Source organism: Meles meles, chromosome 1 (assembly GCF_922984935.1).
Source record: "Meles meles chromosome 1, mMelMel3.1 paternal haplotype, whole genome shotgun sequence".
NCBI classification, from domain to species: domain Eukaryota; kingdom Metazoa; phylum Chordata; class Mammalia; order Carnivora; family Mustelidae; genus Meles; species Meles meles.
Genome location: NC_060066.1, coordinates 211,783,928 through 212,898,091, shown reverse-complemented (window position 1 = coordinate 212,898,091; position 1,114,164 = coordinate 211,783,928). Strand labels below are relative to the sequence as shown.

The window sequence follows — 1,114,164 nt, the reverse complement described above, 5'->3', positions numbered from 1 at the left end:
CCTGCCTCGCGGGGCGACCCCCGGCGCCCTCAGCCTCCCACACAGCGCGCATGGAAACACCCCGGGTGGTCGGGAGACGTTCTCCATCTGGGCACGTGGGGATAACGGCGTTTTCGGCCACTTCGCTATCGCCCCCGGTCCGAGAGCTACCTTGTAAGTGGAAATGGTGCCTCCCTGCAGGTCGGAGCGCAGGTCAGGACCGCTCTGTGACCCCTCGCCCCCCCCCAGCAGAGGACCCCCGTTTGGAACTGCTGTCGCGGTTGCGGGTGGGGCCGCACAGATGGGGGGTGGTAGCCTCGGCTGTTTGGTCGGTTCGCATTTTAGAAACTTCAGGGCAGTGTGAGTATGTACAGAAACGTGCGGCTGTCCGGAGTGCATAACTCAGTAAATTTTCACAAAACATATTTTCACAAGATAACCAGCTCCCAGATCAAGAAGCAGAGCGTCGCCAGGCCCCCTGCAGAAGCCCCCTCCTGGGGGCTGCCAGCCACTCCCACGAGGGGCAGAGACTTGCTGACCTCTAACCGCATCGATTAGTTATGCCTGGTCTTGTAGTTTATGTAAATAGCGTCACGCCATAATTGGACAGCATTTTAATGGTTACAAAACACTTTGCACTGCAGAAATGGAGCCTGGGGAGGCGGCCAGGGTTCCCCCAAGGGACGTAGAGTGCTCCCAAGCCTACCTAGACCCCATCCCACAGGCAGGTTACTGCCAGGAGGCCTGGGTCGACCCCTCTCCAAAGGCTCCCTGGCCTTCCCCAGGGCTTGCTCCCTCCACCCCGCCCCCAGCAGGTGGCAGGTCTGCATGCAGTGGGGAGGGGGCTCTCCTTGAAGAGCATCTGCCCTGGGGGCTTCAATGGTGCCAAGCCTGTGGGGCTCAGGGAAGAAATGGCCCAGCGGGCATCTGTCTCCTCCTGGTGCCCTGTGGACCTGGGGCTTCTGAGGAGGGCCGCCTGCCTGCCTGCCTGCCTCAGGGCGCTCAGACCAGTCCTGCCCCGCTCAGTTCACAGAAGCACTCGTTCCTGTTTCCCTGTGGAAGCTCTGGGGCCTCAGCAGTCCGAGGGGCCAGTAAGACCTGTCCCTGGGGTCAGGGGTCCCCAGAGGCTGTGCCAAGTCTGTCTGAACCCCCACAGCACCTCCTCTGTCATCTGGGTTCCCATGTGGACCTGGACCCCGCACCGTATTGGGGGTGCATTTCCGTTGTGCTCTGCAGGGGCTTCTCAAACTCAGGTCCGCTGCCAGCTCCAGGTGCTTGGGCTCTGCCGACCCTGGGCATGGGGTCAGGTTCTAACACCCTTTGCCTCAAGACTTCTGGGTTCTCGCTCTAAATTCTGGGGGGATCTGGGCTATTTCCTCTACCACAGCGCTCTGGAACTGCCTTCCCAGCTGTCTGTATCCCTCCGTGAGAGCTCCGGGCCACAGCCTCTGCAGGGCCCGGTCCCTCCGCAGCTGCCATGGCGTTGTTGGCTTGTGGTTCCGGAGTTCTTTGTGCTGCTGCTCCCAGCAGCTGGGGTTCTACCTGGCTGAACTCTCTGGCCTCTGACCCCCCAGTTTCAGCTCCCTGGAGATGCTCAATCTGCTTTCTAGAACCCCTCTCTGGTCTGCTTGGCCCTCACTCACCCAGGGTCTAGCTTTCTCGGCGCTAAAGCTGTAACTTTCTGGGGCCTGTGGGTGTGGTTCTTTCTCCTAGAGACTCCAAACACAGGAAGATCAGTGAGGGTCCCCTGAGAGGGAATTCTGGGGGCTGGGGTGGCTCAGGCTTGAGTATAGGTCCTTCCTGCCACAGGCTGTCATGAGCTCTTCTCCAGGGAACCCCCCCCCCCATTTACAGCCTGTGGGAAGTGTGGGCCTGGCACGGGGGAACGGTGTACCAGGTAACATGGTACCCTGGGCACAGCTGATTGGGCCAGAGGTGGCCACCTGGCCCAGCCCATTCAATGAGATTTGCTCTGAGAACTTGAATTGAGACACGCAACACCTGCGGGGCCCTGCGGTCACAGAAAGTCAGTCTGAGCCCACAGAGCCCACAGAGCCCCGTGATTGTTGAAGACCAAGAATGAGGGGACGCCAGAGCAGAGAGGGAGGGGGGAAGTGGTTCTGTGTCCATGGGACAGCTCCTGGGGGCCCGTCTCCACCGCCTGCCCTTGGCTTCCCCCAGGGTCCCTGCTCTCTGGTACCCATCCGACTGGAGTCATCCCGAGTGGGTGTCTGCCTGCAAATCCCAAGGCAAACTTCAGGCAGACCAGGAGCCCTGAACTTGTCCCCCATGCCCAGGATGCCAGAGGCTGCCTCGCTGTGGTCTGAGACAGGTCCACTGCCCTCCTAGCTCCTCCAGCTCCCCCCATCGTGGAAAGCCAGGGCCCCTGGGGCCGGCAGCCCAGCGCACGGCCAGCGCCCCCTGCCCCAGCCCGCTCCTGTCTTAGTCATGGGGTGCTGCTCTTGGTGCTCTCCCAACACGGTCCCTACCACAACTGGCCGCCAGGGCGCCTGGGCAGAAGCCGGCCGGCACACATGTTTTGTTTGGCCAAGCACAGCGCTTCAAAAGAATTTGAATCGGTTGCCAACTTTGAAAAGTCAGATTTCACATAAAAATCCAGATTTCTGGCTTCCACGGACAAACCAGAGAAGCCTGGCAGCTCCGGACCCATATTCCGGATGGCTGCAGTTCCCAAGCTGTGTGTGCCCTCAGCGGGCACGCACCGCCGCCCCCCACCCCACAGTCCCCACCACAGCCTGTCGCCTCACCGGGAGGGAGCTGAGCTTCTACCCAGCCCAGCCCTCCCTGGGCCTGCTCCTCTGCCCCCTGCCACATCCTCACGCCACAGCCTCCTCACGTCCTACCCGCCCTCGCCCTCCAAGGCCTCTCTGCATCCACATACGCAAATTCCAGAGGACTCTCTCCCTCCTTGATGCTACTGTCCTGGGATGGGAACCCAGCATTCTGTGCTCCCCACGGGACGGCTTAGGGAACCGCAGCGGGTACACAGCTCTGCCCTGGTCAGGACTCTCTGCTTCCCAGACCTGGTCCAGCCCCCTGCAGTGTGATCTAACCCCAGATGGCAGCCACGTCCCCCGGGGCTCCCGGGCACCTACAGTGAGGCTAGTCCAAACCCAGGTGTGCATGTGAGATACACCGATCCCTAACGCTTCGTGGGGGAAAAGAAGGTAAAACCTCCTTGACGGTTTTCCCTGTTGATGACGCGTGGGGGTGGGGATGTTTGGAATGCGTTGCGTTAAAGGCAAAGATTATTCAAATGCATTTCGTTTGCTGGTTTTTAATCTTTGTTTTGTTTTTTAAGGTGGCTACTAGGAAACATTAAGGACGGAAGTTTTATTGGCGAGCTCTGTTCTAAACGACGGAGAGGGAGGGGTCTTTGCCAGGTGCACAGGCGAGGCTCAGAGGACTGGGGGACTTGCCTGAGGTGACTTGGGTGTGTGAGTCACAGCTCCAAGTCTGTGCTCCTGACCTTTGGGCAACACTGCCCCGGGGTGCCCCCACGGCACCTGACACACAGACTTCATCCCCCAGTTGTCAGGGAAGTGCCCCCCTTCTCTGCCTGCCCCCCCGCCCCGCCCTCCACTGACACAGGGTACGAGAAACCACCTCTGTTTTCATTCCTCGGGAACCCCTCACTGCGAGCTCCCTTCAGTGGACGCTTCTGCCCACCACCTCCCAAACCCAGGCCCGGCCAGGCAAAGGCTGCCCCTCCCAGGAAGCAGCTGTGGCCTTAAATGCCCGCTCCCACGCAGACCCAGCCCTGCCCGGAGCCTGTCCTTGCTGGGGCAACCGCCACCAGCTGCGTACGGCCCCCCCCACCAGGGTAGCCCATAGAACGGGTCTGGCCCAAACCTGGCCTAGAGCCAGAGGGCATGGCCGGGACAAATGACTGCTGGCCCCAGGAGCCACTGGCCCCTCCCTACGCTGGACACTGGTCAGAGCACCACAGGTGGCCTGGGGAAGAAACGTGGTCCCCTTCCCAAGCCCCATGAAACGTCTTGGGGTGCTGTGGCCAAGTGGGGAACCAGCTGGAGCAGGGAGCATGGACCATGGCCTCAGACGCTCGCCCTGCCTGAGGCCCAGAACCATCCCTGGCATCCTCTCCCGGGGCCTGGAAACCCCAACCGCGACCCTGCCCGGCCCACACTCCTCAGGCTCAGAAGGGGTGGGAGGCACGTTCAGAATTCCTTTCTGGGGCCGGAGGAACAATCTGGACAGAACATGCAGGCCTGGAGCCAGCCGGCCACTTCCTCTGGCCGGGGCCACTACGGGCACCTGCCTGTTTGCCCCCCAGGTGCTTGCTTCCTCCCAAGGCTCCTTGGAGGACCCGAGAGTGACTGCGGAGAAACAGGAGCCGGGCTGCCCAAGCGGATTCGAGATGCCCACCCAGGATGGTCCCTCTCCGTGTGCGAGGCCTGCCCCCATCACGGGGCTGTCAGGCTCCCCACCCACCCTGATGGGCCGGGCCAGGGGACAGAGCCCACACAGACAGCTACGTGCCCGCTCACCCACCCAGCGCGGCTCAGCTCACTCCGACGCCTGCTCACGCGCCGCCGACCACCCACTGCGTGCCGGGGCCTCGCTCCCAGCCGGGGTGCAGAGCCCCTGGGGACGCCACGGGCAGGCCTTGTGTGGGGGCGGGAGGGCTGCATCTGGGCGCCCCCACTCCTGACCCTGTTTCCAGTGTCAAGAGGACACCAAGGATCATCCCTGCCTCAAAGTGAAGGCCTGAAGGTGCCTTTCTAAAGCCTGGGCGCCCGGCAAGTCCCCTCTGCACGTTCGCTGTGGGGCCTCCGAGCTGGAAGAGGATGATCAGAGCAGCGGGCAGCTGCGTCCCGGAGGCAGGGTGACCGGGGAAGGCAGGGGGGTGGGCGGGTTCCACAAACGGTGCCCCAGAGCCACGCGGGTCAGTGAGGGCATCCCAGGCAGAGGTCCCAGTAGCACGAAGCTGGGGCTCCTCGGGATGACCGAGACTGAGAACAAAGGAGCGGGGGACATGATCCCTACAGGACCTCCCTGGCTTGTGGCTGGGACAGTCGAAATGACCTCAGGCAAATCTCTGGCCCTGTGGGGACCTCTGCCACCTTCCCTGCCTCAGGGGTACAGGTGAAGCGGTATCAGCAGCCGGGACACCCACAGCCTTTCCCCTAAGGCACCCTCCACCAGCCCACCTTCTGGTTCCAGAACAGGGCCTGGCTGAAGGAAGAGGGGAACTTCCCCCCAGGCCGGCCGGCCACCAGACCCCACCAGCCCTGTGCCATCGTCCCTCCGCCCCTGCTCCACACCCTTGCCCAGCAGTCCAGGCCCCTCCTTAAGCCATCCCGGCTGCACACACCCGAAGGCGCCTGGTGTTCCTGGGGTCCAGGTGGGCACTGTGCCTGCCCCTCCCCTCCAAGCAGTCACATCCCCACCCTTGTCCACTTTGTCTGGTGGGATTGGAAGCAGGAGGGGCGCTGATGGCACCTGGGACATCTGTTGCTGATGCCCACCCAAGACTCCCCCTGCCCGCTGGTGCAGGAACGGGTCTGAGAAGACCCACGCCGGGCTGGAAAGCTGCGCTCGGGAGAGGGGCCGCTCCTCTGGGCCTATGGCCTGGGGAGGCCAGCGCCTGGGGCCCAAGATGAGGCAAAGAGCAGAGCAGACGCCAAGCTTTGGCGGGCTACACCGGACAGTCTGGGGTCGCCAGCCGGAGGCTGCGCGTTCTGCTGGGCCTCCGGTTAGCTGAGCTCTGATAACATAAGGACGATGTCGACAGCAGGCAACGGTGCCCCTGATCCGGGCCACACAGCGCTGGGAGTACTTACTCCATGTGGGTCACCCCTCCGTCACCCCACGGCACTCCTAACGTCATCACCCCATTTATAGGGTTCTCTGCACCCCTGATGTCTGGGAAAGGGCCGTGCGGGCACCCGGATTCAGCGCCCCCCACCACCCAGACTCAGCGTCCGCCACCACCTGTCCTGCCTCTTGAGATGCTCCATCTTCTCTCTGTGCGGCTTTTCCTCATCCATGTGGGGTAACAGGAGACAGGACCCATGCCCTGGGGCCCTGGATGCAAACATTCCAGAAGGATTCATCCCACTACCTGGCCTTGAACTTGGAGGTGGAGGACAGATGGAGAGCCCAGGCTCGACAGCCAGTCCCGTCCCTGCTGTCCTCTGCTCCCACTGCCCTGCTCCAAGCCCAGGCATGGGGCCCACACTGCCGGGCCAGCCCTTGCCTCTTCTCTGGTCCCCAGGGTCCCCGGGCCGCTGTCCTCCACCAACAGCGGTGCTCGGAGGGGCTCTGGCCTCCACAGCACCACTGAGGACAGGACCAATGGTAACACAGGCAGGGTGAGGGGGTGGCCAGGTGGCCCAGGTGTCAGAGCCTCGCAAAAGCCCTCCTGGGGAAGTGGGCCCGCACCTACCCCCGAGGTCCTCGATGATGTCCAGGCTGGAGCTCCAGGAGAAGCGCTCCACGGCCCCCAGCTCCAGCTCGGCCAGGGAGCCAGGCAGGGCCTCCAGCTGGTAGGCACCTCGCTTCCTCCAGTAGAGAAACATGCTGAGGCCCGAGGGGGCCTCCCTGCCAGGCCCGCACCTTCAGAGCCTGGGCGGCCCCGGGGACCCGGGTCCCCGAGGCCCAGACGCAGCGGGTACAAGGGCTGTGGAGGGGCTGCAGGGACCCCAGGGCTGGCCTCAGGCCGGCAGGCACGGCCCTCCCCTGGGAGGGGAGCATTCTGGGAGCATCTGGGGGCCTTGGAGCTGACCAATGGCCAGGGCCCCAGCCCCACACAAAGCGCCTTTCTTCCCCTCCTACAGACATTTTACAAATTTCAACTTCCCGGCCCCCTCGGAGCCCCCACCAAGGGGATGGGCAGGCCGTCTGGGGACGGCTGAGGCCCGGAAAAGAGTGCAATTGTTCCGTGGTCTCTTCGCTAAGATAAATTTCCAAAGGAGAAAACTGTGCTGCCCAGGAGCAATTCCAGCCCCCGCCCCCGCCGAACTCTGACCCCAGCCCCCAGCCCTAGCCGGGCCCTGGAGGATTTCTCAATGAGGAGTGGAAGCGCCCATGGGGGTGCCATCAGAGGGCTCCCGGAACTGTTCCAGCTGCCTGGCTGGGTCCCCTCCCCAGGAAGCCCGAGGCATGTCCCAGCTCCACGAAGCAAAGGCCTGGGGTGGTGTCCAGGGCTGAGGGGGCAGGAGCTGCTGGCCAAGCCAAGCCAGGAGCAATGCCCAAAATCTGCCCTCGGGGGGCTCTCTCCAAAGGCCTCTCCCCTCCCCGGGCTGGTCACAGTTCACCAGGCTGCCCGCCCACCCCTGTCGCCCTCCTGGGACTGGGTGTCCATCCCCCGCACTAAGGGCAGCACCATGCACAGAGCTGGGATCAGGCCAAACCCATGGAAAGAGGCTTCCATGTCAGCACGAAGCTGGACCGCCCCTGCCCAGGTGGGCTCAAGGGTGGGTGGACCAAGGAGGTGGGAAGGACGGGGAGGCGGAGTGGGGGAGCGTTAGGGGACACAGAGCCGCACACAAGGAGAACGGCGAGCAGCATAAAAACCAGCTAACACAGGGGCACCTGGGTGGCTCAGTGGGTTAAAGCCTCTGCCTTCGGCTCAGGTCATGATCTCAGGGTCCTGGGATCAAGCCCCGCATCAGGCTCTCTGCTTAACAAGGAGCCTGCTTCCCCCTCTCTCTCTGCCTGCCTCTCTGCCTACTTGTGATCTCTGTCAAATAAATAAAATCTTAAAAAAAGACAAAAAAAAAAAAAACAAAAAAAACAGCTACACAGCAGACAAATGTCCTCTGCCCATTCACTCGGAGCCCGTAAAACCTGCGCATTTTCACTTGGGTAGAAAAGGGAAATGGAAACCTGTGGTCGCCCTCCCAGGGAGAGACCTCTGCCCTCACTCCAGGAAAGCGGGGCCTGCCTGGTCATTTCAGTTCTCCCCACAGAGGTGGGATTAAAAGTCCACAGCCCAGAGGAGGAGACTGGGAATCAGCTACAGAACTTGGATTTGAACCCACCTGGGAGAGAAGGTCAGGTGGTCCCCACCGGAGGGGGACGGCCACCGTGCCGGGCCTCCTAGGCAGGAGCAGCCGAGCCAGGCCTTCCGGTCTGAGCCTGCCATGGCTCCCCAGGCTGTCGGGGCTGCCGAGGAGGTGGCCTGCGCGGGGCAGGGGAGGGGGGTGCCGAGCTGGGGCACAGCCGGCGGGCTCCCCACCCCAACCAGACGGCAACAGAGAGGCACAAGTTCCAGGCAGGGGGAGCTGGTGGCAGAGGTTCTGCTTTTGGGGGGGTCCCTCCAGGGCTATGTCTGGTGAGAGGGTGGTGGGGTGGCCGTCCAAGCGGTCTGCACACCCCCAGCTGAGGGCTGAGGTGCCAAGAGGCGGCTCCAGTAATTCAAACCATATGCCTGCCTGCCTGCCCACCCTTCTCCCCCATCGGCAAGGGGCCAGCGACAGACAAACAGGGCCCCTTGGTCATCGATCACCGGCACCCACAAGGCCTGGGCGCACAGGAGGTGGGGGGCACCCCAGCTCGGGCTGACGAGCAAGCGGCCTGCATCGGGTGTCCGATCAGGCTCAGGGGCATGAAACGGTCTGTTCCCGGCCGTCACCACAGCGGAGGCCCGGGCTGCAGAGGGGGGCTGATCCCAGAGCCCCCGGAGCTCCCAGACCCTTCTGCGTTCACGCCTGGCAGGGCCCACACTTGGTTTTGGGTTCAGAAGCAGCCCTGCCTGTCAGGGGGTTGGATTTCTTCTTACCCTCAGCTCCTGGTGAGCTCAAGGAGTCCCCCACTCCCTGAACGCCTCCCCTGCGGAGGCCCCGCGGAGGGGGGGGGCTGCTTGCGTTGGCCCCCCATGCTGAGAGAGGTTGGGCCTCACTCTCCCACTGTCCAGGGCACATTCAGCCTCAGCCTCCAGGGTTGCTCTGTCCCCAGATGTGTCCCTGCTTCCCACCTCCCTGACTGGCTTCTGCCACTGAGCCCTGCTGCCGGTGCCCTCTCCGGTGCCCGCGGGGGAGTCGCGCACACTCCTCCTGTCCAGGCCAGAGGCCCCCACCCCAGCCTTGCCTCCATCCTCCTGGAGCAGGGGTGCGTGAGGAGCCCCAGGCTGGGGAGAGGATCCCCAGAGTGCTCCCGGCGCTGCACCAGCCCCCACCTCTGAGAGGCAGCCCGCGTCCACGGCCGAGGTGGACACACCTGGGCCTTTGACTCAGTCTGGGGGAAACTTGGACAAGAGCCTGCTGCTTTCTAGGGGCGCCTGGGTGGCTCAGTGGATTAAGCCGCTGCCTTCGGCTCAGGTCATGATCTCAGAGTCCTGGGATCGAGCCCCGCATCCGGCTCTCTGCTCCGCAGGGAGCCTGCTTCCTCCTCTCTCTCTGCCTGCCTCTCTACCTACTTGTGATCTCTCTCTCTCTGTCAAATAAATAAATAAAATCTAAAAAAAAAAAACAAAAAAAAACTTGTTTAAAAAAAAAAAAAGAGCCTGCTGCTTCTAAACGTGGTGGGGTTCGCCGTCGCTTCCGACACAGCTGGGACACATGCCGCTGTGTCCCTGGCCCGGGCAGGCGGGGAGTGACGACAGCCGCCTTCACTGTGGGCTCGATGGCGTGCTGAGCACTGACTGTTCCTACACCACCGCCTTGAGCCCTCACAGCAGCCCCATGAGGCTGGAGCCACTGTCCCCACCACAGGGGTGGAGAAGCTGGGGCCAGGGGCCTGTAACTTGCCCAGGGCCCCATGGAGCCGGAAGGGGGCAGGTGGGAGGACAGCGAAGCTGATGGCTGTCCCTTCGCCTGCGGGCTGCCCGGCCAGGCCCTCCGAAACATGGTGACGGCACGTTTCCGAGAGGCAGCCGAGGCCTGGGGGGAGGCAGGGCAGTCCCCCGTTGGAAGCCTGTCCTCCCGCAGTTTGGGCCCTTGTCTCCTACCTCAGCCTGCTGGAACCTCATGACCTCTGGACGGGACAACCTGAGGACAGCCCAGAGACCAATGGCCCCCGCTCCTCTCACGATGCCCCTTTGGGTCTGAGAGCCCCAGCCCCAGGCAGGGAGAACCCAGAGGTTTGCCCTTTGTCCCCACCACTGTGACCTCCCACTGGCCAGGGGCGGGTGTCAGGACAGGCAGAGGGATGGGGCACTGGTCCCAAGGCTGCTCCATCCAGTGCCTGGCCATGGCCTTGAGTGTGGGGAAGGGCTGAGCCCTCTGCCAACCACAGCTGTTTCCTTGAGAGCGGAAGTGCCACGTGAGGATCCAAGCGGGAACCCCGAGAGGCTGAATAAGGGGATGAAAGAGGAAGAGGAGCAGGTGTCTTGAGCCGGGCGTCGGCCCCACACTGGCCACCTCCCAGAAAGCCATGGCCCTGGGGTCACCTTCTCTGCCTGAGCTAACGGAAGTGGGGGGCCCCTGGGCCCTCTAGATGCCCCTCCCCCTCAGCCACCCTCGCTGACCCCCTTCCTACTGTGCCAGGCCCTGTCGCTCCCTGAGGGCAGCTCCGTAAGGGGGAGGACTTGTTCCAGGTCCTTCCACCGTCTTGCTAGCTGGGCCGCCCCAGGGACAACACTTCCTGAGATTCCACATCTGTGAAATGGGTGAAGGAACGAGGCCCCCGCCGTGTTGTCTCCATGAGCTGGTGCCCACGTAGGGCTGAGCCAGGATTCTGGCACAGAGCCCCACAGGAATGAAAGCCTCGGGGGGGCTTCCTGCCTTCTGCCAGGGGGCCCTGCCTCTCCCCCTCCCCAGGCAAGGTCCATTATGATGCTCTGTGGCCCCATAAGCCCCCCAGGAGCAGAGAACCACATCTCCTCCTCCTCCTCTGGCATCTGGGGAGGCCTGTCCGGACCCCGAGGGCAGGCCAGGAGGGCCAGCTGCGTGGGTCGGTGGAGGAGGCCGGGAACAGAGCCGGAGCTGCGGGGCCGGACGCGGAGCCAGCCTCCCAGCGGTCGTGAGAAGCGGCCTCATGGGCTGTGTCGTACGTAAGAGCTCTTGGGTTGGGCTACAGAGGTTGTTAGGAGTGAGTCCGGCCAGGCAGCCAGAGGCCCGTTATATAACCTGGGGGGGGGGGCACTAGCCACCTCCCAGCCCCCCAGCTTTCTGTCTCTGCCCCAGGCCTGAGACAAGATGCATCCCACCAACCACGCACTCCCCGACACCAGGCCTCCAGCTCGGAGTAAAGAGAAGACCGTCCCTCCCTGCTGGGAGCCCAGGCCGTGGACCCTCCAGGACCCACCTGCCTGGTGGCGGGGTGGAGGGGTGGGAGCCGCAGGGTGGAATGGAAACCAGCCAGCTCTGGGCAGGGAGGCAGTCCCCTTGGTCGGGCAGGCCGGCACCTGCAGGAGGGGTGAAACAGCGGGGTCTGGCCTGGGTGGCACGGACCCTCCCCTGCAGAGTGAGCCCTTCTGAGCTGGACCACGTGTGCCTGAAGCCCCAGGCCTAGGCGGGCCCGCCCACGTGGGAAGCGCTGGTGGAAGCTGGGCCACAGCCACCTGGCCAGCCGCCAGCCTGGCCCGTGAGCCTTGACCAGGCCCCGGGCCCGGGCCCGCTCCCTGAACACCTCGTCACAACCCCCAGCTCAGCGGGATGCTGTCCGCCGGCGCCTGGACCGCAGCACGAGAGAGGCCGTGCGGGCCCAGGAGGGCCTAGGAGAAGGTTGGCGGAGCCCGGCAGAGGCGGGCAGGACCTGCCTCGGGTTCCGGCTCATCCTCAGCGCCCCTGCCAAGCCGCCACCCCAGCGCAAGGTTGTGAGGGCGCGTGAGCCACAACCGGGCGCGGGCAGGGAGGCTGCGGCCGCGGAGGGAGGCTGCGCCCCTGTGGCCAGGGCCAGGGAGGCCTGCGCTGCTCTCGCTCAGGTGTTCGCCCACAGACCCCTCCGAGGCTCCTGGTCGGCTGCAGACCCTCCTCCTCCTCTTTCTCCCGCTCCAGGCTGGGCTTGCAGGAGGGACACAAACCACGGGCGAGCGCCGGTGCGCTCGGCTCTGGATAAGGGCCCGCGAGTGGAAGCCTGGGACGCGGCCCAGTGATCTTGTCGCCCCCGTTCTACAGAGCGAGAAGCTGAGGCTCGGCAGGGAGCCTGACCTGCCCAGGTCAGCCGGGAGGGAGACGGGGCATGTCACCGTTTCCCCACCACCCTCCGTGGCAGACGTTCAAGTTCCACATGTGGCCAGCGTCCAGTTAATGGCCGCTCCTGCCCCTTGCGGCTCCGTGCCCTGAGCCACACCACGGGGACCCGTCTGAGGTGACTTGAGTCCTGAGGCCCTTCCTTCCCCCGATGCATCCCTGCCTCGGGACTCTGGGAGGACTTCAGGGCTTGGACAGGCCTCCGTGTCCTTTGAGCCCACTGGCCCAGGCCTCAAAGGAGGCCGGTCCCTCCCTTGGCTCCCAAGTGCCGGGGAGACAGACGACAGGCTCCTCAGACCCAGGCGGCTCCCCAGAGGAGATGGGGTGGGAGGCCCGGTCACTGTCCAGCATCAGGCCCAACCGCTGTCACCCACTTGTCCGCCCACTACAGCCTGGGGACAAGCACAGCCTGGGGTGGGCTGGCCAGAGACCAGCTGCCCACGCCGTTTTAAGCTCAGCACCTAGAGTGCTCTGGCCCGGCTTGGGCTGCCGCCGCTCCCTGCGGCCTCCGGCACCGTCACTCCCCCGCATCTGCCTCCAGGTCCCAGCTCCTGCCTCTAGTCTCCTCGCTGGGCCTCAGTCCCCTCAGCCACAGGGAGGGGAATTCCCGGTACCATCTCAGGGGGTCGCTGTGGGCATAGGGGGAGTTAATCCAGGAGACTGGCCACACTCAGGCTCTGTTCCTGGTAGGGTCCCATGGACAGTGGCTTCCCGTCACAGCGAGAACACTGCTCCTGCTCCCTGCGGGGCAAGGCCCCCCTCCCGGACTTGGCCGCTCAGACCCCCCCACGCTGGTTCCCCGCTGAGTTGATAGTGCTGTTCCCCAGCAGCTGGGCCGCCTTCTGGTCCTGCCTCTCGGGGGCACATGATCGCACTGGTACAGGGGAGTCTAGGCTCCGTCTAGACTGGGAGCCCCTGGAAGCAACCACTGGCTTCATTCTCCCCCAGACGCAGGGCCCAGGCCCGGCCCAGCCCAGAGCAGGTGCAGGTACTTAGATCAGTTCACAGTCCACCCCCTTGCCGGGGCTAACGCAGAATGCCTCAAAGTTTGGCCCATCAGGCCTCCAGCTCATCCTCAAAGGTCAAGGTGGCAGGGCTCCCTGGCTTCCAATGAGGACTCCAGCTCAGAGGATGGCCTGCAGGCTTGGGACACCCAGCCTGGGGTCAGATCTGGCCACCCCCTGGGAGAAGCAGAAGCCCTACTGGACCCAGGAGCTCTGGCATCCGGGGTGCCAGGGATCTCCCAGCCTGGGGAGGGGGCAGAGGAGGAATTGGGTTCCTGAATTAGCCGGGCCGTCTGTGGCCCTGGCAGTATGGCCGCATTCCAGTCTCACTGCCGGCTGCTGGCCACCGCAGACTTCTAAACCTGGCGAGACAGACTGAGAGGCTGGGCTTTCTCAAGGGCCAAGTCTGTCCAAGGAACAAAGGCTTCTGGGCCAGGTTCCCAACCACAGAAAAGACCCGGCCAGGCTTCCAGGATAGCTGGGATTTCAAAATATCCATTGTTGAAACACCGATCCCAATGGTTAGAAACGATCATTACTGCCCCCTTGGACATCCCCAGCAGACCCGGGCTGCCTTGGACAGGCCTTGTCTCCTATTTGGCCCATGGAAGCCAAGGATGTCTCCTCTCCCCAAGCCCAGGATGCCGGGCCAGCCTACAAGCCCGGCCTACAGAGGCGATTTCTGGGCCGGGCAGCTGCTGGGGCTTAGGGTGTCTTGGCTTTGTAGCAGATGCTGGAGCTCGAGAGCCTTCCATATGGGCCTGGAGATGTTCTGCCTGGGTCCTGTTCATGCGTATCTCAAGAAATGTAAAGCAGGTAACGGAGAGAGGAGGAGAGAGAGCGTGTGCGTATGCTCATGAGCCTTATTTGACATTCTCCCTCTCAGAGGAACGTGACTTTGAGCCAAGATCGGCACGACAGGAGCAAGCTAGATGTGCGGACGTCGGAGAAGAGTGTCTCAGGCTGAGAAAACAGCAAGCCAAGGGCCCTAAGGTCGGGACGTATCTTGGGTTCGAGCCAAGTGGCCAACTGCTCTAGTCTGCTCCGGACTGAGAGGATTTCCAGCACTTTCCGTGTTAAGCCAGGGTGAGTGGGTTTCCTTAGCAAGGGAGCCTCGAAAGCCTAGCAAAGCCAACGTGGCCAGAGCCGGGTAAGCAAGAGGGAGGAGACTGTCGGAGAGGTGATGGGGATTAGGTCTGATGAAGACCTACGAGGACTTAACCTTTTATTCTGAGTGAGACAGCAGCCACGGGAGCGGTTGTTGTTGTTAGGATTATTTATTTATTTATCTTAGAGGGAGATAGTGTGAGCAGGGGGAGGCGCGGAGGGAGAGAGAGAGAGAGAGAGAGAGAATCCCAAGCAGACTCCATGCCAAGTCCCACTCGGGACTCAATCTCACGAGCCTGAGATCATGACTTGAGCCCAAATCAAGAGTCAGACACTCAACCAACCGAGTCACACAGGCTCCCCGTGGGAACTGTTTTTTTTTTTTAAGATTTTTATTTATTTATTTGGCAGAGAGAGATCACAAGTAGGCAGAGAGGCAGGCAGAGAGAGAGAGGAGGAAGCAGGTTCCCTGCTGAGCAGAGAGCCCGATGCGGGACTCGATCCCAGGACCCTGAGATCATGACCTGAGCCGAAGGCAGCGGCTTAACCCACTGAGCCACCCAGGCGCCCGGGAACTGTTTTTTTTTTAAACAGAGGATGGACATGATCTGACTTAGTGGTTGTGGGTGACGTGGGAGGCGCTCGGACGTGTGGGGATCCTAGGGCGTTCGGGGGACTTGCTGACAACGTTGTGCCTGAGCTGGTCACAGAAAGCTTCTGTGTGACTTCCTTATGAGTCAAACAAACTTGAGTTTCTTGTCCTTTAAAAGCACAACAAAGCTTCGGATATAACGACAGCTACAAAGAGACAACGTGCTAACTGATTCGAACATTTATTTACATCATTCACTGGGGCTTCTGTTTCCTACAAGAGTGGGTTAGATCAATCAGATCTTCTCACTTGAAACAATCAAAAAAGCTGGATTGAAGGAAAAAAAAGTTTAGGGCACCTGGGTAGCTCAGATGGTTGGGTGTCTGCCTCTATCTCAGATCATGATCTCAGGGCCCTGGTATCAAGCCCTGGGTCAGCCTCCCTGCTCGGTCAGGAGTCTGCGCTCCCTCTTCCTCTGCCTCTCTCCCCACTCCTGCTCTTTCTCTCTCTGTCATATGTTAAAAACATCAAACCAGCTGAAACCCAGAAGAAGTCTAAGGAAGTAAACTCAGATGGCCGTGCCCTCAGGTTACTTATGGACTCTGAGAAGAGAGCAGGGGAACTGACCTTCACTTGTAAATGGCCTTATGAGACTAGGGGAACAAAGTTCCGGATGTGAGGAAACTTCAACTTGAATTTCGACTAAGGTCATCCCAGACTGGCAGTGTCTGCAGGCATACGGCCGAAGCACATGAAAATCCTCCATCAGCCCAGGCCTCAAATTTTTCCTACAAATAATTTTAAAAATACAATGTCTAAGACACAGTCAAAGATCGCTAGGCACATAAGGAAAAAAGGTGCTATGATTGAAAACCAACAGAAACCAACAAAAACTTGAAATACTGGGGTTCTCAGTAGGCCAAAACACCCCGCCATCCAATCTCCACAAGAACTCTGGGTGGTGAAAACTATGGGTACCCCCACTTTCAAGACCACGAAATGGACGTGCACAGGCTGGGGACTTGCCTAAGCTCACCCGGTTAGGGAGCAGGAGGGCTGGAACTCAGCACAGGCCAGTTGCCTCCCATCTGCGCTACTGAAAGAAAACTCACAGAGGCCCCTGGGTGGCTCAGTCGGTGGAGCGTGTAACTCATGGTTTCAGGGTCATGAGTTCGAGCCCCACGTTGGGTGTAGAGATTACTTAAATATAAAATCTTTTAAAAAGAAAATAAGAAGGGGGGAGCACCTGGGTGGCTCAGTCAGTTAAGTGTCTGCCTTTGGCTCAGGTCATGATCCCAGGGTCCTGGGATCAAGTTCCTCATCGTGCTCTCTGCTCAGCGGGGAGCCTGCTTCTCCCTCTGGCCCTCCCTCCCACCTTGTCTCTCCCAAATAAATAAAATCTTTTTTAAAAATTTACTTTGTTTTTTTCTTAATGGCTTCATGACATGTATGGCTATACCTTAATATTTATTTATTTATTTGAAAGAGCAAATGAGTGAGAGAGAGAGAACAAGCAGGGGGATGGACAGAGGGAGAACCAGACTCCCTGCTGAGCGTGGAGCCAGACACGGACCCCGAGATCATGACCTGAGCCAAAATCCAGAGTCAGACGCTCAACAGACTAAGTCACCCAGACGCCCCGAAAGAGGTAGATGTTTACATCTCAGTATCTTTTTTAAGTTTATTTATGTATTTATTTATTTTTAGTAATCTTGGCAGCCAAGGTGGGGCTCGAACTCATAACCCCGGGATCAACAGGCACGTGCTCCACCGACTGAGCCAGCCAGGGGCCCCGTATCGACATTTTTAAAATGTCCAAAATAGAGTATTAATTGGAAAAAAACAATTGCAAAACTGCATATTTTCTACCATTTCAAGATTTTTTCCATATAGACATGTGCAGGGATGTGTGTATGTGTGTGTGTGTGTGTGTACTCCTAGAACAATCTGAAACGCAGCTGGAACCAGCTGAAAACTGGAGGACTTGTCTCTACACTGCCTACGTGCTGTCTGAACATTTTAAAGTGAAGATGTTATTACGGTAGAGGCAGAACAGAGCACACACATGCCGGCGTGGGTAGGTGGGTATGCATTTTCTCTCTAGGCCGGTTTTAAGGCCGATATTGCAGGAAGCTTCCTGATTCATCGACCTATTTGCCATGCTCTCTCCTCCTCAAACTTTCTGAACCCAATCACCAAATTGCTAGCAGAGAGGATTTTCCTAAAAGGCAAGTCAGGGGTGCCTGGGTGGCTCAGTCGGTTAAGTGTCTGCCTTCAGCTCAGGTCATGATCTCAGGGTCCTGGGATCGAGCCCCGCGTCCAGCTCTCTGCTCAGCGGAGAGCCTGCTTCCCCCTCTCTCTCTGCCTGCCTCTCTGCCTGCTTGTGATCTCTGTCTGTCAAATAAATAAATAAAATCTTTAAAAAAATATTAAAAAAAATAAAATGCAAGTCAGATGGTTCTGCCTCCCTTGCTAAGGATGCTCAAACTCTCCAGGCCCCGGGGATGAAAGGCGAGTTCCATGAGTTGCTCTGGTAGCCTCCCCTTGGACTGACCCTGTACCTGCTCCTCGCCCCTCCCCCCTCCCACTGCACCCGCCACCCCAGCCATCCTGGGTCAGCCCGCGTGTACCCGCTGCGCGCACCCCCGCCACACCACCCCGGTCCCGACTCTGCTGTCCTGTCTTCCAGAACCGGCCTTTCCAGCCCTACTCCCCACTCCTCCCCCGCCCCCACTTTCGACCCCACTGACTTCAGTTTATCCTTTAGCTGATGCCACTTCTTCGGAGAATCCCTGAGATTGGCGTCAGGAGAGGGAGGTCTCGTGCGGGTGATCTCTCTGCTCCACCATCCGCATTTTAACACACGACCTACTTGTAGATTTCCAGTCTACATGTTCTTATCACTCAATAATCAGCAAGATTTTAGAAAGACGGGCCTTTATCTTGCTCGCCGTCACCTCCCCAGCCCCTGGCACGCGGTCTGACGATTCATAAGCATTCCATAAAATTAATTTAGCTAACCACGACATTCAATCTTATCAAACTCTAAAACTTGGAAGTAATCAAAAGGATAACTAGGTGTCTTTTAATATCAAAGGAGAAAAGAGAAAAACATTAAAGGGCTTAAAGGCGCCATCAAGTGTACACTGAAGAACAGGGGGTCATTCTCCGCCATCTGCTGGGAAATCATCTCTCCTTCATGAGGAAGCAGTGCCGGACCTTGAGTTAACTGGACATCAGTCCCCAGGGCAGGGATACTCGTAAGACAGACTTGCTCACGTGGACGGCACACATTCATTTCTTCTCCGGCTGTTCCCAGCAGAGACCAGCCGTGACAGGTAAGTTCTGCTGGGAGGAGCCACAGGAAGGAAATGTTGGCTGTGCAGACGGCTTCCCACGAGGGGCTCACCCCGCAGTCAAAGGCCTGTGTGGGTATTAGGAGGAATTCTCCATGACTGCCTGCTTCCTACAGGTCTTGGGCCGGCCCAGGGTATGGCAGGGGTGGAGGCCAGAATGGGTGTTCTTGAGCACACAGAGGTCAGTGGCCAATGAGTGTCCAGGCCCGCGCTCGGACTCCGGAGTGCTGGAATGCTATCGGATTCCACGCACACATTCCTGACCCCCCACGGCCAAACCACGTCATGACATGTATTAAAAGAGAACTTAAAACTATTGGGCGCCTGGGTGGCTCAGTGGGTTAAGCCGCTGCCTTCGGCTCGGGTCATGATCTCAGGGTCCTGGGATCGAGTCCCACATCGGGCTCTCTGCTCAGCAGCGAGCCTGCTTCCCTCTCTCTCTCTCTGCCTGCTTGTGATCTCTCTCTGTCAAATAAATAAATGAAATCTTTAAAAAAAAAAAAACTAAAGAACTATTGATGGTGTAGGAGGAAATTTGCTCCAAAGACAAGGCCGGGAACCTATTCCAGGCCATCCTAGCAATGGGGACACAACAAATGTGACCGTTTGAATGGTCTTGGGGCACCTTTCCCATCCACCTTCCCGCTCCCGGAGAGGAAGCTGGGTGGCTGCCTGTCACCGCTGACCCTCCCGGTGCCCTCCTGCCGCAGCTGGGTCAGCTCCCCCACTAGAGCAATCCATAACATGGGATCACACTCTTCCTTCTTTTCAGAAGTTGGATGGTGGAGACGGAAAGCCTCCCACTTCTGCCTTCTCAGAAGACAGGACGTTATCTGCCCCCATAAATCAGAGCGGACGGCTAAGCCTGGCTGGGCTGGGCAACCCTGCTTTCCATGTCCTCAGTTCATTAACTTACCAATTAACAATGACAAAAGTGCCCGGCTGGGAGAGCTTCTTCTGGGGCTCAGACTAATTCTGCAAGTGTGGGACTTGGTGGCCTTTTTTTTTTTTTTTTAAAGATTTTATTCATTTATTTGACAGAGAGAAAATACAAGCAGGCTGAAGGAGAGGGAGAAGCAGGCAGAAGGAGAGGGAGAAGCAGGCCCCCCACAGAGCAGGAGGCCCAATGTGGGGCTCGATCCCAGGACCCCGGGACCATGACCTGAGCCGAAGGCAGACGCCCAACTGACTGAGCCACCCAGGTGCCCCCTTGGTGGCCCTTGTGAGACCTACAAAGCCTCTCTATTCCTGCTCTGGGCTGTCAACCCTCCTTTTTGGACAAAGAGGCACAAAACACTCTCCGGCTCCTAGACAGAGGCTGAGCCAGCCGGGAGGCGGAGGCCCATGTTGTGTCGGGACTGAATTCATGCGTGCCCTGGGGCATGGTGGCGCCTTGCCTGGCTCTCAAGCCACATGCTAGACCCACAGCTCTGTGCCTCTGCCCAGCTACAGACCCAGCAGAGAGGGCTTCTCCCACACCCAGCTCCAGGCTGAATTTCTCCTGCTGAGCTGTCGGCACAGAAAACCAGGGAGCTCTCAGCCTGGCCAACTTGCTTCGCCTCCAACACAGGCCCCCGGGCGCTATTTTAACCTATAGACTTTGTGGCCACGGTTCACACTGTTTCCTTGCTGGTGGTTTCCGCCCCGTGGAATTTCCATTCCCAAGTACCCATTTGCTCCCTGGCACAGACATCGCACGGTACTGGCTGCCATGGTGGGGGTCCTCCTCCTTCCCTGGAGGGCAAGTCCCCGAAGACCCTTGTCTCTGCATTCCCGACGGCCAGCAGCATCTCCCCGTGGCTGGCCTCCTCGCAAGGGGTAAGGTCAGAAAGTTTGGTGGCTTCTCCCTGCCGGACATTCACAGCCCGGACCTTCCAAGCCACAGTCCGCTGAGCACCAGCACCCATCACCATGGCAACCCCAGGCTTCCCAGCCAGGCTGGACTCATTGTCGGCCCCACGGCTCAGCTGTTTGCTGACGCCCAAGACTTTGCTTACTCAGCTCCCAGGGTTCCCAGATGGACCTGCTGCACCACCCCCCCCCCGCCGCCTCCAAGTGGGTTTTTCCGACTGCCCGCCCGGCCCCACCTCTGCCCCACTCTTCCCCTGGCAAAGCCTTGGAAATCATTCCACTTCGCAAAGACTTTCTGAAGAGGCCCCTAGTGGCACAGGCATCCCCAGATTTATTTCAGCCTCCCTGCGGGCTCGGCTGGTCCGGCCAGAGCCTGCTGCCTCTGCCAGCCCTGCGCAGGGAGAGTGAGGACGGGGCTGCTGAGCCCGCACTTGCTGAGGCAGCGATGGGCACAGGCCCCGGGCTGGCTCTCCTCTTTTAATTGAACTTCTCCAGCAGCAAAACTCTTCTAACACACGCTCAAAGATGGCACAGAAAAGACAGCACCTTTCCTTTCAACTTACAGCCTGGGCCCAGAAAAAACCTCCCACTGCACCCAACAGTGAAAAGGAGGGGCGCCGGGGTGGCTCGGTCACTTGAACGTCTGGCTCTTGGTTTCGGCTCAGGTCGTGACCTTGGAGCCATGGGATCGAGTCCTGTGTCGGGCTCTGCGCTCAGCAGGGAATCTGCTTGGGGATACTCTCTCCCTCTGGCTCTCCCCTCTCTCACGCTCACACTTTCTCCCTCTTCCTCTCAAAATAAATAAATCTTTAAAAATGTATACTGAAATGGAAAAGAGCAGAGGCGTCTGCTAGGTGTCTTGTCCTCTCTGCTCTGGCACCCAGATTCCCCTGCCGTTGCTTTATTTTCCCCAAAGTTTTTGCTGTAGTTTTTCTTAAGTGTTTTAAATAATTTCCTGGAATAAAATATCTATATATGTAACAAAATTACACAATTAAATGCATGTTCTCAAAAATATTTAATAATACAGAAGTTCACAAGTTAAAAGAGCTGGATTAAAAAACCGCAGGACACCAGTTTTATAAGACACACACACAACTTAGAAAAATCCCAGACAAGACAGCATCACGGCAGGGACCCAGGTTATCTACGTGGCAGTGACTGAAAGTCATTTTCTACATGTGCGAACAGTTCGTCCCACTTTAACAGCAGCTACATGGGGGTCTCTGAAGAACTGCCAGGAATGGGGCTAACGGAAGACAGGAACCGGCCCGCGGGGGTGCCCTGACAACGGTTCACGGGGCTGGAAACCGCTGTGGAGGGAACCGTGCCTGCAGGCAGGACGGGTGAGACGGCTGTGGATCTCAACATTTAGTTTCTCCATCGTCCCAATGTGACCGAGGAATACGATCTTGGTCCCTGCCTTCTCAGAGTTTACAATTTTGCCAAAGATGGGGTTCTGCCCTGCCACGTACAGACAGTCCTCGTGCACCCACCACGCAGGCACCCCGAGGAACAGCCACCAGCCATTCTGAAGACGTCAGCAGGCTGAGGTCGAGTATCCCCCATGAAGTCCCACGGCTGGCCCACAGGCCCTCAGGGTTCCGACCTGGAGCTCTACTACCAAAGCCTGCTGCCTGGACCACTGTATTGCCACGTCCAAACCTGAGGGATAAAACTCCCAACTAGACAATGAAAACAAAAACGCAACGCCCTCCAGCAGAAGCACAGGAACCTGGGCCTGCACGAGTGGGTGCTCCCGCCTCGGGCTCAGATCGCCCCGTGCGGCAGGGAAGCAGCCGCTGCTCCCAGGGGTCCCAGCCCAGGCCGCACCCCACCCCGCCCCGCGGGCCTCTTCCAGACTGACTTCGCAAACACTCGGGGCACCTGCAGGGCCAGCTCGACTGTCCTCCTGCCCTCTCTCCATCGCAGGCCACTCTCTAGAAGGGCCACCACTTCAGCACGGAACCGACCTTTGTTTACAAACTAAAACACCAGAGTCCAAGAGTCGCGTCGCCTGCTTTCCCGTCTGTCTTTCCCATGAGGTGTCTCTTCTAAAGAACTGCCTTCAGAGAACCACAAAATCAGCAACCAGGGCTTTCGAGTTCTAAGTCATGTTATTTTTCTCTTCAAGTAAGCATGTGCTACTTTGAAAATCACACACACACATACACACACCTGAGTTTTTGTTAATTTAAGAAAAACTCAAGTGTGGAACTTACCACCATATTCTGAAACAAAGGACGGTAGAAACGACAAGAAGCCCCAGCTGCAGACATCGACAATCACAGGCACAGACATCCAGGGTGGACGGCACGGCTGCGGGTCTGACCAGGCCCCCCGGAGCTGGCCACGGAGCCAAGTCTCCTGGATGCCCAAGCCCTCGTCTCTGGAACAGCAGGCACCAGGCCACGCTCTCCCCACCGGCCACCAGACCAGTGGCTGGCAGCTCCCTCTAGTGGCAAGGCCTGCCTCCTCCCCAGGCACAACCCCCGAGGGCAGCAGGAAATCAGGCCAAAAGCAGGCCTGCCTGGACCTGGACGGGATTGCCTGGGGCACCACCTGGGGCACCACCTCCGTTGCGGGAACCTAGAGTATCACTGTGAAGACTCAAGGAACCAGGGAAGGAGAGGAGCAGATTGTCTGTCAACATTTTGGCAAGACCAAGACAGAAAACAGGCACGAGGTAAATTTAAATATAAACAAGACGCAATGAAGTTGGACCTTCAACAGTCTCTGGGGCGTTGAGACCAATCCTGGGGGCTGGCAGAGCTCCAGGGAGAACGTGGGATCGTGGGTCTCTGAGACGCCGAGGGGTCACCCGCAGAATCAGGACAACAACCAACCATTTAAATGAACACGGATGTTAAAACCCACATCCGAGTAACCAGCCTTCCCCGTGGCCTGTAAGAAGCTGAATCCACGAGTGTGAATCGCTACCTCGGCATGACTCTCACAGATTTAAATGCACAAACGACGTGACCCCGCCCGATGTTCTTGTTTCCCGGAATCACTCTGACTCTGGACGGTCAAGAATTGTGACAACCAGGGGTGCCTGGGTGGCTCAGTGGGTTGAAGACTCTGCCTTCGGCTCAGGTCATGATCCCAGGGTCCTGGGATCGAGTCCCGCGTCGGGCTCTCTGCTCGGCAGGGAGCCTGCTTCCTCCTCTCTCTCTGCCTGCCTCTCTGCCTACTTGTGATCTCTATCTGTCAAATGAATAAATAAAATCTTTAAAAAAAAAGAATTGTGACAACCAGAGAGAAGATGAAGACTGGGTTTCCCCCACTTCCCTCAAAGCCACCAGGGAGAACAGCATCCCGCCCAGCCTCCTGTCGCACCCCCCCCCAACCCCGACCCTGCAGAGAAAGTGCTAAGTGGCACCAGGTCGTCCACAGGTACAAGTTCCGTCCGGTCCAGACGTCAAAGGCAAGAGGGGGCCTTCCAGGTGCTGCTCTGATGGTCCTTCTTCCAAACAGCCCAGTGCCAGGGCGGCCTACAGCGCGTCCTCAGTCTAAGACGAGACGTCAGGACAGAGCTGGTTCTAAAGAGAACTTAGGAAAGGGGTCCTGGATTTGAGAGCAATTTTTTCAGCATAAAGTCATCAGATGAGGAAAACAAACAAAAGATGAATGACTCTTGAGTCCAAAGGTTTTATCTACGAAACCCTGATTACACTGACCAAACGAAACCTTTGAACACTGGACCATGGGAACGAACAAGGGTGTGGACGGCATCAGAGAGGCAGGGGATGAGTGCGACCCCCCAGTGGCGACCGTCCACAGGCAGACCCCGCCGCTGGGACCCCCTGCCTGTTGGCCATCGCCAGGCAAGGACCAGGGGAGCCCCCGCATCCTGTTATGCTCGCGACCCCACTGGCCAGCCTTCCTTCCTCTTTGGTAGATTTTTGCAGCCCCCGTTTCCCTGTTTTTATTCAGATTCCAACAACCAGGTCTTTGAAGGGTTTTGTGAGGAACCGACCGTGTTCTGTTTAAATGGTGTACAAGCTTCTCCCTGCTGCTTTGACCCTTTAGGAAATAAAACAGTAAGTACGAGGGAGCATACAGAACACTAGGGCAAAACTCGAGGTCACGCAGCTTTCAAAAGAGTTAAACTGACTCCAGATCCACGAGTTGCACAGGAGACACCGTCTGCGACAGAAACGCGCCGTTCCCCGCCACTGCGGTCGGTCTGGCGTCAGGCTGGAGACGCGGTCCGCTGTCCCGGGAAAAGCCCCTTCCCTTACTGATGACGTCATCAGTTTATTTTTCGGTAGAGTTTGGGTCTTGGGTGTACTTTCTCCTCACGCGTCTCCTCGGTTTCTCTCGCTCCAATCTTCTCGGATGCTCCAGGAAGCTTACAGTTATAATCGGTGGTGATGTAAGGTATTGTCCCTTCGAGCCCGCGCTGAAACAGAAACAGAGAACGCGTGGAAACACCCCACCCTGCGCATCAGAGTCTGCAGCGCTGCATCTCTTCCCCAGAAAACACTGCGGAAAGGGAGAGTCCGAGTGAGGTCCCCGCACCCCTAAGACCTCCAAGTTCCCCTTCCCGCAGGGGTCCACCCGACCCAACAGGCCCAGGTTCAAAGGCAACTGCCGCCGTTCGGTCCAATTCCACTGCACAGACACGTCGACCAGCAGGAGAGAAGGGGGCGCGCATGCGTTTCTCTCAAACAAGTTAAGACAAGCAGCCGAGAGGGGAGAATACCCACTGCCTCCCCGGGCCACCACATGGGTGTCCTCGGCCAACATGACCTTCCCCTGACCTTCTCACAGGTGCACCCACAGACCGTCGTCAGGAAGGAGTCCTGGGGAGACCACCTCTGTTCTCTCCTCCCATAAGCTACTTCTGGGATAATGGCCCTACCATGGGGCTCCGGGCCTCTGAGGACACTTCGACCCTCCATTTGCCTCGTTCAGCCTCTCCAACAAAGCGTGAGTTCCCACATGATAGCCTGTTGCCGTGAGCTCTCTGGCTACCTCCAGGGCTGCCCCTGGGAGCGGCACTCACCTGGCTCTTGAAGACACACTGTGGAATGGAAATGGCCCCGACCAGCAGACAGTTGACGTTTCGGAGCTCCTCCGGGGGCACAGGAGTGAGGATGTGGTAGAGTCTCTTCTCCATGTCGATCCCTCTGCAGATTCCTTGAAGACACAAAACGCACACAAATAATCCTTTCTGGAAGATATTCTTCCTCCCTACCGCTGAGAATTGTAGAAAGGCTTTTAAAATAAGAATTTCAACTTCAACTATGTTTCACTTTGCAAATATAAAGTTCCAAGAGAGGGGAGTATGTGACCGCTCTTAGTCAGAGTGGTCGAGTTCTCTCGGAACCCTTGCCCTTGTTCAGCCGTGAGCAACCGAAGTGCCCTACTGCCGAAGTCCCAGACGTCTCAAGTTAAGGCACACCAGGCCAAGAAGAAAAGCCACTGTGGGGAACACACAAATGACTCAACCTTTCCCTGTCATCAATTCCTTCTTCATGGTCTGTACCAGGTGACAGAGCTTCTGTGGAAACACTTTCCACCAGTCGTGGTGTCTAACTCGGACACCTGTATTCGATTATTAAGGGTTTTGCTCATTTTCGGCTACGTAGGTCCAGCACCCTTCCAGAAACGGACCCTGACCTCAGTGAGCCAGAGGGACAAGCACGCGAGGCAGGCTTGGCGAAGGAGGAAGGGCCCAAAGCACAGATCACCCGACGGTGCCCAGCCCAGCAGAGCAGCGGTGGCTCCGACTGGCAGAGTAAGAAGAGACGAGGTGGAGGCGTCGGACAGATTCTGGACACAAGCTCCCACCCCTGCCAGTGGCCTGGATGTGTCGAATGAAGGCAAGGGGTGCCATGGTGGACCCAGAGGTCTGGCGTAAACACCAGAGTTAATCTTCCAAGGACTCCTCACAGGCCCGGGAACAGGAGACGGTGCAGCATGGGAGGGGATTTGGGGAGAAAACTAGGACCTCAGTCTTGGACTTAAGTCTTAGATGCCAGTGAGATACCCAAGCAGAGAAGTGAGTGGGACCTTGAGCTCAGACACACAGCTGTGCTACAGAGATTCTGTGGGAAGTCAGCCTAAAGATGGATCTAGGGCCCTAGCAGGTGGACACATGGCCTAGGGAAAACATCTCAAGTGACAAGAAGGCCATGACAGGTCCTTAGAAATCCCAGATTTAGAGCTAGCAGGAGCAGCAGAGAAAATGCTGCTTCATTCCTGCCCACCAGCCCCCAGGCCCACTGTCTAGAAGCCACAGACACTCTGACCACTCCAGCCGAGAGACAGCTCCAAGGTCAAGACCAGCCATGTACAGCTGGAGAAGGGGATCGATTCAGTAGGTATATGGACATGTTTTACTTTGACTCACCAAACCCCAGACAATCACAGATTGGAGTCTGGGCGAGTAGGATGGGCCCGTTTGCGTATCCTCTGACATCATCCAGGATCTTGCAAAGACCGACCCAACTGGCATTCACAGCGTATAATATATGGGTGGGAGCGACATCAGCGTGAACAATCCGGAGCGCAACCGCATTGAAAGGGACCTGGAAAATAAAGTCGCACCTCCCTCTGTTAATTCCACTGGAAAGGCTCCTTCTGGTTTTTACAAGTTGACTAGGCAGCTATCTGAAGTCACGTTGGCCAAACTACCCACCAAAAAGCATCTAAACAGAACAGAAATGCTACGAACCCTGGTCAGTGTTCCCCTACTTTAATATACAGAACGTAGGAAATTCACACGAAGTTCCTGGCCAGCCAACACTTGCTAGAAATCCAAACTGATGCCTGGAACTTTGTTATCTAAAGAGACATTAAGACACAAATCTGAGGATACCCTAAATGTGTTAAAGTCAAGGGGGACCATGAAAACCCCACTCGCTGAGAGGTCTCCTAATGTCAGAAAGCAAACCTCCGTTCAGTGAGAAAAAGCCTCCATCATTTCACTACGTAACATACGGAATTAGGAAAAATGGATCGAACTCCAGGAGCACAAGTGGAGGCCTGAACAGCACAGAGACTAGAGGCCCTGACTCCCCACCCCACGCAGTCAAAGTGGACAAATAACTTCTGACTATCCCCTCAAAAACTTAAGCACTAGGATGGTTAAGGTTAAACGTGACCTCCTGGTGACCGGAAGCTTCCCGGCGACATAAACACACACTCTGCGCTGTGTCACATACTGTACTCCGACAAAGTGGGCTGGAGAAAAAAAAATGTCATGGAGAAAATCGCAAGGAGGGCGCCTGGGTGGCTCAGTGGTTTAAGCCTCTGCCTTCGGCGCAGGTCATGATCGCAGGGTCCTGGGATCGAGCCCCGCATCGGGCTCTCAGCGGGGAGTCTGCTTCCCATCTCTCCCCACCCCCGCCAGCTTCTCTGCCTATTTGTGATCTTTGTCAAATAAATAAATAAAACCTTTAAAAGAAAAAAAAAGAAAATCACAAGGAAGAAGACATTTACAACATGGACTGACTGTATTTATCAAAAAAAAGCCCCACACGAAGGTGGGCCCGTGCAGTTCAAACCAGTGCTGTTTAACGGTCAATTGTAACTACCTTTAATGTGTAGCTCTCTGGGTTTAATTCCCAATTTGTAAAGTACAGAAGTATTTGGTTATATTGCTTAGATTCCAAAACCAATAGTAAAATATTGAAATAGTAACAGGCAGATACAGTTACTGGTGTATAAGCTTCAAGGTCCGCTGTAGAGCATCTCGGAGTAAACGACCCCACGGACCAAAATCCCATTCCACTAACTGCCTGACAGTCTCCAGCGGAGACGATCTCACCACCAGGCGTGGGAGACACGTCCTCGTGGGCCAGCCCCACTGCTCCTGCCTCAGGAGTGCCCCCAGAGGGTGACCTCAGGCCAGCGTCTCCGCGGCTGTAATCAGGGAATGAAAGAGCTCCTCCCTCCGCGGGCGGCCAGCAATCCACCAGCTGCTCCAGGTCAAGCGCTCAGCAGAACGCCAGCCCACAGGGAGCACTCAGTATGGACAGCGGAGGGTGAACGCTCTGGGCTCTAGAGTCTGGCTGCCTGGGCTCCAGTCCCGGACCCCACTTTTACTAGCCACCTCAGGCAAGCTGACTCAGGATCCCTGACCTCAGTTCTTCCATCTGTAAAATGGGGAAATAACAAAGCCATTGTGAGTAAAGAAGTTACCGCAGGCTTCGAACAGAGCACAGCAGATGGTAAGCATTTAGGAAATGCTGCCTAGTGCTATTCTAATCTTTTGTCATCTGGAATTCCAATATCATGGTCGTTTCTTTCTTTCTTTTTTTTTTTTAAAGACTTTGTTTGTTTATTTGAGAGAGAGAGAGCGAGCATGCACAAGCAGGGGAGTGGCAGAGGGAGAGGGAGCACGAGAAGCAGGTTCCCCGCATGCAGGGAGCCCGATGCGGGGCTCGATCCCAGGACCCTGGGATCCTCACCTGAGGGGAAGGCAGACTCTTAACCGACTGAGCCACCCAGGCGCCCCTAGAATTCACTTTTCACAATAATAGGAAATGCTTTCAAGATTGGTCTCTGAGGGGGCTCCTAGGGAGTACAGTCAGTTAAGTGTCTGATTCTTGATCCCAGCTCAGGTCATGGTCTCAGGGCCCCGAGTTTGAACCAGGCATTGGATTTCCACATTGGGCATGGAGCCTACATTTAAAAAAAAAAAAACAATAAAATAAAGGAAACTTAAAAAAAAAGAGAGCGGTCTCCAGATGCCAGGAACCACTGCGAACACTGACTGAAGCCATACAGCCGTCCTGTGAGCTCTGGCATGGCCTCCATGCTCTGGCTAAGACACGGACTCACAGCCAGCTCCACAGCGAAGCGCCGGAGCTGGACCGCCCGGTGCCACCTCTGGGGTCAGCCAGACGCTCTAGAGCAGCAGAGAAGCACAGCTGTGCCCAACACAGGGCAGCCGCTGAGAGCACGGACTCTTGAGCGAGGTCACTGCACCCCCGTCTGTAAACCGAGGCCGTCACAGAACCCACACCACGGGGCAGGGGCGAGCAAAGCGTCACCCCACGGCTAGAGAACACGTGCCGGCAGCCCACGAGGGCTCGGTGCATCCACACAGAATTCCTCGTCCAAGTTCGGGTTACCTGATAGGGCGTCAGGCCATGTAAGGGACACAGCGGTTTTGGCACGGGAGGCTGCAGCTGGCCAAGGTAACCGAGTACTGCCAAATCCCGAAGAACCTTGTTGTGGGACTCTCTGCGAAGTAAATCGGGATAAAGCAGAGCTTTAACCTCAGGACAGACTCCGTCAGTCATTACACGGGTTACGCGCCGAGAGACCACAGTCCCACCGCAACGCCTGCAGAACCTCTCCGCAGCCCCACTGGAGAACGTAAACACTCCTGGAAATCAGAGCTGCAGGCCCCCTCGGGGTACGGGTCTTCCCCAGTTTACAAGGCGGTTCCACCCTCAGAAACCCCAAAGAGGGGGAAATACCGGATATCGAAAATGCCTTTATAGGGCCACCTGGGTGGCTCAGTGGGTTAAGCATCTGCCTTCAGCTCAGGTCACAAACTCAGGGCCCTGGGATCGAGCCCCACGAGCCCCGCTTCGGGCTCTCTGCTCAGCGGGGAGCCTGCTTCCCTCTCCTCTCTCTCTGCCTGCCTCTGTGCCTACCTGTGGTCATTGTCTGTCAAATAAATAAATAAAATCTTAAAAACAAAAAAAAAGGAAATGCCTCTAAGACACCTCACCTACCGCACGTCACAACTCAGGCTCACCTACTTTACTTATTTTTTAGTTTATTTATTTCTTTGAAACAGAGAGACACAGCAAGAGGAACACAAGCAAGGGGAGTGGCAGAGGAAGAAGCAGGCTTCCCGCCAAGCAGGGACCCCAATGCGAGGCTCGATCCCAGGACCCTGGGACAGTGACCTGAGCCGAAGACAGAGGCTTCATGACTTGGTCATGCAGGTGCCGAGCCTCACCTACTTTATTTATTTATTTTTAAACATTTTATTTATTTATTTATTTGTCAGAGAGCGAACACAAGCAGGCAGAGTGGCAGGCGGAGGCAGAGAGAGAAGCAGGCTCCCCACTGAGCAAGGAGCCTGATATGGGACTCGATCCCAGGACCCTGGGATCAGGACCCGAGCCAAAGGCTTAACCAACTGAGCCACCCAGGCGTCCCTGGCCTCACCTACTTTAAATGAGCTCAGGACACTCACATTAGCCTCCGCTGGGCAGACTCACCGAACACAGAGCCCATGTTGTGTGGGCACAAAATGGCGTCTGTCCCCGTGGCGACCACTGCCACCGCCCAGCCTCAGGACAGAGCGCCGTACAGCATCGTGCTTGCCCAGGAAAAGACCAAAATCCAAAGCACAGTTTCCACCGAACGCGTACTGCTTTAGCACCAACAAAAAGGGGGAAAACTGAAAAGTCACACCCCCTCAAACGGGAGGCTGCCTGTGTTTCCGCTGGGACAGTAACAGCTCAGAAAAGAACAGAATCTCCTTCGTGAACACAGGGCTATGAGACAGATTCAAAAACTCGGGGAGGACTCATTCCTTCTAAGGAACCGAGGGCAACAGGCCTCGTTCCACTGCAGAGAACTACAGTCTCCAGCCACGACGGTTTAATTACCTGTTTCTTGGAGTTTTCCTAAACGCAAAGTCCGACTGGACACATATCAGTTTATGTCCAGTGAACACAACTGGACTCTCCTTTTCTTCGTCGGCAAACTCCAAACTCTCCGTGAACTCTGCCAGCTGGAAACCTCTGTTGCGGACTCTGGACTTGCTCTTGGTGTACAGGCCGTCCATGTCGTCCACGTAGTCGGGGGTCAGGTTCGGCATGTACTTGCTCCGGCCAGAGCTGAACTGCACGACGTGGCTGGGAGACAGCAGCCGGATGAGATCGATGAGAAGCAAAAGCCCTTTGTCTGTGAGATAGAGGACACAAGCAGCTGGTGCGCTAATCGAACAGCGACGCGCTGCCATGAGGAGATGGCACAGCTGTTCTAAGACAAAGAAAGGACCACGAGGAAGCGTCTCCTAAAACTGGGCCCCGGCGCTACTGCCTGAAGCCAGAGCCCTTCGCGCTGCCCCTCCTCTCCGGCCACACGCACCTCCGCAGGCTTACCTGACACCCAGCCCATTGTGTTGACGATGAGAGGGGACTCCCTCTTGTAGGAACTGAACACATACTTTATTATCTCAATATAATTTTCATAGTTGTTTTTACAAGACGGTTTCCCATAATACACCATTTTCTGTGGTGTCCTCTGGTGGGTAAAAGGTGGTCCTAGGAAGATGAAGGTAAGAGTTTGAATCTGTGACTACTTAAAAAAAGGTGAGGTGGGGGGAGCGCCTGGGTGGCTCAGTTGGTGTGTCTGCCTTCAGTTCGGGTCATGATCCCAGGGTTCTGGGATCGAGCCCCACATCAGGTTTCCTGCTCAATGGGGAGTCTGCTTCTCCTTCTGCCCCTCCTCCCTGCTTGTGCTCCTACTCTCTCTCTCTAATAAATAAATAAAATCGCTTATAAATGAATGAATGAATGAGTGAATTTGAGAGTTTTGTTTCAGCCATCAGCAGTGACCAAGATCCTTAGGAAATCAAAGACCATCCTATCAGACATCCTACGACTAGCAGCAACTGGATCCCATTTTCAGAAATCTAAGCTTTGGGACGCCTGGGTGGCTCAGTCGTTAAGTGCCTGCCTTCAGCTCAGGTCAGGGTCCCAGGGTCCTGGGATGGAGCCCCACATCCCTGCTCAGCAGGGAGCCTGCTTTTCCCTCTCCCGCTCCCCCTGCAGTGTTCCCTCTCTTGCTGTGTCTCTCTCTGTCAGATAAATAAAAACGTAAATAAATGAATAAATAAATAAAAAGAAATCTAAGCTTTCCAGATGCCTGGGGGGCTCAGTCAGTTGAGTGTCTGCCTTCCGCTCAGGTCACTATCTCAGGGTCCTGGGATTGAGGCCTCCACTGGGTTACCCTGCTCAGTGGGCAGTCTGCTTCTCCCTCTCCCTCACCTCCCCGCTCATGCTCTCTCTTAAATAAATAAATAAAATCCGAAAAACAAACAAACAACTAGGCATCCAACTTCATACAAAGACATGCTCATTTTCACATACAGTTAATCCACATTCTGTCCTAAGACGGCCATCCACTCAACAAACATTTACTGATCACCTGTAACACCCTGAGCATTGTTCTAGATACTTAGCATACACCTGCGAACAAAACACCACCCAGCCCTGCAGCAGGGACATTCTAGAAAGGACAAATAAGAACAAGGGCAGTAACTTGCGGGAACCTAGCACTTTCTACGACCCATGCACTTCACACCTGGTCTCCAATGTTCATAAAATCCCTGTGAGCTAGGCAGTATTACTATCTCCATTTTTAGAGGAGGACACAGATTAACCTGACCAAGGTCACACCCGAAGAGCTCTTGGCTGGACTTGAACTCCGGTGAGCAGGCTCCAGAGCAGATGCTTCTAATCGCAGCCCCAGTCTGTCAGGCCTGAGCTAACTCCCCTCTCTGGCTGGGTCAGGAGCGCACTCAGCAGGTGGTGACCAGGACCACACGGCAACAGTGAGCAGGGCAACCCTGGTCACTGTGGCTGGTGCCAGGCCACCTGGGACAGGGCTGGCAAGGCTCTCAAGGGTGCGGCTGGGGATTTGGGGTAGCCCACGGCTGAGGAAGGGACCTGCACAGCAGAGGGCCTGAACAAATACAAAAGGACTGAGTAAATACGAAAATACATGGGCAATAATCACAGCCACGGTTCTTCTCGTCCGAGATGCGACTTACAGACATGGAAGGGGGAGGCTAACCAGAATAAGCCCGGACTGTCAGACTGGAATCGGAACAACCGCAGTAAACTCGCGGCTCTTCATACGCTGTGAACATATGTACAGAGAGACACAGACGTAGTGTACATACACATACATGTGCGTGTGCCCACACACACGTACATGGCACGTGCGGGGCTAAGTATGCATTATGTCTAGCTCTGTGCGCCGAGGAGATCCACAAGCAGTGACACCCCAGAAGAAACGACACACCTAGTTACAGAATGGAAAACGCTGGCAAATGCTTACTTGAACAAATGATCAGAGCTCAGCTCTGGTGACAGGGCAACTGACAGCTTGTTGATAAGATGCACTGAAAACACGCACCACATCTCAATCAAACCACAGGGACACTAGACAAATGCACTCCTCCTTGACAAGCCATCAAGGTCATAAAGGTAAGAAAAGCTGGAGGGGATGCTCCAGACTGGAGAAGCCAAAGACCTGCAAACACACACAGGGCCCGGGCAGGTGGCTGGAGGGCAGAAGAGGGACAGCACCACGGCCAAATCGCTACCCTGACTTGGTGGCCGCGTCATGACTACGTAGCAGAGTGTCCTTGTCCGGGGAAACACCTGCTGAAACAGTAAAGGGGTGAGAAAGGAGAAGAAAAGTAAACGGACTAGGGAAGACGCGGAAGAAAAGGAACAATGAAACCAGCTACAAAGCAAAGTCCAAACAAGCAGTTTTGATAAAACTGTAAAAACAGGGGCGCCTGGTGGCTCAGTGGGTTAAAGCCTCTGCCTTCGGCTCAGGTCATGATATCGGGGTCCTGGGATCGAGCACCGGGCTCTCTGCTCAGTGGGAGCTGGCTTCCCCCTCTCTCTGCCTGCCTCTCTGCCTACTTGTGACCTCTCTCTCTGTCAAATAAATAAATAAAATATTAAAAAAAAAACAAAAAACAGTGAACAATCTGAAAAAGAAATCAGGAAAGCCATTCCGTTACGGTAGTAGCCAGAAGAATCCAACGCTCAGGAACGAATCTAACCAAGTGAAAGACTAATACACTGAAAACCACAAAGTCTTTGCTGAAATTGGGCGCCTGGGGGCTCAGTCGGTGAAGCATCTGCCTTCAGCTCAGGTCATGATCCCAGAGTGCTCAGTGGGGAGCCTGCTCCTCCCTCTCCCTCTTTCTCTCTCTGTCTCTCATGAATAAATACAAAAAAAAACTGCTGAAAAAAACTTAAAAAGACCTAAGAAACTAGAAAGACACCCTGTGATCATGTACGAGAAGATTTATCATTAATTGAGATGCCGATGTCACCCAAGGAGAGCTACACATTCAATCAATGCAATCCCTAACCAAAATTCAACAGCCTTTTTCACAGAAATGGAAAAAGTGACCTTCAGATTCATACGGGGTTGCAAGGGGACCAAATGGCCAAAACGATCTTGAAAAAGAATGAAGCTGGGAAGACTCACACGCCTCCATCAGCAGGGAACTGGCATAAAGACAGATATATAGGTCAATGGAATAAAACAGAGGGCCCAGAAATAGGCCCTCATATGCATGATCAAATGCTTTCCCACAAGGGTGCCAAGACCATGCCATGGAGGAAAGGACAGTCTTCAACAAGTGGTAATTGGAAAACTCGATAGCCACATGCAAAAAAATGACGTTGGATGCTTTCCCTATATCAAATACAGAAATTAATTCAGAATGGACCAAAGACTTATTAAATATAAGAGCTAAAACTTACCAAACTCCAAGAACAACAAAAAAATCTTAATGATACTGGATTTAGCAACACCGCGGATATGATGTCAGAAGAATGTCAACAAAAGAAGAAAGAAATTGGGTCTCATAAAAATTAAGAACTTTTGTGTATCGAAGGACACCGTCAAAAAAACAGAAAGAAGGGGGAAGAAAAAGAAAGAAGACCTAGAGGATGGGAAAAAACATTTGCACATTGTTTATCTGATAAGAGATCAACACCTAGAACACACACAGAATGCCTATACTCAGTAACAAGGCAATTCAGAAATGGGCGAAGGACTTCACAGACATTTCTCCAAAGATCCACAAAAGGCCAACAAGCACGGGAACAGAGGCTCAGCACCATCGGCCATCAGGGAAATGCAAATCAAAGCCACAGTGGGTTACTGGTGCGCACTTGACAGGACGGCTGTCACCCAGATGACGAGACGTGGAGAAGCGAGAGCCCGGCGCACGCACGGTTGCAAAATGCAGCCGCTGTGAATAACAGGCTGGCGGTTTCTCAAAAGATTAGACACGGCGTTACCACACGACCCAGCAATTCCCCTCCTGGTGTCTCGCTGAATGAACTAGAAGCAGGGACCTGCATAGACAACCGTAAGCGGATGTTCACAGCAGCACGATTCCCTGTAGCCACCAAGTGACAACAGCCCCACTGTCCATCAACAGCTGAGCACGTCAACAAAATGTGGTACGTGTACACAACGGAATGATACTCACATTCCACAAGGAAATAAATTTTTATTATCTGCTACGATATGGACTATCTTAAAACCCTGATGCTTGGAGGGTGCTGGGGATGAGGGAAATTGGGGGATGGGGACGGAGGAGGGCGTTGTGGTGCTGAGCACTGGGGATGCGTGGAAGGGCTGAGTCACTGTACTGTACCCCTGAAACGAACACGACATTGTGTTAACTAACAGGACTGAGATAAAAACATGAAAAAATAAGCAAAAAGAAAAAAAAATGCTTAGTTAGAAAAACACCAGACACAAGGCCAAATAGTCTGTTTTCACTTACATGAGGTGCGCGGAGTGCCAAATTCACAGGGACACAGTAGAACAGAGGTGAGCAGGAGCCCCAAGGAGGGCAGGAGGGGCAAGTGTTCTTTAACGGGGACAGCATTTCAGTTCAGGATGATGGAGGAGCTTCAGATACGGACGGGGTGAAGGGTGTGTGACACCGTGAGCGCACTTACCGTCACTGAGCTGCACGCAGGGCAACAATTCAAACGTAAATACCATGTTGTGCATATTTTACCATTAAAAAAAAGGCAACATGGGACTTTGGTTTGGAGTCTGAACCAGAAAAAGAACATTATCAGTAGGATAACTCATGAATTTTGAATAAAGCTAATAGTATCGTGTTAATGTGATTTCTTGGTTTACAATGTCATATGGGTTACGTACGACGGGCACACCACAGGAAGACGTGTTTCTGGTTTACACAAAACTCAATGGCTATCAGCTCCGTGTACCCAAACAGAACCCTAGAAAAGTATCATAGTATTTTTATTTTTTAAGAGGCTAGAAGAGTTATGGGAAGACCATGAGTTTGGTAAGGGAAATGTTCACTTTTCTGGTTTTTATTTACTAATTTTTTCCCCCAAGATTTTGTATTTATTTGAGGGAGAGCGCATGTGAGCATGAGGAGGGAGAGCAAGAGGGAGGAGCAGGCTCCCCGCCGAGCAGGAGCCGGATACATCGCATAATCCCAGGACCCTGGGATCACAACCTGAGCTGAAGGTAGATTCTTAACCAACTGAGCCACCCAGGCACCCCTGTTTTTAATTTTTTTAAAGTAGGATCCATGCCCAATGTGAGGCCTGAACTCACATCCCCGAGACCGACAGCTGCATGCTCTACCAACTGAGCCAGCCACACGTCCCTTAAATGTTTTGTTTTTTTAAGATTATACTTGAGTTTTATTTTTTTTTCTAAAGATTTTATTTATTTATTTGACAGACATAGATCACAAGTAGGCAGAGAGGCAGGCAGAGAGGAGGGGGAAGCAGGCTCCCCGCCAAGCAGAGAGCCCAACACGGGGCTCGATCCCAGGACCTGGGATCATGACCTGAGCTGAAGGTCTTTAACCCACTGAGCCACCCAGGCGCCCCAATATACTTGAGTTTTATAAAACCAAAACATGAAAGAAATGTGTAATACATACCTAGAATTGGTTCCGTAATATTAAGTAAAGAAATGCAACCTGGAGGTGTAAATTCTGTCTGTCCCAGGTCACATTCCAAATAGTCAATGCAGGAAATACTGGAAATTTGAAAGAAATAAAGAAAATCTCAACTAGCTTTCCCGTCACAAGAATAAATCAGATCTAACAGACCTTATGCAATGCGCAGGCACAACCCACCCCACGCAGCCTATTAGGTAGAACGCTCCAAAGACGGCAATCCACATAAAAACAAACGTAAAATGAGAATGTGATACAGGCATGGTCACAGTACCCGTCCACAGTATGGATACAACTTTGTCTTTCCTAAAACCCGATTTTCAAACACAACAGAATGGCTCCCTACTCCGAACCTCTGGGTACGCACAACCACAGATTCTGAGACCAGGTGACTCTTCTCGCAAAGACACTGATAAGTGACACGATCAACTCACCCTGGGAGGCCGACGTGCCTCGGTCCAAAACACAGTCTAACAGGGGTGCCATCCCCCCCGCTGAGTGCCTTCACACAGACTTGGAGATAATCCCCACCGTGAAGTCAAGATGGATTCCCATCTAGTTTCTTAAATCAAAAATCCTATTTCATAACCCAATCTAACAAAAATTTTAACAAAAATAAAAACACTCTTACCTGTTTAACAACTGGTTAATGAGGTATCTATTAAACGTGGACTTTCCAACGTCCTGAGAGCCACAAACGAGAATGACAGGGCAGCCATCTACTTCTTCTGGAGGCAAAACAAACATTGACGCCTCAAATTAGCCACCTTCTTTAGGGCTCGACAGGTAACTCGTGATTCTCTGAGGCCCTGAGGGATGAATGCTCCCTTCATCACCAGCTCACTCACCACAGGACACGGTGACCAACTCCTCCATGGCCGACAGGGCACTCTCTGTCAAACGAAGGCCGTTTTTCTTCTTATCTCTTCTAATGCCAACAGACCTCAGGGCTAAATATTCAGAGTTAATCTGGAAGGTTGGGCTCTGAAATTAACAATTTGAGTTTTAAGAAAACATGAACACAAGTGCACGTTTCTTCCTCCAGTTCTAAATTAGTAAGCCTCAAACAGTCGTCGAGCTAGGAAAGGTAGACCTGAGGCCCCCTCTCCCCCTACCCAGCCAGCCCTTCAGGGAGTCTCGTCAGCTACTCCCCCAGTCGTTTCCGTGCCTGTCCTCCCGGCTCACACGTGCTTCCGAGCTGCCATCACCTCTGTAGGAGACCCCGCAGGGAAGGAAAAGGTGCCCAAGTTTAAAAAGTAGCTGCCACAAGGACAATCCAACGGAGACCATACACGTTGAACAGGCTGGTGCTCTAGAACAAAATCAAGGCCGTCTCCAAAGACGTAAGGTAAAAAGACAATGAACACGTGCAGACCGGGCTGCAAGAAGGTTGAAGACAGGCCCACTACGCCCACGAGCGCTCGAGCAGAAGCACCAGGAAGCCACCGACCAACCCACGGAACGGAGGAGCAGCCCTCGCTGCAGCCGGTGGGACTCGGAGGGAACAAGGTCTCCATGGTGAAGAGAGCAAGGAAGGGACCCACTCACGACCATATCCTCATGCAATTCACCAACCTCAGGGTAAAGACATCATAAAAGAAACGAGAAGCAGTTCCTACTAGCAACTCTGGACTCTAGGAAACAGAGGAGCAAGGCCTTCAGGTTTCGAGGGAAAAACTCTGTACTGCGCTCAACCACCAATCATGGAGGACAAAATAAGGGCATCGTGTAAAATGACATCATATGAAGGTCACTGCCTTGTATGAAAAAATAACTCTACAACATATTAACACATAGTGCGTTGGGGGAGAGTTACCCAAGCAGGAGCATTAGGGATATAAACAGTGATGGTGAAGTCCCAGGAAAAAGAAATTAAGCCGAAAATGAATGAAAACAGAGTATCAAGGTGTTTGGAACCTGCACTTGCAAGAGGCAAAGGCCTGATGACACGGGGTTCCCGTTTCCTCCTCCACAGCCCTCACCCAGCTACTGGGTCTGCGCTAGATGAAACGGACACCGTCGCAACAGTCCACTCATGCCCCACACTCGCTGCGTGCCTTCTCCGCTCACTTCCAGCCCGACACCTGCCCACCAGCTCTGCTCCCACTCAGTGACGGCCCTGACCCGTTTCCCGGAGCGGGACGAGACAATCAAAAAGAGAACTTGTGTGCGCACCAGCTACTCCGGGTGAACTGCCAGAGCTCTCCAGGCCGGCCCCTCCCACAGATACAGGAGCCAGAGGCCCTCGCTCCACAGCCTCCCTCCCGCCGTCACCTCCCTCCGCTGCGTCCTCAGCACCCTCGCTGCTCTGACCATTCCCACCTGTTGTGTTCAAACGTGCTGGGTTTTACATCCATTTTAGCAAAAAAAACAAAACTCTGGCCCCACTTCTCCAATTACTGTGTCATTTCTTCCCTTCCCTTTACAGCTAAACTCTACAGAAGCAAAATCCCTTACTATTAAACCCGAGAGTTCCTCCCTCCCTAGGCTCTTGACCCTGATGTGGTGAGGCCACCCCCCTCAGCAGCCTACTGCCCCTGCGCTTGTCCGAAAGAGGCTCCTACCTCCCAGCTCCGTCCTCGGGCCCCAACTACCACCAGCGGCAAGTGACAGAACCGTTCACTTCCAGCTCCTCTGAAGACTTCCTGGTCACAGTTGCCTGGTTTTTCTCCAACATCGTGACCCCTCTTCTCAGTCTCTCTGCTCCCTTATCTAGACCTCTTCTTGGGCGTACCAAAGGGCTGTGACTTTGAACCCCCTTGTCTCTCTGTATCATCTTCCTTGGTGTTACTATCCTACCTCTCGGCCTTTGGGCCACTCTGCGGAAAGCCCCTAACAACGGACTCACACGTGCAACTGCCCACGGGACAACTCCAGTGGAAGGTCTAACAGGCATGTCAAGGTGAAGATCTCAATCTGCCCCCCGCCACATGCCCCCATTTCAGTAACCCCCTGCACCCAAAAGCATGTATTCCTTGGTTCTTCCCCATCTCGCATCCAGTCAGCCTCATAATCCTGCAGATTAAGTTCAATGTATGGCCCATGGCAGACAATTAAAGCCACAGAACTTGCCTAAGAAATTAGTAACATGAAATAAGTCAATCAGAGAAACACAATTATCATATGATCTCGCGGACTATGTAGAATTTGAGAAACAAGGCAGAAGATGATGGGGGAGGAGAGGAAAAAAATGAAATGGGACGAAACCAGAGAAGGAGATAAACCATAAGAGACTCTTAATCTCAGGAAACAAACTGAGAGATGCTGGAATCGGGGGGAGGTGGCTGGGTGATGGACGATGGGGGAGGGTATGTGCTATGGTGAGCACTGTGGATTGTGAACTAATGACTCACACACCTGTACCCCTGAAACAAACACATTATATGTTAATAAAAAATATAAATATTTAAAAAATTTAAAAAAAAGAAATTAGTGACATGGTCAGCAAAAACTTAGAGGTGAAAATAGAGATGGGAGAAATTATTAAGTATGCTGAAGTACATTCATAAAGGACATTTACACTATCTCAAGTTAATAAATCAAGATAAAAAGATAACCATTTTAGGGGATGCCTGGGTGGCTCAGTTGGTTAGGCGTCTGCCTTAGGCTCAGGTCATGATCCCAGGGTCCTGGGATCGCGCCCTGCATCGGGAAGCCTGCTTCTCCCTCTCCCATTACTTACTACTTGTGTTCCCTCTCTCACTGTGTCTCTGTCAAATGAATAAAATCTTAAAAAAAAAAAAAAAAAAAAAAGATAACCATTTTAAAATTTCTGACAGGTGGGGTACCAAGCTGCAGTCAGTATAGCATGCAACCCTTGATCTTCGGGTCATGAGTTCAAGCCCCACACTGAGGGGTAGATCGTACTTAAAGTTCAAAACAAAAAACACCTTAGGAAAAACAAATAAATAACATAAAAATTCCAAAAAGCATTTAAGCACCTACAATATGAAAAGATGGCTTCCACAGGGGAATAAACTAACACGGAAGGGGAGACAATGTTTTTCATGACATGCCTGTCTACGCTATTTTACCGCACTCACATATGACACTGTGTACAACCTACAACACTGATCTTCCGAGGGCACATCCCACAGTCAGCTGACATGACTCTTCCAGTGAAAATAATTAGCAAAACTGAATGAAAACCGGTCCTACCTCTTGCACGAAAACGTAAGATAAACCTGGATGGCTGACTAAGAAGTTCACAGTGGAGGTTTTCAGTTGTTCTAGCATCACAATGGAACACAGAGGAGAAAAATTCTTCATCAAGCAACATCTGTCATCTGTAAAGAGAAAAACAAACTACCTTAGAAATAGTAACTCTATTAAATTCTACACTGTTTAAGGACCACCTTCTCCTCGGCTGAACTGTCAACTTTTTAAGAGCAGGAATTATGTTCGAAACCTTTCTTCCGGAAACCACACTGCATACAAGGAACACACCTGGATGGAGAAGTCAATCCAGGTTTGCTTTCGCTACACGGTAGCTAGTTGTGTGGCCTGGGGCCATTTTTCTCATCTGTAAAATGGTGAAAACAAGTTTCATTCAAGTTTCACTTAAAAAAGTTTTTTTATTTAATTTTATTATTTTTTTTAATATTTTATTTATTTGACAGAGAGAAATCACAACTAGGCAAAGAGGCAGGCAGAGAGAGAGGAGGAAGCAGGCTCCCTGCTGAGCAGAGAGCCCAATGCGGGGCTCGATCCCAGGACCCTGAGATCATGACCTGAGCCGAAGGCAGAGGCTTTAACCCACTGAGCCACCCAGGCGCCCCTCAAGTTTCACTTTAAATAGAAACATAAGATTGTGTGATGTCTTGGCAATAGGAAGGATCTAAAAATAGCAGCCTTATTGTAGTATACCCTCGGGAAATTATCCAGTTTTTTCCTTACCCCGATTAAGATGAGATCTGAGCAAAGCTCGGGCTTCCCTCTTCATCTCCTTCTTGCTTTTCTCAGGCATGGAATAATGAACGGCATTGATAGTCAAGCGCGAGTGCGTGTAGGCAGAGAAGACATCTTGGGCAGGCTGGCCTTGGCTGATGGTAAAGCCGAACACCTGCACCTGGCCATAGAGGCAAGTCACACGACAGATCCCGCTAAAAGTAAAACCCTAGTGAAGAAGGACAAAGAAAGGAAACTGTGACGTTACAAATTCTGTTGCCGGAGACTGAAATTTTCTAAACTTCTTTTTTTTTTTAAACTAAACTCTGTGCCCAAGATGGGACTGGAAGTGACACCTTGAGATCAAAAGTAACATGCTCCACCCACTCAGCCAGCAGGCACCCCCTCTTTTTTTTTTTTTTTAAGTTTTCTAAACTCTTAATTGCTATTCACATACCCCAGGGGAGGGGATTTCCAAGTAACTAGGTGACCATCCGGTACTCAATATCTCTAACCTAATTCACATCCCAAGACAGCTAGAGAGAGAGCTGGTGTATCGGGACACACGAACGAGGGGGTCCCAATGAACTGGGTCTGCGGTTCTCACGGATCCCTACCTCCACCAAGGCCCACTGCCGCCCACTTTGCTCCCGCACTGGAGGAAGACCTCCGAGGGCGGCGTCCAAGTGAGGAGCACAGGACCCGCACTCAGGCTGCGCGTGTTTGAGCACCAGCTCTGCCTCTATTGCGCACCTCTTATCAAGCTACCTAAGCTGTACCTCAGTTTCTTCCTCTGCAAACTTCCCGAAGTAATGGTAGCGACTCCACAGGAGCTAGGAGTAGTCAAAGGGTTCGCAAGCCTGAAACACGTACAACACAGAGCCTGGCATTTGCTAAGCACCCAGTGAATGGGACCTACTAGTATTACTGACCACTGCCCCCTTCAGCTCTGAAAACCTAGAGTCCCACAGCAGGGTCAGCACCACCGCCCGGAGGAATGCGCTCGACCTGCGGCCGGAGAGCCTGCAGAGCCGGTAGGGTCCTGTCAGCCCCTCCGGCGCGACCCACCTGTTCGAGCGGCAGCAGCACCAGTGCGCGGCCCGGGCCGGCCGGCCGCACCGGCGGTATGGGGAGGCTCGCGGGGCCCCTTGGGGCGGGGGCTGCGGCCGGAGCCCGGCTGGGGGCCGCGCTCTTGGGCCTCCGGGTCGCCGCGCGCGACACCAGGCAGCCGCTCTCCCGCCAGTCCGCGCCGGCTGCCTGGGCCTGCAGCAGCCGCCGCCGCAGGCGCCTCCGGCCGCACCAGCGCAGGGTCCCGAGCCGACGGCGGGGCCGGCGGCTGAGAACGAGCTGTGTCCGAGTCTTGCGGGCACGCAGCCACGTGGAGCGGATAGGACCCCGCTTCAGCACCAACTGCGAGTCCGCCATGCTGGCCACCGGCGCCTGCCGCGCGAGAATCTCGCGAGACCCAGTCGCTCCGCCCCGCGGCCCGTCGAGAGGCTGAAAGAAGAGGCCTGGGAGCCGCGAGCGCCCTCTACCGGGGGTGCCGGCAGCGCACCTGGGCCGCCGGCAGCGCACCTGGGCCGCCTCTGGCCCCTCCGAGGCTCCCGCGGGCCTGGGGATTCGGGGCCTCGGCCTTAGCCACACCCCTCCGGGCCGTCCCTCCGCGGGCTCTATTTACATTATGCAAAAGCCCCACCCCGGCCAGGTACCCCGCTTTGAGTCCTGGGCCACCGCGCCGGAAATCCACTTGGAATTTTTTTTCTTGCAGAAAAAGAACCAGGATTGGCGGTTTAAGCAAAACCGGTCTATTTGCATACTGTGTTTGCATGCAGTTGTGAACGGAGCCACAGTGGAAAACAAGGCAAACCCAGCTCGATTCACTCAAAATTTCAGTGTCAGAAAACTGAGACTGGGAGGAGGTCAACTCAAAGCTATGTCTCATTTAGTAAACTGAGGCCCGGGTAAAAGGTTCTAAGATCCACAGCTCACAGGGCGCCTGGGTAGCTCAGATGGTTCAGCGTCTGCCTTAGGCTCAGGTCATGATCCTAGGACCCTGGAATCGAGCCCCGCATGGGGCTCTCTGCTCAATGCAGAGCCTGCTTCTCCCTCTCCCTCTGCCATTCCCTCTGCTTGTGCTCTCTGGTTCTCTCTCTGTCAAATAAATGAAATCTTTTAAAAATAAATTAAAAAAAAATCCACAGGAGCCTCCACATTCTGTCCCCCAGAGAAGCTTTGTCCCTGCCTCCTGTCTCTGACCACCATCCCCCCAAATGCCAGGGCTCCCTTTCTCTGTATCTTTAAGTAGGATCCATGCCCAGGGTGGAGCCCAGCATGGGGCTTTAACCCAAGACCCTGAGATCAAGACCTGAGCCAAGATCAAGAGTCAGCTGCATAACCCAGGTAGCCAGCCAGGTGCCCTGGGGCTCCCTTTCTGAGCCAGGTGAAACCACAGGCACCAGAGCAAGGACAGAAGCCACAAGCATGCCAAGGAAGGGTCAGTGGCTGCCACCTGGTTTGCATCTGTGCCTTCCCCCTGCCCAGTTCCTGAGTAGGACCACGGGCCCAGAAGGCCAAGGCGAGCAGCCAGGTTCCTACCACTGGGTTTCAGCCCCACCCCTGACACAGGCATGAAATCGGGAAGCATCTGGGCGGCTGCTGTCTATTCTATTTAAACGGCAACGTGGTCAGAGAGCTCTGCTGGGCCATGCCAGGCACAGGAGCGTCTGGCCAGCATGTCACTCCTCGCAGCTCACCTGGTCAGCCTGCAGCTCTCCCTCTCCTGCTGCTGGGCCCTCAACTGCCACAACACAGAACTGTCTCCCGACTTCAGCCTCCCCGGGGATTACCTCCTCGCAGGTCTGTTCCCTGTGCACTCTCACTGTCCGGGGGTGAGACGCAGGCCCACGGTGACTGTCTGTGACAGGTGAGTGAGGGGTCCTGTGCCTAAAAGGCCCTCTGCCAGCCCTCCTTGGTGAAGACCGTGCCCTTTCTGCCTCTGGGGCTGCCTCCTGAACCACCTCCAGTCCCTCGCCATCCGACAGCCACCACCTTCAAGCCCTGGCTAGACCTTCCCTGCACCAGTTCTCCTTCTTCCTCCTCTTCCTCTTCCTCTCCTTCTTCTCCTTCTCCTCCTCCCCCTCCTCCTCCTTCAACTTCTTCTGCTCCTTCTTCTTCTTTTTTTAAGATTTTATGTATTTGACAGAGAGGGAGCAAGCACAAGTAGGGGGAGGGGCAGAGGGAGACGCACGCTCCCCACTGACCAGGGAGCCCAATGTGGGACTCAGTCCCAGGCCTGTGGGTCACGACCTGAGCCAAACGCAGACGCCCAACCAACTGAGCCACCCAGGAGCCCCTTCCCTGGCACTTCTGCTCAGGTTCCATTTTGTAGTGTGTTACGTTGTCCTGGCTATTAGAGTGCTTTTTTTTGGTAATCCCCTTCTAGTTGTTTCTCGGCTTTGTGACATAAGGAGGTGACGAGGATTAAGCAAGCATAGGGGTGCCTGGGTGGCTCAGTTAAGTGTTTGCCTTTGGCTCAGGTCATGCATGATCCCAGAGTCCTGGGATCAAGTCCCTCATCCCTGCTTGGCAGGAAGCCTGCTTCTCCCTCTCCCACTCCCCCTGCTTGTGTTCCCTCTTTCACTGTCTCTCTGTCAAATAAATAAAATCTTGGAAAAAAAAAAAAAAGAGGATTAAGCAAGCATGGCTTTTCCTGGCTTCCATGCCCTCCCTGCTCCTCTCCAGGTTCAAACTCCCGGGTCTCCCAATGGCAAGGAAGCCTGGTTTCCCATGAGGAGGAGAGGGAAGCAGTAGATGCTTTAGGAGTTTAGCAAAGATATCTTAGATCGGTGCCTTGCCTTCCTGAAGTTGAGAGTCGGTAGAGAAAAACCTCTGCTTTTCTCCTAAAGAAGATAAGCTGTTTGCCATCTGTGCAAGTCGAAGATTTGGGATGCTCGATGAGGGACTGGGACTCAGTGGCAGGATGCCTCAAACATGAAGCACATCTGAGATTCACACGGGAGGAAGGTTCTGGAAAGCCTAGTGCGGGGAGACTGGCCCCAAGAGCTACAGATAGGGGCCAGGGAAGAGAAGATTTGGGGAAGAGGAGACACGTGGACACCCACTTCTGAAGGCGTCACGGTGGGAGGCACTAAGTTTCCTCTGAGGGCCTCAAGGACAGAAGTGATAGAAATGATGCAAGACCCTTCCAGCAGGCACCGGGGGTGGGAGGGGGAATGTGCCTGCACGTGCTTCAGCAGACCTGAACCATGGCCCTGTAGGGACGCAGCCGGTAGTTCCCAAGAGGCAGTGAGGAACACAGGCCCTCACCACATTCATGAGTGTCCTGGTGAGAAGCACTAGTTAAACAAGGTTAAACAGGTGTGTGGTTAACTTTTTGTGTCAGCCTGACTAGGGTACGGTGCCCAGTTGTTTGGCCAAACACCTGGCTAGACGCTGCCGTGAAGGTTAACATTTAACTCAACACGGGGAGTAAAGCAGATGGTTTTCCGTCGTGTGGGTGGGCCTCATCCAATCAGCTGAAGACCTTAAGAGAAAAGATTGAGGTTCCCTAATAAGGAAGGAATTTGGCCTTCACACTCAGGACTGCAGCATCAGCCTGAGGGCATTTCTGGCCTGCCCTGCACACATCCGACTTGTTGGCCCCACAACCACATGAGCCAATTCCTTAAAACCACCTTCCTTCCTCTCTGTACATCCAGTTGACTCTGTTTCTCTGGAGAACCCCAGCCGCAGCAGGTGTCTCCGAAACCGGACTTCATCAGCCTTCCAGCGCTAATGTGCTTATCCAGGGGGCATGGTCTGCGGTTTCTCCAACTTGTACCCCCCCAACCCCACCCAAAAGTCTGTTAACACAACTGTGTGAATGGCACAGGGCCCACACTGAGGTCACGGTTATGGGCACTGGACAGATGACCTCGCGTTTCCTTCCTACCCTCCAAAGAGGGTTGCAGCAAGGCCTTCTCTTCTTGGCTCTCAGGTTGGCTCTCTCCACAGACCCGACAGCTTCAACGGCCATGGCTACCACCTCTTCCAGGCCATGCGCTTTGGCATCGAGGAGATCAACAACTCCACGACCCTGCTGCCTAACGTCACCTTGGGGTACCAGCTGTACGACGTGTGCTCCGAGTCGGCCAACGTGTATGCCACACTAAACGTGCTCTCCGTGCTGGGGACGCATCACATAGAGGTCCAGGCAAACCCTGCCCGCTCCTCGCCCGCCGCGCTGGCAGTGATTGGGCCTGACACCACCAGCCACGCGGCCACCACCGCAGCCCTGCTGAGCCCCTTTCTGGTGCCCCTGGTAAGCTGGGGGCCCCGGCAGAGTGTCCATCTCCCCTTCGGGCAAGTCCAGCTGCGGCTGGGGGTGGCGGGCTGGAACTGCTGGGCCCCAATGCCAGGCTCGCCCCCTGGATCTTCTGGGTGGTCACCGCTCATGAGTCACATTGCAGGGGGCTCTGCCTCGTCACAGTCCCGACGCCAGCATTTCTTCCGCCCCAAGCGCTGCCTCCAGACCTTTTTGCTTCAATGATCCTGAGAAAACCCATTCTCCTTTGAACGCACTGCGCTTCACTCTCCTCCCCCCACTGTCTTCTTTATGAAGAATGGAACACCCTTCGTTTCCTGCCCCACAGACTTCTCCACTTCTCCCCTGCCCTCCTTCTTCCTTCCCACCTTCCTCTCCTCGTCCAGGCTCAGGCTTAGGCTCAGAGAGGTGTGGTCCACCACTCCGAGGGTTGTCCCCCTGGGCCTTGCCCCCTCCTCTGCTTGTCAGCCTTTCCTAGGCTTCCTCCTCTGCCTGGAAACCTGGAAGCCTGGAAGCCTGGAAGCTGGACTCCCCATCTTTTAGGCACCTCCCCCTGCCAGCACTGTCCTCCTCTGCCCTCCTTCCATGGGAAACTTACCTGCAGGACCTTTTAGTCTTGTTTGCTTCTCCCTCTTGCCATTCGCTTCTCAACCTCCTGCCCTGGCTGCCGTCCCACCACTCCTGCTCTTGTTGTGATCTGGAGGGTCTTCTAGGTCTCCAAATCCAACAAATACTTTTCAGTCCCTTTTTACCTGACAGGACAATTCTGTGACATCCTGGACTGGTCCTTTGGTGACATTCTTTCCTCAGCATTTATGACCTACCCTCCTCCTCCTTCTCAGTCTCCTTTAGAGACTCTCTCCCATCTTTTCTGAAAAAGTGGATGATTACCAGAGTACGGGATGCTCCCTTTCCCAAGCAGGCGTTGGGAGTAAAAAAAATTCCTCTACTGTTCAAGATTTTTCTGGTTGGTCTAAACATTAAATTGACATGAGACAGATTAACAGGAGAAAGTCAAAATTACATACGTATACGCAATTCACATAAACATCAGAGGTTCAAAGACAGGTAAAATGAGGCTTATATGCTACTCTGAACTAAGGAGAAGCTGGTAGGGGTCTGGGACTTCAAAGGAGAGGGACACAATTCATAGGAAGAGAAAAGAGAGTAAATGTTTAGTAAACAAATGTTTGCCAGGTCTTCCAGAAACAAAGGGACATAGAGAGGAATTTTATAACAAACTGGACTTTGCTAAGATTCCCCCCTTCCCATCACACCTAGTTCCTATTATATTGTAGTTCTCCCTGCTGACAGTTTCCTAACCTGGAGATCTAAATTCTTTCAGGCAATTAGGGGAAAAGTCAACATTTCCTCCTGAGTCTTTCGTGCCTTAATTATTTTGAACTGGAAATTAGCCCACTTGCCAATGTGGCGTATCTTGGGGTAATTCATTCAGAACCCCTACACAGGCCATGAGCCCCATGGCTCAATTTCCCATTCTCTAACTTCTGTGCTGTGTTCTAAGCTCCGAGCCTCCTTCCTGGAAGCTCATCCAGGGTCTCCATGGCATGGACCCAGCAGGCCCCAAAGGGAGCTTACCTCCCTAGTAAACTGGAGCTTCTTTCTTCCTGCCTCCCCCTCCCTCCTGCTTCTCTACTCAAGCCAGGAAATGGGCAGGCCTACCTGCATTCCTCTGCCCCCCAGCCCGCCAGTTAGCCCATCGCCACGGCCTCTGCGGTTACCTTCTAAGCGCTGCTGGGTCCGTCCCCTATTCTACCTCACCACTGCCACAGCTCGACGGAGAAAGAGAAAAGACCACCAACCTCTGTCACCTAGACGATTCCATCAGCCTTCTAAGGGTTCTCCCGACTCTGGTCCCGAGTCTTTTCTAACATGCTCCTCATTGAAATCGGAGACACATTCCTAAAGCCCAAGCTGGACCGTATCACTTCTCTGGTTAAACACTTAGGGGCTCCCTGTGGCCTATAGATAAAGACCAAGTCTCTGAGCCTGACAGTTAAGGCCTCCTGCCCTGACCAGACAGACCAACTTTGGGGCTCCTTCTTCCAGACAGGTCATCTGCCTCTGACCTCCTGGGTCATTTCACTCCCTCTGTGCAGCTTCTGTTCCCTTTCCCCTTTCTCTCTCAGAGCTTCCCCTTGGGTTTCTGCCTCTTCTCCAGATGTACCTTGTCAGCCTCCTATGTCCAGCAGAGCTCTCCTTGAGGGCCAGGGCAGGAACCAGGTGTCCCTCCTCCCCAGGTCCCAATACCCAGCAAAGGGCCAGCAGTGGGTGGGGGGTGCTGAGTTGAGACTGATGCCACTGAACTTGCTGAACGGGACCCCCACAGGTCAGCTACGAGGCCAGCAGCGGGATGCTCGGAGTGAAGCGGTATTACCCCTCGTTTCTGCGCACCATCCCCAGTGATGAGCACCAGGTGGAGGTCCTGGTGCTGCTGCTGCAGAGGTTTGGGTGGGTCTGGATCTCGCTGGTGGGCAGCGACGGCGACTACGGGCAGCTGGGGGTGCGGGCGCTGGAGGAGCTGGCCCCCCAGCAGGGCATCTGCATTGCCTTCAAGGACATCATACCCTTCTCTGCCTACCCGGGGAGTGAGAGGATGCAGGCCATGATGCTTCACCTGGCCCGAGCGAGGACCACCGTGGTGGTCGTCTTCTCCGGCAGGCAGCTGGCCAGGGTGTTCTTCGAGTCCGTGGTGCTGGCCAACCTCACCGCCAAGGTGTGGATCGCCTCAGAGGACTGGGCCATCTCCAGACACATCAGCAGCGTGCCCGGGATCTGGGGCATTGGCACGGTGCTGGGTGTGGCCATCCGGCAGAGGCTTGTCCCTGGCCTGAAGGAGTTTGAAGAGGCCTATGTCCGGGCAGCTAAGGGGGCCCATGCGCCTTGCTCCGAGGGCTCCTGGTGTAGCAGCAACCAACTGTGCAGAGAGTGCCGGGCTTTCACGGCACAGCAGATGCCCACGCTCGGAGCGTTCTCCATGAGCTCTGCCTACAACGTCTACCGGGCTGTCTATGCAGTGGCCCATGGCCTCCACCAGCTCCTGGACTGTGCCTCTGGAGCCTGTTCCAGGGACAAGGTCTATCCCTGGCAGGTAAGGTGCCCAGCCCCTGGCACCCTGAAACAGGGTGATTACCTGAGGCAAGCCGAGTGATCACTCTCTGGCATAACTAGGTACCGGGGTAGGGGACAAAGGCCACCAATCAGAGGACTGATGTCCTCTCTTAGGCTTCACTTCTCTGAACCTCAGTCCCTCCCACTCACCATGCTTCAGATCCAGGACTAAAAAAATCAGTGTAAAGGGGGTTCTTTGTTAGAAGCTTCCTCTTAGGAGGCTGATTGGGAGGGTTGGGGGGCTTCCTCGGAGGGGAAGTAGGGCTCTGAATTTCCAGATGGACGGAAACCACCTCAATAGAAGCACAAGGCCCCAGGCACTTGCTTCCTGAACCTTCTAGGTCTGGACGACTGAGGAGGAACGGTCTTTGCCATCTAGGGCATCTCCCTGATCCCTGTTTATTTCAGCTTCTGGAACAGATCCGCAAAGTGAATTTCCTTCTACACGAGGATAATGTGGTATTTAATGACAACGGGGATCCTCTCAGCAGCTATGACATAATTGCCTGGGACTGGAGTGGCTCCAAGTGGAACTTCAGGGTCATTGGCTCCTCCACGGGGCCTCCAGTTCAGCTGGACATAAATAAAACCAAAATCCGGTGGCACGGAAAGGACAACCAGGTAAGAGATATGGTCCCGCATCAGGGGACTGCCGTATGGGCAGCCTGGAGCCTGGGGATGCTCTGGACACAGCTTACACAGAGCAGGAGGGGGATTCCCAGGTACTAGAACAACATGGCTCTATCCAGCCCTACCAGGGCAGCCTCCCAGGCAACACCCAGATGGTTGGCTGCTGCTGGTTTACAAAACCAGGGGCTCTGCCCTGGGAATGAGCACTGAAAACAGATCACTGCCCATTCTACACGTGCGTGTCCCTTCACCTGAGCCATGTTAAGAACACCTGTGGCTTCTTGCAGGTGCCTACGTCCGTGTGCTCCAGCGACTGTCTTGAAGGGCACCAGCGAGTCATCGTGGGTTTCTACCACTGCTGCTTTGAGTGTGTGCCTTGTGAGGCCGGGACCTTCCTCAACAAGAGTGGTGAGTGCCCAAGAGAGTGGGCGGCGACTGGGCACTCCGAGGGTCTGTAGAGCAGATGAGGAAATCCCCCTTGGGTCACACGTGTACAAAACCCGGGCCTCGCTCACTTCGCTGCCAATTAGGTACGGGATGGAGAACACCTGCCACCAAAAGGAATTCCGAGAAGCAGAAAGAAACAAGCAGTTGAAGTCCTCAGACCCACTCTGTCTTTTACTAGAGAGCTCCCAGCCCAATTCCCACAGGAGCAATTTTACCCTAAATTCAACGTCTTTATGCAAATAGACGTCGCTATGTTCCCTTGGACCCTCCCATGCTCCCTGTGCAAATCCCCTTCCATTGCCCATGCTGAAGACAGCCAGCACCTTGAACAGCTTGGCCTGAATGCAGACACTGTTGTGTCTGCAGCTGAAGAAATAACATATTCCACCCAGCGTTGGAAGGTCAAGATCAGAGAGCAAATCGGGGCAGCTGAGAGCTCAGCCCAGAGTGGATCCCAAGAGCCACATTCTTTCCTTTCACATCTCTGTGGGCATGGAAATGCGTCTCTTCTGTTCTCAGAGTCAGGAAACCACAGAGTGGCAGCACAGGAAGGTGGATTTGGTTAAGGGAAGTGCTGGGAGGGATGAAAATGCCCTTCCTCCAGGGCTGACTGCTCCTATGGGATCCTAGCCTCACTGGCATGTGGGCAGAGTCCCCAGCGTGAGGTTCTCCCTAAGGACCTCTTGGTTTGCAAGCCCAAGGGATCATGAACTAGATAGAACCTACCCAAGCGTCTCCAGAATCTGTAATTCATACAGGCATCTTGAGCAAACACTTGGCCTGGGGACCACACTCAGGGCCACCCCCATCTCACTGTGCCCAGTAGCGCCCAGCTCCTGTGGGACAGCCCTTCCAGCACCCTGCAGGCCTCTGTGGCCTCCCTTCCTCACTCCTGTTCTGCTCATCTAGCTCTCAGGAGCCTTCTGGCTTTCCTTCCAGACCTCCACAGCTGCCAGCCTTGTGGGAAAGAAGAATGGGCACCTGAGGGAAGTGAAACCTGCTTCCCGCGCACCGTGGTGTTCTTGACTTGGCATGAACCTATCTCTTGGGTGCTGCTGGCAGCTAATGCGCTGCTCCTGGTGCTGGTGGCGGGGACTGCTGGCCTGTTTGCCTGGCATTCAGAGACCCCCGTGGTGAGGTCAGCTGGGGGCAGGCTGTGCTTCTTCATGCTGGGCTCCCTGGCAGGGGGCAGCTGTGGGCTCTATGGCTTTTTTGGGGAGCCCACCCTGCCCACATGCTTGCTGCGCCAAGGCCTCTTCGCCCTCGGTTTTGCCATCTTCCTGTCCTGCCTGACAATCCGCTCCTTCCAACTGGTCTTTATCTTCAAGTTTTCTGCCAAGGTACCCACCTTCTACCACGCCTGGGTCCAAAACCGTGGTCCCAGCCTATTTGTGGTCACCAGTTCAGTGGCCCAGCTGCTCATCTGTCTGACTTGGCTTGCGGTGTGGACCCCGCGGCCCACCAGGGAGTACCAGCGCTTCCCTCAGCTGGTGGTGCTCGACTGCTCAGAGGCCAACTCAGTGGGCTTCATGTTGGCTTTCGCCTATAATGGCCTCCTGTCCGTCAGCGCCTTTGCCTGCAGCTACGTGGGCAAGGACCTGCCAGAGAACTACAATGAGGCCAAATGCGTCACCTTCAGCCTGCTCCTCAACTTCGTGGCCTGGATCGGCTTCTTCACCACGGCCAGCGTCTACCAGGGCAAGTATCTGCCCGCGGTCCACGTGCTGGCGGCGCTGAGCAGCCTGAGCGGCGGCTTCTGCGGTTATTTCCTCCCCAAGTGCTACGTGATCCTGCGCCGCCCAGATCTCAACAGCGCCGAGCACTTCCAGGCCTCCATCCAGGACTACACGCGGCGCCGCGGCTCCACCTGACCGCGGAGGCGGGCAGAGGCCAGCCCAGGGATGGGGGTGAGGGGCGGGTCTGACACCTCCTCCGGCTCGGGGGGGGGGGGCGGGGCGCGCGCGCCCTGCGCTCTCCGGGAGGCCCCGGACCTGCGAGGTGTACGCTCACGGAATCCAGCCCAGGCGCCGGGCTGCCAATAAAGCGGTGAAATGTGCGTCCCGGCTGCGCTTGCTGTCTGGGGCGAGGGTGGGGCGCTATACCCCAGGCCGAGGCCGCCGCGGGGCCCAACCACAGCCGGAACCCCCGGACGGGGCCCCTGCCGGGCGAAGAGCCCGAGCCCAGCTGGGCGTTGCCAAGCAACTCCGGGAGGCGAGCCCGACGCCGAGAGAACTGGGCCCGGTCCCCCTCGCCCCACCCCATTGGCCGTTCTCTGCATGGCCCCGCCCCGAGGGCGGTGCCAAAGCCCTGCGCCTCCGGGTCTTTCGCTCCGTCCGGCGCGCCCTGACGTCACGTCCTGCGGCGGCGGCGGCGTCGGCGGCGTCTCGGTACGGTCGACCGGGCACGTAAGGTCTGGGCAGTTGGTCAGGGGTGCTGTGGAAACGACGAGGTCCAGGGTCGGTGGAGGCGACGCGGGGAGCACGGGCCGTGGTGAGGAGGTCGGGGGGAACGGGGCGAAGGAGGGAAGAGCTGCGGGCCGCCGTGGCCTCCTTCCGCCCGGCCTCCCGGGATGTGTGGGCGCGCCGTGGGTTCTGCTCACCTGTCCGCCCCCGCAGCCCTCCCCTGCCACGGGTCCTCTGGCCGTGCCAGGCCGGTCACTAAGCGCCGACCCCCGATTCTTCTCCCACACTGATTCCTCCCACCCGCACCTCCTCACTCCCGTCCTGCCCCCCCTCCAAGCCATGCTTCCGCCCCCTGTGGTCTCTGGCCTACCCAGTGTGGGCGGCTCGCCGGGCCCCCACCCCCAGGAGGCGTTCACCCCATACCTGGCTCAGCTGCCACGCTCTAACCTTGACCCAGGCCCTCGCTGAGATCAGTGTTGACTGGCTGGGCAGAGTGCGCCTCCCCTTTCCCCCTTTCCCTCGCTACTGCTGGGATGGGCCGGTCAGTGTGTCACTTTTGCCTTCCTGTCCTCCAGACAGACCATGGATGGCTCCTTCATCCAGCACAGCGTGAGGGTTCTGCAGGAGCTCAACAAGCAGCGGGAGAAGGGCCAGTACTGCGATGCCACCCTGGATGTGGGGGGCCTGGTGTTCAAGGCCCACTGGAGTGTCCTTGCCTGCTGCAGCCACTTCTTCCAGAGCCTCTATGGGGATGGCTCAGGGGGCAGCGTTGTCCTCCCTGCCGGTTTCGCCGAGATCTTTGGTCTCCTGTTGGACTTCTTCTATACCGGTCACCTTGCTCTCACCTCAGGAAACCGGGATCAGGTGCTCTTGGCAGCCAGGGAGTTGCGAGTGCCGGAGGCTGTGGAGCTGTGCCAGAGTTTCAAGCCCAAAACCTCAGTGGGGCAGGCAACGAGTGGCCAGAGCGGGCTGGGGAAGCCCGGCCCCCGGAATGTGAACAGCCACCTCAAGGAGCCGGCAGGCTTGGGGGAGGAGGACGTTTCGAAGGCGCTGGGTCAGGTCCCCAGGGACCAGGAGATCAGTGGCAGTCACAGCCCCGAGAGGCCCCAGCTTGCTCTCCCTGCCCAGAGCGAGAGCCCCTCCTTTCACCGCGGGAAACTCAAGCCGACCTTAAAGCTTTGTCCCTCAGAGGACAAGGAGCCCGAGGATTGCAAAGTCCCCCCAAGGCCCTTTGAGGCTGAAGGTGTTCAGCTGCAGAGCGGGAATAATGAGGTATCGTGCCCAGGGTGCTGGGAATGGGGAGGTGAGAGCGGGAAGAGATTGACGCTCTTCTGGGATAATCTGGACCCCAAAGTAGAATCTTAGTTATGTGGGTCTGGAATAGGTTTTCTTTGAACCTAGGAATCTGGCTCTAGTCGCGGCCTCAGGCAGCCTCAGGCAGCCTCAGGCTGACCTTTCTATGAGTCACAGCTGTCGAGGATTGGCAGCCTCTTGGGGTTGGATAACTGGCCTCAGGGTTACAGGGGTTTCCCGACGGTGGTGAAATCCGGCCAGACTTCCAGCTCCCCACAGAGAGAGCCGCTGCTCTCCAAATCCAAGATTCCGACGTGACCTGCCGTAGGACCCTGATGGGAGCAGTCACCGGTACGGGGAATGTGTGCGGGTTAGGTCTCGGGATGGAACTGGACGGCGCCGGCTGCCCTGGACATCCGTCCCCAGAACTCCCGCTGAGTAATTTGGTGACCTCGCTTCCTGCTGCCTTTTCTGCTCTAGTGGGAAGTGGTGGTTCAAGTTGAGGACGACGGGGATGGTGATTACGTTTCAGAGACTGAGACCTTGCCAACCAGGAGGAAATCAAACGTGATTAGAAAGCCGTGTGCTGCTGAGCCAGCCCTGAGCGCAGGTTCCCTGGTCGCAGAGCCCGCTGAGAACAGGAAAGGTACAGCGGTGCCAGTTGAATGCCCCACATGTCATAAAAAGTTCCTCAGCAAATATTATCTGAAAGTCCACAACAGGTAAATGGTCTGTTTTTTAATTTTCTCTTCCTGTCCGCTGTTCTCTTGGTTGGGAAGGGGCCTGCACTGCACTCTTCTGGGCCATGTGGGGGCGTGGGCTCCATTGCAGACTCACATAGTGCCCGATGTCCACCTGCCTCTCCTCATCGGGCAGTGAGAACCTGGCCTGGGGTCAGACTTCTTCCTCCCTCTCTTACTCCGAGTGGGTGTTTGGACACTTGTTGATAAGTCCCGCCCACTGTGGACCTTGACCAGTAGCTGCCTTCTGTTCAGGGGATGAGAGTTTCTCTTGTGCTGTATTTCTAAGGCCTGGCAACGTGGGCTTTGGGCCAAGATGTCAGTCTTTAGGGCTGGTACCTCCTGTGATTGTGGGGAAACGGTCGTTTGTTTACACCTGCATCGTCTGGAAAGGTAACGAGATGCCACAGGAAGCTGTGCTAGCTCCAAATAAAAAGTAAAAATGAGTTCCGTTTCTTAGATGCGCTGGCCACATTTCAAGTGCTCCGCAGTTAGGGGGCGCCCTGGCCGCTGACTGAGCACAGACAGAACATTTCCATGGTCACAGGTTTCTTGACAGCGCTGCTCCAGGTCTCTGCAAGGCCTCCAGAGGTGGCCGCTAAGAGACATGCTTTCTAGACCTGCCCTCTCATAGTCCAAGTCGTCACTAGGCTGATTTCTTGCCAGGCCGGGTTGGGCCACACACGCTTTCTCAGCATGGTGCTCTGGGACGCTGGCGGTGACGAGCTGGAGTCGTTGCCGGCTGAGGATTGCTCGCCCTGCTTTGGGGCAGCTGCGGCCCCTGGGGTCTGGTGAAGTGCCAGTGTGGGAGGCCCCCTGGGTTGGTCCACATCTGCCTGATGCTCCCCTAGCGGGAGGCTTGGGTACAGGCACCGTCCCCATCCCTACCTTGGGCTGCAGGCTCCTGGACTGGCCTTGAGACCTGGGAAGGGATGATGCCCTCATGAGTCACTGGGATGAGGACAGTCCATGAAGGGGCAGAGGAGAGAAACGTCTGGCCTCGGAGAACGGGTGCGAGCACTCCCGGTGCCGCTCAGATGCTCTGAGGTCACGGTTCAGTAGCCCGTTCGTTCTGCTGGGCGGCTGACAAGACTGTTGGGCGTGCTTGGGGGTAGCTTAGCGAATACAGCAGAGGTGTTAGGGCGCCTGCCTCTCAGCAGGGCCACGCGGACTGGAACTGACAGATGCCAACTTGACCGTGTGGTGGAAGCTGGGAAGTGCCCCAGAAGAAAGCAGGGGGAGAGCCCTGCCCAGAGGTCGGGGAGTCCAGGGTGAGGTGGTGGTGCAGCTTTAAAGAAGGAATTTGGAGGAGACTCAAGGAGGTGGGGACCTTCACCGAGAGAGTGGCTGCGGGGAGTGTTGTGGGTCGAGGAGGGCCAGAGTGGAGGCCCTAGAGTGAGCAGGTGGGTCGGCAAACATCAGGGAGGCCAGAGCTGGGGAGCGCCGTAAGGGGCTGGCAGGCTGTGGCTCCTCGGTGCCAGGCCTTTCCTGGGGGTGAAATGGCATTGTTGCAGGGTTGGGAGCAAAGGGGCGCTGAGGTCTGACTACATCTCTGGGTCGCCCTGGAGGCTGGGGTTGACTGGGTCGAGGCAGGCGTGGAGCACTACAAGGGGCTCAGGCCGCCGGGCAGGGGATGGCCCGGGCAGGGGGTGGCCCGGCTGCACTAGGCGGCAGGAGTGGAGGCCAGGCCAAGCGGTCAGGCTCTGGCTGTGGTCGTGATGGTAAAGGGCCCAGAAGTTGAGGCGGCCCAGGCGGTCTCTCTGGGGCGTGGGGACCAGGGATTATTTCTGGGGCGAGATGCCAGCCAGCTGGGCCTGTGTGGCTCTGCAGGGCCCCTCCGTGCGCAGCTGGGCAGGCTCCCGCGAGGAGGAGGCTTCTGGGCGCACCTGTGTGGCTTCGTCAGCCAGGTCTGACCCTGCCAAGTGGGGAGCCCTGGCTAGGACGGCTCTTCCTCTCCGCTGCGGAGCCCAGCAGGGCTGGCGGTGGAGCCGGAGGGGCACTGGCCGAGGGAGCGGTGGGAAGCCGTTCAGGCCCCACACCCTCTGTGCCTTTTCCTGGCAGGAAGCACACTGGGGAGAAACCCTTCGAGTGTCCCAAATGTGGAAAGTGTTACTTTCGGAAGGAGAACCTGGTGGAGCATGAAGCCCGGAATTGCATGAACCGCTCCGAACAGGTGCCTGTGGGTTGGCCCAGGAGTTGTGGGCAGGGCACGGTGGCTTTTCTCTTCCCGCCACCCGAGAGGGGCCCCCAGGAGACAGTCTTAGGACTGTAAACCCGAGAGAGCTGGAGTGTCCTTGAGTGTCATCGAGTCCACTCCCTGGTATCACAGGTGGGCACATCGGTCCCAAGAGCAGGAGGGACTTGGTGGGAGGCATTTTGGGCTTGCCCGTGTGGGCCCCGGGACTCTGGAGAAGGGGTGTCTAAGTGGGGGAGGGCGGCTGAGAAAGGCCACCTGCCCCCACGCCACGGGCTGGCCCATGTGACGTGGCCGACTAAATTCCACCCTCTTCTTCCTAGAGGCCTGTTGCTCGGGGTTGCGGGGGAGGTCTCTCAGCCCCTGCCCCCAGCCTGGCATGGTGGGTTTGCAGAGCTCAGCGACCGTCAGGGTCAGGGCAGGCAGGTCACTTGTTGCCCTCTCCCACCCTAGCGTCCCCCCCCTCGGGCAGACTCCTCCCAGCAGCGAGTGGAAGCCCGGGCCGAGGCTGCCGTCGCAGGCAGAGGCCCCCCCCTGATGCCGGCCCTGCTTGCCCCTCACACTGCCAGGTCTTCACGTGCTCCGTGTGCCAGGAGACCTTCCGCCGGAGGATGGAGCTGCGGGTCCACATGGTGTCCCACACCGGAGAGATGCCCTACAAGGTCAGGCTTGGCCTGTCCCCAGGGCGGTGGGCAGAGGGGCAGCCCCAGGATCCCCCCTGCCAAGCTCCATACATGGGATGATGTTAGGTGCCTGCTCCTTGCTAGCGGTCAAGAGGCCGAGCCTTGCCTACATCTTGTGTCCCCTACCTTCGGGCAGGGACACTGGCCCTTTCTGGGTCCTTGTTTCTTTCCGTGGAAGGCGGGCTCAGCGTCCCTGTGGGCATGGCACCGGCCGCCCTCCCTGGAGCATCCTTTACCCTGGGTCACGGAACCTCCTGGCATCTTAGGCTTGGCCCTGCCGTTGGGTTCCTGCCCCCCACAGCCTGGGGGCGGTCAGGGTCCCCTTGGTGTGAGTAGCCGGGGAGGTGACCTTGGGCCTGTTTTCCAGTGCTCCTCCTGCTCCCAGCAGTTCATGCAGAAGAAGGACTTGCAGAACCACCTGATCAAGCTGCACGGCGCCCCCAAGCCCCACGCCGTGAGTGCCGGGCCGGCTGGGCACTGGGAACTGGCAGTAGCGAGGAGGGGGTCGGAGCCAGGCGGGCTCCGTGGCTTCTGTCGTGGGGAGGACCAGGGAGCCCCTCCCCGCCCTCACCCTGGTCTTGCTCCGTCTGCCCCATAGTGTCCCACCTGTTCCAAGTGCTTCCTGTCCCGGACGGAGCTGCAGCTGCACGAGGCTTTCAAGCACCGCGGCGAGAAGCTGTTTGTGTGTGAGGAGTGCGGGCACCGGGCCTCCAGCCGCAACGGCCTGCAGATGCACATCAAGGCCAAGCACAGGTGCGCACGGGCGCTCTTGCCCCGGGCCGTGTGGACGCTGCCTCCCGGCCAGGGCGCGGCCCCAAGCGCAGACTTCGCTGAGGCTTGTGTGGGATGGAGCCGCTCTGGTGGCGGCACCTGAGGGATGAGTGAGTTTGCCGGGCCGCAGGCTGGGGGCGAGGGTCTCCGTGTCCTGCGGCGCCCGGCGCGGGGCAGGTGCGCCTTTCCCTGGCGGCGCTGCCGCAGCCCTTCTTCCGCGGCTGCTCTCAGCCGGGGCCTGCTCCCCCGCCTCGGGCGGCCGTGCTTCGGGCGTGATGGTTTCCTTGGGCCAGGGGCAGAGTGAAGGGGGCTGCTTCCCTTGCCAATGGCGTCTGTGTCCCCGCCGCCCGGACAGGAACGAGAGGCCGTACGTCTGTGAGTTCTGCAGTCACGCCTTCACGCAGAAGGCCAACCTCAACATGCACCTGCGCACGCACACCGGCGAGAAGCCTTTCCAGTGCCACCTCTGCGGCAAGACCTTCCGCACGCAAGGTGAGGCGGGCCCGGCTCTCCCTGGGCTGGCCCGGCGCTCCCTGGGCTGGCCGAGGCCCGGCCGCTGACCCCCCGCCTTGTCCCCACAGCCAGCCTGGACAAGCACAACCGCACCCACACGGGCGAGAGGCCGTTCAGCTGTGAGTTCTGCGAGCAGCGCTTCACGGAGAAGGGGCCCCTGCTGAGGCACGTGGCCAGCCGCCACCAGGAGGGCCGGCCTCACTTCTGCCAGATCTGCGGGAAGACCTTCAAAGGTACTTGGCTTTGCCTCCCTCGCACGTCCCTGAGCGTGCCGCGGGGGACCTGAGCGGGCTGGAGTCTCTGCGGGGAGAGGCAGCCGTGGCTTCTGCGCGCGCCTCTCTGGCATGAAACCTTCCTGCCGGAGGATCTCGTTTCCGGTGCCTTTAAGACGGGCTCGGAGCTGTCGCGAGGTGGGGGTGGAGGCTCCGGCGGGTTCTGTGCGGGCCCTCGGGGTGCTGCTGCGGCCGGAGGGGGCCGTGAGGCAGCCACACACCCGGACCGCCCCTCACCGCAGCACCCCCAGCTCACTTCCCGCCTCTCCTGCTGCCGGGTCCCTCCCCTCCCCTCCCCTCCCGCAGCCGTGGAGCAGCTGCGCGTGCACGTCAGAAGGCATAAGGGGGTCAGGAAGTTCGAGTGCACGGAGTGCGGCTACAAGTTCACCCGGCAGGTAGGCCCGGAGCCAGAGGCCCCGCTCCTGCCCCCCTTGGGCCCCCGCACCTCTCCCGGGCCAGCCCTGAGTCCCCTTGCCCCCGCCCCAGGCCCACCTCCGGAGGCACATGGAGATCCACGACCGGGTGGAGAACTACAACCCGCGGCAGCGCAAGCTCCGGAACCTGGTCATTGAGGACGAGAAGATGGTGGTGGTGGCGCTGCAGCCCCCCGCCGAGCTGGAGGTGGGCTCGGCCGAGGTCATCGTGGCATCCCTGGCCCAGGGCGGCCTGGCCTCCCAGCTCCCCGGCCAGAGACTCTGTGCGGAGGAGAGCTTGGTGAGCCCGAGCGTCATGGAGCCCTCACTCATCATCACAGCGGCCATCCCCGAGGACTGTGACACGTAGCCACCCTGCCGCCACCGCCCGCTCGGCCCCAGCCCCCAATAAACCACACGGCTTTGGACTTCGGCGTTCCAGCCTGTCTGGCGGTCGTTCCCCAGTCACCTAGTTTCCACGGCTGTGCTGCTTTCCCAGAGTCTAGAAGAAACGGTACCTTGCCCAGCCGTCTCCGTACCTCGGGCTGCTGCTCAGCCAGCAGCTTCCCCACCTCGTCGGGAGACCTCGGCAGAGCGAGACGCTTGGGTGCTTTCCTCTGCGCTTGTCTCTGTCCCGTTCTAGAACCGGGAGCGGGGGTGTTGCTGTTTCTCAGCCGTGGTGCTGCCACCTGGTGGGGCTAGAATTCATTACCAGACCTCTCGAGTCCCGCCCCCGAGGACGACCTTGCGGGTGTGCAGCAGGTCCCAGGGCTCTGGTTGGCAGGTCCTGGACCCTGGCTGGCAGAGGACCACAGACCGGATCCTTCCCTTCGGAGGGTCCTAACTTGCTTTGCTTGTCGAGGGGGGCCTGGAGTTCAGGCAACGCCCCGTCTAGAATGACAGGAGGCCCTGCTGGTCCCCGGGTTCAGCAGCCACAGGGACAGCAGGGCCGGGTGCCAGATCAGAGGAAGACTGCGGGGGTGCTCGGCTTTATTAATAGCACTGTGACCTGACGCAAACGGTTGCTTCATTTCCTCATCTTTAGTGGAATCAGGACCAGCACAACTCTCTGTGCCAGGATCGTTGCAGTCATCTGCGGCTGGGTGGCGGGCCGCCCTGGGACTTCCCGGGAGGGCGGGGGTCTGTGCCCGGCAGGAGGGTGCTGGGTGCGAGCCTGGGCCCCTCTCCACAGGTTTCCTCCCAGCACGGTGGCTGGCCGCCAAGGATAAATGTTCCTCCGGGCTAAAGCTGTGAGGCCTTCTCATGACGTAGCCCTCAAGGCACGTAGTGTGACCTTTGCCAAGCTGTGTTGGGCCAGGTCGTCACCAGAACGTCACTCCCCAGATTCAGGGGAAGGGGATGGGTGTTAAGGACTGCACACGACAGTTCACAACCACCCCATCTGGAGCACAGGGCCCTGCTCTGTGCTTGGCACGGAGCAGACTCTGAATGGGGTACTGGTGGTTATGACCGAGAACGGAAGTCAGGGACTACCTAATCCCGTCACTGGGACTTCCCCGAAACACCAGCCCTGTGCTCTGCTAAATTCCTCCTGGAGTTTGAGGACAATCAGTTCTAGACCCCGAACCAATCTAAGCTGCTTTCTTTCTATTCCTGACCACGGGGGCACTCAGAGGTAAAGACCATCTTCCGGGATTCGGGGACAACCACGGATGCCCAGGCTATGCCCGGTCCCAAGGGCACTTCGGGAAGTTGTTACAGAGGTGATGAACTGTGGCCTCAAGATGCCCCCTTCCCTTGCCCAGGCCTTGGCCTTTCCCTTGGAGTCTACATGAGGAGGCTTTCTGGGCTTCATGGCCCAAGGGACCCATGGCTTCTCCCCCTAGCCCAGGTCCAGCGTTCACCCACTGCAGATGGGGTCTTAGACCCTACCTTCAGGAGTGGGGGAAAGCGAGACGGGGGCAGAGTGCCAAGAGGGGGAGTCGGGGAGGCCAAACCAGCTCTGGAGTGGCGAGTCAGGGCAGGACTCGGGCACCTGCATGCTGCTCGTCTGGGGGCTCAGCCTCTTCTTCCCACCACTTCCTACCTTGTAATGATCTGAGAAAAGAAAGGGCCTCAAAAGCTTTGCTCCACTCCCAACCTCTGTCCCCTCCCCCAGCTGGCACGGGGACAGCCCTACACTGCTCTGGCTCTGCCCAAAGTTTCCAAGACACCAGCAGCAGGATAAAGACCATGACACCGAGTGTATAGGAAATAGTTTTATTTCAAAAAGTATATACTGAGGGCATCCTACGATCTTAAATAGGATCCCGGACACCTAGGCCTACAGAACAAATAAATAGGCAAATCTGCCCCACAGCCTGGGGCTGGAACTAGATGTTGGACACCGAATGGGGTGTGTCCTTTAGTACATACGAGTCTCTGAAATCATATAAATATAGAATACTTTATAGCAAATCAGCATTAAATACCAGTCACTGAATTCTCATAACTTAATTTGTCTCATAGACCGAAAGTTCTGTGCATCCAACACGGACGGTCCCAGCCCGAGCCGGCTCATCTCTGACCCCAGTCAGGGTGCAGACATCCCTAAGTGCAACCGGGAGCAGGGAGGGTGAGGGAGGGCCGTCCCCGACCCTGGACCCCCCGCTGGGGTCTGCTGGAACCTGCTGCTGCCTCCCCTTCCCACCCTGGTGTCCCAGACCAAAGGTGGGGTCTGGGTGGAGGGGACCTGCGGATTCCGGCACGAGAGCAGAGCCCGGCGCTGGTGCACACCACGCCAGCCACCATCTGACTGGCCTCCGGACACGGGTGGTCAGTCACGTGGTAGCTCATTGCAGAGAAGTACCAAAAAGAGAAGGAACCGGGACGTGGGGCCCCCTGCCATGAGGGAGCTTCTGCGGCGGAGGCCACACACAAGCCTGAGCAGGCACCAGCCCTCCTCGTGCCTCGTGCGGTTGACAAAGGCTGGTTTTGTATGGAAGACAAGGTGTGTGCAAGTGCCCCGGTCCCAACAAAAAAGCATTACAGGATACCTCTCCCTGTAAGCCGCTGACTGCGGGAAATCCTTGACCTTGACAGAGCCCAGCTCCACTGGAGGGAGGCCGAGACAGTTCCAGCGACCACGGCACATGTCCACCCTGCCTTCCCAGAGCGCGCCCATGAGGTCCAGACCCACATTCTTCCTCTGGGAGGGCGCCCTGCAGGTGACCGGTCAGCAGTTAGCCCATCTACCTGCGTGACACATCCCCACACCGAGGGCGCAGGCCACAGGGGCTGGCACAGAGCTCCGCCCCTGCGGGGAGCAACAGCCCTGCCCTCGCCCTGCCAGGGGACGAGCCGTCCTGCCTGGGCAGCCTCTGCACACACTGGAACCAAGGACAGATGCTTTACGGAGCACGGATGACCTCCAAGGGGTTGGCCCGCTGGGAAGGTACCAGAGCCAGAGGAGAGGCTTCCCCAGCCCGGCAGCGTGGAGCCAGACCACCCCTGGGGGAGGAGGCAACATTCCTATCAGGAGGGCTGAAGGCGACACCCGGGGTGTGAAGAAGCCCAGGCCCAAGGGATCCCACAGCCAGGCCTGCCCAGTGGGGAAGTCCCAGGAAGGCCCACGACCCCGCCTTCCGGGCCCAGTGGGCGTGAGGAGGTGACGTGGGGCTGGGAGCTAGAGCCGCTCCAGCTGGGGGTCCTGGTGCAGGTCTGATAGTGAGGACTCCCCATCAGGGCACGAGGTGGGGACCCCAGCCTAAAGCTCTTGAGGCCATGGGGCTTCCTCCCCAGAAGCACCCATGCCCTCTGGCCGAAGAAAGTGTCGCAGGGCCGCTTAGGAAGGGACAGTGCCAGCACGAACGCATTTCCAGCTCCGTTCACTGCGAACGGCAACTCAGCGAACACTTGCTTTCCGTGTTTCTAAGGAGGGAGATGTAAACATCCTCCTCTCTGGAAGCAAGACAAATCCAAGTGAAGGTTACTTGGGGACCTTGAGAGAAGACCAGTCACTCCAAGAGGAAAACGGGCCACTGAGCCGTGGAGCTTCCCAGGAGCTCCCCCACCACTCTCCTGGAGAAGCCCCAGACTTTGGAGGAGCGGGGGGCACCACCCCGCCCTGCAGAAGCGGCTCCAGAAGATGTTAAAGAGTCAATCCGGACTATTTCTTGCTGCCTCCCTCCCCAGCTGCACCCCCCTTCTTCTCAGGAAGGGCCACGCTGCATTTCACAACTTGCAGCCAACCTGCCCAGGGTCTCCTCTGGAAGCAGCAGGCTTCCCTGATCCCACGGGAGGGCAAGGGCACCCGCAGTCATCTGCCCGGCTGCGCCACCCAGTAAGAGGCTACAACCTGACACCTGTGGCCTTTTGCCCTCTCCAGCATACACCTAGGAACACGGTCCTGGAGGTCTCCAAGTCAGGTGGAACACACCACCCGGAGGGGTGGGCGGACGGGGACACCCAGCGTTGGCCTCAGCCCAGGTTCACTGGCACATCCCTCGAGGGCCCCCTCTTCAAGGCCGCCCTCCTATCTGGTCCTACTGGCCTGCGGCACTGGGATCACATACCCCTGTAAGGGGTGTTCTGCTGTGACACCCCGCGGGGGGATGGAGCCAGGCAGGCAGAGGCCCTCCGTCCGGGGAGCTGGCCCACTGGATGCGGTGTCCAGGACCCCGCTGCGGCCATCGCCAGCCTGGTTCCCAATGCTCCGGGTCAGGCCAGACCCTGCAGGCCTGGGAGGAAGGGCCTGGACCACTCCCAGACTCTCAGGGGGAGGACTTGTACCCCACGGGTGGCCCTCCTCTCTGAGGGGGGAGCAAGGAGGCAGGGGCAGCAGGAGTCCCCTGCTGCAGCCGGAGACCTTTGCCCGTAGGAGGCTGCTCTTCCTGGACCGAGGGAGGGGCGTCGGCCACTGGTCGTGGTCGCAGAAGCTGCGCATCAGGCTCTCCGAGCACGGAAAGTCTCCGGGGTCAGACCCTGAGGCTCACTCCATAGCCGGAGCCCGGGCTGCACCTGTTGAACCCACCCAGTCCCGGTGCGCGCAGGTGGGGGCTCACCGCCCCCCGCCGCAGCTGTGTCACAGTACCTGTGCCGAGGCCCTCTGGGGGCCGGGCCGGGGCTAGTGCAGCTCATTGGGGTTCTGTGGCAGCCGGGGCCGCGCCACATCTGTGTCACTGCTGCCGCCGTCCAGCTCAAAGCCACGGCCACCCGGGGGCACCTGGGGCATGAACTGGCGGAAGATGCTGACGCTGCCGTGCCAGAAGGTGGGCTCCGGGAGCCGGCCCACGACGCTCCAGGCCCGAGTCTCTGGGTCATAGGCCTCTACCACGTCCGAGAGTTCAAACGTATTGTCGTAACCGCCTGAGACGTAGAGCTTCCCTCCAAGGACAGCCAGGCTGCCCCCGACGTGCACCTGTGGGCCCAGGGGAACAGGCAAGTGGCGGCTGGCAGCCAGGGCACGGCGGAGACCCCCAGCCTCTCTCCATGGAGAAGGTGCCCGGGACCCATGGGCAAGGTGGCCTCTGCACCCTTCCCAGGACAGACCAGCATCCTTCCTACACTCCAGCTCAGGAAAGAGGCTCCATGGGGGTCCCAGGCCACACCCGGTCCTGTGATGCTGGGAGGCCGCCAAAGCAGCCTCTGCTTGAGGCAGGCTCGGCCCCCATCACACAGGTGGGAAAAGAGCCCTGTATGGCCGATGGAGGCAGAGGCAGGACTGGACTCAAAGTCTGGGCTCTGAACCACAAAACCGGAGTGGCGCACCTTTCCCAAACCTGCCACTAATAACAGGTAGATCATTACTGGGAAAAACATAGTTGCATATCCTAAACGTAAAGTTGTTAACTGGAATGTTGTAAATTGTGACAATTGTCAACAACTGCCATGCAGACGTAGCATGGGAATAGATTTGGGAATTTTAAGGAAGACAAAAAGAAGACGTGGGTGGGTATATACAACTGTCAGGGACTACGGAAACTGCCCACATGGCCAAATGCCGCTACGCTTCCCCAGCTCTGTCACAGGGTCGGGCTCAGCACCTCTCTTTCCGACTTCCCAGGGTCACTCCTGTCTGACCTCATGCCCTCTGCTATCCCCTTGTTCACTCTATTCCAGCCACACTGGGCTGTGAGACTTCTACTAAGACCACACTAGGCACACCCAGCCCCAGGGCCTTTGCACTTGCTGTCCCTCTGTGGAATGTTCCTCCCCACATGCTCTCTGACTTACAGCAGGCATCCAGTAAATACGGTTCTGCGTGGATGAACTTGCTAAACTGTCTGACCCTGAGATTATTTTAAGGTCTCCGGGCCGCACAGTACAAACTGAAGGAAAAACCTGTCCTCTATTAAGTGAGAGAATGCCGTGAAAAAGGCCTCAGCACAGGCCCCGCCGCCCCAGGCCTATTTCCCAAATACACCATGGCAACGCTTTAGCCAGACAACAGGGCCAGCCTGCGCTTCCAAGGCCAACCCGTTCGCATATTTACCTGATTCATAGATGGGATCTTGTCCCATTCATTCTTTGTGGGGTTATACACGTCCACCTCCGCGGAGTCGTCCCTGCGGGTGGGAGGAGAAGAGGGAATGTGTCGGAGCCGGGAGGAAGCATCCCTGGGTGTGAGAAGCTGGAGAGGATGGCCACATAGGCCCCGCTCCTGTGGGAACTTCTTTGATGCCATCTGGCAGTCCAGAGGCCGGTGGGACCCTAGCCCTTGTTTGCAGGGGCCAAGTTCAGGCCCACACCAGCTGGCCCGGGTTCTGAGGTCAGAACCAGACTCTGCTTCTCAAACCTGGAGATCACACCTTCTGGTGCCTAACCCTCCCCACGGCTCTACACCAATGTGGCCTCCCTGCCCTCACCGCCGCCACCGCCGCCCGCCTCCCCCCCGCACTGGCTTCAGATCTGAACGCATCACAGCTCTTCCTGGCCGCCTCCTCTCAGTCTTCCAATCTGGGCTAGTCCTCCCTCCCATGGAGGACCGGGCCAGGCCACGCTCCTGCCCCACTGCCCACCGCCACGCACCCCGACTACTCCTAGGCCACGGCACTCCCCTCCGCTGTCAGCCCCCCAGCCTCCCCGTTCCCCGCTGTGTCCTGGATGCCCGGCAGGACAGCCACAGTCACAGGAGAGAAGTACCAGCGCTGCCCTTCCCTTGGCGGTCAGGATCCTGCAACCTTGACATAGTCTCGATCCCTGCCAAAAAGGGCTCAAAAGCCCAGCCTTGAAAGGCAGAGACGCTAACCCCCAAAGGGTAGTGACAGTAACAAGTCAGGGCTCAGCAGAAGGGTCAGTCCGCACACAGGTTAGGCCAGGGAGAGCAGACTCCCCACGCTGCCCGCCGCCGTAAGCACAGAGGAGCCACTGGGCTGGGCGTATTTCAAAAAAAACCCCTTACTTATGGACACAGAAATTTGTATTTTGCGCAACTCCTCTTTTTAAAAGATTTCATTTATTTACTTATTTGACACAGAGAGAGCACAAGCCGGCAGAGGGAGAAGCAGGCTCCCCACTGAGCAGGGAGCCAGACACAGGGCTCGATCCCAGGATACCGGGATCATGACCTGAGCCGAAGGCAGACGCTTAACTGAGACACCCAGGCACCCTACGTCATAAAATAACACTTCTGCTTTGAGTTTTTTCTTCCAACCCTTTCAAGACATAAAAATCGTTCCCAGTTTGTCCCCACGATGAGGACAATTAGCGGCAGAGGCTGCCGCACCCAGCTCCTCCTCCTGCGGGGAAGTGGGCACCCCGGGCAAGGAGCCTCACCCAGGGACCGAGGCAGGGCACTGGAGAAGGGAGTGGCCCAGGACGGCAGCTGGCGAGGGGCTGAGGCCCCTGCCCAGTACTGGGTACCCCTGAAAGAGTGGCCTGGGGACAGAAGCCGCCCGGACAGGTGGCATTCTGAGCAGGGCGTTACGTGGCTAATTAGGCTGAGGGGTTCATGAACTCAGTGGCTCTGGGACAAACACTGCCATGCATCAGAATGAGACCTGGGCAGGGGCGCCCGGGTGGCTCAGTCGTGACCTTCAGCTCAGGTCATGATCCCGGGGTCCTGGGATTGAGCTCCACATCGGGCTCCCTGCTCGGCGGGAAGCCTGCTTCTCCCCTCCCTCTGCCCCTGCTTGTGTTCCCTCTCTTGCTGTCTCTCTCTCTGTCAAATTGGTAAATAAATCTTAAAAAACAACAAGACCTGGCCTTTGCCCACACTGTGCCCCTGGAGGACAATCGGGCTGCCTTTCCCTGCCGCTCACTCTCTCCGCCTGGTCCAGGGGAGGGATTGGGGCAGAGCTGAGCCCCCCGCCCCCAGGCCCTAATGGGTTAGGTGAACCTATACAAAGGCGAATGAACAGTGGGCATGGAGGGCACCCTAATGCTTCCACGGTGGCGGGGCGGGGGGGGATGTTAGTAACTGACAAGAGGCTCGGAGGTGGAGGAGGAGGGCGCGGGGTGCCTCGGTGCGCAGACTGGCCCTCGCGCCCGTCTTGCTCTCGATCACAGGGCAGGGAGGACACTCTCAAAGGCGCCCCAGCTGGAACCGCTACCGAAGGGCTGAAGCCAAGGTCCTGGTGCTCTGAGAAGTATTTATAGCTGCCCTACCCCCTCTCTGAAGACATCTACCTTGACCTGGGGGAGGGAGAGCTGGGGGAAGGGTCAGATGATGTTTTCTAACGGGACAGAAGCTGGCAGAGATCCCGGGGCGTTTTTGCAGCGCACACAAGGATGCGTGGCAAGCGGGGCTGTCTCTCTGCTGGATGTACCCACCAAGAAAGCCTGGGAAGGGAGCCTGCGGTCTGGGGGAGCAGAGCGGAGGGGCAGAAAAGGCCAGTGCAGCGTAGAACGTGAGACAAGGCTTACAGCTGAGGCTTACATACTTCCTCGGAGGCTCCCAAGTCAAAGCCCCCAGGGAGAAGGTGATGGAGAAAACCGCAAGTCAGACCTTACCCTTCCCTCCTGGTCCCAAAGCTTCCAGACAGGCTCTAGGCCAAGAAGGGAGGAGCAAGGACACACACCTGTAAGTTCTCTCTCTCACACACACACACATGCTATGCATAGCAGGCAGGAGCCCCGGGATGCCTACTGGCCCATGAGGAGGGGGCATTTGGCGGTGGCAGGTCATCAAGACCCCTGGCCACCCATCTCTGCCCCACACTGGCAAGGACACAGCCCGGCCCCGGGAAACCATGATACAGTAACATCACACTAGGACCGGGGTTGCCTATCCCTGATTCAGACCTGGTGCCATCCCGTCAGTCGCCTACCCCTGGAAGCCTCTGTTGCTACCCGTGAAGCAGGGATGACCAGCAATGCCCATCGCATCGGACAGTCACAGATCAACTCAGAGACAGGCCACGCAGAGCTCAGGGCCCTCACACGTGCTATCGTCACTGTCCCTGTGTTCCCCAGGTAGATCTGGGCCCTGCTCCAACCTGTTCCCTCCCCGTGGGACCCTGAGAGAAGAGCATCAGCTCCACAGAACCATGAGGCCCCCCTGTGCCCGGTCAGGAGAGAACCTGCACACACACACTGAAGGCCCAAGCGTTGCTTTAAGTCGAGGGGTGGAGCGGAGCCCCCACCGGGCTCTCGGACCTGGCAGCCCGGCACGGACACTCTGCTCGGTGAGCACAGCGTCCCTCTGACAAGGCAGCAACTCCCCAAAGACTCAAGTGAGCTCTCCCTTCGGCTTTTTAAGATTCAAAATCCCCCTTAGGTAGGACAGGTTTCTTTATAATCAACGGTTTGTGGGAACCATCAGGGCCGAGACCAGGATCCTCCGGGTGGAAGAGAAGGCAAAGCAACACACTGTATTTAGCTCCCGGGAATCTCAGAAAGTTCTCTCAAAGGACCTGACCTGACACTCATCAACCAATCAATCAGACAATCAGGAGATCTAACTCCACCGGTTTGGATCCCCTGCCTCAGAACACCTAGAAGCCCACACAAACCGTTCCAAGAAATGGGGCAGAACAAAGGCTCCAGGTTTAGTAAGGTCTAGCCCGGGATCCCAGCTCGGGCTGCTTCCTCATCTAGGAGATGGGGAGCACGGGGAGGAGGGGCCTCAGCACGGGGCTTGGGGAGGAAGATGGGAAGAGGTCGGCCGCCGGGGACTCACCTGATGAAGTACATGAGTCCGTTCAGAGTCACGGTCTTGGGGGCGAAGGACCAGGGCGGGAGCTGGCCACAGTCCACCAGCGACCACAGGTCCGTGTCCGGGTGGTAACACTGCATCACCATGGTCTCCTTGCCGGCCAGGGAGCCGATGGCATAGAGGCGGCCACGGCACGCGGTGGTGGAGCAGTTGTCCATGGGGTAGGTCATGGGCTGCAGGGCCTCCCAGGAGTCCGTGGTGTGGTCGTAGCGCTCCGTGCTGTCCGCGGCCACCACGTACAGCAGCCCATCCAGCACGGACGAGCTGTGGTACTCGCGGGCCTTCAGCATGGGCGCCACCTCCGTCCACTCGTTCACGCTGGAGTTGTACCTCCACACGCAGTCGTAGAGCCGGGAGCCGTCAGAGCCACCTGCAAGGACGTGCAGGGGACAGGTCAGCCCCTGCTGATGTGGGGTGAGTCACCCGCCCCTGCCTCTGCGAACTTCCCCGAGGGAATCTCCCAGGGGAGGAAGTAACTTCGTTGGGTTTCAATGTAAACAACCTTCCTCTCCCCCCAAAGCCATGGCTGGGGGCTGGCTTCATGCTGGGGCGAAGGCCGTGCACCTGCTGACCACAGCCCAGGAGGGCAAGAGAGCCTCAGGCCGTAAGCACACCGCTCCCTCTGTGTGGGTCAAGCAAAGGCCCTGTAGCTGGAATTCTAAGTAAACCGCAACCTCTGTCTAGACACCCCCCAATACACTGCCGGACACCTCAACCGAACCAGGACATCGGTCTCAGGGCCAAAACTTCTGGGGCGCCTCAAAGCAGGAGGGGAGGGAGCACAGGGACTGGTCAAAGAATTCTCGCCTTCCTGGGCAGCCGCCTGCCCCAAACAAGCCAGTGCCAGGACGAGTGGAACTCGGGGGCTCTGGTTCTTGACCGGGTGCAGATTACCGACAACGTGCTCCGTCTGGGTACACGCATCAAGGCCCACAAGTACAACGTCCACTCTCTCCACGTTTCTTTCAGAGAAGAGCTAACCCCCCGCGCCACCCTCCAGCCGCACCAGTGGGGCTGGCTACAATCATCAGCTAAACCAGGCCTACCCGGCACATTCGAATTTCCAGTGTGAAGGGACCCCAAGCACTCTGGGGGCCACATCCCCTCCTGTCCCCAAAGCTGGCGCCACAGGCAGGGGACGCAGGACATTCTATCCGTCTCAAAGCCCTGAGCTTTTTAAAAGACAAAGCTCCTACGAAGTGCACTCCGCCTGCTTTCTTCCTCGTAAAGGATAATTTTGTCTGGGGCAGCTGAAGCCGGCTTTGTCGCCCCCCGTGAAATTCCCTGCAGGCAGCTGTATGGAATGACCCAGCCACCTGTCTAAACCCGAAGGATTAGCTGCTCAGCTGAGACATTTATGGAAGGGGTGTGCGAAGTTGGGCAAGTCTAACTAGTTCTGGGAGGGAGTTCACCGGCCACACTTTCATGGGCTGGGAGAGCGCAGTTCCCAAACACAGGGCCGGTCTCAGGTCAGAAAGGGACGGATCTCAGGTCGGAAAGGGACCGGTTCCAGCAGATTCCAGAAAAGGCTGAAACTCAGCAGCTGGCCAAAGAAGAGCTGAGCGAGTCCTCAAGCCGGGATTCCTCCACTTGTCAACCGGAGGTGGGGGTACCAGAGTTCAGAGCTGGCTTTTTCCTGAATGTGCCGGGCTGGGCACAGCAGCGCTGATGGCCAGGCCGGCCTCAGTTCACGACTGATAACAGGCTTCCGCGGGGCCCACTGCTCCCGGAGCCGGGTTCTTTCCTTATATAGCTGTCACCGACACCGCCCCTCCTCACCCCAGGGAAGGAGGTAGCCCCTTGTCTGAACTGGGATTTCTCTTTAATGAAAAATGTGGGAGATGCCCAGGACCAGAGCAGGCTGGGACCCGCCCAGCATGACTCGGCAGTGTTTTGGGGTCTGGGCCAAGTAACTGGAAGAAAACCTCTTAGCATGTGACCATGTTTACAGTCGCTAGGCCAGGAGCAGCCTAAACACCATGTGACCCCCAGCACACAGCCTAGGTGCAAGTCTGAGGGAACCTTGTCACTGGTGACAGGATGAGTGTGTCAGGGGGGCCATGTGGCTCAGCTGGGCGGGAGAAATCCCCAGGGCGGGGAACGGATGTCTCAGGGGCGCCAGCTCCTGCCTGTCTCTGGATTCCTTAGGGAGAAAAAGAAAGCACCCATTGTATGGGGAGAATGCCCCTGTATCCGCTAACCAAATGGGGGTGGGGGCACCTCCCGGGCAAGGAGGGGGCTCATCCGTCATCTAGGTCACCCCCCCACCAACAAAGAGCCCACAAGCAGCTGCCCGTCCTCGCTCGCACAACGGCCTTCTAGGTGGAAAGCACGAGCTCTAGAAGTGCACCCACTGGCCTGCGGGGGGCGGGGAGGGGTAGGGAAGGGGTCGCTCTCACTGAGGAGCGGTCCCGGGATTCACAGGTTCCTCCAGCAGGAAAACGCGCTCCCCCAGGGGCGCAGGAGGCTAACCCGGGGTCCTCCCGGCGGACCCCCAGTGCCCTCACCCGTCACGTAGATGTCGTTGCCCAGCGCCACGATGCTGTAGCCCCCGCCCAAGTGATCGGGGAACTCGGCCAGGTAGCGCCACTGGCCCGTCTGCGGGTTGTAGCAGTCGACGGTGACCAACTCGTCGCAGTCCTGGTCGCAGCCGCCCACGAGCACGAGGATCTCGGCGAGGCCGGTGGAGGGGCGCGGGCGCATGCGGGGGCAGGGCCCGCGGTCGTGGCGGTCGTAGCGCGCCGCCTGGAAGTCGCGCGCCTCGCGCAGCAGGCGCAGGCAGGGGGGGCAGCGCGCCACCAGCGGCTCGGCCTCGACGTGCGCCAGCAGGTAGAAGCGGCGCACGAAGGGCAGGCGCACCGCCTCGAGCAGCTGCGGCCAGTGCGCGGCGCGGCGCGGCGGGTCCGCGCGCACCCAGCGCAGCGCCAGCTGGTAGGCGGCCTCCTCCTTGGGGACGCACAGCCCGTCGTCGCGCAGGTAGCGCAGCAGGCGCGCCAGCGGCAGGCGCTCCAGCTGCTCCGGGCCCAGCTCGCCCACGTGGCGCAGGATGAAGCGCTGCGCCGCGCTCGCCAGCCCCGCGCAGCTGAAGGCCTCGGCGAAGTCCTGCATGTCCAGGCAGTTGGCCAGGTCGAGCTGCTGCTGCAGGAAGGCGCCGCACGCCTCCTTCACCGCCGGGAACTGCAGCAGGTCTGCGGCTCGCAGCAGCGGCTCGGCGTTGTCGCCGCTCACCGCCACGCGGCCCGTGTAGCTGAAGTCGAGCAGCAGCTGCAGCATGTCGGGCGGCACGCCGTGCAGGCGCACCCGCTCGGCGCGGCTCTCGCGCAGCTGCCCCGCGAACATGGCGCGGAAGTAGGGGCTGGCGGCCGCCAGCACGGCGCGGTGCGCGGGGAAGTCGCGCCCGCCCGCCGCCTCCAGCGTCACGTCCAGGAACTTGCGCTCGGCGCGGAGCTGACTCAGGCCACGCAGCAGGCTCAGCGCGTGCGCGGGGTCCGAGAAGGGCAGCACGGCCAGGGGTGCCGGCCGCTCCATGGCGCCGTCGCTGGGGAAACCGGGGCGCGCCGCGGCCGGGGCCAGCGGGAGGAACACCAAGCGCGCCGCGCCGCCTCTTTAAGTAGTGCCGGGCGGCGCGGCCTCGGGGGCGGACCCGGGGGCGGGGCGTCGCTGACCCCCCCCGCCCACTTAACCCTTCCGGGCCCGGCGCCGCCGCCCGCCCGGTGCCCCGGGCTGAGTCACCGCCCACCCGCCCCGCGTCCGCGCCTTTTCGGGGCTGCCGGCGGGCCCCCGCCCGAGCCGGGCGCGCGGGGCGACTAGAGTCCTCCCTCTGTCCGGGATCGGGGACTCTAGGGTCCGCCCGCGGCCCACCGGGCCCGGCTGCAGAGCGAAAGCCGGCGGGGGCGAGCTCCACGCCCGGAACCGAGCCACCCCTTTCGCTCCAGACTTCCCCACTGCGTCGACCCAGAGCCCCGGGGCGGCTCGCTACAATGCCCTTTTCTTGTTTTGTTTTGAATTCCACTGGTTCCAAGGGTTGCTGGTTAGCCGTATCGCCGGGCAGATTTCAGAGGACGGGATTTCTATGATTCCGGACCAAAGCTTGAACAAGTATAAGCTTTTCAGAGTTTTTTTTTTTTTTTTTTTTTTTTTTTTTTCTTGGCGCATTTATAAGTGACACGGGGCTAGCTGCCAGGAATCCGCTCCACTGTGTTCCTGTAGGAGTTTCAAACTTGACTAACTCGATCATTAACTTTCGTCAGGGCACAAGGCGCAGTTTTACGTGTCGATCTACAGACACTCGGGCTCCAGAGCTGCCTTGAGAAGGGGCCAGGCCTGCTCAGGCTCGACCCAGGACCTCCTGGCCCCCTCTCCTGGAAATGGGAGGCGGAGGGTAGGATGCGGTGGCAAGAATTCAGAAGAACCCACTCTGAGGCTGGACAAAAGGCTCAAGGACCAGAAAATTATAATAATACAAGTAATGTAAATAATTCCGGGGAAAACAGGTTTTCCTATTCCGGGAGAGGGGACAGGAGGAGCCCTGGGACAATGCCTTTAGTTCAAGGTCAGACAGGGGACTGCCTTAAAAACGAGGGGTGTGGGCGTTCAGGAAAGTCTCAGTCACTTGTGGGGTGACTGTGAAGAAAGGAATCTTCCTTATTTTGGTTCCAGGAGACACGATGCCAGCACTTTCAACGTAGCCATGATTTTTCTTTAACTTATGCTTTGCCCACTTTAGCCAAGACCCTTATTTCAACTCCAGTCCTTTTGTTTCTCTGAAGAAACCTGGGTTTGGGTTATTCAGTAGCCCCCACCCAGGCCCCTGTGGGCCTTGCAGACATTCCTGGGCCACGCCTCACCCCCTCGCCCACGTGTGTCCCCGGGGTGGGCCAGGCACACGGGGTGGGGGTGGGGGCATTTACTGTCATTTCTTGGTCCCAGCTAAGCCAGTGCAACCTTTGGAGAAGACATCTTGTTTTGATTCCGTCTCTGAAATGTAAACTACAGGCTTTCCTTCCTTCGTCCTCATGAACCTCATCATCTTGCCATGAGAATGTTATCTGGTCCACATTTCGGCATGGGAAGCGCAGGCCGGAGTAAGAAAACATTCAGGTACCCAGGCAGCTGCCTGTTGCCCATAGATGGACTGTTCACACAGCAGCATTCCTGGGCCCAGGAGCCCCGCCAATAGCTTACTTGCACAGGCTTTGTGACAAGAAAGTCTGAGTAGCCAGGAAGTGGGATGTTTGCAGGGAAAAGTACTCCAATGCCTCTGGGTCAGAGCACGTCCACCTTGCAGAAAGCAAAGCTTTACTAAATCAAAAACGTTTCGGCAGTGAAGAACGGAGTCCAACTATTTTGTGTAACTATTTAAATAAATCAGCCTTACTGTGAAGGCTTGATGAATGATGATGATGCATATGTTTACTGAAACGGAAAGATATTTATGAAGTCCTGTCGAGCAAAAAATCTGATTACCCGCAGTGTGACCCAGTTTGTTATCTGTGTTCATGCGCCTACAAAACAATTGTGAAGGTAACATATTTCTCCAGGTGGTTAGGTTTGTTTTGTACGGGCTTGCCTGTATTTTCTGTTCTGTGTATTAAGGAAATAATAATACAAGTTTAAAATAAAATTAAAAGTTCCGTTTTTTAGAAAAAAGGTATATTAATATCCAGGACCTAAAAGGGGAGCATTTGAAGCCATGGGTACATATCTAAGTTGACCAAGGAATGTGGTCAGAAAATAAACAGATTTAGACCCATCAGCTGTGTTTGGAAATTTGAAGAACCTACTAACCCAGGCATGCTATCTGTTCCTTTTTTCACTCATCAACCCTAAGAGTTCAAGATGGGAATGTGAGAAATTCGTTTACTGAAGTAGGACCATGTGATCGATACAGTCGGCAAACTCTTCAAAATGTCATTGCACAGCCAGCCATGGTAGAAACACTAGTGTTTGGTAAGAAAGGTGTTAACTCTAGTCAACGACCCATGGTTTAGGGGGAAATGTTTGTATCTGAAGATTAAACTTCTGGGGAGAGGGTGGCTGGTGGGCTGGGGGTGGTATGGACACAAAAAAGATTAAACTTTAAACCATCAAAGTTTTAAAAATTTACCTCTTCCACAATCAGGAATGTGGTCTCTGCCTGAATAACTTCTTTATGATAATGTAATTTAACAAATAATGGTACCATTTCATTTTAAACATTTAAACTCTGCAGTTTTGATCTTGGAATGCTAATTTTAGGCAGACAGGACAAGAGGGCACAGAGATCATTTTACAAAAGCCACTGTTATCCTTTTCTCCTCGCTCCGAGAACATTTAGGAACACAAACTTCAACACTGATACCATCAAAAAGAGACTGTGGCTCCTTTGCTATGGTACACCCTGATTCTTTCTGCTCCTGGAGCACCTAAAGTGTGGCTTGTGATGAACTTACTCTACGTAAAATTTCCTTTAAGGAAAGCTACAGTATTCGCTATATTTATTAAGTGCATTATTATATGTAAAGGAGACACTCTAGATCAAAACATTTCAACAGTATCTGGCATAGCGTTAGCTATTAATCTTTATGGTTTACCGGTATGAGCGGTAACACAGCAAATTCATTTGATCTCTGTGCGTAAGTTATTTCCCTTGTTGTACGAGTTGACAGTACATGGCTTAAAAATTGTTTATTAATGACTTAAAACTATTCACACACACATATATACATATATATAATATACATATATATATATTCATACAGTGGTAAAGCTACTAAAAGTTGAAACAAGACTTGGGGGAATTATCACTTCTTTTTCCTCTCCTGGGGACGGAAGTGGAAAAGTCAGAAAATTACTGCTGGGAATGATCCATATGAATTCCATAGTATTAAAGCTGAGCCACCAACAAGCATTTCTGGAAAAAACAAACCTTTGGTTATGTTCATGCCTGCACTCAAGCACTGAGTTATGATGGGAGGCAGAAGTCTTTCCTGAATGTTCCCCAAATGAATGCAGTGTAGCCGGTGAGATTTAGAAAGGTGAAGCTATATTTGGTAACCCAATTAAAATAACTACATTCTCAAGTTACTTACTGGGAAACTATGGTATTCTTAGTATTTTAAAACTTGTCACAACCTGTGTGAACGTTGGTTTTTTTCTTCTTTTCCAAAGAACTATAATCATCAGATTTTTTTTTTTTTTTAAAGCAGAAAAGAAGGAATCACAGACTCTGAGAATCTGGCTACTGTGGAGAGTGCTCTTGCATTAATCCTTGAACTCCAAATTTGCCCCTTGGAGCCCAGGTGTAGTACAGGACACCTGAGAAATAAACTAGGTAAATCAACTACATTCTCCCATGTGTACATATTATGCTATTGAATCTGGGTCAATTATTGGTATTCTAGTCCTTCCCTGAGTCTAGGGATAGGATGGTACATATAATGTCTAGATCTCCTCCAAACGGCTAAAATTTCTAAGGGGAATCAAAGGAAGGAGGCCAAGAAGGTCCTCCATGAAAATACTGGAGTGGCGGGCAGGGAAGCAAGCTGACGACATCAGGTAGTACTAGTCACATCTGTGTACTAAGAAATACTGTGTATGAATAACTTATTCGAGAAATATCTATTGTGGGAAGCCTGGGTAGTTCAGGTCATGATCCCAGGGTCCTGGGATGGAGCCCCACGTGGGGTTCTCTGCTCAGTGGGGAGCCTGCTTTCTCCTCCTGTGTCTGCCTGTAGCTTCCCTTGGTGGTGCTGTCTCTTTCTCTGTCAAGTAAGTAAATAAAGTTGTAAAAAAAAGAAAACCTATTGAATACCCATTTTTCTATAAAGATTTTATTTATTTATTTGACAGACAGAGATCACAAGTAGGCAAGAGAGGCAGGCAGAGAGAGAGGAAGGGAAGCAGGCTCCCCGCTGAGCTAAGAGCCAACATGGGGCTGGATCCCAGGACCCTGGGATCATGACCTGAGCCGAAGGAAGAGTATTTAACCCACTGAGCCACCCAGGTGCCCCTTGAATACCTATTCTGAGCAAGAGTTATCACTGTTACGTGACACAATCTAGGTTTGGAATGTTCTTTCCTCAGTGTGACTGAGTGGTTCCATTCAATATAGATCCCCGAATTCTAGGGTTTTGTCATCAAGTCCATTATTTTTTTTTTTAAGATTTTATTTGACAGAGAGAGAGAAATCACAAGTAGGCAGAGAGAGAGAGAGGAGGGAAGCAGGATCCCTGCTGAGCAGAGAGCCGGATGTGGGGCTCGATCCCAGGACTCCGGAATCATGACCTGAGCCCAAGGCAGAGGCTTCATCCACTGAGACACGGCGACCCCATCAAGTCCATTATTATAATGAACAAATCCTTTATTTCACTTTAATGGGAAGAAGATTTAGTATTTACTATGTGAAAAATTACATCATAGTCAACAATAAGTTACAAAAAGTCCCTCTTATTTGTACTTCACCTCCAATCAGTATTCTTTTTGGCATTTACACGTTAAAACTAACAATAGGATAATATCCTTCGTGGTGGCCCTACTTATTCAGGCAAAACAAGCCGCTCCTGGTAATCCAGGCCCTGGGCAACGCTGACTGACCTCAGGACATTTGCTCTGGCCACGGTGGTCAGGTAACATTCTAAATGCGGCTAAATGACCCGAATGTGGCCACTCTGAGAAGCTGTCGGTGACGTTTCCACAGGCCCAGCCCGACGTCTGTCTTCAGTCTTACTAACTTTCTAGAGACCCTCAGTTTGTTTCCACACTGGGGAGCCCTCCAGTCCGGGAAGGCACTGCCGAAACCACAGCGAACGACCATCTATGGGGAAAGGAAGTAGCTCGAACTTCTGTAAGTTTAGGAAACCGAGGCTCAGAAAAGCACTTCTGAGACAAACCCAGTCCCTTCGCCCGCAGTTTCCTTCGGAATTATCCTAATGGAAACGGCAGCAGGCCGCCGGCGAGGGCTGCCCTCCCTCGGGTTCTCCCAATCACCCTTCTGATTTAGCAGTTTTCGGACTCGAATTAAAAAATTTACGTCCGTCCTCTTTAACGCGGTTCCTTTGTCTTCGGAGCTGCCCAACCTGTACTGCGTCGCCCGCAGACTCTTCCTCCTGCCAACGCTTCTCGGAGGTTCGGCCGCCGGGCCTGCGCCGGGGCTTCGGCGGAGCCGACACCTCCCACCCGGCGGCCAGCGTCGGCCTTCGGCGCGTGAACTTGGGAAGTCCGCAGGCCCCGCGAGTGAACACCGCAAACTCCGTCCGACACCCGGGAAACCAGTCAGTACCAGACCCTCGACCGCGCTCTCCCCTCACCCCACCGCTGTAAGCCTGGGCGGAAAACGCCGACCACCAGCCCAAGTCAGAAAACGGGGTGGTCCCAAGAACAGGCAGCGCACAGAGGGGGAGAAAGCGAATGTAAGACTAGCATCTTCCAAACCCCGGTAACCCCGGCACGCAGTTCTCAGAAGCGCCGATCCTCGACACCCCCACGCGGATCCTGCAGACACCGGCAGGTCCTCGGGCCCGCCGTCCCAGGTCCCCCGGGCCCGGAGGGGCCGGCCAGAATACCCCGGCCGCGAAAACAAGTTGGCCCCGCCGGGACCGAGCCCAGGGGGCGGCCGCGACGTCAGCGCCCGTCGCCCCCGCCGCGGCGACCACGGCCCCACAAAGGGGCACGAATCCCCGAGTCCAAAAGGAGACGGCAGCCGCCACCTCCGCCGCCCTCCTCGACCAAGGCCGTCGGCCCCGCCCCCACCCGCCGCAGCGGCCCCCTCCCCTCGCCCCCGCGGAGACCGCGGCGCTACCGCTCGCGCCGCCCCTCCCCCACCGCAGATCCACCGCGAGCCTCCGCACCTCCCCCGCTCGGGCAGCCTCAGGTCCCGGAGACACCGCCCCCACAAACCGGGCAGCCGCCGCGGAGCTCTATGGGGGCTGGAGTCCGCGAGGCGGCCTTTGTGCGCCTCAGAGGCGGAGCTGGGACTACTACTCCCACAATGCTCCGCGTCCACCCCCGCGCCTTCGGCTTCCCGTCGCCCACAGACTACATTTCCCGACAGCCCTCGCGGCTCTCCCGCCCTCCCTCCCGAGACACGAGCCGAACTGGGCGTCAGGTCGGGGAGCGGGTCGGGTTCCCGCTCGCCGCCGCCGCCGCCGCCCCCCGCAGCGACTCTCCCGCCTCTCCCACCGCGCCGGCCGCAGGGGCTGCATCGCCAACTCTGCTGGGCTGCGAAGCTGCCGGCCCGGGAGCACTGAGCCCGGGACGCAACGCGCCGAGCCCCCTCATCATCTCCAGCCGGGGCGACCCCTCCCGGGTCCGCCCTCGCTCTGCGCGGCCGCCGGAGCCCCCAGCCCTGAGCGGCTCGGTGGTCCGGCGCCCGCATCCCGGGCCCCTGCACTCCCGTAGCCGCCGCCCCCCACCCTGAACATGGACTCCGACTCTTGCGCCGCCGCCTTCCACCCGGAGGTGAGTGAGGGCTGCGTCCCGACCGCCCCTGACCACCTCGACTCCAGTCCTGCGCTCCCCGCAGCCGGACCCCCGCCGGCCGAGCGCCGCCCTCCCCTCCCCCAGCCTTCCCTCGTCGCCCCCTTGGGCGCCCAACCCCGCCCCCCACTCGGGCCCGCGCCCCGTCCTCCCTGCCGGCCCTCGCCTCGGCGTCCGTATCGCGGGCGTCAGCGTCTTGCCGGCGCCCCTTCCTTCGGGCCGCCGCGCCCACCCCTCCCCGGCCTCGCGTAGCCCCGGGACCGGTCTGCGCCCCCGGCCCCTCCCCGCCGGCTTGGCTTACTCCTTCCCCGCCCCCGGGGACTCAGTCCCAGCCGCCGCCGCCTCGCGTTCCCGCTTCTCTTAGGAGCCCCCTCCCCCCTCCCGGAGGGGCTCGCGGTCCTCCTCGGACGGGGACTCCGCTCCGCGCGCCCCCGCCTGCTCCCTTAATCCCCTGGGCCCGGTAGTCCGCGCCCCGCCCCCTGACTCCCGCGCGGCCCCCGCCCCCTCCGGCGCCGGGGGGCCTCGTCCTGCCGGGTCCCCACCCCCGCAAACACCCGAGTCGAGCCCCCCACCCTCGGCTCGCTCTCCTCCCCCTCCGAGGCCCCCGCCCCCCGGCCGCGGGCTCTATCGCCCCGCCCCGGCTCCCCCTCCTTCCGGGGATCGGCCCTCGGTTCTCCCGGGCGGCCCCTCCGGCGCCCCCGCCTCGGTGCCCTCTCCCTCCGGAGGCCCGCCGGCCGGGGTGCGGGTCCAGCAGCAGGCGGGTGGGGGAGGCGGCGCCGGGCGCGTTCGCCCGCCGCGCTGCTGCCTCGGCGGTTCGCGGGGCCCACCAGCTCCGGACCCCGAATCCCGCCCGGCTTCCCGCGTCCCCTCCCCCGCGGGATGGGCCCCGCACCTTCCGGGGCCGAGTGTCGGCGGGGGGCGGCTTCCGCGGAGGGCGGGGAGGGGGCCGCACCGCCATCTGCTTTTCCTAAAGGCGGCGAGGCGGGCGAGGCGGGCGGGGCGGGGGCGGCGCAGGTCCCTCCGCCCCGGGCCCGAGGGCGCCGCCGCCTTGCACTCGGCGTCCAGGCCCCCGACCCACTTGTGCGTGTTCCCCGCCGAAATAAAAGTTCTCCCCGAGAGTTTGAGGGCCGAGGGCTGCGGCCCTCCCACCGCGGCCGGAGCGCGGGCGGTCAGTTCTTCCCGGGGGTGGGGGCAGGGTCTCTCCGGCGCAGGAAATGCCGGGGCCGCTCCGAGGCGGGGGCTCAGCCAACCTGCGCGCCCCCCTGGGGTCCGAGCGGCCGGGGGTGGGAGGCGGAGGTGGTCGGCTAGAACCTAGTGGAGAAAATAAGAAGTGGGGCCCTTGGAAGGAGAGCTGCGGGCAGCACGCCGGGTGCCCGCCGCTTTCAATGCCTTCGGTCCTGGGAAGGGGCTGGGCTGGGTCCAGGAACCCACCCCCCAGTTTCCTGTCCGGCGTTCGTCCTTGCGGGGTAGTGGGACCCTGGGCCCTGGAAATGGTAGCTGAGCACGTAAGGATGGGGTTGGGGTGGGTGCTGAAGTGCGTAAAGGAGACCTCGGTAAAGACGCTAGTCCAATAAGCGCGAATAAAGCAGAGTTGTTTTGCTTAGTAGCAAATAAGGGTTCTTTCTCCCAGAGCGGCTCTTCCTCAGAAGAAAAACCCTTCTTGTTGAGGGCGTTTCTAGATTGAATGGAGACAGGACACAAGCCAAACCCCTCGTATTTCATTTTCAAGGTGCAAGTAAACCCAGCCTGAGCATTTCTGGTTTATTTTCTGAACCAGAGAACATTTGGGTGCTGAGCCCCTGGATGTTGGGTGCTGCAGCAGGGGAGGGAGAAGCAGGAAGTGCTGGGAGGAGGGGGTCCGCCTGCAGCCCTGGCTGGGGAGGGGTCAGGCGTGAGTGAGCTTTGTAGGATCAGGAGCAGTTGACTTCCGAAATCACTTAAAATAGTTTGATTTCAGGGCCACGCGGGTGCCTTAGTAGGTTAAGCAGCTGCCTTCAGCTCAGGTCATGATCCGGGGGTCCTGGGATGGAGCCCCCATCGGGAGCCTGGTTCTCCTTCTCCCTCCACCTGCCCCTGTGCCTGCCGCTCTGCCTGCTTGTGGGTGTGCTCTCTGTGTGAATAAATAAATAAATCTTTAGAAAAATACCTTACAGCTGCAGCTGGACTTTGTTTTCAAAATGGAAAATCTGTAGCAAAAAAGTAGTTGTTAGAGCTCCCGGTAGGCCTGCAGACCATGATAACGTCGGAAACACGGAGCGCTAAGAAGTTTTTATCTCCTGCCAGTTTCCCAGCGTGCTGGGAGGAACATCACAATTCCCCTCTTTCAGCCTTCTGAGCCCAGTGTTTCTTGACCCAAACCTACCTTATCTTGTTTCTGAGAGTGTTTGTAAACCGAGCGGTGTGTTTTCGAGTGGCTGGCGATGAAGGCTCCAGCTGGCTTAGTTTTGTTTCTGGATTCCACCTCCAAGTGCCTCCTCTCACGTGCACCCCGTCTTCTCGCCCGCTAACAGGAGTGCTCCCCCAGTTACAAGAGGCGCAGGACTGTGGAGGATTTCAACAAATTCTGCACCTTTGTCTTGGCCTATGCCGGCTACATTCCTTACCCAAAGGAGGTAAATCTTAACGCGCTTCTGCGGGCAGTGAAACCAGTGGCCGGGTGGGGGTCTGGGAGGGGTCGTGTGGGGGGACACCAGGCAGCTGTCAGGTCGAAGCCTTTCTTGAAAACAGCCCAGCCTGGCAGGTGGTTCCCGAAAGTCTGATGGAACACGCGGGCGTATCTAGGAAGGATTCACTACACTTCTGAGGGTTGGTTTGCGGGTGACACGGATGACGCCATCTGCCCTGAGTCTCCAGGGCTTCCTGAGGGCCTGCGGCGGCCGGCAGTGTGTTCCAGTACTGGGGCGGGTGCTGTTGTTGCTCCCCGGCTTACAGATGAGGACGCTGGGGCACAGGCCTGCGGTGCCGCCGGGTGGTTAGGGTCCACACTGTCCTCCCTGGTGAGCAGCTGGCCACTTGCTGTGTGCACCGTATTAGAGAATCTTGGGGACTTGGGGCCCAAATCCCGTGTTTTAAGGGATTTTTTTTCCTTGCTAGATAATGGGTGGAACTGAGAACCGCTGTGGTCACGGTGCTCAACCTTGTCTTGTTCAGGGCTAAAAAGAAAGGGATCTGGTATTTCGAAGCGACCGAAGCCCAGCACTGGGTTATCGTTTCTGTTCGCTGTGTACGTGGGTAAATGCTCCCTTTGTGCGACGCAGAATGTCGCCACTCTTTGCAAGTAAAATGCTTGATGCTGCGAAGGAACTGGAGGGATCAGCTCACTGCTTTGGGGCAGCAATTACCTAGTTTGATTTTGTAGTATTTGGGGATATCTGCAGTTTTTAGGAAGAGTGTCAGGAATTCTCAAAACTCATTTAAATTCATTTAATTAAAAAAAAAATACACCCCTTGGGAGGGCAAATGGGGGGGAGATTTTACAGCCTGGGAAAGATAAGGGGGTAGGAGAGAGTATTCTTGGCAGCTTTCTAGAGGGTTAGAGGGCATCGAATGAGTTCCTGGCTCTGGGACAGGGGCTGGGGGCTCAGCCAAGGGGGGTTTTCCTCCTGGTGGGTTATGGTAAAGTACTCAGGACACCGTTTCAAAAGGGCACCGCTTACGAGAGCCGAGAAGGTCACGGTTCTGATAGCCCTTGTCGGTGGGCCGGGGGCAGGCCCGGGGAAGCTCTGCTCGTTGCCTGGGACTGGGCACGCCCCTCGGCCCCGGCTACCTGTGCTTCTCTCCTTTCAGGAACTGCCTCTGAGGAGCAGCCCCAGCCCTGCCAACAGCACCGCTGGCACCATTGACAGCGACGGCTGGGACGCTGGCTTCACTGACATTGCGTCCGCGGTGCCCCTGCCGGTCTCCGATCGCTGCTTCGGCCACCTGCAGCCCAGCCTCCTGCAGCGGGCCAAGCCCAGTAACTTCCTGCTGGACAGAAAGAAGACAGACAAGCTGAAGAAGAAGAAGAAGAGGAAGCGAAGGGACAGCGACGTGCCCGTGAAGGAGGGGTACGTGGGGAGCCTGTTGAAGCTGGAAGCCGCTGACCCCTACGTGGAGACCCCCACGAGTCCCGCCCTGCAGGATATCCCCCAGGCCCCCGGCGAGCCCTGCTCGGGCTGGGACTCCGACACCCCTTCCAGCGGGTCTTGTATCACTGTGTCGCCTGATCAGGTCAAGGAAATAAAAACTGAAGGCAAACGGACTATTGTCCGGCAGGGAAAGCAGGTGGTGTTCCGGGACGAGGACAGCACCGGCAATGACGAGGATATCATGGTGGACTCAGGTGAGTGGCCCCTGATGGCCTGCCGTGCTGGGGGCTGGGGTCCCGAAGGGTGGTCCCTTCCCTGGAGGGTGTCAGCAGAGTGTGCCCCCCGCCCCTGGGGAGGCAGGTATCCCAGGGTGGACACCGACATGTTTAGGAAGGGGGTGATTGCGGCCAGAAACAGCTGAGGTTCCGGGACAGGCCTTAACATACGAAAGTACAGGGACCCCCGGGTGGCTCAGTCGGTTAAGCGGCTGCCTCCAGCTCAGGTTATGATCCCAGCATCCTGGGATCGGGTCCCACATCGGGCTTTCTGCTCGGTGGGGAGCCTGCTTCTCCGTCTGCTTCTGCCTGCCGCTCTGCCTGCTTGTGCTCGCTCGTTCTGTCTGACAAATAAAATCTTGAACAACAAAAAAAGAAAATACATACAGCTTCCTAGTAAACGTCTCACGGCTCGTTCCTGGGGGCGCCGCACACGGTCCAGTGTCCTCCGTCACGCGCGGACTCCGCGGCCTGCCCTCGAGTGTGCGTGTGTTGAGGATCAGGCTTCACTGCGGCTCCGCTGCTCTGCCCCGTCCCCGCCTGGGCTGGGGGGGAGGGACCCCGCTGGGGAGGGGGCGCAGGAAGCATTTTCTCTCCTCTTCACCCGCGTGTCTGTCCCTTCAGATGACGACTCCTGGGACCTTGTCACCTGCTTCTGCATGAAGCCGTTCGCCGGCCGCCCTATGATAGAGTGCAACGAGTGCCACACCTGGATCCACCTGTCCTGCGCGAAGATTCGGAAATCCAACGTTCCAGAAGTGTTCGTCTGCCAAAAGTGCCGGGACTCCAAGTTTGACATCCGCCGCTCCAACCGCTCCCGGATGGGCTCGCGGAAACTGTTTCTGGACTGACTGTTGGTGAGCGAGCAGAGCGTGGGCGAGGAATCAGAGAGGACGAGGAGCCTTTTGGCCCCTCTCTTAGTTGAGCACAGAACTCTCAGCTCTGGTGTGGGCAGACAGACCCCTGCCGTTCAGGTGCCTAAGCCAAAGGACAGGCTGTCCAAGGTATGACCTGTACATAGCCAGTGACTGAATAAAATCCTCGTTGGCCAAAGCTGCCGCTGGAGCCGTGTTCTCTGCAGCGGAGGCGGACTCACCCCCCCAAGTCCAGTGAGTCCGGCTCACCTGCAGCTGAGGGCCGTGGTGGTTGTGGGTTCCTGCCAGCGCTGTGAACAAGCTCCCGCCGGCTGGGACCAGAGCTGTTTTCCTGCTTCCGCTGGCTTGGGAGAGGAGATGGTCAGTTTCCCAGGCCTGTTAACGAACAGCCATACGTGTAAGCTTTTTCTCAAGTGTAAGTCTTTGACCGTAAGTGTCTGTACAGCAACCATCGAGCTGCCCCTACCTTCATGGCCTGCCCTCTCCCTGCCTTGGCTGCTACCTGTCCGTCCCGGCGGGCTCCCAGCTGGAGTCCTCTGGTCTCACTGTGAGAGGAGCCCTGGGGCGGTGGCTAGCTAGGGATCCCTAGTTTCCTTCTGTTTGTTCAAAGGGACAGTATGTGGCCGCTTCTTGGCGGAAAAGGGGTTGGTTGGGGGGTTGAGGTGGCCCGTGTTCATAACTCAGTTTCCTGTTTTGCACGATGTAAAAAACCTGTCTTTTTGCACGATATAGCCAAAAGTATTGGCAGATTTCTGCCGGGGTGCCCTTCCCAGTTGGTGTGTGAGGTCCTAGGGGTGCCCAGGCGAGCTGTTATCAAGCGAGAGGGCACCTGGATTCTGCCGTCCTCTCTTTCCCTCATTTGTTCCAGTAGCGACGTAAAGGTTAGGCCGTCCCGGGAACAGCGTTCCTCTGCATCATGAGGTAGAGAAAACTCGAGGGGAAGGCCTCTCCTGTGGTTGATTCTTAGGACGCCCTCACACAGGCTGGCCTGCTGGTTTCACGGGGCACGGTTAGGATTTGAAACCTTTTTTGTTTCGTTTTGTGTTTTTGGTTTGAAATTGGTGAGTGAGCGATAACGGTAACATTGGCCTCCAGGAGTATACCACTGAGCCGTGCAGACTTCTTTAGCTCTGAACTGGGACCCTGGACTGGGGAGGCTCCTGGGCAGGCCAGCCTGGAGAAGCCAGAAGTTTGCCTGCAGCTCCCACAGGGCTCTCGGACAGAGGGCCGCGGACCCTGCGGCGCTGGAGGCTCGGGGGCCTGCAGGGACAAGAAGGCTCCCGCTTTCTCCAAAGTTGACAGTGCTCTCTAGCAGTTCACATACTCTTCTCAAAATCGTTTTTGTTTTAATTTTTTATTTTTTGGTAAGTGGACGGGTGTGTTTTCATACACATGGTTTCTTCTGAAGCATGAAAAGGGAAGAATGCCCAAGTTGGTCATACTTATTTATAGCAGGGCGGACCCCCAGCCTCCCTGCCGGGGTCTTCACGTGGCTCCCTCCTGCCGGGGACTCTGTTCACATTCTCTCCCCGAGGCACAAAGGGGCTTGAACTCGAATTGGCTGACCAGAGCCCGTGTTCTGTGCTAGTATCGTTCATCTTCGCCAGCCAGCTGCTTTTTGATTTTTGTTTTGTTTTTAATTCTGTTGCTTATATTAACACAGAAATAGAGAGAAGTAGTTTCTGAAACCCAGTTGATCGTGAAGATCCCCAAGGGAGAAGTCCTGCTGTAGAGAAAAGTAGTAAGAAGCAGGCTTAGAAACCACTTTCTCCCCAGACAGCTGTCTGGCTCTAATGAGGGCAAACGTCCAGGAAAAGTTGGAGAGGAATTTGCCAAAGATCTGCCCCTTGACATTGCCTGTCCAGTGTCTTCACCACGATAATAGCCAAAGTTGCAAAGTGTTTTTCTTTTTAAAAAAAAAAAACTCCACGAAGTTTTAAGTGCATTTAAAAATATGTGTGGTTTTAGAGTGGAACTGCCAGGCCTGGCGATTGCTGTGTTGCTCTTAGAAGGTTCAGTGCCTGGTGGCTCCTCTGGAAGATGCTTGATAGTCATTTCGATCTGTTTCCTTCGTTTCCCTTTTGTTCTTTTAACAGACGTATCTATCCCTGTGGGTGGTGTCTAGGAAGTCCGGACACCTTGGTTTTTGTGTTAGCTTGAGCTGGGCAGCTGCAATCAGCTTTATGCAAATTAGGCGTGGCCCATCTAGGGGCTCCTGGTTGGTGGCTAATAAAGTGAGGGGAGGGAAAGCTGTCACCCCAAGAGTAAGCCTCTCTCATTGGCATTGGCCAGGCCAGACACTTAACATCGTTTACATGGTTCTGTGTAATTATAAAGTTTATGTGTATAAAGCGAAGCTGTTTCTGTGAAACTGTATATTTTGTAAATAAATATATTGCTACTTTGAGGTTCATGCCTAGTTTCAGGTGTTTGTTTTCTCTGGGGGAGGACAGTGGTGTCTCTGCTCCCGTCATCCGCTCTCCCATGATGACAGAGACTTGGGGAGGTCAAGTCCGAGTCTGGTGTAGCAGGACGAGGACTGCCCTAGTGACCTCTGCAGGATCAAACCATGGTGTGAACAGACGGGAATGGCCTTCACAGTTGCACCATGTTGTGGGTTAGCTTAAGCCCCCGTGAGCGGTTATGTCCCGAGGTTCTGCAAGCTCATTTGCAGCTTCCCAGGGGTTCTCATTCTGCCCCTTTACACTTGGGGTCCCCATCCCTGTGCTTTTTCTGTCACTCAGCCGGGTCTGCCCGCCTATAATCTGGGACCCACTAGGAGTCAACTAGTACCTCCTTTTCGAGCAGCCAAGATCCACGCATCAACATCGCTTAGAGTCTTGGAAATACTGGCCAGGTTGGGCGGCGAGCCCTTCTGTTTTGGGGCATCCAAGGCTCTTGGGAGGTGTGGCTCCTCAAAGCCAGGAGGCGAGGGCCCCGGGCTTTCGCGAACGGGTGGAGCTCGCACTGGCGGCGCTGTTTGGGGTGTCGGTCCGGGATGGCCCTGGGAGCACTCCTGAGCCCACAGGGAGCGCACGAGGAGGTGACCAGGAGGAGGTGACCAGGAGGAGGGCGGAGGCTGGTCCGCCTCCATCTGCCGGCGGCCCCGCCCGCCCCGCCCACAGGCCCGGCCTGGTCGCGCAGGCCCCGCCCCACCCCCAGCTCCGCCCTGCCAGTCGTCCGGCTCTGCTCCGCAGGCCTCGTCTGGTCCCGCAGGCCCCTCCCCGCCCGCAGGCCCCGCCCCACCCGCTGGCCCCGCCCTGCCAGTCGTCCAGCTCGGGGCCGCAGGCCCAGCCTCGTCCCGCAGGCTCCACCCCGCCCCGCCCGCTGGCCCCGCTCCGCCCGTCGTCCCTCTCGAGGCCGCAGTGCCGAGCCCCGCCCGCCCCGCCCGCCCCGCCCGCCCCGCCCCGCAGGCTCGCCGCCGCCATCTTTGTTAGGGGCAGCGGGGCCTGGCGTCTGGAGATGCCGAAGTCGTGCGCGGCCAGGCAGTGCTGCAACCGCTACAGCAGCCGCAGGAAGCAGCTCACCTTCCACCGGTGAGGGGCGGGGGCGCCGTGGGGCGCGGGGGCCCGGCTCCCGACCCGCCTGGCCTGGCCGAGCGGCCGCGGCCCCCGCCGGAGCCCGAGGCCTGGCGCGCCGGGTGGGGACGTCAGGGCCGCTGCCGGGCCGCCGAGGAGGTCGGAGGGCGTGCGGCCGGGCCCTTCGCGTAGGGGCCCGGGGTAGGCGAGGTGACCGGCGGCCGGGCGCCGCCTTGGCCGGCCTGCGCGCGTGGGGAGACGGTCGGAGAGGCTGAGCAACCTGCGGAAGGCGCACGTGCGGAGGAGGCCGGGGTGAGACGCCCCCTCCCCAGGCCGCGCCCCGCAGCCCCCAGCTCCCTCGGCAGTTCTGGGACGTGGGCCTGTTCACAGACGCGGCCTGGCACGTGGCAGGTGCCCCGCACGTCCTGGCCGAGTGCATTTCCGAATGAATGAGCGGTGGTGGCGTCCGGCTGTGTGGCTGCCATGCGCTGGTCACCTGCTTAGCCCTGGCCAGGCGTCCTGTCCAGAAGCAAGGGGGCATGGAGGAGGGAGAACGTTCCGGGCTCCGGGGAGTGGGGCCGCCGCGCCACCTTGGCGGGAGGTTTGGGAGTGTGTCGTCGCATTCCCAGCGCTCCCAGTGTGTCGGCCCTGGTGGGTACCGGGTCCCTGCCCCGAGGAGTCCGGGGTCCAGCCACTGCCCCTTAGGGCACCACCCGCAAGGCCAGCTGCACACTCTGTCTCCACTGCCCCTCCCGTCACCATTTTCCTTCTCAAAGTGAATGTTTTTATGGAAGTATAAGACATGCAGAAAAGCACACAAATCAGAGTCCACAGCCCAGTCCATTCTGCGAAGTGAACACTCACATGACTGCTGTGAACCAGAACAGCACCAGGGAGCCCCTGCTGCACCCCCTTCCAGCGCCTTGTCCCCTCTCATCCCCAAGGGAGACGGGATGCTCCCTTCTGGCGGTCGGAGTGGGGCGCTTTGGCCTGTGTTGAACCTGGCATGCAGTTCTTCATGTCTTGTGTTCCCGGCTGTGAGTCACCTGCGAGTCCTTCCTCCCCACCTGTCGCGGTGCCCTGCTCAGTGACTATACCAGAACTGACTTGTTCTACAATTAAAGGGCATTTGGGTGCCTCTGTGTCTTGGCCATCACAAGCACAGGACTGTGGACTGTGTTGCTGGGGCCAGTCTACCCGTGCTTGTGTCTGCATTGGTTTCCGCGGGGCACATCCCAGGACTGGAGTGGCCTCCCGCTGCCTCTGGAACTCACACCAGCCGGACTCTGGCCCCCGCCACTCCCACAGAGGAGCTCTCCAAGTCCCCGGTGGTCCTGCTGAGTGCTGTTCCCTCCTCATCCGAGGGGACTTCTCTGCAGCGTTTGGCACAGCCAACCACTGACCTCTTGCGACACTCTCCCACTTGGCTTCTAGGGCCCCCTCCTCGGTCTCCCCTGCTGGATCCTCCTCATTTCCAGCACTAGCCTTGGAACCCTTTGGGGGAGGGCCGTGGCCTTGTACCCTCCCCACCCACACTCACTCCCCATCTCACCTAGGCTTTACCACCCCTTACACCGGGACGTTCCCACACTGACATCTGACACGTGCTCCTGCCGCTTCACTTCAGCACTTGGACATGTAAAAGACACCTCAGGTTTAACAAATAGAGCCAAAATTCTGATCCCGCAGACCTCCTCCCATTTAATATATGGGGCTCCTTCCTACTCTTTATTTTGCGGCTCACAGGCAAACCTTTCGCAGAGCTTGCAAAATACATCCCAGGTCGGCCTGCTCATGACCCCTCCGCTGACACTCAGGGGTGCCTCCTTCCTCTCACCTTCTGCCCTGAGCTCCCAGGGACCGCCCACCTGCCCCGGGGCTGCTTCCTGAGGTCCTCACCCCTCCTCTTGCTCCCCGCCCTCTCAGCCAAACCCGCCTCTGACCACCTCGGTCCTGCTGGCCCCGTCATAGCGCCTTTGCTCTTGTTCTTCCTCCTGATACCCCCACAGGGCTCGCTCTCCTGCGTCCTGTGGCCTCTGCTCAATGTCACCTCTCAGGAGGCCTTCCTGACAACGAACTCCTCTTTATTCCCAAGCCTATGTCTGTTTGGTTTGCTGTTTCTCTGTTCTAGAATGTAGGCTCTGTGAGGGTGCGACTCACTCGACTTCCTCACTCCTACTTCCCAGGGCCAGGGGCAGGGCCTGCCCGCCGCTGACTCCCCAGGGCACCAGCAGGCTCACCCTGCAAGTACACCTTCAGAAGCCTAGTAGGGGTGCTGTAAACGGGCATGACAGAAGCTTCCAGAAATCGGATGTGGTTTAGCAGAGTGAGGTCACTGAATTCTCCAAGCTGTCCAGTAAAATGCTACGTGGCGTTTTCAGAATGCCTCCAGCCTCTGCACTGCTCACTCGAGCCTTGCGAATTCCTTCCTGTCTCCCTCCTCTGCCCCCAGGTTCCCGTTCAGCCGCCCGGAGCTGCTGAAGGAATGGGTGCTGAACATCGGCCGGGGCAACTTCAAGCCCAAGCAGCACACGGTCATCTGCTCCGAGCACTTCCGACCCGAGTGCTTCAGCGCCTTTGGAAACCGCAAAAACCTGAAGCAGAATGCCGTGCCCACGGTGTTCGCCTTTCAGGACGCCGCGCAGGTGAGCGCAGCGCTGCCTCCGGCAGTCCGGGTGGGCGTGCGGTTTGCAGGGCTGCAGAGGCCGAGGCTGAGAAGTGCAGGGAGGGCGGCGCCGCCAAGCCCCTGGGATTCAGAGCCCAGCCGCCCTGCTGGCCCTGACCTTTGCTGTAGGCCATTTGCAGTTTAAAGACCCTGGAAAAAGGGGCACCTGGGTGGCTCAGTGGGTTAAAGCCTCTGCCTTCGGCTCAGGTCATGATCCCAGAGTCCTGGGATCCAGCCCCGCATCAGGCTCTCTGCTCTGCAGGGAGCCTGCTTCCTCCTCTCTCTCTGCCTGCCTCTCTGCCTAGTTGTGATCTCTGTCTGTCAAATAAATAAAAAATATTAAAAAAAAAAAAAAAAAGACCCTGGAAAAATAGATCACGCCTGGGTGGCTCAGCTGGCTAAGCGTCTGGCCCTTGGCTGATCTGTGTCATGGGATCGAGCTCGTAGACAGCGTCCGACCGGCTGCTTGGAGGGTTGCAGGGGCCAGATGGTGACCGGCCGGGAGAGGCCTATGGTGTGCCAGGTGGGGAGAGAGGCTCTCCTGGGCGGGTGTTGTAGGTGCCAGGGTGGTGGCCTGAGCTAAAGGTGGCTGTGGTCATGAGAGCGGACGGCCTTTGCAGATCCAGCGGGCCGAGAGGGTGGTGGTCAGCGAGGGCTGAGCTTGCTGAGCCCCCGGCAGAGGGGGGGCCCTGATTCTCTGGGTCTGCGAGTCTGGAGTTGGAGTTCCCGGCGGGACGCTGGAGTGGCCGGGGCTCCGTGGGGCGGGATGTGCAGGTTTGGCTCTGGGGAGAGCTCCCAGGCAGCTGGGCCTTGAGGCCATGAGGGGGAGTATCTGGAATTTCGTAAATCCCGAAGGTGTACTGAGTCCCAGAGTGCGGGTGTCCACAGCTCTTCGAACCCGGAAGGCAAAGCGGCGGTGGAGCAAACAGCGAGGCCGCCAGGTCCCCACGCTGCTCGTTGGTCCTGGCAGCGAGAGGCAAGGCTGTTACAGGGGTGAGGAAGCACGGGCGTGGGGGCCCAGCAGGCCCTGCGTCAGGGCACCTGCCCTCCATCCGAACTTTGTGCCCATCTGCTGGGTCGCGGCCTCCCCTCCAAGTCCCGTCCGTCTCCCCCGCTGGCCCGCAGGCCCTTCCCGCTGGCTTTTTCCGCTCTGCAGGGCAGGGGGGGGCCACACTTACATTTGCTCTGGTTCAAGTTCTGTCTTTGCTGGCCTCCCTGAGGGCAGGGGTTTGTTCCGGCTTTATTCCCAGTGCCCAGAAGGTTTTCTTGTCAACGTGGAAGGCCTTTTGTTTTCAGTTGACACATAGTAGACTTAACACGGGATCTGGCCTCTTGACCAAGAAGTCTCAGGCCTGAGGCTGCTCCGCAGGGTCTAAAACCTCATCTTTAGCGGAACTGAGACTCCGCCCTCTGATTAGCCCCCTCCTCCATCGGTGCCCCTTGACAGTGGAGCCTGATGGGTTCTCACACATTTGTGGTGAGATGTGAAGTGGGATTAGTTTAACACCCTGGGGAGCCATCTGTGAGCCTGTCGGTGCCCAGGGCCCAGAGCTAGGGCTGGGGCTGCTGGTTCCCGCCACAAGGCCCTGAGTTGGATGTTCTCTCCTAGGTCTCCTATTCCTTGAGCCAAATTTGAGTCACTTCCTACATGCCTAGCATGTCAGGCCCAGGGGGGACACACAGGAACCAGGTCCCTGGTTCAATGGCCTCTGACCTGATTTGGGGACAGCTTTGGGGACAGTGAGCTGGTGGGTGGTGACGAGAGCTGAGCCGGGTTCAGAGCACCATCTGGCTGGACCCACGGGGTTGAGCAGTGGGGTGGAGGATGCACGAGGCCGGGCAGCCAGCGGGTGTTCTCAGGGTGACCTACTGCACCCTTGGGGAGCCTGTGGACGGGGCTGTGTCTCTTGCAGCTGGCGAGGGAGAGCACGGACCCGGCAGGTGGGGCTGCGTATGCCGACGGTCGCAAGGAGGAGGTGAGTGTGCGCGGGTGCCCCGGATGCCCCCGTCAGGACCGAGTCCTTGGCGCAGACACTGAGCGCAGCTGGGCCGCCCCTGTCCCCCGGCTGGCCTGCCTTGCTTTGTCGTGCTTGCCCCCCAAACCAGGGTTCAGGATTCTGTGTTTTCCTAGAGAAGGCAAAGCGGGGCCGCCCATGCCTCTGTCCTGTTTAATACCAGGCAGCCCAGGTTGCTTGGAGGGCGGGCTCCGGCCCGGTTTCGGGGGGGTCTGATCCCAGGCCGGGAGGGGAGCCTGTTTCTCGGCTTCTGCTGGTGCCCTGGCCGTGGCTCCCGCCGGGAGAGCAGGAAGAATTCCCGGTGGGCTGCCCGCTTCTGCCCTGCTGTCCCCAGGTCGTCCCTGAGGTGGGGCGGGCAGAGTGCGGCCTGGGGAGGAGGATGGACAGTGCCCTCGAAGCGCCGCCCCCGAATGCTGGCGGCCCCACCGAGCAGGTAAGGCCCGGGGCCCAAGGCAGCACGGGGCTGGTGGGTCCCTGCACCGGGGATTCGCTTCAAACATGTTGAAGCAAACTGGTGGCCAGGCCACGAGTGCCACGGCACGGGGCCCCGATGGCAGGAGCGCCGTGGGCAGGGTTGGCCTCGCCTGCACACGCCTCTGTCCCCAGGTCCTGCTGCGGAGACCGCAGGGAACCCCGGCCCCCGCGCAGCCGTCCGATCACAGCTATGCCCTCTTGGACTTAGACACCCTAAAAAACAAACTCTTCGTGACTCTGAGGGAGAACGAAAAGCTCCGAAAGCGCTTGCGGGCCCAGAGGCTGGCGATCCAGAGGCTGTCGGGCCGCCTGCGGGCCCACAGGCTGGGACAGCCAGGATCCCGCGCCGGGCTGAGGCCGGGGCCAGAGCTGAGCCCCGCGGCCGGGCTTTCCCGTCTGAGCCTCGGGGCTCGGGCCGTGGACCCTGCTGTCCCGCCGCTGACACGCCAAGGGACCGTGAGGCGGGCCAGGCACACCGCCGCCACCTCGGGGGACGTGTAGCTGCATGGGCCGGGACAGGACGGATCCGTGAGCGCGTCGAAGCGGGTCCTCCCGGAGGTGACTGGGGCAGCTGGCTTTTCGGGGAGAGCTGGGCGGGGGTCCTCAACCGCAGCGTCGGGCGGCGGCCCGGCCAGTGCGGGGACGCGGCCGGGCCAGGGAAGGACACGAGAGCGGGTGACGGGGGCGCCCAGGCAGCGGAGGGGTACGCTGTGGCTCGGCGCGGGGCCCCTCCCGCCTGCTGTGAGCGACGGCCCAAGCGTGTCTTCCTCCGCTGCAGCGTCTCCTCCTCTGTTTAAAAACGAGTCCGGGGGTCCCGTTTCTCGAGTTTGCGTTCCCAGAAGACCTGCGTCAGTGCTGCTTTCGGACCTCAAGAAATCTGAAGAGGGGGCGCCTGGGGGGCTCAGGGGTGAAGCCTCTGCCTTCGGCTCAGGTCATGGTCTCAGGGTCCTGGGATCGAGCCCCGCATCGGGCTCTCTGCTCAGCGGGGAGCCTGCGCCCCCCCCCCCCCTCTGCCTCTCTGCTACTTGTGATGTCAGATAAATAAATAAAATCTTAAAAAAAAAAAGAAATCTGAGGAGGATTTTCACTTTTATGACCAAAGGCGTGAAGCAGAAATAGTGTTTCTTTCGCCGCGGGCTGGGCCCCCCCTTCCCCGGGGACGAGTCGCGGCGGCTGGGCCCGAGTTCACGCAGCCGCGGCTAACACGCGTCCTCCGGGGTCCGCGAGACCAGGGGGTTGGTTTTGGCTCTGCGGACCCGCAAACAGCCCGCCTCGGGGAAAACAGGGACCCCAGCCCGGGGCCTCTCCTGACTGCGGACTCGTGCTTCTCAGGCAGAGTCCCGTGTGGGAACCGAACCACGGCGTCGAGCTCAGCCGCCCGGTGCGCACCGGGGTCCCGCCGCGCGGGCTGCAGCGGGGAGGCGGTGCGGGGAGGCCTAGGGCTCGCGGGGTCCGCTCAGCGGGGAGCGCGAACGCACAGTCGCACCGGACGCTCCCTGGTTTTCAGGACAGGTTTATTGTGGAGCGCGCGGCGCCTTCCGTACAGTCTGCTTCAAAGTCAAGAGACTTGGTGCCGCAAAGAGCCACCTGCCGTGGAGGGAACACAGGGCTGCGGCCGGAGTCCGCGGGTTCACGCCACGCTTATTGCACGATTTACATTCAGAGCAGCAGCTCGGAGAGACTTCAAACATTACAGAATCGGACGACCTGAACTGTGTTCAGAACCGGAGGGAGGGAGCGTAGTGATGACTCCAGGACCGCCGCCAGGAGCGAAGCCCGATTTTAGCCAAAGCTGGGGAGGGGGCGGGGGGGGGGGGCTGTCAGAACCGCGACCCGCCGGGGCCTCTTGGCTCGTGGGTGACTCGAAGTCAGCAGACCGGGCTGTTTGCTCAGGAGCATCCTGGCTCCGGACATGTTCTGCATCCACACGGGAGACAAGTGAAGGAAAAGGGTCTCGGGAGCAGACACCAGAGGCCCCCCACGCCCCCCACCACGAGGAAGGAGCCCAGCGGGAGGCGGTTTGGGCGACCGGGCGCCACCTGCCGGCCGCACCTGTGAGAGCCAGCGAGGCTCCACTGGGCCTCACTCTCCCAGGGCAGGGGGATTTGGCACGTACCTGAGCCAGGGTCCTTTCAGTCCCTGCCCCATGCTGCCCCTGTCCTCGGAGCCTCAGAGGCAGGTCTGACTGGGCCACAGGAGCGGGCTGCGAGGGACATGGCTTAGCTCACCTCTGCCCTTTACCACAAGGACACAGGTGGCTCCTGGGAGGAAGTGACCTGTGACAGGGCTGGGCCCTGGGACCCGAGGGTTCTACCACTCTGTCCCCAAGCCACGTGCCAGTGGAATGATTCGAGAAGCTCTGGGAGGAGGACCAAAAAAGACTAATTTCCAAAACCATTCATTCTCAGATAAAAAGCAGATTTATAAACCCACACAATCCTCCAGATTCACTGAATAATATTTTAGCAGGAAAAAGTGGTTTTTGGGAAGTTGACCGAACAGACGCACTATTGTTCTGGAGAACTCTGCTCGCAAGAACAACTTCCTTCCTTTCCGTTTCGTTTTCCATGCTCAGTGTGGGTTTTAGGAAAAGTAGTTCAGTCCTATGTGTGAGGGCAGGATGTTCCATAAACACCTCAAGACAGACCGGGCGCTACTGGGGGGCGGCGGTCAGCACGCGGGCTCAGGAGCCGAGGGGGCCGGGGCCCAGGGCCCTTCCCTCCAGGGACATGATCCTTGGGAAAAGAGCCACAGGCCATGCTGCGGGTCTGGTCCAGGCGGGGCTGCCTCAGTCCTACCGACAGCGCCCACGAAAGCGGGTGTCTGTGTCCCTCCACATAATTGATACGGTACCACCCTCTATAGGAATAATATAAAATAAACGCATCTGATGTCTGGGTTTTTTCCCTGCTTCTGAATTTGTAGACTCCTAGGAAAGGATTTTTTGCAGCCTCTTGTAAACCCGGTTTCTCAAGCGTTTTATCCATCTGTGTCGATCCTGTGAGCTGTGAAAGACAAGACAAGACAATGTATCAACAGGCAACTGCTTCCGCGCCCCTCTTCCCACTGACGGGGTTCAGCCGTCACCTGACCGAGGCAGAGGACACGCTGCGGAGAATCCCGCGGTTCCGGAACATACAGGAGTAGCCGGGTCGGCCACCGCCCTTCCTCAGGGCGCCCCACCACAGGCTCTGAGCCAGTCACTTGCTCCCAGGTGGGTAACCGGGGGAAGGTGGCTGTCCCTCGCACGCCATGTCCCCGGTCCCCGTGCTCGGGGCAGGCGCTGCCAAGGAGCAGCTACTCACACTGCTTTGGTATCCTAAGCGCCTCGTTGTCCAGCGCCATGACCTGGTGCAGGACGCCGCGGAACTGGTATAGCACTTTCAGGCTCTTCTCCTCGCCCACGCATGGGTCGTAGAAGCCCGGCAGTCCCGCCTGTAACACACACAGTCTGACCCCGTGGCACCCGAGATGGCGCTCTGAGCCCGGCAGCGCCGCCCTGGGCCACCGCCACGGGAGCTGCACACCGCGGAGCTGAGAACATCCCCGAGCCCCCTGTTTAGTCCTAGGCCCCCCTCGCAGGACAGACCCGTTCTCCCCCGTTAGCCACCCTAGTCTTCGCAGAAGCCCTGTCAGCGCTCCCAAGAGAGCTCGGTGTGTGGCCCGCGCTCATCTACGGTTTGGTTGGCCTTTACCGTGCCCAGCGCTGGGCTCCAGCGTGAGCTTTCAACGAGCTACGGAGCTCACACTCTTTCTAGAACAAGGCAGAGTAAGGAGACCGTAAGCTCCATGGAGATAGGATTACGTTTTGTTCGCTGCTCTCCCCGGCACACAGGAGGTGCTCAGAAAATCCTTGCCGAGGGGACGCACGATGTCAACGGCTGCGGTGCGAATGTAACTGGGGCGCCGGGCAGTGCGTCACACAGCCGGCGCCGGCGACATGTATGGTTCCACTTCAGTGAAACGGCCGTTCTGGGCACCAGGCCGCCCCGCCCCCCCGCAGGGCTCTCGGGTCTGAACCCCACGGGTACCTTCGACGCCTCTGTGAGGATGAGCTTCGAGTCCTTGACCAGGCACTGCAGGGGCACGGTCACGTCAATCACCTTCACCTTCTCGTTCTTCCTGCTCTTGTCGTTGACGAACTTCCCGTACCAGGCGTTGACGATGATGAGCCCTGAGGACCAGCGCGGTCTGAGCAGGGGTGGGGGTCTCGGCTGGGCACCCCTCGCACTGCCGGACCGCAGGAGCCCCCAGCGCCCACCCTGCCCCAAGACAGGCCGGGCCTTCTTACCCATTCTGGACTCCTCTGCCTCGATAATTCTCCGGACAGATTCCTGCATCAACCGAACCTGCAAAGAACAAGGGGGGGGGGGCTACGGTCAGGTCCTTCCCGGGCCCCGCCCCCCGGTTCAGCTGCAGCCCCGTGCTGGGGTGCGTTTTAGCCCCTTCTCTGTTCACAAAGAACCCAGGGGTACCCCTGCATTTCTCCTGGACACTTCTGTTCTGTCCCCTAAGAACAGTTCACTGAAAGGGAGGAGAGGAGGACGGGGCCCATCACAAGAAACGCCTTGTGATGCCTTTTGAGGGTAACTGGAGCTCATCTTTAGGGCCGGGCCTGGAGTTCCCGGTACTGTACCCGCAGGGATCGGAAAGACTGAGGTGCCCAGCGAGGCCCAAGGCCCACGTGCGGAGTGCGCTGCGCTCCCCGAGCCCCGCTGGGCGCCGTGCGGCTGGCACAGGGCGAGGGGCCCGCCGGCAGGGCGGTCGGAGTCGCCTCTCGGCAGCACTTACGGCAGCTTCTGCCTCTTGTTTCTTCTGCAGAATGTCAGTGGCTGTGCTTTCCCTTTGCTTTTCCAACTCCCTTAAGCGAGAAAAACACAGGCCACATGTTAGTGCGGAGTGAGGCAACAGAGGCCCGCGCTGGCCCGGTGCCCGGTGCATAGTGCGAGCGGCCGCCGCGCTCCGGCTTCTGGAGCTTCAGACAATGTTTCCGAGCCAGGCGCAAGCAAATCTGTTTGTTGACAGCCTCGGCAGTGTCCCGTTCTTTTGTCTCTAGATGGCTCCCCGCTCCCCCAGGGACCCGGGCCTAGGGAAGCAGCCCCCACCCGAGGGGAATCTCAGCCCCGCAGAGGTGGGAGGAGAGGGCGGGAGCACCGGGGAGGCCACCCTCTGGGATTACCAGAAAACACTTGGTGGGGGGGGAGGGACAGACACAATGCTTCCTGCTTTAGGTACAAAATATACTTTCTTCTTATGGTACCGAACACTGGGACTCTGGGCAGTGTACGCCTGTCCCATCAGACCAGCCCGCACGCTCCTCCTTCTAGGCCTCAAGACTCCGGGGGGCAGCAGGGCCCCGCACTCGGCGGATTCCAACGCGGGGCCCAGGGAGGAGCGTCTCTGAGCTCCGCGACCTATTACGTCGGACGGTGAGGAGTAATGACCGTAAACCAAGTTGGACGGCTACGGCCGGAGCTTCCCTGAGAAGCCGCACGGTAAAGGAACGTTTCGGTGACTCCAGGACCGCGCTTAAGGCACGCCTGTGTGTCTGAACTCGAGCCCCTGCTGCTGGACTCGGTGCCGGGAAAAGAAACGGCCGGAGAGAGAACAGGGGCCTGTTTCTGTGGTCATGCTGTGCTGTCTGCACAGTCCTGGAAACTAGCTCTAGCCCTTTCTGGCAGTAGGAGGGACGAGTGAGGGGGCCCCACAGCAGGGCCGCTCACGAGTGCAGCTGGCGCCCACCCAGCGCTGACTGCGGGCCGGACACCATGCTGGGCTTCACGTGTAGGAGTTCATTTTCGTACTGACTCTCTGAGCAGGTTCTCTTATTATCATCTCCACCGTCAAGACAAGGAAACTGAGGCACAGAGTTGTGTGCTGATGTCCCCGTGACATGCTAGGAACTCACTTCTCTTTTTGAGCCCTGAGGTAGGGTTTGATGACCAGACGGTGCAGAGCGAAGTAAACCACCAGCGGCCCCACCGTGGCGTAGAACACGGCGCTGGGAAGCAGCTGGTCCGTCAAGTGAATAGGGAAGAAGTAAGTCTGACTGGCCCTGTTTAACCTGCAAACAAGAACGGAACAGAACACCACGATGAGTCGGGTTTCCAGGGCAGGGGAAGGGAGGCCTCAGCGCGGGAGAACTCTCAGACACGCAGAACGCCAGTGACGGCTAGTTTCCAAATTTACACACCTCCCGGTCCCTATTCCCAAGTTCAGCTGCTAGGTCCGACGTCTAGGTCGGATCCCACTACCTGCTAACCTCCTGGTCAAAGCAGGGACTACCCCTTGTCCAAGGTGGCCTTAGAAGACAGAAGTGGGCCCCTCCCAGGGTCCTGGCGAGGGAGACCTCGCCGACGTCTATTTATCCATCGAAAAAAGTGCACGAAGGTTTCCAAAGCTGGCAGATTAAGGAGGTTCTGCTTCTGGTAACCTCCCAGTAGCTCCTGTTGGACCAGTCATCTGGTCCACTGTCAGCTCAGAGCACAAACAACAGGACCCCCCGGTAGGTGGGCACACACAGGAGCACTCAGAGTCCAGAGCGCACAAAGGCACTGGTTTCCTGTTTGTTTCAACAGCTCTTGCCCGAGGGCAAGTCTTAGCTGCTGCTGCGACAACGGTAAACACTGGAAAGAAATCTACAGTCCTAAGAGACTTAAGACCCAGAGCTCAGACTGAGAGGCAGACATAGCAGCTGGGAAGTGGGGGTCCCCCAACAAGGAAAATCAGAGATGGGGAGCCCCAAGTTCTTTGTGTGAGGGTGGCACAAATCCCTAGCCGATCCCTGGTCTATCAGCGGCCCCGGCTACAGGTGAAATAATTGTGCTATTCTAGCTGCTGCCACACACATCAGTCCCAGGTCACAGTCCGACTCTGGCCAAGTTAATTACCTTTGAAAACGAAAAATCAACACGGTTTTGGGAATCTAGGCGCAGTTGGAATACAGACCCTCTACAAGGTACTAGTCACAATACCCAAGTACAATACAAACGACTCTACATACCTACGTGCGCAACAGAGGAAAAAGATAACGAGACCAACCCCAGATGACACAGAGACTGGTCGGAGCAGGTAAGGGTTTTCGAGCGCTACTTTATGCCCGAGGACTGTATTCACTGCCCGGGTTAACAGCCGACTGGAGATGAGAGCAGTCAGAGGACTTGCAGAAAAGAACTGAGGGCAAATGGGCAGGGCCTCGGAAACTGTCGGAACAATATTAAGAGTTTTAGACTTGAGTAACTTTAGGGCACCAGAGAGGAGAGAATGGGCAGGATTAAGGTTTGAAGAACTAATGGCCCAAAAGTTCCAAATTTGATGTGGACATAAATTTACAGACGCGAGTTTAGCAAACCGCAAGCAGCATAAATACAACAAAAAACACATGAAGGTACGTTGTAGGAACAAACTGCTGAGAGAAAACAAAAAAGCTAAAAAAATAAAAACCCCAAACCACAGCAAAACAAAAAGTTAAGTAGCCAGAAAAAAAAAAAGGCCATCGCCTTCAGGGGGATGATGATCGAAACGACCACTGGAGAGGCCAGAAGCCGGGCAGAATGGGCACTGAAAGCACCAATCTTTTCACCCTGAATTCTATATTCGGGGACAATATCCTTCAGAAGAAAAGCAACACCAGAATCGACAAAGAACACTCAAAATGTAAGAAACCAAACAACCCAACAATAAAACAGACAAAAGGTTTGAAGGGAGACTTCACTAACAAAAAAAAAGATACGGATGACGAAGATGGAAAGATGTCCACCGCCTGGGCCATCAGGGAGACGCACATCGGAACCACAGTGGGACACACTCATGCGCCAGCTAAAGCAGCCAGAGCGAGCCAGATGGGCGTACCAAGGGCTGGCAAGGGTGCAGAGCCATGGGGCTCTCCAGGCTGCTGGTGGAAGAGAAGCTTCGTAACTTCCTACCCAGGGGCACACACACCTCCCATTTGGCTCGGCACGCCTACTCCTAGGTACTTACCCAAGAGAAAGGGAAACAGGTTCACACAAAACCTCTATGTGAATGTGTACTGGCTTTATCTGTAATCGCTAAAAATTGCCAACAACTGAAATGTCCTTAAACTGAGAAGCAGATAAACTGTGGTATAGCAACACAAGGTAATGACAAAGAACACGGAAGAGGGGCACACTGCTGGCGTGTGCAACTGTGAGGCCGTACCTCAAATGCATGATGCTCGAAAAAGAAGCACGAAAGGCTGCACGCTGTGTGATTGCAATTACGTAACATTCTGAAAAAGGCAAAAATGTAGGGAGTGAAAACAGACCAGTGGCCAAGGGCCCAGGAGACTGTGCAAAGGCCAGGAGGCAATTTTGGGAGACAATGGAAATGTGCTATATTTAACGATGATGGTGGTCCCATGACCATCGAAACTTATGTCAAAACTTATGTGATTGTCAAAACTCCCAGGACTGTATAATGAGACAGATGAATTTTAATTTATGTAAAGTTTACATCAATAAAGCTTGACCTTAAAAATTACGGCAATGGGGGCTCCTGGGTGGCTCAGTCGTTAAGCATCTGCCTTTGGTTTAGGTCATAATCCCAGGGTCCTGGGATCAAGCCCCATGTCAGGCTCCCTGCTCAGCAGGAAGCCTGCTTCTCCCTCTCCCACTCTCCCTGCTCGTGTTCCCTCTCTTGCTGTCTCTCTGTCAAATAAGTATATAAAATTAAAAAAAAAATTACAGCAATGGTAACAGCTTAGTTCTGGGGTAGGAGTGCCCACAATGAAACTATTTTAGGTTAATATAATGTAAAATAACAATAAAGTGATGTATCTAGATAAAATATAAATTAATAAAATATAAAAGCAGAATAAAGAAAAAATAGAGGTATTTTCTTGGTAAAGAATACTAAGAGGTCATCACTGACAGACCTACACTGTAAGAAAAGCTGAGGGGGGGAAAAAAAAGCTGAAGGAAGTTCTTCAGGCCAAAGAAATGAGTATCAGAAGGAAAATCAGATTTTTAGGAAGGAATAAGGAACACTGGAAATGGTTTTAAAAAATGGGGCAAACATGACTCCCCCCCTTAATTTCTTTAACACAAACGTATGTACAAATATATTTATAAACTACTTAAAGCCAGAATCACAACACTCTTGTGGGGACTGTAATGTGTGTAATTACAATGCACATGGCACGTACCGCATAAAGAACAGAGGGAGGGGAGATGGCCCCAGAAATTTTCAAGGTTCTTGAATTTTACATGAAGTGATATGAATGAAGTCTAAGCAGATGATAAAAGGTTAATGACACGTAATCTCTAGAGCAACACCTAAGGGAAAAACCCCGCTGCGAAGAGGTATAGCCAAAAAGTCAATAGGTAAATCCAAATGAAATGTTAGAAATATTCATGAAGAGAAGACGGATGGTTAGAAGAACAAGAAACCAGAGGGGAAGAATAGAAGACAGATCATAACAGGCCTAGATCCAACCATACCAATGATCACATTAAATATTAATGGACTAACAAACGCTCCCACTAAAAAGCAAGAAACTGGATGGATGGATTTATGCTATGAGACACCCTGTGTATGTGGACGGGGACAGGTTAAACGTAAACAGAAAACGATAAACCACAGACACAGGAAGCACAAGATGCCGTACGGTGCCCGATAAAGCAGACTTCAAGTCAGAGAGCGCTGCCAGAGATGGACTTCGGAAAACCACAACTAGCAAAGGAAGAAACAGAATTCTACACTCTTAGCTGGACCTTTTAACACCACTTTCTCAGCAAATGACGGAAATCTGGTCCAAATCAATAAAGTCGCAGAACTTGTGGTTTCTGGTGAATGCTATCCGCCACCCTGACCTGCTGATATTTACAGAACCAAAGCCCAGCAAGTGTGGAATGCACGTTCCGTTCAAGTGCACACGACTGCCGGGTCACTTATGTGACGGGCTATAAAATAAAGAAGTCTCAAAATATTTAAAAAGACTGGAATTATACAGAATATGTTCCCTGGCCAAAATGAAATTAAACTGAAATCACTGATCAGATATACTGAAAAGCCCAAATATTTAGAAATTAAGCAATACATTTCCAAAAATGAAATTAGAAAACAATTTGAACTGAATGACAATGATACAGTAACATATCCAAATTTGTGGGCTGGAGTAACACTGGGTTTAAAGCCTTAAGTGCTTATAATATAAAAGAAGAAGGGTTTTAAATTAATAACCCAAGGCTGGGCTTTAAAAATCTAGAAAAGGCAGCAATGTGAAACCGAACTAGTAAAAAGAAGAAAAAAGATCAGAAATCAATGAAATAGAAAACAGCTAAATAACAGAAAATAACAAAGCCAAAGCTGGTTCTTTGAAAGGTTCAGTGCCCCATCCAGACTGGTTAAGGGGGAAAGAACACAAAAGACCAGCATGAGGAACGAAGGCAGAGGTCATCAACAGAGTGCTACCGACAGCAGTAAAAGGGTCAGGGCATATTATGAGCAACTTCATGTGAACAATCTGACAGTCGAAATGGGCAACTTCCTTGAAGAAACAAAATAACAAAACTGACACAAGATGAAACAGAAAATTGGAAAAGCCCCGTATTTATCAAAGAATCCATTATCAAAAATCCTCCTACAGGGGTACCTGGGGGGCTCAGTCAGTTAAGCCTCTGCCTTCGGCTCAGGTCATGATCCCAGGGTCCTGGGATCGAGCCCCGCATCGGGCTCCCTGCTCAGTGGGGAGTCTGCTTCTCCCTCTCCCTGTGCTTGTGGATGCTCTCTTTCTGCCAAATAAATAAAATCTTCAAACAAAACCAAAAAACCCTTCTATAGAGAAAATTCAGTCTCAACTGATTTCACTGGTGAATTCCATGAAACTTGAAGAATAAACCATTCTTGGGGCACCTGGGTGGCTCAGTTGGCTGGGCATCCAACTCTTGATTTTGGCGCAGGTCATGACCTCAGGGTCACGGATAGAGCCTGTGCTGGGCTCTGTGCGCTGGGCGGGGCGTCTGCTTGAGAGTCTCTCCTCCCCCTTTGCTCTTGACCCTGCCTGTGCATGCGCACTCTTTCTCAAAAAAGAACAAACCATTCGCACAAAATCTGTTCAGAAAAGAGGAAGAAGGAATGCTTCCTAACTCATTTTATCAAGCTGCCGTAACTCATCCCAAAATCTGACAAATACATAATAGAGAATATTACAATCTGCATCCCTTACAAACACAGATACAAAAAGCCTTAGTAAGATATTAATTAGCAAATGAAATCAAATGCTACATAAAAAGTATTATATGTCACAATCAAGGGGAGTTTTCCTCAGGAATATAAGGTTGGTTTAACATTCAAAAACCACTGTGATTCACCAAATAAGCAGAACGTAAGAAAAAAGTTAGCAAAGATCATGTGTTATTGCTGAACTCCGGGGCCTTCTGAAAAACTTGGGTTTATACAGCGAGGCAGTCTGGACAGTTCAGCCCGCTGACATGGGAACCTGAGTGGGAGTGAAGAAGCTTCTTCCCAGCAGGGAGAGTGGCATTCTTGGGATGAGAATTCAATTCAGATTACGTCCTGCAGAACTTCATATAAGAAGTATTTCACAACAGAATCGGAATCAGAAAGCCGTGTCTCGTTAGTTGTCCCAATTTGGGAACCAAAGGGATCAGAATGCAGACCATCTGTTGCTCTCTGTGTGTCCTTTACTAAGTCTCAGGCATCTTCAGATCACTGAGAGGAGAGAGGCCTGGTGCGGTTCTGGTCCTGGTGACCTGCTCTGGCTCTCATCTCCAAACCACAAAGAGGTGTGACCTGCTTCCTTCCGGTCTCTGTATCTCTTCCTTCCTCCTTCTGCTTCTCACTCTCTCAAGTGCCAGGCTGCGTTCTAGGCTCCAGAAGTGCAGTACAGAACACAGTGGACAGTTAAAGAGCTTCCGATGAGGGCCGGGGAGGTGAACGGATGATCAGAGGGAGACACACAGTGGAGGATAAACGGGGGAAATGGAAAGGATTTGCCTGGGCCAAACTGAAGGATACTGCTCTTGGGGGATGACGAGGGATGTTGCCGGCAGTCAGGTGACTTCTGAGCAGAGACCTGAGGATATCGAAGGAACCAGCCATGCTGGCTTCTGGGGACTGAGGAACAGCAGGCGCACAGTGTGGCCGCAGAGTGCGCTTGCTGTTGTCTGGGGCAGCGTGGAGGCCGGGCTGGCTGGAGTGGAGTGAGAAGGGGCAGGTGGGAGGGGACGGTCAGCGGGAAGTGAGGTTCTGACGGACTCCAGCTTTTGCCTGGGACTGAGAGTCACCGAGGGCTGAAGCAGAGAGAGACAGACACGGACTTATGTTCAGAGGCTCTGCCTGTGTGGAGAGCAGGATCACGAGGTGGCGAAGGAGAATGCTCGGGAGGCTACCAGTGCGGTCACTCAGAACCGGACAGTGGGAGCAGAGGGGCTGAGGGACGTCATGTGCAGGAGATGCTTTCTGACAGCTCAGATGGTTCTGAGGGGCATAAACTTCGGTGTATGGGAAAAAGAGTGACCAAGGCCAACTGCGAGGTTTTGCACAGACCGGCTGGGAGGCCGGGGCTCTCCTGACCAGCACAGGGAGGCTCTGGGGAGAGCAGGTTTGGAAGCATCAGAGTTGTGAGGGGCCGTCTGAGAGGCTGGTGGAGAGCCAGGCAGCAGTGTGTAAGAGGAAGCGGGACGCAGGGCTGAGGTCTGAGAGGCGAGTGTCGTCAGGGCAGGCAGGCGCTTCAAGCCAGCGGGCTGGGTGAGGCCACCTGGGGAGGGCGTCTACACGGACCAGGACCGGCCCCCACTGTGACGCCGCCAGACACAGCAACCGGCCAGCGACATAACAGGGACGGCGCGGAGAGGCCGGAAGGCAGGAAGGCGCGCCGCCGGAGCAGGGGAGCAGGGGAGGAGGGTCTGTGCGGATGGGAACGACTGTGAGGGGGCAGGGGTCGGGGGTCAACAGGCGCCGCGCACACCGGGGGCGGCCCTGGATGTGTCACGTGTGCCAGCGGCGGTGGCGAGGTGTGGGTGAGCGGGGCTGGCCCCGGGGCGCCGGGGAAGGGAGATGCAGTCGGCTGCTGGGTGGTCCCTGACTGCAGAGCCGCAGACCCTCGGCGAACACCGGGCTTCCGGGCCCGACACTGGCTTACGCGCTGAAGACAGAGGCAACCGCATCTTTAAGAGCACAACTACAAAGCCAAGTGTGTTTCATCCTTAACGCTCCCCGGGGGGGGCTACCAGCTGCCAGAGAACGCTCGGCCCGAGAGACCCCGTTCCACTTACTTGACTTTGAGAGAAACACCCTGAGGGACTCCGACGCTGACCGCTGCGCCGAGGACGCTGTGCCTGGAGATCTTGCGCTCGGCCCCGTACTCGACCACCGTCCCGAAGAAGCCTGCCCTGCAGGGAGCGCAAAGCCTGAGCACGCGGGGCCCCGCAGCTCTCCGTCTCAGCTGTCACCCAGAACACAGGCTGGGGCCCCCTTCCTGCCCTTGCCCCCCACCGCCCCAGCAATGGATCAGGACTGACACCCTCGGTGCCCGGGCAGAGCGAAGTCAGCCCAGCCGCAGTGCGGCCCTTCCGTCAGCCCGCGGCCTCCCGCAGGAGCGCTCGAGAAACATCACAGAAACGCGGGCATCTCTCGGCCACGGCCCCGCCCTCGGATCCCCCTCTGTCAGGTGCACAACCTGGAGAGCCCCCAGGCCGGGACTTACTTCAGCGACCCTTTCACGCGGGTCTGGTCATCGTCCTGGAATTTGTGCTGATAGCTGATCAGTGCAAAGGAGTGAGGGATCCCAAGCTGGGGAGACAGGGGGAGAAGGGAAGGCATAGCTAGTGGCCAAGGTACCGTGTCCCACCGGCTGCTGAGTGCCCATCGCGGGCAGGCCTCTCGGGCCGGGGCCTCACCCTGTGTGCGAACACTTACTAGGGGCCGGTATTTAACACCTGGGGGAGTTCACGCAAAAACCCACTTTCCTGGCTGCTCACAGAAACAGAACATTCTATGGTCAGGGGCCTGCGTTCTGACACGGCAGCCGGCGGTGGGTGCTGGGGAGCAGCTGCCTTTTGAGGTGGGGGGCCCTCACGCCCTGTGTCCCTGCCCACCACGGTGGCACCCGAGCACATGACTCCACTCTGCGGTCACTCAGCAGCCCAGGCTCTCTCCCACCCTGATTCTGAGGGCTCCGACCAGACGTGAAAGGGCCACTTGGCTTAGGGTAACAGGAACACAGTTTCCCTGGAAGCCTGAGGACAGTGTCTCAACAGCTCTGAGCTCTCGTGCATGGAAGAGCCCCCTGCGGGCCCCACGGCGCTGAGATCCGGGGAGGGTGGCTCGGGGGAAGGACGTCAGGGACCCACGAGGGAGCAGCTCTGTCCTCACCTGCAGGGCCACAGTGAAGTGGCTGGTCTTGGTGTCCCGGACGATGCTCGTGTTCATGGCTGACTGGATCCCCCACCGCCACTGCAGGTAGCCCACCGTGTTCTTGTCCAGGTTCCGGGCTAGGACGGTGGTGAGGCCGGGCCGGATGCCACGGGACGAAAACTGCAGAGCACAGTTTGTCGTCACAAAGCTGGGGGGACACACACACAGAAACGGTCCTGGATGACACCTGGTTCTCGGCTCCTCTTGGCCCCTTCCTCTCTGTCACGCTAAGACCCGGCTCACTCTGCCTTCCGTGAAGCCCCGAGCCCGGCGCCCCACAAGGAAAACAGGACACGGAGCCTCTTTCCGTGAGAGGGAGCGAGAGAGGGCCTTGCTGCCGTCTTCCTAGTGCCTCTCCCTGCTCATGTTCACGGCCCACCATCCCATTCCACCTTGAGCTACAACCAAAGAGGCACCCGGATGTCTGTTACCGAAAACCACTAGGTCCAACCCTACTGCAGGTCAGGACCACCTCGGGGTGGGGGGCAGGCTGCACACGGGCATCACGCGGCTGATCTAAGAAATGCTGATGCGGGCTCCCGGCCCCGGCGTTCCGATGTACGGGCTTGGAGTGTTCAAAGCCTGCCAGGTGATTCTAATGTGTGACAAAGCGGGAGGACCCCTGACCCAGAGACCACCCCAGACCAGTTCCATCAGAGCATCAGTAGATTCCTTCGGGACCGCCCGTGGCCCTGCACCTTGAAAGCTTGTACAGAGAACCGCTTGCCCGGAAAGGCATCTGAAGTTTCCAAGGCAGTCAGCCCCATCTTCTGGTTAAAAAGGGGTATTTCATGTCAACGATGAAGGAATTCACACCACTTTACCCAAAGCAGTAAAAAGTGAGCAAACAGCCGAATGTTCACCAGATCGCCAAAGTCTGATTTCTCTGTCTCTTTCCCAAGCTCGAGGGGTGCCGCTTCTGCCGTTAAGTAATGCCCAACGAGAGTGCCGATCGCACTGCTCTTGCAAACTTCAGCAGCTCCCCACGAACTAAGAACTGTGTCCCCCCCACCACGGAGCCCCCAGCCCAAATGTTCCCTCATTTCTCTCAAGTCACCCCGGGTGCCAGCTGCATTTTTCTGCTTCAGCCACGCTGGGGTCAGGGGAGGCAAGCTGGGAGGAGAGAGGCCAAAGTCACCCTAGAATTTCAAGACAGACGGTGGCATTTAAGAGAATCAAAATAGGACTGAGATCCTTGTTTAATTAAAGTAATACGACTTAGCCTTTTTATCCAGCATGTCCCAGAGAGAGACTGATTCGAGAGAGAGAGAGGGAGAGAGCGAGAGATCAGCCAGGCAGGCACTTCCTGGGAGACAGAACACTGTACAGGCTGTCTGCCTTTTCGGGGCTGGCGCTACACCCCACCCAACCTTGTGATCACTAGTCTGGACTTGCAAATGGCCTGGCCCTGGGATCAGGGCACCCCACAGTGCAGACACCATATGTCGACAAACTGGCACCCGTTTATACATCTGCATTCTCAAGTCTCATGAACTTTGGGCACGACAAGGACATTCAATTTCCAAACCTGTAAAGGCTGACGACCAGCAAGCCTTAGCCCCCGTCCCTGGGCACCACTCAGCACTTTGGGCTCAGCCAGAGTAAGACGGCCAACCGCTTTCCCTTGGTCAAGTGTCTCCTGAATGTGTCTGGGCTTAAGAATGACCTAGGAGCTTGATAAATACATACTCCTGGGCCTCCCAGAGCACCTGACTCAGCCGGTGCAGGGAGCGGCGTAGGACTCCGTGCACTCCAGCAGCACCAGGGGAGACAGACGGACACACACGAGCGCTTGGGCCAGCGCGTTAAGACAACATGTGTGTATATTCTTAGCCTAAAGTGGCTAAACGTGCAAATCCTTGCTGCCTCCCAGACACACTGACTCCCAAGTCCTGGAGCAGAGGCCTGCGAAGCCGTGTTCTCACCCATGCAGGCATGATCCCCCACAACGGGACCGAGAGTGCCTGTCGCTGCTGCTTTCAGCCTATGCGTACACAAGCTTGGTCTCCACCTGTCCCAAAGGCCGTACCTGTTCTCTCATGACCTTCCGTACCCTATGTCCCACCCACCTAGGAACGCGCCTTCTCTACTGGACTGGAGCAGGGACTGGTCTTGACCAGCGGGACAGGCAGGTGTGCAGATACACATCCAAGTGGAAGTGAAAAGCTTTCTTTCCAAACATATACTTCCTCCCAGGACTCCTTTACTTTCTCCCCCAGAGGAAAGAGAATTTTCTTTTACCTTCCGCCCAGTTCCTTTCGCTGCGCTCACAAGGTAACCCAACAGGGGAACTAAGGACACCTCTGGGGTTCTAGGAGGACAGCAGGTTACAGGTCCAGGAGTAGGACATTACTGCAACAGCAAAGACAAAGGGGACCGGGGGGGTGGGGGGGTGCGCCTTGACGCGCCAGCGTCTGCCCATCTCGCTGATGACCAGGCAGTCTCACCAGTGCCCCACTGTTTAATCCACACCCTTTCCAGAACTTGAAACACATTCTCGGGGACAAAGAAATGATCCACAAGTTCATCAGTATTTCAGGCCACTGGCCAGCTTCCCCGTGAAGGTGCTTTCTCTCCACTCTCCTGGCGCTCACAGCCCCAGGTGAATAGGCGGGAGCCTCATCCCCATAAAAGAGGAGCCTGCGGGCCACAGAGCAGAAGTCGGGCCCAGGGCAGACAGGCAGCAGATGAGCCCTCCCTGCGCCCACCAGTCCAGCGTCTGCACCACGGGAACCCTGCCTTGGCTCTCCGCCAGCGCCGCAGGTTTGCCCCTGATGACCTTGTAGGAGAGAAGAGGTAACTCCAGATGACCTTGACCAAAAAAATATACAGGTTCTAGTCTGCTAAATCCACAAAGACCATCAAAGAGGATTTCTCTGTATTTACCATCTTGGGGTGAGATTACGGAACAGCTTCAGACCAAATAAAGGTCCCTGCAGATCCCCGGCTCCAAATTCTAACTGTTCAAGAGAGAAAAAGAGAGAGTTAACGGTGTTTACTCTCACAGCAGCAACGCAGGTCTCGGGGAAGCACCTCTGGTTATAATTCCTTCTTTTAATTTAATGCCACTGGCCCTTGCCAGGACTCTGCAAGTAGGGGTTGGAAGACGTGGGGCTTGATCTCACGACTCTGAGATCAAGAACTGAGCTAAGACCAAGAGTCGGAAGCTTAACTGACTGAGCCACCAGGGTCCCTGGAAGATTCCCAAGACCTCATCCGGACCTTCACCAAATGGAGGGCTGTTTCCTCAGATACAAAGGAGGCAGGTTTCGGAAGGGCGCCCCTCCAAAGAAAACACTGCCGGCCTCCAGTGGTCTCCCTCGCTCAAGTCAGAAGGGGAGACTGCGTGCAGAGCCGCCTGCCACGGTTGGGAGCGGAGCCCCTCCCCGCATCGCTGCCTGCCTCGTGTTCTTGCTCTGCTTCATGGCCCGCAGCTCTCCAGGTGACGGGAGATGGTCCTCAGGGGTCTGGAGCTAACCCATCAGCAGTCCCACACTCAGCCCGGGAAGTCCAGCCAGTGCTGGCTGCCTCGCTTACTAGTCTGGGTGACTTTCAAGGCACCTCTTCAATGTCAATTTGACGCAGGTCCATTTGCTCATGCGAGACGGCCGCCCATCAGTGGCCGGGAGCACTGACACGGCACCTGCCTTCCGAACCGGGCAGGAAAAGGGAAGAACCTGCAGGTCTCTGTTGAAGGGGAACAGAGATGCGCAGTTTCTCACGGCTGTTGTTTCTGTGAGTCGGCGTCTCCAGGGCAATCTTGCCGCTCTGTCCAGCCTCTGGGCTGCCCAGCAGATGGGGGATTCCGGCTCCAGAAGGAGACGCGTTTTTTCTCTTGGGGACAGTCACCTGATGCAAGTTTGACATCTGGTGTCCTGTTGTACAATGACGTGGCCAACCTAGGTCTTTTTGAGGGTTGGCTTTTAGAGTGTAAATGTTCAGAAATCAGGCTTTGCAGTGGATAACAGACTCTACCCGTCGACATTCTTACCTCTCCCCATCCCTTTGCGGAAGTGACTCGTCTAAGCGCGAAGTTTATGGAACCCCCTCCGTTCCCATTCTGGGTTGAGAGGCTTCCAGAGAGGATGGCTGTGTCTGTAGCTGTCAAGGGTGCCTAGGAAATGATATTTGCTGGTAAGGAACGAGTCAAAGCACGAGGAAGCATGAGGACAGCGTCTAAGGAATACACTTCAAGTGCACGGCCAAGGGTGCGGATGACCACAGCTCCAGGGTCTAGGGACGCACGAGGACCTCAGCTGGTTCAGTTCTCTCCCACTTTGCTATCTGAACTGCATGTGGCCACCAAGATAATGTTTTTCAAAAGCTTTCTGGGCAAATTTCAAAATTTCCAGGGGAAAGACAGGGCTGAATGCTGGTTCTTAGCATCAGACGACACAGTGGCTTTGTCGTGTGCCTTCCCTCCCACAGTGGCATGTCTGGGACCCTACAGTCCTTGTTCACCACCAGCACCGGGGAAGGGACTGAATCCGTGGCCCTAGTAGCCAACCGTGGAAGGTCTGCCAGACAGGCAAGTTTCCCAGAGTTTGGACTTCATCCTTGAGAATAAACAGAGTTGAGGAGGTAGAGACCTACTGTGAGCCTCAGCAGACCCCCGGCCAGTGTGCAGAAAGATGACATTTTAGTGACCCTGGGTTCCACTGAATGCTGTATTTTCTGCACACAACAGAGTGTGCCTTAAAACGGAGACTGGTTCTTTGAATCACCCATGGAGGTCTGCTTTCTCACCCCAAATCTTCCTGACCTTGGTCTCTACGTCTCCCAGACCACTTGCACTTCTGCTGGGGGAGCCCAGCGACCTTGGAAGCTAAGTGCCCCCTGGCATCATATTGCTAACACATCAGCAAAGCAGTAACAAGGTTGTGCCTGGAACTACTTTTTTTTAAGTGGCTAATTGCATCCTTTCATAAATAAAGATGAGAAAAACCGCATCTGCTCGGCGCGCTGTGCCTCGTTAACCTGAGCCTCACTGCACTCAGCAGGGGGAGTCTGGGCTTTACCTCAATGGACTGGGATATGTGCATCTTGTTAATTTCAATCTGCGGAAAGCCACTTCCGGACACATCTTCGTACTCCTCCTCATAGCGATCAAAAAGGTCAGTGGCATCGATGCCAACACTGATGGTCCCCTGGGGCAGAAAAACAAGCAGTCAGCAGCAGGGGTGGTATTTGTGGGATGAAAGACCATCTACACTTGGCAGCCGGCAGCACACTGGGTGTGGGCGGGACTCCACCGCACAGCCCACAGGGCATCAATGTCACAGTTCACACCAAACAGCAGCAGAGCTTCACCGACCGCTGGGGTCAGGAAACCAGTCATGCTGGCAGGCAAATGAGAAGACAAGTATTTGGGGGGAAGAAAAAGACCCAGACAATATGAATTTTAGGGCCCAAGTAGATCCCCTCCAGATTTAACCTGTGAATGCAGAAACCACCTAGACACGAGCCACATGAATTAAACATTTTAATGTTTGATTCTAAACACCCTTACATTATAAAACTACCTTAAAACCCTTCTTTTTTTTTTTTTTAAAAGATTTTATTTATTTATTTATTTGACAGAGAGAGATCACGAGTAGGCAGAGAGGCAGGCAGAGAGAGAGAGGAGGAAGCAGGCTCCCACTGAGCAGAGAGCCCGATGCGGGGCTCGATCCCAGGACCCTGGGATCATGACCTGAGCCAAAGGCAGAGGCTTTAACCCACTGAGCCACCCAGGTGCCCCTAAAACCCTTCTTTTAAAAAATATTTTATTTATTTGAGAGAGCAAGAGAGAGCATGAGCAGGGAGACTGATGTGGGACTTGATCCCAGGACCCTGGGATCACGACCTGAGCCAAAGGCAGATGTCTAACTGACTGAGCCACCCAGGTGCCCTTAAAACTCTTTAAAACATAAAGTGACTTCAAAGATCAAGAAGCACAAGGTGTTGGGGTACCTGGGTGGCTCAGCTGGTTAAGTGTCTGCCTTTGGTTCAGGTCATGATCCCAGGGTCCTGGGACTGAGCCCTGTGTCAGGCTGCCTGTTCAGTGGGAAGCCTGCTTCTCCTTCTCCCTCTGCTTGCCACTCCCCCTGCTTGTGCTCTCTGTCAAATAAATAAATAAAATCTTAAAAAAAAAAAAAAAAAAGAAGTGCAAACAAAATCAATTATGAATGGAGATTGAAAAATTGTTTCACCTTCTAAAATTAATTTGAGAATTAAGCTATGAGAAATGGGACACCATATTCTCTCAAGAAATGTGAAGCTAAAACTTGCTGACTGATATAAAATGCTCCATCCTCAGAAAATCAATGTTTATTATTTTTTTTATCATCGTAAGATTTCTCAAACGGGCATATATCTTAATCCCACATATAAAAATCTGACCACACACACATTTTTTATTCGGTTCCCTGCAGCCCATTTTAAAAAACTGTACTGAGGCTGAATTTATAAATAATGACAGAAAGCGCACTGCCTGAGATGCCCATTTTGGTGAGTTCTGACAGACACGCAGACTCGCGAAACCAACCTCCACAATCACGACACAGAACATTTCTATCGCCCCAAACGCAGCGTGGGTGCATGTGTTTTTTCTGCCTGAGAAGGGGACACGTGAACAAAGACATGAGCGGGAAACTAGGGAGGAAGCCACGGGGCTGGGGCAGAGGGAGCACATGGCAGACAGGAAGGCTGTGGGTGGTGGGTGATGCGCGGACGTTACGGTGCGGGTGTGGGGCAGGGGGCTCTTCAGGAGATGACCAGTTGAACCCTGCTGTTTCGGTGGGATTAGCAATTAGTCTAGGTTTTCATTTTTAAACCGAGTATTAGCACCATCATCAAGAGCTGCCTTAAGCTAAGAAGCCAGACGGGTTTGGTGCTCAGGCCTGCCCTTGGTACCCTTAGTCTCCGGCATCGTCTCATCTAGTGGTGTGTCGGGGGCCACCGCCTCTCTCCACTCTCAGCCCGGCCCTGACATTTGCTGGTGTGGTGGCTGGCAGCCGGTCACCTTCTCCTAGTCTCCGCTGGTATGAGAAACAGGAGATGCCGTTGCCCGGCTGGTACAGCAGGCAGGTGGCCTGTGCCTTGGCCTGGGACCTATGTGAAGCTGTGGGCAGCCGTGCGCGCGGGAACCTGCAGGTGCGTATGAACAGGGTGGGAAAGAGAGATGGGCCAGTTCTGCCGCAGAAGGTAGCAGACAGCAGTCTGAATATCCCCGCCGCGGTGTTCTTCCTCTGCGGGAGGGTATCATCCAGAGGTGACATCCTGTGAAGGGCCACAGGAACTCTTTCAGGTGTGGGTCCGACGTCTCTGTCGCCACTCAACTCTGCTGTTGGAAGGGAAAGCAGCCCAACTACCCAGCAAGGGACTGACCTCGGCTGTCCGGTAAAACCGTTTATTCATCCTGAAATCTGAATTTCATATAATTTTCATGTCTCAAACAAACAGACAGACCAAAAAAACCCTCCAGCGTGGAGCCCAATGTGGGGCTTGAACTCATGACCCTGAGATCAAGACCTGAGCTGAAATCCAGAGTCGGATGCTTAACCCACTGAGCTACCCAGCCACACCCTTTTGATTTTTTTCAACTGTTAAAAAAAAAAAAGTAAAAACATTCTTAGCTTGTAAGTCACATAAAAACTGGCAATGGGCCAAATGCGCAACTCCTGATGTAAATCTGTAGGACATTTGTGTTTTTGGGTAATATTTTCTTTTCTGATAAATTCTTCAGGCAGTAATAAAATTAAACAGTGTATGTCTAACAACAACGAAATAAGCACTCAATTTCCATTTTCTCAGAGAGCTGAATTTGTAACTCATAGGAAACGTTTTTCAATATCGATCATCCATCCATAGCGCTAATTCAGACCATACGTAAATCAGGTCTTACACCTGCTAAACAAAGTCCAGGGCCTTGGTCAGTAGTCCGCCGCTCTTCGTTAAAGACCACACCCGAAAGCGAGCCGTAGCGGCAGGGACTTTCCAGGTAACTGTGGATCAGACAGTAGTTCCGCTCTGTTAATTTCACTCATTTGTCCATTCTAAGGTTTGTACTGCACAGAGGAAAGATAAGGCAATAGCTATTTATGTGTTTGTTCTATTAGCAAGAGAACCTCACAGCTGCTAATGATGCCAATTTTATGTCCTTGTTACCCGATGCTTCAAACAGAAAATCAGCGAATCTTAATAATGGTTTGATTTAAATTATAAACATGCAATAGCGGGCACCTGGGTGGCTCAGTGGGTTAAGCCTCCGTCTTCGGTTCAGGTCATGATCCCAGATTGAGCCCCGCATCAGGCTCTCTCCTCAGGGAGCCTGCTTCCCCCCCGCCCCCACTCTCTGCCTGCCTCTCTGCCTACTTGTGATCTCTCTGTCAAATAAATAAAATCTTTAAGCAAACAAACAAACAAAAAACCAAAAAAACCCCACACAATCCTGTGGTTTATAAGAAATGTATGTCTGGTCATTCAGGTGACCAAATATGTATTTATTTGTATTTGGTCTTCTTCTGTAGGGATCCTGGCTCACAGCTCCTAAGACCCCAGACATTTCTGCTGATAAGGGTGACAAATGCGTCTTCTGTTACGTTAACGAAGGTGGCTTTTCGTCTCCCTCCAAGGGCGGGGGGGCTGGTTGCTAGGACCAACCAAGTGACTGGAGGGCTGGAACCTTCAAGTTCTACCCCCAGCCTCCAGGGAGGGGAGAGGAATCAGAGGCTGAAACCAGTCAGTCTGACTATGCAATGAAGCCTCCGTGAAAATCCAAAAGGACTGGGTTCTGCGAGCTTCAGGGTTGGTGGGGACGGTGCAGGGAGAGTAGGGTGTCTGAGAGGGCGTGTAAATCCTGTGCCTTTTCCCAGACTTTGCTCTGCATATTCCCACCGGCTGCTGACTCGTGCCTCTCTAGTGAATTAAAGGAATCTGAGAAGGAGGGTCTTGGCACCTACAGCCCTGGGTCAGAAGCCCTGGGCTTGTGATGGGCATCAGAAGTGGGGGGCGGCAGCGGCGTTGCAGGACTGAACCCTCCACCTGCGGAATCTGATGCCGTCGCCAAGCAGACAGCATCAGAGCTGAACGGACTTTTTTTTTTTTTTTAAAGCAGGCTCCACACCCCATATGTGGGCTCGAAGTCTTGACCCTGAGATCAAGGCCTCAGCTGACTGAGCCACCCAGGCGCCCCAGGACCGGAGTTGGATTCTTGCTGGTTGCAGCTGCCCCCATCCTCCATGCTGGAACTGGGTGGAAACCCTAGAAGAAAGTGTTACTGTAAAGTCAAAAAGTCCTAGCGTGAATGTAAGCTTCTGTTTTTGTGGTGATACTCAAAGGCCAATTCTGGTAAAGTATAGCGTTATGGTGAAAGTGTCTTATTAAAGCAAGAAACCTACGGAGAAGCAGCTTTAGCATTAGTTATGTGCACATGGATGCGCGACTGTGTCCAAACCAGCTGCGATAATCCACCTGGGAAAATTACGCTCAAGCTGTCAAAATGTGCAAATATTTTTGTGTCTTCAGAGTAGCGATAATTTTCTGTGAAGCGGATTCCTTTTTTTTTTTTTAAAGTAGGCTACATACTGGGCATAGAGCCCAGTGTGGGGTTTGAACTCATGACCCTGAGATCAAGACCTGAGCTGAGATCAAGAGTCGGACGCTTCACCCACTGAGCCACCCAGACACCCCAAAGCTGATTCTGAAAACAAAAAAATTTGCAGCATGTCTGTGTATTACAAATTGAATATTAGGAACGTTTGAGCCTTTAAAGAACTCCTTTTTAAAATGGCACAAAAAACCCCGTAGCTTTTAAAATATTTAAGAAATGGCAATCACTAAAAATAAAGCGTGTCACTCTGAAATTGAGCTCTTGAGGAAGGACAAACTGAACAAACAAAAGAAGAGCTCCAACAGTTTATTTCGAAATTCCCTAAGAGCATTTTGGAGTATCTTGATTTTTGGTAAGAATTTTTTTTGGTGGAACTGTCATCTTTAGTTAAATGTAGGGTCCATCTTGGAATGGAATGAAACTGAAAAGGCCTGCCTGCGGTTTTGTGGCTGGGCTGGAAATCTGAGGAAGCATGTAAAAGATCATAAAGAAAGACAATTTACTGAAAAAAAGTGTCAAAAATATTCTAAATGGAGGCTAGAAGATAATACCCTATGAAAATACTTGGGCCAAAGTATACGTTCCGCAAAGTCAAAATTTATAATTGAGAAAATACTCTCAATTAAGAATACTATGGTGGGGCGCCTGGGTGGCTCAGTGGGTTAAGCCTCTGCCTTTGGCTCAGGTCATGATCTCAGGGTCCTGGGATCGAGGCCCACATTGGGTTCTCTGCTCAGTGGGGAGCCTGCTTCCCTCTCTCTCTCTGCCTGCCTCACTGCCTAGTTGTGATCTCTTTCTGTCAAAGAAATAAATAAAATCTTAAAAAAAAAAAAGAATACTATGGTGAAGGCAGACAGAGGGTCATGGGGAAGGGAGGGAAAATGAAACAAGACGAAACCAGAGAGGGAGACAAACCTTAGTAAGAGACTCTTCGTCTCTGAGGATTAAAAAGCGAGCTTGCTGGAGGGGAGGGGAACGGGAAGGATGGGGTGGCTGGGTGGTGGACATTGGGGAAGGTATGTGCTATGGTGAGAAAAATGAATAAGTTAAAAAAGAAAGAATACTATGGTATACGGAGAAGAACCAAATATGCTAAAGATTTCAAATTTACTAGGGCCGCCTGGGTGGCTCAGTCTGTTAAGCAGCTGCCTTCAGCTCTGGTCATGATCCTAGGGTCGGGGATTGAGCCTTGCATCGGGCTCCCTGCTCAGTGGGGAGTCTGCTTCTCCCTTTCCTGCTTCCCCTGCTTGTGTTCCCTCTTTCGCCGTCTCTCTCTCTGTCAAATAAATAAATAAAATCTTAAAAACAAAAAAAAGATTTCAAATTTACTAAATACAATTGTATTAAGATAGTAGGTAATGGGGGCACCTGGGTGGTCTGTTGAGTGTCTGCCTTTGGCTGGAGTCATGGTCCCAGGGCCCTGGGACTGAGTTCTACAAGGGCTCCCTGCTTGGCGGAAAGCCTGCTTCTCCCTCTGCCCCCTCCCCACGCTTGTTCACTTGCTCTTTCTTTCAGATAAATAAAATCTTAAAAACAAACAAACACACAGACAGATGGTAGGCAACGTTACAGAAGAAAGATGGCCACGCTGAAGGCACGTTCTCCGGGAAAACAGCAGTGTCGCAAGGCAGGAGTGAGGGTCCAGAGAAGGCCTCCCTGCCAGCCCCGCTTGCTGGCATCTGACCCTTGCACAGAGCCCTCTCCTTGACTCTGCCCAGGACCAGAGACTCGCTCCTGTCGCACAGCGTGCAGCGGGTGTGACTGGTGTGGCCTTCGGAGCTAGGTCACAGGACACTTTGCAGCTTTCTTCTAGGCCTCTATGGAGGTGCTTTCTTTCCTTTTTTTTTTTTTAAGATTTTATTTATTTATTTGATAGAGAGAGATCACAAGTAGGCAGAGAGGCAGGCTCCCCATTGAGCAGAGAGCCCAACGTGGGGCTCGATCCCAGGACCCTAGGATCATGACCTGAGCCGAAGGCAGCTGCTTAACAGACTGAGCCACCCAGGCGCTCCGTAAAGTTTGCTTTAATCTACATAGGTACATTTTTTTAAAGGAAATATTTCTGAAGTAGTTTTTGAATAAACCATTTTGTAGGTTCTCCAATATAATAAAACCAGCGCTGGTCAATAAACATTTTTAAACTTTAAAAATTATTTTTGAAAAAAGATTTTATTTATTTATTTGAGAGAGAGAGCGAGAAAGTGTGCGTGCATGCTCACACAAGCAGCGGGAGCAGCAGGCAGAGTGGGAGGGAGAAGCAGGCTCCCCGCCAGGCAGAGCGCACGATGTGGGGCTCAATCCCAGGACCCTGGGATCATGACCTGAGCCAAAGGCAGATGCTTAACTGACTGAGACACCCAAGTGCCTTGGTCAATAAACATTTCAAAAAACTATAAACTTTTAATTATGTTAAGCACCCCTTCAGACTCTCAAAAATGTCCTGGTCTGGATGATGCAAGACGGTCGCCGCATCTACCGGCCGCGGGGAGAATGCTGCTGACAATGAACGATGCCAGCCTTTGAGCTCTGTAAGCAGGGTGACCGGGTCTGACCTGAGTTTCTGCAGGCTCAATCTGGCTGCCGTGCTGGGGGACGGAGAGAGGGAAGGAGGGAGGCAGGGAGAGCAGGCAGGAGAGGTTATTCCGTAATCCACAAGGTGCTGATGGCAGGAACGGCAGAAACCCGCTGTCCTGGGTATGCGGGTCTCATAACTGGCCGCCTCATTCAGCATGTTAGTCCTGATAGGTTACGGTTGCTTCTCTACGGACAGGCAATCATATCCTACACTGAAAATCACAGCCCTTTCAACATTCACATCTCTTTTAGAATTTGTCAAATTGCATTGGCTTAAAACTTCCAGAATAATGTTCAACATGGTTTTATTTCCTTTCCCAAAGAAAACTTTTAAAATGACAGATATTTGTGTCAACTCTGCACTGACAATCAAATGACTCACCAGTGCCCAGAACAGCCTTTAAAAGTAAAAAAAGATGCTGCTCACGTCATCACTTCTTCAACCCGTCTTGTTGTTTCTTTAAACAAGGCCAAAATAAAATACTTCAATCAGCCAGTGGCTTTTGAGACTCAAAAGCCCCGGTGCTGATCCAGGCCTACAGAAAAGGACTGACCCACAAAGGCCACGAGAGCCGCCACACAGAATGTCATGCTCCGGCGCCAGCCACGGCTGACGAAGCAGACTGTCCCAGAGATGAATGATCACGTCACTGTGCGCTTACAAGGACACGGCTCTTAATGTTTTAAGCAGTGGTTTGGATGCCTGCCTTCTGCTGTTCTTCCAGTTCAAGGAGATCACCTTTGGACACGGACTGGCCCCAGCACCAGAACTGGACAGCTTTCTTCTCTACGCACTGACCAGGTGTTTGGCTGCAACTTACAGCTCACGTTCAAAAACTTTCAAGGCAAAATGCTTTTATATGAGAAGTCCCAACTTTGAGGAATGCAAGTCAGGTCCGAATTTCGACAGAAAATCAAAAAAAGATAAGGAAAAAGAAAAAACAGATCTAAGGCTGGACAAACCGAAGAGCCAGAGCTCTCCCAGCAACTGCCAACTGAGCGCAGCCAGGCCTGTGTCAAAGGAGTTTACAAAGGAAAACACCGGCACACATCCCCTTATTTTTAGTAGAGCGGGGTCATCAAACTTCTGCAGTCCAGGCTCTGTGGGCAACTACGGTGGAAACTGCTCAAGCCTGTGCTGTTACGGGAAGCACAAACAGCTACAGGTAATACTTAAATGAATGAGCGTTGCTGTGTTCCAGTAAACTTTATTTAAGACCACTGAAATCTGGGGCGCCTGGGTGGCTCAGTGGGTTAAAGCCTCTGTCTTCGGCTCGGGTCATGATCCCAGCGTCCTGGGATCGAGCCCCACATCAGGCTCTCTGCTCAGCAGGGAGCCTGCTTCCTCCTCTCTCTCTGCCTGCCTCTCTGCCTACTTGTGATCTCTGTCTGTCAAATAAATAAATAAAATCTTAAAAAAAAAAAGACCACTGAAATGTGAGTTTCATATCATTTTTATGTATTATGAATTATCCTTCTGATATTTTTAAAGATTTTATTTATTTATTTTTAAAGATTTTATTTATTTGACAGAGATCACAAGTAGGCAAAGAGACAGGCAGGGAAAGGAGGGGAAGCAGGCTCCCTGCATCATGACCTGAGCCGAAGGCAGAGGTCTTAACCCACTGAGCCACCCAGGCGCCCCTTTTTAAAAAGATTTTATTCACTTATTTGACACAGAGAGAGAGAGATCACAAGTAAGCAGAGAAGCAGGCTCCCGGCTGAGCAGAGAGCCTAATGCGGGGCTTGAGCCCAGGACCCTGAGACCATGACCTGAACCGAAGGCAGAGGCTTAACCCACTGAGCCACCCAGGCACCCCTAACCTTTCTGATGTCTTAAAAACCATTTAAGACGTAATAAAAGTGGTTCTTAGCTCATGGGCTGGAGAAAACTAGACAGTAGGTTGCAGTTGGCTGACCCTCATCCCACGGTACTTAACTCTGCTATCAGCATATAAAACAACAACGATGACAGTCATGAAGCTCTTTACATGCCATCATGACGCTCTGAGAAACTGTCAGTGGGACACACAACAGCCACAGATCGCCAGCTGAGAGATCTGTGACTGTGTAGGAGCTGGAGGATTCACTCTATCGTACAGGCCAGTTTCTGCCTCCCCCCTGCCGAAGTACCTCGACTCCGGGGCACACAACCCAGAAACCCAAAGTTTCAAACTGTCTTCAAGCAATGAGGTGACAGTAATAACAACGTAGCACGACTTGTCAAGTGAGTATGATTTACTCAGTGTCTCAGGTTTTGAGATCTTCAATAGAATCACAGATTTAAGGAGCTGAACACTAGCGGCAGTAGCCGGAGAGATCCCCTTTGAAGCGTCTGGTCCAACCTCTAAACTACAAGCCCACCGGGTCACCATCTTCCTGGTGTCCAACGAACCATTCGTAAGTCAACTCTTTTTTCTTTAACCGTTACATAAAAACAGGACCACTGCCAGACTACTCTAACAGTTCCGATCCGGCCGCCATCGAATTCCCTCTGGAGCTTGTTCAAATACACATTCCCAGCCAGCGGCCCGAGACTCCCCCTCAGCCGCCCAGAGACTCTGTACTTTTTAAAAAAAGATTTAATGTATATAGTTGAGAGAGCGCATGTGTGCACACAAGCACCAGTGGGGGGAGGGGCAGAGGGCGAGGTGGACTCCCCACTGAGCAGAGAGCCCGATGTGGGGCTCCATCCTGGGACCCGGAGATCATGACCTGAGCCAGAGGCAGACGCTTAACCGACCGAGCCACCCCTTTTTTTTTTAGCTGAAACTTTTATCGAGGTAATTGTAGATTCACATACAGTTGTAAGAAATAAGAGAGATTGGATGCATCACGCTTCTTTCAATGGCTGCGTCTTGCAAAACGACAGTAGAATATCATGACCAGGATATTGACATGGATACAATCCAACCTTCTTGTTCAGACTTCCTCAGTTTTATTTACTTTTTCATTTGTGGCACGTGCATTTAACACTATACAGCCTGATCACTGATCACTGGGTTCGTGCCTCCAGCGCGAGTCAGCACAGGGAATACTTCCACCGCCACAGGGATCCTTGTGCTGCCCGTTTAGAGTCGCACCGGGTTCCTCCACTCTCCTCCCCCCACTCCACCCAACCCCTGGTGACCCCAGGTCTGCTCTCCAACTCGACTTTTAAAGATTTTGTCTGGGAGAGAGAGAGAGACAGACACAGACAAACAGACAGAGACAGAGAGGCAGCAGGAGAGGGAGAGAGAATATCTCAAGCACACTCTGCACAGATCATAGAGCCTGACATGGGACTCGATCTCACAATCCTGAAATCGCCACCTAAGCCAAAATCCAGAGTCAGACACTTAGCCCATGAAGCCATCCAGGCGCCCCCCACCCCCGACAGCCTTTTAACTTGAAGACACTGCATCTGCAGCGCTGTGGCCACTTTCTGTTCCTCCAGCTCCATGATTACGGACAAACAGCAGCCTTCCGGTGCGATTATCTCCAGTAAGTAAATCTGATTTTTGGTTAAACCAATAGGATTGTTCTCCTGAAACCCTCCTCCCCCCCAAAGTGACACTCAAGAAACACCAAGAGCGACAGGATAAGAGACGCTAACCAAGCCTTATTAGAAACTGGAAAAGAACAGAGGTGGTCATTGACTGAGCAGAGAAAGATACGAGGCTTCTGCTGGCTCTGGAACCGGAGGGACCAGTCGCCGGCTCAAAGGAGACAAGTGACAGAGGCTTGCTCTCTGAAGAAATGACAGGAAGGCATGCCAGGTCCGGCAGAGGTGGGGTGGGAGTGGGGGGTGGGGGGAGGCAGGTACTGGAAACAAGGAACGAGGTGAAGCGAGACTCACACGGAATGGTCAGCTCCCGACTTCCCACCCCCTCAGCAACAAGACTGCCGGTAGCCAGGTGAGAGACGGGGGGTTTCCTCTCCAGAGAAGTACCACCTGGTAGGTAGAAAAAGCCTTTCAACACTAACCTCTGTGTGTGTGCGGGGGGATGGGGAGTCTCCTTCCAAACAACCCAGAGTTAAGGTTATCGGTGTCAAGCCCTGCCAAGCCCAAGACATGGGCCCTGAGCCTCACTGCCTCAAGGGCAGCCGGCCAGAGATTAGCAGACACTTGAGGAAAACCTCCAACATGGAAGTCTAAAACCAAGTAAAGATCGAAAAGAACCAGAAAGCAGCAGAGGATACAAATGCCCAAGAAAATGGCAGGAAATGACCAAGTAATACGCTTAGTAAAAGAAAAGAGACTGCACTAATCATCAAAAACAGCATTTATGAGCGCTTAGTAAGTGTCGGGGACGCTCTGAAGTATTCGACATGCATTACTCCGTTGACTCTTCCCATTAATAACGAGGCGGGAACTGTTACTGTCTCCATTTCACAGATGAAGACGCCAAGAACAGAGGCCACGTGTCTTGCTCAAGGCCACACAGCTGTGGGGTGTCAGAGACAGGAGAGGGACGCAGGGCAACTTTCTACACGGCTCAAGAACCAAAGCCCTTCCTTGTACCTCCACAAGAATTTGGAAAACAACAAATTGAAGAAAGTTCTTGGATATTAAAAAATACGGTAGGATTTTTCCCGCTGGTAGGAAAGCTGGAAAACCACCTAGAAAAAGAAACTCTGTAACAAGTAGAACTAATCAAAAATATGCAAAACAGAGAGGTAAACATTAGCAAGTGAGACGATGAGTCCAGAGGGCCCAATATGGGAAACGGAAGGCATGTGGACAGGAGAGGAGAGTTCGGAAGAGTGAACATGAGAAAACGCGCCAGGGCTGCGGCATGGGCGTGGGTCCATGCGTGCTCCCGACTCCACTGAGCAGCTCACCCAAGGCCTCCCACACACAGCTGCACCAGCCCAGACAGGAAAACCCTACAGGCTTCCAAAGCGGGAGAAGACCACCCCACACGGGAACGAGGAACTGGAACGGGTCTTCTCAACACCAGTCCCAAAAGCCAGAAGACACTGGAATGAGGCCTTCCAAGTTCAGAGGAAAGATGACTTCCAAACTGGAGCTTCATATCTTGTTGGATTGTAGGTTGGAAAAAAAAAAACACACACACACAAAAAAAAACCCTGTTGTTTTTTAGGTCTAAAACAGATCAAGAGCAGCCATTTCTAACATTAAACACAGAGCTCTCACTAAACACTGAGACACACTTCCTCCCATGTGCGCGTCTATCTATACACACACTGTGAGAAGGACCCAGACGCGAGCTTTACGCTTAGTTAGGTCTGAAGACCCAATCGAGACATCCTGAGTTACGCAAGGCCGCGGTTCACCTCCGGAAAACGCTGCGGCACCATCTCTCCCAGCCGAACATCTACACGTTCCGGGACCCCTCGAGCTTAGACCGAGGAGCTCGTGGACGCTCCCGCACACACGCACCAGGAGATGAGCACAAGAATGTCCCCCCAGCAGCAGCGTCCCTGATCGCAGAAACCCGGAGACCAGACACCCACTCGCAGGGGAAGGCATACACTGGGACGGCAGCGAGAATGACTGAGTCACGACTTCGTGAAACGCACAGACGTCTGCACGGGTAGGAGGTGTGGGTAGAAAACAAGTCCCAGAGGCCCACCTAGAGCACGGACCACTTCTGTGAAGCTCGAAAACAATAAAACGCAAACAGCGGATCACTCAAGCACATATCCAATTTGTGAGAAAGTTTAAAAGGCAGCAGAAGGATGACCCCCTTCGGCTGGTCTTTGCAGCCCGGAGATGGGGCAGGAGGGGGCCGCGGAGGCGGACGCCCGGTGCGGGCAGGACTCTTGTCCCGGGGTCAGGCGGGGTGTACCTCCGAGCCCGACCACTGTAAGGGCTCGGACGACACACGTGATCCGCCGTACGCCTGTGTATGCGTCAGTACTTACGTTATTATTTTCTCTTTCAAGATACCATAAAATGGGGGGCGCCTGGGTGGCTCAGTGGGTTAAAGCCTCTGCCTTTGGCTCGGGTCATGATCCCAGGGTCCTGGGATCGAGCCCCGCATCGGGCTCTCTGAGCCTGCTTCCTCCTCTCTCTCTGCCTGCCTCTCTGCCTACTTGAGATCTCTGTCTGTAAAATAAATAAATAAAATCTTAAAAAAAAAAAAGAGACCATAAAATGGGGGAGAAAAGAACCAAGGAATTTGACTTCCAGGATTTCCTTTAATGAAGCTGCTGGAAGATGGGTTTTCTCCACAGGAAGGGATAGAGGGAGCCCACGGAGGGAGGGAGGTGCTGTTCCGGGCTCTCGGGGCCGGCAGTGCGCCCTGTGGCTGCTCCTGGGGAACAAGGTGTTGCCTGAGCGAACAGAAACGCGTTCCTAGGAAGCCGGTGAGGAGAGTCGTGGGGCCCCCGCCGTACAGCAGCCCATGGGGCCCCGAGTGCGGGGTCCAGACTGGAGTGGGAGTGGGGAGGGTGGAGCGGGGCCTCAGAGGATGCCAACAGGCTGGGGGAAAGAGACAGAAGACCTAAGAGCGGGGGCGCCCGGGGGGCTCAGTCGTTAAACCTCTGCCTTTGGCTCAGGTCATGATCCTGGGGTCCTGGGATCGAGCCTTGCATAGGGCTCCCTGCTCTGGGGAAAGCCTGCTTCCCCCTCTCCCACTCTCCCTGCTTGTGTTCCTTCTCTCCCAGTGTCTCTCTCTGGTGCCTCTGGGGCAGGGGCAGCAGCGAGGCCTGGAAAGACCAGTGGGGAGTGGCGAGAGCTTGTTTTTGTAGTAGGTCCAGTAACTGACTTTCTCAACTACTTATGCGTATTACTTAGACCACAAAGAAACTGAGAAAAATGTTCCCATACCTCAGACTTCAAAACTAGAGTCTCCTTAAAAACGATCAAAATCTTGGGGCGCCTGGGTGGCTCAGTGGGTTAAGTGTCTACCTTTGGCTCAGGTCATGATCACGGGGTCCTGGGATGGCGCCCGCGTCGGGCTCCCCGGTCAGCAGGGAGTCTGCTTCTCCCTCTGCTGCTCCCCGCCCGCTCATGCTCTCCAATAAATAAAAAAATCTTTAAAAGTGATTAAAATCTCAAAAAGGCCTTATGCATATTTAAAAATCAGTAGACTTCTTGTGCCTGTAAGTGTCAAAAGTTTCCTCCCTGGGAAGAGCCACATAACCAAATGACACCATTACGCACAGGCAGGGCCTGGGGTGAGAGAGACCCCCCCACCCCAACCCAGAGGTCATCAGAGAACTCCACCCAGCCCGGATGGGAGCACCACCTGCCGGCCGGGAATCCACTCCCACACTGACTCTGTGAACAGCCGGGAAAACTTATTTTTATCTTAATTACATAACTCCCCCCACCCCCCACCCCCCTGGAAGATGTAGGTCCTTGCTGCTCTGTGTTCAGGATGAGATGGTGGAGAGAAGTGTGGTTTCCTTTAGTCCCCGGCAGCCCGCCTTGTTCCTCGCACCAAGCCAAAATCGTCTTCGAGCTGTTGGTTCTGTTCTCCGCAACCACCACAAATTAAGACCAGTTGCTGCTTCTCCACGGGGAGGGGAAGCTGTGCCTCCCTGACCTCAGCTCCTACTAACTCCCTTCACCACTGCTGCACACACTCGCCTCTTTGCTACTCCTCGAACATACCAGACCCACCATATCCCTTTGAACTGGTTGCTCCCTCCATCCAGAAGCTTCTTCCCCGATACCCACACGGTAGCTCTTCTCTCCTCTCAGTTTCAGTGTCGCCTGCCCCGCAAGGCCCGAGCACCCATTTAAAACTGCAGTCCTGCCCCCTTCCCTCGCCCTATCTCCCCGCTTCAGCGTCATCGCCTCCTAACATAGCACGTAATTTACGAGTCGTGTCTGGGGTGTAGTATCTGCCTCTCTCAACTCGAATCCCAGAGGGCAGCGATTGTCTGCCGTCCTCTGCCGCACGCCCCCACCTGGAGCAGGGCCCGGCTCCGTACGGGCACCCAGTCGACACCGCCTCGTGAACCCGAGTCACCCTTAGCCACCCTCAGCCCACCATTACTCTCAACTGCTGTTGATATTAGTAAGCCCAGCCAGTGCGGACCACCGTTCCTCCCCGGCTCGCCTTCTCGGAGCTAGCCCGCGCCACCTTTCCACTCCAGTTCACTGCGATATTCTAGAACCGTCGTTTTGTCCTCCGGCCTTGGGTCCCCGGAGAGTATGACAGACACATCTTCACCGACATCATTCACAGAAATTCTGAGCATGCGAAGTGACAGCCCTTCCCCCACGACGAGAAGGTTCTCACCAGGCTGGCGATGACGCATTCATCAACCCTCTTTGAGGAGAATCAGTCGTTCATTCAGCCAGGAATGCTCCGTTCTGAATTATTTTCACGTTTGTATTTTATCTGGCCATAAGGATAATGTGAGAAATTTCTGTCAAACACATTCTCAATGACTAATTGAAACTTCCCCCAGGAGGCAAGTGCGTTAAGAGGCGACGTGCAGCCGCTCTCCGGCTGCTGGGCCCAGGGTGGCTCTCGAGGTCGTGTCCGCAGAGTCACTGTGAGATCAGAGTCGGAACCTGTGTTGCCTGAGCTCAGGGAGGATCAAACGCAGGCTCACCGGAGCGTCCAAAGATGCCCTCACCCCCGTGTCCCCTCACCCCCCAAACAGCAGTCTCTCACTTGGACAACTTGCTTCGGAGCGGTGACGCTGACAGGATGGGGGAGAACAGCCTCCTGCCTCCCGCAAAGGCTCTGCCTCCTCACTCAGTCCCTTCTTCTACGACAACTTCCCCGTCTCTTCCCCGGCGGTGGCTGCCTATTTCTGCAAACGCTAAATCGTCCCCTCCTGCCATCGAACACAACAAACATATGGGTCCAAAGAGCTTTCCTTCGGCACAATTTTCCTGTCAGCAAAGCCGAGTCGGTTTATGACATCAGGGCCATTTCCCCCTAACAGACTGAAGTCATAGCCACGGGCTCATTCGAATGCCTACGACCGTCAGCCGCGATACAGCTTTTTAAAAACCCTTTAAAAATAATTGAGTAATGTAATCCTGCATCTTTATGAAAACGTTTTGGGATTTAAAAATATTTTTACTGTTACATGTCTTCCTTGATACATTATTTAAATTCTTTTCCCGATAAAGCTGAATCCTATTTTTAAGCTATCGCAGGAACCACGCCGATAAGCCGGCCTTTCTGAAATCAGAGAGGAGGTTTGCCAGGGAGTTTACGTGAACCTCTGAGCAGCGAAAAGGAAACCGACAGGACGCAGCGAGCCCGCTGAATTGTTCCGTAATGGGATCAGCAGGCGGCCAGCCTACCCCCGGAGGCAGACGGCGGCGGGCCCCCCAACGGCTCTCCAACAGCTCGTGACTTAGTGTTCTGCTTCGCACAGAACAGGAACAAGGTCCCCAGAAGGCGGCAGTAACGTCCGCTGTCTGGACCCCAGAGCGGCCGCCGTGGGAGGGAGGGAAGGCTTCCGGGCATTAACAAAGGAAAGAATCAAGGGAACCAATCTCAAGTGAATGCAACACGGAACAACCCTCTGGTGGGGTCCTAATCTTTAAAAGGCAAGCCCTGTAGATGGACTGAACCAATGAGACAGAGATCCGGAGGATGGAGGGAGGGTGGCCGGGGTGGTGCAGCGACAGTCCAGTCGCACGTGGCGCTCTCGATGGGGACGAGCCTCGCCGTCTGGCCCGGCCCCGAACGCCCTCCCAGAGCTGCTCAGGGCGGGGGCCCGGGAGGTCCCCGGATACCAGCAACCTGAGCCTGGGGGTCTCCGGCAGGGGACACAGAGGACTTTCCTCTCATGCAGCAAACACAGAAAACAGAGGCGAGGAAACCAAGGACTTTGGGGTCTTCTGACCCCAAGCAGTGGGTTTTGTGGCAAACCTTCCGTTGCACACAAGGGGAAACTGAGCTAAGACAGGAGAAGCAGCCTGACCCAGGGCCCAGGATGGGAGGGAGAACTCTGAATCCCTGTGCAGGGCTCCTGACTCCAAGTGGAATGTTCCACCACCCTGTCTCTGGCATCTGCTCGTGAGCGAGTCTGCACGCATTCTACCGCCGGGTCGCACACTGGAGCTGGGGGCTGCGCTCGTCATTTCTGAGCCCCATAGTGCTTTCCCAAGCTCATTTATACAAGCCAGGACTCACAGGTAGCCGGGCATGCTTAACACCACTGGGCCAAGGCCGCAGCAGGAGGCTGATGGTGTTGTCCGAGGGCCATTTTGAAATCCCAGTTGCCAGACCCCATCCAGACCCAACCACCACGGGCCCAGAACTGCCTGACCAAACCAAGCGTTTCCCATGCAGTGCTGGAGGCAAAATGAAAATGAAACTGAGTTCTTAACCTCACTAGTACCTGATAAGCACCGCTATGCATTTATTTAGCAGGCTTGTCTGTCTCTAATAAATTAACTATAAAATCATTTCCCGGGATGCCTGGGTGGCTCAGTCGGTTAAGCAGTGGCCTTCGGCTCAGGTCATTAGTGTCCTGGGATTGAGTCCTGCATCAGGCTCCCTGCTCAGTGGGGAGCCTGCTTCTCTCCCTGCTTCTGCCTGCCACTCTGCCTGCTTGTTCTCTCTCTCTCTGACAAATAAATAAATAAAATCTTTAAAAAAAAAAAAAAGTTAAATCATTTCCCAGCTTGTATGACAGGAAAGCCAGACAGCTTCATTTTTTTTTTTTTTTTTAAGATTTTATTTATTTGAGAGAGAGAGAAAAAGAGACAGAGACCGACTGAGGGGAGGTGCAGAGAGGGGAGGGAAAGGGACAAGCAGACTCTGCGGTGAGTATGGAGACCGACATAGGGCCTGATCCCACGACCCTGAGATCATGACCTGAGCCGAAAACAAGAGGCTGACAACTCAACCGACTGAGCCACCTAGGCGCCCCCAGATGGCTTCATTTTACAGACAAGAAAACGAAGCATAGGTCACATGCTTTGCTCCAGGTCCCGCATCACTGAATCAGAGTCAGGAATTCCAATCTGTGACTTTTCTCACCTGACCTCTTTGCCTGTTCTTGGTACATACATCCTACTAGAAAACTCCCGCCCAACAAACTCTGGTAACAACGGAGAGAAATGCCCGTCCAAGATTCAGACGGCAGGACCAAAAATGGTACCTGCCTACCAGTCTCTGGGGACAGGTTAGTGCTGAGCCTGATGGTCATCGCAGTGTCCTTCCTCTGTGGTTTTCTTAAAAGAGGGGACCCCCCTGTCTTCTTAGGATGAGAACATTCCAAACCCTTCCACTATGAAAAGCAAAACCCTCAGAAATGGAATAAAAGACCCAGCTCAAAACCTCTCCCTGAAATGCTGCACAGCCCACATCTGGTTATCACTATTTCTGGTTCGAAAACGTCTTATCTGGAAGCGGTTTATGCCAGTAGCGCAGTATTAGGAGTTTTACAATAACTTGCACGCTTGTGTGGAACGGTCACAGCTGTGCTCCCTCATTCCACAGAAACATGGCCCGGAGACACATTTCCACAGAATCCCAATAAGCAATCACTGCGCACACCCAGATGGCCAATTTTATTGCAGGACACAGAGGCTCAGGCTACTGTGACGTTCTCTTTCCCCTTCGTTGCTCTGAATGCGGCAGAGCTCCAGCCGGCGCAGCAAAGACACCAGGGCAACAGCGCGCTCCCGCCGGGCTCCCACCCCATCTCCCCAACCCTCGCTCCATCTGCCAGCGCCGACCCCTCAAACCGGACCTCCCCACAGTGCGTGGCCCTGACTGCCGACTCCGCAAAGGTCCCCCGTGAGCACGGTTCAGGCGCCCCCGAGATGTTTAGTGACCCCGACTATGTCACCCGCCCTGAGTCGGTTTGGCCGGTGTTTCACTTCTCCACCAGCCTGTGACCAAAAGCCGCTCGCCACCACTGACGCCATCATCTGTTGCAGGGAGGCTGGGCAGAAAGGAGAGGTGTGGGCATTTATAAATATACTTTGAAATGCAGGCTTCAAATAGATGGCAGTGTTCTGAATATCCAGTCCTCTAAGTGCTGTGGGAGTCTTTAAAAAATCCACTTTCTGGAACATATTTGATCAGAAGTTCGTATTATCGCACCTCCCAGCTGTACACCAGTGTCTGTTCTTTTCTTCAGGAGACGCTCAGGCCGCCTGCCAGGCCACCCTGGCCAGGCTGACGGAGGCCGAGCCCCGCTTCCCCAGCACACTGAACGGGAACACCGGGCCGCATTCGGTTAGCCACTCGCACATCTGGTACCTCTGACTGACTGACGTGTCCCATTTGCCGCAGGGCTGGGGCACGCACTCAGAACGCGCTTCCCTAACAAACCAAAGGACAGAGATACCGTACGTGGGACTGAGAAGGAGCTCCCAGACTCAGGCACGTTGCTAGGTCACAGGACTCAAACTCCCCTGGGGACTTGACCGAGTCAAAGGGGGTCATCTTGTCGCTGCCATAAGAGCCCAGTGACTTGTGTTCACGGCCCTGGTGTCCGGGGAGGATAAAAGCCTAGGCCCCTGCACAAGGCAGTCTGGAACTGTCCCATGTCCTAAGCAATGCAGGGAACCCAGCTGCCTCAGTGTGGTCAGGTGGCCACCCTCTCCCTGACAGCGAGCGTCCCGACTGTCACCCAGCAAGAGTGTGGGCAGCTCGACTGCAGGGAAGGGTCTCGGGGACCTGCCTGTGCTGCTTGCTGTCTGGGATGTCTCCTTGGCTTTGGGGAACCATGGAATTAGGGTTGCTGCCCTGCACATGGCTGAAAACCCTTTTCTCAGGTCCTCGGCCGCAGCTTTGCTGAAAGCCACCGGGAGCTGCTTTCCTTAAAGACACCACTTGGATAAACAAAACTCTGTTCCACCAGTTTTGTACGTTATTACCAAAAAACAAACAAACAAAACCCACAAAACACCCCAGCAGCCAGCAGCACCATGGATCTTGGGCGGGCCTCCTGGCTCGCACGCCCTGCGCCGTCCTCGCGCCGTCCTCGCGCCGGCCTGGCTCACCTTGGGGTTGGTGCGCTGCTGCAGCCTCCGCTCCTCCCGCTCTCTCTGCAGCCGCTCAAACTCCTCCCTGATCTCGGCCGGCGTCCTCCTCCGCTCCACCACCTGCGGGCACAGTAGAAGGAGACAGTGAAGGACCCAGAAAGCGAGGAAGACAGACGCAAAGAGCTGACACGGCTAACTGGCGAGTCCGCGTGGCCTGGGCTCGTGTTCCTTTCCCCAGGACTTAACAACGCCAGCGACGCCCAGTGGGGTTTTGTCCCATGGACACGGGCCTTCTCCTCAGCTCTCCGGAGAGACGGAAGCATGACTTCCCTGGTTTCAGTAGTTGATGCGAGGCTGTAGGAACCTTACAAAGAACACGTCACCTTATTTTTTAATTTTCATTTATTTTTTGAGAGACAGGGTGAGAGAGAGAGCTCGCGCACAAGTGTGGGGGGGGGAGTGGCAGAGGGAGAGGGAGGGAGAGAATCTTAAGGAGGCGCCACAGCCAGCCTGGGGCCCTGCTTGGGGCTCGATCTCACCACCCTGAGATCATGAGCCGAGCTGAAATCAAGAGTCGGACACTTAACCGACTGGGTCACCCAGGCTCCCCAAGAACACATCACCTTAAGTCTCATGGTCTAAATTTCCCAACGGTCCCAGCACAGACAATAAACCTTAAAGATGGAAGCAAAGGGCAAAGGGGCCCACACAGCCCGGCCGTCTCTCCCCAGCACGCCGGGGCCATCGCTAGGGATGCCTTCTGGGCTTGGACCAAGGGGTCTTCGGCCATCAGGTCTGGGCGTTTTTTGCAACCTTCCCCACTACACTACGATAGGACCCTGAGGACGCAGGATGTTGGATGCACTTCAGCACTCACAGTTCTCGTACTGAAGGGCAGACCCCCTGAACACGGGGGGCCGCACAATGATGTCAGATCGATGAGGAAATATGGCCTCCCACCGTGGCTTTTCTTAGCGTGTCATGAAGTAGAGATTTCAAAGAGGCAACGGAAGGCCACCGTGGGCCTCAGGCCCCATATCTGTGAAAGAGGAAATCACACCATGTGATTTTAGGGTCCAAGATGCCACGGCCTGTGAGAAACACCGAGATCGGGGTGGGACAGCGTCAGGAGCTGGGCGGGGGGACGCCCCGAGAGCACATTGCCTGTAGCAGTGGGAGAAACACAGAGGAGCCTTGAGAGGCTGCTCACAGAACAGCTAAAAAGGGAGGTGATGTGAGAAGAAGCAATCCTGGAAATCACAAGTTTAAAAAATTGTTTAAAAAAATACACGCATACAGCAAAAAATCAAAATAGTACAGGAGGATATAAAGCAAACAGTGCAACTCGCCTATAGCACCCTCCTTCCCACCGCCCCTCCCACAGGCTAACAGCGAGTTTTTCTGTCTTCTAGACATCTCTGTGCACACATACGTGTGTGTGTGTGTGTTCTAACACACAAATGGGTCATAGTCTAGGTTTTGTGCACCTTGGTTTATTATTCAGCAATAAAGAAAAAGTAATATAAAAATTGGCTTATCCAGGGGTGCCTGGGTGACTCAATGGGTTGAAGCCTCTGCCTTTGGCTCAGGTTGTGATCCCAGGGGCCTGGGATCGAGCTCCACGTCGGGATCTCTGCTCAGCGGAGAGTCTGCTTCCTCCCTCTCTCTGCCTGCCTCTCTGCCTGCCTCTCTGCCTACTTGTGATCTCTGTCAAATGAATAAATAAAATCTTTAAAAAAAAATTGGCTTATCAAAAAAAAAAAAACCCACTGAAAAATGTGCTTACGACTTCTCTCAGGAAGTAAAGAGAAAAAAATAAAGAAAACTTTTTCCTCTCATAACCCGATACAACCAAGAATTACTAAAAGGGGGCAGTAGTTCTCCTAAAGGAAGTTTCAGAATAAAAACACAAAAATCACCCAAGAGCAGATCAGTGGCGCCAGTGGCTGCTCTGTGGCCTCCCAGCACCATCCTTGGTCGTATTGAACGGATACGGAGGCTCAGCCTGCTGGTTCTCTGCAGTTGAGGCGTGAGCACCCACCCTGCGTCCCTACCCTGGACTGAGCCGGGGGCAGAGCGCGGGCAGGGAAGCTCAGGGCTTCAGCTTCTATCACATCCCTGTCTCCCACCAGCTTCTCCCTTCAGCACAGAGAATAAAAGCCAAATTTCAGGGAGAAATTACCAACTACTCCATTTAACCGTGAAGATCAAGAAAGATCAGAAAAAAAGGATTTAAAGTATTTGAGAAATTCTTCACGACCTTTGAACCCCAACCTGGCGGGCCTATGACTGTGGAACCTGCCAGTGGTGACCTAAGTGCTGCACAACCAAGGTCAAGCAGGGTCTGGATGGGACACACCTGCTGCACGGGTCCCGGAATAACCCGGCTGCTCTACCTGGACGAGGTTTCCCACCGAATACTCCGTCCCGCGGGACACAGGTGTTGTTACTGCAGACGAAGCACGAGCTTGACGAGCCAGGCTTTAAGCAGCAACACAGACTCCATGAACATGTCTCTCTCCTGATATTTGTTAAATACGCAGATTTGTAAGATTTCAGGAGTTAAAAGACTGGAGAGCGTCAGGCTCTGCAGAGGTCAGAGCAAAACAAGATTTGTTTTAGAAATTCTAGAGCTGTCTGACCTTTGCCGACTGAGTTAATAGCCGCAGACTCCTCTCTCTCTGCCATCCTCTGTGATGAGCTGAAGAGGCAAATACTCCAAACGTGTGAAGTCATTCCATTTCTAGTCAATTGTACACAGGTTTGGCAAACAGCCGGTGCATAATCAGAGCGGACTGCAAAGTCAAGACGACTGGCACCTCCAGAGCGGTGACCAGCTGGGTAGCGCAGGGCAGAGCCCGCTTCCAAGGCCCCGGACATCGTTTGTCCTTTCCGCCCTTTACACGCAGTGCACCACGGCAGAGAAGGGAAGGAGAGAGTCAGCCACACATCACTTTCCTCCATCTCAGTCACCCTTAGACAGACACACCCAGGAACACAGCACCCAGAACCGCACGCCAGCTGGTGATTACCAGACACTTTCCATTAACAAGGCAGATCACGTGCAGCCCCTGAATCCACACACCTGTCCCGTTCACCAAAGAGGTCCGTCCCTGCGCTGGCGAGGAAGACGGATCCGCCTTGTGGAAGAGGGGGCAGGGATCCCTAAAAGCAAGGCAGCGCGGCCGAAGGACAGAGGGCAGGCTCTGCCACCCTGCCTCTAACCTCCTGGCAGCCTCAGGGGCGCGGGGAGGGTCACTTCGCTTGTCTAAGCCTCAGATCCCTGCTACAGCGACGGGGTTAGACTACAGGATTCCCGAGGGGTTGTCTGGTCTGAAAATTCTGAGTCCAGCTACTTGACTTTGGTTTCAGAACAATTTTAGAAAATTATTTAGAACTTCAGAAAGATTACAAAGACAGTACAGGAAGTTCTCCTACACCCTTCCCCCAGCTTCCCCCGATGTTAACAGCCACAGGACAGCGGCCAAAGCTCAAAGCCAACCCTAGGGCACTCCAAGGAACGGAACCCGGACCTTCTCGATTTCACCAGCTCTTCCACTAATATCCCTTGTGTGTTCTGGGATCCGGTTTAGGCTCTGGCCTTGCATTTTGTCATCCCGTCTCCTTAGTCTGTGAGAGCTTCTAAGTCTTCGTTTTCACGACCTTGACCACACTGCAGCTCTGCCTAATGCAGGCCACTGTCGTAACCACTGTAAGATGGACGTCAAGGAGACAGAAGAGGGAGATGTGGATACCGGCAGGGCCTGCGGACAGAAACTAGACCGTGGGCAGTGTAAGCCAAAGGACGCGACAGAACATCTCCCAGTGCTGAGTCACGGGCTCTCCACTCCGCCGGCTCACCGTTACCAGCTTCAACGCCACCGAGCACTCCCCGCTCAAAGGTGAAGCTCGCCACTCGAGCCAATTTCATTTCCAACACGGGTATTGCACAAACACTGCTAAGCAACTTGGGTAACTAAAATGGCTGGTTTCCCTGGTTTCCCAAGTGGCGATCACTTGTACATCTGCATCTTCTTCCTTCGGAATCCTGCTGGAGAATGACAAAGCCTCTTGAAGGTTAAAAGAAACAAAAGGGCAAAGCATAGGTGGCTCAACTGGTTAGGCCTCTGAGCCCCCTTTTAAAAAAATTTTATTTGTCGGAAAGAGAGAGAGAGAGAGCACACAAGCGGGGGGAGCAGCAGGCAGAGGGAGAAGGCGGCTCCCCAGCCAGCAAGGAGTCCGATGCAGGACTTGATCCCAGGACTCTGGGATCATGACCTGAGCCAAAGGCGATGCTTAACCAACTGAGCCACCCAGACGCCCCTCAGCATCTGACTCTTGATTTCGGCTCAGGTGATGATCTCAGGGTTGTGGAATCAAGCCCCGTCGGGCTCTGCGCGGAGTGTGCAAACCACTCGGGATTCTCTCCCTCTGCCCCAAACCCCTGTTTACTCTCACTCTCTCTAAAACGAAACAAAACAAACCTTGAAACTGACTAACGGCTGAAAGCAGGGCTTGTATCTTGTGCAGCCTGAACAAGCTCAGGTTTCCTCCCCAGGGCCCACCAGGCGGGCTCTGACATCTCAGGACTAAAGGCGTCTCAGGTGCTATGGTTTTGACAGTGCCCTTCCTCCTTCAGCGACTGCCCGTATGTTCCGACTAACAGGTATGTGGCAAGCGGATACCGTCAGCAATTAGAAAAGTTAAACAGTTGAAGAGCACCAGCAAGAGCACGAAGGGAACTCAGCTGAAGCCGGAGAATCCGCATGTTAACCAGTAGGGGCGGGACGGTCTCCCTGAAGGAGAACGACACCAGCCGCACAGAATGCTCTGGGGTTCGGTGAGACCGTTCCTGTGCGGCATGAACAACGGGCTCCGTTTCTATTGTATGTGAGGCACCCATACACTTCTTAGTAAATATCGGGGAGGTATCTTCACATGCTCTTCCTTGAAGGCATTTTTATCTTCAGTGAAAGCTTAGTATCAATGAAAAAAAGCAAAATGCAAAAAAGCTCAGTTATCAATGAAAAAAAAACTCAATTCTGATCGATGAGAACTTAATTTCCTTATAAAGTAGCTTACTAAAATATATGAATAGAAAAGCTTATCCATTCACCATCTGTGACTGCCTACATACTTTTATAATCATTACTGTGTATGTGGTTTTGCTTTGTTTCTAATGGGGAGATAATTTGGTTTGGCGATAGGAAACCAGGCGGTATTTTGTCAGGAAGACGTTATCCCGCCGCTCCATCAGATGCGCTGATGATGCTGGGAATGAACCATCCAGACTCCGAAGGGGGAGCCTCCGGCCTTTCAGGGGCCCTGAATGTACCCATCCGAACCATAACTGACCCACGTGTTCAAAACACAAGGGAGCTTGACCATGTGCACAAAGGATGAGGAGAAAGTCAGTGAATACGACGGGATTCTATTTTCCCTTCAGGAATGGAAAAATCAAAGCCATCGGACCAAACGCTTTGCAACAAGGAACTAATGTGACGTGAAGCGCTGCTGCCTTCATCAAGCCACAGGTCAGAACCCAAATGCCCACTGGAGCCAGGTGGGACACGTGGATGAAGGGCGGGCCAGCGGTCAGACGACAGGAGGTGGTGAGCACTGGGACGGGCGACACCACGGCCCGCCCACGGGGCAGAGGATCCTCACAGGACAATTCAGATATGCTGCTACCAGATTTTCCGATTTTTCCAAGAGAAGACAGACAACTGGATATTTATGTAAAACCTCCCATTTTTATAAGTGTTAGCAACTACAATTCATTGCGTGTGCATCCAAAACCTGGCCACAGGCAGAAGATGGTCCATAAGCTGCCATAAATACGAAGCAGCAGCGGCAAGGGACTAGAACCCGTGTGGCTTCTCTCGCACTCCTTCTCCAAAGGCCTGGAGAAGGCTCCGATGCTAGTTAGAGGAGACAGGCCTCCGGCTCGAGATTACGTACCGAGAGAACTTCAAGGGTAATTTATGCCCTTGCGTATGCCTTGTAATCTATGCGATGAGAGAAATCAGTGAAGGCCAATTTAACGCTAACAGCCTCCCACCATTTCTCGGGCATCAGAACCAAGTCTCTTTAATGAAATTAAATCTTAACACCTACATGTTCTTACAGCAACTTAAGAGTTTTCCCGCTAATTCTCGTATTCGATTTCCCACTCGAGCCTCGGGCCTTCCTGCTGTAGACGGTAGTGAGGACGTGCATGAGGTTTGGGCAGAGGTGGCGTGAAGGAGCCCAGAATCGTGTGACTTTTAGTGACTCTTCATACAGCCTGGCTAACGGGGGGTGGGGGTGGGGGAGCTTATTTCACGAAGAGCCATTTAGCCCGGCAGTTCTCAACTCTGCTGTGCTTCCGTTTCGTTCACACGCACAGCACGTGACCAACAGGAACTCGTCCCAGACAGGGTTACAGGTAAGCTGGGGTGGAGAGAGGGCACAGAACCGTGCTGGGCAGGAAATGCAGGTGAAGGCAGAACTGTGTTGCTGTGTTCTACAGAAACGGTCTTCCATCAACCCCGCAACCGGCCTGGGCCCTCCCCAGGGTCAGGAATTACTGGCAGCATCTACGCCCTTAGCTTTTCACCGGACAGGTCAGGACACTGGGGACAAGCTGGGTGACTGACCTGCCAGGTACACAGAGGTGCGCAGATGCCCAGCGGAGCCTGGAACTCAGTTTCTGAGACTGACAGACCGATGAGGACGGGACTCTGGCACCTCTCGGTATTCTCCAACCCATGATCGCAGGGTGTGGAGCTGGAGGGCTCCTCCGGGACACAGGATGCGCGGTTTCTCTTACCTCCCATCCTTCCATCTCCAGTCCTCTCTTCCCATATATATCATAGATGGCTCTGGTCTGGGGGTCGCTGAGCACTGCAAATTCAGAACGACACATGCTGAGAGAGCATGGAATTCTCCCTTCGGAGCCGGCGACAACATCACCCGGTAAGCTCACCTCTTTCTCTTCCCTATCCAACCCCAACCTTCCATCCCGTGCGTCCTTCCTCCTAACCGCCTCTTAGATCTGACCTAGGACGTGCTGAAAGGTGGACACAAATGAGAAATACTGGATTTTCGTGTCTCAGCTACTTTTAAATTGTGAGGTTCACCTTACAGGAGGCTGCTCCCGACTGTCCCTAAAGAACAGTTGTTTCTAGGGCGCCTGGGAGGCTCAGTGGGTTAGGCCTCAGCCTTCGGCTCGGGTCATGATCTAGGGGTCCTGGGATCGAGTCCCACATCGGGCTCTCTGCTCAGCAGGGAGCCTGCTTCCTCCTCTCTCTCTCTCTGCCTGCCTCTCTGTGTACTTGTAATCTCCATCAAATAAATAAATAAAATCTTAAAAAAAAAAAAAGAACAGTTGTTTCAAACACAGCTCAGTTTCTGCTGTGGCCCGGAATGTACCTGGGCTGTTCGTTCCAGTCTTTAAAGCCTGTTCAGACAGGCTCTGATTGTAGAAAAAGGTGATTTATTATTTGCTCTATTACAGAGTTTCACTAACTCTGAAGACAGGGTCTTCTCCCCAATCTTTCCTTTTTTTATAAATCATTTAAAGACACAAACAGCTGTCACCATGGTGGCAGCCACGTCACCTAACTCGGCACCTGCAAGTCTTTCAGTGAGGGACGGAGCCACTGGAAGGGTGTCCGAACTGAACACAAGTGTCAGGAAAGCTAATGGTCATTCCTCTTCTCCTCTGCCAGTTTCTGTTCAAGACCTTTGAATCTTCTCTCCCTTGAGACTTCCCATATATTTTTAGGCCTAATTAAAAGAACGATGTAAATGATTCTATCCATATTCAAATCTAATGGGGAAGAAAGAAATGCTGACCGCTGGGAAACGTGGGAGGCAGACTTCTCGAGCGGATCGGGAGGATTTCATAGGGAATTACTTATTCACGGCTTTGCTCCGGTCTCCCCGTGAGGGTGAACACTGGGGCCAGCTCTGCAGCCGCAGCACTTCCGCCAGCTCCGCGAGGGTTTCTGTTAACTCTGCCCTGAATCCCCAGAACCGCACGAATGGGCTGAGGGTGATCGGGACAGCCGTCAGAGTATCGCAGCTGTTCAGCCAGCAGGATGCGACAGAAGGACAAGGCTTCTGGTCAGGACCGCCGCGGAAGCGGTCTCACTGGACTTACGTGAGACGAAGACCCACCACTGAGCTCAGACCCGCGCCACGTGCCACGGCCCGAGCGTTCCTCCTCAGTAAAATCGAATTTTACGCTAAAACCACTAAGTGAAATACAGCATATGCTCTTGCGACTGCCACGAGAAGTCTTTCTTCTCTGAAGAAACACGTTACTAATTTTTGGTCTACCCAAGGAGCAAATCACCAAACGGCTCTGGAATAAACAGCCTGTTTTACTTGGTGCGTGTCTCAGGAGTAAATTAATATTTTTTAATCTTTCTTTTTAAAATTGTGGCAAAATATGCATAACAAAGAATCCATTTTAGCCACTTTGAAGTGTACGGTTCGGGGCACTGAGGGCAGCTGCGCCGCTGTGTGACCACCACCACCGCGTGACCAAGAGCTTCGCCGCCATCTCCGACAGAAACCGGGGACCTATCAGCGACTTGAACATTTTATACCCAACCACGTCACAGAATTTTCTTTCTCTAGTACGGGAGATGTAAGCAGAAAACCCTGCGTTACTTGACTCTACTTCCTGTTGGCCTTCCTAAGATCGGGCTCCTCCTTCTGTTAGAACCTTTCCTTCACTGAATGCTCCGGAGCCAATAAAATCAGGGCCAAAAAAAAAAACCACGTTCTTGTACATCTTCTCATAACAAGAGAACAAAGGGGGCTTGTTGGCAGCGATCAGCCTTTTACCTCTACGAGTTCCCGTTAGAAGAAAGCCAGCGAGCGACTCAGAGCCCCAGTGCTCCCCGCAGCCCAGCCCGTCCGCTGCTCTGCCCGCACTCGCACTTCCCACTCACTGGACACATATCGATTTCTGAAGCAAAATACTACTCTTTCAAAGGACCCTGTCAGTAAAAAAGCACTGACCTAACCCTCCTCTCTTATACACGTCTAAGGACTCTCTTTCTGTCCTCTACAAATCAAGTCTCTTAAAAATCGAGCAGCTGCTTCCAGGGCGTCTGTGTGAAGCCAAGCCCTCCGCTGACCTTCATAAGCCTGGTGAACAAGGTTAAACAGTTGTTCTGCTTGTGATTTGAGCTCGGGGTCTCGGTGCTTGTCGGGATGGTAAAGCATACACAGCCTCCGGTAGGCAGCTTTCAGCTCTTCAGAAGAGGCCTACGGAAAGAAAAATCCAATTACAGAACAATCAATGCTCCTTAAATATTATCATTATCAGAATCAGCCTTGACATGGGAGCCTGTCAGCCACTTTCCAACGTGTCTGCTCTCCGCACCCGGGACATAATGAAGTTATGCTTTATTGCTTCAATAAGGCTTCTTTTTCCCCCAGTTAATAAAGTGATCAATTATGGACATCAATAGCAACTGTGTCTCGCTGGGAAATGCTGCGATCAGATGTGTCTCTAATACTGGTTCACTGTGCTCTGAGCTGAAACAAAAAACGTCAGAGACCCGCTTACTTTTTAACCTAAGTTATTTGAAATAAATCATAACAAGGTACTCCTAACAGAAAATTGGCTCAGACAGGGAAAAAGCTATACACCACTAGACAGCAAAGCCATGAATCTTACGCAGTTTTCCAACAAAAGAAATGCAGTGAATATTTACCCTTAAAAAAATCAAAGACAAATAAAATTGTAAAGCCAACGCATGCCCCCGGTTCAACCTCTAGCATGCCCCCGGTTCAACCTCTAATTCCAAACGGCAGCGCAGGAAGCAGGCAAGAATCCTTTGCTACCCTACAGTAGAAACAAAAGCCCTCCTTCCCCAATCCAAAAGACGCCCCCCTGCCCCCGAGGCCCCAGTCCTCACCAGTCCTCAGCTGGAGGGAGAACATGCACCACGAGAGGAGCAGATGACATGGAGAAAATAAAATGGACTCCGTGTTTTGGCCACACAGAAGGGAGGGACATGGGGGTGAGGATAAAACCCACATTCTGCTTTGCCTGCTACACAGCCACCGAAAAGTTCGCAGGAACAAACCCCCTCAGAGGCCCTAAGAACACTGAGCTACCTATGTGGCTAGCCCCTTGGGCCTGTTTTTTGGGCAGTATTAGATCTGATTTTATATCAGCCTCAGGAACCATTCTGGTCCATCAGAGGCGATGCTGAACAGGCAGCTCTATGCAGATGATCGGTCAAAGAAAGAACATTTTATTTTGGGAGGCAACTCCCTCACCATTTTGATCACAGAAGCCCATTTCTGGGTCGTCGACAGCGTGCCAGAGGGGGCCAAAAAACCAGGCACCTGGGCAGAGGCCTGGGACCAAGTCTCAGAACCTGTATCTGCAGGGAGGGCCGCCACAGGGACGCATCAAGTGAGCAAGGTGACAGGGAAACACGCTGGAGCATATTTTCCTATAATTTCTACAACTTTTCAGTATCTTCCAATTCCAGGACTCACGAAGTTTTTTTCCCCGCTAAGGATAAAAGGCAAAACTTGAATGTACTTTAGTAGTAATTTCTGGCACAAAATTTAAATACTTTATATGAGTATGTTATTCAGACGCTAGAAAACCGGCAACACTGTGCATGTTTACTGCAAGTTTTTGTTTTTTTTTAAAGACTTTTATTTATTTGAGAGAGTGAGCGAGCAGGGGCGGGTGGTGGGGCAGATAGAGAGGGACAAGCAGGCTTCCCGCTGAGCAGGGAGCCCAATTCGGGGCTTGATCCAGGACTCTGGGATCATAACCTCAGCTGAAATCGGACGCTTCACTGACTGAGACACCCAGGTTCCCCTACTAGAGGTTTCTTTCTTTCTTTCTTTCTTTTTTGTTTTTAAGATTTTATTTATTTATTCATGAGAGACAGAGAGAGGCAGAGGGAGAAGTAGGCTCCCTGCTCAGCAGGGAGCCCGATTCGGGACTCAATCCCCAGGATCATGACCTGAGCTGAAGGCAAACGCTTAACCATCTGAGCCACCCAGGCGCCCCCACTGCTAGAGGTTTCAAACAAGGAATTCTGGAGGCCTCCAAAGGAAGACTGTGCACGTGACTGGTGAGATGTGTCAGTCACACGTGCCCAGCGCTCCTCAGTGCCTTCTGGACAATGTCTGCACTTCTAGGCCCCCCGCTTCTTCTTCTGGGAAGGAGGGGGCTGGCGGACCTCTCCGGGCCTTTCCAGCTGACCTCCCATGATCTGTTATCTGGAAAGAGCTCTGTGAGCCCCTCAGCCTGTGCTTTAAACCAGGCTCAGTCCTTCGCTGCTTATTTGGACATAGGCTCATCTACACGTAGCTTTAAATCAGCAGCTCCCTGAAGAGGGTCAAAGACCTTGTTAACTGAGTATCCCTTGTCCTCTTGGAATCAGGCAGACTTCTGCCCCATTCTAGCTCCCCTGCCTGCCTTCGTTCTCTTTGGTGCGGCCTCTGAGAATTATACTGTCCAACAACTTGCAGTTGGCTGCCTTCCCTCTTTCTCTCCATCTGCTCACCTACAAGATTTCCTCTGTGGTGACACACCGACCTCCAAGTTTACTGGTGAAGAACACAGGCTTTTGGGGCAAATGAGCTTGCTGACTCCTAGCTTGCTCATCCGCAAAAGGGCGAAAGTCTCTGGGATGGGGAGACAACAGAATGAGAGCGTGACCACGCGGGCTTTCGCAGAGTGCCTGACACAGAGCACAAGCTTACGAAGCGTGGCTCTTGTAAAACCTTTTCTTTCTATTCTCACCTTGCAGCTGTGGACACTAGTACCTCTCTCCCCAAAGTCACTGTGAGGAGTAAAGGACGTAAGACCCGTACAGTGCTCAACAACGCTGTGCTCACAGTAGGGATCCGATCACTCCAGCTATCATAACCCGAAGTGTGGCTCAGTACCCCCCGGAAAGCAGAACAGATCAGAGCGAAGGTGTCACCCTGGCACAGGCCGGCAGGAGCGCTCAATCGTGACGCAGTCCCTATTTGTGAAAATCCACTGAGCTGCACGCTTACGGAATGCGCCCTCTTCTAGATATACATTCTGTTTCAATAAAAAACGCGAGACTCCATTGGAGACATGTGCGTCAACATTCCTGTGTCTGTCTGCAGGTCTTTTTTCTTCCTCTTACCCTTGATTTCCTTCCCTGCCAACACCGATCATGCAATGCATTCCTTGCCACACTTGGCCAATATGCCCCCTGCACCAAACTCATTGTTTTAAGCAAATAATAGTTAACTGAATAAAACAGATCTCCTCCAGGTAGGTTTACCCACGTAATGATGTAAAGGGGGCTTGTTCCTTCCTAAACAGCAATTACAGGTTATTTTCTTTCTGCCAATTTTAATCGTTCTTTCCAGCATCTCATAAGTTACAAGCGCATGATTAGACAGACCCGCTGACTTCTAGCTCAGGCTGCTGTTTCCTAGTTGTTAAAATTAAATGAGATGACAAAGGGGGAGGGGGCATATCGAAAGACCTTCTGTAATCATATTAATAAATGACTTAATGTGCTATCGATTAAGTAACAGAAAAGAGAAGTTTCATTTTTAATAAATATTACATTCAGTAGGTTAGACTGGACCTTTCATCATAACTGAAGAGCTGAGGTCACTGGGTCAATATTTCATAAATGATAAACTCTATCATAAAAAACTGATATTACTTCAAAATCTGTGATGTCATTAAAAATGAAACCTACAGCTGCACACTCATTTCTAAAATCCTGTATAAAGAGGTGTATTGTGCTTTTAAGTCTGAAAAGTTTTGCAGCGCCTGGGTGGCTCAGTTATTGGGCTTCTCCCCTCGACTTAGGTCATGACCCCAGGGTCCTGGGATGGAGCCTCACGTGGGGTCCCTGCTGAGCCGGGAGTCTGCTTCTCCCTCTCCTACTCTCCCTGCTTGAATTTCCTCTCTTGCTCTCTTTCTGTCAAATAAATAAATAAAATCTTAAAAAAAAAAATTCTGAAAAGTTTCATCATCTCAGTCATCTGTTTCTTTCTTTTTTTTTTTTTAAGATTTTATTTATTGGGGCTCCTGGGTGGCTCAGTGGGTTAAAGCCTCTGCCTTCAGCTCAGGTCATGATCGCGGGGTCCTGGGATCAAGCCCCACATTGGGATCTCTGCTCAGCGGGGAGGCTGCTTCCCCCTCTCTCTCTGCCTGCCTCTCTGCCTACTTGTGATCTCTGTCTGTCAAATAAATAAATAAGAAAAAAAAAGATTTTATTTATTTATTTATTTATTTGACACAGAGAGAGAGAGATCACAAGCAGGCAGAGAGGCAGAGACAGACAAGAAAGCAGGCTCCCCGCTGAGCAGAGATGGATGTGGGGCTTAATCCCAGGACCCTGAGATCATGACCTGAGCCAAAGGCAGAGGCTTAATCCACTGAGCCAATCAGGCGCCCCCATCTGGTTCTGTTTTTAATGTAAAGTCAATCTATTTAAATTCAACCTCATAGATCATAAAACTCACAGTGAAAAGGTCCTCTGTGACCTGACCATAGAGTTCAGTGGTCTGTTAAAATGGTTGGATTTCATGCTACAGGATACAAAAAAGAAATTTCTGCAATAAGGCACAAAAATAAAAGGCTTACAGATTAGAAATGAAAAAGAAGAACTCTGTATTTGCAGACATCACTTAGATGGGAAATCATAAAGAACCTATAAAAAAGCTACTAAGTGATGTTAGCAAGGTCATGGAGTACAGGGTCACTACCCAAACATCAATTTATTTCTACAATCTAAAAACAAACTTAAAAAGACAATACTGTTTAGAGTACCACCAACAAACGTGGCCTGCTCAGGGATGGACGTAATGACTGTGTTCAGGACATGTCTGCAGGTAACCCCAGCACAGTACTGACAGGAATCACAGCCTGGATTTAATTATTAATCAAAGACTTCTTGACAAAGCAAAAAAGCCCTGGACTTAATGGCTTCACTGGTGAATTCTACTAGAAATTTAAAGAATTAATCTCAATCCTTTTCCAAATTTTCCAAAACACTGAGGAGGAAGGAATGCTTCCAAATTCATTCCAAAGCTAAAAAAAGACAGCAGAAGAAAACCTTATGAACGCTGACGCAAAAATTCTGAACAGAACACTACTAAACAGAATTTAGCATACTAAAAGGATTATTATACACCGTGACGAGTGGCATTTATTCCTGGAATGCAAGGATAGTTCAGCACAAATCAACATAATATACTACACTAAGAGAATGAAAAGAAAAAAACCCCATACAATCATCTCAATTGATACAGAAAAAACATCTGACAAAATTCAACACTTTATCGTGGTAAAAACATTCAACAAACTAGGAACAGAAGGACACTACCTCAGCATAATGAAAGCCATAAAGAGCTCTTACAACTAAGACAGATCTACAGTGCACATCATATGCAATGGTGAAACACTGAAACACTTTCCTCTAAGATCAGGAACCACGCAAGGATGTCTGCTTTTACTTCTATTCAACATAGTATTGGAGGTCCTAGCCAGAGCAAGTAGATAAGAAAAAGAAATAAATGGCATCCAAATTGGAAAGTAATATAATCTCTGTTCCCAGATTATATGATCTTATATGAAGAAAATAAACAATTCCACCCCCACAAAAAAATTTTGGAACTAATAAATGAATTCAGCAAAGTTGCAGGATACAAAGTCAACATGCACAAATTAGCTGTATTTCTATACAGTAAAAATGAACTATCTTGAAGGAAGAAAAACAGCTCCACGTACAAAAGCATTAAAAAAAAAAACCAAACAAACAAACCCTAGTAGTTAACTTAACCAAGGAGGTAGATTTTTTTTTTAAGGTTTTATTTATTATTTATTTGACAGACAGAGATCACAGGTAGGCAAAGAAGCAGGCAGAGAGAGAGAGGAGGAAGCAGGCTCCCTGCTGAGCAGAGAGCCCGATGTGGGGCTTGATCCCAGGACCCTGGGTTCATGACCTGAGCCGAAGGCAGAGGCTTAACCCACTGAGCCACCAAGGCGCCCCGAAGAGCCAAACAATCTTGAAAAAGAACAAAGTTGGAAGATTCGTATTTCCTTACTCAAAGTTTACTAGAGCTACAGTAATCAAAACAGTGTGGTACTGGAATAAAGACAGATGTATGGACCAATAGGATAGGACAGAGGGTCCAGAAATACACACTCACATATATGGTCAAATGATTTTTGACACGGTGCCAGTACTACTCAATAGGGAAAGGACAGTTTTTTCAACAAATGGTGCCAGGAAAACTGGAAATCTGTATGTAAAAGAATGAGTAGGACCCTTCCTTCATACCATATATAAAAGTTAACGCAATTGACGTTTGTGTTGACGTCATATCATGTAACTTCGCTCAATTCACTTATTAGTTTATTCACTAAAAATGGATGAAAGACCTAAACATAAGAGCTAAAAGTGTAAAAAACCCTTAGCAGAAAACACAGGGCAAAAGTTTCATTACATTGGATTTGGCAATGATTTCTTGGTTATAACATCAAAGGCACAGGCAATAAAAGAAAGAAATAGGCAAACTGAACTCCACAAAACTAAGAACTTTTGTAAATCAAGGGATACTATCGAGAAAGCGAAAAAAACAATGTAAAGAATGGGAGAAAATATTTGCAAATCGTATTACCTAATAAGGAAGTAATACCCGGAGTACATAAAGAACCCCTAACACTCAACAAAAACAACCAACCTAGTTAAAAAACTGACTTGAACAGACATTTCCCCAAAGAAGATATACTAATGTCCAATAAGCACAGGAAAGGATGCTCGGTATCACTAATCATCAGGGAAGGGCCGACCAAAGCCACCATGAGACAGCCCTTCACACCCATTAGGACGCTACTACAGAACAAACATAAGAACAAGTGCCGGCAAGGATGTGAAGAAACCGGGACTGAGTACACGACGGGGGGGATGTAAGGCGGTATGGCTTTCGTGGAAAAGAGTGTGGTAGTTCCTCAAAAAAATAAAAACAGATTTACCATATGACTCAGCAATTTCACTTCTGGGCATAGAGCCAAAAGAACTGGAAGCAGGGTCTCAGAGAGGTATCTGTGAACCCACGTTCACAGCAGTATTATTCACAACAGCTAAGACACAGAAGCAGCCCAAGCGTCCATCCACAGATGAATGCTTATCAGCAGAATGTGGTACAAACACACAACGGAATGGTCAGTCTTAAAAAGACACGTGCTAGAACGTGGATGAACCCCGAAAACGACATACTGAGTGAAATAAGCCAGTCACAAAATGATGAATCCTGTACGATTCTAGATTCCATGATGAGGAATCTAGTAGTAAAAAATCAGAGACAGAAAGTAGAATCATGCTTGCCAGGGAGCCGGGTGGGGGAGTAGACAGTTATTGTGTAATGGGTAGAATTTCAGTTTTGCAAGATGAAAAGATTTCAGGAGACAGATGGTGGGGACGGTTGTGCAACATCAGGTATGTGCTTAGCACCATGGAACTGTAAAAATCGGGTAAGACGATAAATTTTATGTTATATGTATTTGACACTTTAAACAACTGAGGGGCACCTGGGTGGTTCAGTCGGGTAAGTGTCTGCCTTCGGCTCAGGTCATGATCCCAGGGTCTTGGGATCAAGCTCCAGGTCTGGGTCTCTGCCTAGTGGGCAGTCTGCTTCTCCTTCTCCTTCTGCCTGCTGCTCCCCCTGCTTGTGCTCTCTCTGTCAAATAAGTAAATAAAATCTTTAAAAAATAATAGTAATAATTGGGGAAAAAACCCCTCAAAACAGAAAAAAAGAAAGGACTTAATTGTGAAAGCTAAAACCATAAAACTTCTAAAAACATTATTTTTGTAACCCTGAGTTAAAGATCTCCTATACAGAATAAAAGAAAAATACTTGTAAAATATGTATGTAATAGACTTGTATCCAGAATATATGAAGAGCTCTTACTGAAGAAGACAATCCGCTAAAATTACGAGTAAAAGATTTATACAGAGACTTCAGCCAGAGGAGGCACAGGAACGGCTGGTTAGTGCATGAAAGACATTCAGTATTGTTAGTCACCGTGGAAGCGCCGATTAAAAATAAAAGATGCCACATAACCACTCGAATGTCTAAAATGACAGACCGAAAATATTAAATGTAGGTGAGGATGTGAAGCAAAATAAACATCATTTTCAAAAATAGGAACAAAAGCTCTGTTATTAGTAGACATAAAAATGGCATCAATTCTAATGGTCAAAATAGGTTAAAGAAATGAGTCAACGGCTATGTTTTTCCTAGTTGAATTACCTTAAAAAACCTTTACTTTGGGGCACCTGGTGGCTCAGTCAGTTAAGCGGCTGCTTTCGGCTCAGGTCATGATCTCAGGGTCCTGGGATCGAGTCCTGCATTGGGCTCTCTGCTCAGCAGGGAGCCTGCTTCTCCCTCTCTCTCTCCCTCTGCCTCTGCCTCTCCCTGCTGCTCTGTCTGCTTGTGTTCTCCATCCCTCTAATAAATAAATAAAATCTTTAAAAAAAAAACACCCTGCTATTTTTATTAGAAAAGTATACATATTCTTCATGGATAAAATAGAAAATAGAGATAACATGTTTTAAAATAAAAATTTGTTTTTTTAATAGAATTTTATAATCCCCCCCTTTCAGTTAAAAGTCTTTGTGAGGGGGCGCCTGGGTGGCTCAGTGGTTTAAGCTGCTACCTTCAGCTCAGGTCATAATCTCAGGGTCCTGGGATCGAGTCCCGCATCGGGCTCTCTGCTTGGCAGGGAGCCTGCTTCCTCCTCTCTCTCTCTCTCTGCCTGCCTCTCTCCCTACTTGTGATCTCTATCTGTCAAATAAATAAATAAAATCTTTAAAAAAAAAAAAAAAGTCTTTGTGAGGTTTTGTTTTTGCAGCTTTTATTGGTCATCGAGTATTTTCTACATCATTTTAAATGGCTGCATAGTATTTCAAATATGGCATTATCAGTTTATATAAGGATTTCCTATGAACAATTTTCATGTGTTTTCAAAAGGCTGGAGTGGACATTCCTACAGCTAAAACTTTATGTGCATCTTTTTTAAAACTTTATGATTATCTTTTTACAAAGAAGTTTCTAGAACTGTTGGGTTAAAGGGTGTAAGATTCCCATTTTCATCTGCTGAACTGCTCTCTATTGTCTAAGATTTAATTATTTTAAATTTGAAAATTTAATTTTATCAAAGGGATACATAAAACAGTTTATAAATGGAACTACTAGACTTACAACCAAAACAGCATTCATCCCCACTCCTCAGGTGATAAGTACTTTAAAATCTCTCAGCATTTTCCTCATTTATATTTCAAAATCATATGCTTATACTTATATCCTTAATTTAATTTTATTTTTAAAAAGATTTTGTTTATTTATTTGACAGACAGCGATCACAAGTAGGCAGAGAGGTAGTCAGAGAGAGAGGGGGAAGCAGGCTCCCTGCTGAGCAGAGAGCCCGATGCGGGGCTTGATCCCAGGACCCTGGGATCATGACCTGAGCTGAAGGCAGAGGCTTTAACCCACTGAGCCACCCAGGCGCCCCTTTCTCCCTTTTTTAAAGTAAGCTTTACACCCATCGTGAGGCTCAAACTCAGGATCCTGAAAGAGTCACATGCTCTACTGACTGAGCCAGCCAGGCGCCCCTCAAAATGTTCTTTTCTTGTATTCTGCCTTTACCCTTTATAAATAGTTGGCTAAGGATAGAATCCTAGCTTGGAAATATTTTCTCCTCAGAATTTTTACTGTATTGTTTGTTTCACTGTCTCTTAGCTTATAGTACTGAGCGGAGAAAGGTTAATATCATTCCAATTTCCAATCCTTTGTGACTTGTTTGGAAACTTCTAGCATATTCTCTTTAACCAATGATTTCCTCAGCATGGGTGTTTTCTCCAACCCTCTGTGCTCGTTACTTAATTGGCCCTTTCCATCTACAGTCTCATATCTTTTAGTTCTGAGAATTCTTCTCATGTTTAATATAATGTCTTCTTCTTCATTTTACTTTAATATGTAAGAGTTGGTCTTCTAATATTAAAATTTTACTTTGATGATTTCCTCATCGTTATCTTCTAGCTCCCTACAGAATTTTTATTTCTATCTTATTTTTAATTTCCAAGATCTCCTTCTTTTGTTTATATTTCTTTTATAAAAAGATTTATTTATTTAGAGAGAAAAAAGTGTGAGCAAGCGGGAGGAGGGGCAGAGGAGAGAGAATCGTGAAGCCGACTCCCAGCTGGGCACAGAGCCAGAGACAGGGCTCAATCCCAGGACCCTGAGATCATGACCTGAGCCCAAATCAAATCAGATGCCTAACCCATTGAGCCACCGAGACGACCCAGAACAAGGTGATAATTTTAAGAGAGACATATATAGGGGTGCCTGGGTGGCTCAGTCGGTTAAGCCGCAGACCCCTGATTTCCTCAGCTCAGGTCATGATCTTGGGGTCATGAGATCAAGCCCTTCCTGAGACTCGGCACTCAGCTGGGAGCCCCTCCTCCCACTTGTATTCACTCTCCGTCTAAATAAATGCACACATACATAAATAAAATCTTTCAAAAAAAAAAGTATCATTTTGTTCTTATTCCTTTCATGTAATATTTTATTTTTCGAAAGACGATATAGCTTTCAAATTCCCTGCACTGTCTGCTTCTCTTTGCTGTCGCATGATCTTAGAAACTCACGTTGCGGCATTCCTTCAAATATTTACGTTCTCTGGTACCAATTCATACCCGACAGTAAGACACTAAGGAGCTATCTGGAAGCTCTATGTGAACAGGCCTTGTTGTCTGATGAGCTCCTTTATGAAATGCCTCGGGGAGGACCCAGAAGCGTCATTTGGTGGTATTTTCTCTTTGATAAGTCAGTTTCTTCACGGAAGGACGCAGAGAACAAGGAAAAGCTGTAAGTCTCCACGCAGGGTATCATCACTTGTGTATTCCCTGCTTTTGCAAGGCTGCCACTCTCGCCCTCTCCCGTGTCTACGGCCTTCCTGGTTCAGTTTCTCCAGGGAATGATCGTCCTGTCTCCTGGCTGGGCGGGTCAGCACACTCATCTCATCAGCACTGAGTGCCACCACGAGAAAGAAAACAAACTTCGTCAACATGGTAGACAAAAACGGGCACGCTATTTTAAACTGCATTTGTTGGGCGCCTGGGTGGCTCAGTAGGTTAAGCATTTACCTTGGCCTCAGGTCATGATCCCAGGGTTCTGGGATTGAGCATGTCAGGCTCTCTGCTCAGCGGGGAGCCTGCTTCTCCCTCTCCCTCTGCCTGCTGCTCTGCCTGCTTGTGATCTCTCTCTGTCAGATAAATGGATAAAATCGTTAAAAAAAAAAAAAAAGTGATTTGTTTACTATTGGGATGAACATTTCTCCATGTACTCATTTGCATTTTGGACAACTTTTTATGAAATAACCTATTTTTTCCTTTGTACTGTTTTAAATGCTTCCATCTGAGCAGAATACATATTAGTTCCATTCATATCGTTGCCTAGAACTCGTCGCAGGGCCTTACTCAACACTGTGGGGCTGGCAAGTGCAGTCCCACCATGGGCCGGACAAGCAAAGAACCAATGTTCTTGGAAGACCCAACAGAACTGGCAAGCAGCAACTTACACCTCATGCTTACATCCGTCCGAGAACCAGGAAAGTCACTAGGTCTGCTGCTGGGAAGCCCACACTTTCCAGCTCAAACCTCCAGCTGTGTCTACACTGCTGTATTTCAGCAAAGCTCCAAAACTACGTTCTATTGGATTTGGGGAAGTTTGCCTAATTACCACAATTGAAGATTCATTACTGTCCATATGTTCCGTGACAATCTGATTGAAATAAACTGCATCAGCTAATAAAACCTGTAATTTTTTACGATACTTGGTGCTCATAGAATTTAAAAGAAAAAGCAGATTTCAGAGCTAATTAACGCCAAGCCAGCATGGGTGCTTTGTGCTGAGTAAGAGCTGTTTCATGGAGAGGAGGGGTTACAGACTACTTGGTGTCACCGAGGAGACCAAGGCATGTACTCATCAGGTACTAACTAGACTTGGAAAAATTTCCCACTTCATTCTGAAAAGGTTCCCACCACACGGCCCGAAGCTTCACACAATAAAACCACTCTCCACACAGCCCTGGCACCTTCTGATGCCATCTTCCCTGCTCAACACAGCCCTCTACAATTTTCATTTTCATGTTGAACACGGATGGAGGGTCTGGAAGGAAGCTGGGGTTGATCTGCGAACAGCAGGACTCTGACAACGTACGCGGCCTCACATGCAACCTCGAGCGCGGTGTGGACCGTGCTAACTCGTCCTGCCCGACCCATAGTTGTAAGGAGCATCTCCAGTGGAACACGATTTCAAGTGAGACTAACCTATGTAGTCTGTCCTAAACATTCAGCTCTGACAAAAGAAAAAACTCCAAGAACAATCTAATCCATCTGAAATGTACTTACTTTTACTAATATTACTGATGCTCATACAAAAGGCGATAAACAAGCAACCTTCTCCCACCGCAACAAAGGAACAGAAGAGGAATAAAAGCCTGCCAGACGAAAAGGGACGAGCCCAGCAGGGCAAGCCCTGCCCTCTTCAGCACGGTCCCCAGTCTCTGCGCACGCTGGCTTACTCCGGGAGCCGGCATAAAGGTGAGCATTTGAATCTGCTCTCTTCCTCTTGTATCTGGCTTTGAACAATTCTGACAAGTGACCATTCAGATCTGCCCAATGACAACTGATAAACTCCTACCAATAAATTCCTCTAGAATGATCTGTTGCCAAAACTGCAATGTGATCTTCAACACAGGCATTCCGCAAAGCAAAAAGCACCCGGACATGGCGGGTATGATACGAGCAAATACTGAACTCTTCCAGTCAGTGCGCTGACCGAGCGCCTGACCTGTTCTGAGTGCCGCAGGAGGTACAACAGAAATGCAGTATTAAGATTACAAACTAGGTGTGCGTGTGTGTTTCCCCCCAAAAACCCCCATGTGGATTTAACAATAAGAACACACAAATGCTAATATGAATGGTGGAGAAGTAAATTCAGGGCAGTCAGAATTGAAAGAAAACCACACGAAGGTGGAGGGATCTGAATGGGAACGAGAAAGGCCGGTCTTGATACGTTCTGGCGTCCAAGACGGGCTGCGGCACTTCAGGGGAAAAGAACGTCCTAAGGAACAGGCCGACGCCAGAGCAAACGGCAGCTGGAACTGAACTTGGGCGCCCGTCCACCTGCCCATTCATTCAGTAAACACCGGCCCTGCCCTAGGAGGTACAACGGTGAATCAGACAGCCACGGTCCCTGACCACGGGATGCTTACTCTGCAGTGGAGGAAAGCAGAGCATCACCACAAGGAAGGCAGAAAACATATAAGACATCTGATTTATAAGGGACTTTCAAATGGGTCCAGGAGTTTGACCCCTACCCAATAAACAGCACGAAGCCACAGAAGGCTTCTGGGTAGGGAAATAATGTTATCAGTACTGTTTGTGACTATTAATTTGGTACAGCTTGACTACAACCGACAAAAATCAAAACCAGAGAGCCCTAGAGAAAACTATGGCAGAAATGTAGGGTTGAGGTCAGGAGGGCTCCTTGGTGGCCCAGAAGTCAAAGCGGAAACCAAGGATCAGAGCTGGCTGGGGTTAGGAGCCTTCGCGAGCTGGGCAGGGCTGTGGGACAACGGAAAGGGGCTCAGTACAATACAGAGAAAACAAACCAAAGAGCACACCTGGGGTTCTGGCTCAGAGGCAGGCGTGGGTTGGGGAGAAACTGGAAGCATCGGGCTTTGGGGAAAAGGTAAATTTGAATACCTAAGTACAAGGCCCAGAGGCAGGGGGAGATGCAGGCGAAGAAAGATTATAAAAACAGCCCAAGTCAAGAGGCCCAAACCTGGGGGATTTGTGAGGAGCGAGGAGGAGCACCTGACAGGGTAAGGAAGGATACAAAGAGATCATTCCAGAAAGCACACATATATCAGCTGGTATTTTCCCATTTGAGGCTTAACACTCTCAGAGCACCTTGAGGCTGGCACAGGAGCCTCCATTTTACAGGTCAAAGCAGTGAGGATCAAAAGATAAAAGTCTGGTCCGAGAGGGAGAAGGAACATTCCAGACTCTGGCCCCCGACCCAAAAGCTGGCTGGAGATTAAGTGCCTATGTGGCCCCGCCCAGACCAAAGCTCCGTCACAGAGAAGGAGCTGGTACTCAGGAAGCATCTAGCACACAGCGGGCTCATCCAGACTGTGAAGAACTCGGACCCATCAGTAAGAGCAGTTCTTGCTGACTTTCATGCTCATGACACCAACAAAAACATATCAGCGTTTACCTTGCCTAATAACACGCCCATTACTATGCGGTGCACTCACGTGCGTTCTTGCTTAATCTTCCCCAAAGCCCTAGGACAGTGAAATTATTGTCTGGATTTTATGGATGAAGAGACGGGCTCAGAGAGAGTAAATGGTTTGCCCTGGGTCAGGCTGCCAGGAGCTCAGACTCAAACCTGACTGCAAGGGCTTCGCTCTTTAAGCCGCCGACCCCTTTCCAAGCTCCACCGCCTTTCCAAAGAATCACCAACGAGGGTGTACAGAGGCTTCCCATGGAAGGTGCTGGGCTCAGTGGTTTCGGTGTACTTCTCGAAAACCCCTGAGCACCGTCACAGCTTTCTGGAGTACAGGGGTCAAGTGGACATGCTCTGTGTCATGTGATTTTGAAAAGTCAACCTCCTACCGCCATTTTATTATTTAAAAAATAAATATTTATTTGGGAGTGAGAGACAGAGAGCATGAGTGGTGGGGGGGGGGGGGGGGGAGCGGCAGGGCAGAGGGACAACAGACTCCCCGCCGAGCGTTGAGCCCAACATGAGGCTGGATCCCAGGGTCCTGAGATCATGACTTGGGCCGAAGGCAGGCGCTTAACCAACTGTGCCACCCAGCTGCCCCCCACAGACATTTCAGACTCTGCTTTGAGAAGGTGGGCTTAAGAGAGAACAATTAATCCACGAGTAAGTCAGAAAAGCTAAATAGGAGGTTGCTCAAGCAATTCCAGGTTTCTACAAGTAGAGGTAACCTAAGTCAGTTGTCTTACATGGAAGGAAAAAACTTACAAAGTTTATAGAACACTTTACCCCCAAGATGGCAAAATCAATTAAAAAAAAAAAAAAAAGATTAGGCAATCAGTAAAGACAGCAGTCTACACACCAACAAAGAAAAAGGCAGGCCCCGGTCACCGTCAACGTTTAGGGGGTGAGGGGAATCCTGTCCTCCGTGTCCACTTGTGCTGATGACGGAATGTGAGAACAAAGGAGCCAGAGGGGCAGAAAGTCTGATTCCTGACCAGAGGCTATTCCAAGGGCTGAGGAGAGATTGTCTGACCATTGTACAATTTGGTTTTCTTTTCTCTTCCTCATCATGTCCATATGTGTATTTGGTGCCCTTGAGACACAACAGTAAATAAAAAGGCCAGCATCTTAGGAAAATGAGCTCCAGTTCCTTTCTGGGTCAGAAGTGATGGTCACAGAAAGAGCTTGGCTTTTTTTTTTTTTTTTCCCCCAAAAAGCCTGCCCTTATACTTTGTCTTGTCCATGTCCATCTGTTAGATCCTGCCCACCCATGCAGACTTCTTGTGGTTGGTGTCTGCTGGCATTTTACTACTGAAGAATGTTCCGGCTCCTGCAAACTAGGGAGGGGGCACTGTGCACTCACTGCATGCAGAAGTCCTTCCAACAGTCCAAGAGCCAAACAGGACCCAGCTACCGGGAGATGAACTTGGAGGAGGCTCCAAGCTCCTTCAAGGGAACAGGGGCTTTGTGACGTGTGGGCCACAACGGTAGTAACAAAGCAGCAGTGTTCCCAATGGTCTTTTCCCCTCCTGGTGCCCCTTTTAAACTTTTATGCTATCTTATTTATTCATCCCTGTTAGTTGTCTTAAATCCTTTCTTGAACAAGGCAGGATATAAATAAAATCAAAATGAAAGTTTAATAAAAGTAAACACTAAAATTCCACAGCCAAGCAAAACACATTGCTTGTGTGTCCCGTTTCCTTATCTATTGTTTACTTCTAAGCTCACAGCAAATATAAAAGCTTTCAATTGAATTCTCTTTAACAAACCAAAAAAAAAAAAAGTACTTTGGTAGATAATGCAGAACTAGAGCAGTAAAATTTCAAGCAATTGTTCAAAATGCCCAAAGCAGAAAGGTAATAACTAGCTTATGGTTCATTAAAGAAAACACATTTTAAAATTTAACCTCGGGGCACCTGTGTGGCTCAGTGGGTTAAAGCCTCTGCCTTTGGCTCAGGTCATGATCCCAGGGTCCTAGGATCAAGCCCCACATCGGGCTCTCTGCTCAGCAGGGAGCTGCTTCCCCCCTTCTCTCTGCCTGCTTCTCTGCCTACTTGTGATCTCTGTCAAATAAATAAATAAATAAAATCTTTAAAAAAATTAATAAAAAAATAAAATTTAACCTCATGGTGTTTGCTAATCATATTACAGGATGACATTTGGAACTCACTGGGTACCCTAAGAACTCTGTCCCCACCCAGAAGTAAGACCACCAGAAGCCTCTCCGTACCCTACTGGGTACCCTCCTGACCCTAGTGCAGTCTTGTCTCTCTGATCAGGAAGGTCCTCCCTCCCTGGCTGGCCCCTTAGGAGCTGACAGCTCACAAGAGTTAAGTCTTTGGGTCCCACTCTGCCTTTACCCCAGACACTCACTGTCTTTGGGGACTATCCCTTCCCCCCTACCCTGAGAACTCAGCTCGGCCTTCTGGGAGCTCCTCCCCCGAGCCCTCCAAGTGGAAAACTCCTGACTTTGCAGGAAGCAGAGTTCAGAGAGATAACTGCCTTTTGAAGATAAGAAACTCAGTATTTTGAACAGAAAGAGAAAAGAAACCTTCAGGAATTCATAACCTGATGCTTAGCATAGATTCTGGCTCTATGTTTTCTTTTAACTAATATTTAACAGTCGGATAGCAAATTTAGCCAGGATCAGGCTTAACCGAAGTTTTCTACGTACATGTATGTCTTTTAAAATAAGCAAAACCTCATGCTTTGTCAGAATTCAAGAAATAACAATAAACATTAAACAAACATCTACTTGTACAAGGCAGTGAGCACAGGCCCCTGTCACACGGCAACACTCCAACACAGTGTTCTGGTTCACAGTAAGTCAGCACCTAATCCATTACAGTCTGTTCCCTCCATTTCAATGTCAAAGAAAACGGGAAGCAGAAAGGGTAGACCACGGGCCCAGAGGCATGAACCCGAGCCTCCCCACCCCCAAAGTAAAGACTGCCACCCAGGACATTCTGGCAAAGCTGCACAGTGTGGCCTCCCACTCTCTCAGTAACTCGGAAGGACTGAAGTAGAGACCTGCAGAGGTTCAGTGACCTGTCGCCTGGGGGCAGCACCGGCTGCGACTCCTTAGGAAGTGGATCACCCGCCTACGTTCAGTTTTTGGATAACCAAGGCTTAGCACTGCTGAATGCACACATTTTAAGCAGAGTCACTGTTATAAATATCGAACTCTGAGCAGAATGTAGTTGATGGGAAACTCACTGAAGCAATGACCTAGACCCATCTTTGTATCTTTCCTAACGATTAAGTTACCTGCCCATCACAAGGTTAGGTCAGCAGTGGATGAATATACCCACAGCACCTCGCTACTTTAGGAACCCGGGTGTGCACCTGGCTTGGCTGACATGCCCACGCTCCAGCTTCTACAGACATCCAAGCCATCCTGGTTGCTGGGCTGCCTAACGTTCCGGTCAGTCCGGTCTGTGGCTAGCAGACCTTCCTCCACTGCTCTAGCCCATTCCACCTGCAGTCTGAACTTGAACATTTAGTCCCACTCTGGGGCTGTAACCTCCAGCCAGAGAAATCCAGACAACCAAAAACTGCAAAATTGTGCACCAACACACCCTAAACCAGGGAAGGAATGAAAATGCAGGGACTCTGGGGAAACTTTCCTGGTGGGTGACAATTTTGCAATTCTAGTTTCAAGGCTGGTATGGAAGGATGAAAAACCCAGAATACTGACCTCCCCATATGGACTGCAAGAGAAACCTTTTCCCATTAAGTTTATCTTTTACCTAACTGTGTTTTAATTTTATTTTTAAAAAGATCTTATTTATTTATTTAAAGAGAGAATGAGAGAGAGCAAGAGCCCGAGAGAGGGTCAGACAGAGAAGCAGACTCCCTGCTGAGCAGGGAGCATAATCCAGGATTATGACCTGAGCTGGAGGCAGTCACTTAACCAACTGAGCCACCAAGGGCCCTTCACTGTGCTTTTTAAAAGTGTCTAAAACTTGAAGAGACTGGCCCCTTTGAAGCTAACCTGATTGGGACCAAAGATCTTAAAACGGTTTATAAACACTGCTGAATGTCCTGCAGGAAAACAAAGAGTTTCTTTTAATGGTAACACAACATTGATAAAGTAGGAATTTAAGTAGATTAGGAATAAATTCCGTTTAGAAGGTGTCAATTAAAATGTCTATAAAATGTATAAAGACCAAGAAAAATTCACGGATTGGTTCGTCAGGAATCGTTTATCCAAATAAATTTTGGAAAATCATCTCAGAAATCTCAGATCGGTTAGATTTTAGGCCCCTGATGACGCATCTGACTACACTAAGCCAGAGATGTCAATCTGGTTTTAATGTGCCCGGTTAATGATAAATTACTCCCTCCGCTCAGTGCGACAACAGCTCTACTCTGTAAACAGGAAATCCAGAACAGTGGAGAAAGGGAGTCATTAAAGATCACATAAGTCTTATTCAGAGAGAGGCATCTGGTCCTCTCTAGCTGCTGCTTCACTCGCTGAAACACAGTATGAGGGGATATTTTGAGGTTTAAAGCCTGGGAAAAGATTTGCAAGCTGATTTTTGACATTTCTGTATTACTCCAACGGTAACCACAGAGCAGGCTTTAATTTTAAAAATTTTAAATAGAACTTCCTGGTTTTGCATCAGGTTACTTCATTTGAGATTTCTAGGGAAAAGTATCTGTTCTTTCTTCCTTTTTTTTTTTTTTAAGATTTTATTTATTTGACAGAGAGAGATCACAAGTAGGCAGAGAGGCAGCCAGAGAGAGAGGGGGAAGCAGGCTCCCCCCTGAGCAGAGAGCCCCATGTGGGGCTCGATCCCAGGACCAGAGATCATGACCTGAGCCGGAGGCAGAGGCCCAATGCACTGAGCCACCCAGGTGCCCCAGTCTCTGAACTTTCTGAACACAGAGCTGAAGGTACTCTGAAATACTGGCGGGAAGGCGATCCTGCCTCCCACAGGTAAACAAATGGCATCAAGCTATAGAAGGAATAGAACTGACAGGAAATACACCAACAGGTGTAAGAGTTAACGTTACTTCTACTCCTCCTCTAACCCTCCAACTAAATCATGCTATTTCAACTTCAGGTTGAGTTCTGATTCCCCGACCCCCCCAAATTCCTAGTAAATATCAAGTCCAGAGATCACCTTGAGAGCTTCTCTTCCAGAATCTTGAGAGAGAAAATCTGCACACCCTGACATTTCACACGGAGTTTGTTGGCAAAGGGAATGCAAAGTGACTTCAGCGAGAGAACGTGTTTCATGGGGATTTCACCCATAGCCATAAATAGAAGTGCCATAACTCATTGGGAAAAGTGATCTTTTTTAAAAGAAATATTTATTTGGATCCCACTCATCAGTCCAATAACAGTAAGTCTTAAGGTTCCAAAAGTTTCAAGTTACACCTTTGACTACCGTTTACCGAGAACTCTGGCCAAACCTATTATTCTAGATCTTTTTGACCATATGCATCTGCCTAAGACTCAGTAAGCCTGGTAAATGGGCAAACTGCCGCTCAATTACTGATAGCCCAGACTATATATGAGCGGTAAGAAAAGCTGGTTTCAGGGCGCCTGCGTGGTGATCCCAGGGACCTACGATCCAGCCCAGGTGGCTGGATCTGCTCCTCCCTCTGCCCGTCCCCCTCCACTTGTGCTCTCTCTCAAATAAATAAAAATTTTAAGACATTTATTTACTTATTTATTCATTTAACAGAGAGAGGGAGAGAGCATGGGCAGGACCCTGGGATCATGAACTGAGCTGAAGGCAGACGACCAACTGAGCCACCCCGGTGCCCCATAAATAAAATCTTTCAAACATTTTTTTTTTAAAAAGAGGCTGGTTTCAGAAAAGCTGATTTCATTTACTGCTTTGCGTCTGAGAACTGGAGAAAAGTTAGTAACTAGCCAAACAGCTTCATTCAAACAGAAAGGAACCGAAGGCCAAAGAAATGGTTTACCCAAAACCTTACTGTTTATTAGTTACGAGAACCTCCAGGTGCCTGGGGCAGCCCAACACGGTTTGCAGTCGCCCCTGATAGGTCACTGGACGTTTTCCTAATACAAGGGGGCTAATGCATCTGAGGGATTTTCATACAGGTGCCCAAGGACACAGACCAGAACTGGCAGCTCTGTGGGCTGGCTGGCAATGACACCAAGTGTAGAAGTCAAGAGCTGAGGCTCCAGTCAGACTTCTGAGGGCGGAATTCAGGTTCCTGCACTTTCTGTTGGTGTTGCTTTGGGCAAGCGACTTCACCTCTCTCCACCTCGCTTTTCTCACGTATAAATCACGGATTATCACAATACTTACCTTAGGGGCTGGGGCGAGAATTAAACAAGGTGACGTAACAGGGAGTGCTCGCTCAGCCTGGTGGCCCTGCCCAAAGCAGCACTCAAAAAGTGTTAGCGCTCACCGACATCGTGCACACCAACACTTACGGACAGCACATACTTGGCCGGCTTTGCCTGAAATAGTCAAACTTGCCTAATTATGGTCACTGGGAAAACGGAGAGATGGAATGAAAGGTTCTCTAGCAGGGCTGAGAAGACCAAAGCCAGCAGCTTGCAGATAAACGATCCACCTCAGGACCTGACCTTGGAAGCCTTCCTGCCCTTCACGCTGATGTCCGCTGGACTAGCCAACGAAAGAAACGGAGTGGGCCCTACTGCGTGCCAGACACAGCGTGAGACTTTATGTTTCACCGGGTGAGGAGACAGGGTGCAAACCCTGGAGTGTGGCGAGGGGCGCGCATGCTGAGGCCGTGCTTGGGGCACGGCGCTTCCTTGTCTCTACAGAGGCTTCCTCACCTGCGGCCTCCGAACAGAGGCTGTAGGTAGGGCGCGCTCTTTCTTGAATTTCTGGACAGCTGCTCAGGGAAGAGGAGGGCACAAGACACGTGCCTCTGGGCCTGGATTCATTTCAAAAGCGGGACGTCCCCATGAACACTCGGGAAACCGACAGACGCCGCGGGAAGGTTCCCTCGTGGCCTTGACCTTGGTGCCTGAGACTCAGTTTCCCATTCTGCCGGCCAGGGGCGATGACACAGCCCCTCGGCCGAGGCAAGTTTGTGAGCTGGGCGCGGCACGAGGTCCGGGAAGACCGGGAACCCCACTCCAGGAGCCTCTACCTCGGGGACCCCTTCTCTCCTGTGGGTACCGGAGCCCCTGGCCTTGCCAGGACGCGGCCCCCCGGCCGCCGGGAGCAGGGGCAGAGGCCGGCCGGGACACCCCCGGTGCAGGGGTCGAAGCGGTGGGGACCGGCCGGTCGGCGGGCGGTCGCGCATGTCGGGCGGGGTCACGCGGCCTCCCCTCCGGGTCCCGGCCGCCCGTGGCGGGGACGGAGCGGTGGCCGCCAGCCCGGCCCTCCCGAACCACGGGGCACGGCCTCCGCCTAGAGGGCGTCCCACCGAAAGCCTCACCTCCCTGCGCACGTTCAGCAACGAGTAATAGTCTTCATTGTCCAGCTCCTCCTCGCTCAAGGCCGTCGCCATCTTCGCAACCTTTCACCCCGCAAGCCGGCAAGGCCGTGCCCAAGAGGGACCGGCGAGCCGCGACCCCGACAGCACGGGCCCGCCCGGCTGCGCCATAGCGGCCCCTGGCGGACCGGAGGGGCGCCGCCGCCGCCCGCGCACCGCAGCAGCGCGCCTGCGCCCTGCGCCCCCGCGCGGTCGAGGGCGGGACGCGGCGGCCGGGGTCCGCCACGTGCTGCTCGCGGACCTGAATTTCAGCCGGCCTCCCTGAGGTTCACCGGGACCCGGCAGGGAGGCTGGGGGTGGTCCCTCTGTCCCCTGAGACACCTCCCTTGTCCCCCACGCCGGATCCCAGTGCGGGGAGCATCCTATCCCAAACAGCCCCGCCCAGGCCCCTCACGGAGTCCGCCCGGGCCGGAGGCTCCTCGAGGCCCCGCTGGCTGACTTCTCTTTGCACAGGAAACCTCCAGAATGGGATTTATTTCTGCCTCCATTGTTCTTCGTCTTTTTCCTGGCCATCCAGAACCCTGCCCAGAAGACGAGCCTCCTCAGTGTCGGGTTTTTAAAATTTTTATTTAATTTTTTTTAATTGCCCTATATTTAGGAGCACCTGGCCGTTTTTTCTGCTGCTTAACTGACCAGGCAATACCCATTGGGTTCCTAATAGGATTGTCTCTGGCAGGCATCTATACCTCCAGTCCCTATCCCGGAGCCCTCCTCTTGTAAATTTCTACCTTCTGATTTAGCGGTGGAGTCTAATTGATTTCAACCTGGTGCCTGCTGTTTGGTGCATTATTAAAGATGTCTCGGTTACAACCACCTAAATCATTTAAATGTCTTCGAAGTGATGCCGTTAGCAAGAGGAGGTGGACAGAAGAGCTTCCATGTTCTTGCCCCCCATTTGGTTCATGCTGACCTGTACCAATCCCTCATTATTTCTCAGGAACCGTTGGTTGAGATTTGACTAACGATCGGTTTAGAACCATCCCTGTTGCCCTTCCTAAGCAGGTCTCCTGGGAAACCCCAAACACCTGTCTGTGGATTTGAGAAGCTGATTTCTTTCTCTTCCTCATTTTTGGCCAGATGTTCACCATCTGGGCCTGTGTATGGTCCCTTCCAAGTTGCTCAGCCCTCTTAGGATCTTTTGGCGTGAGACAAGTAGGTGTGCTGAGACAGGTTATTCAGGAGTGTTGTTGAGTCAGTCTGGAGCCGACCTCAGCCCAGGTTGTGGAGGAAGAGCTCTTTCTTCGGCTTGGGGAGCCTTTACCACAACAGCTCTCACAGAAGCTCCCATGCCATCCGCAATTGCAGCAATTTTTTATGGTCTTTCCTTTTTTTCTCCTTTGCAGAGCGGTGATTAGGGCTAAGCTGCTTGCTGACATTTGCTGGTCTTTAAAAGAATTTCTTACAGAGAAGCTGGGGGAGAAAACTACAACGTTGAGACATTCCTTTTTTCCTTCGGTTTGTAGACATTAATTGGGCCATAATGCTCAGTTGGGTAGAGAAGTTCCTTGCCGTCTTCCCTCTGCCTTGGAAAACACTGCCTGTAGGAATTCTATAAATGGAACCCAACATATGTTTCCGAGGGCCCAGGTCTGTGTTTCTATGATTGAGAATGACCTGGTTTTTATCGCCACTTGAACAAAATAAATAGTGACTCAGGGATGCTCTGTATTTGTCCCCTTCCAGGCGCACGAGACCTTGTATTACGGTTACTTGGAAAGCGAATGTGACAAATGGAAAATAAGCTTAGATACACCACAGACCTGAGAGTGAATTTATTTTGGAGGTTGGCTGTTTGGTTTCTCCCTCCAAAAGCCTTCATCTCTGGTGGGCGAAATAATGGAAAGCAGGAGCGGCACAGATTGATAAGTTACCACACCCATCCAGCCACCACTCATGCCTGGGCAGCCGCCGAACACCCATCCAGCCACCACTCATGCCTGGGCAGCCGCCGAACACCCATCCAGCCACCACTCATGCCTGGGCAGCCGCCGAAACTCAGCCACATTAACTCACTGCCTTGCATTTTTGTTTTCTCTTTATTGGGTAAAGCCACAAAGCAATTTGTAACTTAGCTGCAAAGCCAAGCCTGATACACTTACATAATATATTTATATAGCTACGTGTGTATGTGTTGTATATATGTATAGATACTCATTTTTGAATTCTCTCAGCTGTAAATAGAAAACATAAGGACATTTTCCTTCACCACCGTTTGTATTCAGAAGGACCCCAGAATATTTGACCTTCCCGGCACAACCATCAGGAAGCAAGCTTCCTCTGTTCAATGGCTTAATGTAGTTGGGGGGGCTCCCTTCTAGCATTAAATATAGGACGCTCGGATTTGAATTTCAGATATGCAATGAATAATTGTTAGTATACCTATACTAATATTGCACGAGCATTTACATATACTAAAAAATTCACTGTGTATCTGAAATTAAATTAAAAAAAAAAGATTTTATTTATTTGATAGAGACACAGCGAGAGAGGGAACACAAGCAGGGGGAGTGGGAGAGGGAGAAGCAGGCCCCCCGCTGAGCAGGGAGCCCGATGCGGGGCTCAATCCCAGGCCCCCGGGATCATGACCTGAGCTGAAGGCAGACGCTTAACGACTGAGCCACCCGGGCGCCCTGAAATTAAAATTTAACAATTTTTACTTGCCACATCTGGCAACCCCAACTGGAAACCCTTCACTCCTCCCCCTCTTCCTGAGTAATATTTGTAAGAGAGGAGCCAAGCAGCCCTGACCCAGCCCCTTCTGCGCTTGGGCTGAATCCATACCCCTTCTCTATAATTCAGGAGGAAAAATTTACCTCTAATCTTTTTATTATTCTCTTGTCATTGAGTCCTGATTAAGATTCCGTGCTTGCTTGCCATTCATAGCTTGTTCTCCCTTTCCCTCGTGAGCTCTGATAACCCTGTTCAGAGGAGTTAGGGGAAAAGGTTCCTTGGCTGAAGAAAAGAAGGGACAGTGTGCAGACACTCCAGAATTAAATTTTCTTGGGGGCACCTGGGTGGCTTAGTCATTAAGCATCTGCCTTCAGCTCAGGTCATGGTTCCAGGGTCTCGGGACTGAGCCCCATGCTGGGGTCCCTGCTCAGAGAAAGCCCACTCCCGCTCCCCCTGCTTGTGTTCCCTCTCTCGCTGTCTCTGTCTCTGTCAAATAAATAAAATCTTTAAAAAAAAAAAGAATTTCATTTTCTTAATGGTATCTCCTCCCTTAGCATTTCAGGGACTTGTCATGTGCATCTTCAGCCAACATGATAATTGTAGAAGGGTTGAGGCACCCAGAGGCAGGACCACACCCGCTGTGTGGGGACCGTTTGGGAGGAAGCCTCTGGCGGGGATGGGCTGGGGCTTTGCAACTCACCAGGTTTAGAACTCACCATCCCAACACAGCGTGCGTCTCCAAAATCTCCAGTCCAGAGCTTCTGCCTTTGGAACTCAGCATTCTACCCGTAATGTCATCCACCCGTCATGCCAAGGGTGCGGGTTTCCCCTGCTGCTTGCAACTTTAGTCCTTGGTCCCTGCGTGTTAATCCATCCTAATCCATCGGCTCCCTGCTGGGGTCCCCTTGCGATCCGCTTTCTTGGTCATTCGGTGATATCATAATCCTTTCACCTTTGGCTCTGTGCACCACAACCATTCTCAGTTTGGTTTCTCTTCCTTATCTCCCTTTCTGCACTCCTCCCGGGCTGTCGGAAGTAGCTGGGGAAGGTCTTGGAAAATACAAAGTTGATGCTGTCTGACTTCAATGGGCCCCCAGTGTTACTTGGCAACCCTATTACCTTCATCTCTTATTTACACTCTATAAATTCCCCACAGTGTCTACTCAGCTTATCTTTGAATTTGGAGACAACTCCAAATTGGGCACGGGTGTTTCAGCAATTTATAAGAAGGAAATGGTTTCCATTTTAGCGGAATTGACACTCTAAAGGGGGTGGGAGGGTGGTGAGGTGCAGACAGTAAACCAATTAGTTAATAAAGAAGGTAATGTCCGATGCTAAGGGCTACAAGTAAATTAAAACACAGTAATGAAATGGTGGGACATGTCAGGGGGAGGGAGATCACATTAAGTGGGCTGGTTGGTTATGAAAGATCTATCTGAAGAGGTGATTTTGAACTGAATGATGGGAGGGACCCAGCTTTGTAAGACCTCAAGGAAGAACCTTCTGGTGTGGAGACTCAGAGATGGGATGAGGTTTGGTGTGCTCCAGGAGCAGGGAGCAAGCCCGTGAGCACAAGCTGATGCAGGTTGGGGAGAGCAGTAGGAAAAGATGTTAGAGGAGCTTAGTCAGGACAGGCTCATGGAGGGTAGAGGTCAGGAATTTAAATGTTATTCCAACCACAACAGGGAACCATCAAAGGACTTTAAGCAGAGAAATAACACGGTCCAGTTCCCATCCCGCTCAAGGATTACTCCAGAGGGGCGGGGTTAAAAGGAACAAGAATGGAACCAGCCCCTCACCCAACCCCGTTAGAGGTTATGCAGTGTTCCTGGAGGAGAGGGTGGTGGGTTTGCACCGAGAAAGAAGCACGGGGCTGGCAGGCACAGACTGCTCCTTGCACTGGGGTCGGCAGGAACTGCCCATAGGTTGGGTTTGGGGGACGGAGGCGGGGAAGAGAGGCATCAGCAGTTACTCCTGCATTTTCGTCTGCGCTGCTAGGTAGTGAGACCATGGATGCTGTTGAGGAAGCAAGGGAAGATTTTGGAGGGCGTCACAAAGAGTTCTGTTTGGGAAACGTAGAGCTACGTCTTTGCTAGACCTCGACATGGAGGTGGTGCCTGATGCTTCTGCTTCCTTTCCACTCGCTCTTTCCACCTTTTGCCGCCAGACCCTTGTTCCTGTCATTCATTAGAATTCCCTCCTCAAAGTTTCCGGTGACTTCCTGAGCCCCAGATGCAGTGGCATGTGTCGAACTGCAGACAGCCTGGACCTCAGGCGGCTGGTAACAACGTCGCCCCTCCTTCACTGTAAGCTCCCCATCTCCGCTTCTCGGTCTCTCTCTCTCTTGACTTCCATGTTTCTCTGCGTCCAACCCCCTTTCTTCCCCTGCAATCTGGGTTCAAACATCTTCCAGCCTTATGCCTCCCAACTTTCTTCATGGAGCGTTGGTTCTAACCGGAAAGAAAAATTAATCTCTGAACCATTCTTGAACTTGTGCGTCCTTTCTTGCATCTCCGAGCTTCCAGGAGGGGTCATTGACCTTCAGCCTAAAAAACCACCTTGTGGAAAAAAATTTTGGGGGGGTGGGATGGGGACTCTGCTGTTGAACAATGCTCTCAGCATTTGTCTATCTGAAAAGATCTTTATCAGAGTGGAGGAAGCTAGTTCGGCAATTATTTCATTTTCCAGCCCATGTTTCCAGCATCACTTCCCTTCTGTCAGGCGTCTGCAGTTGCTGCTGCGAGGGAATGCTCTTGTTTCTTTTGGGGATCTCGGTGAAGCCTGTTAGACCTATTTAGTGTATTCTGTATACTTTTTAAAAAAGATTTTATTTGTTTGCGAGAGACAAGAAGAGCACAAGAAGGACAGAGGGAGAGGGAGAAGCAGACTCCCCGCTGAGCAGGGAGCCCGATGCAGGGCTCGATCCCAGGACCCTGAGATGAAGGCAGATGCTTAACTGACTGAGCCATTCAGACACTCCTCTGTATGCTTTCTTTAAAAAGAGATTTATTTATTTATTTATTTATTTATTTATTTATTTATTTGAGGGAGCAAGGAGAGAGGGAGACGAGCAGATGCCACACTGAGCATAGAGCCTGATGCAGGGCTTGATCCCAAGACCCTGAGTTCATGACCTCAAGATCACGACCTGAGCCAAAACCAAGAGCCAGATGCCTAACTGACTGAGCCACCCAGGCGCTCCATTCTCTATGCGTTTTATTCTCTCTTTTGTGTCTTCCTTCTTTTTATCTCTATGACTTTGTGGATCGTTCCGCATGAGCCACCTTCCACTTCTCTATGATTCTCTCATTTTTGTAGATTTTCTTAACTACTTCATTGAGGTATAGTTTATGTGCAGGAAAATATGCATATTTAGAGTGAACAATTTTATGAGTTTTGACATGTGTACGCCAATGAATCCATGATTATAATTAAGATGATGAACCACTAACCCACTGCTTATCATTCTAGACTAGTCTGCATTTTCTAGAATTTTATATATGGGACATACCTCCTGCCCCATGCTTAGACTCTCACTGCAGGTTACCCTTCCCCTGTCCTCACGGTGGGCACCTCTGGTTCTTGAATGCCCTATTTCCTATTTATTTGTTTCATTCCTTGGCTTTGGTGGAGTAAATCTTCCCTGTCTTTTTGAGACCTTAGATGCCCTTATCCTACCTCTATATATGATGGTGAGTTTGACTGGATACAAAAATCTAGGTTGTAACAATTTTTCCTCATAATTTTAAAGACGTTGCTAAAACCTTTAGACTCTTTCCTGATGTTGTCAGTAAGATGGATTCTGTTCTAATACCAACAACGTTGTAACTGTTTTTTTTTCTTCTTTCTTTGGAAATATTGTTCTTGTTCCTGGTTTTCTGAAGTTCCATGGTGATGTGCCTTGTATGGTCTTCCAAAATTTATGGTGCTATGCAGTTAGTGGGTTCATTTCTGTCCATCACTCTGGAGAAGTATAGTTGATTGCTTGATAACTGAATTCCACTTAATTGGTTTTTTTTGGTCTGTTCTCATTGGATCTATGTTTACTGTGATGTCAGACCTCTTGGACTGATTCCCATTCTTTTGTCTTTTTGGTCTTTGTTGGAGATCCAACTGTATCTACCAATTCTTTTATTGATTTTTAAATAAATGTTGTCATGATGTGTGTGTGTGTGTGTGTGTGTGTGTATGTATGTGTGTGTGTATAAAGATTTTGTTTATTTATTTGTGAGAGAGAGAGAGAGCTAGAGAGTGAGCATCAGTGGGGGTAGAGGCAGAGGGAGAGGGAGAAGCAGACTCCCCACTGAGAAGGGAGCCCAACATGGAGCTCAGTCCCAGGACTCCAGAATCATGACCTGAGCCAAAGATAGATGCTTAACTCACTGAGCCACCCCAGTGCTCCACATTATATTATATTTTTAAAAAATTTCCAGAAGTCTTCCTCCTTCCTTCCTTCCTAAGAATATTTATTTATTTATTAGAGAGACAGAGAGAGAACACAACAAGGGAAGCAAGCAGGCAGAGGGAGAGGGAGAAGCAGGCTCCCCGCTGAGCAGGGAGCCCAATGCAGGGCTCGATCCCACGACCCTGTGATCATGACCTGAGCCGAAGGCAGATGCTTAAATACTGAGTCACCCAGGCGCACCTATTTTTTCTTTAAAATAGTTTTGTGTAGGCAATATGTTCTCTCACATCTCTGAGAATGTATCTAAGTTTTATTCCACCTTCTCACTTTTTGTATTCCTCCTATTTTTTTTCTGTGTGTGTGTGTGTGTGTGTGTGTGTGTGTGTATACTTTCCTCAAAGCTCTGGTGACCCTTGGCTGTCTATCCATGGACCTCCACACACATGGTCAACATTACTCTGCTGGTGGGCTTCTTGGAGAGTTGTCAGGTAAGGTCCCCCAGATGTTGGGTCTGTAGGTCTTTTCTCTTGGCTGGACTGGATTTCCCAGGGAGGAGTCCTACTTTCCCTGGCCTGGGGTAGGTAGAAGCTCCGCAGGGAAGGGAGTAGCATTTTAGTATGATACCCAGTGAGTAGCGATGCTCTGATATCTAGACTCCAGAGCCTTTCTTGGCGAGCCTCACCAGATAATAAACCTCCTACAGGGCGGGAGTGGAGGACTAGGCGCCTGCCTGGGTAGATGGAGGAAGGACACCTGGGGTTCTAAACTACCCTGTATGTAGACCAGCAATACCCCTGCCCTGTCTCCAATTCCTGAACCACTCCTGGATCCCGTAGTACAAACCAGCCCACTTTTCTGTTGTCACCCCTCACTCCACAGGCATTTGGCGGAGTGGAGAAAGCTGTAATATTTTCGTCATGTCGTTCACCCCATGTCATCTCCTCCCCCATGCATTATGTCCATATGTGCTTATACTTGTTTAATTCCTTCATTATCCTTTTATTGGGATGTCTGGAGGGATTTTTGTCCGTTTTAATCCCAGTCTCTTTGTACAACGTAATGTCCATTTCTACCACGTATATTCCAGTGACAAATTTCCATCATTTACACATTTATTTCCTCTGTTAGACTGTAAGCTCCTGAGGCAAGTGTTTGAAATAGTTTGTCTTTATCTTTCCAACAGCATTGTGTGTCTTGCATATAATAAGAGTTATATACAATAAGTTACTTACATGTATTTAATGTGTCTTGAAACCAAGAGGAGTGAGAGCTGGAAGCAAAAGTAGATGGAAGGGGAGAAGCACAGAGACATTTTCATCCACTGGTAGGCAAGGAGACAGAGCTCAGCCTGGGGTGCCAGGGATCCCAAGAGCAGAGCAGAGCCAAGGGAAGCCCTGGGTCTTTCTGGCTTGGGATCTATCAGCCTTCTCCCCAAATATCCCTGGTCTCAGTGCATGGCTGCATAGTGTGGTTAGCTGCCCGTCTCCCTTCCCCGTCTTCTTGGGAAATCCAAGGAGAGCCAGGCGGAGGTGGCTTTGTCACAGAGGATGGGGGAGTGAGGACCTGTCGTGGACCGCAGAGTCAAGCCAGGTTTGAAGAAATGTCTTTTTTTTTTTTTTTAAGATTATTTATTTGACAGAGATCACAAGTACGCAGAGAGGCAGACAGAGAGAGGAGGAAGCAGGCTGCTGAGCAGAGAGCCCGATGTGGGACTCAATCCCAGGACCCTGAGATCTTGACCCGAGCCAAAGGCAGAGGCTTAACCCACTGAGCCACCCAGACACCCTGAAATGTCTTCTTTTAAATGAAGTGTCAACTTCAAAGAAAAACATCTGGGTATTTTGTTGGTTGGGTGGTTATTTCATTATTTTTAAAAATTGTTATTTTTTAAAATTTTGAGTAGGCTCCACACCCAGTGTGGGGCTTGAACTCAGGTCCCTGAGAGTAAAAGCTGCAATCTCTACCAGCTGAGCCAGCCAGGTGTCCCTATTTCATTTTCTTTTAATTTGTTTTTACGTGTTTCTTTTCCCCTCAAACAGTAAGAACTTGATTATCTAACAAGAGGCCCAAAGCCAAGTGGTTCCGGAAGCAGACAGATCAGCTGCTCAACTATACCATGAAGGAGGAAGGCCCTTCCCATGTTGTTTCCATGTTGTTCTTGGTGTTCTTGGGAGTTGGATCCTCTTACAGTGCCTGGATGACTGCTATAGGTCATTTAAAAAAATACAAGAATACTTAATCTTACAAAAATAGCAGGAATCCTTGTAAGGAGGGGGGATGAGGAGTTGTTTAATGGGTATAGAGTTTCAGTTTTGCAAGATGGAAACCAGTCTGAAGGGTGGCTACACAATGAGGTGAATGTATTTAACCCTGTTGAGGGGCGCCTGCGTGGCTCAGTGGGTAAAGCCTCTGCCTTTGGCTCAGGTCATGATCTCAGGGTCCTGGGATCCAGCCCTGCATCAGGCTCTCTGCTCAGCATAGAGGCTGCTTCCCTTCTTCTCCCTCTGCCTGCCTCTCTGCCTATTTGTGATCTCTGTCAAATAAATAAATGAAATCTTAAAAAAAAAGAACACGAACTCTGTTGAGTTGTACACTTAAAAATGGTGAAGGTGGTCAGTTTTATGTTGTGTGTATTTTATCACAATTAAAAACATTTAAAAAATATGTTGGGAGTCTTGATCTCTTCACTTTGGGTGACTTTAAATCCAGAGATTTTATTCCTGACCTCACTGCCATGAGCAAGCCAAGCAGTAAGCAGAAATGTTGCCGGTCAGTCAGAGATGGAAAGTTCCGGAACACAGCTGAGAGTCACTACTGCTCAAGGCTGACCTGACACATTGGGAGGACTCACGTTGCATTTCTGAATGAGTTTTCAACGTGATGGAGTCATGACTTCAGTTGTAGACAGTGGCTGGCCGAAGCCTTCATTCTTCAGTGTTAAAGCTAAAGATACTTCCAGAAAGACCAGAGCAGGGTCTCCAACCGCGTTGCTATCAACATCTGGTGCTGGGTAAATTTCCTGTGGGGTTGTTCTGGGCACTATAGGAAGCTTAGCAGCATCCTGGCCTCTACCCACTAGATAAGCAGTACCCTCCCTAGCTGTGACCACCAAAAATGTCTCCAGAACTCCCCTGGGGGACAGAGTCACTCTGATTGAGAACTCTGGGTCAGAGGTGAGGACACTGGTCACGAACCATAAGGACCCTCTTCTCCAACATCGGCTTTTCTTCCTGCAGGCACTCGGAGAAAAAGTTTTTAGCTTCTAGAATTTGATGAATTGAAAAAAAATATTTAAGCTACCATTTATGGAATATTTCCTATGTGCCAGGCTTTGTGCTAACTGATTCATTTAATTCTCTGATGTAATTCTTTTTTTTTCAAGATTTTATTTATTTATTTGACACACAGAGAGAGACAAATCACAAGTAGGCAGAGAGGCAGGCAGAGGGAGAGGAAGGGAAGGAGCTTCCATGCTGAGCAGAGAGCCTGATGCGGGGCTTGATCCCAGAACCCTGAGACCATGACCTGAGCTGAAGGCAGAGGCTTTAACCCACTGAGCCACCCAGGCGCCCCAATTCTTTTTTTAAGATTAAAGAAGATTTGGGGGAGAGAGAGCAAGAGAGGGAGAACACAAGCAGTGTGGGGCACAGAGGGAGAAGCAGACTCCCGACTGAGCAGGGATCCCAGCATGCAACCAGGACTCTGGGACCATGACCTGAGCCGAAGGCAGACGCTTAGCCGACTGAGCCACCCAGGCGCCCCTCTCCGACATAATTCTTATTAGTTTCACTTGACTGAGAAGGAAGCTGGGCTCAGGCAGGTGTTTGTCCCAGCCCTTGGAGCTCGAAAATGGTGAGACCAGGATTCAGACACAGGTCTGTCTCCGTTTATGACTGCCTTGATGTTTAATTGGTTTTTTCTCTTTTAGATTAATTCGTAAAATGACGTTTCTGGGGTCTTTGTGCGTATAGGGGGTAACGTCTGCTTTATCTTACACTTCCCTGGGTCATGTGGTGTGAGACGATGTTATCGGGGACCCGCGAGGGCGGGGAACGTCTGTTGCGCACTCAACAGCTCTGAGTCCCACATCAAGCGTCTGTGAGTTAGGGGATAGCTACCTTCTTGCATCCCTGGCGAGACAGGTGGCTCGGGGGCCCCACGTTATCCCCTTCCCGGTCGGAATACTGCTTGAATATCCCTTAACCAGCAGAGGGCAGAGCTGTGGTCCCAATTGACAGCAGTGGGCAAAGAGAATTGTTCTTGGAGGTTGGGAACAGAGGGGGAAAGGCTTAGGAAAATGGCAGCTGCATCCTTTGCTCGTCCAGAGCTGGGGCCGTTTTTTACATATTTTTGTGGGCAGGGCATTTCCTTGTCCTGTGTTTTTTGTGAAAAAAATGCACCACCTCCTTTCCTTAATGATAACGTGAAGTGGAAAGACCCCCTTAAGTTTGCTTTCCCCTTCCCTGAGTTGTCACTATTAAGCTGATCTTGGTCTGTGTGACAGTGTCACTGGACCAAGAACTGTCTCCGCTGGGAAATACCATTAAGAAGGAGAGGGTCTTCCTCTGCGTCCTCCTAGCTGGTAGGTCCTCAGAGGCTCAGTGGGGCCACGTGTTCAGGTCCCAGCGTGCTACCCACAGCCAAACGCTGAATCCAGAAGGGGACGGCTGCCAGAGAGGACAGGTGCGCCGGTCCTTATTTTATGAAAAAGAAAATTACCCACAGAACTTTTAGCCAAACTTCTATCTGGGCCGAACCTCTGATGAATTTACCCAAATCTTCATTTTCCCATGTTCACCTGCATGGAAACCGCAGGGAGGGTAAACAGAAACTTCTCCAAGTTTGTGCCGTCTCCCGGAGAAGCAGGCTTTCCCCTGCTGCCTGGCCCTTCTGCTAGCTCTTCCTAGAACTAGCTACGTGCCTGGCAGAGCCGCATTAATCACGGTGAGCTGCGCGGGCAGAGGCTTTCCTTTCCTGCCCGCGTTACCACCCGCATTTCTGTCGAGTTGAGCGTTTTCAAAATCTCTTTGGAATCAGAGCGCTGGAACGTGGGTATTAGGAGCCTCTCTCCTTCCTCTTCAAACTCGTCTCCCTCTTCACTACCGGACGTGCCTGACGCCGCTCAAGGTTGTTGCTAAGCCTGGTACAATGGTCGTTTGGGAAGAAAGCCAAAGAATGTCACAGATTTCGGTTCGTTTGATGAAGGAAGAGGAAGGCCCCCCTCTGAGCAATGAGTTTCCTCCAGAAACAGCCCACCTCTTGCATTCAGGTGTTTCACATGATTGTAGCGTAATTAGGTCCTTGCAAACAGTGCGAAAGGACAAAAGTTTCAAGGTGTGGGATCACCATGGCAACGACTCAAATTCCCTGCCTTGCCCAGGTTTCAGAGAGAGAGGAACTGGTCATGGCATTCCTCTGAAACTGGCCAAAGCCTCAAGACATGCAGGGTCGCCCACTCAGGGCCAAGAATGAGAATTTTTGCCTCCCCTCGGCAAAGTATCCTGGTACGTGGGGGTGGCAGGTAGAATAGTGTCCCCCAGAAATGTAAGTCTCAGTCCTAACCCCTGGATCCTGTGAATATGACCTTCCTTGGAAAAAGGGTCTTTGCAGATGTAATTTCCTTGGAAAAAGGGTCTTTGCAGGTGTAATTCAGGATCTCATGATGAGATTATCCTGGGCTTAGGGTAGGCCCAAAGTCCTGTGTTCTTACAAGAAAATGCGGAGGGAAATTTGAGGCATGGACGCACAGGACAGAGTTCCTGTGAAGACAGAGGCAGAGGTTGGAACTATGTGTCTGCAAGCCAAGGGATGCCAGGGGCCACCAGAGGCTGGAAAAGGCAGGACTGGAGCCTCCAGAGGGAGCGTGGTTCTGCTGAGACCCACAATGGGGACTTCTGGCCTCCAGAATGGTGAGAGATTACATTTCGGTTCTCTGAGCCCTGCACGGTTTGTAGCACTTTGTTACCGTGGTCACGGGAAGCTCAGATCATGGATGACTTCTGCTCCTTCCATCCCATGCCTTTCTGTGCTTGAGTTCTAGACAAGGAGCCTTCCCATTGACTGGAGAGCACACTTTCTGCGTAAGAAGCAAAAAAGGGAAAGCAGATTTGGGGTGGAACACGCAGCCGGCTGGGTTATCGAACCCACTCTGGGGTCTGTGGGCTCTGCCTGGGCTACAGGTGCTCAATTTGGGGACCCCGAGAGTGCCGCTGTCCCTAACAAAAACTCTAGGTCGGCTCCTTGGCCTGTCCTGTTTTTCCGACTGCCGCAGGCTCGCTGGAAAGCTTGGATCCATGCTGCTACTCCCTTCTCACTCTGGTCAGAATCCCCGTTCTGTGGCATCATGAATGGTTTCCATGGAAATGAAAGGTTGAGATAGAACGGTGCCAACGTGTGTCTGAACTTTAGAATTCAGCAAGGGCTATTGTCTCTGCCAGCCATGGGGTTTCATTCATTCCGAAGATGTCACGGGTGGGGGGGGGGTTGGAATGTGTGTCCCTAACTTCCTGATTTTCTGCCATATTCCAGCCCACCTGGCTAATGCAACGTGGAGTGCCAGGGGAGCACCTCGGGTCTTCACGCACCTCGCTCTTCAGGCTCTCTCCTAGCTCTGCCTGTGCGTGGAAATGTCAACAAGGAAGGTGAGATTTGCTGTAAATAACCAGATGGTCCCCATGGGATGGCTGCAGGTGAGGCGGAAATCCTAGCAGGAGACACGGCAGCCAACACTTTACCAGTCGAAACTCACCTCTGGTTTAGGGCATCCGAACCAGCACACAGAGGGGGAAGGCAGACCCAGGGCGGTGGGCTGGCCCGCATGACTTTGAGGACGGGGGCTGGGAGTCCACACCTGCCTCCAGCTAGTACCCGTGCACAGACTTCTCCAAGGGTCAGTAACAGGGAGAAGCAGACCGTAACCTGTCCCCTACCTGGCTCCTGGTAACTGATGTGCTTGGATGGAGGAGCCAGGGGCGGATTCCCGATCACCGGAACCCTGCACCCTCTCCGTATAGCTGACCCTTACTTTAGAGTAGGTGGGGTGACTATATATATATATATATATATATATATATTTAAAGATTTATCTATTTATTTGAGAGAGAGAGCTCACACACAGAGGGAGAGGGAGAAGCAGACTCCCCACTGAGCAGGGAGCCTGATGTGGGGCTTGATCCCAGGACCCCCAGATCATGACCTGAGCCAAAGGCAGATGCTTAACCTACTGAGACACCCAGGTGTCCCAGGGTGACCATATTATCATCCAGATCAGAGTGATTTTCAGAACGAAAGGTGCTGCTATTTTTTTTTTTTTTCTTTTTAAAGTAGGCTCCCTGCCCAGTGTGGAGCCCAATGCAGGCCTCAAACTCAGGACCCTGAGATCAAGACCTGAGCAGAGATCAAGCGTCGACTGCTTGACTGACCGAGCCACCTGGGTGGCCCTGAAAGGAGATGCTCTTAATTATATCAGGCCCAGAGGCACAATCTGGACTGTCCCCAGAAAAGAGGGACATTTGGTAGCCTTACCTTTAGGCCAACCTGTACCATGCTCTGCTAACAATCTCAGGGTTGACGTGCCCTGTGACCCAGTGCTTGGACCACGCTCTCTCTCTTTTTCTCCTTCCTTCCTTTCCTTCCTTTCTTTCTTCTTTCCTTCCTCTTCCTTCCTTCCTTCTTTCTCTATTCCTTCCTTTCTTTCTCTCTCTCTTTCTTTCTTGACTCTTACATATTTCCCACACCAGTGCTGTCCGATGGAATTTTCTGCAGGGCTGGGAATGCTTGGTCTCTGTGCTCTCCGATATCTTAGCTACTAGTCAAATATAGCCGTCGGGTGCTTCAAGTATAGCTCATGTAACTAAGGAAATAAAATTTAATTTAATTTAATTTTTAAAAAAGATTTTATTTGCCAGAGAGAGAGAGTGATTGAGCGAGGGAGAAAGAGCACGAGGTAGGGAACAGCCGGCAGAGGGAGAAGCAGGCTCCCCGCAGAGCAGGGAGCCTGATGCGGGACTCCATCGCAGGACTCTGGGATCAAGACCTGAGCAGAAGACAGAAGCTTAACTGACTGAGCCGCCCAGGCGTCCCTTTATTTAATATTATTTAAAAAGAGTTTACTTATTTATTTATTTGGGGGTGGGGCAGAGGGAGAGGGAAAAGCAGACTCCCCACCAAGCAGGGAGCCCGACGTGGAGCTTGATTCCAGGACCCCCGGATCCTGACCTGAGTTGAAGGTAGAAGCTGTAACAGCTGAGCCCCCCCAGGTGCCCCAAAACTCACCTTCTTTTTTTTTTTAAGATTTTATTTATTTTTTTGACAGAGAGAGAGAGATCACAAGTAGACAGAGAGGCAGGCAGAGAGGAGGGGGAAGCAGGCTCCCCGCTGAGCAGAGAGTCTGATGTGGGGCTCGATCCCAGGACCCTGAGATCATGACCTGAGCCGAAGGCAGCGGCTTAACCCACTGAGCCACCCAGGCACCCCCAAATCTCACCTTCTGATCACAATATGATACCACTTTGAACGCGTTAGTGTGGCTATTTGAAAACCAACACATGGAAGGTAGCAGGTGTCGGCAAGGATGGGAAGGAATTGGAACACCGTGCACTTGCCCGTGGGAACATAACATGCTACAGCTGCTGTGGGAAGTGATCGGGCAGTTCTTTAAAACCTGAAACAGGACGACCATAGAATTTGAGGATTCTACTCCCGGGTATGTATCGCAAAGAACCAGAAGCGGGGACTCAAAGAGACGTTTGGATGCCCACGTTCTTAGCAACGTTATTCACCGTGGTTGAGAGGCGGCAGCAGCCCAAGTGTCCATCAGCGGCCGAACGGAGAGACACAGGTGGTCCGTGCCCAGATGGAGTGCAATTCAGCCTTAAAAAAGTAGCAGATTTTGGGGCGCCTGGGTGGCTCAGTGGTTTGGGCCGCTGCCTTCGGCTCGGGTCATGGTCTCGGGGTCCTGGGATCGAGTCCCGCATCGGGCTCTCTGCTCGGCGGGGAGCCTGCTTCCCTCTCACTCTCTCTGCCTACCTCTCTGCCTACTTGTGATCTCTGTCTGTCAAATAAATAAAATCTTAAAAAAAAATAAAGCAGCAAATTTTGGCCTGCGACCATGGGGAGGAGCCTTGAAGTCCCTCCCTCCTGCTAAGTGGAGTGAGCCCCTCCCAGAAGAACAAGTGTTGTGCGATCCCACTGACGTGAGCTTCCTAGAGGCGTCACCTGCTAGACACAGAGCAGCGTGGTGACTGCCGGGAGCTGGGGGGCAGCGGAGGGTGCCAGAGGACGGAGCATCAGCTGGGGAAGATGGAGACGTTCTGGAGGAAGATGGCGGTGATGGTGTCACCACAAGGAACGTGTTAAGTGCCACCGAGCTGTAGCGTTCAAGACGGTCGCACGGGGACATTTTCTTTTGCAAAAAAATCTCACTGTTCTGCCACTTTCTTCAGACCTGCTCCGTTGTTCCGGGCTTTTCCTCTCATTTCATACCAACTCAATTTTTCCATCTGTTGACGCCAAAGACCTTTTCGTGCTCTTGCAGTCCACAGTCGGCACGCCCGTACCGTCCAGAACCTCACCCCCGCCACATCGCCCGGCACGCTGGGCCACGGACCACCCCTGCACACACATGCCCGCAGCCAGGGCATGTCTTGGCTCTGACCCGAAGGCCTTGCGTTATCTGTCCTGCTGCACAGGCCTCCCCCTGTTCCTCGGGTACCCGGGAATGTCCCGGTCTGCTGTTCTGTCTGCCTGCAGCGCCCTTTGCCCCAAATCTGCACGGCCTGGTCCCCAGCCCCCACCTTCTTAGGTGTGCACCCCTATCTCAGTGGGCCTTTCCCAGGTCACTCGGTCAAAGCTTTCAGCACCCCTCCTCCCACCTCTTCCCCTTCCCCATACTCCCCCTCCGCTCCCCTTCCTCTCCTTCTTGCTTGGTTTCTCTTTTTCTCATTCACATCCTTCAATAGTTAACATATTATATGTTTCACTCATCCTGTTTATTTTCAGCCTCCCCACGAAAATGTATGTTGTTTAAGGCATGGATTTTAAAATCCTGCTTCCCCCAACCCCAGGCTCAGATCAGCACCCAGCACGGAGCTAGGATTCAATCCGTATTTGTTAAATTAATGAAGGAATCCGGTGGGGCAGTTGCTCAGGGCCGGTCTCCTTCCGGGACTCGACCCTGACTGATGTGAACGCCCTAATCTCTTCAGTGTTCAGTGGACTTGAAGCACCTTCATAAGCTCGGTTTACTTTTCATCTAAGTCTGTGGTTCTCAGGGCGGTGGTGCCCCCTCAGGGGACATTTGTCAGGAGACATTTTTATTTTATGATTTAATTTTTTTTTCTTAAAGTAGCCTCCACGCTTAGCACAGAGCCCAGCCTGGGGCTTGAACTCACGACGGTGAGATCAAGACCTGGGCTGAGATCAAGAGTCGGACACTTAACTGACGGAGCCACTCTGGCATCCCTGTCAGGGGCCATTTTTGGTTGTCGTAAGGGGGCAGGAGGTGTGTCCCTGTACCTCTAGCTGGACAGCTAGGACGCAGGACAGCTCCCCACAACAAAGAATTACCCCAACACAATGTCACCTGTGCTGAGGTTGAGACTCCCTCGTTCAACCTAATCTGTGCGAGTGTTGTCTGGACTGCACGGAATGATAGGTGAGTTCCTTTCGGGCTGTTCTAGGCTGGATCGTGTCCTCCGGAAAAGACATTGAAGTCCCAATCCTCAGTACTTCGTGACATGACCTTATTTGGAAATAGGGTCTTTGCAGAGGTCATCAAGTTGACATGACGTCCTTATATGGGTCCTAATCCATGGGACTGGAGTCCTTATAAAGAAGGGACACCTGGACATAGACACGAACCCAGGAAGACCAGGGATCCGTGTAGCTTCAAGCCCAGGGACAGCAAGGACTTCCGTCCGCCACTGAAACTGGAAGCCACGGGGAAGGATCCTTTCCCCTCGGGTCCTCGGGTAGAGCTCACACCTGCCCACACCTTGGCCTCCCAACTGTGTTGTTTTAACCCATCTGGTGTTTGGCCCCGTGTTAGGGCAGCCTCAGGAAACTAACCCAAGGGCAAAACCAGTCATAACCCAAGCCTGAGACTAATGGGGTTATGACAATTACATTAGCGCTGGGGAATGAGAGATTTCACCAAGATGGTGGTCGGAAGGTCTCATATGGGAAGAGAGACAAGGATATTTAGTCTTTTAGGTATTACGAAACTCATGACCTAGAGTCGGCCAAGAGCACTTGGATAATAGATGTTCAAAGCTACCCATCGCCAAAGCCTTTCATGGGAAAATTACCCCAGCACAAAGTGCTTTTTGCTAATATTAACTTTGGTTCTATTTCAGATCAATGGAGGCAAAAAAACAGGAGATCCCATAAATCCCGCTGAACCTGTCACGGCTGCCAAATTATGCTCTGATAAAGCTTTTGGTGGCTAACGATATGGCCGTTCACCTGCATGGATGCGACTGGGAGGGAGCTTTCTGGAGAGCATCCGGCCCACGGTGGAGACGCTTGTCAGAGAGTGTTATCCGAAGGCTCTTTGGCTCTAACAAAGGGTGAAGCTTTGAACGTGATTATTTCTAAACAAATAAATAATAAGGATAATTTAAAAATAAACAAAGATCTGGATTTAAAGGCTACTTATTGTCCCAGGACCAAGATTAATGGTGAGTGGCAAGTTTTCGGGAGAGATAATGTCTTTTCACATATAAAAGATCCTATTGATTTCCCGTTGGTATTATTCGGATAATGTGCCGTGTGTGTCTATGGGGCAGAGACAATCTTCCATCACTCGCTTTATGGGAAGAGAATGGTTATTGTGTCTCTTCTCATAAAATATAATCTCTTCTCCTCTTCCAAAAAAAAAAAAAAAATCTACCTGTTCCTCTGGGAATTTCCAGCTGTAATCTGGGGAAGTGAATTGATTTTTTTTTTTCCTTTGGCACGTGCCAGTATTTTTGTATTTGGTTTCTTTACATTTTTTTCATTGTTTTCTGGAATCTGGCTTTTCTAGATTGGTATTTGAGCCCATCTAAAAATTCCTTAAAAACCAGTGCCATTGAAGCACACACGCACGATGGTGGATGTCAGGTTCCTTGTGACTTGATTGGGAGGACCCCTCCCTTATCCTCAACGGGGGGACTGGGGTGAGTGCCTAGGAGGGCTTTGGAAGTAATGAGAGGTTGCCTAGCGTGTTGCAACAGGATAAAAATGCCAACGTATCACTGAAGGAAGGAAATGTGCTTTCTGAGGATTGGGGCTCTCAGCATTACCTCCGGGCTGGCGTTTCTTCAGGATCAATGAAGATCCGAGGGCAAAGTCCTTCATATTTAAATATCGTGCTCTGCCCAGCAGCGGCTTCCCAAGCTTACAAGTTTGGCCACGAAGAGCCCAGCAAGGCGGTCCCGTCTAGATCCTGCACGAGGAGGTCTGCGACCTGTAGCTCCAAGCTGCAAAGCCTGTCCTGTGGTTCTGCCTTCACCCCTTTGTTAACACAGACCCTCCCTCCGTTCTCCCAGCCCAAACCGACCCACACTTGCAGGTGCAATCCCTCCACAACCGCCCCCCCCCCCCCACACCCTTTCTGCCCTCTCCGCCGGTTTTTCTCTCTTCCCCGAACCCCCCGTGGTACCCTGGATGGACCATCCCAGCCAGCGCTGGATACAACCACCTCTCATTGTGTTTTCGTCTGTGCTGTTCGCCAGCATGGCTGCGGGTCTGCCCTTCCTGCTTCTCTCCCCTTTCTCTCCCGCCGCTTCTGCGCTATGCCTGGAGCCAACCCGTTTATTTTGCACTATTGCTAGATGATTTTTTTTTAAAGCCTAAAAAAAAAAGTGTGTGTGTTATATTATAAATCTCGATGTTATGGGCTGAAATGTGTCCCCCCAAATTCACACATTGAACTCCTAGCCCCCAGCACATCAGAATGTGACTGTATTTGGAGGGGGGGGTCTTTAAGAGGGTGGCTAAGTCAAAATAAGGTCATTAGGGTGGGCCTTGATCCGACAGGACTAGGGTCCTCACCCCCCTATGAGGGGGTGAGACACACAGACACACAGGGGGGCCACCTCGTGAGGACACAGGGAGAAGGTGGTCAGCCATGAGCCAAGCAGAGAACCTCAGAAGGAATCAACCTGCCAACACTTTGCTCCCCGAAGTCCAGCTTCTAGAACGGTGAGGATATAAATTCTTGCTGTGTATGCCCCCAGTCTGTGGCACTTTGTTACGGGAGCCTGGGGGAACTAGTCTGACCCACCAATCACAGAACCTAGTGACACAGGACAAAGCCCAAATTTCTTAGCTTGGTGTTCAAGACCCTTTATGTCCTTGTCTCACCCCAAATTCCCAATCTGTCTCCTTCCTTCCTTATCGTATCCCTCCGGGCACCCTATCTGGGTGACTCCCAGCCTCCTCCTACCCCAGATTCCCTCCCATCCCTGCCCCTTGTCCTCAGAGCACTGTCTTCCCAGACAGCTCTCTCCTTGTCCCGCAAATGCAGACCCAAACCAAGGCCAACTCAAGCCCAGATCCTCCTAAAGCTTCGGTGATAATCCATTAGCTAGGGAAGAATCATAGAGGTTTATGGTGGACCATGAGGTTGTTTTCAAACTATGCTCCCCAGGATCCCCCTTGGGGCTGCTTTGTGTAATGGGGGGGGCGGCAGCAACAGAAAAGGGTCAGCCCCTCCCAGCTGTCCACCAAGCAGAGAGCTGCAGGGCTTTTTTCTGTGTGATTTGTTTGCTTTCCCACATGTTATTTAAAAAAGGGCTCTGTGGGGCGCTTGGGTGGCTCAGTGGGTTTAAAGCCTTTGCCTTTGGCTCTCAGGGTCCTGGGATCGAGCCCCGCATCCGGCTCTCTGCTCAGCAGGGAGCCTGCTTCCTCCTCTCTCTCTCTCTGCCTACTTGTGATCTCTGTCTGTCAAATAAATAAATAAAATCTTTTGGAAAAAAAAAAAAAGGGCTCTGTGATGCCGGAGAGCACCACCAAAAATCCTATCTTGGGTGGAATGACAACAAAATGTCCAAAAAAGTCATACAAAGCTAATGGTCCTTGCTCAGGAAACACTTAGGCTACACAAAGCCAGTAACACTTTGGTCTAGGTTTCCTAGAACTGTACTCGTTGCAAGGGGTAAACTCAATTATCAAAACTCATTGACTCCGAGAATGTAGCTTCCAAATACTACTGCCCATTCCAATTCATCAGACAGGCAGCCGTTACGCTGTTAATGTAATCATGACTTGCCTGGTTATTAATCTATTTTCTAAGTACGAAAGGATGGCCGTTTGGATTCTCTGATACAGATGTGGACATTTGCCAGTTCACATCTGGCCGGGGGTTTGTTGAACAATGACTTCATGAAGAAATCAATTCCTGTCCCCTTCGGCTGACCTTAGGGCTATCTTCTCAGGCTCGCTTTTCTCTATTGTAATCTAAAAATTAAATTTCAGTCTTTATGATTTATGCAGTGCTATTTCTTTGAGATTTCAACAGCACGTCTTAGATGTTAGGGGGGTCTCAATGAGGCAAGGAGGGGGAAAGGCTGTAATTACGTCCCTCTCTGAATTAAGCTAGTGTTCCTCTGCAAAGTTTGGAGCACATTTCCTTGGACCTTTCTGTTTCAGAGTTCTGGCCAGAAGACTTCCCACCCGTAAGACTTAATGCTTTCTTCAACCAGGCTTTTAATACCAAGTATCAAATATCCACCTGTGAATGTACAGCGGGTGTGCCGAATGCCCATGGGATAAGTGAGTCAGGGACCGTGTGGCTCCATCTTTGCCGTGGAAATACTCAAGTTCTGCCTCGTTCCCTGTGCCCCACCCCCACCCTGCCGACACCCCCCCCCCACTCTTGAGTCTCAGGCCCTCGAGTATTTTCAGAGAGAAAGGCAAGTCCCTCCGAATCCAGGGGCGGTGGTTTGTTCCGACACAGATGGATGTTCTGTCGAGATGTGACCCCTCTTCCTTCCCTCTCCACTGCTTTTTCTCATAAAATCCCATAACCAGATTCACAAGTCAGTATCATCCGTCTGATTACTCTGTTTCATCGGAGATGCCTATGTCATAGATTTCCTGTGTTTCTGATCAGTTACCATGGATATGGTTTTGGTTATCAGAGTTCTCCGTGACTGCAAGCTGTACTCCGTGGGCTTCACCCACTGGAAGGACTGATCGGTACCTTGGTTATTTGTTTGTTTTTCATTCTTTTTCGTGGAAGTGGACAGATCCAGGGGAAACGGTGGGGAGGAGACTGAAGGATTTGGCCATATGCTTGCTTTTTATCCGACATTTGGCTCTTAGCCTCACTCAGTGCATTCATTCCCAACGTGGTTGAAACTTTGGGGACACGTCCCTCAGAGATGGTGGAGTTTGGGGACCTCTTAATCATTTCCTTCCTCTCCCTGTCATGCTCCTCAGACCACGGCATAATTTCATAGTAATTGCTTCCTCCCCTCTGCCAAGGCAACATCCTGAGGTCCTTGAGGGGACCCCCCCCCCATCGCCGTATCCCCGCATCCTGGCGGAGCAGCTCAGCTCCGAGTTCGGTGTATGGGTTGAATGAATGAAGGGCTCTTTTCTTGTACGTTTCTCCTCTTAGCCGAAAAGAGCAGTTAAATCTAAGATCCCTTGTTTGAGACCTGCCTGTGAGGAAGACCCACTGGGAGAACAGGGGAGGAAAGCGAGGGGCACCTGCACAGCGGGGGACGTAGGGCTGCTCTGGATCCCGGGCTGCACGCAGGCTGTTGGGAGCGGGAGTTCCCGGGTTTCCCTCTGCCCATAGCTCAGGCGGCGACTCTGCCTGCTTCTCGCCGTTCACTTGACCTCTCTGTTCCACGGCTTCTGCTGTCCCTGCTTCCCGCACGTGATTTCAGCTGCACAAGACCCGCGCCGGCCTCTCTGACTTTTTATGTTGTAATGTTTAAACCGCCATCTTCAACATTAACTAGTCTCCCTTCCCTGTTGCTCCTATAGTTTCTTCCTTCAAAGGCCCAGAACAACAACCCAGTCCGACCCATCGTCCTGTACAGGGCAACACATAACCAACGGATGGTCAGTCCTCAGGGAGGGGTACCTTGTCCCAGACAAACGTGGCTAGAGGTCAGCATCAGAGGCTGGAAAGCACGGCGGGTCCGAGAGCTTTCTCCCAGCCAGACGGGCCCGCAGGGCTGTGGTCACGTGGCATCATCTTGCCTACACCCGGGGCTAAGTAGCCTCAGTGGGATTCAGGGGCTGAAGCTCAGCTGGGTGGGGAGGGGGTGGCTGAAGCCAATCAAGGTGGTTCTACCTCCCCCATTCTTGGGCTCTCCGAGAATCCAGGGCTAGGCGAGGTCAGAGCTGCAGGCACTCTCGCTTCCGCCCTGAGGATGTTGTCATTGCCCAAGAGGGCAGAACCCAGAGCAAGGCGGGGAAACTGACCTAGAGCCAGCGGATTAGGTAGGTCCTGAAGCCCAAGCTTTCTCTCGGCTTTCAGCTGTGGGAGCCAACACATTTCACTGCTGCGGAAGCCAATTTGCCTTGGGTGTTTGTATTTTGCAGCTGAAAGCACACGATGGAGGGGTGAGGGGTAGGAGGTGGAGGGGAGGTGGCGGGAGGCTTGGGGCATGGGAGATAACGGGTCGTACACATGCCTCAAATGAATGGGGGGGGCGGTGCGGCTGGGCCACTTTCACAGGTGGCGGACCTGGGCAATCACACAGGGTCCTGTGCTTGCTTGCTTAATGCTCTGCCGTTGTTGTCTTGCAATTCCTAAGAATTTTTAAATGGAGGTCTGCATTTCCATCTTACACCCGGCCCACAGATTATGCAGGCGGTCCAAGGCAGTTGATGCAATATATGGAAAAGGAGTCGTAAGCGGTAAAGCACTATAGAAAACATTCTTTTTATTATTTACAAGCCTCCTCTCCTTCCTCCCAGGGACCGACGCTGCTGTGTGGACCCCCTATGTGCAGTCACTGTTCCTCCTGCCAGGAAAGCCCCTGTTCACACAACCCGATGGTCTGCTGCCAGGCCCCCGAGAACCTGCACAGGCAGTAGGTGGGCTCAGAGCCTCTGGACTTCCGCGGGAATATGGAAAGAAAGGTGGAGAGTCATTGCTGCTAGAAATTTCTTTTCCGTTTCTAGGAATTTGGGGAAGCATATGGCCAAAGTTAAGCTAATTGTTTAAGCGCTAAACAAGCAAGAGCAGCACGCGCACGCACACACACACACACACACACACTGAGGTTTTCTGGATCTCCATCACATCCGCTGCCCTGTATGCAATCTTCCCCCGCCCTTCAGTGACCTGGGTTGGACCCAGCGGCCGAACCATTCTACCTTCATCCTTTGTGTGTGCACACACACGTGTGTGCGCTCACGACTCTCAGATAGAAGGAACGGCTGTCTGGATCAGCCTGTCCTTTCATCCTGCTGATATTTTTACTGAGTGAGTGTTACTTTGGAGATAATTAATGTGTCCCATTTTAGTGCAAAAATATACCTTGTCTCAGGTCACATGACAAATGTAACCATAAAAAGTTTAAAATGCTATTATTTAAAATTTATTTTCTCATAAAAAATGGTTCCTGAAATGATCATAATTTGAATAACTTACTCCATAGTTATGATCCATTACGCCCTGGCCCGGGTCCAGGTTTGGTCATCTGGGAGCCTCCTGAGATCCGGTCGGGAGTTAGGGCTGTGACCACGGTCTCGATGAGCAAGTCCTTCCCGGGAGGCTCAGTTCGGTGTCTGCCCCATTTTGCATCCGCCTGAAATTCAGGCTGGACATCATCCCTTTTACACTCCTTCCTCCCCACCCCGAAAATGGCATTTCTTTGTGAAATTACTGTGGAGGTATAGAGATTTTTATAAAGTGGACTTTAATCCTTAGCTAAGGGGAAGTGCGTGATGCCGGCTAGAATCGTCAGGACTACTGTCTCCTTTGTGCTTCATCAGTGATTCGAAAGTCTTCGCTTTGGGGACCCCCTTCCCCCAAGATGGTCTGACCTCTGGACATCGGAAGTGCTTGGAAGCAGGATTCCATGCTCATCATTTAGTCACATCTGGGCCTTGACCCCTGCGTCACACTCCCCGGCTGACCCATCTGGATCAGCGTGTACCGTCTCTGCAGGGACATACTTCTCCTCGTGGTTAGTGGGTGCCTGTTCCCCCCAAACCCACAGGGCTCTTGGACAGCGTGGACACTGAGTGAAATTCTCACTCATGGCAGAAACAAAAACATGGGCCATCGGCTCACGTGCCAACCTGCATGGGCATGGTCAGGACTTAGAAAACGTTTGCCTTCCAAACTGGGAGAGCTCGCCACACCGGAGTAGCCCATCGCTGTTAGCCTCGCCCCCACCCCTGTTTGCTCCCCACGTCTGGTGGGCTTCTCTTCGGGTCTTGGTCCCTGGGCCAGCGGCGTAGACACACCTGGGCACCTGTTAGAAATCAGGATCTCTGGCTCTACTCAGACCTGCTGAATCAGAGACTGCGTTTTAACCAGCTCCGCCGGCGAACAAGCACGTGTTGAAGTTGGAGGGGCCTGGGTCTCGGGGGCAGACCCCGTCTGGGCTGCCTGCTTGCACACCTGTGTCTCCTTCTCTCCCACCCCCTCTTGCAGGTGTCCGCGGCTTTGACTCCAGGAGCTTGGAGGAGGCATCAGGGAAATGTCTATGTGGCTCTTTCTGTCTTAGCTTCTGGGAGTTGGCAAGCAGCAAAGACACTGCCTGGCAGGGCTCGCCCTGCAGCTGGGTGGGAGTGGGGACCGTGGCTGGCCGGCCTGGGGGCCCTGCCGGTCCTGTGCCTCCTCTCCCCTGGGCCGTGGTTCTGGACGGCTGGTTGGGGCAGTGCTGGGCACCTGGCCCCCCATTGGTTGCCCCAGCCTCTCAAGAGCAGAGGAGAAGGTGTGAAATGACTTTGACCTTGGCGCCTAGTCCGATCCCTCTCGCTCTGAAAGTGCTTCTACATGTTGGCCTGGTACGTTCTGAGCACTGTGGAGTTTTGGCAGAGTGTCCGCTAAGTATTTTTAGTTCCTTCCTCCTTAATGTTTGCCAGAAAACCACAGTCATTACTCATGAGCAGGGCAAATTTCCTTCCTCCTGGTCTCCAGAAGAGTTTGGGTCTGCTCTCTGATGCCCACCGAGGGTCCCTTGCCTTGGCTTCGGAGCCGCCCCTGGAATCAGCATGAAGCCAAACCACATAGCACAAAGCGTAACACCGTGTTATTTTTCTTTTAACAGAACAAGCCCTAACTTAAAAAAATATATTTTTAAAAATTGTAGTAAATACAACAGAAAAAGTACCATTTTAACCATTTTAAGTACAGTCACAGTGTTGTGAGCCCATCACCACCCTCTGTCTCCTGAACTTTCTCATCTTCCCCGAGGGAAACTCAGTCCTCACCAAACTCTCCCTCCCCATCCCTGTCCCCCAGCCCCTGGCTCCTACCCTTCTTGTGTGTCTGACTCCCCTAGGACCTCACAGAGACGAATCACACAGTATTCGTCCTCTTGTGATGGGCACACACCAGGGAGCGTAATAATTTTCAAGGTTCCACGTCTAGTGTCCTCAGCGTTCAAATCAGTCACTCCTGTAATAAGAGCAATGCTAAATTAACACAACTGCATTTTTTGTTTTAAACCAGGAGTTTCTGGTTAGTCTAGCGTATGTTTGCTAAAACAGGGCAGCTTTGCTTTCAAAGAAGGGATAGCCAGCCAGGGGGATACTGAGCACAGACCACCCCTCGGCGCCTCCGTGGGCATGGTCTGGGGAAAGCTGCCTTGGCCCCATCAAAGTCTACAGGATTAGGGTTTAGATCTTTCCACAAATGCCAAGACGTCAATTACCTCTGCCAAGGGGAAAGTGCCTGCAACCTCAGCATCTTCAATTTTGGTTCCCCGTGTGGATCTTATTTTTAATGGCAGTACCTTCCAGACCACAAGGGACAAGGCTCCCTCAGAAAAATCTCACCATTGGTGGAGGGATAATGGCCCTAAGGATCTAGTTCAGTAAACACAGGATTCTTTTGTGATGCACTTTCCAAATGAAGCGCACACTTTGGGATTAATTAAACTCTTTTCTAGCTGCCTGCCAGTGTAACCTTTCTTTTATGCTTCTTAGGGGGGCACACGATGTAAAAAGTCAAATCCATTATGTTCATGACTTGGAGGGAAAGATCTGGGACAAAATTACCTTACATACAGTTGTGGGGATTTTTTTTGTTTTTTGTTTTTTTTTTCTTTTTCTTTTCCTGAGTGTTGGATCAGTTGGAGAGTTCTCTGAGCCGTGTGCTGGCTAAACAAAGATCTGACCCAGAAGAAGAGTGATGTGGAATTAAAGTCATACAGACCACCGGTGACGGTGTGAACCCCCGATTTCTCGGCACACTTGGGAGCCTGTTCAAGACAAATGCAAAAGTTGAGGGCTGACTGCTTAAACCATAGTCACGTCTTGCTCCAATCTTCTGCTGATTTTGATGCATGACATTTAATTAATTTCACAGTTAATTCTTTTCACTGTTCCTTTTTGACTGTCACTCTCTGATCTCTCAGCTGGTTGGGGAAAGTCTGTGCCGGTCATTACCCTTGCTGGAGCCCAGACAGGGTCATCCGGTGGCAGCAGGGAGACAGCAGCGGGCTTGAAGCTGAGACAAGATTCCAGCACGAGGGCAGTTTCCTGGAAGACGCCTGGTCCAGAAGCTCCATCTCTGCGTCCCATGAGTACCTTGCAAAGCTTCCCTTTCCCTGGCCTCGACCTCCAGGAGCTTTGAAAAGAGGCTTGCCTTTTTAAGATTTTTCCCCCTCCTGTTCTGTCAAAATAACATACACACGCAGCAACAAATAAGTAGAAAAGAGATAATGTTCAAAAGCAACGTTCTCCCCTGACACTTCCCAGCCCTCCCCCCAGAGTGACTTTACCTGTTCCTTGTTTTAATTCTTCCGGAGTTTCCCCCCACCAAGCTGCTCTGGATTACGCCCCTACTGCTGTATTTGTCAATTTGGGCCACTTACCTTTTGACTCCTAACTGGGAAGATAAGGTTGAGCTCACCTAACTCCACCCTTTCCCCTTCGCCCGCTTCTGTCTCTTATAACTGTTTTTTTGAGCTGAAATTGCCATAAAATTCATCATGTTCAAGTGCATGGTTCAGTGGTTCCTTGGTGTGTTCACAAAGTTGTGCAACTACTTCTAAAGCCAGCACAGTTTGCCTTTTGCCCTCCACCAGGAAACCCCATCTCCATCATCCCTCCTCCCAACCACCTCCCCACCCCCCCGCAACTACTCATTTCTCCACATCCTCACCGACACAGAAGATCTCTCTTTTTTCTCATGGTCCTCCTAGTGGATGTGAAGTGGTTTGTGACTCTGGTTTTGACTTGCATTTTCCCTAATAACTAATGATTTTGAGCATCTTTTTGTGAGCTTACTGGCCATTCATAGATCTTCTTTGGAGAACTATCTCCACAGGTCTTTTGTCTTTTTAAATTGGATTGCTTGTTTATTGTTGCGGTGCCAGAATTCCTTACGTATTTTGGGTCCTAGATCCTTATCAGATACATGGTTTGCAAAATTTTTTTTTTTTTACCATTTTATGGGGTTTTCTTTTCACTTTCTTGATGGTGTCCTTTGAATCACAAATACTTTAAATTTTGATCGAGACCAAATGCATCTATTTTTTCTTTGGCTGTTCGTGCTTTCCGTGTTATATCTAAGAAATCATTGCCTAATCCAAGGTCATGAAGATGTACTCCTGTGCTTTCTTCTAAGATTTTTATAGTCTCAGCCCTCACATTTAGGTCTCTGGGGGATTATGTTGAATCTGTGGGCCAGTCTGGGGAGCTGCTGTCTTAAAGATGTTAACTCTTCCTGCCCATAAGCTTGGGTTCCACTAATGTAAGTCTTCCTTAATCTCTTTCAATGATATTTTGTGGCTTTCAGGGTTTTTTTTAAAAAGATTTTATTTATTTATTTGACAGAGAGAGAGATCCCAAGTAGGCAGAGAGGCAGGCAGAGGGAGAGGGGGAAGCAGGCTCCCCGCTGAGCAGAGGGCCCGATGCGGGGCTTGATTCCAGGACCCTGAGATCATGACCTGAGTGGAAGGCAGAGGCTCAACCCACTGAGGCACTCAGGTGCCCTGTGGCTTTCAGTTTTTGATGCAGTTGTAAGTGGAATTGTTTTCTTAATTTCATTTTCGGATTATTTGTTGTTTGTGTACGAAATATAGTTGATTTTTATATATTGATTTTTCTATCCCGCCGCCTGGTTGATGTTGTTTATTTGTTCTAACAGTGTGTGTGTGTGTGTGTGTGTGTGTGTGTGTGTGTGTGTGTGTGTATGCTCCTTAGGATTTCCTATATATAAGATCATATCATTTGTGAATAGTTTTACTTCTGTTTTCCCAGTCTAGATGCTTTTTGTTTGTTTGTTTTGTTTTCTGAATCACCTGGCTAGAAGTTCTAGTTCAATGCTGAACAGAAGTGGTGAGAATGGCCATCCTTGTCTTACTCCTGATCACGGGGTAAGTACTGAGTCTTTCTGCATGAAGTGTGCTGTTAACTGTGGGCTCTCCACTGCTGTCTGCGCCGGGCCGAGTGTGTTCCCTTCCATTCTCCATTTGTTACGTGCAGGACCTGCTGGATTTGAGCAACTGCTTCTTCTGGCCTGTTGCGGTGATTATGTCCCTTTGTCCTTTATTCTATTAACATGGCTGATTTTTTTTTTAAAGATTTTATTTATTTATTTGATAGATAGAAATCACAAGTAGGGAGAGAGGCAGGCAGAGAGAGAGAGAGAGGAGGAAGCAGGCTCCCTGCCAAGCAGAGAGCCCAATGCGGGACTCGATCCCGCATGACCTGAGCTGAAGGCAGCAGCTTAAACCACTGAGCCACCCAGGCGCCCCTAACATGGTTGATTTAAAAAAAAATATTTTATTTATTTATTTGATAGACAGAGATCACAATTAGGCAGAGAGGCAGGCAGAGAGAGAGGAGGAAGCAGGCTCCCTGCTGAGCAGAGAGCCCGATGTGGGGCTCGATCCCAGGACCCTGAGAGCATGACCTTCATGCTGAAGGCAGAGGCTTTACCCACTGAGCCACCCAGGAGCCCCAAAATGGTTGATTTTCACATGTTAAGCCAACATTGCATTTCTGCGAGAAATCCCACGTGGTCATATACGCGTTTTTCTATGCTGCTGGACTTTATTTGCTAATATTTTGTTGAGGATTTTTGTATCCATCTTCCAAAAGGTGATTGGTGTGTGATTTTTTTGGGTGATGTGTTTATCCAGTTTTGGTATTGGGGAATTCTCGCCTCATAGAATGAATTGGGAAGTATTCCCTCTTGCTTTATTTTTGGGAAGCGTTTGTGAAGGAATAGCATTAATTCTCGTTCAAACAGGCGGTAGAACTCACTAGTGAAGCCATCTAGGCCCCGGGCTTTTGTGTCGGAGGGTGGTAGGTGGGGAAGTTTTTGACTACTAATTCAGTCTCTTGTAGGTCTATTTGTATTTTCTATTTCTTCTTTTCTTTTCTTTCTTTTTCTTTTTTTAGAAAAGATTTTATTTATTTATTTGAGAGAGAGACACACAGCAGAAGAGGGAACACAAGCAGGGGGAGTGGGGAGAGGGAGAAGCAGGCTTCCTGCTGAGCAGGGAGCCCGATGCAGGGCTCCATCCCAGGACCCTGGGATCATGACCTGAGCCAAAGGCAGCCGCTTAACGACTGATCCACCTTCTTTTCTTTTTTTTAAGAGAGGAAGAGAGGGCATGTGTGTGTTCATGAGCAAGCAGGCAGGGAGGGGCTGAGGGATAGAGAGAGAGAGAATCCTAAGCAAGTTCCACACCCAGCACGGAGCCTGAGATCATGACCTGAGCTGAGACCAAGAGTTGGATGCTTAACTGAGTGAACCATCCAGGTGCCCCATATTTTCTATTTCTTGAGTCCCTTCTTGAGTTTTCCCTCTAAATGTTTGATAGTTACATTATTATTTTAAAACTTCTAAAGGTCATTTTCTTAATTTTAAATAATGGGCCGACATCTCGATTTCTTGTACATCAACTGTCTGTGACTTCACTTGGCCCTCCGGTTGGTCAGATAAGGATGTTAGTGCCCATCCTTTCCTCCCTCCTTCCTTGTTCTCTCCATCAGCCTTCACAACAGCAGGGTAGTATTTGCATTCTGACCACACAACTAGCTCTTGGGAGCCCGGTCTATGGGGTGAACTGAAAAGCCAAGAGCCAATGAATGACTTTACATTATGATGACATCCTCAGGAGTGTTTGACGTCAAGAGTGAACTCTGTGCCCTCTTTCCAAATATTAAAAAAGTTATCATCATAGTCCATTGATTGCTTAAAACTATGACACATTTTGTTTGCTTCTTTTTTGGACCATTCTTTTTTTTTTTTTTTAAGACTTTATTTATTTATTTTTATTTGAGAGAGAGAGAGAGAGATAGAACGAGTGGGGAGGAGAGGGAGATGGAGCCTGATGTGGGGCTTGATCCCAGGACCCCAGAATCATGACCTGAGCAGAAGGCAGATGCCTGATGGACTGAGCCACCTTGGTGCCCCAACCATTATTTCTTGTATACTTTCTGTTGTTTTTTCCCAAGGTCTAATTGCCTTCTTTCCTTCTCTTCCTCCTTTCCCTTCCCTTCCCTTCCTCCCTCTCCTTTCTCCCTCCCTTCCTTACTTTTTTCTTTCTTTCTTTCCTTTCTTTCTCTTTCTCTTTCTTTCTTTCTTTTCTTTTTCTCTCCTTCCCTTCCTCCCTCCCTTCCTTCCTTTTCTTTCTCTGCCTCCCTCCCTCTGTCTCTTTCTTTCTTCTATCCTTTCTTCCTTCTTTCCTTCCTTCTCTCTCTTTCTCCTTCCTTCCTTTCTTCTTTCTTGTAACTTGCCTTAATAATATTCTTAATTCCTTTTTTAAAAAGATTTTATTTATTTATTTGATAGACAGAGATCACAAGTAGGCAGAGAAGCAGGCCAAGACAGAGAGAGGGGGAAGCAGGCTCCCCGCTGAGCAGAGAGCCCCATGCGGGGCTCGATCCCAGGACCCTGAGATCATGACCTGAGCTGAAGGCAGAGGCTTAACCCGCTGAGCCACCCAGGTGCCCTCAATTCCTTTTCAAATTCTCATTTATTCCATTTATTTCCACCAGAGATTTCATCCTGGAGCTCCCTGCTTTCCTGTTCCAAACTAGATGGTAGCTCGTGGGGTCCCCAGCAGCTTTTGGAAGCAGTTTTCTGCTCCAGCCCTAACCACTTGGGCCTTCTGCTCTTTCCCAATAATATCAGCAGCTCTGATCTCTGGCTCTTCCCTTCTTCCTGCTTCAACCCTTTCTAAATCATTCCTTCTGATTTTTCTTCCTGTCACTGTGGAAATTTGCTTTCACTTGGTTTTCCCATCTCTAAGAGGAAAAGTCTAGATCTTTCTATAATAAAACTTCAGCAGAATTTGGAAGAAGGAAATGAGCTTATATTGAAAATCTGCCTCAGAATGCCCAGAGAAAGAGGTGTGACACAAAATCAAGGAATTGATTTCATTGTTAATTTCTTGTGACTTTTCCCTGCTTTTGACTAATTGTCCATCCTGCAGGCTAGATTAATTTTTGAATTTAATATCATTGTATAGTGTTCAATCAGAAAAAGGGATAATCAAGGTTAAAACTGTTGTACAATTAAGTCATAGGTTTCCTGTCCTCCTAAACTGGAAATATTAAGAATTTGCTTCTTTAACATTAAAATTAAGCCAAATATTGATGAGTCTATCAGCAAGTTTCTGAGGAAGATAATTTAATGCATAATCCTTGTCGAGTACTTATTAAACATAAGACTGCCTACTTTAGTGGGCAGAATTTGTATTTGAATCAGGTGCGTCACTGGAAATTTTTTGGCTACTTCAACACTTTTTTTTAAAGGAAAACCAAATTGGATGTGAAAATCTTCTTTGTAAGAAGACAGAAAAATCATTTTGTTACGAGCAGTAAATCAAGAAATCAAGCTGTTACACCTGTGGACGTTAGGGGTAGGCTGAGCGGATGCTTGGATTGTGACAGGTCTCACGGTATCTCACGTCCTATTACAAAGCACATGGCAGCGACTCAAGTTTTAAAATTTGCACAAAAAATTCAGGCCCGAAAGAAAGTAGGGTAAACTAGAGTACATCAAAATCATATAAAAATGAAGATGTTTGACATCACATGTGACTTTTAAGATTTTTAAGATGTATTTTTGCCTTTATCAGTGCAAAGCTTTGGGCAAAGGTTAGATCAGATGTGCAAGTGATAGGAGAAAAATTGCCAACTCCTGAGACGTTTGACTTGTCTGCCCTTCCCTCGTGGGAAATGAGGAAGAAAACCTTATCCTTTGCCACCTTCCGAGCCCACACCAGTTAAAAGCTCGACGCAGGTGGGCTCGTAGCTGTTTGTGGAGCTGACTTAAACAGATGCCATCCCAAAGACAATGCATATCGCTTAGAACTTGGAATTGACACATCATAGGTTTCCCCCCTTCATTTATAGTGCAGTAAAAGCGGTTATAAATGTAGGTGCACTCCACCCTTGCAAAGAGTTACCATTTTTATGATTTTGACAAGTTCACACTCTGGGTTTTACCCTCACCCTGTCCTAGGTTCAAGTATTTAATATTTAACAATCTGTATTCTATAAATAATAGATGTGCCCGTCTTCACAACTGAATGCCAGTCGCAGATTTTATTGTTGACAAGAGTGATAATGTCCTTTCCCCTTCTTAACTTTTGTTACTGTTAATTTTCTCTTTGTGGCAGAGAGCCTAGGGAGGGGTCTGGGTCATTCTGCAGGAAAATGAGCAAATGTAATCCAAAGGGAACTTAGCACCAGGAGGAGCTCGGGTAACTCTATGACCTTAACAGTCTTTTGAGGTCACAGGCTCATGCAGGAACTCGTGGAACCGGTAAATACCCCAGTCACCATCTGCCACCTTCCCATTACAGGGAGGCAACCCAGGGTTTCATGCAACACATGCTAGGGTCATGCCTCCTAAGTTCAAAGAAGATTCTGCAGGATGGTTGTTGGTGAAGGAATTTGGTCAAGGTCCTTTGGTTAATATTGGGAGAATGGATGAAATTCAGTTTAGTTCAATAAATGGTTGGAAACCATTAAGAAACAAGGTCCTGGCTCCCTAAAAGTTTAGAGCATAAGATTTCCCCTACTGAAAATCCTGCAAATGGACTTCTATTACATTTGTAATAGAACCCAGACTCCTCATCAGGCAGCCAACAAGCACCCTTAAGTTCCAGCTCCTTCCTTCCCTGTCTGGTGTATATGACCAAGCTCCTTCTATCCCCAGGGCCATTGAAAAGGCTATTCCCGTGCTGGTATGCATTTCCTCCAGAGAGTCACAGCTCCAGCCAGAACAGTGCCCCCACCCACAGTCCCGAACCCCCGGTCAGGCATTCCCTGTTCCATTTCCTTGCTTTGTCGATTTCAGAACACCTGTCACATGGCACACTGCCCTTATTTGTTCTCTCTCTAGTTGTCCATCTCCCTCTCTGTAAAGGCAGGACATTGTCTCTGTCCTCTCCAACTCTATCATCAGGACCTGGGATAGTACAGAAACGCAGATATTTGTGGGGTCACTTAATGAATACAGAGAGGGGCAAACGTTCTGAAATCAACTACTATGCTATGGGATTGTGATGCCCATCTGGCCTTCAAGGCTGGTCTTGGTTAACCCTCTCCAGTAAAGCCACCTTGAGGTCCTCCCACGGAGGTGACATTTCCTTTGTTCTCCCCAGCTCTTAGTGTGACATTTCTTGGACTACTCATAGCCAATGTTTGCTTACTTTGATGGTTAATCGTATGTGTTGACTTGTCTGGGCAGGGCGGGCTGACGCTCAGATTAAATCTTATTTCTCGTTGTGTCTTGGGGGGTGGTATTTCTGAGTGATGAGAGCATTCGAACGGGCAGACTCAGCAATGCACCTTCACTCCCCCATGTGGGCGGGTGCCATCATCCACGGAGGGCCGGGATAGGATCAAAGGCAGAAGAAGGAGGGATTTGTCCCTTTTGGCTTCCTGCCTGCCTGCTTCAGTTGGCACATCCTATCTCATCTTTTCCATTCCTTGCACTGGCTGGGATTTAAATCATCGGATGCTTCATTCTCAGGCCTTTGGACTCAGCCTGAATCACACCACGGGTATTCCTGGATCACCAGCTTGCGGACAACAGATCATGGGATTTCTCAGTTTCCATAATCACTTGAGCCAACTCCCATAATGTCTCTCTCTCTCACACACACACACACACACGCACACACACACACACACACACACACACACACATCTTCTCTCTCTCTCTCTCTCTCTCTCCATATCTCTTGCTGGTTCCATTTCTCTGGAGAACTCTAATACCGTTACCCTTCAGTCTTCCTCTCTGGAGGGCAACTTGGCTCTTTCCCTCACTGTAATGGCCTGCAGGATCCTTGGAATTTCTGGGAGGCCAGTGAATGAACAAAGAAGAGCTGAATGAATGGAGTTGAGCATTTGGAATTTGTGAAAAGCATTTCTCCTCACGAATCGTGTGTGTGTCATTGGTGACTCTAGTTTGAACCACCCTTTACTCAGAGGGTACCGTATACGAGCCTGGGCGACCACCTACAAACCCAGAAGGCAGGCAGGTTGGTTCTCTTAGTTCAGTGTGATGGGCTTAATACGTTTTGTGAACGAACACCAATAGGAAATAACTTCTTTTAAAGATTTTTTATTTATTTGTTTGACAGAGAGAGACACAGCAAGAGAGGGAACACAAATGGGGATGGTGGTGGGAGAGGGAGAAGCAGGCTTCCCTCCGAGTAGAGAGCCCAACGCGGGGCTCAATCCCAGGACGCTGAGATCATGACCTGAGCCAAAGACAGAGCCTTAACCCACTGAGCCACCCAGGTAACCCACCAATAGGAAATAACTTTGACAAAATCAATAAATGACATGTGTCTGAAAGCCTCTATTTGAGTCTTGGGGCTTGCTTCTTAAATTCCTACATCCTCAAAGCGAGGTTCTGCAGTTTGGAATGAGGATGACTGGCTGGACAGAGACATACCACAGATCTGTAAACAGTAGAGAGTGAATAGTAACCATTGTGTCTTTCATTTCTATGAAATGTCTTGCATTTTTTTAAACAAATTGATTTTTAAGGAATCTCTACACCCAACGTGGGGCTTGAACTCACAATCCCGAGGTCAAGAGTTGTACGCTCCACCCCCAAGCCAGGCAGGCGCCCCTGAAATAGCTTGCATTTTCAAAGGAACTTTTACAGGTGTTCTCTGAAACCCTGAAATAGCTTGCATTTTCAAAGGAACTTTTACAGGTGTTCTCTGAAACCCACAGCTCATGGGATGCAGTAGTCGGTGTCATGCACGTTTTCTAGGAAATCGAAGCTCACAGAAGCCATGTGACTTGCTCAGTGCCCCCGTGTCGCTTCGGCTGAGGCAGGCCCTCGGTCCAGAGCCTTTCACAGATGCTCCCAAGTTGCAAGGTGGCGCTGGGAACAGCGAGGGAAGCTGAGGGCTTCTCTCCGCCCACAGTGCCGATGGCCAAGTAAGAGTCTGGAAGCAAGCTCCCTCGAATTTTCTCTCCATTTCCTCTCCCGTCTTGCACATTTACTGCTAACTATGTGATGATTCGAAGAATTGTGCTGGGTACTGGCTCCAGCCTGTCTTGTTCAATAATCCTCTATAGGATTTCACTGTGTCTTTGGAGAGGCCTGGGTGTGGACCGAGAAGGGGCCTGCTGCCAGGTCCTGCACGTGCCGGCGGGGAGCGGGGGAGGGGGGGAGCTCTCTCCCCTCGCCCTCATCCTGGATCTGGCATTGGGAGCTCATAGGGCTCACAGCTGGGGGCGTGCTGGGAGGGCAGCGTTGTGTCTGGTTGAACATCATTATTCTAGGTCCGGGGGGCTCATTGACATTGCCCCGTGGCATGGGCAGATTCTCCTTTCTATCTGGGCTCAAGCCCCCCTTCCCCACTCTCTGTCCAGGTACAGCCTCGGCTTGCCCCTCCATGAGGGAGAGCTCGGACAGAGACCTTCCCTCCCTCTTCCCAGACCCGCTGTAACTCAGGGACTATTTTTACCCAGAGAAAGTAGTCTCTGAGGAACTGTGTGGGAAATGAGGGAATTTTCTCCTTGCCTTCGACACTGAACGTCTGTGTGCACTGGGGCAGGCAGTCTGTCTTTCTCATGTGGAGTTTCCAGCCCTGGAAGGTAGGAAATAGTCTGGCGACTGGGCTCATCAGGCCAATAAGAAAAATATTATATGCCACACCCATGCTGACTCAGTACCGACGGCTCATCCGCAGTTGCTGGCTTGGCCGTTTGCCTTCAAAAGGGTGTATCAGTGGATGGCAAGACACTCACGTTAGATGGATGGGCCACCAGACTGCGGGGCTGTCGGGAGGATAGGGATTTCCCTGTGGTTTTGAACCCATACTTGGTAAGCGAGGCAGGGTCTCATTGAGCGTACAGCTGGGTAGTGGCAAGGATTCAAACTTTTATTCCAAGAAAAAAGGACTGAATTTTTTTGGGCTTCAGACTGTAGGGTAGGCTAGCTTAGCAGGGTTTCCCCCGTCCTGTTTAGAAGGAACGATACACGAGAAGGTGCTGGCCAAAAGAACAGTCGGTTTTATCCTGGTCACACAAACATTGAAAAAGTGAGCCTCGTGTTGGACTAGTGTTCAACAGACACAACATCACTTGGCATTTGTGTGGCTGTTTTCCTCTGCAGAGAAACTTTGAAACTGGCACAAGGGGGGAAAGGTCTCAATATTGTCATTCTTGGGACGCCTGGGTGGCTCAGTGGGTTAAGCCTCTGCCTTCAGCTCGGGTCATGATCCCAGGGTCCTGGGATCGAGTCCCACATGACCTCGCTCGGCAGGGAGCCTCCTTCTCTCTCCACCTCTGCCTGCCTCTCTGCCTGCCTGTGTGTTCTCTCTCTCTCTCCTTCTCTCTGACAAATAAATAAAATAAAATATTAAAAAAATATATTGTCATTCTTACCATGAGGAAGGGTACAAGGGGTCTGATTGTGTGGGTGTGACAGAGCCACGGGACATGTATGTGTGTAAGTGGTTGAGAGCCCACGACAAAATGTCTGGATGCGGTCCCCGACGCTTGCATGTGTGCGTCTCAAATAAGTCGAGACAATCTATAAATAAAGAAAACTCCAGAGAGGGAACCTAGAAGATAAAGGCATAAAGAAATGTCCCTTCCTATTCCAGCTTTCCAGTGTCCACCCCTCCTGAAGGCAGGGACTGGTGGGGAGGGGGTGGGGCATTTCTGACGGTTTGGACGGTGCCTCGGAGTCCAGCAGAATCATGGAGGGTGGGGGGCATTCGTTGAGACAGAGAGCGCTGGACTCTTCTCTAGGATTTTCTGACTCCGTGGGTCTGGAATAGCACCCCAGGATCTGCATTTCTCACAATATCCCTGGAAACGCTAAACGCAGCTAATCGAGGGACCCCCACCTCGAGGACCACTGGCCCAGCAGTGTGTTGCACCAGAAAAAGGGGTGTGTTACTCACTGAGGGACACCCCCACTTCTGACACATCTGACTTCTCAACATTCGGAAGGTAGACAGATATTTACAGAACTGTCCACATTAACAAAGACAACCTGAGATCAATCCCTTAGTCTCTCGACACGCAAGCCACATCGACGTTGGCTCTGATAATCAGGAAATGATAGGACTCTGCTGTCCTGCGTTCTGGTTCTCTAAGAAAACGGCTGGGCTACAAAATTGTTGACATTTTATTCTTAACTTAATTAGTAACATTTTGTTCTTAAATTATTAACATTTGTAACAGGTTCGTTTTCTACCTACCCCTGGCAGAATAGGTGGGAAGCAAACTCTGGATCCTGGGCTTTGTGATAGAGCAGAGAAACTCAGAGTTCACGTCTCCTGGGTGGAGCCGTTCGGATGGTGCTGGGAAGGAGCCGGGACACCCGGGGAGGGGACTGGGCCAGAGGAGGAGGCAGCCATCCGGTGGCGAGCTTAATTAATCCTCCCCCACAAACACGCTTCCCCTTCTCAGAATCATTCCGGACTCCTTTCCCTTGCACTCCACACGCATTCTGGCCGCAGATGCTGACTGCTCTGCCTTCAAAATCGATCCGGAGCCTGACTCCTCCTCGCACGGACAGATCTCTCTCTGGTGCAACCCACCATCTCCTCTCGGGTGATTGTGCAGTTGCTTTGTTACTGGTCTTCCTGCCTTTTTGCTCTTGCTACCCAACCCCAACCATCTATTCTCCATACTGGGGGCAGATGGATGACTCCAGTTCTCAGGTCACAGCGCAGCGCTCCTATCCTCTCTGGTGGCTTCCCCTTGCACTCAGAACGAGAGCCAGAGTATTCACGTTGTTCGGAGCCCCCACCATCAGATCTGATTGCTCGCTTCTTCCCTCTGAGCGCGTCTCCCAGCAGTCGTTCTTGTTCTTTCTCCAATCCACAACGGAAGTGTTTGCCTCAGGGCCTTTGCACTGACTCTCCCTCCTGCCTGGGATGCGCTTCCCCCAGAGACCCAAAGGGCTCTCCCTCACCTGCTTTGATCCTTGCTCACTTGCTTTCCTTGATTGCCCTTTTGGAAATTGCAATTCCTTTCCTCACTCTTGCTCCCTCTTTTTCCCATTTCTGGACTCCCCCCCTCCCCCGGCATAGCTGTTACCACTATCTCATAGACGTACTTAACTTTTAAACTTTATAATCCATCTCCCATGGCAAGAAAGTTAAAACCCACAAGTAGGAATGCCCTCCTGTCTTGCTTACAGGGCCTGCCAGGTAGCAGGTGCTAATAAACAATGTGTTGAATGAATTCGATGTCAAGCGTAAGGGGAGGTAGAGCATGGCACGAGGGCACCGGGAAGACCACACAGGAGAGGAGAGGAAGACGGAAGGTGAGGTCTGTGACAGGGAGCTGGTAGAAAACCCACTCACCTCATTGATTTCGGCAACCAAAATGCTGCACATGGACCCTGAGAACCCAGGAAGCGTGTACACTAAGGTCCTCTGATGTTTTTCTCCCTCTCTGTATTTCCTCGTTTTCCTTCGGCTACTTCAGGTAGGCAGCTGGCTCTGCATTTCACGGCCTCCGACAAGCTCTGGGACTGGCAGATTGTGGGGATAGCGGCAAGACGCTGGCCCTTGTTTCTGAAGGCCTCATCCCATAAGAAAACTGAAGAACGTTCACAACGGAAGAGAAAGGGAGGAGCAGGTTGGCTTGGAAGAAGACAGAGGGTCCCTTGGCATGGGCACGGGGTGCCTCTTCCTCATATCCCAGCATTAGCAATGATTCTAGAGCCCAGGCCTGGTTAAGGGTGCAGAAAAGTCCAGGGATGGCTGCGAACGTGCTCCCCACTCCTTAGCTGCCTCCCCGGCTTTCTCCCACGTTCCAGAGGCACCTTGTCAACGTATTCACGTCCTCATGCCCTTCAGTCTTGCCCTACCCACCCCGACTCTCATTTGGCTTCTGCCCTTTTGCCTTCATCAAAATCTCTGGTAACTTCCAGGCTGGATTCACATCCGTCCTTCAACTGGATGTTTGGTGGTGGTGGTCAGATACACTCAGCATAAAATCTACCATTTTAACCACCCTGTTCAGCGGCAGGAAGTGAGTTCGCGCGGCTGTGCAGTCGACACCACGGTCTACTTCCAGAACTTTCTCAGGCTGCCCAACTGAAACTCTGCCCCCATTAAACACTAATGCCCCGTTCTCGCCCCCAGCCCCCCACACCTCCATTCCTTCCGTCTCCGTGACTGTGACGGTTCTAGAGCCTTCATGTGAGTGGAATTGCGCAGTATCTGCTGCACGAGCGGTATCTTGTGACTGGTTTATTTGTGACTTAGCGTATTTTGTCTTCAAGGTTCATCCCACTGTGGCATGTCAGAATTTCATTCCTTGGTTGAGCTGAGCAACATTCCGTTGCGTGAACACCGTATTTGCTGATCCGTCTGCCCACGTCTGGGTCACTTTCACCTTTCAGCTAATTCACAGCGTAGACACACAAACGCGTGTGTACAAATACCTGCTCGAGTCTCTGCTCTTGGATCTTTGGGGTATAGACCTGGGAGTGGAATTGCTGGATGATACGCTCGTTCTGTGTTTAGCTGGTTGAGGAATCACCCTACCGTTTCCCCAGGAGCTGTACCACCTTACACTCCCGCCAGGCGTGCACGAGGGCCCCCGCTCTCCACACCCTCCCAACACTCACTATTCTCATTTGTTTTTTCCTTTCAATGATAGTCATCCCAGCGGATGGGAAATTGTTCTACATGACTTTTCCATGGCATTTGATTTGATTTTATGGACATTTCCTTCAAAAAACCCACTTTCTCCATTTCCTACATGCTTTCTGGGTTTTCTTTTGTGCTTCTCTGCTTGTCCAATGTTAGCATTGCCCGGGCCGCATGTAAAGTCTCTCACTACATGTATTCACACACTCCAGATATTTGTTACTCTACATGCTCAAGTACTCCAGATACTCCATATAACTCATACTCCATATAATTCATACAGTCCATATATCCCTACATCCCATATACTCCTAGCATCCATATGACTCATAGAGTTCATATAACTCGTGTAATCTGTGTAACTATATTCATACTCTCCATATACTTGTACACTCCATATAACTCATGTCCTCCTTGTAATGCATATGATTATCCTTTGAATAATGATAATCAATTAATTTTAAAATCAGGACTGTGGCTTTTAAAAACAGCACCATTTAAGAATAGGTACTCCATATGTCTAACGAAATGAGATAGTGTCTCCTGGACAGCTCAGTCGGTTAAGCACCTGACTCTTGGTTTTCGCTCAGGTGATGATCTCGTGGGTCATGGGACTGAGGCCCCTTCAGGCTCTGCACTCAGTGGAGAGTCTGTTTGAGGCTTCTCTCCCTCTGCCCCTCTCTCCACTCATGTTCTCTCTCTCTCTCACACATGAATAAATAAATCTTTAAAAATCAGATAATACAGGAAGGTTTTGGTGTGAAGTCTCCTTCCCATCCCGGTCTCCCAGGTTCCCCAGGTCTTTATCTCAGAGGTAACCCCCAGTTACGGGTTTCCTTGCATTACGCCCAACTATGCTTGGCATTCACAAGCCTTTATAAATACCCACACGCCCCCTCCTTTTTTTAAACAAATGGTAACACCTTGTTCTGCACCTGAATTTTTTCACTGTGTAGTATATCTGGGAAATTGTTCCATATCAGTACCTGGAGAGCAGCCTCATACATCTTCATGGCATAGCCAGCCCTGCTTCAACTTCCCACCCAAGAGCCTGGGATGGCAGAAACACATAGGCTGCAGCAAGGACACATTTTATCGGAAATCTTCCGTTTTATTTGCCTTCCATGCCAATGTTTGGTTCGGCTTCCCGGTGCATCTGTGCTTATTTCAATATAACAATCATGTTTTTTAAAGTGATGCTCTGGGAGGAAGGACTTTGTTCATTCTGAGACTTTATACACCTCGTCGGGCACATGTACCTGCTTGGACACATAGACATGACATCGGAAGGTCGTCCCAGTGACCTTGTGAGGCAGGCAGGGCAAGGATGATTGAGCCCCTTCTGGGAACGAGGTGGCCCTCGGCAATGTCGAGGGAGCTGCCCCAGGCAAGTCCGTGGGGGCACAGCCAGGAGGCACCGGCACCTGACAACATGTCACACTGCCTCTCCGGAATCAGAGGAAAGTGGATGGAAACCAGGATCTAGAAAACAAAGTGCAGCAGGGTTTACATAGGAGGGATACTTGCCTAGCATGCTTTGCCGAGTGTGGGATGAAAGCCCTAGCTAATAGGGCAGGAAATGAGACCAGTGCTCTTCTATTTTAAGGAGCCCCAAAGTACTGAGCTTCAGTGTGAGACTAGTCTGGACCAGTTATGGACTGAATTGTGTGTCCCCCAAATTTGTAGGTTGAAGCCCTTACCCCCCGACCAGTACCCCAGAATGTGACTGACTGTATTTGGAGACGGAGCCTTGGAAGAGGTGATTAAGTTAAAATGCGGTCATTGGGACGGGTCTGAATCCAGCATGACTGGTGTCCTTGTTAGAAGAGGAAATTTGGGCTCGAAGAGAACGAGAGACACCAGGAGTGCTGGTGTGCAGAGGAAAGACCGCACGAGGACGCGGGGCGAAGGTGGCCATCTTCAACCTGAAGAGAGAGCCTCTGGAGAAACTGACCCTGCCGTCACCATGCTCCTTGACTTCCAGCCTCCAGAACTGTGAGAAAATAAATTTCTGTTGTTTCAGCTCCCCCAGTCTGTGGCACTTTCTTACGGCTGGTTGAGCAGATTAGCTCAAAAGCTGTCTTTAATTCCTCTATTAGCCCAAAGGCTGTCTTTTATTCCTCTCCGTGTGAATTTCCTAACACCCCTCCAACCCCCGCCCCCTCTGCCCCAAACAATGTGGTTCCTTTGGATAAGGCTGGGCTGAGCATTCATTCATCATTCGGTGTTGACTGCACCTGTCCCGTGCCGGGCCAGTCTGGGCACGAGGTTCGCATCAGTGGCCGCCGCCAAGCCTCTGTTATCCTGGAGTTTCCAGATCTTCTCCTGTCTCCTCTCCTGGCTCCAAAGGAATCTGCGCTTCTGGCTTCCTCCCCAGGTGAGCTACTGCAAACATCTACCAGGGCAAAAGGGGGAAGAGGTGCCATCCAGAGTAAATCCAATGACCCAGATCATGATTTATAGATGGATCCAAATGTTTGTTTGTTCTTGCTTTCACAAAGAAGCTTCTCTTGTCCATGGCCTTGCTGAACACGGGCGTGCGAGTCAGAGTCACTGAGGTGGACTATGGTTATGCCTCGCCTCATAGGGAGAGCGGTTCAGAGCACGGAGCTCAGCCGGTCTGGAGGCTGGCCGGCTCTGACGACGCCCCAAGCTATTAATTTCCTTGTGGGTGTTTGTGTGTGCTCAGAAACCACCCGGATTCAGAGAAGGGCTAGGATCCTCCCAGCACGGGTGAGGACCGCTTCCCCTCTTGGTGGGAAGAGTGAATGGCTGAGGTGTGGGGTCAGCCTCTCGGGCCAACGGCAGCACCCCCGTCACCCCAGCTTCCCAAGTCCTTTAAGCTACCGGGAGCCAGAAAAAGCTAGCGTCACTGCGAAGCCCAGCCGTGACTCATCTCATCTCCCCAACTTCGCTGTCCAAATGTGCTCTCTGGACTTTCTCAGGCAAGCCCGAATGGCTCATTGCAGACACCCATCATTAACGTGCCTTTCACGCCTCTTAATTCCCCCCAGAGCTTTCACAATCATCGCCAACCCGAGCAGGGTGTTCTTCCCAGAGAAAGACATTCATCACGACCGTACCCAACCTCCGTCTCCAGTGCGGGGAATTACTTCAATTGCCAATGGGAAGAAGGAGCCAACAGGTATCTTTAAAGAGGCTCTACCCACCGGAGGATCGAAAAGAAAATATCCCCTTTGAGCATTTAGTCACACACATCAAAGGAAACAACACTTTCAATCTTCATTTGCATCGTACAAGCATTAGATGTGGTCCAGTTACACTGAGCTCCGCATGAAAAGGCAGAAGTGCCAGTACTTTCCAAGCCTTGACGGAGACAGAGAGAAAACGCAGCCAGGCAAATAATATATCACCCTGCCAAGGCATTTTCCATTTTTAAAAGGACAGAACAATTTTACATTATTTCTGGAGCCTCTTTGCAGCAAATATCCCTTGACATTCAGCTAGCACCCCGGCCGGCCCCCGTTCCCAGTCTGCTGCTCCTCTGTGCTGGGGACCACATTGTGCCTTTCGGTCCGGGAGCTCCAGACATGAGCAAGGCAAGTGGCCAGGGGTTTGGAGCCCCGGCAGACAGAGGCTGGCTCTGCAGAAGGGGAAGGGGAAGACATCGCCCTGGTGGAAAGAACGTGGCGTTTCAGGTCACCTAGAGACGCTGGATGGAGAACCCACATGCCGGCCGCAGAGCTGCGGGGATGGAAGCGCGAGGCAGGCTTGGGGTTCTTCGGCGATAAAACAATGAAGTGCGCTTGCACTTGACGGGAAGGCCTCTTGGGGAAGCGGAAAACGGCCACCAGTTCTAGAATAATTAGCACCAAATGACCTCTAGTTAGAGTGACAAATGAATGCGTTTTCCCGATCTGGAGAAGTGGAATTGGGCTGTTAGGTAGAATTTTCCAAATTGTTCTTTCTGAGGTGGTGTGTGGCTCCCTCCTGGCCAAGTATGAGGTCTTTTGTCAGAGGGCGAACTGTGGGTTTTATTGTTTCCAGTCCTCGGCCCCGGCTGGTCTGAAAAATCTCGGGGTGCTGAACGATTAAGTCCAACCTGCCCTCGGAAACGTTAGTCAGCGGGCAAAAGGAAACAGCCCAACACGGAGGCAAAAGAGCAAATTGACTTTATCTGTGAGTGATTATGTTTGACAAGATGAAAAAAGGAAGAAATCTTTTGTCACGGAGGAAAATTGTACCTTGAGAAATCTCTGCCCAAGTCTTAAGACTCTGCTTTACGCGGTTCGAATTAGAAAGGAAATAATCCCAGCCCCCTTTCTCTCCCAAATAAAGAGCAGAGAAGCAACACTTCATTTTTATACATGTACTACAGCGGAGTTTCAGAAATCAGATCAGGAGTTCGCAGTCTACTCCAGCCGGCACTTCCATTAACTAGCAAATTCTCTTTCGAGAAACCTATTTTTGAATTGCTATTTACTACTAAAAGTTTAATTTTTCCTTTAAGTATTTGTCACACATGCAGTCAAATTCTTTGTGGGTGGGATAGCAAGGCAGATGGGATTCCTCTCCAATAAGAAGGAAGAGCCAATTTTCACTCAGAAAGGGTGAAAAGATCAGGACTGTTGGAATCATTCTTCTGATTTCACATTTATCTTGTACCCGCAAGCATCACAGTCTGCTGAGAATTGGAAAGAAGGCGTCGCAGGCAGGGAAACAAACTGTTTTGACTCAATCAATGACTCAAATTTGACTGCTTACATTTTTTTCCTTCACTAATTAAAAACAAAATTAACCTTCTTTTTAAAAAATTCCGAACTCTTTTTTCTATTTTACACAATCTTCTCTCTGGTATCCATGAGACTAACTCTCTCAGCTCCCACAAGTCTTTGCTCAAATGTCGATTTCTTTCTTTTTTTATTTATTTAAGTAATCTCTATGTCCAACATGGGACTTGAACCCACAACCTGGAGATCAAGAGTCTCACACTCTTCCGACTGAGCCAACCAGGCGCCGCCCCTCCCCCTCCCTATGGCTCCTAGTGTTAATTTCTTTTCTTTTTTTTTTTTCAATATTTTATTTATTTATTTGACAGGGAGAGATCATAAGTAGATAGAGAGGCAGGCAGAGAGAGAGAGAGGGAGGCAGGCTCCCTGCTGAGCAGAGAGCCAGATGCGGGGCTGGATCCCAGGACCCTGAGATCATGACCTGAGCCGAAGGCAGCGGCTTAACCCACTGAGCCACCCAGGCGCCCCACCTAGTGTTAATTTCTTAATGATGTCTTCCTCGATGGTTTCTACTTGTCAGCACCACGCTCTAACCTGCTGAGCTAACTGGCCTTGGACCTGACCATTTCTATTTGAAACTACATCTCCCCAGCACTGGTGTTTCTGATCCTTTTTGACCTGCTGCACATTTTATTTTTCCCGTAACGCTTATGGAGTTCCCACATCCTATAGATTTTCTTTATTATGTTTATTGCCTTCACTTGAAGGTGAGCACCAAGAGAGCAGAAATCCATGTTTTTTTGTTCAGAGATGTACTTCCATTGCACAGAGCGGTACTTGTCACTTAGTAGGATGCTCAATAAATATTGAAGCCCTGTATCAGAGAAAATTGTCCAAGATTTGGAAAGGAGCAAGCCTGTCCATTCAGCAAAGTGTTGGGCTTTGCCTGGAGGACCCTCTGGGAGGATGTGATTCTATCAGAATGAACACCTTTAACTGCCTTTCTGTGGACGGGGTAAAAGCAGAAAGCTGAGAGGAATGCAGATGATTCCTGCCCGTAGACGCGACTGCCTTCTGCCCTATGGAAAGGAGGACCCCACACGTGGAACTTTATTGCCCTAAAAGATACGCACCACTTTTGCTTCTTCTAGCAAGCATTCTTGCTTGTGTATAAATATGCCTCTGTTCTTCAAATTCTCCTTCCAGCTGGGGTCAGTATCTTACTGGTTCCCTCGTAATCTAAAGAGCTCAAGACAGTTCTTGACACAGACTCTCTTTATATTTGTGCGGGAGTCATGATTTTTATAAGCTTTTTGAAAATTATAAGCGAGTAAAAAGGTGAATTATACTCCCTGCCCTAGGGAACCTTAGCTAGTCCCGTGGTTTTAGGCACCGTGGAAGGTTGATTTCTCTCTGATTTGTATCTCCAGCCACAACCTCTCTGTGCCCCACATGCACCTATCCTTGTTGCCTTCTTAATGTCTCCACTTGGCTCTCTGACAGGCATTTCAGAATTATCATCCTAAATGGGATTCTGGATGTCTCTCTGAAACTTGCTCCTCCTCAGTCTTTAAGGGGCAACACTTACCAACTCCATTGCTGAGGCCGATATCCTAGGAGTCTAACCTTGGCCCCAACTGTGGTTGCTTTGGCACGTGGCAGCTCAGACAGTTGAGTAGATGTGACAGATCACAAATATTCAAAGCTGAAATATTTACTAACTTGTCCTTTACTGAAAAAAATTTGCTAATCCTTAGACTGAATAATGGCCACCAAAGATATCAGGTCGTAATCCCTGGAACCTATAAATGTTACCTTGTTTGGAAAAAGGGTCTTTGCCAATGTGATTAAATTAAGGATCTTGACACGGGTGAGATGGTCCCGGCTTATGGGGGTGGTCTGTAAATGCTGTCAGAAGTGTTCTTGCAAAAGAGAAGCAGAGAGAGATTCTCTGTCTCTCTGCCTGCTTGTCTGTCCGTCTGTCTCTCTTACACATACACAGACACACACACACACACGGGAGAACAATAGGAAGATGGAGCAGAGTTTTGAAGATGCTGGCCTGGAAGACTGGAGAGATGTGGCCAGCAGCCAATGCCGACGGCCACTGGAATCTGGAAGAGGCAAGGAATGGATTTTCCCTAGAGCCTCCAGAGGGAGCACAGCCCTGCCAACACCCTAATTTTGGCCCAGTGAAATGGATTTTAGACTTCTGGCCTGCAGAATTGTGAGAGAATAAGTTTCTGTTGTCTTCAGTCACTAGGGTGACTTGTTACAGCAGCCACAGGAAACTAATACACTTGTTTGAGCCACCATCAGGTCCCGACTGCCATCATCTCCTGGCGAGCCTCTGGGCTTCCTCTCTGACCCTCTCGCAGCCTGTTCTCCACCTCATGTCCTGGTGATTTTTTGAAAACACCACTGAGATATACTCCCAGCTCAACACCCACCATGGACTTTCTAGGATGTTGGAATAAAATCCAAAGATTTCACCATGGATTCAAAGTTCTGTGGGATCTGGCCTCAGAGTCCTCTTTGGAGTCACGTCCCGCACTCTTCCCGAATGGCCTCGTCACAGCTCCTCCCACACACCAAGTGCGCACTGGCCTCAGGTCTTTTGCACTTTCTGCTTCCTCTGCCTAGAATGTCCTTCTACCCCTGCCCATAACTGCATGGCTCCCTCTCACGTCCTTCAGGCTGCAGAGACCCCGTCCTATCTAAAAGAGCACCCTCAACGACCCACCCTCTTATCCTACTTCATTTTTCTTCAAGGATTGATCGTTTTCTAACCTTCAATCATATGTTTCTTTATCATCTGTCTTTCCTACTTCCATGCCAGCTCCATGAAGGACGGCATTTTTTCTGTTTTGTTCACCGCTGTATCCCCAGCACCAAGAACCAGGGCCTGGTACACCGTAGGCACCTGGAAAATATTTTTTGGATGAATGCACACGAAAGAGATTGAAACCATATCAAAAGAAGAGGAAGCCTTACTTCTGTTTTCTGCTTTAGGTTCAAAGGAAACTATAGGTTTCTTGTTATCTTTCCAGAAAACTTTTCTGTATGTGCTAGAATATCTAAATGGGCAACAGGGGTTAGAGCTGTGTACCTCCAAGAGTAGTATACATCTGTGCCCGGTGACTTACTCTGTTCCCATTTGACAGTTAAGCTGGAGAAACTTACATAACGGCACTTGGTGACAGACACCCCCATCTTTTTAATGGCTGTGTAATATCCCACAGCTTCATACTTAAAGAAAAATAAACGCTCACTTCATTTGGAACATGGAGAACTTAACGACAGATAAATGCTGTGGCCAATCCACGCTGTGTTTCTGGGCTCCGGTGGATGGCATGGGCTGGTTTTTCTCCGGTGTTTCTGGGTGCCCATCAGAGATCACAGTACTGATACCTACCTCAGCTGCTTTCTCCTTTAGGTGTTTTGACAGGTCATTTTACTTTCAACGACTGAATAAAGTCTCCTTAGAAGACGGAGAGTCAAAATAAATTGCATTGGAGAATGCTGATGCTGATAGGAAAACAAAGAAAACAGAACTCAGGAGCCTTCTGGATGCTCTGTCCAGCCTTCAGTGGTGGCCAGGCGGTGATGAGCAAACTTACCATTTCTATTCCCTCCTGGAACCATCCAAACAGAAAAGGAATGTGCAAGCAGGGGGTTTGCGTGGTAGACACTAAGGGCATTCGCCTCTCCCTCCAATCAGACTGCTTGCTGCCCGCAAGTCCTTGCTCTCTGGGGAGTTTGGGAACCCTACTAATGTCTCTCTGGGTCCAGGAAGCAGAGCTAGTGTCCTGGTCTCCTAAATCTGTTAGCTTCAGGAGTCATACCTCACTTTGCATATGCGCCCTTCTGAACCAGCCAAACCTATCTCTTTAACCTTCTCCCTCTTTTAAAAAAAGAAGGCATTTTTGGTACCAAGTTCAAATTCAATAATAATAATAAAAAAAGACTGGTTGGGCTATAATACCAGAAGGCTCAAGAGGGAGAGAAGATAATTTAGTTTCAATTAATTATTTTAAGATTTTAAAAAATTTTTAAAAAAAGATTTCATTTATTTGACAGAGAGATAGAGAGCACAAGTAGGTAGAGCGGCAGGCAGAGGGAGAGGGAGAAGCAGGCTCCTTGCTGAGCAGGGAGCCCAATGTGGGATTCGATCCCAGGACCCTGGGATCATGACCTGAGCTGAAGGCAGCTGCTTAACTGACTGAGCCACCCAGGCACCCCTTAAGATTTTATTTTCAAGTTATCTCTATACCCGATGTGGGGCTCAAACCTACAACCCTGAGACCAAGAGTCACATACTCTATGAACTGAGCCAGTCAGGCACTCCATGACTTTAGTTTTTTTTTTTTTTCTTTTTTAAAGATTTTATTTATTTATTTGACAGAGAGAAATCACAAGAGAGGCAGGCAGAGAGAGAGAAAGGGAAGCAGGCTCTCCGCTGAGCAGAGAGCCCGATGTGGGACTCGATCCCAGGACCCTGAGATCATGACCTGAACTGAAGGCAGCGGCTTAACCCACTGAGCCACCCAGGCGCCCACGACTTTAGTTTTAAAGGGAAAGTCCAGAAAACACTGGATGGATTTTTTTTTTTTTAAAGATTTTTATTTATTTATTTATTTGACAGAGAGAGATCACAAGTAGACAGAGAGGCAGGCAGAGAGAGAGGGAAGCAGGCCTCGCCGCCGAGCAGAGAACCCGATGTGGGACTTGATCCCAGGACCCTGAGATCATGACCTGAGCCAAAGGCAGCGGCCTAACCCACCGAGCCACCCAGGCGCCCTGGATGGATTTTTTTAAGTAAGGCATGAAGCTGAGATACATCCTGTCAAAGGCATCTAGCTTTAACTCCAAGGAGGGTCCATGGAGAGCAGGTGCCCTCAGGTCTGTTTCATGTAATAGCTGGTTAATGTAGAAAGGTTTTACGACTAAAAGAGTTGTTTAAACAACATCTCTTGAAATCCATTACGTTTCCAATGAGCTGAAATGTAGCCCTAGTAGCTCTGAAGATCCCAGTATGTGGAGACCCTCTGACAAGTCTGTGCTCTTGCTCCCTGAGAGTATATCCTGGAGCTGATGGCTGAGATGCTGTGTACAGAGGCAGGCGGGGTGCAAAGAGGAGCAAAGAGAAAGGAGGGTTTGCAGGCTTGGGAAAACGGAATATCTAGGGAAAGGTTGGTTCTAACAAAGCTTACAAGTTTTCATCATGTTTTATCTTATAAAGGCAAGAGGGATATGGGATCGCCTGTATTATTTCTTAAAACTGCATGAGAATTTACAGTGATCTTGAAATAAAAAATTTAAAGAAAAGAGCAAGAGGAGAAACTTTTTGGAAGTAGAACTTTGGGACAGTATTATTTTTAACCATGCAGCTTTTAACAAGGCACAGGCAGAAGGACTCCTTTCTTTCTTGTCCTGTGTTGGGAAAGAGTGAGCAGGAGCCTTTAAGCCTCTGAAGGAGCTCAGTGCATGCTTTTCTCTGTCAACTCGGTAACATGGAGTCCCAGTAACTTCTGGTTTAAGGAGGCAAGTCTTAGTACTCTTATTATCTTTGTCAACTGCAATGATAAGCAAGTGCTTTCATTACTGCAGAACGCTGACCAGGAAAGAATAGCCTTTTACAATTATTTTTGAGGTGAAAAGTAACAATTTAATATTCACCTGTCCTTGGACAGTAGTATTCTTTCCTTAAAGAACATTGCTGGCCAAAATGGGTGAGGATTCAGAGGGTTAGGGTGTCCAGCATATTTTCTGACTCCTCCCCTTCTTAAATAGGCTCATTTAGCCAGTTTCTAAGTGGTGTTTCCCATACTGTAAATGCTCACATGTTGGAAACAAGCAAAGACAGACACCTGTTGTTACGGACTGAATATTTCTGTGCAACCCCCGCCCCTGCCCAAATTTGTAGGTTGGAGTCTTACACCCCAGGTGGTGGTATTAGGAGGTGGGGCTGTGGGGAGATGAGATCGGATGAAGTTGTGAAGATGGGGCCTTGTGATAGGGTTAGTGCCCTTTTAGGCTTGCTTCGCCTCTCTGCTTTCCACAGTGGGAGGAGGTACGGTGATCTCAGACTTCTAAACTGTGGGAAATAAATTTCTGTTGTTAGAAGCCACCAGTTGCCTGTACCTTGTTGTAGGAGCTTGAAGTGACTGAGACTCCAGCACAGCCAACCAGCCACACCCCACCCCTAACATCAGCCACACCCCACCCCTAACATCTCATACTCTGGGTCAGCAGTTCTCCAACCCATTTGTTTCAGGATCCCTTTACTCTTAAACATTATTAATGACCCCAAAGAACTATTACTTTATTTTATTTTTGTAAAGATTTTATTTACTGATTTGAGAGAGAGAGAGAGAGAGAAAGAGCATAGAGGGAGAAGCAGACTTCTTGATGAGCAGAGAGCCTGACGCAGGGCTCGATCCCAGGACCCTGCGATCATAACTTGAGTTGAAGGCAGACACTTAATCGACTGAGCCACCCAGGCACCGCCCCCCAAAGAACTTTTATTTGTGATATGTTTATTTTTATTAAATATTTATTGATTTATTTTAGAGAGAAAGGGCATGAGGGGGGCAGAGGTAGAGGGACAGGGAGAGAGAGAATCTTGGGCAGACTTGGCACGGAGCACAGAGCCCCACGTGGGGCTTGATTTCAGGACCCAGATCACAACCTAAGCCAAAACCAAGAGTTGGGACCTTAACTGACCTTGCCACCCAGACCCCCTGTGATATGTTTATTTATAGCTTATGTACTATATAGAAATTTTAAAAATATTTGAGTTCATTTAAAAATAATAAACAACTACATATTAACATATGTATTTTTTTAAAATAAAAACAAAATTTTCCAAAACAAAAACGTTAAATGATGAGAGTGGCATTGTTTTACCATCCTGGACATCTCTTTAATACCTCACTTAATAGAAGACAGCTAGATTCTCTGACCTGCTCCTGCTCTCAGTCTGTTTTGATGTCATACACTATGTGGCCTCTGGAAAACTTCACTGTACACGCGTGAGAGGCTGATACAGTTATTAGGAAGACAGTTTTGACCTTGTAGATCCAGCGCAAGAGTCTTGAGGATTCCCCCACCTCTTCAGGTTTCCAGGCTGCGCTTTGAGAACTGCCATTTCTGTCCGAGTCTAGGGTGCTTCCCATAGGTGCTTTCCACCGCGACAGTCCTCCTTCTTTGAAGTTCTGGTGATATTTATGAGCTCTGTGTCCCCACGGCACCTTGACCTGCGACCTCCTGTGATTGTTTGTCAACCCCTGCTAGGCTGTGGGCCCAGTGGAGGGAGACACTCAACTTTATTTTATTCACCTTTATATCCTCAGGAACGAACACAGTGTCTGACCTCCATTAGGCATCGGATAAATTCACGTTTTAGTCTAAATACATGTTTTAATTTTAAAAGCTGTATATTAACTGGGGCGCCTGGGTGGCTCAGTCGTTAAGCATCTGCCTTTGGCTCAGGTCTTGATCCCAGTTTCTGGAATTGAGCCCCGGAGCCTGGCATTGGGCTCCCTGCTCGGTGGGAAGCCTGCTTCTCCCTCTCTCACTCCCCCTGCTGTGCTCCCTCTCTAGCTGTGTCTCTGTCAAATAAACAAAATCTTAAAAAAAAAAAAAAAAAAAGCTGTATAGTTATGACTGTATTATAGAAAATAGGGACAGGAGAAAACAAAACTCCCCATCAGCCAAATATTATTTCTTGGGTGTATTTTGTATCGGTCTTTTTACAAAATGAAGTTTTTTGGAGCTAGTACCCTCATGTATATATAATACATGAACATCATAATTTTGAATAATTTTTTCCCCCTCACGTAGCAATGGTTAAGTTTTTCTTTTTGATGTCTGTGGCCCTAACACAACGTCCTAAGTAAATATCCAACATTAGCATGCTTAGGATGCTTCCAAATTGTTGTTGTAATAAATACAGTGATCCTGTGAGTACCTTCACACATACAGCTTTTTTGGCATTTAGTGTTATTTCCTTAGAATAGATTCCCAGAAGTAAGATTACTGGGTCAAAAGATGCAGACGTTTTTTATGGCTTTTAATACCTACAGTAAAATTGCTTTTCAAAAGGGTTATACTAATTTTCAATGCCACCAGCGCTTTCAGGAACGTTTCACTACCCCAATCGTCAACATAGGTACTATTAAGGATGTCGATCGATAAAGTATTGTACCCTAGTTGTCAAAATTTTGCATTTTTTGAGGCTCATAAAATTAAAGTTTGTTGAAGAGCGAGTGTCTAATACAAAACATTCTTTTGGGACATCTTTATTTCTGGAAAACTTGAGATTTGGGTACTTGTGAACACTAGAAAAAGAACGCATGTTGTTAGGACTGGCACAGAATTCACTTTGACATTCAGATCTCAACGCCCATATCCTCCAGCGGGGACCTTGCGCTGATTCTGCACAGCCGAGGGATGAGACGTTCCCACTGCCAGCCACACAAGACGCACCCAGAGGGGCTGGAGTTCTGCTTCTGCAACTTTTCTCCCCCCTCTAACTTGGAGGTGTCTGCCCTCTCCTTTGTTTCTGGCACCGCCTGCCCACGTGCGCGGGTGCTGAATTTCTCCCGCCGGAGGCCTCTCCCTCCCGGCCACCTCGCGTGGCTCCGGGCTGCTCCGTGCACCGAGCACCGGAGCGCGGGGCGGACTCGGACTTGCAGGGCAGCCGCAGCGGCGCGTCCGTCCCCCGCAGGAGGCTCCCGACCTCTTCCAGGCGGGCCTCCCCTAGGCGCGCGTGCGGCGGGCGCCGGCAGCTTCGCCGGGAAGAGCCCCGACCGTGCGCCCGGGACGGAAGGAGACTCGGCCTGTGTCGCCCTCCGGGCCGGCGCTGCTCCGAGATTGCCTCCGGCGGCCTCATCCTGGGACAGGCACTTATGAGTCATCGGCTCTGCGGGTCACATGGTCAACGTGACCAAAATAAAGTTTCAGTATTTTAAGCCGCTAGAAAAGGGGACAACGGAGCACACCGGAGGCGGGCAGCGGAAGGCGGGCACCGGCGGGCACGGGCGGGCCGGGCACCCGCGAGAGGGGCCGCGGCGGCGCGGGCGCCCGGGGTGGGGGCGGGGCGCCGGGGCCGGGGCCGGGGGGGAGGGGGAAGGGGCGGGGCCTGGAGAGACGCGCCCCTCCCCCACGGCCGGCAGCGACGCCCGGACTCCCGGGCCAGCCGGCTCCGAGCACGGCGCCCGGCCGACCTCCACCCCGAAGCCCCGGGCCCCGCTGCCGCCGGGTGGCGGCAGGCCGCGGGATTCCGGAGATCCCGCCGCGTCCTCCACTGCCACAGGGACCCCACGCGCCGGCAGCGGCTTCCCCGGGAACGTCCTTCAGCCCCGGGAGCACGCGGGAAAAGCCCCAGCGCACCAATGAGCGAGCGCCTTCCTCCTGACGGTCACGCTCGGGGGCGGGGCTTCCCTTCGCCGCTCCCGAGTTCCGGGAACCCCCTTTGATTGGTCTGGACGGCCTGGGAAACACTGTAGTAACGCCCAATCAAAGCGCCACGTCTCGGCCTCGAGGAAATATTCCGTGTCGGCTCTGTCCTAACTGGGCAGTTCTTTCCGGCTCTGGCCACTGGGAAGCTTTGTTTAGGTCTGGAAGGCGGGCTTTCCTGGGAGTGGGTGGGGAGGGGGCGTTGATTCTTGACCAATCCTTTCATTCCGTTGGGTGGTGACCAGCCAATGGGCCGGGCGGATAGGACGCTCCTCCCGGAGAGTAGTGAGACCCCTGGTGCGGGGCGATTGGTGGCGGGCACTATGAGTGGCAGCCGTACGGCCCAACAGGCGCAGTGCGTGGGCCGCGGGGCGGGGCCAGGGCGGGTGCGCGGCGGCGGCGGGGTGGCTGGGCCGGCGGCGGCGGCGGTACGAGGCGCGCGCTCGGGGTCCCGGTCGCGAGGAGGAGGAGGATGTGGCGCGCGGAGGGGAAATGGCTGCCGAAAACAAGCCGGAAGGTAAGAGCCGGCGCGTGAGGGGCCGGGGACGGCGCGGCGGGCGGCGGGACCCGGCCCCGCCGGACATCCCGGGCATCGGCGGCGCCGGGCGGGAGCGCGGGGGCGCGGCGGCGGCGGCGGCGGGCGGGCGGGCGCCCCGGGCCGGGGAGGGGGCGGTGGGTGGGGGGGCGGAGCGCGGCCGGGTCCTGAGGTGACTCGCCGGGCGGCGGAGCGCGGCGCCGCACACCCCCACCCGGGGGCGGGCTGGGGCCGGAGGGGCGGGGGGCCGGCGGGCGGGGGCCGGGCCCAGCGAGGAGGAGGAGCCGGCGGAGGGAGGGCCGGCGCCTCCCCCACCCGGACCGGGCATCCCCGCCGCTCCAGGGCCCGGCGCGGCCCCCGCCCCCCGAGCCGGGCTCGGTGGGGGCCGCGGGGCGGAAAGTTTATCCGCCTCAGGCCCCCTCCGGCCCCGCGCCCCGCTGCCCCGGGCCGGTCCCCGTCGGGGGCACGGTCGGCGCTCAGCCCCGCCGCCGGTGGCTCTCGGGCGGCAGGGCCAGGCGGACTCAGTCCAGCATCACCCTGGAGCCCCGTGGGCGCCTCCCAGAGCCGGCGGGGGTCCCCGTGCTTCTCCCCGCCAGGGGGACCCCCTCCTGAGCGTCCCCGGGCAGAAGGGCCTCGTGTGACCCCTCCCCCTTCCCTGCCTGGGAAGGGGGCCTGCGCAGCATCCCCGCCCCTAGCAGCCGTTCCCATCCTACTCCTGCCCTTGCACCCCTCACAGCCAGGAGGGTGGGGTCTCCGTTTCTATGGCAAGTGAGGCTCTCCATACTCCCTTGCCCTTTACCTTCTGTGACCCTGATCCTTCTTTGGCAGAGGGGTCTGTCTCAACCTCCCGTCTTCTGTGCAATCTTCTGGGGCCTCTGCACACCATCTACTGACCCTTTAAGCCAGGACAAGGGGACTCGGGCTCCCCCTGTTCTTCTCTCACCCAGAGGGTAGTGGGGGCCTGTGCAGCTCTGAAGTCATTTCTAAATAGGAAAGCAGATACTTCTTACAGATTAGGCATACTCTCTGCACACTTTCCCGGGTTAGGGTGAGCTCATTTCCTGAATACCCTTTGAGTTGCCCTCTTTTTCTTAGGGGAGAAACTGGACATTCTAGTGCTCCTTTCCCCATTTGGCCAGCTCCCCTAACATGTTCTCTGTCTTCAGAGTTTCTTGTCTGGGTGAGGCTAGGGGCCCTGATCAGATGTAGGGCAGGGCTTCCATTGTGCCTAGTACTCGGCTAAGGGGGATACGGTGATCACCCAAGGGCCTGTTTTTGCTTCCATTTCACTCTTGCCTCTGAAATAGGGACGGCGTTCACCAGTTGACGCTTCCCCACCAAGAACGTGGTATTGTGCCGTTGTTTTTTGGTGTTCCCATCACTGTCTTCTGTGCAGTTAGAACCTGACTTTGTACATCCTGCATTCAAGAGTTTTTGAACCTTCCCTGGAAATAAACTTCCCATTTCTTTTTTAAGAGAACCCATATCCTCCTTATGGCTTCTGTTTCCCAGTCAGCCATATTTAGTGAGCCTGTTACCTTGACTTTTTCTGATTTTCTTAAATTGTATTCATGTTGGCTGGGTAAGAAGAAGCCATATGCCTTTCCATCTAGAAAAGGGAGTGTAGACACTCATGTCGCCCACGTGCCGTTCGGGAAGGGGTTGCTAGTGTGCTTCTTGTTGTACTAGAACCTTCCTTTGGCCTCGTGTTGTCTCTCATGGGATCTGAACATTTTTTTTAATCTTGTAGCTTTCAGGTGAAGGGGAAATTTGGGTGCTTTCTATTTTTTTTTGGACTGCTCTGGTTCTCTTTTGGCGAAAAACACGATGCCATGCATTTGTTTGTATATATACACATGTAGGTATGCGTTAAAAGACAAAATCACATCTGTCACTTACACACCATAAGTTGGAAGGGTTACATGGCTAGCTCTGCATTCTGCGTGTACGTAGGGACCTTGACGTGTACCAGTATGAATATATATTACTGTTGTTGGTAACTCTTCAGGTTTAGAAGATTCAGAAAACTCATTGATAAATGGCCAATTTTTACCACTCTCTCATTTGTCATTTGTATTGTACTGAATAAGCAGAATGACATCCTGAATGTTCACCAAGTCCCCGAATACAAGAAGTGTACAGCCTTGCTGATGCACACCCAAACTTAGGCATTCTGAATTCAGGGGCAGTAGTCTCTGCTTGATTTTTCGTAGGATGAAAAGTTCTCATCTTGATGTCTTTACTGCTGGGTATGGGAAAGAGGTTTCATGTATTTGGGGCATCAATAGGAGGGGATAAGAGTATGTATTTCTGTGACAGAACTAGGAATGAGCAGCCATAAATATGTCGCTGTTTTATTTTGGCCATTTAAATAATTGAGAGAGGTTGTACATGTTAGGAAAAGGTACCTTTGGGAAGGCCTGTGACACTTCATCGAAGGGTGGGAGGGGCTGTTGTCCAGGTTTGTCCTGAGTATCACAGTTCGCAGGTTTGGCTCTGGGGCAGGGTCATGATGGAGCTTCCTGTGGGGCCCCACTCCCCTCACTGAGCTTGGAATGGCTGCTCGCTGCTGTCACTCAGCAGCAAAAAGTCTCACTTTTTGTCAGGCTGAGTGTAGAGCCTCATTCTCCCCAGTGAGCTCGTCAGACTGAGCATTTGGACCATTAAGCATTTTTGGAGCAAGGAATCGCTCCACCTGGAGTACCAAGTAAGGGAGGCAAGGGGATTTGGAGACTTGGTCAGCATTAGGCTTTGACTTCGAGACTTTGCCCTTCAGGTAATATGGAGTTACCCAGTGAGCATAAAATCCACTGCCCCAAAGTAGCACTTTTAAGCTCGCTTTCCCTTTTTTCTATGTTTTTATACTGTTGTTGTTGTGTCTGTATCTATGCTCAGCTTGATGGAATTGTGTATTTTTAGGGTATGGTATTAATGACCTTTGGAAGAAGAGAGTTGAGTACCTGCTGTAGATGTTGGGGTGTTCGTAGGAGAGTGAGTGTTCCCATCTCCCTTCCCATCGTGGATCCTTTCCTGTCCTTCTGCCTGCCGCCGACTGCCTCTCTGGGTCTCCTCTGCTAATCAGGTGTTCTGCACAGCGGGCAATGGAAGGACAATGAAAGGGTCACCGGAGCACCTGAGGTTAGTGTGTAAAGTTGGACTCTTTTCTGAGTTAAATGTGGTTGTGCTTTCCGTGTCATTCACCCCGTTGGTTACGGAAAATCAGCTTTTCCCTCTTCCTCGTCCACTGCACGCTGTTCTCTGGGCGTTAGGCCTGCCAGATGGGTTCTCTTAAGGACTTTTCTTTCTTACATCTTTTTGTTAGAACATCACTCTCTCCTCCACCTCAGCCCTCACCTCCAGCTTTTTGGACAAGGTTGGGTGACTTATGGGACCTCTCTTCCCTGGTCGTCTTGAAGACCTGACTTCTCCCGCTCTTAAATGTTGGGTTTCCCTGTCTTACCGGTTAGCGGATTCCTGGTGTTGACGTGCACACAGCAGCCTCTACTCAAGGTCAGGTTGGTTTGGAGTTTCCTTTCCGAAAGAGTAGGGCTGCTCTTGTTCTCCGAGACGTATTTATACATCTTGCTTACCCATGTGTTTCCATTTCTTTAGTGTTTCGGCCTCGCCTCTGAAGTAGCCTGTTCGGTGTCAGGTGGCCTTATTTTAGTTCTTTTTGTGCTGGCTGTAGCACACGTGCCTGGTGGGATTGCCGTTTCCCGACTGCTTCTGAGGTAGCCCATCTTGTGGCTTAACTGTGTATATATATGTTTTAACCACTCCGTCCTTGCTGCGGGCCGTTCTTCATTTCCCACTTCCCAGCATTCAGGAAAACACCTCCTTGTGCGCAGTTGTACTTCCCAATTTCCTTATGGGAAAAGCAATAGAAGGCGATTCTCACGTTCTTTTTCTTTCTCCTCGTAGTTGTGTCTTTTGCCTCCTTTGGGAGACCTTTGAATTTGTCCTTCTGGAGAGAAGCTGTTTTGGGCCCCGTATTCCATCACTGGGCGGATTCGTTCTGGAGACGGTCGCTGAGCGTCTGTTCTGTGCAGGGACCTGTGGTGGTGATGTGACTGCTTGAGGTCTCTCAGGGTGGATGACATTTCAGTGTCTCTTGTGCTTGTCTTTTCATATATTCTTTTAAGGAATTCTTTTCTGAACTTTAATTGTTTGGATTGTAATCTTACAAAAATATACTCGAATGGTGTACTATCCCACTGAACTCTTACCCCTCCCTGTAGGACTGGGGGTGTTGGAGTGGGTGGAAGGCAGCGTGAGAGGCATTTAACAGCTTTCCCTCAGACTGTGTGTAGGGTGTATGTAGAAAAAAGTAAGGTCAATCTTCTTTTAAAAATGGCTAGGCTTAACTTTTAGGTCACTTAGATACACGGTTGGTTGGAATGCTTGTTTTAACATTTGAACAGCAGCATACCAGGTATTGTATGGAACATGCTAGGTATTGTGTAGAACATAAAATCAAATGCATCCTTTATAGGAGGAAGGGATAGAAAAATAATTTCCTCTTAGGACGAACTGGTATGTTTCATATCCTCAGATAGTAAGAACTGTATGAGATGCTGTTATATTTTTGCTGCCAAGTGTTATATCTAAATTTATGCCTAATTGTAGTGACCATTCTTAGGCTAGAGGCTAGGTATCTGATATAAATTATGACTGCTTTTGTTTATGATGTGACTTCTAATACTTTATGCTTTCTTTAGTAGTACTTTTATTTGTGTCTTGTCTTTTGGGGGGAGTAAATTGCCTCTGATTATGTCTGGATGTAGGTTTGGTATACGGAATGACAGTAGTAATAAAAAATTAACCTGAAATACACTTTTTTTCATTCTGTATTAAATCGGATTTCCCCTCCACAGTGTTTGTAGAAACCAGTTCTAGTATTTTACGCTTAAGAACTCTCGTTTAGGGTTGTTACAGGATGTGGTTTGACAGTGTCCTTTATTCATGTGAATATATGACTGAAGGTTTTTTTGTGGTGATAGGTGATGTTTGTTTCCATTATAACAGATCATTTTCTAAAATGTTCTGTATCTTCTAGAATCACTTATCCTCCCTGTTTTTGATGTTCCAGATGACCTAAGTCCTACCTCTTTTTCTTTCCCATATGAAGAAGTTTCCTTATTGCCCTTGTCATTATTATAAAAAAGTACCTGCAGGTGTACTGTATTTGTAGTCTTTCTGTCTTTACTAAAGGGTGATGCTCACCATTCCTTTCGTCCTGTAGTAAGGGGCAGCGTCACTCTGTCTCCCTAAGGCTAGAGGGATGAAATGGGGTTTAAGCCACAAGGCCAGGGTTGATAGTAGTATTTGTAAGTGGATAGCATCCCAGGGCGAAACGCTGGGTCCTTCTGGCATCTGGGACTCCTCATGTAGGATTTTGGAAATTTGTTTTTGCTGCATTTAGCTGGTTTTCCTTCTGTCTCTTTGGCTTGATAATCGTAAATTTCTTTGGGCCGAGCCAACAAGTACACTACTTCATTTGGGACCTTCATTCACAAGGAGATGGGGGGTCTTCTGATGTTAGTGTCATATTAGCTGTAGTCTTTGGTGTTTGAGGGTGAGACTAGGGAGGGTTCCTGTGTTCTCCTTCTTTGTCCACATAACATGACTTGGGTTGCATGGTCATTCACTCTCTTTACCAGGTTATAGTGTGTAATCTTCCTCTCTCCTTCTTCCTCTTGTTCTTCTTCTCCCCCCCCCCCCCCACCCTTTTTCTTTTTTTTTTGCGCACCCGATCAGGTTCAGGATATAGGTTGACCAGACATTATCCAACCCCTGTATTTTGCACCACCCTTAGATGTCGTGTCCGTCAGTCCTGTCATTAAGATGTGTTGCCGTTCTGTCAGCTGTGACTGTCTTCCATCCCAAGGCGTTTGTCATGTGTTGGTAAGGACAGTGTTTCTCTGTGTGTGTTGACAGTAGGCAGCAATCCTGATTTGTATATGGAGGGACAAAGTGAAAGGTGTTTTCCTCCCCCCCATCAGTATGATGGCTGTGTATTTCTGCGGTTGTATTGCATCTTTCTGCTTTGAGAGCCATTGCTTGTGGAAGGTCACGGGCCTCCTTGGATAAGGATTGGTAATCCTTCCTGAGCATTTTTTAGCTCTTTACCCTGGACTGAAAAGTACTAGGTACCCCATTGCAAAGAGAGGCCAAGTGTCAGCCATATTACTTCCCTTTCGTCTCTCTCTCTTTTTTTAGAAGATTGTTTATTTACTTTCAGCGAATAGACGTGTCATGAGACGGAATGGCCAGAGCTATTTTTTAAATGATTCTAATGCATTCACCCCAGTATTGTGCTCATTCTTAATAGAGTTGGATGTTCTCTTCTATACGAGTCCTTTACTCATTTGGAGAAAGTGCAGTCACACTTTATTTTATTTTTTTTCAGATTTAGCCAGGCCTTTCAAGTCATGTAACATATCCTGGCCTGAGACTTCCCAGAAAGTGACTGCGAGGGAGATGTGCTGGTCTGGGGCTGTGTTCCTCGGTCTGTCCTCTGCAGTGTGGTCCTGTAGTTCCAAGTGTACAGAATGATGTGCCTTGAAGAACTGTTTGGATCTGAGTTCTTAATGGTTTTAAATACGTTACTGCTTGGAGACCAATTAAGTGGCATTACTCTCACCAGTAATTTTACTTCTAGTGTCATCTGAAGTATCTTCCCCCACCTTCTCTCCAAAAAAAAAAAAAAAGTCCCCAAACCACAATCATAACAAAATCCCCAAAAAGCCAACTGCGAAGGCCAACTCTGACTGCCTCTGCTGTACAGTTGTGTCACTAGCTTTGGACATATTGCTTAATTGGTGCTTTTTATGTATACAGTATTCAGTGGGGCGGCCCTGTGAGAGCCTCTGGAACACATAGCTTTTTCAGTCAGTTAGCTGCAGACCACACATTGTATCTTTCGTTTTTTTCTTATCTGTCCCCTGAGGTGAGATTGTGTATTTAGTTACTTAAGAACACTTGCAAAGTGGGTTGTTTTCCTCCTTTATTTTCATCTAACCATTGGAACGAGAACTGGGGTTTACTTCTCATAATAATAGTAAGTTACTGTGTTCCTACTTTTGTGTGCCCCATCTGTGGGCAGATGGGGAGCTCACGCCCAGTAATGGCACTGGGACTAGGCAGGGCTCAGGCTTACTCTGTAGCTGACACATTGCTTTAGAGACGATTTCTACTCTAAGCAAAGCCTGGTGTCTGTAACACGTGATAAACCAGATGTTTAAGTTTATTTAATCTTTTTTACAGTATGCGTTTAACAAGATGTATCTGTGTTTTATTAGAATGATCTGCGGGTACAACTGCAACTAAAAAACAAAGAGAGAAAAACAAAGCCTTTCTTTCTAGTTTTGAAAAACAGGTGTTATCTTTTTTTTCCCCTTCATTGGACTTGATTTAGAGTGCCAGGAAGCATTTTTGAAAGTATAGTAATACAATCAAGAATTAATCATTTTGAAACTCAGATTTGGTTTTTAATTCTTGAAAGTTATTTCTGAGGATGTACGTGCCCCATTGGTTTTCTGGGGTACTTGGATATCAAACCATTTGGAAGCAATAAAAAGAAATTGGTATAAAATGTGAAATTATAAAACAGAAAAATGATGTGCTAGTGAAGAAATTACCCATTTATCATTGAAGATCATCTACAGCGATGATAGGAAGTGTAATCTTGGATATTCTAAGGAAAAATGGGGTGTTGGCATGGGTACCATGTTGAAATCGGCACACACAGCTTTTGTCTGAAGAGCACTCCCCAACGTGGAGATGCTAAGAAGCTGATGGGATTGATTATTTTAAAATGTTAGGTGTTTTTTTCTCTTTTTAAAAAGGTAATTGGAATAAAATAACCCTCCTTAGTGAAGAAAATGTAAACTTTAATGGAAGTTCAGAATGAAATATTTAAAAAGTGAACATAAAAGATAAGGATTTTTTATTGCAAATCCACAAGGGGGTAGTGATGTTCTATCAAAGATATTTGTGGTGGAAATGTGAGATGATCTCTTTTAACATTTTAGATTTACAGATAAAACCGGTGTGTTTGCATTTTAACTTAATAAGATCTTCTTTTTAAAATGTTTATTGGCAAAATTGTTTATTGCTTAAATTAAAAAAAAAAATCCCATTTTGGGTGAATGGCTATTTTAAGCCACATGAATGGTAAGGAAGAGAGGATGTCCTTGTAGTGTTGTGCTTTGCAGAGGTTACTAGGGATCTGGGGGGTCACTTATTTTCTAAGAATGTAATAATGTAATAAATTTCCTGGGAAGTGTTAGGCATCTAGGAATCAGTGACTTACGTGTCCTTAGTAAAAGGATTTTGGGAAATCGTGTCTAAACTTTACATAAGTTTGTATTACCGGTTGTATTTTCAGCCCTGCCAAAAGATGAAAAATGTGAACAATCCACACCACTAGCCGCTTTTAATAGTTCTAAGTAAATCAAATTTTTATAATCTCTTTTTTTATTAGTTTATATTACATCATTAGATAAAAGCGTTTTTTTCCCCTCGCACATAAAAATTCTAGTAGCTTGCCTGAGGTCATTGAGCCCCACCCCATTAGATTCAGAATTGGTTAAAATTAGGTGTGGTGTGGCTGTGCCAGGTAATTTTCAGTGAAGAACTCAAACTGTTATCCTGTGCTCTTTTTTTGAATGTGATGGAGGAAGATTTAAGGTGGGGATGGGACTGTATTTTACTTAGAGATGCGCTAACCATATTTTTACAAACTACTACTTTTAAGGAGACCATGAAGCTGTTCCATGGTTTAGAAGTTATGCTTGTTTGTGGTGTGCACATTGTGCGGTTTTCATTTTTGCTCTGGGGACAAGGTTAATATAGCTTTTTCTCTTTTTCTCTGTTTTTCTAACTCCCTGTCCTGAGCAAAGGCTTCTTCTCTTTCATCTCCTTTCCTAAATGAGTGCTCATTTAACATCCCAAAAGGTCCACTGTTTCTTCACTGACTCCCCTGACTGCTGGGAGCTGAACTATGACGTCAGCATTTTCATTCATGAATCTGCTCTTCTCTCTTTTCCCGTTTTGTATTCCTGAACTGACTTCTGGCACCTGCACAGATCAGTTTACCATTAGTCAGCCCATAAATCAGCGATAAAAGGTAACGCAGGAGATAAGATACGGGGCTGTTTTGATGGAGCTCTGGTTGCCCCTGCTGATTTCCATCAGTGTAGCTTGGACAGGGTTTCTAGTGAAACAGATTGAAACCTAAAAACAGTCGGTTTAATTACCTCATGATTTTGTGGGTTTTGTGAGCACACTGACACTACCGTTTGGTTCTCCCCGAAGTTCGGCGCTCGCTGCTGCAGCTCCTTCGGTGGAAAGTAGCGTTTTCGGGGGTGACTCGGGTGACCTGGAGCATCTGCTCTGTTGCAGAAGTGAGGCCTGGCAATAGGTTCTCCTCCGACGGCTTCTGGAATGCGTTTGGATGTTTTTGGTGGGGGGGAGGAGGGCGCGGTGTTGTTCTTGAAATATTTTCAGCGACTCTGCTGCTGGGGACTTAGCTTTCCAGCGGCCGGAGCTGTTCCTCTGCACCCCGCAGGCCTGGCCCAGAGCTGTTCCTCTGCACCCTGTGGGGGAGGGGGTCTGAGGCCGGCTCCTCTCCCCCGCGGTGGCCAGAGCACGCCGGGGGACTCCCTCTCGCTATGGAGCCCCGTTCGTCCTGCAGGGAGGTCGCTGCTTGTCATTTCGGACTGCGAGGGAGCAGTTCCTGCAGAAATCTTATTCAGAGTTTTCCTCTGCAGGGCCGGGTTTGAGGCTGGGCCTCCAGCGTGTGGCATCTTCCAAGCCTCCTGTAGTTGATGAATGGTGAGCTTTCGAAAAGTTCGTTTTCTCTGCCTTCTCGGGGCTTTGTTGACTTTCTAGATATTTAATTGCCAAGAAACCTTTGGAAATAAAGCGGGTTGTGTTTAGAAACCCGTGTGGCTCGGCTACCGCGTGTGGTTGGAGTGGCTGAGTCAGACGGCGGCCATCTTGGCTCACGCCTCTGCTGCTCCCGCGGCGGCTTCTCCAAGCCCGAGGCTATCGGAGGCGGCGGCTCCCGCGTCCTGGCTGGCTCTGGGCTCCTTTAGGTCGCGCTGGCTGGTCTCTCCTTGAGCTTCGTCCTCTGTCCTTAGGTGCTGGAAGAGAAGAAGTTAAGAGCAAGTAGATGCGAACAAGCATTTGAAGATGACTTCGTGTTTATCCTAATTTTCCCTCAGAACTAAGACATTTTAAAATTATTTCCGTATCATTTCTGTGAAGGAATCTGATTGCAAATACTGTTGAAGAAAGGAGTGTCTCGTGGTAGAGGGTCTCTGCAGACGTTCCGTAACGTTCAGCGCTGTGTTCTGCTGCGGGCGGCCGGCCGGTTCCGGGTTCTGACGTCCGAGCTCGGGCCGCGCGGGCGGCGGGAGGCGGGAGGCGGGCGGCGGGCGGCTTGTGCCGTCAGCCTCGCCGCGGTTCTGCCGTGCCCCAGTCGAGCGCTGCTGGAGGAGTCCGCTGCTCCGGAAGGCTTTAGGTGTCCTGCGTGGCTTTTAGCACAAGCCGGCCGGTGGCCCCCAGCTCCTGCTCTTCTCTTTCGCAGCCGGGAACCTGGCCGGTGGCCCCAGGGAGCCCAGCTGACGTGTCATTCCTGCTGTTCTTGCCGCCGCCTGTGTAGGCCCCGGGCTAGAAGCCTCATCCCCCGGCTCCCGCCACCCTCTCTTCTCACCAGATTCTCCTTCGTCACCCTTGGACCTGGCACAGCTTCTCATCCTGCTTTCCCTGACTTGAGGTCTCGGATACTGAGTTGGTTGATAGTAAGTCCGAGACGGTTCCCGCCTTGGCTAAAGGGTTGTTCTGGTGCTGACTCTGAAGTCTCTTCTCGTCCTGACTTCGGCTAATGGACGGTGAAGTCGGCTGTCAGGGGTTTGCCGTCTGCTGCTTCGCCCGTGCGCAGCTGCTCTGTCCTGGGTAACCGGGTCTCCTCTTTCTGAGGTACTTGCTCCAGGTCCAGAATTACTGTCGTTGGCTCAGGCTGCGGAGGGGCGATGTGAGCGGTGGTCACCGAAGGGCCTTCTTCCTGGCGTATGTAGGGGCCTTGACTTTTTAGGTCTAATCCCGGTCATAAATGCTTACTTTAAAAAATGGAAAAAAATGACCAAATTTGTTAAGGATACACAGCTCAGAAATGTTCCTTCTGCTTGGTTGTTCCCTAGGACACATTTAGCTCTCTAATGTGGAGGAGAGTTCACAGTTGGGAGAAATAGACTTACATGACGATTACGGGTGAAGAGGTGTCTGCTAACCCAGACTTTTATGTTTAAGGTAGTCTTACGTATATTTCTCTAGTTGTGTTTTCTGGACTTGGTTGATAAAACTTTTATGAAATGTATGGATTGCCAGTAATTCATAGACATGACTCTTCCTGTGTAAGAAACTCATGGAGGGGCACCTGGGTGGCCTAGTCAGTTGACCATCCGGTTCTTGATTTTGGCTCAAGTCATGATCTTGGAGTCATGAGATGGAGCCCTGTGTCAGGCTCTGTGCTCAGTGCAGAGTCTGCTTGTCCCTCTCCCTCTGCTTCTCCCCACTGCTCAGGCTTTCTTTCTTTTTCTCACATAAATCAATCAATCAATCAATCAATCAATCACATCTTAAAAAAAAAACCCCAGGAACTCGTGGATTGGGGAGTTTTGGTGAGTCTGCTAAAATCACTCGAATAGGATCTTCTCTTGGGCATACTACTCCATATGCTGCAGGCCTGGCATTTGGAGAGGCCTTGAACATCATTTGTGTTTTAGAAGTTTTTTTTTTTTTTTTTTTTCATATTTAAAGGTACTGAGGGTCAAGTTAAAGTTCCTGGTGTTCTTGAAGGGGAGCAAGATGGCGGGGAAGTAGGAGGAGGCACCATTTCAACCTGTACCCTAAAGTGAGCTGATTACCTACCAAAGTTCCTGGTGTTCTTGTCAACATTCTCTGCCCTATCCTTACTGTCTCTGCTGTTAGGAAATGTGCCGGTTGTATCATTTGCCTTGACAGAGCTTCTGATGGAGGTTTCTTCCTGATTTAATTTTATTGGTAGTGGCCATTGTGTTTGAAAAGAAAGCTGTAACAAGCAGAAGGTGGTGAGTGGGCACTCAACATTTTTGAAGTACTTGTTTATCTTCCTAGGGGTCCTCTAGAAATTGATCATAGATTACTTGACCAAATTCAAGGCCCAGAGATTTATTCCAAGCGTCCTGGGAGGCAGGGAATATCCGTCTTTCTCCACTGAGCCTGATTATTCTACGTGTGACCCATTGCTGCCTGTCCGGGTGTCTTCTGATGCAAATCTGGTGATAGTGGCAACCTTTCTAGCTGGCTGAGTATCCTTGACAGCTGTTATCTGTCCTCTCCAGGGATTTTTAGTCTCGAGCCTCCGTGGCCATGTCTGGATTTAGCTGTTCTGGTGCTGCTCTGAGTGGTTGTGGGTGTTCCCGGCTACCTGCTTCACTGGGCCTGCCTCAGCACCACCTCCAGGAGCTGCTTCGCCCTTATCGTTTGGTGAAGGAGCATAAATAGAAACCATTTGTTTAGAAAGAATGGACAAGTCCTGATTTTCAGAATGCTTTTAAAATTCAACAATGGTGAGTGGCGACAGTGTGCAACAGTGTGAATGTACTTAATGCCACTAAATGGTGTCCTCAAAGAGGGTTAATTGGTAAGTTTTAGGTACAGTTTACTACACACACACAGGCATACACACCACACTCCAGATGGGTTCAAAACCTAATGAGAAAAGTAGCTTTAAGGGCCTAACAGTAAATATCTGACAATATTTTCGTTATCCCAGGGTGAGGCGTTGTGCCTTAAATAATGTGTCAATCTCTCTCTCAATCACAGACACACAGAGGAAGTAAATGATGGTAATCAGGCCCTGAGTTCATTTCTACAGGAAAGTGGATGCTAGGACACGACGTCACGGAGGTAACAGGCCCTACTTTAGAGCAGTTTTGAGGGCAGGGAACACAAGCTGTTGAGTTAGTTCAGGGAGGGTGGTTTCTGTATGAGAAGAGCTAGGAGCACTCTCTGCCTCCCAGGACAGAAACGGAAGTGCAGCCAGACGGTTCGGGAGCTGCGCCTGGAGACTCTGAGGCAGGAGGCTTTTCCTCCAGAGACCCCGTGGGCTGAGCTGGGGTCTCTGCTGGGATGCCACAGCTCCCAGCTCTGCTGCTCTTTGTGTTTCTCCTCGCGGATGAGCTCTCTCTGCTTGCACGTGGCTTCCCTGCTCCACCATAGCCTGTGGCGGCCCCAGGCTTGGCTCCTGCATGGGCCAGTGCTCGCCATCGCCAGGCTCCAGTCCCGGGGTTCGTACTGGGAATACTCCAGACGGAGAATTGGACTGACTCCTCTCAGCCAGTTGCTTTGTTTCCACAGGCCAGGCGTTCGTCCTGGCCTGGCCGAGGAAGGAGGGTTGGTTAGGGTCTGTAGGTGGTTAGGGTCTGCCGACTGCTCAGCCGGGCGGAGGGAATTGTGTGAGAAGGTTCTGTAGCACGGGGCCCTGGCACCCCCAGCTCTGTCTGCGTTAGCGTAAGGAGAAAGGCTGTTGACTCCCAAATGGACGTCTTTTGTTCGGTTGCTCCCGGGAGTAAACTTTCAGAAGAGAAAACTTCTCGGTAGCTGCAGATAGGAGGCCGGCAGTGGTTAAGGAGTAAGTCAGCCCCGGGCGTGGGAACCGCCCCAGGACCCGTGCTGTGACTGGTGGTGAAGCAGGCGGGATGCCCTGGGATGAGATGGTCTGTGCGGTCCTTGCCTCGTGTGGTTCTCGGGTAGAGTAAGGCAGCTTGGGAGGTCCGTGTCTTCTGAGGTTTTCCACTGGTCACATACTCGAGTGGGCTTCCTCCCTGTTCTCTGCGCTGTGAACCACTGCACTCGACAGCCTGGAAACACGCATCCTTAGTGAGAAAGGGAGACGCTACGTGGTGTGGGGGAAGGAAACAGAATGGCCTCTCTTTAAGTGTGTGCGGCCACTGGGAAGCACACTTGTTTGGCTTTTCCTTGATCTGCCCATCATGCCTCAGAGCTGGTTTTTCTTGGTTTGTCATGCTGGCGGGGCACGGCTGTAAGGGGCCCGCAGTGCGCATGCCCTCAGTGCTCTGCAGCTGCCTAGTGACGGATGCCTTACGGTGATGACCTTTGAGTACGTTGAGAAAAGTAGTACTTGGTATGTTCTGCTTAACAAGAGAGTAATGTATATAATGATTGATTGATTGATTGATTTAGTAGGCTCCAATGCCAGCATGGAGCCTGATGTGGGGCTCCGTCTCATGACCCCGAGATCAAGACCTGAGCTGAGGTCAAGAGTTGGACTCTTAACCAACTGAGCCACCCAGGCGCCTGGAGGTATATAATGTTTCATTTTTTATTTCTTTAAGATTTTATTTATTTATTTGGCAGAGAGAGAGATCACAAGTAGGCCAAGAGGCAGGCAGAGAGAGAGAGGGGGAAGCAGGCTTCCTGCTGAGCAGAGAGCCCGATGCGGGGCTTGATCCCAGGACCCTGAGACCATGACCTGAGCTGAAGGCAGGCGCTTCACCCACTGAACCACCCAGGCGCCCAGTGTATAATGTTTTAAAAAAACATAAAACCATCAAAGTAGTTTTTAGTAGTTAAAGGGATTTGATTCCTTTTTTAATAACAACTTTATTGAGGTCTGCTTCATCTATGATAAAATTCAAAATTCGCCCTTTAAAATATACAATTTAGTGGTTTTTATTATATTTACACTGTTGTGTAACCGTCACCACTATCTAATTCTAGAGCATCTTCACCACTCCACAAGAAAACCTCTGCCTGTTAGTAGCAACTCTCCATTCCTCCCTCCTCCCCGTTCTAGGTCATCATTCATCTACTCTCTGTCTTTATGGATGTGCCTTTTTTGGACATTTCATATAAATGGAATCCTACAATGTGTGGCCTTTTATGACTGGCTTCTTTCCCAAAGCACAGTGGTTTTAAGGTATGTCTGTGTTGTAGTATATATGAGAACTTCATTCCTTTTATGGGGGAATAATACAGTAATCTATAGTTATACTATATTTTGTTTATTCATCAGTTGGTGGGCATTTGAGTTATTTCTACTTTATGGCTATTGTGGATAATTCCACTCTGAACATTTGCATACAAGTTTTTGTGTGGACGTATGTTTTTGGTTTCCTTGGGTATATACCCAGGAGTGGAATTGCTGGGTCATGAGGTAACTCTGTGCTTAGCTTTTCAGGAACTGCCAGACTGTTTTCCAAAGTGACTGCACTATATTACATTCCCACCAGCAGTGTTTGAAGGTTCCAATTTCTTCACATCTTTGCTAACACTTGTTATTATCTGTTTTTTTGATTATAGCCATTCTTGTACATATGAAGTTGTATCTTCTCGTGGTTTTGATTTGCATTTTCCTAATGAGTAATGACTTCAGCATCTTTCCATGTGCTCATCAGCCATCGTGTATCTGCTCTGGAGACATGTTTGTTCAAGTCCTCTATCCACTTATGAATTGAGTTCTTTTTTGTTTGGCTGTTGGGTTGTAGCTGTTCTTTGTATATTCTGGATATCAATCCCTTACCAGATGTGCACTGTGCTGATATTTTCTCCCATTCTGTGTATTGTTCTTTGACTTTTGTGATAGTATCCTTTGAAGCACAAAAATTTTTAAGTTTCAAGTTCAATGGATCTGGTTTTTCTTCTGTTGCTTGGGCCTTTGGTGTCGTAAGTAAGAAACTATTGCCTAACTGAAGGTCATAAAGATTTATACCTGTGTTTTCCGAGATTTATAGTTTTACCTCTTACATTTAGGTCTGTGATTCATTTTGAGTTAATTTTTGTCATTTTGTGAGGTTAGGTAGGCTTCCAACTTCATTCTTTTGCATGTGGATATCCAGTTGTCCCAGTCTCGTTTGTTGAAAAGACCGTACTTTCCCTGCTGCAGTTTTTAGGCGTTCTTGTCAAACACCAGTGTGCCATAAGTGTGTGAATTTAAGTTGGGAGTCTCGGTTCTGATCCATTGATATGTATGTCCATTCTCATGCCAGTACCACGCTGTCTTGATTACTGGTTAAGTTACGGTTAAGTTTGTAATTACATTTTGAAATTGGGGAGTGTCGGTCCCCCAATCCTGTTCTCTTTCAAGATTGTTTTGGCTATTCTGGGTCTCTTGAATTTCCATGTGAATATTAGGATTGGCTTGTCAGTTTCTGCAAAAAAGGCAGTTTTGGTATCAATAGGGATTATGTTAAATCTGTGGGTCAACTTGGGGAGTTCAAATCCTTTTTATGAATCCAGCCCTGCTGTTTGCTTTGGGAACTACTGGTAACTCAAGCAGCAAAGCATCTTATCTTAAAAAGAATATTGTTTTAATTTATTAATATAGTAGGCTGTCTTGGTGGAAACACTGTAATTCACTGTTAGGCTAGAATTGGACTCTTCAGGTTCCAGGAGAACAATTAGTTGTTCGTTTAAGCTATAGTTTGACTTGGGCTTGTATTTTTTTGGAGTGAAAGTTTGCTGATACCTTAATGTTTTGAAAAAGATGTAGTATCCTGCGTAACACTCATGATTAATAGAGAATTAACAGATCCCAGATACGAATATTTAGTTACCCAAGAATTAGAGCATATTACAACGAGATTGGGACATTAAAATTTATGTAATTGTTGTTGTCACGTCTGTCAGAAGATAGTTTAGGGTCTCGAAGTCCCGTGGGGGCTAGGTGACCATCAGTTATTGTTAATTCTCCTAAATCAGTTTGGTTACTCGACAAGTAAAAATAAAGTGCCGTGGGGCGCCTGGGTGGCTCCATGGGTTAAGCGTCTGCCTTTGGCTCAGGTCATGATCTCAGGGTCCTGGGATCAAGCCCCACATCCGGCTGTCTGCTCAGCAGGGAGCCTGCCCCCCTGACCCCGGTCTGCCTGCCTCTCTAACTACTTGAGATCTCTGTCTGTCAAATAAATAAATAAAATCTTAAAAAAAAAAAAAAGTGCCCGGCACAGAGGACACACATGGCCTCTGTCTTCATGGACCTGGCCGGGAAACGGACAGTAAAGGTGCGGTGTGCCATGAAGAGCTCTGTGCTGTGAAGGCGAGTGTATCATAAAGGGGTTTGACTGACCCGCGGGATTGGGGGAGTCTTCTTGAGCTGAGCTCTGGAGGAAAATAGGAATTAATTGAGGGAAGAATGAGGAAAATAAGTTTCTGGTAATCGGATGAGCTGGTTATATTCTTTTTTTTTTTAATAGCTTTTGAGAAAGAGTATGCGGAGACTTGACTCTGCCCCTTAAGTGCCCTGTGACTTTGCGCAAGTAACTTAACCTTTCTGAGCTTATTTATGTAATGTTCTTTAATCTTATGAGGCAGTGCATAACCATTTTTATTTAGAAATACTTAAATGAAAATTTAAATTTAGGCTTTTGATTGATTGTATTTATAGAATCCAAAAATAATAATTTTGGGGGGGTCATTTTTCCATCATTGATTACTTAGGAATGCAGGACTAGTAAAGTGAATATTTTCCTGAACATTTTTCCTAGTCTTTGGAATTGGGATTCACTTCAGTTCATACATACTCCATAAGCCTCTGGTCTGCAGAGGAGCAGGTATGGATGTGACCGATTCAAGGCAAGTCATAAAGAATGCTGTCATCAGGCACTGGGGGGAGCTGGGAAGACTTTTAAAAAAAATTAAAAAAAAATTTTTTTTTAAAGATTTTATTTATTTGACAGACAGAGATCACAAGTAGGCAGAGAGGCAGGCAGAGAGAGAGGAGGGAAGTAGGCTCCCTGCTGAACAGAGAGCCCCATGCGGGGCTCGATCCCAAGATTCTGGGATCATGACCTGAGCCAAAGGCAGAGGCTTTAACCCATTGAGCCACCCAGGTGCCCCTGGGAAGACTTCTTGGAGGAGGTAGAATTTGACCTGGCATCACTGACAGGCAAACATGGTAGTTGGAGGAGAAATTCTGAGCAGAGGGAGTGAAACAAAAGGCATAGAGCCAGGAGAGTACAAGGCGTGGCTGGAATTCTGTGTGTATGTGGGTAGATGAGCCTGGAAAAGTAGGGAGGGGTCAGGGTGTAGGGGGTTGGCGAGTCAGACTGCAGAGTCTGGTTTTTATTTTGTCTGCTCTGGGAGAGGCTTTGAGAGTTTTGTTTTTGTTTCTGTTTTTTCCCTTTCACAGAAGAGTGGGATTGAGTGGATAAAGTCAGTTCTCCTTTAAGGTGCTAAGAAAGGCTTCCTTATGTCTCCAGCTTCCTCGCTACTCTCCGGCCATGTGACGTTTTTGTAGATTCTGATTGGAGGGGGCATAATGTTTTCTCTTTTGTACTTGGACATTGCCACTGCCTGGACTGAGAAGCTGCACCTTCCTCCAGCCCACACGTACACAAACTCAGACATGTGCTCTGCTCTGCCGACTTTCCTCATGCTCTGGGTTTCAGCTTCAGGAAACTTCTCCAAGAAGCGCCTTTGACCGTCCCTCTCTTTTCACATGGGACTGTGTCCCCTTCCTGTGTGCACCCACAGCACTCTGCGGTTTTCTCGTTTAAGCACATTCTAGTTTGTATTGAAGTTGCTCCTTTATTTCTGTTTCTCCCTCCATTAGTCTTCTTTAGGCAGAGACTACAGTACCTGGCACATAGAATGGGCTTAGTAGATGTCTGTTGGTTGAATGAGTGAATGAATGAAGAAGAAGGTCTGGCACTGGGAGAAAGTAGTTTCCGGCAAGAGTGTCCGTAGAAGAAAAGTGTCCGTAGCAGAAAAGAGCAAGTGTGACTGAACTATCTGTGTTTGTGAGAGACAGAGTCTTGTGGGCCTTAAAAGATGAGAATAGTTGAACGTGACTCCCAGCTTTTGAGCCTCCACAGCTGAGGTTAAGGAAGGTCACTAGCCAAGATGGGCAGTCCAGGAGGATGTGTTTTGGGAGACTGGATACAAATGTATCGGTTTTCTTTTAGATGCAATACCTAAACAATATGACATTTCAAATGTGGGTCCAAAATTAGGGAGTCATTCTTGTCACTGTGTTTTTTTTCTTCTTTATTGAACTCTCAGAGGGCAAGGGGGCCCTGGTAATGGAGTAGCCTCCTTGGCACGGGGCAGGTGGTAGACCTGGAGTGGCAATTAGAGATACGCTGGCACAGCCTCTGGTAGAGTGTATAAGCTCCGTGAAAGTAGAGACCTGCTTTGTCTTGCTCATTGTTACATCTCTTTGCCCAAGAGCAGTGCCATTTGGTTGAAAGAATGAATGAATCAGTTCAAAAGAGTTGGAAGACATAGCCGTGAGTGAAATTGTCATGGGAGAAGAAGGGATGTAGGAAAAGAAATGTGCTACCAGAGGGGAGAGGACCAGTGGCCACTGAGAGAGAAAGGTCAGAGGTAATAGAATAAGAAGAGCATACATGCAGAGGTTTGGATGGAGGTTACAGGTTGTGATGCTGTAGAGAGTGTGGACAGAAAGACGACTGAGCAAAAATTACTGATTTTGTCTGTTTGGTAGCGGTGAAAGAATGAGAAGGAGGTGGGGGGGCAGATAATCCCTTCAGAGGCTGTGGTGATAAATGTGGAGTGTTGGTGAACATGAGAGTGACATGAGAGATGAAGTCTAAGCTGAGAAGAGAGGTCCCTGGGACCTGGTGGGCCACAGAGGTCCACGTTATCTGTTGCTCCTATCATGGTTGCCACGTACTTAGTGGCATAGAACAGGGCACCCTTATTCTATGATCCAATGGATCCTAAGTTCCAGGCTCTGAACTTAGCCCTGAGTTAGGGCTCTGCTATGTCTGCTGCCTCGCAAGCCTGCAGCCAAGGGGTTTGGCCAGGGCTGTGGTCTCATCTGAAAGCTCGACTGCGGGAGGAAACTCAGAATTCCAAGTCCACACGGTTTGAAGGATTCCCTTCTCTGTGGGCACTTACACTGAGGGCCTCCATTCCCCACCCCACGGCCCTCTCCAGCCATGGCAGCTTGCTTCTCAGAGCCAGCAAGGGAGGGAGTCTGCTAGCCAGACAGAAGGCACTGTCTGTATCGCCTGAGCATGGAAGTGATATCCGGTCACCTGTGCCCTGACCTGTGGGGCGGGAGGAGGTCACTAGTTCAGCTGCACACTCAAGGGCAGGGGTTACACAGGGGTGAGTTTTAAATGTTAACATCAAGAGATGGGGTCATGGAGGGTCCACCATAGAGTTTGTCCACCACAGTGCGAAGCGACGATGGCACTAGAAGGCATAGGACTGTTCTTCAGAAAGAGGCCTCTAGGATGCAGATGGCAGGATGGGAAGTTTTGGAGGTGGAGGTCCAGGTGAGTGTCCGGATACAGTTGTTGGTGACATTTCTCAGGAGACCTTCCCTGTTCTCTCTCTATCCCTTGACAAGGTGGGTAGGTGCCTCTTGAAGTATCCCTTGAAGTTAATTGGTTAGACAGATTAACAGACCGAGTTATAATTGCCGATAAACCCTTCTGCCTTGCTAAAATTGAATAATTTACCAGCAAATTCTTGGTCAGTGGTGGTATCTGCCTTGCTTGCCGTAGGATGTTAGCGAGGTAACTCACATGGAGGTGTTTTATTGGATGTAGAGTGGAATGCAGACAAAGCTATTAAACTGTGCCTTCTCTCCCAGCCCCAGGTTCAGTAGGATGTGCGGACTTTAATGTACATTTTACTTGTTAACATGGTTTGTTATGTTGTACCTAAGTTATTGAACTGGGCTTTATTTAATACTGTGCTATTTTTAGGGCCTTTAGAGTAGTGTTTGCTTTTGTGATAAATGACCCCAAACTGCTGTACCTTTCAAGCCCTTGTATCCAGTTTTTATTGTTTGTGAAAAATCTGTCCTTGCTGTCCCTTGTCACTCTTTTGCTTCTAACGATCTGTCAATTTCTAGGTATCCTTTCCCCTTCTCATTTGTTGTTTCTGATCTTCTCAGGGCTTGGCAACCTGATAATTAAGCTTATTAGAACTGTGAGTAGTTTAATAGTAATCAAGCTAGGAATACGGATCAGAGAACTCTCCTCACAATGAGGTGTAGGAGCTTTTGTGCGTGGACTTTGTAAAAAACTCTTTTGGCCTCAGAGTGTGTCTTGGCTTCCTTCCTAGCTCTGGCTGTGTGCAGATTAGGTGAGGTTCCCACATAGCTGAGTTCCATTCGGGGGAGTGCGGCTGCCATTTTCTTGGCATACGCCTCATTGCTCTGTTATGAGAAACAGTGTCGTTCTCCCCTTTAGTTTTGGTGAGGTTTTAGTGTTTGGGCAGTAGCAAGTGGTGATGGGTGATGGGTGGTCTGTAGTTCATGGAAGGGGGTGCAGTAAAAAATCTTGCCACCGGGTCAACATCTAGGCCTATGAAGTCCCGCAGTGCATTTCCTCGGTAGTCTTTGGGATGCTGAACGCCAGCTTAGGTACTCGATATGCTTGGGTATCCTTCAGTGTCTGCGTTCGCTTTAGCTTTTCTGTCAGTGTGTCTTGTGTACTTTCTCTGCCCAAACTTCTGCACTATCTCCTCGTGGAGAAGCCTTACTGGGTCCTTAGGGAGAAAGCCTTTGTTCTTGTGGAGACAGCACAGGACCGCGTGGGAAGACCTGCTCCAAGTTTCTGCTCTGCTCCTTTGTAGCCAGTGGCCTTGGCAAGTGTCTGTAACCATGCTGTGGTGTCTCCTTTTCTAGAATAGGCATCCTGTCTGCTCTGCTACCTACTGGGGCCAAAATAGGATTTTATGTTTCTCGTACGTAATATCAAATGCCTAGTTTATTGGGCTGATTTTGTTGCTATTTTATAGTGCTCTGCCTTTGAGGAGTTAAAAAAAATTGTTATCATTAGTTCTAGTAATGATAAGTGCTGCTAAAACAGTGTAATTTTAAATTTTATGTAGTTTTTTCTGAGTGTGTTCTATTAGAATCTGTTTGTACAACTGTGGACATTTAATAAGTGCTCTTTGATTATTTTCAGAATATTGAGTATACTGGCTTCCTAGCCAAATTAAATTTATGAAAATTCTAATGATACTGTGATTCATATCTAGAAAGAATAATTTTTTTTTTCATTCTGAAATCACTTTAAATACGCTTTACATGAATCTCTGGTAATAGCGAATCAATTAATGTGATTTCTCAGGTCATAAATCAGGCTTGATTTATTGTATTATTAGTTCCTGGGCCAGCTTCTTAGAACTTCAGCTGTTTTGTGGTCTGTTTTAGCTAGTTGTTTGCTTTTGAACTCAATTCTAGGTGTTGAACTCAATTTGAGAGCCTAAAATGGTTTGTGCCCCAATTACCTTAGAGGTTAGGGCTTCACTTTTTTATTGAGCCGGCCCTGGTAGTAGGGAGTCCGCCACCTATCAGATGGCTTTCCTTTTAACTTGAGTACGTACTTTAACTTCGTCTCTGTCCCACAGGAATGTTGTAAGGGTTATTATAGTAGCACCTATGGTGTATTTTAATTTTCTTGAAAAGAGGTAATATGTGAGCACAAAATATTTTTGTCCTGCACTATCTCCTTTTTCCCCCCACTAACCTTTTGTGGTTCAGAAAAAGGATAGAGTCACTTGTGTTTAGGGGTACAGTCTCAGAGATCATTAGCCCGATTTTTTGGACTGTCTCCAGAGCAGGCCCTTGCCAGACCTTGTGCTCCTTCTTGTGGCAGGCTTGTGCTCTTGCCAGAAATGTTTCAGTGTCAGCCCTCTTGGTGTCTGTGAACACTTGAGTATTTTTAACCCTTAGTTTGTTCTGAAGGGTCTGAAGTGGCTTATCGCTTGATTGTTAGGGGACTAGAGGATGGATGGCAATTCAGGGCAGCATTAGGGGTGGGAGAGAGGGTGGCCATTCTAAATCCCACCATCACCATGGTAAGACATGGGGCCACTCTTTCTCTTTTCCATGAGCTTCTGGGAATGTCGTTCGCCTGGGAATTCAACCATCATTTGAGCTTCCTTTGTGTGCCAGACATTAAGTATTAAGTACTGGAGATACCAGGACCAAAAGCCAGACATCCCTTTAAGGATGCCCTTGAGGTAGTCTTATTTTGAGTATGTTAGAAAAATACTTACCAGACAAGAAAAACTAGTAGATTGGTTTTAGCTGCTGAATAGCCCGAGGGATTAAAGGTGGAGTTGTAGGTTAACAGAAGGCATTTCTGAAAGGAATGATTTCTTCCGTAATTAAAAAAACCCCACGCAAACGGCATTGTGCAAGAGGCTGCTAGCTGATCAAGAAATCCGTCTCCTCTTCCTGGGCATGTAGCCAGACCACATTTCCCAGCCTCTCTTGCAATTAGGCGTGGCCTTGTGGCCAAATGTTAGCCAATGGAGTGAGAGCAGAGAAGTGTGCCACTTTGGGCCTGGCCCGGAAAACCCTCCAGGCATGGCGTGTGCCCTGTGTACAGCCTGCCCCTGCTGAGGCAAAAGAGCCTGGTGACCTGAGGAGGGTGCCGGCTCCCAGAGCTGCTGCTTGGAAGGGAGCCCTCTGCTGATCGTGAACCCCTGTTTTGGACTGCACACTGGCAAGAAGTAAATATTAATGGTATTTGAGCCATGATACAGTTTGCTCTGAGTAGCCTCCCTGACTAATCTAGTCAACACTGGTGAGTGTAGTCAAGTGCGAAGAATTTCGGACTCCGCTTCAATTTTGACTATTTCTACGTCATGTTGTATGAAACGACCAGTGAATTTCAAGAGTCAGTTGAAGTCATGATAAAATATGTGGCAAAAGTTTTTTAGTGTATCATTTCCAACTGATAAAAGTTCTTGCAGTTCAGTGTGGCCTCTCTCCGTCTTTGATTTAATGAGCTGTGTGGGGCCTCACTTGGCTTTAAAGGGACTCTACGGAGACTTAAACATTCAGAGTCCTTATTTCAGAGAACTGTAAATACAGTTTTCATCATGCAGCTTCTCTGTTCAAAAGCCTGTAATCACTTCTTATTATGTAGCATTTTGTTTCATTTATTCCAGCATCCGAAAACTCTGTCACCCCCTGACCTGGGCTGCTGAAGGGCGTCCATGCCCCCGAAGAGTGTGCTGGGTACACAGATAGTTATGGAGTTTCTGTACTGCTACCATCTGCTCCTTTTAGCCTTTAATAAATCATGTATTGTTTCTTCATTACACTTTTTTAGTACTGTCTGCTGGCAACTTGGTAGAGTACTTTTTGACGGCAGGGAATATATTTGATAGAGCTTCTGTTTCTCCCCTCTTGGGCAGTTCTAGAGATGCTGGACACTTTGTTAATTGAGTAACCATCCCTGTAGTTTCTTTTAATTATTTTGCTTGAATTTTCTAGTATAGTTTTGTATTATAGTTTGCGTTAACAGACAAATGTGCTTTTTTAGTCTGTTAGGAATTCTTAGAATTATGGAGGAATGTTACAACTGGAAGGATCTTTTTAAGTGAATTCTTGATCTTTTAGAAAAACTTCTAGTTCCTGATACACAGGGTATGACCCTGAATCATGGCATGGGCATCACGCAGGGCCTCTTAAGAGGCACAGTGCGGGGCCACGCTCAGACCTGTGAATCAGACCTGCGTTTTTAATAAGGTCCTCAGGTGACCCGCATGCACATAAAAGTTGGAGAGTCTTTGTTGAAGGTCAGCCCCCCATTTTACTCTTGAAGAAACTGGTTAAAGTAGGGAGTTGCCCAGAGTCACACAGCTGTTTATTTTAGTGGTTCCCATCTTCGGATACATCTTGGGATCACTTGGAAACATTTCAAAACTACTGATGCCTGGGTCCCAGCCGCACACAGTCTGACTTAGCTGGTCAGGCTTGCAGCCTGGGCATCAGCATTCAGAAAATCTCCCTGGATGACTGACTCGCAGCCGAGCTGAGAGCTGCTCATCTGGTTGATGAGAGAAGCCAGCTTTCTTGATGCTTCAGTCAAGGAGGCCTTTCACTCTGCGCATGGATATACACTCAGAGATGTTTTCCCCACCTGACTGCTCGTCATCATGCATCATCCATTGTATATCCATAGCATTTACCCTGCTTACCACTCACTTCCCCCACTGGCAGGTACACCATGAGAGCAGCGCCTTTGTCGTGTTCACTGCTAGGTCCCAGCTCCTAGGACAGTGTCTGGCACACATTAGGTGCCCCTTTAATATCTGTAGGACAGGTAGAAGGAGTTGTGACACAGAGGGAACTGCGGGCGGCTCAGATGGCACCAGCAGGGTGACCTGTCATTGGAAGGCTCCCGAAGGACGGTTGACCTCACGAGTCAGCCAGAAAGGGCGGCATGAAGACGTGAAGCTGAGGATGGTCTTGGACCCAGATCTGTCTGCCCTTGAACTTGCACTTAGAGTGTTGTCTTGGGGGCAGAGAGGCCAGCTGTTTGCTTCAGACCTCAGCAGTTAGTGGGACTGGGATAGAGGCTCCACTCTGCAGACCTTCAGATGGGTGCCCCTCCGTCCCAGAGCCACCTCTGGCTTGGTGTTGTGTTGCACAGGTTTTGGAAAGCGACCTGAGGGTCCTTGGGATGAAAGGCCTATCCCAGAGTTTGGCCTGTGGGTCTTCAATATAAGGTAGCCTTTGCTCATAGAAGTTTTCTTGTGTTTTAGCCTTTTCCCCCTGAGAACCTGGTGTTTTTGAGGATAGAATGACTTGCTTTCACTCTCAGTTTATGTGAGTGAGTTTCTTTTCTGGTTAAATTAAGACTTTATTATGCCAGTGTTGAAGGGAAGTCATGGTTGATTGTGATATTTCTGTTACTTTTTCCTTTTTTAGCATTTAATTCTTCTGATTTGTTATTTGGTATGTTTTACTGCTCATTTACCTATTGTCGAACTTTGAAATTTAGTGTAAAAGTCCTTTTTTATGAAGCCATTCATTAGTGTGTCCCACTGTATGTTGGCATTTCTAAATCTTTGGACGTTAAGACCGTTGTTAAGATGTCTTGTTAAGTGGTAAACTTACACTGTCTGTTTTGGGTAACAGGAAGCCAGAAAATGTTAAGCCTTGAATGTAGCACATTCTTTTCAACATCATAAAATTTCAAGTTTCAATTCCAAAAGGACATTAAGATGAGATGTTGAATTCTGTGGTTAGAAGGCTGTTGCTGGCGGCTCTTACAGATGTTACTCGAAGTCAGACTGCTGTCGGCTTTCCATCAGCCGCTCTTTATAATGTCCTGTAATTCCACACGCACAGTCACGGGAAGAGATGAATGTTGATTTTCCAAAGGCTTCGTGAATTCTGAGCTTAGTCCATAGTTTATAGGGAGACTTCTTAGGCTCAGGTGTTACCACAGGTTGCTAGTCAGTAGGCACCACTGTTGATTAAATCAAACAGACATAAAAGCCCTTGAACAAGAATTTTCCAGAAACAGTAAATAATTAGAGAGCTGATGGTTATCCTGATAGCTAGCAGTCACATTGTGGAGAAAGACCTAGTCTGTGGCGAAGCGCTTGATCATGGATGTAAGGAGAGGAAAATAAAAAATTCGTAGAGGTCAAGTTTAGTCAGATTTCAAGATTTCGTACTCCCTTTGGCACAAAAAATTCAGGCAACCCTCAGTTGTTAGGAAATGTTAACACTGGTAAGGATTTTTCTTATAAGCACGGAAACAGTGGCACTTCGTATTCGTGTTGTGGTTTTGAATTTCAGGCACTTTGCGCACATCATGCCCTGCGATCCTCCACGCGACCCTGTGAGGCAGGAGAGGCGCCAGTGCTGCCCCTTTCTGATGAGGTCATGTGGAGGGTCAGTTTACTTTTCTCAGGATTGCTAGCGAGAGAACTGAGCCTTTCCTGTTTTAAATATAAAATGCGAAGGGTGGTTGTTGAACTTCTGAACTGTCCTTGGTTTCCTAAGTCTACACGTATGTGGTTTGTAATGTAGGATGAATAATCTAAAAATTTTTTTAGTACTGCACCTGAAGAAGGATATTTTTAGGACCAAAATAATTGACTGGCAAGACTCACGGAAATTGTTTTCCTTTTTTAAAAGGTACTGTTGTGTAGTTTTTTACATGCAAAGTTTCATTTTATTTACATGAAGCAGCCTGAGAGCAGAGACCTGGTCTTCCAACTTCCTCCTGACTTAACTGCGCCGCCGTACTGTTAGTTGGCACCTGTTAAGTCCTTTGGAATGAGCTGGGGGTTGGGCGCACTGTTGGGAAATGGTTAGCGACGTTGTTGAAACTGACTAGACTATAAAATGAATATGGCATTGGTTCTTAGCAAACCTTTCCTGTATTTACAGCACATATGGTCCTTATTAAAAAATTCTGCACATGATATGTGTTCACCAGCACGTATCTCTTTCCTACACACCTATATTGTGAAACACTGAAGCCTTCAGAAAAATTGCAGGTGTAGCGGGAAGAGCTCTTTGCCCCTGAACCTTGTGTGCGTAAGTTGCGGGTATATGTCCTCACAGGCTTGCTTACGTATTTCCTGCAAACCAGAGGTGAGGGCATTCTCTGTAACCACCGTAGTGATCAAAGTCAGGAGACTAACACGGAGGCATTTCTACCCCCTGATCCTCACCTGCTCCTGCAGCTGGCCAGGTGACCCCACTGTGACCTTTGTAGAGAAAGGTCCAGTCGGACCCTGGGTCGCACTCTGTTGTCTCCTCAGACTCCTTTAATACAGAGGAGTTCTCAGTCCTTTTTGACTCTCAGGACCTTGACACTCTTGAAGATTACAGGCCGGTCATTTTGTGGAATGTTCCTTAATTTGGATTTGTCTGATGTTTCTTCATGATTAGATTCAGGTTTTGCACCTTCGGTAGGAATATCACAGAAGAGCCAGTGTATATATTTTTCAAAGATTAGTTTTACATTTTATTTTCTGTTTCCTTAGAGCGTTTCCCAAAGTGTGTTCTGCGGAACTAGCACCTACTGTGTTCTCAACACCGTGCCACCTCTAGAAGGTAGGATTCGAAAAGCTTTTGACTTACAGGAAGGGGTGGGCTTGGCAGTAAGAGTGATTCCATCATGATAGTGCAGTGGAACTAGCCTGTGGCTGGGCCTCAGGGGACCTGCGTTCTGCCTTTAACTTTCTGTGTGATCTTAGATGAGTTACTTAATCCTTCTGGGGGTAGCAAAATAATACTCCCTTTGTAAAGTTTCTGGGAGGGTTCAAAAAGGCAAAGCGTTTAATCACATGGGAAATTCAAAGCACTCTGCAAATGCTAGCTACTAATACAATAGTTCTATAATTCTAGTATCTAATTCCCGTGACTTCTAGTAGGAGCCATGTGGTATTGTGGGGAAAGCAACAGGTCACATTTGAATCCCATTTGAGTCACTCGCTGCGGCTCCTGGGCAAGGGAATTTGAACCTCAGGTTCTTCATCTGTAAAATGGGGGTAATTATGCCCTGATGGGTAATTGTGAAAATTAAATGAGAGAATGCAATGTAAAATCTTTTCTGGATGCCTGATGTAGAGTCCTGCAAATGTTTACTTCCTAATAAATAGTAGAAAATAAATTTACTTGATCACGTGCAGCTCAAATTGAAATTGAGTGGAATGAAGCAGGAGAGGATGCCTCGGAACCTAAATTGAAGCCTTCGATTGCATAACTTCTGTGCTCCCACTTTATCTGCCTCTGCTTGCATATTTTTAAAGATTTTATTTATTTATTTGACAAAGAGAGATCACAAGTAGACAGAGAGGCAGGCAGAGAGAGAGAGGGAAGCAGGCTCGCTGCTGAGCAGAGAGCCCGATGCGGGACTCGATCCCAGGACCCTGAGATCATGACCTGAGCTGAAGGCAGCGGCTTAACCCACTGAGCCACCCAGGCGCCCTGCTTGCATATTTTTAAATTGAAATTGTAAATGCCCCCTGTTAAATACTGAAAAAGTGAAATAGTGATAAAGTTTATTGAACCTGAATTAGAAGTTGACCTAAACTCAGACCAGAGATTGGGTGGTGTGTGATTGACAGGGTGAGCGGGTAAACCCGGGCCACCTAAAAAAAGGCAGGGTGAGAGTGGATGATCACACACCCTAAGAAGAGGGAAAGGGGTTGTTAAATAGCGAAAACTAGTTATGTTTTCTATGGGAAAAAAAACCCAAAACCCAAACTATTATTTTTTGTTTTTTTTTTCAACTTCAAAAGTCTTTTGGATAATTACAATTGAGTAATTCATTTTGGAGAATTTCTTTTATAGAGTTATCATACTGATGCTTGGTTGCATAAATTAAGCACATTGTTGCTTAATTAATATTTATTTTGGATGCATAGTGATTTGAAGGTCTTAGGTTAGTGACGGCTGTATTTGCTGCTGTGAGCGCTGTGCTGACTTGAATATAACAATATGTGCTTATGTTTTCCCGAATCAGTTCCTAGCCTACTAATTAAATCTAAGCACATAATAATTAGAGCTGAACAGAAAAATTGTAGAGCTTCCTTTTAATTTTACCATTCCAAGTTGTTGATCAAATATATTTCCAATAAGATTCAGCAGTTGGATACAGTGTTGTACCAACTTATTTTGAACAGTTTGGTCTAGAGGTTGAGAGATTAATCATAATTGACTTGATTGAATAACAGTGTTCATAATTATTCATGGAACCAAAATTGTTTAATTTTTATTAATTATGAATCAAAATAAAATGGATATTATAATTTCCAGTTAGAGTTAATATAGTTAAAATTTCCCTTACAGGAGTCAATAAGGGTGTTTGAAGGAGAGAATTCTATATATCTCTTTTGATTTAGATAAAGGATTTGGTAATGTGAGTTTGGTTTTTTGAAATAAAACATGAAAATAAGAATTCTACCTTTTGCCTAATAAACTAAGTGAAAGCATTTTTGCATATTTTAGAGAGTTTTAGTTAAATTGTACGATGCCTCTTAAAATTGTTTGGAAAATATTTGAAGGTTGTCTGGAAAGGATGGTTCATTCTCTAGAATTATAGCTGTCAGCCAACCACATCATCTGTCAGTTTCAAGAGCTTCACTAGTTATTTTTACTGTGAAGTAGGTTAGAGAACTATTTTGCGAAGTCATATATCATACACGCATATTTTGCTAGATAATGATAATGAAATGTTTTCCTGTCTTTGGTTGACACTTCCGTGTTGCAGTGTCAAAGTTTAACTATTCGGATTAAATGCTTAAATGCAGTTGGAACTAGGATATACCTTACTTTCACTGTTAACTCAAGATACTGTTAATAGTCTCAGTACCGAGACAGACTTTTAAAAACTGGCCCAATGATTTGTCTAATTACTGTATCATTTATAGTTATTGCAAAAACATTAAAAAGCAGCTTTTAATTAAAAAACACAAGCTAGTGTGCAGTGTGGCCAAGTGAGCAGTTCTTTTCCAGTATGAAAAGCAGAATTACTCTCCCATCACACTGTAACTGGAAAAAATGAAATTTGGAAAATACGAGTTTAAGATTCTGCCTGTTTGAGTTCCTAATATTCTTGCCCCAGTATAAAAATTGCCATCTTTGTAATGCATAGTGGGAAAATTTACCCATTTTATATTTCTAAAAAACATCCAGTTTACATTCAGCATGAACCTAAAATTCTGGAGATAGCACAGTTTAAAAACTGATTCAGGGTAACCCATTGGCCTGTCATACTCCTCTTCCTTTTGAACCCGTGACTGCACATCCCTATAAAGTGCTGTATTTGGAGTCGTGATTAAGACCGTGCTTACACAGACACTCTCCTTTTCCTCTTGAAAAAAGCCTTTGGGCCAGTTCTCTGCTGCCTGATTTGGTCTCAGAGTGGAAGACAGAAGCCTTTTCTGTGGCAGCTAGTTGTGCCGTGGAGAAGAGTGTCTCTTTTTCTCGCGACCCTTGCGTGCGCACACACGTGCGCGTGTCTGTACACATCTATACACAGGCGGGAGCATGCACGTCTAGGTGTATGTAGACGCATGTACACACACGGAGGGGTACACACACGTGCGTGTGTTTTTTATAGCCACAGGACAGCTGGGTCCCTCAAGAGGCTTACAAGAACAGATACCTAACATCAGGTTGTGATAGAAACTGGGATTTAATCTTCGTTCATCACTGTTCAAAATTATACTTTAAAATAGTAGTTTTCTCGGAGATATGACTAGTCCGTACAGTTCAGAGTAAGCCCATTGATTGAGCAGCCGTGTAATACTGTTTTCATAAAAGGCATCCTGTAAATGGTGACTGTTTGAATTGAGTATAGATTTTAGAATTTCGCCTCTACTTTCAGAATTGTACACATCATAGGAGATTAAAAAAAAAATGAGAATAAAACCTCTTTAGAGGAAGAGAGAAGGGAGGTATTGGCTCATGTGATTTGGTATTCTGCGCTTTAAAGTTTTATGGCCCACGGTGCCTCCCTGGGGAGGATGAGGTGCAGGGAGCGTGCATAAGCACGTAATATCCCATCGGTTTTATAGAGGGTAATTAATACAGAACTTTCTATGAACATTCTTTTAGTTGAACACTTTGTTTTCTGGTTTCATAGCAAGATTTTTAAAAAGTTTAATTTTATTTTGCTGTTAAAATTTTAAGCAGTTTTTAAGTTTTTCAAGTTTTTATCCTGCCTCTAGAAATAGAAGATTGGGCATTATAATTCAATCGGTTATGTAGTTCATGGACCAAAAAAGATTTAGTATGCTAACAATTCTCTTAAGTTCCTCCCTTTAAAATATTTCCATATTATGTAGTAAATTTTTTCAGACTTTGTTTCTGTGCCCAGTATTTTTCTTTTAAGGTCTTTCCCTTGAGAAGAATGTGTTAATCAGATGAAAAATGTTTGGAGAAGATTTTGTTGTGATTGTAGAAAATTTTTTATTCTTTTATGTTTTTCACATGTTCAAAAAATAGGCTATGATAAACAAAATTACAGTAAATGACTGGAAAGATATATTGTTGTATTTAACTCTTAATATTACTAACTAATTCCTGTATGCCTATGTAAGGTTCTTTAATCGTAAGGCATTTAAATTTATTGAATGGCAGTAAATTTCATAAGGATTTATGCCTGGAGTAGAATTAGAGATTACTTAATTCTCCTTGATTTAGGAAACCGAGAATATTAAGTAACTTACCCAAGGTCACACAATTAGAAAGTAGCAGAACTGGGTCAGAATCTTGAATTCTTGATTTGGAGTTGAGTGTTTTTATTATACCTTTTAATATCAGAATAAGTTATTTTAACTATGATTTTCTGGAGCAAATTCAGTCTTTAGTGTTTTAATTTGTTGCTCCTAGTACCTGGTTATGCATTGCACTCTTTGGATATTGGGGCTTCCGTTTAGCATTACAATAAAAAAAAATTGGACTGTGTAATTCAAAAGTTTGGCCTAAGACTAATTCAAAAGTCTTGCCAAAACTGGCAAGAAATTTTGAGCAAGGCAAAGGCACTTTGTTATGGGAATGAACTAAGAAATGACCTGTAAATGAACGAATGAATGAAATAATACATAAAGGAAATGATCTCTTCTAGAAGGTATCTGGGAGACTGATTATCAGGCAGTCAGACATACCATCTTGTCTGAAAGTAACGAACTTTATTTGCTCTCACTAATTTAGGAGAGTTACATTTTGATGAAAGATACTACTTAAATAGATATGTATATGTAAATCAAGTTAATTAACATGTATGTTTTTAGGTTTAGGCTAGAAGGACCAGCCTCTGTATTTACCTAGGTAACTACCTGTAGGTTTAAATTCCTTATATTTGTAAGATTTGTAATTTGGTTTTGAAAGGATAAGTCTCATTTGTATTCTTGGGGATGAAGTAGTATTAGCTTATGAATAAAATAGTCATATTTTATTATAATTCCTCTTCCCAAAAAACCTTAAAACTTTTTCAACTGGTTGATAGAAGATCTCTGGATTTTGTGAGGTTAAATCCTTTTGCAATTTGGATGTACTTCATGGAAACCTGGTGGGAGAACCTTTAAGAGTAATGTTCTGGTTATGGGCAGCTGCTGGGATATTCCCTGTCCACTCGCTTGTCATGGAGCAAAAAAGCTCGATCTTATTTTAGAGCCTCTTAACCAGATCCCTGCTGCCCCCGATCTGATCAGTGTGTAAATGAGCATTGCTAACCGAGAGGAATGGTGCTCTTGGTCTCATGGTGACCAAACTTAAGCTGCCGTTTCTGACCTGCCAGTGTACTTAAAAGGAGATTTTCCTCTATTATTTTCTCTGAATCTATTGTTTTCTTCTTTATAGATGATCATGGGAACAGCAATAGTAGTCATGTAAAAATCTTTTTACCGAAAAAGCTGCTTGAATGTCTGCCGAAATGTTCAAGTTTACCCAAAGAGAGGCACCGTTGGAACACTAATGAGGTAGATAAATTTCTATTTTTAGGGGTTATAATTATTTTAAGGGCAAAGCTGTTAGGTCATTTGGCATAGTATACTACTTTTTACTAGTTTTAAAATAAGAATACTGAACTAGGGGATTGTAAATGAGAAGAATATTAATCTGGATTTAACAGAAACCTCCGTTTCTTGAACTACCTCTAATCTGCTTGGCTTGTGTTGAAAAATATAAAATGTGCACGCTAACTTACTAAGGTAGCATGAGTTACTATACTTGTGTTCTCTTGCATTTTGGCGTCTTGCATTTGGTGGTTAACTCTGCCTGCATCTCAGCTAAACACTAGTTTTTGTGTTGTCATGAATTAATAAAGAGACAGCCCCAGTGTTCCACAAGACACGCAGTGTCTTGACAGTATGAGATTTCTGTAGAACTGGGAAGGGCAGGCTTCTTATTAGTAAAACAGCTGTCAGTCCTCTGTGATGAAAAGAGTTTGCATGGAGTGTTGATGGGTTTACCTTAATGATAGGAGTTTTAAAATTAGGAATGGAGGCTGTATGCAGATTGTGTATTTGGCATCTGATTAGAAGATTGGTAAAGTAGAATGAATGAAAGTTTCTTTTTGGATGATGTTTCTTGTTTTTGGTAAGTCTTAGCCTGGGAGTCTTCATATTAAGGGTGGATTGCTTGTCATCTTTTTAATTTTGAAATCTGAATATTTCCACGTAGGGTAATACCCATTTAGTGTGGTGATGAGAACTGGGTATGTGTCCATTGATCTGGGAATTCTATTCCTTTAGTTCAGATAGCTGTGATTACTGGTTTTCCAAAGTTGATCTAAGTTAGTTTGCTGGTTGAACATTCACTTCCAAATTAAGTTAAATACCGCCCCCCCCCCCCCCCCCCCCCCGTATTGGGCCCTGAGTTTTGTTAAAAGACACAAGAAGACAGTAGTACTCCTTACTTATCCTTACCTTTTAAAGATTATTCTGTTCTAACTTCTTGACCTAGAGTGCTTTTGTTTTGAATTTTAAGAGGTTATATGGGTGAGAGTCTGTCTACTTAATCCTAGTTTACAGATTTAAATACTTAGTAGACCCTCATAGCTTTGATACCTTGTCTCAACTGATTTTACATTTCTTTTAAGGTATGTATATTTTCATTATTTGCATTAATTATATTTCCCCCTTAGACAGAATACTTCTACCTTGACAAACATTAGGTAGTTTAGAGGCCTGTTGTTTTAATCAGTCATTGATTAACTATTTTAAACATGAAAACAAAGTAAATATGCTGAAAATTAGTTTTAATCATACATCATTACTCTGTCAGCAAAATAGTATGGTTTGGGAGCCATTCAGTAGGTCATAACTAGGTCATGAATTATTTAAAAACTCAGTGTGTTTCTTAGTATTCCCTGAAACATGGCTCTGCTGCCTTACTATTGTATGTTAGCTCCAGTTTGTTTATAAAGGAAGCAAAGTACATAATTGGTATATATTTTTTCAATATTATGTTTTAGGTGAAATTGGCAATTTATTTTTAATTATGACTTGAAATTATATTTGAAACCAGCAGGCGCTTAATTAAAATTCGTGGTCTTTAGGGTCTTCTGGAGCTGGAGTCATAGAACCTGAAGCCGGTCGGTAGACGGTTCACATCCTTGCACAGGACTTTACCTCTCACTTATTTATCTCTGGTTATTGACCTGTTCCCCTTTACTCATAGTTCAGATACATTATAAAACACCTAATAAAGAATTTTTATGAGCTTAAAAGGAAAATATGGGGTTGTTCCGTACTTTCTTCTAGGACCCTGGCCCTCACAGCTCTTTGGAGACCGCTGATTTAGGTCACAGGGTTGCGAAAGTCCCTGTCCAGACAGGAGACTGTGGCCCCCTCTCTAACTGGCGAACCATAAAATGGGGGTCTGAGACATGTGGATTGTTTTGTGCAAGCTACCACTGCTGCTGGAAACGCCAGTGAACAAAGTGTGTTCCCAAGGGTGGCTGGAGGCAGGATGGGTGGCTCAGCTGGCAGGGGTCAAGGCTCTCACACCCTTTTCCCTTGTGACCCATTGTTATCTCAGTAATTTGTCAGCTCAACACTGACAAAAACTCTTAGGAGAGAACTGAATTTAAAGGCTGGCCCATATTTCATTTCAATGTAGAGGACATTGCCTTTCTTTCTTGTTTATTTTTGGCTTAAGGAAAAATAGGGGACTCTTGGAGTGACAGCCAAAGTCTTAGGAGTCCTTAATTCTGCAGAGTGTTACGTGGTGATGGTAACCTGTCCTTTTTTTTTTTTTTTAAAGATTTTTTATTTATTTATTTTCAGACAGAGATCATAAGTAGGCAGAGAGGCAGGGAGAGAGAGAGGAGGAAGCGGGCTCCCCGCTGAGCAGAGAGTCCGATGTGGGGCTCCATCCCAGGACCCTGGGATCATGACCTGAGCGGAAGGCAGAGGCTTTAACCCACTGAGCCACCCAGGAGCCCCAACCAGTCCTTTTTAAAAAAAAATTTTTTTTTAGACTGGCTTGGATAACGGGAACAAAACAATCAGTGCTTCTGTTAAAGCACTTCCTTCCTCGGTCTAGCTGGGGATTGGCATTCTCCCCTGTTCTGCAGCCAGCCGTCCTGCATGATGCCGCTAAACCTGGAGGCGGCTTGTCTCTCACTGGGGCTTTTGGTCCTGTTTACGGCAGAGTCATGCTTAGTCAGAGCTGCTGGTGAGGTCTGTTGAACTGCTCACGGAGTTGAGTTTAGTCATACCGCCATTAGGAAGGGCCGTTTCCTGCTGGTTTGGAGGGAGGGCTGTGGCTTAGTGCTACTGTATCTTTGTGGAGAGGGACAGTGAGATTGTGTCCATCGAATGTTGCCATTTATCCAGCCCCCGTTGTCTGTGCTGGTGGCTGGGCACTGTGTGTAATTACTTCTGAGCCTTAAAATAATGTTACAAGATAGGCCGTATTTCCTTTTATTCTTTTACTGATGAGGGTGCAGCGGTAAAAAGTGGTTAACTCATTTGGTCAAGATAGCATATTCTTTAGGGCGGGTCTCTCTCTAAGCTTAATTTCTTGTATGTTGCTTACTAATTCTTAGGAACATTCCTTTTGTTGTTATGTTTTCTTGGCTTTTAATCAAAGACCCACAACTCTTACCCACATTAGTGTGCTTGGCAAATCCATTCTGTCATTTAATTTTGGATTGAAAAGAGTTAACATAGGATTAGTATTGTGGGTTCATAAGCAAATATTTGGTGAAGCTGAAAGTCGCTAAAAAGGAAGGCTACCAGAAGTTAAGGAGGTCTTAGGGCCCAGCTAAGCTCCTGGAACCTTTCTTAAGGCATTGGAATAGATAAGATCTCCTGCACTTCCTGAATGTTACTTGCAATTGCAAAATAAATGTTGTGTCTAGAAACAAATCACTTCGGATTAGGCTTTCTCAGCCACAGACACCTTCGCCCAGGTTCTTGGAGGCGTGGAGGAGGGGTGAGGATGGGGGTGGCAGTGATGGCCGCAGCCAGCATGGACTGAGCATGCGCTGCGAGTGAGGCACTGGAGGGTCCTTGATGCGAATACTTACGTTTACTCCTGGAATTCATCCTGTGAGGCCGACTGTGTTGTTATCCATACGGTATCAGCCAAGAGATCTGAGCCATAGAGATGTTCAGTTATGTGCCCAGGAGTGCTGGGCTCGGGAGTCTTAATATGCAGCTTGATTTCGGAGCCCATTCCCTCTCCAGTTCTGTCCCAAAGAACAATTTCAAATAGACTTTCTCAAGATCTCACAGCTGTTTAGTGACTTCTGATCCTTTTGCTGTATAGAATTGTTTGGCTTCTTTATTTACATCTTCAAGTATTATATTGTACATAAACCTAATATAGTTTTGTATTAAGTGTTTTTTTAAAAAAGATTTTATTTATTTATTTGAGAGAGAATGGGAGACAGAAAGAGAGAGAGAGCAGGAGAAGGGAAGGGTCAGAGGGAGAAGCAGGCTTCCCGCGGAGCAGGGAGGATCCGGGACTCCATCCCGGGACTCCGGGATCATGACCTGAGCCGAAGGCAGTCACTTACCAACTGAGCCACCCAGGCTTCTGCGTACAGTATTTTTTAAAGGTAATACTCATTTCGGGGTGCTGGGGCGGCTCAGTCGGTTAAACATCTGACTCTTGATCCCAGCTCAGGAGTTGATCTCAGGGGTGTGATTCAGGTCCCCACGATGGGCCCCGTGCTGGGTGTGGAGCCAACTTAGAGAAAAAAAAAGTAACACTCATTTCTTGGGGAAGTAGTTTTGTTCTTAATGAATATTAATGTGTAGGCTCTGGATAATGAAAAAAAAATTAAAAGTAGAAATTTTGAACCTGTGTGTAACTTGAGGGTTAGGCTTGATTTTTATATCCAGGGCAGGAAAGAAAGAGCGTATTAAACAGAGCAGAATTGTTGAAGAATCAACTCTTATTCCATAGCCGGTTTGGCATTCACGTCTTCATTAGGTGAACTGTTAGAAGGTTTCTGCATTTTAAGTTAATATTTTTAAGGCCCAGAGCCAGGAATAATTATGCTAATGCAACTTTCTGATTGCACAAATGACTGTTCATAATTACACATATTAGTACTCCATGTATGTTGTCCAGACCGAAGTTCTTTTGTTTAGCCATTAATTAGCTGTTTGACTTAAAATACAACTACTGCATCCCCCCCAGTCGCTGGATCTGGATTTCAGACGGAAGGGCGTTCTTCTGAAGCTGAGCTGAAATCGCACCGACAAGCCTTTATACTGAAAATGTGCTGCTTCAGTGTTCCACTCACTTTGGTGTGCTACTGTTTTTGAACCGTTAGTGCTCTTTGTTTTTCCTCTGATATAAAGTTTCTCTGGAGGAAGTAAACAAAAGAGAATTCTAGTTTGTACTGATCGTCAAGAAAGTTGCATCAAAAGTTTTCAGTTGGTGATAGCTTCAGAGATTTTCATATTAAATGCATCTTTTTTAATGGTGAACCTGTTTGTGTAGAGCGTGTGTATCTCTCTCTCCACTGGTACAGTCTAAGTGGTGCCAAAGAACTGGAAGGAAAGAACCCCTAAGTGAAATGCTTTTTATAGGGAGAGACTTTGCCTTTTTAATGCCTGAATACTTCCGCCTTTTCAAAATTTCTTTAGTCATTGTGTGTGTGTGTGCGCGCGCGCTCGCGCGGAGGCCTAGATTCTTGAGTGTTTTTTTGTGTTTTTCTCTCTTGGTATACCTTACAGAGTCATAGTTTCAAGAGTTGTGATTTTTTTCAATGATTGGTTTTTCTAGTGTCTTTTTATATTCTCATTTTGAAAGACAGACCCACGTTTTGAGGGGGATCGTCATTTAGCACTCGGCAGACTTCCACCATGCAAGCTAAACCGAAAAGCATTAGTGTTGTGAAGGTGAGTGAGGTGTTTGACCTTGATGACTCAGAAGGTTGGTGAACCCTGAGATTGGCCTTTGTTTTGTGTAGCTTTGGGCATTGGTAACAGTTTGAATGGTCCCAGGTGATTCTCAGAGTCCAGGCGGGGGCTCTCCTGGTTCAGGCGCAGGTAGGAAAGTGCAGGTACGAACAGCACCACAGAGAGCCAGGTTTTAAGAGGGATGCCATTTGATTTTTGAATACAGTGTATGGTACCAGATTTCAAACTAGGTGTGATGATATTTCTGAGCAGTTGGGTTAACTGTAACCTGTCTGTTTCACTGCGTAGTACGAGGTCAGGTAAAGGGATCTTGAAGTCCCAATGAGCACGCACCTGTCGTCAAAACCTGGGTCACTTGAGCCATGGTGGTAGTGGACGGAGAGTGGCTGTGTTGAAATGCTGGGGGCGGATGTCCTTCTGCATCTCTGGAGGAAGACAGGTGAGGAGAGGTTAAGACAAGCGGCTTTAGCCCTGAGGAACGGCTGGAGAAGCAGTTCTTACCTGCAGAGAGTAGGGTAAGGTTCATAACGTTTGAATAAGATACTAAAGAAAAATTTTTTTTTAAAATTTATTTATTTGACAGAGATCACAAGTAGGCAGAGAGGCAGGCTGAGAGAGAGGAAGGGAAGCAGGCTCCCTGCTGAGCAGAGAGCCAGATGCGGGGCTCGATCCCAGGACCCTGAGATCATGACCTGGGCTGAAGGCAGAGGCTTTAACCCACTGAGACACCCAGGCGCTCCAGAAAAAAATTTTTTTAAAGGACAAAAATTCCTGTGGACCTGCCTCAGTTTTGCCCCCAGTGGTTTTTATTACATGATGTTACTTAAGAATGGAGCACTTGGAAGAATACTTGGCCCATAGTCAGTTTTCAGTAAATATTTGTTGAATGAATGAAATAGGTAAAAATACAAAAAACTCAGTATATATTTCTGAGCTGTTGGGAGTTTTTATGTAGATATAAGACTCAAATGTATATATGTCACATAAAAAAGACTAGAAAATTAATAAAATTTATGTTAACATTAATTAAGTGTGATGGATGATGTTTTGCCAAAACCAAATTGTCTCTTATAACGTGAACGTAACAGTGACTATTCTCAGGCAGGGTCTTTTGAATTTGGCACACGACACTGTCATGTGTCCTGCAGTGATCCCACCTCTCTCCCCACTGAACTATTTAGAAACTGATTTTGGCTTAGCAGACATTTCTGTAAGTCTCTTGTCAGACCTTGGTGCAAATACATGATTTAGTCTGAAGTTCACTTCTGGATTTTCTCATTAGTCCGAGAACAACTTTAAACAGGTCCCCAGGCGGTTGTAATCATAGCCCACAGACTTGAGCAGTGGATCTGTATGTTAGAAAAATTGGTTTTAGGTTTTATTTTTTCAGGTTATAAATTAAGATGTGAAGTGAGAACTTTCATAGTGAACTCAAGGTCCACTGAGATCTTGGAAGGCGCACACAGCTGGCAATCAGGAACTAGCTCTGTCTCGTCTTGGCTCTGCCACCAGTCAGCTGAGTGCTAGCTAGGTAAGCCACCTGCCTGGCCTGTCCTGAGTCTGCTGTGATTGTGCTGAGTGGCCTTTAGAGAGGTGTCGTAAGCCCCCTCCTCCAGTTCTGGAGGCTAAATCACTGTTGCTTTCAGAGCTGTTAGGGAGTGCAGGGCATTCAGGGCAGGCTTGGGTCCAGCTGGGCTGTGTGTGTGTTCATTTTTTGCTGTTAATCATCCTTTGTTTTTATTTTTAAAGTCTGTGATTCAGTGGTTGTTAGTACAGTCTCACGACCATCACTGCCATGTAATTCTGGAGCATTTTCATCACCGCAGCAGCTCGGGTTCTCCATCTCTCCAGACTTGGTGGAGTCAGCACTGGCAAGGCTGGGTGGCCAGCCTCCTTTTAGGGGGCTCAGGGTTCTTCTTTGGTGTCTCCTCCAAGTTTCTATACCTGCGTGGAGCTGGAGCTGAAATCAGAGTAGATTGTCTTTTTGTCCAGGTCTTAACACAGAGCTCTGTGTCCTGAGATTGTTTTCAGAATGTTCAAGTGCCGGTGAGGATCCAGTTGGGGCCTCGTTTATCTGAGAGAAGAAGAGGGCTTGGGGAGAGTTTTAGGTTGAAAACTGAAACTGTGTGCCCTGCAAACTCCCATTAGTGAGTGACTTGGGGATGCAGTGTCCCACTCTTTCTAGTAATGGTGGGAGACTCTGTGGCTGTGACTTTGCATAAGCTGAGTCCTTCGAGAAGTCAGCTGAGATGGGAAAAGGGAAGGATGTGTGGAAAGCAGGGCATTCTTTTTAGCTTACTGGCTTTCCAGCTGAGCTGGCATCCGAATCACCTGGAGGGGCTTGTTAAAACGCAGACTGCTGGGCTCCACCCCCAGAGTTTCTGCGCCAATAGGTCTGGGTGGGGCCCAAGAATGTGTATTTTTAACAGGTTCCTCGTGAAACTTCACTAGATGAAGACTCTCAGGCCCTTAGAAGTGTATTCTTGAGTCACCTGACTTTAGTCTCAGCTCTGCTACCCTTCTGTCGTTCAGGTCTATTTTGATATACTTTGGCTATGTGAGGTACAGTTGAGCTTTCTAGGGTCTTCTCCTATACTTAGAAGTAAGAGAATGCAGTTAGTTTTTTGGTCTTTATCTAAAGTATTGGTTAATGTCTTGTTATATTAGAAAGCACCTTTAAAGTATGGGGGATGGTAGGGGTATGTGGAGGCATATCCTAATTTTTGTGGCCTTGTTTTGAAAAGCTAGCATGAGGAGTCATCTCCACTCCCCCTTTCTTTTCCATCTCCGTTTGGCCCAAATAGCTGAAAACAGCAGAACCCTAAAGGTGACCATCGTGACCTGCCTCCTTACCTACATACCTGTCTGCCCACCTTCCTGTCTTGTTAATCCTACCTTCCATGTGTTTCTAATGATAAGTTCTGTTATCTAGGTAATTATGAAGTTCTCTTGAAGATTTTAAGAGACGTTTCTAAAATATAACCTAAGTTTTCCAATTTAAATGCTTTTAGAAAGCTGGAAAAAAATGGAAAAGAAAAACACATACAAAGGAGTCCTTTCTAGATGGCTGAGAAACCACAGATGGGCTGGTGGATGTAATGAAGATAAATTTGTGTTTGGGAGAGTTTTTTCTCTGTAAGGGAGAATATATGGGCAGGATGTGTGGATTTCATGAGGCTTTCTCGTATGCTTATGTGTTCTCTGGACTGACGAAGGGTGTTAGATTGAAATAAATGTAAAGCTTACAGAACCTTTTGTTTACATTTGGGGAGAAAGGAAAGGAGGAGGAGCTGGGGCTCTGGGGAATTGGACAGGACTGAACAGGTGTGTATGTGTGTACACACACGTGCACATGTGTGCACCTTGGCGTGGGTGCACACCCATCCTTGTGGGGCAGCTGTGGTAGAACGAGGGTGGAATTCTGAGGCAAGCTTCATTTTGCCTTAAGTTCATATTCCTGTGATTCCAAAGGAGTTTGTGGGGAAAAAAAAGAAGGTTCCATGTCCAAGAGAATAGGAAGCCTAAAAGTAGCTTGACCTGGTCTAGAAAGTAGAGCCCCTTGTGCCTAAGTCAGAGGGGCATGTGATGGAGGGGGTTGGCCCGCAGAGGCGCTGCAGTGGGAGCGCTGGAATCCAGGCCATCCATTCGACTTGTTCTGTTTACTTTTTTTTTTCTTAATTAAGGTTTAATTTTTTTTTTTTTAGAGCAGCTCCAGGTTCATAGCAAACTGAGAGGAAGATACACAGAGTTGCCATACAGCCTGTGCCCCCAAACATGCATAGTCTCGCCGACCACCAGCGCCGCTCCACCAGATGGAACCTTTTTTGCATTGATGAACCTGCGAGGACACATCACCACCACCCAGAGTCCCTAGTTTACATTATGGGTCACTCTCCGTGTTAAGATGTCTTTTCATGACTTGGTAGCTCATTTCTTTGTAGTGATGACTAACACTCCATTGTCTGGATGGACCATGGTTTGTCTCTTCATCTATTGAAGGACATTTTGGTTGCTTCCAACTTTTGACAGTGACAAATAAAGCTGGTGTAAGCGTCTGTGTGCAGGAATTTGTGTGGGTATAGGTTTTCGGCTCCTTTAAGTAAATACCCAGGAGTGCAATTGGTGTATCCTATGGTAAGAGTATGATTAGTTTTATAAGAAGCCATCACACTGTCTTCCAAAGTATCTGTACTGGTGGTGTTCCCTGTGGCTCCACGTTCTCCCGGCATTTGGTGGTGCTGGTGTTCTGGGTGTTGGCCCTTTCAGTAGTTGTGTAGTGGTTATCTCGTTGTTGTTTTAATTTCCCTGAAGGTAGGTAAATGGAGCCTCTTTTCACGGACACCTCTGCCATCTAGATCTCTCTTTGGTCTGTTAAAGTCTTTGGTCCATTGAATTAAGTTGTTTGCTTTCTTACTGTTGAGTGGGAAGAGTTCTCTGTAACTCTGGACAACAGTCCTTTAGGAGATGTGCTTTTGCAAGTGTTTTCTCCCAGTCATTCTCTTGACTTTGTCTTTCACAGGGCAGAGGTTTTTTATTTTTATTAAGCCCGGCTTATCAGTCATTTCTTTCATGGATCCCGCCTTCCGTACAGTAGTGCTTCCCCCAAGGCCGGGTGGGTTTCCTCCTGTGTTTTCTTCCAGGGGTTTTATGGTTTTGCATTTTGCGTTTAGGTCTGGGTCCATTTTTTATTTGGTTTTTGGGAAGGATGTGGATCTAGATTCTTTCTTCTTTTTTTTTGCCTGTGGCTGGCCAGTTCCAACGCCATTTGTTGAAAAGACGGTCTTTGCTCCATGGTACTGCCTTTCCTCCTTTGTCGAAGATGAGTTGGCTGTATTTATGTGGGTCTGTCTCTGGGCTTTCTGTTCCATTCCATTGATTTGTCTCTTTTGATGATACCACATTGTCTTGATTACTGTAGCTTTATAGTAAGTCTTGACGTTGGGTAGTGCCATCCTCTGACTCTGTTCTTGTCATTCAGTATTGACTCAACTATTCTGGGTCTTTGTCCTCTCTGTGTAAACTTCAGTCATTTCGTTGCTATCCACAAAGTAACGTGCTGGGATTTAGGTTGGGATTACGTTGGATCTATAGATCAAGTTGAGAAGAACTGACATCTTAACAGTCTTAAGTCTCCCTATCTGTGAACATGGACTATCTCTCCATTTGTTTACATAATGTTTTGATATCATTCATCAGAGTTTTGTATTTTTTCTTATTAGATTATGTACTTATTTTGTTAGATTTATGCCTAGTTATTTCATTTTTGGGGGATGCTAAGATTTTATTTTAAAATTCAAATTCCACTTGTTCATTACTGGTATATTGGAAGGCAATAGACTTTTCTATAATTGCTTATTAGTTCTGTGATTTTTTTTTTTAAAAGGCCTAGCATCTGCAGAGTAGACATCTGCTGTGCTTACTGATGGGTCTGAAGAGCTTGAAACAGTACCTGGCACGTAGTGGGTCTTCAGTGACCAAAAGCCTTTTGAGAATTTCCCCTGAGGGACCACATTCTGTGGGTAACTCATGCCTGAAGAAGTTCGCCTTTAAAGAAAGGGTGTGTAGCACTTTAGGGAGGGAGGAAAGGCCCAACACAGAAGGTCAAGGACAAAGTGGGAAAGGCCACACCCTCTTCATGTTCCGGATGGGAGACAGAGCCTGTTCAGAGAAGCTGGCCAAGAAGAATACTATCTTGTTGGAAGCTGGGATCTTATTTAGAAAGGGCTGCCAAAGCTGCTTTCTCAGAAGAGAAGGGGAGAAAACACTTAAATATATTTACCTTTTTTTTTAAAGATTTTATTTATTTATTTGACAGAGAGAGATCACAAGTAGACAGAGAGGCAGGCAGAGAGAGAGAGAGGGAAGCAGGCTCGCTGCTGAGCAGAGAGCCCGATGCGGGACTCGATCCCAGGACCCTGAGATCATGACCTGAGCCGAAGGCAGCGGCTTAACCCACTGAGCCACCCAGGCGCCCTATTTACCTTTTTTTAAAAAAAAGATTTTATTTTTCTATTTGACATAGAGAGACACAGTGAGAGAAGGAAGAGAAGCAGGGGGAGTAGGAGAGGGAGAAGCAGGCTTCCCACTGAGCAGGGAGCCCCAGGTGGAGCTTGATCCCAGGACCCTGGGATCACGACCTGATCTAAAGGCAGACACTTACTGACCGAGCCACCCAGGTGCCCCAATATATTTGCCTTTTTAAAAGTTAAGAAAGATGCGACAGAAAGGGGCAATGGCATTTGCATCCCATTTCTGAGAAAGGATACATTAAAATAGATTGAAATTAAGCAGGATCTATAAAATCGAGGTCAGAGTAGAGTCATCTTCCATTTTTCCTATCTTTAAACCATGTAGTGACAGACACCCCTTTCCCGGCATCAGAAGACAGTTGTTAATTTGCATACTAGGATTTTATTTTATTTTTGTACTGTTGAACAACATTTCAACTTCCTAACTCTAATTGTTCCATTTAAGAATCAATTTTGTTAGATGCTTTAATCATTATTAATCAAAATTTTTATATTTATGCATTTTCCAGTAATTTTTAACAGTCCATTCCTCCAGCAGTTCAGAGAGCCTGCTGTGGGGTGATTATGTATTTTTTATTTCATAAATGAAGATGGTGAGATGTAAGTGTTTTAGAATTAGCATGTCACATCATCTAATGTAACATCCTCTAATATACTATTAATTTACTTCTTTTTCTTGTGTATCGTCTGGGTGCTCCTGCTGGACTGTGAGGCCTAGGTGGACAGGAATCTTCATCTCTTCTGTTTACTGTTGGATCCGAAGAATTCGAAACAGTACCTGGCACGTAGTGGCTGTTTAGTGACCAACAGACACGGCTTAGGTTTGCTACTCAAGTGTGCTGCTAATACTTTGTCTCTGATTCTACAGCCTGGGCTAGTAATAGTCACTAGTAGTGACAAACCGATTCATGGGAGCTACCCCTAAAAAAGTTGTGGTGTAGAGAAGAGCAGAATGGGTGCTCCCTGCTTGCCTGCGGGTTCCCAAATCCATAGAAAGAAGGGTGGAGGCAAGCACACTCAGCCCTTATCTCAAAGTTAGCAGGCAGTTAAGTCAGTCAGTCTGTCCAGCACGTGAGGGAAGGTGAAGCAGGAAGCCAAGACTGTCCTCTGTGGAGGAGCTCTGGCAGTGTGGGAAATGAAACCAGGGAGACGGAGGACCCTCCCGCTGCCCCACTGGCCCCCCCTCAGCTGATTCGCACAGTATGGCCCGCGTAGAAAGGTGGCCGCATCACCCCAAAGTCTACCATCAGAAAGAAAGTTGCCTTTTTTTTTTAAAGACTTTATTTATTTATTCAACAGACAAAGGTCACAAGTAGGCAGAGGGAGAGAGGAGGAAGCAGGCTCCTTGCTAAGCAGAGAGCCTGATGCGGGGCTCGATCCCAGGACCCTGGGATCATGACCTGAGCTGAAGGCAGAGGCTTTAACCCACTGAGCCACCCAGGCACCCCCAAAGTTGACTTTTTGATAGAAGTCTCTGCAGACATTTTTCTGTGCTGATGTGGCTGTACATTTTATTCATTAACTCAAACTAGGTTTACTGGGCATGTGGTTTTGTAATCTTTTTCTGAATAGATTGTGTCTGTCTTAGGGCTTCTTCTGACAGTGACCCATGGCATCACGTTATTGACTGCGTGTTAGTGTTCCGTTGTGCTGTCAGTTAACGCTTAGCGGCGTGTTTGAGGGCCTCATCTGTGCCAGGCACGGGTTGAGGATCACGTTCCTGTTCTCGTGGAGTTTATAGTTTAGAGGGAGAGACAATACCTAAGTAAAGTAATGCGATAGGAATTTCAGAGAGTGCTAAGAAGAAAATAGGGTACCGAGGTGTGAGTCCTTTGGTTGGGTGGTTTGACTTTCCTAGGAAGTGACTTTTGAGCTGAGATCTGAGTGTTGAAAGGGGGCTAGCTGCTTGAGGATCTAGGGGAAGAACGTTTTATTTTAGGTGAGGCAAGAGCCAAGTCCCAAGGCCCTGAGGCAGGAGTGCATTTGGTTTGAGGAGCAGAGAGGACATCTGGAGGTGAGATGGGCAAGGTGGGCAGAGAGCAGTTCTCAAAGTGTCTGGTAGGCATAAAGGTTTGGAATTTTATTTTAAGAGTAGCAGTCATGGGAGGATAAGCTCTCAGGAAGTGAGTGGTATATTATATGGATTTTTTATTTCCAAAGTCTTTCTCTGGCCGCCCTGTGGCCAACAGGGGAAGCAGAAAGAGCTGCGAGGAGGCTGGTGCAGTAACCTGCGCTCGTGGTAAGAGTGAGGCTGAGGAGTGCGATGTGTTTTGGAGGTGGAGGTGTTAGGACTCGGGCGACTGGACGTAGGAGGTAGGAGAAAGAAGTCAAGAACCATGCCTAGTTTGTGGCCTCAGGCCCGACCTTGGTGCTGGTGCTCATGAGGGAGACGGAGAAGGCTGGGGACGGTGCGGCCGGAGAGTGTTCTTCGGGAGGCATTGATTTTGCCATGTCTGTTGGACACTGAGGTGGCAGCATTGAGTAGGCCGCTGTCTGGGAGTCTGCGAGAGGTCCTGTCTGGAGAGAGAGATTGGAGAGCCATTACAGCCATTACACTAGATGAGATCACCCTGGGGGCCAAAGATATTTAGGAGAAGGGATGAGATAAGCCCCGAGTGGAGCTGGAGGAGGCAGCAGAGCCCCGGACTGGTGGGAAACCACACAAGTGTGAGATGGAAGCCCAGAGAAGAATGTGTTTCCAGGAGGTTGTATCAGTTTTCTTTTTGCTGCTGTAACAAATTACCACAAACTTGGCGGCTTAACACAGCACAGATTTTTCATCTTCGAGTTCTGTAGGTCACACATCTGACCTGGGTCTCCCTGGGCTAAAGTCACAGTGCGGGCAGGGCTGTGGTCGGTGCTGGAGGTCCTGGAGGACAGTGCTTCCTTGCGTGTGCTGCCTTCTAGAGGCTGCCCACGTACCTTGGCTGCGGCCCCTTCCTCTGTCTGCAGAGCCATTCACAGAGCGTGTCTCTGACCCCGCTTCCATGGTCTCGGACTCTGACCTCTCCTGTGTCCACTTCCAATTTTAGGGACTCTTACGATTACATTGGTTCCATCGGATAATTCAGAATAATCTCCCTGTTTTAAGCTCAGCTGATAAGCAACCTTAATTCTGCCTGCAACTTTGCCATGTAACACAGCATATTTCCAGGTTCTGGAGATTAGGATGTGGCTGTCTTTTGGGGCTGCTAATCTTCCCGCCGCAGAGGATATAGTCACAGGTTACTGAGAAGTCAAGTAAAATGAGGATGAAGCCGCCCTTGGATTTGGGCACCTGGAGGCTCTTAGTAACCTTGATGGATGGTTTTAGTGGCATGGTGGGTGTGGAGGCCCCACTGGGGTTGGGGAGAAGGATGAATGGGTGAGGATGTGGGGCCTGCAAGTGTTAGTGACTTTTTTTTTTTTTTTTTTGAGATTTTATTTCTCCATTTGACAGAGACCGCGAGGGCGGGAACGGAAGCAGGGGGAGTGGGAGAAGGCTAAGCAGGCTTCCCGCCAGGCAGGGAGCCTGATGTGGTGCTTGATCCTGGGACCCTGGGATCATTACCTGAGCTGAAGGCAGGCGCTTAACGACTAAGCCACCCAGGCGCCCCATGTTAGTGATTTCTGATGGGAGTTTTGCTGTGAAGGAAAGGGACTTATGGCTCAGTTTACAAGCGTCGCACAGAGCAGAGCTCTAAGAGAGTGAAGTGGGAGTCCTCTTTGGTGCAGAGGTTCAGGGAAGACCTCTACTTAAGGGGCCGGGTCTGGTGTCAGGTGGAGTGGGTTACCTGAGCCAAGAACCTGGATTGAGACCAAGACACGGTTTATAGAGTTGGTGACACCTGAAAGGAGAATGAGTGTGGTTATTTACAGTCAAGCAGAACGTACATACTGATGACTCGTCTGCGTGCACCCGGTTCAGTGCTCAGGATGTTGGTCAGCAGCTGCTGCAGGGTGCCTACCCCACCGCCTTCTTGGCCAGATCTCCGAAGTCCGTAGAACATCTTCCCTTCACTCCTCGTGGATCCACGGTGGTCTGGCCCAGAGCCATGGGGGAGAGCACGTCGTCCCTGCAGCGCAGAGCGCAGTCCTTTCCTGCCTCCGTTTCCTCCCGCACTCCGCTGTGTTTTGAGAACATTCGCAGCAGTGCTTCTTGAACAGTAGGCTCTGGGCAGAGTAGGCAGAAACCAAACAGAGCCCCGTCCTGCGGAGCTTGCGTTCGGGAGGATCCGTCTCGTAACTGGTATGTGCGTCCACGGCTGTCCTGTCCGGGAGGCCAGGCGCTGAGTTTGTGCAGGCTGCTCTTCTCGGGCTCTTGGCTGCTCTGCCAGCTGGGGACCCTCTTTTAACCTCATTGTTTGGCCGCCGCTTCCTATTGTTGGCAGAGCTCCCGCTCCTCACCCACGGCCCCGCGCCGTCCCCCCTCACTTCCCTCGGGGGCGACCTGAGTGCGCCTCACACCCTTCCTTGGACAGGCCTTCCTGGACCTCCGTCCGCAGGCGTCCTCTTTCCCATTTGTTCCCTCACACAGGTTAAGTTCCCGAGTCCGCAGCGTGTAATCATGCTCTTAAAATGTCCTCAGCTTTCTTGCCCTTCTCTCCTCTTGTCACACCCACCTGGACAAATCCCTGTTCCCAGCGAACCCTTCCCATCTCCTGGCCTCTGTGTGCCGCACCCCAGCGGCTCAGTGGCGCTGAGAAAGACTGGATGAAGAGTCAGACTTTTCCGTCTCTGCCGTTTCTTGGTCACCGAGTGAGCACTGAGCACCGCCCACAGTTCTCTAGGATTCTCCACCCACTTAGCCTGTTCTGACTCCCTGACCACTTCTTACCTTCTGCGGTTTCCCGCCAGACCACCCCCTTTACGGTCAGCACCACCCCCGCCTCTCAGCTGCCGAGCTGCTTCACTGCAGACCTTCCCGCCGTCAGCCCGAGTCTTCTAACCTCTGTCAGAGGCCCGTGGTCCCGCGAGCTCTGGACGCCAGCGCCTTCCCCCCAGGACTTCAGTCTGGCAGTCTTCCTGCATTCGCCTGTGTCCTCGGTCCCTCCATGTCTGCCAGCTCGTCCAGTTTAACATGTACAAAAACCAGCTTCCCAGCTTCCCTTTCCATCACTGGGATTTTTACGTCCTCAACATGAGAGGTTTCCTCTGTGCTCTCACTTAACCCGCTTCCTCTTCTAGCTCCAGTCGGCACCCTCCGCCCCCGGCTCCAGTGAAACTGCCGGTCTCTTCCAACATCGTACAAGTTGCCAAACCCAGCAGACACTCTGCAGCCTCTTCACAGCCCTCCCAATTCCAGACACTTCTCCATGGTTGTGATCGAGCGTCTTCTGGGCGCTCCTTCCTCTTGGGCCTCTGCCTTTCAGCACCCCACGCCCGTCTTCCTTCTCGTCCAGCCTTTCAAGGGTCAGGTTCCCCCAGGCTCTTCCCTCAGTGTCTCTGTTCACACCACACACCGTCTTGAGGTAGTCTCATCTCCCCACATAGCTCGCGGTACGTCCCTATGCTCCCAGTTACAGGCCCTGGCGTTTCCTCAGACACCTCCTCAGATGCTTATGGGCACCTCAGACAGCTCGTCCACAGCTGAATTCTGGATCTTTCCCCGGCTCTGCTGCCTCTGTAGTCATGCTTACTGTCCCTCTCTCCCACCCCCGAGATCGAGTGCAGCACCAGACTGTACCTTGTCTCTCCCTGGCCCCCTGCCCAGGGCTTTCTTGGACTTTTTTTGCAGCAGAGTGAAGAAGCCTGTGGATACCTTCTCGGGTTATGTCTCAAAGCAGACCGTTTATGGGATTACAAAGGAAACCATTTGTATTGAAATAGTTATCTTACTAAATCTTACTAAAACACAGATCTGATTTGTGATATGACAGCATATATACTCCTTAAATGTTCGTAAAGAACGGGATCTAGCGCTGGGTCTGTGACTCTCATAAATTTGAAGAAATGATACTTCGTGTCAGGACGTCAGGAACCAGCATGGAAACATCCGAGGTGTACACGCCGCAGGTACAGCAGCTGTCGCTGGGGCTTGTTGCCTGCACTCACAGTCAGGCACAATGCTGCGATTCAGTTGGAGGTTAGTGAAATAAGGGTACACTTCTCTCATTCAAGTTCATGAACCCGCTTCCGTCTTCACCGTGACCCTTCTACTGTCCCAGGGCCACCGTCAGCACTGCTTCCCCGGACGCCTCCGTGAGCCCCCCGTGTCACTCCCTTGCCTCCGCTCCAACCTCCGCTCGTTCACTCCCCAGAAGCAGCCGGAGGTACCTTCTTAAAGTAGTGAAATGTGAATCAGGTCATGTTTTCCCCCCACTTTACACTTCTCAAGTGCTTTCCACTGTTGTGTGGATGTGAATTTAAACAGATGGCCGGCCCTCTCTGGCCCACCTGGCCGCCCTCCGTCTCGTGCCTCATCTCAGGCCCTCGACCCCATGGCGGTTGAGCCTCATTGATGCTCTTTTACTCTTCCATGGTGCCTTGCTCTTCCCACCCCGCAGGACCACGGAATGTGCTGTTTGTGTCCTTGTTACATGTGGCAGTCTCTTGCTGCATGACCGTATTACCATATGCTGAGTGCCTTTAAACACTTCGTGTTTCCTGTCTCACAGGTTTTGTGGGCCCGTTGTCCAGCAAGGCCTAGCTGGGCCTTCTGCTCTAAGGTTTCCTGAGGCTGCATTCAGGGTGTTGGCCAGGGTGTCGGCCAGGATTCTCATCTGAGGGCTTGATTGTGGAAGGATCCTCTTCCTAGCTAATGGGGTTGTTGGCACGTGGCGTTTCTGGTGAGCTGTTGGACTCTGGACCTCAGTTTTTTGCTGGTTATCAGCTAAAGACAGCCGTCAGCTCTGCGTTCTTTGCGCCTTCCTCACGTGGCTGCTTGACTCAAAGCCAGCAGAGATCAGAGAGGCCCAAGGCTGCAGTCTTCAGTGATGTAATCACACGTGTGGTCACCCACGTCCCCTCATGTGTCTGTGTTCTGTTTGATAGAAGCAACTCTCAGGTCCACAGGTGTGGGTCCTCCTGCCCACGCTCAAGGGGAGGGAGTTTACATTGGAGGCCAGGATGGTGGGAGCGATCTTAGAGCCGGTCAGCCCCCTCCCACCGGACCCTCTGTCCCAGGCATCTATCTACACTTGCATCCTTAAAAGAAGAAACACAGTTTCCACACGTCTCTCCAGAGGCCCTCCTCATAGAAGGGCCTGTGGTCGCTATGTGCCAAGCCACACAGGACATACGGGAGCTTAGTCTACGTCTTAACAAATCTGCAGCCTCAGAAACGTCCACGAGGAGTTGTGCAGGTGCTAGATGGCGATGGGAGAGAAAGCCACTTGCCCAGCTCCTTCTTACGCCTCCTCTTCTGCCCACTGGCTGGTCGTTTACAGAATCCCTGCCCTGTGCCGAGTGTCGGGGTCGTGCTGGGCTTGGATGCAGGGGGAGGGAGACAGGAGCTCGCCTTTCGGAGTCCTGTGTTTCCCTGGTTGCTCAGCTGCACGCAAGGACCTGGGAGCTAGAGGGCCAGCCAGTTTTCAAACTGAAAAAATTTCTAAGCAGCTGAACCATTTTTCCACCCCCCCCCCCCAAACATAAACTTACGGGAAACCTAAATCTGTAAAACAGAACAAAGTAGAGATGGCCTGGCTGAAGCTGGGGAGCAGGGCTCTACTCTGCCGGGTGGGCTTCTGGTGTCCTCCACAGGTGGCTGCCACATTGCGGCCTGGGCTCCCGGGGTGTCAGAAGCAAGATTAGAGTGTGGTGGACCAGAATGCTGGCTCTGGAGACTGATGCCTGGAGGGGTGGAGACCAAGCTCCTGCAGACCAGACCCGTTCACTGTCCGCATCAGTGGCTCCCACCCGGGGCTGGTTCGGACCCCGTAAAGGGTATTCAGAAACAAGTGGGAGTACTCCGGGTGTCATGGTGAGTGTATGTGTCGGTCTTCTCTGATTCTGCACAAATGGTAAAAATGCCCTTGTGGAGGAGCTTGGAGAAACCAGTCCCTGCTTTTGCTCCCAGCGCTCTTGACATTGGTGGTTCTTACCCTTGCCTGAATGTTAGAATTGTCTGGACAGCTTTTAAATATATCAGGGCCTAGGTCCCACCCCTGACCAATTAAATGGAGGTCTCTGGGGTGAACCCCAGGCTTAGGATTTTTAAAAGCTCCCTGGGAGATTGTAAGTGCAGCCAGGGTTGAGAATCACCACCTCAACTCTACTGTTGACTGCTTTCAGAAGGAGCCTTCGTTGTAATTAAACAGACTGTGGTTAAAAGTAAGCAAAAGGAAATCTGGAGGGGAACATTTGTAATAGTCAAGTGGGCTTTATGAAATGTACAAGTACATTATTAGAACACACACCATTGGAAGCAGCTGACACTTCTGAATTTGGACTAAGATTCAAGCAGTGCATGCAACTCAGAGTCTGCTGTCTGGGCAGAGGCTCTCTCTGTTTTCCCTGTTGCCTTCTTTATCCTTTTCCTTTCTGATACTTTAACCTAATGTGATGAAGCGCCTGTTTGTGACAAGTTTTTCACTCTTCTTTTCCTCCCGCAGTCCATTTCCATCGCTTAGCTACTGTTCTCTTTCCATGCTTTACGGCTTTTCAGAGTTTGTTCCGTTTCCTGTCTAATCCCAAGACACTGTGACCACAGTGAACATTCCTGATACGGTGGCCATCCAGTCTTTCATAAGATGATCAGTTTCTGAGAAACTTAAGTTGTTAGAAAACAGATGTTGTTGGCTTAGTCAGGGAAGGATCTGGAAAAGCTCAGACCTTACGAAGGGAGTTCTCAGAGTAGGTGTTGGCTACTGATGGTTTCTCATAATTGTTCCATGGAGAGCAGTGTTATTGAGAATAATTGGAGCCGTCCTTGTACACTTGCAGATCTCTTTCGCTGTACTCCTCCTCTCCGAAACTGACATAAGCTCACAATGACAGCAAATTTAGTATGGCTTTAAAAATACTTCACAAATATGTAATGAGGATTAATCTCACTTTGCTTTCTTTGACCAAAAAAGTTGTTTTCCTTCAAACCCACTCATTAATTTTCAGTTTTCTTAATGTTTGATTTTTTTTGAATTTTTCATCTGTACCACTAAATTCATTCTCTGCCTGTGATTCTCTCTGAATTGATGCTAGTGTTAATGGTTTAGCCCTGTATCTTTTCTTCCTTTCATGAAATTGCATTGGAAACACAATTTTGTCTTCAGTCAGTCTGACTTCACTGGTTCTTGACTTCTTTAATCTTTGAAATGTGGGCTGGAAATGTTACGTGTATGTGAGTAAATGTTACGTGTTTGCTATACGTGTGTGTGTATGTTCTGGGCATGTGGGTAATGTTTTATGTATGGGTCTATTCTCCGCACGTGGGTGAATGTTGTATGTATGTGCGTCTTCTGGGCACATGTGTTATATGTATGCATGCCTGTTCTATTGATGTCGGTAAATGTCCTAGGTATGTGTGTATGTGTTCTGTATATGTGGATGAATGTTATTTATATGTATGTGCTCTGTACGTGGGTAAATGTTATATGTGTGATGTACGCATGTGTGTATGTTACGTGTGTGTATGTTCCGTGTAGGTGGGTGAGGGTCAGATGTGGTCGGAAAGCACTCAGTAGGCTTCTGTATCACACAGCGCTAAGGTCGTATGAGCCCGCTGGGTCTGGCAGCCTCCTCTTCTGCTCAGTTGCACCTGCGGTGCTGTTTGCCTCCAAGATAATCCTACTTACTTTCTAAAAAAATTATTTTATTTATTTAATTATTTTATTTTATTTATTTTTATTTAATTTATTTTTCTCTTTTAGAGAGAGAGAGAAAGAGAGAATGCATGTGAACAAACAGGGAGGGACAGAGGGAGAGTGAGAGAATCTTATACATCATGGAGCTCGATGTGGGGCTTTTTCTCATGACCCTGAGATCATGACCTGAGGCGAAATCAAGAGTCACATGCTTTAACTGACTGAGCCACCCAGGCTCTCTGATTCTACTTACTTTTTCAGATGGTTTGGAGAGTTCTGTGAGTTAACAGTTAAAACTCACCATAATACATTATAGAGCTTTACTTCATTTGCCCCTATTTATAGTAAATAAATACTAAATAAAACAAAAAGCACTAACTTTATGTAAAATAAAAGGTCGATATGTTGGATTACATCGAAAGAACTTCTGTTTATCAAAAAGCACCATTAAGTGAATGAAGTCAGGCTATAGAGTAGGGTTGACCAACAGAGGCTTATAATCAGAACATTTTGAGAAGTCCTGAAAATTACGAAGAAAAGAGAGGAAACCCAGCAGAAAATGGTCCAGAGACTTGAACAGGCATGTCACCGATAGGCCCTCATCAGTCATCAGGGAGAAGAAAACGAAGGCCACGGCACCATGCTATTGTACACCCAAGTGACTAAATTAAAAAAGAGAGCATCAGGTGCTGGCAAGGACCAGAGCAGTGGGAGCTGTCATACACTGCTGAAGGGCACCCAGGTCAGTGCTGCAAAACTAGGGTTGCTGACACGCACGCCACGTGTCTCAGCAGTTCCGCTGCTCACGTATATTCCCACAGCAACGTGCATGTGTATACCGAAGATACGTACGAGAACGTTCTCAGGAGTGTGATTCCCGATGCCCCCAAGCCAGAAATAGCCCAAATGCTCCCCAACAACAGAGTGGAAAAATTGTCTTATATTCATATAATGTAAAAAGCAGCAATGAAAATGAATGAACTTATGCTATATTCAGGAAATGAATAACTGACAAACATACGGTGGTGTCAAAGAAAGCAGACTCCAAATTTATATATCGTCTGACTCTGGGTACAAGTTCAAAACAGTTAGAAGCAGGAAAATTAATCACAGGTTGTATGTCAGGAGTAGGTACCTTTGGAGGGCAGAGGAGGGTCAGTTAGGGCTTCTGGGGTGCTGGTCACGTTCTAGTTTTTGATCGTGGGTGTGATACGTATACACGGACCCATAAGAATATTTGTGCTTTTTTGTTTGTAAATAGTATTTCAGTAAAAAGTTTGTTGAAATGGTATATAGTGTAAACTAGATTATTATTATAGAGCAGTGAGAAATGAGCAAAATACAGCCACCTGCAATGGCATGGAAGAATCTTGAAATGCAGCATTTGATACTATTTTTGTAAAGTTTGGAAGGAGCTGATGCTCAGCCATCATTAGGGAAAATAAGTACTTGTGGGTATCAGGGCAGCAGAACCATGAGTGTTATGGAATAAGGGATTTACTTGTTATAGGAATAGACTGAATGCAACTGTGGGAGAAGATGGAAACAAAATCCCGTGGAAGAATTAGAGGGTTGGAGAAGCATCAGGAATCAGCTCCTTTATGGCCTGGCAGCCAGCGGGGTTCTGGGAGCCAGGCAGGACAGGCTGTCACCTCTGCCAGGCTGCTGCTGTTTCCTTTGCCTTGCCTTGCCTTGCCTTGCCTTCCCTTCTCTTCCTTCCTCTTTTTTTGAAATATTTATTTATTTATTTTAGAGATTGCACGAGTCAGGGGAGATACAGAGCTAGAGGGAGGGGGAGAGAGAGAATCTCAAGCAGACTTTGTGCCGAGCAAGGAGCCCTAGGTTTGGCTCAATCCCAAGAACTTGAGTTGATGACCTGAGTCACACGCTTAACCAACTGTCTCGCTGGTTCCCCAGGCTGCTGCCTTTGTAGGTCTGCTGCCTGGCATCTAGTGCTAGTGGGGCCTGGAGGGGGGCTGGCGGTTAAGGGAAGAAGGTGTCTTGGTCATCAGGGCTTCCAGTTGGGGAATAAAGTTAGTGTTGGAGGAAGAAACTTCTAGCTCCTGTTTCTGTCACCACCTTCTGAGAGCAGAGGCTCTTCTGCTTCTACCTTTTACATCTTGGGCGGATTCATGGAAGGGATCCTGGAAACGCCCAGCCTGACCAAATTGATTGAGGTAAAAATGGCCACAGCGGTGTTTGCACGACCTTGTGACTATCGTAAAATACTCTTTATTGCATGTGAATGACACCTCTGTAAAGTTGGTGTCTAAACAGAGCCTGCTATAGGTTGAAAACCCCAAAGAAAAGCAAGGAAATAACGAGTTCAGTAATCAGGAGATTAGTTCCCTCCCAAGGGTGATATGTTAGGGACTCTCCTTGTTGTGGGCCGGGCTCTGTCACTTTGCTCTGTGGCTGCAGTCTTCCTGCACACGGTCTGTGGCAGCCTGTGCACCCGGGGGCCAGGAGTTCGCAGCCCCATGCGGGCGGTGGTACGGCGGGGTGCTTTATCAAGTTATGGGGGCACAGTGTGCTCTAGCCTGCGATTTCTAGCTTTTTAATGATTAGAAGATGTTAACGTGAATGATTTCCGTGTTCCATCTTGGGATCTGGAAGTTTCAGGGTAGTAGTTACTGCTTCTCCATCTGTGTCAGTGTTACTGTGAGGCTTATTCTTAGGGCGGCAGGGGTGGTGACCGGGACTGTGGGGAACAAGGCCTCCAAGGGCTCCTGATGTGTCCGTGAGTAGTTCTGAAAATAGGTTAATAGGATATTCTTGTAATTTTCCTGTGTATATTTGATTTTAGAATTTCAACTAAGATTTCTTTGTACTTAAAAGTAGATTATACAGATTCATTAAAGCATTCATAACATCTGTTTTGACGATCTGAGAAATCAAACCGTTCTCGTCATCTAAAACTTAGTGGAAAATGCCCTTATCCACTCTTCATTTACATGGAGCCACTTTTTATTTGAATGTTTGCTGTGGCTCTTTTTATCCTCTTTGTAATGAGGAAGCGATTGCTCAAGTGAAGAAAGTTATGCAGCTTTCCTGCCTGGGGCTGTAGTTGTACCATAGTCAGGAAATGGGTGCGAAGGTTTTTACAGAAGTTCAGAAACAAAGAGTATCTTGTACCTTTTGTATGCAAAGGCTAGAAACATTTTTGCTGTAGTTATGGAGACTTTCAGCTTTATGCTGTTTTGGTGTAGAACATAAAAAGCAGGGTATTTGAGTGAGACAGTTTAACTCCTTAACTAACAAGAGCCCCCAAACCATTATTTCTACATGGGTTAAATTTATGATATAAAGCCTCATTACTGTTACTGTAACTTATAATGCCTCTGGACTATGTGGAAAGCTTCAGAGGTACATTTGTTACGTAATGAGATTCTTAGGGTTTTATTTTGAGTCAAATGTCACACTTCATAGTTTTCCATTAAGAAATGCATTTTTGGCCCCTGGCTGGCTCAGTCGGGGGGGCGGGGGGAGCATGCAACTCTTGATCTCGGGCGGGGGGGGGGGGGTGAGTTCGAGCCCCATGTTGGGTGTAGAGATTACTTTAAAAAAAATATTAAAAAATAAATATATTTTAAAGAAGATTTTATTTACTTGACAGAGAAAGTGTGTACGTGCACAAGCAGGGAGAGGGGCAGAAGGGCTGAGTGGGGAGCCCAATGCAGGGTTTTATCCCGAGATCATGACCTGAGCTGACGTCAAACGCTTAACCAACTGAGCCACCCAGGCGCCCCGAGAAATACATTTTTGATAATTTTTATAAGCTAGTTAATTAAGCATTTTGTCTGTTAATACGTTTGTTAAGTAATCATTTTCAGTGCCTACTGTGTGCCTCAAGCCCTGAGATAAGCCTAGCCATGCGGAAATAAGGAAAAAGGTGGTCACAGTCAGGTTGGAAGACATACATAAAAAATAATTGCAATATGGTACAATAAAGGATATAATGAAATTATGAAGTGTGTATGTACAAGGTAAATTTGAGGCCTATAAATGGTGGCTGTTGTATAAAAATTAACACTCAGGGTGTATTTTGAAGATGATTAGGAGTTTGTCAGGCAAAGAGAGTCAGCAAGACCACAGGGAGAAGGAACTAATTGTGTCAAGGAATGGAAGGAGGAGTGATTTCTTTGGGTAATTGGGAATGGCTGGCATAGGGTTTAAGGAGAGAGATGGATGAATTAAGGTTAGAGAGACAGGCAGCAGCCTGCTCACTTTATATGCCTTGCCGGGTTTATATTTTTCATCTCATAAGTAATAGGGGTCAATGGAAATATTTTAATCAGAAAAGCAGAATGATAATATTTTCATTTTATACAGTCACTCTATGGGCAATTTAGAGGTTGGAAATCTGGGGAGTAATCCATACCAGAGATAATTAAGACCTGTTTCTAGGCAGTGCAGTAGAGAAGGATCTGACCCGAGAGCTAGAATCAGAGGAATTACCATGACCTCTAAGATAGGATGGCAAAGGAGAGGAGAAATTTCTGAGACTCTGGCTTGAGTGATACTATAGATAATAAGATATGGGAAGGAGGACAGGTTTTAAGATATTGAACTTAATATTTGTACAGTCGAGTTTAGAGCACCTGTGGAACACCTAGACAGAGATACTGGAAGGCAGCTGGATATAGATTTGGATGCTCAACAGAGAGCTTGAGGAAACTGACTTTAGGTGATATTTTCCAAGGAGAGTTGGGAAAATGAGAAAAAAGGGAGGTTCGAGAAATGATCTGTTTTCCCCCCATCCTCTCTGGAAAGTAAGAGAGCATCCTCAGATGAATAGGAAGAGAGAATGGAAGGAAATTGAGCTTGTGAGGGAGACTCAGAAAGAATAGTTGGAGAGGAAGAGAACTGGGAGGATCACAGAAGCCAAGGGAGGCTAGAGGAGTAATGAGAATGAGCAAGAGGGATCAGCAGTACCATGTTGCAAAGAAAAATTCTTTAGATATTAAGAAAATATTTCTCAGTTTTTGTGATATTTTGTGATATTAAGATATCATTTAGAAGAGGAAATGGAGGGTTATCTATTTAAATGGATTTGGGAAAATTGGCTTAACCAATTGAAAAAATATAAGGTAAGTCTGTATCTTATACCTTATGCAAAATAAATTTTAAAATTAAATATAAAAAGGGGAAATAATAAAAATACTAGAAGAGAATATGGGTCTATATTTATAAAGTGTTCAGTTTTCTTGATGACACCCAAATTAGATAGGAAGAGGCTATAAATTGGACTGCATATAAATTCACCCATTTCTGTGTGCTAAAAATACTATAAAATTAAAATGTAAAAGGCAAACTGGGAGAAATATTTGCCACATATTTGACAATAGTTTAATATCCTTAATATATAGAAGATCTATTAATAAAATGAGTAACTGGAGATTTCTGGCTAAGCAGTTACTCATTGAAAATGGATTTATCTCTACTTCCTTCCAAAATTTTGATAAAATGATAGAGAATCACAAGAGGTATAAATCTGCAAAGATAGAAAATACGGGAGTGGGGAAAATTTTTGTTAATGGTAGACTAAGTGGTTGGGCTCTCCTTCTTGCAAGTAGGGAAAGCTGGGTACAATTTAACCCAAAATTTATGTTGAAGGTAATGGGGAGCTAGAAAATGGTGATTTGTGGGGCCAAGATCTGTGGGAGGAGGGAACCTCATAAATAGGAGATCAGATTTGAATCTACTTCTGTCATAGAGGAATCTGCTAATTAAGAAGAGGCAGGCAAGCAAGAAACTGGAAAGCCAAATAGAGATTTTGATGGACTTAAAAATTGGAGGGTGAGGGGCAGAAATTATACTTTGATACACGTAGACTAGGGAGGAGGGACCCTGGAAAACTTCGTAGGCTTTGAGCAGGGGTCCCAAAGGCCTGGATCCTAGGAATAATAGTCTCTCAGAAGTGCTGAAGTCCAACTTCAAATCCTTTCAATTTTTGATTGGATCAAGGTCATCTTGACAGAAATAAATGTAAATTCTTTCTGGAAGAAGATAATATCATCCAGAGCCTCAAATGATATCTGTACTTATTTATAATGACTGGCACTTATCCAGCAGATGAGAATTTAAGACAATTTGACTGAAACCAAAAGAAACAAGAGACTATGGAAGTGGATCCACAGGGATCCATCCAGATAATGAAGTTTTAGAAAACGGTGTTGTATGTAATGTGTTTAAAGAAATAAAAGACAAGATTAAGAATCAGGGAACTGGAACTTTTTTTTTTTTTTTTAAGATTTTATTTATTTATTTGACAGAGAGAGAGATCACAAGTAGGCAGAGAGACAGGCAGAGAGAGAGGAGGAAGCAGGCTCCCCGTGGAGCAGAGAGCCCGATGCGGGGCTCGATCCCAGGATCCTGAGATCATGACCTGAGCCGAAGGCAGCGGCTTAATCCACTGAGCCACCCAGGCGCCCCGAGGGAACTGGAACTTTTAAAAAAAGAGAAAAAAAGAACCAAATATAAATTCTAGATTGAAGGATTGTAACTATTGAAATTAAGATCTTAATTGATGGGCTTAACAGAATAGTGGTAGTAATAATTTGAAAATAAATACTCAGAATGATGAGAAAAGTGGTGAAAAATGGGTGGGAGACACCTAAAAGAATGTATGTATGATGTGAGATTCAGTGAAATTGTTTAATGAGTGTGTAATTGACATCCAGGTAGGAGGAGGAGGAGGAATCTTGCAAAAACAGTATTTGAAGAGCAAATGGTTGAGAATTGTCTGTAACAGACAAAAGCATCAGATCCCGATTCAAGAAATACTGTAGACCCTAAGCTAGATAGATACATTCAAATAAAATCTCACTGAAACATAAGGTTGTTTAAAACCAAAGATAACAAGAAAATCTTAAAAGTAGCTGGAGAAAAATTACATATTACATTCAAAAGAGCAATAGGGGTGCCTAGGTGGCTCAGTCAGTTAAGCATCTCACTCTTGATTTGGGGTCAGGTCATGATCTCAGGGTTGTAAGGTTGAGCCTTGTGCTGGGCTCCTCACTGGGCGTAGAACCTGCTTAAGATTCTCTCTCCCACGCCCTCTGAACCCCCCCTCCTCTCACCCAGGCTCACACACGTGCTCTCTCTTATTTAAAAAAAAGAAAGAAAGAAAGAAAGAGAGCAATAGTAGTGACAGCTAATTTCTCAACAGAAGCAAAGGTCAAAAGACAGTTGAATGATATTTTTAAAATGTGAACAAGAAGGGAAACTGCCAATCTAGAATTCTATACCCAGAAAGAAAACCTTTCAAAAGTAAAGACAAAATACCACCTTTTCAGATCAGCAAAAAGTAGAAAGAAGTAATCTCACCAGACCTGCAGTGGAAGATAGTAAAGATTCTTCTTTGGGCAGAAGGGAGATAATCCTGTAGGGCAGCTTTAAGGTTCAGGAAAAGTGAAGAACAACACAAAGGTGGATGCAAAAGAATCTTGATGTATACAGGACAACAGTAATGCCTTGAATGGTTTAAAGTATATGTAAGAATTACATATATATTAAGGTAACATAAGTTGTGGGGATGCAAACAGAGTTAGTATCCTGTGGTGTTTGCATTGTCCAGGAAGTAGTAAAAATAGTAATATACTTAAGACTGGTAAATCAAGGTTGCATGTTTTAATCTCTAGATATTCAATAAAAGAATGGTAAAAGAATGTATACCTACCAATCTAATAGAGGGGAAATACAGAGGAGGAAGAGTTATTATCAAGTAAAATTTGGTTAATCCAAAAGGAGACAAAAAGACAGAAGAAGGAACATAGAACATTTGGGAAAAATAGGATGCAAACAGTAAGATGATAGATTTAAACCATGACACTAAGTAATTATATGAAATAAAAATGAACTAAATTTTTCACTTAAAATACAAAGATTGATAGATTAGTTTACAAAACAAAGTGATTCATAACTTCATGCTGCTCACAAGGATGCAGATAAGTAGAAAGTGTAATGGTAGAAGAGGACATATCACTTAGACACTAACCAAAAGGAAACTTGTGTACTATATTAATGGAGTAGAACTTAGGGCAGAGAAGCATTAAAATGGATAAAGAGAGACATAATGATAAAATAGTCAGCTCAACAGTTCTACATCTATATTCACCTAAAAACATAGTCTCAAAATACACAAGGCAAAAATGGACAGAACAAACAAAGAATAGACAAATACCACAATCATAGTGGGAGATTTAAATACGCTTTATTAACCAATAAATAATCAGGGTGCAAAAGATCTCAGTTACACAATTAACAAACTTGAGATCTTACTGGGTTTACCAGTAGATGGAACACAGTAGGACAGAGAACTAGTGACCTGAAATGATGAATATTAGAAATGAAACATAGAACAAAATGAAATATGAGATTAATGGGGCACTGTATCCAGTATCTGTAGACTGAACTTTTTTTTCCATACAAACATGGAACATTTATCAAAATTGCTGATCCCCAAAGTAATTCTTGACAAATTTCAAAAGGTTGAAATCAGACTTATACACATAGGCTTACTATTTGAAAAATCAGTGTAAATCACTGAGTTAATGAGATAAAACTGAAAAGTAATGTGATAATGTCAATAGATAATGAAAATTAACAATTTAAAATGCAGTCCCATGACACATTATGACTAAATAATAACAGTCCTTAATTTGATAGAGATTACTTAGAGAAGTCCTATGGCAAGCATCATGTTTAATGGTGAAATGCTGATGAATTTCCTTCTGAGACTGCAAAAGAAATAAGTTGTTTGTTACCATTTCTCCTACGAAATTTAGTAAGACAAGAAAAATAAAAAGTCAAAGATCAGAAAGCAAAGAAAAAACTGATTTAGTAGGTGACGTGATTGTGTATAAAGTCCAAAAAAAATTCCTTTTAAGTTAATTATGATTAATAAATAAGGTTGGAAGATTTAAGGTAATGCTGGACACAGTTGCAACTTTACATATCAACAACTAACAAAAATGTAATAAAAATATCATTTGCAATAATATAGTTGGATTTTTAGAATTAATCTAAAGAAATATAAGGCATCTATACAGAAAACAATAAATATTGAGACAAGTTAACGATCTAAATAGATATACCATGTTCATGGATTAGAAGAAGACTCAGTATTTTAAGATGTTGATTCTTCAGAAGTTCATCTGTGCATTTAACATAATACCAGAGAAAATATCAGCAGGTCATTTTTTTTCTTTTTTGTGGAACTTGATAAACTGATATTAAAGTGTACTTGGAAATGTAAAAAACAAGGAATAGCCAGAATAATTCCAAAGAACAAACTGGGCTGGCTTACTGTACCGGATAGCAAGACTTACCAAGCTGTAGTAATGAAGAGTGTTGTTTAAGTAAGTAGACCAAATGACCAGATTAGTCCAGAAAGAGACCCGTTCTGATCTGGACACTCGATTGATTACATAGGAGGCACTGCTGGATAGTAGAGAAAGGACAGTCTTTTCAATGAGTGGTGTTCGGTTAATTAGATACTCACATGGGAAAGAAAAGAAAAGAAATGTGACCCTGTACCTTATAAACATAGAAATTAATTCCAAATCTGTGTCAGGCTGGATCCAATAAGGAAAGGGAAGCCAAATAGTAAGTTGAAAGAAAAAGTTTAATATGAAGAATTTTTAACTGTAACAGGGAATTGAACCAAGGAGAGATTGGCTAGTAAAAAAAAGAAGGTAAGAGTAGCAGTTGAAGAACAGTTGCTCCCTCTAGGGCTAAGAGAGAGAGCCCAGGGTAAACCCTACTCCTAGGACCGAGACTCTGTGGCTTAATGTGAGGCAGAACCATGGTTGTTGGTGTCGTGCTGGTGGATGTTGGTGGAGCTTGATGGAAATCCGCCCTCTGGAACTTGGCAGAAGTTGCTCTCTAGTGCATCATAGGAAAGCTTTTTGTGGGGAACAGTTTTACAACATTTGCTCTCAAATCCCCCAAGGTGATGGTCCTGGAGGAAGCTGCTGCGGCCAGGCAATGCTGGCCTCTGTATGCTGCAGTCTCTGAAGGCCAGAGAAGCTGCTGCATGCATAGCAGGAGCTGGGTGGGCGCTGGGTGGGCGCTGGGTGGACGCTGGGGAGCTGTGTGCTGCGGGAGGTAGATGTGGAGAAGCCTCCTGTGTTGAAGGAGCTGGACGCTTGCGTGAAAGTGTTCAGAAGGCTGTATAGATGAAGATGCCAAGATGCCGGTAGTGGTTTTTTTGTTTTTGTTTTGCTTTGTTTCCCTAGCAGTTAAGGTTCTGGTGTCTCCCGTTGTTTGTATTCATTCAGCATTTATTTAATACATGTTAAACATTCTCTCTATGCCAGATACAGAAATGTGTTTGTTACCAGATACTTGAGTGGACAAAATAGACTTTAAACTTGCTTTTGCAGTGTTTTATAAGTCTAAATTGGATAACCAGCCGTTCTGACAGGCAGTGGTTCATGCCCTGCTGTAGTCCCTGGGGAAGGCTCTATCGGTGTCTGTACCCGGATCTGTATTATCTGTATTTGTAGCGGTGATTCTGACACCTTTTGCCTTCACTGGGAAACAGCCGTTAAGCAGATAGTTATAAGAATACGTATGTATTTACAAAGTTGAATAAAGGCTGAGGAAGGAGAAACACAGGCTGTTGGAAGAGAGGAGGGTCTCGGGTCTAATTTAGACCAGAAGCCAGGGAAAGGCTTTCTTAGGAAGTGATATTTTCATGACATGAGACATGAGAGGATGAGGAGGAGTTAGCTTGATGAGATCAGTGATCAGAGCTGGTTCAAGACAGCGGGAAGAAGAGTGTGGGCCCATCTGAAGCGGTGGGAGAAGCAGGGAGGGGCTGGGGCTAGGAGAGGTGGAACACGGCTGGAAGGGCTGGCTGGAAGGGCAAGCCACAACCATTCTATAACTTGAAAGAGGCCTGGCTGTGAGGTGGAGGCTGGGGTGGGGTGTAGAGTGGGCAGCCTTGCGCTCTGTTGTGTAGGTGGGGGATGTGAGTGCCTTCTGTTGCGAGGGAGAGACCTTAAAGGAGAGGGCACTCTTTGGCCCAACAATTATTTGAGTGTATCCTGCACTCTTAGAATATATAAGACAACAAAAAAAGAGATCTCTGTCTTTAGGGAGCTTATATTCTAAAGGAGGAGACTGAAAATAAACAAAATAAGGTGCTACATGTATTATAAAAAGAAAACTAGGACCTATTAACAGGGAGATACAAGAACTGAGGTTGGGCGGGCAGTAGGATGTAGTTGTTAAGTGGTGGGTTGGGTTTGATGCCACTAGAATTCGACGTTCACCAGGGCATAGATTCTTGTGTTATTCATTGCTGTATCCCAGAGGGTGGAAGCCTGGCACATGGTAGGTGCTCAGTGAATGTTGTATGAATGATGGGTGATGCTGGATCCCAAGGATGGGAAGGAATGAGTTGTGGGAAAACTCCATCCACCTGTGTCTCCCTGACGCTCGCGCCACTGTCATACTCACAGCCCTTCTGACACCAGACATTGTGGGGTGTTCCCCCGCCAAGCTGTTCTCTCTAGCACCAGCTGGGTGACCTACAGTTGAACTCACTTCTGACACTGTCTGCCCAGAGATTACATCAGATACACAATAAGGGCTCAGTCCCACAAGACGGCTCCCAGCCCCCTTCAGATGCCAATGGCAAGCCCAGGTTCTCACCTGGGCTTCTGATGGGCTGTAAATCTGAGGTTCGTTTCATTTGCCAGAGTGCTCACAGAACTCAGGAAAACACAAGGTCTGGGAGGTCCTGAGGGCGTGGGGTGTATCAGCCTTCCTGTATGGATGTGTTTGCCAGCCTGGAAGCTCTCGGAACCCCGAACTGCTGGGGTTTTAAGGAGACTTCCTCAGCTCCTCATGAGTTGAGAAACTCCTCCATTTCCAGCCCCTCTCTTTTCTCTGGAGGGTGGGGCGGGGCTGAAAGATCTAAGCTTCCAATCCTGGCTTGGTTTTTCTGTGACCTGCCAGCTCTCAGGAGCCATCCAGGAACCCATGTGAAGGTGCCTCGATAGAACAAAAGATGCTTCAATTGCTCTTTTCACTTAGGGAGATACAGGGGGTGTAGGAGCCCTGTGTCAGGGATAGGGTCGAATACCAAACACTGGGAAAAAAGATAATCTCACTTAGGCAAATTGTGAGGGTTTTGGGAGCTCTGTGCCATGCATGGGGCCAGAGAATAATACATGTTTTCTGTTATCTCCCATTGAGAGATCAAAATGAGATTAGTCATGGATGAAGATATCTTATAGGGAAGGTATGCATATTGTAGGGATATTAACACTGATCTCCTCAATTCAGAGTACAGTAGTCACTCCTTAACCAGTTCGCTTTTCATGGAAGCACTTAAACACGGTCAGCCGCCAACACTCCTCCTCCTGACATGCTGCCAGAAGGTCAGTTGTAGCCAGACGCTCTGTCACAGTGCCTGACGTCCTCAGGGAGGCCTTTATCCTCTCACGTCATCACAGGGAGAAGGTCGAGTACAAACAATGAGATATTTTGAGAGAAAGGCCATATTCACATAACTTTTATTACAGTATATTGTTACAATTGTTCTATTATAAATTTAGCCTTATGGCAGGTTTGTATATAAAGGAAAAAATACTCTCTATATAGGGTTTGGTACCAGCTGTGTTTTCAGGCAGTCGCTGGGGGTCTTGGACCATATTCCTCACAGATAAGGGGGGACTACTGTAAATTATATTTGCTTTTAAAGGATTTGACTATTCAATTATATTTTGAATTCTTGGAGTTAATGTTGTTTCATGGCATTAGTTTTTTTTACTGTACGTTTTCTCAGTTGTACTAGTAATAATTTACAGATCTGCTTATCCCCTGGGATATGACCCAATTGAAAGGTGACTACTTTCAGTAATTTTAAAATCAAATTGGTGTTATATATTGATTTATGTATCGAAATTTTCTTACCACCGGTCTTGCTGTATCATATTGGCGTAAGGTTGTGCTGCTGGCAGGGTGTGTGCGGACGCGTGGGGCGGTGGTTTTATGCCGCTTCAGCCAGGTTAGCTGGAGTTCAGCGGGGTAGCAGTGGTTGTATACTGACTTTAAAGCTGCGCTTCCTGCGGTCATTCTGGTTTGTCAATGGGACAGGCCCTTCGGTGAGTTCTCAGGTAGCCTTTGCTGAGGTCAGCCTCATGACGATCTTTTTGTTTGCCTGAAGTCCTATTGACAGACGGTAACTACCTCCAGTTTAGGTCGCATGAAGATTGCCCTTATTTGTTGAGTGTTACGCTTTCTGCTCGAGGGCTTCAGTGTCATAGGTCATGTCAGAGCGCCAGAAGATAGAGCTTCTGACTGTCTTTTGTTGAGAAGAGTTTGTTCAGCCATGACCGAAAGCTGGCTTATGTTCGAAGGACTGCGCCTCTGAATGAGCAATGGGGAGCACACTAAATTGCCTACATCCTTTTTGCCATAGGTAGTCTCCCCTTCCCGTAGAAATCACTTTATTATAATTCTGTTATTAAAGTATACAGATGGGGCACCCCGATGGCTCAGTCGGTTCGGTGTCCGACTCTGGATTTTGACTCAGGTCATGATCTCAGGGTTGTGAGGAGCCCTCCCGGCTCTGCACTCAGCATGGAGTCGGCTTAAGATCCCCCCTCCCTGCTGCTTGCACGCAATCTCTGTCTCTCGAGATAAAATATTGAAAGAGGTATGCACACATGTATTTTATTATAAAAATAATGAATGGTCATTGAAAGCATGCTAACAACAAAGGCACATAGAGATTAAAAATGGAAACTTTTCCTTAAAATTATACACCCTAGGAGATAACCATTGTCAACAGTTTGATTTATATCCTTCCCTGGACTTTAAAAATGCATATGTAAATCACATATGTATGTGTAGTGTGTGTGTGTGTGAGAGTATGTATATATACACGTTTACATGTGTATAAGTCTCTGTGTGTATTTGTATGTGTGAGTATACACCCGCCCTGAGGAATCATGCGTGCCTCTTGCCTGACACCCCCCCCCCATTATTTCCCGCACAGGTGCATGGGTGTGGATCCATAACTGCAGAGCAGGGATGTTTTGTAAAAATTTTAAACCAGCCCTTTATGGGTTGTCTCAGCATTTTGCTCGTGTAATTAGTGATGTATTTAACATTCTTGTTTCCGTATTTTTGCACACTTCTCCAGTTTTTTCTGTAGGAGAGAGGCCTACTGTGCGGTTAGTTGCTCATCTAAGAGTGGAAACATTTGTCATGTGCCCTCCAGAAAGGCTGTGCCAATGTCTTTTCTCACTAGCCGAGAGTATCCATTTCCCCAAACCCTAAGCAACACTAGGTTTTTAAAATCTTCTCTCGGATGAAAAATAATGTCTCTGTTACTTTGCATTTCTTTGCATAATCTAAGATTTGGTGTGTTTTGGCCGGTTGTGTTACTTTTCTGACTTGTCTGATCATTCTTCTACTCCCCCCCACCCTCCGCTTTTAAAGTACATTCTTCATCTTTTCCTTTCTGATTTCTGTGTGTTTTTCTGTAAACAAGTGTGGGTATAATTTTTCCTGTCTAGTCACCTGTATTTCATTCTCAGTTTTCTTAACTCGTTTTACATCCTGTGGCAGCCCTGTGAGTCAGGCACTCAGACTTTGAAGCTTTCTGGCCCACATGGCATGCCTGGGACAGTCTCCCCACCCCACTTTCTCATTATTCCCCCTAGATTTTCTTATCTGTTAGTATTTTTATCCTGAGATGTTTAATACAGAGAAACACTTTTATAAATGCGAAGAGTGAGGTAGGACTCTTAATTTCATCCCCCCCATACATGCTGATTATTGAATCATTGATCCTTTTGTACTGATTGGAAATGTTGCCTGATTACTTTGTGCTAAATTTTCACAAACACATCGTTCTTTATCTTGATGCCATCTCTTCATTGATCTTCATCAGTCCCACATTGTGTGCTTTTTCCTTACACACACATTTAATTTTTATCAGTCTAAGGTATTTTGAAAATTATTGCTCCTATTCTAGTCTTAAAGATCTTTCAAAAAAAGAGAGTGTGACTTCGTTGGTTTCTCTGAATGATTGGACACCAGTTTCTGTAAACTGAGGTCACAGTCCTTTTTTCCTTTTGGCAGGAAATATTGTGGGTTGTTGAAGAAAATGAATTAAAGCAACTTTTCTTGCCACTGAAAATAGAATTGAAATAATTTCTAGCTTTCTTTTCTTTTTTTTTTTTAAAGACTTTATTTGTTTGACAGAGAGGTAGAGAGAGAGCACAAGTAAGCAGAGCGGCAGGCGGAGGGAGAGAGAGCAGGGAGCCCGATGCTGGGGTCGATCCTAGGATCCTGGAATCATGATCCGAGCTGAAGGCAGCCGCCCAACCAACTGAGCCACCCAGGTGCCCCTCTAGCCTTCATTTCTCTAGCTGTTGTGCTCGACCTTTCCTCCTGTCTTGGCACACATCAAAAGTAGAAGTATTTTGGGGTGTGTTGGGTTAGTGGGTGTGTTCTCTTGAGGTCAGAGCCCACTGGGTAGGGGTCTGGGTGTCCCAGGATCCTGGCGGAGCACGAGGGGCGCAGCGTCTGTAAGCTGCACGTGGTGTTCCTTGTGTCATCAGGAAGTGCTGGCCTATGAGAGCCACTTCAGCTCTAGGCAGTTTTCACTGTAGGTCATTATAGCTTCATACGGAGTTAACATTCTGAGAGCGACTTCTTTAAAAAGAAAAAAAAATTTGTGGTAAATATCCATCACATAAATATTTATCCTCTTAGCCATTTTTAAGTATACGGTTCCTCGGCATTAGCTACATTCATGCCGCTGTGTGACTGTCACCATCATCCACCTCCTGAACTCCCTCCTCTTGCAGAACTGACTCTCTTCCCCTTAAACACTAACTCCTTTTCTCTCCTCCCCGCCAGTCCCCGGCCGCCTCTCTTCCACTTTCTGTCTCTGTGAATTTGCTCCAAGTTTCTCACAAGTGGAATCACGCAGTACCTGTCTTTTCGTGACTGGCCTTTTTCACCTAGTGGAGCGTTCTCCAGGCTCACCTGTGTTGTAGCGTGGGTCAGAATGTATACACACTTTACCCGGCCGTCCTCGGAGGGACACCGGTCTTGCTTTCACCTTCGGGTGTTGGGACTCCTGTTGCTGTGAACACGGGTGTATAAACCTGAGAGCCAGACTTCTTAGAAGAGGTATCCGCCCCCATTTTTGCTTCTTCTTCAGATGCTCCAGTCTGAATTTAGCTTCCATTATTCTGCATAAACTTCTTTCTTAGATCACCAGTGACCTCAAGTTGTTTAATGTAAGGAGCATGTTTCAGGACTCTGGTTTCTCAGATGTAGTCAAGCAAGTTGACCATGCCTTCCCCTTCGTTGTTTGGGTTGGTGTACGTCCCTGGGTTTTCTTCCCACTGCTGGTTCTTCCTTCTTGATCCTTACCCACCCGCTAATGGTGGAATTTCCTCGGGGCTTGAAACCAGTCTTTCCTGTGTGGCTGTTAAATGTGGGTATTTCTGGGAATCTGAGGGCCTTTACTTCTAGATTTCCATGCTTTCTTGCAGTGACCACCCGCTGCACCTGCCGCCCCCAGCCCAATTCCACAGTCTCAGCCTGTCCAGGCTCCCTAGTTTGTTTTGTGAGCTCAGCCTCTGCCGAGCTCCACACCAGAGCTGCCTGCAGGTACCTCTGCTGGAGGGTCTGAAATAGAACTGATTGTCTTCCTCTCTGTCTCTCCTGTCTCAATAAAGGGCCTGTCCCAGGTGCTCAAGTCAGGCCTGGGGGTCCGTCTAAAATAAACCTCTATAATCAGAACAGGTTTAGGTTTACAGAAAAGTTGCAAGATTATTTGAGAGAGCTTCTGTGTGCCCCTGCCCAGTTTCCCCTGTTGACATTACTTTGGTACGGTGGTCCCAACCAGTCAGCCAGTCCTGACCCATTATTATCAACTAAACTCTGCCCATTATTCAGATTACCTTGGTTTTAAACCCCTGAAGTCCTTTTCTGTTCCAGGAGCCTACCCAGGATGGCATCTTACATTTAATCATTGCGTTTCCATAGGCTCCTACGCACCGTGACAGTTTCTGACTTTCCTTGTTTTTGTTGACCTTGACAGATCAGCTGTTTTGTATGATGTCCTTCAGTTGGGTTTGTCTGCTGTTTTTCTCATCACTGGGCGGGGGCTGTGGTTTTGGGGAAGAAGACCCGAGAGGTGTGCCGTCCTCCTCACAGCCTGTCAAGGGTGCTCCTGTCAGCATGGCTGCTTGCTGACCATCTTAACCTTGACCACCCGCTGAGGTGGTATTGCTCTGGTTTCTCCATTGTAAAGTGACTATTTTTCCCCCTTTAGAGGCCATTTTGACCCCTCCTTCTTTTCCTCCACAGGGAATCCAAACCTACGTGTTCTGTTTGCAAATAAACGTCCTTTCTGTCCAAATCTCTCTTCCCAGCCACCACTGCTGTTGGAGCCACGGTTACCTGTACCCAGACTGCTCTGAGGGATCTCCTGGCTCCTGTCCCACATGCACTTTGCCCCCCACCCCCAGTCTCCACCCAGGTGCCAGAGTGGTCTTTTAAAAACGCGCTTGTGTTACTGTACCCCCTTTCTCAATCCTTTGATTGGTTTCCTGTTGTACTTAAGATGCCATCCCGACTTCTCTCCGCGATCTGCGAGGCCTGTGGGATCTTACGTCTGTCAGCCTCCAGCCTCTGGACCAGCCCCTCTCCCCTCCTCCCCGAGTGCCTTCTGCGTGCTCGGGTGCTTCCTGCCACTTTGCCTTTTACATGTCGCTGCTTCTGCCTGGGAGATGGTCACCAGCCACCTTGTTGGCCTTCAGATCGCAGCTGTGTGCTATTTCCTTAGGGAGAACCTGCAGGCCCCCTTGAGCTGAGGGCCTTCCTCAGTGTAGGTTTCCATAGGCTCCTGCACTCCTTCTGCCTTTCGTTGTGTGCCCGGGGCACCTCTCATACGGAGCCTGCCCCAGAGTTTTGTGCTCAGTATTTGAGTAAATGAATTTATCTTTTATTTAGAATAATGGGTAGAACTGCACAGTGGAAACCAGTTTATCTTCCTTGTTTTAAGCATGCAAATATGTCAGTAAGTTTTTGAATTTAATTCTGGCATTCCTGTGCTTTGGATCCTATCTGTATCCTTGTGAATGCTTTGTGTAAGGTCCTGTGATGGCTGTAGCAGTGGATGGAGAAGTGTGTATGCACCCGAAGGACCTACCTATTCATTCATTGCCTCATCCTCCAAATGTGTTTGAGAGCTGCAGTACAGAGCCCTGCACAGAGCCCAGATGGTACTTTTGGAGCCTGTGGGACATCTTCCATTCCCTCTGGCGCTAAGTCATGGAGTAGGGTAGATCTGGATAGACGTAGTTTGAATCCCAGCTCTGCCAAGATTTGTGTCTTGAACTTAACCTTTGCCCATCTGCAAACGTGGTAATAGCATTATCCCTCTTGTAAGTCTTGGAAAGAATGAGATAGGCAAAAGAATATACGATCAGTATCATAATCATTGCAATCACACAGCTAATGTTGATTGCTTTTTAGGTTCTAAGCTCTATGCTAAGCAGTTGATATTACTTATTGTCATAAATTCTCACAGCAGCCCTATGAAGTAGGGCTCACGTTATCTTCGTGTTATAAATGAACTGAGAGAGACTCGGTTAAAAAATTAAAGAATTTGTCCAAGGTCATGGAAGTGAGTGAGTGGTAGAACCATTACTGGAAGCCAGAACCGCGCGACCTTATTTCAGAGCCCAGTAAGGACTCCCTGTGTCTTGTGAAGCCACCGACCTTCTAGTGCACCTTCATTTTGGATTTTAAAGACTTTTTTGGGATCAGTTGGCATTTTAAAAATGTTAATAGTTTTGGGAGGAAGAACTGCTTTAAGCTGTTGTCAGCTGGAATTCGTTCCTTAACTGTACACTTTGGCCACTCTGACATCTGTGACTCCGTGCCTGCGGGAGGCAGGGTGTGTGTGGGGGGACTGGAAGGTGGGGTTGGACCTACCTGGGTGCTTTTTCTTACAGTGAGAATTGAGGCTCCTATGGTCAGACTCACCTGGTGGTTTTGCCAAAACTGCAGGCCTCAGTTCCTCTTTTGGTATATACTAAATCGTCATCTCCTGGTGACAGGTCTTGGGAAACAATTTTTGCAATGACTTGTTTTAAGTAGGGGGGTTCTTTCTTATTCAGCTTGAAGTTTGAGAATCAATGAATAGAGGAGATGGGGAAGGTAGGAGTGTTAATGATCCTGACTGTTGTGCAGGAAGCCACAGAGCAGTTAGCCTGGGCATGCGTGGTTAGTCAGCTTAGGAACAGGTAATGTACGAGCAAAATATACAGTGGATGAATCTGTTCTCCTTTTGTTTATTTCTTATCAATTTGTATTTGGGGGAATTTGGCATATATTATTGAAATTGGCATATATTATTCTTTTCCCCTGGTGGGATAGTACCAGAAAGGAATGGGTCTTGGCTATGACAAGTTGACATAATAGAAATTTCAAATCTGACCAAAAAAAAAAAAAAAGTGAGAATATTCAGTGAATTTACTTATTTGTAAAGCTTGGAGTATGTTGTCTAAAGCGGGTTTTGTATTCTCAGAGGATGGCCAGGGTCAGGGTGCCTTGATTTTTGACTTAGAGAATGGGGTTCCAGAGTTGGGGTTCAGTGGCTCAGCAAAAGAGGCTCTCCCACAATCCCCCGTGACTCTCTGCTTTCTCTGCGTGGGGACCGCAGCCTGGCCGCATGGCTCACAGGGTGCAGGGGAGGGCAGAGTCTCAGTCTTGTGTGCCCGCTCATTCTGAAAGTGGCTTTTTTGAGGTATAATTGGCATTTAACAGACGGCACTTGGAGTGTATGGTTGTAAGCGCGCGCACGCCCCGCGCAGCCAGCTCCACCCCGCCGCGATGGACGTGTTCATCGCTCTGAAAGGTTCCTGGGGGCTCTTTGCTGTCCCTTCCTCCCACTCTCGTCCTCCTTTTGTGGAGTCTGTTAGGCCAAAAAATGATATTGTGAGGATAAAGTCCTAGGCAGAGAGGCATTTAACCTGCAGTTTTTAGCTTGGAGAAAGGGACACGTCTCGTGTGACAGACAATCTTTGAGAAGCTTGGCAGAGATGCATTTCTAGAAAGGTCGAAGAGATGGTAGAGATGGTGACTGTTGGAAGGGCACAGAGGACCAAATGCTTTCAAATGTTTTTGGCCTCTCCCTGTAAGAAACTTTTGTCTGGACACTTCTCTTTTTCCTGAGTGCAGCAGTCGAGCGCCATTTGCCGAGGAACTGACTTCCGTGAGGAAGTAGTGAGGTAGATGGGGTTCTAATGTCGGCTTTGTTTCCGGCTGTCGCCTAGCTTCCTGACTCTGAATTTTCTCAGCTATTTGTTTTTCATTTCTTTTCGCTTCTCCCGTGTATTTTGTTTTGTAAGTTACGTGCTGGAGGTAAACATGGCGGCATTTGTGTCGTGATTTACCTCATTAGAAATGATGTTCTTTGTCCTGTGTCTGTTTAGTTGAGAAATGAACCAATTCTCTGTGCTTATAAATGCTGGCAGGTCCTTGGCAAAAAACAAAACCAGAAACAAGCGAACCTAGACTACAAATTGAGTGTGTTGGAGAACATGTCCCTCTAAAAAGTGATCCAGACACTGAGAGCTTACTGTGGGTGAGGCTTTCCCTGGAAAAGTGTTCTTCATTGGAACTCTGATGACCCGATGGGCCCGTGACAGCGAAGGTTGGTTGCGTGTTTCTGTGACGTTGTTAGTGTACGCTGTGGCGACTTAGTTCTGCAGTTTAGATCGAGGATAGCATGCATGTTAGTTATGCCCCTGAAGTTCTAGGGGGTTAGGATTTTTGGTCATTTCTTGTTAAATTCAGTGACTGGTCACCGTTTTGGAAGGGGACTGTCTTGCAGTGGATGAGCCTTCTCTGCTGCCCCTTGATGTAAAAAAAATGCCAGTTCTACCAGCGAGGGATTGTTTTGGGTTGAAGAAGCCTCCTTAGTCTTTGCATGCACCGGTGTGTATAAATTCAGTCCATTTGTAGTCACCTAGTGCTTGGCCTTCATGGGAGAAAAGAGAGGGGCTCCTGGAGGAGACCTGAATGAAGATGGTCATTTGATTTGGTTCCTGAGCCACTCCATCTGGGGCCCAGGAAGAGAGCTAGGAAAATCCGTTGTATACGTCATGTTTCAGCTTGGGCCAGTCCTTTGGAAAAAAAAAAAAAAAAAAAAGAAGCAATGCGGGTCCCGTAGCTTCTGGAATTCAGAGCCGACCTGTCGCTTCAACAGATTTCAGGTTAAGTAGGCAATTGCCAGACTGTTTCTATGGGAAAACGTATGTATGTTCCAAATTCCTGTCTCAGTGAGGGGCTCTGGCGACAACACATGATTGTTGAAGCTGAATTCGAGTGCTCCCCAGGCATGCCCTGTCCTTGAGCCCTGCTTTCAGGCATTAAATTATATTCCAGGACCCTTGATTAGGACCGTCCTACTTCCTGATGGCCTTTACTTTCCTCCATCCCAATTAGCAAAATTATTCGCAGGTTTTCTTGAGTCACCTAAAACATTCTTTGTTGGCACAGATTTATTCAGTGCCTCTTGTTTGTCAGAACTCGGGCAGAGTTCTGTTTGTGTGTTTTTTTTAGCTTAGATTGTCATCATTTCCATGGAGTCACCTGTGGGAATCTGGTTGGTTGTCGTTGGAGCGGTTCCTGACTGATTGGGGTGCTGTCATGTTGGAACAACTTTGGCAGGGGCTAAACTGGTCCAGCATTTGGGCTAACATTTTTGGTGGTTGGTGAATTTTAGGAGTGATTTAAAAGACTTTAGAAGCAGCCCCTAGAGTGGCTCTATCCTCTTGTTTTAAGAAGAAATTAATAAGTACATGTGTTTTGGTTAATGAAGGGGTTAGTGTAGATACTTGATCTGAGTTGATACCCTTTTCTCATTTTAATAGGAAATCTTTTAGTAAAACAAGTTGACTCCCGTTACACCGCCGGCTTCTTGCCTCCGCCTGCAGACCGGCTGGAGCGGTACATGCGCCTTTTTGGATGGGCTATCGATTCCTGCCTAGTGCTCCCAATTGCTCGCGTGCCTCCCAGCAACAAACACATATGTGACAGACTTTACGTGAGATGAGCATTCCAGAGAAATGAAATGCTAGTTTACTTTTCGGTAGCTGTGGAACTGAAAAAAAGAAACCATGTTTTTTAGAATCGTGGCCTTAAGGCACTAACACACTTGTATCTAGTGCATGAAGCTCTGCAAGTTATTTTTTAACAAAACCTAATCGGGGGAACAGAAATCTGACGTTTATAGAGTTTGTTTATTTATTGATTGCTCTGAGCCATCAGAAAGAATATGCTGTTCCTTTTAGTAAAATCCTGTTGGGCAGTTTTCTGTATTTTAATATATAAGTATTGTTGGAATTTGATTTTAACAAGGTAAACTCTGATGTTGGATACTGTGGGATGGAGCACACCTAGGGGCCTGGAAGAAGGATGGTGCTTAAATCAGGTCCTGTTTTGCTCCCTGTGGTGCCGGCTCTGTCCCCATTACCCGCCCGCCCTCGAGCCCTCATTTGCACTGCCGGTTAGAGCCTGAGGTCCAGTAAGTGCTGGGGACCGCGGAGCCTGAAATCAGGGGACGTGGCCTGCTCCGGTTGGGTTCAGAGAGCAGGCTAAAGATCACTGCATCCTGATTGTGTTCACTTCCTTTGGTAGCAAAAGGAGTATGGAAATTATTTGCTGTAACTCTTGGTACGCTCACTGTTGCTGCAAAGTTAAGTATGTTTGTCGTGACTTAGATGGTAGCTTTGTGTTGCAAAACAAAATCTTAGCTCTTTTTGTCTTTTTTTTTTTTTTCCAGAGAGAAATCACACTAGGCAGAGAGGCAGGCAGAGAGAGAGGAGGAAGCGGGCTCCCTGTGGAGCAGAGCACCCGATGTGGGGCTCGATCCCAGGACCCTGGGATCATGACCTGAGCCGAAGGCAGAGGCTTTAACCCACTGAGCCACCCAGGCGCCCCTCTTTTTGTCTTTTTTAAAGCAAACTCTTCTAATTTGTTAATGAGGAAGATGAGTAGATAGTAAGAAATTGAAGCCTGACTTGTCAGATACTTTTCATTGTTGGAGACTCATCTTGTCGAGCTTCTATTAGTTCTGTGTGATTCCAGCAGAACTGCAAGTTACTTTGCTTAAAATGTCTTTTCTCCCCTCTGTGCAGTGAGAGTTGAATGTGAGAACAGATCTTAATAGATAGAGTTACACAGTTTATTTTATCGTGTATTACTTTATTGCTGTCTTCTAGAACATTGTTATACTAAATGTTCCAATAATGGAAATTTTATGCAGCTACTTCAAATGAAACAAATTTGCAAAAACTCAATTTTGGAACTCATTCCTTGAGGAGAGGGAAAAAACTCACCACACTGTGACCAAATTAGATTTCTGATATATTGGCAACTTATCAAACACTGTCATTTCCAGAAAACAGGGTGTGGGGTCCAGTGGAAATGTCAGTACTTCTCAGTCACTTATAATTGGAGACATTTTGGGTTTCATATGATTGTGTGGTTAAATTTTTACAGAAATTTTGTTGGTAACAGGTAATTGAAATTTGGTTTTGTGTCTAAATAAAAATGGCTCTACACAGAATCAGGAATGACTTGTGTTCAATTACAGGGGAGTCTTCTTTTCAAGAACTTGATTTTAAATTCTCAGAGATATTAGTTTTACTTACTAGAGCTCCTTTGTTTTGCAGAGATCATGATGCAGCCGTCCTTTTGGATTTCTTTTTAATAATGTGTGACCCTTCACCTTTGATCCCCTGACCTGCATTACCTTGGTAACCATTTCATTTTTTAATTTAATTTCATTTTTTAATTTTGGTGTACAAGCTGTAACATTTCATCTCTCAAAGTGTAACACGCTGATTTCCTCAAATAGAGATACCCCTTTGAGCGATAAATTTGCAAAATGCTGTCTTCATTTTCTGTATTAAAATTCATTTCAGTTTTTAAAATAAAGTGTAATCTGTGTTTTCATCCTTTTAAAATTTAAGTTTAGTGAGCACATTTCCCTATACAATAGATCTCCTTTTCTATTCATGTTTTGCAACAGCTAGATTACCTTGCCAATCACACACCACTCACACGCACAGCAGCCAGCCGCCGCCGCCTCCTTCCACACGCACCCCCGCCCTGTCAGCACGCACCCCTTCCCATGCAGATTACCTCCTCTTTCTTTCAGAAATAGTGGCAACTTGAGCTTAGCAGTCTTAGCTGCCACGTTGTACAACCTCAGATTACATTTTATATTCTCAAGTATTATTGGGACAGAGAGTTGAGCCCCTTAATTCCATGTATGGACTAGAAGATAAGAAAGTCGTCTTTTCCCCAGAACGTACCTTTCGCCTCCTTTAATATTTATTTCTTTATTTGAGGCATAAGTTAATAACAAGCAACATTTTTAACATGGTCAGAAATGTGCTTTTGTCTCTGCTGAAGCCTGGGTACTCAGCTCAGTGGTCTGTATACCTGATTGCTTTATGACATGTGCTATTTTGTGACTGTTGTTGAGACATTTTTAATTGTGTTCTGCTTTTCAGAAAATTCTTATTCAAGAGCAAAAACAAACCAAAGTCTAAAAACAAAAATCAAATTGAGTTAGTTCTTTGAACTGGCAGGATATTCCCAAAAGATCATGTTCCTTAAAAAAAAAGTCCTGTGGAATTTCTTAGCATGGCCTGCTGAAGCACAGATTATTTTTTAAGTGTCTCATTATTTTATTCTCTAACATTTAATGCTGATGCTTTAATTGCACACAGCTGAAGCTGCTCAATGAGCACTGAAATGGATTTAAGTCCTCTCTGAGCTTTGTTGATACCTATAAAAGTTTATGTCATTCATTAGAACCACAAATTAAAATTAGTTGTAGTGAGCTGCTCATTGGAGATTGGGACTCTTATGAACACTTCTTCAGGCTTACTAGCTTGTTTTTGTCTGTTATACTCACATACTTAGAAAACTGCCTTTGACCTTGGCTATCTTTTCCGAGAATCGCAGAATACCAAGAGCTGAGAGGTACGAATCCTGTGACTACAAAGCCAGAAAGTCCACAGGATGAATGTCCCAGTAGTTATGAGCGACTTATTTGTGGCCTTGCATTTTAAGGTTGTTTTGTTTTGTTTTGTTTGAATGAGAGTGCTTTCGGAGTTGTGTAGGAATGTTTTCCAGGTCCCACTCATTGTTTGTTCCTCTGATGTGTTATCCTTCCTGCCCCAAAGGAATAGTGCACAGCTCGGGTTCACTGCACAGAGTGTGCTCTACTCCTCTTGCCAGAGCCCCTGAGGGGAACGGGCTGCTGGTCCCGAGAGAGTCACCGGCGCCCTGGTGACAGAATCAGGGCCTCTTGACATCTTCCCAGTAGGCTCCCATGGCTCCTAGAGATAGTCAGCTGCTTTATTCCCGAGTCCAGTAGGAGCTCAAGAGACATAAATAGGGGCACAAGAGAAATGTTTTCATTGTGGTATTTTATTTTGCAATTAGGTCAATTAGGTTTTCTTTAAAGTTTTCTGCTTAGTGCATTTTAAGGTAACTTAATTTTTCTGAGAGAGCAAGTGTATGGACATATTTATTCCTTACTTTCAAGAAACATTGCTTATTTGGTTCGCATTTAGGGATTTGAGTCAGTTGTAAGCCACATGGTTATAGTGTATGTAAGCATGATTCAGAGAAGACTCTAGTCTGGGAGTCAGAAAAACATGCTTTTGACTAGCAGGGTATCTGGATGTGCCGTTTGTATCTTTTAAGGTAGTTCTGCAAAACTGAACAACTGGAATAGAAAGGCCTCAAAAGACTTTCACGTTGACGTTATTAAAAACACTGAAATCAGTTGTTCAGTTTAATGATACAGGAGTTTGTAAAACATTTCATGGGTCCGACTTCAGTCTTATCCTGTGTGAAATGTAAATGCTGTTATGTCTCCTACTTGCTTTTTAGGGTTGTTGGCAGGGTAAATGAAACCCTGTATGCTGGACACCCTGGGAACCCAGAAGGAAGGTGCTTTTGAACTTAAGCTCCGTCCTGTGGCTGTGCTGTTGGCGGCTGTGACCGTCCTGCTGAGAGGCAGCTGTAGTGACGTCTGTGGTGAACGGCCAGGAGCACGGGCTCTGGGGCCAGGTTCCTGGGCCCAGTGCCACCTCCCACCTTGGCGCCTTGCAGGTGGTTTGACCTCTCTGTGCCTCAGTTTCCTCCTCTTTAAGATGGAGCTGATAAGAGTAGCCCCTGCCCAAGAGGGTCATGGTGCGTCTCTGGGGGTGAATGTCTGCGAAGAAGTTAGAGCAAGGGTGACACGAGGGGTGGCAGTGGCTGTGGCGTCCTGGTCCCAGCCTGCACACCCGGAGAGACCCAGGCAAGGGGGGCTTTCCGTGACGTGGAGTTCTGAGCGGGGCACACACCTCGCAGGAAACGAAGCTTCGGGGAGCTTCCCCGTTGTCTTGGGACATTCTCTGGGAGTGCTTGCGGGGAGAGGGGCTGGTGTGCTGGCAGTGGTCGGCGCCTCTGAAGCAGGTGCGACTTCGGGTGTGTAAAGGTCAGTCTGGGCTCCTAACCCTGTAGGAAGAAAAGCTTAGATGAGGAAACGCGGTTAACCCTTTCCTGTTAGTGGTTTTCGGCTGTAGAGATACCACCACAGAGACCCGTGGGAGAGACACCCCATCTTTCACTGCTCATCTGGCTCCCAAGGAGTCCGAAAACCCATATGAGACTTCAGTGCTTCCTCCTAAGTCGAAGAAGTGGAAGGAAGTCACTGTTGGGGGTCACGTGCTTTCTGTACGGTTTTAATTCTCGCAGTTTATCTGTGCACTGAGTGGCATGCTCACCCTGTTTTGCACCTGAGAACACTCGTGGTCATGTGGTTAAAACAGCCCTCATCGGGTCATTTTCTAGGAAATAATGGAACTGGGACTTCAGTTGAGGTGCTGTCCTCCTCCTGGCACCCGCTTCCTTATTTTATTGGCAAACGCGGCTGGACCCCTGATAGGAAACAGTTCTGCCGTTTGGTTGCAGGGGACTCCGCCGTGTGTGGCACCGCCCCACGGCTGTTAGCAGCGCCGACTTCGTGACCTGCCGCCACCACTGCCAGAAAGGCTCCCTCCTCCACGTGGCACTTAGCGGGGCTCCGTAACAGCGGCTTCCTCCATCGTGGCCGCTCGTCCAGGATCACTGTACAGCTTTCGAATACAGAGCCCTGGCGGCATCCCAGGCTCTGATCTGGCCATTCTGGCAGAATTGGTAGGTTCTGAAATATAGGAGGTTTGTGTCATAAACAGGAAAAAAAGTAAGTAACTGATGCACATACGGACCTGTGCCTCCAGAACATGGGCTAGTGCTTGTAATTCTCCAGTTAGCTGCGCTGCAAGTTCAGTGGCCTGTGTGGGCCAGTTCAGTAATTCAGCCACCTGTAGTCAGCAGCCCTTCTGTGGCCAAAGTCCCAGCCATCCCCTTTGTAGAATATAGTGCTCTGGAAGTGGGCATCTGACCATCCCCCAGACCAGGTTTGAAGTTGGTCCTGGAGCCGAATACAGTTAGAGGGCTCTGCCTTCCTCGTCTCTCACTTCTTTTTTTCTCCCATCGTTTGTGCTTTTTGCCCTCCATCCTTTCTTCTAGCTCTCAGCTCCTTTCTCCTCTAGCTCCCAACTACTTTCTCCTTTTCTTTGTCTCCATCCATGGGCCAGATCCCTCTGGGTGTGTCTTTCCTTTGGACCCCAAAGCACTTCAAGTCCTCCAGGAGACCTAGCACAAAGCATTTCTTGGTTTGTCTTCATGTCGATCTTTTTTTTTTTTTCCTTTGTACTGAGTCTTTTTTTTTTTTTTTTTTTTTAGATTTTATTTGTTTATTTGACGGAGACCTCAAGTAGGCAGAGGCAGGCAGGTAGAGGGAGAGAGGAAGGGAAGGAGGCTCCCTGCTGAGCAGAGAGCCTGATGCGTGGCTGGATCCCAGGACCCTGGGATCTTGACCTGAGCTGAAGGCAGAGGCTTTAACCCACTGAGCCACCCAGGCGCCCCTTCGTGTCGATCTTTTAAAGGCGTGTGCACTACCCCTCATGAGCCTGTACACTGTCAGCTTTCACTGGTGGTTCACAGACTAGGACGGATTGTTGCACAGTAGGATGGACTTGACTGTTCTTGAGGCACTGGTGTGAGGCTCTTACTGTGTTTGCCACGTTTTAGAGTTTTTAGAGCTGGACTGTGAGGCCATTTGGTTGGACCCTCACTTTACTCCTGAGAGGGAGTCCTCAGGGTGCTTCACTGGTGCGTCACTGGTCCGGAGGTGCTGCTCGGGGCGCCTCCCACTCTCTCACACTGACCGAGGGGAGCAGAGCAAAAGCTGGGACACGAGTGCGTGTGTGTCATTCCCTGTCCGCCTTGAGAGATGGTGGGGAGGCAGCCAGCCCTTCTGCATTGGTACCCCCCTCCCCCGCCCCGTGAACAGCTTCTGCGGGACAGAGTGCTTTGGGGGTGACTGAGGGCCTCCTCGTGGCCCCCACCGGGCCGCTGCAGGAACTGTGCCCACGGAGTGGTTAGCCCTTCTTCAGGCAGCGCGGAGACCGGGAAGCCGGCTCCAGGGACAGGAAGATGGGTTTGCCATTCTTCAGCGGCAGTCGGCTCTAGCCATAGAGGGGGTTAGAGGGGGAGAGGCGGCAGCGTGTGGCTGTACAGTCAGGAGATCCCGGGGAACCTCTCCTGTTTGTTCTCGTTTGTGCTTCTGTTTCCCTGGGAGACTGTGGCCACTGTGTGACATGCTTCCGAATCCTGGGATTTAGACCGGACTTCACACTTTGCGCACACATCTTCCCCGGGTTCGCGATTGCCCTGCGCGATGACAGAGAGCACGCGGGCCTCCCTCGGAACTCGGTTATTCGGGTTCAATCATCCGGTCCTTTCTCTCCCTGCTGTGCTGGTCCTTCCGAGTACTTTACCCTTCTCTGCCCTTCGTTTTTCCAAGGAGAGACCCAAGTGTTGTCACTTCCCTCGTTCTGGCGGCAGGAGGGTTGGCACTCAGGCTGGGCCGTTCGGCATGGTTTGGGCTGCTCGCGCACACACGCCAGCATCTGGTACAGGAGCTTGCACGTAGTAGACGCTCAGCAAACACTCGCTCTTTCCATTCTCATTAGCACAGGTAATTAAGAACAGGAGCTGATAGACCGCACGTATCTGTGCAGAGATATATCTGTAATTAAAGTTTTAATTAAAGAAACACCAGACCAGGCAGATGGTTCTTCTGCCTGCGTCCTGTAAACCAAACAGCCACGGCTTTTCGATCAAACAAGCAGAGGGGAGACTAGCGTCACTCGCGGACAGCACCGGAGGGGAGGGGGACTCTTGTGAACTAGCCATAATCTAATTTTGGTAGTAGTCCATGTGATGCCAAATCCAGGGATAATCACTGCAGTTTGAAATGGAAATACGATACATCAAAGTTATGTCCCAACCAAAGCTTTTAAGCCTCCAGTCAAGGGCATTACCACAGCCCAGCTGGTATATCACAAGGCATGTGGTTTTGTGCTAGATCACAAAAGCTGACAAAGTGTTATTTAGGATCATCAGCTAAATACAGTGTTAGAGTGCCATCAGCCTGATTTTTCGGCTTTTGCCACCGTAGAGCAATGCAGTATTGAGATACGGGGCGTGTGCCTGCTTGGCTCATGCAGGTCCTCTGTGCTGTTTCTGTGACCTTAATGACCGACCAAGTGCAGAATTTAAAAAACAAAACCACCACAGGGGATAACAGAAAAAAAACTGCTCTCAGGTCTTCCCACTTAGAGCAGCCTCCGCCCAGGGAGCCCCATGAACTCGTTCAGGTCGTGCCACTGTTAGCAGGAGGCCTGAGGGGTGCAGGGCAGAGGCTTCGGGAGGTCTGCGCCGGTTCACCTTGACCTCTTGGGACGGATGCCCCCACTCCTCAGCCCCCAGTTTCTCACCCTTCTTCATAATCGTTGACGCCTGCACGCTCCGGATTTCCTGGCACGACGGCACTGCCAGTTCCGCAGCTCAGGCAGATGCCCGCTCATGTAGGTGTGTTTGAACACCTACGTCTCCCCGAGTTGTTTCTGCTTGGGAGAACCAGCGTTGGAGATGCTCGTCTTCTGTTTCCCGGCGAAACACCGTAGTTCAGAGGTTGGGAGAGTAGTTTCTGTTTTGCTTGATAGTAGGGGACCTTATCCCTGTTTCTTTCTTTCTTTCTTTCTTTTTTTGAAAAGATTTTATTTATTTATTTGACAGAGATCACAAGTAGGCAGAGAGGCAGGCAGAGAGAGAGGAGGAAGCAGGCTCCCCGCTGAGCAGAGAGCCCGATGCGGGGCTCGATCCCAGGACCCTGAGGTCATGACCTGAGCCGAAGGCAGCGGCTTAATCCACTGAGCCCCCCAGGCGCCCCTCCCTGTTTCTTTTAAAGGAAGTAGGGCTCTCGCCCGTGCCACGTCGGGGCGCATATGGGTGTCTCCACGTCAAAGACTGTGTCACGAAGTGGTAGAACCCACGAGGACCTAAACTCGTCCTCACGCCATCTGTGAGTCCCGACTCCGTCACCCGAGCAGAAATGGCAAATCCACGAACCCGGGGTGCACCGTGAGCGACGTGTGTGTGTGACGGGGAGGGAGAGGTTTCATCGTCCTGTTGCTTGGGGAGGACTTCAGTGGTCTGGGGAGATGCGGTTTGTTCTCACAAGAAGCCGGTGCAGCGTAAGCTGCTTTGAACCAAGTGGCCTTCAGTGTTGGGGGCCGGGAGATGCTGTCACAGCCGCGCAGCCGTGCTCCTGGCTAGTGAGTTGCCATTTTACGTGCAAGATTGGGACGTGACTGGCGCCGAAGCCCGTTTCTTGTCTCACCTGGTCGGAGACCCGAGCAGGGAACCCTGCGGCTGTAGCAGGCGTCGGCTGTGGGAGCTTTCCCGGGAGGCCACGTGCTGCTGCTCGTCGCGGCAGGAGCGTCTCCCTTCAGGGCCGTAGAGTGTTGCTTCTCCACACGGGGAGGGGAACTTCAGCAAACAAGCCCCCGGAATAGGAGCTTTTTAAAATCTCGGATTCTGTGGTGGGTTTGAGGAGAGTTTCGCTCTCCCTGATACCTGGTGCGCCTGGAGCGGGCCGCGGAGCGTTGTCTCCCCTCACAGGACTTCAGTTCGAGCACTTTCTCACTGGTTCGGTGCTGACTGAACGCCCAGTAGCAGGTGCTGTCCTGGTTACGGGCAACAAAGCAGTAAACAAAGAAGGCCATTCCCCTCAGAAGGCTTATCTTCTGGCTGGCGGGAGAGGCGCCCCGCAACCCACCAGGACCAGGCAGCGGGGACCGAGCGGTGACGCGGGCAGCGCTCATGCCCTCGCTGCTCCCCAGAGCGCGCAGGAAGCGGCTGCGTCTGTCGTCCTCGTGGCGCCGGCGGAAAGCGCCGTACGGGGAGGTGGGAGTGACTCGGTGTCACGCGGCAGGACGCAGTGGGGCTGGTCCTCGGCCCCGGTGACCGGCCTCGGGGCTCCCTGCTCTTCACACCGTGTCATTTCCCCCTTTTCCACAGCGGCCTCACCGGTCTCTTCCGACGGTGTCCGTGCTGCGGGTGCACGGGGAGCCCCGACGTGGAGCGGCCGTCGGGAGGGTCCCCGGCTGCCGGCGGGCGGTGTGCAGTGCGTGCTGTGTGACGGTGTGACGCGAGCACGTGTCTGCTGCGGGGATTTGGCGGCGGTGACGCAGCGGTCCGGGCAGTAGCGGGCGTGAGCGCGTCCCAAGCAGAGGGAGGGCGCAGCACAGGCGCCCCGCTTGGCCGTGGGCTGGGCGGAAGCGGGAGAGAAGCGAGGAGAGCGGCGGGGAGGCCGGGCCGCCGCTCGGGGTGCGTGTGGGGAGAAGAGTGGGAGGAGGTGGCCAGCGGCCATGTCCCACGGGGCCTGACGGGCCACGGTGGCACCTTCTGATTTTCGTGAGTGAGGAGAGAAGCCGTCCGAGGTGGCTGAGCAGAACGGCAGCGGGATGAAGGGGCCACTCCGGGTGCGGCGCGGAGGACGGTCGAGGGCAGGGCTCGGCAGCCCGTCCCTCGAAGGCCAAGTCCAGCCGGCCACCTGTTCTGTGCAGCCCGCGACCCAAGACGCCTTTTACATTTCTAAATGGTTGAGAAAACTAAGGTGCATAATACTAATTTGTAGTACCCGAAAATTATATGTGATTCACATTTCAGTGTCCGTTTAGGTCCAGTTTTACTGGAATTGAGCCGCGCTCATTCGTTTGCGTATTGTCTGAATCTGCGTTTGAGGTGCAACAGCCAAGTGGAGTGGTTGCCACAGGGACCATCTGGCCCCCGGGACCTAACACAGTCACTCTCTGGCCCATTAAGAAAAGTTTGCTGATCCCTGGTTTAGCGCTGTAGGGACGGAAGTGAGGAGACCAGTGGCGAGGGCTGCCCGGGGCCCGGACCAGGGCGGTGAGAAGCGGTCAGACGCTGGATGAGCTTCAGAGGAAGAGCTGACAGGTTGTGTGCAAACAGGAGGGGTTGGGGTGGGTGCCAGTGTTTTTGCACTGAGCAGCTGAGAGAATGCAGCTTCTCCTTGCTGAGATGGGAAGCCCGTGGGAGCCGCAGGTTGGGGAGAAAGAGTGAGGAGAAAGCAAGAGTCGTGTTTTGGACGTGTTAACTCTGACATGCCAAGTGGAGGTGTTGACTAGGCAGCCACATATACGAGTTGTAATCTAGAGGAGGGGCCTAGGCTCGAGCCAGACTTCTCAGTGTTTTCAGCGTATAGAAGGTTCTTACTTGCTCTGGGCTGCATGGAATCCCGAAGGGGGTGTGGATGGGGAGAGGCGTTCAGACATGGAGCACTGGAGTATTAAGGGGAAGGAGGAGAAGGAAGGAAAGGAGAATGGGAAGGAATAAGCAGAGAAGGAGAGCCAGGAAAGCAACGTCTTCTGGAAGAAAGTGTTTCAGACCAGAGAGAGTGATCCTCTGTTCACATGCTGCTCAAGGTCAAGTAAGATGCATACTGAGAATTGACTGTGGCTCGGCAGCATGGAGATCAGTGGTGGCTTCGGTATGAGCTGGATGAGTGAGGTGGTGAGGTTCAAGCAGAAATGGGGGGACAGGAAGCAGAGCTGGTGCTTTCAAAGTGTTCTTTCTGTTGCCCAGATGCAGGCTCTGAGGGGGCAGAGTAGGGTTTAACCTGGGATTGGGATTTTGCCAGAGGAATACTGGTGGGGGAAGGGGCAAGGGAGCTGGGCGCTGGCGTGAGAAAGGACTGCATACTCTAAGCCAGACGGGTAGCAGAAGGGAAGCACGAGGGAGATGAGGGCAGGGAGAGGCCATGGCGTCAGGGGGATTCAAGGAACAGGATCAGGAATGGTTGGAGTTGGGGGGGGGGCTCCTGGGTGGCTCAGTTGGTTAAGCGTCGAACTCATGACTCTTGATTTTAGCTCAGGTCACGATCTCAGGGTTGGGCTCCGCTCTAGGCATGGAGCCTGCTTGAGATTCTCTCTCCTTTTTCCCTCCGACCACCCCCGCTTTGCTCTTAGAAAAAAAAAAAAGAAAAAGAATGGTTAGAATAGGGATAGTCAAAGAGAGGGATGTTTGAATTTGATATTGAAAGAGTGCATTTGTGGTTAACATCAAGGCCTAGGGCAGTGCTGACTGATAGAAATATAATGTGAGCCACGTGTCGTTTTGAATGTTTTAGAAGCCATGTTTTGAAAAAGTAAAAACAAACAAATGAAACTAATGATATATTAGCTCAATATGTCTAAAATATGTGAATGTGCAATCAGTGTAAAAATTGCAATATTTTACATTTATTTTGTACGAAGTCTTTGAAATCCGATATGGGTTTTATACTTTCAGTACATTTTCATTCAGACCAGATACAATTTCAAGTGCTCGTTATCCACATGTGGTTCATGGCTGCCATCTCGGACAGGTTAGGAAGGATGGTTCACAGTTACTGGAGAACTGGCGAGTGTTAAGGAAGGTTATGACTCCTGATGAGAGTAACAGGGTTGGGGAGGCAGAAGGGTGATGCTGTGGCTGTTGGCAGGATCCGTGCCTCAGTGGCCATTGATCTAACCTCCTGCCTGCCAAGGAGCATTTCCTGACCCTGATGCTGTCCTACTTCTCAAAGCATCTGTCAGGTTCTGAGAGATTGCTCTTGCCTCATTTAAAATCCAGGTGGTACCTCCTTGGAATGATGGGTTTGGGACAAGATTTCTGAGTCACATTGAAGAATCAGAACACAAGGCCATAATTTTGACAAATTCTTCCAAAAATGGCAGCTTTTTACTTGGGTTTTTATTTTCATTCAGAAGGCTTTTCATTGACTCACCGATGAAAATGTTAACTCCATGTGGACAGCTCATTACAGCTCCCCCCCCCAAGGAAAAAAAATATCCTTTAGATTCTTATCTTTATTTTTGTCATATCTTTAGATTTCCGTTTTTATTTCGGCATAATCCTCAGGTGCCTCCAATGTTAGTCACACTTCATCCTAAGTGTGTCGGGATCCCTGCAGAAGCCAGCATTTGGTAGCTTTGAGGCGGGCCCACGTGGTAGAAGCCGCAGCACACGGAGCCTGCCCGTCCTCTTCCGATACTTTGGGGAGGGCAGGCGTGGTCAGCCCTTTGCAGTGGCCAGAGTCGCAGATAAACGGTGCATGTGTGTGCTCGCTCTGTTCCATGTGTGTGTCTAGGTAAATTTCTATAGTTGGCTTTGATCTGCAAGGGGCCTTTATTTAAAGATTAATAATAATTGATGGTGAGGGCAGCAGCTGTTGTTTAGCTTTGCGGGCCAGGAAGAGTGAGCTGTTCTGAAAGGGTGAACAGGAACACCTCGGCCGCTTTTCCACACCAGTAATGAGCCCCCGGGGAAAAGAGTCATGGGGACTCCCGTTCCGTACCTTTATCAAGTTTGAATTATTTTAACTTCTCTTTAGTTTGTTTCCTGTTCTATTAAGATTAACCAAAACCAACCAACCAACCAAACTCTAAAGTCCTACCAGCCCCGATATTTAGGAAGAGTGTTTTGAGCTCTGTACTTGGGAAACTTGTGTTCTTGGCTGACCTCTGTTTTGAGGAGCAATTGCTTCATTTCATGTGAATTAATGTTACGAGAATGTGGGGACTATTTGTCTTGTTAACGTCCAGACTTTAGTAATTCCACGAGGGTGTCACCGAGTCCCTGTGGTCCCTGACTGTGCACCCTCTGCAAATACGGCATCCTCTGGCAGCGGTGTATTGTGTGAAAGAAAACCCTGTAAACACAAGTTAGCAACAAGGAAAGCTTACTCATTACATAAGGTTTCTTAAGCTCTTTTTATTCCAATTAAAATGTTTCCATCTAGTAAGGAAGTAGGTGAATACTAAGAACTGGAAATTAAGCAAGGAATTGAAAGAGCATTGATGGCTTTATTGAAGTTCGTTTTGAGGTTTTTCTCTCCACGAAAGGGTGGTTGCTTACAAAGTCACTCCTTCACACATAAATCTTTATGACGAATGGACTGGAGTTTATTCCAACAAAAGAGGAGCTAGTTTATGATGCTGCTTGTAAATGATAACACATGTTCTGTAAGAGAACCACAGCATTAGCGTTTTAAAAGCACTGTTAGCCCGATTACGTAATTCGGTCCACACACCATTCTAGTTTCTTTGAAAGTGAAGGCCAGTGTGTCTAGGAGACTAGGAAAGTGAGTGCTTTGACATTTGTTCACTGTTTTTTATTTAGATCTGGGTCACTAGCGTGTTCTCGGAATAATTCTTGCCTCAAAAAAGTCCCAAGCATAACGTTGAAACTTGTACCTATTCCTTCAGAAATTTATTGCTGACACTGAAACTTGATCTGCCCTGGCCGGTGCGACCCTGACCAAGGCAGCCGCTTGTTCCGTAGTGGCTGCGCCCTTCCGTGCCCTCCCTTGTCCTAGAACTCACGTGCAAGCCAGCTCTCTGGATGCTTCTCTGTGTTGGCATCTGGACTTGCCTTTATTAATAAGCATTCATTAGCTCAAAATGCCCCCCACCCCCGGTCCTGCAGATGTCGGTGGAGGTGTTCATAAACAGGTCCACCACCCGCTCCCCAGCCCCGGCCTCCTCCTCTGCTCTTGCCCCTTCCCGGTTTTGTGCTGGCAGACAGGCTCTTTCGGAGGCCAGCCCGGCTGTCACTTCTCCATGCGCCCTTTCCGCACAGCCTGTCCTGCTGGCTCCCTTTTAATGGACACTGCTTCCTGTGTCCTTCTGAGGACCCTTGCCATAGCATATTTTAAGTTGTCTCTTTATTGGTGTTTTTAATCCCCTAAACTGTGAGCTCCTTGGGGCAGGTGCTAGACCCCACTGATTGCTCTTTCCCTAGAGGCTAGCCCAGCATCTGTGCATGGCTGTAGTGAGTGAGTGTAGGAGGATGAAAGGGGAAGGGATGGTGGGGTAATGCCTCTTCAAGCCGAAAAAGTAAACTTTAATTGTTTTAGGGGAAGAGAATGAATACTGTTTTGTTTATAGAGGTCTTAAAATTTGGGTGGCAGAAAGCAAGTATGCAGAGAACCAGTCAGAAGCTGCTGTCTGATTCCACAGAGACAGTCATGTTTTATATTAAAAAAATGTAATTTACCGTTGATCGCCTTGAAATCTTCAGTTTGTTGTTCTGGTGTCTTCACTAATTATTTAATTGAGTAACAACTAGGGGAGTAGATCATACATGTGAGGACTTCCCTTGTGAGGAGCCCACATTTCTCTCCGTGATGTGTCCTTTTTGGCACCCTCCTGGAGGCTTGTGAGACTGAGCTGCCTCTCTGCATTGGACACATGTTTGAATACGATGGTTCTTTCATAAGCTCCTGGTTCCGTGGGAATCACTAGTCGTGCTTCTGTCGCGTCAGCTTGAGGCTTGCGTGGAAATCATTCCCATAGTAGAAAAACGAATTAGCGTCCCACATCCTCCCCTGTAACCAGCTCCCAACTTTCCCCTCAAAGATTCATTAACATGGTTTTGTTTTACCCAAAATCACTCACTTTAAAATGGCTCTTCCTTCCTCTCCAGTAGCACCTAAGGGGAGGTGAGTGAGACCAATTGGAAAAAACAGACCTTCTGCGCATCCTTCCACACCAGTGTGCGTCTGGTGGCTTAAGGGCCACTGTGGAAGTCACCTGTAGCTTCGTAGGATCTTTTGAAATTAAGGAAATGGCCATCCTCCTCCTCATTCGGTGCTTCTTTCAAGTACCACATTCCTCTGACCCGTGAAGCTGCTAGAAGGACCGAGTGTTGGTGCTGGGGCTTTGGTCTGAGCCGTCCGCCTTCGCAGGCCCGGGCTTCCCCCGTGGTGTCCAGCAGGGGAGCCTCTCGAAGCCTTGTGTTCTGTTGCATCAATATGTACTTAGGCACGCTAATCTGAATTAGAGAGCTGATTGTACATAATGACTCCTTGGGGATGCCGTGGTAGAAAAAAAGAAAACAAAAACTTAAGTAGTTTACTGAATATGCGGAGTCAGTAAAAAAAATTCTTCTAAAATTAGTGTTAATTGAATCTGAACCTTGATCATCTTTGAACCTTTAATTTTTAATTCGATCCTTTAAAAAACTCATGCGACCTCTTAAAGATACAACCAATAAAAGTTATGCTGTAATGATTGTAAAAAGGCCAAGTTACTGTAGGGAAGCGAGTCAGTTGTGGGGATATATATGTGAACGGTGTGTGGTCCATTTATACGTGTACATACCCATACACAGACATATGTGTGTGTTTAATACACACTGTAGTTTGTCTTTATTCAGACGTCTCCTTCTCCCTCTGCCTCTGGAAATGGGGCACATTTTCTTCAGTTAAAAACAGAAATAGAAGCGATGGTCTTGACCCATTTTACACTTATTTATTTCAGGCTCTCACCACACACTTGTTCATGGGCGCAGCAAGAAGAGGGCCCCACAGAGCCGGAGCCGTGAGCGCTGGCACATGGGACTCCGAGCTGGCAGAACTCGTAGGGGGATCTTGCCATCCTGTAGCCCCATATCTGGCTCCAAGATTATTCTGTCAGTGAAGTGGTTGCACTTAAAACCCCAAATTAATTTGAACTGAACGTTATTGGAAATGGAGTAGACGGAAGTGCCCCACTCTTGCTTTCCCCACTCTGTTAAATGCGTGAGATCCACAGTCCTACCTGGCTGTGGGCGAGCAGGTCTCTGTTCACATGCCACCTGGTCACACAGGTCCCGGTGATCATCCTCATGCCCAGATGGCACTCTCAGTCCCCTTCGCAGGCTTCTCTTTTCCTAAGAGTCGTCATCTCTGGAGCGGAGATAGTTATGTGTTGTTACCGTCTGTGTCCTACAGGACTGAAGTCCCACGAGGGTAGGGCCTCTGTGCTGTTCCTGGCCTCCGTGTGTGGGGCAGGGCCTGGCTCTGTGTGGATAAATGCCGTCGAGGGCGTCAGTGGCTCCACTGGCATGGCCTCCTTTCTGAATGTTTGCTTCTAATTTGCCTTTTATATGTAACTTTTTAAGATGATAAAACAGTGAAACTTGGGGGTAAATATAAAAATTTTGTTGTGATTGAAATGAGTGGTGTGGGGTGTTTTTGAGATGCCGGAGCAAATCACGGCTTAGGATATTAAATTACAAATTTACTCTCTGTTCTGGTATCCATGCTTCCTGATGAAGAAGCCGAGGACGTAGATGTAGGACAGACAGGAGTCCTGTGTCTGGAATACAGGCGCACCTCAGAGACCTTGCAGTTCTGGTTCTAGACCACTGCAAGAAAGCGAGTATCACGATAAAGTGAGTCAGATGGAAGTTTTTGTTTCCGATGCGTATGAGAGTTAAGTTTACACTGTATCGTGCTCTGTTAAATAGCATTATGTCTAAAAAACGTGCATAGCTTAATTAAAAAATATTGCCGAAACATGCTAACCATCACCAGAGCTTTCAGCGAGTGGTGACCTTTCTGCTGTGGAGGGTCTCGCCTCGATGCAGTGGCTGGGGACTGCTCAGGGTGGTGGGTGCTGAAGGCTGGTGGGGCCGTGGCAGTTTCTTCCAAGGCAACAATGGAATTTGCTGCATCGATCAACTCTTCCCTTCACAAATTTCTCTAGCATGTGATGCTGTTTGATAGCATTGTCCCCATGGTAGAACTTCTTTCAAAATAGGACTCTGTCCCCTCAAACGCTGCCACTGCTTTTTCAGCTTAGTTTATGGAATATTCTAAATCCTTTGTTGTCATTTCAACAGTCTTCACCAGGAGCAGATTCCATCTGAAGGTGCCCGTCGGTAAGAAACAACTCATCTGTTCGAGTCTTTCCCCCCGGACTGTAGCGATTCGGTCCCATCTCCAGGCTCCGCCTCTAACTCTAATTCTCCCACTGTTTCCACCACACCTGCAGTTCCTTCCCGCACTGACGTCTTGAACACCTCAAAGTCATCCATGAGGGTGGGAGTCCATTTCTTCCAAACTCCCGTTTGTGTTGATATTTTGAGCTCTTCCCGTGAATCATGAGTGTTTTTAGTGGCATCTAGATGGTGAAAACCTTTCCAGGCGTTTTCGGTTTACTTTGCCCACATCCATCAGAGGAATTCGTATCTAGGGCAGCTGTCGCCTTATGAAATGTGTTTCTTAAATAGTAACTTGGAAGTTGAAATTACTCCTTGACCTGTGGGCTGCAGGATGAATGTTGTGTTAGCACGCGTGGAGCGACATTAATCTCGTTGTACCTCTCCACCAGAGCTCTCCACGACCCCAAGCATTGTCAGTGAACAGTACTATTTGGAAGGGATCTTTTCCCTGCGCAGTAGGTCTCAACTGTGGGCTTAAAATATTCAGCAAACCATGTTGTCCGTGATGTGCTATCATCTAGGCTTTGTTGTTCCATCGATAGAGCACAGGCAGAGTAAATTTTGTGTGCTTCCTCTGGCACAGTTCTAGAACTTGCACAATGGTAAATGAGCACTGGCGTCCAGGTCCAGTCACCAGCTGCATTAGCCCCAGCAAAAGAGGCAGCCTGTCCTTGGAAGCGTTGAAGCCAGGCGCTGACTTCTCCTCTCTAGCTGTGGAAGAGCTAGGTCAGCCTTCCGACGGCAGGTGTTCTGTGTACAGTGACGATCTGTTGTTGGTGTCGCTGCCTTCGTGAGTCCTCTGAGCCGGAGCTCCTGGAGAGCTCGCTGCGGCCCCTGCACCAGCGCGTGCTGCTTCCCCTTGTGCTCTCACGTGATGGACACGGCTTCCCTTAACCTCACGAAGCCCCCTCTGCTGGCCTCAGACCTTTCTAATGCGGCTCCGTTCCCTCTTCTCAGCCTTCAAGAACTGGGGAGTGAGGGCCTTGCTCTGGATGATGCTTTTGGCTTAAGGGACGTTGGGTCTGGTTTGATCTCCCTGGACCCCTGGGATGTTTCCCGTATCAGTTCGGAGGCTGTTTTGCTTTCGTACTCATGTGTTCGCTGGAGTAGCACTCTTAATTTCCTTCGAGAACTCTTCCTTTGCAGGCACAACTTGGCCTTTTGGCACGAGAGGCCTCGCTTTCAGCCCGTCTCGGTTTTCAACATGCTTTCCTCACTGAGCTGAATCATTTCTAGCTTTTGATTTAAAGTGAGAGACGTGGCCTCTTCCTTTCACTTGAATACTTAGAGGCCACTGTAGGGTTATTAACTGGCCTAATTTCAGTATTGTTGTGTCTCAGGGACCAGAGAGGCCTGAGGAGAAGGAGAGACAGGGAACGTCTGGTCAGTGGAGCAGTAGGACACACCCAGCATTTATCAGTAATGCTTGCCATCTTGCGTGTTTGTGGTTTGTGGTGTCCCAAAATAATGACAGTAGCAGCATCAAAGATCACTGATCACAGGTCACCATAAAAATACAATAATAATGAAAAAGTTTAAAATACTGCAAGAGTTCCCAAAACGTGACCCAGAGACACAAAGTGAGCAAATGCTGTTGGAAAAATAGCACCGATAGACATGCTTGGCGCAGGGTCGCCAGAAACCCGCAACACCTGTGAAGCCCTGGAAAGCAAAGCCATGAAACAAGCTCCTTTATTCTAATACCAAGATATCTAGCAAGAGTCTGGAAAGAAGCATTGAAAAAAATTAGGGAGAAAGTAGATAGTTTTTAACTTTTCTTAATACTTAGCAATTAAAAAAAATAGATTTTGGCATCAAGTAGACCAGAGAAACCAAAATATTTCCTAGATCAAAGGGGCATTCACAAAGACGCGGAGGCAGTTACGCCGAGGGTACTAACAGAAGTTCTTGTGTTCTAGAACACCCACGTGTTGCAGCTGCTCCCTCTCTGTTCCTGTGTGCTGGTGGAGGCCACAGTACCCACATGTCCTTGAGAACCTTCGAGGAGGATTGGTTGGTTGGTTTTTAGTCCAGAGGTCAAAACCCAGGGAAACTGTATCCTGTGACGTAGACTGTCACCTCAAGGAGAGTTTATTTGGGGCACTAAGTTGTGCCAGACCGTGGAAGAACCTGAGCTGCCCAGGGATAGCGTACTGCATTTGTCAGGTCGTGCTCATTCCGTCGTGAACTTCGGTTATTCATCGTGCACTGGGAGAATCATGGGAAACCAGGAAAACCAAAGGCCCAATTGAGCTTGAATTTCTGTCATGTAGAGAGGTACCCAACATTTCTGATCAAATCAGTAAATATATTTCAGTTCCTTTTAAAAAAAGTGTAAAAAGCAAAGAGCAGATTTTTATGTACCACAAAGCAAAACAAAAAAACCTTTCAGGGCATAATGCATTTTTCATTAAACTTACCGCTGAACTATTTTGATTGTGTAATCTTATCCTCCCATGAAAGTAGAAGAAGTGTGAATTTTCTGGGGTGAAGAAATAATTGCAGAAGGTGGTTAATGAGGCAGAACTCACAAATCTGCATTTATAGTTTTGTGGGCAAATAAATCATCAGTGGAGGATACAGATGTAAAGAAAAATTCTTGATTGCGTTCAAGAAATGCAAGGTTGAACTTTTTACTAAAATAGAATTTTACAGCCTCTCTGAGGGATGTCGTGAGTATTAAATAAGTGTAATGTGCTCAGAATAGCAGCCCAGGGCGTAGTGAGCACTAGGAAATGTGTGCTCTTTATCTCTTCACAAGGATTTTAGTACAAAAGACTAAATCATGTTTTAATCATGCATAATAAACTGAACTGTAATTTAGCGTGGTGAAAGTCCACTTTAACTCAATCAAGAGTGGCTTTCAAAGCAAGGAAGATGCTGAAACGTTTTTCTTCGGGCTCTTATGTGCGCCATGTAGGACATTCTGGGACAGGTTACCCAGAGGACAGCCCTGGAGGTGAGAGATGCAGGAACAAATGTGTAACTCTAGATGTATTTTGAAATCCATTAATTTCATAAACCTGAAGATTTGATTGAGTGACTCTTTTTTTTTTTTTAAGTACGCCCTGTTGCTGTGTGTGTGTACATCTAAGTTTTGTGGAATTAAATTGAGATTTACGACCAGCAGATGCTTAAAGCCGCTGTCAAAATGACACACCTAGCGCTGCATTGATTAGAAATCTAGTTTTCATTCAACATTCCTGCGGTTTAAAATGTGACAGAGGTTTTTCCAGAGTGATTGCATGAGTTAGTGCCCTCTGGTGGCACACAGAGGACATCAGGCAGGGAGGGACTGACCTGGGAGCCTGCCTCAGAAAGCTCTTGTGAGCAGGAGCCATCTTGTAATTGGTTCTTTTCTGAGAGCTTTTCTTTCTGGTGGTTTTGAAAAGGCCTACGGTGGTTGATTATACCCGTCTGTGACTTACCTTTCACGTGTTGGGAGCTCGTCAGTGCCCTGCTCCATTAAGCCATGGCCCTGGGGTTGACTAATAACAGCCTTACAGGGGGACTTCTCTGGCAGCATAGGCTAGGCTGGGTTTCCTGGTGAGAGGATTTTCAGGTGAATGTGCTGGGGGAAGGTCTCCCAACGTTCAGATTTTCCAAGGGGGATCAAGACATCCGTTTTCAGATGCATCTCTTCATTTGCCTTTTGAAGAGGGGACCATCTCACTTCTTGCATTGATGGCCTTTGGGTGACTCAGTGGTGCCGCTTGAGACAAACCGATTAGAAGCAGGTGGGCATTTGTTGTTCATTTAGCTCTTCCCTGGAGGGCAGGGCCCACCTTTCCTGCCTGGGTCCTTTGGCCAGACTCGCTTACTCTTTGGGCTTTAGGGTCAGGCAGACCGGGAACAGCATCCTACCCCCACCTCTGAAAAGCTGGGGGACCCCGGGACAGTCGCTCTGTCTTATGTGAGTCTCTAGCCGTGCAATCTGGCTATTGCCGCTTCAGGAGACCGCTGTGTGGTGGAAGTGAGCAAGTTGTAACCTTTGTGCAGATAGCCATTACATTCGTTTTACTTCCCTTCTCTTCCCTAATTCTTCTTAATTTAAAAGAGCATTTAAAAGCTGAACTTTTAATCTTGGAATAATTCTATATTTACAGCCAAGTCGCAGAGGTGGTACAGAGTTTGCATAGTGCCGTCATCTAGCTTCTTGTGCGGGCCTCACTTGGATGCTGTCGCGGTTTCCTGCTACGTTAATATGTGATCCCTGTGGACTCTGACCATATTTGGCCTAAAGTGCCAGTTCAGCATTTATGAGGCTGCAGTGTTTGCCTGAAACCCCGAATTCTGCTCAAGATGTGGCATTTGCCTCCAGATCATCCTTTGGTTTTATCTCGGTCCATGTCTGTGACCACTTGACGATAGAGTAGTCTTTGGTTTTCCCGGATCTTAACACCTAAATAGATTCCCCGTTGATGCAGTTAGTGAGCTGTGCCCCCACAGGTGGAATGAAACAGGCGGTCGACATCACCATGTCATAGAGGCACTTTGGCACCCCGGGCCGCTTCTCACACCACCACAGCTTAAGTCAAGGTAGAAGCATGTGCATATTCCCCCCAAAATCCCCAATCCCCAATCCCCAAAACCTTTCTTACATTTGGAAATACAGATAGAACTGACATGGCTTCCTAATCAAAAGCCCCACCAGCTAGTTTTACTATCTGGAGAGTCCGCAGTTAGTATATACAAAACAGCAGCAGATCACATTGTACCTTTACGGTCCAAGAAAGTGGTTTCACAGACAGCGTCTCATTTGGTCTCTTCACCCTGAGAGATAGGCAGGGAGAGCTTTGTCATTCCCTTTTTGTGTACCTGGATGAAGTAAGGGAGGCCAGGGGGTGACTGACGGAGGCCAAGTTCATTAGAGCCACTCTACCCACGACTGAACACCTCTTGCCCGGGCCTCCCCCAGCACGCCTGCAATAATGTGGCTTTGAAAATGCGGTTTTCCCTCTTTTGTGTTGGCTGAATTCCACCCCAGTGATCATATTTGTGCTTCTAATATGCACAGTTTTGGGATACCTAGTTGACAGTTTGTATATTTTGTTTCAACCCAGATTCTTCCTGAATATTATCAGATCAGCATGATTAGGCTTGATTTAGCAGAATCTCACCGTCCTGGGCCATCAGGAGAAGTCGCAGTCTGTGCCGACACCGAGCACCCGCAGGCCCTGGGGTACCTGTGGCCTCCTTGGAGGCGGCATCCTGTGTGTGGTATCTGGGCTGCATATTGTGCTGGGGATCCTTGGCCGTGGAGACACATGGGACATTTCTTCTTCTTCTTCTTTTTTTTTTTAAACAAGAACCGCAGAGATATTTGAGTCAGAAAATGATGTAGTTTGAAAAAGTGATAAGTGGACTGACTCGGTTCTTGAAAAGCTAGCAGAATATTGTATTTACACATTTAGATCTAATCAGAAAACAGAAATGAGTCTCCTAAGATTTTTTTTTTTGGCAAATATGGTGCTTTTATATGTCTTCTAGTATCTGTTCCTGTGGCATAAAACTTAATTTTGTCGTTATTTGGTTTTGGTTAGGTTTCCGTTTCTAACAGTGTCTCATCTGACCTTTCCGAAACCCTGAGGTCAGAGGCAGCCACGCGCTGGTGGCTGTCATGGTACTTAGTCCCAGCGGGTTAAGTCTCGCTGACCACATTGAGGAGTTTGGTGGGTGGTTTTCTTTGTTTTGTTTTGTTTTCTAATCTGTAACATAGACCAATCTACAAAGCCAAAGTCAAGTGGAAGAATTAAGATATGTTTTAATCTTTTCAAGTTCTAAGAGTCTCATTAAGGAACCTCTTTTTTTGTAAGCTGACAAAGCCCCCAAGTGCTTGCCTGGTTCCTTCCTGGCACCTCAGCATTCTGGAGCCGCATCAGGGTAAATCCCTGGTGGCTTTCCTCTTGCCTCTAGAGTGGGTGGGCGTGCTACTCCCTTACGGACGTCCCATGGGAGAGGGCTTTGCTGGTGTTCTAGATGCCCTCTTCAGAAAGTTGTGAAACAGACGGCGCTGTCCGGCAGGTCGGTGGGAGAGGCTGGGTAACCGTGGACCTGAGATCGTCCCTGCTGACGGCACAAGTCACAACGAAGTTTGAGCTTCTCGGACACGTCCTAGGGAAGTTGCGTGTTGTGATGGGCTGTGTCCCATCGGGGGAGTCCTGTGGGACGGACCCAGAGAAGGTTAAACGGGGGCTGCTGTGCTTCCGCCAGCGGGCGGACTGGGCTATGGGTTGCCCATGGTAGTTACCGCTTCCCTCTTTGAGTGAGTCAGTCTGAGAAGAGGGTGTTTTGTATTCACTTGGGGTTTTCTGACACTGACTGGAAAGAAGAGGAAGACTTCAGTTGTAATTTACAATAATGACCCAAAACCTCAAGCCTGCTCTCCACAAACCATCCAATTATCCAAATATTCATTCAAATTATAAATTTCTTTCAGCCACAGGGCACTTTATTTCCCTTGTCTTTTTCCTTTCTGTTTTCTTTCCCCACCAGATAGATTCACACTGAAAAACAAAACAGACTCCAGTATTTGCTTGTTGGAAATTAAGATCTATGCCCAGAGGCGCCTTGTGGCAAGCACAGTGAAGTAAGCTGAGAACTGGGGCACTTGTTTATTTGAAGGTTGGATGTGACATATGAACGAGCCTGTCTTTCTGATGCCCGCGCATCCGTCCTGGACTGAAACAGGCATTTGGAGTAGGTTTTGCATTTTAAGTTCAGTTTTGAGAACCAACCATTCACGGTGAATGCAAAGTTGCTGGAAGTTTGTTTCCGAAATGATGCCACCCTCTATTTCTGTGAACCCAATAAAAATAGCATGGAATTAAATTTAATTATGCTATGCTGAATATTTCATGTGGAATTAAGGGGCAGGAGTTGCCTTTACAAAGCATTAAGTTTGGAAAGAATAAAGGCTTTGGAGGTTCTTTGGAAGATACTATAATTAAAAGATTTGCTCAAATGTATTTGTCCCCTTTTGAAGAGTTTAAAGAAATCCATCCCTCCCTTCCTAAACTGATTGCCTCTCAGACACCAGCCCCGCTTGGCAGTAGCACGGTGAAGCCACTGCTGATCTGACGGCTTCTTCCTGTTAAATGTAAAATAGGTTTTTAGTTTTCTGATTTAGATGTTTAATAGAAAGTAAATGTTTGACTTGCTTTGGTTTCTGCTGAACCTGTATTTAAATCCACACAAACAGTTGGAATAAAGTGAAAACATCACTGGACTAGCTATTTTAAACATTTCAGGATGTGAGAATGCTAAATGGGGTTCCCTTTTAAAACTAGAAATGGCTGCTTGCATTTACATAATTACTGCTAACTAGCACAACATTTTACATGGTGACAAACGCAGGGTAGAAAAGGGATCTGTTTAAAAAAGACTGGTAAGAGGAAGCTGAAAAACTCTGTGAGCAGCTGCTTTGTGCAGAGGGCCTTTGCAAAGTCAGGGGAAGGAAACCTTTCCGTGGGGAGGGTGATGTCACGGGAGGAGGCAGGCAACCGAGCTGTCCCTTTGGCTGAGTTTTCCAAACTTTGATCGGGAAGCAGGATTGTAGGTATTGGTTCCTGAATCTGCTTTTCGGTTTTGGAAGTGGGTATGGCATTCTCTGTCCGGTGAAGTTGAACGATTAAACGCCGTCCGGTGAAGTTGAAGTTCAATGTTGGCGAAAAGAGCCTGGGAGGATATTTGTGAAAATAAACAACAGTGTCGCCTTGTCCAGATTGGGCAGTCAGTGAGTACCTCCAACCGGAAGCTCGGCTGTGTCTTTGACTCTGGCTTTTGTCCTGTGCCCCACGAGGGACCCACCTGTAAGTTCCTTTCTCTTTCTCACGTGTGGCCCACTGTGTATGTCTCTGCTGGCACCTCTGGAGTCTGGGCTGTCCTTGTTTTCCTTGCCTGACGTCCATCCCCTCTTGCTCTCTGGACTCCAGTTGCCAGTCTTGCTCCCCGGGCAGGGATCGGGGTGATCTATGAAGGATACAAGCGGGGTGAGGTCACTAGCTCGCCTCAGAGCCCTGCAGTGACTCTCTGCCCGTTTGGAGTGTACTTGGCGCATGTGACCTGGTCCCTGGGACAGTTCTCAGGCCCTACCGTTGGCTCTTGCTCGGGGCACATCGACCCTTCCCACGGCTGGAACACACCCCGTGTGCTTCTCTTCTGCAGTTTCCTCTACATGTAGTGGTGTCCCCTGCTACCCCGTGTTTGTGGGCCGCCTTCTTCAGGCCTCTCAGGTCTCACCTCAGCTGTCATCTCCTCAGGGGGCCCCTTCCCAGACAACCCATGCTAGCATGGTGCTCTGTCGCTCTGTCGTGTGGTGCGTTTGGGTAGCATTTATTACTGTCTGAAATTGTTTCTTGTATTCCTTTCCCTTTCTCTGCTCTCCTCCTCACCCCTCTAGAACGTGAGCTCTTTTCAGGCAGGGACCTAGTCTGTCTCCTCAGCTGTATTCTCAGCAGCGACAGGTGCCTGTGAGTGTACAGGTTGCCACTGATGAAGGGAATGCAGGAGAGGAGCCCCAGGCAGCACTCATGTCCAAGGAGGGGGCTGACCTGCTGGAACTGGGCACCTAGAGGGACAGTCCTGAAGTCCTCGTCCCCAGATGGTTTCTGGAACGGTTTAGGAAAACACCACTCTAAACCTTGCCTTTGCACATTGCAAGTTGACACTTGGGGGTTCAGAGAACGGCTGTGAACATGGTTCAGCCCATGTCCAATGAGAGTTAGAGACCTCGCTCTCCTGGCTTCGCTCGTGAGACGAAAAGTCAGTATTCCCAGTTCTCATGTCTCGGGGAAGCTCGTTAGTGGGGGTTTTGCCTCCTTGCTGGGGGCGGTGGTACAGCACTGCCTGACTTCGCCGGAGACTGAGTTTGAATTCACCCACCCAGCTTGAGAGCCAGACCTCATTTTCTGTGATTGCCCGGGGCATCTTTCTTGTGAGCGCTGTGGGTACACTTTGTATGTTCCAGCTTCTCTCTGGGGTTGAGGACCAGTCCCTGAAGATTCCCGTTATTTGCAGAAGTCTGAACTTCGCTGAATAGCTTTTAGCTTCCCTGGTTCTCGTCTTGGCTACGTCTTAGATTTTTAGGAGGAAAATGTGGCGAGGCTAGATAGCTGGCAAGTTGATGAGGATAGTTAAATTGAACCACCTACGTGTTCAGCTTTCCTAGGGGGGAAGAGAATCCCGCTTCCACCCCATGGCCATCTCAAACATGATATACGCCTGCAGGCTGTCAGAGCATTGACTTTGGTCCCGCATAGGCTCGTTAGGGATTGGGTTGTAGAACTCAGGAGCAAAGCCCCACTGTGCAAGCTTCCATTCTTGGTGCTCTCTTTATCTGGACGTTATTACACTGTTGGGTTGTTTTAGTAAAAATACTAACTTCTCAGTTACCTTATACTGAAGTGGACCTTCTTAGACCCAAGACCTAGGACTAGAACCCTGGAGCTGGAGCATTTGCATTGTTTTTGATTGAGCATCATCAGCTCGTTAGACTAGATTTAAAAGAGCTGCCCCCTCCCCATTCCTTCTCACGTGTGACAGGAGCCTCATGCCACCCATGGCGTGGTGTCTTGACTGCCTGGCCCCCCACTTGCCCGGCTAGAGAACAGGCTCAAGCTGGAGGGAACAAACAGGACGAAGGCAGGCAGAGTCAAGACAAGGCCTGGACTGCCTGAGCCAGAGATGTACACAGTCGGGGGGGCAAGCTAGGGTTGGAAATGGGTTTTGAGCTGCTTCTGCCAGGTCTTGCAGGTAAAAAGTAGGCAACCACAGCGGGTCGTTTCCCCTGATAATGAAGCTGGTGAACTGGGGTGTGTGTAGGGCCACCTGGGGACAGGGAGAAGAGCTGGGAGAATTGTACCTGTCATTGATTTCCTAGTTACTGGAAACTCCGTACGCCTGTCTTTCCTGGGAGCCATTTCCTTCTCTGACAGACACTGGGAGAAGCCATCTACTGCATACCCTTGAGTTACATGTCTTTTTTGATTTGGTCCTTCTTGGTTGATTGCTTTTGAAGTTCAGGTGATGGCTTGGTCAACTGAATATTTGGAACAGTCTCCCATCCATACCAGGCCGGTAAGTATTTGAAGAGCACTGACTTTCCCGCACGGGCAATTAGCACATTTGACATTGTGCTTGACACATAGACCGTGTATGTGGCGGTTACTCTGTAATTGAGCGTGAACCAGGGTGCTCTGGTCCGGCCCGAAGAAGCGAGGTTGCCCCTCTGGAAGGGCATCCTGGTTACGTTTTCCTGACATTGCGTGTGAGCAAGGGACAAGTGCCCGTTTAGTGTTGTTCCTGTCTCCTTTTCCAGCCTTAAAAAAGCCAAAATGATTTCCTGCCCATAAATTGCTTGGTTTTCTTTTTCTGGTCTTTCCTTTCGTGGCCAAGATATTTGCAGAAATTTCTGGCTAACCAGCCGTCCGTAACTTTCCTCTTCGTTGCAGATGCTGTGGTTAGTGGTACACAAGGAGCCTCACAAATCCGCACTTGTCGCCTCAGGAAAGCTGGGAAGCCAGCGGTTTAGCCGCTGCAGTGGGTTTTACTTCCTTGTCTTGAGACGGGTTTGACTCACTAAATCCTTCAAGTTGGTTGAGAAACTTAAATATTTATTAAATTTCAGTGTGTCCGACTTAGAGAAAACAAATTACTGTGTATACTTCGTAAGACCCATCTTTTGCCCATTCCTTGCTTGTAGCAATGATGAGGCTTAAAGATTCCGTCCTTCAGGCAGACAAGTTGAAGCTCGCAGACGGTGAGAGAAAGCGCCAGCCGTGGAGAGCAGTTCTCCCGCGTGGCATTGGCGTGTGAGTTGGCCCCTCAGGATGGTACACATGGTTTCCAGGGAAGAATTCTGGAAAGACGCTGCAAAGGGATTTTCCCAAGTCTCGTCTCAAGGGGAATCTCCTTTCTGCTTCAGCCGTGATTCCTAGACCGACGTCCCGCCCTCTTGTCACCCAGTGGACCTCCACACAGGTGCCTGGTTGACGGAGATCCCCTGGTTTGCTCTGTTTGAACCATGATCTTTTTAATGGTGAACTGGATGATCTAGACTGAGCACCAGGGTACCCCTGCCTTCCATCCCCTTCATGTACCCGGATGCCCGTGGCCTTCCCTCGTGTGGATCTGTAGGACAGACCAGGTAGTCCTGGAGGGTCTGTGAGGTCATCTTACCTGAAGTGCTTCTCCAGGGTGAGGGTAGGTTTGCTGCCCCCGACACACTGCTGTCCCCGTGGAAGTGTGCCTGGCGCGCTTATCCATCTGAGATGCCCCGCGGCTGATAAATAATAATCATGGCCGTGTGATTGCTGAAAGGCAGGCTCCAGCCAGTGTGTGCTGGGTTGTAGTGTTTTCCTGATGGATGGAGCCTATTCTGGGAAGCAGCTTATTGTCTCACGTGAACAGGCTTTCTAAAATAAATGACTGCTTTCTTAATATTTTGAATCATTTTCTTCAGCACATGTTTTGTAGCCGGGGTTTGAAAGCTTGCCAAATATATGCCTTCGCACAACTCCCTGTAGGGCTGGATATACAACCAGACCAAACAGTGTGATTTAAGGTTGAACATAATTGGGAACTCAGCAATCACTTGCCTTGCGTTTGATAGAATGGCAGCAGAGTGGTCTGGAGTTATTTCTCCGTTAAAAAATTATATATATAACACACATGCGCGCACGCACTCCTGTATGTTCCACCGCCTCATAATAAAGAAGTTGTGTCTGAAACCACAGGCCAGAAACACGAGTGTGAAAAATCATTACTTGACTTTTGTGGTGGAGGCAGTCTGAGCTGCGAACAGGTCCTAGCAGTCGGTACCACAGGTGTGACTGAGGACCTGAGTCGTATTGTATAAGGTTACAGGATGGAGAAGAATCAGATGGTGGCAGAAAAACATCGTAAACCCAAGCCCCCGTCAAGACTTTCATCAGGTGATGTGTTCCTTGTTTCTGTGCACGTCAGTAATTGAGCCATAAACTCGGTGAACTTGGTGCTGCCTCCTCGTTAAACAAGGGGCTTTGGTGTTCACAAGCCAGGCGCTGCCGTGTGTTTGCGATTGTTGGACTGTCGGTCTCCTATAATTGAGACCTTTTCATGTGGCTCTTGTGCGGTGGGGAAAATGCTGTTACAGCCCCACTTCCTGGAGCTCTTCAGAAGATGGACTTGAGGGCTCTTTGAGAAGTCACACGCAGAATCCAAGTGTGTTTACCAGGCCGAGGGAGGTCGTACTGGCAGACGTTTATGGGGACTGTCCGGGCCGCAGAGGGTTGGAGGTGCACGAAAACGTCTGCTTTGCCCCATGGCACACTGGCTCCTTCAGGCTCATCGCCAGCCCTGGCACCACACAGGAGGAGGGGGCGGGGAGGGAAACCGTGCCCGGCATGGCCACTGTGGTTCCCTGATGATGGCATCCCATTGCCGTGCAGTGGCCCAGCCTGCTGCCACCCCTTGTAAGAACAGGAAATAAAACTCTGAGGTGGAAATGTTACTATCTCAGTTTATGCAATTACAGTGAATTTCTTTCAGGCCCCCCCACCCCCCCGCCAGGAAAGTTTGGACACTTTTCTACTCATTGAAAAGCTATCTTTTGGAATTTCGGATAGTCAAATAAACCCAGCTCTAGAATTTAACTTTTATATGCAAACAGCATGATTATGAGAAATCCTATGGAGTATATATCTGTATATTCTACCTCTAAGAATATGTAAATTCAGCGAGATAACAAAATACAGTCAATTGTATTTCCATATATTAGCAAAAGGTGAAATTAGAATATCAGTATCATTGGCAATAGATTTAGAAACATCCAGTACAAAAAACTGAGGATGAGTGTACGCCTTCTGCCCTGAAAACGAACGTTGCTCAGAGAGACGAGAGAAGCCCCGCACCGAGGCTGTGCACTGAAAGACAGTATCGTTAAGATGTCTTTCTGTTTTCCCTAAATTGATTTAGGAATTCAGCGCCATCCTAGTCAGAAGTTAGACAAGCCAACTGTAGTTTATATGGAAATGCAAAGGACCTAGGGAAAACCAAATCAGTTTTGAGAAAGAATAAAACCAGGAGATTTCATTGCCTGATTTTCAAGACTTCTTACAAAGCTACAGTAGTCAGTCTCGTGTGGTATTGCTGAGGGTAGACACAGACATCAGTGGGGCAGAATAAAGAGGTCAGAAATGGACCCACACATCCACGGGCAGTTGACTTTTGACAGGGGCGCGCGGCAGTTCAGTGAGAAAGGACGGTCTTTCAAACAAACGGTAATGGAACGATTGGACGCACAAATAACATGGACCTTGACCCGTACCCTGTACCATATACAGAAATTAACTCAAAATGGATCATCGGATCTAAGGTTAGAGTCTAAAACTTTGATAAAACTTCTAGAAGACAACACAGGAGAAAGTTTTTGTGACCTTGGAATAAGCAGAGATTTTTTTTTTAGATACCCAAAGCACAATCTCTAAAAGAAAAAAATGGACTTTATACTTCATCAAAAGTTTAAAAATTCTCTTCTTCCAAAGATACTGTCAAGACAATGAAACTATAGGCCACAGACTGGGAGGAAACATAGGCACAGCCTGTGTCTAATAAAGAACTTGCATCCAGAATATATGAACTCCTTAAAACTCAGTAACGTGAGTTATTGAAATGGCCGACTTAAAAATGGAGAAGAGATTTGAATGGCCATGTTACGATCTGCAGCTTAGCACATGGGAGACACTGGGGTCCACAGTTATCAGAGAAGCGCAGTAGAAACCGCAGTGAGCCTAGCCAGCGCACCCCTGTTGGAATAAATCTTCCAAACAAAACAAAAACCGTGGTAACACCAGCTCTCATACGTGGCTGGTGGGAATGCAGAATGGTACAGCCATTTTGGAAAGAAATGTGAGTTTTCTCTAAACCTGCACTTTAAAAAAATAAATGTTAACCCTGTGCTTAAAATATGGCCCCACAGTTCCAGTTGTAGGTATTTACCTGAGAGAATAAGACGCTGTGTTCGTGCAAGAACTCGCGTGGGAGCCGTGGCTTTATTCATGACTTCCCAGAGCACAAACCCCGTGTCATTCCGCTGTCGAACGACTCTGTCAGCTCAGTGGAACACTACTCAGCAGGGAAAAGAGGCAAACCGATACCACACAGATGGGCCTCACACGCATCCTGTTTAGTGAAAAGAAGCCAGAGTCAAAGGCTGCTACTGCTGATTCCATTCCTAGGACTTTCTGGAAGAGGTAAAACTACACGGCAGGGGAGCAGATCGTGGTTGCTGGTGCTGGAGGTGGGGGTGAGTTGGCCACAGATGGGTACAAGGGAACTTCTCTGAATTTTGGTTACGGTTGTGGTCGCACAGCTATACGTCTTTGTCAGACTGTGTAGACCGGGACGCTTTGAACAGGTACTTCACAAAAGAAAGCATACGGAAGGCCAGTTAACATGTGGAAAGCTGCTCAACATCGTCCCTCGTGAGGGAGGTGTGGATTCAGGCCGTTAGGTGCCATGTTGTACGTCGCTGGTCGGTACGTCATGTGACAGAGCTTCTTGGGACGCCTTTGGGCGTGTGTATGACATGGAGGTTTGCTTTCTGTGGTTTCAGTTCCCGGCAGTGGATGACCCTCCGTCATCCGCTCCGGCAGAGGGTCAGCAGCGTAACGCTGGGTCACCCGCCCGCACCACTCACCGCCTTCATCCTGGCACGCAGGCATTTCATCCCCTCACGCCATCCTGGGAAGAAGGGTGAGTATAGTAGGATGAGAGAGAGGGAGAGAGACCGCAGTTAACCTAACTTTGTTGGGGTATATTGTTATGATTGTTCTGTTTTGTTACCTGCTGTTGTTCATCTCTTACTGTGCCTGATTTATAAACTAAACTTTATTCCAGGTTTGGATGTATAGGAAAAACTTAGTGTAAATGGGGTTTAGTGCTATCCATGATTTCAGGCATCCCCTGGGGGTCCGGGAAGGAGTCTCCTGTGCATAAGGGGGTGCTCCCATATATGTTCACAAGAGGACTTGCACAAGAGTGTTTGTATAAAGCCCCAAACTGGAAGCAGCCCAAATATCCATCATCTGAAAAACGGATGAACAAATTGTGGAATTCTGCTGAGCAATAAAAAGAATGAACTACCGGTACAACCCATTTGGATGGATCTCGAAAACAGGAGAAGTGCGTACTCTGTGAAACCCATCTGTGGTGATGGAAAGTGGTTCTTGAGGACACTGGGTGGTGGAAAGAGGAGGAGACTTAGTAGGATGACGGAGGTGCGCTAAATCCCATTTTAGGTTGTGACTGTGTGGGCAGATGTCAAACAGATTCAGATCCATACTTTCTATTGTGTGTTAATTATACTTTAATAAAATTATCTTAACTCAGTTTTATACACATTTTATTGAATCCTTTTTTTTTTAAAGCCATTTATTCTGTTTGGTCATCGTTGCATGCGTTTTGTGTAAGCCCGGCTTTCTGTGTGGTACATGTCATTGACGTTGTGCAGTATCCCACTGGGGCAGGTGGAAAGGCTCAGCTTCTGATCGCATGGTTTGGTATGGCCACGGCTTCCGAATGTCAGAGGGACAGGTGAGTAACCCCGTGTGTTTCGGCCCCGTGTCCTGTCCGATCTGCTTTTGTTGACCAGTTGTCATGCGTAGGATCGGCGCTGCGGAGAACTTGAAGACCCCCATGCACCTTAGGAGGGGCGAGCCCTTCTGGAAGCTGATGGGCTGGAATTCAGGCCGCGGCCTGAGCTGGACGCGTGGGACGAGGGTTGGAAAAGAGTCTCCTGCTCCAGCTTGCGCTAAGCATCAGGGCTCTTGCTTCGATCTGTCTTTCCTCGCTACACTTTCCGTGGCTAGTGCCGCCCGTGGGCATGGGTTCTGCCGTCACCAGTCTGTTGACGGTTCCCCAGTGACCTGCAGTTCGTGCTCTTCTTCCCGGTCAGAACTCTCTAGCTGTCCCCTCTCTACTGCTCCGTCCTCTCTGCTCACAGATGTGCCGTTATTCTCTCTTTGTGTAAAGTTCCTCTCAAACCTTCCCTGCAACTGCTTCCTCTCGGGGTTTCCCTTTCTACCCTTTCCTCAGCCACAAATGCCAGGCCTTGACATCCGCATCCCTTGCAGACTTCTGTTAGGATATACTGAGAGTGCTTATTACGAAGTCCTGTGGCCTGCTTTCAGCCGTCCTCCTTCCTAGCTTCTGTGTGCTGTTTGTTAATGTTGACTTTCCTTTGTTTTCTTGGAAAAAAAAATCTTCCTCTCCCTTGGTTGTGTCTGGGTCACAGTTCTCTCTCCTGCTTTGCTGCACATATCCTGCCTTTCTCCTCGCCAATCTTTTGAGATTGCAGTGCCTTAAATTTGTGTCCCTGGCCCTCTTTTTTACAGTGGGAGAACTCTGGCCTGTGTTCCGTTATCTGGTGGCTTCAATTTCCACTTCTACACCCATGGTACCGCATCTGGATCTTAAGGCCCTACCCTTTGCCTGAGTCTCACATCTTTGTTTCATGCTGCACACCTAACACTTGAAACTCCCTGTGTCCCAAACCAGACTCCTTGTTTTTCCCCCTGCCTGATCCTTTGTTCCTTGCCACTGAGGTCTCATAGCTAGCCCAGGCTCACAGCTCTGGCGTCCTCCTTGATGCCCTGTGGTGCTCTTGGAGTCTGAATGGCGATCCACAGTTTCTGCCTGTCTTTTCCGTCTCTCCCAGCCATTGCCGCAGTGTGGGCCCTTGCGACCCCTGGACTATCCCTGGGTCTCCCTGCCTTGTTCTTCCTTTTCCTACAACCCCCTTCTGCCTTCATTTGAAGGCAGTTACCCCTACTCTGCAGGTTAAAGGCTCAGCTCCTTAGGATACTGTGAAACCCTCTGTCTATGCAGCACCTGTCCCTTTTGCACCTGGGTGATGGGAACGCCTGTAAGTTTCACTTAAATTTCCCCTCCTCTCTGTGTTGGCATCACCCCCCGGCAGAATGGCTGGTTCTTTGTTCTGGGTTCATGTGGCTCTTCATACACTTTCTTCGTAATAATTTGTGAATGTGTCTGTACACTTTGGGGATCGTACCTGGGTATCTTGTGTGTGTTCCAGGGCCAGACAGCCTTTCCATCCCTCCCTGCTCCTGTGTTTTCCACATACTCTCCCTGCTCCTCCAGATGCCCCAGAGGGGAGGCAGAGCTGAATGTTGACACTCTGGCCAAATGAGCCCGTTGCCTTCTTGGGGAGTGTGAGCGGAAATCACCCACAATTTCTTCAGACAAGCCAGGAGGGGCCACTCTGTGATCTGGAAGCTGTCCAGTGTTGGTGCCAAGAAGAGGGATTTCCTCTTTCATGTCCTGTCCAAATGGTTCTGGCGGTGTGATTCTCCCAGGGTTCTCCTGTTCCTGGGGAGGGGTGGGAAGAAGGGCGGGGAGAGACACACTGTCGAGGGGCTTTGTATAGGAGACGAAGATGCCAGCCTCCTAGCAGAGAGGACTGTGTCTGCCGTGCCGAACTCATGCACTGTGTCTGCGCTGCGCGTGCTAATTCCAGATGGAAAAGGCTCATGTCAGGCCTGCTCCTTCCTCCCACTCCTGGCAGGGCTGTGGGTAGGCAGCGATCCCGCTCCTGACCTCAAATAAAGCGGCCCGGGGCCCCAGAGAAGAGCCTGTGTTCTGGACGGGTGCTAGCCCACTGACACAGAAAACGGGGGCGGTGGCAGGTGCTGCAGGCGCGGCGGGAGGCGTGCCAGGGACCGCGGCCATGGGGACGGCCGAGTTGGGCATTTTTAATTGATGCCTTTAATAATTACTGTTTAAGCAACAGAAGGCAAAGTGAGACTGTTTCAAAGGCAAAGCAGAGCAGCACGCGTTTGGAAGTTGGCTCAGAAATCCGTGCCTCCCTCCCTGCTCTGTGGCTGTTACTTGAATGTATTTTGTATTTAATTTTCCCTCCCCCTCATTTTCGAGCGCGCCAGTGCTTTCCCTAGAGGGAGTGAAGAGGAAGGTGCTGTATGACATGTCCTCGTCCAGTTATTACTTGCCCAGGGCCACTGCACGTTTCTTCCGCCAGTCAAAACACTCGTTTTAGTGAGGTTTGAGCCCCTGCTGCCCGCGCTGCTGTGGGCACCTGAGGGGGAGCGGTCGTGACCCGCCCGAGAGGTGGCCGGAGCCGTCCGTGCCCACGACACGGCCTCGCTGTGCTCCAGCAGGGCCCCCTGGGTCTGAAGAGGAAGTGGAGATCCGTCTTCAAGATAGACATCCATCGCAGGCTTCAACTCTTAAATATTTGTGATTTGTCTTTTCTAATTGCTTTTCAGTTTGTTTGCTTTTTCAAAATCCGGTGTGTGGTTTCCACTGTGCCCTTGAGTTGGTGAAACGGTAAGAGTTCTAGGATGTCCGGAGCCTCGGCAGCATCGTCAACAGTCACTGTTTGCTGAGTCGCCAGACATCTGGGCTCTGGGACAGCTAAAGGGACACGGGCCCTGACCTCTAGGAACTCTTGCTGTAAGGAGACGTGACCGGCTGACCCGCAGCCTCAGCTGCTGTCGTCCCCGCGACCCCCTCATGCCTTCCCACAGCCCGTGTTTCTGGAAGGGGTGTGGAGCTTTGAAGGGGCGAGAGCAGGTCTGGGCAGCTTAGGTCCAGGGCTCTGTGCTGTGGGCTGAGCTTCCACTGCGGGCAGCTGAGGGGTCCTGGGTTTCCTCCAAACAGCTGCTCTGGGGCCTGCGTAAGCCCAGCACCTCTCGGGGCTCGTGCCTCCTGCTGTACTGAGAGCTTGTGCTATTCCCTGGGTTGACAGTCCCTTCCTGGTGACACACCGAAGGCTCTGGGTCCAGCAGCAGGTACCAGACCCACCCAACAGGGGAGTACGGGTGCCTGTCCCAGGGGCCAGAGCTACCTGGGCCCGGTCACAGGGAGCGAGCTGGGAGTGCCCTCCGTCACACCAGGACTGGCCTCAGGCACACGTGACACCTGGTGCTCCCAGCCCCTCAGAGACAGAGTTCCTGGCCACGGGCTGAGCAGCCAGCCCTTCTGCTCGGATCCCAATACACTGCAGGTAGAATCCAGAGACCGCCCATGACCTCCAGGCCTCTGGTGGTCTGGCTCACAGCGCCCCCATTCCTGATGCTGGTGTACCTACTGTTCCTTCTCCCAGGAGCCCCCCACAGTTCCCTCCCTGTTTCTGCCTGAGCTGTGCTCAGACGTGCCCTTGGGTGATGTCTGTGGCCGTCTTGTCTGACGAGCGCTCCCTCACCCCTCTGCCTGCCGGGTTCCTGTGATGTGCTTCAGACGCCTGCTGGGTGGCATCTCCTTATCTGTGTGTCCTCTGTCTCCCTTGTGACTGGAAGAAGGGGCTTTGGCCATCAGCTGTTGCTGTGGCCCCTGGTCTCCCGAGCCGGCACTGAGGGCACCCCGCCGCCCTGGGTGGCAGGCAGGCTGATGCCTGGGCCTCTGTCTCGCACTCCCCAGCCAGACCTTCTACCCACGGCTTATCTGCTTCCTGGCACAGGGGACGCTGTTCGCTGCTCACTGCAGATGCTAAGCTAGAATATTCAAGAAGCATACTGAAAGTCAAGTTTCGGGTGCTTTTCCGAAGAAAAGGTTTCTGTGTCCGCTGTTGGGCAACTCACTCACCGCCTCATTCTCCTCCGTAAATCCAAGCCTCTTGGGACAGTGGCCCTGTCCCCTTCTCCACATTTGGCACAGAGTTCATAGTGGTGAACCATAGTTCTCATTTGTTTTATTTTGTTGGGGTGGAGAATTGGAAGGTGGACATAATATTCAATAAAATATGCTTTGATTCGACTTCGTCAAAATACTGCTCATGAGGCCGTGGGGGTCTGTGACTGTGAGACCAAGCTGCACAGCTCGCTGGGAGTGTGTGCTGAGGTGCCCTGTGCCTTGTCCCCCCTGCCCCGCTCAGGGGCACAGTCCTCGCCGGGCTCCTGAGTGTGCCGTATTTCTCGGGAGTTGTCACTGACAGGTAAGTGTGCCAGAGTAATTTATCCAGATTCCGACATTTTCAGAATCACACATGAGCATTGAGGAATCATTGCTGAAACTGCTCAATCCTTTAAATTTAATTAAAAGGTATTGAATCAAAGAATAACATGGAAAAGTATAGTAATAACCACAAGCATCCTGGTCCCTTTATGCCCTAACCCTTACCCCGGTTTTTCAGCGGAGGCCAGTAGGATGAAGCGGGCCGACTTGCCACATTCTTTTTTACTCTTCAGGAAAACAAAGATTTCCTTGCCTGAAAAGAGAACTCAATTTATTTGTCTGCTTTGGTCATCTGAAATGTTAGCCACAGACTGGAGAATCCTTGAGACTTTTAATAACTCAGAGGAAAGGGCGCACGAAGTGAAGTCACCTAATATTCTGTACGTGGACAGAGTATTTCTGAATTAATTCAAAATACACGTGAAAGGTCAGTTTTGTCTCCCTGTTCCAGCTGCATTGGGGAAGAACAACAACCCTGTAGCTGTTCTTTCTAAGCAAAATCATAGTTGTTTCCTTCTTGGGCACTTCCTGAAATGATGCACAAGGAAATGCTGGCCCCTGGGGGAGACTGGGAAAAGGCATCACCTAGAAACGCACAGCAGCAGAGGCCCATCCCAGGCCTGCCGGGTCTTGAGGCCTCTCCAGAGGGGTGTAGTTCTCCGGTGAATGGGGGCTCTACCCTGAGGTGGGTCCTAGAGCAGACCCTTGGGCCAGCTGGCCTGTCGGAGGGGTGGAGCTTTATCTGGCCAAGGTGCACATGTGTGGGAGAGAGCGTGGGGTGTAGAAGGTTCTAGTTGCCTAAAAAGCTGGGGTCCTGACAGTTTGTGATGTGGATCTAAGTACAGTGGGTAGATGGGCCACGGGGGGGACACTCACCAGCCACCCAGCTTACCTCTGAGTGTACCAGGTAAACCTAATCCATGTGCACAAAAAGACTTGTCAAAATTATCCCCGAGTGAACTTTCCAGGTCCTGTTTTTCAGACTTTGCCCTGTGAGGGGCTTGCGCTAACCTGAGGCCAAAGAGGATTTCCTGCATCTTCCTCAGCTGCTGGCCTCGAGGGCTGCCCGGCCCCTGTCGAGCTCTGTGCAGCCAACCTCGACTAGTCCTCAGATTGGTGCCTTTCTCACAGTGTGCCATCGTGGACCCTGCAGCTGTCCCGTGTTGGCTTTTGGTTTTATCTGTGTGTCGATGAGGTCCTGGCGTCCAGCCAAAAGCCCTTTCTGCGGACGGGCTGAGGCAGTGTTACCTGTCGGGTGGCCCAGGGGGTCGCCCTTCTGCAGGGTCGTAATTAGGTTCACACCCCACATGATTCCAAAGCTGCTGTGGACTTTCCGTAGGTGGTCTCTGGGGAGGAAAGAAGAGCCGCGACCTCCAGATCTCCAAACTCTGCCGCGGCAACTTCTTCCCCGCCCCCGCCCCCCCCCCCACCCCTCCCAGCTTCTGCACAGCTAGTCCCCTGGGGGGCCCAGAGCCAGAGCATTGCTTTGTAGGGTTGACCCTCATACAGAAATGTTTCTGCAACATTTGAGCTCTGCAAGGAAAAACCAGCTTTTAGAAAAAAATGCTGGTCTTGTTGTTTGAGGGGAAAATTAATACGACTTGACGTGTGCTTGTTGGAAGCATAACTCTGCGTGCCTGTGGCCCTCCGACATGTCATGCTTTGGGAAAGCCCTCACATCCTCGCAGACCCCGTCTTGTGTCTTCTGTGTTTACAGAGCTCAGCACACAGGGTCAGGAACCCACGCCGAGTATCGCATGCGGGACTGCGGCGGAGGTGGGGCTGTGTGCTCTTGACCCCTCGCAGGTCTCTGTGAGGGAACCCGTGGCTGCTGAGTCTCGGGTGCTTTGGGCCTGGCCCCCGGGCCGTCGGCCTTTCCAGCAGCTCGCAAGGCTGTGCCGGGAGCACTTCGTAGTTGCGCAGCAGTGAGGAGACTGAGGTGGCGGGCGAGGCGTGGACCTGAAGGGAGCTGTGTGTCCCAGTCGCTGTCCTCCAGGATGTCATCCTAAATTGCCGTACATCTGCTAATGAGGAGACAAGGCGTTACCTTCCGTGTGGAGCAGCTGCATTAATTACATCCTCTCAGACATCCCCTGTGCCTACCACTCCTGGCCAGCTTCCTCTGCTTTAAATTAATAGACCAAATTAGAGGGACTCGGGGAGGGTGTCCCTGGAGGCCAGATGCCCTCTGCTCCTTGGATGTGGAGGCTGACTTTTTCTCAGGACCAGGGCCCGTGGGGCTGGCTCTGGGAGGTGGTCTGGGAGGGAGTGAAGGAGCCCAGGAGGCCACTTCTACAAAGGTGGCCCATTTGACTGGAGAGGACACTGCCTGTTGTCATTTCCTGTGACTTTCAAGCCGGTCATCCTGCCTGTTGGCAGTTTGTGTCCATCCAGAGAATGAGATGTTAGTGACAAGTCTAGAAGCCTGAAGACAGAGCCCCTCTGCACGGGGTCTGCAGCCATGTGCTGTCATATCCGAATCCTTGGGAAGGTTCAGCCGAGAGAGGGGTGGCCGGGCCCCTCCCTGTGCCATGCCCCTGCCTCCAGCCGCAGGAAGAGGCGTGGGTGGGGGTGTGCTGAGCTGCGGAGGGCAGTTAACTTCCCTGAGCATTTCCATCTGAAAAGTGGGAACGGTGGTCCCGCCTTCTGGGTCTGTCATGAATGTAAATCCACAACTTTATTATTTCTTTCTGCTTCCTTGTTTGAGGTCTGCGTGCTCCCTGCCCTGAGCCAAGCATCAGGCTCATTCCTGGCACACAATGGGAGCCTGGTACATATTTGTTGAGCAAATGAATGTGATGATGATTTGCACAATAATAGTTAAGGACACCCCACCGGTTGTCTTCCCAAATCCCTGCTCCCTCCCCTCCTCTTCCCTGCCCTCCACTGTCCAGGGTTCAGATTTTAGAATGCCTTGGTTTGTGGGGGGCTGTGCTGTGCCAGGCCTGGAGAGTAAGCCTCCTGAGCCTGCCTTAAAAAGCATCAGAAAGGTTTTCCCTCCTTCCGCTCGGCAGCCCTGCTCTCAATCCCAGATTAGCAGTTTTTGTAGGAGGCACCCAGGAAGTCTTGCACTCTTGAGTTCATTGGCTCCGGGAGCCATAGGCTGAAGGTCAAGTCCTTTCTGACTGGCTGCCTCAGGATGCTTTGCAGGCCAGTGGGGTAAGCAGCGGCCAGTGTCCCCTGTTTGTGTCTGAATGAGACATTATTCCCAAGAAGTCACCAAGTGTGAAAATGTGTGTTGTCTTGCTAATGGGACACTAATGAAATATTAAAGTGTGTCTCTCTTCCTGTCTGTCTCCTGGGGGCTACTCTAAGACTTTAGTCATCTTTACATAAAGAGCCCCAGGGAATTAACATTTCTTAGTACTCTTCAAGATAACCTTGGTATTTCTGCTGCCACAAGAGAGAAGTTTTTCCGTGTATGTTTGGCGGCTGTCTGTCTGGGCTGAGGCTCCCTCCCTCTGTGGGTGTGTGTGTGGAGTAGACCTGGGGAGGGTTCTTTGGGTTGGTTCTACCAGCAACTGGTCCCCTAGGCTGACAGGTTTTCCCAACTCCCGTATGCCCCACCTCTGCCTCCTTTTTATTTATTTACTTATCTGTTTATCTATTTACTTATTTATTTAAAGATTTTATTTATTCATTTGACAGAGACACAGCAAGAGAGGGAACACAAGCACAGGGAGTGGGAGAGGGAGAAGCAGGCTCCCTGCTGTGCAGGGAGCGTCTGTGGGAGAACCCAGGACCTGGGGATCGTGACCTGAACTGAAGACAGACACTTAATGACCGAGCCACCCAGGCGCCCCCGCATTCTTTTTAACAGAAGATGTGACCGCCAGTGCATAGGGGATAGGCTGTCATAGGCGTTCCAGACTGAACCAGGCCTGCTGCCTGTTATCACGGGTGTGTCGCGGAATCCTCCCAACCCCCCAGCTGGGCAGCTGGGGAGGTTCTCTTCCCACGTGGGCTCAGAGAGGGTATGTGGCCCGTCCAAAGACGCAGCCCCGGTCAATCACAGAGGCAGGATTTGAACACAGCCCCTTGCGCAGTATGCCGGCGCCTGGGCTCGGAGCCACCGTGCTGTGTGGCCTGCCCCAGCACCTCCTGCCTGCCCCTACAGACCTGACCTCCCCGGGCTGCCTTCCACGTGCTGTGACCTGGAGTGAGTCACACTGTCTGTGCCTCCGTTGGCCTCTATAAAGGGACCAAATGCAGCCCTTCCTCTCCTGTGTGAACACTCCAGAGGACAAAGGGCACTGAGGACGGGCTGGAGTTCAGGGACTAGTTTCTCCCGTTGTGCTCCAGGTGTGTGTCCGCATCTTTGCTGCAGCTGCCATCGGGTGGCCCCACGAGCCCTGGCCTGGATGCCTGCGAAGGTTCTCCTAGCCGGCCCACATGGCTGTGAGCCCCCGTTTCGCACCTGTGCTCCTGTGACTTCCTGCTGGACACCAGGCCCGCCAGGTGGCTCAGCGCTTGGCTGAGGGGCCGGCAGAGAGACCTGCCGTTGTGGTTCCCATTCCTCCAGCTGCCCTGGGATGCCCTCCCTGTGAGAACACTGTCGGAGCAAGGGAGGCACCCTGCTTGGCCCCCAGGGGCCCTTGGCCTGGCCTTTGTGTACCTTGCTCCCTCCCCCCCACCAAACTTCAGCTTCCTCCACCCTAGACCCAGCTGGGCTTTTTTTCTGGAAGCTTCCATCAACAAACCTTTGCACTGGATTTTGCACTCTTCCTGAGTGTTTTCAAGTTGCTTCATGGCTGAGCATTTCTGTGTGTGCCAGGCTGTGTACTCAGAGCCAGAGATTGCGGAGGAGACAAGTGAGGGGGAGAGGAGAGGACTGGGGGGCTCTCGCAGGAGGTGGGTGGAGCTGGATGGTTGAGAGAGAGGGAGGGAGGCCTGTCCTTTGGGGCGGAATGCAGGCTCAGGGGCAGGCAAGGATGGATATGAGGGCACGTGAAAAGCCAGGGGCTTGTCAGCATTCTGAGAGGGGGCAAAGAGGCTGCACCAGGCCGAGGAACTCTCTTACATGGTCTCATACTGCCTCTGGGGTTCTTAGTGTAGTCACAACTGATGATTTCGGAGGGGTTCGGTTTGATGCCTGCCTCCCCCCGTTGAATATAGGTCGCAATAGGGCAGGGCCCATGTCTGACCCTTTCACTGTGTACCTCTGGTGTTAGGACAGGGCCTGATGGATACACAGGGGTTACGGGAGCTCACGGATGAATGGGTAGGCACGTGAGTTAAGGTGAAGTCACACACAGAGCTACAGAATGCCCCAGTTTGTGGCCACCCGTGGCCATTTATTGTGGCCTCTGGCTAGTGGCCTGGCTGTCCAGGCACTGTCTGCCCCTTCTCAGGTTCTGATCCCAGGCTGGCCCCCAGGGATTGGAGCCATGTGTGCATGTTGGGCCCCGGGCCTTTCTCGCTTCAAGATGCAGCCAGCCTAGGCCTGGCTTGACAAGTTGAGGCTTTTAGCTCAGCAGGTCCGAGGAAACGCGGAGCCCATGTTGTTGGCCAGGGCGGTGTCAGCTGCCCCCGAGTCCAGGGCACTGCTCTGTGCTCTCTCCCCTCCATAGGATCACATTCTTGTCTCCACCTCACCAGCATTTTTATCTTAATTTGCGAGCCTGCTGGAGCACCAATGAAGACATACTGTACTGCCCGAAAAAAAACCAGCAGAATTCTAATTCTGTACAATTCAAAAGCGTGCCTTCAGCTAGCGCTGCTGCAGAAGTAAGACGAGCAGGAGAGACGCAGCCCTGCTCCAGCTTCCTGGGCTGGTCTGGGGCTCGTCCTGGCCGCCTCTCATTGGCCCTGGGCTTAATGAAGCCTTCTGATTTAGTTTTCTATTCATTATTTTTTGAAAAAAGAAAAGCTGCTTTAATGGAAGCTTTTAAAATCCCAGAGCTTTGGATTTCTCTACTTCGTCAGGCAAAAGTGGATTCATTTAAGTAGTTTTTTTTTTTTTTTAAATGCATATACTTATGAGGATTGCAAAAATTAGAAGTTTTACTCCTTCCACTCCAGTAACCTAAAAGCCAAGCTTGGAAAACAATTTGTGGTGGGGCATGCGCAGTCACTCAGCCAAGAAATGCAGCAATCTTTGAATTTCTGCGTTTCATCATTTCTCTGCCCTGTCCTCCTGGGGACTTGGGCTTGCACCCCTTCCCTGCCCAGCTCCTGCCTGGGGCTGTAGTTCTCGAGGTTTCACAGGAAGAGGAAGAAGAGCAACCCAGGGGGAAAAGACTCGGTAGAGTCACGTGAACATTACCTTTCAAGACAGGAGAGACCAGTGCAGTCAGCAGGGAGCGGGAGGGGTCAGAGAAGTGGTCTGAAAGGAGAGGCTTGCTGGAGGAAGGTCCCTGGGCGGGGGGAAGAGCTGGGGCAGCTGGAGGGGGTGCGAATGTCAGCCGAGGTGGGGAGTCGTGTGAGAGGCAGCGGCTAGTTTCGGGCCTCCAGCTTGCGCCACGGTGGCCCCTTGGCAGGGTTAGAGCCACGGGATTGGGAAGGAACATGGAGTCCGCGATGTTCATGATTGCTAAGACAGGGACAATCAGCGCAGCTGCTGACCAAGCCTGGGGCCTGCAGGAGGGGGGCCCCGGTGAATCCTCCCAGGCCCTCTGCCCTTCAGTAGAGCGTCTGATCCCCCTGTCAGGCTGTGGTCGCCACCTCCAGCACAGGACCGGTCCCCCATCTGTGCGTACCGAGTCTTTGGCTGTGGGTCCCGCACAGTGGACATGGGCAGTGGAGCCCCAGGGTACGCCCTGTGAATACCTTCCTGCCCCAGGTCCAGATGCCTTGGAGAGGTCCCGAGGAGAGCCAGGGCATGCAGTGTCGGTGATCTTCCCCTGTGCTTCTCCCTGCCCCCTGGTGGCGGGGGGAGGATCCTCCTGGCTGGCCTGCATCCGGTTCCCCCAGCTGTCAGCACAGAGCCGGGGACCTTTCCCAGGCCTCACAGAGTCGAGAGCCCATCCATTTTCCAAGAAAGGACACCGGGAGAGATGGCCAAATTGAGTTAGGAGTGCCAGGAATCCAGCTCTGCGAGCAGCTCGAGTTCCTGTAAGGCCGCCCCGCCCCTGAATTACAGCTGCGTCTCTGCGTCTGCAGGGAAGCTGGGCAGCGCTCCCCGGGGTTTGACAGCAGCTTGATTTACAGGCCTGCATGTTGGCTGCACGTTTCACATCAATTCTCCTTCTTTAAACTTCTAAGCCTTTGCCTTATGAATGAGGCCACTGGTTTTCTGAGTTCCTTGTGCTTTTATGAGTTTTCCAACTTTCTTCTTCCCAGCTTCTCTATAACCTGTTCTGAACACCTGCTCTGCGGTGAGACCGTGGCAGACTCCCCAGGGGTCCAGATTCGGACCACAGTTCTGGGCTTCAAGGAGTTAGCGTTCTTGGGAGGGATGGGAAGAAGCCGGGTGTGCAGATAAGTTCTCCGCTTGGTGCGGCCGCTGAGCCCCCGTGTGCCAGACTGGCTCTCTGCCGACGCTGTGGGAGGTGCTAGGGGCCCCGTGGTGACCCAGGCCGGGTGGGCCCTGCGCTCGCCCTGTGCGGAAGCGAGATGTATGTCAAGAGGTGGGAGGACAGAATCACAGGCTCCTCCCAGGGCCCACAGCAGAGACTGTGTGGCCTGGGGGCCTGGGGGCTGGATCAGAGAAGTTTCTCTTGAGCAAGGGACATTAAAGCTGGCACCTGGAGGCTGAGTTAGCCAGCTGAAGGGGTGGAGGGGAGCTGCCCTGTGGAGACGTGGTGTCCAGAGAGCATGACATGTCTAGAAACTGCAGAAGTCCAGAAAGTATGCAGCCTGGGGCGCCTGGGTGGCTCAGTGGATTAAGCCGCTGCCTTCGGCTCAGGTCATGATCTCAGGGTCCTGAGATCGAGCTCCGCGTCGGGCTCTCTGCTCCGCAGGGAGCCTGCTTCCTCCTCTCTCTCTGCCTGCCTCTCTGCCTACTTGTGATCTCTCTCTCTGTCAAATAAATAAAATAAAATCTTTAAAAAAAAAAAAAAGAAAGAAAGTATGCAGCCTGGGAAGGTGCGCCCAGGATGCGGCTGGAGCCGTCTGCAGGTGCCAGGTGGTACAGAGCCCGTCAGCTGGAGGGAAGCGTTTTTATCATGTGCCTAGGAAGGCTCTGGAGGGCCCAGGAGAGGGGCGGCCGATGAGAGTTCTGTTGCTCGGAGGGGAAGGCGGTGATGGACGCACAGAAAGCTGTGTGGAGACTGTGAATTTGCTGCTATCAGTCTAGGTGACACTTGGCCACCCTGGGGTCGTGCAGCTGGAGTGACAGGTCCAGAGGTTGTTAAGGAAAGGAATCTGTAGGAACTGGTCATCCATCGGAGATGGAGGGTGAGGCCAGAGAGGAGTGTAGGGTAGCTCCCGGCTTTCTCTGTTGGCCGGCTGGGCTGGAGGAGGTTGTATTCTGCCATGCAGGACCCAGGGGAGTATGGGAGGCTGCATTTGGAGCCCCAAGGAGACCCCCGTGAGCAGTAGGATCTGGGAGCATGAAACTCAGAATGGAGATGCGCCTGGAAAACACAGGTTTGGGAGCCATCAGCAACTGAAGCCCTGGAGGTAAACGGAAACCCCCAAGCGAGTGGAGCCAGAGGGAAGCAAGCCTGGAAGAGCCCCAGAAGCAGCGCATTTAAGGGGAGGACAGAGGCAGGACCACAAAGCAGGATCAGGGACATGGGCACGTCCTCTGCATGCAGAATGATGGCAGTTCCTAGTGGGTGGAGACCATGGGGAGCTGAGGAGGACGGTCCAGGTCACGGACCAGCATGCCAGGTCGATAGGGACGGGGCCTGTCTGCCTGGGACCTAGGCCGGATGGGGCTCCAGACGCCTGAGACCTTGGGCCTTGCTCTCTGAGCTCCTGCTGTGGCACCCAGTGGTGAAGGCCTTCCCAGCTCCTGTTTGCAAAGTTACACGGTTCTTCTCAGCAGCCCTGATGCTGAAGAGCAAAAACACGTTCCCGAAGGAGAAAGCTTCCACCCAGTCCTGAGCTGCTACCGGAGAGCACTGAGGAAGAATAATATTTTTTTACTCTAAACGAACTCGGAGAGCACTGAGGAAGAATAATATTTTTTTACTCTAAACGAACTTTACATTTATGCTTGACTGAAGCACAGACCACATTTGTCCTGGGAGCCAATGGGAAGCCGGGGTTTGGGTAATCTATGCAAAGGCCCCTCGGCTGCCCGGCATCTATCATCCCAAGTGACAGAATTTACATCATTAATCATTGGCGGTAATAGAAAAGTCATTGGAATAGAATGTCGTCACAGGATAAATGTCTCCCAATTGCATATAAATGTCTGGGCTTTACTGTACTGTTTGTGCTCGAGAAACACTGTGGCTTCAAAATGGTATTTATCTGGCTTCGGGAAATAATCAGCACCAGCTGGTCCTACCTGCAGCCTCTCCGGAGGCGGCCCAGAGGCGTCGTGCCCATCTCTGTGTCTGCATGCGGGCCGGGCAGAGGGTGGAGGCCGGGCTCCTGGGTGCCCCGTGGTGGACAGTGGCGTGAGTCAGACACACACGTGCTCAGGGACCCCGCTGTGTTACCACAGGCGGTCTCCCGGAGCTGTCGGCACCTGTCCCGTCCTCCTTGGCCTCAGACTGCGTGCTGCTGGGGAGACGAGCCCGAGACCCTGGGCCAGCCTGGCTGGCAGCTGCGGTGGCCTCCCCCCAGAGTCACACAGGTGCAGGAGGCCAGGTGAGACCCTGCAAGCCGGGAACTGAAGAGCAGAACCTTGCAGGCCGCTTCTCCATTTTAGAAATGAAGTCCACAGTGTTTTCTGGCTGGCGTCGTCGTGTTCCGTGACCTGAAAACACTCTGTTTTTGGAAAGTGCAGATCTGCTGACACCTTCTTCTGGAGGTTTGTTGTGTCTCTCTTTGTGGCGAGCTGCCCCGGCCTCGGACAGGCCAGGTGCTGCTGGAGAGATGCTGGGCTCAGAAGCCCCGTGCTTGGTGCTGGGGTTTGGCGGGATTGTTTCTGTGGGCGCTTCACGCTCTCCACCCACTGGCTGGCCGTGGAGCCGGGGAGGGCCCCGTGGGAGGAGTGGCCCCCAGAAGCAGGGCAGGCAGGCCGGAGGCCGCTGTCTTTGGTGGAATGGTTTGCAGGAGCCTGTTAAGGACCGTCACATGACCGACGAGCTGTGGTAAAGCAGAGCCAGGTGTCTGAGCTGATAAGCCGGGGCAGGGCTTTGTAGAGTGTGTCTGCGGGGGGATGAGGGGGTGCTCTTTTCTGTGGGGAATTTCATAACTCACAGCCTATCAGATGTGGAAGTGATCTGAGGCCATCTAACCGTGTGGGCTCCCTGTCGCCGGATGTCATGGGCTGCTCCTATTTTAAAAACTTCTTAATTTGATGGAGTGAGGCCATTAAAAGCCAATCACCAGCTACTATCTCCTCATTCGTAAAAGGAAGACTATGTTAGCACCAACCATATAAGAGGGACGTAATTTCAAAACAAAGACTATTTCTTCAAATGGAATAAAGTTAGCTTTAGGAGGAATTTGTTCCACGGTACCTGTTTTTGTTTTTTTCTTTCTCTCTCTCGTTTATTTAAAGGCTGACAAAAATCCGTTCCCGGTCCCCAGTTCCATCTCAGATGAATAATAGGAGGGAGGAGGCCTGGCCAGGGCCCCAGAGCCTGTGAGGTCTGTGTATCCTTCCAGCTGTTTCTGGTCTTGTCACAAGTGGCCGCAGACTTAGCAAATTCGTTTGCTGTCGTCACCTCTCCTGGGGCTGCAGGCAGCTGCGTGTGGCCAGGGGGCTCTCGCTTGCGGCCTGATGCCATTCGTGTGTTCGGGAAGATGCAAACGGCTAGCCCAGTGGGGGCTACTTGGGGTTTACCCTCTTCCCCACATGGTCTCCACGGCAGTTTCTGGGCAGCCAGCCTGCACGTGGGCCCCAGAGGTGCGTGTCCTGCGAGAACCAGGTAGACCATGGAAACACACGGTGTCCCTCCCATGTGCCATTGCTCGAGGAGAGGGGACTTAGACTCGACTTTCTGATGGGAGGAAATCCAAGGGGTTTGCAGACATGTTTTAAAAGCACCGCATGGTTCCCAAGCTCCCTGGAAAACCAGGTTTTAATCTGGGGCGCTGAGATCCTGGGAGTCCCCTCCCTCCGTACATGTTTCAGGAACAAGTCAGGGGGAGGAGAAAGTCGGTGGTTCTTTGCTGATGGGTGGCGAGCGCTGCTTGTTGGTCCCTGCCCGCACTTCTCTGGAGTAATAAATTTCCTAGGTAAGGTAGATTCCACCAACTAAGTATCAATTAAGCTCTTTTATGATCATAACCGAGATGATGAATTGAAGTCAGTCTAGAGAAGCAACGAGTAAAAGAATAGAGACTTCAGGAATCGGGCATGAACTCGCAGAATCCTAGGCACCTGCTCACTCTTTCCGGTAGGGCAGCCTTTAGCCCTGGGTGAGCACCTGCTACGTGCAAGCCACTGGGCTGACATGCAGGGGGCCAGTGATGTGAGAGGAGGGGCTCTGGAGGACCTGTGCCCCTCCATGTCCGTGGTCAGACTGGGAGTGTCCCCGTGTCGCCCCACCAGGACCAGCATGCAGGAGGGGCTCCGTTTGGTGTGGGGGAATGGGCTGGTGGGCTAGCTGGCTTTTGGTTCTCAGAGGTGCTCTGGAGTTTCCTGTGTTTCAGGAGGTTTTTTTTTTTTTTTAAAGATGTTATTTATTTGACAGACAGAGATCACAAGTAAGCAGAGAGGCAGGCAGAGAGAGGGGCAGGTAGGCTCCCTGCCGAGCAGAGAGCCCGATGATGGCGTGGCTTGATCCCAGAACCCTGGGATTATGACCTGAGTGGAAGGCAGAGGCTTTAACCCACTGAGCAACCCAGGCGCCCCTGTTCCAGGAGGTTTTTTTTTTTTTTTTTTTTTAAAGATTTATTTATTTGACAGATAGAGATTACAAGTAGGCAGAGAGGCAGGCAGAGAGAGAGAGAGGAGGAAGCAGGCTCCCCGCTAAGCAGAGAGCCCGATGCGGGGCTCGATCCCAGGACCCTGGGATCATGACCTGAGCTGAAGGCAGAGGCTTTAACCCGCTGAGCCACCCAGGCGCCCCTCCAGGAGGTTTTATGTAAGGGTCCGGGGAGGGTGAGGAGGAGTAGCGGACCCTCCCCCGCCCCCCCAGCCACGTGGCCCAGTCCGCAGCATGGTGCTGGCAGCCCTCGCTGGTCTCTGTCACAAAGCCTGGACTGTTCAGGTCGGACATGTGAAATGGGGCAGGGGAACAGGTTTTAACCAGCTACGAAGTGTCTCGAATGCAAGAAGCAGTGGACTACACGGTTGCCTCTGGTGGTGACGAGCTGGCCCGCTGGGGTGCGTTTAGCGTCAGGAGGGGCAGAGCAAAGAGTGGGAGCGGGAGTACGTGCCGTTTATTGGCTTCCCGGTGCCCGGAAGCCAGGTGCCTCTCCGTGGGTCTGGCCGGGCTTCCCAGCTGCCAGCCTCCCAGCTCCTCTGTAAAGCCTTCCTGCGTAGCCTTCACCTCTGCCCATGGGCCATGTGTCTGCCCCTCGTGCCTCCGTCCTCGGGCGGCACTCTGCAGACTCGGATGCTTTGAAATGTCTGAGGGAAGTTTCTGGTTCTCTCCAGGGTCCCTCGGGGGCCCTCCAGAGCGGACCCCTTCTCTGTGTTTGCTGGGGTTCCTTGGAAGAATCGAGCTGGGAGGCTTGGCCTTTCTGCCCTGTCAGCAGCCCCTCTGAGATCAGTTCTTCTGGGGCAGTGGGTCTGCTCCCAGCCCCGCGGGAAGCACGGCCACCTCTGAGGGTCCTCAGGAAGCTGTCAGATGCCCACCAGTGGCTCTGCCCGAGGAGCCCCCTCATGGATAGTGACTGAGCAGCTGTCGTGTGCCGGGCACAGCTCCCGGTCCTCGGGACAGAACAGTGGACAGACCCTCTTACCTTCCCAACGGGACTGCCCGGAAAGTTACGTACGTTCCTTCTCTGAGTCAACCAGACCTGCTGGATTTGGTGGATCCTTTTTTTATACCAGCTGCTGCCAAAAGGAGGGGGGCAGAAAGAGTTCCCTGGGTATAAAATTAATTAGAAACAAGGACTCCCTCCATGACCATCAGACAGACTGGTCTGCAGCCTCCCGGATGAGGGAGAAGCCCACCCGTAATCAGAAAAGAGTGCTCGGAACACAAGCTAAGTCAGGCCTGGCCATGCAGACACGAATCCGTTCATCGGATCAATGTTTGTTTATCACGTGCCAGGCCCCGTTCCGGGCGCTGGGTGGAAGGTGGGCCCAGAGGGAGCTTCCCTTCTCGCTGGGGGGATAGGCTGTAGAAACACGTGAGATGCTGGAGAAGAAGCCAGCTGCTGGGAGGGCGCAGGTCGGGGGAAAGCCTGGCTGAAGCAGTGAGCAGTGGGCTGTAGAGCCGGGAGCCAGGGCTTGTTCCCTTCCAGAGCTGGGACATGGCACTCCACATGCGCCCCCCCCCCCCCAATCCCTCCGCCCTGGCCTCTCAAGTGTGGGGAGGTAGCCAGGGGCTGCCCCTCCTTGGCCTGGCTTCTCCCTCCTTCAGCGCCTGGGTGTCGACTGCGCTTGTCTGATCTGGTGCCTGTGCGAGGGAATATATATTTAGACTCTTCTGTTCTTTCCGTGGTAACAGTCGCTTTATTCCTGGTGAAGAATGAGGAAAATGGGTCAGCTGTATTTACTAAGAAGCGTGTTCCAGCTTCTTTTCCGAGGCTATTTATAAACTTTAAAAAATGTGAGCTAAGTTTTTACATCTTATTGGAAGCTGGAGTGCCTATGAATACCCTTTCTATTACTATACCGGGGAATCTAGCATTTTGGAATTGAAACGATTCGAGTCGGGCAGATAGAAATCTTGCAAATAGCGATTTTGATGAACTCTGGCAGCCTAAGTTTGCCTTGTGGTCTGCTTTCTCTGGGCATTTTCTTCTGGAACACAGACTAGCTTTCTTGGGTAGGGTGGGGGCCTGCCCTGCGGCGGCAGATGTTGGCCCCAGGCCGTGCTGGGCCCGTGGTGGCTGTTGGCTGAAGGGAAGGTGGGCTCCCGGAGCCTGGGGACTTGGGGAAGCTATTCTGGAACCTGCTCCTTGCCTTCCTCCGTGGAACCGGGCCACGGGGCTGCTCAGTCCTCAGCCCACAGCTCACTTTCTCCCGCGTCCCTCACCTCTGATGCCTTGTGCACTGTGTCCCAGGGTCACACGGTCACTCCCATGTGCCTCTGAGAGCACGTAGCTTCTTTCCAGGCGGCCTGAGCTTGCTGGTGAGACAGGAGGGCTGCACTCGGGCGAGTAGTTCAATGGCTTGCTGCGGCCCGTCCTGTTACTCTGTCTCTGCCTGGCTGTGTTGGGTCCATGTTCAGTCTTCAGAGTGCCTCTCAGAGACCCCTCTGTACCCTGGGCTACAGGGAGGGGTGTGTCCTTGGGACCTGGTGGTAGCTAGGATGCGGGTCCCTTCTGCAGAGAGCCGTGCTGTTGATACTCCAGGAGCAATGGCCCCATCCGGACTTTGGGGAAGGAGTCCTCCTAGGTGGAGTCTGGTTCTATCTTGGGAGACCAAGAGGCCAAGACCTTTCTGCCTTGACCATCAGAGCCCTCAGCCTTTCTCAACAAGGCATTAAACTGCCCTTTGCTGATCCCTCCCCCGGGGACCTTGTGTGGGATAAGAGACTGTGGGTGCTGCCTCCCCCCACTAGCTGAATAGCCGTGGGGACCTTCCTTCTTCCCCTCTGCACCCCCACCTCCGACCGGTGTCATGTTGAGAAGAAAAGCCATAATAATACAACAGTGATGTCACCGCCGCTGACCGGTCACTACCCCCGAGCAGCGGCCTCCACTTCCACACCAAGTCGGTCCCTTAGGACAGCACCTGGCATGTTCGTGGCACTGATTACTCATTATTGGCCATCTGCCTGCTCAGTGTTGGGAGGGGCCTTGGGCCAAGTTCCCCCCTGAGCACAGGTTCCCAAACTTGCTTGGTTCTTGACCTCCCAAGTGCCTCCGTATGTCCCTAGGCTGCAAGAAATACTTCATGGTTCTGTTTATTAAGTAGTTAGATCCAAATACCTTAGTAAAGAGCTGTGTCCCAACAACTTAATAGTGGCTTGAAAATATAATACTCATAAGGTTTTATTTCGTTCTTAAATAACCAGATTACTTAACGGGATATGTGTGTCCATCGGTCAGTGGACGTCTCCTCAAATCCTGGAATCGTAGTGGGTGTCACCAGCGTTGTGATATACTGATTTTTGCAAGGCACTGGCTTATCCCAGCAAGCCCTGAAAACCCGGCTGCGCAGTGACGGCCCTCGCTCCGAAGGGATGTAGGGTGATGTGCCCGTGAAACTGTAAACCACCCCAAGCTACTAGTTCCGACAGTGTCCGACGGGTGCTTCGTACTGCTCAGTAACTGCTGGCCTGCCAGGAGTTTACTGAGGTTCCGCAGGGTGCCTCGGTACGCAGTTTGGGAACCATGTTCCTAGAGCCCGCGACTCTCCTCATTTCCGGGAAGCAGATCATTAGGCCTCAGGCCCTCAGAGTCCTACATACCCATCTGGGGTGGTGTGGGAGAGAGGACGAGGATCTCGTTCCACCTTCTTCCTCTGTCCCATCGTCTCCCTCCTCTCTCAGGACAGGCAGGGGTGGGCGCCACACTCTCGCTCCCTCTGTCTCCTGTTCTCCTGCTGGGGGCATCCGCTGTGGAGCAGGGGCGGGGATGGAAGGGCATCTTCTCCGCAGTCCCGGGAGAACTTGATGATCCGAACCCTCCAGGTTAGGAATTAAGAAAACCCTCCCTCTCAACAAAGTGCTTTCTGGTCTGTGGCTGTACGGCTGACACTCGGGAAAATCACATTTGCCGTTCAGAGCTGAGAATACCCGTTGTCGTTTTGGTGGGTACGTGGCCTCAGCCTAAAGTACTGAAATCCATTGCTTCGGTGGGCAGGGAGCTCCCCAAACCACTGGGCTTCCAAGATAGGGAGTCTGAAAAGGCTTTTTGAGGTGCTGTGCCCACTCTGCAGGGATCAGAGCGGGCACCAGATGTCCTGTCCCTTCCTGTTCAGCAGCTGCCTGTGTCTTAGGTACAGACCAAGTATAAATCCAGGTGGCCAGGGCTGTGTCTCATGGAGCAGGTGTTCAGCCGAGGGCTTTGCTTCTTCCTTTCTGGCTCTCGCACAGACCTCTTTTTGACCTTTGCTTCCGTCTGAACCCTCCCCAAGGCAGAGTTCATTACCTCTGTCTGCCCCCGGAAGACGCCTCGGCCTGCCTTGTTCCCAGATAGGCCCTTCCCTGCGGTTCTAGCTGTGCGCCTCTGCACTGTGGCTTCCTCACAGCCTCCAGCCTCTGTCTTCAGCCACTCCCATGGCTGGCCCCAGCTCCTTTTCCAGGCCTCATTTTACATGTCACTTCTCAATGAGGTGTCCGTGTGGGCCCTGTCTCAAGAAAACGCCAGCCTCATGATTTCCTCTTCACAGCCTTTTGAACACGAGATTCATCCAGGTGGAGACCATGTCTACACCTGCATCTGTGCCGTTCACTGTTGTTTCCTCTGTACCTGACCCCGGCCTGGGCCATCATGGGTACCCAGCAGATACATCCTGCTGAGTGAGTGTTTTCAGAGGACAATGCTGGTTGTTTTTTGCCTTTTTTTTTTTTTTAAATGGGAGGGACCTACAGGGTCACCAACTTTAAATTTTGCCAAGGAAGACAGAAAAAGTCTAGCAAACTGTGTATCATTAACATTTCATGAAAAGTTGGAAGGACAGTCTCAGAATAAAGGACAGTTCTTTAACTAGAATCAGTTTAGCTTTATTGAAAACGTGCTGCATTGTCCCTTTTCTCATCTCATAGGTCAAAGGGGCGCCTGGGTGGCTCCGTTGGCTAAGCGTCTGGCTCTTGGTTTTGGCTCAGGTCATGGTCTCAGGGTCATGAGATCCAGCCCAGCGTTGGGCTTCATGCTCAGCAGGGAGTGTCTCTCTGCCGCTCCCCTGACTCGCACACATACTCTCTCTCTCTCAAATAAATAAATTATTTTTTTTAAAAAAGAAACCCTCACAAAGGACGTAAGTCCATCGGGAAGCACTTGGGGGCCACCACTTTCACCCTCCATGGCACTTAGTGATGACCCCATTGCCATCCTTGTGGCATGTGTGTCCTTCGTTAAGTCGTAGACTCCTGCTGGGGGAAACCTCTGATTATTTTTCAATATTTATTTATTTACTTATTTATATTTTATTTATTTGACAGAGAGAGACACAGGGAGAGCAGGAACACAAGCAGGGAGAGTGGGACAGGGAGAAGCAGGCTCCCTACTGAGCAGGGAGCCATATGTGAGGCTTGATCCCAGGACCCTGGAATCATGACCTTAGACAAAGGAGGCAGACACTTAGCGACTGAGCCCCCCAGGCACCCCTGGGGGGACCCCTTTCAGACTTAAGTTGCCTTTGTGCTTGCTTCAGATGCCCTCATCCGTCCCTGGAGACTTCCAGATTCTGCCCAGGCGCCCTCTTTGGAAGCTCCGCAGGACAGGATTTGCCTCCCCCTTCCTCCTGGTGATCTGCAACCTTGTCATCTGTCTGCACACCCGTCTCCCGTGGGGGTGAGCTCCCGGGGACAAGATGCAGGTCCCCTCCCTCGTGTGTGTGGGTCCTGGTGGGCTGCGACCCTCACTGTGCACTTGGCTCTGCTTTTGTCTGTGGAACTGGCAGCGACCGTGTTCAAGTGTGTAGCAGGACCCAGCTCGGGCCACAACTCAGGGGCCTGCAACACAGAGCGCGCTCTCTCTCTCTTTCACTAACTGAATTTAATTTCTATTTCAATCCTTCATTCCACCAGGCCACGGGAACATAATCTCATTTAGTTCTGGGGTTTCTACGTCAATTTAAAGCTTCCCTTAACCCATTACTGGGCCTGTTGGTGCGTGAGGAGGGCGTGGAGGTGAGGGGTCTGGTCCTGAGTGACTGCCCCTTCCTTGGGCCCCTGGCTGGCATCCCACACAAGTCACTGCTGTGCCCCTCTGACTCCGTGCAAGGCCTCTTTAGGGCCGGGTCCTATTCAGGTGCTTTTGCAGCCCTCTTGGGCAGGTGAGGCGTCCGTCAGCTGCCACCACGCCCCGCAGTCCTCTCTGTTCTTCGGTGGATGCTGTCAGCTCCGCTTGGGGAATGAGGCCTCTGTGGGGTTCTCGTGGCACCCGTCACCAGGGCGGGGAGGCGGTGGGACCCGGGCCCCTGATGTGCGGTCCCCACTCTCCCTCCAGCTCGGCTATGGGCAGGAAAAGGCCCCCGCTGGTGCGGTGTCCCTTGTACCTTCTCAGCATACGTCCAGGTCGTGGCTTCCGTTCTTGGGTTCTCTGGCCGACGGAGCAGCCCTTCCCCCGAGTGTAGACACCACTTACCCCGGGGTGTAGATGCCCTTGGTTGGGTCAGAGTTATAGGCTACAGGAAATGGTGGGGGGGGGGTGAAGAGAGACCTGTAGTCACACCTCCAACATGTTAACCCGCTGTGGGTGAAGGTTCTGATCTGCGCTCTTGTCGGGGGGCGTCTCGGGCATCTGAGGAAGGGGAGAGGCTCTGGGCTGAGCGCCCGTGGGGGACTTGCCTTTGAAGTGTGCCCGGTAGGACGGAGCTCTAGCCTATTTGGTGGGTTTGTTTACTCAAGACTTTCCGTTTTTGAAGTGATACAGCGGCAGGGAGGAAAGCAAGGAAACACAGACAAGCAGATAGAGGCCGTCGTCTGTCTCAGCCCCTGGAGACCTCTTCCTGTCTCGGCGTGTGTCTCTACAGACAGTTTAGCGATAAAAGTAGAGACAATTGTAGCACGAAACGTGGCTCGCGCTGATGGAGCGCTCACAGCGTGCCAGGCATCCTCCTAAGACTCGAAGACGATGCTGTTTCGTTAAATCGGAACAACTCTGTGAGGCAGAGGGTACTGTCCTCCTTCTGTTACAGGTGAAGAAACTGAGGCACAAAGCATTTATGTAACTTGCCGAAGTGCAGTCCTGGGAGCCGGGCCAGGTACTCACCCCGCGCACCGGCAGGAGGGGTGCGCGTGTATGGCCAAGATGGAGAACAACCAGTGTTCTCGTCCTCGTTTCTTTCAGCAGAGTAACCCTATCATTCTCTGTGGCCTCAGGGCTCCGAACACCCATTTACTGACTGAATGAACGAGACGGGATGCTTTGAGTTCTAATGCAAGCTTTTCACCACTAGTCACAGGCGAATCACCGTTCCTTCCATTGATGTGTTTTCTTTTCTCTCTCGGGCTCATGGCCCCTGCCTGAGGGGGCCCCCGTTCACATTCTCGTCTCTGTCTAAAGGCAGCGTCACTGAGGCGTAATTGACACACGCGAGACCGGACAGATTGAAAACTTGCAGCCTGGTGGGTGTTGACTTCGCCCTCGCTAACTCAAGAGAGTGAACAGGTCCAGCCCACTCCAGAAGTGTCCTTGAGTGCCCCTGTGATCCCGCGCTCGGGCCGTCTGCCTCCCGCCCCCAGGCAACCGCTGTGCTGCTTTCTGTCACTATAGTTAGTTTGCATTTTCTGGAGTTTATGTAATTGGAACCGTACAGTCTGTACTCACTTTTGGGGCTGCACGATTATTTTGTGACTCATTCATGTTGCGTGTATCAGTTCACTTCATTTTATTGCTGAGTAGTGTTCCGCTGTGTGGATGTGACACGGTTTGTTCGTTGTTGATGGACATTTGGGTGGTTTCCAGTTTTTGATTATTATGAACAAAGCTGCTAGGAACATTTGTGTACAGGTCTCTGTAAGGACATAGGCTTTCTTTTCTCTTGAGTAAATAAATACCTAGGAGTGCAATGGGCAGATCACCAGAAAGTGACTAACCTGCTTTTCAGAGCGGTGGTACCATCGTACCTTCCTGCTCCCAGGGTCCAGGAGTTCCCTGCCCTCCCCACCTCCCCAGCACCTTGTGTGGTGGTTCATTTTAATTTTAACCATTCTACTAGGTATGTGGTCACATCTGCTTGTGGTTTTAATTTGCGTTTTGCTAATAACTAATGACATTCATGTACTTATTGGCTACCCCTTGTTATCTTCCTGGTGAAATGTCTGTTCAAATCTTTTGTCCATTTCAAGAAAAAAATTGGGTTATTTGTGCTCTTGTTAGGAGTTTTGGGAATTCTTTATGTATATTTCAGATAGTCCTTTAGTAGATAAATGTTTTATAAAGACTTTCTTCCAGTCTGGGACTTCTCTGTTCATTCTCTTAGCAGTATCTTTTGAGGAACTAAAGTTTATTTTGATGAAGTGCAGTTTATTGATATTTTTGTTTTTAAAGATGGTGCTTTTGGTGTCATGTCTCTGCCTAACCCAGGGTCGTAAATATTTTCTCTTACGTTCTCTTCTCAAAGTGTTACAGGTTTTAAACTTAGGTATACAGCTCATTTCAAGTTAATTTTTATATATGGTGTGAGGTACGGGGTGAGGTCCACTTTAATTTTTGTTGCATGGAGATGGCTAGTTATTCCAACACGACTTGTTGAAAAGCCTCCCCCTTTCTTCACCGAATTGTCTTTTGCTGCTTTGTAAAAATCATTTGTCTCTCTATGCGAGGATCTGTTTCTGGACGCTGTTCTCTTTTGGGTCTGGTTCTCTCTGTGCCGGTGCCACACTGTCGTGACCACTATAGCTTGATGCCAAGTCTTGAAACCCTTTGAATCCAAGTAGAACTCGCTCTCCCACTTCACTCGTCCCTTTCAGATTGTTTTGGATACTCTAGGCCCTTTGCATTCCCATATGGTTCTTAGCATTGACTCGCCAGTTTCTGAAACAAGGCCTGCTGGGATTGTGATTAGGATCGAGCCTCAGATTGTATTCTCTGTGGGTCTCTGGAGTTGTCACCTGGCAGTGCCCCACACTGGGCAGCTGTGGGGTCGAGTGAGTGGCTGGATGGGAAGGTCCCCGTCGTCAGAGAGGATATTCGTATTTATAATTGGAGACATTTTGCATTGACCTTAAGGGGTGAGGATCTGACTTTTTTGGCTGAGCCCAGGTCCCTGCTGAGGAGTGCAGAGCTGGCAAATTCAAACATGCTTGTGGAAGTTTCCATTGCTTGTGGTCCTGGGTCAAGGCTTGGCAAGGAAACTGCCATCCTTTGGGAAAGCGCAGGTGGGTCTCTTCTTTACTCTGACCCTTTCATCTGCCTTAACTGTTAGTGCTTGAGGTTCTACAGGTGTGAATGCATGGTGACCCTGTGTGGAGCCTCAGGTGACCTGCCAGTAGGCACTGGGCAGGGCTTTCCTTTCCAGAACATTCCTTTGAGAAGCAAAGAGAAGAAGGCTCACTAATTGTGGCCCTGCCTGGGCTGGTCATGTGTCTCTGTGTGTTCCTGACTGTTAGTGTGCAGTGGTGTCCCTGACTTTCTTCCAGGGCTGGTGTGTGGCCGGCAGAAGCCTTCTGAGGCCCCCAGGCAGGTGCCCTGGCTTTCCCCAGATCTGCTTTCCGGTGAAGGTATTTTGCAGGGGATGTGTTGTTGGAGAGGAAGGAAGGGCTCTGAAGGAGCTCTGAGGTACCATTTCCTTGGGCTTTTCTGAGGACTGCTCACCGGAGGTCACCCCTGGGGAGAAGGAGCTGTTAAACTGTCAAAATAAAAAGTCAACTAAACTCCTTAGGCCAATCGAAAGCACTTAACTCAGTTGACGGGCAGCAAAGGCAACAGATTTCCTTGCAACGGCTGACAGTGACGGGGTGATCGGGGGAAGGCTGTTGGGAGATTTAAAGAATGGAGGAAAAGGTTTAAAATATGGGAATATACCTAGTCAATAAGACATTAAAATTAGGATTCCTAAAAAGAAATGGTGAAAATCTCCCCAAATAAGTTTTTATTCTCGAATTTGATGATACATGTCCTGGAGCGCTGGTTACCCCGTAGGTGTGGTCCTCTGAAATACAACCCGAGGCACAAATATTGTCGAATAATAAAGTATTATGAAACCAATCAGCTGTGAGCTCCCCACTTGGCAGTTTGGAAGTAAAAACCCTTTCTCCTTTACAAGGCCAAGTGACTCTTAATTCCTCCCGGGAGATTTCACGTTCAAATGTGTTCACTGCCAGCTGACAAAAGAGGCGAGTCCAGATTTATTACCCTGGTACCTGCAGCAAAAAAATGACGGATGAAGAAAATATATTTAATTATCATTCCATGCCACATCCCTGCCTGCTCTGGTCGCGGGGCTGCAGCTGTTGGCACACACTTTATTTTAAAGTCAATGTGCTTATCTGGAGCGAAGGCTGCTCTCTGAGTAAATTGACTTGTGGGAGGAAGGGAATGACGATCTCCTGCCGACCCAGCTGAACAAATGCAGATTTGTATTCCGTGTGCCTGCTTTAATTGTCTAATCCGCCCCCCATCATATTAGCTTTGGGATTTGGCTTTTGTAAAGAAAACATTTGCAAGAAGTAAACTTTTCCGTGGCCTTTCCGAGCCGAAATGAATAATTCTCCTTCCTGGATTGTAAAGTGCCACCTGACCGGCTTCTCGCGTTTCTGCTGTCGGCCTGGACATCGCCGCCGTCGGGTGCTTCTCAGGGAGGGGGAGCGCGAGAGAGCTAGAGAGCCCCTCGCTGGGCCTTCTCTGTCACCAGATGGGGACCCCCCTGGGCCCAAGGGGGTGGGCTCGGGGCCGCAGAGGGCGGGAGGCCTGGGATGGAAGCCCCTGTGTTCTCGCAGTCCACGGCTGTGAGAGCTCTAGCTGTTTGGGGTGACGAGCCCGAGCCTCGAGGGTGACCCCACAGATCTGCCTCCTACTTGTCTGGTACTGGGACCTTCCGGAAAGCAGACCCCTGGATGGAACGCAGCACCCTGGCTCGGTGCAGAGCGTTGGCCCTCGTGGAGTGAGGGCCGCGGGGAGTCTGGGCCATTAGCCTGTGCCTAAGGTGATGCAGGTTTCAACAAAAATAGCCCCGATGATAGGCCGCATATAACGTGGCGATTTTCCTGCGGTATCTCTTCTTATCAGTAGAAGCCACTCGATGTTTTGTATACAGTGGGATTTAGTACAAAGTGATGGAATTTCCACTGAAAGGAAAACAGAGCAATTGGCTTAGCAGTCAGGATACAGGAGATGACGCTGAGGGTTTCTGAAGGTGCCGGGTGCCGCTGGTGGCTGGAGGCAGCCTGTGCTGGGGCGGGAGGGGATGAGGTTTCTGTGACTGCGAGCTGGCTCAGGGAGGGGCACGTTTCCTCTGACCTTCTCTGTGATGAATCAGGATGCACGGCCGCATCTGCTGAGCCTGCAGGAACCGAGGCTTGGGGGAGGAAGGCGAGCTCGGGCTTATGGACTGGGGCAGTGAGCAGAGCTCGCATGCAAGATTTTGCCCGAAAGCCAGAGAGACGGTCCGTCCTCACCAGCACCACCACGGTCACCATGATGGCACGGCCGCGTTCATCATCACGTCACCGCATATCACGCACCAGGCCCCTGGCTGAGTCTTACGTTCATCCTCTCCCGTCCCATGGGGTAGATACTATTCTGCCCGGTTTACAGATGAGGAAACTGAGGTTCTCGTAAGTGACGGAGCTGGGACCTGAAGTCGGGCCCTGGAGCTCAAGCCTGCGTTTTCAGTCAGGAGCTGTGATGCGTACCATACAAACAGAGTACGGGTAATGTTTGTGTTTGATCTCCTACAGTAGAGGAAGGAACGAGAATTCTAGCCCACTCCGCTCTTGCCAAGAAAACAGTCTGAGGATGTCAGTAGTCTCGAGTGTGAAGACTAACACTTAGGGATTCCTTTTCCCCGTAGCTGCCACCCTCTCAGCCCCAGGGATCAGGGTCCCTGAGAGGAGCCAGAGCTGTGTGGGGACCCAGAGGAGGGGTTGTGGGACCCCAGGGTGGAGTCATAGCCCGTGGTGGGATGCGTCAGGGAAGCTGCAGCTTCTGCTCTGTCCCGGCAGCACTAGGGCCTCGGCCGCTGGAGGGGGTTGGTGACGGGGCCCTTGAAGGCCTTGTGGCGGGCCTTGGGCACAGACACTCAACCATGCTGTCCCCCCGGGTCTCCTAAGCGGCACCCGCCACCCCTCACAAGCAGCGTAGCCCTGACCTTTGTATTTTTGGTCCTTCGTGCCCTCCTCTGGCACCCAGTGGCCCACCAGGGCTCTAGGTCTGATGCTCGGTGATGGTGCGGGCCGACTGGGTTTTGTCTTCATACCTGTGGCTGAGCTGCGTGGACACACTCCACGACCACGGCGCCTGCCTGCCCTGAGTCTCTGAGCAAAGAGCTTTCAGCAAACAGTTGTTGCGTGTCCCCTGCGTGCCGGGAGCCGTGTGGCTGTCCACCATGTTCACGCATGTCATCCCCAGACCCCGGGGCCGTCGGAACTGGAGGTTACCTCCGGAGCAGCACGTGTGTCCCATGTGGGTTGTATCAAAGGTCGGGGAGACGAGACACGTTGTGACTAGCTTATCAGGGTAACCATGTGCAAAGAAATTAATGCTGATTTTATTTCCAAGTGAGGCTGATGACTCTCCTTTCCACATTAATTTTTATTAAGCATTTTATGTATTATTCCAAAACCACAGAGTATGCAGACACAGTTTAGAACACATTATGGGTTGTGCGTTTTGTAATGATCATATGGCCTTAGTCCAGAATGTAGGAGCGAAAATAAACACGGTTGTTTTCCAGTGGAAGGGAGTCACCATGGTGATGTGTGGATGAGTGTCGGGGAACAGCACCACCCACAGGCTGGGCTCCGGGCCCAGCGCCGCCCCGTGAGTGGAATGTGGAGTTCACCCCAACCTGGGGCAGTGCCTGGCCCCCCTCGGCCCCAGTCCCTGTGGCAAGTCCTTCCTTCCCAGCCCTCCGCTGTCCAGGACTCTCTGATTCTGTCGCTGGACACAGCATACAGGGCCTTCTTGCTGCTCAGGCCTCCCCTCGGGGAAGCCTTCCTTACCGGCCCGGACCAAGGTAACCCCCGTCACTCTATCCCATCACAAGGTCTTCTCCTGAGACGTTGGCCCTCACTTACTCTCCGAGGGCTTTTCTCAGTGCTTGCCTGCTCATACCCACGCGAGCTCCAGGAGATCAGGGAGTCTCAACCCGGGGAGCGCATAGCACGCAGCAGGCAGCCGCAGTTAGTTACTGGACAGACGGGTGGATGAACGTCTCCTCCCCTAAACCCCAGCCCCGCCTCCGCCACACGGCCGGTGCCGAGCATCCTGGTGCCTCCACTTCCGTCTGTGTGGCACCTTCGACAGTCCGACCAGAGGGGTGGAGGCCAGCTTGGGGCCGGTGCTGGGCTAGGGGCTGTGGATCTCTCAGTACAAAGAAGTGATGGGCATTCTGGGGAGCCGAGGGTCCAAAATGAGTGACAATCCAAGGTCTCCAGGGCTGTGATGGTGTGCCATGGATCCTGGCAGGAAGGACAGGGAAGGGCACAGTAGGTGTCTACTCTGCAAGTGTTGCTGTTGGCTTGGTCTCCTTGTCAGTCACCATCATCACCCCTGCCTGCCCGCGGTGTCTGGAGGGCATCCTGACAGGTGGGCGTGGTCTGTCTTATTCTTGTGCTGCGGGGCCCATGGGGCTAGTAAATGGCAGTCAGGGAGAATTCCAGAACCGTCTCCTGTCTCCATCCACCGCTGCCTCTCTGGGCACCTCCTCCCAGGGGGTGTCTCACAACTGTAGGGGGGCCCCCAGCAGCCCCTCCCAAGCCAGCTTCATTGTTCATGGGCACCGGGCACTGCTGTGTGTGAAGCCACAGGACACCTTTGGGAGACTACAGTGTCCCTGTGAGAAAGATGCCCAGCAGCCCCCAGGCCCTCCTGGAGTGCACGTGTGCCCAGCGCTCTCACAGCTCTTCCCTGACCCCAGTCCCTCAGGGGTCATGTGCTGGTGTCCATTCCATAGCAGGGACGCCATGACCCGGAACGTGCAGACATTTGGTGTCTGCGTGTGGCTCCCCCAGAAGCTGACCCCGAGGCACAGATTTGTGTCTTTTGGAAGGTGAGCTGGTGCAGGGAGCGGCTGGCACCTTGGGCTCAGAGATGTGGGAGCACGGTGCAGAGCGGTCCCAGTCGGGGGCTGACAAAGCAGGTGTGGATCCACCAGCTCCCGGGTCTCACAGGCCCAGAGGCGCTCCTGGGGCGTCAGTGGCCCGGCGCTTCCGGCCCGTCCCGCAGGCTGACCGAGCCCCGCCTGAAAGCAGGGGTCGGGTGCTCAGGGAGGTCTGCGGGTGACCTCCGGTTGGACGGAGGCAGTACGGGTGGGTCACACCTCTCTGTGACCGTGCCCAGCCAGCCGGTGCCTGGGGTAGACCAGAAGCCAGGTGTGGCCACTCCACGTGTGGCCAGGGCTCCCTCTCAGGACTCCAGAAGGAGAGGTGGGAGGCTTGTGTCATGATAGAGTCATGCCACCAAAGAGCCTGCAAAGGAGGGAGGCATGTGAATGACAGGACGGAAGCCAGCCCCGCTGGCCACGGGGTGTGGATGACAGGACGGAAGCCAGCCCCGCTGGCCACGGGGTGTGGGTGCGGCTGTGCTGCCTTCTGGGGGGGCCTCAACCGCACGGTTCAGCGTGTGACGACTCAGCTGCGCGGAAGCCTGCCTCTGGGCCCCGATTCTCTCTTCACCTGGTTTTTTTTTTTTTTTTTAAAGAAACTCATTTTATAAATGGTCTTCTGCATATTATAGTGCTGTTCATAGTGCTTACACCCTATTTCATAATTGGCCCATACAGTATAGCCTGTTCAGAATTTTTAATCAATTCTGGCAAGTTGCCCCAGCAATTTAAATAAAAAGTATACAAATGAATTTAGTATTTTAATATTACAGTGACATTAGCCTTATATATGTACTTAGCAATCTCATGCAGTATTACAATTTTATAAAATACTCTTTATTTGGCTGGTGGATAAACCTCAGAGGTAAAACCCTGGGCTTTTCATGGAACCAGCAGAGAAGGGAGTGAGCACAGAAGGCAGAGTGTGACCTGTCGGCCACACCCTCCCCAGAGGCCCAACAGCTGCCCTTCTCTGCCACTGATGCCAGTGTGCCCACCCGGCGTGGGGCTGCGCTGGGCAGCGTCTGTGTGTGCTGGGACGTGGACTTCAGCTGGGTGGTGGTGGGCACGCCCTGACCCAGAGTCGTGCCAACGAGGTGGACCCCTCTGGAGATGCTGCCAGTCCACACTGGGGCAACCTGCTCCTCGCTGGCAGGGCCTGGGAATGTTAGTGCAGAGGGCTCCGCCGTCCCACCTTCTGGTAATTTCTATGGAGGCCCTCAGTGTGCTGGGCAATGTGTGGACCGCTCTGCAGGTGTTACTCCTTGTCAAGGTCATAGTGACCTGTCCACGGCTGATGCAGTGGTTCGTCCTCATGTCGCTTGAGCCGCCAGAGCACTGGACACAGCTGATTCCTGCCTCCTCCCTAGAACAGTCTGCCTGGCTAGCAGGTTTCCTCTCGCCTTGGTGACGGCTGCTTCCTGGTCTCCTCTGGAGGCCTCAGGGCTCAGCTCTGGTTCCCTTCCTTCCTGCGACTCCCTCTGGGCCGCCGGACTCTGAAACATTGCTGCTCCTGAGGTGTGGGGAAGAGGCTAGGGGACATCAAATGCTGGTGACACCCACCTCCAGAGGGCAGGGAAAGGGGACCTGTCCTGTGCCAGAAATAGGTATGGACAGGGCTAATGGCCTCCAGTCCCATTTCCCACTTTTGCCTTCCTTCAGACTCGTTTCAACTTGGCATCCAGAGTGAGTCTGTTTTTTTTTTTTTTTTTTTAATTTTAAAAAATTGTGGTAAAATATGTGTAATGTGAAAATTACCATTTTAAGCGGACGGTTTGGTGGCATTGAGTGTATTCACATTGTCGTGCAACTTTCCCCACCGTTGGTCTTCAGAATGTTTTCGACTTGCAGAACTCAAGCTCTGTGCCCATTACACACTAAGTCCCTTTCCGCTCCCCCAGCCCCTGGTGCCCACGATGCTACTTTCTTTCTCTGAATTTGACTTCTCTCCATTTACCATGTAAGTAGAATGGTGCTGCCTTTGTGTTCTCACGGCCGCCTGCATCACTGAGCGTAATACTGTCCTCCGTGTTCCGCCATGCTGTAGCAGGGGTCAGTGTTGCCTTCAGCGTCCGAAGCCTAAATCACATTCCATTGTACGGACCTTCCACGTTTTGTTTATCCACCAGCAGGTACTGCTTCTACCGCTGGGCTGTTGAGAATAATGTTCCGTGAACGTGGCTGGACAGAGACAGATCGAGTCTAACACAAGTCAGATCATGACAGTCCCCTGCTCAATGCGGCCTTCCAGTTCTTGCTGAAAAGCCCACGCCCGCGGGATGGCACACGAGGGCCTGTCCAGCCCGCCTCTCATACCGCTTGTACCCCTCCCTTCCAGGCAGCCCCGCAGCCACACTGAGCTCTCTTCCTTCCCCAGACACATGGGCTCACTCCTGCCCTGCGGCCCAGGCCCAGGCTGCTCCCTCCGCGCCCTCTGCCTGGGACACTCTTCCCTGAGAGCCTCTTGGCTTCCTCTGTCGTCTCCTTCAAATCTTTGATCCAGTGATGCGGCCGCCCTGATCACCCTACTCCCGTTGCATCATACCGCGCCCTTCAGACCCTCCTGACCTTCAGAAAATAGCCGTCATCACCCTCTACCGTGCTACGTAATTCACCTTTCTAGTGTGTTTATTATGTCTCCTACTCTCAGAGGGCCGGGATCCCTTCTGCTCCATTCACGGGGGTTTCCTGAGCACCTACAACAGTGCTTGGTGGGTCATAGGTACTCAGTCAATACTTGTTGAGTGAATACATGATTTTTTGGGGTAACCGCTTTGCTCTGATATAATGTATATAGCACATGATTCACCCATGAAAGGGCGTGGTTCTGCGCGTTTAGCACATTCACAGAGTTGTGCAGCCGTCGGCATGTTTGGACACTTCCATTACCGTCCAAAGAAACCCTTCAGCTGTCACTCCGCATTCCCCTGGCCCTATGTTCTATCTGTAGAGACTTCGCTATTCTGGACATTTCATATAAATGGAGTCCTATACCATATGGTCTCCTATGACCGGCTTCCCTCCCTTCCCATCACGTTTTCAAGGTTGTGCCGTGTTGTGGCATGTATTCGTGCTTCTTCCCTTCCTCTTGCTGGATGGTAATCCATTGGATGGATAGACCACATTTTGTTTATGCCTCATTTCACGGACGTTTGCATTGTTTCCACTTTTTGACTCTTGTGGCTAATGCTGCTGTGACCATTCATGCACAGTCTTTCTTTGCGTGGACGTATGTTTTCATTTCTCTTGTGTATATCGCTAGGAGTGGAATTGCTGGGTCATGTGGCACTTCTGTGTGTAACCTTTTCGGGAACTGCCGGATTGTTTTCCAAAGTGGCTGCACTATTTTCCATTTCTGCCAGCTGTGTGTGAGAATTCCAATTTTCCCACAGCCTCACCAGTGCTCTCCTTCTTTTCGATTATAACCATCCTACTGGGTGTGAGGCGGGATCTCACTGTGGTTTTGATTTTCATTTCCCTGATGACCAACGATTCTGAACATCTTCACTTGCATATTTGTGTATCTTACATTTGGTTATCTTTTTCTGGAGACACATCTATTCAGTTCCTTTGCCCATTTTTTAAATTAACTTTTTTGTCCTTTATTACAATTCAGGTCTTTGATACGTTTTGGGTTACTTTTGTATATGGTGTGAGGTAGGAGTCCAACTTCGTTCTGGGGTGGATATCCAGTTGTCCCAGCATTATTATTTTTTTTTTAAAGATTTTATTCATTTATTTGACAGAGAGAGAGATCACAAGTAGGCAGAGAGGCAGGCAGAGAGAGAGGAGGAAGCAGGCTCCCTGCGGAGCAGAGAGCCCGATGCGGGGCTCGATCCCAGGACCCTGAGATCATGACCTGAGCCGAAGGCAGCGGCTTAATCCACTGAGTCACCCAGGCGCCCCTGTCCCAGCATTATTTGTTGAGAAGTCCGTTCTTTCCCCATCAAATGATCTGGGCAGCCTTGCTGAAAGTCAGTTGACCATAAATGGGAGGGTGTGTTTCTGCACTGTTTGTTCTATTCCACTGATCTGTACATCTGTCTTTAGGCCATTCCCATACTGTCCTGCGTACTACAGTCGGGTAGTAAATTTCCAAATTGGAAAGTATGAGACTTCCGACTTCGTTCTTTTTCAAGATTGTCTTGGCTATTCTGGATCCTTTGTGTTTCTGTATGAATTTTAGAATTAACTTGTCAATTTCTGCAAAGAAGCCAATTGGAATTTTGATACAGATTGTGTTGAATTTGTAGATCAGTTTGGGGGAATATTGTCATCCTAACATGTTAAGTCTTCTGATCCATGAATGTGGATGTCTTTCTATTTATTTAGATCTTCTTTAGTTTCTTTCAACAATGTTCTGAGGTTTCAGAATATAAGTTTTATGCAACTTTCGTTGAATGTATTCCTAAGTATTTTATCCTTTATGATGCTATTACAAATGGAATTTTTAAAAAGATTTTATTTATTTATTTGACGGACAGAAATCACAAGTAGGCAGAGAAGCAGGCAGAGAGCGAGAAAGGGAAGCAGGCTCCCCGCTGAGCGGAGAGCCCGATGCGGGGCTCGATCCCAGGACCCTGGGACCACGACCTGAGCCGAAGGCAGAGGCTTTAACCCACTGAGCCGCCCAGGTGCCCCACAAATGGAATTTAAAAAAAATTTTCATTTTTGGACTTGTTCATTGCAAGTATATCAAAATGGATTAAATTTCTGTATACTGATCTTGTATCCTGCAACCTTGCCAAACTTGTTTATTCTAATAGCTTTTTTTTTTCTATGTGTGGATTCCTTAGGATTTTCTATATATAAGTTCATCTCATCTGCAAATAGAGATAGTTTTACTTCTTACTTTCCAATGTGGATGCCTTTTATTTTATTTTCTTACTAATTTCTCTGGCTAGAACCTCAAATACAAGGTTGAATGGAAGGAATAAATGAATTTTATTTTATTTTAAAAAATATTTATTTGAGAGAGAGAGAATGTGTGCAAGTGGGGGAGGAGCAGAGGGAGAGGGACAAGCGGATTCTGTGTCGAGCTCGGAGCAATCCCACGACCCTGAGATCATGATGTGGCCAAAACCAAGAGTCAGACTCTCAACTGACTGAGCCACCCAGGCACCCAGAATTAAATGAATTTTAATTAATGCTCACATCATTCAGTATGGTAATTATAATGTTTATTCCCATTTGACAGACAGACAAACTGCCTTTAGAGAGATGCAATAAGTTGAGGTTACACAGCTGGCAAATGATCGAGCGGTGGGGCCAGCCTGGAACTGCTACCTACGTTTGTTGTTAGAGCCCTTCCTCCTACGGCTGTACCATCTCTCTACGTGGTGGGGACTCGGAGACAGACCAAGGCCAACCTGCTTGATGACACTCAGGGGGTTTAACATCAAGCTCTGAAAGTCTGAGGGCAGGACTAAGCTCCTCTCTGTGCGCCGGTTACCCCCGTGAGGTACCCGTAAGATAAGTCAGCAACACGGAAGCTGCAACATTCTACTGAAGTCTTCTAGTCCCTCACCTCGTCCTCTAGCAGCCCTGGTATGAGAGGGATGAGTCCTAGTGTCCCCATTCTACTGAGGAGGAGCTGGTACTCGGGAGACTCAAGGGGCTTGCCTGGCCTCTGGGAAATGTTGCCGTGGTCGGGATGGGGTGGGATGTCCCGGGGACTGAACATCTTCTCGAGGCCAGCCACAAAGCTGAATGCTTCGCATACGAGGTTCTCTTTATCACTGTCCCCTTGCTGTTGCTCCGAAAACGGATGGTTACAGGGACTAAAGGAGTGGCTCCAGGTACACAGCTCATAAATGGCAGGATCTCCCCTCAAACCCAGGCGTTTGACCCCAGAAATTGGACCTGCTGTCCCTGCACCAGGAGACCTGAGATGATTAAGGAAATTCATTAAAGGGAAACAAACTTGGAAAAAGCACGATCCCCAGAAGGCCAGCCTTGCCAGGTTTTGTCGCTCCCAGAGACGTGGCCCCTCGCTGCGGCACCCTCCCCCCGCCCCGCCCCTTTGGTGTAGCTGCTGTCCAGAGAGCCCGGATAATCTTGCAGGAAAGCAGAGACCTGTTCACAGAAACTCCTGCCTTTTCTGAGAGAAGTCTGACTAATCCAGTCCCTGTGACTAATCCACTCCCCGACTTTATCTTTAGAACTGATGATTAACTGAAATGGGTTAAATCATTCCCATTTCAGCCCCACACCTGGATGTTCCCTGGGGGGAGTGGGTTAGGTTGTTGTGGGCCGTTGTGGGGGGGGGGTGTGAACCGTCGGGATCTCCGCATTTCCAGTGGGTGGGGCTGGGGTCAGGTCCCATGTGGCACTGTGGCCTCTTCTGCTGACATCACAGGTGATTCTGTGTGGACGCTCAGGGCAGAGCCAGATGCCCTGGGGACAGGGACATGCAGGGTGGGCCCCCTTGGTACTGACTGTGTCGAGGGTGCTGTGGGCGAGAATTCTGGGAAAAGGAGGTTGCTTTGTTGTGACTTTCCTTTCCCATTTTATTCCAAGAGCCAACATTCTGCTCCCAGATTACAAAAGTCCCCGAAGACAGGGACCGGGTCTCCAAAGCCGACAAGTGCTGTAGCGTGGGGGAGGGGCTGCTGCCAGGAAGAGAGCCCCTCAGACCCTGGCGTCGGGTGGGTAGAGCCTGGATGTTGGAGTCAAGCCCCCCGCAGCTCGCTCTCTGTATGACCTTTAGTGTATGATTTAGTATTTTTCATCCTCAATTTTCTCATTATAGAGCTCACTTAGCCACGCTCGTTTTCCAAAAGAAGGCACTGGATTTTGGAATTGTCCCCAAGGCCCCACGGTAAGTAAGGGACAGAGGGAAGGGCAGTGACACTTGCTGATTGTCAGCGATACTCCGGGCATCTCGTCGTCCTCACCACACTTCTCAGGGGGGCTGGTGCTCTCTACCCCACTTGCCAGGAAAGGTTACTCAGCCGAGGCACAGCAAAGCCGCAGCAGGGCCAGACCGGAATCCATGTGGGCCTGACTCCAAGCCCCATGTGGGTCCCACAAAGCTCCCAGATGGAGCTTGGACCCTTCTGCTGGCTGGCTCTCAGCTCAGCCAGCAGCCATGGCCTCTGGGGCGCTGAGCAGCGGCCTCACTTGCCCAGGGGCGGGGGGCAGCGTTGGCTGGGAGAGCCTGGGGAGGGGGCGGTGAGGGAGGCGATTCTGCTCCCAAACCACCTCCCACGTTCTCCCTTTGCACGTGAGCCTGACCGGGAAGAGGAGCCTGGGACCCGTGGAGGTTGTCGGCTCCTGTGGTACGTTGGCGGCCTCCCGTCCCGACGCGGTGTTCAGTGCTGTACATTTAAATTATAGATGGGAAGGTATTCCCCAGGATTCCAAGGCTGAGAGCTTTGGGACTTTGGTGAGAAAGGAGCCCAGTGCCTTCTGAGCCAGGCTTCCTACAAACTGCATTTCAGAACAGACTGTGGGAACCGTGGTCCCCGAGTCTCAGTGACTTGGGACAGCAGTGCGTGGTTTGCCACTCCTGTGGGCTCATTGGGGTCACTCAGGGACCTGGCCGATGGAGCCCCCTTTTCAAGCATGTTGGTCGCTGCACAAGAGGGAAGGCAAGAGCCATGGGTCTTCACCTGGTGACTAAAGGCTCCAGCCAGAAGTGACCAGACGGAACTAGTTCCATGGCCCCCTGCCTCCCACCCCCCAACTGGGGTGGCACAGAGGGGCAATCCTGCCACATGCTGTCATGGGGAGAGTGTGTCCCAGAAGTAATCACGGGAGAGGAGAAGTGGGACAAGAGCTCTTCTGGGTGGGGGCAGGGGTTTCCTGCTGTGGGGCTGTCCAGCCAACAGAGGTGTCCAGCAGCGGCCCCAAGGCCTGTGCTGACCTCCCGCAGGGCTCTGCAGCGCCTCTGAGGGCGAGACTGCAAACAGGGGCCTTTGTCCTGGAACAGAAGGCGGAGGCTAGAAAATCATCTTCACCTTATTTTTCTTTATGGCTGTGGGCTGGGACTTGCAGACACACTTTCTGGAGTTGATTAGGGGTCAGGAATCCAGATGGGGCCCAAGGACAAGGTCCCAGAAGAAGGAAATGTGCTTGGTCCCACTTTTCTGTGGGGCCAGGCAGTGGACGGGCTTGGGAGGCGCGGCGGGTAAAGAAAGGAGTGTGACAGCTGCCCACAGGGGAGGCTGCAGGGCTGGGTCAGAAGGGCTCCGTCCGTCTGTCTGTCCATCCGTCCGTCATTGGAGGCTAGCTCTGCTCATCTTATTAACTCTGTGTCTTTAGGTACGTCACTTAACCTTGCTGGGCCTTGGCTTTCTCATCTCTAAAATTTGGGACCCACTCCCTTCCCCGTGGGGGTGTTGTGAGGATTCCGGGGGATCTGCATGGGGATCCCGGGTGTGGGCCTGGCACACGCTGGATGCAGCGGATTCCAGCTGAGGGAACACATCAGTTTTCTGGTCTGTGAAATGGGTGTCATAAGAAGCAATTTTACCTCATGAGACTATTAGGAAGACCAAAAGAGACAGTCTGTGCACAACTCCAGGCTGGTGCAGGCCTCTGGGGGACCCTAGTGTCCTCCTGGCCTTCAGGGCCGGGGACTGTGGAGGGGCCTGTTCTCCCTCCTTCCCAGGCAGGCTGCAGCTCTCCAGAGCCCTCACTGGGGCTTCCTGAGCCCTGTCCTTCTGTCCTGTGGCTGGGGTGGACAGCCTTGCCCCGTCCTGGGAAAGGCCCCCTCCTCTGATGTCAGCCTGGGAGGGTCCAGGGTGAGCGTGCCTCGCACACCACAGGGTGCCCACGGGGTGCCCACGGCCATGAAGTGCGGTTTTTATTCGCTGCGTCCGGGCTGGCTTCCCCCTTCCCTGCCCCCGCAGCACCTGCTGCTCTCTTGAACCACCTATCCAGCCTCTGTCCGTGGGTCCCATCGCTGCGTGTCTGGTGCCTTCTGTCTGTGGGGGCGGCTGTGGAGAAGAGGAAAACGTAACCTTGCCCCGTTTAGGTGTGTCTGGCGTCAAATGGGATAAAATGGTATGTTTTCTTTGGAAGGAGTATTTATTACTTAAATATTTAACTTCTTTTACCATCCCCAAACCCCATTATAAAAATAATTAATCATTGCATGGAACTTTGAAAATACAGAAAAAATTTGGAGGAAAAGCGGGGGTAACCCGCAGAGCTCCCCTTCCCGAGGTCACAACTGTTGGCATTGTGGTCTGTTTCCTTCTAGCCCCCTGCCGTCTGGACATGTGTTTGTTTTGTTTCATAACTGGGATCGTAGTTTTGGTAGCTTCCTTGTTCATTTAACAACATATTGTGAGCTTGTCCCCTAGTCATTAAATATTCTTTGGAAACATGATTTTTAATGTTTGCCTGATAGCCCCTCGCGTGGCTCCCATCGTTTCTCTCTCTGTCGCTCTTTTAGCTTCAAGGAATCCAGCAGAGATTCCCTTTGTGGAGCCTGGCCCTGTCTGAGAGGCCGAGAGATGCTAGAAACCGTTGACAGAATTCTCCCTTCGCCAGGCCTGTTGCAGGCCCGAATGAGCTGCGCAGAGAGAGCCCTGACGGATGAGGTGGGGCCGGGGTCCAGCCTGGGGGACCTGGCCACAGTGACCTCAGCGGTCCGGATCATGGTACTGTGTCCTCGGTCCCGGGTCCTGTTCCGTGGCCCCACCCTCAGGGAAACTGCTGTCAGTCTGGGCTGGGGGAGGGGGGCACTGTCACCATCAAGCTCCGAGGCTGTGGCTTCGCAGACCCCCCTAGGCCTGAGAAGCAGACCCCACCTAGCGACGCAGCCTCGCTGGCTCAGGGCAGACCGTCTCGTGGAGGATGGGCATAGGACCCAAGCATGTGCCCGCCGGTGCCCACAGGGAGCCGGCTCGCTCCAGAATTTCCCGTCTCCCTGACCTTGGAATCCGCTTTCCTTACCTCCTTGTCACCTCCTTATGCCCAGAGTCTGCTTTGATTGAGGAACTCTCTAATACAAGATGGAAAAAACCCAAGGGTATGAAAGTCACTGCACTTTATAGCCTTTTAAGGGCCTTTTAAAAACAATGTTCATTCAATTTTTTTCTTTTTTTTATGAGCTTTTTGGTACACACAGTGCATAATCCCACATAAAATGGCTGAGCATTATCCCTGCATAAAAACCCAGTGCCGATGTGAGAGTCCGTGAGGGTGGGGGCTGGCTTCTGGGGGAGAAGCCGCAGCCCTCCGGTTCTGAGGAGGTTCCGGATTTCAGGGCCAACACGGGCCCTCACTGACCTGAGGGCAGCACACGGGTGCTTGGGTCCTTGGGGTGCGAGGCTCAGGCCCCTTCCTGGCCAACGATGCTGATGGGGCTTGAACCCTGACCTCCAGAGCCAGCCACCCACGCTGTTTTGTGCTTGTCTCTTTTCCGGAAAGTTGGCTTTGGTTTTTTGGTCGGCTAGCCGGGGAGAGCTGGTCCCATGTTGCAACTTTTTAAATGTCAATTCCATGGCTGACCAGTGCCTAGGCCAGCGAGGGGTGCTGGCTGTCTGCAAAAGTCCTGGGCGGGGTGTGCGGAGGTCGGCACCAGCTCGGCCCTGACCCCAGAGGGTTGTGGGGTTGGGGTATCTGCTCGGTGCCTGGTGCTGTGCTGAAGGCGCCTCGCACTCGCGCCCAAGGTGTGGTGTGGACGGGGGAAGCTCCAGTGTGTTGTCTTCAGACCCGTGACTCCTCTGTGTGCTCTCGTCGGCCACAGCTCTGTGCCCAAGTCCCAATATCTCCCTCTCCAAAGTGGATCTCCCAGATCACTTCTTGAACCCCCAAACAAGTGTTTTGTAGGGTGGTGAGGTCTGAGTGTTGCTTTGTGGAATAGGAAGGAGAGTTCCTGTTTATGGCCTGGTCACTGTGCCCGGCTCGTGGGGGTACAGAGCAGCCCAGTGGTGGGAACTCTACCAATGAAGCCATGAGAAACAGAGACACCATGTCACTTGTCCAACACCACACAGGAGAGAGGCTCTGAGCTCAGCAGCCCGGCTCTAAGGCCAAGCCCCCAGGAACGTGAACCTGTTTAAAAGTTCACTGGGCCCCCCAGGGCAGCTGGGAGTTGGAACAGCACCCCTGGGTGCCTATTTCCGAGTACATGAGGCTGGGACTCCGCCTCTGCCTCCCTCTCTCTGTTTGCCTGGGCAGGGCAGTTCCTCGGCTGGGGTGGGCTGCAGGGGGCAGGCTGCGGGGCTCCGACCCTGCCCTTTCTCAGTCTGCACCTGCTTTCCTGGTCGTTCTTTTGATGCCTCTTCACTTCACGGTCTTGATTCTTCTCTGTTAGAAGGGCTTCATGTTTATCGATTGTTGTCTCCAGACCTTCAATTTTTCTCTGCAGCTCCGGTAACCTGGAAATGAGTCTTCCAGCCTCGTTAGCCCCCGGATTCTGCAGAGCATCTGACCTTTTCCTGATCAGCTCCCACTAATCATGGCCAGTGGTTCTGAGCGAGCTGGGGTGGGGGACAGGGTGCACAGGGTTGGGGCCGGTTGGGGGGAAGGCCCACGGGACCTCCCCCAAGGATAGATGACACCAGACACTGCACCTGCTGCCTGTCTTCCCATCTCTTCTCTCACCTCCATGCCTCCTCTGTCCCGGGGTCATGGGCACGTGTCCTTTAACCTGCTGGGGGCTGCCCTGGTTCAGAGGCAGACGAGGGGTTGGGGAGAGAAGTTGCTGCTTGTTGATAGGCCCAGGGCAGGTCCAGATGGCATGTGGGATGGAGCCAGAGCTTTGGGGCTGGTTAGATCTAGGTGGACACCTGGCGTTGTGATGAGTTAGTTAGGCTCTCTCTACACTGGGGAAAGTCGGGGCACTGGGGGCGGATGCTGCCGTGGGAGTGGCCCTCAGGATGACATGATTGTTGCTGTGGTCGTGGAGTGGGTACTGGTTTCCCAAAGGACCCTGCTGGACCCCATCGGTGTCTCTAACCATTGTACCGCATCTAGATCACTGTTGGGGCCAGACGCTCCCCTGTGGGGAAGAAGCTGTTTGGATCGGGTGGAGCTTATCTGTCAGGGTGGTGGGATCTGGCCTCCATCTTCCCCGTGGCTAGCGGTTAAGACCCAAAACATGAGAGAGATTTGCTCCAGTGGGTCTTTCTGTGCAAATAAATAATCCTGCAGGCAACAGCCAGGAGGGAAGCCGCACACCAGGGGAAGCAAGGTTCAGTGCTGCTTCTGTGGTCCACCGCCACCTCCCCCAGCTCCCTGCAGCAGCATTTTCTGCTCGAGAAGGTGCTGCGGCGGGGTCTCATTTGGGGACCCACAGCTCATGTGGCTTAAGCATCCACTGTTCCAGGCACACTACCTGGAGCTTGCCACCCCCCCATCCTGGGTCCTGCCACATTCTGCCTCTGGCAGCCCCGTGGGCACCCCAGACCCTGGTAGGAACCGAGGAAGCAGGCAGAGCTCCACCCCTCAAGTGCTCCAGGCGCCTGCATTTGCCGGGGCACACCGCGGTCCACCTGGGGGCCTGCCGGGTCGGCATGGGCTTCCTGGGGGGCGATGCGGGGTCCCAGCAGTCGTCCCTCCCTCTGCCTCGCTGGTCCACAGTGTTTTAGGCTCCCTTTGGTTGGCCGTCCTCACACTCCTGTTTACCATTTGCTGTTAACAGCAGTAATTACAGTACAGTTGTGAGATGAAAACATGACTAAATTACGACAGTGCTTGTGTGACAATCTCTTAAAACTGACTCGAAGGCAACAGCTGCACAACCAGGCCATAAATCCTCCTAAATGAACTTGTCGGTGGCGAGGGTACCTGTGCGGCAGAGCCGTGTGCGAGAGAACTAGGCCGTAATGGGCTCGGAGAGGGAGCACCAAGGATGGCCTCGGAGAGAAGGAAACTTCGTTCTTTGTCAGGAACCACTTGTTCTCTTATAAAAACAAAGGGCCCAGCCTTGGTCCGTTAACTCCCTCTGTTGTCGGGACGGCAGGGCCCTGGTGGCGGAGCATCTGGCTGATGAGCTGTCCGCAGGGATCCTGTCCTGCCTGAGGCGGGCCCTTCTCGGAGTCCAGGCAGAGGCTGAGTGCCAGGGCCGGGTGGGACGCGGTCCATAGTAAGTAGCGGCTGGTGAGCTTGGCCTTGGTGGGGCCCAGGGAACTTCCGCCGTCCTCCTGGGTGGGCCAGTGCTGTCTGCCACTCTTTTTTCTTTTTCTTAAATTTACTTATTTATTTGAGGGGCGGTAGGGACAGATGGAGAGGGAGAGAGAGAATCTCAAGCAGATGCCATGCTGAGTGTGGACCCTGACACGGGGCTCCATCTCACGACCCCGAGATCATGGCCCGAGCCGAAGTCAAGGTTTGGCAGCGAGATTCCCCGGGGTCTGCCACTCTTCAGCTCAACACACGGAAAGAGGAAATCCGAGGCGGGACTCTGAGGTTCAGTGGGAGTGACGAAGGCTCACTTCTAGCTTGCTCTCTGGAAGGAAACCTTGTGGACCACAAATCTCAGGAGAAGGAGGAAGGCTGGTAGGCAGGTTGTTTGTCCTTCCGCCAGCTCCTGCTGGTGGCCTGATGGGGCCATGCTTTCCCGGGGGCCTTGCTGCCCTTCTGCAGACCAGCTCTTAGTACTGTGCTCACTCCCTGTTGCCACCAGAACAGAGGACCACAGACTTATGGCTTCGGACAACATGGATGTATTGTCTTACAGCCCTGAGGTCAGAAGTCTGAGCCCGGTCCCAATGGGCTGAAGTCGAGGCTTGGGCGGTGCAGCTTCAAGGGGCCGACGAGGTTCCTGGCCTGCGGGCCTCCCTTCCTCCATGTTCAAGGCCAGCAACGGAGGGTGGAGTCTTTCTCACGTCACAGCTCTCTGACCCGCCCTTCTGCCTTCTTTCTCTTCCATTCTTAAGGCCTCGTGTGGATTTTACTGAGCACACCCGGATAATCTTTCCTTCTCTCGATCAGTTCATTAGCAACCTTCCCGGCCCCTGTAATCCTAGTTGCCCTTTGCTATGTGACAGAACACACTCAGGTTCTGAGGATTAGGATGTGGGCATCTTCAGGGGGATGGTATTTGCTTGGCCAAAGGCAGGTGGAGAGCAGGGCTGTGGCCCATTTGGCCTTTGCATCCTCTGAGCAAGGCACAGGCAGGGCTCAGACGTGAGGAAGGATGGCTGAGTTGGTCCTCCAGGAAATGAGAAAGAGAAGGCAGCGTGGCTGGGTCAACGGCGCGGCCTGTCGGTGCAGGTGACAAGCCTACACCGCGGACGGGACTTGCAGGTTCCAGGAACTCCTGGTCAGAGACAGTGTGGATGTGTGTGAACCAAACCCAGGCGGGGACGGACTCACAGCATCCCAGATTGTTGGCATCTTCCTGAACGAAAATCACAAACGGGGGGTGGGGGTAGTGGACAGTAACAGACTTTCCCTCCTAGCCCACCTCCCTGGAGAAGGTACAAATCAGGAAACTGGCCTTAAAAGATGAAGTTCAGCATTAACACTTTTCAAAATAATTGAACGACACATAAACCCCAGACGCGGCTCACACGCACTGGCCAGGGCTCGATAACTTTCTCCATTCTGGGGCTGCAAAGCCTTCCACACAGAGCCCGGACCGGCGGGCTCTACTGTCTCCCGGAGCACCTGCAGCTGGCCTCCCTCTTGGACCGCTTTCGTGATGATTTGCAGGCATCTCCCTGGACCTGTCCGCACAACAGATTTCTGGAGCGTGTCCTCCGGGACCTCCAGCTCCAGGCCTATTACTGAAGTCCGTCACCCAGAAAATCTGTTGACGGAACCGTTCTCTCTGAACTGCAAGCAAATTGGGAAATTTGAATGTGATGCAATAAGCCTGCAATAAAACAGAGCCTCCGAGAAGCGCACGGAGCGCGTCTCCTCCCCGCCCCCGTCCGCCAGGCCTCGGCCGCTTCCCGAGCTGTCATCCTCGAGGGTGGCCACATACAGTATTTATTTTTTTTAATTAAGCCGTGTTGCTGTGTGGCTCACCCTCCACAGATGCTTTAGAAAGCCCAGCCTTATAAGTTGCTGGAAGTTTTTATTTTTTTTAAGCGGATAGTAAAATTAAGCAGTTATTAGTATTCACGAAAAATGCTCGTGGCAGGCTTTGCACACGTAATGAGAAGCCACCTGCAGTTCAAAGCAGTACTTGATAATGCTGTAATTAGATTTGAGATGCAAAAAAGCTCATTAAAATTAAATAACATATTTGTCACTGTTTTAAGAGGTACAGATTGCCTAGAACCATGCTGGTCTCTTGACCTTGAGTATTTTGGCGGAGTCCTTGCTGCCAACAATTGGAAAATAACATCAGCAGTTCTGCAGAGAGTCCTGAAAACATGTTCATCCTCGGTTCAGTCTGCGTTGAAAAAAATTATATAGATATCCAGGGGAAATTACAGATTTGTACACAGTGTGTTCTGGGAGAAGAGGGTGGCCAGAATCCCCTTCGAACAGGCAGTTCAATAGCGCTAAGAAGAGACGAGCGTGTGTAAGTGGGGGGGCTGGGGCTGGTGGTGTGTGTGGGGACATCGTGACAGGGTCTGCAGGAAGTGCTGGGGGGAGGATTGGGCACAACCGCTCACCTGTCTGGGCGCAGCCTGCAGGAAGCCGCTTGCTCAGAGTGGGTGCAGGGCTCAGAACTAGAATGTCAGCCCTCTAAGTACCAGTGAGATGTGACCTAGACTTCCTGAGGGTCACAGTCAGCTTGGGAGACAAGGCACAAAAAAGTCAGGTGCCAGGAAAGGGAGTGTGGCTAATAGTGGTAAGAGCATCTCGCATACCAGGTATGAAGGGCATGGTGGCTTTACCTTAGTAACCCTCTCCATTTTGCCCACTGTTGCCTGGATATTGTTCTGAAAACTTCATTTCATCCCCACGGCAACCCTGTTACTCCATTGTACAGATGTGGCAACTGAGGCCTGAGAAATGAAATAATCAGCCCAGGGTCACTGGGTACTTTGTGGCAGAGCTGTGCGTTTCAGCTCTGCCCTTGACAGATACTCTGTATTTCTTCTGTCTTGAAATCCGTAAAGCAGTCTGCAAAAGTAGGATGTCATTTAAAAGCAATCGTGGTGATTTTCATTCTTGGAGGAAGAAAATGCAAGTTGCATTCAAGAGGTGGAGACTGGGGGAGTTCGCAGGGAGCAGAGAGTTCGTCTTACCTGGAGGTGAGCGGACCGCTGAATGGTGGGAAAGGACAGCGGTGTATACACAGAGGCCTGGCCTGGCCTCCCAGGGAGAGGGTGGACTCTCACAGCCTGGGAGAGCTGAGGCCCTGTCCGTCCTTGTCCTGGGGGCAGGGAGCCTGTGGGAAGTCAGCCTGTGGCCGACCGCCCTTCCCGCGGTGGCTGGATTGATTTCCAAGGCTGACTGTCTTGGCACTGGGTCCAGATTTCGCTCTGCGGAGAGCTCGTCTTTCCAAGTCCAGCTCAAATGTCACCTCTGCAAAGACTCCCCCAGCCCCTGAGGCAAAATTAATCACCCCTCCTCTGTGTTCCCACAGCACTCTGTTGATACCTGCAGCATAGTCTTACCACATCCGAGCGGATTTATGTGTTTACAAGTCTCCCTGTGCAGCTGACGGGGACTTCTCGAGGGCAGGCCCCTGCTACTCTGCCTCTGTGTCCTTGCACCTGGGGCAGCGCTGTGCATGCAGTGGGCGCTCAATAAATGAGTGAGTAACTGACTGTTAGGTGGTTGAATCTGATTTAATTCAACAGAGAGTGACAACCTTTATGATACGCAGGTCCTGCCCTGAGCCCCTTACACAGATGAATTTACTTAGTCTTCAGGACGGTCCCGGGGGATCAGCTCTACTGTCTCCATTTTACAGGTGAGGAAACAGGCCCAGAGAGGTTTTGTGACTTCATATCCTGCCCTGGCAAGTGGTAGAGCTGGGCTTTTAAATCCCAGGTAGTCTGGGGTGGACACAGCTGCTTAAGGCAGCCTTACAGAGAAGCGCACTCCGATTGTGAGCAGTGATTCTTACTAGAGAATCTCTGGAATTAATTCTTATTGCACTTTAAAAAAAAAAACTTTTCTGAGTTTAGGGAGGTTTGGAAAAAGTGTTTGGGCTGTGGATGCAGTTAAGGTTCCTTTGTTGTAAGCCACAAAAAGCAACTGTAGCTAAATTAAGCAAAACTGGATTCTGGCGAAGCCTGCAGAACAGGGCACTGGCTGAAGGGCTCTGGGGAGCCGGGACGGACGCAGGAGGAGCTGAAGGGCAGGCTCGTGGGGACGTCTCCTGTCTTCCTGTCACTCCCCTCCACCCCCCAGATTCCTGGGGCCCCCACTGCCAACCTGATTGTGTGGTAAAGAGGGGGAAGACCCAAGCAAAACTAGGGGGCTGTTAAGACTGACTGTGGGTGGGTGCTAGGTGGCCAGGAAGGTGTAGCTGACTTTGCCAGAAGCTGTCTGTCTGCTGCTTGGGTTCCTGCTCTTCACATGCTTTGAGCAGTCCTGTGGCCACCTGCTGTGGCCCAGGGGGCTGAAGATCATGAGGGCCCAAGGCTCACTGTCATGATTCCTTGAGACATATTCTTAGAGCTGGGGGTGGGGTGGGTCGGATGATTCTTCCTGAAAGGAATATTCACTGGCAGTGACCTTTCTCAGGTTTTTAACATTTTGAGCGGATTGATCCAATTGATCCGAGCGCATTCATTGTGGGGCTCCAAGGGACACAAATACCACAGGCCAGGCCAGCTTGGAGATTTGGAAATGGCCATAAACTGGGGTTAAGACTCTCTCTCACGCGGATGGCACCAGACCCTGGCACAGGGGAGGTAGCATCTGGCTGGGCGTCCCAGGAGAGCTGAGCAGACAGCAGGGACCTTTCGCAAGGTTGTTGCAGGTTGTTGCTCTGGTTCAAGGTAGGGTGGGGGTCCAGGTTTCCGGGGGTGCGAGAGCAGGTGGCTGTGCGTGGTGCCCTGCAGCCAGTCCGCAGTCTTCCGGGATAGGAATCACCTTGCCTGGTTTTGTCAGGTCGAAGTTCTCAGCCTCAGTCAGCCCTCTCCATGGTCCCACTAACTCCATGGTCCCACTAACACCCCTCCCCCGGACGCGACCTGGGACCAGGGGGCAGGTCCTCCGCAAACCCTCTTCGGAGGCCGCCTCTCTTCGCCAGGTCAAGGTCAGCTCGCCCGGGATGCTGGAGGGCCTGGTTGTGAGCGGCCCGCGCGCGCCCCCGGCCCAGGAGGCGGTACAGGGTGCGCCTGGCCCCGCCCCACCCTGTGGTCCCGCCCTTCTTTGCCTGGTCCCTCCTGGCCCGGCCCCGCCCTCCCTCTTTGCCCCGTCCCCGGCTGTCGCCCCTCCTCCTCGGTCCCTCTGCGCCCCAGGCGTCCAGGCCGCGCCCCGCCCCTCCCCACTCCAATTGCACCCCCAGCCCAAGCCCGCAGGAGGCCCCGTGATTTGTTGGGCGGTCTGAGCGGTGACCTATAAACCCTTTTCTTCAGAGGGTGCCTGTTCCTGGATTACATGCCTCTGAAAGGAGCCTCTGCCTCAGAAGTGTCATGTAGAATGTTTCCGCCGACGGAGAACATGACCTTTAAAACCCCAAGAAAAGGGAATCCGAACTGCCAGGAGGAGAATGGGGCGAGAGGGCGCTGAACTGGGCTCCGCCTGCCCGCGGGGTTCACGCCCCCCCGACCGGGTTGAGGAGTGCTGCGGACCCCACCGGGTGTAGGGGCCCAGGGCGCTGGAGGGCCCTTTTGGGGATGGGAGGTAGAGACTTGTACCCTGACGGTCACCCATGGGTGTGTGCGTGAGGGGCGGACATGGAGTGAGTGGAAACGTCCCCCACCACGGTCTGGGCCCCGATCGCTTTAGTGGGGAGAGAGGGTCATCTGGGGGACGGTGGGCTGCTCGTGAAGGTGGGGTGGCCCGCTTTAGTCCTGGGGTTATCCTAGCTGGCTGGAGACTGCTCTGGGTAGGGCCATTGCGTCCTGGCTGCTCCGGGTGCTCCTTCTGCACATCACAGAGCCTGGGGCAACCCCTGGACCCACATTTCATCTGAGACTTCAGGTGTTTGTTGCTTGGGCAGAGAAAGTGGACTTTTGGCAGTAGCTACTCAGTGGGTCCACATGGGCATTTTACATGAAGAGGGCTCCATTTTCTCACTTTGCTGTCCCCTAAGGCAAATGGTCATATATAGGTGACTGACTCACTCCTTCCTTTCTACATTTTTTCTTAATTCTTTATTTACATTCAATTCCGGTAACATATACTTTACTACTAGTTACCAGGTAGGGATCAGTGATTCATCAGTTGCAAAGAACACCCAGTGTTCATTAATCACGTGCCCTCCTTAATGCCCATCACCCAATCATCCCTTCCCCCCTCCCACCTCCCCTCCAGCAGCAACTCTCAGTTTGTTTCCTAGAGTTCAGCGTCCCTTTCGGTTTTGTAAGAATCCTTGGCAGACGTTGGTTTACTTTGGTTCCTGTGCGGTACACGGAGGGCTGACTGGATTCTTCTCTCCAAGGGGCCTCTTGGTGGAAGCAGCTAGTGTGACTTGCTTGTGGGATGCCACCAGCAATTTTCTGGAAGGAGGATTAGAAGGTTTCTGCAGAGATGAGTCAGTCAGTGGTAGGCCTGTGGGCCTTTGTGACCAAAAGCAGGGGACTGTCGTCTGTCATGTCATCTTGTAGAGGCTCAGGAAGGGGAGGCCAGGTCAGCTGGGGAAAGAGTTGTCTTCTTTTGGAGGTGTGAGGCCGCTTCAGAGGACCTTAAGGAGGAGATTTATTTGTGTTCTCGCACAGAGAGGGAGGGTCTTGTTATTGGAGTCCTGCCCTGTCCTTTCTGCCCTGGGTGTATGGAGCTGGGCTGGAAGAGGGACCCGGTTCACCACCAAGGCCCAGAGAGGTGGGGTCTAGCTGGGAGGGCCTGGCCGTGCCGTTTCTTTTTTTAAAAGATTTTATTTATTTATTTGACAGAGAGATCACAAGTAGGCACAGAGGCAGGCAGAGAAAGAGGGAGGAGGCAGACTCCCCGCTGAGCAGAGAGCCCTACGTGGGGCTGGATCCCAGGACCCTGACATCACGACCTGAGCCGAAGGCAGAGGCTTTACCCCACTGAGCCACCCAGGCACCCCTATTCTTTCCCTTTCTTGTGGGATGAACGGGATGTATCCTGCTTTGGGAAAAGCAGCCTGACGTGTATGTGCGTGTGCGCGTGTGTGTGTCTTTCTGTATGCGTGTGCAAGCTTGCATATGTGTTTGAGCACCCTTGTGCGCATGCCCACGAGTACTTCGTGTGCGCGTGTGTTTATATGTCCTCGCGTGGGTGTATGTCCGTGCATGTGTGTGCCGTGTGTGTGCGCGCGTGCGTGTGTATGGCACCACGCCATGTCTAATGCGGGGACAGAGGTGTTCTGTTGTTATAAATAAGGCTGAGTTTTATATTCCCACTTGAACAGGAGTGCAACCAGCAGACCAAAGGTAATGCATTTCAGCCGCCCGCTGGGGAAGGTAAATGTGGTTTATAAGCCCCTTTAGCTCAGAGGGGGCTGGGCAGCAGCGGCAGCTGAAGCAAGGCTTGCTCCAGATGGAGGGAGGGGACGGGGTGGTGATTGTGTGCCCCGGTCTCTCTAAAGGAAAAAAAATGACGTGCCGCCTGTTAGCTAATCAACAGTGAGGAGAAAGTCCTGACAACAAGTAAAGAAAACTTAGCTGGCAATAAAATAAGGGACTTTTTATGGCGGTTTTTATGGGAACATTTTCACTTTGGGAGTTATTAGAGTTAGTGCCGGTTGTGACAAAAGCCGCATTTGCATATCGCCCGTGATGGAGGCTGGATGGAGCCTGAATGCGGCATTAACTGCATATCAGAGACCCTTTCGGAAGCCAAACAGGATGACATTTATTGCAAGCTCGATGCCGCGTGTCTGGCATTAGTTACTGCTTGTTGTGTCCTGTGGAATGTAGATTTTCAGTCTTGGGATCTTTCTGGGACCTGGCGCAGCAGCTTCCTGTGTGGAGAGCTAGCTAGAACTTTGGGAGTGGTGGTGGGGGGTGCCCAGGGTGGGGAGGGGCTTTGCAGGGTCACACTTTGCCTGGGCACCTGTTGGAGGCTGATCTTGGGGAGACCGTCATTCTAGGATTCAGGCCCCGTTCCAGGAGATACAGGAATTTCTCCCAAATGCTCTTTTTTTTTTTTTTTTTTTAAAGATTTTATTTATTTGAGAGAGAGAGAATGAGAGAGAGAGAGTGAGAGAGCACGAGAAGGGGGAGGATTAGAGGGAGAAGCAGACTCCCTGCTGAGCTGGGAGCCCGATGTGGGACTCGATCCGGGTACTCCAGGATCATGACCTGAACCGAAGGCAGTCGCTTAACCAACTGAGCCACCCAGACGCCCTCTCCCAAATGCTCTTAAAAAAACAACTGAGATTTAATTCACATACCATATAATTCACTCATTTAAAATGCACAATTCAGTGGCTTTTAATGTTTTCACAGAACTGTGCTACCGTCACCACAGTTAATTGTAGAAGATTTTCATCACCTCCCAAAGAAACCCCCGACTCCTTAGCCATTACGCTAACCCCCTTACCCCTTCCAGCGCTAGAAGACCACAAACCCACCTTGGGTCTCTGGGGATTTGCCTTCTCTGGATAATTCAAGGCTGTGGAGTCATACGCGTGTGTCTGGCTTCACTCACACGGCATCATGTTTTAGGGCTCATCCATGGGGTAGCATGTGGCAGGGCGGCACTCTGGTGGCCGAGTAACATTCCATTGTAGGGATGGAGCACATTTTGCTGGTTTTCAGCAGTTGATTTCCCCCTTGTATAAAATTAAAGGTACATGAAAAAACCCTGGTTGAGCCCATCGGAACCAGCTTGGGTTTTCTGTGTGGAAGGTGGAGTTCTGGCTGGAGGAAAAAGCAGAGGATGGGAAGAGGTGCTTGCAGGGGTGGTGGTGGCTGTGGGTCCTCTTGAAAAGAGAGAGCTGATTCTTTGCCCTCTGGCCTGGCGAGGGGCTCACCAGCAGGTCAGTTGCCTCTGACCCGGAATTGATGTTAGGACCCCAACATCAAAGCAGGGCGCTTTCCTGCTCTTCTTTCTGTATGTTGAAAGGGACCCTCGGTCTCTCTGACGAGGGACATCAGTGTGGAGAGGGCTGTGTGGCAGCCTGGCCTGGGGGCATGGAATGATTGTGTGTTCCTGCCTTGGCTCCTCCTCCCCATGAAGTGGAGGGGGGCGACACAGGGTACCCACCGATTTGAAGGTCTGGTCTGAGTCTGTGGGGGAGGGCAACAGCTGTACGTCTCAGAGATGGTTTGTCTTCTGCTGGTGGTCGGGGGTGATTCCAGGGGAGGAACAGTGGGCTTCTGCCTGGCCCACGTTTAGGGAGGGTCTTAGGGCAGGGTGTGAGGACAGAACGTCCTATTTTTTCCTCTCCCAGAAAATCAGTAGGATTCCTCAGTGACTCAGCTCTGAGTCTTAATTATGCTGCTATGTAAATATTTCTGAGGTCCCTTGGTTTTCTCAGTTGGCATTATATCACCGTTAATAACTAGAGGGCACGTTATAAATATGCAAACTCATAATAATGCATTAACTCGAAGAACACCGACGAATTGCCCAACTGAGCCTGAAGTATTGGGCAGCGTGTTCCCTTTGCTGCTGAGACCACCCCCATCTCCTGAATCATGGAATCCAAGAATCCCCTGGGCTCATCCTGTCCCAGGTGGCACCGTCAGGAGCAGCCCATTACCTCATTTGTGTGTTAAGCAAACTGTTCTCAAGTGGCTCTGGGTGTATTCTCCTGAATCCTGAACTCTCTTGAGCGTGTCCTGGTTTACCCCCCTGCTTCTGTCTGTGCTGGGACCAGATCAGCTGAGGGATTGCCCTTGACCTTCTCTCATCCTTGGTTAAGCTGGAAAAATCATAGCCACTACCTTAGTTCCTGTCCCAGCTCTCCACTTGTAAGTGTGGCCTTGGGAAGTCCTACCAACTTCTTTGTCCGAAATTCATGAATTTGACAAGTATTTACTGTGTACCTACTGCAGGCCAGATGATACGCTGGGCAGTGCATATGGTCCTGGCTGTCTCGCTGCTGATGGTCTGCTGGGGTAGGGAGACAAGCCAGCAGGCCGTGATGGAAAAGCGATCGATGTGTGTATTAGAAGCATTGGGGGTCACTGGGGCACCTGTTGAGGGCATATAATCCTGTCCTGGTGGGTCAGGGAGAGTTCTTGGATGAAATGCTCTGTCAGGTTAGACCTGAGGATGAGTTGGAGATGCCCTGGCAAGGGGAGGTGGCTGGATGGAGAGTGGAGCTGGGGACGGGGCACAGGGAAGAGCACGCGAGGCAGAGGGAACAGAATGTGCAGTGGCTTTGAGGAGAGAATGCAGGGTGTGAGCGTGGCCACAGGATAGAGCAAGTCTGGGAGAGGTGTGGTGAGGTGGTCTGCAGAGGTAAGCCGAATTCAGTCTTCAAGGGCCTAGTCCATCTAGCCAAGTTGGGGAATATATAGAAAAATTGGGTTTTGTCTTGAATGAGAGAAGAACCACCGCAGGGGGCCGCTGTCTTGCCTTAGAGAGCTCCAGACTACATGGGAACAAATGGATCGAAGGGGACAAGAATGGCAGCTGAGACACGTGGGGGCGGGGACAGGGGGTCCTTGCTTGGCCGCCCGGAGCATTTGCAGCAAGGGCTAAAGTAGTGGCTTCCTCCCCTGCCGAGTACACGGTCCCGTTCACCTGGGCCACGCTGAACTAGGCAGGCTCGGAACAGGATGTGGGTGATGGGCCTGAACTTGGAGCCTGGGCAGGAAGGAGGTGGTGTCTGTGGTCTGTGGAGGCAGCAGCCACATGCATGTGACCTCATGGAGCTGGACGGGGGTCGGGGCGCTGCAGAAGCTGGGTGGCCAGATGGGGGAGGCGTTGGGCCTGGCAGCCAGAACTCTGGACCCCAGTTGCTGTGTTGCTGCTTACCCCGTAATCCAGCCGGGCTCCCCACCCGAAGACAAGGATAATCACCCCTGCTTCACGGCTGTGCTGGGCCCAACCTGAGATGAGCTTGAAGGCAGACTGCGGCCGGAGGGGCTGGTTCTAGCTCTGGGCACTTTTCCTGCCTCAGCATCCTCCTCCGTAATCCGGTGACTTTCCTTGGGAATGACTTGGGGGCCGAATGCCATAAGACAGTGTGTGCTCTCAGTCTCTCCGTTTATGAGGCAAAGGTTGGATGTCTGTTTATTGGCCTGAAAAACCAGCGTCACCCACAGTTTCGGCTTCATCTGCATTTCTCCGTGTTGGATGTGGACCATAGTTAGATCTATTTTAACCTTTCCATATAGAAATCATTATAAAATTATAGGAAGTTGCCGAGATGGCACAGAGAGGCCTCGTGTACCTTTCGCCCAGCCCCACCGGGGGCTGCATCCTGGCCCGCTGTAATGCCAGGCCACAACCTGGACCCTGGAGTTGATACAAGGCGCGTATCTGTCTGGTCTCTGCGTGTCCCACGTATAGACTCATGGGACCGCCCCCACTGTCAAGATCCAGAACGGGCTCCCCACTACGTAGCTCTCCCTCTCCCCTTCTCCGTCCCCACCCTCCCACTCACTGTCTCAAACCCCGGATGACCACTGGTTTGTGCTCTATTTCTGCAAGATTATCTTTTTTTTTTTTAAGATTTTATTTGTTTATTTGACAGACAGAGATCACAAACAGGCAGAGAGGCAGGCAGAGAGAGAGGAAGGGAAGCAGGCTCCCTGCTGAGCAGAGAGCCCGATGTGGGGCTCGATCCCAGGACCCTGGGATCATGACCTGAGCCGAAGGCAGAGGCTTGACCCACTGAGCCACCCAGGCGCCCCTGCAAGATTGCCTTATAGTATGAATTTATTCATTTGCATTATAATAATCTTCCAGAAATTTAAGATCATGTAAGGAAAATTCTTCCCGCTCTTCGGCCGGGCCCAGACGGCTACCACCATTGTTTCGCTGTCTGTCCTCTGTGCTGTTTTTGGCACAGATGCAAATATTTAATGCATTTATAATCCTAACGCCTGTGGGCTTCCATGCCCTGCTTTTCTGCCAGAGAGACCACACACGTCCTCCGTGTGCGTTGGTCGAAGTGAGGCGCGAGCAGCATCCAGGGAGGGGCACTGGGCGGGCCGGCGGGGACCAGATGTGGTGGGTGGAGAGGCCACGGGCCCCTCTTGCAGCCCTGCCTCTGTCCCTGCGAGGGCCGGAAGCCCCTCGGCTTTCCGGAGTGGGTCCATCACCCCGTGGCTGGCTCGCCGGTCAGGGACTGTCACCAAGCATGAAGCAGAGATGGAGAAACCCTTGAAAGTCATGAATAGAGCGAGAGTCAGGAACTTCCTGAAGAAGAACAGCACATCGCGGGCTCCGGTCTTTCCTCGTCCTCCTCACTTTGTGAGGAATTACACCTGCGTGTCTGGGAGTGGGAGTGTTTCCAGCAACGCCTGTCTGGGCTGGGGTGTTGAAATTTTGTCTCCGCGGCCCCATGCTTATACAAAGGTCATCACGCCGCGGCGTGTGCAGTCGTATCCGCGTCTTTCTGCGGCAGCTTTAATTAGGATTACAAGTAAATAGAAAATAGAACATCTGAAACTGTAACAGCCCAAAGAGTTTGTGAGCCCCGCGGCAGTCGCGGGCGGTGGGCTTCCTCTCCTTCCGCCCTCACCACGAATCTGACCGTTTGTCTTTTAAGCTGTGCATTGGCAAGAGCACCTGCCGGCTGGATTTGCAGCTGATGGAGAGATCCACAGGCAGGCCTTTTATTAAAAGGGGTTTAATAACTTTGACGTCTTTGTTGCATTAGAGCTGATTTGGTGCAGACGAATGGCGTCTGTGGCCAGGATAAAAATGCCCAGGACCGTTCTCCATCATTAGCTGGTAAGTGACGGCATGGATTCCCTGCTCTCCGAAGAAGAAAGGAAAGAAAGGAGAGGACGGGCTGTGTCGGAGAAGTCGGCGGGGCTAGTCTGTGTGGCCCGGGGTCTTGCAGGGACACCCGCACGGCCACCCAGGGGTGACTCCGCATCCTCTGTCATTAGTGCTGGCTCGCCACCTGCTGCCCTCACCTTCCTGGTGGAGCTGCTGGCTGCCATTCCGAGGGGACCCCTTTGTATGTCCCAGACAGGCCGAGAACGGTGCGGGGGGCATCGTCCCGGTGGGGTGAGCATAAGGGCAGGGCTCCGCCGGGAGCGGGAATGCTGCTTTGTGCCTGGCATTGTTGGGAGGGAGAAAAGCACGAGGGGCACACCGAGGGCTCCGGGAGGACCACGGGGCTGGATGTCTCCTGTGCTTCTCCATAGCCCCAACAAGGAGCACCCCGTGGAGCAGGTTTGATAAATCCGGGTCCTGTGCAGAGAAGCGGGTCCCTGCTCCATTGGTCTGCAGGGGAGGGACTTTGGTTTTTAGAATGTCTGAAGACTGTAAGCTTCTGTAGCTTGCAGGAAAGAATAATAAGCAACTTAAAAGAAAATCCCATGTGTACTCTTAGTGACACACCTGGTCATTTGTCTTTAATAAGGATAAAAAAGACTCATTTAAGACATTTACTCATGCCCTTGAGTAAATTAATATTGATTTGACATTCGACAAAGGTTTGAATTTTTACTTTTCCTGCATTTGGAGCACCAGTCCCTGGTTAGTAAGCACTTTCTTGCACCAGCACCTGCAACGAGCCATTATTCATTCCATCCACTTCCACTGAGGGCCTGCCGTGTGCCAGACTGCTCTTTCTGGAATTCGGGTGGCTAACCAGGTGGGACCTGCCTTCATTGAGCTTATATTCTAAGGAAAATGTTGTCCAGCGGGAGAGGGAAGTCCTACCTACCTGTCTTAGGGGCTGGTGACGGGCCAGGGAAATCTTGATTAAAGGCTCTGCCTTAGTCCGTCCAGATTTAGATAACAAAGTACCATTGACTGAATGGCTTATAAACAACAGAAATTTATTTCTCACTGTCCTAAAGGCTGGGAAGTCACTCTCTGGGGTCCCTTTAAAAGGGCACTAATCCTATTCAGGAGGGCCCTGCCCTCATGACCCGATCACTCCCAAATGCCCCACCTCCTAATAGCAATCACGATAGGGTTAGGATTGCAACATGGGAATTTTAGGGAGACACAAACATTGAGTCTATAGCAGGAACTGAAATTAGAGGGAAGTGGAGGGCAGGGTAGACTTCATTCTCTGTCTCCATACACAGCCCGGACCCAGTTTGTTCTTGACCCTGGCCACCTTTCTTAACCTGTTCGGTCTCCTCCCTTGCTGGACCACAGCTACTTATAGGGCTGTTGTGGCCTCACTCAGCCACCTCTGGACCGTGAGTGTTGGCCGTTCCTGTGGCTACTGGAGTGGATAAGGCTCCCCTTCCTCTTACCTCTCCCGTGGCTGGTGGGGAGCCTAAGCTGGAGAGGCTGCTTGCTACATCCGGGACATCTGGCTGGGGAAGAACCATTCACATCTCAAAATCTCAGAGCCAAAATGAACTCCCCCGGTCTTGCTTGGGCGTCCCTTGGTGAGATGTGGTCCCCAAATCCAACTTGAAGCTGTGGTAGAATTTTGTGGGCTTCTCATTGTTTAAAGTTTGGCCTAGAGTGGCATTCTGGTCTGAAGAAAGATAGAGGCTGGAGCTGATTGGGGGTGGGGGAGGGGGCCCGGGAACGGCCCACAGAGCAGCTCAGACCCCACAGCTTGGTTTGGGCTATTCTGGCAGGGAGCTCATTTGTAATATATATTGTCCTCCATGCCAGGAGCTGCAAGCCTCTCACGTGGGAAACCAGGAGAAGGGGGAGCAAGGTAGCAGGAGGGGAACACAGGAGCCGAGAATCCAATTTTTCATAGAGTAACGAAACAATGCAGTTGTGTATTCCCATAATATCCCTTCAGTTTCTTGGGGTCTGGAGTTGCATCTATTTTTAAAAACACTTGGACCAATAATTCTGTTTTATGCAGACTGATTGGAAGGTCTCTGGCTTGGAGATTTAATGTCGGATAAACCCTGACTGGGGTGGTATGTAACATGGCGGCCAGCAGTTGTAGGCGAGAAGTTTTTCTTAAACAAGCTGGGAGAGTGATGGACATGGTCACCGTGTTGGGTCTCGTCCCAGAGTGAAAGTCTTCTGTGAGTTGGGGAGCTGGCCGCTGGCCGGGGAGACGGAAGGGGGAAGCTTGTCTGCTGTCCTCTGCTCTGCCCTCAACTCCATGCCCACGGACGTCGCGTGGGGCTCTGTGGGACAGGAGGCTCCCAAGACAGAGGCTATGTGGAAGCCTCCTTTCAGGGGCTAGATGTCTTGGAGAACCCTCTAGGCGTCGGGACTGTGGTTTCTTGACACTTTGGAATTGGTCACAGACGGCGGAAGTTTGGCTGAGAAGTGCTGCGTTTTGCAGGTTTGCTTGAAGCGACTGGGGCTGATCTCTGAGCCACATCAAATCGAATGTTTTTCTTTGTCAATCTCTCCTGAGTTTAGAGCCCCACCTGTTTGCTGTCTATAACGTAAGTGTTTTTGGAAAAGTTTCTCTCACTGAGATTCGTAGCCATCTGCCTAAGCGCTGGCAGCTGAAATGATGTGTCCCTGGGACCCCCGCCTACTGGGCTCCCAGCCATGGGCTGTCTTCAGGATCGTCGTGATCTCCTAAGATTTCAGTCTCGTTAACCAGTCAATCAGTATTGAGCGCCTTACCTTTCGTTCCAATAGTGTTGTAAGAGTAGTGAGGCTCTTACTTATTCATTGATAATAGGGTATCTACTCTATTCTGTTCCCAGCCTTTTTCCTTGAACTTTCTATTAGAAGTTGGCCCCAAATCTGGAGTTCTCTGAGATCTCCACCCTGGGGCTGTATGAAAGTCCGGAAGAACCTCTGTGTGTGGCTGCCATGGCTTGCCTGGGTCTGCTAACACCAGCAGAAGACAGCAGAGACCCCTGGGGGTTGGGTGACCCCACACTTGGCCAAGCAGGGCCACTGTGAGCCTTGGTTAGGAGTCTGGTCTTCACAGACATCCCCCGTTCTTCCAAAGTCCTATAACCTCAGGGTTGCTGTGACTGATCAAGCTCAGATCCCTGGACCCCGAGGCCCTCTGCCTGTGCTCTCTTCAGACCATGGGAAAGCCAGTACTGCTGGGATCAGGCCTGCTCTGGAGCAACCTCTAGCTCTCTCCATCTCAGGAGTCAGCTGAGAGACTTTGGGCATACCGAGATCTCTGTCCAGGGATTCCTCGGGGCAGCCAATTTCTTCCTGCCCTGAAACATAAGAGAATTATTTGCTTCCCTGTGGGGGTGAATAAAAATTAAAAAAAAACCTCATCTATTTATTCAACAAATACCAAATATGTGTTAGAGTAACTAAAAGGCTTACCATCTTCCTGGGTGATGGCGAAAATACCTTTTGTTTCTTTTTGTTTGTTTTTTTGTAAGACTTTATTTATTCATTGAATATTGGGAGATAGATCACAGTTAGGCAGAGCAGCAGGTAGAGGGGGGAAGCAGGCTCCCTGCTGAGCAGAGAGCCCAATGCGGGGCTCGATCTCAGGACCCTGAGATCATGATCTGAGCCGAAGGCAGAGGCTTAACCCACTGAGCCACCCAGGCGTCCCTACCTTTCATTTCTGAAGAGTCAAGATACAAGTTAACTTTTCAACAGATGAGCCCACTGATTTTCTAGTAAACTAGATTTTCAGTGAGTCCCCCTGCTGCACACGGCTCTTCCTGTGAAGGAGGCGCCATCGCAGTTTTCTAGGGGACCCTAAGGGACCGAGGTGAGGGGTCACGCCACCGATGGAGCCTGAAGCAGTCCCAGGCCTTCCAAAGCCAACTCCAGCACTCACTCCACCTGCCACACACTGTGTGACCGCTGGTGAAGTACAGAACGTTGTCCCTGCCCTTGGGGGGACTTGGGGGTCTCCTCCCGAGGAACGAGAGTAAACCCTGAAAAGTTAAAGCACACAAGTTGAGGAGCAAGAGAGTGGCGTGGTTTGCATTACTACCCTGTAATAAATTGAGGAGCAAGAGAGTGGCGTGGTTTGCATTACTACCCTGTAATAAGTTGAGGAGCAAGAGAGTGGCGTGGTTTGCATTACTACCCTGTAATAAGTTGAGGAGCAAGAGAGTGGCGTGGTTTGCATTACTACCCTGTAATAAGTTGAGGAGCACGAGAGTGGCGTGGTTTGCATTACTACCCTGTAGTCACCGTTTGGCTTGCTTTTCTGTTTGCCGGTGCTGTTCTTTGTTTTTTCACCAGGCTGAGTTTGCCCGCGGATGCCTGTGGGTGCTTGGGTGTCCCTGGTTGGAGGCTGCATGGACGAAAGCTGGAGGAATCCGCAGAGGCGGACCTGGGAGGGTGCGTCTTTTTCGGTTAGGCTGAATGGAATGACAGACACTGGTTTAGGCTGGTGGGGCGCTCTGGTGCGTAAAAAGGGACAGGGTCCTGATTGGAGCATAAAACCAGCTTCACGGAGATGTAATACATATATGATACAGTTCACCCATTTAGGGGTACAACTCAGTGGCTTTTAGTGCATTCACAGAGTCACGCAAGCATCCCTACAGTCACCTTTAGACCGTTTTCAGCCTCCAAGAAGGAACCTACACACCTTACGTGTTATCTCAAAGCCGCTGACAATTCCAAACCTCTCACCTAAGTCCTACAATATGTGGCCTTTCGGGCCTCGCTTCTTGCACTCAGCACAGTGTTTCCAGGGTTGGTCCACGCTGTAGCCTGTGTAGGGCGTCCTTAACTCTGTGGCCGAGTGACAGTCCCTGGTGTGGACACAGATTGGAGCATCTGGAATGCAGCTCACGTGAGGGACCAGGACACCTAAACTGAAGCTGCTCGAGCAGAAGTTTGACCTCATCAAATGGGAGTTTTGAGATGCTCAGTCTGACAACAGGATCATATGAAACGGGTGTCTGGAGGCAGAGATAAGCACGGAGGCTTTCTTGGGTTTCTTTGTAGGAGGCGAGGACGGTCGGAACCAGGGAACAGACGCACGAACAGCCACGGTCCTGGGGATCTTGTGGATGCGCATAAGGGCCCCGGGAGGGGGAGATGCATTTCAGCCTGGGACGCTGGGTCCTGGGGCATGAACTGTGTGGCGATTGACGAGAGAGGGAGAGGAGAGTCTCCACTTGCACTCCACCGCTCGGCGTGATGGCAGGGTGCAGGCTTCTGTTGGCTGGAGGGCTCTGGAGGAAGGACCTGAGAGACAAAGGCTCCTATTTTAAGGAAATTGCCTTTGAGAGCACGGATCCACCTGAAAGTCAGGCATCAGCCCAGGGAGCATGTCTGTGAGTCAGGAGCCAAGCTCTCCCTGCAGGATGGGTGAACCGTCCACAGGCAGAAAGGAGAGAAGGGAATATTCTGGATCCCACCAGGCAAGTCACAGGCTCAGGGGCACTGGATGGGAGAGAAGCAGTGTGGGTCCGGCCCTAGGTTGGCACCAGCAGCCTGCAGAGAACATCGGGAACAAGCCAGCCGGGCAGGTGTGAGCACAACGTGAATACGGCATACTGTGCGCGCCACGCACCGGCTCGCTTTACGACAGTCTACGGGGCGGATTTTATTCTTACTACTACTTTATTAAGACTTAGAGAAATGAAGCGCTTACCCTGAATCACATATCTAAAAAGTTTTCATTTGGATATAAACACTTCTAGAAATGGCTTTCGATTCAACAAACACCGATTGAGGGCTGGGCCTTTGGGATACAAGGTCAAGTAGGACACACCACTGATCCTAAGAGTGTCCCCGACGCGCGCAGTGGGGACACACTCACACACATAACCTGCCCATGGGTCTCCATTGTGCCACCTTTCTGGAGATGCTTGCACAGGCAGGAGTTGGCTTGGGATACTCGTTCCCTCTTCCACCTGCTGGGGTGGGCGTCTGAAGGCACCGGGTGAGGTTCAGGACCCAGTGGTCTGGTGCGACTGGAGGAGGGTGTGTGGCAGGCAGTGTGGGGACAAGCAGGAGATGAGCTAGGATGTTGATGGATGGAGGGAGGGGCAGGGCAGCCTCGGTCTCCTCTGGGGAGGTTTCCGGAAACCTCCCTGCCTCCCCCACCACGCCCCAGGCCCAGCAGGGCTGTGCTTCCCAGGTAACATCTTCCCACCTGCTCTGTGCTCCGGGCCACCCCCCAGCTCCCAGCCTGCTCTGCGAGGGCAAGGCCATTCCATTCTGCATGGAGGTGCTAACTGGGTTTCCAGCAGCTCCAGAAAAAGATCCATTTAAATTGCGGGTCCCGGGGAGGAGGCTTGGGACGAGGAGCCATCATAGAGTTCCTGCATTTTGCAGCCTTCTGGAAGGGGAGCAGCTTTTAGAATTTCAAGCCACAATTTGTATTCAAATGAAGGTCATTTGAAAGGTGTAACATAGTAAACAGCCATTATTTCATTTTGATGGTGGCACTAAAATTATAGTGTTGGTTGAATTATTTTAGTGTAGGACCATTACCATCTCCCTAAAACACTTAGAGGGGTTCTTAGAACGCTGCTCCAATCCTAAAATTAGAAGAAAATTAAAGATCACAAAGCGGTGATGGCGATGTTGGTATAATTTGGGGGAGAGGACCCCTGAGTGTGGGGCACTTTCTCTGTCCTGAACACACCCGCTGTGCTCTCCTTGCCCAGCACAGCTGTGGGACGGGTCTGCTAAGTGCATATGAAGAAGGGGGTGTCATACTGCTTTCAATTGTGGGACACCTGTCCTTCTGTCATTCAAATCCTTAAAATGCCACCACTGGGACTTTACTCCTTTGGGCCTTTGCACTCCTGGTGGGAAGTCCTTCTGCTGTCCCTTTGCCAGGAGCATTTGCTGGAGAAGGGGAGGCCCGTGGCTTACCTGCACTGGTGCTTTGGGCCTGCAAGTTCGGGGTGGGGTTCAGGGCAGAAGCTCTCTTCCCCGCCTGCCAGTTGCCTTTCAGCCTGCCATTGGGAGGCTGAAGGGATGGAGCCCGTTTAGGAACCTGCTGAACGGCCATGGCTCCAGGAATCAGGAGTGTGTTGAAAGGCAGACCCTGGAGAGGGATTGGATCTTCCAACTTCATTCTGGTTTCTGCAAGTCCAGAAGCCGAGGCCCCAGAGGGATGTGACTCCTGGAAGATCGTACAGCAAGTCAGTAATGGAAGCAGCTTCCTCCACCGGCACCAGCTGTGTGTTCCAGATTTCCTTTCCCCTCTCGGAAAGCCTCCGAGTCAGTTGTTTGCAGAAACCAGAATCCTTTGGGTTTCGGACAAGCAATACAGCGTATATGCTGGCACAGGCTCAGCGGCTTTGGAGCAACAGCCTGTAAGCAAACACATGGATATTTCTGCGGCAAAACACATGCATATTCACGCTAAGTGGGGTAAACAAGGACTAGGAACTGTGTCAGTTCACATTAAGGCTTGCCGCTGCATGGTGCCAAATTTAAGAAAACAAAACTTTGGATTCCCCGAGTGTTTTGGATTTGAGGATTTCTAAGAAGGGACGTGGCTGCGTCTGGTAGCAACACGTGCTCCTTGAGGGGAAGTTGAAAGGTTCTTACAAAAGCACCCTCTGGAGAGACATGGCCGTGGCTCCCAATTTTACTGATTTCTAGACTTCGCAGAAGTTTATTTTATGAAGCTAGAATCGATATGTCACGTTATATCAGCTTCAGGTGTACGACGGAATGATTCGATACCAGCACGTAGTGCAGAATGATCCCCGCCAGAATTCTGGTTGGCGTCCGTCACTGTCCGAAGCCGCGAAGTTGTTTTCTGGTGACGAGGACTTTTAAGATCTCTGAGCAATGTTCCAGGACGCCCTGTAGTATCATTCAGTAGAGTCACCGTGCTGTATGTGGCGTTTATTTCGTGGCTGAAGGTTTGAGCCCCGCCACCCAGAGAGGGTCCTGGAGAGGCGGCTCTGCCTTTGTCGGCCTTGTGGAGGGCAGGCGGAGATGCAGACTGGGTGTCTGCATCAGGACCCCCACATGGGTGGGTGGCACAGCCCTCGACGTGAGTATTTCTTGCCTCAGTTTGTACTCGAGAGCCCCTTCTTTGCTTCCTCAGTGTCCCAAGCTCCCGTGACCTGGTGTCCTTCCTCAGAGTGGCAGCCGGCTTCACTCTGTCACCAGCCTCCTGTCCCTAGGAAGGTAGCAGAGAGGCTCCAGACTCTTGGTCCTGGAGGGGACTTCTGGTCACTCACCTTCACCCACAGGTGTCCCCCTTCAGCTCTCTGGGCAGTGGTTCTGGTGGGGTGCTGGCCCTGGGAGAGCCTGGGGCGGGGAGGAGCAGGGGTGTCCTGTGCCTCAGTGGTGCTCTGTCTCCGCCTCCTGCACAGATTTGCCTGCCCGACTCTGGGCTCGGTGGGAAGCAGGCCATTGGAGATGACTGATCGTGTTTTCAGGCTTCTTGTCACCCTCCCGTGAGATGAGGGCATGGGGTAGAGGTAGGAATTTTGGACTACACGACTCAGTCCTTTCTGGATGGGGGAGCCTCTGAGCTGCACTGTTTATACTTTTCTAGATGGTTCTTAGGGTTTGGGAACAGACCCTAGGGCTTACAGAATGTGCTGGGTGTGGGTCCTATTTGCTGTCTTTGTCCGATGCTACTGTCCCCTGCGGCAGGTGGTGTGAGTGGGAATGCCAGCAAGAAACCCAGAGGGTGTGAGGGGAAGGCCGAATTTCTGCAAACTCTCCCTATTGATGCCGTGTCTCTCAAAAAAGAGTTGTCCTCAGAAAGGACTAGGTTTTAGGGCCTGTGTCACCTCCCAGCCTTGTCCCCACCTTCCCTCCACCGCTGTCCAGCTATGCTGGCTGCCTTTCAGTTCCAAGGCCTCAGGCACCCGCTCTCTCTGTTTTCCCCATTTCCTCTGCTAACTCTTGCTGAGTCTCAGCTTAAGTCTTAACCCTCCAAACCTGCCAGGCACCTCTGTCACTATCTGTCATCACACTATATGCTTTTCCTTCATAATATTTATCACAACTTGTCTTTATGTATTTGCTTTAGCGTTTTGTTTTATTTCACATCTGTCTTCTCTGCAAACTCCATGGAGGCGGGTTCCGTAACTTATTTGTTCACTCCTATAGCCCAGTGCCTGGCATGTGGTGGGCAGTCAGTACATGGATCTATTGGACAGATGAGTGAATGGGTAGACCGGTGGATGAATGGGTGGGTGAACAGCTGCCCGACTGGCTGGCTGGGTGGCTGGGTGACTGGGTGGATGGATGGGTGGGTGGGTGGATGGATGGATGGATGGATGGATGGATGGACAGATGGACGGATGGATGGTTGGATGGGTGGATGGATGGATGGATGAGTAGATGGATAGATGGTTGGATGGGTGGGTGGGTGGATGGATGGATGGATGGATGGATGGGTGGGTGGGTGGATGGATGGATGGATGGATGGGTAGATGGATAGATGGTTGGATGGGTGGGTGGGTGGCTGGCTGGCTGGCTGTCTGGCTGGATGGTTGGATGGGTGGGTGGGTGGGTGGCTGGCTGGCTGGCTGGCTGGCTGGTTGGATGGGTGGGTGGATGGTTAGATGGGTGGGTGGGTGGGTGGATGGATGGATGGATGGATGGATGGATAGGTGGATGGGTAGATGGATGATTGGGTGGATGGATGGGTAGAGGGGTGAACAGTTGGGTAGAGGACTGGATGATGGTTGGATGGATACATGCATGGATAGAATATGAACTCCTTTTGGGACATTTCTTGAAAATTAAGCTAAGAATCTTAAAATGTCCCTAGGCCCATCCTATATTAGCCAACTATATTCTGACTCTTGTCACAAGTACAGAAAAAAGCCAAGCCAGCTTGAGAAAAAAGGAAACTTATTGTAAGGGTGTAGGAATGTCTCACAGGGAGCAGCAGGCTCAGGTAGAAACTGGAACAGGGAATCGGAAGGCCCTCCAGACTCTCTCTCCAACTTGTGTGGAGTTGGACACACACTGTACTTTGCACTGTTTCTCTTGGCAGACTGGCTTGGTTCTGTCCTCAGTCTGTGAGGTGGGACACTAGTACCCTTAGTCCCGAGTTTACACGTTATCAGGTCAGTCACATGAAGAGGGGACTGGCAGGCCCTTGAATCCAGCCCCAGATTCCTGGGGAAGACAATCAGGAGTCCTCTACTGCTGGGGGACAAGGTCACGCATTCAGACCCCCAGGGCTCACCCTGTGGTGTGTGTACAGGGGGCCCTTCCCGGAGAGGGGTCATTGCACCTGCCACGCCAGTTACCTGAGCCTACTCTGTGGGTCTGGTTTCCGGTTTTGGCTAACGTTCTTAGAGCCCATTTGATGCCCGTCTGGTCCTATGCCTGTTCAGTCCCAGGCCTCGAAGCCTGCATGGACTGGAAGGCTCCCCGCTCAGCTGCAAGCCTGCAAAACCTGCCCGTTTGGGGCTCTCAGTACAGGGCACTGGGGCTCACCCACGGAGTGGAGATCAGCCCCGGCAGGCCTGCCTGGTTTTGGGGAGAGGGTGGCGGCCAGAGCTGTAGTGTCCCCCCTCCCCCCGTAAAAGTTTCACGGGTTTTCCCAGGCGAGACACTTCCGGGCTACATCAGACGTCAGCCACCACGAAACCCGAGTCTGGGTCCCTCAGATGAGCCAGGCTCTTCTCCTCCATCTACTTCTGCAAGAGGCCATGTGCTGCCCCCTCAGACTAGAGATTTTCTCACGACAAGAAGGAAACCTCTCCATGCACTTTTGCGATGCAGAGTCTAATTTCGGTTTCAATAAGGGAAGGGGCTGTTACATCACCCTACTTCAGTGCTGCTTGTCATTACGTTATATTTTTTAAAAATACTCTCATCGGGGACCCTCTATACACTTACAGTCTCTCTGCATTTATTTTCTTTTAAGAACACATATAATAAAACTCAAAGTTAATAGCATGAAAATAATTTCTACAATAACAGTTGTAGCAAATCTTAGAATCGCTAGGGTGAAGGTGGCCAGACAGAGCGAGGCAATTACGTCTATTATTAGCCGTGCACGCGGAGGATTGATGTACAGTGGGCTGCGTGTAAGCAGAAGCCTTCAGACGTGAACTACATTTTAATAGTGAAATTCTCATAGATTATAACTCCCTTCATTAACATTTTCACACATCGCTGACTAACAAATGAGGAGAGAGGCCTTCTGCACGCTCAGATTTATCATGCTCCGAATGCTCTCTGCCCCTCTGTGTGTGGGCAAGAGCTTCATCTTCTAACCTCTGACTACAGGAGGCTTAACTCTTCCTGGGCTGACCGTTTCCTTCAGGGGTGGGAGAACATTCTGGAAACAACAGGCTTTGCGCTTTCAGACTTTTAGGAGGTCAGTCCTGGGTCCAGCCCTGCTGGGACTTTCTCTGCATCCCCTTGGCAGCACGTGCAGGTGGCTGTCTGAGGGTGGAGGGTCCGAGGGGACCGGGCTTCGCTGCCTCAGATCACCTCTCGGTAGATAAGCTTTGCTCAGGTGCTCGAGTCACCAGGTGGGGTCTGGGCTTTCAGCATCATGGGATGGTCGAAGGGAAGTCTAGATCTCCTCTTAGCAAGAGGAGCAGAGTGGCCTTCTGTCCCCAGCAGAGGCAGAGGACGCAGCCTAAGGTGTGACAGAGGGAGTCCGAGGAGGGCTCACTTGGCGGAGCGGATTCCACAGAGACAGAAGTGGACCCTTTGGTCAGGGTCAGGGTGCACAGTCTTGTCCTGGGAGAGGATGAGTGTTTAGGAAGGACGTGGATGCTACTGTGCCTGCCCTGGGGAGTGTTTATGATCTAAGGAGACAGAATGTGGAGGAAGGGACAGTGTTGCTAGGCTGCTCACCAGTAATCCTCCGTGGAAGCGTATAAACTGAGAGTGAATGTGGGGGCGTGCTGAGAAGGGCTGTCCGTGGTCACCCCATGAATGGGGAGGCTTCCTGGAAGAGTCCGCAGGTCCAGGGGCCCCAGGAAGGTAGCTCCTGGTGCATTATTGGTATCTGGCCCCAAGGAGGTTGGAAGAATGCCAGGGATGAGCATTAATGCAGAGAGAAGAGCTCCCAGCCATCAGAGCAGCGGGGGCCCAGTTTGCAGCCCAGCTCCCATGGAAGCACCCCCTGCTGCTTTCTTTTGGGACACGAGCCCTTTGGTGTCTGCAGTACCAATCTTTGTAAACTGGCTCTCGGACAGATTTTGCAGCTTGATTGGGCTCGTAATGGCACCTGCGACCCCGGGGGTCAGTTCGCTCCAGTGCGCTTTTGTCTGTCTCTTGGGTTGGGTATTTTGATGAACTTTCCAGAGATGATCTGACCCAGACGTTCTTGGCCCCGTCTGCACATTATCATCGCCTGGGGGAATTTTAGAAAACTGCTGCTCCCAGGGCCCATCCGCAGAGCCTTTATTTTAAATGATCTGAGGAGGGGCTCAGGCTCCCTAGATGGTTCTAATGTGCAACCCAGATTTCAGACCCAGAGACCATTCAGGCGGGTGACCTGGCCTTCAGGTGATTTAGCTGGAAGAACGCAGGTCCTATCAGAACAAACAACTAAGCTGCGGACACAAGGCCATCTGTCTGTAAAGCCCGGCACTCTCCCTTTCTCTCCTTTGGTAACCTACAGACAGATATTCATTGCTGGCAGCGCAATGCACGGTACACAGGACCAAAGCCTCTAGGTCATCATGTAAAAGGGCCACCTTGTCCTTGGTGCCAGGAATCCAGGTGCCCGTCTTCCCTGTCCTTCCTTCCTCTTTCCTCGCATGTTCAGCCTGCGCCACGTGGTACGCACCCCAGCCTCGTGGTCCCTGGGTGAGCAGCGCCTGCAGCAGGGGCTGGCTTCTGGAAGCTTTGATCTCCCCCTGTACCGCGGTGGGGCTCAGCCGGCTCGGTTTGACTCCAGCACTGCACCATCAGCAGGGGCTGCTCGGCCTCCCATTCCTCCTCCCTGGGAACATTATCCCTTAACAAAAATCAATAGACCCAGGACATGCTTGGAATATGGAAGCTAATCGCTCCCAAGCTCCGGTTTCTGTGATGGCTCTCCTAGCGGCTGTCCGGGGCTGTGCAGACGGGGGGAGGTGGGTGTGAGTCCAGGCCAGGGGCTCCGAGACCTGCTGGGAGAAGGGCCGGGTGCTCTGCACGCTGGTGCTGGGCTTCCTTCCCTGAACGGGGCTCCATCCCGCATGCTGGCACCCCATCAAGTGTTAAGGAGCACAGGAGCCAAACCTAATGAAAACCGAGCCTCATTTTGCATAATCAGGCGCTGCCGAAATGATCCTTTCTGTGCTGCATGGTGCAAATTAACAATCTGACTTATATACAATAAAAACCCGAGTATTGTACCAAGCGATACTTCTTAGGTGGTGGATACACAGATGGAAATTCATTTAATGAACTACAAGTCCCCGAATGGATCCTAAACTTCTTGTAATTACCCTGGAAAAAACCCCAGTAGAAACCGAAAAAAGCTTTTTGTATTTCTCCACTCCCGCTCCGTGGCAGCCTGCGTTCTCCATCTTTAAGGTGGCCTCCTAGGAAAGGAGTATCTTTATGCAAAGAGTTCTCTGGGGCTTGGCCAATGGTAGGGTTGGGCCCCAGGCAAGTGGGCCGACTCCATCCCCCCACTCCCGATTCAGAGAATAGCTTAGTTTTCAAAGACTTTGGTGCCGAGCAAAATGCGACTTAAATGGTCTTATGAAGAGTTTAACCCACAACCCTGGTGTCCGTCCGTCAGTGATCTGGCTGGCTGCCTGAGGGAACGGGGAGACCTGGTCTCTGAAGCACTTAGCCGAGAGGCTCTGCTCATCCTAGGCAGGGACTCAAACCTTGTCCTCCTGGTAGTTTTCCTTGAAAGATGTTATCTCAGTGTGGGAGGCCGTGAGGAGTGTTCTCCTGGGCGGGGAGCTGCTTTCCCTGCCAAGGTGAGAGAGGCAGACGGAAAGAGGGAGGGAGCCCAGGACCGTCCCTCGGGCGAGCCATCTCTCACCTCCCGCAGTCAGGGGTCTGGGGCAGGGGGATCCGCACAGACCCCCGGGGCCACTTCCGTGGCAGGGGGCCAGGAGTGGACATGGCTTCCGCTAGGAGTGCCACACTCGATGAATATCAGAACCTGCTCCATATTTATTATGGGCAACAATTTGACTAACGGAGAATTTAGATTAATAACGTTCAGGCCGGAGAAGTAATTTCCTTTGAGAAAGCGATTTACATGCACTCTGCCAGAAAGAGCCGTCACTGCTCTCTTGTCGTGTCAGCTCAAATAATGAAGTTGAAAATAACACGGGAGGTGAATAGGTCCAGCTTATCTCCTTAGAACTGAAAAGCAAGATTTACAGTGTAGGGGCTGTTTTGCATATTTCCACTGGGAATTGAAAGGTTTTCTCCCCAAACAAGATTTATGAGAACCCGTGGTTCAAGGTATCTGCACTGTTATTGCTCCTAAGTGAGGCAGTAAACCTCTTCATTTCGGTGGGTGCCCTCCGGCTTCAAAACGAGCATCGCGCTCGCCCGGGCCCGGGGGGCCACTCTGGGGTCGCCGTGGGGTTTCCTCTGAGAGCAGAACCATCTGCTTCTGACTCTGGATGGTCACGTCATTTATTTGCAAAGAGGTTTAGACATTTAAAAATGTATTTTGTTATCGCTTGGTGGCTGGCCTGGGCCTGAGGGACGCAGGGGAACAGCGCTGCATGGGGCAAAGGCGAGTGGAGTCAGAGGAGCAGAGGGGGTGCTGGGCTCCAGGTACGAAGTGAATGGAGGAGGGCCGGCCAGCTCTCTGCGGGCTCCCCCTAACCGGCTTTCCTGGGAGTCCTATCCCCCCACTTTGGTGACATCTCGTTGGCCACCTCTCTCTGCAGGGAGCTCTGGGAGGGGTGTTCTTTTACTCCTCACTTTCCTGCCCCTGGTAAAATGTGGCCGTGCTATTTAGGAGGAAGGGGAGAATGTATATTGGTCGGCCACCAACAGTGTTAAGCCCAAATGCTTAGGGCATTTATTCTTAATCTTTCTTGTTTGCTGTTAAATGCACCCTAATGATAATATTCCCCCTAAATACCGTGTACGCTGTGTCTCACGATTGTTTTGCTTTTCCCCCAATGCTGTGTTAGGAAAAATTTCAAGCAAAACAAAAGTTCAAACAGTCGTCGCTAACATCCTCATCTCTGCCACTTGGACATTTTGGCTGTATTTGCTTGATCATGTATCAAATTCATGTGTGTCTTCATCAGTCCATCTTAGTTTTTGGTGACTTTCCTTGTAAATTGCAGGAGACAGTGTGTCACCTCTGAATATTGCAGAATGCATTTTGTGAACTGTTTACTTACTTTTTTTTTTAAATATTTAATTTATTTATTTGACAGAGAGAGAGGTCACAAGCAGGCAGAGAGGCAGGCAGAGAGAGAGGGAGAAACAGGCTCCCCACTGAGCAGAGAGCCCGATGCGGGGCTCGATCCCAGGACCCTGAGATCATGACCTGAGCCGAAGGCAGAGGCTTAAACCACTGAGCCACCCAGGCGCCCCTGTTTACTTACTTTTTAAGGGGACATTTACACATAGGGAAACGCACCATTTTAAGAGTACCACATGCTAAGTTTTGACGAATGCCTAACCCACATCATTCAAATTCCTATCAAGATACAGACATTTTAGTCACCCCAGAATGTTCCTTTTGCCTCCTCTTAGTCAACGTCCCCCTTCCCCCCACCGGCCACCACTGTTCGGACTTTTCTCACCATAGATTATTTCTGCCAGTTCTAGAACTTCCCATAAATGAATTCGTATAATATGCACTCTTTTGGGTAAGGCTTCCTTCCCTCCTCCTGTTTTGAGATTCATCTGTTGTTGCAAGTATCAGTAGTTTTTTCCCTTCCTATTGATGAGTAGTATTCTATTGTATGAATGTACCAGCGTTTGTTTATCCATTTGTTAATGGACATCTGGTGTGTTTCCAGTTTTTGGCTGTCATGAATAAAATTCCTGTGAATATTTTGTACAAGTCTTTTTTGGGGATGTGTGTTTTTATATCTCTGGAATAAATGCCTAGGAGAGAATTGCTGGTGCTATTTTTGTCTCTTAAGAGAAACAGACAGATTTTTTCCTAAAGTGATCACACCATTTCACATTTCTGCCAACAATGTATGATGATTCCAGTTGCTTCACATACTCACCAACATTTAATGTTGTCGTCTTTTTAATTATAGCCACTGTTGTGGGTGTGTAGTGGATTTTCCTGTGGTTTTAATTTCCATTTCCCTGATGACTAATGGTATTTTTTCATGTGCTTATTGATCATTCATGTATCTTCCCTGATGAAATGTCTGTTTTAGTCTTTTTCCCATTAAAAATTTTTGGATTTCCCTTTTTTTATTGGCTTGTAGAAGTCCTTGGTACAGTCTGGATACAAGCCCTTCCCAGCTATATGTTTTGAAAATATTTTCTCCTAGGGCATGGGCTGCTGATTCATTTTTATAATGGTATCTTCTTGGGAGCAGAGGTTTTAAATTTTGCTGAAGTTTAATTTATCATTTTTTTCCTTCTGCGGTTATTGCTTTTCCTGTCCTAAGAAGCCTTTGCTTATCACCTTGTTGGTTTCCTTCCGGAAGCTTGATAGTTTTAGCTTTTAAATGTCGGTCTGCTTTCCATCTTAAATTAATTTTTGTGTATGGTGTAAAGCAGGAGACAATATTATTAATTTCCACAGTGATGTCCTGTTGTGTCAGCACCATTGTTGAAAAGACTTTTCTTTCCTCATTGGATTGCTTTGGTCCCTTTGCCCAAAATTAATTGACCATATAAGAATGGGTCTAATCTGTCTCTCCTATGTTGACTGTGGTAGCTTTTTAAAAATGGTGTTTTAAAAATTAGTTTCAGAGGTAAAATTTAGTGATTCATCAGTTGCGTATGACACATAGTACTCATTATACTAAGTACCTTCCTTCGTGCTCATCACCCAATTATCCCTTCCTTCCACCCACCTTGCCTCCAGCAACCCTCAGTTTGTTTCCTAGAATTCGGCGTCTCTTATGGTTTGCCTCCCTCTCTGTTTTCATCTTATTTTATTTTTCCTTCCCTTCCTCTATGTTTATCTGTTTTCCACATTCCAGTTTCCAATTCCACATATGAGGGTAGTCCTATGTTATTTGTGTTTCTCTGATTGACTTATTTCACTTAGCACAATACCCTCTAATTCCTTCCATATCGTTGCAAATGGCAAGATTTCATTATTTTCGATGGCTGAATAATATTCCATTATATATGTATATATATATCTCACATCTTCTTCATCTATTCACCTGTCATGGACATTTGAGCTATTTTCGTATTTTGGCTATTATGAACATTGCTGCCATAAGCATTGGGGTACAGGTGCCCCTTTGGATTGCTGTGTTTGTATCCTTTGGATAAATGGATAAATACCCAGTAGTGCAGTTGCTGGGTCGTAGGGTAGCTCTATTTTGAACTTTCTGATGAACCTCCATGCTGTTTTCCAGAGTGGCTGCACCAGCTCGCATTCCCACAAATAGTGCAGCAGGGTTCCCCCTTTCTCCGCATCCTCGCCAACATCTGTCGTTTCTGGACTTGTTAATTTTAGCCATTCTGACTAGTGTGAGGTGGTGTGGGGTACGTCATTGTGGTTTTGATTTGTATTTCCCTGATGCCGAGTGATATTGAGCATCTTTTCATGTGTCTGTTGGCCATTTATATGTCGTCTTTGGAGAAGTGTCTGTTCATGTCTTCCACCCATTTTTTGACTTTTTTTTTTTGTTTTTGTTTTTGTTTTTTTGGGTGTTGAGTTTGATAAGTTCTTTATAGATTTTGGAAACTAGTCGGGGCGCCTGGGTGGCTCAGTGGATTAAGCCACTGCCTTCGGCTCAGGTCATGATCTCAGGGTCCTGGAATCGAGCCCCACATTGGGCTCTCTGCTCCGCAGGGAGCCTGCTTCCTCCTCTCTCTCTGCCTGACTCTCTGCCTGCTTGTGATCTCTCTCTCTGTCAAATAAATTAAAAAAAAAATCTTAAAAGATTTTGGAAACTAGCCCTTTGTCTGATAAGACATTTGCAAATATCTTTTCCCACTGCATAGGTTGACTTTTAGTTTTGGTGACTGTTTCCTTTGTTGTGCAAAAGCTTTTTATTCTGATGAAGTTCCCATAGTTCATTTTTGCTTTTGTTTCTCTGGTCTTTGGTGTGTCTAGCAAGAAGTTGCTGAGGCCGAGGTCAAAGAGGTTGCTAACTGTGTTCTCTTCTAGGACTTTGATGGATTCCTGTCTCACATTTAAGTCTCTGATTCATTTTGAGTTTATTTTTGTGTGTAAGAAAGTGGCCCAGTTTCATTCTTCTGCATGTGGCTGTCCAGTTTTCCCAACACCATTCCTTGAAGAGACTGTCTTTTTTCCTTTGGATATTCTTTCCTGATTTGTCAAAGAATAGTTGACCATAGAGTTGAGGGTTCACTTCTGAGCTTTCTATTCTGTTCCATTGATCTGTGTGTCCATTTTTGTGCCAGTCCTCCAACTGTATTCTTTTTCAAAATAGCTTTGGCTCTTCTGCTTTCTTTGCATTTTCCCATTTAAATTGTAGAATCAGCTTGTCAATCTCTATTTAAAAAATCTGCAGGTATTTTAAGTGGAATGGTGTTAAAGATATATGTCAATTTGGAGACAGTTGCCATCTTTAAAATATTGAATCTTCCGGGGCGCCTGGGTGGCTCAGTGGGTTAAAGCTTCTGCCTTTGGCTCAGGTCATGATCCCAAGTTCCTGGGATCAAGCCCCACATCGGGCTTTCTGCTTAGCAGGGAGCCTGCTTCTTCCTCTCTCTCTGCCTGCTTCTCTGCCTACTTGTGATCTCTGTCTGTCAAATAAATAAAATCTTTAAAATATTGAATCTTCCAATCCACAACTATGGAATATGCCATCGGTTAGATCTTTAATTTTCCCTATGCAATGTGCTGTAGCTTTTAGTGTTGAGGTTTTAGGCATCATTTGTTAAATTTATTCCAGGTATTTTATGGTTTTTGGACACTATTGTTAAAATCTCTAATTAAGATAAGAGATTTATCTGTTTCTTTCTTTCTGTCAGTTTTGCTTCTTTTCTTTAAAGCCCTGCTATTGAGCATATTCATATTTATGATTGTAATGTCTCTCAGATTAATCACCCCACTTTTTGTTATGGAACATTTCTATTTTTGGTAATACTCTTTATTTCGAAGACTGTCATATAAAATACCCACTTCAGTTTTCCTATGCTGGTGGTTTACATGGTATTTCTTTTTTCATGTATTACTTTCTTTGACTTTGTATTTACAGCATGCTTCTTGTAGACAGCATTTACAACCTTTTTGATTTTTAATCCGTTCTGACAATCTCTGCTTTTTAATTGGTGTATTTAGTCTATTTATGTTTAATGTAATAATGGATATGGTTGGATTTAGGTCTACCATGTTTTTATTTGATTTTTTTTCATTGTTTTTTATTGCTCTTTGGGTTGATTAAATATTTTAAAAGAATTTCATTTTAATTCCTCGATTAGCTTTTTAGCTTTGCTCTTTTTGCAAGTTTTGCATTTTTTGGTGGTTGCACTAGGGAATATAGTACATATGCTGAGCTTTTTGTAGTCTACTTACAGTTAGTATTTGCACTGCCTCATGTAAGTTATAAGAATCTTGTAATTATGTAGTTTAATGTACTTCTACTTCTTCATGCTATACTTGGTATATGCTTTATATCTATGTATGCTGTAAGTCCCTATAACGCATTTTTTTCTTTTTGCTTTAAGCAGTATATATAACTCAGGAAAATAAGAGAATAAAATGATATCTTTTTATAGTCATCCACATCTCTGAGAATCTTTATTCCTTTCTGAAATGAGAGTTACTATTTCTATCACTTCCCTTCAACCTGAAGAATTTCATTTAGCTTTTTTTTCATAGGGACTACTCTGTGGTGGTGATTTTTTTTTTTTTTTCTCTATATGCCTTTATTTGCCTTCATTATTAGTGGATCTTTTCATTGTGTATAGAATTCTTGGCTGACGGTTTTTCTTTTTAGCATATTAAAGATGATGTTCTCTTCTCTTCTGATCTGTTGTTTTTGATAATTTATGCAGTATTTATTTATTTACTACCTCCTTTATGTAATGTGTTGTTTGTATCTGGCTGCCTTCAGAATTTTTCTTAATTTTTCTTACTCACTTTGACCATGATGTTCCTAAGTATTTTTGGACTACACTTTCTTTATTTTGTTTGGGGTTTGTTGAACTTCTTGAATCTGAAAATCTACATTTTTCAACATGTTTGGGAAAATGTTCATTATTTCTTCAAATATATTTTTTCCTGCCCTTTTCTTATTCTCTTCTCTTCTAGGCCTCCAATTATATGTATATTTGACCTTGTGTTATTTTCACCAAATACTGATGCTTGTTCAGTTTTTGAAAACGTCTTTGTTTTTCAGCTAGAAGAAGATTTATAAAGCCCAGCATTGACATTTTGGGCCAGATCATTATCTGTTGCATGTGGGAAGGGTTCCCCCTGCACTGTAGCACATTGAGCTGCATCCCTCACCCCCACCACTAGATGCCAGTAGCATAGACCTCCATTTGTGCCAACCGAAAATGTCTCTACACATTTCTAAATATCCCTTGGGGGGCAAAAATCACCTTCCACTGAGAATTAGATAAATTGACAGAAATTATCCAGTTTACAGGTTCATTAATTCTTTCTTCTGTTATCTCCAATTCAGTAAATACATTTTTTCCAGTGGATACATTTTGCTATTTTATTTTTCAGTTATAGAAATTTCATTTGGCTCTTTTTTGTAGTTTTTACCTTTCTACTGAGATGACCCCTTTGTTTATTCATTTTAAACGTATTTTTTCCTTTCCTTACTTGAGCACAGCTATAAATAGCTCCTTTAAAATCTTTGTCTTCTAATTTCAACAGTGTCTTAAAATGTAAGTCTTACTATTATTCTGGTTTGCTGAGACCAACAGATTGGAGGACGACTGCCATTGAAAATATAACTTGTCACTCATAGTTCTCAAGAGGAAGGGACACAGCATGCCACAGTGGGCCAAACAGGGAAGCACAGGGATGTTTAGGAGGCAGAGGGAATGAGGGAAAAATGCAGAGAAGAACCTTTATGGTGGTTTTTGAGAGAAGGATACAGCAAGGCAGGGCATGTATGGTTTGGATGATTTCAGTGAGCTCTGTGGAACAGGGGCTGTCCCTAGTTGTCTGGTAGCTGGTGCTGGGGTGACTGGGTATGCAGACTGTGGTCTGTATGGAAGAGGCTTGGGAGAGTCCAACAAAAGAGATGATTGGGGTATGAGCTTCAGGTTGGTTGGCTTGCATATGAAAGGTGTGCTCCTTGTCAAAGTTGTTGTCTCTGTCTAGGAATGAGCTAGCCCTAGGAGGGGCAGTATCTTCCAGTGTTACAAGGCCCCAGAATGTCAAAGCATCAGAATAAAAATAATTGCTTAATACAAGATTTTGTGTCATCTCTTAGTCCCCACCCCACTGATTGCCTTTTCTCTTGAGTCTGGGTCCCATTTTCCTGCTTGCATTTTTTTGAGACTGGGGATTATATTTTGGATCTTGTGGATGAGATGTTGCAGGGACTGCAGATTCTGTTAAGTTTTTCTGAATAACGGTGAGCTTTTGTTTTAGCGTACTTCACCAAATTCAAACTCTGAACTATCCCTGTTACATTAGGCAGCAGCAGAAGTCTCTGCCCAGGTCTTACAAGCATTAGCTGCTAAGAGTCACCTCCATGCACATGTAATTCCAGGACCAGCTAGAGATTTGGGCAGAACTTATACACCAACTTTGCAACTCTTGCTTTGTAGTGTTCTCCTTTTTGGGATTTCCTCCTTCATTTTCTAACTACCATGGTCCCCTAAACTCTGTCCTCTGATTCTACAACCAATAAGAAATCCTCAGATTTCCATCTGCATATTAGCTGCTCAATGACATTGACAAGGGTCTGCCTCAGGCAAAAGCTATAAAAACAAAAATGCTTAGAAGCTTACCCGATGCCATCATCTTCCTCCAGGTGTCCAAATTTCTCCACTTTCGACCTGCTTTTGGTCTCTCTCTGGTGTCTTCAGATTAAAAAATATATATTTAAATGTGGAGGGTTGGCCCAATATGAGCTACTCCTCCATGATTAGAAGTGGAATTCCTTGTATCCCATACAATTTGACGTACGGTGATTTTACTAGGTGTTCTAAGGATTTTAAATTTCCCCTATGATTTTTCCTTTAACTGGGATCAATAGAGTGTTTCTTAGTTCCCAGATATTTGGATTTCCAATCAATTCTTTTGTTGATATTTTACAATTTTATTATGTCACAGTCTCAAACATAGTCTGTATGTTGATTCTTCAGCCTTTACGGAATCTTCCTTAACGGGCTAGTACAAGTTTAATTTTTGCGGACAATCTATGTGTGCTCAAAAAGGACATGCATTCTCTGTTGGGTGAGTTCTTCATGGATTTATTAGTTCAACCTTAATAAATCTCTTCGTCTTTGCATTTTGCTTTTTGTGTATCTGAGCCATCAGTTTCTGAGAGGGGCATGTTAAAGCCTCTGACCAAAGTCTTGATTTATTTATTTCCTTTCATAGCTCTGGCAGTTGTTACTCTGCATTTTTTTTTTTTTTTGAGGCCTTCTTCTTAGGTGTGTATCTTCTTGTGATCATTACATCTTCTTGAGTTAGTGTTCCTTTCCGAAGCAGTTGGTATTCCTCGATCTCTCTTCTCTAGCTTTTGATGCTCTGTGCATCCTTTCAGTGTGGGGTGTTTATGTCTCTCTTTAAACTTGGGGAGATTCTTGGTTATTAGTTCTTCATCGGTTTCCCCCTCCATTTATGTCCGCCTCTGCGGTTCTGGGGATCCTAGAATATGGGTGTTGGCAGGTTTGCTTCTGTTTGCCATATTTCCTTTCACTTATTTATTTAAAAAGTATTTCCCAGCTTTTTATCCTTTCTTGGTGCTTCCCAGGAAAGTTTCTGATGGGGTCTTCCAGCTCACAAAATCCTTCTTCAAGTCATTTTGAATGTTTTAGTTTAGGAAAAGAGTACGATAAGCTTGAACCTCTGACCACCCTCATCTCCTCATCTGAGTCCAGAGGGAGGTGTATTCTATTGGCCCCACCCCCATTTCTCCCACACATCTGATGTGCCCTTGCCCCCCACTATCTGCCCCTTGTCAGCGGTTCCCACAGGATCGTGACTCCCAGGGCTCCTTCCCAGTGATGCCCGTCCTCACCATTCTGTTCAGAATCCACTCCTACCCTCTCCACCTATCACCACGTACTATACACTGCCTTTTATTTCTTTATCTTATTTATTTTCTGTCTCTCTTGCCAGAACACACGGGCCAGGCAAGTAGCACCTTTTGGTTTGGTCTGTGCTCTCATATTTCCCAGCATCCATTGCAGTGTCTAGCGTGTAGTGGATGGTCCATAGATATTTGCTAAGTGAGCCAGTGATTATACTGTATTCTTTTCTTATCTTTTTAAAAAAGGTTTTATTTATTCATTCGTTAGAGAGAGCACGCACAAGCAGGGGGAACAGCAGGTAGAGGGAGAAGCAGACTCCCCGCTGAGCAGGCAGCCCGACGTGGGGCTCGATCCCAGGACCCTGAGATCATGACCTGAGCCGAAGGCAAAGGCTTAACCCACCGAGCCCCCAGGCGCCCTACACTGTATTCTTTGTTTCACTTATTCTTCTTTTGTGAGAACTACCTTTCATTGGATATCTTATTTGTTCTAGAAAGAGTGCTAGGGTCTTTACATTCAATGGTATTATTTAAATACTTATTCATTTGGGGCATCTGGGTGGCTCAGTCGGTTAAACATCTACCTTTAGCTCAGGTCATGATCCCAGATCCTGGGGGGAGAGGCTGTTTCTCCCTCTCATCTCTGCTCTGCTCTCTGTCACTATCTCTGTCTCTCTCTCTCAAATAAGTAAATAAAATCTTCAGATCAATAAATATTCATTCATTTATTTCTGCATGTTTTTACTATGGTGAGATATACTTAACATATGATTTATTATTTTAACCCTTTTCACGTGGACAGTTCATCGGCATTAAATACAGTCAGATTTACTGTGCAGCCGTTACCACTGTCCGTCTCCAGACCTCTCTAATCTCCCCAAGCGGAAACTCTGTCTCCATTAACCAGAAATTTCATGCGTTTCATACCCAGTGTTTCCAGTTGGGTCTTCTTTACCACTGCCTGTTCCTATTTCATATTCTGAATCATCTTCCCTTATCTCTTTGAGGATATTTATTTGCTTAGTTTGGATTCTTGTTGTGTTTTGTCCATTAATTCTGTTTTATGAGCAGATGTGGTATGTCTACTGTCTTTCTCCTAGGGTTGCTTATCTCCTGAGATGTCTCATTATTTTTCCCTGTGAGCCACAGCTGCCTTGACGTTGATAAGCACCTGGCAGAAAGGTCGTGCCCAGGCCCACACTTGGGCTTTTCCTGCAGAGTTTTGGAGAGCGGGCAGGGGCAGGGGTGCCCAGAGGGTGGAGAACTTGGATGTTAGTCTGGGCTTGCCCAGTTCCTGACTTGAGGTGCCCTCTGCCTGCACCCTGGCCAGCCTCTTTGCTGAGAACTGGCAGCCTTTGCCGCAAACCCTTGCCTATGAGGTGGGGTACTCGGGGCCCCCCGAGCCCCACTGCTGTTGTCACAGACTTCTCACCTTGGCCAGGCCCTGTCCTCACAGTGGTACTAGGGGAGGGCTGGCGCCTTTGCTCTTTGGCCGCTCTTCCTCCAGGGACAGGGTGGGAAACGGCTGTCCGGGGCACGATGGAGTGGAGACATGGGCCGCTGGGAAGTTTCCGTACAGCTCTGCTCACCATGGAGCAGGTGCCTCTCCCATTGCCCCGTCCTGCGAATCCTGGCATGGGACCCTGCATCTTTCTCCTCCTGAGGACGTCTCAGTTTCTGCTTCTTGTTCAGGGGCATCTCCAAAGCAGGGAGAGCTGCCACCCTGGGTCAGCTCACCTCTTGGGAGCTTCTTGTTTTGGAAGGTACTTTGCTCTGAAGGTCACTGGGCAGGGATGGGGGGGCGGGCGGGAGCGGAGAGGGTTGGCTTCAAATGGCTGTGCTGGGAGGGCAGCTGCAGAAGGGGAACACTGAAGACTTGAGTGTATCTTGTGGGGAGGGGTCCAGAGCAGGCCGGGCCGAAGGGGTTGTGGTCCTGCTGGAGAGCAGAGGGCTGGGTAGGGGCCTCTGCCCCCTGGGACCTGAGGTTCTGGGTTACATGGCTTCTCTGGCCTGTGACCTTGGGTGTGTCTGACCTATCTACTACATGAGTTTACTCTGAAATGCTTCTCTTTCCCCCCATTACCTGTTAACCTCCCTCATTCCTGTTCCTTCTTTTGCCTCGTGGGCTACCAAAGACTGCTAGTTCTCTGCTCCGTTGTGAAGTGGTGAGGCTTGTTTCAGAAAGAGAGTGTGGGAAGCCACAGACATGTTTTTATAGAATTCCAGTGTCTTTGAGCAGGAAGGGACTTTGGAGGTGACAGATCTCATTGATTTTATATGATCTTGTATTTGACTCACAAATGACCCATTTAGGGGACCAGATCCCATGCCCATCGGGGGAATACTTTTAGCTGCACACTTATTTAGTTATTTGTTGTTATATTTGTCGTTGTTTTAAGTGGTAACTGGATGTTAGAGGAGTAGTGTTGGCCAAAAACCTGACCGGAAGTTCTTCGTTACCTTGAAAGCCTCACGTCTCCGTGGCACTGCCCGCCGCCACAGACTCTCAACCCCAAGAGAACGGGATTTTGTCTTTCGTTCACTGCCATTTCGCCCAGCGCCTGGGACCGTGCTCTCAGTGTGCGTGTGCTGAATGAACAAATGACGTCGGTAGTAATCCTATGCCGGACCCTTCCCTTAGCTCCAAGCTGAGCTTGAACACTTTCGAAGCCGGAGAGCTCCCATTCGGCATGGTGACCCGCCTGCCACGTCTGAGCGGTCTGGGTAGTTAGGAGGTTCTCGTGTCTGCTGAGCTTAGAGCATCCCTCCTCAACACACGTTACTGCCGATTCTGTCCTCCAGAACCACAGGGAATACTTGCATCCATCTTGTCCGTGACGGCCCCTCCGATGTTGAAGACCGGCGTGGTGGGGCATCCTGGGATGCCTCTGGCAAGCATATGTCCCCTGTTTTTTCCAGCTCCTTTGTAGGGCTTGATGTTGGTACTCTTCTCCACGTTATTTACCCGCCACAGAGCGGGATCTTGTTTTCAGGACTGCTTGTGCATGTGGTCGCCAATCCAGCACTAAACCACGGGCACGTCTGCTGATCAGAACAGAGAGTAATGGGACAGCTACCTACCTTTCCTTGACATTTCCTTGCATGAATGCAGCCAAATGAGCACCTTCCAAGTTTGCTCCATTAAAACCCTTTTCCAGCGGACTCTCTCCCTGGTCCTGGACTCTAGCCGGGAGAGACTTTGAACCTGGATGCAGGCTCAAGCCCTCAGCAAGGCAGGGCGTAGAAAGGAGCCGGACTGGGACTCAGGAGACCTGCCCACACTATGGATTGGTGATCTAATGGTCACGATCCAATGGAACAGCCTGGCGTGAAAGTACTTTAAAAGCCATAAAGATGTCTAAGGCCCCCTGTTATTGTGGCGTACCTGCCTTATTCTATTGAAAATCCATTGAGGTCTGTTTGAATTGTGCTCAGCCCACCAGAACAGCATCCTTCTCAAAGCTGTTATTCATGGGATGTCATGAGCCTTTTCTAAGACTTTATTGAAGTCATTGATGGAAATGTCCCACATGATAAGGCTGAGGGTAAAGCCCGGACACACTATTGGAGGCCTCCCCCTGGGGGGACTGAGATCTATTATTCTAGACTCTGAAAGTTTGGTTATTCAATCAGTAACGAATTTCCCCACCTGTACTACTGTCTAGCCTGTATGGCTTCATTTTGAAGGGTAACATGAGGGCCCTTGCCCGTGGCCTTCACAAAACCCAGAGGCACTGAGGCACAAGAACCCCGTGCTGTCACCAAGGGACATGTGACGGTTGGCCATGACTCACCTTGATGGTACTGGACTGGCTCTCGTGGCTCCCAGCTGCTTCCCGAGTGCTCCCCAAACCCACAGTCCCCAGCATTTCATCACAGAGCATGAAAGAAACAAGTCACAGAAGCTTCTGGAAGGCACATGGTAAGGACCACAGTAAATGGCCTGTATCTGCCTAACTCAGCGCTTCTCAACCTCGGCACTCTTGACATTTGGGGCTGGTGCGTTCTTTGCTGTGGGGGGGCTGTCCTGCACGTGGTGGGGTCTTTAGCAGCAACCCTGGCCTCTACCCACTAGATGACCATAGCCCTCACCTTCAGCTGGGATGATCAGCGGTTCTACATATTGCCAAATGCCCGTTGGGTCACTGGTCGGGGCAGGGGCGGGGTGGGGGCGGGGAGCACTCTGGTTAAAAACCGTTGGTCTATCTAAAGGGAAGAGGAGCAGAAATATTTAGAACAGTGATACCTACTACCACATTTTCTGAACTTGGCTTCAGAATCGGTTTGCTGCTCTAATTGCATTTTGCCAAGGTTAGTATTACAGTGAGTTCATACGCTTTGATTTTGCTCTGTCAGCCTAGAGAAATGTGGTCCAGAAGCACGTTTGGTGCCGGGGTTAGAGCGGGGTGGCGGGGGAGGGTACCGGATTGAGATTACGAGCTGGGGCCTGGATAGCTGGCTGGGGCTGGTCCATGAGACAGCAAGTGGAATTAGACTCGAATCACGGGGGAAGACGTTGACAGGCTCTCAGATCTCGTCTGTGCATAACAGAAGAGTTTCGGGCCTTCGTTATTATGGCTTGGGCAGCAAAACCACATTGAAGGGCATCTTCTAAGTTCTTTGATTTTAAGTCATCACTCAGGCAGGTAGGTTGGCGGGCAGGGGAGGCCACACAGGTGCTTTGTCCAGAAGTTATTGTTTCCATTAGAAAAAGTCATAATTTTCATACACCAGTGAGAACAAACCCATCTCTCCACGGGTGGAAGAGAATAAAGGAGAACCTCCGGCTTTACCAAAGTGCCTCCTTTATGCCCTGGGAGGTAACAGCAGTTGAGAGAGGTGAGGCAAAGCCTGTCGTTGCCTGTCCAACAAGTGATTATTCATCATCATTATTTTTATTTTGAAAATTAACTCCCCAAAGGGGCCCGGCTATGCTATGCCTCTCCAAGGGACACTCCCTTGTAAGCTGTTTTGAGGTGATCTGAGCACAGGAACACATCCAGTTACAGAAAATGACTTCCCTAGCTTTTCCTGAAATAAAAAATCGCCCAACATGCTTAGGAAATGGGAATTATGGTGGACACCACATTATTTTCTAGATGGATCACCTTATAAACTACAGTCCCGCCATCCAGTTAATGGTGAAAAATTGTCTATTTGAAGAGAGAATAATTGCCAAGTTGCAGAGAGACCAAGTCTGTTGTTTTCCTCAGGAAGAGGGGTCTGGCGTCAGTTGTATTTGGACTTCCGTGTGAGGCAGCTGGGAGAGCTCGGATGGGGAGCCCCGATGGGGAAGGCGAGGCCGCCGCCCTGCACAGACTTCTGGAATCGGACCTGGGGCCTTGGCCAGTCATCTGGACAGAGCTTGGGGCTGTGGTCCATTCCTAGTGCTAGAACGTGCCGTGGAGCCTTCAGAAATGCATTTGTTTGCTTACAAAAAATTTTTTTTTTAACTCTTTCTATTGTGACATGAAGCATATATACAAAAAAGCATCCCAAACAGAACTGTGCCGATCAGGGGAAATGTGAAAACCATCTGTTTCAAGAATGGAACGTGCCAGCGTCTCCGGAGCCCGCTTCCCTCACCGCCCCATCCTCAAAGACAACCACCGTCCTGACTTCTAACCCTATAATGGTTTTGCCTGTTCTTTCAATTCTTTGAGTTCGAGAGGTTTAGACCTGTATAGACATTGCAAGAAGAATGTCTTGAGCACTGTCCACACTTCACCGATACACACCGATTGGAATCATTTTGTCATGTCTGCTTTGTCTTACCTGAGAAATTGTTAGATGCCAACCTTGGGGCCAGGTGTTTAGGTCATATTCGGGCCAATTTATATTCAGTCCAGTTTTCCAGACTACTCTATTACAGGTACTCTGTTTGCCAAAACCTGACTGATGCTAAGTGCTCGTTTGAAGGCTCTCGGCAAAATGAAGTGGGCAGGGGTTCTTTAGAGCTTCCAGAGGTCCGAGTTCAGTAATCTGGGAAAAATGACCAATCAACCCATCCATGAGTTAATTCATTAAATTCTCCCTTTCTTCTTCCTCCCCTTTTCTCCTTTCTTCTGCCTTTGAACAAATATTTTCTTTTCTTTTTTTAAAATATTTTATTTATTTGAGAGAGAGAGTGAGCACTAGTGGGGAGGAGGGGCAGAGGGAAAGGAGACGTAGACTCCCCGCTGAGCAGGGAGCCTGACATGGGGCTCCTTCCCAGGACCCTAACTTCTGAACTGAAGTCAGACGCTTAACTGACCAAGCCATCCAAGCAGCCCTGGACAAATATTTTCTGAACACGGTAAGGATCTGTGCCAGGTGCTGGGGTACACTGATTGGCAAGATGGTCTTTGCCTTGATGGATTGCAACTGCTGGGTGTGAGGGAAAGCCTGATCAATATACAGCTCATGACAAAGAGTGGTGTACAGCAGGCAGAGTTCAGGGGGACTAACTCCGTCTGGGAGAGCCGGGGCAACTTCCTGCAGGCAGGGACCTTAAAGCAGAAGGAGGCCCTGATGTGGACTGAATTGTGTCCCTCCAGTTCACATGTTGAAGCCCTAATTGCCAGTGTATTAGGAGGTGGTGGGGCTTTGGGAGGTGACTAGGGTTAGGTGGGGTGCTGAGGGTAGAGACCACACAATGGGGACTTCTGGGAAGGGCGAGGGGCTGGAGTTTACTCTCTCAACACGTGAGGACACAGTGAGAAGCAGCCATCTGCAAGGCAGGAAGAGAGCTTCACCGAACTCTGAAACATGCTGAACCTTGAGCTTGAACTCTCCCATCTCCAGAACTGTGAGCAAATTAATTTTTGTTGTTTAAGTCACTTAGTCAGTCATACTTTGTTATAGCAGCCTGAGCAGGCTAAGCCTGACTGCATCACACAGGAAAGAAGGGGAAAAGATGTTTCCAGTGAGGGCTAACGTGAGTCCTGTTTCCCAGAGTCCTGTCAGCCTTCCTTGGTGGGTTAAGCATGCAAGCATGCAAAACCATTCCCAGAATCTGTGCCGCCAGAGCTCTGGGTCTGGAGGGGGCCATCCCCACGAGTAGCAGCTCTAAGAGCTGGCTGAGTCGGGGATGGTGCGGGACAGACAAGGGCAGGGGATGTGATGGAGAAAGAACTCAGGGAGGCCTGGGAGATGGCGAGGACGAGGGGCTGGTTGACCGGCAGCGTTGGGAGGGATGGGGAGTGTGGGGGGCACACTAGCACCACATTCTGGGCTGAGCTAGACTTGGAGGAGCACTGGGAATTGCTTCTTAGACCAGGCCATGGAAGTGGGGCTTGGGAACTCAACAGATTTAAATCTAGTCTTGTCTTGAGCAACGGGAGCGATGGGATGTCTTCTGATTCTCCTGACTCTGTTCTTAAAACCTGGATGGGACGATCTGGTGAGCAAAGAGATTTTTAAAAATGGAGTTTACTTTTCTTGGTTATAGACTAACATATGCTTATTACAGAAAGTTCGAAAAGTTACAGAAAAGGGGAAAGGAGAAGAAAAGACACGGTGGTATTTTACCAGCATGTACTATCAATTTCAGAAATTCTGTTGAATGGAAGGTGGCAGGCTTTATCATTTTTATTGTTTGTCAGATGGACAAAACAACAAAACCCTTTACTCCTTTCAGAATTACCCAGGCCTAGGAAATTAGTTTAGTGATTATAGAGAAAATGATATAGAAGCTTACCCATCCCTAAGGCAGGCTCAGGAATGTGGTTGAGATGGTGACCTCCACCAAAGACTGGGCTGGGTGAAGCGTGCCCTGGGCACTTGCTGTGACTGAGCTCCTGTCGCCCGTCACGGGGCTGTCTGCATCTGACATGCCTGAGCTCACCTCCACCGCTCAGGGCAGGGGTCTGTCCCCATCCGAGTCACAAGACTTGTCTTTCGTTCATCTCCACACACATGTTCAATGATTTCCCCTTTAAACTTTCTATGAAACCATACAGTGGAAACACTGTGTAATTTTTAGTTTTTGTTTTTTTTTCTGGTTGGAGGATGTAGTTGTTTACAGTGCATCCCCGTCTTCCAATGGTTTGACTTCTAAGGACTGGACCTGATCATGGTGCAAAAGTGATTCGCATTCATCAGAAACCGTACTTTGCAGTTCGAACTTTTTTCTTCTTCTTTTAATTTTGTATTTACTTTTTAAAATTTTAAGTAGGCTCCATGCCCGACGCGGGGCTCGAACTCATGACCCTGAGATTAAGATTCATATGCTCCACTGACTGAGCCCAGCCAGGTGTCCCTTTTCCTTTTTTTAAATTTTTATTTATTTGACGGAGAGAGAGATCACAAGTAGGCAGAGAGACAGGCAGAGAGAGAGGAGGAAGCAGGCTTCCTGCAGAGCAGAGAGCCCGATGCGGGGCTCGATCCCAGGACCCTGAGAGCATGACCCGAGCCGAAGGCAGAGGCTTTAACCCACTGAGCCATCCAGGTGCCCCGTCCCTTTTCCTTTTTAATTTTTATTTGTATCTTTTATTATTTTTTTAAGTTTGAATTTTGATCTCTTTCTGGGCTAGTGATACCCATTGCCATCTTCTCTTGTCACGCTTGTGGGTGGCAGGTGGTGGCTGCAAGCCGCAGCGACCGCGGGGTGAGGGACGCATGTGCTGGCGGCCACAGCTTGTCAGTTTCAGCAGATCCTTCGGCGAGGTCCACAGGCTCGTCAGCGCTGTTGTAAAACAGGCTGCGTATTAAGTGATTTTGTCCAGCTATAGGCTGTCGTAGGTGTTCGGAGCACCTTCGAAGGAGGCGAGGCTGAGCCCTGACATCCCGGAGGTGAGATGTGTTAAATGCATTTCCAGCTTAAAGTATCTTCAATGTAGGATGGGTTTATTAGGCTGTAACCCAGTTGTAAGTCAAGGAAGATGCATACTTAGGTTTCTACCCCATTTACTTCCAGGAAGGATTTGCGATGGTTTATAATAAAACTCACTTTTCCAACAAGGCTGCCAGACAGAAGTAAAAACTTTAAAAACTGATATTATAACATTATTGAACTAGGCATCACATTTAGCTACAAGTGCCTGGTAGTCAGGGGCAGGAGGGAAAGCTGCTATCGGGGTGTCTGATTATTTGTTCGGAAGGAAAAGACCGACTCTGGGACGAGGGCCACTGTGTCACTAAAGCCTTCGAGGAGCTGATCACGTGGGATCTTACTTGATATGACTCTGAAGAAAGACCCACGCTGTTCTGGTGGGTTAGAGACCCTGTGCTTAGAGCAGGTGACAGCAGGTAACAGGCCTAGACATGTTGAGTGCTTCTGCACTTAGTCCAATCCGAGGCCTCAAGGAAGAGGACCTGAGGAGTGAGAGTCCAAAACGTGGACCCCTGAGTGGACATGGCGAGTGCCAGAACCCGCTAGCCGAGCTGATGCAGCTTCTTGTCTAGCAGGGGAGACAGAACATCACTCCTGGGTCCTTCCCTTGCCTCCAGCCCCCAAGGGTCTTCCAACTTCCTCCTGGAAATAGTTCAGAGTGCTCAGCACTCCTTTCGTGGTCCTGAAGATCAGGTGTCTGTTCACCTTCCTGCCTTGAGCTCCAGCCTGCCTCCTGCCCCCCCGCCCCTGCACCCCCTCCTTCAGGCCACTGGCTGCTTCACGCCGTCTGGCTGCCCTGGGTCCTCCGCTTGCCTTTAGGTGCTGCCTCTTGGCGAAGGCCTGCCTCTTCGGGCTGCCAACGTTCTGTCTCTTCCAGCACTGATCCCACCGGCCTTTAGTGCTCTGAGATCCTCGCAGACCCTCTTTATAGGGTTCCAAATTCCATGAAGGCAGACAAACCCGTGGCTCATTCCATTTGCTATCCACCCCCAAGGCCTTTGCACAGACTAAGCCCTTACTAATTGTTAACTGAATTCACTCACAAACCACCTAGAGTGTGTAAGGGCAAACAGCACCCTGCACGGTTAGCGTACACGGTCCTGAGTGCGGGCGGCACCCGGAGCGGCAGGAAGCAGGCCTGGGGCGGGCACCCTCCCGAGTTAGGAGCAGGACCGGAGAGACTTGAAAAGGAAGACCGCAGCCCGGCCTCCATCTAGGCAATGGAATTTGGAAAGGGGGGTGCTGGAGAGGGAGTTGAGCTTGTGACCAGCGCTGTCTGGGGCACTCTGAGGCGGTAGAGGGGTGTGGAAAGGGAGCCAGACTCTTAAGGAACCTTAATTCCTGTCTGGGGCCTCAGCTTTTCTCCGGCGAGATCCTCCTAGAACCACACCTGGGCAGGCGAGTGTGGGGTGAGTGAGGCAGTCGGGGGGTGGGTGGGCAGAGAACTCCGAGCAGGGACCGTCAGCAGAGGTTCATGCCTCCGGGAGCCTGACGGTGACAGGAGTGTCATGGGGACAAAGTCAGCGCTGCTCACACAGCACGTGCTGCCTCAGAGTTGGGTGGCTTGTTCGTTTCTTGTTTTCGTCGACGTGAACAGGCTGCCAGGTGGGAGAATCTGGACAGGCCAGCCATGAGCTTGGCTCTGTGTGGGGCAGGAGACCCGCTCATCTCGGCCAGAAGCTTCCTGGAGAAGGGAGGAGCCAGGTCTGGGGGCTGGGCCTCAAGTACCCTCAGCAGAGGACCCGGCCTGGGGGAGCACCATGTTCTCACCCTGTCTCTGTGCCGGGTCGCTGGAACTCTTCCAAGTTGACGGCTTCATCTCCATTGTTTAAATTCCCTAAGACATTGGGACCCCTCACGAGCGGCTCTCAAGGAATTGGATTGCTAATAAATGCAAACTGTAAAATATTCATTTAAGATGATTATTTCATATTACTGGGTAGAATTAACTTCCTGCTCTCTGATGGTAGAATCCATAACTATCTGAGCTATTTAGTGAATGAAATATTTAACCTGATCGGTATGCTTTAAGTGACCTAAGGATAAATGTTATGGTTTAGTATTGGAGGAAAAAACCCAAAGGAAACAGATGCTTTGGCCTCCTGGGCCTGGGTGAGGAGGCTTTGGGAGGCGCTGGCACTTTCTGCACCTCCCTGTGGGTCAGCAGGGGCTCTCATCCATTGGCTCTTGGCAAAGGAGCCCAGGGGCGTGGCCCCTTCACGTGCTTCTGCCTTTTCCCCTGTGGCGGCAGCTCACGGTGCCGGAGGAGCGAGGGCGCTGGAGGTTACTTTTAGCTGCATGACCTCGCTTGAGGTGGGTCACATTCCTGGCTGAGTCTCAGCCTCCCCCTCCAGAGCGGGGCCATGGCGATCCCCGGATACAGCCCCAGCCTGCAGAGTGCCCTACAGGTGGGGCACCCTCTGAACTCTCCGTTCGCAATCTCATGCCTGGACTTCCAGGGCTCATTCAGTGTCAGTGTTGGGGCTGGGAGGCATCTGCTCTGGCTCTGAGGGGCTGGGAGTAGGATGGCTGCCTTTCCTTGCCCACTTCCCTCCTGTTAAGGGCAGACAGGAAACCCAGGGTCCACGTCCTCTTGGGGGCTGTTTGGTTTCAAGACCAGGGTCTGCCCGGTGGCCCAAGGAAAACCCCAGCCTGCCCCTCTCTGGGCTTCAGCGGCCCTGGCTGAGGGGCTCCCTGAGTGCTTTCCCCCCTGCATTTCACTTCCCGTGCCATCTGCACCTGCCAGGCTGCCAGGCACGTTTTGCCGTGAGGCACCTGTGCCGTGGTGGTCCCGGAAGATGGGCTGCAGCTGCAGAAAGGGGCGAGCTTCATGCCGGGGTTGGGTGCGCAAACGTGCAGCTCCAGGGAGCTGGGGGCGGGGTGAGTCTGGCAGCTGCAGCCGTCCCCCCGGGGCCACACAGAGCCAAGACCCCTGATCCAGGCTGAGCTGTCGAGCTTGCCCTGAGACCAGGATGCGGGCCATCCCCGCCCCCCCCGGCGGGTGGGTGCAGAGCCTCTGAACCCCCTCCGATGAGGCTGTGGGCTTGGGTCTGCTCTTTAGCCGGCGCGGCCGGCGGGCTCAAGCGCTGGGTGAGATCAGAGCCTTCTGCTTTCTCTGGCTGTGTCCCCGGGGCAGAATGTCCTTGGGTATAACCCCAAGCCGTTGGTTTGCAGGACACGGCCCCTGGGAGGGCTCTCTGGGTCTTGGGAAAGCTGAGGCCCAGAGAAGCGAGAGGATAAGACTGCAGAAGCCACCAGGGAGCATGAGAATGAGGGCCTGCGCCTACCTCCCTGGCCAGGGCTCCTTATTCTGCGTCCTGACCTCAGGCCTGTCCACTCTGGCCTGCACGTTGTCTGAGCTCCATTTTACTTGGCAACCGGGGGCCCTTGGCTCAGACACGCCTCCTCCAGGAGCCTCCTCGGGACCTTGGGTCAGCTCTGCGGGGACCGGGAGACCTTTTCTGAAAACAGTGTGCCTGCCTCCGGAGTTTGTTAGCTCAGCTGTTTGGCAAGTGGGCTTTGGAGGAGGAAAGACCCAAGTTCACATCTCGGCTCTCCTGCTGGCTGTTACCGTGTGTGACTCCCCGTTTCACCGTCTCTGAAACGGAAGATCGTACTGGGCCCAAGAGTCCCCGAGACAGCGCGTGGAAGGCTCGTGGAGGTGGGACCTGCCTCGGACTAGATGTTCCCTGGGTGTTAGCTGTCACCGTGCGCTCGGCACCCCACCCACCCCCCTTCTTTTCTACCCGGTTCCGAGCGGTCAGATCTGTTGCTAACGGTCTCTTGCACTCGGCCTCCCAGGCACCTTCTCTTCCATTTCAGCCAAGCCTTCTGGGTGGAGCAAGCAGTGGGCAGAGCTCTGGGTGGCCCATGCGGCCTGGTCAGTGGCTGGGCGTGGTTGTCGCGTGGACGGCTGGGTCCGGGCACAGGTGCAGTCTGGTTCTGTTGTTGGGGCAAAAATTCTAGCCCCGAACATGCCAGCAGCGGTGCGTGCAGACACCCCCGGTGTGGCTCCGCTGTCGAGGGTCGAGCTCCTTCCTCATCTCTGTCTTGGCCCCATGGCCTCAGAAGGGAGCCACCGCAGACTCTAGGTCCGTCACCCTCCCAGCGCTGTCGACTTGCGATGGTCTCTTCTACTTCGCATCGGTCACCTTGCTGCCAGCTCTGCAGATAGCCCCGTGGCCTTCAGAATAAGTGAGGGAAGCTCCCCTCCGTGGCCTGCAGGCCCCTCCCAGCTTCCCGGCACCATCCCTGCCTCTTCCCCATGCCCCCCTGTTCCGCGGACGCCCGGGCTTCCTGCGGTACCGCGCACAAGCTTGGTCCCTTCCCTTCACTCAGGTCTCCTCAGGGGACCACGTGGCCACCTCCTTCCTTCATGACATTAATTGCAGTTTGTAACTCCTTTGTTTGTGTGTTCCTTTCCTGTCTGGTCCACTTCCCCCACTGGGCCGCCAGCTCTTTGAGGTCCTGTCCCTTGGAGGCTGGCAGGTGGAGACACTCATTAATATACGCTGTGTGTGACCTTGTCCTCACCCGTAACTACAACCCTCCAGGCTCCCAGCTGGCCCTGGGACTGCGGACCCCTGATGCAGGTGGAGGGGGGAGGTGGGGGGTTGAGTCATCCCATCCTTGTCCTCCTTCCTCGCTCACTCCCTCCCCGCCCGAGTGTCACCAGTCACTCTCCTGACTCTGGCCTCTTTCTCACTTCCTCGCACTCCCCTGGTGAAACTCTGACCCTGGCCAGTCACGCTCTTGGCTTCTCTGCCTGCAACCGTGTAGGCCCTGTAGCCCCTGTGGTCCCGGTCCGCTCCTCTCACTCTCGAGGCTCCCTTCTCCCCCTTCTCAGGCCCCCCACGCTGCTCTCGCCCTGTCTTGGCTGACGACCTTGCTGAGCAGAGAGCAGAGATCGGAGCACGACTTGCACAGGCTCCCCCTGCCAAGCCTGCCCGCGCCCGCACCTGTGCCCGAGAACGACCTTCTCTGCGGTTACCGGGAGGCCCTGGCTCTGTCCTCCGCTGCTGTTCTTGGTCCTGCTCCCCTGCCTTCCCAAGCGTCTATTTTTCTCCCGTTCCTGGATCATCCCATCAGCATACAAACATGCCATGATCCTTCCCGTCTTAAAAATATCCCTCTCAATGTGGAGAAATTGGAACCCTTACGCGCTGTTGGTGGGAATGTAAAATGGCGCAGCTGCCGTGGAAAACAGTAGGACTGCTCCTCGAAAAATTAAAAATAGAACGACCATCTGATCCCTCAGTTCCACTCCTGGGTGCGTACCCAAAAGAAGCGAACGCAGGGGCCTGCCGAGCTCCCCGTGCACCCGTGTTCACGGCAGCATTGTTCACAAGCACCACGTTCACCTGGGAAACAGCCCACGTGTCTGGGGACGGATGAGTGGATCAGCCACACGTGGCCCAGCCCCACGGTGGAGTACCACTGGGCCTTCAGAGGGAAGGGATTCCCAGCACGCGCCGCAGCGTGGGTGAGCCTTGAGGACATTATGCAGAGGGAGGAGAGCCAGTCACAAAAAGACGAAAATGGTACGATTCCACGTATGTGACGTTCCGAGAGGAGCCAGAATCAGAAGGCAGAAAGCAGAATGGAGGGCGGGGGGGCTGAGGAGGGGGAACAACGGGGTGTTAGTGTTTCCTGGGGACGGAATTTCAGTTGGGGAAGCTGAGAAAGTTCTGGAGACAGGCAGCGCTCATGGGTGCAGAGCAGCGTGAATGGACTTCATGCGACGTAGAGGGTTAGGATGGTAAATTGTAGGTTCTGTGTATTTTCCCACAATAAAAAAATTGGAAAGCAGTATTTGGGAAGCAGAAATTTAGGAAGTTTGGAAAGGTGTAAAGGAGAAAGTGGGAGCCACCCCTCTGTTGACCTCTCTGGCCTCTGGCTGCCCGCCAGGAGCGGTGCTGGTACCGCTGTGCCCGCGGATGCCCCGCCAGCCCGCCACATCTGGACCGTCATCCCCGCACCACCCCCCATCATCCGTGACCTCCTGCCACACTCTTGACCCTGGGCCCCTCCTCCCAGCCATGGCCTTGTCTGGCTTCCCTCTCGCCTGGGCTCCTTCTCTCACCGTCTCCTTTGCCGGCTCTGCTCATCCCCCCTCACCGCACCCCCCCCCCCCGCCCCGCTCTGAATCTTGTGCTCCAGCTCTGTCCTTGGATTCCCTGTTTGCCACTCACAGACTCACAGCCAGCTGCATGCTTCTAAATATAACCCCCACCTAGCAGTCCGTGGCCTGGGCTTCCCTCCTGAACCCCCAACTCGCCCGTCCAGCTGCTCCTCCGATGCCTCCACGGGTCAACACCCAAACCCGGCTAGCTACTCTTGCTTCTGCCCAAACTTGACCTTCTGTCTCTTTCCCACCTCCATCTTCCCAGCCTCTTAGCCCCAAAGCCTCGGGATGCCCTTTGAGCCGCCCCGCTTCTGTCTGCGCGTACCAGTCCATCGGCACGCCCTGCTGGCCCTCCCTTCGAAACGTCTGGCATCTCCCCACCTTGAGCAGGCACCTCCCAGCTCCCGCGTGTCATTGCAGACCTGCTCCCTCACTCCCGCCCCGGCCTTCATGCTTTTCTGATGCCCGCGGCCCAGACGGTTCGGCCAAGACGCAGGCTGCTCTGTGCTCAGAACCTCCGGTGGCTCCCACAGCGCCGAGAGTGAGAGGACACAGCCTTGCACGGACCCTGCCGCTGCCTCTCTGGGCCCGCGTTCCCGTGGCCCCGTCCTGCCCTCGGCTCCAGTGGGGCTGCCTGGCTCGCCCTTCCCACCCCACAGCCTGGCTATTTGCATTGGCCGCCCTTTCTTCTCGAGCTTCTGGAAATGCTCTTCCCCTCCTCTGGCATTGCCAGCTCCCACTCTCTTCTGGTTGCTTCACAGGAGACCCGGTTCTGTCATGTGCAGAATGAGGAGATAAAGCCCGGTTCCATGGGGCGGCACGTGCAGAACTCCCAGGGCAGGACCTGACTTGGAATAGCTGTCCTTGCCCTGTGAGCCACGCACAGTGGGTCCTCCCCAAGCGTCCCCTCTCCAGGGAGCCGCCCAGGACAGTTCCAGCCCCTCCCTGTCCCCCTCGCACTTTTCTCTACGGCACCGTCACTGGGAAAGCACAGCTTGGCGCGTGTTTACTTGCTGCTCCTCCAGGAGCACAGGGATCCTGGTCTCGTTTCCCATCCGTGTGTCCCCCGCACCCACAACAGCGGCTTGCACGGACCAGGTACTTGATAAATATTTGAATGAATTTGCTGAGCTGATGAATGGAAGCCCTTCCTCTCCCGCATCTGGCACCAGGAGCATCTGAGCAAAGGCGTGGAGATGAGAGAAAACAGGGGGTTTCAGGACCCAGTAGACATTTGGTGGCTCTTCGGCCAGTCTTGAGATGAGCCTGGAAATGTAGCCTTGAATCAGGCTGTCTTTAAAAAAAAAAGGAAAATATACATAACATTAAATCCACTATTTTAACCATTTTTTAAAAAAAGATGTTATTTATTTATTTGAGAGAGAGAGAGAGGATGAGCAGTGGGGGAGGGACCCAAGGAGAGTGAGAGTGAGAGAGAAGCAGACCCCCGGAGCCCGATGTAGGGCTCAATCCCAGGACCCAGAGATCAAACCCGAGCGGAAGGCAGACGCTTTACCGACTGAGCCCCCAGGCGCCCCTGTTTTAACCATTTTTCCGGGTACCGTTCAGTGGTGCTAAGTTCAGTCACCACCATCCTTCCGCAGAACTTCTTACCCCAAATGGAAACTGTTCAATGGAGATTAAACATTACTCGCCAGGACCCCTGTGCCCAGCCCTAATAATCACTATTGGACTTTCTGTGTCTATGACTTTGTCTCTTCTAGGTACCTTGTGTAAGTGGAATCATAGAATATTTGTCTTTTTTTGTCTGGCCCATTTCACTGAGCATGAGGTCTTCAAAATTCACCCATACTGTAGTGTGTGCCTCAGTTTCCTTCCTTTTTAAGGCTGAGTAATATTTCCCTGTACCTGTAGGACCATCTTTGGTTTATCCGTTCGTCTGTCCACGGACCACTCAGGGTTCTCCACCTTTTGGCTGTTGGGAATAATGCTGCTGGGGAACACTGTTCTCCGAATATCGATTCGAGCCCCTGCTTTCAGGTCTTTTGGGTTTATGACCAGGAGTGGGATTGCTGGGTCATTCGGTAATTCTGTTTAATTTTTCGTCATCCTGTTTTCCAGGGAGGCCGGGCCGTTTTACATCCCTCCCGGCAGAGCACGGGGCTTCCCCACTACTCCACATCCCCACCAGCCCTTGTTGTCTGGTTTGTTGTTTGTTTTGGTCACAGCTGCCCGAATACCAGGGAAGTGGGATCTCATTGCAGTTTCGATTGTGTCTTTCCCCGTGCTCGCTGGCCATCTCTAGGTCTTTGTGCTGGAAATGACTACTCAAGTCCTTTGCCCATTTGTGAGTGGAGTTATTTGTTTTATTGTTGAGCTGGAGGAGCTTTCCAGCGAGCCTGTGAGGCCTAAGGAGTCCTGTTTTCTCCTGGGGAGCACAGAGACGCGGAAGGCCTCTGAGCATGCAGGGGCGTGGCAGGCTCTGCTCGGATCTGTGTTCGAGAATGCTCACCTGGCTGGTAGCAGGCAGACGGACGGGGCCAGGGAGAGACTTGAGGTCAAGATGGTGTTAGACTGTGGGTGGGAGGGCCTGGCTGAGGGCACGGCTGTGACGAAGGGGCACCCCACCCAGGGCCACGTCCCCGAGAGCGTCGCCAGCCTGGGTGTGGCATGGAGGAGAGGGCCAAGGGGAGGGCTTTTCCGTGAGAAAACGATCCCGGCAGCATCTGCCTTTGAGTGAGCCACAGGGACCAAGTGGTTTCAGAACTTCCCCTCATTCACTCAGGCACAGCAGCCCACAAGGTGGGCCCGGCTAGCCCCGCTCAGCGCGCAGTGAGCCCCTGGCTGCAGGTAGCACGGGTGCTCAGGACGGAAGCAGCAGTTGCACGTCGATCCAGCCGATCCAGCCGACTTGCCGCCTCCTCCCGCCGGCCGCGGCCCCTCGCTGTGGGCTGGTTCTTCGTGCGCTCTTGGCGGTAAATGCCTTTGCAGTCCTCCGCTTCCGGGAGCTGGCAGAGCTCACCTTCACGTCTTGCCTCTACTCCTCCAGGCCCACACGACCTCACGGTGCTGGCCTCCTCCTCGAGACTCCTCTCACTTAAAGCCCAAACCACACACAGCCAGCTGAAGGCGACCTCCAAAGTCAATCACAAGGAGGCCTGGCAGTGCAGCTGCTGCCGTTGTTGAGGCCGTGACCTTGGAACATAGAAACCCGGCACATTTGCTCATCCTAAAAATACATCTCTTAAAATAGACCCGTCCGCGTGGGAGCGGGGAGCCTGCCCATCGTGCCGGCTCTGTGGGGCCCCCCTGCCAAGGGGATGGGCCCTGCTGAGCAGCCGGGCCCTACGTAGGCACCCGGGGCTGTCCCCCTCGGCCCCGTGTGCGTGGGGAAGGTGAGGCCCAGGTCTGGTTCCCCGGTGCGCAGGTTCCGCGGTGGCCCATCCAGCCCTGGTTCTTGAGTCCCCATCTGGAAGCCATCCCGTGACCCTCCGGGCTTGGCGCAGATGGACTCTGACTTGAAGCAGAGCCTGGGGCGAGGCCTTGGAAAAGCTGCAAACAACAGTTTGTGTTTTGGGTGTGAGGCTATAAATAGCCCAGGAGGCCTGAGGGGGCTGGAGATAGTCAACTGTGAACAAGCTGGAGACAGGCTCCTTTCCCTGGGAATCCCAACACCCTCTAGAAATGTGAGCTCAGCTTTGCTCCCCGCTCGCCCGGCTACACGCTGCAGTGACACAAGCCAGTGGCTGGGGGGACCGGCCCTTCTGTAATTAAAGCCCAACCCAACTGCACATAGAGACATCCCAGCTGCCGGGTGAATGCTGCGGGACCATGTGTGAGCGCTGTCCCTCGTCTCCAGCCTCGAAACGTCTTGTCACTCAACATCTGGCTCCGTTCCCAAAGGGAGCCATCTTCTGTCTGGTGCCATGTCCAGGACCCTTGGGATAGGTGGCACTGGGCCAGGTCGGGTGCTCTGGAGATGACACGTTCTACCCGAGACCCATGAGCTGGGGAAGTCCAGGCCTTCGGGGTCGTGTCTGGGTGTCTTAATTTGGCACTTGTGGACAGTCTGAGGGCCCCGGTGTGCCCAGGGGTGAGTGTCAGAGAGTTCAGGAACATCTGCTAATCATTTGCATAATTAGGTCTCTGTGTGTCTTCTTCTGGACAAAGAGGATGGAGCTTTTTCTCAGATTCTGGAAGGTTCCCTGACCCAACAACCACATGCTACATGATCTGTAAATTTTCTTCCAGCTCTGATCGCCTCTGACCCTATTATTCCAACTCGAGACATTTTGAAAGTTATAGGATAGAATTCCCTCTCAGCACAGAAGCCAGGAATTTGGAAGTTTCCATTCCTAGTGCCGACTTGGGCTTTGCTAGATGGACTGGCACCTTGAAATATTCAAGATTTCTAATCTTCAGAGAGGCTCTCAGCCCCTGTACCCGTGAGTTACCTTCTCCTTGCGGCCAATAACCATTTCCTTGGGCCATGTGGAGGCGGTTAAACGCAGCGTGAGTAAGTGGATTGCCCCGTGCCTCTGGCTCAGCCCGCCGCTGCATCCCTCCCCGGACAGAGCCACCCCCTTCCAGCGCGGCTGCCAAGCACTCCCACCGGGGCCCTTCCTTGGCTTGTTCTTTCTCTGCCTGAAATGTCCCGCTGCTCCCCGGGTCCCAGTCCTGGCAGCCATCTGATGGTGTCTTCCAAAGGGGCTGCAGCCTCTCCTCGGAATGCGTGTGGTGTTGCTTTTTCCAATTTGAAACACTGTATTTTTAAACCGATCATACTGTAAACTGTTATTTTTTGGGGAGAAGTGCATTTCTATAAACTTCAGCACATGTAACCAGGTCCACGCTTGCTCGGGGGACAGAACAGCCCCATCACCCAAGACACTCCCTTCTGCTGCCCCCCGGATGCCTTCCCGCCCTTGCCCAGTGACCCCCAGTCACTGAGCTGCTCTCGGACGCTGTGGCCGGGTCTTCTCGACAATGTCATCTTGAGGTTGGCCTCTCCACTCCGCCTCTGACACTCATCTGAGCTGTGCGTATCAGCTGGTTCCTTCAGTGCTGGGACGAAGCCATTCCCCTTGGCGAACTTCACCTTCTCTTAGGGCATGTCCTGTGTCGCTGAAGCAGGACAGCAGGGTCAGTGACACAAGAGTGACATTGATCTCACAGAACTTTGGCTTTCCCCCTGTCCTAAACACATCCCTACTAAGCATAACCTTAGGTTTCCTGAATTAAAAGCAATTAGTCCCCCTCTGTGTTCTGTGAGTAGGGAGAAAAACACAACAGTCTAACCTGTGCCAGTGGTTCCCTTCTATCTGTTCACCCAATTCCTGTCTCTTCTTGGCACCCATCCCCCTGCTGTGTCATGGGGTCCGAACGCATCTTTCCCCTTCTTCTGCCCCACTGCCTTAGCTTTCACCGGCGTGCAGGTGGAGGGAAAAGGCTGCCCTCCCGGAAGGTCCCGAACAGGCTCGAGGCTCTGTGATTCGCTCTCTGACCGTCTCGGGGAGGCAGGTGCAGCGACAGAGTGCAGTGGGCTCAGCCTGGAAGCCGAGAGGCTGCCTTGTGGTCTGACCCTGCCAGTCCTAGCTCTGTGGCCTTATGACGTTGCCTCCTTTTTCTGGTCTCTAGTTTCTTTATTCTGAACACATCTGTTAGGTGATGAAGCCGAGAATTGTGTTTCAAGCTCTGAAACAATGTGGTTTGTGATTGGGTGACCTCGGTGTGCACGTTCGTGCCCAACACAAGCAAGTGGTTTTTCTAAGGCGGTGGCTTTCGTTCCTTGTAAAATATGAACTCCTTGCTTCTTGGCGCATATGCTCACCTGGCAAGTATTTATTAGGTGCCCACTGTGTGTCCCTTTGAACTTGAGAGTTGTAATGTTCACAAGATTTGCAAATATCGTCTGACGGCTTTGTGGTTTTGTTTTCGACGAAGAGGAGACAGGAAGAGTAGCCCTGTGTTATTGTGGCCCAGTCTGATTTCTATGGGCCATTCTTGTTTCTTCTGTCTCCTTTTCTGGGATCACCAGACTCAAGTTGGTGTCTTACAGATGAGCCTCCTGAGGACTGAATGTCCGAGTGCCCCAGAAACATGGGCTAGAGTGCTTGGCGCGCGGGCCCAGCCCTGCCTGCCTCCCTGTGCTGCTCATTTTGTCCCCAGCAGAAGAGCGGAGGGAGAATTTGCTTTTCTCCAGAAGGGACCTGGCGCAGAACCGGATGCAACTAGGTCCTTCCTCATCTGGGCTGCTCCTCCCAGTCTTGACCTCTGCAGTGTCCGGACGGTCCCCTGCTGAGGATTCCCACGCTGATGCCTTTCCTTTCCTCTGCCCTCTGTGCTTCCCAAAGCCTCTGCACTCACCACCATCTGGTCCTCCTGGGCTCTGAGGGCTCAAGGGCAGTGTCAGCCCACACAGGTGGTGGGTGGGGCTGGGGGTTCAGACCCATCCCTCCACTCCGTCAGAAAGCAGCTCCGCTGAGCAAACTTCTTTATGGTCTCAAGGGGGGTTCCCTTGAAGGGAGTCCTAGAGGCAACAGATAAGACTCAGCTGAAGGCAAGAAGAGAGGCGTGGGCCTGCCTATGGGTAATGGTGCTTATGGCTGGGGCGGGGGGTACAGGCATTCTCTGACCCGGGTGAGCTTGCCTTGAGGGGGAACAGTGGTTTTTTTTTTTTTTTTTTTAAAGATTTTATTTTATTTATTTGACAGATAGAGATCACAAGTAGGGAGAGAGGCAGGCAGAGAGAGAGAGAGAGAGAGGAGGAAGCAGGCTCCCTGCCAAGCAGAGAGCCCGATGCGGGGCTTGATCCCAGGACCCTGGGATCATGACCTGAGCGAAAGGCAGAGGCTTTAACCCACTGAGCCACCCAGGCGCCCCGAGGGGGGACAGTGTTTTACGATTATCTTCATCCCAGAACCAACAGGTAGGGACAAGATTCATGGAGGACTGTCTTCTCTCCATCTGGAAAACTCCACGGCAATTTTACAAACATTCTCTATGCTTCTAACCCTCCCTTCCCCACCCGAATTTATACTGCCAATTATACGAGACCAGCAAAAGCAAACTCTCGGCAGACAATGCCAGTTTTATAGATATGTTTTCAATAGTGACAATATATTCTTAGTAACACACAGTAGACCCTACCCTCCTTCTAGCCCCGGAGCCACGGGCATCACAGAGCAGGAGCACGTGAGGGAAGGTTTGTTCCCCATCATTGGGGTCAAAACCATTTTTGGAGTCATTTCTTGCTTTTCACGCCCATCCTTTCCCTGCCCAGCTGTGAAAGCTTCCGGCCTCTTCCGGCAGCACTTCAGCCCGAGAGGAGCCGCTCTCTGTGCTGACCTGGTGCCCCCCTCCGCTCGCTGTGCTTAGCATCAGAGAAGCAGCCCGGGGACCCCGAAGAGAGGGCCCTGAGGATGGGGAAAGACTGTCCTTCCTGGCACCAGAGCGTCCACACCCACTCTGGCTCTGTGGTCCGCCGGCCGGGCACAGGGCTCAGGCGCCCTGGCAGTGAGGCGGGGCTGGTCCAGGAGCGGCATGGAGACAGAGGTCCTGTCGCGCTCCAAACAGCTGGCTTTCCTGGTGACTTCAGTGTAGTCCTGCTCCGGGACCCGTGGACCCAGCTGGTTCTCAGGAGTTGGCTTTGCCTCAAGACGGAGATGGGCTGGGCAGACCTCCTGAAGGACGAGCCTTCCTGGTCCGAGCCTGTGCCGTCAACTGGGACAGTTTCTGTAAAGCCAGTTGGCGACATTTGGGAACGGCTCCCCCGAAGGACAGCCTAGCTTGTTGGCGAGCAAGACCTTCCAAAGGAACGAGTTTGGGCTGGGGATGGGATTGGGCTTGGTGTGTGAATTCAACCATGTACCCTGTGTGTGAGGAGACCTGGGGGTCAGGGCAGCTCCTGGCAGTGCGGGGGTGAGAGGGACAAAGCCCCAAACTGAGGAGTGAAGGGGAAGGGAGCTCCTCTTGGCAGACCTCTGAACCCACATCAGACAGCCCCTCCGCTTCCCAGAGGGGACAGTGTCTCACTGTCAGAAATGCTGTAGGATCAGCAGAGTACAGGAAATCAGCAACGCAAATGGTAGTCGGGAAGCCAGCATCGGCTTCCTCCACTGCTCTGTAAACTGGGTAGAAATTTCCATCAGGACAGAACGCAAGGATGCAGAACACTGTGGGCCCTTTGTCTTTGACCTGAAACCAAGCTGCATCCTGGAGAAGCGGATTCTGTGTCCACACCCCTGCGGCCAGCCCTGCCCCCCCACACTGGCTCTGTTCCCCTGAAACCCCCCTAACTCCACTATTTTCCAACAGTCTTGGAAATCAGGGGCTCCCTTTCCTTCTCTGTCTCAAGCCTGGGGCTTGTGATTCCAGAAACACCTGCGGCCTGAACCGCAGAGTGGTAGGCGTCGATCGCTTCTCGTTCAGGGGACTCTTCGGGGGCTGACGTGACTGGCTGCCAGCTTTTCTGGGAGAGCAGGGATGGCGGTGTCGGCGGCAGAATGATGCTCCGGCTGTTACAGGAGGCAGCTCTGCTCTGAGCTCCGAAGGGGGGTGAGTAGGAGCCGATGTGGGCGAGGGGTGTATTCCACAGCACATACGGCAATAAATAAGTAGACGAAGAAATAATTTTCTACCACCTGAGGCTCAAGGCTGTGGGGTTAGGACCCCCTGAGGGTGCCAGGATGTGTACCCTGCATCTGTCACAGTGGTAGGGGCTGCACACTGTGGGCTTGGCCTTGAGCTGTGACACGAGGCAGCATGATGACCAGGGTCAGACACAGTGCGGTGGACAGGCGGGGCCGACCAAAGCAGCGCGTAGCAGCCGGGTCCTCCCCTGTCAGGGCCTGAGCTTGGAGCTCGCTCCTGCAAGCTGTCACGCAGAGCTGGGGCTGGGGGTCTCCTCCTTTGTGCCCTGTTTGTGCACCAACCAGCCTCTTGGGTCCCAGGCTCAGGCCGTGATCATTGCATCCTGCAGAGGCGTGGGGTGCCCAGCCTGGTCACTGGCTGCTCTTAACCGTTCGCTGCCCTTGGGTCTCAGGAGTGAGGCCCCAGACCGCCCAGATGCCAGCCGTCTTGGCTGATGCAGCCCAGGCGGTGTGGGCAATCAAGCCCTTGCCAGGTGGAATCACTCCGTGTTTACAGGGGTAGTTTCCGAACTTGGCCATGATGAATGGTGCTGCAGCAGGGCCTTGACAGTGAAAAATGGGGCCACGCAATGGGGCTCGACGGTGCAGGGTCCCCGCTGAGCTGCAGCCCGGCTCCTGAGCAGGGCATCTGGCGCCCCCGGGAGCAGTGGGGGGCTCCTCTGGCTCCCAGAGGGGAAGTGGACAGATGTGCACTCCTGTCCTCAGTTTCTCTCTTGTCTCTCTGCTCCTTGCATGCTCGCACTTCCTCCCCGTTTTTCCCTCTGTCTCTCCCGGCCATCGTGTGGCCATCAAACACCTGTTCTGCTCTCTTGCTTTCCCTGGTCTCTCTCTCCTCTCCCTCTTCCTTTCTGCCCCTCTCTCTCCTTTCTTACTAGATTTTTCGTTGTAATCAAATCCTACCGGTGGGACCGAGTGAGCAGGGCGGGAGGGAGGTTTGGGGATGACGGGTATGTTCGCTGTCTTGATTTGGTGATGGTTTCATTGGTGTAGGCAGGTGTCAGAACCCATCAGTTGTACGTCTTAAGTCTATGCAGTTACTGGGTAGCAGTTCGACTTCAATAAAGCTGGTTTTGAAAGCCTCGCTCATTCGGAGTGGGAGAGCAGTGAGGATATGTTCTCGAATATTTGACTTTTAGAAAAGACTGTGTTCTGTCTCCCTGTAAACTAGAGGGAGGAGAAGACCCAGCCTAGGACGATTTATTTCTGGGGTTCGGGTGCTCTAACATCATTATTAGCAGCATCAACGATGTGTTTGGCTGGCAGTTTAGTCTGCCTGACAAGTCTATGAAATAGCTCTTGTGTTTGTCCCCAGAGGCTCAGGGCAAGTGAAGGGACACACCCAAGACCACATAGGTCTGTGGCAAAGTCCCACGTCACACCCAGGTCTCCAGAGTATGACCTCTCCTCCACCACCATCATGGGATGGGATAAAAAGTCCACTTGGAACCATTATCAAAGGGTGTTGGAAATTGCCCGCCATGTACCCGTGAGACTTGGTTTGAGTTTGAAGAGAAGATGACCTGCTTCTCTTCTCACCCCTTTTCTTCTTTCTGCCAAGACTGCAGTCCCAGCAGTGGGACAGGGACAGGCTCCTCGTTACCGCTTCTGTCCAGACATGCTGGCTGTGGAGAGAGGCCTCTGAGGAGGGGCCAGGATGGCGCTGATGAGCGTTTTGTGGGGCCGGTGTTGTGTGGCTGGTTATGCAGCAAGGGGACACCAGGAGTGGGTTTTAATCTTGATTTGGCCTCCCTGATCAGTCTAGGATGACGGGAAACAGCCTCTTTAGGAGAGTTAGGTTTGGTCAGATAATTGTTTCCGAGTTTTTGGAATATCCAGATAAAATTGTCTTGGCAGCCTCTGAAATCCTGGAGATGTAAGTGGACCCCGGGTGCTGGGTGGCATTTTTGGGGGGCATTGCATTGTCTTTTCTCTCTCTGACCAGATGGTATTTGTTGGCCGCACTTCTGAGGTGTTTGAAGGAGGGCTAGCTCTGTCCACGGTTCGGTGTGTTCTTGGGTGTTCATGGTGAGTGTTAGGCAAGAGTCTAATCCCTCGGGGTAGTGGGGGATGCAGGTGAATTTACCGTCAAGACACAGACTGTGCCCCTGGGGGACTCGTGCCTCCAACTCTATTTCCAGAGGAAGGTTCGGTTAGATACAACTGGAAATGTAGCCGTTTTCCGGGAGAACTGGGGAGGTTTGTGGGTGTCAGAAGTGAGGTAGAGATTCAGGCTCTATGCTGAGTGACTCTGCTGGGGTTTTTCCAGGTCCTGGGGAGGTGGAGTTAGATCTCCTGCCCCAAACAGGGGATAAGAAGAGGCCGCCCTGTCAGTGGAAACTAGGAAGCTTCTGTCTGTCGACGCAGGGCATGGTATGCCCCACACCGAAGCCTAGGTATAAAAAGAGTTTTCCTGGGGCGCCTGGGTGGCTCAGTGGGTTAAAGCCTCTGCTTTCAGCTCCGGTCATGATCCCAGGGTCCTGGGATCGAGTCCCGCATCGGGCTCTCTGTTCAGCAGGGAGCCTGCTTCCTCCTCTCTCTCTCTGCCTGCCCCTCTGCCTGCTTGTGGTCTCTCTCTGTCAAATAAATAAAATCTTTAAAAAAAAAAAAGAGTTTTCCTACCAGACAGAGGGATACCAAGACTACCAGGTCCGTAGATGTGCGGCTGGATCCTGTCCTGAGGGAGAACCTAACGTGACGTTTGGTTCAGGCCTCGGGCTTTGTCAGGTGCTTCTGTGAAGCTGTCCTGTGGGCTTCGTCCTCAGTGGAGGGCACACACGGGACTCTGGTGGAAAGAAAGCTGGGGGACTCCCAACGTAGATAAACTGCGGGACGGGGGTTACAAGGCAGACAAGACAAGCTCCCGCCCCGAGAGATAACCCACAGACGCCATGAGAGGAGGACTCACGTGTCAGGAACTTTAGATAACAGCAATCTGAGAGAGATAGTAGACAAAATGCGCTTAAGATGTTTGAAGAGATGAAATAAGAAATAAAATCCATGAGACTTGACTAGGAGATAACGGGGCAATTTTTTTGCCTTTTTTTTTTTTTTTTTAAAGAATCAATGAATTGTTCAAGATAAACATATCTAGTAAGTGAGACAAAAACAAAAACAAAAACAAAAAACCCATCAAACTAACTCCTAATAGGTCAGGCCAACAAAAGCTTATAGACATGGCTAAAGAAGGAGTTAGGAGGAACGAGTGAGGAGGCCGCCCAGACGCTGGGGCAGGAAAGTCGCGATGCGGCCATGGGTGAGGAGGTTCTGCGGGTCTCCAGTGGGGTCTCAGAACGAGAGGGAGGCAGACTTGGGAGAAACACAGCCGAAGGAAGAAAGACAGACCCAGATCCTCCTACTGAAAAGGAACACGGGGTCCCATAAAAGCCCAGACGCGCGTGTGGGTAGAGCGTGGCGCAAGGAGTGCACGGTGAGATTCGACAAACCTTCACCCCCCAGGAAAGCAGCTGCAGTAAGACCTCACTTCTTTGGATGAATACAGAAAGGGGGAAGTGCAGGACAGGGGCTGCCTTCTCCATTTTAATACGTCTTGCTAGGAAAATTACAGGGGAAAATGTGCTTCCGCCCTCCTGCCTTGGCGACGGAGTGCCGGCCTCGGACAGCGGCCGGGGCCTCGCGTGTCTGCTCCGGGGGCTCCGCGAGCTGCTGTCGCCCGACGCGCCGCGGATGCTGTGTCTGCTCCGTGAATACCTTTCGGGGATAAGCCTTCAAATATGGGCTGTGGGCCTGGGGTCCCCTTGACAGGTGCTGCTGAGAACGAAAATGTGATCTTTCCAGGGTGCTTACCTCCTATTAATAAAGGGGGAAAAAAGCAAACTAAATTAATCTCGGGAAGTAAAGTGCCATATGAATCAGCTTTCCTCACTCTGAAAATAACTTGCAAAGAATTTATAGATCCCCTAAGTTCTGCTGATTTTTTATATTGTTTACTTTCCTCTCCAAAATATCAAATAATTCACAGGTGGTGGGTATGGTGGCTAGAGGGATAATTTGCAGTGAGAAATGGACAGCAAGAGAAATTTCCTTCTGGGGGGTCAGTGCTAGGGTGACTCCCTAAGACTAATGGTGCTGGATTAATAACCCGGGTCTGCTTCAATATTCATAGCCCGTTCCCTCTGAAGGCTGGGATATTTCCCACTTTTATGTCCTGCACAAAACTGTAAAGCAAAGATGGTTTCATGGCAGCTATGTGCGTAATGAGATGCGCGAGAGCCGCTCCTGGCCATTAATCAGCGTTTGCGGGAGGCTTCTGGAAGCCTGACCTATTGCCGCGGCAGCTGATCTGAATGCAATGACTTTCCCCTGTGGGAATGGATGCCGCAGGACCCGAGAGCTGGCTCTGAAGGCCCCGGGGGGTCCTGGCCATGCTGTCGCGCTGCAGGGAGGAGGGGACGTTCAGACCTTCCCCGTGCACAGGCAGAGAGCTGGGGTCTCTGCAGCACAAGGACCGCAGGGTGTTGGAGGGAAGCGTGGGGTGCAGCCCCCAGTTTCTGGGGTCACCTCCTCAGCCCCTCCGGCCTCAGTGTGGTGGGAGGTGGCCGAGGAGGGTGGGCACAACTGCATCCGTCAGGAATTGCGTGCGTCTCTGTGCCAGGCTCTGGGCTAGGTGCTGGGGAGGTGCCTCTGTTGGGACGTCTGGGTGGCTCAGTGGGTTCAGCGTCTGCCTTTGGCTCTGGTCAGATCCTAGGGTCCTTGGATCTAGTCCCACATTGGGCTCTCTGCTCAGCAGGGCGCCTGCCTCTCCCTCTGCCTCTCTCCCCTGCTTGTACACACGCACACACACACTCTCTCTCTGACAAATAAATAGATAAAATCTTAAAAAAAAAAGAAAGACATTGCCTCTGCCTTCAAGGTGCTCCCTGGGGAGTGGGAAGAGCAGACACCCAAACAGATGATTGCAGCGACCCAGAGTGGGCCGTGGCGGCTGTCTGATCGAGGCCCAGAGGACCGCTGCTAACCGCCTCTGGGAGTGGAGGTGGCGGAGGGGGCTGGGCCGGCGAGGCTTCCTGTCCGAGCAGGATCGGAGCCAAATCGAAGGAGTCAGTCCGGTTTGAGCAAGGGCAGGTGAGGAAGGGACCACACGGGCGAAGGCTGGAAAGGAGACGTACTATCACAGCAAGGGACTGCAGGGATGTGGTCGGAGGCGGCACATTCATGCTACTCTTACGTTTATATTTAGGGAGGCGTGTGGGGCACAGCCGACGTGTCATTCAGGTGAATGGATTTTGGATTTTGGAGGGCACGGGGCCGCATGGAGAAGGGACAGCAGTTCGAGGTTTCCTGCGGCCTGCGGGTCCTCTTGCCAGAATTCGGGTATAAGCAAACACCACACAATTAGTTTCACAAGGTTTTAGGGACCTTCAGGGGTGGTTTCCTGTCACAGGGGAGGGGGCCGTTTCTCCAGCTTTTGACCCAGGAATTAAGGTTTGCATGCGGGTCAGGAGCTGTTGTCCACCTTCTCTGGCCCAGACGTCCCCTGGCCACTTCCGTAGGTCTTATCCTTGTGCTGGGGCTTTCTCTGACAGGTGGCAGCGCTGGGTTTGGGGTGGATCTTTGGTCTTGGTCTTTGAGCTTGCTTGGTGAAAGTTGGTGCTTCGGGAAGTTTCCAGCTTCTCGTGCCTAGAGAAGGGGGTGGGGAAAAGCAGCCGAAGGGTTAATGTGGCACCATTTTCCTGCCCAGATCTTGGAGATAAAATAACAAACAAACACTGCCCCCCCCCACATTCCTGGTCGTATTTAGGGACACGCACACACATACACACTTCACTCTAGCTGCTGGGATTCGGGATAACATCACGGCTACAGCATTCAGAGGCTGCTTTGAGGATCTGTAGCAGTGCACGGGCTACATTTAAAAGCCAGCAATTAAAGTTGAAGCCTGAGGGGACCACCCCTGGGAGGCCCTCTGGCCCCAGGGCAAGGGACGAGTTGAGGCTTCCTTATATATGTCGGGGACCTAGAGATCAATATATGCCAGGTCACATTTTCTTTTCCGTTCTTTAAATCTCAGCACTCATTTGGGCCCATATTTTCAGGCTACTCAGTCGGCCTGGTGTTTCTGGTGGCAGATGTGGTGACTCCGTGTCTTTTCATTTATTCCCTTCGGCGGTAAAGGCCTAATTAACCAGAAATATTCTAGCTGCGTTTTTCTTCTGGACACTTTTCTGGGTCCCAGTTTGCGGCAGAAATGAAGCTGGAGAGGGAAAGTGTGTCATGTGGTGGGGTTGGCAGGGACATGGCCACCAGGCATTACGTTGTCTTACTTGTGGAGCACTGATATTCCTGCTGGGGAGTCTCTGGGTGGCAGGGCTGGGGGTCAGGGTGGACCAACAGCCAGAACTCACAGCATGAACCAGTGAGAACTGCCACCCCCGCCGAGCCCCTTGGTTCTTCCAGCCTAAGAGCTTGTCTTAGACACGGGTGCCCCTCCAGCCAGGCTCCTGGTTGCTCTCGGAAACTCCAGCTGGAGTTCTCACACCTCTTCCTTCTTGCTCCTGTCTGGGAATCTGAGCTCTACTCCGCAGACTGTCCTTCCTCCCAGCATGTCTCTGGTCATCCTGACCCTTGGCCACCATGCCTGATGCCAGACTGCCTATGGTACTTGTCCATGGGCATCCCTGTGGGGCTTGGAGAGACACTCTGCTGTTGTTTTGTGTCTCCATCCATCCTCCCAGCTTTGGGGTCTGTGGTCTCCTTGTCCTTCTGCCTGTCCAGAGCAGGTACCTGGTGTGCTCAGTGAGGGTTTGGGATGTTAGAGGTGAATAAACGTGCACTTTATTTCTTTCTGACCTGGGCCTCAAAGTGTTCTGAAGTTAGGGTTCTTAATAACTTGAAAGAAGCTCCAAACAAAGTAAAGACCAAATGCCCAGCTCTCAATTTTCCCCCTTACTTCCTAGGTCCAGATAAGAATGCACATCCCACCCACCTTCCCCCAAAACTTCAAGAAAGGTCTTTGTCCTAAGATCTGGGGACCAGACACTCACCCGAAGCCAGGGAACTTCTCCTGAGGCTTCGAGAGCTGGAGCAAACAACTGTCTGGAGCTTGATTTCTCCTTCCATAAAATGGGGAGATTTATCCCTACCCTTATCCACGATGGCAATATATGGTATGCATAAATTAAACCCCATAGAACTTTTTTTATGCAAAAAATTGATGAGGACTAAAATTAATTGCGTGCAGTTGGAACTCTAAGCACCGTAGATTACAGAATTGTTTATTACGGATGGTTCATCCATTCACCCGCTCAGCAAACACTCAGTGGCTGCCGGCTCTGATGTCTGGAAAGGTCTTGAATTTGGGAAGACAGACTGAAATCTCCGTTGAGCTCGCGGAGTTACATTCTGATGGGGCAGAAAGAGACAATACGTGGGTGCTATGGGACGTGCTGTCAGGCAAATTCTGAGGACGAGAGAGAGAGGAAAAAGACAGCAAGTCAGGACACAGTTTCAGAGCAGTGAATGTGGGAGGTGTTATTGGTTTGGAGTCAGACAGATCTGGATCAAAACCTGACTCCTTCATTGTCTAGCACAACTAATTTAACCTCCCCCCAGCTCCTTTGTCCATCGTCATACCTGAATCACACTCAGTTTCCATAGCGGTTGTCGCAGAGTGAGGCTCGCAGTTTGAGAAGACCACTGGCACATAGTAGGGCTTACCACGCAGGAGCCTTTGTCGCTACTCTAATCAGCATTACTGCTGCTATAAAATCAAGGGCTCTAGTAGTTGTCCCTGTCTATTCAGTCATCTCCTGGTGATTTTGTAAACATCTAGAAACATCTTTTTGTGTAGCCTATGACTGAGCGATCAATTTCTCTAGAGCAGGGGCTCTTGAACTTTTTGGTTTTAGGAGCCCTTCATGCTCTCAAAAAGTTGTGGAGGACCCCAAAGACCTTTTGCTTCTGGATGAGAGCCATAATATTTACTGCACCAGAAAATAAAACAGAGGGGCTCCTGGGTACCTCTCTCGGTTATGGAGGAGTCTGCCTTCGGCTCAGGTTATGATCTTGAGGTCCTGGGATTGAGCCCCATGTTGGGCTCTCTGCTCAGCGAGGGGTCTGCTTCTTCCTCTCCCTCTGCTCCTCCCCCTGCTCATGCTCTCTCTCTATCTCAAATAAATGAATAATCTTAAAAAAAGAGAATAAAACAAATTAAAATTTGTATTCTTCATTAAAAATAACAGTAATAAAGTCATTTCATGTTAATATAAATGCACATCATTGAAGAAAAGTAACTATATTTTCCAACAACAAACGAAATTTAGTGAGAAGAGTAACATTGTTTTACATTTTTACAACTTTCTTCAATGTCTAGCTTCATGGAAGACTATCGAATTCACACATCTGCTTCTGCCTTCAATGTTACAATATTTGAAATGTATGAAGAAATTAAGCCTCATATACATAATTTTAAAAAGCGAGAACTATTTTAATTGTCTTTTCAGAGAATTCTGAATGTTCTTCTTGGATATTATACCGAAGCTTGGCAAGTGGTCCTTTTTCGAGGTTAATTGCAATGTAGAATCTGAAACAAAGTACAAAATATCACAGTGGTAAATGCAAGTTTTCCCAAATTCTAATTTTTCTGGAAAATTCCAATTTTGTCGTTGCCTGCAAGTCTGATCAACTGAAGTGAGAGTTTTACTATGTTCACTTAAAAAAAATCTGTCGGGTGTGTATTTGTTGTTAATTTCCAATTTTATTCCATTGTGGTCAGAGAACATACTCGTAGGACTTGAATTCTTCAAATTCTTTTAGATTTATCAAGAACTGTTGTATGGCTCAGAATATGGTCTACCTCGATAACTGTTCTGTGTGCACTTGAAAGGAACGTGTATTCTGTTGTTAGTCGGAATGTGGTGTGACCGGCAGCTAGGCCAGGTTGGTTGAGAATGTCGCTTAGGTCTTCCACATACCGTTTTTACATCTGCTTGATTTTCCAACTAAGGGAGGAGTGTGGAAATCTCTAACTAAAATTGTGGATTTGTCCATTTCTGCTTGTATTTCCATCAGTTTCTGCTTCGTATATGTTGAACACCTCTTGCTTGGTGTGTATACACACATAGAAGCACACCTACACTTACTTGTACCTATTGGATGTTTTAATTTTATTTATTTAAAAAGCTATTATTTGAGCATAGTTGACACACAGTGTTAGAAGATATTTACAAGTGATCGAGCCAATCAGGTTTAAGATCCAAAATACATAAAGAACTTATATGATTCAAACCACCTCCCCCCAAATTCAATTAAAAAAATGGGTCGAGGACCCAAATAGACAATTTTCCAAAGAAGACATGCAGATGGCCAACAGACACATGAAAAGGTGCTTAAGCATTTATGACTGTGATGTCCTTTTGATTAAATGACTCCTTCATTACTGTGAAATGAACCTTTCTACCTCTGGGAGTGCTTTTTGTTCTGAAATCTACCTTGTGTGATAGCAACACCTCAGGTTTCTTCTGGTTAGTGGTAGCACAGTGTAGCTCCTTCCGTTTGTTTACCTACAGTCTATTTTTGCCTTTAAAGTGAGCATCTTGTAGACAGCATATAGTTGAATCTTGCTTTTAATATTTTTTTAAAAAAGATTTTATTTATTTGACAGAGAGAGAGAGATCACAAGTAGGCAGAGAGGCAGGCGGGGGTGGGTGGGTGGGGGAAGCAGGCTCCCCGCTGAGCAGAGAGCCTGATGCGGAGCTCGAGCCCAGGACCCTGGGATCATGACCTGACCCGAAGGCAGAGGGTTTAACCCACTGAGCCACCCAGGCACCCCAGCTGAATCTTGATTTTAAAGCCAATCTTATAATCTCTGTCTTTTATTGGAAGTTTTAGCCTATTTACATTTCATGTGATTGTCAGTACGATCGGGTTTCCATTTGATTTCTACTTTTTTCCCCATCTGCTGTTTGTTTCCGTTTTCTCCTTTTCTAACTTCTTTTCAATTAATTGAGAAATAAAAAAAATTTTTTTATTCCATCTTATGTGTTTTGTTGGCTTATTAGCTCTAACTCTGTTATTTCAGCGGTTGTTAGAGTTTTTAGTACACATACTTAACTTATCACAGTGCACGTTCAAGTGATTGAACCATGGCATGTCTAGTGTAAGAAGCTTACGCCAGTCTAGTTCCATTTCTGTTCCATTCTTTTCTTATTCTTTTCACACATTTTACTTTAGATATGTTGTAAGCCCCATAATTAATTATTTTTGCTTTAAATAGTTGTCTTTTCAAGAGATTTAAGTAATCCAATAGTCTATATTTTTAAAAAGATTTATTTATTTGAGATAGAGTCTGAGCAGGGGGAAGGGTGGAGGGAGAGACTCCTCAAGCAGACTCCCCGCTGAGCATGGAGCCCAACACCGGACTTAATCCCAGGAGCCTGAGATCATGACCTGAGCTGAAATGAAGAGTCGGCCACTTAACTGACTGAACCGCCCAGGGGCCCCAATAGTCTTTATATTTACCCACATATTCACCATTTCTGGTGCTCTTCATTTCCTTCTGTAGATCCAGGTTGCCATCCTGGATCTATATTTTTCCTTGTGCCTGAATGACTTCCCTTTACATTTCATGTCATGCGTATTTGCTGGTCATGGATTTTTTCAGGTTTTGTAGCTCTGAGAAGAAGTCTTTGTTTTTGAAAGATCTTTTCATTGGAGGAAGAATTCTAGGTTGACAGTTTTTCCTCTCAGAACTTTATAGAAGTGCTCTATGTCTTCCGGGTATTTGGCAAGACTTCTCCTTCTGGTCAAGATGGAGTAGCACGAGCTGGATGTATCCTCTGTCTTGTCTTGTTTCTGGTGAGAGACCTGCAGGTTTACATGTCCTTATGTCTCTGTATACAATGTGTCCGTTTTCTGTGGCTGCTTTTAGGATTTTGTCTTTGTCACTAGTTTTTTTTTTTTTTTTAAAGATTTTATTTATTTATTTGACAGAGAGAGAGGTCACAAGTAGGCAGAGAGGCAGGCAGAGAGAGAGGAGGAAGCAGGTTCCCTGCAGAGCAGAGAGCCCGATGTGGGGCTTGATCCCAGGACCCTGAGATCATGACCTGAGCCGAAGGCAGCGGCTTAATCCACTGAGCCACCCAGGCGCCCCTCTTTGTCACTAGTTTTAACCGAGTTGATTATTATGTGCCTTGGTATAGTTTGTTTATTTATTTAGTGACTGGGCTCATCAAACTTCTTCTATCTGTGGATTTATAATTTTTATCAAATTTTGATATTTTTGGCCATATTTTTTCAAAATTTCTCCTGTCCTTTCTCCTTTGGGAACATTATGCATACTAGACTGAAGTTGTCATTGATGCTCTGTTCATTTTTCCTACCCTTCTCTCTCTTTCATTTTGGTTAGTTTTTATTTCCATGTCTTTAAGTTCACTAATATTTTCTTTGGAGAAGTCTTATTTTCTGTGACTCCTATCCAGTAGGTTTTCTTTTCTTTCTTTTTTTTTTTTCCTAATGTCATATTGCATCTTAGGTTTTCATTGCAGTTTTCTTCCTTAGAAGTTTTACTTGCGTCTGTTTAAAATTTCTATGTCTCTTCTTCTTCTTCTTTCTTCTTCTTTGTCTTTCTCCTCCTCCTCCTCCTCCTTCTTCTTTAAGAATTTATTTGAGAGAGAGCCAGAGTACATGAGATGGGGAGAGGAAGAAGCAGGCTCCCCACTGAGCAGGGAGCCTGACACTGGGCTCAGTCCCAAGACCACGGATCATGACCTGAGCCAAAGGCAGATGCTTTAGCCCCTGAGTGCCCCTCCACGTCTTGTCTCTTTTTGATGTGCTCAATCTTATCTGCTCATTTTCTCATTGTGTAATTTTTGGTTTGGTTGTGGCTGATTTTTCTTTTCATTATGAGTAATATTTTCTTGCTTCTTTATAGGCTTGGAAAATTTATGTTTGCTTCCAGACATATGAATTTCACTTTGTTGGGTAGGGTACCCATTTTCATTTCTAAAATATTCGTGAGCTTTGCCCTAGAGCTTTGTTAGGTGATCCACAACAGCCTTGAGTCTAAGGCCAATTTTTCCCCAGGACTGAGGTAAAATTCTACTAAATACTCTACCCGTGCCCTAGATATTATGAGGTTTTTCATTCTGGTTGGTGGGAATAGGCCCTATTCTAGGATGAATCTAGTGGATGATGGTGATTGTTCACTAATTTTTGGGATGATACATTATATGGCCTCAGACAGTTTCCTCATATACATACATTAATCTGTATTTTCTGAATACATGGGAGGGATCCCCTGTATAGATCTGGAGTTCTGTGTGTGCCTTTCTCTGGTATTCTGCCTCTGACCTCCTCCTGTTTTGGCCTCCTTGGTCCCTAGCCATTCTCCCCAACTCAGGGAGATTGCTGGGCTCTGCCTGGGTCCCCTTCCTGTGCCTTGATCTCTATGTCTCTAGACCTATACATCTGTAGAGAACCTGCAGACATTCTCTTGTAAGCAGCTAAGGCAGCCATAGGTCTCACTTTGTTTATTTCCCATCTCTCTGAGATTGCCTGATGTCCAGTGTCTAGAAAACTGGCGTCTCCTCTATGTTGTCTAGCTTTTTAGTTGTGTCGAGCCAGAGGATACATCCAGCTCGTGCTACTCCATCTTGGCCAGAAGGAGAAGTCTTGCCAGATACCAACGTCTCAATAACCGTAATTTGTCAGTCATCCTTTCAAGTAAAAATGTTCCATGGAACAAGTAGCTAGTTTAGCTGCTCACACCAATCACACACATGCTTTTCCCCAGGATGGCCACCTGACATACTTCAGTTGGCAGCAGAAGTGCTTTGGGCCTACTTCCGTTCGTCACACAGGGTGCTGAAAAGACATGTAACCAAAGGTTGATAGTTAATAAAACCAGTAATTTTTGAAAGTAAGCCAAACTCATCAATAGATGAATAGATAAAGATGTGGGATTCACACACACACACACACACACACACACACACACACACACACACAGAGGAATATTACTCAGCCATAAAAAAGAATGAGATCTTGTCATGTGCCACAACGTGGATGGAGCTGGAGGGTATGATGCTTTGTGAAAGACCATTTCCATATATACGCCATCCTCCAGTCATATATGGAATTTAAGAAACAAAACAAATAAATGAACAAAGCAAAAACAAGAGGCATACAAAAAACCAGACTCTTAAATACGGAGAACAAACTGGCGGTTTCCAGAAGGGAGGCGGGCGGGGGTGGGTGGGTGAATAGATAAAGGGGATGAAGGGTGCAGGATTCCAGCTGCAGAGTCAGTCAGTCACAGAGGTGGGAAGTAGCGCATAGGCAATACGGGCAACAAGATGGAAACGAGATTACCTGGTGATGGGCAGTGACGATACTTACCGTGATGAACACTGAGTAATGTAGAGGATTGTTGAATTATTACATTCTGTACCTGAAACTAGTATAACACTGTTGTTAGTTATACTTCAGTAAAAAAGAAAAAAAGAAAACCCATCATTTTTACTGCTTCATTAAGGAATTCTTAAGTAGAGCCGGAGCGTGTTTCGGAAAGTACGTGGTGAGGGGAATACGATGGCTAGTACAGTTTGTTGCTGCCCGCTTAACTGGTACCAAGGCCCCAACAGTTTTCCCTACTGTTACTTTTGCCCTAGCAGTGCAAATTTCAACGCAGAGAAAAAGTAAATAACTTCTTAGTATTATAGAAAAATAGTTTTGACCTCAAAGTCCCCTAAAAGTGTCTTGGGGATGTCCCAAGGACCCATGGACCGCATTTGGAGAACTGCGATCACTACAGACACTCTTTACCTGTGTACAGGGATATACGGACAGGAATGTTTCTTTGTAGCAGTGTTTACACTAGTAAAAATTTGAAAACAGTTAAGCAGGTATCAGAAGTACAACAGGTAAATGCACTGTATATTTATATAATGAATAATATGTAGCCATTAAAATGCATCAACTAAAGCTATATATGCCTACATGTATAAAGATCAAAACAGCTGGGTAGAAAAAACAACACACTGAAGAAAGAGATGTGCAGTATGATACCGTTTATATAAGCTTAAAATGGAAAAGAATGTATATGTTTGTGGATACCTACATTTGTAGTATGGACATAGTGGCTTCCGCTTGGAGGGAGGAGGACGAGATGGGAGAGGTGACAGGAACTCTAGTTAAGTCTGTAATTGGAGTTTTCATTTCCAAAAAATAAATCTGAGAAAATCCAGCAAAACAGGAAAACTTGAAAGCGTGGTTGGTGGGCAGATAGTTATTTATGATATTCTGTAGTTTTGGGAAGGCTTGAAATTCTTCATATTCATCATCGTCTATCTTGCCGTTGAGAAATATACAAAAAGAGAAGATGCGTCAGTAGATGGTAGGTTCCCGTTCCATGGAACAGGCTCAGTGAGCACTGGCTGGAGAGCTCTCCCTGGATTATCCTGGTGCCCACAGCTGTCATTTACTGAGGGACTGTGGCACTTGACCAAGCTTCACATTGAACTTTATGATCACCTACGAAATGGGATTATTGTCCTAATGAGGCCATGCACATTCTGAGATGTGTAACTCACCCAAGGTCACACAGTCAGTTGTGAAGTCACAGTTAGAATCTGGGTCTTTTGGGTTCCAGGTCTCTGCTTTCCCCACTCTACTGATGTCCGAGATGACGGGCTTTTCATGTGAAGTTATTCTGTTTCTATGTCTCCTTCAGCTCTTCCCAACCAATTTTTTTTTTCCGGTAGTTTGTTAGGTTTCTACTAAGTGAGCCAGCTGGATCAATTACATTGTGTTTGTTGCTATAGCAACAATAATGGGGCAGTATTATTAGGTATTATTACTGTTCCTCTTGCCGGTGGCTGCAGCTTTCTTGTCTTTGAAGCTAATCGTGTCACGCCTCTGCTTCGTTCCATGAGGTCTTGGAAGTTTGGGGCTGGCACTACAGCCTGCTATCGGAGGCTTCTTGATCAATTTTGTGACGGGATCATTTATAGTGTTTTAGGTGATGAAACAAAAGAACCTTTTGAGGTTGTTGATAATAACATCCCACGGACACATCAAGCATTGTCTGAAGATTGATTTGAGTTAATTGGGTAGATGATGGAAAGAGATGGTCTGCATACTCGTGTAGTTTTGCCCTCTTGCAGCTGTCTGATGAAGAAAAACGGAGGCAGAATCCTTGAGATTACATTAATGCATCTGGGAAGAGGGGCTGAGGATTTCCAGGGTTTAAAAATAGAAGGCTGAGAGTTTTGTAGGGCTGTTTACCTGCCAGCGCTCCTGCAGAAGCCGGAGAGGGTACGTGCTGCAGAGAGCCGGTTAGCGTAGCTGGAGAGACTCCCGCGTGGAGGTGGGACATTACACCTTCCCCTGCTAATTAACAAGGCATTCGTTCCCTGCCAAACCCGTTCTTTCCATTCATGCGGCTTTCCCGGTGTGTTGGGGTCTTCACATCTGTCTTCACGGGATCCGGAAGTATGGACAGTGGTTTTTTTTTTTTTTTTTTTTAATGTTTTAAAGAACTCAAGGCCAGCACAGCCTGGAGAAGCCAGGACTCTCAAACACCGTGGGTGGGAATATATATTGGTGTGATCTTTTTGACTATAATTTGTAAAGCATGATGGTGAAAAGTGCCAGCTCTGGAGCTGAACTGCCGCTTTCTGGCCGTGAGTTGTTGGGGAAGTCATTTACCCTCTCCATGCCTCAGTTTCGTCAACTCTGAAATGAGGCTACAGAGTACTTACTTAATTAGGTCATTGTGAGTACAAGACGTAGAAAGTGCTTACCAACGGTATCTGCACAGAGCGAACCCGCAGTAGGTGTTAGTGCCAGGCAAACTGTATTCTCTTTGAGTCAACAACTCCACACTTAGGGATTTACCCCGTAAAAAAGCTGTCATATGTATTCAAAGACACATTGACCTGGATATTCACTGCGGCATTGGCACTGTGAAGTAACCTAAGTGTCCATCAGTGAGGGACTGATGAACCATGAAATGGAATCCCGTGCAGCTGTTGGAAAGACTGAACAGCAGGGCGCCTGGGTGGCTCAGTCGGTTGGGGGTCTGACGCTTGGTTTTTGCTCGGTCATGATCTTGGGATCATGCTCTCCGGGTCGTGAGATCCAGCCCTGTGTAGGACTCTGCACTCAGCGAGGAGTCTGCTGGGGATTCTCTCTCCCTGTCCCTCCCACTCCGCTTCTCCCCTGGCTGGCACGTGTGCACACTCTTTCTCTTGAGTAAATGAATAAAATAGTTTTTAAAAGGATGAAGAGATTTGAATGTATTAACATGTTAAGAGATTGGTGCCATATTATTATTCTTTTTTTGTCATTTCAGTTTGCAAATTTTATTTTACTGTTTTTCCAAAGATTTTACTTATTTGACAGAGAGAGAGAAAGCGCACAAGCAGTGGGATGGGCAGAGGGAGAGAGAGAAGCAGGCTCCCCGCTGAGCAGGGAGCCCAACATGGGGCTCGATCCCAGGACCCTGAGATCACAACCTGAGCTAAAGGCAGAGGCTTAACCGACTGAGCCACCCAGGAGCCCCTCAGTTTGCACATTTTAAAGATATAATAAAGTTGAAAGAATGTTGCAAGGAAATCCATATGCTTACCAACTCGCTTCCACAATTAACATTTTATTTTACTTGCTTTATCACATATTCATTCCTCTATCCAGCCAGCCAGCAGCTTACTATTTTGATTCATTTCAGAGACAGTTGCTGACTTCGGTACAGTTCCCCCCAAACACTTCAGCATGTGTGTCTGACTAGAGTCCATTACTTGCTCACAGTTCTTCTGAAAAGTTAGTTTTATAATAAAACAGATATTGTATGAACCCATTTAAGTAGTAAACAAAGATGTTTACATGTGTGGGTCTACACGGATCACAGCAAACCAGTTGTGGGGATAATCTGTTAGGAGTGGCGTTACTGAGCGGTGTACTCTGACTTACAGAGTTTGAATTATGACATTTAATATAGTTCTGGAGCGTGGCATCGTGGGTCCGCTTCCTACCTCCCTTCCTCGTCCTCCCCCTCCATCATCACCACCATCATCATCATCAAACGTAGTTACAGGAAGCTTCTGTTGTAAGGGTACAACACGCTCAGGCAACCCCTGCATTCCATGCAGCAAAAGGGACAAAAATGGGACCCTTTCCCAATTGGAGACACTTGCTTTGCCCTTAGTTAAGTCTGGGATCCTTTCTGACGCCTTTGATGAGGTCTCCGAATTAAAAGTAATAGCACTTTTGTAACTATCTGCACCTTCACGCAAGAGACTGATTTTAACGAAATATTGAAAACCAAACGGATATCTGGGGAAGACGCGTGGGAACGTGGGGTGATTTACCTCAAGGGGCGTTTTACTCTGTGACATGCATGAAGCTAATTGGCGTGTGCCACCTTGACTAAGGGGACTCGCTTTGGAGACTGAAACCAAAGTTCTACTAAAAGGTAGAAAGATGAGGCTCTTAGCTTTGTTGCAATTAGGTATCCAAGTGCTTAAACCCACTGGATAAATTTCTCTTCATTTCTGTGGGCTGTGGAGTGTGGGAGGAAAAATGGGTAACCATAGAGGAGTGGGGGGTGTGAAGGCAGACCTATATATAATTTACTTTCCTGGAAAGATATATAGTCAAGTCATTTCAATTGCTTTTTCCTGGGGGCGTGTAGCCTACAGATCCTGCTCGGAGTTGGGTGGCGTCCATTAGAAGTGGCAAAAACATTTTTTTATGGAGGAATTCAGGAATTTTTAGAGCTTTGCAGTGCATATTTTTCAATATGTTAAGTGCTATCAGAGGGTTTGGATGCTTCAATCTTCTTTAAATAAATGGATTTTACAATTGCAAAGTGGTGACTTATTCTTTTTTTTTTTGGGCTGCAACTCACAATAGCTCCACCTTTTAAGTGAAATTTTAGACACGGTGGGTTCCAAAATGCTAACTGTGAATTTTTGGGCTTTTAGCATTTTGGAATAGAGTTTAAAGTTTCAGAAGCAGCCAGCATATTTCAATTTAATCTACTGCTGCTGTGTTGTCTCTTGTTGATAGCATAATGCCAGGGCCACAGAGATGTTTTCACGATGTAAATAATTTGTGTATTCTACGTTGTCTCAACACGGCATGTGTGTGATAGGCTGTGGTAAAACTGGTTTTACGTGACGGACTGTAATAGTTGCTCCAGAGTCATTAGAGCCCAGTATGTAAATAATCCACATTTAAAATTGTCTTAAATGTGCTTAACAATGGATGTGAATTCCGCCTCCAGATTCATGAATTCCGTCGTGAATTCACAGTTCACAGCGCCCGAAGCCATCAGCCTGGTCTGTCTCACACCAGCCACCAGCAGGTCTGTTTGTCCACCTGCAGGATGTGTTTGTGAATAGGGGTTGGGGTGCACTGAGGGGACCCAGGGACACAGCCAGTACAGTGCAGGTTATACTCTGGACCCACGACTTTCTGCCTCTCCCTTCCATCTCTGTCCGTGTTTTTATAAAGACAGGGACGAGGAGGAGAAGGGACCAGAGGGCCCTACCGTGAAGCCCGGGGCTTTGGAGGAGAAGGGAGGTGAGAGGAAGCTGAAACACTGTTGCTTACAGGTCGCCCCCAAGCCAGCATGGCTAATGGTGTCGCGGTAATCTGCCCATTTTGCACCCGCGGCCCCGGCTGGATTGGGAGCGAGCGCGCTGTCCACAGGTTGGCCTGTCTGCTTTCCTCTCCGCTTCCTGTTTGGATGAGTGGAGGCCGGCTGGTCAGGCTTGTGAAAGCCCGGGGGTGTGGGGGCTGCGAGTTCACGTGCATCTGTGGTTTGGGGGGACCGGGCGAGCTCTCTCTTTGAAACACACACACACACACACACATACACAACGTAACATAAATCAGAGCCAGAATCTCTTAACATTTACAGTTTTAAATGAAATTCCTGTTGAGAGTCTCTTAAGCTAGATTTATATCTGATTTTGCATTGAACTGTGTCGTTATGTGGGGCTGAGAAACTCTTACGAAATTAAGCATAATGCGAAAACATGCTGAAAAGACAGTTCTGTAGAAATGTGAAACATTATTATGTTATAGAATATTGGAGTGAAGGAATATGCATAAAGGCACGATTACCATGGACATTTTCCTTTTAATGATCCTTGTACAATCCCTGGCAGAAAGGTTTACTGACATCTCCTTGCAGATAAAGGAAAATTGAGACAATATTGATATTCCACATCCATTTTTAGGCCCAAAGAATACCGGGATACAAACCAGTCTCTTCCGAAGGGAGGCCCAGCCTGTCCAAGCTGATGCTTGCAGGGATCTTGGGAGAGTCTCTCATTTGTGTTTGGGGATTTGGCCTAAGCCCACACACCATGGTTGGACCAGAAAAGAGGTTGAAATAACACGTGGAAAGATCAGTTTCTGGATGCTCTGAACTGGAAGCTTCTAGGGGCTTCTAGGTTGGATGACTCTGAGGTTGTCAGGTCCTTTCCTTTGAAGAGTTTCTAGGATGGCAAAGCGTATGTCAGGGATGGTTTAGGGGCAGTTGATGGAGACTCTCAGCTTGGGCGAAGCATTACTGCCGGCATCCCGGGGCAGCGCTGTGTTCCTTATACCCGTCACACTCTACCCCACAGGGGACCTTGCTCAGCTCTCTATCCCACGTAAGACGCCCCCTGCCTCATCTCACCCCTCCCCTGGGCTACCCTGGCCCCTGGTCAGAAGCCCTGTTTCCCCTCCTTGTTCCCTGCAGACCTTCTTTCGTCTGGGGATTGTGATTCTGGTGGGGAAAGGGAGTGCTCTTTCGCTTCCTCCTGGACTCAGTCTCAGGTCTGCTGGCACCAGGTCCAAGGCACTGGAGCATGGCTGGCTGGCGGCTCCGAGATCACAAGCCTCCTAGAAACACTCCCTTCCCTCTGAGCTCCTAGCAGGTCCCCTGACAGGGCTGAAGCTTTTCCATAAAAGCCTCCCTAAGCCTGTGCCCTCTAAGCTTGGTGTCGAGATGCCACCTGCTATGGGGGAGGGGAACAGAGGCTGAGCCATGCCCCAGGCTGGTGTTCAGAGAGGACTTCTGCATTCGCTTTGGGTTACCGCAGGGTCCGATCACGGCAGGCCCATACCTTGAACGGGGCTGGTGGCGGTTCTCATCTCTCACTCTCCTTTCTTCTGCTCTTCTTGGAAGCCCTTAAAGAACCTCAAGGCCTTTGTTATTTGGCGTTGCTGGAAATTAAGCCATTTAATTCTAATTTGGGCCTGCAATGCCTGGCTCTTGGCCACCAGAGGTCACTGTAATAAGGTGGAAAGCAGGTGTTTCGGAGAGTGGTAATCTGGTAGTTGGCTCAAAAAATACAATGAAACCAAACAAAATCCCCCGTTTTCTGACTGGCCTGGGTGTGCCGCAGTGTGCTGTGGGGTACGGACCTGTAGTCGGCTTTCTCCTCACTTGGTCTGCCCTCCTGCAAAGCCTTGCACAACCAGGGCAACCCCGGCTCCCCAGAGCCTGGGGAAGCCTTGACTCCCAGGCCCCGGGTGTAGGCCTCTGGCAGGCGCCCTGTGCTGTGCATTAGGGGCCTGCACTTGCCCTTGGCAGGAGGGCTCTCCTCCTGTCCCCGCCACCGCACGCCCTGACCTTCATCTTCGAAGTCCATTTCTTGCAGCCGTCTTGAGATTAGACTCTCAGGATCGTGTGTGTGTACGTGCCCCCCCCCCCCCCCCCCCCGTAACATGGAGTTAGTTACAGCGCTGTCCCCCTGGAGCTGCACGCTGTTAAAAAGAGATGATGCGGGAAGCTCAGTGCTCGGCTCATAGCTAGAGCTCGAGAAATACCAGCCATAGTAACATTCTTCTTGGGGAGGACCGTCAGGGGACGCATCTAGACCCCGAAGAGGGGCTTGAACTCTTTCTCGGCGGATCGAGGTGTCCCCCTCCCTGCCCTCTTTGGCCATCTTCTCTGTATGTTGACGTTCTCAGTGGGAAGAAAGAAATGTCTGCCTTTGTTGGCAGCAGCATCTGCGTGTGTGTTCCAGAGAAGGCGTTTCTGTCTCCGGTGGGTGGCTGGCAGGAGAACCCCGGAGCTCGGGAGGGCGGGTGGCCCCTGTTTGGCAGACACTGGGTCCTCTGGCTGGAGGTTCTGCGAGGTTTCTCATGCACTCACTTCTGTTCCAGCTCCAAATGCCCGGGGCTGCCCGAATGCAGAGAGATTAGAGGCGCGCGGCTCCGCACAGAGCCAGGCTGCGTGGGGCGAGGGTGGCTTCGGAGGCAGGTGCTCGCGCTCCTCCCTGGGAACATTTGGAGGATATATGGGTCTTGGGGAAGGTGAATGTGTTACCTGGGTCCTCTGGAGGGCCGTTCGGGCTGCCAGCGGAGGAGGTCAGGAGCAGTGATCTACAGGACGTGCTGCTGCCTTCCGCCTTCAGCCGTAATTTCCCCTGGATGTCTCTGCGGAGGTGTCTCTCTCTCTCTCTCTCTCTCTCTCTCTCTCTCACACACACACACACACACACACACACACGGAACGTCACTGGGGCTGCGGAGCAGGCGACCAGGCAGCATTGATGGTGGGGCTGCGAGTCTGGGCTCATGAACCCAAGCCCACAGACTGGCCACGGGGTCCTCCCTGACTGGCCAGGGAGGCCGGGAGACCCGGAGAGACAGAGCAGGGCTGCTGGGGACCCTGCTGTTGGCAGTGTGCCTTCAGCACGGTGTGACTGACAGCACGAATGTTGTGGGCTTCGGCTGGTGCAGCGGGATCTGAAGCTGGAAAAGCACAGGCATGTTTAGCAAACAGTGATGGGTCTCCGTGCTCAGATGTTGCCACGGGCCCTGAAAGAGGAGAGGGCTCCTTGACCTTGAAGACATGCCCTTTAGAGCCTCAGTGAGCTGGAGGCAGAAAGTTCGTTGCCCGCGGCTCCCTGAGTGACCTTCTGAAGCTCTGGCTCTTTGCTGCCTTTGGAGAGGGCACTTGTCCCTGTGTGCTGTCCCCTTTACATCCCACCTGGTTCGCTCCCTCCCAGCTGCTCCTTGTCCCCTCTCTCCCCCCTCCCTCCTCTTCCCTGCACCCTTCTTTCCTCTTCCCGTCTGCCAGGTATATCTCCTGTCCCTATGTCATCCTGCCATTTGGACCTAAAAACAAAAGCCAAAAACCAAACCGGGGAGGGTTTTTGACACAGTTTCTGGAGTTCTCTGGAAGCAGCCCTCCTTATAATTGTTCAGTCTCTTTGATTGTTGCTAACTTCTGCATGAAGGGACCTTGCAAAGTATAGCTTATACCCCAAAACTCTGCACAGATGAATCTATCCTGTTTTTAACTCTCTGCCAGATGCCAAGCAAATGTTTTACATGCTTATCTCTTTAATCCTCCTAAAACCCCAAGTAGCCAGTACTCATGCTAGCCCCATTTTTTAGATGCAAAACAGAAGTTCAGAGCATTTAAAAGATAACGTGTCTGAGGTCACCCAGCTGGAAGGTGGCAGAACAGCAAAGCCTTCACTCTACCCACTCTGACCTGTTACCTCCAGGGACAGTGGCCAGCCTCTCCTGGGACGGTCCCAGTTGTTACCAGCCACACACCTGCCTGTCTGACGCCATCGGCTCTAGTTGGAAGCATCTTTCCCACTCATTCTGCACTCAGCTGAAACAGAAAACAGCTGGTCTCCGTCTTGTACAAAATCCCCTTCATGTATGTCTGACTTGTCATTAAGTTGCCCCCCAGGCCAGCCTGGAACTCTTTAAACTTTTAAATACATCTACATTTGAAAGATTATTTTTATTCCATTAGAACCATTACATGCTTGCCGTAGATGCCCTTGAGGGAAAAAGGTTTCTGGAGAGGGGACTGGAATGTGGCCGGCGTTCCTGAGGCCTGGTTCTTTCAAGTCGAGATATGAAATTGGCTTTTAGAGAACGCCGTGCCGTGGAGCCTGAATAAAGCAACGTGAGTGGATTTCAGGAGTCTCTTCTTTGAAGATGTCCTCCAAGATCAGCTCTTGGATCGTGTGACTGATAAGGGCTTGGGGTTACTGAGGCCCTGCCTGATACTGGTAATCCCTGTCCCTTAGAAAATGTACATCCGGAGCCCTCAAATGTGCCTGATTGAGACTTTTCCGTATGAAAGACAATGTCATCAGGGCGTTTGGCAGCGATGTGATACTTAAACCTGAATAAAATCAAAGACAAGATTAAATTAATGGTTTAGGTGCTTCTCTTCCTTCCAACACGGCCTTTCCAGGTGCCCAGAACCCAGCTTCTCTGAAAGGCCTGGCTTCTTCCGGTGGGGTGCCTTGCCGGGGAGGTGACGCCTTTGCGAGAACCTCTGGCCTCTGACCTCTCTTGGCAGAAACACACAGAAAGTCCAATTCCAGGTCTGCTTCTGCATATAAATCGCAGTATTACTTTTAAATTGAAAATTTCATTTTTCCTGCCTGGTGTGTAAGCAAATAATTGAGACCTAATTTACTTTATTTAATAAGCCAGCAGCCAGTGTGGGAAAGCCCACATGGTTAAGAACTTGGGAGCATCGTTTACAGCATCCCAGATTTTTCTGGCTGACTTGTTAGGGTCTGAGTGCACACTGGAGCAGCAGGAGGCTGGGACAGCAGACCCTCTACCCCTCGTCCCCTGAGAACTCCCACGTGGCCTGCCAGGTGCACGAGGTATCCACCTGTAAGGATACTGGCTGCCATGCAGGAGCTTTCCGTGAGCGGTTCCCATCACGGGGAGCTGGTGGGAAGCCCGGGCTCAGGGGGAAAGGCCACAGCATCCCGGAGCTGCACAGGCCTCGCTCGCACATCCCCGGAATGGAACTGATGTTGGTGTGTCCACCCTGCGGACATTTTCGAATGCCTGACGCTGTGCTGGCCAGACGGAGAGGGCGTGGTGCTTCTCTGGGAGACCTCGTGGTCAAGTGGGAGAGACGGTGGGAGATGGGAGAGAGGGATTAATTCCAGCGGACAGAGAATGTGGGATGGGGAAGGCTATGTGTTTTGGACCCACGTGGGACCACTTTTTGAAATGGACCTTTTTACTAAATGGACGTGTGACCTCAGTAAATATCATTTCTTTGAGGCTTGGTTTCTTCCTCTGCCAAAAATGCTCACAGCAGTGCTTTATTCCCGGGCTTGGTGTATGGATGAAATCCAAAAGCAGGTGCATGACTGTCATGGGACCTTGCCCATCACAGCTGCTGGCCTGGGACAGACAGGGGTGGGGGCTGTCAGTATCTGCATTTCCATCTGGGGGCCCATGGAAGGACTGCTCTAACCTCTCCTCTTCCAAGTCATGCGTGCCCCGGCTTTGGTCGGCGACTTGTGTCTCTCCTGGGCAGAAGCTTTTTTTTTTTTATTTTTATTTTTTATTTTTTATTTTTTCTCCTGGGCAGAAGCTTTAAGAGCTAGTGTGGTTTGCTATGTGCCCTTCCCCCAACTTGGCAACCCGGATATTCATGTAAGGTGGCGGCTTCATCAGCCAGGATCCCTGAGAGACCACGGGCACCAAGTTCCCGCTCCAGCAGCACGCACTGGATGTGTGATATGAACAAGAAACAAGTCACTGAAATCCTAAGGCAGCAGAACTTGGAACATCCTGACTAAATGTTCGAAAGGATCCATTTTCTCTCTGCGGGGAGAAGCAAAAGGTTCAAGTCAAGCTCCCTCTGTAGTCAGGAGCCAGCGTCTTCCAGATGCACAGGGGAAAGGGACCTGCAGGACGGCACCCCGGCTCTTGAGAGCAGACTGCTGTCTTCTCCGTGTGCTCCTCCTCCAATCTCCTCCATTCCTCTGTTGCATTCTCTGTTCTCCACCCCCATTCTTCCTCCGTTCTCCTCTCTTGCCAGGTGTCCTGAGGCTCTGTGACCTTGGCAATTGTGGCACGACCGGCCTGTGTCCCCGGCACGGTTACCCATCTCAGGACTTTGCTGCGCCATCTCTCCTGCACCCCGAGCTTCTCCCTATTGCCCTCTCCCTCAGACGTTACCAGGGTTAGAGTCTGAAGCTCGCTCCCCACTGTCCATGTGGGGATGGCAGTGAGGTGTCAGGCAGCTGGGCAGGGGGCGTGTTTGAGGGGTGTCCACCCACGGTGGACGCCGCCCTGGGACCTGAGCTCTTGTGACCTGGGTCGATGCTTTACAAACCCGGGAATCTGTGTTGCCAGGTGACTTTTGCTGGTTTTCAGTGATAAAAGATTTTAGGGCTTCACTCAGCCCTGCCCTCCAGTTAATTCCCTGGTTGGCCAGTGGGTGAATTCCAGGCTAAGTTGCCCCAAGAGCGGGAAGGCTGCTGGTCTGCTGGTCACTGCTGCATGGTCTGTCTGGGGCCCCGGATCCAGAGAAGTTTCTGTGGGGAGTGGGGAGGGTGGAGTCTTCCTGGCCTCGCGGGGTTGAAGGGGTCGGCTGGATGGCCCTCAGAGTTGCGCTTTATTAAGATAATAATACAATCACTGTGGGAACAGAGCCTATTAATTATTAGGACAAGGAGAAATTTTGGAGTGTGGAAAAGGGAAGAGAAGGCGTCACTCCGAGGTAAAAAAGCACGGAGCTTGGAAGGTCCAGGTAATCACGAGTGAGGCAAATGGGAACCGGATAGTCACAGTGGGAGTCGTTTGAAAAACAAAATACAATTAAAAGTTTAATATTTGATAGAATCAGTGAACTAAGTTGCTGGAATGAGTGTTCTTGGGGGAAAGGAGAGTCTGCTGTGTGCTTTGGTGCGGCCGGGCAGCTGGGGTGTGGGGAGCTGTGTCCCCGTGTTCCCGTGTTCCCTCAGCGCTCGCCCCGAGGGACTCTCTCCATGCCTCGGGTGGGTCTGTGCCCCCTTTGAGCTCTGCAGGGAGTGCAGCGGGCCCCCATCTGTGCCCGCACCCGAGCAGCCCTCTCAGCTGGTCTGCAGGCGGAAGCAGGCAGGCTAACCTGTTGCTGGGACGATGGCCTGTCCCACACGCGGACCTACAACCAGAAGGCGTGTGCAATGCAGTGTGTGCACGGGCCTCTGTGTCTTCGTGGGGGCACGGGCCGGTTGACTCTGGGCTTTGTGATAAGGCCTTCCCCAAATGCATTTGAAATTCTTCACAGGACTTTCAAGACTTAAGATGATCCGGCCGCTGGTGTGGCAAATCTCCTCCAGCTTTAGGAATTAACTTAAAATTAAAGTTGCAGAGAGGTCGAATCTCCCCAGACCCACGCTGACTCAGAAGTGTGCCGTTCATGGCTTCATTTCAACCCGCAGCCCCCTGCTCTCGTCCACGAGGAGACGGTCATCAAATGTCTGGGGGCTAACTGGACCTTCGCACCGGCCGCTCCCCGGCCCGCAGGCACGGCGCATTCCACGTGCGGGGCTTCCATGCTCCCTGAGTGTTGGGCTAAGCTGATGATCCAGAGGGGTCAGTGTGAGCAGCCCAGGGGGAGGCTGTCTGGTCAGAACGGCTAGCGTGCCGTGAACTTGGAGCTGAGCAGATTCATTGGGAAGAAACAGAGCAGGTGGCCGCTGGTGCTCTCCAGGGCGCCCCCAGCCCCCCACCCCACCACACGGAGCCACAGTTCCGGGGATGGATGAATCGCAGCACACTCATGGCTCCCTCCACCCTTACGTGGTGCCCCTTGTTTTCAAAGAAACAAGTAACAGCCAAAAAGATGCGATGCTTTTCAAAGTGTTTACTCATCTCCTGGATGTCGATTAGGCACTTAGTGTGGGTTGGGGACTGGCCCCCTGTCCTGGGGGCAGCGGTTACTACAGTTACACGCCTTTGGCGTCACGGAGTTTGTATTGGCGTGGGAAGAGTGGTTTAGGTGGTCAGCAGGGGGAGTGGGGACCTCGGTGATGTCTCAGAGGGTGCCCTGAGCCCTGTGTGTCCCTGAGGGGATGGTTCTGGATGGCTGTGGGGATGGGCAGGCTGGAGCTGGGTGAACAGGACAGGGCAAGGGGGAGGGCCCCGAGATCAGAGAAGGGATGGGACTCAGGCCACTGGGAGGGGCTGGGGGCTGCTGTTCCGGACCAGCGCCGTGCCTCCGTGGCCGTGGAGGAATGGAGTAGGACCGGAGCCTCTCCGCTCGTTTGACTGGGGAGATAGGGCGGGAGGAGTCTATAGATAATGAGCCCCCGGATCCTGAGATGCTCCAGAGGCAGCCCTGGGGGCAGGATGGGTCAGGAGGGAGAAACCTGAACTCAAGCCCCGGCGATGGCTGGGTCCACCCTCCTGCTGCCATTTGCTGCTCTGGATCCTGGTGGGATGGTGGGTGTAGACGTCGACCCTCTCTCAAACCGGCCTTGGCTGCATGGAGCACCAGCAGGGGGCTGGGGAGACGGAGGGGGAGAGCGGACTCCACACTTTTGCCACTGCCGCCCGTAGTGTCTGTCAGGGCAACCCAGACTGTGGAAAGGGCAAGCATGTCCCCCTGACCCTTTGCCCCCAGGCAGACAAGTTCAAAGTTGTGCCGTATTTCTGTGTATGAGGAACTTGGTAGCAGAGTGGAACCGGGCGGGGAGGGGGGGAAGGGTGGATGGAAGAAAGCGTGCGATGGAGGCTGGGGGGCGTGTGCCCAAGGAAGCCCTTGCTCTGTGAGCTTCTAGTCCTGTGGGCTGAGACGAGACGAGAGGCGGGGGCTCCCCTAAGGACACAGAGAAACAGAAACAGTGGTGTTTCTGGGAGCCGGGGATAAGAGTGCTGGAGAAGCAGCGCCGGGGGCTGCGGTTTGGGAAGTGAATCCTGGTCAAGTCTGTCTTCGGCTCGAGGGTGTAGTGGTCTTGCTGCCTGTTCGGGGAGGGGTGATTGGGGTTGCATGTGCTCGAGGGCAGACCCCAGTCAGCCCTTCCAGTTTTGGTCTTGGCTGGCGAGGAGCTGGGGGGAGGCGCCCGGAGATGCCAAGATCAAAGCCAGCATCCCGCGTATCGATAGGAAGATTTGGTGGGAGGTCGATACCGTACCTCGGGTCTGAAAGTTCTTGTCTCTGGTTGCTTATGGGCTGAAGATGTCAGCCCAGAAGGGCGACTCCGAGTTCCTTCCGAATGCGCTGGGGTGGTGGGGAGAAGGCCACGTGCTCTTGGTGATGCGCGTATGCAGGCTTGTGGGCGGCCCGGCGACCTTCCAGCCCCTGAGAGAAGGGAGATTACCCAGTGTCACGGAGCTCCCGTCCCAGGTGACACCTCCAAACTGGTCCTTCTACTCAGTCCTGTGTCTGTGTGGGGCTGATGGGTACAGCTGGGGTCTGGCCCTCCCACCTCTTGGGGCTTCCCACTGTGGGCTCACTTCGGGCACCCAGCCTGGGTTCAAAGTGGCTGGTGACGACCTTCGGGGCTCAGCTACTGTTTGCTCTTTGATGGAATGTCCTTTCTGTTTGCCGGGACAGACTCAGAACTTCCCTGAACCAGAGGCTGCTCCATTTGGGTCCATATTCACTCTAACAGGTGGCTCCTCAGAGCTCCCTAATTGCCCTCTGTTCCCAGACTCTGATCCCCAGGCAGCTCCATGCACCCCCTTTCTGACCCCATCTCCCCACTCCCCCAACTCCTGGAGCTTTCTGCTATGCTCTTTGGAACTTGCAAGCTCTCTACATCCCTACCCTGCCTCCAGCGCCGGCTCCCCCTTCTCCCTCCACGGGCTCCCCCTTCTTGCTCCGTGGGGCCTCTGGCTCTCACCTTTGTCCTGCAGGAGACGCACCTTTGGTCCTCGGTGCCTCTTCCAGATCACTGTCCCTCCCCCAGTTCGTCCGCAGATGGTCCTGCTCCCCAGCCCTCCGTGGGGCCTTTTAAGGTCGCTCTGCCCCCCACCGGGCAGGGCCAAACCTCTCCGGTTCTACCATGTTTTTACATCCTCTGCCTGAGACCACATGATGGCATCCACTTTCCCAGGCCCCTTAACGTCCTCCTTCCCCGAGGCTCCTCCTCCAGCTTTCTCCCTGCCTCACACCCACTGCCGGGATCTGGTAGCCCAACCTCCGCTGTCATGATCTCGGGTTCCAGATGCCCTTCCAGACCTGCCCGTCCTCCTTGCTCTGTCCTCCCGGTGCTTCCAACACCCCATCTCCTGCTCTGCCACGCGAGCTCTCCCGAAAGCGGGGATCCTGGTCACCTCCGTCATGGCCTCACGCTCCTCCTAACTCAGCTCAGACTGCGGTGCCTCCCCCTCTGGTTCCTCCGCCTGTCAGGTGTGCTTGGTGGAATCCCGGGCTCCTTACATTGAACCCCCTGCTGCCCTGTGTCCACCCCGCCTCTGCCTCTAAGTGAACCTCAGGGCCTTCGGATCACCGCCCCCAACCTCGAGTGCATTCTTGACGCTGCCGTCACCTCCCATGTGCTCTCCTCCCCTCTCCTCTAGCCTCCCTCCCTCCTGCCTGCTGCCACTGAGGAGAGGAGAAGGAGAAGAGGAGAAGAGAGGAGAGGAAGGGAGGCGTTCAGGCCGGCCGGCCTCGTGGCTGCTGCTGCTCCCATGCTCGGCTGGCTCGGGGAGCCAGACAGAACTGAGTCTGGGGGTGGCCTGGATGGGGCAGACACAGAGCACGAGGGGGTTCAGTGTTAGGAGGCCTGGACTCCCTCCAGCACATCTGAGGATGTGACAGGTCCGGGGACCAGATGGGGACACACCGAGTGACTTGCTGGGGCAGCTGGAAGCACAGGCTCATCATGTTCTTCTCCGGGGACACTTTCCCTTGCGCATTTGACGCCGTTTGCGCTGCCCTTTCCCTTCCTCTTCCGGCACTGGCTGAGTCTTCTCCCGCCTTCTCTCCCTCGCCTCCTGTTCGCCTGGTTCTTGCCCGTCAGCATCCACAGGTGCTCCCGTCGCTAACAAACACCCTCTAGACTCATTTCCGCCTCCCGCTCTGACGCCTTTTGGGTGTCGTTCCCGTTATATCAAACCTTCCTCTACTCCCTGCCCCCGACTTTACCGCCACGGCGGGTTCCGACCCGAGAGTACGTGGCAGCAGGCCTCCCTTCTGCTTTTCTGTAGTGGGTCCTCCTGCTTCACCCCTGCTTTCCTCTAGTACATTCTCGACAGCCGTGTGACGGGTCATGGCCCTCTCTCACTCAAGGGAGACCCCTCTCATGCTCCCCTCTCACTCGAGGTAGACCAGGGTCTTGACTGTGACGAACAAGGCCCCAGAGGACCTTCCCAGCCATGTCCCTCTGAGCTTGCCTATCCCTTCTCTCCTTGCCCAGTCCATTTCAAAGACACAGGCCACTTCACCAGTTCTCACCCCAGGGCCTTTGCACAGGCTGTTCTTATCTGGAATGCTCTCTCCCCCAAGTATCTGTATGGATCCCATGCACTCCTAAGATGGGGATTCCTCTCTGTTGTGCTGTGTCCCCAGCACCTACAATAGGGTCTGACGCATAGTTGGAGCTCAGTGCATGTTTATGGAGCGGATGAATGAACACTGCCCCCAGAAGCACTGAGGGTTCCTGATGAGACGGCTCTTAGGAATGCGGCATCTGGCACGGTCCCCTCCTGTGGGCCCTGCAAGCCTCTGTCCTCACTGGCCTTGGACAAGATGTCTTCCCCCCCTTGGCCATGTGCTCCCACTGCCTTTGCGGCAGTGAGCCCCAGTGGGGGGGGGGGGAGTCGGTCCTTGTGCTCATGGTCTCATCACAAGCTGTCCGCCCTCCCCACCTCTCAGCAAATCGCTGTTGAAGCACAGCCTACCTCCTTTCCTGCTGTTCTCACCCTGGGCTCACGCAGGGAACCAGGGGCTCACCTGCTGATGCATGGACAGTTCCTGGGTGAACCGCATCCACCCCTGGGAGGAAAGGTGGGAAGGGAGGCTGCTGTCCCGCATCTCTTAGTTCCTATCACAAAGAGCCTGCCTCCCTGGCTTTCTCTGAGTTGGAGGTCTGCTCACAACGCTGATGGGTGAGCCAGGGGCCAGGGAACATCACGTACTTATTCATCTTCTACTTCCTGCCCATGGCACCCCGAAGCCTTGGGATGGTTCTGCTCTGCCTCTCAGTGGCTCCAATGGGTCTCAGGGTCCCTGAGCACCCCCTTCCTGGGGCACAAACTGAGGCACTTGAGAGGGGCTCTGAACTCCAATACACAATCCACATGTTAGGCGCTGTTGGCATTTGTTAATGTCTGTCCACACAGCGGACAGTCACTTGTTTCAGGTGCCGTGGGAGGTGGCCACCACCCACACAGACGCTGCTGTGCCATGGCCACTGTCCTGGGTGACTTTGTGTTTATCTGGGGGCTGCAGTGGCTTCACCATGGGCTCTCCCATGTCCCCCATCGGCAGACCCCAGGCCACTTTCTTAGTCTATTCCACCCAGGGCTTCACCTGCCTGGGCCCACGGGGCATACAGAGGCTGTGTTCCGTCTGTGCCATGAGTCCCAGCTGGAAGGATGTTAGGGCTAAACAACCCCCGTGAAGAACAACTCTGCGCTGAGGGGCCCTTCTGGGGTGGGGGTGGGGGGGCTCCAAATTAGGTCCTGTCCCTGCTCGCTTGGCCCAAGGAGCACCGTTTCTCTTCTATCCTGAAGTTTCTTTCTCTCCTGCTGTTCCTAAAAGGCTTTGGTAACACCTAAGAAGGCAGAGCTGGTCCTGGGGCCCAGGGCCCACCCCGGGGGGTGTCGGCTCAGGGACCTTTGGATCACTCCTCACCTAGAGCCAGCCAGGAAATGGAATTTTGCAGACTTGCATGGTTTGGTGGCCTCTTTTGACGTCACCATGGTGCTTTCGAATGTCTACATTTGTGATTTCAATCATTTATTTTTAACCTCGCAAGTAACTGAGCCTGCAATTAGATCACGATGCCACCAGGGGACGAGGGAGAGCCTGAGCTGATCTGTCTGCCTAAGCTGCCCAGTGATTATCTCAAAGGCATTTGGCAGTCATTTCTTTCCCAGCTCTTTTTACTTTTTAAAATAATAATAATAATAAAAAAAACTCAGTTAAAACAGAGAGCCACACACGCGCAGTACTGCAGAATACCAGACATAAGCACTCCTGGGTGCGTGGACTTAGCCCATGCTTCCTGAACACCTTTTCAACCAGGCCCTGTCCTTCCTGCTGGGGACACAGTGATGGACATGATGGGGTTTCCCTGCCGAGGGAGGGGCACAGAGTCTGGGAATGGGGGAGACAGATCTCCGGGAAACACCTGCGAGGTGCAGATAAGGTGGCATGAGCAGGGGGATGGCTTAGGAGAGGGTCCTGCCATGCCAAGAGAGGACCGGGAGACCGGAGCCCTGTGCTATTTCAGGGGAGTGAACACAGGCAGGTGTATGTCCTTCCGTCCCAAAGCTGTGGGGACCAAGAGGGCTAACCCTGCCTCCCTTGGAGGTTCCACAGGGGCACTCAGCCTTAGGCCCCTAGGGCTGGCCTCCCAGGCTCACATGATGCTCGGTATCGCTCCCGGCTTCCCTGGGCCTTGCTTTCTCCTGCTCACCCTCATGGCTTGGGGCGGGCACCTCTCTGGGTGGATGGAGAGCCCAGCGTAGGATGAAAGCAGATGGGACCTCCAGCTCTCTGCTCTTTCCCACCAGGCCCGAGACGGGGTCTGGGCTCAGGGCTCCTGGCGCTCTTCTGTCTCTTTCCAATTCAAGGCCCCTTTGGAAGCTGGCTTGTTGTGAGATGAAGGCAATCTCCATTTTGCCCTTGAGTTTCTCAGCTGGGAAATGGAGATGTGGGCACGGGGCTCCCTGTCCCAGTTCCCCAGCATCCCGCGATGCATGGAAACCGGCTCGCACTCTGGCTGCTTTAGCAGGAGTGGTCCTGGGGATCGATCTTTGAAAGAGCTCATATCTCTGCCAGAATAAAGTATTTAAAAAGGCCAACTTTACAGGTATTTAAACATAGATTTAAAGTGGATTTCACGATACTTCTATGCAGCAGGCTCAGCAAATCTCAGGTTGGCAGGACGGCCCTTGCTGCATTCGGGCCCCATTCTGCTCAGGCTGTGTCTGCCCTCCTCCCAGAGAAGGGGCCAGGATACCAGGGGTCTCCTCAGGTGCTTGGGAGGGTGTCCGGCTGCCACCAGACTAATCTCACTCATGAGGGTGAGGTCCTATCCAGGTCAAGTGCAGAGTGGGGTTTTGTTTACACGTGCATGAGGCCTTTCTGGAAACCATTCTGGCCGTTCGTTCTGATAACATTTTGGTTGAAATACGGACGAGGGTTTAGTGGGGTGGGCCCCCCAGCCCGGGTGTAGTCATGGTTCCTCACGGGTACAGTAAAGCCTTCCCCTCTGAGCTGGAGCAAACCCCAGCGACTTCCCAGAGCCAGGACTCGGAGGAAGACTGTGGGAGAGTCTGCCCCACCAGGAATCGCTGTGGAGAAAGCACCGCCGTCCGGAGGCTGGATTCACACGGTCCCTCCACTCAGAGCGAATCCCAGCGGGATGACAGAGCCATGCTGGGCCTGTAGAGAGGGGATGGGTGCCTGTGTGAGTCCTGCCAGTGGTGGAACCCCCCGAAGCTGGGCTTTCCTTTCCAGAGATGACATCTGGATGGATAGAGTCCCCCAAGTCCTCGGGTCTGAACATAGAGGCCAGGGCTTATGAAAATCCCCTCTTTTCCTTAAGCAAATATAATGTAGATGTCATCTGGCCCCATGGAAGGCTAAAACATGCCTCTGATAAATCAGGCAGTTCCCCATGGCTAAGGCGAGTGTAGAGAGCGGAGTGTGCACCCCACGCTCTCTACTGTTCTGTGCTCCGGGCCATGTCTGTAGGCTCTGAGAGCTGCGGGTCTTCTAGACTCAGGGCCTGAGTTCATGGGCTGGGGAGGTACACCCTTGGGTCCTCCCTGGCCTTCCTGGGCGTCTAGCATCATCCCTCTGTTCCTGGGCTTTCCTCTGCGTCCACCCCTGGGCCTCCCAAGGATGTCCCCCCACCTCCCTCTCCATCTCAGGGTGTTCCCCACCCCCCCGCCCTCCCCCTGCAGAGTTCTCTCTCTAGACGGACTGGGCAGGAGCTCCGGTGAGCTCCTCGCTTCTCTACTGACCCCAGTGACTCAAGTCGGGTTCGCTTCAAGACGTCGTCAAGTGGGTGGCAGGATCGCAGGCCTGATGCTGGCAAGCCTGGCGAAGTTGGAAGAATTCAAGAAACTTCTGCTCTGGTCACCGTCCTGGTCCCCTTGTGGTCACCCTTCCTCAGATGTCACCCCACTTCTTCCTTTTTTATTCTCAAGGGAGCTTCTCCCCTGTCCTGAGGCCTCAAGCGATCAGAACGGGGTCACGTGCATTGAGGAGGATTGAAGAGAGAACGCGATGGGCGGGCTTCACTGAGCCGCGCGCTTTCTGGGCACGTATGCTCGGTGCTCAGACTGTAGGCAAACTCTGATTGGATCTAGTCTCCCCCAAACACTAAGAAGCAGAAGGTACCATTACCCCTCTTTTTGGTTCAAGTGGCCTGAGGCCCAGGTAACAGACCAAATAAGCAGAAGAAGCAGGACTGGACTCTTGAGTCCCCAGCCCTCAGCCGGCGCACCTGCCCCGGGTCCGGCCCCGAGGCCCCGGTGTTGTCGCCGCACCTCCTCCGTGAGACCCTCGGGGACCACGTGTACTAGGCGGACGCTTGTGAGTGAGGAACCCAAGATGGGCAGATTCCCTTTCTAAGGGGCTGTGTTAGTCTTCTTGGGCTTCCAGAACAAAGTACCACACGCCGTGTGGCTTAAACCACAGATACTTATTTTCTGGTAGATTGGGAGCCTGGAGACCTAAGGTCCGGTGTGGGCAGGGCTGATTTCTCCTGAGGCCTCTCTCCTTGGCCTGCAGACGGCTGCCTCCTGCCCTGTCCTCACGCCGTCTTTCCTCCATGCGCACGTCCCTGGTGTGTCTCCCTTCTCCCAAGGACACCAGTCCTGCTGGATCCGAGCCCGCGGGTGTGCCTCACTTTACCTTCTCCACCTCCTTACCGTCACGTGCTGAGCTTCTGGGGGTTAGGACTTCCACATATGAATTGGAGGGGGCACCCTTCATCCCGTAACAGGGGACTTCTGCTTCACACTGGCGGCGTCTCCTTGGGGTGACCATGGTTTAGCCTCTGGCGCACGTGTCTTCATAGCACCACAAAAGCCAGCCAGCCACAGGTCAAGGGCACCCCGGAGGTGGTCATGGCCCTGAGCCCTCACACCCCTGATTTTATGTTCCTTCCAGAGCAGCATACATTTTCTCCAGAATGTGGAAAGTTTTGTGGCCTCTTGTATAATCCCAGACAAGCCTTCTGCATCGAAATTGTTCGAGAATTGGGTTCCAATTTCCCAGGAGCACGTAACGTGTTGCCAGAAAAGCAGAATTGTTGGAGATTTATGTCGGTTTTTCTGACATAAGGAAGATTTCCTTTTGTTTCTTGGAACTGACTGGAGTGTGCTTGCTTGCCCGAAGAGCAGCCTCAGAAGGAGCAGATCATTCCCCTTGTTCTTCCTCCTTCTTTTTTTATTCCCTCAATTTATTTTCAGGTCAGAGCTTCACGAGGTCGCTGAAGCTGTGAAATCTGACAGACTCACCATCTGAGCAAACAGACTGTCCAGGAACAGGTTTTATTTGGCTCACCAAGGCGATGTGACAGTCTGGGAAAATCCCCAGCCTTTCCATTTTGTCTTTGCCTGAAAGAGTTTGGTTCAGTTCAACAAATATTAATTGAGTAACTCCTTTGTGCCAGGGATGATGTCAGGTGCCAAGGCTCTGAAGCTGGGTCAGATCCAGTCCTGTCCTGAGCAGGGCAGACATGGCAGCTCGTGCCTGTTCTCGCCGTGGGTCCCACGTAGCCCAGAATACGCATTCAGCGGGGCTGCCGGCCGCCTCTGCTCCCAGGCTGTCAACCTAGCCAAACAATTTCATAACTATTGATAAAGAGGGTGCCGCTCCCGGAGTCCCCCCCCCGCCCCCGCTCCTCTGGCCCGCGTCCATTCTGAGTAGTCGTCTCTGTGCCAAACCACTTAATATTTGGCATGTCACCCTTGTGAAGGGCACATTGACAGGAGGGGACTGGGCTGAGTGTTAGGTGCTGGGAGAGGCATTTTGGAGGGGGTGAAGGCTAGGTCAGCTTTTGGTAGAAATGGAGCAGACTGGGGAGGGCAGGAGGAAGGCCATGCTAAGCAGGGGACGTAGGCTGTGCTCTGAGGCAGTGCATGGCATGGGGGGCTTCGTGAAGTGGTGGCAGTGGGGGGCGGCCAGAGGCAGAGCCACGGGGCTGGCTAGGGAGGCTGGAGGGGGTGCCGCGCAGGGCAGTGGTAGCTGGGCAGAGGGCGGGGCTGGCGGAGGGAGCTGGGATGACGAGCCCAAGCCAAATGACCCGGGATTTGCATGTCTGGCAGCAGTGAGGGGGGGTCCGAGGCTGAGCGAGAAAAGGGTTTCACATGATGATCTCTATGGTCCCATCACATTTTTAAAATGTACACATTTTAATATTGCACCTTGTTTGAGAAAGGATTTAGGTTCCAGACACGTAGCTGATGCTCAACGAGGAGCCGTGTGGTAGATTATATATTTAAAACGAATTATAAGGAAACATATAACACAGTCAGTTAAACATGTTTGGTGCAAAAAGTGAGGAAAGGACGAGAAGACGAGGCAGGATTAAATCATGGAGAGCGCGGCCCAGAACCGTTTGTGGGATGCGCTCATAAGGCCCGAGCAGCCAGCGACAAGGGGAGACACTGTCGCTGAGGGTCCAGGGAGGGCGTGGGAAGGCCCAGGGAGGCCTCTCCGGGAGGCTCGTTGCCCAGGCCGTGGCTTGAGGAGCGGGCTCTGAGGCTTGCGGGGGTGTGTCTCCCACGAAGCAGTCCCACACTCTGCAGCCGAAAGTGACAGACATTCATTCTCTCTGAGTTCCAGAGGCCAGGAACCCAAAGCAAGGCGCCGGCAGGGCCCGAAGACTGGACCTGCCTCTTCCCCACTCCTGGTGGGGGTCATCGATTCTTGACGTTCCTGGGCCTGCAGCTGCCTCCCTCCGGGCTCCGCCTCTGTGGCCCCCTCCCTGTGCCTCCCTCTGCACGTGGCCAGACATGTTAGGACAGCTGTCCCCTCTGTAGGGATCACTCCCCTCCAGGGACAATCTTGCTTTAACTTGATCCCGTCGGCGAAGACCCTATTTCCAAATTAGCTCACCTTCCCGGGTACCAGGTTAGGACTCCAGCATATCTTTTTGGGGACACGATTCAGACCTCAAGAGCAGGTCCGTTCTGGGCTGGAATGTCGACAGAAGGAGAGTCACCAGCACGTCTGTCCTGCAAGGCCCTTCAGACACTGGGGCACGGCCTCCCCGGGGGAGATTATCCAGAGCTTTTCACTAACTTGTTTGACCACAAGGAACTTTCCACCCCACCCCCCCCATCAGCATCCCTTTATTTTGGGAGAACATCTGCAGAGAGAAGGTTCTGCGGCTCTAGCTCAGGAAAGGCTGCTTTAGCTGCATTGCAGCCCGGAGGCGCGGACGGACAGAGCCTCCCCCCTCTTGCAGGGCAGGACTTCTGGAGAAATACCGCCGCATGACCCCCTCCTCCAAGTTTGTGGTTTTAAAGCTGTTCTGGTTCTGAAATACATCCTGGCTCTAATTTGCATTTGCAGTTAGATTTAAAAGAGGAAACTTTTTTTTCTCATGAAAAAACCAGCAAGTTGTAGCTTCGAACTGGGGGCCAGGGCGACGGTCACAGCCCGTGGGCTCCTGTTGTCGGTCGCCTCCTGCCAGTGTGGGGAGCAAACGCAACGGAACGCGGGCCAGAGACATTTGCCTCTTGCAGTTTACATGCCAGTGAAGGAGACAGGAAAGGAAGTCAGTGCGTTGGTCAGCTTGGCTGCGGTAACAAAATACCGCAGAACAGGCAGCTTAAACAGGACATTGATTGCCCACAGTCCCGGAGACCAGGAAGCCCAAGACCAATGTGCCGGCCAGTTTGGGTTTTGGTGAGAGGCTGCTTCCCGGCTTTCGGAAGGCCACCTTCCTGCTGTGTCTGGCGTGGCAGAGCCCTCTCTCTCTCTCTCTCTGTCTCTCTTTTCCTCTTATCAAGCCATTAATCCCATCATGAGGGGGGTTTCGTCTTGGTGGGGATGCATTTCAGCTCACAGCCGTCAGTGAACCGATAGTCAAGTCCACGGCCTTGGTGAGAAGTGCTGTGGAAGAGAGTAGTGGGCTGGTGGGGGATGGGGGGATGCTACGAGGCAGGTGGGATGGGAAGGGAGGCAGGGAGGCAGCCTGGGACGGGCCAGAAAAGGTGCTGGTTACTCAACAAGAATGGCAGTTGCAAAGGGCCTGGGATGGGAAGGGGCTCTTTGTGGTCCAGGGCTGTGGTCCAGGACAGAGGGAGACCCGCCCTGCCTGCTGGAACCCTGCGAAGGCAGAGGGGGCGTGGTGGGATGGGGACGGGGGAGCAGGTGTTGGGGCGGATGAGCAGATGTCCAACCAGTGCCCAGGTGAGACCGGAGGGGCCTGGCGGTGGTGCTGAGGAGCAGTGCACAGATCTGAGATGCCCCTTAGACTCAGAGCCGAAGAACTGGTGGGTTTTCACTCTGAGTAACCAGGGGATGAGCGGTGTAGAATATCTAGAAGGTGAAGCTAGAGGAGAAGCAGGTTTAAGGAGGCAAAACAAGACTATTTTCGACATGTTAAATGTGAGCTGTTTATTATATGTCCAAGGAGGCGTTGGATACAGGAATCAGGAACTCAGACAAGGACGTTTCTCTGCCAACAACTAGCTGCTGCTCCAAGCCACCAGCCCGGCAAGGATGCCCTGGGAGAGTGCAGGTGTGGGAGCGAGGAGGGCGGGCAGGGTCCTGCGGGTTTGGAGCCCCTGGTCAGGAGAGGGGAAGGTGTGATGATGGGGGGTCAGAGGAGGGATGGGCGGGCAGGGGGCGTGGGGTCAGCTCCGCGCCGGGCCGCTGGGGAACTGCCATGGGAAAAGAGGCCAGACTGGGTTTGGAGGTCTGGAGCGGACTGGCCTGGGGGAAGTGCTGCGGCAAACAAAGGAGAAGCGGCGGGGAATGGAAAGTACCAACGGAGAGGGCTAGAGGGAGGAGCGGGAGAAGAATTCTGATTGAGAATGATACGGAAGAAAGAAAACTTGAGAAAGCCAGAGAAGATGGGGGTGCCCAGGAGCTCTGGAGGGACCCGACCTGCTTGAGGCGAGCGCTTCCCCGGGGCTACAGGAGGGGGAAGGCAGCTGCAGGTTGGAGGGGTCTGGAAGAGAGGCCTGGGCTGTTGGTCGGTGGAAGCCGAAGTCTGAGTGTGGAGAAGACCAACAAGGGAAATGCCTTCTCTCCCAACCTGGAGAAGGATATTCCTCCTTTCACAGAGCAGGTGGCCTTAGGCCTTTATGTCCGTGTCCCCGCCCCCCCCCCCCCCCCCCCCCCCCCCCCCCGGCCATTGGGAAGTGTCGCGGTATTTAGAGCAAGAGGAAGTAGAGAAGAACACAGCGTGTGCTTGACCTCGTCTGGGGTGTTCGCATTGGCTGGGGCAGCTTGGCATCACAGGTCTTGGACGAAGGAATGAGGCCCTCGTGGCGCTCCCAGGACGGACTGGCTTCTGTGGGAGGGGCCGCTGACCTTGACTCCATGCTGGTCAGTGTCCTAACGGCTGGCTTCCTGTCCCGCCTCCGTTTCTGGGCCCCACCCTTGCCTGGGGTCCCCTCTCTCTCTCTTTCTCTGGCCTTTGGCTCTGTACCCCAAATGTATCCTCCTTCCCAGTTGGTCCCTCTTCTCTCTGGGGGTGACAGCCTCCCCAGCATTGTCCTTGGCTCTACCTGCGGTGTCTTGTTTTGGGCAGGCTTCTGGGAGCCACCGGACATGCTGAGCCGGACAGGCACACCCGTGTGTACGTGCACACTCGCTTATTCTCGGGAAGGAGGGCATGTCACCGACAAAAGCTGGGACAGATTTTTCTGGTCTCCGAACAACACTTTGACTTCATTGCCTATCGATCCGACTTTACTGCTTCCAAGATAGACGAGCTTCCTTTTGGTACGCAGTGCCAGTAAGATCCGCGAATGGACTCACTTCCCTGCCTCCCGTGATCGGGTTGGTTTTGGTAGAATCGGTAGCAAACCACAGCACGCAGGAAGTTGAAGCCGAAGTCCTTCTGGGAGGAAAGTAAACGAGCTAAAGGTGCCTTTGTCTTCCTGCATGAAAGGTTTCAGCCTTTGGAAGTCTTGTTCCTGATGTTAATGGTCTCCGTGCCACACGACATCCTAGCGCTGTCTCAGGGACCGTCTGGGGCTCGTTTCCCTGGAATCATAGGTGAAATTAAGAGAAAGAGTTTTGCCTCCTTGCTGGGCTAGCCCGTCACCTGGGAAGCACCCGGCTCACAGCGTAGGGGACACATCAGTGTCATCTGCCCTCCTAGCTGCTGTCCTGCTTCCCTGAGACCCGCCTGGGGGCTGGGTGTCCTCTATTCTGTTTGCAGACCGTCCCTTGAGTCATCCCCGCATTCGTTCACTCATTTGTCCAATAGTTGAGTGTCCTCTGGCTGCTGGGCACGGCACGGCTTGCAGAGGATGCAGAAAGAACACAACCGGCAAGCCCCCGGCTTGCGTGTGTGTAGATTTTGGTAGCTTGACACAAAGGGCAGCTTCTCCAGGCGGAATATCTCCTTGTTAGCTCCACCGCAGGACCCTCCCTCTCTTGCTAGCGGGCATCAGGGGCCAGAATCTTTGGGACAGGCCAGTTCTCGCCCCAGTTGTGGGCAGCAAAACTGATCAGTCTGAGCCGTTGCTGAGTGCTTGGTGTCGGGGCAGGCATAACTAGTTAGCACCAGGGGGATGTGTAGGAGCGCCGGGAGAGATCTCCTAGTCTCCTAGCTCTCCCAAGGGGGTTCTGGGCTTCGGCAACGTGATGACCGGAGGGAGCTGACCTGTTGCTGCCACGTGGGTGAGCCACATGGGTGCAGCTTGCAGTCAAGGTGTCCGGCCGAAAGAGCAAACACGGGTTCCCGATGATGCTGCTGACTGATGTCCTCCGTCCCTCCAGACCTCTTGGGACATGGGAAAACACATTTCCCTTCCTGGCTGAGGCTGAGGTTGATCTTCTTAGTCTTGCAGCCAGAAGTATCCTTGTGGATACAAACGCTTCGTTCCTCTACCCGCCCGCTGTCAACATCAGCCTCCTTTTAACCCTTTCCGAGATTCCTTGTCTTGGACTCAGTTTTGTGCAAAAGTGCTTTCTTCTCTCACTTGCCAGCTGCTTAAGGAAATCTCTGCTTAAGGATTTCCTTAAGCAGCTGGCAAGTGAGAGAAGAAAGCACTTTTGCGGATCTTACTGGCACTGCGTACCAAAAGGAAGCTCGTCTATCTTCCATCCCCTCTCTCCAGCACAGCGCCTGGCCCCCCTAGTGTCCGGCATGCGGTAGGGTATCAGTATGAGCTCGCTGAGTTGAGATTGAGTTTTTAGGATGGGACTTTAAATTCAGCGACTACCCGTAGGCTTCTGAGAAATCGCTGAAAGCTGATTAGTGGCCCGAGGGGGAGGACGGGCTGATCAAGGCAGGTACTACTGGGCCAGGCTGGCGGCAGTGGGGACGAAAGTGTCTCGAGGGAGGTGCCAAGAAAAATCCATCACGCGGCCTGAGCTCTGTTTTTTATTGAAAAATCCATTTATAAATAATCTGGACAAATAAAGTAAAAGTCACTTTATTGGGATTCAGAAAAATTCATGGCTACAGAGCATCGGCCCCTGTGTAGCTCTCCAGCTCCTGATTAGCTGCTGGGCCCTCTCCATCACAGGGGACCCTCCTGGCCGCTCCGGGGACTGCCCTGAGACAGACCCCCTTTCTTATTTCTTAGCATGCTGGGCAGGAACATTCTCTTGTGTCTCTTTGTTATACATACTAGCATTTATGGGATGTTTCGGCTGAGTGGAACTATTGCCCCGTCTTCATGGAGAGGGAGGATGGACCCTCTGCGTGGTCCCTCATCATTCTCTCCCTGGAGAGCCCCTGGCGCTGCGGGAGGGGTGGCAGGCCTGGTCTCTGCACTGCCCGCAAGCAGCAAATGCAGGTTTCAGACCCTCACTGGCCCCGCGAGACCCCCAGCGTCCTATGGACATCATCTTCCCATTTCACAGAAATTCTCTCTTTCCTGACTGTTCCCTTAACCCCAAAGCAACTGACGAAAGCTGTCAACGTTAGCCCAAATGATGATCATTTGGTCATTTTTCGAGCACCTGTCTTGTGCCATGGGCTGTGCAGGGCGCTCTCCTGCTTCATCTCCCCTAGACCCCAGATCTCAGAGAGACCCTCTGAGGACAGAAAGGAGACGCTGAGAGGTAAAGTGGCTTGCCCAGGGCCACCTAGCTTGGGAGTGGTGGAGGAATGGGGATTAGAATCTGCAATTTCTTTTTTGGAGGTTCGCTTCCTTTCACCGGGATCACAGTGATCCTATTTTCCAAACCAAAAATTGGATGCAGACCACCTGCCACGGAGCGAGGAGGCAATATGTAGCCGTTGAAGGCGCAAACAAATGAGCCAGATCACGGGCCAGCCGACAGGATAGATCTCGTGTCCGCGGCCGTGGGGAGCAGCCGAGGGGAGCCTGGCCGGCGGCGTTGCCGGGAGGCTGTGTACTCTGAGGGGTGCGTGGGGAGAGGGGCGGCGAATGGGGCGTCCGGGGACTCTCACGTAGCTGCTGGGCCGGGGGCCTCTGCCAGGCCAGCCAGGTCTGGAGCTGAGTGAGACTCCAGACGTGCTCTAGGCCCAGCTTGGGAAAATATTACAGAGTACAAAATAAAATTAAACAGTATTAACCACAGGCCCAAATTGCACCTATATTTTAAAAAACATTGCGCAGCTGAGACTTGAAAGCCGAGCACCAGCGTGAGGCCGTCTTGCTTAATGAGAACCTCTGCCACTTCCTGCTCTCTCCCTGGGCCTCCCCAGTCTTGCTCGTTCATCCTCTCTGATGCTCTCGCTCCTTGGGGTCGAAGAGTAGCTCCTTGGTCGGATGCGTCCTTTGCTCTCTGGAGAAAGAGGGCTGGGCTGTAGGCGGGGCCCAGAAGTGCCTGGAATGGCCAGCTCCCGGATGGGACAGCCACAGGCACCCCTTCTTTTTTGTGTCCGCGAAAAGGAAGGCAGCAAAACCAGCGCAGCTCACCTGGGGGCATCTCAAGAAGGCTCTGCTGACATCACGGCCAGGAAGGTTCCAGAAAGGAGATGTGTAGGTTTCCCTAGACTTTCTCCACTTACAAGAACGAGGTATTAAATAGCTACTTCTGGCCTCATTTCAACTTCCCCATTAATTCCTCATTCATTAATTGTTGGGTGCTGAAGTAAATAATTTTCATTCAGTAACATGTTTCCCTCACTTGAAAAGTGGGTGTGGTTCTGGTTCTTGTGGTCACTGCTGGCTCCCCGTGACTCTGGAGCCAGCTCCGGGGTCACGTTTCCCTTTCCGCATGCTAATGCTCCTTGGGCTTTGCACAGCAAATCCATTTTGGGAAGCCAGCTTTCTCTCTGCTGTGCAGGGCATACCTCGTGAGCCCTAGTGCTGGCAACGAAGAGGTGGTCAGCTCAGACCCAGGCCTGGACCAGGACCCCGTTTCCACGTTGGCTGCAGCACATCGCTGCACACCGTTGGTGTCCGCGAGGGGACAGGCAGAAGCGTCTTCCCCAGTCACCCGCACCCTCCATCCTTCCATCTCATCAAAGTGTCAGTACCGGCCGTTGTTTCCAAGCCTAGAAATCAGGTGTGTGTGTGCACGCGCATATGTTAATTCTAGAAAAATCCCTTAGGCATGGTAAAGACTTGGTAAGTCTTGGTGCAAGGGACTGGGGAGCAGAGGTGCTTTCTTTGGCTCTGAGTACCCCGGCCAGATGCACTTTAGAAGGGGGGGACCACCTGTGTGTGTGTGTGTGTGTGTGTGTGTTTCTGGGCAAGAGAAAGTTTAGTGAGGGCCAGTCTGAGCTGCCGGCTGCCACGTCTGGCAGAAGTGGCTTCCGCTCCTGCTTGGAGGTGCCTGTGCTGACTGAGCGTGCGAGGGGAGGGCACGCCAGTCGGAGCCCACAGGCCCACGGCTGGTGCCGGAATATGGGGTGGAATGGTGCCTCCCCCTTCTCTTCCCCTCCTCCAGCAAGGTCACAAATGACAAATGAGCAGGAGATGGTGAAGGTGGCTTGGGTAGGACTTGGACGAGTTTCTTCTGACCTTGATGGGGCCATGTCCCTCCTATTTGTAATCTTGGGCTGGAACAACTGACAAATGGCCTGATAGGAAACAAAAGCAAACAATAGACTCACTTGAAAGATACAGTGAATAGAATTTAATTGAATTTTTTTTTTTTTTTTGTACAGACATTGATTTGACCCTGTAAGATGCAGAGAGTAAATCATTAGGAGAATTAGTATACATTAGATTGTGGTTTATTATCATGGAACTTTTATTGTGCTTGTAGTTGGGTTTTTAATTATTATTCTAACGACTTTCTGTATTTCAAGTTGTGATAAATCTATTTTATTTTTTAAAAATAAACGGACTATAGTTTTATAAGGTGATATGCAGTACACAGTTGCTGATGAGTGTTGCTCCTCTATTCATGAGAACGAACAGATTACAAAGACCGAAAATGGACGGTTTTACACACCCTAAAGAAAGTCAGTTAATATGTAACCATTAAACTCAAATGCTGTGCATTAGTCTCACTATCTTCTCTATTCTCTGGGCTCCTATTGGATCATGCAGAGATTGACTTTTAAAACCAAATAAGTGAAAGAAGCTAAAAGTGGAAATGGCTAGGATCAATTAAAGCAAAGGGTTTGGGGCATAATGTGGTGCAGATATCCTGTGCCATCCTGCTTGGGGTCGTCAGGAAATGAGCGGAGAGGATGGAGGGGACTATCGATACAGTCTTCGAGGGATGAAGCAGAGGCTAGTGGCTCTGTTGGTAGATCAGGGTTTTGAGCTATTTCTCTGAGAGTAAAGATAGATTTGTGGTGGCCCATCTGCCTTGTGTCTTCTGAGCTTTCTTGAGGTCAAAGGTAAATCCTTGTTGCACGCTTGCCGGGGCTTTGCGTGCAGTCTGGTCTGCATGGAGATCAGCTGCCTGACCCCTCTGTCAACACTGAACTCATCCAAGCTGCATTACATGACGCATGATGTTAGTGTCATGATCATATGGCCTGAATTTCCTCGTGCAAACCCCTTATCTCCAATAGTTGGTCCTATTAGCCACTGGGAGGCTCGCACCAACTTCTTCACTGGCTGTACACAGTATTTCTGACTTTGCAAGGTTGTCAGGCAACATGTCTTGGCAACCAGAGGCAGGAGAATGTAGATGGGATGTGTGTGGGCTCTGGATAGACAAGGTCTAGGTCTGAAACCTGCCACCAGAATTTGTTAGCCAGATGGCCTTGAACAGACTTATTTGTTTGCTTGTTCATTCAATAAATATTTATTGAATCTGGGTCAAGCAGTGTTCTAGGGACTGGGATCAAAATGGAGGAAATTTCTGCATTTTAGTGAGGGTGGTGGTAAGAACGGAGAGGGACCATTGAAAAAAACCATTATGAACAGTATAGCAGTATGTCTAGTGTATCGCAGAATATCATGTGGGAATATATACCACGGGGAAAAAATCATGTGGGTGAGGACCAGGCATACACAAGGGGATGTTGCTATTTCATACTGTGATTAGGGAAGGCCTTACTGACAAGGGGACATTTGGATTGAGACTGAGAGGAAGTGAGGAAATGAGCCAAGTGGAATTCTGAGAGAAGGGTCTCTTCTAGGTTGATGGAAGTGCAAATGCAAAGGCCCTGGGGCAGGAGCATGCTGGTCTGTCTACTGAGTAACAAGGTTGCAGTGTGGCTGCAGCAGAGTGGTATAGATCAGAGGTGGAGTGGGGCCAGATGATGCAGGCTGGTAGTCTGCTGCGAGGACCTTGACTTTGACTTTGAGTGAGGTGGGAGCCATCTTGAAGGAAGCTCCACACTAGCATGAACCAGGAGATGAGCTAGGAGGCCATTGCAATCCTCTGGGTGGGAGGTGCTGGCAGCTGGAACCAAAGGGGCAGCAAGAAAGATGAGAGAAGTATTGGGTTTTGGACATATTTTGAAGGTAGAATGAAGAGGTTTTGCTCATGAATCTGTGAGCAGAAGAGACAAGGATGGCTCTCAGGTGTTTTGTTTGAGCCCCTGGAAGGGTGAAGCTGTCATCTGCTGAGATGGGGAAACCATAGGAAGAGTAGGTTTTGTGTGTGGGTGTGTGAGGGGCTCAAGGGTTCAAAGTGAGGCATGTGGAATTTAATATGCCTATCAGGTATGCGGGTGGTTATTTAATAGGTAGTTGGATGTGTGAGTCTGGAGTTCAGGGTACAAGTCCAGGCTGAAAGTAGTAATTTTGGGGTAGTCCGTGTAGAGATGACATTTGGAGTTGTGAGTCTCTATGAGGTGACAGGAGGTTGGCAGGGGGTGGAGAAGAGGTCCAAGGATGGAACTTTGGGGGCATTCCAGTGTTTAGAGGGCAGGAGAGGAGGAATGAGTGAACAGTATTGAGACTAGAAGTCAGAAAAGCAGAAGCAAGACCAAGAGAGAAAGAGATGGGGATCTGAGAGGCTGAATGAAGATAGTGTTTCCACAAGGAGGGAGCTGAGAGGACAAGCAAGATGAAGGCCTAGAATTGCCACTGGCATCGGCAGTGTGGAAGCCATTGGTGATGGTGACTAGCACTGCCTTGATGGAATGGTGGGGTACACACATGATAGGAATTGGCCTAAGAAAGGGTGAGAGGGGAGAAGTTGGAGGCAGCCAGTTTGGACACTCTTTGAAAGTTTGCCCTGAAGGGGGAGCAAAGGATGGAATGGTAGCGCCACTTTTAAAAAATATTTAATTTAATTTAAATTCAATTAATTGGGGCATGTGGGTGGCTCAGTAGGTTAAGCCGCTGCTTTTGGCTCAGGTCATGGTCCCAGGGCCCTGGGATCAAGCCCTGCATCCGGGCACTCTGCTCAGCGGGAAGCCTGCTTCCTCCTCTCTCTCTCTGTCTGCCTGCCTCTACAACTACTTGAGATCTCTGTCAAATAAATAAAATAAAATAAAATAAAATAAAATTAATTAATGTATAGTATATTATTAGTTTCAGAGGTAGAGTTCAGTGACTCATCAGTTGCACATAACACCAATGTCCGTCACATCACGCGCCCTCCCTAATGCCCATCATCCGGTTACTCCATCCCCCGACCAGCAACCCTCAGTTTGTGTCCTAGTGGTAAGAGCCTCTTATGGTTTGTCTCTGTTTTCATCTTCTTTTATTTTTCCTTCCTTTCCCCTATGATCATCTGTTTTGTTTCTTAAATTCCATACGATATGAGTGAAATCACATAACTGTCTTTCTCTGACTGACTTGTTTTGCTTAGCATTATTATTTAGTTCCATCCACATTGTTGCAAATGGCAAGATTTCATTCTTCTTGATGGCTGAGTAATATTCTGGGGGGTGTGTGTGTGTATGCACATCTTTATCCATTCATCTGTTGATGGACAGCTGGGCTTGTTCCATAGTTTGGCTTTTGTGCTTTTTAAACTCTCAGCTTCCTCGTCTGTGAAAATGGACAATGATAATACGTTTGTCATAGAGCTGTTGGGAAAGATTAAATGACAATGATAATACGTTTGTCATAGAGCTGTTGGGAAAGATTAAATGAGATGCTGTTGGACTCTCAGCTCTTGGCACATAGTAGGGTTCCTGCGTGTTTCCCAGTGCTGCTGCCTGGCTTCTGTGGCTGAGGTGTGGACAGGACGACTTGAGTTGGTGTGGCCAGGGTTACTGCATCCAGGCTTGTTTCAGGTAATCGCTGATCCTCTGCCCTCTTGGGGTTGGAAGTAAATCAAAAGTTTGGGTCAATTCCCAACATTTTCAGCAGCTGTGAAATGGCACAGAAAGATCAGAAAGTCCGAAGCACCACAGTCCTGCTAAATGGTTGGCTTATCTGCATGGCTATGCAAATGAGGCGTGATGCTGTGCTCACGCCTATATTCTGTTTTATTGCCTGCTTTGCAGAATGGCACATTTCAAGATGAAAGCCATTTGGACTTTGAGCTAGAGCCTTTGAAGTATTTTCTTTTCGGATTGTAAAAACACGTACTAATTGTAGAAAAAACTAGAAAGTTGAAGGGAATGTACAAAAGAGAAATTTATCTAAGGCTCATACCCAAATCCAACTGCAGTTAACATTTCAGGAGACTTTTCCCCAATATTTTTTTGAACTCTTTTAAAACATAATTGAGATTGTTATACTGCTTATATGTATGAAACATATTTGAAATTGTATACTGTTACACAGCTTTGTTTCTCAGGTTTTTTTCCCTCAATGTTGTATTTTAAGCACTAAATTCTCATGCATGTTTTTAATGGCTGTGTAATATGAAATCTTTGAGTTTGTCATCTAAACTTACATCAGAGTAAAGTGATGATAATAGTTAACCCTCATATAGCATTGTTTGAAGTACTTGGCATAAATTAACTGCTTTAATCCTCATCACCACCTTCTGGCATAGGTACAGTCATCATTCCTAGTTTACAGTAAAGCCTTTAAGGCTGAGTTAAAGCCCTTCACTGAATGTAAGGACCAAAGGATGAAAGCATCGGTAATAAAATAACCAGTGTTGCCTGGGTTTGCCATTGCAGCTACCTTCTTTTTGAAACACCTGTAGTGTTGGGAGTGGAGGTGGGTGACATGCCACCTCCTTCAGCTTTGCAGGGGCAAAATCCCAGCAATCTGAGTAACTCAGGTAAAAGTCAGAAGTCTCTCCCCTTCCCTTCCCTTACAATCTCTTAGTAGTTGTGGTCTTCTATTTCTTTCTTTCTCTTGATTTTTATCCTACATTCTCCTCTACCAATGCTTCTTGGTTGCAACTTCCATCAGAATTCCTGGGGGCAGGAATCTTCATGTTCAAGGATGGAAAGAATCAACTGTACCCTAGAGCGGTGATGTCCCAACATTTGTCCTTGACATCCAGAAATACATTTCATGTCATGATCCAGACCATCTGAACAGAAGTTTCAGGAAACAATGCTACCTATGGCGTACTCTGATATTTTCCATTCCATTCCGCTGGACTTCACCACACCCCGTTCCATTCCATTCCAAAGAAATAAAGAAAGTGGAAACTCTAGATTGATTTAAGGACTCACCAATGGGTTAATTATGACACGTAGTAGGAAATTGCTGCCCTGGTTGATTCAGGACCACGGACAGCAGCCCCACACCGTCTTCTGCCCTGCATGCTGGCTTCTTTTTCATTTATTTATTTATTTATTTATTTATTTATTTATTTATTTATTTTCGGCGTAGCAGTATTCATTGTTTTTGCACCACACCCAGTGCTCCATGCAATACGTGCCCTCTCTATTACCCCTCTATTACCCACCACCTGGTTCCCCAACCTCCCACCCCTCTGCCCCTTCAAAACCCTCAGGTTGTTTTTCAGAGTCCATAGTCTCTCATGGTTCATCTCCCCTTCCACTTTCCCTCAACTCCCTTCTCCTCTCCATCTCCCCATGTCCTCCATGTTCTTTGTTATGCTCCACAAATAAGTGAAACCGTATGATACTTGACTCTCTCTGCTTGACTTATTTCGCTCAGCGGACGAATGGATAAGGAAGATGTGGTACATATACACGATGGAGTATTATGCATGCTGGTTTCTTATTCCAACTCCACCAGCTTCTGTTGACTTGGCCTGGACTTCCTGGACTTCCTGTGGCCCACTTTGGATCTCAGTGGTCTTAGAGCTTCACACCACTTTCTAGTTTAGGTGCTTAGTCTTCCAAGATCAAAAGCTTTTTGAAGAGAGAGCCTAGGTCTTCTCCATGGTTTCTATCCCCCCTAATGACTGACCCAGATTTCCAAGGAATTAATGGAGCTGAACAAGTGAAGATAAGGATATTGCATCAAGGCTGCCCCTTGGGGGGTACAGCTAGCTGCAGACTCACTGGGAATGCTTTGTAGACTGTTGTCACATTGGACAGTGAAGGCCTCCCTTCACTGGAATCCTTTTCTTTTTTATATGACCAGAAAAAAAGGCCAGTTCTGTCCTCCTCCTATTGATATTGCCATATTGTGACCCTTTGAGAAGCAAGCTCTCTTTTAATAAAAGTTTTGACATTATGTGCGTTATCACATCACAGCCTTCTCAGGAAGATATATTTGATTGACTGTGTTTTCTGCCCTGCAGCCTATGCTGCTCTTCAAATGACACACTGTGATGCTTGTGGGCTCCATATCGTTCATCTCACTCCTTGATATTATCAAGAAACAAGAGAAGAGGAAGATCTCTTTTTTCCTTTTAAAGTAATCTGAGATTCTGAGGGTAGGACCTTCCTTGTCAAAGGGAAGACTGATACAGACTCCCAATTGTCAGGTTTTGGATGCATCTCCCATTCTTAGTTTTAATTAAGGCCTCATACGGACCTATGTTTGTGTCTTTGGGAATAGGATGTCTGCACGATTGTTCAACCTGTATCATCTGCAGGTTGGAGCCTTGTCCTGTTCTGCTCTCCCAAAGGGGATCCTGCTGAAGCAGCATAGCAGTGGGCCTTTGAGTTGTGTGTCAGCTAGGAAGGCTGTGTTTATGCATATGTTAAGGTCTTCTGAGACCAAACTCAACTGCTCTTCAAAGTAGAGTAGAACAATTACCTATAGAAAATTCATGAATTCTTCTCCTGTTTACTCTTTAATTCCAAAAGCTCAAAGCTGGGGAGCTGCCTTGCCACGTGGGATTCATGATCACAGGTGTTAGCAAATGGAGGTGGTGACTAAGCTTAACTTCTTTTATGAAGGCGGGTTATGAAATCCAAACACTATTGAAATCCAAACACCTTTCATCTATTAATGGCCACCAGTGGCCTATCATCAAGTCACACTCTGTTAGCTACACAATTAACTTGTTTGTTTGAAGTGTGAATTAAGGATTTGAGGCATTCGCTAATTAATCTTGCTTGCTCCCTACTTTAGCAGAAATCCCTGTATTTTCCAAATTCAGGCGGTTCTGGAATTTAAGGACAGATATTTGTTGACTCAATTTTCTTCCTACATGAAATGAGCTTGTTTTGCTTTTGCACAGATGGAAAGAAGTAGGCTTTCAAGGCTTTCCTCCCCACTGGACTCTTCCTTAATTTCATTCTCAGTTCCATAACTTACGGCAAGTGCCTCTGCCTTGCTGCTGTTCTCACGTCTCTCTCAGCTTGAGTGTTGTACCCCTCCTGTGGGAGCAGAGGCAAGCGCTGGAGTCTCCCCCTTTGCCTGCCTCCTTTGATTCTCTCTTTGTCTGTGGCTCTCTTCTGGAACAAGTTTCCTTTGTAGATAATGGGATTCCATTATGGGGTGTTAAGGCTGCTCTGGAACTGTCGGCTGTGAGGGAAGATAGGAGGTTTTGATCAATGGTTTCTGCTTGTATCATGGACGTGTTAATTCTAAGATGGCTTGCTTCTGTTTTTATTCGTTTTATTGGATTTGGGGTGGGGGAGGGGTTAGGATGAGTGTTAGTGTTTGTTCTGCACAGAAATTTAGTTGTTCAGAGTTAAGTGGCTCTGCTTTGCTTGGAGGCAGGAGGGCCAAGAGCACGTCAAAATACCCACCTCTACTCTGTCCCTCGGCACCAGAACCGTCACTGTTGACTTCAGATCCTTTTCTGACCTCTTTGAGTCATTTAAGACCCATTTCTCAAAGGGCTCTATTGGTTAATGTTAGAGTTAGACCAGAGGTAGATTTTAGCATTGTGGTTAGGGTTATCTGTTGGTAGGACAAGAACACACACACACCCTGATGTAAATTCCTGATTTTCATAGCTGAGGATTCAGAATTTATCTTAAAGGGAGGTGTTTATACAAAGACCAGCAGATGCAGGGTATTTTTACATGGCTTGTCCCTTGTCCCTAGGTCTTAATGGGAGTTGGCAGTGTGTGGCTGTCAGTGACACTTTCTGTGCAGATAGAATTGTGCCAAGGTTGAAAAAGAAGCCAAATTCTTGCAACACTGCTTCTGTTTCATATTCAGGTTTATATCGCTATTCTGGAAGGACTTATAACAACAATCTGTGCTCTTTTAGGCTCTTCTGATTCTTGAACTGAATATGTCAGATCAGCAAATTTACATCTTCATCCAAGGGTAGAAGTGAGGGGTGGGTGTTGTTAAAGCAGAATCAGTTTCAGTTGTATCAGGCATTGTCTCTTCCTCCCACTTTTTGTTGTTAGAGAGAGCCTGGATCCGCATAGACTTCAGGATAACTTCTCTCTGAGGCAACAGATTTTAACCTCCAGGTTTTAACCCTGGCTATGTCCTTTGCTCATCAGATTGCTGATCTCTCAATGAACAAAACAAAAATCTAAAAATCTAAAAATTCATGGCAAGACTTTTGCTGCTGTCCATGATGCAGTAACTGGGACCAGATTTGTCCTCTTACATAAATAGTATAAAACTGGACAAAACATGTTGAATAATGTTTTTGGATGTTATGCAATAGTCAAGGTAGGACTTTGGTTCCCAGGAGGATATTATGAGTCCTACAACCACTTGGTTTTTCTGCTTGGAGGCATTTCAAGTTTGTTTTCAGGGAGGTTACCGCAAGCAGAGTACAGTCATCTTGTTGAGTTGAAGAGACAGAGAGTTTGGGGAGATTGAGATGGCTGGATACCAGAAGGCAGAATGTCAGAGAGTAGAAAATCTTGTGGAGAAAGTGTTCCAGAAATCTGCATGGGTACTCTGGAAATATCTGTTAGATATTGAACTGTTAAAATATGCCAAGGTTGTGCTAAAAGCAGCTAGGGCTGTAAGATGTAAAATTCCCAGAACTCATACAGGACTGGGAGGCATTCAGATTCTGACCAGCCAGGTTGGACAAATGGGACATGCAGTACAGAAGGAAAAAAAAAATAATAGTAGGGCTTAAACTGTAGACCCACCTTTACAAAGATTAAGTCTTAAGAGGATCAGGTTGATTTATAAGTAACTTAAATGCCTTCCAGAGCAAAGCCCAACACTCTTTATTTAAAGATATAATGGCTGACAGTTTTCCAAATTTGATGAAAATTATAAACTTAGTGATCCAAGAAACTCAACACAGCCCAAGCAAGATAAATACAAAGAAAACCACAGCAAGGCACACCATAATCAAATTGCTTCAAACTGATGATAAAGAGGAAATCTTAAAGTCAACCAGAGGCGGGGTTGGCAGCGGATGGTTGGGGGGAGACGCATTACAAGAGAAAAAGATAAGAATTTATGCAGATTTCACATTAGAAACCATGCAAGCCAGAAGACCGTGGAGTAGAATCTCTATGTGCTGAAGAGAAAAAACCCTATCAGCCTAGAATTCCATATTCAGTGAAATTGTTCTTAAAAAAATGAAAGTGAAGCAAAGATGTTTTCCAGTAGGCACGCACACACACGCACACACACACACGGGCACATGCACATCAGAGAAGTCCTTGCTTGGAGACCTGCACATGAGAGATGTTAAAGGAAGTTCGTGTGAAGGATGATACGGGATGAAAACCTGGAACTATCCAAGACAAGGAGGAGTGCTAAAGATGGTAAATGTGAGGGTAAATGTAAGATACTTTCCTTCATTTGTAATTTCTTTAAAAGATAATCAGTTGTTTAAATCACTGCTTTGGGGCTCTAGAGCCTACTTAGGAGTAAAGTATTTGACAACAGACAATACCAGGAATGAAAGAAGGGGCAACGTGGAAGTACACTGTTTAAGTCTCGTATTATTTGAAGGTAGATTCTGTTAACTTGAAGATGCATAATGTAAATCTTAGAGCAACCACAAATGAAACAGAGGCAAAACTAAGAAGCCAATAGTGGAGATAAATGGATTATTATAAGTTAAAAAAAAACTAGTTAATCCAACAGATGGTCAAGGGGGGAAAAAAAGAGGAAAGAGAAACAAAGAACAAATGGGACAGTGAGAAAACAAAGAGTGTGACTGTAAATTTAAACTCAGCTACATTGATAATTACATTAAACACAGTCTAAACCTTCCCAAAAGAAAGCAGAGAACTTGGAGTAGACACAGATTTCTTAAATTAAGCAAGAAAAGAAAGACAAATTGGACTTAACCTAAAATTAAAAACGTCGGCTTTTTGGGGCGCCTGGGTGGCTCAGTTGGCTGAGCATCAGACTCTTGATTTTGGCTCAGGTGGTGATCTCAGTGTTGTGAGATCAAGCCCCACCTTGAGTTCCATGCTACGTATGGAGCCTGCTTAAGATTCTCTCCCTCCCCTTCCCTCTGTCCACCCCCTTGCACTCTCTCTTTCAAAACAACAACAACATCAACAACAACAAAACTTCTGCTCTTTGAAATAGATCTTTAAGAAAATTAAAAACTAGGCCAGAAATGGGAAGAAAACCACTCCTAATCTCATAATGTGTAAACTTTATGAAGGACTCATATCCAAAATACAAAATGAACTATTATAATTCAGCAATAAAAAGATGGACAACTCTCTTAAAAACTGGGCAAAAATTAAAACAGACTTTATAAAAGAAAATATATAAATAGTCAATAAGCACAAGAAAAAAATGTTATATATTGTTATTTATTAGGGAAAAGCAAATTGAAACTGCAATGAGGTAGTTATATACCCACTACAATGGCTGAAATAGAGAAGCTTGATAGTGCCAAGTGTTGGCAAAGATGTGTAGCAACTTTAATTCACATACATTCTTGACGGAAATAAAGCAGTGTGACCACTTTGGAAAACAGTTTGATAGTTTCACATAAAGTTAAACACATATTTTGCTTATGACCAAGCAATTCCATGCCCTAGATTTTACCAAAGAGAACTGAAAACACGTGCCCACACAAAGACTTGTGAATGAATGTTAATTCCTTATGAATTTTTATTCATAACAGCTTACAACTGGACAGCATAAATGTCTGTCAACAGTTGAATGAATAGATAAATTGTGACAAATCTTTATAATGGAATAATTATTTGTAATAAAAGGGAATAGATTACCACACAATGACATGGATCAACCTCAGAAACATTATCTCAAATGGAAGGAGCCAGACCCGAAAAGAATACAGTCTGGTTTCATTTATTTAAAATTCTAGAGCAGACAAAACCAATCTACAAGGACAGTAAGCAGGTCAGTGGGTGCATGTGGCTGAATGTATGATGGAGATTGACTGAAAAGTGATATGAAGGAAATTTTCATGGTACTGGAAACATTTTATATCTTTTTTTTAAACTTATAATGTATTATTAGCCCCAGGGGTACAGGTTACATTTTATATCTTAAATGTGGTTATAGATACTTAATATATTTGTTGACATTCATTGAACTGTACATTTAAAATGAATTGGAACAGTCTAATCATGAAACGGACAAAGGACCTGAATAGACTTTTTCAAAGACAACGTACCCATGGCCAACAGTCAAATGAAAAGATGCTCAACATCACTAGTCATCAGGAAAATGCAGATCAAAACTGCAATGAGATATTACCTCATACCAGTCAGAACGGCTAGCATCAAAAAGAAAAGAAATAACAAATGTTGGCAAGGATGTGGAGAGAAGAGAATCTTCCTGCACTTTTGGTTGGAATGAAAATTGGTGCAGCCACCGTGGAAAGGGGTGCGGAGTTTCCTTAAAAAGTTAAAAATAGAGGTACGATCCAGTAATTCCACTTCTGGTTATTTACCTGAGGGAAACAAAAGGACTGATTAGAAAAGATTTATGCACCCCTATGTTTACTGGAGCACTGTTTATAATAGCCAAGATACGGAAACAATCCAAGTGTCCATCAGTAGATGAATGAAGAGGCAATATAATATACACACAATGGAATATTACTCAGCCGAGAAAAGATTGAGATCGTACCATTTACAAGAACATGGATAGACCTAGAGTTTACTATGCTAAGTGAAAGAAGCCAGACAAAGACAAATACTATGTAATTACACTTATATGTGGAATCTAAAAAGCAAAACCGATGAACAAACAAACAAAAAAACCAGAAACATACTCAGATACAGAGAACATACGATGGTTGCCAGAGGGGAGAAGTGCGGAGGGGATGGACAAAATAGGTGAAGGGGACGAAGAGGCACAGACTTCCAGTTATGAAATAAATAAGTCACAGTACAGTATAGGAAATGCAGTCACTAATACTGTAATAAGTTTACGATCACGAGTGGTAACTATACTTATCACGGTGAGCACTGCATCATGTATATAAATGGTGACTTGCCATGTTGTACACCTGAGACTAATAGAACGTTGTATTCAATTAAAAAAATAAAGTCCATTGGGGTGCCTGGGTGGCTCAGGAGGTTAAGCATCCGACTCATGATTTTGGCTTGTGGTTGAGGTTGTGATCTCAGGGTCATGAGATGGAGCCCTATGTTGGGGCTCTGTGCTCTGCACAGGGTCTACCTGCGATTCCCTCTGCCCGCCCCCCACTGGTGTGCACATGTGCACTCTTTCTCTCTCAAATAAATAAATAAAATCTTAAAAATTAAAAAAATAAAGTACATTGCCACAGAAAAACATCAGAAGGCATTTCTACCAAAATGAATGAAGGAAGGAATGAGTTGAATTTTACTGTATGTAAATCATACCTCGACAGAGCTGATTTAAAATGTTGTACCCCAGCGATCTACTGTGTGCCTAGAATCTGCTCATATTACCCTATGGAATATAGTGTGTTATCCCATAGCGCAGGTAAGGAAATGTCAAGTCACTTGACCCACTTCATGAAGCCAGAGGGAGATGGAGTGACATTTTTCTACTCTACAAGAAATGCTTTTTCTCTCCCCAAAAAGGCAGATTAGATCTCACAAATTAAGGGTACACTTTGTTCTAATGCCTTTCAAATTGCCTACTATGTGACTGGCATCTGGGAAAGTTGATACAGAGTCCTCACTGGGGTAACTTGGACACTTTCCTTAAAACATGCTTCTTTTCCTCTAGGTGTCTTTTCAGTACCCTCTGCTCTTTAGCATGTTTCCTAGGATGACACAGCAGTGAGGTCATCAATAACCTCAGGATGGTGGTTGAGTCTTATCAGTCAGGGTCCAGTCAGGACACAGAAACCATATTGGTTATTTGAACAGAAAAAATTTAGTATAAAGAATTGTTAACTAGGAAAGGGTGGTTGACTACCAATAAGGATAAAGAGAATTCTGAGGGTTCTGAAAGTACCAGATACCATCGGAAGAGCAGCTACTGCCTGTAGGTTGAGAAAGAGTAGACCATAGATGATCTATGGACCAGAAGAGATCCTTCCTCCCTTTGGGTTGAAATTCAGACCTCTTCAGAGCACACGGCCAGCACAGGGACATGCTGGCTGCTGAAGTGTGTGGGCTGCTGTTGGTCTGCAGAGGTGACTCATTGTTGCTTGAGGGCCTTGGGAGGACCAGAATTGCAGCCTGCCAGTGAGGGAGTGTGCTGTGGGATGCTGCTGGAGCTCATGTGCATGGCCACTGGGCTCCCGCTCTAAACAATAGTGATAATGATAACAACATCGATAGAGGGCAGAAACCAGAAAGGAGATGTCTTCCTGCCACTATCATCTTGCAGGGTGACTTCATTGTTCTCTGTTGATGAAGCTTAGGATTTTGCTAGGTTGGCCCAGGAGAGATATTTACAGGGCCTGTCATCAGTGTCACAAAGCAGGACAAAGAAGGGTGAAACTGGAGCTAAAAGATAATCATTGACAGCTGGCCAATATTGACGTAGCCAGTGGGGTAGTCTTAGGTCCAGCTTAAACGGCAACTATTATATTAAGGGGCAGTGACTGTTCTGGCTAACATATTCCTCCTCCTCCTCCCCCTTCCCCCTCTCCCTCCCTCGACCCCTCTTCTTCCCCATCCCCCACTTCTTCTTCTCCTTCCTCCTCCTCTTCCTCTCCCTCCCCTTCCCCCCCCCCCTCCTCCCCTTTCTTCTTCTTCTTCTCCTCCTCCTCCTCCTCCTCTTCTCCTTCTCCTCCTTCTTCTTCTTCTTCAAGATTTATTTGAGAAAGAGAGAGAGAAGGAGAGCACGAGCATGAGGGGCAGAGGGAGAGCAAGAGAGAATCTCACGCAGACTCTACACCGAGTACAGAGGCTGACGTGGGGTCTCAAATCCATGACTTGAAGATCATGACCTGAGCTGTAACTCAGAGTTGGCTGCTCCATCAGCTGAGCCACCAAGCGCCCCTACCACATCTCTGTTCTGGATCTATTGCTCTAAATGTATTTTCTTTCTAGATAGCCTCTATGGTTTATTTCTTATAATCCACTTAGTTTTCAATGCCAGAAACATCAGAGTGGGAGCCCTAAAGTCATGAGCTTACAAGGTCCATGTAGGTGTTGTGAGTGAAGAAAGCCAGCCAGGTGGGGAAGGTGGCCATCGGAGAGCTCCTGCCCTTCCAAAGGGACAGCTGCTGCTCAGCTTCATCCAGTGGAAGCTCCGCAGGAACGTGGGTCCGGAGTTGCTAGATCTTAGTTTTCAAGGAAAGAGGAAATGCCTATCTCCCAACCCTGAAATGTTCACTTTTGAAAAAATTCAACTTTGCTCCCCTTTCCCATCCCCGCATTATAGTTCAGGATCCCAGTCCCATCCTCTCCTTCCTGGGCTGTTGTCCCTCTCCACATCACACCATCAGAGTGCTGTTTCCAAAGCACAGCTCTTCTTGTATCTCGCCTTCAAGCGAGAGCTCTCGATGACTCCCCTGGTTCTTACGGATAAAGCTCCATTCACTGGTCAATTTAATTCCTGCCCAGTCCGATGCCTCCCTACCCACCCAGCTTTGGGTTCTGTCATTCCCTGTGCCCTGCAGACTCTACCTACTTTCTACTGCTCAAAGTTCTCCAGAAGCATTTGCTTCTCCGACCTTCCTTCTTTTGCGCCTGCAGTTTCCTTTTCCTCATGCCTTTACCATTTGTCAGCCTGGCAACCTCCTACTCATTCTTCAAGACCCAGTTTAAATATTAGCTGCCCCATGAGACCGTCACTTCTCTTCTCAGCATGGACACATGATCTGTGCGACTAGTTTGGCGTCATCATCTGTTTTGTAGTTGCCACAAGAGCCCTGGATCCTGCAGCCCCTTCTGTCTTCCCAGCTGTATTTCCCAGGACCATTACGCACATGTCTGTATCATTAGGGCCTTACAAAGTGCCTGGTGTATAGTAGGTGCTCAATAATTCAAGAAGATTGAACCAATGAGTGGATAATGAAATGAATGAAAGACTGGGTGGATTGCTTCTTCACCCAGTCTCTCTCTGAATGTTTTTATAATGGTTCATTGTTTCTGCTTGGATTGGCACTTTGATGGGCAGGACAGTGCCTTACCACATCTAAATAAGATAGCCCACTGGGCCAGGCTTTAATGCAGAAGTCTTGGCTGTTAGGAATTTGTCCTGAATTGCTACTTTACCATTTTATGGAAAGTCCTCCAGATGCCCTTGGATCCCTGATATTAATCACCACCATTCTTATAAGTTGTCAGCATAGAGCTATGTTACCACTCCTATCAGTAAAAAAATAGAAACCATTATTCTGTATTCAAGTTGTTGATAGCTGTATTCTATAGTCTAGTTGTATTCTGTAGTCTAGTCATCTTGAAAGCATGGTCTGGGCTGTTTTGATCTGTCAAAGAGGACCCACAGCATCCTATAGATGGTGTTGGCTTGGCCTGCTGGGTCCTTGGGAAGTACATCAGTGGATAGGCACAGAAATATGCACTCTTGGACCCAGGGTTGGGATATTTATCATGGAGGAGGAGACCCACTAGCTTTATGCATGAGGTGTCCTGCAGGTGAGAGATGCCCCTGGGAGAGGGTTGTGGAATGGTTATTTATTTAAATTAAGGCCAATTATTTTTTGTAAAGTGCAGTGAGCAGTGGGTTCTGGGAAAATGTGCTTCCACTAAAAACATGTTGGTTAGAAGTCATTAATATGACATTCACGCATCCCTAATAAAGTACATAACACAGAGATCTGGCACCATTGAAATACCCAGAGGACATTAAGTATGAGTCTTAAAACCAAGAGTATTGGAAACAAGATATTTTTACTTCTCGTTTGGGAGCAATATAATTGCATTTTGTGGCTCCAGCAGATGCTGGGGCCAGCTGCTAGGAGAGTCCTGGCTTCCCCTCCCCCCCACCCCCAGCTCTGGTCCCTTACAGATAAAACCCTCGTGCAGAAGTCTCATAAAACACAAACTCTAAAAATTACCCCTTGTTGAAGATTCATTTTTCCGGTATGCGAAACATCTAAGATTGTGTAGACCCCAGATATTTTTATTACTTGGCCTCAGGCGTATAAAAACAAAACATATCTCTATATAGTTTTTTTGGTTTTGTCTATTTAATTTGTCCCAATAAGCAGTAATGACCCCTCGCGACTCACTCTACTCTCTCCCGACATTGGACCCATGCCTCGAAGTCAGATCGGAGATGGACTGTTCCGGGGAGACCTGAGAAGGACTCCTGCCCTTTTCCTGAGGGCTGCTCCAGGTGGAATTGTTGAAGGGGAAGCCAGTTTCTCTGGGCTGGATGATCCGATGGGGTGTCTGCCGCGGGAGGCTCCTTCTGGACAGGGAATGGAAGTGGCTGGAGCTTGGGCTCTGAGATTCCCGCATCCTCTCCCAAAACAGATGCAGCTTCCACACACACCAGAGGCAGGACCCGGCTCCTCACCTCGGAGGCTGACCAGCTTCCGGGGACACGTTTGCTGCGGCCGCACCTGCGCCGGCTGGCGGCCCCCCAGCGGCTCTGTGGGTGCAGAGGGCTCGGCTTTAGAAGCCGTCTTGATTTTTGCAGGTTCCTCTGATGTCCGTGTCTAGGGCTGCACGTCCGCTGTGGCCGGTGCCTGTGGCGGTTGAGCACTTGTTGCAAACTGAGACGGGCCGTGCTGGAAAGCACACGCTGGGGTTTGAGAACTCGGTCCGAGAAAGAAGGCCGACTAGCTCACGACCGCTTTCTGGAAACTCGCGAACATAGTCACAGTCATTCAGATCTACTGGGTTAAAATAGAAAATATATGGACAAACCATAGGGTTAAAATCAATCTTTCCTGTTTGTTTTTACTCTTGGGAAGACACAGCTTTTTGAAACTTGCAAACTGCACCTGTGGCTCACTCATGTTTGTGGCTCCCGTTGTGTTTCTGCTGGACGGGGCTGCTTCGGGGCCGACGGGAGGGCTGCGTGCCGCCTCTCGGCCGTGGAGCACTGAGCAGACTGTGACACGTCTGCGCACCGGGCACGGAGCCCTGATGGCAAACACGCCCTCGTCTGTTGGCCTCCACAGCCCCCCACCTGCGGCAGGAGTCGGCTCAGACGTGGGCTCTTTCTGTCTGCGTCCTTGCGAAGAGAACTGGGCATTCCTTCCCCCCCCCTCACTAGGTCTGCTGTCGCCTCCGGAGGCAGAATTGTTTGCGACCCTCCCCAGACGCTGCAGAACTAGGAAGGGAGAACCAGCAGGCCCAGAAACGCTAGCAGCAGAGGGTTCTGTGTGCTGGGAGGCCAGGAGTGGTGCAAGCATTGCTGAGAAGGTTACGGAAGCCGGAGTGCTCTGGAGTGAGGCGGCAGGGAAGACCACCCTGGAGGAGGTGGGCTACGAACAGGGCCAGGCAGATGGCATGGGCAGAATCAGCTCACAGGGGCAGAGGTGGGAAGGGGCAAAAAGAGCCAATCTCGGGTCAGCCACTTTGGATGACCGCAGCCTGCTTGCCACCAAGAGGGGCTTTGCAGTCCTCCATCAGACCCCAGCAGCTGGGGGTCGGGGCAGGCAGACAGGCTCAGCCTTACCTGGCCGTTACGTGGTGACGCCTTTGGATGGTGGAGATTCACGACGACACAGCGTGTAATAAGGCAGCGATGCCAGACGTGGACCGTGATGCCCCTTGGTCCCGCCCCCTCTGCCCTCCTGCATGGGGCTGGGTCAGTGCTTTGGAGAGATGCCCACCCTCCTCTCTGATCTCCAGGGACCGGACCTGGTGCCAAGCAGAAACAGGGGCCTGTGGGACTCTCCCTTCTTTGTCCCCAGAGCCCTGCCACCTACAGACACTATACCTTGGCGGCAGTTTTCCTGTTTGGATGTCCAAAGGACAAAGTGAACATTTAGAATCTGCAAGCTGGACAGTCTTTGCTTTGGAGCCTGCAGTGAATTCCTTCATCTTGACAGTCAGGCCATTCTTCTCAGCATTGCTGCAGTGCGTGGGGTCCAGGAAGAAAGAGATCCCAGGAGCACCAGGGAGCTGGAGGAGGCCCGTGGGCCTGGGATGTAGCTCTTTGGGTGCAGGTCCAACTTTGTAGGCTGGCATTTTCCGCACCCCACTGCCACACCTAGCTGGCTGTCTATCCTCTCGTCTTGTTCTTTGTTATTACTAGTGGCACTTGGTACATTCGCAATTTGGGGTAACTTCCACCACGATTTAGTTCCAGACAGTTTTCTCCCCCGAAAAGGAAACCACGTACCCATCAGCAGTCACTCCCCATGGTCCCCTCCCCCCAGCCCCTGGAAAACCACCAATCTACCTTCCATCTCTGTGAATTTGCCTGTTCTGGACATTTCGTATCCATGGAACCCTACAATATGTGGCCTTGTTTTCTGGCTTCTTTCCCTTGGCATGTTTTCAAGGTTCATCCATGTATCAGAACTTCATTCCTTTTTGGGGCTGAACAGCCTTCTGCTGCGTGGGCTTTCACACATCTCGTGTATCTGTCTATATTGTCAGGGTCATTGGAATGCTTCTACCTTTTGGCAATTTTGAATAATGCTGCTGTGAACGTTCACTTACATGATTTTGTTTGAGTTCCTGTTTTCACTTCTTTGGGGCAAGCTCTCTTCTTGTTCGAGTGTTCCATACATTTCCTGGGCCAGACTTGAGTTTGAAAGCCAATAAGATCATGCATGCATTGAGTCAGGAGTCCTGGTTTCCAGCTCAGGTCAGCCCACAAATACTGACCTTGGGTAAGTCCCTTCTCTTCTCGTGCCTTAGTTTTCTTCTTTGTAAAAATGAGGTAGACCAGATCTCTCTTCATTTGCCTTCCTTGGAGCCCAGGTCGGTGAAGCTTTGGGGAAAGAGGGAAAGAGGGAAAGGCCAGACAGTCGGGCTTCAGAGCTTTATCCTCCTTTCCTTTTCTTAAACCTCTTTCCTTCTTCAGCTTGACTGTCTCTCTTATTATCTGTTGTTTTTCTCTGCATTGTAAGATATTTTAAGTAAGTGGTTTCTGAAAATAAGGGATTTTCCCTGTCCCTGAAGTGTGGATGGTCCCATGAATCATACAAGGGCTTCTGGGTGAAAATGAACTTGATCCTGCTGGAGAAAGAGAATCCCACTGACGGGTGCTCAGCCTGGCTTCCCTTGGTCCCCTGAAGGGTGGTGGGACAGTGAAGTGCGTTTGGGTCAGTGGGGAAGCAAGAAGCTGTTAAACTGTGTTGGAGAAAGCATGACTCTCCACATGCAGGTTTCCTTTTCTCCTTCTGAGCACATCATAAATTCAGAGCTATAGTGGAGAGTGTAGGCTCTGGAACCATTCCACGTTGGTTTGGCATCTGGTTCCACAGAGATTAGCCATGTGACCTTGGGCAAGCCACCTAACTGTCTGTGTCTCAATTTTCCCTCCCGTGAAACAGGCACGGCTCCTGCTTCAAAGTTTGCTATGAGGATTAAGGGAGATTATCCCTCCTAAAGTCCTAGATCCGTACCTTGGCTTAGACGTCATTCTACTAACGTTAGCCATTGTGATGATGGTAATGATGACGCAGATCATGAGGTCTCTGTTCCCCCCAAAGCCGTCCCCTTCCCTGGCCAGCCTGGCTCTCCTTCCTGTGGATTCTGGTGGCCCTCACTTTGCTCTACACTGTTTAGCGTCTGTTATTCTATGTGGTTCTTTGGCACGTGCGTATATCCATTTTCCCAACATGCTCCTTAGCTTTGGGAAGGGGGGTTCTGGCCCATGGTCTGCCCAGCCGATGATGAGGTGGACCAAGACCTGCATCAGGGAAATAGGCTGTGTGCACTGGGTAGCATGGGCCTGGGAGTGGACAGGTGACTCAGACATGCCCAGTCCAGCTGGAAGCCAGGCAACCAACTAGAACACCACAGAGGCAAGTGCCTAGGTCTGGGCATTCAGTTTCCTTTGCTCAGAAATGCCGCTCTTAAGGGGGGATGAGTGCCCCATCAATGGGCATTGTGTGGGAGGTATTGTTACCTTGGGGGTAGAGAAGCAGTGGCCAGTGCTCAAAGGTTAGTTCATAAATCAGTGTGACCTCCTGTGGCTTTGCTCACTCGTACAACAGCTCAGGAGACCCAGGATGTCCCTCCGGGTGTGTCTATGGACTCGACTGGTAGGTAACCCTGGAATGGGGCTTACGCTGCTCTACCATGTTGTCTCTATCACCTGCTTGCCCATGGGTTCTTTAAGAGCAGGCGTCAGGCTGGTCTTGTTCACTGACTAGCACACAATGAGCTCATCAAGGATTTGTAGAGTAAATATTGAAGGCAATAAGGTCCAGGGCTTTTGTTTCTTTGAAGGACAGTAGCGTGGGGCGTTCTGCTGGGTTGGGGGTGAATGTTGGCCAGGAGATGTTCATGAAGGTCTTCTCTGGGTGTCCGGTCTTCAGAACACGGTGATGAGTCTGGAGGTGGCTGGGATGTGCTGTGCCCCGTCTTTCTGGGCCAGTAAGTGTCACTTAGCTCTCGGCATGATCCTGGGTAAGGACGTGGATCCGAGGGGTTCAGGTTGGCACAGACTATTTTTCTGGATGCCAGGTTTTCTGAAACTCAGGAAGATGGGCTGATACACATAAGTGGCTCCATTTGCCCACTCCCTGACTCCAGCCACTCCCAGCTGTCCGTGCTTTGTGAAGTAAAATGGGCATCAATAGATACGTGGAAGGATCAACTTTAGCTAGCTCTCAGCGGTCACTGTGATGTCACCGTTCACTGCGGGCCTGGGGCGCGGGGCTGGGGAGGGATGGAAGGTGAGGATGGGTGGAGGTCAGCCTGGCAGGGCTGGCAGCTTCGGAGCCGCACCCCTTTGGTACCTGCTCCCTCACCGGGGGCCTCCAGACGGCAGCTCACACCATGAGGGCCCCATAATGGGCACTGCACTAGCGGAGGTTGGCGGGGGCTGGGAGGGCCATTGCCGTGTGCCGCTCGGGCCGGCCAGAGTATTAGGACTTATTGCTCCTTGTAAGAGCCCCACGAGGTGGTCCTATCTCCGTCTCATAGAAAACCGAGGTTTCTACAGGGTAAGCAACGGGCCCAAGACCAGACAGTAATGAGTGGTAGAGCCAGTGCCCCAAGCCAGGACCGTTTGCTTCCGAAGCCTGTGCTCCTACCCGCGACACTGCGTCACCTCGCTGCCGTGGCGTGGACGTCAGGAAAGCTCTGGTAAGGGTTTATTTAGGGGCCGCTGCATTTTGCTGCTTTTAAGTTATGACTTCACCTAATAACAAACCTATACGAGCACACGACACCCGCAGAACACAGGCGCGCGGCCCCACGGGCTCACTTCCACCTGCCCGTTTGTTTCTCTCACGCCAGCTCTTCCTCCTCCCCTCCCCTCCGCTCTACCCACCCACCCATCCGCCTAACCAACACCTGTCAGGACGCCGTTAGGTCCTGGGGATCCATCACTGATGCTCCTTGCCCTCGAGGAGCTCGTGACCCAGTGGGGGTTGCCATCCAAGTAAGCAAGCAATTAGGACGCCAAGGGACAAATCACAGGGACTGGAAGGTGCGGTGCCTTCCAAGAGACCACGCAGGATAGGCAGCCGACCCCGCCGTGGATAGTCAGGAGGGCCGGCTGTCTGTCTACGGTGAGGCCTCAGGGCAGGCATTTTCTAAGGAGAAGAAACAGAGTATGGACCAGAAAAGGCCCAGAGTTGAGAGAGAGCCGGTGCCCGTCGATCTATTTCTTTAGTGGCCGTCAGTGAGAAGAACCTGTCCATTTGGGCCCCGGGTTTCCGCTTGCCAGGTTCTTGGTGAAAGATGTGGGCTTGGGCTTCTGGAATGAGGTGGTATGGACTCTGGGTCACCTCACTGGCCACCTGGGAGTAGTGGCTGGTGTCTGTGATTATATGAGACCCTGGTCTCCGCCTGAGCCTGTGGTCTTCAGGCCACATTGTGTGGGTGGCGTTTTCTGCTTTAACCTGCTCTGCTGACCTGGTTTTGCTGAGAGGCTCCTCTTTGCTTCAGGGGCAGGTTGAGCATCTTTGGTCACAGATCACAGGTCACAGGTCACAGTCCTGTTATGTCCAGGCCCGGAGGAGGCTCACAGCGGGGGTGGGGGGGGAGGAGGCTTAGGGCCTCTGGGCGGATGGGCTGCTGCATCACCACGAGCCCTCTGGGCACCCCAGCTGCGGAGGAAGTTGAGACGGAGGCCCCTCTCTGCATGTTTTGATAGTCAAGGGCAGCAGCTCTGTGTTGTATCATCACCAAGATCAAGGGAAATGTGTAGTAGTCCAGCCTTAATTTAACTCCCAATCCCTGCCAATTTCATGTTAGTAGATCCGTTTGGAGCTGGAAGTAATGGGCCATATCATGCCCCAGAGCTGGAGCAATGACTTATGTTGATGTCACCCACTGGCTTTTTATGGAAATTATTAATAAATCAGTAATTCTATCTGCAGCGACGTTGTTGTGTTTATAAATATTTAATTTACCTTCAGGTGCCCACATTTTCTCCATCTTTGCCTTAAACTCTGCTGACATGGCTCTTCCTTCAGAAGCACGGCTCAATAGATTAAGTTATCAGTGGGGGGAAAGGTTAACCTCTCTCTCTCTCTCTCTCTCTCTCGCTCTGGAACATGGCTTTATCTTTCCTTTTTTAATCTTTGCGTGATTTGGCGCAGGGGCATGGGAACCAGGTGACGGGAACATGACATCTCCTGTGACGGGTGGAAGCTGAGTCTGGCTTCAGAAGGGACAGACGAAACATCCCAGTGACGACCTTGCATGAGTGCGGACCTGTCGTTGGCACGTGTTTGTCCCTCCTTCAAATTAATGACATTTAGTATCTGAAATGGAGTCCGGTGTTTTCCTCCCACAGAGAAATAGCTTTGTCCTTGCTACCGACTCATCTTCTGAAATCCAGTGTGTTGATTATTATTGTATTGAACGGAAAGGGCTTAACAAATTCAAAATAGAAGCACCCTCCAAGTCAAGCATTTTGCAGCAGAGATGGGGGTCCAGCCCTGCCAGGGAGGCGAGAACTGGGAAGGAATAAGAACTTTCTTACCCTTCGGGAGCTGACGTGACCTAATTGTTGTTATTATTGTTTTATTCTTCTGTTTCAGGAAATTGCAGCTTATTTAATAACATTTGAGAAGCACGAAGAATGGCTAACCACCTCCCCTAAGACAAGGTAATGTCCCAGATCTCGCAGCTTTTCAGCGATGTACGGTAAATGGATTGATTTTCATTGACTACCCGGTTTGGCAAGTCAATTCACGGGCAAGTTGAGTGCGCCATGATGCCTTCGGTAGTGTGCGACACTGAGGTCTCATGAGCAGCTACGGCCATGGCCGTGAACACAATCAGACAGCTTAAAAACATGCGGCTGCTGTCCCATGAGTTGGGACTTTTAGCGGGATGGCTTAACACTGGGCCCCCCAACCGGTGGCTTTGAAAGTCTTGGCAGGTGGGAACATCAGGGGAGGTTTATTTTGGGACTGTGCCCACCTGCCCCCAGTGTTCTCTAGAAGCCACTCTTCATATGGGAACCTGCCTTAACTGTGCACATTCATCCCAATGTGCTTTACAACTGAAGGTCGAGTTAATTTTGGTGGTGGTGAGAAGAACTTCCAAGTCGGAAGCAGGGGCTCCGATTATGGTTTATTGTACAGTGAATGAGCTTGAACCTCTGACTGCCACTGCTCGGGCGTGGGGGATCCGGGACGATGAGGCTGGCTTGCGTCCTGCGGGGGGGGGGGGGCGGGGGGGCGGGGGGGGCGGGGGGGGGGGAGGGTTGATGCCGCTGCGTGAACCACGGTGAGGCTGGGGCTTAGGGTGTGTTTAAAAGGCAGCCTCTTCTTTCCTCCCCTGCCCTTCGGTATCATTGTTGGTATGTCACACTTTAGAGCCTTGGAAATCCATGGCCAGCAGTTGCCACCCCCTTTCCATTAGCGGGGACAGGGCCAGTCACTCGTCGGTGTGACGCGTGTCAGCCGGAGCGCGGCTCCCACGGTGATGGGGCGGTGGGTGTGACTTCAGAGGCAGAAGCTCGGTCTCAGTCGGGGCGCGAGCACCCAGTTCTCCAGGTAGGTTAACGGAGATCCGGGGAAGGGGCAGGGCTGTGCGTCCTCTGCCCCCTTGGCCAGGTCCTCGGATGCCGCCACCCTTTCTGAGCCATGGAGGAAAGAAGGTCTTAGCTTCTAGACTGTTTACTCGTTCTGGACGGTACTTTGCACAACTTGGTTAGGCTTCAGTTTTTACTGGCTAGCATCATTTTGATGAGGACAGAAGGTCCATTTTGGAAGAGGTCGGAGGATATTGAGGAGGAAGTTCTGAGATTCGCTTCTCCACGGGTGGGGCTAAGGGTGTGGCTAGGGGGTGTGGCTGGGGGTGTGGCTAGGGGAATGGCTAGGGGTGGGGCTAGGGGTTGGCACTGATTCTTTTTCCCCTCCAGCCCGTGTCCCTCTGCAGGATGTTCTCAACGCCTCAGCCTTCTGGGGCCATGATTTCCTTTGCTCTAAAACCAGGCGGTGTGCGTTAGCCAGCTCTGCTGCAGTCATGCTTTCTAAGAAACAAGCTCCGAATGCAGTGACTCGGAACAGCAGACTTCTTCCCCCCTTGCTCATGATCTGTGGGTTCGCTGTGGCTTCAGTTGGGTTTAGGACTGCTCCGTGGGTCTTTTTATTACGGGACCCGGGCTGAGGAAGCATCCATAGCCTCGGACGTATGGTCATGGAGCATGGCAGGGGCTTAAAAGCCTAAGGCAACCCGCGTGGGCATAATGAGGGTCCGGTGCGATGTGGCATCCTAGGTCTCACCCGCTCACAAATCCATTAGCCGAAGCCATTCCTGTGGCCAAGCCCAATAAAAGCAGGGCCCGGAATGACTTTCTTCTGTGGGGTGTGGGAGGGGGCGGAGTGATTGAGTGAATGGTGATGGAGTCAGCTGTTTGGGGACCACAGCCACGTCCCCAGCTGTGGAAAGCCTGACACACTCGGCTCTTCTTTCTTCAGGGGACATTTTCTTCCAGGGCGGACATTCCCAGACTTGAGCAGGCACCAGGATCCGCTGGAGAGCTTGCTGAAATGCACACGCCGGGGCCCCACCCCCAGAGTCTCCGATTCACTGGTCTAGGTGTGGGGCCTGGGCATCCCTTATTCCCAACAAGTTCCCAGGAGCCAGCACACGGCCAGTCTGGGGCCTCACTTTGAGAACTGCTGCCCTGGTTTCTGGGTGGGGTGGGGAAAGGGAGTCTGTCCGATTTCTGTCTCTGCACTATTTCCTAAGTCCAAACAGTGCCTTCATCTCAAGCAGCCTGCAGCTATCTGTGCGCCCCTCCCTCCTCAGCGGAACCCTCCTTGAATCTAAGTGGAAGGAAAGAGCTTCCTTTAACTAGAGAGTGAGATTCTCCGGAACATGTCCCGGGCCAGACATCCGATTTCAGATACGCAGACACGTGCTGTGTTTTAGAACACCCCCCGACTGCAGATCGGTAAAACATTTCAAGTGGGGATTTTGCCTTGTGTTTCAGCCCTCAGAGTTTGGGTTTCCGTTGAGAAGTGAATGTCACTCACGGTCATGCCTGACTCACTTGACTTTTTGGAGTATAAATAGAGCCAGGAGACTTCCCATCCCGAGGCACAAGGGACATGCGTGCAGCTGAGTGGGAATGGGGGGAGTTGGATATTGACAAACCCGGGTTTGAGGCCTGGCCCTGTCCCTTGATCACTCTGGGACTTGTAGAAAGTAATTTTAGTGCCTCATTTAAAGCCCCTCTGTTCTTCTCCATGTATGAGATGGACTTGATGCCCCTGTTCTCACTGGGCCATCATGAGGATCGAGGGAGACTATATTCGTGATCTGGCTTTCTCTGAGCGCTGGGAGGCTCAGTGTGGTTGCCTGCGGATGTCCCCATTCCTCTTGTCTGCAAGGCGCTGTCCCTGGGCCCGCCGGAGGCTGCAACTTCAGAGACATCTGCCAGAGTCTCTCCAGGCTTCGGGAAGACGAATTTCTTTCCTCAAGGCAGAGGGTAAAGACAGAACGTTTCCTATTAGTATTATAATACCCATTCCGTGTTTACGCTTGAAGGCTTCTCGTCCCAGGAGGAGGGAAAAGTTGCTGTGGTTGTTCAAGGACCTTCCTAAATTAGTGGTTGAGTTGAGTTTGGGTGCCCCCCTCCGTCCCTAGTATTGAAATTAATTGGTGCAGTTAAGTGCTGAGTTCATACAAACCGGCCTCCTGGTACGAAGGAATTAATGACACCAATACTCCGCTGAATGAGAAGGCGACGCGACGTCTGTGTGTTACCGCCGCTGCTCATTTCATTTTGGAAAATTAATAAAAATGAATTGCACCACTGACATTTATAGAGTTTCCTAATAAAATGATACATTGTTTGTGTGGAGGAATCCCCATTAAATTAATTGTGGTAATCAGTTCACATATAGATGTTGGTGTAGGGAGCTGCACGGGGACCCACGCCTTGTCTCGGTGGCTTGCTGAAGGCTGGGGGTTATAAATATAGCCCTTGCCCAGATACTGTCCTAATTACAGAGAAGGTCCCGGGAGCCCTGCTCACCTGTTTCATAATGAGGTGTGCTACAAGGAGGCTCCCAGGGTTGGGGGCCTCGGGGGCGGTGGCGGCCCCGTGACAGGGTTGAGTGTTGAATGTTTAAACAGCCCATATTGTATTATCAGCAACTGGGACCTTCTGGAAACGGCAGTTTGAAAAATCACCCTTCAGGACGTCTCTATTTGGCTCTTGCTATGTGCTCAGCACTGTAATAATACCATTTGGAGGCCCTGGGGAGCTCCACACTCCCCACCCCACCAGGTGAATTCAGAGTCTTGGAATGAGGAGCCTCCCCGCTCGGTCTAGAATGTTCTTCCAGCTCCTCCTTCTGGCCTTGATTTGATGTCACTTTCTCGGCAAGGTCTTCCCTGAACACGCTATTTTAAAACCACACCCCTCCCGTTCCGCCAGACCTCCTTTCTTCTTTTTTCTTATGATTCTCCGGAGCACGTGCCGCCATTTGACACACGATGTATTTCATCTTTTTATTTGTCTGATTCATTTATTCTTGATCTGACCTCCTCTGCCCCAAAGGGACAGTGTCGCCGGTGCTCGTGTGCTCGTGCGGTATCCCTAGTGCCTGGGACGGTGCTGGACATGTGATCGGGCCTCAGTGCGCGTCTGCGGCGTGAATGAGCCTGAGAGAGAAGACGTGTCTGAGTGTGTGCAGGAAGAGATCTGGGCTTGCTCCGTTCTGTTTCTGTTTTGTGTGTTCCCCGATCGGTTAATGACCTGGTGCTGTGCTCTTAGATCCTTTCAACTGCCCTGCCCGGCAGCGAGATGCAGAGAGGGTATGCGATCTGTCCAAGATTGCACAGCAGATGTTGGAACTGGAGCTTGAGCCTGTGGTTTTCTTCCTGCAAAGCTCGTCATCTTAGCTTTTGTGCTGTCCCACTGTGTGGGTGTGGGGTTTGAAGGTGGTCCAACTCGGGGTTTTGCTATTCCCCGCCACCTCCCATCGCCAAGATTTCTGAGCCACCCGGGAGAGCCAGGCGCCGGGCAAAGCTTTCCTGTGTCGGTGAGCACGGCTCAGGTGCGTCCGTCAGGTGCGTTCCCATGCTGCCCGCCAGCACGGGACTTAGCTTCAGTGGCAGGCAGTGTGGGAAAACAGCACGCTGCCCACCGTGCAGACTGCAGAGTGGAGCAGGGCACAGGCAGGCGGCCTGCAGAGTTCAGCAACCCCACGAATGCATCGCTCCTCCCCTGGGAAACGTGCAGCCCTCCCTGGAAATCGGAGACATGCGAAGCTCTGGATGGAACTGGAAGCCTTTCCTTCCCGGGAATCTTGTGTATACTGGTTAGAAGGAAGCTGGAAGATGCTATTAATTATCTAATTAATTAATTAGATTCATATCGATAGCACCTAACACTGAAGAACTAAAGGTCTAGTAATAGAATTTCCTATAATGAGCGCTGAGGCCTTCTTGGTCGATGAGCAGTAAAACAGCCAAGTTTAGGGAGAGACTCTGGAAGGAGGGAGAAGGAAAGTGAGACCCAAGTTTTGAGAAGACCGACGTGACACCCGGAGACACCCCACTGTCCCTCTCTCATCTTCCTGGACCTCACTGTCCATTGTTTCTTGTGCTCCCAGTGGTGGCAGGGTGGGAGGGTGGCCACCGAGTCCTCTGTCCTCTGCTCTTTCTTACTATGTCCTCCCTCCACCCCAGGACTCTTGTCCCTGCGTGGAGGTAGCGGGTACTTCTGCCCATGTTCTGGACTTAGCCCATTTCTGCAGTCCCCCGGGTCGCCCGTACCACTGCCGTCAACCTTAGATTAGCGGAACCGCTCCCGCTGCGCTTCCCTCTCTGGGCTGGACCCCCTCCCTGCAGCAGCTGCCCTACAATGCTCCTTCATGGCACCATTGTTCCCCTCCAATGCCTTGGAGATTTCCTGTGGGACAAGTCCCCCTCTGGTGTCACGTTCAAGGTCACCGTCCTGCCTCAACCGTCTTCTTCAGTACTTCCCTTTGAACCTCAAAGCACCTACTAGTTAGGTGGTTGCTTCCTGCTCTCTAAACACATCTCCGTGTCCCCTACGTTTGCCTTCAGACCGTGAATGCTCCATGTCCAGCCCAGTCTGCCCGTCCCTCGAGTCTCACCTCTTTCTGGGAGGGCCCGCAGACGCACCGAACTGTAGTGAGCCTCGTCGCTGCCAGCTCCTGCTGGCCACACGGGCTGCATCGCCAGCTGTGTGACAGCTCAGTCCTGCCCCCGCGGGAGACGGGAGCCCCTGCCAGTGGGTCATGCTGCCTCTTTTGTCTCTGAATGGCTAGTGCACAGGGGAACTTCGATGGGCCACAGGGCAGGGTGCAGGCTGGGGGCAGAGCCAGGGTGTGGGCTCGGGGCTCCAGCTGGAAAGCCAGCCCGATCCGGCCCCAGGCCTGTCCCCGTGCAGTCGGCGCTGTTTTGTGCCAGGGCCTCCGTAAGTGGCTCGTGGGGCTGACCCTCGGCCCCCTGCAGGACATGGGATCCCTGGTCAGCCCCTGTTGCTGGGGAGGGTGCTTGAGAGGCCAGAATAGAATTGCAAAAGTCACCCAGAGAGGCCGTTTTTGGGTGATTACTTCGCAGAAGTAAACCCCGGAGAAGTCCTGGCACACGGTTCCCGCAGCCTGGCTGCAGCTCGAGGACCCTTGCTCCCTCGAGTGTCCCTGCCACAGGGGGTCAGACCCCGTGTGACTCCACTCTGTGAAGTCCTAGGGGAGTAAACTCACAGAGACGGAGAGAAGACGGGTGGGAGCCAGGGGCTGGGGGATGGGGATACAGGGTGAGCATTTCATGGGGACAGGAGGAAGTTCTGGGAACGGATGCTGGTGACGGCTGCACCGCATTGTGGATGAACTTAGTGCCATGAACTGCACACTTCAAAGTGGTAAAAAAAGGTAAATTTCACGTTGCTTGTATTTGACGATTAAAAAAAGGATTCCCATAGCAGCTTCTTTCTGTGTCTAGTTGGGCAGGGCGGGGGGGTGGTCAGGGATTGGCTGGAAGTGTGTGCGCGTGCGTGCGAGCGTGGAGGGTGTTCTGCTGGGGGACGGAGTTTGACGGGGCAGCCCTTCTACCGACATCGTTTCAAGGACTCTGTTCTTCGCGGCTGCAAAGAAGAAATAAACTGGGTCAGCAGTCATTTCAATGTGGCGACCTTTGCGTTTTGCTGAATTGGGGACCTGCTATCAAATTAACATAACGATGTGTCATGTTATATCCATTTCAGTATTTGCCCAAGATATTGAGCGAATCCTTGAAATCCTTGACCAAGTGCAAACTATCATCATTAACCAAAGAGCGAGCGCCGCGCGAGGGGCTTCGCCGCTGTGGTGTCTGCTGCCTGAGACTCCTGCGAGGCCCCACCCGGCCCGCGCCCCGGGACCTTCCTGGGAGGCATCTGCCTCAGCGTCCTGTGGTTTTGAGACCTTTCCCGGTGAGGAAGGGAATTAGCCGTGACCTGGATCCTGGTGGATAAAGCGTGTGGTGTCTCGACAGTGGTGGGGAAATCCCTAGCCTCTCTGTGGAAGTGGGTCTGTCCCAGATTCCAGCTCATTATCCGGAATCACGGACTGCAGAGGAGACGAAGCCGGGGGCGCCGGTGGAGGCCGCCTCTCCGGGAACCCTGCGTGTGGGACGGGGGCTGCCCAGGTCCCTGCGACCCTGGTTCCTCTGGGAGGTTTCCACTGCTGTCCCCTCTGTGGGTGGGCAGGGGGAACTCATCTGTGCTTAGCAGCAGCTGGGCCAGCTTTCATCACGTAGCTCCTGGTTTCAGGGGCCAGGGCAGCAAGTCCTGGGCATTCTTCCTGGAGGGAGGCGGGAGAGGGATGGACCTTTGTGTCTGTCCTCCCTAGGATAGGCAGCAGCTTGCTCCCGGTTCCCACTGCCGCTTCCTTCCCTAGTTTCCTTTTTGTCAAAAATATCCATGCACATAGTTTGGTAAGTCAAAAGGCCCTAAAGGCCTTGTTAGAAGGAGCAGCAGACCTCGGCCCCTTGGCTTAGGCCTGCGTCCCAGGAACCGCCACTTGTCATTGCCGCAACGCTGAGATTTACCTCTGGTCTTCTCTGTGTGTTCCTCTGCTCTTTCTTGCTTTGTCAGGTTTGGGCGGTTGTCTTTTGACTTCCTCATATGCTAAATGAGGATTCATTCTCTCTCCCTGTCACCTGCTGCGTTTTCCTTATTCCCCCCCCCCCCCCCCAAGGGCTTTGGTTACGGAATTCTGAGATTCAGCCCCTCTGGACGCTGGATCTGGAGGCTCGCAGGTACTGCCAGTGGTCTGGGAACCAAATTCCCAGGGAGAGCAGGGAAGGGGCTTGTGATGTCATCATGAGTTAGTAAGTTCCCCCAGTTTGCATCTGTGTTTCCTGCCTCTCCTCCGCTGTCTTCAAGTCCCTGGATTTTTAAAGGGTCTCTCTCTCCAGAAAAGAAATGTGTCTCCAATAGCGGCAGAGAAGCCAGGTGGTTGCCTGGCGGCTTGGAGTAGGTGTGGGGCCCTGGGAGGGCCTGACCGCTCCCTGCACAGACCTGCGACCTCTCCCTGTCTCCCACCTCATTTCCAACCTCTGCCTTCTCTGGCACCTAATTCTCACAGTTTGCCAGTAGGCCTGGGCTCCGCGGGCAAGTGGGCTTGCTGTGCTCCATGTCCCCTGTGGGGCACGTGGCTTTGGGCTCTTTCTGCTCTGCTGGAATGTGTTGACATCTCTGTCCCAGTCCCCGCCCTGCTCCTGCCGCCCCGTCCTCCGGGTCTGCACAAGTTTTCCTTCCTCTGTGGCTGGCTGTGCTGGAGCCGGCCCCGCTTCCGCGGCTCACGCTTGCACACAGTCTTCCTTGCTGTTTCACTCACGCTATTTTTCTCTGTCTCTCTTTTTTGGGGAGAAGAGCCTCATAATGCCGTTTTGAGGTTTGTAAACGCACAACGCACTCAGGGTGCAGGAAACCCCATTGCCGTGACGCCCACACCCCTCGTGTGCGCGCTGCAGCCAGAGGCGTGCGGACACCACATCCCCGACGCGGGGCTCCCCTGCTGTACTGTACTGCCCTTGCTTTAGAGCCTTTCCTGGTGTCCGCACAAGGGGTGTGGCGTGGCCTCTCGCTGGGCAGAATTTTAGGGGTTTGGGGGCTGCTGGGGGCCATGTGGCATGCCATGCCTGTCATCTGACCGTGTGCCTCGACGCGTTCTAGCTCTGTGTGGCTCCGAGCCTGTCTTCCTTGGGTTGCGCGGGCGGGATGCTCTCATCAGGGCCCCCGTGGTGCAAGGTGCGGTGCTGGGGCACCCACGGAGACTGCTGGCCCGGGGGCTCCTGCCGGCGTGTCTGTGCAGGATAACCCGGCAGTGAGGACTGTTGCGGGCGAGACAGGGCTGGCACGTGTGCACACCTGCCGTTGGCACTGACGGTCCTTATCGGTGCCCACTCCCCGCGGTCTTGTTTTGTTTCTGCTCCTGCCAGTTCGTTCTTCGTGTCTTCAGTCCCTCCTGCACTCGGAAAATTAGGATTGTCTGGTGTCTCCATAACGGCCCGGGCTGGTGTCTGTGATATTTCCTGCAGATCAATTCTGATCTAATAAATTGTTGCTGGCTGCAGGGAAAGGGAGCCGCCCGCGTGCCTAGCGGCTTTGCCGGGCGGGAAGGCACGTTCTCGGGAGAGACCATTCTTTGCCAATCACGGTCTTCTGTGTAAGGAGTAATTCCCAGATTAGCTGGGTACTCTGGGCGGGAGGTTCCCCCACTGTTCTCAGTCTGGTTAGAAGCTGTGACTGTCTTTGCTGTTCTTAGAGTCCCCACAGTCCTTTATGATGGGGCTTTAAAAAAAAATGGAGAATAACCAAAAACAAAGGAAGAAAAGCTTTTGTGGTTCTCCAGCTCTCCTGCATATCCCACTGGCCACGTGAACTGTTGCTTTGTGTGGTGTGTGTATGTTTAGGCATCCACACACGCACACACATGTGGTACACACACGCACACCGGTAGACACACCCAGACACAGGTGCGTCTGTGTACATATTTAATACACGCGCAGACACACATGTGCACAGACGGGTACAGGCAGGTGCGTGTGCGGACACACATGTTTACACACGCACACCTACAGAAACACACACTCTTGGGCACATACACACATGTATAGGACACACATAAATGCACAACTCCCATGCACGCATGTGTACACACACGTATGCCCACAGCCCTTCCGTCCCTGTTCTCTTGTACAAGCAATATTTCTGGGAAGATTTTCCTTCTTTTGAAGAGATAAATTCTTCTGTAGTGGCTGCCCTGACCTCCCCGAGTGGGGACTCACTGTGGAGGGGCCTCTGGGGGCGGGGGGGCCCCAGGCCCGGGGGAGGGCAGCTGCCAGAGTCGGGGAGCGGGTCCTGGCTGAGCCAAAAGGTGCAGCCCTCACCGAGGTGGCTTCTGGGCGGCTGCGTTGCTATTCCCATCGCAGCCCCGACGAGGTCGGTAGGAATGTGGGGGCGCGTGTTGGTGGGGGTTCATGAGGCACAGGACCTATTTGCTTCTGTGGCTTGGGATCTGTGGGTCAAGGGGCAGGGGGCGGCCAGGCCGCGGCGCCGGGGAAGACAGACCCGTGCCAGGGTTCGGGGGAAAGCCTCGGAGAAAGGCAGTGAAATCAGGTGCGGGAGGGGCGGGTGTGGCTGAGGGCAGGGAGAGCCGCACACCAGGCAGAGATTTGGGGATAATGCCAGAACCATCGGGGACACCTGGGCAGGGCAGGCAAACGAGCCGGGGTGATTAACAGCCGCATCCCGGTTGCCCCGGAAGCGGAGCACGCACGGCGAGGACAAGGACGCAGGTGCAGGGAAACCCGGAGCTCTCCCTCGCCCCTGCAGGTATCCGCGCTAGTGACAGAAAGACTGTCCCTCTGAACCTGCCGCATCCCGTTAGCTGCTGTCCTCTCCGGGGACAAGGTATGATCTGGCCTTAGGAGTTGAGAGAGTCGGAAGAACTCTCGGCCGCCCTGGCTGACCGGGGGCTCAGCAGCTCCGAGCCCAAAGCTCTGATTCCCCTAGGATGTCAGTAGCCCCGCCTCGGCTGCTGCTCCCCCACGCCCCTCGGTCCCTTGCATTCTGCCTCCTCTCAGCCTCCTCGCTCCTCTTCACACTTGGGACCCGGCCGAGGCTCCAGGGGTGGCGGGGGTCCCTGGGTGCCTTGCTGGGCGCGATAGCCTCACACCACGGGCCCATCTGTGCGGTGGAAAACCATTGACAACAGTGTGATAGTGACGGATGACAGAGGGGACACACGGGAGAAATACTCCCTTGAAACAACGGCCAAACTTTGAGTTCTTTTTTGCCCGTGGTACAGAATTCCAAGCTGAGAAGAAAATCTATCCCTTTACTTTACGAGTAAGTGGTTCTCGCTTCCTGTAAAAACTTCCAACCTCAACTCCTGTGTCCCATAGCTTATGTCTGGAGTGACCCATGGTCCGCCATTTCTCCAGCGCCAGAGGGCCTGCAAGGATACGTCAGAGTTTTGCAGTTTGTTAATTTTGCATTAAATAATTAATAGTAGAGTTAATTGATGAATTATTCAATTTTCAGGTAAAATGGGATGATAAATATTCATAACTTATTTTATTAAGGGAATTTCCATTTCATATGCCATTAAATCTAGATTAACGAAGGCTGATTTCAAATGAAGATTGAAAACAATTGTGCTTTGGAATTAATTTACTAAGTTAAGGTCATTGCTTAGTGAGTTTACCCCCCGCCGGAAAGGTAGGGCTTCATCACCTGGAGAAGTGTCTGAATTCACAGAAGTAACATTGCCATTAGTTTAGGAACATTCCATGAGCCCACTGGGGATTTCCCCCATGGCGCTCCCAGTTTCTGGTGGGCACGGATGGGAGCACGGGGAAGTTGGGGTGTGCAGAGGGCAGATCTGGGGTCCCTCCCAGCCAGCGTCTGGCTGTTGCTTTGAGCTGTTCGTTACTCGTTCACCAACTACAACATAATTTAATATTAACCCAAACCTAACGTGATGAGGGTGCACATTCTGGTAAAAGATTGGTCCATGCAAACATCTCGAAGTCAGTTTTAAAATACCTGGCCTTTCCCCTGGAGTTCTAGGAGGAATGTGCTGTGACTTCCCGTCCAGCAATGTCCTCAGCCACGGGGTATCTATAGCTTCAGTTTTTGTGTTTTCCAGCTATCTGATTTCTTTGAGGCCTGGTTTATGTTAATTCATGAAACTGCTCTAAAGCCCCGACCCATAGACCAGCACTGAACGTTCCTCAGGACCTCACAGACTGTGCGTTGCAAAGCTGCTCCTTCCAGCTTGGTATCTCAAGACTCCTAACAGCCCTACAAAGTGGGGGGTGCCTGTAGCACACGGAGGCAGGAGGGTAGGTGGGGGGTGGAGAGAGAAAGACAGAGGTAAAGGGAAGGGGGGAAGCGAGGGGAGAGAGAGAACTGGAGTCCTTCCCTCTCCTGCCTAGCCACTTCCCTCTGCTCAAGGCCAAGGCAATTGAGTCTTACCGACGGCGTTACCCGCCCAAGGTCGCTCAGCTCAATTAGACACGGACGTTGAGACCATAGCCCAGGTCCTTCTGACTCATTTTGGAGTGCTTTTTTCAACTTCAGCATCTTAGGGCTCTAAAATAATTTCTTAACCACCCTGAGTAGTGGGGCACTTGGGAGTAGTTATAGCCCGATAGAGCGGTTCTCTGCATCACCAAGTGTTCATTATAATTTTCCAGCAAAACTTGTTTGCTCTGGAGAAGTCGATGCTACAGTAAAGCCTTCATTTCAGCGGAGAGCATTTGATGTCACAGCTCAGGAACCTGCTCTCCTAAAATTATCCCTAATTGGCTTGGGAAGTAGCTTCCAACAGGCAGATGGCTTAATATCTCGACTTCCCGGTTGTGACTCAGGGTGGCTCCAGGGTTCTCTCTGGTTTGGGCTGGTGATCTTGTTAACTCGGAGGGTGAGGTCCTATTGCCCACATGCGGCTGAAGAGCTGCCTCCCGGAGCTGGTGTGGAAACCACCAGGGACAGTCTGTCTCAGCGGGGATGCTGGATGGCAGGTGGGGTGAGGACAGGGGTTGTTGAAAGGCAATTCTATAATCTCTAGCATTCACCAACAAGCCTTTACTGAGTGCCTGCTGTGTGCGTAGGTTTGTACCAGGCGCTGTGCGGTTACAAAGGCAGTAGAAAACATGGCCCCTAATCCAATTGGAGAGACAGGTCATGCATATCCGAGATAACTGGAGAGTAATTCCCAGGCAGCCCACACAGGAGAGCTTGGCGTACGTGTGCACACACATGCACTCGCACACACACGGAGCTGTAGGAGGAATGCAAAACGGGGCCAAGATCAATTGGATTCAATTGATTGCATTGGGAAAAACAGCACAGCAACATTTGTAGGGGTGAATTTCAATCAGAAAACCCTGAACTTTGGTTGGGGGGAGGGGATGGTACGCCCTGATGGGGGACAGGAGGGCAACACTTGGTCTTTTCTCGTCCTGAAACCACGGATACAGCAAATTAATTGGTGGCTTTGGCGTAAGTGATTAGAAGGCTCTAGAGGCCATGGGATGCACTGGATGGAATGAAGGCCCAGAGAGAATAGCTTCGCGGAGGGGAGGGCTGCCGCCGGGATGTCTTCATTTGTGTTCAGTCTGCGGGGAGCCTGGCAGAGGCTGAATAAGGAGCCAGAGCTGTTCTCCATGCTGAAGAGCTGTCCTGGTGGACACAACCATGGCCCCCTTTTATCGAGTGTCTAGGTAGGTGCAGGAAGGTTAGAAGGACTTCCCAAGCTGGGATTCACAGCGGCTGTCTGACTCGAAAGCCTCTGTCGTTCCTCTGTCCTCGTGTATCTCACAGGACCGTGAGTGGGGCCATTTGCAAGGTCGCCCCGGTCAGCCACTGGGATCATGCCCACTTCTTCCCGGACTGGAGAGCAGTGCTTGTCCACTGGGGAGAGTTTGGGCATCCCAAGGAGACTTCTGACAATACCCGGAGACATAAATATGTTACGTATTGGTGATCACGGTGGGAGTAGACAGGCTACTGGCATCTACTGTAGAGACCACTGATGCTGGTAAGCATCCTACAGTGCCCTGCAGGGCACAGGACGGCTCCCCCCTCAAGGAATTATCTAACCCTACATGTCAGTAGCGCTGAGGTGGACAAACCCTGGTGTCAAAGAAGAGAACACTCCGTGCTGAAGTGCCAGGTGGTCATGAGCCAGACTGGACTCGAATCCCAGTTTGGCCACTTATGAGCAGGAAGTTAACTATCCCCCCATGCCTCAGTTTCCTCATCTGTATAATGGGAATTACAGCAGCGCCTGTTGTGAGGAGTAAACTAGGGAGTGCTGAGCCCTCGTCAGACATGGTGTTGGTGTATTCACTCTGATGATCTTGCCAGGAATCCTGCCAGAAGGGCAGGCCCACATGGCCTGGGCTCTGTACACACACAGACCGATTGTTCTTTGCTTCTGTTTTTGTGGTTGCACGGAATGGTGGTCTGAAGACCCATGTCATTGTCAACTACCAGCAGTGCTCTTTGGGAAAAACGGGTTTCTGAGAGGAGAGAGTATTTGTGGAGTTCATGTCACAGCGGTCAGCAGAGAAGGGCATTTTAGATGGGAGGCGGTTACATAGGAGGCCGAACTCAGAGCCCAAATTCATTGATTATCTATGTAAAAGATATTTATTGATTACTAAGTTAGTTATCTATTGCTGTGTAACAACTCACTCAGAACTTGGTGGCTTAAAATAACAAATACCATTTCTGTGGGTCAGGAAGGCAGGACAGCTAAGCTGGACGCCTCTGCCCCTGCGTCTCTCGTGGTGACAGCCAGGGCATCAGCCGGGGCTGCAGACTCATCTGAAGACTCGAGTGGGGTGGGAGCCACTTCCAAACTCACGCATGTGGTGGTTGGAGGGTTCAGTCTTTCTTCGGCTTTGGGTCAGGGGCTCAGTTTTTCACCAGCCATTAGCCAAGGTCACCCTGGTTCCTTGCTACTTGGGCCTCTCCAAAATGCAGCTTGCTTCCTCCATCAGAATCAGTTAGCAAGACAGTATGGGAGGATGAATAAGACCAAAGCCGGAGTCTCTTTGAAATCTGACCTCATAAATGACATCCTGTCACTTTTGCTGGACTGTTTCTTAGAAGAGAGTCACTAGGTCCACTTCACAGTGGGGGAGGGCATCACCAAGGGCAAGAATTCCAGGAGGCAAGGATCACCAGGGATGACCTGAGATGCCGCCCACCACAATCATGTCTCACACGGAGACCGATCAGAAAGGCATGGTGTGACTGGGGAGCTAACCACGGCGTGGACACTCACTTACCATGTGACCTTGGACAGAGTGCTTTTGTCTCTCTGGGACTCAGTGTCCTTCTCTTTAAGATGCCTGAATTGGGTTCGGAGATGGCATATATGTGTGCCCAGGTCAGACATCACTGATCATGACCCCCTTTTCTTGAGAGCTGGATTCAGCCTCAGAAGCCTTCTTTTTTTTTTTTTTTAAAGATTTTATTTATTTATTTGACAAAGAGAAATCACAAGAGAGGCAGGCAGAGAGAGAGGAAGGGAAGCAGGCTCTCCGCTGAGCAGAGAGCCAGATGCGGGACTCGATCCCAGGACCCTGAGATCATGACCTGAGCTGAAGGCAGTGGCTTAACCCACTGAGCCACCCAGGCGCCCCCAGCCTCAGAAGCCTTCTTAACACAGCTCTGTTTCAGAGGGCCACTATGAGTTGCACTGACATCCATTTGCCATTGCTGAGTCGCCGATAAGAGGACATTCCGCGGGATGGCATGGCACGCCACTGATCGAGATGTTGCAGGATTTTAAATAGCGCAGGTGGACTGTCCTGTTGGCCAGAGTGAGAAAGCTGACTGCTTAGTGTTTCGGGACATCGGGTGGCCCGTCCGCTGCCCAGTCCTCCCCTCTCGTGCAACACCTGGACTCCAGGTGAGGGGATGCAGGGGGCACACAGGCTGGGGAGGCCTTGTGGTCTGAAACCCAGTATGGGGCTGACCTGACCTGGCCTTTTCGCTGGTGTGGTGGGCTTCTCTCTGGTTCCTCATGGGGGCAGATCTGGCCTTGGTGACTCTCCAGCCTGTGGCAGCCTGGAAAGGGAGCACAGGTCATTCTGGAAATGAGCTCGAGGTGGCCCGAGGTGTTTCTGCATTCAATTTATCTGACGTTCAAGTGATTCATTCTGTTCTTTCCTGGAACATGCTCCTGGGCTCTAGGTGTTGGCTTAATTTGCTTCTGAGATCTTGCCATCACTCCTTCGCCGCTTCCGGTAGCTGCTGGGGCATTCTGTTAACGAGGAGCAGAGCACATTTTCTGGGCCATGCAACCCTCCATTCCAGCCCGTTAGAATTTCTCCTGGCCCCTCCTTATTTTAAAGTTTCTTTTCCTGAAGGGCTGGAATGTTCAGAGGCAGTTTAATAGACATCGATTTGCAATGATTTTTAGGCACTGTGCTTCAGGAGAGCTGAGAAGCCAATAATTAATCCTTTCAGCGGCTCATCCCTTTTGTTTTACGATGACCTAATAGCTGCATTGCTTGAGCAGGCCGGGCTGGCCTGACCCAGTTCGGCTCCTTGCCTTCTGCTTCATTCAAATAAGCCCGCTATGAATTATTCAGCCCCACTGCAGGGGCACGTGGGGCCTCTTGTTGTAATATTTAATCAGCAACCTGGAGGCCAGCGCCGTTTTTTACTGACAGCGGCTGCTCACTTGGGGCACATGGACAGTGTTCTTCGAAGGGTGGGGGTCCTGCCTCTTCAAGGCGGCCGGTTTGTCCTCTGATCCCAAAGGGACAGTGCTGATCCTCGGGTCTCTATGTGCTACCTGTGGGGTGGCCGTCCTCCTGTACCAGCAGGAAGTGAGTGACTCTGGGCCCCTCCCATCAGGGACTCTTGGGTGACTGCTGTGCCCACGCACATCCCTCCCGTAGTCGGGTCCTCTCGCCTCCAGAACGAATCACCACGAACTTGTGGCCTGAAACGGCACATTCATCACCTTCCAGTTCTGTCGGCCGGATGTGCAAACACGGTCTCATGGGCTAAAAGCGAGGTGTCTGCCGGGCTGCGCTCCTTCTGGGGGCCCGAGGCAGGGGGGTCTGTTTCCCTGGCTCCCCCCACCCCCATGTCTCTGCTCGCTGCCCCTTCCTCTGTCTCAAGGGCCATCCTTGGGGAAGTGCACTGACCCTGTCTCTGAGGGACCTCTTTGCCTCCCTCTTCCACTTTGAAGGATCCTTATGATGATGTAGGGTCCACCCGGATAATCCAGTCTGTTGTCCCTGTGTCAAGGTCAGTGAACCAGCAACTTGAGTTCCTGAGTCTGTAGCCTCCAGTCCCCCTTGCCATGTGGCCTCACACCGTCACATGTTCCAGGGGTGAGGATGTGGGCATCTTTGAGGAGCTCTGTTCTGCCTCTATATCCACATTGCCCTGGCTCCACTCTTCCTGGCTTTCTGGAAAATTCTATCAAGAAGCTCCCCTGAGCAGGCAGGGTAGTGCAATTTTAAGAGGGGGGCCTTGAGAGACAGACAGAGCCGGATCCTTTTTAATGTTGCCGTCTGTGAGCTGGAGAGCGGCGTTGGACGTGCGACGGCTGATGACCGGAGGGCAAGATGCTTCATCTCTCTGAGCCTGGTCATCTGTCCTGTGAAATGGGCTTATTGATGCGGACCCCTCTCCGGGGTCATTGCACAGGGTGGACGGGATCATGTGTGGAAAGGCCGTCGGAGACAGGGGGCCGTTACCGTGACGGTCGCAGCGGTCTCTTTCAGTCTCTGTGTGCGGGCGTCTCTGTTGGGAGGTTGGCATCTCCGTCAGCGCACAACCCAGACCCTGCGTGGGGGTATCTGCAGGCCTGCCCCCCAGAGCTGCGGGTTGCCGCCTCCCTTCGTCCGTCTTGCACGTCTGGCTCCATCCAGACCTTCTCTTACCTGGAGAATATGGGGCCGTGTGTCCGTCAGAGCACAGGGGACTGGCCTTTTTCTTTGTCCCTCTCGAGACACCTGTCGATAATCTTCGCAGTTTAGCTCTCTCCCAGCCCACAGAGGGTTTGGCTGTGCCCTCTCCTGCGTTCCTCAGCTAACGGGCCGAGGCAGACGTTCCTGTCCCTCTTCAGACGGGGTTGCAGGGTGGGTCAGTGGCAGAGCTGAGCACCAAGCTGAATCTTCTGGTCCAGACAGTCTTCTTTCCTCCGGCTCTAGCTCCTTCTCTCCTCAGATGCCCCGCAGGTGCTGACTGCTCTTAGTAAGCTTTGGGGCTCCCGTCCCCCCGTATTTCTGTCTCTCTTTGTGGCAGCACATTCCGGGGGCCGACAGTTTCCTGTCCGCTCTTGCCCTTGAGTGACGGAGGGCAGGGCCGCAGTCCCGCGGAGCCGAGCTCTCCCCTGGGGGGCCCTGTTCCCCGGGGAGAGCCGGTGCTCTGGTTCCAGGCTGCTGCTCTCACAGGAATTGGGGAAGTGCTGCTTAACCCCATGGGGCCCTCGTTTACTCCCTTCCCTTTCCAGGACTCCCCTCCTTGCATGGGGTGGGGGGTGGGGTAGGGGCGCGGGGTGGGCTTGCTTTGCTGACCTCGCCTTCTGCCTCTGCCCATCAGTGGAGCCTCCCCCCCGGCAGACTCATGGCCCCTTTTCGGCATGCTCGTCTCATCTCTCCTGCTTTGCCCACTGGACCCCCACTTCACCCCAGGCAGGTGTAGCATCAGCAAGAGAAGCAGCGACTTTCTGAAATGCAGTGTGTGCAAATAAATTATTCAGTGAAACTGAGTCTAACTTTATTAAGGCCGGAATCATCCTTCTCTGTCAGAAGCCACAGAGGGGGGCAGGAGCCACAGGAGGCTGGGGGACTTGGTGGCCTCTGGGGCCGTGGCTGCGCACCAGCGCCTGGGCTCTGGCTCGGTTTCCCGTGTGTGCCCCGGGCCTTGTGCTTAAGTGTGTCCCTGTGGGCCCCTTTTGCGGGACGGGGCTGCCTGGAAGAGGGAGGAGACAGTCTTTGCTCCTTCTGGAAGAGTGGTCCTGACCTGACTACTTTGGTCTGGAGAAGAGGTTTTGGGGGAGGAATGGCTTCAGGGCACCAGGAGGACGGTGGGAGGAAGGAGGGCTGTGGGCCGACCTCCCGCGCATGTGTGTTCGTGGTGTCTCCCATCACAATAAAGTTAAAGCGTCAGTGGCATTTTAGATGCTTTTCAGATTAATTTATATTCTAACATGGTAATGAGAAAGCAGCTTTTGTCCAAGAGGTGAGATATGCAAAAATAACCTTTAAGTTTCTCATAATTAACCTTTAATGATATCCTCTCGCTGTAGCGATATATTTTATGCTTCAAAAATATAACAGACAGAAAGAAGTGAGTGTTTCTTGCATCCAGATGCCTGGAGAAAGGGAAGTCATGTTGATGTAGGAGTTTCTACCTCTCTGTACGCTCAGTCGGACTCTCTGGGAGGGTAAGACGGTGATATAACTACAGGTGCCCTTGGCCCTGTGGCCAGATGGGCCTTCCCCAGCTCAGTCCAGAGCAGTTTCTAGTTCCTCACGGCTCATTCTTGCTGCTTAAAGCCTCTGTCACCAGGGCTGTAACCAACTACATGCCAAGTGTGAGGATTTCCCTCCGCGAGCGCGCCCTTGACCTCGGCAGTATTTGACCCCATGGACTGACAGACCTTCTGTCAGAGTCCTCTCTCGTTAATTCTGAGGAGAAACTGCCACATGCCAAGTGTGGTGAATCAGGCTCTTATCGACCCTCAGATCCGATCTGGTGGGGCCCGCGCGTCCCCAGACCACAGTGACAGAGGCGCAGGAGGGGTCGGTGATGAAGGTGAGAGGGAGGGTGGGGTGGGGGGGCGGAGAGCTGGAGAGGGTTAGCAGTCAGGGAAGGCTTCTCTGCTCTTCTCAGTGGCCCTCTGTGTCAGTCAGGGCTCTCCAGAGACACAGAAGCAATAGGGCATGTGTGTGTCTGTGTGTGTGTGTGTGTGTGTGTGTGTGTGTGTAGAGATTCGTTATAAGGAGTTGGCTCATGTGACTGTGGAGGGTAATGGCTTCCAAGACCTCTGCTGGGCAAGCTGGAGACCCAGGAGAACGGACTGGCAGGCCCAAGACCCAGGAAGAATCAGTGTTTCAGTTCCAGACTGAACATGGGAAAAAACCAATGTCCCAGGTCAAGGCAGTCAGGTTTTTTTGGAGTTTTTCCGTACTTGCTGGGGGCTCAGCCTTTTTGTTCTATTCAGGCCTTCAACAGATGAGATGAGGCCATCTGCACAAGGGACAGCAATGTGGTTTCCTTAGTCTCCTGTTTCAAATGTTAATCTCACCCCAAAACATCCTCGCAGACACACTCAAGATAACGTTTGACCAACTCTCTGCGAAGGCAGTGGCCCTGGCAAGCTGTCACGTGAAGTCAACCATGGTGGCTCCTGCTTCGGCGTTCCCTTGCCCTGTCACGTTTGCTGGCTCTTCTCTCCGTAGTTCACTCCTTGCCTTCTGCTCCCATACCTTCCCCTCTCCCCTCTGGCAGATGATTTCTGGTGCTGGACTCTTGACCCAACTGGGCTGAGTCATAAATCAGTTAATTCAAAAAAATTATTTAAAGATAGGTATTGACTTACCAATCTTTTGATTTTGGGCCAAGACCACTTTGGTTCTCCCCAGTGGGATTCTGCTGTGGTGGGGGAGGTCCGTCTTCTTTCACAGATCCCCTTGTAATCCTTTGCCTACCGATTCCAATTTTTATCTCTTCAAGGTGGAGGGAAGACTCGAGGATGCTTGTGAAGCAATCTGGGTACAGACTCCTTCCAGAGCTTTCTGGCAACCCCTCCAATATCATATAGTTGAATGAGTCCCCCCTAACTCGTCAGGGTCTTCCAGCCACTGGCTTCCATGCATCTTTCTGAGCTGACTGACTTTTCACAGAAAGAACCATCTTTCTTTTTATGCTTGTCTTTCATTATTCTATACCTTATTTATTTACACGGTTCCAGTGAAAAGTACAGCTGGCACAAACAGGCTTGGAAAGAAACGGAACCAACTCTTGGTACGCATGGAAAGTCAACTGATGGGTGAAGAAACGCGTGCTCCAAGAGCGTAATGACTTCCCATGGTGCCTGGACTGATGGGTGCTCCCTGATGTGGGTGCGGGCGTTTCCAGCCTGTGGCTGCTGCAGATCTCTAGACTCCCACCGCGCTGATTTCAGAGTACAGGCGGCTTCACAGCCCACCCAGCTGAAAAACTCACGGCTGGCCCTCCTGCGTGAGCACAAAATGACGCTAGCGCAGAGCCTACTCCCCTCCAGTCTTGGGCAGGCCAGGCACGCCTGGAGTGCGGGCTAGAGACTCGGGCCATTTTCACTGTACCTAAAAAGCATCTCAACCCCTCCTCATGTTTATAAGCCCCGACTGCCCCCTTCTGCATGGTGGGCTGCTCCCCCAGACTCTTTGTGCTGCCGTTCTGATTCCCATCTCTCCTACTGGGCCTGCCCTCCTCACATGGAGCTTTGAGCTTTCCTGGCTCTTTACTCTTCCTACAAAACTAGTCTGTTCTGCATCTCAGCCCCTGAGGGTCCTATTAGGCAGTTGGCTGATTAATTTACCAGCATTTTCAGCCAAGGTGTTGGCTTAAAAAAGCTTTCTGTACTTCCTGCCTGGACGGCGGGCTGACTCACACAGGTGAGTCAGGTCCCAGGGCATCTCACACCTTCTGATGCCGGTGGGCGTCTCCACCGACGGATACAACCATCTCCGACTGCTCGGAACTCATTCCCAGAGTCTTTCCACCATTCTTCCTGTCCTGGGGGAGCTGCGTCCTCCAAGTTCCGGAGTCAGGTGGGTCAGAATTAGACTTCAAGTTCTTGGCATCCCACTTAGGGCTTTGACGCTTTTGATTCGAAGCAGAAGGTGGTTTTTGGAATCAGAACTGTTTACGCCCTTGTTTTCACACATCGTTTGAATTTTTTCATTGTGGAAAAAGTCCGTTGCCGTGTGCTAGATAAATGGCACTTGATCCGCTTCTGCAAACGCACTGAATGGCAGAAGTGGGGGATGTGGCTCGGCGGCCCCAGAACCATCTGCGTGTCGGGGACGGAGGCGGGAGACCTTGACTGAAGAGCTAACGTAGGGGAGAACCTGCTCTTCAGGCTCCCTGAATACAGACCCATTTGTACCACAAGCCGCACTTGTTAGAAGATGGCTTCAGAAGCTGGCGTTTACGGCGAAGAGCAGAGTGGCATGGGCAGTGAGCAGAGTTTATCTTTGTGTGGAGTGAGAAATAATCTGCTAAGCCAGGAACTTCTGTATTTCCCAGATACCCGTGCAGTTTGCACACAGCCTGGGGTCTGGAGTGCAGGAAATTGCCTTCCTTCCCAGGACTTTTAAAGGACCCCTGATGTCCGTTCACATTTTGGAAATTAAAGAGTTAAGTGCCTTCTGTTTTCTCTGAAGACTGGCTGGTGCTTGATCGATTTTCATTAAAATGACTCCTTTGGTGCAGCATCTCTCCACACCCCCAAATCAGTCAAGAGCCGCTGAGCCACCTCCAAACCCCACCTTTGGTTCTGGCTGATGTCTGGGATCTCAAGCCTGCCGGACAAAGACCAGCGGGGAGGAATTGGAGGAGCCCCTCCGAAGCGAACACGCAGGAGCCTACAGCCCTCAACACCAGGGCCCTAACTTCCCCACTCCAGCCCTCCTTTCCAAACCTACAAAATCCTTGGGAAAGCATGGCCATTAACGGAGGCAACATTACTTTTATTTATGTCCTGTCAAATTCGGGTCCTGGAAGAGTTAACACCGGGAACCCCTGAGCCCCAAACATGGGAGAACATGCTTGTTATTGGCAAGAAATGCCGCTGTCGGGGCGCCTGGGTGGCTCAGTGGTTAAAGCCTCTGCCTTCGGCTCAGGTCATGATCTCAGGGTCCTGGGATCGAACCCCGCATCGGGCTCTCTGCTCAGCAGGAAGCCTGCTTCCTCCTCTCTCTCTGCCTGCCTCTCTGTCTCCTTGTGATCTCTGTCTCTCTGTCAAATAAATAAAATCTTAAAAAAAAAAAAAAAAAGAAAGAAATGCCGCTGTCGTTAGCTCTCCCTGAGATCTGTCTTCTGGGCTCATCGGGGGCTAGCGCAGACAGCGGTTTCCGTAGCAGGAAGAAGGGGGCTCCGGAGAGGCCCCCTGATGCCGCAGCAGACCCTGCGAGGCTCCAGCCTTGGAGAGCGAGGGCAGCGGGCAGGGCACGCGACGGTCCTGGAAGCTGAAGCTGCCACTTGCTGAGCCCGGGCCGCCTTTCTCACCCGCGGATGCGGAGAGGTGTGAGCCGCGCAGAAAATGACGTGTGGGCCTTTTCCTCGATTCTTTCAAGGATGGCTCTGGCTCATACTGCTCTGCCGCACAGGAGGGTCGTTAATTCCTTACATTCCATGGAAGCCTGGAGGCCCAGGGCTTCCTCCTTCAGGGAGGCCTCGTTGAGAACAGCTGACGTGAAGAAGGCTAAACCCTTTTGACGCTTTGTCTCATTTCATCCTTACAGCCACCCGTTGAGATAGGTGTGACCTTCATTACCATTTTACAGACGAACCAGCCGAGGCTCGGAGACCGAACGATATTCTTATCTGAGGTCGCAGATAGTAAATGGCAGAATGAGGACCGGAACCCTGATCTGTCTGACTCTGTGTTCATTCTCCGTTGCTGTGTAGCCAATCACCACACACTTAGTGTCGTAGCAGGGCGCACGTGGGTTCCGTGGGCCAGGAGTCTAGACTCTGTTCCGCTGAGTCCTCCGCGTTGGGGTCTCTTACTCGGCCACAGCCGTGTGTCCGCTGGGGCCGCAGTCTCACACGTCAGCTCAGCCGGGGCCTGGTCTACTCCCAAGATCAGACAGTTTGACACCAATTTCTCGCAGGCTCTGGGGCAGAAGCCCTCGGGTCCTTGACTCTGGGCCGCTCTGGCGTGAATGCTTGCTCCATCAAGGCATGCGCGTCGGGAAGGAGATAGAGTCTTCTGGCAAGACAGGGGCTATGACCTTATATAAGTAACCACAGAAGCGACGTCCCGTCCATCACCTTTGCTGGGTCCTGCGGGTTAGAGGGGAAGCACGCCTTCTCCTCACACTCAAGGGGGGGGATCACACGAGGGTGTGAGCACCACGAGGCAGGGGTGACTGGGAACATCGGGGAGTCTGTCCACCACAGAGTCCAGAGTACAGCACAGGCCTTGCCTGCCCCTGTGTGGAGGAAAGGCCACCTGGCGTGGCGATACGGAGACGCCCCACGTGGGCCCAGAGATTTAATTGAACTGTCTGCTCTCAGGTGATACAATTTCCATTGTTTTCTATCAGGAACAGAATTAAAATCTCAGAGCCACACTTTTGATGAATGTATGAGATGCAATATTACAGATTTCCTAAAATTATCTTTCAAAGAAAGTGAATCTGTTTCCAGAGGACATGTCAAGGGCGTGGGTTGTTTTGCAGTCACTCTCTTGCTTTTGGCAGCTAAGAAAAGTCAGCAAATCTGCCCGGGGTGTCAGGCACCCAGAGGACTCCTAAGGACCCGGTGTCCACAATTTGAGGGAAAAAACCTCCCAAGAGAAGACGAGTCCATCACAGTGACTGGAGACTTGAGTGCAGCGGGAAGCAACGATCTGTGTGCATTTCTGCCCCTAAACAGTCTGGCTTTGTTCCCGGGGCTGGCCCAGGACAGGGTTTAAATGGGAAAGAGCAGGCTGAGCTCCGTGTGTAAGCAGCCCCACTGGGGATCTGGGAGGACGTCCTGGCAGATACTGGAGAGAGACATGACAAGAAGCAGTGACTTCCAAGGCGCAGCGGTGAATCATGCGGATTAGATAAGGCTCCAGTGTTTTCAGGACTTAGATGCTCTCACTAATGGGATGTTCTGGTTACCAGAGATCAACCATATTCCCCACGGAAGCGGTCAGTGTTGAATGAATTAGAAAACTCTTAGGGTCATGGGCATAGTTCGTGCATGAAAGTGGACACGAGAGCCATGATCATCAACCATTAATTCACTTTTCTCTGATGGCTTGTGAGCCCTGGTGGTTATGTCCTTATAACGGGGTGATTCCCGAGTCTCCCGAAGGGCCCTGCTGGGTTTCAGGATTATTAGATCCAGAAGGGCCTGCAGGGGCCACTAGGAAGAAAGTGGGCACAATCCTCCTCTCCCACTCTGCTGGCTGGGGTGGGGGTTCTCCCCAGCTGAGACGGGAGGCCAGCGTGTTCATTCTGGAAGCCCTTCTCAGGCAACTCCATGTACTGGGTTGTTGGCCCTCAGGCTTGGCGAAGGCTCCCTGGTCGAGGGAGGGGAGTGGTGAGGTCAGGGCACTCTTGGGGGATCGCTCTGTGTCCCCGAGTCTCAGGGGGATTTGATGGGTGAGAGACCCCATCTAGGGAAGCACTGCTTTTGTCCTTTGGTTCCCTGCCCGATGTCACCTTCTCCTTGGGGACAAGGCTGGTCCGCTGGCTTGTCAGTCACTCACCAGGCTCCTGAGGATTGCTCCGGGGGAAGGACCCATGAGGTTGCCAGCTGGCAGAGCACTGTGCTCGAGGAAGGCTGTGGAGAAAGTTCTGGGCTCCAGAGTGGCCCAGGGGTTTGCAGAGGGGAGGGGCTTTCTCTTTCATCTTCTGCATCCAGCTCTGCTTGTGGAGATCCTACTCCCTTCCCCACAGGAGGCGCAGAGAATTCCCTCCAGTTTCTGTCCAAGACAGATCTCCGAAAGATGTCTCAAGTGAGCGGCTTGTAGAAGATTTGGATTTCTTCCCTCGGAGGCTTTTCTTCTTGAACGGCTCAGAGCTGATGCTGAAAGTGAGACCAAGATTGCCCCATCTTCAGCCCCGCCAGCTTCCCCGTTGCTGAAGCCAGAGCTGGGCACCATCCCCGAGTTCCCTCTCTACTCGCCGTCACACCTGCCCCTGCCCTTATCCCAGCCGGTCTCCCTTCTACCCTCAGCCCACGCCAGCCACTGTCCCTGCAGAAAGTCAGGGCGATTCTGTCAAAGTGCAAGACTGACCATGTCACATATCGAGACCCCGTGTGGCTGCCGGCTCTTCCTGGGACGCAACTCTAGAGCCCTGATGTGGTCAGGAAGCCCCGCGTGGCCCAGCGCCAGCCTGGCCCCCAGCCCCGTGTGATGGGGAGAAGCTGTGTTAGTTTCCCAGGGCAGCCGTAACGAAGCACAGGAACCGAGTGGCTTAAATAATACACATTCGCTGGCCCACGGTTCCGGAGGCCAGGGGTCTGGCTCCTTCTGAGGCCGTGAGGGAGAAGCCATCGCATGCCTCTCGCCTGGCTTCCGGCGCCCCCCGGGCACTCCTTGGCTTGCAGATGGCCGTCTTCGCCCCGTGTCTTCATGTGTTCTTCCCTCTGCGTGCGTCTGTCTGTCCAGATTTCCCCTTCTTATAAGGACACTGGTCATCCTGGATTAGGGTGCACCCTCGTGATGTCATCTTAATGTCATCATTGGCAAACACTTGGTTTCCAAATAAAAGCAGAGTCATAGGCACTTGGGGTTAGGAGTTTTTAGGGGACACAATTTAGCTCACAATAGATGCCACGTGCGCCGTGTGCCCTCTGCTCTCTCCAGCCTGCTCTCTCTCTGTTCCTTGGCTGTACCAAGCTCTTACCCGCTGTGTGCCTCACCCAGGGACATGTAGTATCGCCTTTGCTTTCCATAAGCCCCGAGTGCCTCGCCTGGGCCAGATCTTTGCCCTGCTGAGCTCTGATCACTTACCAGGTTCTTTCTTCAGGGGAGCATCCCGTGGACTCCCGCCTTGTTTGGGGGGGGCCCTGCCATCACTCCCAGAGCATCAGAATTCTCTTCTCTAACTCACGTCCCTGGCCTGCCTCCCCCGTGGGGATGTCAGCCGCACAAGGAAAGAGACCATGTCCAGCCCCTTCACTACTGTGTCTCTTTGGTGGTGCAGTGGGAATGCTGGCCTTGCAGTAGGAGAAGTCTGTGATGTTGTGTCCAATCTAAGGGCAGCCAAGGGAGTGGCTGTGGGCTTTGCTGGGAAGGTATCTCATGGGGTCGGCCCAAGAGGGGGAACTCAGTGGTGAGCCCGGAGGACACGCCCATCCCAGCCACCCCTGTGGCTTCTCGTCTGCAGGGGTGTGTCGCTAAGAGATGGGGCCGGCTCTGGGGCACTGGCCTCCCACCGCACAGTTGCTGTCTTGCCTCCATTGGGGACCTCTTGCTGGACACCTGCTGGACACTTTGTCCTTCTTTGCAGTACTTAGCTGGGCCCCAGTGGGCGACTCTGTTGAGCAGGAGAGCTCAGAGCACTGTCCGGAGTCTGCACTTGTCAACATGCAGCTGTGGTTCTGGGGTCCCGTGCCTCTTTCTGGGCTCTTTGTCCTCCTTTTGGAATGAATCCACTCCCCCCGAGACCCTCATCGTCTGCTGCAGGGACAGGGACAAGGTAATGCTTTCTCTTGTTGAAGCAAGTCCCCCACCTAGAACCTTCTATTCATCCTTCTGGGCTCGGATCAAATGCCCTCCTCGCCGATTTCTTTTTTTCCACACTCGCAGTGCCATTCAGTTGCTCTTTCTCTGTCCTCCTACCCCCCCCCCCCCCCATCTTCTTTCAGTTGCTCTTTCTTTGTGAGGTGGTTTTCTGGGGCAGATGGATGGCAAATCAGCAACTGTAACTCACTCAATAGACACCCACTCCCAACCTGTCCCGCCCTTGACTTCCCTGAAGCAGGGGTGATGTGCTTGCTGTTGGGTACTTTATGTTGTAAAAACATCAAGTTTTGTTTGGGGGCTGCCCAGTATCTTCACTGACTAAATTCTCCGGCTCTGCCGTCACGGAGTGTTAGGCAGATTCCCTGAAGTTTCGGGTCTGGGGCCTCGTTCTTGGACCCCCATGGTGAAGCCCGGGGCTGACCATGAAGGAGGGCCTGGCAGCTCCGTGCAGAATGAATGAAGTTGCTGCCAGAGATTTGATGTCTGCCGTCCCAGGTTTTGTGCAATTTAGTGGCAAACTCTTAGAGAACAAAGACCCTCGGGCTCTAAAGAAATGATTTTTCATTTGTGGGAGGCCGGAGAGGTGGCGATCGGGAAATGAAAGGAGAGGAGATTTTGTGTGGCGGGTTTTCCTGGTGGTCTTCAGTATACTCAGGGTGATGTCTACACCCTGTCCTCTTAAATCTGAGCCCCGGTTTCCTTATCAGACTGAGTATTTGATTTCAGAGTGAAAAGTCCCCATTTTGTCTCCCATTCTTTATCCCAAACTATACCTGCTCCCCTGAGGAGAGTCCCCAGGAAACAAACAAACAAACAGTTTAATGACCCTCTGCTTCCACACCATCTTAAGATGGAGGAGAACCCCTTTAAGAAGGTTGACCCAAGTATGGGAGTCCACCTCTGACCACCTGCAGGGGCTGCCCATCTCTGGGTCACCCTTGCCAAGTTAGCTTCAGGGATGTGAAGAGATCTGTTGGGTCTCAGGGAGCTGACCATCTGTCCATCTGTTTGTTCATCTGTCCATTCCACCCACCCATCTATCCATCCATCCGTCCGTCCATCCATCCATCCATCCAACCATCCATCCATCCAACCATCCATCCATCCACACATCCATCCAACCATCCATCCGTCCGTCCATCCATCCATCCATCCATCCATCCAACCATCCATCCATCCACACATCCATCCAACCATCCATCCGTCCGTCCATCCATCCATCCATCCATCCAACCATCCATCCATCCACACATCCATCCAACCATCCATCCGTCCGTCCATCCATCCATCCATCCAACCATCCATCCATCCACACATCCATCCATCCATCCACACATCCTTCCATCCATCCATCCATCCATCCAACCATCCATCCAACTATCCATCCATTTTTCCATCTGATGCTGGCTGAGCTCCTCCTGTGTTCCAGATGCTCAGAGTGGATGGGGGGTTGAGGTTGAGGGACCAGGCCCTGGAGGGCCTCCTATGTCACCCAAACTAAGGAATTTCAGCTTTGGCCCAAAGTCAGGTCACATGGCAGGAGCTCTAGGCAGCCCTTCCTCTCCACCTTCCCTCCCAAAGCCTGGCCAGTCCATAGACACTGGACAAACACCTTCCTGTCTTGAGGCCAGCTCAGCCTGAGGGCCCTGGCTCAGGGTTCCCCCCAACTCCTCCAGACCCCTCCCCAGTTTGATCTGCCACTGGCCTCTGTTCAGGCAGGTAATGACATGGAGTGGTGTTTAATTCTGAACTCTGCAAACTTAAAAGATTAAATAATGGATTTTGTGATCTGCTGAGCTCTTTTCTGGATAGAATGATAAGATGTCAATTGGAAAAATTTAAATATTGATGAGTTTTAACTTTGTATTGATGGGGCAGTGACATATTTTGAATAATGATTCACATTAAAAATACAAGGATTCATATTGATTATACAGCGTCTGGCTGTATTAAAATAACTCAGTAATCCTTAGAACTTGGTGCGCTTTAAAAAATTTGTTTCTTCTGATCGCTGAAGACCAACCAGTGCATTAACTTGCAACAAATACTTGACATCCCTACGTCTTCCTTCTGCTGCCCTGTAGGACTGATACTTTTCGAGGCACCGGGCAGTCTGGGGTCTTCGAAAGCGCAGTGTGTAGGAGTCAGCGGATGTGGGGATCTCAAGGGAATCCCCAGACTGTTCAGCTTTTCCTGGGTGCCTGCAGCCCTGGGGGTGAAGGGAAGGCCAGAGGGAGTCTGTAGGTTGTTTAGTTTTTCATTTTTGTTGAGCTTGAAACTGCTCCCTCGGGATCTGAGATGGGTCCTCAACCACTGTGCCCAGGGATTTTGCTCACATTCCTTGAACCCCCCTTTGCCCTTCTGGTTGGGACTTTGGGCGCGGTGTCTTAAAGTCTCCAGCCTGTCTTTTTGTCTGACTTTCTTTGTTTGTGGCTGCTGAGCTCCCCTCAGGACTCTCCCAGAGGCTCAAGAATCAAGCATTTCACAGAAGAGAACTGCCACGTGCTGGGACTGATTACGTGACCGTCATGACTGTCACTCTGCTGGACTCTCTCTGTTCATTCGTTCTTCATTCATTCATTCAGTGCATATCTGTCAAACTGGAGCTCTGTGAAGCGTGCACCACTCCTGCCCTTATGGAACTTAGGGCCTGGAAGGGAAGACGGACAGCGAACAAATGACGGACACGTGACTAAATTAAGAGCAAGAGTGATAGAGGCGATGAAGGAAACAGGCCTGGAGATTTCGCCTCATGTGGAAGTGGTGTGCAAAAAAGAGCCAGCCTAGCGGGCCCACCGGGGGTCCTCAGAAAGGCCTGCTTGCCTTGTCAGGGAACTTGACTGGGAAACAGTTCTCTATTCTGATATAAAATTTATCTTAAATGGTAAGAGTGGCTCACAGTGCCTGCACTGTTTGTACAAATAGTGTGGTCCTTGCTGAACACCTGGTTTCCTTCTTGGAGTCTGGAATTGTGCTCTGTGTTAAGCAGTGGATGCCTACGTCAGCGGCCCCCAATAAACCCAGGTGCTAAGACTCTGGTGAGCTTCCCTGGCAGGTGATACTTGGATGTGTTGCCACAACCTGTTGCTGGAGTATGTGTCCTAAGTGTCCTAAGTGTGGAATTAAGCGTGCGACTCCACTGGGAGAGCACCCTCGGAAGCGTGCACCTGGTTCCCCCAGACTTCTCCCCCATGCACCTTTCCCTTTGCTGATTTTGCTCTGCATCTTTTTGCTGTAATGAAGCTTAGTTATGAATATGACTGTAGGTTGGGTCTTGTGAGTCCTTCTAGTCAATTACCTAACTGGAATTTGAATCCAGAATTCAAATTCTGGAATCCCCCAACTCGGGGAGTCAGGGAAGGCCTCCTGATGAGGTGACATTTAGCTAAGACCTTGAGGAACAGTAGGATGAGACAGTGTGTTGGAAATCACCGTGGGCAAGCCCAAGAGTTTGTACAAATGCCCTGAGGTAGGAACTGAGACAGGTTAGTGTGGATAGAGGTGTTCCTGGGAGGGTGCAATGAGACATGGGCCTAGAGAGAGGGGTAGAAAATCCTAGATTATGGTGGGTCTTTTAGCTACATTAACGAGTTTGGATTTTACTTTATTTCTGATTCAACAGCAGCCCTACAAAATAGAAAAGATTAGCCCCATTTTGAAAGATGAACTAAATAAGATCACTTGCCTGGCCTCCCACAGCCAGTATGTGACAGAGCTGGGCATGAATTGAGGTCTGTCTGGCTTGTAGACATCCTGGGTTCTCTCTGCCAGATCCATGTATAGATAAGGGCAGGACCTGAGCCTTCCTGAGAAAGGTTACTGAGAACAGTTAAGGCAGGTTTCTGTTTTCTGTTCTTTCCCTCTGGGTCTACTGTCTTTCCAGGGCTCACTGCTTTGGAAGAGTACTGTGCATAGTCACCTTTGGGTCGGGGAAGAGCTTTGTGACCAAGAGTCCTGTCCCTGATGTAATAGGATGTTTGTTCTGGAACCTCAACTGTGTGAGGCTTCTGCTTCATGCAATGTTCTTAATACCTTTGTGCCTCAGTTTTGTACCTGCAAAATGGTGACAATAATAGTGCTTATTCAGTGGGCTTGTTCATTTATAACTTTACTGATGTGTCATAGACAGTAAACTGTACACGATTCGAGTGCACAACTGGGTAAGTTTTGACACACATACACACCATGAAAGCATTACTACAGCCAAGATAATGAACATACTCATCACTCTAAAGGTTTCCTTGTGCTGTTGTATAATCCGTCTTTCCTGCACCTTTCCTTTCTCCAGACAAAGACTTATATTTTCCATCACTATAGATTAGTTTACATTTTCTAGAATTTTATATAAACTGTGCCCTACAGCTCTGGCTTCTTATACTCAACAAAATAATGATTCTGACATTTCATCTATGCGGCAGGCATCAACATGCCTCAGCATGTGTGTATCCTTGTCTCTACACCGCACAGCTAAAACTAATAGAACGCTGCGTGTTAACCACACTGGAATTAAGATAAAAACTTTGTAGCTCATTTTATGCATATACCACAGTATCTTTTCCTATCTGCTCGCCTAGGGATGCCCAGCTTTGTTTCTCACGTTCCGCTGCTACAAATAAAATTGCTATGAGCATTCGCACACAGGTCTTTGTGTGGACAGATACTTTCGTTGCTTTTGGGCAAATACCTAGAAGTGGGGTGGTCGAATGGTGTGGTAGGCATGCGTTTAACGTAAGAAGCCACCAAACTGTTTTCCAAACTGTTTTCCGAAGTGGTTGTATCATCTTACGTTCGCACCAGCTGCACGTGGGTTCCATTTGCCCTACGTCCTTGCTAACCCTTGGGAGGGTCAGCGTCTTCGCGTGAAACGTGCTGTGGCTAATCTGCTGCCTGTGTAGTTGCGTCCCTAATGACTGATGGTGTCAGTCACCTTGCCGCGTGCCTATCTGTCATCCAGATGTCTTGTTTCTTCAAATATTTTGCCCATTTAGAATCAGATTGTGTTCCTAGTACAGAGTTGCGGGGGCTCTTTGAAGACTGGAGATAACAAATTATTTATCAGATATATGTCTTACAAATATTTTCACTTAGCCTGTGACTTGCCTTTTTATTTTCAGAACAGGATCATTTGAAAGATACAAAGTTTTTAATTTTGTGAAGCCAAATTTGTTGACTGTTTCCTTTATGGCCTTGCTATTGTGTCATACTTAAGAAATCGTTGTCAGATCCAATATCATTAAGACTTTCCTCCATGTTTTCTTCTGGTAGTTTTATACTTTACGGCTTACATTTAGGTCTATCATCTTTTCCAGTTACTTTTGTATGGGGAGTGAAATGCAGTTAAGCATTCTTTTCTTTTACCCCCTGGGGCCACCTGGTTGTTTTAACACTGCTTGTTGAAATGGTCTTCATTTTCCATTGAACAGCCTTGGTCCCTTTCCTGAAAATCAATGAACCATGTACATGTGGGTCTTTTCCTAAACTATCTGTCCTATTCTGTTTTTCTATCTGTATTTGTGCTGATACCACACGTTACTAATACAGCTTTATGAGGTATATTCAAATCGGGTGGTGTGAATAATCCAGTTTTGTTCATTTTCATTCTGCCTTTTCTACGTAATTTTCATTTCCATATACATTTTAGAAGGAGTTCATCAGTTTCTACAAAAAGCCTGCTTGGATTTTGATTATATTGTATCGAATGTGTAAATAAATTTAGAGAGAATTAGCATCTTAATAATACCCTGGGTTTCTTTCCACGAACATGATACATCTTTCTGTTTATGTTTCCTTAATTTCTTTTTGCAGTGTTTTATAGTTTTCACTGTACATATTTTGCATGTATTTTGGTTATATTTATCCTAGTATCTAATATTTTTTGATGCTATTATAAGTGGAATTCAAAAAATTGTTCAACTCTCTGCTGTTGAGGCTAGTATGTAGACATACAAGTGACTTTTGCACATCACCCTTGTATCCTGAGAACTTACTGGCTTCCTTTTTTAGTTCTGTTTGTTCTATTATTTAGTTGACTCCATAGAATTTTCTCTTCAGTGAATAAAACCAGTGTAATTTTTTTTTTCCAATCTGTATACCCTTCATTCTTTTACCTTATTGCAAGGGCTAGAAAATAATGTGGAGCAGAAATCCCTGCCCTCTTCTTGATATTGTTGGGAAAAGCATTCAGTCTTTTATCATTAAGTGTATTAAATAAATGTAGGTTTTACATAGATGTCTTTTACTAGGTTGAGAAATTTCCCTTCTATTCTAGTGAGCTCAGAGTATTCTGGGGGGAGCCACCTGACTTCTAATTTGTTTCCCCTGCTTCTCATTTTCCTTCCCAGGCCACTGTCATCCCATCCCATCCCACAAACTCTCCTTCAGTGCTTTCACGGTCCCACCTTCCGGTGTCTTTCCTTCTCATGATGATCACAGATTCCCAGAGTTGCTCTCTCTCATTTCTTCAAGATTTTGAAACCCCTGCTTCACTGTCTATTTCCAACACCACACGTGTCATAATTCTTTTATTTTAATTTTAAATTTTAATATCCACGTAGGATCTTTTCAAAACCCAGGAGTATTAGCCACAGGAAGGAATGCTCTTTGCTGTTACAAACAAACCTCAGCATCTCAGCAGCTTAATGTAACAAGAGATTATTTCTTGCTTATGCTGCGACCAGCATGCCTCCCTGGGACTCACCTGGTGCATCCAGCTACGTGTCTTCTGAAGGCTTGTGCCCCAGCAGCCCAGTGTGGCTGGAGGAGAATACACGGCGAAGCTAACTGGTGTCATTTATATCCACAGTCCCTCCCCACGGCCTTCGTGCCCCCGAGATTCTATACATAACTCAGTTCGTACCTGTGCCAGACCATGCCAGCGTCTCCTCTCTCAAGTAGCAGCTCTGCTCAGGCCTCAGTCTTTCTTCTGACGTCACTGGAGAAGAGACTGAATCAGAAGAGAGTGTGCAGGGGCCCATCGGCCTGTCTACCTGAGTCTGTGTCCAGCCCTGCCTCCCGCTCCTGCAGACAGCCCTTCGGTGCCCCTGCTCGTGTGCTGCACCCCCTTCCTTCTTACCCAGTCAAGGGCATGGTTCCCACTCTGTTGTTCATCCTGAGCTTTTTCCTCTCTGTCAGATCATTCCTATCACCAAAACCAGTCTATAGTATCTCTTTAAAAAAAAAAAAGTCTCTCCTTGCACCTGCTGCCCCATCTCTTGACTTTCCCCTGCAGCAAAACAGCTTGCACTGTTGTCCCATGCATTCTTTCCTGTTCCCCTGGAAACTGGAAACTCTGCTGCCTCTATCTATCATCTATCTATCTATCATCTATCTATCTATCATCTATAGCAGGGAGGGGCAGAGGGAGAGGAAGAGAGAGGATCCTCCATGGGGCTAGATCTCATGACCCTGAGATCATGACCTGAGTGGAAATCAAGAGTTGGACGCTGAACTGACTGAGCCAGCTGGGTGCCCCATACTTTTCATACTCAACCAGGCTTTTGTCCACTCTCCTCCAGAAAACCTCCTGTTAAGGACACCATGTCCACTGGCCAGTCCCTGTCCTCCACCTTGCTGGCCTCTAAGGAGCACTTAACTTACCTGCTCACCTCTCCAGTTAGAAACCACTCACTCCGGTGCTCCTTCGGCTCCTTTTCTGTCTCCCCTGAGTGTCTCCGTGTCTCCCCAACATGTGAATCCTGGGGTCCCCACTCTCCGTTATCATATTCTCTACTTCCCTACTCAAGCACCCCCTGGTGACTTCCTCCAGGCCTTCACATACATGTCAGCCACGTGCTGATGACCCCAAACTCATCATTTCAGCCCTGACTCGATTTGTCACCTCCAAAGACGTCCCCACCCTGAGACTTTCCATCTCAGGAAGTGGCAATTCCAATGTGCCCTAAAGCTGGCGGGTCATCCCGGACCCCTTTTCCTTTCTCTTCCTTCATCTAATCCACCCACAATCCTGTTGACTCTAGATCCAAAACCCATAGACATCTTCAGAACCCTCACTCCTTTCCTCGGGCTCCTGGGTAGCTCAGTCAGTTAAGCATCCAACTCTTGATTTCCACTCAAGTCGTGATCTCAGGGTCATGGGATCGAGCCTTGCGTCGGGCTCCACGCTCCATGGGGAGTCGGCTTGAGGATTGGGGATTCTCTCTTCCTCTCCCTTTTCCCCTCCCCCTGCTCGCTTACTTGCTCTCTCTCAAAAAAAAAAAAAAAGAAAGAAAAGAAAAAAAAAGAACCTTCACTCTTTCCCCTGTAGTCTATACCATCCGCATTTTTATCCTGCACCACCCCCGGAGCCCTCTTTGATGATTTCCTTTTAACAGTCTCTCATGTCACCCCCATTGCTCAGAAGCCCCCACAGCCTCGGAACTACTCAAGGATGACAAAGTCCTGCTGGACCCGGCTCTTGCGACCTTTGGGACCTCGCCTCCTGCCCGCACACTCTGCCCTGGCCTTGCTGCTTAGTTCCCCCACGCGTGCTCGTGCCTCCGGGCTTCTGCGCATTGTTTCCTCTGCTCAGGATGCTTGTTCCACAGATGCCCTCCGAGCTCCCTCCCTCACTTCCTCCAGGTGTCTCTCAAGCATCACCTTCTCAGGGAGGTTTTCCTTGAACACCCGGCAGAGCATAGCACCCTCATCGCCTCCTGTCCTACGGCCTGGTTCTGGGTTTGTCACACGGCCCACAGCCCTTCGGAGCATGCAGCGGGCAGGTGTGCTGAGTCCTCGTTCACGGCTCTGCTCCCTGGTGCCTAGAGAAGGGCCCAGTTGGCCACAGGGGCGCAGTAAATCTTTCTAGAATGAATAAATTTCAACCCGTGTCCTCGATTAATAAACAAAAATTCCATGTCCTCCTTTAATATTAATCTAAATTTCGGAAATTAAATATGATGACTGAAAGGGAATAAAGTCACTTAAAATTTGATGTGCATTTTTATCATTAATAACTATGATAAAAAATTTATGCTAATTTTAAAGATTGAAACTGTACAGAAATGCGTAATAAAAAGTGAAAGATGACCCCTTCCGCGTTTTCTCCCATTCCTCTTTCTTCCCACCCACCGTCCTCCGTTGTACACCTCTGTTGATGGTGTTGTGTATGTCATTTCTCTGTATAGATCTCACACACACACACACACACACACACACACACACGATATTTAACAATGGTATCTTGTTCTGTACTATGTAGCTCTCTTTCTCTTTTCACCTAAAAACATACCAAAGATATTTCCCTACGCTAATGCCTTGAGATCTTCTGGTACCCTCTAACACCTAGCGATCTGTTTTGCACCCCCCCACCCCGCCCTGGGCATGCCCCACTTGTGAAGATCACTGCTCAAAAGCCCCTCCCTGGAAAGCCTTGATTCTTGGAACCGAGTGTCACATTGTCCAGGTCACAACCTTCCTGGCTCCTTTCCCCATTGGTCTTCTGCTCCCTCCTTTCTGCCTGCAGTGTGGCTACTTACTGCTCTGATTCAGGAGACGACAGACCCCTTGGGGACCAGGCAGTATGTATGTATCCTCTGTAGTTCTGTGTCTTCCATAATTGTGGGCTCAGTAAATGCTTGTTGGATGGATGAATGGATGGGTAAGTGGAGACTGGAAAAAAGGAGCTTCTCTTCCTTTTTTCCCCCTGAAGAGACACCCCAAAATGCTTCCTAACACAAATCTCGCGGGTTTGCTGGCTGAGGCGTGAGTTAATTTTTCCATTAGTCCATCAGGTGAAATTGAGGCTTTCTCAGACATGGGGTAGCCTTGGCATTATTTTAAAATTTTTAAAAAATTAACATACAATGTATTATTTGTTTTAGAGGTACAGGCCTATAATTCATCAGTCTTACACAATTCACAGCACTCATCCTAACATATACCCTCCCAAGCGTCCATCACCCATTGCATTGGCATTTTTAGAAACAAACACTAATAATAATAACAGTAAAAATTACTGTTGCCATTTAATTGAGTGCTCACTTTGTATGAACACTGCACTTAAATACTTTATATACACTGTCTTCTTTAATTTTCAACAATCTGTAGGAATTGGATACTGTTGTATTTTTGTTTTGTAGAACAGGCTCAGAAATCACTCGCTCAAGATTGCGCAGCTCCCTAATGACAGAGCAGGACTCAAACCAGGGCCCTCCAGTCCACAGCCTGACCTTGCCCTTGTCTCATGGAGAACGAGCTTCCCGTGGAATTGTTTCCTCCAGTTGAAACCGGTTGCCTTTTTAATTGCAGAAAGCAACCAATTTGTGATTAATAGATTAATACGGCAACTCTTTTGCCCTCTGAGAAGCTAGTTCTTTAACTTGCACAGAAACTAGTAGTGAAAAGACTCTCCAGAAAAACTAACTTTGCCTCCCCCTTAAAAAAAAAAAAAAAAAGAAGGGGCCCCTGGGTGGCTCAGTGGATTAAGCCGCTGCCTTTGGCTCAGGTCATGATCTCAGGGTCCTGGGATCGAGCCCCGCATCGGGATCTCTACTCCACAGGGAGCCTGCTTCCTCCTCTCTCTCTCTGCCTTCCTCTCTGCCTACTTGTGATCTCTCTCTCTGTCAAATAAATAAATAAAATCTTAAAAAAAAAAAAAAGAAAAGAAAAAGAAAAAAGGTCCTTACATGGCTTCACCAGGGTCAACCTCAGCTCCCTGACCACTTGATAACTTGATTTCTTTGGCTACCTTTCTGCTTTAGCAAGAAGGTGAGCTCAGGAGTTAGACCCAGGAGAATAAACATTTAAGTCCCAAGCGGTTTGTTATATAAACGGTCCACACTTTAGATAGCATCATCAACTGTTTGTCAAACTCTGGGTTCTACAAAACTGAGTTTCAAAGAAAAAAAAAATCTGCGGAGATTTTGTCAAAGTTCCACTTGGTTAGCGTGCTTGCAATGATCACTGTAACAAAGCTTTAATATAATTAAATTTTAAATTCCATGTAGAATCTAGTGGGTAGGCAGATGTACCGGTATGTTAAACTTTATGTCGCTTGAAAATGGTTTTCAAGTACATCAGAGGGAGACCATCCAGCTGTAAAATTATCTGCTTTATGATGCCGCATCGCAGCTCTGATCTGTTTCTTTTAATTAAAAATGTACCTTAAAGTTGAACCGTCCCCATTCTCTGCTACCTTTTCGCCTCTTTCTTAAAATTTACCGACGGAAGATGAAGTAGCATGGCTGTTCTATGAACCTTTGGGGATGTTTATGCAGGAAATCACTTTTCAATTAAATATTAATTTTTGTGGCTCTCGAGCTGGGCTCGGGTCCTCTCTAGGCCAAAGGGTGGCCTTCAGGTATCTGCTGCGGTCCAGGCTGTGAGGCCGTTGGCTGACCAATCCTTCCAACCTCTTGTAGCTGTTCCAGAAACAAAGAGAGTAACAGAACTTCCCAAAGGTGAGGAGATGCCGCTTGGCCAGCTCCTGCACTGGCCAAGGTGCGAACAGCCTTCACGGGTGTCTGCCCTTAGAGTGGCTTGGCAGGGTCCCTTCCAGGACCCCTTGCTCATGTTCCTCCCCAGAAGCCTTTCTTATGACTTTCTGACATTTGACTTTTTGTTTTTCTGTTTAAAGTTATCCCTCTAATGCTGGAGGTGTTTAATTTCAGAGATGTTAATTACATAGATGTTTCATTCTCTCTTAAAATACAGAAAATAAAAATATACCCACAGACAGGTGGTTGCTCATCAGCCATTGGCCTCCTGATAGGGCTACAGCTCCCGGATCCTTCACAGAAGACCATAAAGACAGTGGACATCGGTACCCTAGGTAATGGCCTTTGCAGAGAGAAAAGGACTCACAGAATGGCAGACTGGGTGCTGGACTCCTCCCCAGGCCTGGTTCCGGTGGTAGCTAATTAGCAGCTGTAAATACACTCAGTGTTACTTTTTAGATGAGCTCAGTCTTGTACCACACCTATGATAGAGCCTGGTACACAGCAAGCCTTGAGTAAATATTGGCTATTATTGAGATTATGAATATTTTATTCTTCTAATTCTAATCAGATCCTGGTAGACCATCTTTGGGATCCTTCTGGAACCTTCCAACAGGCAGAAGGAAGGGAAGCAAGTAGTGCCTTACACAGCCTGGGAGGCTCGTCCGCCGTCAGACAGGGCGGGGGACTGAGGGATCATCTTGTTTGTGGCCCCAGGTTTTGAGGACAGAGGACAGGTGCTTCCAGCAGAGAAGGGGCTCACGTAGAGGCACAGTGAGCTGAGGTGGGGTTGGTTCCCTCGCACCGCCCCCCCCCCCTTCTGATTGCTGGGCAGCTTCGCTTCCTCCCAGCTTGCTCTGCACCGGGAAGGGCCGAGCAAAGCTGCAGCATTTGGCTGTCCCTTGTGGCCCTCTGTTACTTTGCTGGAATGGCTGCCCGGGTGCCCCTGCTGTCTTAGAGAGCCCCGCTGACCACCACCGCCATCCCAGGCTGCAGGCGGAGCTACTGGCCATACGGTGCCTCCCTGGACAGTAAAGAGCCTTCCGGTCTGCAGGGGTCCTTCTGCTTCCTACACCCCTACTGGGCTTCTGGTACCATCACATCTGTTGTAGGACATGGGTTTCCTTCCCTGTGCTGGAATGTGGTTGTGCTGATGCTCTCGTGGGAGAGCGGCAGGGATGCCTGGGGGGCTCAGTCGTTGAAGCGTTTGCCTTCAGCTCAGGTCATGATTGCAGGGTCCTGGGATCGAGCCCCACATCAGGCTCCCTGCTCAGCAGGGAAGTCTGGTTCTCCCTCCCCCTCTCTCTGCACCTCCCTGCTGCTCATGCTCATGTTCTTTCTCTCAAATAAATAAGTAAAATCTTAGAAAAAAAAAAATTCAGCCAGCTGTTTTCAAGGTGCTATCAGGCCACATATGCGGATTCTGATTTGGTGTTTTCATTTCTGCCCTGGTCTTGGTTTTCCCGGTCTAAGGTCTGCATTGCAGGATTGGGCACAGATCCCTCTCCCTCAGGGCAGCCTGAAAGGAAGATGGGCTGCTGATCTGACGCGTGCTGGCCCCTCCGGGGGCTGCGGGGGAGGGGGGGCGGGGAGGGGAGGGCCAGGCCAGAGCAGGCGGGAAATGGGGTTTCCGTGCAGAGAAGGGCCTGGGCATTGACTCTGAGGGTCCAGAGTGCCTGGTGGGAGGGGGGTGTCAACAGCAAGGTGAGAAGGGCTCCCACTCAGATGCGCTCCGGGGAGGGCTGCTGGCGAGGGCCAGGCTTGTGGACGGCCGGGCGAGAGATGTCGGTCTCCATCCTACTCGCTGTCACGGATTCGGGATATCAGCGTCATCCTCAAGCATTAGTCTCCATGAGAATCAGAAACCTTCCTCGAGACGCCTCCAGACGTTGGCTGCGCTGGTCACCGCCGCTTCAGACGTGCGGAGCCAGAATCCGTTACGGTCCACTCACCTCATCCAGCTCGTGAGGGTCAACAGCCGCCTTTCTCCAGCTGTTTCTCCGCATGGAGCTGCTTCTCTGCTCTGGTTATTTGGGTGGGACTTCCTGCAGGCACCTCGGGGGGACCCTGTCCTGCTACCAGCCGTCAGCATCTTTCTGTGGCAGCGGCCCATATCTGCAGGCAACGGCGAGACTCTTCTCCCAAAGGAAGCAAGGTGCCCCGGGCCTCAGTTTACCCAGGGCTCTCGACTTCTCCCGAGGAGTCCTCCCGGAGCAGTTACCACACTTGACCTCAACGGCAAGGCAAACACCCCCTTTCCTGATAAAGGACAAAAAATGTGTTTTTGGTCAACTTGAAAGAGTGACTCCTAGGGATTCAGATAGAGCAGTCAGATGTCAACTTACACGACTTCTACGAATTTGGTTGTGTGGACGGGTAAAGATCATGTGTGTAGAAACGAAATTATTCGTGGAAATGTGGCTTTTCCGTTCTTGCACTTGTGAAGCAGTTTTTATTCGAGCTCCTCGTGTGCGTGATGCCTCATCTCCCTGACTGCGACCTTCTCCTGACCACAGCAGAGGTGGTACATACTTCTGTTGTGAGAGGTAGAGATCTTGAAATCTGGGAATGATGCTACACGGAAACTTTATCCCGTGTGTCCGAGTCAGCTCAAGGGTCCTCCCACAGTTGCATGGACTGGGCAGTGCAAACCACCGACATTTATGCCTTTGCAGTTCTGGGGGCTGGAAGTCCAGACCCGGGGTGCTGGCGGGGTTGGGTGCTGATGAGGACTCTCTTCCTGGCTTACAGATGGCACTTTCTTGCTGCTGTTGCTTGGGAGAGATCTTATAAGGCCACAGTCCTACTGCATTATGATCTCACTTAACCTTAATTACGTCCTGAAAGCCCTACATCCAAGCACAGCCACACTGGGGGGCTTGGGGACTTTGAAATATGAATTGGGGGGACACAATTTAGTCCATAGCGCCGGGCCATGAGACCCACCCTCCATAACTTCAGGCAGCATGCTTGAATCTGCCTTGGACGTATGCGCTGTGGTCTCCATATCGTAAGGACTCACTCTTGTTGCAAGAACTCCTTACAAGGCATCCGAGCTGTGATCGTGAATTCGTACCTCTCAGAATGATCACGAAACCTGTGTCACATTCATTTGTTCCTTTTCCCAGTTCCATTTGGGGACTTCTAGAAGCATCCCAGACTAATATCGATGGAGGGCTTAGCTACTGTGTCTTCTCCAAACAGTACTTTGTTATTCAAAATAGAGCAATTGAGAATGTTCCCTGTAATGCGAAAAACTGTAAGTTATCAGCTAGAAGTTGGTCATTTTGTACCCCACAACAAACCAAGACGTGACCTTGCTTTTTGGTCCCATGTCACAAATACAGAGCACGATGAGGGATGGCAGGGACACCGGTCACAGCTGTGTGGCTAGACTTGAACCTGGATGCATTCTCTTTCTCCCAGAGTTGTGTCCCTTTTGTTGTCTCACTGGGCTCTGGGGGGCAAGAGATGGGCAGAAAGAGGGGGTCACTGACATGACCAAGACCTTCCAGGGGATGAGTTTCAAAGAGTGCCCTTTGTCAGGGCCCTTCTTGCTGCTTCTCCGAAAAAAAACATATTAGCCTCAGGAGGTAGGGATGCCTCCTCTCCATGGGGGCCAGTCCTGGGCTGTTCTGCCTTTCCCCTCCTGGGCCAGGGCAGGAAAGGCACCTTTCTGCAGCTGCTCCTCGTGGCTTATGTGGGGCTCCAGGCTCCTCTCCATCTTGCCTTAAATAAGGGTTTTAGTGGGCTGCAGGCTTTTTCAGCGACTGTATTTATGGAAACCACTAAATACTTCAAGAAAAGGTTTAATTCAATGTGAGGTTCTACCTTTGAAGACATTTGTTTAATAGCGCAGGGAAAATTGGGCTTTCAGAAACAGGCAGTGCAGGTCTGCCCTGTGGCTTGGAGAGGCAGTGGGGCTGGAGAGGAAGGGAGTGCCCGAGAAACCGGTGGGCTTGGAAGGAGGGTGATGGGGCCAGAGTGGGGCCCAGGCAAAGGCCTCCCAGGAGAGGCTGGTCTATAGGACAGTGTCTGCTGCTCAGTGTCTGGTGACCCTGGGGCGGGGGCAGGAGCTAGAGCCTGGGCCCCCAGCATGGGGCCATGTTAATCCAGGAGTCCGTGAGCCCCTGGGGACTAGGGGCGGGCAGTCCCCTGGGCACCTGCAAGCCCCACATCTGTGCCCAGCCAGCCGTAGACTGGTGGCTTCCTGGCTGGGGGTGTGTGACGTGGCTGATTGAGTAGAAGGAGAGGCTGCCTTTCAGGGAAACCGGGGTGTCGTGAGATGCTCGCGGTGTAGAGGAAGGAGCTTTCGATTAGTGCTGTCCAGGGTTCACATGCCCTTCTGCTGTCTGTGAGCTGGGTGGCCTCATCTTCCTGAATGTCGGCCTTCTGTTGACACAGCAGAGACGGTACGTGCCCCTCGGACTAGTGGGTACAGGGCTCGTTGCTTCCATTTCCCGAGCGCTGACTACGTCGTGGTCCTATGCCGTGTGCTTTCATCGGGTCACCTTCCCCCCTTCCTTCATTCCTACCTTCCTTTTTAAGATTTTTATTTATTTGTGTGTGTATAAGAGAGAGAGAACCAGTGAGAGAGCACAAGTAAGGGGAGGGCCTGAGGGGGAAGCAGGCTCCCCACTGAGCAGAGAGCCTGACACAGGGCTCGATCCCAGGACCCTGAGATCATGACCTGCGCCGAAGGCAGCTGCTTCACCGACTGAGCCACGCAGGCACCCCTGGGTCATCTTCTTTAGATGAGATGTTTCTAAAAGCCCATCTGACTGTTTCCCTCTAGGGGGTGCTCAGTAAGGACGCCGCCGCCTTCTCTGCCCCCTGGAGAACTGGCCAGCTGGTAGTTGTAGGAGTAACCCATGGGTCTCTGATGCTGCCCGTGGTGCCCAGGCAGCAGGAGCTCGGCCGGCCCGCAGCCCAGAGCCTGCTCCCGAGCCCTCCTCCCTCGGGGCGATGTGGCTCACCCACGGCCTCGGAATAGTAGATTTTAATTTTCACAGATGCTGCAGGGGGACGGCGCGCATATGAAAGAAGTGGAGAGATGAGAACATGCAGGAAGGTTATCTTTCAATTAAGAAAGGCAGTAATTCTTCCCGTCAGGAGTCTTGTCCAGGAATATCCGTCTTGTTGGTTTGCTGAGAAGCGAGTTGTGTGAACACTGCCTGGCCGGGTGCCATGGGCTTCCCTTCCTTCCACACTGGGAACCTACAGCGTCCTGAAGGCTCCTGGAGTGAGCTCCGGGCTGGGCCCTGGTCACCTACTGCTGGCTTCAGAGACCTGTCCTGCCTTGTGGGGCTGGGTCCCCCTCGCCCTGGGGACTGCTGGGTGGAGGGACGCCTTGGGGTGTCAGATGGCGGGGGAAGGACTGGCCTGGGGTGCTCTGGCGAGGACCCAGAGGGCCCCTCTTCCTCCAAATGTCAGTCCTGCTTCTTTCCCTTCCTTTTTTTTTTTTTTTTTTTTAAATGAAGACTTCTTTTTTAGAGGAGTTTTAGGTCCACATTACAAGTGAGGGGAAGGTACAGGGAGTCCCCATATTCTGCCCCTCCCCATGAAGCACAGCCTCCCCCATGGCCAACATCCCTCCCCACCGGAGTGGGACATTCGTTACAGTGGCTGAACCCATGTTGACGCGTCATCGGCACCGAGCCCACAGTTGATACTGGGGTCCCTCTTGGGTTTGGAGAGCCCGCGGGTTGGGACACGTGTGATGACAGGCGCCCATCACACGGTATCCCGCAGAGCATATGCCCTGCCCTGCATCCCTCCGCTCGGTCTGTTCATCCCCCTCCCCCACCCACACGCTCCTGGAAACCACTGATGCCTTTACGTCTCCACGGTTGTGCTTTTTCCAGAACGCCACAGGGTTGGAGTCATACAGGACGTGGCCTTTTCAGATTGGCTCCTTTCACTTAGAAATGTGCTCTTAAGATTCTTCTGTGCCTTTTTATGGCTTGATAGTTCATTTCGTTTTGGCCCTGAATAACACTCCGTCGTCTGTGATGGATCATAGTTTATCCGTTCACCTACCGAAGGACATCTTGGTTGCTTCCAAGCTTGGGCAATTCGGAATAAAGCCGCCGTAAACATCCGCGTGCGGGCTTCTGTGTGGACGCGCATTTTCGACGCCCCCGAGTGAACACCAAGGGATGTGATTGCTGGATCGTCTCGTGAGAGCACATGGAGCTCAGTAAGAAACCACTGACCTGTCTCCCCGAGGGGCTGCGCCATGTTACAGCCCCCCCACAATGAACGAGAGTCCCTGGGGTTCCACGTCCCCCCGGCATTTGGGGTCGCCCATGTTCTGGATCTTGGCCCTTCTAATAGGTGTGCGGTGATATCTCTTCGTTGTTTTAATCCGCATTTCCCTGGTCTCCTCGGATGTGGAGGGCCTTCTCACAGGTGTGCTTGCTGTCTCTGTGTCTTCTCTGATGAGGCACGTTCCCTGCCCTGTCCACTCACCCCTGCAGGCGCGACAACGGCGCTCTCTACCAGACAGCTTTACGCATCAGGGGGTGGAGTGTGTCCGGCCCCAGCTTGGCCGCCTCCCGGGTGTGTGCCGCTGGGGGTCTCCCGTTCCGCTCTGGGGTGCAGCCAGCCGGCCCGGTCAGTCCCGGAACATCCAGACGTCCAGGTGTCGCCGCTCACCAGGCTCTAGCTCCTCCCTCCTTTCTCCAGGGGTCGCAGGGGCCTCTGGGTGTGGCTGTCACGAGGCCGTCCCTGCAGAGCACTGACTGCAAGTGTGGGCAGCACTCATCTCCCGCCCAGCCTGCTGTCGGCTCTCCTCACTTGTGTCTTGGCCTAGCTTGACTGTGGGTCCCCTATGGTCAGAGCCTGGCTTGCTGTCCCAAGTCTCCACGTCTGCTCAGGGCCGGGCCCAGAGAAGGGCACAAAAATATCTGTTGCCTTGGTCATGGGTGTCAGAGGACACACGTACCCCACGGGCACATCTCTGAGGGACAGACTGGAGGGAAGTGGCCCGTGCTCTTGAGTACTTCTCACAGGAGACCTGGTGCCTCCACGCAGCGCCCTCCCTGCCAACTGCCCAGAGTGGGGCAGGGGCTCCTCTGGGGGCTTGTGGTGGGGCAAGGTGAGACACGGGTCCCTTCTTACTGTTCTCCAGACAAGCCATAGCCGGGCTGAGAGGGTCAGCTTTCCCTGCCCGAGGCAGGAGCCTCAGGTGCCTCCATTCTGGGCTCGGAAGAGGCAGTTCTTCCCGGAGGAGAGCGTGCTTGTGTCTGAGCACGTCGGCCTGTTTCTGAGCAGCAGAAGGGCTCCCTGGCAGAGCAGACAGTGGCCGACAAGCTGGAACCTTGAAGGGTCTGACCCTGAAAACAGGCTCCTGGGACAACAAACAGGCTCAGGGCTGCGCGGCCTGGGGGCTCCTGCTGAAGGGAATTTGCTCATTCTCTGCCCCTCGATTGTGAGCAAATTTAGCAGGAAAAATGCTTTCCCCTCTCCAGGTCTTAGTTGTAGCAACACTGTCTTCAGCCCATGGTGATCGATTGGTCACTTCACCTCTGTGTGATCTGGGGCCGGTTCTTAACCTCTCTGTGCCTGAGATAATAACAATACCTCCTAGGACTGTTTGGAGGGTCAGATGCCTTAATGTCCATGAAGGCGGAATGTCGGGGACATGGGTTGTTTCTTGTTTGACTTTGAACGCCGGGCTAGAGTGCCTAGCTCGTCTCAGACACGCTGACCAGGAGACAAGCACTGGGTGCTTGGTCCTCAAGGGATGGCTATTCCTGAGCTTTGTGGGGAAGGGACGCAGCCAGCTAATTCCCAGAATAACTGGTGCCTGGGCAGGTGGCCAGTGGGTCAGAGCCAGGCCAGAGGGGCCGACAGTGCCTGTGGGAGAGGAGGCAGGGGACGGAGAGTAAGTGCAGGCCGCCTTTACGGCAGCACAAATCTTGACCACCGTTCCGGGAATGGTGGTCGTCCTTCCTGCCTTTGCTGTTCTCTGGGGCTTGTGGTATCAGGTGAGCTTCCATATTGTTCATTTCATTGTTGGGAGAGGGATTGCCCAGGATTCACACAGGGAAGCCGAGATTGGAGACATCCAGCTGAACAAGGAGATGGTGGCATGGGACTCCGGCAGCCGGACTGTGTTCACCCGGCGGGCAGCAGGACTGCTGACTCTGAGCGCTGTCCAAGGTTCCCGGGGAGTGAGGCCAATGCAGGCGGAGCGTGGGGCCTCAGCCAGACCCCGCAGCCTCCCTCTCCCCTGCGACGGAATGCAGTGCTGCCTGGGAGGTCCTGGCTAGCTTCGCAGGTTGGCTCAGACAGACAGGTGGACACGGTGCCCACTGGGACTGGGTGGGTGTAGTTCCTGGGGCAGGAGCAGAGATGCTTGTCCGACGGGAGGATGTCAAAGGGGATGTCACGTAGCTCCAGCATGCAATGAAGGAGTGTCGCTGTTCCCTCCACGGGGACTGTGTCGTATCAGGGAGGGGTTGTGTGTCCTTGAAGGTACAAGAGTCTCTGCACCTGAGCTTCTCAGCCGTGGTGCCATGGATGTCCAGGGTGGATAGGTCTTTGCACTGGGGGCTGTCCTGCGCACTGCACAGTGTCTAGCAGTGTGCTTGGTCCCTGCCCGCCAGATGCCAGTAGCACCCGCCCTCAGCCCCAGCTGTGACACCAAAAATGTCCCAGATGTCACCCACTATCCCCTGGGGGAGCAGAAGGACTGCTCTACACCATGCAAAGATACCGATTCTTAGCGTTTTGGGGACCAAATCTTGGCACGTGCCAAAGGGTAGGATGCAGAGCCCAGGTCCTGGGGGTAAGAGTCATTCCTTCTGGATGCTTCCAGGGAAATGGCCTGGGTCTTGGTGAGACGTGGAAGTGGGAAGTTTGTCTCTTCTGATACCAGCACTGCTGGCTGGTGCTGCAGACAGGCGTAGAAAGCACTGTTTTGTTTGGCCCGTGCAAAGCAAGCAGGCATTGTGTGCGGTTCATATATTGATTGACTCATCAAATGATCTGCCTCAGCTGCCTGCCTTTGTTTATAGGGTGAAAATTAACGCCACAGATGTTTACTGTAGAATAGGATTTGAAATCTGTTGTGGGGAGCAACCGTTGCAGCCATTGGGCCAAGAATGAGAAAAACACTTCTGCATAAAGGAGGATCTGGTTCACTAAGTAGCGCACGGTGCTTGCTGTCAGATGCTAACGAGAAACATGGGCCTCCTCTCTCCCTTTTGGCCAGTGTTGGCTGGCACGTCTGTCTCCTTGGCTTTCTTCTGCACAGTGCTTCGATATGGTGTTTCCGCTATCGAGAGAGCTTCTCCTGCAGGGGAGCACCCCAGCCATCGTTCATCAGTAGCACGGATGCAGGCCTGGGGCCCCCTGCTCTCTCGCTGTGTATCTCTTTTCAGCGGGCAACAGGCAGCTCTGACTGCCCAGCAAGGCTGTGTGGACCTCACATGTGTGGGGGATCCCCCTGGTGAGACCCCTCTGGGCTTGGACCATGTCCCTGCTCCCTGCTGTTTGGAGCCAGATCTCTGGATGTGACTGTCCTCTAAGATGTGAGCTCCTCTTTCTTGGCAGAGGATCTAAGGCACAAAACAGAGAAAGCCATGGAGTTGCAGCTGATTCTTGGCCATACCCACGAATCAGGGCGGAGAGGGACCTCAGGGCTTTCTTGTCTGATTCTCCCCAGTTTCTCCTTGGCTTTGGGTAGAGCCTCCCAACCAGGAATGTCGTGGGTCCCTGGTGCCATGCTGGTGACTACCAGGAGGCCCTGGAGGGAACCTCCTTTCTGGAAAGACTCCTTCACATGGGCTCAGGAGCACACACACACTTCATTTCTATTTTCCCTTATGCTTTTCTCTTCAGCTGGCTCTGATTGGTTTCACCACAGATTAACATTTTCCATTATACGTTATAATGTGTTTTTTTAAAACCGAATCTCCCTTCACAGATTGCTGTCTTTATAATGCAGGAATTATTTCCCAGTCACTTTAAAAGTCCTGCTTCATTAGCTTGGTGACTGTTTGGTAATTTGCAAAGTCACTTTCAGAAGTTCTAATACTGCCCGGTTGAGAATCATAGTCATAAATGTATTAGATCTTAATAGTGTTATGATTCTGTCTGAAGTGAAAAAAAAATTAGAATCAGTAATTAGCTCTGACCTCCATGCGAGCCTACGCTGCGCAGGAGATGATGTCAATTACGCCATCAAAGCAGCCAGAATCTTCCGGTGAGGCCTTGGAGCCCTTAGCCCCGGCTCTTTGCTAAGACCGGCGGTGACAAGACCTCGCGTCCCCCCTTTCCTCTTTGGAGTGGCTCAGAGCCCTTCCCTCCACGAAAGTATCTCGTGTCTAGATTCAGCCTCCAAGGAAGCACCCAGGGAAGCCTTCTCCCCGCTGGCACACAGCCACACTGAGGCCCCACGCTTGGGCTCCCCCGCTTCGGCTTTCATTTCTGACATGTGATGCTGCCCATCGGGTGGGTGGGTCCATGTTTGGAGTTTTGTGTTTGGTGTTGACACTTTCTTCCACCTTCCTGTGCTGAGGCCACGTCGAAGTGGTGCCGGGAGAGGGGCAGGGTGAGAGGGGCAGTGATGTGGGTCCCTGCTCTGGGACCGAGCGCCCGGCAGGGAGAGGGGGTAGGGTGCTCCGTGCCTGGGGTGGGGGTCCTTCTGTCTGCTTAGCAGTCAGTGGACCCTCTGCCTGCCCTCCGGTCCCTGCTGTCCACAGAGCCTCACACAGGGTGGGGGGTTGGGAGGAACGCGAGCCTCACGCCGCCTTGTCATGTTTCGTTTGCCCTGATTAATTTCCGAGCAAGCGGGAGGGAGCGGGGCTCATCCTCAGCCTCTCACAGATGTTGCAGGCCAAGGTTTTCTGGCCAAATCGATTTTGACATTTTGATAAGAACCCATTCGCCGTGTTCTGTATTTTGAATCTTTGACTCTAAGCTGTTCTGAAAACCAGCTGTGAACCTAAATCTTGTTTGTAAAATCTGCATACTGCCTCGGCAGCAGAAACGGCGAGCACCTCGAGGTCATTTCACAGACACTCGCTGCGAGTTAGGCGGGACGGGCGATATTGAATCGCAGTAGTTCATCAGACTTCTGCCGCGGGAGGCGCCGTGAGAGATGCATAATGAATGTCTCCAACCCGCCTCTGTCTCTTGCAGTGTTTGGAATGCAAAAAAAAAAAAAAAAAAGGAAGGTAGAGCTTTAATGGAAATATTTTGTATTCATGAAAAAGACCAAGTCCCTGCTCTTAGGAAACTTGGTTGCAGAGGAGAACTGGACGTCTGCGTCAGGAGCCGGGACCTCGGTCGCTTGGTAGAGGGGGAGAGAATGAAAGGTAGGACTGGAAGCCTTTTAGGCCACCGTTTGAGAGGCACACGCCTTCCATCCAGCTGGAGCATCCCATTCTCAAGCGTTATTTTAGGGGGAGTTAGAGACGGAGTGACCGGCCGCCACCCCCATCAATGACTGAGGCTCTGTCTCTCAGCCCCCTGTAGGGACCCCCTGAGGAAATCGCATAAACCACAGGAGATAAACGGGGTGCAAGGTGAAAGTCTTGGACCAGGAGGACAGGGACGGGGCTGAAGGTGGGGCCGGACCAGTGCTCCTGTCTGCCCTCCCTCTTGGTGGACATTCCACGTGAGGTCTTTGTGGGTGGGAGGATTGGAGCCCCCCAGCCTCCAACCCCGGCTGGCTTCCCGCTCAAGGACATTGCCGCTTCTTGGTCCCGGGCTCTGTGATTCCCTTCCTCTTCTCTCGGCTTGGGGTCCATTCATGTGAGAGGCAGGGATTCTGGGTTTGGGGTCCATTTCATGAATGACAGAGCCCATGCCACACGAAGCCTGGAGTTCAGTGAGGCACCAAAGAGGGCTGTGTGGGGACATGGAGCAGAGGCTGAAGGAACTGGGAGCCACCGGGCCTGAGCTCCTGTCATGGTCCGGGCGCTGGCTTCAGATATGCTCCTGAGCACAGCAGATCCGTCCTGGGGGCCCAGGGGTCCCGCCGTACCTGGGCTGTTGGGCTGGAAGTGGATTAGCCAGGGCGCTGGGAATTACAACCACCCGCCAGTGAGCTCTTGTTTCCCAAATACACATGCTCGCTTCATCTTAATGCGGAGTGTCGCTGGGCTCGTGGGGGTGCTTTAAGGCCCTCGCAGGAGAGAGCAGTGAAGATGCAGGGAGTGCTGCCATCCTCCCACTTACACGGTTTTGGGGGACGCTTTCCTGGAATCTGAAGATGCGTGGCCTCAACCCGGGACTGACACCCCACCCGAGATTCCTGTTTGCCGCTGTTGGCGGTCCCGCCGCCTGGCGTCGCCAGCTCCAGACCACACGTCTCCCTGGTCGTTTCCATTTGTTTCTGCACGCATTCAGTTCTGCATGTGTTAAGTCCGTCTTGTAGGTCTAGCTCTGTGCCAGGAAGGAGCTGCAAAGATAGATGAGATAGTCTCTGTCTTCAAAGAACCCGCAGTCTGATGGAGGAGGCGGACACAGAGCCGGCAGGGTACAAGGTAATGCCGGGAGGAAGAAATACGTGTGTGGGAGTGGAGAGAAAGGCGCCCGGCCAGCCTGGGAGGGCCACAAAGGGCTTCTCGATCAGGAGGTAACGTCTGAGCTGAGTTCCCTTCAGCGAGCTCCCTTTGACCCACACTGAGCGTCAGACTGAACCACAGAAATCACAGGGCACGGGCCTTGTTTGCAAGAGGCTGAACCAGACCTCAGAGTGAATACGAAATAGTGTAAGCTTTTCCTCAAAGTTGCCTACAGTTTGGGAAGCCTGACTGGGCTTTAAGACCAAGACAATTTCAAAGTATCTGCAGCAAACATAACTGTTATCCTGTGGGTGGTTTTATGGCCAGTGTTTAATTTCACGGCAAGCAGAACATTCACGATTTTCAGATTACCTGGACCACATTGTATTTTTGACACTTCAAAGACAGTAGTACCTTTAGTGTGTGCCTTACTCTTCCTTGAGAAGACCGTGACCAGTGCTCGCTGGTTTCTCTTACCGCTGACGTTGGCTAATGAACCAGCAAGAACCCTAAGAGAGGCTTTTAAAGCAAAAGTTCTTGGGGCGCTCCGGTGGCTCAGCCAGTAGACTATGTCACTCTTGATCTTGGGGTCATGAGTTCAAGCCCCCTGCTGGGTGTAGGGACTCCTTAAAAATAACAACATAAAATAAAATAAAGCAAAAAAATCTCAGTCACCTCCTTTGTTTCTGAGAAAATCATGAGCCAGGAAGAATTCTTGTGCGGAAAAAAAGTGTTTCATAAAAATTAACACGTATTAATGACAAAAACCTTTTAGCAAGTTAGGGATAGAAGTTCCCTTTCTCTGTGAGATGAAAGGTAAGTATAACTATCAAAAATTTGTAGTACAGGGAATGTAAATTAAAGCCACAGATATACAACACACCCAACCAACAGGTGAACATTAAAAAAACACAAAAGCTGAGGTTACCAAAAGTGGGTGAGTTTGGAGAATAATGGAAAGCTCATACATTGTAGGTTACAAAGTGGGATGGCCACTTTAGAGAAATATCGGGCGTATTCTTATTAACTAAACTAAGTACGTAGCTCCCTGTGATGGAGCAACTCATCTTTTGGATATTTACCAAGAGAGATGAGAAGATCCGTTCACAAAAACACTTTCATGAGAATGAGCTTGGTGGCTTCATTCATGGTAACTAAAAATAGGAAGCAACTCGGTATCTACCAACAGGTGAATATTTATGTGTCATTGACATGAAACTAGTTTGGGCAAAGCTAACTTACGGTGAAAAGAATTCACGGTAGTGGTTGCTGCTGTTGTGGGTGATCGTGTCTGCAGTTTTACTGGGAAGGGACATGAGAGAACTGTCTGGGTTAAAACAGTGTCCTTTACCTCGGCAGAGGTTTGGGTTACAAAGATATCAAAATTCATCCCGTCAACCATTGGAGAGCTGCACATTTATTTCACTCTGTAGATATTACCTAAAAAAAAAACCCAAAATAAAAAACACCTGCAAACAAATGTTGAAGTCTAGCTAATGATATACCTGCAGAAGTCTGCAATTTACTTTGAAATGCATCAGAAAATAAAATGGAGTGGTGTAGGCATAGAAGGATGGCCAGATGGATAGTTACAAGATAAAGCAAAAAGTACGTTGTAGGATCGAGGTGGTAAGACGGGGCGTTTTCTTTGCGACATTCCTTCAGCTTTTCTCTATGATAGTTTTCATGATCAAGTGGTGGAGGGAAACTAAGCAATGTGTCCTTCATGGATTCTTACATATCTGCTCAAACCAGATTAGAAAATGAAGGGAATTTTAAGCACAAACCAGGATAATGGTTGTCTTGTTGGACTTTTGAGAATGGGTTCAAAGAGATACCCACCAAGGCTTTGTGTGGAATGTTCTAGTCTCTAAGTTAGGGGTGAGGTGGGGCTGGGTTGGGTCTTTTACTTAAGCTTTACCATTTACATATATAGAACATACATCGTTTTGTGTATTAAGGATTATATAGCAAGATTTAAAAAAAAATTTGTAAGGCTCTGGAAAAAACTTTTTTTAAAGGAAATGGTGAGATCTTAGAGGTAGGGGAGTTCAGTTTTAAATTGGCTTTAAATAGTTTGGGTCCAAGAGGGAATTCAGGGGAAGGCATTGTTTTATCACTATATAGCAGGAATCCCACATGGGGTAAAAAGTGATGTTTCCATGATTTTGGAAAGCGTCCCTTTAAATTTTGATATTATTTCATTGCAGAAATTCATAGCGACGGGTATATTAAGTATGCTTATTTTTCTTTTTTTTTTTTTAAAGATTTTTATTTATTTATTTGACAGAGAGAGATCACAAGTAGACAGAGAGGCAGGCAGAGAGAGAGAGGGAAGCAGGCTCCCCGCCGAGCAGAGATCCCGATGTGGGGCTCCATCCCAGGACCCTGAGATCATGACCTGAGCCGAAGGCAGTGGCTTAACCCACTGAGCCACCCAGGCGCCCTTATTTTTCAATCTTAGTAGAAAAACGAAAGTGGTACCGTGGGAGTGGAACTCTGGTAACTCAGTTCTCAAATCCAATGACCTTCCCTCTTCACGCTCAGCAAATGATCTCACTTCTACTTCTCCAACCAAAACAGAAGACGTGAATTAGTATTTTTGAATCCTTTGGGTGAATACCCGGTAACGTGATCGCTGCATTTTTAACTTTTTGAGGAACCTCCATGCTGTTCTCCAGAGTGGCTGCACCAGCTCGCCTCCCACCAGCAGTGCGCGAGGGCTCCCCTCTCTCCGCACCGTCACTGACACCTGTTGCTTCTTGTTGTTGATTTTAGCCAACCTGACAGGTGTGAGGTGGTATCTCATCGTAGGTTTGATGTGCGTTTCCCTGATGCTGAGTGATGTTGAGCATCTTTTCATGTGCCTGTTGGCCATCTGGATGTCTTCTTTGGAAAAATTATTCAGGTTCTCTGCCCAGTTTTTAATGGCATTATTTGTTTTTTGGGTGTTGAGTTTTATATATATTTTGGATACTAACCCTCTATCAGATGTCATTTGCAAATATCTTCTCCCATTCTGTAGGTCGCCTTTTAGTTTTGTTGATTGTTTCCTTCAGGTTCTATGGAAGTGTTGTATCCCTGTATTCCACTGTATGCGAACTAAATGGAATTTAAATAAAAGCTTTAAAAAAAGTGAAAAAAAAAAAAAAGAAAACAAACAAACCCACCGCAGAAGACATGAAACCAGAATGCTCTAGCCACGCCGCACAACTATCAGCTTCCCGGCTGCCTCTCGCTTGGCCGGCTGGGAGGGCGGGCCATCCTTGCTCCATCTGCCTGAGCTCTACACACCACCATTGGCTCCCTCCGTCTTCTGGATAAATGGGGGGAGGCCTTGCCTCTCTGCCTACTTCACAGTGTTGTTTCCTAAAGATTAAAGGATTAGTAGAACTCTAGTGCTCAGAATGTGCCTGGCCCATTGCACAGATTGAGTAAACATGAGCTCTTAGCCTTTATTCTTAATGACTTAACTCTGCCCATTACGCCTCCTTTCTGTATCTCACTATAAAATTTACCTATAATCTCACCCTCCAGTTCTGCCCCTCCCCCAAGTGTCTTCAAGTCATCCCCCACAGGCTATGTCTCCTGTAACCCCTGAAAATGCTCCCACCGAGGACCTGGCTTCTCAGGCCTCATTTCTCTGGATCCCTCTCTGAACCACGTTTACTTCTTCAGATAGATGCCCTTTGGCTTTCTTTCTAACTCCCGCTGTCTTCTCTCTTATCTCTGTGAGCTCTTGCCTATCCCTTAGGGGTTGAGGGCCCTCAAGACTCTCTGTTTTCCTTACTCGAAAAAACTCTCCTTGGGAAATTTCATCTGCATCGATGGCTTTGGTTCCAGTGATGACAGCCGAGTCCTCATCCCTAAGCCAGAGCTCTCCCGGCTGTCAGAACACTAGTTGGTTCATGGAACTGTGGACACCTCCACCTGGACGCCCCATGCTTGTTCCCCCGCCCTGGGATGTGCACATGCCCCAGTTCTGTTGCAGGGCACGCTGCTGCCCTCGAGTTCTTGTCTCTTGGCGCCCACATCCATCAGTTACCGCCGGTGTCAGCGCCCCCTGCTGACACCTGGGGTGAATCTTGCCGTCTGTCCTTGCCGTCTGTCCTAGTCCCAGCACCCACCGTCTCCTTCCTGGATGTGCAGAAGCCTTACACTTCTCCTTGTTCCCTCCCTTGTCATCCTTCAATCCATTCTTTCTACTGAAACCAGAATAACTTCCCGAGCCTCAATTTTGGTGATGTCAGTCCCTCCTTAGAACATCGTAGGACCTCCCTGTTGCTCCTTCACAAGATCGGCAGAGCGGTGCCTGGTCTGGCCCCAGGCTGCCGTGCAACCCCATCTCCCATCATCCCTTCTGTCTCTTAGGTCCTCCAACTGCCCAGCAGGCATTTCCATCTTCCTGTGACCCTCCTCCCCTCGTTCACTTGGATGACTCCTCCCCATCCTCCAGGGCTCAGCTGAGCTGCCACTTCCCCTGGGAAGCCTCCTCTGATTGCTTTCCTCATTCATGCAACAATTACTCATTGAGTGCTCACTCCATCCAGGTGCCGAGGTGGAGAGGCAAGGCTCTGACCCTCACAGAGCTGACATCTACTGGGGGGAAGACTGTAAGGGAGTCAGTGAGTCATACAGTAGGTTCCAACATTGGTAAGGGCACTGCAGAAGGTAAAACAAGGTAATGCAGTACAAAGTCGGAAGCACCAAGTAGTCTAGCCCTGGTGACATCTGAACGTTTACCCGAAGGAGTGGAAGAGACCAGCCGTGCAAAGATCAGAGGGAAGGACAGCCCGGGCAGAAGGAACAAATCGAAAGGCCCCAAGGGCAGGCTTCTGGATAGGTTTGAGGACAAGGAAGAAGACCAAGGTTTCTGGGGCGTCGTGAGCCCCCGGGAGAGCAGGGAGGTGTCAGGCCTCCATGGCTCACTGGGGGAAGATTCTGATCCCTTGTAGGTCACAGTAAGGACTTTGGATTTTATTTTTAGTGCATTTGAAGCCATTGGAGGGTTTTAATCAAGGGAGTGATATTATCTGTTACAGTTTTAAAAAATATGAAAACTTTATTGATATAGTTCACTTACAATATAATTCACCCATTTAAAGTGTACAATCCAGTGATTTTTCATGTGTTCAGGGAGTGGTACAACTATCACTACAGTCAGTGTTAGAACCGTGATCGATGTTCATTACCCTGAAAAGAAACCCTTATACCCATGAGCATTCACTCCCCGTTTACCTCCCAACCCCTCTAGCCCAAGACAATCGCGTGTGTACTTTCTTCCTCCTAGATTTGCCTATTTTGCACCTTTCATATAAAGAAAACGATATAATTTACGGTCTCTTGTGACTGGCCCCTTTCACTTAGCATCATGTGGTCAAGGTCACTGATACTGTAGCAGGTGTGGGTACCTCATTGCTTTTATGGCTGGTTGACTTTCCACTGTGTGGAGGGGCCACTCTGTGCTGGTCCCTCATCAGCGGATGGACATTTGGGTTGCTTCCCCTTTTGGCTTTTGTGAACATGTGTGTACAAGTTTTCCCACGGACAAGACGTTTTCAGTCTTCTTGGGCGTATGAGCAAGTGTGAAACTGTTGGGTCGCGTGGCAACTGGACATTCCATCTTTTGAGGAATGGTCGTGCTGGTTTCTAAAGGTGCTGCACCATTCAGTTTCCACACGAGATTTATTCTGAAAGGTCTCGAAGTTTCGGTTCTCTGCTACTGTGGAGAATGGGTGAGCGGGGAGGAGGAGCAGCAGGAATACCTGGCGGGAGGCCACCGCAGGACGCCTGGGGACGCGAGCTGGTCCTCCGCCCTGCGGGGGGACAGGTCAGGGTGCAGCTTGGTGGCGTCGCTGGCAGAGTTCCTGGGTGGTGGGGAGGTGCCATGAGGGAGGGAAGAGTCAGGGGGCCTTTCCTTGGTCGGAGGGTGGGTGGTTGGGCCACCTGGTGAGTTGGCAGACGGGCATGTGAGCCAGGTGCTCTCCCGAGCATCAGTTGTCAGATGCCTACTGGCCGTTCCGAGGAGAGACGGGGAGGAGGCAGTGGACCCACGAGCACATGGGGCAGGGCTGGAGACTCACACTGGGGACCCTCCGCCTACAGTAACAGTTGGAGTCTGAGGATGTTCGCTTACCTGCAGAGGAGGGAAGGCAGAGAAGCGGCGCTTGGACTAAGTGATGCGGCGCTCCAGGATTTAGGGTTAAGCAGGGAAGACTCGACTGCAGGAGCCTGAAAATGACCTGTCGTGAGGGAGGCGGCGGCTCAGGAGACCGTGGGGGGGGTTCGCAGAAACGGAGAGAAGGGACATGTTTGAAGAAGGAGGGTGTCACATGCGCCTGGAAGTCATAGTTGTTTGAAGGCTGAGAGGTGACCGTCGCATGTGGCGACATACACGTGATTTTGGTGGCATGGAGAGCATGTTGAAGGACGGGAGTAAAGGAGGGAAAGGGCAGTGACTTGTAACCGAGAAAGTTCTCCAGTCTAGAGACCAGCTAGATTCCAGGCTGGAGGATCGAGACTAGACTCTGACAATGCAGAGGGGAAAGGATGATCGGAGGAGAAAAGTCTTGAGGGCAAGAGGGCCAGACCCAAGCCCAGGGGAACAGTGGCCCCTGGGAGGAGCACTGGGCAGGAAGGAAGGCAGGGAAGGCAGGTGGGCTGTTAGGCAGGACAGGGAGAGAGGCTGGGGTTAGTTACTTTCAGAGGAAAGTAAAATTCAAGTCATCATCGGGGCCGTGGGGGACAGGAGTGATGTTGGCTGTTTGAGGGGTGAGGACGTGTGGCAGTCTGAATGCAGCTGAGTGGGCTTTCAGGAAAGGGAAGGACGGTGTGTGGTCATGGATTTCACCTGAGACTCGTCAGCAGCGCTGCCCGGACCATTCCGAGCCGGGCGTCGTTGCCTGGACACAACAGTGGAATTCCAACATTGGTTTCTTTCCTTCCTTCCTTCCATCCTCCCTCCCTCCTTCCTAACTTCCTTCCTTCTTTCCCTTCTTCCTTCCTCCCTCTTTCTTTCTTTACAAGTTTCTTTCCTTCTTTTCTCTCCTCTCCCCTTTCTTCTCCTCCTCCTTCTCCTCGTTCTTCCTCCTCCTCCTCCTTCTTCTCATGCTCTCTCTCATCCTCCTCCTTTTCTTCTTCCAGTCCAGTGCAGGGAGAGGAGCAAGGTGGTCAGGGTCTCCAGCAGGGAATATGACAGTGAGGACACCAGTGAGGCTGGAAGGGAGCAGTGGAGAACGACCATTAAGTCTAACTTCACCTGAGCATGACTGGGTATCAGTCATTGCCCGAGAGAACCAGAGGGATCGGAGATGCTGGTCAGAGGGAGAAAGTTTGCAGTGGTGATTTCAGAGCCGGGCCGTGACTGGTGTCAGGAGGAGTGGGAGGCCAGAATTGGGGTAGAGGGGAGGAGGCTGAGGAGCTGAGGGGCCCAGGAGAGGGATGGGTCATCACGTGGATGTCGGGATCACCAGACTGATGGCAGAGGCTGGGTATGATCTGGGAGTAACAGCAGAGTGCGCAGGGCGGCCAGGAGGTCTGTAATGGTGGAGATAAGCAGGCAAGGACAGGCAGTGTGATGTAGTCACCAGCTTTAGAAGTACTGTGCGTGGTTGAGAAGGAGGAAGCTGGAAAAATATTTTGGAGCTGGTAATAAGCAATGAGGAGGGCACCAGCTTCACCTTTCGGCTTTGTGGTGCTTGGGGTATGAAAGAGGAGCGTCAGGGTAGACTCAGCCTCCTTGGGGAATAGCAGGTTTCATCGGGGGCCCAACCTGGAAACAGACAGGAGCTTTTAGCACAACCGTGTCCCTCTACACTGCGCGCTCTGTTTTCCAGTCTTTATTGTTCGCCGCTGTTTCTCCAGTTTCCGGAACGGGGCTCAGCCCCTAGTGGGTGCTCAGTAGTGTTCGTAGGCTGAGTGGGAGACTCAGAGTCCTCGGTGGGCACTCCCCCATCAGGCCGCTACGGCGACCAGCCAAGGGCCCGGGAAAGGGGCCTTTGACCTTGGAGGCTTGCCTGTCCCCCTCTTTTGAACTCTTCCTTGTTCTGACCCTCGTGGTGGAGCCAAGTCTGCCCTCCGTTCTATCTCAGATCTTCTTTTTTTGGCAAATAACAAGGCGTAAGATATTGACTTAGAACTACAAGGATCCCACAGGCCCCAGCTGGCCCCATTACTTGCTATTTGGAAGTTGAGGCAGACAGATTGGATTGGGTTATTGAAGGAGTTTGCCAGTTTGTGGTGGGAACTGAGCTGGATTTATTGTCCTTTTTGCCAGCGGTGCCTTGCCAAATATTTATTACATCTGAGGATTCTAGCGAAGTGCTCGGGCTTTGATGGGCAGGCGGCTGGCTGCCAACGTGGCCTCTGTCTGAGCTGGCATCCCTCACTCTGCCTGGCGCTTTATTAATTCTGGAGCTCTGGAACCTGCAACACGCAGCCGCCGGAGTCCGGGTCCCGTGCCCAGGGCTGGCCCCGGCCTGCGGTGCGCTGAGCTGGGCTCGAGGTCAGACCCTACGGGAAGTGCCAAACGCACCTTATTTGCGCCTTTGGGGCCAGCAAGAAATGGGCATGGACAGACTGCTCGAACATTAAAATGACTTGGTGCTCGTGTTTGTAGCATTTCAGTCAGGAAGGTTTCTTTCCTTTATAAAGAACAATTAATCGAGCTTAATCTAATTGCGTCTGAGCGACTTCAATGCCGGGCGTCTACCTGTAATACCGCGACTCCTGGCACGCCCAGAGAGATGAGGCGGGCAAGCGCCTCCGCCCTCTTTGATGTTTCGGTGGTGAAGACATCGCTAGCGGTATTGTCCTTTTCGGGAGCGTCCTGTGTTAAAATGGTTGTCCCTCTGTCCCTTCTGGAGCTGATGAAAAAGTACTGAAGAGCTGCTTAAGTACAAGACAGGTGAACACATTGGAAGCAGGGCAGTAATAAAGTAGATGTCACTGACTAAAATAAAAAAGAAAACGAAATGGAACTGTGTCGAGTCAGTTCAAATCGGTTAAGATGACCAGATCGCCCTGCGTGAACCAGTGATTGGGGATCTTTATTCGAAATGGATTATTAACTCCTTCATGACACGACACCCGTGGGCAGACACAGAGGAACCCTGCCATCACACCGGCTCACGCGCCGCCCAGCTTTACCAAGTCTGGCCTGTGCCCCGTTTCGTCTGACGTGTTTGGGAAGACATAACGCCCACACCCACATCCTGCTTCCACTTCCCTCCCTCCTCCCTCGGGCTCGCTGTGTTTTATTTCCTGCGCCTTGTTTCATGTCAACGTGTTTTCGTCCTTTTGTCATCTATTCCCATACGCCTTAATAACACATAGCCGTGGTTCGTAGAGTTTAAAACTGTGTTGAGATGAGACCGTCTTCTTACAAACTGTTTTAGACACTGTCCTTGCTGACACCCAGACGTACCTCGGTGTCATACGCAGACTTCTCATACGCACGCGTGTAACCCCAGGTCCCCATCTCAGCTGCCACGTCGGCTCCCACTGCGTGGGCGTGGACGCGCCGGGCTTCGGGAAGGCGTGTGCGTGTTTACTCACACCTCCCGTTCCTGAGAGCGGGACTGCCGCCGGCGGGGTGCAGACGTCCCGGCTTCACCGCACACTGTCAAGTTTCTCTCCGAGGCGGTGACACTGACTTGCGCTCCCAGCGACCGGCATGGGAGAGCCCCCATTTCTCCCACGTTCCCATTGCAGACCGTGCAAACTGTGCCAGCTCGACGATGGGGACATCCCCCATCATGCCTGCATTTCTAGCGCCTCCTCACCGGGGAGGCTGGGCCTCTTCACGCGTGTTACCTGCGATTTGCCTTTCTTCTGTGAATTTCTCATTCATTTCCTTTGCCCATTGGTTTCCTACCGAGCTGTCTTCTACGTGCGGATGGACTTGTAGGGGTTCTGGATACTTTCTGATACGGGGCCTTCAGCAGCCCGTGTATAACGAAGATCTTCTCCATCTTGAGGCACTTAAGGGAAGTATTCTCAATGTCTCTTGTTGGGTAGAAATTCTTGATTTTTAGGTAATTGAATTTTGTCAGTCTTACTTTTTCTGGTCCGTGCTCGTTGTTCTTACTTAATAAATTTTTTCCCATCCCAAACTGTAAATATGATCTTCTAAAAGTTTTATGCATTGGGCTTTCATGTTTCAGCTTTAATGCCTCTGGAATTCAGCTTTCATAGGAAAATTCTTATTTTTTTCCATGTTGGAAACCAGTCGTCCCACACCCTTTACCGAGCACTACACCCTTTCCCAGGATCTGCCTGGCGGGAGGTCCCACGCGACTTCTTTCCTGTATCGAGCAGTCCTGAGTGGGCGGGTGTGACTCTAGACTCCGGGTTCCATGGCAGGGGTCAGTTTATTGCTCCTGCGCGGGTGCCCGTCGGGGCGACTGAAGTTTGAAGTACACGGTAACTCCGCAGTGAGTCTTATAAGCGGTAGGTCAAGGTCCCCCACCCACCGTGTTCTCTGTGTCTTGCCTACTCTTCGTCTTCGCTGTCCCCTGAGCATGGTGGGAGACAGATTTGTCAAGGTCAGCACGTTCCTGTGGAGATTTTGGAATCATAGTGAATGATTTGTCAGTTCGGTAAGAATTGGCCTTTTCATGATTTGAGCTTTTTATCCTCTTTTTTCTTTTTCAAGTTTTTATTTACATTCTAGTTAGTTAAAATACATGGTAAAATTGGTTTCAGGGGTAGAATTTAGTGATCCATCATTTGCATATAATACCCAGTGCTCGTCATAAGAGGTGCCCTCCTTATGAGAGATGGGTGTTAAGGAGCCTTTTATCTTTGAACGTGGTGTTACCCTCCACATACGCAGGCCTTCTTTGTTATATGCCTGTGAAGTTTTATATCTTATGCATCAATTTATTCCTAAGAACTTTATATTTTTAATTGCAATTATAAATAGTATCTTTTTTTTCCCCAAAGATTTTATTTATTTATTTGGCAGAGATCACAAGCAGGCAGAGAGGCAGGCATAGAGAGAGGGGGAAACAGGCTCCGCGCTGAGCAGAGAGCCCCATTCAGGGCTCGATCAGGACCCTGGGATCATGACCTGAGCCGAAGGCAGAGGCTTTAACCCACTGAGCCACCCAAGTGCCGCCATAAATAGTATCTTTTAAATTCTATTTTCTGTTTGTTGTTGTTGTATAGAAAAGTAACCTTTTTGGTATGTTGGTCTTCTATCCAGTCACTCTGGTTAAACCTTTTACTAACTTAATACCTTGCGTGTAGAATCTTTCGGAGTCTATGTAACATCATCTGAATATTGAGTGTTCTTTCTTACTTTTCCAAACTTACAGCTTTATTTCTTGTTCTTGCATTCATGTGCGAATTAGGACTTCTAGGGCGGTGTTGAGTAGAAACGGTTCTAATAGGAGCTCCTGCTTCCCGTGCGATACTAAAGGGAATTCTGCAAATATTTCATGGTTAGTAGTGCTGTGTGCTGTAATTTACCTTTGATTTTGTTTTATTTCATTTGTTTTTCTATTAAGTTTTAAATTTCAGCTCCAGTATAGTTAACGCGCAGTGTTATATTAGTTTCAGGTGTACCATGTAGTGGTTCAGCAGTTCCGTACGTCACCCGGTGCTCATCATGGTAAGAGCTGTTCCTCACCCCCGTCGCCTGGCTCCCCCCTCCCCCCCCCCCCCCCGCTGTAACCATCAGTTTGTTCTCTGTAGTTAAGAGTCCGAGCTCTTGGTTTGCCATTCTCTCTCTCCGTTTTTCCCTTTGCTCATTTGTTTTATTTCCTAAATTCCATATATGAGTGAAGTCCTATGATCTTTGTCTTTCTCTGACTTATTTCACTCAGCGTCATACCCTCTAGCCCCATCCATGTTGTTGCAAACAGCCGCTGTGTACACACACCACATCTTTCTCCAGTCATCGGTCGACCGATGACTGAGCTGCTTCCATAATCTGCTGGTTGTCAATAATGCTGCAAAGCTCTTAGGTCAAGAAAGTTTTCTTCTATTCCTAGTTAGCTGAGAGTTTTGATCACAAATGGATAGGAAATATTATTGGTTGCTTTTACTGCAACTATTAAGAGCAATTCTATAATTCTTTCCTAGAATCTGTTAATGCGATGAGTTATAGTTATTTACCTTATAATGTTAAGCTACCTCTGTAACCCTGGAATAAATCCAGCTTGTTCGTGATGTATTATCCTTTTTATATGTTGCTGGATTTGGCTTTTTAAGATTTCATTTAGCAGTTTTACACTATGTCATGACTGATACCGGCCTCTCCATTTATTTTTTTATGATGTCGTTGTCAGGCTCGGTGTCAGGACTGTTAGTTTGAGGCTGTGGAATAATCACTTTGGAAAAATTTGTGTAAGATTGAAATTATTTGTTACCTGAATACAGAACCATTTAAATGGTATAACTGTCTGGGCCTGCGTTTTTCTCTCCTGCTTCTGTGTGTGTGTGTGTGTTTACAAGAATACTCATGTTTATATATTCTCGAAACAGTTTTAGTAATTTTTTTTTGTCTTGTAGTTTGTCCATTTCATTTAAGTTTCCAATTTATTGTCAGGAGAGTGCTATATAGCTTCCGAGTAACATTTCAGTCTTCAAAGCTTCCTGGCTCTGTTCTTTTCTCCCGATCCCATTCCTCGTTTCCATCAGGATTTTGTCAACGGGATTGTTCTCTTCAAAGAACAGACTTTTCGCTTTGCTCTTCATATCTATTTCATATACATTTTCTACTTTATTAATGTTTCTTTTATATTAATTTTCATCTTTAAGTGTGTCCTTCTTTCCTGTTTCTAAGGTGTTAGGTTGGAAGCTTCGTTCTTTAATTTTATTCTTCCCTTTCTTCTGTCTGAGCACTTAAATGTATACATTCCTCCTTAAGTATGTTTCATACACCTTAATATGTAGTGTTTTGTTATCATTAGGTTCTAAATATTTTATAACCTTTATTATGTTTTGCTTTTTGAGTTGTTTAAAACTGGTTTCTTAATTTCCAAACATATAGGGATAGTTCTAGCATCTTTTTGTTAGTGATTTCTTTTTTTTTAAATTAAAAAAAATATTTTATTTATTTATTTATTTGACAGAGATCACAAGTAGGCAGAGAGGCAGGCAGGGGGGGGGGGGAAGCAGAGTCTCATGCGGGGCTCCATCCCAGGACCCTGAGATCATGACCTGAGCGGAAGGCAGAGGCTTAACCCACTGAGCCACCCAGGCGCCCTTGTTAGTGATTTCTAATTGAATTTTTCGTTTCTAGTATGATTAATTGTTACTTGGAGAACATGATCTACATGATGCTAGTCCTTTTGAAATTTCTCAGACCCAGTATTGGTCCCATTGAATATGGAACATGGAGTACATATTTTCCATTCAGTAGGTGCAACATTCTAAATATGTTTTTGGGTCAAGCTTGTTAATTTTGTCGTTCAAATGTTCTCTACCCTTATGATTTTAGTTTTTATTGGATCTACAAATAACTGAGAAAGTTGTGCTAGAAAACTCCAATTTGTAATCGTGGATTTGTCGGTTTCTCCTTGTCTTTCTGTCAGAGCTTTCTTTATTGACTACTTCACTTCTTGATAAATGTGTTTTCAACCCGTTCTCCTGGAACTAGAGGAAAATACAGCTTGTTCCTCGTTCCATTTGTCCGGTGAGCGGTTTGAGGAAGGCTGGAATCACATCTCTCATTCCCAGCCGCAGTGAGCTGCCACCAGTACGCCCAGTTGTGCTAGTTTAGAAACACGGTCCCACGCGCGCATGACTCTGTGCCTTTGCTTGTGTTCTTCCCTGAGATTGCCTTCCCCCCCCCCTTCGATCAAGGGCAAACTTTTTTTTTTAAAGATTTTATTTATTTATTTGACAGACAGAGATCACAAGTAGGCAGAGAGGCAGGCAGAGAGAGAGAAGGAGGCAGGCTCCCCGCTGAGCAGAGAACCGGATGTGGGGCTCGATCCCAGGACCCTGGGATCATGACCTGAGCCGAAGGCAGAGGCTTTAACCCACTGAGCCACCCAGGCGCCCCAAGGGCAAACTTTTTATCTTCCACGCTGTTCTTGATTACGATTGTTTCCACTCCTGTGTCCTCTAGGATCCCCTGCGTTGGGCACGGGGCTCACAACGAGTGAGTGGTCATCAGGAATTGACTGGACTGAGATAGTTTCTGCCGTTAGTGACTCCTCCCTGTGAATTATTCCCTCCTCCCCAGTCAGATCCATCCCTTGAACGTTCCTCTTTTTTCCATTTTATTTTATTTCTTTTCAGCGTTCCAGCATTCCTTGTTTACACACCACACCCAGTGCCCCATGCATGAAAGTCTCAGAATATAAAATTAACCATTTTAAATACAATTCACTATCATTCAGTGGCATTTATCACGTTCACAATGTTGTATGAGCACGTGTGTCTAGTTCCAAAACATTTTCGTCACTCCAAAGTAAAACCCCAAGCCCGTTAACCAGTCACTTCCGTTCCCTCTCTCCCCAAGCCCTGGAGACGCACATCTGATCTCTGTCTCCATGGATGTGCCTACTTCGGACATTTTGCATACATGGAATCATAGAATGTGACTTGGGGTCTGGCCTCTTCCAATGGGCATCAGGAATTCAGGTTGTCCAGGTTGTCCCGTGTGTCAGAACGTCGCTCCTTTTCCTGGCTGCCTACTACTCCGTTGTATGGATGCGTCACTCTCTCGTTCTCCGTGTGTCCACTGACGGCTATTTGGGTTGATAACTTTTCCTTTCCTCTCACTCTGCCTCCTCACCCAACATTTTGTTTTTCACTCTTGTGGGAGAGGGTCAGGTTGAAGCCAATGGATGTGGAACTCTTCTCCGCTGTGTCTTAATGCAGAAGAACTCGTAAGGGGGCGAGGGTGTGGGGAACGTCAGCCGGCAGCGTGGGGGTCTGTAGAAGGAGGGAGCCGCTGAACCCTGAGTTATCCCAGAGCTCAGTTCAGAGGCCTCTGAGACTACTGGGGGAGGTCATCGGCACACAAGAGCCTGGATTTCGGTGTGTGCACCCCTAGGTGCCAGGGAACCAGCCTTGGGATTTCTCCTTGGTCTTTGAACAACTGGTCTCACCAGGCTGGTGCGTCCTTGTTGGTCCGGTGGCTTCATTCTCTCCAGGCCCTCCCTGCGAGTGGCAGGACACTTGTACTCAGCAGCAGGAAGAACGCTGCCTTCCTAGGACAGCGCCCGTGAGTGGCAGGCATCCCTGGGGCCCTGAGCAGTGAGGTCTGAGGGGCGATGATGCAATCAACCCAGCTCCTTGCATCGTAGGTCTTTGCAGACTCTCTGGCTGTGATCCCCTAGGTTGGGCACAGCCAAGTGTTTAATGATCTTCTTCTGCACCAGCAATTTCAGGCTCTGTGAGCTAAAATTAGATTCCTTCCCCGGTGCCTGGGGGGGGATAGGCCAGCTCTGTCCATCCATCCTGTCCCAAAGTGCAGCTGGTGACAGCCTGTGCCGGTGTAGGCTCCGGGATGAGGCTCCGAATCCCCAGCTTCAGAAAGCTGCCCCTTCCTTGCCTGCAGCTTGTGCTGTCGGTACAGGTGAGAGGAGCAGCACTTTGCTGCCCTACGTCCTCCGGAGGGGCCGCGTCTGAACCCCAGTTCCTCCCCTTCCCAGTCCTGTGACCCGCGGCACATTGGCCAAAACCGAGAATCGAAATCCCTACATCATGGGTTTGAGCAGACTGAATGCGATGGACGGGGCCTGGCTGTAGGTTCTCAGTCAATGTCAGGCCCGTCTTCTGTCCTCATGCCAGGGCAGGACAGCAGAGAATATACTTTTAAAATGCGGTCTCCAGACTCGTTTATGTGATCCTCTGGCTGGTGGGGAGGGAGGGAGTAGCGGGGAAGATCAGAGCAGACATTTTTCCTGCAAAAGCCAGCAGGATCCGGAGGGACTCAGCCTTAGCATGGGCCACCGGGGCCACCGTGGTCACCGACGTACCCTCACCCCCCCCCCCCCCCCGCCAAGGAGCATTTGGGAGCTCTGCCTCGTCCCTGGGTCCCTTACCTTGTTGTTAGGACTGTGGAAGCCTCTAGGCGGTTGACACGAGAGTCACTCTGCTTTTTCCCTGGCTCCCTCTCTCCCGCTCCTGAGGAAGAATGGGCCGTCAAGGAGCCAGGGGAAGAAACTCTCAGGCCCGCTCTCCCCTGAAGGAGCGGCTCTGAATGAGGTAGTACCGTTTTTCTGCAGAACTTACTGGGTTAGAAACTTGGTAAAAACAGCCCCAGCTGCAACCACTGTACAAAATCACTGTCAACGAGGAAAATTTATGCCGTAAAAAGAAAAAGAAACTCAAGTGCATTAGTCAGTGTGGGGAAGTGTTCACGAGAAAGGTTTGTTCTTCAAGTAAACAGCTACAATGGAATTGTAATCAAATTTCTTAATGATTTCCATAAATCTTGGGTACGTAAAAATACACAAGGCCCTTTTTCAAAAAGTCAGTGTTTACAAGTGCCTTGGGCGAGGAAAGAGGTAACCCAGAGAGCCTTGTGTGTGACTCTGGAATTTTCCAGAAGAGAAGCCATGAGACGGGGCCGAGAGCACACGTCTTCCTCCCAGACCAGGAGCATAAGGGGCACCTGGCCCGAGGCTCAGGCCACTGCTTCTGAGGGGACGCCAAGAGAACTGCTTTTCGGGGAAATGGGGAGCAGACCCTGGACCCCAGTTCTGATGCTTCTACTGCTCCTGTGGGGGCCAGGCAGAAGGAAGCTGGTTCTTACGGCTGTGTCAGTGGAGGGTCTCCCTGCCTGTGGGGAACCGTGAGGAATCTGAGCCATGGGAGGAGGGCAGGAGCGGTTGGGGTGCAGCAGTGCCCAGGAACCCCGGGGAGGGGGTCGGGAGACAGGAAGGAGGAGAGCAAGCTGCCGGCGGCGCTCAGGCCTGTGCGGTGGCCCGTGGCTCTCCTCCGTCACGCTGGGCCGTCAGCTCGTCTCTCTCCAGGATTAGCACGTGGTGCTTTTCTAAATTCTTTTCGAAAATAACTTAGAAAATTAGAAAGGGTTTCAAATGCTGTAACGCTACCATGATTTACAAAATCAGAAATTTAGAAAAATATTTCATGAATGATGTTGGCTCTTCCTGGCGCGCGTGCATGTGTGTACGTGCGTGAATAGATATTGTGTGTGTGTGTGTGTGTGTGTGTGTGTGAGGGAGAGGCAGGAGAGAGCGTGAGAGAGGCAGACACTCCAGCCTGAGTGACGAAGCAGCTGCCTTTTGTGTCCAGGTTTTGCCTCTTGTCCCTGTGGACCCCCTGGGGAGACCAGTGGGTAGGGTCATTGACATTTGGCTGTGCTGCCGGTGACAGGTTCCGTGTCGCGGCATATGTGATGGGGACATTAGATGCATGTCAGTACAATAATGGGAATGTTTTTCTCGGTGCATCAACGCCCCGTCCCCTGATCACCGTTCCTCAGGCTCCTGTTCTCCCCGCACTGCGCGGCTCGTCAGGAAAGCCAGAGAGTGTCTTGTTCGAACATTTGGCCACACATGTGCGTGATAACCCAATTCCATTAAAATGTTCCTACATTCAGCAGGAAGGCATGATGCCAAATGGTCTATGTGTTGTTTTAAGCCGTAATCAGAATTAAAATGCGGAATCCCAGTCTTTCTAGAAACGTGCTTTCCTTTAGAAGGCTGAGTGAACGGGGTGCATGGAGGGCTACTGCTGGGCGGGGCCGGCTGGCCCTCCACACGTGGGCGCTCCTCATCTGGGTGCGAGGCAGGGTGCCCTGGGGGGCTGCCACTCTCCTCTCAGGCCCTCGAGGTCGCAGCAGAACCCCCTCGCAGCCTCCGTGTCCCTTTGTCCTTGGCACAGACCTATGAGGAAGCCACGCAGTGCCATTTGCTTGCCTGAGCTGTTCTCCTCCTGGTATTCTGGAAGCCCGTCCCATAGGAGGCGCTTACTAGATGCTAGTTGCCGTATGTATACGTATGAGGCACCATGTCAGGGATATGACCATTTTAAAGATGAACAAACTGAGGCCTGCCGAGGTGAAGTGAGTTTGTGACGCTCACGCTGCTGCGTGCACGAACCGGCAGCACGCTTGCCACTAAGTCCGTGGATCTCGACGGCCTCTGTGGCCGCTCCCAAGCGCTGCTGGTGTCCCGCGGGGCAAGGTGGGATTGTGGGGTGGCCCCGGACCAGCCTCAGTGTCACTCCATGAGCTCCCCTTCTGTCTTTTGCAAAAGCCAGTCCACTGCTGAGCCCCAGCCTGCAGGCCCGTGCGACGCATCATGGGACCAGCCATGTCCTGAGTCGGGGTGCGAGTCAAGCCACGCGGTGGCGTGAAGACCTGCTCCCAGCTAGGGTCTCCCACCGCAGTCTTCTGGGCTGGAGGCAGCTAAGGGGGCAAACAAGGCCCCCTTGGCCATTGCGTGTTCTGGACAGTTAGGCTCTGCTCAGTGCTGTCAGGGTTCCAGAAAATCGGGTAGCCGGGAGAGCTCTTTCTCCTCGACAGACACTATGGCTTCTAAATATGTTATTTTCCTTTTAGTGATCTTGCCAGTCCTTCCCCTTGGATCCACTTCTCTGCACCCTTCCTTATGGAACTGATGATCTGTGGGCAAACACTGGGCTGGATTAGGGACACCATTCCCGGGGGCAGCGGGTGCTGCACTCCCTCTGGGCCCGCAGCTCCTGCTGCCACCAGGCCTGGGTGGGCTCGCCCTCCTTTGTGTGTTCTGCCCTCACATTCCCCTCTCTGGATGAAGGCCTGGGGTGGGAATGGACATCTCCAGACTCATGAAAATGATGAAATCTTTTTATAATGTGGCCAGCCACCCCTGCTGCATTTTGTAAGATGAGAATTTTTTTTGCAGCAAGGATTCTCTTTTTTAAAAAAACATTTAAATTCAAGTACGCTTAACCTGTGCTGTTATCTTAGTTCAGGTGTACAGTGTAGTGATTCAACAACTCCATACGTCACCCAGTGCGTGTCACAACGCGTGCATGCCAAATCCCCATCCCCTAGCTCTGCTGCCCCGCCTCCACCTCCCCTCCGGGGACCAGCAGTGTGCTCTTTGGAGTAAGGGTGTAGTACTGGGAGGGAGATGTGCCGGGCACTGCAGTCATCCCTGCAAGAGCAGGGGGACAGATGTGGGGGCAAAACCAAAGAGGAGAAAAACCCAAGCTCAGAGCACTTGGAGTTCTGTGGTAAAAGAACGTTCCTGGGGTTGCCCAGGGGATATCAGGAAGTGCAAAAGCCCTGGGGCAGCAGAGCTGAGGGGTAGGGGTGGGGGTTGCTAACTCCTGCCCCTTGCTTAGAGTCTGTGTGAGGGGTTTCTTCTTAGGGACTGGTGCTTGTGTGCTCTGCGTGAGCTAAGGGGGCTTCGGGCGATGGGGAGCTTACTCTAGTGTGCATCAGAAAACCCGCTCAGTCATGTAGATGGTATCCTTCAGCCTCAGGGTCAAGGGCGGACACCACGCCGAGTCCAAGTGCTCTCGGAGTCCTGCCGGCCCCTTCTGCCTCAGTAGCTCACCTGTGCTTTTTCCTCATTGGCCTGCGTCAGGGACGGGGACAAACCAATCCTGAGGCGGACCGCGTCCAGGACCCCTCTCGGGAGTCTGCTCTGAGCACCAGATCCTGGCGTATCATATTTAATAGAAAGCTTCGGGAGGAGGGATGAACCAGGAGGCGGTATAGCATAGTGATAACAGCATGAAGTGTAGCTTCCGCCAGGCCACCTCAAGTCTCTCTTAATGTCTCCCGTACCCAGTTTCCTCACCTTCCAGGTGAAGATCATAAAAATCCCCACCTGAAATTGGAAACAGGAAATCAATGGAGACAATCAAAGAAAGAAAAAGTTGGTTCTTGGAAAAGATCGATGGAATTGATAAGCCCGAGCTGGGCTAAGAAAGAAAGAAGACACAGATTTCTAACACCAGAAAAGAAAGAGGGGACATCACTGATGATTCCATGGAATTTAAAGGATAATAAAGGAATATTATGAACAACTTTATGACCACAAATTCGATAATCTAGATGAAATGAACCAAATCCTTGAAGGACACAATCTGATAAAACTCGCACAAGAAGAAACAGGCACTCTGCATAGGCCTATAGCTATTAAAGAAATTGAATAAAAAATTAATAACCTTCCCAAACAGAAAACACCAGGCCCATATGGGCCCACTGGTGAGTTCTATCAAACATTTAAGGATGAAATTATACCAATTTGTTACAGTCTTTGTCCAAAGAGAGAAACCGAGGGAACCACTTCCTAACCCATCACCTTCCTGCTGTTGAGGCCTGAGTGAGATAATGTCGGTCCCATATGGAGCAAGACACCAGTGGCTCTGGAGGACAGAGGAAAACTTTTTAAAAATAAACTTTGTCTTTAGACCACTTTGGGAAGTCCCGAAAAGCTGTGGGGCTCATTCAGATATAGACATCACACACTCCCCTCCCTTTCCCTGTCTTTAACATCCTACATCAGAATGGCAAAATTCATTACGATCGATGAATTCATATTGATACCTTACTATCAAAGCTCATACATTGTTCAGATGTCCTGGTCAAAAAACTAGAAGAACATCCTTTCCTGCTCTGAGATCCCATCTGGGACACCATATTGCATTTGGTGGTCTCGTCTCCTTAGGCTCTTGTCTGCGAGAGTTTCTCGGGTTCCCCTTGGATTTGATGACCTTGACTGTTGTGAGGAGGACGAGTATATCGTTGACTGTCCCTCAGCTGGGATGTGTCAGGTATTTTTCTCTTGGTTCAACTGGGTGACGGATTGGGGGCGGGACCACAAAGTATGACCAAGATGGTGTTTGCCGGTGTTTGTGCTTCACGTTCCTCTTTGCCACCTGCCCCCTCCATACTGTCCTCTCAGGGGGAGAGTCACTACATAGCCCTCACCTACAGCCCTGACTCCCCTTCTTCTGCAGGGCTGGGGCTGCACCCCTTCGGGGAGGAGTATCTGCATAAACTATTTGGAATTCTTCTGCTCGGGACATTTGTGTCTTCTCATTTGTTCGCTTCTCCATCCGTTCAGTCATTTCTCTATAGGTTTCTGGTTCATGCTCAGGCTCTAGTGCGCACGCTACTGTACTTTGTGGCTCAATTTGCTCCATCTCGGGGCATCTTCCGGTTGTCTCCTGAGTCCGCACTGACGTAGCTCCATCACCGAGGATGTTTCTTGGTACTTCCTTGTTTTCCGGCAGGTTCCAGCTCCTCCTCCCCACTTGCTGCCCCAGCCCTAGAGTCAGTCATTTCTCCGTGGAGCCCCGGTTCCTTTATTGGAAAATGGTATTAGAAACCCAGGTCTGGCCACTCGGCTTCCGCCACCACAGCTCCTCTGCGATCGCCAGAGCCCCTCTTGGGTGGGTTCTTCCCTGTGTGACTGATTCCAGTGGTCTCCACTCTTTCCAAGACGTTTTGTAAAGGAAGTTCCCATGAAGAAATGAATCCGGGTAGGCTAGCGGCGGTGGCTACCGTCGAATCTCAGGGGCTTCCTGTAATAGAAAATGTGCTGTTTGCTCCTGAATCTGGAAGCTGACAAATTTTTCTGCAAAGGGCTAGGCAGTAAATACCTTCCGCTCTGTGGCCCGTAAGCTCTCTGCCTTGGTAGCGCGAGAGCAGCCATCGCAGCGCATCAACAGGCGCTCTGTCCCAATAAAACACTCACAGAACGGGTGGCGGCCGGGATTTGGCCAGAGCGCGCGGACGCTGTCCCCGTCCGGCGCAGTGGCTGGGGTGCGGGCTGCAGCGGGCAGTCACCCGGGGCCCGGGCTCCTTCCACCCCAGTTCCAGGCCGAGCTCTGCCTCCCTGCTGGACGGCAAATGAAGAGGGACCGTCCACCTGGGAGAAATTGTGGCGGACCGGGCCGGGAGGTGGCACACCTCATTCATGGCGACTTCCACTGGCCAGCGGTTGGTCACACAAGTCCACCACTGCGGAGAAATGGGGCTGGGAAATACCGTTTTGTAGCCTGCCCGGGAGGAAGAGGGGAGAACAATGGCGCACAACGGAAGACACAAGGCCGTAGGCTGGGCCCGAGGCCCACACTGAGGCCCCTCCCACACACCGCAGCTCCTCCCCCGTGCTGAGGCCCCGCCCCCCACAAAGGTCCCTGCCACACACCGCAGCTCCTCCTCTCACCGAGGCTCCGCCCCCACGCCACGGCTCCTCCCACATCGACTCACTTCCTGGGAAGCTCCAGCCGAAGAAACCCAAAGAACGAGCGTTTGTTGTCTCTCCGGTGACTCTGCTCTTGTCTCTGGGCCCAGGCCTGCAGAGCCGGTCCAGAGTGTGCTTGGACAGGCAAGATGCCGCTCTCCACCACTGCCCCGGGGTAGGCCGTATCTCAGCTGAGGTTTTTAAAAGGTTCCTTTAAAAGGTTGTGGACAGTTATCCTCTGTGTGTGTCTGCCCTGATTGATATTCAAGCGACTATTAACTGCCCACCAAACGAAGCTCAGCATTTGTAATTAGGCTGGCAAATTCTACATAACATTTTTGACTGTCTGTTGGGGCAGGGAGGGAGCATGTGTTAATGGCGTTGAACTAAGCCACACCTCCTCCCCTAGCCTGCTGATTAACCCCAGGGTCACTCGGGGCTGTCTGGTACTCTGCTGATCAATGAAGAAGCTGGCTCTCTTTGCATTTACATCCTGACTTGACTCTTAGCCAAGGGCTGCTGGCTTTGGTTCCAAAGTGCTCTCTCTGCTCAAAGAGGGTGGCCCCTCTGCTCTGCCACTGTGCAAAGGGAGCTGGCGCCGCGAATGGGCAGGGCGGGCGTTCCCTCAAGAAGCCAAAGGGGGAGGGTCCTGTGGAGCAGCCAGGATGCGGAGAGCCCCCTGCAGTTGTTTTGGGGCAGGCAGGCAGGATGAAAGTCGGTTCAGTTTCTTCATAAGAAGTCCTGCCATAGTTCAGCTAAATCGATCATGGTGCTGTGTCGAGAATCATAACCTCAGAGATTTCCTTGGTTCGTATTGTCGTCATCTTTTAAAAACACAGCTGGACTGGAAGCATCCGTTTTCAGCAGCAGTAGGTTGCTTGACTGTGTGGAAGTGCTCTCCAGCACGCTGGCGGAGTGGACAGGCGTGAATAGCCTAGGAACCAAGAGTTCTTTCTAGAACAATTAAAGAAAGATTAAGGAAAGGTGCCCTAAGTGAGGAACACCTGCACTGTAGCCCCAGGGTGTCTTCATGACCAAGGCACGGCATTTCTGCGTCCCTCTGTGACCACCGCTCCCGGATACACGGACGAATAAATGGTGGGGTAGACGTAGCTTTGTGCCTAACAGGTGCTTAATTCGTGCACCAAGAAGAAAAGGGGGTTAATAACAATTCAAAATAGTTATAGAACAGTTTTGAATAGCTGTGCACTAACACAGAAATCACCTTTATAAAGCAGAAATTACAAAGAAACAAGGAGACTTAGATAGAAACGTGATAATAATGAAGATTTTAACATAACCACACTCAGCATAATAGAGATCCAGTGGACAAAAAATGTAGCAACATAATTAATGGAGCAGATAATTAATTTGCATATGTATGTGTAAGTTTTTGCCATCACAATATAGATTATTCTTTCTTCTTAAGTGGAACATTTGCAAAAGAAAACCTCAGTACAGTCTATGAAGTACAAGTATTACAACACTGTGACCACAGTGTGCTAGAACTGGGCATTAACAACAACCAAAATGAAAAAGACACTTTCACCTAAAAGTTTTAAAAATTCTATTAAACAACATCCTCCTTGGATGAAAGGGGGAAAACAAATAAATTGAAAATGAAAAAGAAGTAATGCTGGTGAACACATTATCCAGCAGAATTTATGGAATACATTCAGATCAGAGGCAAATTCATATCTCCCGACATTTTTATCAATTAAGAAATGAACTAAATTCTCAGCTCAAAAGCTAGGAAAGGAACCACCAGGTAAACTACAAGAGAGCACAAGAAAGAAAATAAGGCCCAGAACAGAGGAATAATAGATGTAATTAATAATTCAAAAAATTCTACTTTGAAACATTTACAAAATGGACAAAATGGTTGCTAACAATAAAAAAATGAGGGGAAAGCACAAATATATAAAATAAGAATTGACAAGGGGGCATACCATTGAGATAGAAGAAATTAAATACATTATGAGACTATTTTGATGTCTTCTATAAAAATAAAATCTGGATAAAATGCAGTACCAAAATCAGCTCCATTCATTACAAGAAGCTTAAATAAACCAAATTCAATGAAAGATAAGAAAAAAATCTCTCAGGAACTACTCCACTAAAAAGCACCAAGCCTACATGGTTTCTCAGGGGAATCCTACCAAACTTTCAAAGACTAGATAGTCTCCATTCTTTGTGAGTTGTTTCAGAGTATTGAAAATAAAAGAAAACATTTTAGTTCTTTTTTGAAAGCAAGCATAACATTGATACCTAAATTTTTAAAATTTTAAAAAGCAAGCACAAAAATGAAATTACAGAACAATATCACTTACAAATATTAAATCAAAAGTGCTAAACAAAGTATTCATAAATCAAACCCAATACAACATTAAGAAATCAAGGCATCATGACCAAATAATTTTTTTTCAGGAATGCAAGGTTGGTTCAACATGAGGAAACCCATTAATTTAATAATACACTTAAGGGGGAAAAAATCACATGATTACCTCCATAGATGCTGAAAACCGTTTATAGAATTCAACCCCATGTCTTATATATTAGTTAAGAAAACACGAACGAATGAATACTTCTTAATATGATAAAATATTTTAGATGCCTGGATTTTATAGTTGGCATCTTATTTGATGGGGAAACACTAGAGGCATTTCCACAAAGATCATTATCAAGGCAAGTATAACCATATCTCCACTACTATCCCACAATTGTACTTGAGGTGTTAGATTTTAGTGGCATGAGTATTAGAAAAGAAGAATCAAAATTACCTTGATTTGCACAGGATATGATATGATAATATACTGGGGAAGCCAGTCTATGGAAAGAGAATCAAGGGTAAAAGTAAATCAAATAATAAAACCTCTTTTTTAGCAGGATAAAAAATTAACATACAGAAATCAATAGCTTTCTTATATATAAGTAAGAATGAATTAGAGGATACAATAGCAACAGAGAAGGTAAAATACTTAGAAATAAACTTAGCAAGAAATGGGTAAAGCCTGTATCAGGAAAACTTTAATACACTTTTAAAAGACGCAACAGTAGTTTTGAACAAATAGAAAGACATCCCTTGGAATTGGATGAGATGACTTAACATCATAAAAAAAGCCACTTTTTCCAAAGTTAATTTATGACTTGACTCAATCCCCGTAAAAATACCAATAAGCTTTTTTATGGAGCTAAGACAGTTGATGCTCCAGTTCATATGAAAAAGCAAACATGCAATAACCATGAAAATCTTGAAAAATAAAAGCTACTTGGGGGGAATAGCTCTACCAGACATTAAAATGAACTAGAGGGCCTCTGTTATTAAACTAGTGTGGTATTGTTGTGTGAACAAAATTGTGATGGAACTGAATGCGAAGCCCAGAAATAGAGCCGACGGCATCTAGAAATTTAGTATTGATAAAGGTGGCGTCTCACACCATGGGAGCAGATTAACTTTTCAGTGCATTGTGCTGGGACTGCTGGCTGCCCCTCTGGAAAAAGGGAAAATTGGATGTATTTCTTACACTGTACACAAGAATAAACTCCAAATGAACTCTGAGACCTAAATACAAAAAATGAAATCATGAAAGTAAAGCAGGGAAACCTGAGCGAATTTCCTTATAACATGGGTGTAGGGAAAGGTTTTCTGACTATGACCCAAACTCTAGATTTAGTAAAAGAAAAGAGTGATACATTTGACTATGTGAAACTGAAGACTTCTCACAGGGTAAAGACCAAAACCAGAGAACCATGGGCACAGTCAAAATGTCCAAAGGGGGAGTGAATATTTGTGACATACATTAGATATGAAGGGCTAATATATTTTTTAAAAGACTTTATTTGTTCATTTGAGAGAGAGAGAGAGAGAATGAGTGGGAGCAGAGGGAGAGGGAGAAGCAGGCTCCCCGCTTCCAGGACGCCAAGATCATGGCCAGGATGCCAAGATCATGACCTCAGCCAAAAGGCAGAGGCTTAACTGACTGAGCCACCCAGGTGCCCCAAGGGTTAATATCTTTGATATACAAAGAACTGTTAAAACTAAGGGAGAGGGGAACCTGAGAGGAAAAGGAGCAGAAGATGTAAAGAAAAGATAACTCATATACAGAGAGCTGACTGGTGGTTGTCAGAGGTCAGGCGTTGGGGGCGGGCCGGAGAAATGGGCAAGCTGGGTCTTGGTGCGGGAGTTGCTGTTGTTTTGGTTTAAATTGAATTTTAAAAAATGAAGAGAAGATAATTCGCATGAAAGGAACTCGGGTGGCCTCTAAACATATGACGAAGTTGAACCTCACTTTAATCAGAGAAAAATGCAAATGGAGCGGACTCTGCGATGCCGTTTTCCACCCACCAGTTTGGCTCAACAGCACACCTGTGGGCAAAGCTGTGGGAAACAGGCTCTCACATACATTGCTAATGGGCATGCAGACGGCTACAAACCTGTCAAAGGGAAACTGGGCAATATTTCCACCAACTCCCGTTGCATTTACATTTTGACCCAGGCATCCCACTTCTAAGGGTTAACCCTGAAGATATATCTCAACAGTATGAGAACACTTATGCACAAGATTATTCATTCCAGAATTGTTTGTAATTGCAAAATACTGGCGTCCGTCTAATGTCCAAGCATGACGGAGCGGTTGAGTGCTTGTTGGTACGCACAAATAATGGAGACTGCGCACTTGTCAAAAGAAGGAAGGAGGTCTCTGAGAACTGGCAAGGGGGCAGGATATAGGGGTCAGTGACAAAAGCAAAGCATGGGAGAGTGTCATTATGAGGGGTGAGGGCAGCAGTGGAATGCAGATGAACGCAAGAGTACTTCCTGGGGGCGATAGAGTGTGATAAGCCTGGACGGTGGGGATAGTTGCATACTGTATACTTTTACTAAAACTCATCAGACTGCACACCCATAGTGAGTGAATTTCACGGTGTAAAAATGTACCTAAACAAAACCATTGCAAGAACGCTTTTTGTATGCTACTGTTGTGTAATAAAGGTAAGACAAGAAAACATGAACTTATCTGTGTGTTTTCGCAAAAAAGAATCCTGGGAAGGGTAAACTGAAATCTCATGAGATCGATTAGCAACGGAGGTGGTTGGCCCAGGGTCATGAGGGTAGGAGAGTGGTAGGAGAGTGGCAGTGGGACAGAAGCGTTGAGGAGTGAGGTTTTCTGAGATACATTTTTATATACTTTCGACGTTTATAAACACGTCAATATTTCACATGGATGATAGACCACACTGGAGGTGAGGAAACTCCCCAGGTGACTTGGATTCTGTATTTTGACCAAATACCCAGAGGCTAATAATAAAAAAATCGGTGTAAATAGGATATTGTTACTCTAATTGGTAGATTTGTCTTTTGAAGGAATGTGGATTAATAACTCTGAAATTATTTGTATTCAAGATAGAGGAAATATGTAAATTTATTGGAGTAACGGGAGCCAGTTTTCTGCAAATCAGTGAAGGAAGTTACCTAGAAAGGTGAGTGGCTAGCTTCATCCTGTCGTGTTGGACTAAACTGGAGGTGTCTGTACGAACACGCACACACACATACATAGAACTAGGGAGAAATGTGGATGGATGGATTGATGTAGCTCTGCCTGCCGAGAGAGCCTGGAAACAGAGACATCTCGGTAGCAAATCCAGCCCCCCCGGTGTGGTTTTCTAAATAACTTCTCCACTAAATGACACCAGAAATCTTTAGAGATATGGTGACTTCCAGGGGTGGGGCAAAGACTGTACAAGATGGACCAGAAAGTAAGGAAGTGCTCAAAGAGTGATGGAGACATGGTGAAAGGATGTGAGAGCCAGACTCCCAGGGATCAAATCTGGGATAACTGAGCAAATTACCACCAAACTCAGATACACGAATAAGTGGAGGAAAAAGGAAATATTTCTTTATTGTAAATTGACAGTGTAAAAGGCATTTTACAGATCCACAAAATTCTTACTGATTTCAAAGGGAAAATTCTAATTTTACACTGGAGAAATATGACAGACCTGACTGAATCAAGTGGTCAAAGTTAACATCACTAATGATTAGATCGTAGCCTTCCCGTGCCTCTGGATACGATGCACTAGGAAGGACACAGAATCATTCCTGGGGTCTGCCTGCTGAACACGTACAACCTGGATCTTATGAGGAAAGAGCAGACAGACCCCAATTGAGGGACTTCTGCAAAATAATTGTACAGTACTCCAAAATGTCAAGGTCTTGAGAAAAAATACCCAGAGGAACCGATCCAGATTAAAGAAGAATAACAGAGATAAGAGGAGATGTTAGTGTGATGCTGGACTGGGTCCTGGACCAGGTGAGGTTTTGATCTTTTCTTTTGCTCCATAGGACATTACGGGGCAATTGGTGACATCGAAAGGTGTGTAGATGAGATAAGAGTTTCGTGTCAATGTTAATGTTCTGATTTTTAGGACGTACACAATAAAGTATTTAGAGGTAAAGAGGCACCGTGACTTCGTCTTACTCTCCTACAGTTCAGAAATCACATGTTCGCACACAAGCATGTGTGTGTCCTATAGTTCAGAAATCATATGCGTGTGTGTGTGTTTTTAGAAAGAGAGGGAGGGGAAAGTCAACGAGGTGTAGGTTGACATTTGGGGTATGTGGGTAAAGGATATACAAGAATGGCCTATATTTGTAAATTTTCTGTAAGTCTTAAAATGTTTCAAGACAGACATCTATAGAAAGTTGTTGGTAGTTCGTGATGGGGGAATTAAATGAGATAATACATATACAGTGCTTCCTGCCGGGCCTCAGGCGTAGAATCACTAAGGAAGTGTTGGCTCTTACTATCATGATGGCGGTGTGGCTCAGAAGCTGGCCGGTGGGACTTCCTCTGTTGTTGGCAGATAATGGACGGCAGCCTTGCAGACGACTCTGCTCAAATACCCACCCGGTGTGGGACCGCAAGTTGGTAGCCCCTACGTAAGCCATCATTTTGGGGGTGCTAGCTTCCAGATAGACCTACTTTAGAATGAGGTTAAGTCATTCATTATTGAATTTATTCACTACAAACATCGATTTCTAAAAACGAGGTAGCCGGCACTATTCCTTGCAAGAAGCCAGCTCCTGGGGGGAGTGGACACTGCAGTTTGAAGGGAAGAAATATGTAAAACAACACAGTGGAGAAACACACGACTTGGTGCATATTTCCTGGTGGCTAAATTGAGAGTCTCCTTGTTGGCTGTAATTTGGGATTATTCCTGGTGGGTGTACTCGGGATCTCCCTGCCGGGTTTTTCAGTCTCGCTGGCGTGTACACTCAGAAGGCTCCCTCATGAGTCTATTTAGAGAGTGTACTAAGGCTCCCTCATGGGTGTATTCAGAGTCACCCCGGTGGATGGATTTAGAGTCTCCCTGGTGGGTGTACTCGGGAGTCTCCCTGCTGGGTGTTTGCAGAGTCTCCCTGGCGTGTACACTCAGCCATTTCCCTGGTGGGTATATTTAAGGACTCCTTGGTGGCTATCTTGAAAGTCTCCCTGATGGATGTATCCAGTCACCCTGGGAGGTGTACTGAGAGTCTCCCTGGTGGGTGTGTTCTGGAGTCTCCCTGGGCAGTTAATTCTAGTGGGTCTGGGAGGAGGGATGGAGGTGCTCCCCTGGGAAAGAATGTAAGACAGGGGTGGTGAAGCTCTGCTTGGGGCAGTTTGGGAGGGGCTGGAGCTCAGGGTGGGAGGAGCATTTGGGGCATTGGGGCTGACATTGGAAATGACTCTGGGTTTGCCGGGGAGGAATGTGGGCCGGGGGAGGTCCCAAATCCAGGAGCCCTGACTAGTACCAGCCTCTGGAGAAGTTCATGTTGGTCCGTGGTGACATGCAGGGAATTATGGCAATATGGTGTCAGAACAATCATGCTGGGAAGGGTTGCCAACTTCCCTTTCTCAGGAAGGACAATCTTTTATGTCCAAGCTCATTTTTTAAACATAAAATACGCCTTCTTTTACGAATAGTATTGAAAGCAGATGGCAATTTCTTTAGTGTCCTTACTTGGCAAAATAAAAAATTGTCAGTCCTATGTTTGTCTCTTCATTACATTTTTTTAAACTGGATCATAAAATTGAAACATCTGGGAACCTGATCATCTAGATTTCCAAAACAGAGTTCATGGCACTTTCCTGTTCAAAAAATGTATTTATTGTTGTTATTATAAGATATTTTAAACTTACAGAAAATTATAGAGAATAAGAGGAACATTGGTTCACCTGCCCTCTGGATTTCTGAAAAGCCCACACTCCTTTGTGCTCTCTGTGTTTTTGCCATTTCCATGGTCACCGATGGTTTGTTTACCTGCCCTCGTTCCTGCAACCCATTAGTGTGATACGCTCAAAGGCAGGGACCAGATCTTAGCTAGGCCCAGGCCATGTGATATGGTTCTTTTCATAGAGTTCTTCGGGAGCTATTTTTTTGAAGCAACCGTTTCGTTGCAGGTTGTTTGGACCACACCTAAAAGAAACCATTACCTCTTTAAAACACTGGGATAAAATCGACGTAACAACATCGCCATCTTAGCCGTTCGCAGGTGGACAATTCAGTGGAATTAAGTATGTTCACATTATCAACATTTATCTGCAGAACTTTTTCCTCTTCCCCAAATTAAACTCTGTTGCATGAAATACTCCGGGGTCATTCCTCTCCCCAGCCCCTGGCACTCCCCCTTCTACTTTTTTTTTTTTTTAAGATTTTATTTATTTATTTGACAGACAGAGATCTCAAGTAGGCAGAGAGGCAGGCAGAGAGAGGGGGGAAGCAGGCTCCCCGCAGAGCAGAGAGCCCCATGCGGGGCTGGATCCCAGGACCCTGGGATCATGACCGGAGCCGAAGGCAGAGGATTTAACCCACTGAGCCACCCAGGCGCCCCACCCCTTCTATGTTTTTTTGTCTCTATGAATTTGACTACTCTGTGCGCCTCTAAGTGGGATCATATAGCATTTGTCATTGTGTGTCTGGCTTATTTCACTTAACGTAATGTCTTCGGGGTGTGTCTGTGTTGTACCATATGCCAGGACTTCTTCCCTTTAAGGCTAGTAATCCTCCATCGTACGCACACACCCCAGGCTAACGCAGTCACCTGTGTGTGGAAATCTGGGTTGTTCCTGTCTTCTGGCGATTGTGAATAAGCTGCTCTGAACATGGGTGAGCAGAAAAGCCCTCAAGTGCCTGCTTTTACTTTGTTGGGGGGATATATGGAATTCCTGGACCATACGGCAATTGTATGTCTAATTTTTTGAGGAACCACCATACTGTTCTCTACAACAGATGCATCTCTGCGTTCTTACCAACTGCCCAAGGGCTCCGATTTTTCCACTTCCTGTTTTCCTGTTTTAATAATAATAGCCAACGTAGCCGGTGTAAAGTATTATCAAACCATTGTACTTTAAGCTTTGTGTTTTTTTTTAAGATTTTATTTATTTATTTCACAGACAGAGATCACAGGTAGGCAGAGAGGCAGGCAGAGAGAGAGGGGGAAGCAGGCTCCTGGCTGAGCAGAGAGCCCGATGCAGGGCTCCATCCCAGGAACCTGAGATCATGATCTGAGCCCAAGGCAGAGGCTTTAACCCACTGAGCCACCCAGGCGCCCAGCTTTGTATTTTTATTACCAAGCAATATGCAAAGCAGATGTCCACCCTCTGTCCCCGACTCCCATTCTCTCTCTGGCCCCACCACCCCTCACTGTGCGTGCCTTGTGCTCAAGTCTGTACAGGAACGGCTAGTCCTCGTGGCATGATTTCTAACAAGGAAATACTAGAGAAACCCTAAATGCCCATCAGTGGAGGCGAGGTCAAATAATCTACCCCACGCAGATTGTGAACGCCCGTGTGGCAATGAAGAATGAATTGTCTGCAAGTCTGGTGTGGAGTGAGGGCTCTGTGACATGGTTAAGTAAAGGAACTGCTTGAGAACCCACATGTGTGCGTAGCTGTGTGTGGAAGTGTGTGTGACTGTGTATAATTGTGCATAATATATGTGAGGTGCGTTATATGTCATGTAAATCATTTGTATATGCCTTTCCGGAACATAAATAACAGGTAATGTAACTGTATATATATCTTTTATAAACACGCACATAGAAGGTTCTGGGGAAGTATGTATGAGGTTGTTGGCCATGATGATTCCTGGCAGTAAAGCTGAATTTGCTAGGGGAGGGGAGTTTCAGATTTTACTTCTCATACCTCCCACTTGTTTGACTTCCCCTTCCTCCCTCCCTCCTTCCTCCCTCCGTCCTTCCTTCCTTCTTTCCTTTCTTTTTCTTTCTTTTCCCCTCCTCTCTTCCTCCCTCCCTCCCTCCCTCCCTCCCTTCTTTCCTTTCCTTTCTTTTATAAGAACATGTCACTTCTGTGACTTAAAAATAGAAAGAAAGGAAAAACCCAAATATTGTGATCCTGAGGTGCCGGTCATGAAACCCAAACCATCAATCATGGTACAACGTCTATTTTCCGACCTAAACATGACACACAGTGACCCTGCGCTGTCATCACAATCAGTGACGGTCAGTGTTGTTCACGTGCACACTGAGCCAGACTCTGTTCAGTGCATTTAAATGCACTCACTCGTTTACCCTCACTAGCACACGTTGAAGGTCGTCCACATTTTCCAGATGTGCAAAGAAGCTCAGAGAGGTGAAGTCACTCCCCTAAAGTCACGTAGCTAGTGAGTGGCCCATAATTCTTCAATGATAACACAGCTGTCTTCTAGATGGGTGCACAGGTAATTTTTAAAAAATCTGGATTTTTAACTTTTTTTTTTTTTAAGATTTCATTTATTTATTTGTCAGAGAGATAGAGAACACAGGCAGGCAGAATGACAGGCGGAGGCAGAGGGAGAAGCAGGCTCCCTGCTGAGCAAGGAGCCCAATGTGGGACTCGATCCCAGAACCCTAAGATCATGACCTGAACCGAAGGCAGAGGCTTATCCCACTGAGCCAGCCAGGCGCCCCTGGATTTTAACTTCTGATTTAACTTTGAAAGTAACAAAATGCCACATATTGTTCTTGTAAGATTCAGGAACTATTTGGGCCTGACTTTTTATTTATTTATTTTATTATTATTTTTTGCTTTGGCTTCATTTGAACACAGCTCTGCTCTTAAGAGCCCTTGGTCATGGGAAGGGTATCAGGAACTTGTCAGCAGCCTCCATCAGAAAAAAAGGATTCTATGTTTCTCTTTTAAATAAAAAGAATTACTAGGTAGGGCAACTCATAGCTTTGTTCTGAACCTTAATTGTCAGTGGAGAGTTGATAGATTATTTTATTTCTTTAAAGGTTTTATTTATTTGAGAGAGAGAGAGAGCACAAGCTGGGGTGGGATTGGGGGGAAGCAGAGGCAGAGGGAGACGCACACTCTCTGCTGAGCCCCGATGTGGGGCTCGATCCCAGGACCCTAAGATCATGACCTGAGCTGAAGGCAGACACTTAGCCGACTGACCCACCCGGGTGCCCTGTTGATGGATTATTTTAAAGTTAACAGCAAAGTCTCTAATTCTGGGTAGAGTGTCTCACTGGTTTACCTCTGCGTAAGCACCACGTATAAACTGTTCCTAATAGCCTACGTGGTAAGTATAGCATCTCACCATTTACCATGTTATCAATAATTGTATGTTTTTGAGAAGGGTTATTTTGTTATTTTCCAAATTATCCTTTGAAGGAGGATTTCTTGGATGGCGCCAGGCCTTCTGCACCTAAATGAGCAGCTTCCACAATAAAGATTTCCAAGTGCATCATTTTGTTAAACTCTTAAAACTGTTAAATTAATAAAATCAGCTTAACAGAACCCCTGATTAGTTTAAAATTGCTTTAAATTTGGTCATTAAGTTTCAGGGAACATGTAATTTTCTCCACATCTGGTACAGCTGCAAGGCATGAGGGATGAGGACAGAAGTGGGGATAACAAATGCAGAGGATGGCGGGGAGACACTTTGTCATTGACGGTTTCTGCACCGCTAGTTCGCGCCCCCCAGGAATTCGCGTCCTCGTGAAATATTAGCCCCTGCCTCATGTCTCCAAGAACATTCCCTTCCTCTCGTGAGAAGGACAGTACAGAACAGCTGGGCATCAGGGAAGCTGGGCTCCCTTCCTGAGAATGCTGGGAACTTGCTGTGTCATCCTGGACGCAGGTTCCGGCTTCTCTGTGCGGCGACGTTCCCCTCTGTGGAATGGGCAGGTGCCCATAATGTCTTTTCCCTTCAGCCTGTTTCAAGGGCTGGTGGGGGCCCAGTGCCGTCTCTCATTAGGAGCCCGTGGAAAGCTGAGGCTTGTTCTTTGCAGAATCACATGTCAGTGTGCATTCGCTGTCTTCTCTGTTACTAACCTCCTGGCTCTTTTGCTCTTCTGGTGGCCTTCAGGATCCCATACGTAAGACACACACTGAGGCTGATCTAGTGTTAGCAGCTGGCCCCTTCGGTGGCATCTTTTCCCACCTTGCGGCGAAGCTCTGACAAGGCCCGGGGGCACGCTTTGTGCTGTGTGGGTGTCTTCCCTCGCGGAGGGCTTTGGTACTTGGCCCTCAGCTAAAATGGCATCGCGATTCACCTCCAGTGGCCACACCCTTCAGAAGCTTTTATCTTTTCTCCAGGATCATGTGAGTACTTTGGGGCAAATCCCAGTGCGAGAAGGGGCTGAAGCCGGATAGCCGGATGGTGGGAGAGGAGAGAGGAGTGCCCACGGTCAGTGGGGAAGGAGTGCCTGGGATTGCGTGATCGGGGAATTCTTAAGTTAGAGCTAGAACCCGAGGCCACGGCCGCTCAGATGGAAGGTCCGGGCTTGCGGCTGATGCTCACCATTGAAACAGGACAAGGGCCCTTCCCCAGAGCAGCGGTGACTCTAGTGAAGACCCAGTCCTAAGCACCTGCTCCCTGATGGGCCTGGTGCGGGGAGCCGTCTGAGCATTACGGCCTCTTAACCTGCCAGCTGAGGCACATGGTATCTGTCTACAAACGAAGAAACGAGGCTTAGTGGGGTAACATGACGTGCCAGAAGCTACACCACGAGTCTCTGGCAGGGCTAGGCTCTGAACTCAGCAGGGGAGGGTGCATGCAGTTTCCCCAGCAGGAGCAGAAGCTGAGAATGTGAGGGTGGGTGGCCGGCTGGGCAAGCATGTGAGTGAGGTCGAGTCAGACTCTCAGAGCTCCGTGCTGAGTCACGCGATCTCATTATGCAGAGAGAGCTTGGGTTCTGAAGGCATGGGGGCGGGGCTCCCGATGAAGCCGAGAGACCCCCACAGGCGCCAGGACTCCTTGAGGAGTCCAGCATCTCCGGCTAGTCCTTTAAAAATAGTCATCCGCTCTCTCAAGAGTGTGTCATTTTTCAAGTCACACGTTGTCCGTGAAAGCCAAGCGCCTTCTGGAATTTATGGTACTTAAGTAGGTTACTGCAGCCCCATTGCATCTGTTTCTCGAAAACTGTTGACGTTTCTGATAATAGTAGATAAGTTCCATGGAACGCCAGCTGCTGCAGGAGGGGATGGTCTGGTAGGAGAAGGGACATCCGGTGGGGAAGTGAAGGACACGGACCCTGGAGACATGAATTCCACCCATGGGCGCCCGCCTAAGAGAGAGTGGGACAGAAGCTTGCTCCAAGTGCAGAGAGCCGAGGGGTGGCTCTTTTGAACGCTGCACCCCTCGATGGAAGGCAAGCATTTCAGAGCCCAGAATCCTATAAGCATGCAGCCGGAGAAGAATGTGAGGTTTGGAGAGTTATTTTCTCTGGGTACTCCTTCAGGTTTTCAGGTAGATTTTATAGACAAGACTCCTGGCTTGAAGTTGTCACCAGCTGTCAGATTTCCATTAGTGATTTCCACAATCTCTGATGCAGAACTGACAGGGTCCTTGAAGACAGCAACAGAACAAGTGGGAACCTATATTTTATTGAAAATCTTTCACGCCCTCAGCACCCAATCTCATCGATAGGTAGAGGGTGCACGTGAACAGAAGAACGTAATGTACACATACGTATGCATATTGTGGCCTGAAATGTAGACGATACATATTAAATACAGACTTACTTGTACCTAATAAAGGAAGTGTTTTCAGCTCCTGAAATGTGGTCTTTGAAGTAGGACATGAAAAAGAATAAAAAATACTTTACTAAATTCCCTCCCTTTGCAATCGTCTCTTCTCCTCCAGAGCTGGTGGGAACACAGCTGCTTTTCTGGTAAGTTAGTTTTAAAGAACAGCCCTGTCTTCTAAACACATAGCAGAGTTTTCTAGCTCATGTTTTTTGATACCTTCTAGTATTCTTGGAGTTCACTAGCTCTGAGTGCAGTTGGCAAAGATCTAGACGGAGGATATATTTGGACAGGTATTGAATATAATAAACCATACTTAAATATTTATATATGGAATTATTTTTTTTATGGTGCTGTTCTCTAAATCATTAAATAAGGCCCTATCATTTCTCCAAAAGATATATGAGCACTGTCTCTCAGCATATAGATCATTTTTGCCTTTGAACGATATCTCAACTTAAAAATGATTTCTACAGATGATCTTTTACATACATTTGTTATTGTAGTGAGCATTACAGCCTCTGTGTCACAGCGATGCTAGGAGGGCTTCTCCTGAAAATAGCTCTTTATTTGTGGGAAACTGAAAGGGAGAGGGCAAGGAGGACTCACCATAGTCCATCGGCAGACCCCTGCCCTCCCTGAGCTCTCGTGAAGCGTCCCTGGGCTGTGAGGAAGGTCTGGCTTTTCTCTTTTGTGAAGAGTCTTTAGAATCCTGTGAATTTTATTTGCCACGTATGCCTCCAAGGCCTCCCTCCCTCCCTCACTCCTTCTTTGTCAATTTGAAGAGCTCTCTTTCTATTCCTAGTAGTTACCTAAATAACAACCATTTGTTTTTAAGATTGATTCTGATAAAGAGTGCATTAGGCATCTCAAGGGCTACAGTGTGGCAAAGTGTCAGACTTTTCAGAGCAGAGAGATGCCTGCTGGCCAAGCAGAATGTTCCTGGTTTTATGGTGAACACACGCACGCACGCACAGGTGCAAGCACACACACACACGCACACGCACACACACGCATGCGCGCACCTCCCCGGAATGGTGGAGCACTGCCTTGTCCAGCATATGCATGAGGGAAGAGTCGGGTAGCGTGATCGCCAGCAGCATGGCCCACCTTCTGGGGCTGCATGATGGGCTTCGCCTTCCTTCCGGCTTCGATGTTTGGGGAAGTCATGTCCCTTTCTTTGGCCAGTGAAATGTGAGCAGAAATGACGTGTGTCATTTCAAGGCACAGATGTGCAGATGTGGGGCTGAGCTTCCGCCAGCCTGTTTCCCTGAGTGAGGACGGCACACAGCCGCGGAGCCTCCGGCTGCAGAGCCAGAACGGCTGTGTGGTGTGAGCAGGGAATGAACCTTCCTTCTTACTGTAGCAGAGTCTAACCTGCCCTGAAGGGCGCAGGTGCAGTAAAGCCTAGACGCCCCCCCCCCCCACCGCGGGATTGCTGCCGTTGCTCACAGTGTGCTCACACTCCTCTGCACGCTGTGTCCCCTCGAGAGCTGACTCTGAACCCATGAGGGTGCAGGCTTGTACACCTGTGGAAATGTAGCCGATCCTTGTCTGCAAATGGAAGGTGAAGGAGCAGCTGATTGTGTGTGTGTGTAGAAAAGCTAAGCTTCTTTTTTAAAAATTTTATTTAGAGGAACCATTCCAAGGAGTAAAAACTAGGTTTCTTTAGAGACTCATCTGCCTGCCCCGTGGAGCTTTCCGGGGGGCGGGGGGGGGGGCAGCGGTGGTGGTAAAGGACTCCCAGTTGGTGGGAGGGAGGGTGTGCTGGTGCTCAGCGTTGCCGGAGGGAAGCTCGGACCAGGCTTCAGTGCACTAGCAGATTTTGGAGTGATTTATAGGAAAACAGTTTAAAGCATTTACTAGCAGTAAGAACTAATTTCCAATAAATCAGACAGGATTCCCTTTGGAACCAGAAATAAATGAGGGCAAAAGAAATTGCCAAGGGTTGTTGAGCAATAAAGAGATGGGTTCTAGATATCTTGAAATGATATTTAAATGGACAAAGTTGATTTAACTGTCTTTTTTCATGTCTAGGAGCAAGATTTAAGTCTATAGCATGTCGTTATAACCAGGAATTATTCACCAGGAGACTTTCAGCATTTCATGCACATTCCACTGAATGGCAATTTTAATATTCCAGTTTCAGTCCTAAATTGTAATGAAAAGGCATTAATTGCTTGGTTCCCTGCAAAGTCCATTAAAAAAAAAGTGTTTCTAGAAAAAGTTCAAATTTGGTCCACGGACAGAACTTTCATTATCAAATTTCAGTCATTTTTTCTAATCAAACATTTTAAATGAATATATATTTTATTACCTCCAACTCCACAAGTACCTATTATTCACGTACTGGTGGTCTGGCACTGTGCCACGAGCCTTGGAAAATATAGAAAAAATCGAATATGTATGTGGTTCTTGAACTCCAGAAGTATGGAATTCATGGGAGGATTAAATCATGAAACCATCTGAGAAGCCGGGAGCCTCTTGTGGACACTTGCCAAAATGTGGGGACATGAGGTTCATGGGGCTGGGTAGGCGCTAACACAGCCTCAGAAAGGAGATGTGAGACTTGGCTGAGGCAAGGAGGGGTCCATGCTCCAGGATGAGGGATGGCTGTGGCCAGAACTGAACTTTTGGGGATCCCAAAGACAGGGGCTCTCCAGTAATGCAGACTGGATTCTGGAGATGTATGATCCCATTGGGTGTGGGCGTATGTCATACCAAGATTTGGCATAATTTCTTGAGAAACTGTGGGCTCCCAACTCCCTGGAACCTGAGAGGTGGTCTTTTTAGGATCTGGTCTTTTTAGGAACTAGAGCATGGGATGTCCTTGGGAGAGAGGGAGATAGGAAGGGACAGAGGATGCTCGTGAGATCTGCCCCTCTGTAGCAGGCCCTGTGTGTGCTTTTTTCCTTTTATCTCCTTGACTTCTCTCATCAACCAGAGTCTTTTTCACTCCATTTTCGTAGAGGAAAAGACGGACTTCCAGAGGTTGGAAATGTTGCTCAAGGTCACTTAGCCAGAAGATTGCAGAGAGGTCTTTGACTCCTGGCCATGCCCCTTTTCAGGGTACAGAGGGTGCTCCAAAGAATAGCAGGCCAAGGCCTAGCTTCTCAGTAAGTTCTAGAATATCAAGGTGGCCCCCAAGCCCAGGAATCCAGGCTCTTGTCTTGCATGAAGGGTAGACTTGTTCAAGCAAGGGGCCCACCCCCAGTGGTGCTGCTCAGTACCCTTGGCAGGACCAAGACTCTCAGGTACTGGCCCTGTGTTTGGGGACCCCAAGAGAACACCTCCTGACAGTTTGTACCCTATAGGGACCTTGCCCCTGCACCCACAGTCTTGACCCTGACTCTTAGGGGAAGAAACACCCTCAGAGGAAAATGAAGAGCCCGTTCGCAAAGACAAGTGCTGATGCAGCATGTACCCGCAGAACCTCCTTGGACTGTGGTGGACTGAAGACTTGAGGAGTCTTCAGAAACCTGTCACTTTGCTCTGAAGGTCCAGCACTCCCCGCATCACCCTGCGCAAACTCATAGCTGACCAGGACCCCAACAACTCAGTGGTCTCAACGTCAGTCATGCTGGCTGCTGCTTCTGGAATCCACCGGAAGGCAGCAGGCAGGCTTCTGCTCAGCGCCCTTTGCACGGTTGTTGCCAGGGTCTGGAACAATCTTTCCCCCATACAGATTTTCTCATTCCCCATCTTTGCTCTAAGGTCCTCCAGGGAGGACAGAGGCTGCTATCAGCTTTTCCCCTCTTCTCTTTGAGAGCCTCGAGGACTGCATGGCTTGTGGTCGGGGCCCTCTCCATCTTGTTGACTGGCTTCCCTCTGTGGGGCTTGCTTGGGTTCCAGCCAGGCTTCCCTCCTCTGCCCGTGCTGGCCTTCCTGCCTGGACAGGCTTCCTCCAGCCTGGCTGTCAGGGAAGCCAGGGGTGGTCAGCGGGACACTCGAGGCCAAGAGGGCCATTTGTGACTTGGGCCGATGCCACTTCCTTTCCTACCATCGTCCAGGCCCGGTGTGGTGTTAGCTCTATTTTGGGAGGAGGCCCTACTGGTTCAGGATCGCTGGGGATGCCTGCTTCTGCAGGCAGCTGTGGGAATCCTGTATTGTCTCCCGGACCTGGGTGGCCCCTGCCAGGCTCCTCCCGGAGGCCAGGAAGCCATCACCTCCGTGGCTCCAAACACACCCTTTCCTGACACAGAGCCTTCCCCTCTCCTGTCCTGTGCAAAAGCGTCCAGCTGCTTGCTGTCTGGTAAGACTTCATCTTTTCCACTAAGGTGAACAAGACGTGTGTGAGGCTCTCTGTCCCTGGTCCCCTTCTCCAGGGAATCTGTCCCTTGTGTGCAGTGAGAATTTCTCAGTGCTATTGAAATACATCCGAGGGCAAGAGGGACCTGGCTGCTCTGTGAAGTCTTGCATGGCATGAAGAAGGGAGTGCTGGATAGATGAAGGGAGAGGAATATTTTTAATAAAAAAATTAGTATTCAATATTTCTATATATAAAAATGTAAGCAATAATAAATGCATAGTCCCATACCAGCATTAGCTTGAGAAACAAAGCACAGCTAGTCTATACCGGGCTCTAGCTTCCCTAGAGCTGATCACTGTTGTGAATGTTTCTGTATTTTTGCTATATATGTGTTTGTTCCTAATGAATAATTTCCTTCCACGTTTGTTCAATATAAATCATTGCATGTACCGCAAACACTTTTTTAATTAAATTATTTTATTGGAAATAATTTCCAAGTGTTGAGAAGTTGCAAAAAATGTTTCGAATGCCACTTGTGTATCATTCTCTGATTCCACGGGTGTTAACATTTTAGCGCAGGTGCAGAACATTCTCCTTCTCTGTCTACATGTGTAGACACACACGTCACACAGAACACACACACACGACATGAAATTGTGTACATATGTAACTGTTTCTTCTGAAACACTTGAGGCAAGTTCGAGATGCTCCTTTACCTCTAAATACGTGAGGGCAAGTTTCTGAAGACCGAGGGTATTTTTTTCCAGAAGCACAGCACAAGGATCACGATCAGGAATTAGCTTTGTTCCTATACTGTCATCCAACGCTTGGGCCCTATAGGAAATTCAGCGGTTGTCCCATTGATGCTTCTTATGGCAGAACCAAAATGCATTTTGGGTTTTGATCTAGACCTGATGCAGGAGCAACGGGCTGGCCTTAGTCGTCCGACTTCTCCCGTCTGTTCTCACCTGCAGCCTTTCCCTAGTCCGTTTTCTTTTGTTCTTGAGTGTTCTTGAAGAGTTCTGGTTTATCTGATGTTTCCTCATGGGTAGATTAGGATACTTTCCCTAGTCTGTTTTCTTTTGTTCTTGAGTGTTCTTGAAGAGTTCTGGTTTATCTGATGTTTCCTCATGGGTAGATCAGGTTACACGGTTTTTGTCCAAGACACAACAGAAGCTATGTGATGGCTGCTTCCCTGCATCCTGCAGGAGACACGAGGTGCCTGTCTGTCTCACTGCCAGTGTGGCAACTGTCAAGTTGCTGGTTTCCTTTTTGTAATTAACAAAGTGTCTCATGAGGTGATACTTGGGGGCTGTGTGAATATCTCGTTCCTTATCAAAATGAAAACCAATTTAAATGTTTAATAACAGCTTTATTATGGTATTACTCACTATACAACTCACCCATTCAAACTGTACAGTTCAGCGACTCGGTATAGTCGCAGATACGTGCCACCCTCAAGTTTAAGCATACCGATCACCTCAGGAAACCCCGTATCATTGAGCCATCAGCCCGTTGTCCCCCTCCCCACTTCTGACCGCTTGGCTCCAGGCCACCCTTGAACCCACCTTCGCTGTCTGTGCATTTCTCTCTTCTGGACCCATGTGAGTGAAATCACAGAATGCACGGACTTGGGTGTCTGGCCTCTTTCACTTAGTATAATGTTCTCAGTGTTCATTCGGCGTGTCAGTACTTGATTCCGTCTTCGGACCAAGGAGTATGCCACAGGACATTTGGTTTATCCATTGACAATCGTCCATTGTCTATCGATGGACGTTAGGGCAGTTTCTACTTTTTGGTGATTATGAATAATGATGCTACAAACATTTGTGTACAATTTTTTGGGGTAGATATATTTTTCATTTCTCTTGGGTGTATGCTTAGTAGTGAAGTTGACTAGTTGCACAGTAACTGTAATTATTTGAGAAACTGCCAGAAACAGACATTTTCCGAAGTGGCAGCACCATTTTACCTTCCCCCCAGCAGCTTCTCTGTCAGCACTTGCTAACATCCAACTTCTTGATTCTAGACATCACAGTGGATGGGAAGTGGTATTTCATTGTGAGAGAGATATATATATATATATATATATATATATATTCCTGATGACTAATGATGTGTATATTTGCATATATTCCATTTGCTTTTTTTTTTTTTTTTTTTTTTTAGATTTTATTTATTTGACAGACAGAGATCACAAGTAGGCAGAGAGGCAGGCAGAGAGAGAGAGGAAGAGAAGCGGGTCTCCGGCTGAGCAGAGAGCCCGATGTGGGGCTCGATCCCAGGACCCTGGGACCATGACCTGAGCCGAAAGCAGAGGCTTTAACCCACTGAGCCACCCAGGTGCCCCCATTTGCATATTTTCCATGAGGAAATATCTATTCAGATCCTTTAACTATTTTTTAAAATTGGGCTCCTTGTCTTTTATAAGTTGTAAGAATTCTTTACATATTCTAGATACAAGTCTCTTATCAGATATGTGGTTTGCAAATATTTCCTTCTTTCTTCCATTCTGTGGGTTGTCTCTTCACTTTTTCGGTGACTCCTTTGAAGCACAAAAGTTTTTAATTTTGTTAAAGTCCAGTTTATCTAATTTTTCTTTTGTTCCTCATGCTTTTGGTGTCATATCTAAGAAGGCTTTGCTGAATTCTAGGTCATGAAGATCTACTTGTGTGTTTTCTTCTAAGAGTTTTATAGTTTTAGCTCTTACATTTAGTTCTTTGATTCCTCCATTTTGAGGTAAATTGCGTGCATGTGCGTGTGTGTATGTGTGGTGTGAGGTAAGGGTCCAATTTCATTCTTTTGTATGTAGCTATCCAGATGTCCCAGAACCATTTGTTAAAAAGACTATTCTTTCCTGATTGAATGGTCTTGGCACTTTTTTTTTTTTTTTGAAAATCAGCTGATAATAGATGTTTGGGTTCATTTCTTTCTTTCTTTCTTTCTTTTTTTTTTTTTAATTTGACAGAGAGAAATCACAAGTAGGCAGAGAGGCAGGCAGAGAGAGAGGAGGAAGCTGGCTCCCTGCGTAGCAGAGAGCCCAATGCGGAACTCGATCCCAGGACTCTGGGATCATGACCTGAGCCGAAGGCAGAGGCTTTAACCCACTGAGCCACCCAGGTGCCCCGTTTGGGTTCATTTCTAACTCTCAGTTCTATTCCATTGATCTGTATGTCTGTCCTTGTACCAGTACCACACTGTCTTGATTACCATTGCTTTGTAGCAAATTTTGAATTTGGGAGGTGTGACTCCTCCTACTTCATTCTTCTTAAAGGATTGTCTTGGTTATTCGGTGTCTCTTGCGATTCCATATGAATTATAGAGTCAGGCTGTCAATAACTACAAAGAAGTCAGAATTCTGTTAGACATTGCATTGAATCTGTAGAGCAGTTTGGGGAGTATTGCTATCTTAACATTAAGTCTTAACCCATGAACACTGATGTTTTTCCATTTATGTAGGTCTGTTTCTTGCAACAGTGTTTTATAGTTTTCACAGTGTAGTTTTTTACTTGTGCTTGTTAAAATTATTTCTAAGTATTTTATTCTCTTTGATGTTATTGGGAATGGAATTCCTTTTTAAATTTTATTTTCAGGTCATTCATTGCCACGGTATACAAATACGATTCATTTTTGTTTATTAACCTGTGTCCTTCAACTTTGTTGGGCTTGTTCATTAGAACATAGACAAGATAATCTCACCTGTGAATAGAGATGCTTTTATTTCTTCCTTTCCAATCTGGATGTCTTATGTTTCTGTTTCTTGCCTCGCTGCCCTTGCTAGAACTTCAGTACAAATGTGGGATGGAAGTGGTGAGAGGGGACATCCTTATTTGTTCGTAATCCTGGGGGAAAACATCGTCTTTCACCATTAATTATGATGTTAACTGTGGTTTTTTGGTAGATGACCTTTATCAAGTTAAGGAAGTTCCTTCTAGTTTGTTCAGTGTTGTTGTATTTTTTAAATCATGAATTTTGTTGGATTTTAGCAAAAGTTTTTCTGTGTCTATTGAGATGATCATGTGATTTTTGTTTTTCAGTCTATTTGTATGATGTATTACTTAGTTGCTTTTCAGATGCTGAATCAACCTTAATTCCTGCCATAATTCTCACTCGTTCATGATGTATAATTCTTTCTACAGTAGTTCTCACTTGTCTGCAGTGAATCTGTTCTAAGATCCTACTGGATGCCTGGAACCATGGACAGTGTTGAATCCTATATATGCTATGTTTTTTCCATGTATACATAATTATTATAAGTATAATTTATAAATTAGGCACAGTAAAGATTAACAACAACAACTAATAATAAAATAGAACAATTGCAAAAATATACTGTACTATAAGTTATGTGAACGTGGCCTTTCCCTCTCAGAATCTTATTGTACTGTCTTCATCGTTCTGGTGATGATGTGAGGTGATAAACGCCAGTGTGATGAGATGAAAGAAAGCGAGGTGAATAATGTAGGCATCGTAATGTAGTTTGGGCTGCTGTTGACCTTCTGACAACTTGTCGGAAGGAAGAGCATCTGACTCTAGGCTGTGGCTGGCCACAGGTACGGAAACCATGGAAAGCAAACCTACAGATTAAGGCAGGACTACTGTTATGTTGCTGAATTCAGTTTGCTAATATTTTGGTGAAGATTTTTGCATGCATATTCCTGAAAGTTATTGGTGGTGAGTAGTTGGTTTTCTTGTTCTGTCTCAGTCTGGTTTTGGTATCAAGGTAATACTGGTTTTATAAAGTGAATTGAAAATCGTTCTCTCTCCTCTTACAGTTTTTGGAAGATTTTGTGAAGAACAGTAAAGGATTAAATGTTCTTTCAATGTTTGGCAGAGGTCAGTGATGGAGCCACATCAGCCTGGATTTTCTTTGTGGGCAACTTTTGATTACTAATGCCGTCTCTTTACTTAGTACAGGTGTGTTCAGGTCATCCATTTCTTCTTGCATCTGTTTTAGTAGTTTCTGTTTTTCTAGAAATGTTCTCATTTCATCTAAGCTTTCTAATTTTTTGGTTTAAAATTGCTTATAGTATTCTTTCATAATCCTTTTTATTTCTGTAGGGTCATAGTAATGTCCCTCTTTCATTTCTAGCTCTAGTAATTTGAATCCTCTCTTTTCTTCTTGGTCATTGTAGCTAAAGGTTTGCCAATTTTGTTGTTCTTTTCAAAGAGCTGCTTTTTGTTTTATTGATTTTCTCTATATTTTTCTGTTCTCTATTTCATTAATTTCCACCGTAATGTTTATTATTTCCTTCCTTTTTCTTGTTTTAGGGTTCTTTTCCTCTTTTTTCCCCCTAGTCTTAAAGTAGAAGATTAGGTTATTGACTTGAGATTATTTTTTCCTTTGATTTATTTCCTCCTAAGCACTGTTCTTGCTGCTTTTGGTATCTTGTATTTCCTTTTTCACTTATTCTCAATTTTCTGATTTTCCATTTAAATTCTTTAGCCAGTTGGGTATTTAAGACTGTCCTGTGTAATTTATATTTATGAGTTTCCTCCAATTTTTTTTGCTATTGATTAAAAATTTCATTTCATTGTGTGATTAGATAATACTTTGTATTATTTTTATCCTTTTATGTTTACTGAAGTGTGTTTTATGGCCTGGCATATGGTCTGTATTAGAAAATGTGCCATGTACCCTTGAGAAGACTGTGTATTCTGTTGTCGGTGGAGTGTTCTAAGGATGTCTGTTAAGTTAGTTGACTTGTAGTGTTATTCAGGCCTTCCATTTCTTTGTTGATACTCTATCTAGTTGTTCTAGTCACTAGCAGAAGTAGGATATTGAAGTCTTCAGATACTATAGTAGAATTGTCTATTTCTACCTTCATCTGTCAGTTTTTCTTTATGTATTTTGGTGCTCTATTATTAGGTGCATCTGTGTTTATAATTGTTATATTTCCTGATACATTGACCTTTATCATTATGAAATGTCTCTCTTTATCTTTAGTGACATTCTTTGTTTAAAGTCTATTTTGTCTGATATTAGTATAGTCACTCCAACTTTCTTGTGGTTTTTTGCATGATGTATTTTGCCCATCATTTTATTTTCAATCTATTTGTATTTTTGAATCTAAAGTGGGTTTCATGTACAAAATGTTTTATTTTATATAGTATATTTATCAATCTTTCACTGCATCTGTATTTTTGAATCATAATAATAAAATTTCTCCCTATACTCATGTTGTAAATGAGTTCACCCACATTTTCTTCTAGTACTAATATGGTTTCACTTTTTATATTTGCATCTTTGATCCATTGGAACTTTCTTCATGTTTGATGTGAGGTGTGGATGTAATTTAACATTTTTTCCAATTTCCAATTTCCAAAATTCAAAACAATTTTCCAAATTGTTAGCCAGTTGTCCCTGCAACATTTATCAAAAAGTCTTTCCTTGACTCAGTGATTTTTGAGGCCATCTTTATCAGATACAAAATTTCCACATATGGCTGCATCTATACCCAAACTTCCTTGTCGACTCAACTTCTATGTCTATTAATGCACCAGAGCTACACTGTTTTAATTACGGAGGACTTGTAGTATTTTTAACATCTTGTAAGGCTTCCTTCCCCTTGAGGCTTTTCTTTCTCCGTGTTTTCCTGGCTATTCTTGAGGGCTTATTTTTTCATACGAACTTTAGTATCAATTTGTCTAGCTCTGTAAAATACCATTAAACTTACAAATTAACTTAGGGAGAGCTGATGTCTTTATAATATTAATTGTCCTATCCAGGAACAACTTACATTTCCCCTTTGTTCAAGAAGGCCTTTGTGTTTTGTGTTAGTTTAAAAAAGTTCCCTTATAGTAGTTTTGGGTATCTCTTGCTAAGTTTACTCTACTACATATTGTATTTTGTTGTTGCCCTTGTGAATAGGATTTTCTCTCTGCTATTGATTTCCTAATGCCAATTTTGTATTCTGCTACTTTATTGAATCCTTGTTTTGATTTGAATTATAAATGTGGGTTTCCCCCCCAACACATTTTCTTGAGATGCATCTGTGTGGATGCCTGTAGCTCTAGCTTATTTATTTTCACTGCTGTATTCTATTCCATTGTGTGAATATACCGCAATATATTTACCTAGTCATAAGTGAATGGACATTTAGATTGTTTCCTATTTGACAAAATCACTAAGTGGTTTTCCAGAGTTGTTATATCACTTCTCTCCTCTCCATCACTCTCTCTCCTCTCCGCTCCTCTCCTCTGTTCTCTTCAATGAATCCATTGCTTTATGGTTTTGCCAGCATTAACCATTGTCAGTCATATGGGTAGCAGACGGTGGAGTAATATATGTGTTTTTAAAAGATTTATTTGTTTGTTTTAGAAAGAGAGCACACATACTTGAGAGAGTATGTGAGTGGGGGGAGGGGTAGAGGGAGAGGGAGAGAAAGGCAGAGAAACAGAGTCCCCATTGAGTGTGGAGCCCGAGTCAGGGTTCCTGAGGATCCTGAGATCATGACCTGAGCCAAAACCAGGAGTCAGAGTCTTAGCTGACTGAGCCACACAGGCGCCCCTGGAGTAATATGGTTTTTAATGACTATTCTTAGGCTTTTGGTTCTAAATTTTGATCCAAATGATCCCTTCCACAAGGACCGAGTCTCTGTGGGTTGCAGCCTTCATACGTCCTTCCTCTCAGCATCCTTCCCTCACTCAGAAGTGTTTGGCTCCTGATAGGAGTTGGAGACTAGATGACTCTTTCATACCTCTGAGAGAAAGCTACTTCTATAACAACACGATGTTCAGGCATTAGAGGAGGAAAGCTCAGCCTCAGGTCAGGCATCCTACTGGGATTTCTTTGCTGAGTTAATTGTATTATCGGTGCTCTATGATTATCAACAATCATCATTTACCGAGTAACAGCTTGAATCTGGCACTTTGCTAGGCTCTGTACAGGGTGTGGTGATGAATTAGACACAGTTCCGACCTTCAAGGGGCTTATAACCTAATTGGGAGGGAAGACATGCTTGCCTTAGAAGATACCATTAGGTAACACCAGCGATGCCCCAGGAGGATATTACGTGCTAGGTTGCTGATGCAGACAGAAAGTTCTACATAAAATGAATGTAAAAAGAAAAGGGCGTATTTCTTTCTTCATATCATATAACAAATTCAGTAGGAAAAGCTGTCATTGAGTTTCTTCTTCTTGCATTAAACAGACTAAATTCATCCTAGTAAAAATGCATGCAGCAGCTAAAATATCCCCTCTGTCTTTCCAACCTGTACCATCGCAGACGACTTAAATTCCATCTTGGAGGCTGGGTTCACCCAGTGGCACTTCCCTCTGAGTTCCACCTGCTTCCAGAAAAGTGGAATCAACTGTGCTCCTAAGTGGGCACCTTTCAGGATCCTCTGTCCGAGACCGGCGGCTGGTCCACTCGTGACCTGATTTGCCCTTGCTTCTCCTGACCTGATCACTGGCTCTGTGGTTCTCCCGGGCTCTAGTTTATGCAGAGCTCCTGGTACCTCTAAGATTGGAGCCCTCAATCTCCTCAGCCTTTCGGAGAGTGGCACTGTTCCCTTCCTCCTGGTGTCTGAGCCCTGCTACCTTTCCTGGGCTTCTCAGTGCTGAGTGCCCACACACCTGGCTTCAGGTATTTCCTTGATTAGCAAGTCCCTCATTCTGCTGCCGGCCCAGTCTGGGTGTATGACTAAGGTTTGATCACACCGTATGGGTAAGAAGTTTCCATGCTCAATAAGGTGCCACCTCACCCACCCACTTTACGTAAGGGTGACATGTCCCTTTAGAGCTGGATGCCTCGTTCACTGTTGCCTGGTCCTGTTGTGGCCAATAGCACACCCTCGAGGCAGCTGGGCAACATTGCAGTTGTAGACAGTTCCTGCCAAGCAGTGCTCCAGGGGGAAGCCAGCTGCTTTGTGCAGATATCTTGTCCATAGCCTTACTAGGTCCGCTTGCTGGTCTGTCAAGCAAACTGACCCAGTTCATGCTAGTTGGCTTCTTCTTTGGCTTCACGTAGTCATTCATTAATTTGTTAAACACATACTGTGGACTGCACTGAAAATTCTGTAATTATCCTATCAGTTGAAATACCCACACATGCAAAAAACCTCTCTTGCCCCTTACTCCACGGAGCAGTAGGTGTCTCTGAGCATCTGAGAGCTTTGCGGGGTTGTTGCCAGGACTTTTCCTGTTTGTCTAGCCCTGTGCTAGACAAGGGTGCAGGGGTCACGGTCATGACTTGTGAAACCATTTGGCAAATAAAACCAGCCCACACAAATTGACGGGTGAACATGTATACCTCTGTGTTTGCCATCATCGTTTGGATGAGAAGGGCTTATATTAGCTTCATGTTCACTGAGGGCTGGAGTGGTTTAGGATTGCTTCCTAAAACTTGAAGTGCAGAACAACGGGTAAACTTTAGACAGATTCTGGGGGATGGCATCATACCTGGGGAGAATAACCCAAGCGTGCTCAGAATGAGTGTACTGGGTTCTAGAGACACTGAATAGACCAGCATGATGGTGTTAGAGGTTTCATGGGTCATATCCTTGGGAATGCCACTCAGTTAATCAGTACTTGGAACCATTGTATAAGAAGCTGTGTCCTGGAGTGGCCAATGCTGGGGAGAACTGGCTGGCATTGGGCTGTGGTTGACCCTCTCCCCTGGGCAGAACTAGAGAGGTAACATAGCCTAGCCCTGGTATGGTCATGATACAGAGATAGTCTTCATCCACAAGTCAAGCCTCTCATCCTTCTCCTGTATGACTGCTGTTTGAACACTTTTATTTTTTTGTTGAAGCTGGAGGGTAATTACCCTTGTCCTTAATAATTGCATTAGTTTCCTTGATGAGCCGAGATGCTCTAGAGTCTGTGCTGTTAAAAAGAGGTTAGGATTAAGGTTTTCAACCTGCTGCTGGTGTGAGAAGGATATCTCCATGCCAATTACTGTCTCCTTGATAGGATTAGTCACTGTGTTAATTGCTACTCAGAAAAAAATGCCAAGTTTGTTGTTTTAGACTTTGGCTTTTAAAATATTGCAGATGTCATCTTAAATGCAAATTGTATTTGGTATTAGAGATAACTGTTGATCTATTAACACTTTGGGGTTGATTTGTATCCGAGGCTGTGTGAGATAGAGGAGTCTTGCCCTTGGATTATTAATTGCATCTTTGATGGTGGTTCCAGAAACTGGGAGGGGGAGGCAGCTGTCAAGCCTGTTCCTTGGCACTCTCTTTGAGAGAACTCAGGGCTCTGTCAGCAACAGTCTGTTGGAATTGGCCAGAGTAATGCATGAAACAACCTCGCTCCTCAACCCAAGAGCATTGCTGGTGCTCTCTCTGCAGGTCATCCCGGTTGGTTAGCTTCTGGTTTGCCCCGTGAATGTTGTGTCTCTTTGGTGAGTGTCAGAAGGCCACAGGAGCTCTCAGTCTTTAGAGATTTCTGAATGGGTGGCACCTCTCCATTTTGGACCAGGAGAGACTAGTCAGAACTAAGGAATAACCTATGTTTTATGGCATCTTATTTTTAATTTCTATTTCAAAACTTCTAATTTTGAAATGATCTCAAAATTTCAAAATAGTTGTAGGACTAGTACAAAGAAATCTATGCCCTTCACCCAGATTCCCCAATTGTTAACACTTCATCATTTTTGCTTTATCATATTTTATTTGTGTGTATGTGCATTTTTTCTGAACCACTTGAAAGTAAGCTTCAGACATGATGCCCATGACTCCAACTAATGCGTATTTCACAAGAACAAGTATTTTCTTGCATAACTCAGTACGATGATCAAAATCAGGGAAACAGTATTGATACAATATGATAATCCAATCTAGACCTTATTCCTAAAACCAATCGTGTCCCAGTAGTGTCCTTCATAGCAGAATGTAACCATCATCATCATTGTTATCACCATCATCACCGTCATCAGCATGATCATCACCATTTCCATCACCATTATCTGTTCTAAGTTCCCATCTAAAGTCTCACATTTCCGTGTCTTTAATCTCCATCAATCTGGAATAGTTCCTCAGTCTTTGTCTTTCGTGACTTTGACAGATTTTGAATACAGGCCAGTTAGTTATTTTGAACAATGTCCTTCAACTTGGGGTTGTTCTCTATTTCTTTGTAACTAGATTCAGGACATGCGTTTTTGGCAGGGAGACCAGAGATGTCATGTTGGGTCCTTCTCAGTGCCTCCTACTCAAAGGCGCATGGTTACCAGCTATACCAGTACTGGCTTTCTTAACTCTGATCCTGGGTAAGATGGTAGCTGCTACGTTTCTCCAGTGAGAAGTTATTGTTTCTTCCTTTGTAATTAATTGGCATTTTGTGAGGAGATATTTTATGTGTATGTAAATATTTTTTTTTTAAAGATTTTATTTTATTGATTTGACAGAGAGAGAGATCACAAGTAAGCAGAGAGGCAGGCAGAGAGAGAGAGAGGAGGAAGCAGGCTCCCCGCGGAGCAGAGAGCCCGATGCGGGGCTCGATCCCAGGACCCTGAGATCATGACCTGAGCCGAAGGCAGCGGCCCAATCCACTGAGCCACCCAGGCGCCCCAATATTTTGTTATTCATTAAACTTTTACCCACTTGTTTTAGCATCCACTGATAATTCTTGTCTGAATCAATTATTATTCTAATGTTTGCCAGATGGTGTTTTTTTCCTAAATTTATTGTTTAGTACTTTCTACTGTATTGAAGAGCTTTAGCTTTGTTACACTTATTTATTTACTCATTTATTCATTTATACCCATATGTACTCATGTATTCCCATTTTAGTCAATGAGTTACATTGACTAAATGAAATTGACTAAGTTACATTCCGTGAGTAATATATTTGTCCAATGGTTTATAATCTAGTTGTTTTGATGGTTAAATTGTCACAGATTTGGCCACTGGGAGCCCCTTCAATTTAGCTGCTGTGTCTGTTTGACAAATTCCCATAATATTTTTCATATTTTATTATGAAAATTTTCAGACATACAGAAAGTTAACAGATTTTTCTGGTCAACAACCATACACTTATTACCTACATTTTTAAAAAGAGTTTATTTATTTATTTGACAGAGAGAGATCACAAGTAGGGAGAGAGGCAGGCAGAGAGAGTGAGAGGGAAGCAGGCTCCCTGCCAAGCAGAGAGCCCAATGTGGGACTCGATCCCAGGACCCTGAGATCATAACCTGAGTCGAAGGCAGTGGCTTAATGCACTGAGCCACCCAGGCGCCCCTATTACCTACATTTTTAAGTTGTGTTTTTCTATGCTTTCTTTATCATATATCTAACCATCTATCCATCCAGCAATCCATCTTTGTTTTCCCTAGCAATTCATCTTATTTTTAAATTGCATTTCAAAGTAAGTTGTAGACATTACTGCCCTTCATTCTTAACCATTTTGGAAGATATATTGTCTAGAGTTCAAAATTTGTTTATAGTTCTTTTATTAGGTAAAAATTTACATACAGTGCAATGTATAAATATTAAGTGGACCATTTGATAAGTTTTGATCAGTATGTTCACCTAAGTAACTTAAACCCCTATCAAGATGTAGAACACTGTCCTCACCCCCAAGGAAGTTTTTTCATGTCTCTTTCCAATCATTCCTTGTGCCCATCTTCCCCAGGACCTACCACAGTTCTAGCAACATAGATTAGATTCTACTCTAGAATTTTAGATAAATGGAGCATGTATGGTAGCTATTCTCTTGTATGAGGATAATTCTCATCATAATGATTCTCAGATTTATGCATGCTGTTGATTACATCAGTCATTCATCCCTCATTTTTTTTTTTTTTTAGCACCTCCTTATTTTCTGGCACAACAAAATGTTCCAAGATTGCCTTGTGCGTTCCTTGCATAAGCCCTGGGTTTAGCTCTCTTCAAGGAGTCCTGGCTCTTTTTAGTAGAGAATGGTTGCTGAATTCCAGGTGTACTCATTGGTATGTTATACTTCTATTCATACTGGTATGTCTTCTCCTCTCTCTCTCTCTTAATAGAAAAAGCTAAGAAACATGGAAAGTTTACACCTATGAATACATAAACACATATATGTGTACAACCATTTCTGTTATATGTGTTCATGCATGTGAGTATATGTATGTAAAACCGTGAGTTCATAATGAAAGTCCAATCCAGCACTGCTGGTTCATTCTAGTCTTTATCTTTTCATATACGGAACTTCCTTCTCCAACGTGGAGAAATTTTTCTGAATATTTATTCATTTATAAATCCTAAAATATATATACAGTAGTTAAATAAGAATAAACCGGGACCATGGAAGAAAACAAATCTACTAACTAGAGTTCAATTTGCATATAGCATTTTTTTGTCTTTCATGGGAGCGTGTAAGGTTGAAATACTGTGTCCAAGAGTGACTTGGATTGGTCTCCCTCTCCTGACTTCAGTTTACTCTGGGTTATATAATTTTAGGTTTGTGTTGTGTTTGTGTTCAGTTTTAGGGATCCTCTCCATCCTTGTTGATTTTTTTTTAGTATGTATAACATTAACATGTTAGAAAGGATAAAACTATGCAAAAAAGCTAAGCCCAGAGAAAAGTCACTGCCTCCAACCCTCTCATCAGGTGGGTAAACAGTACTTTTTCTCTTTCCCTGTTCGGTGTTTCTTTTACTAAAATAAGCAAGTACGTGTATATTTTCTTATTTTTTCCTTTTTTTCTTACACGAAAGGGAGATGTTCCTTTGCACATTACTTTTTATGAGACTGATGCTCTACCTACTGCACTAACGAGGCTCCTTGCACATTCTTTTTAATTTTAACAATTAAATGTCTTATTTTGAGATAGTTGTTGATTCACATACAATGGTGAGAAATAATAGATCCACATCCATGTACTCTTTAGACAGTTTCCCTAATAGTGCCATCTTGAAAACTCCAGTACACAGATAGAGTCAAGGCACAGAGCATTTCTGTCACTACGGGGTGGGTGTCCTGTTTCCCGATCTGACCACATCCAGTTCCTTCTCTCTCTTAACCCTCTTTAATCCTCTGCCACCACGGATCTGTTCTTCATCTCTATAATACTATCATTTCAAAAATGTTACATAAATGGAATCACACAGTAAACTTTTGGAATTGGCTATTTTCTCAGCATAATTCTCTGGAGAGTCACGTGGTTGTTGTGTAGCCGTCTTTCTTTCCTCTTGATTGCTGAGTGGTGTTCTTTGGTGGGGCCGGACCATGTTTGTGTAGCCACTCACCCACCAAAGGACACCTACCTATTTCCAGGGTTTTGGCTATTACATATAAAGCTACGATAAACATTTGTGTTTGTCTGGTTTTTGTGTGACTGTAAGTTTTCGTTCCTCTGAGATGAAGACCTAATAGTCCAATTTCTGGGTGATATGATAGTTACATGTTTAGCTTTTAAAGAATCTGCCAAAGTATTTTTCAAAATAGGTGTACGTAGCATTCCCAGCAGCAATGGACAAGTGATCCCATTTCTCCATATCCTGTCAGCATTTGGTGTTGTCCCTCATTTTTGTTTTAGCCATCCTGATGGGTGTGTACTGACATCTCCTTGGGATTTTAACGTGTATTTCTCTAATGACTAATGAGGCTGGACATCTTTTCATGTGTTTGTTTGTCATTATATATTTTCTTTGGTGAAATATGTGTTTGTGTTCTTTATCCATTTTCTAACTATTGAGTTTTGAGAGTTCTTTATATATTCTAGATACTAGTCCCTTGTCTGAAATGGAGTTTGCAAGATTTTCTTTTACTCTGTGTCTTGTCTTTTTGCCCTCTTAGCATCATCTTTCACAGAACAAAGATTTTTAACTTTGTTGAAATCCAGTTAGTCAAACTTGCCTTTTATGGATTGTGCTTTTGGTGTTAATTTTGGGAATTCTTTTCGAGCCTTAGATCCCCAAATTTTCCCTATGTTAAGTCCATCATTTTTTTCTGAGTTAATTTTTATATTAACTTATTAATAAGTAGAATAGACTTAGGTTGAGTTGTCTTTCCTTTTTTGTCTCTCTCTTTCTCTCTCTCCTTTCTTTCACCCGTGGATGTCCAGTTACTCTCCCAGCAGTTGTTCAAAGCTGACTTTCCTTCCATTGAATTAATTTTGCACATTTGTTATTAATCAGTTTGGCATATTTGTGTGGGTCTATTACTGGACACTCTGTTCTGTTTCATTTTTCTTATGTAATTCTTTCTCTGCTAACACCACACAGTTTTGATAACTAAAGCTATAGAATGAGCCTTCTGTTCTGATACTTCCTGCCTGTTTGTCACTCTTATTTTGCCAATTCGTGCTTTCTCATTCTTTGATTAAATTTCGCTACTGGTTATCCTATTTTGTTGAAATATCCAGATTTTTAATTTATCAGTTTAATCTACCTCATTCATTTCTGCGTCTTTCTTTTTCCTTCCTTGTGCTTTTATTGTTATTCTTCTAGGTTTCTGAGCTTGGCACTTAAATTTTTTTAAATTGGCAGATAATGTATTATTTGTTTCAGGGGCACAAGTCTGTGATTCATCAGTCTTACACAATTCATAGCACTCACCATAGCACATACCTCCTCAATGTCCATCATCCAGCCACTCCATCCCTCCCACCTCCTCCCTTCCAGCCACCTTCAGTTTGTTTCCTGAGATTAAGAGTCTCTTATGGTTTGTCTCCCTCTCGGGTTTCATCTTGTTTCATTTTTCCCTCCCTTCCCCTATAATCCTGTCCTGTCTTGTTTCTCAAATTCCTCTTATCAGTGAGATCATATGATAATTGTCTTTCTCTGATTGACTTATTTCACTTAGCATAACAGCCTCTAGTTCCATCCACTTTGTTGCAAATGGCAAGATTTTGTTTTTTATGTTTGCATAATATTCTAATATATATATGTATGTGTGTGTATGTGTATATATATATATATATATATATATATATATATATATATATATATAAAATCTTCTTTATCCATTTATCTGTTGATGGACATCTAGGCTCTTTCCGTAGTTTGGCTGTTGTGGACATTGCTGCTATAAACATTTGGGTGCACGTGCCCCTTCAGATCACTACATTTGTATCTTTAGGGTAAATACCCAGTAGGGCGACTGCTGGGTCACAGGGTAGCTCTATTTTCAACTTTCTGAGGAACCTCCATGCTGTCTTCCAGAGCGGCTGCATCAGCTCTCATTCCCACCAACAGTTTAGGAGGGTTCCCCTTTCTCCGTATCCTCGCCAGCATCTGTCATTTCCTGATTTGTTAATTTTAGCCATTCTGACTGGCATGACTAAAATCACCGTGGTTTTGATTTGTATTTCCCTGATGCTGAGTGATGTTGAGCACTTTTTCATTTGTCTATTGTTGGCACTTAAATTTTTTAATTATTTCGTTTTTGGAAGTAGCTGGGTGGCTCAGTTGGTTAGGCATCTTGATTTCAGCTCAGGTCATGAGATTGAGCCCTGTTGGTGGGCCTCAAGCTCAATGGGGAGTCTTCTTGAGATTCTCTCTTGCTCTGCCCTTCCCCCTCTAAACTAAATGAATAAAAATATTTTAAAAATAAAATTTTTATTTCCTCCATTTTTATTGAAATACTTGTTGAAGGCTATGAATTTTATCTGATTGCTGTTTTAAATATGTCCCATAAACTCTGATAGGTTTCATATATATATATATATATATATATATATATGAATTTCTGTTATTTTAGTTTTCATTTTTTAAAAATTATTTTCTAGTTTTATTATACCATGATCAGAAAATATTCTGTCATCTTTCTGCTTTAGGAACAAAAATAGGTGATTATTTGTCACCTTTTTGTGGATATTCTATGAACTTTTAAGCACATTCTCTAATGTCAGATATATAACTATCTCTGTATAACCTGGCTTATTGATTATGTGTTTAGGACTCTGTATCCTTACTTACTTTTTGGCTAACTGGTGTCTTTTGAGCTGATAGTGGTATGTTAAAGCGTCCTGTATGAGCATGTTTTCATCTATATTTCCTTTCATTTTCTACAATTTGAACTTGTAATTGCAGTTGAGTCTTGCTTGGTGCTTAATAAGACTATTATATTTTATTGTCAAGCATGGGGAGATTTCTAGCAACAGAAAAAGTCTGTCAGAAGCTTTATTCTTCCAGGTCGAATTACTGTACTTTGTCTGATATCAAGACTGTAATACTCGTTATTATTTCCATTTGCTTTGCTTATCTCTTTGTTTTTAGCCTTTTTGAATCCCTTTTTAAAAGCGTACCTCAGTGTACAACATGTAGCTGGATCTTGTTTTTTTAAACCAAATTGAAAATCGGTTTCTTTTCAAAGGTGATTTAAGCCCATTCACAATGATTTCTATGTCCCATATTTATAAGATTTATAATATACTTGGCCTTAACATTTTCATAATATTTTGTATAATAAATACTATGTATTATGTTCTATTGATTATATTTTTTGCTTTGCAGAATCCATTTTCTTTCTTCATTTATTGAATTTCTTTTGATATTTAAGACGTTTTTATTTTCATTTGAATGGTGACCTTTGTCTTTATTGCGTTTTAAAAATTCCCTTAGTCTCGGTAAACTTCTATGGTCTGGCTTGTCGTTTGCTGATGGGTCCTTTAATTCCCTGTACAGCCAATTGGGTACAATGTCCTACACAACCATCATGGGCCTTATTCTGTTTTGTCTTCCTCTTGTTGTCTACCGTTTTAAAGATTTTATTTATTAGAGAGAGAGAGAGAGAGAGTGTGTGTGTGTGTGTGTGCATGCGTGCGTGTGTGAGCGGGGGCGGGGGCACAGGGAGAAGGAGAGGGAACCCCAAGCAGTCTCCATGCAGAGCGGGAAGACTGGATCTCGCAACCCCGAGATCACCACCTGAGCCAAAACAGAGTCAGTCCCTGAACCCACGGAGACCCTCAGGCGCCCCGTCCAGCATTTCATAGTTGCATGCTTTGACCCGGCACGTAACGTCTCTGTGTTTTCCTTCTGCCCTTCCTCCCACACGTAACTTAGATCTGCAGTGGAAAGTATGCAGTGTTTCCCGCTCGGCCCGCGGCCACACAGCGCCCGTCTCCCCGGCAGATGAGGCTCGCTGTCTAGGAGATTGCTTAAGAATGGGCGCAGGGGGCGCCTGGGTGGCTCAGTGGGTTAAGCCTCTGCCTTCGGCTCGGGTCATGATCCCAGAGTCTTGGGATCGAGCCCCGCATCGGGCTCTCTGCTTGGAAGGGAGCCTGCTTCCTCCTCTCTCGCTCTCTCTGCCTGCCTCTCTGCCTACTTGTGATCTCTGTCTGTCAAATAAATTAAAAAAAAAAAAAAAAAAAAAAAAAAAAAAAAGAATGGGCGCAGGCTACAGGCTACGTTCCTCCCGCAGTTCTCACACCTTTCAGGCTCGGTTTCTACAGCTCAGATTTTGAAGATCTGCTTTGCTGGATCTAAACTCTTCAGTTCACAGCTTCTTGGTCTGACTTTGGGGAAAATGCGTACCCGCCGCCCCCCCCTCTCCCGGCGCGGCCAGGGCTGCCTTGGAGCGGTCTCGCGCGCCTCTGCCCGCCTCTCCTGCCCTCCGCAGCCCTTGGGTCTCCTGGTTCGCGGGCTGAGACGCATCTTTGGGGTTTTTCATTCCATTTGCGGTGCTGTTTCCGTTTGTACTCCTGCTTTGTGGTTGCCTTTTGGGAGGACTTGGCATCAGCTGGAATATTTAGATTGTCGTTTTTCCTTCCAGTGTAGCCTTTACGTGGACCAGGACGCTCCCACCTGTGCGCGGCGGCCCTCCGGCTGCGCCTGGTTTCGGTGATTTTTGGTTCAAGCGCCCCCTCTGCTGTCAGTGCAGGGTAGCGCAGGCTCCTGAGCCGTCGGCTTCTGCGGCCCCAGGTGGACGGAGGTGAGGGCGGCAGTGTGTGCCCTTGGATTTAGCTGATTATTCTTCTTGCTTCGCGCGGATTCCCAAGTGTCCGCCTCCTGCCCTCCTCGCTCCACCGCAGCTTCCGGAGTGGTGCCCACCCCCTTCCTCGCCATCTCCTTCCCTTCCCGAGCTGCCTCCGGTGTCCGGACAGCCCCTTCCGCTCCCTCAAGTCCCGGGGGGGGGCATCAACCCCCCAAACTCCCGGACCAGAGGGAACCAGCCGAGACCAGGAGGCCATGTTCCCGAGGAGTTGTTTCCGCCCTTCAGACCTCTCCCTCGGCTTCCCCCGCCCTCAGACCGGACCAGCCTTCCTGTCTCACATCTGGCCAGTCGGCATGGAGTGAGCCCTGGCCGGGGGTTCCTGCGGGCCCGCCAGGTCGGAGAGCCAGAGGCGGGAGGCCCTGGGAGGCCACGCGGGGCCAGCACGTGGTGGCCCTATGGTTCATGAATGGGCTGGTTTCCTCAGAGTCCGTGGCGGGGAGCGTCAGAGGCAGCTGGGGAAGGTTCGATGCCATACAAGAAACTTCGGTGATGGAACACGTGACACTGTGGCCTTTTCCTTCCAGAGCCTTATTTCGTGTCTGTAGACAGAACTGTCATTCGTGGCCTCGGCTGTGCGTTTGCTCACCGTCTCTCTCACACACTGACCGTTGCCGCCTCCCACCTCGTGTGGGAACTGTGCGAGACACTGAGAGCCCAGCATAGGCCCGTAGCGCTTGCCTTCAGGGAGCTCTGAAGAGCAGGGCGGCCTCGGTGACCTCGGGGACTCCCAGTCTGTTAGCTTTTGAAGGAGGAAGCCTTTCCAGAATCCAACCGGTTCAAGTTTGCTAAACTGAAAAATGTGCAGATGTTTTTGGCTACGGAGGCTACGTTTCCTTACGGAGGAACAGCAGAACCATGGGTCCGCTGAATGGGGCCACCTCAGGGTCACGGTCAAGAGCACGGACTTGCATTTAGACCGAACTGGGTTCGATCCCAGCTCGGCTGCTCATGGCTATGGCGCTGGAATCCTGGGACCCCATGAACCACTAGAGCGGTTTGCTCCTGAGTGGTCTGGGGGTAAGGATGCTAGCCTCAATGGGAGGATTAAATAAGGTAAGGGAATTGGTGAGGTTTACCGCACGGTCGGGAAGGATGGTTATGGCTTCGTGCCCTCTGCTAGCCCCCACCTGTGCACACTCAGGCACACTCACAAGTGTCTGCACACACACGGCACGGGCTTCACACGGCCTTGCCCTGGAAGGCAGCAGGGATTTCCCCTTTCGGAAGTTGTCTGAACCGTCAGCTCCCCAGATGGGGAGGCGAGACTCTGACCTGCTGCAGCGGGTTATGGAACGGCTTTGCTGCAGACACAGTGTTCAGGGTTCTAGTAATGTCAGATCTGGGAAATGGACCAAGCACGATTTCCAGCTAAACGAAACACCTCGGGGCCATCAGCTAAATAGATGATGCTTTTGAGAAAGTCCCTTGAGTGTTATGGCAGACCGGAGCTGGGACCCTGGGAGGCAGGGCACGGGGCTGGGCCAGCTGCTTGGGTGCTGCTGGCTGCAAGGGGCCGGACTTCCTGTCTCAACCCTGCTTGTGGGGAGCAGAGATCTGATCGATATGGAACCCCCGATCGCCTGCCCTGCTCCTCATTCCTCTCCCTCCCATTCCCTTTCTCCCTCGCTGTTGCCTGAGACTCTGGCAACTACGGAGTTTTAATTAGGTAAGTCATGCTGCTTCCCTAGCCTGTCCCTCTCCCCCTTGTGAAACAGTGGCTGTGCCTCGTGGGAGAGGGAGCTCGGGCTTTTGTGGGCTGGAGGGAGTCATGGATCCAGGGCCCTCCCTGGAGAACCTCAACACTTTGCTCTTTGCTGGGAGGGGCCTGGCTGCCATCTCTGTGCTCTCTGTGGAGAAATTTGACAGATAATTCCTTCTTCGTAGCACTTATACCTCCCTCCATCCATCCACTATTCACCTATCCCTTCCTTCCTCCCTTCCTTCCTTCCTACCTTCCTTCCTTCCTTCTTTCCTTCCTTCCTTCTTTCCTTCCTTCTACCCATCCACCCATCCACCCACCCATCCGCCCATCCATTATCCACTCACCCGTCCCTCCTCACGTGCCTTCTTTGCTTCCTTCATCCAGTTTACTGACCCTTTCCTCCACGCAGATGCCAGACTGTAGGGAGTGAAATGGGTCAGTCTCGGCTGTCACAAAGCTTACAGCCCCGCAGAGGACAGAGACATGAAATAGGTGTCTGTGCGTGCGTGTGCGTGCGTGTGCGTGCGTGTGCATGTGGCGGGGGTGGTCCTGAGCAGGGAGAGTAAGGACTGTGTGGGAAATGCATAGAAGGGTCAGCCTCCAGGTCCAGCAGCATAAGGAAGGCTTCATGAAGGAAGTGACTCCTCGACTGTATATAAGCAACGTGAAGAAGGCGTGGTGGTTTTCAAAGCCTTAGAAGAGCAGCCACGTCAGTAGGCAGTCGATGCAGTGCCTGTTATTTGTATGAGGTTACGAGGGGTTTTGACTGGGGTTACGAGGAGGGATGGAAATACAAAATGAATAGTTCTGCAAGGTGATGGTTAATAAATGCTTGTTCGCCGAGTACACGGGTCCATGTGCCTTTACCAGCTTGTATTTGTGAAGAAATGCTCCCAGTGCATGTTAAATCTGACTCCCTGCGCAGAAGAAGCTTAAGAAGGGCTCATCTGAGTTTTCACTTGACTCATGAATATGTAAGCAAGTTTCCTTTTAATCTCCAATTTTATTCCATTAGATGTACTTTAATTTCTTGGATCTGAGTTTTTCATTTGGATCGATGAGAAATTTAACGAAGGCGTCGTCCAGCTTCCATACGACGGGTGGAGGGAAGACGAGGCAGTCCAGCCGGTGAGACCCTGCGGGCAAGACTCCTGCAGAGCCGGCTCAGGGGGCTGCTGGGCCGTGACGGCAGAGGACAGTCCCAATCACAATCCCTGCTGCGAATCATAAGCGTTTCTATGGTACCTTGACTTGTGCGGCACCTTTATGTAAAGCCGGAGAGCTCAGACTTTCCCGCCGCTCCGGAGGGGGAGAGGAGCCGACTCCCTGCAAAGTAGGGCCATAGGTCTGGCCGGCCTCGTTTTACAGCAGGAGAGGCTGCGGGTTTGGGTGGAAATGTAATCGCTGCTCAAGGTCAGGCTGCAAGCCCGCGGCTAAGGCGCCTGATGAGTTTTCCGAGGGAGGGCCTACGTTTGCGCCGGTCTGCAGCCTCCCCTTGCAGTTGGCAGGGGCACCGCCATGGGTGGCTCAGCTCGCACCCGGCGGGGAGAAGAGAAGCCGGTAGCTGGAGGGTCCCAGTGTGTTCGCCCTCCCAAGGAGGCCCAGGGTAGAAACGTTTTCCGAAATGATTTTCCACGTGCTAAAATGAACGATTTAAGGAGATCTGCTGCGTACCGGTTTCTCTTTAGACATCATCGTCATCTTGGATGGCGGCACAGAACTCACAAGGTCTCTTCTTCCGCCGCTCATGGGGGGTCCTGAGGCCCCGTTGGTAGGTCGGAAGCATGGAGGGAAGGGTCCTCTCTCCTGGAGTCAGGGGATTGTCAAGGGCAAGGCTCTGGGGCCAGTGAGGCACTGGCCAAGGCTCCCTTGGGGCTCTTCCGTGGGAGCGGTTGGTGGGTGTGTGTCCCCTGCTGGTTCAGGCCCTGCATATCGGCTGGTTCAGGTCCTTTGGAGTGACTGCTGGCACGTGCCTGCCACTCTGCGGCTTCCTTTGCCTCCCGTGGACACGGCTGCTGCTGTGACCTGGCCTGGTTCCATATACTGTGTGCTTCGCCGTCAGCCTGTCCGGCAGAATGCCGTGAAGTGCCTCGACCTGCCACGGCCCACAGGTTGGAGGTTGGAGGAGCGTCTGGACGTGTCAGGAAGGAGCCCAAGGGTGCCAGGTGAATGGGGCAGCTCAGACTGGTGCAGCACCCACCAAGAGCCAAATCTTTGATTCCCCTGCGAAGCCCCTCCTCTCTCATCACCCTCTCCCCGCCCCCACCAGCAGTTCCCCGAAAACTTCTCTGACCAGGGGTGGGGACTCGTTTTCTACGACATTGGATTTCTGGAGCTTGGAACTTCCCCGGGAAGTCGGGTCACGCAGAGGAATGGCAAGTTTAGCGCTGCATAGCCACGGAAACTGCCAGGCAGCTGAGAAACTCTAGAGAAATGCAGAGGATCCCCAGGACACTCGGCTCCGTTTGTGGGCTTCAGTTCTCCACCTGGGTCTCCTCTCCGGAGAAGGTCACAGTCAGACGTGCAGACTTCCCTGGGCGCTGAGTCCTCTCCAGTCGAGAAATCTGGGGTCCGCTCTCTCCAAGGAAGGCTCTGTTCCTCCCCTAGAAGCCGGCAGGAGAGCCCCTCCCCCCATTTTTGAGTGTGGCCCTGCCACCCGCCTCCTAGTGGGCTTTGGGAATCCGCCCCTGACAAATGTGAGGTTGCTTCTATGTGGGACCAGTGTCCCTGGGAACTTTCTGCGCTTCCTAAATAGGAGTTGTAATCCCCTGTGATAAGGGGCACCATGAAGAGTGACTGAGAAGATGTGGTTGTCGTCTCTCGCTCCGAACGAGGTCAGGTGCAACTGTGTGTTTCTCACCTGACTCTGACCCCCGCGCCGGGAGTCCTTGCGCAGAGTCCCTCACACAGCGGGCCGAGGGCCACTGCGGGCTGCCGGGAAAGTAGGCCCCGAGGCGCGAGCCCCGAGGTAGAACTTTGTGCCTCAAGCCTGCCTTAAGGTCATCGCTGGGCTTTTTACCTCATCCTCGCAGCTACCTGGCTCCCCTGGCAATAAAACATCGTTTTCTATTAAATGATGTGTCTGACATTTACCAAATTTTTATGTGACAATTTAGAAGGAACTGGTTGCATTAAACAGGCTTATTAATATTGCAGTATCATGATTAGGGGGAACGTCACGGTCGTTAGACCATAGGGCCAGATTTACGAGCTCTGGAGAGAGGAGGCAAAGAGGTCTCTGTTGCCCAAAACACCTTCAGCACAATTCACGTTATGATTCATGAAAGCCAGAGGCGAATCCCCCTGATAACGACGCAGCCCTACACTGTGCTGAGAGCACCTTGGACAGTGCGGATCACGCATCTCCGTCTGCGGAAGGCGCAAGGCGCGCGGCCCCCTCGCCGTGTTGTAGCCTCCAGGGGGAAGCCACACCCGGCCGGGTCTGAGGTAGATGGGATGGACCCTTTCCGACCAGTCTTCTGGTGTCGTTGGACTCTGAGTCTCCGTGCGCGTCACAACTGCCTTCCGGGGCAGGGTCAGAGGGTGAGCAGCATAGGACAGGGGTAAAAGTGTGTGCCTGGGGTGACGCTTGCCCACACGGGAGGTCGGTGTCACCCATAACTGCCGTGTGGCCGTGGGCAAATTGTCTAGCCTCTGTGAACTGGCGTGGCCCCCTCCGTGAAGAAGAACGGCAGGACCACGCACTGCCCTCAGCCAGCGTCGGCCGCTTCCTTCCTGCTCAGTGTGCGCTGGTCCCTCCAGGGCTTTGAGGAGGTCTCTACAGATGTCCTCTGCCCCCAGGCCTCGTTAGGAACCCACTGGCGATATTTTGGGAGGGCCACCGTAGTTGATATGCCTTCCGGGTCTATAGGAGACTCCAAATCAAAGGATATGGCTCCTGCCTGGGGTTTCCAGGCTTCTGGGGAGGCGGACATGTGGAACTCAGTGGAATCAGACAAGGACCAGGGCAAGGAGGGTCCAGAGGGAGGCCCGTGTTGCGCTGTGGAAGGGCAGGACGGCTGATACTGAATTCCGTGGAGGGAGGCAGTGAGAGTGTAGCATTTGAGATAGGCCTGGAAGAACCCAACGGGATTTTGGCTTTGGCCAGGGGTGGAAGAAAGGGACTTTTAGGCCAGGATGATACCCTGTACAGTGACACAGAGACCCGAGGATACATGTCGCACACGTGACCCATTGGGGCTGGATCCCTGGTGCACAAGGCCATTTGTGGAAAAGGGCAGCGAAGCAGGCAGAGCCCAGTTGGTGGAAGGCTTTGACGCGAGCCTAATGAATGCCTCATTCAGTGCTCACAGGGTGTGATTGGGACTTGAAGGTCACGCTGGAGCAGGCCAAGTGGTGCAGTTCTGTCCCAGGGTGGGCAGCTCAGGGGAGTTGCCAACGGAGGCGGGAAGTGAGAGCAGGGGGTGTGGGACAGTGATACAACGTCCCCTCCCTGTTTTGTGTCCTGATCGTCCTGGTGGAAGCCTGATGCTTGCAGAGTACTTTACAAAGGTCTGCAGAGATCGGTGAGATGTGACCTCTGTTCCCAAGGGCCCCGGAGGGTAAGACTCAACCCTTGAGTGCCCGATGATGAGGCAGGGTCTACAGACTCTGGGGTGAGGAATGGGGGTCTGGGGGGCCAGGCAGGTGGGCGAAGAAGGGGAGGGGAGGGGGGCAGGAGTGTGGACCTAGAGGGGTGCCAAGCCCTTGTACAGATGGCAGGGAACAGAGTAAGCATCCCTAAAAATTCAATTTTCCAATGACAGAGAGTTTTCTCTTTTCTCTTACTATAAAACAGTACATGCTCCTGTGGACAAATTAGAAATACAGGGAGGCAAAAAGAAAAGAACAGACCTTTGAGTCCTACAGGCACAGCTAAACACTGGTCATGATGTGGGGCCTGACATTCATTCTCCCTTTCATCCAAATGTTTCTTCTCGGGGCTTTGAGCTGGTTGAGGCCCAAAGCGTGGTCCTTTGAGGCCTCAGTGGGTAATTCCCAGGGGGCCCTCCAAGTTCAGGGATGGAGCGTTGGTGTCATTGGGGGCTACTGAGCAGCCGGGTGGAGGGTGCCCACGGTGTGAGCCCGTGGAAGATTCTGGAGCTGGTGCTGGGTGCTCAGAAGGAAGGCTCCCTCCCCCCAGCCTGGGGAAAGCACCCCTGCTACTCTTGTGGCCCCAAAACCCTGGTGCAGAGGCAGCAGCTTCAGGATTCACAGCCCCAGGCTTTGGTTGCAGAGCCTTGCTGGAAAGCCAGACAAGCCCTTGCCAATTAAAGGGAGCTTCTGGGAAGCAGGAAAGAGGGTTAGGGTCAGGGATGAGGGGTTGGGGGGGGAGGAAGCTGTCTTTGAGGGGACCTAGCAGCTCCTAGCTCTGCCCCCAGGCACTTGAGGCCACTTAGCATCTGTGTGTTCTCCCTGACGGCTCCTCTGGGCTAACCCTCTTCCCCGCAGCCCTCCCCAGGCTGGCCGTTGCTCATGGAGAAGATTCTTCCCTGCCTGTCTCCCGCCATCTGGAACACCCCCCTGAATGCTCTGCCTCATCACCCCTCCATCTGCACCAAAGGTCATTTCCCTGATTCTGTTATTAATCCCAGCGGCGTTTACTGGCGTTTTCGGTCTTCCGTGTGGGAGAAGATCGTTGTTCATGTCAAGATGGAAGTGAGCGCTGTAGGTCGTGGCCTTGGGTGGAGGTTATCACTCCGGCTTCTCTGCCTGGGAGCCCGAGCCTGAGAGACTGCGGAGAAAGTAATTTCTCGACTCAGGTAAAGGGCAGCTCAGATGATTTCTGGATGCATCCTGCAGCCCCCGGGCTCCACGCCAGTTGGGCACTGAGACCTGCTGCCTGTAACTTCTCTGAGAGCCCAGGGCTATGGCCATCAAGGCCTGTCCCTTGGGCAGACAGCATCTCTCCTTCTCGAAGTTCCCTCCCTGAGCTCAGAACGACCTGCCTCCAGGCCTGCTTGTGGTGGGAGCCTCAGCAGCCAGAAGGGGAGGGACACTTCAGGGCCTGGGCCATGGCAGGCCGAAGAGAAGCCATCCCAGGGATTCTGGGTAGCTGCATTCAGCATGCAGAGGCAGCTTCGGTCACGTGGCAAGGAGGGACTCCCAACTCAGGGCGCCCTGGAGCCCTCTGTGCGGATGACGTCTTCACCCCGTGATGATGGGGTTGAGGTCGGGACGGGCCAACGCTGTCTGGGCCGGGGCCGGGGACAAAGGCCAGGCAGGAGAGAGGAAGGAAGCAGGCAAGCTGACTGAGCGGGGTGGTCCTCGGCCTCCTGCGCCCCCAGGCACTCATCACCTGTGCTGCTAGTGCGAGAGTCAAGTCAGGTGATGTTTTCGATAGGAGTCGGTGGTGTGACTGCCCGGTGATGAGATGCGCCGGGGCAGAGGTCACTTTCCACCCCCCAATCCCCCTGTATCTGACGGACCAGGGACTGACTTCATTCTCCAGCCTGCAACTCAGGGACCTTGAGGCATTTGTCCCCTCGGAGACGCGATCGGCTTCTCCCCAGAATGGGGAGCCAGAGGCAGCTACCTGTCAGGGCTGTGCGGGTGCAAGGAGAGGAATCCTGTGGCTCAGTCAAGCCAACAGGGCCCCTGGCTTCCCAGAGGCTACAGGAGCAGGGACAGCTCAGCCTGTCGAGCGTCATAAGGGGGTCGCACGGGGTGCTGGCAGAAGATGTGTTGGGGCTAGCATTGTGGGGAGACCCCTCCCCGTGGTGGTGGGGCCCACAGAGAGAGCAGGGCCCACTGAAGGACTGGGGCTGAGTGGTCCTTCTTGCTGGGCGGAAGCTGGCTGCCGTGCTGGAGGACACAGCCTGGGTGACCAGCACACGCAGGGATGGTCTCCCTGGGTCCATCTGTGGCATCTGAGCCAGGGTCCCCAGAACCCCGGCCCGGCCGTGCCTGTGCTAGACGCGACTGCCAGCCTGGGCAGGGCTGGCCCTGAGCTCCCGCCGGCAGGATAAACCAGCCTTCGTCCTGGCTATTCTGTTTGCTTTGGAGTCAGAAGCATGATTTACTCTAGAGAGCGCTTTTATGGTTTCTACTGAAAAAAAAAAAAAGTTACTAGACAAAACAATTCTATTTTAACGCACAGCGTTTCTATCTTGGGCTGTTTTCTGTAGAGCACTTGCCCATGTATTGACGGATTCCCTTGCTAGACTCTAAGCTCCCTGAGGACCAGGACCAGCCTGCCAGCGGCTCCCCAGGGCCGATAGCGGTGCCCGGCATGGAGGGAGCCCCTGGAAGCGTGTGGAGAGCCGGAGAGCCTGGTGTTGGCAGTGACCTCTTTGCGTCTCCCTGGAAGGTGGGCCTGCCTGATGTTTACAAAGCTCCCCCTTGGCAAATCTTCTGTCTGCCCCTCTTTCTCTTAATAGTTATGGATTATGGAAAAGAAGAACAAAGCCCATTAAGAGGTTCCCCTACATTTGATTTGAGGAAGTTTTCATCAGAGCGGTTCCCTTTATTGGTCTTTAGCGCACAGCCTTATTCCCTTCCCTCCAAACGAATATCGCCTTGTCTCCTTGAGAAAAATTGATTTCACCCAGGAAGGAGAAGAGCAAACTCCCTCCTCCTGCTTTTCTTCTTCTTTTTTTTCCCTCCCACTGAGACAGAATTTATCTCCTAGGTAGGTGGGGGGGGGGGGGGGAACAGGAATAATTGGACCAGAAGCTAATTCCCAGAGATTCATTGTCTCGAACGCTCCCACCAGAATGTGGGACGCTTGCCTTGAGTCGCCTGCTAATGATAAATGACAACTCTAACAGACCGTCACATTGAGATGTTTAGTCCTTCCTGCTAGGAGATGACACGTTAATTTTCCCTCAGATTTACACTGGATTATTAATAAAATATCCGTGTTGGGATGTGACAAGTGAGGGTCTATAGAAGGGCCAGGCTTTGTTTGGGGGCACGGATTTTAGCCGAATGAGATGTCGGTGGGGTCAAACGTGACCCAGATGCTGGTGGCATTTGAGTGGTTCTCTTTTCGCTCTGTTGGGCTCGGGCTCCCGTAACCTGGGCTGCGCTGAGTAGCAGGGATGGAAGCTTCTCTCTCTTTCCAGCAGGGATGAATCCAAAGAAAGGTTGATGCCATATGTTCTTTCTCACTTTTTTTCTTCCGCTTTGTCATTGACCAAATACTTTACCTGGATGCAGCGCTTTCTGTTTGTTTTCAAGTAAAAAGAGAGGACTTGCTTTGTTCCAGCCACTGAGTTTCTCGAGGAACTTGCTCATTTGATGAGCAATTACAGAGTGCTTACTGTTTACATGGTGCGATGGCAGGTGCAGGAGACACAGGGACACAGTCTGGGAAAGCCGGGTCTAGATGGTCACCCCACTTCTCTGCTCAAAACCTTCAGGGGCTTCCCAGCCCTGCGAAGGTGAAGTTCAGAATTCTCAGAGCAGGTGGGGGCTGGTGGTTGGGGGGACCACCTTGCAAAGCCTCCCCGTGACCCCCTTCCTGCGTGTGCCCCATGCTGCGTCTCCATTGTGCGTGTTGCAGTTGCAAGGACACAGTTGACTCACGTTATCTTGGGTCTTGTGTCCCACTCGCACGATCGTCCAGGCAACTCACCGCTCCTCCTTTGCTGCTGGGGCGGGTCCCCTACCTGGTTCATTTGTGTCTTTCATCGCACTTGGAGCAAAATCCACGTTCCTTCCGCCGTAGGCCTGCCCGGCTCCCCTCTGCCTGCTCTCTGCCCTCCAACCTGCTTTCGGGCCACTGGCCGCGCTGCTCTCTCTTTCCCGGGAGCCCTGGCCTTGGCCTCGGCCTCCCATCAGATGCTGCGTCCCAGAGGAGGTCTCCGGGTTGGCCCGCTTCCTTCTCCTCTGGCCCCAGCGGGTACAGGACCAGCCTCTTCCTCCCCGACGGGACAGCAGGCTTCACACAAACAGGGCTTAGGACACTTCTGTCCACAGCAGCACCTAGAGTGCCTCAGCAAATGCCTGGCCCCATAATAGCTGCTCAATAAATATTAATTGAATAAATCGCTGAAGGTCGTAATAGAATTTCGAGCCGAGCGCCCCGGGAGCTCTGAGGAAGGAGCTATTAAGGAGTCCCTGCAGACTTGCCCGGACTGATGCTCATTACCGTCTCCTCCTACGGGCAGTCTTTCCAGTGACCCCAAGTCTCCACGTACAGGAGCAAAACTGCGGTCAGCAGGCTGCACGGAGCGACCCTCGGGAAACACAGATTGGCTGCCGGCAGCTTGAGCTGTCCCCTCATCCTGCCTTCTGTCCCCCACAGAGACGTCCTGGCTTGTGGACGGGAGAGCATGGCACTGCTCCCCAGGGGTCCCCCTGGCCTGGCCGTCCTCGGGGTACAGGGCGGCCTGCGGGGCTCGGGTGCACGCAGCGCTCACTGCGGGGCAGGCTGTCCCCACCTCTATTCTGGAGCATGAAAACAGGTCACCCTCCGCCAGAGCCCCTGGGGATGGGCGCAGGCACTGACGGCTGGCGGCCGAGGGGGCTTTTAGGCATCCAAATCTACCCAATCGTTTGTTTCCTGATAAGAAAGCCTCTTTTACGATTTTCAATTTGCCCTTATTTTAATGAAAAGAAGCTGGGGTTGGACCGCCCAAGAAGGAGCTAATCAAATAAAGCAAATTGGTGTTACCTTCTCTTGGTCCCTATTATTTCTATGGCTCCAGCTGGAATTTATTATGAAAAGCAATTGGTTTTCATATCTGGCAGAAAGCAGCCCCAGCCGGGCCTGACAACCCTTTCTTCCCTATCGTTCCATAAATAGCTCGCGGTGGCCAGACTGCGGTGGGGGGAGGGGAGGGCACTGAATGCTCCCCACTAGCTTTCCTGCTCCTTGTCCCCCAGATTAGGAAGACCCTATAAACAAGTCAGAAGGAAACACCAGGTTGAAAGTTAATAAGCCAGCTCCTGTCCAGGAGACTCGGGCTGTCGCTGTGGCTTCTTGGGGTTCCATTTGGCGTCCTATCAACCTTGCTGCGTTCCAGCCATCAATTACTGCTCTCGCTGGGTCTGTGTGCAAGGGAGATAAGCAGAGGAGACATTCCTTTTCCAGATTCCTTTCCTCTCCTTGCAACAAAAGGAAGAACCAAAGGAACAATTTAGATCGGGCTCAGACAATCCTTCCTTTATATGAAATGTTCTGCCGTGAGAGGGGCCATGGGCTCTGAAAGTGCCCCGGGGTCGTTGCTACTAGAGAAGGGGAGAGAGTACCTGGGGATGCGCCAGGGATTTATGGCAAGACGTCAGGAAGGGGTGCAGTGGGCTGGTTCGCTGGTTCTGTTCTTACCAGCTGTGTGACCTTGGGAAAGTTAATTCCCTTCTCTGTGTCCCAAACCTTCTCATCTGTAAAGCGAGGCTAACAGTATTCATCCACTACAGCTGTCATGGCGTTCCCACGAGAAGTGGGTAGGAAGGACTTCACCTCTAGCTAACACATTGTGAACGCTTGACAAGTGGCCCTTCTTGTTGTCATAGCAATTGTTGTCATGCTGGTTATTGGCATTTTGGACTAGACCACGCACTTCTAAGGGTACATTGAAATCAGGCCATTCTGTGTTGGAAAGATGAGAAGGAAAGGTATGGGGACGCCTGTGCAGTCTGCTGTGAAAGGTGGCTCTTCTCATTCTCTAACTGCCCCCTGGGGTGGAGACTTAGGCCTGGCCTCAGGAGCAGCGTCCCCTGCTCTAGGACACTTTGTGCCTTGTCATAGGAGGCTGTTTCACATTTGGGGTCAGGGCCTGGAGGCCATTGGAACTGCAAGAACTGCATTTCCCTCTACGCAGGCCCTTCTCTGTGCCTCATGGTGGGAGGGAGGGGACCAAGGGTAATAAACAGAAGGGGAAGAGGTACAGGGAGCCGGCGCAGGTTCCGGTTCTAGCTGGGAAAGAGGAGTCTCTGGAGATGCTCATTGTTTAGAAGCCATCCAGACACTGCTTTGGGAGGCTTGCTAGGAAGAGGACCTCATCTGTTCTCCAAGGGAAGCCACAGGGACACATCATAAGAGTTCAGCAGAACAATAGCTGATCAGCCAGATCAAAGCTTTACTGCTCCATGTCTGTTCCCTCTGGGCCAGGCCAGGGGAAGGGGCTGACAAGAGACTCCAGGAAGCCCACGGATGCTGGGGGAGCAGGCTGACCTCAGTTGTCTGCATGGAGTATAAGGTGGGTGTCAGGGTCCTGGAAATGATCCATTGGTGACAGGGAAAGGGGGCTTCTAGGAGGAATGGCCACGGACCTGAACTGTTTTCAGCACACTGATATCTTTTCTTTCTTTCTTTTTTTAAATTTTACTTTATTTTTTCAGTGTTCCAAGATTCATTGTTTAGGCACCACACCCAGTTCTCCATGCAATCCGTGCCCTCCTTAATACCCACCACTAGGCTCACACATGCCCCCCTCTCCCCTCCAAAACCCTCAGTTTGTCTCTCAGAGTCCACATCTCTCATGGTTTGTCTTCTCCTCTGATTTCTCCCAACTCCCTTCTCTCCATCTCCTAATGCCCTCCGTGTTATTCCTTATGCTCCACAAGTAAGCGAAATCATATGATAATTGACTCTCTCTGCTTGACTTATTTCACTCACATAATCTCTTCCATCCATGCTGATACAAAAGTTGGGTATTCATCCTTTCTGATGGAGGCATTAATACTCCATAGTATATATGGACCACATCTTCCTTATCCATTCGTCTGTTGAAGGGCATCTTGGTTCTTTCCACAGTTTGGTGACTGTGGCCATTGCTGCTGTGAACATTGGGGTGCAGATGGCCCTTCTTTTCACTGCATCTGTATCTTTGGGGGAAATACCCAGTAGTGCAATTGCAGGGTCATAGGGAAGCTCTATTTTTAATTTCTTGAGGAATCTCCACACTGTTTTCCAAAGTGGCTACACCACTTGCATTGCCACCAACAGTGGAAGAGGGTTCCCCTTTCTCCACATCCTCTCCAACACACGTTGTTTCCTGTCTTGTTGATTTTGGTCATTCTAACTGGTGTCAGGTGGTATCTCAATGTGGCACACTGATTTCTAAAGTTAGACTCAGGCTCAGGAAACAGTATCCGTACCATTCCTTTTGTAGGATTAACCTAGCTTGGCTGCAACTCCCAGTGGCTCCATAAATTCCTATTTCATATCCACACCCAAAACCTCTCAAGAACACATCACTCCTCTGATCTTCTGTTATCAATTGTCTCCCCTGTACCTAATTTGAAAAATGTGTTTTGCCTTAAAGAGGTGGATGAGTGTGTCGGTGCCTCAGACAGATGTGGTCTCTCCCATGCATAATGTTCCAGCCGTACCCTACAACATGCCGTTTCAAAGTCCAAGTCTCACCATCATTGCTCCTGACAGCGGGACCCTAGAAAAAGGGGCCGAGTTACCATTATTAGTATGTATTACATGGTGGATCGCATGCTGGGCACCTTGCATGCATAATGTCTACACGACAGAGAGACCAAATGATTTGTTCAAGGTCATATAGCTCATAAAGAACTGAGCCAAGATTGTAACCTTGGGCTCACTTCAAATCCCATGAGCATCTTTTTTAAAAAAAATTCGTATTATGGAAAATGTCAAACATCTACAAATATAGACAGGCTAGTGTAATAAACTCCTAAGTACTTATCACCCACTTTCAACAATGGCCAACACATGGCCCGTCTGGTTTCAGTCACATCCCCCCCACGACCACACACATTATTTTGAAACATATCTTATACACTACACAATTTCATCAGTAAATGCTTCAGTGTGTAGCTCTAGTATATAAGGTCTCTTTTTAAAAAAATACTCTGCATGACAATTATCACACTTAAAAATTAATAATTCTACATATCATTAAATGCCTATAACAGTTGAAGATTCCAGTTGTTTCAAAAATACCATATATATGTATATATTTATTTTATTTTATTATTTTTGTATTTGGCTCAGTATCCAAGTAAGGTCTATATATTGACACATATTTTGTCTCTTTTAATCTATATATTTCTACTCTAGCATTCTCTTATTCTCTTTTTTCGCTCAATTTATTGAAGAATCCACGTCATTTGTACTGCAGAGCTTCCCACAATCTGGATTTTGCTGACTATATCCCTTTGGTGTCCTTTACCATGTTCTTCTGTCCTCTGTGAATCTTAGAAAGTGGTAGATCAAGAAGTCTGAGTAATTTCAAACTAAAAAAAATTTTTTTTCCTACAACAAAGTGTTCTACCAGGGACACATCCTGTCTGGTTGTCTCTCTTTTGTGATACCAGTCACTGTTGATGATTCATTAAGTATAAGGGTTTGCAAAAATGGTGACTTTTTGTCACTTTTTCTTTTCTTTTTTTTTTTTTTTTAAAGATTTTATTTATTTATTTGACAGAGAGCTAGAGATTACAAGTAAGCAGATGGAGGGAGAGGGAGAAGCAGGCTCCTGCTTTTTTGTCACTTTTTCATTTATTGGTAGTAATATTTTTACAGAGAAAGTCCTCCTTTTTTTGTGATTTGTTAACTCAAAGGAACAGTTGGTACAAGAAAGGTGAGATAAATGCCTGATTCTTCCTCCAAATCCTTTTCTAGTTTTCAGAATAATGTATTGCGTCACTAGCCTCCTCCAACAATGATCACTTGTTTTTTTTGTTTATGTGCTTTAGTTTCTTTATGAACTTATGGATTCAAATATATTTAATATGTTTTAACCCAAAGAAGCTGCTATTCTTATTGACACTTAAATTGGCCCATTTTTGGAGCCTTTTCAGTTTGGTTCCTGAGTTCTTTTTATATGATTTAAAATCTTTGACACAGCTCACATTATACATAATGGTGAAACTGAGTGTTCTTCCTCTAAGACGAGGAGCAAGACAAGGGTGTTTATTCTCACCATTTCTATTGGAGGGTCTAGCCAGTGCAATAAGGCAAGAAAAAGAAAAGACATGGAATGCCTTTGAATGGAAAGGAAGAAGTGAAACTCTATTTATTCATAGGTGACTTGATTATAAATGTAAAAGACCCTAAAGAATCCACAAATTTTTTTTTTACTAGAACTAATAAATGAATTTAACAAAGTCACATAATACAAGGTCAATATGCAAAAATCAAATCGTGTATCTATCTATAAGTGGAAATGTGGGAATAAGCAATCCAAAAAGGAAATTTAAGGTAAACAATTCCAGTGCTCCCTTCAGCAGCATGTATACTAAAATTGAACTGATACAGAGGAGATCAGCATGGCCCCTACACAAGGATCACACACAAATTCATGAAGTGTTCCATACTTAAAAAATAAAAAGTAAACAATTCCATTCACAGTAGCATCAAAAGGGAAAAAGCACTTAGATAAATTTAATTTATAAAATATAAAACCTATACTACAAAGTCTTACTGAGAGAAAGTAAAGATTTACACAAATGGAAAGGCACTCCATGTTCCATGATTGGAAGTGACTAGAAGATTCAATATTGTTAAGGTGGCAGTTCTTTCCTAATTGATTTTTAGACTTGCTGCAACCTCTATCAAAATCCCAGCAGGCATTTGTGTTGCTGCAGAAATTTTCAAACTAACCTTTAAAGTTTCCACAGGAATACAAAGGACCTATAATAGCCAAAACAATTTTGAAAAATAAGGCAAGGTTGGAGGACATATAGTCCCTGACTCCGAAACTTACTACAGAGCTGCAGCAATCAGGACAGTATAGTATCATCATGAGGACGGAAAACAGAGCAAAGCATGAAGTCCAGAAATAAAGTCTTATGTTTAGGGTCAATGTATTTTCATCAAATGTGCAAGTATAATTCCATGGCGGGGGAGGGGGAGACAGGACAGCTTTTTTTTTTTTTTTTTTTTTTTAAGCAGAAACAAACAAGAGAAACCAAGTGACACTGGGACAATTGGATGTCCATGTGCCAAAAATCAACTTGGGCCCTTTCCTCACACCATACACAAAAGTTAGCTCAAAATGCATCATACACTTAAATGTAAAAGCTGAAACTATGAAACCATGAAGAAAACACATGAGAAGATTTTTGGGACCTCAGGCTAGGAAAAAGAAATCCTAGATATAATATTGAAAGCATGATTCATAAAAGAAAAAAAATCAATAAATTGGAAATTTACCAAAGTTAGAAACTTCTGCTCTTTAAAAGAAACCCATAAAGAACAGAAAAAGTCACAGACTGGGACAAAACATTTCCAATCCGATGTCTGATAAAGGACTTACTTCTATCTAGATCTTATGGAAATAGCTCTTACAGGGGCGCCTGGGTGGCTCAGTGGGTTAAGCCTCTGCCTTTGGCTCAGGTCATGATCTCAGGGTCTTGGGATCGAGCCCCACATCGGGCTCTCTGCTCAACGGGGAGCCTGCTTCCCCCTCTCTCTCTGCCTGCCCCTCTGCCTACTTGTGATCTCTCTCTCTGTCAAATAAATAAATAAAATCTTAAAAAAAAATAGTTCTTACAACTCAAAAAGAAGAACACAACTCAATTAAAAATGGGCAAAAGATTTAAATGACGTTTCACTAAGGAGCTTCTGCAAATGGCTAATGAGGACATGGAAAGGCGCTCAGCGTCATTAATCTTTAGGGAAATTTAAATGAAAACACTGCCACACACCCAGGAGGATGGCCGTAACCCAAGAGACGAGACAATGCCAAAGGCTGGGCATGGTGTGGAGATGCTGGAGTCTTCATTCAGCTCTAGTCAGAAGGTACAATGGCGCTGCCCCATCGGAACACAGTCTGGCAGTTTTATGTTTATGTTCCTGATGTGTCTGTCTTTTACCTGTTGTTGCTGGGTTTTTGATCACGCTGAGGAAGTTTTCTCCACTTTCAGGTCATAGAGAACTTCACCTGTATTTTCTCCCAGTAGTGTGATTTTATTTACTATGTTGAGATCTTGGTCCACTTGGAATTCATGCTGCTGTACAGTGCGAGGGATAGATCCAATTTTATCTTTTTCCATATGCCAGTATCACTTAGGAAAGTCATCCCCTTCCCCTACTGACTTGCAAAGTCTCCTTTAGTGTGTACTAAATTTGCATATGCAAGTGGGAATATTTCTGGATCTCCTAGTCTGTTCCCTTGGTCTTTCTATGTGTTCCTGTGTCAATTCCATACTTTTGAAAATATGGAGGCTTTTTAGGACTAGCTAGCTTCTATACTCGGTCCTCTTCATTCAAGTTTTTGACTATCGCTGGTGTTTTTTCGTTCCCAGTAAATTTTATACTAAAATTCTCTAGATCCAGCAAAAACCCTCATGGGATTCTTGTCATTACCTTTTATTTATAAATTAATTTGGGGAAGATTGACGTTTCTGTGACCTCTCTCTTCCTGTTACGCTATGTTTTTGCAGTCACTGAACCTAACTTGTCCTGTAGACTTTTGAAGTTTTTCTCCTCAGGTTTTCAGAATTTCTTATTCAGTTTATGCCCAAGTATTTCGTTTCCTCTTTCTCCATAGCGCTTACTGTCTGATGTGAGTCATACTGTACTTATGCGACGGCATCCCCCGTCATTCCTCCTGTTTCATGTGTGTGTGTGTGCATGACACTGTTGATCACGCATCTGCTTGTTTATTTTCATAATTCACGGTAGTTTCTCCTTTGATCCCATGATCTTTTTACCAGACTGCATGAGTGTTACTGGTCTTGCCAGCCATTGGTTTCTCAGCTTCAAAGGGTTTTTGGCTAGAAGCCCCTCATTAGAGCAAAGTTCCCTGTTGTCCACGGTTTTCCCCTTGATATTCCTCTCTGCTGTGATGGGGGACTTGGTTGTCTCCCTGCGGCTCTCTTAGATAGCAGCTTTAGTCCGGGTTTCCCCCAGGAGAGCCGAAGATGGGGACTTGCATACCAGCCGTTTATTTGAGAGGTGGTCCCGGGAAACACCAGCAGGGGGCATGAACGTGAGAGAGGAGGGAGAGGAATACAAAGGAAGGGCTCTTATCCAGCAGGTCTCTGCTTGGGCAACTGGAATGTAGGTTCTGGAAGACCGTGTAGAGCACCCAGAATCGTCCAAAGTGTGAGGACACTTGGGATTGCCTCAGAGTTGTCCCAGTTGCGGGGTGAGGAAGCCAGGACGTCACCCCCCCTTCTCATCCCCGTACTGGGTATAGGATGCTTTCAGGGCCTTAAAGATCACCCCACCAGTAGAGCAAACCAGGACTGGCCTCACAGTCTGTGCTAAACCAGGAGACTTTCTGGAGTCACACTGACTCCGAGTGAATCCTGCGCAGATGCTTTCTGGGTACAAAGGCTTTGTTCCCTCATCTGTATGTTGGAAATGATGACAATATCACATGGATTGAGATGTAGCTGTGGATGTCGTTGTGATGTAGGTACAGGTGTCGACATCGAGACACACAGGGGGATGTAGAAGGAGCTAGAGACACACACAGCTGCAGAGGCCGGTGTAGACACACACACGGAGGCAGACAGAGACACAAGCATGCCTGGGGCCTGCTCCCCTGCCAGGCCCTCGCTGGGACTGCGGATCCGCAAGGGGCAGGACTTCTGTGCCTGCTTGACCCTCTGTCCTCCACTCTGTTCCCATTTCCCCGCTCTCAGGTGCGTGCTTCCTTTTACACGAGATGTTCTCGAGCCCTCCCCTGACTGGCCCCCGCCCCCTCCTCTCCTGGACCCCTTCCCACCAGCTCCGGCTTCCTCCGGATTACCTTCTGGGATGGCACTTCAGCCTCTCTTTCTCCCAGCCGTGGGGCCCCTCTGCGGGCTGGTTTTCTCTTAGGACCTGAGAACTGTGGCGGGAGGGGCCTTCCCCATGACACAGAGCAGAGGCAAGTTCTAATAAAATCAGACTGCTGGATTAAACACGATTACGTTGCTCATTATGGCAAGTTAAAGTGATGATTCCATTTATTAAGGCCATTTAAGGTGGACACTTTGGTTCCCTGTGGGATTGTGTCCATCTCAAAGTGTCGGGTGACAGGGCCGTTCTCACGTTCCCAGTATGCAAACGGCAGGTCGCTGGAGGAGGATGGGTTTCCTTAGGTGGGTGTTGTTGTGGTTCTGACTGTGAACGTTGACAGTATTTTGGGAAAGTTCACTCTGTCTGGGTCGTACAGTCATGATCTGGGACAGCTGGTCTGAATACACTGCTGAGGGTCACTGATCATGTTTACTTTTAATCTTTATTTTTTTTTAAAGATTTTATTATCTATTTGACAGAGAGAGAGAGAGAGAGCGAGCGTGCACAAACAGGGGGAGTGGCAGGCAGAGGGAGGGGGAGAAGCAGGCTCCCCGCTGAGCAGAGAGCCTCATGCGGGGCTGGATCCCAGGACCCTGGTACCATAAGCTGAGCCAAAAACAGATGCTTAACCGACTGAGCCTCCCAGGTGCCCCACTGACCCTGTTTAGAAAGGGCTGGTGGATGGGGCAGATCTCTGTGTAGCTTCTTCACTCACGAGCAGTTGGGCTGGATTGATGTTGGAACAGACCAGTTTTCTGGGACCAATGGGGTTCCTGAAACACCCGTGGATGTCTTCCTTCCTGGTGGAGGGGGCGAGATGACTGTAGAACCCGTCTATTTGATCAGATACATTCCTTTGCTTACTCCTGAGGCCGCGGCCCGGAGCACAGCAGCTAGATGTCGGGTTCTCCCAAGGGTACAGCCTAGAGCAGGGTCTCCCAAGGGTACAGCCTAGAGCAGGGCTGAAGTGGAAAGAGGCGGGCACAGCCGGCCCCACGTTTGAGTGCACTTGCCCTTTAGAAATGGAAGAACACAGTAGGGTTTTCAACGCGAACTTGGAAGCTCGAGACAGACGGTCAGGGGACAGCATTGTGACAAGCACGTGAAGCCATTTCCCAATTGTTTCGGTCGGCCAGACTTAGGGAGGAAACCAGCGCTGACACAAACCAATTGCACCGTGATCGGCAAGCAATGAAGTGGTGGGAGTCGCTGTTGAAAGTCTGTAATTTCCATTGGAATTGCTGTTTGGTCATCACTTGCTGCTGAAGGACACAGCCGACTGGATGGGAAGGGCCATTAGCCGCTGTCACCCCAGTGTGACTTTCTTTCCCCTACAGACCGTGGAAGAGTAAGACCTCACTGGCCAGTGTTGGGTGCCTACTTGTGAAATTCCCCCTTGTTCAGGGGAAGAGGAGGAGGCTGGGGTAGAGGCTCTTGGCCCCGGGAAGCCCGGCCGGCCTGCCCTCTCCCCTCCACTCCAGCAGAGACCCAGAAGCCCACCGGGCCTGGAAGAAACGCCCTCCTAGCCTTGTCTGAGTGAAGAGCCCTCGCGCGGTGGCTGGGAGCGACATGTGCCTGGACTGGTCTCCTGGGTGCACGGACTCCCCCGTGCCCCTTCCTTTGTGCCAGGGTTTCAGTCTCAGAGGGACACGGATCTGGCCACGGGGCATGAGCGGTGTGCTGTGAGCCTTCAGGGGGACTCGCAGGCTTCCTTGCCGGCTGCAGGTGCCCACCCGTGCTGCCGCTTCGTTCTGGAAATGGCTCACCGTGGACGTGCTGCCGGAGGAGTTTGATTCTTTCTTTTTGGGGGGTTTCCAGACCAAAGCATGTGCCCGCTGCGGCCGCGGAAGTATGCACGGACGTCCTCTGCTCTCTGTGATTGGCGTGAGACTTCTTTTAGGAAAAGTCAAGGTTCTTTCTGTTTGTTTTTTTCGAATGGCACTGAAGCGACCGGTCACTCGCAGCATTTAGCAAGTGGGCAGTGGGCTCTTTTCCTAAGGTTAGGGTGGCTGTGGACCAGACAGACAAATGTACCAGGTGGGACTGAGCCTTCCGACAGCCAAGCCCAAATGTGAAAGAATCAGGTACTTAGCTGGCCCGGGAAGAGGGGCTGTGGACGTTCCTGTGAATCTCCCAGTGATCTAAACGCGGGCAATGAATCAAGAACGTGTGGTCTGGACGGCTAGTCCTTCCATTGGTCTGGTCTTAACATAGTCATCTAGCGTCTGCGCTAAACTTATTTATTTCCTAATGCTGGGTGATGGATTAAAAGATGTGTAGAAAATCTTCCTACAAGAGATAAGATATTGCCGGCTGCCACAACACCCCCGGCTCTTTTTGCTTTCTCTTGCTGTTTTTTTCGACTTTTCAGCGCAGAGCTCAGACCCCCACATCGTATATCTTGATTAGATGGTGGATATTACTAAGGGGATGTTTTTTAAGCCTATCATTGACACATTTAATTCATTAGGTACCAAATCCACAAGCAAATTTTGGCTGGCCATAAAACATGGTTAATCCAGGGAGCTGCAATAAAAGGTGAAAAATTATGTCCCGGCAAATGTGGAATATTGCTTTTCTGTAGAGACTTTTACTGGTCTACGATATCTTTCTTCATAAATTTTTCTTGTGCTCCATTCTCTTGGTAACTTAACCATTTGTTGTTTCCAGACCACAGAATGGCTCAATGATCCTCTACAACAGGAAGAAAGTAAAGTACAGGAAGGATGGATACTGCTGGAAAAAGAGGAAAGACGGGAAGACGACCAGAGAGGACCACATGAAGCTGAAGGTCCAGGGAGTGGAGGTAAAGGGCAGAAAGGCTCTCTCGGTCCACAAATGTTGTTTCTGGGCTGCAAGGACACAGAATCGCTTTGGAGTAACTTGCTGCCAGTATTTTTGTTTGCCAAGACCCCGTTTGCTGTTTGTTTTGTTTGCTGCTTCCTTACCCAACAGTCCGTGAAGGCCAGGTTTAGCTAATGTCCTCATGTTTCTTGGGATTCCTTGATGTGTAGACTGGCATTTGCTAGGCTCCTGCAGAGTCCTGTGTTGTGTGTATCACAGAGGAACATGAAGAGTGCAGGAGCGAGGGAGAGGGACTGCCTGAGGTCTCCCTCTCGAGGTGGCCTGGACCTGCCTCTGTTGAGTGGGTCCCTTGGGAGCTGGTGATCTCCAACCAGAGCCTGGCTTGCCTCCCTCTAATAACGGACTCTTCTGTTTCCCTCTGGGTGTTTGGACCTCAGGGAGCTCAAAGGTGTTGAAGATAATTGGATGGGATCGCAAGGTGTGCGGGATTCTCGTGGCTGGGGTGCAGGTGGGTGCTGTGGGGCTCGTCTTGGGATCTGTGCGAACTTCAGCTTGGGTCCTGAGGGAAGACAGGGAGCAGGCTGGCTCCTTTGCCGTTGTTCTGACGCCACAGGCTCTCACTCCTGGGCGGCCGTGGAGACATTCTCCTGAGGTCGTTTCCTTGTTTGAGGGCCTGAGCCACGTGCCACAGTGGGAGAGGGAGAAAGTATGAATCACGGTGCATTCTTGGCCTGCTGGTTAGCGAGCAGCCAGGTCTCGGCTCTGCTTGCTGACCCTCGTAAGGGATCTCCCCCGTAAAGGATCTCCCCCATGGTCTGGTGCTGTGTCCCGCCAGGAGCTGAGAAGCTGGCCCAGGACCCATCCAGTATTTTGCACGATGAGAGCCAGGGATCGTGGAGGCCATTGGTGTGTCGGGCCCCCCGGCCTGCCGGGACTGATCACGTGGGCCGTGAGCCCACTTGACTTCAACGGCTCCCACTCCAGGCTGACGTTCTTTGTGACGCACTTCGTCATTGTGACTTTTTCTATATTAATCACGCGCTTTTATGGCTGTTAAAAATAGCATCTGGTGGCTTTTATTATATTACCCCGCAGAGAGAGATAACTTTTGTTTTATGTCTGTGTGTGTGTGTGTGTGTGTGTGTTTTAAACACCCAATAACAATGCTTTCTAGAGAAGAACAAAGAAAAGCCCGGACACGAGGAATTCCTCTTCAGCACGTTCTCTGGTGCTCTGTGTTTGCACGGCGTGCTCGAGTCAGCTGGTGAGACACGAAAATGCAGATGTCCCCATCTCGCTCTAGGACGGTGACTGGGGATCACGCCCGCTGACCAGCCAGGGCTGCAGGGGGTATGGGGGCTCGGAAGGAGCAGAGTGGGCGGGACCTGGGCGGGGTTCTTGCTGGGACTTGCAGGGTTGCGGGAGCTCACGCCAGAGCTGCACCGTCAGCCCCGTGCCCGCAGGTCCCTGGCAGGGCTCATCCTCGGTCCTACATGAGTCAGGAACTTCTGGTCATCCGCGAAGGCCGGGTGGAATTCTCCCTGGGCAGCAGTTTAGAAGCCCCGGGCCAAAAACTGTCACAGCGTTCACGTTCTTCCCTCAGGTGATAAGTGAGAATTGTCACTGGATGGAATCAGAATGACGTGCAGTTGTTTTTAGGTCATGTTTGTGTTTGGAGTTCTTTGTGGCTCTTGCTTACCGTCTCCCATGCAGACACCTGTATGGGGGGAGCTGGGATCCTCAGGACCCCGGGGAAGGGACAGCAAGGGGTCTCTGTGACTTGCTGAGCATAAGCGGCCATGCAGAGTGGGAACGGGAGAGAGACTTAGAGACCCTTGGTCGGCCACACACGGGGCCTGCTTTCTGGTTCTTGGAGAGGGAGGCCACCACGGCGGGCACATGGTGTGGTGGCTGCTTCCGCGGAGCTCGGGGAGTTGTCCCCCTGAGCCAGTCGGTGAGGACTGTGTCCGCAGGGAAAACAGAAGCCATGTTTCCTGCCTTGAAGACTCCTGGTCCACGTGAAGAGATGGCTGTGTCCACCCCTGCAAGTCACTGACAGTGCTGAGAAGTGTGGAAACCTGAGCTTTCAGGACAAGTGTCCTGAGAGTCCAGAGTGGGCTGGGATGATCCGAGAAGCTTCCTAGTGAGATGGGCTCGAAGCTCAGCTCTTGAGGTTGGGTAGGACTGTGTCTGTGACTTACCCAGTATTCTAGGCTCCCCTTTCCACTTAGCGCAGATGTCTGAACGACATCTCTGTTGATAGGTACAGCCCCCATCCCTTTTCCCTGCTCTGCAGTGTGTCACCATGGACGCATTGGAGCCACTCTCCGGTCAGCAGACTCTTAGATTCGGCTGAGCGTGTCAACATTACCGTGCGTCAGGAAATCGGCTAATGCGTGTCTGTTTGTCCACGTGGGCAGCCTGGACCCGCTGGAGGGGCCGGGCGCAAGGTCTGAGCATCTTGCGTTTTACTGGACACTACAAATGGCTGTGCTAATTACACGCCCAGCAGCACCAAGAATCACCGTCCCTTCCCTACCCTCCTATGTGTACACTGATGGATACACCTAGTTATTTGTGGGGATAAGCAGGCATGGTAGTGGAAGTCCTTTGTGATGGGTTTGTCTACCACAGGCATAATTTTAAAACAACTCCAAGGAAAGACCTTTTTGGCAAGAGCAGCCCCACCTCTCACCGTGCGATTCCTGCATTTGCTCCCGAATGTGCCGGTGGCAGGGAAGCCCAGAGATCATGCGGGGACAGGGGGCAGGTGGTCCTTTCTACCCGGGAAGTGGCCGTGCGGACATACATGGAGCTCTGCGTCTCATGGGGGGAGGCTTCGGCAGGGGAACCCCGACTCCTCCTTCAGTGGATTCAGCCGGGTGGTTCCCATGGACTCAGGACGTCCATCATGCCAGGCTTAGGACCAGCCCCTGCCCCTGCCGTGGGGGTGGCAGACGGTCCTGCACAGGGTCTCGGAGATGTGCTTTTTCTACCACTGAGCTGGCTTCCTCAGTTCAAGGACATGATAAAGATATTCGGATCTACCATTTAGCATATCACTTGCTATAAGCCTTCCCTCAGGCCAGGAAAACTTCCAGCCCTGTTCACGGAACTGCTCAGCAGTCCGGCTTCTTTTGTTCTCCGAGGCTGGGGAACACGTGGCAGCTCGAAAGCACATTGATTTTCGCAGCCAGGCACAGGAGGGGGCGGCCGCTTCTGAAGCTGACGAGCTGTTAAGTCCACGATTAGTCGTCTTGTCTATAAGCCATGGAGAAGCTAGCTCGATAAGGTTTCCAGGGACGACAAAGGTTGGCAGGGAGGAAAAAGAAGGTGGTTGTGATGTCAACGTTTCATGAGATGAAATCGCAGCAGGCCCGAGGTCGGCCCTGCTCCCCAGGCAGAGACGTGCCTGCTTCTCTGGAGCCTCGATGGGGGGAGGAGCTCTGGGGGGAGGAGACTCCCTGAGAGCAGAGGGGCAGGTCTGAAGCGTCCCCATGCCTCTGGGATTGCCACACCGCGGGCTAGGTGAGCTGGGTGAAGTCTTTGGGCCAAGCCGGAAGAGTTCACGTACTTTTCAAGTTCATGGAGCTGTTCTCTGGCCCCAGAAGCTTATGGCTCTATTCAGAACCTAGGCCAGCGCTGGGCTCTCTGCTTCCTGACCCCTTCTGTGCCAGATTCCCACAGCAGACAGGAACCCTACACTTAGTAAGCTGCTAGCTTACGAATCCCCAGCTCTACTGGCTCATTCAACCCTCATCGAAACATCCGTGTAAATTTCCTATTCTTATACCCATCTCATAGATGAAAAGACTGAACCCCGACAAGGTTTCCACTGCCCCCCCCCCGTCCTGCCACAAATCAGCATGGGGCCACGACTTGAGCTGAGGTTTGCCTGGTTGTCCAGCGAAAGCACTTGCCGTGACACCCGTTGCTCCCGGGTGTTCTGGAGGGATCTGCGGTATTTTCAGATCGAGTCGACACATAGCCTCCATCCGTCAGCCAGCTGCCAAGGGCCTCCATCCAGCGCATTGTGACAGATACTGACGATGCAGCGTTCCGATCTCACGGTGGCGGGAGGGGGGCGGTGATGACAAAACACCCAGCCGGCACCTCCAGCGCCAGGTCAGGAGGAGCGCGTCCGAGGAATTGCTCGTGCTCGCGGGGAACACATAGGAAGCGTCCCTCAGGCCGACTCGGACGCCAGGAAGTGACATAAACCCAGGGAAAGAGGCACTAGGGGGAGCGGGAAAGCAGCAGCAGGGCTGGGGCGCCGTGCTGGGCAGTGAGAGTCTGCGGAAACCCAGCTGACGTGATCTGAAGCAACAGGTGGCCGGAATCGCACCCTGTCAGGATCGGTCCTGGCCCACGTGGACCACGTGCCGGCCTCCCAGGAACGAGGCCTTCTCGCCGCTGATCCTGAGGCACGCCTCCCCACAGCTGGACCAGCCTTGGCAGCCAGGGGGTGGTCACTCCCAGAAGCCGTGGGCTCAGCCGCAGGCAGCAGGGGCAAAGACATCCTTCCCTCCACCGAGCCCCAGCTGTTCTAGACGGGAACCCGGGCCTGGACCATCTGCCTGGATTGGAAAGTTTCGTTTTGCTGACCTGTTCGTACCTTCTGGAAGAACGGAGCGCCACGTGGGCTTCTTGACTAACTGCCTGAAAGCCCGAAGCCTGCTGGGAGCCCCGCAGCGGCGGTAACAAGGTTATGTTTTCGGACTCAGCCTCATTAAAGTGATGTTCTTTATTTGGACATTTAGGCCACATATTAAAAAGTTAAAAAAAAGCACCTCTTTCAAAAGTAGGAATGATATTGTAGTTACCGCATCAGGAATTAACAGGGCATGAAATAACTGTCTGCCTCGTGGCGATGCCAGATCACTCCAGCCCGGCTTGCCGCCGGAAGATAAATAGGCATCTTGCTGGCCGCCGAGGGAATGTGAAGTTGCCGGCCGCACGCATGTGGGGGGCCCCGAGCCGGTTCGGGAGACAGCTCGGAGCAGATCCTGGAGGGAAGGTGGCCGAGCCGCTGGGCTCCCGAAGTTGCCACGTTGCCCCCAGCTGTTTTGAAGAGAACTGATACTTCTTGCACCCGTGGGTGCTGGTGGGCCTAGTGGTCCCCGCCGCTGGCCCCCAGACTCGCCGTGCGCCCGCCGGTGGCTACTGTGTGTCACTCCTGGCTCCCAGCCTGTGGTCTCCCATGGCCCCGCCGAGATTTCTGAAGCTTCTGGGGGCTTCGTCCCCGGCTCCTCCAGCCGACAGTACTCATGCCCCCCGTGTCTGTAGCCCTCATCCGTCCCTCCCTTCAGGAAGTGCTCTCGGACTTGACACTGTGCTGTCCGGTTCAGCAAGCAGGTGGCAGGCAGCCCGTATTTCCTGGATGCGGGGAAGTCTGTGTCTGGTCTCCAGGCGCTGGACGGCCTATGAAGGGAAGAATAGAGAGAGGCAGTTGAGACGCAGCCTCACACTTGACAAACTTACAGAAACACAGAACAGGGCATCTCAGCGAGAGGCGGGAACTGTCACCAGAGGTTTTGGAGTGTTGGCATGGGCTGCCTTCCCCTCCTGGAGGAGGACAGGGTCCGGGCCGGTCCCCCCACAGGCCCTTGCTCTGAGCGGTGGCATCTGCTGAGTGACCAGCTGCTTTCACAGGCACCCCTCGTCTGTGCCCCCCCACCCCCCGCCGCTGAGTCGTGAGTCAGACATGCTTATCCCCACAGGGACTCCCACTCAGGTCTGATCCCGCTGCCTCTGCACTGGTGTCCGGGGCTGGCGGCTGAGCTGCTCTGGTCTCATGATCCCGGCATGCTCGACGGCACCTCGGACCATCTCCTTCAGCTCTCTTCTGGCTTCTAATCGTCTGAGCGTCTGTGTCGTGTTCTGCTGGTGCACGAACATGTTAAAACCTAATTTCCTGTTACCTGGATGTGTTTTGGTAGAATCAATTCAGGAACTCGGATCCATAGTCTTTCTTTAATTTCTAATTACTTAGCATCCCTGTTGACATGTCCCTACCCAACTCATATAATTAAATTTTAACTAATAAATAACATTAAACTAGTGACACTTTGAAGCAGCAACAGCCTTAGTTCATGTGCTGCTGAGCTCATGGAGGCCCGGCCAGGATGACGGCTTTGTTTCTTTTGAAGGCTCTGTCTTCCCTGACCCAAAGCAGTTAACAACAGCAATGACAATTATGGCAGCATTTATCCAACACCTACTGAATACCTGTTCCTGTCCCCGTCGCTCTCTGTGCACTGTCCTGTACAATGACTTCCCAGCATCCCCATGAAGTAAGTGATGCTGTTTTCCTCATCCTTGCAGAAGATGTGATTAATTTCCGGGAAGATTAAGAAATGTATCTAAAAATATCCAGCCGGTCAGTAACAGAGTTGAGATACTACCCCAGCTCTGGAATCCCAGCTCTGGGATCACGAATTCCCAGTTTCCTCATCACCAGACCACATAGGCTTTCAAAAATGCCTCGATACCCAGAAGACGTGTGCTTAGACCAGGGGGGTCCGGGGGCGTGGGGTTTGAGCTGCAGCGCCGTGCCTCCAAGTACAGGTCTCAAGTGAGACGGGGGTTGAGGATAAGGAAGGTCTTTAGTACAACTGGGCGTTCCCTTCTTTATAGCCCCAACCTGTCAGAGGAAAAAGAGCCCCTCCCTCACCATTCCTCCAGCTCAGGGACCCGGCACCCTCGGGGCTCTGGGGACTGCGAGAAGACTAGAGGCCTCTTGACCTCCAGTGGGTGGGATTCTGTCCCCCAACACTCCGAATACCTACAGACCTACTGGCACTCCTTAGCTCTGATGTCAGCCGGGTCCCATAGGAACTTTTTATATCCCCATGTCAACCTTAACTGAGGGACAATGAGTTGCATTTCTCTCTCCCACTATGAACTATCAGCGTCTATCCGTGCTGAAGCCATAGCTCTCGAGCTTCCAAGCACGTCACTTTGGCACGGGGGTGTGTGTGCTCACGCTCCCTATGCAGGGCTGCCGGATTTAGTGCATGCACGTGTACACACACACACGTACACGTGACACCCAGTGAAATTTGAATTTCAGATAAGCAGTAAATAATTTTTCAGTACGAGTGTGTCCCATGCAACCACCTGGGACATACTTACACTAAGGTATTATCTGTTGCTTGTCTGAAGTGCACATTGGGCTGGGTGTCCTGTATTTTTTCCGGCAACCCTCTGACCATCAGAGCAGTTTCCTTTGAGTCTTTGCAGATAGAGATTTGACTGTTTGGGTACTGAAACTCGAGGAAGAGAATTGGTTTATCTCCAGACTCATAATCGATGCAGGGACCATAAAAACCAGGAAGGGCGCAGGCCACGGCTACAGAGAAAAGGCACTCCTAGCAGTTTCCCAGCAAACCCAAGGGCTGCCAGGCCTGGGGACACCTTGCTCTCTCTAAACAGAGAGTCTGGGGGCCACTAGGACTGCCAGAGGCCCAGGTCTTGCCCTCAGAGGTTGCTGCCTCCGGGAAGCAGATCTCCCAGCAGTGATATTTGAAGAGCTTGTTGGCAAAGAGGTGCCAGGAGGATTTCGAAGGAGATGTGTTTGTAGTTTCTGCCTTCCTCATCTCTCTGGTAGATTACGGTTTGTAAAATATTTGGCAATTTCCTTTTTTAAACTTGATTTGAGCCCTATTGAGCTAGAAACTCCCTGTTGAAGGTAGAGCAGCAAGATATCAACTTGGTATGCTGAACTTGTATTTAATTATTATCATAACAGTCCCTTAACATGATTGCAGATTAGCCCACAAGGACAGGAATGGAAATTTCAGCATATTCAATTACAATGGAAACTCTTGAACACCACTGTCAAAATTCACCCAAGGGGCTTTCCTTTTGGGCCCTAACATCCAGCAGGCACAAAGTTAGACGTTACAGGGGCGCCTGGGTGGCTCAGTGGATTAAGCTGCTGCCTTCGGCTCAGGTCATGATCTCAGGGTCCTGGGATCGAGCCCCGCATCAGGCTCTCTGCTCCACAGGGAGCCTGCTTCCTCCTCTTTCTCTGCCTGCCTCTCTGCCTGCTTGTGATCTCTCTCTCCGTCAAATAAATAAATAAAATCTTTAAAAAAAAAAAAAAAGTTAGACGTTACACAGAACACATAACCTTGATTTTGTAAGAATAATTTATGGCCTCATCCAAAAGCTGGGGATGCCTTTTAAGAACGTGATATATATCCCACCCACCTCGGTAAATGACCAGATATGGCTGCTTGTGTTGGGTAAAGGATATCTCTGGCCTTCACTTGACCGAAGAGTAAATTATTGATCTTCTCCACATCTTTCAAATGCGCTGATGTTGCTGGGGAAATGGTCTCCGTGTGGTGCTGTCCACGCTCAGAGGGCCCGGATCTGCCGCCCATCCTAGGAGAGTCACAGCTGACCCCTGTAGCGGACATGAGTTAGTCACCGACACAGGGAAGGCGTATGGTTTGCAAACTAATTAGACCTGGGTTTCTGCATCTGTTTCTCACAGACCAGCAAATATCATGGGGAAGACGGAGGGGGTGGTGGTGGGTTTCTCTGCACCCGGGAGGAGTGGCCGAGGAAGGTGTTAGTGCAGAAGCAAGAGAAGGGAACAGCTACTCACCCTGCTGCTTGGGGGCAGGGGGTAAGGGGGGAGAAGGGCAGAGTCTCGGACCCCACCCCCGATCTACTGAATCAGTATCTGCCTTTTAGTGTGTCTTCGCATGACTCATAGGCCCGTTCATTTGGAAAGGATTGGGACAGCCATTCTCTTGCTGCTGAGTCCCTCAGTGACTCAGCCCTGGCCACGTGGGTTTTTTGTTTTGTTTTCTTTTAATCTTATGTTAAGAAAAATGTCCAAAGGAAAATTTTACAGGTTGGTCTGATAGTTCATTATTGGACTCCCGGCACCTTTAAAAAGCATCTAGCTGAAATCTCTGAAGATATGCTTTGAGCTACTGGTCTTCTTCTGACCTTGGCCATGAAGGAGAGGGAATAGTGGGTTTCTGACAGCAAAGCACACTGGCTCCCTTGGCCTTCTTCCGTGGGGGAGTTACCCCTGTTCCTGCATTGTTTAACTCCGCCCCATGGGGCACTTTCTGTCCCTGTTGTAGCCCAGCACTTGGCATGGTACTTGCTACACATTTGGTGCCCAGTAAACATGGTTTGAGTGAATGGATGAGTTGATGGATTTCTTCTGTGAAGGGGCAGACAGTTAACAGTTCTATTTTTGCCAGCCAGATGGTCTCCATCACTCTGGCACAGGGTGAAAGCAACCATAGATGACAGTTAAGGAATGGGTGTGAACGTGTTCCAATAAAACTTTATTTGCCAAAACAGGGTGAGGGCCGGATTTGGACCATGGATGTGGTTTGTCACCCCCTGTTCTAGATTATGGCAGCAAGTTCTAGAAGGAGCACGGTGCTATGGAAACTCGTGAGAGATCGATGGGGAATGATTAGGGACTTGCCTCTCCTCTCTGAGCACTGGTATGTTTTTAGGCTCATGTTCGCAGCCTTACAATACAAGTTCAGGCTCAGCTTATAATTCTGTAAGGAATTAACACTTTTGTTCACAACACACCTCCGTGTTGTTCATCCTGTTTGTCCTGGCGTAGTTAGGATGTCTTCTTTCTCTTTCCTTGTTGTGGTAATACGTCCATGTGGCACAGGCCTGCTTGTCCTCAGTCTGAAGAAGCTAGGTGATGTCCCTCGCAAGGGAAGTTGGGAAATGGCCTGTTTTCTCCCACAAGCCGGCTTCATGGTGCTGCAGACGGGGCAGGACAAATCCCAGGGAGGCGCTCTGAGCTCTCCTGTGCAGCGACGGCTGAGCCAAAGGCATGTGACCCTGCTGTCACTAGGTGGGTCACGAACTCTCATGGAAGAGGGAGAGGCTGAGACCCCTGCATCTTCAGGCCAGAAGTGCTTGGAAAGTAGCCTGGTCGTGTTTGCTGGGACTACGTCACTCAAGAATAGAGGCCGCAGGGAGGGTACAAATGTTATTTGTCCGGGTTTAAGTATTTACATGACAGCACGAGAAAACCGGGGACTTTCTCTTTCATCTCTACTGCCACAATTTACGTGCAGTTTTATGATGGATGCAGGAGGTAGACATTTATTACAAAAGTGGAAGAGATATTGACTCTTCACGAATTGATTATTTAGAATTTATTTTATTAAATATTCTAGGTGGCGTGTGATAAACCGAACCTCTGCTGGTTTGCAGCTTAATGATTCATGCATCTGCGGCAGTGATAAGGAAATCAAAGACTCCGTTTGCCATTTCAGGGGAAGAATATGGATTATTATTAAATCTGGAATGGGCCTCTTGAGAAGCCTTCCTTAAGGGAACATGCGTATCAATAATTTCTTCTCCATACGAGAATCCTAATGTTTCACTTATGGAAACATAAATCCTGAGCAAGTAGCTGTGGTTTTCCCCTCCCTTTGGCTCCTTATATCCTGTGCTCATGGCTGACCTGCTCTGGTTCTAGCGTTCAGAGTCCTTCAGTCTCCGCATCTTTCTCCTGCTATTTCTAATTTCTGATGCTGTTAAAAACCTCTGCTGAGTTCTGTGCATGTCAGCCGCTGAGATGCCAGTGGAGACCAGGATAGTGTTCCTTTGACTTGGAACGTCCGAGGAGGTTTGTTTAAGTCTAGGAGGAGACGAGACTGGGAGGTCTCGGAACCCCGACCGGAGTGTGGTTGGCTCATGTAGGACGTGGGATGTTGCCCTGAACCCATTCTTCGGGAAACCGCCGGGCGGCAAAGCCAGCCTGGTGAGCCGCAGCTGTCACAAGGACGGTGGGTGGGCCTGCCCTGGAGCTGTGCCCACTCTCAGGTGACATGGAGCCAGGGAGTCCTAGCAGGGTGGCCGTCAGGCCTGCCACCTCAGGACAGAGGGCGTGCAGAGCTCCCGGGGGACGTCTAGTGAGAATGCCAAGTCAGCCCGTCTCATGGTGACATTGTGAAGGGATTGGGGTTGTCTGATAGCTTGAGTTTCAAAATATTCCCTGACTTCTTTCTCTTCCCAAAACATTCGACAGATGGTCCAATGCCATAATCTTTACCGTGGGAGACTGTGGGAAGCTAGCGAGGGGGCCCCAAGACTCCTGATCTCGCCCAGTTTCCTTACTCATCCCTGCGCAGAGCAGCCCAATCCTTCTGGGGTGTGACACCCCCAACATTGATATGTTTTCTTGAACCCCTTGCTTGCTTATGTGCTTTTTATACTTGGAGTCAGACCGAATCGTCAGCATAGTGCTGTAGTGAGCTCAGTTTCCCCGAAGAACACACACTGAATGTTTGCAGTTATTTCTTACAAACGAGACCGCTTGGGTCTCCACGGAATGAATCAGTCCAGGAAGAAGTGAGCTCACTACTGACCTTTAATTCTTTAATTGCTGCAAAATAGTTGAATGAGTGCACTACAGTCCCCATCTAAAGGTGGGCACAGAGGGGGCTCCCTGGCCTGCTACAGCAGGCTCGTGTTTGATTCTTCCACTCTCCTGGGATCCATTTTCCCTTTACGCCTGACGATCGGAGCCCCTGAACGAGGAGGTGGGTTTGGGCACGCTCCCCTTTCCTCGTTTGCTTGCTCAGACTCTGTCCCCCTAGCCCTGGACGCGGGAGGGATTCCGTTTCTGTTTTCTCTGAGTCTGGGGTGCCCGACTGAGGGCGGGTCCTGGAACCCGGGGAGAGGTGTGCGTCGCGGGATGCTGGGACACCCACTGGGGCTGGGGTGCGGCGGCTCCCCTGCGGGCAGAGCCCCCACATTTGCCGTTTCCTGGGAGACGGTGAAGAAAGCCTCGTGGAAGCAGCTTCCCTCCCAAATTAATGAACACTTTCAGACATGATATGAAATGTTTGGAAACGAGACGCAGCACAGTATTTTGCCCGTATTTTTTTTTTTCCTTTCACAACACCTGGCAATAAAATTCTCGGGCTAAATACCAGATGAGTGTTGTCTCATAATGTATAGTAACTTCATCTATAACTTTTTTAAGCCCTCCAGATGGAAGCACGGTGTAAATGTGCAGAGCTTGAGAGGGGAAATGAAAATAAATGCACTAAGAAATAAAGAATCTGTTTTTTATACTTTCTTTTGCAAATAGTGTTTGCAGTGACATATTGTGAATGGACTGAATTATAACAAAAACGGAAATGAAACAGAGCTCCGGGGTAGGGAGAGCAATTGTTACACTCACTTTAACTGATATAATGCAAAAGCAACGCTTTTTACACTCAATTAGTTTGCACATTGTGTTGGACACAAACCAGAATGTAGAACATTTTTGGGTTTTGTTTTTACATGATTAAGGGAGATGAGATGAAATAAATTCAGTAAATTACCCTGCGTTCCTTTTCGGTCGGAGACACTTTTGTTTTGTTTCTCCTCACCCCTGCTAGTGAATGAAGGATACCGGCTCCTCCAGCGGGTGACCTCTGGTCCCAAGCAAGAAGCTCTTCCCAGAGATCAGTGGACTTTCAATAGAGTGCCTTCCTCTGCCTCAGGGGCATCTTTTGCTGCACAAACAGGGTTACGAATCAGAGCTGTTTACATTTGGTATTTGACCATATTTTGTGCTTTGAATATCAGAGTAGGAGAGCGAGTATGATGGCAGCTAACAGATGTTTGCAAGCATTTAGACAAGAAAGTATTTCCAAGGCTGTGTATTTCAAGATCCTTGTTTCATTTATTTTGCTTAATTATCCTTTCTTGCATTTTTAATGCTCTTAATATGATAATATTAAGAACTGCAGTGTGTGACTCTGTGTTGCTCATTTGAATAGATGCTAGATGGGCAGGGGGGCGTGGGGTCTAAAGATGGGCGGGGGACGTGGGGTGACGCTGCAAGCCAGGACCCAGCCCCGCGCCCTCCCACGTGCAGCTCTGTCTCCTGCAGCAGGGGTCCAGAAGGGATCCTGTCTCCACCACAAAGCATATGGGAAAGGGTTTTTCTTTGCCGTGCGTACCAGTCCCGTGGAGGTTCTGATTCGTTTGGTCTGAGGGGGGCCTGAGGTGCTGCCTCCAGAGAGAGCTCCCAGGAGATGCGGACGCTGCTTTGAGTGGCGCGAAGCTACTCTGAACGCAGGCTTTGAATAGTGAAGTTGCATGGACATCAGGGAGGGAAAGTCGGAGTCAGCTGGTTGCCCCAGGCTGCTGGTCAACTCCCAGCACCCCCTCCCTCGCTGAAACCACCCAACAGCTGGTGACCAGGCCAAGCCCGGGTACCTAGTGTGTGCGAAGCTTTCCTTCTGGCGCAGAGCTTGTGGCCAGGGGTCTGACTCTGGTCTCTTTTCCTGGGAGCGGAAGGAAAGCCACACTGTAGTGCGCTCCGAGATCCTGTGCTTTATGCTCACAACTGCGAATACTCGAAAGAAAACAACGGGAGAGACCTGTTAGGTATAATACCAATTACAGTTATTTTTTTACTCCAAAAGGCACGTCAAATAAATAATGCGGTTTATGTTACTGCTAGAAAATGCAGCAGCATTAGTTCATTTACATAAATTATGCAACTCATTATCTTTGTTTATAAAAAGGCTTAGCAATATTTTGGCTTATGGATCTAAAATGGAAAAAACCCCAGATTTCGCTTCAGTGGAACTTTGCTTTCCTGCAGTCACCTTTTTATTTATTTACAGAAAGAGCGTCTGTCTGACAGATCCCCTTAGGATTACTGCCCTTTCCTGGTGATGAATGGAATGCATTAAGTCTGACTTGTGTTTATAAAAAGCCAAATAAATACCAGTGAAGGCAGCCAAGAACCCAGAGCTCGGGGCAGCCATGGCGGCTTCCCCTGCTGGCTCTGCCTGCTGCCGGACATCAGGGCCAGTGGGGCAGGGTGAGGAAGGCGCTGCGGGGGGCCAGGAAGCAGGTTTTCCCTCCTTTTGTCTTCTATATAAATCGTCAGGCGGCTCGGGTTAGTGGGTGCCTCCTCCTGGTGCCCCACCTACAAGCAGGCAGACTCTTCCCTCGCTGCCCGAAACGACCGCCAGGAGCCGCGCGTCGTTGCTGAGCGCCTGCCTTGTGCCTACTCTGAATGGCGATGGGCGGGGCCTGTAAGATACACGTTGCCTTTCGCAGACTTAATAGGAAGGAGAAGCCCTGTTAAATAACCCGTTAATATTTATCTTGATTACGTGTTACAAGATTTTTAAATGTGTTGGCTAGACAAACATATCCTTAAAACTAGCCTCACCTGTTTCTTCTGACTTCTTACCGTTGCTGCTGGCCAGGTGAAGTGGGGCTTGTGCTGCTCTCACTGAACAGCGCTGGGACCCAGGCTCACTCCCCAAGAGGCTGTGGACCTGGATTACTTTGAAGTGTGCCCGTAATTTAGACTCTGATTCTAATTCTTCCACTGGCCCTGCATCAGGAACTGACTCATAATCAGAAACTTACGATGCGATGCCAGGGCAAGGGCAGGTCCTGTTTGATGGTGTGGTTGGAGATTTGAAGGGCCCATAGGAGAACAACATGATATGAGAAAATTGAACTCTTATCCCTCGATAGCGCTGGGCTGATGCTTCTGGTCTGAATATTAAAGTCTCTGCCTGTGGATGGACGAGCCCAGCTCCCAGGTTACTTCAGAGTGGAAACCGGTGAATCCTAAATTCTTCTTCATCGTGTATGCAGACCTATTTGAATGGCAAGAGAGAGGGGCAGCCCTGGGGCAGGTCTGCAGAGTTGGGGCGTGCTTGTTAGTGCAGGGAATGGTGGACATGCTTCTGTGTGTGGGGAGACTTGTGCTCTGCCACGTGTCAGGGTATCTGGACATTGGATATCAGTGTGTTTCACATGGAAGTCAAGGCCAGCAGGTCTTGTGGCTGAGAGGGCAGAGCCTGAGACCCCAAAGCGCCAGGCTGCACCCCTGAAGGGAAGAGGGCCTGGAGCTCTTTACCTTCATAACACTTGCTGGGTTAGAGCGAAAGTGATTTCTGTCACTCTTTAGTTGTTGATTATTTCTTTACTTCTCCAACCCATCCATTCATTTAAGAACCATTATTATAAGCTCACTGCATGCTAGGTGCTTTGCTAGGCATTAGAGATACAATGATCTACAAAGCAGATCCATTGTTCACTCTCTTGAAGCTCTCCTGAACGGGGCAGGGACAGACAGGGCAGAGGTCAGCCGCAAGTACTCAGGACCCCTGAGGGAAGTGCTAAGGGGTTTGCTGCAGGAATGTGCCTGATCCAAGAGCAATGGCCAGGAGTTGGGTTTTGGTGGTTCGGGAGAGCCTGAATGAGGCAGGAACATTCTACCTGTGACTCAAAGGATGAAGAGCTGGGATGGGGCACTCTCAGCAAACAGGACAGCATGAGTCTCTCAGGTGGAAAAGACCTTGTTTTCCTGTTGACAGAATGCAATCAGTGTCCCGGGAAACAGGGACAAGGACAGGGTCGTGTGAGATGTGGCCAGAGGGCCCTGGAACTGGGTCATGTGGGGGCTCAGATGAGGTAAGGATTTTGGACTTTGTTCTCAGGGATTTTATGAGGAGTCTCGGAGGTATAGGGGAAAGTTCTGGGTGGGTGACTTGGCCCCAGACTGAGTGATACTGGGCATGCTGCTTAATCCCTCAGGATGTTGGTTTCCTTATCTATGAAGTGGGATGGCTGAGGTAGAAGAGAGACGAGCCAGAATGTTTGGGGGTGGTTCTGGGCACCTTACAAGGCACTGGCAGTTTGAAGTCTTCAACCCTGGTGTTTGTGTGTTCCTTGGCCTCATAATACACAAGAAGACAGAATGATCCTTGGCCGTGCCGCAGAATCACCGCGGGCTGCTAGGGTTCTGATGTGTAGTCTGGGGTGGGACATGGGCATCTGTAATTTTTATTTTTATTTTATTTTATTTTTTTCAAAGATTTTATTTATTTGACAGACAGAGATCACAAGTAGGCAGAGAGGCAGGCAGAGAGAGAGAGGGAAGCGGGCTCCCCACTGAGCAGAGAGCCCGATGTTGGGCTCGATCCCAGGACCCTGAGATCATGACCTGAGCCGAAGGCAGAGGCTTTAACCTACTGAGCCACCCAGGCACCCTGGCATCTATAATTTTTAAAGTGCTTACCAGGTGTTTGGTTCTGCATATTGGATAAATTGGAGATCCCCTGGGGACTGTGCCTTTAAGAGGGGATAATATGTCATCCAGGACTGAGGTCTTATCTGAAAGCTCAGCTGAAGAGGATCTACTTCTAAGCTTGCTTAGTTGCTGTAAGAATTCAGTTCCTCGGAAGATGTTGGACTGAGGGCTTTGGTTCCTACGTGGGTCTTAGCCAGAGGACATTTTCAGTTCCTGTCTGTGTAATAGTATGTCAGATGCCTGAGACACACAGAGTTTCCTGGGATCCCTCCAAGTCCAAATATGTAGGTCTACCATTAGACCAAGGGTCTTAGTTCGGAAATTATAATTACCTCACTTTGCACAAAGGGAATCTGGTGTAACCCACAGAATAAATCCATGGTAGACTGAGGGGCTTTCTGGTAGGTTTTGTTACACTGACAAGTTACTTGCTGAGAAGGCAAAGGGATTTGTTGTCATGCATGCTGCTAGTGATCTTCATACTTGGAGGTTATGACACAGCTGGTGAAGAACATTCTGATGCGTCTCCCTACCATCCCCTAGCCACCTTCCACTGCCATGAGTAAGTCAGGGGAGTATCTGCAACAAGTTAAGAACCCAAGAACAGAGCTAAGTGTCAATTCCATTATGTCTTGTACATCTCTAAGAATACCCAGAGACCTCTAATGGCAATGACAGAGTAATTGGTAGCAAACTTAGCATCCCACCAAAACCAACTAGAACTCTGGAAAAAGTATTTGAAATGACTGTTGTCAGTTGTTGGACAACAAGCAGTGCAGGAATCTGATGTCTGAGAAGAGTAAACAAGATGAGTTCTGGCTTTTGGGCTGTAGACTTCTTCCCAGTAGCATAGAGATGGGTAACGAAACAGAACTTGGCAGGCTAGCTGAGTTGAGGAGATCTAGATCAGAGTTTGGGGTGGCCAAGACAACTGGAGTTTATAGGGAAGATTACTGTAAAGAAGGAACATAAACAGGGGAAGAGATCCAGAAATTTGCATAGTAGGTCTCCTTGAGTCATTGGCTAAATACCAAGCAGAGTATGTATAAGGTGAAACTCCATGAGGTTGTTCAAAGAAAATAACTACTGGGAGCTATAACTAAAACTTCTCAGAACACACGTGCAACTGGGAGATGTTCAGGTTTGAACTAGGCTGTGTGAAGAGATGTTATTGAACACCTAGGGCATTTATTAGAGACCTCAGAAGGGCTGTACCTTAAGAATAGGACAGATTCGGGATGCCTGGGTGGCTCAGTGGGTTAAGCCGCTGCCTTCGGCTCAGGTCATGATCTCAGGGTCCTGGGATCGAGTCCTGCATCGGGCTCTCTGTTCAGCAGGGAGCCTGCTTCCCTCTCTCTCTCTCTCTCTCTCTCTCTCTGCCTGCCTCTCTGCCTAGTTGTGATTTCTCTCTGTCAAATAAATAAATAAATAAAGCTTTAAAAGAATAATAACAAAAAGAATAGGACAGATTGTCCCTGGAATAAAGACTAATCTAGACTCACCCTAGCGAAGCACAAAAAGAAACCTCACAATAAGAAAGCTAATCTGAAAGTAATGCAAGTACCAGACATAACAAAATGCAACACTCTTTAAATTATGACAGCAAAAATCTACACTCAACAGTATATCATAGACAGTGCCCTGTGTTCAATCAAAAAGAATTATACATGTAAAAAACGGGGAAATATGACCCATGTCTGGGATAAAAATCAGTCAGTAGAAATTGAGCCCCAAATAAAATCAATATGAAATTAGAAGACAAAGACTTCAAAGCAGCTATTATAAATATCTTCAGTGATTTAAAAGAAAAGATAAATAGTGCAAAGAGGGGATTATAAGAAAAAAATACCCAAATAAAACTTGCACAATTTCAATATGATATCTAATGTGAAAATTTTACCAGATGAGTATATTAGTTATTGACTAAGGGGTACAAAATGACCACAAATTTAGCAGCTTAAAACAACACACATTTATTATCTCACAATTTTTGAGAGTTTGGAATCCATATGTGGTTTAGCTGGATCCTCTGTTTAAGGTCTCTCATAAGGCTGCTGCAATCAATATGTCATCCAGGACTGAGGTCTTATCTGAAAGCTCAGCTGAAGAGGATCTACTTCTAAGCTTGCTTAGTTGCTGTAAGAATTCAGCTCCTCGGAAGATGTTGGACTGAGGGCTTTGGTTCCTACGTGGGTCTTAGCCAGAGGACATTTTCAATTCCTTGCATATGGACTTCTTCAACATGGCAGCTTGAGTCATCAAAGTATATAACACACAAAGAAAATAAAGAGAGTTTGCTAACAAAACAGAATTCACAGTCTCTTATAAACTAATCACAGGTGTGACATCCCATCACCTTTAATGTATCCTATTGATTAGAAGCAAGTCATCAATAAGTCCATGAAAAAGAGATGGAGATTAACATGGGGGTATGAATAATAGAGGTCAAGACCACTGGGGCCATCTTAGAGTCTAATTATCACAATAGGCATAATAGTGGATTAGGCACTAGAAACAAAGGTCAATGAACTTGAAGATACAGCGATAGAAACACCTGAAAATAAAGCACCCAGGCAAGAAAGGGTAGGAGAAAAATAAGAGACTTGGTGAACTGGAAACATATCAAGTAATTTGATGTACCTATAACTGGAGACCCAGACTATGGTCAAGTGGGAACAGGAGCAGCAGAAAAATATTGAAGAAGTAATGGTCAGGATACTTCCAAATTTGATGCAAACTATAAAGTCATAGACCTAAGAAACTCAATGAACCTGAACATTAGGCAGGACAAATACATAGGAAAGAACACTAAGAATTGTCATAATCAAATTACTGAACACCAGCAGCAAAGAAGTAGTCTTTTACTTAGGCAAAGGAAAAAAAAAAGACAAATCACAAAAATTACTACTGATTTCTCATTAATACTGAAAGTTAGAAGACAATGAAACATCTTTGCATTACTAAAACTTCACCTACACTTCTTTATTAAATGAACATATTCTTAGAAAAGGAAGGTGAAATAAAGACATTTTCAGGCAAAACAAAAACAAAAAACCCAAAACAGGATAATTTACCACTGGCAGATCTCTACTATAGGACATATTAAAGGAAGTTCCTCAGGCTGAAGAAAAACGTTACTAGATGAAAACTCAAATTTACACAAAAGAATGAGGAGCACCAGAAATGGTAAATATGTAGGTAAATATAAAATACACATCTTCTTGTTTTTAAAATTCTCTCTGAAAGATAATTGACAAAAATTATAAAGTTATAGCTCTTAATGCCTATAACAAAAAAGGAAGTAAGATCCCAAACAATAACCTAAACTTCCAACTCAGAAAATTAGATTAAAAAAGCAAATGGCACCTAGAGTATGCAGGAGGAAAATAAAAAATATAAAAAGACCACATTATACCTGACACCATTTATATGAAATGCTCAGAATAGGGCAAACTATAGAGACAGAAAGTAGAGCAGTAGTTGCCTAGGGCTGAAGGGGTTTGTGTTGGGTGGGGATAGGGAGTGCCAGCTAACGGGTATAAGGTTTCTTTCTGGGGTGATGAAAATGTTCTGAAATTATGGTGATGATTGGACAAGACTATAAATATACTAAAAACATTGAGAGACACTTTAATGAGTGAAGTTTATGGTGTGTAAGCTACATATCAACAAACTGTTAAAAACAAGATGATTGTCTAAAGCAAAATATAACATATAGAGCAAAGTGCATGACAACAATAATAAAAAGGAAAGCAGTGGGAAGTGGGAGTATATTGTTGAAAGATTCTTACAGTACTGATATGCTATAACTATCTGAAGCTAGAATACTATGATTAAAGATACATGCTACAAATCCTAGAGCAGCTGCTAAAATCTAAGAGAAATAGCCAGAGGCCAATAGTGGAGATGAAGTGGAATACTGAAAAGAATGAAGCCAGGAAAAAGAGGAAAATGAAACAGATAGGAAAATAGAAAACAAATAGCTATATGGTAGAGATAAACCAAACTGTATACATTATTATATCAACTATAAGTGGGTTAAACATTCCAATTAAAAGCTAGAGATTATCAGAATGGATAAAAAAATTAAGGCCCAACTACATGTTTTCTATAAGAAACATACTTTAATAATAAAGACACAAATAGGTCAAAAGTAAAAAGATGAATAAAAGATATAGTGTGCAAACTGTATATGTAAGACATAGTGTGCAAACTATAAGAAAGCTAAGGTGACTATTATCAAGTCCTTCAGGAGAAGGACTGCTACTAAAAATAGAGACATTTCACAATGACAAAAGGGTCAGTCCATCAGGAAGACATAACAATCCTAAATGTGTACACATCTAATTATATGCCTTCATAATACATGCCAAGTGATGGAACTGGAAGGAGGAACAGAGAAATTCATCATTATAGAGGGACATGTCAACGTGCCTTACTCAGTAATGAATAAAATAGACAGGAATTCAGTAGGGACTTCAAAACTTGAATAATGCTACCAACTAACTTGATCTAATTGACATTTTTGAGACAAAATACCCAACAATAGAATATATTTTTTCAAATGCACGTAGAAGTTTTAGTAGGCCAGGGGCGCGTGGGTGGCTCAGTGGGTTAAAGCCTCTGCCTTCGGCTCAGGTCATGATCCCAGTGTCCTGGGATCGAGCCCCGCATCAGGCTCTCTGCACCTCAGGGAGCCTGCTTCCTCCTCTCTCTCTGCCTGCTTGTGCTCTCTTTCTCTCAAATAAATAAATAAAATCTTAAAAAAAAAAAAAAGAAGTTTTAGTAGGCCATGTGCTGTACTACAAAATAAGTCTCATTAAATTTAAAAGGATTACTGTTTCTCTGGAAGCAACTGAATTCATTTAGAATTTCAAATGTAAAATATATACCTGAAGAATTTCCAAATATTTGGAAATTAAACAACACATCTCTAAGGGTAAAAGGAAATAAAATCATAAAGGAAACTAGAAAATAATTCGAAATGAATAAAAATTAAAGCACAACATATAAAATTTGTCTGATGCACCTAAAGCAAGTCTTAGAAAAAAATTCATTCTTATAAATGCTTATATTAAATACTTATATATTTACACTTGAAATCAATAAATATAATTCATACTAACAAATGTTTACAAGATGATTTGAGCTTTCACATTAAGAAGCTAGAAGAATAGCCAATGAAAACCAAAGTAGAAAAAAGGCAATTGAAAAAAAAAGGCAATTGTACAGATAATAGTGAAATCAGTGAAACAGTAAATAGACAAATAATACAAAAACTGATTCTTTGCAAAGATCAATAAAATGACAAGCCTGTCGCTAGTCTAATCAAGAAACAAAAGAGAGAGAACACAAGTTATTAACATCATGAATGAAAAAGGATACATGATCACAGATGCTAGACAGATTAAAGGTAAAACCAAGGGATATCATGAACAACTCTACAGTGATAAATCTGTTAGATGAAATGGACACATTTCTTGAAAGACAAAAATTATTAAAATTGACAGGAAAAGAAATGGAAAAATTAAACTTGTAATTTAAAATCTTCCTATGGAGAAAACTCCTTCGAAATGAATTCTATCAAACATTTAAGGGAAAAATAATGTTAAGCTTACCAAACATTTTCAGAAAATATAGGAGATTGGAACACTTTTCACTTCATTTTATGATAAGAAAACTAGACAAAGACATTACAAGGAAAGAAAATTGTGGACCATTATCTGTCATGAGCATAAATGTACAAATCCTTAATATAATATTTTAGCAAATTAAATGCAGCTATATGTAAAAAGGACAATATACCATTATTAGTGCAGTTAATTGCTGGCATGCAAGGTTGGATTAACATCTGAAAATCAGTGTAATTCACCATATCAAAATAGCAAAGGATATTAACCATATAATTATATAATTGTCTCAACAGATACAGAAAAAATATTCCATACAATTCAATATTCATTTGTGATTTAAAAAAAAAACAACAAAAACCAAACAACCCAGCTCTTGGCAAAGTAGGAATAGAAGGGGATTTCCTCCGTCTGATAAAGGGCATCTATACAAAGCCTCCATCTAACATCGTACATAATAGTATATTATTGCACTTTCCCTTAAGATTGGGAAATGGCCAATATGTCCACTCTTACACTTCTATCCTGGAGGTCCAAGGCAGTGCAATAAGGCAAGAAAAAGAAATAAAAAGAATACCGATGGGAAAGAAAGGAGTAAAACTTCTTTTATTTGCAGATAACATGCACATATATATAGAAAATGCTAAGGAATTTATAGGACAAAACTGTCGGAACTAATAAATAAATTTAAGAAGTCCACAGGGAACCAGGTTGGTATTTAAAGAACAAATGTCTTTCCATATATTAGCTATTTCCATATATTAGGAAAATAAATTGAAGTTAAAGAAATGTACAATTTAAAATAGCATAAAAACTTGAAATATTTTAGGCTAAAATTAGCAAAGTATGTATAAATGAAAATGTATAAAACATTGCAGTGAGAAATTAAAGAATACTTAAGTAAATGGAGAGATATATTTTATGCATGAATGGGAAGATTTAGTGTTCAGATGGCAGTTTTCTCCAGATTGGTCTTAGAGTCAGAGCAATCCCAATCAAAAACCCATCAGCCTTGGGTTTTTTGTTTTGTTTTTTTTTTGTAGAAATTGATAAACTGATTCTAAAATTTATATAAAACACAAAATGGACCTAGCATAGCTAAAAGAATTTATAAAAATAGGGCTTGCACTACTTGATTTTAATACTTAATCTACAGTTACAGTAAGCAAGACCATGCGGTGTCGATATCCATCAGCCGACCCATGTCTCAGGCAGGCAGATTTCAGATCTCAGTTTCTGGACTTTCCTGGGAGCCAAACTGGAGAGTTAATTTAATCTTCCCCGGCTGTGATGGTGTGTGTGTGTGTGTGTGTGTGTGTGTGTGTGTGTGTGTGTGTGTGACAGAGACAGAGAGATGGGGCTCTATGTTCTTTTATGTGATGGTCAATCTGGGGCGGCTCAAGAGGGGACACAGGAGAGGCTCAGGAAGAGAAAGTTCATTATGCGCTGCAGTCCTAGGAACAGGGGGTGTGACACACACACACCAGGGTGGTCACAAGAGAAGGGGCCATAAATGAATGGAGGAGAGAAACCTAGGTCTTTATTGAAATGTGCATGGGCAAGACAGGGCAGGGCAGGATAAACAGTTTAGGATCGGGTGGTCTGACTATTTCAGTGGGCTCTAAACTGTAGGGAAAGTCCTGGTGCTTGGCCCTGTAATGATTAAGGCAGAGGAATATTGCCTCCTGGGATTAAGGGCCAGGCAGAGGTAAGGCCTAAAGTTGATTAGTTTGCATATCAAAGACACACTCCTGGCTCAGCCCTTTGCGATCCCTCAGAATCAGCGAGCCCTCAAGGGCAGTCTTTCCCCAGCCAGAAAGGTTTTTGAGTTTCAGAAATGCAAGATGAGTAAATTCTGGAGATTCACAATAAAACATTGTGCTTAGAGCTAACAATACTATATTATAGATTTAAAATTTGCTAAGACGGTAGATCTTTTGTTAAGTGTTCTTACCATAGAACACTTATTACAGAACGTACTGAGCACACAAAATAATAATGATGAGGAGGACAATAAATAATAGTAACACTGGGAGTTGGAGGAAGCCTTGAGAGGGTATGGATGTGTTTATGGCTTTGATGGGGATGATGGTTTCATGGGTGTGAATTTATCTCCAAGCTCACTGAGTTGTGTATATTGAATATATACAGCTTCCTACGTGTCAATCATACCTCAGTAAAGCGGTTTGAAAGAAGATGTCAGAACATCATAATATGCAGAAAATAAAAAATACAAACCACACAGACTCGTTCTCGCATTGCCTCATAGATGACTGGCTTTCCCAGGAAGCCCCTCCATGGCACAGAGAATATGTCATTTTTTTCTTCTGTCCTCTCCTCAGAAGAGACCACCTTCCTCTTTTCTACAGTTTCAAAATGAATATGTACCCATTGTAAAAATAAAGTCAGACGATATAGCAAAGTGGGGGAGAGATTAGATTTACCCTAAACCCCAAACCCCATTGATAAAACAGCCCATGATGTACACATTCCTGAAGGGTTTTCACACACACACGCACGCACACACGCATGCACACACACGCACGCACACATGCACACACCCTTTTACCAAAATATGGGATTATATTGTTCACACTATTTCACACTTGCTCTGTTTTTTCGCTTGATCCCATGCTAAGTGGTTTGTGTCATTTTTAATCGCTCTGTGTGATGCCATGTGGCCGGCCTATTGACTGCCACCGCACACTGGGACTGTCACTCCTGGTCACCATTAGAAGTCACACTGTCATATCCTGGCCTTTATTCCGTATTCCTTCAGCAAATGTTTGAGGACTTACCGTGAGCCGGATTTTTCATATTCGTCCATTGTTTTCTTGGGTGTATTCCTAGAAGTGGAATAGGGATGCCAGGTCAGAGGGTATATCCGCCTAAAAACTGCACACATATGGCTAGATCGTCCTTGGAAACATGGCATGAACTTCCAGATGCACGGGGGGTGATGGGGAGGTCCTGCTCCTTAACTCCACCCGCCACCCCCCGCAGGGCTTGGCACAGGCAGGGCTCATAGTCTGGGCTTCGTACCATTAACTGAGGTAGTAACTGTTAACAGAGGTGAAGCCTTTTGTTCTGCCAACATCTCCAGCGCAGTACTGAGGGCACGTGTGTCATGCCTTCTTGTCACTCAGAGAGGAAGGAAGAGTCCGCCCTCGCTCTGTGTGTGTGCCGCTTCTGCGGGGACCTTCCCAGCCCCACTCAGCCACCCAGTCACAAGGACGTATGGCACGGAAGGCACGGTTGACGATGCTGAGTGCTTTTCTCACCTTAAGCCCACAGCTCTGGGTGTTTCGCAGATGAGAGGCTGAGGCTTGGTGGTTGAACAGTCACGGGGCCGCTGAGCTGGTGACCCGCAGCGCCGTGATCCCAGTGCAAGACACCCTGACCCCCAAGCTCAGATTCGAACTCCAGTCACGGATTTGGGACTTTAAGTTGTCTTTGTTTTCCTAATAGCTTTGGCTTTGGGACTTATCCATTTCACAAGTATTTATCGAGTGCCTTTCAAGGGCCAGGAGGGAATAGAGTAGGCAAGGTCTGGGCCCTCATGGAGCTTCCGCCAGGTCAAGGAGACATAAATTCATCACTTAATTGTGTGAAAGGAATATGGCCAGTGCCATAAAGGAAAAGCAAGGGACTCTAAGACCTTCCAGCCAAGGGATCTGGTCTACCAGGAAGGCAGCCCTGAAGAAGTATGCTCCCCGAGATTGGTAGTGAATAGGGGTGGGGAGGGCATGAAGGAGAAGGGGCAAGCATTTCAGCAGAGGGAGAGCCTGTGCAAAGGTCCTGAGGCATGAAGAAGGGTAGTATGCTGGAGGAAAGGCATGAAGTTCGATTAGTGTATGTGGAGCTCAGAGTCTGAAGGGACCCGAGGAGAGTGGGAACTGAGCCTTGCGAAGTCTCCCGAGCTGCGTCACGATTGTTTAGGATTTAGCGCTGGAGCAATGGGAGCCACGGAAGCTTTAAACTAGAGGAGTGGTGTCCTTTTATTGTTTTAAAAACATCGCTTAGGTGTTACAGGAAGGACGGATGGGAGTGGGCTGCAGATTCAAATAGGAGGCACTTCTCTTTCCACTGCTCCAAGCAGGTGGTCCATCTCTTCTTTTTTCTTTGTTTCCCTTTCTTCGTCTTTTTTCTGTTTTGATTAGTTTCTTCTCCCTCTTCTGTCTTACCATTCTGGGCCTCGGGCTTCAGAAGTGAGGGGCTACAGATGGCTCAGGTCTTAGAGCGGCGAAGTCAGGGGACCAGCGGCCCTGAAAGCTGTCATATGTCACACAAGTCATCTTTCCAGAGCTGCAGCTACCTTCCCGGCAGAATGTCAAGCAGCTTGGTACGAGGAGCATCTGCTCTGAGCGGCTCTGAGCATTGTCAGAACACCATAAACAAAACGGTCAGGTTTCTGCAGATAGCCTCCTGGCCTCCACCCGCACACTTGGCCGCGCTGCGGGCCGGCTTTCTCTTTCGGCATCTGTCTTCAGCACTTGCAGAGCGCACAGTGCGGGGCTTTGGGACTGGGGCTCTGGGATGGTGTGCAGCCCGCATGCTAAAATGCCAGGGCTGAGGCCGGAGCAGGACTCGGAGAGCCGCCCTCGCTCTGTCTGATCTCTGGAATGAGAGGGAGGCTCCATTCCTGCTGGGCACCCCTGGACCAGAGAAGAAGGACTTGCCCAGCAGGATCCTTATCCCAGGATCCCCCGGGTAGGAAGGGAGAGAAGGCAGACCCAGAGGGGGAGGAAGGAGCCCTTGGTTGCCGTAGAAACCTTGCGGCATCTGTAGAGGTCACTCAGCCCTCACTGGACACCTTTGTTCCTGGAAATGTCAGAAACACCTGGCCTCAAAAACAGAGCAAAACAATACAAAAAAGAAACACCCCAAAACGAAAACCAGTGACCATGATCTTCCCAGCCTGATGTACATCTGTGCCTCTTGCCCACCTGTGCACCAGGCCTCATGCTAGTCTCCTCCACCGTGTCTGGCTGGCTGGCCCTCAGAAGCCCTCTGGTGTTCTGAATTGTGGTCACCAGCAAAGAACAAATGAGCATTCATCTAGATAGCAATCTTGGCTCATTTGAGGGAGCACTGGAATATTCCCCAAGCCTCCTGCTTCTGCGGTAAGACCTTCCTGACCCAAGGATGAAAGTCCTGGGCTTGGTGCAAGTGTGACTCTAAAAAGGGCCTCCTGCGGAGTTAGCCTCCTTCTGGACTCTTGGTGGCAGCCCGCTGAGGGTGGGCTCCGGGCACCTGGGGGCGTCCAGGAGAGCAGTCAAGGGCAGGCTCTTCTTGGGGGGGAGTGTTCTCCTTGTCATGTGGCCCAGGTTTGCAGTAACGGCTCAGGTAATTGCTTTGTAATTAACTGCATCACCTTCTTCCTGTTTAATAAATAGCATGAATAGAACCACCGGCGTGTGGTGGGATTGTAATTCGCATCCCATGGATGTGGGCTGCACATCCTTCATTTAACATGTAAAGGCAGTTTCTATGTAAATGATTTCGAAAGGTTCTCCGTGGACTAATGACATTAGTCGTCTGGATGGATTGAAATTGTCTGAGTAATTGATACTCCAACGGCGTGGTGCATCTTGGAGAAAGGAACTGGCACTGTAACATGTACACTTTTTTTTTTTTTATTAAAGCCAAATTAGGAGCGAGCTGCTGAAAAGCTAAAACAAATATTTCGTAAACAAGAATCCAAAATGTGACACATTTGTTTTGATTTAAAGAGCCAAATTCTTTACGAACACAGAATTAGTGATTCCACTGATAAACTGTCCACAGGAAAATGATGAGTGCTGGCAGGCATGGAGAGGCTCCCTTTCCCCTTAGCCGGTCGGCCAGGTCCACGCCCCCCCGGGACTCTTCTGTTTCCAGCCCCGTCCCCGACTGGTGGTAGAAATTGTAGTGAGGATATTTGTTCACTTTTTAAAACACAGACTTGTAACTTTTTTATTTATAACTAGGTAGAGTATTAATCTTGCAAACCAATTCAGGAATCTCTTTTAAAAAAAAAGGCCTTCTGGGCTTAAAGGTGGTAGGTATATATTTAATAAAGTGAAATGTTTTATGGTTAATTGTCAAAGGCCTGGTCTACCACATGGAGGAAATAATTGTTGTAGAAACAAGAATAAAATCTTGTTCCCAGGTAGGTAAATGTCCTGAAAAATTGGATTCCATCCCCTTGAGTATGAATCTCTTGTGAATTAAACCTTCCTGCAAAGAGATGTCGAAGAGGCAAAGTAGAAAAACAATCAAAAACTTAAAAACGAGTGTGTTCTTAAATGAAAGAATTAATCATGCTAAATTAGAAAAAGTATTAAAATAGCTTTAGATTAATGCAGACTGAATATCAATATAATTGCGGCAACTTAATTTGGCATAAAAAACATCTAATGAAATATTTTAATATTACTGTCCATTCAATTTACCAGCTTGAATTTCATGGGGTATTAAGTAGTTCTTAAATTATCTTTGCAAAACCTTCCAAATTCATGTGGGGCTTTTGTTGTTGTTGTTGTTGTTTATGGAAGGAGGGAGAAGTACATCTGTGAGTGTGTGTGTGTGTGTGTGCGCTTATTGAAGCTAAACCTCAATTCCTACTTTGTAGAAGAGGAACAAACCAGCCCCTGTTCTTGTCAGCTGTGCCAAGAATCAGTGTTTCCTCCACCTGCGGAGCTTTGTCCCCCTGGGGCCGCAGCTCTCTGTGTGATCTTGAGGAATGCTCAGTTTAACCAGATGAAGGGGGTCTCCCGCTCATTCAGGTCAGCCTTTCATTATGCAGTCGGGCTGATGGTCACCCCATTGTTGTAGGAAGGGAGCGTGAAGGAGGCTCATTTCCGGTGGATTCTCTGACTCACGGAGCACTATGGAAACGGCCAGTCCTCTAGAGAGGATTTCCAGATGGCGACCACCCAAGCATGCTCTAGTCCAGCACCCTTATCTCTCCTGACATGATGCTCTTCTGGCTCTCCGGTAGCTCTGAGACTGGTCTGCTCCCCGCATCCCATAGGCTCTTGCCCTTGTGCTGGGGCGTGGCCATCTCTGTCTCCACACACGTCCTTCTCATTCTTTGTGGCACTTGCCTTTCTGGCCCCAGATCTGCAGAGCAAGTCCACGGGGGCAGCAGTGACCGGTGATCTGCCCTTCACTCACCTGGAGAGCCTTCATGCTGCATTTCAGGAATCTTCAGTGGCGTTTGTTAACAGCTCAATTTGGCCTCCATAAAACCCCTCTTTTGTGATGTTCTTGACCCAGAAATCTGGGTCTTGGTGACCTCTCTCCCTCCCCGCTCCTTCTTCCTGCAGGCTTTGGTCTGAGGCTTGGGACCCAATGATATTTAGGTCTTCTACTCCTCCGCCATCTTGTTCCTTCTGGTGTGAGGCTTGAAAGCAACTCTACTTGAAGGCTGAGGACAGGAAGGGAAGACTGGGTTGGCATTTAGATATTCCTGGGTGCAGAGTGGTGTGGTTTAGTTGCCTTGGGCTGCAGGGAACAAGAGAAGTTTTTGAGCAGGAGAAAAATATGACAACTGTCCACAAGGTTGATGTGCGACGACGCTCATTACAGCAGTATTGATAAGTGTGGGAATGGGAGCAACTTCACTTTCCAACAATAAGGAACTAGTTAAATAAATCATGGTACTCTATAAATATTTGTTGAGTAAATGATTATGTAGACAAGCATAAAGAAGGACAAAAAAAGAAAGTAAATCATCTCTAACCCTATTCCCTGATAATCACCACTGTTACAGGTTTGGTGTGTTCCCCTCCCCCAAACACCGCACGAGACCCACGGTATCTACTGCCGTCCCCGCTCCATTAGACATTCCACGCATGCTTTTGATGCAGCCTCTCTGCCGAATATTATGTTGTAAGCAGGTTCTCATGTCCTCCCGTAGTGCTGACAGTCCTGACTTGGGGTGAACATCCATTGCAGTGGGGTATGGCACCCCTCAAAGTTTGGACAGACACAATCCCTTCCCACTCTCCACTTTCTCCAAGACCAGCTCATCCATGTCTATGGCTCCATTGGCACTTGCCCATGGGTGACTCGAACTTCTCTACTTCCTGTGCCCCTGGACTTCTTCTCTGAGCTCCAGACAAGACTGTCAGGTTCCCTTTTAGCCTCTCTCATGAGACCCAGCAGGTCTGACCCAAACTCATTACCTTTGTCTTCATGTGTCTCTGTTTTAGTGGAAGGCAACACCATCCATCCCATCATGCTACCCAGAACCACGAGTGGTTCATCACGTAGTCTTCTCCCCCAGTCCCGCATCCAAACAACTTGGATCCCTTTACCTCCTGAAGCTCACAAATCCATTCCTTTCTTGCCATCACACAGGCTTAAGATATCACCACATGGACTTAGCCTTGTCCTTCCAAATGGTGCTTCTGGGTCAGCTCTGGTCCCCGGGCATTCAGCTGCCACTGAGGGGCTCTCCACCATGCAAACCCTACAGTCCCTCCTCTGCTCTCAGGAGGGGATCTGGAACTGCTGGGTGGAAATGAGACTTCGGGGCCAGGCTACCTGGGTGGAGTCTCCATTCTAACCCTCCTGCTACCTGTGGGACCTCGTGTGTTTTATGTACATTCTCCCATGTTTGTTTTCTCATCTTCCATGAGGATTAGGTGAGTGAGTCAGTGTTCTCAGCTGGGCCCTGGCATACAGAAAGCCTATTTCAGTATTTGCTGAATAGTATTTTGCTGCTGTTGCCTATAAGGTAAGGATTATAGTGAGAATAAGTAAAGCACAGTACTGACCAAAGAGCAAACCCTTGGTTAGTGTTAGTGGTTTTTATTGTCTCTCTAGCTTCCTGCTGTCTTGTATGCTTCTGGCCCTGCACTCCACATGACTCCTTCAGTTCTTTGTGCCCACTCACCACAGGGCCTTTGCACACATTGTTTAGCCTGCAACACCTCCCTGTCCTCTTCTCCTAATTAACCTATTATCAAGTCTTAGCTTAACTGCTGCTTCCTGGCTTCACTGACCAGACCTGTACACCTCCTTGAAGTTGGATGCCTCTTCCAAGAGAATCCAGGGAATGTGTCCAGGAGAGATGGCATGGTGGAGAGGAGTCTCCATGATTTGGTACCTGGAGTAAGGGAAGACACAATTCAAGCTACCCTCTTGGGATCCTATGGCTACTGCACGTCTCTCCCAGAGTGTTGCGGTGGCCTTTGGTGGTGACCCTGAGGCTCCTTCTGGTCAGGTGGCCCCAGAGAGAGCCATGTGCGGACCCAGCAGATGAGTTTCTCAGAAAGCTCACTTCCACCCCTGCCCCCACAGGCGCAGCTGCTGGTGAGAGACCAGATTATGAGGCTCAGCAAGAGCCAGTTTCCTGTTCTTTGTTTTCTTATAATTTGAGAGAATACAGACAGAGCCTTGTCGGGGTCGTTACATCCTGGAGGGAAAAGTTTTGGAGGAACCTTCCAGCTGTGTCCATGGTCTACACTGCCTTTTGTGGTAGGTTATTCTGACACACACCTGGGCAGCTCTGCGATGTGCAGTCAGACCCTGCCCATGGCATCGCCTCTGTGGGAGTTCTTGGTCTCTGGGGCTTGTGACTTATGACTCCAGGATCATCCATGGTTCTCTCGAAGCCATTAGATGGGAGTCACCAGCGCCTTGCCCCTCTAACGGCAGCTCTTCTAGCCAGACCCCAGTCTTCTTTTTTCTCTTTGAAATACAAAGCGCATAGACTACGGCTTGTGAACAGCTGAGCTATTTTATTTTCTTTTTCTAAAAAGTTGTTATTTATTTGGCTGCCACCTAAATGAGAGAGAGAGAGATCAAAAGAGAGCTCAAGCAGAAGGAGGGGCAGAGGGAGAGCAGGCTCCCCGCTCAGCAGGGAGCCCAACACAGGACTCGATCCCAGGCCCCTGGGATCATGACCTGAGCCCAAGGCAGACGGTTCACTGACTGAGCCACGTTTGAAAGATGTTTTAAAGATGAGCTGAGCCATTTTAAGGATGTTGGTGCAACAGCACTGCCTAAATGAAACATCCCGTGAAGGAAAACCAGCGCTCAGAGGACTGACTGCCCCCCCGCCCCGATCTGCTCACCCCTTTTAAAACCAGAGATTCACATGTCCTCCTCCTCAGGTGAAGGTAGGGTCCCTGGAAGGGTCAGGCAGCCCTATTTGAAACTTAGTGACGACAGCCCCTGGCCGCGACCGTAGTGATGCCTCACCTGTTCTCTAGTCCTTCACCCTATCCCTATAACGCCAAGCTGGGAGCGGCAGGAGACTCTGATGCTGGTGGCCATGGACGGTTCTAAATCGTTTGTGGATTCACAGGCCACGTGTGTCCTCTCTCACAGTGGAAAGGCAGACCCGCTCCCCCAGCATGTGTTCCCAAAAGTGGCTCTTTCCGGTGCCCCCACCGCTGTGCTGAGGGAGCCTCCTTATGCCAGGCATAGCACCAGGCTCTGAGGACCGAAGCCACATGGTGTCTGCCCTCAGGGTGCCCACCGCCTGAGTGCCAAGTGGGCAGGGGAGTGTGGGGCAGGGGCAGGGAAGACCTCCCAGGGAGATCAGCATTCACTGGCGTCCTGAAGGTGGGGAGGAGCAGATCAGGTCTGTCCCAGCTTTAGGCAGGGCTTGGAAACTTGAGAGCGGTGTTTCCGGATCTGGGATCTCGGGGTGATCCCTGACGATAGTCTCAGGGGGTTCTGCTGTTGGGAGCACTTCAGAAACCCAGAGATCTGCCATGAGAAGGTATGTCTGTGGTCATTGTGTCCAGTCTCTTCCCTTTGGCTGGAACGACGTCCATTCAGAGCGATAACACGGCCATCACCCGAGAAGCACTGATGGGTTATGGCGCGATCGCCGTGTTGATCAGGAGTCTGGCAGCCAGGGTTTTTCTCTGTAGGGTGAAGATGTTTGGAACCACAGGCTGGAGGCCAGGCTCTCGAATCTCAAAGTAGGTTAGGCTCCTGTTATGAAGGGTCTTAAGTGACCCCGATGTTCCTGTGTGACGGTCAACTAGTGAGAGATCTGGGGGCAGCGGAGGCAGAGTGCAAGGAGAACAGGCCTGAGCAAAACCCCCGGCTCCACCTTCGCCAGCACTGGGAGCTCAGGCCTGTGAATGAACCTTTCTCAGCCTCAGTTTCCCCCTGTGAAGATGAGGACAGAGGAGCCCTAAGGGCTCCAGATGGCATGTAGAGAGTTTTGCTCAGTGCCTTTTGTTGTGACTCCTTCTACCCCTATTACTAAAAGCATCAAAAATTGTTGTGATTATCACCATGAGACTTATCCGATCAGCAGAAATTAACTCGATCTGATTCTTTATAGCTGAGGTCAGCCTGCCTGAACTTTTTGGGGGGGAGGTCAGAGAATGAGGAAAAGCCAAGTTTTTTGTTTTTGTTTTATCATGAAACACTTGGCAAGGAGAACAGGCTTGGAGGTGGGGTAAGGGGAGGCTACAGGGCGGCTTCTGGCCTTTAGGAGTAGCTTGAGCGTGGTGAGCCACCAGTGGGAAAAAGTGGGCCCAACATCCCACCAAAGGCGTTCCTGCATCCTCAGAGTGCGTGTACTGTGAGACTGAACACGATCATCACTGTTCATTCGTTTCAGGACTCAAGTTGGGTCTTACCTCATCACGATGGTGCTGACAGGCAGTGTTGTCATCGGAGGGCACAGAGCTCTGAGAAGGTCCGGTCTCATGAGATTGCTAACTTGTGTGTACAGACTCTCTCGGGACTTGTGTGTACAGACTCTCTTGGGACTGAACTGGGACATTCTGATGACGGTCCTCCATCTTCTCCTTCATCATCATCATAGCTAATATTTTTGTATGGTGTATTGGTCAGGATGGGCTAGGCCAAGCCCCAGTAACAAGTGAACCTGCGATATTGTGGCTTAATACCATCTGGGCTTACTTCTGTCATTAGGACCCTGGTAGGGTCAGATAGCTCTCCCGAGTGGCCTACTCGGCCACTACCCATCAGTGCCTGGAGGGTCCCAGCTCCTTTCATCTCAGGGCTCTACCATCTTAGAATCTTTACTTCACATCCCTGAGGGCAGAGAAGACAGAGAAGGTGTTTTAGGAGCCAGGCCTGGGAATCGTATTTATCACTTTAACCCTCATTTTATTGGCCAAAACTCTGTCACATGGCCAAAGTGCAAGGGAAGCTGGGAAATGTAGTCTCTCTTTGCCCACGAGGAAGAGATGACACATTTGTGAGCACTGGCCAGTCTCTACGATGTGTGCGTTGTCTCACGTAATTTTCCAGAGAACCCCAAAGACTTGGTATTATTATCCCTATTTGTATTTGAGGAACCTAAAGCACAGAGAATACCTGACTTACCATGGTTAATGGTGGGGCCAGAGTTCAGGAAGTGCAATGTGGGACTCCAGAGTCTACCCTCTTATAGGAACACTCAACGCAGTTCAAGCCCACATGAAGAGCTTGACATCTAGAGAGCTTTCCTGACCGAGAGGGGTTGCTTTTTTGTCCTAAACCCCTCAGAGCACCTTCTCTCTCTTTTATTTACTTGGCACTACGGTCACTCAACTTGTCTTTTCTACTAGATTTTAGGTTTCAGAATCAATGTCAGATGTGCATCTCGGCATCGTCCTTGGGCTAACAGATACTTAGCATGGAGTAGAGTAACTATGAGATGGGTCATTAAGTCCATAGGGACTCTGGAGTCATGGGTGTGGAGGGGAAGAAGCAGGAAAAGAAGAATGTGGACGAAGACCCAGAAGGAGGGGGATGTAGGAAGGCCAAGGGGGAAGCAGGGTTGGAGAAGGAGGAGCTGGTTCGTTGTGTTGCATGCAGCACAGGCACGAAGGGGGAGAACATGGGAAGAGATCAGTAACCAAGGTGTCACTGGGCCCTTGGAAAGCGCAATACATCGATGGGCAGAAGCCAGAATGCCAAGGATGGAGTGAGAGTGGGAAGCGGGGAAGGCGGTGATTTGGTCCGGGCTGCTCTTGTGAAGTGTTGGCTGTTAACAGGACAGATGGGCAGTATGGTCCCAGGTGGGCTGAGCCTGGGAGTCTTCCCTGTGTGTCTGGGTGTGGGAAAATGAGTGGGAGGGGCAAGAGTGAAGAAGAGTTGAGGGAGAGGGTTGGTTTGGGACCCTGCCCAGAGGACAAAGGAGGACAGGAGGTTAAGATCACAGGCAAAGGGCTGACCTCGGAGAAGAAGGAACATTCTTTCCTCTGAGACACTGAGAAAGAGGAACATGGGTCCGGTTTCCTTCTTTCTAGAATGAAGATCCTTCTCCCTACACCCCAGCCTTTGAGTTATCATGAGTGTGTTGTGTTAAATAGTGTCCCCAAAGTTATGTCTACTCAGAACCCCAGAATGTGACCTTATTTGGAAATATGACTGTACAGATGTGATTAATTAAGTCAAGATGAGGTCATACTAGAATAGGGTGACCCTAATTCAGTGACTGTTGTCCTTATAAGAGGGAAGCTTGGGCACAGACACTCAGAGGAGGAGGCCGTGTGGGACAGAGTCGGAGACTGGGAGATGCAGCCACGGGCAGAGGGATGTCAAGATTCGTGGCAGCACGGGAAGCGTAAGAGGCAAAGAAGAGCCTTCAGAGGGAGCAGCGCCCCGCCCACGCCGGCCTTTTGGACTTCTGGCCTCGGGAACTGTGAGGGGATGCCTTTCTGTGGTTTAACACACGCACTTGTAGCAATTTGTACAGCAGCCCCAGGAAACTAATACAGTGGGGAACACGAAGGCGCGTCTGAAAGTAGCGGGAAATGTGGAATTGCCGTGAAATGTGTGGCGTCTCCATCCAAGTCATCATAGAAGGGAGAGCGGTGGACATGGCCTGGTGGAGGTGAGGGGATGGGGGGGCGGGACGCACAACTCGAAGTTTCCCCCTCCGAAAGCGCTTTCCTTGGCTCAGAGGCTTTCTCCCGCATTATCTGCAGTCTCTCCGGATTTAGGTGATTAAAAAAACATGGTTTCTCCTTTTCCGGGCTGCCTGCAGCCTCAGGAGGCAGAGTGCATCTGCTTCAGTTTGGGACTGGGGAGGAGAGCCGTAGGGGGGTGCCCGTCCCATGCCCTCCAATCCCAGTGGGGGGGGCGGGGGCGTGATGTGTGGGAGAGAGCCACGTCCCCAGGGCGCATCCGGGCCATTCTGCGTTTCCAAAGGAACTTGCTGCCTTCATCTTCCAGCTTGTGTGGAAATAAATCTTACATATTTTCTCTACGTGAAAAGTGACTGTGTTCAGCTTTTCTTTCCTTGCGTCAATAGAAATCCTTCTCGTCCAATCTATTATTGTCGCTGTCACTATCGTCGTCACCGTCATCATCGTCAGTATCACATCGGGACAATGAGCATTGCATCCTTCGCTCGCCCCTCTCTGACGGAGGAGAGCAGTGGAGTGACACTCCCCATCCCTGGGAAACCCCCAACTACATTCAGTTCATGCTTCCTACCACCATGTTCTTTGTGGTGCCTTTTGACTTCACTGTTCTGGAATCCGCCCTGGTGTGGGAGATGGGGACGCTGACCCACAGGGGAGGTGACTCGGCTCTCAGTAGCAGGATGGGAACTGGCCGCTGTCTCTTGGGTGCCCGACACAGGCTCCGAGTCCATGTTCATGTTCTTCTGAGTCTGCCTGAAACTTCGGGGGCCCCGGGAGCTGCTGAGTCACATGCTGGGGGAATGGGGTGGGGGATGCAAGGCCTGGTTTCCTCAGTCTGCACCCACTGAAAGGCCTTCGTGGGCCTCCCATCCAGGAGCAGACTCAGTGTCTGCTGGAGGGGAGGTGGAGACAAGCACAGGCAGAGAAGTCTAGGGGCAACTGTGCTGTGGCTGGACGACCCCCCTGCCAGAGCTGAGATGCAGTAGAGCTGGGCCTGTCCGGAGCGGGCTGTGCTGGTCAGGAGAACCGAGGCTTGGGCGCCAACATGACTGGTCTCTGCCGTGCAGTCATCATGTAATGACAGTGGGCCTCTCTGAACCTCAGTTTCGTCATCTAAAGTAGACTTAATGTAAAACTCCAGAGAGTTGTTGACAGGAGGTGCACGTGAAGCACCTGTTCCCAGGGGCGGGCTGTTCCTCTGAGTGCACCCTCCCCATCACACCCAGCAAGCCGTCTGCTGGGATTTCTGAGCAGGGAGTTAGTGGCTGCTGGAGGGGTGCTCCGTGGGAGCCACTTAAGCTGCCTGAACAGCTCCGCCCACATTATGTGTCCCTTTTCTGTACCGGCCAGAGTGGGAGAGCTGCAAACTTAGCCCAGGACTGGGTGGCCAGTGTGGACAGGGCAGCCGGCCTGGCTCCCTTCCACTGGCGATATTTACTGCCAGACATTTTTGGTTGTTGCCCAAATTTGGCTTCTCAGTTGGAACTCTCGAGGTGCATTCTTCTCTCCAACAACTGTCTGAAAGCAGAAAGTGGTGCAGGGAAGAGAACCAGCCGCCAGCCACCCCCGCTGTTTTGACTGGGCTCCGCGGATGGAAACATCTGAGAACGCTGGCCAAGGGCACACATGCCCATCTCAGAGCTGGCGCGTGCGTCGCGGGGAGGACGTGTGGCGCAAACACACTCTGACGTTTATATTGAATATTTTAGTTTGCAGAAATTTGAAATTAAATATACTTTCCACCTACACTGTGAAAAATCCATTTATAGAAACTAAATCAAATTGAAGATCTAAGGACTGGTGGCCAGAAATGAAATATTTTAAAAATAAAATATATGGAGATTGAATTGTTGAAACGGTGGCTTGCTCCGAGGCTTCCCAGGATGTGAGCTGGAGGGAGGCTTATTGGACAGAGCCTTCTCTGGGGATCAATTCCGAACTACTCGTACATACTGGCGGTTTGAAAAGGAAAAAAAAAAAGTTCTTTGAAAGAACTTATTCAGCAGCAGAGCCAATATTCTGTGTTTTCTGGAAGCTACCTTGAATTTCAGCTCCAGTGAGTGTGTGTGTGTGTGTGTGTGTGTGTGTGTGTGTGTGTCTTGTGGATCTTTGTGGGAATTGGTCGAACACTCCGGAGAGGCTGGGGGCTGCGTTAATGCCCCCGCCCCGCCCACACGGCCTCCGCTACCCCAGCCTCCCCATTCGTCCTGGGGACTCAGTTATCTTCTAAAGGATGAGACACACCGGTACGGCTTCTTTCTGCCAAGCCCCCCTCTCAGTACTCAGGAGAGGGAAGCTCAAATCAGCTCTGGCTTTCGCCTCTGAAATATTCCCTGATTGAATTCGTTTGGAAGAAATCTCTTCCCAGCCCTTTACTACTCACAGGGACTGCCATCTCTCCCCCGCTGTTAGGGACCCCCGCCACCTGGCGTACATTTGGGTGCTAGACATGGACACGTCTGAGGAAACTCGGCCACTTTGCCCAAGCAAGTTGATGTCATTGCCCTTCATGTTCCGCACTCCCTCCTAGAGGAACTCCTAATTCAAAGCCAGGCATTTTCTGCAGCCTTGATCTCATCTTTAGGAAATAGGCATTGGAGTTCCTGTGGAGTGTGGCCCACCCCTGCCGCACCTCCCCCGTCTCCCCGCAGACAGACATCAGGAGGGATCTCTGGGAAAGCCAGTCCTCCCCACTGTCCCAGGGAGCTGGGGGGAGAAGAGCCAGGCTAAGAAGCAGCAAGCCCTCGGCATGGGGCCCAACTCCCTATTGGGTTGCTGGGACTCGTGAAGCCCTGATAATTTCCATGTGGGTTTTTTGCTGTCTCCCACCCGTTCACAGCGTTCCAGCAGATAGGGAAGGGATGGGGCTGGAGAAGCGGTGGGGGCTGGGACAGGAGGCAGAGTCACGCACAGCTTGTCCCGGCAACGTGAGCGGCCTGCAGGGCGGGGGCTGGCCTGGACTGGCAGGCCACCAGCCGCAGAGAGTCATTGCCCCCCGCCCCCGCACCTGGAGGCCACGCGTTGGTCCCAAGGCCAGCATTGCTCTGGGGCTCGGTGTGAGCGGAGCCCATTGGCTCGTTTGTCAGCCGAGACGGAAGAGCCGCGATGAGCCGGTTTATGGAGCGTACAGAGTGTGGTGCGGGGAAGGCCCAGATTGGTCTGTGATCCACGCCTGCACCTTCCTGCTTGGGTTTGTTGGCCATTTGCTCTCTGGCCATCCCCGGGGGAAATGTGTTTATCATCACTGCCTTTGTCATGCAGCGGTCTGTTTCCATCTGCGACAATGAAAATGTGCCTCTTTCAATGTGATGGAGGCAGGGCGGCAGAAATGGACCGCAGCGCCCTTAGGACTGTCGGTGGGGGAGTCTAGACACCGAGTACCCCCAGCTTAGGGCCTCCAAGCGTGCAGGTCCCCTACGGAAGAGGACAGGGAGCGGCTTCATAGCTTCTTGTAATAATGCTGCTGTCGGGCTGCCCAGGGTCCCCAGCTCACTGTATCCCCGACGTTCCTAAAACTCAGAAGCACCTGTGGGGTCTCTTGGGGCCTATTGGAGGAAGATTTTCAGTCATGAGCACTTGGCTTTAATAATCTTTTTCTGCTCCTTGCCTGCAGTCTCGTGCCTTCTACCTGTTAAAGTGTGCAGAGGTACCGTGGGCGGGCATTTTCCCAGGGAGACGCAGTGGAACCCCAAGTCTGGAGTAATCCAGGCACCGGAGAAGTCACCCCAGAGCCAGTTCCCCAACAAGTACAGATGCCTGCGGTGCTCGGGTGGAGACAGGAGAGGCCGCTGGAGGGGAGCTCCAGGTGGCAGGGGCCCCCTCGAGGCTTGCTGGATTCTGAGGGCTGTTCTGTTCAGCCAGGTCTGACCCCTCCAAGGGTTTATGCTCTTCCCCACTTGGGCACGGTCAGCGCTGGGGGCTACGCTGAGCTTCGGCCAAGGCCAGGCAATGAGGACAGCTCATCTACTCTCAGCAGTTACTGTGGAACTGCAGAGACGCGCTGTCCCCTTAAAAGGAGAGTGGCTTTCAGGTTCCCAGGACTGGCCTGTACCTGATGTCCCCGGGACAAGGCAGAGTCTCAGAAGCAGCGTTCGGGGGACAGGCTGTCTTGACCGGCAGCCAGCTCATACAGGTCCTTGGTGAGGCCAGCCCCATGGAGAAGGGGCTGCCTTGGCCACATCTGCCCAAAGCCTTAAACCTAAGAACCACCCACCTAGTCTCCTTCAGCTTCCCAGAGAGAATGCTCTAAATCACACAACTTTCTGGTCCCTGACATAGCGATTTCCTGTCAGACATTAATAAATGGGTATTTTCACTGTATCCTTGTGCCTTATGAACTTGGCTAAAAGGAATACGGTCAGTCTCAGACTCTGCAATCACATGGGTCCTCTGAGCCTGCAGGTGAGGACCAGCCCTGCCGGGGGCACAGTCCCCGGGCAGCATCTCTCACCAGAGTCCTTCCCCTGTGAGGCTGTGCATCCACGGCCCTTGATCACGGATCTGCCTCAAAACTTCCCTCCATACTGGACCTGGTCTCCAAGGTCATTCTGGTGCGCACGGCCCCCTGTAATCTCCCGACTTGCCTGGCCCATCATCACGTGGAGGTCCAGGGCAGGCCCGCGGTCAGATGTCAGGGCATTTACCTGTTGTGAGCAGTTACTGAACTCCTGCTGTGGTCGTCTAGCCGTAAGACAGGGAACTCTCGGGGTCGGGGCAGCACAAGCTCCCTGCTTGGAGCGCTGTCCGTGCCCACAGATGCTCAGTGTCCCTGGGACCCAGTGTCCAGCCCTGTCTCTCCTGCCCTACCTGCATCTGTGATCTTTCCATCAGCGTCCCCAGCCCGGGAGCTAAGCCACCCCACTCGTCTTCATGAGCTGACCTTTTCCCTTCGTCCAGACTGTAACTCGCCAAGGGGAGGGTGTGCCATGTTTCTTTTCCGTCTACGCACCGGCTCCTAGAAGAGTTCTGGGCACGTGGTAGGGGCCCGGGGGACACCCGCCAGCTGATTGAGTGGTTGATGAGACCGAGGACCTGGGGGTGTAGATTAAGGAGTCTGTTCCAAATTACTTCCAGGTGCTCATCATCTCAGCATCACACGGCCACACGGGAGAAGGCCCACTATGTGATATTTATTAATCTATTCAACAAATATTTATTGAGTGCTTGCTGTGGACCTGCTGTAGTTCCTGGGGACGCAGAAATGAATAAGACAGATCATATCCGTGCTTTCTTGCAGCTTACCTGGCAGCCGGGGAGACTGACAAGGGACAGATACAATCCAGCAGGTGATTAGTGCCACAAAGAAGGCGGGGTGGATTAGTATCTATTTCTGGGCAACGAATTCCCCCCAAAAGTGGCACCTGCCAGCAACGCACATTTATTATCCAGCCATTCCATGGGCTGTGGGTCTGGGCATCGTTTAGCTGGGCCCTCTGGCTCAGAGTGTGTCACAGGACCCGTCACCGTGACGGCCAGGGCTGTGGCCGCCTCCAGGTCTGACGGGTTGGAGACCCTCCCCTGAGTTCCCTTGTGGGGTTGTGGGGAAGAGCCTTGCCACGTGGGCCTCGCTGGGGCTCCCTCACCTGCTTCGTCAGACAGAAGAGAGCGAGCCTGCCGGCCCTTGACTCACAGTCTCTGGGGCCCGTCTTCTGAGTGAAGTGGGTGCAATTAGGAACTCCACTTTGCAGATGGGAAGGGAGCCCAAGGTTCTGTAGTTAGTGAGGGGCAGGGCCGGGGTTCGGCTCCAGCAGCCACTCTCCTGCCGTCGCTCTGCCTTTCCATCTAACAACGAGAGAAGGTGGCGGCTCAGTGGCTTTTTGCCGGAGTGGAGATGGTGACTCGTAAGCTGACTTGAGGTGCACGTTGGTAGGACTTCGTAACAACTTGGATGTGGGGATAAGGGGGAAGGAAGACATTACAGATGACTCCAAAGATGGGGCCCCAGAACCTGAGGGCAGTGTGGCTCCCTTACCTGGCTCAGAGAAGAACAGGAAGAAATCGGTGTGGGGGAGGACACCGAGGGTGACATTTTGGCCATCTTAAGTATGACACTGGCGTGGAGGTCCAGGAGGCCACTGAGTGTGCAAACCTAGAGCTCAGGGGAGCTGTTGGGCCAGAGATACAGACTTTTGTATGTGCTGGTGCGGGCGTGGGTGACTGCCCAGGGAGAGAAGAGAGAAGTTGGCTGAGGCAGAAGTTGGCACCTGCAACGCTTAGTAGCCTGGCAGGAAAGGGAGAGCCAGCAAAGGGGGGTTGGCTTGGGAAAGCTGCAGGACTGGATATTCAGAAAGATCCTAATTTGCTCAAGACCGTTTCTCTTCTCTGTAAAAAAAAGTATCTCCTTTTTGTTACGATTGTTAAATCTGTAGACCAATTTTGATCCATGAACATGGTATACATAGACATTAGGGAAGATGCATCTGGGGTATGTTTTCACACACCAGCAAATGGTGTTCAGTTTTGTTCTGACAGGCAGTTAGATTGCTGACAGCTCCTCGAAGTTCTGGTCAGACTTGGTTCTAATCTAATAAGGCCACTTCTGTTTTTGTTTCAACCCTTCAACTTAAGGGCATGGTTCTTACTCTTAAGACTGGGACTTTCTAGAGTCTTAAACAAATGTACCAGGTACTCAGGCTTCTCCCGTCGGGCTGGGCCAGATCTCAAAGGTCCCCCAGCCCTGCACAACCTTAGAGTGTCTGTAGCCTTCTGGGCTCTAGTGGCAGTGAGTCTGGCCCTGCATGTGGGGAGCTCTGCCCTCAACTGTATTCTCCCAGGGGAACCCAAGCTGATGTCTGGGGCCTGCCTTCTGCATGCATCCCTTCCCTCCAGAATCCACACCTGCAAGTTCTAACTGTTCTCTGATTTTTTGCCTTCTCCAGCCAGGGAGACCATGGCCTGCCTGGACCCCACCTCCCTGTGTCATGGTCCAGAAAGCTGGGCAGACATGAGGCTCATCTTGTGGGTTTTCTTTCTTGTAGGATCACAGTCCCAAACTGCCTGGGGTCCTGTGCCCAGACAGAGCGGCATCAGACCCTTGTGTCTCGTTGTGTGGCTGCTTCCAGCAGGGTCCAGGTCCCGTGCTGATCCCTTCTCTGGCCAGGAGCCCAGTCACTCCGATTTGAGGTTGCCAGTTTCTTCCGATTCCCAGCACCAGACTGTCACCCTTATTGGTGACAGTTTTATGTGATACAGAGCAGCCCTCTCAGTTGAAATAAAATCAACTGGGACAATTTGTAATCTGGAATGAGCAAAGACCATAGTGAAGACTGCTGTTGTGCTCACAGGCTGGTGTCTGTAGGGAACTCCCAGGGAAGGGTTCCTAGGGAAGGCTGAAGGGGACATCCTGGGAGAGAGAGCCCTAGGACCGAATATTGGGGTGGGCTTCTTGGGGGACAGGTGCAGGGCAAGGACCAAGGGAGACATGGTAGGGGGCCTGGGTCAGCAGTAGGGAATGACTTCCTCCTCAGCCTTCCCCAGAGATGCTTAGTCCCCTCGGGGTGTCCAGGTATGGGGGCAGTCCCCTCTTCCTTACACCAAAGATTCTTTTCTGCTCCACAACAGGCACTGATGGGTTCTTCTCAGGCCTCTGGGGTCCCCGGGGATCTATTTTCTGCTCAAAGGGACAGCTATTGTCTTTTCTCTGACAGTGAATCAAAATGGGGCCCTCAGTTCTCCCTGACCTGGTACGTTTGGCCTCTCTCCCAGGAGTCAGTTCCCGTAGGTACATTCCCCAACCACAGGCTCGGAACCCCTGTCACGTGTTATACGGGAAATTCCAGAGTTTTAGGTCTTAAGGGCCCAGGGTTTCAGAAGCCTGTTGTATCACTTCTGTCTGGGGGGGTTACTTATATATTTATCGATACATTTGGGAACAGAAACTTAATTATTTATGCAGCAAATTGTAATCAACACCAAAGATGTGCCAAGCACCATGCCAGGTTTTGGAGCCCCCAAATCCTCAGTCCAAGGGTCAGAAAAGCACTCGGGGCCATTTCAGAGAGGTCGGGAGTCTACTTCCCTGCTTTGTGACGGAGGTCACCAAAATGTCCAGGATGAGTGCTCCCGGGCAGTGAGCAGTCCTCCTTGCCCTCTGCCCTCTCCCACAGGGCCAACCAGGCTCAGGATTCCTGGACGTAAGGAGGTCACTGGCTTTCATGAATGGGGCTCATGTCATGGGGTCACATGTCCCAAGTGTGCCCTCGCCTCTCCCCTGACTTGCTGTGTGACCTTAAGCAAGTACCTTCCCCCCTCTCCGGGCCTGGTTCCTCCTCTCCAGAATTTCTGAAAATTCTGATTCAAAACATGAGCAGGAAGTGCAGAGACTGGCCTCCCTGCCTGGCACCTTCTGTGTCCATGGACCGGTCATTAGGAAGACCCATAGGAAAACTGCTTTTCATCGTAACACTGAGAGGAAGCAGCGACTCTATTTCTTTCATGTTAAAGGCGCTTTGTACATCTAGAAACATTATCGGAAACGGTCTTGGCTTCTGGGCCAGAGCTCCAGTTTGGTTCCTGCAACGGCGCCGTCAGCTGACTCTCCCCTCGTGAGCATCCTGTGTGTGACTCCGTAGGGCGGGGGCGGGGGAAGAGCGGGGGGGGGGGGGGGGTCTGGCCCACCCCACTAATCCACACTTTCTCTGCAATTCTCCCGCTTGTTGATGGTCTGGGCAATTTGCCTCCTGCTGCTGCATGACTCAGACTGGGAGAGCGTCCAGCCTCGCCCGGAGCCAGCAGCTCCCCTGAGTCAGAAGCTGGCCGTTGTGTCTCAGTGTCCTGGAGCTTCAGATAAAGTTCTCCCGCCCAGTCTCCTCTCTGGTCACCTTCATGCAGCAGCACCCCCTGCCCCGCATACTTGGAGACCCCCCCGCCAAGGACCTTGGGATGTCCCCACCCCACCTGGGACAGGATGTCCTGCTCCTCTTCTGCGTTTGGTTTTTTTGTTTGTTTGTTTGTTTTCTAATTTTTTTAAAAAGATTTTATTTATGTATTTGACAGACAGAGATCACAGGTAGACAGAGAGGCAGGCAGAGAGAGGAGGAAGCAGACTCCCCGCGGAGCAGAGAGCCCGATGCGGGGCTCGATCCCAAGACCCTGGGATCATGACCTGAGGTGGAGGCAGAGGCTTTAACCCGCTGAGCCACCAGGCGCCCCTGGGTTTGTTTTTTTTTTGCTTTGAAATGCAAGTTTATTTCTGATCGGGGGCAGCTCCCAGCTTTATGGGTTGAAGCCAGTGGGGGAAAGGGGGACCTGTAGAGGAATAAACAACACAAAATAACGAACACAAGATTAGGCCTGCATCTGACAAGGGATCCAGGCAGCGCGGGGGGGTCCTGACACTGAAGTGCTGTTGGCTTCACGGTGAACCTGCCCGTTGTTCTGATTCACTTAAGATTCGGAATAACTGCTCCCTGCACCGTAAGTAAGTTTTAATTTAGAATAAAAGAAGAGACCTGCTTGCTGTATATTTATTTCAGAATCCAGCCACCACTGCGTAATTCAGATTTGAGATAATGTTCTTTAAAAAAAAATTTTTTTTCCTTCACATTAAAGCAACAACAGATTGAATGTCCAATGAGTCACACCTGCCCTTCTGAGAACAGCTGCGTTAGAGGGGCTCGCTCAGAAAACATGATTCTCTTTCTTCCAAGGTTGCCTTCAGCCCTCCAACGTCCCTCTCAGGCCTGGCTCAGAACCACCGCACCCCATTCCCTTCTTGCCCTCCTGCCCCATCGCCGCTCAAGCTGCCAGCCCTCCAGATACCTTCCACATTTAATACATCCCACCTAAGGCCACGGGCGTTTTTAGCTGCAGTAGTTGTTTAGAAAATCGTGTAGACATTGATTGAACCAGAAAATGGAAAGACGGCGAGTCATCGGCGGGCAGTCAGGGGAAGCGAATTCAAATCCCGATGTCTGTTGGTGACATCGTCAGACGCTCCTGGTTTAAAGTGATTCCAGAGCAACGTTATCTGAATAGTCTGTGTTGCGCTCAAAGTAAATATTAATTCCATTATGCCATAAACTTTTATTTATCATGACAGCAAGTTATAAAGTTCTCTTACTAGAATATAGCTTCTAAATTGCGTATCATAGATGAGATACAGCGCACGCACTGGGCCTTGCCGCAATTACCCACCATGCTCTATGCAAGTCGGTATTAAATGCACTTTCTAAATGTGAGTGGCTGCCTGAGCTTAGGCAGAAAATCTTCCGTGGCTATTATCCAGGAGCCCAGAAATGCGAGGAGAGGGTGACCGAGAAGTCACAGCGGGCAGGGACCAGTCCCAAGGATCAAAGTGCATCAAGTCACCTGGCAATAATTCACCGGAAGCGTTCTCTGCATATTATGGGTCTTGACTTTTTAAATTACATAAATTGCTCATTAGAAGTGTCGTGTAATTGCTTTACTCCGCGGTATTGCAAGAAGTGTAGGTTTTAATTATTTTTTTTTTTATTTGTAGTGTGGTTTGACTTGTTCGGGGTGATGGTTTGAAAATATGGATCTGCTTTAATTGTCGCACTAAGTGAGAATAGATGACTCTGTTCATCAGATTCCTTGACTTTGCATTTGGGGAGTACAAAGGGGTCTTATGGCTTCTCAGCCCCTGTTGGCAGGCGCGGTGGTTCGCCAGATGGGGCCTGGGGATCATCCTTCCAGGGCCATACAGACAGCACTTTGGCTCTGCCTGACTCTTGCGCCACCTGAGTGGATCCTGGCGGTGCTTCATCTGCGGATCAATCTCATGACATCTGCGTGTAAGCCGCACGCCTCTTGCCCACACTGTGGCTGGCATGGGAAAAGTCAAAGCTCTTTCATCATCTCTGGAGAGCAGGGCAAGGACAAAGGGTGCTCCCGGGATATCCTCTCAAAGCCGTCGTTCTCTCCCATCCCCTTTCGCAAGGGCAGCCAGCACCAGGGCGCCCAGCCAGCTCCATCTCCTGCCACACAGAGGCCTCTGCCCTCCCGGCCCCACCCGGAGATAGGCTGTTCTAGCTCCATCCCCAGCCCCGGGCATTCTGGCCCCTGGGCCGGGCCCCATGTCATCCAGCGCCTGGAATTGATGAGTTGTGAGACCAGAGCCATGGCTTCGGGGGTAAACTTCCAGGCCCTGCTCTGGCTCATCTGCAGCCGCTGATGAATAAAAACTTGATTAGGACGCTGGTCCTTGAAAGGCAGCTATTTTAGGACTCACTTTTGGAAAGGCAAGGGATTTCTTTTTCCAAGATAAAATTATGCATTTGTCAATACAGCAATAGCATCGACTGCTTTCTCTTGGGGGTCTCCTGCCTTAATTATTCTCTGGCAGAAAGCTTTTCTCTTTGAAGCCTGGCTGGCAGTGGGCTTCCATGTGTCTGGCTCAGTGAGAGATGCCCACGCGTCTCCTTTTTGGAACAGCTCCCCCGTCCACAACGGCAGAGGGGTCAGCCATGGCAAGGCTGGGAACGTTTAGACACCAAACCCCTCGTCTGTCTCTCCTCTTTCATCACCTGCTTTATGCATGCGTCGTTTTGTTCCAGGCCAGACATTCTGTGACATGAAAAATACACTAACTACGGGCTGCCACGAGAGCTGTCATTAACCAGCCACTAGTTGTGCCTTTATAAATTTTTCCACACCGCTAAATTATAAATACGCAATGCTGAGAGCGATGAAATGCACACCTCCAACACTTGCAGTGAGAAGAAGGGCAATTCCACACGCACATTGGGAGGGGTGGGGCGACCTCCCCTGTTCCCTGGGCCGAGCCCACGGTGGGCTTCTCCCCCTGGGAGGCCCTCCTGAGGGTCCTTCTTCTTGAGGGGAGCCCTTGTAGCGGGGGGATAGCTCTCACGTGCTGGGCTCCCCTGCCTGGCGCCTTTTCCTTTGTTTGATGCCGATACGGCTTCAGTAAACATAGGCTCAGTAAAATCTGCTGTGTTTTTAGAACCGTGCCAGGCTGGAGATCTGCGCTTGAATCCGTCTTTGAAAATGTGCATCGTCGATCGGGGGGATAGACCAGTTACCAGGTGACGACAGTCCAGGTGATGAGGCCCAGAGAGAGGGGTGCCCAGGCCTCTGGGAGTCTAGGACAGCCTTGAACGGAGGCTCAGCTTCCTCCTCTGTGAGGGGGGGCATGTTCCTGTTTCCCTCTCGTGCTGTCGGGGGTATTATACAGGTTTCTATGTATAAAAGCATTTATTTAGAGAGATGTCTGGTGCAAATTATGCATGCAGGAAATGTTAACTATTATAACCACCTTTGCTGTTACTTGATTTCTTGCTGTCTTACGCCCGAAATTAGTGGTCGAGATCATGGCAAGGTCACTTTCTTGTGAAACAGCCTGGCCTTCAGCATTGCAAGGTTTGAATGAGAGACACTGTATGTTCTCCAACATGGAAGTCTATTTATTGTCTTTGTTTTGATATCAAAAGCAACCTATTATAAAAATGCAAACAGTATAAAATGCGCAGAGTAAAAGTTTTCCCACAATCCAGTGTACATACACATGTTTTTTTAAAGCAGCATTATATTTTATTTTAAGTTTATCTCTTATCTTCTATACATGATGTGCTCAAGAAATATTATTTTATTTTTTTTAAGGGGTGGCTGTTACACATTTTTTTATTTCTTATTTTTTAATAAACATATAATGTATTTTTATCCCCAGGGGTACAGGTCTGTGAATCGCCAGGTTTACACACTTCACAGCACTCACCATAGCACATACCCTTCCCAATGTCCATAGCCCCCCTCCCCCTCTCCCTACTCCACCTCCTGCCAGCAACCCCAGTTTGTTTTATGAGATTAAGAGTCACTTATGGTTTGTTTCCCTCCCAATCCCATCTTGTTTCATTTATTCTTCTCCTATCCCCCTAACCCCCCATGTTGCATCTCCACGTTCTCATATCAGGGAGATCATATGATAGTTGTCTTTCTCTGATTGACTTATTTCACTAAGCATGATACCCTCTAGTTCCATCCATATTGTCGCAAATGGCAAGATTTCATTTCTTTTGATGGCTGCATAGTATTCCATTGTGTATATATACCACATCTTCTTTTATCCATTCATCTGTTGATGGACATCTAGGTTCTTTCCATAGTTTGGCTATTGTAGACATTGCTGCTATAAACATTCGGGTGCACGTGCTCCTTCGGATCACCATACATACATTTTTATACACACATACAAAAGTATCATTTTTCACCAGCCTTGTACTGTGAATCACTTAAATCAATTCAAATAAAACAAATCAATACAAATAAAAACTTTCTATCACCTGCATGGTAGTCCTTTATAGGGACCTACTCTATTGTTAAATAGGTTGTTTCTAGTTTTCTTTTTCTCTCTGCACTTCTAGGAATATCCTTGAACTTTTTTTTTTTTTGTATACTTATCTGATTATTTTCTCAAGATAAATTTCTATAAATGGTATTGTGAATTAAAGGGCTTTTATATTCTAAAAATTATGCATTTTTAAACTCTACATTATGTGAACTTTGAAGGAATAATACATGATAGAGAATTTGAAAGACAGAAAAAGATAAACAGTAAGAAATCAGTCTACTTCCCATCCTTCCTCCCCCGCCCCCACAGAGATCCCCTGGTTACCATTTTCTCATGGATTCTTCCAGAGGTGACACTTCTTTTCTTTCCCTTTGTGCAAACTATAGCACACTTCACACACTGATGGCACCTTGCTTTTTAAATTTAAGACTGTAACCTATAGATTGCTTCCTATTAGTACATGCAGACCTGCCTCATCCTTAGTAAGAAGTATTACTGAGCAGCTACTATGTGCCCAGCATCATTCTACACGCCGAAGATGTACGGGCCTTGTTGACACACAATCTAGAGAGGGGAGATGGACAGTAAATCATGAAAAAAAAAATACGGGCGTGGGCATCACTAAGGAAAATAAATCCGAGAAAAGGCATGGGAAGCAGGTCCAATTATCAACTGGGAGGTCAGGGAAGACCCCACTTTGGAAGCAACATGAGGGCAAGGAGCTGAAGGGTCAAGCAGCCTTTGGAAATCCAGGGAAGAAGCTTTCCTGTTAGAACAGCAAGCGCAAGGCCTTGAGTTGGGATCTGGTCCTCAACAGATGAATGTATAAAAATTAGTGTAGTCAACACTCTGTTGATGGATACATGCTGAATTAAATCACATTGCAACCGACGTTATATGTCTGTTTCCTCACATCCTTACCAAAACACTGTGTTGTCATACTGTTTCATGTGGTTCCGACATGTGCAGGCAGTTATCTTGCAATTGGATTGTGCATTTATTGTGTTAAGAAGTTGAACATTCTTTTCTGTGACCTGTGTATTCACATATTTGTAAAATTGTGTATTAGATTATTGGTCTTTCTCTTATTGGTTTGGAGAAGCTCTTTATATATTATGGAAATTGGCCCTTCTTCCTTATGATGTGTCATAAATAGTTTCTAAGTTTTTTGATAAAAAATTCTTTTCTATCTGTCCAAAAAAGGTTTTAAGTTGTTCAATTTATCAGTCATTTCTTTCGTAGCTTCCAAGACGTGTGGCTTAGTGGAAGAAGTCTTTTCCTATTTCAAAATTACACAAAGCCCCACCTTATCCTAGTACTTGAATGGTTTCACTCTGTTCTTAATTTAAATCTTTGACTGATCTGGAATTTATTAAAGTAGAAGGGATCGGGTTGGTGTACAGTTTTCCTCCCCAGATAGCTATTCAAGTGTCTGCAAACTATCTGTTGAATTAATCGCCTTTTTATCTATTGATGGGCATGTGTCTCCTCTATCATCTACTAAATTCCCAAATATATTTGGACCTATCTTTGGCTATTCTATACTGTTTAAGCGATTTGTCTGCTCATGCTCTACTGCTGTACTCTTCACTGTGGTAGTTACAGAGTACATTTCCATATGCATGGAACGAGTCCCCCTTTATTACTCCTCTTTTCCAGAATGTTCTTGGCTACCCTTGCTTGTTCATTTTTTAACGAACTTCAGAATGAGTGTCCAGGCCTAAAAGCAAATCCTAGCTGGTATTTTTATTGTAGTCATACTCTTACCCAACCCTGAAACAGGCAACCACTGATCTATTCTTCATCTCCATGGTTTTGTGCTTTTCACAATGTCTTATAAATGGAATCACACTGTATGGAACCTTGAGACTGGCTTCTTTCATTCATTTGAATGCCTTTGTGATTCATCCAAGTTGTTATGCCTAGTAGTATTCCATTGTGTGGATATACTACCATTTGCTTACCCATTCACTGCATAAAGTCATTTGGGTTATTATGAATAGAGTTGCTATAAACTTTTGTGTATAGGTTTTGGTCTGGACATAAGTTTTTATTCCTCCAGGGTAAATACTCAGGAGCGTAATTGTTGTGTCATATGGTAAATATTTGATTAATCTTAGAAAAAACTGAAAAACCATTTTTGTTTTTTAGAGAGAGAGTGTATGAGCTGAGGGGGGAGATGGGACAGATGGAGAGAGAGAGAGTGAGAGAGAATCTTAAGCAGGCTCCATGCTCAGTGTGGAGCCTGATTCGGGGTTCAATCCCAAGACCTTGAGATCATCACCTTAGCCAAAATCAGGAGTCAAACGCTCAACTGACTGAGGCATGCAAGTGCCCCTGAAAAAAACATTTTTATTGTTTTGAATTTTTTTTTTAAATTAACTATTCTGATCCATATAGACCAGTTTTTCATTGTGGTTATAATTTTCATCTCTTTAATGGCCAGTGGTGTTGAACATTTCATATGCTTGGTTTCCAATCCTGTATACTCTTTAAGCAAAGTGTCTAAGGTTTTCTGCCCATTAGAAAAAATTTTTTTACTGTTGAGTCATAAATGTGATTTGCCAATATTTTTCCCAGTCTGTAGCTTGACTTTTCAGTATCTTGAGAGTGCCTTTCATGGAATGAAAGTTGTTAAATTTCCTTGAAGTTTAACTTACTGATTTTTATTTTTATTTATTTTATTGGTTTTTAAATTTTTGAGAGAGAGAGAGAAAGAGAGCTTGCACAAGTGAGGGGAGGGGCAGAGAGAAAGGGAAAGAATCCCAAGCAGGCTGCACAATCAGTGCAGAGCCCCACATGGGGCTCAATCCCACGGCCCTGAGTTCATGACCCCAGCTGAACTCAAGAGTTGGACACTTAACTGACTGAGCCACCCAGGTGCCCCAAATTTATCAATTTTTAAAAAAGGATTTTGCTTTTGGTGTTATGTTAAAGAAATCTTTGCTTAGTCCCAGGTCATGATTATATTCCTCCTGTTTCATTCTAAAACTGTATGATTTTATATATTGCATTTTTATATGATCTATTTTGAGTTAATTTTTTAATAAAGGTTTAGGTCGAGATTCTTTCTTTTTCTTCTATGGATGAACAGTTGTTACACCGTCACTTGTTGAAAAAAAAAGATCCTTTCTTTATTGAACTGCTTTTGCACCTTCATCAAATCAATGAGGATCTATTTCTGGACTTTGTATCCTATCCATTGTGCTATATGTCTGTCATTTCACCAATACCACAGTGTCTTGGTTACAGTAGGTTTGTAACAAGTCTTTGAATTGTGTAACGAAATTTCTTCAACTTGATTATCTTTTTCAAAATCATTTTGGCTATCCTAGTTCCTTTGCCTTTAGATACGAATTTTGATAAGAATCAACTTGTCTATAGCTACAAAACTTCCTCCTGATTTGATTGATATTGTATTAAGTCTATATATTGCTTTGGGGGAGAATTGAAGCCCTTCCTATACTGAGTCTTCTAATCCATGACCATGATAGATATCTTTGCTATCTTTTACCAGTGTTTTGTAGTTTTCAGTATACAGATCCTTTAAACTTTTGTTAGATTCATTTCTACGTATCTCAGGTTTTTGGATCTTTTGTAAATTATATTAAACATTTTGTTTGTTCATTTCTATATATTCATTGCTAGTGTGTAGGATCACAACTGATTTTTTGTGTTGCCCTTGTACCCGTAACCTTGCTAAGCTCACCTGATGTCTAAGAGTGTTAATTTTGGGGATAGATTTCTTAGAATTTTCTATGTAGACAATCATGTTGTCTGAAAATAGTGACAGTTTTACTTCTCCCTTCCTAATTTATATGACATTTATTTCTTTTTCTTGCCTTATTGCACTGGCTAGGACTTCCATATAATGCTGAATGGGAGTTTTGAGAATTGCGAAAAACCAAGTGTCAGACACTTAACTGACTGAGCCATCCAGGTGTTGGACCCTACTTCGTAGAATATTTTTATAATAAGATTTTCAGTCCTGGTCAGGTAACTCCAACATCTGTGTATCTTTTCCATGAAAATTGAGATTTTCCTGGTTCTTAATCTCCCACATCCAGTTTTCTGGATCAGCCTGTGGGTCCTACCAGTTCTCTACCACCTATCTGTGAATCCTGTTCCCATTGTTCCAAATACAAACTAGTACATTTATTCTGTAAGGCATATGCTCTTTGCCCTGATGAGCTATGCTTTGCAGGCTTTGCCTGCTCTGCAGTTATAGATATCCTCTTTGAGCATCTTCCCATACCCTGGTTAGACCTTACTGCACTCGGCAGCCCTGCTTCACACACTGTTGTGAGAGTAGAGAGATTTTCTGGCTATCAAGCCTGGATTTTTTTTTTTTTTCTCTTCTTCTCTCTAGTGTTTGGGAATGATTTCCTGGAAGAGAAGGGGGTGATATCTTATTTGCACTGCCATATTACAATCAGAGTTTGGATAGGCTTATTTTGATATGTATTATCATAATATGTATCAAACTTTGATACATACTATCAGACTGCCCTCAAGAATCTTAAATGTCCTTAAAATTGTCCGTATAAACTTAACTTGATATATATAGGGAATACGTATGTGGGGAGATAATATATGTGAAAAATCAGGAAGACAGTCTGGGAGGGTGAGCTACTTAGCTGTAGCCATTCGTCATCCTTGGGTAGGTAGGTAGGCAGTTAGGAAGTAGGGCAGAGGGTCATTTGAGGGCAGAAAGAGCTGTCAGAGGCACTAAAGGGACACTTATTTAAAGAGTTCCATATTCTGAAGGCATTTTTATGTCAGGAATCTGGACTCCCACTCAGGGCAGGCTGGGCAGCCCACCCCAGTTTTCTCAAGAGGTGATTGTTTGCAATGAGTAGAAGCTTGCTCCTTCAAGAGGACCCATTCCAGGGCTGAACAGCTCAGTTCCTGGCAAGTTGTCACAGAGACCTGAAGTCTGCTTTCCAGCTACTTGTATCCTTTGGTACTATTCTCTAGTTGGGAGCCCCAAGAATCTGTTCCTCTCCACAAGTATGGCAGAGTCCTTCAACAGAAGGTTTTCCCAATGGCAGGTCCTTGTGTGCCAGTTCTGGAGAGAATGGCCATCCCTGGGGCTGTGTGGACACAACCCTGCCTGGGTCAAAAATCATAGCTCCCAGTTCCAGACAGGGAGCAGGACTGGTCTGTGCCCAGCAGAAGGGTGCCTGTGGTGCTGTCCATGGTCCTCAACCACAATCTCCAGATAGGTCATTGTCTCTTCTTTTAATTATGGAACCCCAGTGTCTTTTCCTGGTTGGCTCCCAATAATTGTCAAATGAATGCATGAACGGGCTGTGACTGGGGAGAAGGGGGGAGCCAAGGAAGAGAGCTGTGCTTTTACATTATGGCATAACAAATTGAATTGTGGCTGAGGTTTCACAATTTAGGTACCCGATTCCATGTGCCATTGATGAATCTTTCATGTTTCTGACAGTTATAGATTTCTGCCTCTGGAATATAACTCCCCTGCCCCCAATTCTATATTTATGGGGCTGAACTTCAGGCACACCCACAGAAAGCCTAAAGTACTTTGCTGTACATCTGAGATCTAATAGTAACAGCCTCTGACCCCCAGGGAACCTGTCCTCCATCCAATTCTCAGAGAGAATCCCCAAGTTTTAATCATCCTGAAACTCTCTGGCTGAAGGGCAGACACAACCCTGAGACATCCACAAGATGTATGATTAGATTCAGAGAAAGAAGGGCCAGGGGTGAGGATGTTAAAGGGGTTTTGGACCTGCAGGTCAGTGATGGGTGTCAGCAAGCACAAAGAGTGAATGAGAGCATGCTCAAAGGTTCAGGTTCATTGCTCCTTCTCCTGGAAAGCAATTGTCAGCTGTTGACTTTCAGAGCAGCACTGGGGCTGAGGTTCATGTTGGATCTACCCACACCTTAGGACTCTGAGCTGCCTGAGAGGAGGACATTCCAGGCTTGGAGCTGCAGACACGTTATCACTGTTGTCAGCTCAAGACACTTCTTTGTGTATGAAGTGTAGGTTTGGCCTGGGTCCACGGACTGTGGAAAAAGAATTTGGTTCTATTGTTCTTTTTTGTGTAAAGGGGTTGAGATGTACAAACCAAGGAGGAGGATGGCTTCCCTCTTCACATTTTTCCCCAGTGTGGATTGGTTCGGCAGCTCAGAGTGGAGCTTGGGAAGCAGCCAGATCTCGCTTTGACCCTGGTGTATTGCTTATTAGCTGGGCCAACTTGGAAAATTAGAGAAAACTTTTCTGAACCTTGAATGCCTTACCTGCCAGACGTGGGCGTTCTACCCCTCAGAATGTGGTGTTCATTTCCTAGGGCTGCTGTAACATATTACCATGAACTGAGGGGTTTAAAACGATAGAAATTTATTTTCTTACAGTTCTGAAGGCTGGAACTCCACATTAAGGTTCAGCAGGACCATGGAGATTCTAGGAAACTTGGGATCCTTTCTTGCCTTTCCCAGGTACTGGTGGCTGCCAGCCATTCCTGGCATTCTTTGGCCGATGGACACACCATTCCGCTCTGCCTTTTCACCACATGGCTTTCTTCCTGTGCATTTCTGTCATCGCATTGTCTCCTCCTCTGTGTCTCCACATGGCCTTCTTCCAATGACTGGACTTAGGGGTCCCTCTAAGCTGATATAACCTCATCTTAACTCATTACATCAACAAGGACCCTATTTCCAAATAAAGTCACATTAGAGGTTCAGGGTGGACAAAATTTCGGGGAGCTACTATTCAACCCAACCCACATACTTCAAAGATTAAGTGAAACGCCGCACGTGAAGTGTTTAGCGCCATGTCCGACACAGTGAGTCCTCACTAAGTGACACCTATGATTGTCACTTAAACCATTTATAGAGCACTTACTGGACGGCTTTATGTTACTTCTAGTATCAATAACAATTCTGTTAATTCATTTAGTCACAGACCTTTAAATGGCAGACATTCTGCTTGCTTGGCCGAGGGACGCAGAAACGAAAGCCACGGCCTGCTGCATTCAAGAAGCTCACGTTCTGGGAAAAGACGCACATACACTGTAGCAGGATTAAGGGCAGTGGGTGAGGTTGTATGTCCTGGGAGGGCAGGCGGGGGGCGGGGGAGGGAGCTGCTCTCACGCCCCCGTGGGGGTCAGGGAGATTCTCAGAGGCGATTGATTTTGGGATGAGACTTAGGGTGAGTAAGTGTTGTCTGTCCCCAAACAACCGAGGGAGCAACAGCATGTCAGAGCTTGGAGAAGGGAAAGACCATCATTTCTTCATTTGGCTTCAGCGTGGGGCCCCAACTCTGGCAGATTTTGTCCTCTCGCAGGGAATGAGAAGGGTGGAAGAGAGACACGTGATGGACATATGGACCCCAGTCCTGGGACTGAACCTGAGCCTTCAGCAGGGAGCACGGTCCTTCCTTTCCTTTCCACCTGGGATGAAGCCTGTGGGAGGTGAAGGAGCTTCTTGCTGGGAGGCTGGGGGAGGAAGGCTTCGCATTGGGAAGGGGTAGCAACAGGCACGCAGGAGTAGAAAGGAGGCCAAGGAGGGCATCCAGGGTGGCTTTTGGAAGTGGCTCCAAGGAAGCTGAGCTCAGAGCAGCCATTCCCCCTGCCCGCCCTGCCTCAGCCTGGGACTAGAACCTTGGAGCTGGCTAGATTAGTCATTAGCTATAGCTGTTGAAGTTTAAATGATCTCAGATCAATATGTGTGACCTTTTAGAGGTTAGTTACCCTCTCTGTAGCAAACTGCTCTCATCTGCAAAATGGGAATATCATGAGTATATGTGCGAAGCCTAGATAGATGAGAACATGTACAGCACTGAGAACACCACCGGCCACGCACAGCCTGTTCATGGCTTTGCTCGTCCTGCCATCCGGTAGACCACCGAGTCAAAGGGACTCCAAAGAGCTCTTCCTTGGGGTCTCTTAATCATGCTCAGATGCTTTCCAACCAGGAGGCAGAGGAGACTGCAAAGGCCTGAACGCAGTTGAGCTGAGGGGCATCCATGTGGCAGGTGTCACATCTGAGCCTGGGCTCTTACCGAGGGCAGGTTAGTTGGCGTCTCTCCCGGGTGGTCGTCTGGGGTGTCTTGACTAGAGGTCAGTACCGCACAACTTAACGAGGAGGCAGAGGGCAGTGGGGTTCACAACTCTTTTGGGGGATATTTACGAGAGACACTCAAGGGAAGTTAAAGAAGAACGTAATGTGACCAGAGCTAAGTTTTATTGATTTTCTGTTTCTTCCCGATCTCAGATACATTTCTGGATCCTTTTAAAGCCCTAAGAAGAGGCAAAGGCTCTCCTCATAGAGGCCCTTCCAACCACCAAGGCCCCGCTGGCTGGTGTGCCATCTGCCTTGCCCAGAGTGGGAGGGAGCTCTGGGAGATGGGCAGGTGTGTGGAGCTCACGTGCTTGAAAGGGAACGGAAGCATCTGCACAGCTGCCGTCAGAGCCCAGGACTCCCGTGCAGGGCAGGGGGCCGCTTCCCTGGCGTGGAATGTTCTGCTGCCCAAAGAACAGGCCGTGTTCCTTCTGCTAAGGCGGAAATTGTGCGGCAGCGATACAGGGAGGCAGAACGCCTTTCTCCCGCTGAGTGAGTTGGTAAAGGCTTCACTGTGAATTCTGTCAGTGACAACGTGGCTGGGAGCCTCCCGGAGGAGGTCATCGGTATACCCTGAGTGATGCACAACACTGGGCAAACTTAATGGGGAGGGGGACGGTGAGTTTCACAACCATTTTAGGGGGATATTTATGAGAGACACTTAGTTTGGTTAAAGAAAAATGTAATGTGACCAGAGCTAAGTATTATTGATTTTTTCCCTCCATTTTGGTATTAAATGAATCACAGCTAGTGTAGGCTCTGACTGTATTAATGGGGTTTCCTTCGATGACTGCTCAGCCGAGAGAGCTACCAAATTGGAATTCCATGGGAGAGGATTATTGTGTGACTAATGGGAGAGGAGGAATGCTTTTCCTCAGCTATTTTGGGGGTTTACATAGACTGTTGTAAAAAGGGAGAACCCTTCTCTTCTGCAGCCAGATAAGAAGATCTTCCCCGCTGGTGTGCAGTGACCAACCGCTGCTACCAATGAAGGACAGGTCCTGCTGTAACCCAAGATCCTAGCACAGCACCTGGCATAGGCAGGTGTCTCAGTCTATACTGGCGGAATGAATGAATGAATGAGTGGTGACTGGTGAAGATGCACCCAGTGGGGAAACCAGGCGAGAGGAGGAAGCAAAAAGTCATGGGTGCCGGATGGGTGGAAACAGACAGCTAAGGAGACTCAAAGACATTATTGAATTGCAGGCAAGTGTGACTCGTTAGTCAGTCCAGGAGTATTTGGGGGCGGCTCCTTGTACCGAGTACATTTCCTGTCCCATGGAACCTACATTCCAGCGGGGAAGGCAGACGTGGAGCACTTACACAATCAATTACTTAAGTACAGTTGCGGTGGGCCCTGGAAAAGAGATGTTGTGAAGACAACCTAAGGTAATGCAGGGTTGAGGGGAGGCTTATCCAAGGAAGTGACGCGAAGATCGGAAGGAAGGGTGAGTGTTGTATGGTAAAGGGGAGAAGTATAATGGGCATCGCATACACATACTCATTCAGCAAGTAATTGTTGAGCACCTCTCATGTCCCAGGCATGTTCCAAGTGCTGCGGACATACGCTGGTGAGCAAATAGGGTCCTTGTCCTCAGTGAGCTTAAAGCAAACTACAAAGTTTTGTGTATCTTTTGTTAGACTTACTGTCAGGCAGGTGATATTGTCGAAGCTATACTAAACCTTATCTTGCAAAATTTTGTTTTGTATATTCTATGGCTGCTGACAAATGCTATTCATTTTTGTATATTGCCTTTGTGTCTAGCTAAACCCTTTCATTCAGTCTAATAGCTGATCTGTAGACTCTCCTGTATTTTTCATATACATGTACATAATCATGTCATCTGCAAATGATGAACGTCTTATTCCTTCCTTTCTGATCTCTATACCTTTGATTTTTTTTCCTGCCTTATTGTGCTGGCCAGGACCTCCAGTATAGTATCAAAGAGAAATGGTGATTGCAGACATCCTTGTCTTGCTGACATCAGAAGGAAAACTTTCAATAATTCATCTTTGATTATGATGTCTGCTATAAGTATATTCTTTATCCGATTAAGGAAGTTCTCTTCTATACCCATTTGCTCAGAGCTTTTGCTTGTCGTAAGTGAATATTGTTATCTATTCCATGGGAATGAAAACCTTTTCTGATCTTTTCTGATTGAGATAGAAAAAGAACACAGTCACCAAATCAGTCATCCTATGCCATGTGTCTGTGGCCATAGTAATCTGTTTGAGGAAAGACATCTGACACGGTAGGTGTGGGTTCACCGGGGCTGCGACTCAGTGGAGCTTGTGGAAGTCTGTGTCCGAGTTCAGCATCCGTCGGGATTCTGCAGGAGCTCCTCCTGGTGAATTAAGTCATGACATAAGCGGGATCGCCGTATTTGCTTCCTTTAGATCCATAGGATGACACTTGTCTCTGCCACTCCCCTAGGATGTAGTAATGCTCTTGGTTTGCTATCTTAGATAGCATGGGGGGAGGTGCTTTCTGAGACTTCTACTTGGTTTTCCCCTGTTGTACCTCCCAGACCAAGGGCCTACCATGAGGCTACACCAACAGCCAAGTAGGTTAATCCCAATCACACATTTGAGAATGGGGGATATGACCACCAGGTAGATCACAGAGCCAGCAGACCCACTGTAAGTGGACTTTGGGCAGGAGTCCATTTATTACCAGGCCTCCACTCTCATGGGAGGAATAGGATGACACTCGGGGTCTCTGAGTCTCGATATTAACTTGGGCTCTGTGTCTAGCAACAGTCATCCTATTTCTTTTTTTTTTTTTTTAAGATTTTTATTTATTTATTTGACAGAGAGAGATCACAAGTAGATAGAGAGGCAGGCAGAGAGAGGGGGGAAGTAGGCTCCTTGCTGAGCAGAGAGCCTGATGCGGGGCTCGATCCCAGGACCCTGAGATCATGACCTGAGCCGATGGCAGAGGCTTAACCCCCTGAGCCACCCAGGTGCCCTATCACAGTCGTCCAGTTTCTGACTGTATATGGATTGTGCACAATAAGCCCAAAAACGGCAGTAGGAAGGACTGGGGCATCATCCCGTTGTGTATACTTGCTGTGGAATTCCTTTTTCTTGGGTACCTGGCCATCCCATCTTCCAATGATTCCAGTATAAAAATTGGCTCAGGTCCAGAGACGAGGCAAGAGATTGTGACTTTTTATTGGGGTAATTGCCCTGCCTTCAACTCCCTGGGCATCCATCACTGATTTCTTCCACTGAACAAGTTTACCAGCTTCTCATCTCTCTTGTCCCATGTTCTAATGACCTTCTCTATAACTCTGCAGATCTTTGGCTGTTACTCCTCTTGCTGCCTGCTTCAATAATTGTGACCCCTGGCGGCTGGGTTAAGCATTGCCACCTCTACTGTCTGACATCCTATTGCCCCCTTGCGGTCAGCAAGCCGGATTGTCTATCGGCCTCTCCTCTCACCCTGCAGCCCTGACCTACCAAGGAGCCATGGTCACCGCTACATGGCTGGGCGCCTCCCGTAGGCACGTTCCTTATGACCTCAGAGTACAGTGTGTCCACCGGTCCTTCCCATGAAGCATCCTCATAGGCAGATGTTCTGGTCATAGGTGTTAGCTTCCTGGACATTTTCATCCCTTCCTCTGCCACTGACCAGGGCATTCCTGGCATCGAAACTTCTCTTTTCGCATAATTTTAGGAGCCATTCCAGTAGCGTTTACCCCGTCTCCAGGCGTCTTCACCAGAGTGTTAGATCTCAGGAGCAAGCCCCTGGATTCGCAGGCTCTTCATTATTCAGTTTTATGGTCAAGTGTCTTGGAGCAGGCACCCTCAGAATCCGTCCCCTGGGTCCTTCCTCCAGGACTTCTTGGCCGGGACTTGCAGTAACTTTGGGGTCTAATCCCTGCCCTTCCTTATCAGACCGGTACCTTCCCCCTGGCTTATGCTGTTCTTTAACCCTACCTATAGGACCAATACTTAGTAGGGGGGTGGGAACATATCCCAAGTTGCGGGCTTTGCATTATTTTTCTAGCCCAGGCTCTTCCTAGGGAGGGGTGGGCACTTCTGCAGGCTCAGACGATTCCTGAGTTGTCTTGGGGAATCACAATCTTTGGAGGCCTCTCCCCAGATGCCTCCATCCCACGTGTCAGGGTTCCCGATTTTCCCAGCTCGGACCCTGACCGCGGCATGACAAATGTGCTCCCATCGGGCATCTGCTCTGCGGTTCAGCCGTTGTCTCTTAGACCCTAAACTTGGGCTGCCCTGCAGGCCTCCACACCTGGCTTTCAGTTGCCTATTACTTGCCCTCAGCTTTTCGTTATCTTCCTACAAATCAGGGGTCAGCAAACTCTTTCTGAAAGGGATAGCTAGGAAATATTTGGGGCCTGCAGGCCATACGGTGGGCCTCCGCTGCAGCTTCTCAACTCGGCTTTTGTGAAGGCCATGTTGTATAAGTGAGTGGGGATGGCTGTGTGCCGATAAAACTTTATTTACAAAAACAGGCGGCCTCCTGCAGGCAGTTGTTCGCCACCTCTGTGGCAGGGCGTCTGTGGCAGTAGCCCCGCCATCCCATCAGCCCAGACGGAAGGCTCGGACTCTGCCGGGGGCCACGTGCAATGGCACAGCCACTTTCCGCTGCGTTCTGAGTCACACTTAGCTCTCTGCGTTTTTCTCGCGATGCATCCGTCCTGCCTCAGTTTTCACACCAGCCGGTCAAGGTGTTTATGGTCGTAATCTTACCTCTTGACCCCTTGTTTCACCTGTGATGTGCGCCTATGTGTTCCTAATACTGTTTAAATGCACCTTCCCTCTTCTCCTTTGATAACTGCCAGAGGTTTGTCAATATCAGGCTTTTCAAAGAATCAGCTTTTGACTTCGCTGATCCCCTCTGCAGAGTATGTGTTTCCGCGTCATAAATTCCAGCTGTGGTTTGTGCTATTTTTTCTCTTTCTACTTTCTTTGTGTTGCTTTTTTTCTCTTTGCATTTACTCTTTTTCCCCCTATTACGTAATGCATTATTCTCACCCATTCTTCTTTTTTGAAAAAATAACCCTTAAAGTATATGATTTTTTCCTCCAAGTGCTAGTTCAGTGCACCTACGTGTCTTGATTGGGCGCATTTCTGTTGGTACTTAGTTCAGTGCATTTTATAATTTTCACTTTTATTTCTTCTGCCAGACTCGTGGCTTGTTTGGAGTATTTAAAATTTCCAGACACATGGCAAGGGTGAAGATTTCCATAATATTCTACCTGCAAAACTCTTCCTCCAGAAATCCGCGTGGTTTGCTTCCCATCCCTGTCGGATCTTTGTTCCATGTTCACCTTCTCAGGAGTTGGTATCTATCCTCCCGAACCGAACTGTTCGTTGATCTGCACTTATCCTCTTTATCTCTAGTAATGGTTTTGGCCTTAAAGTCTATTTTATCTATTTTATTGATTAGTATTTGGTGAATCTCTTTCCATCTTTTTACTTTGAACAGTTCATTTCCTTATGTTTTTTTTTAACTATGTCAGGTTTAAACAGCATATCACGAGATTTTATTTTTAATCCAGACTCCTAATCTCTTCCTTTTATTTGAAAATCGAGTCTATTTATATTGGCTGTAATTGTTGATCAACTGAATTCATGATTATCATCTAGAACTTTCCGATTGTTCGGAGGTTTTTGTGTGTGTTTCTTTTGATTCTCCTTTCTGTGTTTTCCATTGATTTAACTTTGTGTTTTTCCGTTTTCCACCTTTTACAAAATTCCTGTGGTTTGGAAGTTGTAGCCTTTATTTCTTCAACGGTTATCGTACAAATGTTAACATAGGTACCAGACTTGCCAGAGTCTGAAGTGTATCAGTAGCTTGGCCAGTCTCTTGAACAATGCAAGAAATGCAAGTGACTTAGCCGTGACCAGCCCCCGCCCACACCCTCCTCATCTAGGCAATATGTTCTTGCTGGGAAGGTGTCAAGTGCATCTTGATTATTTTATATCCCACAAGATAGATACTGTTATCATTCTCATTTGCACAGCTAATACTTTCATTCTTTGTTTCGCAGATGCTTATTGAACATTATGCACTAGGCACTATTCTAAGCACTTGGGGTGCACAGTGGTGGAGCAGAGGAAGGTCCCCACCTTCATGGGCTTTGCATCCCAGCTGGAGGGGTGTCAGATTCTAAACCAGAAACGCAATCTATGCTTAAATTATGTAAGAGCTTAGAAAGGGATAACTCCCCTGGGAGAATGAAAGAACGGGACAGCGGAGAGGGGAATGCAAGTAGAAGCGGCTATGGGGTGGGGTGCTCAGGGCTGACCTCAGGGAGGCAGTGAGGTCTGAGTGAAGGCTGCAGGGCTGAGGGAGGGAGCCATGTTCTCCAGCAGAGGAACGCGGGAGCGGTGAGGTGGGAGTGTGCTTGACAAGTTCAGAGTCCGCAAGGAGACCACTGGGGTGGGCAGAGTGAGAGAGGAGAGCAGAGCAGACAGGAGGTGGAGGGCCAGGTCCTGGGGGCCTTGCAGGCCATGCATTGTAAGGGCTTTCACTTGTGGCAGCAGGGAGCCGCTGGAAGGATCTGAGCCTCGAAGCCGAAGCCGAAGCGGTGGGATTTGCTTTGTATTTTGAAAGGTTCCAGCCCACCGCAATGTCCACCGTACCCTGGGAGAAGGGGAAGAAGGAGGGGGAATAGGCTGGCTGAGTCAGTCTGGGCTGCTGTAACAGAAGACCATGGACTGGGTGGATTTTAAATTTTAAATAAATTCCTCTCAGTTGTGGAAGCTGGAAATCTGCGACCAGTATATCCTCATGGTGGGGTTTTGGTGGCAATCCTCTTGTGGGTTACAGGCTGCTAACTTCTTCCTCTATCCTTACATGTGGGAAGATGGAGGGGCTCTCTGGGGTCCCTTTATAAGAACACCTATCCCGTTCATGAAGGTTCTTCTCTTACGACCGAATCACCTCCCAGATGCCCCATCTCCTACTGCCGTCGTGTTGGGGGTTGGATCGCAACATACGAATGTGGGGGTACACACATTCAGTCCACTCGATGAGGGGAGCAGTTAGGAGGTTAATGGAATAATCCAGACAAGTGATCCTGGTGCCTGGGGCCGGGGTGTAGCCAGGCAGATGGTGAGAAGGAATCTCATCCCGCCTAATCGGAAGGTGGCACAAGTAGGTTTCTTCATGGATCAAGTCGGGGGGGGCATCAAGCGTGTCCCAGAGGGCTTTGTCCTGAGCAGCCATCCCCAGAGATTGGCAAGCTGTAGGAGGCACAGGTTTGGGGGGCAGAGTGGGAGTTTCATTTCAGACACGTTGACCTTGAGATGTCTAAATTCAGCGAGGCAGTTGGATACCCAAGACTGGGGTTTCAATCCAGGCGTTTATTTTTGGCCTGAAGTTTATACAATTTTAAGGGCCTTCTTTAAGAAGAAAATGCAAAATTGCATAAAAAGCAGATACAAGAGAGGCCCAGAAACTTGAGCTCTACTAAGTCTACAGAGAACTGCCTTTCTGGGGTGGGGAAGGGGGAAGTTCATGCCAGAAATATAAACGCGTGTGTCTTCAGCACAGAGGTGGCAGTTTTAGTTGTGAAATGTTCAAGTCCTCACCCCCAGTACCTGCGAGTGTAATCTTATTTGGAAATAGGGACTTAGACATACTGAAGTGAGGTGGGCCAGAGACCCAACGAGACTGGTGGCCTTTATAAGAAGAGGAAGGACGGATGCAGACACAAGGAAGGGCATGACATGAGGGGGGCAGAGCGTGGCACGATGCAGCCAAGCCACAGGCCACCAAGGTTTACCAGCACGGCCCGGACCTGGGAAGGAGACCAGAAGGACCCTTCCCCTGAGTCCTCCCAGAGAAACTGGGCCTGCCGGCCCCTGGAATTCAGTCCGGCCTCCAGAACTGAGAGAGGATACATTTCTGTGGGTGTAAATTGCTCAACCGTGTGGTACACGGTGACCACAAACCCAGGAATCAGGTCCGTAAGGGAAGGGGTACGAAAGAAGCAGCCCGGGATCGGCCGGGAGGCTCAAGAGGGAAGGAGAAGCTCGCGCCCTCGGGCCGGCTCCCAGGACTCAGCCCCAAGGCCGCCGCAGGGATGAATCTGTGTGGAGCTGGTGTAAGAGGGACAAGGAGAGACAGGGGCAGAGAGCGAGGGTCTGCTGAAGGCTGGACCTTGAGGGGCGAGAAGGAGCAGAGCTTGCAGAGGGGAGAGAAGTTGCTGGAATGTGCCCTCAGTTCTGCCCCGTCCTTCCTCACGCCGTATTTTCACCTCCAGGACCGTCCTTCTGGGACCGCTTTCCCTCTGCCTGAAGCACATTCTCCAGAAACTTCCCTCCTGGAGTCTTGCTGGCAGGGAACCCGCTCAGGTTTTGTTGCGGTTTTGTTTTGCTGCTGCAAATATCTTCATTCCGTCCTCCTCCTTGAAAGACTTTTTGGCTGGATGTACGATTTTAGGTTGACAGTTATTCTCTCTCAGCACTTGAAAATATTAGGCCTGTGTCTCCTGGGACGTACGGTTGCAGTTGAGGAATCAGCTGTTGGTCTAATTGTCATTTCTCTTATCCTGACACGGCGGAGGAGGCCCCCTCCCTCCTTCCCTCTGTGGTCCGCGTTCTCCCAACGGCGAACCCGGCAAGGGCTTGCCTTCGCTTTTCCTGGTGGTGTGTGTGCACCGGGCTTCGAGAATCTGCAGATGGCTGGATGCGTCTCCGACCTTCAGAGCTCATGGACGTTGTCAGGCAGGCTCAGCCCTGCTGCCCGCCTCCCCCCTCCTCCCTCTGCACTCAGACTGCGGGTGGGGCCTCCCCTGCGCGCCCCCTCACCTCCGTGTCGCCTCTTCCAACACCTGCCCTCCGTACTGGCCTTCTCGGTAATACTTTTGATTTATCTTTCAGTTCATCAGCTCTCTCTTTGGCTGCCAAATATTTCCCTTACGTCCAGTTATAAGTGTTTATTACTGTGTGGGGTTTTTTTCCCCAGAAGTTCTGTTTCCCTTTTACTTCAAATCTGCCTCAGCAGGTTGGAGCTTCTCTTGCCCCGTCGTCGTCATCGCGTCCCGCTCTCGTTCTGTGAGTGGACAAAGCCAGCCAGGTTTAGCTGCTGCTTCTCATCATTCCCATATCTGGGTCTTCGCCGTTTTTTGGTTTTCAACTTGATTTTGTTTGTGTTGGTCTCCACTTACAGAGGATCATTTCCTCCTGGGCTCGGTGGTTTCTTCCTTTCCATCTCACGCTCCCAAAACTATACCAGCAGTCATGTCAACAGGCAGTGGTCCCACGGGCAGCGTCCCCGTCCTTGCACGTGCCCTTCCCACCCTCCGAGTGTGGGACCGTCCCTCAACTCCGGGCCGAGGAGCCTCAAGTCAAAGAAGTTGCAGTCACATTTTGAAAAACAAAACAAAACAGAACCCTAAGCCCTTAATTAATAGCTTAATGTAATTTCTAATTATGTTGGGGTTTTTAAATCTTCTTCCCTAGATGAACATAAACTGTGACTAAATATTTTCGGAATAATTAAATTTAATATTTTTAAATAATTAGGACATTGCTGTTGAATTCATAATTAATCATTTTTTCCCCTTTCATGTGAGACCTTTTTCATTAGTGGAGATTCCAAAATTATAAACCAAACAGAAGCAAGAGATGCTTCGATGACTTTGAAAATCGTTTCACTTTATGATGCCCTCTCGTCCTGCCTCTGACCAACACCTTTTGTTCTCAGGCTTTAATTTTCTGAGTTGGGAAATTCCTTTAATTTTCTGCTGGGGCTGTCATCTCTGGAATCACAGACCTGAGAAGCCGATGGGGCCGTGGAGCTCCAACCCTCCCTAAAGATGAAGCGTCCAGAGAAATGTATTTTTCAACAAATACCAGGTCTGTTTGTGATAATGGGACGGGGAGAGCGTGCCTTTGATCACAGAAGTGGTGCGCCGTCTCTTCTCCGTGTGAGCCCAAATTCATGGCTGCCGGGTTCTGTAATGCCAAGTCTTGCAAAAATGTCACTTTAAATTTATATATATTTTTTAAGATTTTATTTATTTATTTGACAGACAGATCACAAGCAGGCAGACAGGCAGGCAGGGGTGGGGGGAAGCAGGCTCCCCGCTGAGCAGAGAGCCCGATGTGGGGCTCGATCCCAGGACCCTGAGATCATGACCTGAGGTGAAGGCAGAGACTTAACCCACTGAGCCACCCAGGCGCCCCAAAAATGTCACTTTAATAGACAATGAAGCAAATTCTCACTTAATGATGAGAATCCCAATACGAAGACGGGCTTTCCCTTTTGTATTATTATGAAAACATGCACAGAGCCGCTACAGGTACACACTGTATGAAAGGGCAGGCAGTAAAGTCTCCCCCAGGGCCTCCTCCAGACCCCACACTCCAAGGGGTCTGGCGGGGTGTCCCAACCCCCCTGACCCCCTTCCTCACACTTTCTCCTTTGGCTTCTAGGCCGACAGTGGACACAGAGACACGCCATGAGTCTGCTCTTTGTTGTCAGGTTCCACTTTGGGCCATTTCCGCCAGAAGGGAAGGGGAGGAACACATAGGGACGGAGCAGACACAAGGCTGAGGCTCCGCTCAGACGTCCTCTTCCCCTCGGAGCAGCGTGGAGAAGTAGGCCTGCCATCTCTGATTCACAGTAAAGGGACGAGGATCTAAGACAGCAAATGGTGGGTCACAGCCGCATGGCTGGCTGTCATTGGAATAAGCCCCAGGCTCCATGTCACAACCATTCCGGGAGGAGGGGTCTCGAGGTGCCGCAAACCTTGGGGAAGAGGTATGTCCCTTCCCTACCCTGAGCTCCCTTAGTCCCTTAGCCCTCTGCCTTGGTGAGGAGACAAGTGCGAGCTCTTCCGAGGATGCTTCTGGCCCGGAGGAGAGCTGGGACCAGAGGTGAAAGCAGCATTTCCTGCAGGAGCCCCGAGCGAGCCCAGCAGGGTCTGGGCATTTGGCCTCATTAAACAGACCTTTCATGGCAAATCCAGCCTTGCGCACCTGAACTCTAAACGAACCGATTTCCCAGGGCAGCGGGTATACAGGAGGAAATGTGAATATAAATATAAATAAATAGTATTCCATCACGCTCCCTTGTACTGCTTGGCTGTGAAGCTGAAAGAGGCAGTATAACTGGCAATGCTCCCCTGCGACGGCCGTCTGTCTGTGACGGCCGTCCGTCTGTCTGTGACGGCCGTCCGTCCGTCTGTGACGGCCGTCCGTCTGTCTGTGACGGCCGTCCGTCTGTGACGTACGTGCTGTATGGCCGAGGCCGGTCACGCAGGAGCTGTTTATCCCCTCCCTGCGCCAGATGGTGGCGGAAGGGGAGGCCGTGTCACTGGTGCCCGCCAGCGCCCTCCAGGCCCGGGCTGAGCTTGTCGCACGGATCTGGGAGGCCAAGTTGTGTTTGACTCACCAGGCTGGAGTTAGAACTCGGGGAGTTCCCCTGCACCAGAGTTTAGGGGGGCCTCAAGCACATGGAGACAGGCCTCCGGATGCCTTTACACTCTTAAATTCAATGAGAACCTCAAGGAGCTTTAGATTATGGGGTTATAGCTCCTGACCTTCACTGTATTTGCATTAAAACTGAGGGAATTTTGGAGGGCACTCCTCGTCCTGAGCACTGGGTGACGCATGGAACGGTTGACTCACGGGGTCGTACAGCTGACGCTGATATAACACTGTATTTCAACTCTGCTGGAATTAAAACAAACACTGAATTTAGAAACCCACGGATGCACAAGCGCTGCACATTCCATGAGCCGTCAGTCCAACCGCATCCTCAGTCAGGGAAACCTCTGGAAAACACCGCTGCCCATCAGAGGCAAACCGTGCCTTAGGGTCAGCACGAGGACAGTACGGGTGCTGACCACACCTCGAGAACCTCTGTCCAAGGCCCAGCCCTGGAGAACTGACCAGAGGGAGCTCTGGTCCAAACCACGGGCCCGGCAGGCTCAGAGGCGATCTCCCGCTGCGGTCAGCGGGATCTCTCGGTCTTTTGCCTCTCTGGCCCCCTTTACCAGCAGTAAGTTGGGGCAAGGAGAAGGTGGGCCACCAAGGGCTGCCAACTTTATTTGAGCAGCTGACCTGCCCCCAGTCCTTTCCTTTCTTGTCCCGGTGTTTTCGTGGAACTCTTTGGCGATCTCCGTGTTTTGGCAGTGAGATGCACATGGCAAGCTCTCTGGGATTCATGACTTAGAGGCCTCTCCCCGACTCATCTGTGCGGAAAGACTGGCTTTCCCCATGTTGTAAATGTCCCTACCGAAATCCCGTAACTCGGTCCTTCTTACGCGGTTCCAGGAAGACTCCGGAACTGTGCTCTGTGTTTGCTGTTCAGGCAGCAAGTGGAAGTGGGCCGAGGGGCCCGCAGTGGGCGCTGCTGGATCGGGGTCTTGGGGGACCCCCACTCTGTCATCTGTTCACTGTCAGGAGACTCTCATAAAGGAGCCTTGCACGGACTGGGAACACATGTTTATTTTATGAATGACTTCGGGGAAAGAGGGAAAAAAATCATCCAGAATGTCATCCAGGAGGCTGTGTTCTTTTTATTATGTTTTGTCGGTAAACAAAAAAAATTGCCACATTTAATACTTACACCGGTCCCATGGGATTTCTCTGACTAATGTAAAATGACAGTTGTCGCAACATTCTATATAAATACAAGTCTGTTTGCGGGAGCCTGTTCTATTTTTAATGTAAACCACACCTAACTTGCTCTGAAGAATTGTACCCTTGGAATTTAGAGTCCTGTCTGCTATCTATTCATGGTACTGCATTGTCTTCAGAGCAGCCCGGAAGAAACCAAAGGCATCCCAAACTTTTTAGTTTAATGTGAGAATTATTCACCTAATTTCCCTGCAGCGATTGTGTTGCTTAATTTATTGTTGTGCGGAGCTGCGAGATGATGTAGCTAATGAGTGACACAGTGTACTTGGCGAGCTGATCTATAATTTAGGAGGCCGCTGATGATCTTAGTGCTGTCTGCAGTCTGAGCAGAGCAGGCAGTAAAAATAAAGAATATACTCACAGATTATATAAATATGCGCAAACCCACAGAGTCACGCAGACAATACCTATTAGTAGGCTTGTAACCCCCGTTGGCTACACAAAACATGAACGTAGCTTTCCACCGTGAACAGGGAAAGCTGCGTTTTGTAAGTTTGCGACAGACTCTTCGGCCCGCCCCTGCAAGGACTGTGAGCTTCTGGAGAGCTGGACCAGGGCAAGCGCGATGACCTTCACATCAGCTCTGCTCCGTCTCGCTTCTGGACCACTTCCTGCACCGCTGCGAAGGGCGCTGACAGCAGGGTCGCCCTTATGCTAGCAGTGGGGCCCCTCGCGGCTAACTGGCATGTAGTTGCCCAACTTGCAGGGGACTAGAGGTTGGCTCCCTCTGCAGTTTTCAGGCGGGTCTGGCGAATGTGTGTCCGATTTCAACTCTAGTGGTGATGGTGAGCTTCCCGCACGAGCCTGGGCTCTTGGCAAGTTCCTGCCCACCCGTGGGAATCAACACCACTGGAATCCTACCTTGTCCTCCTGACGAAGAGGAAAAGACCTGTGGATGGCTCTGATCTGTACCGGGCTCCTGGCAAGAGCTGTTGCTTCTGTGCACCTTCGTCCAAGGTCACACCTGGGAAAAAGCATCCCGAGTGGGTGCAGATAGAACACGCCGTTCTTTCTGCTCTGAAATTCCCTTTGCGTTGGGAGATTTCCGGGCAGAGGTCCCATATTTTATCAGTGAGAAATGTCATGGGGCTCCCGCCGCGTGCAGCCGTGGGCACCAGGATCTCTGTGTCTGATTCAGACCGACAGCTGCAAAAGGCAAGAGGCCGAGCCTGCATCTTTGCAGGGGTTCTTGACGGCCCCCCGACACCACATTGCAGATTTTCCGATAAATGCGTAGATTCCCCGGACGCCCCTGAGCAGCAGCGAGCCTGGCATATTTACATACTATACGTACGAGGTTTAAAAGTCAACTTCAGATTTGGTTTGCCTTTTGCAGTCTCTTAAATAAAGCATTTTTGTAGCCTACTCAAAATCCTCTCTCTGTGTTTACATTTTAATGGGCATTCCAGTGAAATGGAGGATTTTTTTTTTATTACTTACATTTATCAAGGGAGGAGGTGGGATGGAAGCAGCCACGTGGAAGGGCCGCCTCTCTGCAGACCACCGGCTTCTCTCCTCAGCAGTGGGCTACGGCCTGCTGTCAGCAAAGCTTGCCATTTAGCCAGGCAAGCAGAAAGGAGAGGAAAGGCTATTTTTATTTGGGTTTAAAATATCTATCCCTGAGAGTTTGTAGAATTTTAAAATAGTGCTTTAGATCTCAAACATCACTGAAAGAAATGAACATGTGTAAGGAGAATATTAAATCTCATTGACCTGCATGAAAAGGAAAATCTGTCTCATTTAAGAAGGTACTATTCAAGAATTGTCCTTGCTGGAAAAGAAAAGGAGGGGGGAATCAGTCTCCCTGGCAGGGCAGAGAAGCCACTGACCAGTTCCTTGTTGCAAACACTCTTGACAAAAAAGCCCCAAGATGACCTCAACTGCCTGGGGACGGATTTGGTTTCTGTGGCTACATTAGGGGGACCCTCGCTCAGATCTTGGGGCACAGAAGCTACTTTCTGAAGGACAGTAGGTTCTTGCGGTATGGAAACAAATTTCTGCTTAGGCCAGCAGATAGCCGATGTTAAGATCCTCTTGTACAAAGAGCTCCCTCAGGCCAGGCCGGCCTCCGGGACCTTGATTCAGTGGAACGGCCAATGTCTTAACTTTCCTCCAGGGAAGTCTCGCTCTCTCCTCCCTGACATTCCCGGGAGATCCCTAATTAAAGCTACAGATATGGTTTCAGAGTGCACTCTCCAGATGTTAGTTTAAAAGGACCCATAACCGGCAGCAGCGATGGGAGAGGCTAACGGGAGCTGAGGCCTTCCAGTGCCTTTTCCGGCGCTGGCATTCGGTATGCAAATGAAGCCCAGCACAATCTCAAAGCCAGCCTTGCCAAGCCATAAAACCAACTGCTTTGAAAGCAATGCATCAGTAATTCTTATCACCTGACATCTGGAGTGCGGGAAAGCTCACTTCCTAACTAGAACATGTCATAGTGTGACTTAGGAGGAAGCTCGGGTTTTGCACGCCGCCAACAGTTTAGACTGATGGATCTGCTTGCTGGAGCTCGTACCGCTCCCTTTAGGACAAACCATTTTTTAAACTGAACCCAGGCTCTTAGGTGCGCCTGCCTTGATTTGACTGTCCCCAAACACCGCAGAGGAGAAGGATCGCCGGCAAGTCAGAGCCAGCGGCCACCCTTTTGGGGTTCTGTTTTGATTTTTCTGGGAAAGTTCCTATTACGCTTAAGTGCATTGGCTTTCCGGTTCTCATGCGGTCCTGGCCTGCTCTGCCAAGTCGAGGGATGAGGAATGCAATGTTTGGCGATCAGTATCGTGGGAACGAGAGAACTCTCTCCCTGAGGACTGAAATTTATAGGCAGCGTGCTCTTATCGACACATTTATCAAAGTAAACATATAGGTTAAATTACAGTTTACCCAGCAGCCACCTGTCAGTTCCTGAGGACACCCTCAGTCCCCGAGATGCCCATCAGAACAGCCAAGTGCCTCCACTCTGCTCATCGGCAGCTTCCCGGCCTGATGCCCTTGAGCTCGGGCTCGACCAGAGGCTTCCGGGCTCTGTTTAAAAAGATGACCTTGCACCTGAGATTCATGCACATCTCGCTCTGGGGAGATGACCAAGGCCAAGCCCTCACACGGAGGAGAGCGAGGCCGGGGTTTGGACTCTGAGAGGACAGGCAGGCACCCACGTGCGCTCCCCTGGGCTGAGCACGCCAGGGTGAGTCACAGTGCAGGAATGCTGCCAGTCAGTAGAGGCAGATGTGTTCACAGACAATGTCAACAACAAGACCGCCACTGCCTTGGCAGTTCAGACACAGACCCAGGTTTACGTCGTAAGTAAAATGCGGTTAAATAAGACTAACTTATCAGTAGCCGAAAAGAGAGCCTGTAAGGTGGACCAGGGGCTTCAAAGACATAGTTAAGTATCAGCTAATTAAAATGGAACCACGGGCTCACCAGCTCCAGGAACAGGGCTTTCCTGCCCAAGAAGCAGCCTTGTGGTGAGCGCCTGTGATTTTTTTCCCCCATTTGTTATCCCATAGGGACACACAGCACAAGCCCAGATCGGTCACTCCACCGTCTGTTGCCTCCTGGGACTGGGTGTTGGGCTGGAATACTTGGGATGGTGGTCAAATCGGGGGTTGGGGAGCAGGTCGGGGTCACCCGGATGGCCCCCCGTGAAGTTGCGGTGACTTGAGCTGGGTAGCTCTGCTGGCTACAGCCCGGGGCTGGTAGAGTGTGCCTGTTTGTCGGGGCTGCGGGTCGGGGCCGTTCATCCAACCCAGGGCTGGCTGGGGGGATGGGCTCTGGCGTAGGTACCCAGCTTGGGAAGCCAGCCTTGCTAGAATGGGCACTGGGACCCAGAAAACGCTAACTGACGCACAAGCACAGGCTTGTCTCATAAATGACTTGGGAATGTCAAAGAGGTTTAGAAAGGTTCCTGAGAAATGAAAGGCAGAGAGACCTGAGGTCAACAAGGCCAGGCCAGAGTGCCATATTGGTGGCCCAGGGTCCTTTCTTCCAGTCCTCCTGAGTCCCCATGTGTGTCCCGAGGGACCCGAGGCCTCCTTTCACTTGCTTTGAGTGAAAGCTTCCACCCAGGAAGAAGGAAAATGGTGCCAGCAGGGCCCAGAGTCCGGCTTCCCATTTGCGTTGTGCTCCTGAGGCCACAGAGGCAACAACCAATAAATGATTAAGGCCTTGACCTCTCTGGGGAGTGGCTTAAGCAGATGGTGGCAGATCGCTGAGCAGGAATTTGGTGAGTCCACAGTCACCGAACTGTTTCAGGAGGCCTGGCCTAGAGTTAGTTGATCAGCTCCTGTCGCCTCATGACCGGAATGGGCGCTGGGGACCTATGAACTCTCTGCAGCCTTTCCAAGGTGTCTTCTCAGTCTGCCCCATTACCCTCCTCCTGTGTAAGGGGGTGAAAAGGACTTGGAAAGTGAGGACAGGGCATGTGCAATTGGGAATTGTGATGCTGAATTTCAGGTGTCAACTTGGCTAGGCTATGGTACCCAGTTTTTGGTCAAACACCAGCTGCTGTGAAGCCACCTGTAGACTTTGAGTGAAGTGGATTGGCCTCCGTAGTGTGGGTGGGCCTCGTCCAATCAGTTGAAAGCCTTAAGAGAAGAAGATTGAGGTTTCGTGGAGAAGTAATTCCACCAAATAGTCCACTGCATATACAGACCACATCTCCTTTACCCATTCATGAGAGGAAGAGCATTTGGGCTCTCTGCATAGTTGGACTAAGTTGCTAATGCTGCTGTAAACTTCGGGGTGCAGGCGCCCCTTCAAATCAGTGCTTTTGTGTCCTTGGGGTAAACACCTAGTAGCACCATTGCTGGGTCATAGGGTAGCCCTGTTTTTAACTTTCCGAGGGTCCTCCATACTGTTTTCCAGAGCAGCCGCACCAGCTTGCCTTCCTGACATCAGTGTAAGAGGGTAGAGAGAGAGAAAGCCAGGTGCGGGCGGGTCATTTCAGATACAGAGCTCAGGGAAGACCTCTCTGAAAAGGTGACATGTGGTGGGAACTTTGGCCATCATTTTTCAGAAGGGTCTCCAAGAGGTTAGGTGACTCACCCAAAATGGCAGGTCTCCACAGCAAGCACCAGCCTGCCTGCCTCCGGGGCCTGTCCTGCTCTGCGTACCCATTCAGGGTTCTGCCTGCTTTTCCCCTTCTCAGACCACTTCCATACTCACCTCTCTGCTTGGGGTCCTTAGTCTCTTTTCTTTTTTTCTTGCAGACACAGTGAGGAGCAGATATTCAGGGCCTGACCCCGGGGCCCACAAGCGATGATGGGGCTCCAAACACTACCCCGTTCTGGGAGGCAGCAGACCTGTCCTGGCAAGGGCCAGGCGGTGAATACCATCAGCTTGACGGCCCTGTGGTCTCTGTTGCAGCTCCTCACCCTTGCTGCTATGGCACAAAATCAGCCTTGATTATGTAAGCAAATGGACAGGGCTGTGCTCCCGTAAAGCTTTACGGAGACGGGCAGTAGGGTGGGTTTGGCCCAGGGACCACCTTGGGCTAACTCCTGCTCTGGTTGGCATTTTTTCTGTTCTGCAAGGACTGGAGGGAGGCCTGATATTCTCTGTCTCCCCCTTCAACGTGTCAGGGAGAGCTATGTGAGGTGTTTCACCTGGCTGGATGCCCCCAGAGTAAGAGGATGAAGCAGGACCCCTGTCTGACACACAGGCACAACTCCGTGGAGAGACCCAGGTGAAGGGAGGTCCCAGGAAGCTGCCGGTCCCATGTGGTTGCTTTCTCCCATGGGCCACTAATGACCTGTCATCCTTTTGTCCATCTGTCCATCTGCCTGTCCCTGTGTAAGTTCTCCTTTCGATCTATCCATGCAAAGGTCCACCCACCCACGTACACACACATGCATGCATTCTGCCTTTTATTCATCCATCCCTCCATCCACTCATCTGCCCATCCACCATCCATGCATCCATCCATTTCGCCATACACAATACATATCTACCTTATTCCTTCTGTCCATCCACCCATCCATCCACTCCCCCAACACACATGTATGTATCCACCCATCCATTTATCCACCCATCCAACCATGCGTCCATCTATCCATCCATCCAACCACACACACAAACACACACAAATGTATCTATATATAACTACCTTATTCCTTCTAACCATCCACCCATCCATCCACCCACTGCCCCCAACACACATGTATGCACACATACATGCATTCTTCCATCCATCCATTCACCCATCCATCCATCACCTCATTCACAAACATGTCCTCAGATCCTACTTGGCACCAGGCCATGAATTAGGCCACAGGGCTTCAGTGCAGACCAGCACACAGTTTCTGCTCTCAAGGAGCTCACTCCATGAGCAAACTCATATAGCTTGTCAACTAAGGGAGTGAATGCTGTGATAAAGATATGGCGGGGAGTAGCCTGGGGTGTTGGCTAGAGCCCTTATCGCCCCAGAAGCCTTCACTTCTTAGGCCAAGCCAAGACTCACTCTCATCATCTGTCACACTTGTAAGGACACCAGCTCCTTGACTCCAAAGGATCTCTGAGGTCAAGTTTTCCTAGGTCTCTGGGCCAGCCTGTACCCTGAGCTCTGGATCATGGTCCAAGGCAGGCAGGGACCCACCTCTCAGCTGTGCAGAGCCTTCAGTTGCCCTGAGGTTTAGAGTGCGAAGAAGAGTTAGTTCCCAAGGACACAGGGACGGTGCCGAGGAGTGTCTGGCAGTTGGGGTTTGGGAGGGTGGCCATGAGGAAGAGAAGCAAAGTCACCTCTGTCCTCTCACCCATGGAAACAGGTGACCAGCAAATGTCTGGTGAGCAGAATGGGACACCCTCCAGGAAGTGGGGAGCAGCTGTCCTCGTGTCCAGTGAATTGAAAATATTTCCTTTCTCTTTGTTATCTAGGAGCAAACAAAGTAGGCTGGAGATTGTTTTCGGTAACAAAGACTAGGCTGAGCTCACTTGTTAGGGGAGTCCATTTCTCCCTCTGAATTGAGCTGTTGCCCAGCGTGGAGCTGCCCCCCCCCCCGCACCCCCCCACAAATGATGTTGAGAGCAGCCCCGGCTGGCATTTGCCAGCCTGGGTTTCCCGCGGCTGCCACCAGCCTGATGTCTGCGTTGATTGTTCCGCTGTAAGCATCATCTGTGTGTGCGTTATCTTCAGACGGGCTGCGCCCAGCAGGCTGGCCAGGGTCCAGTGCTTTCTCTCCAAAGAACTCGGAATCGTGACTGTCTCGTCCCCATGGGATAAATGAGATGTGGTGTCTCTGCCCCGGGCGGGACGCAGAATTAGAGCAAGGATTTGGGAAGGAGCTCTGGGCCGGCCTCCTGGGAGCCGCGAGGGCGAGCAGGGGCGGGCCAGCCTGTGGGCCCTCTGCTTTGTGCCGCCCGGAGCCCACCATGCGGGAGAGTGAGCACCAGGTGTCTCGCTTCTCTGTGTTGTTGGGAGCACTTCGTGGATTGCGTGTCTGCTCTGTCCTGGGGCAGTTTTGCGTGGATACCTCCTTTCATCTTCACTCCAACCCCGTGGGGGAGGTGCCGCCAGCAGCCGTATTTTGCCAAGAAGGAAAGTGAGGCACACGTGCTTCTTCCTTCAGGAAAATGGGCTGCGTCTGAGTCTGCCCCCAGGTGCTGTTGGAGCCCCCAAAGGGGCGACTCTGGAGTGGCCGTGGGTCTCAGATGGCCCGGAGTGGTGGGCAGGGTGCCATAGCCAGGTGACCCCAGAAGACCTCCAGAGTCCGTGGTCTGTCCAGAGACAGCAGGCCGGATGCGGAGGCCAGGGGTCCTCTGGGCTTCCTTGGGGTAGGGGCAGGCCCCTGCCACCCTCCTGGCCCTGACCCCGCTGGCCAACCCTCTTGCAGTCTCCGGGGCTGCCCTGGTGAGCCATAGCAGGGCCGTGGCATAGGATTTGGGTTCTTTCCTGCTGAACTGTCGCCTGCACGGCTCCGATTTGTACCCTGTTCCGTGTGTGCTTGTAGGAGTGGGGCTTGGGCCGTGGGGAAGATGTGCAGCTGGAGAGCTGTGAGGTCCCGGATGGGACGAAGGGAATCCCCGTGCTCATGGCGAGGTGCCCGTGGTGACCCTGAATGTTCCTCATTCTTATAATCCTACAACGCTTAGAATCCTCGAATACAGGGCTGGAGCCACGTTAGGGAACAAGTGATCCAACCCCTATCTAGGAAACAGAAGGAGAAGAGGGAAGAGGAAGAGGGAGGGGAGATGCTGTCTGACTCACCCCGCAGGTCACTGGAGTGACTAGACCCTTGGGCAGCTTGAAGTTGGAGCCGTCTCGCGGCCAGGGCTGCTTGGCCAGTGGGCAGGCTGTCTTCCTCCCTGGCTGTTTTCCACAAGCCTATGCCTGTCTCTCGAGAACCATTTCCCGTGTTTCCTGGGAGCACCTGTCAGATGCGGGTCTCCTTGCTCCTGTGAAGGTCTGAAGCGAGTGCCCAGTGCGCTCCACGGGCCCTGGTTCCGCTGCCCAGCATCGCACGGCTCAGGTCCTCAGCTCCTTCTCCCTGACCCCGCGCACTGCTAAAATATTGTCCTGTGGATAGGAGATGAAAAGGGTACAACCTTATTTCTTCAATGATCGCCCAATCTAGCCCAGAGGTATAATAAAACCCCAAACTTTCCTTTCAGAAATCATCTTTTATAAGTAATATCTTTCCACGTTGAGTGGTAGGCACACAATTGTAAAATAAAACACAAGACTCAGTGACTCCAGGTGGCTCAGGGTGGGGAGGGTGAGTAAAGGCTGCCTTTCATGGTGGTGAGCTTCCAGGGAGACAGCCTTCCTGGACGGTGGGTGCATGGCACCTGGGGGTGATTGATCACCTATGCTCTGTCGCCCAAAGCTCGAGGCTCCTGCCTGGGCCGTCTTGGCCATCCCCTTGCAGCAGGGTAGGATGGGAGCCTTGGTTATCTGTTTAGTGGAGGATTTGCTTTAAAAGAGTGGTGAAAGAGAGTAATGGGATTAATTATTATCTTATTTCCCGAGGCTTTGTTATTATTTACTTTGGAGAGTTCCTTTAACCACTATAATAACAGATGCATCTACCTTCGTGCTCTGTGGGGGGTTCCCCGTCTCTCCCCCACCTCTCCATCTCCCACAGGTAATCAGGATCTTGAATCACACTTATCTTTCCTTATCACTGTTGGGATAGTTTCAGGCTTATCATTTATACCTGTATCCCTATAAAAATGTGTAATAGTTTTGCCTACTTTTTTGTTTTTAAGCTTTACCTATTTTTGAACTTTATGTCACCAAGACCCGCTCTGTTGGTGCATAGCGATGGTTCTCATTTTTCACAGCTGTATAATATTCCGCTGGAAGGTCTCTGCCACAATTCACCTCACTCTTCCCTTGCCTGTGGGCTTCTGTTGTTTCCAGTTCAGCACTGCCCAGAGCCACTGTGTGTGTGTGTCTGTGTGTGTGTGTGTGTCCCCTGGTATCCTTGGACAGGAGTCCCAGGTGGGGTGCTCAGTCATCTACTGCTGTGACACAAAAACCATCCCACCGTCCCACACAACCACACCATGTGTGCTGCTCGCAAGGATCAGAGGGGGTGGCTTAAGTGGTTGGGGCTGGTCTGGCACCTCTCTGTCCCTGGAGTCCAGGACCTCTCCTCAAGGGCTTTTCACCTCACCGCTCCCGGCACGGCAGCTTGGAGCTCCTGGTGCAGGTTTTCATGGATGCTTCTGATGGTCAACCCTGAAGTCTCAGCCGGGCACTCCCACCATGTTTTGTCGGTGGAGCAAGTTGCTGGGTCAGCCCAGGTCCAAGGGCAGAGCCACTGGGTTTCCCAGAGGAGGAGCAGCAAGTGGTTCTCGTTAGTGGAACCCACAGGGCTGGTGAATACTCATCTTCAGAAGTCAACCCAAGTAATTTTCCAAAAGTGATTGTATCATCAACAGTCTCCCCAGCAATGCAGAAGTGATTCCCAAGGTCTCTACCCTCTGCAGACCTTGTCAGGTTCTTAGGTGGTATCAGTTGAATGTGTATAAAATGGGATCTGGCTGTTACCTTATTTTCATTTCCCTGATCGTGAGTGAGGTGGGGGCATCTCCTCATACAATTATTGGCCATGTGTTTCTCCTTCTTCCTTTTCTAGTCTTTTGCCCGTTTTTCTATTCAGTTGCCTCTTTCTTATCATAAGAATTATTTATATTTTCTTGAAGCAAATCCTTTTTCCTTTTGGGTTTCAAATAGCTTTTGTTTTCCAGTTTGTAGTTTTTCAGTTTCTTTAAGGTATCTTTTGATAAACAGAATTTCTCACGTTTGATATAAGCGAATTTATCAATATTTTATCTTATGGCTAGCACTTTTTAATCTTCTTTAAGAAAGAAATCCTTCCCTGTCTCAAAGTCAGAGAGATGTTCACCACAATTTTCCTTGAAGTTTTAAGTTTTGGCTGTTGACAAGGATTAATGCCTGGGAGCTGTCATCACTAAGCTGCGTTTTAAAGCATTGGCTGCAGTCACTCTGGTTGTAATATTGTCACTGACCTTCCCTGCTTTCTGCTCCCAGACACATGTGGAGAAGCCCACTGCGCGTCTGTCGAAAGATGCGGGACAGAGAATCATCAGGACTGCGGGATCCTGAGCAGGCATGTTGAGTGTGCCTTGTGGGGGGCAGGGTTCCCTGCTGGAGCCTTCCCCATCGTGGTCAGCCACACTGAAGCCCTAAGTGCCAGGGAAGCCCAGTGGTGGTTGCTTTTACGAGTTAAGCTGGAGTAGGGACGATGGCAGTGGTAACCGGGGCTCACTTTTAGTGCAGTTAATGGTATGAGGGTTTGAAGCCTTGCGGTGAGTTAATCTGTCTCTTACCCAAGAGTCAGAAGGTATTTCCCTGGAGGCCGGGAATTGAGAGGAGAAAAGAACACAGATGTCCCTTGCCGTGTGACCGTAGGTCATTCTCCCTCTCTGATATTCAAGATACTTCTCTTTAGAATGGAGGGGGCCATCGGTGGCCCAGACGGTCTCTCGGGCTGCCCTCTTGCGAGTGGTCTCTGGGTCGATGACAGCAGCAGATGTTTGATGACGCTGCCCTGCCTCAAGCTGAGGACATGGAACTGGAGCAAGAAAAGCCCAAGATTTAGCTTCAAGTGTAAGCAGCCGACAGCTTGCATTCATTCATTCATTCCTTATTTCTATTTAAATTCTGTTAATTAACACATAGTGTATTAGTTTCAGAGGTAGAGTTCAGTGATTCATGAGTTGCATATAACATCCAGCGCTTTACATCACATGCCTGTCGCCCAGTTACCCAGCCCCCTTAATGCCCATCACCCCGTTACCCCATCCCCCACACTCCCTCCCCTCTGGCAACCCTCTGTTTGTTCCCTAGAACAAAGGGAGTCTCTCATGGTTTGTCTCCCACTCTGATTTTGTCTAATTTTATTTTTCCTGCCCTTCCCCTATGATCCTCTGTTTTGTTTCTTAAATTCCATATGAGTGAAATCATATGATAATTGTCTTTCTCTGATTGACTTATTTTGCTCAGCATAAGACCCTCTAGTCCCATCCACATTGTTACAAAGGGCAAGATTTCATTTCTTTCTTTCTTTTTTTTTTTTTTTGATGGCTGAGTAATTTCCATTGTATGTATAGACCACATCTTTATCCATTCATCTGTCAATGGACATCTGGGCTCTTTCCGCAGTTTGGCTATTGTGGACATTGCTGCTATAAACATTGTATCCTTTGGGTAAATAAATACCTGGTAGTGGGATTACTAGGTCGTAGGGACGTAGCTCTATTTTTTAACATTTTGAGGAACCTCCATACTGTTTTCTAGGTTGGCGGCAGCAGTTTGCATTCCCACCAGCAGTCCCTTTTCTCTGCACCCTCACCAACATCTGTCGTTTTCTGACTTGTTAATTTTAGCCATTCTGACGGGTGTGAGGTGGTGTCTCACTGTGGTTTTGACGTGTATTTCCCTGAGCCAAGTGATGTTGAGCATTTTTTCATGTGTCTGTTGCCCATTTGTGCGCCTTGTTTGCAGAAATGTCTGTTCATGTCCTCTGTCCATTTCTTGACTGGATTATTCTGCGGATGTTGAGTTTGATAATTACTTTATAGATTTTGGATACTAGCCCTTTATCTGATAAGACATTTGCAAATATCTGCTCCCATTCTATTGGTTGTCTTTTGGTTTTGTCTGCTCTTTCCTTTGCTGTGGAAAAGCTCTTTATCCTGATGAAGTCCCATGGTTCATTTTTGCTTTTGTTTCCCTTGCCTTTGGAGACGTGTCTAGCAAGAAGTTGTGTGACCGAGGTCAAGGAGATTGCTGCCTATGTTCTCCTCAAGGATTTTGATGTTTTCTTTTCTCACATTGAGGTTTTTCATCCATTTTGAGTTTATTTTTGTGTGTGCTGTAAGAAAATGATACAGTTTTATTCTTCTGCACGTGGCTGTCCAATTTCCCCAACACCATTTGTTGAAGAGACTGTCTTTTTTACCATTGGACATTCTTTCCTGCCTTGTCGAAGATTAGTTGGCCATAGAGTTGAGGGTCCATATCTGGGCTCTGTGTTCTGTTCCATTGATCGATGTGTCTGTTTCTGCGCCAGTACCATACTGTCTTGGTGATGACAGCTTTGTAATAGAGCCTGAAGTCCGGAATTGTGATGCCATGAGCTTTGGTTTTCTTTTTCAACACTCCTTTGGGTATTCAGCAACTTTTCTTGTTGCATACACGTTTTAGGATTATTTGTTCCAGCTCTGTTATCAATAGATATGCACATTCAGTGCACATTGCTCCGGGCAGCATAGACATTTTCACAATATTTGTTCTTCTAATCCATGAGCGTAGAGTTTTTCCATTTCTTTGTGTCTTCCTCAATTTCTCTCATGAGTGTTCTATAGTTTTCTGAGTACAGATCTTTAACCTCTTTGGCTAGGTTTATTCCTAGGTATCTTATGGGTTTTGGTGCAATCGTAAATGGGACTGATTCCTTAATTTCTCTTTCTTCTGTCTCATTGTTTGTATACAAAAATGCAACTGGTTTCTGTGCGTTGACTTTATAGAAAGCTTGCTTCTTTTTTTTTTTTTAAAGATTTTTATTTATTTATTTGACACAGAGAGATCACAAGTAGATAAAGAGGCAGGCAGAGAGAGGGAGAGAGGAGGAAGCAGGTTCCCTGCTGAGCAGAGAGCCCGATGCGGGACTCGATCCCAGGACCCTGAGATCATGACCTGAGCTGAAGGCAGCGGCTTAACCCACTGAGCCACCCAGGCTCCCAGAAAGCTTACTTCTTAATTGGGCTTCACCTCCCTATTGTTTAGAATCACTGCCCCCTGGGACTCATGTGCCCCATGGGCCTGGCCAGTGAGATTTTCTTTCTGGGTATTTACCACAATCATCAAATATTGTTTTGAAAATCCGAAGTATCTTGTTTTGTTTTCTATTCTTGAGTTTGTTTCCAGCTTTACTGAGGTACAATTTACAATTTACAAATGAAAACGGCATATATTTAAGGTGTACAAGGCGATCAGTTGCTCTGTGTATCTGTTACGGGGGTTCCCACCATCAAGTTAATTAACACACCCGTCACCTCGCCTGCTTAGCATCTGGGACCCCGTCAGCCACATTGAAGGGCACAAAATACAGTGTCATTAACCGTAGTCACCGTGCCAGCCACCAGATCCTCAGGACTAATGCATCTTATCCCTGGAAGCTTGTACCATTTACCAGCCTCTCCCCATTTCTCCCACCCAGAAATAGTTTTTAAGTGGGATTTTCGGGGAAGAGAGTGGACAGTGAAACCGGGGCCTCAGAAATGGGGCCGGGCTCACTGCCGGGAGATGGCTCAGCCTCCCAGCTCCTGGCCTGGTGGAAGGCAGCTCTCTCTGGGCTCCGACTGCCCCCTGCAGGCTGTTGTTTGTCTGCCCGAGGCCATGGGGCCCCTCAGGCAGGTACCCATTCCCATGCATCCTAGGGGACCTGGAGGTCTTCCTGGGTGCAACTGGGAGCCTGGTGTCCTCGTTGCCCTCCTCAGCGGTCACACATGGAAGCACAGAGTGAATGGGGCAGACAGCCCTGGTGCCCCCCTCCACCTCCGCGGGGTGACCTGGCCTGCGCAGAGAGCCTCGGCAAGGCTGCATGCGCCCTTCTGGCTCCAAGCTGCTGGTGGTAAAGAGCATCCAAGCTATTTATGGCAGCCAGTAGGGAGCTACGTCATCTCCTTGCTGAGTCTCGGGAACGCTCCTTGGAGAGGAGAACAGTGATCAGTTCTAAAAAAACAACAAATAGCTTGGAATTTGTCCCCTGCATTGTCGGCCCGTCCCCGTTCAGCCGTTTCCCTAGAAATCTACGGCGGGGCGTGCACTGCCCCATCAGGAAGGCGCCTCGAGCCTCATCCCCCGTTTTCTCGGGTGGCGGCTGAGCCCCACTGAGGGAAAGGCCCAACCTCTGCTGTCACACCCACCGTCTGGGTCATGGCCACGAAGTCATGTTTTGTAAAAAGTGTCCTTTTGGTCGCAAGGGGCCGTGACTTGCTCAGAGAGCTTGTACTCATTGCCCTGGCAAACTGCCACAAACTGGGCAGTTTAAAACCGGAGGAATTTATTCCGTCTCCGTTTAGGAGGCCAGATGTCCACACCAGGGTGCGGGAAGAGTTGGTCCCTTCCAGAAGCTCTGCAGGAGAATCTAATCCCTGCCTCTCTTCTGTCTTCCCTCCGGGCACCTGCCAGCAACCCCTGCTGACCTGGGGCTCATTGGCCCATCACCCCGTCTCTGCCTCCACGTTCCCCTGACTTCTCTGTGTCTCTAAGTGTCCTTTTCGGCCCCTTGTAAAGACATCCTCATTGTACTAAGGGACCATCCTAATGCAATATGTCATCTCAGACCCTTCCTACATCAATCAGCAAGGACCCTACTCCCAAGCGAGGTCCCCGCCAGAGAGTCAGAGTGGAGCACGGCTGCTTTAGGAGGAGCTCACGGCCAAGGCCCTGGGAACAGGGGCAGCTTTGGGGGGTGAGCTCAGGGCTGTACCCTGTCTGGTGTGCCCCTCTTCCACGTCAGCACAGGGGACACTGTTGGGCCGGTGGCAAGAGGGGCTGGGGTCCTGGGCATGGCCCCTCAAAAGAGGCAGGGACGGGAGGCACGGGGTAGAGAGCGGCTGCGTGCTCTTGCTGGAGAACGTCAGGGTCCACAAGGTGGGCTGGTCAAATAGTCAGTTACCCGACACATGTTCAGGTTTACTCCAGTCTGAGGGAGAGAGACATAGATAATAGGGACCTGAGAAAAGCAGCCCCCCGGAATGTTCTAGCATTAGTCAGGGTCTCATTCATTCCTTAGAGTCAGAAGAGAGACCTCCAGGGATGCCACGAGCCTAGGACTATCCAAGAAAGAGGGAGCCATAGGCCCTGCCTTGCAGGCCTCATTAGACAGGAGGGTATGTCTATGATCGAGCAAAGGCTCTCCAGCTGCTCCCCTGGACGCCCGACAGTTCCCCACTCCTCATTTCCTGACTCTCGGGTCTTCTTGGGGCCTTCCCGGAGCCCCCGTGTTAGCTCGGCGCCTGGGCAGCAGTGAGGCCGTCTTGTCACCTGCTCGTACGGACGGTCCTCTCACTCTGTGCCGGAGACACCGTCCTGGGGAATATTGTGTCCCCGTGCTGTGGGCTTAAGACAGCAGATCCGCGCTGAAAGGAACGTAAAAGTCATTCCCATTCTCCTCGAGTGCATGTTAATGACACCACGGAATCGTGATAATTAGATGAAGCATCATTTCACGCCAGCGCCCGTGTGCTTTACATTTATTCATCGTCATTTCTTTCTCCAAAGTCAGCAAAATGGAGACTGACACAGTTTCCCAAAGCATCTGATGAGAGGAGTTTCCTGTGACTGTTAATTACTGCCTTATGAGCCCGTCATTCCTGACATTAACCTCCAGCCTCTCTGGGGATCTAAGGAAAACACACTCTCCTGCCTGTCTCCTCTGTCTCCTCCCATCCCAGGAGGGGATGGCTTCTGATGCTGGCCTCTGCCCTCAGCACAGCCCCTAAGCGGGAGCTTAGCACCATAGACCCTGGGGCTTAAGCAACAGAGATTGGTTTTCGTGGGTTCTGGAAGCCAGATATCTGAGATCAAGGAGTGGTTGGGAGGGTTCTTCTGGGACCTTTCTCCACGGCACTGCAGATGGCCGTCCCCTTCCTGTGTCCTCCCAGGGCTGTCCCTCTGCGTGCCTGTGTCCTGAACTCCTCTTCTTAAAAGCACACCAGTCCTGTGGAATACTCACCCATATGACCTCAGTTTACCCTAATCACCTCGTAATTTTTTTTTTTTTTTTAGATTTATGTATTTTAGGGAGAGAGTGTGAGCGTGTGTGTGTTCATGAGCAGGGGGAAGGACAGAAGGAAGGAGAGAGAATCTCAAGCAAATTCTCACTGAGTGCAGAGCCTGACTTGGGAATCGATCCCAGGACCCTGAGATCATGAGCCAAAATCAAGATCCAGGTGCTTAACTGACTGAGCCACCCAGGTGCCCCCCCGCCCAGTCACCTCTGTAAAGACTGTGGGACCCGAAGAGTCACACTGTGCGGCACTGGGGGGTTAGAACTTAAGCATGTGAATTTGAGAGGACGCTTCAGCCCATAACACACATTGAGTTCCCCCTGGGCCCAATGGCAGGCTTTTCTGGGCAAGTGGGCTTCTCCGTGAGCTGCTTTTTTCTGGGGGCACCACACTTCCCGGCTGAGTCTATCGGCCCCCACCTGGTGGTTGATCTCACCCCCTTTCATCTCAAAAGCGTTTTGTTTGGGCAGGACCTCACACAGTCCCACTTCTGGGTGGAGGTGGGCATGGTCCTGCTTGGGGAGAATCAGATGGCCTGAGGACAGCTTTCCCAACCCTCAGGGTCACGTCAGAGGTGAGGCTATCAAGTGTCCGTGCTTTGCGTTAGGAACTGACCAGGCGCTAGATTTATTTTTTCTTTTTTTTTTTTTTTAAAGATTTTATTTATTTATTTGACAGAGAGAGATCACAAGTAGATAGAGAGGCAGGCAGAGAGAGAGAGGGAAGCAGGCTCCCTGCCGAGCAGAGAGCCCGATGTGGGGCTCGATCCCAGGACCCTGAGATCATGACCTGAGCCGAAAGCAGAGGCCCCAACCCACTGAGCCACCCAGGCGCCCTAGATTTATTTTCTCTTAATCTGAAAAGTTGGCCAACTCTTAGTGCCGGCTATGATACTCCACGTCTCTATCCACGTTCTTTTATTATCTGTACCGTGATCCTGTAGAGGGTGTACTGTCGTGATCCCCAGTGTTCTTATGGGCTGTGGGAACTTGAATTCAGAGAGGGTAAGTAGCCTGTCTACTGGTCACTGTCGCACAGCAAGTAACCGGCAGAGTGGAACTTAAACCCAAGTTACTTTGACTCTAAAGCCCATGCCATTCATCACGATCACAGGTAACTCGTAGCAAACCCTTCACCCATCTGGGACTATACTGGCTTCTCTTCCCTATGAAATACACAGAGATGACAGAACCCGGCTGCGGAGCCTGGGATGCTAGCTCTTCTTTGTAAAGTTTTTATTTAAATTCCATTCTTGTTTTAGCTTCTTGGGGCTGCCATAGCAAAGGATCACAAACCGGGTGGTTTAACCAACAGGAATTTACTGTCTCATGTTTCTGGAGGCCAGAGTCTGAAATCGGGGTGTTGGGAGGGTTGGTTCTTTTTGAAGCCACAGGGGAGAGTGCCTCTTAGGCCTCTCTCCCGGCTCCTCGTAGCCTCGGGCATTTTTGGGCTAGAAGACTGTCTTCTCCCTAGGCCTTCATCACATCTTTTTTCCATGTGTGTCTTTCTCCGTGTCTAAGTTTTCCCTATTTATTTATTTATCTATCTATCTAATGGCTGTTTATTGGATGTTTACTAGCATTAGGCATTGTGTTGTTGTTGTTGTTGTTTTTTAAAGATTTTATTACTTTATTTGACAGAGAGAGATCACAAGTAGGCAGAGAGGCAGGCAGAGAGAGAGGGAGAAGGAGGCTCCCGGCTGAGCAGAGAGCCCGATGCGGGGCTCAATCCCAGGAACCTGAGATCATGACCTGAGCCGAAGGCAGAGGCTTAACCCGCTGAGCCACCCAGGCGCCCCGTGTTTCCCCTTTTTAGTAAGGACGTCAGTCATGTTGGAATAAGGCTTAATGATCTCATCTTCACTTGAAAGCTCTTTCCGGATCAGGTCATCATCACAGGTACTGGGAACGAGAACTTACACGGGGAGCCCCTAACAGCACTGAAGCAAGAGGCGCGCGCGTCCCCGCTTTCCAGTACGCGACGGTGTGCCTGTGCCTTCCGGGCCTTTCAGCGAAGGCCCAGCAGGCGCGCTCCTGGGCAGGACCTTCGTAGGCAGGAAGGCCTTCTGGTTGGAGGGAAGCAATGTGGCATCTCAGTGTGGGCTCGCCCTGGAGTCTGATTGGTGGGGAGGGGGGTGCAGGCGGGCCTTTCCAAGCGTCTCCCCCACGAATCTTCCAGAAGCTCTTCTTTCTTGGCTGGGCCTGTGACCCTTCGCAAGGCCCCAGTCCGGCCTTCTGGAGAAGGGTGCTCTTTCCTGTGTGCCCCCTGAGCACCCACTGGCCTCTGCCCTAGCACCCTTCCTTCCCCCAGCCGTCTCCTGGCCCTGAGTGCAGCTCAGCGTGTGGAACTCTGAGTCCACACTCGGCCTGAGGCCCAGGGAAGGCGCCCGTGGAGGGTGTGACATGCTGGTGCTGCGTCACGCAGGGTCCTCTGACTCCCTGTCACCCAGGCCTGGAGCCGCTGCCCTTCCCTGATTCCCTGCGAACACAGTCACATGGTCCCTGACCTGGGGGGACCTGAAATCTTGCTTTGATTTCATTCATTTCCCCTCCCTTGGTCCAGGAGGACTCTCAGGTTGGCCAAGTGCCGTCGAGTCAGCTCTGGGACGTCACTGGTAGGAAGTGGCCTTTGTCTGAACAGTCCCGTGATGGCTGCTTGTTACTCCCGCGCTGGCAAGCCCCCCTCCCTGGCTGTCAGGAAAGTTCCTTTCTTTTCTTTGTAGGCAGCCAAAGTCCATTTCCCAGTACGCCCGCGTTTGTATCAAACCACGGATATGGAATTGTGCGTGGGACAGGGGAGGATTACACAAATCCTCGAAATCCTAACGATGTATGTACACACATGTGAACACGTGGGTGTGTGTGTAAGCCCAACGCATACCAGACAGATCACTTCTTGGAACTGGGTCTCTGTCCCACCAGATTCTGCTAGGACCTGTTGTTCCCTCAGACTGAGTGGAAGGCCACGCGCTTGGTGGCAGGCGGTCCCCACATGTGGCCCCAGCTGGTGGCTGCATCCCACCCCCCAATGCCTGTGGTGGGAAGGGCCCCTGCAGTCCCTCGGAGCACTCTGGTGGAGGCCAACCTCAACATCCTCAGACCCCAGGAAGGTGGGGGCAGGGCAGCATGACTTCTGAGACTTGACACAGACAAGGCCACCTTCCAAGGGGAGCATTTTCTGCAGGAGAGAATCCGAGCGGCCTTGCGCTCTTCCCCGCACCGGCCTGATGTCTGAAGGATTACTTTCATTTGGGGACTGTGCAGAGCTGGTGCAGCGTTCTGCCTGTTCATCTTAGTGCTGCGCGGGGTGCTCGGGGAGCTGGAAACAGCCAGGTAGGAACTTCTAGCCGAATGAAGGCCAGACAAGCCTCCAGGCTCCTGACCCCGCTGAAATGCAGAGTGCGAGGATGAGGCTGCTCTGTGAGAAAGGGCCACGGCCCCTCCGAGCTCAGACAGGGAGGGAGTCCCACCACCCAGGAAAGTTCCCTCTAGTAGAGACACCTCCGGGGGCCCTGCCTGGTCTGCAGTGGATGGTCGGGCCCCGTGGCTGTGCCCTGAACCCCCCTCCCAGGGCACACACGCTGATCCGGTCACAGACGTGGAATCGGAGACCAGGCGAACCTTCGATCTGGTCAGCGTGTCACGCCCTTGTGCCTACGTGTCCACTCCGGGTGGCCTTCAAGGGGCGCGGGTCATTTGGGAAGCCTTGGAACTCTGCATTTGGAGCTGTGCATAAATCCCAGAGTTGCGGCATAGGATCCGATGACGGTGTATTATTTGGGCTTGACATTTATGGCAAGTATAAACAGAGCGTTATTACTACCGAATCATGAGCCTCCGACCAAGGGGAAGGCAGTGAGCAGAGAGCTCACGTGAGTGAGAGGCAAGTTTTTATACAAAAGAGAACAAAGTGATATGCTCCCGCTTTTAATACTACTGCTATAAAACAGGGAAGCGCAGAGCAGAAAATTGAAACCATCAGGAAAGTGTCAGGTCCGGGGCAGCCAAGATGAAAGTCGCCACGGATGAAATTAGGGAGCTGGCTCGCCTTGAGGGGTCGCCGGTTCCCAGAGAGAGGAAAGGGGGAAGGATGGAGGAGGGAAGGAGGAGAGGAGGGCAGGGAGAGAGGAAAAGTAGGAAAGAGGAGAGAGAAGGACAGAGGAAAACAGAAGAGGCGGGAGGCACCCAGATCCCGGGGGAGGGAGGAGAGAAATGCACTCATTGTTGATTTTTTCCGGCGGTCACTGCTGACATGGGTTTACTAGTCCCTTCCAGTGGAAGGGGGCATCACTTTCCTCACCTGGGTGGCTCGACCACATTTGTGCCTTGACACCTCCTAAAAAGGGTCCTTGAATAGATTCCTCGGGCTGTGGGCTCCAAAGACCAGGTACGCTGCAGAAGTCCGCAGGTCCGTCTGTCCAGGTGCCTGCACGTCCCCCCGGATTTGAACATCTGGATGTTAATGGGGGCCGGTGGCCAAGGCAATGCCTGTGCCGAGCTCCACGGCGGTGGTGTTCGTTTCAGGAAGTGTCCTAGCTGACTTCCTCTCCGGCAAGACTCTTCCAATATTGGCCAGTGCGCTGCTTCCCACTAAAGGAATTTTTAAGTCTGTCCTGATGAACCTCGTGTCCTCCGGGGCTCTTGGCCTTGGTGCAGCAGTCCCGTTCCTTGGGCAGGCCCTATGCGTGCAGACCTTCTGGTTCCTTCCCATGTGGGGAAGTGGGAGTAGAGTGGGGTCTCAGTATGGGCTTGCCCTGAGGCCCATCTCAGGGACGGGGGGACCCCTTTCCAAATGTCTCACCCATGGATCCTTCGGAAGGGGCACCTCCCTTCTGGCTGGACCCGTTGCCTGTGGCCAGGCCCCAGTCTTGAGGAAAAAAGCAGGAAGCTGGGGAGGAGGTCTCTTTCCCCTCCGAGTGGGCCAGCCTCTCCACAGAACAGAGATGGAGGTCCAGAGCAACGCGCCCCTGCCTCCCGGAGCTGGCGCAGTAGGTCAGCATGGCCACGGATGTCCGTGAAGCGTCTGGAGACTCCGGGCACTGATGAGACGCCCAAGGCCACCTCCTTGCCCACCTGGGGAAAGGAACCTAGGTGGTCAGCCGGGGTCACGGTGTGACCTCAGCCACATTCGCTGACCGCAGGTGACAGTTTTGTCACTGTTCACCATTGTTAGCCTCTGCCTGACCCACATGGCACACCAAATAGCCCTCTACGCTGGGAAGCCCCAGTTTACTTCTCCAGCCCTGCCCTCTCCCCTGAAGCCCAGACAACCAGCTCGAGCCTCCTTCCCTTCATCCTCAGGGGCCGGCAGGCCTCTCAAACTTACTCCAAACCGAGGGAACCTCCCAGATTCCCACCCAGCTCACTTCTTCCACCCGCCCGCCATTTTCTCCAAAGTCCCAGGAGGCATCCTGGGTTTTGACTTTTCCTCTTCTCCCTGGTGCGATGGCTCAGCCAACCCGACAGCCCCATCCCCCGTCCGCGCGCTGCTTCCCACCCTGGCGAGCCCTCTCTGAGGCGCCCCGCCGCTCCCTCGGCTCCAGCCTCGCTGGTCTCAGGTGCGGCAACCCTCAGCGTCTAGAAGGCTGGAGAGAGCTCGGGGAGAGACTGTGGAACAGTGAAGGCCCCACGGCGGGGCTGCCGTCGCTGGGGTGGGCGGCCAGGTTTGGGAGCGACGGACATCAAGGCCCGGGGGGTGCCTGACTGCCAGGCTTCTTCCTTCTGGTTGGCTTTCCTACGTGACTGAGGGACACGCCTATGAAGAGGGGGGTGCACCTTCCAGGCAGTTCCCGGGGCCTCCGTGGAGGCTTCGGGCTGGGGCCCCCGTGCCCTTGGAGGCCAGGCCGGGCACTGCGGTGCAGCACACGTGGGCACCCGCTGTGGAATTTTCCAGCCCAGCGCTGGCTTTGGCTGACCTCATTTTGGCTCTGTCCTGAGTTGAGCCACACCTGGCGAGACCTGCCTCGGGGCGTGTTCTCCTCAGAGGTTCGCCTCAGAACCTCATCCTGCCCAAGATGCCTGTGGAATCCACAGATGGGCTTGGGCTTCTACCCCCGCCTCCTCAAACCCCCAAGTCTAAGTGAAGGGGGAGCCCCCACCCTCCGGGCCATCTGGGAGGATGCCCGTCCACGGGGCTCTCTCCACCATGCCGGGGCTCAGCTCTGCCGGAACCCAGGCTGCTCCGATCCTGGCGGCTGCTTTCGGAGGGAAATGGTAAGACACTGGTGAGCAGCGGGGCCTGTGGAGTCTCGTAGCCCCAGGTTCAGACCTTGCCTCGTCCACTCACTGGATCAAGGACAAGGTGCTTGACCTCTCTGAGCCTGAGTCTCTTCCTCTGTGATGGGGCCACTGCAGCGCCTGCCTCCTGGGGCCGGGTGAGCTCCAAGTTCACGTTCCCCGCTGCTGTGACCTTCCGCACTCAGTACATCATCATCTTCGTGACGGCCCTGCCTGCTGACATCCCCATCCGGGCCTCCGGCCAGTTCACGGTGGATGCAGGCTCCCCGGAGTCCATCTGTTCTGGCATCTTCTGGGTCCAGGTGAAGGATGTTACTATACACAGACCCTACTAGTGCTTTGGTGGATTTCAGTCCACTGGGGTTTGGGGGATAAAACGAAGGTCCCTGTGATATTACCCAGCGTCACGAGGATCCAGCCTCGGAAGGAGAGAACTCTTCTAGGATTCTCCAGCCTCCCTTTCTTTCTACCCCTAACAGTGGCAGTGATTCCCAGGAGCCCAGGACCCCGTCTCCCTTCCCAAACCTTGTCCCTTTGGTTCATGAGAGGCCCCCCAGGGCTTCTGGTGAGAAGGAAGGGGGCTCTGGGGGAGGGGAGCAGCACAAGAGAGGAACTAAGCTGCCTAGATTCTGGGGTCTCTGGCTTGGTACGGCCCCTCCCAGCTGGGCGACCTTGAGCAAGTTGCTTCACCTCCCTGGGCCCCAGTTCCCTGGTTTGCGAAGTAGGATAATGACTCCCGCCCAGGGGGTGTTCAGTGTTTTCATTTCACGAATGTGGGAGGGGAACGATGCTGCCTGGACCAGGGCCTCCGCAGGGCTGTCCTGCCCTGAAGGCTTCACCCTTCATCCAGAGGGTTCTGGAGAGCCATAGAAGTGTTTTGGGTTGTTTGTTTTCATTATTTGTATGCGTATCAGTAGTCTGTGCTTCTGAAAGGCAGAAGGGGACACATCCACACATTTAACAGGGCCAGCATACAGGAGGTCCTCGATAATCCTCATTCCTCCCAGTACATTCCCCGGGCCTGTCGCTGTGGGACCGGCGACCTTCCTAGCTGGAGCTGTTTGTACCTGTTCGGGCAACTGTACTTCAGCGGGAACAGCTAGATCTCTAGTGCCAGGCCCTCAGGCCACGTCTGCGCGGGGCGGTGAGACCCGGGGAGGGGTTCTGAAACAGCGTTGGGGGTCAGAGAGAGGACGGGTGCTTCTCTGAGGTTGGGGGTCTGGTGTTCCTGGTGGGGGGTGGGGGGACGAGGGTCCCGGGGCGACCCTGGCTCGCGTGCTAAGTCACGGCCAAGGCTACCCGAGTGCAGGGACTTGTCTCTCGGGACCCAGAAAGCACAAGCGGTTCTTTGCACTTTTACTGAATTGACCAGTTTGATGCAATGACGTTTAGAGCATTTTAAACTCAAAGGGAATTCAAATTTTATTTCTAAGCTCTTGCTTCTGGATTTTCTAAAAAGTTGTTTTTAGTTTGAAGGTGTCGCTCTGCTTCCACTTCTGTTTCATCCTGTCTGTCCTCTGCTACTTCTTGCCCTTCGAGCTCCTTCTGGGGGAAGCCTGGCCGGGGACCTGCCCATCTCTGCCGCCACAGTCACCAGCCACACCACCGCGGCGGGTCTTATATTTCTTTCTTCTTCTCTTTGTAATCGTTCTGCCTTCCCTCCTCCCTCCTTCCTTCCTCTGGTTCTCCCTTTGGTCTGCCCCTCCCTCCCTCTCCTTTTCTTTTTCTCTTTCTCTGTTCCCTCGCTGGCCTGCCCTGGGTTAAGCACAACTTAGAGCCTAGAGATGTGAATTTGAATACCGGCTCTGCAGCCTCTTGACTTAGTGACCTTGGGCAGTGGCTTAACCCCTCCACCCTTGGGTTTCCACGCCTGACAGATGGGAGCAACAGTAAGAATTCTGGCCTGTTGGACTTTCTAGAAGATTCAGGGGAAAACACCTAGCTCAGGAGACATGAATGTTTTTATCTAGAAGTCACTTCACAAGGCATCTGTATCCTGCCTCCTTTCGCGCAGCTCCTGAAGGCCACACCCAGAGTCACACTGCATTGGGCATGATAATGGATTGTGCTCGATGCCACCGCCAAGAGACACAGCTCCTGGCTGAGCTGTGCAGAGAGCCAGCCCTTTGTCCCACCTTGGAAGTGCGCCTCTCCTTCCCTCGCTTCCCTCAGAGGCGGCTCTTACTTGAAATTCATGTGTTGCCTCCCAGGTTCTTGTGAGTAATGCTTCTGGAGGTTTCTATAGGCCTGTTCCCTTTAATTTGGAGAAATCCCTTGGTAAGCTTCCATTTAGTGTCCAAGCAGGTTCTCCTCTCCACCCTGAAACCAGGGGGAGACTATCCATCATCTTCCCTGGAAGGCTTTTCTCATCCTTGGCATCTCTTGGGATGGTTGCAGACAGGGTCTGCTGTTTTCTGGGCTGTGCTGAGGCTGAGAGGGTTTGTGGGCTCATCCTCAGAATGAAGGTCTAAGCCCAGATCTCTGGGAGACTGATGGACACAGAAAACATCCCCTTTTGGAGGCTTCTCCACGTTTCTCTGCCAGTGAGGGGTAACAGGGAAGGCTGTGGTCTGTGGTCATGGGGAACAAGGCAGCCGTCGTCTGGGTGCTTCTGTTCTCTGCTGGAAGAGGTGGGATCTCCAGTTGCTTTTCTGAATCTGTAGCTAAAAACCTTGACTTGATAAATGAGATGTGACCTTGAAGTAAATTTGCCTATTATCTAGAAGTCATGGAAGCAGATATTAAAAATGGACTTCATTTATTTCACGAGGAGTTGGAGCATGTCAAGCTTCTCATAATTAGTAATAAACTCATCTCTGCTTGATGACTTTCTACACTGTTTGTATTTTTTATTGATGTAGTCACGCTCAGGTGGCCGTCACTTAGGGCAGGCCGGGATGGGGCTGCTCACGGTGCAGAGTTTTATTTTCCCCCAGGAGATCCCGTGGTCTCTCCACGCCCAGTGCCTCCCCTTCCCCACCTCGCCTCTGTGGCTCCTTCTTCCCTGCACTCAGACTCACCCCTTCAGGCTTGGCTGCCTCCACGAGCTTGCAGAAAGACATCTCAGGTGCTGGAAAGAAATGCGTTTTCCTTCCTGCTTGTGTTAGCTGGCCACCCCTATGTGCCATGCTAGGCGCCCGGTCAGGGGAGATGCTGCTGTTTCCAGGCAAAATGAGGCCTCGGGGTCCTGTTAATGGGGGTCCTTGCCACGAAGTGTGTTGTTTATGGACACGCAGGTCACCCTGGCTTAGTCCCTTCCGCCCCGTGGTGAGAGCGTGTCTCTGACTGGCATTTGCAGTTAAGAAAGAGATAGAAGGTCTGCAGGCCCCAGGGACCAGGAGCCTAGCAGCTTTGGCTATAACATCTCACCCTTCAGCAACCCGAAAGGCACAGAAGGAGGTGGGGACCTCTCTAGAATGTTCTGGAAGGCTTCCCTGTCTGCAGAGGCTGGGGCGGGCAGGCTCACCTGTGTGCAGGAGGCGTGCTGTCCTAGGGCCTCTTGGTTCCTACTCCATCCCTACAGCCCTGTTCCCAGCTGTGGGGCCAGGAGATCCCTGTCCAGTGAGACTCTGGGGTCGGAAGATGGCCAGCCTTTCCTCTTCCCTGTGCCGCATGTGGGGCCGTGGAAGGTCTGAGGAGGACCCGTCATTCCCAGGACAGAGGAGATGGTGGCTGGCCTTGCTGAATTGTGGTCTGAAAGAGGCTGGAGAGCCCTGTGTTTCTGATGCCCCCTTGGTGCTTCTCATGGGAGCCAAACAGGAAGAGACGGACTCAGGCAGCCCATCCCTCTAGACCTGGGGCTCAGGACGTCTTCTTCCCTGTGCACGCGGCTCCCACTCCTTGTAGCCCTTGCTGCCAGCCCACTCGTTCATTCCCACCCCCGCTCGCCTTCTGCAGCTGGTTTTTAGCTCTGCCGTAGCAAAAAACGTTCTTGACCATGGTCATTTGCAGAGACAAGGTGCCCTGCAAACCCATTTGCAGTGGGCCATACCCACTGAGCTGGTCTGTGTTCCTGGAACGTCAGCTCTGAAAGGGAGGAGGGTAGCGGGTGTGCATGACACGCAGACAGGAGAAAACACCCGCTTTCAGAACCAGGGTCCGGATGGGCTTTTCCAGAGCGGCTGTCCCGATCAGCTAGGACTGCGAAGCACCAAGGACCTAGAGGCTCAAACACACATGTTTCTCCTCCCCCAGGCCTGGAGGCTGCGAGCCCAAGATCAAGGTGTTGGCAGGGTTGGGTCCTTCAAAGGCCGGGAGGGAGACTCTATTCCGGGCCTTGCCCCAGTTTCTGGTGGTGTCCTGGCATCTTTGGCTTGTAGAAGCCTCGCCCCGATCTCTGCCTTCGTCTTTACACCGCCTTGTCCCACGGTGTGTGTCTGTGTCCATATTTCCCATGTTTATAAGGACCCCAGTTGTATTGGATTCGGGCCCATCCTAATGACCTCATTTTAGCTTGATTACGTCTACAAGGACACTATCTCCAAATAAGGTCAGATTCTAAGAACCTGGGGGTTAGGGAATCTAACATGAATTTTAGGAGGGATACGATTTAATCCCTAGCCGCTGAGAAAGAGAAAATGCACCCTATTGACATGGAAGCTGGAATTCACCAAAGAAGTGGGTTTAGGCAGTGATTTCCCCTAAGGATGAGCCCAGTGGGCCCCCTGTGCTGAGACAGTGGAGGGTGTAGGGCAGAGGAGACGGGCTCGTGTAAACCATAGTTCGAGCCTCGGGTCGACTGCTTACCAGCCTGTGACCTCCATCGGGTGACAGGACTTCTCCAGAGGCTCCATGTCCTGTCTGTAAAATGGGCTAACCACCCCCTTGAAGGGCTGCTCGGGGGGGGGGTGTGCAGCAACAGAGTAGAGACAATGTCTTTGTGCCCCCACTCTGCCGGGAGCATGGGAGATGCTCACAGACTTTGTGTGTGTTCCTTCCCCGCCCCCGAGACCTTGTGACCCCCAAGGGGCTTCTGTCCATCCCACTCCCCCTTAGCCTCATCCTCACCAGGCCTGGCGGTGTGCTCGGGTACAAGGGTCAGCAGCGAGGGAAGATGCGTGAGCTCCTGCCACGCGGGCCACCTTCTCTCCACCAGGTCTGTCCACGGCCACTTGGCAGTCAGGGCACACCGCGGCTTGGTTGAAGGGAGTTTACTGCTGAACTTAATAGGGTCGTTTTCTGCAGCACATAAATCTGTCTGTGCTCAGCTGAGGTTCCCAGGCGGCTGGTACCCAGCCATTGTTAATGGGACTTACCCCTGGAAAACGGGGCTGTGGGTGTTAGAGCTTCGCTCTGGAGGTTTCCTCCTCGGGAGGGGATCCAGCTAATGGAGGACCTAGTGACGAAAGCTCAGTCTCTGGTCGCTGCCTGCCAACCAGGCCAAGGGGTTGCCTTCAACAGGAAAACGGAGGACATTGTGTTTAGAATTTGTGGCCCTTCATTGTAACAAGTTGCCACCATTGGGCTGAACCAAAGGGATGGGCCCCCTCGTCTCTCTGAACGTACGTACACTCATTCATTTGCTCGACGAAACTCCCCTGAGCTCCTAGCTTGGGCCAGGCCTGTCAGCAGCACTAGGGATACGAAGGTGAACAGGACAGAGGTGAGCCCCAGGCCCGTGGGACTCAGAGCCAAGCAGAGACCTTCAGGATACAGGGTGGTGGTCGCCTCCCCGGGGGAAGAAAAGTTTACATGGGACAGCACCTTCTGGCTGACACCCAGTGTGTTCGAGGCTGGCCAGGCTGGGACGGGAGTCTTCGGAATCCAAGACCCCCAAGGAGTTGCGTCCTCTTCCTTCAAGGACTTCTGTGGTCCTCATTGTTGACTTGGTCGAAGGAACTGGAATATGCAGGTCCTATGTACCCAGTCACCAAAGTGACTTTCCCACAGCTCGCCTTTCTGAAAAAGTCAAGGTGAATCTCATTTCATGCAATAAATATTAACCTGGGAGTTTGGGGGTTCATTAAACTTTTATACATCACAATCAATTTCTTACGCAAGAGCGGCCTTGCTGCTGGTTAGAGGAGTCTGGGGTGAAAACTCCCCTGGTGGGAGCCATCCCACCCAATTCCTCCAGGCAGGGTCCACGTACATGACCTGTCTTCCTTACTCCGCAGCCTTTCCTCACTTTCTGCATCTCTGACCTGATTCCCAGTGCCCTGAGTTGGCTGCTCTGCCTTGGGTCCTCTTTGAGGGGGAGTCCCCCGATTCCACTCACTTACTGATCCACCTGTCTCAGAAAACCACCCATGAAACTTGTCTCTCTATTTGGGCATGACTAAGTGGCCAAGAGTCGCACCTCTTTCCCAGTGAACAGGTTCCTTGCTGGGCGGTCCACTCGTCCTCGGTCTGCTTCATGCCCTAGTCACATGACGTTGTAACTTACACTTACTCCATCTCATCGGCCTTCCTTTGATAGGGGAGTCGGGGGGGCACGGCCGGGGCGGAGGAGATGGGTGGAACACAGCAGAGGGAACATGACGACTTTTGCCAACCCACCGGGATGACGAAGGCTCTTTATAGTGGTTGGAGCATTTGGGGGAAGTTTCTTAAGGCAGACACATGCCACATTGGAAACCCATGAGATGCGGGTGGTGTGCACCGTGCCCTTGGCTGCCCCACACCCTTGGCCAAGCATCAACACAGATGAAACTCACTCATAGTATCCCCCACGGACCTGGGCTGGGCTGTTTCTCTTACGTCCATTTTACTCGGTGATTAATATCTTTTTTAATGTTCAGCCGTGGTGAATTCTTAATAAATTATTTTGTAACACATTGAAATCACTCTGTAAGCTTTTTGTTAACACCTTTAAGAGGCCGCCAGCTAGAAAATATTACTTCATCATTTTCCTGTGCCGGACATTTGATGTGATGCTGGTGTCTGAGAGGTTGTTAATAAGTAACGAATGGAGGAACGATCTGGGGGGTGACCTTTTGTAGAACATCATCTGTCAGCCGCACTTCACTTAATCCTTCCTTTCACGCTATCTCCTGTCTTTCAGGGTAAGGCGGTTTGCAGGTCAGGTGGTTTGGTTCCTGCTAGTGTGTGGTATTTCCACAGGGTAGGGGACAGGACGTCAGATGGTGGCCTTCTCCCTGGGACCCTAGAGGGATTCAAGCCTGGAGATAGCAGGTCTATTTGGGGCCCAGCCAGTGTGGGAGGGAGACGGTCTCCTATCTGCGTAACTCCGGGTTAGGATGAGGTCCCGCTGACCCCAATAATAAGTATCTGTCATCCTGGGGAACCTCAGAAAGAGCAAGACAGACGTGGGGACCCTGGCCTCTTGGCTGAAGCCTCGTAAACCAGGAGGGCCCCGTAAGCATTACAGCTCCAGGCTGTGCTATAGGAGGCGTGGAGGCCGCTCCGGCAGCAGAGTTCCAAGAGAGGGATCGAGGAGAGGCTTCCCTGAGGACGGGAGGGAGAAGGGAAGACCTAGAAGATGAGTAGAACGTTCTCGGTGCTATGGGAGAGGGGCATCCTGCTGGGTCATGCACTGAGGCTCCAGAAGGCCACCTGTCTGTGGTTCCTGGGTTGTCCAGAGGAAACATGGCTTTCAGCATCTGCCAGAGTCCCTGGCCCAAAGCAGAGGCTCTGTATGGATCTGCGGAATGAAGCAATGAGTGCATGCACCACCGGCAAACTCTGAGTTCTCCCATCGGTCCAGTGCTGGTGGTGGTGGTGAGGTCTGTCGTGGGTGACCCCCCAGTCTGCATGTGGCTAAGAATGGAGGACTGTGAGTCATCCCAGATGCTCTGAACCGAGCGTCCATCCCAGGGCTCTGAACCGAGACAGCAACAGTGACATCGAGGTAGCCCACAGTTGGCTTTGAGGCTGGGCCCCACGAGGACTGGCCCAGGGTAGGGGCCATGGTCCCCACGGGTCTCAGGGAAGGAGGCCCTCGGTGGAGGCTGCCTTCCACACTCTATAAGGAGGCCTGGCCTCAGGCATTTGTCTGCCCCCTCCTGTGAGTGGGCTTAATGGTGAAACTGTAACACCAACTCAGGCATCTGAAAATCTGAAAAAAAATTATTTCTAGAGTTTTATTTCCCCAAATCCTGAATAGATCACATTTTATTGTTGAATACCGAAATCTCATTACTTTCGGAAGTGCTATTACTAGGCTATTACTAGAAAGGAATTCCTCTCTCCTGTTCTGATTAAAACCTCCTGCTCATATTTAAAAAATAATTTCAGACCTTTCTATTTTATTATTTTTTTTAACACTTCTAAAAGTCTGAATGTGCAGAAAAGCTGCTCTCCTAGGGCCTAATGCCCGGGCGTGGCCCCATCTGAGTTGGTCGGCAGAGGGAAGTCCCACAGGGGCTGGGATGCCGGACCCCCTTCTGATGCCCCTGTCTGGGCAGGATGGCACCCTCTTCCCCTTCTCCCTTGGGTGCCTCGTAAGGCTGTGGTTGTGTGCGCCGACGGGACTTAAGCTGCTCAGCCAGGCCCTGGCGGTGGCTCCCCTTGTCGCTGCCTTGAGCCAGCTCTGGAGTGACTTGCCAGCAAGACCATTCTGGGAAAGCTCACCAGATACTCTGGGATTTGGCCTTGGCACTGACTGGTGAACCCAGGGTAGCTGGCTTAGCCTTCCCGGAGGGAGGTCAGGCCCCGGGCAGGGGGAGCGATGGAAACCGCTCCTCCTCTTCCTGGCACTCCCACCTTGCACTAAGGGGTCCGGCTTCCCTGGTCTGACTCTCCGAGGCTCCGTGGGGCTCACACGCCCCCTCACGTGCTCAGCTCCCCACGGGCCCCTGTTTGCTGTAATTCTGGTGGGCTCGGCACAGCTGTCAGCCCGGGGCTCAGAAAGTGTGCGATGGATGCCAGAGTGAGCAGCAGCACCCAGGAAGCTGGCTGGGGATGGGGAGGGATTCTTACGAGAGGGGAGCTTAGGGCTTCTTTAGGGCCGAGGCCATGTTTTGGGCACATCTGCTTCTCCCAGGCCAAACGCTTCCTCCTTGGCAAATGGCAGCACGCCTACCTTCCTTCCTTCCTCTCGTTCTTGGCTAGCTCCCCTGACCCAAACCTGGAGGCACGCTTCCCTGTGGACACCAGTCTTAGCGTCGCAGCCCTGGGCAGAGACTGCGGGGCTAAGTCTGCATGGGGGTTAGGACGGACAGAGGAAGGAAATGCCTGTCTCCGGCTGGCGAAAGCCAGGTGGGAAAGCCATCCCCTCCTCTCCAGGGGCTGCTGCTGCTCCGACGCCTTGGCGAGAGCCGGGAACAGCTCCGTGGCCCCCACCACAGGCACCGCTCGGGTGCACACGCGGCTAGAATTCTTTTCTGGACTCTCGGCAGATGGAATTATTTACAGCTGCAGGGCCAAGATTTCCCTGCTCCGCAGATGAGCTGTGGTGAGGAAGTCGATGTTCTCTGCCTGCAGAGAGCTGATTCCCTCCCCACTAGTGCTCAGGGGCACGGCTGTGGATGCCGGCATCTCCGCGGGCAAAGCTGGCACCCAAGCGCCCGTATCCGCAATGAAGGCGCAACAGACAAACAACAAAGGGCAACAGAGCCACCAGCGCCGGCCTCCTGTGCCAACGAGAGACCCGCCAGCCAGGCTGCCCTCTGTAGCCTCCCTCCCCGGGACGGACTAGGGGCAGCACCCTGTTTCTGATACGACCCATCCATCTGGGTCACTGGTTCCAGAAGCTGGTTTTTGATGGAGTTTCACGGTCATCTCGCTTCTGGTTATGCGAAATCTGACCTCTGTCCTCGTCTCTGGGTCCCTTCCCTTCTCCTCACCCCCATGCCGCCTGCTTCTTCATCTCTGGGCCATTCTTTCCTCTTAAAAAAATCCTGCTGACAGGACCTTTCTTACTTGTCATTTTGGAGATCATCAACAAATTCTGTAGAGAGGTGACCTCCATTATGAGACAGAAACGGGGAGTTGGACGGGACCCAAGCTGAGGAGCTGGAGCGCTCCTGACTGGCAAGGTGACATTGTGTGTCATATCAGCATTCATGGCCAGCGCTCTTCTCCTCGGAGAGTAATTATTTCTTTCAGAGCGAAAGGTCCAATTTGCTGTAAAGAACAGAGCCCCAGGTAAAACGAAAGAGCTCGCTCTAAGCTCCCTTGACATGACGGGACCCGGCTGCCCCCGTCCCGGCTCGGCTTCAAACTCTACATCATAATGACCATTCCGCCAGATTTATTATGTGTATTTGTACTTCCTTTCCGTCATAACACATTAGGGCAGCCGCGCAGTCCCCCGGCGAGGCCAACCCGGCAGCTGGGGCTGAGCGCCCAGCTGGCTCTGGGCAGCCCCCAGATGGGCCCCACGGGGAGACGCCGGGAGGCCCATGGAGCTCTGCCCTCGGCTGTTGTCCCCCGATCCTGGGCCAGTACAAGGAGAAGAGTTGGACCACATCTAGGGCCCTGGGCGCCAACACTGCAGTAGACCCTGTTCATGGAGGACTCGCCCCGGCCCAGACCCTTGGCAGACCCTCGGCCCTCATCTCACTGGGTCCAGACAGCTGACCCACGAAGCACCTTTGCAGGCCCATTTGATGGATGAGCTGGCAAAGCCTTTGCAGCCCGCAGTCCCGCACGAGGACATGGGTTCCTGCGGGGTCCTCTCAGGCCACCTACCTGTGGTGGCACTTGTCACATACCGTCTTTGCCTTGGTGCCCAGCAGCATAGCTAGCCCATGCGGGCACTCGGCGCTCTTCTGTCCAGGGACTGGGTGAGCAGGAGGTGAGAAGTATTCCTCCCCAGAGCTTCCAGCCAGTCAGACACAGGCCCGGGCTGGGCCGGAGCTGCCCCACCGTGAATCCCATGCACCGCCGCTCCATTCTCCCGACCTCCCAGCACACCACGACTGTCACCCCGCATTTGGACATGCCACACCTCCCCCGCCTCTGTTTCTGCTCCCACTTTGGGGGCATTCAGCCAAAACAGACATGTTGCTCAAGATTAGAGGGGGGTAGAATGTGGAGGTACAGGTGCCCAAAGGGGCTCCCGCAGGTCCCGGGCTGGGCGAGTTTCTCCCTCCCCCTCCTCTACCACTGTCGCGGGAACCTGGAGAAGGTGGGGTGGACTCCTCGGTGAGAAGTGTCTGGACTGGACCCTCAGCCTGGGGCCCAGGAGCAGAGGGAAGACTCCCATTTATCTTGCTGGCCTTGGTTGGAAGCCAGGATGCTGTCCAAGCACAGCTGACCGGAGCCCTGGGTATGACGCTGCCTGGCTGGTGAGGGTCAGAAGGACAGAGTTGAGACTTGAACTTGAGCCTCCTGATTGGTGCTCTTTCCACTACACACCAGCATCCCTGAGTGGGAAGTCAGGGGACAGCCACAAGACCAGGCTCGCTCCTGACACCACCTGCAGAACGGAGGGGCGCTGAGGGCACCCTAATTTCTGACACCACCCACAAGTTGTCCTCACTCTTCCTGGGCTCCCAGCAGCCACAGCCCCCACCCAGCCCTCGTGGGGGAATCAGGGCCTGGTCTACAAGGACCGCGTCGTGTTCCTCACCTCTGGCTGCAGCGACGACTTTATTTGATTTGATGTATATGAAAGAAATAAAGCTCAGAAGCCAATTGACTTAAACATGGAACAAAGGCAGCTTGGTTATTATGGTGTATGCTAAATTTTAATGGCATTTAGAAAGCGTTTTGTGGGGTAGAAAATAGAAGCAAACCCATCAAACCTCAACTATGCTCCATGTTTTATAGCGCAGAACATTTCTCTGCTACAATCCAAAGACTTCAAAATGTAATAAGGTACATTTGAACCCAAGGGTTTTAAAATATACGTAAGAAACATGCATATCCAGAAATGGAGTAAAACAATCCATTATGATCCAGGTCGGATTTGAGGGAAGCCACACATTACTGGAAACGCTTTTACATTTCACGTCCCGCGGACTGTTCTTTGCTGACACGTGTTACTGTGCCGGGATTAACAGACTGCCGGGTGAGAAAGCGAAGCGTGGTCGGGAAGGGGCTCTCGCACTCGACGTTGCTGGCCTCTTTGCTATTTATGAATGTGTTTGCTCATACATGTTTAAAACCACATGCCACACAGATTAACGTATCAGTGGAGAAATTACGCCAATTTTCCATTCTTACATTTCATCGAAAATTTATTCCAACTCCACGAGTGCATCTTAGACACCTGTCGTCCGGCCGCCACTCGGTTTTCCTTATTCCAGGTGCTGGGGTCCCGGGCTTTGTGTGTTCCACTCTCCCGTCTTTTAACATCTCCTGGTCACCCTCACCACACCCTCTCTGTTGTTTCTGGGGCTGGAAAAGTCTCCAAAATTCTCTGGGAATAGTCCCTGCGTTTGTGGGGTTTCCTGTAGAAATCCGCTAGCATCTTCAAACTCCATTGGAAATAGGAATCTGTTTCCGTGATGGTCACTTCTGAGGGCTGAAGAAGGCCTGGACAGCCTCTAGCTCTGTGGGTCTCCCCCCCGGGGAGAGGTTTTACCCCCCACAGACATCTGTCAATGCCTGGAGGCATTTCCGGTTGTCACACCCGGGGTCGGGGTGCTGCTCCTGGTGCCTCATGGCATCTGCGATGTAGAATGGTTTGTGTCTTCTTCAGTCCTACAACCAGCCCGTGGTGGACACCCACAAGACCCCCCATGGAGGCCACCCGGTTCCTTCCACACCTTTGACCAGACCTCAGCTGCCGGTCCAGGGGAGTCCTGTCTTCTTTGCCGAGGGCCCCCTGCTCTGGCCTGTGCCCGGGGTGTCTGCTGCTGGTGGCGTGCTGTGCTTCCTGCAGCATCTGGAGCCCCAGGTCCACCGCGGCCGAGGCTGCTGGGGGGCGGCCACGGTCCTACCTTAAATCCCTCCCAGTCTCGCTGCATCTTTAACCACTGCCAGGCCAATCCTTGCACCAGCCTAGCCTCTCCCTTGCTTCACCAGCCACTCTCCTCCTGTAGCACTGGTGAGGCCACCGCGGGCTCTTGGTGGGGACAATGGACCTGCCCAAGGCCAAGCGACACAGATCCGGATAAGACCAAAAACTCATTATAAGACGAAAAAATGCCGATTTTTTTTTTTTAAGTGAAGATTCCTGCCGGTGTGTTTATGGTATTTTGTTTTATGTTCTGTTATTAGTATTTGATTTCTCCCTCAAAAGACACCATCTAGTAGCAGGGGCACCTCTGTCCAGGTGGGGCTCTGTCGCACGCTCGTTGCCGAGGGCCTAGAGGTGGAACGTGGTCTCACTTGGACCACGTGCTTACGCGTGAGCACGTCTCTGTGTTTCCCCGTCGCGGCCGTCATTGTCAGTGCTATCAATAATAACAGCCCGAGCTACACGTGCTACCGCGCCAGCCGCTGCAAGTGCTTGCTTCACGTGGGAGAGCTCGTTCGCGGCCCCTGCCAGCCAGTGTGCGCGAAGAAAGCTCCGGGAGACTCACCGAGCAGCTTCAGGTCACAGAGCCAATCAGCAGCGGGGCCTGAGCCGGACCCCGAAACACTGTCCAGAGCCCTCTCAGCCGCTGCGCCCTCACGCTGCTGGACGGGCCCCCCACCATGGCCCTGGGCAGCGTGGCGGGTCTTCTTGGGCTGTGAAGGCTCCAGAGCTTCAGCCCAGGGTCCCGGGTGGACCCACCTTAGGTCCTTGCTGGCTCCCTGCACCCACGCTTGGCCAGCAGCGGGGAATGAAAGAGGGACACGCTAACCCGGACTTTGTCCACCGCGGCACTCATGTTGGGGACCAGCCCGTTCTTTGCTGTGGGGCTGCCCTGTGCATTATAGGATGTTGGAGACCATCCCTGGCTCTACCCACTGGAGACCTGCTATCCAGCGGCAAGTCCTCCACGCCAAGTGTGACAACCAGGGATGTCTCCAGACCTTACCACATGCTCTGGGAGCCAGATCACTGGGGCTGAGGAGCTGTCCCAAAGCCGTGACGTCAGGAAGACACCCGCTCCTGAGCGAGATTGGTTGATCTGGTATCAGTTCTCCTCACTACTCTGTGATCCCGAGTTGGCTGCTGTTGAGTAAAGTGAGGCCCAGGTGTGGACACCGCCGTCAGGCAGCCGGACAGGAATGCTCTGCCTTCACCTGCCACGCCTTCCCGGGGGCTGGAACCTCCCCCTGCAGAGGGGGAAGGAAGTGTGGGGCATCCAGAACCACCCAGAGCCCAGCAGAGCCGAGGAGCCAGGAGACAGCAGGAAACCCAAAACAACCAACGCCTGCTTCCAGACAACTTTGCTTTGTTGCCTTGTGGGGAAACTTATAAATTATTTGGAGAGCAATATTAGTCTTTTTTCTTCTGAAAAAGGTTCTGCATCTTTAATAGAGCCTGGTTTTGAAACATAACTCACAGCATTGTACAAATACCCCATCAATAGTGCAGTGGTTCATTTCATTGTTCTCAGCGCATGGAATCTTCATTATTTGCACTGCTGATAAAAGGCAGCATTTTCAGCAGATCTGCACTACTCCATTTAGCGGAGAACGATGATTTATTCCTCCCTCACTATTGGACATCCTCAATTTCCTTGGGTAATAAAGAACGCTCCCACGGATGGGATGAGCAGAGATAGCCGGTGGCTCTGGGCCGGGCAAAGGCAAGAAGAGTGGGCAGGGGTCCCGACCGGTGACCCTGCCGAGGGAAAAGTCCCCAGAGTCCACCTCCCGGTCCGCGCTGGCAGCTGCAGCCCCGGGTGGCAGCCCAACCTGAGCACGTGTCATTGACAAATTGCTGGGAAGCCGCCGGGTCCCTGGTGGAAAACCGCCCGTCCAGCGCCGGCAGCAAGCGAGCGCCCTGCCCGAACCGCTCCTTCCTCCGCGGAGCCTTTATTCAAGACCACAGCTCCTGGCGGCGCCAAGTTGTGATGGTGTGTGCGTTTGCGTCGCCTGGTTTTCTCCGTGTTCCATTCGCAGCCTGCGGAGACAGGGCGAGACCGGAAAGGAAGGAATGGCCACGTTCCACACAAAGCGGATGACAAAACGGGCACCCTGGCCATGCGGCTAAGCGGTGGGGGGAGGGCAGGCAGGGGGCGAGAAGGAGGGGGCCTGTGGACAATGACAAAAAGATCCTGAGTAGCCGCTTCTCCTGAACACAGATGCAATTTGCTGCATCTCAGCCCCGCGTGGGTGGAGGGGAAGAAGGCTCTGGCATCCCTGAAACGCAGCAGTGGCCTTGGAGACGTGGCGCGTGCTGGTGGGACAGCGCAGGAGGAACCTGTGGAGGTCGCTGGATGGCGCAGAAGGGAGTGACGGGCACGCATGCTCACCAGAAGCGGGCGAATGGGGCTGCGAGGAGGGGAAGGGAGGCCTCTGGGCCCAGGCACTAGGCCACTATTCATGCTAAAACAACTGGCAGGAAGGCGCAGCCCGGTCAGGTGGGCTGGAGGTGGAGCGATGCTTGCTGGAGCTGCGTGTTACTGGAGGGTTCTGGAAGCAGGTGACTAAGGAGTTTGTGGCCTGAGTCATTTCCACTGGAGCACGGAGAAAGCCAAGATGAGCTTCTGTGAGAGAGGCACTCAGCCTGCTCCTGGGGGCCACCCCACAGCCTTCTCCCAATCACCAGTCACACCCCCCGACTGCAACAGGGGATTCAGGTCACCTTACCCGGAGGAAGCAACAACCTGTTTCAAAGACTAATTGCCGCGATGGCAACCTGCCCTTAACTCCCTGGTCACCGCGGAGGGTCTGAGGCAGACACATGTAGTTAAGTGCTGGCAGAGGAAGGAAGAGGCCAGCCGTGGACCAGTGGCCGTGGGGACGGGTGAGGTGTTCATCCGTCATGACGCATCTCCCCTCCCCAGGCAGCGGAGGGCGGCATGTTTCCCCTGCACAGAACTGGCGCTGTCTCACCGGCCTGAATCCCCCTAAATATCAGGGACCCGGTCCCAGGCAAGACACATGAAAGGTTTGTGTGAATTTCTGAATCAGGTGTTTCCCACCATCATGGCCTTTCCATTGATTAATGCAAATATAGAAGCTTATGGAGTCAGCTCTAAGTCCCCCTTTGATGGCGAAGACAGGAGCATCCGGGGAGCACCGCAGGGAGGGGCGCAGCGGGAGCGGGGGGGGGGGTGACAGAATGGAGCAGTTGAAGACAGGGACCGACTTTGCCATCCTCTGTGGGCCCTTTCTGCAGGGAGCAGCCCTACCGAGCGGCCTCCCAGCTGCCTCTCCCCCTTGCCTGCCTTGGCCTGAGAGCCCTTGAGTCCTCAGCTTTTAAAACACTAATGGGGAGGTTGAATAAATATTTCAAGGTCACCCAAGGACTCCCCTGGGTCTCATTTATTTCCAGCATCCCCGCCACCTTGGTCTAGAAATGTTTCAAATTGCAGAAGTATGAAGAGTCAGAACACAGCTCGTTGTGTGTTTATTTCATTATGAATTTATCTGGTTTTGCTCCTTCTACCACCTGGCTGAAGGTGGGCATAAGGGGACTGCGTGCCTCTACTGAGCTAGCCCGTTGCTCGTCTGCTCTTGACAGCCGCCTGTCTGCCTGGGGAGCATCTACGCAGAAACCCTGCATTGCATGCAGGCCGCACCTTCTAGAAGGAAGCTAGCTAGCCCCAGGGAGTTCAGGAGGAGAATGCCCTGAGCCTGAGCTGGGATGTGCTTTTGTCTTGGTGAACCTGACCCAGAACCTGGAACTAGTCGACAAAAACAGCGTCTGATAGAGGCAGGCATCATGCCCGAGTGACCCGGTCCTTCTGTGCCAGTGAGATCGTGGGGCCCTTCCTCCTCAATAACACTGCCCTCCTAAGGGGTAGGAATTCGTATACCTGCTTTATAGCACAGGCCAGAGGAGGAAAATGTCGTAGCCCGAGGGCAGGTTCCCCAGGGATCATGGGACTAGGACTGGACTCCAGGTCCTCCTGACTATAAACCTCCTCTGTGCTCTGGACCTGGGACTGTTCTTGGCCTAGAGATGGAAGCCAATGCACGCTGTGCCCGATACTGGTTACCGTTTGCCCCCGCCCCTGCCACAGGCCCCAAACCACCTCTCCGTGGGGGCTGCTCGGCTGCTTCATCCCGAGCCCATGTCAGAGGCTGTTGCGACTGAGATCACAGATTGGATGGCAGATTTGGACCAGTCTGGAGGGGCTGGCCCCCCACTGCATGGCTGTTCTGAAGAGGACTTTGCTGCCAACAAGCCCCTACCCCAATCCCAGCCCGTGGAGAGCCCCGGGGGAGGCGGGGTCACAAGGAAGCGTGAGCTGTCCTGGCTTCTCCGCCTCTCCTCTCTATACCCACCACCCCAGGAGAGACCTGAAAAACTCCAGGAGTTCATTCCTTTGGAAAATTTTTAAGGAGTTAAAAAGTGCAAGGCCTGGGGGAGATAGAGATTAATAAACACTCATGTTGGAGAGAGAGACAAGTAGTAAATGTGCAAGGGCAGAACATAGGTTAAGCAGTGAAAGTCCAGATCTAGGGGGATGTCAGGCATGGCCCGATCAAGATTCTGGCCCTGTTGTCCATGATGATTTCCATGTTTCCCTTCTCCTTGGGTTTTTCTGATCCTCAGCTGTCTTCCCTCATGTTTATAAAATGGGTACAGGCATTCAGGCCCCACAGACACATCACCGACTGTCCTGAACAAGACAAGAACCTCCCTTCTCCCAACCCTCAGACAAAAAAAAAAGTCTTGGGCTTCACTTTGATTGGCTCAGTTTAGGTCATCTGAGTGCCTGGACCCAATCTCTTTGGCTGAGAGGATGCAATTAGTTCAGACTAAGGGTTGACAAACCCCAGCCTGTAGACCAAATCCAGCCTGCTTCTGTTTTTGTAAATAAAGTTTTATTACCACACGGCCCTTTTATTTACATAGTGGGCATGACTGCAGAATCAAGAAGGTAAACAGAGACTTTATTGCCTATGATGCCAGAAAGATGCGCTCTCCGACCTCCTACAGAGAAAGTTTGCCTGGCTTACACACACCCGAGCCTATGTTGGAAGTGGGTGTTAGAGGAGATCCCCTCAACTTTTATGAGTGTGACATCACGCGGCAAGGGCGGGAATAAGTCCCAGGAAGGCACTGTGTCCACGTTAGCACGTCCCCATCATGGATTCCTTCAGCAGATGAAGCTTGGTCAGCTTGGCTGGAACTGAGCCCCTTTGCCCTGCCAGAGAGAGCCTGATTCAGAGAAAGGGAGCAAAACCATATTAAACAGTTAAGACAGCCAGAAGGAGGAAGCCACCTAAATATCCCACAGCCGAAGAACAGATACACAAACGTTGTACCTCCTAGGAGCGGAATTTCTCCATTCATAGAGGGAAACGAGGTGCTGACATGAGCTACCACACAGATGAGCCTCAGAAGCACGACCCTGAGTGAAGGAAGCCAGGCACAGAGGTCGTGGTGTGTGGTTCCCTATCTGTGAACCATCTAGAACAGGTAAATCCCCGGGACAGCTGGGGCTGTCTTGGGGAGGGGACGCGGGGGCTAGATGGTATGAGGTTTCCTTTTGGGGTGCCGAATGTGTCCTGAAACCTCCTCGCCAGCATACGAAATCGCACACTTAAAAAGGGTGAGTTTTGTGCTGCGGGGATTTGATCTCGATTGAAAGAGATCAGAGCCCGCGTTGGCACTAAACTGCATGGGAGGGCTCGTGGGCTCCAGAGGTGTTCAGACGAGGAGCCGCAGGGCCAAGGTCTGGTTTCCTGGCAGAACTTTATTCCCGCTCTTCCTGAGCTCATGTCCCCCACGGGCTCCCCCGCGGCCCCTCACTCTCCGCCCCGCACAGGCGTTCTGCCAGGGGTTTGCCTGCCCCAGGCACCCCCCTCACCCGGCTCTCTTCAGCACCCTGGTGGTGAAATGCCACATTGCACGACAGACTCCAGAAATTTGCCCGAAGCTTTGGCTGCTTGCCACCTTTGTAAAAATATTGTTTCCCATTGCTACCCAGGTTTATAATGTCAATATACCAAGATCTACCTCTCAGTATTACGTTTTATACACAATGCCGCTTTCTTTATACCCTAGAGCACCTGTGTTTTTCTAACTTGGCTTTCAAAAATAGTTGGTTTTCAAAGAGATGTCACGGGAGACTCGCTGTTGGCAGTGAAGTAAGGCTGTGTTGGGTTTTTTCCCTCTTTTATTGTGGTCTGGAGCAAAATATGTGATGAATCCTTAGTTGAAACTCACCTTTAACATTCAAGTTATATTTTTATTACAATTGGAGACCCATCGTGAGGGACCATTATCTGCAGGGAATCCTTTCCTTCAGGAATGTTTCTTCCTTGGTATAATTGAAATCTGGGGATCCCCGAACAGACACCGGGGTCTCGTATTTCAAGCTGGTGGCAGAGACGCCCGCGGGTGTCGTGCCCAGGAAACACAAAGCAAAGCACTCTCTCTATGGGTTTTCTTGTTGGGGTCTCGTTGGGACATTCTGGGGCACCTCGGTGCCTCTCCGCCAGCAGAAGTCCCCTAAGACAAGGGCAGTGGCCGCCTGTACCAGCAGGCAGGATTGAAAGGGCATTGAACTTAACTGTCTCTGCCTCTGACTCCCCACTATGATCCTTCAGTCCGAGCCACTGCCTCTCCTCACCTCCTCTTCCTTGTGTTTTCGATTCTCAAACCCCACAACCTTGGGGAGCCGGAAAGTCCCACCTGCGTCTGTGCGCACGTGTTCTCCAGCACGGACGCCGTGAGGCCTCAGCCAGGCTGAAACAGGACTGCCAAAGCGAGCGTGGGAGAGGCAATTCTTAATCAGCCGTCACCACTTCGGGAAATATAATGGCAATTTAATTAATTACTCCATGCCAGTGCTCAGGACAGTCTGCAAGAGCGTCTCTAGAATTTGAAGAAATTATTACAAATTGTGCATTCAGCCCTCAGGATGAATACCAGAATCCAGACATCATATGTTTCGACATGTCTATTATTTATATGCAAATATGGCTCTTGCAAAAGGATTTCCCAAGAGACCACGGGGTTGGTTTTCCTGCAAGCTCAGAAAGTGACTGTCCATCAGCCCAGCGTGTCCCTCTCCTTGGGTGTCCTCAGAAAGGTTGTCTAGGTAGATCAGATTTCACCGCGCTCTGGCTACCCTTCCACTGCGGCTGCTGAGCTGAAAATTTGGCCTCTTTATAGCCTAATTCCATTGTGCCTAAGTAAGACTCTGGCATGAATACATGCTTGGTACAAATAGTTTGAAGACTTTCTGGAGACTAAATAGCAGTCCTCCTTTCCTGCCAGGCGGGGGTGGGCACTCTGGGCTTTCTGGAAACAGCCTTGCCCGCCCACTTGGTTGGTCAGGTCATTCTGAATTGCTGAGCAAAGCTGTCAGAGTCCCACGTGTTTGCAGACAGCAGCAGCAGGAGCCACAGAACAAGGAAAACAGGAGCTGGTTAGCATTTATTGAGCATTCATCTGGACCAGACACTGTGCCAAGGGTTCATCAGAACATCCTAGGGTCTTGGAAGGTTGATGAAGATTGGCTGCTTTCTAAGGAAAGTGGTTAAGAAAATGTGCTCTGGAGTCAGATAGACTATATTAGAGTAGAATGCAAGTGACCCAAACCCCCAAACGACAGTAGCTTAACTAGGATAGTTCGATTTCTCTGCCTTGGCAAAGATTGGTTAGGGGATCCAGAGCCAGCATGGCAGCTGGTGGCTGATCAGGGTCCCAGCTTCCCATAGTAACATCACCATTCTCATTATGCAGCTTCTGCCTCGTGGCACAAGATGGCTGCTTGAGCTCAAACCATAGTGCCTGCATTCCAGCAGCAAGGAAGGGGAGAAGAACATTTCCGCCTATATCCCATTGGCCACGACTCCATTACAGCCACACATAACTGCAGGAGTTGCTGGGAAATACGGTCTTTCTTCTGGGTGGCCTCAGAACCAACTAGTACTCCAAGAAGAAAACTTTGGTTAAAGGGGTGCAGAAGCTGTCTCTGCCATAGAGATCTCGATGCAGGCTGGTTGTTTGCCTTAGCTGAATTAGGATCTGCCTTCCGAAAGTCATGTCTTTATCTATAAAATGGGTAAAACCAGGTACTTGATAGGCCTGTTGTAAAGGATACATGAGACAGTCACTCTCCAGTGCGTAATGTAGGCCCAGGTACAGAGGGCCAGGAAAATGGTGAGAGTTATCATCACTCCCCAGGACAGGCACAGCCCCTGGCTCCTCAGTTTGAGGCCAGGCTCCACCACTAGGGCAACTGGTAAATTCCTCTGCGGAGCTGGTAAACCGGGTCATCTCTCTCACCCCCCCCAGCTTACACAGCCTGTCTTTACACCTCGCCACGTTTGTGTTCCATAATAACCCAGCGCGTAGGTGTTCTTGCCCTGCTGAAGCGAGGCTGGTCCGAGAACTTGGACCATCACTCACATGTCCAATCCAGTGCTCTCTTGTTTCTCTGTACATGTACGCACCTTCCTGCCTGTGGGAAAAATGAAAGGCAACATTGACCTAAAGTATTAATTACATACCCCTTTGTCGCAGTGATTTATTATCGAAACACACACACACGGACGTACGGACACATGGACACGGCCACACAGACCCAGGAATTTCTATATTTTATATACATACACAGGGCTCACGCAGGAATGTATTCTGTCATGTAATGGTGGGGTCTAAGAAAGTTCGTGGGCAGACAGTGACGCACAGACAGACCAACATATGGAGCTGGGGGTTCCGTGGGGGTCAGAAGCACGATCATCGCATCGTCACGGAACAAGAGCCCGCTGACTTACGAGTGACACAGCACGAGGCCTGGAGGGTGTGGGTCCCAACCCCACTTCACTGACAGATGGAGATCTTTGCCACAGGAAATGAAGGAGGAGGCCAAGACGGATATTGTTGCCAAGTATAAATAGCAGAAGCACCTTTATTCCCAGGGCTTCCTGACAGCTGTCGAACCTTCATCCGTACACGTGCTCAGCACACTGTAGGATAGTGATCCGGAACGTGGACTCTAGAGACAGCTCCAAACCGCTTCTCTCTCTTACTAGCACGTAACTAACCTCCATGTGCCTCAGTCTTCTCATCTGTAAAATGAGGGCAAATGATAGTCGACCCACCTCCCGGACTTGCTGAGAGCGCTGAGGTGAGCTACTGCTCCTGAAGCATTTAGAACAACCCATGGCCCGGGCTGCGTGAGCGCGGGCTCAGGAGGGCGGGGGTGTTAGCGACGCTGTGGGCACTGGCGTTGGGGGAGGGGGTGATACTGACGATGGTGACATGGATGACAATGACAATGAGGACGTGGAGGATGGAGATCCTGATGACCAAAGGGGATGAATTCCCCCCACAACCCGGCCATTACCATTCATGCTAGGGGTGCAGAGAGGAACACAGAGACCTACCAGCACAGCAGGGAGCGTGTGGGTCCAGAGGGGCCACGGGGCAGCCTGGGTGCGGTAGGGCAGCACCAGAGGTCTGTGCGGCAGAGGAAGGCATGGGGCTCTCCTCTGAGCTGCCCACGTGAGGCCACTCTGGGAAGGCAGAGGTGTCATGGGGAAGCTGTAGCTGCCCTTTCAGGAAGGCCCCATGGAGAGGCTTCGATGCAGGGTGCGGGCACCTGGGACAACAGGTGGACAGGCCGACTGCGGCTCCATTCGTCCCACGCAGTTGGACTCGCTGCTTCTCGCGGAGCTCTGGGAGTGGCCGGGGCCCTTGAGGGCGGCAGACTTCGCCGGGTGCTGATGCTGGGTGCCCGGGGCCGGTGGTTGCCTGATGCCCACCACTGGGCGGCCCCGCGGGCGCCGCGCTGTGTGTGATGATCGGTACAGGGGACGTGCTGGCCTTAGAGGGCCTCCTCTGAACCCATTGCTAAATTTTTGGCCAAGGAGAAGCTCAAATGCCTGATGGTCATTTTTACTTTACTCACAGTTAAAAGGAGTTTGTACCCATCTAAGCAGCAAGGGCACACATTAGATAAATCAGTAAATCCTTGCCATTTTGTCACTCTTAATTTTTGGTTAATTTAATTAGGATAGAGATCGTCGAGTCTAGGTGTGCTAAATCACAGACCATAAAACTCAAACCACTTCAGCACGTGACTGGCATGCGGCGTGGTTCTTAATCAGGAGGGACAGGGGCGCGGCTCTGGGGATCAGCTCCGGGCAGGAACCTTCAGTTGGCTTGTCCTCCGTTCTGGGAGCACCCCTTTCCCCGCCCCCCTGCAGACAACTGCCTCCCTCCCCAGACTGCAGCCTCCCCAAGGAGGTCTAGCGCCCCCTACTGTTTAGTGGGGAGATGCCCCCTTCGGAAGGCCATTCTGAGGACTTGAGAGAAGAACTGGGACCAAGCTGCCTCTGTGTGGAGAAGGGCCTTTCTTCCCAGTGGGGGTCATACTCAACGGGACCCCTGCCTGCCTCTTTTCCCTTGGAGGCTATGACCTTAATTTCCAACTCAGGGCCTGATGGGAACCTCCCCCCACAACCTTGGGCCTGGGTACCAGGCAGGCAGGCCAGAAGGCTGCTCTGTAGCCTGTCGGGACTGGGCAGCCCCTGGACAGCTCTTAGGTGGCTTCTTCAGATATGGAGAAGGTTTGCTCCAAGGTCAAGAGGCCAGGGCTGGCTCACACCCACGCAGAGCAGCCCTGGGGTGAGAACCAGTGAGAGGCCGGTCCTGCCAGCCCCCAGCCTTCTCTACACCGTTGGCAGAGTCCCAGATCTGTCACGTAGCTCCGGATGTTGCATCCGGAGGGGATGGATGGAGCAGTGTGGGGTCAAGTCTTTTCTGACGAAACATGAAGTGTCGGGACAGAAGAGATCAGGGACGCCTGCGACCCCCTCCCCAGCCAGAGTGGGTTCTGTCACCCCTCACAGGTCAGTACTCTGTCTTGGGACAGGTCAGCCGGGTCTGGCAGAAGATGAGCCCAGGACTCACAGCTTGAGCTCTGGCTGCAGGAGGCATCCGCGCACCCGTGGGCTTCAGCTGGCGAAAGAAGCTCCGCTCTCTCTCTCGTCTTACTGCACACACCCACCCTGCTTGCTTGTAGCGTGAGCCGTGATTTTAGCTGGACAGCAGCAAGCAGTAGTTCCAGAACAAATAAAGCCACACAGACATTTGCTTTAGGTGTTTTTACGTTTCAACTCGAATATGTTTATTTTGGTCTTGCTGTTTGCCTAGCCTCTCCGCTGGGATGTTTGGGACATTTAAATTTCCTGCCTGCCTGCCAGGACTTCAAGTGAGGGAAACCAGACAGGCTGGGAAGGGTCTTGAGAGGCCGTTCTGCACTCCCTGGTGAGTGAACCAGCAGGAGAAGCGAACACTAGAGGGGCAGGGGCTGGTGGAGCCCGGGCAGCCCTGAGCCACATGGAGAAGTGCTCCCAGGGTGCTCAGCCGCAGTGGTCCAGAGGCGCGCGGAGCTGACTCCTCACTCACCCCCAGCCCCCATGCTTCGGGGTGTCCAAAGCAACCTCAGGGTACCCTCTCCACCCACTGACTTCCCCCAGACCTCAGCGGGGGCTGCCCTGCCAGCTGTCTCATCCGCTCCAGCCCTCTGGCTGCACGTGTTTCTGTCTGATCGGAAATGTGGGGCTTATCTGGTGGTCCTGCTCCATCCCGGGTGGTTTTGAGCGTCTCTTCGCATGCATGAAGCCCGTCCACTCCGAGGTTCTGGGCCGTACACGTCTCTGGCACCCCAGGGCTGCACCATGCCTCCCTCAGGGTTTCCTCTGAAGGGCACCTCCAAGGCCAGCCTCCCTTCCATGGCTGTTAAAGGCAAACCCCCTTGAGAAATCCAGTTTCAAGCAGACACCCCGATGCCCCCCATGATGGGCTGGGGGACGCCGCCTGTTGCAAGCAGACACCCCGATGCCCCCCATGATGGACTGGGGGACGCCGCCTGTTGCAAGGTGACACCCCGATGCCCCCCATGACGGGCTGGGGGACGCCGCCAGTTGCAAGCAGACACCCCGATGCCCCCCATGACGGGCTAGGGGACGCCGCCTGTTGCAAGGTGACACCCCGATGCCCCCCATGACGGGCTGGGGGACGCCGCCTGTTGCAAGCAGACACCCCGACGCCCCCCATGATGGGCTGGGGGACGCCGCCTGTTGCAAGGTGACACCCCGATGCCCCCATGACGGGCTGGGGGACGCCGCCAGTTGCAAGCAGACACCCCGATGCCCCCCATGACGGGCTGGGGGACGCCACCTGTTGTAAGGTGACACCCCGATGCCCCCCATGACGGGCTGGGGGACGCCGCCAGTTGCAAGCAGACACCCCGATGCCTCCCATGACGGGCTGGGGGACGCCGCCTGTTGCAAGCAGACGCCCGATGCCCCCCATGATGGGCTGGGGGACGCCGCCTGTTGCAAGGTGATCTGTTGTCAGTGAAGCTGCATCTTGAGCCTCATTTCCATCTGGGACAAGTAGGAATTGACTTGTCCACATTTGTGCCAAGGGCGTGGCTTTGAGTGATCTTCGCAGAGCTCAGGACACTGTCCTGTGTGGGTCCCACTGATGTCCTCGGCCTCGTGAACCACAGCTGTCACCCAGCTGAGCTGCTGGGTGAGAGGGACCCGGTGTCTGAAGACCCCAGTGTGGGCACTACCCTATCTGGGAGGCGGCAGCTCTGGGTCACCCTGACAGCAATGTCAAGGGCTCCAGCATCCGACGTGTGGTTTTCAGCCACGGCCGGGACCTAAGCTCTGCTCCCAGGAGGTTCTCCTCATCCCCTGTGATTGTGTCCCATTCCCAGCTCCCTCCCATCTCCTGAAGCCCCCAGAGGCACCCTCCTGCTCCCCGACATCCCCCTTCCCCCTTCTGCCTGAAAGGAACAAGGGACAAAGAGAGTGGGAGGCCTCCCCGCCGTGTGACCCTGACCCGCAGCAGCAGCAGCAGCAACAGCGAGCTCAGTCTGAGCTGACCTCTCCCCGCCACAGAGGAAGGGGACAGCGGCATTCCCCAGCATGGCACGGTGTTGAGGAGTCACGAGAGAATGGGTGAAACACACGGTGCTCAGTAGGGAGGCTCCGCCCTCCTCCGACACTCACGCGAGCCACGGAAACGGCTCCGAGAGGCCCTACTGCCAAGTCCAGTGGTTCTTCCGTCCTGCCGGCGTGTCTTTCCCAGGATGTTCCGTGGTGCTGCCCACTCTTGTTGCTGTGGTTTCCGTGATGCTATTTCTTGGGTCCCTCTTCTCTTGCTAAACTCTTGGTCCCTAACTCCGTTGCTGGCTTCTCCTTAAAGTCAGAATCCCCTCGAATCCTGTCCTTGGCCTCCTGGCTTCCCAGTGTCCCTGCCTTCTGCCCTGGGCGGATCTCATCCCTTCTCATGAGTTCTGTCTCCCCCTCCCCGCCCCAGGCCCTCCTCGTGCGTGCTGTCGGCCTCTCTCACTGAACCTGCTCAGATGGGAGCCTCTTCCCTCCCGTTCCCAACAACGTCACTGCCAGCACCACCAGCACCGCCAAATGTCCAGCTTCTGTCCTGGCTACAGTCACAGCGACATCAGTGTCCATCCAGTCCCTGAACCGGGGCCTCATGATACTAGTGTCTGCTTGCCCTCCACATCCCCAGTCCTGCTCCTTACTAGGCTCTGGGTTCCTCCCACCTGTTCTGTTCCGGCCCAAGCCGGGCCATGAGGTCTCTGAGCTCCGCGGCCACAGCCACCCCTGCGGCAGGCAGGGTCCCCACTCCCCTGACCCAGCCGGAGGCTTCCTCCTTCCACCCCCGCCCCACCCGGGACCCCATGTGCTTCTCCACCCATCTTAAAGCTAGAGGTGCGTCCTTAACTAATGCACGTAGGGAGAAAGCTGCAAATAGATTTTAAATCGTGCATGGGATGAAAATGATAGTGGGAGATTGGACACAGATGGGTAGGAGGTTATAATGGAAAAGAATTTTGCTTAATCTTGGATTGAAAAATACTCTGATCCTGGCAGAGCCCAGTCAGAAGGAATTTCCAGCAAGATCTGTCTTCCTGCCACATTGTCTTCAACACAATTGATCTTTGCTTTTATTGCTTCTCTCCTCCCTTCCCCTCACTTGGCTTTTTTTGCAGATGATGCATGGAAAGCCCGTTCTGTTGTTGGAGCCATCCCCAGGTGTCCCCTTGCTCGATGCTGCCCCCTCCTTCCCCTGCGGGCTGGGGAGACGTGCCTGTCTGTCTGTGGCTTGCTAACCCGGGCATACCACAGGTTCAACCCCAATCCTTGGGCAGACTGTCATCCTGAAGATCATTTTTTTTCCACGGGAAATGAGGTCGTGGTGCCACTCCCATGGGCCCGCGGGGGGCACTGGGAGCCGGGGCACAGGGAAACGCTCGGCTTCAGTGCGCGCCGGCTCTCCCACTGCTGCTTTTGTCATTCTGCCACCATGGCCGTGACCGAGGGCAGAGCCGATCACACACCTCTGCTCACGCCGCCTCGGCTTACCAGTCCCGTCACTGGATGGCTGCCGGGAGAGGAGGCAGACACACCTCTGTCCATGGGGAGGCAGGCAGAGGGGGCGTCTCCTTGTGTTTGTCCGAGCAGCCTTCTGACCGGGAGCTGTCAGGTGCCATGGGGTGCCCTCGGGAGCCGTCGGAAGAGTCCGGCTGGTGTGACTTTGTGTACACGTCCAGCTCACCTTCCTCACGGATTTCAAATGCTCATGCCATCTGCTTGACGCGGGGGGTGCTTACCACGCTCTCTTCCCGGGAGGCGCCCCTGGGAGGGCTGCCGCTAGAAGGTGGGAGGGCAGGTGACCCAGCCTCGGAGCCTGGCACTTGGACTTGGCAGCTGGGGACACTGTTCTGAGGCCCTGGTGAATGGCTGGGCCTTGGGCTTCTGGGTCCGGGGGGATTGGCCAGCAGCCTGGTTCTCTGTGCCGAGCCCTGGGGAGAGCTCCTGCCCCCCCGCCAAGGATGTGCTTCCTGGGAATGTTCTTTCCCTTTGGAGACCGGGAGTCAGGTAGAACCTCACACTCGGGATGCTCTCCCACCCCCACGCTGTCTCTCCTTGGCCTGTGGCTTCCCAGATCCATCCTTCCCAGCCTCTCGTCTGGGCCGTCTGCTGTCGCTGGGCTCTGCCTGTGTTCCCTCCTGTAGCCCTTGCTGGGTCTCTTTGGGTTCCGGAAGTCTTGGGTGTCCAGACCTTTCACACATGCCCAGCTGGTTCCCTTAGTGTCGTTGTAAACAGCCTGCTTCCTGGCCGGGAGACAGGCAGAAAGGAGTGGCCTCCAGACACTTCCCATCCCAGGCTCAGCAGGAAGGCAGGTACCCGGGTCCACCAAGGGCCCCTGGCCAAGCGCAGGACCAGCTTCTCTGCTCATTTGCCCTGTCTGGTCCCTTAGAGACATATTGGCAGCCACGAGGCTGAAGGAGCCTCCCGTGTGATGCACGTGGGCAGACCATGGGGGAGTCATTGATCTTCCTTAGCACCGTGGGTGTGAGAGCAGAGTGGGAGAGCCCGTGTCTCTGGCAGCTGACAGAAGCCCCTTGTGCTCTGGACGGGAAAGGATGGGATGGAAACACAGAGTCCCCGGGGGAGCAGGGGGAGGCCAAGGGAGGGCGGGGGTGGGGGGACAAGGATGGGAAAACCTTGTGGCCTCTGAAGCATTGGGGAGGGCAGGAGGGTCACCCAGATGGGGACGGGTCGGCCCTGTGCAGGCTGCTCTTGGGGGAGGGGGCGTCTAACAGCCACTGGGAGGTTTGCTTTCCCAGCCCGGGGAGCTAATCTAGCTCACGGCACTTTTACCGCGAAGCACTATTTTCTCCTCTGTGCTGTAACTTTTGGAAACTTACCGGCTGCCTGGCCTGTATTTGGAATGAGTGACTCCGTTTACCTGCTGTCTCCTGTGGGGCCGATCTGGGTGTGGGCGCGGAGGCTGAGCAGAGCCAAGAGCCTACGCACATTCAGGGCTGACCCGTCCTGCTCCTGTCCTGGCACCCTGAGGACCTGGAGAAACTTGGCCTTGGGCCTTGGGGAGTTACCGGATTCCCATGTCTAAAGGTCAGGGTTCACTGGGTAGGGCGGAAGGGTGACAAGGGGTGCTGGAGGTGAGGTTTCCCCAAGCATCTGGCCCAATGCAGGGGGCTGCCGTGCTGGGACTTACTCCAGTGGGCAGCCTAGTCCCACGCTCCAGACCAGCCTCCCCCGGAACTCCATCTGGACCCCGGTGGTGGGCTCCATTGCTTGTATGATCCCCCGTGTCTGTCCACGGGGCCAGGACGAGCTTCGGGAAACGGACAGACCACCCCTCTAAGAATGCTCCCCCTACTTACCAGCCCTGGGACCTGCCCTTGATTTCCCCTCTCTGGGCTGGTTTTGCCTGTGTAAGGTGGGACCAAGGATAATACTCTGTATTCAGATACCATGTTAAATGTACCCAGGACCTCTTGCAACCAGGTATGGTAGGTCACCAGACATGCGAATGACGGTCATTGAGAAGCTTCTAGCTCACAGATTACTAGGCTCAGGACGCCACTCAGGGCCACATGGGGAAACACAAGAGTCATTCAGGAGGCGGAGAGAGACTGAGGAAAATGTGAGCCAAGAGCCTTTATTGTGGTTCCTGCAGGAAGGAATGGGCAAGGCAGGGTACGCAGGTGTCAGATTGGCCATTTTGAATCATTTTGGTGGGCTCTGCCGTGTAGGGAGTGTTCCATGCTGTCTGGTGCCCGGCCCCGGGATGAGTAGGGTAGGGGGGAATATTGCTCCCCAGAGTGTGAAAGCCAGATACAGCAGGTGCTTCTAAGGGCTCTGGACTGGTTGGTTTGTCTAGGAAAGGCATGCTGCCTGGTGAGTCATCGGCTGTCTCTAGGAACCAGCTAGCTGGAGGAGGGGGCCGTCCCTCCCAGGTCAGGTTAGCAAGACTCCGGATGCCAGGGTATCAGGAACGCTGAAAATAACAAGACACACTTAATACAGACACCCCATGTGTGACAAGTTCCTGGCAGGGCCCCTATGCTAAGCACTCAGTACCAAAGGAAGAATGGGGGATGCCTGTAATCCCTTCCACCCCGAAGAAAAGGACAAATCTGCCTCCTGTCTCCACGAGGAATGGGTAGCCTGCTGCCCAAAGGTAGTGCACAGCAGCCAAGAGTAGAACGTCTGCCTGGGCCTGGGGCAGGCATCTCCACGCTGCCCGATGTGCCCGGCCAATGTGGCTGTCTCTGTCAAGCTGGTCATTTTTGCACTCATTCTTGGGAAGGAGGTCACCTGTCTGTCAAAGGGGCTGGATGGCATGTCCGGCTCCTTCCCTGGTTCTGGGACAATTTCCTGTGTCCCCATATCCGGATCCTTCGTGTGACCTTTCACACAGCCCAGAGGCGTGCCTTCAGCTGATTCTTTGCAGTCTGTAAGTTTTTCATCTTCCCCTGTTTGCAGATCAGGAAACTGCTGCTCAGAGGGACTTGAGTCTCCTGCCCCAGGTCACATGGCTTGGTGGTGTCTGGTCTCCAGCGCCACTCAAAGTACAATCCACTGAGTAAAATGCCCCCTCGTGTGTCAGTTGAGAGTCTTGGCAAAGGCATGCAGTCATGTGATCACCACCAAATTCACGATACAGAGCATTTTGGGGGTCAAAAGGTACAACCTCCCAGTTCTAAAATAAATGGGTCATGGGGGTGCCATGTGCTGCATGGTGACTCTAGTTGGTCACACTGGATTGTGTATCTGAACGTTGCTAGGAGAGTACATCTTAAATGTCCTCATCACAAGAAAAAATATTTTTCTTTATAATTATGTATAGTGGGACACCTGGGTGGCTCAGTGGGTTAAAGCCTCTGCCTTCGGCTCAGGTCATGATCTCAGGGTCCTGGCATCGAGCCCCAAATTGGGCTCTCTGCTCGGCGGTGAGTCTGCTTCTCCCTCTCTCTCTCTGCCTGCCTCTCTGCCTACTTGTGATCTCTGTCTGTCAAATGAATAAATAAAATCTTAAAAAAAAATTATGTATGGTGACAGGTGTTAACTAGGGTTAAAAAAAAAAAAAAAGATGAAGAATGTTTCCATCAGCTCAAAAAATTTCCCTGGTTTCCTTTGCAGTTGGGTCCTTCCCATACCTCAACCACTGGCAACCCTGTTCCAGTCCCTATGCCTTTGCCCTTTTCCAGTATGTCATATAAGTGGATCATATAGTACGTAACCCTTTGAGTCTTCCTTCTTTCACTGAGCACAATGATTGTGTTTCACCCACATCATCACAGACATCGAATGCTCATCCCTTTGTACTGGTGAGTTGGATAACATTACAACATTTTGTGTAAATGTGAGATTTTGTTTCTCTGGAATAAGTTCCTAGGAGTGAAATTGCTGGGCCGCTTGGTAAATTTGCTCAGATGGCTCCCAGCCTTGCCAGCATTTATTTTCACCATTTTTAGGTTCTTCTAACAGGTGTTTAATGGCGTTCACTGCACTTTAAACTTGCATTTCCCTAATGACTAATGATGTCGAGCATCTCTTCACCTGCTTGAATACCATCTGTATATCTCCTTTGGGGGAGGTCCGTTCAAATTAATATTGCCTCTTTTCCATTGGGTTGTTTGTTTTCTTATTATTGGGTTTTGAGTGTTCTTTATATATGCTAGCTACAAGTCCTTTCTCATAAATGTGACTCCAGATGTTTTCTCCAAATGCATGGCTTCTCATTGTATTCTTTTAGTAGCGTCTTTCGAGGAACAGACGTTCTTATTTTTAATGAATTCAGATTTACCGAATTTGTTCTTTGATGAATACATCATATCTCAGTAGTCTTTGCTTAACTCAAGATCACAAAGAAGTTCTCTGCTTTTACTAGATTTAAATTTTACATTTTTGTCTGTGACCTGTTTTGCATAAATCTCTGTATATGGTGTGAGGCTTGGATCAAAGCTCTATTTTGGCATATGGATATCCAGCTTCAACAGCACCATTTATTGAAATGGCTATCCTTTCCCCATTGAATGGCCATGGCACTCTCGTTGAATATGAATAGACCATGTACATACAGTTCTATTTCTGGACTATACTTCGTTGATATCCACCGCTTTGTAATACCATGCTGTTTGAATTACTGTAGATTTGTGGTAAGTCTCAAAATCAGGTAGGACAAGTCTTCCAACTTTGTCTTTCTCTTTCAAAATTGTTTTGGCAATTCTACTTCTTGGCCTTTCCATATCAATTTTAGGATTAGTTTGTTGATTTCTCCAATGTTGATTGGAATTGCATGGAATCCACAGTTCAGTCGGGAAGAATTCACTGCTTACCCCTTCCCAAGCCTCCCGGTTCATGAACATGGAACATGGCTGTATGTAGGTCTTTTTTGATTTCTTTCACCTGTGTTTTGTAGTTTTACCATACAGATCTTACACGTATTTTATTAGATTTATTCCTAACATTTTTGTACTTTTGCTGCTGCCGCAAGTGATACTTCTTTCCCCCCATTTCCAGTCGTGCATTGCTGCTATAGAGAAATGCGATTGATTTCTCTTGTCGTGTATTGAACTGAGTTCAGGGCTTTTTGGCTCCGCATCCAGCCCTGCGCCCTGCCCCCAGGCTGTCTCCTTGGCACTGGGAGCCAGACCTGGGAACTGGGTTACTGGGTTATCGCCCCAGCACCTGACTCTGAGTCTCCAGCCTCTGGCTGTGGATTTTCTCTCTCACACAAGGATTGCGCCACCTGCTCTCTGGTTGCGCCCAGGACTGTTAAAGATGAGCGATGAAGGCAGCAAGGGCCTTGGCGGTCTGGCGTGTATAGTTTGACACACCTGAGATCTAGTCATTCTTCTTTTTTTTCCGATCCAGGTGTTATCATTTACATCTTAGGAAAGTGGGCCATGTGGGTGGATGGATGAGTCAGGAGACAGCCGCTGGCGCTCTGCGGGGCTCCAGCGGCCGTCCACCACTCTGTCACACTGACTCACAGACCTGGGGGCTTTCCTTGTGCCTGCCTACTCCTGACCCAAAAGCACTTTCCTCCCTCGCCTTTTTCTCCCATGCTCTTTGCCTCCCACTGTAGCTCGCCATCACTGTGCACCTGTCATTATGCCCGAGGCAGTGGCCCATGGTCCCCAGTCCTCAGTGGGGTTGGTTATCCATCCCACCCCCCACACTGCGGGCATCGGGAGGGCATCGCATTTGTTTCTGTGGCCTGTCATAGGACCCGTCAGTGCTCTGGTCACAGTGGGGGCTCCATGATACCGAGAGATGCCAATTCTCTCTTGGGGGCTCTTCGTGGTTTGAGGTCAATTTGGGAGGCACCTCTGTTGGGTGGGCAGCGGGCAAACTAGGAGGGACTCTAGCAAGAGGAGGGGGTGAGCAGAAGCTGGGGGAGGTGGGGAGCCTCACTTGACCTCACTGTTGAGACCGGAACTGAAGAGAAGTCTAGAATGCAGCACACCAGCCTCCTCCGAGGGCCCCGTCGGGCAGCGCCCTGCACAGACCCTGTCAGCAGGGTGTTCCCTTCCACCGTGAGGACAGAGCAGGCCAGCTGGCATCCACTCATTACTCTTTCATTCACAAAACAGTCTGTGGTGCCGAGTCAGGAGGCACAGAATATAGCATGAAGAGAGGAATGAACGAGCAAATGCGCGGGCTTCTGCACCAGGCGCGACGCTCAGTATTTGGGATCCTCGGTTGAATGGGAAACTGCACTGTCTCTCAACAAGCTCCAGGTCTAGTGAGGGAAGCGAACACAAAAGTAAAAAGGACAGTGTGGGTAAGTCTAATGACAGAGAGGTATGTAGGGAGGGTAGAGAGGAGCTTCCCAGAGGGCTTTCTGGAGGAGGTGGCATAAGGCCCTTCAGTGATGAGCAGCGGCTGACCAGGTGTTGGGGGAGGGGAAGGCACAGGAAGGTGATAGAGCAGAGCAGCTCTGGTCCCAGCGCGGGAGCAGCTCTGGTCCCAGCGCAGGAGCAGCGTGCTGCACCGGCCCAGCTCCAGGCAGACAGGGGAGCTCTGTCCGTGCCCAAGGACACCCACCAGCCCCATGACTGTGGGTCGGCACTGCAGACTGGGTGTTTAGGAGAACCTCACTGGTGGTCCACGGAGGAAGTTAGGGAGAGTCACTACAGCCCAGACCCGACTCAAATGAGGCTCTGGCCACGGCTGCCCAGCCCCACCCGTGGGGGGCCGTGCCTCCCCAGAGGGCCCGCCACATTGAGGGGCCTCCCACTGCAGCCCTGTAGGCCACATGGGCCTTGGCAGAGAGGGTGGGCAAGGCCCACCCCATGGGCACCTTCTGGGCCCGGCCAGACTGGGAGTCACTCTGTACCATCCCGGCTGTCAGCAGGCCCTCTGGGCAGCCTTTCCAAAGCTGTTTGGCTGAATGAAGTTCCATTTATAACTCCAAGGTCTACAGACTCACTTTTGGATTAACTCCGGCCCTGCTTGCCAAGTGGCCTTGGGCTCTGAGAGCCGTCGACAGGACGAGACTGTTTCTGAGGACCACACCCCCACCAAGGGAGCTCATAGCTGGGGTGTCCAGGCTCCTCACTCTTGACCTTGCTGCTGAGGGGAGGGCAGGCCAGCACGCGGGGGCCTGGTCGGCTTTGACCCGGTGCTTCTCGCCACCAGCAATGTCCAAGTCAGACCAGCAGGACAAAGCAAAAAATGTCTTCCTGATGTTCTCGATGGAATTGTTTCAAATCCGTAAATGTATTCGTTCCTTTTGGCCACCCTAACGAATTGCCAAAAACCTGGCGGCGTAAAGCAACACACAGTTAATATTTTACAGCTCCTGACATGGGTCTCACGGGGCTAACATCGAGGTGTGGGCAGGGCCGCGCGCCCTTACCTTCCTCAGCTCCTAGAGGCTCCCAGCTTCTTGTCTCGTGGCCCCATCACCCATCTTCAAAGCCAGCGTTGCTGTCCTCTCTGACCCTCCTTCCGCGGTCACCTCTCCCCCTGACCGCAGCCGGGACGGGGTCTCTGGTTTTAGAGACGCGTGTGCTTATGCTGGGCCCCCCTGGCTGGTCCAGAGCCACCTCTCTGCCTCGTGGCATTTAAACCTAATCACATCTGTGAAGTCTTTGCTGGGAAAGGCCATGTACTCACAGGTTCCAGAGATAAAGACATGGGCGTTTTTGGGTGGCCATTATTCTGCCAACCACGTTACTACGGCTCAAAGAACAAGATGTTTTTAAAAGCCATACTTGTATTAATTTCTTCTGCCTTTCCCCAGCATTTGTACTGTGTGTCCACACACACTCATTCCCCTCTTTCCCCACTCCTTACCTACTTATTTATTCATTTATGAACTTTGGCTGTTGTCATCGGTAATGTACCCCGGAAAGGGTTTCTGTCGTATGTCAAGGGTTTCCTTCTAATATGCATAGTACTCCACGGCGGACACGGCGGTGTTTTATTATTGCTTCCGGTGTTTCGCTCTGACACATGTTCTCCGGGCAGTAATTCTCTGCGGTCACTCAGCGCGTGGGCAAGCGCATCTGTAGGGTACGTTCCCGAAATGGGCTCGGTGGGGCAGAGGCCACTTATGCATTTGTCATTGTCCTATTCGATGATTACGACTTATCTTGGCTAGGTCTTCTCCGTCCATGCGTATTTCTGTCCAGTCTCTCTGGGACAGGGAAAGGGAGGGAAAGCGGCCTGTCGTTAGCACCTTTCTGTGGGTCCATCCGTCCTCCCGAAATTCTGCTTTATGGAGGCGGCTGTTTGTTATCTGCTTCCTAACAGTTCACTGCTCCCGTGCGCGTCACAGAGCGTCCTTCTGGACTCATTTTTTTGCTTGTTGACCTGACGTCTTCCTCATGTGATGTCGCGGTTTTGACCCCTGTTTTCATTTTGCCCGTCCCCAGTGTCCCCTGTGCTCTTGTCCAACCTATAGAAGCCATTACTGGTCCCGTCTCTGAGCCCACCCTCGTGTCGTCCCGGCTCCCAGGAATGCGCTTCAACTTCGGTTTTCCCGTGCGGACCTCGCCCTTCTACTGGTGCCTCTCCAAACCCCCTGCGACGGCTCCCACCACTCTGAGCAGTTTTCACTCGTGTTTAGAGACGGGCTGTCATGAGCCCTAGCATGGATAACCCTCTGGTGGGTGCCCGAAGGCAGAGCCTGCCCTCCTGTGCCGATCACCCGTGAGGTTAGCCTGCGGCCAAGCATGAGGCTGATGCGCAACAGGGGCCCTGGGGTCGGAGGGCTGCCTTCTCCGTGTGGTCTGGCGGGTGGAGGCCTCTGTCCTCCAGGATGGCAGGGACCCTGTGCTCAGCTGAGCTGCGGGCTCAGTGTCACTCCCTGGGGCCTGGCCCCCCGTGGGGTCTCCCAGGAGTCCTGCTAAGGGATCCCTTTGGGAAGCCAGGCTCAGAGACATGTAGGGTCCCTGTCAGCGGCCAGACCCCTCCTAAAGAGAGAGCAGGCCTCCCTCCCTTTGATGGGAAAACAATTTAAAACACATTTTGAAAAAGTCAGTCCCTGCAGAACAAGGAGATTGATATAAGCAATTTCAGGTCTCTCCATAACCAAACTGGGGTACGAAGCCTCCCTAGTTAATGATCAGCTTAAAATAGAGGTCTTTTTAGTATAACAATAAGTTAACCGTTAATTTTACCGTTGAGCGGAGGTGAACTACCACCAGCGTGGGAGGGTGTGTTTTAAGCTTTAGGCCTCTGGTACCGGCTGCGTCCCATAGGTGAGCAGTTCCCGTTGCTCCTGGGGGCCGCTGCCCGGGGGAGAAGGACTTCCGGGGTCCTCCCTCTCACTCACCTCCTGCAGGTCAGTATAACGCGCCCTCCACGAAGCCTCTCGTTCAGCCGGCACCATCGCCTGGCATGACAGTGAATACAAGTATTCCTGAAAAGGGTACAAGACTTGGGGTCCAACTGACCTTGGGCATGTGAATTATTCCTGTGGAGCCTCAGTTTCCTCATCTGTAAATGGGGATAGCAGCTCACTTTGCACGTGGAACTTCCGCGAACAAGAGGACAAGGCTTAGCCCAGTGCTGGCCCGAGACCTGACACGCGTGACTCCACGTTGAATGAGCAGGATGGCGCCTCCCCGCTGTGGGGGGCAAGGGGAGCACCATTCTTGCCCGGCCACGCTGTTGTTGCCCTCGGGAGTTGTTAGAGTTGGCAGTGATCTTTCTCACTCCAGTCCTCACCCGGAACTGCACCAGGGGGTTAGGAGAGCAACGGCCATTTTTCGGACAGACGCTCGGCCCGAGGGATGGAGGGTCCTGCCGAGCGTGGAGCTGGGGCTCTTGCAGCTGCCCAGGCTTGGCAGGGCCCAGTCCTCCCCCTGAAAGTGAATGCTGCCAGCCTCGGGTTCCTCTGGACCAGGAGAATGGGAGGGGAACCCCAAGGAGGGGCCAATGCCGGGTCCCTGGGTAAGGTGGGGAGCATGGCCCAGCCTTCAGAGCGTCAGGGAATTAGGGTCCCCAAGCCCCAGACTCAGGCAAGGAGGGAGGAGGCCCCGTTGCGCAGCAGCCGACTAGCAGCCGGTGCTCCTGAAGGACAGCACGTGCGGCCCGATGTGTCATGCGGGTGATTTGCAAAGTCACACGCACAACCAGGCATGCCGGGAGTTCTGAAGAAACCCTTCGTACTGGGGGAGCTTAGAAGACACCCAGCAAGTCACCCACAGTCCTGCTTTTGCTCTCTCTTGTTCTGGCCTCGGCCCACATTGGGCCTCCTGCTGTGTACCCAGGACCCTGCACGGGAGCCTCACAGAGCACCTGGCACGCAGGGGAGGAGGCGGCCGTCTACACAGCACCTCCGCCTGGCTGGCATGTCCCCTGGGAGTCAGCCCCACCGTCAGCTTCAGTGAGGGGTCCAGGGCGGTATGAGCAGCCACAGACTTCTGGGCACTAATGTCTGACGTGCGTCCTGCGTGACAGGCTCCCAGTCCTGTTATCCCCTTTCCAGCCAGTGTCAGAGCTGGGAGGGCTTAGTGACCCACTTGGAGTTTGCAGATGGGGAAACGGAGGCCCAGAGAGGGGCAGTGACTCACCCTTCGAAACATACCCATTGGCAGCAGGGCCCAGGGCGCCCCCCCCCCCCACGCCCCTGCTCTGCCCTGCAGCCCCTCTGTCACAGCCTCAGCGCCTGCAGGTCCGGCTGCCTTGCTCCCCCCACTGGAGCAGCAGGGGCCGGAGTCTGGCCCGGGATGGCTCTTCCTGCCACCCCCCTAGCTCTCAGTGGACAGTAATCAGGAACTCCTTCAAGGACATGGCGTCTCCTCCAAGGCGTCTTGATGGAGGCTTGGGAGAAGGAACTGAGCCTAGTGAGGCTACCCTCCCAGCAGGGAGCCACCAGGAGCCGCGGATCCTCTTCCTAGAAGGGAGACAGGCCTCTGATGATGGGCGGCCGTCTGGGTTCAGCTCCGCATGTACTCGGCATCCGTGGTGGAGAGACAGAGGGACCCGAGGTGAGCTCAGAGGGAAAGACCTGGCAGCTTGTCGGAAGGCTCCTGCCTGGGGCCTGTCATCCATCCAAGACATCCGGCGATGCCTGGCCTCTCTGTCCTCCCTTGGGAAAGGCTGCCGGCCCTGCCCTCACAGCCGCCTTGTCCCTTCGCCGCACATGCTGGTGGAGGACCCAGTCAGGCTGCCCATGAGAGACCAGCGAGATCAGCTATTGTCAGGGCAAGGGACACCGAGTCCTCGGGTGGCAGCTACTGAATGAATCAGAACATGGTTACCGTGTAGAGCCCGGGGTGTTCTAGACCCAGACAGAGCGACCTGCTGAGACAGATTTGCTAGCTGCGTCACAGACTGGTTCAAAGGAGGATTTCTCCGGGGCCCTGCACAAGCCTGGGGTCCTGGGGACAGGGAGGGTAGGTACGTGTGTGCGTACACGGGCATCTTAGTGGCCTCCTGGAGAGTCACACAGATTGCGTGCCCGGGTCATATCCCCAGCACGGCGAGCCCGGGTGTCTCATGGCAGATCTTGTCCTCTTCCGCAGGCCGGGGGCTGGCAGCTTCTCCCGCCTTGCTGCTCGCTTAAGCAGCCTGGAGCCATCCCCGACTCCCCTCTGGGGGCTCCCCTCTTCCCCCCATGTCAGTAAAGCCTGTTGCTTCTTCACTTCCACTGGCGCCTGGGACTGGGCCGCCGTCTTCCTGGGCAGGAAGCCCCAGGGCCGCAGCCTTCGCTGGTACGTGGGCCCCCGTGCTTGCCCCTTGCATCTGTCCTCAACCCAAAACCAGACTCCTCTTCCCACAGGTCAGATGGGGGCACCACTCAGCTCGGGGCCCGGCAGCAGCTCTGTGGGTCACTGGCGGCCGCGTAGCAGAAGCTCAGAGCCCCGACTCCGAGCTCATCCCTCCTGGTCCGCTGGGCCTCCCCCGACTGGCGCCACCCTCGTTCCTGAAACGCCATCTTCACTGGTGTCCTGGTTGTCTTCCTGCCTTCCTGGCCATGCTTCTCCGTCTCCTAGGCTTGTTTCACCAAATTATTCTTGACTTGTAAATAGTAGAGTTTCTTCCCGAACTCCTGTCTCTGTCTACACACACCCCCTAGGTGAGCTCTCTCCGTCTTGTAGTTTTCTACGTCGTGTGGAAGCTGATGACTCCCAAGCCCATCGTGAGGGCCTGGGTTTCACCCCTGAGATCTCGACCTGGGAACTCAGCCTTCCCATCGGACGCTCACATATCCAGGCTAACGTGGTGCCCGTGGGGTCCCTGCCCCTGCCGCCCAACATGCCCCCTCCCTTTGCAGGGGACCCTGAGTCAGGACATGGCAACTCTAACCTTTGAGTCATTCGGCCAAAATTGGGGCTCATCCTTGCTGCACCCCCCATCCCCTGCAGGCCCTCTGCACGCGGGGACACCCACACTTCCCCACTTCCGGCCATCGCTCCGGATCGCTCAGCTGTCAACGTGTCTCCGGATCACCACCGTAATGCTGCAGCTCCTGTCTTTGGCCCCACAGTCTCTTTGTAATGTGGCAGCCATCAGCTCATGTCACTTCTCTGCTCGCAAGTCACCGGACAGGGGGCTCCGCGCCACAGCCCACACCTTCGCCTGCCCACAGGGCCCTCCTCCAGCCCCACCTGCTGGCCTGCCCTGGGGGCCTTCACCCTTGCCGCCCCAGCTACCTGCCACCGCTGGCCTGTTCTCCCCCTCCTCTTCCTTCCCGTGTCTGCTCAGACATCCCAGCAGAGAGGCCTCCTCTGCTCTGCTCCTGCACCCCAGGACCTGCCCGGCCCAGCCCCCCAGCACTTCCCAGTGCCTTGCCCGGCTCACTCTTCTCTGTTGCCGCGCGTTACCATCTGGAATGCTCTGTCTCGTCATTTGTCTGTGTCTGCCTGTCCACGGGAGTGGAACTTCGCGGGGTCTAGATATGTTTGCTGCTGTATCCCCAGGGCCTACAACAGCGCCCAGCACTCGGGACATAGTGTCTGACAGATGGATGAGCCAGTGCACGGGCTGGGGGGTGGGGCCTTCCCTTGCACGGGGCGTCTGGCTTGCATATAGCCCAGAGCCTCCCTCCCGGCCTGCTTCTCCATGGACCCTGCGTTTGCTCTGTCAACAAGTCTCTGCTCCGTGCTCAGTCCCCTGGAAATCCATGCACATAACCTCACAGTTCAAATATTAGCAGTGTCCAGAGCCAAATCAGCATATTCTCTGGGCCGCCACATTGGGGGCGAAGCGATCGGCACATGCAAGTGCAAAGCCGTCTGTGCGGTACAGCCTCGGGGAAGAGAGCTCTGCCAGGTGGGCAGAGGGGCTCAGCCAGACCCTGAGGAGTTCCGTTCTGGCCACAGGTCTGAGTGTCACCCCGGCCTGGGCTCAAGGCCCTCTGAGGCCCCCAGAAGCATCCTGGAGATGTAAAGACACCTGTTCAAATGTGCATCCCTGGGGATCAAGTCTCAACCGTCTTGGACCCTCGCCTGAGAAAACCAGCTTGTTCTTGTCCTCTCTCTGCTCTCTGGCCTTCATCCAGGGGACTCTCAGCCCCCCTTAGGATCGAGGCCGGGTACCCCAAGTTTCACGCGAGTGTTGGCTGAGTGTTTCCGCAGAGGGCACGCAGCAGATTGGCTGAGTGCGAGGATTAGGCCTGTGCCTTGCAGGTGGGGTCACCGTAGGTAAGTCACTTAACATCTCTGGGCCTCAGTTTCCCCATCTGGGAGCTGGCGATGCTAGCAGCGCCCCCGCAGGCTGCAGTGATGAAGAATTGATGGGAAGCCGAGAGAACGGGGAGCAGGACCCGGATGCCAGCGCTCGCTGTCGCTGGCGGTGGCCTCAGGCAGTGGCATCTGGGGATGGGAGATAGGAAGGTGAGGACCAGCGAGGCAGGAGGTTGCCCTCCACCCAGGGCTGGGCACCCACGGTATCCTGGCACAGAGGGCTCCACGGCTCAGGGCAGGTGGGACGTGACCAAGCGGGTCTCGCTCCGCATAAGACGCCCCTTCCCGTGCCTTCGTTTTTCTCTGACCTCCACATTAGGAGAGCGCAGGGCGACTCGAGTGTGACGACACGTAAGAGGACGGGCACACGGGTCTCTGGAGCTTTCCTGTCACCCTCCTCAAGGTCCCCCAGATGCACTGTCAGCCTAGGGAAACACACGCCGTGGATCAGAAACTATGGCAGCGTAAAAATGCCAAATTCCAAGTGCCGCTTGGTGGAGAGGGACGTGCCGGGTGGGGGCTGGGTGGGTGGTGGTAAGCCCCACTCTGTGCCCTGGGTCCTACACTTGGATGCAGGCTCTGCCTTCAAGAGGCTGTTGCAAAGGGCAGCCACAGGTCTGAGTGCACACACTTGGGGTTCAAGGCGACAGAGGGCCACATAAGAAGAGAGGACCAAGGGAGAGTGGGAAGTGCCTGGTTTCTTTCTGGTGAGGGCAGGCCCGCTGCCCTCGAGGAGACATTGCATCGGGGCCTCCGTCACTGTGGGCTCAGATTGCCATGACAAATGCCACTGACCGGGCGGCTTCAGGGACACACATTTATTCTCTCACAGTCTGGAGGCTGGAAGTCCAAGATCAGGGTGCTGGTGCGGTCTGGTGCCATCGAGGGCCCCCTTCCCAGCTTGCAGACGTCTCCCTGCTCACTGTGTCTTCCGAGTTCAGAGTGCGAGCGAGCACGCTCTCCGGGGTCTCTTCTGGGAGGGCGCTGGTCCCAGCACGGAGCCCCCACCCCATGACCTCCTCTAGACCTAATCATCTCCCAGAGGCTACATCAAATACCCTCACGTCAAAGGGTTTGCGCTTCAACATACAGTTGTTTGTTTGTTTGTTTTAAAGATTTTATTTCTTTATTTGACAGAGAGACAGAGATCACAAGTAGGCAGAGAGGCAGGCAGAGAGAGAGGGGGAAACAGGCTCCCTGCCACGCAGAGAGCCCGATGCGGGGCTCGATCCCAGGACCCTGAGATCATGACCCGAGCCGAAGGCAGCGGCTTAACCCACTGAGCCACTCAGGCGCCCCAACATACGGTTGTTTTAACTTTTAGCTTTTTAGACGTTGATGGGAATGTTTATGGCCTTTGTTGTGCTGATGGTAAGGTTACTATGCACATGTGTCCAAACTCGCCAAATCGTATATGTTAATTGGCTATTAGTACATGCATTATACTTCAATAAAGCTGGGGGAGGGGAGAAAGGGGCCCTCCGGTCTCTTCTTCCAGCTAGCTTGGACGCAGACGTCATGAGCACTGCTCAAACTCCTCCCTGGGATCGTCTGCCCCGTGCAGCCAAATCTTACACCGGCTGCTGAAATGGCAACTTCGGGATTTGCCCTAAAGCTTCCTGAGGTTCTTCCCGGTACCAAAGTAGGCTGTCCTAACACAGTAATGCCCCACCTCTGAGACATATGAATTGGGCAGGGACACGGGCGTTCCGTCCCAAAGAGCCCCACGGATGGGGGGAGGACACTCCCACCTGTGGGAGGACTGTGGGAAGAGGGGTCCGTATAGCAGCTCATGACCTTTGGGGGCGGGCTGTCACCCCTGCGTGGCGCCCACAGCCCCCAGGGTGACCCAGCCAGCCCGGGGCTGCCTCGTCCCAAAGCACTGAGCCGAAGACCGACGTTCCCTCTGGCTCCCAGAGGCTTGTGGGCAGGCGTGGGGGACCCTATGCCCGCCTTCCGGGCACCGTGTCCGAAAGGGCAATGAACACTTTTCACAGGTTGCCCCGCAAGATTAATTTTCAGGACACAGACTAATGGAAGTGCACGTTCAAGTGCTTTGAAAATATTTTCTCTCTTAATCTCAATGGGAAGCCGATTACTACCAATGAGACTAACGAAGACACAGCACGAGTCAGGCAGAGTCTCAGGGCGAAAGGGCCCCAGCTGGGGCCTGACCTAAGCAGTTCAGAACCCGGCACAGACGGCGCCCGCTGCATGCGTCCACCAACTCCCGGCTGGGCGCACTTTGAGAACAGTCCGCGCACACACCCTCTCGGGGCTAACGGGCCATTAACTCCTTGGGGGATTCCCTTGATCTGTACCTGTTCCTCTTGGATGGGCTGGTCCTGCACATTCCACTTCATCTCCCGCTTTTGTCAATTAGCATGACTTCCGTAGCGGGCAGACTGTTCACTCCCTCTGCCTTGGTTTCCTCATCCATAAAATGGGCCGCTCCGCTCCTCGTCTACGTCTTAGGGCTATTATTGGGGTCAGCTGGGGTAATAGGGGTGGAGGCTTTATTCAGCCACGTGTTTTATGTTTCCAGAACTTTGTGTGGGCTTTTTTATTCATTCCTTTGTTCACTGGGCAAGTCCCTCTGTACACTTCAGGTGGAGAAGGTGCTCTGAAAAGCAAAATAGAATGGGGTGTGAGGGGAGTCGGGGGTGGGGAGGGAAGGGACTCTGAACGCTCCTCATCTTTATCTACCAGGCGAACTTTTACTCATCCTTCAAGATTTTGCCCCAAATCACCTCCTCCTCAAGGCTTCAGGGAGGACTGTGGGCTGTTTGGTGGCACTCGCCGTGTGGCCCAGCTCCAGGCTGTGGCTCTCTGGGGCGAGTGCTCTGCTCTCCTCACCTCTGCACCCTCAGTGGGTGCTTGGCGGGCGCTTGGTGAGGGGAGAATGGATAAAGCAGACCCGTCCTGTGCAGTCACGGCTGCCTTCCCTGGCACGTCTGCCCCCCCGGCCCGGCAGTCGGGCAGCCTCACGGGTACACCCGCGCACGCACCAGCAACTCCTTCTCTCCTGCGCCAACAAGAAACTTCCAAAGTCATTTATCATATAAGCATTCACAGAAATTTTATAAAAGCAACAAAAATAAAAGCCCCCCTCCTCCCCATTTCCTCTGCCCCATAAATGAAACTATTTTGATTTTCTTATTATCTGCCAGATCTTGAAAACATCCCTTTGCCTAGTGTGTCGTGGTAAGGGCCCTTCCGTGAAGCAGTCTTCCTCCTTGGGACCGGCTGGGAGGCGACATTATGAAGGGAGGGCAGGTGGGGCTCTGCCTGTCTGAGGGGCCGCACACACTGTGATTCACACCCCGCACCGCACCTAAGAGTGAGCGGAACAGCCTTGTCTTGGACGGAAGCTCAGCCTTTTAGCACAGCTGATGAGGTGGGGGTAGGACAACGGGCCTTGTCGGCAGTTGCAGCTCGGTGTTAAGGCAGGATGGGGACATGCCAAGGTCCGGGTAGCCCAGGACTTGCCGTGGAAGCCGTCACCAAGCCTGATAAATTGCTCTCCTCTCAGGTGAAAATAACACGTAGTTTCATGTGTGGCTGCAGGCGTCCTCTGCACGATGCTGTGTTCCAGCTTGGGGTGGGGGGTGGGCAAGAGGTGTCCCTACATAGGTGTCCCTACATAGGCAGGGAGATGGAGTGGAGTTGGTTTCAAAGTCACTTCCAGGAGATCTTGGAGAATCACATCTAAGCCCTTAGACCTTTGTGCCTGTTTGCTTCTGGGAGAACTGGAATGTATGGGAGAACTGGACCAAAGCCGTACACCCGATCCCCAGAGGAGAACAAGAATGCACACCAGCCCATCGCACATGGTTTGCACGGCTTCAGAGGACCACAGAGCCCAGGCTAGAGGCTCTGTCCAGGGATGTGAGCCATTGTTGCTGCCCGCACATGGGGCCTCTCGTGGAGAAGGACGTCCCAGGAAGACAGAAGGAGGTGCTGCTTCCTTCAGGAGGGAGGTGCAGACCCAAAGCAGAAATCGAAGTGTCCATCCACTCATCCAGCCAACGTCTGCTGAGCGGATTTCTGCCCCGAGCCCGGCACTGAGATGGCAGCAGACAAGATTCCGGGGGGGGGGGGGGCAGGGCGTGTGGGAGAGGCAGATCCATCTCAGGCCACCACAGGACCGACCAGAGTTTCAGCTTACTCACTAGATGGAAAATCTGTTGGGTCTTCTAAGGAGCCTTGAGGAAGGACAGGTCAGTCTCTTGGGAGCCCTAGGAGGGGTCCCAGGCACCTATGGCTTGGAGGCATCTCAACTGTGGGGACAGGCCCTAGCCTTCCCCGACCCTGGGTCACTCGTCTCTGTGAATCCTGGCAGGGAAGCAGGAAGGACAGACCTCTGGGGAGATCTTCTGGGGGAGGGGCTGCATGGCCAGAGTCCTTGGGAGCCACATAAGTGGCCGTGTCTTGGCAAAAAGGGACAAACTGTTGGCTCTTGAAGACGAGGGGAGGGAAGATAGTGAGAATGGGGCTGCCGGGGCCTGTGGGTCAGAGTGCTGAAAATACTGAGGCTTGAAAGCACAAGAGGACAGTCAGGCGGAGGCCAGGCGCTCCCCCCCAACACCCTCCTTTAGGCTTGAGAGCTCCCCATGTGCCCAAGAGCCTGCCCTGGGGGCTGGCAGGGCCCTGCACACTTCACTCCTGGGGAACGGGCAGCAGGAAGGGCTCATGCCACTTGCGCATGTCCTCAGTGAGGGCACGAGGGCCCCCATGCACTGCAGGTCTCCCCTTGCACTCTGGCCGCCGGCCTCGCTGCACAGTGGGAGGCGCACAGCATGACTCCAGGCTCCCCATCTTCCCGGGCCCAGATAGCCTCTGGGCGGAGCAGGAAACCACAGATGGTTGCCAGCGGCCGTGGTTTGGACTTGAACTCATTCAACATGTGTTTATGTACTGAGTGGCCATTCGGGCCAGGCATGATGCCAGGGACTAGAAAGCAGGCCATGATGACATGAAACAGCATCCGTGGGTCATCTGTGGCCCTGGGGAAATCCGGCAGGGTGAGGGGCTGTTAACGTGGGCAGTACTTGCGTCCTTCCCTCAGCCCCAGCACCCACGCCCACCGCAAGCCCCCAGGGTGGGCTTCCTTTCTAACCCGAGCCTGACATGGAAAAACTGAAAAAAGGCGAAGAGCGCCTCCCGCAGGCTTTGCTCTTTCACTGAACAGTCGGGACCCCCCGGGGCCCAGGAGCCTGCCCAGAGCTGGGACCCTCAGTCACAGAGCAGCTCTCAGTCCCCTGTTGCCCTGGGTACCAGCCTTTGGGGGGTGGGGCCAGGAAGGATAGGCTGCCTGGGGGCAGTGTTGACACCTGTCTCAGGACCAAGAGAGGACCAGCGAAAGCCACTTCCCCCAAGAACTGCTGACCTGGGTTCCCAGCTTGCAGCCCGTTAGCTGCTAAATAAAGGCCTCGCTTTGAGCGTTACTATTTGTTAGCTAAAGTAGAGGGTCCTGGATGGGGCCAGGCAAGGCCCGATCTGCATGGAGATCCTTTAGAAGATGAACTTTCGTGGAAGCCTCAAGGTTTGGCAGATCCCTAATTAATCAGCCTGGCTGACAGCTTCTGTAATTGGGGGACTGGAGACGACTCGGCAAAGAAAAGCAGGGTTGGAGAAATGGATAGAGTAAGCTCCTTCGAGGGCCACATGTGGGGAGGAAGAGCCTGAGTTGCAGAGAAGTGGGGGTTCCGAACTGGATCATTTTGTACTTCCTTTCAGCACGTGACTCATAAATAAGGGCCGGTGTAAAGTTGCAAAACCAGAGTCAGAAAGGCCTGAGGAGTTGCCCTCGGGGGAGGAGGGTTGAGATTAAATTTGCACCTTAAATCTGGCCTGTGTTTTCAGTAATTTGTCAGGGCACCCCTAAAGCCTTCCTCCTTGGCGATGCCCTTCAGAATCGGGTTTTCCTTAGTCAACATCCCTACGTGTCGTCCCCCATATGCTGTCCTGGATGAATCTTCTAAAAACAGAGCAGGGACTTAGAGGTTTGAAGAGCTGGAGTCCCCACCCCCAGGGACAAGGGAGGGTGCCAGCAGACGGGGGACAGGAGGTATCCAAGTCAAGAAGGACCATTTATTACAATCCTAAGAAGGAGCTTGGCCATCTTTGATCAAAAATTCATACCAGAACGATGTCAACCTTTTGACCGCTTGCTGAGTGGCCCACAAATGTCAGAAGGGCTCCGTTTCTGTTTGTGCATTGTGAATTTCAGCACAGTTAGTCACTAATCTGAAGGGACGGGTGCTCAGCTGTTCGGGTGTGGGAGCGTGAAGGCAGAATTTCTAAGTCGATTGTGGGGGATCCACACCCGGCATTTTCCATAGCAATGGGTCCAGGAAGGGCTTCCCAAGCCCTGGTTGATGACTGTGCTTTCAGCGGAGCCAGCGTCTGGGAGAGTCTAAATTGGAATGTGAAGATTCAGTACTGGCCTACACAATAATTTGCTTTAAGCTGTATAAATAGTGTTTTATTTGGGAATTCATCGGAAGGAAGTTTGAAGGTCAAACCCTTCCCAGCACTGAGTGCCTATGTACTTAACGCTCAGTCTCTGGTCTCTTTTATAATCCTGCATGGCTTGGCTTCAGGTGTATTTTTAGCGATGGGAAATTGAATGTCAATTTGAGAAAGCCTTCCTCCAGGATGGCCCCTCAGCCCTCTGCACACATCCCTCGGCCCAGGGAAGAGTTATAATCCCAGAGGCTCCTGTGGGAGGGAGCGGGGTGCCGCGGGCCAGTCCTCCTCTGTGGCAGGCTCTGGGATCAGCCCTAAGGTAGAGCTAGCTCTGGGTTCCAGAGTATTCTCCAGTCTCCTTGCCACTCCTCCTTTCTTTGGAGTCTACCCTTCTTGGGTGTTACAGAGATGAGCTAGGGACAAGAGAAGGGCCCCAAAGCAGAAGGAGGGAGGTGCGGGGACTTCCTAGAGCCCACTCCCCTGTCCCTCCCCCCCCACCAAAGCCTCCTCCCCTCCCGACTCACATGGACCTGAAACTGGTCAACATTAGAACTGGTGTCTTTGGAGAATATTATGTCTGTGGAAGGTTATGGGGGGCACACGCTGGGGTTGAGGTGAGGACTGTGAGGCCGTTAGGCACCTGTCAAACCTTGGGGAATTGTGGGGACATCGGTACTGCTGGGAAGGATGGACTGAAGCTGGGCCCTGGTCAGGTGGTCAGCCTGGGGCAGGAATGTGGTCCCTGCACAGGAAGGTGGACCCTGGAGGGCTGACCTTCAATGGTTTCTTCACCTTCCAACCCCAGCTAGCCTGGAAGAGTGCCCAGCCTGGAGGAGGCACGCGAAAGGATTTGTTATGTTAATAGATTCTTTATGGTGGAACTCAGAAAGAGGGGAGGAAACAGGTGTGTTTGAGGCAGAACTTGGGGCCTCCAAGGCTTGGCCAAGGGCCAGTCACAAGTCAGGGACTGGGCCTCATCTCACTGTGGGCTCAGTTGCTTTGGTGGTTCTCACACTGCTTGTCAGACTCAGGTCCACAGCCCCCCACCCCTCATGTAGCACAGGTTAGGGCTCTCCACCAGGGCCTCCCTGCGCATCCTCCTGAGAATCTTGTTCTGAAGTCAGAAGGCGGAACTCTTGGCCATTCTTCTCTCTACCTTCCCACACTGCCTTCTCCACTGGGGTGACTTTGTCCTGGCCCATAGCCACCTGGCGAAATTATATCAGTCTTTCAAAGTCCTGTTCAAGTGCCTCCTTTTTCATAAGCACAGCCCCACACCTGCACCCCTGTGCCAAATTAGAAGGATTCCCTTCATCCCATGTCTTGTGTTGTATGGCCTTTGTCTGCATTCTGGATTTAGATGCTGGCTGTCTCTATGTCTGATTCCTTCAGCCAACCCCATGCCTGGCACACTGTGGGAACTCACTGGGCACTTCTTAAATGGACTTTCCTCTAATCAGTCAACAATGATGGGATTAGTCATCTCTGCCCTGAGTTTATACACACCCAGCACGAAGAAGATTCCTCACCATTCTGAGATTGTGTGGGGTGTTTTCAGGTTTCATGAAAGCTCTTCCATTTGAGACAAGTATTATCAGGACGTGGAGCCAGAATGACCCGGGTTCCAATTTGAGCTCCACACAGAATGTGTGTCCTTAAGTAAGGTCTACATCTCTTTGGACATTAGCTTCCATATTTATAATAAACTCAAGAGCAGTTCACATGATTACTGTGAGGTTGAAACATGGCAATTTGTGTAAATCCCGTAGCACAGTGCACAGCACATTGTAAGTGTTCAACAAATGGAAACTGCTAGCAGTGATGATGGTGGTCATGGCGATGATGATGATGACGGCCATGGTGGTGGTGGTGATGACGGCCATGATGGTGGTGATGGTGATGATGGTGGTCATGGCGATGATGATGATGACGGCCATGGTGGTGGCGGTGATGGTGATGATGGTGGTCATGGCGATGATGATGATGATGGCCATGGTGGTGGTGGTGATGACGGCCATGATGGTGGTGATGGTGATGAAGGTGGTCATGGCGATGATGATGATGACGGCCATGGTGGTGGTGGTGATGACGGCCATGATGGTGGTGATGGTGATGATGGTGGTCATGGCGATGATGATGATGACGGCCATGGTGGTGGTGATGGTGATGATGGTGGTCATGGCGATGATGATGATGACGGCCATGGTGGTGGCGGTGATGGTGATGATGGTGGTCATGGCGATGATGATGATGATGGCCATGGTGGTGGTGGTGATGACGGCCATGATGGTGGTGATGGTGATGATGGTGGTCATGGCGATGATGATGATGACGGCCATGGTGGTGGCGGTGATGGTGATGATGGTGGTCATGGCAATGATGATGATGACGGCCATGGTGGTGGCGGTGATGGTGATGATGATGGTCATGATCTTAGAGGGGATGATGGGTATTATGGGGAAGGTTGTGATGACAGGGATGAGAATGGGGATGATGGTGATTATGATGGTGGTGGTGGTGTTGAAGATGATGATGGAGATGGTGGTGATGAAGATGATAATTATGAGGATGGGGATAAAGATGGGGAGGAGGAGGTTGGGCAAATGAGGATGGGGATGATGAGGAGGAGGATGGGGGAGATGAAGACAGGGATGGTGGTGATAATGAGAATAATGGAAATGATGGGGATAGTGATGAAGATGGTGATGATGGACATGATGAAGAGGATGATGGCAATGGTGGTGAGGTGGTGATGTCCTTTTGAGGCTCAGTGAGCCTCTGTGCCTTCAGGTCTTTGTAAGCCTATCTGATCTCTGACCAGTGCCAGGCCCTGATCAGGCACACAGACCATCCAGCCCTCGCCCCTCCCATCCTCTGTGCATTTACCCACAGGAAAGACTGCTCTAGAAGCCTCTCTTTCTGTCCTGTGAGCTAATAAGGCACCAAATAAAACCTTTGCTAAATCCCTGCTCTTCCAGGGCCCATCAGCTCTTTCCTATTAGAGTTTCATGCATCCCTTTGACATATTTTTATTGTCAGGTTAGAAGAAAATATTCCACTCGTTTGCAACATTCTCATTATATTCCCTTTATAACAATTTCTAAAAGAGAATAAATATAAAATATTTCTCTGTATTGTGGCAATATTTCAGCCTGACTTTAATATGCTGCATGGTTTTCCAACCTACAATTCTTCTAACCTTGTGATGACAGTTAAGAAATCTTCAGGCATGGGAAAACATGTGGATCAATGAGTTAGTGGAAGCGCGGGACACTTTATGGAGATTCGGGGAGAGCAGCTTTCTGCCGACTCGGGGGTACCATCTCAGCTTTGGGAGAGTAAGCTGCCCCAGCACCCGAGATCTCCTTCCCTTGGGCCATTTCTGAGAAGTCAGGGACATCTCTTTTGGGACTCATCCACAGCCGAGGGCCCAAGGAGCTTAGTCAAGAAGCTTGGTCTGGAGGGAGGAAGAGAGGAGCCCTTGACCGTAGCCTCCTGCCTGGCTGCCTCCAGGTGGCCATCACACCCTACCCAGAGGATCCAGTCACTTGGGCATCCAGATTTCCAGTTTCCACCTGGAGTGAAATTCCCACTGTGCCTTCAGTCTTGGGTCCCTAGTGGGCCTCAATCCCTGCCTGTCCCTGAAATCAACTCAGTGCCATACTGGGCATCCCACCAGGCAGATGGAGGAAGGGTTACTTCCAAGCACTCTCCCTGGACAGACAACCCACATTGGGGGGGAAGCCCAAAGTCATGGTGGCCTCTACTTCAGCCTGGATCAGTATCTCTCAAGCTGGTCCCAGCCCATCTGATGACCAGGATGCCTTGGGTGAATTCCTGCCCCTGCACCCTTGTTCTATGCTCATAAAGCAGCCCAGAGCAAGGCTGAGCAGTGGGGAGCTGGGCAGACCCCCGACAGAACCAGTGTTGATTGAGCACGTGCTAGGTTCTAGGAATATCTCTTCTCTTTTTTCATCCTCACTTTTACCTTGTGAACTAGGTAGAACATTGCCATTCAACAGAGGAGAAGCAGGCCCAGAGTGGGAAAGTGACGTCCCCAAGGTCACACAGCCAGGAAGTATGGAAGCCATGATTTAGACCCTGACTACAAATTGGGGTCCCAGGGAGTTTGGTCCAGGTAGTTCTATGAGTGAGTGTTTCTGATATGACCTCCAGGGCCAGCAGGGATGGAGGGAAGCATGTCCCAGGAATAGTAGGGGAGACGGGGCACGTAGACCATTCTCCTGCCTGGCTCTCATTTGGGTGAGGGAGACTCCTGGTAGGGTCCGTGGCTGGGCCAGGATAGTGAGAGCTGGTGGCATCACTCCACCTCCGCAAGCACAAGGATGCAGGGCCAAGGTCAGAGCTAAACCTTTGGCACAGTGAGTGTCCCTCCTAAACACGGTCCCGGGGAAGGCAGCTGGCTCCCTCCGACTTCTGTCCTCTGAGCGCCGAACAGTGGAACAAAATTTGCTGTCCCCCTTGTGGCCCCGAACCTCCTGTTATCCCTACCCAGGCAGGGCCTCCCTGTCTCCCAGCTTCCGCGGGAGGGAATTATTTATGGCCTTGTTTACTTCATTCTCTGTAGGAAATGCCTGCACTGAGCCCCACGGGGAGACAGGTAACAGGGAGGCAGGTGGCCCAAGCAGGGCCAACCCCAGAAGGGTCCCCAGACCTAACAGCCCCCCAAAAGGAAACAGGATCCTCCCTCCTGTGGTTGGGCCACATGCTGGCCCCCAGCCCCCATGGTCCCCTAGACCTCAGGCTGCCTGCCTCCTGCCCTCCAGGTCCCTGAGTGGGGAGCTTCCCGGGAAAGGGGTCGGCCTCAGGCTCCAACAGACTGGTAGCAGGTGTCCAAAAAGGAAGGAGGGACGGGAGGAAGGGCTTTCCTGCCCACCTCCACTATCCACCTGTCTAAGGCTCTCTCCCAGCAACTGGGGCAGGACCCCCCTTCCTCCTGGATGGGCTGGGGGCTCTGTGACTCCTCGTTCCCTTTCTTGGGAGCCCTTCAGGTGGGGCATTTGCATCTGGGGGCTTCTGAAAGCTGCTTGGCCTGTACGGTTGCCCACTCCAGTCCAAGTCCAGCCCTGTACCTATGGGGTCTCCGAGGACCACCCAGCAGCTTCCTGATGCAGGGTCCTGCCAGGTGCCTGCTTCTCGGGGAGGGGCAGTCCCAGCAAAGCCGTTAGCAGCCAGAGGCTACCGGTGGGAGAAAAAAGGAACAAACTATTGAAACCCACAGTCACTCGCACGAGTCTGCAGAGGCCGTTGCTGTGTGCAAAAGGCTGGTTCCAAGGGCCGCAGGCCGGACGGTGCCGTTGCTGTAACATTGTTGACAGGACAGGATGGCAGACAGGGAGAAGGGATTAGTGGCTTCTGGCAGTTAGGAAGCGGTTGGGGCAGGAGGGAGCTGGGTGTGGCTAAAAAGGGATGGGATATTGTATGTTGACTGCGCCAATGTCAACACCGGGGCCTTGGAGGAATGGAGACCCACTAGTCCCAGGACAGCAGGCAGCCCTGCTCTCAGCCCTAAGGATGGGCAAGTGGGATCAGCCCTCCGCATGCAGGGAACCCAGGCCTGGCGTAAGGGGAAGACTCGATCTCCACCCCTCACAGGTCCTCTTCCCCTCCGTGTCCCCCAGCATCCTTGCCCTCGGCTCGCTCTCTCCTCTCCCCTCCTCTCCTCTCCTCTCCTCTCCTCTCCTCTCCTCTCCTCTCCTCTCCTCTCCTCTCCTCTCCTCTCCAAACTTGCTCTCAGGAAAGAGAAAGCCGTCAACTGCTTTGAGTGTCTGCTCTTTCCCTAGGGATCAGCTCGCTTGTGGCAGCTGTGACCTTGACCCCTTTGAGGATTAGGGGAGGGAGCAGGGCTAAGCCCTAAACCAAGGTGGCAGGGGCATCTGCCTTCTCCAGCTCAGCCCCAGCAGATGGGCAGATGCGTGTGGATGCAGGAGGAATGTACCATTTGTTCCTTCATTCATTCCTTTAGCAAATGCCCCCAGATCCCCGGGACATGTTCTAGGAGCCTCCTTAGGTACCAGATGCTCTGAAATAAGCCTGGCTTCGGCTTGCCTGCCCCCGAAGCTGGGTCTTGTACGGGGAGTGGCCTTCAGGACCGCTCTGTCAGGTGCTGGCTCACACCAGGATTCTGTAACGCGGGGGCATGGAATCCTAAAGCTCCAGCATCCTGTTTGGGGCCACAGGGAAGCCCGACCCTGGCTCCTGGCTGGGCCCTTGCCCTGCTGCTGTCCATATTTTAAAGCAGACCCTTACCGTTTTCCAGGAAAGGTGCCCTCGTCACCTGGGAGAGCCGCCAGCTGTAGACACTAGGCCTGCAGCGTGCCCAGCCTGGCAGGGTTTGGAGGCCAGGAGGACAGTCCCTCCCCTGGGGGCGCACAGTCCCTTTGGCACCAAGGCTGACGGGTGTGGAGTGGGGCTGGTCCAGGCAGAGGGCCCTCCCAGATGACCTCCCCTGGAAGGCCGTACCCCTCCTCCTGCTCCCTTGGCTTCTATGGGCCTGGTGGGAACTGTGCTCACAGCATCCAACCTGCGGTTCTGGTCATGGCTGTCCCTGCCAGAGACTCTTCCTGAGCCAGCAGAGACGCTGAGGGAGCAGGGGGGGGAGCTGGGAATCGCCCCATCGCCCTCCGCTCCTGCAGACCAGCCAGATTTGCAAGCAGGAGGAGGAAGCTCTGGGCTTCTTAGCTCAATATTTATCAAGTAGATTCTCAGCTGCCCCGCAGCCAGGCCTCAGCCTGGTGTGCATACTGACTAGAGACGTGCCCTCCCCTTGGGGCCAGGCGTGGGGCTGCCAGGGCGCTCTCCAAGCAGGGAAGACAAGAGGGGAGCCGGGCAGGGGAGAGGATGCCCCAGCAGGAGAGGCTGCTTGAAGCTGGCGTCTCCCTGCAGTGCCGTTCTCTGGACCAGATGGCATGCCAGCCTTGAGACTGATTTCCAGTGCATACCTGGGAGGACACCCCCCAGGACCCGCTGGGAGGAATTCTCCCAGGATGCCGCGGTGCCTTTGATGAGCCCTGATGGCTGGTCTCATGGGCCCAGCAGAGGCTTGGGCTATACACACTTAGCAAGCTGGCCGGCTGCTAACCTCCTGGCCTCCCTTACCCGCAGATCATAGAGCCTTCCTGGCCAGGCCTGGCCCCTTATCCACTGCTCCCCGCCCCAGTGTCCAGGCAGTTAATGCTGATTCCTGGGATTGGTCCCCTTCTGCCCACAGGCTTGAGGCATCATTGTTAACTCCAGGACACTTGATCCCTTTGCAATACAGATTCTTACTTGCTTGCAAGCCCCTGGCTTCGATCTGGGAAGACTTTGGGACTGGGGTCCTTGTGGGCAGACAGTGGGGATGGGATGCGGAAGGCAGCTGGGAGCTGAGGGCTCGGCCGGGGGGCAGAGAAAGGCTGCCAGTCTCCGTGCCAGGCACAGAGTGGCCTGCAGAGCCTGGTCCCTGGCAGGGAAGTGACAGGACAGACCACATTTTCAAACCATCTCTCCGGTCCCGTGACCGCGTCCCTTGAGCACGGGTGGAAGCCTTGGCCTGGGGCGGGTTGGGGGCAAGACCAGAAGGGGGAAGCGGACAGTTGTAGGCAAGCAAAGGGGGCTGCCCTGGTGGAAGGGGGCCCTGTGGAGGCCCCTCACACCCTAGTCCGTCTCCTCACAGACCCCTGGTCTGAGGCCTGTCTCTGGCCGTCCTGCCAGCTGGCCCAGCCCCTGTAGGACCTGCAGCCCCTGGACACCACCTCATCCCCATAAGGACATGTATCTGTGCAGACGGCCTGTCAAGAGATGTCTCCCAGCTCTGGCGGCTGGAAGCCCAAGATCAAGGTGGGGGCAGGGCTGGTTCCTTGGGACACGGTGAGGGAGAATCTGTCGCAGGCCTTGCCCCTGCTCTTGGCCCTTTGCTGGTGGCGCTGCTGTTACTTGGCTCAGAGATGTGCCACGCTGACCCCTGCCTTCGGCTTCACATGGGATTCTCCCTGTGTGAGTCTGGGTCCTTAAGCCCCTTGTTGTGAGGACACCGGCTCTATGGGATTAGAGGCCTGCCCTCCTGACCTCATCTTCTGACTCACCAGTGACATCTGCAATGGCCCTGTTTCCAAATAAGGTCATATTCTCAGGGTCCTGGGGTTGGGACTTCAGCATGTGAATTTTGGGGGACCATAATGCACCCCGTAAGAGGGCATCTCTGACTTTTAGGCAGAGAAACAGAGAAACACACCCTTTCCCTGGGAGACTTCAGTGTCTGGGTCTGACGAGAAGACTGGCTGTGGGCAGTTTGGGGCCCTAACAGGGGTCTCTCTCTCCCCAGAGGACCCCTGTGGATGACTCGCTCACTCACCCCCTCCAGCGTTCCCTGGTGCTGCGACCTTCTACTGTCCTACCTGGGACACAGCAGGGAGAAAAATGGGCAAGGTTGTGCCGTCCAGGCCTTACTTTCTAGGTAGAATTAGAATAACAACGATAAAAAGGTCAACAAATATAAAAAATGATCCCAAGTGGTCATGAGAGCTACTACGAAGGAAATAAAGCGGGAACATGAGAGAAAATACCAGAGGCCTTGCTGAGGGATGGTGTTCGAGCTAAAATCTGAACGAGGGTCGAGGGTCGAGGAACCACGGGGGAAGAGTTACAGGCTCTGGGCCCCTGGACTCAGGCCGGGAGGGAGGGAGGCGGGAGGGAGCCCGGCAGGCTGCAGGAACTCGGGGATGGGGGGGAGCAGACGCTGACTCTCATGGGTCTTGGCCCTTGCAGCTCATCGTCCTAGGCAGCTGGGCGGGCAGAGTCTGGGCAGGTCAGAGGCCCCCGGTGCCGGGGTGCATGAGAGAGGAAGGGAGCGAGGGCAGTGCCCCCAGACTTCTGGGAGTGAACCAGGGTAACTGGCACCTTCCAAGATTCAGAGTGCCTGATCCCCACGTGCTCTGTGACACATGCAAGTTGCATGACCCCTTGGGCCTTGGTTTCCCCTTTGTGAGACCAGGAGGCCTGAGGTCCCCGGTGGTTTAACCTCTAGAATTCTGTCGGTTTTGTGGAGGCCCAGCAGGCCTGTCTCAGTGGCAAGGGAGGGAGGCAGCTCCTGGGAAAACAGGCAGACGCCTGCACGGGGCCCCCACACACGCCGCAGGGACCCGTGTGTCAGCGCATGGCAGAGACGACCCTGTTCCCATTGCACAGATGACCACAGGTGCCCACCACCTGGGGAGAGAGAGGTTTCCAGTCTGGTTCCAGGTCTGGGGGCACGCTGCCTCCCCCAGGGCTGTGGGGAGGGGGTGGGGAGCCTGGGGCCCAGGCGGCTGCAGGTCCGTTGTAACCGCCCAGATGAGTAAGCAAACGGGCGTCCTGGCCTCCTCACAGTCCTGGTGGCGCCCTGAGAGGCCAAGGCCCGGTCTCCAGAGGGGCAGAGCCAGGGCAGCCCCGCAGGAAGGAGGCCCTGGCAGGGCTGGCCTGCGGCCCGGGAAGGAGCCGCGAGTTGCCAGGAAGGCCCGGAGCACCGGGTGAAATTGCGTCTGGAGTGCCTGATTGATTGTGCCGCTCGGAGTGGATGTATTTTTTAATAATCTGCTTCCAAAATTAGCCTTTCTCTGTGTAGCAGCGATCACAAGCGGCGGGAGAGGCGGTTTTCCCTCGTCGGTAGCACACACTTGCTTTCCTTCCGGACAGATGCGGCTGTGGGTGCTGGTCCCTGGACCCCGCACCCTGGAGGCTGGGGAGCAGCCGGCCCAGTGCGTTCAGGGCCAACCAAGCCCAGGGACGCGGGGGGGGGGGGGGGGGGGGCACGCCTTCCTGCTGCAGGGCTTCTCCGTGGCCTGGGGGTAGGCACCTTCTCCTCTCTGCCCCTCTCTGCACCCTGGTTTCCTCAGCCCCAAGAGCGCGGTGGCTGTGGGTTTTCATGAAGCGCTCTGGGGTTAAAATAAATGTGAGTTCAAATGGAGCAGATGCTCAGTAAACATGCGGGGACTAGAAGCTTCCTCCTTCCTTCTTTGCCCTCCTGTTGGCTTTGGGGCGCTGGTTCCGTCTCTGTTTCACTGGTCCAGTTGGTGCCAGATTGTAAATGCTTATTTTTAACTCCTGTCCCTTTGGCATGAAGATGTCCAGCGGGGCCCGTCTGCTCCTGCAGGTACCAGCCTTGGTGGGGGTAGTCCTGGGTTTCTCTGTCAGTCCACATGCTTTGCTGGGAAGGGTTCTGTTTCTGCTGTTTGTACTCCCAAACGGCAGGTTCTTTGTGTCCCCCCCAAATAAGAAGTGTAACGGCGAACAGGTTCATCCTGACCTGCCCGCCCCAAGGGCGTGTGCCCTTGACTCCCATTGAGAGACTGCCGGTGAGTGCCTGAGTCTTGATGGCTTGAGCGTAAAAGCTCCAGGTGTCACACTCAGCGCCTGCCGTGTGCCCTGCCCCTCACTGGGCCAGTCTGAGGGCTAGAGAACAATGTCAGTACCCCCTCTGCCCAGCCCTCCGAGAGGCGAACACAGGCCACACGCAGTGCCCGTTGGTGCAGGCATTGGGCAGGGGCAGGGGAAGCTTGAAAAAGGAACGATGAAGATACAGTCTGCTCTCTGGAAGCCGGGGCCCTGAGCTGAGCCTCAAAAGATGGCAGAGTCGGGACCAGCTGCGAGGAAGGGGCAGCGGCCCAAGTGAGCCAGCCCTGAGGTGGGGCCGAGCCTGGCCAAGGGGCAGCCTGTAGGGAACAGCTCTTGCTTTCCTCCCTGGTTAATTAGGCAGTAAGTCCCTGAGGGCCTGCAGTTTGGCTATGAGGACGGTTCTCTCCCCCCCACTGGTTGAGTCACAGTAGCCTGGTCATGCCTGCTTCTCCTGGCTCCTAGACCAGGACCTGGCTTCTGAGCAGAATCAGGGCCCAGGAAGGCCTTGATTCCAGAAGTTTCAGAGGGCTTCTCCATGCCTGTGCCAGCCAGCAATCCTCTCTCAAGAGCCACCTGCCTCTGGCTTCTGGGGACCCCCCAGGACATCCTCAGTGCTCCTCTCACCCCATGTGTTTCCGGGGACAAGTGCTGACTGGTTGGTTCCGACTCTCGTTGCTTTCTGGAATTCATCTACATCAAAGCGAGATCCCTTATGTTCAACGCTCAACAAGGCTGTGGTGATTAAGCACTTAAATTGATTAATCAAATTTCCTGTGATGAGAACTACTGTCATTCATTAATCTGAGCGGGATTATAAATAAGAGACGGCAGATACAGGAGACGAACGTGTTGACAGATGGAGACGCCGGCCTGAATCCCAAGCAGGCGGCTGCTTCCTGAGGGCTGGAGCTGCAGGCAGCCTGGGGACAGAGCTTCCCTGAAGACAAAATTAGACCGAGATTAAAGGATCCCCATTTTAATAAAGAAATATGCTGAGCTGAACGGGTGGCCTGGGGCAGGGCCCATGCAGGTTTGCATACCAATGACCAGACTGTGCTCCTGGTGGTGGTGGCGGCCACTGCGGGAGGGGAGCTGCTCAGTGCAGAGCAGACCCCACTGCCATTTGACAGCAGAGTTGCACACCCGCTGAGAATTTGGGTTTTGGTGTCCGAGCAGCCCTGGGTTCAAATCCTATGGTGGTCCTATGGTACGATGCGGCCGCCAGGCGGCTCAGCTGAGGTTCCCACCCTCTCTTGGGCCTCCACCCCTGCTGGCCAGATGTGGATGCCCCCGTACCTCGTGAGGTAGTCGTTAGGATGAGGTGAGGTGATGTCTGGGAGGCCCTTTTTATGCACACCACAAGTATTTCTTGAGCGCGGACTCTATGCCCGTCCCGTGCTACTCTTCAGAGATTTGTAAGGAAGATAAGCCGTGGTCCCTGCCCTTCTTAGGGCTGGTGTTCCTGCACAGATCAGGTGTGACACACGGTCCCCACCTTATGGCTCCATTCCGGTAGTAGCGAGGGCCACGGAGAGCGCTGGGTCGGGGAGAGGGGGTGGTCACCGAGGAGCCTGACCTGTCTGGAGTCAGGGAGACCTTCTGGAAGAAGGAACATCTGGGCTGAGCTCCAAGGAGAGCCTAGGGCTGCAAAGAGGTGGGGCATGGGGGAGGCCACAGGACTGTTCCCCAGGGGGAGGAGAGAGTGAGTAGGCATGTGTGTGGGGGAAGGGGTTGCCATCCAGGGCCACGGTGGCCAGACACACAGCAGGCCGGGAGGGTGGATGCCCTGGGAGATGGGGAGATGGGCAGCAGCAGCCTGTACTCAGAGCCCCCCGCGGTGTTAAGGGTGGAGGTTTTAGGCATCAGTACTTCCCTGGCGGGAGCTTGGCAAGGGGCTTGGGGAAGCAGTGGGGTCTCCTCACTGAGGCACAGAAGGGAGTGGCTGGCCGCCGCCCTGGCCTTCCCAGGCACCACTTTCTGTCTTGGCCTTCTGGACCCAGACACACCGTGTCTCCCCGTCCCCTGGTCTTTTCACATTTCCCACCTGTGCTTCCTGCTTCCAGGGACACGGTCCCTAACTCCTGCCTGTGCTGATGCTGATGGAAGTTCAGTCCCCAGCTCAGTGTGCTGCTATCCTGAGAGGTCAGAGCCCCAGGGACAACCCCTCCCACGCCACCCCTGATGCCACCAAGCGCCGTGGCCTCTTGATCATGACCCAGTCACAGCGTTGACCCATCCTGAGGTGTGTGATGGTCTTCCTGACCCCCGTGGCTCTGCTCACAGGAGAGCTGGCCCCAGGAAGCAGGGACCATGTCAGCCCCAGTCCCCAGGGCATCCTTGGAGGCTGCACAGGGCCTGGCGCATCAGCAGAGTCTCGTGGAGTCCGTGGGTGCTGAGTCGAGGTGGCCTTGGAAGCATCGCCGAGGTGGTGGTGGCTGTGCCGGGGACAGAAGGCAGAGGGTAGAGACCCGCGCAGGCCCCACGTGCTGATCAGCATCTTCTGGGGGTTGGGCCTGGACCACATCAGTGCAGTAACGGTGACTGAGCTCCTGCTTGGCGTACGGCCCTACTGGGGCACAGGGAACCTGTCCTTGCCTTCCGGCAGCGTTGAGTGGGACAGTGGAGGTGGGCAAGGAAAGAGACCTTTGCGGTGCACTGAGGTTAGTGTCCTACAGAGGGAAGCCGAGAGCAGGGGCAGGCGGCCTTCTGGAAGGGCAGAGGCCAAGGCCGGTTGCAGTGGAGATGGAAGAGATGGGGGGACTAGTGAGAATGAGGGCTGTGGCCGGGGAAGGGGCACGAACAAGCTGTCATGGCCCCTCATGTTCCAGCACCCGTTTCTCTCTGTTTTTGCCTCCGGACATTCGGGTCAGAGTCTCAATGCGGCATCTGCAGGGACCCTGGCTACACGGGCTACACGGGCCAGGAGGCCGGACCTCCCACCCGCACCTCTGCCCAGACACACGCACTCAGAAACGGCCATTCTCAGTCTGCTGGGCTCACACACTGTGATCAGCCGGCGAGCCTCGTGAGTCCTCCCTCAGACCCCTGGAAGGATCCCACAAGAGTCTGGGGTGTGGGGAGAGGGGAGAAGCTGAATTCCCTCACTTGGAGGAAACCCACTGGAGCTCAGTGAGATTAAAGCTATCACTCCCGGCTGCACGGGCCTCTTCCACGGTTTTGCTGAATAATTAAAGACTCCTTATTAAAAGAGTTACCGTCTTAAAGATGCCAGCCCTTCATCTCTCACGTCCTGTCTCTGGAACGTGGCCAGGGGGCCGTGTCCAAGCACCCCGGCCAAGGATAACCTTTGCCCCGAGATCATGTGCCCTGGCACTGTGGGGCACATGGACATCTAGTAGCTCAGCGTGGGCCTCCCCTGCCACGGTGCCCTCTGCAAGGGGACTCGGGGCCTGCGCCAGCGGGTCTCAGGATACGGGGGGGGGAAGGCGGGGCAGGCTGCAGTTCGTCTTCCACGATGGACTTCGTCCGGCCGGCCCGGGGCTCTGTGTGGCTTCCCTCCTCTCTGGGCACCAGGCTGGTCGGGGAGCAGTAAGCTAAGGAAGGCCAGGTTTCTGCCACGGAGGAGCTCCCGCCTAGGGAGGGGCGGGGAGCAGAGGAGGACCACCCAGCTCTGCCTGCGAGAGTCAGAGCCAGATCAGAGGAGAAGCGAGTGTTCGCTCGGCACCCTGAGGGACAAATGTGAGTTCGCCAAGCCTAGAAACAGGGCTTTCCCCAAGACTTCAGAAACAAAGCAGAGCAGATGAAAGGCAGAGAATCTGAAAGGACACGGCACGTGCAGGGACGCGTTCCCCGAACAAACGAGTGCCTGCTCGGTGCCAGCAACGGCGCCGGGCACTGAGAATACAGAAATGAGCACGACACGGACCCGCCCCGCGTACAGTTTGCAGTCTGGCAGGGGAGGTGGGCTAGAAACAGCCTCCGGTGCGAAGGGCAGTGTGCTCCTGCAGGGTGCTCCCGCAGGGTGTTTCCACAGTGTGCTCCTGCAGGGTGCTCCTGCAATGTGCTCCTGCAGGGTGCTCCAGTGAAATTCCCCGCCGCTAGGACACCAGGGAAGGCGGGGTTACGTCTATGCCTTTCCAGAGATGATGTCCCTTTGGAGGGACACTAATTCACTCTGATGCTGATGGCCTGAACACACTGGCCACCGAGGGAGGTGTCAGGGAGGAGACGGAGAAAGGACTGAGGAACGGAGGGGAAAGGCATGGGCCTCCTTTGAGGGAGATCCGGAGTGCTGGGAAGGAAGGAGCTAGGGCCCCTGGAATGATCCAAGCGGGGAAGAGAAGATGCTATGAGAAGAGATCGTAGAAGGGCCTGCAGAAAGGAGGTGAGGGGCAGGACTGATAAAGAGCGGGGAGCCCACAGGAGCTGGTCTGAGCTAAAGGGACGGTCCGCGGAGTGATGTCCCACGGCCCCCGTGGAGTGTGAGGTAGGCCCAGGCTGGCCCGTGGGCTGTGAGGGGTGACCCTGGACTGGGGGGTTTGTCCTAAGACCCCTCACAAGGTGGAAGGAGTTTCCTGACCTCTGGACTAAAAGGCACCTACCAGGTGCCGGAGGAGCCCAGGGGGAAGACGGGAACGCAGGACTTGGCCTCCAGCAAGGACTCCACCGTCCTCACAGCTGACGCTCGTGTTAGAGGGGTCTTGCAGTCGGTTTGAGCTTTTCTTGAAGGAAGCTCTGCGGTCACCTCCTAAGTGCTGAAGCACTCGTTTTGCTGTGCTTAGTCATGGCCAGGGCTGGAGGGACCGAGGCTTGGCAGTGCCACCTGACGGGAGCCCCACTGGGGTGGGTCTGGGCCCTGACTTGAGCAGACATCCCGCCGGCAAGGGGGTCACGGATGGAGCTCCTGGCGTCTGCGGGAGGCCGCCGACGCCCAGCCCCACCTCGGACGGACAGACAGATGGGCCTTCCTTGCCTTGTTCGGGCTAGCCCACGGACGATCACAAGAGCCCCTTTCAGCTTCAAACCCTTTCCAATTCAATGCGTCTTCCGCCCACCCGCCCACCTTGCTGTCGGCAGGAGTTAAGTTTTAATGAGAAAAGAATTTCTCTCTGGAATATTGAGTATAATTAAAATTCTGCCATGGAAAAAAAAAAGCCCAGCAAACATGGAGAGAGTACTAGAGGAAGTGAAAATGTTAAAACGCAACCCCCGTTTTCCTCTCCCTACGACATGGATTATTAAGTCAGGTTTGAGAAAGTTCCTATTAAATATTTAAATATTGCATTAAATATTCATCATCTCAAAAATTGCTTCCTAACCGATCCTTAGGTAAATATAACAATATTTGATCACAAAAGCTGCACAGGCTGACAGGCTCCGAGAGGGTGAGAATCTGTCTGTGGCTCGGTTCCCAAGGGGCGCAGGGAATCCCGCTCACGGGAGGAGGCCAGGAGGGCAGGATGGAGGCCAGGGGAAGTGACACACGGGCCGCAGGGCTGCGGAGGGGCCGCTTGGGGCTGAGCCTGCTTGGGGGGGGGGTCTCTTCTCCAGGGGTGTCTCTCCCCCAAGGGGCACCTCTAGCAAGACCCTCTGTGGGGCCAGCACCCGCTGCAGACCTCAAGGTCCCTCCTGAGGGCTGCGTGAGGGGTATCCCCCGGGGTTCTCCCAGACTGTGCCTGTAGCCCCGCCAGTCCTTGTCCTTGCGTGGGCTTGAGGCCCCGTTGAGAACTCCGCTCTCAAGGAAGGCAGTAAACACTGGCTGTGTGTGGATGGCTGGGTGCCAGCTGGAGGGAGGGGGACATCTAGCCAGGTGGAGTGTGGGGCCAGTTTTGCATGGGCATCTGTGCAGAACAGCGAGGCCGGGTGGGGGCTGCGGAGCCCAGGACGTGAGGGGCGACACGGCTGGCTCGCTGTTCCCAGGTGGCACCTCCCCTGAACACCTCAGACCTGGCGGCCTCCAGCCCTCTCCCTGCCCTGTTCTGGACTTCTCGCAGCAGGGTTCCAACCTCAAGGCCACAGAGGCCCTGCTGCAGGCCAGCCACGCCAAGGCCCCCATCCTCCTCCTCCCGGTCTTCATCCCCACCCTCGGAACTCTCCGGGATGTTTTACGCACGCGAATGGAAAAGAGTTCCAAGGTAGAGAAGCAAAATATTTCCCATAATGGCCAGTGACCTGTTGTGAATAGTGATCCCACCATGGCCTGTCTGGGCACCTTGGGTGGGAGGCCACAGGGGTGGGCCGGAGGCTCAGGGCAGCCACCGAAAGCCACTACGGAGTGGGAACGGGGGCTGGCTGATACATTTTTAGGGAAGATGGCAGAGGCCGACCCCGGGAGTGTGGGGCGTGCTGTGGACAAGTCACAGAGCTGATGAGGTGTTGGGATGCTGGCCTGGCCCCCTTCCTCAAGGTGGGCCTGGAGTTTCCTAACCTGAAACGGTACTCAGTGAGGGGAGGGCTGCTGGGACACCCTGGCATTTTCCTGAGATGAGGCTCTGACTCTCATCTCATCTCGTGGCACCAGGAGAGACTGAGCAGCTCTTGTAGGAACCAACAGGGAGGTGGCCAGAGTGCCCCAAGGACAGGCAGAGCCACTGCCCAGCTCCGTGGCCCTGAACCCACCTTGGTGTCCACGGCCCGACTGTCTTCTCCCAGAAGACAGGCCTAAGTCAATGCGATTCCTCTCTCAAAGCTGTTCCCTGGTGAGAAGGGCCTTAGCTTGGCGGTAAAATGGAACAGTGGGTCTGAGTTCTAGTTCTGACCCTGCGGTCACACACCTTATGGCCCATTGTCCCACGTGGGGAGACAGGAGTCTCCAGTGCAGAGCAGATGCGGCCTGCTCAGGGCCATGGGCATCGGCTTCAAGGTCACCATCCAGCTGGCCCCAGGTCGGAATTCCTGTTGAACTTGGAGGAGTCTTAGCCTCTGTAAGGCTTGGGGTCCTCTTCCTCCGAGTGGGAGTGCTAATTCCTACCCTGAAGGGTCGTTGCAGGGACAGACGGAGGATGTATGCCCTGTAGCCAGCATGCCAGGACTCATCCATAGGCGACTTTGGTCAGACACACGCAAAAGTCCAGGGAGAGGCTCCGGGTAGCCGAGCTCCATGCAGGAGACAGAAAACGTGGCGCTGAGGGGTTTCTCTTAATCAGCCGCAGCAGGAGGGAAAGCAGAGCCCTCGAGGCCTCAGCCCACCTCCAGCGTGAAGGGGCGAGGAGGGGAGGGAAGGCGCTGTGGCGCTCGCCCGCCTCGTAAAGGGCACAGATGCAGAACTGGAGACAGGTGGGATTGGATTACCCGCAGGTGCCCCGGGCTGCAAGCCCGCCACTTCCCGCTCTGCCTGCAAGACTCAACACCGCCCCTCGCAGGTTAGCAATATTGGATTCCAGCGAGTCATATTTTAATGCTGCCAAACAGTTGCAGGCGACAGAAAACCTGTTTCTTTCCCATTTTATACATCCAGGAAATTTGTACCACAGGCAGCCTGCATGTCACGACCACTTAGAAATACTGCATTCTTTCTTTCTGAACCTGCAGACCCACCACAAGGCAGATAAAATGCAGGGCTGTGGACGAGAGGGCCCTCCACCGGGGCCCAGGGAAAGCAGCTCAGTGCAGGGGGCCCGCCGCTCCCCATTAGGAATCCTGCCCCCTGCCTGCATCCCCGGGAGGCTGACGTCCTGGAGGCTGCCAGACACTGTTATTTCCCCAGGGAGGCTGGAGACCGCGCTTGCTCGGGAGAAGCAGGTGTGATTACGGAGGCCCAGGCCGAGCAATGCTTTAATGGATGTAGGGTCCGCTGCTCGACCTAAGTACACGTGTGAACCCCGAGACCACCCTCCATCCCGCCTCTCACTGCATTTAGGCTTCCAGTCCAGGGAGACCCGGCTTCCCACTGGCCCTGGTGAAGTGGGGAACCAGGATCTGCTCCAGCGAGGAGCCAGTTGCGTTCCCGATCGCCCCTGCAGAGCGCACCTCTCAGAACCTCTAAGGGGTGGGTCTTAGAAAGAGGGTTTCCAGGGTTCAGATCTCGGCAGGCAGAGCAGCTGCCGTTGCCTAGACGGCCAGAGTGGCTCAGCCCCTGGGCCCCGCCATCATGGGACCTCCTCTCCCCTCCCCCTCCCCGGGGCATCAGCTGAACACCCTCTGAGCCTGGAAGCCTCGGCTCCCTCTGCCAAAGGGGGTCCCCTCTGCAGATACAGAGACGGGTAGACTCCATCCCTATTGGAAGCTCAAGCTTTGTCTCTCCTGAGCAACCTTTCCTCCGGTCCTTGGCCTAACCAGCTTTTCCAGAATATTCAGTGTCAGGACTGGGGAGACGTAGAGGAACATGGGTCCAAACCACCCTGCAAGTATCTGCCCCATGACAGGTGCTCGGCAAGTGTATGTCAGCGGAGAAGGTGGGCTGCAGACAGGCCTCGGTGTCCTGGGTCCTTTCGAGTTCCCGAAACCGAGGCAGGGTCTGCAGGGACTGGGTGCATTCGGGTCCCTGAACCTTGTTTGCACCTGGGCCACAGGTTTGCTTTGTTTTTGTTTTTGTTTTTGTTTTTTGAGAAACACTTTTTTTAAAATTTTTTATTTATTTCTTATTTTTTTATAAACATATAATGTATTTTTATCCCCAGGGGTACAGGTCTATGAATCGCCAGGTTTACACACTTCACAGCACTCACCATAGCACATACCCTCCCCAATGTCCATAGCCCCCCTCCCCCTCTCCCAACCCCTCCTCCCCCCAGCAACCCTCAGTTTGTTTTGTGAGATTAAGAGTCTCTTATGGTTTGTCTCCCTCCCAATCCCATCTTGTTTCATTTATTCTTCTCCTATCCCCCAACCTCCCTTGTTGCATCTCCACATCCTCATATCAGGGAGATCATATGATAGTTGTCTTTCTCCGATTGACTTATTTCACTAAGCATGATACCCTCTAGTTCCATCCACGTCATTGCAAATGGCAAGATTTCATTTCTTTTGATGGCTGCATAGTATTCCATTGTGTATATATACCACATATTCTTCATCCATTCATCTGTTGACGGACATCTAGGTTCTTTCCATAGTTTGGCTATTGTAGACATTGCTGCTATAAACATTCGGGTGCACGTGCCCCTTCGGATCACTACGTTTGTATCTTTAGGGTAAATACCCAGTAGTGCAATTGCTGGGTCATAGGGTAATTCTATTTTCAACAATTTGAGGAACCTCCACGCTGTTTTCCAGAGCGGTTGCACCAGCTTGCATTCCCACCAACAGTGTAGGAGGGTTCCCCTTTCTCTGCATCCTCGCCAGCATCTGTCATTTCCTGACTCGTTCATTTTAGCCATTCTGACTGGTGTGAGGTGGTGTCTCATTGTGGTTTTGATTTGTATTTCCCTGATGCCGAGTGACGTGGAGCACTTTTTCATGTGTCTGTTGGCCATCTGGATGTCTTCTTTGCAGAAGTGTCTGTTCATGTCCGCTGCCCATTTCTTGATTGGATTGTTTGCTTTGTTTTTAATGGAGGTGAAGTTCACATAACAAAATTAACCCATTTAGAGTGAACACTTCTGCAGTATCTAGAACATTCACAAGGCTGTGCGACCCTCACTCTATCTCGTTCCAAAGCATTTCTGTCCCCCACCGAGGAGACCCCCCCTTCTCTGCCTGCCCCTGCTGAAGCTGCTTTCTGGCTGTGTGCGTTTGCCTCCTCTGAGGCTTTCCCTCCACTCAGTCTTTTCAGGGTTTCCTGTGTGCCGTGGCGTGCGCCGGCGCTGCGCTCCTTCTTGGGGCCGAGCAACGTTCTATTGTGTGGCTCAGCCCCATTTTGTTTACCCACGGCCGTGGATGGCCCTGCGGGCTGCTTGGTCTTTGTGAAGATCTGGGCAGTGAGCGCAGGTGCGCGTGCTGGTCTGCGTGGCTGTTTGGAATTCTCTGGCAGTTGCTAGGTCATATGGTAATTCTGTGTTGAACCTTTGGAGGGAGGGGCCACCGCTTCTCTACGAGGGTCAGGAGAGATTTGCAAATAGCCCCCCACCCCGGGCTCCAGGAAACAAAGGGTCCACACCATTCAGGGGACTAAAACGGGTGGGGGGCATTGTGTGTGTTGGAGAGCAAGGAGAGTGAGTGAGAGCTCGCACTCCAGCCCGGGGGCAGGGTCTCTGATGGACAAGGGGTGTCCCCACTGTAGGGTGGGGACACCATCCTCCCGTTCCAAGAGGAGGGTGTACCTGGGGAAACTGAGGAAGACCTCCGTGCTCCAGTCGCAGAAAACATGCTGTCACCTAACCCTTACTCGATCCAACAAACCTGCAAGACCTGGACGGTCAGAGCCCGCCCTCTACTAAGGACATTGACATTCCAGGAGAACAAATGCCGCCGCCCCCAACCCCTAGGCCTTCTCAGTCCTCTGTGCACTCTAAGAAGTGCTTGTGAGCGTCCAGCCAAGGTCAGGCTCCCGTGACCACACCCTACCGCCAGGAGCAGAGCAGGAAGGTCAGGGAGGGGCCCAGGCCCCCCCACTTCATCCTTCTCCAGAGATGCCTGGGAGGACAGAAGCCTCTGTCTGAGGGCCTCGGGAACCCTTCAGGACATTCCCTCCTCCCCCTGGTCTCCCACGAGGGCCAGCGTTCCTCATCAGCCTGTGTTCAAAGGGAAGAGGGCTCCCGTCCAAGGTCGTTTAGCCCTCCTCCTGGGAGACCACAGGTACCACCTTGTGTGGCCTGCACTATTCAAGGCTCACCCCGTCATTATCATCATTATTATTTCCATTCTACAGATGAGGAAACCGAAGCTCAGGGCACAAAGTGACTGAGGTTCCAAGTGGCTGCCGAGCACCCCCAGGGCCGCGGGGGTGTCGCACGTGCTCAGGCACTTGGAGGCACCGAGAACAGGGCCTGGTGAGCGTAGGCCCCCCACAGTGCTCCCAGCACATTCGTTTTTCCGAGAAGGGTCATGGCTCAGGACTTCCTGAGGGACCTAAGCATCAGGTTCAGACCCTGCTCCCTACCACCCTTGGGTTCCCAGGACAAGCAGACTTGCCACCCATCCTGGCGTCTCCCTGGAGCTGGAACAGGCCTGTCGGGGTAATCCCATTTGGCTGCGTCTCTGACACAGGCCCCGAGTGATCACGGGAGGCCAGGGGTGTGCCCTTCCCCGGAGGGCTCTTCCCTACTGCCCCCTTTCTTTTTAGTGATGTTTTTGTGAACTTGAGAAAAAATCAGGAAAAGGCTGATTCCCTCTGTCCAGCCCATTAATTCTGCATGCTCAGGCCCAAATTAACCTTGGCAAGGCTTCGAGAGGAGAGAGTAATTCTAACCTTAAAAATCTGCTGATTAAAGCTGGTTTCAGGAATTCGATTCTACTTAATGTCCTGGCACAGAGCCCAGCCTCCCATTAACATGACCACAGACTCGGCCCCGGCATTTCCCTCCAGCTCCTTAATAAATAAAACCCCATAGCCTGGTTGAAGCAAGAATCCCTTTCCCGGACTCCCCTGTTGCCCGTAGCCATACGTGTTGCCCAGTGCCATGGGCACCAGGACACTGTGTGCCTGTGGATGGGTGTGGGCCACCTGTGACCGGGACTGGGACCATGGGATGGGTCAAGAGTCAGAAAAGGGAACAGCTACCTGGAACAGACGCTGAAAACCCCCACGCCGAAGGATGCAGCCGCTGGTCCCCTATAGAGGCTCAGCGTCCCCCATTAGCAATCACTTCGGCTACAACCTGCAAAGCCACATTAAGACGGGTCAGCCTCAACAGGCCATCTGGCAAGGGGAACCCTAGACCGAGAGTTGCTTATGGGAGTCCAGCATCCTCACCAGAGTCCTCAGGACAGGGGTGCCCGGGGCGCAGCAGGGGGCCCCACAGCTGTTAGTGGAAGAGGGAAGGGAGGGAGGCCACCGCCGCCACACAGCACTTTCTAGAGCAGTTCCGGCCACTGGCAGGGCACCAAGAAACAGGGCTCAGCAATATGCTTTGATGAGAGAAAGGAAATTCCACGTTATTTATTTATTATTTATGCCCAGTACTTTTAGGAAGTGTTCGAAATAGAAACAGCCCAGATCTATAGATATATATATGGAAATGGGCTCAAAGAACAAGAACGTGAGTGTGGGGAGGGAGCTGAGTCAGAACACGTGTGCATGCACCTAGAGAGACGCAGACAGAGAGACAGAGTGGGGGAGGGAGAGAGGGTAGTGTCCCCTCAGGCAGGATAGTGTCCCCTCTGGCAGTCCTTGGTGGCTGGCATACTCAGGGAGGAGGGGCCGCCTGTGGGGGACCAGGTGCCTGGAGGGGTGTCTGAGACATGGGAACGCTCCAGGAGGGCTGGTTCCCACAGCTGTTTGGTGAGGGCAGGGGACAGACAGGAGTCCACACCCACCTGGCTGAGGGTCCCAAGGGTGGGCAAGCGGGCAGGTCTGGGCGGCCAGGTGCCTGGACTGGTCCCCCGGCAGAAGCCCCTCTGCTTGGCCATGGAGCCCAAAGCAGAGGCCTCAGGCCAGCCAGGAGGACCCCAGAGCGGAGCCCCCCACCCCCCCTCTGTGCCGAAGAGCCATGGCTCAGATCACCTGCTTCCCTAAATCTAAATTTATCTCATTATCAATTTTTAGCTCTTACTCCATTTTATGCCCACTAATTTATTAATCCTGGAACCCCCCGAACAGTAAAGTTGAAGTTCCAGGGATTTTATTTATATCTTTAAACACGATTTTTATGCCTTTTTATCTAAAAATTCATTTAATCTTTATTGCCCCTCTCACTCATGGCGCAGTTAGGCGGAGGCAGCCCTATTCAGACGTGCTGTCCCAAGGATGCTCAGCCTCTCCCTGGGGGAGGCACCCCAGTGAGCAGAGCCGGGGGCGGGGCACGGGGTGCCAGCATGAGGCGGGGACCCATCATCTGCTCTGGTCCCTGGAAGAGGCTGGTGCGGAGGGGGCTTCTCGGAATTCATGCTGTCCCCTCACCCCTGCTGCTCATTTTCCCCTTCAGGTCCCTTTACCAGAGACCTAAAGGGCCCATGGGCTAGAAAGATGATCTAGAATGTTCTGTGGAGATGTTGGGAGCCTCCCTTTCCATCATCCACCCATAGCACCTCGGAGAATTTCGCTCTTCTCCTCACCCAGACCCAGGGGCTCTGAGGTCTGGGCAGGGAGATAGTGGTTCCTCCTCCCTCCCCCAGACCCCCTACCTGGAGGGTCTCTTTGGCTCTCTGTCCTTACCCAGTGTGCGGCTGCCCCTGCATGCCCCTCCACCGAGCTCCTGCTGATGCCAGTGCCCAGGGGCACTCCCGTCCCCAGGGTCTGCGGGTCCACAGAACTGCCTGCAAGACGATGGGGCGGGGTCCACACATGCCCCAGGCCTGCCAAGCACTGCCCCGTTCTGGCCCCCTCCTTCGCACACAGCCTGTCTCGGGGACAGGGCAGGAAGCCACCAGCCTTACAAAATTTGCTGTCCCATCCCTTTCTGTCTGCCCCTAGATTCCTCCAGCTCTGGGGATCCGAGCTCGGCAGCCAAGCTGGGCCATCTGGTCCCCTGTATTCCTCTGGCCATGCACCAAAACTTCCGCCCGTGAGACGGGGGTGAAATCCCAGAGTTCAGATTCGAACTCTAACACGTCCATATGACCTTGGGTGGGGAGTTGGTATCTCTGAGCTCCAGCTCCCAGGTCCGCAGAGAGGGCACATCCCAGCCCCTTCCAGAGTAATGGAGAGGCCCCTGGACTCTTGCCCTCCCCTAGGTCACCTATAGCATGAAGCATCGGAGACTCTCTCTGAGTCGGCAGGAAGACTGATGTAATGTCCCCGGAGAGTCCCACGGCTGGAGGTAGCCGGTCTCAGGGAGGAAGAGTTCCTCGAGGCCGTGGAGAATGAATCTTTGGGAGACTGTCCACCTCTTCCCAGAGGGTCCCCCCTTACCAGAGAAGGTACAGGGCTAAGGGGTTTTCTCCAAGGAAGGGTCTGGTCCCACCGGGCGACCTAAGCATGACCATGGCTGGGACCTGCCTGTGTGACTCACCAGCATCAGGTTGGGGGGGGCCCAGCCAGCCCCATTGCTTCCTGGCCTCAATCCTTTGTGGTGGTAGGGCCTCGGCCGCACTGGGAGAGGCCATTGCTGACTATCTTGGGAGAGAGGCCAGGATGGAGACGGGGTCAATGATGATCTAATATTCCAGATCTCTCCTGTCACCCAACCCGGAGGCCAAATCAGACTGCAATCCATTTAGCTCAAACTAATTTTAAAGCAATTCACTATTTAACAAGTTCTGAGGCCCAGTGCTTTTGCAGGCAGCATGCGAATTGAATCATTTGGTCTAATCTTAGATTAGTACAAACCAAATCCTTCAGTGAGGACCATCCTGGGAGCAGCCTGGGCTTTCACCCCTTTGTCTTTGACGCAGGCGGTCCCAGCAGAAGGCCTGACCCTCAGCCATTGGCACAGACGCCTGAGTGAAGCTGCCAGGGGCTGGCCTGCCGGGCAGGGTCAAGCAAGCAGAGGTCAGAGTCCCCCTCTGCCTCTTCCCAGCCACGTGACCTTGGACAAACTGCTGGCCTGCCCAGCCTCAGCCTTCCCCAGAGGTCTCCCTGTGGGACAACGTAGAGCTAGAGACGAGGGACAGGAGAGAGTCCATGTCACCACCCCCTCCCCCCCACAAGTGCCTTCACAAGAGACCTTCTAGTGCCTTCTGGGATCTGCCCCAGCTTTCAGGGCACCAGGAGAGCTGCAGACTGTGTACCTCGCAGTAGCTGCTGCTGGTCTGGGGAGATCTGAAAGGTACCAGAGGGTTTTCCCTTCACCTGCTCCTTGGAGAGCACCTGCTCATCCCAGGATGTCCAAGATTTGGCAGCAAAGGAACTCCTGAGAGCCCTACAGCTCTGCCTGCTCGGGGCCTTCCTGCTCCCCTGAGCGTCCCAGGGCCACTGGCTCACAGCCCAGGCAGGCAAGACACTTCGGTGCCTCTGGAGTCCCACTGGCAGGATGGGACTCTGGCTAGCCCCCCAGCTGCAGTGAGAGAAAAGAAAGTACAGGAAGACATGCAGCAACGAGAGACAGAGGCAGAGGGAGGGAGGGAGAGCCGATGGGGTCAGATCCCAAGTTCTCATCCGGTCTCTGCCCTTGTGCCTCGAAATTCAGAGCTCCGCAGTCCTTCCAGGAAACCTGCTCCGACAGGCAGAGTCCGGGCCAGTGCAGCGGGCAGGGCCGTGACAGTCACAGGGCCTTGGCTTCGACGCAAGGCCATCTGCTGGCCGCTCATCACGGGTCCCGTGGGGCAGACGGCAGAACAACCGGCAGTTCGCAGACTCGGCCACCCATCCCTCTGCTTAAAATACTTCTCTTGTCCACTGCCCTAGCCTTTTCCCCCTGTGATCCCCCAGCCCGCTGCCACTCACCCTTTCTGACTCATCACAAACGTCACCCCCTCTGCGGGGACCTGGCTGACCGGCAGCATGAGACATACTCTTCCCTCCCCCACCCCAGCCTCCGTCACACTCTCTCCTGGGGCACCTTGTGCTTAGCATCAGGCCCGTTTTGATCTGTTTTTGTTGGTTTGCTTGTCCCTCTCTCCACAGGGGAGGCTGAGGGACCATGGAGGCCCCGGGCTCAGGACAGGCACAGGGTCAACAGCGGGAACCTGTTTACGGGAAACTCCAGCTCCCCGTCCTCCTCTTACCGCTGAGACAAGGCCCAGCCTGGGCCCGGGTGCCCTTTCTTGGAGGGCCTGGCTGTCACTCCATCTGCCCGGGCATGGCCTCCCACCTGCCCTGGCCGGAATATTCTGAACAAATGGCCGCTCGGGCCTTTGTCACTTCAGAGCAGGATTAAATCGTCATCTTCTGGGCAGATTCCCCCTTCCCTTCTACCCTCTCTTCGTCTTCTGTCTCCTTCGTACCGGGACACGTTTTCAAAACTCTTCATCTTTGCCATGTGAACATCAGACTCAAGTGTGTGAGATAAACCAGGCACTGAAAATCTATTTTCACTCTGATAGTCGTTGTGCAGACCGTCACCTCCCCAGGGGGAGGGAGGTGGGGCCAGGCCACTGGGGGAGCCCGGGGGCTGCCGACACAAGCCTAACCCAGCTCTTGGGATTCTAAGCGGCCGTGTGCCATAAACACCCCAGTCTGAGGACAGAGCAAGTGTTGCGCCTGCTTTTGAGAAGGCTCTCGGTGGGGGAGAGGCAGGGAGTGAGCTTTTCTGTGGTGGCTCAGGGACCCTGGGAGACACTTGCAGATGGTTTCAAGCTGGCCTGGGGCAAATGGCACACACCCACCTGCAGACATTGCAACTCCCCAAAGTGGAGCCAACATCCAAAATCCCAACCCCCAGGTGCCATCTTCCCCCAAACCCTGGTTCCCCCAGATCCCAGCCATTGGGGTCTTGGGCTCCAAGAGTCTCGGCCAGACATCTGAGCACTGGATCTCCACGCTTGTTCTCTAGAGCTGCAGTGTCCAGCGGAGCGCTCTGTGATGACGGAACGTTCCATGCCATCCCAGGTGGTAGCCGCTAACCACGTGTGGCCGTTGAGCCCTTGAAGTGAGGCTAGTGGCTGGGAAGTTATTTCCTTCTACTGGGTTCGAATTCGAATTCGAATTCGAATTTGAACAGTCACACGAGGTCGTGGCTGCCGTGTGGGATACCGCCACTCTAGAGGGGCCTGGCAAGCAAAGCTGGGGACCCATGGAGTAAGATTCTGGGCTCACACGTCCCCAGAGAGGGAGGTCAACAGCAAACCTTGGCTTTGGGGTTTCCCTGCCTCTGTGGGAGGAGGTCCAGGAACAGAATGAAATGTTTGCTCTAGTGAAGAAATTCCACCGGCAGCCAAGGCCACAGAGCTGGGCCGCTCCTCTGAGAGACAGGGCCGGCGCACCTGTACGCCCCCAATACTGAGCTTTCAGCTTCCCGTACCTTATCTCCCTGAACAATGTGTAATTAATAAGAAGGTGCTTGGCAGGCACAGGAAGCCGTGTTTTCTTTCACTGGGGGTCTTCCACGTGCCAAGAAGCCTAAGCCCCGTGCTGGAGAGTTGGCTAATCTCCTATGAGGCATTTACGGTAATACACCAACGTCCTGAGGCCCAGAAAACAAGCAACAACAACTGAGTCCAGTTTTAGACACCCAAGTTCTGTGAAAGCTGCCGTGGTCAGTGAAGGGAGACGGGACTGGCCTGTACTCTCCTGGGTCATGTGGCTTTGGTACGTGCGCGGACTCTTCCTTTCCATCTAGGTCTCCACTGCTCCCTCCGTGCCCTGCTTAGACAGTCCCATTACGTGGACTCAGTTTATTGAGCACCTGCTGTGTGGAAATCACTGTGTGGAATTTTACAAAAGACGATGCTGTTCATGTTCCTCCCAGTGTGGCAGGGGGCGGGGGGCAAGGGTCAGCAAACTGGGCCCACCGGCCAGAGGTGATCCGCCTCCTATTTTCGCATAGCTCGAGCTAAGAACAGTTTTTATATTTTGTAATGGTTGGGGGGGAATTAGAATGAAGAATAATATTCATGACATGTGAAATCACGCACAATTCAAATTACAATATCCGTGATTAAGGTTTTGTGGGGTTAGGGTTAGGGTTATATAATAACCTATAAAGGCCAGACTGAGCAGCTGTAACAGCGACCGTCTGACTCACGAGCCAAGAATATTTTCTCTTTGGCCCTTTATGGAAAGTGCCAGCTCTGTGATATAGGGGACAGGCCCGTGGACAACAGTCGTGGTGTGTATCACACTTGGGGCAGAATCCACACCCTCATGGCTGCCCAGGACCCTGGGAGGCCTTTTCCTGGGACGCCTTCCACAGGCCTGGTCAGGAGGGGCTTCCTGGGGGAGGGAGAACCTATAGGCACTCGGGCTGGGAGGGGTTTGCACGGGCAGTGGGACGGCAGGAGGGGACGTGAGGGAACGAGAGGCACCAGATTGGCCTGGGGACAGTGCGTCTGTGCTCTGGAGCCCAGCAGAGAGTGGAGGGGACCACAGAGGGTTGATATTTTCCTGGAGGAGGGGAGGAGAGGGAGGAAGGGGTGGGATCAGCTGGTCACACGAAGCCACTGAGAGCTGGACAGAAAGGAGAGGCGTCCCACGGCGTCCCAGTGCCCCAACCACCGAAGCTTTGCTCAGCACCCAGAGGTGCTCCCCTCTTTCACTGACTGAGGGCATCGGGTGTTGAGGCCTGTCAGATTGGCACGTGGGGGGACTCCCAGCACCTGAGTGTGTTGGGATGAAATCCGTTGGAAAAGATTTGCAGCCGGTGTGCCCTTTCTTTATAGGAAGCGTGTATTTTGAATTAAAGGGAGCTCCTGTTTCCTATTGGTGTCCCTATAAATTCATCTTTCCTTTTTATTTAAGAAGGGAGGGAAAAAACCCCGTAGTGTCAGAAAAGCAATTTTGAGTATTTAAGAGAAAAATTCCTCCCTGCTCAGCTGTCACATTCAAGGGAAGCCGTCAGACCTTAATTCCGCAAATATAACGAATTTGAAAGTTGTTTCCAGCTAGGGGTGAAGTTCTCTTGAGTTTCCTATAAATAGCTAGTTGCTTTCTCTTTTTCTCTCGCTGTATGCACACATAAACAAGGGGCTCCCAGCATGCTTTCCTGCACACCTCCCCCAACACCTGCGCACACACACCTCATACTGACTCACACACACACACACACACACACACACACACACAGCTGTAACCACCTGCTCTGGGAAGCAATTCTCCCTCCAACCCAGTCATGGCCCCCAAACAGAAAACTCAACCCACGGAGGCCCAAGGGGAGCCCCAGGCCTGATCAAAAAGCACCGAGAGTTTGTCAAACACAGATCAGTACAGAGAAACTTGATTGCTTTTTTGATTAGTAGGAGGGGAAGGAAGGGGTTTGAAGGGCTGCCTCATGAAACCGTGTACAGTTAGTCCCCAGGGGGCTTGGGGAGGACATTGTCACCGACAAAGAGCTGCAGAGTGAGGACACGGGGACAAAGGGACCTGGCAAGAGGGTCTGGGATCAGGGCTGTGGGGCTGGCTGGGGGTGGGGGGTGGGGGGTGTGCCGTCAACGAAAGTGGGGAGGGCCAGGGTGCAGGAGCCCAGGGCAAGCCAGGCCAGTCACGTGCTGAGGACCGGCAAGTTCACACCTGCTCCGTGCACCTGAAGGCTTCGCTCTGTGCTGGAGAAGGACACCCCCTCCCAGGCTTGTCTGTTGCCTCCCAACACCGTCCCTATCCCTGATTGCTGCTTCCAGCCCCGCCCGAGCACCAGACCTTGGCACCTTACTCCACCCCGTGTCCCCACTTGGAGATCTTAGGAGCTCCTCAACCTCACCACGTGGAGATGTGAAATCAGCCTGTCCCCCACCAGGCTGCTGCTCCCCTGGGGTCTCCTGTCTTGGGCATGGGACCACTTGTCCCTCACCCTATATCTCTCTCTCTCTCTCTCTCTCTCTCTCTCTCACACACACACACACACACACACACACACACACACACCTGTCCGTGCAGCCAGGAGGCTGGGCAGATGCCCTTACACCTGGCAAGTGTGGTCACCCCTCCACACCTGTCCTGCTGCCACTGCCATCCAGGACCAGTGGGGCTCTGGGCTCACAGGGCTGGTCCCGGGCCCCTCACCTTCTGCCACTCTGTCCCCCAGCCACGCTGTGCCACACTGAGCTTCCGAAAGGTAGATCTGTTCATGATGTCCCAGAACAAAGTCAAGCTCCTTGTTGTGGCCCCCACAGCTGTTGTGACTGGACCCGACCTCCCCGACCTGGACCGCCCTCATGCCCTGCCTTGCCTGTTATACTCTAATCCCTCCCAACGTCTTCAGCCCAGCCTGTGTCTCTCCTCCTGTCCCCAGCGGCTTTTCTGGCTGCTGGACTGACACTCCTTCCCCCACTCTTCCCCCAGCCCCTCGGGCCTCCTCTCCCACTGTCCCCCGTGATGCTCCCGACATCCCACCCACACATCAGCCCTGGACCTTCACAGCCACCCACGAGACAGGAGGAGGAAGGTGCCCTTCTCACAGCCTAGAAGGACAAGGACCCTCCTTCCCAGCAGGTCCCCACCCCAGGCAGGACCTGTTTCTCCAGAAGCCCTTCTTTGCTGACTCCAGCTCACCAAGGGTGGATTACTGGAAGTTTCCTTCCCCACAAGGACTGTCAACCAGCTACTCGACATGACTCAGAGTTCCCTGAAACTGAAGCTTAGCCCTGTAAGCACTAAATTTGGAGCCATTTTCCAGGATGTTTTTCTAGCATGTGGTTTAAAGACCTGGGACTTCGGAATACCGCAAGTAAAAATGCAATATTTACTGACTTTGGGTCCTTTCCTGTACTTTCCTGTGGAGACCAGCAGGACAGTTGTTGGCCGTCTTCATTCAGGGGATCTGAGGCTCCCTGCCTCCAGGAGCTCCCGGTCCTGGAAGTACAGATAGGCAGGGAGCCAGGGGAGACCCGGCATCATGAGGAGCTCATGTGGAGCTTGGCAACATGGCGTCACGGGGAGCTTGGCGACATGGGGAGAGGGTCAATGCCGTTGGGCTCCTTGAGTCCTTGGGGCTCTCTGGGAGCTTTTCCTTCCTCCCTGGATGCTATTTGACATGGTTCGCTCTCTCAGGGGTCTGCTTTCCTCTCTCCAGCCTTCCTAGATCGTGCTTCTCATCTGTGGAGACCAGAGACATCGGATCACCGGGTGTTTAGAGTCGTATCTAAAAATAGAGTTGTTGGGTTCTGAGTGAGGCCCCGTGTGTTCCTCTGATTAAAATGCATGAGTCTTGCTGTAGAAATGGCGATGTTTCCTTTTACCATCATCCTGCTTACTGGCTGGTACTGGGCAGTTCTGGATAGGCGAGGCTGCCCATGGGCGCTGGGGTGGCTCAGGGGAGAGCGGGCACATGCTGTCTCCTTTCTGGGGGCTCTCAGGAGGAGCACACAGTAGGTTTTGGGTAAATTCCCGGTGGGTCCTCGTGTGTGGTTCAAAGACATAACAGCCCAGCCGAGGCAGATCAGCAGTGAAGAGGGGTGGACGGGGTTGCCCATCAACCACGTTCTTTTCAAGTTCAAGAAAAGACAGTGGAAAGAGAGGGAGACAGGTGAAGGGGGGGGACGTCTGCAAACCCTCAAGAGGAATGAACAGTGGGAAAAAGCAGATGTGTAGCCTTTTATTTCAAAGAAGCAGGAGAGAGTTCTTCTTTCAACAATTTATGTCTCTCTCCATTTGGCTCATTCCGTGAGTAAGAGTAATGAAACTGCCCATGAGAATATGCAAATTCCGAAGGAAAAGAGCTGATTAAAGTTGCAGGTGGGCTGCTCATTTGCGGCAAACAAGTGCTCACAGGAAATGTCCAAACAGAGGTCTCCTTCGGCAAGGAGGAGTGAGTTATCAGAAATAAAAGTGAAAATGCAGTGTATTAAAAACCAGGAAAGTCAGGAAAGAATATTGGCTTCTTAATAATAAATACACTTTGTGGGCGAGAATTGCAAGAGAATCGTTTAAATTAATTTCCGCTTTGTTTGGTTGGTTTATACAGGGTTTAGTCCCAGCTGACAGCAATCTGTAAAAGTTCTAACATATTGGAAATCTGATTTTCTTACACCCAGAATCCCACAGTCCAACCTGATTTCTCTTTCAGCTCTGCTAATCAGACAGGCAGGGCTCAAACGGACTCCTAGTAGAACCAGATTGCACTCGGTCTGTTTTAAATACAGAGCTGCTGGCTCATTCTCCCTGTACACCGGTGCCTGGGGGCAGGGGGGTGGTGCTGTGGGGAGGTTCAAATGAGCACTGAGAGGTCAAGGGGAGATCTCGCTCATGCTGGGTCTGCGAGGCTCCAGGGCCCTGCCTTCACTTTCTACCCCACCGATTCGGGAATCTGTGCTTTGGGAAGCCAGGGAAACTCTGCAGGAGATGGCGAGAGAGTGTTCTGGTTTGGAATTTGAGGCTACAAAAGAAAAGGCATCATCCTGTTCCCCTGAGACAGCTCTCAGAGCTGGGTTTTGAGAGGCACCTGAAGGGCCGTTCTCACCGGTCTCGGTTCCCCGCCTCTACCTTCGAGCCTGACCCACAGTGTCCAGTGCTGTGTGCACCGGGAAGCTCCATGCACCCGCGTCCGAGTGTCCCTCCCTACCGCCTCCCCCGGCCCCGAAGCACACACCCTCCTGATTCTCCAAAACCATCTGCCAAAGATGCAGCTTTAACCTCACAACAAACAGAGATAGGAACGAACAAACTAATTAAAAGCCAGCAAGTGGGATGTGCACAAGGGACCCCTCGGCCTCCGGAGGGCCGTCCTAGAAGCGTTGCCCCCCCGCCCCCCCCCCAAGTGTCAGACGTCCCGCCAGCCAGGGTTGCCTGGCCTGCCTGGCATGACGCCCTTGACCAGGGAAGGTCTGGAGTGTGGCGTGCGTGCGTGCGTGTGCGCGTGCGTGTTTGAATCAATTCCAGATAGGTTCATTCTCTCCCCACACACCGAGGGGTCTTAACCTAGGCTCTGTGAATGAACTTCAAGGGTAACTCCAAGCCCCTAAAATTATAGGCAAAATGTATACGTATGTGCACTGTCCTGGTCCCCGGGGTTTTCTGGGTTCTCACGTGCCTCTAAGGCCCCGCAAGAGGGAAAGCACCCCAGCCGTGCATCGGTGTTGGCCCGCGAGTGCTTCTTAGATACGGACCCGTCCCGACCCTGGAACCAGGCCCAGAGTCGCCTGCCCTTGGCCTCCCCGGATGCCGGCGGCGTCCGTGGCCCTTTCTCGTTCCTTCTCCGTTGCGCCGTCTCTCTCCCTTCCTTCCCTCTTTCCAACTGAATTCTCGTTTTTCCTCTCTCCCCAGTGCTTGTACGGCTGCTATGTCCATTCCTCCATCATCCCCACCTTCCACCGGAGGTGCTACTGGCTCCTTCAGGTAGGTGGCCGGTCGGTTCTTCTTCATCTCCGCCGGGAATGTCTGTGGGGGAGCGGCCGGGCGTGGGGCTCCGGTGTGCGGCGGCCTGGGGCCGAGGCGTCCCAGCAAGCTCTCCTCGGGGCGTCGGCGTGTGGTGCGGAGGCCAGCTGTGTGGCCAGCCTGGTGTGCCGTCAGGTGCCAGGAAGGGGAGAAGCCTGGTGGGGAGGGGGCAGTCCTTCCTGCCCCGGGAGAACAAAGCCCCACCAGGAGCTTCCAGGGTGCCTCAGTTTCCTCTTGATGAGGACAGAAAGGAGGCCGAGCCCTCTGCCCCTGACAGCAAAATGCCTGTGGGCTGAGAGCTACATGTCCATTTTCTCTTGCGGGTTAGTCAGTCGTTGGCACTTGTGGAAAATCGGCTCTGGAGGCATGCCAGTGGCAGTCGGATTGATCGGAATGGTGGTTGGGAGAGGAGGAGCCCATGGCTTGGCAGGGAGGAGTCCAGGCATTGATTTGTGGTGTGTGCCCTGCAGTGGGATGGAGAAAGGGCTGGAGGAGCCCCCCTAGGGTGGCCCGGCTGCCAGCTCTGTGTCCGTGGTGCTCAAGCACAGCTTGGCTGAGTGGTCATCGGTGGTCATCGGTGGTCATCCTGCCGAGGAGAGGGTGCTCCCCTGTGAGCAGAAAGGTCTGAGGGATCCTTCCGTTGGGCTGGACCTGGGTCCTCTGCAAAGCTTGTCCTCTGATCTGCAGCTGCTCTCTGTGGGCCCCAGCCGCCGGGGGCCAGGGCCGGGTGCCGCAGTTTCTTCCTCCTGCCTCTCCCCAGGCTTTGCTGCCTCTGACCTTGCCTGCTATGATTCTACTTTGTGCACCCACATCGGTTCAAGGGCCCCGGGGCTGGAGGATCTCCCCGGCTTGGCAGTGAGGTTGGGAGGGGTCTGGCAGAGAGTAAGCAGCCCCCAATGCCACAGTGTGCATTCAGGGAGCAGAGGACGCAGAGGGGCCCCTGGTCTCAGGGAAGGTGGCCTGGAAGGCATCTGCGGGGCCCAGAGCGATCTCGGTGTGGACACAGAGGCTCAGCCCAGCCCCTACCTCCAAGGCCTTGCCCATCTCCCTCAGTTCCAGAAATAATTGTCTGTGGTTCAGCAAGTTCATTCGCGGATGACGCCTGAGATTGTCCAAGGATGTGCTGATTTGCAAAGACTCGGCTTCCCTGACGTCTTGCCCCGTGGTCAGTTTCCGGGTTTGTCTCCCTGGGAGGCCAGCCTAGGAGGACCAGGTTCCTGATCACTTGGCCTCACGTTCTTGTGAAAGGGTCCTCCACATGGTCATGGGATGATACTTCTCGTCTTGTCAATGCAAAAGGTTTTCTCTTCGACCTGGCTGCAGGGGTAACGTGTGGGGCTCCCACCTTGCGCGTAGGGATCCGGTGAAGTGGGAGCCTGTCCTTGTGTCCGTGGGGTCACGTTCTGGCTGCCGAAAAATATTTTCACCCTGAGCGGCCTGCAGCCAAGTCCACTCCTTCCTGGGCTTCCAAAGGCCCCAGGGCCCGGTTTGGCTGTTTTTCTTTACGGTTCCTGTCCCATCGAAACAGCTCGCGGGCACACATTCCTGAGTCTGATTCCCGGCCTGCCCACTGCCCTCTTTCACAGCAGCGCCCCAGCTGGCTTCCTGCCAGCCAGCTTTGCCTGCGGCCTCGCTCTCTTCTCTTCTGGGGGTGCTCTGTCCCCCAGGCTTGCCCTCCCACACCCACACCTCCGCCTGTCTCCTCCCATCCCATCAAGGCCTGTGGCTTTCTAATCCCACTAAATTTACTTTCCTCAGATCAGACACCAGCGGGTTGCCACAGGTGTGCTCATTACCCTCGAAGCTGGATTCCACTCCCTCAGATTTGGCTCCTCTTGCCTGGTTTCTGGGGCCAGGACAGAACTGGGGGCCCTGGGGTGGGGTGCGTCTTGGCACCTGTCCCAGCCCTCCCCTCCCCCGGGCTTCGGTCCCGGCCACTATATGCTAGAGACACACCTGGGGTGATTCTCATCCCTCTGGGTCTGTTACTTCCAGCTGGCAGGGGACCCCTCCTCCCCAAAGGAAGTATCACAGGAACCGGTCTCTTAAGGGCAGACCTGGGCCCCTTTATTTTCTCTTCCCAACCCCAGGGAGTTGTCACTCCAGAGCATCGCCCCCGTTTCTGTGAGCAGGTGACAGGAGGGGGCTCACACAGGGGTGAGGGCTCCTGCCCCCCAGCCCAGGCTGGGCAGTAGCAGGTTGAGGAGCAAAGGCCAAAGCCATTAGCGGGGAGCCTATCCCCCGTGCGCCCGAGAGCCACTATGGCAGCCAGTACCGCTCAGGGGAATTTGTTCCGGTGCTGATGACACCACCAGGATAATGACGGTGTGGCCAGGTTAATTTCTCTGATATTAAACAGGAAAGAAGACACGAGACTCTGGCCCAGAAGTAAATTGACCCAAGTTTGTCTCTGACACCAATTACCAGGAAAAGGGATTGGGCACAGCAGGGGATGAGGGGGACAGGGGATGAAGGGGTCAGGACAGGGGCTGAGGCAGGAGCTCAGGAAGCAGGCCACACCCACCCTGTCCCCTGGAAGCCAGCCTGGTCCCCTGAAGCCACCAGCTGCTGGCCACACCCCTCAAGGCAAGCGGGCTCTGAAGGGCTGGGGGACAAGGGGAGCCTTCCTGAGAGGGAGCAGGGAGAGGAAGGAGGGCTTCTGGGTAACGGAGAGTTTGTTCAAGGGGCAATCCCACGGCCGCACCCACTGCCCTGCCAACCCAGCAGCCAGCACAGCCTCTGGGATCCCAAACGGATGCCGCTTGTCCCCAGGCAGCTTAACGCGCAGAGCCCTCTGACCACGCAGACCTGGTTTTCCTCTGCAGCCCAACCGTGAGGTCCCTGACGGAGGGATCTGCACCCCTCGTCTCTCCATAGCCCCCACAGAGCCTCAGCAGGCAGAGAGGGGCCGGCCGCCCCAGGACCAGGGGTGAGAGAGCGTCTGACCTGGGGCAGGAGGTCAGCAGAGGATCGGGGAGAGGCGGGGGACAGGAGCCGACACAACACTGAAAAGTTTTGGAGTGACCTGGTTTCCCAGGGAGAGAGCTACCCTGCCGCTCTCCGCTGCTGGTAAATACGTTGTAAAGATGTGAGCAGCGAGTCGAGTGAGGAGGCGGCGGGGAAGGGAGTGAGCCCCACGGTTCAAAAGGTCATTGTCCTGACCTCTGTGCTCCACACGAAGTCATCCTGACAGTCATCTGTCAGGACCTTTGGGGGATTTGCCGTGGTCCTTTGTCACATCATGTCTCTCCAGCCTCCGTGTGTCACAGACGCCAGGACCCCTCGGCTCCCCTGAGCTCAGCCGGTGCATTTCCTAGATAGACGTGGAGGCCCAGAGAGGGCAGGGCCAGACCCAGGGCTGCCCCGCTGGTCAGCTGCGGAGCTGGCTGGGGTCAGGCCCCCTGACTCTTTGCCTCTGCCTCTAGTGGCCTAAACTCGGTTACCCCTGCAGTTGCGCGGCCTCGAGCCTGGCTGGGGGCGGGAGGACGGGTGTTCACTCTGGCCATGGGCCACTCCTGGGGTGAGCCAGGCATCAGGCTCTCGCTCTCCATCCCTGCTGCCCGCAGACTCTCCAGTTTGGGATCTTCTCACACTCAGGGAAGGGCCTTCCTGCCGCCTCCTGCGTCCCCTTCTCGGGGCCCCACTTTCCATCCGTTTGGGCCGTTCTCCCCCGTCCACAACCGAAGGAGAACAGGCCCCATTTCAGGCTAGACTTTCCAGCAGATTCTGTATGGCTCATTTGGAAACTATTTCTGCTTCTAATGAGTGTTTTTCTTTGTGCCCTTGTCCTCTAAAATGCTTAATGAATGTTTTCTGTGCTCAAGTGGAGCAGGGGTGTGTCCCTGCGTGTCTGCCGCTGCCATTCGGGGGGCTTTGGGCTGCCGAGACCGGCGCACTGGGGCGGGAGTGGCGAGAAGCCCCTTCCCAGCCCACCCCAGCAGCACGCACAGAGGCCTGTGGGCTCACAGGCACCGCCATGCAAGCACAGGGACCCGGGGGCTTTGGGGGGACCCCGGAATAGGGGGTCCCTAGATCACCGGAGAAGGACGGGTGTCTGGGTTCCAAGGAGGAGCTGAGGTCTCGCTCTGCCCTGACGACCTGAGCATCTGAAGCTGTGACCGCACGGCCACCACGGGCGCCGAGTCCTGGCCAGACTGTGCATGGGATCCTTACCGTAGGCCCCGTGTCAGCCGGGAGAAGACCAGGCTGTCCAGACTCCCACAGTCACTGAGTCGGCAGAGGACACGCCTTGCCCCCCTCTCTGCCTCCCCGGGGCCCCAGCGGCATCCTTTCCTATAGGCAGTGGCTACAGACGGCCGGCTTTGGGCGCCCGGCCCCAGGTCTCAGGGGAGAGGAGGCAGCTCGGGGCCCCCCAGGCCACGCTCTCCGCTTCCCGCCTTCCCTTGAGCTCGGCCAGCCCTGCCCCACCCCGTCGTGGCAGGTGCCGGGGTGCCGGGTGCTCTGAGTGCCGTGCCACGGGGGCCCGCGTGGAGCCAGCCCAGAGGGGTCCACGCGTGCGGCACCAGCTCCCGGGGAGCTATAGCTCCTGGCAGCTCTGGCCCCACTGGCACCCCCAGCCCAGGAGCGAGGGAGGCCTCAGTCACAGGACTCTCTGTCTTCTAGGGGAGGAGGGAGACCCCCATTCTTGCTTGGGCAGAGCCTCAGGTTCCCCTCACAAGTGCCGCGAGAACCCGTTTCCCCACCTGCTTGGTAAGGCCCGCAGGCGTGCAGAAGCCCGAAATCCCTCGGTCGGGTTGGGGGTGCAGAGATGGCGTTGCCTCGGCAGGACAGCGCCTCTCCTGCCTGGAGGAGGGTCTGAAATGGCAGCCGGGCTGAGAGGCGGGAGCCAGCAGCCTCCCCAGGCTGACCCCGGGCTCTGCAGCTTCTCAGACCGGGCCCCGGAGAAGCACACTTGCTTCCGTGCTGGGGACAGTCCCAGGGAGCAGCTCCTGGTCCGCTTCTCCTCCAGACACAGGCCTCGACCCCAGCATGTCTGGAGGGGCCCTGCCTGCCTTCGGCCCCCAGCCTCCTCACTCAGAGCAAGTTCTGCGGGACCCCGAAGGGGGTGCCCTGAGACCAGGCTTCCCCAGCCGGCAGGGGAGAGGGCAGGGGGGCAAACAGACCTCCTCACCCAGCACCCGGAGCGCCACACCCCTGTGGGTGTGTAGTGTGTCCCCACACGTGTCTGTTTCTCTCCAACACCAGACGCTCCCTATGCTGCCTCTGTCTCCCCAGGAAGGGTCCTCAGAGCTCACTGCTGCCCAGAAGAGGCCACGTGGGGGCACGGTTGGGTCAGGGGGAGGCATCCCGCAGGGTCACGGAACATTTGCTCCTGTCCCCAGCACGTCGCCCACCTCGGGGCCCCCACATGGCACGGAGTGGGGGAATGAGCACCACTGGCCCTCTGTTTGGGATGGTGTTTATTTTAACCCCTCGAAATAGTGGAATTGGGTCCCCCAGGGAAGCGTCTGGTAGCCGCGTGCCTCTGCGCAGTTCACCCAGTCTCTCTGCGTCTCCGTTTCCTCCTCAGTGAACGGGGACAGTTAGTGTCACCGCACAGGGCTGGAACTGAGAAATAAGAGAGGTACAACCTGCTGCACGGGCACACAGAGCCGGCTCCTGGCACATGGCAGGGGCCCGACAGGGGACAGCTCCGGGAGGGACCTATGAGCCGGGATCCTGACAGCCCCGAGAAAGCTTTGTGCAGGGGGCCGGGGCCAGGGTCCCCCAGTACGTGAGCCGCTCAGGACCCGCTGACCAGGGGGTGTCTCCTCCTGCGAGCCGTCCTCCCCTGCAGCAGGACACAGAAAGAGACACACTCCAGAACTGGTGGCCATGTTGTCACTGTAAATGTCCCTTGCCCCTGCCCCAAAAGACATGAAATCCATCTGGGGAATGATCAACTCTTTCTGCAATTTGTGACCAAGTGCCCTCCTACCTGACTCCCACTCACTCTTTCTGGAAGTGCAGCCCCACCGAGGACCGTGCCCCCAGCCCTCAGGGATGCGCTGCAAGGGAGCCGGTCACAGAAGGGACCAGAAGCCCCGAGCAGGCACCTGGAGGAGCTTAGCCACCCTCAGCCCTCAGTCTTCAGGCTCATCCTGGTGGTGGGGACATCTCCACTCAGAGCGAGTGGGACTCCCCCAGCAGGCCATCCCCACGATGCAGGTGACAGTCCCCAAAAGAGATCTGCCTGCCTTCCTCCCTGCCTCCCTCTCTTCCTCCCTCCTCCTTCCCTTCCTCCTTCTTCTCCTTCATCCCTCCCTCTCTCCTTCCCTCCCACCTTCCTACTCTCCTCCTCCCCTCCACCTTCCCTCCCTCCCTCCTTCCTTTCTTCCTGCCCTCCCTCCCTCCTTCTCCTTCATCCCTCCCTCCCTCCTTCCTTCCTTCTTTCCTTCCTTCTTTCTTTCCCTCCCTTTCTTCCCTCCTCTCTCTTTCTCTCGTCTTGTTTTCTAATGAAAGATATTATAGCTTCATAAAAAATACTCGAGGCTTCTTGCTCAGGAAGTTTTTATGTGTCATTGGGGTGGGACATCGAGCGTCGCAGAGCATGCTCTGCACGTCGTCCCATGAACGTGCCGTGTGGTACTCAGACTGCGGTTCCGTGGGGCTTGCCGCGACGTGTGGCTTTGATGGGGCTTAGAGCAGCAGGGGGCATTGTCACCAGGCTGGCCGTCTGTCCCCGTGGGGGCAGTTTCACCACATGCTCCAAGGAAGAGAAATGAGTTGGTACCTGAGCCCCAGGCCTGGCGCTGCAGGAGGCAGGAGGCCCCCCACCCAGGGAAGACAGTGGGGAATAGAGGAAGGGAGGGGACGGGAAACAGAGCAAAGCCCCATCTTCTAAGTGACCCGGGTTCTTTCTCGGGGGGGGGGGGGGGGCACAGCAGACGACCAGCAAGCGGGGAAGGCCTTTGGCAGTGGGGCGAGGCTGGAGAAGGTGGCTCCAGGCTGCTCTGGGGTGGGGGGAATCCCAGGGCTTATTCCTGGGCCGCCTCCTTCTGCCACTTGGATTCTAACTAGCAGCTTCCACTCTGTTTCCCATTAATGTGCCTTGAATAACGTGACGAGAAGATAAGGTAGACACTAGGAATTTACGGTGCTATGCAAAAATTGCTCAATTCCATTAAGATTTCAGGATCCTTGCCAGGCTGCACAGCAGAGCGGGTATTATCTCCTTCTTAGACGTCTTTGCTTGATTTGCAATTTATGATGCCAAGGCCTCTGCCGTACCCACCTAAAGCCTCCAGAAAAATATGGCCATCGCCCCAAAGCAGCCATTACTCTCTCTAAGGAAAGTCACTGGGTATTTTCCAGAAGATTCCCTCATCCTGATGGCCTTCTCTGAGGGCGGGGGAGCACCCTGCAATCAGGGCCCACCTGCTAGACCCGCACCCTGCAAATCTCTGCCGCCTGCTCAGGGGAAGAGGGACCCTCCGCCCCCCGCCTGCTGGGCCAGGAAGGTGCCCGTGGGGAGACCTTGAAGGCACGGGAAAGGCTTCCCACTGGCTGCCTGCAGGCACCCCAGGGCCCACGGTTTAAATTCAGCTCTGTGCTTCCCTAGCCGCGGACGCTGGCCAAGCGAATGACGCCGGCCTGTCTGTAAACCAGGCAGGAAGGACCTCTCTCGTGGGGTCCCTGGGAGGACGGACGGAGCTAAGCCCTGCAGAGGTCTTTGGGTTCTGCTTGGCAGGGGTGGCTCTGATCGCCGCCCCCCGCCACGTATGTCCGGCAGCCTCTGCTCTAGGGGATCGTGTGGGCGGCTGTCGTTGGCGAGGTCTGAGAAGGTGTCCTCCAGACCAGCCCTCAAGTGGCAAAATGCTAGGGCCTCCCGTGTCCCTTTGTGGTGACAGGCCCTGCGGTCTCAGGCGGGAACTTGGTGCCGGTTTAGCGAAAGGGACCTCCACACTGTGGCCATCATGCGCTTCTCACCTCGCCCCCTTGCCCCCTTCCCTCGCCGTGACCCCTTGCTCCCTGCCCCACTGGGACGGGCCACCATCTATCCTGGCCCGTCCTGCAAACCCCTTCTGTCCTTCAGCCCCCCAAGGTCCGCGCCACCCCGACCAGACTGGAAGACAGAGCAAGAAGGAGGTGTCGCTCCTTGGAGATGGAAATTATTAATTAGTCTTATTATCCAGGACTTGTCAGTCTCTTAATCCTTCCGTCTGCAGAGGGCTTTCTGCCTCTACCGCGCATGTTGTCAGCTTGGCTAAGCGATTGTCTTTCAAGGAAAGGCAGAACAATGGGCGATAGGGTTTGGTTACTATCTTTATTTATCAAGCCAAACAAGCCTGGCTCGTCCCGTTCCACAAGCATCCTTCAAAGGCGGCAGGCAGGCAGGCGGAAGCCGCTTAGCTTCCCTTCTGGATGGGGTTTAATATGGGGCTTTTGTGTAATTATCCTTTTCATGTAAGCTTCAACTGACATTCTGTCCTCCTATCCTAATCTCCTTTGGAGCAAAGGGGAAAGGGTGGCTTCCAAAGCGGAGACAAAAGGAACGCTTTCTATTTTGCCTCTGAAAGAACTCAAAGGGCAACGAGTGAAATTCAGATGTCACTTGATAAGAGTGAACCTGCCACTGTGAACCTCCCCTTGGCCAGTTCTGTGTGTGACTGTCAGGTGCTCCCTCAGGCCCCCAGATGTCCCCCCAGCTGGTGAAGCTCACCTTCCCCCGGGAGGTAATAGACTCTGGTCCCATCATGGCTGCATCCCCCAGAACGATGGTCCCGTGGTCCTCGGGATGCTGCAATTCCCGTGCGAGACCCCACACACTCCAGACTCACCGGTGTGCACTGGCGAACACAGGTATCTCTGCCCCTCACTCTTCCCCTCTCGGTTCTCTTGCTCTCCTCCCTGTGAAGGGCTCTAGGAAGCCCAAAGGAGACTTCTTGCTGTCCCCGCCACCGTTCCCAAGCTGGGCAGGATGTCCTGAGAGCATTCCCCTCTCTTGCTCCAGACACACCGGAGTCCTCGGTGATGGGGACTGCAGTGGGGTCCGTACCTTCCTGGGCACCTGGCTCCTGGGGGCTGACAGTCCTAAGCCTAACACAGACCCAAAGCAAGAGGCACAGCGGGGCAGAGCAGCCCTTGCGAAGTCTTCCGAGCCTGGCGGCCTCCCAGAGCCTCACCCTCAGCAGGTCGTACCCGCCTCTCTCTTCGCCCTTCTGCAGCTCTGCCCTCTTGCTTCTGCCTTATCCCCATCAACTTCTGGCACGTTACCTGCCTAACAGAATGCTCCCCGGTCCAGCAGGAGTCCTCAGGTATGTGCCCCAACACCACTGTCCCCCCACCCCACGCCTCCTCTCTCCTTCCCTCCACGCGGCGTGCGACACCCCGGGCTCACCACGACCTCCAGATCGTGAAATCCAAAGGTCATGTCGCTGCATCCGCTTTTCTGACCTCCGGGCAGCATTTACCAAGTTGGCCCTTCCCTCCTTCTGGAATGTTCTCTTCTCCTGCTGCAGGGACCCTCCCTGACTGTCTCCCTCATGACCTGTTCTTTGTAGACTCCTCCTTTTCTCTCCCACCCCTCCATGATGGTGTGTCCCTGGGCTCCCTGGCCTTCTCTCTGTCTACACTATCTGCCCGAGTCATGTCACTCACTCTCGTGGCTTCCCTTCTAGCTCTAGCTCTACGTGGACACCTACATTCTGGCCTCGCCACTAAGAGCCAGACTTCCACATCCAGCGGTCCACTCAGCATCCTGCCCAGATGCGGAATCAGCATCTTGGGTTTCCTAAGGCCAAAGCAGAACCTGATCTCCTCCACGTGCTCAGCTTCCCGCTGCAGTCTGCACAGTGCTGCCGCCCAGGCCGTGAGCCGGGCTTTTCTTGATCCCTATCCTCTGCCCACAGCCTTCTTCCACATCAGAAATATGTCTCAGCTGTATTCCCCTCCCCCTCTCTTCCACTGCTACCAAGTTAAAACCACCACCATCTCCTGTCCCAGCACGAGTCTATCCTGCGTCTGTGGTCCATTCTCCACCAAGGAACCAGAGGAGGCCCCTCACATCCCAAATCATACCACGGCTCATGCTTTAAACCAGTTCGATAAGTCTGCACAGCACTTAGAGTAGCAGCCAAACCCTTACCAGGACATGGGGGGTGCTGCACCTCCAACCTTGTCCTTCCTCTCCCTTAGCACTCTCCGGCCATGCTGACTTCTTCCTGCCCCTCACTTGAGCCAAGCTTTCTGGCCCCAGGACCTTTGCACCTGCTCTTCCTGCTGCCTGGAGGCCCAGCTGGGCCTCCACGGTTGACATAAGATTCAGGTCTCCATTCCATCCCTCAGTTCCTCCTCAGAGTCTTCCTGATACCCCAGCTAACTTTCCCTCACTCTCTGGCAAGCCATCATCAGCACCGCGTTATGAAATATTAAGATATATAGAAAAGTTGAAGGAATGTAGACCTACCACTCAGATTCTACCACTAACATTATATTGTTTCCTCCGTTGTAAGCCCTTCCCTCCCTCTTATTTATTTTCACGCATTTCACACTGAGCTGTAGACAGCATTGGCCTTGCCCAGTGCGGCAACACGGGCGTCATTATTCTTGACCCCAGCTCAAGGCACGTGCGGTTCTCCTTCTGCTTTGAGGCGCAGTGGGCACACAGGGAAACAGCTGGAGGCACCAATGTCAAGGTCGTTGATGAGCTGCGGTCAACATAACCCAAGCCCACAGCAAGATTTAGTGTTCCCATCACCCCCAGAAGTCCCCCCATGTCCCCTCCCATGCTGTGCGCTAGAGGTCCCCCTATTCTGGCTGTCCACCACGGACTCTTTTTTCCTATTCTAGAACTTCCCATAAATGCGATCCTGCAGCATGTCCTTGTCCTCTTAGGTGAGGCTTCTTTTAGGCGGCACATCTCCTGCAATTCACACGCCATGTCCCCTGCCACAGTGCCAGCTATTCTCATCTCCCGCCCCCATGCCCCGACTTCATAAGAGCAGGGACAGCCTGTCGTGGTTGCTGCTACCTCTCCAGTGTCTAGAGCTCTGCCTGGCAGGTGGGTCTGGATCTGTTGGGTGGGTGTGGATGGTCTGTATGCCCAGCCAGAAGATAGGCTCCCCGGGGATGCTCCCAGGCTCTACCCCGGTGGCCCCCGGTCTCCCCTGTGCCCCACAACCACAGGCACCCGAATTGGGTAAAGACAGCAGAAGGGACCAGCTTTCAACAGCACACGCTCCTTCCTTCCAGCCTTCCTCCACCCCCCCTCCTGAAGCAGGAAAAGATTTGCTCTCCAGAGACCCTGTTAAACTGGCCATAATATGGGGAGAAGTCGTCAGAGTCTGTGGCACACCGAGGACAGGGAATCCGGGGACGCGAGGCTTGAGAATTCCCTGTGAGGTTAGCTCAGAGGATTGAGAAGGAAATCCAGAGCAGAAAGGTTTGTTGATCCTGAATTGCTAAAAGATTTCTTAATCTGGAGACAAAGTTCTTAAAACAATGCTGTCAGTTCCAAAGTCATGCACTCCTGTGGGTCTCTCGACTTCTCTCTCTGCTCCCAGTTCTCTGCCGGAGGGCGAGGCGAGCGGGAGGCTCCCGTGCAAAGGCCCCAGCCGAGGTCCCTGATGCTGGTTAAAACCCAAGGACAGGTAGCAGGACACAGGGGGGGTGCTCTGTGCTCACCGGCACCGGGGGTCATCCTCGGGCAGCTATGGGCATGGAGCGCTCACTGGCCTTGGGGGACACATCTGGCAGCCTGAGGGGGCCCCATCGCTTGGAGACAAGAGATGGGGCTGGTTCAAGGAGCCACCACACATGGTCACTTGGCTGGAGATACTGGGGCCGGTCAGTCCCCCACCCCCACCCCGCCGGGCGGGCGGCACCTCTGTCGGGATTAGCCCTTAACAGCACGACAATCTTAACAACAGTAGCACAATTTCCTGTGTTGGGCTTAATGCAAAACACTTGAAATTCTCCCCGAACGCTCAACACAGCACTGCTCCGTTTTATGGGTGAGAAAACTGAGTCCCAGGGATGGGTTCATTAGCCCAAGCTCTGTGCCACTCTGGAAACAGGATTAGAACCAAATCGGCGTAGCCCCGACTGAGCTGCCCCCTCCCAGCCGGGACCCCACGGAGCCTCAGTCCTGGGTCTTTCCCCCCCGACCATCACCAGAATCTCCTGCTCTGCCCCGGCCAAGCCTCTGCTGCCGGCATTCATGGCTGAAGACCTTGGCCGACTCCGGGTCCCCGCTCACCACAGGATATGATGCCTGGCCTGGGTAACTCCAGCAAAGTCCCAGACCAGCTCTTTCTGTCGTCTCCAATACGCGAAGATTTAGAAATTCGGCCCCGAGTTCTCACCCACCTGCTCCCTATGCTTGAGGCCACCCCCACGGCCCCAGCCTCTCCGGACCGGTGTCCTCCTGCACTCCCGGCCTCTCACTGAAGCAGCTAGCCCCAGGAGCACACAGTGCAGACACCGGCGGCCTGCCCTGTGTCACCTGTTCCTCTCTCCCCGTGTCGAGCAGTCAGCTCCACTGCCCCGGGGAGAGGGGAAGGAGGCCCGTCTCCGCCAGCCCTCCTGACAGGCATCACCGCGCTGACAGCCGCCGTGATGCTCCCTGACGCACCCCTGCTCTCTGCTTTTCCTGGGAGCAGCTGCCTTTGGTGGCAGGGGGTGGTGGGGTGGGGCGGTGACATGGGCTGAGCCAGGCCCAGGAACGAGGGCGCAGCACCTCTGCAGACAAGCCCGATAAAGTTGAGTCGTTTGGGCAGCTTGGCAGAGAGCCGCAGTGGAAGGAGGAGTCCTGGGGACGTGGGGCTGGCGCGCTCGTCTGCCTCTGGTCCGTGTCACTGGCATGTCACTGGCAGGGTTTTCATTGCTGGGAGCCTCCAAGGCTCTGGGCGGCTGGGTGGAGAGGGATCCAGAGGAGCTCCCCCACCCCCACTGAGTCAGGGCCGGCTGCCCCCCCCCCCCCCGCATACCCCCCCAGCCCTGCTTGACTGGACGCTCTGAGCAACGTGGGCAGCAGAGCTTAGAGGGACCTGGAAAACGAGTTGGCCCAAACCCTGTCTGCGTAGGAAAGCTGTCACCCGAGCAGCTGGATGACTTTGCTGGGGGTCCCCAAGTCACAGGAAGAGCTGGGCGTGAATTCTGCTTCCCAACAGCGAGGCCAGGCCTCCTTGCAGGACGCCCCTTCCAGGGGAGCCCGCAGGGAGCCAAGGGCTCTGGCTAAGCCCTCTAGGCCCCCTCAGTGCACAGCTCAGCACGGCCCCGGCGTCTGATCAGAGAGTGCGGGCTCACAACATCAGCCCGAGCCGAGCTTAATTAGATCAAAGACAGTCCTGTTGCCAGAAACAGATCCTGTGCTCAGCCCCAGAAATGAGGTTGGAGTTTCACCGCTGTTGGGGTGCTGATGGCCTCTTTATGGACAGGACAGGCAGCCGCCCGTCTGCCACTATGGCCGGCTAAGACGTGGCCGGGCGTCTGTAGGGGCAAGGATTGTGTCCTGTGACGCCGTGGTGATGAGCTGTTAGTGTTTCACAACCAGGCTCCACGAAAACCAGAAGCCTGATGGGTTGGGTTTGCCAGTTTCCATGGTGCAAACACTCCCCCCAGAGCTGGTTTCCAGATGTCCATTGGCTTGCAACCTTCCTGAGTGTTTGCCAGGCGGGACAAGCTGGACCCCACACACGCCCGCTTTATTGTTTCAGTGTAGCACAGACATGGGGACGGACGTCCGTGTCCCATGCCGCAGGACCTGTCTGGGCCTCTCTGCTCCTTGTCCAAGACAGAGGTTCCTGCTTCATGGAAGAAAAGGCAGGGTCTTCCTTTTGAGTCTCCCCTGGCACAAATAAACTGGCATCATGGAGATTTCTGAGAGCAAAGGGGGGACCTGCTCTGGGCACCTGAGACCCGGCCTCCGGAATGGTCTCTGTCCGCTTTACTCAAGTGTCCTACAGCATCTGATGACAGACCGTCCGGTGGCACGCCAACCCGGGCTCCTCCTGTCCCCTGTCCCACACTTGGGAGGATGCAGGTGGTCTCTCAATCAGAGTCATGGCCGTGCTGCCCCTGGGTCCCACTTTGATGCTCAGAGTTCCATTCCAAGTGAGCCTAGTCCTTCCTCCCGTCAGGCAGCACCTTCCTGAGGCAAAGTCCTGCCTCGGAGAATCCCACTGCTTGTCTCACCTGAGACAGGAGCAGCGCCCTCCCGGCCTTCCCAGCCCACCCCAGCTCTGGGTGGGAATCCCAGCTCCGCCCTCACCGCCTTGGGTCGTGACTTAACCTCTCCTCAGCTGCACACTGGAGACAGTGATGGTGCCCGCATGGGAGGGTAGGGAGTGTTGAGAGGAACCAAAGCTCTAACTCCACGAAGTAGCTTGTCATAAGAGCTCAGGAAGCGGGAGCTGGCGGGGGGAAGGCTGGATTATGACACGCAGCCCTGTGTGCCTCCCGCATCCTTCGCTTCCCGTGGCACGCCCCTTGGTGGCGGGGGGCTGCTCCCCATCTCCGCGGTAGCCCACGGGGCAAAGCAGCTGCGGTCACCAGAGCGGGACTGGGTGGCCGGCACTGTGGGTAGTAAGCCTTCACTCGGGGCCAGCTGCCCCCTCCAGCGCCGGGGCCCAGCGGAACCATAACAGAGCCCTTTAGGCAAAAGGAGAAATCCGCAATACCGATCCTGACTTTATCTAAAATTTCAGTGTTTGGTGCATCATGGATTTTTGCGTAATTTTGATTTTTTTCCCAAAGGCTACAGCAAAATAGCATTTGTCTTGATGGCTGACCATCCGGGTACCCCTTGCATTAAGTGCCCATGGCCTCACCCCGGGCCCTGAGCAGCCTGTGCCCACGAGTATTCCTGATAGGACGATTCAAGAAAACTCATGGGGGGTGGGGTGCGCCTGGGTGGCTCAGTGGGTTAAAGCCTCTGCCTTCAGCTCAGGTCATGATATCAGGGTCCTGGGATCGAGCCCCGTGTCGGGCTCTCTGCTCAGCAGGGAGCCTGCTTCCCCTTCTCTCTCTCTGCCTGTCTCTCTGCCTACTTGTGTGATCTCTCTGTCAAATAAATAAAATCTTTAAAAAAAAAAAAAAAAGAAAACTCGTGGAAAGATTCCACATTCAGACGCCAGAGCCCCAGTGGCCTGGAGCGCACGTGAGGACAGATTCCTCCAGGCCCAGGGCCTGGCTCAGGTTTCCAACCCCTGACTGAAGCTGTTCCAGGGCGCTCATAGGGACGCCCCCAGAGGAGGGGCCGAGGCGTTGGCGTGTCCTTGGCCCTGACATTCACTCGCTGCTTCCCGCCGCCCGGGCTCTCTGTTGTGTCTCGGCTGGAGTGTTCTTGGTTAAGGGCTGCACCCAGACCTGACTCAGGGGCCTCTGAGCCAACCCCGAGCTGTGGCCACTGTCTTGTCTTGTCTTTTCTTTTTTCTTTTTAATTTTAGGTAGTTGAAATACAGTGCGCAATACAGGGTTCCGGAATTGAGTTCCGTGGTTCATCACTTAGATGCAATATCCCGTCTAGCCCGTCCCGCACCCACCTCCCGCCCAGTGGCGCTCAGTCTGTTCTCTCTTGTTGAGTCTCCTGGGGCTTGTTTCTCTCTCTCTCTCTCTCTCTTCCTCTCTCTCTCTCCCTCCCCCTCCCAAATGTTCATCTGTTTTGCTTCTTTAACTCCACGTGAGTAAATGTATGTGGTCTTTGTCTTTCTCTGATTTATTGCGCTTCGCACAGGAACCCTCGTTCCAGCCACATTGTTGCAAATGGCAAGATTTCATTCTTTTTGATGCCCGAGTAATATTCCCTTATATCTATGACCACTTCTTTATCCGTTCATCAGTCGGTGCACATTTGGGCTCTCTGCATAGTTTGGCTCTTGTTGATACTGCTGCTGTAAACATCAAGGGACCACTTTCTTACGCCATACACAAAAGTAAATTCAGAATGGATGAAAGACCTAAATGTGAGACAGAAAACTGTCAAAATCCTAGAGGAGAACAAAGGCAGCAAGCTCTTTGACCTTGGCTGTAGCAACTACTTTCTAGACACGTCCGCAGAGGCAAAGGAAACAAAAGCAAAAATGAATTATTGGGAATTCATCAAGATAAAAAGCTTTTGCACAGCAAAGGAAACAGTCAACAAAACTAAAAGGCAACCTACAGAGGGGGAGGAGACATGTGCAAATGACAAATCTGATAAAGGATTAGTATTCGAAATCTATAAAGAACATATTAAACGCAACACCCCAAAACCAAAAAATCCAGTTAAGAAATGGGCAGAAGACCTGAATAGACATTTTTCCAAAGAAGACATCCAGATGGCCAAGAGACACATGAAAAGATGCTCAACATCACTCAGCATCAGGGAAATGCACATCAAAACCATGATGAGATCCCACCTCGCACCTGTCAGAATGGCTAAAATTAACAACACAAGAAACGACGGATGTTGGCGAGGATGCGGAGAAAGCAGAACCCTCTTGCGCTGTTGGTGGGAATGCAAGCTGGTGCAGCCACTCTGGAGAACAGTGTGGAGATTCCTCGAGAAGTTGAAAATAGAACTACCAGTGATCCAGCTAATCCACTAATACCCAAAGGATACGAAAGAGGGAGAGAGAGAGAAATACACATGTGGTCACTTTCCATTACCTCCACGCAGCTCCTCCAGAGAAAGAAAACCATGACAACCTATAGTAAAAGTGTTTTCCCTTTTCCCTGCGACTCGGCCCACCCACCGTCTGACTCTATCCATGCTCATCATTCAGCCCCGGGGGCCACTCAGGAGACCGGGTCTTCCCACCATCAGATCTGGAGGCCAGCGGCTCCCTGCAGGCTGGGCCCTAGCACTGGGGTGTCCCAGGCAGGACAGGGTGGGGGCTGGAGAGGCCAGGGATGGGTCCAGACCCTGGTACAGCACCTCACCCTCAAGAGAGACCCACCGCACCCCAGGCTTCATTCCTCAAGCCTCTGGGTGGCTCAAGGCCCTGGTGTGGGGTTGGAATCAGCCTTTTCTGCTTCAGCACCTCAGCCTTTTCCCCCTAGCATTTCTGCCCGTGTCATCGCACACACGCACGCACAGAGACACACACGTGCATATGCAGACACACACACACACACACACACACACACACGCGCGCGCGCGCGCACGCACCCCTGCCTGCCCCCAGTGGAGCCTGACAACCCTGTAGAAGGCCCGGCCTCAGGAGGACCCGTGCCTCGTCTCTGCCGAGGGAGGGAAGAAGGAGCCCAGGGAAGTCCTCCCTCAAAGATGAAAACGCCCACAGAGTGAGTGGTTTCCTCTCTGAGATTTTATACATTATTTATTAACACTTAGGCTACATTTTTCTCAGAAACTAGCAAGAAAGGCTACTGTGAGTGGAGGGGCGGCCAGTTCTGAAGGGGGGACGCCGCTGAGTGGTCCCTGAGAGCCTGGCTCCTGTCCGCACCCCTACCTCCCGGCTCCCTGCGGATTCCCGATCGTGCCCAGTGTTTCGGTGTGGGTGTTTGTAGCAGACAACAGGCGTGGGGGGCCGACCAGGGAGGGGGGCGGTCAGGGCAACTCCAGGGAGGAAGGGGGTCCTGCCCAAAACCGCCGAGTCTCTGAGGTTCGGCCGCTGGCAGAAGGGCACGGGTGAGGGGACCCGCTGGGCAGGACAGGTGAGGCTTCTGCTTCCGAGCCCCCAGGAACACCTGCGCAAACCTCACACGAGAGTCACAGAGCTTGCAGAGGTGGTGAGTGGTGACTAGAAGGACGCGGTAAGACCCCTCTCCTCCTGCCTCTGGAGCACAGGAGGGCCCTTCTGCCGCGGAGGACAGAGGCCCGCCTGTGTCATGCAACTTCTCCAGGACCAGGCGGGGCCTCGAACCAAATGCCTGTCCCCCCCCTTCCAGCACCCCATCCCCTGGGCCAGCCGCCTTCACCGGGCCCTGTTAGCTCTCCAGTGTCCCGCCAAGTCCTCTGCCTTCTCTCTAGAAGAAGACAAGAGAAGGAAAAAGCTGCCAAGCTCCCCACTGGGCCTGGCCTGGGCCTCTGCCCGGCTCCCATTTGCTTTTGTTTTCCTAGGCAGCCTTCTGTCCTGTCAAAGCAACTCCAAACCAACTCCTGCTGAAGCCTTTGTGGACACGGGAGAACATTTCCCATTACACACAGGTTCCACAGTCCACAAACCCGAGATTTCCCCGCAAGGAGCCGCTCTCAACTGACACACTTATAGCCCGAAGGCCAGAAAATGTAGCACCAGAGGTCATGGCCCCACTGGCCCAGACCCCAAGGTCCCCCCTCACCCATGGCCCTATGATCCCAATGTCCCCTTCCCTGATGCTCACACAGCCTCATATGGAATGTGTCCAGGGGACTAAAGGGACCCCAGGAAGGCTTGCTCCTGGGGATTTGATCATGCACCTGACCAGCTCTCCTCTCCCGCAGTTGCTGGAAATCAGGCCCAAGTGGACACTTGAGATTTTCCAGTGAGCATGAGAAGAGCCTGTGATCAAAGGGCTTTCGCTTGCCTGAGGCTCCGGGCTGGACGTGCCCTGTCCTCGTCACTCAGTCAGTGGGGATCAGACCATGTTCTGTTCTGCAGTATCCACGCCATGCACCTGCCCGAGCTCTCCCGGCCCCACCGGACACGGCTTCCACACGTGCCCCAGGGGGCTGCACGGGGTGGCAGGCTCCCCGTTGTCTGCAGGGTGGGGGCCGAGTGAAGGAGCCGCTCCCCCCTCCTGGGTGCCAGGACCCGAGGGCCGAAGGCAGGGGGAGGCCGTGTGCCATGGCGGCCCATGCCACTTGGAGGCTCCTGGTTGTTTCCCGCCGCCAACCCTCCCCCTGCGCCGCCTGGCCGTGTCACCTTGGGCATGTGACCTTGGGCATGTTTCTTAATCTCTTGGATCAGGGGCTTCCCTGGCTGCAAATGGGTGATGTGAGACTATCCGGTAGGGTCCTCTTCATTTGTGAGATCTCTCACTTACAGCTGGGCGCACAGTTGGTGTGGGTCCCTTTACTCCTATGTCCACGTGAGCTTGTCACAGTCCTTCACCTTCTCTGGGCCTCAGTCCCTCATCTGAGAAAAGAAGATCTAGATCCAGAGCTTGTGAGCCCGCCCCGCTCAGTGCTGAGGTCCGCAGGCCTCCCTCCTCTGCCTCTTCCCTCCTCTCACCGCCTCCCCAAGCCGCCACATCTACCCTTGGTCCTCGGCGGCCTTGTCCTCTCCAGGCCCTGCAGGAACAGCCTCTGGGATCCCATGCACATAGGAAAACCCTGTAACCTGGGCCCCCTCGGTGCTGGGGCTGACCTGGGGGTTGGCGGTGGCACCCTGCTGTCCCCAAGGCATGCTTCTCTTTGTCCGTTCAGCTCACCGGATGGCAAGTTATATAGTACCTTCCAGAAGGGTTCAAATAAACTCAACACCAAGAGGTCTTTCATGGGGGCTTTGTGGGGAAGGAAGTAGCCGTCTGGGCCCAGGAGGGCTGGTCTGAGGCAGCACCTAGCGAATGTGCAGGTCGGCGCAGGTCAACCCGTGTTGCGGAGTGGGGGCGGGGGCGTGCTAGGTTCTGCGATCTTGTCCGAAATGTGTCAGAGGAGCCAGCCTCCGGGGATGCACACAGGGCATACTCGAGGGTCAGGACCTGTGCCCGGTGCTGGGGGTCAGGGGGAGCCAGGCCGCCAGCGCCCCAGCCTCAGGGAGTTTGCGGTGCAGGGGGCAACACACAGCATGCAAGGGGACACACGGGGACCCCGTTCTGCAGAGTAAATTTCCACATACAAAGACTCTGAGGCAGCACACGGCTTCCCCAGGCAGAGGAGGACCCCCTGCCCACCGGTGCAGCCCCCACACCCCTCGCCCACCGGGCAGGATGGCTTTCACTCCAGGGGCCCTCAGCTGAGCCCCACGACCCAGAAGAGGTAGGGGCACCTCTCTGCCCTGCTCCCTGCCCGGTCCGCTGAGTGGGAGGGACAAGAGGCGCCAGCGTCCTCGGCTTGCTTTGGGCGGCTCAGCACACAGGGTGACTTCGAGCAGGTACGGGAGGGCGCGTGGGTCCCCGTGGAAATGTTCACGCGCAGCTGCTGAGCCTCACTGCGCGTCTGGAGGGGAAGCCCCGTCGCAGGCGACCACCTTCTCCCCAACAAGTGCCCGGGGCCCCGGGAGTGCATGGCTCTTCCCCCAGACCCAGAAACACACCGTCCTCATAGAAAATCTGAGGCCAAGCTTCCCTGTCCGCTGCTGGGCAGTTTTAGGGGCTGGTTTTTGTGCGGGGGTAAAAGTGCAGACGGTTACTGTCCCGGGAGATCTGCAGGAGCCCCACAGGCAGCCCCGCGTGAGGCCAAAACCCAAATCCCCAAGAGCAGCAGTAAGAGCTGTGCCTTTGCCTGGCGGATGAGTGGCGGGGGACCCGGACACATCCACGCCACAGCGGGTCCATTTCCTGCTGGGGTTGTAGGGGAAGCTGCTGCCCACGGGGGCTCCCGACCTAGCCATGAGGACCAAGTGCCTGCGTCCCAAGTCAGGCACTCGGACCTGGAGGCGGCCTCCTCGGACACAGCAGGCCAGACAAGCTGTCTTCTTTTTGGGGGGACGCTCTTCACAGGGAGACCCTGAGCCCTGCAGGCAGAGCTAGGACCCAAAGCAAGTCAGGCCTTCTGGTTTTAGAAGCAAATGTACCTCATCCCTCCATGCCTGTGTCTGAGCTGAGGGAAAACCCATCGACTCCGCCCGGTCCCTCCAGCTCAGGCCTCCTTCTGGGGATGTCATGTGCTTTGGTTTTTGTCTTTGCAGATAACCAAGGAAGACTCCTTTTTTTCTTTCTTCCCCAAAACAAAAAAGGAGACTGTAGCACGTGTTCCACCTACACATCTGAAATCCTCCAAGCTTTTTCTTTTTCTTTTACATTTCCGTCCTCATGGCACCCTGAGCCATTGGCCTGTCCACTCCCTGCCCCGGCCGGAGCCCTTCCTCCCTTGGCCCGCCCCAGGCAGAGGCAGACGGAACCCCCTGGCAGTCTCTCGCTTTCCCAGTGCTTGTTTATCTTAAGGGCAAAGGTGAGCTCCCCCTCGAACTTGGCACTTTCCCGAGGAATGGAGTTGGAGGATGTCCCCGCCGCTGTCTGGGCAGGGCCGAAAAGAGGCCTCGGCTCCCCCGTGTTTGGGCTCGGAGCGGGCAAGGAGAGACAATGGGCTCCCATGTGTGCGCGCGTTCACTGGTTTGAAATAGGACCTGCCTGCGCGTTGTTTGGGTCATTAGTTAACGGATCTGGGTGGGGAGAAAGGGAGAGATCTAAATAATTACAAACACTTCAGAGGGGTTTTTTTAAATTTTTTTTTCCCACTGACTAAGGTTAAAATGAATAGTGTTGATCCATTGCCCAGGCAGCAGGCTTGTTAAAGGAAATGGTATTTAAAATGATGTTTGAGCCAAAGCAATTTGGCTGCTCCAAGGCGTCCTTTATCTTTTGCTTTCAAGAGGATAATAATGTTTAAAAACGAAGTCACTCATACCATTTCCTGTCGGGAAGCCACAGCTCAGTGATGGGCAGCTCTTCCTCTGGGCTTGTTTCCGTGCTCCAGGACGGAAGTGTGAGCTTAACGGGGCGCTCCCGGGCAGAGGCCGCCGGAGCCCCCCCCAGCAGTGACGCGCGTTGTGCTGCTGGTGACTTCCCTGCAGCTGGCTTGAGCTTGGGTGCCGGAGGCTCGCGGCAGCCAGCTGGCCCCAGGGGCTGCGTGGGGGGGCTCCGTCTGGGATGCGGCACCCTCCCAGTTGGCTAAGGGACTCCCTCCCCAAAGAGAACATGGTGGGTCATCCCTGTTGAAAGGTACTGAGCAGGTCCACGTGGGGAGGGTTATTTCCCATGTGTCACTGGATTGAGGACAGCTGGGGCAGCCCACTTCCCTTTTAGAGTGCGGAACGAGCCGACTTCCCAGCGAGCCTGGAGGAAGGGAAGGCGAGGTCCCAGAACAGCCGCTCAGTCCCAGGCTGGGTGGGGCTTAGTGGGCAGTGCCTCCTGCGGTCCAGGGGTCCTCTGCCCCAGGCCAGGCGGTCTGCCCGCCTGCCTCCCCCCCCACAGAAGCCTAAGAGAGCCCAGGAGGCAGAAAACTGGGATGGAAGGAACTTTCCACGGCAGTAAAAACGGGGAAGACCAGCCCTGCTCCCCAGGGTTGCCCAGCGCCTGCGCAGGACATCTCTGACCTTTGTTTTATTACTCAGAAAGCCAGGCCTCCATGCCCCCGGGGAACAGGTGGGAAGAGTTTATCCTCAGGGGTCACTTGGTGATGCTCTCAGTCTGGCCACAGAAGGAGCCTGTAAAATGTAGGAATGTGAAACAAGGGTGTTTGGGGGGAGTCTATGGTCTTGCGGTGTGTGCCCTGTGCTCAGCTTTGGGGTCACACGACACCTGGAGGTGAGGGGTGCTACGGAGGCCACAGTGGTGATGTGGCTTTGTTCCCCATGTCCGCTTCCCAGGACGCGCGGCCTCTCCTGCTCCGTCCCGTAGGGGATGCTGGCAGCCCCTGCCATCCTCAGGCTGAGCAGGATAATTTAGGACGGCCGCTGCTCCCGTGGCGCATTTTAAACACACTTCCAAACTCTGTTCATTTTGCCTTTGATGGGGAGGTGGCCTTCTGGGTTTTTCTTTCAAGAGATGCAGATTTAATGGACTGTGATTTTTCTCCAGATCTGCTGTTTAAAAAAAAAAAAAAAAAAAAAAGGCAGCATTAAAAAAGCAACTCAGAATTTCTATTTACTCAGGGAAAAAAAAATCTGCTTGCTATTCAGGCCCTAGATTTTCCTGGGAGATTAGTGTACTTGCCTGCCAAGATGTTAGCTAAAGGAAAACACATTTGCTATAGATCAGAAATATTTATCCTTTTCTGGGCAGGAGATCTGAAGAAGAACTTCATCTGAATGTATAGCACCTGGGAATATGAATGAATTCAATCTCCCGAGCCCTGGGCATCCTCCAGAAAGGCCGGTCACTGGGCGGGGGTGTTTGATGGGGGCACAGGTAGTCTCTGGGAAGTAGAAGCCATAAGGGGGGTTGAGCAGGGCTGCTGGGGCGGGGTTGGGGTGTATGTCAAGGGTCAAGAGGCCCCAGTGCCAGACAGGGGGCAGGGGGTCAGCTGGAAGGATGAAAGCGAGGGTCCCAGAGCCTAGCAGCCTTGGCATAGAGGACTTTGACCTTGCTCTGCCTTGTACTCTTGGAGCAGGGTCAGGGGCCGAGGAAGGTGGGTGACTTGGGCTAAAGCCTCTCCTGCTTCTTGGCAAGAGAGAAGGGACCTCACCTTGTGTTGAGCTCCGTGCTGTTTCCCCCGAAAGGGTGGCCCCCATCTTTTAAAATATTTCAAATGTGTCTGATTCTTCTTTGGTTGCTGGAGAAGACTGACAGCAGCCAGCTCATGAATAATTAAAAATCTAATCATCGTTTCCACCCAGACAGCACGCCTGCGTCCCAGTGAGAGACGGGGCACAGAATTACGCCCACAAACTGTTAGTTAGTAACTTTCTTCATCTGGATCTGTCAACCTTGGTCCTTTTCTCTAGGGTGGTGCTCCGGTTCATTTGACTCCTGCGGTGGTGCTCTGGGTTCTTTGAGGGGAGGGTTAACTTCAGGACATGGCGGGCAGGGGGAGCAATGAATCTTTGGGACGTCAGAGCCCCTTCTAAGATCGTCAGAGCCCCTTCTAAGATCGTTTGTCTTCCGGACCCAGTGTTCCACCCGTAGGTGATTTGCACTGACCGCCAGCCGGCGTCAGCCTGCTCGAGCACAGTAGGGCTGGAGTCCAAGGTTGCTGGGGCCTAGACGTATGTCCTCTCACTCCGGGGCCCAGAAAGGCCGGGCAGCATGGCAGCGGGGAACTTCAGCTCCTTCCGGGTGGAGAAGGATCCACTTGGGAGCCTCCACGGGCCCCTGGCTGGGAGGGGGGTGAGGGGCCGAGTCCAAATTCGAGGATTTGCCCAAGGGGTTCTGCTAACAAGGATTCTGTTAACCAGAAGCCTATACCCTTTCACGTGGAGCCCCTAGATCTCTTTCAAACAGAATTACTCCCGGAGCTTCTCAAGGATAAACCAGTCCAGGAAAGACTGCAAATCCTGGGAATTTATAGTAGGGGCTGCGTGCTCTCCGTTATCTATTTTGGTCTTGTTCAGAGGGGCCTCCCGGCTATAATTTAATCTCAGGTAGATGAAAGCTGCTTTCCTCTCCCTCCAAACTGAGGAACCACTTCCTCTCTCTCCCCTGGGCCAGGGCCAGCTCTCTGAGCCTCCCCAGGAGCCAGCGGGGCATGGCCCGTACAGAGCTGGCCATCTGGACCTGCAGGGGCGGCTCAGAGCAACGTGCTGGGCCTTGTCTTTGCTTGAGGTCGGCCCCAGACAGCTAGCCTGAATAGGCTGCGGCTTACTTGTACTTGAAAAGCAGCCCACATGTGGGACGGTGCAGAGAGAGAGAAAGAGGGGTGTGTGTGTGTGTGTGTGTGTGTGTGTGTGTGTGTGAGAGAGAGAGAGAGAGAGAGAAACAGTATCGGGCTGTATGTGGGACGCGCAAGCCCGTGTGCCTGACTTTCCAGGTATGGGGTAGCCTTGGTATCCTCGTGGCGGCCACGTTCTTGAATGTCACGGCCATGGCAACATTTCCCTGGAGACTGATCCCCGGCATCTGAGTCAGGTCTCCTTTGTCTCAGGTCGGCCGTAGTTAAAAAGTAGGCGGCTCGGGAAATCAAGGCAGCAGCAGAGTGCCGTCCCGACCCCAACCTGTTGTCTCCCTTCAAGGAAGCTTTGGGGAGGTCATGCCATCCGTGCTTCTGCCTCCCAGAAGGCTGCCGCCCGGCCTTCCCATCAGCGCGCTGAGCCTCCTGTCCCGGCAGCATCTCCCAGCACAGCTGGTCACCTGCCTGGTCAGGTTGGTGCCCCCGATCTGGATGCCGCCCAGGATACGCCGTCCGAAGGGTCTGCAGAAACACACCCCCTTCCTGGGTCTAGGCCAAGGAGAAGGTACAGAAGTCACACTGGGCTCAGCCCCCCAGGGGATCTAGGGCCGGACCACCAAGGCCGCTGCCCTTCATTTCACCCAAAAGTAAATTCATTGTGCAGCTCTTCAGAACGAAGACTTGCCCGAGGCCCCTGGCCAGAAGGGCTCCTTGCTGGAGGAAGGAGTAGCTGGGCGTAGCTGGAGTAGCAGCCGGAGCCTCCAGCCCCAGGGCACATGGAGACTGACTCCCCAGCCCACCAGTCCGGATGCTGGTCACAGACACTGCACTGTCCCTGAGCGATGTCTGGAGCCGGGAGCCAGCACCCCGCTGCTGGTCAACAGCTCTCCCAGGGACCAGGGCCCAGCCCATCCCACCTTGATTCTGAACCGCTGCTCTGCCCCTCACTCTTCAGGAAGCTCAGAGGCTCAGAGTCCGTCCCGCAGAGAGTGAGCAGGACCTGGCCCTACGAGACCATCCCGGGTGCCGCGCCCCCCAACAACCCTCTGTGGGTTCACACTGGCACGGGCTCGGTGTGACGCTAGAGCAGTCATGCCCCACACCGTGCAGGCCTTCCATTCGTACTTCTAATATTCCATATTAGAATGTCTTTCCATATTAGAATATCATTGATATGAATCATATCGTTGATGTGAATCAAATGATATGAAAGCATATCATTGCTTTCATTTTCCGCTGCACCTTATCTCAAGGGACTTATCTCTTTGGGGACACAAGCACACAAAGTCAGAGCCCAGGAGAGAAATATAAGAGAGCTCTCCCATGAGGGTGGGAAGAGCAGAAGGCAGCCAAGAACTTGCTCACCTGGGGAAACTCGCTTGGCAGGGGAAACACTAGACAAAAGAAGGTCATTTCATTCCAGAGCATTCACAGAATGGGTCGGTCCTGATGCACAGGGGCAAGCCAGCCGCTAAGGCACAGATGGCCAGCAGCCCGCGCAAGGCCAGGGGACCGGAGCCCTGAGGGTGTGGGTTGACCCTCTGGCGGGGCGTCCAGGCTCTGCCCTCGCTCTGCAGCAGCAGCAGGCTCTCGTGCGGCTTGTGGCACCCGGGCTGCTCGCATGCTCGTGGAAGCCCAGCCCCAAACACCACAGCTCCGTGTCCGAGGTCAGGGCCCGCACGGTGGAAGACGGACAGCTCCCGCGGGCTCCCCCTCCTCCCGCAGCGTGCAGGTAGCCTCTGAGAAAGGGAAGGAGAGTCTGCGCTTATTTTGTCGTCTTGAAGCTCTGGGCCGGTTGATGGTGCTGGCGGGATGCAGGGACTCTGCCACTTCTGCAGACCCCAGGGATCGTCAGGGCTTCGGACGGGGCGGATCAGAGCCAGCTGACAAGAGGGGTCCCAGGCAGGGACTCAGAGCCATCCCTGGGGGGGCCCAGAGCCGCTTCATGCAGAGCCCTTGGGAAAGCTGTCCCAGAGGGACATGACACCCCTGGGACAAGTGCTGGTGTGCGGGGGGACCACTGCCAGGGAGCTGGGGACTCTAGCAAGAGAAAGGACCCCCCCCTTCCGCCCCGGAAAACTGCTTCACACTTGCCCTTCCAGCAAGCCGTCGTTCCAGGACCAGCTTCATCCCAGGAAAGAGCAGCAGAGGGCCAGGGGCGGGAGAGAGACCTGCAGTGTGGACCGCGGGTCTGATGTGCAAGAGGAGGGGAGGGGTCTGAGAGCAGGGATTTGGTGCGGATCCCGGCCAGAGGTGCCCTCCCAGCTGCGGGGCTGCTCAAGCTGCCCCGTCAGATGTTTCTTGTTGGTCTTCAAGAGCCTCGCTGAAGGCACCCTTTATGGCCTTGTTCTCGCTGGGGTGTGGAACGTGGTGGGACAGGGAGCGGAGACTGGGCGGTAAACCCTGGAGGCTGGTGTGGAGAGCGGCTGCGTTTAGCAAAGTCAGATTTGTAGACGCCCAATTACATTTGTATTCCAGATAAACAACAAGTTTTAAAAATAGTGTAAGTATGTTCCACTCGATATTTGGGTTATACTTACACTAAACATGCATTTATCATCTATCCGAAATCCCAGTTGAACAGGTATCATCTATCTTACCTGGCAAACCCTCTGGGGTGGGCTTTTCTCTGGGGCATCTTTCTGCTTTTCCATCCATTTCAGCCTGAGTATGGGTTTGGGGATTATATGGTGGATGACATGCACTAGAAGCCAGGTTCCTCAGCTGCCTATAGCATCATGGGGGTCCCCACGTCCTACAGAGTCTTCCCTGAGCCCCCAGGGCCTCTTGGTAGGGGCCTTTGGGCTCCTGTGCTTGCAATAGCTGCAAGAGGGGGCCAGGAGGAAGCCCAGGGGTCCTTTCTCTTAGCGGTGCCCCCAATCCTCTTGGGAGGAGAATGCCAGCAAGGTGGCTGGCAGGTTTCTGCCGTAGGTGAGGACATGGGGTATAGCACCACCGAGACTGCAGCTTACTAGGACAAGTCCAAGGTCAACAGAAGCCTTGGATGAGGGCTGGTAGGATTCACGAAGTGGTCCCCATCCTACCCGTTGGCAGATGGAGGGAAGCAGCCTGGCCCCTTGGAGCCTTAGTTCTTGGCTTCCCTCTGGCCCCCAGCCAAGGACAAGCCCAAACCGGCTTCTGTTGCAAAGAAGTGGCCTTTGAGAAAGTGTGTCCTCTGCCCTGGGAAGGAACATTTGCAGTCAAGTCTGTGCATGGAATTTTTATTCCTCTAATACAGCCTAGGCAGGATTTAGTACACAAGTTCTCCAGAGGAAATGCATTCAATAAAAATTTGATGGGCTCCGGCAGCTCAGCAGAATCTCCTTACGAATTCCAAGTGTTTGTTGGTCCCTGGCTTAGGCAGGAGCCCAGCTACAGTCTGCAAATGGCCTCTTTAGCCGGAGGCCCTTGGCGCAGGACCTGCCCCCAGCCCCCGGCTTCCCCAGGTTGGAGAGTCGGGAGCCCCGCGGAGAAGGAGCTAAGCCCCGGGGCTCTGGGGGCGCAGGAGTTGACCCTTGTGAGGAGATGAGGGTGTTGGACACTCAGTGGGGACCGGGTGCGTATGGAGACCTAAAGTCGGCTAAGGAATAGAAATGAGTTGCTGTGGCTAGCGGGGAAGTATAGTAACTGTTCGTATATTATCTTCTGACACTTCTCGTTACTCAGCGCTGAGAAAAGAGCTCGGGGCTGAAGACAGGTGCGTGGTCCCGGCTCGGGCATCCCGGGGGGACATGCTTGCTGCTGGGGTTCAACTCCCCTCTCTGTTCTTGGCTCTCAGCCCAGGCCTGGCACAGCAAGTGGCGGGTGTTGGACAAAGGACGGCCGTGCGGTGGGCCCTGAGAGATTGGGGAGACTGCTCCCCACCCTCTGACTTGTTAGGAACCTTCAAGCATGACCCAATAGCCCCCTTCATCCTGGTGAAACAGCACCAGGTCCTTGGAAAAATGCTCCCAAGTTCAGCAGCCACCACAGGGACGTGTCTGAGGACAAGAGCGCGCGCCCACAGCGTGGAGGCCCTTCCCGCTCATGCGTCTGCCACAGAAAATGTAGGTGGACGAGGGCAAGGGCAAGCCAAAGGGTGTGTTTGCAGAGTGGCTCTCAGGCCCTAGTGCAGAAGGGCAACGCCCCGCCGTGCATCCCAGAGAACACCACTGGCCCAGGAGAGTTGGCCTTCCTCTCCCTTCGGACCAGCCCTGAACGCCGCCCTCACCCATGGCTCCCAGAGGGCAGATCGTGAGGACAGCTCATGGCAAGGATATAGAAGTGGGTTCTAAGCTCGGATCTGACACCTACTGGGCAGCCGCCAGCAAAGAATTTGACTCTCCTTAGTCCTTATGCACCTGTGAGCATCCCACGGGGCCACGTTTGCAAAGATCTAGCTGACAGCCCAGTCTAGAAGCTGTACCCGGTGGTCAGCAAAACCCAAAGCCGTAGGCCATCCTAGGCTTTCCCCGTGGCTCTGGAGAACCATGCCAGCTTTCTCTCTTGTGGCGGTTTCCCCTTTCTGCCACGGTCCGGAGTGGCTCATGGTCACTTAAGCACACGTTCATCAGAGGATGAGGGAGGCTGGCCCATTGGCTGTTCAGGTCACCGTGGCAACACCTCCCGTCCACGTGCCCTACAGATGGGATGCATCCAGGCCTTTTCAGTCCCCTCCCTTGAGCCACCTCTGTCTGTCCCCCTGTGTATCTGGGGGTACAAAGCCATGGAGGGGGCCGCCACAGCTTCTCTTGGTCCGAGGAACCTCCAGGTGTGGCTCCTGGGTAGCCTGGAGTGGGGAGTGTGAGGCTTACCAGCTATCCTGCTCCCCTCTTGCCTGGGCTTGGTCTCCAACTTGACGGCCTGGGTCAGCGCCTAGATTGGACTGCTCAGCCTCCGTCAGATATCACGCGCCCCACACGCCCCTGCTCACAGTTCCCTTCAGAAATGTATCTGGTCCCTCCGAGAGCTAGCTCCGACATCTGGCCCTCGGGTTTCCAGCTGTTCACAGGCTTGTGCGAGGTCGACCCCACTTGCTTGACCTGCAGGAGGGAGAAAGAGGTGGGATGTGCCACAGGACGGTCTGCGTGTCTGCAGCAAAGGGTGAGTGGAGTCGCGGACTTTCCAGAGTGGTGGCCCTCCATCTCTTTCCTGCCCCAGCATGTTGAATGCAGGTGCTCCGTGCCCAGTAGGAATTTCGGGGCTGATCACTTCAGGGGCCAGACCACACTCTCCTAGGGGACATGAGATCCCACGGCGACATGGCTGTCCTTCCTCAGAAAGGCATGCCCAGCTACGCCAAGCCCAGCTTCAGGATCACTGGTGGGGGCTCAGTATGGCTCCTGACCTCCTGCCCGGGTCTGCAGGACACACACCTGCTTGCCTCCTGGGACACGCATGATTCCCATGAGTCACCGGGAGACCAGACCTGTGTGAACACACACTCAGGTGCACACCTGCTTACCTGGCAACACACACATAGGAACACCACTGACGTTCGCATGTGCCCCCCGCCCACTCACGAGATCCCCATCCACCTCGGGCTCCTGCAGCCCAGACAGCCAGTGGTCGCAGAGGAAGGCTTGGGTGGTCCCCTGGCTCCTGGGCCTCCGCGCGGGAGTGGGGACTCCCTCTGGTCTCTGAGGCCGCTGTGGACACTGTGGTTGCTGGGTTCCTCTCAGGGTCACCCTGGGGGTCGCCCACGACGCAGGCACTGGGTGCAAAACTGGAACGGGGCCGGGCAAAACGGGACGACTGGTCACTACAGACAGGCCAAGCACTGGAGAGCAGGGAAGCTGGATGGGCCAGAAGACAGCGCGCCAGCAGACGGGCAGGAGAAGTCTTGACTGACAACCTGGAAACGTCCTTGGGGCAAGGGTCAGTGGATTCCATGGAGCCTTGTCCTGCTCAGTCTGGAACCAGTTGTCTGCCAGGCCCCACGTCCATTCCTGGGGGGTCCAGAGAGGCTGGAGGCATGTCCCAGTCCCTCCTGAACCTGGCATCCCGCCCCGGTGCCCAGGGGCCCCCGAGGCAGTGGCAGGCAGGGGTGTGAGGTGGTAACAGGTGTGCGAAGGGCAGCAGTGAAGCCTGACAGAGGTCCCAGCGGGCACCTGGCCCTGTGGGCGCTTCCCCCGCGTCACCTCCCCTAGCCCTCCCCGTCCGGTGAAGGGACTTCTCAGGTGACAGGGTATGCCAGCTGCCTGCCTGGCCTCCATGCTCCCGAGCAGAAGAGGGGCTGGTGGGCCGTGTCGTGTCGCATCATGGCAGTGAGAAGCAAACAGACCAGACCAGGGGTGGGGAGAGGGAGGAAACCCACCGAAGAGAAAGCCGAGTTAGACTCCTGTGCCCTCTGCGGCCTCCCCGGTCCCGCTGGCCGTCGTTGTCAGGATCTGGGGCAGGAATGGGATGAATGTTCCCGAAACCAAAGAAAATACACCCAAGTGCTTTGAGGGGCAGTGGGGGTGGGGGCTGTGTCCAGGCAAATAAGGTCCTGAGCCGAGGGGGCCGGTGAGCCCACCCCTAACAGTACTGGCGTCCCCAACACACACACACCAGCTCACGCTGCTCACACACACACTCCCAGACACACGCCCACTCACCCATGTGGTCCCATGGCACTCACACCTACACACATCGCCTTTCACACACACCACTCGTGTGCTCACACACAGTCTCATGCTTACACACTCACGTACCGTTGCCTTCACACTCGGGAGCACACACTCAGTCACTCACACACATTCTACACACTCAGCTTTCACATCTTCACACACGTGTGTGCACATACACTGTGCCTTCCGCCTGCCCTTGCACACGTGCTCACACACGCCCTCTCACATCCCACTCACAAGCTCACACGTGCTCATGGGCACCCCCACACACTGCCTTTCTCACACCCTCGCGCACACTCACCGACAACGCTGGCTCACGGGGCGGGAGGGGCGCAAGCCAGCCCCGGGTCCAGCGAAGCCGTTTGCCCCCCCCCCAGCAGCACTTAGCTCCACTTCCTCTTTTTCTCGCCTTTGGTGCTGGAAAACCTCAAACATTCCCAGGAGGGAAAACAGGCCCGTTATTACCTCGTGGGCTTAGAACACTGCATCGCAGTAATTGAAAGTGGCTCGACTCAAATTGCATTTTCTGAGGAGCCGTGAGAGGCAGGCGTGCGGCGGGGAGGGAGGGGGTGGAGGCCGCTTCGAGGGCTGACACCGAGCAGCCACGGTGCACCGGGGCCCCCAGCGCAGGTCCAGTCCCCAGAGTCCCGCCTCCTCCCCCGGAAGGGCAGGACTTTGGCGCGTACCCCGTGAAGAGCAGCCGAGCCCAGGGCGGACCCGCCTCACCTGTGCCAGGCTCCTGAAAGCTTCATCCTGGGAAGGGTCTTCCTCCTCTCCCTTCAGGTCACACGATGGCACACAGCGGCCGTTCAGCAAGTGTTTGTAGAACGAGTGCTAGTCCCTGTCTCAGGGCCTTTGCTCGCACGGCTCCCCCCGCACCTGTTCCTTCCGATGCAGGCAGTGCTGGGGCGCGCTCAGCCGTCTTCCAGACAGGGAGCCGAGCTCCGTACTCACTATGTCAGAGTATCTGCCAACAGCTGTGGCGGGGGGAAGCAGTGGCGCCGTCCTGTAGCAGATGGGGAAGCTGGAGGGCAGAGCCGGAGCCCCTGCCCCAAGAGGAAGTGGGACTGGCCTTGGACCGGGGTCTCCGGCCCAGCTCGGCTCTCAGGCCTGCGGGGTGCTCCCCGTGGCCTGCACTGCGCCAGGCCCATGGCGCCCAAGACCCCCTGCAGACCCCCGTCCCGGCCATGGTCAGCCCCTGGTGGGTGCCAGCCATGGAGAAAGGGCACTACCTCCCCATCTGGAATGGGAGTCCTCGGGAAAGCTGGACGAGGCCTGCTGTGGTCTGGAAAAACGTCCTCAGAATGTCTGTGACTCCGGCAGTCAGTTTGAAAGTGCATGTGGCATTAAAGATGACTAGCGGAAGGGGCGTGACTTGAAATGGGAGGGAAATGCCGCTTTAGTGCCTTTATGCATCCGTGGGTGTGACCCCCCCTGAAATCCAAGCCCCTAGAGTCCCCCATGGGCCCCCCGCGGCTAGCACTGAGCCCAGCTCATGGCAAAGGCTCGGAAAATGCTTGTTGAATGGAACTGAGGAATGAGGAGGGGTGGGAGGGAGGGAGGTTGGGAGACGCCCAGGACCCCGAGCGGGTGGGAATGTCAGGGGACATCCGTCCCTAGCCCCGAGGAATGAAGGAGCTTGTCGTATTGTGATGCCCCCCAGGTCCCTACCTCTCTCCCGATTTCTGCTGCAGGCTCAGTGGATGAGTAAGAACGTGGGAGTGGGGGGGGGGCCTTCCAGAAGGTCAACAGAGTGTTAGGGAACAATATGGCCTTGGCCTGAGACAGCAGCTAAGCACTGTGTGGGGCACGGAGCAGGAGTACCCCTTGCCAGGTCCGACATGGGATCCCTCCTGGCTGCCGTGTTGCAGGTCCCTCCCAGGCAGGAGAGAGGAGAGCAGCCATGAATGAGGCTTGTCCGGGGGCTGCTGAGCCCAGCGGAACAGGGGACCCCAGAATGAGTTAGTGATAAACTTGTGTCCCTTGGAGAGCAAACAATTTGCTCCCCTTGCCACTGTCCTGGTATAAGCAGCAGCGTGCTGGAACCTTCGTAGAAACACGTCTGGTCCATCAGATGGGTGCACTTTAGTACCCCCCCCCCCCGCCAACCCACCCGCTCTCCCCAGTCCTCACGTGAAAACACACTGGAAGCGGAACACAGGGGCGTCCACTGGAGACAGGGTTCCAGGCCTCCTCCCGTGCCGGGCATCACTTGGGGGCCGGAGGGACACCAGGATTCAGGGTAAAGACCAAACACTGTGACACCAATTTGATTTCTGAACCTCTGGCCTCAACAGACTTTATCGTCTGTGGACACTTGTACCATTTTTCTCCTCCTGGTTTATTCTATATCTGGATTATCGTCTGTAAGTTTCAAAATGGCCCAGGCTCCCTGAGTGGTTTATAAATTAGGGCTGTATCCTGGGAGCCCCCAGTAGTACTGATATATTTTAGGTGGTGTCAGAGTTTCCATTATCAACCCCATTTCTCAGAGGTTTACAGCTTGGCCATAAAAATGCCCCGAGGCCCGAGGCTCAGACTGGACCATGGGCAGCTGCCTGAGTCCCTTCCCAGTGTCCAGGCAGGGACGTCCAGGCAGGGACATCTGGCCGTCGTGCTCCAGAACAAAGGCTGGGGTGGGAGGGTGTCATGCCTTAACGGGAGGGGAGGGGAAGACGGGGCCTCCCTCCTGCGGACCACCGAGCTGGGCGCTCCAAGCGGCTGCCCAGGCCGGGTTGTCGCAAGTTAGCAAGGCCAGTCCTCTGGGCAGGAGGGCTACCCGTGGGGCAAATGCATGTCTGCCTGGGAGTCTCCTGGGTTGACAATCAGTCTACCCCGGAAATGCCCCCTGCAAGGCCCTTTGGAAGCCCTTTTGGCAAGCCCACGGACCCGGAGACCAGACAGACCCCTCTCAGACCGGCTTCCACGCGAGGAAGCATAGGGCTCGATGTCACATTCCCGTTTCCACTAAAGCACTGGTTGGAGAGTCAGGAGACCAGCAGTTCCCAGACCCAGGGAGCTCGTAAGGAAGCCGGTGCCGCCTCCCCGCCCCCTGCAGTGGACCGGATTGGTCTGGGGCCATCTAAACAGTCAACAGTCCTCTGGCCAAGCCCCAGGCTGGTGTCAGGGGATGGCTCAGCGCTGGGGTCAGACCCTGAAATCATCAGACGTTGATGAACCTGGTCAGGCCCCTTCTCGTCCTGGGACTCTGGGCCCCCGGGACCTATTCTGAGACTGGGGGGCCAGCAGCTGTCCTGGTCCCCGAGCACCACCTCTCAGAGGGACCCCCTTCTAAACCTCCTCCCAGGAGCCGCAGGGATGGAGCCCAGGTGGCAGAGAGCCTGCCTTGTTATCTCCCAATTTCTTCTGAGGCTCTGGGGTTTAGGGCTCAGAGGTGGGAGTCACGGGCTGGCCTGCATAAACAGAACCACACCCGGGGACCGCCCATCTCTGAGCCTGGCTACGACTCAGGGACTCCTGCCCTCAAGGAGCCAAGGCCTCTCCTCGGCCGGGTGCCAAACCAGAAGGGCTCTTTCCCTCCGTTCGTTCACTCAGAAGTGTTCACTGAGCACCTGCTCCATGCGGTGGCTGGCCTGGGGATCAGGAGTGTGCCAGAGACCAAAGTGGACCAAAGGCCTTTCCCCCAGCCCCCCTGGTGTACCCCCAAGCAAGGGGACAGCACTGAACAACAGACAGGAGAAGAAGTCGCACAGCCCAGGGGAGATGCTCAGTGCCGTGGGAAAGAAACAGCAAGGCGGGGGGAGCCTGGATGGCTCAGTGGGTTAAAGCCTCTGCCTTCGGCTTGGGTCATGATCCCAGGGTCCCGGGATCAAGCCCCGCATCGGGCTCTCTGCTCAGCGGGGAGCCTGCTTCCTCCTCTCTCTCTGCCTGCCTCTCTGCCTACTTGTGATCTCTGTCTGTCAAATAAATAAAATATTAAAAAAAAAAAAAAGGAAACAGCAAGGCCGAATAAGGAGGCCATGAGGAGGGTCCCGCAAGGAGGACCCATTTCGAGGTCTGACGGTGGCGAGGGCAGAGGTCTGCGGCAATGCTGCTGTGTAACAAACAGCCTGGGAGTCTCGGGGCGGACTGGAACAGGTATTTCCACCATAGCGGCCGTGGTCCCGTGGACCTCCTTCCAGGGCCCGGCCGAGTGGCAGCTCACTGGGGAACCATGTCGGCCCCCGCTGCACTGGCCGACACAAGTCCCCCTGCGGGGCCACGTTAGCAGCGGGGGAAATGGAGAGGGGAGAGAGGGGCGCTTGCCGAACAGCAGCGCCGTCTCCCCACTGCAGCACAAGGAGCCCTGTGGGAGCAAAGCCTGGGAGGCTGGGGAGGGGTGGGTGGGGGTGGGCAGCAGATGCAGGTGAAGGGAACAGACTGTGCCAAGGCTTCAAGGGTGCATGGCTTCATCATGGCAGAAAGCAGTGCAGCAGGGTGGGGGAATGTTCTAGAAGGGAAGATGGTGGCAGCCCTGTGAGAACCTTTTCTGAGTGGAATGGGACTACTGGGGGCTTCAACTGACTTACGTTCTAACACTGCTGGTGTCTTCATCAGAGGGAGACTCGGAGGACAAGGAGGTGGAAGCGGGAGGCCAGGCTGGGCGCGCTTCAGTGACCCCGGTGTGGGAAAATGGCGGGTGCGAGGTGGAGCTATGGGGTGGAAAGAAGGGGCCAATTCCAGACAGATTCTGAGGCATAGCTGTGTCTACTGGCCAACCAGACGTGGGGTTAGAGACAGGGAAGCTTCCGGGCTGCCCGCAGGGGTCTTGCCAACCGTCGTGGTCACGGGGGTGCTGGGACATCACGTTGACGAAGCTTGTAGATGTGGGGAGAAGCGGCTCCAGGCATCTCTCTACCTTCTGCTGCTTTGCTGACAGTCTTGGGTGTCCCTCATCTTGGGAGGCTCGCCTTGACCTCTGCCTTCAACTTCACTTGCCTCCTCCCTGTGTGCGTCTGGCCTGGATTTCTCCTTCTTATACCGACACCAGTCCTATTGGATCAGGGGCCCATCCTGGTCCAGTATGACCTCACCTTGTCCAGTGACATGTGCAGGGACCCTATTCCCAAGGAAGGTCATGCCATGAACTAAATAATGGTGTCTCCCCCAAATTCCTGTGTTAGAGCCCTAACCCCCAGTGTGATGCTATTTGGAGGCGGGGCCTCTGATAGGTGATTAGATGAGCTCAGGAGGGTAGGGCCGGCCACCCCGTGACAGGAGTAGTGTCCTTAGATGAAGGGTAAGAGACACAAGATCTCTCTCAACCATGTGAGGATACAGAAAGAGGATCCTCACCAGGAACCAAATTTGCCGGCACCCTGACCTTGGACTTGCCTCCAGGACTATTGAGAGATGCATGTCTGCTGTTTGAGCCCTCTGGCAGAGTGACCAAGTTAGTCACATCCTGAGGTACCGGTGACTTTGACATGCGCACTTGGGGCGTGGGGCACATCCAAGTGAGGGGGACTCCTCAAACGTCCCCATCTGACTCACATCCCAGGCTTGGGGGTCTCATCCCAGCTCCCCAGGTGAGGGAGGGAGCTTGGGATTCCCCTGGGACATCGGGCTCTTCAAGCCAGCCCCCAGCCCCCAGCAGGAACAGCAGAGGCAGCTGGAGGCTCCCAAAAGGATGAACACACGTGGCTAAAGGCTGCCGTTCTCCTGTCGTCTCTCTCAGCACTGAGCACCTAGTGTGTGCCACGCACCCCAGAGAATTTGAGAGTCCTGGGGTCTGGGAAAAGGTTGGGGGTGGCCCCTGGAAAGACATTGAGGGACAGGAGAAATGTGGGACAGGTAAAGGGTAAAAAGGATGGGGGAAAGAAGGGGCTCTTCGCTTGGAAGCAAGGGTCTGGGGCACACAAGTGGGCGGAGAGCTGTCTCAGGGACAGGGCTGCGAAGGGCCTGTAAGTGGAGGGCAGCCACTGTCCCACCAGGCCCCCGGGTGCAGATCCAAGAGCTAGCTACAAGTTCTAGGGCTTCTGAGGCTGGTCCGCATGGGCCCCTTGGGGCTCCCTCTCTGTTAGCCGGAGAGCCCACCACTTGAGGTGCGTGACTGAGATTCAAGACAGACCTGGAGGAAAAACCGAAGGAGAAGACCTCGGTTGCTTTCTGCTATCACTCTGGGTGGGGGCAGTTCTCTGGCTCTGGCATTTCCTTGCTCTCGTGAGGGAGGGTTCCTCAAGACATTAGGCAAGGCAGGCCATGGAGCGGCGTCTAAAGCACAGACCACGGGGCCAGACCGCCTGATTTGCCCGAGCCCGAGCGCTACCATTTTCCTGCTGTGTGACTTTGGGTGAGACCCTTAACATCTCTGTGCCACTGTGTCCTCCTGGGCTACATACGTGTGTACTGAGCGCAGAGCCCAGCGCCTATCTCAAGAGCTCCGTGGGGGGCCGTGGGGGACTCAGTCAGGGCTTTGCACGGCGGGACCCATGCCGGGATGTCACGCTGCCTCTTCTCAAGGGCAACTTCTCCTGTGTGCCCTGTTCCACCCAGCCAGCTCATCCTGAAGCCAGAGGCACCAATGGACAGGAGGGAACCCCCAGCCAACTCTCCCTTTGCCCCTGCCCAGCTACCCTTCGTGGGAACCCCAGACAGCCCTCACTGCACTTTTGCCTGGGATCTGCAGGTCTGCTGAGTGACCCCAGGCTCTTGCCCTTCCCGGAGACTCGATGGGTCCAGAGGAGTGACAGGTCCCAACTAAGTGTCTGCCTGATCAGAGCCTCTGAGCAGGAATAGCCCGTATGGAGAGACTGTGGGGCCTGGTGGCTCGGGCCGAGGGGCTCAGGGCCTCACCCTCCCCGGGGCCACCTCCCAAGCTAGAGGGGTGGAAACGCCCCTCCCTGGCCACCGCCGGGCACTGGGAATGCGTGGTGCTTTTCGAGTCTCTGCGCCTTAACACAGAGCTGTAGACTTCATCACAGAGGGGTTTTGTTTGGAACTTAAAACACTTGCTCAAATTAATGACCAAAAATGTCAGATGTGTCCACAGCTAATTATTCATTAGATGCTTAATTAGTGTGGGATGATCATGACATTTTAATGTTATTAATTTTTATACCATAATAGGATTTAAATTGTTCTACTGTCCCAAAGCCTCATGTTAGAGTTGCACTGGAATTGGGGGCTAGGAGGAGGCAGGGGCTGTGGGGGCGGCTGTGGTGGCCAGGCAGCTCCCTGGCTGAGATCCGGAGCCCACAGACACCTCTTGTGGCCTGGGAGAACCTTCCTGCAGGCCGCCATGCGTCCTTTTCAGAGTCGGACCCTTCTGATGGCCAGGCTGGCAGTAGAAGCTGCTGGAATGGGAGAAAGGGTAAGCCAGATGGCTCCCCACGGCTCCTTCCTGCTCAGATGTTTCTGGAGTCTCTGTTCCTCATTGCCTCACCCTGAGATGGGAGGAAATCCAGGGAACCATCCCAAGAGCCCCACAAGGAGAGGGAGAAGAGACCCAAGGGGACTGCCTGCTCCCATCCCCCGCAGCACAGAGAAAAGGACCCACTCAAAGGCAGCTGTTGCCTATTTTTAGACAAATTCCTTTAGAAAGGAGCCCTATCTGCTGGGGACGGGCATCCATGCGCTGGACACTCCACAGTCTCTTCTCCGTAGAGCGGATGCAGCTCTATTATTAGTTTCTAATTATGAAAATCATCTGTGCCCGTGCTTTAAAATCCAGCCATAGGAGAAGTAGAAAGCTAATAGAAATCATGTGAGATCCCACCATCCAGATAGGATGACTCCTAACATTTTTAGTGTATGAATTTCCAAGCTATTTTCAGGCACACGACTATGTGGACTTTTAAAAAAAATATATACTCATATTTTATAGTGTTATCTTGTCATCTGCTCCCCCCTCCCCCCACTAAACAGCATCTTGTGAGCAACGTTTCAGGCTAATGGATATGGATCTGCATGAACCTTTTTAGTGGCTACATGATATTCCGTCCACAAACACGCCATGATTTCTTTAACTGGTCTCCGGTAGCCGGCCATTTGATTATGTGCAGTTCTTTGTCATTTTTCACAGGTGACGACTGGGGCTCTTCTGATAATGCTTTTTCTGTTGGTCTGGCTGTACCCTCGGGACAGATTTCTAGAGATGAAATCGTTGGGTCCCAGGGGACTTCTTGATGGTAGGAAAAGCCGTGAGTTCACTTCTACTTGGGACTTGGCCAAGTGTTCTGATTTCCCTGAAGCTGTTCTCCCACCTGTGAAATGGGTATAATAGCACTGTTCTGAGTTGTGGCGAAGACGGTGGGGCTTGGCACGGAGCCTGGCGCTGCGTAGGTGCTTCTGAAGGTTCCCTCCTCATCTGCAGCCGTTACATGCATCGGTTCACAGAACACGGAAGTGTGCTTTCTCTCTTCCAATCGTATTATCTTAAGGGAAGAATAAATAAAAAGCCTATGCAGGCTTAAGACATGCTTGGCTAAGTTCTAGGTGGGTGAGGACTCTGGTCAAGCTGATACTGAGAACAGGCAATGTCTGGGGTTTGTCCCTGAGCTTTCAAGGTCAGAGGCACCTAGGGCCACTGCGGCACAGTTCCACATGCCTTATCCCTCCTGCCCCCATCGGAGAGAGAAATACGGTATCCATTCAGTCCAGGGACCTCCTTTCTGTTGACGAGACCCATCCCGAAATGGATAGGGGAGTCCAAACAGAGGTTTGAGCCAAGATCCTATAAAAAGAAGTCCTGGTGTGGAAGGTGGAGGTCCTGGCCCAGCTCTGTGTGCCCACGACTCTGGTCCAACCCCGGAGCCACTTCTGAGCTCAAGCCCCCTTGAGATACTCTCCCGGAGAGGAGGGCTAGGACACAGAGAAGCTTCTCTGGAGTCTTGAGAAGGCACTGGGCAGTCATAGCAAGTGCGGTTTTATTTAGGAAGAACATGTCAGGAATGGGGAGACCGGGGGCAATTCCCAGGACTGGCTGTAGACTCTCTTTCTTATGCATCTTGAAAAAAAAAAAAATCTGGTAAAATGAAGCTGGTAGTAAGATGCCCAGACCTCTAGGAGCCCCCTCCAGAGATGTAGCTAGGCCTTCTAGAAGCTGAGTCACCCCCCTTCCTAAAATGTTTCTCTTTTTCCCCAGGGCCTCTCTATTCTGGGCCTGAATCTCATTCACCTCAGCCTGATTAGGAGCCCAGTGATAGCCGCATGGCAGTGACGACGTAAAGGACAGAGAGGCCCATGTAGCTGGGGTCCCCTCATGGCAGCTGCCCACGGGAGAGGCTCCTCCAGCCCACCCTGTGGAAGTCAACTGAGTAAACCAAGCCTGAGGCTGGGCAGCCCGGTGGGAAGGGAGCCAGGTCCCGCTCACCTGCCCTCAGGGAGATGAGCCTTCCCCACCCAGAGCTCATTGTGCAGAAGGGGCCCGGCTGAGCCCGCTTAGCGAGCACAGAGTGCCCATCACTCATTGCCACAAGCGATGACTCTTTAGAAGCCAGATGTCCTCGTGAAAATTCATGAGGACCCACACAAGCGTGGGCACAGGGAGCCTGGCAAGTACTGATCTCCCCTGGAGGTCGAACTTAGCAATACCCCAATTAAGTATTCTGCAAACCAGCCTGTGATGCGAATGCCTGCCCTACCCCCCACCTCCAGCATGGGGATGGCCCAGGAGCTGAGGGGAGGAGCGGTGCCAGGGACAAAGTCCTACCACCGCCCCCAGAGAGGAGGGTGGGCCCCAGGGAAATCTACCCACCCTCCTCCCCCGCCCACCACACCTGACAGCCTGTTCCAGCAGGACAGGGAGACGAAAGAAAAAATGTTAATATGCAGTTGTAGTTGAGATACTAAACAGATGCTCTAATTAGAAAGAAGTCTTCTCAAATCATCAAAAGCTCATTTACAAGGGGAGATGGCAGAGGGATTCTGGCAGCGGCAGGGAGCTCCGTGCTGGGGAGGAGTTCGGGGGGGATCCTCACCTGTCGTCTAGTAGCCTTGGCAGGTGGGCAAGGGGCCAGGAGAGACAGGAGGCGCCGGGGCGATCTCCGCGGGGGGAGGGCAGCTCCTCCTCAGAGCCACGGTCCCGGCCTTGTTGGCAGAGAGAGCTCCGCACACCTGGAGCCCTCGTGTGCAGGTGCAGCCCAGACAGCCCTTGGAGGACCCTTGGAGCCAGACCCAGGGCTTCCACCTGCTCCCTGAGTCCCCCTTCCGTGCTCCTCACCCGGGACCTTCCCGTCCCCACCTTCCCGTACCACTTCCGAGACCTAGTCCTCTGAGGCCAGGCCACCGTCTCCGGCCCCCAGCCTCTCCTGAGCTGCAGACCTGCCTGTCCTCAGACATCCCCTGGGGCAGCTAGAGGCCTTGCCTCTGTGCGGGTGCCCTGAGCTCCCACCATCGAGCACTCGCCTCCCACCTTGCTCCCCCTCTGCTCCCTGTCTCAGCCCACCAGGGACAAGTCACACCCCTCCGCTCTCTCCCAACCCATCCCCCCCCATCTCTCTACCTGCGCAGCCACGCCCCCTCCCCAGCCCTTTCAGGTCTGCCCTTGACCTTTGTACCATCTTTGCTGCTCTGGGGAAGTAGCCATCACAGCGCCCTCGGGGGTCGTCTTTCCAAAACACTTCATCTCACTCCCTGCCCAGAAGTCTTCAAAGGCCCTCGCCCTGTAGGAGGAAAAGCAGCGCTCACGGGAGCTCCCTCCGCCCCTCGTGGCCTCCAGTACCCGGCCGGGCCCCAGGAGCACCAGACTTTTCTCCTCCCCGTCTACCTGTGCCGCCTTTTTCAAGAAACACCTCAAAAGCTAAAGACAGCCCACTTTGGGCGGACACCCTGAACCTGCCTCCTCCAGGCTCCTGTGCGGTCCATGGACCGCTGTATCAGAAGCTCTTGGGGGCTCGTTAACAATACAGAGTCCCGGGCCCTCCACGGGGCTGTGGGATCAGAGCCTCTGCAGGGGGAGCCCAGAAGCAGCCTTCCCCAGAGCCCTCCCCGCGGTTTGGAAACCGCCGTCACCTGCAGTCCCCGGACGTTCACTAGCGGTGAACTTATTTCGGGCCTGGATGATGGCCTTGTCGTCCGCGTCTCAGCCTGGAATACGGCTTGTGTTCTTACGTGCTCAATCTTCTGTGAGGGCTCACGCGCTCCCACATGGTGTTGAAACTCTTGAAGCGGACCAAGCCGTGCCCTGTTCCAGACAAGCTCGGAGGGAGCGCTCGCGTTCTCTGAGCTCGCAGGTCAGGAGGGGGGCCCGGCCGGAACGCACGGCTCCCGGTGTGGACCTGAGATGCCCGCCCCGCGCTCCTCACCACTCCGGGGTTCCCTCCCGGTGCCTGGGACGTGGTGGATGCTGAGGGGCGGATGGGGGTGAACTCCCGGGAGGCCGCGTGTGTGTGCTCCGGAGACGCGCTCCGCTCCAACTGCGGAGCCAAAGCCCTACGGGGTGGCGCGTCATGTGGGAACGCGTGAGGCAGCCGGCGCCTTGCTGGCCAAGGACGCGTCTGTCCCCCCCGCCGTCCTCCTGCGTGCCGGCCACGCCACTTAAGGACAGTGAGCGTGGGGCCTCGGCCACACAACAGTGCACGCAAGGAAAGTTCTGGCAAAGGCATGCCCTATACTCAGGGTGGGGCTGGTGTCAGTCAGCAAAGCTCCAGCAGACAGGCGGACAGCGGCTTCCTCCGGGGACCCTCCTCTGTGAAGCTCTGCTGACAGGGCTCCGGGAGCCAGCTGAGCGACAGCTAATTCCTGCTCAAATGACAGAACTTGGAGCTGAAAGTTACTCAGTGCGTGGCCAGGGGCCGGAGTGAGGCCCTCCCAGAAGAAGTGCTGAGTGCGAGCTTCTTGGCGGGGTCAGGGGGCCAGCAGGGCATGGGTCCCAGTCTCACGCGCCATCGGTCACTGGTGTCCCGGGGCCAGAGGTGGATCTACCCCAGGGCGGGTCCGGCTGAAAGCGACGCCATTCCCTGCAGCTAGAGAAGCACGTGGGGGCGGGACGTGCGGGCCTTGCTGGGGCTGGGACAGCTGCCCAAGGACACCGAGGGACATCTCGTCCGGTGCCATGCTGGGACCCCCTGGCTGCTGAGGGCAGAGCCTCACCCCAGCCGCCCTGGGCTCCCAGGCTGAGAACCCAAAGAGCCACGCAGCCCTCTGCATCTTGTCTCAGATGGAGGAAAGACAAGGTGATGCGGATCCAACCCTCCCAGGGCACAGCCAGAGACGCACAATCCCCTGTAGGCAGGCAGGCTTGTGCACGTGTGCCTGCACACACATACACACACACACACACACATACACACACACACACACACACACATACACACACACACACACACACAGACCACCCTTCCCAATAGCATCTGACTAGTCGATACTTAATAGTGGCTCCTGAATGCTCATCTTCAATCCTTTGTAGCTTAGGATGAAGTTCTTATCAGTCCAGGGAGAAGGACAGAAATATGAAAAACATGGCAAGCTTTTCATAAGCAAAAATGTTCATGTGCGAAGGACTGTCCTTTATTCTGAGACCGTGATCTTCCTGCCTTTTGTATGCTTAAGGCATCCTTTCTCTTATGAAAGCACAGTGACAGGAGAAGGGGTGACCCTTTTTTAAAGATTTCTTTGGCAACATCTCTGTCGGTTCCCCCATTTAATTTAATTTAAATTATTAAATGATTTAAATTTAAAAATAAAAAAATTTTTAAAGATTTTATTTATTTATTTGACAGAGATCACAAGTAGGCAGAGAGACAGGCAAAGAGAGAGGGGGAAGCAGGCTCCCTGCTGAGCAGAGAGTCCAATGCGGGGTTCGATCCCAGGACCCTGATATGACCTGAGCTGAAGGCAGAGGCTTAACCCACTGAGCCACCTAGGCACCCCTAAAAGTAAAAATTTTTTTTAAAGATTTTATTTATTTATTTGACAGACAGAGATCACAAGCAGGCAGAGAGAGAGGAGAAAGCAGGCTTCCCGCGGAGCAGAGAGCCCGATGTGGGGCTCGATCCCAGGACCCTGGGATCATGACCTGAGCTGAAGGCAGAGGCTTTAACCCACTGAGCCACCCAGGTGCCCCCTAAAAATAAAATTTTTAACTGAAAATTTTTTAGATGACTAGCTTCATATGCGTTTGTGAGAAATGATACAGAGAGATCCCTTACACCCTTTCCCTAGTTTCCTCCAGCGGGAACATTTTGCCCAGTGCGGGCACCCTATCACAGTGAGGATAGTGACCTTGTTACAATCCCTCAATCCTGGTTTTCTGGCTTTACTTGTTCCTGTTTGCACGTGTGCATGCGTGCGCGTGGGTGTGGCTCTATACGATGTCATTGCAGGTGTGCATTAGCGGACCCGCCATCGCCATCGAGATACTGACTAGACACTCCTCCATGCTGCTAACGGATCCGTAGCTCCCTCCGCCTTGTCACCGAGCAGTGTTGTGTTTATGGAGATGCCGCGGTTCGCTCAGCGGCTCCCGCGCTGAGGGGCATCTGGGAGCACGCAGTCTGAGGCTACATGCGACACGCTGTGGGCATCACCTTCAGGTTTTCACGTGAACGTATGGTTTCTTTGGGACGATTGTCCAAGCATACGATGGCTGGTCACGGGGTAGCTGTATGCTCGGCTTTATGAGAAACCGCCGGACTGTCTTCCAGAGAGGCCATCCCATCCTAGGTTCCCACCAGTGGGGCGTCAGGGGTCCTGCGTCTCTACTTCCTCACCGGAATTTGATGCTGTCAGTAGTTTTTGTTTGAGCCACTCGGATAGGTGTGTAGTAATGTCTCATTATGGTTTTAATTTACATTTCTTGGAAACTAATGATGGCGAACATCTTTTTATGGGCTTACTTGCCATCTGTATATCATCTTCAGTGAAATGTCTATTTGCGTCTTTTGCCCGTTTTCTATTTGAATTGCTTGATGGCTTTTACTGCTGAATTTTCAGAGTCTTTACATGTTCTGGATACTACTCCCACGTGGGGTATGTGGTTTGCAAATACTTCATCCCAGTCTGTAGCGTCTTTTCATCTTCTTCAAGTAGGCTTTTGTAGAATAAAAGTTTTCGATTTTAATGAGGCCCACTTTATTCATTTTTCCCTTTTTGAGTCATGCTTTTAGGACCAAGTTGAAGAACTGTTTGCCTAGCCCTTGATCCCAAGTAGTTTTCTCCTGTGTTTTTTTCCTAAAAGTTTTATTATTTTACATTTTACAGTTAAGTCCATGCTCTACTATGTGTTAATTTCTGTTAACTGTTTCTGTTAAGTTGTGGGACTTTGTTCAAGGTTCTTTTTTTGTTCTTTCTTTTCTTTTTTGTTTTTGCCTATGGATGTGCGATCGTGCCAGCATCGTTTGTTGAAAAGATTATCCTTCCTCTACGTAACTGCTCTTATAACGAATGTTCCCGAAAATCAGTGGAGCATACTTGCCTGGGGCTATTTCTGGGTTCCATATCACGGCCCGCTGATCTCTGTGTCGATCCCTCCTTCAACATGAGGCCATCTTGATTGTTTTATGTGTATATATATATACACGTGTATAGTTAGCTCTCAACATCAAGTAGCGTGATTCTTCCGACTTTATCCTTCTTTGCCAACATAGTTTTAACCATTCTAGCTTCCATGCCTTTCCATATAAATTACAGAACACATTTATCTATGACTACCAAGAATATTGCTACCGTTTTGATAGGAACTGCATTAAACCTATAGATAAATTTTGAGAGAATGGGCGTCTTCACCGTGTTGAGTTTTCCAATCCATGAATAAGGTATGCCTCTTCATTGATTTGCTCAGCTTTGATTTTGTTAGTGAGCATTTTGTAACTTCCAGCCTATAGATCTTGTACATGCTTTGTGGCTCATCGGCTCAAGAATTTTCTTTGGAGCTATTGTAAACGGTATTGTGTTTTTAATTTCAGTTTCCGCATGTTCATTATTAGTATATAGAAATGCAATAGCTTTTTTGGCTTTGGTCTTGTATCTGATGGCTTTAATGCACTCAATTATTAGTTCTAGGAGATTTTTTGTAGATTTTATAGATATCTTGGGATTTTTCTATGTAGACGATCATGTCATCTGCAAATGGAGACAGTTTTATTTCCTTCTGGCCGATCTGTATGCCTTTTATTTCTCCAATTTACTTTACTGCCAGAGAACTTCCTGCAGTCTGTCGGGTAAGTTCCTAATTAACATTATTCCTGATCTAGGGGAAAGCGTTCCGTCTAGCCATTAAATAGTATGCAGGTGGGCTCTTTGTAGATACATTTTACGAAGTTGAAATAATTTCCTTGCATTCCTAACTTGCCAAGAGATTTCCTTCATGTGATAAACTCCGCTGTCCTTGAAACCTGAGAACTTAGGAATTGCCAGTCTGTCCCAAACACATGCCACACCTCCCAGCTGCTCTCTCTTTTGACCTTGCAGGGCTCACAGTGGCGGGTGAAGGCCCAGGGCTCCCACATCAGGTTTTGACTCTGGATTTTATGCTCTACCGGACCCATCCATCTCTCCTCTGCGAAGGCCCCTCCTCAGGGCCACTTTCCAGCCAGAGGCAGGGCGCCTCACTCCCTCATTTACACACCCACTCATTCCTTCCACAGCCCTGACCCCCGAGGCCAGACCCTGGGGTCCAGAAACAAGGAGATGCACCCTTCACCCTTGAGAAACTCGGTCTCCTGCATTAAGTCTGCTTTCTAACTTAGCCCCATCGCCTGATACACGGTTACCCGCCTCCTTGCTCCCCTCCAGAATTGCCCAGGAGTAGTTCCCTCTGTCATTTTCTTCTTCCGGGAAGCACGGATCCCAGACAGCCTGGCAGATTCCCAGCCCCCCACCCGCAGCTGCCCTGTGGCCGAGTGGGAGCAGCCATCTCGCCCTTGGTTCACATCTTACCAGAACCTCTGGCACAGCCAGAGCCCTCAGGCCCCAGGGGGCAGAGGACGGACCAGCCTTCTCTTGCCCCCTCCCAGCTCCTGACCCTGGAACCTTCCACAGAGCCAGGAGCTGCCTTACTCCCCATAGCCACAGGATGATGTACTGTTGAAGTTCTTGTGTTTTTTGTTTTTTGTTTTTTTTCATCAAGGGAGCAATTTCTCTATATGCAAATCTGTTCAATAATAATAATAATAATAATAATAATAATAATAATAATGTTATCATCTGTGTGGCCTCAGGCAGAGTCTGGCTGGATGGGAGAACCGCTGAGTTTCGGTTTTCAGCTTGATCGTGCTTGGCTCCTGGGAGCAGAGGGAGCCTCGTTCCGGTACATGGTCCCAGGCGGGAGGATGATATCGGGTGTCAAGAGATACCTAGCTATTACCTTCTCGTTTGAGGGCCTGAGAAATCGCCCCAGCCTTCCCTGCTTTCCACCCTGCCCCTCCTGTGTCTCAGGCTGTGTCGAAGGTTAGGGCAACCCAGAGCCTGGCCCTCCCTCCGTGAGCATTTGCTCACCCACTAACTAGGGAGGCCAGTTGCTGCCCAGGCACCCAGGCAGGGGTGGGGGCGCAGAGGGAGGGCTGGTGGCTGCTCACAGTTGAAAGAGGAAGCTGGCAGGACAGAGTGGGGTATATGGCCCATCCCATGGCCCCGCAAGCCCAGCACCTGTGGGAGCCCCAAGCCCAGACTCAAGCAGCCTAGCGAGGAGAGAGGGGGCACTCACCTTGGGCACAAAAGTCAGTATTTTTAAAAATCAAAAGTCATGCAAAAAATCCATGGTACACAGAATATCCTCATTATGAATAAAGACAGGACGCTCTAGGCAGGCTTGCCAGAGAAGGGATGGATGTCTTCCGAAAGGCCGGGGAAGTCCAAACAGGCTTCGGCTGTCTCCACGTACTGCCTGTCCTTCCAGGAGCCTCCCTCAGGTCACCCGGCACCTGTTAGCTGGGGGACACAACATCCGCTTCCCGAGGTCATGGTGGGGCGGCCTGAGACTGTACATGATGGCGTCCCGGAGAGGGCTGGCACGGGGTGGTGTGTTCGTGGCTTCGGTGATGAGCTTGGGGACAGTATTCTGACCCAGCGTGCTGCGTCCTCCCTCTTCCCGTTCTGCCACCAGCTCTGTTCCTGGGTCGTCCGAGAGGGGCTGCTCATCTTCTGAGCACCTCGGTCAGCATTTCTCTGACAAAGACCCTTGCCCATCAGCCGCGGCCCATCCTGCCATCGGGACAGCCCCACCAGGCAAGCGAGGCTAATCTCGTCCAGTCCTCAGCTCCACGGGATGGCAGCCTGCAGGGAGAACAGGCTGCAGAGGTTTTCTGTGGCCGATCTAACAAGCGACGGGGCTTAGAACACCCCCGGCTATCCTGTAGTTCTGGAGGTCAGAGGTCCGACATCGCTCTCTGCAGGCTAAAATCAAGGTGTTGGCAGGGCCTCAGCCCTTCTGGAAACTGCAGGGGAGAATCCGTCCCCTTGCCTTTCCAGCTTCTAGAAACTGCTTACGTTCCTTGTCCTGTGGCCTCACATCATTCCAAACTCATTGTCAGATCACCTTCTCTACCTCCGACACCCCACGTCCCTCTCACGGGGACCCCTGTGGCTCCCTGGATTGGGCCCACCAGATGATCCAGGATGATCTCCCCACTTAACTTCGTCACATCTGTGATGTCTCTTTTCCCATGTAAGGTCACAGTCACAGGTCCTAGAGCTTAGGACAGGGAGCCCTGGTGGGGGGGCGGGGGGGAGGGGGCGGGCTTTATTCTGTCCACCACTCCGCTCTCTGAGTGGTCACCTCCCTGACACCTCTAGCTCCTGGGCCGGGTGCCCTGGGAGCCCCAGGCTGTTGTGGGAGGAGGGTGGGAATGGGGTCTCTGAAACAAAGAGCCACGTCCCCCTAATCGATTAGGGCATAAAGCTATAGCTTGAGACTCGGCACCCTGGCTCTGGGTAGAAACACCTTCTTCTAGTGACTTCTAAGAGGAAGTGTCTCAGGTGCACCAGATGAGATAAGATGAGGCAGGACAGGCCAGCAAGTAAGCACTAGGAAGTCCGTGGGTGAGGGGGGACGCTTTCCCCCCGGGGTGGCTCTCTGGGCACGAGTCACAGCACCGAGGGGCACGTATTTCCCAGCATGCCAAGACAAGATTAGCCACCAGCTTTGAGGATATCAGCCTGCTTCTGGACGTGGGCCACCCAGGCATCCTCACGGCCTCCCAGGGCCAGGCCAGGGCCCGCCCAGAGGGCCCAGCTGGAATCGGGGCTGTGGTTCTCTGGCCCGGGAGCTCCAGCAGCAGATGGGGCTGGGCTGCAGCCCCTGCGCAGCCTCGGCCGGCTGCCTCCAGGAGCCCGGTCACCTCCAGGAACTCTGAATAATCCGCCCCATTTGCATCACTGGGCATCGAACACTTTCCCCTTCGCTCAGTTGCTGGGACCTGTGTTTCCCAGAAACCAGCCTTTCCAACAGAAGCTTTGAGTGCCAGGAATGCCTGCCCACCCCCAGGGCTGTCGGGAGGCTCTGGCAGGCCTGCCTCCTCCTGCCTCCGGCCAGCTGGCTCTTCCCTCCAGCTAGGAGCAGGGTCCCAGGCCTGCCGGCTCTTCCCTCCAGCTAGGAGCAGGGTCCCAGGCCTGCCGACTCCATATCACAGATCCCAGTCCCGTTTCTGCTTGCTAGACAATGATCTTTGCAAGTCTCACAACATCCCCCTGAAGGGGGTGTGACTGTTTTCAGAGAGGGAAACTGAGGCTCAGAACATTGGCCTAATTTTCTCATTAGGGAGGGGTCAGGATCTGCACAGAGTCATAGACCCCTGGCCATACATGAGACTCTTCCTCAGGCAGGAGGATGGGCAGCTCTGGGTCAGCCTTTGGCCCAAACACAGAGAAGCTACCCAGGTTAGTTTTCTGGAACATGGAGACGCCTAAACTCACTCCTGGAACAAGAGAGCTGTAGGGCATGCTGGGACTGGAGCCAAAGGCATGGCACAGAGTCTGGGACCTGACCTTGAAGAGGTGCTCTGGACAGGGAAGGTCATAGGAGGCAGCAGGGGAAAATAGCACCGTTGACTTGAGGCCATCTTTATAGACATAAAAAAACATCCCAAACCCTCATTGGTTTAGCCCAGGAACTTCCTCTTAGAAGTCACTAGAAGGTGCTATACTCAGAGCCAGGGCTCTGAGGGTCCAGCCCTGAGCTTCGTGCCCCAATCAGTGAAGGGGAGAGAGCTATTCCTGAGAGCCCCACCACTGGCGGGGGTCCTCGGGCCCCACAAATTTACACCTGTGCTTGACTGTCCCACCCAGTCCCCTCTCTCTGAAAATGGCCAGAGATTAGGGCAAACAGCAACCAAAACTCTACCAAAACTGTAGAGATGGTCCCTAGAGGATGGGAAGCTTTGTAGGGCACAACGGCAAGGGGCCTGGAGGTGGGGTGCCCATCCCCACTGCCCCCCACAACACCAGCCCACTCATCCCATACCCCGGATAGACGGCCCACACCTCTGTCCCCTTCCAGAAATGCCACCACTGAGTTTCCCTGGGGCTGTGGGCTCTGCCGGCCGCCCTGCAGAGAGCAAGCCTGCTCACCTTCCAGGAGCAGAGGACTTCCCTCCCACCCCAGAGAAGATGGACCCGAGTCTCTGCGCCCTCTCTAGGCCTCACCTTGGAGGGTATGGAATTTAACAGCCACAGGCAGCGCTGAAACCTCCAGGCTGCCAAGCCCGCACCTCAGGGAGGACAAGCCGGCCTCCGCAGGACAGTGAGAAGAGACTCATCCGAGGCACTGGCATTTCGACATGATCCCTCTTCCATTCTGGCAATAGGAAAAACAGAAGTTAGGACTCAGGGCTTAGCCAGCAAGGAAAATAGCCTGGGGGATTACAGTTCGAACCCCTTGATTATCATTTTCATGACACTAGAAATCCACGTTCCTTGATGAAGTTTTACAAACTACAGAGCAAACAGGATGAATTTTAAAACTAAAAGTAGCTTCAAAGCCTGAAGCTCAAAGACAACCACAGTTAATATTTCGGTAAAAAGTCTTTCTTTATAAAGAAAAGTACAACACCGGGTCTCCTTCATGGCCCCAGAGAGCCAGCCTCATTTCCTGGGTCTCCGGTGACTCCTCTTAGCATCGGATTCGTATCTGACATCTTGCCATCAAGGACCTGCCTGGGTCTGGGCACAGAGCTTCCCTCTGGGGCAGCGCACGGGCCCTCACAGTGGTCCTGGACCCCTTCCGGGTCAAAGGTCGAGCACCTTACAGGAGTCCAGGGTAACTCTTGGGGTGGAGAGAACCCCACATGGGCAGCATGGGCCAGTGCGCCACTGGGGGGCAGAGACGGGAATGGGACAGGCTCACCCCAGGTCACTGTGACCTTGGATGTGCCTAGACCTGCTTCCCCATGTGGGCTGGGCTCAGTCTGGATCCCTCTTCCTCCCCCTGTGCGAGCCCGGGCCCTGCAGCCCTCGCCTCCATCCGTGTGCGGGGATGTGCAGTGATGAGGTGCAGAATGGGGCTCCGGGCGGGACCGTAACGACTTGCCCCTGTCAGACACTGTCAGCCTCGTCCATGTGGCACCCTCCGAGGCAGGCACCATGACGGCCGCCCCCATTTCGCAGATGAGGGACTTGGGGCACAGAGTGCTGTAGGAACTTACCGCGGTCACACAGTGAGTCAGTGAGAAGGCTGGGATTTGAACCCTGCCGGCAGGCCCGGAGTCCCTACCCTTTGCCGCTCTGTAAAACGTCCTCTATGCAAAGGTCCCAGACGTTCACTTACTGGTCCTGCTGGCTTAGATGTCAACCCCAGATCTCTAGGTGTGAGCTGTTGGCATTGAAGAAGGCACCTCAGTTTCTGTATCTGTAAATTGGGGAAAACAATCATTTATGTAGACCTTGTTCGGCTTCCTAATGGAATGGCTTAACGTAAAGCCTGGCGCATGGTAGGGGTTCAGTAAGCGGCAGCTGTGGTTAGGAGGGACCCCAGATGCGAGACTGTCCTGGGGCGCTCCTGGGAACGTGTCCAGAACATGCTGGGCATGGAGTCCCAAGCGCAGGGGACATCCGCCCAGGGGGACTCTCCTGTGTGCCAGCCACACCCACAGGAGGGTCAAGGCTTGCCCTGCTCAGCCCGCAGGTAGCCACCCCGCCTCTTGGGCCCGGCTCATCCTTCCCCCTTCCTTTTACGAACTGAACCAGAGCTTCATGGAGGAACCAAGGCTAATAATTTAAGAGGTAATTTGTTATTACTGTGGCACTGATGCATTGAGCTGACCAAAGTGCCTTTCAGCGGATTATTATTAAATATTAAGCCTATTGATTCGATGTGGAGTGGCCCTCTGGGTGGTCCCTCGCAGCTAGGGACATGTGTTTGTTTCCGTGATTTATGGAAACCAAGCCCACTCCAGGGAGCTCTGGAGCCTCACAGACGTTACCAACCTAAGTCCCCTCCCAGCAGCACTCCGGGGCGAATTGTAGAGGAGGATCTGAGGGTCTGAGCAGTTAAGAAACTCGCCCAAGACCACACAGCTCGTTGGTGGGAAAACCAGGATTTAAACTTGGGTCTGAGTCCAAGTCTCTGCCACTTTGAAGCTGTGTGTCAGGCACACGGCAGGGATGGATTAAATGTGCGTCACCACTTCCTTCCAAATGGAAGCTCTGTGCCCATGAGAATAAGACAAGGACTTTTTTATTTACTAAAGTGTCTCCAGCACAGAGCCTAAATTCTTAATATGCTCAGTAAATGTTCAGACGGAAGGATGGCTGAGTGGAAGGGAGGGAGGGAGGGAGGGAGGGACAAATTCTGGTCAAAGTCCCCAGCACAGTGGGTTCTCTAAGAGAGAGAGTCACAGTTTTACTAACTTGGGGCTGCTGTTCCCCTTCCAGAGTCTCAAAGTCTTTATGTTCCTTACCATCTCCAAGCTTCACATCTCTTACCTGTAAAATGGCGTGAATAGTCGTAGCACCCACCTCGCCGGGTCCCTGCACGGATTCAATGCGCGTCCCACTGCGCGTGCTCCAAATCCGCACAAAGGTTCAAGGTTCCAGGGGCTCCAAGAGAGGAACACACCAGGGCTCCAGACCAGAAGCAGGAGAGGTGTGCCTGGGTCCCCTGAGCTGCGGGGATGTGAGAAGAAGGGCTCTCTCCGGGTGGCCCCAGGATACAGACTGATCAGGGCGCCTCTGCCTCTTTGTCCTGGACCATTTTGAGGCTGTCCTGCCTCTGAGTAAAGGGTATCTTAGAGCATTCGCAGGACCAGCAAAGCACTTTCCATGCCGTGCCTGCAGTCACCGGGGCCCGGAGACTCAGGGGACACTGAAGGGTGCGTCACACTTGGAGCCGAGTGTCCGTCCACAGCAGCCACAGAAACTTTGGGCTGGACAATGGCTTCAGAGGGGATGGAAAGGTTCTTAATCCACCTATGAAATGCCCCAAACTCCTGGCCCTTCTGTGGCTTCTAATGATGCTTGTCTCTTTGGTGTCTGACGTCATGAGAGAAATGGCAGAGAAGGAGGGAGGACGAAGTGAGTGCAGGAGGAGGGGTCGGGCGCCTCCAGAAGTAGACGCTGCAGGACACTCACTGAGATGCTGGCTGGTGGGAGCCCCTCAGCCCCGGGAAGCAGCCTGAGGGCCAGCCCTCTGCGTCCCCGTGGGGCCAGCAGGGGCATCTCCCTCCTTCCCGTGTGGCTTCAGAGTCCCAGTGGAGAGGCTGCTTGCCCCAAGCGTCCCCCCAGCCTGACCGCCCGTGGCACCCCATGCAGCCCCACCTTCTCGGAGTCCTGCTCAGACCGTGGCTCCATAGGCAAGACTCAGTGGGGGATGGGAAGCTGCAAACCTCACTTTTCGCTGGAGTTCTGGAAGGCAGCACCTTCCCCCAGCCCCCAGCCAGCCTAGCATGGATGGCATGGTGGCGGGTGCCGTCGCCCACGGGAGACGGAGGGAGCAGTAAACAGTGTGTAGCACGCGCTGGAGAGGGAAGGACAGAATGACGGAAAGAGAGAGTAGCCTGCGGCGTGGGGGTGACAGAGTGACTCGACCTCGAGACCCCGGGAGCCACTGGGGGCCAGGATGAGCGGCCCTTTAGGAGAGGACGGATGGCGTCTCAGGAGGCTGAGAACTAGCCCCTTGTTCTCCCCTCCGAGTCTGGAAGCTGTCCAGTGAAACTAGAGTACGGCAGGTAGAGAGGGTCACCCGGTTTTATTCCCGGTGGGGCAGCCGTGGGTGGCCGGGGTGCCGCGCGGGCCCCTGCGCTTTCTCAGACTCCTGCGGCAGGAGACTCGCCCCCAAGCTGTGAGGGAGCCGAGGACCTCCATGCTGGCTGGGGGTTCTCTCCTCCCCTATAGCTTTGTCCTCCAGGCAGGAGAGGAGCCGCCCCCCGCGCCCCCGCGTCCTGCCGTCTCCCAGTGGGCCAGGCAGGGGCCTGGGCGGGGCTGTGGAGGGGTGCGGGCAGGGGCATCGGGGGCTCCCGCACCGCACCCTGCTGCTTGTCTGAGGTGCTGGGAGATGTTCCGACCCCTTCTCTTCCCAGGAGCTGGGAGGGGCCTTGCCAGAGGCCTGGTGCCCAAGGCCAGTGGAGTGAGGTGGGTGGGGCTACCCCTTTGTGCTGACCCCAGCCCGGGGCCCCTGCCCCCCTCACCTCCCCCCTGCCCTGGCTTCACTCCTGGGAGCCTCCCACACACACCCCCCAACCGGTGGCCACACGGAGGCCCTAAGGACCCGCCCGCCCTCCACAGCCTCCTATCTGCCAATACAAAGCCATACATCTTGGTATGGGACAAATCACTTTTTAATTGCCTCGAGGAAGAAACCCATTAGTCTTTTCTTTACGTGAGAATCATCATAATATTGGGCCGAACCCCACTGGCTGGAGGCCCAGACTGGGGGCCGTGGGGCTATTTTTAGTTCACACCGACACCCCCCCAGCGTTCATTTCGGAGAGGCAGGACTTAAATCTTCCCGACGCCCCCATGCCTCGCTGCCTACGTCAGGAGAGCTCGCTACGGCCCCAAGAGGGGGAGGCCGCCAAGCCAGAGCAGCCGCTTAAAATGGTGTATTATTTGTCCAAATAGATTTGTGTCAAGTTTCATGCAAAATCCATTTCCCCTTAACGAAGTTCCAGCCACCAGCCTCCCAGGCACTAAGCAGGGAGGAAGAGAGGCCCTGTGGGGTGCTGCCTGCTCCTCCCCTGTCCGTGCCCCGCTCCCCCACAGCGGCCCCACGGTCCCTCCCCACCCCCACGCCCACCCCAAACCTTTCTGTGGCTCCAAACAGCAGCAGCCCAGTGGGGCCTCCTCCCTTTTTCTACCTGAGACCCCAGAAAGCCACAGGTGGCTGAGCTGGGGCCTGGAGGCCTAGCCGGGGCTCCAACCGTCCCCAGCTTTGCAGAGAGGTCAGCAGAAAGCGTTATTCATGGCCTACTACAGGGGCGGCCTCTGTCCCTTACAAAGGGCTTGGTTTTGGAAAAGATAAAGATGGAAAGGTGAAGAGGAGACACAGAGAGTGGAAGAGATGGGAGGGTTTATCCAAGGATGGGGACAAACTCAGACAGTGTCTGGGGAAGCGGACCCTGCAGGTTATACCAATAGCCACTTCCCTCGGGCCATAGCCCTGGTGTCCAGGAGGGGACGCGCAGCCAGCCACCGGTTCTTTGAGACCCCCGGGCATCGAGCAGAGGGCGCTACTCTTCAGGAACCTGGCATCTCCGGGTGGTGTGGAAATCCCATGTCTTGGCACGGCCGCTCTCCTGTGTTCTGGGCATTACTCTTTTAATCAGAACAAAGAGCCCTCCACCCTTGTCTCAGTGTGCACGATGCAAGGTCCCCGAGTTTAGGCTCCACCTGATGCTAATAACCTTAATCGTAAATCCTTTATTTATAGACTTGGCCTATAACCACCCCCGCCTGGCATTAAACTGAACAGGGACTGAGGCAGAGGTGGGCTGAGCATCCCGCTGTGGCCCGGAGCTCAGGTTCCAGCCCCCAGTGACTCTGTGGATTAAGTGACAGGGCTCGTAAAACCCCAGGGCGCCCTCCCCACCGCTGTCCCGCTCCCAGGGGGCAGAGAGTAGAGATCCTCATGCAAAATCAATTGCACTGCATATTCATTAAAACAATAACTGCATCTGACCCAGCATTTTGGGGGTGGGCGGTGGGGATGGGGCACTGAGGAGCGTCCAAGGACGAGTGAAGGAGCAAGACCCCCCCCACTTCGGTCGGACCGCACCGGCTGGCTCCCGGCCTTTGCTTCAGCTACGTCCCCACTGCGCCGTAGCTCACTCTCTGTCCGGCCATCAGGGGTTCTGAGAAAGGCAGCTGGGGCTCCCAGAATTGGGACATGGTTCTAGAGGAGGGGGGCAGGCCTTGGGAAGGGCGAGCCCAGGGTTCCCAGAGGGCAGGGATGTTCGGGACAGAAGCCGGTGCTGGGACGCTGCCCCCGGGCCACCCAGCCTTGCTCTTCTCCAGCCAAGCATGTGAAAGGCTATCTCTGTGGGACACCGGTGCAGGGTCCCGGGCATCAGTCCCGGGCTCTTTCTAAATATCGGGTCTGCCCAAGGCCTTCAACCCCCAAGGGCTGTCCCTAGGCCTGCAGCTTGAAACCCTAAGCCCTGAAGGTCCCTGAACAACTCCCAGGAGCCCATGCTGGTCAGGGTATCAATCACTTGCTTGGACCTCAGCCCCTTAACCCTCTCTTTGGCCCTCCTGGGCCTACTGAGTCCCTCCTGGTCCCGCTGTCCCATCTCCGACAAGATCTCCTCCTCCAGCTCCGGTCAGTGGCCCTCAGACACAGCCTCCCTCCCCGCAGGCTCCCCGCCGGGGCACAAGCTTCACGTCCAGCCGGTAGGTAGCAGCTGCCAGCAGCACACGGGGGTGACTGACATCCCACAGCAGCGGCCAGCACGAGCCGCCTCTTCCCCCAGAGCTCCCGAAGGCGACATCCAGAGAACGGGAGCATATGGCCTGACCCGGAGGGACACATTGCCCCACGGTTGATGGGGCACAGTGTGATTAAGGGGAAGGGACATCAGGGCTGGCTTTGAAGAGGACGCTCTTCCCGTGACCCTTGCCCCTTGAGCAGCAGGTCTGAACTATCAGAGCCCCAACTCCAGCAGGGGGCAGAGCACCCCCCACCCTCCCCTGCAGGATGCTTTGAGCCCTAAACCCCTCTGCCTCCCCTCCCTCTGAGGAGCCAGCAGACTCAGAGAGCCCTTCCAGCTTCTGAGGGGCTGGATGTGGACAGAGAGGCCCCTCCTGGCCGTAGGCAGCATAGCCCTGGCTACAGGGAGCCCGGCAGCCCTTTTCCTAAAGGCGCCTGTGTGGGCCAAGGCTGCGGGTACACTCTCCCACCCCAGCTCGGCTTCCGAATAGTCAGTGCTGAGCCCAGGAGGCTGTCTTCCAGGAGCCAGGCCTGGGGCACGTCCAGGTGCCCTGGCCTCCAGCCCAGCTGCCCAGAAGGAGCTCCCCTGAAGGGCATCGGGACACGGCAGCCGGAGCAGTAGCTTCTCAGCCTGTCCCTGCCGATGGACCTCTTCCCTTAAAACGAATTTCAACCCTTGAGTCCCAGACAAACAGACACACCCTCCAGCCCCTTGAAAGAAATGAGATTTTAATTGGGGATGATTTTATTCAGCAAATGCCCCCAAACCATGCACTTTTCAAAGGGAAACTCCTGGTTCGGTGGAGCCTTTTGGGAATCGAAGAAAGACTTTTCCCTCTCACTCTGTCTCCTTTTTTTTCCCCCAGCTCAAACTGAGAAGGGAAAACCTTTTCCTCTCAGAAGGATTTTTTCCTGTTTTCCTCTATTTTAGAAAAAAAAAAATGCCTCCTCCATTTTTGACGGCACTGCCCTGGGTTTTTCTCCCCCCACCCACCCCTCAGTGGATTCCTGTCCAATGACTGGATTAGGACCAGAGGCATAGTTACCAGGCGCTTACAAACCCTTCAGCCCACTCCTCATTAGGACTTGGTGCGCTGGTAAATTTAACGATGGGCTCTCTGTGGGGGGCCCCAATTTATATCACTTGCCAGTTTTAGTGGAGTAAACACTCCCACCATGGTCCATTTCAAGCTCCTGACATGCTGCCCCTGAGAGCTGTGGGAAGAAAGAAGTGTCGGGGCTCTCCTGAGTCAGTACAGCCCCCCCGCCTCCAGGACGCGGTCCGGATTTTGTGTTCTAAATTGTGTGTTCTTCTTCCTAACAAAGGCCTCCCAAGTTGTACAGACCTGAGACACTGAGTCCACCCCCGATTATGATGGAGGGGGAGCGTGAGAGCCAGCTGGTCTCCCCATGATGGCTGCGCACCAGGCTGTGCTCAGACCAGACATCGTGGGGCTGGCGGTGATCCATGAGCTTCCCTCCCCCGCCCCCCGTTCTACCCTGACACTGGGGAGGATGGGGTTCCTGAAATTCTGAAGGGCTGCATTTCTTAGCAAGTCCCATTTAGAAGGGGCTGAACCCTGGGTCCGCAGCCTGCATCCTACCCTGCCAGGCTCCCCCGTAGCTCCGAAACACCTAGGAGCCCACTCGCTCCGGGGCCACGATTGCAAACCTGGAGCCTCAGACCTCCCACTGCATTTGGCTTGCACACTGTTTCATAAAGATTTGAGCCAACATAGACAAATCTGGAAATTTCACACAAAAACTTAGATTTCTGACTCTTCCTGAAAACCCAGGAGACTGAGCTTGTTGGCCCAAATCCCCTAGAAGAAGCAACAGACAGGAGTTCCTGAGTAGCCGCTGCTAACCCCGTGAGACGGGATGGGGACAGGCAGCAGCTGAGGTCCCGTGCTCCGTGCTGGTCCCCATGTGCTCCCCCCCGCCCCCCGCACTGGCCTGGGCCAGCAAGTAGCTGCCGTTTCTCATGGTGCCTGCGCTGTGGTTTTTCTTAGAGAAATATTTCCCTCTGCCCATGTTTATTTCAAAAGTCAGAAATGAAAGATAGAGCAGGCTGTCCGTGTATTTCAGGAGAAATGTGCACGGCATTTTTCTTTGTGGGAGGGAAGAGTATTTCTCCTGGGGCCGTCACGCGGCAACATCCAGGGGACATGTCGCCATCGAAGTCTGTGTGAGTGGAGACTCCCGGTCGTAGCGCACACTGTCTGCACTGCCTGACCCCTGTGCCCTTCATGTGCAAAGTGGAACTATGTCACAACAATCCCGCCTCACACCCATCAAGCTCGTTTCTCCATGGCAGAGCAGACCTTCCAAGTTCTCATGGAAATTCTGGCAAGGCCCCGTGAGAGCAGCCAGGGGAGAGGGGAGCCCAGACACCAGTAGTCCCAGTGTGGAAGGTGCCTGCACTGGTGTCCTGAGAAGGGCCTGGAAGTCAAGAGCGCACTAAGGGGATGGACTCAGAGCCCAGATTCCAGCACCCCACCCCACCCCACCCCCGGCCACGTCCTTACCACCTCATGGGCTGCCTGGAAACTTCTGTGCCTCCCACGGAAGCCAGCTAGGATGCTGCCTCCTTCAGGAAGCCTTGTCTTCTGAAGAGTTAGTCTTGCCCTCCTCTGGGCTTCCTCTGAATCCTGCAGCTGCCCGGCAAACATCATGCACGCTCCTCTGTGTGCTCTTTCTGTCGTTGTGACACTGTGTTGTCCATGTGCCTGGGGCAGGATTCTGTCCCCAGTGCTTAGGACATAGAGGGGTGCATTGTTACGGCTCAGTGAATAATTGTCTATCAGTGGATGGATGGGAGGAAGGCGTGGAGGAAGGGAGGGAGTGAGGGAGGGAAGGATAGGGAACATAGAGGAACTCCAGCCCTGAGGCCCAGGCTGGGGCTGGAGAGCAAGCAGGGTTAGTCAGGGTCAGTTCATTTCTGGAACCAGATTTCTCCAAAAGAGTGACTAACCCTGAGTCTTGCCGCTGACTCTCAGGGCTCCTGGCTGAGAGCTCTTGTATACTCCCCACCCACCCACCACGGTGGGCCCAGCTGCGGGGGGCAGCATCTGGAAGGGTACGCGTCCTGCCGCGTAGGCATCGGCTCTGTTCCCTGGCCCTGGCCGTGAACTCAGGAGATTTCCATTCTCGGGGACACATAAAATTGGCGCAGTCAGTAACGTGCGGCTCCGTCCGGGCGGGATAGGCGCGCTAGTCCACACCCTCCTGCCTCTGCTTCTCACAGACGCCAGCCTGGACGCTGGGCTCTGATTGCTGGCCCTTCCTGGTATGCAGGTGGGGACCCACAGACCAGCTGAAGATGAAAAATGCAGTAAGTTAAAGGCTTCTGAGGGATGGTCATATAGTCAAAGAAAGGTCAAGAAAACTATTGCTAAGATCCAAACACCAAATGAAACTCTGGTCCTTGATTAATTGACTAAATCATAGAGGCTTTGACCTACCTCTGTGAAGTTTAATGAATTAGCTGATTAGTTGCACAAAGTTGCTTTGCCGCCCAGAGGAGGGAGTAGGTCACCAGTCTTTGGCTGATGGCATGCCCCATTGAGTTGCTTCCAACTGCCCTTCCAATCGACCCGGGGAACGGTGGGGTCCCCCGGTACACTGCCTCCCACCAGCAGAGATGCGGGGGCTGTGCCTCGCAGGACAAGGTGACCTTCCTTGCTTCCAGTTATTTGTGGCCCAGATTTCCTGCTCTCTTTCTTCTCGGCCTTCTTCTGTTTGTCCCCTCACTTGCCTCCCTCCCTCCCCTCCCCCCCTTCTTGCTCCTTCCCTGTTTGGAACTGGCTTTCGGACCCCTGCCTGCCCCTCCTGGCTCCCCGAAGGGAGAAGGGCAAGTGATACCTCCCTCCCCACCCCCCTACCCCTGATAGATCTCATCAGCGCTGTCTGGACTTGGGGGAAAAGAATCACCACCTTTGTCATAATTATTGATGTGAACGGATCCGCTGAGTTAGAGGATGGGAGGAAGGTTGGTATTATGGGCACCAGACTTGCTTTGGTCAATAAAGCAAATTGGTTTAAGTGAAAATAAAGCAGCGTTCGCAAGTATATTAGAAGAATGAAGTAATTGCTGTCCAAGGTGCACAGAATATAAATCTGTGTGCTTGAAATTATTACAACGCAGTATTGATTACCCAGAACCTGCCATTGCTTTTTAAGTTATATTAAAGGGTGATGTGCCCAACTTACAATTTCCCTGGCGTGCCCTGTTGGAGCACATGAGGTCCAGGGGCTTGCTGTCCCCCAGCAGCTGTGATCTTGGGTTTGCCCTCCAGGCTCAGCCTGCTGGCTCTGGTGTCCGCCCACCAGGGGTCCCCGCTCCACTCTGGGACCTTCCTGGATCCCAGGCAGAGATCTGTGGGGGGGGCCCAGAGTGCTTTTTTTTTACTCCTCACCAACAAGATGATAAGCCCGTGGAGTCAGATCCATCTGTCCTTCTAATGCTTCCTCTGAGTTCCTCCAGACCTAAGCACCGTGCCGGGCTGGAGTTGGCGTTCCATAAATACTGGTTGAATGTGAATGTGAATGGGCTTGTTTTAAATTTAATACTTTATTAAAATTTTTTAATTACAAAAGCAAACAGGCTCATTATAACAAATGAATAAATTATTTTTAAATATTTAAAAATATTTTTCTAAGCATACCAATTAGATATGCTCGTGTAAGGACATTTTTTAAAGATTTTATTTCATTATTTGAGAGAGAGAGAGAGAACAAGCAGGGGGAGGGGCAGAGGGAGAGAGAAGCGGAATCCCCGCTGAAGGCCCGACATGGGGCTTCACAACCCTGAGGTCAGGACTGGAGCCCAAACCAAGAGTCAGATGTTTAACCAACTGAGACACAAAGGTGCCCCTCATGGTAGACTATTTATAATATGCAAAAAGGTATTAAAAAGATAATAAGCTTCACCTCTACTCCCATCATGCAGGGATAACCCCTGACAGCATAGTTCTTGTCAGTCTTTTTGCTAAACTCACCTGTATCGATTGTTTTTGCAAAATATGATATAAATGAAGTTTCATATTTTATATTTTTTCTCTTGCCATTATATCAACAGGCTTGTCCCTGTCTTACACTATTCCTTCAATTATTTTTAGTAGCTACGTAATATTCCATTTTATAGGTATCTTGTAATTCATTAGTCATTCCGTTCGGCTGGATATTTGTGGTGCTTCCAGCGTCCAACATTATAAATAATACTCTGACAAACCTTATTCATGAACCTTCCATCTCAGGCCTGAGTATTACAAACGGGCAAGTTCTTAGTACAACAGCCGTGGTGAATGTTCCCCAAAGAGCCCGGTGGGGTGTGCGACCCGCGCTTGGTTCAACAGTCTGCCGTCACATCTTCGAAATTCTTAAAGATTTTTCAGCAAGGGACCCCGACCTTTTCACTTGCACTGGGGTCCACAAATCATGTAACCAATCCTGGTCATCCAACATTCTTTCCCCGGTGTGGAGGAGTGAGGGCCATCTCTAACCTTCTAGGGCCTTTGTATAAGGGTCTTGTCTTTCGTCCCTGTGAAAGCCAAAGATGGGTACGTGATCTCCTCACGGGCCCGGTTTTCCCGAGACAGAGCTGCGGCACCAAGAGAACTCTCCATAGAGCTGACATTTACCCTTCAAACACCAAAAAGGACATACCACTGTGGTCATATGTGTCTCCTTTGATCTTGCTTTTTATTTGACCCATAAGTTGCTATGCAGTATTTTGTTTGTGTTCACAGGAATTTCTACTTGTCCTTTGTAACATTTTCTGAAACAGTCACAAAGTAACTAAAAGGTTAAAAGGCTAATTCAAAGAAATTGGTTCCGAGCTATTTGACAGTCAGCAACCTGACGCCTGTCACCAGAGACCCTTCTGTGTGTACTTCCCACAGACAAGAACGTTCTCCTACACGGCACAGCAGAACTCTGAACATCAGGAAAGGAACGTGCATGTTATGGTAGCCTCATCCTCAGTCATTTTACCAATGGTCCCAATAACGTCAGCATCCCATGTCACATGTGCGGTCGTGTCCTTCAGTCTGGAGAAGGTCCTCCTTTTGTCTTTGACTCCCAGGATCTCACCAGTCTTGCAGAGCCCAGACCAGTGATTTGTAGACCGACTCTCTGTCTGGGTTTGTGTGATGTTTCCTCGTGAGTAGATTCGGGCTGTGCGTCTCGCAGAAACGATGCTGAGAGCTGTGGAGCGGCCCGGGATTTCTGGGAGCGCGCTTCTCGTGTTCACTCAGATCACCTGATGGAGGTGGCGTCTGTGATCCTTCCCTGCTGCGAAGCTACTCTTTTCCCCCTCATAATCAATAAGTAATTTGTGGGGAGGTACATTAAGCCTAGATAAATATACTACTCCTCGTCAAACTTTTAGTTTACTCATTTATTTATTTACAATTTTAGGGATTCAGAATTTCATTATTCCGTGGGTTCTATCAGCGTTTATTTTGACAGTTGGTGGGTGCCCGTTCAAGCTGGCTTCTGTGTCATTTCATATGAGGACATCATGCTCTGAGCACTTCTTGGCTTCTGAACAAGATGTTCCAGGCACATCTTGATCTCTCCTGGAATCAACATAGCTCTGAAGAAGTCTGGTTCCTTCTCATGGGAAGTGGTGTTGAGAAGCCAAGATCTGGGCATAAGTGTGCTCACTGTTGTGGGCATGTCACTGCTCCCAAGCCCTCTCCGTGGATAGAGCTGGGGAATATGTGGTGTCACACACAAGTGTATGAATGCATACACACTTCCGCATCTCTATTTCTACATAGAGAGGTAGACGTTTTGAAAATCATCAGTCTACTCTGGTTTCTCCAATGCCAGTACACCACGAGAGAAGTCATTCTTACTTTCTCCCTTTTGATATCTGTAGTGATGTCCTCCAATAGTAAGAAATCTGTCTCCTGTTATCCTTAAACATGCTCCACATTTGATCAGTCCCCCTGCCTACAAGCAATCCCACATCTCTGCCACCATCTCCTCCCGAATATGGACAACCTCCTCGCCCATCATTATGCCCCTCCCCCGCAGTAATGCTGTCGTAAGAAGGATTCGGAAGCCCACGGGAAAGTCTGCAGGCTCAGGGAAAAGAGTGATGTCATCGATTAGCAATGTCTGCCACACACTGAGGAACAGGAAGCGTGGAGCAACCTCCCATGCAGCCGCAATGTCTGACTTAGGGTAACCAATGGGAGCATCCATATTGATCAGGTGACCATACAATTTTGATTGAGAAGTAATAATTAATAATTACAATTAATAACAGTTGATCATTACACTGGGACAACAGGTTCCAACCAGGTCATCTGGTCATCCTATGATTTGGATGTACCGGAAAAGCACTTCTTTGTGTCTGTACTTGTGATCTTGACCTTCTTTGTCAAGGTCATGCTTCAACTCCAGAGGTCACACTGAGTTCCCTCACTGGTTTCCTTCTAGCTCGCTGCCCCTCTTGTGCAGACTGGGGGAGTCCCTAACAAGACTCTTTAAGAGTAAAAGTAACTCTGCCAGGTTGTTATGTCTCCGACCCTCGCATCCAGACCCCTTCTGCGCAGGCCCATCAACTGCAGGTGGAGCTCTTGTCTCAGCCGGGAGGGGCCTGACCCTTCCTGCTCCCTCCCTGTGAGCAGTCTCCTTTGGCTTCCTTCATAGAGTTTAGAGGAAGGAAAACATCTTTCCACTAAAGGGTCCCACAGGGCAGAGCACTGCCGGTTCATTTTACTAGATCCTTGTCAAATTGCTGATTGGAACAGGTGTGAGGACTGTCTGTGCTTGGGTGTTTCCCTGAATGTTCTGGGCTGGAAAGGAACGGACTGACCTGGAAAGCCTGGATGTGACTTTCACCCTCACACAGAGAGACGTGTCTGGATTCAACTAGTCAATGCGTCCCGTGGTCCCTCCCCTTCTCTCTACCCCAGGCTGTCCTGCCGCCCCCTCCCAACACCCCCACCACACCAGACGGGAAGAAGGTGGAAAGGGGAAGAGGTGGCCCTCATATTCTGAAGCCAGGCTGGGTTCTGGAAGCTGGCCAGACGCCGCCAGCCCTGTGCACCCATGAGTGTGTGTGTGTGTGTGTCTTTGTCAGTGTATGTGTGGTGTGTGTGGGGGTGTGCACCCATGTGTGTGAGGTGTGTGTGCACCCATGTATGTGAGTGTGTGTGATTGTGGTGTGTGTGTATGTGTGTCCCTGTGGAGTGTGTATGTGGTGTGGTGTACGGTATGTGTTATGTGGGGGGGAGTACGTGTGGAGTGTGGTGTGTGTGTGTGTGTGCTGTCCTGTGTAGTATTTGGTGTGTGTGCGTGTGTGCCCATGTGTAGTTTGTGTGGTGTGGTATATAGCATGTGTTGGGGAGTGTATATGGTGTGTATGTCTGTGTGCGATGTGTGTATGTGCACGTGTGTGTGTGTGTATGTTGTGGGGAGAGACACCCCCACCCAGCACCCACCCAGCGCCCAGGCTCCCGGGCCCTTGTTTACCCACTCTGCCTGCAGGAGGCCCAGCACCTCCCTTCCACCTGTTGGGTGGGACCCCGAGCCCAGGCTCCCAGCAGCCCCTCCCCTGCTTGGAGGCCACGGAAGCTTCCTGACCCTCCAGAGAGGGACTAGTTAAGGCCCCTCCTTCAGAACCCGGCTGTGTCGTCCGCGCGGGCCCCTGCTGCCAGCATGGCTCCCAGATCCGCTGACTCCAGCTGCTGGTTGTTCTCAGGGGGTGGGACCACATCTCGGGCTCCCCTGTAGGAGCTGGTGGCCTTAGCATGGAGCGCAGCACAGGGAAAAGCCCCGACGGAAGAGGGTTCCGTGGGACTGGGTGTAGACCCAGGCAGTCCTCATCCAAGCCCTGGCAATAGGCATGCACATCCCTCTTCCAGACATGGGGTAAGAGCAGCTCAGAGAGGTTGGGTGACTTGCCAGAGGTCACCCATCCCGGAGAGAGTGGAGCTCAGGTTGAAAGCCTGAGGCCCGGGCACAGCCTTCAGCAGAGCAGGGCCAGAGTACTGACCCAGCCCTCCAGAGGCAGCCATCCCAAGGCCATGCCCGCTGTGCTCTGGGGTAGCTTTGGAGCTGAGAATGATGCTTCTGCCGCATGGGGCAGCATCCCAGGACTCCTGAGCCCTGACCTCGCTCAGCCTTCTGCCAGGTTTGGCAAAACATGCCGAGCACCGGGCAGAGGGCCAGGCACGTGGCGGCTGTGCTCTGTCCTCCAAAAGGCGGCTGCCGGTCTTGTTTACCTGGAACAGTGGCTACGCCCAACCTGGCCACACCCCATGGGGGATACGGTGCTGGACGGCTGTCCTCTGTGCACCTGACACCCGGGGACGAGGCACAGCCGAGCACTGGCCAACAGGAGGGAGGGGGTAGGAAGGTTCAGAAACTGACTGCCCGGCCCTCGTGGACCCACCCACTGTGAGTACCCCCCACCCCGGCTTGTCACCCATACCAACCCATTTCTTGTTTAACAAGTTTAAAGGTCCTAGGTTCTAGAAAAGCCTGTCAGCTCCCTGAGGAAGGAGCACAGCCAGACAGGAGTGGATGATCGTAGAAGGGCTGGCGAGGCCCCCACCATAGGCCTCCAGTGTGGCCTCCACAGAGCCCAGCAGGAGCCAGAGGGTGGCAGTGGGGGGCTGCGGGCGTTAAGCAGTGGCTGAGCAGGGACCCTTTCTGGAGGCTCGTAGGACACACAGACCATACAGCAGACAGACGGACCACGTGGGCTGGAGTGGACTGGCCGCGGGCTAGCCCCTTGCAGAGTGGTGACTGGCTTGGGGACAGGAGGTGCTTGTGTAAAGGCGCGCATCAATGCAGGAATGGATGAGCCTGAGTCAGGGTCCCACAGTGGAAGAGAAGAGCATGGTGGCAGGGGGGAAGAGAGGCCCACACCATCCTTTCTCCGCTGCCATCAGTCCTGAGCGCTGCTGTGTGGGGGCCAGGGTACAAGGCTGGCCACCCGGGGACACTCCCACCAGAGGGGCGCTCACACTGGGCCACAGAAGGGTGAGGGTGGGAGAGGGGCAAAGCTTTATGCCCAGACTCTGTCCACCACCCTCTGAGCCCCCAAGGTCCCTGTCCCTGCACAGACCCTGGCTCGAAGCTGACTCTCCAGGAGCCTCTGGGAAGCCCAGAAGCTGGGAGAAACATTTCCCCCTGTTTAAGCCCCAGGAAAAGGAAAGGCCACTCCCTAGGACTATCGGGGGAAAGTGCCAGGACCTCTGGGCCAGGCCGTTCCAAGGAGAGATTCTGCAATCAGGAGCTTGGCGTGGGATCCAAAGAGAAGGGAGGGTGCCTTCTGCAGCAAGTGGGAGCCAGGTCTGAGCCAGTGCATTGGCGGTAGGGGGCGAACAAAGCAACAAGGGACAGTAGGCCACCCGGCTGGCCTCCAGGGAGCGTGCCCAGGGGTGCTACGGTCTGGCATGCAGTGGCCAGCTTTGCACTCTGAAGGCCCTAGACAGGTGCTCTATTCTGGGTTACCTGCAGGAAGGAGTCTGCAAGGAGAGAGGGAAATGAGCATCAAGGATATCCTGGGAGGTGGAGCCCCAGAACACCTCAACAGAAAAGGCAGGGCCAGGTGGCCTTCCTGGATGCCGTCCACTCCAACAGGAGTGGCTCCTGGCTGGTCTGGGGCTCAGGAACTCCCCGGATGGGGTCTGCCCCTTCCGTGCCACCCTGCAGCACCTTCAGCCAGTCATTTGCCGAGGTCTGCAGAGGTCGACAGGGTGCCGGACACCATACTAGCTGTAACGCAGGTGGGCCTGGCCTTAGGGAACTCTGGGTGGGGGCAGGAAGTCATTGGAGATGAGAGCAGGCTGAGGGAGAAACACAGAGCCCAGTGTTTTGTTCAGGTAGCTTCTGCCCCTTGAGCCCCACATTCCCGTGGCCACCTAGAAGGATGCTCTGGAAGGCAACACTGCTGTCTACCATCTGAGCTCTGGGCTACTTGCCCTAAGATCAAGAATGACAAATTTGCCAGCTGATACCTGCCCCTCCTATGCCCTGGGCAGACATTACTAATGGATCACAGCACTGTTTCCTGCTCAGCCTGCACACAATCTCAGAATTCTTCTCCACCTCGCCCTGCCGCACTTGGTAGAAGCTGGGAATAAGATGAAACAATTGGCTCTTCCTGCTCCTACCCCCTCCTGTCACTGTCACTAGCCAGCTTGTCTCTGGCCCTGTGCTCTTTCTGCCATCTCCAGCCTAAACACAAACCTTGAGTGCTCCCTCCCAAGTCTCTTCAGCAGCCCCCTTTGACTGCCACTTGGGGTCTTCCTCCTCCCCTAGGGCTTAAGCTTCCATGATCTGCCTGAGCTGCCCCCGTTTCCAGGACCCCTTTCTTTGGCTCGCTCATCCCCAAGAACAGGATCCCAACCTCTTTGGGGGCAGAAACAGAACCCAGCTGATTTCCCAAGCCAGATGGTGGGGACTCACATCTGAGAGCTGAATTTTCCAGATTTTTTTTCAAGCAATCTGCTAATGGAGGCGAGAACAAGGCTCACAGAGTCATCCGCTGCCTCTGTCAACACTGGGTAATGACGTGCGAAAGCTGGGGCCCCACTGTCAACTGTGAACCTCCAGATAGTCCCAAGCACCTGCAGCCCGGGTTGCCCTCCAGCCCAGGGGCCGAGCCTCGGCGGTGCCTGGGAGGCTGGTGGCGGGGCGGGGTGGCTCTGGGAGCGCAATTGGTCCACAGCTTTGGAAATCTATTTATGGGGCCCGCAGAGCGCTCCCTTATTTAGAACCAGGGAAAACTGACAGCTTCGATTGACAGAAAGCACCACAAAAAGCAAGGGACCGTGTGTTTCCATTTTTAAAGCGGTGACGCTTGTCGGGGAGTGCACGTGGGCAGGACCCGGGAGGGCAGCTGGGACCAGAGCTTCTCTGAAGCCCCTCCACCCCTCCTCCTGCCCCCCCGGGGCAGCGCAGCCTCCTGGCCCGCTGCCCACCCGTGACCCCTGCAGCCCTTCTCCTCCACCTTCTCCTCTTGCCTTCCTGAGACCCTGGGCGATGCCTTCCTGCAGGCCGACGCTGTCCTCATTTCAGACAGGACGCAGCCAAGACCCCAGCACACCAGCCAAGCACCTGGATAGGTCCCCCCAAACCAGGCCTACACCCCAGACATTTGCCACTCCTCTTTCACATTCTGTCACCAGTTCACCATGGGGTCAGTCCCTTTGTCCCCCACCCCCTTCCCCCAATAAGCTCAAATCCAGACACTTTGTGCAGCCCACCGCCAGCCCCAATCCACACCACCTCGATGCTTCTGTTTTCAGATGTAACTTTCAGTCAGATTCGGGTAGGGTGAGGCCCCCAGTACAGGAATGACTGCCATCGAAAAGAGTTTGTTAAGGTTCCCAAGGGGGTTGGGGCACGCTGTGCCACTCAGGGTCACGGGACGGTGCACCAGGGTCTGTCAGGAGGTAGAGGGACTGAGGGAAATGGGGGCAAGTGTCTTTATTGTGGTCGTGTGGGAAGAACGGGCAAGGCAGGGTCCGTAGGCTTAGAGTTGGCTGGTTTGAACATTTTCAGTGGGTTCTGGGGCACAGGGCATGGGGACTCCTTTGTTGCTCTACCTGCTGCTGGGTGATTAGGGCAGGGGGACCTGGAATGTGACGCCTGATAGAGGAGGTTGGTGGGGACTCTCGATCGGCTGGTCTCCTATCAAACCTGGGCCCTCCTGTTAGTCACTTACCATCTCTCGGAACTGGCGGGCCCTGAGAGCAGCGGTCTGTCAGAGTCCGTGAGGCCCCAGATGTTAGGGCATCAGAAACACAAAAATTAACAAGGCCTGATGCGCCCACCTCCACTGGGACCCTTGCCGGGGTCTGGTCCTCCCAAACTTCTCTACACAACAGCCGACAAGGGAAAAACCCTAAGCTGAGCATTTCAGACACACAAACACACGTGTACGTACCACATCGCTGGCTAAAAACCTTCCCTTTGTTCTAAGGTTAAAGACCGCTGTGGCCCTTTGTGTTCTCGGGCCTCACCTCGGACTGTGCAGCTTCTCCCCGCTCCCCAGACGGTCTGGCCTCTGGAAGGTTCTACAGTGTGCCCCATCAGAGGCAGACATGCAGGCACTCCCCAGAGAAACACTCCATCAGCCTGGGCCACCGCCTCCTCACACCTGTCCAGCCTTCCAGCCCCTGCCGAACGGTGCTCACAAGACCAGGCTCCTGTGCCTCGCTGTGGGCCTCGGCCACTGTGAGTCCTCGCTCCAGACCCCCACCAGACTGTGCACCCACCAGGGCTCCCCAGCGTCCATCACGGCCCATGGCTCGCAGCAGGGACTCTGTAGGTCACTTCTACACCCGCTGGCAACCCTGAGACACAGGTGTTCCTGCGTGCCCCGTTCTTCAGATGAGCGGTCGAGTCTCGGAAGATGTCTTCCAGTCATGGCTTCCAGTCATGGGGTTAGAAAGGAACAGAGCCTGGGTTTCAGATGAGGCTCGTGGTACTTCAAAGTCCCTAACCTCCCTATATGTCCCCTCACTGTACTTATCCTTTTGGGGGACAGTCAAGGCCCAGCCCCCAGGGAGAGCGGGCTGTGCCATGAACCCACCTCCTGGGCCCCCGTGTCCTATTTTGGGCAACAGAAGACCCAGCATCTGCAGGCGGGGATGGAGGGACCCCAGGGAGGGGCTTTCTCCCTGCTGCGTGTTGGTCGAAGGGGTAGTCATGATCTCAGGCTACGGGAACAAAGTCCTGCCAACGGCCTGGCTTAAAACAGCTGAAACTCACGGCCCCACAGTTCTGGAAGCTGGAAGCCCTGGACGGAGCTGTCGACAGGACCGTGCTTCTTCTAAAGGCTCCAGGGAGGGACACTGGCTTCCTTCTTCCAGTTTCTGAGGGCCGTCGACCTCCTGGCTTATAGACTCATTTTTCCTCCGTCGCACAGCCTTCTCCCTCTACGTCTCTCTTTGTATCCAAATCTCCTTCTCATCAGGACACCAGACCTGCTGGATTGGGGGCCTACCCTAGTCCAGGATCCCCTGATCTTAGCTTTCGCTGATTGGATCTGCAAAGACCCTATTTCCATGTCAGCTCACACTCTGAGGCTGAGTGCGTGTGAGTTTGGGGGTGGACACCGTTCAGCCCAGGCTGGGGGGATTTTCTCTTCCTCCTGTCCTGTCCTCTGAATGCAGCCCCAAGACCTGGGACAAAGGGTGGTCTTGGCATGGGCCCCATCAGATCCCGCCATGTCCAGAATGGGCTCGTCCTAGCACATAAGGGACTGCATGGGGTCAGGGGCCTGGGGGGGGGGCGGTGTCTGGAGCCCTGCCCACCAGTGGGACCAGCTCTCCATCCCTGGGCCTCCCTTCCCTGGCGGACAATGCCACGGCGGGCGTTCTCCCTGGCGGTGATATTCTAAGGTCCAGAATGATCCAGAGCCTCTTTCTACATAGATTTTTTTTTTAGTAGAAAAGCCAATGGAAGCTGTAATTGTCATTGCTTTTAGAAGCACTGGGGCAGTGACGCACACTCAGGGCAGGATGGCCAGAGTCGGTGGGAAGACTCGGTCCATTTCTCACCGCGGCCTCTTTCAGTCAATCGTTCTCGCACAGTTGCCCTGTTTCTCGAGCACCTGTGAGCCGGCTGCTGCTCTGGGCCCCGAGCAGGGGCGAATGGGACCGATGGTGTCCTTGCCCTCGGGGCGCTTGCCGCCACAGCCATGGATGTTCTTAGTTCTGCTGATGCTCTCCCCTCCGCTGGGAAGCTGAAGCAAGACGCTGTGCACCTGCTCTGTCCGGGAGTATCTGGAAGGAGGGATCAGGCCAGGGGAGCTGCCTGGGGTGGCAGCTGTGGGAGGTAGGGAGGAGGCACCTAGGGGCTGGAGGAGCCCGGTGAGCTCCTCCCCTCCCTGAGCGTTGCCCCACCCCCACCACCAGAGCTGCTGGGTTGGGGCCTCCAGGCCTCAGACTGGCTCTGCCCGGCTTTGCAGGGAGTCCTAAGGCAAAGGCTAACCAGGACTCCCGCATGCTTGGTTCCCCCAGGCCCCCTCCTGGGACTCAGATCTCCAGGCCCGGCAGGTGCCAGCAGCCTCTTACCTCCCACGTCCCAGAGTCCTGCTCTGCCAAGGCGCACCTCGCCTGCCCTCCCTCAGCCCAGGCCCAGGCCTCTGTTCGGGGCAGGGCTGGATTCCCTCCCAGAATGGCTGACGCTTCCTTCTGGACAAGGCAGGAGGAGGGGGATCCAGGCCCCAGGGGTAGACGGGGGACGGGCAGGAGCCCCTTTGTACCTAGCGCTCCATACGGAGGCCCTGGGGGCCCAGGAGGAAACACTCAAGTCCCCTCCATCCACCTAGAGCAGGGGGACCCTGTAGGATCCAGGCCTCTGTTCCCCTGACCCCAGCAGGGAGGAGGGAACTCTTTTCCTAGGGAGGTGGGGGGGGGGTATTTAAATGCGTTTAGGGACCACCGCTGTCCCTTCCAAAACTGCCTCACATCCACCAGGGCTAACGGGCAATGAATACGGTCCCCGGGATGGAAGGGGTGCCTCAGCCGCAGGACATGCGGACAGGAGAGCAGGGATTCCCGGCTGAGCCCACCCCACTTCCCCCTCGTGTCTGTAGGCCATTCCGGCCGCTCTCCAGCGAAACCCATCCCGCAGTGGCGGCAGGAGGCCACCAGAATCCGAGAAGGATTTCGGCAGCTGTAGTCATTAAGATAAAAGTCGCACTAATGACTCGAGTGTTATTCAGTTCTGATATCTTAATTTAATTGGATTTTTTTAATTAAGAAAAGACCCATAATCCTGCCAGCTCTGGGCTGGTGCTGCCTTTTCGGACATGAACCTTGGGGGTTGGGCCTCAGAACCTCTGTCCCTCCTGCTGAGACCAGGGTGGCTTTGGGAAGAGGGACAGGGGGCCCTGGGGGTCTGAGCCAGGGTGGGAAGCAGGAGGCCACTCTAAGAGGAAGGCCAAGGTTTCTCCCGATGCGTGCGGCTCAGGAAGGAGGCGACAGCTGGCCCTGATGGCACTGTGTGCACCCGGGAGGACGGACGTGGGCACAGTGGTCACCCCGCCGACACAGGCCCTGAGTGGTGACTCTCGGAGCCATGGGCCCTTCTCCGCCCCCCGACACGGGCCTTCTGTCTCCCATCTGTCGCCCAGCAGCCCTGTCCTTCTCAAGGTCATAGCAGCTATCCGGAGCCTGGGGCTCTGCCCAGGGGAGGGGTTTGCTGGTCTCCTTCTGGCTTGGGCCCTCAATGGCCGTGCCCGCAACCCCCGCGCCCCGTCGCCCTCCCCCCCACTGAGCTGCAGAAGCCAGGGGCTGCTTGCTGACGGTGACTGATGGTTTACCAATAGGAGTGGAATGAAGTTTTAATAGTCTCAGATTAAAGGATCAGGGAGCAGAGGGAGCAGGGAGCCTGGCTGGGGCATTCCTGTCTTCTCGGGAAGCAGAGCCTGGAGCAGAGGGCCTGTTAAAACCACAGGCCAGTCTGGGGGTTGCTGCATGGGAAGTTTCCCCAGCCTGCCTCTGCCATGTGGGCGGTGCAGGGGCGCCCTGGGGGTCCAGAGCAGAGTCCCGTGAGCTTGGCGTCCTCACTGAAGCATGGGCACCCCCACCATGGGTCCAGGCTGAACATCCATGGGACGTAAAGGAGCACGCAGAGACCTGGGGTCTCTGGGAGTTTCTAGAAGGAAGCACAGGTCAGTGAGTTTCAGGACATGTGTGGCTTCTTAGATGAAAGCTTGGTTCTCTGCTCTCCCTAGGAAAATGCAGTATTTCTGTCATTCGGGGATTTTTGGTAAAATATGCACATCTGCTCCCTAATCACCCGAGACTCGAGGGGCCCGAGGCCCAGACCGCAGCAGCTCTAAATGGGGTTTGGCGCGCAGCTGCCGCAGGGCGCTCTCCCTTCTGTCTTCCGTGGGGTTATGGTTCCCAGCCTGGTGGTCCCTTGGCACCCCCCCCGGGAGGGGGAGGGAGACCAGGCCTGGGTGGCACCTGCGTGGGGACCTGTCACCCTCCCTTGCAGCCTCACTGCGTCTGTGTCCCTTGGCGTCCTCTGAGACAGGGGCGCTGGCTCACGTGTGCAGACATGCTGCAGCCCCCGCCCCGCCGTGAGCCCACAGGGGTGAGGCCCCGCAGAGGCTCATGCGGGCCTGCAAGTCACCCATGTGGTATGGTAGGGAGCCAGGGCCCAGGATGTGAGATATGCTTGTCCCCTCTGGGCTTCCGTCCCCTCTTCTGTGAATGAGCCAGCAGACACATGAGACAGTCCTTGTCTCTCTCCATCAGGCCCCAAGGAGACCCGCCATCTGGCCAACAACCGAGGCCCAGACCACCGAAAGCAGGCGTTAGGGCCCTCGGAGGCCCTGGGCCAGGCAGAGCTGGCTGACCAGCAGCCTGAGCAGGAGTGTGGCCTCATGACGAGTTTTGAGGTCATGGGGGTGGATGTGCATTTCAGCTGGCGTAAGACAGGTCACCCACCACCGGCTCTCCGATAGAACTGCTGGGGTCAGTCCGTGCAACGGGACCGGCAGTGCCCTCGGCAGAGAGCGTCGGGATCCTGGGACACTGGCCGGGCGGGGGCTGGGAACCGGAGCCCGGAGAAGCAGGGTCAGGCAGGGCTGGAGGTCGCCGGAGGAGGGGTGGGGTGTTGCCGCCAGGACAGCCGCCTGAGAGGTGTGGGGACAGGAACAGCCGCAGAAGCTAGTAAGAGTGGTGAGGGCCAGGGTGTGCCCTGAAAATGCCCACCCTCCACTTTCCGGACTGAGCGAGGCATTCATCTCGCGGCGTGGCAGGGCTACAGGCTCCTCCAAGGCTCGGCCAGAGGTTGGTTGAGGGGCACGGGCGAGCGGGTAAAGGGCTTCCTCGGCGCTACCCCCAGCAGCATCTGATGATGCCCTGTCGGGCCTGCTCTCTGCGCAGCCCCTGGGCCAAGGTCAGCACTGTCAGAGGAGCCTCCAGAGCTGGGGGGGCGGGGGGGAGGGGGTGATGGGGGAACAGAGGGACCGGCAGCCAGGCGGCAGGCAGGCCTCCTCTTCCTGTTCCCAGTCCCCGAGGGGCGCGCACCGGCTGCCTGTCTGCAGGAGCACGCTCGAATCTTGCAGGATGAGCGGAACCTTCCCTGAGAGTCACCGAAGTTTCGGGAGGGCGGGATTCGGGCGAGGAGAGGCACTCCGGCAGGCAGAGCTGGCTCTCATTCAGGACCCCACATGGGCTGCCGCCCGCCCCTCAGAGATGATCCACCCTCTTCCCAGGTCCCCGAGGCCACAGTCCTAGAATGACTCCTCCCTGGTTCCCGGAGGCAGATGGCTTATAGCTGGGAGGGCCCTGGTGCACCCTGGCCTGGCGGAGCAAAGCAGAGATCACCCGGCCTCAGAAGCTCCATCACTCCCGGGGTCTCCCCGGGGCTGTGTCCGTCTGTCCTGCCTCCAGAGAGCAAACACAGCGCCTAGAGAGAGCGCGGGGGAAGTGGTGCCCAGATTGCCCCCAGCAAAGGCTGTGTCCCAGATGGTGGCTCAGGGAGGGGGCTCAGAGGAAGCCCTGGCCCTGGGAGCAGCTGCCTGAGCGCTGCCCCCACCCCACCCCCGCCCCTGTCTGTGACGAGAGGGAGAGGCCAGGTCGGTCCCAAGCTGCCCACCGCCGGGGGCTCTGCATCTCCACCACCCACCGCGGCAAACCGCAAAAACCGCCTTTAAGGAATGTGCGGAGACAACTGTTACTCAGCGTATTTTACACGGTGTTTGCCTCCGTCTGAATATGTAAAGGCACTAAGCTGTTTAATTCAGCATTTTCCTGCACAGTTTGGAGGTGTAACTCAGCTTGGTGTCGGCAGCAGACTGGGAAGGCCCGGAGTTGGGGTAATTTAAGCTTCGTTTGTGCGGACGGACGCTGGCAAATCCGCTTCCCTGTCTCCCTTCATCGCAGCTGGCCCAGCTGCTGCGCCTGCTCCCTGGGCGCCGAGCCCCTCCCACGGCCCCTCACGGTGGCAGTGACCTGGGTCCCCAGATGGCTTGTCAGGCCACCTGCACGCTTCAGAAAGGTTGTCTCCTCTCTTTGGGAGATGTCACCCACTGCCTTTGGAGAGACACCTGAGTCGCTGTGGGCTGTTGCTCCGATGGCTTATCTAACTTGGAGAAGGTCTGGTTTCCTGTCTCTGGTGTTAACCCTCTCAAGGGCGGCCGGTTGGCTGCCGGCCCTGTTTTTCTGCTCCCCACGCTGACGTCCAGGCGAGGCAGCAGCGGACCCTTTAAGCCCAAGCACACCTACCCATAGACGTGAACACTTGCTTCCCTGAACATCCTAGTGCCTGTTGCGCCCTGTTTTGCCGGAGCTCTGGGACACCCACCCCGCTGGCCTTAAATCCTGATGGGGTCTGGGGTTAACAGGCCCCTCACAGAAACATTTGTGGCGGTCCCCTCGCCCCTGCCTTCCAGAGAGAGCGCTCTCTTGCTATCCTGCTGAGACCCCTGGAAACATGCCTTCCTACCCCCATGCCCCAGTGTGACCTCAGCTCCCCCAAGCTGGAGTGACCCAGTCACCTCTCCAAGGATGCTGTGGCCCCCAGACCCCAGGATAGCATCTGCCCGGTCCCCCTTCCCCGTTCCCTCCGGGACGGTCCTCCCTGAGGAGGGCAAGTGAGCCAGTGGCCAGGGTCAGCACAGGTCCTCTACCCGACTGACCTCAGCGGCCACAGATGGTCTGTTGCAAGGCCTTCTGTCCGGCTGCCGGTGGGGAGCCCACTCTCTGCCCATTCTCAACCTGGCCCAACTCTTCACTGGGGTCGGGGGTGGGGGCTGCTTCTCAGAGCAGCTGCGTGTGTGGGTGGCGGGTATGACAGGAAGAAGGACTGAGGCCCGCGTGCTGGCAGGACCCGACTCTCCCTGTGTCCTCCCGTCGTCACTATCTCCACCACGGCCACCGTCGTCATCGCTGCCGCACCATCTGGGTGGGGCCCTGTGCCCCAGGTCCCAGTTCCCTCCTCGAGGATGTGCTCAGACCACGAGGTCTCCCACTCAGCTAACAGCCCCACACCATCCTTTCAACTCAGTGGCGAATTTTCTGAAATCATGTGTCCATTTCTCTACCTTTGTTAAAGGCAGGATGTTGATGAAATATTACTTTTGCTTTGATCGTTAGGGGTCCTGGGAGGCTTCCATGCCACCTTGCTTAATCCCACTAAGACCTCTGGCAGGAGAACAGGGCTCTCTGCTGGTGGGCTCTGGGCAGATTCCGAGGCTCTGGGCGGGACCCCATGCCTCTCACGCTACCTCTTTCCCCTGACCCCTTCCTGAAATCCATCTGGAGAGCTTCCTTGCCCCGGCTCCCGGCTGTGGGGTTGGATGACATAGAACCCTCCCTGATGAGCCCCCCACATTCTACTGTGGGTCCTCTGTACTGTGGTAGGAATTAGGACGGTCTTGGAGAGAGCTGGGAGAGCTTCCTACTTAGGGAATGGGGAGGGGGAGAAAGGAAACGGGGAGTGAAGATGGGAGGGGTGTTTCTGGGGGTGCATTCTTGCCAGTCTGCGCATGTGCCCAGGGCTCACCCAGGATGCCAGCAGTCAGCAGGGTGGGAGTTTGGCTGCACATGACCTCAGCCAGGGACCTGGACACTGTTCTGATATTAGTTTTTAATTAAGGAGATTTGTTTAGTGCTATTAAACTTTGTTCTGAGAGTAGAAGCAGGGAGGCCCCTTGACGATTGGTGCATCTGGTCTGTGTTCTGAGCCTGGTGCTGCCCGGCTCACCAAGGCCAAAGTACTCATGGTCTCTGTGGGGTCAGCACAGGACGTGTCCTGTACACCGCCTGCCCCAGACCCAGCCATTGGCAGTTTTGATGGGCCCTGCCTCTGTTTTCCACCACCCCCATCCCTGGAAAGAAAAACAATGTTGTCACAGAGCGGAGGAAGCCTGGGAGTCCCAGGGAAGAGCCAACCCAGCTCCCCCCACGAACTGGGTGGGTAGGGTCAGGGGCCCCTTTACCCCTCTGACCCCCCCCCAGTCCCCTCAACTGTAAGACAGGGGCTGTCATTGTGGTCTCACTAGTGTGTGTGCCTTAGCTTAGGTCCCACCATAGAATCCCCTGGACTAGGGAGGCTTCTGCTCCAGGTAGGTATTTCTTATGGCTCTGGATAGGCGACACACACATCAGTCCATGGCATGTTGGGAGAATTCGGTGGGGTGGGAGACGGGCAGTTGTCCTTCCCAGAGGCAGGCCCAGGAGTCCCCAGGAGCCCCTACCCCGTCCTCACCCCTCCACCATCTCCAAAGGGAAGGGAGTTTGCTAAAGAAGACGGAAGGGAATGGAAAGACAAAATCAAAGGCCGGGACAGGGGGGATTCAATCTGATGAGAAACCAAGTCTGGGCTCTGGCCACTATGCAGACACCTCCCTCCCGGCTTGTCTTCCAGCCCCAGATCTTCTGGAGAACGAGGCAGCTGGTGTCTGAACTCATCACGGCCCGACTCCCGGCCCGTGTTCTGCGAGGAAGCAATGTCTTAATTTTAAGGTGTATAGTATTCATGCCTCTGGTAGTAAGGGTCTGCCCCCGGACCAGGCCTCAAATCCTGGCACCAACAAGCCTAATGGAGCGACGTGCAGGCACGGGGGTTCGTGCCCCGCGGGGTCCGGAAACGGAACAGGAAGATGGGCCAGGCGCCCCGCTGAACCCTCAGAGTCTGAGGCCCCGTTCCCCATCACCAGCACCCTTGCGGCTGGACTCCGCCAAGCACTTTCACGGGGACATGCCAGGCCGTCCCTGAGAGCAGATGACTGTGCTCATGTAGGGTCGGGGAAACTGAGGCTGGCCTCATCAGCTACAAGCTGGGGGTTCTGCCTTTGCTCTGGGGCCATGGCGGCTCTCCTTGCCGTCCTGGCGTGGGCTTTGTGGGGTTTCCAGGAGGGGGGCTTTGACCCCCAGTGCTGTATGAAGTACCACACACTGAGGGGCTTAAAACGCAGAAACGCCTCATCTCCCAGTTTGGGAGGCCAGAGGTCTGAAGTCAAGATGTTGGCAAGTTGCTTCCTTTTGGAGCTCAGAGAGAGCCCTTCCCGGGCCCCCTCCAACTTCCGGTGGCTCCCGCCATCCCTGGAGTCAGTCCCGGGCCCATCTGGTACCTCTGATCTCTGCCTCCGTCTTCAAAAGGCCACTCCCTGTGTGTCTGCACCTTCTTTTAAGGACACTGGCCACTGGGTCTAGCTAGGACCCCCCTAACGGAGTGTGACTGCACCTTAACTAATTACCTCTGCGAAGGCCCACTGTCCAAATAAGGTCCGTTCTAAGCTGCCGGGCAGACGTGAATTTGGCGGGGATGCTGGTCAACCCCGTACTCCGGCTAAGCAGCAACACCCGCGTTGTTGTCAGCGGGGGCCGCAGGGGAAGGGGAAAGCTGAGGAAAATCTGCTTGGCGGGGGGCTGCAAGCTGGTCCCATGAGCCCGTGAAACAGGCCTTCAAAGCAGACGTTTCCCGGAGTTATTAATTCCTGGGGAGCCCAGCGCAGTGTCTGAACGGGACGGAACAGCAGCCCCTCCTCCCGGGGGTTCAGGGACCTGGTGGGTACGCCACAGTGTTGGGGACACTCGAGCCTCACTTGCACGGCCCTGGATGCGCAGGGATGCTCCCTAGCCAGCTGAGTGGAGAGATCAATCAGCTGAGGGGCTGACTCAAGCCAGTCATTTTGCCAATGAAGCTCTGATAACTCGCGCTGGACACGGCCCCCGATCGATATGCCTCTATTTTTAACTCTGGGATCAGCAGGGTCATTTTCCAGGGAGGGAGGGGTGTTTACTCAGCTCCCTTTCCAGGCGGATGAGGCTCCCTGGCCAGCTCTGACCCTCACCCCCAAGCTGCCCCCTTGCCTCACCCTCTCCACCTTCCTGGCAGAGGTCTTTGGATTTCAAGGCTCAGCAGGGAGAGGCCCCAGGGGTGAGGCTGGCAGAGCTGGGGCACAAGACCCAGGTTCCCCCAACTTGGCTTTGTCAGGTCCAGCCAACTCGGTGTCCAGCTGCCAGCATCAGTTCGCAGACTCCAGACCCCCAGCCCTGAGCTTACTTGGAGGCCTGTGCTCAGGGGCCCCTGGGAAGGACCTAAGTGTAGACCCAACCCTTAGGAGCGACCCCACCGGCACTGGCATGGTGTTCTCTGGGCTGCTGCTTTTTGCCCGTCCCCTGCCTCTCCATGCATAGTCCCGATCCATCAAATTCTGTGCCTCTGGGGTCTCATCTGTAAAATGGGTTCATATTACTGCCTCAGCGGGTGGGGAGAGGCACATGAAAGAACTCACATGGAGGGTTTGGCTCTCTGTCCCTGGCCAATGATGGGTGCTCAATGAATGTCAGCTGACGTCTTTGAGGACTCTGCTAAGCCTCACAACTCTGGGAGCTGGGGTTCAAGCCCAAGGTGGGAGTCAAGCCTGACTCAGTAACTGGGCTGTGCCTCTGTCTGCATGTCCCTCCTCCATCCCTCACTGCCCCAGTCAGCCTCTCGGGCCTGGTGCCTCCTTATTTTTAGTGCATGAGAATCATGCCCACCAGCAGACCCATAGGGAGGTGGGTTGGGCCTCATCCCAGGGCCATGGGCTCCTTACAGAGCTAAGTCCCTCCCACTTGTTCGAGGCGGGGTCCTGTTTGCAGAACATAGATCCGGAATTTGCAGATGGCCTGTAGTATGCAAAGCACTGGACCAGGAGGAGGGATAAGCAAGACCTAAGCCTGGCTTTGTCTCGAATGGCCATGTGATCTTGGGCCAGTCCCCTCCTCTCCTTAGTCCTCAGTTTCCACCCCAGCAAAACTATGATAAATAAGCTTTTAATAACATTGCTTTTAATAACATTTGTCAGGAGAGAGTCTGAGTTCTGACTTGGCCAGAAAGAGTGCTGTGATCGATTAGCAATGCCTGGCACAGGTACAGGCGGGGGAGATACGGTGTACTTATCACGCACGACTCCCACTTGTCGTGACCATTCTCTGTGATAGCTAAGGGCCCTCCAGCTCCTCCCTCCCTGAATGCTTCAGGGAGGGAGGTGGCAGGGGAGGGTAATCAAAGCAGGGAAGCCAGCAGAGAGGCCTGACTGCGGGGAGGCTCTGCCCTGGGGTACAGGCAATGTCAAGCACCTTAAGATGCAGAACGGGGCCAGATTATTTAGGGAGAGCACTCAGAGCGCCTGCTGCAGTTTAGAGCAGCAGCACTAGGGAGCCAGCAACAATCCCTGAGAAGGGGCATGGCACCCTGAGTGCCTATTTCAGAGAGATAAGTCTAGCAGGGTCCACCCGAGCAGGGAGGCAGGAGGATGGAGCGTCATCACTTGCAAATATGGGGCAGATGTCGGCAAGGCTGACTCGGAGGCGGGAGGCGAACGTGAGGGCAGGAAGAACACAGCAATCTGGGGACTGATCAGCGGGAAGGGTCAACAAGCCCAGCATCGTGTGTCTCCCGCTGGGGGATTAGAAGCTTGATGGGGAAGCCTCTGTCTCCTCTCTCTGTCGGGGACCATGCCACCACCAGGTGCTCCAGAAGCATGTGTGGAGTGCGGCGTGCCCAGAGGCTCAGAAGTGCCCCCTGGTGGTGCTTATTATTTACATTAAGATTATCCGGTTTGAGAAGGCCGGGCTTCTCCCCTTTGCTTCTCGCTTCTCTTCTTTCACCAGCCTGCCTCGCCTGCCTGCCGGGAGGGACTCCTGGAAGCAGGGCCACGGTATCAGACTCTTGTCACCAACACGGGCCAGCACGCCCCCTAATGGCTGACTGTGACAGTGCCGGGCCTTCCCCCACTGGCCATTCTATCCACCCTTTTTTCCCTTTTTAAAAAATTTAAATTCGATTAGTTAAGGTATAGTGTATTATTAGTTTCGGAGGTAGAGGTCAGTGATTCGTAAGTTGCATATAACACCCAGTGCTCATTACATCACTGACCTCCTTAATGCCGTCACCCGGTCACCCTGTCCCCTGCCCTGCCAGCAGCCCTCAGTTTGTGTCCTATGTTTAAGAGTCCTTAGGGTTTGTCTCCCTCTCTGATTTCACCTTATTTTATTTTTCCTTCCCTTCCTCTATGGTCCTGTTTTGTTTCTTAAAATCGGCATATAAGTGAAAGCATATGATATTTTTCTCTGATTGACTTATTTCGCTTAACATGATACCCTCTAGTTCCACCCATGTCATTGCAAATGGTAAAATTTCATCTTTTGATGGCTGCATCGTATTCCATCGTACATATGCACCACATCTTCTTTATCCATTCGTCTGTCGATGAACATCTAGGATCTTTCCGTAGTTTGGCTGTTGTGGACGTTGCTGCTATGAACATTGGGGTGCACGTGCCCCTTCGGATCACTACGTTTGTGTCTTTGGGGTAAATACCCAATAGTGCGATTGCTGGGTCGTAGGGTAGTTCTACATTTAACTTTTTGATGAACCTCAAATCAGCCCTCTTAGAGGGACGCCTGAGTCCAGACGCAAGCTCGGTCTTGCTTGGAGTATGAGCTGCGTTGTTTCTTGCATCAGATTTCCTTCCTAGCTGGAAATGCTTCCGGTGGTATAAAAATGGATTGACATTCTTTACACACACACCAGCCTGCATTTCTTTAAAATGCTCTCATGAGACCTTGGTCTATCTAAAGCAAAGGTCAGCCAGCTTCTTAAAGGGGTGAGTCCGTCACTCTTTTCTGCCTCGTGGTCTCTATCACAACCACTCCACTCTGCTTTGTAGCAGGAAAGCTGCCGTAAACAATCGAGTCTGAATGAATGGGGGTGACTGTGTTTCAATGAAACTTTATTTACAAAAACAGGTGGCGGGCTGGCTTTGGCCTGGGGCTGTTTACAGCGTGCCTTCTGCTGGTCTAGAGCCTCCTTTCCAAAACTGTGTTGTAAGGTCATTCTTATTTGCTGTCCCATGAAAACAGGGTTCCGTGATCAGGTGGCTTGGGAAACACTGGACAAAACAAAGTTTTGTCACGTTTTCCCAGAAATAAGTTGACATCACACTGAGAACCCCCCAGTGGGAAGAGAAGCGCTCCCGCCCTGCCTGCAGAGCCCTTGTCCAGAAGGCCTTGATCACGTCTTTCCTCCTTTCCCCACGCCCAGCTGGTAGCATCTCTCTCGACAGTTTAGGAAGGATGGATCCAGGAGAGGAGGCAGCCACACCCAGACACGGTCCAGCTCCTCCGGGGATGAGGAGATGTGGCCAGTAGCAGAGTTCAGGGCATAACGGCTCAATGACCACTGCCCCCCCGCCAGTTTCACAAAGAGTAAAACTAAGGCCCTCGGTCCTCCAAGGAGCCAGGAGCACCGAGAACTGAGCCAAGTGTGGCTGCCTCCCCGCGTCCCCAGCCCCAGGCTCTGCCAGGGACCTGTCTCAGGAAGGCTCCTTGCCCTACAACCTGGGGTCCCCCAGCCATTGCTGGGAGAAGGCCAACCCACCTGCCCTCAGCTGTCACTGACGTGGTGCCCAGCACCCAAGTGGCTCCCGTTTCCACGGCAATGGATGGCCGCACCCCCACAGAATGGGGCCCGGGGTAGGGGCTCTCCCACCCCAGCCCCGTCCCTGGGGGTGCAGCCAGCAGGTTTAGCCCAAGCTTCTGCCTTCAGTGAGCTCAGAGCCTCAGGCCGCTTAGCTAAATCCTCCTGTGTCCAGCCGGTTTCTGAGCCAGGCACCGGCTGGTGGCTGCGGCTTCCTGGGCCAGAAGAGGCTGGCCTTGTCCTTAGGGGGCTCGACGTCCAAGAGAGGAGAGGGGTGTGGGAGGAGTTTCTGGCAGAGGGATGTCTCTTCGGACTGGATGGGCTGCCTGGGGATGTCATCGCAGAGGTGGCCTGTGTGCTTCGGGACTGTAGAGGGGGCAAGCGGAGAAGAGGGAAGCCTTCCAGACGGAGAGCCTGGTGGCGGCAGGGGATCTGGGGAAGGGAGGGGTGGCCGGGCAGCAAAGGGACTGATGGGGGCTGACCTCCAGGCGTGGGGGACCACGGTGAGGTCACACAGGCAGCAGATACCATGGGGCCACCGAGACATATAGGTCTCTCCCCATGGGCAGAGGGACAGACAGACGCCCACATGTGGGGCAGCCGCTGACAAGTGTGGACCTCCCTTGTGGGTCGCACAGGCTGGCTGGTGGGGGAAGAGAAGCTGGGGCCGTGGGAGGCCCTGCGTGCAGGCAATATGTGGGGAGTGGACAGTGTGACTGGAAGTGGGGATGTGGGGGGTACGGGACTGGGGGGAGGCAGAGGTGGGAAGGAGATGGGGAGCCCGGAGTGCCAGGCTGAGGGAGTTGGACTTTGTCTCTTGTCCTGTTTTTGGCTTCATTCATCATGGATTCAAAAGCCTCCAAACTGCCTTCTGTCCGGACCCAGCACCCGCGTGCTACGCCTGAATGGGCTGTGGGGGAGACAGGCTCACTCCAGTTTTAGGACAGTCTTGTCAGAGATGGCTGCTATCACGTATTCTCAGTGATGCCAAAGGTTACCAGGACTTCGGGTCAAAAGTCCCCAGCACCTGGGCCTGAGGACAGACTCTGAGCCAAACGTTGTACAAAACCCTTCCCATGCTTCATCTCCCTCAATTAGGCTCTTGGTTGGAAGCAAATTTGGGATTTGGCTCTTTGCCTCCCCAACCAAGATCTGCCCCAAACCTGTGCCCCTTGCAAGACTTATACACTGAGGCGCTAAAATGCCAAGTTTTGACCACATGACCTTGGAAAGTCACAGAACCTTGCCAGGCCTCAGTTTCCTCATCCATATAATGGGTCTAATAATAGAAGCTATCTTAAAAGATAACGAGGAAAAGGGATGATGTGCAGTGTTTATGAAATGCAGTGTAGTTCTTAAAGCCTCAGTGCCCAGGGTGCTGGGGAGCCATGGGAGGTGTGGGAGCAGAAGTCAGGTACCTGATGGAGACACTTCAGTGTGTTTCCACATGCAGGACTGAGGGTGAAGGCACCCTGGCCCGGCAGGACAGGGCTGGGCTGGGGTTTCTAGGTCCAGGGGAAGGCAGGCACCCCCTTTTTACTACAAGGCACCAGGAAGCCCAGCAAAGTCCCAGGGGCCTCATCTCGGTGTTGCTGGTGCCAGCGGTGCCAGTGGGGACTTGGCTCTGCCCTGTCTGCCTGTCCCGGGGGCTCCCTTCTTCATCCCACGGGGCGCTATAAGGCCAGAGGATGGGGTTGAGGGATTTCTCCTGGAAACAGCCTCCTTCCTTGGCTCGGACTGGCAGGGCCCGGCAGATGTAAGTTTGGTTGTCATTCTAATATGGCTCAAACCCCAGCAACTTTCGTAGTGTTTATGGCCGCCTCCAAGAGCCTGCAGTAATGTTCTTTGAATTGCTAAAGCAACGCAAACCCTTCTCTCGCGTGGAGAAAATTGAAACATTGATTTATCTATTTGTTTTGCAACCAGCACTAGCGGCTTCATTACTCTGTTCCCCGGGGACACCCTCCCACAAGCTCGAATTGAAAATTAACTCTTTTTACCTAGGAAGGGGCAGCAATGGTTTTCTAATTTTGAGAAAGTACAGAAACAATGGCTGGGCCAGGGCCAGAGCGCGAGGCGAGGCCGACCCCAGCCCAGCGCCTGGGAGAGCCACGGGAAGGGTGACTCGCCCTCTGCCAGGCTACGGGCCAGCCCCTCGGGGGAGGGACAGGCTGAGAGCCCACTGAGGGCCTGAGGAAGGAGCCTCCCGCCTGCCTTGCTCCCTCTCTGGACCTCTGCCTCCATCGAGGCTCCGGCCCTGGGCGTCTCTCTGCATCTTCTTGCTGGTTTTGTCTGGAATGGAAGGAAGCTGTGTCTGGAGTTCGAATGGCTCTGGTCTGAGGCCCTGTCCTGGGGGCTTGGAGCAGCTCTGTTAAGCCGTGCCTCAGTTTCCTCATCTGCCACAAGAGGACAGGAACCCTCCCCCTGAGCTCCTTGCATGGTTGCTGGGGGCTCAGCGAAGCTGCAGAGCCCACAATGGGGGTTTGGCAGGTAGAGCACGTCGTGAGCCCAAGAGCAGGCTTCCTGTCAACCTGACACTCCGGGTCCGGTGAGCTGTCTGGGGACACTTTATCCGGAGGGCCAAAGGCTGCATTTGTTGCTTCTGGAACTCTCAGTAGTGGGAAGAGCTGGCTCTGACCCCCCCAAAGTAGGAGTCTGTCTCCAGGGAAAGCAGAGATCTTTGCTAGGGGCTGGCCGCTCCTATAAAGGGTAGCCCGCGAGGCAGCAGCTCAGCTCAGGAAGGAGTGGGCTCCTGTCCGCTCTGTCCTTCCGGTGGAATACTGCTGTAACTGGCCTCCTGAGTTCGTCATTCCCTTCCCCTTGCAACCCTTCAGGACCCCATCAGCCTCCTGCCCAGCACCCTTGAGTGTGGTCATGAGTGAGCCTCCGTGAATACCTCCAACAGAAAGATCTCCTTGGGCTCTGATTTCTCTGGGGTTGGATTCAGCTTCAAGTGCCAGAAAACATAGGCTAACATAGGCCACTATTTTAAACCCCAAATGCTAAAAGTTTATCTCTCTCTGTGGACAGTCAGTCAAGGCCCATACTGTGCTATAGCCATGATTCCCAGGCTACCCAGGCTCCTTCTATCTTGTTGCTCTGCCATCTACTCCAGAAGCTTCTGGTCCAGTATGGCTGCTCTAACTCCAGCCATCGTGTCTGCATCCCAGCTGCCAGGAAAAACACTTTCCGGAACTTGCACATACTGCTTTCACTTACAATCCCTTCGCCAGAACTTGGTCACATGATCATGCCTAGCTACAGAAGGAAGCTGGGAAATGTCATTTTAGTCCAGGAGGCTGTGTATCCAGAAGACTGGGCACTGAGGAAGAAGAAGGAAGTCGATACTGGGGACAACCACGGCCTCTGCCATGGGCTCCATGGCTACGTCCCAGAGAAAGCCACCCTTACCGCCACCCACCCCTATGCCCCTGCTTGGGGACCACTATCTGCTGGGTGTAAGAAAGCCCCATCCAGGCATTGAGCTCATGCTGTCCAGAACCTTCTAGTGGAAATCAGCTAAGAAGGAGTCTGAGGGTGAGACTAAAGGTCAGCGTGTCCTTGGTGGAGAATGGCAGGGCTTTGTCTTCAGCAGGAAGTCTGGTCTCTTCTGAAGCAGATCCCCTCCCTCCCCTGCCCACGGCCCTGGGGGAACAGGGGATCAATTGTATATTGTGAGGGAATGTGGGATCTAAGTAGAAGACCCACATGAAAGGTGAGCCCCATTGGATAGTGAAAGGAGGCTGTTAATAAAATGCAGAGACTAGAACTGGGACCCTCCTGGGAAAACCAAGAATATTGGTGGTCCTGTATGGATGTGAAATGAGGGAGCCTGAGAATTTCAGAAATATTGTTGTGAGCATGGAGCATTGGTCTTGTGCCCCAGGAGGGGATGAGCTCCCGACCACGGGGGGTAAGTAAGCAGAGGCTGAACTGGACAGTGATGTGGGTGGCATCCAGGAACCTTTCCCGCCTGAACACTTTTTATCAGAGCAAAAGCCAGAGAGCAACCTTACCAAGGACCTATCCCTGACCCTCCCTCCCTCCTCAGCCTGTCCGGGATCACACTGGTGATCTGAAGGCCCTGGCTCTTCACAAGTCACCAAGGCCTGTTCCACAACGTCTTTTCATGACCCAAACCTGTTCCAGGTGCACAAAAAGATAAAGGGGGGGGGTGTTTCAAGATGGGGGCAAGGGTCATTGTCTCTGGGTCCAGAGACGGTGCATAGATCCACTCTAGTCGGGATCAGCGGCCAGCAATGTTCAGAATTCTCAGTGGCAGTGGGGTCGGGTGAAGGCACTGCAGTTGCCTGGGGCCCCACACCCTTGGGGCTACTGTCGCATCCCTGGCCATGAGTCAGGGCGGAGAGCAGGTTGTCCACTGGGCTCTGCTCAAGGAGGGTGGGAGCGTGCCTCTGCTGGGCGCTCTGATAAGCCCTTGGGAGGAGGACCCCAGGTGTCCACCGGAGAATAGGATCCTTTTTCTCTTCATACAACAATTATTTATTCAAGTGCCAGCTCTGCAGCAGACACCCCTCTTGGCGCCGGGCAGACTTCAGAGAACAGATATACAGAAATACAGTTTCTGCCCCCAGGGAATTTACGCTCCATGCAAGGACACAAAGAGAGAGAGGGGTCCCCAGTCCCTCACCCGAAACCCCTAAGCACAGGTGCACCCCAGCCAGCAGTCCCACTGGGGGGCCACCTGGGAATGTCTAGAGAGATGTCCGTTTGTCACAGCTGGGGGGAGGGCTAGTGGCGTCTAGGGGGTAGAGGCCAGGGAACCTGCTCCAAATCCTCCCGTGCATGGGACAGCCCTGCCTGGCAAAGACGTAACAAGCTCCCGATGCCAGCAGCGCCAAGCTTCAGAAACCTGGTTGAGGCATCCAGACTTTGCATTTTAGAAACGTAATCCGGTGCATAGAGCATATATTATGTAACGTCCCCTGCGGGGTGTGGAGTAACACCCCGTAATCAAACGCATTAATATTTCTGCAGCAAAATGTATGAATATTCACACTAAGAGGGATGAACCGAGACTATAAATAGCCTCACGTCAGTTCCGATCACGTTTTGCCACCAAATGAGTTATGAACAAGCTTTTGGTTTTCAGAGCTTTATGGATTTTGGAATTGGATTGTAGGCCTGTAACATAATTCCGGATAGTGACAAATGCGGTAACAAAAACAAAGGAGAGCACGGGAAGGAGTAATGCCGGGCTTTAGCTGGAGCAGCCGAGAAGGGGGTAGAGACCTGCGTGGAGTGAGGAGATGGGCCGCGAGTAGGTCCGGGAAAAGCGCTCCCAGCAGAGACAAGGTGTGTAAAGGCTCTGATGTGGTGTGCAGCTTGGACAGTCTGAGAAAGAGCCAGGAGGCCGGTGTAGCCCCAGTGGGCGAGCAAGAGAAGACAAGTGGGCAGTAAAGCTGCAGAGGGGACGTGGAGCCGGTGGCCTCAGCCTGGAGCCCTAGAAGGACTCAGGGGTTCACTGTAAGTGAGGACAGGAGTCTGGGAGACCGTGACCATGAGGCCGTGCAGGCTGTAGAGGGGAGGATGGGCTGCAGGACGTAGGAGCCGGCCTCAAGGGGCAAACAGGGCATGACCAGGACCCAGCAAGCCCCAGTTCATGCATCCTGCGTGGGAAGCACACCAGGAGGGAAGCGGGTGGATACTGGGAACCTCAGACAGGCCAGCAGAGAGAGCTCATCAGTCCCGAACCCTCAGAGAGCTTCCTGCCTCCTGGCCTTTGCTCCTGGCCCACCTTCTACCTCCCCTCCCCTCCCGTCCCCTCTCGGCCCCTCTCAAGCCATGTCTCGAGTCTGGGGGAGTAAACATGTCTGGTTCCCCAGCTGGGCTCCACTCCCTGGAGGGCCAGGCTGAGCCTTCGATCTCTGTGTCTCCCCGGACTCTGGGCATAGAGCTGCTGGGGCAGTTCACGGGGCAGGGGTGGAGTTCAGACCAGATATCCCTAAGACATTTGGAACAGGCCGGGTGGTCAGAGCAGTTCCAGGGGAGGCAGTGGGGACCAGGGAGAAGGAGCCAGAATGAGAACAAGAGATGTTTGCGAGAACAGAGGGGAGGTTCGGGAAGAGTGTCCATCTCTTGGACACCTGGGTCCCCACCAGCACGGACAGAGCCTTCCCATAGCTGCATCCTGGGGCCAAGTCCTGGGTGTCAGCCGCCCACGCTACGTACAGCAGGTCGTGGCTATGGACACACTCTGAACGTAAACCCCCCAAATCGGGGAAATGTCTTTGGTTCAAACCAGAGTCCTCCCCTTTATTGGAGAAGGTTTTCCTGGACTCTCCTGGGCCTGAGACAGAGCCCCTGCTGGCCCAAGAGCCCCAGGGCCCTGTGTAGCCTCCAGGCCACTATTTTAAACCCCAGAACTGTGGCAAACCACCAGGGAACTTGCAGACAATATCATGGTTTGTCCACCGGCTGATTACTTGAGAACCCAGGACAGGCCCCGGCACAGACTTGGTATTTCTTAAAGCCCCCGGCGGATCTGGCAGCGGCTAGGACTGCACACCCCTGCCCCAAGCCCCAGCCCCAACTGGTCCGTCACCAATACCTGCTGTTCCTGAAGCCGGCCTCCCATGCCAGCACTCTGCTCTGGGCTCGCCGGGCAGCAGAAACCCTTGGAAAGGAGAGAAGGATGCCCCTCCTGGGCCCAGCGGCTGGTACTCCCGCCTTGGGGGGTGCCCCACACCCTCCTCCCATCACGGAGACAGAGGGTGTCTCAGCCCCCCAGCGTTGCAGAGAAGGCAGCGCGGGCTCCCAGGGGCTCCAAGCTGGAGCTAGCAGGTGGCAGAGTCAGGAACCAGCATCCGGACCCTGCTAGGTGGGCAAGTACCACAGCGTGTGGGCTGGGGCTTTCCCCCATCCTGTTGTCGGCGGCGGAGGCTGCATCGCTCCAGACGGGCTTCTTGAGGCGGCCCAGGTACTCCAGGCAGGGACCTGTGATGTCCCTGCGACCCCCACTATAGCACACCTTGTGCACTGCCTGCACACCCAGCTCCCCGGAGACCCCCACGCACCCACCACCAGCTCCCAGCGGCAGAGGGGCATAAACGCCAGGAATGGTTTCCACCCCAGGCCACTCCACACGCCTGCCCCTCTCTGCCCCCCACCCCTAGATCTGGGACAGAAGGAAGAGGCCCCTCTAGCAGGAGCAGGGGAGAGGAGCCTGAGGGGGGAGGCGGAGCGTGGTGGGGGGTGTTCAGAGCCCGCAGCCCGCTGGGCTGAGCCTGTCCGGTGCCCAGCCTGACTCCTGCAGGCAGCCACGCTGGGTGGGCCCTGGACAGGGCCCCGTCCCCCTTCTGGAAAGGGTGAGCTCTCCCCTCCCTGGAGTGCTTGGCGCGGAGCCCTCTAAATCCAATTACTGAAAACGCGGGGTGCACGTCTTCTGGGGACTTTGCTCGACACCCTCGGCTCTAACCGCCTGTGATTTCAGAGCTGAATATCCTTCAGAGTTATTTAAGAGGTTCTTCCCTTTTTTCCCATTTTGATGATATGTTTCTAAATTATACATTAAACTTATCAGGGTGAGTAATACCTCACAGCTTCCCCGTGTCAGGCCTAATGTTACTTACTCGTCTGCCGCTTCGTGTTTACATGGTTGAGGGGGAAATGCTCCTTTCGGATCCATTTATCTTCACATTAAGTGTTTAGAGATGAGAACCTCCGACAGGTTCGAGACACCGGCTCCCCAGGCACTCGCCTTCCGCAGGAATCTCTCCCGTGTCGCGGTACGCGGACCGGGGTCCTGTTTGCCAGGCTGGCTGGGACCTGGTGGCGCCCCCTCCCCAGGAGAGGGTCCCCGGGGGCAGAGAAGCCGCCAGAGGGAGCAGAGATGGGAGTCAGGCTCAGAGATTTTTCCCGGACGGGAAGTGCCACCAGGGAGCCTAAGAGGCACCAGCCCCACAAGCCTCCTCCCTCCTCCCAGAGACTTGCAGCTTCTGGGGAAACAGACCCTTGACCCTCCATCCAAGCCCGTCTCTGGAGCTCCGTCATCCTCGTGCACGTGTGCACGGGCTCAGGGAGCTGCGGCCGCCTCCACTGTGCTGGGGTGTAGGTGCTGGGGTCCTGGGTGCTGCCCTGGGCGCCTGAGCTGTTAGGAGAGCCCCTTGAGGCTGGGATCCAGTAGAAGGACGCAGCCTCAGCCCATTCAGGGATCTGCTGGCAAGAAGCCTTCTTGTCATCCCAGCCAAGGGAAACCTCACTCCTAGGATGCCCCAAATCAGCCCGCAGGCCAGGAGGCCAAGCAGGGAGGGCGACCCTCACCCTGGTCCTGCTCCCCTCCAACACCCACACCTGGTGCCCAGAGCCCTGCTGTGGCACTGAGGCTCTGCCAGGTTTGGAGGAGGGAACTTGGCCGTCTGGAGCACACAGCTCTCTGCTGAGGCTGGGCTGGGGACTGGAGCCGAGAATGGACCCCAAGGGCCAAGGACAGCTGAAGGCTTCCAGAGTTTGTGTACTTAAGCTACGCTGGCCCCTTTGCATGGTCCTTGTATGGAACCCTCAGCACCAGCTTCCCTACGGGGCAAGCCCAAGATTGCCTAGCAGAGCAAGGCTCGGGGCAGGGACTGGAACCCAGGCCCCGCGGACCGCAGGAGGTGGATGTTGCAAGCCCACGCCACGGGGACAGAGACATCGAAGGACACTCTGGCCAGAATGACCCTGCGGCACAGGGGAACCCAGGGCCCAAGGGGCAACTGCCCCTCAGAGCCAGGCCAACAGCCTTTAGGCGGGAGAGTCCCCCAAAGGGAAGTGACGGGGGCCGTTTATCATATCAGTGAACTTGCTTAAGGCGCTCTCTGTCTTCCCATAATGAAATGGGGATGCGATCCCACCGTGTCATTGGGCACCGGGGCAACTCCATATCAGACGCTTATTATTTTCTGCCACTATCAGGGAAGACCGATCGTGCTTGGGGAAGTGCAGCTTAAAATTGAAAACCAAGCAATTTACCTTCAATCGCTTCTCAGAATTTTGTGCAGCCAGAGACAGTTAAGGAGAAATAGACTCCCTTTCCATTTTAAGTGTTTTCCATTAACATTTGTTTCCTCCCTGAGATTGGGTTTGGTTGGGGGCGGGGGGGGGGGGGGGGGGAGTTGTTGCTATCTTGGCATCTTGCTCTAGCTGTCTTCAGGAGGTCGCTTTCAGGGGTTAAGGGTGTGGGGGTCACCTCCCTTCCTCTTGGCAAGGCTGTCTCCTGCCTTATTTCTGCCTGTCCCCGGATCACTGGGTCAGTCCTTCAGCCGGGCGCCGGGCTGAGCATCATGCCTGCAGAGGTGAGGCTCTGGGGAGCAGCGGGGAGAGGGTGCCCACCCAAAGGGGTGGGCCGTGCTTCTTCCTGGGGGCTCCGCAACGCCCTCCCCACCAGGCTGGGCTCCCTGATGCCTCCCCACGGTCTGTTCAGGCTTTCAAGGGCTGGTGTTCTCAAGCCTATCTCCTAGGACCTTTGTGTCTCATTTCCGAGGAAGGAAGAGAAGATGACGTTGAGACACTTGGCCTCGGAGGAGGCAGAGCCCCTTGGTGAGCATGGGCTCTAGGCTTGTGGCTTTGACGGTGGAGAATTGTCTAGGACACATTTGTGTGGCGTTCTGTGGGCCGTGTGCAGGCCTCTGACTCCTGGTCGGTGATGGTTCTCTGCACCTAGCCCCCATATCTTCTCCCACTGTCCTTGCCCCCAATCACCCCCCTTTCCCCCACTGCCCCTACCCGCCCACTCACCCGGGCCTCTGCTGCGCAGCTCCTGCTGGGTGGGTCTCGGAAGTGTGCTCAACATTCCAGAAAGAAATCCTTTGCTCTGGCAAGGTTGACAGTGGGGAGGCAGGGAAGGCCTTGGGATGGACCCCCAAAGCCCTAGCCTGTGTTTGTTTCTTCCAGGGATAAGAGAAGGGGCTTTTGCTGAGATGTAAATGAGTCCCCGCTTGTAAATTTAAGTTACCTCCTGAGGCCCCTCCATCAGTGTGGCAAGATAAACTGTTGTGATAGTCTCAAAGCCCAGCTGCCCTCCCGGCTGTGTGGCTTCAGGCCTGGCCTCGTCCTGTTTGATCAGCCTCCCCTGTGGCTGGCTGCACGAGGCCGGGCTGTGTGCGGATGGGATGTGCCAGCCTTCTGCACACACTCGGCTTGGCAGGGTCACACGAGCGTGCTCTGGAAGCAGCAGCTTCCCCCGAGTTAGGTGTTTGCCCTGGAGGTCTCCACCCAGAAGCCCGAGGTAGCTCTTGGCTCTGTGCCAATCACACCCAGGGCTGTGAGCGATGGAGCCCAAGCCACCATCACTGTCCTGAAGACTACGACATGTCTGGCATGATTGGGGCACAGCACAGCGTCGTCCGGCCTTGCTGGGGGCCGGCAGGGGCTGCCTTGGGCTGCCCCCTTGGGAGCAGTGAGTTGAGTGCGAGGAAAATCCCAGGCACACAGAGCAGCACAATCCAGGGGGACAGAGCAGGGGCTTAGGCACAAGCTGAGGCTGCTTGGATGGATGCCGGGGCTCCCACACGCACCCCCTCCCCGGTGCTACCAGACCAGTCTGGTTCTCATTCCCGAGAGCGAAGACCAAGGGAGGCCGGGACCCCGCACGACCCCCCTCGGCTGCCGTCTCAGCCCACGAGACTGTGACGCAGGGCAGTCTGGCCTCCACACTCACAGCTTGGAGGTGGTTGGTGAGGGTCTCGGGAGGAGGTATCCCCCCCCACTAGCCGCACTTGAGGTGGGCAGCCGGCTCTCAGCCACCCCGCATCCCTGCCACCTCTCCCTCAACCAGCCAGGGCTCGCTTGGGAGAGGACCCGCAAGAGTCCCAAAGCATGACTCCTGCCTTCAAGGCGACTGGGGCCTCTGCACACCCCACCCCACCCCCACCCCAGGGTGACGGGGGCCTGGGTTCACGGTAACAGCAACATCAGGGAGGAGACAAGGAGACCAGAGCATGGTTTTCCCTGTCCTGACCCCCCCCAGGACACATTGCAGTGTCCTCCCAAGAAGCAGGCTGGGAATCAAGGTCACAAGACATAGACTCTCCAAGATTTTGGCACAGAACTCCTTTCGCATCCACTCCTGTTTTTCTTGTCATAAATGCTGTACGTACAGAAAAGTGAGTGGAACACGCAAGCAGATGGGAAATAATTCTAAAGCATGCAACCCCAATGCAGAACAAGAAAAAGAACATTATTCACAGAGGCTGGTTCGCCCAGGCTTGCCCCTTGCCCCATCACGGAAAGAGCAACCAGGCGCTAGGCCGCCCTCCCCGAAACTGCAGTATTTCTGGGCACTTGTGGGGCAGAAAGCCTTGTTCTCGCCTTGGATTCTGTCCCCTGCCTGGTCTCTCAGAGAAGGGACTGCTCCAAAGATGACAGGATTCAAGAGAGATTAATTTGTTATTTTAGACTTTTAGAAAATGCAGTTGCACAAAATCAGAGTCCCTGGGTCGTCAGGAAGTTCAGATCAATTAAAACAATTTACTTTGCTGCTAATGATTTCAGACCATTGTAATTTATTGGTAAGTAAATGACTTCAAAAGCGCATTCCTTTGGTGGCTGCACAGAGGGAATTTTAACAAGTTCTTGGATAAATTAAGTCTGGAATTTGTTAACAGACCATTATTGTAAAACATTGAAAGTAGGCCTTTCACACCGCTCCAAGGCCTTAAAGTTTCCAGAAACAATTAAAACTTCGAATCAGTTCTTCATTGTTTAAGCAAATCAAATGGCAGGAAGGGGCTCCTGATAACAGGTGGGAAACCCAGACCCTGTGGCGGCATCCAAGGGGCCAGTGGTCACTGGAGTCCCTACGGTGACACCTGTTCTCAGAGAAAAACCCGAATTTCTACTCTGGTCAAAATACAGCTGTGCAATTGGGCTTCCACCCCACTCTCACCCAGCTCTCCGGTCCCGTCTCCTGCTTCTCCACCTCGGGTGGGCCCCAGGGCTGGCGGCAGCTATGGCCTCCTTCATGCACCTCTCTCTTGCCTGTGTCCCCCCACCCCAGCCAGCACAGTCCCCGGGCTCAGCAGCTGTGTTCGCCAGCATCTTGCCCTGGAGCGCCCTGATCCTAATGGGAACAGGAGTGAGTGCCCTGTCACAGCTCCAGGCACTGACACGGGTTGTGTCCTGTTGGAAAGGGCCGGCACCCCAGGGGGCTTGCGGAGCAGGAGCTCAAGGGCGCAGGGGCGTGGAGAAGCCTGGCTGCCTTTTGAGCTGCCCACAGGCGCAGGACGAGACGGTGGGCGTCCAGGCGTTGCGGTGCGGGTTGTCCTTGGGGCCTTGGATCCAGCCCGAGGCATGCTGGTCTGCACCTTCTACACGGGGCCCAGTGCCCGGAGGCCGGCTGGGATCTCCTGCGGCCTTTCCCTTGGGAGATGAGGATTCTCCGTAACGTCTTCCCAACCCCCAGACACCCCCGTCTCTGGTCTGTGGTACCGGAGGGGCGTTGGGGCGGCATTTGTGAAGCACCGGGCGGGAGGAGGCATCGCCCCCGTCGCAGCAAGGCCGTGAGGTAGGGATCGCTGTGCTGAGGGGCAGACGGATGCTCAGAAGTCAAGGAACTGGGGCTTCAGATCCTGTGTTCTAAAACCCGCTCCGCCGTGCTGCTGTCGGGGCCTTTGGCGCTGCTGATGCCACTCGGCCTGTGGGTCCAGGGGCTCCTAAGGCGCCGGCGTTGCCGGTGTTCGCCAGCAAGCTGCCAGGAGCACCTCAGCAGAGGCCTGGGTCCCACTGGCTGGTCGAGGGGTGAGCGTCTGGTGCCCTGGGGGCAGGTGGGGCAGAGCCTGGGACACTTCCTACTTCTCACGTGCTCATTGCTCAGGATAAAATTGCTGAAGGGTGTGCGTGGGGCACAATTCTAGGTCCAGGCATTTGGAGTCCTGAGGTCCTCACTCCCATGGATGGTGTGTGGCGGCGGGGGTGGGGGCTGGTCCTAGTGGGAAGAAGCAGAGACTGTGAGCGAATGAACAAGAAAATGTTGAATGTGTGTAAAGTTCGGGCCTTACTGGTCTGGGGTCAGCGAGGAGATGACACCTGAGCTCTGACAGAATGACGCAGAAGAATGTTCTAGGTGGAGAAGCAGCCGGTGCAAAGGCCCTGAGGCCGGGAGGACGGGGGAAAGCAAGCAAGCATGGGTGGTGAGCCAGGGGGACAGAGCAGGAAGGCAGGTGCCAGGCAGCCAAGGGCCGGGCCCTGGAGGAAAGGCAGAGGATGGGCATTGTCGGCAGGCGGTGACATGATCTGATGCATTCTAAAAGCTTCCTCTGGGTGCTAAGGGCAAAATGGATGTAAAGAGGCCAGAGTGGAGTGTCCAGACCAGCCAGAAAGCTCAGGCAGGGGCCCAGTGAGAGGACGATAACCTGAACCAGAGCGAAAGCAGTGAGGAGAGAGAGAAGGACGGAGATCTGGGATCTGCCTTGAGGTGAGGCTGCTCACTGATGGTTTGTGTGTGAGACTGAGGCCAAGAGAGGACTTGGTGTAACCGACAGATTTGGGGCCAGAAGGACCAGGCTGGGGGCAGAGACCAGCACTCAGAAGTGAAGGCCCTGGTGGGAGCTCGGGGGCTGCTCTGGCCACAGGGGGATCTGGGTGCAGAGGCCTGCACTTGTTGTCTTGGTCTGTGGGGGCTGCGATCACAGGGAACCACAGACAGGTCTCGCCCGCAGCTCTGGAGGCTGGAAGACCAAGATCAAGGCACCAGCAGGTGTAGTGTCTGCGTCCTGGTCCGCAGAAGCTGTCCCCTCCTGTGTCTTGACGCAGCAGAGAGAGAGCCCTCTGGTTTCGTCGTGTCCATAGAAGGGCACTAGTCCCATCATGGGGCCCCGCCCTCATGAGCTCATGTAACCCTAATCACCTCCCCAAGGTCCCCTAATACCAGTAGCCTGGGGTTGGGCTCCCACATGTGCATTTCGGGGGACACGGGCAGTCAGTCCACTCAGCACAGCTGCTATCCGTTTGGAGCGGGGAGAAGTCATGAGCCGAGTCAGGCGGGTCTGTCGACGACGGCGCCCCTCCCTGAGGCCCCAGCTCCTCACAGTGGGCAAAAGGAGCGCCTGTGTTTCAGATCAGATGTGATCAGTTTTTAGATGATTGGAGGCAAGTTGGCAAACCCTTCCCCAGCCGATGTAGACTACATGTTAGTAATTTCCATCGTATTTTTGGCAGCTGCAGAGACTCCAAAGCAAGGCAGAGAACTTTCAATGGAGCACTGAAAAGCAGTTTTTAAAAATACCTTTTAGAAAGCTATTTAAATTCTCCTGTCTGCAGCAAAGTTAATGTATAAACTTAGTGCTTTAATTTGGCTCTTCTTTAAACAAAGGAGGTGGGAAACTGTCTCCTCCCCCGGTTCTGCTGAATCCGGAGGCTGGTTCTCCCTCAGCATCTTGGAGCCCAGCCCGAGGCTCCCAGGGACGCCCCACCCCCCCAACTACCCTCCACCCCGGGAAGGCAGGCTCAACCTCCAACACGGTTCCCTGATCACCAGATCAAAACAACGAGGGGAAACCAGTGATGTGAATTCCCCCAGTTTAGAGATGGGGTAACTGAAGCCGAAACTGGCTAATAAGAAGCCAAGTTAGGTGTGGCCTTTTTTAGAGGCGATGAAGGAAGCTTGCTCAGGATGCCGGAGCTGGGAGGGACCAGGCGAGACCCTCACGGGCTGTACACCGAAAGCTTGAGATCATCATCCTCTGGGGGCTTCCCTGCCCCCCCCCCCGATGTCACAGGCACCTCGCCAGGCTGGCGGTGGGAGGGGATGCAGCCGGGTTTGCACCCACAGCAGGAGCCTAGTCAGGGGCCCCATCGGGGTGCCTGTTAATTCTGCAGTTCCCCCAAGTTAACTGGGGTGTAGGGGAGTACATTCTTGGGGTGCTTCCGGGGTGATCCTGACAATAAGGTTTGAGACACTCTGCCCCCCAAAGTGTGCCATCACGAGTCCAGAGAATCCGGGACGTCACTGCCATCCCCAATCCCTCCACAGAGAGGAAACAGAGCGCCCTGCGCAGAGCTCCACAGATCCCAGGCACCTGAACTCAGAGGCGGGGTCTTCTGCTCACAGATACCCCATCCCTGGCCCTGGCCAGCCTCCAGGCAGCCTTGCAGAGAGTGAAGCTATCTGCCCCCTAAGGGTGTCATTGGCAGGGGAAATTGGTATCCAGGTGACCCATGGCTGAAGGCATAGCCCCCTTTGGTGGGCGTCTCCCTGGCTTCCTGGGTCCGCAGCTCCAACGGATTCACTTGAACTGTCCCAGCACCTCCCTGTACCCTCAGGGATAGGCGGGAAGCCCCCTTGGGCCACTGCAGAAGTGACAAGACCGGGGGCCTGCAGCCAGGTGGAGGGGCCGGAGCAGGGGGTTGGTGGGGAAGCAGGAGGGCTCCCGGTCCCCGGAGGCGGGTAGCCCGTGTTTGCCCCGCCTACAGCAGTCCAAGGCGGGCCTAGAGCCGCGTGCGCATCCCGGCCCCGGCATGAAGGGGCCCGCCTGCCCGCTGTCCCCCAGGCTGTGCCCCCAGAGGCAGGTGTAAATGGGGCGGCTCCTCGCCGGGAAGTAGCTGGTCTTGGAAACAAGGTTCGCCCTTCGGTAGATCCAGCTGGGCTTACAGCAAACCTCACCAGGGCTTCAGAGTCCTCCGCCCAGAATTTGCCTCGCGTCTCCCCAAGCCCCAGGCCTGCTCCCACCCATGTGGAGCACACACATGGCTGACCACACCCACCCGCCTGCAGCTCCGCGTCCTGGCTGCCCTCCCCCTGCCTGGGGCCTGCTCCCACCCAGCTGGCCAGGGCCCGTTTCTCAGGTGAAACGTGGGGCCCGGTTCCTCGGGGTCACGTGCTCCCTGGCCAGGTGACTGCTCTCCTGCCCTGTGGCTGGACTGGCCACCACCTGCTGGGGACAGTCAGATCCGTCAAGCCCACGCCACTTGCTCTTACAGACTCTCCCGGCTTTACTGCCTTTCTTGAAGCAGCGAGGGGTGGCCAGCCGCTGAGGAATCATTCCGGACGACATGGCCCTGTAGATTTCATTTCCCCGAAGCCTGCCCCCACCCACGTCTCTGTCTGTTGGAGAGAGTGACAAGACGATGGCACCTAGAACCGCCCCCCCCCCCCCGAACAGAATGAATGCTCCCGAGGACAGGCTGTCTTCCCCCATTGACGCCAGGCGCCCGAGGACGAGGAGGTCCTAGCCTGGTCCTGGGCGTCTCCACTTTCCATTCTCTTTGAGACCCCAGACAGTCACCATTGCTGGTGTCTTCTTCGTTGCTCTAAGATGCGAGTCTGCTTGTCCCTAACCCCACCAAGGCACTCCCCGGGCCCGCCAGTAAATACCAGGACAGAACCCATCGCATAGGCAAGGGCCTTACACGAAGCTGGATTCAAGTCTGGGTTCCACCAACCACCAGGTCTGTTTGATACTGGGCAAGTAGCTTGACCTCTCTGGGCATCCGTTTCCTCTGCTTCCAGATGGGAGTGAGGAGGGCACCTGCCTCCTGGGGTTGGTGTGAGGACAGGAGTTGATGCATACGATGCGTTGGCTCGAGGTCTGGCCCAGAACAGATGCTCAGTAAGCAGCAGGGGGTGCTGCGATCTTCTCTGATCATTGACTGGTTGGTTGATTGCAGACTCTGGCCCCAAGGTCAACACAGGAAGAAAGCAATACACCTGCGGAGCTGAACAGCCTCTGAGGGTCTGTTGGGGTCAGTGGGGGTACCGCGGGGACCCTGGCTGGGGGTTTCCAGAGAAACACAACCAATAGGAGAGAGAGAGTGTGTGTCTGTACATAACAAAGAGAGAGAGAGATTGACTTTAAGGAATTGGCCCCCTCTGTGGGGCTGACAAGTCCCAATTCTCTAGGGCACACTAGCAGGCTGAGACCAGAGAGGACTTGATGTTCTGTCCTGAGTCCGAAGTCAGTCTGTAGGCAGAATTTCTTCTTCCTTTTCTTGGGGAACCTGTGTCTTTCTCTTAAGACCTTCAACTGGTGGGATGAGGCCCATTTATATTATGCAGAGTGATCTCTTTGCCCAAAGTCTACTGACTTAAATGATAATTTTATTTTAAAAAATACCTTCACAGCCAGATCTAGACTGGTGTTTGACCAAATATCTGGGTACCGTGGCCTAGACAAGTTGATGCATGGAATTAAGCATCACAAGGAGGAACAACCAAGGGCCCTTGGCCATCCTTTGCCAACACTGTGTCTCTTGGACGTGATGGCCTACCTCTGCCTGGTCTGCATCTCTCCCACCCCTGACCTCTCACCTTGGGAGGTAGACTATGGGAAGGCTTCAGCAAAGGACAGGTACCACAGCAGAAGGCTCGCGCCCTCTGAGCCATGTGAGCCAGGCAAGGTCCCTCTTCGGAGAACAAGGAGGTCACCCTGGTTGGGTAGGGAGGAGAGAAGCCAGTGTTTTCAGTGGAACATGGGACAGGCCCCTGAGACCTGGTCCTGAATTAAGATCCCACTCAGGTCCAGAGCCCCAGGTGCCACCAACCAAGGGACGCCGGGCAACCACAACCTCTCCAGAGGAATATTTGGGAAAGAGCCTGAGACCCAGCAGCTGCTGCCCAGGATACAACACAGGCCAGGAAGTGGTTCCTTTAAGACGGAACTGGGATGCCAGACACAACACTTCCACAATAGAGACTCAGATCAATTCTCTTTTATCTTTTCTGGAGGCTCAGCGTGATGAAAAGTGGCCTGTATCTATGGCTGGTAAATAAGTAGGAACTTGCTGTATCTGCTTTCATTTGATTTTCCTGAACAATTACTGCTAGCATGCCTTACATTCAGAGGCTGAAATTTTAAGTGGCCAAAAGAACTTCCCAACTGAGCCCACCAGGGACTCATTTGAAATGTTCTTTGGTACATTGAAAAGCGACCAGGCATGATCTATGAAGGAGCTTGGAAGTGCATTTCAGGTTAATGGCACAAGCATTTCCTCCAGGGGATGGAACATGGGAAGATATTCCCACCCCCCGCCTCAAACCACAGAAGAGATTACCCTGCCAGACCCGCGGAGCGGAAGGACCTCCCATGGGTTCAGGCCTGGCCCTCCTACCGCCATGGGAAAGGGCTGGTTCTAGACCAGACAGTTCCCAACACAGTTGTAGGCATTGGGCTTAAACAGGGTGGTGTCTAGACCAGGAGTCATCCAGAGAAGGCTGATAAGGGAGAGGAGGTCCTGGAGTTCTCAGGACCATGGGGGGAAGAAACTGGGAGTGCTGGGCTGCAGATGACTTCCCCTTGTTTTCATTCCTCTTATCTAGCACTCGGGTTACAGTGTGACTCTGGTTACATGCCTGCCTCAGCACCAGAAGAATAAAGTCCTGGAGGCCAGAGATTGTATCTTGCAATAACCAGAGAGGTGTCAGCATTTGACAGGTCCTCAATACATATTAAATGGAATAATGGATGGGTGGACAGGATGGATGGATGAATAAGTGGGTAGATAGAAGAGAGGTGGGTGAGTACGTGGATGAGTGGATGGATGGATGGATGGTTGGATGGATGGATGGATGGATGGATAGTTGGGTAGACCAAAGAGGGGTGAATGGGTAAGTGGATGGTTGGATTGGTAGATGAGAGGATGGATGGATGGGTGGATGGATGGATGGTTGGTTGGATGGGCAGATGGAGGAGTGAACGGGTGGTTGGACGGATGACATGAATCTGTCTTCAAATCATTGAAAGACTATCACATCCTGAAGAGTGGAGTCCTATTTCCTGTGGATTGAGAAGATAAAATCATGGCAGATTCTTCAGGGGAGTAGATTTGACTTCAGGTTAAGAAAGAAAGACTCAGATGCTTTTGGTGGCAGAGATGGTGTGGGGAGGAAGCAAGCTCCTATCCCTGGAAGTGTTCAAGAGGAGGGACGTGTTGGTACAGGAGAAGGGTGTTCTTAGGCTGGAGGGAGGCAGGGCTGGATGACCTCAGAGAGCCTTTGCAGCTCTGAGCTATGTGAGTCCTCTTGAGCCCGTGCCCTCAGCTGGGCCAAGGAGCTCATTTTTCCGGGTCAGGCCTTGGCCCCCTCCAGGGCCCCATACTCTACCTTTGCTGTTGCTGATCCATGGTTAGGGCACTCCCTCCGGACTGCAGACCTAGTGCTCCTGACCCCTCTCCTCCCAGACCTCAGAGCATGCTCTGGAACTTGCCCCAGCAGGCCTGGTTGAAGGTGATCTGCAGAGAAGACAGAGGCCACACGGGCTGGGCCCTGATAGAGGCGAGGGGTATAGGAGATGTCAGGGAGCTGCTGGAAAGGTCCCTACAGGGATGGGGGAAACAGAGCCAGGGCCGAGCCTGCGACCCAGTTCCAAGGAGAGTCTCAGGATGTGGGGTGCAGGTATGTATCTTTGTCACTCCGTTGTAAGAGCCGGGACCTGCAGGAGAGGGAGAGGGCCCAGCAGGGCCCATAGCTGGGTGACATGAGGACTCGCCCCAACAGGGAAGGGCAGAAGGGCCGTGTGAGAGGCTGGTGGCAGGGAGGGGGCCGGCCCCGCCCAGCCAGCAGGATCCCCCTTGGCCTGTGCCAGTCCCCTCAGCATCCTTTTCTCTTTAGAAAATCTAATTGCTTGTAGCTTCCACTCTGGCCGTCAATTTGATCTGCACTCAAGAGTGCAGCCGAGGTTCACCTTGTTCTGCTTAAATAATGCAGGTAGTGAGGCTATTGGCAAGCTGTCATCCTCTGGAAAGTGGCTTCGACATGGCCAGGCACGTGGGGGCCCGGGGCCTCGGCCAGCCTCAGGTCCAGCCGGGGGAACAGGCGGGTGGTGGCAGGCCCAGGGTAGACAGATGGAGGCTAGAGGCCTCCGTGGCCTTTTCCAGAAGGACAATCTATTGGGAAATTCTACAAGAAATTCTACAAGAAAGCAAGGGCAAGAGCTCTTGGGCTGAGCAGCCGGTCTCAGAGCTGCAGAGGGGAGGCTCTCGGTCCATGGGCCCGTGGGGCTGGGGGCAACGCTGAGTCACTTCCTGCTGAGGACAGTCGCGCTGCCGCCCCGCCTCCTGGCCCCACCGGCAGATGAGGGATTTGTGATGAGTCTGCTGCTCTTCCCTGAGCCTGGGTTGGGTTTTTTTTTTTTCCTAATGTTTAAAAATTCCCAGCAGCTTGGCAGGGGCCCGGCTGCCGGGTCACCCCATCGGCTGTTCTGCCATCAGACATCATGTTTACCCGCCAGACTCTGTTTTCCTGACACTCAACATTCAAAATAATGATCTTGTCGGAGGACCTTCATGAATGATTCATGAGGCTCCGCTCCACTTCGGGTGTTAACAGCAAATCAAAGCCCGTCTGAGCTGGAGCCTGGCAGCCCTGGGAAGGGAGCCCTGACCCTGGCCTCCAGCCCCCCCCCCCCAGGTGGGGGTCCCTGGCCTGCCCTCAAGGCTCCTTCCCTCCAACGCCAGCCTGGCCCTGCATTGGGCTCCGTCCCTGTGGGCGCCCTGGGGCCCTGCAACCTTGCTGAGAATGTCTGAGCTTGGGCCGGAGTCCCAGCTGGATCTCCATCACAAGCAGGCCCCGTGACCTTGAGCAGGTCGCTCGGCGGGCTCCTCCGAGCTTCCCTTTCCTTTCTGTGAAAGCAGGTGGGGCCAGCTCTCCCACGAGGCAGCGGGGAACACGAACGAGCTTCCTGGGGTGCAGTTCCCCGCGTGTGGGAAAGTCAAAACACGGAGCTGTGATCATGCACTACTGTGGCCTCGCCTCCCCCGGCTTTCTGGTCTCCTCTTCCCATCTGTGCAACGGGAGGGCTGAGCTGGGTGCACCCCCACCTCCTGACCGCGAGCACAGCACGTTCTCCGCTGTTCCGGGAGTGGGTTACGGGGGGCAGTCGAGCGGTCTCAACCTGGAAGCGGGTTCTCGGGGACATTTCTTAACAAAACACTGGGATGGAGAACCGCGGGGACACGGACCCCCGGCACAGCCCAGTGAGGGGCCGCATGTGCACGCGCACACGCACGCAGTGACAGACAAGCACGGGGGCTTCCCGAACACCCACACAGCTGAGCACACGGTGACGCTGAGGTTGTTGCTAGCATACCTGGGTTCTCTTCCCTCCCAGCTTGGCCCATCCGCCCCTCCCCATAGTCGGCTCCCGGGGAGGGCGGGGCCGGCCTTGAACCCCAGCCCCTCTGAATCACGTTCAGTCACACACGGCGTGGCACTCTGAACGGATGCTTAAGAAACATTGCTCCAATGAGGGGAATTTACAGATCTGTTTTGGATACTGGGGACACAGCAGTGAACGAGATCGATTCGGTACAATTAGCCCTGACCTTCCACCCCGTCCTCCTTCTCCTGCAGAATGAAGGCAATAGACCAGAGGGTTAGATCTCCAACACCTCACGTGATTTGTTTGTCATTCGAAAGTGATGGAGAGTGCCCTCCCCCCAGAGCCTGTCTGCAATGGTTGCGGGAGGGCAGGGGGCCGGGGGGGGCGGGGGGCGGGAAGGGGGGCTCATTCACGACTGTGGTCCAGAGGAAGGAATGTACCGGGAGCCATCCATAGACCCTGCATGAGCCAGAACGGATCTCTGCCCCTTCTTGGAAGCAGGACTCAGCCCCAGCTGGGAACGCCTGCAGTGTTTCATTTTCTCCCTAAATGGCCTGAGAGCAGAACGCCAGAAACGTGCATGGTTCCCCTGCTGACCCGAGTCTCCGGGGGAAGAGGAAGTTTCCCCAGCCCAGGGCCTTGAGCCCCACTAGGGTGATGCAAGCAAGCAGAAGGCCCTGTTGTGCCCAACCTTGCAACAAGACAGGAGGCCCCCGGGGAGGGGGGCCAAGCCACAGTGGGGCCAAATTCACTAATCAGATTCTGACGGCTGCATGCGTGAAGGCTCTTCCTGGCCTCACCTGCGAGATGCCTGTCCCCAGCTGCACTGGTGTGCGGGGCCAGAGCAAGGGCTGCCGTGGCCTCAGGCTGCCCCTTGCCCCCTTCTCCTCCAGGCCCTGGCTGCGGATCCTCAGCTCTGTGTCTTGCCACACCCCACCTGGGCCTGTGACCGTGATGTCCCCACCTACTCAGAACTCACTGGGGGCACATGGAGAGACGCCTGCCAGGCAGAGCCACTGTGACATTTCGGGAGACTGGGGACCGTGCAGAGTCCAGAGTCGAAGCAAGGCCAGTGCTCCAAGGGCTGGAGCCGTCCTGCAGAGGCCCTTGGAGGACGTGGCTGCCCTTTGCAAGTTAATAAGGCATTTCAGAGAAGGTTCAAGTGGAGCAGAATGTGGTAGAAGTGATGCATGGAGCCTGTGAGAGCAGATTTCCAGCCTGGCGCCCTCCTGCAGGAATGCCTGCTGCTCAGGAACCCCCAAGCCAACCCTCCCTCCCCCAGGCTGCTCCTCTCCACCCAGAGGGTCTGTGTTCTTTTTTAATCTTTCCACGTGGGCCAGTCTGATCTCCCCTCCAAGTGTGTGTTTCCCAAAGGCAGGGACCCCATCTTAGAAGTCTTTGCACCCCTCCCCCCAACCAGACCCACACTGTAGACCTGGCGTAGAGGGAGCACGAAGACATTGGACAACTGTGTCTAGTGCGTGGGTGACCCGGGCCTGGACATAGACTTGTGTCTGATCAACACAGCCATTCTCACCTTGGAACTGGAACACAGAGCCAAGCCCAGAATCCTAGCTGATCCCCAGCTGAAGCGCTACCATTTATCTGCTCACTGATTCCAGACCCACTGTGCGCCTGGCGCTGAACAGACAAGGGGGGAGGGGAGCCCTAAGCAGTGGGTGCAGGTTGGGCGGACAGATGGCCCAGGCCGGCCCCAGAGCATGCAGGAGGGGCCCCAGCCCGCTGGGATGGCTCCTGGAGGCCACCGCTGAGGCATGGGGAACGGGCAATGGTTTGCCTGGCCCAGGGGGAGAGGAGGCACAGAGGAAAGGCAGCAGCAGCCAGCCTGTTCAGGAACCACAGAAGCCTATATGATATGGTCCTTGTCCATAAGGAGGTGGTGACGAATTGGGAACAAGTTAAGTAGAACAAGATTTAAGCCCCGTTGCCAAGTGGGGATGGGAGTGCGGCAGGGGAAAACACGTGGTGCAATGCCCAATGAATCACACCGCTGCGTGGGCTCTGGTCACAGCAGAGTGACAGGTGGGGGGGGGGGGCACGCCGGGCTCTGAGGGCTGGGCAGGCAGCGAGGGGACTTCGGTAGGAGAAATGACTGTGTGAGAAAACTGGGGGGCCCAAAGGTGCACGCAGCCTCCAGGGAGCAGTTTAGCTGGAACAGACAAATTGAAGCTAAAGATGTGTGAGGGGCCCCTGAGCTGGTCCCATCTGCCCACCTGTCCCCCCAGAGGACCTTGAGGGCTCATCCCCCCTCCCCTGACCCTCTCCCGCTTCGCAGCTCTGACCTGGAGCGTCCCATTCCAGCCCGAAGCACCCATTTGCACCCGTCTTCTCCTGCTCACACAAAACCAGACCCAGAGACAAACAGGGAAACATAAAAAGGAGAGAAGATGAAGATTCATTGACGCCAGAACCAACTCTATTCTAGAAAATTGAAATATTTTGTACATAATGACAATCGAGTCACCGGGCGACCTTCCCGGAATAACTTCCCAGATATATGACAGCAACAGCAGCCCCATTGGCACTGACATGCTGAAGGCTCCCCAAAGCCACCACTTAAAAAATGCCTCCTGTGTTATTAACACTCCTCACTTGGAGATATTTATGGCTCGTCACTGTTATCAACAGTAACAAATTTCAAGAACCTATAAATGACACCACCCCCGGAGACAGAGCCTGGAACAATCCGCCATCAGCTTGCCCAGCCCCGACTAGACCAGGAACGTCAAATCAGGCTTATCTGATGGACCCAGATGACATCCTCCGAGTCTCACGCCCTCGTCACTCACCTTGAACCCTGGGAACACTGGGCCCCGCTGCGTCTGCCTCACCTTGGCTGTCAGGCACCGTCAGCCCTGCTGAGGGTGTGCTACAAGAGGGGGAGCCTGAGCAGGTGTGTCCTGTCCTTCTGCTGCCCTGCCCCACTCTGCACACTTGCACGGTCAGGTCCCCTTCCTCATTCATTCATTTATTCATCCATCCATGCAGCAGTGCATTGGTGGGCATAATTGCGACCTTGCATGAATGACTGGGCCATGCACAGAATGCGGTCCAGTGACTTCCATCCCGAAGGGCACAATGCCAGGCAGGGGGCACTCTCAGGACCTGGACCCCACTCCAGGAGCAGCCCCAGGGAGGGAAAGAGCCTGGTCTCTCACAAGAAGGACAAAGCAGACCTCACACCCAGCACCCCCCCCCCACCGCCCCCGCCACATCTGATGCTAAAAACTGCCCTGAGACATGAACAGGAAGTGCCTGGCCTGGAGATGGAGATCTCAGGCTTTGGAGCAGGCTGCCCACGTGTGGATACGGCCGCAACGCTGACTAGCTATAATCTTATGAACCTCAGTGTTCTCAGCCACAAAAGGGAACGGAAACCATGCTCAGAGCTGTTAAGAAGGTCGGATGAAAGAAAGCCTGTCAGGGATGGAGTGAAGGGCACACTTCTTGGCACAAAGTGTAAATGCTTCGGAGATGAAGACTCTTGCAAGTTTTAGGCATTTTCTCCTTTTGCTTTGGGTTTTAATTCCCCTTAAAAGGCAGAAGCCCCAGTGAGGGGTTCAAGTGGTATCCCCATGGAAAGGGTTTTCCCAAAAGAAACCTTTTGGTGGTTGCTTGAAGACACAGAAGGGGCACGAGGAAGGAGGCAGCCTACTAGAAAAGCTGCCCGGCATGGCCACCTCCCGGGCTTGGCCCTCCTTGCACTCCACCTTGGAGTGACCTTGGGTCAGTCATATGCACACCCTCTCAGCCTCAGTTTCTCCGTTTGCTGCACAGGCTCTCCTGAGCCTTGCCATTCCTATGTGGCACCTACCACAGCTATTTGTGGAAGGTTCTGAGCAGGACTGCTGTGAAAATCCAACAAGATAATGAATGTGAGCAGGCTTTGAAAATACCGAGTGTTTTGTAAATGTGAGAGATTATTATTCCCATTTACCACCCTTTTAAAAGGATGTTTTCCCTCAATTCAGCCAAATTTAACTTGGATGATGAAGAACCAAGCCCGGGAGTCTCCAGCTATAATTTTCCTGCTTCCTTGTGCCTCTGAATATTAAAACACAAAGGCTCCCATTGCCGAGGGAAACCAAAACAGCAGCACATTAGAGGCGCGACTGCACAAACAGAATTCAAAGTGATATTTCAAGCGGGGCGTTCTGTTTATATAAACCTTGAGAGCCCGCGAATGTCAGCAGAACTTTGAAATTAAAATGGCTTCTTTCTTCATGCACTTCGCAATCTGTTATTGAGCCTATGTCTTGGGGTAGTGGAAGGTCAGAAACCACTTGGGGTTTACTTTGTGGTGGTAGAAATGCTGAGAGATGAGGCTTGGAGGCCGTGAGGGGGAATACCGGGCGCTGTCCAGAGTGCTGAAACGGAAGGCCGGGCTCGGGCGTGCAAGGGGGGTGTTTGGCTGAAAGGTCCTTCCCCACTGGCACATTCCTGCTGTTCCCTAGACTTCTCAAGGAAGGATTGGGGGCCCTGGGGATCCCAAGTACCTTGAGCTGGTGGGGTGGGGCACTCGCCGGCAGAAGGAAGAGGGTAAAAGGGAGAGGAGGCGGGGCCCGCCAGAGTGACAGCTGCAGTAGAAATGAGAGGAGAGAGGTGAGCACAGAACTGGGAGGAACTGGAAAATAAAGTAATAAAATAGGGAGATATACCAGGTGACAGCGGGGAGATAAATGGCACACGTTATACGAAGGGCTCCTTTCTGTGCAAATATTTGGGGCTCTATAAAATAAGGCTGTTTATTATAAATCTGTCACCTGAATAAGGCCTGCCATCCCACAGGTGTCCCCTGCAGTGAAGTGTTCTCTCTAAGACGTGGAGGGCTGAGCTCTTGGGGTAAAATGTGGCTGAGCCTGCTCCTTCTGTTTTATAAACAGCCCTTCCCATGCGGGAAATGTAGCTGCTGGGAGTGAGAGACGTTGTTGGGCCTGAGGCCAGGGCCTCCTCCAGTCTCAGCCACGGGCCACTGTGGTGACCTTGAGCTTTGTTTCCAGCCGCTAGATTACTGGGGTTGTTTGGCCTATATCCAGATGACCGAGATTCCTGGGTCATGGAAGCCCCACTCTTGGCTGGGAGTCACTCGATTCTGTCTACAAATACCAGGAGAACATGCCTGCTGGGCCCCTACCCACCTCCAGCGGGGGAGGACGCACCCGAGCACAAACGCGCTGCAGCAAACCCTCAGGTGGGACAGAAGGAAAACTTCAGGGTCTTGTCAACCCCCTGTGCAGACTTTGAAAAGGTACCTGTCCTTCTCTCTGAGGCGGCTCATATCAATCCTGCCTGCAACCGAGGGGAGCTTGGGAAGACTCTGGGACCTCAGGGAAATTCCCTCTACCCTCAGGTTCTCAGGCCAGCATATCAGCAGAGCAAATATGGCCTCAGGGCCGGCTGGTACTCAGATCTTGGGGTGGCCCCTGGTCCCTGCTAATCAGTCACTCGGAGACCCAGGACGACACAGACCAGGTGCTGAGTGTCCCACCAGGAGTGTTTACCCAGAAGATGTTGGTTAGCACACACACGTGCGCACACACACAGGCACACACACACACACACACACACAACCCCTTAGAGTCTAAGACACTATTTCCCCAAGACTGGGATCAATTTCCCCAAAGAAATTTGTTCTCAGATGCCATTTTTTTAATTGCAAAATAGTCCAACAAATGGAGAATCAAGAGTCTCAACTGTTCCTACACCCAGTGTTGGAACCAGGCTAGTCAGAGCGAGATGAGACGGCTCGGTTCTAGCGTGGGAACCTTTAACAGGAAACTGGCCAGACGCAGGTTCCCTAGCTCCTCGGAGCCCAGTTCCTCAGCTCTGAAGTGGAACAGATCCTAGTAACGTTCCTGAGAAGATTCTTGGGAAGGTTCAGTGTAGGAAGCTATGTGAAGCCTGCAGTCTGGGGCCCACCAGGCACAGCCAACGTGGGCTTTATTACCACTACTGGGCGAGAACTCGGCCCTGCCTGTGCACAGAGTAGGGCTCCCAGACCACTCAGGTGGACTTGCTTCTGCTTCCGAGATGCAGTGCTCCCCAGCAGCCTGGGCATCGCTGCACCGTGGCCATCCCCACCGTGGCCGTCCCCACTGTGGTTCCTTAGCATCACCTCAGCCAACCTTGACTTCGTCAGAATGTATGGTTGACATGTCACTGGCCTGTCCCACCGGGACTCTGCAGACAGCGACTCGCTCTCCTGTCGCCACGCCTCCAGTGCCTGGCGCACAGGACCTCAAGAGAGTGTTGGCAGAGTGGTGAATGGGAAGAGGGGCTCGCAGCCCACTTTGGCTCTGGAGCCAGCACCAAGCCCGGGCAGACCCTCACAGGGGAGGACCATTTTCTAGGAGAGGCCAGCCCTCCCATTCTGTAACCTGCTGTCATTTGCTTTGTGTGTCACTCCATCCAGACTTGGAACTCTGCACCTTTGGAGGCAACGTCCTACTTTCCCCCCTGGCCAGGGGGTCTCCACCCTAGGAACTGGCTTAATGCTATTTATGTCTCCCTCATTTTCAAGGCTTTGGTTGGAAATTTGGCTTCTCGTGGTTGATCCCAGTCGGTTTCGATGATATTTTACAGCGCCTTCCTAATTTACTGCCCTTTTATGACTATAGTAAAAGGCCACACGTCAGGGAACGCCATCAAACAGGAAGAAGTGTCCCCTCTCCTTGTCAGCTCAAGTTGAGCATTGTAATTTACAAGGAAACCTTGTGGCTTAGGGTGTTTACCTCCCACGGAACCAGTTTCTTCTTCCATTATGAGAATGAGATAATTAAAACACTTCCCTGTTCCTTTGATACGGAATTAGGTTCACTCAGCCCGATTGCAAATGCCAGTTTGAAAGCTGTTACGTTACTTGGGTTCAGTTCAGAGTGACCCATTTCTCCCAGAAAGGTTGCTGTTGTGTTGTGTTGTGTTGTGTTGTGTTTTTTTCTCTGCACCTGATCTTGGATTAGACATCAGGAAGGGAAATAAGGGACTTATTTAAATGTAGTTAGGAAATTTGCCTCTCAGACTGATGTAGATCTTGGCTGTAGATTTTAGGGCAGCTGGGGCCCAGGGAGTCCCTGAAGCTGTGCGGCCTCCCCCCAAACCAGGGGACCTCACAGGTTGGCCAGCACAAGAGAACGTGAAGAGGTGGACTCTGGCTCTTTAAGAGGAAAGCACAGTCTAGCTTCTCTCCCCAGCCGAGCCTTTTTCCATCTTTACCAAATGATACCATGGCAAGATGTCCCTGCCCCGGGGATATTGCCCCAGCTCAAACTGGCCTAAGCAATAAAGACTCCGTGACATCACCTGCAAGGAAAGTTGGAGGTGCAGGCTGAGGTTAGTGAGTTCAGAGCCTCAGTCCTGTCACCAAGGACCCAGGTTCTTTCCCGCTCTTTGCTCGGCCATCTTCAATGCTGGCTTCATCCTCTTGCTGGGAGCAAGATGGCAGCAGCAAATCCAGGGTCACAGCCACACATAGGAGGAAGATGGGAGACCCCGAAGCTCTTGCCAGTGGGAAATCCTGTTGCCAAAACACACTTCTGTTGCCTCATTAGTCAGAACTGGGTCGTAGATTAATTCTTGAGCTATCCCCATGGAGTTGGCCAGTTGGGCCAGTTGGGCTCCGCCTTGCCCCCCAACTCCCCATAGACCCAGGCTCATGGCTGCATGGGGAAAAGAGGGATTCAGGTGGGGAGCAAATGCTGGTGGACAGCCCAGAAGCATCCACCATGAAGTCATGTGACGTTTTGTTGAATGTTGAACACAAAGAAATGTATGTCTAAAAAACCAAAGTCATGATAAAATGAACCCCAGAATAGACCAGAACTAGCCCTGGCAACTTTAAGTTCCCTCGAAGGAGAGTCTTACTCTCCCCACCCCTTTTGGAATCTTGAAAGTTGAACAACGTGGTACCTGGAGACTGAATGGAACCTGGGGTCACTGTGGGGCTCGGTGGGTCTCAGCCGAGGCTTCCGGGGGGAAATTCAGCCATGTCTAGAGACATCTCTAATTGCTACCATTCTAAGATGCTACTTCTGGCTTTTAGCAGTAGAGACCACGATGCTCCTATCATACAGTGCACGGGGCAGCCCTCCAAAGCAAAGGACTATCCAGTCCCAAGTGTCCGCAGTTGTGAGGTCGAGAAGCTGTGTTTAAGCCTGGCTTGCCCCCAGCGTATTCCTGGATATTCCCACGGGGCTTTGCTCCTGGGGGGAGGGGAGGGAAGAAGATGACTTCCCAACTAGATGGAACTGGAAGCTGGGAGACACAGGGCCAGGCATCACCTCTCCTTCCCTTCTCCCACGGAGCACATATTTCACTCTGCCCTGTCCCACATGCGTGTCCCCAGGAGGCCGTAAGCATCTGGGGAGCAGTCTGTTTGGTTGCCCCTGTCTGTATACCGGCACTCACACCGTAAGTGCTCCATACATGTGGGCTGGGAGGAGGGAGGAGAGACGGGGCAGGAGGGCGTATCTGGGACTGAGGAGAAGAGGACTTCGAGGCCGAGGCCCTCGAGGCAAAGCTTGGCTGGTGCTGAGATCCGCTGGTTGTTAGCTGGGGAACAAAGACATTCCAGAACTGGTCGGAGAGACTCAAAGGTTTTGCTGGAGAAACTGAACCTGACCATTCCGACCCAGCCAAAGGGTCCCCTGACAAGAGAAGGTGGGAAGGTCAGAGAAGGCAGCCCCAAGGACAGGTCCGAGATGAATGGGGCTGGAGAAGGTGGAGCGAGGGCGAAAGAGAAAGAACCGAGGAAGGTCACAGAGTCAGAAATGGAGCCTGCCGATGTGTTGTCTTCTGATGGGAGGAGCAGGGCCAGGAGCAGAGAGATGCAAAAGCCCAGAAGAGCCCACAGAGCCCTGATTGGAGGCTGGAGAATGGAGGGAGCTGGGCAGGGACCATCCAAGGGAAAGTGGCCCTCTCGTGGGGGCGGCCAGAGAGAGGTGGCCACAAGGAGAGGGGCCACTGGTCTGAGGGCAGCCAAGGGCGATGGGAGGACCACTGAGGCTGGCACTGCTGGGCCCCTCCGTTCCACAGGACGGACCACAGCAGGAGGGTCTCGTCACTGCCCCCGTCAGCGCCAGAACTTCCACTGGGGGCCACAGTCTCAGAGGCTGGGGGTTTTCCCTTCCCTCCGGAGACATTCGCTAAGCCAGGTGCCAGCATGAGAAGGTGGCAAGGGAGGCTGTGGGTCATGCCTTGCTGCCAATCTCCAATATTAAAATGTCTGGAAGCCCCGGTCAACCCTGTCCTGGTAGCATTGCTCAGTAGAGATGCTCCCCTCAAAGCTAAGAAGCTAAGAAGTTAATTTCCTGCCAGTTGCCTCCGCCCAGCAGTGACAGCTCAACACTCTCTGTCACCCGGGGTGTGTTTAAGTAACAAGGAGAGTGGGGTGGGGACTGCCAAGTGCTGTGCTGGCCCTGCTGGACGTTTACCAGGTAAGGGATGGGAAATCAAAGTGACCTTCCGCTTTGATCTTGCACCTGGCCTTGGCATGTCACAAAATTCCAGGCACCAACACAGCTCCGGCGCCTCCTGGCCCCCGCCTCTGCCTCTGGAGAGATTATGCTAAGGACGAGGCAAGGCATCTTCTCAGGGGTGACCTTGGGTGACATTGGAGTCGCTTCAAACCTTCGGTTTTGCAGAAACCACAGTCAAATGGGGGGAGTTACTCGCCTCTGAAGGCACCGTAAAACTGACCCGTTTAGCTCATGACCATAGAGGCATGGAGGGCAGAAAGGCACAGAGATTGGTGTCTGTGAGGTCACTGACCAATGACCAAGTGGCTACTACTCGCTGGGAACTGTGTTAGGGGCCCCTTTGGTGTTTTCTCACTTGACCCCCACAATGGCTCCGTCAGGGACGATGACCCTCGTTTCAGAGGGGAGGGATAAAAGAGGGGCTGGGTCACTCAGCCAGGATTACACGGCATTTAAGCGGCCCAGGTGGGACCCGAACCAAAGTCCGATTCCAAGTTCAAGTTCTTCCCATCATCTGGCTGCCGGCAAGACAACAGATGGGTGCTGTTTCTGTCTTCCTTCAGTTCCAAAGTTAGTACCCGCTGCTGAACACAGCTGACTTAATTATAGCCCATCCTTTATGCCTTCATTCAACAAATGGCCAACAAAACAGATTGTTTTTTCAGAACAAACCTTAAACAAGTTAAACTTTGGTAACTTTCTCACTAGTGGGTAAAACGGCGTGTCTCACCTCGTGCTGAATCTTGGCTGCCGGCGGAAGCCTTCCCCAGCGATTTCTTCTTAAGGGCGGGCGTTCTTTCACTGGGACGCGGAGTCCTGAGTGCAGGGGGGAGGCTCACTTAACGCTGATGTGTCCTTGGACAGTTCGGTGTGTTCGTCAAGAACTTATCCGGCCCAGCTCCCGGCCGGACACTGGCCTGACGCTGGGGGAGCCGAGCCGAGCCACCGCCATGGAGGGTGGCCCTCCCCAGCCCCTGTTCTCTGCTCTCCGATGGAACTTCCATTTCTTCTGCTCGTGGCTTCTTTCTGGAACGGCCCCGGGAGCGGGGTGGGGAGGGCGCGGCAAGGCTGCCCTAAGCTCTTCCTTCACACCTGCCTGTGTCTGAACCCTCGCTTCCCCCAGACCTTCCCTGGGTTGGATGCTTATTCCAGACTCGGCTCAAGGTCTCCTCCTCAGAGGCTTTCCATGAGTTCCGTGGCTAAACTCCGCCTCGCACCCCCCTCGGGTGCCCCTTGCCTGGTCTTTTTATACTCCTAGCGCTGAACCCTTCCAAAGTCACCCTCTCCTTTCTCCAAATCTGCCTGGTTTGTCTTTTCCGTGCTCTTGGAGAACAACTTGGTCTCCCTTGCCATAGACTCTGAACGTAGACCAGTGCCCGGCAGGTCGCGGTTACGGGTAGATACCTGTCGGATGAGTGAGCGAGTGAATGAATGAAGTGAGGACTGCCGTCACCCCACTTTGCAGAGAGGAAGCTGTTCCTCCAAGAGACTGGGCATCCCACCCAGGAGTACCCAGCCGGTGCGGGGTGAGCTAGGAACCCCAACCCCTCTCTCAAGGGAACTAAGAGAAAAGAAAACCTCGTCTTCTGGGGGCTCCGGCACTTACATGCTTTCTCCTCCATAGCGAGGGAAGCATCGAGAAAGGGCTAGGAAGGCACCTTGCTCCAGTGAGTCTAAAACCCTCCATCAGAAGAGGTATTTTTTCAACTTTTACCTTTCAGCTTCCCCCTACCCATCAGCTTTTTCCAAAAGAAGCTGCCGGCTCGTTTCCCGACAGCCGCTAGAATTAATCGCTGACCCTGGGTAGCCAACTTCTCCTAACGCTCCGTGGCAACAGTGGTCCGCAAATGCTAGCAAGTGTTTTTCTGAAGGGACTCGGCCCCTTACACGAAGCAGAACATTTTGAGTGAAATTTAAACACAGTTTTTGAACGTCCCTCTTCTGATTTCTTCACACTCCACAAATGCTTTCTTTGCAAACATGGGTGTCCCAGTTACCCTGGGCCGGTGCCAAGGCCCTCGGCCCAGCGTCTGTCTTCTCAGCTTCAAGGCAGCCGTGGTGAGACCTAAAAACAAACAAGGAGAGCAGGCTGCAGGCCTCACAGCTGAGGGGCGTGTGTGCGTGCGTGTGTGAGTGTGTGTGTGTGCGTGCATGTACGTGGAAAGTCCCATCAGCTCAAGTGCACAAGGACCCAGAACAGCCCAGGCAGCTTCATTCACTCTGCCTTGGCAAGGGCAAGAGGGCGGAAGGGGGAGGGCGGGGGGTAAATGGAGGGAATAAGGTCCCCCCGTTGGCCGACTCGCTCGCTTTCCTCCAGAGGCACAGCCCAGCCCCCGCAACAAGTCCATCCTGGCCGTGGTACTTCCCCACCACCCCAAAGGCAGATGTGGTCAACCAGCCGTTGAGTCAACCAGTCATGTGGGCCACCTACTGAGGAACGAATTTCCTTCTGATGTAGACTCTGGGGTCGAAAAGCTTGGGTTCTAAGAGGAAGGTAGACCTGAGCCCCAACATCCGTGAAAGGAGACGTGAGTGCAGAAGGCAGCTCCGGGAGTTTGGGGGCGGTGCAGTTACCGGGTGCTGGGAGCATCTGAGAAGACTTGACGCACAGCGCGGCCTCGGAGCCGGGTCTGGACGCGCAGGTGGGGCGTGGCAGAGACGGGGGAGAGGAAGCAGCACAGGCAGAGGTCGGGTGGGCCCAAGGACTGAGCCAGGGGTGTGAGGAGGGCGTGTGGCGGCGCAGGTGGAAGGGATCTGGCCCATCCTGGGAGGCTGGTGTCTTGGTGGGTTGAATTCACGGAAGAGGAGGAGTCGTGGAAGACCAGCAGCAGTGCCCCCGTCAGAGCCGGGACTTGGGAAAATGGGTCTGGGAGTCGAATGGGACCCATGAGATGGCTGATGCCCCTTGCATGGGTGAGGCGACGAGGACCAGACTGGGGCAGTGGCCTTGGGGACAGAGAGAAAGCCTCACCATTCCCACATTTCTACCCCCCTCCCATTCTGCGGGCACCAGCCGTGCCTTAGTGAGTGCCCCGGGAGCCGTGGCCCCATGATCACTCTGGAATTTCCCAGATGTGTGGCTCCACTCTGTCCCCACCTGCAAATGTGGGTCTTGCTCTCCAAGCACGAAGCTTAGAGACTCCCCCGGAGTCTCCTCCTCTGCCATTTGCAAGCGGCCAGCATGGGGCAGCCCAGTGCTGGGCTCCAGCTGGGGTTCAGTAAGCCGCAGTGGAGACCAGGCCTTGACCGGCGTTGGTATTCAGGATGCTAAGCCCTGCCGGTTTGGGGGACAGGTCAGCGTCGCCTGCAAGGGCACGGGCTCGGGGAAGGGGCGGGCCTGCCGCAGCCGCTCTGCCGAGGAGGCGGCCCCCGGATTTGCCTCGTGTCATTAGTATGGAAGGCTCTGCCCTTACCCAAGGAGGCTTACAGGTTATCAGCCAGCTCCAGGAGCCACTGGAGAAAGGAGGAAGATAAAGAGGGATTTAAAAAGAAAATAACAAAAAGAAAAACTGTAATTTCTAATCCAAACCTCGCCCTGCAGTGGCTTTGTTAACCCCCTGTCACTTTCAAGACATAAACTGTTGAGTGCCACAATTACTTCAGTGGTTTCACTTTATCTTGTCCTACCAAGGTATTAAAGAGGAACTGGGGAACACATTAAAAAAACATACAGCCCAATTTAATCATGATTCCCTCTAAAACAATTGCTAGAATCTCACCGTTACAGCTGCTGAAGCATAAAAATCCTATAGACGCTTGGGGGGCCGGGCACAACGCGGCCTCTGCAGCTTCCACGCTCGGCCCCTTTGTCATCAAGGGAGAGCTTTGGGGTTTCTGTCTTTAACAGGACTTAGTGGAGAGGCTCCCCAGAGGCTCCCCCAGAGCAGAGGGAGGGTGGCCCAGGGTCCAGCCGCCCAGACTTCCCTGCTTGGAGCATCTGTCCCGCCATCACTACCAGCAGGCAGAGGCTGAACGGAAAGCATGAGCTCCGAGAGGGAAGCACAGTGGCCCCTGTCCAGCCCACCGGGGATCTTGGGAGCCTGCTCATGGTCAAGGTTGCAAAGAAGGGCATGGGCTGCAAAACCAGCTCAGTGTGAATGCCACGTGGGGCGAATGTCTGCCAGCTCTACCCTGCTGTACTTTCTCTCTGCAAAGCAAGGGAAATGTGATCATTGCTTTGGGGTGGTTCTGAAGCCCAGGAGGGGGCAAAAGGAGGAAGCCAGCCAGGGGTGGGGAGTTGGGTATGGTTCCCCGACCTCACTCTTCCTCTCCACTGGACGACATTAGAAGTCACAGCCTTTCTTGGCTCAGTGCTCCCACCCGGAAAGGGAAGGGGATGGGAAAGTTGGCCTGGACGACCCCGAAGCTTCTTCCTGCCTCAATCATCCTCTGTTCCAAGAGGAATACACAGAAGGGTCCGGAGGCCCATGATTTGCAGGATCCTTAAGGATCTTTCATGCACAAATTAAAGTATACACGGCCTCCAGATGAGAAGCTAAGCAATTGTTCAGAAGAGTTTGGAAGACCTGAGGTCACCTAGCATGGGTTTTATCCGGCTGAGGACAGGAGACGACCCCCGTGGCCAAGGAGAACCCCACACGTTCTCACCATGTGACAGGATGTGGCCAGGGTGGTATCTCTCTGAATTCACAGACGCTTAAATTACAGACTGTTTATCTAGAAATGGAGCCTTTGTTTTCTTCCAGCACTTGGAAGATAGCCAAGCATGGCCTCTGAGATCCTGTTTTCATGACGGGATAACAATGGCCCGCGTTTAGCTCATGAGGGCTGGAGTGTCTGTTCACTGGTGCTAACGATGCTTCCTCAGTGTCCGGGAAGAATTTCTTAACCTTGCCCCAGTGGGCTCCTGTCTTAGGGAATTACACTTGCCAAATCAGAAACGTCTGAGTCAACCTGGGTGCGCTCCACACACAAGGGCTCGAAGATCTTGGGGACAGGTGGTCGTTCACGGTACCGAGGGCTGACGTCGCACAGGTTTGAGAGGTAGTCACAGTAATAATACCTGCCACTTGAACACGTCAGCCACTGTTCAAATGCTTATCGCATTTCGTCTTCACTGCCTCACGGGGTAGGTAGTGGGATTCTCCCCCTTTTATCAGTGACAAAACTGAGGCACAGAGATTGGGTTGCCTAAGGTCCAAGCTAGGAAGTAGCCGAACCCAGACTTGAACCCCAGCAGGTGTAACCAGAGCCCACGTCACCATCATCGTCCCCTTTAGCATCACATAGACCTGGATTCGAGGTGGCGCTTTGGCAGGCAACCTGATTCTTTTCACTCCGTGTTCCTTGTGTGTAACATAGAGGTGATGATCAGCGGTCCTTACTTCGTGGGGTGAGGTGAGGATCAAATAAGCTAAGGCCTGTGCGGCCCTCGGCACCAGCCCTGGAGCATATGAGTACTGGATGAATGGTAGCTCTCAGCAATCACAGTGACGGCAGTGGCTGTTGGAACCAGAGGACAGTCTGAATGGTAGAGTGGAGGGAGGAGTGGCTTAGCAAAAGGAAGACATATCTGTTTAGGAGTTAAGGTCCTTGTTTGGTTCATGCAACAGAAAATTCAACTTCAGGATAAAAGAAAATTGGGATGTTTAAGTTACTGAAAGGTCTTGAGGTGTTCTGGCTTCAGGCATGATGGGATCAAGGCGTCTCCAATCAATAACACGGAGGTTTGGCATCTCCTTCTCTCAGCTCTCCCTCCATGTTGCCTTGCTCCTTGGACTCCATGCCCTAGCGGCAAGAGATGGCTTCCAGGAGCACGAGGCTTCATCATTGCAGGCTCAGGTCCAACAGGAAAGAGCATCCCCGCCTCCTACAGGCTCCAGCCAGGTCCAGGGATTAGCTCTGATTGCCTCTGGTTGGGACTCGTGGCCAGTCATCATGGCCCAGAGAATGCAGGGTTCCATTTGGCCACCTGAGTCACATCCTCCCTCCCGGGACTGAGTCTGAGAGCGGTGGTCTGTTCCCTAAAGTACACTGGGATTCACAGGAACACCAACGCAAGAGAGCTGTGTCCAGCCCTGCCTCCCATTAGCCCTGTAACTCTGATCAGACCATGGGACACCTCCCTGTCCGAGGGGGCTCATGTGGCCAGTGGGGACATGCTCGGCTTCCTCCAGAGCCATTGTGAAGAGCAGATGGGCAGGAAAGGCTCCAGAGCACGTCGTATGCGCAAATGACTGTTTGGTGCCATTGTCGTCTGATGGGGTTGAATCACTGCCTAATGGGGCACAGTTCTGAGCAGAGACACCCGCCCTGGGAACGAGACTGAGGCACATGTCCTTGGAGCTGAAGGGACAGAGAGGGGAGAGCAGTGGGTTGGGCTACCAGTCTTCCAGGCGCCCACAGCCAAGTCTTGGCCAGAGACTAGAGAGAAGGGGATCGTGGCCACGGATGTGGCTCCTGGGAGGGAAGAGATGTGAGGATTAGTGACAGCAGCCCCTGAGACCTGAGTACCAAGCAACCACGCTGCCAGCCCTGAGGCTTCCCACCGCCCCCCAGTCCCCACTGGGTCCGGGCCTCAAACCCTGAGCAGGACCCTCTCCCTAGAGTCCTGCCTCCCAGCAAGGTGTCTTACCTCAGGGCTGGCTAGAGGGACTCTTGCTGTGACTTTAAATAAATCAGAAATGAGTTCAAGGTGAGAGCAGGAGAAAAACCCAACGATCTCATCCAAGATCAGGCTCCGCCAGCGGCAGGGTGACAGCTGCCTGCAGCCCTGCAGGGTCCGGCAAGTGGGAAATGACAGGTGGAGGCTGGACAGCCCTGCTGACACGCCCAGCCCTGGACCCCACCCGGTGGGTGCCCCGGATCTGGGTCCCAGAGAGAGATGACCCCAAACATTCTGACCTCCTTCCACAACCCCGTATGGATCAGCCACCCGGAAACTAATAGCACCCATTACCAAAAAAATCTAGAATTTCTCCTCTTCAGCCCGTGTCCCCCTTGGGATAAGCAGTCTCGTATGCTAACTGGCCGCTGTGCAGAGTTTGTGCTAAAATTACCATCCTGAGCTCCAAGGGGAGCTCTTACTCCTAGCATTTGGGGATCTGGTAAAAAAACAAACAAACAAAAAAAAACAAAAACAAAAAACAAAACACACACACATTCACCTCCCCTTTCTGACCTAAAACGCTTAAATTGCACGTCCTCTCGGCTTTTGTCTTTTTGACCAGAAAAGTCCTTATCTTGGTGTCGCCGTGGCCACGGCCTTCCTCCATGGGTAGCCCCCACCCCCGGCACTCACTAGGGCAGGTCGTGTAGCCAGGAAAGAGCCGTTGCTGCTCTGAGTCCAGCTCCTGCCGCACCCGGCTCGCCAAGGCTCGCCAAGGCTCGATGCTTCGGTCCCAGCGACGGCTTTGGACACGAGCATCCGTGAACCCCGAGGTCTCCCTGGGTTTGCCGCGAGCGTGGGGCCCACCCGCCTCCACAGCCCATTTGTTTTGATCTTCCCGAGGCATCGCCTTGCGCTTCGCCCACTGGGGCTCCGTCTGTCACTCTGCACCCGCCGGTGCCACCCCACGAGGTCCTCTCAGGACCCATCGCAAACTTTGGGCCCTTTACAGGCATTTCGTCACCCATAAGAGTTTAGTGTCATCTGCAATGAGAGTTTATTGGGCCTTCCTTCCCTTAGATCATTTGTAACGACTCTCAATGAGGCCAGGCCTGGCCCCACGCCACCGTGACTCTCCCGTCTTCCGCGTCGGGAAAGCGGGCCCCACGCCCTGCGGCACAGGTGCGCTCCGCGGCCAGGTCTTGCGGCGCAATGGAAGGTTCTTCACGACGGTGGTCGCGCAGGATGGCTTGACCTTCTAGGGGGCCTTGGGGTCAGGCCTTCTCAGAGGCTTCCAGAAGGTCGGGACAGGTGGCCTGCCCGGAGTCCTTCGAAGCCCACGTGTCCTTAAGTGCGCGGGGGAGGGGGGGCGGGGGATGGTGACTTTTCTTCCCGCCAGCACCGCCAGGTGTCCGGGACGCAGCTGTGCCAGGCGCGGGTTCCCGCAGCACCTGCGGGCCGGAGGGGCCAGCGCGGGTCCGGCCGCTCAGCCAGCTCGGCTCCCGGAACGCCACGCCCGGTGGAAATTGTTGAAGTCTATTCCCGCGACTGGAAAACTCTGGTAATTGTGTAATAACAACGGCAGCGGCAGCACTCGGCAATTACCCAGGGTTTTCATCTTCAGACCACTTTACCACATTAACTAATTAAGCCTCCCAGCCTCCCTCCGACGCCGGGAAGGGCTGCGGCCCCGGACTCCCTGCGGCGCGCGCGCTGGCTTAATGAGGGCAGCCCGGTGGAGGGGGCGCGGGGGTTGGCCGGGGCACCGGCCTCTGCCCCCACGTGGAGCAGGAGAGGAGGCCCTGTGGGCCCTCCCCGCCGGCCATCACCCCGAGACCCCTGCCCTGCGGGGCCCAGGCTGGGGAGCAGGGAGGCTGTCTGCATCCCTGGCCATGCGGGGTGGAGGCCAGGCCTGGCCCAATGGCCAAGTGCTCCGTTCCTGGCTGTCCCCTGCCCCACCTCACAGCCCGCCCAAACACAGGGGGTGTCCTGTGGGGCCTCTTGATGTGGAGATGGGGACTCTGCTGCCTCGGCCCTGCCCTGAGAAGCTCCCAGGCCAGTGCCAAAGCAGGGACTTCCAGCCCTGCCCCGTTCCCATCTACTCCCAGCACCCGGCATCACCCGGCCAGGCTCCCCCGACTTCTCTGTGCTCCAGCCGCTGCCCAGGGCACTGAGGCTGGCCGAACGGTCACCCATCCCCCCCTGCCCGCTCCGGCCAGTCCCCTTGGAGCCCCAGGGCCCGGGTGGAGGGGAGGCGTGGGACTCGGGGCTCGAGTGAGCGATGGCATTCTGAGCAGTCGGAGTCTCCATCCCCGGAAGGCGTGACAACAGCACCCACGGCCGTGGGTTGTTGAAGGCGCTAAGTGAGGGGTGGCCAGTGGGGCTCCAAGGTGGGGTCCCCGCGCAGGTGACACTCAGGAACCATCTTCGCAGATAGAGGCGCCGCCGGGAGGCGTGTGCTGGGGGTACAGGCATGTCCCTGCCCCCCCAACCCCCGAGAGCAGCAGAGAGGATGTAAAATGTAGCAGTTCTGGACACGGCGTTCTCTGCAGAGGGAGGAGAGAACTAACTGGAAGGGGGTAGCAGCCGGCAGGAGCCCTGGGCAGCCGGGCCCGCCCACCCCGGCCCTCCTCAGGGAGCACGGCTCCTGCGTGTCCCGCCGCTACCCGCGGCCCTCACGGGGACCCGAGGGGAGAGGACTGGAGCCTGCCCAGGGCCCCACGACTGGCCTGGCTTCTGATAGGGACGCGGCTTTACCCAGAGCAGAGGAGAGATGCCGGACTGCCCTGGGGCAGCCGGAGCGCAGGCGAGAGGACTTTCTCTGCCTCACAGCGCGGCCCAACCCACGGCCCCGAGCTGCCTGGTCTCATCATTTATTCATTCCCTAATAAATCCCGCCCTTCTTTCTGCCGGCTTTGCACTCCTGTTTTATGGGCATCTACCCCGTTTCTGAAGCACCCAGGTACAGGGAGGGGCTCTGCCTCTTAAGATCAGGCTCGTGGGGTTTCAGGATGTGTGTCAACAGTGCTCACGCGACAGAGGCCACGAAAGAACCGGCTTGTGGCACGCTTGGGGCTGAGTCACTCTCAGTCACTCTCCCTCCCCCCGGGCCGGCCGCGTGGGCCACCCCCTGCCACGCACCGGAGGCAAGTGGGGAGGTGTATGGCACTATTACACGCTATTATGACTTTCTGGGTAATGTATACATTTTCACTATCACACAGCCTCTCTCCTTCATTTTTCATGAGAACTGGCACGAGATTAATGACTGAGCCACAGAAGAAACGGAGCGCCACGCCACTCTGATTTATCGACCACTTAGCGTTGATGAAGCTGCAAACAAGAGTCAAGCAGATGTTGCGGCTGCATTTTTCTTTATCAAAACCAACAGCTTTTTGCATTTTTAACCACTTCTTGCACGGCTGTCCTGCTTCCTGCACAAAAGGGGGTGCTGGCTCGGAGCCTCCTCCTCCTTCCCATGGAGATGGAGGGGCCCCGGCTGGGGGTTGGGGGACCCCCTGGCACCCAGCAGTGGACAAAATCCAGCGGTGGCCCAGAGGAGGACGCGACACCCCGAGGCTCTGCCTCTGGGCGACTCGGGGCCCCGAGCGGGCCTCCTGGTGGAGAGCTCACGGCTGCACCTTCAGCCCATTCCAGAGCCTGCTGCACACCTGGGGCTGGGCTCTGCGTGGAGCAGGCACAGGCTCAGCTGCCCCCTGCAAGCTGGAATGTCCCCCCCCAACTTCCCGCTTGAGCCCACAGCAGATGACTGAACCCCCTTCAACTCAGCAGCATCGGGGCCTTGCTCGCGAGCACTGACTTGGGATCAAGTCCTCCCTGGGCTCCTTATGGCCTTGCCTGTCTCCCAGCCAGGTCAAGGCCAGTCACAGTCCTCCCCCTGCTAAAGGGCAGCCACGGAGGCTCAGCCAGGTCAAGTGCTTGCCCACACTGGAGCACCCCGCTCCCTGGGCCCCACCCTGGACCTCTCGGGAGCCAGAGCCATAGGAACCGCGGGGCTCGGGCTGCAGGCTGAACGTTGGAGCTCTCTGGGGACTGGGAGAAGGTCTAGTAGCCGGTCCAAGTCTCTGTGACTAGGATAGGGTGCTCCCACCCACCCGTGGCTGCCACCTGCTTGGGCTCGTCTGCTGTGCCTCCTGGTCTGTTTTCCTCTTCCCTTCTTCCTCCCCTCCTCTCCCTCTCTCTCCTGCCTCCAGCCCCAGCTGGACTGAGGTCCAGCCCTCCACAGAGGGTGAGTCCGGTTCCCCCCACCCCGCAAGATCTCTGCTAGGAGAGCCTGTGGGCGCCATCAGAGAGACACGGCCCACCGCCGCCTGCCACTTTCCCAGGCTGCACCTGCTCGGCCCGGGCGTGAGGGTCCCGAAATGTGTCATTGCCCAGGGGCTGCTGCAGATTAATGGGGATCCCAAGTCCGCTCCTGGCCCCCCGGCTGCCACCTGCCCCTGCCGCCCAGTAGTGGCAACCCACCCAGGGGGAGCAGGGACGCATTCTTTTCCAAACCAGTCTCCCTCTCTCAAATTCCATCACCAGTCACTAAGAAGATTAAATGGGCAGCCTTGCTTTCTCCCCACTGCTGGGCCAGCATCTCCCCCCTGCTTCTCCCCACAGGACCCCCGTGGTCCAGGGCGCCCAGGTCAGGAGGGATGAGCCCACGATCGAAGGGGACACTCAGTTGCCCATCTGGCCCCGGTTCCGCTCCAGTCTTCCTGAAAGGAAGCCCCATCCCGGAGTAGGGGGAGGAACGTTGCCCGGGCTGACCAGGAAGGGGAGAGCCGTGTGGACAGGGCACCACATCGGGGCAGGGGTTCCTCAGAAACTCAAATGCCATGTGGGCCTCGGGCCAGGCCAGGGAGGGAGCCCAGGGTTAAGGGGATGGTTCTGGGGCATCTAAAACCCCGATGCCCCAGAGACCCAAGAACAGGCTGGGAGGAGCTGTCTTCCAGTAGCTGCTGACAGTCATTTCCTTTGGCTTTGAATTGTAGCAATGGTTCCCAATCTGTGTTCCAGAGCACACTGAGGTCCCAAGAGGGGCTCAGGCTGACGTTCAAAAAAGCTTGGAAAGCCTGTCTACTGCAACACCCAGGAGGCTCTCCTGCCAAGCAGGGTGCCATAAAGACTGACCAGTCCTGCCGTAAAGGAGCCTGTGTGACTTTGGCAAAGCATCCCCTTTCTGGAACATTCCTAACCCCTCCTGTGCTTCTAGACGTTAAGGTCTTTGGCTTGTTCTCCCTCGACTTCCCTTTGTCCCCAAGGGTCAGGTGAAATATGCCCTTTGGTAAAAGTGTCTTAGGAGACCAACTAACACTGGCCCCCAGGACACACCCTTCCAGCACGTTCAGCCTCCAGACGCGTCTCTGCCCTGCAGAGTCCTGGCAGCCTGGAGCTACTAGGTCAGCCCCCGAATCCAAACCTCACATTTTCGGATGAAAACTGGGGTGGCATTGGGTCAAGGGGCCAGCTTAGCCCTGGGCCCCCTCAGGTGCTGTCGCCCCACTTCCAAGAGGACAGACACCTCCTCCTTCTCCTGAGTCTGTGCGTCCCTCAGGAAGACACACGTGGGGATCTCCTGAGTAGGTGTCAAATGCTGAGTCACCAGGAGGAGACAGCTGTCCCCATACCACTTCCCCCAGCGAGGTCGGCAGCCTGGCCGGGTCCATGCCCCGTGCCCCAGGGGTCACTCAGCTGTCCTGCACCCTCCGCACGCGGCAGGTGCGGGCACTGGTTTGGGGAGTCGGACACCGAAGGAGCCTGGCCTGCGGAGCTCATAGATCGGGTGGGAAAACGGGCCAAGCAGTAGTTGCTCAGAACCAAGGAATGGGGTGAGAGCCAAACAGGAAGCGGTGACGGGTGCTGGGACCGCAGGAGGGGGGCCCCGTTCCATGGGGTCTCAGAATCAGGTGTGCGGGCAGAGGTGAGGCTGAGATGTGCAGGACGTGTGGACCAGAGCACAGCAGCTGGAGAAGGGCTCAGGAGAGAACAGGCCGTCTGGGGAAAGGGACTGTCCGGCCGGGTGGGCCAAGGCGGGTATGAGGCCAGGAGCGGCTCTGCAGAGACGTGGACCGGCTTGCCTCAGCCATGTCAGGAGCGTGAGCTTCCCTCGCAGGGCCAGGGGGCTGCCCCGAGTCACAGGACCGTGGCTGCTGGCCCGAGAGAGCGGGTGGGGACGCAGGCCAGAGCGGAAGTGAGGAGGCCCCTGGAAGGTCCATGCGACAGGGCTGAGAGCCCAGGCAGCGGGGGTGGGCGGCAGAGTGGGCGGGAGAAATGCCAGAGCTCACTGGGACTGGCTATGGAGGGGGAAGGAGAAAGAAGAATGACGTGCCCGGCGGGGGGAGGGCCAGGTGGGCCCCGCAGACATCGGGCTCAGCCCCGCGAGTCGGGGGTCCTGTGGAAGCCCTGACAGGGCCCGTCGAGGAGCAGTCGGACAGTGAGCCTGAGCCATGTGGAGAGTTGGGGCTGGGGAGAGGAAGCTGGGATCCTCGCCACACAGTGCTTGTAGGGCCGTGATGCTGCGTGAGGTCACCAAGAAAGGAGAAAGACGAGGACCCCGCTGGGCGGCGTGGAGGAAGGGGAATCCCCGTGTGCTCAGAGGAGAACCAGGACAGAGGGGCTGCCGTGGAGAGGGAGTGCGTTTTAAGCGAATAAACTGCCCACTAGCTTCACTCCAGTCATCCTGTCGGAAAAATGTCAGAGCTCGGTTTGGTTTGAGGCCGGGTCCGGTGGTGAGCGGGACTTAGAGGAGCAGGACTCCTTCCTGTCACTCCTCTCAGGGGCCCTGTGGTGGCTGTTTCCGCCTGCGCATGACGAGCTCGAGGCATCAAAAGGAAGGGATGGGATCACCTAGTCCGTGGGGCTTTCCCGAATCTTCTGGAATGTCTGAGACTCTTACCTACCCTCAGCCGCAGCCCCCGCCCCCCATAGATCTCCCTCTCCCAGGCCTTCGGTACCAGACTGGGCCTCCTGGAATTCGGTGGGGGGGGACTCATCTTCAAGGGTCCTGCTGTCTTTGTGGGCTTCAGGTCTAGTATGTTCACAGAAGTCCCCTCACCCAGGGAGGAGCCTCTAGACAGCCTGTCGTATGCCCCCCACCCTGTAAGACTGGACCTGAGTGGCAAACCCCAGGGAAACATGGGAGCAGCCCAGGAAGACAAAGGCCAGGTTGCGCACAACCGGCCAGAATCCGGAGTCCTGGCGGGTCTGCTGGGCTGCATCTCGGCCGGGTCCCCCCGAGCAGGGCATGGGCGAGCGGCTCGCAAGCCCCCCGTGCACGGCCAGCAGAGCAGGTCTGGGATAGAGCCCTACGTCAGGCTCTCTGCTCAGCAGGGAGCCTGCTTCCCCCTCTCTCTCTGCCTGCCTCTCTGCCTACTTGTGATCTCTGTCAAATAAATAAATAAAATCTTTTTTTTTTTAAAAAGTACCACTAATGAATAAAATCGCCACGTTGCCAAGAAGCAATGTGTGCCCCAAATTTTAAAAAAACACTTTAATCACTTCCATTTAATGTGTCTTAAAACCAGTCCCAGCCAGGAAGTCATCCCTTAAGATTCAGCTTGGGAGTTTCAGCCGCAGGATCCCCAGGCCCGAGGACAGAATCTTTGCTGGAGACACAGACCACGATGCCATCTGCTCCTGTGGTTCTTAATCCCAAGCCCAGACTCCTCGAACCCTCACGGGCTGGCACCTTCTTCCCGACTGTATCAAGGCCACCGAGCAGCCACAGGCCCAGGGCAAAGCCTCCATGTTGGGCACATTCCCCGATTCAACAGGAACAGTGATGGATCTCGACTCCCTAGATCAGTGTTTACAGATGCGGGGTACACAGGCCACTGGATCTGTGAATCCCTGAAGTGCACAGTTGATGAGCCTTGGGTAGGTTTTGAGGCTGGGCGTGGACTATCCACAGCCTTCATCAAATTCTCCAAGAGGCCTGAGACCAGAGACAGGGTGAGGATCAGCCTTGCCTCTTGGCCTCCTAGGAACGCGTTTTCGGAAAAGACCGCTCTGCCATTCGTAGACCCAGAAACGAGACGCCAGATGTCGGTGGCACACAAGCCTGGGAAGCGTGAGGATGGGGAGTCCCAAGACAGCCTAATTCAATTCTACAAACACGAAATGAGCACCAGTCATTGCCAGACACTGCCCCTGTTGTGAGGAGTTCAAGGAGGCAGAGGCCCACAGACTGGGAAGACACAAACCCCATCCTGCTGTGGTGGATGTACGGAGGGTGAGGTATCAGGGAAGACTTCCTGGAGGAGGAGGCAATCCTTGTGCCTGTCCTCAGAGACCGAATGGAAGCTGGTTATGCAGAAATGCAGCTAGGCCCTGAAGAAGGGACAGAGCTTCCTGAAACTCTGGGTGCACGGTGAAGGTGGCCCTTTGTTCCCCAAGCTCCCACCTCCCCTCCCACCACCTTACTCCACCCCCCACAGCCTCCCCAAGGACCCCAGCCGAGCTCAGGGAGGCCATGGGGCAGGAAGCTGCAGCCCTTTCATCTCCCAAGCAGCTGACACCCTGGCTCCTTTCCCGTGTGCTCCTGCTCAGGGGCTGGGATCAGAGGGAGCCCCCGGGGGCTCTGGGGGGCCTGCAGCCCTTTGAGCCTTCCTCATCTGTGCTGCCACCTGGCCAGGCCCAGGCCCAGGCAGGAACCCCCAGCCCAGACACAACCCTGGGGAGCCCAGTGTGTCTGTAGGAGGAACACAAGGCAGGGACTTGGAAGGACCACCCATCTCTCCCGACTCCCCATCCATGCGATGCGCAGAACAGACCTACCTACCTAGCTCTGGGGCATATTGCAAGGATAAAGTGAAATGCAAAGTGGGAGAGCACTTAGACCAAGCCAAAAAGAGGCCACCAGATGTCTTGGCAGGCCCGGTATTTGGAGTCCGAACCCTGGCTTCCAGCCCAGGCTCTGTCCCCGGCCACACAGCTTTGCCGCAGTCCACTGGCTGCAGATGGAGGGCGCTCTCCCCGGTCCTGCCTGGCCCTGTCCAGCCTGGCCGGCCTCCCCGGTGCACTCGGGCACCGCAGGAGATAATGGCTGGAAAGTGCCCCGAGAAGAATAACGCACTGTGCCGATGTCAGGGATTATCAGCGTTATGAAGGAGCGTGATTACCGCAATCCAGAAAAGCTGCCATTAACGAGAAGGCCCCTGTTCGTGTTGATTTAATTTCCTGGTTAACTGAGCGTTGGCAAGAAAAAAAAAAAAAAACCTCCGTGTTTCAACCCTTATTGGAAATCTTTTTAAATTATGCCAGTCTACTTTCTCGTACTGGTCGTGGCGTACTCTTGGGTCTTTATTTATGAACGCACTGATTGATTCACAAAATCATCTGTGACTCTCGCTCTGACCACATCCCAAAAGGCAACGGTAGGCCTGGCCTCCTCCATGCTGGAGGTCCTCGTGCCCTCCCAGGACTTGCCAGCAGGTGTCACTCAGAAAAAGCAGAGGACACAGGTCTAGCGGAAAGCCTGGGGGTAAAGCCTTCTAAGTGCCTGTATCCCCAGCTCCCTGGGGCTTATTAATATATTGCTAGAGATTTCCTTATGGTTTAAGCGATGCCTTCTGCTTGGGGTAAAAGGTGTTTCTGGACTTACCCAGATGCACTCTAAAGTGTTATGATTGGGTTTTTTGTTTTTGGTTTTTGGTTTTTAACAAACTTGTCAGGCCAGGCGCCTGGGTGGCTCAGTGGGTTAAAGCCTCTGCCTTCGGCTCAGGTCATGATCCCAGGGTCCTGGGATCGAGCCCCGCATCAGGCTCTCTGCTCATCAGGGAGCCTGCTTCTCTTCCTCTCTGCCTGCCTCTCTGCCTACTTGTGATCTCTGTCTGTCAAATAAATAAATAAAATCTTGAAAAAAAAACAAAAAACAAAAAACTTGTCAGGCCTGATGTGGCCAAGTAAATGGCCTTGGGTTCTGGAGGGCCACAGAAAGCCATGGAAGGTTCATGGTCTTTGCAGGGAAGCTCCTGCCCCACCAGATCCCCTCGGGAGGTCTCTAGCAGAGCTGGTGGTAGGCAGAAAGGCTTGGAGGGCGTTTACAATTGATTCTCATGGGAAGAGGTTGACCCATTTCCATAGAACCATCTGGGGACAAAATGAGGTCTTCACACAGAGCGTTCTTTCTGTTCTAAAGGCTTCCCAGGGGGAGTGTCCAGAGGTTCTGAGCGACAGCCGCCTCCTGGGTGCTGCTCAGAACTAACACGCTAATGGGGCTGCTCGTCCAGGGAGAAGCCCACGGGCGAAGGGCAGGGCGGTGTCCAGCCCTTAGACGTGGGGCACCTCCATTTCTGGGGAAGAAGGGGCTGATGATGCCTGTGTGGGGGGCGTCCAGCGAGCTGTGGTGAGGAAATGCACGGACCAGGGGCCAGAGCTCCTGAGTGGCCATCAGCATAAAGTCCTGGATGCTAGACCAGTGATATGTCCGGCCTCATGTGTGGTCCTTTACGCACCAATCGGCCCTTGTGGTTCGCAGCTGGGGGTGATTTTGTCCCTCGGGGGACAGTGGGTAATGGCTGGAGACACTCCTGGTTGTCATGCCTGGGGAGGGGGCAGGGTTTACTAGCTTCCCGTGGGTGGAAACCAGTGCCCAGGGCAGCCCCGCGCCAGAGAAGGATCTGGTTCCAGATGTCAGCGGTGCCAAGAATGAGAAAGCCTGGTGTGGGGACGCTCGGCCTGTCTGCACCTGCTGGGGGGGACGTCCCCTTGGATGGGCTCCATGCCTCCCTCATGCTGCCCGTCTCTGTACTCTCCCTGCAGAACCCCGACATCGTCCTGGTGCACTACCTGAACGTCCCAGCCATCGAGGACTGCGGGAAGCCCTGCGGCCCCATCCTCTGCTCCATCAACACCGACAAGAAGGAGTGGGCGAAATGGACGAAAGAGGAGCTCATCGGGCAGCTGAAACCCATGTGTGAGTACTGAGTAGCCCTGGTCCACCTGGCCCGGGGTCCGGTGCTGGAGGCCAGGCCAGCACCATGCGGGCGGGTCAGAGGCCCTCTGTGGTCATCCTGCTCGGACGCTAGCGACTGTAGCTTTCCTAAGGGTCACCTCCCACCCTACTCTCGCTTGACTCTCTGAGCCCCCTACACAGTAGCCAGGACCCAGAACATCAGGGACTGTGGGCCCACATTGCAGATGGCAACGGTGAGGCTCAGAGGCATGAGGCCATGTCCGTGAGGAGTAGAACCAAGGGAGCCAGGCATTGCTGTCTCACCAGCCGCAGACGGGCGAGCAGCTGCGGGCCGGGGACAGTGAGGCCTGGAGACAGAGGAGGGGCTGGCCAGCACTGGCCTGCCTCCAGTCCCCAGCCCATCTGCTCCTGGACGCGGGGCTGGCTCCGCCGGAGGCTCCCAGACTGGGTGACATGCTGATGACCAGAATGAGCTGGATTTCATTTTGCCAGCAAAGTGATGTTCCCTGAAGCATCTGACAGGTGCATGTCTCTGAATGCAGAGCGCCCAGGGAGTCTGGAGAGCTGGGCACGGCTTGTGCCTCATTTCCACTGGCAGCCGCTGGGGGCTCTCGGTGGCCTCTCCCTGCCGCCTGGACTCAGGAAGAACAGACATGGGTCTGCCGGACCTGAGAAGACCCAGCCAGTGTGCAGGGCCCAGGGTTCCAGAACATTCTTCTCTGAGGCTCAGTGAAAAGGCATGTCATCATACAGGACCTCAGAGAAGGGGTCCCCGGGTCCCTCAGAGCCCGTGCCGCCCTTGGAAGCAGGGCTGCAGGAAAGAGGCTGATGGACATATACACAGGGAGCAGCTGAAATGTCTTTTCCTGGGGGACCATGAGCGTCCTGTCGCTGGGAGCATCCAGGCTGAGGCCTGATGGTCCCCACAGTGACCAGCTCATCCTGAGAGGTCCTCAGAGCTCAGACTGGGGCATTGCCCCCCATTCTCAAGGTTGGGGTTAGGGACAGGAAGGGCAGAGGGGTCTAGGTGGGAAGGAAAACCCCAATGGGCCAAGGCCCAGTCACCCAGGGGCTGGTCCCCGAGACTGGGCCAGCCTCCTGAGCCAGGAGGTGGGGGGGAACCCCTGTGATCTTGGCCTTGATGCCCTGGCTCCAGGAATCTAGAACCAGGAGGCCCAGGGGCCTTCTAGGCTCCGGCTGTGTCCCGTGGAATCCTCCTTAACTAGGGATATGACACACGCATCTTGTTTAAACCTCCCGCTGTCCCCAGGGTGGGTCACTCTCCCCGTCCTCGTCTGCGTATTCCATCCCTCTGCCCTCAGCAGACGCATCAGCTCCTCTGTAGGCCCTGCCCCACTCCGGGCTTCACACGGCCCCCCACCCCCCGCCTAGCTGCCTCAGGACCTCCAGGGAGACCCCAGACTGAAGCTGGCCTCCGTGCTTCACCAGAGGGGCCCCCCTACCTCTTCAGTACTCTGCAGAGCTCCCAGAAACCAGGAAGACCCTGCAGCTAACCCCCAGGAAACTTCCCTGTGCTCCGCCGTCCCCTGGGCCCTGTATGGTGCTGGGCACATGCACACTGGTCGGAGGGTTGAGTGTAAAGTGTCTGGGCCCAGCTTCGGTCCACTCCCCACAGGGGTCTGAGCGATGGCTTCGGTAACAGAGGTCCCCAATGCCACGTGGGCAGGGCAGGGCAGCCCAAGCCGGGGAACCAAGAGGCGGGCACATCCCTGTTCTGTGACCGCTTCACTGTGTGACCTCAGGCCAGTCGCTCACCCTCTGCACCCCAGTCCCCTTCTGTAAGGTGAAAGAAAGAATTCAGAGTCTGTACCAAGATCCGTAGCCCCCAGCCGGCCCGTCCAGGCCCAGCTCAGCACCCCCGCCTCTGCAGAGTCAGGTCCGAAGCACTGGGACCACGATTTCACCCCATTTCCAGGAGGTTCTGGAGACTGTGTTAGCCAGAGTTTAGCCCGAAGGCAAAGATGCCTTTCATGGTGTCCACATGGTCCGAGCCTTGGTCCTGGGTCCTCCCCAGCATACACAGAGGGCCCTTGGCCTAGAAGCCACCCATGGCCACTGTCCTCATTCTTGTATTCTGTCTGCTCCCTTTTCCTTTCCTCCTTGCCTCTACCTCCCCACAACATCCCCTCTCCCCAGCCATGCGGGAGCCTCCCCGTGACAGACAGGAACACCCAGGGGCAAGGGGATTAAGCTCTGTGAATTCTAGGAGGTGCCGTCCAGACCGGAGTCAGCCTCTGACACTGAATTGGAGGAAAGTCTGCAATGCATCATGAAAATGATGTAAAACAACCACCAACTCCCCGTAAATCTAATAACACTTGGCGCTCCCGCGTATCCGGGGGCGGGGAGCGAGCCGCACGCGGTTCCTGAGCGTGCACGTGCGCGCGTGGCGCCGGTTAGAGACGCACGGCCTGGAAGTCAGGCCCCAGTCAAGCGTCACGCTCGACGAGCCTTGGAACACACGCAGGGCACCGGCGAACCGCGTTGGGGGCAGGCAGAGGTGCACGGGGAGCCGAGAAGGCATCAGATTGGGCTCCAAAATCCGGCGTGCCACCCGACGCTGGAGCCAAACACATTAGCTTCATCACATTTTCACATAAATCACATTCCTTCAAAGACTTCACAGCTTGATTTCCTGATGTTTCCAAATTTCTGTGCCCTACGGCAGACTTGTCAGTGGTTCAATCACAATGTTGTGCTTATCGGTGGTGAAGGCAAACTCGGGTGCACAGCCCTCACCTCACCTGTTGCAAGATGGTGGGGGGGGGGGATCCTTGTTCTTGAGCCGGGGGAATCTCACAAATGCCGGCTTCTGAGCCGTACTGACTTGGAGAACCTACTTTGATGCTTGCAATTGTGCCATTGGGTCTCACGGGGGCTTCCCTGCAACCTGCCATCTGAGGGATGCCACTTACAAAATTGAAAAAAATAAAAAATAAAGACAGGGAAAAATTAAGATATCCAGTAGGGATTCCCAGTGTGTTTCCAAAGATGCTTCCTATCTTTTGCAAACCCTTCCGTGGCAGTTAGAATACGGCGCAGGTGTGGCAGAGACCAAAACAACAGTGACTTTCATCAAAGAGGATATTTCATGCTCACACAGCAGTTCCGGGTTGACATGGCAGCCGCAGAGCATCGGGGATCAGCCCCCTGGGCTCCTTGCAGCTGGCGACTCTGCCATCCCTGGGGTGCCGCTCTCTTGTCTGTGTCCAGCTCCTACCATTGTAACTGCATTCCAGCCAGTGGGAAGGAGGAAAGACAAAGTGGAGGGCAAGCTGCTTCCTTTCAAGAACAGGGCCCAGAGGTTGTCCACAATGCTTCCACTCCGACGTCATGGGCCAGAATTTGGTAATATGGTTACCCTTGGTTGCAAAGGAGTCTGGGAAGTGTAGTCTCGTGCTAAGCACTGCCATCTTAACACACTTTGGGGAATAAGGTTACGCGTGTGAGTCATCCAGAGCCGAATGGCTCAGAACCGAGCTCAGCCTGGGGTGTCCCTGTGGGGTCTCAACTGAGAATCACTTGCCTTAGGTCAAGGCCTGAGAATGATTGTCTCGGGCCCCATCTGAGGGTTGGAGTTTGGAGAATTCAAGTGAATGTGATCTACAGCTCAGTATGTCTCATCCTGGAAATTCTGACATTCCAGTGCAGCTGGTCTGAGAGCCCCAGCTTTGGACCCGCAAACCACCACAGTGGGAGCAAAGGACCGGGCGGGTGGGATCCTATCGTCCCGGGTCAACTTTGAGTGGAGAAGAATGCCAGGGAGCTCTGTGCTGCGATGCCGCTGCTGGGAAACACGCGCAGTGATTCTTGGCTGCCCAGAACCACCGTGGCTCTGAACCACTGTGTCCCGGACCTTCCACTCTTGGCTCTACTGGGGCCTGCAGGAAGTCAGATGGGGCCCTTGGAGGGATCCCCTCCTCTGAGCACCCATGGCTTTCTGCCTGGCCCCATTCCTTGGCAGCCTGGGAGGGGACAGGCATGCCAGCCACTTCCCAGCTAGCAGGAGACAAGAGGATGCCATCCAGAATGAGGGATGAGGGCATGAATTTTAAGCTGTGTTCACAGCCCTTCCCGGAAAGGGATCGTGCCCCAGCTGTCCCACCCAGGGGATCCTCTGGGAGCACACTGGCTGGCCAGGAGGCTCTGCATTGCCAAGTGAGTTCAGGCCTTCCTGCAAACCTCTGCGGCCCCAGAGATCACCATGCATCACCCCAGAGATGCCCTAGAGGTGCCCCTCCTTGGCCCAAGAGATCACCCCAGAGATCAACCCCCTCTGGGCTTGGCTCTACTCGAACTGCCTTTCCAGGTCCCGAGACCTGTGGGTGGGAAGACAGGAGGACTGGCTGGGGAGCCTGCCTGGTCCCTGGGCCTGCACCCACACGTGTAGTTAAGTCCAGGGTGCCTGGAGACAGGGAACCCTACGCAGCTGGAAGTAGCTGGTGTGGCAGAGAGGCTGGAGGGGAGCGGGCTCAGCAGCAGGCACGCATGTCTCCCAGGAGCTCCTCAGCCACCCGCACTTGAAGCCAAGGGGACCCTCCGTGTCCAGAGCCCCCAGCCCGTTCTCCACCGGTCTGAGCTGCCCAGACCGCGCAGCACCCAAGGCTGGCTTATGTAGTCAGTGCGTCTGTTGTTGTCTCATAATTTTCCAGACAAAGACCAAAGATCCAGTAAGGGGGCGGTGTTTATTTGTTTTGCTTTTTCGCTTAGATTGTAATCCTGGTGATTATAGAATATCAAGAAGTAAAATCAACAAAGGCTTTCCTTTCTGGCCCCGCGCGGAATCCCGTTCCTGGTCGACTAGCGCCACCTGGCGGCCAGCAGCCGCAGAGCGCTCCGAGGTGCGAGCCCTCTGCAGGAGCCAGACTCCGTCTCCCAGGCCTGGGTCCACAAGCAGCTGGGGACGTGGGGCGCTGGGCCACCCCTGCCTGTGGACCTGGGGTCTGGGATGTGGCGGGAGCCCTCAGGGGTCTGCTCTGTGATTCTGGAGCACTGGGCTCGGGCTGGGGCTGGAACAAGCAGAAGGCGGCCCCGGGGAAAGACACATCTACTGCCTTTCCTCCCTGACTCCGTCTCTCCTGATCAGACCGCAGCCGGCTGCCGCTAGACTAAGGGGCTGGCGGTGCCACCCTGACGAGGAAGGCATCTCCTGAGTCTTGGCCAGAGTCTGTGGGCGGTAAGAGGCAGTCAGCAAAGTGAGGCGTTGCCCCACGTAGCTGGCAGGAGCACTAAGATAGGGGTGGGGGGAGGGGAACAGCCTGGGGAAGGGGCATCTGTTGTAAGAAAGGGTTGGAGGTTTCTTTCTGGTGAGAAAGGTTCACCTGGAAGCACTTTCCAGCGTCCCCTTCTCTGAAGTTACACCCAGGATAGGAACAAGGGACCAGGTGAGTCAGGAACGAGCTTGGACATGGCCAGGCTGGCCACTGCTGGGGCTCAGAGGCGGCTGGGGCTCCCCACCCAATGCTCTGAGGCCCAAGAAGGCCAGGCAGAGACTCTGGCTCAGTGCCAGAAGCAGCGGTCACTGAAACAGCCTGGGCAGATTGATCAAAGGCAGGCTCCCGGCCCGTCAGCCACCAGCCCCTGAGGCTGTCTGATTCCACAGGTCCGGATAAGATTCTTGCACTTTCTGAGCGATCCCAGCCCAAACCAGGCTTCGGCAAGAGGCCCACCACCACCCGTGTTGTGGAGATCAGGGTCGCCACCCTGCTGGGGCCACAGGCCTCTTTGAGCATCCGATGGTTCTCCCATCCACGTGGGAGGGAAGCACCAAGAATGGAGGATGTAATTGGCCCCATGAAGTCTTCCCATAGACTCTGGCCTAAGATAGGTTACCCTAGAGGTTTCCTTGGGTTAAAAGTCTCGTGTTAGAGGCAGGCACATAATAGGGTCTTACAGACATTATTGACGTAAACTCGTGAGCAACGCTGTGCGCCATGAGCAGGAGCACATCTGTGTCCCCACAGCAGGCCCCGGGGCCAGGGCAGCCGTGCTGCCCCTAAGAACAGAGGCGCTCACCAGTGGCTGGAACGCGTGAGAGCCAGAAGGTTCTGCCCTGCTCCCTGCCTGGGTCCACAGGATGTAGCATCAGGGGGCGGGGGGGTGAAGACAGTACAGAAGGGCCCGGAGAAGATTTTCCTGCCCTTTTCCCTTGTCCCTGTGGTTGGGGGTGGGGGGCTGCCGGCACGGGGAGCAGGCGGAGTGGGTCCCCTTATGTCCCCAGTTTCGGCCAGCTCGCCTTCCTGGCTCCTCCCACCCTGACCAGAGGACAGCAGGCCGTGGGCATCAGAGACCAGTTGGTTTCCTTTTCTGCTCGCAGGACCAGACTTGCTTTGCAAATGGGCTCCCTCCGGCTAAATTGTATTTGGTGGCTCTGGCTCCCAAGCAGGAAAACTGAGAGAGAAAAACTTCAGTTTCCTGTCTCTGCCGGGCTGCTTGGGCTCCTCCCAGCCGGCTGTTACAGAGTGCCCCTCTCTGTCTTACCATCTCACTAAGCTCGGGTGGAGTGCATCCCCAGGCGGCGGTGGGGGCCACGGGAGCCACCCACGCCCCGTGTCCGACCGCCACCCAGAGCTGACAGGGACTTGCTCAGTGCAAAATTCTGGATTCGTTGCCAGTATTAAAATCTGCAGCCTTCCGGCTTCTCTTTGAATACTGGAGGTTCTGGTGCACACAGTTAGGAGCCAAGAGGCAGCCCCTCAGTGCTGCCTGCCTCCCAGCACGGAGGTACCCCCTCCAGACCCCAGGAGGTGGCATCGGATTCCAGCGTCCTTAGAAGCCCAGAGGCTCAAAAGAAACGAGATGGCAACAGTTCAGAGTCCCACGTGGTCCCCTGCCCCCCCCCCCCCCGCCAGGGGCCTGGCAGGGCTGCTCAGTCAGAGGGTCCCTCCTGCCGTCTCTGCCACTGAGCAGGGCCTCGGGAGACGGTCCGCCATGAAGCTCGAACAGGGGAGAAGATTCCAGAGCCCATGTGGCTCCCTGGATGTGGGATAATGGCTGGAGCTTCCCTGCCGGCCAGTGAGCTTCCGACATTAGACAGCCAGAGCTCCAAGCACATTCACGCTCATCCGAGGAGGGCACAAGAAATTCCCTGCCTCAGCAACCATCCCACTTAGCAAATCGGGAGGAGATTCTGAGAGCCTCCATCCGACTGACCCCACAATGTCGCTTCCTGGGCCCGCTTAGCAGGAGAACACCCAGCGGAGGCAGGCCTTGTATGTCACTGGGACCCTAGTGGGAGGCCAGGCGCCCGGCGCAGGGAGCTGTCCCCTATATGGCCTGGACAGCCCGGATGGTCTCCTCCCTGCCCCTCACCCCCCAGGCCCCAGGCCCCTCCCTCCTGCAAGATGTGTTCCATTCTCAGGCCCTCGACCTTTCTCCACAGCATGTCTACCGTGGGAACAAGGTGCCCCCCCACGATGATGCCCCATGACCCCAGACTTCCAGAACCAGGAACTACAAGCTCCTTGGGGACCCCATACTTGTGACCCTCGGCACACACACCCTTCCGTCCCCACCACACTCCTCCAGATGAGATTACTGGAAATGTCCTTGGGGCCCGTAGGAGAACGGAGCTGAGGGCACAGTGGAGGAAACAGAATGGCATGTGGGTGTCTAGATACAAGGAGTCAAATCTAACGAGAATTTTATCCAGTTGAACCCAGCAATCAGAAGCAGGGTCTTTATTCCAGTCAACAAGAACACAGTCAAGATGAGACTAGTGGCGGTTGGTTCCCATTGACCTTGTTGCCATGGAGACAGCCTTAGTGTCAACAACGCGCAGGATCCAAACGGGCTCAGTCACGCAAGAGGCTGTTGGCAGGCCCCCTCCAGCTGCCCCCGTCACGTGGCTCCTAGGAAGGGGGCCCACAGGTCCAGGGTTGCCTCGGAGCTCCCCAGTTCATACCATCGTGCAGCCAGATGATCCCAGAGCCCCCGTCGGCCTCCCAAGGGGACCCGTCCGCCAGGTCACATGGCCACCTTATTTATAGGTCATGACGGAGGGTTGAGGACCTGGGCAGAAGTCCTGAATGAATCCAGGCTGATGAGGAAGGAGGAAGGGACCTGCCTTGCCCTCGCACAGGCCTTGTGTTCAGTGCGGGGAGTGACCGTCTTTGTCACCAACATCCCCTGCTTGCCACAGCGCCGAGAAATCTCTTCCGTGCAGAGAAAGCCCAATGCCAGTTCCAGCAGGCACGGACTGTGTGGTTGCTGTAGCGACCCAAGCTTGTGCCAGCATGCCCTGTCACACCTCTAAAAGTTTCTGCCCTGCAGAGCAAAGAGGGGCCGGCTCTCACCAGCCTTCCAGAGCCTCAGTGGGGCAAGGTGGGGAGCTTTCCAAGCTCTCCTTTCTGACTCTGTCCAGCTCCTCTCCAAACGGTTCCAGGCACGATGTTTCAGAACAGAAAGGGGGTCTGGCTCCGTGTCCTGGGCCCTGGTGTGCCTCAGAGCTCCTATGGACACCATCAAATCAGAATCCTGGGGGTGGGCCCCACTCCCCATCTCTGAAGTCCCTTGGGGAACATGCAGTGAGATGAGGCCAAAAGAAATCAAAGACCCTCCTGAGATGGCAGGTGCGTGAGGAAAAGAGCGGCCGAGGCGCACCCCTGACCTCAGGCAGCACGTCCCCCCAGCCCGGCCCCGCTCCCCCCGCTCTTCTCGCACAGCTGGCTGGGACGCTGAGGTGAGAAACTCACCCTCCCCTGCCCTAAGTTCCACCTGCTCAGGGCAGCCATGGTGAGAGCGGACATTTGTGGCTTCTGCAGGCACCTGGTCTCGGACTCGGTGGGTCTCCTCCCCCCCCACCCCCAATGGCTGGAAAGCCAGGCAAGGGAGCCTTGTCTCAGACCGAAACCCTGCCCCCCCGCAAATCCCACCTTCTCTGGGAGGAGGCTTTCTTTGAGCTCCCCGTCTTTTGTAGACATTACTCCTAAGCACACCCCAGTCTGCCGAGAGGACTGAGCCCAAGCAGCACCCAGGGACCCCGGCAGCTCAGGTGTGGAAACCGGGACGAGCTCGTCCCGCAAGTCTTCCTCCCTCTCTTGCCGGCGTCCAGTCTTCCGTGGCGAGTCCTGCCTCCCACTTCCCTCCCTGGGTCGGTGGCCCTGCCTGGCTGCTCGCTTGGCCCTTCTGAGGCCGCTGGCACCCTCCATGGTCAGGATGGGCTGGGGGCTGGGGGACAGCCCCCAGCCTAGCCCCAGGTTCCCGGGGTCCCCTGCACGGTCCCCACCCGGGAAATCAGACAGCCTGTCCCTCAGCAGTGAAGTGAGTCCTGCTGTGAGAGCAGGGAATGCTCGCTCTCCTGATGGGAGAGCTCGCCCTCCTCCGCCCACAAATGAACCTTCCAGCCCTTCCTCCGTCCCTGGAGGGGTGTGGGCTGGGGAGGCCCTGGCAGACAGCAGGACCCTGCAACCCCTCCCACCCCCACTCACCTGCTGTGTGACCTTGGGCAAGTCACTAACTTTCCTGCCTTAGTCCTCACGTGAATGAAATGAGACGATAATGCTTCCTCAAAGGATTGTGGAGGGATTAGAGACATAATGTCTGGGCTGGGGGGTCTCACACTTGAGCCAGCATCAAATCTCCTGGAGGGCTTTTTAGGACCCAGATCTGAGGCCTGCAGACAGAATTTCTTACTCGGTGGGTCTAGCTAAGGCGTGGGGATGTGTGTTTCTAGCGGGATCCCAGGCGTTATATTGCTTCTGGGACCCCAGTCCGAGAACCACTGCCCAATGCCCTGTCCACCGTCAAGGCTCCAGAGGGGACAGATAACATTTGTGATGTAGTCGTCACATCAAGAAGCCAGCACAGTGCCGGGTTCCGGAACATCCCTGATCTCAGGGCCTCTAGAATGCACGCACGCCAAGTGTGGGACGGGTGGCTCTGTCCTGGGGGCGCCTAGAGCACCAGCCAGTAAGACTGAGGAGGGGGGAAGCAAAGTCTGTCTGGGCCGCCATGCCAGGAGAGCCCAGACCAGGGCATTTCAACCGTGGAACGAATCTCCGTGTGCACACACACTCCCCGTGCCCCTTCCTCTTCTTACAAGCACACGAGTCCTGTCGGATCAGGGCCCCAGCCCATGACGTCCTTTAACCTGGCGCCTCCTGAAAAGCCCTGTCTCCAGACACAGTCTCCTGGGCGTAGGGCTTCAACCTAAGAATTTGGGGAGACACAGTTCTGTCCATTCAGGAGGTGACAGGGAAGTTCACCTGGGCTCAGGCCTAGCCTGCCTCGCCAAAGCTCCCTCCCAACCACCACACGGCTGGACAGGAGCAACCAGAACCCAGCCCCAGGCGGCAGCAACCGCCCCCCTCCCCGTGCCCAGCCCCCTCTCCCAGAGCCCAGTGACTCTCTTCCCAGTGGTTGGCCGCCTCTTGGGTAAATTGTTCATCAGAAGATACTCTCCAAAGCACGGCCCACATGCTGTTGCCATTGATTTCGTTTTGATTATTCATATTAGCCGCATTATAGCTGCCTCCTCGCGGGTGGTGATTAGGGTAAGTGTTGCACACGGGCCAGGTCAGCGCAGGAGTGGGATGGGGTTTCCTGCCACAGGCACCCCAGCCCCGCTCTGCTGGTCAGTCCTCCTGCAGGCAATGCTCTGGGCGCCCCAGCCAGAGTCGTGGGGAGGGGGCAGGACAGCAGCGGGAGTGCTGGGGTGTCCACGGGAGCACCTGCGTACCCCGGTTTTCAGTGGAACGTGGGGTTCTCCTGGGAACTCCCGGACTGCACCGACTTGTGCGGAAACGGGCTTGGCCCACCCACACCTGCCTTCTCCCCCTGTGATACCTGACCCTGCCCAGCCCTCCTGGGACCACCGCCCAGGGCCGGGCATGGGTGGCACAAGGGGGGACCCCAGGAGGTCCCTTTCCTGGGATTTGCCACAGCTGGCTCCTCCCATTTGAGGAGGACGACTATGGCCTGGGAATTAGCAGCCCAGTGCCTCCCACCAAGACCTAGCTAAGAGAGGGGACAAACGTGACCCAGAGCCACCAGCAGGCTATTTTTCCAGGAATTCCCTTTTCTCTTTCTGTGCTTCCCTCACACCCCCCCTCCACAAACACCCCCCACCCCCGGTCATGACCTTACATTTAACCAAGTGTATTTTTAATGCAGTTTCCCTTTCGCTGATTTTGCCAAGGTTGGGGTGAGGGGCAGACGGGACAGCGGCCAGTGCACGTGTTTACTAACCTTCCCTGCATAAAACGCTCTTTTCCCATAGAAATCTCCTTTCCCGCTGATTCATTACGTGTCAGGAAGCAGAGCATGACATGTTAAAAGCCGTCTTGATAGTATTTGCCATTCAGAACCGACAGCTCCCCAGCTCGGAGGAGGAGGGGGCTTCTCTCCCCGCCCCCACTGGAGGGGGAGGGACCTGATCTGCATATCGAATGTGCCAAGACAGTAGGTAATTTGCATTAAGCATCCAGAAATTCTCTGCTTGCAATCTGTCACCCTTCACTGGGTTTTCATTTTATAACCTTCACAACAGAAAAGAGGAAAGCAAGAGGCAGAAGGAATGCAGTAAGTGAGCCCTGGCTCTGCTCGGCAGGGCTGGGGAGGAAGACTGGAGAGGGCGGCCGCAGAGAGGGAGGGGCTGTGGTCCCAAAGGCCAGAGGACTCCTGCCACTCGAGGGATTCAACAGCCCACCCACCCCCAAGACCCAGACCTCCAGGCACGGGGCGGCCCTGCGGCCAGAAGCCGGAGGCGGGCTGCCCTGTGGGGAGGCCCACTGCTCATCTCTCCAGAGACCCAAGCCCACAGCCAGGTGGGGGTTTTCCTGAGAACGCCCTGGTCTGTCTCTGCAACCGGCATCCACTCAGAGTCCCTGTAGGAAGGAGCGGCAGCGGTGGGCTCCCAGACTGGCAGTGACCTGCAGGATTCAGGCTTGGGACAGAGCTGACTGTTCACCATCCAGACTGCCCATAAGGAACTCCTGGGAAGCTTTAAAAAAAAAAAAAAAAAAGCCTGGCCCACCCGAGAGCAGGGGCTGGGACACACCATCCGCAGGTGCAGCCGCTCGGTGCAAGGGGGGGGGGATGCGCAAGCCCTGCCCCCTCCCCCCAGCCTCTGCTTCCTCCTCTACAAAACGAGTCCAGGAGAGGTCAGCCGAGCGGACCATGGCCTTCACTCCTGCCTTGACCAGGCCCATTCTGCTCTTATCCATCTTCCATGTGGGGTTTCCAGGTGGAGGTTCATTTGAGAAAAGGACTCAGCAGCCGTAGTGAGATCTGCAGACCCTGGCCTGGGCCTTGGTTGCGGTGGCCAAGGACAAGGTGGGGCCTGAGTCAGCGGGAATGCTGATGTCCTCGCGGGCCGCCAGAGAGCTCCCTGAGGGATCCCAAGGTGGGAGAAGGTGGTCTGGAGACTGCCCCGCCACCCTCTGCCCAGGCCCTTCGTACAGCGATCTGAAGAGAAAGACACGACTTCCCACCCAGGTAGCTCAGCCAGCTCGGGGACAGGAGCCGCTTAGCAGCCACGCCCCATCCCCTCGTGATGATGCCCCAGATGCCAGGACGCTCTGGAACCAGGGCCACCGGCCTCATCAGGAAGAGGCCAACACCTGGGGCCGATGTGCCCGAAGGAAGAAGGAAGGAAGCAGCGCCCGCCAGGACTCCCTGCGCGTCACACCCACGCAAGAGGGGGTTTCTCTGAAAAAGCACTGAAGTCCTACACAAAGGAGGTGACCAGGAGTGATGGCCGAGGAGCGCTCTCCGCAGGGTTCCAAGGCAGAACCACCAGGGGCTGTCCCAGCAAGCAGCTTCCTTCCCCAAGCCCAGGCCCGCCAGCATCGGGCAGGCCCTGGGGTGAGGCCGGCATTGCGCCTGCTCACGCCGTCACCCCAGGGACCGTCAGGACAGCAGCTGTTCGTTGGGGCGAACACACGAAGGTCAAGACAGGAGGTCAGCCTCTCCTGCTGGCCGCCCTGTGAGGCGGAGGCTGTTCTGTTCCCGTTTCACAGGCGAGTTTAGTGACTTGCCCAAATTCACACCGAAACCTGGCCTCCCATCCAGATGTGACCCAACTCCTCCCAGCCATGTGGACAGTCTCCCTGGGCAGCTGCCCCCCCGGAGCCTCACAGAGGGAGGGCAGGCATGGGGCATGGTGATGGTCTTCCCCTGGAGGCCGTGTGAGAGAAGCTCCTCCAGAGGACAAAGGAAATTGTCCTTGCGTTGGCAAAGCCACTGGCCTCTCCCCAGCGTGCCCCTGCCCTGCTTCTCTTCCCAGACCGCCTGGTCCCACCGTCCCTGTTTCACAGCAAGCTGGGTCCCTCCTAGAGCCCTGGGCACTGGCCCCAGCCCCAGGGCTTGGCCCTTCCTGTCCCTGGAACCGGCCCCCTAAAGCCCCCGGAGAGAGCTGGGCCGGGCCGCATGCCTGGCGAGCCCACAGGACAGCTCCAGCGGAGGACCATGAACGAGTGGGCGAGACGCCCATCAGCCCACAGGCCCCGTGGGCAAGTCAGTTTATTCTAGACTTTCAGCCGCGGTCCTGCAGGCAGCTGGGGAGCCCACCCTCAGCCGATCTGTGGATCCACCCCATCAGCAGGGACAGCGGAGGTCCCGGGGTCCGTCATGCAGGTGGCCGGTCGTCAGTGGGCATCGACTGTCCGGGTCACGTGGGCCCTTCATTCCCCCCCCACCCCACAGCCTAGCCTGCAGCCCCCCTAGGCCGAGAAGTCAGGTGAGCACGAGAAACAGAAGCTCCCCTCCAGGGCTGGGCCTCCACCCCGGGCACACAGCCCCCGTCTCCTGTCCAAATCTCCACTACCTACAGTCTGGGTGGGGTGGGGGTCCCGGCTCCCCTCTCCTGCACTCCAGGGCCCCTGGAAGAGCCGCTCTCGTGCACTTGGACTCCAGGAAAACAGAAGCAAATCTGTAGGCCCGGCCGTCCTCTCCCCAGGCTGCACTGCAGGGAAGGGAGGAGGCGGCAGTGGAACAGCATGGAGCTCCTGGGAGTGCTGGTCCAATGGGGCAGCCTGCCGCGCTCCATCCTCCGGCCTCCCTCCCCAGCCATGCGCAGCGGCTCCCCCGAGAGCCAGCCTCCCCGCAGAGGGGGAGCCGTGTTCTGAGAGGGCCCAGGTCCCGGGCCCTGCCCCTGCACCAGGTGACCTCTGACCGCCCCTCTGCCTCTCTCTCCCCATAGTCCACGGCATCAAGTGGACCTGCAGCAATGGAAACAGCAGCTCAGGCTTCTCCGTGGAGCAGCTGGTGCAGCAGATCCTTGACAGCCACCAGACCAAGCCACAGCCTCGGACCCACAACTGCCTCTGCACGGGCGGCTTGGGTGAGCAGCGCCCCCTGCGGGCGGGGAGGGGGCAAGCGGGCAGAGGGGGCTCTCCCAGACAGTGGGTGTGGCTCTCCTCCACAGGTAGCCTTGCTGTCCAGTGAGCCCAGTGGGGTTGGCCAGGAGGCAGGGGACAGGGCAGGACAGCACCCGGGACAGACTCACCCTCATCCTGGCCCGTGGGGCTGGTGGGGAAGCCCACTTGGGGCAGGAGAAGCCGTTTCCAGAGAGACAGCTCCCTCTAGCGATGGGGACAGTGGAGATGGGGAGAGCCTAGGGCTGGGGCTCCAGGCCTCGTCTTGAGTATCGTCCACAGGAAGCCCGGGTGCCCAGGCACAGGGCTGACATGAGCATTTCGGGGAGGTCAGCCCGGAGTCAATGGGCTCACTCGGGCTAATCTCTCTTTAACCTCGGTCCCCTCCAAGAGTAGAGTGTCCCACCCTCCCTGTCCTCACGTGTCTGTTTTTCTGATAACGGTATTTGCTTTTAGAAATGCGCGCTCTCAACCTTCTTGTCTGCCTTAATTGCACATTCCCATTAGACGGTCATGTCGCTTCTCCACAAAGGCTTCATGCATTTAGGAATTATGGTGGCGAAGCCATAATAGGCTCGAGGGGAGAATTCACCCCTTTATCAGAAGTGAAGTGACCCTCCTCGTATGGAAAGAAAACAATGGCAGAGGGGAGAGAAAAGAGAAGAGCCAACCTGGCCTTGTGTGCAGAAAGCCCTGCGGAGACTGGCCAGAGTTCAGAAGCCCTTGGCCTAGGGCTTTCTCCCTCTCTGCCACGGGGCTGGAGGTTTAGGGCTCTGTCTTTGCTTGGGTCTTGTAGGGATTTTGACCCACAAAGAGTTGAGAACAGGCCCAGGCTGGCCAAACGGAGGAGAGGGGCAGATACCTTTCCGCCTCTGGAGCAAAGCCTAGAACCCAATCTGGTCCTGGTGCCTGAGAGCTAATCCAGAGAGAGAACATTGCTCTCCAACCCCTGCCCCCCAAAATGCTCTGTGCAGCCTGAACGGGCATGGAAAGTTGGGGGAGGGGAGAGACAAGGCCACCACTCTGGGCTGAGCTCCCCCTACCCTCCCTGGCCAGCAAGAGCTGTTTCAGTAAACCGTGTCTGTCTCTGAAGGTGGAAAGGATTTTCCTGGAGGACAGCAGACTCTCCACCTTCTCCTTCCCAACGACCCATGTCCTGAGGCGTTACTATTAGTGTTGTTAGTAGTAGTAAAGGCACCCCAAGGAAAGAGCCTCCCCCCGCCCCGGTCTGGAGGATGGTTTCGTGGCGCATGTGAGAGGCCCGGGGATTGGGGTCAGTGAGCCCGAGATCCCGAGCATGGGGTACGCGCCTGCTCCGGGGGTCAGCGGGCTGCCCGGGCTCCCAGGCTAGGCTGGGCCAGGCCCCAGCTGCCCAGAGACAGGGTCCATCCCGGCTGCGGCTCTGACGCTGTCTTCGCATGCGCGCGCGTGCGTGTGTGTGCGTGTGCGCGCGCACGTGTGCCTCTGATCTCCACAGGCGCGGGCAGCAGTGGGCACCACAAGTGCAACAGTGCCAAACACCGCATCATCTCGCCGAAGGTCGAGCCGCGGACAGGGGGGTACGGGAGTCACGCGGAGGTGCAACACAACGACGTGTCCGAGGGCAAGCATGAGCACAGCCACGGCAAGGGCTCGAGCCGCGAGAAGAGGAACGGCAAGGTGGCCAAGCCCGTGCTCCTGCACCAGAACAGCACGGAGGTGTCCTCCACCAACCAGGTGGAGGTGCCCGACACGACGCAGAGCTCCCCCGTGTCCATCAGCAGCGGGCTCAACAGCGACCCGGACATGGCGGACAGTCCCGTGGTCACCGGCGTGTCCAGCATGGCCGTGGCCTCCGTGATGGGCAGCTTGTCCCAGAGCGCCACGGTGTTTATGTCTGAGGTCACCAACGAGGCCGTGTACACCATGTCCCCCACCACCGGCCCCAACCACCACCTCCTCTCGCCCGACGCCTCTCAGGGCCTCGTCCTGGCCGTGAGTTCCGACGGCCACAAGTTCGCCTTCCCCACCACCGGCAGCTCGGAGAGCCTGTCCATGCTGCCTACCAACGTGTCCGAAGAGCTGGTCCTCTCCACCACCCTAGACGGCGGCCGGAAGATTCCAGAGACCACCATGAACTTTGACCCCGACTGTTTCCTCAATAACCCAAAGCAGGGCCAGACGTACGGGGGCGGAGGCCTGAAGGCGGAGATGGTCAGCACCAACGTGCGGCACTCGCCGCCAGTGGACAGGGGCTTCAGCTTCACCACCGTCCTCACCAAGGAGATTAAGACCGAGGACACCTCCTTCGAGCAGCAGATGGCCAAAGAAGCGTACTCGTCCTCGGCGGCGGCCGCGGCGTCCAGCTCCCTCACCCTGACCGCCGGCTCCAGCCTCCTGCCGTCGGGCGGCGGCCTGAGTCCCAGCACCACGTTGGAGCAGATGGACTTCAGTGCGATAGACTCCAACAAGGACTACACGTCCAGCTTCAGCCAGACGGGCCACAGCCCCCACGTCCACCAGACCCCGTCCCCGAGCTTCTTCCTGCAGGACGCCAGCAAGCCCCTCCCCCTCGAGCAGAACGCCCACAGCAGCCTGAGCGACTCCGGGGGCACCTTCGTGATGCCCACGGTGAAAACGGAGGCCTCGTCGCAAACCAGCTCCTGCAGCGGCCACGTGGAGACGAGGATAGAGTCCGCCTCCTCCCTCCACCTCATGCAGTTCCAGGCCAACTTCCAGGCCATGGCTGCGGAAGGGGAGGTCACCATGGAGACCTCGCAGGTTGCCGAAGGGGGCGAGGGCCTGATCAAGTCTGGAGAGCTGCAGGCCTGTAGCTCCGAGCACTACCTGCAGCCCGAGAGCACGGGGGTGATCCGCAGCGCCGGTGGGGTCCCCATCCTCCCGGGCAACGTGGTGCAGGGCCTCTACCCTGTGGCGCAGCCCGGCCTGGGCAATGCCTCCAACATGGAGCTCAGCCTGGACCACTTTGACATCTCCTTCAGCAACCAGTTCTCCGACCTGATCAATGACTTCATCTCCGTGGAGGGGGGCAGCGGCACCATCTATGGGCACCAGCTGGTGGCGGGGGACGGCGCGGCGCTCTCCCAGTCGGAAGACGGGGCCCGCGCGCCCTTCGCCCAGGCGGAGATGTGCATCCCCTGCTGCAGCCCCCAGCAGGGGAGCCTGCAGCTGAGCGGGGCCGAGGGCGGGGCCGGCACCATGGCCTACATGCACGTGGCCGAGGTGGTCTCCGCCAGCCCCGCGCAGGGCGCTCTGGGGATGCTGCAGCCGAGTGCACGGGTGTTCATGGTGACCGACTACTCCCCGGAGTGGTCGTACCCGGAGGTAAGCTGCTGCGGCCTGCCGGCACACGGCGCAGGGAGGCTGGTGTGCATGGGGCTGCCCTTTGGAGAAGCTCTGGACCCTGCAGACAGAACTGTCCCTTTCCTCTGTCCCTGCCGCCTTTCTCCAGCCGTGGTTCCCAGACGTCACCGGAGCTGGAAAGTCCCGGGTCTCCAGGGGGCCGGTGGCCCTCCCCACTCCCGCCAGAGCCTGGCTTCTTACGTATTAACATCCCACCTGGGTTTGCTCAGCTTTCTATTTATTTATTTTTATGATTATTTTTTAAAATGTCCTAGGGCTGCTAAAACTAAACACAACACATTCAGAAATCACCACCACAGGCCATCCATATCCATTATTCTTGATTTGCTTTACTCAGTGCATCAGAACATAAGCGAATTCCCATCCACTGTGTGCGGAAGGGCACAATGTTCGGAGAGCCATCCATGAAAGTTTTGCAAGTAAACCCGGCCTCTGTAAAATCAAAGGCGTGCTCCGTGACCCGGGATGCCCCACCTGTGGCCTCCCCGCCCCCACCCAGCCCGGGGCCCCGGAAAACACAAGTCTTGCCCCCATGGTGGGGAGTGGAAAGACGAAACCTTGCCTTTTACTCTGAGGTAGAAGCCATAGGAAGGGGACAGAGTGGCCTGAGCTTTCCTGGGGCACACGCTCCCCGACTCTGGGGCATCATCTGGGCTCTGCCATGACTTCACCTCTCTGTGACTCAGTTTCCTGCCTTAAAAAGTGGCAAGAGTCCCCTCCTCAGGGCAAGGGTAGTACCAGGAATGTTTGGTAAAATATTTGTGTGTAATAAGGAATCAGGGAATATTGTTTATTGTCCCGTGGTTGCCACAGCTTGAGGTCCGCTGGCGTTCTTTCCCCGCCCCGCGGCCGTGGCTGGGCCACTGAGGCCCACTGAGCAGTGTCCTGTCTCTCCTTCTCACGGGTTGACCGCTAACAACCTCGGGGAAGTCACCTGGACTGTGGGCCTCACGGTTACAGCTCTGACCGGAAGGCTCATTACTCCCTCTGCTCTTTCTTTTACGGCAAAGCACAGATAAAATCCGGCACCAATGTCCCCAGCTCTCAGGAAGGTAGCACACCAGCTCGGCCAGCAGCCCAGGCTCCGTTCCAGGGGGTTCTGGAAAGACGGCGGGGGTCTGGACAGAGCAGCTTCTGCCCCGCACTCTGCCCCTGTGCAGCGTGTCTAGCGGGTGTCCGGAGGCCGTCCCCCCGCGTACTGAGGAGCATGGGGCTGGGGCCACACAGTGTGCGCCCACCCTTGCTAGCTGGTGACCCGGGGCAAGGTCACTAGCTGCCTTTCTTGTGTCTCATCTCGCTGGCTGGTTGTTAAGGACCGAGTAAAGTACTTGGGCAGCAGCTGCCCCTTCCATCCATCTCCATGGCGCCTTCCCCAAGACTCCGGAAGATTCTGACCGGGCCTACCCTTAGGGTGGCTCGGGTTGACCGTGTCAGCCATCCTGAGCTCAGTGGCATCCCCATAGCACCCACCGTGTGTCACCCTCCACCCCAAGTGACAGGTCAGCTCAGCCCAGCTGCCTGCCCCCCACCCAGGGCTAAGAAAGCAACTCAAAGGCACAGGGAGGGGGCCTAGCGAGAGGTCAGCTGGGAGACCTGGCTCCCTGGGCCTCAGTTTCCTTATCTGCAAATGGCTGAGAGGCATGGCCTAGGCCTGGGAGGACCCTTGGAGGCACCCTGGAGCCCGAGTCCTGTGGGAACTGGAGGCCCAGGAGAGGAGCTGTCTTTCCCCAGCCTTGGGCTGTGCACACCGGCCCCCCGGCAGGGGTCCAGGCCCGCCGTCTGGCCTTCATGGGCTTGGGGGCACTAGCGAGGGGCTATTAGCAGACCCGATCCCCTGTTCTGTACCCCAGGACCGCAGGTCCCCAAACTGTACCTCAGGGGAAGTCAGTGCAGCAGCCTGCCACGGGAGGGCAGCACGGGAGCGGGAAAGAACGTGGGTCTGGGCTCCTCCAGGAAGGAGCGTCCAGCCCTGGTTTTCCAAAAGCCCTTGATGCTTCCAGGAAGCAAAAGCAACTCAGATTCATTTTGGTTTGGGAAACACACAGATGCCACCCAGCTGGTCCCTTTGGAGCCCGATGGCCACACAGCGAGGCCTCTGCAGAGGCCCCATGGACTCTGACCAGCCACATCCTCCTCCCCGGCCACTGGGCCCCGTCCAGCAGCAAGGGCCATCCCCCCCTGGGTTCCCCTTCCAGAGACACTTCTCTCCCCCTCACAGCCCCCCGGCTGGCACGTTTGCCCCTTGCCCTCCTTGCCAAGAGTGCCGAGAGCTCAGTTCTAGCCACGCTCTGCCGAGCACGATACATAGCAACACCCATAGCAAGTCACCCAGGCCCCAGGGACGCCTCTTGAGCTAAGCGATCCGGGCCCTACAATCCCCTCCGCGGGAAAGCCAAGGCCGGTCACCCTGCTGTCACCCAGCTGTCTCTTCGGGGAGTGTCCCTCCCTCCCACCTCCCGGATGCTCTCTCCCCCCTTCACCGCTGCTGCAGCAGGCCCCCAGCACATGCGCACACACGCATGCCCGTGCCCGGGATCTGCCCTGGGCGCCTCAGAAATCTGGGTCCTTTACCTCAGGGCTCCCAGGGCACAGACCTCAGATGGCGTATGCCGCCCCCTCCCCTCCCCCAAACCCTCTGCGTCATCTGCCTCCAGGGACAGTGGGCGGCAGCAGGCGGGGGAAGCTGCAGTTAGAGCCATCAGGGGCCTGCGTCACCGTCACCGCTGGATTGACAGCAGCCAGGCCCGCGTCGCCATGGGAACGGTCCCCTGAACCGCCGGGTGCTGAGGCATCCTGCAGCGGTTTCCATGGAGAGGGCCCTGCTGTTCTCAGGTTCTTTGTTCACCGCGGCCGCTCCAGCTTCACACCAGCGGCTCCCGGTCCGGGTTATTCTTTGTTTCCTTCCTTCTCACATGGTAACCTTCTGTGGCTTTTTGGAGCCGCTGCTCTTCCGCTTCCCAGGATCCAGGGAGGGTCATGCCCTGAGCTGGCCTGTGGTTCCACCTGTGCCCGGCGCACGCCTCCCAGCCCGCGCCTGCCCCCAGCCCCTGGGCCCCAGTCCTGCCACAGCTCCAAATCTCCCGAGGGAACCACGTATCAGCCCCAAGGAATGTTAAGGCCAGAAGCACCACCAGAGAGGTTGGGCCACTTGGCTGAGGACACACAGCTACCGAGGGACAGAAGCAGGCCTCTTGCTTTTGGCCTCTGGGCCTGAGCTATCTCTGCTGTCCCCCTAGCAGTGAGGTGGCATCTCCAAAACCATCCCATCCCATCCAAGAGCCCAGGTGGAACGCCTGTCAGTCAGGAAAGGTCCCCCCTGCGCTGGGCTGTGGGAAAGCCCCCTCCCCCCATCCCTGGAAACACCCCCTCCTGCTCTTGATGCCCAAGGCCAGCTCTGGTCCAGGTCTGGGTTCCAGGAGCATTGTGGGCAGCCTGGGGGTTGGCCTCGTGTTGAGGCTGGGGGTCCCTCCATGGTAGGGGTGGGCCAGTGCCAAGGAGGGTCCACGCAAGAACTGGTGACTGGGCAGGAGAGAGTCTCTGGAGGGGGCCAGGAGTGGGACAGGTGGGGTCCGGCTTCTCTGGCCTGGAGAGGTGGGGAAAGGGGGGCCTGAACCCCTCACCCCCTTCTCCCCACCCCCAGTCTCAAGCAGGTACCGCGCTCAGTTTTCTGCAGCCTGGGCACTAGGTGGCGCTCTCCGCCCTGTCCTGAGAGTCTCGGGCCCCCTGCTGGGAAAGGTGGCTGGGGCCCCGGTAGCCCATCCCAGGAGAGCCAGAGGGGCAGCATCCCCGGCCCCCAGCTCTAAGCCCCTGTCCCGCTCAACCCCTCCAACTCGGAGCCCTCCTCCCCCACTTTTGTTTCTTGTCTGCGCCCCCCTCGCCCACGATCGCTGCTCTACCCTGGGGGGCCTGCAGCTCTCCCTATCCCCACCAGAACCCCCTGTTCCTGGGGTGACACTAACATGCTCAGGCCCGAGTTCCCAAAACCTGCGCGCAAGTAAATGACAGAAGAAACTCCTTCCCGCCCCCACCCCCCCCCTCCAGGGCTCCTGCCTGGCCCCTTCTCAGGCCCATAGCAAGCTGTACAGGCGCTGCCTTGGCCTAGAACTGAAAGTTGCGTGGAGAGGGTCAGGGACCAAAACCGCTGGTCGCCGTGCAGGATGCTAGCTGAGGAAGGCAAGGAACGTGTGTCCACCCCCTCCTCCCCCGAGGCTTGGTCTTCCTGCCGCCATCCTGGAAGAGCGGTTCTGGAAAGCCGGGGCATTCTGGAGTCCAGGAGTGGGCACGTTCACCCAGCACGTGGGGCGGGGGCAGCCTGCAAGGCTTGAGTTCCCGTCGCCCCCCTCCCGCTGTGGCTGACGTTCCTCTCCGCTCCTCTCTGTCCCCTCCAGGGAGGAGTGAAGGTTCTCATCACAGGCCCATGGCAAGAAGCCAGCAATAATTACAGCTGCCTGTTCGACCAGATCTCAGTGCCTGCGTCCTTGATTCAGCCCGGGGTTCTGCGCTGCTACTGCCCAGGTGAGGGGACTGGCCACCCGCCACGGGTTCAGGGGGCCCCGAGGAGTGCTGCACCGAGGCTCAGCCTGGGAGCCACCTGGGACAAGTCACGTCAGTACTTTGAGCCTCAGGGTCCCCCGCTGGGACAGAGGGGTCCCCGAACAACTAGTATAACGTCATCAGTTGAGGCTCATGGAGCACTGAGCAGTGCAGAGAGGGATGGAGACCTGGTGGCAGCGGGGAGGAGGGTCAAACTGAGAACAATGGGCGCGAACTCCCTTGAGAATGTGGAGCCACGCACCCGCACCCCGAAAAGGGCACATCATATAATTTGCTTCCAGCTTCAGGGGCAAGAGCCCTCTGCTGTCCCTGTGGCTCTGACCTTCACCTCCCTCCCTGATCATCATCCGCTTAGCTAGACAGACATTCCCGTCTGCTCAACTCCTTGATCTCTGGCCTGCCAGCCCCCTGCAGTCAGGATCTGTGCCTTTCCCGGTCATCAGGTGTCCGCCAGGGCACCTCACAAGGAGACCAGTATTTGTGAAGGAATCCGTTTCCAGAGTTCTGGGGTTCCAGTGCCCGTGGTGGGCAATGTGTCCTTGGGCGGACAGTAGCTCCAGGGAAGGCCCGTCCAGCTTGCCCAGAGAACGAGCGGAGAGCAAGCCCTGCCCCGTGGTATCTGAAGCCAGGCGTCCCCCAAAGGAGCCAGTGCTCCCTGTGGAGGCTGAGGGTTTGTAGAGACAAGTGGGGAGAGGAATCTTGGGCCACCCCAGCTCTCTGCCTCCACCCACACCATCCCCCCGCAGCCTGGGGCTCCTGGATTCAGGAGAACGTTCTTCCTTCATTCTTGCCCCTTTCCCTGTGCAGCCCGCTGGGGAAGAATGTTCCAGAACTGGGTTCCTGGGTTTAGCCCCCACGTGAACTTGGCACCTCCCTCACCACGAACACCGCAGAGAGGCAGGGATGATGCCCAGGGTGGTCTCCCCATCCTGGCCCTGCCCCCACCACTGCCTGGCCAGCTCCAGAGGACGCACTTAGCCCCCTTTGCGCCCGGCAGCCCGGCTTGGCCTTGAGCACAGCCCTCAGGAGGCCAGCGCGGGTCAACCTAGCATGGCTCCGGGCTGCGTGGCCAATGCCGCCGCCACTCCCCACCACCTCCGTTCCAGGGGGCAGGGGGAAGAGGGCAGCCTGTTGTCATGCCCTCAGCTCACCACCTGCTGCGGGAGCAGACTCGCCGGCCCTATAAATAGAAGCCACTTCCGGTACCTGGGTCTTGCCTGGCGACGGTCCCAGACCTTGCCTGTCCTAGGTTATCTGACCCTTCCACAAAAAGACTGGCCTTTGCATGCCCTCTGGACAACATCCCAAGCCGGGACCTGGCGCATCACAGCACACCCCAGATAGCCACTTACCATCTGGTGACTCTAGGCCCGTACTTGACCCCTCGGGGCCTCCATTTGGACATCCGAAAAGCCAGCTGTCAGATAGGGGAGAGCAGAGTGGGAGGAGGGTCCGTGAAGCGCTGGGTTCCCGGGCTCAGTTCCGGAAGGTGCTCCGTGTGGGAGGCCTTAGGGCTTTCTGTGTCAAGGAAGAGAGGGGCTCGGTGCTGTTGGGTCTCTCGGCAGGCCGCTGTGCCGGCCCCACAGCCTTCCTGGGTCCCAAACCCTGGCAACGGAGTGTGCCTCGTCCAGCGTGTACCCCAGGGGTTCAGCTCCTCTAGCAGAGCACGTCTTGGACTGGGAGATGAGAAGGCACAGGCTCAGACACACACAGAGAGCAGGGACCCTGTGGCTCGAGCACCCTTTTGTTCTGCAATTAACCACAAAGAGGGGGCCCCCTTGGGGTGGCTCTGCTTTCAGGCCCAAACTAAAGCATGTCACTCTGTAAGACAGTGCTGGGCGTAGGCGCGCGTTCCTTCGTTCACCAGATCGTTTACCAGGCCCTGCTGGGCATCTCGGATGCAGGAGGGCTGAAGACCCAGCCCCTCAGCCCAACTCTGACCCCGAGGAGCAATTGGCCCAGGGAGGGATCAATCATGCAAACAAACCCCTGCCTTGGCGGAGTGGGATGTAGACTGGCTGCTCGGGCCCCTCCCCGAGTCTTCCGAGGGCTCAGGAGATTGAGCTGATCTTGAGGAAGGAACACCGGAATCTAGAGCCAAACTGGCCAGAGAGAAGGGCCCAGAGGCCGGGGAGCTCAAGACGAGACACCTGAGGAGCAGGGAATGACACAGCAGGAGGGGACACGGGACACACGTGGCCGCCACTCACCAGCCCGGCACCCTGATGAAGAGACCAGACCCTGACCAGGAACACGGTCCCCTACCACCACGGGCCACAGACCCACTCAGCGTGGAGTCTGCCCCCTACAACCATCACCAGAAGACTTGGCTGGCAGGACAGCCCTACCCTGGGTTCCCGGGAGGTCACCGAAGGCAAGGGGTAAAATTCAGCTTGAGGTGGGCAAGTGCACTGCGTTTTGAAGCAATTCATTCAACAAACGGTTGAGGGGCTCTACCGTGCCAGGCACTGACCTTGGCCCTGGGCATGAAAAGGCGACCAGGACAGACCTGCGCCCAGCTCTCACGAAGCTTGCACTTTACTGCAAGAGACAGAATGAAACAAGGAGACACATGGCCGAGCAAGTCAGAGGGAGAGTGGAACAGGTTGCGGGGGGGCCGAACACTGCAGGGCTGGAGAAGATGGTGGGGACCAACCCCTGTCCATCCGTCTGAGTCACGGGAAGGAGTCCGATTTGGTTTCACTTACAATGGGAAGCCATTAGTTTTAAGTAGGGAAGTGATGCGATCTAAATTATGTCTCTGAAAGATGATTCCGGGTGCGTGGGAGAACAGATTGCTGGGAGGAAGGACAGAAACACGGAAACTGCAGGAAGCGGGCCCCTGTGATCTTTCCTGACTTCAGGAGGGGAGCTCCCTGGGCAACGCATTCCCACCAGTTTCAGGTGGGGGCTTTGGGACGTAGCCCCCCACCCCCCGACACCATCCTAGCAGGAACAGGTGGGTCTCCGGACGGCTGAGGTTGTCCGCAGCAGGACTCGAGGTGAGAAAGGCCGGCAGCTTGGCTCAGCGCGCTGGCAGGGGGGATGGAGACAAGCGGAGGGGCCGGCACCCGCTGATGCACTGAATGAGGGGAGGGAGAGAGCCGAGGACACGCCCGGCGCAATGGCCTGCCTGCACCCCGCTGCTGGTCTGGGACCCAGAGACGACGATAGGTCCTCTCCTCCGTTCTGTATCCCTGTGGAAGGATGGGGTGCTTTCGATCGTCCACATTCCAGCATCACAGGTGGTACAAGTGCCAGGAGATGCCGGAAGGTGTGGAGAAGAGCAGGGGTTGAGGAACTCCCCACCCTCCCGGGTCAAAACACGTGACACAGAGAAGCCTCCCGATGACGCCAGGAGACCTGCTGATAGGCGCAGAACTGAGCAGGCTCAGATGGGGTGTGTGCAGCCTGCGTTTTCTTCCTGTTGGTAAACAAGGCAGATCTCCAGGGAGGATGAGTGACCATGAACTTGGAAGTCTGCCTGGGGACGCTGTCAGGGCCGCAAAATGTTCTGGACTTGGCCGGGAATCCCTGCCCAGAGAGGCACAGCAATAGGTCCTACGGGACCCCCTCCCCCCAGCCCACCATGGAGCCAGCTGGTTCAGCTTCTGGTCTGGAGCTAAGAGACCACACCGGGGTAGAAAGTGGAGGGGAAAACCCACTGGTGCCGCCGGGGCAGTGACATCCTGGAGACCTGCTCTGGGGACAATGGCATCACACATCTACCTGGGATGAACAGAGGTCACAGCTCAATGAGCTGGCTTTCCCATGGGAAGCAAGGTCTGCCTCAGAGGGAAGCCGGAGCTCTACACTGCCCCAGGGAGCAGCTGACCTGGATGGCTTTCTCAAGTCGGTAAACTGCAAACCAAGTGCCCAAGCAGTAACATGATCGCTGTGTGCGTCCTCCCTGGAAATCTGTCCTGGGGAGGCCCCGGGCACTGGTATCTGGTGTTCCAAAAAAGCAGGGCAGAGAGCACATAGCCCTGACGTTACCAGAGGGCGAGGCCTGGTGGGGTGAGCAGGCTGCATGCCCATACTGGCCCCCGGGGCCATCTCTGTGGGCCACTGCCCCTAAGATTTCAACAGGAGCCCTGCAGCCCCTTTTACCCCAGAACCGAAGCAGGTTTCCGCCAGGGGCGGGCTCTCTTCTTGCCGACAGCGAGAATGTCCCAGCTGTTTATTCAAGCTATGCAGTCTTCATTGAGCCCTATGTTGGGGACAGAAGAGTTAATGAGACCCACAGGGGCCTGCCTTCCCAAAGGCCACCGTCTTGGCATGGGAGGGAGCCTTAAGCTTGGTGTGAGCACCCCGGATCGGCCCCCGTGGGCCCAGAGTAACAGGCGCGGCTGAGGCTCTTGCCCTAGTCCGGAAGGCGGGGAACTTCTGAAAATACAAGGAAGGCCATGCTGAGTGCAGCAGGACAAGCTTGCAGGAGAGGATGAAACAGAGAAATAAGCCCCAAGACACCACAGCAAATGCTGTTTCTGGACGCCGTCTAGGAGGGATGGGATGTGGGAGAAGTCAGGCAGCCATGGGCGGGGTTGGGGCCCATTCATCCACGCATTCATTCAGCAAATCCACACTGATTTCCGGTACCTGTCCTCACCAGGGAGCGGAGGCGATTACAATATGGGGTGTGGGAGTGATCACAGGGCGCCTGCCTGAGTCTGGCGTCCAGAGAAGTTTCCTGGAAGGAGAAGCACACATCTGCGCCTCAAGGAAGGAGCAGGCAGAGGCTGGGGTCACCCAGGGCAGGGGGGAGGGGAAGGGGCCCTCCAGATTCCTGTGCGGTACAACAGACGGAACGGTGCCCACCCCCCGCCTTGGCCCCGACCCTGACCTCTCTTTACTTTTCTTGCAGCCCATGACACTGGTCTTGTGACACTACAAGTTGCCTTCAACAACCAGATCATCTCCAACTCAGTGGTGTTCGAGTACAAAGCTCGGGCCCTGCCCACACTCCCTTCCTCCCAGCATGACTGGCTGTCACTGGACGGTAAGAACGGCGCTCGGGTTGCCAGGTGCTGAGGAAAAGGGACCTTTGGGGACCCTGTGTACAGGGGGTGAGAAAGAAAGAAGCATTCAGCTTCCCTAACGTCCACTTGGGGCAAAAGTCTCCACCACAGATGGACCGACTGGGCTGCTGTCCCTAATCTAGGTCTCTCTCTGCCACAGAAGGGGATCTGCCAAGGGATCTGAGTGGCCAGATAAACCCCTAAGTTGCTCAGATGTTCCTCTCTGGACAGGTCCTGAGAAGCTGGCTCTGCGTGTGTTCTCCTGGCCCCCAAGCCAGTTTCTAGGGTGTCCTCAAAGAGAGAGTCCCTGGAGGCCATCCCCAAGTCCTGAGCATCTTAGTGATGAAAGCAGAGTGGGCAGTCCAGGGGAGGTGCTTAGGCTCGGCTCGGATCCTTACACGTTCCAAGGCCTTGATGGGGCGGGGTGTTGTATTGAGTACTTTTGTCTCCTGGGGATAACAGACCAAACCTCTCGGAAGCCTCCAACTCCTGTCACCCCCAGCTTCCAGGCTGTTTCTACCTTAGCCTCTGCCCCATAGAGCATCTGAACCAAGTCCAGGATCATCATCTTGGCTGACGGTGGAGGGCCAGGGAGCCCCAATAGGCTCAGATGGAAGAGACAGGACTGCTGTCCCAGGATGGCTCTCCGAGAGCCACTGGCCTTGAACATGAGTGAAGGTTGGCACTAGAGGGTCTGCAGAGAAAAGCTGCCAAAGACAGGCGGGGGAAGGCAGCCCAGCTCTGAGCATGCCTAGCAGAAGCCCTGGAGCTGGCCTGGGGAGCCGAGCTGGTAGTCTGCTCGCTGGCCCCAGGCCAGAGTGGGAGCGATGGCTGCACACACATCAGTTTCAGGGCAGCCCAGAGGAGCACCAGTCTGTGGGGTACTTGCCAGGGACCTCATCAGCCCGAGGTGTGGGCCTTGCCCCAGCTGCCCCTGGGCCCTCTGTAGGGATCACTTCCTTAAGCACCTCTCCCCTCTGCATGCAGCAGCCCTTGGCCTTGTCCATTTCCAGACATCCCCTTGGCTGCTGGCTGCTGGAGGATTTTCTGGGCTTGCGCACACGCCCTGGGCAGCTTTCCTGAGCCGCCCCCTGTGCAAACCTCAGCCCATGCCTGCCCCGCTCCAGCAGCGACAGGGTTCCTGGCGGCCACCCTGGCCACTGAAAGCCTCCAGGCTGTTCCCAGAGGTGGCTTTGGGTCAGCAGACATCTGCACCCTGGCAGGAGCAGCGTGGGAGCCCCGGGCTGGCCTTGGCAGCCACCCTGGGCGAGCCTGGAGCCGCCAGAGCTGGGATGATGACCTGCAGGACTGTAACAGAGAAGGGCAGGGTGACCAGGGGCTCCTGCTCAGGAAATCCGGTTTGAGATTTGCAGAACAAATGGGAAATGGGACCGGGTACTCTGCAGAATCCTGGCTTTCCCTGAGTGACCAGGTCACCTCTCCAGGGGTGAGGACCCATGTAGGACCTGCCTGGGAGATGGAGCCCTTCCAAGAGCCAAGCCTCAGCCAGGCAGTACCTTGGAGCACAGGAAACACCAGCCAGCCCCTCGTGGAAGCCCAGGGATCAAGCTGTCCCCTGAGGTTACTGGCGGGGGTGGGTGCTGGGACAGAGACCATGGGGAAAGGAAAACACCTCTGCTTCATTACAAACACACGTCTCAGTCCTTGGCCATACCAGGTCCCTGAGGCAATGAGCCTGTACCGAGCCGGATGCCTGATCCCCAGCAGACCCTTCCCCAGAGGACTAGGAGCTCAGACCTCCACGAGACCTCCAGTTGAAATAAGCATCCTCCAGCCCCTGGCAAAATACACGGGAGAGATGACAGGAGAGGCCCACCCCCCACAGGGAACAGACCAGGGCCCCCACCAGACCTCATGAATCCCTCTCCCTCTGCTCTTGGACAGGTATCCTTTCAAGTAATGGGAGGGGAAAGTGGCCAGAGCAGAGGAACCGTGAGACCCTCCCTTCCCCTAAACGAATACAAGTGCCTTATTCAGGGCAGGAAAAGTTTCCCAGGATTTCACCGGCCTGATAAATAATAACCATGGGGGGAGGGGGGAGCCCGACCTGCAGCCGCAGCGCCAGGGCAGAATCTGCCTCATGCCAAAGGGACAGCTGGGACAGCCCCGAGGGTAGGGGTCCACGGGCCTCCGGCCAGCCCTGTGGCTGGGCAGTGAACTTCGTGTGGGGGAGGGCGCCACAGGGAGCGGGCCGGCGGAAGCCTTCCTTCCAGCTCCTCTCTCCCCTCCCGCCCCCACAGTTACTGGGCAGACTCGCCCAGGGAGCTGCTGGGAGGTGGGGACGCGCGTGCTGCGGCGGTGAGGGGGAGGAGAGGGGGTGCAAAGGGGAGGGGGCGAGGGACTGCAGCGCCGAGCAAACTGGGGCGCGGCGGCCCGGGCGGCGCGCGTGCATACACGCGCGCACGCACACGCGCGCACGCAGGCACGCCCGCCCGCGCCCCCCTCCGCACCCCGCGCTCTGCAATGCAGGGGCGCCTTGCGCCCGCCCCGACTGCGGCAGGGCACCGCGCACCCGGCGGGCCGCGCCTCTCGCCAGCCCTGCGGGACCGGAGAGCCGCGGGCAGCGCCGCGCGCTCGCAGCCCAGCCGCCGGCCGTGCCTGCGCCCCCGCCGCCTTGCTCCCGACCGTGGGGGCGCCCTTCGCCCCTCCCCACTCCCGGAGAGGGAGGACTGTTTGGGGAAGAGATTTCTGCCTTCATTTGATTTTTTAAAGTGGATGTTTGCCAGACGGAAGGCCGCGTGGAAGCACGAGCGTGGAGCGCCGCAAACCCGCGCGGCCGCGGTGGTGCAGCCTTTGTTCCCCGCGCAGCCTTTGTCTGAGCCGCCGGGCCGGGTGCAGGGCGAGCTCCTCCGGCGAAGTGCTTGGACCTTGGCCCCCAAATCGCACCTGGGAGCGCGGCCATCCAGGCGGAGACCGAAGGAGGAGATGGGTGTGGGGGGAAGGGGGCGCTGCCTCCAGCGCCTAGAGAGCTGGGGCGGACCTTGGGAAGCGCGGCCCTCACAGTCCAGAGAGCTGCAGCTCCTCCGCCAGAGCTCAGTGGCTTCTCCCTCACCCACCCACCCCCAGCCCTGTCGGCGCGGAGCCCCGCTGCCTAGGGCGGGCTGGCAGGTTGCAGGCCACAATGCGTCTTTGTCCTGTGAATGCGCGCGGGAGAGACTGAGTGCCCACCAGGCACATCAGAGGAGCTCGGTCCAGCCCGGTGGGCAGGAAGGCTTCCCCGACCTAAGACATCAGGCCTGAGCAGGCATCAGCTAAGCCAGGAGGGATGAAAAGGAGGATCCCAGAGAGAGGGGGCAGCAAGGACTGAGGGGGTATGGGTGGAGCCGGGGCTGGCTTTGGCCAGGCTCCTCGGAGAACTACCATTTTCACCATTTCTTAACCCAAAGGTGCAAATTCAGCACAGATTTCCCAGGGCCTGACTGCAGAGTGTCTGGGGCAGGCCAGCTGTGCTTTAGGGAAGGCCGCGGGACCTCTTCCAGGCTACAGGCAGTCAGACCGAGTTTACCCTGGAGACGTTCGTGGAGGGGCTCTGGGAAATGTCTCTTCTGCCTGCTCTAGGTCCTGCGGACACACGCAGCCCGGGCTGTGCTGCGCAGGGAGAGGATGTGCTGGCGGTGTAGATGGTCTCCCTGTGCCTCTGTTTGCAAAGAGAATACACCCAGGCCACTTGACGCTGCAGCTCCGGCTCCCTGAGTGGAGGGGGTGGGGCTCCCATCTCACCAAGGGCACCGGGACACCTTTAAGTGACTCCTGTCCCTGGAACAGAAGATGAGTGGGACTTCCAGGCGCACGCTTCTTTTTCTTGCTGCTATACCAATTCTTCCCAAGGCTAGCAGGAGAAGCCCCGGGGTCTCCCCGGCCCGACCCCCCCGCCGACCCCATTCTTGGATCCCCACTAAGCTGCGTAAGAAGCTCAGTAGCTTCTCAGACAGCAGCGCCCCTGGCTGGGCGACAGGATCCGAGTGAGGCTTGGATGCGCTTTCTTCGGCTTGCCAGCTGGCCGCCTGGGCAGGCCTCCTGCTGACCCTCTGGGGCAGGAGAGGGACCTTGTCATCTCCAGCAGAGTGGGGAGCAGAGGCTGGAATGGACTTCGGCCACTAGGTGCGGGCTTCCTGTATAGGAGGCCCCAGGGCAGGGCGTTAAGCCAGCCTCCAGGGGGTTAAACATCTGGAAAGGTCAAGAGTAGGGAGAGCTACTCCCTACTAAGGAAGTGGAGAGAAGGAAAAGCAAGATTTGGCCTCCCCGTTTGATCTTCTGCACTGACCAAACCCTCTATGCTAACGGACGGAAGATGTGCTGCTGGGGTGGTCCCCAGCTTGACCCCCATCTCCGAGCTGCCCTCCAGGCTCCCCCCCCCCCCCCCACTATGGCTGTGCTCCTACCAGCCTCTCCCCTGATAGCCGGTTTCTAAGAGCAGCCTCATTCCACCAGGAGCCAGAGACCACACACTGACCTAGAGACGGTGGGGTACCCCGGCAGCAACAGGAGAGGCCACTCCAGCTGTGAGACTGGCCCCCGGAAGCCTCTGGGTGTTTTTTCCCTCCTGTAGGGACACCCCAGGGTGTTGTGACGAATGGCCTGTGCAAGCTGCTCCTCGCCTGCCTCCCTCCCTTCTGCAGACCCTCGGCCCACCTCCCAGGTACCCTCCTCTGAGCCTTGGCGTGACGCTGAGCTGTCCACACGGGAGAACACACACAGAGCAACTGACTTGTAAATCATGCAGAATGTCACTCTTTTACTAAAAACAAGGCCGTTGATTTTATGGAGTTGAATACAAAATCCACAAGAGTGTTTACGGCGAGACATACAGTGGGAGGGAATTGTCTTTGACTTTGGAGAGGTGCCTTGAGGTCCCTTCATTGCCGGGGCCTGTGGGCCTGGCCTCACCTGCCTCTGGGAGGACTTTAGAGAAGCTTCAGGAGCACCGACGTAGGGGTCCCCCCGTAAGGAAGAAGTGGGTATTGCCCAGAGCCTTCTGGCGGTCCTCTGGAGTGGGTTATCTCATGGGTACTTCTATGCACAAGCTAACTTGCTTCCGTGTGCCGCAAACCTCACTCCCGAGACAAGGGGGCAGCAGAAAAGCCTGGTTTGACCTGGTCTTACACTGGGACTTGAAGTTCAGGGGCAGGAACATCCCCGTCTCTGAGCTGCAGCCTGCCAGGCCAGTACCTTTCTTCTGAACACAGACGCTCTTCCCATAACTGGTCTCTGTGGGGTCTACATCGTTACCGATTGGGGGTGGGTGTCTGTCCTTAGCCCTCCTTAGCCAGGGACCCGGGGGCCTGGTCCTCAGATGCCTCGTGGAGAAGTGATCTTCTGCTGTTTGCAGCTGGGGCCACAGCAAATAGATCTGTGAAGGGCTCCTCTGTGTGGCAGGGAATGGGTCACCTTGGAGCTGGGCCTCACCCGCCTCCTTGCAGCAGTGACAAATGGTGCCCTGCAGAGAACCAGCACGGAGGAGCAAGGCCAGCATCTGCAGAGGCCGAGGAGGCGGCCTCTGCGTCTCCCTCCAGGCTGCAGGAAGCAAAGGACAATCTGCGGAGGGAGCCCCGAGCTCGGGCAGATGTGGGTGTTCTCGTAGGATGGGCTTGCCGGCTCCCTTCCCCACCCTGAGGCATCAAGGTGGGAGGCTCAGCCAATTCACCTTTGACTGTTGCATTAGTGTCCCGGGGCCACGGGAACCAAGGACCACAGACTCAGAAGCTTAAAACAGAAATATATTCTCTCACAGCTCTAGGGGCTGGATGTCCAAAATCAAGGCATGAGCAGGGCCATGCTCTGTCTGAAAGCGATAGAGGAGAATTCCCTGGTGGTGGCTGACCATCCCTGACATTCCTTGGCTAGTGGCAGCGTGACTCCAATCTCTGCCTCCATCATCACGCAGCACCTTGTCTCTGTGTGTCTCTGGTCCCCATTTTCTCTTCTTGTAAGGGTACCGATCATTGGATGATTGGCCGGCGCAATCCAGTAGCAACTTACTATAACTAGCTACATCTGTAATTATCAGTTACAAAAACTTTATTGCCCAATAAGGTCACATTCTGAGGCAGAGGGAAGAGAGAGTGCCCCAGGAGAAAGTGGGCTATACATTCGCCGAACATTCCAGAAGGAGCCTGTGGTGGAGACTGAGAAGGAGCAGTCAGGGGAGTCGCAGGGACTGGGAGAGGGGGAAGCCACAGAGCCTGGGGTCTGGAGGGCCTCACCAGGGGATGGGGCGTCAACGGGGTCACAGGTCCCGAGAGCCCGCAAGTTGAATGGCCGTGAATAGACCCCCTCTCCTGGGTCACTCTCTTCTCCCTGAGGGCTTGGCCCCAGCCAGGGCTCCCGCTATGGTCCACAAAAGTGAAGGTGCAGGATCCCCTCCGTGCCTCGCCTCCCATCCGGAACCATCCACCCTACTGCCCCCAAGATAGCGCTGCTGTCAGATTTCTCCTGGACAAAGTCAACGTGTCCCGAATGTTACTCACTACCGTTCTTTTGTTGCCTCCCTGCAGCCCTCCATCTCCTAGACCATTGCCCTCGCCAGGAAGCCAGGAGTCACCCCTCCCAGCGCCCCGTCACCCTCCCAACGCTTTTGTCCCCCCCGATTTCTCTTGCGTCTCTGCATCTCCCGTCCACCGCCTCCACGCAGCCCTACATCACCTCACGTGCGCGAACCATCTCCTGGCCTCTCGCCTCGCCTCCCTCTACCAGGGGCCGTCGGTCCTTCATCTGCTGTGCACCAGACACCGCTCTAGGCTCCGGGGAACCTTTATTCTTGTGAAGTTTATATTCCAGTGGGAGAGAAATGACAACAAACAAATCACGAAGGAAAACGTCAGGGTGTTTAAAATCGTGGCCTGGTAAAGGGTCCGGCGCGGCTACTTCAGGTTGGGGGGATCCGAGGAGGCCTCTCTGGGAAGGCCATACGACAGGAAGGGAGCCAGCCACACTAAGAGGGTGGGAAGAACATTCCAGGCTGAGGCACTAACAAGAACAAGGTCCCCAGGGAGAGGGCAAACCTGCCATGTCGGGGGAGCTGAGGAGGTGCCCTCGGCTGGGCAGAGGAAGGGAAGGTGTAGGGGAATGACAGCGGTCCAGGGAGGTCCATGGGACCCAGGCCTGGAGCGGCCCATCAGCCAAGACAGGGAACTGGAATTTTATCCTGAGGACAATGGGGGCCGCGGGAGGGTTTTATGCTGGCAAGTCACACCCTCGGGTTTGTGTTTTTGAAACCCCCAGCCATCTGACACTCTTACGGTGCCAGCAAGAGACGATGGGGACCCGAGGGCCCGTAATAACAGGTTCTAAGAGACACGGTTGGGGGCTCGGAGTCAAGGCTTCTGTGGATGATTTGAATGCGGAGGATGAGAGAGAATGAGGGGTCGTACCTAGGCTTGGGGCTTCAACAACTGGGGTAGAGTGGATCGTTCTGTGGGATGGAGGAGCTTGAAGAAGCAACAGGTTTGGGCGATGGGGAGTGAGGAGTTTGGTTTGGGTTCCGTCGCACTCCGTTGCCTTGTTAGAGTCACCAGTATACATCTGGAAGCCTGCAGGTCCAGGACGTCCAGAGTGGAGATAAAACTTAAGAGTCGTTGGGCCGTAGATGGAATTTAAAGTCATGAGCCAACTGCCATCGCTCCACGGAAGAGTGTCGATAAGGAGGGGGAGGGGGCGGGTCCACCATGTGCTCCCCCAGATATTTGGATGTCAGACAGAAAGGAGCTGGCCAAGAGCCTGGGGAGACACATCCAACAAGTGAGGGAGAAGATGGAAGGGCGTGATCCCACGGAGCGAGGAGAGAGGGCGTCAAGGAAAAGGATGTGGGCAGCTGGGCAACTGCCAGGTGAAGCGTGGGGCAGAGCGTTCCAGGCGGACGAAGCCTCATGGAGGGGTACCCTCAGCCAAGAGAGAGCAACATGAGTTGAAAAGCATCCAGAGAAATGGCAGAAAGCTCTGGATGAGAAGATGTCAAAGCTGTCTCTGAGCTTAGAGCCGGTCCAGGGCAGGACCGGAAGGCCCAGGAGCCTCTCTGACTCCTACCTGACCCAGGAGGTGCCGTGTCTCCCCTACCTCTGCCCTTCCTGCGCATCACGAGGAAGGACAGGTCCTGCTTTGCCTGTCTTGCCTTCTGGTGTTGGCCCGTAGGCCTTTGGGCCCCAGGAAAGCAGCTTTCCTGTCCCTGGGCCTAGAGAACATCCTGCACCTGCTCCGAATCCCTGGGACAAACTCCCTCCCCCTTGCTCCCCACTGGGGTACAGGGGCTGGGGGTGAGCCCCAAGGCAGGAACCAACTGTGTCTTACTGCCAAAGGGCATGTGGATGTCCGACCCCGTGGCGATGGCTCTCATCCCAACCCCTGGCTGGTGCCAGAAAGCAGGAATCCTGCAGATGGGCCCAAAGACCGCCTGGCAGGCCCCCTCGGGCAGCTGTATCCCTAGCTCATCAAATGATTGTAGGGGACCCCCATTATCCTACCACATCATATGGATGTGGGCAGCTGTGCTCCAGATGCCATAACTTCAGTGAAAGGCCTCTTGGGCAAGCTGGACCCCAAAGTGACCAGAAGGCCTGGGGGTACAGACTGTCAAGCCAGCTGGCTTCCTTAGCCTCTCCTGGGATCTGGCTCCCAGAATCTATCTCCCAGGAAAAGAATGGAGATGTTGATCTGTTTGACCAGCCGTGGGGAGCCACTGTGTTAAGACTTTGACACTCAGAACGTCATCAGGAAGGAGAAGAGGCCAGGCGCAGCGCCGGAGCTGGTCTGGCCCCCCGGAGGAAGTGAGTCCCGGAGGTCCCAGAGCTGGGTGAGGGGAGACAGCTCCCTTCAGTCCAGTTCCACACGAGACAGAGCAGGCAAACAGCCTCTGCCCAGGGCCAGGAGCAAGGCCTCTCCTTTTAAAAGCTCCCCAAAATACACACATTTCTGATCCATCTGAGCAGCCCAGCGACCTCGTCCCCACCTGTGACAAGCCTTTCAAAATAGTCTGGGACGCCTGGGTGGCTCAGTGGTTAAAGCCTCTGCCTTGGGCTCAGGTCATGATCTCAGGGTCCTAGGATCGAGCCCCCCGCATTGGGCTCTCTGTTCAGCGGGGAGCCTGCTTCCCCCTCTCTCTCTGACTACCTCTCTGCCTACTTGTGATCTCCGTCTGTCAAATAAATAAAGAAAATCTTAAAAAAAAAAAGAACAAAATAGTCTGACAGGCCGAAGACCAGCTCCCTCCACTGCAGGACCTTGCGGACGCTTTACACGTGTGAACCCGAAGTCCTTTGTTTGCGAGCAACCAGTGACAGGCAGGTGTGTCAGACGCTCTGTATTTGTAGGAATAACAGGAGACGAGTTAAACACCCGCAGCTGAGCGGAAATCGTTGACACGCCGGAAACAAACTGCGAATCTTCGGGAGTTAGAACTTGAAGGAAGCTCAGTCAGCACCGAGCCTAACCTCCCCATCCTTCTGGAAGGAATGTGGGCCCAGAGAAGGGCGGCGACTGGTCCCAAACCTGATTCGGGGCAGAAGCCCCTCCGGACTCCTGGTTCAGCGCCCTCCCCTCCCCGCACCGCCGCACCTGCCGGAGCGCTGCAGGCCAGGACGAAATGAGCTGGCTGGAAGCCGTGGTGGTGTGGCGGGCTGTGGTTTCCTTCCCTCGGTCCGTGTTCGCTCAGGTGTCCTGGCCCAGTGGGCTGATGCTCCTTCCTCTGATTTGCACCGATGAGAGAAAAAGGAGCCCCTGGCACCACCCTCACGCCGAGGGACTGGTTCTGACGTCAGCAGAGGGGGAGGCCCCAGGTGTCCTTTCTCCTGCCCAAGTCCCAGATGTGCTGGCCGCATGAGCAGGGAACCCCGCCCCAGTCCTCACCCCACTCAGGAGCACTCTGGTGACCACCTGTGTCACTTCAGTGGCATCAAGCTGCATCCGCCAGGCTTAACACACACGGGAGAACTGGTGGACCTCCGAGCCGCCATGACTGTCTCTTTCTGCAAAAGCTGCATGTTAGGACAGAGCTGCCCACCCGGGGGTTACACCTGCCAGGCCCTATCCACGAAGCATTTACGTGTATTGATGCACTAAACTTCCCAGCAGCCTACAAGACGCGCCCTCCTCCACATGAGGACACTCAGACGCAACAGTAAGCCAGAGGTGCAGAGAGAATCGTACAGTCACGGTCCGATTCCACCTGCTCGCTCTTGACTCGCACACAGTGAGCCTCTTCTCCCTGCTTCCATCCTGCTGCTTCTGACCTGGCCTCCAGAGGTAGAAGCGTCCCTTCTCCCTGCTCCTCTCCTCCTCGGATGCTTCCCCTGCTCAGCCAAGCAGTATGTAAATTAGGACTTTCAAACCCCACAGGGCTTCCTCCTCCCAGGTCTGTCACTGTCCTATCTTAGGCTTTTCTTATCCCATAGCGCCAGTTTCCTGCCACTTTCTTTGTCTTCCCATCCACGCTATATGCCACTGATGCATTCAGAAAGGATGGACGGAGCGTCCAGTGTGCGCTAGGCACTGTGTGAGGTGCTGTCCCCTGGGAGAGGCAGACAAGAAACCAGCAAACATAACCCAGTGTAGTGAGATCTGTTAGGGAGGGAGGCATGGGGCTGAGGGAGCGCTTGTTGGCGGGGAGAGGGTGGTCATCTGTTCCTTGGGAAGGTCTGGATAAACTCACCCTCCAGCATGGGATACCATCCCTTCCAATCAAAACATCTACTCTAAGCCCCCTCCTCTCTAAAAGCCAGTTCCCCGCCTTGTCCCTTTTTCCCCATGTGCAGGACACCTTCTTTTTACTTGGCTTTCCCATCACACTTTGTAAATTCCTCCATTAGCAATTATTCTTTGTACTCATTTATTCGCTATTTGGTGCCAGGCACTGGGCCAAGTGCTAGAATCAGAACAAATGAACAAAACCAAGGAGGGGCCTATGTTCAACCAGCTTACCATCTAGTGGAGGAAAAATCAGACCTGACCTCCAAGCCTTCCCATAACCAAGAGCTTGGGGCACTTGTAATTGCGGAATGACTCCTCAGGATGTCTGGGAGGAATTTCTTGAAGAAATGACCCTTGAGCTGAGATCTGAGGAAGGAGAAGTTAGCCCCATGAAGAGGGAAGGCAAGAACATTCCAGGCAGAGGGAACAGCATCCACAGAAAGGTCTGTGGCGGGAGGGAGCCTCACGGGTATAAGGGAGCATGGGAAGGCTGGTGAGGTAGAGAGGGAAGGGGGATAAGACCAGAAAGGCTAGTCTGGGTGCTCAAGGATAAGGCTGTGTGGGTCAGGCTAAGGAGAGCTGGCTTGGTCCCCAAGAAGAGGGCAGACACTGAGAGTTTGAGACATGGCCAGTGTGTGTATTTCGAGAAGGGCCCTTGGCTGCTGTTTGGACAATGGCAGAAGGAGGGTCAGAGTGGGTGAGGATAGACCAGTTAATCCTCTGGGCTGGGGATGATGCTGGACTTGGTGGTTCTGGAGAGAAGGGCAGAGCAGGAGACATTTAGGAGGTGACATCACTTGAACTGTAGGTGGATTAATTATGGGAGTTCTGTGTCATTCACACTGGAGCAGATTAGCCACAAGCTGGGCTGAGTCTGAAGGGCCTTTGGGACATCACGTGAAAAATCAATCGTGAGTGAGTGGCTATTGGCTCCAGAGCTCAAGAGAAACACGTGGCAGGAGAGCGAAGTCTGTGACATGTCTGCATGGAGGTGGCATTGCATGAAACAGGCTGAGGCATGTGGGTGAAATTGATGAAGTTGAGAATACGGCTGAATCCTGAAGCCAAGGACTTTTATCTTAATCGTTATCATGTCCCAAGAGACTAAGAACATAGTGGGTACTCTATAAATGATTCTTCCAGGGATGGACCGATGGGTGGATGGATGGATGGATGGATGGATGGATGGATGGATGGATGGATGAATGGATGGACAGATGGATGGATGGATGGGCTGATGGGTAGACCGATGGGTGGATGGATGGATGGATGGATGGACAGATGGATGGATGGATGGGCTGATGGGTAGACCGATGGGTGGACTGATGAACAGTCAGTGGTGTTTTATGGTCATCATCCTCACTGCTGACTAACCTTAGCTTTAGGCTGTAGCATCCCTGATGTCCTCCCTGATGTCAGGCAAGCTGAGGAGGGTGTCCCGAACTGACCAGGTACCACTGCCTCCGGAGAAGCGCTCTGCTGGACCCAGGGTTTTATAAGTCAACTGTGCAGGCCCCTGCCCCAGAGAGCTCACAGGCCAGGACACAAGACAGACCAGACAACACAACTCCATAGGGGCAGATTCTGAGGGTTTATGGGAACACATGAGAGCCAGGGGTATCTCTCTGTGCCCCCATCAGGAAGGGAATGTGTTTGACAGGGGCTAATCCTGAAAACTTTGATGTTTGTTCATGGCTGTGCTCTTCCTATGTAGAAAGAATCTGAGGGAGTTAGCCAACTGTGAGGTCAGAGGTGCCCCATCCATACAAGACCCCCTGACTTCTGACACGAACAGCAAGTTCTGGGGTGCCTAAGACCATGCTCAGGTTCAGTAATGCACTGAAAGGATTCACAGAACCCACGAAAGCCATTATACTCAGAGTTTATTATGTGAAAAGGACACAGATTAAAACCAGCCAAGGGAAGAGGTGCAGAGGACGGAGACCAAGAGGCCACCCTGTGGCGTCATGGACAGGGTCTGTTTGCCCGACATCAGTGGGGGCCAGTGCTGGCGGAGTATCACCAAACCAAGGAAGCTCGCAGGAGCCCTCGCATCCAGAGTGTTTACTGGGGCTCCGTTGTGTGAGCCTGAGCCCTTGTCCACCCGGCCAATTCTTTTCCGGCCTCTCTAGAGTTGGCTGATCCGGTGTGACCAAAAGCCCCCACCCTAAATCACGTTGTTGGTCCTTTTTGTGTGGCTAAGCCCATCCTTTAAATACCCTCTGTGACCAGCCCTTACCTTAAATCACATTGCTGGACAGCCAGCCACCGGAGGCCTCCAGGCAAACAAAGACACTCCCATAAGGCAGAACATTCTAAGGACTTAGAGATCACCTCCCAGAGGCAAGGATAGAGGCCAGACCTCTTTTGGGGCGAGGTTAAATTTCTTACTGAGCAGAGCCGCACCTCCTCCTTCTCTGTTCCCACCTGCCCTCCCCTGCCTCCCTGCCTCCTCGCCGCAGCAGACCCATTTCTACCTGCGTCCGTGCTGGGAGAGGAAATGTGTGTCTTCTGTTGTCTTTGTTGGTGTTGATTTTAAACAGTGGTGCCTCCACACAGATCTCGTGTCATCTTCAGCAATTCTTTGAGGCCAAAGAACACATTTTTTTTTTAAAGGAGAAATGGCTTTTCTTCTGCAGAGTGTTGCCCAAAGCTCAACATCTCCTGGGCAGAGACACGAAAGTAAGTAGATTACAGATCAGTCGATCTAATGGGGAATTAAATAAGAAATTCCAGAAGCCTTTGGTGGCTAAGCTTATCATTCTAACATATTATTTCAATTACCTCTTTAAATTACTCACCTGCGCCACAGACTGTGATGCTCTGTAAATGAACCGTGTCCCATCCCCATCCCGCAGGCAGCACCCCTGCTCTGGCAATGTTCTCCTCTCACGAAAGTGCTCTCCTGATGGTTCCATTTGCTGCGACAGGGTTATGAGCAGCTCCATTTGGAGCAGCCGGCCTCCTCCCTCCCGTCCTCTCTCCCCCTCCCCCTCCCCCTCCCCGATGCTGGGGGCTGGGAACCTGGAGGAAGCCCCAGAACCCGTTCCCCTTCTTCCCACAGAGCTCCTCTTCCTTCTGCCGACACTGGTGGGAATGGATCTGACCTTGCAAATGGTGACCAGCTGGGTACAGATGGGGATCCCAGAGCCAGGATGGGGACCTCGGCAAGAGCATTCCCATTCAGTAATTCACCTCCGAAGAGAAAGGGAAGACGCCTATGCAGCCTTCAGCCGCCTTCTAGGATGTTAACAATTCAGTGTGATTCTTAAGACTCAAGGCTCTAATTCTGTAAGCTCAGGGATGTTTGTTTTGACGTTGGAAGGCCTGGCCCAGGTCACCCGCCCGGGTCACTCGGGAGCTGTGGAAGCCAGCTCCTCCCACAGAGCAGGGCCTGCGCGGAGGTGCTAGGGAGCCAACCCAGAACCATGGCAAACCTAGCAACACCAGGCTGGGCCCGAGGCATTCAAAGCCCCCAGTTCTCCGCCACTTAGAAGTGGCTAATGCATTCATCACGAGTCTTAGCGCTCCTCCCTTGAAAAGCAGCAAGAAAGAAGCGGCTCCCGGCAGAAAGCCCGTGTGCAGCGGGAAGTCTGACTTCAGGGCTGGCCTGCACTTAAAGACGTCATTCCTCCCCCGACGTTCCCGTGTGGGAGACCCAGTAAGAGTGAGTGGGTGGCTCGTCTTCTATCTCCCACATGACCTACGAGTGACTCGAAGCCGGGAGGACCGCTGGGCGGGGCTGCATTCTTGCAATGGTGCTCAGGGGATTTCTCTTTGGAAAGGGATGGATGGTGCCTTTCAGGCTCATGGCCATGCACGGGACTGACCGAACCCACGGGTCCCAAAGAAGCCGGTGAGCTGCCAGTCTGCGTGGGGTCGTGGCCATACCACGAGGGGTCACAGCAGAAACATGACCCGGGGTGTCAAAGAGAGATGGGCCGGGGGTGGAGGAGCCCATAGGTGCCTGACCCATTGTTCTTTTCTCGGGTCACCTTTGTTGTTTTTCTCACGTTAGCCCCTACCTAAAACTAACGGATCCGTTCTGCTTCCCCGAGGTGGCCTGAGGTGGTGCCGTTTAAAATGCACTTGCCTCTGATTGTGCCTTCCCTTTTGACTGCTTTTTCTCTTCTTTTGGTAACTCAGAACCCGACGTGACGTGGCAGCTACCGCGACCTCGGTAATTATTATTCCTAGGCGGTAGCTGGTTGCTTCCTTAAGCGGGGAACTGTCTAGCTCTTGATTTTGCTGGTGCGGGAGCCTCAGGTTTGGGGAGGCAGCAACCATCAGGATGGGGATCTCCAGGCCGTTTCCGCCGTCAGTACTCTCTGTACGGGTCTCTGGACTTCACTGTCGCCTCTAAGAGAACACGGACTTTTCTCTTCAATCGGATTTTCGTGTTAGGAAAGGACGGTGTCTGTTGTGTGAGAAAGCACACCGTGGCAGTTTTAATAAGTGCATTCTGAGTGTACCTTTCAGGTAAACAGCTCCAATCACAAGCGTGACTCCATTGGACTGTGGGTGCGTGGCAGCCTCTTTTGAAGGCTTGCTGGGTCTTCCTGCCTCGCGGAGAAGCCAGCGGCTGTCCAGGGGGCACCTGTGGCACTCTCTCAGACCCTGGGCACCCAGGCTTCCTAAGCTCCTTTCCAGAAGGATTCTGGGGGGTTGGGGCCCTGATTTGGCCATAGCAGAGGCCCATGAATTCTGCCCTTGAGGGTCTGGAAGCCCTTAGGCAGGCAAAGAGATGCATGGAAATGTGTAGAAGAAAAAGCTTTGCCTTCGTTCTGGCAACCATAACCAAGCACCACAAACTGGCTTAAACCACAGAATTTTATTTTCTCACAGTTCTGGAGGCTGGGAGTCTGAGACCAGGTTTGGTTTCTTCTGAGGGCTCCCTCCTGGGCTTGCTGATGGTGACCCCCTCACGGCGTCCTCGCAGGATTGTTCCAGTACGTGCTTCCGTCCGCAGGGTCTCTCTGTAGGTCTAAATTACCTCGTAAGGAAATTTACATTGGGTGGGGGCCTATCCTAACAGCTTCATTTGAACGTCATCATCTCTTGGAAGACCCTGTCTGCAAATACTGTCTGGGAGTCAGGGCTCAGCACGTGAATTTGAGGGGGACACAGTTCAGCTCCCAAAAAGAGTTATTCTCCCCAGGGAAGTCTTGCCTGAAGGGGATTTCATCACTGCCGGAGGGCTCTTCTAGGGACCAGACATGCCCTCTGAGACCTCACGGGGGCCCGTCCCTCAACACCAGGGCTTCTGCTAGAGTTTTCTATCTGGGCCAAGGTGTGGACCGGTTACCTTGCTCTCTTGTTTGACTAAGACAAAGCACCAAGTGCTTTTGGGCACCAGGCTGGGATCTTCGCAAACATCCCACCCGAGTCCTTACAATGAGCATGTTGATGCGGCCACTATTTTCACCCCCGTTTTACAGGTGAGCCTGGAGAACAGACCCTTTCCAGGGTGCCAGAGCTGGAAAATAGGGGTGCTTGGGCCCTTCTGTCTGCTAAGCAGAGAGCACTCACTGCTTGGATGCTCTGCCTTCTAGGGATTTTAGGCTTCTGGTTCAAACAAAGTCCAGGCCCAGACTGCCCAACTGGCCCGGCTTAGGGGGCCCACAGCCCAGACATGACCCTGGCTCTTTGAGGATGTCTGAGGTGTCCTTCCGGCACCACAGAGTGGCCATCGAGTTGACTGGCATGGCTTCAGGAAGGGTGTCTGGGGGAGGGAGGGACAGCAGCATAGTCAGCCAAGCTGCCATTGTCTGTCCTTGCTTCCTTGTTCCACCTGGTTGTACCGTCCCTGTGGCTGCGCTTCTCTAGCCCCGGTGAGGCTGAACAAACAGCTAAGAGCTCCAGCCCCAGAGCATGGGGGGTCGGGGGGCTCTGCTCCTCACTAGTGCATAGTCCAGGACAAGCTACATAAGCCTGCTGTGCCTCAGTTTCCTCCTGTGTGAGCTGTGATAACAGCAGCACCTACGTCCCAGGCTTGGTGTAAACCTGGATAGAATGGATGTGGGTAAGAAGCACAGCTGGGGCTCAGTGACTGCTGTCCTGATGACGATGAGAACGATGGTGATGACGACAACGATGACGACGGTGACAACGACGACGACGATGATGACGACAATGATGACGGGATGGTGACAATGACGACAATGATGATGATGATAACAATGATGACAACGGTGACAACGACGATGACAATGATGACGGGACGATGACAACGACGACGATGATGATGACGATAACAATGATGATGACGGTGACGACGACGATGACAATGATGACGGGACGGTGACAATGACAATGATGATGACGATAACAATGATGACGACGGTGACAATGACGATGACAATGATGACAATGATGATGGGACGGGTGACAATGACGATAATGATAACAATGACAATGATGACAGCAACAATGATGATATGGATGACAATGATAACGGTGACAACAATGACAACAATGATGATGACAGTGATGATGACAATGACGGTGACAGCAACAATGATGATGATGACGATGACAGTAACAAAGATGACCGTGACAATGACAATGACAACAATGACGATGATGATGACGACGATGATGATGGTGATGATCACCCTCAGAAGAAGAGTAAATCTCTCCACTCCCCAGGTGGCATCTTGCTCACTGGGCTCTCATTACCCTGGAGACTTACTGCACTGCACCGCCTTCTCCATAAGGTCCATGTTGCCCAGAGACCTGGAACAGATGGGACCTTTAGAGAAGTGAAAGGAGGTGTAGGCTCGGGCTAGCCTGGGTGGGACCCATGAGCTATACTGGCATGCTGGCATGCTCTAAAGGGTCTGGGTCCTCTGGTCCAAGTTCCTCCTGAATGACTACGAAATAGGATTGGGGGAGAGGCTCTAGCTTCCCTCCATGTGTGATTACTGGCCATGCCTAAGGCACCCAGCTACTGTGTGCCGGGAAGGCAAGCTCATTTTAACAGCAGAGGAAGTAAATCATAGTGGGAAAGAGTCCACCATTCCAAAAGATCCTGGGGTTTATCACAAAGATAGTCCTAGACCCCAAGCCCTCCCTGGGTGCTCAGCAGGCTCTGGGTTACTCACTTTACACTCATTATCCAATGTCATCCTCTCCGTGTTTCCAGCAGATGTTTCCATTCCCATTTTACTGAAGAGGAACCTGAATCTCAGAGGAGTCGGGTGACTTGTCCTATGGCACACAGCTAGGGGTTCTGACTCAGGGCTGTCAGACACTAAAGCCTATTGGGTTTAGTGTCCTCTGAATGCACTCCCTGAATGCATTTTGGATTATCTACCTTCTTGATACTCTGTGCCTCTTAGAGCAGAGGATGCCTACACTCACAGAAAGACTGGCCATGTAGATCATCAGCTGGCCTGGAACAGATGGGCTTGTATAAGCCTCTGGGGAGAAGAAGTCGGTGTCTTCCCCTAGCTTCTTTGGATTCTCTTTCTGCATTATGTCCTTCAAGAGAAATCCCAAGTTCTCAGGCTGATGGCTAATGCATCCCCTCCACCCTCCAGATTAGCTCTGAGAGCCTTCCCAGGCTGACACAAATCATAGTGGCATGGTTTGCCTTGGTAGCAAACACCTTTTCTCCCCACCGCCCCCCTTACCAGTGTCCCCCCTACAGTTATCTACTGCTGCATAACAACCCTCCCCCGCCAAAGGTTAGTGTCTAAAAACAACAAGCATGCATTTGTTCTCTTGATGCTATGCGTTGCTTGGGCTCGAGCACGCAGCCGCCTCTGGGAGACTGGTCATTTCAAATCCAGAGTCCCTGCGGCTGAAGGAGAGGGGCGGCTGCTGTATCAGGGCAGGTCGTGCTGGACAACACGAGCACCCTATCTGCACAGTCTTTGACCTCATTTTGCAAAATAAGAAGTGAGGCATGGGAAGAGAAATGAGTTTCCCACACCGGTGGTTAGTGGTGGAGCTGGAACCAGAGTCCAGGCTGCTGAACCCAGTCCTGGGCCCTTCACCCTATCCCCTGTATCTGCCTCATATGGAAGGCTCGGGGACTCTGATAAGGACATTTGCAGCTCGGATAGAGGGGTTTGAGGCTCTCCGCAAAGTTTATCTTCACCCCAGAATCAGCCAACAGTTGTGATGGAGAACCCCAACACACCAGGGAGTTCTTCAAAGGGAAACCCAAGTTCAGGACGCTGTTCCCTCCAGAATCCCGAGCTGGCAAAGAGGTAATCACTGCAAGAATGAATTTGACAGACTCACCCCTGGCTTTTTTACAACCTTTCAGAAGCATAATTAGAAATTTTGCTCCTGGATGTCACCATCACTGACTCAGTGCTTCTGCAGTGTCCGTCTCGTCTCCTTAAGAACAGTCACCTGGCAGGGCCAGTCCACCTGGATTCTCTACCCATGCATCCCACACTGGGCTAGACACAAGGGGTTTGGTGAACAAGGATGGACAGATTGACTCTGAGGATAGGCTATCAGGCCTCCTGACCTTGGCCTTCCTTTTCCTAGCCTTCAGTTTTCTTTTCCAATGTTAATCCACCGATCCTTTTCTATATTTCATTCTTTTTCTCCTTATCATGTGTGGGTTTTACAACCATACTGAGATATGATTAACATACTATTCAACTCACCTATTTCAAGAGTACAATTCAAAGATTTTTAGTAGACTCACGGGGTTGTGCAGACATCATTATAATGGAATTTTTGAACATTTTCATTCCTCCAAAAACAAAGCCCCTATCCATTAATGGTCATGCCCCATTCTCCCCAGCACTCCCCCCAACCAAGCCCAAGACAACTATTCATCTGTTTTCAATCTCGATAATTTTGCCTATTCTGGATATCTCATATAAATGGAATCCTACAATATACGGTCTTCTGCAGCTGACTTCTCTCATTTAGCATGTTACAGCATGTGTTAGTGCTTCATTGCATTTTTATTGCTAAATGAGCATCCATGTGTATGGACATATGTTTTCACTTCCTTTGGATATACCTAGGACTGGAAATGTGAAGTCATAGGGTGACTCTATCATTAAACTTTTGAGGAACTGCCAGGCTCTTTTCTAAAGCAGGTGCATTTTACATTTCCATTAACAGGGGATAAGGATTTCAATTTCTCCACATCCTCACCAACACTTGTTATTGTCCAATAATTATTATAGCCTTCCCAGTGGGTGTGAAGTGATATTTCATTGTAGTTTTGATTTTCATTCCCCCAATGCCTAATCATATTAAGTATTCTTTCATATGCTATGGGCCATTTGTTTATCTTCTTTGGAGAAATATCTATTCAGATCCTTTGCCCATTTTTTTAAAAAAGTAGGCTACTTAAAAAAATTGTAATTTTTTTTATATTCTAGATACAAGTCTCTTATCACATACATGAGTTGCAAATATTTTCTCCTATTCAGCGAACTATCTTTTTTTATTTTCTCAATGGAGTCCTTTGAAGCACAGAACTTTTAAATTTTGATGAAGCCAAATTTATCTATTGGTTGCTTGTGCTTTTGATGTCAGATCTAAGAAATCATTGCCAAATCCAAGGACAAGAAGATTCACCTCTGTGTTTCCTCCTATATGTTTTGTAGTTTTGGCTCTTACATTTAGGTCTTTGATCCATTTTGAGTTCATTTTTATATATGGTGTGAGGCAGGGGTCCAAAGTCATTTTATTGCATGGGGATATCCAGTTGTCCAGACTTATTTATTGAAAAGACTCTTTTTTCTCCATTATTTCTTAGTGCCTTAAAGATATACTGAATATGCATCTTGCAATTATTTTTAAATTATCATTTAGTTTGAGAAGACTCCTCTTTCTCGTTGTTGTTGTTTTACTGGACGTCGTTATATTTAGAAACAGATTTGATTTCTTATGAGCTAGAAGAGACAAAGTTGTGCTGCACTAACAAACAACCCAGTCTCAGCGCTTTATTCCCCACCTGTACTCAAGTCCAACATCAGTTTGCAGGGCGAGCTCTATTCTTCGCGGACACTCAGGGACCTGTCTGGATACATCTTTACATAAACAGGCTTTCACAGTTGCCAGGGCTGGGGAAAAGAACGTGGTTGTTCTTAGAAATTTCCCAGACTGCCTTCTTAAACGAATGGTATCTAAATGGTAGTGAGAGTTTTTAGGTACTTGCAGAACTCTAAGAGGCACGGAATGAAAACAGGTTCAGAACCTAAAACCCTGATCTGCTGCTTACAATCTGTGTGCCTTTAGGCAATTTATCTGACTCCTTAAAGCCTTCTTTCTGCTATACAATATCCAACTTGCAAGAGAAACCCACAGTGTATGAGCATATCTAGCCTAAGAGCAGGCAGATAACAGGCACCCAACAAACTTTAGTTCCCTTCTTCCTCATCTGCACCAGGATGCACCCCTTTGGTTCATCAGGAGACCCTCAGCAGAGGATAAGGCTGGGATAAACACTCACCATCCCTGCTTTAAGGATCAAAGACTGCACTTGGTCTGGATGATGCCAAGTGATGACAGCACTGAGCAAAGGTTTCTTTCCCTGTTTTTAAAACAACCCAGGCATACTCAAAGTCCCATAAACATCTAGGGTAATAATCTGCCTTAAGCACATGCATGCCTGACCCTGTCATTTCCTAACCTGCTAGAAAGAAACATGAATACCCATAAGGAGAGACAACCTGTGGGTACTTTGTTCTAGCAGGCTGTCAGAGCTCTGAGCTTGCTTCAGAAGCATCTGGCTGACCCCACCCAGTGCCATCTGACTTTCCATGAATGGGCCCAAAGAGGGCATTTGTTCTTGTGGTCTCCATCCTGAGACAGAGGTGCAGTGGGGAATTAGGACGGCAGGTCTTCCAGGAGAGTAATGGGCCCAGCAGAGCAAGAAGGAAGGGGACTTTGCTCCTGCAGAAATGTCCCTGCAGGCTGCTGTCCCCGACTGTATCACCAGGGCAGAGCTGATGTGCTGAAACACCCACGACTACCTTTCTCACGTGGCAGGTGGACACGGGGCTGCTGGAGGATGGGTGAAGGGTCAGGATGCCCCTCCTCACGCAGCTAGGATATCCAGGTCTGAACCTCTGCCTTTTTAAAACAAACCCAAGGGGAAAACATCCCCACCTGAGAGACAGTAAAGAGTGGAGGCCCCTTCTCTTTCGCGGGGGTCCAAGTGCCTGAACCTGGATCCTAGTCATCCTGAGTTCACTGGCAGTGTAGAGGAGAAAGGCAGGCATTGCCCCTCAGGATCCCGCCTCTCCAGCTGTTCCCTGTGGCTCACAGTCCAGTCAGAGCTGTTCAGTAACTCTTATCTGTGGACTTACAGTGTGCCCAGCATTGTGTGTGGTACCAGGATAAGTTAAGACCTTGTCCTTGTTCTCAAGATTAGAACTGTCTCAGTCTCAGCTAATAACAACCAGTTTTTTAGAGCACTTTTGATCAACAGACACTATACATATGGAAAAATGCACATAGAGTATGTGCAACTCAGCTCAACGGGTTTTCACAAACTTAAACTAGTGCCCAGGTCAAGAATGGAACATTATCAGAAACCCAGAAGCCCTCCCCTCCCCTTCCCAGTGGCCACCCTAACTTCTAGTAGCGTACATATATCTAGTAGATACCCTGACTTCTAGTAGCAGCCGGAGCCAATTTGTACTAAGTGTGCCTTATGCACCAGGCACTGGTATAAGCACAACTATTGGCTCGTTTAATTCTCACCCGTTGATAGGAAGGCAGGACAAGTGGGACAAGCAGCTAGCGAGTGGGAGAGTCTAACTTTGAACCCAGATGGTCTGTCTCCAGAGCCCTCCTCCCTGATTACTAACCCTTACCTTTCCAGCAATAGATGCCACTCGGAAAGTGCTGTGATAGGAATGCATTAACAACGCTCCTGGGTCAGTTCTGCCGGGGGTGAGCCAGGCCTTAAGGAATGGATAGGGGTACACCAGTCCATAAAGGGGAGCTGGGAGGTAGAGCTGGGAAGTGCAGAGGTCCTGTGTGGTGAGAGCAGGATGGACACAGGCGGTGGCAGGAACAGGAAGGGCTTGTTGGAGCAGGATTCCAAACAGCATTGGGTGTTGTGAATTCGTCAGGGCAGGGAGGGACTGGCTACAGACCAGAAGCCATGGTCAGCCCCCAAGAGTGCAACTGTACCCGACCTGCTTGCTTCCCTGGTTGCGATGCGTGGCACAGAACTGGACCCAGCCTCACCAAGAGCATCCCTGGCTTGGCCTCTAACCAATTACTCATTTTTGATCCTACAGGCTTAAGAGTTGTGCAAAATTCTATGGTTTTCATGCATGTTCCGGTAGGGTAAGAAAAACACACACACACACACACACACACACACACACACACACACACACACACACACACACCCCTTCCTCCCCATCTTTTGAGATTCTTTTTAACCCAGATGGCAGGAAAGAGACATTATCAATTTTAAAGGTAATTGACAAGATGGAGGAAAAAAGGAAGAGAGCCTCCCGGAAAGTCCGCGTGGGTCAAGCGCTTTGTGTGTGCAAGGCCTTAGGTGGGTGTGGGGGTGGCGGTGATTGACTAGCAGCAGGGCTACAAATGACATAGGGAAAGGAGAAAGGGTGATGGTGTCCACTTGGGACGCCTGGGAAGGCTTTTTGGACACGGAGAGCCTTGATTCCGTGTGACTCGGACTTAGGGCGGGAGGAGAGGCGAGAGGTTGTAACGCATAAGTGTCCAAGTGAGAAAGCCAAGCAGCAGCCAGAACTTTTGGATACCAGGGTTAGACCCGAGGAGTGGGCGGAGGCCCTGAACTCCAGCTGCGGAGGTGGGGCCCTGCGCCTCCCGCGAGGGAGCCTTGGACGCTCCCGAACGCCCAGGGGACTCGCCATTCCCCGTCACGAGCCAGCCGTTCGCGGCCGCGCCCTGGCCAACGCCCGCGCACCTCCGCACCCGGTCCCCAACTTGCCCCGCGCCCTCGCGGCCCGGCCGGCTCACCGCGCACTGCACCCCTCCTTCCCGCCCAGCCTTCCGCGCTCCCCCGCTCGCCGCGCAGCGCAGCGCCGGCTCCTCCCGCGGCTGCATTGCAGACGCCGCCGCCGCAGGGCGCGCCGGGGCCGCTCCGGGAGCCGAGCCCCGGTACGCCGGGGACCCTTGGGTGCGGGTCTCCAGCGCGGACTCGACGGCGCCGCGGGGCCGGGAGTCTGTGGGGCCGCGCCGCAGGGTTAGGCAAGCGCGGTCCGAGCGCCCCCCGCCGCGCGGGCCCGGGGGAAGCCTCTCGGGGCCGTAGCCCAGGGGAGCAGGCGCGGCCGTCGGGCTCCGGACCGCCACTGCCCTCGAGCGGACCGCAGCCGCCCCTCTAGCGGGCCTCCGCGAATCTGGGCGGGGAGCCGGCCGCGGCGTCGCGAGGGCCGTAGCCGGCCGGGCCCTCCCGTGCGGGCGCCCGGGGCCGCGGGGCCGCGCTCCGCCCGCGCCCTCCGGGCCCGGCCGCCGCCGTCCAGCGCGGCGCCGCGCGGCTCCGGCGCAGTTCCGGCGCAGTCCCCGCGCCGAGCGGCTCCGCGCCCCACACCTGCCTCTGCCCGGCTCCGGGTGACGTCGGGCCCTCCGATTGGCCCGTGAGGCCAGGAGGGCGGGGCCGAGGCCGGTGAGCTCACCGCCGCGCCCGGCCATTGGTCCGGGCGTCGCACTCGGGCTGTGGCGGGGAGACAGCGGTACCCGGAGCCCGAGTCGTTCCAGCTGCGGCGTGTGGAGCTCAGCGGGTCGGGGCCGGGCTGGGTTGTCGGGGCCGGGCCGGGCCGGGCGGGGCCGCGCGGGAGAGGAGGAGGAACGCAGAGGCGGCTCGGCGCTAGTCGGACCGAGCGGTGGCCGTGCTCTCCAAGTCCGAGTGAGTGTGCGTGTGGCCGAGGGGAGAGTCGGCCGGGCGCGTGCGGGGCGAGGGCGGCGGCCGGCGGGGGGCGCGCGGGGCGCCTGGGGCGCGCGGGGGCGGGGCCGGGGGCGGGCGCGCGCCGCGGCCGGGGCGTGGGGGGCGCGCGTGTTCGCGCGAGGGGGCGCGGGGTGTGTTTGAGGAGTGGGCGCGAGGACACGCGCGGCCCTGGAGGGGGAGGGGGCGTGAGGGGCGCGCGTGCTCACGCGAGGGGGGAGTGTTTTGACGCGTGAGTGTGCGTGGGCACCGGCGTGTGTTTACGGCGCGGGTGTGAGGGAGGGGGTGTTGCGCGGAGCGCGAGCGGCGCGTGTGGACGGAGCGAGGGGGAGGGCGTGCGCGTGTGGGAGCGGGCGTGCGAACACGCGTGTTTACAGAGCGAGTGGGGAGGGAGGGAGCGCGCGTGGATGGAGAGCGCGAGCGGAACGAGCGTGTCTTGACGCGTGAGTGTGCGCGGGACCGGCGTGTGCCGGGGGAGCGAGCGTGTTTGTGAGGAGGTGTGTTGGGGAGTGGGTGTGAGATCACGCGTGTTCCTGAGGCGAGTGGGGGAGGCGAGGGAACGTGAAGAGCGAGGCAGCGAGGGCGGGAGCGGGTGTGAGGACACGCGTGTGTGCGCGAGGGAGTGGGAGTGTTTGGGTGAGTGGCGGTCCGGGGGCGCGCGTGCGGGGAGTGGCCGCGGCGGGGCGCGAGCCGAGCGGGCGCCCACGGGGCCGCCGACTGCTTTTTGTCTTCAGGCGCGCCTCGGCGGCGGGCTTTTCGGATCCAGCGCCGGCTCCTGACGCGGGCCACGCGGAGGGGGCGGGCGACAGGTGCCCCCCTCGGCGCGGAGGGGGATCCAGGTGCCCCCCAGCGGGGCGAGGGTGGGGGACAGGTGCCGCTCAGCGGGGGCGCGGGGAGAAGGCGGGAGGCGGGTGCTACGCGGTGGGGAGTGGGGCGGGGAAGGGGGCGGGGACAGGAGCCCCCTTGGCGGGACTAGGGGAGGGGGACAGGACAGGATCCCTTCCTCCTGGGAGAAGGGAGAGGGCCTGCGACGGGTGCCTCCTTCACGGAGAGAGGAGGGAAGATCCAGACAGGCGCCCCCTACGTGGGGAGAGGAGAGAAGGGTCAGGACAGGTGCGCCCTCCGCGGGGTGCTGGGAAAGGGGCCCGGACAGCCCCCACCTCGGCCCCAGGCGCCTCTCCGGGACTAGGCGGTTGGAGGCCGCCTTTCCTAGCAGGCCAATGGCTTGAATGAACGTTTTATTAATGTGTGCGTAGAACCTGGCCGGGAAAGTTGGTTGAGTTCGGAGACTAAGAGGTTTGGAAGAACTTGAGAGTTTGGCTTACCTGCAGACCAGGACACCCACGCTCAGCCGCGCTGGAAGAGAGGCTGCGTGAGCCTTCTTGCATTTACAGGATCTCCCGTGATTTGATTTAGGTACTGCACAACTTTACGAGGTGGTCCTGGTGCTGTTCAGATGTTTGAGACTTTTTCCAATCTCGGTAGTTTCTGTAGGCATCCGGATTTCTGAAGTCTAACATTATTGCAGTGTCTTCATCAGTCGGTTTACCAGGGAATTATGCCGATTTCAGTCTATTTTATATTTTGTCCAGTACCGCTTGGTATGATTTCTACTGATTAGTCTGAGGTCTGTAATTAGCAAGGCAGATTCAGTAAACGCGAGAAGTGCTGGCGGATTTACAGAAGGCTTCATGTATGTGTTTGGTTCTGCGCGTTCTGTTTCAGTCACCAATGAAGCCAAAACCTGCAATTTTAAAACTGTGCCTTCCCCCCGAATGTTGTCATATATGGTAAAATGGCTAGCTGTATGTAAAGGAATACAGCTTTCTGCCCAAAGGAATTTTTCAGGGAGTTTTCCTGCAGAAACTGTGTCATAGAAACGGCTGCCTGGGAACCTGGTAAAGAGAAACACCAGCAGTAGCACCTTTCGTGGTGTGTGTTTATATGAAAATTATATTTTTAAGACCAGAAATAGTAGCAAATAAGGTTATGTGTTTCCTTTTCTTTGTATTAGATTTAGAGAGACATCGTGTTTAATGTTGTAGAAAATAACATTTATTTACAGGGTATGCATTTCCCCCAATAAATTCAACTTAGTCATGAAAACAGAGAAGTGCTGTAAATAGGGGAGAGACCTCCATTTAATCATCCTGGTTAATTACATTCCACAGGATCAAAGCGGAAACACAGTATTTAATGCAGTAGTTAAGAACAACATTGTATTATTTAACGCTTTTTAAAAATCAGTCTTTCTGCTTTTGTGATACACACACAGACACACACAGTATTAGTTCTGAGGACCCTGCTGGGCCTTTCCGTCTAGGACAGCAGCTGTCACAGCTGCAGGCTGTTCACGTGGGACTGTTTTAGAGAGCACAGACAACAGGTTGAACGGAGGGTTTTGTACTTCCTGTGAGAAAGATAGTGAAGTTAAAGAGTTCGTCGATGTTGAGCGTCCCTAGTGAAAGCCCCGAGGCCCTTATTGATGGCTCAGCTGCAGATGCTCTCAAAAGCCCTCACCTTCTGCCAGTGCAGGAAATGGACATTTCTGGGATCTAGAATTTCCTTTGGGAACCGTCAACATTTTTCTCATGTTTTCCGATCACTGCTGTTGTGAACGTTTCAAGCTTCAGAACTGTGCTTGTAAGCTGCCTTTTTTAAATGTCTAAGGGAAAATTGTTAATACATTTATTTAAAACACAACTTTAGGAATCACCCGGAAAGGTCAGTAAAGACCATTTTGTTAAACTTGACACCGTTCTTTAGCTGGTGCAGTGGTTTCTGGAAGTCATTTGTTCTTAGTGGTGCGCACCCTCCCACGCCTTTTCCAACTGTTCATTGTGTGTCTGCCATGTCTTCTCATATTTAAAGGATTTTGCTTCCCTTGGCTTAAAGTGGTTTAATATTTGTATTCCATCGATCTTTTCAAAAAGAGACTCTCTTAGTGGTGCCAAGTGTTCATTGTTAAATATCAGCCGTGGCATCCTGTCACAGTATATAAGCTGAATATTTGGGAGCTTATTTCAGTTATATATTCCCTTGCCAAAAAGCAGTTGGCATGAACACGTGATGTAGTTTGTGTACACTCACTTTTTTTTTTAATGATTTAAGGGAGCCTACAGAGATACAGGCGTACCTCGTTCTATTGTGCTTTGCTTTAATTGCATTTTACTGATAAGGCATGTTTTACAAATTGGAGGTTGGTGGCAACCCTGCGTGGGAGGGAACAAGTCTGTCAGCACCGTTTTTCCAACAGCATTTGCTCAGTTCGTGCTTCTGTCACATTTTGGTAATCCTTGCAATCTTTCAAACTTTTTTGTATCATTATATTTGTCAGCAGTGATCTGTGATCAGTGATTATGACTTGCTGAAAGCTCAGTTGACGGTTAGCATATTTTAGCAGTAGTTTTTAACTAAGGTACATGTTTTTTTTGAGACCGAGTGCCATTGCACGTGTAATAGCCCACAGCAGAGTATAAAAACAACTTTATAGGCACTGAGAATCAAAAAACTGTGACTTGCTTTATTGTGATGGCCTAAAACCAAACTCACAGTATCTCGAAGGTGTGGCTGTATATATATCACACGATGAAGCAAGATAAAAATAGGTGAAATAAAGAAGGATAAAGCCAAAGGAAAGTGAGGGCACAGGAAAGGCAAATGGGGGGCTCTAATGAAGCTGGCAGCATTCATTCCATAACATCTTCCATACTCTCTGGAGGCAGGCCACAAGCTGCATATTCTGAGCTCCGGGGCAACAGTAGACCGATGAAGGGTTAATTTTGTCTTTCTTACAGCTGACATGGATTTTCTTACATTCTCTGTAAGGTCTGACAGCCAGCCAGGACTTTTCAGTGCCGATGGGAGAAGCCCAGATGAGATGTGCTGAATGACATTGAAGGCTGCAGGTCACTATTAGTCACATTTAACATGTGGAGAGTGCTGAGGAGCCTGCTGGGTGTCGCGACACGATAGCATGAGGGTAGGGCCCCTCGTGATCATGGAGACCATCACTTGTCCCCTTCCTGAGTGGATTGCCCTGAAGTCAAATGACCATCTTTCTTTGCTTTGCTCTGACACGTCTAGACATGGGTTAACTCACACCAAGCAGGCCAGGGGATGCCTTTACCGTCAGGAAATAGTTACGATCCGCCCCCTAAGCACCGCAGCAGCACGGAGGCTCTTTACAGTCATGGCACCATACTTCGTAAATAGCGTTTTTGCTTTCTGTGCCGCTGGGGGTGGCTGCGTTGATAATGCCTGTACGACCTTGCTTGTTGCTTTATTTCAGTAAAGTTCTTTTTGTGTACTAAGAAATTTTAGTTTCAAAAATATCATGGTACCTATAATTTTAGTGGTTTGGGCCACTGCCTTCGGCTCGGGTCGTGATCTCGGGGTCCTGGGATCGAGTCCCGCGTTGGGCTCTCTGCTCGGCGGGGAGCCTGCTTCCCTCTCACTCTCTCTGCCTGCCTCTCTGCCTACTTGTGATCTCTCTCTGTCAAATAAATAAATAAAATCTTTAAAAAAATTTTTTTTTATATTGTCTGTCTTTAAACAAATTTTTAAAGGATATATTTATTTGAGACAGATACAGAGCATGAGCAGGGTGAGAGGCAAAAGGAGAGGGAGAAGCCTGCTCCGCCGAGCCAGGAGCCTGATGGGAGATGCAAGATGCGGGGCTTTATCTCAGCACAATGGGATTGTGACCTGAGCCGAAGGCAGATGCTTAACCATCTGAGGCACCCAGGCACCCCAAATTTTGTGTTGTCTTGTAAGCACTGAACGTAGAGCATAGCTTTAGACATATGACTTACAGAAAGATCAGTCAACACATTTTTTAAAAGTACTTATAAGTCAATTGTTAAGCAAATTATAACGTTATGACAAATTTGAGAAAGGTACAGTATAGAAGAAATTTGATCAGAGTGAATGTGTATAGGAGTGAAAGTAATAGTGATGCTCAACTTATATACTGTCTTTGTAATATTGAAAGTAATGGCACATGGCGTAAGTTCTCCCAGATACGTTAAATTAACATTCATCAACTACCAAGATTGATTCGTTTGCGGGTTTTTTCACCTTTCACCACTCTCAAATCTGATCCCACTCTCTTAGCCAGCCTTCCCCCGTCTCCCAACAACTACTCAGTATTCTAAATTCTCTGAGGCTAACTCAAGTCTTATTAATGAAGCCTTTTCCCTCATCTGCCAGCGTAGATCAGCGGCTCTCTGCAGGGCATGTTGTCACGAGGCTGTCCCCTCCCCTTCCCGCTGGCGTAGTGCAGTCTGGGGGCTGGAGTTCCATGACGGCTGTTGATAAACAGATGACATGTACGGTGTTGTTCAGTGCACAGAACGAGAAGGGTGTGTTTCTCCAGGCTGATTGTGCTTCGTGCACTCCGTTGAGTCTTGCCTGTTAGTCAGTTAGACACAAACACCGCAGGACCTCCCAGGCAGAGCAGTTCAGGGTCTCTAGGGGATTGGGGTTTTCATGCAAGCGGGCTGGAAGAGTCCTGGCCTGTACCAGCGCGAGGTCTGTAGGTCTGTCACCTGAATCGGCGTTCCGGCTTTCTTGGGATTGCCCAGATGCTTGCCAGCTAGGAACGTGTATGGGTAGGAGCCCTTTGCTGTGAAATAATACAGGAGGGTGAGTAGCTGTGTTGTTTTCAGCTCTGCCGCTGAGCAAATGAGAAGTCTCAGGTAAATCCCCTTATGTCTCTGGATCCGTGCCTTACCTGTGCTCTCAACCTCTTAGGAGTGGTTCAGGAGATTAGCAGTCAGCAGGTCTGGTTTCTAAAATCAGCGTGCCCTGCGCACACTAACTGTGGATTTGGGAAGTTTTTGTTTCAGGGGTGCGTGCGCGCGTGTGTGTACACAGGGATTAGTTCCTTCTGTGGGCCACAGTCAAACGCTGTTGAAAGCCCCTGAATCAGATAGTTCTGGAGCGCTCTTTAAATCTCAGTGTTCTGCAGTGACTGTCTTCCATGGGATGTGTTTGTTGCAACAGCTGATTTACCTAAAGTCGAAGGAGCCGAGATACTTCTGCAGGTGTGGAGTTCGACAGCAGATAGGATTCCAGCTCAGCTGGAACTCAGTATACCTTTTTTCTGATTTCTTCAGGTAACCAAAATGTTTCAAATGAGCATGACGGCTTATTTCCACCACAGTTTAACCCTATAAAACCCTATGTTTTATAGAGAGAGTCCAATGATAATTTTGCACAACCGAGGCATATGTAATGAATATTTAATTGAATATTTTTTTATTTGTAAGTAGGAGCAGACTTTCACTATTTCTTTAGTGAAAGGATCCACATTTCAGTTAATAGAGTCACCTTAGACTCCTCTTTTAGCTGCAAGTAACAGAATTCCAACTCAAACTGGCTTATATAAAAAAGGGAATTTATTGACTCTTACGAAGTCCAGTTTTGGAGTTCTCTTCAGGTATAGCTGGTTCCAGATGCTCAAGGGATAGTGCTAGGAACTTGTCTCTCCCTCTTGACTCTGCTCTTGTCTACGTTGATTTGATTCTGATTTCCACAGTGCTAGCAAGATGGCCCCCTCAAGGCTCCAGGCTTGTATTTTGCGAATTTAGCAAACATCTCCGGGAAGACGGTGCATCTTTGCCAGTTGTTCCAGGAAATGTTCTGTTCTTCTTGGCTCAGCTTGATTCGTGTGAAGAGGAGGCAGTACCCTCATTATTAGCAAGGCCTGCCTCTCTCTCCCTGGAAACAAGAATTGGGGTCAGCACCACCTGAACTACACACAGGACAGGAGCAGCTCCCAAGGAGCAGCAAGGTGCCATAGCCAGGGAGGGGGGAACGGGTGCTAGGCAGGCATACTGTGAGGGAACCGGTACTTTTTGATAGTCAGCCTGATAGTCCTATTCCTGAAGAAAGCACCATTCATTCTGAAACCGCAGAAGCTTGTAATAAAGCCAGGTCCTTGATTTTATTCTCATGGTCTCATTTTAAATGAGAAGACACCAGAACCTTCACCTTTTAATAGGTGCTGACTAACAAGTCCTAGGACCATTTTCAGAAAATATGATTCAAGTCCTTAATATATTATACACTGCGGTTTGGATAAATCAACAAAGAATTCATTTAAATATCCTTTTGTCTTTTCTAATGAAAGAAACCATTCATTCTGCTCTAGCCAGAATCCATGCCTCTGGCATTTGTGTGCGTGTGTGAAAGATGTTTCATCTAACAATGTAAAAAATAGGAAGGGCCCAGCCTAAAACTGATGTTGTTCTAAAAATGTGTAAGTCAACTAAATGATATTTCTCAGATAAACGGTGCAACGAATGGTAGTATGTTCCCAGGCCAGCCTGAGAAGAAAAACCTTTGAACCCATAATAGATACTCAGCATTTGCAGGAGAAAAATATTCAAGTAATATATATACTTATGTATATCACATTATAGGCTGTACAACATTGAACTCTATAATCTACATAATATATACTTCCCTTGTTTTCCTTACTTACATGTTACTTACATATATTTACATGTTCCCAAACACATGAAATAATGCACTTCCTATTTTCATCTTAAAGTCGTTGCTCAAATAAAAATAAAGGTACATAGAAAGTAACTTCAGTAAATGGAAACTCTCTAGCGAAGATTCTTAATGCATAGGGTAAAAGCCAAAATAGTTCTCTGAAATTACAAAGTCTAGCTCCCTAACTTTTTAGAGGGATAAAATTTAAGTTTCTTGATAACAGAACCCTAACATTATTTTTATACGTATTCCATTGTAATTACAATCTTATTTTTATTCTCAAGTGGCACAAAGGAAAGAGAAGAAACCCTTCTGAGGTATCTTAAAGGTTGGAACAGTGGAAGGGTCAGACAGTGGCTCAAAGGTGGTTATGTGTGTCAGAGGGTGTCTGAAGTGGGACCAACTAGACCATCAGAGGAAGAGGAGTCGTCTAGGAAGGAAAAAGGAGATGGGAGGAAGGGATCTCAGGTCAAACAGCTTCCTATACTAGGTCCTGGGGAACGTTCCCCCTTAACCCACATAACTTTATCAGGGTCTGTGGCCGGTTGGCGGGGCACCTGCGCCCTGCCTGGTGAGTGAAGAAGGAAAACAAGGAGCATGGACCAGGAGTTTCCTCACCAGACATTGTCTGTGTCGGGATATATCTTAGGACTAGTTTTAGTTCCTAAACTCTACTGTGGGAACATTAGTTACAGATACGCTTATAAGAAGCTCCCCCAACCTCATACAGAATGGTTCAGATAAGTTTAGGAAACACACCTACCAGCCCTCCACCAGCGATTTACAGTGTGTGTTAGCATGTTAAAGTTCAGAGAAGTCCTCCGTCAAAGAAAGGCACATGTATTTCGTTGTGTTTAACCTAGTAATTCAAACACATCTTGACACGTTCTGTTTTTATGGTTGCTGCTGAGTGGCGTGGGAAATCTGCGGCGTGCAGTTCGGGAAATGTTTCAGGTGACTGTCCCCGCAACATCGTCCGGAGCCCAGAACGCACGGCCAGTCCCTCCCGTGGGTCTGTGAGTCCCGTGATATGGAAGGTACAAGTTTGTACATACGTATTTTCTAGGAAAGGGTTTATGGCTTTCATCACTAAGAGCCAATACGTGATGAAGGGCAGAAATCACTTGTTATGGGTAACTTTCCTGACGAGGGAAGTCCAGCCTCTCCTGCACATTTTCTGTCTGTGCAGGGACATTACTCAGCAGACACGGTGTGGGCCGGGGCGTCAAGTAGTAAACAGGCAGCTGACTAGCCAGTTACTAGGCTTATTGTCAAACAGAGGTAAACACTGGCAGTTACTCTCTTCCCACCAAGAATTGTGGAAAGAAATTGCCTATGCAGGACACCACCTTATCATTAAACTCCAGATATATTTATTCCCAAAGAAGAAGACACGTTATTTCATCGCAGTAAAGAGGTCTGTTTTAAAAGTCGAGAGCCCCCGCCCCGCAGAAGAGAAATCTGTTGAGAGCTTGATGACAGACTATGAAAAACCAACGAAGTACAGAAAGCTTTTCCTTCAGGAAACTGAAAACCATCAACTCGCCTACTTTTAGATTTAAAAATCAGGATCATAAAATACTGTTCAGGAGAGAGCGAGCAGTGGATAATAGACACGCAAGCGATAGTCAGTCTCCCCTCGACTTACACCAGAGCCTCCGAGAGTGCTCAAGTCAGACCACACCCGAGCTTTGTCCACCTGCTTCTGTGACACAGTGTTTGGTGTCTGGTGACGCTAAACGGTGATAAACAGTCTCCGAAGCCCAGTACTGCCTTTGTTGCAAGGACGTCAAAGCCTGTGACATCACAGGCTGTCGAAAACAACTGACCGTGAACCTGAAACTGCTTTCCATTTTGCTTCCTTTGCCAAGTTCAGCCAAATTTGGGACTCAGATTAACCATGTTGGAGGATCTCATGGCTGTCTTCTGTACAGTAGCTTTACATGAGCTCTATTTTACTCTTGCCACGAATCTCGATCTTACCTGATTATTAATTGTAAGCATTTTTGTTAGCCATTTCAGATAGACGTACCTGGATCTGGGGTTGGTGCCAGTTGGGTGAGAGCAGGGAGGGAAATAAACAGGTTGAGGAAGGATGGGACTGGGGCAGGGAAGAGAAATCAGGAAAATGAGGAAGAGGGGAGAAAAAGAGACACTAGGGATGTTTGGGGGTTTTGAGGGATGTTCCCCAAGGTTAGCACCTGCTGCCCTTGGAGCTGGTTATTAACCTTTTGTTCCATTACTCCGTGAGCCGTTAGACTCTGCTCTGAGTGGAAGGGTTAAAGAAGCCTGCTTTGGGGCTTCCTTGAGGATAGCCAGACAAGGCAGCCCTTCAACTCCATGAAATCAACTTTCATCCCCATGTAGTGGAAAGCACGATATGTTGTTAGCCTTCCCACCTAATCCAAGGGATGTTTGAATACTGGCCTCAATAATACATTCATTCAGGCCTCACTGATTTGGAATTTGCAGAAATTTGAAGATTACTCTGGTCCAGGGGTAGAGTACTTACGGGAGATGTAGATCACAAGTGTGGGGGCGAGTGGCACACAGACCCGGAGGGTAGACATTGTGGGTTCTGATGTAGCAGGCGGGGCCGGGAGCCACGCCGCCTTCCCAGGGATTGTGACACCTCTGGAAAGGAGCTTAATGGTTAAAATTGTTCCAAAACTCTCATTTTCTCCCTCAGAGAAAGACTTTTATTTCTGAAAAAGTTTAAAATGATATAACTTGGATTTTTTTTTTAAGATTTTATTTATTTATTTGACAGAGATCACAAGCAGGCAGAGAGGCAGACAGAGAGAGAGGAGGAAGCAGGCTCCCCGCTGAGCAGAGAGCCTGATGCGGGGCTCGATCCCAGGACCCTGGGATCATGACCTGAGCTGAAGGCAGAGACTTTAACCCACTGAGCTACCCAGGAGCCCCTAACTTGGATTTTTTAAAAGTTTATTTTTCTATTGTCAGAAAGGCCCATGATAAACTGTAAAGTAGTATTCTTAAATCATTTTATCAATCAAGACCTACTTTTTAATACATCCATTATTTTGAAGTATATAGTTGTTTTCTTTAAAATATATGCATTTCAGTCTATACATTTGGAAATCTCATCCTCATCTGTATTTATTCCAGAGTTTAAAAAAACTTAACAGCATTATGAAAAAGTATCACTGTAGTTAACAAAATTTCAAGTTCTAGAACTGAAACCTTTCTATGGAGAATCTAGTTTTACCAAAAAATACATATTTTTGGAACACCTTGGACTTTAACTCTCACGAGTAGGCACGACAGTTGGGAATGTCCGTGCAGATGGCATTCGTGCAGTTACTTCTGAGAGCGAAGCACTGCCAACAGCCGTCCTCTAAACGACGACGGGGACGAGCTGGACACGGAGAAGGACTCTTCCGGCTAGAGTCCCGAATGCATGAATTTTCAGATGTTGAAACTCACCAGGAACTCAGGGCCAATTAACATTTATTATGTTTAGTAAAATTAGCTGAAAGCAGCCAGGATTCCCCCCCCCCCCCTCCGGGTACCAGGTAGCAAAAAAAAAAGGTACTGGGTTTTGTATCCCTGGTGGTGACCACGAACGACATCGTGAGCTTTCTTGTTCCCTGTTATATCCACAGAACCAGTGCTGAGTAGTCGTGCCTGGGGAGTGAGGATTGGCTAGGCATTTTCAGTACGAACTGTTCTAGCCCAAATTCTCCATAGTTCTTCCCCAGGAATTTGAAGTGTTCAGGCATTTTTGTTGTTAAAGCTGAGCCCGCAGATCAACCTCTTGGTGGCTCATTGAAGTCGTCTTGCCTCCTGACACTTCCCGCGCATTTTGTAGTTTTTCTCCACCCTCTCGGGTCTTCGGTGTTAGGATTTTCATCTCTCATTTTGCCACGTGCACTTAAATTTCATCCCACCATCATACCTTTGTGTCCAGGGGAGAGAGACGATTGCTCACTTCTCAGTCTCATCACAGGGCTCTTTCTTTGAAGACCTCATTAGTCATAGTGGTGACATGTTCCCCTGGCCTTCACTCGCTTTGCTGTTACTCCTTTAGAATGTCTCCTGTGCTTGTGGTAGACCTGATCGTCCCTGGGTACTGAAACTGTTGCGGCAATGCCCTCCAGCTTTGTTTACTTTTGGAAGCTAGCAGACTTAAAATGTTCCACTCTTCTGTAGACCATGGAGGTAGGTAGAGAACCAGCGTCAGAGTTCCTGATTTCCACTGTTCTCCCACCAGTTAGCTCTGGTTTCTCTGCACTGAGCTCCAGTCGGGTGGGCTACGGCATTGCCCGCGCCGCCAGCTCCTGCGTAATTCGGGGTGCTCTCCTATGCTCCATGCCGCGGGCAGCACAGCTGAGCTCCTGGGCTGTGCCACTGAGCCTTCGCGTCCTTGGAGAAGAGGTTTGAAATTCTTGCCCTCGTGCACCTCCAGGTCTGGCATGGAAAGAGTTCAGGGGAGAAAGAACTGTACGTTTGATTGGCTCCTCTTGTCACATTTGTTTCCTCCTTGCTGTGAACTGTTGAGCAAGTCTCCTTGACACATCCAAGACGCTGGATTCGCGAAGTGTGTGAAACACAGACCAAGGAGAAGAAATAGGGACCCAAAGTCACTGCGAGTGAAGGAAGTCTAAGAAGAATTGCTAATTCCATCTGTCTTGGTATACAGAGTTGGAGAGTTTTTAAAAAGTGGAGTATGGCAGTTTTTTTCTGAGGCTAAATTTAGCCGTTGCTTTGGAAAATCAGAGTGGTACAGCTTGTGCCTTATCTCTATCCGGCCCTCATGCTTCCCTCCGCACTTGGACATTTTAAACGGCCTGCCGGAGAGCACGGCTTCGCGCGCTCCAGGGGCCGCATTTATTCTGCGCAGGAATTAAGAGACTTCATTTTCCCTGTCTTTCTGAGCCTCCTAAAAAATTTAGGAGGCTTCCGAAGCAGCAATTGCCGTCCCTACAGAAATAGTTCAAGCCATGCCTCCTTTTGCTTCATCAGCTCTTCCTGCCAGTGCGGCCAAGGGCTACAAATGGAATGAGAGACGGCCTCTCATTCCCAATCCAAATAGCAACAGGAGGGCACATGTGCACTTGAGCCACAAATAACGCGTTTTAAAATAGCAGGTGGTATTTGATGATTGCTCCTTCATTCATTTACCTGCCAAGGCAGAACTCTTTCTCCTCCTCTGGCAACCAGACCAGAGGTGGCTCCGATCAAGCAACGGTAGCAACAGGTTCTCGTGCTTGCAGACACCCGTTAGCCAGTTTCCAAGCATTCAGATCCATGCATACTTCATGAGGCTGTCTTAAAAAATCTTTAAGACCATGAAAATTTCATGTTTCTGCAATAACCTACCCCGACGGGGGCCGCGGACTTGCGAAGCACTTTTGTGACTCATCATAGACATTCCTTCCGTTAAGGTATGCTGCCTGCCGTGTGTGTTCCACATACTCCATTTTGCCAGGGAAAAGTGGAAATATATAAAATATATCGTGCGGAGCTCAGGACTGCTGCAGAATCCCAGTTTGTGTCCTTTAGGAAGTCAGATATTTCTCAGCTCTCTTGCCAGAGTCTTGCACCAACGTGCTGCGGGTACATAATTTCCTTCCCTGAGCCGAAAGGAAGCGGCAGCCGGCCAAGTAAACTCCTAGAGCTTTCTCATGTGCTTTCAAGTCAGTTCCATTGGGTTTGGATCATCCTGACCACACTCTTGTCACGGGAACAAGTGGCAGGCTGCTGCTAACTGGTATGCAGCCACCTGGAGTCCCCTGTGGCTAGTGGAGGTCACTCAGAGCCCTTGCCCCAGAGTTTGGTAACCTCGGCAATGAATTGGCCGAAAATAATAGAAAATAATACTCTTTTCCATTGACTGAGCACCCACTCTGTATCTGGTCCCGGGTACGGACAAGCTCCCTGCTTTCAGAAAGCTCCCTCTAGTAGAAAGGACACATGTAGGAGAGCAACTCTCCATTTCATTGGCTACGTACTATTAGGACACAGGGAAAGACAGAAGGTTCGCTGGGCATAGTGGAAAGAACGTGGATCTGGAGTCCAGCCTGTGTTCAAATCCCTGCCCTGATACTTAGAAGCAGTATGACCTTGGGCAGGCAACACATTTCTGAGCTTCAACTTCTTGATCTGTCAAATGAAAAGGAAAAGCTTTCTTTTGATTACTTTGAGGACTAGAAATAATACATGTGGATTAATTATTATTATTAATTAGCATTAATTGATAATAATTAATTATTCAGTAATAACACTGAAGTGATGCATGAACCATGCTCTGAAGAACAACAAATTCACCAGATGGACTCAGGAAGAAGTTAGCATGACCAAAGGGCCAAGGGCATTTGGACCCCCAGTAGACTGAAGAACAGTGAGTGATAAGAGAGTCCCTAAAAAGCAGCCTGAGACAGCAGGTCATGAGTGTTCTGTGCCATGCCAGATAGCTTCAGTTTTATTTTGTAGGTCAAAGTTGGGGCAGGGAGGGGGTGAACTTAAGTTTTTTAAACTAGATTAACTGATACAATGTCTGAAACTTCCTCATGTACTGCTCAATACAGCCCTGAAAATTAATAAGGTTCCAAGACTCACAGAGAGGTAATCTAGAGGCAACAGTAGGCACAGCTAAGTGCTGAGAGCCTAGGAAGTCTGGCTAGTAGTTGGTTTCCTGATGGAGACACTTTCTTACATCAGATCCTTAAATACTTGGGATTCTCCACTTTTACAGAAGTAAGCGCCAACCTTTCTAAACTTAGAACATACTGTGGGAAGTCTGACTTCATGAAGTTTTCTCTGTCTTTAAAACTTTGGTACTGTTTAGGAATTTTAAATTCTTTTTTGTGTGTTTTTTTTTAAAGATTTTATTTATTTATTTGACAGAGAGAGACCACAAGTAGGCAGAGAAGCAGGCAGAGAGAGAGGAGGAAGCAGGCTCCCTGCTGAGCAGAGATTCTGATGCGGGTCTCGATCCCAGGACCCTGGGATCATGACCTGAGCCGAAGGCAGAGGCTTTAACCCACTGAGCCACCCAGGCGCCCCAGGAATTTTAAGTTTTTAGGTAAATATTAACTTGGGACATTGTAAAATGAGTCCCTTTGAGGGTTGGGAATCCCTATCAGAGAGGAAGAGATGACCCATAACTGCTGCTGAGCCATGTGACACTTGCATAACAGCCCTTAAGGGGAGGCTAGGACATAGTGAACCCAGCAAAGGAAAAGGGGATATGAACCCCCAATGAATCATTCATTGATCCTCAGGCCAGTGATTGGCTGGAAGTATTTCTTTGACTTCTTCTTGACCTTTGTAATACTCAAAGCTGTTCTGGGATTATGAGTATTTTTTTCTGTATGTTTTCTAATATTGTTGTGGGAAGCTCTAAGATTATATATAGCAAGGTAGTTGGATAAACTACTATGCTATGTTCTATACCTATATTTTTGAGTGACAGAAATTAGACTTACAGATTTCTTTATTGTAGTTCAATATGTCAGTGGGATTTCTTTTCAGCATTTAATATATTGGCTTAGTATAGCCAGGTAGCTCACAGTGACTCCCACCATCATCTTATCGACATCTGAAGTACCCACCAGAAGGCTAGGATGGACACTGCAGTGCTGTGGCAGAGGTGTGGAGCCCAGTGCGGACTCAGTTTATGTCAGTGTATTACAGTGAGAAACAGAACAAGTACAGATGTGTCTGCATACATGGGTTACACTTAACATGTGTTTCCTCACTCTGTCCCCTGAGAGGGCCAGGAAGCAGTGACGCCCCAGCAGCGATGAGCACACCCACGCCCAGATCTTGGCTTCTAAATGCCATTCACCAATAAAAGGAACCAGAACTCCTTAGAGATATTGCAGACTCTAGGGCTGGGGCAGACCAAATAAAAGTTGAAGCGGAGCATCTTCTAATGCCAGAAAGTAAGGAAGTGCCTGAAAAAGAAGGGAAGAGGCTGGGGGTATGTCAAACGGACACAAGAGCCAGCATGAGAGAGCTCCCAGGGGCCAAAGCTGGGACAGTTTGAGCAATAAACAAACATAGTATTGGATTATGGCCAAAGTGTAAAGGAAATATGCACGAGTTCATATGGATATAAATAAATGGTTGATGAAATAAATTCAGAAGGACAAATCTCCCTTGTAGGAGAACTCCAAGTACTATATGTGGCTACTCCCCCACCCATGAAGTAGAGCTTTATTCCCTTTTCCTTGAGTGTGGGCTGGACTTACTGACTTACTGGCAAAGAATAGAGTGTGGAGAGAGGAAGATGATATCTTCATCATAGAGCAATCTTGCAGACAACACCCTACCCAGAAATCAAGGTCCACATCAGCAGGACATCATACACTACCAGTGTCGTGGGATGAGCAGGGCCCCCTGCCTCTCATGTTCTTCCTGAAGACTCATGACTCCAGTCCAGTCATTAGAAAACATATCAGCAACTTGAACAGAGGGACATCTACAGAGCACGTGACCAGTGCTCCTCCAGACCGTGACTGTTGTGGAACTAAGAGCTAGAGAGAAGACCATCTCATCCAAGGAGAGAGAGGGTGTGCTGTCTGCAGCCAGATCCCCTCCCCGAGAAAGTACCTTATTTCCATCAGCGAGTCTGTTTCAAGTCTATGGTTGATTTAGTAGTGACACTGCTGAGTGTCTGTGTTTTGAAAGACAAAGGTTCCATGGATGTAAGATGTCACTGTTAGGGCAAACTAGGCAAAGGTTTGTGGGAGTGCCATGATCTTTGCAAGTCATCTGTAAATCGAACATTATTTTAAAAAATTTTTAAATGCATTTTTTAAAAAGATTTGAGTTATTTGAGAGAGCAAGTGAGCACACGAGTGGGGGTGGGGAAGCACAGAGGAGGAGAAGCACTCCCCATTGAGCATGGAGCCCAACTCAGGGCTCCATGCCAGGCCTCTGAGATCTTGACCTGAGCCAAAGTCAGACACTTAACCGACTGAGCCATCCAGCTACCCCTAAAATGTATTTTTTTTTTTTCATGGAGTCCCATCATTTCAAAGAGTCCCATCAGTATGACTGAGTCCCAGTCCAAGAATTGCTCAGACTGAAGAAAGCCTCAGCACTTTAAAAAATTTCGCATAAGTTTATCTCATCTCCACAAAAACAATAGGATAATGATATCCCCTCTTTACACATGAGAAAATTGAGGTGCAAAGTAATCATTTTTTTAAAATCATGCAGCAACAGGATTAAATTTAGAGATCTCGTCTCTACTCCCAGGCTCCTTCCACTCCATCACAGCTGCCCAGTCTAAAAATGCCACTTCTGCTCAAAAGGGGATACAGAACGGGCTCAGGAAGAGGCTGACTGTATTGCCAGCCAGACCGCTGCTGCAGAGCGATCAGGATTATTTACTTTCCGTCTGGGGCGCAGGCACGTGTGTGTGGGTCTTGGATGCCGTGGGAAGGAATTGCTGTGCGGTGGTCGAATGCCCTTGTTCCCTGAAACCACGCAGGTGAATAGATCACTGCAGAGACAAGCAAGACACAAAGACAAGACACAAAGCCCCAGCTGGTCAGCTGAGCGAAGTGAGCAATGAGGAGGTAATATTTGATGGGAGTGATCAAGTAGCGTCTGATTCGTTACAGACAGCGGTGCAGGGGGCGGATTTTAAATAGTTTCAAGTTTTGTCCGATCTTAATTGGCTGTGTACATGAGAAGAAAGTATGCAATCTGGTGTTGTTGACAGAGCCAGTGTGGACAGAGCTGGCACAGTTTCCTTGAGGTCGCGTCTCGTGCGTCCACGCTGGGCAGCAGCCCACGCATCTGCTCGAGCAGGGAGTTCTTGGACCATTCCTTCACGAGCACTCAGGTGGAGAGAGGATTCATTCTGCTGGATGGAGGTGGGGTCTTAGAGCTGTGGCTCCTGAATGTGGCCCCAGACCAGAAGCATCAGCATCATCTGAGAACTTGCTGGAAGTGCAAACCTCTGGGCCTCACCCACACCTCTAGGGAAAACCAACTAACCCTGGGACTGGGGCCCACCCCGTGGGTCTGGAGATTCGGAAGCCACCTAGCATGTGAGAGCCGCCGAGGAGGGGAAGTCTCCTGTGAGGGCGGTCTCCGTCGGCAGCGAGGGACGAGCACCGTGGCTAGAGCCCGCGGACACTCAGCCGCAGGAGAGATGCCCACACGCACACCCGGAGCTTCTGCTCCAGGAAAAGTGGAACAGTGCTTGGCCCTCACTGGGCCCTGTCTTCAGAGCCAGGAAGGGAAGGGAAAGAGTGGGAGAACCTTTCTGTGGAAGCAGCATCTTGTTTGGTGAGACAGAGCTCTAATCCTTCTAGACAGGAATGGAAACTGGGGACGGCCAGGCGGGAGCTCGGGCTGGAACAGCTGTGGCTTCCCTTGCTTGGGCGTCAGGAGTGTAAGGGGCTCGTGGAAGCAGGTCCTCCTGGCACACTTCTGTGCAGTCCAGTGCTCACGGGGGAGTAGTTGGGTTGCTCACTCACACTGTCCTAAGGACACGGGGCTTGGAATCCCTCAAAGCTGAGTCACTGTTGGCTTTGTTTGAAATGTCACAGGTGAGCGCTGAGGCCACGTTTATCAGCCCCCTAGGTCTACACATTATTTGTTTTCTCTCTTCTCCCCCCTCCCTCCCACATATTAATTCAAAAATCCAGTTTATTGAGGCTGCAGAAATTATTTTTTGGCCAGCAAATGAGGGCAAGGACATGTTCACTAGTGTCCAAGTCATCCCCAGTGCTTGGTACGTAGTAGGTGCTTGATAAACATTTGTGCATGAGTAAATGAATCTGAAATCTGCTTTTTTACTCTGTCATCAGAAAAAAATTTTTTTTGCTTCTCAGTGATTATATTCCCTTTATCCCGTGACCGTACGTAATACACAATGGGGGCTCTGCCTTTGCCAAGTATTTTACAACAGTTTCCGCACCTTCGCCAGACTGTAAAACCAAAACAAGCCTACGGCCGTTGCTTTTGACTGGCTAGGAATAGAGACGTGAAGACCCTCACTTCGTCCCTTTGAATCAGCTCTGTGGACAGAGCAGGGCCCTGGCCGCACTCAGAGGAGAGGAAGTGGGATCAGAAGGCTCTGGTGATTCTCAGTCAACACGGTACAGCAGGCCCATATGCTACCGGATGCCCATTTGGTCATTCCCATTTGAGGTTGTTTCTTATTTTAATTATCACTACCTTCCCCCTTTGGAGTTGGGAGGCTCAGAGACCCCATTATGCGTGCTGTAATTTTGTTAAGAGGCAAATGATTGCTTCTGCGTGTCTTCATGCACTGCTTCTCAGAGCAGCTTAATCACGCGAGAGAGCCAAGTGCACGGTTTGCCGTGGGGACGGTGCTGAACGGCCCAGAACAGAAGCCGGGACCTCGGTGGCAGTCACGGGGCTGGAACTCATCGTGTTTTGATCTGGAGACACCGCGTGCGGGGCCTCCCCTGTCAGGGAGGGTCTGTCTTTGCAGTGCCTGCGGGCAGGCACGAGAGGCTGTCCTCACTGCGACAGGGCACCTGCCGGGACAGAGCCATCTCCCCGGGCCAGGTGGCGGGCCAAGCGCCCCGCAGCACCCCGCCGAGGCAGAGCACAGCCGGACACTGCTCTCTCTGCCCTTCCGCCCCTGTGCATGACACGGAAGCTTAATACTGGCCCCTGTGCTCCAAACAAGTGCTGGAAACCAGCGAGATGGGTGCTGAACACTGGTCTGGTGGGTGCCAGATTCGGAGGCTGCAGAAGAAATGAGTAGGCGGCTGGAGCAGCCTCCCCGTCTCGGTGGGCTGCGTGAGTGTCCGTGAGTAGATGCGTGGCATGATGGGGAAGAAGCAGGGACAAGGGCCACGAGGCAACCCCGCCATTCAACTGGGAGTCACGCTAATTGAAAGGGAGGGTTCTTAGTCTTTATTTGGCTCCACATAAAGGAGTCCTGTATTCTGCACAGTGTCCCTTTTCTAAGGGAGAGGGCATGGAATAAGGATTCTGGTACCACACCCTGAAGGCAGGAGGGGTCGCATGATGGCAAGGACCATGCACAGTGCATCACACACAGACTCGGGGTACTTCCTGTAGGTGACCGGCCACGGAGATGCTCAGCACAGGGGCCTCGGTGTTTGTCGTATCAGTGTAGATGCGTGCAATGGGCATGGAGACGCTCTCTTTCACTTTTAAAAGGGGAGGATTTTTCTTTTAGTGTTGTTCCTCGAAATAGCTTTATTAGAGGATAATATCATGATCTTTAAAAAGCAGTCTTTCTCCTCTGGCTTTGTGGTTTAGTGAAGTGGAATCCATTGGACAGCCGTCTCAAAAATCTTCCTGTGAAACAGGTATTTACTGTCTTGTTACTGTAAAAAAAAGTTCTCTTTCCTAGGGTGACGCTAACTCTGTGCGTCTTTCCCCACAACCTCTCCCTCCTGTTGCTGTCATGTAGGAGTGAAGCCTGGAGCTTCACTCCTACATGAGGAGAGATTAGTTGTCTTATGCCTCAGTTTCCTCCTCTGTGAAAAGAGGGTGAGAACAGTACCTACCTCATGATTCTTAGGAGAGTACATGGGTTAATATTTGTAAAACGATCAAAACAGCGACTGGCACACGGGAAACTTTCTGTAAGTGTTGGCCCTGCCTATTGGTTTATTTCTTATAGGATTACTCACCAGTGTTGGGATTTACAGTCAGGCTGGCCAGGTATGCTGAGAAAACACTCCTGTCCTGAGTCCTTCCTTTCCGTGATTCAGGTGGTTGTATTTGAAAACAGTTGTGCCGTGAACCATTTGGGGCCAAATAGGTTGGCCCCGCTGCTTACTCAATTCCTCAAGACAGTTAACTCCCTTGTCAGAAGATGATGACGACGTGGAACTGACGTGTTCTGCGCATTTGCACTTACTCAGTCCGCACAACAGCCCTGATGTGAGTATAGTTACTATCCCCAATGAAGAGTTGAGGAAACTGAGGCACGAAAGGTTTTGTTCAAAGCTACGTGACTCTTCTGTGGCACAGCCGGCGTTCTTAACCGTGTACTGTCTGGTCAGGGCCCCTCTCCTCCCCTCTGCTCTGATCTGACCCCCTGCCTTCTGTTTCTCCAATACCCTGCCTCAGGGCCTTTGCATCTGCTGTAACTCACACAGCTCTTGCAGACCTGGCTCCTTTTGGTTCTGGTCAAACTAAAGTGTCGCCTTTCCTGACTTATCTGAGTTCTAGCCCCACCCTGTCGTTCCTCGTCAAGTTATCCTGCTGGCTGTCCCCTACTCCAGCAGGAAGAGGCCTTTTCTGATGGGCTTACTACTAATACCTGACGCAGCAATATTTAGAATTTGTTGAATAAATATAGGTGCTAACGACTTTAATAATGGTCTTAGCTCCTTTTCTTATGTGTGCATGCAGCCCAAATCCTGATATGCGTGTGTGCGTGCACACGGATGTGGGTGTAAATGTATGAATGTGGAGAGGGAGAGTCTAATCTTAGCAGTGCGGTACAGAAACACAGACTTGGAGTTATAGTCCTAGGCGCAGCGGGAGCGGCCTGGTGTTTTTCCTATGTAAAGGCAGAACACTTGGTTGTATCGGTCTTCAGAGACTGTCACATGTTAAAGGAAATGTGTGAGGGTCTTAGCCAGTGAATGACCAACAAAACCTTTTTTTCCCGTGTTTGAGTTAAACAGATAATACTCTTTTAAAAAATTGTGTATATGTAGTTTATTTAGACACAGTGTTTATACATACCGACACACACATCTTCCTTTCTTCCACTGATTTAAATTAAACTGCACTAGTTTCATTTATTTGTTCTGGGGACTTACCTATCAGATCTCTCCGAGGCTTCCACTGGGAATTTGGCAAGGAAATGGGGTACCGGGGACGTGAAACCAGGACTTTAACAGAAAGGGATTTTCTATTCCTTTGGCGGAGAACTCTGAGCTGCCGTAGACGCCCCAAGTCTTGTGGGAGGTGTCAGGCTGGGTCCCTTCGAAAAATCTGGCCAGGGCAGACCTCTGTGGCCGCGTTAGGCTGACAGCAGTCCTGCAGGCTCGACTAGGCCCCACGTCGACTGCTCTTCTTCGGGAGCACAGCCTCACTCGTCTCTGTTCTGCCCTAGATAACCAGTTCAGGATGTCCATCCTAGAGCGCCTGGAGCAGATGGAAAGGAGGATGGCCGAGATGACGGGGTCCCAGCAGCACAAGCCGGGGAGCGGAGGCGGCAGCAGCGGAGGGGGCAATGGGACTGGGAACGGAGGAAGCCAAGCTCAGGTACCAGCCTGCGTTGACCGTCACCTCTCGTCTCGTGTGTGTCTTACTGATCAGGGAAGCAGTGGGTCGGAAGTCCTGGACTAATCCCAGAGAGTGCTTCATAATCCTGTGCCCCGAAGTATTAAGATCTGTGTAATAGCAAAGAAGCCTCGAACTGTGGACCTTCTGGGGTGTTGACCTCCTGGAGCCTTAAATCACTGCTGTTGATCTCAGAATTCACCACTGCCGCCGGGCAGTAGGAGTTGAGGGATCCAGGGAAGAAGTAGGCCTGATGGTGACTCAGAGTTCAGTTGGAATCTATTCTCTATTCCATATTCCGTATTTATGTTAAGTATAAATATGAAACATGATTGAGTTCAGTAATTCAGAAACCTTTTATAAACTCAAGACCAACATGAGGACCCAGAGAAACTGTCTCTGTAAGTATTTGGTGGAACAGCATTATCCGTTCTATCCTGTTCCATGTATGCTTTTTCACAGCTTCCAAGAAGAATTTGCCAAATATAGGAAAATTACTAGATATTTTTTTAGAGTCCCATTAGTCTTAGAAGCCTTATAGAGATTTCACTGAGGATCTTCATTTTGAGAAAATAAAGTGCATTTAGGATCTTCATTTTAGGATCTCATTCATTTGAGAAAATTCTGGGCAGAAATTATTTTTCAGGAGACCCTAGAGACAAATTCAAGGAATAGAGAGTGTTCCTGTCTCTACTACTGAGCTATTCCGTGCAAACTCCAGGTCACCCTCCTTTTTTTTCTTCAAGATGAATGATGTTTTCCTCTAAATTTTAAATTTAGATTTAAAATTTAATTCTAATTTTAATCTAATAGGCCACACCTAAGAAACTAATCTCTTTTTCCTTGAGTTTTCTTCTTTCTCACCCCTCTTCAGAAATGAAAAGGAAGGACTTGGCACCCAGTAAAGGATCATCAGGGCTACTGTAGGCTTCTTTTTCACCTGTACTCCTAAATTTTAAGAAAGAAGTAATCATTCTTTGGCATATCTCATGACTCAAATAAGAGCTTCCCATGAAAAACCTTTTCCTTTCACCAACAGTGGTTGCGTGGTAATGTCTTCTTAGCAACTTACCCATCAGTAATTGGCCTAGTAGACCTGCGCCCATATTAACTGCTCTGAAAGACCCTTCCGTCAATCTAGGTTGGCTTCAATAACGTACCTGTGTCCACCTTTCAGGATAAAGATGCAGCTGTTTTTGTTAATGCAAAAAAAAAAATTTTTTTTCCTCCTCCCTCACTGACCCATAACTTCCCTGTGCTTACGAATGTGTCTGGTACGTGTCGGGTGGCTCTGCCTGGGCCTTTTGAGGCAAGGTCACTGTACTGCAGGTCGGGCTCACCCACCTGAGCTCTTTGAAGATATTTTGACAGTCCATCTATCATCTGCCTTTTCATTTTTGTAGGCATTTTCCCCCCAGACCTAAAAGTGAAAAAAAAAAAAAAACAACACAACAAAACAAAACAATGAGAAGCAACAATATTTCTGTAGTAATTGAATTTTGTAGGCTTTCTTACTGGGGATGGAAGGGGGACATTTTTTAAATGATTCCAGAGGTGAGAATCAGGCCAGAAGTATCATTCATATGGGGGGGGGGGGCGGTTCAGCAGAGAGCTACCATCACAGAGACTCAGACAAACTGTTGAGGGGACTGAGTTTGATTTTATTTTTCTTGCTTTACAACTGAATCAAGAGAAGAAAGCCACAGTTGAAATTCATGAATTTCTCTTTCCTGTGTGCCTCTATTGTTATTAATAACCCTTAAATTTCAGGATCTAATGCTTTCCCCAAAGGATGGGACCATTAATGGATTTTTAAAAGTGTTACTTTGGGGGAAAAAAAAATCCCTTTCTGAGTGACTTAATTCTCCTTAAGGAGGAGCCAGGAAGGCAGCGGTCCAGGTGTACCCGCAGAGGCAAGAACGGGGACGGCTCCCCTGCCTTGCTCCCCTGCCAGTCCACGGTCTACACCGTGAACTTCAACTGGAGGCTGGTGGCACCTTTTTTTGTTTTTTTCTGTCAGCTACGCTTTCCCCGAGATGGAGCAGCATGTTGTTCATGATCAGAGTGTCAGCTGTGATAGACTCTGGTGTTCTCGGAGTGACGGAAAATTACCCTGTGCCACGAGCGTGGCCATGTGCTGCTGAGCTGAACCGAGCACATGCTAGTCTCCGTTCCACGCTGTCTTTTATGTGCCCTTTGCTGCTTCCCAGCGCGGGCGGCTGGTCGTAAAGCATTTGTTTCTCCTACATGAGGAGGCTGACTTGGCCAGGAGAGGCCCTTGGTCTTTAGTCGTTAACGCGCACTTCCTCCTCCTAGTGCGCTTCTGGCCCTGGGACACTGGGGAGCTGCTTCGAGAACCGTGTGGTGGTCGTGTGTGAGAAGATGATGAGCCGAGCCTGCTGGGCCAAGTCCAAGCACTTGATCCATTCGAAGACCTTCCGTGGGATGACCCTCTTGCACCTGGCAGCCGCGCAGGGCTATGCCACTCTCATCCAGACCCTCATCAAATGGCGGTAAGGCTGGGCCATGTGCAGCTGGGGCTCATCCCTGCCCGTCCCTGCCTGTCCCCTTGCTGCGTCTTCCTTAGCGTTTCCGCTGGGAGAGAGAGATCCTGCCAGTCAGCGAGCACGACCATGGCCCGGGAGCAGAGGGCTTTCTCGGAGGACAGTTCCCCAGGGAATTTTAGGAACTTCCGCCCAAGAAATGTGGGCCTGCGGGGCTAACTCAAGATTGCGCTTCTGTTTCCTCTGGACTGCTGGTCCAACCATGTATGAAATTAGGGGCTCTGTTTCCTCACATCAGGGATGCTAAGCGTCCACTATGGTTTCATCTTTGTGGGATTTATAAGGTTCTGGTGTCTTTCTTGAACGTGATTAATTGTGCAGTAATTTCTGGTGCTTTCCTTTACAGCACAAAGCATGCAGATAGCATTGATTTGGAACTGGAAGTTGACCCCTTGAATGTGGACCACTTCTCCTGTACCCCTCTGGTAAGGAACAGGTTCATTTGTTCCTGAACCCTTTTTAACCGGCATAGGGATATGGTGACGGTTTTACGGCCCCACTGAGATTGCCAGCAAGGACTGGTTTGTCACTTGTAGCAATAGTGAAAACAGAATATGTTTTTAAACTTGGACTGAGAAAACTTGCTTTCTGTTTTGCTGTTTTTTAGATGTGGGCATGCGCTCTAGGGCACTTGGAAGCTGCCGTCGTTCTGTACAAGTGGGACCGTCGGGCCATCTCTATCCCTGACTCTCTAGGAAGGCTGCCTTTGGGGATTGCCAGGTCAAGGGGTCATGTGAAATTAGCAGAGTGTCTGGAGCACCTGCAGAGAGATGAACAGGCACAGCTGGGGCAGACCCCCAGAATGCACTGTCCTCCGAGCGAGGAGCCCAGCACGGAGAGCTGGATGACCCAGTGGCACAGCGAAGCCATCAGCTCTCCAGAAATACCCAAAGGAGTCACCGTTATTGCAAGTACCAATCCAGGTAAACATTCAAACTTATTACGTCTCAGACCTTGACAGATTTCCCATTCGCTTTCATGCAACTACCCTCAGAAAATCTATAGGATATTCACGTACATTTAAGGGTTTGGTTTTTGGTTTTCTGTTTTTGTTTTTTATGTTTTCGATTTTTCTTTTAGCTCTAAGAGTGCCTACTGCTCCCCCTTCCCTTCCAAAAAATAAATGCAGAAAGTAGCGAAAAAAAAAAAAAATCTGTGTCCGTTCAAGAAAGAAATATAAATTTTAGAGGAGGACTATTGGAATATAGTGTATTCTGCTGGGGAATATTTAAGTGTTAGGGACATGTCTTGAGTTCCGGCTTTGCACTTTGTGTCTCTCAGGCATAGAGAAAGTGTTAATTCTTTAAGATTCCTAATTTTATCGCCTGTCCTGACTATCCTTTCTACTGTACTTTTCAGAGCTGAGAAGACCTCGTTCTGAACCCTCTAATTACTACAGCAGTGAGAGCCACAAAGATTATCCAGCTCCCAAAAAGCATAAATTGAACCCTGAGTACTTCCAGGCAAGGCAGGAGAAGCTGCTGTCCACTGCACTGAGTCTGGAACAGCCAAATATCAGGAAGCAGAGCCCTAGTTCTAAGCAGTGTGTCCCCGAGACAATCAGCCCCAGTGAAGGAGTGAGGGACTGCATCCGGGAAACCTCCCCTCCCACTCCAGAGACTGCAGGATTCCAAGCCTCTGGATCTCAGCCTGTAGTAAAGTGGAATTCCAAAGGTCTTTACATTGGTGTGTCTACAGTACAGGTGACTGGAAATCCGAAGGGGACCAGTGTAGGAGAGGATGCAGCACCTTCACAGGTGCGTCCTCGGGGACCCACGAGTGTCCTGATGATGGCTAACAGAGAGGTGGTGGATTCAGAGATGGGGCCCTACCGCGATAGCGCAGAGCGCGCGGAATGCTCACAGCCCATGGACGAGATACAGGTAAGCGCAGAGAAGGTAAGCCTGTAGAGGCCGGGCCGTCCCTTGTGGTTCCCTCCGTCCTTATGGCCCATTTCCCCGGACGCGCGATTTGCTCACCAGCAGAGGGTTAGAGGTGCAGTCTTACACGGAAGAATGTAGGAGTATCTTCTTTGTGGGCCATGTTTTCGTTCAGCGACTCAAATGTTGTTTGAATGGGGCCTGAACACCAGCGACCTGGGGCTCAGCAAAGCCTTCCCTCTTCACACCAGCTCCTCGGAGCTCACTCGAGGTCCTCCAGTAGTCTCCTGCTTCCCTCCCCGTCCGGGGAGACGGACAATTTAAGAGTCACGGCCTGGTCACTGCTAGAACAGGAGGCCTGTGGCTAGAATTTGAATGACCTAAGTGATCCGATGAGCACAGCTGTCATGTGGCCACCGTTAAGGCGTATGCGGCGTGGGGCTCTTGAGATGCAGGGAAATATCTCTGAAGCGGATAATTGTCCTTCTCATACACCTAGGAGCTCCAGAATCCTGTTGGGACATTAAATTCGCAATAGACTCTGAGAGGACAGACTGCAGTAAACTGGAGGTTAAGCTATTAAGCAGGCAAATTCCATTAAATAAACTATACTACGCAGGGGAGGACCAGAGGAGCAGCCAAAGAGGATGAGTTTGACTTGCTCCCTGTCCTCGTCCCTCTACAGCCCAAACAAATGTGACAGGGGAAAAAGTCCCATGAGAAATTCAGTAGGGTACAGGTCTAGAGAAATGCCACCGGAAGGAGGGGCCTAGAGAGCCCCTGTCCTGGCCGGCGTTCACAGGGAGAGGGGCTGATTGCGGAGCTGCTGCTCTTCGTCCCAGGATCCCCTTCCTGCCGCCCCTGATGTTGGCACGGAGAGAAGAAGGTGGGGTGTGGGCCCCACTACTTACCTGCCCATCACTGCAGGTGGGGGGAGGCCAGGGAAATGGAAGAACTTGTTAGACAGGAGGTTAGCAACATGTTTCTGGAAAGGGCCAAATGGTAAATATTTCAGACTTCGTGGGCCATATAGACTGTCATGACGATTGAATCTGCCTTTCTAGCACAAAGGCAGCCTTAGATAGTATCGAATGAACGAGTGTGGCGATGTGTCAGTAAATCTCTCTTTATGCAAACAGGTAGCTGGCCGGATTTGGCCATACCGCATGTCAATACTAAGCAATCTAGGACAATATTTATAAACGTGAACAAAATAATAAATTACCAGACTCTGAAAATCCTTGCCGTTCACTGGGGCTCTCTGCAGCTAGGGAAATGTCTGTGTCTGTACTGCCCATTTTGGTAGCCACTGGCCACATGTGGTCTCCAGAGCCAAAAAAGGTAGCCAGTGTGACTCGAACTGGATTTCTGATTGTATGTAAGTTCGATTAATTTAAGTTTAAATAACCATCAGATAGCAGAGCTTGGTAGCAGCTGGCCTTTGCTAAAATGGGATTGATGCAGGAAACACAAAATAACCTGAAAAGTTCTAATTCACATTTTCACTGAGCCTCGAGAGAGTAATATTTTGCTACCTTAAGAGCATCTACCTATGAGAAAGCAATAGTCTCAAGAAGTATTCACCAAATTAAAAAAAGACAATTAAAAATAATGAAGGAATTAAAGAAATAATGAAGTACTTCAAGCCAGAGTTCGTGGAGGAGTGCACAGTAAAACCAGCAAAACTGATACATCCGCGGACTTAGTGACAGAGTGACTGTACACACAGCGCTTGTTAAAAAGGGATGCTTGAAATGGAGGAGGAATCCTGTTTTAGGACTAATATTCTTATTATTTTAATAAAACTAGGGAGGTAGGGAAATGAAGAAGGTGAAGGGTATGAAAGCAGCTCTCTCACTTGGGGAAGATTGTAAATTTTGTTCCCCTTGTGTTATTGATAGAGAAGTGTGGGCTGAAATAGGCTTGCTCTGTATGTCAGGTTAATAGATCGCATAAAAACAGGCTACAGGGGCGCCTGGGTGGCTCAGCGGGTTAAAGCCTCTGCCTTCGGCTCAGGTCATGATCCCAGGGTCCTGGGATCGAGCCCCGCATCGGGCTCTCTGCTTGGCTGGGAGCCTGCCTGCTTCCTCCTCTCTCTCTCTCTCTCTGCCTGCCTCTCTGCCTACTTGTAATCTCTATCTGTCAAAAAAATAAATCTTAAAAAAAAAAAAAAAACAAACAGGCTACAGAATTTCTAAGTCATTGAAGGGAGGGAAAAGGGAATTGGGGCCCATTTGGGGAAAGTTCAGGAATGGAAAAAAGTAAAAATGAAGCAACAGAAATAATAAGCAGAAAACGTAATATTATAGGACTATTTTCAAACAGGATTCATTCCCTCTTTGCTATCTGGCAGTTCTATTAAAAGATTCTCAGATTGGGTTAAAAAAAAAGAAGAGGAAGGCAAAACATACTATATGCTGCTTATAAAAGACAGAACTAAAATGAGATCACACAGAAAGAGTGAAAAGGAAGCCATGGGCAAAGATAGAACAGACAAGTAAGTATAAAAAGAAAAAAAGATTCAAAGTACAATTCAAGGCAAATAGTATGGACGTATCATTCGTTGAGAAGATACAACCCATCCACAGTTGTGTAACTAACACAGCCTCTGAATACTAAAGCAAAACCCAGTGACTACAAAGCAGTGTGGAAGCACACTCAGCCATAGCGTGAGACTCACATTTATCTCAGAATCTGTCCGAGCGAGGAGGTGTGGAAAGGAGCCATTAGAAAGCTGCTTTCATAGACGTATTTAAGATAGGTGATGGATTTCGTGCAGGATATGCCCGTCTGTAATTGTGCAGGCGGATGTGATTCATACACATAGTAAGTCCACAGATTCTTCTTCTTTTTCTGCATCCTAGCCACATCCGTGAAAATTGCTCATGTTAGAACACAACAAGAATTTAAACAAAAACCTAAAGCTGCACATTTATAGACTGTCTTCTCTCACCACAGCACAAGAAATTTAGAAGCAGATGATGGGACTTTTCAGGGCCTGCTGCTTAGAATGTTATTATTTTGTTTAAAGTCATTTAAATTTCCTTGCCTTTTGCAGCCGGCACAGTCAAAAGCGCGCGTGGTAGCCCAGCGTGTGGTAGCCCAGCGCGTGGCGCGTGTGTGATCCGGAGGTGTTCTCCCCTGACACGTGTTGTAAAGATGGAGGACTTGGGGGGCGACTGTAGAGTCATAGTCTTCAGTCTCCAGAAATACCACTTGGCTTTTAATTAAACATTTGGATACTTTGATGGAAAAGGTATCAGACTAGGACTTCCTGCTGCTTGAGTCACAAAGCAAGACGCTTATATGGAGGGAAAAGAAAGGCTGCGATATTTTTTTCATTTTTATCCCTATTACGAGAACCATTCTCGTTTGTTGAAAATATAGAAAATTACCCAGGATAAGTGCTTAGCAGCTTCCTGCGGTATACGTCACGTCCCATAAGGCTCAGCCCCTCCAAGTGCTCTGTGTAAGGTTAGCGTGCCCCCAGAGCTCTGCCGTCAGCCCCCCGAAGTTTCCCACGCCCATTTGCGGTCGTCTCTGCTCCCGCTCCAGCCCTAGGCAGCTGATTCCTATCCCCAGAGTTCTGCTTTTTCTGGAAATTTCGTATCAGTGGCATCCTAAAATTTGCAGGCTTCTGTGTCTGGCTCCTTGCACTTAGCGCCGTGTTTTGGAGGTTCATTCACGTTGTGAGATAAGCACTTTGTCACCTTTGTAAGGATCCTTTCGGGATACTTTCACTTCGAAACTTAAACGGCTATTATTTCCATTTCTATTGTCAAGAGAGACACGCAAGGAAATCTTTAGAAAACCGAGGCCGCATCTCTTAAGTCTGCTGAAATCCGGGGCGGTGCCGAGCAGCTCTGAGGAGTCCGCTTCTCTGTTGGGCACGTGTTTGGGGCTGCAGGTGTCAGCAGCCCCACTGCCGTGCGTTAGCAACAAATGATTCCTTTTTCTCACATGACAGCAGGTGCAGAGGTTCACTGGCTCAGTGATGCCAGTAGGGCCCAGACTTTTCCCTGAGCTTTTTGTTCTTTCCGGCGACGACTCCTCTTGATTCTTGTTGCTGCGCGGTCAGTGTGGGTGCGGGCGCTTGTTGGGAGCCGAGGCAGGAAGAAGAGGGGAAGAGCCAAGGGCCTCGATGCTGTTCGGCAGGAAAGCCAAAGCTTTCCAGGGATGGCTGGTGGCTCAGTCGGTTGGGTGTCTGCCTTCGGCTCAGGTCATGATCTCGGGATCTCAGGTCATGTCCCGGGATCCAGCCCCGCGTCAGGCTCCCTGCGCTGCGGGGAGCCAGCTTCTCCCTCTCCCCGCCGCTCCCCTTGCTTGTTTGTTCTCACTCTCTCTGACAAATAAAGAAATAAAATCTTTTAAAACAAATTTTTTAAAAAGCTTCTCCCCAAACCCCGCAGCGGGTGTCTGTAGAGTCTCTTTGTCCAGAAGCGGGTCACATATGGTCCCCTCAGTGTGCGGGGAGAGGATTATCTGACTGGTCCAGGAGAGGATTATCTGACTGGTCCTGTGTGCCGGGAGCCCGCCTCTCCGGTTGGCTCGTTGCTGCCCTCTACAGGACCGGGGGTCTCTAGGCAAGGCCAAAGTGGCAGGGACAGTGGCCTTCCTTTAGGTACCCTATAGCGTCACCATGGTAACGTGACAACTTGCTGAAGAGCTGCCCAGTCACAGTATCATTAAATGGCTGATCCGAGCTGAGAGCAGAGAGGAGACACAAGGCAGAAGTTCTCTAAGACCTGAGTATAAAGGTATTTGGCCAGACCACGATTAGGAGAGATTCAGGTCTCAGTGTATTTGGCTGAATTGTATAAAACCTTGCAGTGATGCTGCGGTGCCCCGGATTGAGGCAGAAGGCCGCCCTCCCTTCGTTTTTCTTCCCAGGGGTGGGCGGGGTTGGGGGAGGGGCTGGATAACTCCTAAGGTTTCCTCTTAAGCTGAGCGTTTGCCAACTCTGGATTCCAGGTGAACATGATGACCTTGGCGGAGCACATCATCGAAGCCACCCCTGACCGAATTAAACAGGAGAGTTTTGTGCCCACGGAGCCCTCGGCATTGGAAGGACCAGACACTGCCACCATCAGCAGCACCATGAGCTGGTTGGCCAGTTACCTAGCCGATGTCGACCGTCTGCCACGCGCTACCCAGATCAGGTCAGCGGAAGTCCGTGGGCGACGGGGTGGCGTAAATGCCCGGGCTCAGCGGGAGGTGTGGGAGGCTGATTAGAGCTGACGAATGCTGTGTAGTAGGAGACCTCCTGAGGGAGGGAAGGAAGGAAACTCTGGGACAAGTTCCTTCACCGCTTTTAGATCCCTGCTCACATCCTCGCCTCTCCCATGACCTTTCTCTCCTGTAGCTCTTGTGAGGTCGTGTCCCATGATGTCCCCCCCCACCCAGTTCATCTGAAGCTTCCTGAGGGCCGGACGGCATCTTCAGTGGCTTTAGGATTTAGCACAGCGCTAAACTCGTGATAGGTACTTAGGAGGAACTCGCGACCTGAAGGACAGTTAGTATGGAATATGTTTAGCAGCTGACAGGGCTGAACGAAGGCACATTCGTAATCGTGCGCAGTGGCCCTTGTCTCCATACTCAGCAGTATGTGATGGCGAGTGTGCTGATCAGTCACCGGTCCCTCTCCCTTGTGTCTCCTCTTGTTTCAGAAGTGCATATAACGAGCCTCTCACCCCTTCTTCTAATACCAGCTTGAGCCCTGTTGGCTCCCCGGTCAGTGAAATAGCTTTTGAGAAACCCAGCCTTCCCTCAGCAGCAGATTGGTCAGAATTCCTGAGCGCGTCTACCAGTGAGAAGGTGGAGACTGAATTTGCTCAGCTGACTCTTTCTGATCACGAGCAGAGAGAGCTCTACGAAGCCGCCAGGCTTGTCCAGACCGCTTTCCGGAAATACAAGGTAAAGTGGACCAGAGTCCTGACGCCACACTGGTAAGATCGGGGAACACAGACGGAAGTCAGGATCATCCTAACTAGAACTTATGCCCCTCACTTTTTTTTTTTTTTTCTGAGTCTGTAGAATTGTTATTTGGAACTATCCTGCTGCATGAAATTTTAGGAATGATTTTCAGAAGCTTTAGGGAAATTAACCAGTAGAGTGGAGTTAACACCATGTCAATTTATTCTTGGTAATGATGACAGATATTTGGTATTTAGTTAGTACGGAGGGAGTTGATCCCTCTGCCACAAGAAATTAATAACCTAAAGCAGGGGCTCTTAAGGGACTGGGACTGACTGTAGGCAGCCCACGAACTCCTGAAATCTTGTGCTAAAGCTTGTGTGTGCATCTTTGGTGGCAGAGGGTCTGTGGCCTTCCACAGGTTCTCAGAGGAGTCTTTAACAGAAGGTGTTAAAAGCCAGTACTCATCAGTCCCAAAGTCAGAGTAGCTGGGGTTATGTTAGGAGAGACGATGGAAATCTGGCAGCGTATAAGGGCAAGTAACACAACTGTGACTTGTTACATACTTGCAAAATGAACATTTCTAGACCTCCTAACATCCAAATATCATAGTTCTATTTAGAAGGAAGAATCAGAAATTTATTCTGTAAGTTCGTTTTTCCTAATTTCTACTTGTAATTAATTGCTACTGTATTTTCGTAAACGTGGGGCCTCAGAGAAGGTTACAAATGAGTAGTAATTCTACTCAAGTCTGAAGAAAGTTGACATTTCTTATACCAAATCGTTAATTCTTACACTGAATTGGATTTTTCTTTCACTTTACCCTTTAGGGCCGACCCTTGCGGGAGCAGCAAGAAGTGGCCGCTGCTGTCATTCAGCGTTGTTACAGAAAATACAAACAGGTAAACCACAGCTTTGGGTCACAGTAGGATGTATGCCTCGTCCAAACAGCAACAGGACTCTAGCATGTAGTGTGGCCAGAGAGCGCCACGTCCAGTACCTGATTCAAAGACAGGCTTTGGATTGCATTAACCAAGCACCAGAGGGAAATGTTCCAGAGTGGGGGGCAAAAAATGAACCAAAAACCCATCTGCTATTAAAATGATGTCACAGAATTATTTCTGTTCAGACTGTTGGCCTTACGGTATCATGACTACCTGAGATGCTGGTCTGACACAGAGAAAGTTATTTGTGTCTGAAATGAGGTTCTGTGTTGCAGTAATTGTACCTGGAGTAATTGAAGGACTCTAGGGAGTCTGATGTGGTGATCAGAGAAGAGAATTAATGGCGCTTATCTTTGACCTTGAGCTATAGAAATGATCCACTCTCGAGCCACTCTCCTTTCAGCTTCTTCCCATCCGTTTTCAAATGAAGACTTGGAAAACTCTCTGAAAATCTTAAGAGGCCCAGAACATCTTATACGGCTTTTGCATTCCTTAGTTAAGAGATGCGGGAAGGACACCTAAGTGTTCTTTCACGCAGTATGACTGTTTCCAGAACACCCTGTGAGGCTACCTACCTGCCAACACGTGGGAAAGGGAACTAATGTGCACGGGGCCCCAAGGATGTACCGTACCTTACAGCCACATCATCTCATCACATCTGCTCCTTACAATTACTGGCAATAAACCATTTTATGTCCCCTTTACCATGAAGAAGCTGAGGCTCGGAAATGAAGTCAATATTAGATTTTCCGAACCACCCGGGTGGTTAGAAAATGCGAAAACTTGCCTACTTGACTTTTGACTGGCCCGTATGATAAAGTTCAGGCCTTTTAGTAGATTCTAGAACCTTTCAGCAGACGGTGCTCTGGGTAGGTTTTAAACTTTTTTACTTAAAGGAATAACACTTGCTCAGGCGGGTGGCGGTCCTGTGGAAGCGTGGTGGTGTGTTCTCCTGTTACGAGGCAGGGCTCACTTCGATTTCTCACGCGGGTTGCCATGTTCTTGAGCTGCTCTCGGCTGAAGCCCTGCTAGTGAAAGGGGGTGGGCTGGGAGGAGTCTTCGACTTCTCACCCATTGAGTTCACGATCCCAGAAAATGAAGGTTTATTGTGTAAACGCTGGCACCACGTACCTAGCTCCGTCCTCCCGTTAGCACGAGTGAGACACACGAGGTTCCCAGTCTGTGGTCACAACAGGTGTTTATTCCAAAGCACGAGTCTTGGGTTTGGTTTTGGTTTTTAAAATCCCATCCCAAAGAAGTGTTGTCTCCAACCAGGAAAACAGAAGGCATGATTTTTTGAAATACTGACAAGTATAAGACAAGTATTTTGGAAGATGGAAGGCGTTAATGTAGCCACATTTGCCTTTTTTTTTTTTTTTTTCCAGTTGGGAGTTTTATTGGTTCTGGTTTTTAATTTCCTTCAATTCAGCAATCTAACATTAATCTTGTATTTTCTGTTTCTCCCCAAGCTGACATGGATAGCCTTGAAGGTAATGACACCCAAGTCCCCTCACAAACCATTCCACCAGAGTCACAAACTTCACACCCATCACCAGCTATAAGAAGGGGCCATTAAGACGGCAGGGTCAGGAAGCAGGCGTCCTCCCCTCCCCAGGCGCCTAACCACAGCGCGTCTCTGGGGCCCACGCGGTTATTCTGTTGGAGTGGGTTTTGGCATTAACAGTCATCGGACATTTTCTTGGCCATGTCAGTCTAAAGAATCCGTCCAAGCCAGTTCCCTTGAGCCCAGCCAGCTACTTAGTGCATCTCCCTCCCTCCTGCTGGGCCTCACCGTGGCCGGGTAATTTCTGAGCGTGCAGTACGCACCGGCCAAGGGGAGGAGAACCACAGGAGCCCTGTAGGAGACCGCGCTGTCTTCAAAGATTTGGGGGCAAGTGAAAATGGAAAGTAGGTCAGACAAGACTGAAGGGGATTCTTGTGCGAGGGTTTGTGTCTGGAACATTCCAGGGAGTCAGCTCCCTCTCCTCACTCCAGCTTCCCCGGGAAGAGACGCACTTAGGAACAGGTGTTTTCTCAGGAGTAGTTTTTCCCGGGATGGAAGTCGCCTTCTTGCAAACCAAGTGCTTCCTTGTGACTTCTTGTCCCGGGAGTCCTATTCCATTTCAGCAGTAGTTTGGACATGGCATTTTTTGGAATGTGGAGAGCTCTGTGTTCGTTAGTGCCTAGAGACGGAGGTGGAAGAGAACTCCTTCTCCCGTGCCGTCATCCCTTTTCTGAGCAGTGCGGCCGCAGGCCGGTCAGAGAGCTGCTGGCGCCAGGCCCCGAGCTGGCCCCGGGCCTGCGACACTTGGCCCGCTTTCATGGCTTCACCCCGTGTCAGTCTGATGAGTGCTCATCTTTCTGTAGGTTAAATGTCTCAAAGGTGTCAGCGTTTCATGATAAGCCTTGTATTTGGGACCTTGCAACTCGGAAATGTGTCCTATGGAACCGTAGTTAGGAAGCAGCTGCCGACTGCTCTGAGTGGGCGTGTGTGTGTGACGATTGGGGCGCGTGAGGAAGGTTATTTTAAAATGCTTCAAAATTGGAGAGTAAATATTAATCTTGAACATCGAAGTTGTACTTTCTAAATACGTTTTTACGCTTCCTAAATGTCTATGTGTATTACTGTTAAACAGAATTTTTTTTCAAGAAGGGCAAAACGTGTGATAGGGAAAAGCACATTAAAAGCAGTGCATGGTCTGAAGGCAAACCCTTAAACTAACATTTCGCATTTGGGGAAGGTAGACGAAGGTGTTCCTAGTTTTCCTCTTTGATGACCGAGCCCAAAGCAGAGACTATGATGATCGGGGCGGGGGGAGGCGGGGAGAAAAAAGAAAAAGATGTTTCTGTCCCCCCTCCCCACGCTCCGAGGACGCGGACTTGGGCGGCTCCTGTTGTTACTGTTGTGCTCGTTCTTGTCTCCCTGCAGTATGCACTTTATAAAAAGATGACACAGGCTGCCATCCTAATCCAGAGCAAATTCCGCAGTTACTACGAACAAAAAAAATTTCAGCAGAGCCGGCGTGCTGCTGTGCTGATCCAGAAGTATTACCGGAGTTATAAGAAATGCGGCAAGAGACGGCAGGCTCGCCGAACAGCCGTCATCGTACAACAGAAACTCAGGTGGGTTCACCTCTCGCGGGGGGGGGGGGGGGGAGCTGTCTAGGCAAGAGAGCCTTGGCATCGTGGGGAGAATGGCTCTGCCCTGACGTCGGGGCGACTCGCCTGTGGCGGGACTAGGTGCTGTGTCTGCCTGTGGTGATGCCCGTGATGTCGGTCCCTCGTTGCTCAGGTCCTTCTCGTTCCTTCTCTCTAATCCCCACCCCCCCCCACCTGGGTCATTTTGGTGTTCCCACCGACTTCAGCTGGGGTGGGAATCTGGCGGGACCCAAGTTCCTGCTCAGAGTGGGCGCTCCACGGGGCAGTCCGAGTTGGAGCGTCATTGCACGCGAGGCCTCGGAAGGATAGTTAGAGGCCGGCTGGGCCGTCTGAGAGAGCGTGACAGGGACTCGGAACGCAGCGAGACGCGCTCATCGCCGTTCAGCGGAGCATCAGACTCGGGCGAGTCAGCTTCGACCCCGAGAAGGCCTGTCTGAGGCTGGTAAAGCCTTCTTCCACCAAACAAGTTCAGGAAGGGCTGTGAAAGGACAGCTGGGGGTCCCCGTAGGTCGCACGTGGGCTCTGTGCCCATCACGGCCACAGGCGCGGGCCGCCACCCCCTCCTTCCTTCTCCGCCTGTGCTGTGGGTTCGCTCCGGGAACTGTTTGACTGGGGGCCTCTGTCGCTGCTCACCCGTGTTCGGCGTGGGCGTGTCAAGCGGCCCGGGACCTCCTCGTGACAGTCATGCTCTGGCTTTTTCAGGAGCAGTTTGCTAACCAAAAAGCAGGACCAAGCTGCTCGAAAAATAATGAGGTTCCTCCGCCGCTGCCGCCACAGGTAACCCTACTCGTCATCTAGACAGTTTTGCTCATCGAGAGCCAGAGCCCAGCCCTAACCCTCCCGACCACGCATGCAGCGCGGGCCCGACATCCCTCAGGGGGAAGGTCCCGGTCGCAGGAGGAGAGCAGACCTAACTAGGGCCCGAGTTGCTGCTTCAGGAACGGGGGGCCTGGCCCAGACGGCGTGGCAAATAGCGGAGACTCACGCCAGTGCCTTTCTGTCTTAGTCCGGGGGTGAGGACAGCTGAGTGGGACCAGCTTCTAATTCCCGTTTCTCTTCAGCCTCTGATTGGTATGCCACACGCGGCAGCTCCTCACTCCCAGCCCCGAGTCCTCCCTCCCGAGTCCCCCAGGGGAGCAGCGGCAGAGCTCCCGCCTGGAAGCCTTAGGAAAGCCGCACCCCAGCCAGGCTCCTGCTGAGCGCGGGTGCCCTCTGCTGGACGCGGCGGGAAGGGGCAGCCGTCTGAGCGGACGCGCGTGCATTTGCAGTCAGGAGGAGACGGGCTGGCGGGCTCGGGGCCAGCCCGGGCCTTCCCTGGAGACCGGGCAGCGTCCCACGGAGCCAGCTGAAAGGGTTTCTCTTTGTTTCCTCAAACTCCAGCTTCCTTTGTGAACACTAGGCTCTTCCCTTAGGTCTGGGGGGAGCTGGTGAGATCGTTTGGTTTTCCTGAGTAGGTGAGCACTCGGGTCTGACATCCGTCCCCGTGGCCTTCCAGGCTGTGTTTCATGACCCTGTGTGGTGTCGCTGCTTCCCTGTGCGGTTCCCAGAGCCCAGCTCTGGAGCGAGCTCTTGGACGCCTCCTTTCCTCCTCCTGTTTCACTGTACCTAGAGCCCGAGCCCGAGCGTTCAGATTCAATTCAGGTCCACAGACGTTCCCTTTTACTTCAGTTTTTCTCGCTCCTCAACCCGTCTGCTCGCTAACTTGGAAACTCTTTTGGCTTTGAGACTTAATAGGGGTTGGCTGGCCATTTGTACTTTGACTTCTGTTAGCAAAAGAATTCTTTTCTATGATGTTGAGGAAAGGAGCACAGAGCCACACATGAACGATGATACAAACTTCCGAAAGAACATTCTTTAGGATATTTCTGATATTCCCTAACTAGAATGCTGTTTGGGAGAAGCTGATGTCGCTCCCTAGGCCTCAGCAGCCCATCTGCTCTCTACCCCGTAGCGACTGGTCGTTCCCCGGTAATTAGCCGACACCCAGCTAGGAAGTCTTGTTAGGAAACCCAGACGAGAACACGAGGCACGTGTGACATAATCACGTCAGTTCACGCCTTCCCAAGGGCCCATCTCTCTCCGCTCCCACTCTGTCCCACGTCTGCCAGAAGGACAGTACTTGCAACCGAACAGGAAGCTGATTCTCTCTGTTCGGTGAAAACTCTGGGACTTCCCCAGACCTTCTCTGGAGGCTCTCACAGGTGCTCACACTCCCTCCTTCCTTGCTCCTCTCCGACCTGCAAAATGAAAAACACAGGAAGGCTCTACCCAGCCCTGCTGAGACTGCGTGTAACGCTTTCCCGGCCGATTTTATTTTCAAGAAAATTAGCTTTACGTTGCTCTCTTTTAGGCCATTCTGAACAAACCTGAACGTCCACAGGTCGCATTTTCCTTGTTGTTTCTGCCTGTCTTCTCCCCAGGCTCTGCAGACACGTGCAGGTAGTGCAGCCTTGGTCGTTGTGAACAAACGGACGCAAAGTCCCACACTCCTTTTCTTCTCCTTCTCATCCAAAGCTGTGCCTTGTGTTTACACTGGGTGAGGTGAGCGGGTTAGCTACTTAAACAAAACGTGTGCATTAAAGGCTGCCCCCTCCGCCCCTCTGTCCACAGTAGACTGGGCCAAGGAGTCTTGGCCAAGAGACTGGGCCACTCTTGTTTTCAAAGCTCTCTTTCTGTAAACTAGTGGAGAAGAAGCTCATGACTACCTTTCTCGGGTTCATATTTTAACTAGTAGCAAGCTCTTGAGGGTGGCAAGAAGGTTTGTTATGAGGAGAACATCAGATTATGGACTCTGAATTCCTGGTCATTGTTTGGGATGAAATAAAGACCCCCGACTGGCTCTTTTCCTTACTTGCCCTGGAATAGTTCAGAGGTTAGGAGGAATGTGCAGGCAAATTTTATTGGCCTCTGTATGCCCACTGTGTCGGATCCATAAGTCTCTTCCCATCCCTGGAGCCTCAAGATCAATAGAACCGAAAGTCTCAGCTCCTCTTTTCCGTATGATGAACGTAGCCCCGGCTCCATCCTGGGGTACTGAATATTATTTTAAGAGAAACTGTCATGTGTCCTGGCCCTGAGAAGCATGAAAATAGAAAACCTCATATGACACCCTCTCAGGAAAGGTAGGTAGATAATGGCTTCAGGAATCAATAAGAGGTATCCCATTTCTTAAGGAATTTGCTAAGTCATACAACCCCCACAGTTTTAGACTTCACGGTAAATCGGTGAATGTCCTACCTGCTCATTTCACATACCCCATCACCACTCTCCTTTCTTTCCAAAAAAAGAAGCACTTTATACTCTTTTTCTGTTGTTGTTGAAATAAAGCTATGTATAAGGTTTCTGTTGTGACCCTCACATGCTAATAGCTCTCTGGTATTGTTTTACTGTCTAAAGCCCCCTGGTGGACCATAGGCTGTACAAAAGGGTGAGTTTAGCTGCCTGCTAGCCAGTGTTTACCTTTATCTTCCATTTTCAATATTTTGCTTTTTGCTTGCTTGCATGGGGCTGCAGCCTAGGTATGCCAGTAAGTTTCACATCCATTTTGAATGAAATAAGATAAAACGAAAACTAACCCTAATTACTAACACTGCTACATTATTCAACATGGCAATAGTCACATACAGCAGATGAACAAATGCATGAGAGAGAGAGAAAGGGAGGCCCTCCTGAAACCCCGCAGGGCATGCTTAGAAGTTGGTATTGAAACAAGGCTGCACCGAAAGAAAACATCCAGCGGGTGGTTCTTTGTGACTCACATAATTGGCCACAATGAAATTCACTGAGCTACTTACTGCCACATCCAAATTTCTAAAGCAAGAAAGCTCACCAGGTGATGCTGCTTTTTTTTCCTTTTTTTATATCATTATTATTTTTTTAATGAATCCATTTCTTATTTAGAGTTACTATTTCCCGGTGACCCTGTTCCTATAGTTGCATTTCTAAATCTCCCTTTCCCTGGTGCCCTGAGGTAAGTCAGTCCACGAAGCTGCTTTTCCAGAAGCAATGCAGGACACTCATTAGAACACAGTGAGCAAACCTGACTTGCAGGATTTAGCGGCAAAGCTGAATAAAGACAACGCGGTGTGCAGTGTCTTAAGTCCGTATATCTGTGTTGCAGTGAAGATCGGATGTTCCAACAGAGTTTGTATTTTAAAGACATGATAACAAAGGGGTATTTAGTAGACCCTGTCGGTGTCCTTGAGATTTTAGAATAGGACGCTGATTGGTAGGTGGCCCAAGGAGCAGAAGTCTCTGTCAGACCCGACCAGAAGTCAGACCGTGCCTAAAGTTACGGTAAAGGATGTAGTCCCAGGAAAGTGATTTAAAAGCCAGGAATACCATTCACCAAAATCACATCTGAATGTTGACGAATTTGACAACTTCTGTCGGACAGACTTAAGACAAGATCCACTTAAAAAATGAACACAGGCGTTACCTCTGCCCCGTCACCCGGGTTCAGCGCCCTCGCCTCCCAGCCCTACAGTCACACTTGAGTCACGTGTATGATTCCTGAGAAGATACTATAATTCAAGAAGTCTAAAACTTCTAATATTTCTGGAGCTAATATTTTTCATCCAAGTACACTTCTGTGGATGCTGACATTTTATTCATTATATCTTAAGTCAAAGGCCAACTACCTTTGCTGTAAGAGGCTTTAGTAAGATAGGAAGTAACTTGGGCCCCACGGATGCTGTCAGAGCTGTTCCGCTCTGCCATCGGAGCATGTGAGCACCCATAGATAATACGTACATGAATGGTTATGGCTGGTGTGCCAATAAAACTTTATTTACACAGATATTCATTGGGTCGGATTTGGCCCATGGGCTATAGCTTGCTGACTGATAATAGGAGAATTGAGTTTTTATAAGTTCTCCCCAAAACAAGACTCTATCTCTATAAAAGATTCCAAGTCTCACCTGGTTAAAATCATGGATAGTCATAGAAAATGTATTAAAAAATACATAAATAGGGGTACCTGGGTGGCTCAGTGGGTTAAGTCTCTGCCTTCGGCTCAGGTCATGATCCCAGGGTCCTGGGATCGAGCCCCGCATCGGGCTCTTCACTCAGTGGGGAGCCTGCTTCCCCCTCTCTCTCTGCCTGCCTCTCTGCCTACTTGTGATCTGTCAAATGAATAAATAAAATCTTTTTAAAAATACATAAATAAAGCAGCTATGCTGGTCTATAAGTGTAACTAGTCAGTTCTCTTGAGCATCAAGCTGCTGTTCACAGTTGTCCCATGTGGTAGAGCTGGCTCAGAGACGTCTGTGTTTGAAACCTGCGAGAGAAGGGGGATGCAAATCTCCATTTCTTTCTCTTTCTGTTCCCTCTCACTGGCTGCGTACATAGATAATATTTCTTTCCACTTAAAAAACAAACCAAAAAACCTCCCAAAGAGCAGACGCATGCCCTAGGACTCAATTTAACTAAAAGTTGTGGTGTCTTGCATGTGCAATGATTACAGTCGCCGCAAGGAGCCCAGGAAGACTCTAGGAAGAATGTTGCTTATGCACTTCTGTTAGCCTCTGGTATGTCAGTGGTCCTCTTGAAGAGCACGGTTTCCGCAGGTGCTCTTCAACACCAGAGTCCCTACCTTAGCTTCTTCAGCACCTGCCGCACTCTGTCGCAAGCTCCTAAAACTCCTCCCTGGGCATGGCAAGCTAGGAGCCGAGCTAGGAGCCGAGAAGCTCGGGTTCACCCTGGAGTGGTCCCGTTTCTCTCCCTGTGGCTCTGATTACCAGCAAGATCTCGCTCTCTCCCTGTTCCGTCAGAGAAGTCACAGGGGAGCTCCCTCCAACAGTCCCCAGGTTGAAATGACTCTCGGGAGCCAGAGCAGTCTCGGAGAAGAGTTCTTATTCCTGGAATTTATGTCAAAGAAGTTAGTACCCTTATTCATGTACGCTGTGTACCACATTTAAGATGTCTAAGGTTGATACGTCCAAAGATAATATTTGAAAAAAGATGAAGGAATTAAATTTTGTGGCGCAGTGTTGGCCAGACACTGTTGAGTCCTGCCTCCTGGAGGGATGAAGCGGAGGCTGTCGAGAAAGGCAGGTGATGTCGGTCAGCAGAAGGAAGGCACCGTAGGCTAATTCCAGGAGCACAGCAATGAGAAAATACCATTGTGTCTTCCAGTTTTTAGTACTCACTAATACTAAAGGGAGAGGCTAAGAAAAAGCCCCAGATCCCGTTCACCGCATCCGCTCATTTCCACCCCGCCTTTCATCCAGGCTTAGCCCTAGTTTACCGACTCAAAACCATTTCCAAATTCTCAGTAGCTCTTGTAGGGATTTGTTTTGTCTTGGACACAATAGCCATCCACTTAAGAGAAAACTTTTGTTAGGCACAGAGAGATATTTAAATGAACGGTCTTAATTATTATTTCAGTTAACTTAGGAATTCTACTTTCCAAAAAAAAGGGACTGGAGGATTTCTGAGATTGAGGAAGTCTTTGGGGCACACATTGCTGAAAACACTCCTTTCCAGCGGGATTTCGAATGTATCGAACAGGGTGTTGTTTAGTGTCGTAGCAGAAAGCCCACAGCACCTCGTATGTCAAGAAATAACAAATACCGGAATTTCCTGACAGATGCATCCTCCAGGTACTGAGACAAAACAGGGCAGTCCCTCTTTTTCTAGCTAGAAAATGGCTTTCCACTTCTCTCTCAGATAGTTTTTTTGTGGGTATCAGGAAGTGTTCTCACAGTTCAGAGAGACGACTCTCCGAGAAGCTATTCCTAGATAAATTCCTTTTTTTCCCTGGCATGATACTTCCGTGAGGGCTTTACGACCTAGAATCGTCACTGTCACACACAGTGGGAACTCCGGTTTTCCGATAGCCTGTCTTAGTGAGTTGCTGGCCTAGTACCTGTGTTCAGTCAAGGTGGGCAAAGCTACACAACTTACATAAAAGAACCTTAATTGGAGGAAGAAGAGGGAACACTTTCTGGCCACAAAATTTTAAGCAAGGGATTTTCTCTGTATTTGACAACTGGGTTTCCAAACTCTGGACTTTGCCAGATGGTGCCAGTTATCTGGGTAAGTAGTGATTTCGGTGCTGACTCTTGAGAGCCGTCCTGTGAAATCTCTTCAGCGGGTCATTGTCAAGATCGGCAGTTTACACTAACACTTTCTGCTTTGTGGTATATGCTTTAATCCAAGGGACGGTTCTCTGACGATGCCTGGAAGGCTTCCGGTTGTTGGAGAGAAGTAGACAGTGCCCCCAGGTCAAGCACGGTGACATCACACTTCCTTAGTTAAGTAAGACATGAGGCGTCGTTCCAAGCGGCCCGACACCTCTGGAGAGGAGTTGGAGATGAATGTGCGGGATGTGTCATCATGGATGTAACTCAAATATCCAAAGTAATTGTGTCTTACTTGCCTCTTTTAGGAAATGAATATTTTTGGAACACAGTGGTGTGTGTTAAATTGCAGACAACATGCTCTGTGTCATTCTTATTGGGCCTCTCTGTCTTTTTTGTTTTGCAATCCAAATGAGATTTCTGGAAAATGGCAAGATCTCTCTTTTCCTAAATTCCCCACGAGCTGTTGCAGCTCTCAGAGCAACAGGTAACTCATCAGAAAGCCGCATCTGGCTGCCCTGTATATTTTTGACGTCCAGCATTGCAAGAATATACCTGCTGAAATCCACTGACTCATGAAACATTTCTCTGGCTGAGCGTTCCTGAGTAGATGGAATGAAGCCGCTTTGCCTTATGCTTTCCCCACGGAGCCATTGTTTGCTACGAGTTTCGGAAGCAGAGTCACGTCATGTGTTCATGAATTCTCATTGGACGTCTGACGGGAAGAAACCCTGTGGGCTTTGCTGGCTTTCAGTGCTGTTGCTTACTACATCACCTCAGTACATTAGAATGCAACATTTGTTTTTGTTGTTGCTGTTTCTTCTTTGTTTTTTTGGAGGGGGGTGGTGGTTTTTGGGGGGATTGGCGGTTTGTTTTGTTTCGTTTTTCTTGTTCTTAAGACTGCAGCGGTATCCCAAGGTGGCGATTCTTTTCGGCCTAGAACGCTCGGGCAAATCCTGGGGTTGTCTCCCATCCCTGTTGAATGGTCACAGGTCAAAGTCTTGCTGCCCTAATTACCTCAACGCCAAGCTGTTTCCCACGGTACTGACCGGAGGCTGAGAAATGTTCTCCTTGCAGCTCTCCGTACGGTAGCGAGAGCCATCGAGCTACAGAAGTTGTAGTCTCTGTCCCCGTTAACTGTCTGTCCCATCCCACGGAAGGCTGCTTTGCCTGTCTTCTGCGTGGTGCAATTCAGAAGCAAGCGTAATTATAGTGGGGTTGGTTTTTAGATGACCAGGACATCCTTAGGTTAGATTCTCTCTTGGCGCTGAATGAATCTCGCAGGTGTAACTCCTTTGGAGAGCCAAAACCGCAGTAAGCGTTAGCCGCCTGTAGATAGCAGGCACCACGCGACGGAAGTCTATCAAACGTCTGTGTTCTAAGTTCTATGAATACGGTGACTGGATTTTCAAGCACAATTCCAGCTTCATAAATTCTGGTCTCTATTTGCCAGTAAGTGTACTGAAAACAGTAGGCTCTTAATACAGGTAGTATCGACAGCGGGTCAGTCCATTGATGTTGGTTTGGGACCATAAAATAATTTTTTTTTTCTCCACTGAATTTTTCAGTTGGGTGTTTTGTGTCATGTGATTGCAACATTTGATAGAAAAACGTCTTATAAACTCTTTTTTTTTTTTTTCGGAGAATGACAAGCAGGAATAATTATTACAGAAGTATACTCCTTGTAGCACATTTTGGAAATATAAATAAGCAAGGAGAAAAACCCACAGGTAATAACACCTAAACTTTTACGACCCTTTGTGGTAGATGTACATGTAGTCAACATGGGCCTTTTAGTGGCAATTCATGTCCTGACAGAGATAAGGCAACCATAAATTTCTGTAACTATTTGAAACATCTGTTTTTTTAAGATTTGTGAAGAAAAATTCGAGCATCAAATGTTCTAAGTTACCTCGGTGATAGAGTTAATTGTTCTGTTTCTTTAGCAGTAATATACCAGTCAAACATTACTTTCTGTCCAGTTGACATTTGACATTAAACAAAATAAAATAAAAAATTAGGCACCTGTAGTCTGTTCTAATAATCTGCCCTCCGGTAACTTAGAACTCCATTTGTAACTTCAGTAGGACAAGTTATGAAGGTCTCTCAGTTTCATCTAAACCTCGAGAGAGAAACTGACATCCGTGTAGTCTGCCAATTAGAAATTGGAGGAGGATAAAATGCTTCCCTTCCCTTGATTCTTATTCCTACTATTTTCAGGTCTCTGGTCCATCTTTATAAAATTGTTAAGTGCATTTTAAGTGTAGGAATTTTTGTTCTCCCAAACACCGTAGTAAAATCAGCATAAGGTCTCATAAAGGACAGCATCTCAGAGTTGAGGAAACGTAGTTGTTAGGAATAGAGGTATTAATTGTTATCAGTTTTCAATAATGTACTCCTCTCATGCCACAGAGATTGTCCAAATGCCTTTGGAAAAACCAATACCGTAACTGGGTTTGTTTGTTTGTTTCTTTTTTTCCATCGTTTTGTTCTCCTGACCGTGTGTTGGAGGCAGCAGGGTGGAGAGGTGAAGTCAGACAGGCCTGGGCTCAATCCCCACTCTGCCACCTGCTAACCGTATTACCTGGGGCACGTTGCTTCATTGCTATAAACCTCAGGTTCTGCACTTAAGAGTTGGAGAGAATGGGAATGTGTCGGGAGGACTAAACGAGGTAACGAATACTTAGCCCATACAGCCATTGGAACAGAAGCCTTCTCTTCCTCTTCCCCGAACTCCTCCTTGAACATCTGATTAAAAAAAAAAAGCCTATGCCACTGAAGCCATTTGGGTATCATTTATCATGCTGACGTACTGTAAAAACTTCATCATGAAACTGAGAACCAAGTTCTCCACCGTAGCTCGGGGGTGATGAAATCCTAGAAATCAGGGCGTCTCCTTTTTCCAGTGTAGACGATCGTCGCCGCCTCTGTGTGTGGGCATGCATCTCCCCTTGACCTAGAGCCACGCAAGGCTATCTATTGCTAGTTCGTAGCAGAATATCTACATGGTGACCTCGGAACCTCATGAAAACTTAGTTAACTTTTTAATTAGTTTCCAAAGAAATTGCAAAAACAAAACCAAAAACCTGCAAAAACAAATGTGGTCATTTTAACTAAAAGAAAAACCGTTCAAGGTTTACCCACTGTGATCAGCAGATGATAGCTTCTTTGGTATGAGACTGTCTGAAACATTTCTGGTTTACAGTTCACTCTCTTCCTTCTTTCATCTCGATGATGAACTTGATATTTTTACAGCATTCCCCTTCGCTCTCCAAACACTGTGGATGGGTATCTCTGTTTATGCTGTCAGGTTTCGAGTTCAGGGTGCTTCCGGTTCTAGAAGTCTCACCAGTGATGGAGTCACTGTCGCATATCCGTGAATGAGTTCTGTACTGGTGCAGAAATACAATGTCGTCTTTGAAGTGGCATGCACACTTTGCGGGATTCGCAACAAGCTCTGCCCAAGTACAGATCCTTGCATGCCCAGAAGTAGGGGTGGCATCGGTGCATGCCTTGCATTTCCCAGCCCGACGGCTGCTAGTGCAGATTTTGCATGTTTAAAAATTGAACACACAATACAGCATGTTTCAATTTTTAAAAAGCCATTTATTTATCAAGTCTGCATGTCCAAAATTAGGGACCAATAATGATGCACAATTCTGCACTGTAATATGATCCAAATTACCCTGAAACTTAATAATCCATGGTATATTTCATTACAAAATTTGAAACTAAATAACACCCGGGTCCAGTTGTGAACCGAGCCACGTCAACGTGTTGTAAACGTACCTGTTGAGGAGGAGGGATTTAACAGTTTTGAAGATACACTGTTGATCGAGCTGGACCTGGTGTGTTTAGTAAATAAATCAGGCGAATAAGTTTTCAAACATGATAATTTTTTTCAGTATTCATGATGATAAAATAATAAAGCTTTTTTTTTCTGAAAGAGAGCAACTTCTCTCTGAAGAGATTGTATCAACTTTGCAGAATACTCAGAAATGATTCTGCTTGGAGGTGGTAAATATATTGTTTTCTTCAATTGCTCTAATAGCGTTATGTGTCAGGCCACTGAAACCCAGATATTAACGACAACTTCCTACTGCTTTTCAAAATGTTTTCTTCCCCTTGAGTGTTAACAAGAATCTATTTAGAAAGTAAACTGGCGTTTGTCTCAAGATAGAATCTGAATTGACCGGTATCACTTAACAGCAGAAACCTTAGCCTTGGAGAATCAGGAAACTGTGTTTGGGGATTACTGACCTCTCTATAGGCCCCCAGGAGAAAAACAGGAGAGCCTTTTTCTTGTGCTGTTGAGGTATAGGGTATCCGTGTCCTGAGAAAATGCAGCTTCTCTTTGCCTGAACCCATCCTCCCACACCCGTTTTAGGAAACAAATGTTATCACAGGGTCCGCAGAGCTCACGCTGCCTGCCGTGCCCCACGCGTGCTGCCTTCCAGACTCAGACCCTGAAATTCCACTTGCATTTGATCATTTTGCTATTAAGGCAAGATCTCAATTGTCACTAAAAGGAAATAATCTAGCTCGCAACCCCTTCCCGGGCACCCCACCTACGTCAAGTGGCCATATTCAAAACCCAAGACAAAGTTTTATATCGAGAACCATAGACCAGAGGGGATCGGTAACACATAATTTGCTGATGTGAACTTCCCATGACTCTGTTGACAACAATTTCACTTAAATTTGTTCACTACAACATGTTTGATAAATAGAACACAGTGGTACGCCCCCTGCTGCTGTCCATCTGGGAGCACGGGGTGGGGGGGGGGCGGGGGGAGTGACCCGAACATCTTAGAAAGTTACAATGTGAAATGGGAGGAAGGTAAGGCATAACGAGACTCAGAAAGACTGCACAATGCATTAGCGCAGCGGTAGGGCCGTGCAGGCGTCCGACGGGCTGCAAGATACCTTCCGTCTTGAGTCTGTGAGCAAAGCAGTTCAGTCCCCGGGAGTGTCAGAAGCGAAGCAAGGGTGTGTGCCGTTTCCCTAACGTGCCTCCCGTGGGACTGCGGGGCATTCATGGTGGTCCCAGCAGGCTACAAAGGAAAGCTAGGCCAACAGTTAACTTTTCCTAAGATGAGCACGTTACCGTCACACGTGACTTAAGGCAGTCGACTTCCGTTTTGCTTTGCGTTCAGAGCACTCGCTACAGAGCAGAGTCTCAGGAAGGGATGTATCTTTCTCTTGAATATTTCCCCCAGCAACTTAGCAGGAGTTTCTTTGCCATCAGTCTTCCAAAGGGTTTTTGTCTTGGTTTTTCACTTCGGAGGGAATGGTCCTGCCCTTCCCCTCATCGGGCCACGGTTTCGCTATATAGCTATCACCTGGTGTTCTGTTCTGTTTCTCTTCCAGAGTGAAAGAGTTGAGAAAGGCCAAGGAACTTGAAGACATACAGCAGCATCCCTTAGCAATGTGACATTGCTTTTCAGACTGTTTTCATTTCTGTTTTTAGCAGAGACATGCAACGACAGACACACGCACGCACACACACACACACACACACAATCCCTCTGCAGTTTTGGGGAGATCAGCTGCAGGATTTTAACAGGAATGTGTTGGTCATTGCATTTGCACTTTCATGGACAACTTTTAATTTGATCAGCAAGACATCTTGGAACTCAATCTTCTGTTGGATCATGGGAAAACAAGACACCACGAGGAATTGAAAGAGGCTTCCTCTTCTTAGGAAGAAGCCGGTTTCCTTCTCATATAGGGCTGTATTCAAACATCGTGTGGAACTGTACAAATATTTATACCAAAAATATAGACAAGCGAAGGTGGGGATGCACTAGCAACAAAAGAGAATGCTGCTCCTGCACCTGCCAGTTACTTCCAAGAAGCTGAATCTTTGGGATTGATTCTCAGTGGAGGGCTTAGATCATACAAATCTTTATTGGGTCCGTGTGTTCTCATTTCCTTCACTGATCTTATTTTATTTTAATTTGTGTTTGTTTTAATCACTACAGCACACTTAATGCAACTTTTAAAATCTGCAGGTTTTTAATGTCTTGTGGAAATTTGCAGAGGGGCGGGTGTGTGGTAAACGGGTAATGCATGGGAACTAATGAGAAACAGCTTACAGAGTTTAAATTTATTTTCTTGTCCCCACCACCTCCCAAGAACCTGCGAGAATAGTGATCATCTTGTCCCTTTTGTCATGCTCAGCACTTTAATTTTTGGGCCTTACTTTCATGTGCAATGAGATTTACTTAGAGAATTGGTACAGCATGGAGCTTTTTTTAGTAACCTTGGAAACTGTAGTCATTCTAAGGAATCATAAACCTTGCCTGGACATTTGCCACCTAAAAGATCAGTGTGGTGCTGCGTTCTGGCCAGTAAATTCCATATTTTTGGCTATAATCTCATCCAAACTGAGCAGTTTCTGTGTATATATAGAAGGTAGAATCGGAAAGTGAGAAAATATTTGAAAGGGATTATATTAATTGCTAAATATTTTATTCACAAAGGTCAATAACATGGCAAGATAAAATTATTTGTATAGTTTTGTCTGAACGAGCGAGAAAAAATGTGGATGTATTGTTTGTATATATTGTATATATTAAAACAAAGAGATATGTGCATGAAATCAAGAAAAAAGAAATGAACAAAAGCAAAGCATTAGTGGCTATGGTCTGTAAAATGAAACAAAAAAAAACTTTATTTCACTATAAGAGTACTTTATTTTAAATGTTCTTTAGAAGAACATTTTGCTAAAGCATGACTAAACTGCAAAAAACAAAAAACAAAAAAAAAGAGCTACTGTATTTAGACTTAGGATAAAAAGCAGAGTAACATTACTTAAAAAAAAAAAAAGAATATGTTTACATTTAATTTTGGCTACCAGGAGTTTATTTTATTTAATTTAAAATTTTTTTTTTGCCAACGGTGCCAAGTAATGTGAATGCTAATATTGCTTACGAAAATTAAGTTACTTTTGCTAAACAGATAATCATAAGATGAATCCGTATATAGCTTAACACCATCCACTCACTCCAACAAAGAACACTTAGAACGATCAAAACCTGACAAAAGAAATGGTATGACAAGTAGGAAAACGTCTCACGTTTTTCATATCTCCTGCTGGAAATCAGGAAATGGAACAAAAATTGCACAAAAAATAACTAAAAATGTAAAAGACGCAAACTGGTCTCGTAGGGTCGTCATGGTCTGTTACTCTTTCCATATAACGAGGAGCCAAAGAAATCTGATGCTTTTAAAAATTAAACTACTAACGTTAAATTGAGAGAATAAAGTTCGAATTTGCTGATGCCAGTTTAAAATTCCCAGGTAAAGTTTCAGGATCAGTTGGTGTAAAGCTGAAGTGATAGTTTTTGTTTTGTTTTCTTTTTCTCGGTTCTGGCTGCCAACTGTAAGTTAAAAACTCAAGGCTCGTTGTGAAGCCTAAAAATATTCACAAATAAGCTTTTAAACTGGTGTCTTTAGAAGGAAGGTAGATACAAACAGATTGTGGTAAAAACTGGGGTCAGTGCTCTTGGTGCCTTTTCTATAATTGTACTTGTTTTTTAATTACTTCCTTTCACTGCCAACCTCGGGTTACTGTACAGTATACGTCTTACCGCTTGTGATCAGCTTTGACAACAGTAACAGCCCCACAACCACTAGCCACCTGTACATGTGTAAACTGACCTGGCTCGATTTTGTTTTTAAATGTGTGGGTTATGTTGCAGCTGTTGCACTCCCCCACCCCAAATACCTATTGTTTTAAACGATTTGACCTTTGGGAGGACACTGAGTAATTTACAAAACACGCAATTGTATCCATAAATGGGAATAGGAAGGTGAAAGCCAGCTCTTTCAGAATATCCCATCTTAGAACTGAAATTAGATACGTTTATTCCATTTATTATGGTACAAATAACTGATCTTTTGACAAGAGTAATGACCTCAGTGGATTTGCTTTAACCCTCACGTTTGTTTATTTATTCATTAATTTTTTTTTAATGTCTCCCATGCTACATTATTAGCCGAGTAAGTTAGAAACTTCTGGAAGATAAAGACTTAACATAGAATTAGGAGGGTTCTTACGGAGGGGATAGGAAGTAGGTTCAAAACCTACCGGTGTAGCCCACCAGTACAACTGTGAATCATAGGTGAGGTACGAATGCACTTCCACTGAAACGAAGCATTTCTGACCGCTTTTCCTTGGTTGTGAATCTTAATTTTGAATATAAGATGATAGGTAAGCGCAGCTTTCTTGGATAATCTGAATTCCCAAGTGCCAGGAGTAGGACTTCATTATAAAATTAATAGCTAATCTTATTCTGTCTCCTGAAGATTTAATTGCTATTCTTGTTACCCATTTGAAATCAGCTGTACTGTGTGAACGAAAATAAAGACAATAAACCGAACCCCTCTCTGGCTGCACGGTCGCTTATGGCAGTTCCACACAGTAGTTGGCGCCCAATGGGGGGTCCCTGAGACTTGCATGTAAAACTAGTCTAGATGTCTTCTTTTTTGTAAGTTTTATTTTTGTAATTGTGCATGTGAAGCATCATTGAATCAATGGGTCTGTTGAAGAACTCAGCTGCTGGAAACCATGCAAAATGTTTTGAATTGCCCTTAAAATATGGAAAATGTTTTCTGAATGCTTTATATTCTTTCTGCTGTAAATTAAAAATGAAGAAAATTTCCCCATACTATGTGTGTGCTTTGCTTTAACTTTACCCGATACTGAAATCCGGGGTGACCAGCCTGACGAGATCCCAGACGAGATCTGGGTGATCCCAGACGAGATCACGTTCATGGATTTCCTTAGATCTGGAGACAGTGTTTTGTCATCAGCTGTTCCAGAGCTTCAGGCGTGTCCGTAAGAGAAAAATGTCTTAGTAAGCCACGGCCCCTAGAACACTTGCTTTTCTCAACCATCTTCTCAGGCACCGCTCAACATACCAGTCCCTTGAAACATAGAGACGCCGATCTAAATTCACCACCGCCGTGAAAATCCTCTGCTGCTTTTGAAAAGGCATTTCCAGCTGACTACTAATGCGCATCTTCTCTTCTGAGAATTCTGTCATCATCTCCTTTCCTTTCACTGCAGAGTGTCATCTCGTCTCCCTGGTAGTCCCTCTTCCACGGGGTCTGGTGTGGATGCTCCCGCCAGACCAAGTCCGCAGGGTATCTCCCCGCTCCGCCAGGCCCCGGTGGTTTCTAAAGCCCACTGCATTTAAGTGACATTCTCTTTTCTTGCTTATCCTCACTCTTTACTGTCTTCTTTTCACCTGTACCCCAACCTGCCCCTTCCGGTTGGGCGGTGCAAACCATGTCCATTTCCGCTGCTGTCCTTGGTCACGTTTGTTCATCCCTTGCCTGGAGAGTTCTCTTCCTACCTCCCTACCCAACTCAAATCCCACCTCCTCCGTGACACTCTTGTTTATTCTAATACACACGAACATCTCCCTTTTCAAATTATTACACCGACAGTGGGAAAAGACAGTTCGGCATTTAAGGATTTTAGTTTTCATTTCTCATCTCATCTGCCGGTTGACCCGGCCGCGTCCTGCAGTGTTCCGGTGTGTTTTTGTTTTAAGGCAGGCGTTGTCTCCGTGGGCAGGAATCCTCCCAGTAACGACTTTAAAGACACTGCAAAGTGACTCACTGCATTTGGGTCTGTGCCTCCGCCCGCAGCCGACCGGAAGTTGAGGACCTACTCTGTGCCGGGGCCGGGAACGCAGAAACACAGAAACGAAACACACCCCTCATGGCCAGGCTCCCGTAAAGAGACTGTAGCACGGCCTGGGCAGTGACAGACACTTGAGTCACCAACGAGCACACGAAGGGGGGAGTCTAACGCTACCGACGCCTGTGATAAATACTCCCAAAGGGCCTTCCGATCTCATTTTAACAAGTTTCCGGGGAAACGGGGGTCTCCAGGACCACCGGGTTAACGCGGGACGTCCAGCAGAAGCACACAGTGGGTCCCCTGTACTGTCTCGGTCAGGGAAGTGGCCCCCGCCCCCATTTACCGACACAGTCCCCTCACCGTGCCTAGGGCACCGCGTCCCACCGCGTCGCGGGCGCGACAGAGCTAGGCGCACCGCCTCGCGCAGGCAGCTCGCGCCCCGCCCCCCGGCGCTCTCAGGTGGCCCCGCCCCCTTCCGGCGCGCCCCTCCGCGGCCGCGCCCGGCGACGTCATCTGCCCCGCGCCGCCGCCCCGCCCAGCTCCCGGCCTTCGGTCCCGCTGCGCCGCTCTCCTGACCGTCGCCGGCCGCCGCCAAAATGTGAGTGACGCGGCGAGACGCGGGGCGGCTTCGGACTCCGGGAGACGGTGGCCCGCGGCTGGGATCCTCCCCCGGCGCGGTTCCCCCCACCCCGCCCCCTTCAGCCGCTCGGACGCGGGCCTGCGCGGTGGCTCCGGAGGCCCGGGGATGGGCGGCGGCCCCGAGGCTACGGGCTGCAGGCTGCAGGCGGGCGGAGCCTGCCCCGCCTGGCAGCTCGCAGCCCCGAGGCCGTCCGGCGTTCGCGGAAGAGGCGGGGGCGGGGCGGCCGGGGGCTTCCCGGAGCTAGGAAACGCCCCCTCCCTACCTGGGCCCCACCCCTTCTCCCCTTCCCCTGACCTCCGGCCCGAAGCTCCCCAGAGGAGCGGTGACCCCTGCCCTAGACCTGGAGCGCCCGTTCGCCGCCTGGTACTGGGCTGGGCTCCGGAAGTTGCAAGGGAAAGGACCTCGGCCCTGTGTGTAGAGGCAGCAGCGGTCAGAGTGGACTCAGGAGCAGAGCTGTAGACCTTCCCTCTTTAGACAAAAGCCATGGGAGTTTCCCGTGGTAATATTCTGTCACGAGCCCCACGGACCCTCTGTGCCCCTCCAGCCTGTCACGGCTCACCTACGGAGGAGGGAGGAATGGGTGCTTTCCCCGGCTTCCTCCTAGGAGCCAGGGCCACCGCTCCGGAGTGTACCTGCGGAGGCTCCTGGGCCAGGAAGTCAGCGGTGGTTAAGGTCTAGATCCGTAGACTCATATGGGACCTGGTCTAGAGACAGGCTCCACCAGCCGTGTTGGCTTTCTAAACCCCACTTTGGGCTTCCATAAGATGGGCTAATAGTAGTACCCCCTTGAGAGAGTTAATAAGGATTAAATGAGAAAACGCTTGACGACGACGTACCAGGACATGGTTTTTCACTGTTACCTATCAGAGAGTAAAAATGAAGTGTGAGGGCAGGCATGGGACCTGTTGCATCCCTGGTCTTTGACACGTGGTAGCTATAAAACTACTTGAGTCAGTGGATGCATCAGTCGCTGGTGTACGCGAGACGCGGGCTTGGTGCTGTCTTGGGTACAGGGAAGAGCCTTCTAAGACACCGGCGTCTGCGATCTACCGGGGAAGGCAAGACATTCCGATGACCCTTGAACAACGTGGGTGTGAATTACACGTGGGTTTTTTTCCGATAAATACAGAACACTACTCTCACTCTGTTTTCTCTGTCTTACGATTTTCTTAACAGTTTTTCTCGACCTTACTTTATTGTAAGAACACAATGTATAAACACCTACAACATACAAAGTACGTGTAAATCGTGTGAATCGACTGTTTATGTTCTTGGTAAAGCCTCTGGTCAACAGTAGGCTGTCAGTAGTTACATTTTTGGAGGAGTCAAAAGTTACGTGCAGATTTTCAGTTGTGGGGTGGGGAAAAGTGTTGGCGCCCCCAAACCCCACCTTGTTCAAGGGTTGACTGTGTGTGTGTGTGTGTGTGTAAAATCAAAGTGTAGCCAACCAAGTAATGGAAGCAATAAGGACTTCAGAGCCACGGTGGTCAAGGAAGATCTGCCTGGGGAGAAACAGGCATTCAGTGAGGATTTGAAGAGAGGGGTACCTTTTAAGAGAGGAGGCACCGCATATCACCTTTCCCACTCACACCACCCCTCCTCCCTACATCTTGATGTTCCTGACCCTGTTTCTGTAAATGAATATATTTCTCCGTAGTGGAAAAGTGGCATTTTGTAATTGTTCATAACCGTGAAAACAATTCTTGCCACAATGAGAGATCAGAAGAGTACTGAGGGCATTTAAGCAGATGTGTGCCTTTAAACAATAAAAAAGTAGAGCTTCCCTCTCTTAGGATCCCTGATATTAACTTCAGGTGCTTTAGTGTTACAAAGTAGAGCTTGTTAAACCTTCACTTCAGACTCTGGTCACCTCTCACATATGGATGAATCTTGGAAATTATAGAGATATTAGAAGAAATGTCGTTAGAACCTTTGTCCATTACTGTGGGAAGGATTTCTTTCCTGCTTGAGCTCTGAAACTTCCAACAGCGAGGTCTTGGAGTAACGTCTTCATCCTTACAGAAATGTGTCTGAAATCAGAATTTCCTCACGCTCGTGCCTTTCCACGTTTCAGGTCTACAGGTGCTCCTGCAGGCTCAAGCGCTGCCTCCAGCAGCAGCCGAAGACTTCAGCAGACACAAAATCAAGTCGATGAGGTACTGCTCTCCAGTGTTGAGAACTGAATTTTAAACCCACATGGGAACACCCTGGAAAGAATTCTTTTTAGAAAAAGTATCATAAAAGCATGAGTATAAAGGAAATTTGAATATAACAAATAAATACAACATATGAATATGCTCATATGTTATATGAATACAACAAATATAACAAATGAGCTAAATATATATAACAAATGAGCTAATATATAACAAATGAGCTAAGCTTCTGAGAAGTCACTCTCCAGGAGTCATGCTTGTTTTCCCATGACCGAATCTGGTATCTGAACCACAGACACTCCTCCTGAGAGCATTCCTCTAGGAACCACTTCATAAGACAGTTTGCCACAATTTAAAAAAAAAAAAAATGGAAAAGAAAAAAAAGAACACTTTATAAAATAGGTTAATAGAGTTTTAAGGATTAGGTCTCTAGGTTGTTTGAACCAAGACGAATCCCTCCAACCCGATTTTTCATCAAAATGCTTCTTAGAGTAGCCTGACACACTGGTGACTAGGCCTGAGCAAACCTCTAGAATTCCATTCCAGTTGTCACCCATTCACGTTCGGAAGGCAGATGCTGGCAGACTGCTCTAGCCTGTCAAATCGGTTTTTGTGGAATCCTGGAGTCAGAGGACCCGCACAGCATCTTTTTTCTGCTCTGTATGTGCAGACCCACAGTGGAAGACTGAGAAGTTCAGACTAGGATTCTGTAGCCCGAAGAGCTGCCAGCATGCAACAAAGACTTCTTGATCTTTCTGCACTTAGCTGCTTTAAAAAGCAGAGTCAAACTTAGGTCAGATTGCATTACTAAATCATTAGGTAATATTCTGGTCTGATGGTTTTGTTTAGGAACTGAATTCTGAAACTTGTACATTTCTATGGTATTCTTACCCACCTTACCCATTCTAACTGGATGAAACTTTCCTTTACTTAGAAAATCAACCTGGGTCCTTTTTCTTTCTTTCTTTTTTTTTTTTTTTGAAGATTTATTTATTTATTTGACAGACAGAGATCACAAGTAGGCGGGGGGGGGGGGGGGAAGCAGGCTCCCCGCTGAGCAGAGAGCCCGATGCGGGGCTCTATCCCAGGACCCTGGGACCATGACCTGAGCCGAAGGCAGAGGCTTTAACCCACTGAGCCACCCAGGCGCCCCAAACTGGGTCTTTTTTCTTAACCAAAGGAATTTTAAGGAGAGGTGGGGGTATTCTGTTGGTTTGTTTTGTTTTGTTTTGTCTTTAATTGAGGTGGAGTTTACATAACGTACAATTCGCCATCCACCGGGGGAGTTCAGTGTTCTCAGTGTTGTGCAGCCATTAACCTCTGTCTGCGTTCACTATTTTTGCATCCCCCTAAAGAACACCCTAGACATGTGCAGTCCTCGCTTGCCGTTCCCCTCTTCTCCCGTTCTGGTAACCTGTAGTCGGCTTTCTGTTGCTATAAATTTGCCTGTTGTGGCTGTTTCCGATAAAGGGGTTCATGCACCATGTGGCCTTTGGGGTTTGGCTTCTTGCACTCAGCGTTTTTGCTCTTGGTCCCCGTTGCAGCATCTGTCAGTACCTCCTTCCTTTTTAGGGCTGAGTGGTGTTCCGTGGTGTGTCTGTACACAATTTGTTTTTCCATTCATCTGTGGAGGGGTTTTTGAGTTTCCACCTTTTGGTTATCGTGAATAACGCTGCTGCAGACATTCATGGACAGATTTCTGTGTGGACGTATGTTTTCATTTCTCTTGGATATGTATCTAGAAGCAGGAGTGCTGGATTACGTGGTAATCTCGTGTTTCACTTTTTGAGGGCCTGCCAGGCCTGTCCACCGTGGCGGCTCCAGCCTGCCTTCCCTCCAGCAGTGTCCATGGCCCTGCTTCTCCGCTTCCTCGCCAACACTTGTTAGTTTCTGTTTTCTCCGAGAGTAGCTGTCCTCCTGAGTGAATAGGAAGTATCTCATTGTGGTTTTGGTTCGCATTTCTTTAATGACCAGCGGCGTTGAATATCTTCGTGTGCTGGTTGATCATTTGTGTACGTTCTTCATAGACGTGTCTAGTCAAGTCTGTTGCCTGGCTTTTTTTATTGGGTCATTTCTCTCCTTGTTGGGGAGCAAGAGTTCCATATATATGTATGTATTCTGGATATTAAACCCTTCTTCGATAAATGATTTGCAAATAGTTTCTTCTATTCTGTAGATTGTCTTTTCACATCCTTGAGAGTGTCTTTTGCACAAAAGGTTTTAATTTTTTAAAAGTTCAGTTTATTTTGTCTTTCGTTGTTCTTGATTTGGTGTCAAATCCATGCCCAAATTAGAAGTTAGGAATGTTTGCTCTTATGTTTTCCTCTAAGAGTTTTATAGCTTCTAGCTATATTGATGACTTAGGTCATCAATCCATTTTGAGTTAATTTTTATATATAGGGTGAGGTGTAAAGGTCCAGCTTCGTTCTTTTGCATACGGCTGTCCCATTGTCCCAGCACCATTTGCTGAAGAGACCATCTTCCTCCTCACTGAGTGATTTGACAGTTTTGTCAAAAATCATGTGGCCATAGACGTTTGAGTTAATTTCTGGATCCTTGGTCCGTATGTCCGTCCTTATGCTAGAATCACACTACTTTGATTACTATAGCTTGGTTGTAAGGTTTTGGTACTGGAAAGTCTGAGTCCTCCAACATTTTCTTTTTCAGTATTGTTTTGCCTATTCAGACCCTTTGCAATTCCGTAAAAATTTAAGGACTGGGTTTTCTGTTTCTGGGAGGGGATGGTACGTGGAGAAGGACAGTGGAATTTGAATAGAGATTGCGTTGAATCTGTATATGTGTACAGTGCTTTGAGGCATCTTGCCATCTTACCAGTGAGAGTTCCCATCTGTGAACTTGGAACGTCTTCCCATTAACTACGTCTTTGATTCCTTTCAGCATTGTCTTGTAGCTCGTTTTCAGTGCACAGATCTTCCACTTCCTTGGTTCAGTTTATCCCCTAGTATTTTTTTCTGTCAGATGCTACTGTGTATGGAATTTTTTTTTTTTTTCATTTCCTTTTCATTTGTCTTGTATGGAAACATCCTGATTTCTGGGTGCTGGTCTTGTCCCCTGAGCCTTTACTGAGCATGTTTATTGACTCTAGTAGTGTGTGGATTCTTTAGGATTTTCCGTATATGGAATCATCTGCAAATGGCTATCACTTTACTTCTTTCTTTCCAATTTGGATGTCTTGTGTTCTTTCCTTGCCTGATTGCTCCGGCCAGAACTTCCAGGAGAGTGTTGAACAGCGTCAGTGAACGTGGGCGTCCTTTCTTGTTCGGGATCTTGGGGAGAAATTCTCTGTCTTTCACCACTGAGCCTGGGTGTTACTTGAGGGTTTTTCCATAAATGCTCTTTGTCATGTTTGGGAAGTGCTCTTCTGTTTCTAGTTTGCGGGTGTTTTCCTCGTGAAAGAGCGAGCCACTCCCTGCTCCCACCTCTTGAAATGAAAGTGTGGCTCAGAGTCATCAAGTGCCGCCCTGAAGGGAAACGAGCCCGCTTACTTCACTGAGAGTTCTGCTTCTTTTTCCCTCCCTCTCTGTGTGACTCGGCGTGCTCGTGGCCGTTCAGGTGGTGGACATCATGAGAGTCAACGTGGATAAGGTGTTGGAAAGAGACCAGAAGCTGTCGGAGTTGGATGACCGTGCAGACGCGCTACAGGCAGGAGCGTCCCAGTTTGAAACGAGCGCTGCCAAGTTGAAGAGGAAATATTGGTGGAAGAACTGCAAGGTGCTTTTCTGGCGCTTTTCTTTCACCTGCTTGTTACACGGAGCCGCCCTCCATCCTCAGGGGCTGCGGGGCCGCAGGTATCGGGGAGGGGTTTGATGTCCCCTACGTGGAAATCTGGCCTGACTCTGAGTACCGAGCCCTGACCGCATGCCCTTTTCCTGTGCCCTCAGCCCGGGATGCCCCATGACCCATGGCTGACCCGAAGAAGCATGTAGAGCAGGAATGTCCAAAATCGGGTCACCAGCCCACCCAGGCCCTTCCACGTCTCCACCCCCGCAAAGCCTGCACGCATAGTGGCAGGAAAGGGCTGGGGTTGAAAGTCCACTGGCCTGTGATTCAGTGAAAGGCTCCAGCGGCACAGGATAAGGGGGCTTGAAAGCCAGTGTGCTCCGCAGAAGTGCAGAAAGCAGCCCCCGAGCAGCGCAGCCCAGAGCAGACCTCAACAGCTGCCGCAGCCCAGACGTATCTAGCCCCTTACAGCACACGAGTGACACTCCCTGATGCACGGGACGGGCTTCGTAGCCCATGCTGATGCCTTCCCTAGGGACCACACATCATTGGACTGTCTTCTAGAAAGCAGATGAATAACTTCATGCTGTAATTGAGAACAGCAAATTTAGGCTTTAAAAATGGAATTATTTCAGATTATAGTGCGCGTTAGCTTCTCGGTCTGTGACTAGAATATTACAGTCTTCAGTGAGCACGCTCATCTGTATGTTTGGAAGTGTGACATGGTCTCTGTTTTGTCGCAGATGTGGGCCATAGGGATTGCCGTCGTGGTCATCATCATCATCATCATCATCGGTGAGTTCTCCTGGCCTAAATCCACCGTCCAGGTCTTCTCGATGTAGTCACAGCTGACGTCACGTACAAGAACTTGGAATAAAAAGTTCCCTCAGAATTACTGGTTCACTCCACAGATTGTCGTTTTCTTCAGTACATTTTTTTTTTTAAGATTTTATGTATTTATTTGACAGAGAGAGAGAGATCACAAGTAGGCAGAGAGGCAGGCAGAGAGAGGGGGAAGCAGGCTTGCCACCAAGCAGAGAGCCCTATGCGGGGCTCGATCCCAGGACCCTGGGATCATGACCTGAGCCGAAGGCAGAGGCTTAACCCACTGAGCCACCAGGCGCCCCTCTTCAGTAAATGTTTTAAGTACTTGATTATTTCATTAAAATCCAAGGGTTTTTTAAATATACACATTGATCCTTTGAAGTCAGAGAAAAATGTGTTCATTTCCACTGCCCCATCTGTTTTCACTCTGAGCACATTTTCATCCGATACTTCCTCCTACGAGGAACAGTCTCGTCTATAGATTACAAGCATGACTGCCCGTTCCTGTGGCTCCGGTCCTGTCCTGCTGCGCAGCCTCGGGCCAGCAACTTAATGTCCCTGGTCCTCAGTTTCTTCACTTGCAGAGTGGGGATGATAATCGTACCCCCGTACGCTTGTATGGGGACACCGCCGCTCAGTCTCCGAACAGTGCATAGGATAGTCCCCGGCGCGTAGTACTGACAGTAGCCGGATAAGTCCGTCCCTCCGTCCGGACATGCCTGTGCGCACGGAAGTGTGAGTGCCGGAATTACCACTCCTGCTACCGTATGCGATACCGGAACAGGCCGTTGGCGTTTGTAGCCCAGGCCCTGGGAACCATTTGCAAAAGCAGTTCTTCCCATCCCTTCTCTTGACAGTGACCTCAAGCCCTCAGCAAAGTGTAGAGACGCCACTAGTAAGAACTTGGCCAAGTTGACTTGCGCATTTAGACTGTGACGTTCACTGTTAACTCCGGGTTTGCAGTGAGAGACTGAACTGTTGTTCCTCTGCTTTGTCGTGTCTCCCCCTTAGTGTGGAACGTTTCCTCGTGAAGAACCGGTGCCGCCCCAGCCTGCCGTTCAAGAAACCTCTTCAAGACCTTTGACTTAGAACCCGCTATATTCTCGAGCTCGCCTGCTGTTCTGTCTAAGCTGATTAGTTTCTGTTTGTTACCGTAAAGTTGAATTTCTAGGCCATGTGCCTTTGTGATGTTATAAACACTCCGAACTTGAAGTGCGGCCACCCAGCCCACGCCCGGCCCGGCGCCTTCACAGATGGCCGAGTGGCTGATGGAGAGCGTCTCTTAACTTCCCGGGTGTCGTCACCTCGGAGTAAGGTTGTCTGAGGAATTCCCGTTAATTCTGGTTAAGGGAATTTGTTCCAAGCTAGCCATCCCTGCCATATGACATCTTCAGAACCACATTCTAAGCCTTTAGGTAATCAGATTTCCAGTTTGTGCCTTCCAGAAAGAACACTACTGCCTAAGCAAATCTGTAACAGTAACAGGTTGTGCCTTATTTTGCTATTTTTCGGATTCCCTAGAAGAGAACTTTCTACTGTTTATAAGCACTACTGACTCTTGCGCTGTATTTAAAAATGAGACGTGGATAAAGAGTTTCTGCTCTTACATTTGATATGAAGATGTTTACTTTCCTGTTAGTTTTTGTATCACTTGCTAAGAATATTATTTTAATTAGAAATAGCCTCTTTAAAACATTTTTATAGAACTATGGCTATGACCAAAGTTTGTATTTTGCCAAAAAGTTGAATGCCCAGTACAGTGTCCTTACGTCTGTTCCTGACAGATAAATTTTAAAAAGTGACAAATGGAACTTCAGGTGCCCTTCAGAATTAAAATTGTAATACTGTCTGTGAACCGTCTCCATCCTAACAGGCCTCTCTCGCCTCTGGAGTACTGTGGGTGGTGCAGCTCGCCTGAGTCCGCATTTCTCCCAGGGGTGAGAGCAGGTTTAAGCCAGACTCTGAGCATCTCCTCCCTAGAGACTGAGCTCAGTGGAGCCTCTGATTACTACGGGAGCAGCAGTCCTGCAGCCTTCAAGGGAGACCATCTGTGAACTGGTCATTAGCTGGCCCAGTCTGCACAGACCATAGCCTTTGGGAGTTTGTTTTCCTATTTTTATCCGTATCCCACTTCGTAAATCTGTCTTCTGAATTATACTGTCTACCGGGCATTGGTCGGGGCGGATGACTCTTCCCAGAGGACAGCTAGCCAGAGACTCTCTCTTTCTTCAACGTCAGAAACTGCACAAGACGCTGCTTGAGAAACAGCTTTGTCACCTGAGAGACTTGTGGTGTATGTGAGACTTTTACCATCAGGGTGGGTGGCTGAGGGATGGGAATTCCGGTTGGCATGCAAACAGGCAAGGAGGCTCTGAGGGAGAAATGCCGAGGTGCCACCACCCTGGCCCATGGTTACTAGAGGCCTCTCCAATTCTTGTCCGTATGCCAGCGTGTGACTTTACAGAGCAGCAGCAGTTGAGGCGCACCAGGACACGGGCTGCCTTTACCATCTCTCGCCCTGGCCTCACTGCGGTGCTGCCGTGTTGAGGACACGCCCTGCAGGACGCCCCGCTGGAGGAAGCGAGCCTCGGTCAGCGTGGGGCAGGCCGCGGGCCCACCCTCCGCTCAGGCGCTCTGGCCGGCTCTGACTCGGAAACCTTGGTGCTCTCTCCCTGCCTTGTGCCCAGTCCCTGTAACCCGCTGGTTCCTGCACTGACCCGGGGGCACCTCGCTTGTATCTGTGCATTTAGCTGGGAACTTACCACTCTAATGAACTAAATAAACTGTTGATACGCGTGATTCTGGTATCTTGTGTTGCTCGTAGGAGAATCGCTGGGCGGTCCAGGTCACAAAACTGGCATTCCTTGTTGCTGCCCTCCCCCCCACTTAGAAACCCCAAACCACACTTTCTCTTCCTCTCCCCAGTCCCCAGCATTTTCCCTGCCCTAGTGAACCCAAGCAAACCCTTCCCCTCGTGAGAAGTATAGGAGGTGAGTGGGGGGGGGGGGGGGATGCTGGCTTTCTTACAATTGCCAGAATGCTCAGGAGCTGGCTTTTGAGTTACTTACATACACCTTCAGAGACCCCAGAGCTGGCCCCGTGTTTGGTGGAATAGCGAGCTGCCTCTGTGGCCCTCGGGGAGGGGAAGGTGGACGGGCGGGAAACTTCTCCAAACACAGCTCTCATTTTGATTCTGCACACCCTTCCCCTTGAATACGCTTCCACTCGATCTACCACCTCCAGGGAACGACACAACATGGGTAGAGTAGCCTTTGCTTATGGTTACAGTGAAATGCCAGTTTCCCATATAAACCTGAGAGAAGTGGTGGACTTCTTCCCATTGCCTTGACCTTGGATAGATGGTCGCCACTTTTCTTGTCTGCTATGCTATCGTGTCCTGGTAAAGCACCTACAGCGAATCGTACCGTTTGTTCGGGACCTTTATATAATGAGATCTATATAAATTTTGTTCCTTTCTCAACATTTTGAAGGAAAATCTACCATAAATGGGCTCTTTTCTGCCTCTCCTGTAAATGTCAGGATTCCTCAGCCAACTTCTCTTTCCATTCTACTCAGTCTCGGGGGGGTGGGGGGGGATCTTATCTCTTCCCACATCTCTAATGTTGAATGTACTGAGGATTCCTGGCCTAGTGGACTAAACAGAATTAGGCATTCCCCTGCAGCACGCTCCTCTTCCTACCGTTAACAGCGTCTGTTCCAGAAAATGGCACCATCATCCATGCAGTGTCCACACCAGACCAGTCCACTGCACTTGCTGATATTTGTCGTGACCATACAGATCACTCAGAAGGTGCTGGAGCGCTGCATGATGAACATTTTCCAAATCTCAACAGCTTAAAGTTATTTCCTCACTCATGCCTCATGTCCAAAGCCAGCCAACAGGAAGGTAATACCGTCAGTCCCTCGGGGAGGGACTTCCTGCGGACATTTGTTTCAGGTTATCACTGTGGCAGGAGGGGGACATCAGGAATGTGCGCTGGCTCTCAAAGCTTCCATCTGGAAGCGGGGTTCTTAGCTCTGCTCACATTTTACTGGCCAAAGCAAGTCACATGACCCCACCTAACCTCACAGGTGGCAGGGACCACATGTCACTGGAAGGAGAAATGCAATGTTTGTGAACAGTCGCCTTCCTGAAGACGATGTCAGTCAAAGGATGTGGCAAATTCCCCTCGACTCATCGTATTTTCCAATGAGTTGTGCATCCTACGTGGTAATTCCATATCTGCATCACTAAAAGAATGTTTTTTAAAAGTATAGTGATTTTTTTTTATTCGTTTTGAGTGAGGATTATTTGTTTAAAATTGACCGGACTGCTCAGTGCATTTAAAAATAGCATCCTTGGGGGCGCCTGGCTGGCTCAGTCGGTGGAGCGTGAGACTCTTGATCTCAGGGTGGTGAGTTTGAGCCCTACATTGGGTACAGAGATTACTTAAAAATAAAATCTTAAAAAAAAAATAGCATCCTTATTTATAACTAAGCTGCTTTTTACACTAGCAGAAAATTCAATCTATAAAACCACAATTTATTAAATAAGTCAATTATGGCATAATTATTAGAAAATAATTGATTTTTTTAAAGATTTTATTTATTTATTTGACAGACAGATCACAAGTAGGCAGAGAGAGAAGGGGTAGGAAGCAGGCTCCCTGCTGAGCAGAGAGCCTGATGCGGGGCTCGATCCCAGGACCCTGAGATCATGACCTGAGCCAAAGGCAGAGGCTTTAACCCACTGAGCCACCCAGGCGCCCCGAAAATAATTGATTTTTTTCCCTTCATCCTCTAAGTAGCAAGCTAAGTGCATTTCAAAATCTTCTACTTTTCTTAAACTGTCAGGACCCTGGATCCGTGCCTAGTGGAAGCCTTCCCTCCAGCAATTCCCTTTGTCCGCGGCTCCTCCTCCTGCTTCATTCCTTCTCCCTCCTTATCCCATCAGACCCTAATCATGGTCCCTATGTCCCTCCCTTGGGCAAAAAAACACTTGTCTGCAGCCCCACACAGCAAAACCCCTCCCTACAGCTCGCCGTGGTTACTGCCCCCCATTGCACTTTTCTTCAGCCAACACCACTGGGACATCCTTAACCAAGGTCACTGTCTCGGTGAAGCACCACAGAAATTTCTCTGCCCTTGTCATACTCTGTGCATCACCAGCATTTAATACGGTGAAGAGCTCTCTCTTTGAAATATTGACCTAGCTCCCATGACCCAACGTTCTTCTGCTTTTCTTTCAACCCCCTCTATGGCTCCTTATTCTTCACCTGGCTCTCTGCTTGGCCTCTAAATCTCCACTCCTCCCCCCTCCCCTAGTCTTGGACTTTGGCCTTCCTCTATCTGTATTTTCCCATTGAGAATTTCACCCGTGACTGCAAACGCTGTAGGGACTCTGGCCTCTTCCAAACGTCAGCCATCTCGCCATCCCTGGCCTCTCCCCTGCATCCCAGGCTGGGAGATCCCGTCACCCACCTGATAATCCCACCTGCATGCTCAAACATAACATGTGGGAAACAAGTCTCCATTCTCCCCTCATCAAAACTTACTCTCCCCAGACCTGTCCTTCTATGCTGATGACCCATGACACGCAGCTCTGCTCACACCAAAGACCCAGGAGTCACCCTTGATCACTCTCTCTCTCTCACACACACACACTCAACTCATCTGCAGGATTCTGTGCCCCAGATGCCTCCCACGTCTAGTCTCCTCTCACTGTCCTTCCTGGCACCAGCCTAGTCCAACTGGTCCTCAGCTCTCTTCTTGTAACTAACAGCCACCTGCTAACCACTCCCCGCGTAGAAGTCTGGCCGATACAGATCGCTCTCTCGTTTCAAATCCTCTTTCCACTACCTTTAGAAGAAAACCCAAATCACGTTCCCTAATTATAATCTGGCCCTTCCTGACTTCCTGATCGCCCCTCACACCATCCCTCCTCCCTCTGGGAATTCTCCAAAGTAGATGTTCTTTCTGTTCCTGAACAACACACCTGCTCTGCCAGAGCCTCTGCAGGTGTCTTCTGCCCCCTCCCTTCCGGCCACCCGCACCCGCACCACACACACACTCAGGTTTCAGTGCGCCTCTCCCAGAGGCTTCCCTGATCACCAGGTTAATGTCTGTTGCGTCCCTCACCCTCCACCCCCTCCCAGCTGCATTTCATCTTCGTTTCACACTCCACTCAGCGCTATCCACTTGCTTGTGCTTCCGCTTGCTGGTGTCTGCCGTCTTCATAAAAGGTAGACTTCCTGAATGGCAGGGACTTTCGCCACCACCCTTTCTCGGGGACCACAGTCATCCCGGCCCAGATCACTGGCTCAGTAAGCATCTGTTGAGCGCACGCAGTGCGACTAAACCAGAGGAGAGGGACATCTGCCGTCATTTGGAAAAAGGAGGTGGTTAATCCAATACATGACATGAAAAACTGACACACTTCACTCACCCCTTTTCTATACAATTCCTTTCATTTTCCCAATAAATACTGAACATTTTTCATGTACCAGACCCTGGAAAGGGGCGGCGCTCTGCACTTCGGAGGAGTCGACACACAACCTAAAAAACCTCCAGACTTGGCATTTTTACAAGGGCGTGGCTACACCTTCCTTTTCCGAAGCGGTGTCTCTTACACACATTTGTCTCCCCCAGCGGCCACATCAACCTGTAACTTCAGGAACCAGGGAAATGTTCAGAGTCCGCCGTCAAAATTCCGTTTCTGAAACGGGGCTTTGATCCTCCCGGGACTGCTCCGGGCTGGCGGGCGCGAGAGCACCAAGGTTGAGCAAGATGCAAAAAGGGAACCCGAGAAGGTGCAGACCAGGCGCTCGGATGTCCAGCGCTTCTACCCGCGGCCGGGCCTGGCGCGACCGCGCCCCAGGGTTGTCCCCCCCAACCCCGGCCACCCCGGCCACCCCGGCCACCCCGGCCACCCCGGCCACCCCGGCCACTCCCGCCACCTGCGCGCCCTGCAGCCTGAGCGCCCGCCCCTCACGTGGGGGCCGGCCAACCCCTCTCGGGTCCCGCCCCCTCGTGATTGGCGACTCGAGCGCCCTATCCCTGACGCACTGGCTCCGGCCTCCTGGGTCCCGCTCCCCCGAAGGGGGCGGAGCACTCGACTGGCGCGGCTTGAGTTCCAGCCCCCTCCAGGCCCCTCCGCCCCCCGCCTACGCGCCGCCCTGCCGGGATTGGCCGAGCACCGCCCTTCGCCCGACCCCCGGCGTTATGTAACTAGCTCCCAGGCCTTCTCCCCGCCCACTCGCCTCGGGTTATGTAACCGGGGCGCCCGGCGCGGGCTCCGCCCTCGAGCCAATGGGGGCGCGCAGAGCGTTCCGCGGCAGCCAATCGCGCGGCTGGGGGCGGGGCCGCGTCACGTGGCGCACGGGGGGCGCGGCGCCGGCGGCCACTTGCACGCGGCGGTCCTCGGGACTGCTCCCTGCTCGCTGGTGCCGGGTGGGGCGAGCGGCGGCGGCGGCGGCTGGTGAGTGCTCTGCTGGGGCGGGGAGATCTCCCCGAGTCCGCCCTCCGTTCTGGGGCCGGGGGCCGGGGGAACCCGGGGCTCCTGAACTTGGCGCTGGAAGTTTCGCACTCCCGGGTCCACTTTTGGGGCGCACGTCGCGGGTGGGGAGCCGCGGGTGGGCAGGCCGGCGAATGCGGGAGTCTGGGGGGGGGGGGTTGTCACAGCCCGGCGTCCGCAGCCTATCGCCCGTGTCACTGGACACCTGTCCCCTCAGTCACGTCCCCCCCGCCGGCGCCCCCAGGCTGCCCCCGCGAGCCGAGCCATCGGAGACTGCATGGAGATCCTGCGGCGGAAACCGGCCAGGTGACCAGGGACCCGTATCCGCCGGCTTCGCTAAGACAATGGCCTGGACCAAAATGAGAAATAAATTGCTGTCGCTGACTGCAAGGTGAAAAGGAAGCAGGCGACAGACTGAGGGCTGCTGAGCAGAGGATGGACCCCTGTGAAGACCTGGAAAGGTCCAGCCGTAAATGTCTGGACTCCGGGGGGACTGAGCCTCCGGAACTTGAAAGAGCGCAGGCCCGGGGCTCGGAGGCCCTGGGGAGAGCCCAGGAGGAGATGTGGAGCCAGAAGTCCCAACCGCAGAGCCCACGGGTGGAGAGCAGCAACAGGTGACACGGCCTGATCTGTTTGTTCTTCCAGGGCTAGTATAGGGACAGGGGGCCTTCAATCGCTTTATCCTTTTGTGTGTAAGCCCAGGAGAGAGTTCAGGGGGATCCTCAGATAGCGGAATGAAAAGCCCTGGGAAACTGTGAGGAAGTAGTACCAAAGAGTGCCGGAAGTTCAGAAACAGTGGTTAAGGATTTATCCGAGCTGGGGAGCTGCAGTAGGGTTGAGAAAAAATGGAAGATGTTTGATGTTTACCAGTTTCATTGGCCAGGATCCCCCACCTTCCAAAGGGGAAAATAAACCTGGGAACAAAATGAGATGACCCGTGGGAAGCACTTAGAAAGTTGCTTGGCACGTTTGATCAACGCTGGCTGTTCTTTTTTTGAATTTGAATTTGAATTGAAAGTGTGAATTGATGGGTTGGTTCTTTTGTTCTGTTTTATCTTACAGTGAGCCGCAAGATCGAAACAGAGTTTCTGAAGAACTTGTAATGGTTGTGCAAGAAATGAAAAAATACTTCCCATCAGGGAGACGCAGTAAGCCAAGCACTGTCGATGCCCTCAACTCTGCCCTTCGCTGCGTGCACAGAGTACAAGGTAAATGAGCGGGAGAAAAAGTACCGTCCTGGGAGTACATCATTTTGTTCGTAAACGTGGGCCAAGCTGGAAGAGCTGTCCGTTTGGTTCTGGTCCCTGAAATGTTTTGAGCGTTTATGGTGCTGGATGTGAGATGAGCAGATCCGCATGGATTGTGTTCGCGTCTTGGTTTGGCAAACTAGGAACATCAGGAGAGCCTCGTTTGTGTCCTCGCTTAGGAACTGTTGATGAGCGACTCTGCCATGTTTTGATGATTTGCTGCAGGGGAGTAGAGTTTAGCACATTTTAAAGACTCGCTTTTTAAAGGATCATGGTTTTCTCAGGGTATTGGGGGAAAAACACATTTGGTAAATGCAGCTCGCCTTTCTGTGTCATCCACATACTGTCACAACGCATTCATGATGTGTCAGGAATTTGCCAAATTAATTTTTTTTATTAACGTGTATTATTAGCCCGAGGGGTACAGGTCTGTGAATCGCCAGGTTTACACACTTCACAGCACTCACCATAGCACATACCCTCCCCAATGTCCATAACCCCAGCACCCTCTCCCGACCCCCCTCCCTCCAGCAACCCTCAGTTTGTTTTGTGAGATTAAGAGTCTCTTATGGTTTGTCTCCCTCCGGATCCCTTCTTGTTTCATTTATTCCTTTCCTACCCCCAACCCCCCACATTGCATCTCCACTTCCTCATATCAGGGAGATCATATGATAGTTGTCTTTCTCTGATTGACTTATTTCACTCAGCGTAATACCCTCTAGTTCCATCCACGTCATCGCAAATGGCAAGATTTCATTTCTTTTGATGGCTGCATAGTATTCCATTGTGTATATATACCACATCTTCTTTATCCATTCATCTGTTGATGGACATCTAGGTTCTTTCCATAGTTTGGCTATTGTAGACATTGCTGCTATAAACATTCGTGTACACGTGCCCCTTCGGATCACTATGTTTGTATCTTTAGGGTAAATACCCAGTAGGGTGACTGCTGGGTCACAGGGTAGCCCTATTTTCAACTTTCTGAGGAACCTCCATGCTGTTTTCCAGAGCGGCTGCACCAGCTTGCATCCCCACCCACAGTGGAGGAGGGTTCGGCTTTCTCTGCCTCCTCGCCAAGGAATTTGCCAAATTAAAAACGAGCCGCTGCCAACACCTTCCCCTTTTCATCTCTGACCTTTCTTTTGCGGGGATTTAACAAAGTACACATTTTCTCTAGCGCAAGCCTCTGTGACCTCATGTGTGACACACAGGTCCTGAACACGAAAGTCATGTTTCGCCGTCAACGCGCCACGTGCATGGATTTGGAGTTTGGGGTTTTCATGCCTTATATGGAGCTTGCTCCTTGTGACACAGAACATCAGAAAATCCTAAACTCCGAAGGCTTGACGTTGGTACGACTGTCGGTGTTTTAGGTGAAAGATGAAGATGTGGTTTTGAGGCAGACACGCCGAGGTGTCCTCATCCTAAAAACTAAGCCGACTTCAAGGGTGGTAAAAATGATCTCCTGAAGCTATCACGGTCGCTGGACTACCTGTTTCTTTTCCTGTGTTTCTTAGCAAACAGTGGGTTTTTCCAGACCCTCAGTCAGAGTGGAGCACCTCAAGCAGCTGCGACCACCTACAGTCTCGAGGAGCTGGGCACGGCTGCCTCAGGGTACCCTTCCAAAAACACAGTAAGAATCCGCACATTTTGCCATATCAGCCTGCGTGGTTTTTCCTAACAACTTTATCGAGACGTCGATAGTGAAACCTCATACGTTGGCGCTTCAGTAACCATGATGCGAGGCAAACAACAGAGGCTGCCCAGGAGGCATCCTGTACTTAGTTTCTGCTGCCCTTGCGAGAGCACAGATGTAAACTCAGGCGGCGGCCTGGGGGCGGTGGTCTGCTGGGCTCCCCTCACCAGCCGCCCCTGCCTCCTGAGCATCCCTGCGATCTCGCGACCAAACATAAAAAAAAATAAAATAAACTGCAGCATAACCGCTCTCCTTTTATTCTAATTCGCGAATTGTTAATTTGTATTTATATCATTCTTTGTTCCAATCCCTACTCCTTCAAGTTGTAACAGCTGGATTTTATAGAACCAGCTGAGTTGAGATGCTGTCATTTTTCCGTAAAATTGGGCAAGAGACATGTCGTGTATCTTTTTTTTTATTTATTTATTTATTTTTTTTATTTGACAGACAGAGATCACAAGTAGATAGAGAGGCAGGCAGAGAGAGAGGAGGAAGCAGGCTCACTGCCGAGCAGAGAGCCCGATGCGGGGCTCGATCCCAGGACCTGGGATCATGACCTAAGCTGAAGACAGAGGCTTTAACCCACTGAGCCACCCAGGCGCCCCCATGTCATGTATCTTTTTTGAATCTCTTCACGTTGGCAGAATCGTTCAGCCTCGCGCCTCGGTGTCGGGATAGGCATGGCTTGGTTTCATGTTTAGACCTCAGACGCAGAGATCTTGTCATGTCAGAACGAGAGCGCTCCCTGACATCAAGCAGTGTTTGTTTCACTGACTGTGGTGTTTATGGGACTCTGGTGGGTGTGGCAGAGTTGGCAGAAACAAGGAAAAGTTTAAGAGAACATTTTCCCTTTAAGATCTTCAAGATAAATCTTAGAAGGATGTGCCGATGCTAGGGGACAGGAACAGTGGCCAATTTGTAAATGTCACTGCTGTCTCATGGAACAAATGGGAGACATGATTCTTACGTAGCAAGGCGTGTCCAAGACAGTGTCTTGAAGGAAGCGGCTCTTGAGCGTGGTCTTGAAGCCTAGAGTTATGCATTGGTCAAGAGAAGACAGTCCCGTCAGTTTGCAAACAAGGAGGCATCAGAAGTGGTTACGCCGTATGCACATTTAGTCGATGTAGGATGAACGGGTATATTGTCTGTTATAGAAATCAGACTTTCAGAAGATCAAATACGGGTTTTTCGAGGACCACTAAGGCATATGTTGGAGAATCGTGCTGCCTTTGCAGGGTACGTGCCTGTGATGATGACAGCAGGAGTCTAGAACAAATTGACCTTTCGGGGAATATTGTTCACATGTGTCTCAATATTTGCGTTTATTTTTTAAATGTTTTTCCTAGGATACCTTTGTGGCAGTTTTTTCCTTTCTGTCCGGAAGGTTAGTGCACATTTCTGAACAGGCTGCTTCAATCCTGAATTGTAAGAAAGATTTCTTGGAGTCGTCTCACTTCCTGGAACTGCTCGCTCCCCAAGATGTAAGGGTTTTCTGCGCACACACGGCCCATGCTCACCTCCCCCTCTGGAACAGCTGGACCCAAAGAGGTAATGGGACCGAGGCTCAGATGTTTACCTTGCCTCAGAATGATCAGTTTCATTCTTTCAGAGAGGGGACCAAAATTAACGTAGTTTTGGACCTGCAAACTATATGGTTTTTTTTATTTCTTTATGTAAAAAATGAGAATGTGGGACTCCTGCCTGGCTCAGTTGGTGGAATGTGCAACTCTTGACCTTGAGGTCATGAGTTCGAGCCCCACATTGGGTGGATTACTAAAAATAAAATTAAAAAAAAAAAACAAAGGCACATAAGTGAATAAATAAAGAGTCAGACTGTGTTGGAAACAGCATTTTAAATCCTCTAATAACAAAATTCCAATTAATACACTTTGACTTCGTGAAGTTAATTTTATAGGTTCCATATCATAGATTTGTTTTTTTAATATGGTTTGACTGCCTGCATCCCGTATTGGAGTTTCATTGTTATAAGGATTCTGTTTTCTCTAAGTTAATAAAATTAAATGTTTTCCCTCTCACATTGACTTCATTATTTCTTTGCTTGGCTTTGGAGAGAAACTTCTCATGATTAGCTCCCCTTCCAGTTTTGCTTCTCCCCAAAAGTTCATGAATCTCATTACTTTTCCTTCTGAAATAGTTATTTCCCTGAACTGTGAATGCCTAGTCCTGGTTTGCTTTGTGACTTGCAGTCCTGTGTGATTCTGTAAATAATTCATTATTTCTTTTTAAAGTCACCCTTTATTACTTATTTCATATTCTTTGTGAATATTAGTATATTAGTAATTAGAATTATTACTAATTAGAATATTAGTAATTAGTAATTAGAATATTAGTAACATTAGTACAGATCAATCTTTATCTTTTGATTCCAAGCCCTTTTCTCTAGTTTTTTTTTAAATTTAAATTTGTTTATTATAGTAAAAAAAAAAAAAGAAAAAAACCCATCAGCAAAATGTACCACCGTCTTAACCATTTTTAAGTATACAGTTCAGTAGTGTTAGGTACATTGGCACGGATGTGAAACACCCCTCCAGAATGTTCTCATTTTGCAAATCTAGGGCACCATTCCTATTCTGACTTTCTGACTCAGGCCGCCGTCCAGTGGGAACAGACGCGCACGCTCCTTTTTTCCATGGCAGACCTTTGGCCCCGTCTTTTGGGCGTAGCTCACGGACACTTCAAAATGCACACCTGTCTTCCTTGCTTGTTTCCAGCTCTTTCCTGTTCCCCTAAGAAAAGGCTGATTTCACTTCTCTTCCTCTTTCTTGAGCATGTATTTTCTCTTTCTTGAGCATGTATTTTCGACCTCTGATTGTCCCTTTTTGTTTGTCCGCTTTTATCCACTCTTCCTCCACTCCACCGCCGTTTATCCGCCGGCGCCGGGGGCCGGGAGCTGTTCAGGGTGCTGAGACGGCCGCAGGCGCCCTCCACCTTCCCTCCTCCCTCCGTCAGACCCCTCTGGTCTCTGCTTCTTTCTGCCGTGTTATCTTTGCAAGTTAGTTACTGCCATGATATCTCCCCAACATGTAAAAAGGTAACATATTCTGAAATCGCTGTTTTGGGGACCTGAATTTTTACTTTCTCCGTAAAGAGATGGTGCTCCTCCTGGTGACTGCCCGCACTGGGCTTCACCTCGCACACCTCCGTGATTCTGGCTCTTCTTGAGCCGGTTCTGGGCTAGGCCGCTGCTGCCTCCTTCTGCCCTTCCTCTGAGCTCCTGGAGCGTGAAGGGGACATGGGAAGCTGGGAACTCAGCAAACGTCAGCCTTTGGCCTGGCGTCAGAGGATGTTTCCACTTTGGCTCGTACAGACCTTCCGGAAGGATCTGACCGCTGTTATGTAGCGTGCACATCCGAAAACAAGGATTCGCCCCTGCAGCCGAGGTGTGGAACTGAGAAGGGTCTCGCGTCCACTGTTTGAGATCCCACAGTCGGGCTCTCGGTCCTGCAGGACTCCTGGAGACTGCGTGCCTGCTGTCCTCACACCCAGTACACGCAAGCCTCCCTTCCGCTGGAGTTGCTGTATTTCCCGTGCAGACAATTTTAAGCAAGGAAATCGGAAGACCGGAGTTTTAAAAATTGAGTTTTGTCCCTTCTGGAACCAAGGAGGCCATTTAACTTCTCACTGTAAAATCGTCGTGTCCCACCAGCTAACACATGGCCGCTGAGAGAAGCAAGCACGCCGGCAGTTGGAGCACTTGAGTATCTGGAACGTTCTGCAGCACGAGGGCTCCTCTTCTTTGCTACCGTTCTGTTGAACGGTTACTGTTTGCCGGTGCCTTTCTTCATGTTTCAGTGGATTGACTAATCTTCACAAAAACCTTAGGAGCGGTAGACCCCATCACTGTCCCCAGCTGACGGATAAAGTAACTGTTAGTTCGGGTCTCCGGAGCAGCAGATGCCAAGGTGGGGTTAGCTGTGGAAGCGACATGCCGCAGGGGGTGGGGGATGGAAGGGAGCCCACAGTGCTTGCCTGACATCCGTGGAAGGAGCGGGGACTGGGGGACTGGGGAGGAGGCGGCTTGGCCTGCCACACGGCTCATAGGACCGCTTGGCCAGGCAGTCAAAGGGAAGTCCCAACCACGGTCACGCACCAGAGGAGCCCTGCATCTCCATGGAATGGTCCTCAGTACCGCTCCGTGCACGGGCCCTGGGTGGGAACAGCCACCAAAAGTGGGGCCCTGGGATAGCAGCTGTGGCCTGTGGTCAGTGATGTCCCCTGAAGCCGGGAGCCACGCCCTTTCTCCGTCTCTCTGATCCTAAGGCACAGAGCTAAGGGACTCATCTGAGGTCGCACTACCGGCAGGCGCAGAGCGGGATTTCACCCTGGCGGTGTGAGTCAGGGCCCTTGCTGGGATCCGCTGCCCCTCCAGACCATGTCAGTGTCTGCGGCAGGAACCATCAAACAGGACATCAAACGTGGCCACATGAAGGTTGGCATTTGAAAACGACACCAAGGAATGGGTCCTGTTTATAAAAATCATCTCAAAAAGTTAAGAATATTTCTGAGACATCCTTACCTTGCCATCATCCCTCCACAAGCTTCTCTGAGCCTTTCCTGGGGTGGTTTCAATGTTAAGGCCCGTTGGGTGTCTCAGAGCCATGAGTTCAGGGAGCTGACCTTGTCAGCTCCGTTCCTCCTCACAGACGAGCTGTAAGGACAGTCTTCTGGTTTCAGAATTCCAGGACTGTGACTTCCATAGTGTTCTGAATTCTGAGAGTTCGATCATTGGTGCCTTTGAAACTGGGAGTTTTTGTGGTTTGGTTTTTCTGGGGTTTTTTTTGTTTGTTTGCTTTTTTAATCACATACATTTTCCCTGATCATTCAAAAGCCCATTTTCTGACTCTTCTGTGATCTCCTCAGAAGTGCAAAGACCCGGACCACGTGTCCTGTTTTGGTTCTTCAGAGTTCTCGTTGTTTCTGCTCCTTTGGTGTATGCTTGTAAAACATCTCCTTGGTTTTAAGCATTTCCTTGGTTCCTGTAACTGAGGCTTTTTCACCCCAGTGGGCAAGTGCCCCAAAGATCAATGCTCTCTAAGCAGAGGAGAGCTAAATAGTAGATAAACACTTGGGAAAAGGTTCAGCCCCTCGATCAAGGTAAATTAAACATTTCAGAATTACCACTTGACAAATCAATGAAATTAACACCGAAATCCACAAAACCAGCGCAAACATTGCTGTGAGGCTGGTGAGAATGTGTCCTTAGAGACCCTGGTGGTTGGTACGATCTTCTGTAGACCAGGGAGGCACTCCATGGTGAGAGGCCTGAGATGATCGTGTCATTTCTGGGCCCCAACTTTGGGGATTTTGTCCAAGGACAGAAAACAGTGAGACATTTCTGTATCCTGTACCTAAACGCTGTAAGTGGTCCAGATCGGCAGTTTTTGAGACCTGTGCAGACTATCACCGTGAAATAGAACGTGACCAAAGTGACTGTGTCCCCAGATCATTGCCTTGACCTCGGAAGGGGGAGCATGGGCAGTTTCAGCAGTTTGATGAGGGAAAGCCCTCAGCCCTACATACATATGCTCGCTGTCTCCCTGGGGGTCACAGCTAGATTACCAAATCCCCCTGGAAAATACTGGGTGTAACTCCATCTCAGAGGGAGGGCAGAAGCCCTGTTTGAATCAAGGGTATCTCCTTTAAAAGAGCAGTGTCTCATTTGTTTGGGGGATAATTGGAGTTTGTCTTGCGGACAGTGAGCTGCTCTGGCCTGTTGCTCTGGGAGGGGGTGATTAACGCTTTGTCTCTGTTTCCTGCAGCATCTCAGTAAGACTCCGCTCCGGTGAAATCCTTTTTCTGCAGGATCCGGTAAGTCTAGGGCCTTGTGAGGGGCAGGAACGATGGGTTACAGTCTGATTTGGGGGGGCCCCTTTTTAGATTCTTTTGTATTAAGCTAGCACTGGGTTCTTGCCACAGGAAGTTTGTGTTTTAATTGAGGAGAAGGAGCGTACACTCAAAATGACGAGATAATCATACAGTCCGGACAAAGAACAGAGAGATCATTCTTAGCCGCGGGTGCTCGCGCTCTCTCGTGCTCTCTCTCATGCTCTCTGTCTCTCTTTCTCACTAGGAACCGCTGGATGATGTTAAGTACACTTTCAAATGCCCATTGTTTGGGCATCTGTTGGTTTTTGTTTGCTTTTTGACTCTTGATCACACTTAAAATTAATTTTTGAAATTTTACTTGATTAAAAAAATTTTTTTTAAGCAAGCTCTGTGCCTACAGTGGGGCTTGAACTTGGGACCTGGTGAGATCAAGAGACACACACTCTACCGGCTGAGCCAGCCAGGCGCCCCTGACTTCCTAAATTTTAAATAACTAAAGAAAGTAAGATACCCGTGTCTAAGGGAAGGGTTTAAAAGGTCCAGATGTAGTGAACTGGAAGAAAACTGACCCAAATGTTAATCATAGTTGGTTTCCGATAGGATTTGTTAGTGATTTTTTTCTCTTCTGAATTTGCTGCGCCGTGTTCATGTTCCTTTTGCAATAAGGAAATGTGGTTCAGTGACAGCACGATTGCCAGCGTGAGTTCTGAAGTTACTAAAGGGTCCAGATGTGGAAAACTAAAGAGAAAGTTCCTTGTAATAGACCAGTCAGCACTCGGTGGGGTTGGAGCCCTTGAGCCCACAGCGTTCCAGTGCTTGGGGAAGGCTGCCCCGGGGAGAGGGCCGCAGGAGGGAGGGCTGCGTTGGTCCGTTCAGTCCTTCACAGAGGAACTGTCAATGAAGACTTTAGAAGAGTGCTCGCCACGGGCTAAGTGCTGTTTGTGTTTATTTTGCTAGTAAATATATTTCTTTGCCTTCTCTGAGCCGGGCAAGATTACGGGTGCAAAGTTCTTGCCCTCGTGGACCTTCCATTCTGTGTGTGGAAGGAATACAGTTAACAAACAGGTACCTACGTGTGTGTCCACTGGTGGTAAGTTCCATGTGGAACAGTGAAGGAGAGGGAAGGAGTGGGAATTCTGGGCAGGAGAGAGATTACCAGTGTGTTCAGGATGGTTAAGGAATGTTCTCTAATAAGAAGCCTGATTGGAGCCAGAGCCTGAAGGTGGTGAGGGAGCGAGCCATACCTCCACCTGAGGGAAGAGTGTTGCAGACAAGTGCAAAGGCCCTGGGGCAGAGCATGCTTGGCCTGTGGGGGGAGTAATGAGGAAACTCATTGGTTTCCAACCAACATATGGCTGGAGAAGAGTGGAAGGAGATAAAGAAACAGGGACCAGACCATGGGGAGCTTTGACTTGCGAAGGGAATGTTTTGTTCAGGTTAATCATTTTTTTGAAAACTTTACTTTCGGAATTTGCAAAATAACATGGAAGTACGGGAGATAGTACAGTGCACTGGTACAGACTCACTGACTTTAACCCACGGCCAGTCTTCTGTCGTATCTACCACCGCCGGCTCCTTCCCCGGGTGCTGAAGCAGTTTGCAGACCGTGGATCATTTCCTCCATCAGCATTTCAGAATGTGAGCGAAAACAGAAGGTGCTCGTTCATCTCTGTGATGCTCAAACGGTCTCGCTTGTGGCCAGCAGGAACCCTTTCAGGTTCGCTCCAGCCGTGTGAGGGTACCCCCGCGGGCACTGACAGCTGCCTTTGCTCTGGGCGCAGTGGCCCAGGCGCCACCTAGACCTGTCCTACCGCGCACGTGGGGTCCGTCATTTCTCCGACGATCCCTCCTTCCTTGAGGTGGGAGACGGCATTACGTCTGGAGACCAACCAGGCTTCACAGAGCTTCTGGGAATCCCCAGTGGACAGAGATGGGCCAGATGCATTTTTTAGAGGGTCGCGACCTGGCCTAAGAGGGCCGAGCCGGGCGCTGCGCTGGAGAAGGGGCAGGGATGAGAGGCAGCAGGAGGGCCGGGGAGAGAAGGGCTGTCACCGGGCAGTGGCAGCAGGAAGACACGGACATACCTTGGGGATTCCGGATGTCTTTGTTCTGGAGAGCTACTGGAGTTCATTGATGGACGAGTTTTGGATGTGAAAGGAAAGAGCCGCTTCCCGGAGCGAGGAGGGGAAGAGTCCGGCACCTGGTTTTACACAAGTTGATTGGCCTTGTCTGGTGGAACTCGAGCTCGCGCTGTTGACGGAGCAGCGGTAGGTGGGTCTGGAGTTCAGGGAGAAGTCGGGGCTGGAGACAGGTGCTCCGTTCGTCCGCGCACACAGAGCATGTAGAAGCCGGGATGGGATGAGCCTGGGAGACGCAGGCCCAGGAACAGGCGGGAGACACAGGACAGCTGGTGGGTCAGGGTCAGGGTCAGGCTGTTCTTTTCTCAAATGGAAGCAGGGACATGGTTGGGAACCGAGGCCCCAGGGTCTGCGGAGAGGCAAGGAAGCGAGATGGGGGTGGGGGAGCACAGGGCACACGGAGGTGGAGCTTCTAGGCCCCTGAAGACCACCTGACACGACTTTGGCCAGTGGTGGGAGAGGCAAGCTGTGACCCGTAGAAACGGGGAGTATGGATTCGGTTGTGGCACGTCGCTACTAAGGGGACCACGATGTATCCAAGGAGAAATGTCCTCTGGGCAGCTGGAGCTATAAAACCGGGTGAAAGGCCGGGAGTCGAGCCGCCCCTGCCCAGCTGGGCCAGGCCTCGGCCAGCAGGTTCTAGCCCTGCTTTCCTGTTGCCTGCTTCCCCCCACACAGGGCCCTGGGCCCATCTAGGTAGTCACGAAGCTATGCGACGAAGTCAGCCCCTCGAGAGAGTGTAGGTAGGGGGGTGGAGAGCTGGCTTTGGGGGGCATGATCACAGGGAACCCTGATTGCTGTCATGTGGCACTTGGTTGAGGCACGTGAGGTAAGACCAGGAGGTCACATGATTTGGGTCAGAAGAAGTCGTGGAATGGCTGGTTCCACTTTTAACCCACTAAGCTGGTTCTCCATAAATCCTCTTTTTAACTGGATAATTGAAAATGTAAACTAACATTTCTTTTTAAAATAAACACATTTAAACATTTTAGATTTGGATAGGTCTCTTTCAGAAATCACCAAGAAGGCGTCTCTCAAGGCCTTGTTTCACGCTGGGCTCCCTGAATGCATCAGGACAGGTTACTCACCATCTCTGTGCTTTTCAGGGGAGGCCAAGACACAGAGCAAGAGAAGCATTACTGCCCGGTCCGGATTATCCCCTACCTGCTGCATGTACGTGGCTCTGGCCAGCTGGAATCTGAGCCCTGCTGTCTCACCCTGGTGGAGAAGATTCACTCTGGTTATGAAGGTAAGGCAGGAGGGTCTGCTTCTGGATCAAACGTAGCCTGACAGCAGTGCAGGTGGGAGCATGTGGAAGCCTGCTGACCGCAGCTGCGGCACCGGAAGAGAGTGCTCGAGGCTTCGTGTTGGCCCTGAACTCTTGGGCATTTAGAGCTGATCTGCCCTGGTGTCTCCGTTTCCTGACCCTGACTACTCCTTAGTTGTCTCCTTCAAGGTCAGTGCATCCTAAGATCTAAGCACAGACTTGGCCGCTGAGACCCAGTCTGAACCATTCTGTACTGGTGACTAGTGGCCTCTGGCTTCTGCCCCGTGTGAAACAAGAGCATGGAACTTGGGGGCACCTAGGTGACTCAGTCAGTTACGCGCCTGACCCTTGGTTTCAGCTCAGGTCACGATCTTACCAGTTGGGGGATTGAGCGGTGAGTCGGACTCCATGCCCAGTAGGGGAGTCTGTTTGAGATTCCCTCCCTCTGCCTCTCCCCCGCAGCTCACACACACACACTCTCTCTCAAGTAAATAAATAAATCTTTAAAAAAAAAAAAAAGAGCATGAAAACTGTTGCACAGTTTCTTGTGAGGTCACAAGAACGAATTTGTATTTTTTAAGTATTCTGAGAGGCCTTGAGTGGACGTTGTAGTTCTGTCCTCTGACGCCAGAACTACATTTCCAAATTCATGCGTTAATACAGAAGACTGACTGAGTTTTCTGACCCACATTTAAAATACTGACACCAAATCCATGGTACTTCGTCACACAGCACCACCAAATACCACCAGACCCACCAGGCCTGACCTTTCACTTCCGCCAGCTCGGCCTGCTGGATTGTAGTGAGTGGTTCCATGCACACAAACTCTACTTACAATGAACTTCAGTAGCCATTGCCGTTTGGGCTAATCAAAATGTACTTAATAACGACAAGTATTACAAAACATAACCGTAGCCTGGGCTTCTATTTTTTTTTTTTTTATTTGACAGAGAGAGAGAGATCACAAGTAGGCAGAGAGGCAGGCAGAGAGAGGGGGAAGCAGGCTCCCCGCTGAGCAAAGAGCCCGATGCGGGGCTCGACCCCAGGACCCTGAGATCATGACCTTAGCCGAAGGCAGACGCTTAACGCCTGAGCCACCCAGGCGCCCTCCGTAGCCTTGGCTTCTTGAAGGCCAGGCCCCAGAGTGAGATTTCTACTGTTTCATTTGAGATATTGTTCCCTCTTTAATGTAAGTGGTCAGTTAAGGGCATGACTAATTAAATATTTGCCTTTAAAAAAAAAAATTTGCCTTTAGGTGAGTCTTTCTGTTTCTCGTAGCTCCTCGAATCCCAGTGGATAAAAGAATTTTTACCACAACACACACCCCAGGGTGTGTCTTCCTTGAAATAGATGAAAGGTAAGTGCTTCCTTAAGCCTGAAAAAGATTTGTTTCTGAATATAGAAATATGAGAACATTTACATTGCGTTTATATATGTCTACATTATGAAACAGACGTCTATCCATTTGCCTGTTAGATTTGTTAGCTTGAAGTTTGTTTTAGTAGAAGGATCTTGCATATTCTACGTCTGCAGTTGCAGGTTGTATTTGATTTCACAGTAGTCTGCTTTAAAGTCAGGAATTATTGTTCCGTGTTACATGGGAGGACAGCGAACCTGGATATGGTACGTGATTGTCCTCAAAAGGAGACCAAAACTCTAACTCTGGCCTCCAGCTCCTGTACCAACGTGATTTCCATCAGACAAGTATTCCCTAAAACACCTTTCGATGAAATGTTTCTTAGTCTGAAGTGAAGGGAGAAACAAAAAAAAAAAGTAAGATTTTTTTTTTTTTTAGTAAAGCTTAGTTTACTTAATTTAAAGCATCATCAGTCATTTTGAACTGATGTCTTTTCTCCTTTTTTTGGTATTGAAGTGCTCTTCAAGAATCATATAGCAGATAGTAGTCATTGCTTATTGTTGTTTTTTAAATACTTTTATTTGGAAAAATAAACACTGTTATTCCCTGGTGAGTACCCTCTGTTTCTCCCCACGTTTATTTTTGAATTTACTTATTTGTGAAATCAGAAAATCGGGCACTCAGTGCACCATGGCACACGGAAATGGAAACCAACAAAGTCAAAACAGTTGGCACAATTATGCTTTTCATTTTGATTTTTAAAAAATCTTAACATCTGAAAATAGGTTTATTTAATAATAGGTACCCTGAAACTAAACAGTAATTGATGAAATACTTTGTATCATGGAATCTGTAGAGAGTAAGAATATTTAGATGCAGATACCCTGGTAATGGCTTAAATTTATTGTATTAGAAAATGGTTGTGAATTTGGACACACAGAAAACACTCATGGAGTCCGTTCTTTCTACGTGACCATGAGAGCTGTGCACCCACTGCCCTCCTGTGAAGCTCCATCCTGCACATGTCTTTGTGTTCCTGGTGTCTGTTTCTACCTTCTGGGAGACACTGTTTCCGCGCAGTTTTAATCGTGCTGGATAAGTGTGCACCCTGCTTTATTCACCTAACACCATCAGCATTCTTCTGCATGACGATGTGACCTTTGTAAACTTTTTTAAATTGGGAGGGGTGGGGCGCCTGGGTGGCTCAGTGGATTAAAGCCTCCACCTTCCGCTCAGGTCATGATCCCAGGGTCCTGGGATCGAGCCCCGCATCGGGCTCTCTGCTTTGCAGGGAGCCTGTTTCCTCCTCTTTCTCTGCCTGCCTCTCTGCCTAGTTGTGATTTCTCTCTGTCAAATAAATAAAATATTAAAAATAAATAAATAGGTAAATATATCGGGAGCGGTGTCCGAGACCCCTGTGGAACTTGCTAAAAATACAGATTCCTGGTCTTACCCCAGAAACTAATTTAGTTAGCCTGTGGTGAGCCTGTGAATCATTTTCTAGCAAGTTCCATAGGTGACTTTGACACATGTCCAATGCCCAGCATTTCTTAGATCGTGGAACCATTTCCCCACAGCTCCTTTTATAAATTACTAGAATGATATCTTCTGCATGCCTTTTCTTTTTCATAGGTAGAATTAAGTTAAAAAGTATTATTGAAAGAGTATAAAGTTTGAAAATTACTTGCTGCATGTAACACGCTGTCTGTGCTGTGTCTCTATCCCAGAGCAGTGCCTTTGCTGGGTTATCTACCTCAGGATCTGATGGGAACATCCGTCTTAGCTTATCTGCACCCAGAAGATCGTTCTCTCATGCTCGCTGTCCACCAAAATGGTAAGGACCTGCTTCTTTATAGGAGGAAGGTTTTCTGTAACCTCTCCTCTGCTCTAATTTTTCATTTCATTTCGTGTTAGAGCTTCTCATAAGCTCTTAATCACTAGAGTTCAACCTTTAACAAGTGAGCACTGTGTTGAAGCTGCTAAAGCAATTTTTTTCTGTTTTGACATCAGAAGAGCTTACAAATAAATGCCGAGAAAAAATACTTGCACTAAATATGCATTCAATAAATTCTCATCTCGTCGTATTACCTTCTACAGTCTTGAAGTACGCAGGCCACCCTCCCTTTGAACACTCACCCATCCGGTTTTGTACACAAAATGGAGATTACGTCATCTTGGACTCCAGCTGGTCCAGCTTTGTGAACCCGTGGAGCCGGAAGGTGTCTTTCATCATTGGTCGGCATAAAGTTCGAACGTAAGTCAGTCAGTGTTCATGGTTCTAGAAGACTGTTCTCACCAAGTAGTATTCTTCCACCCATGACTCCCTTTGACTCAGTTGATACATAACTAAGTAAGGAACAGATTTTTTCTTTTTTTGGTCTGCCAGGGACCTTGAAAGATTTCTGCCTCTTTGACCTCATGATTCCCTTATGGAAACAGACTAAGGAAATACGCTTAAATATAGAAGAGCTTTATAAAGAAAAGATATATTTTGCACCATGTTCAATCATAATGGTGGACTTAGAGTAGCTTATATGTCAATCATTAAGTAAGTTCTAGACTATTTGTTTGACATGTTGTATTACTGGTCAAAGGAAATTTGTGCAAAGATTATATAACATGAGGAATTGATATATCAGACAAAAGGCAGCATATAAAATTTATACTATATGAATATAAATGTGTTCAAATGACACATAAACACTGAAGTAGGAAGAAGAAGAAATAAAATACAAATTTTGACTATTGTAGGGTAATGGGGTGAGGTGTTTTGTGTGTGGGGTTTTTTTTTGTTTTTCTTTTCTGAATTTTAAAGTTCTCTTTAATGACCATGTAAACCATTTTGTGTCACTTCTGCTGTCAAATTCCACTTATTTGTGTCCATTTTATCAAATCTTTATTTTTTAAAATTAGATGCTTTAGTTTTTCTTTTCCTGACAACATGGCTGACTCTAGCCTCTTTGATCACTGCTACCTGTCCAGTGGCCACCACTCTTGGAGCCTAAAATACTCCCAGTCCCTTGACTTTTTGATTTAAAATTAAGATTGACCTGTAGGTGTCTCAGCTGTGCCATAGATTCCCCTGTGGTATCCTTTGGGGTTTTTTTTTTTAGCGTGGAAATTGTATTTAGGATCATGCTAAGGTTGAGAAATTATGTCTTTTGTGTTTTGTCATACAGCTTTGTGCACATAAGCATAAAACTGAGAATGTAGGCGTACCAATAAGACTTATTTTGTCATGTCCTAATACTACATAATACAGGATATATCTAGCCATGGTGAGAAATGGTCCCAAGGTCCTACTACGTCTTTGTGCTTTGGGTTTTGGCTTCTCAGCAGAGCAAGTCTGGAACCCTAATGGGAGAAATGGGCTCCTTGCTGCCCTAACTCAAGAGACCAACGTCTGCTAGAAAACTAATGTAGTAACTAGGATAAGAAATATGACTGCCCAGTCAGTGTTATTATGTTGGTCAGAAAGGACCTTTTTTTTTCCCCTGGTAGGGAGATCTGTAGGGAAAGGAAAATAAAATCAGGTGGTTGCTTAGTAGGACTATAGGAAACCCCAGAGCAAGTACGATTGCTCTCATGAGGTGTCCCCTGGGTATCTGTCCATTGGTCTTTGTACCCTCCCCGTCAATGCCAGAGCCATGTCCTAGATGCCCCAGTTGTCCTTTCAGTGTGATTACATGACATATGAAATTAACTGATGATGTAAGCACTCACAGTGTTTGCAATTTTTAAAAAAATTACACCAGCATTCGCATCTCAATTTCCAGGATGATGTGAGGGAAAAATTTAGAGTCTAGTAGATGTTCATCGCTCTTTTAAAATAATCATCCATCATATTTATGCAGCTGTTTTAACGAGTACTTACGGGTCACCTGTGTGCCGGGCATTGTGCTAGATGCTGAGACTAAGATGGTAGACCACACAGACATCATCTCCCCTGACCTGGGGCCCACAGTGCAATGGGAGAGCCCGGATCTAGAAATGGCATGTGTGAGTGGAGTTTTGGCAAGTGTGAGGTTGAAATGGGACCAATGAGGGGGTACAGTGAGGGTGTTCAGCGGGGAACCTAGCCACCTCTCTGTGGGCAGGCAGTGATGTGCTATTACCTTTCCTCCTCCAGATAATATGCATATAGTCGGCGACAGAGTAACTTCTGTAGCGGTCACTTGAGGAGGAGGTTGGGAAGTGGAGAGAAGAACCAGGTTTTCTCCTTGACTCCTCAAGCAGCGTCCTTCCATAGCCAGGGGCCTAGCACTGCATGGCATTTGCCACTTTAGGGTCAAGGCTGCGTCTCCACAGCCTGCACATTCATTATCTTGAGTTATGTGATTACTGACTAAAGGTACTACCTGGTTTTGTAGAAAGCTTCACAGGCAGGAATAGATCTCACAACACAAAGCAGTTGGTTCTATTTCTGTTCCAGAATTTCATTTGACAAGCAAACCCAAATGTTTCTGGAATGTATCAAGCTCATAGCGCATAGCCATATTTATCATGGGTCAGATGTAACCTTAAACCCTTCCCCTCACCGCCGAGACTGCTCCTTCCCTGATGGATTCATTCTTGTGCCTGGCACTGTTGGAGGTACCAGGGAGGTGAGCACAGCAGGCCAGAGGGCCTGACCCCACAGAGCTCACATGCCAATAGGAAGCTGGGGAAGAACGGGCAGCAGACGGGCCAAGGGGGTGCTATGTACAGTGTGCCAGGTGGTGCATTCAAGCACAGTTTGTCATATATGTTCCACATACATCATGCTGTGTTGATAACTATCAGTGGGCACCACCCACGGTCTGCACACCTAAGACATTGCCATGGGGGTCTGGACAGAGAGGGACATAGTCTCCAAAGGCAGAGCTCTACCTGACTACTTTTATGACACTGCTAATTAATCATTATTTCGGCCTTTGGGAAAGTATCTCGGTTCTTAGGGAATTGGGTTGTGTTAAAAGTTGTGAGAAACAGCAGGGTGCAGAATGGAAAAGGGAAGGCACTGGCTTTGGAGTCAGGCATGTAGATTCAAACCCTGACTGCTGCTTTTCGGGTATGAGAGGCAGCAAGTGACCCAACCTCTCTGGCATCGTGATGATTCTTGCTTCATAGGGTTGTGAGGACTCAGGAGATGACATGTCTGACTCAGTGCATCATCTTAATAGTACTTGAGTTACTGAGGTACTGAGAGGCGATACACTGTGGTGGCAAAAGTGTACTCTGAAGTCCAGACTCTGGTCCCTTCGTGAATACGTATTTAGACTTTACCAGCTAGGTGACTTTGAGAAGTTTTCTACTCCAGTGAAGGAGGTAATACTTGCTAGAGCACTTGGAATGGTGCCTGGCACATTGTAAGGGTTTAGAAAATGTTATTCTTGCTGTATAAAAGTGGCATGGGTCCTGTCACATAGAAGGTCCTAAATGAACGTCATTTTCTTCTCTGTGATGTTTTCTGCTGGCACATCTTCCTCTTGCTGTGTTCAGGTCGTGGTTTTGAAATGCTCTAGTGTAAACAAGACTGCAGGTTTTGACAGCCACGTTTGCACCAAGAGTTGGGTTGCTGAAGTGATTAGGTATGTTAAACATCAAATGTTGTTTGGCGGACCTAGGGTCTTAAAATTTCTACAATAGGTTTACTCAGTTAATGTTTAATGTTTAATTTTGAGACCAGTAGTTGTTGCAGATATTTTGTTATCTAAAGAGGTTACTCCTCACTGACTTTAGATTTCTGCAAAACAATGCTGACCTAGATGTCGAAAGATTAGCGCTCTAGACGGTCCAAAGAAGCCTCATAACGTCTTAGTATTTTTTTCTGCCTCCACAGATGGGATTTAACTTTATATTATTCTATTTGAAGTCAAAGAGTTGCTTTGTACAAGTACAGATTTGTTATTTGAACATTCTGTTTAAAAATCACTTTAGACTTTATTGTAAATTAATTTTGAACTGCCTGACCCCATCTTCTGCTTGGCACTTCGCAGGAGTCCCCTGAATGAGGATGTTTTTGCTACCAGAAGAAGGAAGACAAACAGTCATGACAAAGACATAACAGAACTACAAGAACAAATTCACAAACTTCTCTTACAGGTAAAGTGAGATTTTACAAAAGCAAACAATTTCCATGATCGTGTTGTAACAGCCGATCTTAGCGAAGTGACCTCACAAAAAAAATACACCGCAAGGAGGTTGAAATCTTCACCCCCTGCGTTCCGGGAATTTTTGTCTGCCTGGTGTTGTCTTTAGTTTCTTATTCATCTTGTTTTCCTTCTACTGAGAGGAGTAAATGCACAGCACATTCTTGTAGGATCCCACTCGAACAGCAAACCAAGCCGGCAGCGAGGACAGGGAAGCGGTTCCTAAACCAGAGCCTCCTCCTTGTTTCCCGACCAGTACCGGTGCGCGGAGCTGCAGGGCTGGGCTGCAGGATTTTTTAAAAAAATGATTCCGGGGCACCTGGGTGGCTCAGTTGGTTGGGCCGCTGCCTTCGGCTCAGGTCATGATCCCTGGGTCCTGGGCGGGGAGCCTGCTTCCCTCTCATTCTCTCTGCCTACTTGTGATCTCTCTCTGTCAAATAAATAAATTAAATCTTAAAAAAAAAAAATGACTCCGATTTTAAAGGTGGGGACCAAGGAATGGCAGGTCTCCGCGTCTATTACAAGGCGAGCGCGGGGAAAACCACCTGTTGAAACCAAATGCCAACGATTCCTACTGGAGGTTCCGTTCATAAACCGGTAGCCGCGAGTCCGCTCGTTTCCAAACGGGGCTTCACGAGTGATGTTCGCGGAGGGAACTGGGGTCTGTTGCATTTCTCCCGTCCGTTCTCAGCTTGGCACAGTTTATTTGTAGTTTGTCACCTCTGTTCTCTGCGGCTTTAGACTAGAAAACGAGGCCCTGCCCCGAGAAGCAGAGGCGAGGGCGGGCTTTTCTGTCAGCAGCCGAGTTAGGGGCGTCCGCCTCCGCCCGGGCGCAGGGTTTCAGGGAAGGCGCCGCAGTGTAAGCTCTGAGGGGGCGGCTGCAGCTCTCCACCCCACTGGCCGCGTCGCCGGACTCGAGTGCGGCTCCTTCTTCCTTTAGCCCATTCACGGAGGCGCCTCCAGCGGAGTCCGAAGCCTGGGCGGCAGCGACTCCCCAGAGCCCTGCGTCCACCTCGTGGCGTCCAGTGAGTCCAGCGGGCCCCGCGCAGACGCCGCGCGCCGGGAACCGGTACGTGAGTGACGTCGTCCGTGCGTGTGCGTGTGTGCGTGCGTGCGCGCACCCGGCGTCCTGTCCGTCTCCTACCATGTGCTGTGAAAGGAGTGGGGACCATGTCTGCCCCTCAGCGGGGACTTCCTGGCGTCTGTTCTTGGCCCGCTGGGACCGTGTTTGAGGAACAGACGTCCTCATCCATTTTGGCTTGCAAACTGCTCGTAGACAGAAAATAGCACCTCCGGGAGGTGCTGCTCCGGGTCCTCGCGGGCCTTCTCGCAGCCACCGTGCTGGGAACGGGTGTGTGGAGAGTGTCGCGGCGCAGCGGGAAAGCAAGCGAACGCGGTTACCGCGCCTCTCGTCGTGGCCGTGGAGAGCCCGAAGGGACACACGTTCTCTCTTTTACTGTGCTTATTGTTTCGCTTTTGATTTTCTAATGTTTGAAACATTCTGTCATACTTTTTCTCGAAGTTGCCTTCGCAGCCGGTGTACGCCCGTGGAAACAAAACTACGGCTCGGGGACTGCAGCTCTACGTGGAGTCAACAGCCAAGTCCCCAGATACGCCAGTGACCGGGACGCGGCCTGGACGGCCTGGCGGTGAGTCAGCGGGGCAGCCCCCAGCCTCTGCCGGCGGGTCCGCCCTCTTCTGCCTGGGCGTGGCGCGTGCGAGCACAAAGCCACCACCCGGTGCTGCGGCCCTTCCACTGACTTGGGGGACGATGGTGGTGATGATGCTAGTGGTAGCAGCAAATACTGCCCTGAATGCCAAAGGGCATGGAGTGTGATTTCTGTGTATTTCCACTGAAGAACTCACGTTTTTGATAATAACAGATTCGTAGATTTCCCCCCCCCCACCCACCATGAGGCATCTGTCAACTGAAAGGGTTAATTTTAGAGTGTGGCTCTGGTAACCCCTTCCTGTCTTTAACAACAAATGAATATTTATGATCTAAATTGAATGAAAAACTAGGGACTCTTTTTTTTTTTTTTGGATCCGTGTTTACTTTTCTCACATATGAATTGAGCATTCCAGAGGAATTGGATCACTCATGGTAATTGACTTTTTTTTTTTTTAAAGATTTTATTTATTTATTTGAGAGACAGAAATCACAAGTAGGGAGAGAGAGGAGGAAGCAGGCTCCCTGCTGTGGGATCCTGAGATCATGACCTGAGCGGAAGGCAGAGGCTTTAACCCACTGAGCCACCCAGGCACCCCCGGTAATTGACATTTTTTAGAAAAGCCTGCTGGCCTTATATAGCAGAGGAGAGGTCTATAATGTAGAGATCAAATTATATTAATTTTTTAGTTTAGCTGTCTTTCCCTTCATTTTTCTTCCCAAATGTTAATAAAACTTTGGAAGCCTTTATACGTTTGTCCCCCGAATGTTATTAACGGTCTCTATCATTGTCAGATGTGGGTATTTTACACAGTAGGGGTGAAATTCTCTTAAAGTCAATAAAAAATTTTTTTTAAATACTAGCTATATTTTTCAAGTCTTGTCATGATTTACAAAGCAAAAACGTCCACCTGCTGCTACAGGTGATATCATGAGGAGCTCCTAGGCAGCCCTCTGGATAGAGCATGTCCAGTCTTTGAGGTTTTTTTTGTCTCCTTGATAGGAGGTTTAACAATCTGCTTGTCTCTTTTGCCATGGACATAAGGGCATGAGATAGAAACAATACCTTTTTTTTGGTCCCTTGAAACCATCTGATTCCCTCTCTGCAAAAGAATTTGAGTATCTTCTTTGCTGTTTATTGTTAACCCATGTCCTAGCACTGGAACTTCTTTAGGGGTATTTGAAGACTAAAATTTCTAAATGTTTTCTTTATTGTGTGGTCCACTTTGTGCTGCTCACTGCTGCTTGGGCCCAGGACCTCCTGTTAGGTGCACGATTTTATGTCCTGACTTCTGTATTTCTTGTCAGAGTACAAATTGTTTCTCACCTTCTGCTTTGTTCCATTTCTTATCATCTACCATTAGTCTGGAAATGCTATCAGTACCATGGTATGAAGGCCATGTTTTTAAGAAGACATCAATATTCCATCATTCGCCATTTTAAAATTCAAGCTATAACTAATTCTGTGTATTTATGATGCTGCTGTAGAGAATAATACCTACTTAGGAGAATAATATAGGAGAATAATACCTACTTAGTTATTTGACTCTAACACATAACATATGACTTTTGGGGAAAAGGGAAAATCTGCCATTTGATACTATTTCGGGGGAACTATTGTTACTTGGGCATGTTGACTTTATTAATATCTTAAGACCTACAAGTTTAAAGAGCTAGTAAAAAAAAAACTTTTATTACTTCTTACTCAAGAGAAACAAGTATGTAGCTGAAAGATAAAATGTAATTTAAATATTAAAAATAGCACCAATCATGATGAAAATACTGAATAATCATTGTATACGTGTTCTATATACAGGGTGTCAGAGCCAACAAGAACATAAGTTTTTAAATTTATATTTTCACTTTTCTTATGAGGGCGGGTTTGACTTTGAAATAGAATGAGAAGGGAAATTTTAGAAGTTAATGTGGAAAGGCAAGGAGTAATGAAGATAAAAAGCCCCTTCATCAGCTACAGATACTGATGCCAGCTGCCAGAAGCAGTTGGGGAACCTGGGGAAAATGAACTATTCCACTTCTAGAGTGTCAGCGCCTGAGGGAGAAACATTGATCCATGAACTGAACTCATTCAGGGTGAGTGTGCTTTGGTTTGTGCTCAAGGAGAGCTGGAAAGAGCATCATTCCAAATGGACAAGGAAAAAAGCCATATGGCAATAAGTTCATGAGCTTTCTTGGACCCTTCAGTGTGCTGAGGCTCCAGGGCAGCCAACAGGCCTAAAATCTAAAGGGGACACATGCATGTAGGGAGATGTGAGATCAAGGTCTGGATACTGGTGCACTGGCTGATGGAATCAGTAACTCACGAGAGACAGGCCTTCCAGGCACAATGAATGCAAAGGGAAGATCAAAGGCTGCAAATGGAGCAACTACTGGCAAAAACCCAAAGCTCTGTAGCATACTAGCCTCCGTGTAAGCACAAAGTGTCACTAGAGGAATTTGAAAGCTGTGATGTAGAGTGAAACCATAGCAACAACAAATCTCAGTCCTGGCCAACAAATTAGGTTAACTTGAACACAGCCCCAGCAGAAGGAAAGGCATGCACAGTCTCTGCTGTCTTATCAAGATGGTTAGTTTTCAACAAATTATGAAACATATGTTAAGGGCAAAGGAAAAAAACTCCCAAAAGATAAAGCAGTCATCAGAACAAGAGTCAGACATGACACAGCCGTTGGAAACGATCTGACAGAGAATTTAAAATAACTACAAATAATACATTAAAGGCTCTAATGGACAGTAAGCAACATGCAAACCACATGGGTAATTGTAGCATAGAGATGGAAAGGATCAAATGGAGACATTAGAGATGCACATATACCTTTGATGGGCACTCAACACAACCAAGAAAAGAATCAGTAAACTTGAAGATAGATTACATAGAAATTACACAAACTGAGACACAGAAAGAAACATACAGAATAGAGCCTTTTAGAATTTGGAGACACAGTCAAATGATCTAACATAAGAGTGATTGGAATCCCAGAAGAAATACTTGAAATAATGGTCAAGAATTTCCCACAGATATGAAGAACATCAAATGGTGTGAATACAAAAATAACAAAGAAAAACCAATCACGAAATAAAAACACTACGTACTTGAAAGAAGAAAAAATACCCACCACATACTTGGAAATGTATTCAAACTGTTGAAAACAAAAGCAAAGAGGATATCTTGAAGGCAGCCAGAGCAACAAAGACAGACTACATTCAGAGAAAGATGAGAATTACAGAAGACATTTCTTTAGACACCACGTATACTAGAAGACTAAATGTCTTCAGAGGAAAAATAAAACTGCTAGCTCAGAATTCTCTACCTAGTGGAAAGTATCGTTCAGAAATGAAGGAGATAAGAATTTCTCAAAAGCGGGGAGGGAGGAACGTATTGCCAGCAGATCTCTTTTGTGAGAAACACTAAGGGAATTTCTAAAGGCGGAAGGAATACAGTACCAGATGTAAAACTTGGATCGGCACAACAAAATGAAAAGCACAGGAACGGAATTAATAAAGATATTTTATTTTCAACTTATTTTTAGTTGCCCTAGAAGGTAAATGACTAAAGTAGAAATAACTCTTCTGCATTTGTGACCTATGTAAAAATACTGCAAATTATCAAGAGAGGCAGGGGGAATGTGCTGCTGTGGAGTCCTTAAACCAGAAGTGAAATGTTGAGTTAAGATTCCTTAAAGGTATATGTTGTGAACTTTAGAACAATCATTAGAATCGATTTCTAAAGAAGTATAAATAATGTCAGCAGAGGAGATAACGTGGACTTTAAAACATTCAATACAAAATGAGGCAGGAAATAAACACCCAGATGGAATAAATGGAAAACTAGCAAAGTGGCATATTTTAATTCCGCTGTTTCGGTAATCACATTAAATGTGAATGTTCTCAGTGTACCAGCTGGGAGACTGAAATTGTCAATTGGATAAAAAAAAATAAGACGCAGCTGCATAGTATTTGCAAGAACCCCTTTTGCAAATAAAAACATAGGGTAAAAGCAAAAGCTTAGAGAAGATATACATGCTAACAAGAATCCAAAGAAAGCCGGAAAGCTGTATTAATATTAGGTAGTGTAGACTTTAGGACAAACAACATTATCAGGATTTCAGGGATATTGCATGACAACAGAGGGGTTAATTATCTGAGAGCATGTAACAGTTCTAAAAAAGTTTATGCACTGAACATCAGAGCTTCAAAATACATGAGGTATAAACACTGATAAAGACTTTGAAAAGTAAATCTGTCGTGGTATTAGAGACTATAATTCACCTCTCTGTGTAACTGATAAAACAAGTGGACAGAAGATCAGTAAAGATGCAGAAGACCTGAACACTGCCATCAACAAGATTGGCATAGTGGACCTTTATGGAACACCTCAACTGACAACAACATGATGCTTATTTTTTCCAAGGACAGATGGACCATCATCAAAATAGACCTTATTCTGGGCCATCATACAAGCCTTAGCAATTTTTTAAAAATATAAATCAGACGAAATATATTCTCTGGCCTAATGGATTAAACTAGAAATCAGTAACAGGAAGGTTTCTCTAGAAAATGCCAAATGTTTGGAAATTAAAGAACATACCTCTGAATGACCCACAGGTCAAGGCCTTAGGGGAAGTAAAAACAATTGGAAAAGAACAACAAATTTGTGGAATGCAGCTAAAACAGTGCTTAAAGGGAGAATTATGTATCATTAAGTGGCTATATGGGAAAAAGAAGAAAGGCTTCAAATCAGTAATCTAAGCTTCCTCCTTAAGAAACAAGAGCAAGAAGAGCAACTTAAATCCAGGAGAGCAGAAGGAAAGAAATCATAAAAACCAAATATCAATGGAATCGAGAGCAGAAATCAGTAAGAGAAAATTAATGAAATCGAGAGCTGATAAAATTAGCAATACTTTAGCCATACTGAATAAGAAAAGAAGACAGAAATCCCCACTATTGGGAATGAAAGACCCCCCCCCCAAAGGTGTTAAAGGAACTACAAACAACTCTATTCCTATCACTTTGGTCTATTAATAACTTGAAAGAAAGAAACTATCAGAACTCAGTGAAAAAGAAACAGCTAGAATAGACATATCTATTACAGATATGGAATTTGAAGTTAAATACCTTCCAAAAAGAAAACTCTAGGCCCAGCTGGTTTTACTGGAGAATTCTATCAAACATTCAAGGACGAAATAATGCCAGTTTTTACATAATCTTTTTCAGAAAATAGAAGACAGAAGAAAATAGAAGAAGGAAGTTTGAAAAGGAAACTCCCAGACTTCTTTTATGAGCCCATTATTACCCTAATACTGAAACAAGATAAATACAATTCAAGAAAACTACAGATCAGGATCCATTGCCAACATATTTGTAAAATCCCCAGTTACATATCACCAAATCAAAACCAGTAAAGTATAAAAAGGACAAATATATCACAGTTAAGTATGAGTTATCCTAGGAATGCAAGGCTGGTTCAATATGTGAAAGCCACATTTATTCACCATATTAACAGAATAAAAAAGACAAACCCAGCAGGTTATTTTAATAGATGGAGAAAAAGCATGTGACAAGTCGAACACCCACACATGATAAATGCCCAAAAATTAGAAGTGGAAAAGGGATTTCATTAACCTAACAAAAAAAGGAATCTACAAAAACCTATAGCTAACATTATGCCTGATGGTGAGAGAATGCTTTCACCCTAACCTGGAGAATAGGTGAAGGGTATCCACTAACCACATCTTAACTTCAAACTGAAAGTCCTGCAGTGCAATAGACAAGAGCAGTAAAAGACATGGCAGACTGGAAAGGAAGAAATAAAACTCTATTTGCAGATGACAGGATTGTCTGACAGAAAAATTCCAAAGAATCTGTAAAAAAGCTTCTACTGATTTTAGCAAGGTTATAAATACATGGTCAACATAAAAGACCAGTTAAAGTTCTATGTACTAACAAGGAACAGTTGGAACAGAATTTTTTTTTTCATTAAACTACTATGTAAATTTTTTTATTAAACTATATAAAATACTTATATAAAAAAACCAACAGAACATGTGGAACAATCCATATGCAGAAAACTTCAAGACACTGATAAAAAAAACTTTAAAAAGTACTGAGGTGCCTGGGTGGCTCAGTGGGTTAAAGCCTCTGCCTTTTGCTCAGGTCATGATCCCAGGGTCCTGGGATCGAGCCCCGCATCGGGCTCTCTGCTTGGCAGGGAGTCTGCTTCCTCTTCTCTCTCTCTATGCCTGCCTCTCTCCCTACTTGTGATCTCTATCTGTCAAATAAATAAATCTTAAAAAAAATAAAAATAGAAATAAAAATAAAAAGTACTAAGTAAATGAAAAGGTATATCCTGTTCATGGTTTGGAATACACAATATTATCTGTTCTCCCCAGTTTGATCTGTACATTTAATGTCATTCTACGTAAACTCTCAGCAGGATTTTGTTTCTGAATAGTTATCATCAGATGGATCCCCAAACTCGTATGGGGGAAAAAAAGAAACTAAAACAGCCAAAACCATTTGGAAAAAGAGTAAGTGTTGGAGGACTCACTCTATCTGATTTCAGGACTTAACTGTGAAGCCACTGTAGTTAAGACAGTGTGACGCTGCTGAAAAGATCAGTGGACAGATGAGAGAGTTCCAAAACATACCTGCACAAATACAGTCAGTTTTTGAGGTGCAAGATCAAGTCAATGGACAAAAGGTAGTTTTCAAAAAAAAAATGGTACTGTACAATGAGACATCCACATATGTAAAAAATGAACCTCAGCATACTGCTCACACGTTACACAAAAGTTAACTCAAAATTGGTCATAGACCTAAATATAAAACTTAAAACTACAAACTTCTAGAAGAAAACCTAGGAGAAAACCTTTGTGATCTTGGGTTTGGCAAAAAGGTTTTAGATCCGACATCAAAAGCGTGATCCATTAAAAAAAATTGATGAGGTGGACTTTATAAAAATTAAAAACTTCTTGAAAGACATTGGTAAGACACTGTGAGACCCCGGGTTGGACCCTGGAGCAGAAAATTTCACAGAGAAGCTAGTTTCCCCTGTGCGTTTCCTAGTTTTCTTCGTTTGTTAGTAATTCTGTAAGGTGTTACATCCGAAGAAGCAGGGCGGAGGGTATACGGGAACTCTACTCTTTCTGGAACCCTCTTCAAGGTTAAAATTATGTAGAAATTAAAAGTATAGGAGCTCCTGGCTGGCTCAGTTGGTGGAGTGTGTGACTCTTGATCTCAGGGTCATAAATTCAAGACCCCTATTTTTATCATCTTAAAGATAACTTTTTTAAGTATAGAAGTTTGGGGCGTCTGGGTGGCTCTGTTGGTTAATTGTCTGCCTTCAGCTCAGGTCATGATCCCAGAGTCCTGGGATCGAACCCCACATTGGGCTCCCTGCTCAGTGGGGAGCCTGTTTTTCCCTCTCTCTCTCTGCCTGTGTGGGTGTGGGTGTCAAATAAATAAAATCTTAAAAAAAAGTTAACAAGTGACAGTTAAATAGGCCTTTTGCTATAATCCCCTCTGGAAATGGAGCAGCATCTGCCAGGCAGCTAAGGTGACCTTCACTAACAGCAACAACGGTAGCTAAGTCAGCCTCTCAGCAGTGTTTGATGTAACTGGTTCCTCAGTCCTTGACCCAGTTTCCCCATCTTGATTTCCATGACGCCATGTTGGCGGGCTCTCTCTTCCCTTTCTCCATGCGCTTTTTCAGCCTCCATTCTTGCCTGGTCATTCTCCATACAAGGTTTAAGTTCGTCACGGTTCCAACCTGAGGCCTTGTGTCTTCTCTCTGTACCCCCTCTGTCCAGTATAGTAGCTACTAGCCACACTCCAAATTCAAATTAGTTACAGATAAATAAACCTCAAAATGTAGTCGCTCAGTTGCTTGTAGCCACATTGCAAGTGCTTAATGGCCACCTGTGGTGTTGGTGGCTGCTGTGCGGGACAGCCAGATGCAGGGCGGTTCTGTCACTGCAGAAAGACCTGTTGGACACAGGTCTGGAGGGCACTGCCTTGCACTTCACTCTGTCTGGTCACGCCACCCCCGGTAAGGCCAACATCGGTCACTTGGCAGGTAGTGTCAGCTCAGTATCGTGAAGTCCTCATTAGCCTTCCATCTGATAGTTTGACTGTTAATCGTTGCCTTAAAACATCTGTTTCACTCCTTTTTTGTAAGAAACAAAACAAAACAAACAAGCCCAAACGTAATCATTCATGTAATCATTCCATATAGATATCTTTCTGTATCGGTGCATTTTTTTAGAGCTGAGTTCGTCTTTAATAACTACATAATACTCTCTTGGATGTATAATGCTAAAGGACCTGATCTAGCTTTGTTGGGTAAGTTCTTAGATATGTAATAGATTTTTTAGAGATTTTATTTACTTATTTGACAGAGAGAGACACAGCGAGAGAGGGAACACAAGCAGGGGGAGTGGGAGGGGAGAAGCAGGCTTCCTGCTGAGCAGGGAGCCCAATTCCAGACTCAATCCCAGGACCCTAGGATCTTGACCTGAGCCGAAAGCAGACGCTTAACAACTGAGCCACCTGAGTGCCCAGATATATAATGTTTTTAATTACACATCCTTTTGTTCTGTTTCAGATGAGCAGAAGGCCTCATCTATCTTCCAGACATTAAAAAACAGTAGTGTGCCCGTGGAGTCTTATGAAGATTGGAGAAAAGACCAGCATAACCCATCGTACCAGCAAATAAACTGCATTGACAGCGTTATCAGGTGTGAGACACGAGTGTTGAGAACGTGTCCGTTTTCTGAAAGTATACATCATCATCGTAGCACACACCTAACACCCCTTTTATTACTGGTTGTCTTGATTTTTCACGCTTAAGTCATTAGATATTTATGGAGTGCCTACTTACATATAGTTTATAATAAATTGAGCATTTCAAGGGCTGCAAAAAATTAGAAGATGGATCCCTTCTTTGAAGGAGCAATGGCATGGTTGAGAAGACAAGACCTTGATCATAAAAATTAAATGAAGCAAGATTTGGAGATCAATACATGGTCACAGTAAAAGAGATACGACAGGCCAGTGATTGAGGCTGGCATGGTCGGGGAAGACCTCATTAAATATGCGAGTACAAAGTACCCGCACAGAAGTGCTGTGAGAAAATCCGAAATGTGGGAAGTGGCAGTTAGGGGACAGGTGGGCATGCGTGACCTAATTCTGTTGTTGCAGATACCTGAAGAGCTACAACATTCCGGCTTTGAAAAGAAAGTGCATATCCTGTACCAATACAACCTCTTCATCCTCCGAAGAAGACAGACACAACCACAAGGCAAATGAGGCTGAAGCCTTGCACGGTAACATGAATGCCCTCCTCGCTAGACAGACGATGATTACAAAGCCATCCCTTTCTGTTTCTAAATTTTTATCTTATTTCGTTAATCACAAATGAGCCCAAGTTTCCTATGGCTCTTATGGCCAAGAAGTTTTAGCTCGTCAGTCACAAACATCTGCCAACTGAGTCTTCATTGTAAATTTCCTATGGGGATTTTTCTTTTCATTGTGACTTTCTCTTGTGCCCCCAGTGGTGTCTCAGATCCCAGCCATAGCCGACCTGGAGATGCCGACCACCGGGCGGCCCGCACTCGCTGCAGGAGGCACTCCGAGGACCCAGGAGGACTCCGAGACCCCCACGGCGCTGAGCCGGGGCTCTGGCCTGAACCAGTGCAGCCACCGCAGCTCGCTCATTCCTGCCCCACCACCAGAGACAGGTGCCGCGTTCACCGTCTGCTCTCAAGTACACTTGGTGGGAATTACACTACCGTGAGAAAACGAAAGTCCTTAACATCAGTTACTTAGGAACGACTTCTAAGTGATAATAACGTTTTCCTTTCTTTGACTCAGTTAAAGAACTTGTGGAAATACCGTCATGTTTATATTGGTTACATAGTTGGGGCTGTATTTCGAAGTCACTGTCATTTGTTGTCACACCAGCTGATGTGTGGGAAGCACTTAGGAACAGTACCTGATAACACAGTAGTAAGTCCTCAGTGTTAACCCTCACTAAGGAAGTTGCCTGTGGGGCTGCATTAGGCCACTTTGTTGCTGCCCTTGAAAGAAGGTGTCCTTGTCAGACTCTGTGGTTGTGACTGGATTGACCAGTATACATCCACATTTTCCTGTTGGCCTGATGATAATGAGGAGGGTGTGTTTAAAATCTCTCTTAATAACATAACAACTTGGCAAATTACTCTGATGTCTTCGTTTTGTTCCTTTTTACTGCCTCCTATCCTTTGACTTTGTCATTATAACAATTTGGTGGACAAGAACTGGTGACAAGTGTTAAATCAGGTTTTTTCAGTTCCTTTGCTAGTTTTCAGTGGCAGATTCGTCAACACGAGTGGAGCTACTGCTCTGTGCCACCATCTATCCCGAGTCCTTCATAGGAATTAACTCCCTTAACCCTCACACTGACGCTCGGAGATGGAGAATATAGTATTGACCGGTGGGCTGGGGGTCGGTGGGAAGACGCCAGAGGCACAGCTGTTGGGAGATTAGATTATGTTTCTAATAAACTGAAAATAGTTCTGTCGGAGCTGAGCTCGTCCCTCAGGAAGGGGCAGATGCACATTTCTTAGTGTCCCTTTCTTCATACTTTTAACTCCCATGTGGACCTACAGCTGCCAGTGAGAGTCCACACGAGGTGGGCCTCACCCAGCGGGAATGATTTGTTTGATTATGCCTTTGAACTTTTTGTAACGTGGTATGTATTACCATTTTGAAAGAACTCATACTGAAGTCTCCAAGCTTTCATTCCGGGGACTATTTACTGATCATTGTTTCTCCCGATCTAAACCAGTCACTGCATCGGTGACGCCACCTCTTTACCCCAAGGACAGGAGACAGAATCAGGAGATCTGTAGAGAGTCCATATGACTTCTGCTTTCTGGAAAGCTTATATTCCTGCAGCTTACACCGTGACTTCGCTTACAGATGGGGTCCGAGGACTTTGACCACATATGCATTTCCCTGCCAGTCATGATCTCCGTTATGTTTACAGAGCAGTTAGGGCACAAACAGATTAAGTCCCTTAACTTGCCCGAAGTCAAACAGCAGATGAGTGGCAGAGTAGGGAATCAGACATTAATCAGTAGCCTCCAGAAACCATTCCATTAACACATATTTTTGAATCTGTGGTAGGGTCAAGTTGGAGTGTGAAATAAAGCAGGAGATAATGTGTCATTTTAAGAAACACACAGACCTAGGTGGCTCAGTCAATTAAGCATCCGACTCTTAGTTTCAGTTCAGGTCGTGATCTCAGGGTCATGGGATCAAGCTCCACACTGGGTGTGGAGCCTGCTTGAGGTTCTCTCTCCCTCCTCTCTCTCTCCCTTCTGCCGCCCACTCACATGTGTGCGCGCTCTAAGAAAAAATAATAAACACACAAATCACCCAAAAGAAGGGCAGAAAAGGAGGAAGAGAGCAACAGCCATCACCACCAGAGGGAGTATGTCACACAAATAATAATCACTCCAAACCCGACTATGTCTACTCCCATTAAAAGGCAGAAATTGTCAGAACAGATTAAAAAAAAGAAGAAGAAAAGAAAAGACCCAGCCGTATACTGTGGGGAATTACAGCTTAAATAAAAATCCACAAATGGATTGAGAACAAAAGGGGACAGAAGCACAACGCAAATGAGAAGCTTAAGAAGGCTGACGAGCCCATGTGATTCAGACTTTAAGACAGGGTCTTCCCAGAGATGCTTTGTGGTGGCAAATTGTTCACCGGGGAGACACAGCGATCTGAATACATTATGCATATTTGCTAATAAGGAAGCTTCCAAGATAGGAGGTAAAAATAGAAAGAGTTAAAGAGAGAAGTAGACTTTCCATAACCATAGTTGAAGAATGTAACACCCCTTCTGCACAGTTGATAAAACATCTAGACAGTTCAGTAAAATTTTTAAAAATCTGGACAGAAAATGAGTAAAGCAGATGATCTGAGCGATGCTGTCAATGACATTGACTAGTTGACCTGAGAGAACACAGTACCCGATACCTGCACGATACCCATTATTCTCAAGCGCTCACGACATGTTCACTGAGATACAGAATATGTTGGGCTGTCATAGGTCTCAAATTTAAAATGACTAGGGATCAGTGAAGCCATCTGGGGTTAGAGTTCTCCTGGCCAAGTGTTTAACCGCAGATTCAGTATCTGCCATGGACTCGGGGCTGTTCCCGGTTTCCGTTTGTTGAGTGAACTTAGTTTGTGTCTTTCAAAGAATTGGTCTATTTTGTCTACGTTGTCAGGTTTATTGGAATAAAAGTGTTCATCATGTTCCCTTATTCTTCTTTTGACACCTGTTAGATCTCTAATGATGCTCCTCTGTCATTTCTGAGGTTGGCACCTTCTATCTTTTCTCTTTCCCCTGATCTGTCTGGCTGGAGTCTGATTTGATTGGACTTCTCAAAGCACGGGCTTACGATTGCACTGGCTTTGTTCATTGTTTTCCTGTTTGCTACATCACTGACTCCTGCTCTGGTCTTTGTTATTTCCTTTCTTCTGCTTACTTTGCTTTTATCTTGCTCTTCTTTTTCCAGTTTTTCAACATGGGAGGTGAAATAATCGATTTCAGACATTTTTTTTCCTCTTGGAGTTTAATACAAATTAAAATCTGCATCCCATACATTTTGATGGATTGTGTCATTTTCATCGTGTTCTGATACTGTCTGCCACCCCCAGCTGTCTCCTTTGAAATCACTCATCATCACACGTCTCTGTGTTTGTTTTTTATCATACATTACTTCAGCACCACAGATTTGGGGGTTTTCCACGGCTTTGTTACTGATTTCTAATTTAATCCCATTGTGGTCAGAGAAAATACAGAACCCGAATTTTTCTATATTTGTCGAGACTTGTTTTATGGTCTGTGATACGGTTTCTCTGGATGACTGTTCTGTGCGCACTGGGAAGAACGTTTATTCTGCCGCTGTTGGGTTGAATGTTCTCTGTGTAAACTAAGTCAGGGTGGTTGATACTGTTGTTCACGTCCTGTCTGTCCTTACTCGTTTTCTCGGTACTTGTTCAGCTTCAGAAGAACAGAAATCTCTGGCCTTAACCGTGGATTTGTCTGTTTCTTCTTGTGGTACTGCTGGTTTTTCCTTCGTGCATTTTGAAAGCACTCTTATCTCGTGCACAGGCGCTCAGAAGTGTCATGTCTTCTTGATGAATTGGCCTTTTTTTTCCTTGTGAAATGACCTTCTTTAATCTCTTGTACATTCTCTGCCCTAAAATAGACTTTGGCTGGGTGCCTGCAGGGCTCAGTCATTTAAGTCTCTGCTTTTGGCTCAGGTCATGATCTCAGGGTCCTGGGATCGAGCCCTGCATCAGGGTCCCTGCTCATGGGGAACCTACTTCTCCCTCTCCCTCTGCTTCTCCTCTCAGTGAATAAATAAAATCTTTTTAAAACATAAAATAAAATACACTTTGTCTTGTATTAATGTATTCACTCTAACATTTTTCTTTAATTAGTGGCAGCATGTTACATCTTTTCCACCTTTTTACTTTTGACCTGGGTATGTTAATATTTAGAGTGGGCTTTGTTTTAGTGGTTGCTTTGGGACTCCCGGTGTACACACTCGATTGTTCACAGCCCACCTTCTGGAAATACTATATCACTTCATGTATAGTATAAAAACCCAACAATAGGGTACTTCTGCTTCCCCCTCCTGGCACTTGTTTGTTGGCTTATGTTTTCCTTCTGCATATGTTGTAAGTCCCACCCTACGCTGCTGTCATTCTTGTGTAGGTAGTGGTTACTTCTGCAACTGTTTACCCATGTAGTTACCTCTTCCAGTGGTTTCATTCTGTTTTGTAGACTCACCTGGGATCATTCTCCTTCTCCTTGCGTGAGTTTCTTGACTATTTCTTGTCCCGTGAGTCTAGTGGTAGTGAAGCCTTTCTGTTTTCGTGTGTCTGAAAATGTCTTTGCTGTCCCTTCGTGGTGTAAAGGTATGCTGGCAGAGCATAGAATTCTAGTTGGCAATTTCACCTTTCAGTACTTGAAAGATGTTGCTCCGCTGCTTCTCAATGCCCTGTTTTCAATGAAACCTGCCATCCTTGGTTTGCTTGCCGCACGGCTTCTCTCTGGCTGCTTGTAAGAGGCTCTCTCCTTTTTTTGGTTAAGATTTTACCTGCCAGAGAGAGAGAGAAAGCAAGTGCTTGGGAACAAGCGTACAAACGGGGAACAGCAGGCACCCCACTGAGCAGGGAGCCCAACGTGTGACTCGATCCCAGGACCCTGGGATCATGCCCTGACCTGAAAGCAGACACTTAACCACTGAGCCATCCAGATGTTCTCTTTATCACTGATTTGCATGGTTTGAGTATGGTATGCCAAGATACCCTGTCCTTCTGGTTCATTGAGCTTCTTGGATTTGTAGGTTTACAATTTCCAGCAAATTGAAAGTCTTCCCTCCCAATTTTTTCCAGTACTGCTTCTCTCTCCTCTTTTCCTGCTACTCCAGTTACATGCATATAGGTGGCCTTTGGTTGTTCCACAGTCCACTGACACTGGGTTCAGTTTTCCAGTCTTTTTTTTTCCCCTCTAACTTTGATTTTGGATAGGCTCCTGCTGGGTCTTCAAGTTCGCAAATCTTTTCTAATGCGGTATCTGTCACTTGTATTTCCATTCAGTGTACTTCTCATCTCAGGTATTGTAGCTTGCACTTTGAGAAGTTCTGTTTGGGCCTTTTCTTTTGTTACATCTTCCATGTCTCTGACACGTTCGATCTTCTCTCTAGCAGTGTGGAATGCAGTATGGTAACTCCTAATGTCCCTGTCTCTGATTCTGACATCTCTGCTAGTCCCAAGGGGTTGACTGACTTTTCTCTGTCTTATGGGTTGTATTTTCCTTGCTTATTTGCATGCCTGACAGTTTTGGATTGGATGCCAGATACTGTGAATGGGTGCTAATGAATATCCGTTCCTGTCAATATGGGCAAGCTTTATTCTGGGACCCAGCTAAGTTACTTGGAAACAAATCATTCCTTTCAGGCTTTGCTTTTCAGATTTGTTAGGCAGAACCAGAGCAGTGTGTAGTCTGTGGCTAATTATTGTCTGCTACTGAGGCAAGGTCCTTTGGAGTACTGTACTCAGTGCCCCATGAGTTAGGAGATTTTTCAGTCTGGCTGAGGGGAGCCCGTGCTATTCGGTGCTTCGGTGATTGTTCCTTCTCCCATGAGTGCACTGGTGAATACACCAGGGGGTTCTGCCTGGCTGTGTGGAGCCTGCTGTCTGCAGCTCTCCTCCCCAGTACTCTTCCCTGAAAACTCTAGCCTCCAACCAGACTCTCGGCTTTGCCTCGTCAACTAAGGGTGTTCACAGGCTTCACCTGGTTTCCCCACCCTGTACCTCAGAAACTCTCAAGGCAGTAGGCTGGGGCAGCCCCAGGGCTCAACACGTTTGTTTTCCCTCCCTCAGGGGTCACTCTCCTTCATTCACTGATGTTCAGTGTCTTGGAACTTACTGGTTCACATGTTTTGTCCATTTTCTTAATTGGTTCAGGCAGGAGGGTAAATCCAGTCCCTGTTACTCCATCTTGGCTGTGCTGTGTTGATTTAAATGAATCAGAGTGCACTTCTGGAAGTGGAATGGGGCCAGGCACATCCATGCTGCCTGGATACTGCACGGAGGGGAGAGGTGGAAGGGATGTTGTGGGGAAGCCTACTGTGTCCACCATGAAATCTCTTGTACTTGGGAGAGGTAATACTTAGAAGCAACTCAAAGTCTGTCTACAGGTGTTTACTTTAATAAATTGTGGTATACACAAGAAATGGAAGCCTATGATACAGAAAAAGTGTAAGATAGCTGTCATTGAACTGGTAGAAGGGATAGCATTAAGTGAAAAAAAATCGCTATAGATAGTGTACATATTACATACCTTTGGGGTAAAAAATCTATATTCTTGCTTCTTTATAGGTACATAAGAAAGTGGACTGATAGATAAAGATATCAAAGAAATGGTTTTCTGTGGGGAAAATAAAGAAGAACTAGGCATATAGTAGGAGTGGGGAGGATTTAATGGCTGCTTTTTCAAAGCTTATTGATTTTTGAACCACATGAATATATTACAGATTTGTAAAATTAATTCAAAGATAAAAACATTTTGGAAAAATCTATAAAGATAAAATATTTACAGTAAGATTTTAATAAATATGTATATACACATTGAGTATTACAACTCTGTAAAATGTATATAAAGTGTAAAGGAGTATAAAGAAAAGCAGAAAAAGTAAAACCAACTTATTTGCTAGGTTGATGAAGTTTTTATATGCCTGCTATTGTAATAATGGTTGTAAGAATTTATTGAAAAGAAGTTAAATTAATGAAAATAAATAAATGCAAATAACTGGTGACAATTAAAATGAAATCTGTTGAAGATCAACAAGGAAATAAGGGTTTTGAATGTCTCACTGGACCAGATGGACTCCACAGATACATTCAGAGCATTCTATCCTAAAGCAATAGAATATATGTTCTTCTTGAGTGCACGTGGAACATTCTCCAGAATAGATCACACACTTGGTCACAAATCAGGTCTTCAACTTGTACCAAAAGATTGGGATCATTTCCTGCATATTTTTGGACCACAGTGCTGAAACTGGAACTCAATTACAAGAGGAAATTTGGAAAGAACTCAAATACATGGAGGCTAAAGAGCATCCTACTAAAGAATGAATGGGTCAACCAGGAAATTAAAGAAGAATTTTTAAAAATTCATGGAAACAAATGAAAATGAAAACACAACTGTTCAAAATCTTTGAGATGCAGCAAAGGTGGTCTAAGAGGGAAGTGTATGCCAGTACAAGCCTTTCTCAAGAAACAAGGTCTCAAATACACAACCTAACTCTACACCTAAAGGAGCTGGAGAAAGAACAGCAAATAAAGCCTAAACCCAGCAGGAGAAGAGAAATAATAAAGATTAGAGCAGAAATCAATGAAATAGAAACCAAGAGAACAGTAGAGCAGATCAAGGAAAGTAGGAGCTGGTTCTTTGAAAGAATAAAATCAATAAACCTCTAGTCAGACTTATCAAAAAGAAAAGAGAAAGGACCCAAATAAATAAAATCACGAATGAAAGAGGAGTGATCACAACCAACACCAAAAAATACAAACAATTAAAAGAACGTATTATGAGCAACTATATGCCAACAAATTAGGCACTCTGGAAGAAATGAATGCATTCCTAGAGATGTATAAAGTACCAAAACTGAAACAAGAAAAATAGAAAACCTGAACAGACCCATAACCAGCAAAGAAATTGAAGCAGTCATCAAAAATCTCCCAACAAATGAGCCCAGGGCCAGATGGCTTCCCAGGGGAATTCTATCAAACATTTAAAGAATTGATACCTATTCTTCTGAAGCTGTTTCAAAAAATAGAAATGGAAGGAAAACTTCCAAACTCATGAGGCCAGCATTACCTTGATCTCAAAACCAGACAAAAACCCCATTAAAAAAGAATTACCAATATCCTTGATGAGCACGGATGTAAAAATTCTCACCAAGATACTAGCCAGTTGGCTCCAACAATACATTAAAAGGATAATTGACCATGACCAAGTGGGATTTATTCCTGGGCTGCAAGGGTAGTTCAGCAACCACAAATCCGTCAATGTGATATACTATATCAATAACAGAAAGGACAAGAACCATATGATCCTCTCAATGGATGCAGGAAAAGTGTTTGACAAAGTACAGCATCCTTTCTTGATTAAAACTTTTCACAGTGTAGGGATAGAGGGAGCATACCTCAATATCATAAAGCCATATATGAAAAGCCCATGATGAATATCATTCTCAATGGAGAAAAGCTCTCATTTCCCCCCTAAGGTCAGGAACAACACAGGGATGTCCACTATCACCACTAGTACTAGAAGTCCTAGTCACAACAAATTACAAAGCTGTAATCATCGAGACAGTATGGTACTGGCACAAAAAAAGACACACAGATCAATGGAACAGAATAGAAAACCCAGAAATGGACCCCCAACTCTATGGCCAACTAATCTTCAACAAAGCAGGAAAGAATGTCCAATGGAAAAAAGATAGTCTTTTCAACAAATGGTGTTGGGAAAATTGGACAGCCACATGCAGAAGAATGAAAGTGCACCATTTCCTTACACCATTCATTAAAAATACTCAAAATGGATGAAAGACCTAAATGTGAAACAGGAATCCATACAGGCAGCAATCTCTTTGACCTTGGCCACAGCAACTTCTTGCTAGACACGTCTCCAAAGGTAAGAGAAACAAAGGAAAAAATGAACTATTGGGACTTCAAGATAAAAAGCTTCTGCCCAGTGAAGGAAACAGTTGACAAAACCCAAAGACAACCAACAGAATGGGAGAAGATATTTGCAAATGACATATCAGATAAAGGGCTGGTGTCCAAAATCTATAAAGAACTTAATCAAACTTGACACCCAAAGAACAAATAATCCAATCAAGAAATGGGCAGAAGATAGGAACAGACCTTTCTCTAAAGAAGACATCCACATGGCCAAAAGACACATGAAGAAATGCTCCACATTAGGGAAATACAAATCAAAACCACAGTGAGATACCACATCCCACCAGTCAGAATGGCTAAAATTAACAAGTCAGGAAACGACAGATGTTGGCAAAGATGTGGAGGAAGGGGAACCCTCCTGCACTGTTGGTGGGAATGCAAGCTGGTGCAGCCACTCTGGAAAACAGTATGGTGGTTTCTCAAAAAGTTGAAAATAGAGCTACCCTACGACTCAACAATTGCACTATGGGATATTTACCCCAAAGACACAGATGTAGGGATTCGAAAGGGCACCTGCACCCCAATGTTTATAGAAGCAGTATCCACAATAGCCACACTATGGAAAGAGCCTGGATATCCATGAATGGATAAAGAGTATGTGGTGTGTATCTACAGTGGAATATCATGCAGCCATCAAAAATGAAATCTTGCCATTTGCAATGACATGGGTGGAACTAGAGGGTATTAGGCTAAGCAAAATAAGTCAGTCTGAGAAAGAATTATCACATGATTTCACTCATATGTGGAATTTAAGAAACAGAACAGAGGATCATAGGGGAAGAAAGGAAAAAAATAAAACAAGACGAAACCTGAGAGGGAGACAAACCCTAAGAGATTCTTAATCAAAGGAAACAAACTGAGGGTTGCTGCAGGGGAGGGAAAGGGAGGGATGGGGTACCTGGGGGATGGACATTCAGGAAGGCGTGTGATGTAATGAGCTCTGGGTATTATATAAGATTGATTCTCACAGACCTATACCTCTGAAACCAATAATACATTGTATGTTAACTAAAAAATAAAAATAAAAACCATCTCTGTCTTACCTCAGCAGAAGTGACTCCAGCAGAGGATATCGCTCCTGCTTGTGAGCCCTGGACAGCACACCGCCCCCCAGCTCCACTGCCCTCAGAAGAATCTAAGCACACAGGGCTCACGACGGCTGTTGCGTCAGTGCACACCCAGAAGGAGGAACAGAAGTATGTCGATAACTTCCGGGAAAAGATCCCCTCATTGCCGTACAGATCCTGTCTTCAGGACGAAAGCAGAAGCAAAGCTAAACATTTGTATGTTCAAGGTAGGTGTATTTTTAAAACCATATTCATTTATCAATTTTATAAATTTGTGTAAGTACTGGGAGATGTGGAGTCAAGAATCGGAGTTTTGCTTTTAAGAAAGTGGACGATGATGATGGAATAAATTCATCTTTGCAATTTGTTATCGAAGATCTTTCTTAGATCCTGGATCTGAGAAGCTGATTTTCTAAGGAAAGTGATTGAGAGATACTGAAATAAGTTTATTTTACAACAGCTTTTATCTGGGATCTTGCTTGTGCTTTCAGGAGTAGTGGGAGAGGACATAGTTACTGTTGACAAGTGTCTCTTCTTTCCTAATCTACTTATAATTACCTGTCAGTGGCCTTCCTATCTTCTTTTCTGGTTTGAGTTTTTGATAATATGCCTCCCTCTCTATGGTTGCAGGAGACTCTGCTTCCAAGCAGGCCCGGTCAGCTGGCTGCAAGAAGGGGAAGCTCAGGCGGAAGAAACTGTCGGGGCTGTGGGACAGCAGGGACGCCCAGGACACCTTCTGTCTCCGCTTGGAAGGAGACGGCCAGTACAGGTAGCCCTGGGGCCCTTCCCTCGCCTCCGCTCCGCAGGCCTCCAGCCTTCCCTTCCCGGCTGCCCTGATGGCTCCCGACCTGGCTCCTTACCTCGTCCCAACCCTGCCTTCTGTGGGAAGAGAGCATGCAGTGTCCCTGACTGCACTCAACCGGCTGCCTAAGGCCACTTTGTGGAACGACTTGCAGACTTTTCCTGCTCTCCCTTCTCCTTCTTTAGATACTGTCATGACCATTTTCTTGCCTGATCCCCCTGGCTGTCCCCTGTTGTCACCATCCTTCTGTCCATATGATTTCCTGGAAGCAGCGGGCTCTTCTGGAACGCCGCCCTCACTATCTGCAGTCGCTCCACACCTGGAGCCACTGTCCTCTGTCCCCAGCCGGAGGCGGGCGGAGGGAAAAATGGGAGATGCCGTGTGGAGAGCACCCCTGCGTTAACTCGAGGAGCAGCTCAACGCTACAGCTAAACTTACTGCAAGCAGACATGCTCGGATCCTGTGAATCTTCAGATCAGACGAGAAGGGATATTTGCCTGGAAGCAAAGTATGTAAGTGGCGCTAACCTCCAGCATATGAGCAAGAACGTAAATGTGGGTCCTTGTTAAAATTAAGGTTCTTGCCCTGAGACCTAACACTGAAGCTTAGCGGGTAGTTGACATCACGGCTGGGGTTGAAGCAGCTTTGTGTTCCAGAAATACGTACTGTATCTGCCTGGCTCCGTTTCAGAAGCCGGAATTAAAGAATCTGCCGTGCCCTGGTTTCTTAGACACTTTGTGAGGTTTATTCCCAAAGTGCTGTCTTTTACATTTTCTATGTGAACTGGGTTTCCACCCCCTGCCTTTTAAAATTTGATATCCAGGATGCCTGGATGGCTCAGTTGATTAAGCATCCGACTCATGATTTCAGCTCAGGTCATGCTCTCAGGGTCATGAGATCGAGCCCCACGTCAGGCTCTGTGCTGAGCACAGAGTCAGCTTAAGTTTCCCTCTGCCCCTCCCCCTGCTCACACACACACATGCTCTGTCTCTCTCTAAAATAAAGAAAGAAAATGTTTAAGAAAAATGATATCCAGTCATTAAACTTTACATACCCATTTCCTGTAAAATGTGTTTTCTTACTTACAACTGGGTTGTGGGCAGTAAGGCAGGAGTAAACCATACTAACAAGGCCCGATTGGAGTGAGTGTGTTCCTGCAGGCACGGCTGAGGGACACCAGATATGGACTGAGCCGGCAGGAGTCACTCTCTGCCCATGACTTCTCAGTAAAGTAGGCAACTTCTAGTCCCACACGAATGCACATCATTTTCAAAACCAAAAATTACAGTGGTCATTTTCCTTTAACTTTTTATCTCTTTTACCTAAAACTCATTCTCAGATGTATGTATCCGGTTAAACTTGGGAATAGGATATTCCTACATTTAGGTATAGGATTCAAGACAAGTGTGAATTTTTACAGTTTTTCTTCAGTCTTCTTTTCAAGGCATAATACCCTTTTTTGACAAAAATTCACAATCTGATGATCCGAAACGAGAAAATACGCTGAAATTTCAAAGCCTGATATTAGTGTCCTTAGAAATGTGCAGGCAGCGTATGCCCGTGAGCGAAGCCAGCCTGTGCAGCAAGACAGGGATGCAGGTGCTCTGGCCCTGGTTCGGTGTGTTAGCCGAACCGAGTCCGCCAGCCCCCCTTCCTCGTTTCTCAGCGAGAGGTTACTCCTCGCTGCCTTATTCTGAGGCTCAAACAAAGTAGTATTCCTATAACCCTTCTTCCCATGCAACATGAGCTCAGGATAGCTGCGGTTCTGCTTTGTTCATGACTCTAGTCCCAAGTTTTGAGAACAGTGCTTGGAACTCACAAAATGTGCAGTGTATATTTTTGGAATGACAAAAAAACGTGCAACCGTCTGGAGCCTGGCGCTCAGAAACCAGCAGTATCTTCAGTATTACATAGAAAGGGAGTATTACATCAAAAGGTCAAAGCCACATTCCTGGGGACAGGCTGCACTGTTTGATCTGTCCCTTCTGTCTGCACTTTATTCTGTGTAACGTGAAGTTGAAGTTCTGCCAGTTACTTTGTAATAGGATGCTTGAGAGGTTAAAATCTCTTCTGTGTCCTTACCTCCTGCAGCGCATCTCAGGCAGTCATGGGAAGAATAGCGGTTTTGCTGCCGGTGAGCTGTCCACGGCATTGCTTCACCAGGAGGCGCCATCCCGAACAGGTTCTGCAGCATCAGGTAGTGGGTCGAAATGGTGAATTCTTCCAGCTCTCCCCAGGGAGATCCCTGTGCGATGGGCTGTCTGGCTTTGGCACTGGTGTGGAAGTGAAGTATTTTTTCTTTTTTTATAAGCTTTTTGGGGTACATTTACACACAATAGAACGCACCAAATTTGGGTATACAAAACAAGAATTCTGACAAATATATACATTAATGTCACGAGCACCACAGTTAGCATGTAGGACATTTCCATCACCTGGAGGCATTCTCTGGTGACCTGTTAGACTCGGCTTCTGCCCTGATGCTCCAGCTCCTGGCAACCGCCGATTCGCTTCCTAGGACGACAGTTTTTCTATAATGTCGTGTCAGCCGATTCGTCCAGCGTGCAGCTTTTCGTATTCAGGGTCTCTCAGTTAACACAGTGTTGCCGAGATCCATCCTGACTGGTGCGTGTCAGTTGCTTGTTCCTTCTTAGGACGGACCAGGATTAGATTGTGCGGAAGTCCGTCCCCCGCATGGTGGTTGTTCAGGTGCTTCCGGTTTCGGGCTATCATGGATCATGCTGCTGGAACATTTGAGTCTGTGTCCTTTCGTGGACGTAGGTTTTCCATTTCTATTCGGTGAATATCTAGGAATGAAATCGCTAGGCTGTGTATTAAGTGTATGGTTAACTTTATTTTATTTTTATTATTGAAGTCTTGTTTGCATTCAATGCTCTCTTAGTTTCCAGTGTACGACATAGTGATTCAACCATTCTGTCCATTACGGGGTGCTCCCCTTGGTAAGGGCGGTTACCATCTGTCCCCATACAACATTCTTACAGTATTACTGACTATGTTCCTTGTGTGGCACTTTTCATCTCCGTGACTTATTTGTTTATGACTGGAAGTTCACACCTCTTAATCCTCTCACCTATGTTGCTTCTCCCCCAAGCCCCTGCCCTCTGGCAACCACTAGTTCTTTATATGTAGGATCTGTTTCTAGTTGGTTGGTTGGTTCTTTTGTTTTTCAGAGCCCACATACAAGTGATACAAGTTGTGTCTTCCTCTGTCTGACTGACTTCACTTAGTTTAATGCCCTCTAGCTTATCCACGTTGTTGCAGCTGACAGGATCTCATTCTTTTTTGAAGGCTGAGTAACATTCCGGTGCATGTGTGTGCACGCGCATGTACACACGTGTGTGCACGTGTGAATGTGTGTGTGTGCATGTATGCTCTTCACATCTCTTTTTTTTAAGGTTTTTAATTCCAGCATAATTGTAGTCATATACTATACTACACTATATAGTGTATATACTATATACTATAACTAGTAACGTACAGTATTAGGTTAGTTTCACTTGTACAATGATAGTGATTCAACACTTCCATATAACACCCAGTACCTGTCACAGCAAGTATACTCCTTAACCCCCATTCCCTATGTCTCCCCATCCCCCACCCATCTCCCTTTTGGTGACCATCAGTTTGTTCTCTGTAGTTAAGAGTTTGTTTCTTGGTTTGTCTCTCTTTTTTTTCCTCCTTGGTTCTTTTGTTTCTTAAATTCCACATGAGTGAAATAATTGATATTTGTTTCTCTCTGACTTATTTTGTTTAGCTTTCTACTCTCTGGCACCATCCACGTTGTCACAAATGGCAAGATTTCATTCTTTTTTATGGCTGAGTAATATTCCATTGTATATATATACGCTGCCTCTTCTTCATCCTTTCATCTGTTGATGGACACTTAAGTACTTCCGTATCTTGGCTATTGTAAATAGTGATACAGTGAACATGGAGGTGGATATATCTTTTCAAATTAGTGTTTTTATGGAGGTTTTTAAAAATTTTATTCATTTATTTGAGAGAGAGAGCAGGAGTAGAGGCAGAGGGAGAAGCAGACTCCTCACTGAGCAGGGAGCCTGACATGTGGACTGATCCCAGACCCCTGGGATCACAACTTGAGCTGAAGGCAGAGGCTTAGCTGACTGAGCCACCCAGGCACCCCAATGGGATTGTTTTCTTAATTTTTCTTTTGGCTACTTCATTACTAGTATATAGAATGTGACAGATTTCCCTGTATTAATTTTGTGTCTCACAACTTTACTGAATTTATTTTTTCTAATAGTTTTTTTTTTTTGGTCTTTGGGGTTTTCTATAGATAGTATCATGCCATCTGCAAATAATGACGTTTTATTTCTTCCTTGCTAATTTGGGTGCCTTTGATCTCCTTTTCTTGTCTGATTGCTAAAGCTAGGACTTCCAGTACCACGTTGAATAAGAGTTGGGGTGGGACACCTGGGTGGCTTAGTTGGTTGAGTGTCTGCCTTCAGCTTGGGTTGTGATCCCAGGGTCCTGGGATTGAGTCCCATGTCAGGCTCCCTACTTATCAGGGAGGCTGCTTCTCCCTCTCCTTACTGCTCTCCCTTCTTGTGCATGCGCACTCTCTCTTTCTCTCTCTGACAATAAATAAATAAGATCTTGAAGAAAAAGTTGGGGCATCTTTGTCTTGTTTTTGATCTTAGAATGAAAGATTTCAGTTTTCTCAGCATTGAGCATGATGTTAGCTGTGGGTTTGTGGCCTTTATTATGTTGAGGTATGTTCTCTCTAAACCCACTTTGTTGGGAGTTTTTATCATGAATGGATGCTGAATTTTGTCAAATGCTTTTTCTACAATTATTGAGAAGATCGTGTGGTTTTTATCCTTTATTAGTATGGTATATATCATGTTGACTGATTTTGTAGATACTGAACTATCCTTACATTTCTGGAATAAATCCCACTTCATCATGGTGAATGATCCTTTTAACATATTGTTAATTCAGTTTACTAGTATTTCTTTTTTTTTTTTTTTAATTTTCAGCGTAACAGTGTTTATTGTTTTTGCACCACATCCAGTGCTCCATGCAGTACGTGCCCTCCCTATTACCAACCACCTGGTTCCTCAACCTCCCACCCCCCAGTTTACTAGTATTTCTTTGAGGATTTTTGCATCTGTGTTCATCAGGGATATGGACCTGTAGTTACTTATTTTGTAGTGTCTTTGTCTGGACTTGGTATAAAGGTAATGCTGTCCTCATAGAATGAATCTGAAAGCTTTCCTTCCTCTTCGATTCTCTGGAATAGTTTGACAATAAAAGGTATCAGCTCTTCTTTAAATGTTTGGTAGACTTAGGAGTACCTAGCTGGCTCAGGCAGTGGAACATGCGACTCTTGATCTCAGGGTCATGAATTCAAACCCCACATTGGGTATAGAGATTACTTAAATAAATAGAACTTTAAAAAAAATTTTTTTTAAGATTTTTTTTTTATTTGACAGAGAGAGACCACAAGTAGGCATAGAAGCAGGCAGAGAGAGAGGAGGAAGCAGGCTCCTTGCTGCGCAGAGAGCCCGATGTGGGGTGTGATCCCAGGACTCTGGGATCATGACCTGAGCCAAAGGCAGAGGCTTTAACCCACTGAACCACCCAGGCACCCCTAAAAAAATTTTTTAATAAATGTTTGGTAGAGTTCACCTGTGAAGCCATCTGTTTCTGAACTTTTGTTGGTGAAAGGGTTTTGATTACTGATTCATTTTCATTACAAGTAATCAGTCTGTTCAGATTTTTATTTCTTCCAGATTTTGTTTTAGAAGTTTGTATGTTTTTAGGAATTTATCTATTTCTTCCAGGTTGTCTAACTTATTGCATATGATTTCTTGTAGTAGTGGCTTTTAATCTTTTGTATTTTTGTGGTGTCGATTGTTACTTCTCTTTCACTTCTGATTTTATTTATTTGATTCTTCTTTCTTTTTTCTTGGTGAGTCTGACTAAAGTTTTAGCAGTTTGTTTGTTTTTTTTTTTAAAGATTTTATTCATTTATTTGACAGACAGAGATCACAAGTAGGCAGAGAGGCAGACAGAGAGAGGGAGGAAGTAGGATCCCTGCTGAGCAGAGAGCCCGATGCGGGGCTCGATCCCAGGACCCTGGGATCATGACCCGAGCTGAAGGCAGAGGCTTTAACCCACTGAGCCACCCAGGCGCCCCTGTTTTTTTTTCTTTTTGAAGAACCACCTCATGGTTTCATCAATCTTTTCTGTTTTTTTTTAAATTTTTTTTATTTTAGATTTTTTTTTTTAAGTTTGTCAGAGAGAGAGAGCACAAGCGAGCACAGGCAGAGGCAGAGGGAGAAGCAGGCTCCCCCCCCAGCAAGGAGCCCGATGTGGGACTCAATCCCAGGACGCTGGGATCATGACCTGAGCCGAAGGCAGCCACTTAACCAACTGAGCCACCCAGGCGTCCCTTTTCTCTGTTTTCTTAGTCTCCATTTCATGTATTTCCACTTTGATCTGTATTTTCTTCTCCCTACTAACTTTGAGCTTTGTTTGCTCTTTGTTTCCTTTAGGTGTTATGGCTATATTGTTTTGAGATTTTTCTTGTTTCTTGAGGTAGGCCTTATTGCTATAAAATTGCCTTTTAGAACTGCTTTTGCTGCTTCCCATTGGTCCATTGTGTTTACATTTTCGTTTGTCTCCACGTGTTTTTTTATTTCCTCTTTGATTTAACCAATTGGTTTTTTTTTTTTTTTTTGAAGATTTTATTTATTTATTTGACAGATAGAGATCACAAGTAGGGAGAGAGGCAGGCAGAGAGAGAGAGGAGGAAGCAGGCTCCCTGCCAAGCAGAGAGCCCGATGCGGGGCTCGATCCCAGGACCCTGGGATCATGACCTGAGCGAAAGGCAGAGGCTTTAACCCACTGAGCCCCCAGGCGCCCCGAACCAATTGGTTTTTTAGTAGTATGTTATTTAACCTCCACGTATTTGTGTTTTTTCCCAGTTTTTTCCTGATAATTTCTAGTTTCATATCATTGTCAGAAAAGATGTTTGATATAATTTCAGTCTTTCTAAACTTATTGAGATATGTTTTGTGGTATAACATGTGATCGTGCCTGGGGAATATTCCATATGCACTTGAAAAGAATGTATATTCTGCAGTCTTTGGATGGAATGTTCATAAGTATCTCTTAAGTCCTTTGTGGTCTAATGTCGTTCAGAGCCATTGTCTCCTTTTGTCTGATTTGTCCTTTGCTTTAAGTGGGGTGTTAAAGTTTCCCAATATTATTATATTATATATTATATATAATATGTTATATGTTAATATTTTAATATATATCATATATGTTATTACATTCCCAATATTATTATATTATTTTACTATTGTCAGTTTCTCCTTTTATATCTATTAATATTTGTTTTGTGTATTTAGGTGTTCCTAGGTTGAGTACATAGGTATTTACAAGTGTTATAGCCTCTTGTTGTATTGAGCCCCTTATCACTATGTAATGCTCTTCTTTGTCTCTAAGTCACTGATAGTCTCCTATTTCTTTTTGAAGTTTTATAGTTTTATCTTTTTTTTTTAATTTCTTTTCAGCGTAACAGTATTCATTGTTTTTGCACCACACCCAGTGTTCCATGCAATACGTGCCCTCCCTAATACCCACCACCTGGTTCCCGCAACCTCCCAACCGCCACCCCTTCAAAACCCTCAGGTTGTTTTTCAGAGTCCATAGTCTCTCGTGGTTCACCTCCCCTTCCAATTTCCCTGAACTCCCTTCTCTCTCCATCTCCCCACGTCCTCCATGTTGTTATGCTCCACAAATAAGTGAAACCATATGATACTTGACTCTCTCTGCTTGACTTACTTCGCTCCGCATAATCTCTTCCAGTCCCATCCATGTTGCTACAAAAGTTGGGTATTCATCCTTTCTGATGGAGGCATAATACTCCATAGTGTATATGGACCACATCTTCCTCATCCATTCATCTGTTGAAGGGCATCTTGGTTCTTTCCACAGTTTGGCGACCGTGGCCATTGCTGCTATAAACATTGGGGTACAGATGGCCCTTCTTTTCACAACATCTGTATCTTTGGGGTAAATACCCAGTAGTGAAATTGCAGGGTCATAGGGAAGCTCTATTTTTAATTTCTTGAGGAATCTCCGCACTCTTCTCCAAAGTGGCTGCACCAACTTGCACTCCCACCAACAGTGTAAGAGGGTTCCCCTTTCTCCACATCCTCTCCAACACATGTTGTTTCCTGTCTTGCTAATTTTGGCCTTTCTAAATGGTGTAAGGTGGTGTCTCAATGTGGTTTTAATTTGAATCTCCCTGATGGCTAGCGATGGTGAGCATTTTTTCATGTGTCTGATAGCCACTTGTATGTCTTCATTGGAGAAGTGTCTGTTCATATCTTCTGCCCATTTTTTGATATGATTATCTGTTTTGTGTGTGTTGAGTCTGAGGAGTTCTTTATAGATCCTGGATATCAACCTTTTGTCTGTACTGTCATTTGCAAATATCTTCTCCCATTCCGTGTGTTGCCTCTTTGCTTTGTTGACTGTTTTCTTTGCTGTGCAGAAGCTTTTGATCTTGACGAAGTCCCAAAAGTTCATTTTCGCTTTTGTTTCCTTTGCCTTTGGAGACATATCTTGAAAGAAGTTGCCGTGGCTGATATCAAAGAGATTACTGCCTATGTTCTCCTCTAGAGAGAGGATTCCTCTCTCACGTTGGATTCCTGTCTCACATTGAGGTCTTTTATCCATTTCTAGTTTATCTTTGTGTATGGTGTAAGAGAATGGTCGAGTTTCATTCTTTTACATATAGCTGTCCAGTTTTCCCAGCACCATTTATTGAAGAGACTTTTTTTCCACTGTATATTTTTTCCTGTTTTGTCGAAGATTATTTGACCATAGAGTTGAGGGTCCATATCTGGGCTCTCTACTCTGTTCCACTGATCTATGTGTCTGTTTTTATGCCAGTACTATGCTGTCTTGGTGATCACAGCTTTGTAGTAAAGCTTGAAATCAGGTAATGTGATGCCACCAGTTTTATTTTTGTTTTTCAATATTTCCTTAGCAATTCGGGGTCTCTTCTGATTTATCTTGTTAAACAAAAACATTTAACTGAGTAAATGTGAAGATCAAATTGGCTTTGTTCAATGTTTCATGAATTGAGCAGCATCCCATCTAACAATAGAAAGGAGTTCTGAAGAGCTGTACAAAATGGAAAGGGGTTTTTTTGTTTATTTTTATTGTTTTTTGAGTTTGGGGTTTTTTGTTTTTGTTTTGTTTTTTGTTTGGCAGAAAGGGGACAGGAAAAGGAAGTTACTACTAGTAAAGGATGCATCATTTCAGGCAAGGTCACAGTCCTAAGGGAGGTGGAAGGGGTTTATCAGCCTGTTTATCTCATTAGTCCTGACCAGGTAATTCTCTGTGGATCGGTTAAAAGTTACATTCCCGGGAACATGAAACTGCAGTTAGGTTAGGTATTAAGTCTTGGTTTGTTGACATGGGCCAAGCACAAGTGACTCCATTTGGGGCTTGTTGTGTCTTTTTTTTTTTTAGAGAGAGAGAGAGAGAGAGAGAGGAGCATATATACATGCACAAATGGGTGGGGCTGGGGCACCAGGAGAGGGAGAGAGAATCCCAAGCGTGGGGCTCGATTTCACAACCCTGAACCAAAGTCAAAAGTTAGACACTTAACTGATTGAGCCATTCAGGGGTCTCTGTTGTGTCTTTTTTAAAAATCTTTTTTTTTTTTTTTTTTTTTTTTAGATTTTATTTACTTCTTTAAGAAAGCATGAGCAGGGGGAGGAGCAGAGGGAGAGGGACAAGCAGACTCTGTGCCAAACATAGAGCCAATGTGGGGCTTGATTCCACAACCCTGAGATCACGACCTGAGCCAAAATCAAGAGTCCCGTGCTTAACTGACTGAGCCACCCTTTTTAACAATCTTTGGTAGCTAGGTCTGTGATCCATTTTCAGTCAATTTTTATATGTGGTATGCAGTAAGGGTTGATATACGTTTTTGCATTTGGAGCTCCAGTTGTTCCTGTCCCATTTGTTGAAAAGATTAGTCTTTTCCTCTGTTGAATTACTTTGGCCCCTTTGTTGAAGATAAATTGGCCATACAGGTTGGGTCCATTTGTAGACTCTCTTTTCTGTTCTATTTATCTTTATGGCTAGCTTTATGGTAGTACCATATTCTTTTGAGTAATAGAGCTTTCAAATAGGTTTTGAAATCTGATAGGGTAATTCTTCCAACTTTATTCTTATTTTCAAAGTAATTTTGAATAGTATAGGTCCTTTGTCCATATAAATTGTAGAATCAGTTTCTTAGTTTCTACAGAAAGTCCTGCTGGGATATTTATTGACATCATATTGAATCAGTAGACCAATTTGGAGAGAATTATCACCCTAATAGTACTGAGTCTTCTAATCCACAAGCATAATGTATTTCTTATTTATGTAGGTCTTTAATTTTTGTCAGCAGCATTTTGTAGTTTTCGGGGCACAAGTTTTATATATACTTTGCTAAATTTATCCCTAAGGATTTCATTTTTTTTATGCTATTGTAAAGGGCATTGTAAAATTTCAATTTCCAAGTATTTGTTTTTGACATATAGAAATCTAATTGAATTTTTATTTTGAGCTTGTATTTTGCTCTCTTGCTAAACTCATTAGTTTTAGTAGCTCTTTTGTAGATTCTGTAGGACTTTTCTATACAGACAGTCTTGTTGTTTGCAAATACAGCTTACTTCTTCTTTCCTGATCTGCATGTCTTTATTTAGGACTGTTAGGACCCCTAATATTGAACAAGAAATGGTGAGACTGATACTTTTATCTTATTAGCAGTCTTAGGGGGAAAGCAGGGAGAATTTCACCATTAAGTATGATGTTAAGTGTAGGTTTTTCTTAAATGCCTTTTATCAGTATAGCTGAGGAATCCTTTTCTACTGCTAATTTGCTGAGATGATTTTTCTGCATCTTTTGAGGTAATTATGTTTCTTCTCCCTTATCCTTTTAAGATAGTGAATTACACTAATTTTCAAATATTAATCCTTGTATTTGGTCATGCTATTTTATCCTTTATATATATGGATATAATATATATATACACACACATTTTAGATTTCATTTATTTATTTGATATATATTTATATATGTGTGTATATATGTGTATATATATATATATATATATTTTAGATTTATTTATTTATTTGACAGAGAGGAGATCACAAGTTGGTAGAGAGGCAGGCGGGGGGTGGGGCGGGGCAGGCTCCCTGCTGAGCAGAGAGCCCGATGCGGGGCTGATCCCAAGACCCTGAGATCATGACCCAAGCCAAAGGCAGAGGCTCAACCCACTGGGCCACCCAGGCGCCCCTATCCTTTTTATATATTGTTGGATTCTCTTTCTAAGATTTTGGTAAGGATTATCACACTATTACAGGAAATATTGGCCTTTTGTCTTCTTTTCTTGTAATATCTTTGTCTGGTTTGGGTATCAGGGTGATGCTGGCCTAAAAAATAAGTTGAGAACTGTTCTCTCTCTTCTCTTTTCCAGAAGAGTTTATATTGAAATGATATTATGTCTTCCTTGTATGTATGGTAGAAGTCACCGGTGTAGCTGTCTGGGCCTGAAGTTTTCTTAGGAGAAGGTTTTTGGCAACAAATTTAATTTCTTTTATAGATATGGGCTACTCAGTTCATCTCTGTCTTTTTGAGTGATGTTTGTGATTTGTATCTTTCAAGGAGTTTGTCCATTTCATCTAAGTTGTTGAATTTATTCCCATGAAGTTGTTTATAATATTCCCTTATCCTTTTAAAGTCTGTAGAGTCTATAGAAATGTCTTCTCTCTTATTACTGATGTTAATTTTCTTCTGATCTCTTTGGCATTATGGTTCCCAATTTTATTAACTTTTGGAAGAAACAATTTTGGTTTTACTGAGGTTTATTTTCCCATTTTCTGATTCTGTATCTTATCAATTTCTGCTCTAATCTTTATTATTTTCTTCAGTTTACTTTGGATTTTTTGTTGTTGTTGTTCTTTTTCTGATTTCTTAACCTGAGAGCATTGCTTTGGGACTGTTTTTTTTTCTTCCTAAATACATACAATTGATGCTTTTAATTTCCCTTTAAAACACATTCCTCAAATTTTAATGTATTTTCATTCAGTCCAAAATATCTTTAAATTTCTATGTTTTCTTTTTCTGGCCATGAGTTATAAAGATGTTTTTAATTTTGTAATATTTGGGGCTTACCCCAGGTATTTTATTGGTTTCTAACTTAATTACAGTCAGAAAACATTGTCTATATTTTTAAAAATCACTGAGACTTATTTAATGGTCCAGAATTTGGTCTATTTTGGTAAAAGTTTCATGTGCACTTGAAAAGCATGTGTGCTTTTCACAAAAGAAATCTCTTCCGTAAATGTAAGTCACATCAAGTTGGCTAATAGTGTTGATCTAGTCTTCTGTATTCTAACTGATTTTGTTTTATCACTTACTGAGACAGAGCTGTTAAGATGTCCAACTACAGTTTTGCATTGGCCTATATCTTATATTTCAGTTTTTGCTTCATGTATTTTGATGCTTTTATGAGACACATACACATTCAAGATTGTTAGGCCCTTTTGATTAATTGATCTCTTTATAATGGAATGTACTTTGCTTTATAGCTACTTAAATATCGGTATATCACTCCAGCTTTATTTTGATTAGTGTTTATTCGGCACATTTTTTTCATTTTTTTTACTCTTATATGTATATTTAAAATTGTTTTCTTTTTTAATTCCTATTACAGTCCCTGCCTTTTAATTACAATATTTAGACCATTTACATTTAATGTGATTATTTATATGGTCAAGTGTAAATCAAATCTTCCATCTTGCTGCTGCTTTTATGTTTTTCTCCTCTGCTCTTCCTTTTTTTCTTCCTCCCTCTTTCTTTTTGATAATTAGGTATTTTTAATGATTTTTTTTTCTCTCCATTGCTGGCTTCTCAGCGATACCGCTCATCTTTTCTTTTTTAGTCATTACTCTAGGATTTATAAGTTCATTTTTTACCTATCATAATTAACCTTCAGACCTTATATGTATTTTCATCTTTATGACCAAGAACCTTAAAAGAGTACTTCCATTTCCCCTTCATGTTCTGTGCTATTTTTGCTTGCAAAGAAATATTTCTACATGTATTATGAATCCCACAATAAGATTGTTATTGTTGTTGCTTTAAACAATTACCTTTTAGGGAGGTTTTTTTTTAATGAGGAAAATCATCTTTTATATCTGCCCATATAATTTAGTACTTTTGGATTTTTTTGTTTGTTTTATTATTTCAAAGTTGGTGAAAAGGATCTAGAAAGATCAGATGCAAGGTAAGAAAAGAATCATCTGCAAAGCTCCATAGCAGCCATAAAGGGATGGGCCTTTATGGATGGATGGATAGATAGCCTCTCTGCTGTAACAGGAAGAAGTGAGGAAAGAATGTAGGTACGAGCAAGCTTACAAATAGTGTCAGGATAATGAATTCTGTTTCTAACACATGAGAGTGAGGGAACAGAAGCCTGGGGCAGGCTGGCATGCTGGCCAGAGACCGTAGCAGAATTACCCAGCATCTGGATGATCCTTTTGATGATGATGAACCAATGTACTCTATTATATATGACTTTTCTCCATATATTTTGCTACTAGGGTTGACATAAGAATAGAATTCAGAGTTGGCTTTATGAGAATTGACATTTGGGTAGTTGTGAGAAGTGAGAGGGGAAAAGAAATCTCAGGTATTGCAAAGCACATTACCGAACGATGGGTGCTGGGCTCTGAGCTGAAGGGCCGAGGCACGGTTTCAGATTTGTACGTGGCGCACTCGAATAAGCAGACGAGCTAGTAAAGCTGAGTGGGGGATTAGCGATTGGGAGATGGAGCTGACGTGGAGCAGCTGCAAATGGTGAAGAGGAGCGAGGCATGGCCTTGAGCGCAGTCATCATGGGAGGAGTGACAGGGGGATCTAGGGAAGGCGGAGGACCTGGGAGGTAAGGTCACCCAGGACCGTGGCTAGGCTGTGTGGGGACAGACTGTCAGCTGGTGGCCAGAGTCTTTGAGGAGGAAGTTTGGCAAATCGGCCCCTAAGAGGTATCTGCTAACCTGCAGCTGTTGCTGATCTGTGACAGGAAGCAGGGACAGCAGTGTGGACTTCGCTAGTACTGATCATCCTGAAACCACCTCCAACGGGCAGCAGTCTGGGGACGCACAGGAAGAGGAAACATTTCCCGGTTTAGCTGAAGAGGCCATGTGGAGAATGATAAAGCAAACTCCTGAGCGCGTTCTCATGACATACCAGGTACCTGAGAGGTAAGAACGCACTTTAGGAGGCCCACTTTTATGAGTTTTATTTAATGATTTCTTAAGTATGTTGTTTAATACAAAATGATTTGCAAATTGTGTTTTCATACATGCTCTTAGAGAAGCAGATTTTCACATTCACTCATTTGAAGTCAAACAATGAGTGGGCCTAGGACAGCGGCCACAGTGGCGGTGCCCCCGACACGGGCGGGTCCACACTGAACCCACATGTGCAGTGTGAGACCAGAAAGCAGTCAGACAGCGCTTCCAAGGGGGCGCACAAGTACCAGAACTTCTCTCTCTAGACTCTGAATTTTTCCGCATTCTGCAAGAGAGGAGCTCGGGGAAATCTGTGTCCTCGCAAGCACTGTGCAGGCGCTTTCCACGAAGAAGAAGTGCTCTAGCTTCACCCACTGACAGAGAGTGGATTCGGTTCTTTTTTAACACATGCGCGTTATATATTAGTAAGAGATAGAAATGACAGCGCAAGCCCGGAAGTGCTTTTCTTGTGCCAAGATGCGCTCTTCGATTCGGAGCCACACTGTCCCTCAAGGAATAGACATCCAAGTAAGCCCCGTGGCAACAGCTGTCCTGTGTGATGTCTCTCTGTGCCAGGCAGTGCCTGAGGCACTTAACAGACATTGCACCACCCCACTGCTAATTACAGTCCTCACCGGCGCTTCTCCCTCACCAACGAGCGGCAAAGTAACATGTACAGGTCATAAATAATTCACATGCGGTTGCGCAGTCCCCCTGACCTTGAACGCCGGCCTTGGAGTGCACGTGTGCTTCCTGGTTGGGATGCTGCAGGGCCTGCTTTGAAGTATGGCTGACGGGAGGCGAGGAGTAAGAGATGTGCCTTTCAGATATGCGGGTGTGTTGAACGGAGTTCAGACTCAAGATGCGGGATTCACGCTGGAGGGAGTATTCATTCAGACCTAGCAGGATTTTCCATGAGGCCCGGGGGCTCTGGCTGTTACGAGATCTTCTCAGTGAGAGCGCATGCGGGCAGCCTGGCCAGCGGAGCTCTGGTTTGCCCGTGGCCCCCGTGGTGGCTCTGTGGAACCGTTTGTACCAGGAATGAGGCCTTTATTCCCTCAAGTGTCAATCTGTGGATGTGGGAGGTGACAATGTGGGGAGTTAAAGACTATGGCAAGAGAAGAAAGCTGGGTGTTCAGAGCGGTTTGGTGTCAAGGCTGCTGAGTAAACAGGGGCTGGGATCCCCCTCCCTCCTTTCTAAAGAGCAGAACGCGTTCCGCCGCCGGCATCTGGTGAGATGGGGCTTTCCCGAATAGCAGGAGCTGAGCCTGGTGTCTTCATTCTTAAAACACTATTTTTATGCTTTTTGAATAGAGTGAATGAGTGAGCCCCAAAGTAACAATTGTGTAAACTATCGTCTTGTTCCTTCTCACAACAATTAGGAATGAACTGTCACATGGGCTCTTCTTAGACACACACTGAATAAATTGGGGACTAGACGTAAGGTACCTGGCCAGCATTTTACTGATTTAACCCTTCCAGATGACATTACGTCACGCTGCCCACTCTTGTTCTTTCTCGGAGGGCTGCATCACTTGTGAAAGCCAGGACTCCCCGGGTGACACCGCGGAACCCTGGGGTCAAGCTCCAGCAGCAAACAGCGGATGAGTGACCGTGGAAGTGCCCCCGCGGGGACCCGCTGGACAACCAGACTTCTCGTGCGGGACAGGAGGGAGGTGTTGTGAGAAATAAAGTCTCCTCGTTCCTCATCCAAAAAAAAAAGACTCTAAGTGACCATGAACTTGTCACTGAATGTTACGGTTTTCCCTTCTTGATTTTTTAGTAGACATTGTTTTTCTGAAGCAAACGCCACGTATCCAGTCTTTTATGTCCACGTTCCGGGGTATTAAAGCTGTCCGTTAAGTGTTTTTTCTAGTTCTGCTGTCCTCTGAGGAGATCGGGTGACCTCTAGAGAGGTGTGTGCACAGGCGGCTCCTGAAATCCACGGTAGTCACAAGTACAGCCAGAAATAGCCCCCAAACTTGGCCACCTTCATTTCCTTCTGGTGTTACAGAAATCACTTTCCCTGTGAGAGGACTTGCCATCCCACCTGCAGGCCGTCTGCTTTTCAGAACGGTTCCCAGAAATGAACTTTCCTCTGGTCCTCGTGCAGCTTGGCCTTTCCCTCCGTAATTCAGGTGG

The 1,114,164-nt window shown here is 51.4% G+C and overlaps 12 protein-coding genes, 1 long non-coding RNA gene and 1 other non-coding gene across 38 annotated transcripts; 11 read left to right on the top strand and 3 right to left on the bottom strand.

Annotated features, from left to right (window-relative positions):
• Positions 1–21,009: 21,009 nt before the first annotated feature.
• Positions 21,010–43,228, bottom strand: NOL9 (nucleolar protein 9). Of its 3 annotated transcripts, none has more exons than XM_046024936.1 (12): positions 42,669–43,228; positions 41,610–41,829; positions 40,872–40,999; positions 37,562–37,697; positions 37,345–37,441; positions 36,696–36,793; positions 31,096–31,257; positions 30,598–30,973; positions 29,098–29,209; positions 26,370–26,547; positions 25,020–25,153; positions 21,010–24,413 (listed from the first exon to the last, which is right to left on the bottom strand). In XM_046024936.1, exons 1-12 carry the CDS (start codon positions 43,023–43,025, stop codon positions 24,264–24,266), a joined length of 2,148 nt encoding a protein of 715 aa, XP_045880892.1. In that variant the 5' UTR covers positions 43,026–43,228; the 3' UTR covers positions 21,010–24,263. The 3 variants fall into 3 exon arrangements, with proteins under 3 accessions (XP_045880892.1, XP_045880910.1, XP_045880901.1); XM_046024954.1 differs by having other exon boundaries at positions 30,598–30,895; positions 37,345–37,438; positions 42,669–43,227; XM_046024945.1 differs by having other exon boundaries at positions 30,598–30,895; positions 42,669–43,226.
• A 768-nt stretch (positions 43,229–43,996) lies between these two features.
• TAS1R1 (taste 1 receptor member 1) lies at positions 43,997–53,429 on the top strand. Its single transcript, XM_046025041.1, has 6 exons — positions 43,997–44,523; positions 46,614–46,920; positions 49,274–50,035; positions 50,464–50,676; positions 50,973–51,093; positions 52,072–53,429. The coding sequence occupies exons 1-6, from the start codon at positions 44,333–44,335 to the stop codon at positions 53,001–53,003; spliced, it is 2,526 nt and encodes an 841-aa protein (XP_045880997.1). The 5' UTR covers positions 43,997–44,332; the 3' UTR covers positions 53,004–53,429.
• Positions 53,430–53,479: 50 nt separating this feature from the next.
• Positions 53,480–60,841, top strand: ZBTB48 (zinc finger and BTB domain containing 48). 5 transcript variants are annotated; one of them, XM_046024999.1, is made up of 11 exons: positions 53,480–53,519; positions 54,110–54,806; positions 55,308–55,549; positions 57,629–57,740; positions 58,331–58,423; positions 58,812–58,898; positions 59,043–59,197; positions 59,571–59,707; positions 59,797–59,961; positions 60,307–60,395; positions 60,487–60,841. In XM_046024999.1, exons 2-11 carry the CDS (start codon positions 54,117–54,119, stop codon positions 60,781–60,783), a joined length of 2,067 nt encoding a protein of 688 aa, XP_045880955.1. In that variant the 5' UTR covers positions 53,480–53,519; positions 54,110–54,116; the 3' UTR covers positions 60,784–60,841. The 5 variants fall into 5 exon arrangements, with proteins under 5 accessions (XP_045880955.1, XP_045880925.1, XP_045880935.1 ...); XM_046024969.1 differs by having other exon boundaries at positions 53,489–53,622; XM_046024979.1 differs by having other exon boundaries at positions 53,509–53,622; positions 54,114–54,806.
• A 1,776-nt stretch (positions 60,842–62,617) lies between these two features.
• KLHL21 (kelch like family member 21) lies at positions 62,618–74,070 on the bottom strand. Its single transcript, XM_046025024.1, has 4 exons — positions 73,017–74,070; positions 70,474–70,879; positions 66,847–66,919; positions 62,618–65,772 (listed from the first exon to the last, which is right to left on the bottom strand). Exons 1-4 carry the CDS (start codon positions 74,035–74,037, stop codon positions 65,479–65,481), a joined length of 1,794 nt encoding a protein of 597 aa, XP_045880980.1. The 5' UTR covers positions 74,038–74,070; the 3' UTR covers positions 62,618–65,478.
• Positions 74,071–79,305: 5,235 nt separating this feature from the next.
• LOC123928367 (basic proline-rich protein-like) lies at positions 79,306–80,905 on the top strand. The gene is made up of 3 exons (XM_045983522.1): positions 79,306–79,333; positions 79,586–79,805; positions 79,987–80,905. The coding sequence occupies exons 1-3, from the start codon at positions 79,306–79,308 to the stop codon at positions 80,903–80,905; spliced, it is 1,167 nt and encodes a 388-aa protein (XP_045839478.1).
• On the top strand, positions 80,584–88,594 carry PHF13 (PHD finger protein 13). 2 transcript variants are annotated; one of them, XM_045980843.1, is made up of 4 exons: positions 80,584–80,946; positions 83,475–83,576; positions 84,751–85,285; positions 85,931–88,594. In XM_045980843.1, exons 1-4 carry the CDS (start codon positions 80,908–80,910, stop codon positions 86,155–86,157), a joined length of 903 nt encoding a protein of 300 aa, XP_045836799.1. In that variant the 5' UTR covers positions 80,584–80,907; the 3' UTR covers positions 86,158–88,594. The 2 variants fall into 2 exon arrangements, with proteins under 2 accessions (XP_045836799.1, XP_045836788.1); XM_045980832.1 differs by lacking the exon at positions 80,584–80,946 and adding an exon at positions 81,749–82,044.
• A 1,004-nt stretch (positions 88,595–89,598) lies between these two features.
• On the top strand, positions 89,599–95,877 carry THAP3 (THAP domain containing 3). Of its 2 annotated transcripts, XR_006818652.1 has the most exons (6): positions 89,599–89,717; positions 92,152–92,344; positions 94,278–94,340; positions 94,714–94,812; positions 94,986–95,411; positions 95,632–95,877. XR_006818652.1 is itself a non-coding variant. In XM_046007833.1 (5 exons), exons 1-5 carry the CDS (start codon positions 89,644–89,646, stop codon positions 95,352–95,354), a joined length of 798 nt encoding a protein of 265 aa, XP_045863789.1. In that variant the 5' UTR covers positions 89,607–89,643; the 3' UTR covers positions 95,355–95,444. The 2 variants fall into 2 exon arrangements, 1 of the variants encoding a protein (XP_045863789.1); XM_046007833.1 differs by lacking the exon at positions 95,632–95,877 and having other exon boundaries at positions 89,607–89,717; positions 94,986–95,444.
• A 1,377-nt stretch (positions 95,878–97,254) lies between these two features.
• On the bottom strand, positions 97,255–165,145 carry DNAJC11 (DnaJ heat shock protein family (Hsp40) member C11). The gene is made up of 16 exons (XM_046007822.1): positions 165,023–165,145; positions 143,425–143,554; positions 141,102–141,175; positions 134,309–134,410; positions 114,269–114,397; positions 113,242–113,364; positions 112,137–112,210; positions 109,209–109,398; positions 108,541–108,626; positions 108,110–108,226; positions 100,762–100,917; positions 99,645–99,714; positions 99,145–99,202; positions 98,885–99,027; positions 98,159–98,288; positions 97,255–97,858 (listed from the first exon to the last, which is right to left on the bottom strand). Exons 1-16 carry the CDS (start codon positions 165,092–165,094, stop codon positions 97,833–97,835), a joined length of 1,680 nt encoding a protein of 559 aa, XP_045863778.1. The 5' UTR covers positions 165,095–165,145; the 3' UTR covers positions 97,255–97,832.
• Positions 165,146–220,955: 55,810 nt separating this feature from the next.
• On the top strand, positions 220,956–1,038,983 carry CAMTA1 (calmodulin binding transcription activator 1). Of its 17 annotated transcripts, none has more exons than XM_045998930.1 (24): positions 220,956–221,071; positions 248,888–248,957; positions 254,214–254,332; positions 500,510–500,577; positions 632,626–632,761; positions 805,233–805,304; positions 936,294–936,447; positions 950,609–950,749; positions 952,261–954,107; positions 958,535–958,661; positions 963,565–963,699; positions 1,009,855–1,010,006; positions 1,012,341–1,012,537; positions 1,012,935–1,013,013; positions 1,013,196–1,013,511; positions 1,013,948–1,014,471; positions 1,019,440–1,019,627; positions 1,020,135–1,020,381; positions 1,021,212–1,021,283; positions 1,022,795–1,022,815; positions 1,024,255–1,024,448; positions 1,025,187–1,025,261; positions 1,027,881–1,027,911; positions 1,036,937–1,038,983. In XM_045998930.1, exons 1-24 carry the CDS (start codon positions 221,027–221,029, stop codon positions 1,036,967–1,036,969), a joined length of 5,043 nt encoding a protein of 1,680 aa, XP_045854886.1. In that variant the 5' UTR covers positions 220,956–221,026; the 3' UTR covers positions 1,036,970–1,038,983. The 17 variants fall into 17 exon arrangements, 16 of the variants coding, with proteins under 16 accessions (XP_045854886.1, XP_045854898.1, XP_045854866.1 ...); XM_045998942.1 differs by lacking the exon at positions 1,036,937–1,038,983 and adding an exon at positions 1,031,875–1,032,351 and having other exon boundaries at positions 1,014,287–1,014,471; XM_045998910.1 differs by lacking the exon at positions 1,036,937–1,038,983 and adding an exon at positions 1,031,875–1,032,351 and having other exon boundaries at positions 1,020,177–1,020,381.
• LOC123928197 lies at positions 626,435–626,541 on the top strand. The gene has a single exon (XR_006815641.1). It is a non-coding gene; the product is annotated as a U6 spliceosomal RNA (small nuclear RNA).
• A 2,703-nt stretch (positions 1,038,984–1,041,686) lies between the features above and the next one.
• Positions 1,041,687–1,051,385, top strand: VAMP3 (vesicle associated membrane protein 3). The gene is made up of 5 exons (XM_045978586.1): positions 1,041,687–1,041,822; positions 1,043,939–1,044,020; positions 1,047,594–1,047,752; positions 1,048,505–1,048,556; positions 1,049,598–1,051,385. Coding segments are annotated over exons 1-5 (315 nt in total). The 5' UTR covers positions 1,041,687–1,041,820; the 3' UTR covers positions 1,049,618–1,051,385.
• A 4,593-nt stretch (positions 1,051,386–1,055,978) lies between these two features.
• On the top strand, positions 1,055,979–1,097,765 carry PER3 (period circadian regulator 3). Its single transcript, XM_046010840.1, is given in 18 exon segments — positions 1,055,979–1,056,063; positions 1,056,344–1,056,713; positions 1,057,162–1,057,307; positions 1,058,867–1,058,982; positions 1,060,392–1,060,593; positions 1,064,826–1,064,874; positions 1,068,137–1,068,279; positions 1,069,576–1,069,654; positions 1,071,382–1,071,488; positions 1,071,752–1,071,908; positions 1,075,633–1,075,738; positions 1,076,726–1,076,854; positions 1,077,308–1,077,434; positions 1,086,075–1,086,207; positions 1,086,671–1,086,795; positions 1,087,024–1,087,209; positions 1,096,848–1,097,090; positions 1,097,494–1,097,765. Coding segments are annotated over 17 exon segments (2,370 nt in total). The 5' UTR covers positions 1,055,979–1,056,063; positions 1,056,344–1,056,534; the 3' UTR covers positions 1,097,637–1,097,765.
• A 135-nt stretch (positions 1,097,766–1,097,900) lies between these two features.
• LOC123945879 (period circadian protein homolog 3-like) lies at positions 1,097,901–1,111,996 on the top strand. Its single transcript, XM_046010849.1, has 3 exons — positions 1,097,901–1,098,177; positions 1,099,757–1,099,862; positions 1,111,812–1,111,996. The coding sequence occupies exons 1-3, from the start codon at positions 1,097,920–1,097,922 to the stop codon at positions 1,111,994–1,111,996; spliced, it is 549 nt and encodes a 182-aa protein (XP_045866805.1). The 5' UTR covers positions 1,097,901–1,097,919.
• A 497-nt stretch (positions 1,111,997–1,112,493) lies between these two features.
• LOC123944527 lies at positions 1,112,494–1,113,744 on the top strand. Its single transcript, XR_006818806.1, has 2 exons — positions 1,112,494–1,112,550; positions 1,113,547–1,113,744. It is a non-coding gene; the product is annotated as an uncharacterized LOC123944527 (long non-coding RNA).
• The last annotated feature ends 420 nt before the right edge of the window (positions 1,113,745–1,114,164 follow it).

What these genes read in the sequence shown, in the direction of transcription:
- NOL9 (XM_046024936.1), bottom strand. Translation starts at nt 43,025, where the DNA reads ATGGCGGACTCGCAGTTGGTGCTGAAGCGGGGTCCTATCCGCTCCACG. An exon ending in TGCTGCTGCCGCTCGAACAG is followed by an intron (nt 41,830 to 42,668) that starts GTGGGTCGCGCC and finishes CTTCTTCACTAG; the next exon opens with GGTTTTACTTTTAGCGGGAT. An exon ending in CAGATCTCATCTTAATCGGG is followed by an intron (nt 41,000 to 41,609) that starts GTAAGGAAAAAA and finishes TTCTCTTTACAG; the next exon opens with ATGACAGATGTTGCTTGATG.
- TAS1R1 (XM_046025041.1), top strand. Translation starts at nt 44,333, where the DNA reads ATGTCACTCCTCGCAGCTCACCTGGTCAGCCTGCAGCTCTCCCTCTCC. An exon ending in ACGGTGACTGTCTGTGACAG is followed by an intron (nt 44,524 to 46,613) that starts GTGAGTGAGGGG and finishes CTCTCTCCACAG; the next exon opens with ACCCGACAGCTTCAACGGCC. An exon ending in GACCTTCCTCAACAAGAGTG is followed by an intron (nt 51,094 to 52,071) that starts GTGAGTGCCCAA and finishes CTTTCCTTCCAG; the next exon opens with ACCTCCACAGCTGCCAGCCT.
- ZBTB48 (XM_046024999.1), top strand. Translation starts at nt 54,117, where the DNA reads ATGGATGGCTCCTTCATCCAGCACAGCGTGAGGGTTCTGCAGGAGCTC. An exon ending in TGCAGAGCGGGAATAATGAG is followed by an intron (nt 54,807 to 55,307) that starts GTATCGTGCCCA and finishes TTTCTGCTCTAG; the next exon opens with TGGGAAGTGGTGGTTCAAGT. An exon ending in CAAGACCTTCCGCACGCAAG is followed by an intron (nt 59,708 to 59,796) that starts GTGAGGCGGGCC and finishes TTGTCCCCACAG; the next exon opens with CCAGCCTGGACAAGCACAAC.
- KLHL21 (XM_046025024.1), bottom strand. Translation starts at nt 74,037, where the DNA reads ATGGAGCGGCCGGCACCCCTGGCCGTGCTGCCCTTCTCGGACCCCGCG. An exon ending in CAACGACATCTACGTGACGG is followed by an intron (nt 70,880 to 73,016) that starts GTGAGGGCACTG and finishes ACGTCCTTGCAG; the next exon opens with GTGGCTCTGACGGCTCCCGG. An exon ending in GGACTCATGTACTTCATCAG is followed by an intron (nt 66,920 to 70,473) that starts GTGAGTCCCCGG and finishes TCCCACCCGCAG; the next exon opens with GGACGACTCCGCGGAGGTGG.
- LOC123928367 (XM_045983522.1), top strand. Translation starts at nt 79,306, where the DNA reads ATGGGGAAAGGAAGTAGCTCGAACTTCT. An exon ending in AGGAAGTAGCTCGAACTTCT is followed by an intron (nt 79,334 to 79,585) that starts GTAAGTTTAGGA and finishes CGTCGCCCGCAG; the next exon opens with ACTCTTCCTCCTGCCAACGC. An exon ending in TCTCCCCTCACCCCACCGCT is followed by an intron (nt 79,806 to 79,986) that starts GTAAGCCTGGGC and finishes CGGATCCTGCAG; the next exon opens with ACACCGGCAGGTCCTCGGGC.
- PHF13 (XM_045980832.1), top strand. Translation starts at nt 81,844, where the DNA reads ATGGGCCCCGCACCTTCCGGGGCCGAGTGTCGGCGGGGGGCGGCTTCC. An exon ending in TCCAGGCCCCCGACCCACTT is followed by an intron (nt 82,045 to 83,474) that starts GTGCGTGTTCCC and finishes GCCCGCTAACAG; the next exon opens with GAGTGCTCCCCCAGTTACAA. An exon ending in GGATATCATGGTGGACTCAG is followed by an intron (nt 85,286 to 85,930) that starts GTGAGTGGCCCC and finishes CTGTCCCTTCAG; the next exon opens with ATGACGACTCCTGGGACCTT.
- THAP3 (XM_046007833.1), top strand. Translation starts at nt 89,644, where the DNA reads ATGCCGAAGTCGTGCGCGGCCAGGCAGTGCTGCAACCGCTACAGCAGC. An exon ending in CCGACGGTCGCAAGGAGGAG is followed by an intron (nt 94,341 to 94,713) that starts GTGAGTGTGCGC and finishes TGCTGTCCCCAG; the next exon opens with GTCGTCCCTGAGGTGGGGCG. An exon ending in CTGGCGGCCCCACCGAGCAG is followed by an intron (nt 94,813 to 94,985) that starts GTAAGGCCCGGG and finishes CTCTGTCCCCAG; the next exon opens with GTCCTGCTGCGGAGACCGCA.
- DNAJC11 (XM_046007822.1), bottom strand. Translation starts at nt 165,094, where the DNA reads ATGGCGACGGCCTTGAGCGAGGAGGAGCTGGACAATGAAGACTATTAC. An exon ending in CTCAGGGCTCAAAAAGAGAA is followed by an intron (nt 99,715 to 100,761) that starts GTGAGTTCCTAG and finishes TTCTCGCTTAAG; the next exon opens with GGAGTTGGAAAAGCAAAGGG. An exon ending in AACAAGAGGCAGAAGCTGCC is followed by an intron (nt 99,203 to 99,644) that starts GTAAGTGCTGCC and finishes TGTTCTTTGCAG; the next exon opens with GTTCGGTTGATGCAGGAATC.
- CAMTA1 (XM_045998895.1), top strand. Translation starts at nt 221,027, where the DNA reads ATGTGGCGCGCGGAGGGGAAATGGCTGCCGAAAACAAGCCGGAAG. An exon ending in GGTGCTACTGGCTCCTTCAG is followed by an intron (nt 805,305 to 936,293) that starts GTAGGTGGCCGG and finishes CTCTCCCTGCAG; the next exon opens with AACCCCGACATCGTCCTGGT. An exon ending in ACCATAGGCTGTACAAAAGG is followed by an intron (nt 1,027,912 to 1,031,874) that starts GTGAGTTTAGCT and finishes TGCCTCTTTTAG; the next exon opens with GAAATGAATATTTTTGGAAC.
- VAMP3 (XM_045978586.1), top strand. An exon ending in ATTGGTGGAAGAACTGCAAG is followed by an intron (nt 1,047,753 to 1,048,504) that starts GTGCTTTTCTGG and finishes GTTTTGTCGCAG; the next exon opens with ATGTGGGCCATAGGGATTGC. An exon ending in CATCATCATCATCATCATCG is followed by an intron (nt 1,048,557 to 1,049,597) that starts GTGAGTTCTCCT and finishes TCTCCCCCTTAG; the next exon opens with TGTGGAACGTTTCCTCGTGA.
- LOC123945879 (XM_046010849.1), top strand. Translation starts at nt 1,097,920, where the DNA reads ATGATTTCCTGGAAGCAGCGGGCTCTTCTGGAACGCCGCCCTCACTAT. An exon ending in TTTGCCTGGAAGCAAAGTAT is followed by an intron (nt 1,098,178 to 1,099,756) that starts GTAAGTGGCGCT and finishes TACCTCCTGCAG; the next exon opens with CGCATCTCAGGCAGTCATGG. An exon ending in AACAGGTTCTGCAGCATCAG is followed by an intron (nt 1,099,863 to 1,111,811) that starts GTAGTGGGTCGA and finishes GATCTGTGACAG; the next exon opens with GAAGCAGGGACAGCAGTGTG.